This window comes from Lissotriton vulgaris, chromosome 1_2, assembly GCF_964263255.1.
Source record: "Lissotriton vulgaris chromosome 1_2, aLisVul1.2, whole genome shotgun sequence".
Classification (NCBI taxonomy): Eukaryota; Metazoa; Chordata; class Amphibia; order Caudata; family Salamandridae; genus Lissotriton; species Lissotriton vulgaris.
Window position 1 is genome coordinate 3221821 of NC_141686.1, and position 1153433 is coordinate 4375253.

The 1153433-nt window shown below is 44.6% G+C and overlaps 1 protein-coding gene and 1 long non-coding RNA gene across 3 annotated transcripts; one reads left to right on the forward strand and one right to left on the reverse strand.

Moving 5' to 3' along the window:
• Positions 1-343593: 343593 nt before the first annotated feature.
• SHISAL1 (shisa like 1) lies at positions 343594-961672 on the reverse strand. Of its 2 annotated transcripts, XM_086952732.1 has the most exons (5): positions 960640-961672; positions 726125-726224; positions 687937-688150; positions 583567-583854; positions 343594-344186 (listed from the first exon to the last, which is right to left on the reverse strand). In XM_086952732.1, coding segments are annotated over exons 2-5 (570 nt in total). In that variant the 5' UTR covers positions 726192-726224; positions 960640-961672; the 3' UTR covers positions 343594-344185. The 2 variants fall into 2 exon arrangements, with proteins under 2 accessions (XP_086808858.1, XP_086808857.1); XM_086952731.1 differs by lacking the exon at positions 343594-344186 and having other exon boundaries at positions 583563-583854; positions 960640-961578.
• LOC147733833 (uncharacterized) lies at positions 465451-473658 on the forward strand. Its single transcript, XR_015307591.1, has 3 exons — positions 465451-466574; positions 466774-466915; positions 472460-473658. It is a non-coding gene; the product is annotated as an uncharacterized LOC147733833 (long non-coding RNA).
• Positions 961673-1153433: the final 191761 nt, after the last annotated feature.

Sequence of the window (1153433 nt, forward strand, 5' to 3'; positions counted from 1 at the left end):
ATGCTAGACTCAATACCCCTGGTGAAAAGGCCACAACTCACAAGTACAGCCCCAAAAAACGAAAATCACTGAAAAATCAGCACAATCCCATTCCATCCATGCCCTCCATGATGTTTAAGTTCAAGACACCCCACAGAAAGACTAGGCCCATGCTAGACTCAAATACCCCTGGTGAAAAGGCCACAAGTACAGCCCCAAAAAACTAAAATCACTGAAAAATCAGCACAATCCCATTCCATCCATGCCCTCCATGATGTTTAAATTCAAGACAACCCACAGAAAGACTAGGCCCATGCAAGACTCAGTACCCCTGGGCATAAAGGTTGAAAAGTAGGCAAAATGGTTGCAGGCCTAACAACAATGCCTGCATTCAAAATGGCCACTTGCCTCCCTGCACATAGCCAGGGCCTGTAGTAGCACTCAAAATGGCCCCCAGCCACATGGCCTGTCCCTCCCCATGAACACCCCCAAAAATCGAAAATCACTGAAAAATCAGCACAATCCCATTCCATCCATGCCCTCCATGATGTTTAAGTTCAAGACACCCCACAGAAAGACTAGACCAATGCTAGACTCAAATACCCCTGGTGAAAAGGCCACAAGTACAGCCCCAAAAAACAAAAATCACTGAAAAATCAGCACAATCCCATTCCATCCATGCCCTCCATGATGTTTAAATTCAAGACAACCCACAGAAAGACTAGGCCCATGCAAGACTCACTACCCCTGGGCATAAAGGTTGAAAAGTAGGCAAAATGGTTGCAGGCCTAACAACAATGCCTGCATTCAAAATGGCCACTTGCCTCCCTGCACATAGCCAGGGCCTGTAGCAGCACTCAAAATGGCCCCCAGCCACATGGCCTGTCCCTCCCCATGAACACCCCCAAAAATCGAAAATCACTGAAAAATCAGCACAATCCCATTCCATCCATGCCCTCCATGATGTTTAAGTTCAAGACACCCCACAGAAAGACTAGGCGCATGCTAGACTCAAATACCCCTGGTGAAAAGGCCACAAGTACAGCCCCAAAAAACGAAAATCACTGACAAATCAGCACAATCCCATTCCATCCATGCACTCCATGATGTTTAAATTCAAGACAACCCACAGAAAGACTAGGCCCATGCAAGACTCACTACCCCTGGGCATAAAGGTTGAAAAGTAGGCAAAATGGTTGCAGGCCTAACAACAATGCCTGCATTCAAAATGGCCACTTGCCTCCCTGCACATAGCCAGGGCCTGTAGCAGCACTCAAAGTGGCCCCCAGCCACATGGCCTGTCCCTCCCCATGAACACCCCCAATAATCGAAAATCACTGAAAAATCAGCACAATCCAATTCCATCCATGCCCTCCATGATGTTTAAGTTCAAGACACCCCACAGAAAGACTAGGCCCATGCTAGACTCAAATACCCCTGGTGAAAAGGCCACAAGTACAGCCCCAAAAAACGAAAATCACTGAAAAATCAGCACAATCCCATTCCATCCATGCCCTCCATGATGTTTAAATTCAAGACAACCCACAGAAAGACTAGGCCCATGCAAGACTCACTACCCCTGGGCATAAAGGTTGAAAAGTAGGCAAAATGGTTGCAGGCCTAACAACAATGCCTGCATTCAAAATGGCCACTTGCCTCCCTGCACATAGCCAGGGCCTGTAGCAGCACTCAAAATGGCCCCCAGCCACATGGCCTGTCCCTCCCCATGAACACCCCCAAAAATCGAAAATCACTTAAAAATCAGCACAATCCCATTCCATCCATGCCCTCCATGATGTTTAAGTTCAAGACACCCCACAAAAACACTAGGCCCATGCTAGACTCAATACCCCTGGTGAAAAGGCCACAACTCACAAGTACAGCCCCAAAAAACGAAAATCACTGAAAAATCAGCACAATCCCATTCCATCCATGCCCTCCATGATGTTTAAGTTCAAGACACCCCACAGAAAGACTAGGCCCATGCTAGACTCAAATACCCCTGGTGAAAAGGCCACAAGTACAGCCCCAAAAAACTAAAATCACTGAAAAATCAGCACAATCCCATTCCATCCATGCCCTCCATGATGTTTAAATTCAAGACATCCCACAGAAAGACTAGGCCCATGCAAGACTCAGTACCCCTGGGTATAAAGGTTGAAAAGTAGGCAAAATGGTTGCAGGCCTAACAACAATTCCTGCATTCAAAATGGCCACTTGCCTCCCTGCACATAGCCAGGGCCTGTAGCAGCACTCAAAATGGCCCCCAGCCACATGGCCTGTCCCTCCCCATGAACACCCCCAAAAATCGAAAATCACTGAAAAATCAGCACAATCCCATTCCATCCATGCCCTCCATGATGTTTAAGTTCAAGACACCCCACAGAAAGACTAGGCCAATGCTAGACTCAAATACCCCTGGTGAAAAGGCCACAAGTGCAGCCCCAAAAAACGAAAATCACTGAAAAATCAGCACAATCCCATTCCATCCATGCCCTCCATGATGTTTAAATTCAAGACAACCCACAGAAAGACTAGGCCCATGCAAGACTCACTACCCCTGGGCATAAAGGTTGAAAAGTAGGCAAAATGGTTGCAGGCCTAACAACAATGCCTGCATTCAAAATGGCCACTTGCCTCCCTGCACATAGCCAGGGCCTGTAGCAGCACTCAAAATGGCCCCCAGCCACATGGCCTGTCCCTCCCCATGAACACCCCCAAAAATCGAAAATCACTGAAAAATCAGCACAATCCCATTCCATCCATGCCCTCCATGATGTTTAAGTTCAAGACACCCCACAAAAACACTAGGCCCATGCTAGACTCAATACCCCGGGTGAAAAGGCCACAACTCACAAGTACAGCCCCAAAAAACGAAAATCACTGAAAAATCAGCACAATCCCATTCCATCCATGCCCTCCATGATGTTTAAGTTCAAGACACCCCACAGAAAGACTAGGCCCATGCTAGACTCAAATACCCCTGGTGAAAAGGCCACAAGTCCAGCCCCAAAAAACGAAAATCACTGAAAAATCAGCACAATCCCATTCCATCCATGCCCTACATGATGTTTAAATTCAAGACAACCCACAGAAAGACTAGGCCCATGCAAGACTCACTACCCCTGGGCATAAAGGTTGAAAAGTAGGCAAAATGGTTGCAGGCCTAACAACAATGCCTGCATTCAAAATGGCCACTTGCCTCCCTGCACATAGCCAGGGCCTGTAGCAGCACTCAAAATGGCCCCCAGCCACATGGCCTGTCCCTCCCCATGAACACCCCCAAAAATCGAAAATCACTGAAAAATCAGCACAATCCCATTCCATCCATGCCCTCCATGATGTTTAAGTTCAAGGCACCCCACAAAAACACTAGGCCCATGCTAGACTCAATACCCCTGGTGAAAAGGCCACAACTCACAAGTACAGCCCCAAAAAATGAAAATCACTGAAAAATCAGCACAATCCCATTCCATCCATGCCCTCCATGATGTTTAAGTTCAAGACACCCCACAGAAAGACTAGGCCCATGCTAGACTCAAATACCCCTGGTGAAAAGGCCACAAGTACAGCCCCAAAAAACGAAAATCACTGAAAAATCAGCACAATCCCATTCCATCCATGCCCTCCATGATGTTTAAATTCAAGACAACCCACAGAAAGACTAGGCCCATGCAAGACTCACTACCCCTGGGCATAAAGGTTGAAAAGTAGGCAAAATGGTTGCAGGCCGAACAACAATGCCTGCATTCAAAATGGCCACTTGCCTCCCTGCACATAGCCAGGGCCTGTAGCAGCACTCAAAATGGCCCCCAGCCACATGGCCTGTCCCTCCCCATGAACACCCCCAAAAATCAAAAATCACTGAAAAATCAGCACAATCCAATTCCATCCATGCCCTCCATGATGTTTAAGTTCAAGACACCCCACAGAAAGACTAGGCCCATGCTAGACTCAAATACCCCTGGTGAAAAGGCCACAAGTACAGCCCCAAAAAACGAAAATCACTGAAAAATCAGCACAATCCCATTCCACCCATGCCCTCCATGATGTTTAAATTCAAGACAACCCACAGAAAGACTAGGCCCATGCAAGACTCACTACCCCTGGGCATAAAGGTTGAAAAGTAGGCAAAATGGTTGCAGGCCTAACAACAATGCCTGCATTCAAAATGGCCACTTGCCTCCCTGCACATAGCCAGGGCCTGTAGCAGCACTCAAAATGGCCATCAGCCACATGGCCTGTCCCTCCCCATGAACACCCCCAAAAATCGAAAATCACTGAAAAATCAGCACAATCCCATTCCATCCATGCCCTCCATGATGTTTAAGTTCAAGACACCCCACAAAAACACTAGGCCCATGCTAGACTCAATACCCCTGGTGAAAAGGCCACAACTCACAAGTACAGCCCCAAAAAACGAAAATCACTGAAAAATCAGCACAATCCCATTCCATCCATGCCCTCCATGATGTTTAAGTTCAAGACACCCCACAGAAAGACTAGGCCCATGCTAGACTCAAATACCCCTGGTGAAAAGGCGACAAGTACAGCCCCAAAAAACTAAAATCACTGAAAAATCAGCACAATCCCATTCCATCCATGCCCTCCATGATGTTTAAATTCAAGAAAACCCACAGAAAGACTAGGCCCATGCAAGACTCAGTACCCCTGGGCATAAAGGTTGAAAAGTAGGCAAAATGGTTGCAGGCCTAACAACAATGCCTACATTCAAAATGGCCACTTCCCTCCCTGCACATAGCCAGGGCCTGTAGCAGCACTCAAAATGGCCCCCAGCCACATGGCCTGTCCCTCCCCATGAACACCCCCAAAAATCGAAAATCACTGAAAAATCAGCACAATCCCATTCCATCCATGCCCTCCATGATGTTTAAGTTCAAGACACCCCACAGAAAGACTAGGCCAATGCTAGACTCAAATACCCCTGGTGAAAAGGCCACAAGTACAGCCCCAAAAAACGAAAATCACTGAAAAATCAGTACAATCCCATTCCATCCATGCCCTTCATGATGTTTAAATTCAAGACAACCCACAGAAAGACTAGGCCCATGCAAGACTCACTACCCCTGGGCATAAAGGTTGAAAAGTAGGCAAAATGGTTGCAGGCCTAACAACAATGCCTGCATTCAAAATGGCCACTTGCCTCCCTGCACATAGCCAGGGCCTGTAGCAGCACTCAAAATGGCCCCCAGCCACATGGCCTGTCCCTCCCCATGAACACCCCCAAAAATCGAAAATCACTGAAAAATCAGCACAATCCCATTCCATCCATGCCCTCCATGATGTTTAAGTTCAAGGCACCCCACAAAAACACTAGGCCCATGCTAGACTCAATACCCCTGGTGAAAAGGCCACAACTCACAAGTACAGCCCCAAAAAATGAAAATCACTGAAAAATCAGCACAATCCCATTCCATCCATGCCCTCCATGATGTTTAAGTTCAAGACACCCCACAGAAAGACTAGGCCCATGCTAGACTCAAATACCCCTGGTGAAAAGGCCACAAGTACAGCCCCAAAAAACGAAAATCACTGAAAAATCAGCACAATCCCATTCCATCCATGCCCTCCATGATGTTTAAATTCAAGACAACCCACAGAAAGACTAGGCCCATGCAAGACTCACTACCCCTGGGCATAAAGGTTGAAAAGTAGGCAAAATGGTTGCAGGCCTAACAACAATGCCTGCATTCAAAATGGCCACTTGCCTCCTTGCACATAGCCAGGGCCTGTAGCAGCACTCAAAATGGCCCCCAGCCACATGGCCTGTCCCTCCCCATGAACACCCCCAAAAATCGAAAATCACTGAAAAATCAGCACAATCCAATTCCATTCATGCCCTCCATGATGTTTAAGTTCAAGACACCCCACAGAAAGACTAGGCCCATGCTAGACTCAAATACCCCTGGTGAAAAGGCCACAAGTACAGCCCCAAAAAACGAAAATCACTGAAAAATCAGCACAATCCCATTCCACCCATGCCCTCCATGATGTTTAAATTCAAGACAACCCACAGAAAGACTAGGCCCATGCAAGACTCACTACCCCTGGGCATAAAGGTTGAAAAGTAGGCAAAATGGTTGCAGGCCTAACAACAATGCCTGCATTCAAAATGGCCACTTGCCTCCCTGCACATAGCCAGGGCCTGTAGCAGCACTCAAAATGGCCCCCAGCCACATGGCCTGTCCCTCCCCATGAACACCCCCAAAAATCGAAAATCACTGAAAAATCAGCACAATCCCATTCCATCCATGCCCTCCATGATGTTTAAGTTCAAGACACCCCACAAAAACACTAGGCCCATGCTAGACTCAATACCCCTGGTGAAAAGGCCACAACTCACAAGTACAGCCCCAAAAAACGAAAATCACTGAAAAATCAGCACAATCCCATTCCATCCATGCCCTCCATGATGTTTAAGTTCAAGACACCCCACAGAAAGACTAGGCCCATGCTAGACTCAAATACCCCTGGTGAAAAGGCCACAAGTACAGCCCCAAAAAACTAAAATCACTGAAAAATCAGCACAATCCCATTCCATCCATGCCCTCCATGATGTTTAAATTCAAGAAAACCCACAGAAAGACTAGGCCCATGCAAGACTCAGTACCCCTGGGCATAAAGGTTGAAAAGTAGGCAAAATGGTTGCAGGCCTAACAACAATGCCTACATTCAAAATGGCCACTTGCCTCCCTGCACATAGCCAGGGCCTGTAGCAGCACTCAAAATGGCCCCCAGCCACATGGCCTGTCCCTCCCCATGAACACCCCCAAAAATCGAAAATCACTGAAAAATCAGCACAATCCCATTCCATCCATGCCCTCCATGATGTTTAAGTTCAAGACACCCCACAGAAAGACTAGGCCAATGCTAGACTCAAATACCCCTGGTGAAAAGGCCACAAGTACAGCCCCAAAAAACGAAAATCACTGAAAAATCAGCACAATCCCATTCCATCCATGCCCTTCATGATGTTTAAATTCAAGACAACCCACAGAAAGACTAGGCCCATGCAAGACTCACTACCCCTGGGCATAAAGGTTGAAAAGTAGGCAAAATGGTTGCAGGCCTAACAACAATGCCTGCATTCAAAATGGCCACTTGCCTCCCTGCACATAGCCAGGACCTGTAGCAGCACTCAAAATGGCCCCCAGCCACATGGCCTGTCCCTCCCCATGAACACCCCCAAAAATCGAAAATCACTGAAAAATCAGCACAATCCCATTCCATCCATGCCCTCCATGATGTTTAAGTTCAAGACACCCCACAAAAACACTAGGCCCATGCTAGACTCAATACCCCTGGTGAAAAGGCCACAAGTACAGCCCCAAAAAACGAAAATCACTGAAAAATCAGCACAATCCCATTCCATCCATGCCCTCCATGATGTTTAAATTCAAGACAACCCACAGAAAGACTAGGCCCATGCAAGACTCACTACCCCTGGGCATAAAGGTTGAAAAGTAGGCAAAATGGTTGCAGGCCTAACAACAATGCCTGCATTCAAAATGGCCACTTGCCTTCCTGCACATAGCCAGGGCCTGTAGCAGCACTCAAAATGGCCCCCAGCCACATGGCCTGTCCCTCCCCATGAACACCCCCAAAAATCAAAAATCACTGAAAAATCAGCACAATCCCATTCCATCCATGCCCTCCATGATGTTAAAGTTCAAGGCACCCCACAAAAACACTAGGCCCATGCTAGACTCAATACCCCTGGTGAAAAGGCCACAACTCACAAGTACAGCCCCAAAAAATGAAAATCACTGAAAATTCAGCACAATCCCATTCCATCCATGCCCTTCATGATGTTTAAGTTCAAGACACCCGACAGAAAGACTAGGCCCATGCTAGACTCAAATACCCCTAGTGAAAAGGCCACAAGTACAGCCCCAAAAAACGAAAATCACTGAAAAATCAGCACAATCCCATTCCATCCATGCCCTCCATGATGTTTAAATTCAAGACAACCCACAGAAAGACTAGGCCCATGCAAGACTCACTACCCCTGGGCATAAAGGTTGAAAAGTAGGCAAAATGGTTGCAGGCCTAACAACAATGCCTGCATTCAAAATGGCCACTTGCCTCCCTGCACATAGCCAGGGCCTGTAGCAGCACTCAAAATGGCCCCCAGCCACATGGCCTGTCCCTCCCCATGAACACCCCCAAAAATCGAAAATCACTGAAAAATCAGCACAATCCCATTCCATCCATGCCCTCCATGATGTTTAAGTTCAAGACACCCCACAGAAAGACTAGGCCAATGCTAGACTTAAATACCCCTGGTGAAAAGGCCACAAGTACAGCCCCAAAAAACGAAAATCACTGAAAAATCAGCACAATCCCATTCCATCCATGCCCTTCATGATGTTTAAATTCAAGACAACCCACAGAAAGACTAGGCCCATGCAAGACTCACTACCCCTGGGCATAAAGGTTGAAAAGTAGGCAAAATGGTTGCAGGCCTAACAACAATGCCTGCATTCAAAATGGCTACTTGCCTCCCTGCACATAGCCAGGGCCTGTAGCAGCACTCAAAATGGCCCCCAGCCACATGGCCTGTCCCTCCCCATGAACACCCCCAAAAATCGAAAATCACTGAAAAATCAGCACAATCCCATTCCATCCATGCCCTCCATGATGTTTAAGTTCAAGACACCCCACAAAAACACTAGGCCCATGCTAGACTCAATACCCCTGGTGAAAAGGCCACAAGTACAGCCCCAAAAAACGAAAATCACTGAAAAATCAGCACAATCCCATTCCATCCATGCCCTCCATGATGTTTAAATTCAAGACAACCCACAGAAAGACTAGGCCCATGCAAGACTCACTACCCCTGGGCATAAAGGTTGAAAAGTAGGCAAAATGGTTGCAGGCCTAACAACAATGCCTACATTCAAAATGGCCACTTGCCTCCCTGCACATAGCCAGGGCCTGTAGCAGCACTCAAAATGGCCCCCAGCCACATGGCCTGTCCCTCCCCATGAACACCCCCAAAAATCAAAAATCACTGAAAAATCAGCACAATCCAATTCCATCCATGCCCTCCATGATGTTTAAGTTCAAGACACCCCACAGAAAGACTAGGCCCATGCTAGACTCAAATACCCCTGGTGAAAAGGCCACAAGTACAGCCCCAAAAAACGAAAATCACTGAAAAATCAGCACAATCCCATTCCACCCATGCCCTCCATGATGTTTAAATTCAAGACAACCCACAGAAAGACTAGGCCCATGCAAGACTCACTACCCCTGGGCATAAAGGTTGAAAAGTAGGCAAAATGGTTGCAGGCCTAACAACAATGCCTGCATTCAAAATGGCCACTTGCCTCCCTGCACATAGCCAGGGCCTGTAGCAGCACTCAAAATGGCCATCAGCCACATGGCCTGTCCCTCCCCATGAACACCCCCAAAAATCGAAAATCACTGAAAAATCAGCACAATCCCATTCCATCCATGCCCTCCATGATGTTTAAGTTCAAGGCACCCCACAAAAACACTAGGCCCATGCTAGACTCAATACCCCTGGTGAAAAGGCCACAACTCACAAGTACAGCCCCAAAAAATGAAAATCACTGAAAAATCAGCACAATCCCATTCCATCCATGCCCTCCATGATGTTTAAGTTCAAGACACCCCACAGAAAGACTAGGCCCATGCTAGACTCAAATACCCCTGGTGAAAAGGCCACAAGTACAGCCCCAAAAAACGAAAATCACTGAAAAATCAGCACAATCCCATTCCATCCATGCCCTCCATGATGTTTAAATTCAAGACAACCCACAGAAAGACTAGGCCCATGCAAGACTCACTACCCCTGGGCATAAAGGTTGAAAAGTAGGCAAAATGGTTGCAGGCCTAACAACAATGCCTGCATTCAAAATGGCCACTTGCCTCCTTGCACATAGCCAGGGCCTGTAGCAGCACTCAAAATGGCCCCCAGCCACATGGCCTGTCCCTCCCCATGAACACCCCCAAAAATCGAAAATCACTGAAAAATCAGCACAATCCAATTCCATTCATGCCCTCCATGATGTTTAAGTTCAAGACACCCCACAGAAAGACTAGGCCCATGCTAGACTCAAATACCCCTGGTGAAAAGGCCACAAGTACAGCCCCAAAAAACGAAAATCACTGAAAAATCAGCACAATCCCATTCCACCCATGCCCTCCATGATGTTTAAATTCAAGACAACCCACAGAAAGACTAGGCCCATGCAAGACTCACTACCCCTGGGCATAAAGGTTGAAAAGTAGGCAAAATGGTTGCAGGCCTAACAACAATGCCTGCATTCAAAATGGCCACTTGCCTCCCTGCACATAGCCAGGGCCTGTAGCAGCACTCAAAATGGCCCCCAGCCACATGGCCTGTCCCTCCCCATGAACACCCCCAAAAATCGAAAATCACTGAAAAATCAGCACAATCCCATTCCATCCATGCCCTCCATGATGTTTAAGTTCAAGACACCCCACAAAAACACTAGGCCCATGCTAGACTCAATACCCCTGGTGAAAAGGCCACAACTCACAAGTACAGCCCCAAAAAACGAAAATCACTGAAAAATCAGCACAATCCCATTCCATCCATGCCCTCCATGATGTTTAAGTTCAAGACACCCCACAGAAAGACTAGGCCCATGCTAGACTCAAATACCCCTGGTGAAAAGGCCACAAGTACAGCCCCAAAAAACTAAAATCACTGAAAAATCAGCACAATCCCATTCCATCCATGCCCTCCATGATGTTTAAATTCAAGAAAACCCACAGAAAGACTAGGCCCATGCAAGACTCAGTACCCCTGGGCATAAAGGTTGAAAAGTAGGCAAAATGGTTGCAGGCCTAACAACAATGCCTACATTCAAAATGGCCACTTGCCTCCCTGCACATAGCCAGGGCCTGTAGCAGCACTCAAAATGGCCCCCAGCCACATGGCCTGTCCCTCCCCATGAACACCCCCAAAAATCGAAAATCACTGAAAAATCAGCACAATCCCATTCCATCCATGCCCTCCATGATGTTTAAGTTCAAGACACCCCACAGAAAGACTAGGCCCATGCAAGACTCACTACCCCTGGGCATAAAGGTTGAAAAGTAGGCAAAATGGTTGCAGGCCTAACAACAATGCCTGCATTCAAAATGGCCACTTGCCTCCCTGCACATAGCCAGGGCCTGTAGCAGCACTCAAAATGGCCCCCAGCCACATGGCCTGTCCCTCCCCATGAACACCCCCAAAAATCGAAAATCACTGAAAAATCAGCACAATCCCATTCCATCCATGCCCTCCATGATGTTTAAGTTCAAGACACCCCACAAAAACACTAGGCCCATGCTAGACTCAATACCCCTGGTGAAAAGGCCACAACTCACAAGTACAGCCCCAAAAAACGAAAATCACTGAAAAATCAGCACAATCCCATTCCATCCATGCCCTCCATGATGTTTAAGTTCAAGACACCCCACAGAAAGACTAGGCCCATGCTAGACTCAAATACCCCTGGTGAAAAGGCCACAAGTACAGCCCCAAAAAACTAAAATCACTGAAAAATCAGCACAATCCCATTCCATCCATGCCCTCCATGATGTTTAAATTCAAGAAAACCCACAGAAAGACTAGGCCCATGCAAGACTCAGTACCCCTGGGCATAAAGGTTGAAAAGTAGGCAAAATGGTTGCAGGCCTAACAACAATGCCTACATTCAAAATGGCCACTTGCCTCCCTGCACATAGCCAGGGCCTGTAGCAGCACTCAAAATGGCCCCCAGCCACATGGCCTGTCCCTCCCCATGAACACCCCCAAAAATCGAAAATCACTGAAAAATCAGCACAATCCCATTCCATCCATGCCCTCCATGATGTTTAAGTTCAAGACACCCCACAGAAAGACTAGGCCAATGCTAGACTCAAATACCCCTGGTGAAAAGGCCACAAGTACAGCCCCAAAAAACGAAAATCACTGAAAAATCAGCACAATCCCATTCCATCCATGCCCTTCATGATGTTTAAATTCAAGACAACCCACAGAAAGACTAGGCCCATGCAAGACTCACTACCCCTGGGCATAAAGGTTGAAAAGTAGGCAAAATGGTTGCAGGCCTAACAACAATGCCTGCATTCAAAATGGCCACTTGCCTCCCTGCACATAGCCAGGGCCTGTAGCAGCACTCAAAATGGCCCCCAGCCACATGGCCTGTCCCTCCCCATGAACACCCCCAAAAATCGAAAATCACTGAAAAATCAGCACAATCCCATTCCATCCATGCCCTCCATGATGTTTAAGTTCAAGACACCCCACAAAAACACTAGGCCCATGCTAGACTCAATACCCCTGGTGAAAAGGCCACAAGTACAGCCCCAAAAAACGAAAATCACTGAAAAATCAGCACAATCCCATTCCATCCATGCCCTCCATGATGTTTAAATTCAAGACAACCCACAGAAAGACTAGGCCCATGCAAGACTCACTACCCCTGGGCATAAAGGTTGAAAAGTAGGCAAAATGGTTGCAGGCCTAACAACAATGCCTGCATTCAAAATGGCCACTTGCCTTCCTGCACATAGCCAGGGCCTGTAGCAGCACTCAAAATGGCCCCCAGCCACATGGCCTGTCCCTCCCCATGAACACCCCCAAAAATCAAAAATCACTGAAAAATCAGCACAATCCCATTCCATCCATGCCCTCCATGATGTTAAAGTTCAAGGCACCCCACAAAAACACTAGGCCCATGCTAGACTCAATACCCCTGGTGAAAAGGCCACAACTCACAAGTACAGCCCCAAAAAATGAAAATCACTGAAAATTCAGCACAATCCCATTCCATCCATGCCCTTCATGATGTTTAAGTTCAAGACACCCGACAGAAAGACTAGGCCCATGCTAGACTCAAATACCCCTAGTGAAAAGGCCACAAGTACAGCCCCAAAAAACGAAAATCACTGAAAAATCAGCACAATCCCATTCCATCCATGCCCTCCATGATGTTTAAATTCAAGACAACCCACAGAAAGACTAGGCCCATGCAAGACTCACTACCCCTGGGCATAAAGGTTGAAAAGTAGGCAAAATGGTTGCAGGCCTAACAACAATGCCTGCATTCAAAATGGCCACTTGCCTCCCTGCACATAGCCAGGGCCTGTAGCAGCACTCAAAATGGCCCCCAGCCACATGGCCTGTCCCTCCCCATGAACACCCCCAAAAATCGAAAATCACTGAAAAATCAGCACAATCCCATTCCATCCATGCCCTCCATGATGTTTAAGTTCAAGACACCCCACAGAAAGACTAGGCCAATGCTAGACTTAAATACCCCTGGTGAAAAGGCCACAAGTACAGCCCCAAAAAACGAAAATCACTGAAAAATCAGCACAATCCCATTCCATCCATGCCCTTCATGATGTTTAAATTCAAGACAACCCACAGAAAGACTAGGCCCATGCAAGACTCACTACCCCTGGGCATAAAGGTTGAAAAGTAGGCAAAATGGTTGCAGGCCTAACAACAATGCCTGCATTCAAAATGGCTACTTGCCTCCCTGCACATAGCCAGGGCCTGTAGCAGCACTCAAAATGGCCCCCAGCCACATGGCCTGTCCCTCCCCATGAACACCCCCAAAAATCGAAAATCACTGAAAAATCAGCACAATCCCATTCCATCCATGCCCTCCATGATGTTTAAGTTCAAGACACCCCACAAAAACACTAGGCCCATGCTAGACTCAATACCCCTGGTGAAAAGGCCACAAGTACAGCCCCAAAAAACGAAAATCACTGAAAAATCAGCACAATCCCATTCCATCCATGCCCTCCATGATGTTTAAATTCAAGACAACCCACAGAAAGACTAGGCCCATGCAAGACTCACTACCCCTGGGCATAAAGGTTGAAAAGTAGGCAAAATGGTTGCAGGCCTAACAACAATGCCTACATTCAAAATGGCCACTTGCCTCCCTGCACATAGCCAGGGCCTGTAGCAGCACTCAAAATGGCCCCCAGCCACATGGCCTGTCCCTCCCCATGAACACCCCCAAAAATCAAAAATCACTGAAAAATCAGCACAATCCAATTCCATCCATGCCCTCCATGATGTTTAAGTTCAAGACACCCCACAGAAAGACTAGGCCCATGCTAGACTCAAATACCCCTGGTGAAAAGGCCACAAGTACAGCCCCAAAAAACGAAAATCACTGAAAAATCAGCACAATCCCATTCCACCCATGCCCTCCATGATGTTTAAATTCAAGACAACCCACAGAAAGACTAGGCCCATGCAAGACTCACTACCCCTGGGCATAAAGGTTGAAAAGTAGGCAAAATGGTTGCAGGCCTAACAACAATGCCTGCATTCAAAATGGCCACTTGCCTCCCTGCACATAGCCAGGGCCTGTAGCAGCACTCAAAATGGCCATCAGCCACATGGCCTGTCCCTCCCCATGAACACCCCCAAAAATCGAAAATCACTGAAAAATCAGCACAATCCCATTCCATCCATGCCCTCCATGATGTTTAAGTTCAAGACACCCCACAAAAACACTAGGCCCATGCTAGACTCAATACCCCTGGTGAAAAGGCCACAACTCACAAGTACAGCCCCAAAAAACGAAAATCACTGAAAAATCAGCACAATCCCATTCCATCCATGCCCTCCATGATGTTTAAGTTCAAGACACCCCACAGAAAGACTAGGCCCATGCTAGACTCAAATACCCCTGGTGAAAAGGCGACAAGTACAGCCCCAAAAAACTAAAATCACTGAAAAATCAGCACAATCCCATTCCATCCATGCCCTCCATGATGTTTAAATTCAAGAAAACCCACAGAAAGACTAGGCCCATGCAAGACTCAGTACCCCTGGGCATAAAGGTTGAAAAGTAGGCAAAATGGTTGCAGGCCTAACAACAATGCCTACATTCAAAATGGCCACTTCCCTCCCTGCACATAGCCAGGGCCTGTAGCAGCACTCAAAATGGCCCCCAGCCACATGGCCTGTCCCTCCCCATGAACACCCCCAAAAATCGAAAATCACTGAAAAATCAGCACAATCCCATTCCATCCATGCCCTCCATGATGTTTAAGTTCAAGACACCCCACAGAAAGACTAGGCCAATGCTAGACTCAAATACCCCTGGTGAAAAGGCCACAAGTACAGCCCCAAAAAACGAAAATCACTGAAAAATCAGCACAATCCCATTCCATCCATGCCCTCCATGATGTTTAAATTCAAGACAACCCACAGAAAGACTAGGCCCATGCAAGACTCACTACCCCTGGGCATAAAGGTTGAAAAGTAGGCAAAATGGTTGCAGGCCTAACAACAATGCCTGCATTCAAAATGGCCACTTGCCTTCCTGCACATAGCCAGGGCCTGTAGCAGCACTCAAAATGGCCCCCAGCCACATGGCCTGTTCTCCCCATGAACACCCCCAAAAATCAAAAATCACTGAAAAATCAGCACAATCCCATCCCATCCATGCCCTCCATGATGTTAAAGTTCAAGGCACCCCACAAAAACACTAGGCCCATGCTAGACTCAATACCCCTGGTGAAAAGGCCACAACTCACAAGTACAGCCCCAAAAAATGAAAATCACTGAAAATTCAGCACAATCCCATTCCATCCATGCCCTCCATGATGTTTAAGTTCAAGACACCCGACAGAAAGACTAGGCCCATGCTAGACTCAAATACCCCTAGTGAAAAGGCCACAAGTACAGCCCCAAAAAACGAAAATCACTGAAAAATCAGCACAATCCCATTCCATCCATGCCCTCCATGATGTTTAAATTCAAGACAACCCACAGAAAGACTAGGCCCATGCAAGACTCACTACCCCTGGGCATAAAGGTTGAAAAGTAGGCAAAATGGTTGCAGGCCTAACAACAATGCCTGCATTCAAAATGGCCACTTGCCTCCCTGCACATAGCCAGGGCCTGTAGCAGCACTCAAAATGGCCCCCAGCCACATGGCCTGTCCCTCCCCATGAACACCCCCAAAAATCGAAAATCACTGAAAAATCAGCACAATCCCATTCCATCCATGCCCTCCATGATGTTTAAGTTCAAGACACCCCACAGAAAGACTAGGCCAATGCTAGACTCAAATACCCCTGGTGAAAAGGCCACAAGTACAGCCCCAAAAAACGAAAATCACTGAAAAATCAGCACAATCCCATTCCATCCATGCCCTTCATGATGTTTAAATTCAAGACAACCCACAGAAAGACTAGGCCCATGCAAGACTCACTACCCCTGGGCATAAAGGTTGAAAAGTAGGCAAAATGGTTGCAGGCCTAACAACAATGCCTGCATTCAAAATGGCTACTTGCCTCCCTGCACATAGCCAGGGCCTGTAGCAGCACTCAAAATGGCCCCCAGCCACATGGCCTGTCCCTCCCCATGAACACCCCCAAAAATCGAAAATCACTGAAAAATCAGCACAATCCCATTCCATCCATGCCCTCCATGATGTTTAAGTTCAAGACACCCCACAAAAACACTAGGCCCATGCTAGACTCAATACCCCTGGTGAAAAGGCCACAAGTACAGCCCCAAAAAACGAGAATCACTGAAAAATCAGCACAATCCCATTCCATCCATGCCCTCCATGATGTTTAAATTCAAGACAACCCACAGAAAGACTAGGCCCATGCAAGACTCACTACCCCTGGACATAAAGGTTGAAAAGTAGGCAAAATGGTTGCAGGCCTAACAACAATGCCTGCATTCAAAATGGCCACTTGCCTTCCTGCACATAGCCAGGGCCTGTAGCAGCACTCAAAATGGCCCCCAGCCACATGGCCTGTCCCTCCCCATGAACACCCCCAAAAATCGAAAATCACTGAAAAATCAGCACAATCCCATTCCATCCATGCCCTCCATGATGTTTAAGTTCAAGACACCCCACAAAAACACTAGGCCCATGCTAGACTCAATACCCCTGGTGAAAAGGCCACAAGTACAGCCCCAAAAAACGAAAATCACTGAAAAATCAGCACAATCCCATTCCATCCATGCCCTCCATGATGTTTAAATTCAAGACAACCCACAGAAAGACTAGGCCCATGCAAGACTCACTAACCCTGGGCATAAAGGTTGAAAAGTAGGCAAAATGGTTGCAGGCCTAACAACAATGCCTGCATTCAAAATGGCCACTTGCCTCCCTGCACATAGCCAGGGCCTGTAGCAGCACTCAAAATGGCCCCCAGCCACATGGCCAGTCCCTCCCCATGAACACCCCCAAAAATCGAAAATCACTGAAAAATCAGCACAATCCCATTCCATCCATGCCCTCCATGATGTTTAAGTTCAAGGCACCCCACAAAAACACTAGGCCCATGATAGACTCAATACCCCTGGTGAAAAGGCCACAACTCACAAGTACAGCCCCAAAAAATGAAAATCACTGAAAAATCAGCACAATCCCAATCCATCCATGCCCTCCATGATGTTTAAGTTCAAGACACCCCACAGAAAGACTAGGCCCATGCTAGACTCAAATACCCCTGGTGAAAAGGCCACAAGTACAGCCCCAAAAAACGAAAATCACTGAAAAATCAGCACAATCCCATTCCATCCATGCCCTCCATGATGTTTAAATTCAAGACAACCCACAGAAAGACTAGGCCCATGCAAGACTCACTACCCCTGGGCATAAAGGTTGAAAAGTAGGCAAAATGGTTGCAGGCCTAACAACAATGCCTGCATTCAAAATGGCCACTTGCCTCCCTGCACATAGCCAGGGCCTGTAGCAGCACTCAAAATGGCCCCCAGCCACATGGCCTGTCCCTCCCCATGAACACCCCCAAAAATCGAAAATCACTGAAAAATCAGCACAATCCAATTCCATCCATGCCCTCCATGATGTTTAAGTTCAAGACACCCCACAGAAAGACTAGGCCCATGCTAGACTCAAATACCCCTGGTGAAAAGGCCACAAGTACAGCCCCAAAAAACGAAAATCACTGAAAAATCAGCACAATCCCATTCCATCCATGCCCTCCATGATGTTTAAATTCAAGACAACCCACAGAAAGACTAGGCCCATGCAAGACTCACTACCCCTGGGCATAAAGGTTGAAAAGTAGGCAAAATGGTTGCAGGCCTAACAACAATGCCTGCATTCAAAATGGCCACTTGCCTCCCTGCACATAGCCAGGGCCTGTAGCAGCACTCAAAATGGCCCCCAGCCACATGGTCTGTCCCTCCCCATGAACACCCCCAAAAATCGAAAATCACTGAAAAATCAGCACAATCCAATTCCATCCATGCCCTCCATGATGTTTAAGTTCAAGACACCCCACAGAAAGACTAGGCCCATGCTAGACTCAAATACCCCTGGTGAAAAGACCACAAGTACAGCCCCAAAAAACGAAAATCACTGAAAAATCAGCACAATCCCATTCCATCCATGCCCTCCATGATGTTTAAATTCAAGACAACTCACAGAAAGACTAGGCCCATGCAAGACTCACTACCCCTGGGCATAAAGGTTGAAAAGTAGGCTAAATGGTTGCAGGCCTAACAACAATGCCTGCATTCAAAATGGCCACTTGCCTCCCTGCACATAGCCAGGGCCTGTAGCAGCACTCAAAATGGCCCCCAGCAACATGGCCTGTCCCTCCCCATGAACACCCCCAAAAATCGAAAATCACTGAAAAATCAGCACAATCCCATTCCATCCATGCCCTCCATGATGTTTAAGTTCAAGACACCCCACAAAAACACTAGGCCCATGCTAGACTCAATACCCCTGGTGAAAAGGCCACAACTCACAAGTACAGCCCCAAAAAACGAAAATCACTGAAAAATCAGCACAATCCCATTCCATCCATGCCCTCCATGATGTTTAAGTTCAAGACACCCCACAGAAAGACTAGGCCCATGCTAGACTCAAATACCCCTGGTGAAAAGGCCACAAGTACAGCCCCAAAAAACTAAAATCACTGAAAAATCAGCACAATCCCATTCCATCCATGCCCTCCATGATGTTTAAATTCAAGACAACCCACAGAAAGACTAGGCCCATGCAAGACTCAGTACCCCTGGGCATAAAGGTTGAAAAGTAGTCAAAATGGTTGCAGGCCTTACAACAATGCCTGCATTCAAAATGGCCACTTGCCTCCCTGCACATAGCCAGGGCCTGTAGCAGCACTCAAAATGGCCCCCAGCCACATGGCCTGTCCCTCCCCATGAACACCCCCAAAAATCGAAAATCACTGAAAAATCAGCACAATCCCATTCCATCCATGCCCTCCATGATGTTTAAGTTCAAGACACCCCACAGAAAGACTAGGCCAATGCTAGACTCAAATACCCCTGGTGAAAAGGCCACAAGTACAGCCCCAAAAAACGAAAATCACTGAAAAATCAGCACAATCCCATTCCATCCATGCCCTCCATGATGTTTAAATTCAAGTCAACCCACAGAAAGACTAGGCCCATGCAAGACTCACTACCCCTGGGCATAAAGGTTGAAAAGTAGGCAAAATGGTTGCAGGCCTAACAACAATGCCTGCATTCAAAATGGCCACTTGCCTCCCTGCACATAGCCAGGGCCTGTAGCAGCACTCAAAATGGTCCCCAGCCACATGGCCTGTCCCTCCCCATGAACACCCCCAAAAATCGAAAATCACTGAAAAATCAGCACAATCCCATTCCATCCATGCCCTCCATGATGTTTAAGTTCAAGACACCCCACAAAAACACTAGGCCCATGCTAGACTCAATACCCCTGGTGAAAAGGCCACAAGTACAGCCCCAAAAAACGAAAATCACTGAAAAATCAGCACAATCCCATTCCATCCATGCCCTCCATGATGTTTACATTCAAGACAACCCACAGAAAGACTAGGCCCATGCAAGACTCACTACCCCTGGGCATAAAGGTTGAAAAGTAGGCAAAATGGTTGCAGGCCTAACAACAATGCCTGCATTCAAAATGGCCACTTGCCTCCCTGCACATAGCCAGGGCCTGTAGCAGCACTCAAAATGGGCCCCAGCCACATGGCCTGTCCCTCCCCATGAACACCCCCAAAAATCGAAAATCACTGAAAAATCAGCACAATCCCATTCCATCCATGCCCTCCATGATGTTTAAGTTCAAGGCACCCCACAAAAACACTAGGCCCATGCTAGACTCAATACCCCTGGTGAAAAGGCCACAACTCACAAGTACAGCCCCAAAAAATGAAAATCACTGAAAAATCAGCACAATCCCATTCCATCCATGCCCTCCATGATGTTTAAGTTCAAGACACCCCACAGAAAGACTAGGCCCATGCTAGACTCAAATACCCCTGGTGAAAAGGCCACAAGTACAGCCCCAAAAAACGAAAATCACTGAAAAATCAGCACAATCCCATTCCATCCATGCCCTCCATGATGTTTAAATTCAAGACAACCCACAGAAAGACTAGGCCCATGCAAGACTCACTACCCCTGGGCATAAAGGTTGAAAAGTAGGCAAAATGGTTGCAGGCCTAACAACAATGCCTGCATTCAAAATGGCCACTTGCCTCCCTGCACATAGCCAGGGCCTGTAGCAGCACTCAAAATGGCCCCCAGCCACATGGCCTGTCCCTCCCCATGAACACCCCCAAAAATCGAAAATCACTGAAAAATCAGCACAATCCCATTCCATCCATGCCCTCCATGATGTTTAAGTTCAAGACACCCCACAAAAACACTAGGCCCATGCTAGACTCAATACCCCTGGTGAAAAGGCCACAAGTACAGCCCCAAAAAACGAAAATCACTGAAAAATCAGCACAATCCCATTCCATCCATGCCCTCCATGATGTTTAAATTCAAGACAACCCACAGAAAGACTAGGCCCATGCAAGACTCACCACCCCTGGGCATAAAGGTTGACAAGTAGGCAAAATGGTTGCAGGCCTAACAACAATGCCTGCATTCAAAATGGCCACTTGCCTCCCTGCACATAGCCAGGGCCTGTAGCAGCACTCAAAATGGCCCCCAGCCACATGGCCTGTCCCTCCCCATGAACAGCCCCAAAAAACGAAAATCACTGAAAAATGAGCACAATCCAATTCCATCCATGCCCTCCATGATGTTTAAGTTCAAGACACCCCACAGAAAGACTAGGCCCATGCTAGACTCAAATACCCCTGGTGAAAAGGCCACAAGTACAGCCCCAAAAAACGAAAATCACTGAAAAATCAGCACAATCCCATTCCATCCATGCCCTCCATGATGTTTAAATTCAAGACAACCCACAGAAAGACTAGGCCCATGCAAGACTCAGTACCCCTGGGCATAAAGGTTGAAAAGTAGGCGAAATGGTTGCAGGCCTAACAACAATGCCTACATTCAAAATGGCCACTTGCCTCCCTGCACATAGCCAGGGCCTGCAGCAGCACTCAAAATGGCCCCCAGCCACATGGCCTGTCCCTCCCCATGTACACCCCCAAAAATCGAAAATCACTGAAAAATCAGCACAATCCCATTCCATCCATGCCCTCCATGATGTTTAAGTTCAAGACACCCCACAAAAACACTAGGCCCATGCTAGACTCAATACCCCTGGTGAAAAGGCCACAACTCACAAGTACAGCCCCAAAAAATGAAAATCACGGAAAAATCAGCACAATCCCATTCCATCCATGCCCTCCATGATGTTTAAGTTCAAGACACCCCACAGAAAGACTAGGCCCATGCTAGACTCAAATACCCCTGGTGAAAAGGCCACAAGTACAGCCCCAAAAAACGAAAATCACTGAAAAATCAGCACAATCCCATTCCATCCATGCCCTCCATGATGTTTAAATTCAAGACAACCCACAGAAAGACTAGGCCCATGCAAGACTCACTACCCCTGGGCATAAAGGTTGACAAGTAGGCAAAATGGTTGCAGGCCTAACAACAATGCCTGCATTCAAAATGGCCACTTGCCTCCCTGCACATAGCCAGGGCCTGTAGCAGCACTCAAAATGGCCCCCAGCCACATGGCCTGTCCCTCCCCATGAACAGCCCCAAAAAACGAAAATCACTGAAAAATCAGCACAATCCAATTCCATCCATGCCCTCCATGATGTTTAAGTTCAAGACACCCCACAGAAAGACTAGGCCCATGCTAGACTCAAATACCCCTGGTGAAAAGGCCACAAGTACAGCCCCAAAAAACGAAAATCACTGAAAAATCAGCACAATCCCATTCCATCCATGCCCTCCATGATGTTTAAATTCAAGACAACCCACAGAAAGACTAGGCCCATGCAAGACTCAGTACCCCTGGGCATAGAGGTTGAAAAGTAGGCGAAATGGTTGCAGGCCTAACAACAATGCCTACATTCAAAATGGCCACTTGCCTCCCTGCACATAGCCAGGGCCTGCAGCAGCACTCAAAATGGCCCCCAGCCACATGGCCTGTCCCTCCCCATGTACACCCCCAAAAATCGAAAATCACTGAAAAATCAGCACAATCCCATTCCATCCATGCCCTCCATGATGTTTAAGTTCAAGACACCCCACAAAAACACTAGGCCCATGCTAGACTCAATACCCCTGGTGAAAAGGCCACAACTCACAAGTACAGCCCCAAAAAATGAAAATCACTGAAAAATCAGCACAATCCCATTCCATCCATGTCCTCCATGATGTTTAAGTTCAAGACACCCCACAGAAAGACTAGGCCCATGCTAGACTCAAATACTCCTGGTGAAAAGGCCACAAGTACAGCCCCAAAAAACGAAAATCACTGAAAAATCAGCACAATCCCATTCCATCCATGCCCACCATGATATTTAAATTCAAGACAACCCACAGAAAGACTAGGCCCATGCAAGACTCAGTACCCCTGGGCATAAAGGTTGAAAAGTAGGCGAGATGGTTGCAGGCCTAACAACAATGCCTACATTCAAAATGGCCACTTGCCTCCCTGCACATAGCCAGGGCCTGTAGCAGCACTCAAAATGGCCCCCAGCCACATGGCCTGTCCCTCCCCATGAACACCCCCAAAAATCGAAAATCACTGAAAAATCAGCACAATCCCATTCCATCCATGCCCTCCAGGATGTTTAAGTTCAAGACACCCCACAAAAACACTAGGCCCATGCTAGACTCAATACCCCTGGTGAAAAGGCCACAACTCACAAGTACAGCCCCAAAAAACGAAAATCACTGAAAAATCAGCACAATCCCATTCCATCCATGCCCTCCATGATGTTTAAGTTCAAGACACCCCACAGAAAGACTAGGCCCATGCTAGACTCAAATACCCCTGGTGAAAAGGCCACAAGTACAGCCTCAAAAAACGAAAATCACTGAAAAATCAGCACAATCCCATTCCATCCATGCCCTCCATGATGTTTCAGTTCAAGACACCCCACAAAAACACTAGGCCCATGCTAGACTCAATACCCCTGGTGAAAAGGCCACAACTCACAAGTACAGCCCCAAAAAATGAAAATCACTGAAAAATCAGCACAATCCCATTCCATCCATGCCCTCCATGATGTTTAAGTTCAAGACACCCCACAGAAAGACTAGGTCCATGCTAGACTCAAATACCCCTGGTGAAAAGGCCACAAGTACAGCCCCAAAAAACGAAAATCACTGAAAAATCAGCACAATCCCATTCCATCCATGCCCTCCATGATGTTTAAATTCAAGACAACCCACAGAAAGACTAGGCCCATGCAAGACTCACTACCCCTGGGCATAAAGGATGACAAGTAGGCAAAATGGTTGCAGGCCTAACAACAATGCCTGCATTCAAAATGGCCACTTGCCTCCCTGCACATAGCCAGGGCCTGTAGCAGCACTCAAAATGGCCCCCAGCCACATGGCCTGTCCCTCCCCATGAACAGCCCCAAAAAACGAAAATCACTGAAAAATCAGCACAATCCAATTCCATCCATGCCCTCCATGATGTTTAAGTTCAAGACACCCCACAGAAAGACTAGGCCCATGCTAGACTCAAATACCCCTGGTGAAAAGGCCACAAGTCCAGCCCCAAAAAACGAAAATCACTGAAAAATCAGCACAATCCCATTCCATCCATGTCCTCCATGATGTTTAAGTTCAAGACACCCCACAGAAAGACTAGGCCCATGCTAGACTCAAATACTCCTGGTGAAAAGGCCACAAGTACAGCCCCAAAAAACGAAAATCACTGAAAAATCAGCACAATCCCATTCCATCCATGCCCACCATGATATTTAAATTCAAGACAACCCACAGAAAGACTAGGCCCATGCAAGACTCAGTACCCCTGGGCATAAAGGTTGAAAAGTAGGCGAGATGGTTGCAGGCCTAACAACAATGCCTACATTCAAAATGGCCACTTGCCTCCCTGCACATAGCCAGGGCCTGTAGCAGCACTCAAAATGGCCCCCAGCCACATGGCCTGTCCCTCCCCATGAACACCCCCAAAAATCGAAAATCACTGAAAAATCAGCACAATCCCATTCCATCCATGCCCTCCAGGATGTTTAAGTTCAAGACACCCCACAAAAACACTAGGCCCATGCTAGACTCAATACCCCTGGTGAAAAGGCCACAACTCACAAGTACAGCCCCAAAAAACGAAAATCACTGAAAAATCAGCACAATCCCATTCCATCCATGCCCTCCATGATGTTTAAGTTCAAGACACCCCACAGAAAGACTAGGCCCATGCTAGACTCAAATACCCCTGGTGAAAAGGCCACAAGTACAGCCTCAAAAAACGAAAATCACTGAAAAATCAGCACAATCCCATTCCATCCATGCCCTCCATGATGTTTAAGTTCAAGACACCCCACAAAAACACTAGGCCCATGCTAGACTCAATACCCCTGGTGAAAAGGCCACAACTCACAAGTACAGCCCCAAAAAATGAAAATCACTGAAAAATCAGCACAATCCCATTCCATCCATGTCCTCCATGATGTTTAAGTTCAAGACACCCCACAGAAAGACTAGGCCCATGCTAGACTCAAATACTCCTGGTGAAAAGGCCACAAGTACAGCCCCAAAAAACGAAAATCACTGAAAAATCAGCACAATCCCATTCCATCCATGCCCACCATGATATTTAAATTCAAGACAACCCACAGAAAGACTAGGCCCATGCAAGACTCAGTACCCCTGGGCATAAAGGTTGAAAAGTAGGCGAGATGGTTGCAGGCCTAACAACAATGCCTACATTCAAAATGGCCACTTGCCTCCCTGCACATAGCCAGGGCCTGCAGCAGCACTCAAAATGGCCCCCAGCCACATGGCCTGTCCCTCCCCATGTACACCCCCAAAAATCAAAAATGACTGAAAAATCAGCACAATCCCATTCCATCCATGCCCTTCATGATGTTTAAGTTCAAGACACCCCACAAAAACACTAGGCCCATGCTAGACTCAACACCCCTGGTGAAAAGGCCACAACTCACAAGTACAGCCCCAAAAAATGAAAATCACTGAAAAATCAGCACAATCCCATTCCATCCATGCCCTCCATGATGTTTAAGTTCAAGACACCCCACAGAAAGACTAGGCCTATGCTAGACTCAAATACCCCTGGTGAAAAGGCCACAAGTACAGCCCCAAAAAACGAAAATCACTGAAAAATCAGCACAATCCCATTCCATCCATGCCCTCCATGATGTTTAAATTCAAGACAACCCACAGAAAGACTAGGCCCATGCAAGACTCACTACCCCTGGGCATAAAGGTTGACAAGTAGGCAAAATGGTTGCAGGCCTAACAACAATGCCTGCATTCAAAATGGCCACTTGCCTCCCTGCACATAGCCAGGGCCTGTAGCAGCACTCAAAATGGCCCCCAGCCACATGGCCTGTCCCTCCCCATGAACAGCCCCAAAAAACGAAAATCACTGAAAAATCAGCACAATCAAATCCCATCCATGCCCTCCATGATGTTTAAGTTCAAGACACCCCACAGAAAGACTAGGCCCATGCTAGACTCAAATACCCCTGGTGAAAAGGCCACAAGTACAGCCCCAAAAAACGAAAATCACTGAAAAATCAGCACAATCCCATTCCATCAATGCCCTCCATGATGTTTAAATTCAAGACAACCCACAGAAAGACTAGGCCCATGCAAGACTCACTACCCCTGGGCATAAAGGTTGAAAAGTAGGCAAAATAGTTGCAGGCCTAACAACAATGCCTGCATTCAAAATGGCCACTTGCCTCCCTGCACATAGCCAGGGCCTGTAGCAGCACTCAAAATGGCCCCCAGCCACATGGCCTGTCCCTCCCCATGAACACCCCCAAAAATCGAAAATCACTGAAAAATCAGCACAATCCAATTCCATCCATGCCCTCCATGATGTTTAAGTTCAAGACACCCCACAGAAAGACTAGGCCCATGCTAGACTCAAATACCCCTGGTGAAAAGGCCACGAGTACAGCCCCAAAAAACGAAAATCACTGAAAAATCAGCACAATCCCATTCCATCCATGCCCTCCATGATGTTTAAATTCAAGACAACCCACAGAAAGACTAGGCCCATGCAAGACTCACTACCCCTGGGCATGAAGGTTGAAAAGTAGGCAAAATGGTTGCAGGCCTAACAACAATGCCTGCATTCAAAATGGCCACTTGCCTCCCTGCACATAGCCAGGGCCTGTAGCAGCACTCAAAATGGCCCCCAGCCACATGGCCTGTCCCTCCCCATGAACACCCCCAAAAATCGAAAATCACTGAAAAATCAGCACAATCCCATTCCATCCATGCCCTCCATGATGTTTAAGTTCAAGACACCCCACAAAAACCCTAGGCCCATGCTAGACTCAATACCCCTGGTGAAAAGGCCACAACTCACAAGTACAGCCCCAAAAAACGAAAATCACTGAAAAATCAGCACAATCCCATTCCATCCATGCCCTCCATGATGTTTAAGTTCAAGACACCCCACAGAAAGACTAGGCCCATGCTAGACTCAAATACCCCTGGTGAAAAGGCCACAAGTACAGCCCCAAAAAACTAAAATCACTGAAAAATCAGCACAATCCCATTCCATCCATGCCCTCCATGATGTTTAAATTCAATACAACCCACAGAAAGACTAGGCCCATGCAAGACTCAGTACCCCTGGGCATAAAGTTTGAAAAGTATGCAAAATGGTTGCAGGCCTAACAACAATGCCTACATTCAAAATGGCCACTTGCCTCCCTGCACATAGCCAGGGCCTGTAGCAGCACTCAAAATGGCCCCCAGCCACATGGCCTGTCCCTCCCCATGTACACCCCCAAAAATCGAAAATCACTGAAAAATCAGCACAATCCCATTCCATCCATGCCCTCCATGATGTTTAAGTTCAAGACACCCCACAAAAACACTAGGCCCATGCTAGACTCAATACCCCTGGTGAAAAGGCCACAACTCACAAGTACAGCCCCAAAAAATGAAAATCACGGAAAAATCAGCACAATCCCATTCCATCCATGCCCTCCATGATGTTTAAGTTCAAGACACCCCACAGAAAGACTAGGCCCATGCTAGACTCAAATACCCCTGGTGAAAAGGCCACAAGTACAGCCCCAAAAAACGAAAATCACTGAAAAATCAGCACAATCCCATTCCATCCATGCCCTCCATGATGTTTAAATTCAAGACAACCCACAGAAAGACTAGGCCCATGCAAGACTCACTACCCCTGGGCATAAAGGTTGACAAGTAGGCAAAATGGTTGCAGGCCTAACAACAATGCCTGCATTCAAAATGGCCACTTGCCTCCCTGCACATAGCCAGGGCCTGTAGCAGCACTCAAAATGGCCCCCAGCCACATGGCCTGTCCCTCCCCATGAACAGCCCCAAAAAACGAAAATCACTGAAAAATCAGCACAATCCAATTCCATCCATGCCCTCCATGATGTTTAAGTTCAAGACACCTTACAGAAAGACTAGGCCCATGCTAGACTCAAATACCCCTGGTGAAAAGGCCACAAGTACAGCCCCAAAAAACGAAAATCACTGAAAAATCAGCACAATCCCATTCCATCCATGCCCTCCATGATGTTTAAATTCAAGACAACCCACAGAAAGACTAGGCCCTTGCAAGACTCAGTACCCCTGGGCATAAAGGTTGAAAAGTAGGCGAAATGGTTGCAGGCCTAACAACAATGCCTACATTCAAAATGGCCACTTGCCTCCCTGCACATAGCCAGGGCCTGCAGCAGCACTCAAAATGGCCCCCAGCCACATGGCCTGTCCCTCCCCATGTACACCCCCAAAAATCGAAAATCACTGAAAAATCAGCACAATCCCATTCCATCCATGCCCTCCATGATGTTTAAGTTCAAGACACCCCACAAAAACACTAGGCCCATGCTAGACTCAATACCCCTGGTGAAAAGGCCACAACTCACAAGTACAGCCCCAAAAAATGAAAATCACTGAAAAATCAGCACAATCCCATTCCATCCATGTCCTCCATGATGTTTAAGTTCAAGACACCCCACAGAAAGACTAGGCCCATGCTAGACTCAAATACTCCTGGTGAAAAGGCCACAAGTACAGCCCCAAAAAACGAAAATCACTGAAAAATCAGCACAATCCCATTCCATCCATGCCCACCATGATGTTTAAATTCAAGACAACCCACAGAAAGACTAGGCCCATGCAAGACTCAGTACCCCTGGGCATAAAGGTTGAAAAGTAGGCGAAATGGTTGCAGGCCTAACAACAATGCCTACATTCAAAATGGCCACTTGCCTCCCTGCACATAGCCAGGGCCTGTAGCAGCACTCAAAATGGCCCCCAGCCACATGGCCTGTCCCTCCCCATGAACACCCCCAAAAATCGAAAATCACTGAAAAATCAGCACAATCCCATTCCATCCATGCCCTCCAGGATGTTTAAGTTCAAGACACCCCACAAAAACACTAGGCCCATGCTAGACTCAATACCCCTGGTGAAAAGGCCACAACTCACAAGTACAGCCCCAAAAAACGAGAATCACTGAAAAATCAGCACAATCCCATTCCATCCATGCCCTCCATGATGTTTAAGTTCAAGACACCCCACAGAAAGACTAGGCCCATGCTAGACTCAAATACCCCTGGTGAAAAGGCCACAAGTACAGCCTCAAAAAACGAAAATCACTGAAAAATCAGCACAATCCCATTCCATCCATGCCCTCCATGATGTTTAAGTTCAAGACACCCCACAAAAACACTAGGCCCATTCTAGACTCAATACCCCTGGTGAAAAGGCCACAACTCACAAGTACAGCCCCAAAAAATGAAAATCACTGAAAAATCAGCACAATCCCATTCCATCCATGCCCTCCATGATGTTTAAGTTCAAGACACCCCACAGAAAGACTAGGCCCATGCTAGACTCAAATACCCCTGGTGAAAAGGCCACAAGTACAGCCCCAAAAAATGAAAATCACTGAAAAATCAGCACAATCCCATTCCATCCATGCCCTCCATGATGTTTAAATTCAAGACAACCCACAGAAAGACTAGGCCCATGCAAGACTCACTACCCCTGGGCATAAAGGATGACAAGTAGGCAAAATGGTTGCAGGCCTAACAACAATGCCTGCATTCAAAATGGCCACTTGCCTCCCTGCACATAGCCAGGGCCTGTAGCAGCACTCAAAATGGCCCCCAGCCACATGGCCTGTCCCTCCCCATGAACAGCCCCAAAAAACGACAATCACTGAAAAATCAGCACAATCCAATTCCATCCATGCCCTCCATGATGTTTAAGTTCAAGACACCCCACAGAAAGACTAGGCTCATGCTAGACTCAAATACCCCTGGTGAAAAGGCCACAAGTCCAGCCCCAAAAAATGAAAATCACTGAAAAATCAGCACAATCCCATTCCATCCATGCCCTCCATGATGTTTAAGTTCAAGACACCCCACAGAAAGACTAGGCCCATGCTAGACTCAAATACCCCTGGTGAAAAGGCCACAAGTACAGCCCCAAAAAACGAAAATCACTGAAAAACCAGCACAATCCCATTCCATCCATGCACTCCATGATGTTTAAATTCAAGACAACCCACAGAAAGACTAGCCCCATGCAAGACTCAGTACCCCTGGGCATAAAGGTTGAAAAGTAGGCAAAATGGTTGCAGGCCTAACAACAATGCCTACATTCAAAATGGCCACTTGCCTCCCTGCACATAGCCAGGGCCTGTAGCAGCACTCAAAATGGCCCCCAGCCACATGGCCTGTCCCTCCCCATGAACACCCCCAAAAATCGAAAATCACTGAAAAATCAGCACAATCCCATTCCATCCATGCCCTCCATGATGTTTAAGTTCAAGACACCCCACAAAAACACTAGGCCCATGCTAGACTCAATACCCCTGGTGAAAAGGCCACAACTCACAAGTACAGCCCCAAAAAACGAAAATCACTGAAAAATCAGCACAATCCCATTCCATCCATGCCCTCCATGATGTTTCAGTTCAAGACACCCCACAGAAAGACTAGGCCCATGCTAGACTCAAATACCCCTGGTGAAAAGGCCACAAGTACAGCCTCAAAAAACGAAAATCACTGAAAAATCAGCAGAATCCCATTCCATCCATGCCCTCCATGATGTTTTAATTCAAGACAACCCACAGAAAGACTAGGCCCATGCAAGACTCACTACCCCTGGGCATAAAGGTTGAAAAGTAGGCAAAATGGTTGCAGGCCTAACAACAATGCCTGCATTCAAAATGGCCACTTGCCTCCCTGCACATAGCCAGGGCCTGCAGCAGCACTCAAAATGGCCCCCAGCCACATGGCCTGTCCCTCCCCATGTACACCCCCAAAAATCAAAAATGACTGAAAAATCAGCACAATCCCATTCCATCCATGCCCTTCATGATGTTTAAGTTCAAGACACCCCACAAAAACACTAGGCCCATGCTAGACTCAATACCCCTGGTGAAAAGGCCACAACTCACAAGTACAGCCCCAAAAAATGAAAATCACTGAAAAATCAGCACAATCCCATTCCATCCATGCCCTCCATGATGTTTAAGTTCAAGACACCCCAAAGAAAGAGTAGGCCTATGCTAGACTCAAATACCCCTGGTGAAAAGGCCACAAGTACAGCCCCAAAAAACGAAAATCACTGAAAAATCAGCACAATCCCATTCCATCCATGCCCTCCATGATGTTTAAATTCAAGACAACCCACAGAAAGACTAGGCCCATGCAAGACTCACTACCCCTGGGCATAAAGGTTGACAAGTAGGCAAAATGGTTGCAGGCCTAACAACAATGCCTGCATTCAAAATGGCCACTTGCCTCCCTGCACATAGCCAGGGCCTGTAGCAGCACTCAAAATGGCCCCCAGCCACATGGCCTGTCCCTCCCCATGAACAGCCCCAAAAAACGAAAATCACTGAAAAATCAGCACAATCAAATCCCATCCATGCCCTCCATGATGTTTAAGTTCAAGACACCCCACAGAAAGACTAGGCCCATGCTAGACTCAAATACCCCTGGTGAAAAGGCCACAAGTACAGCCCCAAAAAACGAAAATCACTGAAAAATCAGCACAATCCCATTCCATCCATGCCCTCCATGATGTTTAAATTCAAGACAACCCACAGAAAGACTAGGCCCATGCAAGACTCAGTACCCCTGGGCATAAAGGTTGAAAAGTAGGCGAAATGGTTGCAGGCCTAACAACAATGCCTACATTCAAAATGGCCACTTGCCTCCCTGCACATAGCCAGGGCCTGTAGCAGCACTCAAAATGGCCCCCAGCCACATGGCCTGTCCCTCCCCCTGTACACCCCCAAAAATCGAAAATCACTGAAAAATCAGCACAATCCCATTCCATCCATGCCCTCCATGATGTTTAAGTTCAAGACACCCCACAAAAACACTAGGCCCATGCTAGACTCAATACCCCTGGTGAAAAGGCCACAACTCACAAGTACAGCCCCAAAAAATGAAAATCACTGAAAAATCAGCACAATCCCATTCCATCCATGCCCTCCATGATGTTTAAGTTCAAGACACCCCACAGAAAGACTAGGCCCATGCTAGACTCAAATACCCCTGGTGAAAAGGCCACAAGTACAGCCCCAAAAAACGAAAATCACTGAAAAATCAGCACAATCCCATTCCATCAATGCCCTCCATGATGTTTAAATTCAAGACAACCCACAGAAAGACTAGGCCCATGCAAGACTCACTACCCCTGGGCATAAAGGTTGAAAAGTAGGCAAAATAGTTGCAGGCCTAACAACAATGCCTGCATTCAAAATGGCCACTTGCCTCCCTGCACATAGCCAGGGCCTGTAGCAGCACTCAAAATGGCCCCCAGCCACATGGCCTGTCCCTCCCCATGAACACCCCCAAAAATCGAAAATCACTGAAAAATCAGCACAATCCCATTCCATCCATGCCCTCCATGATGTTTAAGTTCAAGACACCCCACAAAAACCCTAGGCCCATGCTAGACTCAATACCCCTGGTGAAAAGGCCACAACTCACAAGTACAGCCCCAAAAAACGAAAATCACTGAAAAATCAGCATAATCCCATTCCATCCATGCCCTCCATGATGTTTAAGTTCAAGACACCCCACAGAAAGACTAGGCCCATGCTAGACTCAAATACCCCTGGTGAAAAGGCCACAAGTACAGCCCCAAAAAACTAAAATCACTGAAAAATCAGCACAATCCTATTCCATCCATGCCCTCCATGATGTTTAAATTCAAGACAACCCACAGAAAGACTAGGCCCATGCAAGACTCAGTACCCCTGGGCATAAAGTTTGAAAAGTATGCAAAATGGTTGCAGGCCTAACAACAATGCCTACATTCAAAATGGCCACTTGCCTCCCTGCACATAGCCAGGGCCTGTAGCAGCACTCAAAATGGCCCCCTGCCACATGGCCTGTCCCTCCCCATGAACACCCCCAAAGATCGAAAATCACTGAAAAATCAGCACAATCCCATTCCATCCATGCCCTCCATGATGTTTAAGTTCAAGACACCCCACAGAAAGACTAGGCCAATGCTAGACTCAAATACCCCTGGTGAAAAGGCCACAAGTACAGCCCCAAAAAACGAAAATCACTGAAAAATCAGCACAATCCCATTCCATCCATGCCCTCCATGATGTTTAAATTCAAGACAACCCACAGAAAGACTAGGCCCATGCAAGACTCACTACCCCTGGGCATAAAGGTTGAAAAGTAGGCAAAATGGTTGCAGGCCTAACAACAATGCCTGCATTCAAAATGGCCACTTGCCTCCCTGCAAATAGCCAGGGCCTGTAGCAGCACTCAAAATGGCCCCCAGCCAAATGGCCTGTCCCTCCCCATGAACAAACCCAAAAATCGAAAATCACTGAAAAATCAGCACAATCCCATTCTATCCATGCCCTCCATGATGTTTAAGTTCAAGACACCCCACAAAAACACTAGGCCCATGCTAGACTCAATATCCCTGGTGAAAAGGCCACAAGTACAGCCCCAAAAACACGAAAATCACTGAAAAATCAGCACAATCCCATTCCATCCATGCCCCCCATGATGTTTAAATTCAAGACAACCCACAGAAAGACTAGGCCCATGCAAGACTCACTACCCCTGGGCATAAAGGTTGAAAAGTAGGCAAAATGGTTGCAGGCCTAACAACAATGCCTGCATTCAAAATGGCCACTTGCCTCCCTGCACATAGCCAGGGCCTGTAGCAGCACTCAAAATGGCCCCCAGCCACATGGCCTGTCCCTCCCCATGAACACCCCCAAAAATCGAAAATCACTGAAAAATCAGCACAATCCCATTCCATCCATGCCCTCCATGATGTTTAAGTTCAAGGCACCCCACAAAAACACTAGGCCCATGCTAGACTCAATACCCCTGGTGAAAAGGCCACAACTCACAAGTACAGCCCCAAAAAAATGAAAATCACTGAAAAATCAGCACAATCCCATTCCATCCATGCCCTCCATGATGTTTAAGTTCAAGACACCCCACAGAAAGACTAGGCCCATGCTAGACTCAAATATCCCTGGTGAAAAGGCCAGATGTACAGCCCCAAAAAACGAAAATCACTGAAAAATCAGCACAATCCCATTCCATCCATGCCCTCCATGATGTTTAAATTCAAGACAACCCACAGAAAGACTAGGCCCATGCAAGACTCACTACCCCTGGGCATCAAGGTTGAAAAGTAGGCAAAATGGTTGCAGGCCTAACAACAATGCCTGCATTCAAAATGGCCACTTGCCTCCCTGCACATAGCCAGGGCCTGTAGCAGCACTCAAAATGGCCCCCAGCCACATGGCCTGTCCCTCCCCATGAACACCCCCAAAAATCGAAAATCACTGAAAAATCAGCACAATCCCATTCCATCCATGCCCTCCATGATGTTTAAGTTCAAGACACCCCACAAAAACACTAGGCCCATGCTAGACTCAAATACCCCTGGTGAAAAGGCCACAAGTACAGCCCCAAAAAACGAAAATCACTGAAAAATCAGCACAATCCCATTCCATCCATGCCCTCCATGATGTTTAAATTCAAGACAACCCACAGAAAGACTAGGCCCATGCAAGACTCACTACCCCTGGGCATAAAGGTTGAAAAGTAGGCAAAATGGTTGCAGGCCTAACAACAATGCCTGCATTCAAAATGGCCACTTGCCTCCCTGCACATAGCCAGGGCCTGTAGCAGCACTCAAAATGGCCCCCAGCCACATGGCCTGTCCCTCCCCATGAACACCCCCAAAAATCGAAAATCACTGAAAAATCAGCACAATCCCATTCCATCCATGCCCTCCATGATGTTTAAGTTCAAGACACCCCACAAAAACACTAGGCCCATGCTAGACTCAATACCCCTGGTGAAAAGGCCACAACTCACAAGTACAGCCCCAAAAAACGAAAATCACTGAAAAATCAGCACAATCCCATTCCATCCATGCCCTCCATGATGTTTAAGTTCAAGACACCCCACAGAAAGACTAGGCCCATGCTAGACTCAAATACCCCTGATGAAAAGGCCACAAGTACAGCCCCAAAAAACTAAAATCACTGAAAAATCAGCACAATCCCATTCCATCCATGCCCTCCATGATGTTTAAATTCAAGACAACCCACAGAAAGACTAGGCCCATGCAAGACTCAGTACCCCTGGGCATAAAGGTTGAAAAGTAGGCAACATGGTTGCAGGCCTTACAACAATGCCTGCATTCAAAATGGCCACTTGCCTCCCTGCACATAGCCAGGGCCTGTAGCAGCACTCAAAATGGCCCCCAGCCACATGGCCTGTCCCTCCCCATGAACACCCCCAAAAATCGAAAATCACTGAAAAATCAGCACAATCCCATTCCATCCATGCCCTCCATGATGTTTAAGTTCAAGACACCCCACAGAAAGACTAGGCCAATGCTAGACTCAAATACCCCTGGTGAAAAGGCCACAAGTACAGCCCCAAAAAACGAAAATCACTGAAAAATCAGCACAATCCCATTCCATCCATGCCCTCCATGATGTTTAAATTCAAGACAACCCACAGAAAGACTAGGCCCATGCAAGACTCACTACCCCTGGGCATAAAGGTTGAAAAGTAGGCAAAATGGTTGCAGGCCTAACAACAATGCCTGCATTCAAAATGGCCACTTGCCTCCCTGCACATAGCCAGGGCCTGTAGCAGCACTCAAAATGGCCCCCAGCCACATGGCCTGTCCCTCCCCATGAACACCCCCAAAAATCGAAAATCACTGAAAAATCAGCACAATCCCATTCCATCCATGCCCTCCATGATGTTTAAGTTCAAGACACCCCACAAAAACACTAGGCCCATGCTAGACTCAAATACCCCTGGTGAAAAGGCCACAAGTACAGCCCCAAAAAACGAAAATCACTGAAAAATCAGCACAATCCCATTCCATCCATGCCCTCCATGATGTTTAAATTCAAGACAACCCACAGAAAGACTAGGCCCATGCAAGACTCACTACCCCTGGGCATAAAGGTTGAAAAGTAGGCAAAATGGTTGCAGGCCTAACAACAATGCCTGCATTCAAAATGGCCACTTGCCTCCCTGCACATAGCCAGGGCCTGTAGCAGCACTCAAAATGGCCCCCAGCCACATGGCCTGTCCCTCCCCATGAACACCCCCAAAAATCGAAAATCACTGAAAAATCAGCACAATCCCATTCCATCCATGCCCTCCATGATGTTTAAGTTCAAGACACCCCACAAAAACACTAGGCCCATGCTAGACTCAATACCCCTGGTGAAAAGGCCACAACTCACAAGTACATCCCCAAAAAACGAAAATCACTGAAAAATCAGCACAATCCCATTCCATCCATGCCCTCCATGATGTTTAAGTTCAAGACACCCCACAGAAAGACTAGGCCCATGCTAGACTCAAATACCCCTGGTGAAAAGGCCACAAGTACAGCCCCAAAAAACTAAAATCACTGAAAAATCAGCACAATCCCATTCCATCCATGCCCTCCATGATGTTTAAATTCAAGACAACCCACAGAAAGACTAGGCCCATGCAAGACTCAGTACCCCTGGGCATAAAGGTTGAAAAGTAGGCAACATGGTTGCAGGCCTTACAACAATGCCTGCATTCAAAATGGCCACTTGCCTCCCTGCACATAGCCAGGGCCTGTAGCAGCACTCAAAATGGCCCCCAGCCACATGGCCTGTCCCTCCCCATGAACACCCCCAAAAATCGAAAATCACTGAAAAATCAGCACAATCCCATTCCATCCATGCCCTCCATGATGTTTAAGTTCAAGACACCCCACAGAAAGACTAGGCCAATGCTAGACTCAAATACCCCTGGTGAAAAGGCCACAAGTACAGCCCCAAAAAACGAAAATCACTGAAAAATCAGCACAATCCCATTCCATCCATGCCCTCCATGATGTTTAAATTCAAGACAACCCACAGAAAGACTAGGCCCATGCAAGACTCACTACCCCTGGGCATAAAGGTTGAAAAGTAGGCAAAATGGTTGCAGGCCTAACAACAATGCCTGCATTCAAAATGGCCACTTGCCTCCCTGCACATAGCCAGGGCCTGTAGCAGCACTCAAAATGGCCCCCAGCCACATGGCCTGTCCCTCCCCATGAACACCCCCAAAAATCGAAAATCACTGAAAAATCAGCACAATCCCATTCCATCCATGCCCTCCATGATGTTTAAGTTCAAGACACCCCACAAAAACACTAGGCCCATGCTAGACTCAATACCCCTGGTGAAAAGGCCACAAGTACAGCCCCAAAAAACGAAAATCACTGAAAAATCAGCACAATCCCATTCCATCCATGCCCTCCATGATGTTTAAATTCAAGACAACCCACAGAAAGACTAGGCCCATGCAAGACTCACTACCCCTGGGCATAAAGGTTGAAAAGTAGGCAAAATGGTTGCAGGCCTAACAACAATGCCTGCATTCAAAATGGCCACTTGCCTCCCTGCACATAGCCAGGGCCTGTAGCAGCACTCAAAATGGCCCCCAGCCACATGGCCTGTCCCTCCCCATGAACAGCCCCAAAAAACGAAAATCACTGAAAAATCAGCACAATCCAATTCCATCCATGCCCTCCATGATGTTTAAGTTCAAGACACCCCACAGAAAGACTAGGCCCATGCTAGACTCAAATACCCCTGGTGAAAAGGCCACAAGTACAGCCCCAAAAAACGAAAATCACTGAAAAATCAGCACAATCCCATTCCATCCATGCCCTCCATGATGTTTAAATTCAAGACAACCCACAGAAAGACTAGGCCCATGCAAGACTCAGTACCCCTGGGCATAAAGGTTGAAAAGTAGGCGAAATGGTTGCAGGCCTAACAACAATGCCTACATTCAAAATGGCCACTTGCCTCCCTGCACATAGCCAGGGCCTGCAGCAGCACTCAAAATGGCCCCCGGCCACATGGCCTGTCCCTCCCCATGTACACCCCCAAAAATCGAAAATCACTGAAAAATCAGCACAATCCCATTCCATCCATGCCCTCCATGATGTTTAAGTTCAAGACACCCCACAAAAACACTAGGCCCATGCTAGACTCAATACCCCTGGTGAAAAGGCCACAACTCACAAGTACAGCCCCAAAAAATGAAAATCACTGAAAAATCAGTACAATCCCATTCCATCCATGCCCTCCATGATGTTTAAGTTCAAGACACCCCACAGAAAGACTAGGCCCATGCTAGACTCAAATACCCCTGGTGAAAAGGCCACAAGTACAGCCCCAAAAAACGAAAATCACTGAAAAATCAGAACAATCCCATTCTATCCATGCCCTCCATGATGTTTAAATTCAAGACAACCCACAGAAAGACTAGGCCCATGCAAGACTCACTACCCCTGGTGAAAAGGCCACAAGTACAGCCTCAAAAAACGAAAATCACTGAAAAATCAGCACAATCCCATTCCATCCATGCCCTCCATGATGTTTAAGTTCAAGACACCACACAAAAACACTAGGCCCATGCTAGACTCAATACCCCTGGTGAAAAGGCCACAACTCACAAGTACAGCCCCAAAAAATGAAAATCACTGAAAAATCAGCACAATCCCATTCCATCCATGCCCTCCATGATGTTTAAGTTCAAGACACCCCACAGAAAGACTAGGCCCATGCTAGACTCAAATACCCCTGGTGAAAAGGCCACAAGTACAGCCCCAAAAAACGAAAATCACTGAAAAATCAGCACAATCCCATTCCATCCATGCCCTCCATGATGTTTAAATTCAAGACAACCCACAGAAAGACTAGGCCCATGCAAGACTCACTACCCCTGGGCATAAAGGATGACAAGTAGGCAAAATGGTTGCAGGCCTAACAACAATGCCTGCATTCAAAATGGCCACTTGCCTCCCTGCACATAGCCAGGGCCTGTAGCAGCACTCAAAATGGACCCCAGCCACATGGCCTGTCCCTCCCCATGAACAGCCCCAAAAAACGAAAATCACTGAAAAATCAGCACAATCCAATTCCATCCATGCCCTCCATGATGTTTAAGTTCAAGACACCCCACAGAAAGACTAGGCCCATGCTAGACTCGAATACCCCTGGTGAAAAGGCCACAAGTCCAGCCCCAAAAAACGAAAATCACTGAAAAATCAGCACAATCCCATTCCATCCATGCCCTCCATGATGTTTAAATTCAAGACAACCCACAGAAAGACTAGGCCCATGCAAGACTCAGTACCCCTGGGCATAAAGGTTGAAAAGTAGGCAAAATGGTTGCAGGCCTAACAACAATGCCTACATTCAAAATGGCCACTTGCCTCCCTGCACATAGCCAGGGCCTGTAGCAGCACTCAAAATGGCCCCCAGCCACATGGCCTGTCCCTCCCCATGAACAGCCCCAAAAAACGAAAATCACTGAAAAATCAGCACAATCCAATTCCATCCATGCCCTCCATGATGTTTAAGTTCAAGACACCCCACAGAAAGACTAGGCCCATGCTAGACTCAAATACCCCTGGTGAAAAGGCCACAAGTACAGCCCCAAAAAACGAAAATCACTGAAAAATCAGCACAATCCCATTCCATCCATGCCCTCCATGATGTTTAAATTCAAGACAACCCACAGAAAGACTAGGCCCATGCAAGACTCAGTACCCCTGGGCATAAAGGTTGAAAAGTAGGCGAAATGGTTGCAGGCCTAACAACAATGCCTACATTCAAAATGGCCACTTGCCTCCCTGCACATAGCCAGGGCCTGTAGCAGCACTCAAAATGGCCCCCAGCCACATGGCCTGTCCCTCCCCCTGTACACCCCCAAAAATCGAAAATCACTGAAAAATCAGCACAATCCCATTCCATCCATGCCCTCCATGATGTTTAAGTTCAAGACACCCCACAAAAACACTAGGCCCATGCTAGACTCAATACCCCTGGTGAAAAGGCCACAACTCACAAGTACAGCCCCAAAAAATGAAAATCACTGAAAAATCAGCACAATCCCATTCCATCCATGCCCTCCATGATGTTTAAGTTCAAGACACCCCACAGAAAGACTAGGCCCATGCTAGACTCAAATACCCCTGGTGAAAAGGCCACAAGTACAGCCCCAAAAAACGAAAATCACTGAAAAATCAGCACAATCCCATTCCATCCATGCCCTCCATGATGTTTAAATTCAAGACAACCCACAGAAAGACTAGGCCCATGCAAGACTCACTACCCCTGGGCATAAAGGTTGAAAACTAGGCAAAATAGTTGCAGGCCTAACAACAATGCCTGCATTCAAAATGGCCACTTGCCTCCCTGCACATAGCCAGGGCCTGTAGCAGCACTCAAAATGGCCCCCAGCCACATGGCCTGTCCCTCCCCATGAACACCCCCAAAAATCGAAAATCACTGAAAAATCAGCACAATCCAATTCCATCCATGCCCTCCATGATGTTTAAGTTCAAGACACCCCACAGAAAGACTAGGCCCATGCTAGACTCAAATACCCCTGGTGAAAAGGCCACGAGTACAGCCCCAAAAAACGAAAATCACTGAAAAATCAGCACAATCCCATTCCATCCATGCCCTCCATGATGTTTAAATTCAAGACAACCCACAGAAAGACTAGGCCCATGCAAGACTCACTACCCCTGGGCATGAAGGTTGAAAAGTAGGCAAAATGGTTGCAGGCCTAACAACAATGCCTGCATTCAAAATGGCCACTTGCCTCCCTGCACATAGCCAGGGCCTGTAGCAGCACTCAAAATGGCCCCCAGCCACATGGCCTGTCCCTCCCCATGAACACCCCCAAAAATCGGAAATCACTGAAAAATCAGCACAATCCCATTCCATCCATGCCCTCCATGATGTTTAAGTTCAAGACACCCCACAAAAACACTAGGCCCATGCTAGACTCAATACCCCTGGTGAAAAGGCCACAACTCACAAGTACAGCCCCAAAAAACGAAAATCACTGAAAAATCAGCACAATCCCATTCCATCCATGCCCTCCATGATGTTTAAGTTCAAGACACCCCACAGAAAGACTAGGCCCATGCTAGACTCAAATACCCCTGGTGAAAAGGCCACAAGTACAGCCCCAAAAAACTAAAATCACTGAAAAATCAGCACAATCCCATTCCATCCATGCCCTCCATGATGTTTAAATTCAAGACAACCCACAGAAAGACTAGGCCCATGCAAGACTCAGTACCCCTGGGCATAAAGTTTGAAAAGTATGCAAAATGGTTGCAGGCCTAACAACAATGCCTACATTCAAAATGGCCACTTGCCTCCCTGCACATAGCCAGGGCCTGTAGCAGCACTCAAAATGGCCCCCTGCCACATGGCCTGTCCCTCCCCATGAACACCCCCAAAAATCGAAAATCACTGAAAAATCAGCACAATCCCATTCCATCCATGCCCTCCATGATGTTTAAGTTCAAGACACCCCACAGAAAGACTAGGCCAATGCTAGACTCAAATACCCCTGGTGAAAAGGCCACAAGTACAGCCCCAAAAAACGAAAATCACTGAAAAATCAGCACAATCCCATTCCATCCATGCCCTCCATGATGTTTAAATTCAAGACAACCCACAGAAAGACTAGGCCCATGCAAGACTCACTACCCCTGGGCATAAAGGTTGAAAAGTAGGCAAAATGGTTGCAGGCCTAACAACAATGCCTGCATTCAAAATGGCCACTTGCCTCCCTGCACATAGCCAGGGCCTGTAGCAGCACTCAAAATGGCCCCCAGCCACATGGCCTGTCCCTCCCCATGAACAAACCCAAAAATCGAAAATCACTGAAAAATCAGCACAATCCCTTTCTATCCATGCCCTCCATGATGTTTAAGTTCAAGACACCCCACAAAAACACTAGGCCCATGCTAGACTCAATACCCCTGGTGAAAAGGCCACAAGTACAGCTCCAAAAACACAAAAAATCACTGAAAAATCAGCACAATCCCATTCCATCCATGCCCTTCATGATGTTTAAATTCAAGACAACCCACAGAAAGACTAGGCCCATGCAAGACTCACTACCCCTGGGCATAAAGGTTGAAAAGTAGGCAAAATGGTTGCAGGCCTAACAACAATGCCTGCATTCAAAATGGCCATTTGCCTCCCTGCACATAGCCAGGGCCTGTAGCAGCACTCAAAATGGCCCCCAGCCACATGGCCTGTCCCTCCCCATGAACACCCCCAAAAATCGAAAATCACTGAAAAATCAGCACAATCCCATTCCATCCATGCCCTCCATGATGTTTAAGTTCAAGGCACCCCACAAAAACACTAGGCCCATGCTAGACTCAATACCCCTGGTGAAAAGGCCACAACTCACAAGTACAGCCCCAAAAAATGAAAATCACTGAAAAATCAGCACAATCCCATTCCATCCATGCCCTCCATGATGTTTAAATTCAAGACAACCCACAGAAAGACTAGGCCCATGCAAGACTCAGTACCCCTGGGCATAAAGGTTGAAAAGTAGGCAACATGGTTGCAGGCCTTACAACAATGCCTGCATTCAAAATGGCCACTTGCCTCCCTGCACATAGCCAGGGCCTGTAGCAGCACTCAAAATGGCCCCCAGCCACATGGCCTGTCGCTCCCCATGAACACCCCCAAAAATCGAAAATCACTGAAAAATCAGCACAATCCCATTCCATCCATGCCCTCCATGATGTTTAAGTTCAAGACACCCCACAGAAAGACTAGGCCAATGCTAGACTCAAATACCCCTGGTGAAAAGGCCACAAGTACAGCCCCAAAAAACGAAAATCACTGAAAAATCAGCACAATCCCATTCCATCCATGCCCTCCATGATGTTTAAATTCAAGACAACCCACAGAAAGACTAGGCCCATGCAAGACTCACTACCCCTGGGCATAAAGGTTGAAAAGTAGGCAAAATGGTTGCAGGCCTAACAACAATGCCTGCATTCAAAATGGCCACTTGCCTCCCTGCACATAGCCAGGGCCTGTAGCAGCACTCAAAATGGCCCCCAGCCACATGGCCTGTCCCTCCCCATGAACACCCCCAAAAATCGAAAATCACTGAAAAATCAGCACAATCCCATTCCATCCATGCCCTCCATGATGTTTAAGTTCAAGACACCCCACAAAAACACTAGGCCCATGCTAGACTCAATACCCCTGGTGAAAAGGCCACAAGTACAGCCCCAAAAAACGAAAATCACTGAAAAATCAGCACAATCCCATTCCATCCATGCCCTCCATGATGTTTAAATTCAAGACAACCCACAGAAAGACTAGGCCCATGCAAGACTCACTACCCCTGGGCATAAAGGTTGAAAAGTAGGCAAAATGGTTGCAGGCCTAACAACAATGCCTGCATTCAAAATGGCCACTTGCCTCCCTGCACATAGCCAGGGCCTGTAGCAGCACTCAAAATGGCCCCCAGCCACATGGCCTGTCCCTCCCCATGAACAGCCCCAAAAAACGAAAATCACTGAAAAATCAGCACAATCCAATTCCATCCATGCCCTCCATGATGTTTAAGTTCAAGACACCCCACAGAAAGACTAGGCCCATGCTAGACTCAAATACCCCTGGTGAAAAGGCCAAAAGTACAGCCCCAAAAAACGAAAATCACTGAAAAATCAGCACAATCCCTTTCCATCCATGCCCTCCATGATGTTTAAATTCAAGACAACCCACAGAAAGACTAGGCCCATGCAAGACTCAGTACCCCTGGGCATAAAGGTTTTAAAGTAGGCGAAATGGTTGCAGGCCTAACAACAATGCCTACATTCAAAATGGCCACTTGCCTCCCTGCACATAGCCAGGGCCTGCAGCAGCACTCAAAATGGCCCCCGGCCACATGGCCTGTCCCTCCCCATGTACACCCCCAAAAATCGAAAATCACTGAAAAATCAGCACAATCCCATTCCATCCATGCCCTCCATGATGTTTAAGTTCAAGACACCCCACAAAAACACTAGGCCCATGCTAGACTCAATACCCCTGGTGAAAAGGCCACAACTCACAAGTACAGCCCCAAAAAATGAAAATCACTGAAAAATCAGCACAATCCCATTCCATCCATGCCCTCCATGATGTTTAAGTTCAAGACACCCCACAGAAAGACTAGGCCCATGCTAGACTCAAATACCCCTGGTGAAAAGGCCACAAGTACAGCCCCAAAAAACGAAAATCACTGAAAAATCAGCACAATCCCATTCCATCCATGCCCTCCATGATGTTTAAATTCAAGACAACCCACAGAAAGACTAGGCCCATGCAAGACTCACTACCCCTGGTGAAAAGGCCACAAGTACAGCCTCAAAAAACGAAAATCACTGAAAAATCAGCACAATCCCATTCCGTCCATGCCCTCCATGATGTTTAAGTTCAAGACACCACACAAAAACACTAGGCCCATGCTAGACTCAATACCCCTGGTGAAAAGGCCACAACTCACAAGTACAGCCCCAAAAAATGAAAATCACTGAAAAATCAGCACAATCCCATTCCATCCATGCCCTCCATGATGTTTAAGTTCAAGACACCCCACAGAAAGACTAGGCCCATGCTAGACTCAAATACCCCTGGTGAAAAGGCCACAAGTACAGCCCCAAAAAACGAAAATCACTGAAAAATCAGCACAATCCCATTCCATCCATGCCTCCATGATGTTTAAATTCAAGACAACCCACAGAAAGACTAGGCCCATGCAAGACTCACTACCCCTGGGCATAAAGGATGACAAGTAGGCAAAATGGTTGCAGGCCTAACAACAATGCCTGCATTCAAAATGGCCACTTGCCTCCCTGCACATAGCCAGGGCCTGTAGCAGCACTCAAAATGGACCCCAGCCACATGGCCTGTCCCTCCCCATGAACAGCCCCAAAAAACGAAAATCACTGAAAAATCAGCACAATCCAATTCCATCCATGCCCTCCATGATGTTTAAGTTCAAGACACCCCACAGAAAGACTAGGCCCATGCTAGACTCGAATACCCCTGGTGAAAAGGCCACAAGTCCAGCCCCAAAAAACGAAAATCACTGAAAAATCAGCACAATCCCATTCCATCCATGCCCTCCATGATGTTTAAGTTCAAGACACCCCACAGAAAGACTAGGCCCATGCTAGACTCAAATACCCCTGGTGAAAAGGCCACAAGTACAGCCCCAAAAAACGAAAATCACTGAAAAATCAGCACAATCCCATTCCATCCATGCCCTCCATGATGTTTAAATTCAAGACAACCCACAGAAAGACTAGGCCCATGCAAGACTCAGTACCCCTGGGCATAAAGGTTGAAAAGTAGGCAAAATGGTTGCAGGCCTAACAACAATGCCTACATTCAAAATGGCCACTTGCCTCCCTGCACATAGCCAGGGCCTGTAGCAGCACTCAAAATGGCCCCCAGCCACATGGCCTGTCCCTCCCCATGAACAGCCCCAAAAAACGAAAATCACTGAAAAATCAGCACAATCAAATTCCATCCATGCCCTCCATGATGTTTAAGTTCAAGACACCCCACAGAAAGACTAGGCCCATGCTAGACTCAAATACCCCTGGTGAAAAGGCCACAAGTACAGCCCCAAAAAACGAAAATCACTGAAAAATCAGCACAATCCCATTCCATCCATGCCCTCCATGATGTTTAAATTCAAGACAACCCACAGAAAGACTAGGCCCATGCAAGACTCAGTACCCCTGGGCATAAAGGTTGAAAAGTAGGCGAAATGGTTGCAGGCCTAACAACAATGCCTACATTCAAAATGGCCACTTGCCTCCCTGCACATAGCCAGGGCCTGTAGCAGCACTCAAAATGGCCCCCAGCCACATGGCCTGTCCCTCCCCCTGTACACCCCCAAAAATCGAAAATCACTGAAAAATCAGCACAATCCCATTCCATCCATGCCCTCCATGATGTTTAAGTTCAAGACACCCCACAAAAACACTAGGCCCATGCTAGACTCAATACCCCTGGTGAAAAGGCCACAACTCACAAGTACAGCCCCAAGAAATGAAAATCACTGAAAAATCAGCACAATCCCATTCCATCCATGCCCTCCATGATGTTTAAGTTCAAGACACCCCACAGAAAGACTAGGCCCATGCTAGACTCAAATACCCCTGGTGAAAAGGCCACAAGTACAGCCCCAAAAAACGAAAATCACTGAAAAATCAGCACAATCCCATTCCATCCATGCCCTCCATGATGTTTAAATTCAAGACAACCCACAGAAAGACTAGGCCCATGCAAGACTCACTACCCCTGGGCATAAAGGTTGAAAAGTAGGCAAAATAGTTGCAGGCCTAACAACAATGCCTGCATTCAAAATGGCCACTTGCCTCCCTGCACATAGCCAGGGCCTGTAGCAGCACTCAAAATGGCCCCCAGCCACATGGCCTGTCCCTCCCCATGAACACCCCCAAAAATCGAAAATCACTGAAAAATCAGCACAATCCAATTCCATCCATGCCCTCCATGATGTTTAAGTTCAAGACACCCCACAGAAAGACTAGGCCCATGCTAGACTCAAATACCCCTGGTGAAAAGGCCACGAGTACAGCCCCAAAAAACGAAAATCACTGAAAAATCAGCACAATCCCATTCCATCCATGCCCTCCATGATGTTTAAATTCAAGACAACCCACAGAAAGACTAGGCCCATGCAAGACTCACTACCCCTGGGCATGAAGGTTGAAAAGTAGGCAAAATGGTTGCAGGCCTAACAACAATGCCTGCATTCAAAATGGCCACTTGCCTCCCTGCACATAGCCAGGGCCTGTAGCAGCACTCAAAATGGCCCCCAGCCACATGGCCTGTCCCTCCCCATGAACACCCCCAAAAATCGAAAATCACTGAAAAATCAGCACAATCCCATTCCATCCATGCCCTCCATGATGTTTAAGTTCAAGACACCCCACAAAAACACTAGGCCCATGCTAGACTCAATACCCCTGGTGAAAAGGCCACAACTCACAAGTACAGCCCCAAAAAACGAAAATCTATGAAAAATCAGCACAATCCCATTCCATCCATGCCCTCCATGATGTTTAAGTTCAAGACACCCCACAGAAAGACTAGGCCCATGCTAGACTCAAATACCCCTGGTGAAAAGGCCACAAGTACAGCCCCAAAAAACTAAAATCACTGAAAAATCAGCACAATCCCATTCCATCCATGCCCTCCATGATGTTTAAATTCAAGACAACCCACAGAAAGACTAGGCCCATGCAAGACTCAGTACCCCTGGGCATAAAGTTTGAAAAGTATGCAAAATGGTTGCAGGCCTAACAACAATGCCTACATTCAAAATGGCCACTTGCCTCCCTGCACATAGCCAGGGCCTGTAGCAGCACTCAAAATGGCCCCCTGCCACATGGCCTGTCCCTCCCCATGAACACCCCCAAAAATCGAAAATCACTGAAAAATCAGCACAATCCCATTCCATCCATGCCCTCCATGATGTTTAAGTTCAAGACACCCCACAGAAAGACTAGGCCAATGCTAGACTCAAATACCCCTGGTGAAAAGGCCACAAGTACAGCCCCAAAAAACGAAAATCACTGAAAAATCAGCACAATCCCATTCCATCCATGCCCTCCATGATGTTTAAATTCAAGACAACCCACAGAAAGACTAGGCCCATGCAAGACTCACTACCCCTGGGCATAAAGGTTGAAAAGTAGGCAAAATGGTTGCAGGCCTAACAACAATGCCTGCATTCAAAATGGCCACTTGCCTCCCTGCACATAGCCAGGGCCTGTAGCAGCACTCAAAATGGCCCCCAGCCACATGGCCTGTCCCTCCCCATGAACAAACCCAAAAATCGAAAATCACTGAAAAATCAGCACAATCCCTTTCTATCCATGCCCTCCATGATGTTTAAGTTCAAGACACCCCACAAAAACACTAGGCCCATGCTAGACTCAATACCCCTGGTGAAAAGGCCACAAGTACAGCTCCAAAAACACAAAAAATCACTGAAAAATCAGCACAATCCCATTCCATCCATGCCCTCCATGATGTTTAAATTCAAGACAACCCACAGAAAGACTAGGCCCATGCAAGACTCACTACCCCTGGGCATAAAGGTTGAAAAGTAGGCAAAATGGTTGCAGGCCTAACAACAATGCCTGCATTCAAAATGGCCATTTGCCTCCCTGCACATAGCCAGGGCCTGTAGCAGCACTCAAAATGGCCCCCAGCCACATGGCCTGTCCCTCCCCATGAACACCCCCAAAAATCGAAAATCACTGAAAAATCAGCACAATCCCATTCCATCCATGCCCTCCATGATGTTTAAGTTCAAGGCACCCCACAAAAACACTAGGCCCATGCTAGACTCAATACACCTGGTGAAAAGGCCACAACTCACAAGTACAGCCCCAAAAAATGAAAATCACTGAAAAATCAGCACAATCCCATTCCATCCATGCCCTCCATGATGTTTAAGTTCAAGACACCCCACAGAAAGACTAGGCCCATGCTAGACTCAAATACCCCTGGTGAAAAGGCCACAAGTACAGCCCCAAAAAACGAAAATCACTGAAAAATCAGCACAATCCCATTCCATCCATGCCCTCCATGATGTTTAAATTCAAGACAACCCACAGAAAGACTAGGCCCATGCAAGACTCACTACCCCTGGGCATTAAGGTTGAAAAGTAGGCAAAATGGTTGCAGGCCTAACAACAATGCCTGCATTCAAAATGGCCACTTGCCTCCCTGCACATAGCCAGGGCCTGTAGCAGCACTCAAAATGGCCCCCAGCCACATGGCCTGTCCCTCCCCATGAACACCCCCAAAAATCGAAAATCACTGAAAAATCAGCACAATCCCATTCCATCCATGCCCTCCATGATGTTTAAGTTCAAGACACCCCACAAAAACACTAGGCCCATGTTAGACTCAATACCCCTGGTGAAAAGGCCACAAGTACAGCCCCAAAAAACGAAAATCACTGAAATATCAGCACAATCCCATTCCATCCATGCCCTCCATGATGTTTAAATTCAAGACAACCCACAGAAAGACTAGGCCCATGCAAGACTCACTACCCCTGGGTATAAAGGTTGAAAAGTAGGCAAAATGGTTGCAGGCCTAACAACAATGCCTGCATTCAAAATGGCCACTTGCCTCCCTGCACATAGCCAGGGCCTGTAGCAGCACTCAAAATGGCCCCCAGCCACATGGCCTGTCCCTCCCCATGAACACCCCCAAAAATCGAAAATCACTGAAAAATCAGCACAATCCCATTCCATCCATGCCCTCAATGATTTTTAAGTTCAAGGCACCCCACAAAAACACTAGGCCCATGCTAGACTCAATACCCCTGGTGAAAAGGCCACAACTCACAAGTAGAGCCCCAAAAAATGAAAATCACTGAAAAATCAGCACAATCCCATTCCATCCATGCCCTCCATGATGTTTAAGTTCAAGACACCCCACAGAAAGACTAGGCCCATGCTAGACTCAAATACCCCTGGTGAAAAGGCCACAAGTACAGCCCCAAAAAACGAAAATCACTGAAAAATCAGCACAATCCCATTCCATCCATGCCCTCCATGATGTTTAAATTCAAGACAACCCACAGAAAGACTAGGCCCATGCAAGACTCACTACCCCTGGGCATAAAGGTTGAAAAGTAGGCAAAATGGTTGCAGGCCTAACAACAATGCCTGCATTCAAAATGGCCACTTGCCTCCCTGCACATAGCCAGGGCCTGTAGCAGCACTCAAAATGGCCCCCAGCCACATGGCCTGTCCCTCCCCATGAACACCCCCAAAAATCGAAAATCACTGAAAAATCAGCACAATCCAATTCCATCCATGCCCTCCATGATGTTTAAGTTCAAGACACCCCACAGAAAGACTAGGCCCATGCTAGACTCAAATACCCCTGGTGAAAAGGCCACAAGTACAGCCCCAAAAAACGAAAATCACTGAAAAATCAGCACAATCCCATTCCATCCATGCCCTCCATGATGTTTAAATTCAAGACAACCCACAGAAAGACTAGGCCCATGCAAGACTCACTACCCCTGGGCATACAGGTTGAAAAGTAGGCAAAATGGTTGCAGGCCTAACAACAATGCCTGCATTCAAAATGGCCACTTGCCTCCCTGCACATAGCCAGGGCCTGTAGCAGCACTCAAAATGGCCCCCAGCCACATGGCCTGTCCCTCCCCATGAACACCCCCAAAAATCGAAAATCACTGAAAAATCAGCACAATCCCATTCCATCCATGCCCTCCATGATGTTTAAGTTCAAGACACCCCACAAAAACACTAGGCCCATGCTAGACTCAATACCCCTGGTGAAAAGGCCACAACTCACAAGTACAGCCCCAAAAAACGAAAATCACTGAAAAATCAGCACAATGCCATTCCATCCATGCCCTCCATGATGTTTAAGTTCAAGACACCCCACAGAAAGACTAGGCCCATGCTAGACTCAAATACCCCTGGTGAAAAGGCCACAAGTACAGCCCCAAAAAACGAAAATCACTGAAAAATCAGCACAATCCCATTCCATCCATGCCCTCCATGATGTTTAAATTCAAGACAACCCACAGAAAGACTAGGCTCATGCAAGACTCAGTACCCCTGGGCATAAAGGTTGAAAAGTAGGCAAAATGGTTGCAGGCCTAACAACAATGTCTACATTCAAAATGGCCACTTGCCTCCCTGCACATAGCCAGGGCCTGTAGCAGCACTCAAAATGGCCCCCAGCCACATGGCCTGTCCCTCCCCATGAACACCCCCAAAAATCGAAAATCACTGAAAAATCAGCACAATCCCATTCCATCCATGCCCTCCATGATGTTTAAGTTCAAGATACCCCACAGAAAGACTAGGCCAATGCTAGACTCAAAAACCCCTGGTGAAAAGGCCACAAGTACAGCCCCAAAAAACGAAAATCACTGAAAAATCAGCACAATCCCATTCCATCCATGCCCTCCATGATGTTTAAATTCAAGACAACCCACAGAAAGACTAGGCCCATGCAAGACTCACTACCCCTGGGCATAAAGGTTGAAAAGTAGGCAAAATGGTTGCAGGCCTAACAACAATGCCTGCATTCAAAATGGCCACTTGCCTCCCTGCACATAGCCAGGGCCTGTAGCAGCACTCAAAATGGCCCCCAGCCACATGGCCTGTCCCTCCCCATGAACACCCCCAAAAATCGAAAATCACTGAAAAATCAGCACAATCCCATTCCATCCATGCCCTCCATGATGTTTAAGTTCAAGACACCCCACAAAAACACTAGGCCCATGCTAGACTCAATACCCCTGGTGAAAAGGCCACAAGTACAGCCCCAAAAAACGAAAATCACTGAAAAATCAGCACAATCCCATTCCATCCATGCCCTCCATGATGTTTAAATTCAAGACAACCCACAGAAAGACTAGGCCCATGCAAGACTCACTACCCCTGGGCATACAGGTTGAAAAGTAGGCAAAATGGTTGCAGGCCTAACAACAATGCCTGCATTCAAAATGGCCACTTGCCTCCCTGCACATAGCCAGGGCCTGTAGCAGCACTCAAAATGGCCCCCAGCCATATGGCCTGTCCCTCCCCATGAACACCCCCAAAAATCGAAAATCACTGAAAAATCAGCACAATCCCATTCCATCCATGCCCTCCATGATGTTTAAGTTCAAGACACCCCACAAAAACACTAGGCCCATGCTAGACTCAATACCCCTGGTGAAAAGGCCACAACTCACAAGTACAGCCCCAAAAAACGAAAATCACTGAAAAATCAGCACAATGCCATTCCATCCATGCCCTCCATGATGTTTAAGTTCAAGACACCCCACAGAAAGACTAGGCCCATGCTAGACTCAAATACCCCTGGTGAAAAGGCCACAAGTACAGCCCCAAAAAACGAAAATCACTGAAAAATCAGCACAATCCCATTCCATCCATGCCCTCCATGATGTTTAAATTCAAGACAACCCACAGAAAGACTAGGCTCATGCAAGACTCAGTACCCCTGGGCATAAAGGTTGAAAAGTAGGCAAAATGGTTGCAGGCCTAACAACAATGGCTACATTCAAAATGGCCACTTGCCTCCCTGCACATAGCCAGGGCCTGTAGCAGCACTCAAAATGGCCCCCAGCCACATGGCCTGTCCCTCCCCATGAACACCCCCAAAAATCGAAAATCACTGAAAAATCAGCACAATCCCATTCCATCCATGCCCTCCATGATGTTTAAGTTCAAGACACCCCACAGAAAGACTAGGTCAATGCTAGACTCAAATACCCCTGGTGAAAAGGCCACAAGTACAGCCCCAAAAAACGAAAATCACTGAAAAATCAGCACAATCCCATTCCATCCATGCCCTCCATGATGTTTAAATTCAAGACAACCCACAGAAAGACTAGGCCCATGCAAGACTCACTACCCCTGGGCATAAAGGTTGAAAAGTAGGCAAAATGGTTGCAGGCCTAACAACAATGCCTGCATTCAAAATGGCCACTTGCCTCCCTGCACATAGCCAGGGCCTGTAGCAGCACTCAAAATGGCCCCCAGCCACATGGCCTGTCCCTCCCCATGAACACCCCCAAAAATCGAAAATCACTGAAAAATCAGCACAATCCCATTCCATCCATGCCCTCCATGATGTTTAAGTTCAAGACACCCCACAGAAAGACTAGGCCAATGCTAGACTCAAATACCCCTGGTGAAAAGGCCACAAGTACAGCCCCAAAAAACGAAAATCACTGAAAAATCAGCACAATCCCATTCCATCCATGCCCTCCATGATGTTTAAATTCAAGACAACCCACAGAAAGACTAGGCCCATGCAAGACTCACTACCCCTGGGCATAAAGGTTGAAAAGTAGGCAAAATGGTTGCAGGCCTAACAACAATGCCTGCATTCAAAATGGCCACTTGCCTCCCTGCACATAGCCAGGGCCTGTAGCAGCACTCAAAATGGCCCCCAGCCACATGGCCTGTCCCTCCCCATGAACACCCCCAAAAATCGAAAATCACTGAAAAATCAGCACAATCCCATTCCATCCATGCCCTCCATGATGTTTAAGTTCAAGACACCCCACAAAAACACTAGGCCCATGCTAGACTCAATACCCCTGGTGAAAAGGCCACAAGTACAGCCCCAAAAAACGAAAATCACTGAAAAATCAGCACAATCCCATTCCATCCATGCCCTCCATGATGTTTAAATTCAAGACAACCCACAGAAAGACTAGGCCCATGCAAGACCCACTACCCCTGGGCATAAAGGTTGAAAAGTAGGCAAAATGGTTGCAGGCCTAACAACAATGCCTGCATTCAAAATGGCCACTTGCCTCCCTGCACATAGCCAGGGCCTGTAGCAGCACTCAAAATGGCCCCCAGCCACATGGCCTGTCCCTCCCCATGAACACCCCCAAAAATCGAAAATCACTGAAAAATCAGCACAATCCCATTCCATCCATGCCCTCCATGATGTTTAAGTTCAAGACACCCCACAGAAAGACTAGGCCCATGCTAGACTCAAATACCCCTGGTGAAAAGGCCACAAGTACAGCCCCAAAAACGAAAATCGCTGAAAAATCAGCACAATCCCATTCCATCCATGCCCTCCATGATGTTTAAATTCAAGACAACCCACAGAAAGACTAGGCCCATGCAAGACTCACTACCCCTGGGCATAAAGGTTGAAAAGTAGGCAAAATGGTTGCAGGCCTAACAACAATGCCTGCATTCAAAATGGCCACTTGCCTCCCTGCACATAGCCAGGGCCTGTAGCAGCACTCAAAATGGCCCCCAGCCACATGGCCTGTCCCTCCCCATGAACACCCCCAAAAATCGAAAATCACTGAAAAATCAGCACAATCCCAATCCATCCATGCCCTCCATGATGTTTAAGTTCAAGACAACCCACAGAAAGACTCAGTCCACCCACCACTGAGTACCCCTGGGCAAAAGGCCCCAAAACAGCCCAAAAATCGAAAATTCCAAAATTGTAGTTGCAGCAACTGTAATGCCCCAAACAAACTTACTTGTAAAATTTCTAATCCAACAGTGATCCAAAGAAAGTCAAAAAGGCCTCAAATCCAAATATCCAGCAGCATCCACAAAAAGTAATCCTTCCAGCTCCAGATCCAAATGAAAAGTGACCAGGAGATGGACTAAGCACTGGGAGGAGCCTGCTGGACAGGAACAGGAAGTTGAAGACTGTGGGGCACTTCCTTCCTCCCACCCCCCCCTCCCCAAAATGGACTCCTCGCTAAAAAAGTGCAGGCAAATGTCAACCTAAGGAGTTATTCAGATAAAAATCATCATTTCAAGAAGGTTTATGCTGCTTGCTGGTGGATTTCTTGTGCAGAATTGCAAATTTTATATTTTCGCTTGTGCGAGATTGTTGCTGCTCGCCGCATCTCAAATCTCGCAATTGCGAAGTACCGCGAGACGTGATCTCGCCGTACTCGCGTTGACAAACTCACGCTGTGCAAGTTGGCAAGCCGCGATGACGTAATCGCGCTCGCCAAATTCCCGCGGGATCACACAGCAAGATCCAAAATGGCGCAACACTCGCAAAATATCGAGAAAAACAACTCGGCAAACGATGATAAACGCCGCGCGCCGCAAAAATTGTATCACCAACGCCGCACGCCGCAAAAAAAATCCGCTGCGTGCGAATTTGCGGATTTTGCGTGAAATTCGCAAATCTCGCGGATTGCGAATTTACCGAAATTCCGCAAAATCCGCGAGCGTAACGGATTTTCCGCCCATACTTATCTGAGCCCCCACCACTCATCGTCAATCCCTCCCGGCCCTCCGAGCGTCCAGATCACAAAGGCTCCTCGTCTCCGCACACCAGTCGGCACTCCCAGGAGGGCTCCTCAGCATCGCGCCGTCATGTGAAACCCCCACTCGCAGGACTGGCCAGCTACCATGCAGCAACAACAGGATGGCCTCCCCGAAGGTGCCAATCCCCGGTAGCGCAGCCCCAGGCCCCTGTCCACCCTCACGTTCAGCAGGTCTGCAAGTGGGAGGGGGGGGGGCCGTCATCTGCCTCAGTAAAAGCGCCCTGTACCAGGGCCCCACACGGGTCCCACGGCGGCGGCGCTGTCAGCTTCCAAGGATCTGAATTGGCCCAGCCAACAGGCCTCCACCGCTAGTTATCACCGGGAGAGGGGCCCCCCCAGCGAGGGCGAGCACCTGCTCCCGCCGGTCCGTGCTGCAGGGCGGGGCTCCAAGCTCAGAACCCCCAGCGGGGATCAGATGGCTTCCAGGCACACCCAAAGTGATCATGCAGCTCCAAGGCGGTCCCAGCAAAAGGTGCTCCGACCACTCGCCTCGATCACCTTCCAAGCCCTCCACGATCCTGGGGGGCCGAGGTAATAATCGCGGTCCTCCGACGGCCGCAGCTCCTCCCACACCATTGCGTTGCAGCTCCGGGCTCACCTCCGCCCAGGGACCAAGTCACGGTCATCCCTTCGTGCCGCGCTATCGTGGGGGCACTACCCACAGCTCCGCATCCGCTCCTCCTGTCCCCCATCGGCGTCAGCCCCTGCTCCCGGGTCGCACAAAGAAGCTGGGCGCCATTTTGTCTGGAACGGCGGCCGGCCCCACTCCGGCGACCGGCCGTTATCGCTGGTGAGCCTGGCCCGATCTCGGGCGAATTTCGGAGTGAGCTGGGGGCCCGGAAGACTCGTGTAGCAGTATAAATCTAAGGATCGGGCGCCGAGCTCCGTGCTCACGCAGCCATCCTCATCGGCTCCGTAGCCACGCCCCCCTGTATAGTCACTCCATCACTACAAATCTCTGCACGCTTGCATGAGAAATTACAATAATCACAACGCCATAACTATTGTGAGTACACTGTATATCACACTTTTTATTTACTAGTCGCTGTTTTGCCTATGGCTGCCCTATTGTCCCTTGACTGATCTGTTATGGGTAAATGAGGCTATAATACATGTCTATTGCACTACGTAATACAATATGATTTTGTATAAGATTGTTCTAAATGTTAGTTCTGGATTATCTCTCTTTGTACAAATCCAGTATGACTGTATCTTTTTTGTGAGTTTAACAAAAACTATAAATAAAGAAATAAAAAAAGATGCCAGTTTGGTATGAGCCAATGTCACCTTGTTTTGGGGAAGGAGCACAAGCACTTTAGCACTGGTTAGCAGTTGTAAAATGTGCAGAGTCCTGAGTCCAGCAAAAAGGAAGTCAGCAAAAACAGGAGGTCTGAAGGTGAAAAGTTAGGGGAAACCACACCAAGGAAGTTATGTCTAACAGTTACTACGTTTTTAGGGAGTGAGCACATGCACTTTTGCACTGGTTAGCAGTGGTAAAGTGCAGGGAGTCCTAATGTCAACAAAAACTCGATCCGCAAAAATGGAGGAGTAAGGCAAAAGGTTTGGGGGAAGACCACCCTAAAGCTGACAGGTCTAACACACCCCCTGTCCGGAAATGGAACTGGAGAAAAGGCAGCATATCAGCTCGTAAACGGCGCTTGTCTACTATGAGACAAACAGAATAAAAAGATCCGGCTTTTCTCATTCAGACAGGACATGTGCACTGTTTCCACCTTATGGATGCCATTTGTAGTAGAAAACCTGGTCGTGCATTTCTACCCCAGAGTATTAGGACACGTGGATAATTAGACTTATCTTGAAAAAGATTCTATGCATGCAGCTGTTCTTGCCCAAATTGTATGCCCCCCCCCCCCCAACTAGCAAAACAACTCTGCTTGTTTCCAAAGGATTATGGGAAAACAAAAATATTGGTCAGAGCCTGTTACCAACTTCACTTTAAATGTCTTTCTTGCAGCAGGGTTTGATGAAAAAGTTCGAGGACAGGAAATAATATTGTTTTTTTCATATATTTTTTTTCGAATTGGACAGTAAATAGATTTTAAAACAGATCACCCCAAAACTCTGCCCTTTTTAAAACTTTGCTTTAAAATTTGCTGGATGATTTTGCCCACTTTCACTGAGCCCTAACGCCACGCCTGAAAGGAACATATAATGTGGATCGCTGTGCACTTCTGGATATAAGTGGAATATTTTCTCTTATAGCAGTATTTTCTCCACAAAAAGAAAGCAATCTGTCAACAAATATTTAGGTGGGATTGTGGGTTTCATTCACATACTAGAGAAAAAAATGAATGGTTTCCTTACACCATGCTGAAAGCTTTTTCCTTCTGACAAGAGATAAAAGCAACAGAGAAGGTGCCGGTTATGTATAAGGTTATAATTACTGTCTTTCCTTGGTGTTTACACTGAGATTCTCCTGTTAAAACCACATGTTGCAATAGTGAAGCACATGCATTCGCTGTGAAAGAAAAACTTTTATTTCAACCTGGTATTTTTTAACGTAACTCAAATGGCAAGTCCTTTTATGTTACAGGCCAATGAGGCATGCCATTATGTGCACATTTCAAAGTGTACAATTGTTGCTCGTACATTGATTCTTGTGTGTGGCAGTAGAGGAAACAATGGCTTAAATGTTATAGGGGACGGAAGAAAGCCAAGACTCCACCAAGAAAATTCACTAACAGTGGATTTTTCATACTGTCGAAGGGGTTAGCTTTTTCCTATAGGGCTGTTGGCTTTGCCAGCTATCTGGAGAGAGGTCCTGCTCAGGTGGCCCTGGGCAGGCAGTGCTGGAGGCCTGATGTCTATGAAGCTAGCTGGGAAGAGTGGTAGGCACAAGTTGATTTTTCAACTAGTTGGGTATGAAGGTCCCAGAGGCGCGTATTCCGTGGTTGAGATTTGGAAGTGGTGGGTAAGTTACCTAGGAAGTGACTCTGTGTATCAGGAATTGATTACAAGTGGCTGGCAGGAGAGTGGGCATCGGGCTCTCAGTACTCTGAGGCATTGTAGAAGCCTGGGTGGACAGCATCAAAGGCTGTACAGGAAGTATGCTGCAGTGAGGGTGGGTACTTGGCGCTCTTGGGTGGGTGGTATTTGGCAGTTCATAGTTTGGGCTACACATACTCATACTAGTATATCTCAAGGAAGATGGCTGCTTCAAGCTTTGGTGTGTGGTGGAGTATCTGGAGGTTTGTTGGAGGGTCACATGCCCAAGATGTTCATTGAAGCCCTTCTGAAGAAGGGTTGGGATAGCATTAATATGTCAAAAGAAGCTCAAGGCTGCACATATGGAAGTTCAGCAATATATATTTCCTCTTTATAGAGTCAGTGTATATTCTGAGGAATATTCCTACAAAGTCCTGTCCAATTGGTACAGTCCCATTCATAAAGTGAGTTACAGCCCCCTTCTAGATTTAAAGAGTTATATCCTCTAGTTTGACTTCAATGTGTGGCCACCCTCCTGAGAAGGCATGGGTCAGGTATCTCACTGTATCGTTAAAAAGATTTTACCCTTTGGACTACAAGACAAAATTATCAATCTGATCCATACACACCCCTCAAATCAAAGCATTTTGATATTAAAATGCTTTGGTATGAGATTGAATAAATCTCTTTAAATTGCTTGTTCTGTACTAAGTACATTTTTGTAATACGACTAGTGCACTGCCTTTGGAGTTGTCCCAAGTGTATGAGTGGGATGTGTATGGATCAGATTGATAATTTTGTCTTGTAGTCCAAGGGGTAAAATCTTTTTAACAATACTGTTACTGGTGCTCTGTTCCTTTCGGACTCTATAAGCCCCTCTCCTTGGTTTCAAGGCATCTCACTGCCCTTCCAAAATGTATTTCATGCTAGCAATCTGTCTAGGGTCAATTTAGGGAAAGACGAGGGGAGTGAATGTAAGTAGGCTCTTCCCTGATGCTGGACGTGGTGTGGCAAGAGTCTTTCCACTTTCCACTGAAGGCAATCTTGAGGTGTCACTCCTCTAGCGCCGCCCCTTTGAATAATACTCTCTATCCCTCTCTAGCTATATAATATACAGTCAGTGCAAGAAGCATACCAATGTTTGTTTTCCCCTCTTGATAAAATGGTGTGTGCTAAAAAATTTCATTTTTTCAATGTTTTCTACATTTGTACTGGTGTTTGCCATAAATATGCCAAGCGTACAAGTTTTATTCATGCACATTCTGTATGTTGAATTCAAGATAGCATGTTGTACAATGTCTGTCGTGTCCTCGGTCCCCACAGAGTACACGAGATACCGGTAAGGGTTTACAATATCTTTATTAATTGCTTCTCGTGGAACTGATCACGTACAAGTCATGTGTCCCCACTGTCCATTGCAGGGTCCTAGTGCCATTCCTGTTTGCTGCTGGAAAAGGTAGGTTGCTGTGTGCTCCTATCTCTTCGTTCAGGTTTTCAGGTGCATATTTTTTCAGGCCAACTGGTTCTCACATAATAATTGTTTAAAGGTTTGTTTGGGAAACTTCTTTGGCTCCCTATACCAAACAAGGACATTGCTGCTGCACCCGAGCAAGCGGACTCAAGCTGAAGTGCAATTACAGAACTGTGTCTGAGGCCCAGTGCGTGGTTAGGCTCCGGAAGGGGCGGGTCTTTCTTCTGATTCCTGCTTGAGGCCTCCTGTCTTCAAAGCCAATTATTATCACACCTTTTAAAACCCGACAAAACGGGTACCAGCATTTAAAAAGTGAGATCAATTTCGCGTATTACAAATTGTGCCCTTTAATATGAGACACAACACGCTTAATCTGTATTTAACACACCGAATTCAGCATGTTATGCCTTTTTTCTTTGGGCAATTCCCCCGATAAATTTCGACTGTTTTGACCTCTTGAAATTTAATCAGGGAAAAGCTCAGAGGGTGTGATGATTTTATCACACAACTTGGATTTACGATCACTCTGCATCAGAATTTGGCCCTGCACCTGAAATCAGGGCCTAGGTAGTGAGAACAAGTTCTGGCTCGATAGCCGAGTGGTAGCACCTAGCCTCCTGCCCACGACACTCAACGCATTCACCAGGTTCACAGACTGTCTCCAGGACACTTGCAGAGATAAACCTTGGCTCCTTGAAGATGAGAATGGGGAAGGGAATAGAATTGTGTTTGCAGACTCACATGCCAGAGGAGGACTGAGTTGCTATTTTTCCTACTGACATCCCTCATGAAGGTATTTTTCTCCTGAGATATAATGCCCCTCTCTGGGTTACTAAATCTGTACCAGCTATGAAGTTGGTGTTTCACGGGTAGAGTCCCAAGGACTAGAGATTTTGTCTAGTAGAAGCTTGAAGTCATAATGAGGGTCAAGGGTTACTAATGTAGAGGGTAGGGTCACAGGCAAAAGAGACACATTTGTTGGCTGATTTGATGAGGGGACACACCCAAGATTTTCATGTGAGGGACTGTGAATTGAACCCTGGGTGGGTTGAGTGCTGTATCGTGGACCCACGATAACTTTTAAGGTTGCTAGGATCTTTGGACAAATGAGTAGAACAGGATCAAATAAGGGTGCAGTTCATCACCTACCATGCTACAATTTCCTCGCCTCCAAGGTGGGTAGAAGGTGTCAAGTCCAGGGTGGCTTGCTGGTAGCAGACAAATAGAGGGATAGACTCTGTGTAACTTCCTGACAACAAATGGCTAGGCAATAACATTTGCATTTGTTGTGGGACAAACAAAGAGGAATATGATGATTATCATATTGAAGTCTCACAGGGGTTCTTCATTGAATAGGTCAACAGAGATCACTGTGGGGCAATCCTTAAAGGAAAGGGGAGTAAAGGGGTGATGGAAGCAGCTCAAAGCACTCCAATTAGGGTTCATAAAGGCACCTAGGTGTGGAAAGTCAGCCCAATTTACAACCGATGCCCAGGCTGCTAGCGCAAGACGCCTCTTAGTTCCCATTCTGTATAGTTACCAAATAAAGAGACGGGCGCTGGAAGTAGGAACACAAGAACAGAGTTTTATTTCTCATGAGGAGAGCCTGTCATTTCGGACATGAAACACAGTGTCTTTCGGGAGGTGCTCTAACAACCTCTCTGAGGCCTGGCCTCTTATACCCTGGTTTATGACATGTGATCATTCTTTATTGCAAAAAAAACTCTGTGAACTCATAAAAAAAAAACATCCCCGTAATCCTCGTGTCAGACCCACCCCCACATGTATCTACAATAGAGGTCCTCACCCTGCTGATAACAAGAGTGGGCTGTCACGCAGCTGAGTGTTCCGCCGATTCTTAGGATGTGTGCGCCTGATCGTATCCCAGGGGGTGGGGAGGCCAGGATCAATAGTGGGCCCTTTGAAGAGGAGCGACTCCATACAATAGGGGGCAGTAAACTGTATCTCCCGGCTAGGCGATGGCCTCGGACCCGTGTGGACAATCGGACTCAGGGGAAGGGGTCATCAAAGGAGAGGTATTCATGCCGCGTGGACAATCAAGCGCGGAGGGAGAGTTTACCAACAGAGGGGTATTCATGAAAGGAAAGGAGGTGTTGGTCAGGCGCGAGCGTGACTCCCAAGGACAGAGTCACACAGAGAGAGAGATCTCATGACCCGTACATGAGAGAGCGGGGGCAGTCAGGTACGGCTGGGGGGGGTTATGTCAGCTGAGGCGAAGGATGCTTCTTCAAGAGGAAATGGGGGGGTGTGTGGGTCAAGCAGGAGGGTTACTTTTCAGAGCAGGGTCGCGCAGAAGGAGAGGGTTTTACGGTCTATGCATGTGAGAGTGGGGATGCTTAATGCATGCAGGAGGGAAGCCGGGGATTCCAATGAGCAGGCAAAAAGGCCATGGTGCCTAAAATGGCTGTCATGTACATATGGGCACGGGCTTTTACTGGCGGAATGATGCGGTCAATATTTCACGGTATTCATGGTGCTTACAGGGAGGGGAATGGGAAAAGGCAAATGAACGCCGCTTAGGTACATTAATTTTGCTAATTTCCACAGTCGCCGCTTTTACCATAAGCTAGTTCATTTCCTAATTAACGGGGGTACATATAAACATGTATCGTTGATGAAAACTTATCAATACTAGCACATTGCATATAACCATGAGCAGTCGATGTGATTGGCAGAATGCAATACATAGAAATTTACATCTGTTGGGTTACTACAAGCCTAGGGTGCAGCATACTACACAGTATAAATGCTTCTGACTTTCTCATCTCTAAAGGTGACCGACAAACATTTTGAAAACAATACCAAGTGGTTGAGGGAGGAATTCAGTCCAATATATCTTCGTCACAGTGTCTTTTTAGCAGTGAGCCATCACTGGTAGGCTCTCGTCCGTATCTTTTCGTTGGCGCTGTTGAGCACCGGCGGTGGAGCTATAGGTCCAGCTCGGATCTATCCTTACGCGTTGCAGGGTGCGGTCAGTCATCTGCTGTTAGACCACAGTCCTGTTCCCTAACCAATCCTTTTGGTGGTGCCTTATGCTCGGCACCTATATTTTTTTTTACTTCCCTTTGCAAACCTCATTTCCACCTAAATGCTGTTTCTTCTTTCTGAGTCAAAAAGTCATGTGGAAAAAGAGGGGGGGTTGTTGGATAGTCGAGGGAAGAGAGGGCGGAGAGGGGTCAGATCCGTTCGGACACTTCCAAGGGACCAAGGGAGCAAAGGATAATGAGCAGGCAGGCCCATCAATCGGGCCCAAAAAGGGGACGAAGACTTCAGGCACACGTGGGTTAGCAGACTGAGGGCTTCAGGGCAGCCCGTCAACTTTTCATTTTCCACTTTTGAGACTGCTGTCTCGTCCCGTATCTTGTTGCTCTGCAGCTCCTCCTTTGGTCGAGGTCACATGTGTCTCAAGATCTGCAGCCAGGCTGTACGTCACGTCCGACCCTTCTCCTCCGGTGATCGTATATCTTTGAATAGGTACAAAACAAGCTTTAGAGAACTGGCAGGAGAAGACATTTACGCATGTGAATTCCTCCTTCAATCCTACGCACTTGGGAGATACGTTCATCGGTCACAGTCAGAAGACTATTACCATGCAGTGTATATGTCGGCATTCCTACTGGGTTCATGCCAAGTTTATTCATCGTCTATTCATGACACAAATGGAGAGAAATCAGACTACTATCAACTGAGCATTTCATCAAATTCAACATTTCGGAACCTCCAGCGGAGACTTGTCTTTCTAACCCAAGCCTTAACAGTCTAACATTTCCCTTCAGAGCGGGTTAACCCTTTCAAACAGGGCGGGGGTGCTATCATCGAGAGAGGGGGGGTAAACAGACTTTCATCGAGGAGCGACAGTTATTCAAGGCCATCAGTTATATTTCGGGGGTAGCTGATATGGTGCAGGGGTCAATGGGAGAAGCGGGGACGCTTTGAACATTCGCGCTTGAGTACATAAGGGTGGGGCAACCTGGACATTGGGGATCAATCTGGGCATTGGGGATCGTATTTCTAACAAACTGAAGAATAGGAAGCCATTGACATGTAGTCCCCCCTATAAAAGGCCAGATTGGGGGATATCAGTCGTCTTACCTGCCCTTTCTTTCTTAGCCAATTCAAGTTCATTTATTTTGCAGAAAGGAGAGGTAGTTATATGGCATGTCACAATCGTTTTAGTTTCTGTCAATTTTGCTGAACACCTTTGCGTTCAAAAAGGAACCCAATTAGGCTGGTGCCGACGGGGCACAATTTTACCACGAAAAGGAAGAGGGAATAGGGAGACTCTCATAGAGAGTGAGAGTCGTCCGCAACCTAAACGAGCCATTCGGTACACGTATGACATGTAGAGAGAGAGAGAGAGAGAGATAGGGAGATAGAGAGGGAGAGAGGGAGAGAGAGAGAGAGAGACGTGTACAGTAATGGGTCTTTTAGTGCGCTCACAACACAGAACAGCAGGGGTCAGGTAACACAGAGACGCAAACAGAGGGGAGACATGAACCCATACATTACATACACACAAAACTCAGTCAAAGAAAGACAGTACATGTATTACATACAAAAAAGGTTCATGACAAAACATAAAACAGCTATTGGCCAAAAAAGATCTCTTTCTGCATGCTGCGTATCTTTAGTATCCTATTTGTCTACGTGCTGAGCTCTTTTTACCTTTTCCTCCTTTTCCTTTCGTTTGTTATCTTTTGCGAGCGTTCTCGATCGCCAATACTTACACCTCGGTCAGTTGGTCAGGAATTAACCTTGTCGGGCTATTGCCCACGGTTGGATCTTGAACCACTTTTTTTGTTTCTTCTTTTGGCAAGAAGTTTCCAGGCTGAGGCAACGGAGGGCATTAATCGGGAGAACAGTCGGACAGCTTGGCTATATCTATAAGAGTGCGAGAAGGAGGTGCTACATTTTTGAACATCAACATCATTCCTACTTTTCCAGATGGGTGGCGCCTAGGTAAACCTTACCCCGGAACTTTCCTTGTCCTTTCCCTATCTAGTAAACGTCATAGTTGCACCATCTGGTGTGCTGGTTCGAGTCATAGTCTGTCATATCGTACTAACCCGTCGAGTATCTACGTCAGTCCATCCTCCCAATCACTAGGTTCTAAGGGAGGAACAGTCATGTCTAAGTAAGGGGGGGGTGGGTGCTACATCTTACAGAGCTCGTCATGTATAAGCACTATGCTCAAATTCCCTACTTCCCCTTCCGTCGGTCGTTCGGTCATCACTCCTCCAAATTTCAGCCGACGTTCCGACGTGACCTGCAGATGGGAGGAGAAAGAAGGGGGTGGGGGCAGCATTCAAAACACATCAGCGCGCAATAATCCGAAAATGTGTTTACCTACCACATACTCGACCCATCTCCACGCGATGCATCCTCTACCATCTCGGCGTTTAAGCCCAGAGGGACCAGTATTGCTAGATAGATAATCATCGATGGTCTGCGTATCTACATGAATCACTTGATCGTGGCCTTTTAGGCCATGTGCAAGGGTGAGGGTCAGGTGGCATTTCTTCGGTATCGCTTAAGGGCGTCTAAAACACTTTTCCGGCTGCTTGTGACACATAATGTAGCTGCCAAGTATCGGGCCTTTTTAACTTTCAACCTTAATCATGCTGCATGTATTTTACTTATATCGGTGACAGTAGCCATACATTTCGAAACTCATCAATCCAAACGCTACAATTATATTTGCCGGTTCAAAAAACCCTTTAATAAAAATGTTGGAGCACAAATACGGGCCTACAACCCAGTGGGCCGGCTACGGAGCAGACTGGAACTGTGCATAAGAGGAACGAAGTTGGTGGCCATTTATTTCATAATATAAAGTGCAGCAGTGTAATAAAATCGTATCGAAATTCATTGGGAGCAAGCATCATAAATGTCGAAAATTCGAACTTTCAATAACCATTGGTTTCAAACTTTACATCATCTCATTGTCCAACTATTCACTCAGTACCTATCGTGCATCAATCCATTGAAAAATCATGTAACCAGTATTCATCTTATGCTGAATTCACTGTTGAAATACATGATCAATACCCATCTCATATCTGTTCATTATCCATCCACATAATTAGTACCCACCCCATATCAGTTCATTGTCCCAACAAATAATCAATACCCATCTTACATCGCTTTCTTTTCCAAACACATAATCAATATCCATTTCATCTATTTTCATTGTCCAAAAAATATATATATATATATCTTGGAACATCAAGGCTGAGCAATCAGGGTGCAACAAGGAGTTGAAAGTTTTCATTTTGTATCGGCGCTATTTTGGGCGAGGTCAGGCAAGTCCCAGTATAGTCAGATTGTCTCTACTGGCTCGTGGTTGGACCGGAACCTTCTTTTGGCAGTTCAAAAAGTTTTTCGTAATAGGGTAACAGACTAGCGATATGAGCCATCAGTCAAAAGTGGGGAGGGAGGCAACAATCTTTCCTATCGGGTCATTCTGGTGTTCCACCGGAACTGAACAAATCTGTATCTTTGCAGGATTTTTAGTCATTTCCAAACTGAGGCTGGCGCCGGCAGGAGTGCGCCGACGTCTCGTGGCTCCATCGGAGGACGGGGGCGGGGGGCGCCTCGTGGAGAGGTTGGCCCCCCCCGGCTCTTTTAGAATCTTCAAGGTCGAGGAGCGCAGGGCGCACGCCAGTCCTGGGCAAAAAAATCCACCTTTTTGATATGGACCCTCTTTGAGCAGGAGCGTTGGGGTGTCGCTGGAAGCCTCCACCTGGAGGGAGGTGGGGGAGGCTCGTTCGCGCCGCCTCCCCCTTCCAGCGACCCCGCGCCATTTCTTGGCTCCACCACTTTGGTATGGCCGTACCAGGCAATGAAGAGCAGCCAGACCAGGCAGGACTACCTGCAACTCGCAAGCGTTGCCGCTGAAGGGGCTACCTGCAACTCTCCAGGGTTATCGCTGGCCGGACCCCGTTGGCCTCGGCCTCTGGCCGGACTGGAAGAGAGAGAGAGAGGGAAAACTTGCAACTCTCCAGTGTTACCACGGCCGGACCCCGTTGGCCTCGGCCTCTCCTCCGGCTACACCCTACGTGATGATCTCCTGGCCGACGGTTGGCAGCAGGACCCTCCCTATATATGCTGTTTCCTGCTGGGCGTAGCCGTAAGCCTGTTGCATTTTGGAAGTTTCCAGAAAAAGGGGCGGATGTCTGGTGACTTGTATCTTTCCCATTTTGCCGTTATTTGGGCGTGGCAGGCGGTGGGACAGGCACGTTTGGTGCAGTGAGGGGCGATGAAGCCTCGTTGCCTCGTGGCCGTTGCAATGTCACGCTTGGTTTCTCTTACTGTTCTCTGGATTCTTATTATGGGCTTATTTCTAACGTTTCTTGTTTCTAGGACAACAATGGGTTTTATCATTACGTATTGTTATCGTTTCTTTGTTCGTTATTTAAATAAAAGTTCATCAGTGGCCTACTGATTTCGTTTTCCTATGTCATTCCTCTTTTTCTCTTTTTAGTTTGTTTTTCCTTCCTTTCCAGTTTGTTTCATGCTAAAGTTTCTGTTAACAGGATTCGGTGATCACATCATAGTTTATATGTCCTTTTACCAGGGATACCCTCCGGTTGAACCGGATGATCTACCTCCAATAAATGGTCCGGGTGGAACTAGTTTACCAATCAGTGGGGAGAAGATAGGCATGACGGATTACAACGGGGACAAAAGTCTGCACTACCTATCTTATCACGGCGGGCAAAGACTAGACAGAATATTTCTATTCTTCGTTGTTTGCAGGCAGTGAATACCTCAAAAAGAACCAATATCGAACAATCAATGTTCGGTCAATCAAACAATCAATGGGGAGAATGAGTAGGTACGACGTGTTAAAGGTTTGCGTTACTTACCCTTTCGCTACCTGCAAAGAGAGAACCTGTTCTTCCCCGTTTGCAGGCAGAGAATCTCCAGAGAACAATCCGCGAACAACAGTTCGGGCCCCAATCAATCAATGGGGAGAATAAGTAGGTACGACGTGTTAAAGGTTTGCGTTACCTACCCTTTCGCTACCTGCAAAGAGAGAACGCGTTCTTTCCCTGTTTGCAGACAGCGAATCTCCAGAAACAACAGAGCAACCAATCAATGAACAATATCAGTATTTAAATACCGATTCCAATACAAACAATCAATCAATCAATCAGATGGATAAAGCCATCCTACCAATTAGACGTAACAGGCGTCTCCTACTTAACCTTACCCGGACCGGACCCTATGGACAGTTCTTCGTCTTCCCCTTTCCAGCGCCCGATCGTTCTCTTACTCCATGATTTTACCGCAGCAGTCCTGTGGGATCCCAGTCAGGACAGTAGGTCACTCGAGAGAGGTCCATTCGGAATCGGTGAAGTTCATTCAATCAGCAGCCGGACGAGGGTCCTCTCAAGGCAGGTATACTCCGATCGTTTAGATGTTCACCCCATCGTCTGGACCTCTCTTACCGGACCTTATGTCGCTGATGGGCCCCGCGTTTGGGGCGCCAATTGTGGAAAGTCAGCCCAATTTACAACCGATGCCCAGGCTGCTAGCGCAAGACGCCTCTTAGTTCCCATTCTGTATAGTTACCAAATAAAGAGACGGGCGCTGGAAGTAGGAACACAAGAACAGAGTTTTATTTCTCATGAGGAGAGCCTGTCATTTCGGACTCGAAACACAGTGTCTTTCGGGAGGTGCTCTAACAACCTCTCTGAGGCCTGGCCTCTTATACCCTGGTTTATGACATGTGATCATTCTTTATTGCAAAAAAAACTCTGTGAACTCATAAAAAAAAAACATCCCCGTAATCCTCGTGTCAGACCCACCCCCACATGTATCTACAATAGAGGTCCTCACCCTGCTGATAACAAGAGGGGGCTGTCACGCAGCTGAGTGTTCCGCCGATTCTTAGGATGTGTGCGCCTGATCGTATCCCAGGGGGTGGGGAGGCCAGGATCAATAGTGGGCCCTTTGAAGAGGAGCGACTCCATACAATAGGGGGCAGTAAACTGTATCTCCCGGCTAGGCGATGGCCTCGGACCCGTGTGGACAATCGGACTCGGGGGAAGGGGTCATCAAAGGAGAGGTATTCATGCCGCGTGGACAATCAAGCGCGGAGGGAGAGTTTACCAACAGAGGGGTATTCATGAAAGGAAAGGAGGTGTTGGTCAGGCGCGAGCGTGACTCCCAAGGACAGAGTCACATAGAGAGAGAGATCTCATGACCCGTACATGAGAGAGCGGGGGCAGTCAGGTACGGCTGGGGGGGGTTATGTCAGCTGAGGCGAAGGATGCTTCTTCAAGAGGAAATGGGGGGGTGTGTGGGTCAAGCAGGAGGGTTACTTTTCAGAGCAGGGTCGCGCAGAAGGAGAGGGTTTTACGGTCTATGCATGTGAGAGTGGGGATGCTTAATGCGTGCAGGAGGGAAGCCGGGGATTCCAATGAGCGGGCAAAAAGGCCTTGGTGCCTAAAATGGCTGTCATGTACATATGGGCACGGGCTTTTACTGGCGGAATGATGCGGTCAATATTTCACGGTATTCATGGTGCTTACAGGGAGGGGAATGGGAAAAGGCAAATGAACGCCGCTTAGGTACATTAATTTTGCTAATTTCCACATAGGGAAAAGGGGTAACAGCCAGGGTCTGAGGGCCTGCCGACAATTTTGGTGAATGGGCTACTCCATCACAAACATGACGGATATCCCGTCTGCCGTATGCAAGTTCCTTAGGATATAATGAAACTTGTAATATGGCGGACGGGATATCCGCCACGTTTGTGACAGAGTATCCCAGTCTCTAAGATTGTAATCAGGGCCTGAGTTATGGAGGGGGTGTGTGGTTAGTGAAAGTTGTAGATGAGATTGTGGTTTGATACTTTGAATGGTTTGTAGAGCCTTTGAAGTTACGGGCGAGAATCACAAGAAAGTTTATTTTGCAGTGGGCACATGAGTCTTTGTTTTCAGCAGTTAGAATGCACTGAGAGGAGAAGCATTTGCAGACTAAGCTTCTCAATGGGAGCGTTCTGTTGTCTCCTAATATAGGTTATGTTCATGCTTTGGGAGTCGGTAAAGGGGCTGTTCATTATTAGGATGCCTTCTGAATGCCAGTGAAAAGTGCCATGGGCTTACTTTTGCTTTACATGGGGTTAGAGAACAATGGGGATCATTGCCAGGTGAGGATAGTTGTCCCAAGTACCTGGAGGTAAAATAGAATGGGGTGATTGTATACTTGGATAAGGATTAAGAGTCTTAGTTCAAGGATAGTGGAAGAGATCAGTGGGAGAAAGAAGGATACCATGGAAAACCAGCCTTCACTCATGGCAACGCAGTAGACTGCCAATGTTTGCCAGTAGTTCACCACAATCCCTACACTTAGTTGTTTACACAAGGTTTTGTGGTTGTCCAGGACTCCTGCAGCCTGGCTTACCTAGGAGATATCTGGAAGCCCAACTCTCCTGCTCCCTGTACCGACACGCACAGACTCCCAGCAGACCCTCTACCAATCACCTCATCCTGATAGATTTATATCACATTTCCAATGACATGCGCCAATGGCAAACTGATGATAAACACACATTTCTACCATTATGGCAGGACTCTACGTGAACAAATAATACCCGGGTGGAACCTTTACTCGAATCTTTGAGGGCCTGAAGGATGGAGCTCCTCCTCTGACGGTGCTGTGCTTGAGCCCACCTGTTGGAGGACTGCTGAGATCTTATGCATTTGCAGCTGACACGATTGCTGCTACGGAGCTACTAATCTTGGGGTGAAGTTCGGCTGATGAGCCTGAATTCCGGGCATTTTTACTCTTCGACTCTGCTGCTCTCCGGACTGTGTGCTCCGCTGCTCAAGTGATGCAGTCCAAACCGGTTGTTCCTTTTCCTTTTGCTGGTTCACAGCTACCGTGGCCAGCTCTCCTGGGGAGCTAGGGGAGTCAGACATGTGGCAGGGCGGACTTACTAGTGACAGGGGCTAGACAAGGTGTACAGACAAGGTATACGGGCGGTTTTTTGAGAGTGTGCTTTCCTGCTCCCATTTGCACTATTCAGTTGAAACGCCTGATGGAGCAGGGTTTTGCGAAGAAGAAAACCTGGTCGAATTGATACCCCGTAATATTTACTTACAGTGTGCAGTGGAAACTAACGTAGGAATAACATAAATACACGGAAAACCGATTTGCACATGCGTGCACTAATGTGAACTAATGCTTGAAAGAACTAGGCCGCATTACGCATCTTGCATCTTGCTTTAAAAATAATAGTAAATAATGCTGCTTTTGCTTAAAGCTTTGCTAGGAAAAATATTAACATGGGATAGTACAATGGTGGGTGGTAACCAGTGAAAATTGCATTTCATGTAATATTAAATGCCTATGTTTTATTCATCATAGTGTGCTGAATGGGCCTACATTTCCTATAATTGAGAAGATAGAAGGGGGCTGGATAAAAGCATGAATAGCCCAGTAAATAGACAGAAAAGCTGAGCACTGCAGAAGAGTGCGAAAGGTTAAGGTTGATCAGCTATGAAAAAACATTGTTCGTCTGCCAAGAGACGAGACTGGCCGTGGGACCAGATGTCAGTGTATAAATGTCTTCCACGGACACAGCAGAAGGACTCATGTGAAAGATGAAATTTGTTACATGTATCCTGAATGAATAAACAAGTATATACAAGTCGAGGATCACGTAATGAAAACGATGTAAAAACAAAGAAGACTGTAGAATTATGAATGTGATCATGATTGTATGATTGACCACAGTCCAAACCATCCAGTGAGAGACTGAGTTCCAAAAATTGTTTCAACTATTGTGGGTTTGACATGTAGGTTTTCGGGTATAACTGGGGTACCCTGGGGGTGGGGTTAGCATCTGCTGCAGGAGAGAGAGAGAATTTTTTCAAGAGATAAAGGGGTGATCAGTTGCTGTCCTTTGGTTTACAGAGAGGCCTATCTGATCCTGTCCCTGTCCCATTCCTGTATCCTGAAATCTTTGTTCCCTGACTCTATCATGGGGAACCCCCACTGCTGCCTTGGCCAGGGCGGATAGTATTTCCAAGAGATCGTTGAGTTAGTATGGTTTCATGTTTTCCTACATTTTGCATAATCATTTGCAAATGTATTTTTGTCTCTGAAACTTATGTCTCTTCATCTATCGACTCCTTCATATGCATTTTGTTGATTTGATGAGTATGACACTGTTTGCATTTTTGATGGGTTTTTTCTTTTCTCCCTTTTGTGAATTTTCTGTGTTTGCCCTGTAACTTGTATGCAATGAGCATTCTTTCTCTCACATTATTTTGCGATAAACTTTATTAATCTTACCGAGAGACTGGCAATATTTAGCTAACTAGATAGATAGATAGTACTATTATTACCATCAACTTCTCAATAATGGTCCATCGACCAGAGAAAATAGAGTTGACATTCAGGTTCAGTTAAGTATTTAGAAATGTCAGATATGAATCTGTAGAAAAAAATAATTGATCATGTCATTAAAACTATAACCCCAGTACATCAGGGATTTGGGTGAATGTGTATAGGCCATTTATATGTAATGTTATTGAGTATTGATCCCTGATTAGGTGTCGTGCTGGATCACACCTGAAGGTTTTGTGTCAGTGCAGGTAGGGCAGCATGGATGAGGAGGTAAGTTTATGAGCGTAATTTCTTTTTCCTCCAATTTATCGACCAGTGTCAGTCTTGTGAGTCTCTTGTCCATTAGGACTATTTTGCCCAATTTGGAAACTATTCGGACTTCTGATTTGATCCCAATTGACTTTTGATTCTCATGGCTTAGGGACCAACTGGAACAGTTATAATTTGACACTTTAATCTGAGACGCTCTTGGTTCCATGCTTGGTGGTGAGTGGTAGGTGAATTCGGCACTAGGCACTCTGTGGAGAGTGGAGGTGACCGGCATTAGTTTGTTGTGGCTTCTTCACTCAGAAGTCCTCCTGCACCCTAGACCTTAAGGGGTATCTTTTTAAGGCGAGATGTGGAGGGTTTTAAAGCATGTAAAAGTCGCCCTGGAAAATCTATAACCCCACTGGCTTATCTCTCCCATCATTCATTTGACATACCATTTTTTTTTATTCCCGAGCGTTTCAGAAAAGGAATATGACAGCTCAGAAACTTCGCTCAGGCCAGCTGATCCATCTCAGGGCCTGCAAAAAAAACACAAATCGAATCCCCTTAGGAATAGAGCTGCACATGTAAACCAAATGAAGAGCTCAAATACTATATTTTCCTTTGTCCAAAAGAAGGCTATTGACACTGGGGTTGTTAACCCAGGGCCGGGGTAGTCCTCTAACAATCTAGAACTAAAAGTCAATATAAATCGTGTCCCCTCCCCCGCCTCTAATGGGTAGGTAAAAATACCACAACATCTGTGGTTGGGGAGGCTTCACCTGGATGATGATTTTAAATATCATGACGAGGATTTTACTGCTCCAGACATTTAGCAGTTGTGAGAAATCACTCTCTGAATGAGAACAGCCCCCTGTCAACTCCCCTGGCCTGCCTCAGCTTCCAAGGCTGAAGTTGTATAGTAGTACCCTACCGGACCCTTCTCAGCAGGCTTGGGAACTTCAGACCCCCAGACTTGGAGGCACTCATGAATTCATCTTGTAATCTCCCAGGCCAATATGCGCAAGTCTTTTGAATCTCTCAAATGCCTCAAAGAATCTTATGTTCCATCCTAGCTTTGCTTGACAAAACTGTAAGTAATGCTGATCACATTCAAGACACTTTAGCTATTATTCTGAAAGCACTCCTCGGTTATAAGAGTGATGTAGCCCCTTTATATCTACCTGTGCAATTAATGAGTAATGAAAGGGGTAGCCTCCAGCCACTTGATCATACACAGCATGCAAAGCTTGAAACCAAAGGTTGGTATGTACAAGAAGATATATTGGTGCACGGGGGAGGTGAGACTTTTGGAGATGAAAGATAAATAAAAAAGCTGTAGTTCCCAAGCGGTCAACCCTGAAATTACAAGCACTTTGTGGGAGGGCCTACTACACGGAAGAGTGAGTAAAGTGCAATATACTATGTAAAACTCTTTTCAGTCCAGGCTTCCCGAAAGAGTAGCTTGCATTGATGTCCGACGCTTTCCCAATATTTAGATTTAAAGAGTTGACAAAAATGACCATGGATGAAACCCCAGAGCCCATGCAGTCCACAGGCGAACCTAAAGTAATGTGTTGTTTGCGAAAAAGCGAATGTTTACAAATAAGGGCTCAGAAAAACCTAGGGCCTCATTTATGAGAGTCCTTGCGCCTCCGGAATGTCACTTTTTGTGACGTTCCGTGGCGCAGAAACCTGCGTGATATTTATCAGGTGGCACTAAGCCACTTTTTTTGACTTAATTCTGCCTGATAAATATATGTCCTTTTAATGCAGTGTTCTGCGTTAAAGGGGCATTCCATGGGTGTTGCTGGGGGCGTCCCCAGCAACCTCCAAGGCCTTTTGACACTGCCCCAGATTTATGAGACATCGTAAATCTGATGCAGTGCCAAAAGCTTACCCCTTTCAGGGGAGGCGTAAGGGAGGCACAACAAGGAGAAATATCTTTATTTCTCCTTGTTTTTCCTTTTTCTACATGTGCTGCATTCTGCAGCACACATGGAAAGAGGAAAAAGCCTCTTGTGAATATTTTGGTACAGAAAGGTTTCCCTTCCTGTACAAAAATCTCCAATTAAGGCACCCTTGCACCATGGTGCAAAGGTGCCTGCATTGGGGCACGGCAGCCCATTGTGCGCCGGCGCAGGGGAAAAGGACAGGACTGCATTGTATCTTATAGATACGGCAGCTGTTTCAACCACTATTCCCTCTTTGAAACCTCTGTCAACCAAACTCAACCGAGTTGCGGGACCCTTTTATGTTGAGTCATCGCACAATATAATTTCTATTGGGGCCAGAGATCAAGATCCCTCTCTCTCCTCTCTGCCAGTAGCTATGACTACATCAGACTTTGTAGTTTTATTTGATCATGATGTGATTTTGAACTGTTCCCATCTATTATCTTGTTTTTCAGACATTGTAAATTTAAAGATGTTCCAAAGTGGTGACATATCCCTTATAACAATTTTGTACTCTTTAGTAGGGTGAGTAAATCAAGAGCACTGTTTTAGTCTCAGATAGTTGGAAATGTGGTACTCTGAACAGTGATTCACTCTGATCTAGAGGGATCGACATAATTTCCATCTTTGAGAGGGCAAAAATTACAATAAACTTTTTGATAGCACAAATCGTTCTTCTTCATAGTGTCTTTTGGCAACAAATACATTATTTGGTAAAAATCTAAAGTTCCTACAGATCACAGTAGTGGACGGATGGAGGCATGTAGTTAATCATAGCATTTGGGGGCTTAAATCTGTTTCTTCTATAATGGAAGATGAGTGTTCCAAATGGGGTTGCCTGGTTGGTTCCCTGAACGTTGCCTTTTACAGCGGGACTTCTTTTTAACCCCCTCCACGCTCATGACGAGCTCAGCTCGTCATGAGGTACGCCTGTCGTACGCTCATGGCGAGCTGAGCTCATCATGTAACGCGGGAATTGCGAATCTTTAGCGCACAGCGGTAAAACACTTAGCACGGATTGGGTTAAGCCGCATAGTTAACGATAATTTAACAGTGGCTTCCTGGAATGCAGCAGACATACTGAATATATTGGAGAAACTTGAATTTTTAAATAGTTTGAAGACCGATGTAATCTGCATCCAGGAATCCTGGTGTTCCTCTCACTTCTCTTTTGATGGCTATTATGTACTGAGCGGTAATGAGGTACCATGTAGGAAAGAGCATGCAAAGGGAGGGAAAGCTATTTTGCTAAGCAATACATTCAAATACAATTATAGCAGCTTCATGGATCCCTCTAATCTATTCCAAGCCATAAAATTTCTCCTGTTTTGGGTGAGAGCGTGTGGAAATCTATCCTAGTTGTAAATTTGTATATCCCACCAAACCCACACTATAATACACTGCTAAATTATACATTTTCTGTAATAAGCGGGTTTTTAGCCCTGGAGGAAGATCTTCATGTTGTGTATGTTTGAGATTTAAACACTATTAATCTGTTTGCAAATGTCAAAAAAGAAGAAGCACGACATATTCCTCCGATTGTTTTTCCATCAAAAAATGAAAACAAATAAAAGAGGACAATCACTCCTCTCTCTTTTAGAGAAGAATGATTGTGTTATCCTAAACTTTAGGTTTGCTCTTGATTCAGCTACCTAATATATCTATAATTCCCCACTGGGTTTCGCTATAATTGATTACTGCATAGCCTTGTATTCCGCTTGTAAACTCATATCTGATTTGTAAGTTATAAATACCCCGCTTAGGGCCAGATGTAGGTGGCCCAATACCGGTCGGTAACGGCCGAAATGACCGAATTTTGGCCGTTACCGACCGGTATTGGGCATTTGGGATGTAGGTGGCCTAAATTGCAAATTCAGTAATTCGGTATTTTAAGGAATCGGTAAATTACTGATTCCTTAAAATACTGAATCTGTAAATTACAGAATTTGCAATGCAGGGAGCACTCAAATGAGTGCTTTTCCCATTGTGGGATTCGTTATTTACCACCATCTATAAATTGGTGGTAAATAAGGAATACCTTAGAAAATGCAAATCTGTGCATTTTCAACTGTGCCATGTGGCAGACATACATGCCCTTAGGGCATGTATGTGTGCCACATCTGCACACAACCACGATTCAGGGGTGCAACAGGGTGTCAAAGTGACACCCTGGCACCCTTGAAAGTTTCCCCCATTTTACCAAATCGGTTTTTACGATTCAGTAATTGCCATTCATTCCTATGGGCCTCCAGCCCCTTATGAATGAATGGCAATTACCAAATCGGTAAATACCGATTCGGTAAATACCGAATCTTACCGATTCAGTAATTTTTACCGAACATTTATCTACATCCCATTTACCTATTCTTAAATACCGAATCGGTAAAATTCCATATTTAAGAATAGCTAAATCGGGATTACCTACATCTGGCCCTTAGTGAACACAGAACATTATTATTCTCTGTTGATTGCAGTATGACTTTAGTAGGATTGTGGAGATTTAATGGTTCCAAGTCTCAGTTTAATAAGAATACAGAGAGAAAACAATGGTCCCCTTCTAGGATATCTAACTTAAAAGAGTTTTTTGAAAAGGACAGTTAATGTTATAGGCCTTTGGAAAGAGAATATATGTGACCTAATTAGCAAATTATTTAGACTGATTACTATGTATGGGCGAAATTTGCGTGCGAAAGCGAATTCGTGGTCCGCAAAATCCACGAATTTGTGCGAACTTGCGGATTTTTTTATTTTTGCATGTTCACAGGTTTTTTTTTTCAGCGCGGCTACCGCGGACTTACCCATGTGGTCGCTTTCGGGTGCTGCCATCTTGTTCGCGGGAGAAAAACAACTCGGCAAACTCAGAATCAAGGTAAGTCAACGCAGTGCGCTCGGGATTGTATTTTTGAAGCGCGAACAAGCAAAGAAAATTCACGAACTTGCGAATTGTGGATTGTTTGGCAATTGTGCGCGATTCGCGGACCGCGAAATTGCCAGAAATCCACAAATTCCGCGAGCGGAACGAATTTTCAGCCCATGCTTACTGATTACTTTGACAGATTCCCATGCTTACTCCAAAGTTCCTCACAAACCTCATTGCTGACTGCTCCTCTCCTTGAGCAAATAAATAAATACATTGATTTGAATTCAATTTTCCTCCTTCACAAAAGAAAGAGCCAGGTTAATGTATTTGCTTAATAGGAGAAGATACCGCACAAAGATCGGATTAATAAAACAAAACTGTGATCATAAGTGGATTGATTAAAGAGAAGCTGCACTTAAAAAAAAAGTTAGAACATTTTGGGAAATCATTACTGATTGCAGTGAGACAAGAGTGAGATCCCTCCCCATGTCCATTAGTGAGGAAATATGAGCTAGGTTTATCAAGGACATATATGGGAACAATTCTGGCATTGGCTTTTGTGTTGAAGATCTCTCCACAGACTCCGAGCTGACGCTGTCTTCTTCGAGTGAGATCAAGACCTCGATCAGGACAATGCGGTCTTCAGGTGCAATGGGTCCTGATGAAGCCCTGATCATGGTCAAAAAATGGAAAATACAGCTTTGGGCACTGATTCTCCTTCCGGTCTTTGACTATTGTTATAACGACTCATCAGTCAACACCCCCCTCCCCCCTCAGAACGAAAGTGTTATTCTTTCTCTATTTAACAAAGGTAGTAGCAATATATCCATTAACGATCGACAAATCACACTACTAGATGCTGCTGGTAAAGTTTTTACTAGATGCCTTTTTAATCACCTTAATACCTGGCTTGAGGATAATATCTCATTCCTCCCAATCTGGTTTCTGCAGCAATCACACTACCGAATTGCCCTGATCACAGCTATCGTTGACATGCGGACCCTCCTCGACTGAGGAGAAACAGGAGATCTGATCCTCCTCGACATCTCAGCAGCCTTTGACACTGTATCCCACCACATACTGATTGAAAGGTTCCACCACATCAGTATTCAAGGGGATGCACTCAGATGGATCACCTCCTTCCTCACTGGAAGAATCCAAAGGTTACACCTTCTACCTTTCACCTCCACCTTTCAGTAGGCCATTGACCTCTGGTCTCTGTGCCACTCACCCTGACTGGCTCCTCGATACCGGGACTCGCCTCCCTGTCCCAGGGAATCTGGTTCGTGCCTGCAGTCCGAACTCACCCACCACCTGAAGGACTTTCACTGGCTTCCAGGTCAGAAGAGATGCCGCTTTAAGCTCCTGACCGATGCCTATAAAGCCCTCCATGACCAAGGACCGGTGTACATGCACCACAGCCTTCACTTCCACCGACTACCCAGTAACCTCCACTCCGCATACTTCGCAGAAATCCCCCACATATCCTGCAGCCACAACAGAGGAAGATCCTTCTCCCACCTCGTTTCAAAAGCCTGGAACACCATCCACCTCAACCTCTGCAATGCACCCTCGCTCACTGACTTCAGGAAGTGGCTCAAGACCTGACTTTTCCAATGTGCCTGGAAGCAAGTGCCTGGATACCCTAGTGGGTGACAAGCAGTTCTAGGCAAATACTGCTTGATTGATTGATTGATTGTTTATTCCTCTGAACCCAAGGAGATCACCTGCAGTGTCCCCCAGGGCTCATCCTTCAGCCCCATGCTCTTCAACATATACATGACCCCGCTAGCCACCACTGTCAGATCCCATGGTCTCAACATAATTTCCTATGCAGATGACACACAGTTTATCCTCTCACTGACAGATGACCCCACCACCAGCAGAGCCAACTTACACAGAAGCATGACAAGCATAGTCAACTGGATGAAGAGCAACTACCTGCAGCTGAACACAGACAAGACAGAAGTACTGATGTTCGGCAACAGCAGCAACACAAGAAATGACTCCTGGTGGCCATCTTACCTAGGGCCTGCACCCACCCCCTCCGACCATGCCAGAAACCTCAGAATCATCATTGACAACATGCTCACAATGAAGTTGAAGATCAACATGGTCTACTCTGCCTGCTTTTCCACCCTGCACATGCTACGTAAAATCTTCAAGTGGCTACTCCTACACGAAATGCACTGTGACATAGGCTCTCATCACCAGTCAACTTTACTAAGGCAATGACGTCAATCTAGGGATTGTCACACACCTCCTAAAGAGACTTTAGGCCAAACAGAATGCCACAGCCAGACTCATCCTTGGCCTTCCCCGATGAACCCACATCACACCCCACCTCAGGCCCTTCACTGGCTCCATGTACAGAAGAGATGCTAATTCAAGTAGCTAACTCATGCACACAAGGTTCTACACAACCAAGGACCTGCCTACATTAACCACCACCAGAACTTCCATCAATTGTCGCGTAGACTACAGTTCGCCTCCCTTTCACTTGTCCATACTTGCCGCATATACCGAAGCAGAAATGAAGGATGCCCCTTCAACCACATCTCAACAAAGACCTGGAACAGCCTCCCCATGCAAATCTGGACCATCACCTCACTTCTGGTATTCCAAATGGCCATCAAGACCGCCTGTTCGAATAAGTCTCCAGCACTGGCAAGTACTTGGCTAACCTATTGTGTGAATAGCCGTGCTTTATAAATCCTGATTGATTGATAATATGATAATACCATTTCAGAGAAGAGCACTGCACTTTGAATAACATTGCTACTTTGCAATGTATTACGGAAAAATGTGTGACTATCAGGAGCTCCCCTGATTATGCTGCTTTTAGTGGCTGTGACACAGCTTTTGATAAAGTTGATCGTCCCACCCTGTGGAAAAAACTGTCTAATCTTGGAAAGCCTAGAAACTTATTGCGTTTCATTATTGCTCTCCATTCTTCTACCTGGTGCCAGATACTGTTAGGTGGAGATCGGGGACTACCTGCAGTTATCCTCACAAAAAATGGTTTGAAGCAAGGGTGTCTGCTAGCACCACTGCTCTTTTCCCTTTATATATCGGATCTTCCTAGCTTTTTATCTAAATGCGCAGGTCTCCCTCCTAGTATTGTGGTTTACTCAGTGAGCTTCCTGGTATATTCAGATGATATTGTGGTCCTTGATTTAATTCCGGAAGGTTTAGATTGACACCTAGGTGCTCTACAACAGTACGCTTGAACAAACTTTTTGAAAATGAACTCTTCTGAAGAAAAATAGGGGGCACCCATTCTAATTGTTCATGGTATCTTGGTACACAAAAATTGTAGACAGTTAAATCCTACACATTCCTAGATAAAATTATGTGCAGTACACTAAATGATTCAGAGCACATACACAATTGGGTCCTTAAAGCATAGTCACAGGACAGGGGGCACAGCACTTTCTATAAGGCTGTGGTGCTAAGGTATTTTTCTCATCTTCTGTGTGTGTATTGGGTTCAAATTCCGCCTACCCCTCTTTATGCTGTTGCATTAAATTACTAGGTAAAATTGAGTTTTTTAGATGAGATTGAATGAAAAATATTTATGCGATTACTATCAGTCAATACCGCCATACCCGCTTCTGCATTAAGACTGGCACTTGGTCTGAGAAGTGGCGGAAGTAGTGCAATGGGGTCATTGCCTCATGAATAGTGATTGTAACTCCCTATGACACCTATGTTTAAAGGGATTTTAGAAATGAAAAGAGGCAAAGCTTTATGTTTTAGGAATTTTGAATATGCATTAGAGCAATTTGATCTTGACATAAGTGTGGTCTCATACATGTCCTGGTACAGCTTGAAGCTCCTCTTAAGCAGGCCTCTCTTAAGTTAAGTTTTCATTTAGATTTGGACTATTATCCAGTATATTATTAGTGTAAAGTACATTTAGATTCAGCAATGAACTCTTTTACTTTGAATAAATGACGGCCTTGCGTGTCATGGAATATAACCCATAGTGTTAGACGCCTCTGGGCACTGGGCACTAATTCGTTTCAATATTGTTCTGTTAAATGTTGTAACATCTAAATCTAAATCTAAACATCTAAATGGTATGGTACATGAAGCACATGTCACTTTTGTAAAAAAGGAAGACATTTGAAACATGTTCTGATTATATGACATGCCCTGCCGTTATATCGCCTTAAGTGGCTGAAATGTTTTTTATTCATGTTTTTAACTTTTTAAAGAAATTTTTCCTTTGTACTGAATTTAGTTGATGCTGTTTTAGGGTGCATTCCGGTTTTAAGAGCCTATGTTTTTTTTGTGTGCATTTTATACTTTTGTGTTTAATGTCGACCTCCTAGGAGTTCCAAATCATGAAATAAATTAATTTGAATTTGAATATAATTGAGTTGTTTGGACAATGAGCTTTATTTCTAATAATCAAATACTATATTACTTGAGAAATGCAATGCCCCAAGCCTAAGCATATATTGTTTTGACATACGATTTATGAATCTATATTTTCTTTGCTTAGTAGATTCTAAAGCCTGTCTCAAAATAGTAAAATATGACTCCTGTCAGAAATTAGGTCTCTAGTTAGCAGTGAGTGCACCCTATCCAAGTAGGGACCCTCACTCTAATCAGGGTAAGGGAGTCACACAGCTAAAATAATCCATGCTCACCCCCATGGTAGCTTGTAGTCAGGCTTATCTCAGAGTCAATGTGTAAATCATTTGTACACACACATAATACCACAGTGAAAACACTACAAAAGAAGTCCATACCAGTTTGGAAACATAGCCAATATGTGTCTGAATAAAACAAGACCAAAAGAACAAGAATCCGACATACACAAGTCAAAATATCACTTTTAAATGTTTTAGCAAGTTTAGTCCATAGAAATCAATGGATACATTCATTTCAGCACTTTCGGGCCCGATGTAGGTAGGCAAATACCGGTGGGTAACGGCCAAAAATCGGTAATTTCGGCCGTTACCGACCGGTATTTGGAAAATGAGATGTAGATGTCAAAAATGTACCGAATCGGCAAATAGGAATCGGTAAAAATCCGATTCGGTATTTACGATTCCTTATTTACTGAGTTCTTATTTACCGATTCGGTAAAAAAGAAATGGAAAAAAAGGCCCATCGAGATGTAGTAAAGGCCAAAAATACCGAATTCCATGAAATTCGGTATTTAAGAGTCGGTATTTACCATGGACTGAAAGCAGATGGTAACCAGTTGCATGCTATAAAAAAGGTCCTAAAATGCAACAGTGTTGCAAGAATGGCGGCATTCTATGTGATTGCGAGGCGGCAAAGGCTACAGGCAGCAGGAGAGAGGGTATGGAGAAGGGAGAAGCAGGTGTACAGGCAGAGGATCACCCTATTCCAACTGACTGAGCCAGAGATACTGCAGAGGTACAGGCTACACCTCAGAACTATCCTGGACTAAATTAGGGACCTCCACCCATACCTGGATCACCCAACACCCAGGGCCCACGCCATCCCACCCCATGTGCAGGTGCTGTGTAACCTACACCTGCTTGCCTCTGGGATCTACCAGAGTGTGATTGCTGCAGTAGGTGGTGTGTCCCAGAGCTGCTTGTCCCGTTTTTTCAGGAAGTTCCTGGATGCCATAACGCAGAGAATGGAACATTACATCCAGTTCCCTGACACACCTGCGGAACTTGCAAAAACAAAAACTGACTTCTATGAACTGGCACACTTCCCGCATGTGATAGGCTGCATAGATGGCACCCACATTCCACTATGCCCACCTGCAGCCACTGAACACATCTACAGAAATCGCAAGTCGACGCACTCCATCAATGTGCAGGTGATATGCAATCCTTGCAACATCATCACAGATATAGTGGCCAAATTTCCTGGGAGCACGCACGACTCCCACATTTTCCAGAACAGCGGAATATACACACGGCTTGTTTCTGGAGATTTTGGTGATGGATATCTGCTAGGTAAATAAGTGTAACACACCCTGATATGAATGGCAGATGTATGTGTCATGTGTATGTAACTCATGAACCTCTCATTCCCTCCTAGGCGATAGTGCATATGCCCTGCGTTCCTTTGTGCTCACACTGTACCTCAATCCAACTAACAGAGGCGAAAGGCATTATAATGTGGCACACAGGTCAACTCGCAACGTAGTGGTGCGCATATTTGGACTCCTCAAGAGCAAGTTCCGCTGCCTCCACAAGAGTGGAGGTGCACGACAGTACACCCCCATCCTGAGTTGCAAGATTATAGTCACCTGTGCCATGTTGCACAATCTTGCCACCAAAGAAGGCACAGAGATGGAGGTGACACATCACGAGGACATTGATGATGACCAAGAACATGCAGACCTCCAAGCAACAGGAGCAGCAGCAACAGATGGAATATTGAGACGGACAGAGATTACACGTCGATATTTCTAGGCAATGTATGACACACAGACAGGTATAGTGTTTGACGAGTGCAGTTTAATATTCACTACATCATGATTAAAATAGAAAAGCCATTGTCCATCAATGTCCATGTCCATGACTGCGTCTGCTCAGTTGCCGTGACTGTGAGCAGTCCTGTGGATTTTAGGCAATGTTCAATGCTTACGCCCACGCACTACATTGCGGGATTTATGTTCCTGGGTTTCCATATCTTGGCTGGGGCCTGACTCAGCATTGTTGGCCTGACGCTCTTGCGCACCTCTGGTACAGGTGTGCTGGAGCCACTCCTGCTGGTGGACCCCTCTGTCTCCTCCACACCCATGTCACCAGCAGTGCCTGGTTGAGTGGTGAGCATCTGCTCCATCGCAGAGGTCTCTCTTCCCATGCCCTGTGTCAAGTCTGTGCATCAGTGCACAATTGTATCCTGCATGGATATCGAGCGGCGGCACAGTAGTGATGTAGCTGTAGTAAATCTGTTCAGTGCTTTGGACTGCTGCCGCATATACTGCCGCTCCCTGCGACGCTCTAGTTGGTCCCTGTCCAACTTATCAGACAGTACACCCATGTATGTAGAGTAAGCATGGGCGAATTTTGCAAATCTGGCGTTTGCGAATTTTGCGAATTTGCGAACTCGCAATCCGCAAAATCCGCGAATTCTCGCGAATTTGCGGATTTTTTTTTGTGTTCGCAAGGATTTCTGCCAGTTCGCGAGGGTTTTGTACCAGTTCGCAATTGCGAACTTACATGTCGGCTCGCAACGGTCGCGATTATGTTGTTTCTAAGTCTGGTTCATCATCACAGAATCCCAGCACCCTCTGTTTCACCCCTGCCACACTCTGTTTCACCCATGCCACCCTCTGGTACATCAATGCCACCCTCTGGTTCATCATCACTGCAGATTATGGGGGGAAAAAGCAAGCACACCTGTCGTACTTCAACTGACATGAATTAATTTGGGGTTGATTTATTAATGTGTCACTGTTTTAAAATTCCAGTCTGGCACCTGCTTCCTTATCTGTAATTTGCTTTCTGTTGCAGTGCAATTTTTTTTTCCAGGACCTTTGTGGCCTACTTGTAGCGATTCTATGATCCGGCTGTGTGGGTCAGAGCAGGGTCATACAATTGTTGCAACTAGCAACTGAACTCTGGAGGGGCCCCAGTCAGGAAGCACTACAGGGAATGGTTACTAATGATGAATTTGAACTTTTGCACCTGCTGAGTGCTTTCAGTTTAGCAAAACTCGTTTTTCTGCAGAACAGCATTACAGCAACTGTAATGCCCCAAACAAGCTTACTTGTGAAAGTTGATTTCTAATCCAAAAGTGATCCAAAGAAAGTCAAAAGGCCTCAAATTCAAAAAATTGCAGGCAAATGTCAACCTGAGGAGTTATTCTCATAAAAATCATCATTTTCAGAAGGTCTATGCTGCTTGCTCGTGGATTTCTTGTGCAGAATTGCAATTATTGTAATTTCGCGAGTGCGAGATTGTTGCTGCCCGTCGCACCTGCATGTTCGCAATTGCGAACTTACACTGCACGCCGCAAAATTGTATCACCAAGAAAAAAAAATCCGCTGCGTGCGAATTTGCGGATTTTCGGTAAATTCGCGAGCGTTTGCGGATTGTGAATTTACCGAAAATCCGCAAAATCCGCGAGCGGAACGGATTTTCCGCCCATGCTTAATGTAGAGATGTCTGACATCCCCTTGGAAATTGCCTCCAAACTACAAGCAATGTGGCCTATTCCCTTGTCTATGTGTGACATTTTATTGTTCATGCTGCGCACCTGCCTATGCACGGCCAACTGTGCCTTGGCCTGCATGCGCTGTACTTTGACCATTGTGGCCTCCAGGCCACAGAAGATGCTCCCACCTTCCTGCCCATCGCCACCCTCACTTGCCCTCCTGCCAACGACACTGGTCCGCGCAGCGCCTGCTGAAATCTGTGGTCTGGCCTTGTCAGCCACATGTGCAATTGTTTGATTTTCTACATCCTCATCCTCCTCATCTGAGGTTTGCTGGATGCTCTGAGGGGGACACATCAGGCCTACTTGCCCTTCCTGGACGTTGGTTTTGGTGTAAGCGGTGTGCTTTCCAATTCAGGTGATCCAAACAATAGAGGTGATAGCGGGACAGGTGTTGAGGCTCGCTATGGTGCTGAGGCTTCCTGGTTTGTGTTGTTGCCTCCTTGTACAGCGCTATGACCTGAGCTTTGTTTCTCTTTTTCTCTTCTGTTAGTTGCTGGTGCCCTCTCCTCCCTTGCTGGTGCTGTACGGCGTGAGAAATCTCCTGTTGAAACATATGGACATAGGGTCAATGGTGTTGTTCACCTGTGTGTAGTTCCTAAATAAATTGTTTACACACCTTTGCCCAGTGTACATTGTGTGTTTGGAGATGTGTGTGGCATGCCTTGTGGTGTATGCATTGCATGTATGTAATCAAGACTACGTCTACCATGATGCATTGCTGGCCCCAAGTATGAGCTGTTCTGCAGTGTAGTGATTATACACATTGGGGTACGGGTTCAGTTTAATGATTGTGGGTTAGGGTCCATGCATCTTACCTTGTTTCTTAGTTGCTCTTGCAGTACTGTCCAGGTCTCCAATCCCATGGATGGATTCTGGCTCCAGAAATGATTCAACAAGCTCTTCCATCTCAGTCAGTGTTGGTGCTTTGCTCCTACCACCTCCTGTCACACCAGCATCCTTTTTTGGGCAGCAATCTTCTTTTTTGTAATGATGCGCAGGTCATACCATTGTTTCATAATGTCATTGATCTCCCTGTGCCTCACACCAATGGCATTGGCTTTGCCTCTTTGCCAAGCCATATGTTTCTCTTCACAGACTCTGCAACATACAGAGACTTTTTTCCAAAAATTTGGTTGTAGTGACTCACAATTTCTTCTACAACCACCTGCAGTTCTGCTGGGCTGAACTTGATCTTTCTTTTGCGCTCTCCACCATCCTTTTGCCCTTCCTGAGACTCCATTCTGTTGCACAGCTTGGCTCTGGATAGTCAGCTCCTCTCACCTCAGCTCAGTTGTTAGTTCAGTTGCTGTGCACCTGCAGGGGTGTGGCCGCTCCCAGGTACTGGGAATGGGTGCTTCATTCTGATTGGTTGGATGCTCTGGGCCTTGGTTGTGGGGTGTGTAGGGTGTCCCTGATTGGTTGGCAGGGTCACATGTCGATTTTCAAACTGCCAATTCGGTATTTACCGAATCGTTTACCGATCCGGAATGTGCAGATTCGGTAAATCCCATTCATTCCTATGGGCCAGAAGGTCCATAGGAATGACTGTGATTTACCGAATCAGGATTTTCCGATTTGGTAAATACAGATTCGGTAAATACCGATTGTATATTCCGAATGACACCGAATCAGTAAAATTTACCGATTTTTTTGCTACATCACGTTTTCCGATTCTTGATTACTGATTCGGTTTGAGTCGGTATTTAAGAATCAGAAAAATAGATTTACCTACATCTGGCCCATAGTGCCTTACATGCGTCAAAAATCAAAGATGGTGCCAGGTGCAGGGGAGGCGAGGGGCCAGAAAATAAAAGTGATACATCGGTTCCTCACTAGATTCTCATTCTGAATTTTGGGTGGTAGAGGTCCAGTACTTATACCCCTTTCTGCCTTTGAAGTAGGCAAACTTCAAAGGAAAGTCTTGTAGTGCACAATACCCTGCCTTTCCCTGACCAGGCTCCAAACACACTACAGGGAGGTGGAGACAGCTTTGTGTGAGGACAGGCACAGCCCTATTGCAGTGTCAGTGACAACTCCTCCCACCACTCTAGCTCATGAAGGCCCATTAGCCAGTGAAGGGCTATCAGCAAATGAAAGGAACACCTCAGCTCTCTTTGTGAGACTGTCTAGAGTGACCGCACAAGAGCACAACTGGCAGTAAACCCAGATGTGTATTCAACAGACAGGCAGGGGCCAGGATGGTTGAAGCAAAGAAATGCCCACTTTGTTAAAGCGAAATTTTCAAACACGCAATTCAAAAACCAACTTCACCAAAAGATGTGTTTTTTAAATTTTGTCTCCAAAGACTTCAAACCTCTATCTGCTCCCAATGGGAAATTAACCTAAAAGATATTTCAAGGCAATCCCTATGTTACCCTATCAGAGGGATAGTCCTTGCAATAGTGAAAAACAAAATGATCAGTATTTCACTATGAGGACATGTAAAACACACCAGTATATGTCCTACCTTTTGAATACACTGCACCCTGTCCATGGGGCTGCCTTGGACCTACCTTACCAGTGACTTACATGTAGTAAAAGGGAAGCTTTTGGCTTAGAAAGTAGGTACACTTGCCATGGCGAAATGGTAGTGTAAAACTGCAGACACTGCAGTGGCAGGACTGAGACATGTTTGCAGGGCTACTCATGTGGGTGGCACAATCAGTAATGTAGGCTCACTAGTAGCATTTGATTTACAGGCCATGAGCACACTTAGTGCACTTTACTAGGGACTTATTAGCAAATTAAATATGCCAATCGTGGATAAACCAACCACCAATGCATTTTACACAGAGAGCGCTTGCTCTTTACCTCTGCTGACCAGTGTTAAAGTGCCCAGAGTCCTAAAAGCATCAAAAACAAAATGGAGCTGTTAGAAGGTGATTCCGACCATCCGAGCAGGCCGGATTTTTCTCTTTTTTGAACACCTATTTGTTGAGGTTTTTCTGTGGGAGAGCCTCCTAAGCTGGGACTCATGATGAAAGGGACTGCATGTGTATTTTACCGGCGTCCCCCTGGCGCGAGTAGGCCACTGCACTGCAGCAAGAGTAAGGGGCACTGGGCTAGTTACAAGCAGACACGTGTGTTCATGCATGTGTACAAGTGTAAGGGCTGTGCAGGGGAGATTCCTGATGTGCGCTGCCCAGGAGCAGCTACAAATTGAATGGTGTGGCAGGACTTATACAGAACTGGGTGGTGACATGGAATACGCTTTCTACAATGGGAAGAAACATTTGATCAAAAGGTAGTATGCTTTACTGTTTTTCACTCCATTATTCTCCTTCTTAGGGCCTACAAATTCCAGACATGCACTAAAGTCCACTGTAACTTATGTGAGAAGAAGTATTCTGCAGAGTCCAAAGTCATAGTTGTACTGCTTTGGGTCATCCAGAAATGTCATATTTCTCTGAGGCAGCTCATAACCAGGGCCTGGCTGGGGCTGACCCTGCCAGGCTGAATTAATTACCTTTGTCCCCAGGGCTGTAGCATCAGAGGCCCAGCTCTGCAAAACAAGCATTCCATGGGTGAATGCCTCCATTTCTAGAAGAGAAGATGGGTGGAGCTACAGGTTCATCCATCGGCAGCTGACACCTGGTGCCAGGCACCAAGCTGCTCTGGAGAGAAGGCAGCGAGGGGGAAGGGGCTCTTAGAGACCATGTGGCATGGGACCCCTGGACAACGCCATTTTGAACAAACCCAGAGGCCTTGGCAGGAAGGAGGGAGCAGGGGCAGAGAAGTGATGTGTCGCTGTTTGATAGTTTTTTTATTTTTCACTTATTTGATGCGATTTTATATAGAGCAAACTTTATCCTCCTGCCTGCCCCCTCCCCATTCTTTAAAAAGAGTTTGCACAGGAAGAGGAGCTCTCTCTGGGGGGTGGTCTGCTGAGGATGACACCTGGCACCATGGGCAGCTGGAAGGAAGAACCTCCAGACTGGCCCAGGACCCTGACTTGCACCACAAGGGTAGACCAGGATAAGTGACCAGGAGCCTGGGCATTTGCGCAAGGAGAAGAGAGGCCCAGAAAGAGAGCTAGGTGAAAGGCTGGTGCAGGGAGCCAGGAAAGATGCTGCATTCCCCCTCCTGAAGTTCAAGAGGGTGAAAGAAAGTGCTCCGAGTGGCTGGGAAGCACCACCCGGAGAAAGAGGACACCAGAATGGAGCCAATTGGGCATTTGGAAGGTAGGCGACCTTTGACCTCTGCCAGGACCGACGACGAAGTGCAAAAGAGGTGGCAAGAGCCCATCCTGGCCACCGAGACTGGAGGGAGGGGAGAGCTGTCACACCCCACACACGGGAGAACACAAGCCGAAGAGCGCCATCACAATCCCCGCAAAGAATTCCCCAGGGGCCCAGGATCCCAACTCCGGGCCCCGTTGCACCGAAGTACAGCTGGGGAATGCCATTGCGATCCCCGTGAGAATTGTCCCCACCAGGGGTGCAAAGAGCTCAACCTGGCCCAAGAAGACTCCTGAGGGAGGGGTGCACCATTGCAACCCCTTGTAGATGTCCTGGGGCCCGGGACCCCATCTCCGGGCCCCGAATGGAATGAGGAGGCTAGGGAGGGCTGTTGCACTCCCCACAGCAGCTGGAAGGCAAGGGGAGTGCCGTTGCACTCCCCTGAAGACCCGCTGATGAGAAGACTGCCTTGTGTCTGACCGCTAGAGCAGGAAGACCTGCAATGGAGTGCCAGCTCCTGCGGCACCACAAGTGTGCTGGCCGAGCGGGGAGCCGGTGGGGGGTGGCTCTCCAACGCAGGGGCAAAAAGGAGGTGCAAGGGCCCGGGTTGGACCGAGCCCCCGAAGAACTGCAAGAGCAGCCGGGGGTGGGCTCCCCTAGCTGCAGGACTCACCTGGGGGTCCGGGTGGGACCAGGCCCCCCGCCGAATCTGGGAGAGCTGCTGCTATAATATGCAGAGAAAAAGGAAGGAGCGCACCATAATGCCTTGCCAGACATACAAAATCCTGCAAGGAAACCTGGCAATTCCAGTGTGTGTTGGCCCAAGGAAGATGGGGCCACCACTGTTGGTGGGCAAAGGTGCAGGGGGAGCTGCAGGAGCAATGTGGCCTCCCCCAGCACAAAGAGGAAAGTCTCATGGCTGCCACCAAACCTACAGCACTACCCGGAACATGGACACAGCACAACTCGTCTGCAAGAACACAACCATAACAAAGACCCTGCAATGCATTCTCCTCAACGTCCAATACCTCCTTAAACATACCACTGAAATCTGGGACCTCCTCAACAGCACCACCCCGGACGTAGCATTCTTTACCGAAACCTGGACCAACACCACCTTAGGACCGATGTTGAAAAACAAGGCAGCATCTGTGAAGCCTGCACAAATAACATGAAACAGTTGTCCTTCACTGGGAACCAAACACCCTAGGGCAACGCCTGACTCTCAGAGGGTAGCGTTGCAGAGCAGTCTGAGGCTTACTCAAGGGAGGTGGTGTGGGCTGGTAATTGCCATTTGCAGGTGCGCAAAAATAACACTCAATATTTGATTGTCCAGCCTGTACTTTGCTTTATAATAGTAAGAGTACATTTATTAAACCCACACACCACTCAATACTGTACACCAATTTAGAAATATACATAAGCTGATGCAATTACTTTGTGACATTGCATTGCATCTCCATCCCTCCAGCAGGGGGGTGGGGTCTAGTACCACTACTCCCATGTCTGCACATCATCTTGCCCCCAAAGCAATTAATTGGACTTGACCTGGAGCTAGGGCCCTGAGCACTGGCACCATCCCAGTGGCGACCCCCACCCATTACGCCAACCCGCATTAAACAGGATACACCTGCCTTGGTGACACATGACCCTGACTGAGCATCTCCTACTGGCCATACAGTATGCACCCCTACATCTTAAGGGCTAACAGTCTGGGGTCTTCACCTAAGCGCAGCAACAAGAATTCATGTTTACGCACACTTTAGAATGCCCATACTCCTAACATTTGGATATCACTTGTGATGCATTGCAATTACAGCCCCTAAAGGCATCACAGATTATCACAGGATTAATTTAATACAGTCAGACACCCTAGCAGGAGTGTCTAGCTACTTAAATCCACTGTGCTTATGACATCACCTTACAAACTGTGAAATTCAGTCCCTCCAAAAGAAATAACCATTAGTAAATGCATTTCAATGTCATTACACCATTTCATTTCACCTCCAGGGGATGCCCTTCTCAAGACATCTCCAACTCAGCCCTTTAATCTTTGATGCACTTCTCAATGAACCCCCAGCTGTAGAACAAAAGTTCCAGCCTAGGAGGTGGTTGAGGGGTTATTCTTTTTAAAGCCTCAAGAAACTTAGGGTGGGACTTAGCTTTGAGCTGGGGGCGAGACTGTGCTTCTCCAGTAGCTCCCCCCAGCACCTATTCACAATCAAGGGTAACCCCTCTCCTCTGGGGGCCACCAAAACACCAAAAATGATCCATTCCCCATGCCTTGCTAAGGCATTATGGGGCGTTTCAGCACCTGCTGCTGAATATTAGAGGAGCGGCTCTACCGCTGTACCGGGGAGAGCTCGCTGGCACCTCTCCGCTTTCAGGGCCTCGGTGGGGGGCCCGGTCCCACCCGGACCCCAGATGAGCACATATGGCTCGGGGAGCCCACCCCGGACCGCTCCTCCTCTCTTCTGGGGCCCAGTCCCACGCAACACTGACTGTCTGCCCTTGGGGCCCCGGTCCCACCCAGGACCCCCACGGTCCTCCTTTGTTGGAAGGCAGCCTGGGGAGCTCACCCCCAGCTGCCCCCGCCGGCTCCCCGCGCAGCCAGGACTCTTCTGTGCTGCCACGGGAGCAGGCCGATCTCTACTAGTCTGCCCGCTCCGGCAGGCGGGACCTCGGGGAAGTGCGGCGGCACTCCCCCAGCCTCCTCCTCTTCGCTGGGGCCCGGGGATGTGGTCCAGGCCCCCAGACATCTTCGGGGAGCGCGACAGCGCTCCCACCCATCATGAACAATTTGGGGCCCGGAGATGTGGTCCCAGGACCCTCCTCCCATCTTCTTTGCGGGGGAGCAATGGCACCTCCCCACCGCCTCCTCACACGGGGTCCAGAGTTGGGCTCCCAGGCTGCTCCTCCCACATCTCTTCATGGGGAGCGCAATGGCGCTCACCGGTGCAGGATTCAGCGGGGGCCAGGGTGGGCTCCTGGCACCCCGCGTGGGCATCTCTACCGGGTGCGCAATCGCGCACCCTGGCTTTACTTCTTTGAGGGGCATACCCCGGGACCTGATCCACCCCGGGGGCATCTCTGAGCCCCAAGCGCTTCGTCGTCGGTCTTCATAGGGGTCAAAGTTCGCCTACCTACCGGGGGCCATATCTCAGCCCCTGGGGGTCCGATCAGCCCCATTTTCACGTCTTCTCGCTCCTGGTGGCAACACCGAGCCACTGGGAGCACTGTCCTTTGTCCTCCGGATCTTCAAGAGGGTGCATTCTGCAGGGAGCGGTCATCCCTGGCTCCCTGCGCCTCTCTTCTCCTTGCGCAGATGCCTCTTCTTCTGTGCACCGGTCCTGGGCTCTTCCTCTGGTGCTTTTAGGGGCATGGGGGGCAGTCAGGGGTGTCCTCCTTCCAACTGCCCATTGCGCCAGGCTTCAGCACCTTTTGCCTCAACAGACCACACCCCAGAGAGAGCTTCTCTTCCTGTGCGAGTACTTTTAAAAAAGTTGGGCAGGGAGCAGGCAGGAAATCTCTGTGTGTCCTATCAAACAGCGACACATCACTTACCTGCCCCTGCTCCCTCCTTCTTGTCCAGCCTCTGGGGTTGTTCAAACATGGCGTCGTCCAGTGTCTCTGGCCACATGGCCTATGAAACTCAACTCCTTCCCCCTTACTGCCTTGGTTCAGCTTGGTGCCTCGCACCCAGCGACAGCAGTTGATGGATTGGCTGCTAGCTCCACCTATCTTTTCTCCTTGGAGGGAAGATCTTCGCTCTGGGAAGAAAGGTCATTAATCTAACCTGCCAGGGCCAGGCCCCAGCCAGAGACTTAGAGAAATATGACATTTCTGGATGACCCAAAAGCAGTACAAATATGACTTTGGGGTCTGCAGAATACTAATTTTCACATCTGCTATACTAGCCTTTAGTGTGTGTCTTGAATCTGTAGGCCTTGTGGAAGTCATTTTATCCATGGGCCCCACATCCCCATAGGGAACTAATGAAGTGAAAACACAGTAATACACACTGACTTTCCCTGGCATGTTCCTTTCCAGTGTATAAAGCCTATTCCATGTCACCACCCAATTCTGCATAAGTCTTGCCACACCATTCACTCTGTAGCTGCTCCTGGACTGCGCACGCTAGGACTTTTCCCTGCGCAGCCCCTACACGTGTGCACACGCATGTACACCCATGTCTGCATGTAACCAGCACGGTGTCCCATACTCCAGCTGCTGTGCAGCGACCTAGTCAAGCCAGGGGTACACAAGTAAAATCTCCATGCAGTCTCCTTCATTATGAATTCACCTTGGGTGAGTCCCAGATTATGAGGCTCCCCCACAGTAAAAGCTCAACAATTAGGTACTCAAAAAGTGAAAAATCCAGGCGGCCCATAGTTTCAGAACCACCTTCTAACAACCGGACATTGCTATCGCCATTCCCCAAGGGTACAAGATCACCAGAAAGGACTGCCACACCGGCTCGGGAGGAGGAATCGGCATCATCCACAAATTCACCTGCTGCCTGAGCACAGTCCCCGATAAGCCCACAAACATGATGGAACATCTACACTTCAAGATACAGACCAATCCCATCACCACCCTTCGAGGTACCCTCAGCTACTGACCCCCTGGACCCCACAGACCGTTCACCAACTCCATCACTGACATCATCTCCCCGCATGCTATCGCATCCACCAACTACACCCTTCTGGGAGACGTCAACTTCCACAACGACAACCAACTGGACGCCAACACCACATCCCTCCTGGACAACCTCCACAAAATTGAACTCCGGCAAATCATAACCAAACACACGCACTTAGCAGGACACACCCTTGACCCCCTCTTCACAACAGGAAACTCCATCACCGTCAGCTACACCACCGAACTCCCATGGACAGACCAACAATGTGTACACTTCACCATCAGAACACCCACCATCCGCAGACACCAGGAAGAAACTGGACCAGAACCACCGATGACCAGCTCACCTCCTCACTCAGCAACTGTACCCTAAATATCGCGAAAAACGACAACCTCAACACCGCAGGCCAAACCCTGCACAGATGGATCACCGACAGCGCCAACACCGTAGCCCCCCTCAAGAAAAACAACAACACCCACGCCAAGAAGGCCAGATGGTTCACCACCAAACTCGGAGAGTCCAGACGCACCTGCCGCTGCCACGAAAAGGCCTGGAGGAACCCCAAATCCACAGAAACTCATAACAACTTCAGGGCCGCTACCAACGCCCGCCACCAACTCATCAGAAAAATTAGCAAAAAAGCAATTGAAGACAGAATCTCCACACACGCACACAACAGCAACGAACTATTCAATGTCATCAAGGAGTTAGCCCAGCCCACCAGCATGTTGACTGTCATCCCCCCTCCCAAGACCTCTGTGACAAATTCAGCACCTTCTTTTACCAAAAAATCACGAGCCTCTACGACAAAGACAACCAACACATGGAACCACCACCAACCACCCCGACATCCTGAAGCCAACAATTGACAGCTGGACAGCCCTTACCACCGAAGACACACAGAATATGATGAAGTCAATCCACTCCGTGGCCCCCACGGACCTCTGCCCTCACCACATCTTCAACAGACCTGCCAAAATCATCGCACCCATGCTTCGCCACACCATCAACCGATCCCTGACGACAGCCTCGTTCCCCAATGACTGGAAACACGCTGAGGTCAACCCCCTCCTGAAGAAACCCTCGGGGGACCCGACCGACCTCAAAAACTACAGACCCATCTCCCTGTCTGCTCCCGTTCCCTGCAAAAGTTATTGAGAAAGCCATCACCAGCCAAATCACCACATTCATCAAAGAGCACAACATCCTCGACTCCTCCCAATCTGGCTTCAGGAAAAACCACAGTACGGAAACCAACCTCCTCACCGCAACAGATGACATCCGCACCATACTGGACAAAGGAGAAAAAGCAGGCCTCCTCCTCCTCAACCTCTCAGCGGCTTATGACACAGTCTCCCACCACACCCTAATATGCAGACTTCACGACGCAGGGATCCAGGACAAGGCCCTCGACTGATTCAGCTCCTTCCTCTCTAGCAGAACGCAGCGGGTCAGACTCCCCCCTTTCCTCTCGTACCCTACACCAACCACCTGGGAGGCCCTCAGGGGTACTCCCGCAGCCCGACGCTCTTCAACGTCTACATGGCTCTGCTCGCCTCATCGTCAAAACCCATGGACTCAACATTGTGTCACACGCAGATGACACCCAACTCATTCTCTCCCTATCCAACGAACCCAACACCGCCAGAAAAAACTTTCGAGATAGCATGGGAGCAGTCACCAAACGGATGAAAAACAGCTGCCTGCAACTTAACACCAACAAGACGGAAGTACTCATAATCGGCCCAAAACCCCAACACTTGGCATAACACCTGGTGGCCCCCTGCCCTCGGAAACCCGCCCACCCCCACGGACCACGCACGCAACCTGGTAATCATCCAGGTCTCCGAGCTCAAAATGAACTGCCAGATCAACTCAGTCTTGTCCTCCTGCTTCCACACCCTCCGCCTCCTACATAAGACCGTCAAATGGATGCCCCTTGAACTCACACCCTGTTCACCAGCAGACTCAACTACGGCAACACATTCAATGCCGGAATAAACAAAAACCTCTCCACAAGCTACAGAACATCCAGAACGCCGCCGCAAGACTGATCCTCAACCTGCCAAAACACTGTCACACTTCACTTGCTCCCCATTGAGGGAAGAATCACCTTCAAGATGCTCATCCATGCACACAAGGCCCTCCCCAACACCGGAGCAGCAAACCTGAACAGCTGATTCAAATTCCAAGCACCCCTAAGGAACCTACAATCAGCCCAGCTCTCCTATGCTGTGGTCCCACGTACCAGAAAAAACAGATTGGGAGGCCGCTCCTTCCTCGCTGCCAAGGCCTGGAACGCCCTTACGCTTCACCTCAGACAGACAACATCGCTTCCCATCTTCGTAAGAGACCTCAAGACCTGGCTCTTCGATGGACCCCCTCCTTGGTGGACCGGAACCTACACCCCCCATCCCCAGCGCCTTGAGACCCTCAAGGGGGAGTAGTCGCGCTCAACAAATGCCTGATTGAGTGATTGATTGATTGATTGAACTAAAAAGAAAAACCTCAGGGGCGCAGCCAGCAATCAACTTTCCCCAGGGCTGTAACTTTTGTTCTGCAGCTGGGGGGTGGGGGGGGGGCGGGTGAGGGGGTGCCTCAAGGATTGCCTCGATGTGCGGAAGGCTGTGCTGAGGATGTCTGGAAGATGGCCTCCCCTGGAGGTGAAGAGGTGTTATTGCCCCAGAAATGCATTTAATAATGTTATTTCTTTACAGGGACTGAAAGTCACATGAATTATGCGAGGTACCTGTGTAAGGTGATGTCATAAGCCAAATGGGGTTATGTTGCTGGACATTCCTGCTAGTGTGTTTGGCTGTAAATGCTTAATCGTGTGATCTTACCTGTGATGCCTTGTAGGGGCTTTAATTGCAATGTATTATAATTGTTATCATCTATGATAAGTACCTCATTTAAAGTGATTCCCAAACATGTATTCTTGCTACTGCTTTAGTGGAGGAACAACCCAGACTACCGAGCCGAGACGAGCACCTTCACTTCCAGATACACACCGATCCCATGACCACCCTCAGAGGCACTCTCATCTACAGACCCCCGGGACCACGCACACAATTCAGCGAAACCATCGCAGACTTCTTCAGCCCGCACGCCCCCACCTCCTCAGACTACATCCTTCTAGGGGACCTCAACTTCTACCTGGAGAACAACAAGGACTGTAACACCGCTGCCCAGCTAGACAACCTCGCCAACCTCGGACTCAAGCAACTGGTAAACACCCCCACCCACTACGCCGGCCACACGCTTGACCCCATCTTCTCCTCGAGCAAGCACATCTCCTTCAGCCACTCCACTGGACTACACTGGACAGATCACAGCTATGTCCACTTCAACTTCAGGAGAACCACGTCCCACCACCACCCGCAACAGGTTCCCCGCAGAAGCTGGAGCAAGATCACCGCCCTCAGCCAGAACCCACCCACCAATGCAACGAACCCCAGCGAAGCAGCCCGCAACCTCACACGGTGGCTCAGCAACTGCGCCGATGACCTCGCACCACTGAAGAACCCTCCCAGCAGGAAAGCCTTGTGGTTCACCAATGACCTCAAAAACTCCAAGAAAACCTGCTGCACCCTCGAGAAAGCCTTGCGCCACGACCAGACAACAGAAAACATGACTGACCTCAAGAACGCCACCCGCAAACACCACCAGCTGATCCGCACCACCAAAAGTACAACATTCAAAGAACGCCTGGGCAACAATACCCACAACAGCAAGGAACTCTTCATCATCGTTAAAGAGCTCTCCAACTCCAGCGACTGCAACGACATCACACTCTCGCAAGACCTCTGCGATTCACTTGCCTTGTTCTTCCACCGCAAGACCACCGACATACACAACAGCTTCGGCGCACAGACCACGCACCCAACCACCGAACCAACGCTCCCCACCACCACCCTCTGCACCTGGACCCCTGGCAGCACTGAAGATGCCACCCGCCTGATGAACATCATCCACTCCGGCTCCCCAACTGACCCCTGCCCACACCACATCTTCAACAAAGCCGACTCCATCATCGCACCCCAACTCCAGAACATCATCAACAGCTCCTTCACATCCGCCACCTTCCCAGAGAGCAGGAAACATACCGAGCTGAGTGCCCTCCTGAAGAAACCCACCGCGGACCCCACGGACCTCAAGAGCTTCCGCCCCATCTCGCTTCTTCCTTTTCCGACCAAAGTCATCGAGAAGACCGTCAACAAACAACTCTCCGCCTTCCTCGAGACAAACGGATCCCTCGACCCCTCACTGTCCGGCTTACGAGCACAAACCACAGCACAGAGAACGCTCTCATCGCAGCTACCGACGACATCAGGTCCCTGCTCGACAACGGGAAAACTGCTGCCCTCATCCTCCTAGACCTCTCAGCAGCCTTTGACACTGAATGCCACCGCACCCTGATACAGTGCCTCAGCAACACCGGAATCCAAGGAGCGGCCCTGGAGTGGATCATCTCGTTCCTTGCCGGAAGAACCCAGAGAGTCCGCCTGCCCCCGTTCAGATCCGCGGCCACCGAAGTCATCTGCAAGGATCCTCACTCAGCCCCACCCTCTTCAACATCTACATGAGCCCTCTCGCAGCCATCGCACGCCAACACAACCTCTACATATTCTCCTACGCCGACGACACCCAGCTGATCCTCTCCCTCACCAACGACCCCGCCAGAGCTAGCCTCCAGGAAGGAATGAAAGACATTGCGGAATGGATAAAGCTCATCCGTCTGAAACTGAACTCAGACAAGATGGAAGTCCTCATCCTGGGACCATCCCCTTCTGCCTGGGACGACTCCGGGTGGCCAACTGCCCTGGGCACCGCACCCAAGCCAACGGACCATGCACGCAACCTGGGCTTCATCCTGGACTCCTCCCTCACGATGACCAAACAAGTCAACGCCGTCTCATCATCCTGCTTCAACACCCTGCGGATGCTCTGAAAGATCTTCCGTTGGCTCCCCACCTAAACCAGGAAGACGGTTACCCAGGCCCTCGTCACCAGTCGACTAGACTACGGGAACACCCTCTACGCTGGAACCACAGCCAAACTCCAGAAAAGACTCCAGCGCATACAGAACGCTTCTGCACGACTCATCCTGGACATCCCTCGTCACAGCCACATCTCTGCCCATCTGAAAGACCTGCACTGGCTCCCCGTCAGCAAGAGGATCACGTTCAGACTCCTCACCCACGCACACAAGGCTCTCCATGACATGGGTCCAAAATACCTCAACAGCCGCCTCACATTCTACACACCCACCCGCCAGCTCCGATCCGCCAGCCTCGCCCTCGCCGCCGTCCCACGAATTCGCAAATCCACCGCCGGAGGAAGATCCTTCTCCCACCTGGCGGCCAAGACGTGGAACTCCCTCCCCACCCACCTACGGCTGACCCAGGACCATCTCTCCTTCAGGAAACAACTCAAGACCTGGCTGTTCGAGCTGTAGCGACTCTCCCATCCCAAAGTACAGACTGGACAATCAATTATTGAGTGTTATTTCTACGCACCTGCAAATGGCGATTACGAGCCCACACCACCTCCTTTGAGCAAGCCTCAGACTCCTCTGCAACGCTGCCCTCTGAGAGTCAAGCGCTACAATAGGGTGTTTGGTTCCCAGTGAAGGACAAATGTGACACGTTATTTGTGCAGGTCTCACAGATACTGCCTCGTTTTCCAACAGGAGCAAACAGTCAGAACCAGGAGGTCAGAAGCAAAACGACAGGAGAAAGCACACCAAAAAGATGCCAGGTCGAACAACTACAATAACTGGCTGTAGTGTCCTGAACACCACACTGGCGAGGCTGAAATGGGTCTGGGCTTGCTTATTGTTCCTGTTCAGAGGGGAAGTCAAAAGGCAATCCAGGCTGGCCTGTTTCTAGGGCAGCAGGATAAAGTCTGGTTTGCATAACTCAGGTTCTTGTTTATAGCAGCACAGTGGACCGTGCTTTGGAATGCGGTCAAGCGTAATTAATTACCAGTAGCGGAGATTAATTCAAACACTCCACCCAGACATTTTTTTGTTTTGCTCAGTTAGAAATAAAAAAAATATGCAATATACTACTGTGAATGTTGCAATCCTGTGTGACTGTTTTTCTCATTTTCCAGCAGTTTCCTTTATTTTTGAACTTCTCGCTCCCATGCGCCTCTGAAATGAGGTGAGTCATCCAGTCTTCAGTTTTCCACGTTTCCACGTTTCCACCTCACAGCTGTCGATTTCTGGCACGATATCAATGTGCTAAGCAGTTTCTTGTCCTCTAATGGTTATCGATGTGCTGCGCGCTAGGCCTCGGCTGCGCAATAAAAGCTGCGGCTAACGCGTAGTTCAGAGAAAGAGCCCCGACTGGGACCCGGGGTGAGACAGCCGGGCGGCTCTCCTCCCATCTGAAGTGATAAATTGGATATCTGGAAATAGCACGGCTCTTTGAGCGGAGAAGCGGCCATAACGCGAATCTCTTTTCTGGAGAAACCAACCCAGCGTCGCATGTGCAGCTGCCGCGACTGATTGAGCGAACACTTGGAAGTATAATCAGATGAAGCCTGTCAGACGGAGCCAGGACACTTCATTTCTATTTAGAAATAGACTTGATAAGCATGGCACGCGCTCGGTGCCAGGAAAATAAAACGAAAAAAAATAAAAAGTTCGGGTCTGCAAGTATTTGTCATCACCATCAACTCAAAAAACAGAATAAACGCAAAAGAACATGTCAAAAACATCTAGGCCCCGAGTTTTGAAAACAGGAGTAACTTAGAATGGTAAGCTATGTGTAGGTTCGCTTTCACGTTGCGGCTCCTGGTCCCGAAGGTGCAACGTAGCTCAGTGGTATTCACTGAGGATAGTTTTCGTTGTCCTTAGTTTGCGTATTTCATTAATATGTGTAAATATATATTCAGGTTATAGGAAGTTTGCACATATTTAAAATAACTCAGAAAATATTTTGCTCTCTCACTTTAAAATATTTCCCCGAACTCACACAATCTTTCTCCACCCTCCCCTGTGCCTACTGGGGTCATTGGTGCTTCTTTCCACACTTCCTGAAGCAGTTACGTCTGGATTTCCAAATTGTAATTTAAGTTTAAGTGTATAGATAAGTATAGGACATACATTTAAAATGGTCAGTAAATCTCAAAAAGTTACACCTCAGTGGGCGTGCAAATCGTGTTTGTTAGATTTCCTTAACCATTCCCCACACACAGTCCTAGTAACCGCAAGTAACACGATAAAACATTACAGTGCAAAAGTTATGTGACGTAAGACAGTTTCTAAACATTTGTAAATACCAGATAAATTACTCCCAATTACAGGCGTAAGTCAGATGAAAGCCTGCCGAAAATGTTGGTGTAAATCAGACCCTTACTCTGCCAATTGTTGACAGTGTAACCAACATCAGAGGCAACGAGGAATAATCCATCACAGAGGTAGAATTCAAAAATTACAATATTGGCAAAAGATTGAGGTAAACAGTTAAAGCAGTCAACAAGCTGGGGGTTTCAATCACTGAAACAAGTAACATATTGGAATTATGGTTTTCAGAAGCTTTCAACCATAAATAGGTCACAGCCTACATTCTTCCCTTCTTTGTATTGATAGTTCTGGTGAAGCCAATGCCTCCAGCATGTCCCCCTCAGAATCAACCTCCTCTATCAGCCAATTGTTCCTCGTCTATTCTTAATCTGGACGGTATGGTCATCCTGAATGATTGATCAATGTGAATCCAATATGGCATTACATTAAAACCTAGAAACCAAACTGAAATTGTCTTTTCGATTATATTGAGCAATGCTTTTCATCTATAAATGGTGCATTGGTCTGGACGTTAATCCTCCTCGGATATCAAGGTGATCTTGACCTCCTCTATAGTGGGTGTGACTTTGCTGCAAATGTGGATTGAGTAAGACAGTGTGATCTCAAGGTGTGCCAGATGTTACAGAACAGTAGTTTGTGCAAGTGCCGGAATTTCACGAGGCACTCATAAGGCCTTACACTGCGATGCCCATGAGATTCTGAGACAACACAATCTTTTGAAGCAGATGTGTTGGAAAGTAGAAACGCAATGACCTTGATATTAGTTCTCTGTATTGTGTAACCCAAATGTCCATAGTTTTAACCGGCTTGGACACTGATTTATACTTCAATGCAATATGGGTCTCAAAGAGACACAATAAAATGGGGAAAAGTGATTTTGCCCACTGAATTGCCAAGTGTCTGTAGTTTCTGATTACAAAGACCATTCATATCCCAACTAATACATTTGCGAAAATTAAGAAGAGATATATAAGCCAGAGTAATCAGGCATGGTCCTTTATAAAGGCATGAGAAAATGAGGAATGCTCCTCTATCTAATTACTTACATCTGTTTTCAGTTCAAACAAAATAAGTTCCACAGTTCTACCCATTGCTCTTTCTCAGGGAGCTCTTCGTTTTTGAACAACATTATGGGAATGGTCTCTTGCTATTGCTGTGCAATGAACTGAACAATGCATTGCCTTGTACTCAATGTCTCATCATGGCAGGATGAAGAGCAAAGCTGTGCTGTGCACCAAGGGGCCGGTTTCATACATAACTAAGGCCTGACTTATAGTGTGGTGGGTAGGCTACTCTCTTACAAACGTGACAGAGTATGCTGTCCTCCAAGCCCTCGGTCACCTGTCCAATTTAGAGTTTGGTGGACCACAAGCTTTCTGTCGGTGGTGCCCCCCTTGGCTCCATCAAAGGAAAGCTTACTCAGACTACCTAACGCTGGCTGTCAGAGCAACGTGTTGTAAGAAACAACGGTGCCTCTAAAAAGCTTTGAACCAATGTTGAACAGAACTGCATTGAGGCCTGGGTCAAAATCCTCTAAATGGAGAGACAATGTATTTATTAGTTACACACATATGAAACAAAAAGCAAAAATATATACAAAGCATTCTGTCAAAGGAAAGGTTGGAAATCAGCGGATTTCCAAACCTCAGACATATACATACATAGTGGCTCCGTTGATTATTACATATTAGGAAAAGTCACAGTATAGGAAAACATCTTATGCTGCACTTGAATCCAAATGAAACAGTTTGGAGTGAAGATTTGTAAGTCTATGACGTTTTGATCCCAACTAAGAATAGGGGTTCATCATCAGGACCCACAGATATATGCTTCAGAAGGGCCTATGTGAGGCAGGGGTTGAATGGGGGAGAAGGAGGAGAGGGAGAATCAATCAATCAATCAAAGACATTTATAGAGCGCACTACTTACCCGTAGGGTCTCAAGGCGCTTTGGGGGGGGGGGGGGGGTGCCGTTACTGCTCGAACAGCCAGGTCTTCAGCTTCTTCCTGAAGGAGAGGTGGTCTTGGGTCAGTCGCAGGTCGGTCGGGAGGGAGTTCCAGGTCTTGGCGGCCAGGTAGGAGAAGGACCTTCCTCCTGTTGTCGCTCTTCGGATGCGGGGGGCGGCGGCGAGGGCGTGGTTGGCTGATCGGAGGTGGCGTTTGGGAGCCTAGAAGTTGATTCGGTTGTTGAGGTAGAAGAAAGAGGAGAGGTGTCAGAGATGGAGGGGAGAGGAAGGGAGTGAAGAAGGTCAGGAAAAGAGGGGAAGGGGAGGAAGAAAAAAAGAAAAAGAGGGGTTAAAATAGTGTTAATTAATGCTGGTAAGGTAACAATTCAGTGTGTAGTGTGAGCCACATACACACAGTCAGCGGAGCGTGAAGCCGCTAAAAGTAGATAAGTGATTTAAATGATAAAAACATTCAGATGAATAGTGGACCAACGAATACTACTGCGACATGAAAGACAAAGTGAAGAAAAGATCATTAGTTGAACTATTGCGATAGGAAGCCACATGTTGGGCAATGCGTAGGCATAAGCATCAGTGAGAAAAATCCATGGACTAAATGCTGCTCGTGGTGGAGTAGGTGGAAGGCATGCAAGTGTCCTGACCTGACAGCCGAGCTAGGGACGCATCCCTAGTCGAGAGTCTAAAAGAGTAATGAGCGTCAGTATCCCTAGATAGGTACCTGAAACCTCCTGGTGGAATGGAGTCTAAAAATAAAGATGAACCAGATAATGGTCAGAGAAACAACCGAGAAGCCGGGGGTGGGGGGAGCGGAGAGGGGCAGGAAGCACATCACACAACTTACAATTAAGCTGCAGATGCGGAGCCCTGCAGCTGAGCTCCAATACAGGAATGCAGGAGAAGTTCAAGGAAGGTATTACTTCTAAAAGGAAAAATAAACAAGCATTTACAATGCAATGGTCTCGGCATTATTAAAGGAAGAGTTATTGGCATTGATCATAACATTTTTTTTTTTAAATCATAAATAATTGTCATTTATATTGCCAATAGCTTAATCGCTTGCATATACGAGACCTATTGCATTAGCACCCACACACAGAGTAAGTAGTGGAGTAGTAGAGTGAGTAGTTGATAGTGAGTAGGAGAGAGTTATTAGTAAAGATAGTATTAGAGAGCGAGTAGTAAAGAGTCCTAGAGCCACACACATTTACATGCACAGCCACAACCTTACATATACAAAGTGTATTTTTTGTTTCAGTAGTAAAGAGTGACTAGTATATAGTGACTAATTATGAGTGAGTAATGTTGAGTAGTAGAGAGTGTGTGAGAGAGAGTGTGAGAGAGAGAGAGAGTGTGTGTGAGAGAGAGAGAGAGTGTGTGTGAGAGAGAGTGTGAGAAAGAGAGTAAGAGAGAGAGTGTGAGAGAGAGTGTGAGAGAGTGTGAGAGAGAGTGTGAGAGAGAGTATGAGAGAGAGTGAGTGTGAGAGAGAGAGTGTGAGAGAGAGAGTGTGAGAGAGAGAGAGTGTGAGAGAGAGTGTGAGAGAGACAGGAAGGTGCACTGGCCTACAAAGGCCTGGCAAACTTGTAATGTTTTGAAAGTGTGATCCTATAGGGTTTGGGCATGAGCCATTAAGGTTGGGCGTGGCTTTTGAGAGTTGACTTTGTCAAAGCAGCTCAGGAACTACAGTTAACAACCCGAACAGAACCACCAAAAGTACCCGATGCTGCCTCCCATGGAAGCTGAAAACACTGCACTGAGTTACAACAGTGCAGAGCTACCACTCATGACCTGGAAAGCTACCTGAAAGGTGTTCCAAATCACATGGCTGTTCATCGTGCAAAAATGTCTCATCACCCGATGCGGCCGTGTATTGAGTGTCAATACCATGTAGCACACAACAGCACCTTCTGAGCAGGATGCTGTGTCCACATCAGCTGATAAACGGAATCTTCAAATATATAATTTTTTGGCCATTAACTCCGGTCCATAAATATATTCTCTAACATGTGGAAATGTCATGTTTTGTGCATGCCAACTAACCATTGTTAAAATGCAAATGGTCTGCTTCCATTCTAATTGCAACATCGAACAAGAACAAATTTTGTGGTCAGAAAATCCACCTGCAAGCAAGTACAATGTGTAATGGTATACTGTCTCTCTAATGCAGCGTGCAGCATGGCAGGACAAACAAATCACAAGTGTCCAGGACATTGAGCACCAAACACCCCATAAAATGTATTTAGGAGAGTCAGACTCACAAATTCTTTCATCGTGTCGCAAACCCTGCTCTGCACCTTAGCATATGGTACATGTGCTTCCCAGGTACCACCCTTGAAGTATGGGTATACCCAGAGTAATAGTCCATGGAAGGATGAGTGCTGCCCTAGAAGTGCTGATGCACTCTGAGTAACAGTCCTTGGGAATATGGGTGCAGCTCAAGGTGCTACCCTTGAAGTATGGGTGCACTCTGAGTTATACTCCCTCGAAGTAAGGGTGCAGCTCAAAGTACCATCCCTAGAAGTGTGGGTGCATCTCGCAATAACAGTCCCTGGGAGTAAGGATACAGCTCAAGATACCACCCTTAAAGTATGGGTGCACTCTAAGTTATACTCCCTCGAAGTAAGGGTGCAGCTCAAGGTACCATCCCTAGAAGTATGGGTGCATCTTGCAGTAACAGTCCCTGGGAGTAAGGATACAGCTCAAGGTAGCACCCTTGAAGTATGGGTGCACGCGGAGTTATACTCCCTGGGAGTATGGGTGCAGCTCAAGGTACCACCCTTGAAGTATGGGTGCACACGGAGTTATACTCCCTGGGAGTATGGGTGCAGCTCAAGGTACCACCCTTGAAGTATGGGTGCACATGGAGTTATACTCCCTGTGAGTATGGGTGCAGCTCAAGGTACCACCCTTGAAGTATGGGTGCACTCTGAGTTATACTCCCTGGAAGTAAGGGTGCACCTCAAGGTACCACTACTAGAAGTATGGGTGCACTCGAAGTTATACTCCCTGGAAGTAAGGGTGCAGCTCAAGGTACCATCCCTAGAAGTGTGGGTGCATCTCGCAATAACAGTCCCTGGGAGTAAGGATACAGCTCAAGATACCACCCTTGTAGTATGGGTGCACTCAGAGTTATACTCCCGGGAAGTAAGGGTGCAGCTCCAGGTACCATCCCTAGAAGTGTGGGTGCATCTCGGAGTAACTTTCATTGGGAGTAATGGTGCAGCTCAAGGTAACACGCTGTGAGCATGTGTGCACTCGATCTAACTCTCCCTGGGGTTGTTCCTGCAGCTCTGAGTACCACTCAGAGTACCTCTGCCGTCTAGGGCGGGTGCAAGCCGAAGTGCCTCTATCTGGAAGAATGAGTACCACTGGCAGGCACGGAATGCAGCTCCGAGTACTTCTTCCCATGAACCTCCGGCTGGGAGTGTGCCTACAGCTCAGAGTAGGGGTTCAGCTCCAGACACCTCCTCTGAGAGTAGGGCGAATAGCCTATAATAGAGGTTCAGCCCAGGTCACGCCTGCCTGGGACTCTGCGCACATACTCAGCGGGCCGCCTGCACTCTTTATTTAAGCCACGTGTTACCTTTTATTTTTAAGTTTAGAGCAACACTTTTACTATATCCGCGCGACCATGTGTGCAGACGGCGATGCACTAGCATTATAAAAAGTAATAACTATATTAAAATAAACAATTAGAGAAAGTGGCAAGCATCGGATGGTAATCATTCATAAAGTGATTTTATATGGCGCCTAAAAAATGTAGCTAACCGTTGTTATGCGAGACACTACTCCGTATTATCCAACTCTGGTTTTTAGTGACTCCTTGTTATCAGGGCCATCATTTCCAGGCCTCATTCTGACTAAAGCGGCTGTCAAAGCTTTGCAAAAGCAAAGCCGGGGCAGGAGCCCCGTGTCCATGATGACGTGGCCTCCGCTTCATCGTAGTAGCCTAAATGCAAGCCCAGGTCACGCCTGCCTGGGACTCTGCGCCCATACACAGCGGGCTGCCTGCACTCTTTATTTAAGCCACGAGTTACCTTTTATTTTTAAGTTTAGAGCAACACTTTTATTATATCCGCGCGACCATGTGTGCAGACGGCGATGCACTAGCATTATAAAAAGTAAGAACTATATTAAAATAAACAATTAGAAAAAGTGGCAAGCATCGGATGGTAATCATTCATAAAGTGATTTTATATGGCGCCTAAAAAAGGTAGCTAAGCGTTGTTATGAGAGACATCACTCCGTATTATCCAACTCTGGTTTTTAGTGGCTCCTTGTTATCAGGGCCACCATTTCCAGCCCTCATTCCGACTAAGGCGGCTGACAAAGCTTTGCAAAAGCAAAGCCGGGGCAGGAGCCCCGTGTCCATGATGACGTGGCCTCCGCCTCATCGTGGTAGCCTAAATGCAATAAGAACACGCGCATGGATTTCTGATGAGTGGCCTGTGCTGGAGAGCGCTAGCGAGATCGTGACCGCCTCTAGGAGCCCCTCAATCTCGCTGATGTAGAGGGAGATAATCACTGTACCCAGGATCACACAATGCGACTAAGTACACCGAGATTAGACCTCGGACCTCCTAGTTCGACTGCAGTTTAACCCCTTTTCGTGCTTCCTGGGAATTAGCAGGAGACAAATAAACGGGAAAGGTTTAGAGAGTTGTCAGAGAGCGCGGGAGTAATGTTAGTGTATAAAGTGATTGAGCTGCGTCGGTAGGGTTCCTCATGACACAAAAGAATTAAACACCACAGTGTTTTGCATGTCCTGCTCATCACAATTTCAACAAGTACTACGCTAGACAAAAGAAAGTAAAATGCATTATATCTGGGTAAATATCTCTAGATATCAGGGTTTGTTATTATCCTTACGCATGAAGAGCATTAGATTTCTGGACATTATTAACCCGTTTACAATATGAAGAAAGTAAAAATATGTAAAAAAAGTACTAAATGGAACATATGAAAAAGCGCTGCATTGTGCAGCAGAGAGAAGTAAAGAAGGGCGCTGCCCCCACTCACCCCCAGCTCTGCCTCGCAGGCGGGGTTCAGCGCCTCGTCCAGGGCAAACAGCTGGTCCCAGCTCCTCCACGTCAAAAGTTTGACGAACTCCGTCTCCGGCTTCTGCTTCATGTTGGCTTTTGACGCCCTGATTCCAAACAGAAAATCTTTAATAATTCAGAAATGCTCTGCCCCCTGCTCAAAACTATCGCCGTTAGTTTTGGGGTGCACCGTCTGCCCCATTGTAGCCCTGGAGCGCGTGGCCCTCTCTCTCTTCACAGTGGAGAGCTGCTCGCGATAGTCCGCCCGGTCCGGCTGCTGCTGCTGCGTCTGCTGGGACAAGCCCGGAATGCCTCCCTTAAGCCGACGCGTCTCGGGGGAGAGAGGGGGGAGGGCAGTCTTGCCTATGAGAGAGCGCAATTTGAATGAAACATATGTCCGTACCATATTTACAAGACTGTAGCATATTTAGAAGTTGTAACGTGAAATTAGAAGCTTGTAGTGTAAAGTTAGCCGATGTAACTTAAGTAATAAGAAATGTATTCGTATGTATTCTAGAATGTGCATTAGAATTAGAAGGCCCGTATACATAGGTTGGGCTAATATAGAAATGTGAAAATGCTTAAGAACAGTAGAACGTGCTAAACAGAGTTCATGTACGTATGTAATTATTAAACGGAGAAAGCGGTGCAATGTAAAGTGAAGAAATGTGCAGACTATATAGCACTGTGTAGGAACGAGAGTATAACATTGTATTTTATGCAACAAGGATTCGATTATAATGAATAAGTTACTAATTCGATTATATATATGTGTGTTAAAAGTCATACTGAGTAGAAGAGTTCGTAGGAATTTTAGAATAGTGTGATCATATGTGATTTTAACCTAACAGACCAAGGGTTCGCAAGAGAGTAGTCCACTGCATATAATTTAGTGGCCTCTCAGGAAGAGGGGGATAGCTTTGATCTGTACGTGCGAGACAAGAGTCAAAGGTCTTGTTAAATTAAAGTGACAATGCTGGACGAAGTTTATGGCTTAAGTGAGATAAGGGACGCTTGGAATTTGGGGTCTTGTTTAGAAGTGACTGTTCACAGGACCAAAAGAGGTTACAATCACATCTGTAATGACTGGAGCTCTGTTGAGGTGATAGACTTTGCTCTGAAAGTGTCAACTGGAATGTCATGAGGTTACCAGCACGATGACGAAGATGGCGCCTAAGAAGCAAGGTCAACTTAACAGACAACGCGAAGAGATGAAGCTATGGAAAAACCCAGAAGCGGGACTACGTGAAATGTGTACGTGGTGGGCGTCTCAAAGGGGCGTTCCACCCATACTGTGATTTTGTATTTAGGGACAGCACCCCGGGGAGAAGGCAGAGCAGATGGCCTGAGCAACAGAGCAGAAGGAGAGCAGTAGGCCGAGGACCCTTAGAGAACGGATGGGTAGGCAGAAAGGGTACTGCTTCTCAACAAAGGTTTCCATCAGAGATTGAGAGAGTTTGAACTTCTTTGGAAGTCAAACTGCTGACACCTTTTTAGGTAAAGGACTTGCTAGTAGGGATGTCATCTAGCATAGAGTAGGGACAGATTTAACTTGTTTTATTCTTTTATGTAAATGACGCATCATATTCATTTTGTGTCTATGCTATTCAATTTGTTGATTCTAGAGTTGGTTTTAATTGTTTTCTTTTGTAGACTAAGATTCTTTAGGGAATTTATGTTCCTTTTAGTTCCTGTATACTTGTTGAATCTTATCTTGAGAGGATTGTATTTACAATTGACTTTAGTTTTATATTAAACTTTTAAACTTTACCAGTTGTAAGTGGTTTTTCAGAGTTGCGTCAGTCGATGGGGTTGATCTAACTTATGTGGGTTTGCCTTTTACTCAATGACAGTCAATAATCGATCCAAAATTGGATGAATGAGATAGGTATCTAGGTAATCAGAAAAGATATCAAAATCTCATTCCCCGCAGTTGGTAGCAGAGAAAGATGGTTGGCTTCTTGAGGAAGGCAACCTAGGTCAGGTCTAGATTACCCCAAGGTCCCTAGTCATCGACGACCAGAAGAAGAATCCCTGCCGAAGAAGGTGCTGACGGTGCGAGAGAGAAAAGCAGCAGAATCGGTCGAGAGTGAGTATAAGGGTCATGCGTTGCCAGATTGCGGTGTTTTGTGTTGTACCTGTGTTGCAATGTCAAGCGGAGTTGAATGCCTGTAGTGTGATTGAGGGAAGGTTGTGAGCGCGCGCAACCGGATAAAATCTTAAGTCCAGAGAAGGGCTTAAGTGGTTCGGGTGTATCGAACACCCAGAGTAATTGTATACCATTGTAAAGGGGGTCATGAGGTACCATTGATCGCCCGCAGGACCGTGATAGGGGGAATGTCTGAGTGAGTGTATGAGTAACGGACGCTGGTCGGACGTTTACTGTGTATAAGAAACCTATCAGATAAGGCGAGCGTCTGAGCGTGAGAGGAAAGACGTCTCGTCAGTAGAGGTGACAATTACAGTTAGACTGTGGACGTACAGTCAAGAAAAGTGATTGCTTGGTCGGAAGTAGTAATTTTTCGGCGTATGAATGAAAACGCATGCAAGACCGTGAGACGAGCTGAGAAAGGAGGGGAACTGCTGCAGAGGGGACGAGTGACGTCAGCGTAGAGCCGCGCTGGGATAGGCCGGTCAGCGAGAGCCGCGCAGGGATTGGTTGTTTGTCATCGGGAAGTAAATAAGGAAGAGAAATAAGTAAAATCGTAGATTTTTGAAAATGAAGTGTTTTAAGCGTTTAAGGGCGATCTTTAAGAGAGATAGAGGAAGCTCGTATGCAGGGGAAGAAGCCCCACCAGAAGGCACACCAGCTTATTATATGGCTGTGAATGTAGGGTTACACTCAATACTATGGATCTCTGAGTGGAGTAAGCTAACAGAAGGAAATGAGGAACTGACGTTCCCGAGATACGGGACGTTTAGGTTAGAAGCATTGAATCAACTGAAAGCGGTAATGCTAGCAACGAGACCTCTACCGAGGCCAACCCAGTTCGAAGCCCTCAGTGCATGGTTCAGGGCGGCACACGACAAAAGCTTGAATAGACGCCAAGAAAGAGTGAGACGATCGGTAAAAGCAGTGCAGGATGCTAAATGGGATGATGAAGCTAAAAAGTGGAGGGTGCAAAAAATAGAAGCAGACAAACTGTACCCAATGCTAGAGGCTACGGGAGGGAAAAAGCCTCTAGAAGAAGATGAGGACAGCGAGTCAGACGATGGTCTGATAGAGAGGCTGTTAATGGACAGACCACCTCCATACAATAGAGAAGCCGAAAGTCCCGAACTACAGCAAGGGGACGGGGCTAGGTGGGGGGAATATAAACCGCTCCCAGTAACAGAGTGGGATCCCAAGAAAGGTGAGGAAGTCTCTCAATCTAGTCCCGTACAGAGAGTAGTAGGAAGATTCGTGGTCCAGAAGGTGCCAGAAACGGAGTGCGCAAGGTCGTATCAACTGCCAGATGCTCTACAAGTACCTGTTACCATAGGTCCTATAGTGTCAATCTACAACCCGGAGGGAGCCCAGCAGGAGGAACAGGCACGGTGGGACAGGGAAAGGGCAGAGATGGAAAGTAGGAATAATACGATCAATTCCCAAAGGCAGTTGCTAGGACCAAGGAATCGGAGTACCCCATTGGGTCCAGTAACGGATCCCTGGATAGAACAGGGGGGTCAGAGAGGACAGATGGATCTGAGGGGACCGAAACCGAAATCCTTTAAGGAGTTAAGAGAGTACTTGAAAGAATGGGATGCTGCCGTAGAAACTCAGAATAAAAGAATAGAAACCGAAACAGAATGGAGAGATCAAGATAACAGGATCCTCTCTCACTGCGGAGCTGAAGAAAGCAGCCCGGAGTGGGAGGGAGGGAGTCAAGGAAGCAAAGGAGATACTTGCCATACCATCGGTGGCAATAGACAATTGTGTGAAGACAAGAGTACAGGATGTGGGGGGATGCCTCGCCCCATCCTTAGTGAGGGAGAACGAAAGACACAGGAGTACCGAAATAGTTTCAGGTGCACTCACCATGCCCCGGACGAAAATGTGCGACATTGGAATCACGAGGGTATGGAGAGTCGCGAAGGATCTCGCCATGCATCCGGCGATCACGGACGGGATCGCGGGAACATGGAGGGCCGTGAAGGACCTTTCCGTTTATTGAGTGACACCAGACAGCAAGGGAATAGCAGTGATTTAGAACAGAACGGAGGATCCTATCTCGCATCTAGAGAGAGCGAGCCAAAAAGACAGAATGCAGTGATGGGGAACAGGACATTGTTCCACCATACCCCTAGGGAAGATGGAAAAGCTTGGGACCTAGAGAGGTGGGAACAGAGAGAAGCAAGGAGGACTCCTCATAACTCACCTGTGCCCAGACGTAGGACTCGTAGTGGGGGAGAGAGGGATGTAAACGAACCACCTAGGAGTGAGGTACTGAGAGCTGAGATAAAAGCAAAACGGCTCGATGTAACCAGTTTGAAGTCAGATTTGGATGAAATAATAGACGGCACATTGCCAATGGAAAGGATCGATCTGTATGAACAGGATGAAATACTGTTTATATCTAAGGATGTTACTCGGAAAGCGAAGTCAGTTCATGAAAAATTATCTGAGTTGGCAGACAGGTATATGATAGACTTATCACGAACTAAAGCTTTACAGGGTAACCATAGGTTAAACTGCACGGATCAGGATCTAGATGAGCGTAGGACGATTGGGCTGAAAGTACACATAAAGGAACTGATCTTGAGTATCAGATTGTGGAGGAATTTGGATAAATGGGAGGAAATATGGTCCAAGAGGGGATCCGTCAGAAGGAGTACACTTGCGGGGTCCCCGGAGGGAGGGCTAATGCGAATGGAGGCTTTCCCTTTGCGAGAGATCGCGAACGGAAACTACGTGCATGTGCCCTGGAGTAGGGGGGATCTAGCGGCATTTACCAATTCTTTCCCAAAGTTAAGGGAGAACCCCGTCGAGTGGTACAAACAGGTAGAGAGGTTCGTGAAGATCTCTAAGGTGCTGTGGGTCGACTTGAACACCCTGTTTGACATTGTAGTACCTGGAGATTTGTGGACGGCATGTAAGCTTAGTGTCGAATGGCCCATTTGTGAACCCGAGAGGGATGCCCGGACGAATGGTCCATCAGAGAGAGTCATGGAGAAGTACGAGAGGGTAATTGCATGGTTAAAAGAGAAGGTGCCGTTGCAGGACATAGACTGGGTTAAGATAGATCGGACAACTCAGGAACCTAAAGAGACCGTTCACGAGTTCTATGAGAGGTTGCTGAAAGCATTCAAACAGTACAGTGGATTGGACGTGATGGGTCCTAAAGACATAGGACAGTTCGTGTCGAAGTTCGTCCTAGGATTGAGATCAGACATAAGCTTAATGATTCAACAGCATTTGATTTGTTGGCAAAACAAACCTTTAGATGAGATCTTGAGGTATGCGAGGTACTGTAGCGATGAAATAGATTCGAAAGCAAAGAAACTTAAGGAGAAGCTGATGTTGGTGCAGATGCAGTCAGCTGGAAAGGGTGGACAGCGGCAACAGGGAACAGGAACCCTAGGGAAGAAACAGAATAATCAAAGTAGAGATGAGGAGGAAAAACCGAGACCTAGGGTAGATATCGCGACGCTGAAAAAGACAACGAGGTGCCATCAGTGTAACGAGGTGGGACATTGGAGACGCGAGTGTCCCTATAATGTCGAGACGGGGGAAATAGAACAGGAGGAGGATGAGGTTCAGAACAGCCTGGTAAAGGGAACCGTGGTTCCGAAGGGAAGGTTTATCAAAGGGGGGACTCAGACTCCTCGAGCTCAGTTCCCTCAACCGCCTCGCATTGCAAATGGAGGAAAAACCTATAGACAACTGCCACTGTTCGTAGGAGGAGAAGAATGCTACTACGTTGATCCCCTTACGGGACAACGAGTGAATAGAGAAGAAGACTGTACTCTAGGAGCAGCCCTGGAGGTAGACCAGAGAGGACCATACGTAGAGGCTGAGGTGGCTGGATGCCCTACGACCTTTTTGGTGGATACGGGGGCCACTCGATCCACTTTGAGATCGGCGGTTGTCCCAGGTCTGCCAATGTCGGGAGAGACGATTCAGGTGGTAGGAGTCGCAAATAGGAGAATGACGAATCCTCTGACAGAACCAGTGTCAGTGAAGATAGGGAAGTACAGTGATGAACATCAGTTTGTGATTTGTGATTCTAGCCCTGTGTGTCTGCTAGGAAGAGATTTGTTGTGTAAATTAAATTGCACAATGTATTGCACACCTGAAGGAGTAGAAGTGCAGACTAACGATGATGATGCCGATTTTAAGGTTGTAAACTCGCAGGGATGCGTGGAACTATACCCTACCCTAACGGTTGAGGAGCTTCCACAGGACTTGAAGGAGACAGTGTCAGCTGAGGTGTGGGATTTTACTGGAGAGGAAATAGGACTGATCAAAGGGGTAGAACCGGTAAAGATCATGGTAAAACCCAATGCCGAGTATCCAAGAACACCACAATATAAGTTGACACCGGAGACAATTGCAGGAATAAAGCCTGTGATCGAATTCATGATTAAACAGGGAATATTGAAGGAGATCGTGGGAAGTCCATGTAACTCCCCGATTATGGGTTTGCAGAAGCCTAGTGGGAAATACAGAATAGTGCAGGACCTTCGAAAGATTAATAATATCGTTGTTTCATGTTGTCCAGTGGTACCGAATCCATCAGTGATATTGTTTCAGATACCGTTCCAAGCTGAATGGTTCACAGTGATAGACTTGTGCCAGGCTTTCTTTTCGATCCCTTTAGATGAGGAAAGCCAGTATCTGTTCGCTTTTAAGCTGGAAAATCGCGTTTTAACATGGTGTCGTATTCCGCAGGGGTATACAGAAAGCCCATCGATTTTTAACCAGCTGCTGAAGAAAAATCTTGAAAGTCTAGTACTGCCCATGAATTCGGTTCTGGTCCAGTACATAGACGACCTACTTGTGGCGTCAGAAACTGAGGAAGCTTGCAAAGTAGACACCATCACCCTACTAAACCACTTGGCCGAGAACGGACACAAGGTGTCTCCAAGTAAATTGCAGTATTGTCTGACCGAAGTGCAATACTTGGGCCATAGGATTGAAAAGGGAAAACGGAAGGTGTCTCCAGACAGAATAGAGGCGATCATGAAAATGAACGCGCCTAAAACACAAAGAGAAGTCAGGATGTTTCTAGGCATGGTTGGTTATTGTCGGCAGTGGATAGCCAACTTTTCACTGAAGGCAAAACCTTTACAAAAACTGACGCACAAGGGGGTGAGTGATCCGGTACCATGGGACAAAGATTGTTTGATGGCATTTTTGCAGCTGAGGGAGGACTTGTGTCGTGCCCCGGCTTTGGGAATGCCTGATTACGAAAAACCATTCTTGCTTTACTGCTGTGAAAGGGAAGGTTGTGCTTTAGCAGTTTTGGCCCAGATACACGGAAATGCCCGTAGACCAGTCGCATATTTTTCGGCTACCTTAGATCCAGTAGCCGCAGCGTTGCCCGGTTGTCTCAAATCCGTTGCTGCAACGGGTGTCAGCATTGAAAGGTGTGAAAATGTGGTGATGGGACATCAGTTAGTGGTGTACGTACCGCATTCTGTGGAATTGTTAATGACCAGGACCAAGACTCAGCATTTGACGAATAGCAGGCTCACACGCTATGAGCAAGTCATATTGGCTGCTGAGAATGTGACCCTAAAGAGATGCTCTGTCTTGAATCCTGCTACTTTGATGCCACTTCCAAATGATATTGACGATGAAATCTGTACAGATCATGACTGCCTTGATGTGACTGAACTATGCACCAAACCAAGACCAGATATCGTAGATGAACCATTGACTGACCCCGATGAAATATTCTTTGTTGATGGTTCATGCGTAAGAGACGACATCGGTCAGCTGAGAGCAGCATATGCAGTTTGTACTATCACCGGAGTGGTGGAAGCCGCCTGCCTGGAAGGAGTACACTCCGCTCAGGTAGCTGAAATCATTGCTTTGACCCATGCCTGTTTGGCAGGCAACAAAATTCGAGTCACCATATACACCGATAGCCAGTATGGTTTCGGGGTAGTTCACGACTATGGGCAGTTGTGGTCTGAAAGAGGTTACATGACCTCCTCGGGTTCTCCTATTAGGAATGGAGAATTCGTGAGATTATTGTTAGAAGCATTACAAGGTCCAGAAGCTATAGCGGTTGTCAAATGTGCCGCGCACACAAAGAATACAGATTTTGTGTCGCAAGGTAATCGATACGCAGATGAGGTCGCACGTTACTGTGCGGAACAGGGGTATTCTCACACCAAGGTAGAAGTGGGGGGAATACAAGAAAGAACTGATTTGACTATGCTGTTAGACACTGTAGATACCTGGGATGAATTGAAGAGTGTCCAGGAAAATGCACCTGATTTTGAGAAAAAGGCATGGGAAACAGCTGGTTGTACCAAAAGTGAGATGAATTTTTGGATTTCTGCAGATGGGAGAGCAGTTTTACCAAACGAACTTGTTAGTCCAATGGCAAGGAGATTGCATGGACCAGCACACATAGGTAGAGATGCCATGGTGAGAGTATTCAGACAAACGTGGTACAATCCGAAGTTCAGAGTAGCGGCAGAAGCGGTATGTCAGCGTTGTGCTATCTGTCAGCAACTAAACGTAGGAAAAAGAACACCAGTCACATTGAGTCACATAGGGAGGTCTGGGGGGCCTTTCAATAGAATGCAGCTGGATTTTATTGAAATGCCCAAGTGCAATCGACTCAGATACGTCTTAGTGATTGTCTGTATATTTTCCAGATGGGTTGAAGCTCACCCTACACGTAGGTGCGATACACTTACAGTAGCAAAATTGTTGCTTAGAGAATTGATACCGAGGTTTGGGGTGCCAGCCTCTTTGGAATCGGACAGAGGAACTCATTTCAACAGCGAAATAGTGAAGATGCTATGTTCAGCCTTAAGTATCGACCAGAAGCTCCACTGTAGTTATCGACCAGAAGCTTCGGGGATTGTAGAGCAAATCAACAGCACAATAAAATCCAGACTCGCCAAAGTTTGTTCATCGACATCCCTGAGTTGGCCTGATGCACTTCCATTGGTCCTTATGAGCATACGTAGCACACCAGATAGAAGGACAGGTCTCTCTCCACACGAGGTGCTAATGGGGAGAGCTATGAGACTGCCATCGGTTCCGACTGCAGCATTGTTGAACATCACAGACGATTTGATCTTGGACTACTGCAAGGGACTATCTGATGCCATTCATTCTGTGTCCCTCCAGGTCCAGGCTGCAGAGGTTCCATCAGCACAAGACTTGTGCCATGACCTGTGTCCGGGGGACTGGGTCCTGGTGAAGAAACATGTCAGGAAGAACTGTCTAGATGTGCGCTGGCGTGGACCATTTCAAGTCATACTAGTTACGAACACTGCAGTGAAGTGTGGAGGCTTGCCCAACTGGATACACGCCTCACACACCCGAAGAGTTCCAGCATCTCTGGAAGAAACAGCTCCTCTCTCGGATGAAAATCCAGCGGAAAGCGGAGAAGCCACAGAGAGGGAAAGTCAAGCTGTAGAGGTGATCGAAGAGGCTGAGCCTGTGTCGGAACAGGCTGATGACGGTCAGGACACCAGTGAGACCGAAGTTGCCTCAGAAGAAGAAAACAGCTGGGAGTTCGAGTCAGATACCGAACAAGCTGTAAGTGATCAAGAGACGAGTCCAAGAACAAGGAGCAGGAGGACAAGGAATGGAGAAGCTAGTTGGCCGGAAAGAAGGAGAAGGTCAACCTTGAGAGCAAATCCAGAGAGAACCCTTGTCCCGATCTCTGAAGATTCAGATCTAGACGAAGGAGCTACGGACTCAGGCTCTGAGAGTCCGAGAAGATCAAGAAGGGTACGTGTGCCCTGCAGAAGATACGCCACCCCAGAATGGACTTATCTAGCAGATGTCCTGGAGACAGAGATCTGGGAGAGTGAGAGAAGTGCAGGTGACCAATCTTGATCAAATTGTGACAGTGGAGATATGGATGTTGACTCCTGGAATCGAGTCTGAGGAGTTACTGATCTTTACGAGAATTGTTGTAGATGCATAAAGACTTTTATAATTAAGAGATAAAGAAGAAGATAACCTAGCCCGAGTGGAAAGAAGATTCAAATTTGGGATTACATTTAGAGGACGGAGAAGGGTTAGGGTTGTCTGTGGCTGAAGTAAAAAGACATTGTTGTGAAAAAGAGACTTTTGTTGGTTAAGAGTGCTTCACAGACTGAGAAATCAAATAAAGCAAGTAAAGATCTGAAAAAGAAAAACTTTTCCTCGAAAAGGAAAGAGCTACCTTGTTTGATAACATGGAGAATGGCAACCCAAACCGAAAAGCCAAATGCATAATAGGTACACTAATAGCAGTAGTAATTTTTCTCATTATTACAGTAGTTACCATATCATACATAGTGGGACATACAAGCGTAAAGGAGACAACAGATGTAAAGCCTGTAACGACTTTGAAACCTGCTCTTGTTGGGAAGAAGGAGGAGAGCAATGTAATCCGTGAAAAGGTGTTACTGGCAGATGAAGCTCGTAGGTTACACGTAGACGAGTCGCAGGGAAATTTTAGATCAAATGCATATGCCAAGTTATTATATGAGTATATTGATGCCATGGAGGCCAAAGATTGTTATGTTTGCATGCAATTGCCGGCTTCCGTAGATGAAGGCATCAGATATCATCATCTCCCACTGACATATGGGATAACATGTAGTTTATTGCTCAGTATATTTTATGGTAGAGAAGGGTTTGAGTACTACTTTTCAAATTATGATTCGGTACTGCCTGAAGTCCCGAATTATAAGCAAATGAATAAGTGGGACTATCACAAAAAGGAAGATAGATTAGCAACATTCTTTCTTCCTTGGGATACATTAGATACTTCATATGCACGCCGAAACAATCTGACTTGCAAAGTGTCAGAGGTTGAGAAGAAATTTATTGGATAGGTAGATGACAGGTACAGGAGGCAGAAGATTCTAAAAATGTCAGGACAGTGGAAAACAGATTGGACCGAAGAGGAAAAAGCACACAAAAAGAAGGGTAGTAATGGTCCAATAGCTTTGGATAGAACGCAGAAAGGAAAGTTATGTTTAACTCGAAGCAAGACATACTATGAGAGTGTATTTGTAGGTGAAGTTAGTTGCGAACATGCTTTTCGGTTAGAGTATTATACGAAAGATTTCATGAAAGGGATGCAAGCAATTCCTAATGTATATTTTGTATGTGGAAGAAATGCCTATGTAAAATTGCCTAACAATTGGTATGGTTCGTGTTATTTGGCAATTGTCTTCCCCAAAATATATCATGCAAAGGATTTAGAGATCATAGAAGGAAAGGCTTCGACAAGAGCGAAAAGGGAAGTAGGAGATGCTGAAGTAGTTGGAGACATATTTGGAGCAATGTTTCCTCTTTTAGGTTTAATACTCAATGATGTTAAGGTCAGGAGACTAGCTACAGTTGTGGATAGATTGTCTGCAAGTACTGCAAGGTCATTGATGCTAGTAGAAGGGGAGATGCAGTCGATTAGGGCAATGGTTCTTCAAAACCGTCTTGCTTTAGATGTTCTGCTAGCGAAGGAGGGCGGAGTCTGCAAGGCTTTGAAGGTCCAGGAATGTTGTACTTATATTCCAGACAATTCAAAACCACTTGAGAAGGTTATACGGAACATTACAGAGATACATGAAGAAATCGAAGATTTAACAAAAGTAAATGTTTGGGAGAAAGTAGGTCATGGAATGGGAAAGGTTGGAAGTTGGTTTGCCAACCTTGGTAAAAGTGTTGTTTGGTACATTTAGCAACCTGTCTTAATAATATTAATTTGCATAATCACATTGTTGGGTTTAGTGAGACTGTACAAATGGTATAGGTCAAACCAGTTATCAAAGGTCCATGAGAGGGCAAGAGAGGAGATTAGCTGCTTTACAAGATCAACAGTATAAAAGTTTAAGAGCTCTCGAGACGATAAAAAGAGGGAACCTTGAAACTAGTTCTGTGTAAAGTGACATTCAAATTGAAATATTTGTGATGACCCCTAGAGGTCATCAAAGGGGGGAACTGAGAGAGCGCAATTTGAATGAAACATATGTCCGTACCATATTTACAAGACTGTAGCATATTTAGAAGTTGTAACGTGAAATTAGAAGCTTGTAGTGTAAAGTTAGCCGATGTAACTTAAGTAATAAGAAATGTATTCGTATGTATTCTAGAATGTGCATTAGAATTAGAAGGCCCGTATACATAGGTTGGGCTAATATAGAAATGTGAAAATGCTTAAGAACAGTAGAACGTGCTAAACAGAGTTCATGTACGTATGTAATTATTAAACGGAGAAAGCGGTGCAATGTAAAGTGAAGAAATGTGCAGACTATATAGCACTGTGTAGGAACGAGAGTATAACATTGTATTTTATGCAACAAGGATTCGATTATAATGAATAAGTTACTAATTCGATTATATATATGTGTGTTAAAAGTCATACTGAGTAGAAGAGTTCGTAGGAATTTTAGAATAGTGTGATCATATGTGATTTTAACCTAACGGACCAAGGGTTCGCAAGAGAGTAGTCCACTGCATATAATTTAGTGGCCTCTCAGGAAGAGGGGGATAGCTTTGATCTGTACGTGCGAGACAAGAGTCAAAGGTCTTGTTAAATTAAAGTGACAATGCTGGACGAAGTTTATGGCTTAAGTGAGATAAGGGACGCTTGGAATTTGGGGTCTTGTTTAGAAGTGACTGTTCACAGGACCAAAAGAGGTTACAATCACATCTGTAATGACTGGAGCTCTGTTGAGGTGATAGACTTTGCTCTGAAAGTGTCAACTGGAATGTCATGAGGTTACCAGCACGATGACGAAGATGGCGCCTAAGAAGCAAGGTCAACTTAACAGACGACGCGAAGAGATGAAGCTATGGAAAAACCCAGAAGCGGGACTACGTGAAATGTGTACGTGGTGGGCGTCTCAAAGGGGCGTTCCACCCATACTGTGATTTTGTATTTAGGGACAGCACCCCGGGGAGAAGGCAGAGCAGATGGCCTGAGCAACAGAGCAGAAGGAGAGCAGTAGGCCGAGGACCCTTAGAGAACGGATGGGTAGGCAGAAAGGGTACTGCTTCTCGACAAAGGTTTCCATCAGAGATTGAGAGAGTTTGAACTTCTTTGGAAGTCAAACTGCTGACACCTTTTTAGGTAAAGGACTTGCTAGTAGGGATGTCATCTAGCATAGAGTAGGGACAGATTTAACTTGTTTTATTCTTTTATGTAAATGACGCATCATATTCATTTTGTGTCTATGCTATTCAATTTGTTGATTCTAGAGTTGGTTTTAATTGTTTTCTTTTGTAGACTAAGATTCTTTAGGGAATTTATGTTCCTTTTAGTTCCTGTATACTTGTTGAATCTTATCTTGAGAGGATTGTATTTACAATTGACTTTAGTTTTATATTAAACTTTTAAACTTTACCAGTTGTAAGTGGTTTTTCAGAGTTGCGTCAGTCTATGGGGTTGATCTAACTTATGTGGGTTTGCCTTTTACTCAATGACAGTCAATAATCGATCCAAAATTGGATGAATGAGATAGGTATCTAGGTAATCAGAAAAGATATCAAAATCTCATTCCCCGCACCTATGAGTAGGAGTATCCACTCAAGAGCCCTCACCTCAGCCCCTGGGAAGTCCACACCCACCCTACCTGCTCCATTCTATATACCCAGCCGCAGAACATGCCGAACGCGCCTGCACCCGCGCACTCAAACATGGGTTTTACAAATTCGAACGCACTATTGATTTCACATCGACAAGAAGATCGAACCGACAACCTAGGCCTGTCCCGCCAAATGTGTTTCACTTCTGACATCACGGTTGTCAAATAAGAGAACGAACAGCGGGGTAAAGGGATGAAACGAAAATTCTATAATATCCCAACAGTGGGGAAGGGGAAATGTTCGCGAATTAGAGCAAAATAATAACACTGACCATCACTAGAAAACACTAGAGGTAAACACACTAACTAGCGATAAACAAGCAAAATGGTGGTCGCAGCTGCAGATAAGCCCCGTCCTTTTCAGACTGGGGGCCGTGTTTTTTGTTGAGTGACGGATGACATCACTGTGAGAAAGAACACAAAAAACACGCCCCGAATCCGAAAAAGACGGGGCTTAAAGGGAGTGACGCCCCTCTCCTCCAATGGCTGGCCAGAATTTACGAGGCCAGCCAATGGAGAAGAGGGGCGGGTTCAAGCCCCCTAACTAAGAAACATTAAATCTCGGAGCTCTGCCCACACTGGTACGCAGTGCGACGCAGTCCTCGACCTAAAAAGGAAAAAATAAATAAACCAAGAAATAAGCTGCAGGTACAGGGAATGTACGTGTGTTTCAAAGGTGAGCAGTTGGTACAAAAATTGTGCGAGTGACACAGGGGTGAGGCAGCATACGGGAGAGGCCCAGCAAGCTGTCATGTGCAATTGGCAGTGCCCACTACACCCCTCTCCTCCCTGATGCTGAAGCATCAGTATGGGAGGCCATGTCCCTCCCACGGCACGCAGTCTGCAGGGCTTAAAATGAAAAGATAATAAAAATGCTTTAGTAACTGCTGTCACCGCCAGGAAAAATCCAGCAGTGATGAATATAAAAATTAAAATAATGACAACCCACACCCTGGGAAAAAAGACTTTCTGGGTGTGGGGTTCATTGGTTATTGCTTTACTCAAACTCCAAAATTGGGACTTTGTTTTTGGAAGATAAAAATGTGGTGGATGGTTTTATAGTGGTATTAAGATACACGTTGGGCCAGTTGTGATCTCTAAATATGATCATAAGGGTGGCAGATGTAATGTCATCTGTGACCCTACCAGAGAGAGCAAAGACAGCCATACCGTATATTAGGCCCTAAGGCTCCGCTGGTAGTGACTTTTTCCTGCAGTGACTGCCAAACCATTTCAATATCTAATTTTGAAGACTTCTAATAGCGCCGGCAGTGTTCTATATGTCCCCTGCAGACCTTGTTGGCATTCTGTTTATTGTCTTGGAATATCAGTAGTTGTACGCACTGGGCGACGTGTGATGTAGACTTCTTGGCTTCCTTGATAACTCACACACAGAGTCAGCATTAAAGATCAAATGTATATTGTTTGGCCGGCTGGGTTAACCTGCCGATGAACCACAAACCACAGACTTTTTAAACCTGAAACCAAATTATCCTGAAGATAATGGATAAAGTACATGACATTTTAAAAGTAGCAATACACTGACAGGCAGCCGTTCCTCAAAAGTTCCCCAACGGCCAATTTCAAGAGCAATAAATACCAACGAACAGTAGAGCTAGAGTTTACAAAGTTTTATCACAAGAAACTTCATAAAACTTACATCAACGCTGCTCAAATTTGGTTAAATGCTATGGATTGCAGTACGTATTTAATTTACATTCACCTCCCGGAAAGATATGTAGGAAGCTGCTGTCCTTTGATGTTAATATGCAATGCTTTTAAGCATGGAACCACCAAGGTGACGATAGTTAAATCCTAGGTCATTTTAAACATCGTATTGTATGACTAGTCCCTGTTCCTTAATGACCCCTGATGTCCAAGTTCAAAAACAAAAACCCAGACCAAAATTATACATTGACACTTACACATGGAACAGCTAAGTGTTTTATCAATGCTGCAAAATCATTCTAAAATCATAGTAGGATACAAAGCAAACTTTGTTTTTTTGTTGATTTTTTAATTTTTTTAAATTTTATTTATTCCAAACAAAAGATTACAATGTAATAACTTCTATTCCCAGAACAAGAGCCGCCTCCCCCTCCCCCTCCCCAAGTCCAAAAACAATTGTCAATATATATTACAAGCAATGGAAATCGATTAATCAAATTAATTAATTATAAATTAGACAAATATATCAAAAATGAAAAAACGTAAGAAGAGCCATGAAACACGGAGAGAACCATAACCGGAGACGAATGGGAGAGGAGAGAGAGGATGAATCTAAACTGTTGCGTGTTTATCTAGGTTCCTGATCGATACTGTGACCTTATGCCCCTATTCGGCTATAAATCCATTTATTCCCTATATTGGCATAACCGTTCAAGTGCGATATTCAGAAAGTCATCTCTGACCTCACACGAACAGAGCCACGTTCAAGGATATCTCTCTCTGCCACTTCCTTTGCAACCAATTAGTGCAATGACAGAGCAGAAGTCACTATCTGATATTCCTAGATTAACACTCCGAGTTCTTCAACAAGATAAAAACTCAGCAAACTGGGAAATCCCCCTTGCTTTGTTTTGATTAGTAATAGAACTCTAATGAGCAACTGATAGCTATCACTTCCTAGTGACATCTTTAATTGACGTCTTATGTCCAGCAAACTTGCGTCAAACCCGGCACCTGTCAGGTATAAATACTACCAACGTTGCCTTAAGCAATGAGCTGTTGTACTGTTGCTAGCTGTCTGCAAGACCCCGTGTTGGTGAAGCTAGCACCCTGTCGCTGCAGCCTGCTGTCCCTGTGGTGGTGAAGCTACTGATACCATTATCGCTGCTAAAGCGCGAACGATGGTGTGGTATGCTTAGGAGCTGAACAGCCGTCCCTCTCCGAAGAGCCCAGCAGATTCCAGCTGCCCGCGGACGCTGTCCCTCGCCTCCTCCTCTCGACGCGCTGAAGAAGAGCCGCTGCCTTTCTCGTGCAGAGAAATCCAGCTCCGGCGTTTCCGGTCTACCCTTGCGGGTGACTGGGATATCGAGCTTCCCCTGAAGGAGATACCAAACCTCCATCATTCTATTCAGAGGTATGGTGTTGACTAAACCCTTAGATGAGAATTCTTGAAGCAAACCTTGGCAAAACCAACTTAACTTAAAGCTACTTACTTACTCCCCTTCCACGTGTTAGGCTTAGGTCAGGCACACTGGGGTAGGCATAGTTAGAAGCACCAGTTGAGTATTTTAGCCTAATGTATATATGACTGTATATATGTTTTATTACTTTTAAACCATTGTATGGCTAAGAAACCATATCAATGCTTTTACAGTTCTATTTCGCAATACTTATCTTACTGTACGTACTTTTTATCATAACAAGTCTTGCAATTGTGGCAATACATTTCTCTTGTACAAGAAGAAAGACTGTTCAATAAATGTTAACCCTTTATTGACAAACGCCCGTCTCTCTATTCCCTACATCTCGTGAAAGTAAACTGCACTAGACTGACTGAGTGAAATACCTGTCTATTGTTTCACACGACCCTAGAGATTGACTCTTGATCTGAGGAGCAAAGTTGTCATGTTGCACGGTTGTTGGAAAACTGAATCCCTTCTTGTCTGTGCCAGGGAAGCTGATCACTTCCCATGCAGAGAAGAAAGTTTCCAGTGACCTCTGAGCTAGTTGGTAACACACCCAATTAAGTTTAGCATAGTCAGTAGAGGCCTGGAATATCCGCAGTTCCACATCGATACTACTGTTTATGTTATTCCAATGCGCAGGGCCTAGTGGGAAACTAGGAACTACACTACATGGCGCACAACGTTTGGTAAGGCGATAAACTAACACAAGACGTTAGAGTAACTCAGTCGTGCATATTTCACACAGACCCCTTTCTCCCGTAAATACTCCAATAGATGTCTGGAGTGGGTGAAAGGTTAAAATCCGCCCGACCTTAGTAGGAAGAGATTCCTATGTAAAGCTCTGGTTTATTCAACGTTGAAGGATACAGTGTTCCAAAATATTGTGCACCTAATCTTTGTCTCCTTGGAGACCTACTCTGCAAACCTTGCATTTTTACAATGCCAGGAGAAAACGGAACCACTGGGGCCGCAGTAGATGCGACTCAGCAAGGTCCCGAACAGACATACCCGGATGCTATTATCATCCCGGTCCACTTAAGAAGATCTATAACTTTAAAACTTATAGAAAACGGACTGACTCCTCAAGGTGGTACAGTAATTTTCGTGATAGAGGCTCACGAGTATCGGCAGACAGAGGTATTCTATTCATGGATAAACTTTCCAGCGGTAAACGCTAGAACAAAAGAGTTTCACTATTACAAAATAGAGAAACCTCCGGAAGAGTACGCTCCTTTCGAGGAGATTGAAATTCCACTTAAATTTCAAGAGCACCTGCTCTGGTTTAATGGCGCCCTAAAACACAATGATCACATAACTAGGCTCGGTCCACTAGGTAGACCAGGAGCAACGTGGCTGGTTCTAGCCAGCTACACACCACATCCTGACATAAAAATGTCTAAGGAAGAGCTGTTAGTACAGCTAAAAACATTAATAAAAATACATAGGCAATTAGTCCAATATGTAATGCGGACTGCAACAGTCCAACCAGCTGTTAATATACCACAGCTGACCCCTCATCAGGGGAACACAAATAAAATTACACCACAGAACATACAGTCATGTCTTGGTAAAACACCCGTAAAACGGGAACAAATTCCTTTCTGGTTAGCACAGAAAATCACTCAAATAGAGGCAGTATTTCCTGATACTACCCCTATTGAGAAACACAGAATCTTGACAATCTGCCTTCCTATGGGAATCGCACCACACGTGGAGGACTGCGACACTTGGGGTACAGTCTTTGCTTCCATTTACACAAAAACACACGGTGTTCCGTCTATGGCGGTAATACCAGAAGTGCTAAAACAGATTCAAAATGAATTCGGTCCAGAGCCCGCTTTAAATCTAGGTATGAAATTACTGAAAGACTTCAAGCAGGTCTCGGCTATATTATTAGCCAACATTAAAGGAGAAGCAGCATCTGTGGCGATCCACCAGAAGTTGAAGGAAACAGATATAAAAGATCCTGTTGAGCTTGCAAAAATCATAGAAAAGTGCTATGAAGAATTAGGTAGAGACAGCTTGGGTGGGAAACCGGTAAAGCCCCAACTGCTCGAAAATCCTGAAAAATTATTTATTAAAAATAATTTAAACACTCCTAAAAAGAGCTGGGATGGAAATAAACAATCCACTCCCAAGGAAAAAGTTTTCCAGTCCAGAGGAAGGTCTCCTCGACGGAGGGAAAGAACTCCGACTCGAGAACGCCAGTCTCCCCAGAGGGAGCCCTCTGAGAAAAGATATAACCTTAGGAATAGGGATAATCTGAAAAAACCTGATAGATATCAAAGTATTGATACACGTCCCTCTCGATCTTCTCCACAGAATTCGGAAAGAAGAGGACGGTCAGACCCAGGAGAGCACACCAAGTCCAAAGACAAGGAACCTGCTCAAAATAAGAAATCTCAATTTCAGAAAAAGAAGGTAGCCAGTATTAGAGTAATCAACCATGCCGAGAATACTGAGGACACAGTTGAAAAACGGGGAGTGGGCATTGACAATGTTGGACAGTGCAGCAGAAATCAGTATAGCGCGCAAGATCTTGATGAGTCATCTGGAGACAGTGGACACGAATGAATACATTCAAGTTGAAACTGCCGACGCCAGACTTAGCGAGCCCCATAAAATATACGAAATAACATTGCGTATAGAGGGTGATAAGACTAGGAAAATTAAGGGTCTATTTTGGGATAAGCTCTCAAAAGGTTATGATATTCTGTTAGCTGAAAAAGATTGCCCCCCAGAGTTTGTCAGGGAGTGCCCTCGTGGCGAAGAAGTGATTATGCCTGCCTTCTCGAATCACATTCCGATTCACAAAAAATATACATATGCAAGGAAATGGGCAGTGGCCCAGGCACCTGCATTATATAAAAATCATGTAGGATGGGATGAGGACTCACCTCCTCACAAAATCCAATTAAAAAGTGAACCAACTGCCCAACGGCAGTATCCCATAAAGCAAGAAGCTAAAAAACGAGTCAGGGAGATCTTAGATCAACTTGAATACCAGGGGGTGATTGAAAGATGCACCTCTCAAATGAACAATCCTTTGTTTCCTGTCTCCAAGCCAGACAATTCATATCGTCTAGTTTTGGACTACAGACATCTTAATACATGTTGCAAAACTTTTGCAGTACAAAACTCGCATAGTGCAGCCCTAATGAATAACATAGTTAGGAAAAAATATAAAACGACATTAGACATTTCTAATGGTTTCTTTTGTCAAAACATTGCACCAGAAAGCAGATATTTGACCGCTTTCTCTGCATTTGGGTCACAGAAAAAATTCTGTCGACTCCCACAGGGGTTCAAGAACAGCCCAGGACTATTCTCAGCTAGGCTAACAGAGTTACTACAAATCTATGATGATGAAGCATTGTCTTACGTAGATGATATTTATCTCACAGACGACGACTTGGATACTCACTTGAAAAGAGTGAACACCATTATACTTGGGTTCGCAGCAGAGGGTTACAAATTCAACTTTAAAAAGTCCCGAATTGCCCATCTGACAGTACTATTTTTAGGGTACGAATTATCAAGTGAAGGGAAAAGCCTAGCGGACAACTTCTTAGAGAAGTGCGCTGTACTCCAAGCTCCAAAAACGCTGAAGAATTTACAATCCATACTAGGTTTTCTGAATTTCGGAAGAACTTACATTCTAAATTACGCAGAGAGGGTTAAACCTCTCTACGAACTAATTAAACCTGATTTTAAACAAATCAATTGGACTCAAAAACACACAGAAATTTTGAGATCACTGCAAACAGACATGTTAGCAAAAACTAAATTAGATACACGTGACAACACACGTGATCTTGTAATCCGAGTCATCCCAGGAAGATGCGGATTCACGTACCTAACCTCTAATGAGGGAGAAAAGGTACCAATTTCAATTAAATCTCACTTGTACACACAAGCAGAAAAAACATTCAGTCCCACAGAAAGAACTGTGAAAGCAGTGTAAATTGCATTAGCAAATGAAAGAGAACTAGCACACGGCAAACGGATTAATATCCTCACAGTGGAATCCGCCTTCGAAGAGCTATTCAGCCCATTAAACTTGCCTACAGTGTCACTGGATCCGAAATGGATACAGTGCATAGATTCTCTAGGAGCGGAAGACGTGAAATACTATTTCGCCCCGCAATTTGAAGAACTGAATGACTTAGAATATGAAGAAGAATATCCTCTGCCAATCGAAATTTTGCCTCTCCCACAATATGCCTGTATAATCTATACAGATAGCTCTGTACAGCATTTCAATGTAGAGAGCAAATCCTACAATGCAGCATGTTCGATCATTAAAGGTCGTTGGCTGTGCGGTAAATTCAGACCGAAAGTAACAAAAACTGAATCTGTAAGAAACTGTACGGTTCAGAGAACTGAAATCAGATCTTTAAAGATGGCGCTCGAAAATGCAGAACGTGAATTCCCGACACTTATCGTGTGCGATTCTCATTTTTGCGTCAACTCTTACAATAACAAACTGCAGAGCTGGATCGAAAACGACTACAAAGATGACACAGGTGCCACAATAAAGCATAAATTGCTATGGAAACAGGTAGCTCTTTTACACAAAGAACTACAAAAGACTCACGTGATTCACGCACAGAGTCTTCAACGTGATGGCGTTCACGTTGCAGGGAATTCATTGGCTAATACAGCCATAGCGGAAGCAACTAACCCGGCTTCCGTAGCCACAAAAAAGCGTACAGATAAATACATAGACGGGGAAACCATGCTGGCAGTAAAAACTACCGTAAAAGGCGACTGTGCAGCACTGCCCGTAAACTATCCACTCAATTATGCATACATAATCGATACAAACTCCGTTCCTTTTGCTCGAATCCCTGGAGTGGGGGACAGAGTAATTCCAAACAGGAGCAGGAGGGGCTTCCTCTTACTGGAAGCACACATGGGGTTGGGTCTGAGACACCAAACAATTAAGGTTTCTCTGAAAGAATTACAATCAGAGTACTGGTGGCCAGGAATGAGCATAGATATTCAATGTTTGGCTCAAAATTGTGAAAACTGCAACAGAGATCGCAGTAATGAACAGGCCAGTGTAGTTTCAGGATCCCTTCTGGACAGCATAAGGCGGTCTATCTGCGCAATCAAAGAAGAGAAGCGCGTCCCAGTGTACACCATTAAGACGAAAAGCACTTAAATAATGAGGCCTCCAGCGCTCGGCTGACGCTAGAACGGTTATAAAAGATTTGCGAGTCTTTATCGGCACATACGCAATTACCACGTTCCATTCTGATCAGGGTCCTGCTTTTAGCTCTCGAGCTTATAAGGAGGCCATGGCTAGCATGGGAATTGGGTTGCGGTATTCTTGTCCGTCGCACCCCGAAGGGAATAGTGTGGTAGAAAGGAAAAAAAAGGGACATAAATCAATCTATAACAGCAAAGGTATTAGGTTCAGGCGCTGGGTGGGTCAAACATTTAATAAGTGTCCAGACTAGTCTTAACAACATGCCAAGAAATTCTCTAAAATGTTTCAGCCCATACGAACTATTGTTCGGAATTAGAATGCGTATTCAGGACCTCGATAGTCAGATGTCAGTGGTACAAGAAGAAACAACGCACTTTGATGTAAAGGATCGTTTGGCCGTTTTACAGGAACTGAATGAAACAAGAAAATCCTTAAGCAACATATAGTTAAAGCAACAGCCAACTACCACTGACGAGGCACCACCAGCAACAGCCCCAGCAAGGCCTGTCTGGATTCCAAAGATTGGGGATCTAGTCAGAGAAAAGATCGCGGTTAAGAAGGAATTTGGGCCTTCTTACAGAAAAGCAGTACCTGTCTTAGCAGTCACCGGAACAAGATCAGTTGTACTACCGCCTCTTGCTGGTAAAAAGGAGAACAGAGTCGTGTCTATCGATCTGGTAAAACCACAAGCATGTGGCCTATAATCAACAGTAGGCCCAGTGGACTCACAAGAAACAACAGAATACCCAAACTTGCAACAATCCAAGAGGTTCAAACTGAAAGACTAATCACATTCGATCAGCCTGCAGTGCACAATGAAGGACTATGCAATAAAGCCATGGAACTCGTGCCACTTGAAACACAGATTGAAACAGTTCGTCAAGAAACAACACCAGTCTACACTAATGTGGCATCAGAAAGTGCTACCGAGAGACAGATTGAAAGAACAATCCCAACAATTGACAGAACTGCCTCTGGTTATTTCATCAACTTCGACAACTTCTCTGAAGATTTAAATGACCCCGAAGTGATGCCAGAAACAAAAAAGTATTCTAAAGAAACTACAACGGAACTCTTTCAACAAATCAAAGAATTGTATCTGGATTCACCGTTGATTGAGCATTGGATTATCTATGGGGTATTCATACTCCTACTATGCCTAATTTTAGTTTTAATTTTAGGAAAGTTTATTACAATTGAATGGACACAGCAAGTCAGAACATCAACCTAGTCCTGAAACCACACAGATCATCCCACGTGAAGAAAAGAGAACTGTCAACAGTAAATGTCACAGCAATTCAAATACCTGGTGGGGTAGTATGGGAGAAAACAGACTATGAGATCTATGGTCCGGTCGAAATCCTGAAGTATCCTCATCAACTAAAGGTTTCCTTAACACCTTGGGTGCTATGGGTTTTCCCGCTGGGTGCTGAAGCTCCTGGATTCCCATTGTTCATGACAAAGCCAGCTCGTCATAAGCACAGCGCAGGTAACACCCATGACGAGCTGGCTTTGTCATCAGCACTGAAGGGGTTAAGTGACTTTGTGACACCTAGTACATTATCTGATGATTGGGACTTTAACAGTATTAATGACATGATGTCTGATTTAGTAATGTCAGCTAGATTCACAGATCATGATTATTTACAAGGTTCATCTAGTTATGAGCAGTTATTCTGTTACACCCACTATGGGGATCATTACTTGCATAAATCTGCACAGCCTAGAAATGTTTTTATGTATAATCAATGGGAACATTGTTCTACACCACCTAAAAGCAGTTCTAAAGCATTTTTTGAGAAATTCAAATACTTCTCAGGGTTTAACACCAGTGATGCAGAAACATTTTATTACAAACTGTTAGATAAAACAGGAATGAAAACAATGCTGACAAATTCTAAATTGATATATTCAGAAGCATTTTATGACAAAATGATGACATTTGGTTTTGATTATTGGAAACATAATATTGAAACGAAAACAATTTGGGGTACAAAAGATTGGCAGGTGCAAGGCATTGAAGCACTATTTAGAACCTGCATGATACCAGAACAAATGTTATTTTTAAATGACACAATACACCAAACATCCTGTCTTGGCCTAGCTAAGATCAAAGACCTTAAAACACCGTCTATTCCAAAGCCAATACCTGAAAATACAACTACAGATATTTAGTTAGACGTGTCACAAATTTTACATTTGAACAGAACACATCCTGATTGGAAAAAGTGGTTAATCTGGCCTACTGACACAAACAGCTGTCAAGATAGATTCCTGAATAAAACACAGGGGTTAAAAATTACCAGATTAGACTCGAGATACTCCCAGAGACAACATCCAGGGATAATAACAACATACAGTGTAGGGAAACTCTGCCTTGAATGGCTAACAACATCCACACTGGCTGAAATTAAGCAACACTTGTCTTTACTAAAAGATGGTGCTGATTTGCGCGATTTCATTCTTGGACCACACAAACAGCGTCAAAAGCGTTTCATAGCGACCAGTATCTATGCTTCTTACAACGAGGCTTGGAAAGTCAAACAAATTAAAACTGCTGAGAAAATACGAGAAATTGATCGTATTAATTTGGAGAAATCACTTTCTGTAGTAGACAATGGGTTAATGACTCTGTCTTCCAGAATATATTCGTTGGACAATATTGTATCCTCTGCCTTTGATGTGATAGACAGAGACTTGCTACTGTTACAACATGGCCAGTCTCAATTACGCTCTATTATAGAATTAGGCTGGACGCTGCAAAATCTTCGTTCAGGCTATGTGCCTTAGCGTTTAATCAACACAACGTCATTATTTTCCAGTTTTAACCTTACTGATAAACAGATCAGTTTGGCACAGAAAGGAGCAGACTATACAATCCTGAGCATGGAAAAACTCGAGAGATTACCATTGACAATGTCAGAGAGTCCTGTCATTGAATGGATAATACACGGAATTATCACAATTCCGATAACAACTTTCTGATTTAAAAAGTGCCTTGAGTACATACCTGCTGGCCAGTATGAACAATTGGGTAAAGGATATGTAAAATCAGAAAGGAAATTACCATACACTCATTCTTGCTATAGTGACAGCGACAAAAATGTATTTCTTAGTGGTAACAACTGTAAACATTCACTAAGCGGTATACTTTTGTGTCAGGGTATTAATTTACATGGAGCATGTGATGGAAATTCAAACAACCTTTCATGCCACCAGCTAGTCACACCTGCAACTCAGATAGAGCCCTTCTTTATGCAACTTTCAAACGGGAGTTACATTCTTAGAACGGATCACAGATGTTGTGGCCTTGTGCCAGGGAAAAGTTATCTAGTGAAAGTAACGTCCATGGTCAAATGCTGTATGCAAGCATTGTTCCCGAGTGGGCCTGCAGACACAGTGACTCCCATCTGGCCTCGTCTGAATCTCTATTCTATACGAATTGATACTTTAAGCAAAATGACATCTGTACTTTTACAGACAACAGTGCCTATAACGTCATCAAAAGAGACGTATGATCTTCTAGTTGCAAGGACAGCTACTGAAGTTCATGACCTTTTATCAACAAATTGCCCTGTGCATTTCGTACAAATGCTTAGCCAACTCCTTAACATGTCTAGTGCCACAAGCATCCCAGGCATATTCTTTTGGCGGCATACCATTATTTTTGGGACTTGTAGCAGGGATTTTATTTTTGACCCTCTTACTTCGTTATGGCAAGCCTCAGCTCAGACATAGCTCCCATGGGAATGGAAGAGACAATCCTAGCAATGCGCTACCGGGACAGGATAACTAACGTCCTTGGATTGGCCAGGCTGAGAGATCTAAACATGACCTGGTTCCTTTCATTCAGACCTGTATGGCAAAATTGCATTTTACCTGTGCTACGGTGTATGCTTTGCGGCGATGAATGCGTGTTGGACATCTGTCTTTCACTTCCATCAGCAGTACCAATGGACGTCAATACTTTGCTCAGTCCAATAACGGCTCACGCATTGTGTTGTCCGCAGCGGCTACCAATCCTGATGACGGCATTCGTGGAGACTCCTGTACTACAGCCAAGTGGTAACAGTGGAGGGAGTGACAAAAGCAACATCATCCAGGTACAACGTTCAGTGAGCATTGCTGATCCTGCCTTCGATGACAGCAATCATTCTCACACCTGCCAAGTTACAGCGCTATCTAATTTGGTTGAACTGTCACCTGAATTTGTAGACCAATTCTTTGAGAGCCTGTCTGATATGATGTTCCCACCCATACAGAAACAATAACTTTGAGAAGCTTTCCGACACACAGCGTTCCCATGAACTCTGAATTCGGCCTTCAGTTTTAATCATCAAAAACTGCTAACAGCGTTGGAACTCTATTTCCCCGTTCAAGCATTAATTCCTTTTGAATTGGATATTTTTCAAATATTGACCCTTTTTGGCACGAACAGTTCTTTGCTTGAGGTAAAATCTATTCTTAAAGAACAGAAGTTCGTACTTCTATTTTTTACACACACCTAGAGACATAACAACTTGCATTAGCCTCTAGCACACATTTTTGCAATGCATTTATATGTGATGATTTATCTCGCCCTTCTTCTGTCAGAGATACTTCATGTGTAATTCTTATGCATAATCGTTCATTGATTTCATATGCAATAGTTTTTGAATGATTCTATGCTTCAAAAAACGTACAGTACCTAAATTTCACGTATTACAATATACGCCTATTTCAAATGCATTTATGTATTTTGGGGTGGGCAATGTTACACATGCATCTAATTGCTCTAGTTTTAGTAATTTGATGGACATGAAAACGTGGAGTGGGTGTTGCGTGTTTATCTAGGTTCCTGATCGATACTGTGACCTTATGTCCCTATTCGGCTATAAATCCATTTATTCCCTATATTGGCATAACCGTTCAAGTGCGATATTCAGAAAGTCATCTTTGACCTCACACGAACAGAGCCACGTTCAAGGATATCTCTCTCTGCCACTTCCTTTGCAACCAATTAGTGCAATGACAGAGCAGAAGTCACTATCTGATATTCCTAGATTAACACTCCGAGTTCTTCAACAAGATAAAAACTCAGCAAACTGGGAAATCCCCCTTGCTTTGTTTTGATTAGTAATAGAACTCTAATGAGCAACTGATAGCTATCACTTCCTAGTGACATCTTTAATTGACGTCTTATGTCCAGCAAACTTGCGTCAAACCCGGCACCTGTCAGGTATAAATACTACCAACTTTGCCTTAATCAATGAGCTGTTGTACTGTTGCTAGCTGTCTGCAAGACCCCGTGTTGGCGAAGCTAGCACCCTGTCGCTGCAGCCTGCTGTCCCTGTGGTGGTGAAGCTACTGATACCATTATCACTGCTAAAGCGCGAACGATGGTGTGGTATGCTTAGGAGCTGAATAGCCGTCCCTCTCGACGCGCTGAAGAAGAGCCGCTGCCTTTCTCGTGCAGAGAAATCCAGCTCCGGCGTTTCCGGTCTACCCTTGCGGGTGACTGGGATATCGAGCTTCCCCTGAAGGAGATACCAAACCTCCATCATTCTATTCAGAGGTATGGTGTTGACTAAACCCTTAGATGAGAATTCTTGAAGCAAACCTTGGCAAAACCAACTTAACTTAAAGCTACTTACTTACTCCCCTTCCACGTGTTAGGCTTAGGTCAGGCACACTGGGGTAGGCATAGTTAGAAGCACCAGTTGAGTATTTTAGCCTAATGTATATATGACTGTATATATGTTTTATTACTTTTAAACCATTGTATGGCTAAGAAACCATATCAATGCTTTTACAGTTCTATTTCGCAATACTTATCTTACTGTACGTACTTTTTATCATAACAAGTCTTGCAATTGTGGCAATACATTTCTCTTGTACGAGAAGAAAGACTGTTCAATAAATGTTAACCCTTTATTGACAAACGCCCGTCTCTCTATTCCCTACATCTCGTGAAAGTAAACTGCACTAGACTGACTGAGTGAAATACCTGTCTATTGTTTCACACGACCCTAGAGATTGACTCTTGATCTGAGGAGCAAAGTTGTCATGTTGCACGGTTGTTGGAAAACTGAATCCCTTCTTGTCTGTGCCAGGGAAGCTGATCACTTCCCATGCAGAGAAGAAAGTTTCCAATGACCTCTGAGCTAGTTGGTAACACACCCAATTAAGTTTAGCATAGTCAGTAGAGGCCTGGAATATCCACAGTTCCACGTCGATACTACTGTTTATGTTATTCCAATGCGCAGGGCCTAGTGGGAAACTAGGAACTACACTACAAACAAGTGGGAGAAAAGGCAGGAGCGCAAAGGAGGGCTAGGAGAGTAGGAAACGAAAGACAAATAGAAAATAAGTACATAACGAAAACATTATTACACGTCACCAAACATTACGATGCCTCCTGTACATGTAATGTGCTGAGCCACCTGGCTAGGCATGCCCAAATCTCTAATCCCTTTTTTCCCAGCCCTACCTTTTCTAGCATATATAGCTATCTCAAGATTATAAGTGTCGAGCAATCAAGCCTGCCATTAAGCAAAAAGGGAGTGTTTGGGTCCTTCCAATATGAGGCAATATAAATTCGAAAGAATGGTCATAGCCAAAAACAAGAAGGTTCCCCCTGATTTTATGTTGATCGTGTTGTTTAATCCTCACATTACAGTAACAGGGTTCAGTTGTATATCTTGTAGAAGAACTCTACTAATGAGCGGTAGCACCCTTTCAAATAATGGGACCAGTTTTGAGCATGTGGCAAACATGTGGACTGAGTCTGCATCATACTCTGAACATCTCGGACAAGTTGTTCCGCTGCCGGTACCCCATTTGGCCACTTGGCTTGGTGTTACAAATAAGAAAAAAACGGTTTTAAAAAATTGAGCCTGCAGCTTCGATGACAATAAGTACGTTTGTGCATAGCTTAGAGCGTGACAAAAGGTATTAGGTGGCACATTCAGTTTCTGCTGCCACTTTTCATCCATTTTACTAATGTCATCCGGCCTCCGCTCATTTAACATTATGTAGATACTTCTGATCCGTGGTATACTGGGCTCTATGATTTTATCTATAAGGGCTATCTTAGCAAACCATGCTGGACCGCCAGTGTTATTTGTTAAATATCCTGCAATGGAATTATACTGAAATTGCTGACTATGTCCAGGTTATACCGGGTTTTCAAAGTACTGAAAAGCCAAATGCCTTCTGAAGTAATCACATCTCCCAATTTGGATAAGCCCTCTTGATACCACTGTATTTTTTCAGCGTCTAAGAGTATTAGTGCGATCGGGTCTCCTGTTACCTTAGCAGCATCGAATAGGGTGATGGTCCGACGAATATGTCCGGTGGGGCCCTTTTTTGGTATAAATCCATGCTGCCAGTTGGAAACCAAAGACTCAATATTTGAGGACAATCCAGATGCGAGAATTTTAGAAAATATCTTAGAATCGGTATTAATGAGGGTTATTGGACTGTATGAGGACATTTCCAGAGAAGGTTTGTCTTTTTTGAGAAATATTACTTTTTTTGCAGTAGACCAAGACTGCGGTGGGTATGACCCATTAAAGATGGAAGAGACTACATTTATAAATAGGTCTTTTATTTGTTGTGAAAAGATTTTATAAAATTCAACTGGAATATTGTCATCTCCCGCAGCCTTGCCATCAGGGAGGCTTGGTAAAGCAGTTGCGATTTCCTCCCAAGCTTGGGAGATTTCCATTTGGTCACCACTCTCTCTATTAAGCTCAGCTACCAGAATAGCATTTAGATAGTTATTAATCTCCGATTCTCTAAGCTCTCTAGACTTAGTGATTTCTTCTGTGTATAGTTTCTCAAAGAATTCTTTGAAAGCGTATTTTTTTAGGATCGTTAGTTACCCCTTCAGAGTTTGTTTGGATTGAAGAGATTATATTAGAAGTAATCTGTTGCCTGGTAGATATGGCCAATTGATGACAGCTAAGTTCACTGCATTCGTAAAGCCTTTCCCGGGACAAGGCCCATTTTGTAGCAGTTCTTTCTGCTAATATGGTCCCCATCTCTGCCTTAGTACCGCAACGTTAGTCTGTGCCTCTTCGATTCTGGTTCCCAACTGCACAGCCTGTATTAGTTTTTTTTCAGCTTATTTCATTTGATTGAGTAAAAAATGTCCTATTACTTACCGGTAATCTTCATTACTCCGAGTCCCGTAGTCCTCGACACCTTCATACTAAACAAGTGGAGGAGATAACCATCTCACAACAGAAAAAAAGAACAGAGGCATGCTGGGACCCTAATACTGCCCCTCCCACCGGGAGTACATAAGCAGTACTTACCCAGCATCCCGTCTGTACAATCAAGCCCAGACAGGAAGGCCGGCCGCCCGGGAGGGAGGGAGGGGCGTATGAAGGTGTCGAGGACTACGGGACCCGGAGTAATGAAGATTACCGGTAAGTAATAGGACATTACCCCCTGGTCCCTCCGACCTCGACACCTTCATACTAAACAAGTGGAGAATACCAAAGCAGAAAACCCGGCCTTCCGCACGCACAAGCACACCCAGGAAACCACAACAAAAGCAGCCACCCAAGGGAGCACCGAGAAGGAGGAAAAGAAGACCGCAGGAAACACCCGGCCCGTAACCCAGAACAGGACAACAGGGACAAGGACCGGAGACCAAGAAAAGGCCAGGGCGGCCCAAAAAGGAGGCCGCCAACCCGAGAAACCAGCAACCGGAAACCAGACCAGGACACCAAAACCAGTCAAAACAACCCACCGGAGAAGACTGCCAAGGCCAGAACCAGCAGGAAGGGACACAGGACCAGTCAGACCCACCAGGAAGACAAGACAACCCGAAGAAGCCAAAGAAAGACAAGGTCAACAGAGCGCAGGCACAAGCACCCAACCCAAAAGGAAGGAGAAGCACAGGGCCGAAAACACGGCCAAACTCCCAAAAAGAAAGGACTCGAGCCCAAGAGAGCTGAGGAGGAAAACCGGCCGAGAAGGCCCAGGAAGCAACAAGCACCCAGGAGCCGAACAGGACCGAGAACCCGGCCCAAAAGACAGGGACGGGGAAGAACCCCACAACCCAGTCAAAAGCCCACCAAACAAGGAAAGGCCAACAAGACCGGAAACCACAAAAAAGAAAACCAGGTCGGAAACAGAGAAACCGACCACAAGCCCAGAAAAACCCCAACCCCAAAGGGAGGGAACACAAGGCAGAAGGGGAGCACCGAGCAACCGGGAAACCCCAGCAGCCGCGCAACGAAATACAGAGGGCAGCATAAAGAAGGCGCCCAGAAAACACAGGAACGCCCAGGAACCCCACACCCAAGCCAGGCCGTCAGCAAGGGCAGGAGCAGCAGGAAAAAGAAAACCCAGGGAGCACAGCACCCAGACCAACACCACAAGGCCCCAACCCAGCAACGCCGGAGAGGAGCCAAGCAAACCTCAAAAAAGAGGACAACAAACGCCAGCACAACCGGGAAGCCAGGACCAGAGCCAAGCAACCCGACCACGCAGGAGGACCCGCAGGCCGAAACAAAACCCGGGAACGAGCCCAAGCAGAGCCCACTGCACAGCAAAAAGGGCAGGGAGAAACGGGGAACCCCAGCCCACCACCGCCAGAACCACACAGAAGGGCAGAAAAGAACAGAGAAAACCGCCAAAGCGGAATCCAGAGGAAGCAGAGGGCCACAAGCAGAAGACCCCAGACAACCCTCAGCCAGGAGGGAGAACCCCACCGAGGCAAGAGCACCATGGAACCACACTCCACCGAGAAAGAGGTGGGGGGAGGGCACCCAACAGCCCCACAACGGGAACCAAGGTCGGAGAAAATAAGAGAGGCAGAAGCGAACCAGGACACAAAACCAGGAAACGCACAGCAAAACACCCCCAGAGCAGGCAAAACAGCCAGGAAGCCCAGGAGGCACAGCCCGAGGACAACCAGAACGAGCAGGAAGCCCGCAGACCACCGGAGGCAAAGGGCCCATCAAACGCCACAACACAGGCGAAAGAAGACCGCCAAGAACCGCCAGCAGGAAAAAGGCCCGGAAGGACCCACCAGGGTGCGGGTCCAACAGCAGAGCGCCCCGCCAGGACACAAAGAGAGCCCAGGCAAGGACGCAGAGCCCAAAAGAAGACCAACACGCAAGAGCAGAAAGCTCCAGCAGACACCCAGCCAGCGCAGAAAAGACAGCACGGCCCAGGCCACCACCCGGGAGAACAGGGGACCCGGAGAGGGGAAAACAGGAGCCCCGCCAAGGGCGCGGCACCAGCAAAAGACAGCCAGGCCCAAACAGCGGAGGCAGGAAAACCAGAGCCCAGAAGGGAAAACACCACCGGAAAAACAACCCAGGGGGAGGAAGCACCAGGGCAAGAAGAGCAAGCTCCCCACAAGCCCCGACAGAGAAGCCAAACCCACAGGAGGCCCCCAACCGGGAACAAACCCGGCAGGAACCCAGGCAGCACCAGGAGCAGGCAGAAAAACACCCAAAGCAAGCCAAAAGGCAAGCACAGGGAAAGCCCGGGCAGGAGCAAGGAACAGAAGCAGCCAGACCCCAGAAGCAACCCAGACCAAAAAAGGTCCCGGGGCAACACCCGAAGGCACACGCCCCCGAAGCAAAGGAGAACTGAACCGCCACAGCCAAGGCAGCACCAAATACCCAGGCGCAGGCAGAACGCCCCAAGAGCACCAGGACTGACACCCGGAACCCGAACAGGGACCAGGCACCCCCCAAGGGAGGAACCAGAAGCCACCGCGGACCAAAGCCTGACCAACCAAGCCGAAGCCAGGAAGCGGAGGCGCACCGCAAGCGGAGCACAGACCACAACAGAATAGGCAGCCCGCAGCGGAGGCAAGGCCACCCGGAAAAAAAGGGGGCAGAAGCAGCACAACCAACGCCAAGCCACGACAGCCCCCCAGGAGACACCTCCAGAAGGAGGAGCAGAGGGGCAGAAAGAAAGCGGGAAAACCCGCCGCAGGCAAACAGGAACCCAGGGGAGGCAACAGGACCCCCCCCTTCCCAGCCAAAACACCGACCCCCCACCAACCGGGGGCCGGGAGCTGCAAAGGAACCCGAAGAAGGGGAAACAGAAGCGAAACCCCAACAGACTGCCGTCCGGAGAAAACGAAAGGCGAGCCCCGTCCAAGAGCAGCAGAGGGCAAGGGGAAGCAAGCAGGAAGGGGAAACCCCACAACACAGGGAACCCCAGGAGCAAGCAAAACACCGCCAGGAGCAGGGACACAACCAGAAGGCAGCGAACCAAGGGGAGAAGCCCGGAGGCAGAAACCCCCACCACGGAGACCAAGGGCGAGGAACACACAAAGGAGGCACCACAGAAGGGAACCAAACCTAGGCGAAGGAAGCCAGCGCCAAAACAAAAAGGCAACAGAGGGGCAGAGCAGACAAAAGAGCACCAAACCCCAAAACAGGCCAGCATCCCGAAGCAGAAGCCCCCCAGGCGAAGCAAGGAGTAGGGGCCGGCAGCAGCATAGCAAACCCCCCCCCCCCCCAGCCCCCGACCACAAAAAAGAGGAGCCAGGGAAGAGGCATTGGCGTGAGGGAGAAAAAGAGCCCCGAAGAACACCAAAGAGGCACTCAGCAGCCCGCACATCCACCAACACACCCCATCCCCGGGAGCGCGACACAGCATGGCGTCCCGGAGGAGGAGAAAAGCAGCCCGGAGCACCCCAAACCAAGGCGTAACAGGGCCACCCAAGCCAGAAGCAAGAAGCACAGCGGGGAGGGATACCAGGAGGACCCACAGGCGCAGCAGGCCACCAGCGAGGAGCACCACACAGACGAAGACCAACCTCCTGGCAACAGGGCACACCGCCAGCATGTAGAGCAACAGCCAAGCAAGAAGGAGGCCACAGAAGCAAACCCCCGGGAGGCATACCCTGAGGCCCAGCCAAACCACAGCCAAGACCAGGAACGCGGGGAGGGGCAGGACAAGAGAGCCAGCCCCCACGAGGAAGAAACCAACGCTCCAGAACAGCGCCGAAAGGAAGAGACCACAGAAGGCGCAGCCAAACAGCAGAAGAAGCCCACAAGAGCAGGCGCCGGAGACCACACGGCCACCCGGACGGCACAGGGCGTGCACAGGCCAGACACATATGGCCGTACCAAACACAGCAGTACATGCAGCAAGCACATAAACAGCCGCTGACGCCATGAACCAGCATCGCCCAAACCAGGAGCACACAGGACCGCAGAAGAGCGCCCCACACACACACACAGAGTGCAGGCCCCCATGAAGAATGTAGAGGCAAGCGGGACACCCCTGAAGAAGGAGGGGGGCCAACTGCAAGAACAAAGCCCCCCCCCCCAACTCACAGGACACCAGGGGACCGAAAAACGGGCCCCCAGGAGGCAGAGGAACCACCGGCAGCAATAGCGGCAGCCTGCAGGCCAAAAAGAGCCGAAGGAAAAACTATCACAGCACAGGGCGCCGGGCGAGCAGGAAAGACGGCCACAAACCCCCGTCAAGTGCCACACGGTCCCCCGCCTCCAACCATCAGCCCCCAAGGCCGCCCCTAACAAGAGACACCACAGCCCAGGCGGCACGGCCAAGCACAGGCGGGGACGGACCTCAGCTGAGCAGCATCAGGGCTCCGGAAGCATGAAGGGGCAGTCAGCACCACACCCCCAGCATTCACCTGCCGCCCCCCAGCAACCCCCAGGACGAGGACGCAGCACAGAGGCATGACCCCCGGCGATCAGCACCAGCGCCGGGCACGCAAACGGGGACCAAAGCACCAATTGCAGCAAAGAAGGGGCAGAAATAAATACCGCTACGCGGAACTCACCCGGGAGGAAGGCCCGACCCACGAACCAGGGCCCCCCCCCCACACCAGCCACAAGCGTACAGCAGGAACCACGCCGGGGCCAGGAAGGCAGCCGGAGGAAACACAACACGACTTCCAGGCAGCCAGGATCCAGGAAGACGCGCCCCACCGACCCGGAAGAGAACCAAAGGCCGGCGCACCAGCCGCAAAGGGCCGGCAAACTCCAGAACACCGGCCAGGAAGAAGCCACGCCTCCCAGCAAGCCAGGCAGGCCGGGAGGCAGACACAGCAGGAAACAGCACCCCTGCCCGCGAAGCCAGGCAGCCGGGCAGGGGAGCAGAGAAGAACCAGCGCGCCACCCCAGCCCAGCAGGAGCAGGAGCAGCAAACATCACAGCACACCATCAGTCCATTCTGTCGAAGACAGAAAAAAAGAACAGACAGGATGCTGGGTAAGTACTGCTTATGTACTCCCGGTGGGAGGGGCAGTATTAGGGTCCCAGCATGCCTCTGTTCTTTTTTTCTGTTGGGAGATGGTTATCTCCTCCACTTGTTTAGTATGAAGGTGTCGAGGACGGAGGGACCGGGGGTAATCAGCCTGTGCTTTCACTTTTTTGTTCCTTCTGATTGAAAATCTGAGCATTTCTCCCCTTATAACTGCCTTTAGTGTGTCCCAGACAACCATTACCATGGCTGACCCAGAATTTATCTCTAAGAACTCATGTATCCAGCTTTTCATGTGTTCTCGGTAATCATTATCGTGTAGGAGGGCTTTTTCAAAGGTCCAATTAGAGCTTTACCCACTATTTACCAACCCCTCTATATTAATAATAAGAGGGTTGTGATCTGAAAGAAGTGGAGGAGCAGTGTAAATAGCGCAATCATGAACCAAGGATGTGGAAACAAGAAAATAGTCCAGCCGAGCAAATGACAAATGAGGAGCTGAGAAGAAGGTATACCCGTCCTGGTTAGGTTTCAGCTTTGCTCACACGTGTTTCAGGCCGTTGGTTCTGATCAAGTGTAACACAGCCTGGAAAACCTTAGGTTTCCTACCGCTGTAATCCCAGGACACGTCTGAGTTCCAGGTACTAGGCAAAATTTAGATTTTAATCACCACATAGTATGATTGGCAATGGCCAATGTACTAGCTCCTCATTTACTCCATGAATTACCCCTGGATCGTCAAGGTTGCTTCCATAAACAGAGCAGATTGTAAAAGCAGAGTTAGAGGGAAGAGAACATCCTGCTATCACCCACCGCCCTAGAGAGTCAGCTTTTATCTGGTTAACAACTAAGGGTGATCTTTTTGAGACTAGAATCCCAACTCCTTTGACCCTGGCCCCTTGCGAGGTTGCCCCATTAACCTTGTAACCCAAAGTATTCAGCAAAGATTTCTGGGCTCCTTCTACATGCGTCTCCTGAAGGCAGACAATGTCCGCCCCCGTTGTTCTCAAGACGTGAGCAGTTTTATGCCTTTTTTTTGTTTTGCGGAATCATTCAGACCACAGATATTGAGCGAGACAATTCTAAGTTTGTTTAACATATTAGTTGTTAGATTTTATGTACATTAACCCGGTGAATTCATCAGTAAAAATCATACTCCTGCCAACATCTAAACGATAAATGCAAATTAAATAGGCTTTTCCCGTCCTCCCCGCCCATCCCTCCCCCTCCCCAGTACCACCTCCTGACTCATTGCCCCCCACCCAGCTCCCTCATTATCATTATCTCTCTTCATTCCTAACAGTTTTCCTGCAGCCTTCCCAAAAATAACCAACAAAAAGTTTAAACCAATACAACAATTCTCTTACGACTGCTTGTATTCCAAATCCTCAACCCTTCCCTCCCCCCCAAAAAAAACAGGCAGTCAGGAAAAGCCTGAATGATGGTGAGCATGTGTGAGCTCCGTTTGCCAGACCACACATTATTTTTATCAATTGGTGGGCGGCCTTTTTCTTCCCCTCTTCTTTTCCCCTTTTCCATTATTTTTTTTGGTGTGGTGCAAACTTGATCAAGCAAGAACCATGATTTCCAAAGAGAGAAAAATAAGTGTATTTGTATAGTATAGTGTAAAGCGTAGAGGATCTATAGCAAATATGAGAGAAAGAAAAGGGAGAGTAGCAAGTAAAGCCCATAATAGGATATTTCAAATAAGCTTAGTTCAGTCTTTTTCTTCCCACAATGTCTTTCAGAAATTCCTCAGCTTTAATCTCCGACAAAAAAACTGTGTAGTGCCTTTGAATATTATTTTTAACCTTGCCGGGTTTATAAGGTTTACTTGGACACCTTGCTGTTGAAAAGGTGTAATCAGTTGACGTAACCTCCATCTGCGTTTAACTTTTGGGTGGCCATAGTCAGGTTTAGAAAATAATTTTATTCCATTGACTTCTTTTTGAGAATTCGGTCTGGCTTGATCATATACCAACTGCCGCAAAAGAAAGTTCCCAAAAAAGTCCAAGAAAACCCTGGGTTTCTCGTTTCTGGGAAAAGCTACCATCTCTTCGCAACTTTAAGTTTAACAGAAAACGGTGCACCCTCTGGACCTCTTGGTCCCAGTTCTATCTGGACTCTGAATGAAAGGCGGCACGGAGCAGTTTAACAATATACCCTCTGGGGTCGTCACCCTCGACACCTTCCGGGATACCCAGCAGCCTTAGATTGTTTCTCTGCATTCTGCTCCTCCAGCTTGGACATCAGGTCGGTTAGGCAAGCCACATGAGATGAGCCTTGCTCTTTCACATTAGTCATATCAGTTTCCAAAGACTCAGTCTGGGCTTCAACCACTGAGACTCGATCACCAATATCCATACAGTTTCCTGATACCACCCTGGAGTTTCTTAGAGGCCCCCTTAGCGGCAAGACTGTCAGCTCTTGCTTCATGACAAAATTGCTTAATAGAATCCAGTATGGAAGCCAGGGAAGGTTCAATCGGACTCCCAGTGATTGTATGTGGATTCTTCTCAGTCTGGAGATTAGGGGAATCCTCCAGGGGGAATGATCCGTGAGAATCTGAGTAGTCCCATTCCAGCTGACTCCGTCTTCTATTCTTAACTTTCCTTTTTTGCTGAATGGTTCTGGTTGTTGGGTCAGATTCATTGTCCTCTTGTTTGCTACTCTCGGAAGAGCTGAACAGAGCATCTTCATTCTCAGTACCAGATAATGCCCCTAGAGAGACTGAGAAAAAGTTTTTGGTAGCTAGATCAGAAGTCTGCGGGTCTGTTAGCCAAGGGCAGCCATACCCCTTGAGTTAATCACAACCCACGGTTTCATTCTCCTCCCCGGGGGGGGGGAGGGGAGGGTCTTACTGCGCTGGTGGCGGTGTCTGGAATGACCGGGGTGTAACTTAGTGCCTCTGTAACAACCAGGACACATTTTGATGCCTCTGGAGCTAGCGTTGGCATTAACATACTCTCCCCAGTCCCCTCACTCCTGGCATTGTTTGAGGAATTATCTGAGGCATTGACTGAGGCAGTTTGCAAAGTTTGTGGCATGGCATCCGACTCCTCGGTCCCCTCGGCCAACTGGTTAACCCCACTTGAGTTAATGAGCCCCCTCCCGTCAGGTGTATTAGAGTCCATGAGAGTGTGAGGGGACTTAGTTATAACTGGGAAAAGTTTGGCAATGGAGGGCGAAATCCCAGTTCCTGCCACTGAGCTTTCTTTTAGCACATTAAGTCCTGCTGACTTCCCAGGGTTCTTTTTAATAGTACCCCATTCCGTTTACCTTTAGGGAGGGGATCCGTTTTTTCCTGCAGTCTCTCCGCGGGTCTCTCTGTATTGTCTCTGTCTGTAGCTCCTTGGTTTAGAGCCATTTTTGACTTAATAGTTTTCTGCCCCGCGTTGTCATGTTGCACTTCCTCCAGCAGAGGTGTGCTGCAAGCAGTATCGCAGCCCCCAGGCTTTAGCTCCTTTCCAGAAAACCGTCCCGAGCCCGGTTCGCAGCTGTAGCCATTCGTCTTTTGACAATATAAATGTGGCACTTCAAATGTAGCAGAACGGATGCTCCGGCCCGTGTACCTTTGCTGATTAGAGGTGAGATAAAGCAGCCGGACGTTTTACCTTCCCGTTCAGCTACTAACGCCAGCACAGACATGAGCCTCATATCACCGCAGAAAAATTACTGGTCAGCCCATCGATTGCCGACCATCAGAGATCTGACGTGCAGCTCGTGGTGTGGCAGCTGGCTCACAATAACCTCACACTAGCGCCGTCTGCTGCCTCCAGGTACGTAAACGCTGATTTTAGGTGTATATATGTAATGATTTTAAGTAATCGACCATGAATACATTATTATTATTATTATTATTATTATTATTATTATTATTATTGTTTAGATCGAATTACAAGGTACTTTGTGGCCAATGCAGAGTGGTGCCGATGATGCCATCAGTGAGCTTGTTGCTTTTCCCAAAAACTATGCAGCACAGTGAGGGTCCCTTGTCAGAGTTGTTAAAGTTTTCCAAGAAGGATGCAGTAGGGTTGTATGCCCTTTCAGGAATCATTCTGCAAGTACCTGAGGTTGATGCAATGGGAGAGTCAGCTGCACTTATTGAATTTTAGTTGGTAGCAGACATAGTGGGTGTGATTACTTCTATATAAGCGCCCAGGATCGTCTTGCAAGAGACACTCCTGACGGAAAAGAAGGGGCAAGTATTACAAAACCACTGGATAGGTCAGGTATATTAAACACACTACTCAGCATTTGCCAGGGAGTGTATGAGTGGAATAGGATAATATAATTAGATGGAAGGGACATTGCACTGGCAAAAACATATGCTCCCAACACAAACCAGGCCCTTTTCTTGGATGAAGTATCAAAGCACCTCATTAAACTCATTCATTATCCAGTAGTGATAGGATGGGAGTTAAATTGTGTTGCACATAATAATCTAGCTAGATCACAACCTCCCCTCCCTGCATCTATGACAACTAATACATCAAAAGCGCTGACTATCTGGCTCACACAATGCCACTTGACAGGTTCTTTGAGACTGTACAATACAGACACTAATCATACAATGAAGCATTCATGATTTAGATACTTTTGTGTGCTCTCATATTGAGTACTGCTAGACCTGAAATCCTTGGCACGGTATTCCCCCAAACATTTTGCCTTCGCCCCTCCGGTTTTGCTCAATTTATTTTTGTTGACTTAAGGACATTTTGCACCTTAAAACTACTAACCAGTGCTAAAGTGCATGCGCTCTACTCTTCAAACATGGCAAAACTGGACTACACATAATTGGCACATTTAATTTACTTGAAAATCCCTAGTAAATGGAAGCTGAAGTGAGAATGATGATTGGGTGGAAGACAAAAGCGAGCCTTTCCTCAATCTCCTACCTTCCAATTATCATGATGGTCAGTAGGAGTTGTCCTCTCCCCAACACTGACCCTTGAGGGACTGTATTCACTTGCTGGGGCAGTTTGTCTGACTATTCTCACTTACCCCAATGCTCACAATATGGTGATATAGACACCAAGGACAGCATGCCTGTCTAAAACAAAATTTACAGGCTGTCTGACAAAATAGGAGCAAGCATCAATGAGGAAGTCCCCACAATGCTGGAGTTGGAGGTGAGTGAGCACTCCACAGCCCTTGTAGTCCATTGGTTATGGTACCAAAGACCACTTCACCAGGTGGCACACCAGAATTCAGATTCTGCATGGATTAGAGAGGAATCAAATGATGAGTCACTAAGATTGATGCTCACCCCATCCCCGGAGCTCATCGACCAGTTGGGGCCTTCCAAGTTCCTAAGCACATTTGACATAACGCTCCGGTACTGAGAGATCGCCTTAACTTAAGGGGCTAAGCAGAGGTCCACATCCTCCCCCCCAGAGGACCACTACTGGTTCTAAATGGTGCTAATTGGATTAAAGAATACTCCTGGCACCCTTCAGAGGTTGGTCAACCGGGTCCTGGCTGGGATGGAGGTTTTCAGTGCCACCTATCCAGACAGCATTGCAGTATCTAGCTCCAGTTGGGAAAACCACCTGTTCTACATCAAAGAAATGCTTCAGGCACTGGAGAAGGAAGGTGTTGAACTTGGCACTTTCTGCAGGGTCATTCCCAAGCTTTTTGTCTTCCTTGGCCATTTTCTTCTTTGTGAATTTGTTTTTGTTGACCTTAGGGCTCTACACACTTTACCACTGCAAACAGGTGCTAAAGTGCTTTTGCTCTTTGCTTAAAAGATAGGAGATTTGTTTGTCTTACACCCAATTGGCACATTTAATTTACTTGTAAGTCACTAGTAAAGTGGTACTATATATACACCCAGGGCAGTAAATTAAGTGCTACTAGTGAGACTGAAGCATTTGGTGTGCCATTCACTTAAGTAGCCCTCTAAACATGTCTCAGGCATGCCATTGCAGATTGTGTGTACAATTTCCAACTGTCATTTAAACCTGGGAAAATAATCTGTTGCCAGGCCCAAACCTTCCTTTTTAATGTGTATAATAAGCCCCAAAGATAGGCCCTGGACAGCCCAGAGTTCAGGGTGCAGTGCAATTCAGCTGTGGGGGGAACGCATGTTAAACCTGACATTCCAATTTTGGTATTCACCCAAACCCGTTGCATTCTCCCCCCATGTTTCACTGAATTTGTTTAGTTACATTGGCGTTAGAACTCTTTACACTTTACCACTGCTAACCAGTTCTAGAGAACTTGCGCCCTCTCCTTCAAAGATGGTAAAATTGGACTACTCCCAATTGGCCCCTTTGATTTACATGTAAGTCCCTTGTAAACAGTACTACATGAACCGAAGGCCTGAAAATCAAATGCTACTAGTGGGCCTGCAGCACTCGTGCCATGCACAAAAGTAGCCTTTCAAAACATATCTAAGGCCTGCTACTGCAGCCTGCAATGCTGTTTTAATCTGCCATTTCTACCAGGCAAAATAAGACTCTTGCCAGGCCTAAGCCTTCCATTCTAATACCTATAAGTCAACCCTAGGGTAGATCCTTAAGACTCATAGGGTAGGGTGCACTGCATTTAAAAAGTAGGACATATAGGTTACAAAAAGGAATGTTTAGGCCTGGTGAAATGTTTATTTTGCCAGGTCAAAATGGCAGTTTAAAAATGAACCTTAGACTGCAGAGGCAGGCCCGAGGCGTTTTGAATAGGCTGGTTTAGTGGGTGCTGCGGACCCACTAGTAGCATTTTATTTACAGGTGCTTGGTACATGTAGTACCATTTACTAGGGACCTATAAGTAAATTTAATGCAACAATCAAGTATATGCCAATTGTATCATGTTTTAGGAAGAGGGCACAAGCACTTTACCACTTGTTAGCAGGGAAAACCTGCACAGAGTCTCCAAGCCAACAAAATGGGTTCAGCACAGAAGGCAAATATCTGGGGAAGACCCTACAGAACACTACCTACTGAATTTTAGGCAGCATAAATAAACCAGCTGGTGCTAGTTTTAGAAGAGTATAAAAAAGCAGGAAATTACTGCACCCTCCATCCCGCCAATTAGAAAACCCATAATTACATCTCTATTGAAGCAATGTTTAGACAAAACGGAAATGGCATCATATAGACTGCTCTCTATACTCAATACTTATAATTAGGTACTGAGCAAAAAAATGCCTGCCAGACTCCTACCATTGATGCAGAGGCTAATACAGTGAAGTCAGAGTGGGTTTATACTGGGTGCAATAAATCAAAACATATTAGAAGACCAATTCATATACTAGATTACCCCCTAGACCCACACACAAATGTGGTAATCATTTCTATTGATGAGGAGAAAGCCTTTTACACACTATGGTGGGTATATTTGCAGTGGCGGCTAATGCAGATAAACGCGGTGGTCGGAGTCATCAGACACAATAGTGAAAATTAAATAAAACCACTTACCTTGCGGTCGCTCCGTTGCTGACTCAGCAATGCGGCAAGCGCAAGGTAAGTGGTTTCACTTTTTTTAATTTTCACTATTGTGTCATATGTTGACTTCCACCACACCAACCCGGACCAACCCCGCCTCATTTGCACGGGCCACCACTGAGTATTTATAATCAGTAATGGAAAATATTGGAGCAGGTTTCAAAAGGTGGAGGAACTTGGTATTACATGAGTCCCACGGAGCTTGTGCTGATGGGGAAAATAATTTAAAATGCATATACAGTCGGCAAAGTAATACGACAGAGGTGCCCTGTATAGCCATTACTGTTTGTCACAGAAATAGCACACCTATAAAAAACCATCAGATGAGGGGATTACATATATGCATCCCCAATGCAGCAGACCCATCACATCTCATTATATGCAGATGGTATGCTGTTATTCCTAAACAATTTACATGCCGCCAATGAGAGATCTATGGGTGCTCTGGAAAGAATTGGACTGGTCTTGGGACTATAAGTTAACTGGAACAAGTGTGTAACCTGTACACCATCCTTCAGGAGAGGAACAGACCCGTAACATAACAGCAAGATCGATTTGGGAACCGGCTACTAAATGACCCCTGGGGTGCAGATCTACAGAACTAAGGGAGGTGGGAACATAAGGTCAGCAATGGAGGAGATACAAATATTATAGCATTCTCGAGAACAGTACTGCTTTCTGTTGCAGGAATGGTAGCCCTTTCTAAAATTGTAGTTTTGCAACATTATTGTATAACTTTTCAACCCCACCTGTCAGAACTGCAAAATAAATATTCCATGATCCTGCCAGGATACTGTTGGACATAATAGGTGCCACAGGTAAACATAGGATGGTGTTGTCCTAGCTTAGGCTCCCAGTGGATAAGGGTGAATTGGCCACATCAAATTTGGAACTCTACTACTTAGCAGCACATATGCAGAATACAACAAGGTGGATGGAGGAGGGAATATCATGCCTTGAGGTGTAAGCTCCTACTTATCTCACTCTGATAGGCTTATTGAAGCTATGGCTGAGACCTAAGAAGGAGCCTAGAGATGACAATAAACTACTGAGTTATTACATATAACAAGATGTATGTATGTCTGAATGCTGGTGATATGTACGCAAAGGTGTATCAATAATCAAAAGCTTTAACAATTCACTAGATATACTTGATATTGATGCAGTAGTTTACACACATCTGCGTGTTGCTTATTTCTATCACACACATTGCTCTGGATGCAGGTCAGTACTCAGCCTCCTCTAATGGTTGACTAGAACCAAGGCCAGTTCTATGCCCTTCACGATTGCTATGGTCACTCTTACCTCTTCCAGTGCTAGGATTAGATCTAGGGTGAGCCACCTCTAGTTGCGGTTGTTTTTTCAGTTATATTCTTTATTTTATTTATTTATCTATTTATTTAATGTGATTTGGCTTGGACAAGTATATAGCACATATTTACAGAGTGAAAAGAGGAATAAAAAAAATAAAAAAATAAAATAAAAAGGGGTAGAGAGCGGTATGTGGGGAGAAGAGTTGGAGGCTGAGATTGGTGAGGGGAGAGAGGGTGACCTGAGAGGGAGAAAGAGATAAGGCAGTCCAGCATAAGAGGAACGTCTGAAGGTCATCAGGATGGAATCCAAGGGACCAAAGGAAAGGACAAGAATCAACAAAATGGCGGACCCGTGTAGCGGGCATAGATGGAAACCATCTCAACATGGCAAGATGCACCCAGGGCAAGAGCAACAACAGGAGAGGGTCCCAAAATGATGGGGCACACACGAGTTCCAGTCCAAAAGTTACAAGGGCCAAGTCCAAAGAAAACCAGGGAGCCGACCCAACGGAGGAAGAACAAGAGGGGGAAAGGAACCAGACAGTCAAAAGGAGGAGCACCTTCAGTATTTGCACCTCATTTCACCACTTCTCCACACATATGATCCCTGGTCTAAATGCTCCCACGCTGCTGTACTGGACACCACAGTCCACCCATGTCATTAGCTGGAGGGGTGTTAAAACAAATCCCCAGGTCTCCACCCAGCTTTCATGCTTGACAAAAAGCTGATCTCTATCTTGGCTCTCCCAGGGGGGCGTTAGAGGCTTCGTAATATGTAGGGGTGAGCGCTGTAATTAAAATTCTCTCCCGGTCGTGTAACCTGTCCCGCCTGTCCGCTGTGGCCACGGGCCCCCATCCACACACTGTGGCCGGCCACACAGGCGGATTCTCATGCACTCTATTATCTATGTTGTTTTATCTTGGTCTAACGTTGGACTGTCTTGGTCTTACTGTAATGGGAGTAAGTTTCTACATGATACTCCTCCAGATTGTCACCTTTGGGGGTGCTGTTGGAGTTGGAGATCTATGAGGTGACACGCATAATAGTATTGCTTCATATATGCTTTCTAATTTCACTCTCACCCTTTTCATTACTTTGCTATTATGCTTGTATCATCAGTGCAATCTTTTACTGGACAGCTTCCACTGTGCTATATGATACATTTTTCTTACCATACTATGGGAGGCCCTTAGAAGATTTGCTGAAGACTTGCATAAATTATCCTTTTTCCTCTAAACATATATGACTTCCCATTGAAGTATTATAATAATCGTTCCTACTGAACTGAAAATAGTGTCATAATTTCTCAATTTCATTTTTCCACACTTTTAGTGGAAATTAGTTTAACCATTTCACTGATTTATCAACACTGATTTAGATTCTAAATTCTTCATTTTCTTAACTGTATTGAATATTGCATTGCTGAAATCCACACCACTGGTTCCTCTCTGAAAACTTGACTTTGGCATGCCTCCAGGTCTGCTTCGGTGGAGATTTTCGCTGAAGGGCAGCTAAAACACCGGTACTGGGACTGGTTTACAGTTTGGTGAAAAAGGCACTCGTCACAGAGCCGATCCAAGCCGATGGTACTCTGCCTGCCGAATTCAGAGATATTCATGTTTATTTGTTATCTCTAGCGTGAATATGAACTAACGTAGGGTATCAGAGCGCTTTACAGGAGCGTTTCGACAAAACGAAACATTAAGAAAAAAACAGTCATTACTGTTTTACACTTCAGTATAGCATATACACATATATACAGTCAGTAGTTAAATTACCATAACGCAGCTAAAGAACAAAGATAAACTTATGTACAATCCCAAGGATAGCAGAGACATGAACACAAGTGAGCAGTTTATAGACAGAAGTTCTGCAATAAGGCCTTATGCGAGAAATGTACTCATATAATACGATTTTGCTTCCTTTTTGAATGCTACCTAGAAGACATCTCTTGCATTAGTAGGTACCACCACCATGGTGGTTCCTGTCAATACATTGAAAGTTTGATGGACAGCTCTGTCAACATGACAGGCCCTTTCCGTCTGACTGAAGTTCTGTCCACCTCATTTGGAATCAGGCAGAACGGAAGCATGCCAGAGGTGAAGACTACTCCATATCTGCCACTGACATACACCTCTGATGGCCCAACAGAAAGGGCTGTCAGGGGTTTGGGCATTTGACCACTCACCCGATGTAGAGTGGCTGGGCAAATAGCCAGTTTTCACTGTCCATCAACCTCAGGTAAAACCTGGTGGTAAGGGGCAGTAAAAACTTGTAAATTACCCCCATATAATGGGAGAAATCCCCTATAGCGAGGGGGTATTGTTTTTTTTTAATTGTCAAAAAGGAAATTCTGTCTTGGGATTTTGAGGGACGGCCAAACAGTCATTGCGCACATGGAGTGGGCAAACCACTCCTCTCCTACTCAGAGAGCAGAGCAGGCCACCAGCCCTGCAAAGCTGTGTCAAAAAGAACAATTGATGGACAGAATTCTGATCAATGTCAAACCTTCACCTCAGTACAGAAATCTGGGCCTAAATCCATCATTCCTATGCTCCCCATGCCATTCCAGTTTAAGCCCATCCATATGCATATCAGTCTTGACCCTGTTCCCCATGGGAACAGTCCAGCCCAAACTGCCAGGCCAGATTCTCCATGGACCGGAATTAAGCATCCTAGGACCGGTTGCGGGGTTTCACATCTCATCAGCTAGGCTAGCTTGACTCCAGGTTCCTTCCCCTTAGCCAATCACATGGCTGCAATGCAGCGCGTTTGTTGGTCATGGAACGGTGCACAACCAGTAAATGGGGGCCTAGGCATGTTCTCCACGCAGGCCGTAATGCAGCCTACATGGAGAACAAGCCAAGTGAGCATGACTGTTTGACTGGCCCGAGAAGGCCGGCCAGTCATTGCGCACTTGGAGTGGGCAAACCACTCCTCCCCTACTCTGAGAACAGAGCAGCACCACCTGCCCCGCAAAGCTGTGGAGCAGGAACAAATACAATTATAATAACCTCGAGTTATTATCATTTTATTTGTTCTTTCTTTCACAGCTTTGCAGCAGTGGGGCGACGCCCCCACTGCTGCTCGCAGCAGCAAAGGAGCCACCACTGCTCACAGAATTGAAAGCGACATGGACACCGGAAATGTGCACAGATTGGCGAAGAATGCGGGACCCCAGTAAACATGTCTAGGCACATATTAGTGAGTTTCAAGTGAAATAGCTAAAGATAACTAGAAAGACTTTAAACAGGTGGATGGCATCAGCAGTGGTGAGAACTGCCCGAAACAGGTGGCAATAAGTGAATCACAGCATTACACTAGAAGGCAGGCAAATATATTGAAGCATATTTTTAAGGTTAATAGGTAGGCAATGGCGGGGATACTGGTTGTTAAAACTGACAGTCTTGACACACTGAACTATACAATGCATAGTGGGATGCAACAGCACAGCCAACTTTCCATGATTGCAGTATAATTTTGGTGCAATCTATATTGCCTAACTGCTAATGTGGATAGGAAGTCATCAGATGTGGGAAGGAGCCTACAAAGTGTGTCCACTATTGGGTGCAACAAAGTGAAGAAAAACACTATCTGGTCACAGGGTTTAGTAGATCTGTGAGGGTGAAGCAGCCCTCCATAGTGCATTGCCACACACCTCTCCAGTTCCCTCACAAGCACTTTGGAAGGAGATATGTGCAAGTCTCTCACAGATGCCACACATATCCCCTAGAGATGTGGCCATCGAACTGAGTGACACCCTAGAACCAGACCTGTCAACTTCTAAAAAGTTTTCACCCTGTTAGAGGAGGGGGCGGGCTTTGTGCTAAGCACTGCCTGAGAGGCACTTTTACCCCAATCCCAAAAAAAAAAGCTTCTGAGGAGGTCATCGATGTATTGCAGAGGTTTTAAATCCCATATAGGGCATCAGTTGTGCAGAGCATCCAACCATGAGGTGGAAACCCAAACTGTGCAAGAGTTTCCAGATCAGATTTGGTTACACCGTGTGATATCAGATGGTGACCATGTGAAGTTGGCCAAAATTATGTTGAGAAACGGTGGCACCATGTGAGTCAAAACTTAGTGATAGGTCTAACATAAACAGAAAATCTAACACTAACTAATTATGAAGCCAGAAGAAGTAGGGTTTTGCTGCTGCACCCCTAGATTCCTCCGGAGATTAGTCTACAGTCTTAATCTGCGGGTAGCCGCAGACCGCTGCTTCCTATCGGATAAACATTGTCAGTGCGGGTGTTAACTGGTTAGTTCAGCTGTGGTCTGTAAGGGCATAATCACACCAGGCTATTTGGTTTACAGACGAAGTTTCTGCTGTAAAGACTTGTATCCAATGGTTTGAGAAGAAATGGAGATAGATCTGAATCTCCCCCACAAACACTTCACTGCTGTGCCATTGGCTATAGCTCCAAAGACATTCCTTGCAGCTGAAGGTGGTCATGCCCGAAGCACGTGTTGTGCTTAAAGTTGGTGGTATTCGCTACATACAAATAAAGGCAGATTGTTATTTGGAGTCAGGCATTGTCGTAGGCGTTTCTTCGTATGATCAAATATGTTAGGTTCTCCGCCTAAGCTTCCCAACACTCAACTCGGTGAAAGGGGTCCTGCTTTGTACTCTATAAAGCAAATCACACAGCAATTAAAATTGTGCTAAAAATGCAATCTCAGTTGAGGTCTTTCAAACTGTGAACTGTGCATTCTCAAAGCATCTATCCCTATCCCTGCCCTGGACCTAGTTATTATTACAAGTGATTCTTTTCAGCACCATCTCCATCATCGAGGTGTGGTCCAGGAGTGCACAGGTTTGTCACTTGCAGTACAAACCTATGAGTCCTACACCTCAAGAGGTCAAACATTAGAGGGAGACAGTGTGGCAGAACAGTTTTCTGCTCGCCTGCTCCTTCAGATCCCTCGCAGGCAATCTGCGAAACCATCATTAAGGAGCCTTCACTGGCTCCCTATCATGGCAAGGATACAGTTTAAGGCCATGTGCTTGGCTCACAAGGCCTTTTGGAGGAATGGCCCGGTCATTACCCACTCCCTCATCACCCGCTACCATCCTTCCAGAAATCTCCGCTCCAGCTTTTTTTTTTTACCGCCCGCAAAGAATACGAAGAACTAGATTGGCGGACGCTCCTTCTCTTTCAACGCCACTAACCTCTTGAATACCCTTCCTCCCACTTTGCGGAAGGAGCCTAACCTGTTGGCGTTTCGAAAGCTCTTGAAAACCTGCTTCTTCAAGGATCGCTCTAACTCTCTGCTTCTTGTCCATCTGCGTCTGTCCTCAGCGCTGGGAGGCCTCCGGGTAGCCATGAACTATATAAATATAAATTCATTCATTCACTCAGATGCCCCCACTTTTCACTTCACTCCGACGCCCATCTATCTCATCAAGTTCTGCATTCTTCAAAGTAACTTTCTACAACATGGATACTTTTCTCCCACACTTTGGGGCATATTACCAAGCAATAGCGATAATTATCGCTATTGCTTGGTTAGAGACAAAAATTTACCGCGGAGCTGTGGGGATTTTTACCGCAAATAAACCTTGGTATTACCAAGGATTATCGCAAATGCGATAAAAATCGCTGCAATGCATGAATATCGCTGAAAAGTCAGCGATATTCATGCATTACTGATCTAATGCTCTTAGCCATGTTATCCACCTCCCATTGGAAACCATGGCTAAGAACTGCTCAGGGCAGGTGTTAGCTTTTGGAGATATTTGCGCTTAGCGCGAATATCTCCAAAAGTTGGTAATAGGAGATAGTGATGTTAGCGACTGTTTTCAGTCGCTAACATCTTTGCACGCCCACTTTGCATGTCATTAGTGATGAGTATCACTGACATGCAAAATGGGGCCCAAGATGGTCGCTATCTCCTACTAGCTGTCGCTAACTGGTGTTAGCGACAGCTAGGTAATAGGAAGATAATTTTATCTCCGCTTTCTTGGCTTTTAAAGCCAAAAAAGCGGAGATAAACCCCCTTGATAATATGCCCCTTTGTTTTTCCACAAGGGATCGCCTTGGCTGGGCCATGTGTTGCTAGTAGCCTACCTGGTGTTTTGATGAGCTCTTTCTTTCTGGCTCTGCAGATTGAGTGTGTTGACATGGGCTGGAGGTGGTGTTCGACGTTTGTCTCTTCACATGCGTCTGCAAGCAATACTATGAGTGGCATGGGCACTTGCGCAGAGCTGCAAAATCTTGCACTGCGCCTGCAAACATTTGCATGCTTTGCCCCGCGTGAAATAAGCCCATATGAATCTTCAGGCTCACGTGCTTCTTCAGTTACCTTGTTGTTGAAGTTCAAAAATAGAGAAAGCCCTTCTGCACATTTAGCTAACAGTAAGGCAAATAAAAGGTTGTTAACATTACATATAGTTCAATGAAAGCAAAACAAAAAATGGCAGTGACATAAAAAATGCAGCCTCATCCATTGAACCTTTTAGGGGCACAATCTGTCCCTGTTTGTGTTGAATATGTCATCATTCTGGTTAAAATGTGCGCGTAAGTCTATTGCGAGTACACGTGCACCTTTGTTTATTTGTGTGTGGGGGTGTTTGTGCTGGCAGCGTTATAAAGTACATTTTCCACTGTGCTGAAGTGCAATATGTTTCCACCAAGCAATCTGTGATGTCGGTAGGGAAGGGGGTTTCAGTAGCTTTGGAGCATAGAGAACCAAGGTTTAAAATGCAGTTACATTTTGGACCGTAATTGTAAATCTGTTTTTCTTTTAAGTTAGCTCATGTTTGAATTTGGCAGGATGTGAATATTGACTTTTCCGTATTGATGTCAGACAAAATGCAATCTTTTGAATGCTTGCTCGGTGCACTTGATATTTCCTGCCAGAAGTTATTACAGTGCTTGACTCCAAGCCTCTGGATGTTGGCAGATAAAGTATGTCAAAAACTCTACTCCCAGCTCAATCAGCTAGACAAACGGGTCTGGTGATTCGCTCCTGTAGACAGAAGGACTTACCTTGTGGTCTAGTAAAATCCCAAATCGAATTAATCGACCCTACGGTAGTTTAATATTTAGAATTGCCTGCTGGACCTCTTCTGCAACGAACTGTTTAACTTATGTGCTCATTGGTCTCAGCACCAACACGCATCTCAAGAGCGGGTGCACACTGAATATCGACCCCAGAATATCGTTGGGACAGAATATCACAAACAAAATGTAGAATAAAAAAATATGCCAAGGTAGGTCTTGATTTTTACACCTCCACATCTATGTACCTTCTCGTATGTGGAGTTAGAAACAGTAAATCTATAGTTCCCTATAGCACTTACCGTTCGCAATTTTGCCCCTCAATATTCGGTCCTCAATATTCTTTTTTTTTAAATTGTTTTTATTGGGGTTTACAGCAAAGAAACCATCAACAGCCACCTTCATCCAGACATTTGAAAGGTAATTCTATCTCCATGTAATGGTTAATATCATCTCTTCGCAGCATTAACAAGCCCTCCTTTCTTCCTCCTTTCTCTCCGATCCACTTCTTTCCCAGGCAGTGCAGCCTCTACACAATGTTATGATTGTAAGGTCCAACAGCCAGATTCATCAAAGTAAAATCGGCTCGCAAAGGGCCAGATTCTGAGAATTTGGGATTCATCATCCCAAATGCAAAAATCGCAATTACAGAACTCGCTAAAATTGCGAAGAATCGCATTTAAGAAATCTCAATTCGAGATTCCTTTTATGCTATTCATGAATCTTTTAAAAATTGCGAATTCGCAATATGGGGCCGCTATTTACCGCGAAGTGTAACTTGGACATGTGTGTGCGCAACACCTGTGTACATTTGCATTTCAGGGGTGCTAGAAGGTGTCCTTTGGACACCCTGGCACCCTTGACATGGCATCCTTATTTGCGATTCTCTAATTGCTAATCGCAAATAAGGATTGACTTCCCATTCATTCCTATGGGCCTTTAGGCCCATAGGAATGAATGGGAAATCGCATCCTTATTTGCGATTCGCAATTTGCGAGTCGCAAATAAGGAAGCAGTAGAAATCGCAAAAAATATTGCGATTTCTACATGCATCCGGTTTCGCGAGTCTGTAATAGCGATTCCTTAATAATCGCTAATACAGACTCGCAAAAGGGGACTTTGATGAATCTAAATGTATCATATAGATTCATCATCGGCATGTTTTGCGAGTCTATATTAGCTATTATTAAGGAATCGCTATTACAGACTCGCAAAACGGGATTCATGTAGAAATCCCAATAATTATAGAGATTTCTACAGCTTCCTTATTTGCGATTAGCTAATTGCTAATCCCAAATAAGGAATAACTCCCCATTCATTCCTATGGGCCTAAATGCCCATGGGAATGAATGGGAAGACATTTCAATGTGCGAATCGCTATTAGCGATTCGCATGTTGAGTTTGCAATTTCAAGGGTGCAGGGTAGTCCAAAGGACACCCTGTTGCACCCTTGAAATGATATTGGATGCTGGTGTTACGCACACACATGTCCCAAGGACATGTGTGTGTGTAACATACAACTTAGAAAAATGCACTTAAATGCATTTTTCTAAGTTTCCGCTATTTACCACGAGGTTTGACTTTGCGGTAAATAACGGCCCTAAATTGCGAATTTGCAATTTTTAAATGTTTCATGAATTGCATTTAAAGAATCTCAAATAGAGATTCCTTAAATGCAATTCCTCGCAAATTTGCGAATTCTATAATTGCGATTTTTGCATTTGGGATGATGAATCCCAAATGCAAAAATTGCGCTCGCAAAGGGCCAGATTCTCAGAATCTGGCCCTTTGTGAGCCGATTTTACTTTGATGAATCTAGCTGCAAGTTCTTTCTCCCTGGAAAGTGATGCCTATTCTTTTAGCGGTATGACGCTACCTCGAGGTTTGGACCTTTCATGCCTCTATTATGAGCAATTGTGACCAACACTAGGTGCAGGGTGAATAAAGGCATTTGTCACATTCAGGGTGCAATCGAAGCGGTGAGTTGTTATCTTGTGACGAAACAGGAGGATGCTGGCTGTCATGCGGCGTGTACATTGCCTGCTCAGTGGTCAGTGTGTTATTGCTACACGTAGGGAACAAGGATTGACAGGGGTGTTAGCAAATTAGTTATGATCATGCAAAACGATGTTATAGACAGGTTTTAGTGTCGAGCAGTCCATGTATTGCCTTCACCATAGTCTGTGTAATTGACTTATTACAAAGGACTAATACTTGTGGTATTTGCTTGGGTCCTGGTCACTGTTCCTTGTAAGGTGCACGCGCACCTCTGTCCCCCCAAAGCGTGCTGTGCCCTCTATGAGGCGTGCGCACACAGCACATCCCGCAAGAGCGTTTGTGCCGTTGCTTTTAAAACACGAGCGGCACAAAAAATGTCCATTTCCTGGTTGTGGGAGGCAAGCAAGACACCATTGTGGAAAGAGAGAATACGAGGGAGCCGCACGTAAGTGTTCATCTTAGGGCAGCCTGTAGGGTTAAGGAGCATGTGTCCAGCAGCAAGTGTCTCCTGCACTTTCTGCATATCTTCTATTAATAAAGCACATCTGGGGTGCTGATTGTGGGCCTTTTGAAAATATATATTTTTTAAAACGTTATTCACCAGTTTCTCGAGTACAACATTGAATATGTTAATAAAGCAATGCTTATTTGCATGGCACAATGTAAAATCTGGACTTAAAGAAAGTAAAGCCCCGCCGTCCGTCACATTTGACAACTATTACAAACTGTGATAGCATATCAGCCATTATCCTCCGACCCACCTGCCCTCTCCCCCAAGCCCGTCTCACACTTCGCGGCAGTACCTGCAAGGTAGTGTCAAGTAACACAGATGCTGTTAAATTATTGGATTAGTCTAACCCCATGCGTGATCTTGTTCGCCCACACCCACTGGGACAATCCCATGTTCCTCTTGTGAGGTATTTAAGGACTGTGATGTGTCTGCATAGTTTTTGAGGGGACCCCAAATGTCCTTTGGACGGGAAGCCCTGGGTAAGGTACTGCAAAACAGTTCGCTGTTGGTATTGCAATGTGTAAGACTACTTAACCAAGTCTGTAACATAGGAGCTACCTTTGTCCCCACCTGAGCGCAATCTCTCTCTTTGTCAACAATCCCAAGGCAATGAATTTGCAGAACCCCTTTGGAAAGTTGACCACATACCCCATTAATGCGACCTCTGGCATGGGTGTAATATCCATTTCTACCATGTTTCCCAAGACTCAAAATATTTCTGCCCAGTATGTTTTAATTTTGCCGCAGTTCCAAGTGAGATGTGGAAAGTCTGCGTGTGGGGCCCCGCATTTCAAACAAAAGTGGAGTCTGGTCAGGTCTATCTTATGAAGTTTCTCTGGAGTGACATAGAGCCTATGTAAAAATTTGAAATGGATTAGTTTATGGCGGCTATTCATGGAAATTTCCTTTGTCTGCATACAGCACACAGTCCACTGGTCGTCTAGGATTGGGTATCCCAGATCAACCTCCCATTTCTCCCGAACTTTGGTATCATCAATTGGGATAATGTCTGCACATGCTCTATATAGTTTGGAAGTGAGATGTTCTCCCTCTTACACTCAGTAACTGTAGAGATTGGTACCGATGGGTCTGGCTCAAGTGGGAAATCCGGCAGCAGCGGCCTCATCGCTGAGCGGACCCGGTTAAGAATAAACTTGTCCATGAATGTTGCCTCCTTGAATTCCTCTTCTTCTGACATAGAGAAAAATTGCCCGCCAGTGAACAAATCTCCGGCTTTACCAATGTCATATTTGGAGAGCGTTTTTTGCACCAGTAGTTCGCCGGTGATTGAGATCCAATTTGTAATAATTATCGGAAGCCCAGGTGAGCATAGTATGGGGACCCTCATAATTCTGATCAGTTTTTTCCAGGCTCAGCTGGTGGTTGACACAGTTTGCATGTCTTTGGTGTCACGGGGTAAGCCCTGAGGGAGCACCGTGTTTAAGGAGCCTGGGAGGACTAAGTCAGCCTTCGGACGCACGTATTGGATTCTGGCGTCGGGATGAAACCAGGAGGGTGCACTGGGCAACTAAAGAATATAGCTGAAGATTGGGTACCACAAATCTGCATCTACCATAAGGAAATGTCATAACCTCCCAATGGGCCCGCGTCTCTTGCCCACCCGGGTAAGTTTAATAAGGTGAATGAGTAATGTCAAGAAGAAACTATTGGGAAGCGGTATTAGGATGTTATTAAACAAATAGAGAAATTTAGGAAGGATAACCATTTTAATTAAAGCCACTCGGCCTGCAATCAACAGGGGGAGTTGCAGCCATTTTTCAACCTGTTCCTCTAGTTTATGCACCGCCTGGCCAAAATTTAGTCAGATTATTTGGTCAGTATCCAGATGTATATATATTCCAAGATATTTTGTAGAATCATCGCACCATTCCAGGGGAAAATCGCAATTCCAGTAAATAGTGCTTGAAGTAAGAGGAAAAATAACTGATTGTGTCAATTTATTTCCAGACCTGAGAAGAGCCCAGACCTAATGATTTCCCTAATCAAAGGTTCAAGGTTTGCCTGTGGGTCCCGAACATACAAAATAACATTATCAGCATAAAGGGAGACCAGCAGAGGAACCTTATGAAACTGGAGTCCTCTCTGCAGATGTCGCTCCTGAAAATGTCGGACCAGAGGGTCCATTCCCAAAATGACCAAAAGTGGTGATAACGGACAGCCTTGCCTGGTACCTCTCGAGAGGGAGAAGGAGCGAGAACAGTGTTATTGAGACAGATTCTGGCCTTCGGGCCTCGATACAAGAGAGCAGTGAGATTGATGAACCCCTTGCGCATACCCATCTTGTGCATTATATAAATAAAAAACGGCCATTCCAAGGAGTCAAAAGCCTTCTTGGTGTCTAGAAGGATTGCAGCGGCTGGGATCTCAGGATTAATTCTGTACAATACCACAAATAGCGCCCTTAAATTTAGGTAGGTGGACCAGTTAGGCACAAACCCAGATTGAGCGGGGGAAAATATTTTGTCCAGCAGCAAAGAGAGCCCCAGCGCTATCATCTTCGCTAGGATTTTATAATCTAAGTTTAATAACGATAGCGGCCTGTAGGATCCATAGAGCAGAGGATTCTTCCCTGGTTTAGGGAATAGAACTAAGACACACTCTCGGAGAGTGGACGGTAGCTCATTCCGCTCCAGTGCCTCATTGTAAACTTCTAGCAGTCTGGGAGCCTCAACTTCATCTCGTAAGCCGACGACACCCAGCTAATCCTCTCCCTCACCAATGACCCCGCCACTGCCAGAACCAGCCTACACGAAGGGATGAAAGACGTCGCCGAATGGATGAAGAACAGCCGCCTGAAACTGAACTCAGACAAGACGGAAGTCCTCATCCTGGGATCATCGCCCTCCGCCTGGGATGACTCCTGGTGGCCCCCTACCCTGGGCACCACCCCCAAACCAACGGATCATGCACGCAACCTGGGCTTCATCCTGGACTCCTCCCTCTTGATGACCAGACAAGTCAACGCCGTCTCGTCATCATGCGCATGCTCCATAAGATCTTCCGATGGATCCCCACCGAAACCAGGAAGACGATCACCCAGGCACTCGTCACCAGCCGTCTGGACTACAGAAACACCCTCTACACCGGAACCACAGCCAAACTACAGAAAATACTCCAGCGCATCCAGAACGCCTTCGCACGACTCGTCCTGGACATCCCCCGACACAGCCACATCTCCGGCCACCTGGGAGACCTGCACTGGCTCCCCGTCAGCAAGAGGATCACGTTCAGGCTCCTCACCCATGCACACAAGACCATCTACGACCTGGGCCCCAAGTACCTCAACAACTGCCTGACCTTCTACGCGCCCACCCACCAGCTACGATTGACCAACAATCTCCCTCACTGCCGTACCACGCATCCGCAGAGCCACCACCGGGGGAAGATCCTTCTCCTACCTGGCTGCCAAGACATGGAACTCCCTCCCGATCCACCTCCGGCTGACCCAGGATCATCTCTCCTTCAGGAAGCTCCTCAAGACCTGGCTCTTCGATCAGCAACAAACAAACTCCCCCCCCCAGCGCCTTGAGACCCCTCCGGGTGAGTAGCGTGCTATACAAATGTCCATGATTGATTGATAGATCTTTGTAGTGTAGTAGCAAACCCCATCCAGGCCTACTAGTGCAAGGGATTCGCCCTTCTCTGCTCAGAGTCCTCAGACCAATGGTAAGAAGTTGTCAGGCCCAGGGGCGCTTGCGGTCTAGGGCCCGCCCCATTTGGCCTTCCGCCATGTCCCAAACGTTTATGTGGAAAGACTCATGGGTCTTCCCCTGCTGGACATTGGTGGTTGCTTTGTTATAGGGCTAGGGCAGGCTAAACTTTGGAAATTTATTTTGCCCTAAAAATTCCATTGATTCCCTATGGTCCGCGAGATGAGTGAGGTTTGGCAGGGTACGCGAGATGAGTGAGGTTTGGCAGGGTACGCGAGATGCGTGCACTTTGGCAACCGCGTACCGCGAGATGCGTGCAATTTGGCATGCTGTCGCATTTCAACGCCGCAAGCAGGGGAAATTATGCGGGTGTGGTTACGTTGATGTACGTGACCACACCCAAGGATCTGTGCTCACTATTCTGGAGATTTCTGAGAAGGAGGTTGATTCCAGGCAGGCTCTGTGTTTTGGTATGCTGTTTAACCCTTTGATGCAGATTCGTGTGTGCCGTGCTGGAGCAGACCTTTCTGGAGGAGCTTCTTGAGTTGGTAACTTCTCCGGCAGTCTTTGAGAAGGTGGTTTTGGACCGGATTTCTTCGAGGAATTTCTTCCTTTGGGGTCCAGAGTTTGCAGATGAACCTATAATTAAGAGTAGGTCGTACTCTTTAGGTATGAAGGCGATTTAATGCACAAAAAGGTTTTTATTTTTTGTATTTACAGAATCTAAAGAGCAAGAAAGATTTAAACGCTGTTTCAGTTTTTTATATCATGTTATTTCAGGAATTAGAAATCTTCAATGTTTTTGGTATGAAGTAAACCCAACATAATATTTCGAATAGAAAGTTATTGTTTTAGCACAGAAACAAGATAAATCTCTTGCTTATGTTTTCTACATGTAACTTGATTATGAAGCTATAACAAGACAAAATTAGAGTGTTTTGCAATACACAGTTTCGTGCTATGTGAACAAGTTTGAAGGTTTTGATACTATCTAACAGTGAACAATTTACAGAAGATAATGTAAATCGTGCTATTTTTTCTGAGAGAGTTTTATCAGAAAAGCACAGATGTTTTATGTGCAAAAAAATATCGAGCATTTGGAGAATAATTAGTATAATAGGTCAAATTGCAAGAGGTTTCATTGCGATATTATTCCACAGAATTTTGTGAAGTGAATCTAGTTTTACGTTTTACATGAAAACTCCATGCTTAGATTGCTGCTTGCATTAAGGAAAATGTACTGAAATATAAGTAAATAGGTATTAGTGTGTGTCTAACTTTTTCCTTTTCAGATCTCCCTCCCAGCTGTTCCCTTCCCAACTCCCCTTTTCCCCCTGCTTGATCACTTCAATATTCTGTGTAATAATTACAATCAGAATTGGAGGTATCGAGAGGTGGGCCCTTATATCATCGCATCAGATTCCGAGGAAGACTTCGTCTGACAGAATAGTGAGCCCACGAAATATTTTCCTCCCGATCTGACTGTGTTGACATAATGGCCACCATGGATGATTTACTTGCGGCAATAGTTAAAATGCAGGCAGATTTAAATGAAACTATGACTGCTACAGCATTTTTGTCTGATAAAGTAGATAATATTCAGATTTTGAACACTCCCCTTCCTGGGGAGGCGCAAGACACTAGAGCTTCCACAAATATATCAGTAACTGTTCCACCACAAATTCCTCTGGCTGCGCCAGAACGTTTTTCAGGAGACCCTTCTAAGGTTCAAATATTTTTAACACAAATAGAATTGCATTTCTCTTGTAGACCTGCAGCATTTCCCACTTCTCAATCCAGAATAGCTTTTCTAATTTCTTATCTGTCTGGAGATGCTGCAAATTGGGCAGTTCCGCTAGTACGTCAAGATAGCGCTCTATTGTATAACTGGCGGCGCTTTGTAGAAGAATTTGAGAAAGTATTCGACAGACGAACAGTAACTTTGTCTGCAGATCGAGAACTGTTACAATTAAGACAAGGAAATCGAGATCTCATTGCCTACTTGTCACATTTTAATAGATTGGTCTCAGAAACCTCTTGGCCTGAAGAAAAAAGAGCAGCACTTTTCTATCAAGGGTTGAAGGACGATCTGAAAGATGTGTTAGCTCAAATTGACCCACAACCAACAACTTGTTCAGATTTAATTAATCTAACTTTGAGATTGGATCACAGACAATCAGAACAAAGGGGTGATAAAAAAAGAGGAGAGAAACCTAATTGGAAAAGTGAAAATGAACCCAGAACTCAGTTCACACATTCTGAATCTAGCTCTGAACCAATGGAAATTGGAACCCTTAGACAACCATTGTCAAAAGACGAGAAAGAGAATAGACGCAAAAATGGACAGTGTCTCTATTGTGGACGCAAAGGACACTTTGTGAAAGATTGTATGTTGAAACCTAAGAATAAAACTCCAACCACAGGTAAAGTGTCAGTTTTGGAAACAAAAGACTTTGAGTCGGGAAATTAACATGCCCAGGATTGGTAGAAGGGGATATCTTGGGAACCATTGCTTACCCTTCAATAAACTCTTGTGTAAGTAATTACAAAGCACATTTTCGATTAACAGTTCAAATACAACTGATTCAAAAAATCTGGCAAATGGAAGTTTTAATTGACTCTGGGGCCACAGGAAACTGTGTTGATTTAAAAACCGCCCAGCGATTGAGTATCATCTGTGAGAAAAAAGACACTCCTGAAATAGTCCAAGCCGTAGATGGAAACGTTTTGTCTGGAGGTCCAGTCACCATGCAAACCTCAAAGGTAATAATGTGTTGTGAAGACTCAAAAAAGAGATATCATAGAGAGGAGGTTCAATTCGATGTAATCCAAGCACCTCAATACGGCTTTATTTTAGGAATGCGATGGCTCTGTCTACATAATCCAATTATTGACTGGCAAGAGAGAGAGAGAGAACTTGTATTCCAATCTGATTTTTGTCAATCATCTTGTATGGGAACTCTCACAAAAACAATCAGTCAAATTGCTACTGCAGAAGAAAAAGAGACAATTCTACCCAAATGTTACAAAATGTTTCAGGAGGTATTCAGTGAAGAGAAAGCAGCAGTCCTTCCTCCTCATCGCAGCTATGAGTGCCAAATCGATCTCATGCCGGGTTCATGTGTACCGAACTGTAGGATTTATGCACTCTCTGAAACAGAAAATCAACACTTGAGAGAATACTTGGATCAATATCTTGAAAATGGGTTCATTCGTCCTTCAAAGTCACCAGCCGCCTCCCCTTTCTTTTTTATTCCAAAAGCAAATGGTGAATTAAGAACGTGCATTGACTATAGGGCTTTGAACAAAATCACCATCAAAAACAAATATCCCTTACCATTAATCCCAGTTCTTTTAGATCAAGTAAAAACAGCAGTAATTTACACCAAGCTTGATCTGAGAGGAGCATACCATCTGGTGAGAATCAGACAAGGAGACGAATGGAAAACTGCATTTAAAACTAGATATGGACTGTTCGAATATTTGGTAATGCCGTTTGGTCTTTGTAATGCGCCAGCAGCCTTCCAGTTTTTCCTCAATGATGTTCTACGGGAATTTCTAGATTTATTTGTTATTGTCTATATAGATGATATCTTAATTTATTCCGATTCAGAAGAAAAGCACGAAGGTCATGTCAAACAAGTTTTAAAGGCATTACAATCACACAATCTGTATTGCAAGTTATCCAAATACGATTTTCATGTCTTTGAGGTCGAATTTCTTGGAGTACTGCTCACACCAACGGGCATGAAAATGACTGATAGAAAAATAAAGGCAGTAGCAGAATGGCCAATCCCAAAATCTGTTCGAGATGTGCAATGTTTTTTGGGCTTCGCAAACTTCTATCGACGATTTATCGATCACTTTTCAGCAGTCGTAGCTCCCATAACTCGTCTGTTACGAAAAAAGGTGAAGTTCGAATGGACTACAGAAGCAAATGAAGCATTCCAAAGTTTGAAAAAAGCTTTTACTGAAGCCCCAATTTTGATGCATCCTGATGTGAATGAACCTTTTATAATCGAAGCGGATGCCTCAGATGTTGCAATTGCAGCCATTTTATCTCAGAGACATCACAAAACTGGTCAAATGCATCCTGTCGCTTATATGTCTCGTAAATTGAATGCAGCTGAACAGAATTACATAATTGCAGAGAAAGAGTTGCTTGCAATACTTGAAGCATTCAAGGAATGGAGACATTATATTATGGGAGCAAAATTCACAGTAACAGTGTATACAGATCACAGAAACTTACAATTCATGAGTTCAGCCAGAATGTTAACTCCACGACAAATGAGATGGATGATGTTCTTTGCAGAATATGATTTCATAGTAACCTATCGACCTGGACAAGACAACAAAAAGGCGGATGCTTTATCCACGAAAGACTCAACATTACATAAGCGTGAAGGAACTCCACAAGCAATAATAGAACCTGACAAAGTGATCTGTTTGTTGAATGCTGATCAGTTCTTAGACAGTATGTAGAAAAAGGTAGGGCTAGGACCTTTCTCAAGGTTTGCCCGGCGCTAACCGCCCTTGTACCATTCAAATTACCAAGCAATGAGGCAGGCGCCGGAGACCAGAAGGCAGGAAACAGAAGTTTATTCCGACGGAGCAGAACACATCAGATCAGACAACAAGGTATCGTCTCGAGGTGCTCTAACAACTGAGCTGAGACTCAGCCTTTTATACCTTACAAAACACTTGGCATTACAGTCACAGCATTGTGAAACAAAGAAAAGATAACCCCATAATCCTCGTGTCCATCCTACCCCACATGTGTTCATAATAGGGACCCTTGACCTGCTGATAAGAGAGGGGGCAATGACGCAGCTGAATGTTCCGCTGATTATTTGGATGTGTGCGCCTGATCGTAGCCCAGGGGGTGGGGAGACCAGGATCAATAGTGGGTCCTTTGAAGAGGAGTGACTTCATACAATAGAGGGCAGTAAATGGTATCTCCTGGCTTAGGCGATGGCCTCGGACATGTGTGGTCAGTCGGACTCGGGGGAAGGGGTCATCAAAGGAGTGGTATTCATGCCGCGTGGACAATCGAGCGCGGAGGGAAGGCTTGTCAACAGAGGGGCATTCATGGAAGGAAAGGAGGTGTTGGTCAGGCGCGGCCGTGACTCCCAAGGACAGGGTCTTGCAGAAGGAGAAGGTTTATGACTTGTCCATGTGAGGGAGAAGGAGGGGGTCAGGGTGCGCGCAGGGTCAGAGTCGCACAGAGAGAGAGAGGTCTTATGACCCGTACATGAGAGAACAGGGGCAGTCAGATACAGCTGGGGGGCTATGTCAGCTGAGGCGAAGGATGCCTCTTCAAGAGGGAAATGGGGGGGGGGGTGCCTGGGTCAAGCAGGAGGGTTGCCTTTTATAGCAGGGTCGCGCCGAGTGCTGGGTTTCATGGTCTATGCATGTGAGAGTGGGAGGGGGGTGCTCAAAAGTGCGCAGGAGGGAAGCCAGTGATTCTAATGAGTGGGCAAGAGGCCAAGGTGCCTAAAATGGCTGTTATGTACATATGGGCACGGGCTTTTACTGGGGGAGTGATACGGTCAATATTCTATGGTATTCATGGTGCATACAGGGAGAGGAGTGGGAAAAAGGGAAATGAACGCTGCTTATGTACATCAATTTGTCTATTTTCCACAGTCGCCCCTTTTTACATAACAGAGTTCATTTTTGTAGTTGATGGGGGTACATATAAACAATTAAGTTCATTTTCCTATCCTTCCTAGTTAAGGGGCGTACATATAAACATGTGGTTGATGAAATAGCATTTGTCAATACTAACATATTGCATAAAAATCATGAACAGTTGGTGCGATTGGCAAAATGCAGTACATAGGAAATTGCATTTGTAAACGTACTACATAGCATAAATGCTTCTGACTTTCAAAAACGAATGTGACCAATGAACATTTTGACCAAGTAGTTGAGGGAGGAATTCAGTCCAATAAGATCTCTTCGTCACAGTGTCTTTTTAGTAGTGAGCCATCACTGGTAGGCTCTAGTCCGTGTCCTTTCGTTGGCGCTGTTGAGCACCGGCGGTGGAGCTATAGGTCCAGCTTGGTTCTATCCTTACGCGTTGCAGGGTGCGGTCAGTCCTCTGCTGTTAGACCACAGTCCTGTTCCCTAACCAATCCTTTTAGTGGCGCCTTAAGTTTGGCACCTATATTTCCGTGGCGTAACCCCATTTCCATCTAGATGCTGTTCTTCCTTTCAGCAGAGAGTCGCATGGAAAAGAGGGTGTGCTGTTTCGATAGTCGATGGGAGGGAGAGGGCGGAGTGGGGGCAGATTTCCTGGGACACACCAAAGGGACCAAGGGAGCAATGGATAACAAGCAAGCGGGCCCATCAATCGGGCTTGAAAAGAGGGACGGAGGCTCCAGGCACACGTGGGTTGGCGGACAGAGAGCTTCAGGACAGCCCTTCATCCTTTCTTTTACCGCCTTTGAGAGTGCTGCCTCGTCCCGTTTCTTGTTGTGCTGCGGCTCCACCTTTGGTCGAGGTCGCATGTGTCTCATGATCTGCAGCCACGCTGTGCGTCACGTCCGGCCCTTCTCCTCCGGTGATTGAGTATCTTTAAATGGGTAAAAACAAGTTTTAGAGACCTGGCAGGAGAAGAGATTTTTACATTTGAATTCCACTCGCAATCCTAGCACCTGGCGTTATGCTCATTGGTCATAGTCAGAAGTCTATTACCATGAAGTAAGTAGGTGGGTATTTCTACTGCGTTCGCACCAAGTCTAATCGGCGTTCGTTCATGACATATATGGACAGAGGTCAGACTCTTATCACCTGCGTATTTCAACAAAAACCCCAAGATTGACAACATTCAGGGGAGACTCGTCCTTCTAACCCGAGCCTTAACAGTCTTACATTTCCCTTTAGAGCTGGCTAACTCTTTCAAACAGAGCAGGGGTGCAATCATTGAAAGACAGGGTCAAACAGGTTTTTCTCGAGGGGCGGCAGTTACTCATGGTCATCAGATATATATATCGGGGACAGTAGCTGGGGTCAATCAAGTGGGGCGGGGACGCTTCGGGCATTCGCGCTTGGGTGCAAAGGGGGTGGGGCAATCTGGGCATTGGGGGTCAATCTGGACCTTGGCGCTTGTCTCTAACAATAAAAATTAGGATGCCATTGACATATAGTCCCCTTTTTAAGAGGGCCAGATTAGGGGACCTTAGTCGTCTCACCTGTCCTTTCCTTCTCAGCCAATTCGAGTTCATTCATTTTGTAGAAAGGAGAGGTAGTAATATGGCGAGATACAATCATTTTAGTTTCGGTCAATTTCGCTGAACACCTTCGCGTTCAATAAGTATCCAATCAGACTGGTGCCGACGGGGCACAATATTACCATACAAAAAGGATGGGACAGGGGGACTCTCGTAGGGAGTGAGAGTCGTCCGCAACCTAAACGAGCCATTCGGTACACGTATGACATGTAGAGAGAGGGAGAGAGAGAGAGAGAGAGAGAGAGAGAGAGAGAGAGAGAGAGAGAGAGACGTGTACGAAAATAGGTCATTTAGTGTGCTCACAACACAGAACGACAGAGGTCAGGTAACACGCAAACGCAGACAGAGGGAAGACATAAACCCGTACATTACATACACACAAACTCAGACAAGGGAAGACTGTACATGTGTTACATACAAAAGAGTTCACGACAAAACACAAAACAGTTATTGGCCAAACAGAACTTCTGCATGCTGCGCATCTTTAGTATCCTATTTATCTACGTGCTGAGCTCTTTTTACCTTTTTCCTCCTTTTCCTCTCATTTCCCTTTTCGTTTGTTATTTCTTCGAGCCTTCTCATTTGCCAATACTTACACCTCGATTAGTTGATCAGAAATTAACCTGGTCGCGCTATTTACCCATGGTTGGATCTTAAATCATTTTTCAGTTTCTTCCTTTGGTGGGAAGTTCTCCAGGCTGAGGCAACGGCAAGTATTGATCGGGAGAACAGTCGGACAGCTTGGCTAGATCTATAATGTGAGAAGGGGGGGGGGGAGCAGTATTTTTGAACATCAGCAACATTTCTAACTTCCCAGACGGCAGCAGCCTTGGTAACCCTAACTCTTGCATTTTTCTTCTGTCCTTTCCCTACCTAGTCAAACGTCTAGTTACATTCTTTAACGTGTTATCTCAAGTCAATTTTCGTCATACAGTACCCGTCAAGTCTCTATGTCAGTCCATCCTCCCAGCCGTTCTAACGTGCTAATTTCCAGTCAATTTCCGTCATACAGTACCCGTCGAGTTTCTATGTCAGTCCATTTTCTCAGTCGCTATGCTCTAATGGAGGAACAGTCATATTTAAGTCTATGTCTCTATAAAAACTTATCGTCATAAGGACTATGCTCATATTCCCTCCTTCCCTTTTTCGTCGGTTGTTCGATCATCGTTCTCCCATACTTCAGCCGATGTTCCAACGCGACCTGCAGAAGGGAGGAGAAAGAAGGGGTGGGGGGCAGCATTCAAACCTCATCAGCATGCAGTAATCCGGAAATGTTTTTACCTACCACATACTCGACCTATCTCCACGTAGTGCATTTCTTTGCCATCTCGGCGTTTAAGCCCAGAGGGACCAGTAGCGTCAGATAGATAATCATTGATGATCTGCGTATCTACATGAGTTACTTGGTCGCGACCCCTTTAGGTTGCGTGCAAGGGTGGCGGTCAGGTGGCATTTCTGTGGTGTCGTTAAAAAGCGTCTAAACACTTTTCCGGCTGCCTGTCACACATAATGTAGCTGCTAAATATCGGGTCCTTTTTAACCTTCAGCCTTCATCATACTTATTCTTTGCTCATAGTAGTAGAATCATCCAAAACTCATTAATGCAACCGCTACAACTATGCTTTCTTTTTCAAAATACTTTTAATAAAAAAGTGTTGATGTATAAATACAGGCCTACAACCCAGTGGACCGGCCACGGAGCAGATTTGGAACTGTACATAAGAAGAACGAAGTTGGGGGCAGTTCATTGCATAAAGTGCAGCAGTGCAATAAAATCGTATCAAACTTCCCTACAGAGCAAGCATGATGCATGTCAAGAAGTCAGTTCTCAATTAATTCATTAATTCATTATCCAGATGCTCACTCGGTTCCCAAATTACACCATTTCATTGTTCCCAATCATAATTAGTACCCACCCTAGATCAGTTCATTGTCCAAGCACATGGTCAATATCTGTCTTACATTGCTTCTTTCTTTAAACACATACTCATTATCCATCTTATCGACTTCCATTGTCCAAAAAATGCATACATATCTCAGTGCATCAATATTCGAGCAATCCGGGTGAACAGGGAGTTTGAAAGTTTTGTTTTGTGTATCGGCGCCATTTTGGGCGAGGTCAGGCAGGTTCCGGTATAGTCAGAATGTCTTCAATGACTCATGGTTGGACCAGAACCTTCCGTTGGTAGTTCAAAAAGTTTTGCGTAATGTGGTAACAGTCTAACAATATGGACCATCAGTCAAAGAGTGGGGAGGGCGGCAACAATTTTCCTACCGGGTCACTCTGGTGTTCCACCGGAACTGAACAAGTCTGTACCTTGGCTGTGTTTTAGCCATTTCCAAACTGAGGCTGGCGCCGGCAGGAGTGCGTCGATGTCGCGGTTCCCAGTGAGGGGGACGGGGGCACCCATGCGGAGGGGTCGGGGGCCCCCCCGGCTCTCATAGAATCTTCAAAGTCGAGGAGAGAAGGCATGGGGCGTGTGCCCGTCCCGGGCAAAAGACCGCTTTTCGATGTGGACCCTCTTTAAGTAAAGAGCGTTGGGGTGTCGCTGGAAGCCTCCACCTGGAGGGAGGTGGGGGAGGCCCGTTCGCGTCACCTCCCCCTTCCAGCGACCCCGCGCCGTTCCTCGGCTCCGCCGCTTCGATATTGGCCGTGCTGGCTATTGAAGATGGGGGGGGGGGTGGTCGGTGGCTGAGGCAAGACAGCCCCACCCCCTTTTGACATGTGGCGGGACTACCTCCAACTCTCCAGAGGTGGACATGTGGCGGGGCTACTTGCGCTTGTCCAGGCGTCGGCATGTGGCGGGACTACCTGCGCTTGTCCAGGCGTTGACATGTGGCGGCACTACCTGTAACTATCCAGGAATTTGACATGTGGCGGGACTACCTGTAAGCGGCGCCGTTCTCGCTTTTGGCTTCGGCCTTCTTTGCGGGTCGGACCAGGCGAGAGACAGAGGGGGGGGGTGGTCGGTGGCTGAGGCAAGACAGCCCCCCCCGTGGCCTGCAGGGCAGCAGAGGAGGAGAGAAGGAGAGGCCATCACGGTTTTCTGGGCCGTCCGCCCCACAGCCTCCCCTTCCGACTGCGTCCACGCGAGCCCCGCATGCCTCGAGGCCTCGCCTACCGGATGGGCGTAACCGCGGACCTGTGGCACTTCGGGAGTTTCCGGGATGGGGGTAGGTACCTATTGATTTGTATCTATTTCACGTGACCGTTATTTGGGCGTGGTGGGCAATGAGGCACACATGTTTAGGGCAGGAATAGGCAACGGAACCTAGCTACCTCGTGGCTTGCCTGCTGTCAAACTTGTCTTCCCTCGCCATTTGTATGTTTCTTATTACGGGTTGTTTCTAGCGTTTCTTATTTTATTTTTAGCGAAGTTGATAACTCCTCAGTGGCCTACTGATTTCGCTCAACTCCTTTTCTTGTATTTTTATGCCATAACCTATTATAAGCTAAAGCGACTAGTCCATGCTTAGTGAACATGTCCTTATTAGGGGTGCCCTCCAGTGGAGCTGGATGGTTCATCTCTAATAAGCGGTCCGGGCTAAACAGGCTACCAACCAGTGGGGAGAAGACAGGCATGACGGATTACAACGGGGACAAAAGTCTGCACTACCTATCTTATCACGGCGGGCAAAGACAAGACAGAATATTTCTATTCTCCGTTGTTTGCCGGCGGTGAATACCTCAAACGAACCAATACCGAATAATCGGCCAATCAAACAATTCAGTGGGGAGAATAAGTGGGCACGAAAAGTTATCGCTACCCACTCTTTCTCTACCTGCAAAGAGAGACCTTGTTCTTCCCTGTTTGCAGACAAAGAATCTCCAGACAATAATCCACGAACGACAGTTCGGGAAACAGTGGGGGAGGAAGATAGGCACGACGGATTACAACGGGGACAAAAGTCTGCGTTACCTATCCTTCACTGCTTGCAAAGAGAGAGCCTGTTTGTTTTTCCCCGTTTGCAGACAGTGAATCTCCAGAGGTTTCAACAAAGCGTAATACTAGTATTATCCAAACAAAACAATCTTTTCTCAATTTGTTGTGTTTACACGACCTTACCCGGACCGCATGGACGGTTTCCTGTCTTCTGGATCCGGCGCCCGATCGTCCTCTCTTCTTCGTGATGCCCGTGGCACTCCTGATGGTTCCCAGTCAGGACCGTAGATCACTCGAGAGAGGTCTGTTCAGAACTAGTGAAGGTCGGATGATCAGCTGTCAGACGAGGGTCTATCGGACACGAGCTCTTCCCGATCGTTGCAGTCGTTCACTCTGTCGTCGGGACCTCTCCCACTGGATCCACGTGTCGCTGATGTGCCCCACGCTTTGGGACGCCAATTGTAGAAAAAGGTAGGGCTAGGACCTTTCTCAAGGTTTGCCCGGCGCTAACCGCCCTTGTACCATTCAAATTACCAAGCAATGAGGCAGGCGCCGGAGACCAGAAGGCAGGAAACAGAAGTTTATTCCGACGGAGCAGAACACATCAGATCAGACAACAAGGTATCGTCTCGAGGTGCTCTAACAACTGAGCTGAGACTCAGCCTTTTATACCTTACAAAACACTTGGCATTACAGTCACAGCATTGTGAAACAAAGAAAAGATAACCCCATAATCCTTGTGTCCATCCTACCCCACATGTGTTCATAATAGGGACCCTTTACCTGCTGATAAGAGAGGGGGCAATGACGCAGCTGAATGTTCCGCTGATTATTTGGATGTGTGCGCCTGATCGTAGCCCAGGGGGTGGGGAGACCAGGATCAATAGTGGGTCCTTTGAAGAGGAGTGACTTCATACAATAGAGGGCAGTAAATGGTATCTCCTGGCTTAGGCGATGGCCTCGGACATGTGTGGGCAGTCGGACTCGGGGGAAGGGGTCATCAAAGGAGTGGTATTCATGCCGCGTGGACAATCGAGCGCGGAGGGAAGGCTTGTCAACAGAGGGGCATTCATGGAAGGAAAGGAGGTGTTGGTCAGGCGCGGCCGTGACTCCCAAGGACAGGGTCTTGCAGAAGGAGAAGGTTTATGACTTGTCCATGTGAGGGAGAAGGAGGGGGTCAGGGTGCACGCAGGGTCAGAGTCGCACAGAGAGAGAGAGGTCTTATGACCCGTACATGAGAGAACAGGGGCAGTCAGATACAGCTGGGGGGCTATGTCAGCTGAGGCGAAGGATGGGAAATGGGGGGGGGGTGCCTGGGTCAAGCAGGAGGGTTGCCTTTTATAGCAGGGTCGCGCAGAGTGCTGGGTTTCATGGTCTATGCATGTGAGAGTGGGAGGGGGGTGCTCAAATGCGCGCAGGAGGGAAGCCAGTGATTCTAATGAGTGGGCAAGAGGCCAATTTGCCTAAAATGGCTGTTATGTACATATGGGCACGGGCTTTTACTGGGGGAGTGATACGGTCAATATTCTATGGTATTCATGGTGCATACAGGGAGAGGAGTGGGAAAAAGGGAAATGAACGCTGCTTATGTACATCAATTTGTCTATTTTCCACAAGTATACATGAGAATTGTCCTCCATTACAATGGGAGAAATGGAATAACAAGTAGAAAAACCAAACAATCAAAGAAGGAATACCATTTCATGGAAAACAAGTCTACCTTCCAACCAAGGAATTACATGAGACGGTCTTTAATTGGCTACATCCCATCCTATGGCAGGACATCCAGGTCCAAAAAAGACTGTAGAAAAGATTCAAAACTTGTTTTGGTGGCCAACTCTCAAAAAGGATGTTTCTTTGATGGCTCAAAACTGTGAAACATGCGCTAGATTTAAAACTGATCATAGCAAACCAAAAGGTTTGTTACAAGTCTTACCAACACCAATCAAACCATGGGAACATGTTTCTTTAGATTTCATCACGAATTTACCACTAGTGAATCTTCATTCAGTAATTTTGGTAGTAGTGGACAGTTTAACAAAATATGCCCATTTCATTGCTTTTAAAAAATTGCCAACAGCAGGATAATTAGCGCAAATACTACTAACAAACATTGTGCGATTACATGGTTTGCCTTCAGTGTTACTGTCTGATCGAGGGTCTCAGTTTTCATCTAAATTCTGGCAGCAATGGTGTCAAAGTCTACAAATCACATCTAATATGTCTACTAGTTACCATCCCCAAACTGATGGTCAAACTGAACGATTAAATCAGACATTAAAGCAATACTTAAGATGTTATGTAGAAGACTCCAAGAGATCTTGGTATGATTTGCTTTGGATTGCAGAAATGGCTTATAACACATCACCGCATTCTTCAACTGGGTCATCTCCATTTAAGGCTCTCTATGGCTATTTACCAAACACAATTCCTTTAGTATTGCCCAAACATGTAAGTGATACACCTGCAGTACAGGATGCTATACAACATATGCAAACTGTTCACCAACAAACTCACCAACGTTTACTACAAAGTAAGGAAAAGTACAAACAGCAGTATGATAAACATCATAGACCTGGTCCAAGATATATTGCTGGGGATAAAGTTTGGTTGTCTACCAAGAACTTAACCTTCAAAAGAAAAAGTATGTTTCATCCTAAGTTTATTGGACCGGAGAAGCAGATTGTGGTATCTTGTCTCCTGGAAAGGTTACGGAGCTGAGAACGATTCTTGGGAACCGGCAGAGAACATTCATGCCTCTCGCTTGGTGCGACGTTTCCACCTCCTTCATCCCTCGAAGCCCAGCCCTAGACCGCTCCAGGGAGGGGGGAATACTGTCAGGCCCAGGGGCGCTTGCGGTCTAGGGCCCGCCCCATTTGGCCTTCGGCCATGTCCCAAACGTTTATGTGGAAAGACTCATGGGTCTTCCCCTGCTGGACATTGGTGGTTGCTTTGTTATAGGGCTAGGGCAGGCTAAACTTTGGAAATGTATTTTGCCCTAAAAATTCCATTGATTCCCTATGGTCCGCGAGATGAGTGAGGTTTGGCAGGGTACGCGAGATGAGTGAGGTTTGGCAGGGTACGCGAGATGCGTGCACTTTGGCAACCGCGTACCGCGAGATGCGTGCAATTTGGCATGCTGTCGCATTTCAACGCCGCAAGCAGGGGAAATTATGCGGGTGTGGTTACGTTGATGTACGTGACCACACCCAAGGATCTGTGCTCACTATTCTGGAGATTTCTGAGAAGGAGGTTGATTCCAGGCAGGCTCTGTGTTTTGGTATGCTGTTTAACCCTTTGATGCAGATTCGTGTGTGCCGTGCTGGAGCAGACCTTTCCGGAGGAGCTTCTTGAGTTGGTAACTTCTCCGGCAGTCTTTGAGAAGGTGGTTTTGGACCGGATTTCGTCGAGGAATTACTTCCTTTGGGGTCCAGAGTTTGCAGATGAACCTATAATTAAGAGTAGGCCGTACTCTTTAGGTATGAAGGCGATTTAATGCACAAAAAGGTTTTTATTTTTTGTATTTACAGAATCTAAAGAGCAAGAAAGATTTAAACGCTGTTTCAGTTTTATATATCATGTTATTTCAGGAATTAGAAATCTTCAATGTTTTTGGTATGAAGTAAACCCAACATAATATTTCGAATAGAAAGTTATTGTTTTAGCACAGAAACAAGATAAATCTCTTGCTTATGTTTTCTACATGTAACTTGATTATGAAGCTATAACAAGACAAAATTAGAGTGTTTTGCAATACACAGTTTCGTGCTATGTGAACAAGTTTGAAGGTTTTGATACTATCTAACAGTAAACAATTTACAGAAGATAATGTAAATCGTGCTATTTTTTCTGAGAGTTTTATCAGAAAAGCACAGATGTTTTATGTGCAAAGAAATATCGAGCATTTGGAGAATAATTAGTATAATAGGTCAAATTGCAAGAGGTTTCATTGCGATATTATTCCACAGAATTTTGTGAAGTGAATCTAGTTTTACGTTTTACATGAAAACTCCATGCTTAGATTGCTGCTTGCATTAAGGAAAATTTACTGAAATATAAGTAAATAGGTATTAGTGTGTGTCTAACTTTTTCCTTTTCAGATCTCTCTCCCAGCTGTTCCCTTCCCAACTCCCCTTTTCCCCCCGCTTGATCACTTCAATATTCTGTGTAATAATTACAATCAGAATTGGAGGTATCGAGAGGTGGGCCCTTATATCATCGCATCAGATTCCGAGGAAGACTTCGTCTGACAGAAGTTGGCACAGAAACTGGAATAGAAAACAAAGTATTTATTAAACCTCATGAGGAGGAACCACAACCATACAACACCCTTCAGTAGTGTATGAAGTAGCACACTGACTAGAAGGAGCTTGGTTCTTTTATAACCACACAGGGGTTGAAATGAAGGCGGTACAAGGTCATACAGAGAGTGTGCTAGCAACAAGTGGGAAGGGCTGACTGTAAGCTAATTCTGGTGGACACATCTTGACAGTTACAAGTTAGGAACAGCTGTAAACTCTACTGGGCATGTGCAAAGCAAAGGAGACTAAATATATCTTGTCTCTAGGCAGATTTCAAGAGAAGTTGACAGAAAGGTTGGACAGAGCACATGGCATACAAAATGGCCGACAGAAAAACAAAATGGATTCCGTAAAACAGGCAAGATAGTCTTGAAATACTGAATGTCTTCTGCCAATGCTTAATCTTATCGCTTTTAAATTACCACAGACGACCCTTTCAGCATTTGCTGAAGACATTCGTCTGTCTAGGATAACCTAGATCTGCATCTTGTGCTGTTCATCATATCAGTAATTTCATTGCTTAACATTTGCTGTTCTTTTGTAACACTTCTCTTGGCAGGTGCACAAGCAGTAATGCACATAGAACAAATCATGGGACCACATTGTATACAAGTGCAGCATGTAAATAGTATCACCAGTAGTATACATAGAAAAGTCAGTAGTTTCCAGCCCCAAGTAATAAAGAGTGTCCATATCCAGTTTGAAAATGCCCATGTAGCAGTCTCTGGGTGAATGTCTGCAGCAATCTTATGTAGTTTAGAGATTGCGTCATAAACTGAAGGCGAATGGTCAGGTATAAAGATGCAGCAGCGGCTTCCGATGATGCGGCATGCACCACCACGATCAGCCAAGATCACATTGAGCACCATCCGATTTTAGAGTGCTACAATTCTTGCAATTTGCAATTCTTCTGTAATGTTCCCAAGTGCCATAGCTGTCTGATTGGTGACGGCTTCCACTACATGAGTCAATCGTCTGATCTTTCTACTATTTAATGCAGCACCCACGAAGAAAAACAAACCCAAATTGAAATCAACATACTGTTGCTGAGTGGTGTCTGTTTGATCAATCTCATCAGTACTTGTCCGTTTATATCTATTCCTTGAAATATCATTATACAGTTTCAAGTCAAGATGATATGATGCAGGTGCTAAAAACACAGGGGGTAACAAAAATGATATGTAGCACACTCCTGACCATCCAACAGGTAATTGGTAATATCCTTTATTACCACACACAAAATAGGTGTTATGTGACGCTACAAAGCTGCTATTGTTTACACCCTCATGTTTAATACAGTAGTACATTCCCTTCGTCCTAAGGGAATTCTCCCAACACTGCCAATACATAAATCTGCTTTTGCTCTGGTCACAGAAATCACAAAGGGTCTAATATTCTTCATATTCCTCACATTTGTGAAGACATATGGTGTCGAAATATTGTCCGGTTGGTATTCATCCCGATCCCATTTAGTCCCTTTAGCTTGGGGATAGCCATCTTTATCTTGGTAACATTCTTTATTCAATCGAAAAATACTTCACCTATTGAAGGTTTCCCATAAGCAAACAAAAGGGCATACCAAGCTTGACATGAACCATTATGAGAAAACGGTAGAGGAATAAAAGGCGTTCCTCCTTTCTTCTGTTGTGCAGGTATCATCCCACACACCCAACAATTGGTAGTATTTGTAAAATTATGGGTATGATGCAAAACCTGAATGAATGTGTTATTCAGATAGGACTGTCGATGTTTCTGCTCATGATAAGGAAGAGTGTAGTAGTGATGCTCCAGTGGAGCTGGAGTGGTTGCAACAAAAATATGTCGAGCAGGAACTGCTTTCTCAATGAACCAAGTGGTTATTGCCAAAACCATCAGGGCAACAACAAACCCTACAGCACAAATCAATTTCCTATTCATTTCAATTGAAAACGATGCTCGATCTTTCTAAGACCCTGTTGAAAACAATTGTTTGAGCTCTTATCCCTTGGGTAGCCACTGATTTATTCACCACGGGCCAAGACGAGTGTCACTACACTAATGCAAGGCTGATCCCCTCCCTTGCCTCATTGGCTCTCCGTTTCACAAACCCAGGATGGTAGCTCAACCAGTCTCGTTCAAAACTGCAGATTCTTTCCTTGGTCTCAAATTATATTGCGCTGTTTCAGGAATCGCGTGGTCCGGGAAGACTTCCGTAGACTCGTCAGATGAGATAGCTTGACCCTTCTCCATTTCCAGAATCTCTCGATGGTCGATCAGCACAGCAGGTTCCACCAAGGTGGGCGATACACGCTTGCAATGCGTGGTATGGAGCCAGTTCTCTCTGTTCGTCACTCGAACTGCTGTCCTTGTAGCCAACAGCATTTGCTCCGGACCTCGCCACCTCGGCTCCAAGCTGTTCGATCTGTCGAATGCTTTTATCATCAAGTGATCACCAGGACGGAGGTCATGCGTCTCACCTGTAGATCTGTCAGGAAGAGATTTTCAAACCTGTTGATGAATAGAGGTCAAACTGTCAGTTAATTGTGCCAAATAATCATTCAACAGAACACAAGGTACATCATGTATAGGGCGTGGCTGAGGAACTCCCCAAATGTTCATCGGTCTTCTAAATACCACCTCATACGGTGTGAGACCTGGTCGTGAGTGTGGTACTGATCTTATGGACAGCAGTGCCAAAGGCAATGCATCTGGCCACATTAGGGACGTGGAAGCCACTATTTTCGCCAGCTTCAATTTTAAGGTAGCATTATACCTTTCCACCAATCATGCTGATTGTGGGTGGAAGACTGCATGGAATTTCTGTTTGATCCCTAATCCTTTCATGACATAAGCAACAACTTGCCCAATAAAATGAGGTCCGTTGTCACTCGGCAAAATTTTACAAACACCATACCTAGGAAAGAATTCCTTCAAAAGCACCTTTGCTGTGGCAAGAGCCGTATTATCCTTTGTAGGGTACGCCTCTATCCATTTACTGAAGGCACATACCACCACTAGGACATATTTTAGATTATTACAGGGTTCAAGCTGGATGTAATCCATCTGCAAAACTTCAAAAGGTGCGGTTGGTGAAGCAAACCCTCCTGTAGGAGTTTGTGTCCCTTTTCCAGGATTGTACTGCCAACAGATCAAACAGGACTGTACTACTCTCTCAGCTGTGCGGGCAATCTCAGGATGCTCCAAAACTCATGTAAGTAGTTTCGTTATCGCTAGAGCTCCAACATGTGCCAGCCCATGTGCAATTTATAGGTTGTTAATAGGCTGCAGGTAACTTCTACTTATCCATGTCTTTGTTGCGCCAACAACCCTAATAGTCCAATATTCCTTCTTTGGACGATTGCTCAAGTTCTGCTACAGAGGCAGATCTCTGTACATCTAGTACCTCTTCTCTAACATCATGCCATCGTTCAGCTTGAGATTTCACTACATACATGGAAGTAGTGCTTCTTTGCATCGCAGTTTCACGAGCTACATGATCTGCAAAGGCATTTCCTTGTCCTATTTTGTCAGTGATCTTCTTGTGTGCGCTACACTTCACAATCGCTGCCTTTTTTGGATATATCAGTGCAGTCAAAAGGTTATGTACTAGTTCTCCATGCATTATCTGCATCGCGTGGTATGTAAGAAAGCCTCTTTCCCTCCAAAGTAGGCCAAAATCATGGGCCACTCCAAAAGCATAGCGGCTGTCCGTGTAAATGTTCACACACAAGTCAGTGCTAAGTTCACACGCTCGCGTCAAAGCTATTAGTTCAGCTGCTTGAGCCGACTTCTGAGGTATGCGAGCTGTTTCCACTACTGTTTCAAGTGTTGTGATTGCATATGCGGCTGAGGTCGTGCCATCTGGTAACTTTAAACAAGACCCATCAACCCACAGTTCCCCATCTACATCTGGAAGGGGCATATCTTGCAAATCGATGCAACCATTTGTCTGTTCCTCAGTAAGGAATATACAATCATGAGGTTCCTTTGACAGGGACTGAGTCACAGGATATGACAAAAAAGTGGCTGGGTTTAGTGTAGCACACCTCTTCAATGTAATATGAGGTGCTAACAGTGTCAATTTGTATCCTGTCAAGCAAGCACTAGTTAAATGTTGCATTCTAGTCTGATTCAAAAGGGCATCTATTGCATGGGGTACTAGCACCAACAGTTTGTGTTACAAAACTATCCCTTCACTCTGACGTATAGACACAGCTGTCGCTGCAACTGAACGAAAATATCAAGGCAACGCACGAGCAACAGGATCAAGAGCTGCAGAAAAATATGCACAGGGGCACTGCTTGTCACCGTGTGTCTGTACTAAAACTGACAATGCACATCCATCTTTCTCGTGTACATAGAGTGTAAAAGCTTTCATGTAGTCTGGTGTGCCTAACACTGGTGCAGAGCAAAGAGCTTGTCTTAACTGACGAAAAGCATTTTGGCATTCTTCTGTCCATGGAAGGGGGATCGGAGTGTTCTTAGTCAAACGCGCTAGCAGAGGTTTAACAATGTGTGAAAAGCCCAATATCCATTGCCTACAAAACGAAGTCAAACCAATAAATGCACGGACATCTTTCTGTGTGGAAGGTACTGGAGTGTCTAAACTTGCTTGAATGCGATCTGGTGTCAATGCACGTCCCTCCTTAGACAGAAGATGACCTAAGTAGGTCACCTTCGGTCTACAATATTGCAATTTCTTCTGTGATACTTTATGATTGTGTGTAGCAAGGAAAGAAAGTAAAGACAGAGTACACTTTTCACACTGCTCAGGCATATCGGCTGCCAAAAGATGTCATCAAAATATTGTATGAAAGCCACTTCTTCAGACAAAGTAAAATAATTGAGTTGTCTTTTTAAGGCTTGACTATAGATACTCGGACTCTCAGTGTACCCTTGAGGAACTCTACAAAATCTGTATGATCTGTAGGAACTCTACAAAATCTGTATGACCCTTCTGAAGAAACCCACAGCTGACCCCTCTGAACTTAAGAACTACCGCCCCATCTCGCTCCTCCCATTCCCTGCCAAAGTCATTGAGAAAGCCGTCAACAGTCAGCTCGCCGTCTTCCTTGAATCCAACAAATCCCTCGACCCTTCACAGTCCGGCTTCCGAGCCAAACACAGCACCGAAACCGCACTCATCGCAGCAACAGACGACATCCGAACGCTACTGGACAACGGAGAAACAGTTGCCCTCATCCTACTTGACCTCTCCGCCACCTTCGACACAGTCTGTCATAGCACCCTCATACAACGCCTCAACAACGTCGGAATACAAGGGAAAGCCTTGGACTGGATCATCTCGTTCCTCGCCGGAAGAACCCAGAGAGTCCGCCTCCCCCATTCAAATCAAAGGCCACCAAAGTAATCTGTGGTGTACCACAAAGATCATCACTTAGTCCCACCCTCTTCAACATTTACATGAGTCCCCTTGCATCTATCGCGCGACAACACAACCTCAACATCATTTCCCACGCAGACGACACCCAGCTGATCCTCTCCCTCACCAAAGACCCAAACACCGCCAAAACCAATCTACACGAAGGAATGAAAGAAGTAGCCGAATGGATGAAGAACAGCCGTTTAAAACTGAACTCGGACAAAACGGAAGTCCTCATCTTAGGATCATCCCGCTCTGCCTGGGACGACTCATGGTGGCCACCGGCCCTGGGTACAACACCCATACCTACAAACCACGCACGTAACCTGGGATTCATCCTAGACTCCTCCCTCTCGATGACCAGACAAGTCAACGCCGTCTCATCTTCATGCTTCAACATCCTACGCATGCTCAAAAAAATCTTCCAATGGATCCCCACCAAAACAAGAGAGACAGTCACCCACGCACTGGTCACTAGCCGTCTGGATTATGGAAATACCCTCTACGCCGGGACCACGGCCAAACTACAGAAAAAACTCCAACGCATCCAAAACGCCTCAGCCAGACTCATACTGGACATTCCCCGTCAAGCTCACATTTCCGCTCACCTGAAGGAACTCCACTGGCTCCCCGTCAACAAGAGAATAACGTTTTGTCTCCTTACCCACGCACACAAGGCCCTCTACGACCTTGGACCCGAATGCCTCAACACACGAATGTCCTTCTACACACCCACCCGCCAACTACAATCATCCAATCAAGCCCTCGCCGCAATTCCGCGCATCCACAGATTCACCATGGGAGGAAGATCCTTCTCCTACTTAGCGGCCAAAACCTGGAATTCTCTCCCCACTCACCTCCGACTTACACAGAACCACCTCTCCTTCAGAAAGCAACTAAAAACATGGATATTCGATAAGTAATACACCCACCCTCACTCAAGCGCCTTGAGACCCTCTGGGTGAGTAGTGCGCTATACAAATACCTGAACTTGAACTTGAACTATCTGTTATTTAAAGTGAAACGGAACAAATATCGTCTATCAGGATGAATAGGAATCGAGAGGAAGGCGTTCTTCAAATCCACTACTGAAAATGTAGTTGCTGTTGGAGGGACCAGGGTAAGCAATGTCGTTATGTCAGACACCACAGCGTACTGTGGTACAACAATCTTGTTTACTTCTCTCAAATCAATGATAAATCTATAAATCTTAGTGTCAGTATCTTTTTTCAAAATGGGGAGAATCGGACTATTGCAGACATTATAAGGAACTTCTTCCACCACCCCCACTTCAATCAGGTCTTGTACAAGATATGTAAGTGCTTCTTCTCCTTCTCGAGACATTTTATACTGAGGCAATCTCGACAATATAGCACCCTCCTTGACACTAATATGCACTGGTGGAATAAACATTTGTCCTACATCGGTATATGAAGTAGCCCACAAAGTACTAAGAAGTGAATCTAGGGCAATGTCCTCTTTAACAATACAGGATCTCTCAATCATGGGGTGGTTGTCATTTAAAATAACCCGTACTCCTTCCGGAGAACATCGTATCGTGGTCCTCAAATATTTGAGCATGTCAAGACCCACAATATTGTCTGGTGTATTTGGAGAAAGCAAAAATGGACATGGAGCACTAAACATATCAACATGGAGTACAAGTGGTTGTGACAATGGGCTAAGGGTGGGTGTTTCATCAAAACCTATCGATGTAATAGTTAAGCCAGACAGGGGAGCCCTTGGAATCAAGTATTTAGACAAGGTGCTACGAGTAGCTCCTGTATCAACCAGAAACTGATCAGTAGAACCCAAAACATGTGCTGTAAAATAGGGACCCTTCTGATCTACTGGAACTTCAACTGATTATTTACCCCATCCTAGGCAATCCTATGCATAAGCTGAATCTTGCAAATTAGACGGCTCATAGTCGGACATTTGGTATTGATTCCGTCTATCAAAAGTATTAGCCCCCTCTTGTCCACGTGTATTAGCATCAAACCTAGCATGATCATTCGTGTTTCCTCTAGGCCCTGAATATCCTGAACGATTTCTCATTTGTCCCCGACCACGTGAACCATGCTGAGCATGTAGCACTGGACAATTAGAAATCCAATGTCCAAATTGTCTACAATACGCACACTGATCAACAGACAAATCTACACGAGGATAGGGGGTAAAAGAAAAACCATAAGATCCACGTCCACCTCTAGTATTACCTCTAGAAGGTGGGCCATAAGCTTGAACCATCATAACTAGGCTGTGGGGTTTTAGGTTTAAACCTATAATAACTGATAAAACCCCACTGAAAGAAAAATAGCCCTCACTGGGGAAAACATATAAACACTGAAAAAACACCTGGACAGCCACAAACTAAATGCCATTCAAAGAAAGGAAAAAGAGAGTGAAAGAGTGATTTTTTTCTTCCTGAAGGGGTCAATACAATGTAACTTTGTTATACAAGCTAGCAGTAACATTATTCTGCTTGAGTTTTATTCTTTAGAGATGCCACTAAAATATTGTTTCTTCTTCCTTTTATTTTTTCAGTTTTGTGGCCTTTGGTCTAAAGATGCAGGGTTAAGTTTTATGTTTAAGGTCTAGTTTAATTATTTTATAAACTATAGAGAATCAGGAAATATCAAACTCATATTTATATTTTGGCTGCATTTGATTCTTTCACTGATAGGTAAAATGGCTGGTTTCATAAAAATCTTTCCTAATATGTGTCATCACATTTACCCACAGAGAATGGGTAAAAACCCTTAGTACATCAGGCCATAGTTTCTAGTGGGCCAGTATTGATAGTAGGTGAATTGCCAACACCTCAGGCTTTAAAAATTCAATGCAAGGTATAGTGACAAGTATATATATCACCAAGCATCTGGGATAGTGGTGGTAACATGACACCAGACTTTTGGAAAACATGGAACGCAGTCTAACTTGTAATGCTCTGCAGAAAAGGTTCTTTCCAAGTTCAACAAAGATTGGAGTGATATTGTTTGTATTTGCAGTGATTCAGCTACGTATATAAAAAAGTTGTGTGATGACCTGTCAAAATTGATAACCGAGCTGAAGTGATTCCCTGTAGGAGATCCTTGTCACTTGTTAGATGGTATGCTGAAAGCATCTTTACAATCTTCAGAGTTAATGAGGGATGCTATTGACTTTTTAGATCATTCTGGGGCACTGTTTTGGTATGCACAGGAACTAAAATGCAAATATTTATAATTTTGTGCTTTATGTGGCATCAAAGAAAGAGTCATCCCAACTGTGTCCCTTAGCTGACGGTTGTCAGCCCAAGGGGTTATGAATGCTGAGAGGGCTTTTTCACAGAAGTTTACATGGGAAGGAAAGAGCACGCGCACATGACCCAAAGACTCACTGAAGAAGTATTGTATGGTGTTCTACAATAAGATTAATTTGCAAAAATCTATTTGGACCTCATATAGACTATAAGTACACTATCTACATACCATGTTCTTTCAGTGCAGAAAACCAGCAATATTAAAAGCAGAACGTTCCATAAACACCGGAAAAACACTTCTTCTGTTGTTTTTAGTGGTGCGAAAATGTGTAACCACTGATAACAGCTGTTTTTTAAGATATTGAAAACACTGAAAAAACCCCACCAGAATTTACCAAAAATAGAAACTGAAAACAGGAAAGCCTAATCATAACATTTGTTTTTAACTCTTCAGATTTTTTATCCTCCTTACTTTTTGCTTCTAATTCCTGTCGTTCATAATACTGAGCCATAGTTAGCAGAGAAGCCGGAGAGGAGGTAGTCCATGAACTTTCGCTGGCCTTTAGGCGACTAGCTATTTCTGGGAAAAGGTTTGTGACATATTTATCGACAAACAGATTCCTACCCATGTCATCTGTCAATGACTGGCCACTAAAATCGTGGAATGCTTCTTCAAAGCGTGTGAAAAAATCTGAAACTCATTCATCTATTTTTTGCTAGCAAGACGCTAACATAGTCCAACCTATCTTCTTAAGGGGAATAATCGTCTTTAATTTAACCAATATAGCTGCTGGAAGATCTGAAATTTGCTGACACGGTTTTTGTGCAGGTTCTCTATCTTTATCTGATTGTTCTATATCTGACCACAATGCTCCAAATACCACAAGATCGTCAACTTTTCGCACAGTTCTCCACATATCAGGCGGTAATATTAATCCAAAAAACAAATCAATGTCAGACAAAGTCATAGTACAAGAGCTAATGGCACCCTCAATTTCTTCATAAAAAGCTGTCAGATTCTTTCGTGGATCAGGCAATGCATTTTTAAGAGCCATGACATCTGCTCTATTCCAAGGAGTGTAAACCCAATTATAAATAAAATACCCTTTCGCGTCAATAGAAGTCTTATCATCACTTGTACCTGTTCCTTTAGGAGGAACATATAAAGGCGCGGCTTCCAGCATGGGTTTCACATTCACAACATTCTTATCTGTGTCGGGCGTCGAAGCTCGTGCCATGTTGATTCGAGATGTTTGTGCAGCTGTGTCTGCTGCCTTTTTCTCCTCCCGCAAACAGACTGCTTCATCACGTAGTTTAACCAAGCATCTGATCGTGTCAGCCACCTGGGAGAAAACAAAAGAACCTTCACGTAATTGCTTACAATCAGCTGCTATATCATCTGGCTCTACTTCCACCGAATATTTCCTAAATCGCTCAAGAACCTCTCCAGCAAATATCTCGGTGAAATATTTTTCTTCCCTTTCCGACCAATTCTTAATAGTATCTAGAAGTTCAGAAGCGATGATCGGCTTTCCGCGCCGCGGATCTAATCTCAGAAGAACGTTCGGTAGTTAACGTTGAGCGAGTGTCTCGGGCTTTATCCTGATCTGCAGGAGGGTCCTCATCTGACTTATCAGGAGCAGAGGGAAGAGTATATGGAGGTGGACAATGATCTAATAAGAGAGAATCATCCTAGGGTTTATTAAGAATAGGATAAAGAGGCCTACGAATAGCATATTGGCCATTTACCTGTAACTGACGCTCCCTATTTTCCCTTTCTTTAATTTCTTTAATCTCTTTTTCTCTCATTTCTAATGCTTTTGCATGCACACTTTTACGTTATTCTTTTTCAATCAAGGCCTGTTCACGCTTCATTCGCTCACGCACTTCTTTCTCCCACTTTCGCACACAGTCAAACATGTCTTGCCTAGCCTTACGCTTAAACATCCGTTGCTCCACATACTGAATCTTTCACAAATCAAATGACCCATGCATAGGCCAACATAACTCAGGATCCTTGCAGGTGTATTTATTCCACAATGTGCTGTACATTATGGACGAAATACCATATTTAATATACATATCCCTATTAGGCGTCTCCTCCGGGGGGGGGCGGTTGTGCTTCATCAATTCTCAAATTGATACCATTACAAAAGCAACACATCTTTCGAAGTGTGCTGGAAACAGGCATGCCGAAAATAGTGCAAAATATGCAGTATTATAAAAAAGTAGCACTTAAAATACTCTTACTCCGTTGTGCCGTTCAAATATTCTTAGGAGTAGAGAAAAATCTCCTCATTACCTGCCTATATGTGTTGCAACACATATATATAATTTTTCATGTTCATAGGACTAACTCAATATTTGGCCAATACATATCAAAAATGCCAGAGTAAGTGTTTCTAAAACTACCTTACCAATCCAAGGCTTCAAACTTCAAGTGCCGCAAAACGGCTCTTACCAATCAAATGGTGTTCAGGTTCCTACTGCCAAGTTCTTAAATCGACCAAACGGTCACTGCATGGCGAATCAACGGGAGAGATCTCAGTCGAGGACCGGCGACCTGGATGGTCAGATCAGAAAGAAAGGGGAAACGCTGTGGATGCCAAGACTCGGGTCTCCTCCGGCAGTGATCACGTCCAAAGGGAGATTCCAATCCTTCGGGCATCCGAGTCGCCGATGAGCCCCACGTTGGACGCGCCAATTTGTAGTAGCAAGCCCCAGCCAGGCCTACTAGTGCAAAGGATTCGCCCTTCTCTGCTCAGAGTCCTCAGACCAATGGTAAGAAGTTAGAACAGAAACTGGAATAGAAAACATAGTATTTATTAAACCTCATGAGGTGGAACGACAACCATACACACCCTTCGGTAGTGTATGAAGTAGCACACTGACTAGAAGGAGCTTGGTCCTTTTATACCCACACAGGGGCTGAAATGAAGGCGGTACAAGGTACAGAGTATTGGTTTCAGACACATATAAGGTCATACAGAGAGTGTGCTAGCAACAAGTGGGAAGGGCTGACTGTAAGCTAATTCTGGTGGACACATCTTGACAGTTACAAGTTAGGAACAGCTGTAAGCTCTACTGGGCATGTGCAAAGGAGACTAAACATATCTTGTCTCTAGGCAGATTTCAAGAGCAGTTGACAGAAAGGTAGGACAGAGCACATGGCATACAAAATGGAAGACAGAAATACAAAATGGATTCCGTAAAACAGGCAAGATAGTCTCGAAATACCGAATGTCTACTGCCAATGCTTAATCTAATCACTGTTAAATTACCACAGTATGATTTGTAAATTTGTAAAAGTCGCCAGTGAAACCGTCAAGGCCTGGTGCAGTGAATCCATTTAGTGCTTCGATCGCGCTTATAATCTCATCAGAGGAGAAGGGCTTAGCCAAAAAGTCTTGCATGTATTTTTCTGGGTACACCAGAGCTATCGTTTCTTTCTGCTCAGCCAGATTGTGGGTGGCTTTGGAAGTATACAGTTTGCTGTAATATGTCAGGAATTCATCCCTGATATCAGCAGTATCAGTGAGGAGTTGTCCGATAGGGAGTTGAGTTCTGTGATATAGGATTTTCCCTAAGGGGGTCTCAACAGACGTGCCAGGGTGGTAGTGTATTTGCTCATGAAATTTCCCTATCGGTAGCCTCACAAACTTCTGTGAGTAGTGCCAGGCATCGCTTGGTACTGTCCGGCTGAGGGGAGTGGAGTTGTGCTAGGTCTATGGCATCCAAATGCTGCTCAAGGTGGGCTAGAGTCCTTCTAAGGTCTTTGAACACTCCTGCGTGTTTGGTACTGCTAACTCCTCTGATGAAAGCCTTAAAGGCCTCCCAAAGTACTGTCCAGGTGTTTACCGATCCAGTGTTTAATTCGAAATATTTAATTATTGCCTCTCTAATCTCGGTGAAAAACAGGTTATCATTCAAGGCCTTTCCCGGGAACCGCCACTGTCTATCGTGACCTTCATGCCTAGGGACTCGAGCCTGTAGCACCACAGGGGAATGATCAGAATATGTTCTGGGGAGCGTCGTGGTGGAAGTGTACCATGTGGCTAAGCATGGGGAGCATAACCAGTAGTCCAACCTGGTCCATGTATTATGTTGTGCCAAGTAATGCGTGTAAGGGCTAACTGTGGAATTATGGCGTCTCCAAAAGTCAAACAAGTTCAATGAGTCGCACAGTTCTAAGAGGGCGCGACGTTCTCGAGGCTTGGTGTTTGGGGCAGCAGAAGAGATGTCTAACATAGGATGTAATAGTAGATTATAATCTCCACCCATCAATATGAGATATGAGCCTGTACAGAGTACTAGAGAATGAAGTTCATGAAAATATCCAGGACTGTCAGTGTTGGGGGCATATAAGCACACCAATGTGACGGTGTGGCCCATCAGTTTTCCTGTCACTATGGTGTGGTGACTGTCTGCATTGCAGTGGGTGTTGTGTAACTGGAAGGGGAGTCACTTATGTATCAATATCGCTGTGCCACAAGCATATGATCTATAATTGGAAAAATAGCAGTGTGGGCTCCAGCTAGCTGCAAAAGGAATGTTTGTGGATTTCGGGTGGTGGATTTCCTGCAAGAACGCCATGTCTATTTGATGACTTTGTAGGTATTGGAGAACATGCTTTCATTTTTTGTTGATATGGAGGCCCCTAACATTCCAGGTGATTAGGAAAAGGCAGGTGTGGTCGGCCATGTCAGGTGATGTTGTCATTACAATGATTGATGTGAAAGAGCAGTATGACAGTAGTGAAGACGTGTAGCACAATATAGCAACAAGCTTTGTGCAAATTAGAACCGGAGAAATAAATCTGTGAATATTTCCCCCCCCCCACCCAACCTCACATCCATAGACGTCAGGAGCCAACCCCCATAAAACCATAAACAAATGCATCCAGTAAACATCCTAGTTGTAAATGACATTGTACAGTATGATGCATTACTATCAGGAAACAAAGCAACATGAGAAACACTCAGGGAGGAGGCAACGCCCCAACAGCCCCCAGCATTGTAAAGTAATGATCAATGATACGTAATCTGTCAAACATCAATGAAAAGTTCCAGTCTGAAGAGACTGCAGTCCTGAACTAGTAGAACACACTATTCCATGGAGAAGAGGTCGACACAGGCGATTGAGCCACTATGTGGGGGAGAAGAGCCAGGCCCGGCCCCTGGTTGTTGCTGTTCTTGTTAATCTTATAGAATTCCTGCACCGCAGTGGGGAACACAAAGATGCTAGAACAGCCATTGGCGTCGATCCATAGGTGGGCTGGATATTAAAGACCATATCGAAGTCCTAAGTTGCGAAGGGTAGCCTGTACACCATTGTACTTTCGCCGTGATTCTTGCACCATTGCAGTGAAATCAGAGTACAGCGCAACTGTTGAGCCCTGCCAGATGGTCTCACCTCGTTCCTGTGCTAGATGGAGAGCCGTATCCCTGTCTCTGAAGTTCATGATTCTAGCAATAATGGGTCTTGGCAGGCAACCAGGATTTGGATGCTGGCCTAAGAAGCGGTGAGCACGCTCTACAAGAAACCCAGGTGTAAAAGGATCTTTTCCAAAGAGGTCGGTGAGTAGTGTTTCCGCAAAAAGGTCCATGCGGCCAGTGTTTGTGGATTAGGGTACACCGAGAATGCGTAGATTATTGCGTCTGCTACGTGATTCAAGATCCTTGTACTTGATAGCTATACCCTTTAGGATTTTTCCATACTTTCCAAGTGTTAGTGGATTGCTCAGCTCCATCTTCAAGATCGTACACCCTCCCCTCAACTGTGTCCAATCGATGGTCCTGGGAGTCAATTTTGGCCCCCTAGGTATCTAGTCACTTTTCGAGCATGTCGAACCTGCCGTCCAAGGCTCAGAGTCCGGCTCTCAGTTCTGTTAAAAGGGAAGACTGAGTGGCATTTGGATCGGTTATGGGGACCATGTCTTGAACCCCTCCGCCATATTGATGTTGAGCTTGCTTGTTCTCTCCACAGGCTCATCAAATGTTAGCAGTCTTTGCTTAGGGTCGTTACGGTACATTCCTCAATTGCTCGTGGGTTAGGGAGAGTCAGTGCTGGTGTGCAGAGAAAAGTCAGTGGTGCAGCTGGACCAGAAGGGGCTCTGTCAGCAACTGGTATGTGAGGCTGAGTAAGTGGTGAATTTAGCAGAAGCTAGTTTGGCAAAGAGCAAATTCTGAGTATAATAGTAGTGCACTGAAGGCAATGGAGCGACCGCAGTAAGCAGCAGTATTATTGGGTTTCTCTATCATGCTGTGCGCAGGGGGATCACGCCAAACTGGGAAGCAGGTGTTGATTTCAGGGGCAAATCAAGGGGAGGTAAAGCCAGTGGTTCTCCAGTGTTTTCCAGTTCTCATAAAATGGCAGCTGTGTTGCACACTTTTCCCATGCTACCCAGGGGTCCTCAGTTCGCTGCCCGGTACATCCATGGCAGTCGCAGGGCACCGTGCTCCAGTTCCCACAATGCAGCATAGAGTCTGCCGGTGGTGGTCCCCAGGGGGCCACATCCCCCCCAATAGTGATGCAAAAGCAGCTAGGTGGCTGCCTCCCAGGCTCTCCCGCTGTCCATGGCAAAGGCTATGTACGAGGCCACGCTGTGCAATCAAATGTGGCCATGCCCCAAGCTGGAACGAGGCACAAAAAGGGATGATTTCTGGTGTTTCTCTGAAGTATCGACCTCCATGAGTCTTCTCCGCCATCTAGGGATCGCGGGATCTTGTTCCGGACACAACCACAGTCATTGTGGATGCGACAGAGAGCATTTTGCTGGTTGCGACTGGCGGAGCTTCAGTGCAGCGCAGCCATCGCGGTCGGCTGCCTGGCCACACTCCTGGCTTTTTGAAAATATTGATGTTAATCACAGTGCCCGTCATGGGGCTACATTTAATATAAATACATTCAGAAGGCAAACAATCAGCCCTGCAGGTGCACTCCATTTAGAAAAAGAATGCATCAAGTTTTAAAGCACGAATGTCTGCTTTCAGCTGATCCTGAAAGGCCACGTTCGTGCTTTTATACTTGTTGCATTTCTTTTCTAAATAGAGCATGGCTGCATGGGCTGATTGTTTGACCTTTGAAAGTATTTATGTTAAATGCAAAACACACAAGGGGATGGATGGAATGTGGCACATTGGCAAAACATTCACCCCCAGTCACAGATCTGGGTTTAATCCATCGTTATTTTGCTCACCACGCCACCCCAGTTCAGACATGGCCATATGCAAATCAGTCTTGACCCTGTGCCACATGGGAACAGTCCAGACCAAACTGCCAAGCCATGTCTTCCCTGGACCGGAATCAAGCATCCTAGGAGCAATTTCTGGCTATCAGCCATCATAATCCAGGATAGCTTGACTCCGGTGGCATAGTGAGCACGGGACCCACGTCTGGGCATACCCATACCACATAGGGCGAACAGCAAAACACACAAGGTGTTGGACGGAATGTTGCACATTGGCAAAACATTCACCCTCAGTCACAGATCTGGGTTTAATCCATCATTATTTTGCTTACCACGCCACCGCAGTTCAGACATGGCCATATGCAAATCAGTCTTGACCCTGTGCCTCATGGGAACAGTCCAGCCCGAACTGCCAAGCCATGTCTTCCCTGGACCGGAATCAAGCATCCTAGGACCGGTTTCTGGCCATCGGCCGTCATCAGCCAGGATAGCTTGACTACAGTGCCGTAGTGAGCACAGGACCCACGTCTGGGCATACCCTTCCCACATAAACCAAACAGCAAAACTCACAAGAGGAAGGATGGAATGTGGCACATTGGCAAAACATTCACCCCCAGTCACAGATCTGGGTTTAATCCATCGTTATTTTGCTCACCACGCCACCCCAGTTCAGACATGGCCATATGCAAATCAGTCTTGAGCTTGTGCCACATGGGAACAGTCCAGACCAAACTGCCAAGCCATGTCTTCCCTGGACCGGAATCAAGCATCCTAGGACCAATTTCTGGCTATCAGCCATCATAAGCCAGGATAGCTTGCCTCCGGTGGCATAGTGAGCACGGGACCCACGTCTGGGCATACCCATACCACATAGGGCGAACAGCAAAACACACAAGGTGTTGGACGGAATAATGCACATTGGCAAAACATTCACCCTCAGTCACAGATCTGGGTTTAATCCATCATTATTTTCTTACCACCCCACCGCAGTTCAGACATGGCCATATGCAAATCAGTCTTGACCCTGTGCCTCATGGGAACAGTCCAGCCTGAACTGCCAAGCCATGTCTTCCCTGGACCGGAATCAAGCATCCTAGGACCGGTTTCTGGCCATCGGCCGTCATCAGCCAGGATAGCTTGACTACAGTGCCGTAGTGAGCTCAGGACCCACGTCTGGGCATACCCTTCCCACATAGACCAAACAGCAAAACCCACAAGGTGATGGACGGAATGTTGCACATTGGCAAAACATTCACCCCCAGTCACAGATCTGGGTTTAATCCATTGTTATTTTGCTCACCACGCCACCACAGTTCAGACATGGCCATATGCAAATCAGTCTTGACCCTGTGCCTCATGGGAACTTTCATATGGATATACATTCCATATATGTTGTGTTAAGTTAGCATGAGCTTTTTAGGAGTTTAAACGCCATTTTGCCTTTCTGCTGCTTCTGCACATGACACATAGCTGTTGCTTTAGCTTTGAGCCTAGTAGAATGTTTTGATTCATGCGAGAATAATATGTTGTTACTCTGATATCAGCCTTGCTTGGCGAGCTGTGTCTGTACATTGAGTGCAGAAACCTTCAAGGATATCTCAACACAGTGGTTGTTGTGAGGTCTGATCTTCGCACGTTCCTAGACATAACATACATGCAGCTGCAGCCAATTTCTGGCTTTAGGCGCGTTTTATATTGCTTTGCACAAGAGCATAGAAACACACTTGATGGTGCTTCGCATGCAGCGAGCTGGTGGAAGATGATGTGATCCCTTACCACTAGGATCTTGAGGTATGGGGCCGCCCTGTTAAAACACAAAGAGACCTTCTTAGATATAATATAATATACTAGCTAGGGAGAGTGAGAATTAGGTGTTACTGAACCCTATTCGTTTTAGCATAATACCATGCTTTCACCTTTTGTGTTCTACGGACTAATGACTATGCTGATTACTGTGTTTCTTATAATATGTTTGCTTGTACTAGCTAGGATACTGCGTTTGAGAACACTGCATTAGTGAATAAATATTTCAAATATGCAGGTGTCCTCTTTTACTCCTTGTTCTGGATTGGAATGATTGTATAACGAAAGAGTGTTCATGTGTTCCACGTTACCTGAGGTGCACTAAGTCCATGTTCTGGTTTGTCTAAGCATTGGGAGTTTGTGATAACCAATGAAACACTGTAGCTAGTCTGGTAGGGGATTTTCGGTACTAAGGTGTGTTTCGGTACACCCTAATTCACTGAGGTTCCACGTCTCTATGCACAGTTCTGTATGAGAACGGAATCCCTGCGACATGGCGCCCAATTGTTGGTGGTCTTATTACATGACGCTTGAGTAGTTCTATGTTCCATCCTTAACCTCTACACCATTGTTTCCGGTTAACGGTGGTGTCGGACAAACCTACCTATATTAACATAGTTCTTTTGAAGCTTGAATCTTTCTAAATGGTTTCCTTGAATTACTACCCAGTTGTGTTACAAGGTTTACTTTGTACCTCTCTCTTTCTGTGTCACTATGGCCGCGGTGAACTTTGCGCAACATAGCCAAATTGCGGTGCGCAATCATTTACAGAATTATAATGTTCCCGTGGATGGCATGGCAGTGATAATGGTGGTGAGTGCAGAGGTGGCTTACCCATATGAGATTTTTTACTCGTGGGTGACCTTCCCGGCTGTGAACGCAGATACTAATGTGTTCAACACGTACACTCCCACGGCTGTGCCACAGGAATATGCTCCATATAGGGCACAGGAATTCCCTATAGATGCTTGGCAGCATCGCTTTTGGTTTGATGGCGTCCTACCCCATACTTTAGCAGCTCCGAGGTTAGGTCCTTTGTCCATTTAGGGCACAAATTGGCCTGTTTTGGCTGGATTTACACCTCATCCTCAGCACGGGGCATGTACCGTGGTTGAGTTAAGACGACTACATGTGGTCGCAATTAGCGTGATTAGGTCGTTAGTGCAATACATAACCCGTAATCTCCCGGGCGGGGCCCCGGGTGGTGCGGCGCTTCCTGCCAGACAGGGCGGAATGAAACTCAGTCCCGTTATGGTCAATGCTGTGATGGGCAAGCGCCCCCAAGAAAAGGATGATTTTCCTTTCTGGCTTGCCGAGAAGTTTGACCAGCTGCAAGCAGTATTTCCTAACACGGCTCCTGGTGAAAAACACAGGATTCTGACAATTAGCTTACCAAAAGACTTGACCCCTGAAATAGGTGACTGTGAAACCTGGGGTAAGATGTTTGTGGCGGTCTACTTGAGGTTAAGGGTGGGCATAAAATCCGTTTCGCAGGCGAATTTGTGGATTTTCCGCGATTTCGCGATCCGCGAATCTCGCGAAATCGCGGTAAAATCCGCGAATCAGCGGGGACGAATTTTCAGCCAAGCAAGGGTTACAGCAGCAGGTGCAAAAGTTGAACCTAATTTCTTTGTAACCTTTTACAAAAGGGTTACAAACAAATTAACTTCAACTTGGACACCTGCTGCTAATTGCTTCCTGGCGCCTCGTTGCCTACTTGCAACTAATCTCTGACCCTGCTCTGACCCTTGAAGCAGAGTCAGAGAATAGTTACAAGTAGACAACGAGGCACCTGTCCAAGGAATTAAACCTCATCAGGAAGCACTTACAGATATAAAAAACAGGAAGAAGGGAGAGGATGGCAAATACACCCATTTTGAGTTGTCAGGAGGGGTTAAACTAAAAGAGACCTTTACAGCACATTTTCATATGCATTTTGCTAAAAATAAAAAGCTGTATGTTCTGTAGGGGCAACTCAGGAATCTGGCCCTTCAGAGATCCGGCCTCTCTTTCTTTCTCTCGTTCTCTCCCTCTCGCTTTCCCTCTCTTTCTCTCTCTTTCTATCTATCTATCTATCTATCTATCTCTCTTCCCTCTCCCATAAACGACTGCATGGGTAACTTCACGCGAAGACGCAAAAATCCCCGCGAACACGCAAAAAACCCCGCGAACACGCAAAAAAACAAAAATCCGCAAATTCGCACAAATTCACAAATTTTGCGGATTACGAATTCGCAAATCCGCAAATTCGCGGATCGCGAATTCACAAAATTCACCCATGCTTACTTGAGGTGTTACAGCACTCCGTCTATGACTGTCCTGCCGACGGTCCTTAAACGTGTTCAGGATGAGCACGGACCAGAGGCTGCGGTTGAATTGGGTATGCGCCTCTGTGGCTTCTTTGATGTAGTTTCCGATCTCATACTTGCGAATGTCAAGGGGGATGCGGTGAACTTTTAGGTTGCCAATGCTTTGCAGGCGATTCCCGATGCCGACAAACCCCAGCAGTTGGCGAGGATTATTGTGGCGGCTTATAAAACCGTGGGCTGCAACAGTAGGGGTCTCAAGCCTTTTTCTACTAAAGAGAAAAAACAACCCCAAGGGCAGGAGTCGGAAACTGATGACCAGCCCAAGACCAAAAAATAAAATTGACTGAAAAAACAAAAACAGGGAAAGCAACAACAACAACAACAGAAACAGGAGTCTAGTCCTGCATCTCCATTGCCTGCGCCCACAGAACGTGTTTATGACTTGCGCGATCGCGCAATGATAAAATCACCTGATCATTTTCAGGTTTCTGATCAACGCTCTCCTTGCTCTTTACAGGAGTCATCGGCCTTTTCAACCGGTGGTGGAGGAGGCGGCAGGGGTCGGGGTGGTCAGCAAGGATGCAACCAGCCCCGCCCAAAAGACGGTTCTACACCGAAGAGACCCCAGTTTCAGAAAAAGAAAGTCGCTGCTTTAACAGCACACAGATATGCCACAGATAGTGAGAACGCAGCTTCGGATTCAGACATGGGCTCTGACCTTGCTGGGCAGCGCAGCGGAGATTACCATAGTGCGAGAGGCCCTGCGTCCACTACTAAAGGTGACAGTGACTGACCGTTATGTTGTTGTGGAGACAGCTGACACTAGAGTAGCTCGCCCTGACAGACTTTATGAACTATTCATTGAAGGTGACATTCAACATACCATAGAAGGGGTATTTTGGGAGAATCTTACGACTACCTATGACATTTTGTTAGCGGAGGCTGACCGGCCCCCACCTTTTCTGATCGCGGCTCCAAGAGGAGAGGAGGTAATCCTCCCTAGTTTCGCGCACACTGTCTCGAAGTAGCATGCGCTGAATTTTGCAGAAGAGTGGGTTAAAGCCCTCGCGCCGGCTCTGTACCGTACACACTGTGGATGGGATAAATTTTCCCCACACCACGAGATTCCTTTGCAGTCTATGCCACAGCCTCAACCTCAATATCCCATAAAACGCGAAGCTAAGGCTTCCGTTGCGGAAATCCTTGAACAATTGGAATATCAAGGAGTGATTAAAACTTGTGTGTCACCAATGAATAACCCTCTTTTTACTGTGACCAAGCCTGACGGTTCATATCATTTGGTATTGGATTACCGGCATTTAAACTCGCATTGCCGTACCTGTGCAGTACAGAATACTCACGGCTCTGGCTTTAGTGGATAGTCTTGTGCGTAAGCGGTTTAAAACCATGCTTGACATTTCCAACAGTTTTTATGCCCACCATTCGGATGGTCTGAGTTCTCAATGGACCTCCTTTACTTGCGGCGGTGTCCATTTACATTTCAAACGTTTACCGATGGGCTACAAATAATCCTGGAGAGTTTGCTGCCCGCATAGTCTCTCTCTTAGAGAGAGTTGACCCAGATGCTTGTTCGTATGTGGATGACATTTATCTCACAGATGACGAACTGTGGGAGCATCTGTGTTGAGTTGACCGCTTAAATTGTAGCTGTGCAGACTTCGGTTACAAATTCAACTTTGCAAAATCGCACATTGCGGAGTACACAGTGTTGTTCCTGGGCTACGAGCTAAACAATGAAGGTCGAGGATTAGCTCCTCACTTCTTGGAGAAATGCGCACAATTGCGCGCTCTGACAACTCTGAAAAAATTACAGTCTTTGCTGGGATTTTTTGAATTTCGGGGGGACATACATACCTGAATATGCCCAGCGTATCATGCCCTTGTATGCTTAGATACAACCAACTATTACCAAATCGAACTGGCTGCCAGAGCACTCGGCTATACGGCAATCTTTGCAGGCTGATCTGCTCGCTTCTAAATACTTATTGACTCATGATAACCACACCAACCTGGTGATAAGAATCATCCCTGGGACGGTGGGTTTCACATACCTTACTTTTAACGAAGGAGGCACAGTACCTATTGCTTACAAGTCACACTTGTACACTTTGGCCGAAATGCGATTTTCCACTGTGGAGAAAGTTTTGACGGCTGTACAGATGGCGATTCTGAAGGAACGCGCTCTGTCACAGGGAAAACGCATGTTGGTTGTTACCCCGTGTCCTGCTTTGGAAGCAGTTACGAAGGCCAGTGTATCTAATTCTAAAGCTTTGCACCCTCGGTGGATACAATGGGCAGCATCATGGATGTCTCCGGATGTCACGTTTATTTTTGATGCCTCCTTACGGTCGCAGGAGGTTTTGCAATATGAATTTGTTCATCCTGCACCTTTGGCTATGCAGCCTTTGGAGGATTCCATTGCATCATATACACTGATGGTTCGGCGCAGGTTGCACATAGTTCTAAACACGCCTACGTTTCCGCATGTGCCATTGTGGTAGGTACCATGGTGAACGATGAGTTGAAGTCCAGTGTCGTGCACACGCAGACTCTAGGGGACTGCACCGCACAATTAGCAGAGCTTCGTGCTCTGATGCTTACATTGGAGTATGCAGATCCTAGTGTGCCTACAATAATCGTAAGTAATTCTTACTACTGTGACCAGTCTTACAATGAAAACTTGTTCTTTTGGATTCAGAATGATTTTCATGATTCCGAGGGTAGCACAATAAAACATAAAATAATCTGGGTCCGAGTGGCTGAGCTTAAAGAGCAGTTGCCACTCGTGTTTGTAATTCATACTCTCGGTCATCAGCGCGTAGCAGTTCGCGCTGTTGGCAACTCGCTTGCTGATGAAGCAGCGAAATCAGCAGTATCGACATATTTAGTTGCAGCAGTTACACGGTCCAAAAGTAAGATTGATGATGATATATTGTGGCTGTTGCTGCCCCTGAGAAGGGAGGTAAATATCCTATGGGGTTCCCTTCGAAGTACACATACCACTTAAGTCCCGATAAGGTTCCTTATGTGAAAATTCCTGATGTTGGGGAGAGATTGGTTCTCAACTCGGATCGCAGACATACACTGATCACAGCGGCCCATGAAGGAGTTGCGTCTGCGCATGCGGGCATTTCAGCCAATGTGTCTCAGTTACAACAACGTTTTTGGTGGCGCGGACTGTACAAACACACAGCACATTTTCATATGCATTTTGCTAAAAATAAAAAGCTGTATGTTCTGTAGGGGCAACTCAGGAATCTGGCCCTTCAGAGATCCGGCCTCTCTTTCTTTCTCTCGTTCTCTCCCTCTCGCTTTCCCTCTCTTTCTCTCTCTTTCTATCTATCTATCTATCTATCTCTCTTCCCTCTCCCATAAACGACTGCATGGGTAACTTCACGCGAAGACGCAAAAATCCCCGCGAACACGCAAAAAACCCCGCGAACACGCAAAAAAACAAAAATCAGCAAATTCGCACAAATTCACAAATTTTGCGGATTACGAATTCGCAAATCTGCAAATTCGCGGATCGCGAATTCACAAAATTCACCCATGCTTACTTGAGGTGTTACAGCACTCCGTCTATGACTGTCCTGCCGACGGTCCTTAAACGTGTTCAGGATGAGCACGGACCAGAGGCTGCGGTTGAATTGGGTATGCGCCTCTGTGGCTTCTTTGATGTAGTTTCCGATCTCATACTTGCGAATGTCAAGGGGGATGCGGTGAACTTTTAGGTTGCCAATGCTTTGCAGGCGATTCCCGATGCCGACAAACCCCAGCAGTTGGCGAGGATTATTGTGGCGGCTTATAAAACCGTGGGCTGCAACAGTAGGGGTCTCAAGCCTTTTTCTACTAAAGAGAAAAAACAACCCCAAGGGCAGGAGTCGGAAACTGATGACCAGCCCAAGACCAAAAAATAAAATTGACTGAAAAAACAAAAACAGGGAAAGCAACAACAACAACAACAGAAACAGGAGTCTAGTCCTGCATCTCCATTGCCTGCGCCCACAGAACGTGTTTATGACTTGCGCGATCGCGCAATGATAAAATCACCTGATCATTTTCAGGTTTCTGATCAACGCTCTCCTTGCTCTTTACAGGAGTCATCGGCCTTTTCAACCGGTGGTGGAGGAGGCGGCAGGGGTCGGGGTGGTCAGCAAGGATGCAACCAGCCCCGCCCAAAAGACGGTTCTACACCGAAGAGACCCCAGTTTCAGAAAAAGAAAGTCGCTGCTTTAACAGCACACAGATATGCCACAGATAGTGAGAACGCAGCTTCGGAATCAGACATGGGCTCTGACCTTGCTGGGCAGCGCAGCGGAGATTACCATAGTGCGAGAGGCCCTGCGTCCACTACTAAAGGTGACAGTGACTGACCGTTATGTTGTTGTGGAGACAGCTGACACTAGAGTAGCTCGCCCTGACAGACTTTATGAACTATTCATTGAAGGTGACATTCAACATACCATAGAAGGGGTATTTTGGGAGAATCTTACGACTACCTATGACATTTTGTTAGCGGAGGCTGACCGGCCCCCACCTTTTCTGATCGCGGCTCCAAGAGGAGAGGAGGTAATCCTCCCTAGTTTCGCGCACACTGTCTCGAAGTAGCATGCGCTGAATTTTGCAGAAGAGTGGGTTAAAGCCCTCGCGCCGGCTCTGTACCGTACACACTGTGGATGGGATACATTTTCCCCACACCACGAGATTCCTTTGCAGTCTATGCCACAGCCTCAACCTCAATATCCCATAAAACGCGAAGCTAAGGCTTCCGTTGCGGAAATCCTTGAACAATTGGAATATCAAGGAGTGATTAAAACTTGTGTGTCACCAATGAATAACCCTCTTTTTACTGTGACCAAGCCTGACGGTTCATATCATTTGGTATTGGATTACCGGCATTTAAACTCGCATTGCCGTACCTGTGCAGTACAGAATACTCACGGCTCTGGCTTTAGTGGATAGTCTTGTGCGTAAGCGGTTTAAAACCATGCTTGACATTTCCAACAGTTTTTATGCCCACCATTCGGATGGTCTGAGTTCTCAATGGACCTCCTTTACTTGCGGCGGTGTCCATTTACATTTCAAACGTTTACCGATGGGCTACAAATAATCCTGGAGAGTTTGCTGCCCGCATAGTCTCTCTCTTAGAGAGAGTTGACCCAGATGCTTGTTCGTATGTGGATGACATTTATCTCACAGATGACGAACTGTGGGAGCATCTGTGTTGAGTTGACCGCTTAAATTGTAGCTGTGCAGACTTCGGTTACAAATTCAACTTTGCAAAATCGCACATTGCGGAGTACACAGTGTTGTTCCTGGGCTACGAGCTAAACAATGAAGGTCGAGGATTAGCTCCTCACTTCTTGGAGAAATGCGCACAATTGCGCGCTCTGACAACTCTGAAAAAATTACAGTCTTTGCTGGGATTTTTTGAATTTCGGGGGGACATACATACCTGAATATGCCCAGCGTATCATGCCCTTGTATGCTTAGATACAACCAACTATTACCAAATCGAACTGGCTGCCAGAGCACTCGGCTATACGGCAATCTTTGCAGGCTGATCTGCTCGCTTCTAAATACTTATTGACTCATGATAACCACACCAACCTGGTGATAAGAATCATCCCTGGGACGGTGGGTTTCACATACCTTACTTTTAACGAAGGAGGCACAGTACCTATTGCTTACAAGTCACACTTGTACACTTTGGCCGAAATGCGATTTTCCACTGTGGAGAAAGTTTTGACGGCTGTACAGATGGCGATTCTGAAGGAACGCGCTCTGTCACAGGGAAAACGCATGTTGGTTGTTACCCCGTGTCCTGCTTTGGAAGCAGTTACGAAGGCCAGTGTATCTAATTCTAAAGCTTTGCACCCTCGGTGGATACAATGGGCAGCATCATGGATGTCTCCGGATGTCACGTTTATTTTTGATGCCTCCTTACGGTCGCAGGAGGTTTTGCAATATGAATTTGTTCATCCTGCACCTTTGGCTATGCAGCCTTTGGAGGATTCCATTGCATCATATACACTGATGGTTCGGCACAGGTTGCACATAGTTCTAAACACGCCTACGTTTCCGCATGCGCCATTGTGGTAGGTACCATGGTGAACGATGAGTTGAAGTCCAGTGTCGTGCACACGCAGACTCTAGGGGACTGCACCGCACAATTAGCAGAGCTTCGTGCTCTGATGCTTACATTGGAGTATGCAGATCCTAGTGTGCCTACAATAATCGTAAGTAATTCTTACTACTGTGACCAGTCTTACAATGAAAACTTGTTCTTTTGGATTCAGAATGATTTTCATGATTCCGAGGGTAGCACAATAAAACATAAAATAATCTGGGTCCGAGTGGCTGAGCTTAAAGAGCAGTTGCCACTCGTGTTTGTAATTCATACTCTCGGTCATCAGCGCGTAGCAGTTCGCGCTGTTGGCAACTCGCTTGCTGATGAAGCAGCGAAATCAGCAGTATCGACATATTTAGTTGCAGCAGTTACACGGTCCAAAAGTAAGATTGATGATGATATATTGTGGCTGTTGCTGCCCCTGAGAAGGGAGGTAAATATCCTATGGGGTTCCCTTCGAAGTACACATACCACTTAAGTCCCGATAAGGTTCCTTATGTGAAAATTCCTGATGTTGGGGAGAGATTGGTTCTCAACTCGGATCGCAGACATACACTGATCACAGCGGCCCATGAAGGAGTTGCGTCTGCGCATGCGGGCATTTCAGCCAATGTGTCTCAGTTACAACAACGTTTTTGGTGGCGCGGACTGTACAAACAGATGCGTGACTATGTCCTTCAATGTGACATTTGCCAGCAGATTAAGCCTTCAACTGCTACGTGTCCACCCCAAACACAGTTGTTCATTTCTAATAAACCATTAGGTTGTGATTATTTAGATCACTGCGGTCCTTTTTCTTCTGATACTGCGTATAAGTACATCTTAGTAGCAGTTGATTCATCCCCACGCTTTGTATGGGTGTGGCCTCATCGCAGAGCTGATTCACGGACTGTCATAAGGGATTTGCGTGTCTTTGTAGGGATTTTTGCCTGTGGTACCTTCCATTCAGATCAGGGTCCTGCTTTCGCCTCTAAGGCGTATAGAGATGCCATGGTTTCGATGGGGGTCCAAGTCAAGTTTTCGTTTCCATACCGACCTGAGGGTAATAGTGTTGTGGAACGAATGAACCGTGACTTAAAGCAATCACTGACAGCTCGAGTTATAGGCACTGGCAGAAACTGGCTGGCCCATCTTAATGGCGTGCAGCGTGCTCTTAATAATCTCCCTAGAAGGTCTCTGGGTGGGCGGACCCCAAACGAAATGCTCTTTGGTATCAAAATGTATGTACCGGACCTTGACGGTCTAGACTCGATGGCTGTTGCGGTCTCCTTTGACGTAGATGAACATTGCAATGTTTTACAGAATCTACAAAAGACAAGAGACAGTCTTGCAAAGGAACATTTGCCCTCCACATTGGATGATGCGTTCCAGATCCCGGTAGTTGGCTTGCTACCCCAAGTTGGAGAACTGTTTCGGGAGAAGATCTATAACAAGAAGGAATTTGGTCCCTCATACCATGCTCGGGTTCCCGTGCTTGGTGTGAAGGGCACAAGAACAGTCATTTTGCCACCACTTCCAGGTCGTAAAGAAAAAAGATATATCTCCATTCACAATGTCAAGATACACAGAGTGGACGATTCTTTTTAGCATGACACCAGCAGTCTCATATCCTTCGATGGTGAGAAATTCTGTATTGGCCACTACTTCGGATCATGCACCAGAGGTGGCCCTTGAGATGCCTGCAGTTTCAAGTCCTTTACTGAGTGCGTTGCCTGGTACTCAACTTGATGAAACAGACTACACCTACCCAACTGACTTATCGATGCCTGATTTGCAAACTCGTTTAGCCACAGAATCCAATCCATATTTTCATTTGACACTATTTCACAAACTTCAGGAAAGCCCACAAGGATTAGGGCCTATGCACAATTGTTTAAAAAAAAAATGTTATTCCCCCTTGGACTTAATTTGGTTGGGGCTTTTTTTGCTTTACCTTTTTATGTCAATTAGTTTTGTGTTTTATTTTTTCCGATTTATCAATGGACACTATGTCGAGGAGAGAACATGCATTCGATATCTGAATGGAACATTGGCTCCCCATTCCTCGTCACATTCTGCCCACAGATTGAAGAGAGACTTGGCGTTTGTTAACCTCACTGCTTGGCCTGTCCTGGATGGTATAGTCTGGGATGCTGTTAAGTTTCAAATCCATGGCCCGACTGAAGTTATTAATGTTCCTAATGTGCTTAGAGTTAACATGGGGGATGTGCTTAAACAAAACATACGTTCTGATGATTGGGATGTTCAGGCCGTAGAGGCTTTGTTTGCTGATTTGAAATATTATGCTGCCTTTGATGCTGAAGATTTATATTTACAATCTGCTAATTATAGTGTTTTGTTTTGCTTCCAACATTTTGGCAATCACTACCTGCATAAAACTAATTCCAGGAAGAGTACTGTAAACTATACACAGTGGGAGCATTGCCCGGCTCCTTTAAGAGGAGCTCTAATAAATTTTTGAAAAAGTACACTTATTTTACTGATTTTAATCAGTCCAATCCCGCTTCATTTTATTTTAAAATGACAGAAAAATCCATGTCCAAAGTTAGACTTACTGATACTAAGTTATTGTACTCGAAGTCCTTTCTAGACCAGCTAGCTGTTGGAGGCTACGAGTTGTGGAATGAAAGAATTGACCTTAAATCAGTTTGGGGTTCTAAAAGTTGGCAGGTACAAGGCAGTGAGCGGTGCATGTCTCATCCCAAATCATATGTTGTTTTTTAATTCTACTATCTCACAGACAACATGCTTTGGATTGGCTACTTCTAAAAAATTAAATGCTCCTTCCTTCCCTGATTTGGAAGAATATTCAGGTTGGCAAAATTCAACAAAATTTTCGATTAGAGAGTTGGAATCACTATTGCAAAATTCGACCTTTAACATATCCAGTTTGGATCTCAAGGGTTGGTTGATGTGGCACAGAAGTGCAGATTCGTGCCAGCATCGTTGTTTGGGTCTGGCTGATGGCTTTACACAGGTCAGGGGAGATCCCCGTTTTGAGAGTGACCGTTCTGTAACCACTTATTCAGTAGGCAAATTGTGTTAGAATTGGCTCAAACACTCAACTTTGGCGTCAGTTAAACTGCATTTGTCTAAACTGACTGACAAGGTTGATTTGAATGATTTCATAAAAGGCCCGGCAAGAGGTAGGTCTAGAAGATGGATATATGCTGTTTATAATGAACTCTGGAAAACATCACAGATTGAAGCAGCTACCCGCTATTGATCAAGCTAATTTGGAGAAAGTGCTTACAGTAGTGGATAACAGCATTAACACCCTTTCCTCCCGCATTTACGCATTGGATAATATTGTGTCATCTGTTGTTGAAATTGTACAGGATGATGTGTCTGTTTTATACCATGGTCAAAATCAATTGCATTCTATTATGTAGTTTGCGTGGACCCTGCAGACGCTGAAGGCCAATCTTTACCATTTTCAGTGGCAGAGGCCACTACTGCTACGTGGCTTATCCACAGGTTAATAACTTTACCATTTGCGCTTTTCCAGTTTACAAATTGCATGAAATATTTTGCCGTTGGTAGGTACGAGCCTCTTGGTAGCTCCTATTTACATGAAGCCTGGTCGCTCCCTTTCACTTACAGATGCCTTAGGGATGGAAAAAAAGTTTATCTGAGAGGTGAGGAGTGCACGGAAACACCAGATCACTCATTAATGTGTAGACACATACAATTGCATGGCTCTTTGAATCAGGATAATTTAGCATGTGTTATAAAAGGTACAACCATGCCCGCTATTGTCCCCACTTTTACTTTATTAGCAAACAGTAGTTATTTACTTTTAAATAATGAAGATTGCTGTGGGTTATTAAAAGGCATAGCTTATGTAGTTACAGTCAGTGAGCGGGTGGTTTGCTGTAAAAATGTGTTGTATCCACCCACGCATTGGAACTTGGATGTTTCCATCTGGCCAAGGATTCCGAACATGAAAGCAGAGTTCAATAAGATGAGTCGGATAAGAGCCTTATTGTCACAAAAAGAAGTTGCCCTGACATCTGTTTGTGAAACATTTGTCCTTCACGTAGCTAACACCCACACAGAAGTGCATGCCTTATTAAATACTGACCTGCCTTTGCATTTCGATGAGCTGATTCATACTATTTTTAACACATCTTCTACATCGGGGCTGGCGCACTTTTTTAAAGTAGGGAGCAGTGGTTTAGTGACTTCTTTCCAAAAGATATTTGGAGTCATTCCTGCTTTCTTCCATTCAATCTTTTCCAGCCTATTTGGTGGATTTCTCATTTTATTGGCGCTGGCTGCGGGCTTTCTGGTGCTATTTTGTTTTATTTAAAATGGATGCCCGTCCTGTGTTCCAAGACGAGCAGTCGCGGTTAGCACTGTTTCGCAACAGGATGCTTGAATACTATGGTACGCTGCCAATTGCCACCTTAAGTGCAGCATATGGATTATCTTTTCGATTTTCCTAGTTCACCTGTGTCCAGCCTATCTTTCATTGCCTGAGCTGCGATTTCGACTTGGCACACAGCTTCATTGAAAACCCGCAGAGTTGTCCTCTGATGGTACTAGAGGCTCCGGTAATTGAAAAGCATGTATGTTCTTTCTCACTATTGAATTGGATGGCTGAGTTGTTTTCGGATGATAACAGTGGCTTCCTTTTGGAAGCTGTTGCTGCTTATTTGGCATACTCAGTGTTAGGCTGACTCCTATCGAGGCATTTGATCTCTTGGAACTTTTTCCAAAATTTTTTGAACACTAAATTGTCCTGTTGGTGAGATGTTGGATTTTTTGGCGGACTAAATTATTTTTCCTCACCTACTCGAATTTGAACTGACTACTTCATTGAACTCTGCATTTCAAAATTGAGTCCCTTATATTATCTTATCTTATCTTATCCGTGCTCGGATCAAGGGAGGGTGTCATATGGATATACATTCCATATATGCTGTGTTAAGTTAGCATGAGCTTTTTAGGAGTTTAAACACCATTTTACCTTTCTGCTGCTTCTGCACACAACACATAGCTGTTGCTTTAGCTTTGAGCCTAGTAGAATGTTTTGATTCATGCAAGAATAATATGTTGCTACTCTGATATCAGCCTTGCTTGGCGAGCTGTGTCTGTACAGTGAGTCCAGAAACCTTCAAGGATGGTTGTTGTGAGGTCTGATCTTCGCACGTTCCTAGACATAACATACATGCAGCTGCGGCCAAGTTCTGGCTTTAGGCGCATTTTATATTGCTTTGCACTAGAGCATAGAAACACACTTGATAGTGCTTCGCATGCAGGGAGCTGGTAGAAGATGATGTGATCCCTTACCATTAGGATCTTGAGGTATGGGGCCGCCCTGTTAAAACCCAAAGAGACCTTCTCAGATATAATATAATATACTAGCTAGGGAGGGTGAGAATTAGGTGTTACTGAACCCTATTCGTTTTAGCATAATACCATACTTTCACCTTTTGTGTTCTACGGACTAGTGGCTATGCTGATTACTTTGTTTCTTATAATATGTTTGCTTATACTAGGTAAGATACTGCGTTTGAGAACACTGCATTAGTAAATAAATATTTCAGATATGCACGGGTCCTCTTTTACTCTTTGTTCTGGATTGGAATGATTGTATAACGAAAGAGTGTTCATCTGTTCCATGTTACCTGAGGTGTACTAAGTCCATGTTCTGGTTTGTCTAAGCATGGGAGCTTGTGATAACCAATGAGACACTGTAGCTAGTCTGGTAGGGGATTTTGGGTACTAAGGTGAGTTTTGGTACACCCTAATTCACTGAGGTTCCAAGTCTCTATGCACAGTTCTGTATGAGAACAGAATCCCTGCGACAGAACAGTCCAGCCCGAACTGCCAAGCCATGTCTTCCCTGGACCGGAATCAAGCATCCTAAGACCGGTTTCTGGCTATCAGCCAGGATAGCTTGACTCCATGACGGGCACTATGATTAACATCAATACTTTCAAAAGGCCCACAATCAACCCGCAGCCACACTTCATTAAGAAATGCAGCAAGTCTACTAACACAATGTGTGCTTTCAGGATCATCTCAAAGCACACATGCTTTTAAACTTGATGCATTTCCTCTCTTAGAGCACAGCTGCGAGCCTGATTGTGGGCTTTGTGAAACTATTTATGTTAATCACAGCCTCTGTCATGGGCTGCATTTTACATAAATACTTTCAGAAACACATTGCTAGAACATAGTCAGTTTAGGGTGTGTAGTGAACATATGTGTCCGCTCTGTGATGCACCAAAATCTGCCACCTGACTGTTATCACCAGGTGGACACTTTAGCCAGAATAACATAAAAATAATGATTTTGAAGTGTTGCTTTTCGTATTTGGTAGTATTGGTGGTTTGAATGTGAGCCAGGGAACTGAGTTGTTGAAAGTTGAAATTATCATAGGGTCAAATAGCCACTGATTATTCTTCTCTAGCCATTCACTTATATTTCAGACCAGCGAATAAGTCAGAAATTGGTATATGAGCACTCCTCTAAGTTGATGTTGATCTTTCCTGTAGAGTTCTTGATAGAACTCTTGGAAGGTCTTAAGAATGTCTTTGTGTCTTGTGTGGGTTTTGTTATTTGAGTCTGTGATGGATGAGACAGCAAACTGATTGCGTTTGTGTTTTAGGTACGAGGCAAGCAGTGTACCTGCTTTATTGGCCTCATACAGGTTAAGGGCTTAGTATTTATCAATCCACAGTCCTGCTCTCTCACTCAGGATTTTGTTGTATTCATACTGTGCGTTAGGCAATTACGCAAGCTGACCCCTATTCTTTCAGCTTCCACCCTACAAACCATCGTCTCTGCTACAGTCATCTCGAGAATAGACTAGGGCAACGCTCTGTATCTTGGCCACAGAAGTTGCTGAGGAAGCTGCAGGTCGTGCAGAATGACGCCGCTAGACTGATTTTTTTCTCTACCGAGAAATTCACATGCAATCCCACTCCTTTGGAAGCTGCACTGGCTGCCTGTGAAGCTCAGGGTTCAGTTCAAATGTCTCTGTGTTGCCCATAAGGCACTCTTTGGTAAAGCCCCAGAGTACATTAAGCAGCGCCTGGGGAGGTATGTTCCAGGCAGAACTTTGCGCTCAGGTCAGGCCTCCAATCTGACTCAACCCAGATTTAAACTAAAAATTTAAGGAGGCAGAGCCTTCTCAGTGATTCTTCCGCAACTTTGGAATGAGCTACCGGCCAGTCTGAAGGAAGATTCACAGCTACTTTCCTTCAGGAAGAAACCGAAGACGTACCTATTTAAAAAGGCAATTCTTCCGGCCTAATCAGAGATGGCAGAGGGTTTCGGAGTGACAGTATGTTATGTTCTTCCTGTTTAAGCGCTTAGAGACCGGCGGTGATAGGCGCTATACAAAAACTTTATAACATAACATACTTCTGTGTTAGTTTAGTTAGGAGCTTGCTATCTTGTACAGTATTTGCATGGGTCAATTCTAGGCTTTTGATCCCCTACTCAAGCTGTTTTAATCTCAGGTTTGTATTCTTGTTAATTTTTGACTTAATCTCAATTATTGTGACTTTGACGGTCGCCTTCAGGGCATCCCAGAGTGTGTTGGTGCTAGTCCCCAGGGAGTCGTTATATATGAAATAGTCTGTTATGGTCTCCTCAATACTTTTTTTATTTGCAGGGTCTGACAGCACCTCACTGTTAAAAGCATCCATGAAAACAAGACAGGTCAGCGAAAGACACCCTGGCACCCCTTTGTACGCTCCACACTGACAATGGAACTTAACTGGGCCCTACTGGTCACCCTTTGCTTTCCTGACATTTTCTGTCTTCCTTTCTCTCTTTTTCACTAAGTAACGTCATGTTGGGTTAGCGAAGAATCATAATCTCTCGGGACACTGATGTTTACACAGTGCCTGTTAAGCCCTATGCTAAACCTGTAGTAGAATTGCTAAAGCGTTCCTCTATATAAAATAAATAAAGCACGGGATTGTATCAATCAGGCTACAGTACGAGCCCTATGATGGCTGCTGCGCGACACCTTCTGGGTCTCGCACTGAGAGGAGCGGAAGTCACAGAGAGAGGATTTAACGTCTTTGTGAGCGAATCCGCGGTCGCCATTCGCCACTGATCATCCGTGTGCCTTAAGTGATCTGCCAGGAAGACTTTTATCCCTTTTGGACCAGCCTCAGATTTCAAATTTCAGTTTAAAAAAAAAAAGGTTCATAGTTTATAAACAAACATAACTTAGTATAGCCAAGTAGCCAAGAAGAACGTTTCGCGAGTCACGGAATTCAGCAGCGATTCCGCAAAATTCCCCAGAAGGATAAGTTCATGAGAAACAGTTATTCATATTGCATTTTTCGATACATGCCCTTTCTACTGAAGGGACCATATGAAGGAAAAGGAAGAAAACTGTTGCATGTCACATATATGGGATTAAGAATGTTGACCTGCAAATACATCAACTTCACAATGTAGACTACATGGATTTCCTCAAGGAAAGCGTGCATAGGAACAATATAGATATACTATTCTTAACACCACTTCTACTTACCTCCACAATATATTGCAGGTTGTTATTTTACTTTTGATATTACAGAAGAACACCAACAAAATATAAAATTAAATCAAAGTATTAAAAAAAAATTATGGTATGAAGAAAATAGATTAAAATGGCAACATTTATAATAGACAAATAGAACATATTCCAGAACACTGTAAGCCTGAGGCACTTCTCACTTCAACTGCAAATGGACCCCACTCTGTAAATAACACTTGAGTAGTCTTGGCAGTCCACTGTCAGATGGTAATTCTTGAGCGGTGTAACCAGAGTGTGCCACTTGTCCACTGATATCACGCCTTGCCATAAGAATGAAGTCCTATATGAAAGCAATTGTAAATCAATGCCCAGTTTGCACTGAACGTCCATTTGTGTTGTAAATAAATACATAAATACTAGAAATTGGTATATGTAGCTACTTCTCGAAATCGTCTCGGGGGATGTGGGGGATAGAAGTTCAGTACTCCATTCTACTCTGCTTTCAATTTGAAAAGAATGTCGAACCTGAAGAGATCTGTAAAATTCATCGGAGCTACATGATACTGTTGCTGTGTTCAGAGATATTTAAAATGCCTGCTGTATTCGATAACATTTATCAAATATCTTGTTTTCGAAACTCACCCATGGGATACAATTAAACAAAATAAAACAGCTTGTGTGACATAAATTACAGCCTGCTACTATAATGAAGCGTGAGCATCTACCTTCATCAATTAAATTATTTGCTGGACCACAACAGTCCACTAATAGAACCAGAGACACTTTGCAGGAGGATATGTGGGTATCCCATAAACCGATGAGGTCTCCAATATCTTCAAATTAACATTAAAATGGAAGAATTCAAACGATTTACATTGTTTCTTACATACATAGAGTCGCAGTGCTCTGAAAAAATATACAAAATTAAGAAGTAAGGTTACTTTATTTTTAGCATCTACATGTATATGCTTTACTTCCCCCTACACCCACCTTACAGCCAATGCCCCCTCAAACCCTCAACCCCGGCCCGATAGCACCCCGGTGGCATCAATGCAGCCATCAGTCACATCAAAGACCATAGCTTTTACCCCCATGAAAAAATTTTCCAGGCCATCTGCTTTAGGGCCTTCCTTAGAGGTGACTAATATGCTTTTAAAAGGAAGCATTAGGTCTGGCAAAAGGATTATTTTGCCAGGTCGAAATGACAGTTTAAAACTGCATGGTGGCATGATGAGTGCTGCAGTCCCATTAGTAGTGTTTCATTGTTTAATTTAACAGCCATGGTACATATAGTACCACATCCTCGGGACTTATAAGTAAATTAAATGTGCCAACCAAGGTGTTGGGCAATTGTACCATGTTATAGGGAGAGAGACCAAGTATTTTAGCACTGGTTAGCAGTGGTAAAGTGCCCAGAGTCCTAATGCCAACAAAAATAATTTCAGAAAACAGGAGGGTTGAAGGGAAAAGGTTTAGAGCTGAACCTGCAGAGAGGGGCCAGGCCAAAAGGTATTAAGAAGACCAGGATGCTCATCTCCTAGAATTATTTTTAAAACTTGATCTTAAATGCGGACATTCACAAAATTCAGTGGACACATGAAATTTACTATGAATAAAGATTTAATTTTGTCACGTGCATTTTTTCATGAACATCTGTGTCATCAGAGTTCCATTTATTGTACACCACAGATTTTTTTTTCATAAAGCCGTCAAGGACCACCTGTTCAGTTAGGAGATTCATTTGACATCTTTGTTTGTGCTGTTCTTGTGCCAAGATGCCCGAGGGTAAAGCTGTGCTGACAAATGTCTTGCTTACTTGGTACATTCAATGTCCTTTGCAGAGCAGGGTGAAGCTTTTTGTGTGAGGGATGGTGTTTTCTGGATAGGCTTTGGATAAAAGATGGAATCATCTGAAAGCACACATTGTGCTTCTAGATTTGTTGCATGCTATTTGTTTATAGGGGCGCAGCTTAGGGGCCGATTGTGTGCCCTTTTGAAAGTACTCATGTGCAGTGTTGTGTAGAAGCATGACTGGCGCTGTGATTACATGAGTACTTTTAAAAAGGCACACAATCTGCCCCACAGCCGAACTCCTAATAATGAAAAGAATGCAGCCAGTCCAGAACCACGATAGGGGCCCTGGCCCAAATGTATTTTTGGGGCCCTGTTTGGAACAGCTTTCATTTTATGATCCAGTTCCAGCTCTTTCAGAAGAGCAGGTTACAAATCTACAGTGAAATAGTGCAGATGGACTGACAAAGAACATGCAGCTTCAAAGTCATATCTTATGGAACTACGTAATTGTGATTTTTATATAAAGAATCATACCTTGTAACAGAGATGTTTTGAGGCATGGACAAAGTGGGCTCTGGCCTAGGGCCCAAGCCTTTCGGGAGGGCCCCTGATAGAGGCAGCTATGTTCTGTAGAGAGTCTTGCCCTGAAGACCTTGAATAATTTTTAAACAGACTGTTCTAAATAGCATTTGTTATCTTTTTTTTTAATGTGTCCGAGTCTCTTACAGACATTTTGCAGACTAATGTGTTCATGTTTCATGCAACATTCATATCAAAAGTTTCTTTTATATTGATACAGGACCTCATATATGAGAAATTGAAGGGTGTCACAGAGATTGTTTGCAGTAATATTACTGAGCTGCTAATGTGTTACAATACTGAAAACATACATCACTATCCCTGAATACCAGATGTATACACATTTAGAATTTGACCAAAATGGGCAATAAGCTTCCCTCATTTTTTACAGGAATAAAAATGCGTTTCCATCACAACAATGTCTCAAATAAGTAAACAAAACTTTTGTACAAGGTACATTGTTAACAAACAAAATAAAGCACAGTTTCAGACCATGACATTAAACAAACTTCTCTTTTTTTATATATATTAACAGATCACTGAACCGTTGCAAGCAGAAACCGGGCAACTATAAAATAGTCTGCTGAAATATAGTGGTTTTTTATTGTAAGGAGAGATTAACTGAGAACAGAAGTCAATGGAGGTGTGTGCAGTATTTTTCATACAGTTCAAAGGCAGAGCGATTACTCTAGATGACACTGTGGAAAGGAACTCAGAGCATAACCGCTGTGCCTTTGCAATGGAGATTGCAGTATGTGAAAATGTGCAGCATAGTAAAATGTTAGCATCCACCTCAAATTAACCTTGTGGCTCAGTTCTGAGGGAGGTAGCCTAAAATACATCCTTATTCAGATAGTTACTATTATGCTCACAATACCCAATCTAAAGAGAATGGTATAGAGGCAAACACAGGTAAGTAATCTCCAAAGAGGAATACCACAAACTTATTCAGATATTAGCCTTTACCCTGAACTGACAATTTCTATTAATAATGAACATTTCCTCCAGTATGACAATGAAAACCCTCTCAAAAGAGTACTAATATTTACCCATAACTTGGTAACCCTTCAGAATAGTGAAATTTGGATGATGAATGGGATGTTTAAATCAACACGCCATCCATTCACCCAAATGTACACTTTTCATGCTAACTGTAACCACACAGCTGTCTGATTAATGTACAGTTTACTACCTGACAAGCAATCTTCGACATACACTGAATTTTTATCAGTAATAAAAACCAAACCTAGGAATAAAAGTCCTAGGAAAATCATAATTAACTTTGACTTAACAATGATTAATATTGGTATGAACAATTACCCTGATAACCAAATTCAAGGATTTATTTTCACTTTTCCAGGCATATTTGCGAAAAATTTATAAAAAGCACCCTTAGTTGAGGATTACATGACAAGCAGTAAACTAGTGTATGAGCACAGATTTGTACTATGTTTCACCTGAGTGTGTGGGTGAGTTCTACACATCAATTACAGAATAATAATATTTTACCCAAAACAAGGAAAAATTTTCTCCGCTGCTAAATTACTTTAAGGACACATGGGTTGGCCATCTAAGCAGGTCAGGTCACATGAGGAAGCCAAGGCTTCCCATTGAGTGGAACGGTTACTCGACCTGCTTAGAGGGAGGTTCAAAGACAAACAATGCGATAAAGTTGTGGCACAATGCCTCCAACAAATCAATTGGCAGACCTCACCCTAACCTTTATCAATTTTTGTAAATGTTGATGAAGGAACAACATTTCCAAGAAATGAGAACAGAACAGTCATTTTCAGGTAATCTGATCCCTGATGTTTGAAAAAAGTAATGAAAAGTTGCAAAACTGTTGGCTAAAATCAAATTTTCATTGATTGGGACTTCAGACTACCAGGACAGTACTGCTTACATCCTATACTTCTAACTCACACTAACAAGCTGTAAAATACTTGCTTGTTTTGACTACACTTTCTCATTAAATTGGCATTTTTTAATGCTTTTTTAACACATTACAGGAATTTAGGGATTCCTACCTTCTTTCTTCAACTCTTGGTGATTTTTCATACCAGCTGTCACCAAGAGTCTTCAGTACTTCAGTATTCCAAATAGGGAAATGAACATCCAAATAAAACTCAAGAATCATCTTTTTGAAAAAAGAAACCCTCAAAATCCCGAAATACAAGATTTTTAAAAAAAGAATCGCAAAAAGAAAATCCATTCTCCAAAACTTAATTTCTAGAAAATACCTAGTAGTCATCCATTCACAATGAAAAACAGTAATCTCAGAAATCAAAATCCCACAAAATAAAAGTTTTATAAAAATTGCAAAAAAGAAAATCTATTCTCCAATACGAAATTCCGAGAAAAAATCCAGTAGTAGTCCATCCACAAATCCAGATTTTTGCCTGCAACAATATGTTCTTTGTCCAGAAAATACACCAGTCTTTAAAAAACACTACGCCCAAAAATAAAAATGTTGCTTTTAATTTAAATAGGTTTAAAAATTAATAACCATTTATAAACCTAATTTGGAGAAATAAAATGTTTTGAGGTTGCCATACAAGCACAACCTACATGAGGATGTAAAAGTGGTAACCAGCAACGAATATACGAAACTATACTGTACAACATCTATCTACTTCCCCCACCTCTACTTACATTACATTTAACCACCTATATGTTTTAAAATGTAAAGTAAACATTCTTACCCTGACCACAGCTCTTTCTTGCATCCGAATTTGACCGTGATGGTCAATTTTTGCAGTTAAATTCAAAGGAAAAGCATGAAAAAATACATTTAAAATTATAGTTCTAAATGTTATGACCTGTAAAAAAAATATGTTATATTTATACAAAGTAAGTTTCATTTGATACTATGTAATAAAATGACATAGTTATTTTTAAATCATTTTAAATACATATTTTAAATAATAAACATCCTGTGATTTTTCATCTCAAGGCCTGGAGGCCCATAGGAATGAATGGCAATTACTGTATCGGTAAATACCGATTCGGTAAAAGGGGGAAACATTGAAGGGTGGAAGGGTGTCACTTTGACACCCTGTTGCACCCCTCAATTGTGTATGGGTGCACATGTTGCAGACATACATGCCCTAAGGGCATGTATGTCTGCAACATGGCACTGAAGCAATTTGCATAAAATTGCTTTTTTTCCCGTTATTTACCACCAACTTGTAGTTGGTGGTAAATAACAAATCCTAACATGGGATAAGCACTTATTTAAGTGCTCCCTACATTAGGAATACGGTAATTTACCGAATCGGTATTTAAGAAATCGATAATTTACTGATTCCTTACATTACCGATTTGGTAAATTACCGAATCCTTAATTTCGGCCCCTACATCAGAAAAGCCTATTACCGGTCGGTAACGGCCGAAATTCGTTTTGGCCGTTACCGACTGGTAATAGCCTTCCTACATCTGGCCCCATGCGAGATGTGTTTGGCCAGGGGATAAAGATTAAAAATCCACTGTCAGATCCGAGTTTCCTTTTATTCTTGGATCTGCCAGGAACATTGAAAACGGAAAAATGGGTAAGAAGGGATGTTATGGTCCTAAGACCCTATTGCCAACATGTTTCAGTCCGCTGCTATCCCATGAAGGGTGCTGAACTTTCTTCAGGGCGGGAATGGTTAACCCCTGAAACAATGAATAGTACGAGAATTTCCCTATACTATTTTGAATAGGGGCAGATAGCTGCTCCTTAGTTAACTTGGACTTGTGTGTCTCGTGTAATCACTCCATCTGTGGAAGGAAGAGAAAAAGACAACACAAACAACTTTTGTATTTATGTTAAAAAAAAATCCAATTATCATGAGTTGTGCTGTTACCCCCGTGTTGGGATGTTACGAAGGTGGCAAACGCAGCAATGCGTGTGATATACTTGCATTTGTCTATCACACACTTAAATTTGTGTATTGCTCAGTTTGGTGGTGGCTATTTGCTGCATCCTACTCCTGTCTCCTTTCACTCACTAGTGTGTGTTCAACACTAATGAAACATCCATGTCATTCTCACTAATTCAAACATGTAAACATAAAAACGCTGTGCCTCTCATCACTGTGGTAATTCTTTAAAACAACTCTTTCTATATTCACTAATACACACATTGTCCTTACCCCGTTCTGGCAGAGGTTGTACTCCACGTGGGAACTCACCTTACATTGGGGTAGCCCTGTAGTCAAACACTGTTTGTGCCAGGATAATTGTAAAGATGGTAATATATGGAAGCAAACACAGTGCGAGTTTTACTTAAACCTTTATTTCCACGGAGCGCTGGGAAACACAACCTTTCAGTTTAACGGTCGGCGCCAATCTCACAAAATGGCCGCCTTCCACTTACGCTGTTCCCCTTCCTGTTCCGTCAAGCGGAACACTAGAACGCTGCCACATATCTCCCCCCTTTATGCAATCAATACAAACAAACTGAGTTCTTACTTCCAGTCCATGTTAAAGTCTTTATACTTCTCAGGTACATTCACTTCCCTTCCGACTCTGGTCTTCACCTTCGCTACTCCTCCATCACTGTCCTGTTCCTTTGTTCCTCTGGGCTTCCCTGCGCTTCCACCATCTATGTTCGTCACTTCCTCATTCTCTTCTTCCTTGCACCAGCCCCTCTGCTCTTCACTCACACCTTCCTCGCCTTCGCTTTCTTCCACTTGCTGCATTCTTTCTTCTACATTCTCACTTCGCCTTCCGCAACTTCCTTCTCACCGTCCTCTACGACATTCTCAGCTCCATCTTCCACTTCACGTTCCCATTTAATGATCTTGCTGCATTTGGCCATCCTGTCCTGCGACCATACTTTCCCATCACTGAGTAAGGCAGATCGGGCGTACGGCTCCAGCACTTGCAAGGGTGGTGAGAATTTGCTTTCTCCTTTCTTCTTGAGGACGGCCAGCTTGACCCTCACCCAGTCACCCTTTTCCAGTTCTGCTCTCTTTACATTGTGATTTTTATTGAAATGTGTCGTGTACACCTCCTGTGCTCTTTCTAAGTTTCTTTTTACCACTGCTGGAGACCACTTGCTCTGTATCACCAACTTCCTCCACGCTGTGTTATCCTTGGTGAAGGCTTCTCTCCCTCTTAGGACTTTAAAGGGGCTGTATCCGGTGCTTCCTGGGGTGATCCGATAGGCCCAGATCATCCTTTCCAGTTCCCTTTCCCAATCTAGCCCATCGTTGATGGCTGCCTGGATGGTACCCATGATTACACGATTAAATCGCTCCACTTGGCCGTTGCCTGAGGGATGGTAGATGGGCGTGTGTTTCACTTCTATGCCATTTCTCTCCATGAAGGCAATCCACTTAGCCGAGGTGAACTGCGGCCCATTGTCGCTGATGATGACCTTCGGGATTCCTTCTCTGATGAAGGTGGTTCGCAGGAAGTTTACCACTGCTTCTGTGTCCACATTCTCCCTCACCTCTAGTTCCGGCCATTTGGAGTACTTGTCTATGAGAGCTATCACATACTTCTGTGTCCCTGCTTTATTTAGCACGGGTCCCATTATGTCCACGGACAGCATTTCCCAGGGTCCGTCAGGTATCGGGAATTTTCCTAGAGGGAGTCTGATCATGCTTTGAGACTTGTCCGCCTTGGCGCACGACTCACATTGTCTCACATGTCGTTCAACTTGGGCGTCAATGGCCGGCCACCAGTAAGCCTGCCTGGCAAGGGCTTTGGTCTTGGTGATGCCCTGGTGGCCTTCGTGCAGTAAAACCATCAAATGTTCCAGTATGCCTTGAGGTGGTACTACTTTGTCTCCTCGCAACAGGAACGTGGGATTCTCGGCCAGCGACAGTTCATCCCGCACTTCCCAGTACCTCCGGAGTTCTTCTTTGAGGTGTCTTTTCTCTGGCCACCCATGGATGACGTACCCTTTGATGGCTTCTAAGTCGGTATCTTCCTTGTATGCCTCTTCCCACTCCTGCGCACTTATCACCTTTTCAGCATCTTGAATGGTGGCGACCATGTATCCTTCCCAATTCTGTTTCTCCTGGCAGCTTGCATCTTCCATAGCTGCCGCCCTGCTTAGGAAGTCCGCCACCTTGTTTTGCGGTCCCGGGATGTGTTCCACCTCGTATACAAAGTCCAACAGTCCCAGGGTCATTTTTGCGATCCTGGGTGTGGCGTGAGCATGGCCACTTGAGGTTAACACTCGGACCAGGGGTTTGTGGTCTGTCTTCACTAAGAATTTTGCTCCCCACAGGTATTGGCGGAATCTCTCCATGGCCCACACTACCGCCAACATCTCCTTCTCAATCACGCTAAACTTTTCCTCGTTGGGTGCTAGGGACCTGGAAGCGAAGCTGATTGTCACTGTCTCGCCATTCTCTGCTCGTTGCATTAAGACCGCTCCTAGACCCCTATCGCTGGCGTCTGTCGTGAGGATAGACTCTGCACTTGGATCAAATATTTTGAGGGGAATGGTCGTACTCATCTCCCTTTTCAACGATTCGAACTCGGTCTGCTCCTCCTGGCCCCATTGGAATTTGTTCTTTTCCTTGAGAAGCTGACGTAGGTGATGCGTTTTGGTGGCAAAGTGAGGCACGAACTTGCTGTAGTATTCGGCCATTCCTAAGAACGACCGAACGTCCTCCTTCTTGCTCGGGGTGGGAGCGTCCAGAATCGCCTTCATGTTAGATGTTTTAGGTTTGATCCCTTCTTCGCTCACCTCGTGCCCCAAGTACGTGACTTACTGTACTCCAAATTTACACTTCAACCACTCTGCTGTTAAGCCATTGTCCTGCAAGGTTCTTAGTACTTTGTGAAGTTTTTCATTGTTATCGCGCATGGTCCTTCCCATCACTAAGATATCATCTTGGAAGAACTGCACATCTTCCACTCCTCTCAGTAGTCTGTGCATCATCTTCTGGAACACGGCGGCTGCCGAGGCCAGGCCAAACGGCATTCGCACGAATTCATAACAGCCAAAGGGCGTGATGAACGACGTAAGATGGCTGCACGAAGGGTGTAGTCTTATCTGGTGGTAGGCCGACGATAGGTCCACTGTGGAGAACCACTTGATGTTTTTCGTCTTCGCAAGCATCTCGTTTATGCGCGGCAGGGGAAACTTGTCAATGATAATGTTTTTATTTAGTTCCCTAAGGTCCACGCACAGCCGGACCTTCCCGTTGGGCTTCTGGGCTACCACCAGGGGAGAAAGCCATTCTGCACTTTCTATGGCTCTGATCACTCCCTCTCTTTCGAGTCTGTCCAGTTCCTGTTGTACCGCTTCCCTGCTCCTGAACGGGATGTTCCTCACCTTGTGCACCACAGGAGTCGCTCCCTCATTCAACTTTATGAGGTGTTTGTATCTCGCTAGTTCACCTATCTGGCCGTTGAAGACTTTGGGGTACGCTCGTTTCCACGAGTCAGCATCATCCTTCTGGTCCATATCCTTCAGAAGGATTTTCTCAATGCCTCCAGGGTTAAGTTGAATCCCTAAAGCACCTTGGTCTTTCCACCTCAAAACTGAGGGGCCTTTCTCCGCGATGTACAGTTTGCATATGGCCTGGCGGCCTCTGAATTCAAACGATAGAGGGCAAAACCCTAACATCGGGATCTTCTGTCCAGTGTCAGTGACAGGCCGCAGGTCCATGGGGTGCAAATTCTCTCCGTGTTTGGACACGAATCTTTCCTCCCATACCTTCCTTTGTATGATGGAGATGGGAGCTCCGCTATCTGCTATCATTTCCAAAGGTATTCCACCTATGTGCATGTCCAGTCTGGGTTTGTCCGTTCCTGACCCATCCATTTCCAGCACCTGGACGTCTATGTATAGGATTTCTTCCAAGTCTTCCGTTTCCTCTGACCCAGTTGTATCGTCCTGTTGTTCCTGGTCCACATACTTGACTGTTGTTCCCTTGGGTTTCCGGCAGCATACCTTTTCGTAGTGTCCGAACACTCCACAATACGAACACTTCGCTCGAAACGCTGGGCACACTTTATCGTTCCCTAGGTGCGTTGTACTCCCGCACCTGTAGCAGCTTTGCCGCCCTCCTTTGTTCGCTCTCTGGTCTGCTGGATTGGGTTGGTTTGGACGTCTTCCTTCCAGTCTTTTCTGCTGATCTCTCTGCTTGGGACGCTCACTCTTCCCTTGAGTCATTATCTTGCATACTATTTGCGTCCCTCCTGTTTCCTTCTTGGCCGCCTGGGCGCATCTTTTGGACAATTCAACCTTCTTCACCATTGCCCAGATTTCCTTGAGGGGGGCATCTCCATTCACCCATAGTTTCTCTTGGACATGGGTGCTTGACGTGTGCATGATGATCTGGTCCCTGATCAGGTCGTCGTGCAGTGCACCAAACTTGCACGTGAGTGCCAATTTCTGCAGGGCTACTACGTACTCGTCCACAGTCTCATTGCTCTTCTGTTTCCTTTGGAAGAAATTGTAACGGTCAATCGCAACACACACGACAGGTCTGAAGTGCGCGTCTAAATCGGCAATGGCGTGGCTAAATACGTCGGTATCTGCTGCATCTCTTTCTATCTTAACAATGGTGTCGTAGACTCTTATCCCTTCAGGGCCCAGATTGTGCAACAAGATTTTTTTTCTTCTCTTGCTGGAGTATGGCGCACCCGCCTCTTCTTCCAACGCATCGAGGTAGTTGAGGAAATACCTCTTCCAGTCCTCCCATAGCCTCTCAATCTCCCCCGAATTGGTCAGGAAAGGTACAAGTTGCGTGAGAGACGACGACTGCACCGCCATGTTGTTGGCTCTTCGTCTGGCGGGTTGGATGGGGATTGCTCTCCCCGGGGGGCTACCTGGCGCGGGTTGCACCGCTGAGTCCCTTTCGCCAAGGTCGCCGTCACTGTCTGTTTCTAACGGGGTGTGCGCAGGGTCATGCAGCGCCTGTGGGTCCTCTTCTCCCTCAGGGTGAGTGGTGCTCAGCCCCCCTTCGCCTTCGCGCTGTTCCGCCAGCTTGTCAGAGACCACCTCCACTCCGCTTGGTCGTTCACCCTCGTGGCACCCTGGGTGATGTGGAGTACCCGCGGGCCTACCTCCTTTTGTAGTGCACCTGCAGTACTCGGTAGATCGGGGCACGCACCGTCCCTCTTTCGCAGGGGTCCTCTGCAACGCTCCGTGGTTCGGCTGGGCTGAGCTCCGCCGGGTCGGCACTGCTGGTGCGGCACGCTGAGTGTGTGTGGGTCGGGCGTTATCCCATAAGCCTCGTCGCCATTGTAAAGATGGTAATATATGGAAGCAAATACAGTGCGAGTTTTACTTAAACCTTTATTTCCACGGAGCGCCGGGAAACACAACCTTTCAGTTTAACGGTCGGCGCCAATCTCACAAAATGGCCGCCTTCCGCTTCCGCTGTTCCCCTTCCTGTTCCGTCAAGCGGAACACTAGAACGCTGCCACAATAATGTATTTGGGCATGTAAATCAAGTTTTTTTTGCATAAAGTTAGTGTTCCAGAGTGACAAACCCAAAAGGGAAGGGAGAGGAGGAGGAGAAACGGAAAAAGCGGTGAGTAAAAGATGGTGGAGCTCGCTCATACCTGCCGGCTGTTGTTTTGTCCGTAATTACTCACGCCATCAAGGGTCCTGCCCCGCGTTTCTTCCTATTTGGAGAGGGTCCCGACCACTTGGAGCACTGAGGGTTCCGCGGTCATGGTTTAAAAAGGAACTCGTCTCTGATTAAGGACGCGTTACCCTGCCCCTTTCCGAGGTCGCGTTTCTCGTGTCATCACGCCCAACGGTGGCTTCATGGGAAATGTAGTTCCTGCTTCTATTCTCTAGGCTTACATGATATTCAGGTTCTCATATTTTACTGCGATATTGCAGGATCTCATAGCGGTGTTAATGGGAAGTGATAGTTCTTTCAATAAGAAATATTTTTGTCTCTTATGGTGAAAAATGCATGACTCAGCCTAGTCTTTGGTGCGTCATGTCATATCTGCATACCTCGCTAAGGGATGGTGGGAAATGCAGTCCTAGGTGCCCTCTATTTAAAATTTCTAGCATTTAGTTTTGGTAACATATTTGTACAAATGGGGAAATGTAATACCTTTGAAAGGGGTGTTACTACACATTCCTTTTAAAAAGTGTGACCTCACTTGGGTCCCTGGTGTTGATGTTGTGGCAACATGCCTCAAGAGGGAAGACGGGGAATGTAATAATGACTGTCTGCTGCTTTTGCTCTCTATCAAAATGTGTCATAACCCCGAATCTGTTTTACGGTTGGGGGTCCTGCAGATTTTGTGAACAGGTTGATATGCGTCCTAATAGATGTTCTGTACATGCGCACCCAATGTAATTACTCTGTAGCGTGTGATAATGCGCTGCAATGTATGCTAGAAATTCTTGGGTAAAAAATGAAAGAATTAAACAAAATTGATGTTGGTTTAGGTGTCTTGTGACTACCCTTATTTCAGAGTAAATCAGTATTCTGAGTTTGTTTGGTGTGGTGCATGCTATGTCCATCTTTTTACACTTTTGTCAGGTATTGTGTACACCTCCCGTTGCATGGGAATCATATCGATTTTTAAACATATATGCTGCATCCTCTGTTTCTGTTAAGTTGATTCCATGGTATGGAATCATTTAGTCCAGAGATGTGGGTTTTTAATCTGTAGACCCATCGTTGTTCAGGTTCCAGCAGCATTTTTGTAATGTCACCATCCCCTTGACTATTTCAATTACTGTCCACCATAGGTCCGTGTCTGTATGTTTCTTCTCCATGTAGTCACTTCTCCAGACATACATCCATCACAACCACTGATGTCTTTTTAGAGTTTATCTTTAACTAATTCTACCCCTCTAATCCTTAAATGGCCAAATAATCTCTTGAAATGTGGTTGACAACAATGTGCTGGCCTTCAAATAACAACATTAAGTTTATCTTTTGCATAAAAGTAACAGTGGATGCATAGATTTTCAATAGGTAAAGTGAGACCACAGAACCCTGGTGCACATTATAAGTAGCGGCTAAGAGTCTAGAGGAAAAGAGGGACATGATGACATGTGGCATCCAATCAGCAAGAAACAAATCAAACCAGGCAACACAATTCCTCCCAATCCTTTGCTTTTTAACTTTCTTTTCAAAATGCCATGATCAAATGCGTCAAAGAAGCTGACATTAATAGTATCGGTGTATTAGAACTCCTATCATCAGCTGCCAGACACATCAACAAAGCTGATGCCATGCAGCCAGAAACATAGGTCTAGACTATCTTTAATCCTTGGACAAGAGAATGCTACTGTCTTACAAGATGAGAAAACAAAAGGTAAAAGTCTTCTGATAGGTGCTTCATACCCAATTCACACACCGCAGCTTGTCAAATTCCTAAGACTGCCTCACAACCAGCAACCAAGCAGAAGACATTACACAGAATGTATCTTCAGAGTCAAACTATTAAGAAATGATCACGCTCCGGTCTATTTGTCATTCATACTATTTGAAAAAAAACTATCAGACTTCAAACTAACATCTCAAATTCCTTCAAAATATTTAGGATACTGACAAGTAAGGGAGGTGGAAAATTATAGTGGGAGTGGAGCTAAAGTAATGCCTTCTAGCTTGATTGGAAGCTTCGACCGCAGGGCTCAACTATGTGCTAGGACTGAGAGACCTTCCCAGTAGGAGGCTACAAGGTGCATACGTCTGTGTGGGGTGACATGTCTGGCTCTCTGGGAAATCAGACTGTGAACAGCCTTTAGTACACGTGGCATTACTTCGCAAGTGTTACTACGCTTGCGTTGTACCAACGCATACCATTAGTGCGCATGCTGTTACATCGCAAGCGTTGTAACAACGCATGAGTTGTAATTGTATGCGCTATCGCCATCGTTATTTTTAAGGCGCATCCGTTTCCAGACGAGGACGGAAGCTGGAGCAGAGATGAACCATGCAAGACGAGAGGGACCACGAGGAGAGAGAGGTAAGTGGGGATGTGTCGTTTTCAGGGTCGTGCAGGGGTTAGTGCTTAAGGTTGTAGTGTTGTGTTTGTATAGTGTAGTGTACAGTAGTGTAATTTTGTTTAGGGTAGTGTAGCGGCTGTGAAGGGTAGTGTTTGAGAGTAGGTAGTGTACAGGAGTGTAGGAAGGGGAAAGGTTGTGCTTAGGGTAGTGTTTTAGGGTTTAGGGTAGTGTTGGGGGGTTATGCAGGGTAGTGTTTCAGAGTAGGGGATGAACTGGGGGCAGGGGCATAGCCGTGCTGGGGTAGTGTTTTAGGAATAAGGGTAGTGTAGTAGTGTGTGTGTAGTGTAGGGTAGTGTTTTAGGGTTTAGGGTAGTATTGGGGGGTTGTACAAGATAGTGTTTCAGTGTAGTCGGTCGTGCAGGGTAGTGTTTAAGTGAAGGGAATGAACTGGAAGTAGGTGTAGGGTCGTGCTGGGGGTAGTGTTTAGGGTAGTCTTGTGGTTTTTGTGCAATGTAGAGTAGTGTTTTAGGGTAGTGTTGCGGGGTTGTGCGGGGTAGTATTTCAGTGTAGGGGATGGACTGGAGGTAGGGGCATGGTCGGGCGGGGTAGTGTTTTAGGATTAAGGGTAGTGTAGTAGTGATTGTGTAGTGTAGGGTAGTGTTTTAAGGTTTAGGGTAGTGTCAGGGGGTCGTGCAGGGTAGTGTTTAAGTGAAGGAGATGGACTGGGGGTAGTGTTTTCGGGTTTAGGGTATGTGTAGTAGTGTTTGTGTAGTGTAGGGTAGTGTCAGGGGGTTGTGCAGGGTAGTGTTTAATCGAAGGGACCGAGTGGGAGTAAGGGTAGGGTCGTGCTGGGGGTAGTGTTTTAGGGTTTAGGGTAATCTTGTAGTCTTTGTGTGGTGTAGGGTACTGTTGTAGGGTTTAGGGTAGTGTCGGGGGTCGTGCAGGGTAGTGTTAGGGAGAAGGGACAGGACTGGGGCTAGGGGCTGTGTTGTGCAGGGGTAGTGCTTTCGTATTTAGGGTAGTGTAGTGGTGTTTTAGTAGTGTAGGGTAGTGTATTTGTGAAGGTTTTGGTAGTGTTTTTATCTTTGGGTTGTGTAGTGTAGTTTATTTCTATGTAGTGCTGGGTTTTATTATTACTAGGCAAGCTTTTAGTTTGCATACATTAACACTTTCAATGTAATGGTATGCGAACTAAAAACTAAAAACGTGCATAGTAACAGTTTTTGCTAAGAAAAAAACATGTAGTAATGGCATGCGAACTAATTGCATTCGAAATAACGACTCATATTCAATCAGACTGCTTCAGGCAATATTGCAGATAAGCGTGAGGGACGAGCTGAGAATCTTTGCAGAATATTTACAGCTTAGCAGTACAACAGGAAAGTCCAAGCCAACAGAAGAGAGAGGGTACCCAGGGACTGTGGGGAGAATGAGCAAGAATGAAATATTCCCTTGCTAACGTAACCAAAAGTTTCAATTCTATTAAGGACTCAGAGGAAAGGATTATGCCTTCTTTCTCCTTTTTATTGCATAGCACATAGCAGCGAACATATAACATAGACTACACTTCCCATGGAACAAAGGGAACATGTAGTTCAACAAACAACAAGAAAAACACCTGGTAACATCCAACCACAGGTGTGACACCAATGTCCAATCAGGGCCCAGGCAGCCCAACATAGTCCTTCAACAGTGTCCTCTCTTCCTCTTTCTGAGCACGAAGAAAGTCTTTCTCCGCTCTTCAGGCGTCTTGTTTGTTGGAATCCGAGCCTGAGGGTAAGAGGAAACAGATTACCAGAGGAAGCACTGAGGAATTGCAACAAAAGTCAAACACAGTGCATCAGAAGCAAAAATTCCTAAGTATCAGTATCAGAATTAACCACATTACTTACTGACATACGGGGAGGGATCTCCTCCAGGAAGCCAGGGCAGAATAATCCCCGCCTCCGAGTCCTTAAAAGAATTGAAACTTTCCGTTACGTTAGCTAGGAAATTTTTCATTCTATGTCAGGACTGGAGGCGAGGATTATGCTTGTTCAAAGCTTGCCCACAACCAAATAAACCATATTCAAAATCGGTTTGAAACAAAACCGCTTGAATGCGGAGTCTGAAGACCAGTCCGCCGCATTGAGAATATCTTCTAAACGCGCCCCTAGACTAAAGGCCTTCGAAGCCATGACACCCCTTGCGGAGTGTGCTCCAAATTGGCTAAGGTTGATGCCTGCTTCCTGCATCACACAACGAACCCACCTGGCAATAGTGGGTGAAGAAACCGCCTTAAAAAGCTTTCGCAATGAAATGAGGAGTTGTCTCTCGCCTGGAGGGTGGAACTCTTCCGTCATCTCCTCATAAGCCTTGAGGCAATGAACCACACAGAGCTTCGGGGAATCAGGAAACTGTGGATAGGAAATTGATCTAGTATGGCACTTTGTGCGTCTGAGCAAAGTGAAAGTCACTCCCTCAGGAGTAAAAATTCTAAAAATCCAAAGCATGCACATGCACATCCTACACCCGCCTACAAGAGATGAGGCATAAGAGCATGGCCAATTTAGCTGACAATTCTTTCCTGGAGAGGTACCCATTGTGCTGCCAGGATAAAAACAGGTTAAGGACTTGATTAACGTCCCAAAGAGTGGAATAACGCAGCTCCGGGGGTAGGGAAAAGCGAATGCCACGAAAACAATCGACAGACCAAGGGGTGTTTACCCACCGGAGCCCCATCCACAGGTACATGGCCGGAAGAAACAGCCCACCTGAAAGTGTTTATAGACCGATAGGTGAGACCCTCAGAGGCCAGTTGGGCCAAAAAGTTCACTATGTGGACCACATCCGTGACCATGGGATCAAAACCCCATCTCAAACACCAACGGGTCCATCTGTGCCATGCGGATCTTTACCTCTTGACAGCACTGTCCGCCCACCCTTTAGAGATAAAGGACTTAGCCTCTTGCGAAAGGCCAGGGGTTTCGCATCAACCCCGGAAATCCGCAACACCACGAGCCTCAGAGAGTTTGTGGACACTAGTGGGTGAGGAGACCCGTTCGGACCCAGGAGGAGAGTCAGAAACTGGGGAAGTAGGATTGGAAAATCCAAAAAAAGTTCCAGAAGAACTGAAAACCAAACTTGTGACTTCCACAGCGGGATCATCACCACAAGCTCCGCCGGCTTGTCTGCGAACTTGCGCAGTCACCCTCGTGATCATTGCAAAGGGCGGGAACGCGTAACCCAGCTCTTCACTCCAATCCTGGAGAAACGCATCCATCGCAGCTGCGAGAGGATCTGGTCGCCAGCTGAAGAAACGCTGGACCTGGTGATGCAGTCTGGACGGAAATAGGTCCACCGAGAAAGAACCCCAAAGTTTGCTCAGCCTCTCGAACATCGACTTGTCCAAACACCAGAGACTGGAATCCCGGAAGTGGCGAGATTGGAAGTCTGCTTCCAGATTGTCCCGGCCTGGGAGATACTCCACCATTACTGAGACCTGATTGCCGAGGCAATACTGCCAAAAACTTGCCGCCAGATCCGACAGGGCTTTTGACCAGGTGCCCCTAAAATGATTCACATAACGGACGACCAAGATGTTGTCCATCTTCAGGATCACACAAGATTGCACTGAATCTTTTGTCCAGCATTGCACTGCAAAGGATCCCGCCAGAAGTTCTAAACAGTTTATCTGTAACTTCTGTTCATCGGGAGACCACAATCCTCTTGTAGAGAGATCTCCGCATCTGGCCCCCCAACCCGGCTTGCTGGCGTCTGATTCAATAATGATGTCTGGAGGGTACACAAAGATCGCTCTCCCAATCCAAGCCTCCATGTGGTCCAACCACCATTGGATTTCGGACCTTGCTTCTACCGACAAGAAGACTTTGTGAGAATACGAGTACCCTTTGTGAAGGAAGAAACCTTTGAGGCGTTGTAGCGCTCTGTAATGGAGCAGGCCCGGGAAGATTGCTTGTATGGATGCGGACAAAAGTCCCACCACTCGAGCCAGCTGGCATAGGGAAATCTGTTGTTTGTACAAAACCCGCCGCAGCTCGTGACGGATTTTGGTCACTTTCCTGCCCGGAAGACTGAGCGTGGATACAATGGAGTCTATGACGAACCCCAAGAATGTAATGCTCTGGGTTGGTTGCAATAGAGATTTCTTCTCGTTGATCACGAATCCTAGGTCCTGAAGGAGTGACACCACCATCCGTAGCTGTTGCAACAGGCGGCCTGGGCAAGCCGCCATCAGGAGAAGATCGTCGAGGTAAATGATCATCCTGACACCCCTGGACCGTAGGAATTCCACTACCGGTTTGAGCACCTTGGTGAAGCTCCAAGGGGCCGACGAGAGACCGAAAGGGAGAGACGTGAACTCGTAAGTGTGGAGGCCCCAATGGAACTAAAGAAACTGTCGGTGGGGCGGGAAGATCGGCACCACCAGGTAGGCATCTTTGAGGTCCAAACGGACCACCCAACCGAGGGGTCGGAGCACGTCTTTGAGAAGATGGATCCCCTCCACCTTGAAATGGGGATAAACAAGCCATTGATTAAAGTCGCTCAGGTTTATCACTGGCCTCTTCCCGCCATCGGTCTTGTCGACCAGGAAAATGTTGCTCAAGATACCCCGGGCATGCTGTGTAGTGCAGGAAATAGCGCCCCTCCGGAGGAGAGAAGAAACCTCTTTGTCTACCAGGAATGCGTCCTGTACGGAGAACTGGATAGACATTTGCACTGGTGTTCCTTCGAACTCTATGTGAAAACCCCTCACAGTCTGTAGAACCCATGCATTGTGCGTGGTAGATAACCACACCTGAAAACATTGTGCCAACCGCCCTCCTATGTCTTCTAGGGAAGAAGGGAGAACTCTCACTAGGGCTAGAGGTTGCAGCTCCTCCACAGTATCCTCTCCCTTTACCCCTATTTCCTTGTGTGGGGTAAAAATTCCCAAACCTCGACTGGTCCTGATAGGTTCCAGAGCCTCTCTGGTTGGTCTGGCGATGGGTCAAGCGGCCACGTCCTCGGCTGGCCCCGCGAAAAACATAGGGGAACACCTTTTTTATCGTGGATTGAGCACGGTCTAGCGAGGTGAAGGTGTTAACGAATTTGCAGAATTTACCTTGGGTGACAACGCCCACCTCAGAATCCTGCAGGTATCCCAACTTCGGGTCAATCTTAATAAGAAGGGACCGGCGGCATTCTGTGGAAAGGGCATAATTAGAATTGCCCATAAAAATCACATCTTGTTGTGCCCAGCCTGAGAGAGTCTCAGGGGAAATCATAGACCCGGACTCCTTGGCCTCCTCAGCCATATCCAGGATTTTTGTGATCGGTACCAGGGCGTCCAGGAGCTTATCCTGGCAGGTCCTCCAGGATCTGTCTATTCCCTTCTTGGGGTCCCTGATAAATTTTTGGAGGAAGGTGCCCATCCTCTGGTCAATTTCCGGTGTCAAAGCTACATTCCCGTCAAGGGAGGGGTGAGGGCACTCTGCCCCCATTCAATTGCGAGCTTCCTTTTCAAAGGGGTGCCGGATATGGGCAGCAACATAAGCCGCCACCTTGTCAGCTGGGGTCCATTCAGAGGACCACGGGGGGACTATATCTTTGGGGTCCAACATGTCTGCCGTGCTTGGTGGCTCTTGGGATGTCCCCGGAATCGACTGCAGGGATGGGACTGGGGCTGTGGACATGGGAACCTGATTGGCTGGAGAAGACGGTCCTGGAACCGGGGGGGAGGGAGCTGCCATCTAAGGCGGTCAAAAGCATCCCCATCCACACCCGCTTCGCGGGAACGCTTAGGTGGAGGGGAGCCAAGAGAGTCCTGGGACACTGTCAAAGAAGTCTGGGGGGGGCGATCTGCTGAGAGAGCTTTGAAAAGGCCTGCTCTATTTGGCGTAACAGCCTATCCTCTAAGGGAGAAATGGCCTGGTCGACAGACCTATATTTAGAGGTATCTACTGCCTCATAAAAGGCGTCCCCCAAGGCATGTCAGCGAGGGGGTCCTTCTCCTCCTGATACTTATCATAGTAATCCATGACGCCACACAGCGAGTAAATCTGCGAAAAATTAAATTAAGTGGACTCCCACTGACCTGCAAACAGAGGCTTTGTAAAGGCTGGGTGACAGCCTAACACTTTATTATGCGGGGACCCGCCAATTAATGCGTTCAAGCAATGTCCCTTTTACTTGTGTCCACCAAATAATACTAGACCAACAGGCGTTCAACAGCTTAAGGCTGTCAATACAGGCTCTGCCCTATTTGAAAAAACTAGTCGAGGCAACGGCGCGTGGGGCCCAAGAATAGCTGTATGAAAGGCTTTGTGAAGACCGCAGTACACCACACGGGTGTTCTCCTCAGACCAGGGGCTCCCAAACAGACGCGGGTGCGATGTTTGAAACACTCTGAAGAGAGATCAAACGGCGCGCCACCCCCGCACTGCCTCTCGCACTGCCTCTCGCGACCTCTAAAGGCAGGAGGTGCCGGGAGCGCCGCCAGCAACCAGCTGCATAAGTACGGGAAACCTGTAGCTGCTGCAACTCCTCTCCGCGTAGCACACATGCTGTGGGAGAGGACAACAAAAACTAAACACCGAAGCGGAAATGGGGAAACAAATCACAAGAAAGAAAGGCACACAGGCGCTGCAACACGGCACAGCCACCGCGCATACCAAACGGCATAATATTCAGCCAAATACATCAATGGAAAAACACAGCGTGAAGTCGCACGTGCCAAATAAACATGTCAATTAACCCCAACCAAGCTACAATACAAGTAAAGCATGAAGGGTACTTTTCTTGCTGCGTAGCAGCGAAGAAAGAGGAGGAGAGGACATTGTTGAAGGACTATGTTGGGCTGTCTAGGGCTGGGCGTAGTTTGTGAAGTAGCGCTACACCAAGCTACGCAAAGTGCACTTCGCACTACCCGAGCTATGCGTAGCACTACCCGAACTGCGTAGTACCCTGTTCGCACTGTGCAAGATGCCGTTTTCAATGATTGCACAGTGCGGACAAGCATCCAACACTGTGCAATCATTGAAAACGGCATCTTGTACAATGCAAGCTGTAGTTTTCTGCCGCTCGAGTAGATTTTTACTCGAGCGGCAGCTTTCTCAACGCAGACTGGTAGTTTCTCATCACGAGCGGTCACGAGCATACGCGACCACTCGCAATGAGAAACCTGACCTCCCCGTGTTAAGAATCTCGCCGGCAGGTTTATTTTCCACGATCGGCAACTTGATGTTGCTGATCGCGAATGAGGAAAAAGTCTCGCCGGGATGTCATTTTGCTTGCTCACGGTCGCCAACTTGATGTTGAGGACCGCGAGCAAGCAAGAAAGTACCACTGCACTACGCTACGCCAGTGCTACGCGTGTTTGCACTATGCTACGTGCAGTTCGCCTAGTGCGAAGTAGCGCAAACTTTCAAACTACGCGAGCGTAGAGTAGGGTTACTGCCTGGGCCCTAATTGGATATTGGTGTCACACTTGTGAATGGTTGTTACCAGGTATTTTTCTTGTTTCTTGTTGGACTACATGTTCCCTTTTTTCCATGGAAAATGTAGTCTTTGCTACATCTTCGCTGCTATGCAATAAAGTGGAGAAAGAAGGCATACTCTTCGCCTCCAGTCCTGACATAGAATTGAGTAATTATGCCTGTGGAGGGTGGTGACCCATGGGCATGCACCAGTGGCACAGCTAGTCCCTGCCTTTGTCAGATGAGCAGGGGGGTGTGTGCTGGCGATTCCTGCATTTGCTGCCCTGCGGCGGCCGCATGTAAGAGCAGGCGGAGGCCGCAGCCCCCAAAAACTTGTGCTGCCCGGGGCAGGTCCCTCCCCCTTTTATATACCACTGGCATGAACCCTGAAAATGGCACCCTGCTTCTATGGTGGCACCTCAGATAGAAGTCTAGGAGTATCTCAGTAGGAAAGCCACTGTAATGGGAGACTGAGACAAGAGAAGGCAATGTTCCTTGCTCCCTGATAAAGATTTTATAGTTCGGCAGAGATAGTTCCAGGGGTAAAAAAACAAATAAAGCACTTGTGAACTTTAGCTGGACTACAAATATTCTGACACACAAGATGTCTTTCTGGCCTCCAGGGAGAACAAGATGAAGGTTATGATCAATAAGGTGATGAAAGTGTATGAGGCAGTTCTGTGTCAAGAAATCAAAATTGACATCCTCAAAGAAACCTTGGAGCAAGCAGCTGTTTGAGCTGTGGGGCTGTGCCATAGAAAACGTCTACTATCTGGAAAACTGGACAGAAATACCGAAGAACACGGTGATAGCATCAAACCTGTGGATTACATGGATCCCAGCGAAAGAGGAGGTGAAAAATAGCACACACCTGCAAACCCAGCTGACGCAGTAGAGAATAACCTCAGAACATTTCATGCAAAATCTGCTGAAGGAGATCTTGGAGTCCAAGGTAGCACATGATGAAGAATTTGAACTCGTACATGATTAAAGTCAACTGACCAAGAACCATGTGAACATACTGACCAGATGTGGAACAATTCTGGCAATAGCAAGACACTCTGAGAGAAGGAACTGACACTGGTTGCATAAAAGAGGAATACTATCCTCAACAGTGTGCTCCTTTTCTTCGAACATGAGCACTGAGCTATAAAGCATGAGATGAAGTATTCGAGCAGTGTGAAAAGGGATGGTAGCAATGGAGTTCAGTGCAACGTTCTAACATTTAACAAGATTAGGAGGAGTCCAGAGAGAGAGACAAACAACTTCTTACTAGTCAAGGCAACAGAGTATTCTTTTCCAGTTTTTAATTTGATGATTAAACAATTGTTACAAAATTCATTTCGGTGAATCACGAAATTAGAAAGAAATTCCTTCATTATTCACAAATCCAAGATTATTCACAATTCATTCAGCAACTGAAAAAGGAAATACAATTCACTAAAGTTTTCATATTGGCTAATAGTAACTAATTGTTGTCCAGAGTTAGAGTTTTTGCTTAGCACAAAAATGCAGTGCAGCTTCCGAACAGACAACTGAACGTTGCTTCAACATGCGTTCACCCAGTACTCCTATGCGTTATACCAGAGGTTTAACCTGAGCAGTTCTTTCTCTCTAGCTAACCCAAATAACCAGTGGGTGCAAAGTCCAAGATGTTATAGTACAGAATTGCATATAACACTACATTTTCTACAGCAAAAATGAAAGGCCGATAATAGTGTAAAGATGGACCAAATATCCCGCTTAATAGGCCGCAAACGAATCAGATAGACCTTTTTAAACAGAGAGGGTATCCAGGCTGGAAATGGAACTCAGTGGCGGCTGGTGACATTTGAAAGTGGTGTGCGTATTTTTTTTTTGCCATACTGCACAGGGGCGAGGGAGCGTAGCAAGCAAGCCTGAACAACCTACAGAGGGTTCGGGAGAATCTTCCCCGAGAAAAATTTGAAAAAAAGTGGATAAATGATGCATTTTCAAGCAAATTTGAGGAAGCCGGAAGGTTAATAAAGCAATGACAGGCTCCTACAGTTTGTCTCAAACCCTTGCACCAGCTTCTCGAATGGTCACAGAAAGGTGGTCAAAACATGCTGTCCCTCTGCTCTATGACAATCAAATAAGCACAGCTTCTTGTGATCAAGCCAAGGAGGTGGTGTTACGTTTTGCCTGACTTTAGATTTCGATGACAAATATTGAAGTGTACAATGAGTGGCACCTCTAAAGTTGAACACCCAAAACATAATGCATAAAAGCTGTGAAGGAATGGTACATTATTAAGTTCACCCAAAAAAACGTCAGCATGCAAGATCCAATCCACAAAATGTTGTCCTGCCAAACAGAATTGACGCAGATGCATGGTGGATTGATTGGACTGTAGCTGACGGATCAGGCAACCAACATCTTCGGACTATGCAATGCCACAATAGAGCCACTCACACATGGTGTGTTGCAATCTTATAGTATGCTCAACAGTAAAATGGCAATGCAACAAGTGCACACACCCTTAATTGCCTTCATTCAAGTGTGTTAGACAACATGGTCTGAGAAGTAAATGTCACTGTCTATGTTTCCACTATGTCCATGTATTTTGTTCATACTCATCAATTAACTAATTAATCGAAGAGACCTGCACCACCGGAATTCCACTGTATTAAGTTTCACCCAGTGACTCGGACTACTAACAGAAGCTGAAATCTTTCAATAAAATACCTTTGGTGTATGAGAAATTACCAGTGGAATCAACCTAGGTATTCCTGATTTCCCCGGTAGTTCCTCACTTGTCAGTAGAGACCCAGGGTTCCACTTGTACTCCTTGTGAATTCTGCACACCCAGAGTAAGCAGCACCTTATTATCTCTAAACTGAAAGTAGGGCGCAGAGTTACCGGGTGAATTACCATGGCACTTGGAATGTGGCTCTTTGCAGTCTATCTAACAGTCCAGCTTGTGGCGGCAAAGACTCTGTACATTTTCAGCAAAGCCTTTTCCCTAACAAGCATCTTGCCTCTTTGAACTTTGAGTTTCAGGCAATAATTTCCTTCTTAGAGAATTAAAACTTCACTGAGCTCCATAAGCTCTCCCTGGTAATATGTTGTCAGTCAAGTGGGGAATTTAAATCAAAACAGGCCCATCTCCGAAAACAATTTATGTTAGCCTGAGCTTTGAACAATCGTGTATGTGGAATATCTTGAATTTATGAATCAAGTTAAATCTCTATTGACAGCTGATGCGAATTTCTAAGAAATGGATGAAACCACGAAACTATGTCAGGTCAAAAAGGTTGCCACATTGACCTTTGCTCACAAGAGTTCAGAAAACCCAACCTGCACCCTATAATTTAATGAAGGGTGCACAGAAATGAGAACATCGGTCTTCAGACAGTCAAAGATTAGAACACACATGTATTTTTTTCTTTTAAGCAACAAGTTCCTGTGACTTTCAATAGCGCTGAAACGAAAAAAGGTTTTGGGAATAAACCAAATTAACGCAAGTAAAGTAACAAGTATGGTGAAGTCACTTTGCTATTAAAAACAAAATAAAGCACCTCCCGCAGATAAAACCAAACGACAAGGCACATTTTAAACTGATTCATCAGCAGCCAACACCAGACACCCTGCACGCCAGTGAGACAGAGCCATTGTAAAATGTATACTATTGACGAGCTAGGAGTACAGAGAAAATGTTTTTCAGTATCCATTGACACCACTGATGCAAAACTTCTTAACAAAGCATGCTAAAGACCATTCTAATATATACTCTCATCCTTTCTTCCTCTTTTCATTTCTAAGTGCACTGAGTGCAATATCCAAAACAAGCATCTCTTTCTTCTGTTTTTAAGAACTTACCAGCTATATCTCTCCTCCTCCCCCATTAATACGGCACAGAATTTATAACCAACAAACGTCAAAACATACTGAGCCAGGTTAAAAAAAATGGAATTTAAAGCAGCTTTGGCTCAAGTGGTTTTTTTTTTGTTCTCAGACGCCTCCCTCCCCTGCTGCCTTTTGTGGGCCCCTTTGACCTCTACCTTGGTTTCTTCTACATCCAGCTGCCCATTACTCAGTTCATTACCTGTCTTCCTGATAACAGTCCTGATGGCTTGTGCTAGACTGCGGCCCTTTGCCCCACCTCTGTCAGCACCGTGGAAAATAATAACTTTTTTTTTTTAACATTTTTATTTGCATTTTATCATAACTGAATAATACAATCATGTAATCAGCAGTTCCCACATCCCCGCCTCCAACCCACCACGCTCCCCACAGTACACCCATTAAATATGTAATTTCGATCCGACCCATTGACCAAAGCGCCGTGTTGCAATCGTCTATATCTCCTCGGCACAGGAGTTCCCGGGATGACCTTGGACAGACGTTTAATTGACCACTCTCCCAGACTCCCTCACAGTCCCCCATCCAATCCATGGTAATGTCTCCATTTTCCCCATACCTTACGGAACTTCTTCGGGCATCCCCTTTCTCTGTAAGAGACTCTCTCTGCAGCCATATATAGGTCTAAGCCTCTCCTCCATTCATCCAACTCCGGCAGTTGTGGTGCGCCCCAACACTTAGCTATGTCTCTTTTGGCTACCACTAGCGCCAGTACCAGAAATATCAGTAGGGGGCGCGCTAAGTCTACGTCGTTAGTCATACCTAGGAGGGCCAATTTGGGCTCTGGTTGGAGAGGAGTCTCTAGCACCGCACTCAGTTCCTTTAAAACTTTACCCCAGTAATCCTGTATCTTACTACATGTCCATATGGTGTGGTAGAAGTCCCCCTCCATGTCTCTGCATGTAACGCACGTCATGTTCTCCGTCCTCCCCATTTTATGGAGCCGTACTCTGACGTAGTAAGTTCTGTGTAGCACATTAAATTGAATCAGGCGCCGCCTGGATTTAATTGCCACCTCTCTGGGATGCATCAACACAATGTCCCAGTCGACATCCTCCATGTCTCCCACCTCAGTCTCCCAATTGTCCAGATCCCCTCGCATGTTATTCATCAAAGTCTTATATGTGAGTGAGACCGCTTTTTCCTGGATGCGCTCCTGTAAGAGGCGTCCCTCTAACGGTGCGTACTCCGGGAGTTCGTCTGCCTAGATTATTTGGGCCCGCCAAGCATGTCTCAGCTGTGCATATTTGAAGAACTGTGTACGGTGTAGTCCAAAATCTGACCTCAGGGCCATGAATGATTTCAGTTCCCCCTTGGCCACTATATCCCCCAGAGTGGAGATACCTATTACTATTATTATTATTACATTTCTTATATAGCGCCGGAATCGGCCCCCGAAGGGGTATCTCCACGCTTGCCTTGGGAACCCGTCCTGGTTTTTTCCCTGTGAGATAGCCCCTACAGGGCATCCCACCTCTGGAAGCCCTTCAATTTGTTCAATTCTGTTAGCCATGTACAATGCCATATCTGCGTCTGTCGTGTGGGTTTCATTCCCCATCCAGTGCGTGTCGTCGCCTTACTCCAGAGTTGCAAAGTAATTCCTGTAGCCGGGAGCATCTGCCCCCGCCTGAAGCCCCTGTATAAATAGTACATCAACGACCTAGATGACATCCTGTGTCTTTCAAGGGCGTACGTGTGATGGTCAGCCTGCGTGTGTATCCAATCATTAATCGGGGCTAAGTGTTCCGCCCAATAGTATGCTTCCAGGTTCGGGAGTGAGATCCCTCCGCTATATTGATGTCTCTGGAGAGTGTTCAACGCCACTCTGGGTTGTTTACCCAGCCAGAGGAAAGATCTCAGCTCAGCATGTATCGTCGCAAACACTCTGGAAGGGAGTGGATAATATTCGTTCTGGAGGGCGTATAAAAACTTGGGCAGTGTGATCATTTTGAACATCGCTGTCCGACCCAAGAGTGTGAGTGGGAGCTGCTTCCAACGGGTTGTGTCCGTTGTAAAGTTCACTAGGATTCGTTCCAGGTTTTGTCAATATGACAGCTGCCGATCCAGGGTGACATACACTCCAAGGTATTTGAAACCCTCTATGGTCGTCAACAGTCGTCCCGGGAGGTCCGGCCAGTTTCCCTGCCCCTTAGGGTCATAGAGAACCAATTTTATTATTATTATTATTATTATAGAAGCTTTTGTAGCGCGCTCTGTTACTAAAAAAATTGTATCCTGGCGCGAGGTGGGTGAGAAGCAGAGCAGAGTGAATCCGGTGAAAAGAAAGGGGTGAGACCCTATACAGTGGTGTTAAAGAGATGGGTCTTCAGTCCCTTTTTAAACACAGTAATAGATGGGGCTGTTCTCAGATGGAGAGGAAGGGTGTTCCAGGCTCTCGCAGCTCTGACAGAGATGGATTGGCCACCAAGCCTGCAATATTTAAATTTTGGTACAGTCATTTGGTAGAGATTAGCAGCCTGATTCATCAAGCTGAAATCGGCTCGCAAAGGGTCAGATTCTGAGAATCTGGCCCTTTGCGAGCGCTATTTTTGCATTTGGGATTCATCATCCCAAATGCAAAAATCGGTAATTGCTAATTCGCTAAATTGCGAGGAATTACATTTAAGGAATCTCTATTTGAGATTCCTTAAATGCAATTCATCAACCATTTTTAAATTGCTAATTCGCAATTTCGAGCAGCTATTTACCGAGAGGTCAGACCTCTCGGTAAATAGCAAAAACTTTTAAAAGCATTTTTCTAAGTTGCATGTTGCACACACACATGTCCTTTGGACATGTGTGTGCGCAACACCTGTTTCAATTTGCATTTAAGGGGTGCTACAGGGTGTCCTTTGGACACCCCTGGCACCCTTTAAATCGCTATCTTATTTGCGAGTAGCAAATTGCTAATCGCAAATAAGGAATACTCCCCATTCATTCCTATGGGCCTTTTGGCCCATAGGAATGAATGGGGAGTTATTCCTTATTTGCGATTAGCAATTTGCTACTCGCAAATAAGGATTGTGTAGGAATCGCTATTAATTTAGCAATTCCTACATAAATCCCGTTTTGCAAGTCCTTAATAGCGATTCCTTATGAATCGCTATTAGGGGCTCGCAAAACGGAAGATTGATGAATCAGGCTGTAGATGATCTGAGAGGACGATTGGGAACATATAAGGAAAATCTTTTCCTCAGATAGACTGGGCCAGTTTGATGGCAGCTCGATAAGCGAGGACAAGGATTTTAAATGAAATGATTTGTGCCAGTTAATCTGATAACCCGCATACTGTCCGTACTGCTCCAATTCCAGGAACAATTCCGGTATTGTTGTCACTGGGTATGTGATGTACAAAAGGATATCATCCGCATACAGCAATATTTTTTCTTCCGCGGAGCCCATTTCTCCCATACTGAATCCCCTAATGGCTACATTCTGACTTATCTTAGCGGCGAGCACTTCTATTGTCAGCGCAAAGAGGAGGGGAGATAATGGGCAACCCTGCCGGGTCCCCCTCCTCACCTGGAACTCTCTTGACATTACCCCGTTCACTCTAACCCTGGCGTTAGGTGCAGTATATAGCAGACGAACCCACTAACGGTATTTGGGGCCAAACCCTAATTTTTGCAAGACAGCCTCAAGAAATGGCCAGTGAACCGCATCAAATGCTTTCTCAGCATCAAGGGATAAGAACCAGTGTGGGTCCTCCCTCCCTTTTACCTCCTATAGCCAGTTGTGGGTACGGCGGAGATTTAACCTGGTGGCTCTCTCCGGCAGGAAACCTGTTTGACCTATTCGTACTAGGTCCGCTATCACCGAGCGTAGTTGTAATGCCAGAATCGTTGCCAAGAGTTTTGCCTCTGTATTCAGGAGGGAGTTGGGGCGATATGATGCACAGTCATCCTGCGATCTCCCCTCTTTATGTATTGGGATTATTGTCGCTATGCACAAATCCGGGGGGAGTCTCCCTTCCTTGAAAGCCCCATCGAAAAGGCCCTTCAGATGGCGCGTAAGGAGATCTGCCGTGTGTTTAAAAAATTCCGCCGGGAACCCGTTCGGGCCCGGGGTTTTACCCGATCGCAGTTTGGCCAGCGCCCCCGATATTTCCTCCAGAGTGATGTCAGACTCTAAGGTTAGCCAAGCCTCAGAAGTCAAGGCCGGTAATTCTATTTGTTCCAAGTATTGTATGGCCATCTCGCCTGTCCCCAGGTCCCTGGCTCTGTAGAAACATTCGTAGTGATCAGCAAATACTTCTGCTATCTGAGCATCAGATCTAACAAATAATCCCTCCGAGTCCCTGAGTTGCTCCACCCATCTGGCTGCGTGCTCCTTTTTACTAAGCCATGCCAACAGTTTGCCTGATTTATCCCCTACATCATAGAGGCGGTGCAGGGTGGCCAGGGCCTGGGTTCTGGCCTCTCCAGTCACTAGTTCCGTATACTGCTTCTGCTGGTCTGTCAATCTCCTAAGTGTCACATCATCTTTTGAAGCCTGGTAGTCCCTCTCTAGGTCCTGAATGATCACCTCCAATGCAGTCGTTTCAGCGTGGAGCTTCCTCCTTTCCTCCGCCAGCCTACTTTGTACCCTGTCTCGCATCACTGTCTTGAATGCCTCCCAGAATGCCACCCCAGATGGAACCGTCCCCTCATTTTCGGCAATATATACTTTCACGTCCGCTTTCAGACCCTTCAGGACGTTTGCATTCTGCAGATCCGACGCCGTCAGTCTCCAAGAGCCTGCCTGCTTGTTTCACCCCATGCCTACCTTTGCTAACAACGAGGAGTGATCGGAGATCCCTCTCGCCTGATATTCTGCCCTGTCATCAACTGTCAAGTGTTGTCGGGACATGAACACATAGTCCAATCTCGAGTATACTTTATGGGCACCCCAAAAAAAGGAGAAGGTCTTCTGACCGGGGTGTAGCCTTCTCCAAACGTCCGTGAGTCCTACATTGTCAATCATTTGGGACAGGGGGGGCCGGGTCCGGTCTCTGGATGCCATACCCGTCCGATCCATCCCTATGTCCATCACGTCTTTGAAGTCTCCCCCAATAATCTGTGTGGTGTCAGCTGTGTCTAAGAGTATCTCTGCCATTTTCTTGAGCGTATTGGCCTGTAGTTTTGGAGGGGCATACACTGAAAGTATCGTGTACATGCGTCTGTTCCAAGTCCCCCTAACTCCTACATATGTCTCCTGCGGGTCTGTCCATGTTTGGGCTATACAGAACGGCGCTGTCTTTCTAATAATAATGGCCACCACTCTCGAGTCCATGGTGTATCCTGCGTGTGCCAAGACCTTGTACTGACCCCTGGCCAAGAAGGCGCAGTTAGTACCGTTAAGATGAGTTTCCTGCAACAGTGTTATGTCGGGTGTAGTCTTTTAATGTATGAGTTCACCAGCCCATTAACGTTCCACATCAGGACCGTGAATCCCCGTTGGTCTCGGCATTGCCCTACTTGTTCACCCGCCATTCTGAAGTATATGTCATATAGTGTAGTCGGTCTCCCGTGTGTGTAGGTGACGTCTGGAGTACTGCAATGTGCGACCACTGCAACATGATTGTCCCCCCCTTTCATCCTCAACTTCCCTCCTCCCTCTTCCTTGTCCATACCCCAACTTGGCTCCTGTCCCACCCCCCCAACTAACTGGAAATGTCCATAACTGCCCCCCCGCACCCTCCACCCCACCTCCCCCCCTTCAGTCTCAACCTCCGCAGAGCCAAGACTGTCGGCGGAGTAGGCCTGTCGCCCTCCCCTGTGACCCCCCCCACTCAACCTAAAGGTGGAATGTGTGCAACAGTTGAGCTTCCCACCCTCGCCCGATCAGCCCAACATGTGAACGAACATATACAGCATAGAAATAAATTACACACTAAAGGTAGAAAAAATAGAAAAATAAAGGGGGGTTATGTAACTTGCGTGCCCCCATAACGATGAGCTGCTTTTTCTGGTGCCAGTCCTAGCTCCCATCAGGATTGTGAGTCCTGTGTCCCATTGCCCAGATCTTCCATCTGGCCGGGCGTTTCTTTCTCAAGCTCCCGGATGGCAGACTCTAGAGGATGTAATGAGTGTCCTTCTACCTCTGCCGCTCCTGACGTCTTGGCTTCCGAGTCTTCGTCCTCCTCCGAGGTCTTGTGGTTGGCCAGGGAGTTGAATCTAGCTCCAGACTCTGGCGCTGCGTTCTCCACTGAGGATGCCGATTTCCATCTCCTTTGTCCCGAGATATCGGTTCCTGGGTATGGCGTGGTCTGGGTGCGCCTCCTTGTTCGTGGCTTTTTGAGTCTTTGAGTCTTGAGGGGGCTGCTTCTGAAGTTTGCGGCTGTCATCTCGTCCCTTATACGGCGACCTTCCTCTGCCGCCCCTCGGAGTATAGCACGTTCCTCAAGCCACTGCCAGGCCTCTTCCGGTCGGTTGAAGAAATGTCACTTGCCCTCGAACATTACCTTCAATTTTGCCGGGAACAGCAACATGTACGTCATGTGTAAGTCTCTCAGTTTTGCTTTAACCGTGTCGAAGGAGCGACGCTGTTTCTGGACCTCCTGGCTGTAATCTGGGAAGATCATTATGTTTGTGTTCTCTAGCCGTATCTCCCCCAGCTGTCTGGCCTCCCTAAGTATTAGGTCTCTGTCTGCAAAGTTCAGGAATCGTGCAATCACCGGTGTCGGTCTCCCTCCCTCCGGTGGTTTCGCCAACAGCGCACGGTGTGCTCGCTCTATGACATAACAGTTCGAGAATTGCGCCTGTGGGAACGTCTTCCTCAGCCAGGAGTGCAGAAAGTATGACATGTCCGCCCCCTTGATTCCTTTTCTAAATCCCACAAAGCGAAGGTTATTGCATCGCGCCCTGTTTTCCGCGTCATCCACTTTCCAGAGTAGTTGCCGATGTGAAGCCTGGAGCTCCGCCATGTCCTTCCGCAGTGTGCTGAGGGAGTCCTCCGCTTCTCCAATCCTTGTCTCCGCTGTGGTCACCCTCTCCGTTAGATTCACGAAATCCTGACGCAGGAGCAGAACCTCCGAACCCACCTCTCCTATTTTGACCTCCAGGGCCGCCCTCGAGTCTTGAATGTCCAATCTAGACGCTTGTATCGCCTCCAGCAGCATTGCGGTGTCCGAATGTGTTCCAGTGGCCACCGAGGGGGCCTACTTCTGCGGACGAGCCGTGGCATAGTTTTCCATAGTCTCCTGCCTCGCGGGCTTGAGTATCGGGTCTCTTTTTTCCATCTCACCCTCACTTCCTCTCTCCTCCGGATGAGTCCCTCTATTGCGCTACACCGACTGGCGCTAGGCCGGGGAGGTTCCGGGACTCTCGCTCACCCCAGATCCCTCACCTCTGGCTTTTCATCTTGCATCTCTTTCTCTCTGCACCCCCACAGTGTCACTGAGTGCTGACGTTTGCTGGCAGTTCCCAGGGGTGCCCAGGTATTCAGCAGCCTTATGAGGACCTGGTAGCGCCTATTATGTTTTCGTCTACACTCTCTGTGGTTTCTGTAGCAGTCCCGGGACAGGCCAGCTCAGCGGAGGAGGGCAGCCGGTCCCCGTGCCATACCCAAGCCACCTGTGCGTGGCTATCCACTAATGCCTCCAGGTCTCTCCCCGCGCACCACCACTGCCCATCCAGAACTAAGCCCTCTGGAGTGTGTCCGTTGTGGTGCTGTGTGACCCGCGGAGGTCCCGGGGCTCTGCCAGTCTCATTTTCCATCGCAGTAGTCCAGTCGCAGGCGAGCATTGTCTTCCGTTCCCTTACTCGTACCCCATTGTCCTCCAGGAACCAGACCTATGTTGGGACCCGGTAGCAGAGATGCCGCTGCCCTCTCGCAGAACGGTGTGCAGTGTTCTGGGTATGTCCGGCCCCTCACATCCAGGGTGCACCTTACCTTCCCAGCTCTGCTGCCTTGGCCTCCGCCGTGTATCGTAGTTGTGTCCCCCTTATGCCGGTTCCCTTCGCGTGTCTCAGTGAACTAGTGGCTGCCTGTGGTCCTCGCGGTCCAGCAGGGATGAGATGGTTCTCCCCTGCCTCACCCCACGCCTCTCATGTACTGCGGGGCTCACCACTCCACCTAGGCACCCTTCTATGTCGTCCTCCTCTCTTGGTACTGGCTGCACCTTCCCCAGCACGTTCTCATCTCTCTCTTGGCGGGGCTTTGGTGCATTAGGCTATCAGTGGTGCAGCCGGGCCTAGTCGTGTTCTGTCGGCCCTTTACACCTTGTCTTCTGGCTCCGGGCTCTTTCCCCAGAGCGGCGCCGCGCGCCGGGGGCAGCAGGCCTCATCATGCCAGGCACTCCACGGAGCCCGGAGAACCAACAAAGAAGAAGTCATCTAGCGTTCAGAAAACAACTTAAAACGTGGATATTTGACAAATAACCCCCCTCCCCTCCCCAAGCGCCTTGAAACCCTCTGGGTATGTAGTGCGCTATATAAATTTTATGACTTGACTTGACTTGACATAATCTGTCACTAACTTATGTCCTGAGTGTTGCGTGAAATGCCACTGCAAAAAGGTGCTGAAACATTTGAATAAAGCACATGACATGGAACAACCCATTGGCAAGGCTTTGTCCACATACCAATGACCCTCAAATTGAATGCCCAAAAGCTCCCAATCATCCTGATGGACTGGCAGCAGCATGAATGCAGACTTAATATCACACTTAGCCATCTCTGCAGTTGCACCTGCGGTCACTACAAGTGACATGGCCACGTCAACTGAGGAATATGATACCGAGGCAGCCTCCTCATCAATAAAATCATTCACTGAAGACCCCTCAGGCCATGGCAAGTGCTGAATTAGTCTGTATTGCCCTTGCTCTTTTTTGGGCACCACTCCAATAGGTGAAATGATCAGATTTTGGATCGGCCAGTCATCAAAAGGGCCTGCCATCCTTCCTTCACGCACCTCTTTGCTCAGTTGCTCCCGCACCACCTCTCTGTGTTCAGACGCTGACTTCAAATTATCAGCCCAACGTCTTTGCCTAGGTCCCTGATAACCCAAATGAAAACTCTGCTGAAAACCATCCAAAAGTTTCTTTTTTAGCCCCACATCCACATAACCTTGAAGAGCCTGTTCTAGTTGTTCCCATCTAACTGGCGTAGGAGCCCTTTGGCCCAGATCCTTGCGCCCCTCTACATCCCCTACCCCCTTAGAACTGCTGCGTGGTGCCAGACGTACCTGCCCCTGAATGAATCCCTTGCTGACTACCTGGTGGCTTTGGCCCCCAACATTTAACAAGGGCGTGGCGCTTACCGCAGATGGAGCATTCGTGTCTGTACTTGCAATACTCCCTAGTACATAGCCCCTTGTTAAAATTCCAGCACGCTCCAGTTCCTGCTTGTGTAGCTGATCCGCTTCCCACCCCTCCTCGGAGCCGCGTTGAGGGAAGGCAGGCGATTAGCTGTTGCAGTAACCGTTTTCTGATTAGAAAGGAAGGATTCCCCAATATACGCTAAAGGCTCATGAAGTCCTGTATTTGGGAACTTTAAGTTCTTACGCCAACTGGGCGCAACGACACTCACTAACATTTAACATTGTTAGGAACATTACACATTGTGGTAATTTTTATTTTCACTTTTACATTTTACATGTGAGTAAGGGGAGGGTAAGTGCATTAACCCTTGTCCTGAAGAAGGGGGCTTTGACCTCCGAAACATGTTGACTTTTAAGACAGTGGTTTGATACCCTAATACGTATCTGTCAAAACCACGCCCTGCACTTTCATTTTAATAATACCAGCCGGGGATTTAATAAAGTTTTTTTCTCCCACGTGCCAGGTATTTTTTAATCACTCACTTTTTTCACCTCACCCCACTCACACTTTTGTAATAAACACACCCCCCCACACATAGTTCACTTCAAGTGCTCCTGCGTATCCGCGAGTCGTAGCACGCCGCATCCCGTAGAGGAGTGCGAAGGCCCCGATGATGAAGCATGACACCAAGGGGCCTGTTGGTGTGTGAGGGGCATTTAAACAACACTGTGTGTTCCCCATCACTCTAGGGATCACTATCACTTTGAGTGGATTCCACTTTGTTTATTCGTATAACTTGGGAGACTGAATCCACTGACTCTCTCTCTCCCCCTTCCTGTTAAAATTTGGAGTTTCAATATCTCCACATACTCACCCTTCCAAATACACTCCTTTGTGGACAGCATTAAATGAGCACTCAGTGGTTTAGTTACTCCCATATAAGGCAGCTTCTAGATTTTCAATTCTTTGCTATCCAGAGGCTCTTTAACACCCCCAGTAGCATCAGTGTTTGTACCACTTTCCACCTTACCCACCGCTGGCCCAAGACTGTCATCCGTGCCTACACCTGTGTCTTTAATGTACCTTCCTTTAAGCAATCTCCCCTCAACCACCCCCCAACCCCCTCCACCACTGTCCCCACAGACACCATTTTAGGTTTGGCCTGTGTAACTGGAATCTCACCTGGCTCTAAAGAAGCTGCTCTTGCAGACTCTGACCGTGGCGCTGAAAAATCCAACATATTCCTTCCTCGAGGAGCCCTTACTGATGGGCCGTGCTCTCGTCTCTCCCTTGACGGCCGTGACACTATGTGACAAATGAGAGGCCCCCCCCCCTCGACCTCTTGCAATTCCCTTCCTCAGGGCTATCATCATCATAATCCAACAGCACCGGCTCCACCACCCAAAGCCCAGCAGTATCAAAATCAACACCTTGGGTCTTACCCAACCCTTTACTAGCAACACTACACTTTAACTGATTTGAATGTCCTCCTGGTGGGGGAGCCGACTGTACCCGCTGGTACCCCCTTGTGCGCTGACTCTGTAACTCCATAGCCGACGGTAAGGTAGACCACCTAGACCTGCTATTCGTTGGGGCCAGCGAGGTCGCGCCAGACCTTCGTGTGCTGACCACGACGGGCTCCCTCGGTGGTACGGACAGTGCGCGCTAGGCTCTACCCTCACTTCACCTCGGCGAAACTGGGCTGAACCATGCCTTACCGAGTCCAGACCGCCGCACCGATGCCTGAAAAGAAAAAGTTTGGACTGGTGTGCTGGGATCCCTAATAAAAACACCCGCCCCAGTCCCTGGCCACTAAGAAACAGCTGAAACATCTGACCGCCTTTGCAACCTATCCAGCGCCCCCAACCAGAAGACACATCATCCAAACCACGGCCCCGCATACCCACTAGGCGCAAAAAGAAATCATCCAAACCCCCCCACGCTTTAAAACTACTTGCAGGCTCCATATCCCTACTATATTGTGGAAAAGCACAAGGAACAATATTTCCCACACCACCAAATGCTGAAAATGACCCTGCATCAGCTGACCGACCTACCACCGTCCCCCTTCCCCTTGACCGTTCCTCACCCACACCAGAAACCCCCCCCTGCTGGCACCTCCCTCAAACCCTTGAGCCCACTCCCCCATCTCCCTTCAAACTGCCTACCACAGACAAAACATCCCCATGTTCAGATGCTGGCGCAGAAAACAATAGAGGACTACCCAAAAAACCTTCATCCCCATATGAACCTTCCACTACATCAACATTAGCACCAACTTGTACATGTTGACCATCTGAAAAATCAGCTTCACACACATTCCCTAGTTCCAAAATAGTTTGAGATATCACACCCTCAGCATGACCCTCTAAGGTCCTTTGCTCAAGCACATTAGGAGAAAAGGAATGAACCTCCCCACCCGCTCCCCAGCCGGCCCTCCCCTCTCCCAAATCAATTGACCCTCTTCGCATTACACATGGAGGAGCGCTTGCAACCGGCCCCGCCCATCTCTCAATTGCTGTGAGAGAAACGGAGCGCTTCTTGCTCCTCTTCCGGCTTCTGCGACCTATAGCGGCCTCCGGGGAAACCTCCACACCTCCTGAGCGCTCCAACAAATGAGCGCCTTTTGACGCGCGCCCAGCTGAGGGGGACACAACCTCGACCTCCGCCAATGCACCCGGAGGGTCGCACAACGCGCCAGCAGCATCACCACCCTCCACACACGCCTTGTCAGACGGGCCGGTTTCCGAGTACGGGAATGGCCCCGTTCACTTACCCCCTGAGCCCGACGCTTCCGAGGGGAAGAACAAGCCGCCACACCCGCCACAGCCGCCGCAACGCCCGCAGAGGCCTGGCGCGAGGGACGGGCCGGCCCTCCTCCAATCACCAGGTCCATCCTGCCAGCCTCTGACAGAAGATGAAGCGCCTCCAGCACACGATGTTCCTCCATAACAACAGTAAGATACTAAAAAATTTCTACCTAAGCTCCCAGCCACCAAGGGCCGGATGTAGGTCGGTCGGTAACGGCCGAAAATCGGTATTTTCGGCCGTTACCGACCGAGATTTACAAAATGGTATGTAGGGCCACATATTTTACAGATTCGGTAAAATTACCGATCGGTAAATTTACCGAATCTGTAAAATACCGAATCGGTATTTTTACCGATTCGGTAACAATGAGATGTAGGTGGGACTCTTCTGAGTCCCACAAGCCTTACAGAATCGGTATTTTACCATGAAATCCAACTTCATGGTAAAATACCGATTCTGGTGTGCATGCACATGTGTGCATGCACACCTGTGCCATATGACAGGCAGACCTGCCCTTAGGGCAGGTATGCCTGCCACATGGCCCCCGAATCTTTTTTGGGGGTGCTAGAGGGTGTCAAAGTGACACCCCCTGACCCGTGTCAAAATCGGTATTTGCCGATTCGGTAAATACCGACCGGTAATGCCCCATTCATTCCTATGGGCTTTAAAGCCCATAGGAATGAATGGGGCATTACCGGTCGGTATTTACCGAATCGGTAAATACAGATATTTACCGATTCGGTAAAAGGAACATCTGGATGTTCCTACATATCCACCCCTAAGATTTACCGATTTTTAATTACCGAATCGGTAGAATTCGGTAATTAAAATTCGGTAAATCTATTTTACCTACATCTGGGCCCAAGTCACCAAACCTAAAATGGTGGCTGGGAGCAGGAGCCCAAAGCATTTATGCTTGGGCTCCTTTTGGGCTACAACCAAAAATTAGCCCAAACCTAAAACGGCGGTCCGCCTACACTACCCCCCCTCACTACCCCTCCCAAATCGCCCGGGGGGGGGGGAACCCCCCTTCGGTCGGCTGACCCCCCCAAGCCCCCTTTCCTAACTCGTCACAGGGTGCGGTCCCACCCACACCCTGTAACAAGTTAGGAAAGGGTGTGGTTACAATGCTCTCCACTCCCAGATTGATGTGGAGGTTAAGCGCTACGGGGCTTGTATCAAAAACGCTTGGTGCGAATTTTACCTCCACACCATCAGGGGATGGCTACTGGGCTTTGTTGCTAAGTGTTTGCCCAGCTGATGATCTCATAGGCCTCAGGACAGTGAGATTGCAGCCCGGCAAATACTTACAATTTGGGCCTATTCAGAGGAGGGGTTAAAGTGCTCTGTCAGTCACTTGTCCGCATTTTTATTGTTGAGCATCTCAACAACACTGCTGGTGTCCGTGAGTGGAGCAGGCAATGCCCCCCTGTTCAAACTTAAAGCTGAGTATTTTTTTTTTATTAAAAAAAGATATAAATTTCCTTAGATTGTTTTTCCTTCGTTTTTACTGTGAAGATAAAGGGGGCAGAGCTCCAACGCCCGTGCACAGAATCCGACACTGGGAACAATCCTTGGTAACGTCACTAGTTTTTTCTTACTTCCAAGCCGAGGGTCAAATGCTATTTACCATTGCAGTTGTCCAATTCTTTGGTTGCCAGGTCTATATATTTTTACAGTTCGATAATCCATCCCTTGGATACATGCAGTTATGGCTTTATCAACTGTGCTTACCTCAATCCTTATAAACCAGGGCTGTGAAAGCCTTTTGCTCAGATGCAGCAAATAAGGACATATGCAGATAACACGCGTCAATGACTCATGGATAACCGTAGCCTCTAATGCATTTACGTTGTTTGAGTGGTGTTTAGTGTAGAGATAGGACTGGAACAAGAATGAATCTTAATCCAATGAACTTTAATCTAATGGTTTGCTTTAGAGGCATTGTCAGATAACGCGGTGGCAACTGAGAGGGAAATGATAATAATAATAAGTTCCCTCTAGACAGCTTTGATAGATAATGATGTAACAGAAACATTATTTTCATTTGTAGGGGTGCATATAATCCTTTGTCGTGTTGACATAAAGTGTTTGTCTGGACTTTTAAATGTAATAACAGAAATGTGATGTATTTAGGGTATGGATAGTAAACCTGAAGAGTTAATCTGGAAACCAAAAGTAACGAGCAAAAAACACTAACGAGAAAAATGTGTGTTGTGCAACTGACAAGCATTCATTATTAAATGTGTTTATTAATCGTGTCCTTTTATATGTAGGTTGGAATATTTACCTAATGTGCCTTATTTTCCATGCAGTTTCGTAAAGTTCATGCTCCATTTCTCTTACTTTAACTGAATCTTGTAGGCCTGAATTTCATTTACCTGGAAGCTCTCGTTTTAAAATTAACAGTTTGAGTTTCATATGTGCAGTGTATTTAGCTCTTTCTCGTGTTTGTGTTGATGGTGGAAGAAGCACACTTGTTAGTTAAAATAATGTCTTTCTTTTAGGAGTTAGGCAAGGAAAGAAGAGAATGCATTGAGCGTTAAGGCCGATAAGGAGAGCAGTTGTACTTTTACACCGACGAATGCTTGGGAATCAAGGTCAACAAGTTGCTGTTCAGGCACATCACCATCCTGTGGAAAAATACCTGTGAGAACCGGGTCAGAGCAGATGGCGTGACATGAAAGGAATCTTGGGAAGACACCTGTAATATTGGAACGTTGAAAGTAGGGAAAGAGGCCCACTTCTTTTCTGCCTTTGGTGAAAGAGCCTCTCAAACGAGCTCTGCTTCGATAGCTTTATGCTATTTGACCCATCGCTGGTGGAGATACTTCTTAGGAAGACTCTACATGCTGACACAGTTCTATCACTTTTCCCTGAGTATGCTTACGTAGGTATGCCGCGTTAGCGTTAGTGTTAGTGTAGTGAAAGACTGATGCTTTATATTCATCAACCTTTAATGCAGGGAAATGTGGACTCAATTTGGACTCATGCTTTTTGATCCTCTGCAATCTTTACCTTGAGTTAATTGTCTTGACTCAACTGTATTCACAGATTTGGTTTTATGTTGATTCCAACGTATTTCTACACTCTCATCTTGAGGTGTCTTTATGCCCAGTTATTTTTGGCTTTATAATAAATTAACCAACCTTACCTAGTGGTCTGTGGTTGCTATGTGGTAGAGAATTTCTTTATTGAATTGAATAATTTATAACAATTTTTTTTCACTCTACGCTCAAATGCTGCAAAAAAGAACGTTCGAACTGTGACTCTAGAATTTATCTAGAACTTACAGGCCCGACCCTTTCAATAACCAATGGTTTTGCCAAATGATATGGTGATTTAAGTAATTCGAGACACTTTTAGGTTTTGCCTTGACAGGCTGTGTGCTGTCTCTGCAAGACTTTTGTTTAAATATAGTGGGAATACAGCCCGCCCATAGCGTACCATTTGTTAGTTTCAGCATTGCTCCCATTTGCTTCGCTCCCATTTGTCATGGCATGCGGGCATGATGTCCTCTTCTTGGATTTGGCCCTCCCTTCGAGAATGGGCTAAGTAATTGTGTATATCCACTGCTGCCATTTTTTGAGCCACTTTTCTCTTTGTGTTTAAGCACTCCATGTAAATGCTTGTGTTTTCAGTCCTTCTACATATAGGCGTCCCTTCTTTTTCCACCCACCCTCTGCCCTGTACTCTTTGCCACTAGACTCCACTCTAAATCACTCTACTCTACGCCACTGTACTCTATTCCAGTGCACTTAACTCTGCACCCTACTACTCTATGGCACTGCACTGTACTGTACACCACTGCACTCTACGCCACTCTGCTCTTCTCTGCACCACTTTTATCTATGAACTGCACTCGACTATGCTTCTGCAGTCTGTGCCACTATACTCTATCCTGCAATACTTATTGCCCTGCACTTTATGCCACTGCACTCTACTCGGCACTACTCTACTCTACACCTCACTCTATGCCACTCAACTCTTCTCTTCAGCACTCTACTCTATGCCACTGCATTCTACGCCACTGCACTCTGCTTTGGACCACTCTCCTTTTCGCTATTCTACTCTTCTCTAGACCACTGAATCTGTGCCAATCTGGTCTACTCTGTACCATGCTACTCTAGGCCACTCTAAGCTACTCTCACCACTCTATTCTACAACCCTGAACTCTCCGTCACTGTACTTTATGCCACTCTGCATCACTGCATTGAAGTCACTGCACTCTATGCCACGCCACTGCACTCTACTCCATTCTGCTCTACTTTGCACCACTCTATTCTATGCTACTGTAATGTACACCACTCTACTCTATGGCACTGCACTCTATGCCACTCAACGCTATTGCACTCTACCCAGTGCACAATACACCACTCTACTCTGGACCACTCTATGCCCCTACACTCTACACCACTGCACTCTATGGCACTTCACCTCACTTTGAACCATTCTACTCTATGCTACTGCACCCTACACCACTGTACTCTACACTGTTCCATTCTACTCTACACTACTGTACTCAGTGCCATTCCTCTATGCTACTCTGCGCCACTCCACTCTATCCTACTCCACTGTATACAAATACACTCTGCAGAGTGCCACTCTACACCACTCTTCCCCACCCCACTCCACTTCACACAATGCCTATCTACGCTATGCCACTCTACTCTAAGCTACTTCAGGCCACTCTGCTCCATAACTCTCTTCTCCACTCCACAGCTCTCTACACCATGCCACTCCAGTCTACCCAACTACACTCAACTCTACTTTTTGACAATCACTCCACACCATGCTATTCCATTCTATGCCACTCTACTCCACTGGATGCCACTCCACTTTAAGCCACTATACTGTGTCCCACTACACTCTGCTGTACAACATGGCTAAAAGACATTGGCAAAGCCAATAGCACTTGTATTGGCAAAATCTGTTGACTCATGTTAAATAGATTGTACCATTTGTTCATTTTCATTCCTCCTTTAGTGTCACACGGTAGTTTCAGAAAGAACTGAGGAAGGAGAGAATGTAAATAACAATCCTTTTTCCCAGATCTAGCCTGTTGGAACTCTCTGTTGGACCCTTTAGGACTACACACGCTGTCAGCGCCGGGACACCCCCGTTGGGGGTAGCTGTTCGCGCTCTACAAGTGACTAAATAAAATAAATAAATAATAAATGATCCATGGCCTAGTCTACAGTGCAAACAAAGCAAACACAAGGAGATGATGGACGGAGTGCTGAAACTTTTTAAACACTCACTCCCAGTCAGAGATCTAGCTTGAAGCCATCATCATTCTTTAGCTCACTTCACCACCCCAGTTCAGACACAGCTATATGCAAATCAGTCTTGACCCTGAGCCTCATGGGAACACTCCAGCCCAAACTTCCAAGTCATGTCTTCCCCGGACCGGAAACAAGCATCCTGGGACCGGTTTCAGGGTAACAGCCCTCATCAGTCAGGCTAGCTTGAATCCAGTGGCAAAGTGATCCAGAGACCCATGTATGGGCATACCCTGCCAACTTAGGGCGAACAAAGCAAACACAAGGAGATGATGGACGGAGTTCTGAAACTTTCAAACACCCTCAGTCACAGATCTGGGCTGAATCCATCATCATTGTTTAGCTCAATTCGCCACCCCAGTTCTGACACAGCTATATGCACATCAGTCTTGAATCTGTGCCTCATGGGAACAGTCCATCCCAAAATGCCAAGCCATGTCTTCCCTGGACCGGAAACAAGCATCCAGGGGCCGGTTTTAGGGTAACACCCCTCATAAGTCAGACTAACTTGCATCTAGTGGCAAAGTGATCAAGGGACTCACGTATGGGTCTACCCTCCAACTTAGGGCGAATAAAGCAACCACAAGGAGATGATGGACGGAGTGCTGAAACTTTTCAAACACTCACTCCCAGCCACAGATCTGGGCTGAATCCATCATCATTATTTAGCTCACTTTGCCAACACAATCCTGACACAGCTATATGCAAATCAGTCTTGACCCTGTGCCTCATGGGAACAGTCCAGCCCGAACTGCCAAGCCATGTCTTCCCTTTGACCGGAAACAAGCATCCTGGGACCGGTTTCGGGGTAACACCCCATATCAGCCAGGCTAGCTTGAATCAAGTGGCAAAGAGAACAAGGGACCCACGTCTGGGCATCCAACGCATACACATAATTAGATCAGGCGAAAGGGCATTTTTTGACATTGCTTATAAAGCATGGAACAGCTTCCCACTTCATATCAGGGCTTCCTCCTCTCTTCTGGAATTCTGCAATAAGCTGAAGACCTGGCTTTTCATTTAACCAACCTACCATAGGCAGGGCCACCCACACACCTCTGCTCAACACCAGGATACTCTTGGTGGTGATAGTATGGTTTACAAATACTTATAACATAACATAACATAGTAGGTCTTAGTATGATAAAAAATATGAATACACAGGGGTCCATTTCCGGTGGACGGTAAGACCATCTGCTGGTTTTCCGGGCAGAAAAGGGGCCTGATATGGTGGCGGTGTCTGCTAGACACCGCCTTCTATATTAGAAAGACAGTGGGAATCTGCCTTTCCGTGGTGGTATTGCTGCCCCAGAAAGGCATGCGGTTTTCTGATTTGGGGTTCTGTTGCCAGCCCCCAGGATGTTGGTGGGTGAGGGGGACACATGGGGGTACCTATGGTACCCCCCTGCATTTCCATGCATGACGTGGCAGGCACCGCGTGGTGCCTGCCAAGTTGTGCATGCAAATGCACACATGCCTTTGTTGAGTTGCAGCGGGTGCTGCTGACAGCACCGCCCGCCGCAATACAAAAAATACGGGATGCGCCCGCCAGTGTGGCAGGCGCATCCTAATTGTGCAGGTGGGACTGCTGCACCCTTAGCAGGCGGTCCCATTTCCCGGGGCGATGGCGGGTGGACCGAGTCCACCCACCATCATAATCGACCCCATAGTGTGGGTATTAATGAGTCTTAACCAATCTCCTCTTCTCCTTGTCACAGTCCATATTTTGCTATTGGGAGTCAGCGACCCTGTAGTCTTACCTTCCTATGTGCTTAGGTTTCTCTGCCACCTTTCCCCTCATGTTTTGTCCCAGGTGGATTCTTCCCTCCCTTTTTCACTCTCATTTACAGTTTCTATTTAAGAACTTGATTGAAAGTTTGGACCCTTAGGCAACCTCTATTTCAAAGGGAGGAAAGTGGCCTTAAAGGCTGGAAACATATCCCCACGTTTCACCAGCAAGCATGCATCAAGTGCACATTTTCACTTTTGAGAACATGGTGCTGGACTGTGTGATGATGTTCACTTTGTTAAAATAAAAATTAAGTTACAAAAAACAAACATCTCAGTTTGGCTCAGTGTTAGAAATTGGGTTTCTGGTTGGCAGAGATATGCACCCTGCCCGCTCAAGAACCACAAGCCCAGTCAGGGCAAGTCACAAACACACCCTAAATTAACCGGTACTCAACCTCTGGTAGCTTGGCATTAAGAAGTCAGTCTCAACTTCAGAAGCAATATGTAAAGTATTTGTGCACTACTTCGAGCAGGACATCAGTAAAAATGCCTCACAAAACAATCCCACACCAAGTTAGAAAAGTAGTTCTCAATTTAATAAATATCCAATAAGTAGAAGTGAAGATATGAATTGTTTAAGTTCATCAGTGAAAATAGTTCTTAGAAATAATAAATACTTATGCGGTTAATATTTAGCATTTTACCAGAACAAAGTTGAAGGTTGAAGCCAACCGTGATGGATCTTCTTCTTGGCTGATTGGTTTCAGGTCCAGAAGTGTACTCAGATGGCAGGGTGGGGGTGACTTCAAAAGAAGGGTCTTTGAAGTGCACAGATGTCCTTTCTTCTTGCCCTGGCTCCAGAATCACTACATGGGGCACATGTAGCCCTTTGTGTGCGGGCAAGACACAGCCAATTCAGTGTGAGGCTGTGCCCAGCTCCTCTCACCCATCCTCCCAGGAAGATGCATGAAGTCAGGCTTTCTTTGTGTGTGGCTGCCAAGAGGGAATATACAAAGTCGAGCTCTCACCCAACCCAGCCACTGATCAGAGACAGACAGTAGGCACCAAATGGATGAGAGCAGGAAATTGCCTATCTTTTTTAAAGTGCCATTTTCAGAATTGTAACAACAAATCCAACTTTACCATTCAGGAGAATTTATCATTATAATTCCATATGTACTAAACTTGACAACTCCACCTTCTCTCCAATAGGAATTGCAGCATATGAAATGTAATAAGGAATTCCAAATGTTAACCTGTGGGATGGGTAGGCTTCCAAGGAGAGAAAAAACGGATTTGGGAGTTTTCACTACCATGACATGTAACTCTTAGAAACACATGTCCTACGTTTTAGCCACATAGCATCCCTCCCTATGTTCTACCTAGGGCCTACCTTATGGGTGTCTTAAATGTAATAAACGGGCGTTTAAGGCTTAGAAATGTGTTTTAAATGCCAAGTCGACATGATAGTGTAAACTGCACGCACAGGCTCTGCACTGGCAGGCAGAGACATGTTTAAGTGCTACTTGAGTAGGTGGCACTAGCACTGCTGTAGGCCCACTAGTAGCATTTAATGTACATGCCCTGGGCACATGAAATGCAGTGTACTAGGGACTTATAAGTAAAATAAATATGCCAATTGTAAATACATCAGTAAAACCATGTTCAGGAAAAAGAGCACGTGCACTTTAGAACTGGTTAGCAGTAGTAAAGTGTTCAGAGTTCTAAGCCAACATAAAGAATTCAGCAACTATATGGGGCAAGCTGGCAAAATGCTTGGAGAAGACCATCTTAAGGCTGTCAGGCCTAAAATTCAGAACCTATGAGTGTCTTGGGTTTCCACAGCTTATCAGTTGACATCTTTGCCACAAGAAACTGTGGTCCTAACATCTCTTATTAAATCTTGTGAAAAGGTTGTGGCTGAAAATCAGTAACACTAGAAAAGCCCAGCCAGAGGAAAAGAGCCCATACAATTTTGTAGAAACTGTGGGACATAGAGAAGACAGAGTAGAAGAAATTAGATTAAATGACTGCCATTATTTACACTAGACAGTAATACGAAAATGCTTCATAGAATTAAATGTATGAAAAGGTGCTTTTTCTTAAACGTTTGAAATTAAAGGGGAGCATGATTTTTACAGTAAGCACTCCTTCCTATTATAATTACACTACTAGGCAGACTAGGACTCTTCCATCTTTCCTTCTTTCAGTGAATATTCTTCTTTAATAAATGCTTGATTTTAGAAAATGCTGGACTATGCAATATGATTTGATAAATGATTCACACTTGACTTGCTTAAACGTGTCATCTCTGAAGAATGTGCTGGCTTAATAAATGTAGTTCTTCTTTTCCTAAGCTACATAGTCTCATCGTATTTAGTTAGCTTTCTAGTTGCCGCATATTCACATGCTGAATAGGATATTAAAACAATAATGCTTACATGAAGACTTGAATCTCTTGACTTAATCTTGTTGGTTAGAACTAGAATGTTTCTGCTGCCTTAATAATTATTTATTTTTATGCAGAGGAATACTGAATAGCTAATAGTTTAGACTGCAGGGTTCTCATGGAATCTCAGAGTGAAGATAAGGCACATGACTGTTTAGCAACTAAGTTTACACTTGTAGAAAGCACCTTGCCGACTTTGTATGTCTACTGTGGGAATGAAAGAAGAAGCAGCAGACCATCAGACAACCCTTCCTTATTGTCTTAAGATGAACTAACATCAGTATGGATTGTTACATATATTTTATGTTTTATAATATACTAGCAGCCCGTCCCGACCTTGTCCAGGAGCAATCAGGCTTCAGGGCCCCCGCCCACCCCGGCCCCCGCCCGACATTGTCCGTGGGTCCCCCGGAGTAGCAGCCCGTCCCGGCCTTGGCTTCAGGGCCCCCGCCCGTCCCGACATTGTCCGTGGGTTCCCCGGAGCCTTACCTCATCCGCCGCACCTCCCCGCACTCCTGAGTTCACCGGTCCGCCGCTCCTCGCCGCTCCTCCCCTCTCCTCCCCACCTGTCCGCCGCTCCTCTCCGCTCCTCCCAGCCTGTCCGCCGCTCCTCATCGCTCCTCCCCGCCTGTCCGCCGCTCCTCCCCGCGCTCGTGTCTGCCGCTCCTCCTCGCGCTCCTTGACGTAGCTCCTCCCCGCGCTCCTGATGTCAGCACGCACGTCGCGGCCGGCACTACTTCCATTGGACTACTTTTTTTTTTCTTGTTAAATAACGTATATTTTTTAAAATTTATATAGCCTATGTCCATCTGCACACCCTGACAATTTCAACGATGTATCGGGTGTGTGGATTGGCGCTGTGGTTCCAGAGTTTTCCCGCCTCAAAGGTTCAAAGTTCTTCCTTTATGATAGTAGTATAGATTTCCACGCCAGTATTCTTTGAAATCTTGCTTCCCCTTCCTCTGTTTTCTACCTCCTTTAGTAGGAAATTTGTCTCTATTAGTTAAATAATCACTGCTAATGCCTGTTCCAGACTACAGGCCATAAGTTTGAATCTTACCAAGGCCAAAACAACCTTCCATCCTTCCGAGGACAGTCAACTGAGAACCATCAAATCTGTGAAAAGAAGAACTCATTGATAACAGCTCTTTAAAATGACAAAATGGTGGTATGGATAGCTAAATTAAAAAAAAGTTGGCATTATTTTCTCTCCCACAATCTCCTGTAAGGGTTTGAGCAGATTCTCCAAGGGCCCTCAACTCAGTGCCATATATAATAATGCTTTGGGAAGGAGCGACTGTCACTACCAGTGTGCCCAAAATTCTTCAATGGGTGGCCCCATGCAGCCCAAAGACTAATGACGATCTTGATATCGATATGGGAGACTCGGGTGTACCATATCACATTCTGTAGGGGGAGCAATCATTTTTCACTACGCCACTGGCTTTCCTCTAAGTGGGCCCGATTCACAGAATGAACTTAAGACTCAATCCTAAACTTACTACTATTTTGGTATTCACAGAATGCACTTACTACTTTTGGCATTCACCGAATGAACTTACTACTTCTGGTATTCACAGAAGTTAGGACAGACTTAAGACAAAATCCTAACTTCTGTGAATACCAAAAGTAGTAAGTTCATTCTGTGAATGCCAAAAGTAGTAAGTGCATTCTGTGAATACCAAAATAGTAGTAAGTTTAGGATTGAGTCTTAAGTTCATTCTGTGAATCGGGCCCATTGTAATTGTGTTGTGGGCTAATCTCCCATCACTGCTCAGTGGTCTGAGAAGATTAGTCCTTCCTGCTCACTTGCAGCAGGGGGGCGAGCAACAGCTGTGACTGCATGTTAGAATCTGTGGTTTGCAGTATAACCCCCACACACAGAAAAGTGACAGGAAAGAGCGGTAACACCTCTGCTGCTACAGACGGGCATTATGAAGATCACACAGTGCTACAGTGTACACCTGGACAGTGAATTTCGACCATGAAAATGTTTTCTTCGCCCCGATTGCTGCTGGAAATCAAAATGTCAGGGGAGCAACTGGGACATAAATGTTCATATATTTAAACATGTGCACAGCTGCCTGAGGGGTACTAATTCATTAGGCCCAGGGCAGAACCAGTTAATTATAATCTGGGTTAATTGAACTATGTGGAGGGGACGATCATGCCTCAGAGTTGACTTCATTTGATGGCAAGAAAAGGCAAACTATGCAGCATAATGCATCCCATTTTGTGATAGTATTACTTCGTTATTACAATTCTTAACACTGTCTGCGCGTCGGTTTTACTTCATTAATAAAAGTTTAACACCCTGATATAGCAATATTCAAGAGAAAGGTGACCAGTCAAACTTTGTGAGGGGCCTTCCATTGCACTGCAACTTGTAACCTCACTTTTAGTCACTGTTGATCGGTGTGAGCTACAAACAAAACATTCTTTTTGTTAAAATCTTCAGATTATGCAACAGTTGATGGATAATGTGGCAAATGTGGCAAACGACACGAAAATAGCATGAGTGCAGTGACCATGATTATAAGCACTTGCACAGGAAGACTCTCCTCAGACCCCCAAAACGCGAAAAGAGGTGTGCAGCGGCAGGCGTAGCTACGAACCTTACCCGAGTTTTGGAAAAAGAACAGCGAAGCACGTCTTTTCCTAGAAGCAAAACTCATGTGCTCTACTCCCATTCTTGTAGTGTTGGGTCAGGTAAGAGCAATGAGTGGTTAGATGACTGGCTCTACAAATCATTAACGTGTCCTACACATTTCTTCTTGCGCCATGAGTGCTGCATACATTCAAACGGAGCTCCCGGTCTCTGCAGGAACCAACAACACGTCATTAACCCTTTCCATGCGGCCGCAATTCCCCTGGTGTGCTGTAAACAGCACGAACAGGGGCGGGCCGTGACGAACCCCAGCCGTCATCAGCACACGAGCACCGTAGTGCATGACGGCTGGGGTTCGTCATCAGCATGGAATGGGTTAATAATTACGGCGCAGAGGCACAGCAGAGGCACGGCACAGCACTGATGTCAGCACGCACGTGGCGGCCGGCGCTACTTCCATGGGACTACTTTTTTTTCTCGTAAATTTTTTAAATAACGTATATTTTTTTAATTTATATAGCCTATGTCCTTCTGCACACACTGATAATTTCAACAATGTATCGGGTGTGTGGATTGGAGCTTTGGTTCCCGAGTTTACCCGCCTCAAAGGTTCAAAGTTCTTCCTTTATAATAGTAGTATAGATGTGTTCCAAGTTGGAAATTAAGGCAGTGCAGTCCAGCCCGGTCCAGGTCATTCTTCTGCAACCATCCCCTTTCCCTTAGCACTTCACACCCTATTCACTGCGAGCTACTGCTGACAGTGATTGTGTTGCCTACTACTTTGTGAATTTCTATTCTCTTTAACGTTTATGGCTACTGCTGTGACTCATTTTATAGCTTAACGTTGAACAGTTGTTACTGCAACTGTTTGCGGATCCTGATTTGGGAGTTGAGACTCGGACGAGTTTCTGGAATTACTCTTCATGAGGAGTTCTGCTTCAATCTGATTCTATTTCAATGCTCCTTCAAGTCTTGCTCTTTTCCAAAAGGACTCTTATGGGTTCTGCTAGGTTAGAGTCTGCTTAAAGTAGAAAAAGAATTCATTTCCTTCATGAAACTCACTGTAATTTACTTGATTGATTGCAACTATGACATTTCTTAATATATCTGTAAACAGATTTATCTGTTTTACTAATTTGAATAAAAAGGCAAAACAAATACTAAACTCTTATTGATAAATAAAGGTTTTCGAACTGATCCAAAAGATCCTAGGTAGAATATCACGGCGCTATGATTTCTGTGGTAAGCAGTGAGTTGATACTTGAGTAATATAGAATTAATCGGATTTAGGAAAAAGAATGGTTTTCAGATTTTTCCTGAAAGTCATGTGGCAGTCCGTAAGTCTGAGATCCTTGGGCAGGTCGTTCCATCTGGTTGCTGCCAGGTGGGAGAAGGCACGTCCTCCCATCCTGGCTCTTTTCACGTGGGTTGTTGTTGCTCTTGCTGCTGATTGAGAGCGGAGGTTCCTAGTGGGTGCATAGAACTTGATCTTATTTTTTAAGATATAGGGGTCGGTGTTATACAATGCTCTATGTGTTATGCACATCATTTTGAAAGTGGCTTTTTGTCTCATTGGGAGCCAATGAAGCTCTCTTAGGCAGCTCTTGGCTGGGTCATATTTTCTTCTATTGCAGATTGCCTTTGCCGCTGCATTTTGTACTAGTTGCAGTTTTGTAAAGAGGTAGTCTGCCATACCGACAAACAAGGAGTTTCCATAGTCAAGCCTGCTCATTAGCAGTGACTGGTCCAGAATCGTTCTACATTCAGTGGGTATCCAAGGAAAGACTCTTCTGAGCATTTTCAATACTGCAAAACCTTTCCTGCAGTTTATTGACACATGATTTTTCAGGGACAGAGTGTTATCAATAATGACTCCTAGGTTCCTTGCTGTCAATGTTGGATTGGGAGGGGTACCCAGGGCAGTGGGCCACCAGCTGTTGTCCCATAGCTGTGTGTGTCCACCGAACAACAGTATTTCTGACTTATCTGCGTTAAGCTTTAGACAGTGGTTATGCATCCAGCCAGATAGTTTGGTGAGGCAATTTAACAACCTGTCCTTCGGGTTATTTTCCCCATCTACGGTTACGATTAGTTGGGTATGGTCTGCATATGAACAGATATTGATACCCCACTTCCTTCTTATCTCTGCCAGGGAAGATACAAACACGTTGAATAACGTTGGGCTCAATGAGGCCCCCTGTGGGACCCCATATTTGATGCTCCGGGGGGAGACAAATAATTGCCCATGCGCACCGATTCAGTTCTGTCTGACAAAAATGATTTCAGCCAACCTAGTGCTTTTGCCTGGATTCCTTTTGCTGCAAGGGTCTCTAATAGCAGGTTGTGTGGTACGGTGTCGAATGCCGCCAAGAGGTCTAATAATATTAGGGCGACTGTTTTCCCCCGATCTACCTGTGCTCTGATGCTATCCAACACGGCCATGAGTGTTGTCTCTGTGCTATTATTGGCCCTGAAACCCGTCTGAGAGACATCCAATATGTTGTTTGTTTCAAAGAAATTAGAAAGCTGCCTGTTAACCAACTTTTCCAGGACTTTTGATAGATAGGGAAAGGTGTGATATGGGTCGATAATTGGCGGGGTTATTGATGCCTACACCTGCTTTTTTTCATCAGTGGGGTAACTATCGCATTTTTCCAGATTGTTGGTAATTCCGCAGATTTTAGTGAGTGGTTGAGTACTTGTGTTACTGCCGGACAAATTATCGGAGTTAATTGCGAGAAAATATGGTGCGGGCATGGATCCAATGGGAAGCCGGATTTGACTTCTAACATGACTTTGCCTACTTCTTCTTCTGAGAAAGGTCCAAAACTGGAACAGCCGGGCTGCGAGGTGGGTAACACATAGTGCTCTATGTGGTCTATGTGTTCCAGTTCTTTATTGGAAAGTGAAGTGTAAATTTTGTCTATTTTGTCACAAAAATAGTCACTTATTTTATCGCAGCCTTCTTGTGATGGAATCAGATTCAACAAAAGACTTGTGAGACTGCAAAGTTCTTTGACTATTTTATACAATTCTTTAGATGAGTCTTTGTTTTCTGGTATTCTACGTGTGAAATGTTCTTTTTTATATATGAGTCAGGCATCTTGGGTTTTGGTAAGTCTTCATTTATGTTCAAGTGTTGTACATTTCCTCTTTAGTGTCTTTAATTCTGGCCTGTACCATTTTTCTGACATAGTACGTCTGAGTTTATGATTAGAGCATAGCACTGAGCAGTGTTCTAGTGCATTCATGATGTTGTTCTGTAGTTGGTCTATTTCATCGTCAATGGGAGTTCCTACAGTATTTGTGTGAACGAAATGCTGTTGGAATGTCTCTACTGAGAACTTCTTCCAGCTCCTAGTTTTTGCCGCCTCCAGAGCTGGTGGTCCGGTTTTTTGACAGACGGATTGATGGAGAATTCGATCATGTAATGATCTGTCCATGTCAGTGGTTTTATCTCTTTAATGAGAATGGATCCTATATTGGAAAATATGAGATCTAGCATGTGTCCTGCCCTATGTGTTGGTTGTTCAATTTTCTGGGTCAATTGTAATATTTCCATATCCTCCGCTAGGTGTTTAGCCAGGGGATTATCGCAATTGTCGTAATGTATATTAAAGTCTCCTAGTAGCAGGATATTTTTGTTGTTAAGACAGACCGGCATGATTTGTGCGAGGAGCTGAGTGCTGAAGTCTAACTTGCTCCCTGGTGGGTTATAGATGATCACACCGCCAAATAATATGTTGGTGTTTATGGACACTGAAAATGCCATTGCTTCATGGTTATCAACCTGTGTGATGGTTTCCTGTCTACAGGTGATAGAGTATCTGAACAATATGGCTAACCTTCCTCCTCTCTTCTTTACTCTATTCAGATGGAGTATTTTGTACTCTGCTGGGAGGGCTGTTGCGATATCAGGGGTACTATGGTTGTCGAGCCAGGTCTCGGTAATAAAGGCCAGGTCGGGTTTCTATTCATTCAGGGTATCCCATATCTCCATCGCGTGTTTTGGGAGGGATCTTGCATTCACATACACGCAATTAAGGGCAAGGTTTGAGATGTTTATTGAGGCGGGGCAATACCAGGGATTACTATCCCATCTACAGTTCTGACAGCAAAAAGGGCCCATGGTGTTTAAGGGTCCTACTTGTGCGCATGACGCTAAGCCTCTTACCGGTATGGTATTGAATTTTTTCAGCTCACTGCTAGAATATGTGATGGAGATCCTTGGGCCAATAGGTGTATTGCTAGGCAATTGGGCAGGGGTTGAGGCCCCTGGTCCCGGCCCATCGCGGACGGGCACAGACGGGCTTGCCTTTGGCGCGCCGCCGGCGTGCCCGCTGCGCAAGTCCATTGCGCATCCTTAAGGGGGGGTGCCATTTTGTACTGGCGAGGGCGGGAGGGGCCTAGCACTAGTGTGCTCACCCTGCTCCTGCTCCTCACTCAAGATGTCTGGAAAAATCTATGGCTCTCTTACAAGCTACAATGAGAGTGAAACAGGTGTCAGGGACTTGTTTTATTCATTACAGATTGGTGTGGCTGACTACTATTTCAAAGCTGTAATAATGTTTCTGGAGTGGTAAAACACATTTGTAATTTTTCAACTCCACATGGATGGCACTAGCTAATACTGTGCTTAAACACTTTGCTGAAAGAAACATCAAGAGACTCTAGCTCGGTGTGGATGGCACTCTGTTAATCTTATGCTTTAAACCTCTGCTAGAAAAACAGACATTTGAGGTGAACAGTTTTAACGTGTCAGCGATGTTGTGGAGCACTCTATATAACGTAGCTGCTCTCCACATAAAACTTGTGTGTGTATGTGTATGTAAATACACATTTTATAGATATACATGGCCATGGTACATATAAATGTAGTTAGTTATAGTAAACCTTTACTACATACACTAAAATTAACGGTATTCTGCTGGTAGCTTACTATGCAGTGCTTTAAATGGGAATATCGAAGTGGAGGTACTCACTATATGGAGTACATGTTTGCTTCTGAGAAATGATGGTACTCTCCCATTTAATGTACTGCAGCAGTGCTGAGAAGATAAGGTACTCTCCCTGTGAAATTGAAGAAGTGCAGATAGTCAGTACCAGCCTTTTTAAATCACTGATTCTATGATAAATTGGCAGGTCAATATTTAAATTTCAATATTCCGATAGTAAACTACCTCAAAGTATGGGAGCACCCAAGACAATCTATTTCTGATGTAGTCTTCCACCCTAGGATGTAGGTTATATTTATGGAGAGAATGTGGGGTTGAAGCATAACTGGGGGACTGTGCTAGAGTCATCAGACTTTGAGGTTACGTGGTAGAAAATGGATCAAATAGCTCTCAGAAACCTGAATGTTGATCCTGACAAGGGCAACCTGCCGAGTAGGCTTGAAGATCATGACAATTCAACATCAGCTATTTTCCATCTGATGACTGTAAAGACTCATAACTGCATTAATCACTCCAACCACAGGATTCCTCCCGACCTCTTAATACTTGATTATGTCATCAACTTCACAGGCTGCATAGAGTCCATGCTGACCTCGTCCGACAGACTCTTTGACTCCTAACTCTATACTAGAGAGCACATAGTAGCTTGAGTTGAGCAGCATGTTCAAAGAGCCAAGAGTCAAAATATCCCAGTCGGGGACATAATGAATCAGCTGTTTTCGATGGAAACCTAGTGGAGCATGAATGCATAGATTCCTTATCCCACTTGAATTGAGGCCCTTGGGGGGGTCCGTCTGGAGAAAATGCCAATAACGTGAAATCTCCGACAACTAAGGGAAACTTTAAATGGTGAAGCATCCAATTAGGCTGCTGTGAATTCATAAATTGCCAATGCTGTAAATTAGACGCCCTATTTATTGATAATCTCTGGTTGTGGTCTTAGAGAAGATGGGATATCAAGTACAAGCCTTGTGGAGAGACATGCCAAGACCAACCAACTATTCAGATAAATGTGAAATTCTACACTCTTCGCAACTTCAGTCCATGTGTTAGTAAAAGTCATCTACCGCAAAGCAAAGAAATATTTGATGTCTACCAGTTCTAATATTTCTGGCGCACAGAAGAGGGACAAGTGACTGACTTGTTTCCATTTTGAATGTAAATAAAGAGTACTGGAGTATTAAAAGAGTCTTACATCTTAAGTGTCAAATATTGTGCCTTCCACATTTGATGTTGTATCGTGCCCACTGGTTGAACGAAGCAACGCACAGGGCTTATCCACCTTGACATCACTCACCTACATATTATGTTCCCTTTTAGGTTTGATCTTCATACGAGGCTCTGTCGAAATAGACTTACTGGCAGCAAGCAGGACACCAAAACAGAAATCAGGCAAACAAGTACACAAGGACCATTGATTGTGCATGTACAACTCACTCTTCCTTTCTAGAAGCGCTGGCAAGCCTTATGCTGCTTCCTGGATTCAGACGCTGTAGGGAAGACCAGGAAAAATGTATTTATATGAACTCGCATCATATACAATGGCTACAAGGATAACAATCTGCTTCACCAGGTTGGCTAGGCTGACGTCATGTAGGGTGCCCTCATGTACAGAGCACCCACTTACACTGAACAAGCATATTCTTTTTTTTCAAGACAGACAACATAGGGTCTTGGATTTGTTTTACTTCCTCTTGGTGGGAGGTGTTTGATAACGTTCCCTATGTCATATCTTCTATCATTTCTGCCACAGATATAGGCATGTAACATTTTAAACATTGGTAAAACTTACAAGCAACATTATTAGAAAAAACTCAAAGAAATTCATATTGAAACAGACAGCTGCACCAGCAAGCGTGCACACTTCCAGGATTCAGAGACATAGGTCTCCACCTGCATTCGAATATATACCATTGGACTGGGTGGTCACACATAATTACCTCTCCTGCACCTCACCCTGGTACTGAGTGCATGGACAGACCTCGTGATTCCTCCCCAGATTTTGTTGTCTTCCAGTGACATGTGGCATATGTGGAATCCCACATCCATCTCACCAAATTGTCAAGGAAATTTGAAATGAGGATCAGTTATGACCAAAGCAGTTCAAATTTGAGGCTAAAAATATATATTGCATAAAATAACTGGACATTTTTGGAATCAATAATCTTGTCTCTTGCTTCAACTTTCTGCCACAGATTGGAAATTCAATGACCCACAGGCAAAGGCAACTCCACAAACGCATTAAAACACACATTAACGCTCAATATCACTGTGATGTTTCATAGTCAACAAATGTACACATATGGTGGTTCGATCATTGCATGATATCTACCATGCAGCTAAATTTATATATTTATTTATTTATTACATTTGTATAGCGCATTATCACCGATTGGTCTCTAAGCGCTTGGGTTGCATGTCAAGGTTGCTCATATACAAAATCACACTGGACAACATATCTTGATAAACTCCGACAACACAGTCTGGTGTTCTCATCATTGCTGTCGAGAGCACCAGGTGCATGGGGGAATCCCATAGCTTGTCACAGAAATCTAGAATCATGTAAGCTGCTTTCTCTGCCAAAGGAAGTTCAAGAGGACTCAATACAATGATGCCTATGGTAATATTCTCAATCAAGAATACACTCGGACAGATACCAACAATTATATGTCCTGTGTTATTCAAATAACACTTATACAACTCAATCTTCAAACAATTGTTTTCATATATGCTCATCTAATTGCTGTCTAACCAATTCAATAACTCAAACAGGCAGAGACTGGTTTACATAACTTTTTTAGTAAATCATGATTTATTAAAAAAAGTTATGTAAACCAGTCTCTGTCTGTTTGACTGTATTCTTGATTGAGAATATTACCATAGGCATCATTGTATTGAGTCCAGTTTATTTCCCAGATGCCTATATGGTGTAAAGGGTTCCCCCTGGTATAATAAAGGAAGTTCAAGAATCAGGCGAGCCACCAATGCCACTTAAAGCAGTGACAGAAAATGAGACTCAGTTTTCTGGAATCTCATTATGTTTTTAGAAATATCAAATGAACCAGCAACATTTGGAAGCCAAAACAATCACACTGCAGTGACTGCTGTGCAATTATTGAAATCATGGTACCATTTTTAAACTGTACAATCAAACATATTATTTTAACAAAGTGCTGTTTTGATTTTTTTGTATATTGGTAACCCTTGTCTTTGTGCATGGCAGGATGTTTTTCTCTTTGTATGTGGGACTGCCATGTCTCCGCTTAAGCAAATGTACAACTGCTTGCATGACGATTTTGGAGATGGGTGGTGGATGGGGTCTGACGGCAGGCAAGGAAGTATCACAGACTTTGATGCAATCAATGAACTTGCAAAAATTAAGAGTAAGATGGTAAATTACTAGAGTATCCCTCCTTCCGTGCAACTTGTTTCACCCGATAGCCCCTTGTCCAAGTAACTTAGTGGTTTGAGATTTGTCTATATATAATATGTCTGTCATATTCACAGAGGACATTACTTCCGCTCCCCTGATAGACATAAGACCAATTTATTTGGAGATCACTGCTAGTCCTGCAGTGATCTCCCTATCTTCAGAGGAACCGCTGTCACTGCAATTCCTCTGAAGGTACCAAAGGTTTGGTGAACGCCCACTGTCAGTTTCCACAGCTGTCCACAAGACTTTTTTGTTTTTAAAAACAAACTCCCAAAGTAGCAGTTAAAAAAAGTAATAACCAATGACCATCAGACCCAGGAAGTTTTGTCCTCTGGGAGTGGTGGTAAATATTTTATATTTATGCTCATCATCACCAGGGAAAACCTGACAGAAAAAAGGACTCAGATGACCCGAACTCTGTCACACCGTCTGAGTAAGATTTCCTTCAACAGAGCCAACAGAGGCACTGCTCACAGAAAGCTGAGGAGTCTGCCCAACTCTAAGTGGAAGGGTGTCCCCCCTCCCAATTAGTTTCCTTATACCATATCAATGTCCTTTTGTTGTGTTGAAACATCTGTATCTTATTGTAAGATCTGTCTTCATTCCAGTGCCATTGTTTCCAAGTCAGTATCCCCATTTTAGTGCTTCTGCTCCTGTTTGCAGGTCCCAGTATCTGAGTGCTGATGTTTGTGCTCCAGTGTCGGTGTCTGGTTGCTGGTGCTTCTGTGTCAGTGTCCCTCTATAAGTGTTGGTGTCTCTGTGCCAGTGTCGGAGAGTTAGAGCTGACATTCTTGGTATAGTATTGCCCCAAACGTTTTGCCTTCACCCCTCCTGTTTGGCTGAATTTATTTCTATTGGCTTTAGGATTTGTGCACTTTTCCAATGCTAACCAGTGCTAAATTGTCTGTGTTCTCTTCATTAAAACATGGTGAAATTAGACTACATCTAATGGGCACCTTTAATTTACTTGTAGGTCCCTAGTACATGGTACCACATGTACCCAGGGCCTGTAAATAAAATGCTGCTATTGGGACTGAGAGAAAACAACACTGGGTGTGGGCTTCACCAAATATTCAAAACAAGTAGCAAGGACAAACAATACAGAATACAATCTTCATAAAAATGACATTTTCATATAAATACACATTAGTGGGTGAATACCATTCATACGTGGTTGATCAACATTCACATTCAAACCTCACACTCTCAAACATACCATACATACAAAAATCAATATTTACAATTTAGAATGCCACAGAGTAAATTTTTGAAAAAACACCACAGAGGTTTTTTACGTTGGATAACCTATTTTTTGCCGGTTTGAAATATGGTATTTGAAAATAACAATCTTATGGTGTCGATAGGCGGTCTACGCGTTTCGAACCCCTAGCGGATGGGGGGGTTCTCATGAATTTTTGGTGAACTTTAACCAACAATTTATCAAAAACTTTCATAAAAAAATAAAAGTGATTTAATCTGTGAAATTTGTTTCAACCCGCACTTAGTTCAATTCTTTGCGCGTGGAAATTCAGGTCAAATAGAGGTCACAGTACTGGCTTTTGTGTTGTTGTTTAGTGCTATTGGGACTGCAGCACTCATTGTGCCACCCACTAAAGTAGCCCTTTTAAAAGATGCCTCAGGTCTGCCATTTCAGCTTGTAGTGCTGTTTTAAACTTTAATCTCGACCTGGTAAAATACATATTTTGCCAGGCTTCCAACTAGTGTTTGCACTCCTGTGACAAAGTGCCTCTTTGTCAGTGTCTTGTGTTATTGCTGGTACCTGTATGTCTGTTTTGCAGTATCATTGTGGGACCCCTGGTGTCAGTGTACCATCCTTAGTGTCCCTAATGATCTCATATAGAAACTAATGATACCATCCTAAATCTACTTCAAAGCATTCAGCGGATGAAAGAGCACTGTGGGATGAGGGAAAGAATGGATGAGAGATCTGTTGATTTGAAAAATTAACCAGTGTGCAGGGGTGGCTCATCCATTTCAGCGGAGGAGCATCACCTCACACGACCCAAAGCTGAAAAATAAAATGGTATATCATTTTTTTATTACCATTTTATTTTTCAGCTACCCATCCTGAACTAAGTGTCAGGACGGGGCTGGCCAGTGCTGCTGTGTGACAGCAGCAGGGATCTGGGCACTTTAAAATGTGCATGTCTTGTCATTTCCTTTAGTCTAGTACTGCCATATACCCCTATTACATACATTTGTCCCATCCACATGGCAATAACGATTCTGAACAGGTGACCTTTTACCTAGTAGCTTGCTCCTGTCTCTTCAACACAAGGCTCTAAGTATTCTATCATATTCCCTGTACCTGAGGTACATAAACATGTCCCTAGGCACAGCGGAATTTTTCTGTATAAGGGTCACCACTTTTTTAATCCTTGGCCAACAGCCAGGTGTGCATGATAACACTTGTTTAGAAAAGCATCGGTGATTGTTTTCAAAACATTTATGATTGTTTTAAAAACATCCATGATTGTTTTAAAAACATCTATGATTGTTTTAAAAACATATCAATTCTAGAAAAAACTCTGGAGTGACCTCTTTCATAAAAGACCCTCACTCCCCTCTACAAATTAGAGGCAAATTCCTTTCAAGGTGAGATGCGGGTCCTGCATGCTGAATCTTCGACTTGCAGTGGTCTGATATTCCTTGTGGGGTGTCATCCTCGAGACAGAGACGGTCCTTTATTCCCAACCATCAGGTGAGGGGGCTGGTTCATCCCTGGGGGAGTCCTAGCGACACACTTACATACATATACATGCTACAGTTTCTGATCCAGGCTAGGTACATTTAAGCAAATGACTTAGGGTGCGCATTTTAGAAATATACAAGTGCTACTGTTTTTATATGAACTGCTTATGCTCATTGTATTAGCACTATGGTAGAAATGTATCTACTATTTATTATATTGGTACTAGCAATCTCTTTCGTATGCTTCTGGCTCTTGATTGTCGCAGCACATATGTTTTACACAAGGCTGTCACTAGACCAATAAATACTTATTGAAACGTCCTAATCGCCATCCGGTATATTTTTCTGAGTAAGCAAGCATGAGTGTCCCAGAGAAACATATTGTTCTGTTTTCCACAATCCCTGAGGATTCAGGGTTGTCCTGTTCAGTGGTTGCCAGAGACTACCTACATCACTGTAGAATACAGGGGGGTGGTAGTGGCACTGTAGAACTAGCTGGTCTAACGGCTGACATATCCTGTGGGGGTGTCTGGAAGCGGTTGGGGCTCCAAGCCCTCAGTTGAGATCATCCAAAATGCGCAGGTCCTGGGGGATTCCTAGGAACTACATAACAGTCTCATTGGCTGTCTCGGGACAGCCAGCCAAACATGTGCATTTTTCATATCCTCTAACTTACCTATCTTTGAGAGGTAGGTTAGAGAAAGCACAGGCCTCCAGTGCTCTTAGGAGTACTGAGAGAGCCTGCTCTATCCAATCCTGGTGCTGCTCTCATGCTGTGAGAGCAGCACGATGATTGGGTAGTGTTGTTTCCTGCATCCGGAGCTTCCAGAAGGCACCAGAGGGAGGAGGCTGGCACGCTGCAAGTAAGGAGTGAAGTCTATTTGTTATTTTTTGTGCACACGACCCTTGGTACAAGCCTGCCGCCACTGTCAGTGTGACTCATGCAACATTGTGATTATCCTCCAAATCACAATAGTTTTTGTAAATGATAACGCAGGGGCAATTTCAGTGCCAATTTGAGAATTAAAGAAATTGTTTGAAGATTTTTCTCATGGAGTACAGGTCTGCATGCTGAACATGTTCAGAGGTGACAGACGTTTTAACAGGCAATAATCCTCTGTTTGAAAACAATCTTTTGACTTGCCAGCCAATGAGGACCAACCCTTGTTATGGGGATGCCAAGCACCACAGTCTCTGATGCCCTGCTTCTCTCCATTTGAAGTGTTTATATGCTTAGCCTGGCAGCTCCTCGTCAATGCCAAAGTGGTTCCTTTCCTCTGCTGCCAGACCACTAGTGAAACATCAGTTGTATGTTATTTTTTGATTGCATAACTCTTTTCACTAAGTACCCTCTCACTCTCCTAGAGAAGTACCCTAATTCCAAGATTAAACATAGACATATCCCACATACAAAATCAAGTCACTAATTCCAAGATGGAGGATAAATAGTATGTGGGGCAATCATTGATTTGCTTATGAATATTTGACTGAAATGTATAGAACTCTTTCTTCTGCTAATGCATTTGGGGGGAAATAGCCATAGAGTTGTTGGTTTAAAGAGTGGGTGAAATGATAAGAGTATGATATGTTGTAGGTGCATTTACTTGTTGTTATTGCAATAGTATGATGTACTTACTTCCTGTTTCAGTAATCGACAACAGATGGACTTCAGAGATTTGAGGATTTGAATGACATGTATTTCAGGCATGAAATGCATATAATGGATGTAAGTAAAAGGGAATTTATTGTATTGGGATACGTTTGCTCAGTATGCATGAAGTATATGACATTATTTCATTCTCTTAACTTGTGATGCTGTTATATAATATTTTGTATATTGTTTTGCTGATAGATCATATATTAGACTGAATAACCAGTGATGTATGCGACTATCTTGAGTCTTTGGAATAACCACTGGAGTATTCCTAGTTGGGATATGTGCTCATGTATAAGAAATGTCAGTTTTTTTTAGATTTGCCTAATTGTTTATTAATAGCCCAAGAAAATGTGGCTTGAATGGACATGAAAGGGGCTAAGGTGCAACCGTTCAGCCTATTGGGTGATTTTAGGCACTCGCTATTATTAGATGTACTATTGGGTGATGTATATAAAAAGGTTTTTGGATGTTTTTAATTGTAAATAGTTTTTATATATGTCACTCTGCAGTCCTGATGAAGTCCGGTTGAAGGGACATGACTCGTTGCAGGGCATAAGATTTGAGTCATTATAAAATAGGCAGAAGATTGAAGAACAAACGGAATATAGAATGAATTGTCCTTATTATTATTATTATTATTATTGGGACATTTGTAGAGCGCTGCGTTACGCACACCGGCGTGTCCTTGCACACATTAATGTACCGGTTGTGGAATAAGTTGTGATTATTAAAGATATTGTTAGTGAAATTGAACATATACTGACTGGTAAACAGCGGTACACATTACACAACGATGTTTGAGTGTTCCTCTCCTATTTTTGATATATTGTGTATAACTTTGAAGTTGATTTGTGGCAGAACCTCATGAAGTGAGTATCAGAGAAAAACATTTAAGAGAATTTATGATCAGTGTGGTGGAAAATGACCACTACTGCCTTGCCATTTGCTGGCATGAGAATTCACATGTCACTAATGATGAAGGCCTTAGTAATGTGCAACCACGCTAACATCTTAGTCCAATCAATTGTGTCCAATGACTATAGAGATATCTTTGTACTGATATCATGTATAGTCATGCATGCAAGGAAGATAGCTCCATAAACAAGTCTGTCCAAGCACAAATGAAAGGTGCAGAAAAGATAGTGAGGAGCAGGTTATAGCTTGGCCTACATACAAACCTATGCAACTGAAATTAAAGCCTATAACACGCTATGTAGGAAAGCTGGAGCCGCCTAGTATGCCTCCACTATTCTAGCAGCAGATAACTCTTATCAGAGATTTTTTTTAGATTGTAAAGGACCTTGCCAATCCAACTCGCTCAGTACTATCTGTATCTAAATCTCCGGAGTTATGTGACAGGTCTCCTCCTGGTTTGAGGATTTGATCCTGAAGATATGCCATTCAGTCGGAAATGAGGATACCTGTTTGTCACCTTCTAGTAATCCAGTTAGTAACGTGGTGGCATCTTCTATTTTTTCAAATTTTTCAGCCTTTCCAATTTGTTAGCCTTCTAAAATGGGTACTTAAGGTGAAATCATAATCAACCTGTAACTCTATTGCTAGAACTACTTGTGTGTAATTCCTCATTAGAACAAACAGTGATTCCTAACTCGTAGAAGGCTGCCATGGTCATCCCCCTACTGACGAAATCAACTGTGGATCCATCGGATTACCTAATTTTTGATTGATTTTGCTTCTTTTGTACCCTCCCAAAATACTAAAAAGTGGTATTAATCTACGGCTGTCTGATATTATAAAATGCAATAACTTGTGTAAAACTTGAGTGTACTTTCACAATAACTGCAATACAAAGTCCACCCTGTGGTACTGTGCAACCTTCCTCACTAACATGGTACATGGTACAATTACATGGTATAGCAGTGGCCCTCTAAAAGTAGCTTTTGGTATCAGTATGATGATGAGTCAAAGGAAATAGTGCAGCACTTTTTGATCTGGGTACTGACTTTGACACAAGGTCCTATAAGAAGTTATGTGACTGGCTGTTCTTAATAGGGATTTATGATCAGACTTTGAAGTGATTTTCATCTTTCCTTTGCAGCTACCCCAAAAAAGTCATTAAAGAAACCATGCCACTCCAACCTTAAGTCATCTGTTTAAGGATCACTTTTCCATCCCCTGAATTCTTCTGTAATGATACCCTCTCTAAAGTTCTATCAGCGTTTCTTGCAATGCCAATGTTTCTTCAGATTCATCTAAAGCTTCCTTGACTTCCTATTTCTACAGCAATTCCATCTCTCTGGGTTACTGCAGCGCTACTCCATTTCCCTGATGGCCCCTGTAGCTTGTACTTCCCTCCAGGCTCCAGCAGCATTTCCATTCTTACTGGCTTTTGCAGATTTCCCTTCACTCCAGGTGCCTACAATAGTCCTATCTTCAGTGTTCATTCAATAGTCCCCTTTTACCAGATTCCTCCAGTTCTTTTCTATGGAACACGTTAAAGCCATAAGTATTGGCTTTGCCAATAAATATTTTTTTTAATCTCACTGTTACAACACGATTGCCGTTTCCAGAGTTGGAGTTTATTAAAACAGTACAGCAAATGTGATACGTAAAAATCACCCTTACTGCCTCACAGATTGCATGTAACAATTACTTTACACATGGGTACAACTCTCCTAATAGTCAAATTGTTATTGTTGTTGTTGTTACCTTGAGTTTATATAGCGCCAAATCACCGGCAGGTCTCTAGGTGCTCAGACAGATGGAAACTCCAGCAACGACTTAATGCGTGATACAGGCCACTACAAAGGTAAGATTTTACATCGCCCCCAGAGCTTTCCTCAACAACAATGTTTTCAGCGACTTCCTAAAACGCAAGAGATTTGCTTCTCTACGTAGGGCTTCTGGTAGCTTATTCCATAACCGAGGGACCTGGACTGAGAAGGATCTCCCTCCCTTGGTTACCAGCTTGTAACGGGGACAGGCCAGTAACTGAGTATCGGAGGATCTAAGTGTTCGCTTGGGGTTATACACCTCCAGGCGATCTTTGATATAAGCAGGTGCTTGCCCATAAATTGCCTTATGAGCCGTACATAGGCTTTTAAACTCTACCCTCTCTTTTATAGGGAGCCAATGTAGGCTGTGCAATAGAGGGGAAGCATGGGTCCTTCTAGGGAGCCTAAAGATTAATCGCGCTGCGTCGTTCATAACGACCTGCAATCTATTGGTCAGGGTTTTGGGAAGACCTAAATAGAGGGCGTTCCCATAGTCCAGTCTTGAGATAATGGTTGCAACAACGACCGAACGGAGCATGGACGAAGAAAGAATGGGAAGTAGCTTGCGCAGCTGTCTAATTAAGTTGGTACAGCTCCCTACGACAGAGGAAATCTGACAACCCATTGACAGTTCGTGGTCAAGCTTAATGCCCAGGCTTTTCACATTTGCACATGATGTTGGGGTGGGACCTAACTCCTGTGGCCAATATAGGTCACTCCAAGGTGAATTAGTAGTTGAAACTACCAGAACCTCCGTTTTATCCGGATTTATTTTCAACAGATTTACAGTCATCCACCCGACCATGTGTCTTAGGATGTTCTGAGCATGGGTCTGCGCCGCAACTGTATTGTCAATGCTAAGTAACAGCTGGGTATCGTCGGCGTAGTTAAATACTTTGCAGCCCATGTTAACCAAAGAATCAATCAATGGTTGCAGGTAAAGATTAAACAGTAATGGGGATAGTGCGGAGCCCTACGGGACCCCGCACTCCAAAGTACCCACATCAGATGTACAGTCCCCCAATTGGATCCTCTGCATCCTCCCCAATAGAAACGATTGAAGCCACTTGTAGGCCACGTCCCTAACCCCAAAAGCAGCCAATCTGTCCAGGAGCAGGGTATGGCTGACAGTATCAAACGCCGCTGAAAGATCTAAAAGTATCAGGGCGCTCGGTTTCTTACTGTCAGATATACCTTTTAATTCATCCAACACCGAGAGCATCACCAACTCGGTGCTGTGATGTGCCCGAAACCCTGCCTGCCGCTCATGGAGTAGATGATGAGACTCCAGGTATAAGGACAGGGACTTCAGGACATGCTGCTCCAAGATCTTAGACAGAAAAAGCAGTTGGGAGATCGGCCTATAGTTTTTTAGGACAGCAGGGTCGGCGCCTGGCTTTTTTATCAGGGGCTTGACTCAGGCCTCCTTGAATGCTGCTGGTATATGTCCGGTCTCCAATGAGCTGTTAAGGAGAGAGATGATATGCTCCTCCAAAATAGGGCGTGCCAAGCGAAAAACACTAGGGGGACACGGATCCGCTGGAGAACCAGACTTGGTTCTACCCATCAGCTGTTCAAGGCTTAAGGCATCTATCTCTGGGAACTTCCAGATGGTGAATTCCGAAGGGCTCTGGGGGTCCGACGGTAAGACGAGACCCCTCAAGGTGTTATTTTTAATATCAGAGAGAAAAGTATCCACTTTCTCCAAAAAGTAATGTTGGAAAGTGTCACAATTTATTGTTATTTCAGAATTTTCTAGTTTCTTACTCAACTCTGATTGAATTCTGAATGTTCTCAGCCTTATTTATATGGGACTCATATTATTCTGCTTTTGCTAGCAGGATAAGCTTTTTGTATGATTGAAGAGAAGCTTTATACTGTTCAACGATCTATGCCATCTTTAGTTTTCCTCCAGTTTCTCTCCAGACAACGAAGCTTCCTTTTATGCTCCCTCAGAAGCGGGGTAAACCATGGTGCTCCTTTACCTGACCCTTTTATTTTCTGTGTCCTTTCAGGTGCTATCTGGTCGATGGCTTGTCTCAGGTTTCATGTTAGATCCGTGTAACTCAGGTCCAGGTCACCTCCAGCGACCAATGGTTGGACATATTTCGGAAAGGTATCTGTCAAGGTTTTTAGATCAACTTTTTTCCACTGGCGAACTTTCCTAACTCTAAAAGGTGGGTGGCCTGAAAGACCATCAATACGAATAACACAATTCACCAAATGATGATCCGACCACGTACAGGGTAGAACATCCATAAGGACCACATGTCTCTTGAGTGTGATTTTGCCTTGTGGCCCAGATTTAACCCCTTGACAGGCTCTACTGTCTAATTATAGTTACGTCCGAGTTCCCATAAAAGCACATTCTTTTGTTTCACTAATTATTTTAGTGCTGTGTGACAAATTTTTGCTAAACAGTCACAAAAAAACACGTTTGTGAGCCTTTGCTTGCTTGCTCATGGAAAGTTTTCCCTCAAATGTGGAACCTAAACAAAAGGGGGTGGGAGTAAGCATGGGCGGAAAATCCGTTACGCTCGCGGATTTTGTGGATTTTCGGTAAATTCGCAATCCGCGAGATTCGCGAACCTCCCGCAAAATCCGCAAATCCGCGAGCAGCGGATTTTATGGCTTGCTCGCACTCTTCGCATGAGTTCGCGGCTTCCCAGTTCAACTTCGCGCCCCGCGAATAAGCGCTAAATTGCAGAAATACGATCTTAGCAAAACTGAAACTACTTACCAGGTTCAAAAGTTCAAGCTCATCATTAGTAGCCATTTCCTGTAGTGCTTCCTGAGGGGCCCCTCCAGAGTTCAGTTGCATACTTGCAACTATTATGTGACCCTGCTCTGACCCTCAGAATAGTTACACAAAGGTCCTGAATTACAGCTAAGGCAGACAAGCAGGAGCCAGGCTGGAAGTTCAAATCCAGTGACACATTAATCAGCCCCTAATTCATTATTGTCAGTTGGGGCAGGGCAGGTGTTGTAACTAATTTTGCAACAATGAAAGCACTTAGCAAGTGCAAAAGATCACTAATCAGGAAGCACTAAGGAAGCAGGTGCCAGCTAAAAAAATATTCTGTGACACATTAATCAGCCCCAAATTAATTCAGGTCACTTGAGGCAGGGAAGGTGTGCTTTGCTTTGCCACAATAATGTACACTGGACAACCAGAGGGTGCTGTGATGAAACAGAGGGTGGCATGGGTGGGCCAGAGGGTGGCATGAGTAGTCAGAGAGTGGCAGTGGTGACAGAGAGTGGCAGTGATGAAGAAGAGTGTCCCAAACAGGCTGGACACGTAGAAACAACAAGTTCGCAAAACTTGCGACCCGACAGGTAAGTTCACGTTTGCGAAATTGTACAAAACCCTTGCGAACTGTCAGAAACCCGCGCGAACACAAAAAAAAAATCCACAAATTCGCGAGAATTCGCGGATTTTGCGGATTGCGAGTTCGCAAATCCGCAAAATTCGCGAACGCGAGATTCGCAAAATTCGCCCATGCTTAGGTGGGAGGTCTAAAAACATTGATGTGAAATGAAAATTCTCATAGGAAACTTTGCAATCTGATACAGAAAGAACGGCTAAACAGAATTACACCAACTTTGATAGACAAGACTCATAAAGCATGTTTTTGGGGATCTGGTGTAAAAGTGTTCCGCCGTTTGAGAAGAGAGGTGCATATTTACAATAACTGGCGCATCCCCAGGGATGCGCCTGTTATTGTGCGCCGCAGCTCCGCCACCCATGGTGCGCCGCATTTACAATGTGACGCACCATGGGGCAACAAGCATTTGCAATGCAATAGGTCTCGCATTATTTAAGTTTGAGCTATTAGTACTGTAAATGGCAATGTTTTTATTTATGTGCTATTTTAATTTTCTTTGCATAAAAAGGTACATATAAAATATGTGTTGTAGAAAAGTCATTTATGCAGTATTTAAATTTTCTTTGCATAAAAAAGTACATATACAATATTTCTTGTAGAAAAGTTAAACATTTTAATGATGTGCCCAAATAATTTTTATATGTACATTCTATTTGATGGGGCACTGTTTGTTTTGAATGGCTGTGACGAAGCCAGAGTGCGGGGGAAATGTGCTGCAGAAATAAAATTTCTTCTACTCTTGTCTAGGTGAACGCCGTCCAAAATCGAGGAGAAGCTACAATCCCCCACCCACTCCTCCTCTGACCTCTGTGCACACCGATGATGGCAGCCAGCCTCGGGCCGGAAGGGCGATTATGATTTTCATAATGAGAACAACAATAATGAGCTTGCCGAATGGACGAAAATGAGCTCTCACTCACCTCTTGAATTAGTAGTGTCACTGTCTCTATCTCTGAAAGGTGCCTCTGCCGCCTGAAATAATAAAGCACTGCCCAATGCCCGCTGGTGCCCCCAGGCCAGAATTAAGTAAAGCCCGACACCGTCACGCCACAGGGCCGTCATTGGACTTCTATGAGCGAGGCTGGGCGGGGAGCAACAACGGTCGGAGGAGGACGAGGCAGCCTAGTAGGCAGGAAGGACGTCACTGACGCGGCGGCGGGACTTAGCTAGGCCCGTATGCCACGCTGCACTACTGCAGCCTGCATTGAGTCCTTAATGACAGTTTTAAAACTATCTGCAGCGCAGCAGGCAAAGTGCAAACGCGGAAATGTTATTGCCAAAAAAGTAAGTCCCGCGCCGTGTTAGTGCACTGTGCATGCAGCAGTCTGAGTGCAGTTACGAAGTAGGTGATGACACTAGTAGACAGTCACGAGGGGCGTGTAGGCTGGAGCGCGCGGGCGCGGCTTTACATTATTTTGCACTGCCACGACTTGACTCTGTCACAGACAGACTCTGGGCGGCGGGGGCTGCGACGTCTGGAAGCTTGTTGCGGCCGCGGCCGCCTTAATAATGTATTTTATTTGGAAATTGGAATTACACTGAAATCGTCAACGTTCCCATTTCCCAAATTATAAAGGCTGCCGCGGCCGCCTCAAAAATGGTGCCGCCTGGGGCGGACCGCCCCCCTCGCCCCCCCTAGCTACTCCGGTGAACGCGTGTAGACCCGGCCCTCAAGCACTGCTCAACACTGACACTCCAGAACAACCCCTGCTTAAGCGCGTGCTGCAGTCCGCCGCCGGCCTGCGACCAGGAAGTCAGGCAGGCCGGGCGGGACAACCGGAAACAGGAAGTAGGAGGGCGGGAGCCTACCCCGCCTCCCACGGAAGAGCCGCGATTGTTTGGAGCACCGGAGCAGGCAGGAGCCTACCCTGCGCCCCGGTGCCGAAGAAGGGAGGAAGAGTCCTGCTGCCGGTGAGAGCCGCTGCACCAAGGAAGCCGGTGAGTGGGGCTTCGCCTTGTTGCTGGGCTGCGAGGGCGGGGGGGCATGTGTGTGCGCGCGCGCGTGCGGCGACGGGCTGTTTATGTGTGAGCGTGCGTGTGTGTATGTGTCTTGGAGTCTGTGTGTATGCGTGTGTTTGTGTGACTGTGGGGGGGGGTGAGGGGGTTGCCTGTCTGGGTGCCTGCGTGTCTGTGTAAGTGTAAATGCGTGTGCGCGTTTGTGTGCATGCATGCGCGTTAGGCTGACTTGCTGGGAGTATGGGAGGGAAGTGAACGGCGCGGCGCAGGACGGAACGTGCGCGTTCGAGCAGCCAAATCTGCTTGTGACAGTTTCTTGTCCTCCATTCCCCCGTGTCCGATAGCTATAAGTCTCCGCCCTGGACGCATCCTTCGGATGCGAATTCCAGGGCGAGACCTAAAAACGGCACAGATGCGTGACGCATCTGTGCCATAAAGGCGGCGCATTGCTGGAGTTGTGCGACGCAGCTCCAGCAAGGCTCGGGGGTGCCCTATCTGTCCAATGCTGAGTCAAGCCTTACGCCTGCTTCAAGCAGGCGCAGGGTTTTGACGCAGCATTGGCTTTAAAGTGACTGAGTGAAATCTTGTAGATTTCACTCAGTCACTTTTAGGAGGCGTTCCTGCGCAGGAACGCTCCCCCCCTGCACCGGAACGCCTCCTCATAGAGCAGGGCTTTACAACGTGACGCATCTCCCAGATGCGTCACATTGTAAATACCCCGCACCATGGTGCATCAAAGGTGACGTAACGGCAGCGTAAAAGAGGCGCAAGGGGCTTGTCAATCTGCCCCTTAGTGTTTAAAGAGCTGCTCAAGTTGGATTCAAAGGAGTTAAAAAGTTACATATGTATTGACGGTTGTCCCTGTAGCACCCTAATTTAATTGCTGCGATTATTTTTCTCCCATTGACCATTTTAGTACCACATTACTGGTACCGAGCAATGTGATCCGCTGTCCACTATTCAGAAGAAAATGTTCAGCTGCCAATACAGGACTCATGAACGTTGTCTCTGTGTCCTGAATAAGTTTTAAAAAAGGGCATTTGAGGGCAGGATAGGGACAACCTGTACCCTAGGCACCTGTGATAAGGGACTCAGAGACCCCCTCCCAGAGGGTAAAATAATAATACAAAATTGTGTCACAGGTACCGCAGTTCTCCTGCTGGACCCAGCACAGTTCTCCTACAAACTACCACAGTACTCATTGTGGTACTCACTGTTCAAGCTTTGCCCTCATGGTACCACAGTACCGGTGCACAGACATAATATCGAGTCCAAAATATCGTTTGGACATAATATCGTGTATTTAATATCGAGTGGACAAAATATCGACAGGACAGAATATCGACTACAAAAATATTGTTTTTAAGGTAAGTGAAGTAATATCGACTGTAAAAAATATAGATAGTTAAAATATCGTAGTATATAATAGAGATAGTACAATATATCGAATTTTTAATCATATATAATTTTTTATAGTGTATTTTTATGTTATCATATGTGTGAACATTGTGTATTTATGTTATAAATAATTATATTTAACGAATTTTGTTATAATAATTTTTGCGTAATTTTAATCTGTAGCGGGTTGTGGGTTTATAGGGGAATAGGGTGGGAAGTAATTTAATTATAATTAATTAAATATGTAAATGTATTTATTGATAGTAATTAGTAATTAATTGCTAATTATTTATATTTGTTAATTAATTTAAATAAAATTGTTAATTAATTTAGAGTAATAGATTAATTGTTAATTATGTAAATTAAACTAATTTAATTCTGTAGCGGGTTGTGGGTTTATAGGGGAATAGGGTGGGAAATAATTTATTTATAATTAATTAAATATGTACATTTATTTATTGATAGTAAATAGTAATTAATTGTTAATTAATTTATAATTGTTAATTAATTTATATTAATTGATTAATTGGTAATTATGTAGAAGTAACAAATTTAATTTATGTAGCGGGTAGTGGGTTTATAGGGGCATAGGGTGGAAATTAAATTATTAATTATTAATTAAATAATACAACTAATTACAATTTATTAATTTGGAAATAATTGTTATATTTGTTTAAGTAATAAAATATTTTTGGTTAATGTTTAATTAATTAGTATTAATAGGTGATTAATTTAATTAATTATTGGTAATTTATTTTTTTTATTAATTATTAATAGATATTTTTAGTAGATTTTTGAATAATATATGAATTATTTACTTTCCCTAATGTTGTATTCTCTGGAGTGGGAATAGTAATTTTAACCCCTACGCTATCCAACGCTTTCCCTACTGTTGCACCCACTGGAGTGGGAATAGAAATTTTTACCCCTACGCTATCCAACGCTTTCCCTACTGTTGCACCCACTGGAGTGGGAATAGTAATTTTAACCCCTACGCTATCCAACGCTTTCCTTACTGTTGTACCCACTGGAGTGGGAATAGTAATTTTTACCCCTATGCTATCCAACGCTTTCCCTACTGTAGCACCCACTGGAGTGGGAGTAGTAATTTTAACCCCTACGCTATTCAACGCTTTCCCTACTGTTGCACCCACTGGAGTGGGAATAGTAATTTTTACCCCTACGCTATCCAACGTTTTCCCTACTGTTGAACCCACTGGAGTGGGAATAGTAATTTTAACCCCTACGCTATCCAACGCTTTCCCTACTGTAGCACCCACTGGAGTGGGAAGAGTAATTTTAACCCCTACGCTATCCAACGCTTTCCCTACTGTTGCACCCACTGGAGTGGGAATAGTAATTTTTACCCCTACGCTATCCAACGCTTTCCCTACTGTTGCACCCACTGGTGTGGGAATAGTAATTTTAACCCCTACGCTATCCAACGCTTTTCCTACTGTTGCACCCACTGGAGTGGGAATATTAATTTTAACCCCTATGCTATCCAACGCTTTCCCTACTGTTGCACCCACTGGAGTGGGAATAGTAATTTTTAACCCTACGCTATCCAACTCTTTCCCTACTGTTGCACCCACTGGAGTGGGAATAGTAATTTTAACCCCTACGCTATCCAAAGCTTTCTCTACTGTTGCACCCACTGGAGTGGGAATAGTAATTTTAACCCCTACGCTATCCAACACTTTCCCTACTGTTGCACCCACTGGAGTGGGAATAGTAATTTTTATTCTTTTGTTATTGTATGTTTATAATATTGGCTATTATTTAATTATATTTTGTTACTATATATATATGTTTTAAGAAATATGATGAAATATTTTTTATTTTTTTACTTTCATTAATTATTTAATTATCATTAGTTAATTTAAGTATTCTGAAGTATATTTTAGTACTTTGTTTTTAATATTACTTTAATTTAATAGTGTTTTTAGTAAAGTCGATATTTTTTAAAACTATATTTTTGTAAACGATATTTTAAACTCGATATTTTTGTACTTACCTGTTTGCAGATAGAAACTCGATATTTTGTCAGTCGATATTTTTTACACGATATTCTTGCAGGTCGATATTTTGGCAGTCGATATTTTTTCAGTGATCCCACAGTACCATGTAAGCAAGGAAGGTTGCACAGTACCGCAGTACCACGTTGCAGTTTGGATTGCGGATATCATGGAAGTACAGTAGTACTTCAAAATGCTTTTTTTTTTAAGAAAACCATAGGGGAATTGTTTGCATGGCTAGGCCCTGCACAGATGGATGATAGGTGGCAGCAGCAAAGTTGGGTGCAGGCCCTATGGCTAACCCCAAACTGCACACAGCCTTTGGCCATGTGCTCTGGGCAGTTGAGCACCTGAGGCAGGATTTGGTGTCCTTCCACTGGAACTCTGCTATGCAAGACCAGATGCATTAGTTATGTCATCAATTATATAATGTGAATTGTCATGAGTGATGTAATATGTGGAGTCATAAGCAGTGCATGGTAGACACACATGTTATAGGTACCACAGTAAATTATAGTATGAATACCTAAATACACACATATATATATATATATATATATATATATATATATATATATAGTCACTGAAAAAAAACAAAGGTTACAGGAACGTTATAGTTAGACTGAGAATTCACACATACAAAACCATTAAAATCCAGAAGTTTTAGTTACATGGGCTAACTAGAACTTATGTCCCAGCAATGAACTGCATATTTTTCGGTGAATTTCTAAGAGTTTTCAAATTCTATTTCCTAACTATAACATCCCTGTAAACTTGTTTTTTTTAAGTGAATTTTTATGGTTGTTTAACTAGTAGTAGTGTTTGCAGAGTGGTGGAGAAAGAGGGCAGTACCTCCGATCAGCTCTTAGGAATCCTGCTGTAAGGGACTTACTGGAGGTAACAGGAGGGTTTCTTGTCTCCTAAGGTCCCTCAGCAGCAGAGGAAACTTCATCCTCCAAGCAATAGTGCATTTGCAGTGTGGTGGAGAAAGGGGGCATGGCCTCTTAAGTCCTTACAGCAATCATACTATGTGGTTCTTACTGAAGGTAACAGATGGGGTAGTTGGCACCCAAGGACCCTCTGCAATCAAGAGGACTTAATCTTCCAATCAGCAGTGTGCCAGGAGGGGCATTTGCATAGTGGTGGAGAAAGGGAGCGTGGCCTCTAAAGTCCTTGCAGCAATCCCACTGTGTGGGACTTGCTGGAGGTAACAGGAGGGCTTGTTGAACCCCAAGGACCCTCAGCAGACAAGGGGACTTCATCCCCCTATCAGCAGTGCACCAGGAGGAACGTTTGCAGAGTGGTGGAGAAAGGGGGCATTGCCTCAAAAACCTCTCAGCAATCCAACTGTGTGGGACTTGCTGGAGGTAGCAGAAGGGCTTGTTGACCCCCAAGGACCCTCTGGATCTAAGGAGGCTTAATTCCCCAACTGGTAGTGCACCAGGGGGGGGGGCGTTTGCAGAGTGGTGGTGAAGGGGGCTTGGCATCTGGTGATTTTGCAGAGGTTTTTTTTTCATAAAATAATTAAGGGAGGGGGCTGCGTGGCCCCCTTCCCTGGGCCATTATCGCACATGGGGAACCCCGCTATCATATCAGGAGCGATCTCCGTGCCTATCATTGTCCCGCCCATCCCCCCCCTCCTTCTGCCCCCCACATCCCGGCTTTTAATACCACGGCCACGCTCCTAAACACTAGATCGGCGGTCAGCCATCAGTATGAGCTATTCGACTATATCGATACTCACGAACCAGATCTCCTGTTTTTAACGGAGACCTTGTTCAAGGCCGACTCCCTGCCCAATGTCTTAGCTGCACTACCCCCCTCATACTCTACCATCCGAGCGGACCGACCGGAGGGCAGAAGAGGCGGCGGAGTGGCCTTGATAGCTCGCACTGATTTTCGTTTCCAGATTCTTCCCTCCCCCCCTATTCCTGAAGTTGGCTGCCTGATAATCCGCTCTAGTTCTCATCTGGCTCCCCTAACTTCCGTTCTTATTTACCGTCCCCCCACCCCACTCCCGCTTTTGTTTCCAGCTTTCAAGACATCCTCGTAACACTGGTAGTAAACAACTCGTCAGTGCTAGTTTTAGGCGACCTAAACTTTTGGCCTAATGACCCTGCTGAAAGCCCCCTCTCTAAAGAATTTACCGATCTTATGATCAGTCTTAATTTTATCCCCCACATCCACAGCCCCACTCACATACAAGGCCATTCGCTTGATCAGGTCTGGACCCTGAACATCCCCATCACACCTCCCCTTATTTCCCCTTGTTCCTGGTCTGACCACTCTTTAATTTCCTTTTCCCTTGCCCTAGCCCCAACCATTAAGCCTCCACTCGACTGGGTTGCCGATGCACTCAAAATATAGTATATAGATTGTTAAGTAACAATACCACAACAATTTAGCACAATAAATGACAGAAGTATGTCGACAGAACTCCAGTTGAAGAGTAAATCGTGGAGTCTTTAATGAAGTATACAGCCAGCCGACACGTGTTTCATCGCACTCGCGATTCCTCAGGGCTGAAACAAACAAATAAGTAACATAGAGCATGTGTCTTGTATGGATACAGTTAACAAATAAGACCTTGGTATGTGGTCTGTACAGACTTATTAGCTTACTACTGCAGTGAATGCACAGTGATTCACCTTGCATCTTCTATGTGCCACCACAACACATTCGTGTCGAAAGTGTGTCCAATGCCGATATTATAAATGGACGTGCTTGTGACTGGTGAGTTTGTGATGACACGGTGAAGGAACCTGAATACTGTTCCTGAGACGAGTAATATATAGCGTCATGATTGTCGCAGCGGAAAAAGTGTACTATCCGTGTACGACTCATTCATCCTTCATGCTTAGTGAGTAGTGCACAGTGATAGAAACTGTGACTTAATGCACAGAATGAACACATACCTAGATGGCCGTGTAAACGTCAGAAGGTCTGTATATTCAGATACGAAATCAACAACAAGAAAAAGGGGAAAAATCTCATCACTAAATGTCCTAAATATGATAGTGAGGCAAGAAAACATAACAATAGTGAGGCTGTCAGAGAAAGTGAATGGAGGCTCACCGCTCAGCTGGTGATAATTCTGACCCAGCCGGGCCCGTGACCGATGGCACTCGGTATGAGTGTCTGCGACGAAGGTTACAATTCTTGGTTCTGTAATTGGACCGAATAAGATGAGTCACTACACATAAGTCGGACTCTCGTTATCAAAACCTTCTCAAGTAGTCATCTGAACTATGAATCAAGTTTCCATAGCTATTATATAGATTATGCCAATCAAAAGAAACATCGTAACAGACCGTTGACTGACATGTTCACTCGTGGGCACTTTGGTTTCTTAATTATTCGTAGCAAAGCTTTATTCATTGGGACAAAATCTCAAATGTCCCTGACAAACAGGATTAAGTAGTTTAAGAAAGACTTACATATCTGCAGTGTAGCAGTGTCTGAGAGGCTCGGAGGTCACAAATATATCGTAAATCCAGTATTATCGACACCATCGAACAGGGTGCTGTTCTGAAAGAATTGGGAGCTTCGATAAGAGTATTCCCAATATATACTATATGTAACAAGATCGTGACTGGGGTAACGATTCGTGCAGGCTTACCTATTCAAATGTTTCAATCCACGTTTTCATGCCGGGTGTGGCTCGAAAACGACGAAAACCCCAGGCTGAAATAACAGCAAGTTGCAATAGCGTCAAGTTCATAGTCTTATATTAACATGACCAATTCCTGGTAAGGAATATCAGTCGATATATCCCTTCAGTTTTCATGTCTTACCCGTGTGAGGCTCTGAGATGGCGTGCAGCGTGTCCTGTCCTCCGAGCTCTGTTCCTGTTTGGACACGTGACCGGGTCCATAGTTACAGGCGTTATATGCGTCCTGACGTTGCGTGCCTGGTCAACTAGAGCGACTATGCTTGTTGCTGTCGCGTCCATGTTGGGTTCCCCATTGAGCCCAGAGATTGTGATTTTAAGGCGTTTGTTTGATGATGTGGTTGATAAATTGTCGGTTTTCCATTTTATACCGTCTATATGTGTTGGAAAGTCAACGGAATGTGTTACGTGTTGTCAAGTAAATAGATCGTATTACGCGGTGCGACAAAAGAAAAAAGACGATCTCGGCGAACCTCCATACTGGGTTGTGCGCACCGTGAGTGGACGTAGTCTAACTCCCAGTGCATATCCCAGGCATACGTGGATCTAAATTATATCTCATTTTCAAATATAAAGAACAATCATAATTGTCTATTCACATATACGTCAGTAAATCTCAGCACTGCTGTATTCAGAAAATCATAATCAACAGTATAATCGAGTACAGGAGAGTTGTCAAAGCATGAGGATTGATATTTGGTCATATATGGTCTAAACTATCGACAAACACAGATCTGCATATAGTGCGGCTGTATCACAATATTACACCTATGATTTACAATAATGCATTGCTCAGTCTCCCAGGAAATACTGCATCTCCTGGTCATAATTGAGTCCTTGTTCCACAGATTTCAAACGCATAATCCAAGTTGCTTCTGTGCGCCTAAGTCTCAATTCTCGGTTTCCACCTCTGACTGCTAAAGGGACTGTTTCAACCCCAAAAAATTGGACAACTTTATTGATCTTATCTTTCTGGCAGGAAGCTACGTGTAAAGCTACAGGATATTTCGGGTCGCAGTTCAAAATTGCCCTTATGTGTTCCATCATTCTATCTTTGAGTTGTCTGATGGTGCTTCCCACATAATATTTTCCACATTCACATTCAATGAGGTAAATCACGAATTTGGTTGTACAATTTATGTTACTCTTAATGGTGTAAGAAACCCCATCCGGACCAATGAATCGAGTTGTACCATGTTTTGCCCATTTGCACACGCTGCAGAATCCGCATTTGTAAAAGCCTAGACTATGTTGTGCCATCCAATTTGTGCATGTTGTGTCCCGAGGTACCGTAGGACTCAATTTACTCCGTAATGTGTTACCTCTTCTAAAAGAAATTTGAGGTCTGTCTGTAATGTAATCCGTCAAAGCTCTCTCTGATTTCAATAAGCTCCAATGTTTGGTAAGACTCCTCTGTAATACATCATGGAGTGAATTGAAATCAGTCACCATTCTGATGTGTTCCTTGCTCGAAATGGTGGACTTGTGTGTATTAGTCAGAGTGTGTGCTCTCTTGACTTTTCTGACTCTTTTTCCAGCTGTCTCAATTGTCTTAGTTGAGTAGCCTCTAGTGTAAAATCTCTCCTTCATGCTTGTCAAACATCTCCCAAACTCACAGTCCTCACTACAGTTCCTTCTCGCCCTTAGGAATTCGCCATAGGGTATGGCGTTTATTTGGTGTGGGGGATGTGAGCTCGAGGCATGCAAGACTGCATTGCTCAAGAACACCTGGGTTAGAAAATGGGGCAAAGTCGACATGCCATCTCTCTGCTCGTCTCTGGCCAATTCCAGCCCCGACCTTTCCGGCCTCGCCGCCCCTCTCCAACTGGCCACCATTAATAATTGGTTGACCCAAGCGGGCGATGATTTTGCTCCCTTGAGGCGGATCACGGTCAAGCGAGCCCACGCTGCTAACCGTTGGTTCACTCCTGACCTCAAGGAGAAGAAATTGGCCGCACGGAGAGCCGAGCGAGCATAAAGAAGAGCATACTGCCCCGCCCAAAAAATCACTTATCTATCTGTTCTTAAGATATATAAGCAAGGCATCCTTGATGCCAAGACCATATTCTACTCCAACAGGATTCTGTCAGCGGAGTCACAATCTAAAGAAATCTTCGCCACGGTGCACGAACTTGCTTCATCCAACAGAGCTACGGCCTCGATCCCTCCCTCCCAATCTCTCTGCGACTCGCTCAACGATTTTTTCGTTGAAACGGTCGCAAAGATCAAGGCTAATATTCCTCTTCCATCCCCCACATTTATTAGTCCCTCTCCCCCCGCCACCCTTTCCAAATTAACTTCCATTCCTCCCCTGACTAAAGCCTCTCTCCTCCCTCTGCTTCAAAGGGTGAAGTCAGGTTCCCCCCTGGACTTTGCCCCTGCTCATATCCTGAGAGAAATCTTCCTAGCATGCCCTACTCCACCCCTCACACTTCTGAATGATTCACTCAGCAATGGAGTGGTTCCCACCCCCCATAAATTTGCGGCTGTCATTCCTATTTTAAAAAAGGCTGGCGCCGACCCTTCATCCCATTCTAACTATCATCCCATCTCCCTCCTGCCTTACCTGGGTAAGGTCTTAGAAACTCATGTAACTAGCATCCTGAGCACCCACGTGGAAACCAACCACTGCCTCTCCTCCCGTCAGGCGGGCTTTCGGCCCCTCCACTCTACGGAGAAGGTGGTGATCTCAGTGATGGACAGTCTACGCGAGGGCATTGATACCAACCTCCCGCAGGCCCTCATCCTTTTAGATCTGTCCGCTGCTTTTGACACGGTGGACCACTCCATCCTTCTCATCCGTGTCAGGGCGGCGGGCATTGAGGGCCTAGCCTTCGCATGGCTCGAGTCCTTCCTGAGCGACAGGGCTCAGGCGGTCCATCTAGCTGGTTTCACTGCTGCCTCCCGTAAGGTTGTGTGCGGGGTTCCCCAGGGTTCCTCACTTTCCCCTCTATTGTTTAATTTATACATCTATCCCCTCATTTTTATGTTGCAGCAGCTTGAGGTCACGGTGTTTAATTACGCCGATGACCTCCAGCTAATTTTCAACCTTTCTCACTCCCCCTCATCCTTCCAGAATGTCCAATCAGTTATGTTGTTCATTCAGGACTGGATGAACTGCAACCACCTCAAACTCAACCCGGACAAGACGGAGCTAGTCTTGACCGGAGGTGGTTGCAGCCCTTGGTCCCCGTCTCACTGGCCCCTCTCACTTGGTGTCCCTCCACTCCCCGTTCCCAAAGTCAAAACCCTCGGTATCCTCCTTAGTCCCCTACTTTCTGTCCACTCACAGGTCAGTTCTGTTGTTTCCTCTTGTTTTTTCTCCCTCAGAACAATCAGGAAGATTTCCCGTTTTTTTTCCCTTCCTGCTCTAAAGATCATAGTGATGGCAATGGTGCTCTCGCGCCTCGATTACGGCAACATTATCTATAATGGCGCACCGGCCTATGCTATTCACCGCCTGCAACTAGTGCAGAACCAGGCTGCCCGCCTGATCCATGGCCTGCCTAAATTCCATCGTGCCACTCCTCTACTGCAGGCACTACACTGGCTGCCGGTGAAAGAGCGAGCCCTGTTCAAGCTTGGTTGCCTTACTTTCCAGGCCAAAATGGGCACCGCTCCGGAGTTTATTTGCTCTGCCATTAAGCCTTACACACCGGGCAGAGAGCTTCGCTCCACCCACATGGCACTTCTGACCACCCCTCAATTTAAAAAGAAGAAGGCTGGTGGAACAAAATTTGCGGTTCTCGCTCCTGCGTTTTGGAACTCCCTCCCTGTGGCACTCCGCACCACATCCTCTTACACAGAGTTCCGAAAAAGCCTTAAAACCCTGCCCTTCTCCCGAGCCTTCGCTGTCTAACTTCCTCTGCTTCTGCTGCTACCTCGCAATCTGAAAAGCGCCATGAAACTGCGTGGTATAAGCGCGCTATACAAATGTTTTTAAATTCAAATTCAAACCCATCTTCCGGGGCCATGCCTTTTTTCAATGGGGGAGGGAGGCGGGTGTCCCCCCTCCTCAGACCGATTTTGGCCCCTGGGACCCCATCCGCCAGGACCTGGCCTTTTCTTTTTATTTTTTTATGATTTAATGGGAGGGAGGCCAAGCAACCCCCCTCCCGGGCCGATTTCGGCCCCAGGGACCCCATCCCCCAGGGCCCGGCCGCAAATCTGGATACCCTGGTCTCATCCGAGGCACCCATATACTTTGTTGGGGACTGTGGGCTAGAGTCTGAAGGACCCCGCAGTTCCCAACGGCTCCCCACATCCTGCGGAAGCTGGCTCAGCATATGGAGAGAGGGAGCTGCTAAACATGCAGCTCCCTCTGCCCAAAAGCAATTCTGCTCCACTTTTAGTAAGCAAGAGCATTTTAAGCAGAGCAGAGTTTGCTATGGCTTGGTGGGAGCGATAAAGCTCCAGCCAAACCATAGCAAACTCCAAGGGTGGTGGGCAACCTGGGACACTGCAGGAGTCAGCGCAGGGGAGTTGGTCCCTAGGGCCATCTATGGCCCCAGGCGGGGGGGGGGGCCTCCTCCTTTGTTTCATTAATACCGGGGGAGGTGGTGGGCCCGGTGGTCCGCAACAGACCCCCTGAATTATATTACTCATTGCCTCAGGGAACTGGTGATTCCTGGGGCTGCTGGGGGCAAGCCCCACCATTTCTATTTATTATTCATTGACCCAGTGAGGTGGCAGTCCCTGGGACTGCAGGGGGGGGGCTGTCATGACCCTGCATTAATACAACATTATCCCTGGTGAGGTGGCATTCCCAGGGGCTTTGTGGGGGGCATGCAGGCCCACCTGCATCACTTTACTTGTTTGCCCCAGGGAGGTGGCAGTCCTTGGGGCACAGGAGTGCCACATGGGCACCCACCACAAATTAAAAACATACCCCCAGGATTTGGCCCTACCAGGGGCTTCTTATAAAAGAGTGTTTTGGACCCCTCATCCCCCACTTGACAGACCACCCCGATAATTATATATATTTTCTAATGAAGTCCATACCTCCATAATCTTCTGTGGAAGGGTATTGCGGTATCAGTAGTTGGCAGGTCATGTGGGGTGCTGGACTTACTGTTTCTGTTTTGGCAGTAATAATTTACACTTGCAAGTTTGGCTTCACCTCCTGTTTCGAGGGGTGGAGATGGGTAAGTCTGCAGTGTTGATTAAGTTTACACTCAGATTATGTGGATATCCAAGATTAGTAAAGTTAATTGAATGTGTAAGAGTAAAGTTACCTATGTACTTTAAAATTGTACTTTACCTTTTTGTATATCCCCATTGAAATGTAATAAAGGTGATATTCTGCTGTGTGTGTTTGCAGATGAGCAGAATAATTATATGTTATGTCCGGTATTTATAGAATCTCCATACAGCAGATTTTCATGGCACTGTGGAAAACTTTCATGTAACCAGAGAATGGAGGTTAGCTTAACTCAAAAGAGAATGAAACAGAAAATCCTAGAAATTACAGATATTAAAGGAAAATCGTTCAGCTTCCAATGGAAGACTCTCAACGTAGCCGAACAGTGAAAATTAAAAGGCTATGTATTCCACTCTGGAGCTGCCACAGAAATTGCCCTGTCACCAGATGGGACCAGGCTCATGCTCGGAATATATACAGCACCACTGCCCTGATGTGTGTAATGTTCACCCTGGGTCATGGAGCTGAAACTTCAAAACCATTATGAACTAGCAGCATTGACCTTAATGGCACATGCCAGGTAGCCAGTGATTGTTTTGAGAATAAGAGTAATATGGTCCCTTTGCATGTGTCCAGAAAGAAGGCAGGCCTCAGCATTTTGCACTGGGGACTTTTGGTGTTTATGTCAGAGAGTCCCTGGTACAACGAATTCTTATAGCCAAGACGAGACTGGAACAAGGCCATGACTACCTTGGGTTGGTATTCTAAGGCAATGAAATGTAATTATTTTCTTGACTGCTTGATCTGCTATTGACAGGAGCTGTCCAGCTTTGAATTTGAAATTCCAGGGAAATACTGAAATCTATACAGAGTCCTCAGTTTCCAACCACTGGGGCAGGTGTCGGAGGAGGCTCTCAAGAGAACTTTAAGCGCGGATGATTTGCATGGGGTATACAATCAACATTCCTACAATTACCTCTGACCCAGACAAAGAACCTAGGGCCAACTTCAAGATCGGCTAATAGGGAAAATGTATTTCAGATAACCACTTCGCACCATGAAGTGGTCTCTAACAACTCTCACATTAAATAGAAGCTCCTCAACTGCAGATCTGCAGTAAAAAATGCAGCGGATATTTCTGAACTCATCATTTTACATAATTTGGACCTCTTGATTCTCATTGAAACCTGGCTTAATAAGGCCTCCTCCCCATTTCTCAACATCTTTATCCCTAAAGATTATGCCATTATCAGATGCAATCGACTTGTTAAAACTGGGGGGAGGGGGGCATTGCTTGCGTTCATTGTTAAAGCCTTTAGTATGCTCCTTAAAGGCTTTCCTCTCCGATCCAAATTTCACACAGGTCTGTAAAGGACCTACTCACAACAAGGGCGCCACCTTCGACCTGATCATAGCTAAAGATAATATCATATAATTGGTTGACATTCTACCCTGTGCTCGGTCGGATCATCATTAAATTTTCTTCCACATCCTGGAAAAGATCTTCCGCAGACAGGGCCAACATCTTCAAGCTAAACAACTGGCTCGTGATCTGAGAGACATCAACATTAACATGTTAACTTCCATCACCAAGAACAGGCTTCAGCCACCCCCTAACATGACCAACGTGGACGATCTTTCTGAGATCTAATAATATTAGCTAATATTTTCAACACTATTTCACCAAAGCAACTCAAAAGGATCCAAACCAAGGTTTAATGGTCTCCTTAATCATGAGCGTTGCAAACTTAGGCTTTCAGAGAGGCTTTGGAGAAACTTTCCCTCCACTTCAAGGCTCTTTCAATTAAGAAAGTTGGAAAGCACTTACAACAAACACATTCGCAAGGCCAAAACCTACCATTTCAGGACTCATCTTGACAGCACTAAAAATAGTCCCAGGAAGCTCTTCAAAATCATCAAGCAACAATATAACCACTCTTCCAACCATAGTGCAACACCCTCGATCCTCCTTCCTCGCGGGGAGGACTTCTCAGCACATTTCTCCAAAAAAGCAAGAAAAATTGAACTGGAGCTTCAACCTGCCACTCCATTCTTACAGCCGCTGAACTACACTGCATCATTAGAGGAACACATGGAAACCTCAGTAGGATCTTCACTATCCTTCCATTTTGGTTGTTCTCCCAAAAACAACGCCTCTTGGAATTCTTTCCTGCTTCCAGATGATTCAGAGCTGCTCCTCTCTATGGGGTTCTTAAAACCTTCCAATCACTTCAGCGATCCCTTCCCTTACCTGCTACTTTTTTAGGACCTCAATTTGTCCATTCTCCCTCTTTGGTCCCGGATCATTTGCAAATCTCTTTTGCCGGGGAGGGTCCCTCACTTCCTCAAGATAGGTCAAGTTACTATTATCCCTAAAAATCCTAACACCAATCTAGCTGATCCTAACAACTTACGGCCTATCACCAATATCATGACTCTAGCTAAATTGCTCCAGAAATGCGTCCACAGGCAGCTCTGCAACCACACAGAGAAATGTTAACTCCTTGACCTCCACGAGTCGGGTTTCAGAGCTGGCTACAGTCCTGAAACTGCACTTGCACACATTGTTGATGACGCCCTGATATCTTGATCAGAATGTCCCTTGTCTTCCGCTCCTTCTTGACCTGTCCTCAGCATTTGACACCATCAAACATGAGAACCCGATTGCTCTTCTTCAGCATAGGTTTGGTCTTTAATGGCCATTTCTTAAATTGGTATTCCTCTTTTTTACCGGACTGCACACAAAGAATCAAAGTTAACCATTCCCTAGCATCAAGTACCCCAGTCACCATTGAAGTTCCTCAAGACTCCGCACTTTCGCCCCCTTTTCCAACATTTTGATGGAACCTCTCTCTGATATTCTTACCCATTCTAACATTATCTACCACATGTATGCTGATGACACGCAATTGTACTTGAAGATCTCCTCTCCAGAGAACATTAAAACCTTGAAAGATGTTCTCATACAAACTCAACAATGGCAAGCCCAGAACCATCTGCTGTTAAACACTCTCAAAACATAATTTCTTCTGATTAACCCCTGCAACCACTGTGCACCTACTCTGGACTGGCTTAAACAACTCACTGCTCTTACACTCTGCATTATGTTGACTCTGCTAAATTCGAGCAACTACTAGGGGAGCCAATCTTCAGCTCAACATCCTCAGGAAAATCCAGCCCATCCTTCCATCTGAGGACACCCGGCCGGCAGTACAAATCTTGGGTATCTCTGTTAGAATATGGCTTGATGACCCTTGCAGGGCCTTCCTAAAGCTAGTTTAGTGCCACTTAGAGCCACTCTAAATGTATAGGCCGAGCTCATCACAGGTTCCAGAAAACATGACCACATCACACCAGACCTAATTCACATAGATTGGCTGTCGATAGAAGCTAGGATACGTTTCAATATAGCTTGCTTGACGCACAAAGCTATCCACTACAACACCCCGATTTACTTGCCTAAAAAGTTTGAAATATCTGGCTTGAGTCGGAACTAAAAAAGCGCAACCTACTTTTGAAAACTTCCAAATTCAAAAAGAAAAGAACTTACGATCGAGCTTTCACTGGTCTTGCTCCAAGAATTTGGAATGCTCTTTCTCCAGAGATCAGATCAAACCCATCCATTGAAACTTTAAAAAAAACAGGTTAAATGGCTAATCTTGAGTGAACAACAGCAATAACCTGACTTCTTCTCCAGACTCCTCTCTACCAGGATTTGATATTTCTTTTATACCGTGTTGTTTGAATTTTTGCTTTCTGTTTACTTGTTATCTCGTTCTATCGTCCTGCTGAAGCTGTACTGGCCTCTCTGATCGGGCTGACTCTCCTCCCCCTTGACCTAATTGTTCCCCCCTCTGTTTGTCTGAGTGATTATTTTACGACCGTATTTGTTCCATTGTGTTGCTTTATTCTTGCTTTTGCCACTCGCTTTTGCCACCCTTTACAGCACTCTTATACAAATAAGGGTCATGTTTGTGCTTTATAAAACTTTTTTTTTTTCCTTTTTTTTTTCTGCAGGTCCTTTACCACATCTAGGGCAGTCGCTATCAGCCCTCTTCCCCCAATCAAACAGCTTGGATGGCGTATAATATAAATTAAATAAGGTTTTAAAATGTTGAGCTCTAAGATTGGAGGAGCGCAGAAATCTTTTATCGAATGAAAGGGCTCTATCGAGATCAGTCTCTGGGTCCCCCAATTTCATAGCCCAGGCAGCCTCAGTCTTGACCATATCATCTGGAGAACTTTCCATAAGAATTTTATACAGTCCATTTATTCTGCGCCCCCCACCCTTCAAATAATCCAGAAGTGTACTCCTTTTTTCCAAGATTATTCAGGGTCTTACTGCTCTAATTGTATTAACCACCTGAAGGTTTTTATATTCTTGCCCTTCCTGTAATGAATATCGCATCTAGACATGGGCGAATTTTGCGGATCTCGCGTTCGCAAATTTTGCAGATTTGCGAACTCGCAATCCGCAAAATCCGCGAATATCCGCGAATTTGCGGATTTTTTTTTTTTGTGTGTTCGCAATTGTTTCTGCCAGTTCGCGAGGATTTGGTACTAGTTCGCAATTGCGAACTTACTTGTCGGCTCGCAACGGTCGCGACTATGTTGTTTCTACGTCTGGTTCATCATCACAGCCTCCCAGCACCCTCTGTTTTACCACTGGCACCCTCTCTTTGACCCATGCCACCCTCTGTTACATCAATGCCACCCTCTGGTTCATCATCACTGTAGAAGATGGGGGGAAAAGCAAGCCCACCTGCCCTGCTTGAACTGACATGAATTAATTTGGGGTTAGTTTATTAACGACACCTGCCCTGCCCCAACTGACAATAATGAATTAGGGGCTAATTAATGTGTCACTGAAAGAATTTAAAGTTCCAGCCTGGCACCTGCTTGTCTGCTCCTTTAGCTGTAAATCAGGACCTTTGTGGCATACAGTTAAGGTCAGAGCAGGGTCACACAATAGTTGCAAGCAGGCAACCGAATTCTGGAGGGCCCCCTCAGGAAGCACTACAAAGAATCGTTACAAATCATGAGGTTGACCTTTTGCACCTGCTCATTGCTTTTGCTTTTGCTGAAATCGTTTTTCGTTTTTTTTCGCGCTATTCGCGGGGCGCGGCGTCGTGCGAAACCGACCGCGGAAGCCGCCAATTCGTGCGAATGAGCATTTTATTTTTTTGCGGCTTGTTGTTTCGCGAGTTTTTTTGCAGTATTCGCGAGCCGCTTGCAGCGCAACACGCGAATTTACCCCAAGGTCGAGTACGGGCGCGGCCATTTTGTTTGCGTGACGTATTTCCGTTTCCGCCCGCTATGTATAATCTCGCGCAGTAAGCGCATTGCGAGTCGAGGTTCGCACGAGATCGCGCGGGAAATCTAGAGGTTCGCACGAGATCGCGAGGAAAGGCTCGCGCGAACTTACTTTCGCGCTCGTGAACGGGCGCCGGCCATCTTGTTTTTCATTCATTTCCTGTGTCTGGGCATGGTGTTTAATCCTCTTGGTATCTTTGCCATCCTTTGCTTGTTTTCAGTTTTTTTTTTACGATTTTGCTTCTTATCTATCCCTCTCTTTTCCTAGCTGTATATTTTTGTCTTTTCTGCTATTTTTCTTTACTTTTAAACTACTTTTTTAAACTCTTTTCTTTTCTTCTTCCCTATCCTATTCTTTCTTAATTTTCTACTTCTTCCTACCTTACCTGCCCAGACCATGGTCAAGCCAGGCGCCGTGAAGCTGCCCAGGCACTTGAGGGCCGCAGCGGCGGCGGGGAGTAGTGCTGGACCCAGTGGCAGGACAGCATGCGGGAGATTGAGGGGGGAGCAGGTGACGCGACGGGAGATATTCAGCCCGGAGGAAGTGGGCGCGCTGGTCTACTTCGTCCAGCGCCGCCTACCCAGGACCATCGCGGGAGGCGGCAGGATCGCGGCCGGCGGCTACAACATGCGGGAGCGCCGGAAGCGGTGGGAGAAGGTGTGCTGGGCCATATCCCACCTCTACGGGGTCCAGCGCACCTACAGCCAGGTCACCCATCGCTGGACGGACCTCCTGGACCGCGAGCGCGACCTGCTGGACCAGCTCGGCTTGGAGATCCCCGGGCTTGGTGAGTAGTAGTAGCCATTTAATCACTCACTACTATGATGTTTTCTCCTGCTCTGTGTTGTTGTATTGCAAATATTTGTTTTTTACATGGAGCAAGCCAATAATGCCGCTGATGACGATTACATTGTAGTTAAATTATATTTCAAAATCTTCTGTGCATTTCAGGTGCACTGCTCTCCTTCTCAGTGGCGTTGCTACTATGCTTATTTGTTTTCTATTTCGTGGTCTCATTGGCCTGAGTAACTATTATGTATGAGTGTACTTTACAGAACTGCGTAATGCTAGACACTAGGGGGCAGATTACATTTACAAGCCCCTTGCGCCACGTTTACGTTGCCTTGCGTGAAGCAACAGCGGCGTCAACGTGCCGCATCCCTGCGAGTCATTTACAGCATGACGCATCTAGGGAGATGCGTCACGTTATAAAGCCATGGGCCTGCACCACAATGGGTGCGTTCCTAGTACGCAGGGTGGGCGGTCCAGCGGCTGTGCGCCTCGCAAAATTGCCTGCGTGAAATGTACAAGATTTAACGCAGGCACTTCTGCGACGCTGCTACGTCAATTCAATTCCTTATGTCTGCTCGAAGCAGGCGAAAGGACTGACACAGCATGTTAAGTATTGGGTGGCCCTGAGCATTACTGGAGTTGCATTGCGTTGGCGACGTGACTCCAGCGATGCGCCGCTCTTACGTGACGAGATGCGTCACGCAAGTGCCTACCCTTGCGCCAGGGCGCGCCGCTTTGTAAATGAGGCACATCTGCCGTGTCGCAAGGGTAGTTTTGCGTGACGCATTTGATCTGGCGCATCTCTGGAGATGCGCCAGAACGCGTAAGTAAGTATGCCCCTAAGGGGCAGAATTGCAATTACCGTCGCATCCCTGCAAAGTAGCAGGGATGCGCCATTAATTGTGCGGCCCGCTACCACCACCAAACATGGTGCGCCGTATTTGCAATGCGGCGCACCATGGGCCCAAAACGTCACCGAAGCTTTACTGCTGGAGTTGCGTCGCAACGATGGCGCAGCTCCATCAATGCTCTGGGGTACCCTATCTCCCCAATGCTGGGTCAAGCCGTACGTCTGCTTCAAGCAGGTGCAGGGTTTGTGTGACGCATCATTGTCCTAAAGGTGACTGATTGATATTTTGTAGATTTCCCTCAGCCACTATTAGGATGTGTTCCAGCGCAGGAATGCCCTCCCTTGCGCCGGAACGCCCCCTGATGGCGCAGGGCTTTATAACGGGATGCATCTCCCAAATGCGTCACGTTGTTATAATATTATACGCCGCACCATGGCGCCCTTTTTTGTTTAGCTGCTGCGTCACAAAAGTCACGCAAGAACGGCGCAAAAGAGCCGCAAGGGCTTAAATCTGCCCCTTCCTTTGTACCCCTGACAATAGGAAAAATAGTGGCGGTGGATTGATAGTTTGACTATTTAAATGACTGGTAATGTAGCAGGCAACTGTTAGTGTTGTCACTGATCTGACTGAAATCACAATGGAGTTTGTCTGTCACTTTGCGTCTTGCCTGCGGACTGCTGCCTGCCAGTCCTAGGTGAACGTTTCAGTACTTTGTTTAGTGAGTTACGTGACTTTCGAAGTCACAGGTCCGCAAATAAATGAAAAGTAACCATAATCAATATAATTTCGCGGAAATATTTTGTTATTGTTCTTTTGAAATGTTTGATTTGGTTGACATTGACAAGCAACAATCATCCATGTTTTCTGTTCTTTCTTTCATGTTGTACGTCAGCTCCCCCCAGGGGCGAGAGGAGGACACAGGAGCAGCAGGCGGCGGATGCTGTTCAACAGGGCCAGGATCGGGCAGGCGAGGGCTCCTCTGCTGGCCCCAGTAAGTTTTCATTTTAGACTAGTACCTATTTTTCCTAGCGTTCCTCATTTGACTTTTTTCAAAATTGTCTTTGCTCTTCTTGTAGACTGTATCTAAATTCTTATCCTGCCTCTACTATGACTCCCTGTGGTATTACTAGATTATTCTTATTAGTCTGTCTGTGTAGCTAACTAAGATTGCACGGTTGGCGAAACTCCCATGATTCTAGTCAGCAATAGCTCTATCAACTTAGTGCAGTCCTCTGGGATTGTCCATAATGTCTTTTGAAGTGTTCTATCTGGACTCATGCTTGCAAAAATTGCAAAACCTTTCGCTCAGTCACTCTAGTCTGGACCAAAAAACACAGATTGTATTTAAGTTTAAAAGCTCTATTAAAAGTAAACACATTCATTAAAATGAAGTCATAATAAAACTAAACGTTTAACTGATAATGGAAAAGTGGTTAGTGCTGACGATTAATTGAAGACATTTCTTGTGGTCGAGCCGAGCTCTCACCTGGTTTCAACTTGATCTTGTTGTTAGAAGTCCATCTTCTGTCTGTGTGGAGAAAAATGGTGCGTGTTAAAAAAACAGCCTTCATCAGTTGTGCCAAAAAGTGCAGCAAGACAACCTTCCCTGGAAAAAGGGACATTTTTTTTAACTTTAACGTAGACAGTCACAAATTACATTGTTTTCACATGTCTTCATTCCTAGACCAAAGACTAGTGAGTGCTTTATTCTAACATTCTTAAATGTACTTTGTAGGTGGAACATCTGGTGGCGGGGCCAGTGTGGAGGTGGTGGTGCTCGACACAGAGGCGGAGGGCGATTCTTCAGGGGAGGAGGCGGCGGCTGTGAGAGTTGAGACGGTGGTGGTGGCGGCCAGAGGTAAGCTCTTATATATTCCTTACTTATTGAGATTGAAGACTAGCTGGGAAGGCAAGAATATGAGATGCATGGCTGGGTGAATGATGAAGCAATGATGGGTGGAAGGACAACAGCCTGGGTGGGTGACACAGAAACTGTATGTGTCCATATACCTGGATCATGCTACTATCTGACTCTTAGATAGCATATGTGTATCTAGAGCAGGGGTACTCCTAGTATGGCCCGCGGGCCGGTGGTGGCCCGGCAAGCCTTCCTTGGCGGTGCGCAGACCTTGCAGACAATCACTGCTCCCCCGGCCCCCACAGAGCAGAGGCTTTTTTGTATTTCACCTGTTAGCGCCCCTGCATCTCCACTCTGACAATCACTGCTCCCCCGGCCCCCACAGAGCAGAGTGGAGATGCAAGGCCACAAAGAGGTGAAATAGAACAAAGCCTCTGCTCTGTGGGGCCGGGCAAGCAGTGATTGTCAGGGTGGAGAAGCAGGGGCGCTACAACAAACAAAGCCTCAATAATATGTTAATGGTCTTTTAAAGACCTGTTAAGTACTTTGGTGTTGTTGTCTGTGTGTGCGCGTTGAGGAAGCTGTCTCAACCCGGGCTGAAGGCTGACACAGATAGACACACACACAGTGACATGACAGAGGGGGAGGGAGAGGGAGGGCAGGAGGGAGAGAGAGATGGAGAGGGAGGGCAGGAGGGAGAGCAGGAGGGAGAGAGATGTATGTAAATGCTGGGTCTGGTGGCTCAGTGGATGAGGGCATCTGCTGCAGGGACCTGTGTGCAACCTCATGGTCACAAGTTATCGTTTTGCTTTAGCCCGCCCCCTCTGACTCCGCCCCCACCAGTGCGGCCCTCGGCCCCAAACTACACTGTAAATGTAGCCCCTGAGAGAAAGTTTGTGAGTACCCATGATCTAGAGAGAGTAGACGGTCAGTGGATGAACTAAGTGTAACTTTGAAGAGCATGTAACACTGCACCCGCCCGTCCGTTCCAGTGTAGGAAAGGCAAGGAAAAGAACTTTTAATTTTGTCCAAATACTACCATCAATAGTAGCAGTAGTTTGTATTGCAAGCACTGCATAGATCCGGTTATTACGGTGGCCACTCCCTACCTCTCTTAATAAGTTTAGTAGTACTCAGTCATTCATGTGTGGATGTATCACTGGTCACTCAATAAAAAGCAAAGCACCTAAAGTCATCCCATATATAAGCAAAAACATCCCATGTGAAGTGATAGATAATCAGATTATTTATCTTCTTCAATTTTCCATTTCTAGTACTCATTTGCACTGTAGGGTGAAAGTTAAATTAATTAAGCAGTAGCCCTTGTAACAGAGTATTCTCAGTGCCACCCGTAATAGAAAAATAAGAGCTTCACCACCTGCATGAACCGGACGGGTACAGTAACGCAACGCAAGTCTAGGTCACTCATCATGGCGTGCGTCTCTTTTTCTCGGGTGCAAGTTTACTGCGCTGGCATTATGCCGGCTGCAGAAGATAACGTACCAATTTTCCTAAACAAGAGACAAGAAGAAGAATAAGACTGGTGTACTTTCATAGTCGACTCCAATGGAAGTCCATAGTGCTCGTAGAATTTGTTCCTTAAACTCCCACTAATGTTAGAGCAAGGATGAAGAAGTGTGAGGTTAGATAGATACTGGCCTCAATAGTTATGTAATGCGCTTGCAAGTTGCTAGTTGCCAGTTGCTAGTGGCCGGGCTGCCAAAGGCAAACGCCACCGCCGAGCAGCAAGGCCAACAGCTGCCTCTCACAGGCATTGCACCTGCAAGGCAGTGAAGGCACGCCTGCGCCGCATTACCCTGATGGTGTCCCGCCTTCAGCAGGAGCTCGCCTTGCTCCGCGAGGAGCATGATGCCCTGGCCCAAAAAGTTAACAGCATCCACCCATAGTGTCCCTTGCCCCTTTTTTAGAGACTTTTGGGGGGTGGGAATTGGGAGTTGGGTTTTTGGGGACTTTTGAAGGACAATCGTTGGGGTTAGGGAGGGTCTTGCGGGAGATAATTTTGTTAGGGATATAAATATACTTTTTCAAACTTTATCTGAGCATACCTGTTTTTTACTGCTTGCCTGGTGGGTGGGGGTTTAACGTTGACTGTTTTCCTGAAAGTTTAGTTCCATTTTCTTCCTTTAAGTGTAAATGCCCAAATGTTTTCAACACTAAGTGCCTCTAACAGACTAAGTGAAGTGAATCCAAGAGTCCTAGGACTTTAGTAGTACTACCTTCAGTCTCTCGTCTCTCGTACTAATACTCCATTATACCCCCAAACCACCAAACGCTTATCTTACCTGTAATTTGTGTTTGAAAGTAGGGCTAGACCCAGGGCTGGCTCCACGGGAAACACCGAATAAGGTTGGCAATCTTGGTCGGATAAAATTTCCTCATAGCGGTGGTACTAGTGGTGTGACACAGTGGCAGTTGCATGCCTATGAAAAAAAAGAAAATGAAATCTGGTTTGTCCTCCTGAGCAATTCAACGGTACAACTGAGAATATAGCAGGTGACAGAAGTACAGTAGAGCAGTGCCACATTGTAGCCTAACAAATGGTAAAGTATAACTACTAATTCGGTTGAAGTTCTTTCACATTAGCAATGGTTCTTTGTGAAGCAGAGTAAGAATATATCCTCGGATTTCTTCACCAGCCTGTTGCTATCACCTTATCCTCCCCAGCAAGTGTGTGGATTTATTGCTGTAATAATAATTTAGTCACACATCAATCAAAACCACATAGCCCGGGGGAAGAGGGTTAGGGTTTGAAAAATGGATGGGTACGGGGTTTTTGGGAAAGGTTTTGGGAGACAAGAAAAAATAGCACAGCATAGACAAACTATTGTGAACATAAACAAATCTTTGGGTACAAACCTATCCATCAATCTTTGAAAGTGCATGCACTACTGCATGCATGTCAGTGAAAAGTAAGTAGTACATTCGACAACTGTGGAAAGAAAGAATGCGACAGTACAGGGCCTGTGTGGAATTATTGATAACGATATTCAACATAAGGTCTCTGTAGCCAGATACCCGAGAGCCTTGCTGGTCACTATAAATCCATTCACAACAACACTCAATGGGGTTGGTCTGGAAGGTGTCAGGTTTACTCCCCGTGATCCAGTCGATGCAACTATGGTTCCACCTCCAAATGTCACCAACACCCAGAAGTGTAAACACAGGGTGTTCGAGCCATTAGGCGGGGGAGAAAAATAACAAACTAAAATAAAAAATGTGGGATGGGTAAAGGTAGGGTCAGCAGGGAAAGGATACCTGTAACAGAAGACAAGACAGGCATCAGTGAAGTGCTGTCCTAACATACAAGGGTACTCTCATATAGTCTCACTAAATAACCAAGGAAGTAGACAAGTACCTGAGCACCAAGAAAACATGACCTTGGATAGGAAATACTATAGCCCTTCTGCCACAATCTGTGAGGAAGGCCTAAGAAACACATAAACATATAGTTAACGAACACACTCCTGTCGCACCAAACACACTCGCGTTATACTAAGACATCAAACCCACTACTCACAACATACCACAAACTTGGTAGAGGACTCAATGTACAAAGGGGGTTCCAAATAGTCAAAGCAAAGATGTATGGTCCAACAAAAAGGAAGAGGGAAACGGTAGTGTGTAGGAAGCAAGAACTACAACACTGCGCTCTCTAAGTAATGACCCAGTAGAGAATCTTTGGTGAAGGTCAAACAGAAAAACGTAGTTGCGACCACCACTGAATTCTGCCAACAACACACCCCACGGTGCACTACACAAAGAGAACTGGGGTAGCCTGTAGTTACCTCACTACATGCCCAGTTATGGAGGTCCTTTTAAATACACAGTTATACAACGGAGACGCGTAGTTGTCCTTACTACCGCGCTCCGTTTTAATAGTACAAAAACGATCCCCGATGTGAACGCTAACACGTGGTATAGACCGCCACTGTGCTCCGCCACACACAATTCAACCAAACAGGAATTCATCAAAGGTAGAATTCTGTTAGAAAACAGTCACAGAACCTCCCTTAACAATCCGTTCAGGCAGTAATCAGCTGACCGCACGGGCGGCCGAAGAGTTTAGAGCGGCTTTACCTGAAGACGCGTGAAGTCCGTCTACCGCCAAGGACAGAACACGGAAGCGCTCCCCACTGAGCCTCAGGGGGGGGGGGGGGTGGAAGGTGATAGTCCACAGGAGTCACGATAGAAAAGCATGCAGAGCGTCCGCTCTCATGCCGGTGCAGAACAGAAACCAGAATAACGCGCAACAGGAAGCGCGTCTGTTCCCCAGATAAACTTCCTGCAAGTCTCCCGCCTACTCATGGGAAATGTAGTTTCATAGTACGGTAGGCGCTTAGGGGCTGCGTAACCTGACAGAAGGTATAGTAGATAGAAAAGGAGAAATTGCTTTTTTTCTAGGTGTCCCCTCACTCACCAGGGTTGCCCCTTGGTGACATGCTTCATCATTGGGGCCATCCCAGTCCTCTACGGCCTGGGGCGTGCTGCGACTTGCGAATTACGTAGGAGCACTTACAAATGACTATGTGTGGTGCAGATGTGATAGTGGAGTGGACTAAGTGATGTGTTAAGGGATCAATTTAGAAGCCTAGAGAGAGCCAAGAAATGCAGTCACAGTCAGAGAAAAAGGCAAGGGATACTGTATCTATGTGGTTGTAGTGGTCCTGTTGGAAGTGGTAAGTAAGTTGCCTGCAGAAAAAAAATCCTCCTATTAGCGGCACTCCTCCATTGCAGCCGACGCTTCGTCCATCGATGTTGGTCACCAGAAGACACCCTGTAAAAAAAAGCACAGCATAGACAAACAATTGAACATAAACAATTCTTTGGGTACAAACCTATCCATCAATCTTTGAAAGTGCATGCACTACTGCATGCATGTCAGTGAAAAGTAAGTAGTACATTCGACAACTGTGGAAGAAAGAATGCAACAGTAAAGGGCCTATGTGTAAATTATTGATAACGATATTCAACATAAGGTCTCTGTAGCCAGATACCCGAGAGCCTTGCTGGTCACTATAAATCCATTCACAACAACACTCAGTGGGGTTGGTCTGGAAGGTATAGTAGATAGAAAAGGAGAAATTGCTTTTTTTCTAGGTGTCCCCTCACTCACCAGGGTTGCCCCTTGGTGACATGCTTCATCATTGGGGCCATCCCAGTCCTCTACGGCCTGGGGCGTGCTGCGACTTGCGAATTACGTAGGAGCACTTACAAATGACTATGTGTGGTGCAGATGTGATAGTGGAGTGGACTAAGTGATGTGTTAAGGGATCAATGTAGAAGCCGAGAGAGAGCCAAGAAATGCAGTCACAGTCAGAGAAAAAGGCAAGGGATACTGTATCTATGTGGTTGTAGTGGTCCTGTTGGAAGTGGTAAGTAAGTTGCCTGCAGAAAAAAAATCCTCCTATTAGCGGCACTCCTCCATTGCAGCCGACGCTTCGTCCATCGATGTTGGTCACCAGAAGACACCCTGTCCACTGCCTGCCTGATGCTGAATTGTGGCTCGCTACTGTGAAGCCTGACTCCATCCTTTTATCCCCATTGCAGAGACTGAAACCCGGCCTGTAATTATTCAATGAAAAACAGGAAGTGATATAATATTACAACACCACTGATAAATAAATATAAGGTATGTAGGCTGTGGAGTGCAGAAAGTCACAATTTGATTTTCCTAGTAGACAGTACAATATTTTTGAAAGTGCGTACTCTGAGTCACCTTTTGAAGGATAAATAAGTATGGGCAAATTAATGTAGCGGATCTTGCCCCTCAAGCTAGGTGTACTGTAAACTGTGTTTTAGAACAAAATTAGATCTTCCTAGCAGTGCTCCCACCCAGACCCTTACTAAAGCCAGTCGCAAAAATGTAGAAGACCCCCAATCAAATCTCAAAAAACGAGGCCTAGCAGAAAACTGGTGACAAAACTTACTTTGAAAGTAAAAGTAGGCCGAAGTACCCCCTTCCTAATTACCCATTACCCACCGTGGATTGCATTCAAACCACTTGCAAGCAACCAAGCAAAAGTAGCCATAGCCAGCATCGCTCCAAGACTCGAAATCCCCCCCACTCAAACACATGCAATAGAAATACTGCTAACCCTAACGAACCCTAAGTTAAGAATAGTGGCAAAGGCTTTCTTTAACTATGCCAAATCCCCCCTTTCCCACCATGGATTTTCTTCAAATGACTTGCAACCAAAATTACACATTCTCACGAGTGCTCTAAGACCCCAGAACTCAGTTGGAAAAATCTAGAACACCCCGAAACACATGCAATCCTGCTGCTAGGGCTAACCCTAACGAACCCTAAGTTACAAAAAGTGCCAAAACTAAAGGCTTTTCCGCGCGGATTTTGTCCCAACCACTTCTACCCGGTATTAGACCTTCCCAGGAATGCCCCAAGACCCGGCAACCCACCCGCCAAGAAGCGTAACACCCCCAAACAGGCCAAAAGCAAAATCTCATACTTGCAATATTTCTGGGCCTTCGGTCCAAACGCGCTGCGTAGCTAGGCCATAAGTCGGGGTTGGCACGACGGATTTCCTGAAAAGCAAATGCAATCAAGATTAGAGTGTCCCAGCAGTGCTCCCAGACCACGAAACTCACCCACAAACACCAGGAAGCCCCCCAAACAGGCCCCCAAAAACGCTACATAGAGCAAAATGTCAGAAATAGCCCAAAAAAAAATCGGCCTGGATTTTGTCCCAACCACTTCTAGCCGGTATTAGACCTTCCCAGGAATGCCCCAAGACCCGTCAACCCACCCGCCAAGAAGCATAACACCCCCAAACAGGCCAAAAGCAAAATCTCATACTTGCAATATTTCTGGGCCTTCGGTCCAAACGCGCTGCGTAGCTAGGTAATAAGTCGGGGTTGGCACGACGGATTTCCTGAAAAGCAAATGCAATCAAGATTAGAGTGTCCCAGCAATGCTCCCAGACCACGAAACTCACCCACAAACAGACGGAACCCCCCCTAAGAGCACCTCAAAGGCAAGCAAGTCATCAAAAACACACAAAAAATTCCGCCTGGGATTTGGTCCAAAACACTTTTATCCGGTATTAGAGCTTCCCAGCAATGGCCCCAGAGCCGTCAACCCAGGAGAAAACGAGTAGAAGACCCCCAAACAGCCAAAGAGCAAAAGTACAAAAATGGGGACTTAGTCAATTTTTCACAAATTTCCCAAATCACTCCGCGCGCGCTCTGCAGCTAGGCCCTAAGTCCCCTCTGCCACCATGGATTTGCTTCAAACCTCTTGCAAAGTAAAGTATATATAGCCAGCAGTGCTCCCAGACCACGAAACTCACACACAAACACCAGGAAGCCCCCCAAACAGGCCCCCGAAAACGCTACATAGAGCAAAATGTCAGAAATAGCCAAAAAAAAATCGGCCTGGATTTTGTCCCAACCACTTCTACCCGGTATTAGACCTTCCCAGGAATGCCCCAAGACCCGTCAACCCACCCGCCAAGAAGCATAACACCCCCAAACAGGCCAAAAGCAAAATCTCATACTTGCAATATTTCTGGGCCTTCGGTCCAAACGCACTGCGTAGCTAGGCCATAAGTCGGGGTTGGCACAACGGATTTCCTGAAAAGCAAATGCAATCAAGATTAGAGTGTCCCAGCAGTGCTCCCAGACCACGAAACTCACCCACAAACACCAGGAAGCCCCCCAAACAGGCCCCCGAAAACGCTACATAGAGCAAAATGTCAGAAATAGCCAAAAAAAATATCGGCCTGGATTTTGTCCCAACCACTTCTACCCGGTATTAGACCTTCCCAGGAATGCCCCAAGACCCGTCAACCCACCCGCCAAGAAGCATAACACCCCCAAACAGGCCAAAAGCAAAATCTCATACTTGCAATATTTCTGGGCCTTCGGTCCAAACGCACTGCATAGCTAGGCCATAAGTCGGGGTTGCCACGACGGATTTCCTGAAAAGCAAATGCAATCAAGATTAGAGTGTCCCAGCAGTGCTCCCAGACCACGAAACTCACCCACAAACACCAGGAAGCCCCCCAAACAGGACCCCCGAAAACGCTACATAGAGCAAAATGTCAGAAATAGCCACAAAAAAAAATCGGCCTGGATTTTGTCCCAACCACTTCTACCCGGTATTAGACCTTCCCAGGAATGCCCCAAGACCCGGCAACCCACCCGCCAAGAAGCATAACACCCCCAAACAGGCCAAAAGCAAAATCTCATACTTGCAATATTTCTGGGCCTTCGGTCCAAACGCGCTGCGTAGCTAGGCCATAAGTCGGGGTTGGCACGACGGATTTCCTGAAAAGCAAATGCAATCAAGATTAGAGTGTCCCAGCAATGCTCCCAGACCACAAAACTCACCAACAAACAGACGGAACCCCCCCTAAGAGCACCTCAAAGGCAAGCAAGTCATCAAAAACACAAAAAATTTTACGCCTCGGATTTGGTCCAAACCACTTTTAGTGCTTCCCAGCAATGGCCCCAGACCCGTCAACTCACCTGCAAAGAGGTAGAACAACACCCCCACAAGTGCTGAGTCTTTCTTCATTGGGCGTAAACCAGCCCTCTGCTTTGATGGAAATAGGAGTCTGGAGGAGGAGGATAGAGGAGCATGTTCTTCTGAACTTGTGAACCTGAGGAATGCAGACTGCGGCACCTTCAAATAAATTAGCAAACAAGTGAAGACAGTTCTGCTGATGGGCTTGTTTTTGTGATTATCTGATTAGAGTTTGAATTATATTAACTGTGCACAACAAAGAAAGACAGACACACAGGAATAAAAGTGAATAAGGATGAAAAAGAAAGTTATTGATTCGTTGTCTCATTTTCAGGGCTCGAAGTCGGTATCACGGTCCAGGAATAAGAATAAGGCTTCGTCATCATACTCTGCGAATTCAGGCAGGGAGAGCTCAGTGTCACCTGACAGAGTAGAAATTCCCTCATCTATGTTGCTGGCCACCTCCTCTTCATCCGGCACGCTCTCTCGTACTCTGAAATCTGGTGGTATGAGGTGCTGATTCATCTTGATCATTGTTAACCTCTCCACATTTTTGGGCGAGAGGCGGCTCCGTTTGGGAGTTACAATCCCACCAGCCGCACTGAAAACCCATTCAGAAGACACGCTTGCGAGTGGGCAAGACAAGTAGTTTAAAGCCAGGTTGGTGAGCTGTGGCCACAATTCTTTTTTCCCATGCCAATACGCCAATGGGTCAGAATTAACATAGACCTCTGTTGAGTCATTCAGATAGTCCTTCACCATCGACTCAAGGTCCTCATCCAAGGTTCCTCCACTTTGCTTAGCTCTTGCTGTGCCTCTGACCTTTTGAGAACCAAACCCACGCAGAGCTAGCCAATCCTCTTCAGCCTCCAATGTTTCTGTTGTCTTTTGTGCAGATGATCCGGTTGCCGGTGTCTTTAACGGCTGAGAGGTCACTTGTGCCACAGCCACAGGTGCAGAAGTGGATTGTTTTGACTGGGGATGGTCTGCTGATGTACTGCCATTTCCTTCAATTTCCAGCCGTTCTGTTTCAAACTTCTTGGCTGACAAGGCTAGCCAACGTTTGTACTTTAGAACATGTTCATCATCAAAAGGAAAGAATGCTTGGCCTGCCAGCGCCTTTTTGTAGCGTGGATCCAGAATAGTAGCACAAATGTAATGCTGTTCTGAGTGGATCTTTTTAAGACGTTCATCACCTTGTAGGAGCTCTAATAATTGCTCGGCCAGAAGCAAAGAGTCTTGGTTTTTATCTTTTCTAAACACAGAACACACCTCCTTCAGTTGGTCCTCCAGCATGTACAACAATGGGATAGCTTTTCCCAAATTAGAGTCCTCCTTGCTGACTGCACGCGTGAAGAACTCAAAAGGACGAAGCATGCGTGTCAGGCTTTCAACTATGTTCCATTGCGGCCCACCCATCCTCAGCTCCTCTGCACCCTCTTTAAGGAAATATTGATCGAGTTCCGTATACTGCTCATACAGACGCTCAAGCATGTAGAAGGTTGAGTTCCAACGTGTTACCACCTCCTGGATGAGTGCTTTCACTGGCATTTGATGTTGATATAGCAGGCTCCTCAGCTGCTTCCGGGCCTTAAAAGAATGGCTGAAATGCTTGCACATTTTTCGGCAGGTGTCCAATACACCGTACGCTGCACTGCCTTTATTACCCAAGAATTTTTGGACAACCAGGTTTATACAGTGCGCCAAACACGGCACTCTGAAATAGTAACCGTCCCTCATGGCCTTAACTATATTGGCGCCATTGTCCGTGGAAACATAACCAACCTTGCGTTTTAGTGGGGACAGACAGTTAAGGACCTTTGTGTTAAAGACATCCAAAATGTTTTCTGCTGTGTGACGTTTCTCCAAACCAAACATGGCTAGTGTTGCATGTTTCCGAGCACCTTTAAAAACAATGTTAGTGTCAACACCTGAGTTTAGCTTTGCTTTAGCCCCTGAAAAAGAGACCCAGTGTGCAGTGATGCACATGTAATCAGCGCCTGCGCCACTGGTCCACATGTCTGTTGTCAGATGTATAGTGTGAACAGCACTCTTCTGCAAAGCTGCCCCAATCACCTTCAGAACATCTTCATGTAGTGCTGGAACCGCAACTCGGGCAAAAAAGAACCGGCTAGGAACCTTCCATTTAGGGCAGAGCGCTGTCACTAATTCTAGAAAACCAACCCCTTCTACAAAAGAAAAAGGGAGAAGGTCCAGAGCTAGCATTTTAGCCAGCTTAGTGTTATACAGACGGGTCATTGGGTGGTTGCGTTCATATTGCGCTTCTGTAAACAACATCTTTTTAATGTTGCCCTGGACCAATGATTTACGGGATGATGATGATCTCTTCGACCCAGTTACGCTCGCTGATGAACTTTTCCGCATTGATGTCTCACTCTCTCCCACACTCTTAGTGTGGCTCCCATGGGGTGTGCTGCTGACATGGGAACTGGGTGTAAGTGAAGTGTTTGAATCGTCTTCTTCTACCTCCTCGTCATCAGCAGATGAAAAATCAACGTTTTCATTACGTGCAATTCCGGCTTTCTTGACCGCCTCTAGGTGCGGAAACCATTGGACAGCGTGCCTTCTCTCAAGATGACCTCTCTGGCCTCCGGTACCATAGTTAGAACCAAGCTTACCACGACTAACTCGAAGCTTACAAAGGCTACAAATGGCTATGTTTTCCTTTTTTGGGCAAACACTAAAGAAGTCCCAAACTGGAGACTTGAAATGTCTTCGGGGGCCGGAGGAGGCGGCGATACTGGTGGTGGTGGTCCTGCTGCTAATGCCAGATGAAGTGGAGGATGTGGATTGCCGAACTTCAGTACATTTTGCACTTTCACCACCACGAATTGAGGTCGAGGACGAGGTGGGTACCTTCTTGCGAAGAAATATGGAAGCGGTAGGTTTTGGTGTACTACTTAACTCCAAATCTAATGATTCCATTTCCATTGCCTCCTCGCCGACATCATCATCACGCTCAGCAGCTTCTCGGGATAGGGTCAAAATGTCTCTTTGCTGCATGCCCGGTGGGGCTGCAGTGACCTTTGTGATGACTGGCTCGTCGTCATCGTGAGAGGCTTCGTCACCAGCAGTATCTGTCACTTCTTGTTGAGCCTCATCACACTCCATAGGTTTGAGTTTTTGGACGACCTTCCTTTTACGCTTAGGTACCGGTGTCAGATCATGGTGTGCCTCACTGTCAGACCGCAGTTGTGGTTCCCAAGACAGATCACTTGCATCAGAACGAGGTGGGCTTGAAGAAGATGTAGACACCCCCCTTGATCTTTTCCTTGCTAGCGATGTGGAAGACAATGAATGATCATCAGGAGGAGTGGCTTCCAATGATACCTCGGCTTCATTGTCAATTTCCTGATGTGCCCCTACTTCGGGAGGAACAACTATTGTGGGCACTTGTGAACCTCCATGCACCTTTGCTTGCGCATCTCCTTTTGCTGCCTCTCCTTCCACATGTACTTGGGCGTGTACTTGCACATGGTGTTGTTGTTGCGGCTGTGGTTGTTCAACACTTGTCAGATGAGTTACAACAACCTGTGTTGATTCAGGGACATTGCTGCTACTTTCTTGCGATGAGCCAACATCACTGGTCGATGGTGATTGGAGAAGTACACTGACTGCCTCTGAAGCGCTCAAGGGCTTTGACTTAAGTTGGCGTGGTGGTGGAGGCACTGAACCCAATGGAGCAGGGGTGCTGCTCCCAGCTTGGTCCCCAGCAGAACCTGCTGCAGCAGGCGTACTTTTTTTTTTGCTCCCAAAAAACGTGGCGGGTGGCACACCAGCCTCCTTGGTAACTTGCTTCTTCTGCTCCTTACTAGCAACTTTCTTGCTAGAGGAGCTACGGAGAACTTTCTTTGGGGGCGGGGCCATCTTCTTCAGAGCAGGTCAGACAGCAGGCCGCAGTTGCACGAATTGTAGAGTTGTCTGAGGCCAGACGTGACGTCGCGTGACGTTATGCTGCACACACACACCGCTGCAGGACTTCTTCCTGGCACTGGTGGTTCTCTTGAGTCTTGTGCACCTAAAAAAAATGGAAGACAGAGGAACATCAGTTCAGTTATAGAGCACAAAAAAAAATCGAAAAACACTGCAAAATCAGCACAATCCCAATCCATCCATGCCCTCCATAATGTTTAAATTCAAGACAACCCACAGAAAGACTAGGCCCATGCAAGACTCACTAGTACCCCTGGGCATAAATAAAGGTTGAAAAGTAGGCAAAATGGTTGGAGGCCTAACAACAAAGCCTGCATTCAAAATGGCCACTTGCCTCCTAGCACATGGCCAGGGCCTGCCTGTACCAGCACTCAAAATGGCCCCCACCCACATGGCCTGTCCCCATTAACACCCCCAAAAATCGAAAAACACTGCAAAATCAGCACAATCCCATTCCATCCATGCCCTCCATGATGTTTAAATTCAAGACACCCCACAGAAAGACTAGGCCCATGCACCACTCACTACCCCTGGTCAAGGCCCCAACAACAGGTCAAAAATCGAAAAACACAGAAAAATCAGCACAATCCCATTCAATCCATGCCCTCCATGATGTTTAAGTTGAAGACAGCCCACAGAAAGACTAGGCCCATGCTAGACTCAAATACCCCTGGTGAAAAGGCCACAAGTACAGGCCCAAAAAACGAAAATCACTGAAAAATCTGCACAATCCCATTCCATCCATGGCCTCCATGATGTTTAAATTCAAGACAACCCACAGAAAGACTAGGCCCATGCAAGACTCACTACCCCTGGGCATAAATAAAGGTTGAAAAGTAGGCAAAATGGTTGGAGGCCTAACAACAAAGCCTGCATTCAAAATGGCCACTTGCCTGCCAGCACATGGCCAGTGCCTGTAGCTGCACTCAAAATGGCCACCAGCCACATGGCATGTCCCTCCCCATGAACACCCCCAAAAATCGAAAAACACTGCAAAATCAGCACAATCCCATTCCATCCATGGCCTCCATGATGTTTAAATTCAAGACAACCCACAGAAAGACTAGGCCCATGCAAGACTCACTACCCCTGGGCATAAATAAAGGTTGAAAAGTAGGCAAAATGGTTGGAGGCCTAACAACAAAGCCTGCATTCAAAATGGCCACTTGCCTGCCAGCACATGGCCAGTGCCTGTAGCTGCACTCAAAATGGCCACCAGCCACATGGCATGTCCCTCCCCATGAACACCCCCAAAAATCGAAAAACACTGCAAAATCAGCACAATCCCATTCCATCCATGGCCTCCATGATGTTTAAATTCAAAACAACCCACAGAAAGACTAGGCCCATGCAAGACTCACTACCCCTGGGCATAAATAAAGGTTGAAAAGTAGGCAAAATGGTTGGAGGCCTAACAACAAAGCCTGCATTCAAAATGGCCACTTGCCTGCCAGCACATGGCCAGTGCCTGTAGCTGCACTCAAAATGGCCACCAGCCACATGGCATGTCCCTCCCCATGAACACCCCCAAAAATCGAAAAACACTGCAAAATCAGCACAATCCCATTCCATCCATGCCCTCCATGATGTTAAAGTTCCAGACAGCCCACAGAAAGACTAGGCCCATGCACCACTCACTACCCCTGGTCAAGGCCCCAACAACAGGTCAAAAATCGAAAAACACAGAAAAATCAGCACAATCCCATTCCATCCATGCCCTCCATGATGTTTAAATTCAAGACACCCCACAGAAAGACTAGGCCCATGCAACACTCACTACCCCTGGTGAAAAGGCCACAAGTACAGCCCAAAAAAACGAAAATCACTGAAAAATAAGCACAATCCCAAGCCATCCAGCCCCTCCATGATGTTTAAATTCAAGACACCCCACAGAAAGACTCAGTCCACCCACCACTGAGTACCCCTGGGCAAAAGGCCCCAAAACAGCCCAAAAATCAAAAATTCCAAAATTTTAATTGCAGCAACTGTATTGCCCCAAACAAACTTACTTGTAAAATTTCTAATCCAACAGTGATCCAAAGAAAGTCAAAAAGGCCTCAAATCCAAATATCCAGCAGCATCCACAAAAAGTAATCCTTCCAGCTCCAGACCCAAATGAAAAGTGACCAGGAGATGGACAAAGCACTGGGAGGAGCCTGCTGAACAGGAACAGGAAGTTGAAGACTGTGGGGCACTTCCTTCCTCCCACCCTCCTGCCCCCCTCCCCAAAATGGACTCCTCGCTAAAAAAGTGCAGGCAAATGTCAAACTAAGGAGTTATTCAGATAAAAATCATCATTTCTAGAAGGTTTATGCTGCTTGCTGGTGGATTTCTTGTGCAGAATTGCAAATTTATATTTTCGCTCGCCGCATCTCAAATCTCGCAATTGCGAAGTACCGCGAGACGTGATCTCGCCGTACTCGCGTTGACAAACTATCGCTGGCAAGCCGCGATGACGTAATCGCGCTCGCCAATTCCCGCGGGATCACACAGCAAGATCCAAAATGGCGCAGCACTCGCAAACTATCGAAAAAAACAACTCAGCAAACGATGATAAACGCCGCGCGCCGCAAAAATTGTATCACCAACGCCGCGCGCCGCCAAAAAAATCCGCTGCGTGCGAATTTGCGGATTTTGCAGGAAATCCGCAAATCTCGCGGATTGCGGATGTCCCGAAAATCCGCAAAATCCGCGAGCGTAACGGATTTTCCGCCCATGCTTAATCGCATCCTTAGGTCCTCCAGTGATCTACAGACATCTTTCACCATTATTTGCCCAAGTGTTACAATGCCTTGTAGCTCCCAATGTCTCCAAAATCCATCCATACACAAATTTAGGGAAAGTCCAGAATTCCATAGAGGAGTATGGTGATTATACCTGGAAATTCCCATTGCTTTCTGCACCGATGCCCAGACCCCCACTATATCTTCGAGCAGTTTGTAACGGGTTTTCTTATAATACCTTCTTTCCGTTCTCCGCAGGAGTACCCCGAATGCTTCATTACCCAATGCCAGCTGAAATATAGATGGGATATCATCTTGGCCCCTTCCCTGTCCTGCCCCCCCCCTGATCAAAGAGTATTGCCATTTCTGTAAGGAGGCAGGACCAGTGATAATTCCTGATATTTGGCTTACCCAAACCTCCCCTTTCCTGGGGTAAAGACATAAACTTATTTGATCTTCTAATCTTGCCGTATTGCCATATGAATTTCATAAAAATTGCTTCAATTTCCTTTATTAGTTTATCCTCTATTTTAAATGGGATAGACCTGAATTTATACAAGATCTTGGGAAACATAGTCATTTTAATGACATTAGCCCTACCTATTATCGTTAGATGTAATGTATCCATCCTTTTTAAATCTTGTTCCATTGATTTCAGAAGTGGTGTAAAATTATCTCCAATTATATTCCCTGGTTGTGAATTAAGTGTTATACAGAGGTACACCACCAAATTGACATACCTAGCATCCTGTTTAATTATATTCTTGGAGCACAGAATTTGGGTCTTAGCCTCGTTTAATCTGTATCCTGAGCATTTCCCAAACAAATTTGTCAATGTCACTATTTCCCTCATAGTAGATTCCGGATCCGTTGTGATGACAGCTAGGTCATCCGCATATGCGAGCAATTTTGTTTGAAATCCTTTTATGACTACAGGTTTTATCGCCATGTTAGACATTATTTGAGTTATTAAAGGGTCGATTTACACCGCAAATAAAATGGGGGAACAGGGGCAACCCTGCCGAGTCCCCCTCGTTATACTAATTTTTCCTGAGCTCCCCCCCATCAGTTGGATCCTAGCTGAAGGAGTAGAATACATTGCCTGTATGGCCTGTCAAAACCTTGGTCCGAACCCCCTCTCCTCCAACACCTTCCACAAGAAAGACCACCTTACCCGGTCAAATACCTTTTCCGCATCAAAGAGGACCATCGCGGCCCCCTCCCCACTGGCAGCACAGATATCAAACACGGTAATAGCCCTTCTGATGTGATCCGTCGTGCCTCTCCCTGGGATGAACACATGCTGCCAGGGCGATACTAGAGCCGCAATGATCCTCCCGAAGCGGGTAGCCAAGATCTTCGCATACAGTTTATTGTCGGCATTGACTAGGGAGATAGGCCTATAGGACCCTGGATTTTCTTTAGGTTTGCCTTTCTTGTGGAACACCACGATGTTGGTGCTCATCCATGACTCCGGTATTTTGCCAGTTATCATGATCCCGTTAAACAAGTTTAGAAGAAGAGGGGATATTTCCTCCCGTAAACACTTATAAATTTCGAGTGGTAGCCCATCCGGGCCCACCGCCTTTCCTGATGCCAAGGTTTGTAATCCTCCTATTACCTCGTCCATGGTAATAACCTGTTCAAGAGCGTCCCTCTCTTCCTGACCCAGTCTTACACCTGTGCTTTCCCAGTTGTTACTTGGGGCATCTGTCACCACCTCCTCCTGATATAGGTCTTGACAATACCTTCTGAAGACCTCTAAGATCTCAGATGGTTCCTCATATGCTCTCCCCTGTTCTTCTATTTTTGTAATTACATTTTTCGGCGTGACCTGTTTGATACGCAGTGCTAGTGCCCTCCCAGCCTGTTCCCCTGTCACATATAACCTGGTTCTTTGTGTATGGTATTCTGCCGCTGATTTATTAGCCAATTGACTCTGTAATCCCGCTTTAATGGTATTAATCCTCTTGAGACTTTCCAATCCTTGCAGCCCCTGATATATACCTCTTCGATGCTGCGCTTCTGCCTCGCTCAATCTATTCAGTAATTGCTCCCTTTCCAGCTTGCTCTTTTTCCATTGCCTGTTAGAATACTAATGGTCTCCCCTCTTAACCCTGCCTTATAACTGTCCCATACTACCCCCCGGGAGGCACTGTATCTATTGGCATCGAAGAAGGCCTTTGACCAGTTTTTAATACATTCTATGTAGACAGTGTCGGTTAATAGTTTCCCATCGAAAGTCCATGGTCTAGGTCCTTCATAGGTCGATTAACATCCATTGTTATTACCAGGGGATTATGATCGGACATTATCATTGGAAGTTTGGAGATTTCAGCCTTATTCAATTCAGTAGCTGATCTGAAGAAGTAGTCTAATTTACAGTATTTGTTAAAAGGATGTGAGAAGTAGGTAAACCCAGTATCCCCTGCTTCTTTATTACCCCATACATCTCTCAACGCATGTGTCTGCAACAACGACGATATGGCTCTATATACCCGGGGTTTGCGTCCAGTATATGAGGTACCATTAGTAAAGTCAGCCGATATATTGAGATCTCCGCAAACTACTATTGGGGCAGGCCAATCTATCAATTCCTTCTCCATAAAATCGAAGGTCTCAGGATCATCCGAATTGGCTCCATAAATTGAACAGACAGTAAATCCCATGTTCATTTCGCATACAGCCCACCTGCCAAGGGCATCTGCCTTGCAGCGCTTGATGCCTCCCAAACCCTCCTTCCCGATAATAGCTACCCCCCTTATAGTAGATGTTTGAGAGGAGCATGACAAAATATCAAACCCTTTTAACTTAAGCCAATGCTTTTTCTTCCATGGCAAATGAGTCTCTTGTATCCCAAGGATGTCAATACCTGTTATTTTAAGATATTCCTCAAATCTACCCCTCTTCTTCCAGTCGTTCAACCCATTAATGTTTATGGAGCCAATCTTGAGCTTAGGCATACTCCTGAACCAGACATTGCCAACTTCTCAAACGACAAAAAAACATATTAAATACATAATTGCAGCACCTCTTTCCCCGTATTTTTACAATTGAATTTGTGTGTGAATTAGTGACACTTGCTCTCTTTTTTTTAGAATTTATCCCCCCTTCCCTCCTCTCCCCCTCCCGCTCCCCCCTTGCACCCACCACCCCCCTCCGCACTGGCCCCTCGGCCACTCGCCCACTTCTGTGGGGTGCTCAGACTAAGTCTGTGCATGTGATGGAAGCAGCGTCGCAGCGAGGACTCAGAACAGCCTACTTACTGGCCTTAATGGCCTTAGCCTCAGAGCTCATATATACTATAACCAGCCAAAGAATTAACAAATAGCAATAGCAAACACTTGACAATTCCATTCACTGCCTAGACCTTAAAAAGCATCCTTCCGATACCACCAATTCCTGCTATCTATACCAATAACATCTTATCCCTTCATGTGTAAGTATCTACTGGTATATCCTGATATCTGTCTATCCGTACACTCAAACCCACCCTGAGAGAACAACAATTCCAAAATGAAATTATATGGAGTCCAAAAATTCCTTCGCCTTAATTTCTGACGGGAAATACAACGTTTTCCCATGGTGGATTATTTTGAGCTGGACTGGGTTTATAAGATAGACTTGAACTTTCTTATCTTGGAAAGGCTTAATCAATTGGCGTAACCTCCAACGTCTTTCAAACGTCACATGGCAGAAATCAGGTCTGACAAAAAATGATAGCCCCTCGACTGTTTTCTTAGCGTCAGGTCTAGCCTTTTCCGCTATAGCCTGGCGCAAAATGAAGTTCCCCAAAAAAATCAAAATTGCCCTGGGTTTATCTCCTTCCCTTGGGTTTCGATTTATCTTGAATGGGGTTCTGTGCGCCCGCTGAATTTCTGACTCCCAGCACCAGCTGTCCAATTCAGGAAATGCTTTAGCAAATAATTTAACAATAAACGTTCTCACATACCCCCCCCCCCAAGCCTTCCGGAACCCCTAAGACCCTTAGATTGTTTCCCCTAAGCCTATTCACAAGGTCCTCCAGTTTCCACTGTATGTCCTGGGCTTGTGCCCCATAAGATTCCACCTTGCTGGTAGCGGCAGCAGATTCAGCCTCAGTGGAGACCACTCTTTCTTCGAGGTTTGACACTCTATCATCCACCGTCGCACAGGTCTTTGAGAGTTTCCTCACAACGCTCTTTATTTTCCTCATAGCTGCTTTGGGACTTAAGATTGTCCTGCCTGGTTTCCTCCCGATGCGCGATTATTTCCTGATGGATTGCCTCTAACATAGACCGTTGGGTGGACTCAAAGTCCTGAATTTGATTAGGCGACTCCTGAAGCAAAGTAGTAGGTGAATGATCCCAAGCCAACCCCTTCTGCTCATTCTTTTATAAAACTTTTCAAATAAATAAATGCAGTGATATGATCTAATCTATCATACTGAAACATTGACATTCAAAAAATAACCTATTTTCAATCTGACTTAGATCATTATATCTTTTAGAGGACCTTTGCTGTATCATTTAAATTCATAATCTTTTGATGACTTGGCTCTCTTTGTTGTTTTCCTGGCTTTCTCAATCTATAAAACACGAATACACCTGCACATAAAACGAGGAAAGTAAATATATGATACTCATGTTAGTGAGTCGCCATTAGTGGAGGACATACTGTAGGTGTTTAGATGTTTTTTGTACTAGTGCCTATTAGATTAACTGCTGCATGCTCTCAAATTTAAGGTGACTTGCTACCAGGCATTGTGACACCACTTTCCCTGTTCCGCCCTTAAGTTTTTCTAATCAGTATTATATGGCTCAGTCCAGTTGGCTCAGTTAAAGAGAACAATGACAACAAGTCCTGGTATGTACTGATTAGTAAGTGGCATGGAGTAGTCTAGCCACCCATGTTAACATGGGTTTTCTGAGCAGAGTGGGTACCATGGTTTATGTCAATTGCAGAGCTTTGATGTTACCCAACTTCAGTACCAGTGGCCTCCATGTTCCAGATATTTTCTTTGAATTCTAGGAATTGTTGTCCTGGGTGTATAATGCTACAGGTTAACAGGCGAACTAATGCTCGCATACAACAAAAGTACTGGACTGAATTAAAAGGAAAACTGGGGGTGTGTCTGTATGCAAGTGTAAAGGATTGTTTGAAATTGGGACTCTAATTGGCAGAGGTATGCACTCTGTCCAAGTAGGGACCACAATCCTAGTCAGGGGAAGTCATATACACACTCTAAATTAACCTGTGCTCACCCTCCGGTAACTCTGCACAGAGCAATCAGGCTTAACTGAAGAGGCAATATGTAAAATATTTCCAACACTTAAAACAGTGAACTTACCACAAAAAAACGCCAAACCTGCTTAGAAAATTAGAAAATATTGTCTAGGAGTAAAAAAATGACCAAAATGATAAAAATCTAATAAGTATAACCAGAGTTACTCATTTTGAAAGCTGCTTTGTAGTGCTTTAAAACAAAGTGCCAGCCAGGGCTAACTGGTCGCGCTTGTCCGGTTCAAATCCAAAAGTTCAAGCTGACCGCATTGGAGAGTGGGTTGGATACAGGGACCAACCTTGTCCCACTGACAAAGTGTCATGGTGACAGTCCTTTCAGCAGCACAGTACTCCTTCTTCCTGTCAGAATGTCCTCAGGTCCAGAAGTATACTGAAGTGATGATGTCTTGGGTCCAATACTTAATCCGAGCTGTGCCTTTGAAGTGGGAGAGGCCTTTGAAATACACAGCTCCCTGCCCTGGCTCCAGACTCACTACGGGGGGGTGTCCAGTTCTATGTGTGGGGACAGGCACAGCCCATTCAGGTGTAAGTGCCAGCTCCTCCCTCCCATCTTGCCCAGGAAGACATATCATGATGTTGTTGGCCCATCGGTCACACCTAAGCTCTCTTTGTGCGAGGCTGTCTGGATGGAATGCACAAACCTCTGCTGTCACCCACCCCAGATGAGTCATCAGAAACAGGCAGAGGGCGCAGAATGGTTAAATAAAAAACAATGCCAATTTCTAAAAGTAAAAGTGGTATTTTCAGACTTGCAACTTAAAATCCAACTTTACCATAAGTTTTGATTTGAAATTGTGAGTCCAGGGACACCAAACATGAAATGTCTACCTTTTCCCGTTTGTACATTACACTTATATAATGTAATAAGGTAATCCCAATGTTAACCCATGGGAGAGTTAGGCCTTGCAGTAGTGAAAAAATCATGTAATAGTTTTTCACTACTGCATCATATCAAACTTAAAAGGACATGTCCTACTTAATACACTGCACCCTGCCCTTATGGCTGTCTGAGACCTACCTTAGGTGTGACTGAAATGTATTTAAAAGGCAGGGGTGGGATTGGCAAGACGGTTAATTTGTCAGGTCGAAATTGCACTTTAAAACTGTACCTGCAGGCTCTACAACAGCAGGACTGAGACATGTCTAAAGGGCCATGGAAGTGAGTGGCACAAACAGTGCTGCAGGCACACTAGTAGAATTTAATTTACAGGCCCTAGGCACTGGTAGTGCACTTTACTAGGAACGTATATGTAAATTAAATATGCCAATTGTGGAAAGGCCAATGGTACCATGTTTCTCTGGGAAGAGCACATGCACTTTAGCACTGGTTAGCAGTGGTAAAGTGCCCAGATTCCTAGAGTCAGCAAAAATAAAGTTAGCAAAACAGGAGGTCAGAAGGCAAAATGTCAAGGGAAACCACACAAATGATATAAGCTCTAACAAGAATGTTGGCTAATTTGATATCCTTTGAGTAGTTTGTACTTGCTCCTCACCTCCACCGTCCTAGTTCTGAACTTACCGGGAAGCTTGTCGTTGCTTTCGTACATATAAAGCAATGTCAAAAAATTCTGCAAGGACTGTATGGACTACCACAGGCAGTTGCACCTAATCTCTACTTTTACAAAGCTACAGAGTTACACATTAGCCCCACATCGTGGGGCTGACTTTTAGACAGTAATGTTTATTCAGCAAACCGTGTAAAGTGTGCTAGGATTTATATAATCACTCATATATAGACTGTGGGTCACCCACTGCATTTTGGTTTCCCTTTCTCCTCTGTGACTATTCCAGATGAGCCAAGGTGCATTCCGGGTCACTTCTCTAATCTTAACGTCATCCTGCACATGCAATGGCCAGGACAGAATCTGGCGTTACCCCCTCCATCCAGGGAGCAAGGCAAACTACATTTGTCATTGACGAAACTAAGGCAACCATCTGCTTATCATATTCAACCTCTGCGTAACATCCCACCCTCATTCGGTGTTTCACAGATTTTTGGAAAAGGTTACAAAACGTGCACAAAATTTATTTATTTATTTATTTATTTTGGAGATTTATAGAGCGCATGGCTGCCCGGGAGCGTCCCAGCGCTGACAGAATCCACTAAGATCTCCAAGGGAGGGGCCGGAGGGAAAACAAGGGATCAAGGGAACAGCCATGTCTTCAGGGATTTGCGGAATGTTAGGAGATTAGGTTGGGCCCGGAGGTCCGGTGGAAGAGTATTCCACATCTTGGATGCCTGAAATGAGAATTGTCGACCTCCGAAACGTGATTTTTTGATCTTGGGTATTTTGGTCAGGTGGGCATTGGTAGAGCGTAGGGTTCTGGTTGTCGTGTGGGGAGTTACGAGATTTTTCAGAACCGGGGGGGGCTTTTCCGTGCAGGATTTTGTGGGTTAGGCACATGGCCTTGAAATGCACCCTTTGTTCCACCGGGAGCCAATGCAGTTCTTTGAGTGCAGGTTTGGCAGAGCAGCGTTTTTTGGTACCAGTGAGAATTCTGGCGGCCGCATTTTGCACCACCTGAAGCTTAGAGATGACTTTCTTTGGGGATCCAAGATATAAGGCATTGCCGTAGTCCAATCTGGACAATATGAGGCCCTGGATGACCAATTTTCTTGACTGGAATGGTAGGAGTGGAAGAATTTTGCGGATGGAGCGGAGCAAGCCAAAGCAAGTTCCTGCAGTTTTTTTGGCCTGGGTGCTGAGAGTAAGTTTGTCATCCAGCCAAATCCCCAAGCTTTTGATATCAGTTTTGGGGATTGGTGGTGGGCCCATACTGGGCGGCCATAGAGACTCCGGGCGAAAAAGGGACTGGTTGCCTAGTACCATTAGCTCCGTTTTTTCCCCATTGAGCTTTAAATGGGAGTTGCTCATCCAGCTGACTATATTCTCCAGGCAGGAATACAGATCGATGGAGGGGGTTCTGACTGGCTCAGAGAAACGACCAGCTGTGTGTCGTCCGCGTAGGTCAGGAGTTTGATGCCGTAGGGGACGACGATTTGTTCCAGAGGTGCCATATATACGTTGAAGAGTGTCGGGCTCAAAGAGGAGCCCTGGGGCACTCCGCAACGTATCGGGGTTTCCTTAGAGATACAATCTCCATCTGCCACCTGAAAGGAGCGGTTGTGGAGGAAGGATTTTAGCCACTTGAGGGCCGTCCCGGAGATGGCGAGGTTTCCTAGGCGTTGGGCAAAGGATGCTATGGTTGACGGTGTCGAATGCTGCGCTGAGGTCCAGGAGGATCACTGCCACTGATCCTCCTGCATCGATGACTTTCCTGGTTTCTTCGACTACCGCCACCATTGCTGTTTCTGTCCCTTGGCCCGGGCGGAAGCCCGTTTGAGAGGTTTTTAGCAGCTCATTGGACTCCAGATAATGTGAAAGCTGGGAGTTTATGTGTTTTTCCGCCAGTTTACTGATACCTGGGAGGAGAGATATAGGTCTGAAGTTGGCCAGGTTATCCGGGTCAAGGTTAGGTTTTTTTATGAGTGCCTTCACCACCGCTTTTTTCCAGCTTGTGGGCACTGTTCCAGATTCGAAAGAGGTATTTAGTAAGTTGGTTATAAGAGGTAGGATACTCGGGCCACCTGTTTAAGATGTCTCATCGGGGCTGGGTCATGGGGCGATCCGCTTTTGAGGGCTTGTAGTATAGAACCAAGAGTTTCCGCATTGATGGGTTGGAATTTGCTTAGCTCAACACCATTGCTCTGAAGTTGGGAGGTGGGAAGGGGGGAGGGGTCTAAGGGGGAGAGAGGCGGAAGTTGTTTGAGTATAGTTTGAATTTTAGAGTCAAAGAAGTTGGCTAACTCATTACAGTGTTCTGTTGTAGGGTCTCGCGCAGCTGGGGGAGTGGGGGGTTTTAGAAGCTTTTTCAAAGTGAGAAACGTCTCCCTCGACGAGTTTGCTGCTTGGCTGATTTTCTCGCTGTAAAAGGAGATTTGTGCGTTTTTCAGAGCTTTTTTATAATTGAGAATCATCAGTCTGTAGTTGTTTTTGCTGATAGGATTGAAGTCTTTTCTCCAGACTCTTTCTGCTCTCTTGCAGGCTTTCTTTAGAAGGCGTATTTCTTGGGTAAACCATGGAGAGGTAGCTTTTGTCCTTGGTTTACGATGAGGTTTTTTTGGGAGGGCTAGGTCTAAAGAGTTGGTAATCCAGGATGAAAATTCCCTGTCTGCGAGGTCGATGGTTGAGCTAAGGGTGGGGACTGTATCCTCGAGGGCTTGTTTCCATATAGCAACGTCTAGTTTCGCCCAGGGTCTGGATGGTCTGCCGGGGGCTTGAGTTTGCGGCGGTTTGGAGTAGGTGTGCCAACTGAAAGGAATAAGAAGGTGGTCGAACCATGGCACAGGAGTGGGGGGCCTGGTCACAAGGTCCTGGAAATTACAAAATATGGGGTCGAGCAAATGCCCCCGATTATGAGTAGGGAGGGAATTCTGTAAGTGCAATTGGTGAGTAGCCAAGTCTTGGATCAATTCTGAGGCCGTATTGTCTTTGCTGTCTTCAAAATGGACATTAAAGTCCCCTAGAATGAGGAAGTTGGTCCGAGTGCTAGATCTGGCCAAGGAGCATTCTAGGAGGGAGTTAAGGAATTTTCCCATAGAACCGGGGGGGCGGTAAATAAGGAGTCCGGAAAGAGAGGAACAAGGGGAGATCTGCAAGGTGAATTGGACGTTTTCACAGTCTACCAGAGGACTATCAAGGAAACGGCAAGGTATTGAGTCCTTGGAGATGACAGCAATGCCACCACCTCTACCTTTGGGCCGGTCAAGATGTTGGATACTAAATCCTGGGGGAAGTGCTAGGACTATGTCGGCGTCTGAGTTGGGTGCCAGCCATGTTTCTGTAAGAAACATTATATCAAGACTAAGGTCTTCAATAAGCATATTTATTTCAAGGGCGTGTTTGGGTAGTGATCTGCAATTAATCATTGCCATGTTTATAGTCGTCTGCGTAGGGACGTTGGTGATAGAGGGGGTGTATTTAAAAGAGCAATGTGGACAGTGATTGAGGCAGGAGTCTCCCATTAGTATTTGGGAGCATGGAGATGGAACGGGCCTGTTGAGATAGCGAAGAGCATCCCCTGAATAGGTAGTTCTTACCTCAGGCCTCTTGCCTGGCTCCTGGCGTGTACTGGCGCGGACGGGCGCAGACGGGCTTGCCTTAGGCGCTCCCGCTGCGCTCGTCCGCTGCGCTTGCGTGGTAGGCACATTTGTAGGCAGGCGGGGTGGGCGGGCCTGTCCGGTGGGCGTGGCCTCGCGACTGGCGATGGCGCCATCGAAAACAACTTTGCAAATCAGCGCTAGAATCCGCTGTAAGTGCAAGCGGTAGTCAGAGTTATAGCAGGAGCTCAGGGTAGGTAAACAAGTTAAAAGCAATAAATGACCAAAGTGTACAATTTTAAAATATCGCGTTTCAGCTCCTCCGGCTTCCGCCTCAGAGGTAGTGTATTCTAGTGGTCGCGCTAATATTCAGCGTTTTAATAGGCAGGCGGGGTAGGCGTGGCCTGTCCGGTGGGCGTGGCCTCGCGACTGGCGATGGCGCCGTCGAAAACAACTTTGCAAATCAGCGCTAGAATCCGCTGTAAGTGCAAGCGGTAGTCAGAGTTATAGCAGGAGCTCAGGGTAGGTAAACAAGTTAAAAGCAATAAATGACCAAAGTGTACAATTTTAAAATATCGCGTTTCAGCTCCTCCGGCTTCCGCCTCAGAGGTAGTGTATTCAAAACACTTTTATTTACTGTGTAAGGATTCAGCAACATAACGGTATAGCAGTCTGTTGACCAGACCTATTGTTTCCAATATAGAGAGTGGATTTGGGGTCAACCTCTTGCTCATGAACGGATGGCTGAGTCTCCTCTTGATTTAATGGATTTCCTTCCTATTGTTGTCTTTATCCAATTTAGATGAATTTCAGTCTCAATATTCAGATTGTCTGACTTGTATCCTTCCACTGTTGAAGTTGCTTGAATGCAGAGAACTACTTTTTTCTTTTGTGCACTCCATGGGAATGCATATGTTTTCATGTATCTACCCCTTAATTCTACCCTGGTGTCCACTTTCTCTATGTTTTTTTCCCTCTCCTTCCATTGCCCCTCTATTGCACCCCTACCTCTTACCCTTGTCATAGCCATCCCCTGCCCCGCTTCCTGTTTTTTTAATTGTTTTGCACTCACTTCACTTTCAAAATGTGTACATCTTAAAACACTATTTTACCGTTTTCAAGCTCACTTGCCACAACTCTGCATGTGCTTCGTGTGCACTAAGAAAAGGGTTTCTTTTATTTGAACAACCCCATTCAAAGATGGCCACCACAGACATGCTCGCATTCCACGTGGCCATCTTCGAATGGGTTTGTTCCAATAATACAAGTGCACTCAAAGATGGTTGGCCTGTATGCAAGTGCGACGTGCTACATTGCTCCACTTGGCATCATTGCTGCGGCATAAGGTTTGAAAAAATGTTTTCTCCAAACGTTTCCAACTTTGCATGTATGCTGCACTATGCAGAACACATACAAAGTGGGAATATAGTTAAACTTTATCAAAGCATAATATTTTGTACTGTTAGGGTATCATTCTCATATAAAACCTATGCTTAACATCTCACACACACCTTTGCATTATGGTGCAAGAGTGTGTGCATTGGCACAATGCAGCCTCAAATGCAACAGAGCTAGTGGAGAGAACAACAGAGCCACATCTAAGTAGATATGGTGCTGTTATGCCTCTTCCTTTCACATAAGCACAGCAACTGAGGAGTAAAGTTGTTTGCTGCGCTATGTTTGCATGAGAACATGTATCCCTTGATTACTCCAATCAAAAAAAGGTCTTAAAATATAATACCACCTTTATGAATCCCATGTGACTCCTAAACCTTGTAATTCTGATCGTCTTATGTAATGCCTACCTTCGTGGATTACATGTGACTCCTATACCTTGTAATTCTCATTTTCTTATGTAACATTTCCTGTATATTGATTTTCACACTTGTATGATTCATGGTCTTTTTATAAAGTATATGTGAGATATGAAGTGCCCTGGCACCCTACATTGGGTTAGGTAGCACCATAAAAGAAATTAAAATGTGAGAGGGGTACAAGGAGTGATGAGGGGAACCACTGGAGAGTGGTAGTGAGGGAATCCATGGTGAAGGAGGTCCTGGGGAGGAGCAAGGGTATATCAACAAAGATTATCACACAGGGCGCACCCAACTCAAAAGCTGGCACTGGTGAATGGTGTTGTTTCGGTGATAGAAGAATGTGCTGTGCTCGGTGTTGGGTAGTGAAGTGCTGTTTAGTTGTATGGTGTTGAGATGTGTGGCATATGATGAATTTTAAAGTAGAAGTAACTTGACATATGGTATGGTGTGGCGGGGTGTAATGTGATGAAATGTTGTTCAGTGAAGAGCAGTATTGTGTTTGCTAGCGTGATATGGAAATGTGAGACATATATACTGCAATATCTCTGTGGATATGCACTTATTGTATTAACATATGAAAAATGGTTGACATAAAATAAAGGAAGAAAGAGACGTTAGAACTTTTAGAACCAATACGTGAATCCATTGAAATAGATTTTATGAATGTCTTTGTGACTCTCCTGTAAAAATAAAAATATAATTATTTTGAAATAAGTACACCGTTTTGAAACATTAACGCAAATTTTATTACCAGGATATTTTCACATGTACACTCTCTCATGAAACCTAAACAACAATCTTTATAAAAACGATAGTATAAAGACAAAAGCAGTGCAAAACACGTTTTTTTTGGTTTTCCTGGCTGTCACTTCAGAGAGACGACATGACTAATTACATGAAGTCAAAGAACACAGCAAAGATAGGACAGGATTCCATCTAGACTCAGACCAGCAAGTCACAGGACAGCTGCAACCTATTGAATTACACATCGACTGGCGTAAAATCGACATTTCACTCGACTTGCTTAAAAAAGAGACCGTACAGTTTTAGACCCTAACACATGTTGAATATCAACCGCATAAAATGTTCTAAACAACTGTTTATTCGTAATATTAGCAAACATATTTAGCCAATAACCACAACTGAATTCTAAAGGTTCTAGTCACAAAGAGCCTTTCCAAGGTTGTAGCCGCAAACAGCTGTGGCGAAAGATGGCGGAGTAGTGCCTTAAAGAGCCAGTCCTCACACTTGTGAGTTTCTTTTGTCTTATTGTAAACTAAGGTGTTTTGTTGTCATAAAAGGATTGAATGGCATACAAGTAATTACAAATATGTGAAACCAAAGGGCAGGATAAGCAAACCCATGTCTATGAAATGAAAAAAGGCGAAAGAAATTAAGCGTACCAATAAATGCAGGTCATCATCTGTTTTTATTAGTATATAATTACTTGTAGTGGTATACAATCTTTACATGCGTAAGAGTTAGTCTGATCCAGATGCTACTCAGACTTGAGAGAGCTGGTCTGTGGCTGCTGCCATCCCCTCTCCGAAGGCCTTGCAACACAGTACTCTGTTAGTCTGTCATTCCTTTGATTTCAGTAGTCTTTTTGAACAGTTCTTCAGTGTTTGTCTCTTTGTGGGTCAGTACACGCTTTACCTTAGTTTATAACTTCAAGGGTTATAAGTTGTTAGAGCATTGTTACTTATCATGTGTATGCTTTGAACAAATGACTATTCATTGATTGCTGTCCTCCAGGCCTTTTGTGAGATGGGACGTAAGCTAACCTTCACAGCAAGCCCCAGAGAAGCACAAAGATCCCTGTGTTTGATTGCTTCCTGTGAAGGGAATTTCAGTCATTGGTATAGGCATGGTGTTAGGCTAGGGTGCATATAGTTGGTACTGTCTTGTAAGGGTATCCCAGAGCGCAAATTAGAAACAGAATTCACCTGAGGTCTATATAAAAAATCTGAACAATCTTCAGATTCAGCCTTGCAGGATATTACCTTTAAGTCAGCCTTTGATCTGTCAAGAAACTTGAGCTGCTGAAAGTTTATCTTTTAGGATATGATCAAGTGTGAAGATGTGATGGTCCGAAACTTTGAGGGGCAAGTGCTATTAATGTCCCAAATGCAGAATCATTTCCTGGGCCTTTGTTCCTGAACTGGAATTTCCTATAGGGAACACTCGTTTAGTGTGGCAAAGAACACTATAAGAATAGTTGTTTTTCTGTCAGTATATACCCGTTACAAGTTCAAAAAACTCAATAAAACTCTAGTGAGATTCCTTACTTAGACATTAGCACCTATGAAAAACTTAAGGTTAATAATAACTGAATAGAAGCCATATAGACCATCTATAATGCTTATCCAAAATATCACCCTCTTTCAAAATCCAATTAGCTTCACAAGTTACGTCACCTCAATTTGTTGGCTGGACAACCATGTTCATCAAAGCTCCCACTGGTCAATATCTAAATGTGATGCGCATTACTCGTAAAGCTTTTGTCCAAGTGTGGGCATGAGCCAGGGCAACTGTACAAAAAGAGTGGCCACAAAAAGTGATTGTACATTGCACACCAGTCTTTAATCTTGGAATAATATGACCTATGGGTGGCATCTCAAAATATCCAGTTTCAGAAAGTCACAGAAGGACCCGCCTAATGAATATTAGCAGATCATCGTCCCTGTGTTTGCATTCCCAAATAAGAAACTTCACTTTTTTTTAAATTAAAATCAGGCCATGTTACTTAAATGAATCCCCCTCCCTAATTGTGATTTAGAATGTGTTGCTGAACTTATTTTGTGAGTCAAAAGTGCTTTTCCAACTACAAAAATTGGGTTAGTACATGGCAAACAGCAATTCTGTAGTCAAAAACCCTTCCATTTTACAAAAATATCTTTGTGAAATTAAATTATTCATTTGGACCTTGCACCTGTAAGTTCAAAATGAATGCTCTAAGAGTAAGTCACAGAGACTAACGGAAACCCATTTGCTAATCAAGCCCATTACCTTGTTTTAGAACAGCAGTATGATCCAAAATGTAGCTTTGCAGCAAAATGGTCTTCATCTGGGCGATTGTATGACGTTACAACGAATTCCGTTGCAACGCATGCCTTTACCACGCATGCGTTACAACGGAATTCGTTTTCCACGCATAACTTTTACCTCTAATACTTGCGTGGTTACGTCATACGTCGTTAAGAGGAAGCGGAAGTTTTTTTTCCGATTTCTCTCTAACGACGCTGATTATCTGCGTTTCCTGACGTGACTTCTGGTGAGTTTTTATTTGGGGGGGGAAACCCCCCCCAAGCCCCCCTTTTTTTACTTTTTACCTTTACCACATATGCCTTTACTACAAACCTCGTAGTAAGGGTATGCGTGGTAAAGGCTTTCGTGTTAACCACGCATGCGTGTACTGCATGCGTGGTTAAGGATTTCGTGGAAACGGCTTCGTTGTAGTGGCCGTTTCCCCATCTGGGCCACTTCTGTGAAGCACGTTTCTATCTGCTACCAAGCTGTGCAATGTTCATGATCTGTGTTTGCACTGAGACTTACATGGAGGCACATATTTAACCCAATGTGTCCTTCAATTGAAATTAGAATGCTGAGGCAGATAATGCCTGGCTAACCAACGTACTTATCACTCAATCAGGGTTTTCAGGGGACGGTTTTGAAAGTAATCTAAGAATACGATTGCATCCCTTTAGGTATTGGCTCTATGTAAAGCCCTGCATTCAGCAAATTAGGAACAGCATGTAATTAAGACCAAACAACTAGTCGTGCTCGACTGCCCTGCATCTGCATAAGATGCCCTCAGTGAAGATAAAGGTATGCCTGAATAGAGGTGTACAATCTGGATGGCTGTGCAAGAGACCCACGTGCCACACCCATTTAAAATTACACAAACAATATGCAGCATGGGGTTCCTAGCATGTCATGAGAGACAGGACATTTTATAACATTTTGTCGCTACACACTGCTTGTTGTCGTTATGCAGCATGTATTGAGAAGAACAGAAATTTCAAAATTTGTGAATAGCAGGTCTTTGGAAACCGGGTGTTGCGAGTGAGTGGACAAGCGGGGATATGTGTAGGATGAACGCTCAATGCCAAACTAAGCATTTTATACTGGTGTTAATCCAATTTTTCAGTGCTAGCATTTTGACAGGTAATGCCATTTGATGCAAAGGGGGACAGTGTCTTTGTTGCAACGTTAAGTTACATAGGACCCAAGTCAAAAAGCTTTGTTCAATCACTGTGACCAACTCCTTGAAATGCTTAAGTAAGTTACATCTATGTAAGGCGTAAGGGACTGTAAAGTACAGAAAACGCTCTATGCATCCCGTCCAAAGATACTAATGCTAGAGTGGTGCAAGGACTGGTATACAACCTTTAGCACGCATCTTTTAGCACGCACTACCATTACCACGCATCTGTTACAACGCATACCATTACAACGCATAGCGCTTTGAGGCGATCTGACTTAGGGAATGGCTAGTGAATAGGTTAATTTACTATCCAATAACCTTCCCTAGTGTCCACGGGGACTGGTGTTGGAATAGTAAATTAAACTATTCACTATCCAGCACCCAAAGCACTATGCGTTGTAAAGGTATCGCGTTGTAAAAAATGCGTGGTAATGGTATGCGTGGTAAAAGTGTGCGCGCTAACATGATACATCCGCTAGGACTATGAGCAGAAACTGCTTTCATACTCTCAATTTGCGGTAGATTGTAACATCTTAGATTTGGAAGGATGGACATTGTGGTCCAGGCTTTGAATCCGACATCCAGGTTCCCATGGACGTCACTATATTATGAGCCTTAAGATTTATACTTAGCAGTGCCCTATGACATGCTGAATTCCTCCTCTTATAGGATTTCTTCTTTAGTACGCTTGCATGTCTAGTTGTTTCACTGGTCTGATGGGCTCTCAGCAGGTCTCTGGCCTCTCTAGGCACTTGTGTCAGTTTAATCTTTCTCTTCCCCTAGTCTCAGTGGGTTAAGGGGGTGGTGATGGTATGAATGAATATTTTTTTCTAAAATGTATGAAATCTTTATTAACATAAAAGCAGTGTTGCATGCCTACATGCTTCATGTGGTGTGGTAAACCGGTGCCTTGGATGTTTGTGCATTTATGACCCTGTCCCTATTTCTTTCCTAGAAAAGTTTTGCAAATCCATGAATGCAATATTTTGTTCTTGCTAGAGAGGATGACCTATCACTTTTGACCATACTAATTTACCACTATTATAATCAATATTCTGCGCCTATCACTATTAGGACTACCCTCAATAATGCATGATCCTGCAATGCCCTTGCATACCCAGGTGAGAAAACAGAACCAAAATCTAGATTAGTCTTCCACTGCAAGATGGAAAAAAGTGGCAGCAGTGTCAGCTGCTTTCTTCTCTTACCCAGTGCTTTATTTGTAAAAGAATGTCCGCGCAATGAATGCCAAGGCTGTGTGGGCCTTGAATCCACCGCAGGCCTCTATAACCCACTACCAGAGGCCCTCTCCTCTTCATCTCACTCTTCTGGGTTCCCACTTTCTCTCTTTGTGACACATTTTCCATCTTTCTCTTCCTTCTGCGTTCTGTATTTTTATCTTGGGAAATGTCTGAAGAGGAAAAATTAGTGTTGGTGCCCAAAAATGAGTGCTGGGTGGCCACACCGGCTTAAATTAAGAATTGCTCTTGCAGTATATTCAGGGATGGTTCCTCCATTGGGGCAGCTCCTCGGTAGGCGAGGAGGAGCGTCGCCCCACTTAATTGCCCCCGAGCCCCTAGCCGAAAAAATGGTAATTCATCATGACCATTTTATTTTTCATCCTGGCATCCTCCTGTCCTGAACGAATGAAAGGACATGGTGGGGCCACTGGTGAATGACAGCAGCAGGGACTGGGAGGAAGGTGGGCTGTATGTGCACTTTTCAAAGTGTGCATGTATTTTTGGCTGGCTCTCCTGTGATGGTCAGCGAGACATGCACACTTTGAAACCTCCAACCCAGTTGCCTTAAGACAGCTGGATTACCATAAATGCAGTCAACCTGAGCACTGTGGAGCACCGAGTGAGGCCCCTCCCTCCAATCAGGGCGCTGCTTTCATGCTGGTGCGAGCAGTACCCAGATTGGTCAATGAAGTTTCCTGGTGGCTTGGCTGCAGTGAGATGAGGTCCACAGTAGCAGGTCCTGTTGTCAGGTAAGTGATTTCTTATATTTAAAGTTTATATTTGCAAGCACTCGTTTTATTTATTTTTTATTTTGTTTGAGTGTGCGGCCTCCCACATGCCAGCTGCCACTGAGCATACTATGCAGTGCAGTGACAGAAGACCCAGACGGGAAAGATTCATCTGCAATGGAAGTGGGCAGTCCAACTGGCAAATAAACTGTTGAATCCCAAATGCAATCAAGTGGCATTTATCCGATTGGACATAAGACCATCTGCAAACACCTCTGGTACCAAAATGCTCGCTGCACCGGACCTGGCACATCAGAGCAGATTTACACTGGAGAGCTCTGAATGGCCCAGTGGCTTCTGAATTTCTGAGCTATTAATCTTGCCACCCAGTGCATTTCATGTGCACTTCTTGCACAGCTTGCCCCTGAAATACGCCTCCCTGTGCCGCAGACCTACACCAGTGTCCTAATTGAGGAGCTGGCAAATGCACTTTTGCCTCAGTTTTGATTATTATATTTTGAACTTTAAAAATGACTCTAAATCACAGAACAAAGGAAGCAAAGCAGCACTGTACAACTTAATTCCCTCTGGGCCACCTTTTGTCTCTTGGACCACTCTACCATGAAGCAATTTGAGTGGAAGCTGTAACTAGCATTGTTAGCTATTAAATGGCTCGTACTGGTGACTTTCAAATGGATGACAAAAATCATTAGAGTAATAATTAAAATGCTGCCAGTATAACGTATTTTAATGTCAGAATCCCCTTGGCCTTTCTAATCTGAACAGAGCAGAATGTGCTCCGCACGACAGCTTTCCAACTGGGAGAGAGTGAAGGAACGATCGTTCGGTTCTTGCTGTCCCCAACCATTGTGAAGTCATTTGGTATTCATTCAGCCCACTTGCAATTAATTCATTTTCAATGCCTCGAATAATCCCTTCGAAGTAAGTACGGCTGCCCTTTGATGCCCTGCTTTGTTTCTCCTGACTTAACATATCTTTGAAATAATGAGTTCAGGTTGGAACTCGCCAGATTTCTTTGAGCAATAAGAAAAAAGGTCAACTACTAAATCACATTGTGCTTTTATAATGCACAAACAATGTTTTGTTGTCACAATGGTTGGGAAAGGCAACTAAGGCATTGCAGCCGGCGGACAATTGCACCCCATGGAAGTTTCTGGCCATTTGGCAGCCTGGGATGGAAGATATCCATTAGAAATCCTCAGGTGGGGGCTTGATAACAAATAATATAGCAAGGTTATAAAGCTACGTAAGCTTATATGTACCTTGTGTCCAATGTTGGTTTGGACTTTGAGGTAACCATGGACGTCTATTCTCTAAAACATCTCGAAGAGTGGAAGTGGCATTGTGTGCCCTTTCAGCATTGTTGATATTCCAGGGATTACCCCTCATCTCGTAAAAGGGATTATTCCTTATCCCTCCCAAAGTCCTTCAATATCCTTCTATTTAATCCCGAACAGCTCCATTCGTACAAGAAGAGCACTCCCTGAGTCCTAAATTAAAGTGGCAACATTAATTTTCTATTCATGCTATTGGCTTCTTGATCCCGGAGATTGGGGATAGCAAGAGCCGCGTTTGGGGCCGCAAGTGCTATCACTGACCACCTCTATTTTATGCCCATGGTGACAACAGCAATAGAAATAGACTGGAAGATGACTGGTTATCAAATCAAGATGGCGTAAGCCTCAATTAATAATAAAGTAATTTATAAAGTTCCTTGTTACTTATAACAGAGTGTTCCAGCGCTAAGGTTTCCCTCTCAGATAGAGCCTTGCAGTCCGGCTACAGACAACCTTTGCAACAGAAGCTAGAACTGTGCTTCTGGTTTCCGATAGCTCAATTTCCCCATTATTGAGTGAGAGCAGCAGCCACTTTTTAGTTCTGGCTTTTGACTGCACAGCTGTCAAACAAGCTTGTTGCTAACAATTTACATAGAGCTTTGGGTTGGACCCATCCATTAGCTTTCTTCGACCTGCCTCTTTCAACCATTGGCTTGACACTTTGTCAGTCTACTTTTAGCTCAGTCCAGTGGAGTATATACCCATCACCTAATACTGTTGGAGTTTTTAGGTGTATCCATCCTTCTCCTCCTGAGTCCTTTCCTTCAACTGTGTAAAGGACTACATTGCAATTATAACTCTGTGTGTTCACTCCTATTGGCTCCCTTCCTTGTGTCACGCTCTAATGTTTTAAGGCTGCACACGAGACTCTTCCCTACCAGCTTGGTGATGCTGGTTTCTTTCCTTCCAGTACTGGAGTCATATATTTGTTTAACAGAAACAGCCTAACTGCAAACACTAAAATGCACGTGAAACCCAGGACTGCATCAGCTATTCACACGACTTGATTTTATTTTGGAGATTTCAGGGTTGTCTTCCTGTCCAGTAGAATATTATTAACACGTTCAAACTCTGGTTGTTCTCTTGTTTTAAGAGTATAGCGTGGAAGAGGGCATTACCCAGTTTGAATATGACTCCATTGAACTGATGCTGGAAAGTGAGACATAATGTTTAGCCTGGTCGTTTGGCTTCCAGCAGCCGATGCAGATATAGAGAATGTCTGATCGGCTAGTCATGCCTCTTAATATCTTTGTTAACCGGTCATGCACATTGCGTGATTCCTCAGGTCTGATTGACCAGGCCATAAGAAATGTCACAGGCAGGTCAGACTATTTGTTGATGGAGACACCTTAAGTATGAAGCAGTTTCATAAAGGCTTCGATATGTTTCCCACTGACAGGCAAAGACAATTTAGGGGCTAATTCACAACACTAAGGGGAAAATTACTACATATGAGTATCATAAATTTGACTGACAATCTGGATAATGAAATACATCTCCATGTGACTCTTGCATTGGTGCATAATGTATGCTCTGCAGAATATACTCACAAACGTATATTATATTCATGTGGAATGGAGGCGTACTCACATTTTATTAACTTTACCTGCGAGTAATAAATGCAATGTGTAGTGTAGATTATGCACGGGTAGTGTGTGGAATAGTCAACAATAGTCGTTATTTTGAAGTTACTAATTTTTACTTCACATTTTGTATTTTTTCTACTCAGATCTTACTTAATACTAGATTGGTCTGTGAAGTTTATCCCAATGCCTCAGAACTTGACAGATCCAATTCAAGTGCAAATTGGGTACTTAGATGGGAGTAGCAAGCGCATTCCTTAACATTTGTGAATGCTACAGAAGATACTACTATATGGGTGTAAATTAATTAGCATAATTTGCCATTTTCCAGTCATTTCAGACTCTCTCTCCAGGTGCAACCACTTAACAGTCCCAATTCTGTTATGATCTGCTAAATATTCACACACTTTCGCATGTCAATCTGTCAGCTATTTCTTTTGTCAATTATGCATGTATACATTGTCTTTTTTTTCTGGCTTAAGTGTACATTCTGCCAGGAAGAAGCTTAGCGAATGGGGACCCTAGAATTGGTACCGCCTCTGTGTGAGGGACAGCAGCCATGTGGCGACAGAAAACATACACAGGTAGGAAAAGTGCGACCCACTCTCTCATCAGAAAACACGGAAAACGTCATATTCATTACAGTGGCATAATTAGGCTCTTAACGACAATGCTCCGAAGGGGGAGGCAAAACAGGTGGTCCACCACAGCTTCATGCTCTGGCCAACAGCGTCTTGACCACCATCTTCCGCGGCGCGGCAGACAGTCGCCCGTCGTCCATGGCAGCAGCAGGCAAGACAGTGCATTTCCCACAGTCTGGAATGTAAAATATTGCTAACAAAGTCCATCCTTCCAGGGGACGTCAGACGCTCTATTGCGCCCAGCTGCTTGCTGTCACGTGGTGGAATGGAGACATTCCGCTACTGCGTCATCCTTCCCGCCGTGTCACTGCCTTCACGCTTTGCCGCGTCAAAGCTGCTCGCGGGGCGCAGCTCCCCCAACTCCAGGCACATTGTTTTGCATTCTGAAAAATACAAGTAGCCAAAATGAGGGTCATTTGCTTGACTGCATTTCAATATATCTTGATTTCATGATACGATCTTAATTGCACACAAGCAGTTGAAGGAATGCAATCGAAAACATTCATTTGGACACAAATAGCGGCACCGTAGACAGTATTATATTTTTCATAGCATCTTAGGACATTTAGCAATATGACTATCTCTTTCATAGTTGCCATAGAAACTATGGTGTTATACTGGATACCGTAAATCTTTCCAGCCTGTGCCTCTTTTGTAATGTTCTAGTAGTGATTTTTGTTAGTGTTTGCTTTGTATTACATTTTGCAACCATTTTGGACCCTCAGCTGGAATTGGTCAAATGTTATCGGGAAATTTACTTGTGTTTTGTTTCATGGCAACAGTCATAAAAGGATAAATCCCTAAAGAATAACATAGAAGAAGGAATATACGGTGTCCTGTCCTCCCACATTAGAGCTCTTTGCAACTGAGGGGACACAGCTAGAGGGGGCAATATCCTCCTAACTGGTATTTAGAGCCTGAAGGAGTCATGTGCACGGCTCACTGCTCGGAATGGAAAAATGTGCAGTATTTTTTTTAGTAATAAATAAACAAACACATAAATAGCGCACAGACCAAAGCATTTCTCAGGAGTCACAAGTCGTGCTGAAAATTGGAGTTGCTGAAAACAAATACTGCCTATAGCTGATTCCACCACATGCTCTCTTTTCCCACTACACTCTGATTCTCTTGTCCAGTTATCCCACTCTTACAGGTTTTTCGTCATCCGGTCTCCCTTTGTTACAGTTCTCATATCCCTCTCTCCTCTCTTTTCCACATTTGGTCTGAGGATGAAAAATTCGCCCCAGACACCAAAAATGGAGGCCGCTGCCTGCAACCACTCACACAAATGACGCACTTACTGATATGCATACTGAATGAGACAAGCTTGCGCCGCTCTTCAAACACTGATTGTATTTCTAGGGGCACTGGCAATGGGTCATGCAAGCAAATGTGGATTTAAAAAAGCAAGGCAAATTAAATGGCAACAATAGACCTCTTCTTTCTGTAGCCTCCTGTCACCACATAAATATATAGTATCATTAGAAACCCACGAATCCCACAGAGAAAGTGCCTGCTCTCCCTCGAAGTCCCTGAAGCTTGACTTGGTCATCGTTTATGGCTACATAGAGGGTGTCAAGACATGGGCCTGGGCTTGCTTGTACCTGGTCAGCCTGGAATGGTCATGTGACATTGCCTTAGAATGAACACTATTTCACACTTTCCTGTCTCTTTAGTGTGGCTCAGGGGTTAGAGGCGGCAGACCCGGAAGCTGAGATCGGCCCTGGACCAGGGTTCAATTCCCCGCCTCGACGGGTCTTGGGCTCAAAAATTCCACGGACTCAATAATTCTCGCTCCGGTGCCTACTCGACTCACGGGTTCACACTGCGACTCTGGGCAATAGCTTGCTTAATCTCCACAACGGCCCCTCGCGGCGGGATGCCTGGCTTTCACCTTTTGGATACCCTGCTGGCGTTTTCTCACAGGGGAATACCAGGACGGGTTCCCTAAGCAAGCACTTAGATACCTACCACGGTGGGTGATTTGCGCTATATAAATACATGTACATTTACATATATAAATACATGTACATTTCACATTCCCAGTTCCTTTACACCTCAATAATCCCCGAAAGTATAAGTATGTTTGAACACACACACACACATATATAAATGTATACACATGCATACATTTATCTACATATATATATATATATATATCAATCAACGCTCCGACAAGCTTGCCGTCAAAGAACATACATAGGTATATTAGTAAATTCTCTGGGAAACATTTTTTAAATCTAAATCTAACATTCTCAGTTGATTGATTTACTTTTTTTCAGGTGTTTTTCAGGTGTTGTATTGAATAGTTTAGAAGAAAATCACATTAATAATCCGCATTACAAGTTGGGTCCTGACTAATTACGCATTTTGCCAAAATGTGCACATTACCCTTCTGCAATGTGCAAGGATGGATCTGAAAATGGGAAACATATACAGTACAGTAAATGTGTCCCAACAAGTTTTTCCTGTTTCCATACCAGCAAACTCGTAATGACCGTTGACGGATGATTGGGGTGAAACTCCTGCCCTATATCGCCATGTACTGCCCCAGTACCTCCATCTCCCATTACTGGCTGACTTGCTATAGACAAGGCTATGAAAAGTTTCCTGCGAGGTTCCATCAGATGAAAACGTGTACCTGCCTAGTCTTATCCATTACAAGTAAAAGTCTATTACATGTAATAAAAGTAGGAACACCATATCTAGTATATGTTTAATGCCTTACAGAAGAGTGTTATAATCTAAATTTCTTAAAAAATCGGGTTCCGTGAGCTTGTCTCACTCTCGGGACTCGAATTATTCCTTATCTTTCATGATTACAATAGGACTATAGATTCCCTAGAACGGGCACCTACAAACATAAAGACACTGTCTGAGCTCTCTATTTCTGCTAACTCGCCCTTCTCGTGTATCATGCACCAATTCTGGATGTCTTTCTTTCTCTTTAGTGACACTTAAGCTACAAAATGCCCTGCCATAAATATTAACATTGTGGACGGACTTTGAATGTATTTTAAAATGTGTCAAGGAATATTTATTGCAAGCTGTGTTTCAATTTTTTACGTATGGTGGAAACATTCAGTTTACTTGTAATGTTTCACTTGTTCTATTATTGTAATGTTTATAAGAACCGAAATGTCTTAGCATGACAATATACACATGGAAATGAATAAAAACAAACCCACATAAATAAACTTTAATTCTTCTTGTCAATTTATTTTGCCACCAAATAGTTTTTTATCCCAACTCCCCATATTACAATCAATTAAAAATACATGCATAGGCCAAACAACAACAAAGTAAGAACATTTGCCTATCTTCCCCTGGAAATCTGGAAGCATTATGGCCACGTAAACCCAACCGAATCATAAGCACCCTAAGCTGAGACTTTTATGCTTTTAAAGACTGGAGCCCTGCTCCCTTCTGTTTTAAAAGAAGTACTGACTTTTAATATTTGTACGTTTTAAAATTGTGAGTTTTTATTAACTGAACAATAAACATACTAATACTACTACTGCTTAAAAATACATGCATAGGGGGGCATAACATACAGCACTGGTGAAATGTTATGATACAGCATATGAATGACATTAAAAATATTTAAAATCTGCCATGAGTGCAGTACTGGTGACAAGGTTCCACATAAACACCAAAACATGATAGGGGCCCTGTGGGCCCCCACAATATTAATTCCTAAAGCAACACTTCGCAAACTTTTTTTACCCACAACCCAATTTTTTGAAAAAAAACTTTCATGACCAACCTAGCTTTAATGGAGATGAGGTGGCAGCAATTTTATAGTGTAATAGTGGACATGCTTTCAAAATGTTGTGAATTAGCAAAATAACACACATCTCTGATATTTGTTTGTTTCCTCTTTAACAAAAATGTAAATATCACAAACTTGACCATGCCCTTCGATATGTCTTTATCAGACTGTAGCCAAGATATTGATCAGTCCATAAAAATGGCAGATAGTCACCTGCACTGGAGCTGGAACACTTATCAAAGTGAAGTGCTGGCATGTGTTCACTAAAATCACAAGGCAAATTCTAAAATCCCCTTTAGCAGCAGAGTTTTGGGGAGTGGAGGATAAGGTCTTGTATCTAATTTTGTTTTAAAACAAGGCCCAGTGGTGCATTTGGCTATACCTAGGATGAACTATATCCCATAGATACAGCGTTTTTTGTTTTGCTAATAACTTTGGCGTCGTTTGATTTCTGTACACAAACATTTTAACACTAGTGTACAACTTATTTCAGCTGCTGTCTGGAAAGTTTTGGGGTGATTCGTGAAGTGGGGCCGAGAAAAAGGGGGGTGTGGGGATCTCAAAGGGCTTTTTCCACAAGCAACTTCTATTGGGCTTTTGCATGGTTTAGAGACAGCTACGGCCTGAACTGCTGAATGTAATTACACAAAATTGGGCAGAAAGCTAGATCTTGCGCCACAGATTGTGCTTTTTGTGATTTGGGGTATATCTGTTCAGTATTTTGGGAGCTATTAAAGAAATACATTTATAGATATCTAGAGAGGTGGAGACTCTGCAGAGCCCGTTCCAAATGGGGAAAAGAAACCTCACCCACTCACACATCATACCTCCACCGGGGATGGCCTAAATCTTGTAAAGGATGGTGTTGGATGCATGTGAGGGTGTTGGTTGCAGGCCCTGCCGCCATCACCTGCCACCTAAGGCCGCACGCGGCAGTGGTTGTATTAACATACGGTTATTATATATAACTTTACATTAAAAAAACATAGAAATTCACTGAAATACACAATGGTTATAGAGCTGTAACTGTAAAGCTGACGTTTTACCCACAAAAAACTGTAGAAATTCAGCTGTTATAGTTATACTTATAGTTATGCTTATCTTAATAAACTATAACATGTGCCCTTAAGTAACTTGAAACCTCAAGATAGAGTTTCTTAAGATCAATATAAATATGAGTTAGTGAATTGCTATGGTTTGGTGTGGGTAAAACATCAACCTAACTATAACGTCCCTGTAACCTTTGTTTTTTGTGTGTGAATATATGGACACACACACACACACACACAGATATATATATATCCATACTAATATAATAAAGAGAGAGCCCAAACTTTGAGGCGGGTAATCTCAGGAACCACAGCACCAATCACAACACCCAATACAGCGTTGGAAAGGGCAGTTGCAGCAGAAGGACATAGGCTATGCAGACGCCCACCATATACATTTAAAAGGTAAAAGAACTGCGCCAGCAAAGTAGTCCCTTGTGGGCGTGTCAGCGTTGTGCTGTGGGCGTATGCTGGGGGCATGACAAACGCTGGGGGCGTGTGGTACGTTCCGCTCTTCATGTCATGTCTCATATTGTGTGCCTATCCCACCCTGCTCCCTTTAAATACCCCTGCACCCCATAATCATAACCCACCTTTACTCCTTAAAATACCCCAACACCCTTAAACACTAACCCAACCTAACCCTATAAATATACCCTGTGCCCCAAAACCCAAACCTATCCCTAAACCCTAAAAATACCCCTGTAGCCCCAAACCTAGCCCCTGAACCCTATAAATACCCCTGTACCTCAAAACCCAAACCTACCCCTGAACCCTTAAAATACCCCTGTACCCCAAAACCCCAAACTAGCCCTGAACCCTAAAAGTACCACTGTACCCCAAAACCCAAACCCACCCCATAACCCTAAAATACCCCTGTACCCCAAAACCCAAACCTAGCCCTGAACCCTTAAAATACCCCTGTATCCCAAAACCCAAACCTACCCCTGAACCCTAAAAATACCCATTTACTCCAAAACCCAAACCTAGCCCTGAACCCTAAAAAATAACCCTGTACCCCAAAACCCAAACCTACCCTTGAACCATAAAAATAACCCTGTACCCCAAAACCCAAACCTTGCACTGAACCCTTAAAATATCCCTGTACCCCAAAACCCAAACCTACCCCTGAACCCTAAAAATACCCCTATATCCCAAAGGCCAAACCTAGCCCTGAACCCTAAAAATACCCCTGTACCCCAAAACCCATACCTATCCCTAAACCCTAAAACTACCCCTGTACCCCATAGCCCAAAACTATATCTGAACCCTTGAAATACGCAAACACCCCAAAACATGTACCTCAGTACCCCAAAACATATACCCCTATACCCATACTTACCTTATTCAAACATTAAAAATAAACATGCTTTTACCATTCATGTATTTACAACGAATTTCGTTGTAAATGTATGCGTGGTAAAAGCATATAAAATGTAATGCCATGCGTTATAATGTCATTGCGGAGTCATGTTACTTTCGTAATGAAAGTATGCAGAGTGATGGTATGCGGAAAGAAAGTTGCGGAATAATGGGTGTTTACCCTCCCCTGGTAAGTACATTGGTGGCACGGTGGCCCACATCTTCAGCAACATACTCATATTTTTTCACCACCCATTTGAAAAATGCACATGTCTCTCTCATTGATGGCCAGCAGCGACATACACTTTTAGACACAACTCCTGCCACAAGTTCTAGAATTGCGAACTTTAGTGCTGGGGAGCTACGTTCGAATCTCGGCATCCGCTCAACATCCTGTGATTTCAGGCAAGTCGCTTTGTCTCCCGTGCCTACCACAAATTAATGTGTTCTTCTGTAATGTAATCTGTGCTCATGCCATGTTGTCGACTTCGCGCTATATAATATTGCAAGGAAAAATAAAGTAGGGAAACTCGAGTTCACACACTACCGAACGCACACTCTTAAGTGCATCAGCTGTGCACTGTGAATCGGAGCGTTTCACAGGTCTGTCACAGATAAGAAATGCTATCAAAACGAAATCCTACAAAACGATATACTACTGGCCGGAAGCAATTCATACCCGGACAACGTCGGGACGGGCTATATATAAAAACAAAAGGTTAAAGGGACGTTATAGTTTGGAGATAAAATTTAAAAAATCTTAGATATTCACTGAAAAAAACAAGGTTATAGGGACAATATAGTTAGGCTCAGATTTCACTCATGCAAAACCAGAAAATTTCAGCAGTTATATTTACCTGATCTAACTAGAACGTACGCCACCTCAATGCACTGCTTATACCCTCACATATTACATCACTCATGAAATGGTCAGTGACATCACTGATGACATAATTTGCACCTAATTACATTTACTGTATGGCTGGACATACAAAGGACCTGGATACATAATTTGCGTTTTGTGCACAAATCATAGTTGTATTGTTTTTGTGTCCTCTAATTAGAAGTACATATGGGTTCAATATGTACAGTGATTACTACAGATTGCTGTTCCTAGTGTGAATTCATTCTTTTTGCATGGCGCTAATCCCCATACAAGTGATAGACTTTGCCTCACACTGGGACATGGAGAGCCCAGGATGCTACTTACTGCCAATCCCACTGAAGTGCTGTAGGCAAATATGACACTGTTTGGGACATACCTGTCCCCCTTCCACAATTGGTCTGGGTCAGATACTACTTCCAAAGGTGCATCAACTTCTATACCTGTACTCTTCAGGTATGTGTGCAGTATTTGAGATGCCTAGCATGGGTGGATGAATAGAGAAGTTATACACATCTTCTAAGGTGCCCCTAACCAATCCAAGATGTGCCTGGAAAACAAAGAAAGATAAAGAATGTGTGGGGTTGTGATAGCAACCCCCTCTCACTGTGTGTCCGGCATTGTGTAGTGCAGATCCACATTGAAGCAGTGTGCACCAATGCTCTCAAGCCAGGCATGATTTAAATAATGAGGTATTAAATCAGTGTCTACGGGCCTGATTATAGGTCAGGAGGAGCAATATCCCTGGGTGGAATAGCACTCTGCCGGATCATGTGTCCCAGTGTTTCTGCCTCCACAATAATTAGATGTGTGAACATTAAGCCAACTTCTACCAGGTGGAAATGCCTCCTGATAAGATTGAATGAGTTTGGGAGGCAGTTCTTGAAAAGTGCAATTGGCCCCTGCCTTCCCAGCTCCCTAGCCAGCCCCATGCCTTCCCTGACCGCTAACACTTCCCAGCAACCTCCTACCCCACATCTGCATAGGCACCCACAGTCATATTTACCACATGCTTAGAGCAGGTAGTAAACAGGACACAAGCAATCAGATTTGACCCAGTAATTTCAAGTTCACATGGTTTATCCCCCATTGTTAGGAGAAAAAGTAATAATTGCTCAGTTATAGGGATACAATTACCCACCTGAATAAGTGATTCTAGATCTGGAAATTTTGAGTGCTAAGTATTGTGCAACTTGTAATAGGAGTCTACGCCCATTTGTTCTTCACTCTACACAGAGTTCTATCAGAAACCCTTTCGGTAGTGTACACTTTGCTTTCTCAAATTATCATTTAATTTTATTTTGGCAATTACACAGAATAATGTGGTACAAAAACAATAAGAATGTGTTAAAACAATAACATTGTTTGTTGGCTTTAAACAGACATAAAAATAAATGTATTGGTGCTTACACTTTTTTTCAGTCACTTAACGCCACTCAAATTGGAGGGACAATACATGAAGGTTGAAAGGTCATGCACAACAAGATGGACATTGTGCTCTTCAAACACTCATCCCCAGTCAAGAGATCTGGATTAAATCCATTGTTCTTTTGTTCACCATGCCACCTCATTTTGGACCCAGCTAAATGCAAATCAGTTTTGACCATGCTCCCTATAGGAACATTCAAGCCCGACCTGCCAGACCAGGTCCTCTCTGAAACGGAAACAAGCATCTTGGGGATCACTTTCGGGGTTTCATCCCTCATCAGCCAGGCTAAGTTGAATCCAGTAGAACACTGAGCAAGGGACCCACATGTGGTTTGAGGATGCTTGTTTTCAGTCCAGGCAGTAGCTGGATTGTTAGTTCGGGTCAGAATGTTCCCGTGAGGAGCAGGGTCAAGACGAATTTATAAATGGCTGAGTTCAAACTGGGGTGGCATAGTGAGCAAAAGAATGATGAACTCAACCCAGATCTCTTGACTGTTGGTGAGTGTTTTAAAAGTTTCACCACTCTGTCCATCATCTTGTTGTGGTTGAAAAGTATGGACATTAAACACAAATCAAATTCATATATTTGTGGCAAATTAAAATTGTATTAAAGTGCATTCCTTTTCCATAAATCCATAAACTTGTTATTCAACTTCCAAAAATCGCTCTTTCAAGTGAAATGTGCATCAATGGTTGTGGATCATTTGGACAGTTATCTTGTTTCTGCAATCTAACAAAGCAAAAACAGGGCTCTTTAAGCAATCCAATAAACATTTGAAGAGCCAGACTTGACAATGTAAATGCAAAAGGGTAGTGGAAATGCAAGTACAAATGCAAATACCAACACAAATCCCGGAGGGCCGGAACCATCACTGATTATTAGGAAAATGACTTGTTATTCAAATTAGTTCCATTTGATTCATAGGTTGTACATTTTTTTCCTAACTTTCAAAACCCAATGGGCTAATACCACAACTTAATTTGCAGCCGTATTGTAATGTTTAAGACGTGTTAGGCATTATAAATGTAAGTAAAAGTCTCTCAATTAAAACATGAAAGTTACTGATCGGTCTCCGTCCTTTATATAGCGCCTGGTTACCAAAAGGCATCCCAGCGCTCACCAGGGAATGAAACTACAGAGTAATGCGGGGGTTAAGCAGAAAACAGAAAAGTTTTTAAAAGCTTGCGGAACCGAAGCAAACTAGCTTCCGAGCGAAGTTGTAGGGGAAGGGAGTTCCACAAAGGTTATGCATGGCTTTATTTGTAAATCTTTAATGAAGGTTACCCTTTTTGTTGCCCCCCTTCGACTCACTGGGACCACACGTCTGCTTAAGATATTCTTCATGGCTGACATGAGTTTTCTGATTTCATTACCGACCAAAGCGCAACTGAAACAGAGCCTGATGGCTCTCTATCAATGTTGTACAACATACCTTTTGCATCTTTCCTACCCCTGCTGTGCCCCGTACGCCCTCCAGCAGCTTTGACTCGCCCCACACTCCGAATCGAGGAATGTGTCATGCGTTCTTTTACCTTGTCCGGCCGCCTGAAGCCCCCTCGAGGGTGCAGATCCCTTTTAAAATAAAGAAATTAAAATATCAAGGATACAAATACCTATGCCCTCTTTCATCATTTAAGATGTAGATGGTGGTATTAGTTATATTATTCTTAGATATTGAGCTGCATACTCAACAAAAGTACCAGCAGCCCTTAAGGGAAGAAAGTAAATGCACTCAAAGATGATATATCTACAAAATGTTAATCAAAGTAATTGATCAGTTTTATTTTATTTGGCGAAATATCATCATCTGAATGAATGAAGCATGTTCCTCAGCTATGCAAATTCAATAGCTTACTATGCAAATATAATGAGAACAGAAATGAGCTGACGTAGATCACATTTTGCGCAACTCTACCATGAAGAAATTGCACTCTAAGTATTTTTATTCAAAATAGGCATTGGACTGATGAATAGCTGTAACTTCCTGTGAATGTTGTACAGAATCCGAACTAATGACAAGTGGAATTAATATGCACCTTAATGAACTTGTGATTGGATAGCTGTGTTCAAACTATGCCACTTGTCAACTCAAAGTTTAAAGAATTAGTTTTCAAATAAGAATTGACCAAAATAGGTATGAACATTTTAAAAGACAAATGATTTATCATTGTCACCTGGGAACGTAAAAACTAAATGCAGGAAAACATATGAGGGACAAGGAGTGAATGCTATCAGGAATACAGTGTGACGGGTATGCCCAGATGTGTGTCCCATGCTCATCGTGCCACTGGAATCAAGATTTACCTGGCTGGTGAGCCCTAATAAGGGCAAAACCAGTCCTGGGTTGCTTGTGTTCGAGTTCAGGAAGGGCTTATACTGGGAGTTTAGGCTGGACTGTAACCACAAGAGCAGGTTCAAGACGAATTCGCACATGGCTGGGTCCAAACTTAGGTGACATGATCGTCAAAAGACGATGCATTGGGATGCGGGCCGACCAATTGCAAGTAGGTGAGATTAATTCAAGCATTACACCCCTTGGTTTTGGTTTTTATTGCCGATAGATGGAGTTGGTGGCAATTGTGACAGAATGGGGGTTGGGAGCACATTGCCTCACAGTCCCAGCACAGTTTGCCCCTTTGCATCCTGGTAAATGCAGTACACAGTTCAAACTTACTTCAAAATTAGCTGGGGTTTTTCACCATAGTTGGTGCAGACATTGCTGTATACACATGAGACAGGGCTTTTAATTGCATTATGAAACAGTCAAAAGTTAGTGTGCCCAAACTGGTTACAGTATCAAAAAAGCTGGTGAATTTTCTGTGCACAGCTAATACTTCTAAGTATGTTCAGCCCACCGCATGCCAGAAGAAAAAATGTTGGTAATTCATTCTGTCAATGACTATCAAGATAACTGTGCACAAACTCTTGTCAACCCCTGGGTTTCACCAGGTCTACCTTCAATTAAACTTCCATTACGTTTTAGGTTAAAAAATGCAATAGAGCTAGTCAACAAAAACTTTTATATTTAGTACAGGCAATACAACTAATTTACAAAGAATTTACTTTTTGTTGATAAGGCTTTCCATTGACTCTAGGAAGGTGTGCAGGGTCAAAGTTTGAAATGATGAAGTGATACAGTATCATGCAAGTATGAACAATTTGAATAATAAGGGAATTTGGTTTTATCTGTAAATTCGAGCAGCTTTTGGGTGGAATAGAATGGATCCCAAGAAATAATGAAAATTGGGTGTGTTGGAAACAGTATGGGACTGCATATAAGTCACTTTAAAAAAAGAACATTTGTTGTACGAGAGAGGAAGAGGCAGGGGCATGTTGCATCCAAGACTTGGCACTTATTATTGCTCTGTCTTTTTGAGATATATGCAGGAAAGCAAAAAATGAATGAGCATCTCATGGATATTACCTCACAGGTTCCAGGTCTGGATATTAAGAAGGCGACCTCCTGCTGTGACATTTACAAAGCATTTTCTCTTTATTAAATAGGCCTTTACGTTGGCTGCTTTCAATAAAAAAGCAAATCAATCGTAGGGCCTCGGAAATGAAATGAACCAACTTATTCAGATTTCTCTACAGGGGATTGCAGGCAAAAGTGAAACAGCAGTCCTCTGATGCAAGCTTAAATGGGTTTATACTGCTTGTGAGAGAGAGCCGGGGATGATAACTTCCCATGCTTCCACAGCTCTTAATAAGCTTCGTTACTCAAAGAATTAGTCATTGTCAGTCCATCCCAGGGGCATAGCTAACCCTGGTGCAGCAGGTGCAGCGGCACTGGCCCAAGGCTGTGAGAGGCCCACTGGACCCTAGTAGAGGTTGTGATTTCATTCCCAACCAAGGGTGAGTGGTTCAATTTTCTATGTTTGTATTTGACCCTGGAACTCTTGCTACACTACCCCTCCGTAGAGACTTAAGGTATCAGAGATAACAGATTGCAATGATGGTCACTGCAGACAGAAAACTGATCTAAATGCACCTGATAAGAGCCAGCAGGCATTGACTTTTAATTCAACTGGTTTAAGTGAGCCAGAGCTAAAAAATACGTGTTTGTATATGCTTCCACAGTAAATTATCAAAATAACAGTAATGAATTTAAAGATCAAGGAGTGGCGGAAACATACATCGCAGTACCCTCCTAATGGAAAGACCCAAACACTTAATACAGGTGGCCAGCTTACAAAAGAGAGGGGCGAAAGCAGGTAATACGGGTCACCAGCAGTTGTAGCTACATCACCCCTGGCCTCTCTGGATACTGATGTAATCTTGAGATTGATACTTTTTTCAACTTGATTGCCAACCACCTGTATGCAACAGCATCATAAGGGGTCGCCAATGGGTGAGACCCTTTGTTCTTCTTTGCAAGCCTTTTATTTGCTTCTGCAGAGTTATTCACTTTACAGCTAAATATAGATTGCGCCATGCCTCTGTTTGTGATGTCATTCGAGGGCAAAAGGCATATAATGTCACTGTCCGAGATAATAACAAGAGATCAGAAAATTATGAAATCACTTCAGTTACATATGATCTAGATGAAATGGAGCCAATATTTTAATTACTGTTTACTTATATTGCGCATATAGGATTTTCCTATGCATTATAGGGTTCATGCACTTTTTTTAATTTTCACTTCCCTTGATCATGCAGTTTAGCCATCTGCTTTAGAATTGGACTGTTGCTTAAGAAGATAAATCATTCGCAATATTATTTTCGTGATCCAGCTGACTTTGTGCAGTGTAATTTGAAAGAGGCCATATAATGCAGCTTTGTGTAAATCTTTCGGCTAATTTGCTAGCTAATGCCTGTTATGGTAAAACACAAATAGATTTACAATGCGAACCTAATAGCCCCACATGTGCATTTCCGCAGAGTAATTATTTTTACATTAGGACCTTCATTTAAATTCACGTTAATCGCATGTTATTATCTCCCAGATATCAGTTTTCTATTTCCCAGATGCAACTGGTGCTGATATTTCCGCTTAGCTAACATAGAGCACAATTCATAAATAAAGCTTAACATTTTCCTCATTGTGTTTCGAAATACAGTTCTCTTAAATCTGGTTGGCTGGCGCCACAGTGATGGAAGCCTAAAGGGTGCTTGCCCCTCCGAGGAGATCTCCCTTGGGCCTCGGATCCACGTAGTCCTGCAGGGTGGGAAAAAGGAACATGAATCTCGGTGGGGCACTCGTGGACGAACTATGGTGATTATCTTTGGCGAGAACCCACTTCGTTTTTAAAAGTCAAGACATATGACAACGATATCGTTATTTATCTTTAATGCATGCACCATAACGTAGCGACTAAAAATAATTGTGTAAAAGCATTTGCATGGTCATTTATTAGTAATTGTTGGACATGGCCCATTTGCAGGGTTATACCCAAACGTTTTGCTTTCCTCCTACTACTTTGTACGACCTGTGTTTGTTGGTTTTAGGGCTCTGGGCACTTTACCAATGCTGACCAGTGCTAAAGTGTTAACGCTTCCTGTGTAAAATGTATTGGTGATTGGTTTATCCATGATTGGCATATTTGATTTACTAGTAAGTCCCTAGTAAAGTGCACCTGGTGTGCCCAGCGCCTGTAAATTAAATGATACTAGTGGGCCTACAGCACTGATTGTGCCACCATAACCCTGTAAATCTGTGCCCGTACTGCCACTACATTGTCTGAGTGCAGTTTTAAACTACCATTTCGATCTGGCAATTGCACACACTTCCCAAGCCCAAACCTTCCCTTTTACTACATGTAAGTCACCCCTAAGGTAGGCCCATGGGCAGGGTGCAGTGTATTTAAAAGGTAGGACATGTACTGGTGTGTTTTACATGCCCTGATAGTAAACTACTGGCAATTTAGTTTTTCACTATTGCAAGGCCTATTTCTCCCATAGAATTACATGAGGATTGCCTTCAAATATATTCTCACTTTTGATTCTTTCGCCCGCAATTTACTATATATATATTTATTTGCATATAGCCATGTCTGAACTGGGGTGGCATAGTGGGCTAAAGAACGGTGATGGAATAAACCCAGATCTTTTGACTGGGTGTGAGTGTTTGATTGATTCAGATGCTCCGTCCATCACCATCCCCTTTTGTACCACAATTTACTATGGGCTAAGCTATCTGAATGGGGTATCCCAAATCAATTGCTCGACATGATTAAATTACTATATACTAACACATGGGTCCATGGCCCCTTGTCCAGAAACCGATGCATCATCTCCCTGCCAGTAAGAAACTAACATATCACCTCTCTTTCCCAGCAGTAAGGTACCGCTCCATCACCTCCCCTGCCAGTAAGGAACTGACGCATCGCTCTGCTTTTCCAGCGCCTCACCTCCCCTGTGTCTTGCAACACCTATGACTTTTGACGCATCTAAGCTGCTTTGTGATTAAAAGAAGGCGTTTTTTGATTTCTATGGACTAAACTTGCTTGACCTTTTAAAAGTGACATTTTCACTTGGGCATGTTGGATTTTTGTCGCTTTGGTCTTGTTTTATTCAGATAAATATTTGATATTTTTCTGAACTGGTGTGGACTCTTCTTTATAGTATTTTCACTGTATTACTGTGTGTGTGAGTACAAATGCTTTATACATTGCCTCTGACATGAGTATGACTGCTCGTGCGCCAAGCTACCAAGGGGGTGTGCAGGTGTAATCTTAGCTGTGAGACTGCCTTATCCTGACTAGTTTGCGGGTCCCTACTTTGACAGAGTGCAAACCACAGCCAACTAGAGACCCCATTTCTAACAGTACTGTAAACAAAAAATAGATACTAGCATTTTAATAAGTGGCTAAAAACATGTTTTATTATATGCCCGTTTTTGGAACTCAACTTCAATCGCTGCATTCATTTACACTGACTTTCAGGGAAAACTATTGCAATTGCGTTGTTTCAGATCCAAATTAATGGGCAAAATCACTCACCACTCTATGAAATTTCACATGATCCTGGTCCTCTTTGCCAAACAGGGAAAACGTAGAGATATCATACAGCGATTATCACAAAAAATGTGACAACAGTGCTATCAAGCTGGTTATGAGAACATGGCAAGAAAAATATGTATACAATGAAAACACAACACGTGAACATCACACAGACCTATACAGAGATTATTGGTGATAAATCACTGGTCATAATCTGTGGCAAAAATGGTGACCCTCTCAACAGAGAAGTAATACCCTCTGCTTTATGTGATATATTTTGAGAGTGAGATACCAAGAGGTCTTGAAACTTCATTTAAGTACATTATGACTACAGCGACTAGAGGGATACCAAAGATTGAGAATGCTATCTGGAATGGAGAAGACTTCCTTTAACTATTATGGGGAGGGCCGCTATGTACAAAATGATTACACTTCCCCAGCTGCTATATGTGTTACAAAACACATATCGTAAGATTCCAGATATGATGTTCTGAAATGCTCTTGCTCCTCTGGGTCGGGCAAATCCACGTGTGGCACTCCAAATTCTATAGAGGAATCCATATAATGGGGGTTTGGCCCTCTCGGACATTAGGGCTTACTATAGAGCGTCTGACCTCATAGTTATTATTGACTGAATCCATGCACCAGGAGGTCAGAACGACATATCAGCTGGAAAGGTTACAGTTTTGTGAACGTACACACCTTCACTATATGTATGGGGGCAAGGGAAGTAGGCGCTTATTACAGGCGACCCAGAGATCCTTAGAGGCATGAAAAGGTCCGAACGACATATGCAGTGGGACCGGAGGTGTACCAGGGAGACCCCGCTTTGGGAAGGGAATAGGTTGACCGAGGTGGGGAAGCTAAGTGGCTTTAACAAAATGGGACCTGATAGGCATTTCTAAAATAGGGGATACCTTGGATAGGGGTGAGTTGGCCTCTTTTACCACACTCCAGGACAGGTACCAGCTACACAACACTCAGCCATATGCATATCTTCATCTGAAACACTTGTGGATTGCAGAAGGACTGGAGAGGGAGACACTGCCCGAATACGTCCTGTTAGAAAGTCGACTCCTGCAGGAGGAGATCCGGGCTAAAGCCGTCTCCACTACCTATACGACGTTACTTAACAATATGCCCGACAAACTAGGTCCACTCGGAACAAAATGAGAACCCACCACCAGGGTCCTGGAAGACATAGATTGGGAGGCCGCTCACATGCATCCACGGGAGGTGGCAATTAAACTGTGGTTACGTCTCATTCAATACAAAATCCTCCATCGCACCTACTTTGATAGAAAACGATTGCATAAAATAGGAAGGGCGGAAGGTCCAGAATGTGTTAGGTGCCATGTAGGAATTGGAACGTTCATACATACTCAGTGGGAATGTACAAGGATCCAGGTATACTGGGGAAAGATTGTGAGGGATCTTAATAGCATCCTTGAAGTCCAAACAGAATTAGAGCCAGGGTTTCTTCTCCTAAGAATCCCCACAGACATAGATATCCCGAGACGCAAACTTGGAGTTAGTGGTGGTCAAACAGGGCATAGCGAAATATTGGGGTTTCCAACACATACCAACACTCAATGAATGGAGGATGAGTCGTGATCTCTATATTGTGGCGAAACTAGTGATGTATAGGGCTAGGGGCTGCCCGCCGAAATTTCAGACGATATGGGCACCATGGATAAAATGCTATGAGGTGGAAGGGGAAGCAGAGGGAGGAGGATTGTTCTCAGGACAACGGGGGAGAAGCCTTGAAAGTTATACTGTATGTCACTGCGGTAGGGAAACAAGTGTATTATAGTCTCAAATTGTCCTTTTTGCCTGCCCGGCTCTATCAAACTTGTCAACAGATTCATTTACAATGCATTGTGTATTCCTGCCTTGTTCAATGTGTTATTTTTCTGTTCAAAACAAAAAAAAATATTTAAAAAAAAAGAGAATGCTTTATGGCAATATAAAATATGTCGGTGAGCAATGTTGACAAAAGATTTTCTTTTTCACAGTCACTGTATTACTATATTTATATAGCCTTTCATCTATCTAAGGTTGATAAAATGAGTACCATTGAGTTGGGTAACAATGAACATCTGTTATTCAGCGCCAAGGGACCTCTGGGTGAACGTGCGCTTTACAAATACACATGTTATGTTATACTTGAAAAATAATTGCATCTTGGAGAACCATGGTGTAGAGTAAATCAAACAAAATCTTGTTTATGGCATAGTAAGTGCTGACTGCAGCTTCAAGGTAGGCCTAGGGCCCTACAGTCTTCTAAACAGATGTTCTTTTTCCTTTAGCTTGATTTGAATATTGTATACATAAGCTCAATGAAAGGCAAGTCACTAAAAGAAACTAGGAAGGCGCTGGGGAATGCAACATCCTAGAAAAAGTAGGAGTCTATAAATCACAACTCAATATCAAAGCAAAGTACTACAAATGAATCATAGAAACAAATTACGCTGAATCAACAAGCAATGATATCAGTAAATGTATTCTTCTAAAATACATTGCTATGATAATGAGATATTTCGGTAAGAACCAACTCATATTTGAGAAGCCTTTCATCAATGCCACAGTACACTTGCAGAACTATATTATTCAAATATCATCCCCAAGGAAAATGGCATCACAGAAATCAATGCTGACCTTCCAAGAGAAGGTGAAGCTTCAAGGACACAGATGTTCAGGCCAAGTCAGCTTACACTGGTTTCTCCCTGTAAAACCTCCTCCACACATGTACTCTTGTTCCCTTTCTCGCTCTCCTTTTCTTGGTACTAGCACCCCTCCATGTAAAGTACACCAAAACCCACCAGATGTGAACCGACAGTCAGTCTGAGGATGTCTAATTTGAAGTAAATATTTAGATCAGGTGGGAAGATTCTGGAACCCTTTTTCGATTCAAGGACCACTGGAGAAGCATTTTCTAATTTATGTTGTTAAAACGATTTCCATATAACTATTGTGTTGTGTGATATTATCAACAATCTTCTGATCTTCATTGCCACGGGTATTTCTTGAGCTAGTGTGATAAGACGTTGTGGTACTAATGAACCTTCTGTCTGACCAATGACTTGGAATTGTAGTATGTGATTGTTGGACCCGGCCCGTTGGGCAGGTTCACCCCTAGACTTTTTGCTTTTTCCTAGCCTGTTTATGGAACTTGGTGTTGGTGATTTTAGGCCTCTGCGCACTTTTTCACTGTGGTACAGTGTAAAGTGCTTGAGCTCTCTGTATGTGTGGTGAGTGACCTGCCCTCCCATAGGAATGAATGGGGAATATGTATGCCCATGGTAGTTCCTGATGTGTGGGGAGTGCAGGGGCGAGTTTGGTATGTATCAACTCGTGAGAGTGAATGCTGCAAAATGATGTATGCGGCATGACTGTGTCTAGTCTAGAAGTACTACTTTTGAAAGTTGGCATATTTGTGTAGGTTGTTGCTAGCGTGTGATTGGCTGGTGAGCCTGGCCCAGAGTGCCTGGGCCTGCTTGTGGATTGACTGTCTGGTTTGAGGATGACAGGGGCTGGAGAGCCCAGGAGGTTGTCTGAGTCAGCCCATGGATGAAAGGCAGCATCTGCTGCCAGGGAAGTGGGAGGAGATGGCACCTGATAGTGAAGGGCTGTGCCTGCCTAACTACAAAGCTGGCTCCACCTCCCACTGGGCGACTGACACCTCTGTCCCTGATACTGAAGGGGACTTCCCTCTAAACCAGTCTAGCTGGTTCTCACACTGCCTGCTTCAAAGGACTTCCAAGGACTTCAAAGGCTTTTCTGTGTATAAGAAGGGGCTGTGTCCCCTTCCAAAATGTTCTTGTTTCTGACTTGAATCTGCCAGGGGCATGCTGCTGCTGGGGCTCAGGGGAATCCCTGGGCCCTGCCCATCCCCTGGACCTCTGATGGATGCCTGGAGGACTTCTGGGGGGACCCCTCTGCCTTGCCTGGGCTGAGGGGGGGGACTTTGCTGGACCTTCTGCCCCCCTAAGCACCTGGAAGTGCTTTTTCTGTGCTGTAGCGCTTGGGAGCGCTGGATTTGTCCTTCTTAGCGCAGGGAGCGCTTTAAATTTTCTCTAGCGCTTAAGAGCGCTTTATTCCTGCTCCGTAGCGCTGTGGATCGTGTTTAGCGCTAGGAGCGCTTTATTGTTGGGAGCCGGTGCCCACCTGGCGTGGATTTGCCCCGCTAGATCTTTGTTTGGTCTACGAGTGCCCACCTCGCTTATGTGCCGTTTTTGGATCGGCTGCCCACACCGATATTTGGATTGCCTGCCCGCCTGCCTGCCTAGCAAGGGCCGCCGCGCTGCCCGCGGCGACCCGGAAGTGCTCGGCCGGCCGGCCAATGGCAGCGCGGTCGGCTGGAAGTCCCGCCCCCGCAGCCCGGGTGCCGAGGAATGGCGACCGCGAGGCGAGGGGAGAGAGAGAGGAGGCAGCATGTCGGCCCGATCGCAGGGCCCCCGTGATGCGAGGGAGCCCTGCTGCAGGAGGGAGACCGGCAGCAAGGAGAAGCGTGGCGGTGCGAGGAGGAGGACAGGAAGCTGGCTGCCCGGTTCCCCGGGGCTCCCGAGTGAAGGGAGACCCACGGGGAGAGAGAAGAGGTCTGGCGCTTGTCAGGAGAGCCGACACCAGAGGAAGATTGCCGGTGAGTGGGGCAGACAAAGGGGAGGGGCGCCGGGTCACATTGTCGGTGTCCGCCTCCCCCTCCCCCGCAGTAGCGCAAGCTCGCGCTCCTTGTGGGTGTGAAGCCACGAGGGCTTCAAGGGCAGCCCCGGTTGGCAGTGGGTCGCCCCAACGTGCACGGAGCCCGGAGAGGCTCCCCGCCCCATTTTTGTATTTAGAGCCCTGAGAGGCTCTGGGGGCATTCTATGAAGTGAATGGAGAGTCAGGGCGGCCCCGTTTGCCAGTGGGTCGCTCCAACGCGATAGAGAGCCCAGGAGAGGCTCATGGGGGCACCATTGTATTTAGAGCCCTGAGAGGCTCCAACGCTGGGTGCACAGTAGTTAGAGCCTGTGTGGCTCAGGTGGCGCAGATTTATTCAAGGGGCACCCCTTCATTTCAGAGCCCCTGCCACAGTTTCTGTGATGTCTCCAGTTGCCCAGCACTTTGTGGGCAGCTGCCACGTTTAGGCTTTTGGTACTTTTGGACTGGCGCTGCATGGCAGCGCGCCCTGACATTGGACACAGGGCATCCTTGCCCCATCAAGGCCAGTTGGCCTAGGGACTGCCACAGGTGGTGGCTTATGTAAGTCATGCGCAATGTGATTTCTATGCTTTTTAATAGTTATTGCTAATGTGAGTTTTTGCGCTAATTGATTTATTATGCACCTCTGAATGTGTTATTGCACCAAGTGTGTTTTCTTTCCCTTATTACTCCTCTGAATGTAGGTTTATTGCATCATGAGTAATGTATTCTTTATTAGACCCCTAAATGCTGAGTGATACTTAGGTGGTTGTCTTTTCTACTCCTCTGAATGTAGGTTTATTGCATCATGAGTAATGTATTCTTTCTTAGACCCCTAATGCTGTGTGATACTTAGGTGGTTCTTCTTTCTTAGTACAGGTGGTCCTAGTAAGGTCCTGGTTCCTGTTACCAGTGGTTACTGGTTGTTATCTTTGATTATTATTTTATGTTACATTTATTCTAGAAGTGATTTTACATTCTACATTTTATCTAGAAGTACTATATCTGATTCAGACAGGCGCCCATGTGGCCCTGTCTGGTGTACATAATCCCTGTGAATATTGCCCGTGCCAGTTGGCACAATGTATATGCGTGATTTTATCTGATATGTTTTTACAATACAAAAGTTATTTTTATAATAACCTTGTGTGGAGTCTCTTTTGTGGTGTGCCTAGGATGTTGTTGCTGTTGTGCGCTGACGCAAATGCTTTACACATTGCCTCCGAGTTTAGCCTTACTGCTTGAGCCAAGCTACCAAGGGGGTGAGCAGAGGTTATCTTGGCGTGTGACTTCCTTGCCCTGACTAGAATGGTGGTTTCTGCCTGGCTTTGGCGTCAGCCTTAGCCTACCAGAAATAGCCAGTTCTAACAGTGATGAAAATCATTGTTTCAGGATGATCAAAGCAGGAATTGAACAGATCTGGTTTTTTTTTGTTTTTTTTTATTGAGGGTTATGATGCAATACAAGGTGCAATTCATGATGTGGGAGTAAAATTCATTTACATTCAAATTAATATACCAATAAAATACTGATTCCAGATCAAATTCTAGCCTCCCTCCATTTCAAAACGGGAGCCCAGAAACGTCTTCCCATCTCCCGCTTTTTAGCTCCTTTGAGTTCATATAAGCAAGACTCAATATTATGAATGCCCAAGAGTCTCGAGAGCCACATCTGAAAGGAGGGTGCGAAAACATCTTTCCAACCAGCTGAAATCAGGATTCGAAGCACAGCTACTGACGTAAAAACCAGGGCATGCTTCGGAAGATCTTCTGGTGGATCCCCACGGAGACCAGGAAGACCGTCGCCCAGGCCCTCGTCACCTGCCGACTGGACTACGGCAACGCACTCTACGCCGGAACCACCGCCAAGATCCAGAAGAGACTCCAGCGGATCCAGAACGCCTCAGCCAGACTCATCCTCGACATCCCACGGAACAGCCACATCTCCGGTCACCTGAAAGACCTGCACTGGCTCCCCGTCAACAAAAGAATCACCTTCCGGCTCCTTACCCACGCACACAAAGCCCTACACGATCAAGGCCCGAGCTACCTCAACAACCGAATCAACTTCTACGCTCCCAAACGCCACCTCCGATCTGCCAGCCACGCCCTCGCCGCCGTCCCACGCATCCGTAGAGCCACTGCAGGAGGAAGGTCCTTCTCCTACCTGGCCGCCAAGACCTGGAACTCCCTCCCGGCCGACCTGCGCCTGACCCAAGACCACCTCTCCTTCAGGACGAAGCTCAAGACCTGGCTGGTCGAGCAGTAACGGCACCCCCCCCCCCCCCCCCAAGCGCCTTGAGACCCTACGGGTAGGTAGTGCGCTCTATAAATGTCTTTGATTGATTGATTGATTGATTGATGGCATCCTCATCCTCTTCCAAAGCCAATTTTGAGTCTGTAACCCATTAATACCAACGTAGGGGATAGATCGATCTTGTGACCTAGCAGCCCCTCTCAGAATTTCATGATCTCATCCATAAGTTAGCCCAGCCTATCACAGGTAACAAACATGTGTACTAGGTCTGCTTGACATGAATTACACCTAGGGCAACAATCATCAGTCCTGACACCTCATGCAAATAATTTGGCCGGAGTATGGTACAAATTAAAAACTGTTTTATAATGCTGAACCCGTAGGTTAGAGGCCCAAAAAAGCTTTTTATTTAAGCCAAGAGCAAGATCTAGATCAACATCGGGGTTTCCCAGTTTAGTAGCCCAAGCACTTTCCATTTTTCCGATATCTTCCTGAATCCTCACTACCAGAAGGTCATAAATCCCTTTAATCTTTCTGCACCCTCTAACCAGGGCCTTAACAACAGGAATATCTACCGGGGGATTCAGTTTAGGTCTTAGGGCCCTTAAAGTGAGGGCAATTTGTCCATAAACAAACCACTGGTTAGCAGGAATGCCAAAACGCTTTTGTAGGTCCTCAAACCCTATAATCTTATCCCCCTCCATGACATCTCCAATAGTCTTAACTCCCATCCTGTTCCAAGCCTGGAGGTTCCTATCTGCCCTCAATTGCGGAAGCAGACATGAGTTTTCCAAATGTATATACGAATTTACTTTCGGGGCATTAAAGTAGTTCAGGATAGCTTTCCAGATGAACCAGGCCCCGTATAAAGTCTTAAAACGTGCCTTCTTATAAAACCTACGTTCCACTTCGCACAGCAATAGGCCAGTGGATTTCCCCCCAACAGCATCTCAAAGATTGGGGGAGGCCCCTGGGTCCCTGAGTTTGAATTTTCCCTGGCGGGTCTGACATCAAGTTGAAACAAAATAGACATTTAAATCAGGAGGCAAGACCAATGGTACAATCTAAGATTTGGGAGTGCCTTTCCACCCCTTTCCCTCGGCAGTGACATAAAGCTGGTAGAGTGTCTAATCTTGCCATACTGCCATATAAACCTTATAAAAACGGACTCCAGCTGTTTCATTATTTTTTCCTCAATAAAAAGGGGTATAGCCCTGAAGAGATACAGCAATCTCGGAAACATTAACATTTTCAGAGCATTGACCCTGCCTACCAAAGAAAGATGCAGTACATCTATTCTTTTCAATTCGGTCTCTATAGACTTAATTAAAGGAAGGTAGTTCTCTTCTACTATTCTACCCACTGACACATTAATTTTTACCCCTAAATAAACAGCTGAGTCCACAAATCTAGAATCGGATTTCACAATATTTTTTGAGCAAATTATCTGTGTTTTAGATTCATTCAGGAGGTACCCAGAGCCCTGACCAAAAACCTTTGCCATCTATATCACAGCCGGTAATGCCTGCTGGGGGGTCGTTGTGAATACAGCCAGATCATCAGCATACGCTAGTAACTTATTAACATGGCAGTTAAAAATCACAGGAGGGATACTAGGGCTCTCTAATATTCTCTGGATAAGGGGATCGATATACAAAGAGAAGAGGATAGGGGAACAGGGGCAACCCTGGTGCGCCCCTCTCTTTATAGTAAATTTGTCTGACTTTTCCCCCATAGCCGTAACTCTAGCAGCTGGGTCCACATACATGGCTTTGAGCACTCTGATGACTTTCTCCCCAAACCCCCTTCCTGCCAATATACCCCAAAGAAAGCTCCAATCAACGCGATCAAACGCTTCCTCTGCGTCGAGCAGGTTCATGGCGATCTCCCCCCCCCCATGGCATCCTGGGCATCAAATAATGTTATAGCTCTGCATGTATGATCGAACAGATCATCGCAGTAAAATAACTGAATAAGATGTCCATGTACATTTTGTAATCTAATTGATCTAAATCCAAACCGCTGTAGGCTAACATTATCAAAGTGCAAGTATAAATGTTGTGCACAGGCATGTTTTTATTTGCGGTTTACATTAGCTTTCTCGGCTCAAGGAGTGTGTTTTTGAAACATTTAAAGGTAATGAGCTAAACCTCCATTGCAGTGTTCGCAGTGCAGAACAGTCCATTCTACTAAATTGCAATTCTCATGTTTGTTTCTAACAAAAATCATTTGCAAGTAGGTGTTTTGCAGATTAACAGTCTTATTGGTTTACTTTTACGTAATATCATGATATGAAATTGTGTAGGTCTTTCTCTGAAACATTATAAAATATGTGCCATTTGAGGAATAGTTTGCTGTTTTACTAGATAGGGATCGACTAAATGATTAATTTGTCATCTGAATATATATACAAACTGACAACTGGAGGGAGCCTACTCGTGCACATTTTTCAGCAATGGTTTTGGCTGATTATTCTCCCTTTCCTGTGAAATGACCCATCTTAATTGTAAATGAGTGGAGTGTCAACAGTATCATGGGAAATATACTGACCAGGGCTGGGGATTATGACTGTTCGTGCCTCCTTAAAGGAGCTTTGAGCTTCACCCTTTCAAAAAACATTACCAGTATACCTTCATGTCTGTTATTATTGCTTCCTTTTACACTTTGTGAATGTTGGCTTCCATACCAATAGACCTAGGGCACATGCCACTCTCCATGATCTAATGATCATCGACAGTCCTGTTAGGCCAAAGAGTAAATGTCTTTGTGCCAGCCAAAGATTAGAGTTGAACAATTGTCCCACACATCCTAATTGTATTGTGCTCTGAATTCCACCAGACCTCACAATGATGCGGCCCAAATGAATGAGACAGAGCAACACTCCTACTTTGTGAGGAATCTGGGAGCATGGAGAGAAATGGAGAATATCCACCACTGATAAATTCTGAAGACATCAGCTCAACTTGTGACACATGATGTCTGGAGCAATATTGTATGAAGTAAAAACAAAGAATGAAGCTATGATCCACACAGCACACTTCATCTTAATTTCAAGACTACAGAGAAATTATACAACCAGCCTATAAATTAGAAGGCAAGTAATCACACCAGTACTGAATCCACCACCAGGGGAAGGATCCAAGGAGGACACAGAAGGGCACCAAACTGTGTAGACTGAATTTTGAGTACATTTTACTCCTGGGTGCCTTCTTTAAACTAGGAGTACAGAAAATGCAAGCGGCTTTTGCATAATAATGCAAATCGGAATGTGGTTCTATATTTTAGAGCAAAATGCATCCTTGTATCCACATTGGCCTTCAGGATCCAAGATGCAAACAGCTGGTAAATAGATACTGCCTACTGGACCTACCATTGCAGATAAAATAATAAAAACTTTAGAAGCAACCATGTAATAGAAAATATAGTGGTAGTTGGGCAAATCTGCTCTGCAATTCACCTACTAGATGTGGTGGTAAAGATTTCCAAAGAACCAGAGAAATGCAGCACTACCACAAATACGTTTTTGAGATTGTCAACCCTTTTCTTCCTATACATACCCCAGAAACGTAGGGTTAAGTAATTCTAGATATGAAGATATCACCACTACGGATTTAACTGTTAAGAAAGGGAGTTCATAGCCTTCTCTTCTTAAATTCCTCTCACTCCTCTCAGTAGAATGGGGTGATGGTGTTAAGGTTGTCAACTAGCATTGGTTAAGGAATACCTTAGTACAAGGTTATGACTGAAAGCTGGTTTCAGTATTGTCATCATAACATTTTTGGACCTCTTTGGCAATTTATATGTTCAAAGTCAATCCTGAAATAAAAGCAGAGCTATATCGGGTTGAAACTAAATCTCATGTAATCCTTAAATAGTTAGCATCGCACTGACTGGACCTGCTAGATCATATCATGTGTTTTGCTGTTATGAACCACTGCATAACCCGGTTCAATGGTGATGTTTCGGTACAAAAGGGGGTGGTGATGGACGGAGCATCTGAATCAATCAAACACTCACACCCAGTCAAAAGATCTGGGTTTAATCCATCACCGTTCTTTAGCCCACTCTGCCACCCCAGTTCGTCTTCAGCCCTGCCAGAAACCGGTCCTCGGAAGCTTGTTTCCGGTCCAGGGAAGACATGGCTTGGCAGTTCGGGCTGGACTGTTCCCATGAGGCACAGGGTCAGACTGATTTGCTTATAGCCATGTCTGAACTGGGGTGGCAGAGTGGGCTAAAGAACGGTGATAGATTAAACCCAGATCTTTTGACTGGGTGTGAGTGTTTGATTGATTCAGATGCTCCGTCCATCACCCCCCCCTTTTGTACTGCTTTTGGCCGCCATAAGTGTGGCAGGGTATGCTCAGACGTGAGTCCCTTGCTCACTTTGCCACTGGATTCAAGCAAGCCGGCTGAAGACGGCTGGAATGCCAGAAACCGGTCCTCGGAGGCTTGTTTCCAGTCCAGGGAAGACATGGCTTGGCAGTTCGGGCTGGACTGTTCCCATGAGGCACAGGGTCAGACTGATTTGCATATAGCCATGTCTGAACTGGGGTGGCAGAGTGGGCTAAAGAACGGTGATGGATTAAACCCAGATCTTTTGACTGGGTGTGAGTGTTTGATTGATTCAGATGCTCCGTCCATCACCACCCCCTTTTGTACCGCTTTTGGCCGCCATAAGTGTGGCAGGGTATGCTCAGACGTGAGTCCCTTGCTCACTTTGCCACTGGATTCAAGCAAGCCAGGCTGAAGACGGCTGGAATGCCAGAAACAGGTCCTCGGAAGCTTGTTTCCGGTCCAGGAAAGACATGGCTTGGCAGTTCGGGCTGGACTGCTCCCATGAGGCACAGGGTCAGACTGATTTGCATATAGCCATGTCTGAACTGGGGTGACAGAGTGGGCTAAAAACGGTGATGGATTAAACCCAGATCTTTTGACTGGGTGTGAGTGTTTGATTGATTCAGATGCTCCGTCCATCACCACCCCGTTTTGTACCGCTTTTGGCCGCCATAAGTGTGGCAGGGTATGCTAAGACGTGAGTCTCTTGCTCACTTTGCCACTGGATTCAAGCAAGACGGGCTGAAGATGGCTGGAATGCCAGAAACCGGTCCTCGGAAGCTTGTTTCCGGTCCAGGGAAGACATGGCTTGGCAGTTCGGGCTGGACTGTTCCCATGAGGCACAGGGTCAGACTGATTTGCATATAGCCATATCTGAACTGGGGTGGCAGAGTGGGCTAAAGAACGGTGATGAATTAAACCCAGATATTTTGACTGGGTGTGAGTGTTTGATTGATTCAGATGCTCCGTCCATCACCACCCTCTTTTGTACCGCTTTTGGCCGCCATAAGTGTGGCAGGGTATGCTAAGACGTGAGTCTCTTGCTCACTTTGCCACTAGATTCAAGCAAGACGGGCTGAAGATGGCTGGAATGCCAGAAACCGGTCCTCGGAAGCTTGTTTCCGGTCTAGGGAAGACATGGCTTGGCAGTTCGGGCTGGACTGTTCCCATGAGGCACAGGGTCAGACTGATTTGCATATAGCCATGTCTGAACTGGGGTGGCAGAGTGGGCTAAAGAACGGTGATGAATTAAACCCAGATATTTTGACTGGGTGTGAGTGTTTGATTGATTCAGATGCTCCGTCCATCACCACCCTCTTTTGTACTGCTTTTGGCCGCCATAAGTGTGGCAGGGTATGCTCTGACGTGAGTCCCTTGCTCACTTTGCCACTGGATTCAAGCAAGCCGGGCTGAAGACTGCTGGAATCCCAGAAACCGGTCCTCGGAAGCTTGTTTCCGGTCCAGGGAAGACATGGCTTGGCAGTTCGGGCTGGACTGTTCCCATGAGGCACAGGGTCAGACTGATTTGCATATAGCCATGTCTGAACTGGGGTGGCAGAGTGGGCTAAAGAATGGTGATGGATTAAACCCAGATCTTTTGACGGGGTGTGAGTGTTTGATTGATTCAGATGCTCCGTCCATCACCAACCCCTTTTGTACCGCTTTTGGCCGCCATAAGTGTGGCAGGGTATGCTCAGACGTGAGTCCCTTGCTCACTTTGCCACTGGATTCAAGCAAGCCGGGCTGAAGACGGCTGGAATGCCGGAAACCGGTCCTCGGAAGCTTGTTTCCGGTCCAGGGAAGACATGGCTTGGCAGTTCGGGCTGGACTGTTCCCATGAGGCACAGGGTCAGACTGATTTGCATATAGCCATGTCTGAACTGGGGTGGCAGAGTGGGCTAAAGAACCCCTTTTGTACCGCCAATGATGATGTTTCAGCTGATTCTCTTGATGTGTTACTGTTGGATAGTTGACAAGGACATCCTTTCGCCTTATCAAGCTGGATTTCGCCCTTCAACCAGCTCTGTTGATCAAGTGTTCCATTTTTTAACTATTTATTGGAAGAACGTCACCCTGCTAAATGGTCCCCTGCTCGCTGTTTTTGTCGACCTGAAGGCCGCATTTGATTTAGTTCCCCGTCAAAAACTTTGGGATGTTCTAAGGGATCTAGGAATAAGCCCGGAATTACTAACTTTGCTTGTAAGACTCCACGAGAACAACTATGCCCGGATAAGGTGGGGAACCCAGGGGGAGGTCACGGAAACCTTTCCTGTGGAGAGAGGAGTAAGGCAGGGCTGTGTCCTTGCTCCCACGTTATTCTCCCTCTACATAAACGGCATCGTGGATTTTCTGAAGCAAACTCCGACGGATGCTCCATTACTGGATGGGAAGCGAGTACCAGTACTTATGTTCGCGGACGACACCTTGCTGGTCTCGCGGACCCCTAGCGGCTTACAAAAGACACTAAACGCATTTGGAGAATTCTGCCGGATGCGAGGCTTAGAGATAAACACATCTAAAACAAAATTTATGAACCTGAATCCCTCTAAGAAATACAAGGGGAAAATGGCCTACAATGGGGCTTTCTTAGAAGAAGTTGACGCCTTCACCTATCTAGGCATTTCTATGAATGCTTGTATGAATTGGAGATCTCATATGGACCTTGTAATGCTAAAATACAATCAGTTGGCAGGGGCAATAACAAAGAAGTATAAAACTTCATTTTCAAAACCAATTCAGCCAACATTGGAGATCTATGGCATGAAAGTGCTGGGTGCATGTCTCTATGGGTCAGAACTTTGGGGCTCCACCAACTTGAATGCTTTATCAGCGGCAGAAAATAAATTTCTCCGAGGCTTAATCGGAGTCCCCCAGAGTACCCCCATCACTCCTCTCCTTTATGATCTGGGGAGAAAAAGGATTGAGGACTTGATTAGACTTCGCCCCCTCCTTTATTGGAGGCGTATAAAAACTACTCCGGAACTGAGCCACTATGCCGCTGCCCTATTGGATGTTGTCAATTCTGATACCTTTCACAAAGTAGTTTGGTTAAAAGAGGTGAGGAAACTACTTCAAAAATTGCACCTCGAACACTTGTGGTCTGAAACCGACCCAGATGTCTTTCCTTCCAAGAATGTATTAAAAAAGCTATATTGGGAAATGATAAATAATGCCACATTGGTCTCCAGCCAATCCCCTGCCTTGACATCCCAGTTCTTAGAGATAAAAACACTTCCTATGTTTGAATTGTTCTGGGATTTGATCTCCAAGCCTCTAGATAGGAAATTGTTCTTTCAGTTCAGAGTTGGCACCCTACCCCTAAACGCCTTTACTGTAAAATGGTCCCCCGATAATGTTAGCACATGCTCTTATTGCAAATCCCATGCAGAAGATACTTTGCACTTTTTATTCGTATGTCCATTATACGCTGCCCCAAGGAGCAGATGGCTGAAACCTGCATGCAAAAACTTGGGCACAAGGAGGTGCCTCGAGGCTTACAGGGTCCTGAAATCAAACTGTGCCCCTCAACTTGTAATTGCAGTCGCCAAGTTCCTGGGTTGGGCTTGGATAATACGCACACGCACTTTAAAACCCCCATGATCTACATGAACTTCCATTGGACTGTGATGATTCTTTTTAATGACTAATTTTTAAAGACTTATTCGCCAACAAAGCAATATTGCATGTTATTTAATATGTTTTTTACTGTTAGATTAGTATTTATTATGTTTAGATAGGGATGAAAGCTTTTATGACAATGTTGTCGAATAAAGCATTTAAACTTGTTACTGTTCTATTCTCCTAGATTCCAGAAAATACTTCTCAACTCTTACGGTATCTTTCTCAATGAATACTATATTGCTGTGACTCTGTTAAATGGCCTCCGAAAGGACAGCAGAAGTTGAGCTTCCAATCAAGGCTTTGCAGATATAGAATTATTTGCCACTGTTGTTCCTGGAAGTTATTCAATTGGTAGTGTTCTGATGGCATTCAGGAGGTTATGCAGTTGTTGTGATTCTAATAGGAAGCCATTTTTTCTCCACTCTTCTTACCCATTTGCAGCATGGTATGGTGATGGTTCTATGAGTTGACCCCTGGATGCGAACGATTTCAAAACAAATAACCTTGGAGCATTTTTTGTGATCAAAGCATACAATGCAAAAATGCTGGAATTTGGATTTTTGTTGCTCAGCCAAAAACAAGAAACTCTTGGTGGTCAGTGCTTAGTGATCCAGCAATACATCAGTGGTTCATTAAACACAACACATTTCATTTGTTTCATTTTTCTGAAAGTGATGTAATTGAAAATGCACCAAAACACCAAAACACTTGTGATCTCAGTCACGTCTCATATTCCACATGTGACAACTTTAACATTCTTTATGAGTGGACTTTACAGAACCTTCAAACAATTTTAAATTACAGAATATGCTTCAAGAATATCTAATGTTCCCTTATTTCTACAATAATGAAGATTGAAGCTAATTTAATAAAAATCATTCAGATATGCAAATTATTTTGTTTTTTTAAATCTGTTTCCATTTACACTGAATGTTCTGTATAATAAACTCCATCATAATAGATGTGACTAAGTTTAATGTGGTTCTTTAAAAATAAAACTCTCCTTTAAGCTTTTGTGATATTCTAAAAAAACATTTGGCCAAAGAAAATATTTCTTTTTTAGGAATTTGACTATCAAACACAGATAAATTTAGCAAACTATAGTGCTTATTCCGAGTTGGCCAGATTCAGGTATTGTAAACAGAGGGGCCAGAATATTCACTTATGTAATTCTGGGCAATATTCCTGCTCAAATTTAACAAATATGACTATTTGTTCCTGGAAAGAGGAATAGCTGTGCAGTCCATTGTGTCCATTTCTTCTGGGCTTAGGGTCACAAGCAGGTGGCTGCAGTCTAAGTTTGGTTTCTTGGGGCTTCTACTCTGCAGCATTAATTTTTCAAATGGTTTTGTCTCTGCTCGCTCCTCAGTACACAAACAAGCATTGACAAAGCAAAGCCATCTGACAGAAACACCATTTATTGAGTTTTCCAATGCTTGACTGTTGGACTTGGCCCTTTTTGCAGGGTCATCCCTGAACTTATTGCCTTCCTCCTTTATTTTTTACTGACCTACTATTGGTGGTTTTATGACTCTGGATACGTTTTCACTGCTGATCAGTGCTAAAGTGCATATGGTCCCTTTATTAAATTGTGTAATGGATTAGTGACTCCATGATTGGCTATTTGATTTACTTGTCAGATCCTAGTACAGTGCATCATGTGTGCCCCAGGCCTGTAAATCAAATGCTGCTGGTGGGCTTGTAGCACTGGTTGTGCCACCCACAGAAGCATCTTATAAAGTATGGCTCAGGCCTGGCATTGCAGAGCCTGTGTGCAGTCTGGAACTGCTATGTCGACTTTGCAAGTGCACACACTTGCCAGTCCCTAAACCTTCCCTTTTCTAACTGTTAGTCACACCTATGGTAGGCCCAAGCTACCCCCATGGGCAGGGTGCATTGTATGTGAAAGGTAGGGCATGTCTTGATGTGTGTGGCATGTTCTGATAGTGAATTATAGCCAAATTCGCTTTTCACTATTGTAAGGCTACCTGTTCCCAAAGCCTAGAAAGGACAGTTTGATTATAACATCTTATAATCCTAACTGACCCAGAGAACAAGGTAGAAATTCGAGTTTAGTATCCCTGAACTCCGAATGTTAAAATACATATTTGACTGAAGGTGATTTTTGCATTCTGTGTTTGAAAATACCACTTTTAGAAAGAAGGTATTACTTATCTAACCATCCAGGTGTCTCTGCTGGGTTTGTGTATTCCATGTCTGGTTTGTGAGTGACAGGGGGTTGGAGAGGGCCTTGGCTCCAGCAGTCTTATGGGTCAGGGCTGGGATGAATAGGACCTGCATAGAATAGAGAGTAGGGGACAGAGATTTCCGTTCACTGACCCGAGCCCTCATAGATTAGAGAGTAGGGGGAGGAGATTTCCTTTCAGCTACCTTGGCCAGGCCTGCTCTCAAACAATGCTGTCTCCACCTCCTGCCAGGAAGCTTCACCCAGGAGGACATAACTGGTTTTGACTAGGTACAGACACTCTCTGCCTTCAGGGAACAAAGGATTTTTCAGTATGAATATTGGGGCCCAGACCCCAGAACTTTAGATCACTTCTGGGAATCAAGACAAACCTTTGCCAAGCAGAAGAACCAAGGAAGCTGAAGGAGGAGACTGCCCCTGTGATAGTGACTGTTTGGGGTTGGCCTGCAGTTGTTACTTTATTGCCAAGGGAAGGAGAAAAGGAACTTTGTTTGTACTTTAATCATGTTGGAGAAGATCTCCAAGGGCTTGAAGTTGAGTTTGCCTCCTTTTCTGAAGTCTCAGGGCCACAAAGACTTTATCACCAGCTCCCCCTGAATTTCCTTGCTAGGAATTCTACCTGCAGAGAGGTGCCTGTTGTTGTTTGGGCCCTCTGAGAAGACTGCGTGTCACTGGGAGCTGGAAGCGCGACGCAATGAGGAAAAGCGTGTCGCCACTGCAGCAGTTGCTGTTGCATCACCAAAGAAGCATGTCGCTGCCGCAGCTGTTTGCTGTTGCATCTCAGACGAAGCATGTCGCATCACCGGAGAAGCTTGCCGCCGCAGAGGTCACCGCCACATCACCGCAGAAGCATGTCGCAGTGCCTGTCGCGGCTCCAAAGTTCATCATTGAACTGGATCACAGTAAGGAACCGACGCATCACCTCCTCTCTGTCAAGGAACCAACGCATCACTTTCCCTGCACTGCAGTAAGGAACCGATGCATCACCTCCCCTGAAGCAAGGAACCAATGCATCACCTTCCCTGTGACACTTTTTTTGTTTTGCGTGACGCATCAAAGGTACTTTAGGAGTAAAGTGTTGCAATTACCTTCTACATTGAACTGAGCTATTTGTACCATTTTCAAGCCTTATTTTTGCTTACAGTATTTTGGATTTTTGTCGTTTGGTCTTGTGTTAAGTCTTGTAAAGATTACTTAATTTTTCTAAACTGGTGTGGTGTCCATTTGTAGTGTTTTCACTGCCTTTGAGATAAGCCTGTCTGCTCTTGCCAAGTAACCAAGGCGGTAAGCAGGGGCTATCTAGGAGGGTATCCCACTTTCCCTGACTAGAAGCAAGGGTCCCTATTTGGACAAAGGTACAAACCATTGCCAACTAGAGACATACATTTCTAACATTGACTCAAACTTCCTGTCTACTCGGAGAAACTTCCATTAACGCTTTCGTCTTTGGGTTTCTTTCTCTACTGTTAGCAATCACTCATCCAAACCTTTTCTGACATACGATTGTCAGAGCCATTCAAAAAGTTGTTTGATATTTCATTCCACTATCTCTATGTGAGACATGTTTTAGTTAAGATGTTATTCTCGTTCTCTCTCCTACTGTACAATCTTCCCGAAAGCCCATATTTGCATTTCCTTTGCCCGCTATAAGAGGCAACTCAAATGGATGACATCTTGTCAGAGTGGACCACCTCATCTTGCCTCCACCCAATAGCTCCACATGCCAGTCAGCTATCTGTATCAATCCTCCTAGCCCTTGCACGTATTGCTAACACTACTCCTCCCTACATGCACTTGCACCCAGGAAATCCCTGCACTGGTGTGGCAATCTAATCAAAGTAGTGATCTAAACTTATTTTTTGCAAGTTGGACTCATCGGTCCTAAACATAAAATATAATGGCATTGATTGTTCAAATAACAACTGATCTAGAGTTCACACGAAGGATTCAGAGCAAGAATGCACCAATGGTAAGACTTCTATGCACCTTGTGAACCAACCGAACACTGTGTGTTGGTGTGGACGCATGAAATGCTCCAAAACGTGCAGGTGCAAAGAAGGAATGTTGAAAAGCTATTAATATGCAGTGCTATCAGTTGGTGTTCCTTGAATGGCCCTAAAGCTGAACAAGGAACCCCTGGTTAGGATGCTGTGAGACCACTTCCTCTATTAATGATAAAAAATATGTTGATTCAGACCCCACTGCAAATGGCTAAATGCTTACTTAAAAGCTAAACGTTTACTTAAAACTGAAAATGCAAAGACCAAATCCCCAAGATCACTTTTCCATACATTTTGAATCCCAGTGTTAAACAAGTTATTGTTAATTCAGCAGTATGCAAATCAGGCAGTGAACAGCACTCTGGGGCCTACTCCATACAAACCATGGCAATGAGATCCAGCAGAGATTACAGCTGCAATTAAAACGCCGTAAACTGTTTTTAAATTAAAAAGTGGTCTCTTACATCGGAACATAGGGTTAGTTACATAGACAATAAACCGCTCTGCAGCTCGTCGAAGTTAATGGTGCAGCTGTGGATTCGAACAGCTCTGACATTTCTGCATGGGTAAACGGTGTAGCAAGTGCTCGGTATTATAACAAACATGAGGCATAACATAATGCAGTGCTTATATGCATGTGTAAAGAAGGGGTCAAGCATGTTTGACCTCAGTTTATGAGCTCGGACTTCGGTAATACAGAGTGTAAATGTGATTGCTCGTGCGTTGTATTAATTAGAGCATAGGTTCCTGATCCCTATGACTTTTGTGGACTTCCATTAAAGCTCGGACTTCGGTAATACAGAGTGTAAATTTGATTCCTCGTGCGTTGTATTAATTAGAGCATAGGTTCCTGATTCCCTATGACTTTTGTGGACTTCCATTAAATCACTACTGGAAGCCGGCGACCAAGACCTAACCAATTTCTACGATTTGAACTTTAAACATTACACAAAAATACAGAAAGAAGTATAATGTAACATAGCTGCCCACAAGGCATAACATTTCAGAAATTACATGTTCCCTGTGACTAGGCCAAAAAATTAGTGTCAGTGGTCAGGATGTAACTGGTACATGTTAAAAGTCAAATTATTGATTATATACTCAAATCTATAACTTTTTACCTATACTGGCTACGACTTTATTCAAAATCTTATTTTTATATTTAAAAAAGTCAAAAAGTCACATATCTATTAAATATATAGGGAATGTAACATTTAAAAAGTTACCTTCACTCTTCTTGAAGCTGCTAAAGGCTAATTTGCATTAGCTCTCCAGCAACTACGTAGTCTGATTAAGTGTGAACAAATGCACCTAGAGCAGAGGCAATGGCCTGGTCATTACTCTGGTCACACCTCTAGGTGGGCCCACATTCTCTGCACAAGGGGAGAAGAGTTTTCTTTGGTTTCATTTTTAACTTTTACCCTGTAGGCTACGAATGTCCAGAAGTCACAGTTACCCACTAGCTGATGCCATGCGCAAATGTGGCAGCCCAGGGCACCTCCTCAGAACACCTTCTGAGACCCGAGAGGAGTTTGAAGGATTGCATTTGCTCCCTCTTGTACCAAGGTAAAAGAAGTGGACTCTAAGGGTCAGTTGGCTGACCTCCTGTGTGATTATAAGGACACAACAAGCTGCAAGAGGCCTTTCACCTGTAAATGCCAAGTTAACTGGACCTGAGACTTTTCTGGCAGTCTCTAAGTGCCCTCTTTGAGGTCCTGGGGAGCCTTAGAAGTGTACAGCTTGAGTTGTTTGGGCACAAGAAGAACATTTAGAAACTTTCAAAAATGTTTCCTCCAAAGCTCCAGATCTTCAAGGGGACCTTTGGGAAAAGTATCACACTACCAGGTCCATGATGTTGTATTGAATTTCAGCTTTGCTTCATCCCAGTCAAAGCACCCAGTACATCCAAAAAAAAGACTAAGTCCCATTCTGCATCATGACTTGGAACATTTTCAGCAACTACTCTCCAAAGTTCCAGAGCTACAGTGGAACTAACTTTGATTCCTCGTGCGTTGTATTAATTAGAGCATAGGTTCCTGATTCCCTATGACTTTTGTGGACTTCCATTAAATCACTACTGGAAGCCGGCGACCAAGACCTAACCAATTTCTACGATTTGAACTTTAAACATTACACAAAAATACAGAAAGAAGTATAATGTAACATAGCTGCCCACAAGGCATAACATTTCAGAAATTACATGTTCCCTGTGACTAGGCCAAAAAATTAGTGTCAGTGGTCAGGATGTAACTGGTACATGTTAAAAGTCAAATTATTGATTATATACTCAAATCTATAACTTTTTACCTATACTGGCTACGACTTTATTCAAAATCTTATTTTTATATTAAAAAAAGTCAAAAAGTCACATATCTATTAAATATATAGGGAATGTAACATTTAAAAAGTTACCTTCACTCTTCTTGAAGCTGCTAAAGGCTAATTTGCATTAGCTCTCCAGCAACTACGTAGTCTGATTAAGTGTGAACAAATGCACCTAGAGCAGAGGCAATGGCCTGGTCATTACTCTGGTCACACCTCTAGGTGGGCCCACATTCTCTGCACAAGGGGAGAAGAGTTTTCTTTGGTTTCATTTTTAACTTTTACCCTGTAGGCTACGAATGTCCAGAAGTCACAGTTACCCACTAGCTGATGCCATGCGCAAATGTGGCAGCCCAGGGCACCTCCTCAGAACACCTTCTGAGACCCGAGAGGAGTTTGAAGGATTGCATTTGCTCCCTCTTGTACCAAGGTAAAAGAAGTGGACTCTAAGGGTCAGTTGGCTGACCTCCTGTGTGATTATAAGGACACAACAAGCTGCAAGAGGCCTTTCACCTGTAAATGCCAAGTTAACTGGACCTGAGACTTTTCTGGCAGTCTCTAAGTGCCCTCTTTGAGGTCCTGGGGAGCCTTAGAAGTGTACAGCTTGAGTTGTTTGGGCACAAGAAGAACATTTAGAAACTTTCAAAAATGTTTCCTCCAAAGCTCCAGATCTTCAAGGGGACCTTTGGGAAAAGTATCACACTACCAGGTCCATGATGTTGTATTGAATTTCAGCTTTGCTTCATCCCAGTCAAAGCACCCAGTACATCCAAAAAAAAGACTAAGTCCCATTCTGCATCATGACTTGGAACATTTTCAGCAACTACTCTCCAAAGTTCCAGAGCTACAGTGGAACTAACTTTTGATCTTTGGCTCCAAGGTGGCTGCTACAATGTCAGTAGTGGCCCTCTCAAATGGTTCTGGGAAGTTCTTGAGCTGATATCCAGTGCTGTCCTTAACCTTTTTCTCTGGTGTCTCTACCTTCTCCTATTTTTGCAGTGGGTATTGCTTTGCTATGTTGTTTGGAACAGGTGGATGCATGTTACGCTTGGTGGGTCCCTTTTGATTTAATTACACGTTCTCTCAAAAGCTAACACCATTTTTAAGGGACTCTTTTGGCTATGCTCATCATCCCAGACCATCTTCAAAACCTGCTGCATCCAACACAAACCCATAAGGTCCAGTACCCTGTCCTATCTGCCTGACAAGCTGACTGTCTCCAGTTGCACTTGGCACACCATCAGCAAGTGCTCCATAAGACTGGAGAATTAGAAAATGAAAAAACAAGGCAACAAGACTTCTACATATATACCCCCAGCGAACCACATCCCAATATGCATAAGGACTACCCCAACCCTGCTCCTATTTAGGAAAGAACTGGAAAAGAGAAACCCACATCACGATGCAGCAACAAGAAATCAGCTATCCCGCTAATCACAGGTTGACTGCATCTATGCCTTTGACCTGTACAGCACTCTGCTGGCCTTCAGTTAGATTTATACTGTACAAATACCATATAAATACAAATATACAGACACAGGAGCATTTGGGAGAGTAACATGCCTATCTTTTAGGTGCAGACATGCCTCAAGGAGAAAAGAATGTGTCATTTGATGTAACACTTAATGTATGTAACATTCTGCTGATGCAACGAAAATCAATGCCTATATAAGATGTTTGTCCACTAACCTGCTATATATTTCTAGATTGCAATACAATACCCTAGCTATCCAATCATTCCACAAATGTGGAATTTAATAAATGTGATCTATTTGAACAAGAATTATATTCTGTTTAAAAATGTTTTACTCGTAAAACACCAGACCTAAACTGTTTAGAAGGGGGGGAGTGGGAGGGCTTACCAGGAACAGCTCAACCACTGACACCAACTTGCATGGTGCATCCCACACAGAGGCTGAAACCATACTTCAGTGTGGGGCTGGTGAATTTTTTTTTGCCAGGGCTGATTTTGGTTTCAAACCGGCCCAGGGTGTTATCGTTCAGTAGTTACACCTGCACTGGAAAACAAAGATGGGTGTGTGAACAAACCCATCGTGACAGCAGCGGTGGTGAATGGTCATCCAGCACACTCAACACTCAATGGAGTAAGTGGAAAAAATACACATTTGTAATCAATGTTTCCCTTCGAGAGAACTCATGGAGTGCACTTCATAGTCAAACCACTTGAGTCCACCTTAAGGGCCTTATCAGTGACTGTTTAGTTATCAGAGTATCTCGGGAGCTCTGATCCCCACTGACGATCAGAGCTATTGCCGGAAAATTGCAATCCTTGGAATGCTTACAGATAGCTTCATGGTAGGAGAAGCACACACATATTTCATACACTGAATACGGTGATTGAGTTCATTTTGCATTCAATTTGAATTGTGGCAGAGCACCAAACATTATTATATTTCAGGAGCATTATTACACTTTGTTAAATGAACTAGTTAGTTATAAAGAAGGCTCTCCAATGAATTACACAAATCTAATTTTATCACAGGAACTGCACCATTACTGACACCTGATCATGGTAAGAGGTCATATTTGAAACTAATTATGCACAGTTCAGCTCAGTACCGAGAAGTGTATGAAATAAACAAAACAAAAAATCAATGAACCTGTTCCCCAGCCGATTGGCCAGTATGAAGTCACATTTATTCAGGCAAAATTTCAAGTGTAAAAATTGTTTCAACTGGATTACAGTCCAACAAATTGAATAGGTTTAAATAAAGTGGCCACATATATTAAATTGTTTCATTAAAGAGGCGGGGCTTGTGGTTTGAGCCCATGATGTGCCAACCTAAGAAACATCATATAGAAGGAACAGATGCTGAGATTTATTGATGTAAGTGATGGTGCCTATATTTTCAACATTCAAGATCCAGTAATATCTCTTCACATTTTTTTAACAATAAATTAGATGTTTAATAGATAGTCTTTGATAGTCACTGAGGTCAAAAGATATTAATGCATGAAGCCGTAATTGTAACGCCCCGCCTGAACCTCAGCAGTGCTTCCCTGGGAGCTGAAGTCTCTTGAGGTCATAAGCGAATTTTCACTCATTTTGTGAATTTTCAGTGGTCTGAGCAGAGCCATTCACTATATGCTCAAACCTAATATTACATCACAGTACTGTCTGGGATCTCCATGCCATGCCCTAGCGTCTCCAAAAAGGCTTGTCACTCCTAATGCACAGCGTAACAAAAGTGAAGCCAGTGTACTGTGGCACATAGTTCTGCTTCTGACATCAATCAAAGCACAAGCGTGGTTGGAGATCATACTCTTGCAGAGGGGGTAAAGCTGAGAAAGTCCAGCTGACCGCCGGATCTGAAGACATACAATCCTCAGTGCTGCTGCAGGTCCCATGCCCTACAATGCACTTTGCGATCGCTTGTTTCAGAATGAATCGAGTCTGTGAGTCCACATGCTCAATTCTGAAGCAGGGGGCAGAGAGGCTTGAAACTGAACCATGCAGTGTTAAGGCATTTAGAGAAGCGTTTCAGCAGAGAGTCAGCGATATTGTTAAAAGTAACAATGTTAATGTTAATGTTAATGTTAATGGTATGGGTGTCTTGTATAGCGCTCGGCTACTCCGAGGAGGGTCCCGGCGCTTTCAAACCCACAGCAGACTAACAGAAGGCAGAAGGAAGAACGCATAAGAGACAGCGGATCACTGTCCATAGAGCCACGTCTTCAGGCCTTTTCTAAAGGCCAGCAGGTTCGAGGTACCGCGGAGCGACAAAGGGAGGGCATTCCAGAGCTTGGGAGCCATGTGTTTAAAAGAACGCCCCCCCACCCTTGCTTTCCTGACAGAAGGGACCGTGGCCAGACCAAGGGATTCCGATCTTAGGGATCTAGCTGGCTTGTAAAAAGCAAGGCGTTTCTGGATATATTCAGCTCCCACAGCATGGAGAGCCTTATGCGCCAGCGTAAGTGTTTTAAAAACAATCCGCTTACGAATAGGGAGCCAGTGTAGGGAATGTAAAAGGTCCGAGGCTCTCGAGCGACGAGGCAGACCGAAGACTGCCCGACCTGCCGAATTCTGGACCACCTGAAGTTTCTGTAAAAGATAGTCAGGAAGACCCAAATACAAAACATTTGAGTAGTCCAGCCTAGAACAGATGAGAGCCTGGATAGTGGTCTTCCTATGCGCAAGCGGGAGCAGGGGAAGAAACTTGCGCAACATTTTAAGGAGACCAAAACAGGTGCCCGTCAGACCAAGAATCTGGGACTTAAGTGACAGGCAGTTATCAATTTTGACCCCCAGATTCTTCGCAACCTGAGAGGAGGACGTGGGCGGGGACATGTTCACAGGCCACCAATCCTGCCACTTTGGGTCAGCCTGACACCCGAAGAAAAGCACCTCAGATTTTCCAGGGTTACATTTGAGGCTGTTTCGCTGGAACCATTCAACACAGCCTCAAGACATCCATGTATGCTCTCTTCGTTGAACTCAGCCCCCTTCCCGCAAGTGAAAAGGAGCTGAGTATCGTCTGCATATGATACAATCTGAGCCCCAAATGACTCAGCCAGCACCGCCAAAGGGGTCATAAAGATGTTAAAAAGAGTCGGGCTAAGCCCAGACCCCTGAGGAACTCCGACCTCCAAAGGCGGCACTTCGGCTGAGTATGGGGGGCCCAGACCACCTGTCGGCGACCAGCTAAATAAGATCTGAACCAGTTCAACACCGTCCCTCTCAGACCGATCTCATGGAGTCTGTTGAGGAGACCCTCATGAGGGACGGTGTCGAAAGCCGCCGACAGGTCTAACATTACCAACATAGCTCTTCCTCCCGCATCCAACACATCCTTGATGGCCTCATTAACCTCCAAAAGTGCTGTCTCGGTGCTTAGATTGGAGCGAAAGCCCGACTGGGTGGAATGCAGCAGGCTATGGGTCTCAAGATAAGTGGAAAGCACAGTATGAACATGCTTTTCCACTATCTTAGCAAGAGCAGGCAAGAGGGAAATCGGCCTATAGTTGGCAGGGTTCTCGGGGTCAAGACCCGGCTTTTTAAGTAATGGAACCACCATCGCCTGTTTCCAAACCAAAGGAACCTCACCACTTGACAAAGACAGGTTAAGAATGGGGTTAATTATTGGGTTCAAAGCCTCACCAGCCTTAGCTAGAAAACTAGCAGGGCAGGGGTCAGATGGTGAGCCTGATTTGAGCTTGGAAAGGAGGTCCCGGGAGACTGACATAGAGATAGATGGAAACTCAGAAAGAAAGGGACCGGGTTCAGTTATCAGATTCAACTGGTCCTTCGGGAAGGTAACTACACTAGGGTCCAGGGAGGGAAAGGACTAGGCATGGGCGGATTTTGCGGATTGGCAATCCGCGAATTTGCGGATTTGCGAATTTGCGGATTGCGAAAATCCGCAAAATCCGCGAATCCTCGCGGATTTTTTTTTTTGTGTTCGCACGGGTTTCTGCAAGTTCGCGAGGGTTTTGTACAATTTCGCAAATTGCGAAATTGTACAAAACGCTCGCGAACTTGCAGAAACCCGTGCGAACACAATGTGCCTACTCATGTATGTGCCTCTTGTGTGTATAAAAGGTCAGAGAAAGATCAGTTCAGCAGATGAAGAGAAAGAAGCTCCTGGTCACAGGAACAGCATGGGTATTGCGCTCGTGAAAGTCAAGGATGCAAAGTCTATCCAGCATCACAGCTGATTTTCCACTGTAGATTTGGGAAGAAGGCACACCTGTCCAGCCTCGACGACGCTCACGATTGTTTTTGGGCTAATGAATGAGTCACTGAATTTGAGCATCAACTAGTTCGAGCGACCATGTGTGTGTTACTATGCAATCGCCCCAAAGGGCGCAGGGGTCCCTTGAGTGAGCTGTAACTATTTTACAATGGCGCCAGCAAGCTGCCAGCGCAGTTGTAAAATAGTTACAAAGTTAGCTTGCACAGGAAGCACTTAGATAAAATAAAGCAGCACCTGCTTCGTTTTATCTAGTGGTTCCTGTGCAAGCTAACTTTGTAACTATTTTACAACGGCGCTGGCAGCTTGCTGGCGCCATTGTAAAATAGTTACATGAGTGGGGGTTCAACTTTTGAACCCGTTACGTCCGCGGATTTGTTTTTGCGGATTTTGCGGGAAATCCGCAAAATTCGCGGATTGCGGATTTCCCAAAAATCCGCAAAATCCGCGGGCGTAACGGATTTCCCGCTCATGCCTTGAAAGGACTCTTGAATCTGCTTAATTTTAGTAGAGAAAAAACTAGCTATCGAGGTCACCCATGACTCGGAAAACTCATAGTGCGAAGCACTAGCCTTCGGAGTTACAAACTCCTTGACAATAGTAAAAATTTCCCTGCAGGAACTAGAGGCAGTCTCAATTCTTGCTGCATAATAGTTCTTTTTTTTGGCCAAAGTATCCGCGTGATAGATCTTAATAGTAGCCCTATAAGCGGCCTTGGCCTCGGGATCATACTGCTGGCGCCAGAGCCTCTCTGCTACCTTGCACTTACGCCTGGAAAGTGCAAGAGAATCAGTAAACCAAGGCGCAGAGGTCCGCCTAGCAGTCGTCCGAGGCACAATAGGAGGAGCGAGATCATCTAGCCGCTCCACTAGCCACTTCTGTAGTAGGTCAAGATCCCTCTCAAGATCACCCGAGAGATGGCAGGGGTGCTCCAAACAGGCCTGAGCTAGACTCTCAGGGGTCACCCGATGGTAAGCCCTACTCGTTTGCCTACAATGATTAGGAATTGCACCAAGGAGTTTGCTAACACCCTGAATCTGGAAGCTAATCAGGAAATGGTCCGAACAGAGAACAGGGAATAATATCGCCACGAACACTGAACTGAGGCACCTCTGGTTTGAGATTGTAGAGACCTGTAGCCTGAGCTCCCCTGAGGTCTTCTGAGCTGTGAGAATTTAAGTTTGCCAATATATAGATTTGACTTCGAATGTTTTATGTTACAGGAATAGCTATCAGTTCTGAAATAAACCGTCCTTTTCTTAATATGATTTTCCCACCGATTAGTTGCCTTTCTCTTGCAGGAATTTAGGTTATTAGGTTATTTAGGATACTATAGGGCTTCAAATGCTTACCCCATGCAATAGCCGAGGATGCCAGTGACTCAGTAGTTAATGAACAGATCACTTGAATAAGAGATTTTATCTGGATTACAATTAACAAACAGTCGGATCAAAGATAGATTGAATAACCTATGTTATAGCACACTTCATTAGAGGATGGTGAGGTTGTACATCCGAACCCATTAGATATAGGATTTTTATTGATCAAAAGTAATAGTAAGCATGTTGAATAGGGTCCCATCCATGGTATTAAGCCAAGGGAGTGAAACACTACAAAGACATGCAAAATGAAATAGCATCATTGGATAGATCTTAGATCCCTTAAACTGCTCTGAAAGAAGGCACTTGGGACAGACACTAAACTGAAAATAAAAATGAATTTGGTTGACCTCTGTGGCATCTCAGAATTGTGGATGTGACCAGCAGAGAGGATGAACGTGTGTTTCATCTGATAGTGGTGGGTGAGAGAGAATACTTGAACCATTCTAGATAGAATTATCCTAATATCATTCCATGTAGTGCTGTAGTTACATTAATACTCAAAGTCACACTTGAAGACAGGCATGGGGCCAATAAACTGGGGGGGGGGAGAGGGAGCAGAGAGAGAGCAGAAAAATAGCCCCTCCTGAGAGTAGGAGGGGAGAGAGGGAGCAGAGAGAGGAGCAGAAAAATAGTCCCTCCTGTACACATGGGTGACAGCAGTGGAAGGATACGTGAACCAAAGTCCTATGAGACCAGGATCGTCCTGGCAGGCTAAACACCAGAATAGGAAGGAGAACAATTAAACCAGTATCAGGGAGGCGAGATAGACAACAGAATCATTTAAACATCAGCCAAGACTGGGCCAAAGAATTGGATACAATAGGCCTGGCAGACAGACAAATAAAGGGGTCTGTAGCTGAAACCTAAAAAAAATGTGCCCGACTTTTCTTCATATAGCTTTTTGAATTGCAAAGGATTACTTTATAATTGCTCGGAGCCTTTAGCGAAAGTTTTGTAGATATAAGACCTGAAGCGCATGAGTGGTTTGTGAAGGCTGTTAAAGGGAATCGGGTGAATGTTGCAGTGACGTTCAGAGACTATGCATGATTAGGTTTGAGAAGCAAAGATCAGAGGCTTGGTGACCTTCTTCTGAGACATCACATTGTACACGGATGTCTTACCCTCACCGCAGCACAACAGAGTAATTGGTCCTGTTAACATCTTCCCCTGCTAGCCCGATCAAAAGGGTAATGTTCTTGAAATTTGAAGTTTAAATTCAATGCAAGGCAAGAGCTCTTTCTTCATATGAAAGTTAATTTCAAAGACAGTACTGTATTTTTAGCAGTAATTCTCGCCCATCCAGATCAGTTCAACTCCCACCGCCCCCACAGCATCCTATCCGCCATCTCACTCTGCACAGGATGGCGAGAGATGGAGCTGTGGTATGAGCACAGATTTGTCTTACTGCTGGTCTCGGTTGGTGGTGGAGTGGAATAAGATTGCAGGGAGGAAAGAAGATGAGTATCAAAAAGGAATACTAAATGGCTCTGCCCTATTTTATGTTATGCGGTTCATGTTTTTTTTATAATAATGACTACAATATGCAAAACACATTCAGGTTGAGCTAAATCTAGCATTTGCATGTATATTTATGGAAGATGATTTGATACGATGTTCTCTTTCTGCCGACACTTGAATCGACTGCTGCCAACATGCAAGACCGGCCAGTCACAGAAATGTTTTTGCACAGATCGGGGTATAGTCAATGTTTGCACTGTTTAGTTGGAGAAAATACCAGAGCAAAGTGTATTTCGAAGTGAAAAAGACATGCAATTCTATCCTTCCAGTCGATTCAAATTATCATTAAGTACATAAAAAGAAACAAGCATATCACGCCATTGTATGCCCAGTCCACCTGCACTGTCCATCCAGTGACAGGTTGTTGTGTCATAAACATTCACAAATCCTATTGATAAATCAGATCCACCCCAAGAAGATTAGAACCATCAACAACTATTGAGAATGCAGAAGAAAAAAAAGACTTGGGTTTTCCCAAACACGGGACCCGACTGATGCTCAGACCGTCATGCACAGCTGGTCTGTATATGCTACCTGCGTTCCTATCCTCACATTTGGTAGTTACAACCACAGGCAAAAGATAAAAGTAATGCAGCTGCACCAAGTGTGGGGCAGCCCTCCCCTTTGACACCAAATCTGAACTCAAATTATTTTCACCCCAACAAACAAATTTCTCGCATCAATGCACTAGTCAAGTAGTCTGGAACTTATCTGACAACATGGAAATTACTGGAGCGCCGACAAGAGGTAATAAACAATTACAGAAATGCTACAATACACTACAAAACCACACACCACCTATTATATGAACACAGCCATCACCATACCCTGAACAGACAACTGCTGAACCACGTTTTGGCCCGTGTTACCCACTAACATATTGTCATTCCCTTTCCATAAATGATCCCACTCTCACCACCATACACTCAGGCACAGGATCAACATCTTAGTCTAACAACTTAGTTACACTAACATTCATCGTTAAAACTCTTATGATTTTCAAAAACACATCTCATTATAATCATCGTTCTCAAAGACTAACAGGGGTGAAAGTTGAGGTTCATTCGCTTAATAAAGCTGGGTAACTGCAGTACAATTTCCTCAGTTCTTAGGTTGTTCTTGGTTTTTATTATTTAAAAAAAGTTTATTGAGTATTATTTTTTCAAAAAATACAGCATGTAATAGTAGATACAGAGAGGTTACAATGCATTTGAAGACGGTCAGTTTATAACAACATTTAGCATTTGAGTCTGTGAGTAGAAACAGATCTTGAACAAAATCCGGAAAGCAGTAGAACGGCAATCTTTGTATGTCACACAAGAATCCACATGTGCATAAGGAAGAAGGGAGAGAAGGGGAGAAAGTAAACAGAAAAAGAGGAGGGAGAGTATGGGGAGATGAATCCTGAATGCTTCGGTTATATGAGAGAGTACTCTTGTTGTCGTTCAAGGCGAGTTAATTGTTTGAGTACAAGTCCAGTTTGGACCATTAAAGGTAAGAGGACTTTTTGTTAAAAGTTGTCAGCACTGGTGAAATAAAGCCAGGACCACCAACTATGGTATGAGATGTTATGGTTTTTCCAATTATCAAGGATCCTTTTAATGCCAAGTGCAAGCAAAATATCAATGAGGAAACAGTCCAAAGAGGGTAGTGGGCTTAGTGTTACCGATTCAGATGCTGCATGCATACCTAAAGAGACTATGGTATGTGATACAGGGAATTTGAATGTTAAATAATGTTTGACAGTCTAGCTTGAATAGATATCCAGAAGGTGTTAATGTTTTTGCAGTAAAACAGCAAATCTTCTAGGTCACCTGTGGGGTGTTGGCAGTGCCAACTATCAGCTGAGGATACACTGCCAAGCTGTTCAGAAGTCCAGAATGCTCTGTATGTTGTCCATAGTTTGCATTGCGAGATGAAAGGAGAAACATTATGTAGTTGCATAGACTTCCAGATGTTTGGCCATTGTGATGATAAGATGGGGTCAATGTTGTATTTAATGCATGACGCTTCCCATGTTTTGGGGATTTCGTCTGTTAATGTTAATGATGTTTTTTTAAGTAGTCTATAAATTACGGAGAATTTATGTTTTGGATATTAGTTTTTGCAGAAAATTGAGGCAGTCTGCTTTGTGTGTTTTTTTAAGACCTCTAAGAGCAAGGGACAGAAAGTTGTAAAAATCAATTGGCTGGAGATCAAATTTAGGTGTGTTAAAAGTTAGTGGATTTTCAGGGTGGATAATGTCTTTAACATATAATATGCTGAGTGAGGTTCATCTTTCCCTGGGGGTTACGATCCAGTTTTAAAGCTGGGTCAAACCATAGGGAGGTGAGCTCTGTGCCTCTGATTCTGTGAGGAAAGCTTTTATCTAATCTTTTGACAGCGGAGGTGGAGTCTTTAATACATTTGTAAGAATGATGTACCCCACTCTGTTTTGTTGTTAGGATGTTTATAAGTGAGAGAAGGAAGGTTAGTCCCAACTCTATGTTCACACAAGTTGGGCCGATGAGGCACAGACAGGTACCACCACCAACCACAATCACCAAATGGTCGATCTGACTAAGAAGGCAGTTTGATCGAACATGAAATTTGGGAGGTTGATACCACCCTGTTGTTTGTTTGACTGGAATTTATGAAGGTAAATTCTAGCCTTTTTTCCTTTCCAAAATATATTAGAGCGTTAAGAGATGTAAAGAAGGAGTTGGAGAGTTGCAAAAGCAGCATGTTGAGATAGAAGTTGATTTGAGGGGCAAACAACATTTTAACTGTTTCTGCCATGTAACGAACTTCGGTGACCACTCCTCTGTAATCCTTTTGATTTTTGTGAGCTATATGAAGTTTAGTTTCTGAAATACAGTTTGTAAACTCTATTCCCAAGTATTTTAGTTGTGTTAGGTTGCCATTTCAGGTTTGAATCAGAGGCCATAAATGACTTTGGGGTAGTTTGTGATCACAAGGAATTTTAGGGATGGCACTTTCTGCATCAGTAGCGAGAATTAGGACATCATCTGCATATGCTGCCAGTTTCTGAGAACCACTTCTGAAAGTAATACCTTTCATTAGTTCAAATAGAGTGTAGCAGAGGTTCGACTGATAGGAGGCACAATAGAGGACACAAGGGGCAACCTTATCTTGTACCTTGAGCTAAATTAAAAGCTTCAGAAATGTCATGATTAAGCTTAATGTGGGCTATTGGATTACAGTAGATTGCCATGGTCAAACAAATAAATCTTGAACCTAAATTACATTTTTCCAAAGTGGCTTGTAGGAAGGACCGGGATACCTTACTGAATCCTTTTTTTGCATCCAGAGTCATAGAAAGTAATTTAGCCGTCTCCAAAATGTGGGGGAAGGTTCTAATGTTATCAGCTACTGAGCACCCTTGTACAAATCCTGTTTGAGATGGATGTGTAAATAGAGGAAGGACTTTCTCAAGTCAGGGTGCAAATATCTTAGTGTAAAAATATAGCCAGTATTTAATAATAAACCCATTATTTCACCCCTCACCATTGCATCCCAATTAGTGCGTTCCTCAACTTCTGAAGCATTATTATCCTTGATAAAATGTGTTAATACCGGCACCACTGAATTACTGGAGGCAGGGTTCTCAAGAGTTTCATCATTCATTCTCCAGGATCTCTTCTTAGCAGGAGAATCAGAGAAGCTTAGAGTAATAGTGATGCATGCATGATCCGTCACAATAATAGGCTCAATGGTGGGATTAAAAACTTACTGAATCAGAGTGTTGCTAATAAAGAAATAATCAATTCTGGATAAGGAATTGTGGTTATGAGAGTAGAAGGTAAAATGACTCCCTGTTGGATTATGAAGGCGCCAAATATTAGTTAGTTCTTTGTCCTCTGTCAGTTTATGTACAGGGTATGTAAATGATTGGGCCTGTATGTATAATTGTGACAATCAGTCCAGAGTGGTGTCAAAGGGTAAGTTAAAGCCACCTGTTGAGATAAGTTTGTTGTTGGTTGTGATTTCAAGGAGTCTACGGTTTAGAGATGACCAGAATGTTGGATCGTTCATCGTCGGGACATAAATGTTTGTAATGTAAAAAGAGGAGTTATTTTTTGCAATTTTGGAGATAAGCTACTGTTTTGGTCATCTTGGGCAATAGTATCAAGCTGACATCCTGCATGTTTCAAGGTGACCACACTATTCTTCGTGTGATAAGTGGGTTAGCAAGCGTAGTCAGATATACAATTATGTTGCATGCTACAAGCTTTAGTCTGCCCGGCTCTTGTTTCTTAGAGTAGTAGGATATCACTTTTTAATTTGAGGCAGTAGACTAAAACATTTTTCCTTTAGTTTCAGATGGTTTTACCCTTGGTATTAAGGGAGACAATCTTAAGTGATTCCTGAGACATATCTTAAATCTGAGCTGGATTGGACAAGCAGTATGAGGGAGGAGGGAGACTCCAAAGAAACAGAGGGGGACAGAAGGTCCAGAAGACGAAGGAAAGGAAAAGCCTAGCACAATGCAAGTATAATAATATTGTAGTACATGAATTAAGCATTACGTTTAACTGACTTTCAGTGTGGAAAAACAAAACCTCAATATTGACAAAAGGAAAACCACCCGCTTATACCCCGTCCCTCTGAGGACTCACCCCTGAAGCAAACAGAGGAGCCATGGAAGCCTCGGAGCGAAGATTAACTGGCGGACATTTGGTCAGACAGGATTATGATGAAATGAACATCTATAATAATCATTTTTAGAACATTTATAGACCATTTGTCCCAAACAGAGAGGAACAAAATTGATGTTTTAATTTGTATATTTGAAGGAGCAAGGTAATTAACCACAGATGTGTACATTTGAAGGAGCACATGAATTAACTATAGATGGAGCCTAAAATGATATAAGAAGCAAGGCTAATCCCAAAAGAGAAAAACACAGCATTATATAACCTGTTGTGGGAGAAATCGCAGCATTATCTCATTGAGCACAAGCACATTACAAGCCATGGGTGGCATTGAAGACTAAGGTGATATAAACTGAGACACAGAGATACTATGAACGACATTCAGTGTGACATTGGATTGTCAATTATTTGATGAATGAAGGTGTCTTGATCCTTTGGTTCATCAAAAAAAACATGGAGAACCTTCAAAGATGATCCTCAACTTTGCTGGCCCAATAAATGAGAAAGATATGTTGAGAGATCAGAGATCTGGTCACAGAGCTAGGAAAATTTTCTTTTGATCCACTGTAGGTCTTGCATAGTCTTGTGCTACGCTAATTTTGCGGTCTTTCAATATTTTCTTCATTCTGTCTAGGATCATTTCAGTATGCTGGTATGTTAGAGGTCTGAAGATAAGAGCTCTTGTTTTATTTTGGCAGATGGAGGTGATGTGTGTTGGGATCCTGTGGGCAGTTTCTCATTTTTTTAAAAAACTTTTTTTATTGGTTTGAAAACAAGTAAGTCACATTTCTTGGTCTGTATACATTTCAGTACAATTACATCCTTCGTACATTTAATAGGAATCAGTAGTAAATCGGTCATTCGTTCCCAGAATATTTCCAATATTTCTCCTCATCTCCATCTCCTTGGTAGGTGAGGTACACAGTTCACCTTGGTACACATTCCACTTACTTCATTTTTTATCCCATTTTTTAGGACAACCTCTGGATTTGAACACCTCTTTTTCTTTTTTTATACATCTGTCTAATTCCTTGGCCCAACACTTCATTGCAATTGCGCATTTCACTTGTGTATATCCCAGAGTGGTCATTTGTTGCTCCACTTCTGTAAGGTCTGTAGCCTCCCATATATTAAGGAGTCCCAGTTGGGGTGTTAAGCTAATCTCTTTTCCTAGCGCTCTCTGCATATGTGTTGTGGCCTTCTTCCATAGAGTTTGCATGTGGGGGCACTCCCAAATTATGTGGTAAAATGTGGCTTCTTGATTGCATTGGCAGAGACACTGCCCATCTTGTCTCTCTCCCTATTTTTGCTAACGTAACCCCGGGAAAATAAGTTCTATGCAGGATTTTCAATTGAATAACACGAAGCCTAAGGGGAATGGCTGCTACTCTCGAGGACATCAGTGCTGTTTGCCAATCAAAATCTTTAAGTTGCCCTACTTTGGCTTGCCCTCTCTCACGAAGAGTATGAAAAGGATCTGGCGAGTTATTACATAGTTTCTTATATGTTAAAGATACAGCTTTCTCTAGTCTAGGTTCAGAGAGCAGTCAGTCCTCCAGAGGGTTTGATTCTGGTATACTTGCCATGTTTGAGATTGCTGCATGAAGGGCATACTGTACCTGTAGGTAACAGTAGACCTTTCCCTGAGTTAGTTCATATTGCTCCCTTAGTTCCGCAAATGTTAGTATCTTACCCTTTTTCACTAGGTGGCCTATTGTGGGGATTCCTATAGTGTCCCATCTATCAAAGCCAGGTTGGTTACAGAGGGGCTATTTCAATTTTGAAAGTTCAGTCAAAGGAAAGTTTAAGAACCCGAGGGATCCACGATTCTAGGAAGGAGACTCCAAATTTATCAGAGTGTTCAGTTATTTCTGTTAAGCTGAATATTTGAAGGTTGCCTCCCCTGTTTATATCTTCCAAGGATGATATTTCTTTTTCTAGAGATTATTTTCCGCTACTTTATCTCCAAAGATGTTGTGATAGGGCACTGATTATCTTAAACTTTACTGATGCAAGATTCTGCTTCCTTCAGCCTGTTAGCTAGTGCTCGCATATCTTGTTTCGATAGTATAATGTCCGTTTGAGAAGTCATGTTTTCCCCTTTATTGGGGAACCTCACAATGGCAGATCCTGCTTTCATCTCTTTTGGCTGTTTTTGGTTCCTTGTGATCCTTATGATCGTTAGGCCCTTGTGATTCAATTCTATGATCTTTTTCTCTTGTGTCTGTCATGATCGTACACAGAGAAAATACTTGTAGAAACCCCACTTGTCACTCGTTGTTTGGAGATATCTGATGTGCAGGGTTCTATAACCTGGAGAATGCAACGTGACTTCTGGGTGATATTATAGAAAGCACACAATCTCAGTTAATCATAGGAGAGCAATCAGGAACATTGAGGTGCAAGCAAGATCTTTGGAAACACGCTGATGATGTAAAACTGTAATGGGCGCTGTTAAAATGCGTTGCCAGGCGTGATGGAAGCGTAATCCAGAATTATTGTTCAGGGAACATTTAGATGCAGATAAAAGATTCTTTGGGTAACAGAACCTCCAATAGTGAACGGATGTCAGTACCCAACTCCTACCTGCAGGAGATCTTGATTCCACGGGAACGGAGAAGGAACCCTACTCTTCCAAAAGACAGCACCAAACTGAGTCTAAGGACAACCTCAATTATATCCTACTTTGTCTCGGAAGAGAAGAGACAAGAAAATGGGACCTCTCGAGACAAGAGGCAGCAGCAATACACTCTGCACTGCTAGAACTCGTCAGGATCAAAAGCCAAAGTCTGCAGCCACAAGAAAACACAATAAAACAAAAAAAATAAAAGAATAAACAAACTTTAATCAAAAGCTGACTATGACATAAACTATCAATTCAAGCTTTTCTATTTCCAAGTAAGCGTTCTTTGTGTATACTCCTATACTTACAAACAAGATATATGTACTCCACCTTAAGACGTGGAAAGCACTCCCACAAACACGTGCAGAGGAAGTTACAAAGTAGCAAAGAAAAAAATGTCTCTTCCTTATATAATGATAAACAATTTAAATACTTCTTCATCAGTGCACTGACCTTTTTTGTTCTGCAGGTTTCATAGAGTAAATAATCTGTAACACAATCTTTAGCCCTCCATTCGAAATTCGTTCTAGAAACAGGCTTCCTTCAAAAGAGCAAAAATTAAGGAACATGCATTTACAATGCAATAGGTCTCGCATTATTTAAGTTTGAGCTGTTGACTTTGCTAAATAATGCAAAACCAATAGCTCAAACATTAATAATGCGAGACCATGCTGACATGGGCAATGAATGGATGATGCAAGCTGCAGGGGCTCCGAACAAGGGCTCTGGAGTCTGGAACTTAATGTTTTACAAATTAAGCAAGTGGAAAACAGCTGGAACATGCCACTGGAATTTTGTTAATGTTTTTATAGTAAGCACAGCAAAGTAAATGTGCTTGTAAGTATTTAGAGGTCTTTAAAGGGGATAGAATGGGGATAATATACTAAAATGTAAGCATACTGCAAGGGTATTGGTTTCTGCTCTGTGATAAGTTCTCAATATGGACCATTTACCTTAATAACAATACTCTGTTGTGAGATCCAGCACCACTTGGAGGAGGCGCCTGCACATAGGGTAACTAGCATCTTTGTCTTAACCAGCCCAAAAAGTCACACAACTTACGTAAATCTTTTTTTTTTCTTGATTTTTTTTTCTTTCTATTATCTTTTATTTTTTCCTCCATCTGCCCCACAGGTGGCTCATTCCACCCCTACCCCTTTGTCACCCGACCCCCCATCAGCTATCCCCATTTAACGAGAGGTTGAAATTAATGGCTCTTGGCTTTCTGAGTTTGTGCTGTGAATCAGTGACAGCTAAGCACTCTGAAAACTGAAGTTCAGAGTCAAAAAGTAGATCCCAAAGTAAAGAAATATGTCGCAGCACAAAATCCTTGTGACACCTGGGGTGGATTAAAAAGAATGACTTACACGTGAGAAAGTACAGGTAGTGCAATAAACTTGAGGTCTCTGCCCAGTTTCCGCATGCTAAAATAATGACTGACGTTTCTTCTCACTCTAAATATGGACAGGAGCAAAGTTGCTCCTGTTATTGCAATCTTTGTTATTGCCAGAGTGTGAGAAATACCCTTCCTGTTGTGAACATCTGCCAGTGTCTGTGTGTGATACTGCACAGAGGCAGCTACAGCCTCTGCAGCGTAAACAGGGCTCTGATGTGTTACGCCAGAGTGCTCATCAGACCTGCCATCCCGATTAATACTCTCAAAGCACGTGGCACTGAACCCTCGCTCCCCTGCCCTTTGACGCCTCCAGCACGCCTCTCCTCCACGGCCAAAGGTTCATGGACAGGAAGTACAAATAGAAAGTTGCAGTGCCGAAGATCACCAAGAAGCCGGACACCCAGCGCATACTGCAGTGGTTTGTCCCCAGGTGACAGACCCTACTTTCATCGATTTAAGCAGGAGTAACGGTTTCAGGGACTAAGAAGCTCAGTGACAGAGAATACACACATCGTACACTGTCTACAGTTACAGAGCGAGACACGGGTAATAATAGAACTCCATGCGTATTTTGAAGAGGTAGAGAGAGGACTGCAGGGGGAAAGAGTGGGTGTAAGAAAACACACAGCCAACTTGTAGACTTTCTTGGCGTGGATTGCGATCTCAGAGATGCCGCATTGGGTGCAATCAACCGAGGTTTCTTGTAACAGTCAAGAAAGACTACATCTTCCTAAACATTTCACTGGGGTAATTTCATATAACAACAGGCCAATGTCCGTACACATTTATATTTTCTCTGTTATATACCTCCATAGGAAAGTTACCTGAGAAATCCATGTTGTTATAAATTAAAAGTGCAAACTGCGTATGTTCTGCAATTTAGTTTTTTAATTCATTGTAAGAATAAATTACCATTCCAATATGGCCATCAGAGGCACCATCTTTAGGGAAGCTGGCGTTTGCATGTCAAAGTCAATGCCACTGTTAGCTCACCTCGACACGGCTCATGTTAATGGAACGTGATCTATTTAGAGGTGCTGGAAATGGTGCGTGTGCGCCCATATGCTTTCAATTATCGCGCCCATGTCTGGGCACGATAATTGAAACCATATGGCAGGAAATGTGCGTAATAGACACAAATAGGCCAGGGGCGGAGCTATGCACCCGCCTCTGGCCTATTGGTGTCTATTTTACAAAACAACATGCAGTGAAAGGCCAAAAACAGGCAGCAAATGAAAAATCACACGCACAAGCGTGTGCATTTTCCAGGTCCATTTCCAAAACCCAGACAAAAGGACTCTCGCTGCGCGACACTGCTATGCAGTGTATCGCTAGGCGCGAGACCTAAAAATGAGCAAGGGGAAAGTTTGTTGCAATACGGAGAAGTTCACCAGCGGGAAGGCGCGAGTTTGTATCTTTTTAGGGCGAGTGCCAGCATGTACAAATACTTCCCTACACACTCAGGAAATGCAGGTTGAAATTCCAGGGCAGCGAAAACAGACTGGCTCCAACGCTGAGTAAGTTTCTCCTGTGCGAGAACCAAAGATGGAGATATCAACAGGAAATGCCGGTAACAGAAACTGAAGGCGACAGAATCAAGAGAAAGGGGCATGGTCCACACCTGATACAAGGAAGTAAGCCAAGCAACGCTCCCTTCTATGAGTTCTCTTTTATGTTCGTGATTCCTGATTTACCACCAGCACTGGCAGAGTAAATGAAAATACACAAAGAAGGTGCCCTGCTATTCCTGCCTTGCTTTATATCACAGAGGTACATCTTGGGTATTGTGGTTATACCCAAGTGCACAGGAAAATCAAGGTGTAACAAAGGAAGTCAGAGGAGGGGAAAGTGAATGCAGAAATCAGTTTGGGCTGCATGCAGCCAAGTCTCAGTCACCGAATCACCAAAAACTTTGAGCAGGCGCTTAGTTAAAAGTGCAGTACACTTCCAGACAACACTACTTGCCACCACTTGCAGTCACCATTAGAATACAGTGAGCAGTTATAGAGTAGCAGCTGCTCTATGTTATTTTCATATTCAAAGCTCTGTCATTTTAAAAGTCTTTTGCCAGAGCACAAAAAACATAGTAGCTGAATACTATCACAGAACCAGAATCCCAAAATCACTAACTTTGGTGAGTTATGCACACATAACTCCTGAATCGTTTGCCATGATGGGGCACATGATGTTACTCACAAATAAACAGTTGATGACATTGGTAGTAGACACTCATGCACAGTTCTGCATTTGATTTGAGAAAACCCAGGCTCGATTACGAATGCAGCTAGAAGCAGCTGCTCATGTGCATATAGTGCGCGTCGCTCAGAACAAGTGCAAACCGTCCCCCTCCCGAGTTAATGCATTGCATTCCCTCCCAATCTCAGCAGGACTCTCACCTTATCTTACCTTCACATGGGGTTGTCTATGGTGGTGCAGCCCACCAGACTCTAGCCTTCTCTGCCATCTTGGCTGTTGCACGCTGATGCTGAAAGGAAGCCTCCGGAGACAGTTGTCCTCTACTACTCTGATTTACTCTGGAAGTCAGCTAACGGCAAGGACGCAGATGGCAAGAACTGTGAGAACAACTAGAGTGCATGTCAAACTGCACGCAGGAAGAGCCTGTCCCAATGAGCTTCCATATTAATCCCCTTGCATGCGCTGCAAATTTTTGCGCTGTGTGGGTCATTTACATGGTGGGCGGGATTCGGACGGAACCGGCCTTCGTGAGCTCATGCCCACCATGACTCATGATGGCCGGGGGCCATCATGAGCATACAAGGGGTCAAGGTTAGGAAAAATGCATTTTGGGGAAGGTGGCACCGGTAAACTCCTCACCGCTGCAGGTGGCAGAGTTTTTGCAAAACTTCACTTTCCAAGCGGAGTGTGGAGAGCTAAAAACTCAGTAAACTCAGCTGGAGTTCACCGTCCACTCTTACTTTTTTACGCTTGTGACGCCATACAATTTGTTCAGAATATTATTCAGAATATTCTACATACTACTGTACCACAGACGGTGCTCCAATGGCCTTGCTTTTGTGCAATTACCCATCGTAATGTGTAATATGCAAGTCCATCATTTCATTCTATCATTTAACCCCTATTCCACCACAGTGCTAAAGGGCCGCGCGGCGGGCGCATGCTGGTGACGCTTAGCGCTAGCCTGCGGCAGAAGCACTGTGATTAACATCTTGTTATAATTGCCATACCAAACTGAACTCTCCAACCGGGGTGACTTTAACTGCGGTACACTGTATCTGAGGCAATGCCGTGCAATAGGGACCGATAAACTGGTGCGTACTAACTACTAATTTGACAGTTAACTATTTGTGCAGTGGGGGGGAGGGGCGGGCGGGAGTATCAATCTAGGGGGACTACATGTGCTGCATATCCTCAGCTTTCAGCCCCGCCTCACTGTACCTCCACTCGGTGGAGGCACTACGTCGGGCAGCACTGTGACGCACCTCTGTTATGGGGGATTGAATGCTTTGTGACAATGGCGCCTCAGTTGTTTCCAGGTTAAAGGAGTGCAGTAGGATGGCCCATTACAGGGAGATGGGGTGTTTGCGGACACCCTTTATTTCTTCAGATCGAAGCACCTCTTCCTCTGAGGTGCACCATTTGTTGACCGCCGCCATCCAGGTCGCCAGCTATGGCTCCTCGGGTGCCCTCCAGTGCATTGCTATACATCGTTTAGCTAACAGAAGCGACAGGAACGCGAAACGTGACTCTACTTTTTGGTGCTTAGGGTGTTTGGCTATACCCAACGTTCAGGCCTCCCATGTGTTATTATCAGTAAGCGCTTTGACTGTTAGGAGGGTGGCGTGGATCTTGGACCAGTATGCTCGGAGCGCTTGGCAGTCCCAAAACATATGAAGAAAGGATGCATTGGGTTCTGGGCTTCTTAGACATGCAAAGGGTGTGTCTGGATAGTAATGTTGGAGCTCCTCGGGGGTTAGGTAGCCAAGGTGTAAGATGTGCAGTTGTATGTTCTCAAAACAATAGTTGTAGGACACTTTTTTGGGGAACTCCAGTGCGCGCTCCCACTCTTTGTCATGGAGTGGTCTCTGGATCTCAGCCTCCCACTTCTCCTGGAGTGGCGCGAGGGTGGTTGGGTTTAGTGCATGCACCGCCTTGTATATCCAAGTTATCAGATGATGCCCTGGGCCCATCTGTAGTATTGTGTGTATCACCGGATGTATCAGTATCAGTATCTATTGTGTGCCACTTGCGACAACAGTCTTCCATCTGCTGCATATGTAAAAGAAATTGCCCTCTGGGGAGATCCATGTCGTCTGCAAATGTCTGTAGTTGTGCATTCGCATAAAGGGTACCCACCTCAGTGACTGAGTGTTCCGTCCACTCCTGTAGAGCCCACTCTGTATAGTGCGTGCAACCCCTGGGAAATCCCACCAGCAGCGGGACGGGGGAATACATGGGAGCTTCACGGTTCATTCTGTGAACACGTTTCAGGCAGGTACACGCCACAGTTACCTGGAGTGGACCCTCTCGTATTCGACCCGACCTGGGCAAAAGCATGCAGAGTATGGCCGGAGTCAGAATTAACCTGGTGTCTGTGACTGTTTCCCCTAGCACACGTCCCGCTGTCCATCTTGACACCAATTGAAGCTGAGCAGCGAGAAAGTATGCATCAAAGGTTGGCAAGGGAAATTCGTCTGCGCCCAATCCCCAGATAAGGGTTCCAAAAATGGTGACCACTCCTGGAAGAAGGAGCGTGGGGGGACCACCGGGAGGTTAGCGAAAAAGTATAGTAATCTCGGGACCAATATCACCTTGGCAACTGCAATTGTACCAATGGTAGCCAGGGGGAGATCCTTCCAGAAGTTCACAGAAGATCTGATACTGGCCTTTGCTCTGCGATAATCCCCTTCATACACGACCTGTGGCGTGTGATACAAGCAAATGCATAGGTATTGTACGGTGAACAGACAAAATATTGACTCCAAAATATCGACTGGACATAATATCGACTTTTAAATATAGACTGGACAAAATATCGACTGGACAGAATATCGACTACAAAAATATCGTTTTTAAGGTAAGTGAAGTAATATCGACTGTATAAAATATAGATAGCAAAAATATCGAATTTTTAATAATATATAATACTTTATAGTGTATTTTTATGTAATAATATGTGTGAAAAGTGTGTATTAATGTTATAAAATATTTTATTAAATGAATTTTGTTTTTATAATAATTGCGTAATGTAATTCTGTAGCGGGTTGTGGGTTTATAGGGGAATAGGGTGGGAAGTAATTTAATAATAATTAATTAATTAATATATGTTTGTAAATATTTTTAATTAATAATTAATTGATAATTAATTAATATTAATTAGTTAATTATTAATATAATTTAGTACATATTTTTTATTAGTAATTAATTGGTAATTAATTAATTGTAATTAGTTAATTACATTAATTAGAGTAAATTTTAAATATATATAATTTTGTGTTATTGTAAAGTAATTAATTGGGGTAAAATAATATTATTTAATAAATTAATTACAGCTAATGTGCTAATATATTTACTTTATTGTTATTGTTAATTAATAATTAATTGGTAATTAAATAATATTGATTAATTTTGGGTAAAGGAGTATTTTTAGGGTTCAGGGTCAGTTTTCAGTTTTTGGGTAAAGGGGTATTTTTAGGGTTCAGGGTCAGTTTTCAGTTTTTGGGTAAAGGGGTATTTTATGGTTCAGGGTCAGTTTTCAGTTTTAGGGTAAAGGGGTATTTTTAGGGTTCAGGGTCAGTTTTCAGTTTTAGGGTAAAGGGGTATTTTTAGGGTTCAGGGTCAGTTTTCAGTTTTAGGGTAAAGGGGTATTTTTAGGGTTCAGGGTCAGTTTTCAGTTTTTGGGTAAAGGGGTATTTTTAGGGTTCAGGGTCAGTTTTCAGTTTTTGGGTAAAGGGGTATTTTTAGGGTTTAGGGTCAGTTTTTAGTTTTTGGGTAAAGGAGTATTTTTATGGTTCAGGGTCAGTTTTGGGTTTTTGGGTAAAGGGGTATTTTTAGGGTTTAGGGTCAGTTTTGGGTTTTTGGGTAAAGGGGTATTTTTAGGGTTCAGGGTCAGTTTTCAGTATCTTATTTAATTATAGTATGTTACTATATATATATGTTTTAACAAATAATATTGGAATTTTTTTATTACTTTCATTTATTATTTAATTATTATAAGTTAATGTAAGTATTTTTAAGTATATTTTAGTAATTACATTTTAATATTAATTTAATTTAACACTGTTTTTTATAAAGTCGATATTTTTTACAACTATATTATTGTAAACGATATTTTGTACTCGATATTTTTGTACTTACCTGTTTGTAGATACAAACTCGATATTTTGACTGTCGATATTTTGTCCACGATATTTTTGCTAGTCGATATTTTGACCCTCGATATTATTTCAGTGATCCGTATTGTACTGCTTGGGGGCTCCGCAATATACTTACTCCACCTAGTTGCACCGCCCGAGGGGGAAGATCCCCTATGAGAGGAGATATTGTTGACTTAGACCAACTTACCCTGAGGCCTGCCATTCCTTCGAATTCTTGTAGGGCGTTAGTATGGGGTTAAGATTCTACGTGATGTGACGGATGTAGATGAGCATGTCATCCGCATATAGCGACACTACATGCACCGTGTCTGCAATAGGGATACCCCAGATCTCGCCCTCTTTATGCAGACGGATCACCAGCGGCTCAATTGCTATTGCGTAAAAGCAGAGGGGATAGTGGGCAGCCCTGACATGTACCCCTAGGTATTGGGAACGACTGTGACATATGGTTCCTGAGTTTAACCCTAGATGTTGGTGCAGAATATATTAACTTAGTGTATGCAAGTAAGCAGGTCCCACTCCCATCCGCTGTATGACCTAAAGTACTAGGGCCAAAGGAGAGTATCGAAGGCCTTCTCCAGGTCCAGGACCAAACCCACCGCCTGAGGAAAGCGCTCATGGATCCGGTCCTGGACAAGGAAAAAGCGTCTTATATTATAGAAGGTATTTCTCCCCGGCACAAACCCGCACTGGTCGGGGTGAATTAACTTTGGGAGAACTGTGGCATATCTGGCCACCAATATTTTCCCATATATTTTATAGTCCACTGGCAAGAGAGCTATGGGCCAGTATGAACCCACATGCTGCGGATCTCGGTCTTGCTTGAGGAACAAGACTATTATCGATTGGGAGAACTGTGTCATATCTGGCCACCAATATTTTCCCATATATTTTATAGTCCACTGGCAAGAGAGCTATGGGCCAGTATGAACCCACATGCTGCGGATCTCGGTCTTGCTTGAGGAACAAGACTATTATCGATTCACACATAGATTGTGGTAGCCCACCCTTGTCTAGAGCTACCTGGAACTGTTTTACTATTTGGGGAACTAGCTGCGCCACGAAGGTGCGGAAAAATTCTAGCGGAAGGCCATCTAGACCGGGGGCCTTACATGTGGCCAATGTCTGCAGCGCTTGTTTGTTCTTGGTTACGGTTATGGGTTTGTCAAGGGTACGCCTGACGCTGCGCGCTATGTGAAGTAGGGGATACCTATTCAGGAACCTGGTGAGTCACTCTACGTCTACTGGAGCAGGGGCTGCATAGAACTGTGCATAATATTGTCAAAATGTGTCTAGGATGGAGGCTTGTGAATGCACTATAGTGCCTGTTTCGGTACGTATTGCCGTTATCGGTGGGGAGAATGTGTCCTGCTTCACCAACCATGCCAGCAGCGCACCCGCCCTATCGCCTTCTCTATGCACTCCAGCTGTGTACGCCCTAAAATTATATCTGCGAAGATCCGCTAGTGCTTCTGCATAAGAGGTGTTGGCTTCCGCTACTTGGGCTGGCGTGGCTTCATTTTTGTCTGCTGCTTGTGTCAGGTTAGCCAGTGCACTTTCTGTTTCGTGGATTCTGCGCTCAAGGGTTTTCCGTACTCCTGTGATGTGTTGTATACATGTGCCCCTAATAACGGCCTTGAGTGCATTCCATTCCGCAGTTCGGTGGTGGCCGTACATGCATTCTCACGGAAATAGTTTTGTAAGTGTTCTGCTTGGGTTTGCTTAAATATCGGGTCATCCAGACATTCTTTGGGTAGATGCCAGGCGGGGACCGGTGGTCTGGGTGGGCGCCACGTGAGAGTGACCATATGAGCATCATGATCTGACAGGACCCTACCCAGATACTCAGACTACGTGATTGTGGGCAGGATGGAGGGGGAACAGAGGAAGCTGTCTAGTCGGACCTTGAGATCATTTGGAATTGAGTGTAATGAGAAGAGCCATGTGTCCGGGTATTTAGAGTGCCAGGCGTCTGTTAATGACTATTGAGCTGCCCATGCTGCGAAGAGTTTGGTTTGCACTACTATTGGAGAGGCTGGGTTTTGGGGGGGGGGGGGTTAGGATTTATCCAGCATCGTGTTTTGCTCACAATTATAGTTCCCTCCCAGGATCCATGGTGCTAGAGTGTGTGAGCTTAATGGGAGTGAGAGCCCGTCCCAGAATTTGCTCTGGGTCGTGTTAGGTCCATAAATGTTGTCTGAGACTATCGGCTGACCATCTAGGAGTCCTTTCATAAGGACGTATCAGCTCTCATGGTCTATAGTTCTGGATAGCTCTTGAATCGAACCCCTGAATGTACCCATATAAGGGTCTCTCGGGCGTAGGCCGAATATGTGGTAGCGCAGAATATATTGCGCAAGCGCTTGCGCAGTTTTGCCAATTCTCCTGTGGTCAGGTGGGTTTCCTGCAGTAGCGCGACTTGTGCATTCTGCTGTTTTATGTAGGCGTAGATTGAGTATCGCTTGCGTGCTGTGTGCATACCTCGCACATTGGGCATGAGGATGGTAATTGTTCCTTTATGTACCATTGGGATATGGAGGGACTTTTGGGGGGAGGACGTGGTGGATCGCAGTTCCGAAGTTGATTCCGTCTCTCCCCCCAACCCACCTTTGCTTGCCTACTTCAGCTACGGCCCTTTGGTGATGGAGAGATGATGGAACAGTGTAGTGTTGTGTAGCAACATGGGGAGGGATTAAAGGGATAGGGGTCCACTGTTTGCCTTGATGCTTTGTATAATCATGGAACTCCTCTGTGGCTTGCAATATCCTTAATATGTACAGCAGGGGGTACCTTTTCATTATATCATACCAGCAACAATAGTAAAGATAATATATGAATTATACGGCTGAGCTGACATTCTCTAGGCTTAGTAAAATTATTTATTTTTGCAGTACACATTATTGTAACTGCACTTTCTAACTTCCTGAAAAAATTGAAATTTACTCAGCCTGGAAAAAATGTTTTTAGTATGTTGTTGGATGGAACATGGTTAGTATCACCACACTTTATGTTGGTATAATGAGGACATTGGATGGTGTAAATAACGTTAACAATCTTATCTACAAGCCAGGTTTCTAGTTTATGGACTTTTAGACAGTTATTTCATGACAGCATGTCTGGTCTGTTTGTACTTCCAGATGAAAGATATAAGTAGAAACTGGAAAATATTTGGGAGCACAGGTAAGCCTAGACTAGAAAAGACTGCTTAACTTGAATCATGCAATTGGGTCACCTATTTTGATTAACAATTGTTTTAATTTGACCATTTATGCTCCTCACATGTTGTGCCCTACTTAACTTTGTGCTTTAGGTGACCATCCATCATCTATATGGAAGGTCGATCACCTGCTTGGAAGAGGTTGTTCGAGGCACATGGCACCATATGGAAAAATCTAAAAATAAAATGGAATAAAAATAAACTATGACATATTTTTCAGGAGAAAAATGTGAAGTTGGCACATATAAGGGTCCAGACATATTCTGATGAGAAAAAGTATTGGGAAGGTTAGTATTGTTGATTGGTTTGTCGAAAACGAAAGGATGCTTGTAATGAGGGTCTAGGAGTTTGAAAGTGAAAATTAAATCTTGCAGAGGAAGTCAACAGAGCTACGACAAAGGTAGCTTGGATAAGGGTTGCTCCTTCCACATTTGGACAGAACAGCGGAACACAGAAACACGATCCTCTAGAACTGCTGTAAACATTTTAATTATAAAAACATTATTTTGTACGTTTGCACCTTCCTGTTTTAGTGACAATTTTTTCACTAATTTACTGCAAACAATAGCAAAAGTAAACTTTATTTTAACAAATAACATTACTGACAATTTTTATAAACAATGTTATTTATACTTTATTTGAACATGGATCCAACAAACAGAGTTTTTTTAGGTCTGGTTACAGACAGCTTCAGATTTTAATCAGCTACTTGATTTGACACTGAAATCATAACATGTACCTGACACACATTAACGAAAAACATCCCAAAACAGAAAACATCGAATTATCAGCACCGTAACAGGTTCCTTGATTACCTAGATACAGTAACAATAATCAATAATAACATGAGGTTATGAAGACTAATTAGAAGTTTAGCATTTTTATTGATTTCAATTGCAGAGTGTTTTTCACAAACTCAGCATTGGTGCAAATCAATGCTGATAAGGCTTGCATGCTTGAAACTTTTAGTATAAGTAGTTAACATCACAAAGAGTTTATATTTTTTTTAACAATTTTGTTTTAATGATTTTTAGAATGAGTTGCTACTTTTTGTATGTGTAGGCCAATTGTTAATAATGAGTTGATTCACTAAAAGAAATCATTTCAATGCATTGACATTGTCTTGCTTAGGCTGCATTATTTCATGGCCTAGTGAAATGAACTTTGACATGCCTCTTTCAAATGTTGCTCCAACTGTCCCCGCCTAATGTAACAATTTGACTATGAATGAAGCCTTATTCCTTCTGTGTGTGAATTGGTGGGAATCGATCCTTGGATTGTACCCATGAAGGAGCTTCAGATACATTTCTTTTTTTGCAACTAACCTGTGAGGATGGCAAAGACTGTGGTTTTTCATGATTAGTTTGGAAGACAATGCTAGAGAAGCAAATAATACCTGACAAGTGGAAAATGACTCCCAATGGACATTCCACAGTGGTTCAATCACTGATTTCACAATTGCATCATCGATACTATAAAGACGAACTCCCCAAGGGAGGGAGAGAGGCAGATCGAAGAGCTCTTACTTTTTGCGCTTTTGCTCGATGACTTGGGATCCGTTTGAAGCTGTTGCTGTAATTACTGATCGATTTGGACTCCTTTCCTTGCCGACAACCCGAAGTCAATGCTTTGATTTTTATTTCCATTGAACTTGCTTACTGAACTCTTTAGGACTGTTTGGTGAGATACCAAATCTGAACTTTCCCGATTTTGTTCTTTCCCCATAGACATTTCCCTAGAGGACTTTAAATTGACCCTTTGTCCCTTTTCCAACAAAGGTTTTTGCTACTTTTTAAACCATCCTCTGTAATGCTTAAACCATCCTCTTTGAAATTATTTGATTAAATTTGTGATTTAATAATACGTGCTATTGGCATACTAACCTGAGATACTTAAAATGATGCTTGTATGTATTGATTTTGGATCATTAATACAATAACTACAGTTTCTAAATTACCTGTTATTGTGCCCTGATGTCCTTTCGGACTGCTTTTTTAGTTTGATTTTAATGAATAATAGAGATAGCAAAAGCAGACCTATTGGTTTATATCATTTTGGTCAAACTAAACATCTTTAGGAGGTTGGGCCTTCTGATTGCAATACTTTATTTTTACCTTATGTTTTTGAGAGTGGTTTATTTGAACCTCATTTTGAACTTGTGAGTTGGCCACTAATTAATGGTCCTCATTGGGTGGCTAACTGTGGTCTGGACATCCTGAAGTCTCACCCCTCACAGAAAAAGATGAATCAGAGGATGAATGCCTTAGTGGATACAGCGTAATATCTGTTTTCAGCAGAAATTCACTAAATATAGTCTGATGGGCCCAGTGTGGTACGGAAGCAGAGACAATATTGCTGCTGAAAGCTTTCTGTATCAAGAGCATTAAAAAATGGAATGGTACAAATGGATACAAGATCATACACCGGGAGCGCATCAACAAGCATGGAGGTGGAATAGCCATCATCCACAAAGAATCCCCCCACTTCACAGCTGCCACTGATGACACCACCCCCAACATGGAAAAACCTCAACTTCTAACTCAACAGAGACAGCAAGGCACCATCTGAAGCACCTTGGCATTAAGACTGCCAGGGCCGCGCCCTACCTTCTGCGAGTCCATCTCGGACTTCATTGCCCCTCTGGCCATCAACTCCAAGAACTTCATCTTTCTCGGGGACCTCAACTTTAACATCGATGACTCCAATAATGCCAACACAGCCTACCTAATCAAGAGCATGAACAATCTCTGCCTACAGAACCATAGCAAGTGGGGAAACTGTACATACTGTATCAACTTCTTATTTCCGAAGACTGCTTCTTGTCATTTGTCCAGTCATTGGCCATTTAGAATTTGGAGGGAAAGCATAACTCTTCCTTTGTCTGCAGAAGTGGTTCTTCCCCAGCGCAGGTTCTGCTCTGCAAGGCTGTACCCCTTGTCGGACCTGCCACCTGCTGTCAACATGAGGCGAGGTGGTGCAGTTCATAAAACATCAACCTATTCACCTCCTCCTCTGAAAAAATGTTGCATGTGGTGCAGTGGAGGCCACCAGTTAAAAAATATGGTGGGGTGCGATGTTGGCAAACTCAGCATAAATGCTGCCCTTCTTTCTGGCATTCCACATGCAGGAATGGAAGAACTACCTTCCTGCTCAGTGTAACGCAAATCCAACCAATCCTGGAGCTGTTCTCATCAGCATGAGAGCAGCTCCAGGATTGGTGAGAGAAGGCTAACCCAGCGCTCATTTTGAGGCAAGGGCCTGTACACGCAATATTCTGGCTATTTCACAGGCGGGGGATCGCTGGGTCTACATTGCGCATATCGGGCTGGCCGTAGTTAGCCAAGTGGCTAACCTGACATGCACACTGAAAGGTGCAGAAGTAATCCTGCAATAGCAGTATTCACCCCCGCCCCCTGTCTCATGCTCTCGCTGTACACATTGTGAGCTTGAGGCAAAATAAAATGTCATTATTATGCCATTTTATTTATATGAGTTTGCCTGCTGTGCTCGCAGGAGGTGGGGCGACACTCCTCTGCTCTTGTGGAGGAGCCGCTGCTATGCACTGATGTCAGGGGGTTGCAGCAGCCACTTCCTCCTTCTGTGGCACCACTGCCTGCTTCAGCTACAGCTGTGTGGTGGGGTAGCAAAAATAACCAAAACAGATAGAGGGGGGGAAATTAAAAGTAAGGCACAAAGGCATGAAAAATACATACAAAAGTGAAAAAAAAGTTCACAAAATGGGAGACGGGCAGTTGTGGGATAAATGTGTCGGATGAGCTGGGGAATAAAGCTATGAAGGAGCAGGTAAGAGTCCAAGGCACATCCTAATCAAAATGACCACTCGTATGTGTCACACTTCATTGTCATTTTTTGCATGCGAGACAGGGAGATACATGCTGGCATTGTTTGGCATAATGTTTTGCAAATTTCATGTAATTTCCCAAATGGTAATTACATGAATTTCAGATTCCCTGCTTATGTTACTGAGGGAGTGGTGAATTTACATAAGGAAACAAAGTTCCCTTACGTATCCCTCCTATTTAGAGTCTGCCCAGGATGGACTAGTGGACATGCATTGCTGAATGCCGGAAAATTGGTTAGGCCTAATTAACACCATCGGTGCGGTGCAGATTTACCCTGTGCGCTGACCATCATAGATTACCATTGTTCATGACGAGCTCAGCTCGTCATGATTGTACGAGAGGTGTACCTCATGACGAGCTGAGATCGTCATGACCATCGAAGGGGTTAACTCAAAGCTGAGGGATTACTGATGGGTAAGGTCTACCCCAGCCTTTATTTCTTCAAACCCTGCACTAGTTGGTCAGTTTAAAGAACTGTTAATGAACCCTTAACTTCAACATCATATACTCCTTGTAATATGATCCTTTAATGCCTTTAATGCCCTTTACAGTCTATGATAATGAATGACAGATGATCTTTGTAAAGCCCACTCAGGCTCCATAGCAGAAGCTAACTTAGTTCTGCATCGGCGCTTGTGAGGCTCCTCTTCTTCACACACATTCATAGCCTACAGGCAGTGTAAAGTAAAGCGGTCAGATTGACTTTGAAACTCAGCTTAAGGGCCCATATTACAGCCAGGTTTTATGCCTAACAAAGGTTTACATGCAGAGATCAGGCACCAGCACTTCGGGCACAGAACTATCAGGTGACTGTTACATTTTTCCAGATGAACCTGGGAAAGATGTCTATGCCTTAGACCAGGGGTACTCGCAAACATTTTCCTAGGGGCCACAAAGTGTGGCTGTGCTGTGACAGAGGGCCGCAATGATGCCAACAGGGTAACTATCGGGGGAGGGGGTATAGGTAGGGCCTGACTGACCATAGCAGGCACTGGGCGCTTCCCGGTGGGCCACCATGGTGGGAACCGGTTTTGGACAGCTGGGGGCTGTTTTTGTTACCGGGGACCCGTTTTGCATCATAGCTGCAATATTGGCTCCTGTAACAAAAGCAGCTGCAGTGTGTCCACGCACATCACCCCCCAACCTCTTGCTGCCGCCCGATTCAATTTCAAGGACTGGTTTGCGTTCCCAGTCCAGCCTCGGTTATAGGGGAAGCGAAGCACACATCTATGGGAAGCGAAGCACACATCTATTGGAAGCGAAGCACACATCTATTGGAAACGAAGCACACATCTATTGGAAACGAAGCACACATCTATTGGAAGCGAAGCACACATCTATTGGAAGCGAAGCACACATCTATTGGAAGCGAAGCACACATCTATGGGAAGCGAAGCACACATCTATTGGAAGCGAAGCACACATCTATTGGAAGCGAAGCACACATCTATGGGAAGCGAAGCACACATCTATTGGAAGCGAAGCACACATCTATGGGATGAAATGCACCATGTGAAACCAGAAAACCTGGGATTAATCCCAGCATCCCCACTTTACCAAATTGTGAGATCCTAAGAAATTATTTTTGACACTTTTCCTCCCTTTTCTTTATTAATACATTTACGAGTAACTTGTAATACATGACTTCAGGATGTGTGTAGTACAAAACCTTCTCCTGTGTTTGATTGTAATGAACTATAATGTTGTTCATGTACAATTGGAACCAAGACAACCCAGAGAAAGCACATAACGACTGTCTTACCACTTAGTTCACTACTGACATTGTTATCAGTGTGGGGGGAAAATAAATGTTTCTAAACTCATATTTGAAAACTACCACTTTAAAAAAATATTTTTCAATGAACTGATATAATCTGATGTACTAAGCTGAAGGGTTCCACATCTTAATGAAATGCACATTGTTTAATTTTTTAAGAGACCGTATCATATTTGTACACTTTTGCTGCAGGATTTCTTTGAAAATAAAGCTGTTCCCAGAGTTCAGTGGTTCAGGACTCCCCAGTTACTTCCTTTCTTTAACTTCAATTAACCTTTAAATATAGGCTTGCCTGTTTATTCAACATTTGTTTAATGTTAGTGCCGAGTCAAGTGAACAGCGGCCCTGCGCTGGTCTTAGCCAGGGGGCCGCATGTGAAGGTCAGTATGGCCGCATGCGCCTCCCACCCCCCACCCCCCACTTAAATTAATGTCAGCTGCATGGTTAATTACTGTACAATTTATACAACACCACTGTGGAGGCAGGTTGGAGTTTTACGTATATTGCACTTTCCATACACCTAGGGCTGATCCAGTGTCCAATGTGTAGTCTGTTCCAAACGGCTTCCGGGACATATTATGCCCCACACCTGGTTATTTACTTTATATCTTCTAAGCACAGACACAATCTCGGGATTAGAGGGTGAAATGGCAACTCGGACTCCTAAGCATCCAGGTGGCATCTTGCAGGGCGCTCTAAATCCCGTCGTCTTGGCACATGAAAGTACAACCCCTCCCAAAGTTTTAGGAACCATGGAACCCCCACATCCATTTTCTCCATCCACAAGTCCAGCCTTTAAATGCTCTGGCTCTGCTTTGAGTCTTGGTTGCTTTTGGGCGACTTTGCAGAGGACAGAATGTAAACTGAGAGGACACATTATCCCAGAAGGACCATCTTTTTCCAGCAGACTTGATTCAAACCTCGGGAGACAGCCTAGAATCAGGGCGGGAGTCAGCCAGACTGGGAGGGCTGGCAAGTCTTTGATACAATGGTGTTATGACTATATGTCTCAGATTTGGATATGTATAACTATACAAAAATGACTTAATTGCTATACGCTGCTCAGTATAACATATTGGCAAATGACTACATGCAACAAATCTGTCTCTGCTCCACCGCAAAACGTCAAGTAATATGTATTTAAAGCTCTTGTGCGAAGTAATGTTTTCGCTTTCAGTAGCTTGATGGCACGGTTCTGCATTTAGGGCTAGTTCGCTTCCATTTGACGCATTATATTGATTATCTGAAAGCACATAAATGCATATTTCTGGTGCTCTGATATGCCAGTAAAGTGTGTGCCTTGCTTCACATCTGGTGACATTTGCTGTTTGAGAAGGAAGCATTGTGTTGACATTTAGTTGCGAATGTTATAAAAACTATCTGCTGTAAACAGAAAACAGTTTTAGCTTTCAGCAGCATTCCAATCCGGAACCACCCAATGGGTATCACATAGGTGCACAACTCTGCTACAATATATTCATGAAAACCTGTACCAGCCGGCTACGTTAACCCCGGCACTGTGCCCTACTCCAGAACATATGTACATATGTATCCAACCTTTGGTGGTACTCAGAATGAACAAGCCAACAACCGTTTGGTTTCTTAGTGGTCAGTGTTGGCTGCAGCTTTTTACTGATGATAATACATGCATATACTTTCTGTCATTACTCATAGGCGATTGCCATACAATACTATTGGCGAACTATCATGCATGGGTCATAAATCATCACTCTGTGTTTGCTGATCATCTTCCCTTGTCCATTGGACTGGCAGTTCGTTCGCTATTTCTTTCTGTTGGCTTCTCATGTTTTTGCCCCATCTGGGCCATTTCCTTGGTTGGTTGTCTCTGCGCTTACTTTGCCTGGGGGTAGCTTCCTTCCTGGAGTTAGGACCATACTCGCTACCTTGTTACGCTCTGTTGTGGCCTGCCATCCGGCGGGGGCTGGTCAGCGAGTGCCGTATCCGTTTGGTACCCCCTTTTCTTTGTTTGGCCACTCACCCTGCCGTCTGGCATCCCAGTATGAGGGGGCTAATTCTTACACACCGCCCGTTGGTGTGTCTCCGTAGCAACCATTGTATCCTTATTTTCCGCCCATTCCCTGCCCGCTTTCCAGCACTGCGACATTGCTGCTCCTTTGGTGTGGGTGGGTGGGTTAAGATTCCTCCGAAACGTGCACTGCTGCAGCCCTCTGGTCCACGATGCCAACTGGTCCAGGGAGCGCTTATATGCCCTCCCTTTGCATAACTGGCTAGCTGGCTGCCTGTCCTATTGAGGGGTTTGTACCCCGTGATGGTCCCCATTGGATGGGGGGGTAGGTGCCCACTAGGCGCTGCCAGCAGGGGTGGCACAGCATTTTCCCGCTTCTAGGGCACGCCCTGGCACCCAGAACCAGTTCTCTTCTGGGGCTTGGCGCAGGTTAAGGTGCCGGCCCTTTAAGCCCCCTACGGGGGCGGCCTCTGCGATAACCCCCACACTATGCCCAACTCCAGAGCATATGTACATATGTATCCAACCTTTGGTGGTACTCAGAATGAACAAGCCAACAACCGTTTGGTTTCTTAGTGGTCAGTGTTGGCCGCAGTTTTTTATTGATAATACATGCGGGGGCTGGGCAGCGAGTGACGTCTCCGCTTGCTACCCCCTTTTCTTTGTTTGGCCACTCACCCTGCCGTCCGGCATCCCAGTGTGAAGGGGCCAATTCTCACACACCGCCCGTCGGTTTGTCTCCGTAACAACCATTGTATCCTTAGTTTCTGCCATGCCGCCAGGGAGGCTTACTTCTTTTTGCGGCTCCCTCGCCTGCAAAACAACCTCTCTCACTTTTTTTTTACTTGCAACCCGCCAGTGGCATTGCACCCCACAGGCTGTTCCAAAACACCTTCATTCCTTCTTCAGACAGGTGGACTCCATCGTTCGCGTAGTGTTCTGGGCGTCCCCGATGGATGAGCCCGTGCCTCAAACTTTTCATACCATTGACTCTGCAGAAATGACCTGGCTGCCTCCATGAGGTCTTTCTGGATGTCCTAGAGGTGCGCCTTCCTTCCTCTGCTGACCAAATCCTTCCCCCCTAGGTGGATGATCAAGATGTCGGGGTGCCAGGGTGTGCCTGCCTGCACTTTTACCAACGTTGCCGGCAGCTGATCCCATCTCATCCCGGGTCTACCCAGCCACCGGATGCACGTGTCCACTAGCCTTCCTTCTTGCTTGCAGCCTCGCTGTTGCCACCACGTCTGCATTCTGGATATGAATGAATGGCCCTCCACAAGCACCAAACGCGGTCTCCCCCCTGCTGTTGCAATGGTCAGAAAATTCTGTTCCTTGCTTGACACCTTCTGTGGGGTGGTGTCACTGTTGACCCCTCTTGACATGGGATTGTTTTTACATTAGGTGAGGCCTAATATATGCCTGGAACACTCGGGACTGCCACCTACCCACTGCCTTTATCCGAGCTGTGGCAAAGGCCGTACTGAACAGGTTGAGTTCAAATGCGTCCCTAGTGACGCCTCTTAGCAGGAGAGCCAATTTTGAAAAATCTATTGCCCGCCTGTTGTCTTTTCTCGTGCCTTCGGCGCGCCTCCAACATTTCATGGCTGCCTTGACGTAATGGGATGCTGCTGGGTCCTGCCCTGACGCCAATTTAGTGAAGGATGTCACTGCTGATAGGTGTGCCTGAGACCAGGACCTTGATTTCTTACAGTTGAAGGCCCACTGTATGAACCTCTCCACTGCCTCACCCGTTGCCCCTACGTCTTCCAGGTTCTGGATGTCCCCTTTCTGCATCACTGTTCCCACATACTTCCTGTATCGTCGGGCTGCTTCCGGGGCGAGGGCTTGGTTCACCAAAATATAGAGGTCTACCCCACCAGGTGCACAGGAAAACGGGGCATGTCTTGGTCTGCCCCTGGGGCCAAATGCATGAATCTGTCCATCTGTGCTCTTGATAGGGCGTCCGCCAACTTGTTCTCCACCTCTGGTACATGCCGTGCCCTCAGGTATATATTGTGCTATCCAACTGTAATTTAACCAGGTGGCGCATTAGTTTCAGTATATTAGGGCAGCTAGCTGATCCTTTGTTTATGGTTTGCACCACCCCTTGTTGTCAGACCAAATTGTTAACTTCATATTGCGCAGCTCGTGCATCCAAATGGTCAGGGCCACTATGATGGGGAATACCTCAAGGAATGTTATGTTCCCAGTGATGCCTGAACTCTGCCATTCACTGGGCCATTGCCCCTGCACCATTTGCTGCCTAGGATGGCCCTGAAGCTGGAGCTGCCGGCGGCATCTGTGAGCAGTGCGATCTGCTTGCTTGTCACCCATCCTTCCCTCCAGATAAGAATTACATTAAATTTTCTCAAAAATGAGTCCCACATTAGCAGGTCCCGCTTGACACCCGCTCCTAACCTAACATGGTGGTGTTTGCGTGTCATGCCTGATGTCAGCTGCGTTAACCGCCGGAGGAACACCCTGCCTGTCGGGATTACACTGGCTGCAAAATTGAGCTTACCTATCAGACCCTGGACCTTCTTGAGTGTCGCTTTCTCGCGCCCGCATAGGTTCCCAATGTCCTCCCTGAAATCCCTAACTTTCTCCTCTGGAAGTCTAGATGTGCCTGCTACCGAGTCAAGTTCTATACCAAGGAACCTGACAGTTGTTGCCGGGCCCACCTTTTTCTCTGCCGCCAGCGGGTTCCCCAGCTCCTCGGCTAATTTTTGGAAAGCTGCCCTGGTCCGGCTGCACTCGTCAGTTGGGGCGGGCCTGTGAACAGGAAATCATCTAAGTAATGGAGCTTCCGAACCCTCTTGGTGCCTGGCGTGGAGTGCCCACTCCTGGAATGTGCTTAATGTCTCTAAGTATGCGCAAGACACTGAGCAACCCATGGCCATGGCTTTATCGAAATAGAGCTCCCCTCCCATTGGAAACCCAAGAGGTGGAAATTGGATGGGTGGACTGGCAGGAGGTGGAATCCAGATTCTATGTCAGCTTTTGCCATAAGGGCACTGTGGCCCCCCGTCCTGACTAGGTCAATGGTGTCGTCCACTGATGCGTAACCCACAGAGCAGGCCTCTGGGCTGATCCCATCGTTAATGGATGACCCTTCGGGGAATGACAGGTGATGAATTGGCCTGTCTCTTTCTTGGGTACCATCCCTAATGGTGAGACCACCAGCCCCGTGTGCATGTGCTGTGGCAAGGGGCCCTCTACTCTGCCTAGTGCTTTTTCTTTTTCCAATTTCTTGGTGACCACCCCGGGATGCTGGAGGGCAGATTTCAAATTCTTTGCCCCGCCTAGTGGTGGGGTGCCCTGAAATGGAATGACAAACCCTTCTTCAAAACCTTTCACTAGTACTGCTGAATCTGTCTTGTTGTGACACATGTTTGCAAGCCTGAGCAATTGCCTTGTGTTAATGGGAGATCTGGCTAGGCCGTACTGTTTAAAATCAACCAGACCCCCCGCGCACTCTGCGGTCACATTACTGCTTCCTCTTTTTCTCATTCTTTTCTCTCCCTTGTTCGCTCTTGCGCCTGCACCCTAATGCTGGGTGTCCCCCACCACAACTGGAGTAGATGTGGTGAAATTTGCATGAAGACAACTAATGAGCATTCGTTGGCCTCATATTTCCAGCATATGGCTGCCAGCCCCGTGGTGGCGAGGCCTTCCATATGTTGTGCGCTCTGCCTTTGTGGAAAGTTTTGCCTTTTCCCTTGTGAAAAGAGGGTCAAAAGGGCTGCTCGCTCCTCCCTGCCCATGTCTTGGTCTCCCTAGCTATCATCATTTTGTGAATAAAGCCGACACATCTTCCTCATTCCATTCCATCTTGGGGTGTGTCTGCATCTTCAAGCGAAATCCCTTATCATACTCTAGCCATGTGTCTGCGGGGAATTGCCTCTGTGTGTCATGTATGTTGGATTCATAGAGCCATAGGTCAGCGGTGCAGCGTGGGAATTTCTCCACAATTATGCATGCCATGATCCTGAAAGCGTCTAGCCAATTGTCAAAGTTCTGTTCCTTTCTCTCTTTCCTCCTTTCTCTTCTATCCTCCTCTTTCTTCTCACACACTGTCAGATCCAGCCCGTCCAACTGTATTTCTAATAATGTAAAAATGTCTATAAATTCTTTCTTCCATATTCTCTCCTTGACCGACAGCGAGGCCATCAACAAAGCCTTTCTCACGGAAACTTGGCTTAATGACCATTCGACAGCCATTCTGGACATACTCGCCCCACCCCGGCTACTCCATCATTAGACAAGACAGACCAGACAGAATAGGAGGTGGACTTGCAATAATTCATAAGTCGGACTTTAAACTCTCCCTTTTACACTGCAGGGATCATCAAACTTTTGAATACCGTGGTATTGAACTCACAGTCAAGGGCTCCGCCCAGATTAGATTTCATAACATCTACCACCCCCCGGGTGAACCTCTCCTTTTCGCTGACGAACTATCCGACCTTCTCACTCTCACCTCCCTTTCAGACGCAAAAAACATCTTCTTAGGAGATTTCAACATCCACTGGAATAAAAGAACTGATCCCACGGTTATGCGCCTCATCCACCTTCTTGAGTTGAATGACATCAAGCAATTATGCCACAAGCCTACCCACATCATAGGGGCCACACTCGATGCGATCATCGCCAACACGGATTTGGCCTCCCTCACCAATATCATCTGGATTGACTGGTCTGACCATCACCTGATTCTGTTTAAGATAGCTACCAGAGCCCTTTCGCCCACTACAATAGATACCAAATCTACTAAATGGATCAGAAACATTAAACAAATCCCACCAGGTGTTCTTGACGATAAACTACAAGCTCAACTTCACCTCGCCAACACTCTCTAAATGCTACAGAGCTCACTAACCATTTCAATATGACTGTAAGTGAGGTCCTAGACCAAGTTGCCCCCCTTAAACTTAAACCACAAAGAAAAATCCAATCTAAATCTTGGTTCAAGCCCAAACTAAATAATGAAAGACGTCAGCTTCGACTGGAAGAAAGAACTTGGAGACTCTCACCCTGCCCTCCTCAGAACTGCTAGATCCACCTACAGGAAACACATTTTTAATGAAAAGGCTACATTTTTCCGTGCTCAACTTGATAGGGCCAAAAACAGGCCGAGAGAAATTTTTTACATTGTTAGAAAACAAACTTCTTCGGCCCCCCTTGAGATGAAAGCATCAATCTCGACATGTGAGGAAATTGCCAGTTTCTTCTCTGAAAAAATTGCCAAAATTGAACAATCCTTCCTTCAAACCCAGGACCCACCCAACCCTCAATTTATCAGCAACACTGCTTTCAACACTACCTCCTGGGCTGCAACACCCATTACCACCTCATTCTTCCAACCTCCAACCCATTCAATCCTCACCCACTTCCTACCTTTCAATTAAAAAATAGCACCTCCTGGCACAACATCCGCCCCATAACCGAGCTCGAAGTCTCCACTATTATAACCAAACTTAAACCATCTTCACATACCAAAGATCCTCTCCCCTCGTCCCTAGTTCACAACCTTAACCATATCATCACCTCCTATTGGACCAAGATCATTAACAAATCCCTCGCCTCAGGATGTGTCCATGACTCCCTCCAACTCGGACAAATCACACCCATTCCTAAAAATCTCACTGCGGACCCCAATGATCTAAACAACCTCCGACCACTCTCTAACCTCCTACTTCTTGCTAAAGCACTGGAAAAATGTGCCTTGTTACAAATGAACAATCACATAAGTAATTTTAACCTCCTTGACTCCCTTCAATCAGGCTTCAGGAAAGGCTGTAGCACGGAAACCGCAATGCTGAACATTGTTGATGACCTACATAAATACCTTGACAATGGTGAAGCTTGCATTCTCATTCTCCTGGACCTCTCGGCGCCATTTGACACTGTCAATCACGCCTCCTTATTAAACTCGCTTCAATCCCGCTTTGGTCTTAACGGGGCTGTCCTCAAATGGTTCACCGCCTTCCTCCAACACAGAACACAACAAATCAAAATCAATTCCTGCCTCTAACCTGACGCCTGTCTCCTTGGGTGTTCCTCAAGGCTCTATCCTTTCACCCTCTCTCTTCAACCTCTTTATGGAACCCCTCACCCTCATACTGAAACAAGCGGGAATCAACTATCACCTTTATGCCGACGACACCCAAATCTATTACAAAATTAAATCACACTCTGATATCCTCCACTTAAACAATACCTTGAACAAAATCCAATCCTGCTTCTATGACAATCATCATAAACTAAACCCTAAAAGAACTGAAATCATTCTCTTCTCACCTAAAAATAATCGGCTTCCCATCCAAAGCGGGATCACTGACCTGAATGCCCTCAACTGCTCACTCTCCCTATCTGATTCGGCAAAATCCCAGGGTTTCACGCTTGATAAAAAGTTTGACCTAACAGACCATATAAACAACTCGGTCAAAGGAGTACTCTATACTCTCCATCACCTCAAGAAAATCAAGCCCTTCATTCCTGCTAATGACTTCAAATCAATTGTCCAATCCTTAGTCCTATCTCGATTAGACTATGGCAATGCTATCCTCACAGGAACCCCCAAACTTCACCTGGCTACACTTAGAGCTGTTCTCAAATTGGGGGCCAGACTCACCATGGATTGTAAATATTTGACCACATCTCCCCAGCCCTGAAATCCCTTAAATGGCACCCTATTGAAGGAAGATGCTTCTACAAAACTGCCTGCATCACGCACAAATCCCTTCACCAACAAAGCCCGCTATACTTAACAAACAAGCTCAAAAAAGCGGGTTGCACCAGACCGTTGAGAAGCTCCAATTCACTTCTCCTAATCCCTCCACTGCTAAGAAAGAAATACCCAATCTCGCTCCTTCTCAGGGAACGCTCCGAGCATATGGAATTCCCCCCCTCATGACCTGCGCTGCAACCCTACCTACCTCAGCTTTAAAAGAGACCACAAACTCCACCTTCTCAACTTATACTGGGGTCCTTAACTCTCACAAAGACAGAAATTTCCTCCCCCCTACTTTGTTTTGTCAGTTTTCCCTACATACCATCATTACGCTCAACCACTACTCATAACATTCCTAGCTTTTCCAACACTAATTTATTGCCCATGTATATTATGTTTGCATTTCTTGTCCCCTACACTGTTTAAAATAGCAAGTTTTTCACCCTTATTCCTCCCCTCTCTTATATTATAATGTAATGTATTTGCTCGCTGCATGTGATATCCAGTTTAACTGTTTTCTACGTTTTCTTATGCTATTGTGAAGCGCTCTGATACCTTCGGGTCTAGCCAGCGCTGTATAAAACTTTTCAAATAAAATAAATATCAGACTCGCTAGCCCTGTAGCCCTAGTTGTCATGAATGCTGCATGGCGCCTGTGCGGGGAAGGCACTGGGTCGGCAACTTGCTGGGCCGCCCCAACCTGTTACTGGCGACCCCAGACCTCCCTGCCCCTCTGTTGCGCCCTGCTTCCTCAAGCGTGCTTGCCGCACCCACCCAGGGTCTATCAGGTGCCATGGCAACCCAGAACTTTCCCCTTCTGCCTGATCGCTGTACTCCCCACATCCTGTGTGTTCCGCCCCTGCAGGAGCAGTGGCGCCATAGCTTCGATGCATTCCTGTACAATAGAGCTAATATGCTCACCACTTGTCGCTGCGGTCTCCACCCTGCTGCTTGGTCCTGCCGCCCCCGGGCTGTCCGTAGGCGGGGGCTTTCCTTTTCTGCTGCGCCTTCTTGGGTGCTGCTGCCCCAACTAGCTTGGCTGGGGGCCTCCTTTGTCGTTTTGGCACAGGCCCCTCTGTTTCCACCAGTTGCTGGTTGCTTCTTGCCATAAGTGAGGCTGCAGCCACTCCATCGCGTGTATCTCGGATGCTGCCCGGATCTGCTTCAGCAACTCCCCCAAGTCTCCTCTTCGGCTCATGGTTGCTGGGGGTGTTTGTCAGCTTCTTGCCAACCCGGGCAACTCCATTAGGGAGTCCTTTGAGGATCCCCACAATCCTCAATATAAGGGCAGGCAGAGATAGGATCCCTCACAAAGTTTTTGGAACCATGGAAACCCCACATCCACTTTCTCCATCCACAAGTCCTGCCTTTGAAGCAGTGGCGGTGCGTCCATTAGGGGCGCTGGGGCGTTGCCCCACAAGCCGCCCACGCAGCTCCCTCGGGTCAGTGAACTTTAAGTAAACTCTCCGTTTAGAAGCGAGGGAGAACTGACGACACGACAATCATGCCAGTCAAGATGATGTCGGACCGCCCACCCCCAGACTAGTCTGAAGGGGGTGGGCTGTCCAGCGTCATTTTGACTGACAGCATTGTCAGACAAGCCTGGGACACACTATGCAGCAGCACAACACAAGTGCGCATGAACGGGGACGGAGGGCGATTTTTTCGCCGTGCCCAGTCATGCGCACCTGTGTTTTTTCCTGCCTTGCGCATGCCCATTAGGAGCCTCTCGGTCTCCTAATGGGCGTGCAGTGGGCAAAGAGTAACGGTGCCCTAAACCGAATCGATTGGCTAAGAGAGTCACAAGGCGCCAACGGGACCCCAGAGCCGCCTCCCTCAACCTGTCCCGGTGTTTTGGTGCCTATCAGCGGAGGACTTAATAAATATCTCCCGTCAGGAGGGGGCATGCCAGCTGCACACAGGACGGTGAGAGGGGCACAGAGGTACAGAGGGCATAAGGGCAGGGCACAGAGCGGGAAGAGGGAAGAAAACAGAAATCAGAAAGATTAAAGGAAGAAGAAAGAAGACGCGCAGAGAAAGACAGGAAGAGAAATTAAAGTAAAACTTAAAGAAAGGGAAAGAAGGCGAAGGGAGGCCTCGGTCCGGACCCGGCCATGAAGCTGCGGCTGCTCCAGGTGCTGCTGCTGCTGCTGCTGCTGCTGCTGCTGCTGCTGCTCGCGCGGCTGGCCGCCGCCTTTATCCTCGAGTCTCAGGCCAAATGCTACTTCCAAGCGAGAGGTGAGTTCCCCTCCCAACCCTACCCCCCACAGAGGTCACCGTCTCAATGGTACATGTCTGCATACCTGAGGTCTGGGCAGCGATGGGACACTGGGCGGCGGCGCGGACCCAGTCAAGACCAGGTAAGTTTTTTATTTTTTTAAATTTATTTATCCCTCCCCCCGGCTCCCACTGAGAGCAAGCCGTGACTGGGAACAGCAGAACGTTAGTCGCAGCTGCTGCGAAATAACAGGTTCGCCTCTAACAGCCCGGGCAACACCATCACATCCTATTGGCTGACAAGCTTCCAGGAAAGCTGGCAGCACTTCGTGGGGTCCCGCATGATTTCTTTGTTGCGTGCATGCATCAAACAGTTGAAAATCAGTTACGGGCAATGATTAAATAAATATGACTTATGTACTAAGTCTTATTTATTTAATAATTGCCCGTAACTGACTGTTCAAAATTATGGGCATTGCAGTGTTCCAGTCATTGGAAGAAGGCCGAAATCGGCAGAGAAACGCTTCTGTTTCCTAGTAAAAAGGCCGTTCTGTGTCTATCACTGCCTGCCACCTGAAGCACACCTCATCAGGCATTGAAAAAGGACTGCACTATATTCCTGTGCTGTATGAGACATTCAACGTTAACGGTTTTACTGTGAAATATAAAAATGGCATATTGTATAACGGCTCCATTAAAATAATGGCCCTGCATCAGGGAGGGGGCAATTGTTTTTTTATGCAAACACAGACCGGGCCCATTGCTGCTTGCGTGTGTTAGCACATTAAATTAGAGCTGTCAGCTTCGCTAATGCTTGTTTAAATTAAAATTTAAACTTCTTTAATGCAACCGGGACAAGGGTGCAACTTGAAATTATTCAACAGGAAACATAGACAAGTGGAGGGCATTTGCACCCCTACAATGCTTTTCAATTTCACATTGTTCAATATTCTTGTGTTAATGGTATACTGCTTTAAACTCACTGACTTGCTTTGTTGGTCCCCACGGTTCTCGGTTCTCCGTTAATAAATTCTGAGATTACAAATATGGCACTCACAAACGTGCTGGTGACATAAGTGATTTCTGTTGTTGATTGTAAGGGACTACAGTGCCCTGTGCCAGCGAGTTCAGCCTGCGAGTTTGGAGTACATGTTGATATGAAAGCCCCTTCTGCAGGTGGTTGTTAGTCTGTCAGTGCTCTTAGCGTACGCATACATGTTTCATTACAGAACCCCTTTTTAATGTACCCCATCTCCCGAAGTTAACAGAGGCGGATCTGTCTCTTAGCAGTTTTGTACTTTTTCTGTCCTCTTTCCTGAAGAACTACATTTTGAAGCCGTGTTGGACTTTTCAAGTAGTATTTTTTTTTTTACTGATTACATCTGTTACTTCTGGGCTGCTTTTGTGGGGTATATGTCACAAATGTATTACTTTAACCTGGGCCGGACTGGGATCCAAATTAAGCCCTGCCAAAATGTTCTTACCCGGTGGACTTTACAAGGCGAGTAGACCTCACATGTTTGCTTGCTCGCTGCAGTACAGTATTAATATTGATTTACGCCTCACCACTTCCAAATGTCACCAGCCGCCACTGCTTTGAAGGCTCTTGTCTGCTTTGAATCTTGGTTGCTTTTGGGCGATTTTGCAGAGGACAGAATGTAAACTGAGAGGACACGTTTACCCAGAGGACCATCTTTTTACAGCAGAGATGATTCAAACCTCGGGAGACAGCCTAGAATCAGGGTGGGAGTCAGCCAGACTGGGAGGGCTGGCAAGTCTTTGATACAATGGTGTTATGACTATATGTCTCAGATTTGGATATGTATAACTATATAAAAATCACTTAATTGCTATACGCTGCTCAGTATAACATATTGGCAAATGACTGCATGCAACCAATCTGTCCCCGCTCCCCCGCAAAATGTCAAGTAATATATATTTAAAGCTCTCGTGCAAAGTAATGTTTTAGCTTTCAGTCACTTGATGGCACAGTTCTGCATTTAGGGCGAGTTCGCTTCCATTTGACGCATTATAGTGTTTATCTGAAAGCACATAAATGCTTATTTCTGGTGTTCTGATATGCCAGTAAAGCGTGTGCCTTGCTTCACATCTGGTGACATTTGCTGTTTGAGAAGGAAGCATTGTGTTGACATTTAGTTGCGAATGTTACAAAAACTATCTGCTGTAAACAGAAAACAGTTTTAGCTTTCAGCAACATTCCAATCTGGAACCACCCCATCAGTATCGCATAGGTGCACAACTGTGCTACAATATATTTGATGAAAGCCTGTACTAGCCCGCTACGTAATTGGCAGGAAAATTCAATCAGGGCTTGCTAAACAGGACAATGGTATGTGATGGATGGATGGATGGATAGACGGGTGGATAGAAAATAGGGTAGAATGATCAGTCGCTTAATGGATGCAATACAGAATGGGTAGATTTAAACCAGTAAAAATGGCTGGATTGATTGATGAAAGGAAGGAAGAAGCAAACAACTGACAACAAAAAGGAGGGATTTGTAATTGAAATGATGGGGCTAATTGAAATATTATTAAAGTACATTTTAAATTGATGAAAATACCTTAAAACAAAATGTATGATCTACTAAGGTTTTAACATTTGTATATAAATTATGTAGTTTTAATAATGGTGTGTATGATATTTTAATGGACACGTTTTTAAAAATAAGTGTACAATTTTATGTCGCATACTCAAATCGGCGTTACTCACTGTATTGTTTAAAGACTAAGGTCATAATAAACATATTTTGAACTTGAACTATGATCTACTAAGTAAATTTAGACTGCAGTCTTCTATGTGCATTCCCTTAGAATATCCAGTTGTGAAAACATACTCCAGTAAACCAGCTCAGCGCAACTGGAAATCAGTGAAAAAGAGACCTGCTCTTGCTCTGTATTCCCGTCACACAGTTTGAGCATCACAAAGTACACACGCTGGAGTTTAAGACATTATAGAACCTGCTATTACAATGGGCCACCATGGTATTCATGAGGGACCCTGGTGACAATTGCTTGCTCAGTGGGCATACGATCATGTGGTCAGATATGTACTTTTTTGATGTCTTGGTAAATGTGTTAGTTGAAGGGGTTGAAGCTTAAGAACAAGAGATCTTAAAGTCACCTCTAGAATCAAAGAGAATTGCTTCTGCTTCAAAACATTTTAATAAAGCACACTCATCAAAGATCAGTTCAGACAGGGGATCATGTAAATGATAAACGAAATAGGACTCCATTAGGGGGTCCTTTCAGGATCCCCACAATCCTCAATGTAAGGGCAGGCAGAGATAGGATAAACAGCTAAGACGTGAGATCTTTCTTTCAAGAATGATTTCAACCAATTCAGATCTGGCTGGGACATCAATGAACTCCATCAACTCGACCAACAAAACACTATGGTACACTGTATCAAAGGCCATAAATTGGTTTTGTGAAATCAGAATATTGAGTTTTTCAGTGTGAACGTTACTGAGAGTAGCTGTTTTAGTCACATCCAATGGACCTGGGTCTTCAACTATTTAAATGGCCTTGAAACTAGGCTAGCATTGTGTTCGTTAACCAACTGTCTAGCAAAAGAAAGATGATACTAGAATTGTTGTTTGTAGTGCTGACAGATATAAAAAGTTGTATTTTTCCGGAATCTGGAGTCTATTCTACCTCCAAGGATGTATTATTCACTCTCTAAACGTGGAACTAGTGGTTGAGTAAGTTATTTCCTAAGCTATACTGAAGTAGGATGGGTTGTAATTTGGATGGATGTTAACTTTCCTAACAGAAACTTGTTAAGGTTTAATACAATTTCCAGAAACACAAATAGGGCAAAAAGACAAGAGTTCCTGTGCAACTGTAGAGCCAAATAGTGGTTGTACGTTCAGGGTAGTATTTAGTTTATAAGTTACCACAATCCAACTCCCATTTCTTGAATCCTGTTGTGGAATACAACTGATCATGTGGAGCAAAGCTCCTGATTTTGAGCACTCACTGCGTATGTTTGACCTAAAGAAGATAGAATGGAATTGGTCCTACAGATCAGAAAAGAAGCATATCAGAAACTTACACAATGAGTCAAAATGCATTGTTTCTCTAGATAATTTAGCTGGGGGAGGCAATAAATTTTCTTGCACCCTTGAACCTTAATTCATTTAATACATTGTTTGGCACTCTTCATCAGCTTTCCACGTTATGAGGGTTTAGAAAACATTTGAGAAAATGGCTGGCTGTGTAATATACAGTCAGTCAGTCAAAGATACTTTATTCGGTTTGTTTTAAAACCATAAAAGCATACTACAATTTTGTACCAAGCATTATAAAACCATTTGTTATGAATTAAGAATAATGACAAATTACATAAAATTTTAAAAACACAATACATATGTTCAAAATCATATTGGGCGAATTTCATGAAAACATATTGCTAAACTAAGACATTACAAACATTCAATTAATTCAGTTAAGTGCATTTGGGCCAGTTATACCTAGCCTATATTTTCTCATAATTCCTACGGCCGCAGTGAGGAAGCTAGCAACATAAAAACACTTCCCACACATTTGATAATAGCTGGAGATAAAGAAGTGCTGGCTTCGCCTGAAGAAAACCTTTATTAGCTAGGATTGGAAGGATGAAGCACTTCCTAATAACGGTAAAGTGCTTGCAGAAAAGAATAAAATGCATTGTGTCCTGAGTGGAGAAATCATCACACAAACAAACCCCCAATTCCTCCACCCTCTTCCATCTTGGTGACTCTGCAAGAAGGAAATTAACTTGATTCAACCTAAATCTGGTCAGTAAGAATCGATGATTGGGGTTTGTAACAATAACCAGATAAGTTTCAATGGTCAAGACAGTTTTCCGCAGTTGATGGGCTCTTACCGTCGGCTTTACCAGCTCCCTATCTTCTCTAGCCATGGCAGCCATTAAAAGATATGAATCCTTGACCCATTTGATGTCCCCGTTCGACAGTTTCTCAGGCGATTTATATAGCTCAGGTCGGCCCAATTGCACTGTCATGGTATGGACATATCTGAGCCACGGGATGCGATTCCCATGATCAAGAGCCAAACAATATCTAATGATTTCCTGGTTTAGCCCCAGTTCTGGGTTCAACCCGGCCGAGATCCATTTTAAAAGGGGTGCCATTTGAAAAACAGGCTATTTAAATACTTTTCTATGAAGACCTTAAAACTTTGTACTTTCTGTTATGTTTACCTTAAAATGAATAGAGGTTGTTATACAATAGTTGATTGATGGAAGCAGGGACAAGGGTTCTCTCTATCTCTCTCTCTCACTCTCTCTATATATATATATATATATAAATATATAAATATATAGCAAGGCGGGCGGATACCGCCGAAACGCATCTGAGCTATAATATCGAGTAAAGTATCTTACTTTGGCGAAATTCACGGTGTTAGCGGCTTCTTGGATCAAGAATTGTTAGACTCGTATCTGATACATATATATATATATATATATATATATATATATATATATATATATATATATATATATATATATATATATATATATATATATATATATATATATATATATATATATATATATGTATAGATATCAATCAAGCATTTGTCAAGTGCGACTACTCACCGGTAAGGGTCTCAAGGCGCGAGGGGGGGGGGGGGGGGGGTGCAGGATCCAGGCCATCAAGGAGGGGGTCAGTCGAAGAGCCAGGTCTTGAGGTCTCTTACGAAGATGGGGAGCGATGTCTGACTGAGGTGGAGAGGAAGGGCATTCCAGGCCTTGGCCGCGAGGAAGGAGAAGGAGCGTCCTCCAGATTTGGTTTTTCTGGTGCGTAGACCCACAGCGTAGGAGAGCTGGGCTGATCGCAGGGTCATTTGGGGTGCGTGGAATTTGAGTCAGCTGTTCATGTATGCTGGTCTGGTGTCGTGGAGGGCCATGTGTGCGTGGGTGAGCATCTTGAAGGTGACTCTTGCCTCAATGGGGAACTAGTGTAGTGTGCACAAGTGCTGAGAGATGTGGCAGTGTTTTGGCAGGCTGGGGAGCAGTCTTGTGGTGGCGTTCTGGATGTTCTGTAGCTTGCGGGTGAGGTTTTTGTTTATTATGGTGTAGAGGGTGTTGCCTTAGTTGAGTCTGCTGGTGATCAGGGCGTGAGTTCATTAAAGTTCGCTTCAGATTTTACACACAAAAAGCCATAGAAATTCAGCAGTTATAGTACCTGAGCTAACTATGACTTACACCCCTGCAATACACTACTTATGACCTCACATATTACAGCACTCATGAAATAGTCAGTGACATCAATGATGACAACTCAAATACCTTCACTGATGACATCATCCAGTGAGTGTGTTTCGTAAAACCTTTTGAGACTTAAAGATATATACTTAGCCACTGCAAAAGTTAAATTAGTATTCTTTCTGAACTACTGATCAGTGCTACTATTTCTAACATATGTCATCTGATCTATAAATCAGTTTTTTAAAGTGAATGTACTATTTATCATTAAACGAGCCACTACCCTGACATGTCCCATTCTGATGTAGGTGTATGGTACTGCTTTGCCACAGTCTAAGCTGTTCATTGAGGCTTCACTTCACAGTAATGTTTAAGTATAGTTTCGTTTGATGACCTACTCACCAGTCTCCTTAGACCTCTCTCCTTGTGATGAATGACTGTAGTTGTAATATGCAATAAATTCATTTGTTTCCCAAGAACTTTCTCTAGGGTGATGGTTCAGTGTAGTAAACATTTACACAAACTCACATCAATGCTCACACCTTTGTCAAGGATGAAGTATAAATTGACTAGAGTGTTGTGACACAATTGCCTGTCCAGTAAGACCTCTCTACTGGTTGTATGTTGTAGTGGTTTGTGTAAATCTGACATTTGCTCACCTGTGTCTTCGTCTTACTTTTATCAAATATAAATGGTATTTTATGAAGTATATTGAAGTTTACTGTGCTGGGTGATGTCATCAGTGATGTCACTGACCATGCCATGATTGATGTAATATGTGAGAGTCATAAGCAGTGCAATGCAGGGGTGTAAGTTATAGTTAAGTCAAGAAATAACTATAACTGCTGAATTTCTATGGTTTCGTGTGTGTAAAATCTGTACCTAAATATAACGTCCCCATATCCTTTGATTTTTTTTAGTGTATTTCTAAGGTTTTTTAATGCTATTCCCTAACTATAACGTCTCTGTTACCTTTGTTTTTTTCAGTGAATTTAAATGGTTTTAATGGTATTTTCCAACTATAACGTCCTTGTATCCTTTGGTATTTTTAGTGAATTTCTAAGGCTTTTAACATTTTATTTCATAACCTGTAACCTTTGCGTGTGTGTGAGTGGCTGTATAGGTTGGTGATTGGGTGTGAGAGTGGATGTATGGGTTCGTGAGTGGCTGTGAGTAGCTTTGTTGTTGTGTGAGTTGCTGTATGGGTGTGTGAGTTGCTGTATGGGTGTGTGAGTGGCTGTATGGGTCTGTGAGTGGCTGTAAGTAGCTTTGTTGGTGTATGAGTGGCTGTATGTGATCACTGACAAACCACACGTCTGGAAAAGACCGGGAATAGAGTGATCGGGCGCACGAAGGCCACTCACTGTAACACCCAGTAGGGACATCCTGGTTTTCTATCAACACGAGTCCTACATATTGTACTATTGCGGATACATGGAACACACCGGTGAAAGGGAGAGAGGAAGGGGGAAGGAGTTATCATTTTCATTAGCTTAGGAATAGTTGATTAGTTTCCTGCTGCGCATGAGGGATTACGGTACTGTACAGAATTATAAATGTACTGTAAAGTGAATGTTGGGCTTGACCTTTACCTAGCAGACTAGTTGGTATGTACTTGGGGCCACTGTCAACTGTGTGATGGGCGGGATGGATATTGGTTAACTGTGGCGAGGATTACCTGATTGACGAGAAGAAAATCAATAAAATATGTTTTAAAATAAAATGAGTTGCTGTATGTGTTTGTGAGTGGGTGTGTGAGTGCCTGCATGGGTCTGTGAGTAAGTGTGTGAGGGGCAGTATGGGTCTGTAAGTGGGTGTGTGAGTGGCTGTATGGGTCGGTGAGTGGCTTTGTGGGTGGGTGAATAGGTGTGTGAGTGGCTATGTGGGTCTGTGAGTGGGTATTTGCGACACAGTGTGGGAGTGGGTGTGAATGATTGTGTGTATCTGTGAGTGGATGTGAGACTGGCTGTATGGGTGTATGAGTGGGTGTCTTTAGTGCCTGGTTTGGGTCCATCAGTAGCTGTTTAAGTGAATGAAACCTCACCTGCCCATTTATCCAGAAAGAGTCAACAGGTGTGCACAAAACGTCTAGCCAACTGGAATACTTTCTACTATTTCACAGTAAACTTCCCCATGGTAACATCTCTGTGATATCAGCGATGGCCATAAAACCAAAACTACCTTTGTACATCAGGCTGGTGAGAAGCAGAATGGAAGTTCTCATGTACAATGCCAAATTATATTGTCTGTTTATGCTAAAGGAGCTAAGAGAAATGTACCTAATTCTAACAAGAACAGGATTGAAGTGAAGTGATGATAACAATGCACATCTACCGATCTAGCTAAATTTCTATCCATCTGGCTATCCATCTGTCTTAAGAGCAAGCCTTGTGTATATTGGAATACTGGTGCTGTTTATAGATAAATGTGCCGATGTCATGTGCCAATAGCTTTAGGTGGCCAGAATGCTGGTGAAACCGTTAAGTACTCTCACACTGTTGTGAGCCTAGACTAAGTAACAGCTAACACTGCTGTCTGCGTGACCAACTCCAGCAGACTGCTAAAATGCATTAATCCATGTAAAACGGTGCAGCGACAATGTTAAACAGTGTGAATGCCTTTGTAAACTGCTAATTGATAAGCACATTCCTAAAGCTTACAACTGCCAGTAAACACACTTGCACCTTACTTTGCATTCTCAGTCTTGTTTAGAAGGCCTCTTCCATGAGTGTACCAAACCTCAGTGTGTAGCTGGATTCAGTGTACTCTCCAATCTTTGCAACCAGTTTACCATGCGCACTTTGGTGTTTGGAATGTTCACAGCTCTACTGCTGAACACAGTGTAGCTGCCAGTGCTTGTCTGTGCAGTACTGCTGCTAAGGCCATTATAATGTGTAAGTTGACTACTTACACACGTGTTTCCCACTGCCGTCGCTCACTGCCTTCCCTCTAGTCTCGTATTTGTTGGAGCTTTCAGGCGCTCACTCATTTGCCATAGGAGGGCCAAGACTGCCTCGGTAGGCAGCAATGATCGGACAACAGAATCTAAACCTTTTTGAAAATCTGTTAAATAATCTCACTAGAAGGGAACCTCGTGTCTCCATGGTTACTGGAGAAAGGGGGCCAGTGATGGAAGAGAACCTGCAAACGTTAAGGTGGGAGGGTCATTTACATTTTCCCGATAAACTTGTAGGTGCAAGATATCGGCAGACTGTGTTTGAATGGCTTACACGTTCCTCCATACACAGCTGACAGAGGACCATGCTTCATTGCAAATGTTAAATATAATGTATATGTGCATCTAATGAAAAGATTATATGCAATTTTTCCCTGAGATGAGTGGGGGATTATGGACAATTGTAAATGAACCCGTTATGGCTGCTTCATCAGGAGTGTGTATTACTTTCCCAGACTATAAATTTCAGCACAAGTGCAATACCTGCATTCAAGCAAAAACAGAAAGGCACTAGGCTATATTATACCCCACGGGACCTGGCACACCAGGGGGGGCATTATCAGAAACAACCAGGGTAGCCCGCAATTTCTAAAAGAAAATTCTATTTTACTGCGGTTTCCCAGTAAAATAAAATACAAAAACGGTTTTGGCCCCAGGTGGGGTCCCTGTGGGACCTCCACCACCGGACCTAGGGTGTCAGGGTATTCCTACCCTGTCCCCTTCTCTTTTTTATGTAACTTTTTTTCATGTGACTCAGCTGAGTCTGAGTACCAATATGGTTGAAGTGTAGGCAGCAAATCAGATCTCACCACGAGATCTGTGCTTAGGCTCCCATCCAGTTATCTATAAATCTTTTTTTATTAACTCTGAACCTACCAAACATATTTACACCAAATTACAAGAAACACTCTTTCTGGACCAAGAGCTAATTTTCTGCCAAATTAGGCATAATTCATTCAGTGGTTCAGGCTGTAGTTGTGTTTAAAATCCCTATGGGGAATTGCATGGGGGGAACATGTTTTGAGACCCCCTCTTTTCTTGGCCCCTGCTTGACGAATCACCTCAAAACTTTCCAGACAGCAGCTGAACTGACCAGGACACTACTTTAGAACACTTTGTTAAGATTCGTCAAACGGTACTAGAGTTATTTGCAAAAGAATAAAACTTCATCCATGGAAACTGGGTCCTAACTATAGCTACCTACTGGCAGAGTCAGAGTCAGCAAGGGTAAAATCTTGCGCAACATCCGCAACATTCCAAAACAGCTAGCCATAGTTTTAGTGGCCTGGACTTCCACAGTCAGGCTATCATCCAACCACATCCCCAGGCTCTTTATAACAGCCTTAGGGATCGGCGGAGAGCCAAGGCCAGTGGGTCAACCTAAGCTTTGTTGGACCAAAGAGTTATTCCCCAGAATCCTTTCTGTCCTTGCTCCACCGAGCTTCAAACATGACTTGTTCATCCAGCTAACTACTTGCTCCAGGCAGGACCCTAAATTGGATATAACAGGGTCCGAGCCAATGGGAAAGGATATCACCAGTTGAGGGTCATCGGCATAAGAGACTATAGAGACCCCAAAGGGGGCTACAATGTCTGCCATGTGTTGAAGGTATATATTGAACAATGTGGGGCTAAGTGAGGGCCCATGTGGAACCTCACAAGCCACAGGCAGAGTTTCTGAGGAACAATCCAAATCTAAGACCTATAATATTTGTTCCTTTAAACATAAATTCACCCACTCCTGGGCATTCCCTGCAACTCCGGCTCTGCCAACTCTATCCAAAAGTATAGAGTGGTCACCGTGTCGAAGGCTGCACTAAGCTTAAGTAGCACAATGACCACTGTAACCCCCCTGATCCATTCTCTTTTTTGCTTCCTCCACTACCGCCAATAAGGTGATCGGTGGGCTGTGCTTAGGCTTGAAGCAAGTCTGTGTATGGTGCTGAATTGTGTTTGATTCCAAGAAATCTGATAGATATATATGAACATGTTTTTCTGCCAGCGTACTTCGACATGGAAGCAGGGAGACAGGGCAGAAGTTTCTGGACAGGAGGGGTCAAGAATATGCTTCTTTAAATCCGCTCTAATCATTGCATGTTTCCATGAAGAGGGAACCATGCCTGTTTCCAGGGAGAGATTAATCAATTCCGGTAGTGATGGCAAATAGTTTCTGGCTTAAGAGCGAGGATTCCCAAAAGTACAGGGTCATGAGGGGATCCAGATGTATTTTTCCCCGAATAGCACTGAGAATTCCTCCAGCGAAAGAGGGTGGGGGGGATTGGAAAGGCGAAATGTGCACCCATTCTCTCCCTGGCCATTGGTGAGTTAGAGCTATTACTTTGATTTGTCTCTTGAAATTATTGGTAGATATTCAGAAGTATTAAAATAGTTAGCCAAGTCATTGCACCTATCTGTGGAAGCTTCAACCATGGGGGTTTTTGAGATAGGCCCAACAAAGACTTTGTAATTCTGAATATCTCTCTCAAAGAATTTGCAGCATTATTGATTTTTGTCTCATAGAAGGAGACCTGAGGTTGTCGAATTTCCATATGATAATGCCTCACCTTCTCTCTGTACAAATTATTTTTGTTTTCCTCAAAGTCCTCTCTCCATGCTCTTTCTGCAATTTTATAGTTCATTTTTAGTACTCAAAGGTGCGGGGAATACCATGTGGCCAACTTATTTCTAGATTTCTGAGTCTTGGTCTTCACAGTAATAGTTTGGTCTAAAGAATAAACCAGCCAGTCCGAGAACATGTTGTTAGCTGTTTGTGGGTCGCTGGCTTGGTGATGGGATGTTGCACTCAGAGTATTTCTCCAGCTGTCACTATTGAACTTGGACCAAAGCTGGTCTTCAACTACCTTCCACTATCTGGGAAGATGTGGATGACACAAATGTTCTGATGTGTGAAATGCTGTCAATCAACATAGAAAGCTGAAATTGAGTACATGGGTCACCAAACTTTAACATCAGAAGATAGGCATCCTCTACACACTTCTGAGATACTAACCACCTAGTACCACTCACAGTCACATCAACTGCTCACCTCTGGCTGGTCTTCAGCACAGTGCATGTTCATGCCAGACTTCAAAGCCCTGCCCCCTTTTTCTGTTAGCTTGGAATTCAGTGTTCCTCATTCATCTACAGCAGAATACCATTTCCATAGAAAAACAGGACATTTTTCAAATCTACACAATGGTAGCTTATGAAGTTAGCAAAATAATTCACTGTTATAATTAAAAGTGATTTAAATGATGATTTCAATTGTTCACCTAGTTTAAAATTATTTGAATTGGGATACTACCTTAGCACCGTGTCACAAGGGGCAAAAGAGGCACGTGTTCAGTTGAAATTGGAGTATGTGGAACATATGACTGTCACCTCAGAAGCAATGTAGAGAAACTGAAACAAACTTGCAATGCCATGTGTCTCCTTTTGTTTCCTCTATTGAGCTCTGCCGTCGCTTACCTGGAAGTAAAGCCGAAGCAGGGAACAGTAAATGCGGATCTAAAGAAATATCTTGAACAGCCTGTTATTGGTCTGTTTAAACAACAATGAATATGCAGCTTTAACCTCAGAAAAAGCATCCGAAAAGAATAAACGAGGACAATGGATAATATTGAGAGATAATTCCTTTGACAATGTAGTGATGGCAAAAATATTTGGTAAAACCATACAATTATATCAGAGTTTGGTGCCATTGATTACAAAATGCTTAATTGAAGTATTTAACGAGCTAACTTGTATGTAAATATGCAATACGATGTACTTTTCAATCAAATAATTTATTTAGCCTTTTTGGTGTAGCATTCCTGTATACACAAAAAGTGATTTTAGTAACATACCAATGACAAATATGTTAATGGATATGCCTACTTGCTTAGATCATACTTCAAGTAAGCATTTTATTCTCTTACAGAATGTGTTGCTTTTTAGTTGGGAAGCTTTCTTCATTCAGCAAATAGTCCCTACTAGTTGCTGCTGCTGGCCGTGAACACAATGCACGTGATGCACTCCAATAAGAGCATCCAATAAAAGGTGGAACAACTCACCTTGTAGTGAAAGCCATTACTTTCAGAATTAAAGACCCCTTTTGCTAAATCCAGATGTGAAGGGCACAGTTTTTAACCCTAAGCATCCAACAGCTGAGTGGAGCTGGCACAAAGCATCCTCCTTTTTAACTCACAAAAGAGCAGCCTGTTATGTGTCACTGCGAAAAAACTGGAAGGGTAGCTTCCTCATTTTAAGTTCTATTTCTATGAAGCTTTTTTTCTATATAAAAAACTAGCAGCCCGTCTCGACCTTGTCCGGGAGCAATCAGGCTTCCCCGACCCCCGCCTGCCTCAACATTGGCCAGCAGCCCGGGCCCCCGTCCGCCCCGTCCACCGGCAGCCCCGACCCCCACCTGCCCTGACATTGTCCTCCGGAGGCTTACCTCACACAATTATGCCAGAGGCCCAGTGTTGCAGTGGTGGCCAGCAGCAGCGCCTGAGGCACTGGGGAGCTTTCTGGGTAAGTGGGGCTCTGGCGCTCTGTTTGCAGGGAGGCGAGGATGAGCAGAGGTTGCAGGGATAAGAGTAGGAGTTCACAGAGTATGGCCGGCGGGAGTCGGGAGCTTGAGCACAATTATGCCAGAGGGTCCCCCGCCTGTCCCGACCTCCGCCTGCCCCGACATTGTCCCCCGGAGCTTTTTTGTTGTAACTCTCCGTCCCCCGCGTGCCCTAACCCCCGCCTGCCCCGACATTGTCCCCCGGAGCCTTACCTCAGCCGCCGCTCCTCAGTTCAGTGCTCCTCGTCGCTCCGCCGGTCCGCTGCTGCTCACCGCCTGTGTGCCGCTCGTCAGTGCTCCTCCCCCGCGCCATGTCCGCAGCTCCTCAGTTCAGTGCTCCTCGCTGCTCCGCCGGTCTGCTGCTGCTCACCGCCTGTGTGCCGCTCGTCAGTGCTCCTCCCCTGCGCCATGTCCGCCGCTCCTCCTCGCGTTCCTGGACGCCGCTCCTCCTCGCGCACCCGGCGATGTCAGCACGCAGGTTGCGGCTGGAGTTACTTCGAGGGAACTACTTTTTTTTTAAATGTAAATTTTTTAAATATAACGTATTTTTTTAATTTTATATAGCCTATGTCCATCTGCACAGCCTGAGGATTCCAATGATGTATCGGGTGTGTGGATTGGAGCTGTGGTTCCCGAGTTTACCCACCTCAAAGCCTCAAAGTTCTTCCTTTATAATAGTAGTATAGATATTCGTTCATCAAAAAATAAAATCCTACAAATATTGTAGTGAAGGTATGTACCTATTTACATCCTACTTCAAGTAACCATTGTTCATTATATGGAGCATGTTGCTTTTAGTAGAGTAAGCCTTCCTTTCAAGATGATGTTCACATTTGAAGCAATAGTCACTGCCAGCTGCAGATGCCCCTGAGAATAATGCATCTAGGCATTGCAATAGATGCTCTCCTAATGGACAGAAGAAAACACCAATCGGATAGAAGCAGCAGCATAATGCATAGGGGGAAATACTCTCCTTTCATGGGCCAAAATGTGAATGAAATTAAAGCAGAAAGCGGCTGGCCTTTTTGCGCAAACTCTTCAAAAATCCCCCCACCATCAAACATAAAAGTATTTATTTTGGTGCTACAAGGAAGAGGGCTGCCACTATTACCCACACATATGGACCGGAAACTCCAGTCTAAAATAGTTGAAAGTTATCCTGAGCACCAGAAGGTAGGAGAAGAGAATATATCCAGTTCTTCTTGCTTTCAGGAGACCGGCGTTTCAGAGTGTTGGAGGAGTACTCTTCGGTGTACAGGTGAAATAGCATATACTTGGATTCAAACTGTCCTGTATAAGAAGACGATAGGATTTGGGAAGATAATATTGTGACGTTTGGACCTTGAGATTGAATGAAAGCCCTGAAGAAGTCAATGATGCACATACATCAGAAACACGTGTTGGCTGTGGCTATGTGAAGAACGTTTTGTGGTTTCTGAAGACTCTGAATTATGAAGAAATGATGTCAAAAATAAACCGAATTGAAAGCAAGATGAACTGGATATATTCTCTTCTCATACCTTCTGGTGCTCAGAATAACTCTTGAACAAAATATGAATGACTTGTAGAACCAGCAACTGAAATGAGTTGATCCAGTGCCATTTTCAGTGGACCTGTTCAAATCTAAAGTCCTTGGCTGTGGCAGGGCTGAAACAGCATCCAAATTATATTAAATATAGATTATTGGGAATTGACTTTTATTTCTTTTTTTAATGGATACATGTTCTGTGTTCACTTGATAAAATATGTTCGCTATTCCTGAAATTTAACGTATTGATGTAGTTGTCTAACGACACAGTGGTTTCTTAATGGTATTGTGTTGCTACTATTTGTTTCTTAATGTTATTGTGTTGCTACGATGGTAAGTACGCACTTGTTATGTGAAATTACCAAAATGACATCATTATTGCTGGCATCAGGACAGCTGTCCTCAGCTTCCAGAGATCAGGCCGAACTACCACAATAGGTTTGGAACAGGAGATGTCATTCAACAAACAATTGGCACAAAGGCTGGCCAACTTGACTTGACAACCAACACCTGGCCATAAGAGCTTCAAGGAGCTGTTGTAAAGCCCTCTAATAGAGAACCATCACTTGAACAAGTGCAATCTTTTCACTCTTATGACCAGAGCTGCCTGTTACTCAAAACGATTACACCCACTTCACCCTAATTCCCAGTAGCTGTTGAATACAAGCTCAGCATTGAATTTTGATGATCAGTTGAGAATAGCACAATCAACATGCTCCGAAGTCAATTTGTTGAATCATCTACAGCTTTTCGAGAGGTATGTGGCATTTAGAAGGTTCCCACTCACAAATACATATTTTTATTTAATCTCTGTAAGCTTCATCAGCTTTAAAAAAAATAGCAACACAACAAGATGATGGACGGAATGCTGACACGTTTCCAACACTCATCCCCAGTCACATATATGGGTCTAATCCATTGTTCTTTTGCTCACTATGCCACCCCAGTTTGGATCGAGCCATATACAAATCAGTTTAGAACCTGCTCCCCATGAGAACAGCCCAGCCAGAACTGCCAAGCCAGGTCCTCCCTGGGCTGGAAACAAGCCCCCTAGGACCGCTTTTGGGGTATCACCTCTCTTCAGCCAGGTTAGCTTGAATCCAGTGGCACAGTGAGCAAGGAACCCAGTATACCCTGGCCACTTAGGGTGGATATAATAACACAACATGGTGATGGACGGAGTGCTGAAACTTTTCAAACACTCACTCCCAGCCACAGATCTGGGATTAATCTATCATTCTTTTGCTCACTATGCCACCTCAGTTTGGACCCATCTATATGCAAATCAGTCTTGACCCTGCTTCCCATGGGAACTGTCGAGCCCGAACTGCCAAGCCAGGTCCTCAATGGACCAGAAACAGGTATCCTATGACTGGTTTCAGGGTATCACCTTTCATCAGCCAGGCTAATTTGAATCCAGTGGCACAGTGAGCAAGGGACCCACATCTGGGCATTCCCTGGCCACTTAGGGTGAACATAACACAACAAGATGGTGGACGGAGGGCTGAAATGTTTCAAACACTCACCCCCAGTCACAGATCTGGGTTTGATCCATCATTCTTTTGCTCAACATGCCACCCCAGTTTCCATGGAGAGCAGGGTCAAGACTGATTTGCATGTGGCCCAGATCTCTGTACTGGGGCGAATGTATGACATTGTTCTGCATTCTGTCCATTAATTGTTGTTTTTGCATGGGTTTATACTGGAACAGCATGGAGAGCAAATAAACAATGGAGTTAGGCCTAGATCTCTGTACTGGGGTGAATGTTTCACATTGTTCAGCATTCTGTCCATCAATTGTTCTTTTTGCAGTTGTCACCCCGAGTGGGACTGGTATGCCCAGAAGTGAGTCCCGTGCTTTTCATGCCACTGGAATTAAGGTAGCCTGGCTTATGAAGGCTAACACCCTGAAACCGGTCCGAGGATGCTTGTTTACAGTCCAGTGAGGACCTGGCCTTGCAGTTTGGGCTGGACTGTTTCCATGGGGAGCAGGGTCAAGGCTGATTTTCCTATGACTGTGTTCAAACTGGAATGGCATGAGGAGCAACACAATTATGGATTTAGGTACAGATCTCTGTACTGGGGTGAATGTTTGACATTGTTCAGTATTCTGTCCAACAATTGTTCTTAAAAAAAAAAACACCTTCAGTTACTCTTAGCCACAGTGAGCATTCATTTTCACTGCAGTGAAGAGGTGGACTGCCTGTCCTTTGTTTCTTTGTAAAGTTTTGTGCAGGTTTCTGGCCCCAATGATGCCCCTGCCTGCTCCTCTAGAAGTACTCCTAGACCTTCTGCCACACACTAGACCGGTCTTATGGTGCCCAGCAGCACAACCTGTCCCTGTTTCGAAGCTGCGGCTGGTGTCCCACTGCTCTCTCCTCACCCCACATAATTCATCAAATTGTCAATTCTCTGACATGCACTACCTACCTGTATAGGGAAGAGTTGCTGCCAGCCCACTCAGAGTTTCCTGATACAGAATGTTTCACCCAAAGGACATCCAGGACTAGGATTTCTGTTCTGCAGCCAGGTGTGTATGATTTATCGTTGCCTGTAGTACAATCAGAATTGTTTGCTGGGCTTTGCAAGAGCATATACTTCCCGTACTCCTAGCCCCAGCCTAAAGAGCAAATCAATTCTCATGCTATAAGGGCGGAATTAATTCCCTGATCTACAAAAGAGTTTTACCCATTCTTTATCTATGGGTAAATGAGTTGGTACATAAATGCCTAAGCAACTACAGGTTTAAATATGTAATCTCCTACACTGAAATATTTTTAAAGGACTGAAGAAAATACCTCTTTCAGGTTCTTCATGAGTGGGCTAAAACTGATCTGGGAACAGGGCCATAGCTACGATGGGGGCCAGAGGGCCGGGCCAGCTTATATTTTCTGTGGCTCCCCTAAAATGTACAGGACTTGTTCTTGCCTTTCGTTTGTTTGCCACATTATGATTTTTATTTTTCATTTGGAACATGTTCATAGAATTTCTTTCTGGGTATGAGTAAGTGCCCAGGCTGGGTGGGAACTGGCCCCTGACAGTGGAGGAGGGTCAGTGCAATCAGGCATATTTCCTTTTGGGACAAGAATGGATTAAAAACTGATGAGAGGCAGATGAGGGGATGTGGGGCGTGACCTTCCTGACCCTGGCTCGACTCTGCCAGCCTGCAATGATATCATCGTCCTGGAGGTGCAATGCCTGTACACATGTGCTGCAGCCTCGGGAACAGCTTCCATTAGTTTCCCAAGAGGGCCTAAAGCTGTGCTGCTTTTTAATGAACCTGCGGCCTGGTCCACATTTGCAGCACACCACCACCACCCACCAGCCCGCCCGGGCCAGAGGCCCCTTTCCGTACAGCATGCGCCATCCGTGCATTGCTTTCTGCTGGCATGGAGATGCGGAGCTGTCCGGGCCTGAACCCCTTAAGAGCTGCAGGAGTTGGAATTTTAGGAATTGCAGTACCCTGCTCTGCACCTGCACATTACTGCTTGGAGCTCCAGTGACCAGGGCAGCCACGGGTAGCGAGGGCACTCCAGTCCCACAGAGAATCAGCGTCCAGGCCCTCAGGACGGTATGACCGGTGAGCAAATGTCGTCTGCTGCTCTTCGAATAATTCATGAACACATAAAACGGGAAAGGACCCCTTTCTCATAAAAGGTGGTGAAACAATAAATTAGCAGGAGAAGAGAGCCATTAAAATACCTGCAGCAATGCAAACATATAAATTATCTTCAGATTTCAAAAACGTGCATTTCTTAAACATGCTGAAAGTGCATCTGTTTTAACTGTACATTATCATATTGTATCATTGCATTGAGAGGACTTTAATAAAACTTATGGTTTTAAACTTCAAACTAGAAATATCCCTGCGCCCCACCCCAGGAATGCAATTAGTGAATACTAACTAGCAAGTCAATTTTCCTGTGACCCTAGAGTATAATTTTATGTGGGGGAACATCATAGCCTATTAAATCAAACATGTGACATTTTTTCCAGACCACATCATAAACTCTCACCTTTTGAAGGTGTTCTCACTTGCAATAATGTAGAAAAGAAGACACGAGGAAATACAATCTTTGCCTAGAATCACACAATTGATCTAGTATGGCAGCTGGGATTGGTCCAATGGTTTATAGTTTCACATTGAGCAATTTAAATTAGCCACTGGGTGGCAATGTCTTTCACTCATGTTTTTCATCTAAGGTTATTGGTTGGACTTTAATACTAAATAATTCCTGAAAGCAAAGTGTTTTACCCTAAAATGTCAGATTATATCACTCCATTGAGATGCATTTAGAAAAGCGTGTTAAACTTCAACTTGAAAACATTCCTGCCCCCTCGAACATAAGAATGCCATTAGTGAACTCTAAAAGGCAAGTTAGTTGTCATGTGTGCCCTATATTTTCCATAGTGGAGTAAAATGATGGTCTACTAAATCAATTAAATCTAACACAAGAGGTTTTTGTACAGCGCATACCTGAGCCGACATATTGGGGGGGGTGTTCTCGTATACGATAAGGAAGAATAAAGAGGTACGGGAAATACTTAGCATCACACAGTTGGTCAAGAGGGCAAGCTGGGATTGATTTCAGGTTTCATGGTTTTTTATTGTGCAGTTTAGAAGCTGGATGGGAATCTCTTTCTCTCATCAGTCTGTTTTACATGAATGGTTAATGTTTTCACTTTCATTTTTAATTCTGGAAAGCGAAAGAGATTCCCCTTAAAATATCAAATTATATCACTGGTAAGAGGCTTTTATAAAAACTGACCATTTTTAAACTTCAGTGTAAAAACAATCCTTCCCCTTGCCCAGATGGCAATGCCATTAGTAAACACTAAGAGGTAAGTCAGTGGGCACTATATAGTTATTGTGTGTCGAGCAGCATTACAGTCTATTCAATGAAACACATTAGCTTTTTTGTACAGCACACATTCTCAGCTCACATATTTGAAGGTGTTCTGATATGCAATAATAAGGAAAAATCTGGCATGGTGAAACAAAGCCTTTGCCTAGAATCACATCATTTGGTCAGGTGAGGAAGCTTAGCTTGATCCCATGTTAGGTAGTTTCACATTTGCCACTAGATAGGAGTTTGCTTATCTCAGCAGTCTTACAGTAAAGCCTAATACTTTGACTTTAATTCTTGGTAACTGGCTTAGAGCACAGAAGGCTGGCATAACCTACAATGAAGGTCATGCAGCACAATTTTGGCTTAAACTTTCAGTAGCTCACGCACATCTATTTTCTCACCACTACAAACAGATTCAGCAGGTAGTGTCACAGAGTTGGTCCAGTCCCACCATGGTTTACTCTGTTGTTTTTTAAACTGGTGCATCTTCAAAGTACTCCAAACCTATAATGTGGTGTGTACAGCTATACACATTTAGCAAAATGAATTATTTTATATTAGCTCAATCCAGGGCATAATTTGTAAACTAATAAGCTCAGGGCTGAATGTTTTGCTCAGAAGCCCACAGCCAGCATTATCAAAGGTCGGGGTGCTGAAATAAGAAAGGCTTTGTAGTCCTGATTGTATCTTATGCCTCTTTGATCCTCCAGCTAACACTCCCTACCTTTCTATATCATGCTTGTTAGTTCTTTTTATTCTGGTATTCTCCCTTTGTTACTGTTCTTCCATCTTTCTACTCCTCCTTCATTCACACTTTTGTGTTTTTAGGGCTCGGCCTACGTCACCACTTCGTCAGAAGTGGGGCGGAGCTCCGAGCCGTCTTGTTACGGGGCTCAGAATAGTGAAGTAAAAATTCATCACTGCGCAAGATTTTTCCGTAGTTTATTTTGGCATCTGCATGCTAATTGGTCCTCACAGTGCTGTGTTTCTAGTAGCCTTCACGCAATAGGCCATATGGATTTCAGTTTGTGCACTTCCTGCAAATTCTGTGCAGTTACCCGCAGGGGAGTGCAATAAATTGTCAATTACGAGCTGTCAGGGTGCTGCGGTAATTGAACCCAGATGTTTGGGGCGCGTTCACCAGTCTGCAGTGAGTTTGGTGGGCCCGCGTTCGTCTGCTTCCTTTCATGTGTGTAAGTGTTGGCCTTTGAAGAGCTGGCTTGGTCGTGCGCCGACAATGAGACACACAGTCTTCATTACCCCACAAAGTATGTAAGTATGTTTGTATTGGAGACAGTAACGTCCAGGTACGAAACGGAATTCTTTTCACTGGCTTACGAACAGTCCCACATTTTGCCGCATTCTCCTCATCTCATTAAAGGGGCTCATGTCTTATTCAGCAACAAAATCCGAGAGCAAGAATGTGTTTCTGCATGGAGGGTCCGAGCAGCCGGGTTGCAACAGTTGTGCTTGTGTGTCTAACCTTGGGCCTCATGACAAGTAGGTTGATTTTAGGTGCAGGGATACACAGGCACTCCTCACACACAGAGACACTGTTGATACACACGGACACTGCTCACACACACAGGCACTTCTCACACACACAGGCACTTCTCACACACACAGGCACTTCTCACACACAGGCACTGTTCACACACAGACACTGCTCGCACACAGACACTGCTCACACACACAGACACTGTTCACACACACAGACACCGGCACTGCGCGCACACATAGGCACTGTTCACACACACAGGCACTACATACACACACAGGCACTGTCCACACACAAGCACTGTTCACACACAGGTACTGTTCACACACAGGCACTGTTCACGCACACAGACACTGCTCACAAACACATACACTGCTCACACACACAGGCACTTTTCACACACACAGGCACTTCTCACACACACAGGCACTTCTCACACACACAGGCACTTCTCACACACACAGGCACTTCTCACACACTGGCACTGTTCACGCACAGGCACTGTTCACACACAGGCACTGTTCACACAAAAAGGCACTACATACACACACAGGCTGCTCACACACACCGGCACTGCGCGCACACATAGGCACTGGTCACAGTGAGTGCAGTGTGTGAGTGTGCAGGGTAAACAGTGTGAGTGTGCAGGGTGAACAGTGTGTAGTGAGTGCAGAGTGAGTTCGAGAGTTACTGTGAGTGCAGAGTGAGTGTGAGAGTGACAGTGAGTGCAGAGTGAGTGCGAGAGTGACAGTGAGTGCAGAGTGAGTGCGAGAGGAAAGTGAGTGCAGAGTGAGTACGAGAGTGACAGTGAGTGCAGTGTGAGTGCGAGAGTGACAGTGAGTGCAGAGTGAGTGCAAGAGTGACAGTGAGAGTGCAGAGTGACAGTGAGTGCAGAGTGCGAGAACAACAGTGAGTGGAGAGTGAGTGCAAGAGTGACAGTGAGTGCAGAGTGAGTGCAGAGTGAGTGCAAGAGTGACAGTGAGTGCAGAGTGAGTGCGAGAGTGACAGTGAGTGAAGAGTGAGTGCGAGAGTGACAGTGAGTGCAGACTGAGTGTGAGTGACAGTGAGTGCAGAGTGAGTGCAGAGTGACAGTGAGTGCAGAGTGAGTGCAGAGTGACAGTGACTGTAGAGTGAGTGCAGAGTGACAGTGAGTGCAGAATCAGTGCAGAGACAGTGAGTGGAAAGTGAGTGCAGAGTGACAGTGAGTGCAGAGTGAGTGCGAGAGTGACAGTGAGTGCAGAGTGAGTGCAGAGTGACAGTGAGTGCAGGGCGACAGTGAGTGCAGAATGAGTGCAGAGTTACAGTGAGTGCAGAGTGAGTGTGTGCAGAGTGAGTGTGTGCAGAGTGAGTGTGAGAGCAACAGTGAGAGCAGAGTGAGTGCAAGCGTGACAGTGAGTGCAGAGTGAGTGCAGAATGACAGTGAGTGCAGATGACAGTGAGTGCAGAGTGACAGTGAGTGCAGAGTGAGTGCAGAGTGATAGTGAGTGCAGAGTGAGTGCAGAGTGACAGTGAGTGCAGACTGAGTGCAGAGTGACAGTGAGTGCAGAGTGAGTGCAGAGTGACTGAGTGCAGAGTGAGTGCAGAGACAGTGAGTGCAGAGTGAATGTGAGTGCAGAGTGAGTTTGAGAGTGACAGTGAGTGCAAAGTGAGTGTAGAATGACAGTGAGTGCAGAATGACAGTGAGTGCAGAGTGACAGTGAGTGCAGAGTGAGTGCAAGTGACAGTGAGTGCAGTGTGAATGCAGAGTGACAGTGAATGCAGAGTGAGTGCAGAGTGATAGTGAGTGCAGAGTGAGTGCAGAGTGACAGTGAGTGCAGACTGAGTGCAGAGTAACAGTGAGTGCAGAGTGAGTGCAGAGTGACTGAGTGCAGAGTGAGTGCAGAGACAGTGAGTGCAGAGTGAGTGCAAAGTGAGTGTAGAGTGACAGTGAGTGCAAAGTGAGTGCAGAGTGATAGTGAGTGCAGAGTGAGTGCACAGTGACAGTTAGTGCAGAGTGAGTGCGAGAGTGACAGTGAGTGCAGAGTGAGTGTAGAGTGACAGTAAGTGCAGAAAGAGTGTAAAGTGACAGTGAGTGCAGAGTGACTGCAGAGACAGTGTGTAAGGGTGCAGGGTGCACATTGTGTGAGTGTACAGGATAAACAGTGTGTGACTATGCAGGGTGACATTGGGAGTGTGCGGGTGAGCAGTGTGTGAATGTGTAGGGGCAGTGTGTGAGTGTGCAGAAAACACCACACATACCACACACACACACCATACCACATACACCACACACACAAACCACACACACTTCACTCTCTCAACACCACACACTTGTCACCACTCACCACAACACACTCACCACCACACACTCACCCCCACAGACTCACCCCCACAGACTCACCACCACACACTCACCACTACACACAAAACAACACACACAACAACACAACCCCAGCCGTCAATGAATGCTTTCACCAGGCACAAACACCAACAACCATCAATGTACGCTTTCACCAAAAACAAACACGACCATGCATCAGTGCCGCTAAACACCCACGCATACAACAAACAATGTCAGTGCAACTTTCACCAAACCCACACACACACACACCAACAGCTGACAGTGCACCAGCCACTCTTTCAATTGGCACAATCATCAACAGCTGTCAGTGCATCCTTTCACCAACCACACGCATTACCATCCAGCTCTGTACGCTTGACAGCCACACTCAGTAACAGCTCTTACTGCACGCTACCACCAGTCATACACATCTGAAGCCACCACTACACGCTTCCACCAAACACACACACCAACAGCCATCACTGCACAATTCCTACAGGCACACACATCCACCACCCATCAATGCACACACCAATTTGTGGGAAATATTTTACCGTATACTATTTTTGCCATATAATTTCAGACAGGTTACAAAAAGAATAGCTCAATCAAATGAGAGGCAGAGTCCGTGGTGTCTGAGTCATAAGGGCTTTAATCATAAATGACTAAATGACTCGAGTCAATGGAGATCTAGTCCATCAATACAAGGGTTCGGGTATGCAATGATTCACAGTACATGACATATATAGGAAAATGACACAATAGCATTGAATACAGTAGGCGTGACAAGTGAAATGTATATGATAAGAACACATGTGCGTAGCAAAAAGGCGTGAACATGGGTGTGCACAGAGGCGTGAACTAGAAACGTCACAGAAAAGTGTCATAAATGGGTGGATGCTTAGAGAATTCTTGCAGAGTCAGCTAAAACCTATGGCCTGGATGCGCGCGCAGCTAATATGACGTGTGATTGACGTGCATCTGGAGGAAGCTAAGAGTCTGACTTTTAACACTAGTAGAAGAGACAGAAGTCTGGCATGTCAGATCGACCTGCCCCTAAACATATCTGATATCTAGTATTTGGAGGATGTTTAATCTGGAGTAAAAGGTCTCTTGGGCAGAGGCTATTCTATACTGAATGTATGCGTGTCTAGGTGCAAATGCTCGGAGACAGGGGCCTACCATGGTAACGGGAGCAATGAATTTCATGAGGGAGGACAGAAAGGCTTGGCCCTTGCTCTGCAGTCGGGGAGATGTTTTCGTATTTCACTAGACAGGAATGTGTTTTCGAGGAGCTGAGCTGGCTACGCTGATAACTTGAAGGCAAAATACTGTTTTTGGCAGGCAGACCAGGCCGAGCCGGGCACCGCTCGGTTGGCAGGAAGTAAGGCAGAGGTCAGGGATGCATCTCCATGCTGCAGCTTTGAGAGGCAGAGGCAGAAGTGGCTTGAAGACAGAAATCAGGGCCTAGCTCGGCAGAGCCAGGAAAACGTGAAAGTGCACCATATAAAGACGGTGGCACGGCATACTTAGGAACGGAATTATCGATCCATTCATTGTGGATCTGATAGAGGACATGTTAACGTTGGACGCAACTGTATTTGCGTCTTCAGATTCGGCCGTGGAGGGAAATTACATGTACTTGAAGTGCGTACATAGAGCCGTTGGGGTCTACGTTAGGGGACACAATTTACCATAACAATTCCAATTACCTCATTCCCTCCTTGTCCCCTACGGACCCTTCATGATATGTCTATTTTCATGAGACCATCAATCTGTTCATATAACATCATTTGCTCTTCTTTCTTTCTTCTGGAATGGGAACGTGCACTTGAATGGGGAACACAAGCTGTGGCGCACAAGCCGCAAATCGCTGGCCCACATTGTAAACATAAACAACAACTGAAGATTATGGCCAATATGATTCCTAGGAATGACAGTAGCTTCCATCCCCAGGCTGTGATTACACTCCAGAGCCAACCGGACCACGTCCAGGAGCCTGGATTCTGGTGTATCAGATGGGCAATCTCGTGAAGTCGGGTAATGGCCTTATAGACTGATAGCGCATTATTTGGAATAAATACGCAGCAACTGGATCCGATGACTCTACAAGCCCCGCCCCTATCGGCCAGGATGACATCAAGGACAAGGCGGTTCTGAAGAACAACAAGTCTCATAGCAGACTGCTCCTCTGTCAAGTTGCCCAAAGCTCAAGTAGTCTCGTTCACTACTGCTTCTAGTATTCTAGTTAACTTGCGTATCAGCTTACTATTGGAGACAGTTCCTAGATAGGGAAAGAATCCTTTATTGAAATCTGTATATTGTTCCCTTGTAGTTTCAGTCTGATCAACTATTGGGAGGTCTCTTTTGTGTCTAACAATATTAAGGCGGGAATTTCTGTGATAGTCAGATGGGGCTAGAAATACTGGTGGTAATAAGAATGCAATGAAACAGGTACCATCCCAATCTGGAGGTAAACGGACATAAGCTGTCTGACCACATATAAAATAGGAATGTCGGGAAGCTTTGAAAGTAGACTTGCCTTGATCACTGAATTCGACCACAGTAGTACAGTCACTGTGACCTAGATGTACTGAACCATTCTTTCTGACACATAATATACCTTTCGCTGGTAGAACTGATATGGATGGTAAGTCTGGACTCGTTTCTGACTGAACATTTAGAATCATGAGGCTAAGTGTAAAATTGCCTAATCCATACACTTCGTTTTCTAGATCTGTCCCTGTCATTTGTGGAAGACCTTCTTCGTTCGGAAAACATGCTTTGTTCATGACTGTGTTCAGATTTCCCCATATCCAATTGCCTTGGGAAACCTTAGAGTCAGTGTCTATAGAAGATATTAAACTAAACCAGGCACCACAGGAACCATTATGTGTAAACGGGTAAGGAAAGAGAGGCAGAGCTCCTTTGTAGTTCTGATAGGGAGGGAGTCAGCCACATATCCAACAATTAGTAGCATTGTTGATCTGGTGAGAATGGTGTAACATACGAATGAATGTGTTGTTGCGCAGCGCAAGTCGATAAGATAATTCGTGTGGGGGTAGAGCACTAAACGTGTGTTCTGCAGTGTTATTAGAAAAATGTGCAAGAGGAAAATACATATAAAGCATCCAACTTAAAGCAATAATCGTAAGACTCAGAAAAAACATAATAAGTAATGTGCAGACGCATCTGCTCCGGAGACTTTTACAATATTTTCGTTTCTTGGTCTCCTGACTATCTATCTCTCTATTTGGGTCTATCTTATACATTGTCAGAACTGCCTAACCGCTTCACCCAGGGGGGGACTTAAACAATTAAACTGTCTGACTTACTAGACCTCAACTTTTGGCGATACTCCTCTTGGGGAGTCTTCTCTAGAAGGGGAAGTTTGGTATCAGTCACTGGTACGTGGGAGTTTTGGGATTCGGAATTTGGCGGAAGTCCATAATGTCTTTTCACGTGACTCGAGTGGAGCCAGCCCTTACGGCCCTCCAATTTGACGGCTGTCCTTGTGGTTAACAAAACAATTTTCGGCTCCTTCCAGCGGGGCTCCAGCGGACTCTTCCGATCGAAGTTGCGGATGTATACGAGGTCACCAGGGACGATCTTGTGTGGCTTCACCTCGGTGTTGTCTGGGAAGGCTGCCGCGACCTGTGAACGACATGATCGTAGTGCAGACATCAAGGAAGCAAGGTAATCTGTCAACATAGTACTATCAACATTAGTAATCTTTCGCAGCAGAGGCGTCCCCCACATATTAGGAGGTCTACCGAAGACCACCTCATACGGGGATAGCCCTGTCCTAGAGTGGGCTACCATTCTCATATAAAAAAGAGCAACTGGCAATGCTACTATCCAATCCACTCCCTTCTTTTTACACACTTTTGCAAGGCGAGTTTTCAGAGTCTGATTGTGTCGCTCCACGAGACCTGCTGCCTCTGGATGCCGGACACAGTGAAACTTCCACTGGTATCCCAATAGAAGAGAGACCAGCTTCATGAGTTCGGATGAGAATGGCTGACCGTTATCTGAATACACGACACAGGGCAAACCGTATCGAGGGAAAAACTCACGAACCAACTGACTGGCAGTGGTCGGGGCAGTGTAATCTGGGACGGGATATGCTTCTGTCCATCGGGATAGGGCACAAACAACTACGAGGACATACTTAAATCCTCGGCATCTGTCCATCTGGATATAATCCATCTGGAGGACTTCAAAAGGATAGTCGGGAGGATGGAATCCACCTTGCTCTACGGGAATCCCTTTTCCTGGATTGAACTGACAACAGATCATGCAGGTACGCACTTTCTGTTTCGCTGCTGCTCGTAAATGCTTGTTGAACCAAAGATTCTGTACACTGTCTAACATGGATTTTTCTCCTAAATGTGCTGGACTATGTGCTGTGTTAATGATAACTTGAACCATAGAGTCGGGGAGAAACCATGTGGTCTTTCCCTTCGTCATCCATCCTTGGTCAGTCTGGACCCCTCCTTGTTCAGTCCATTTCTTTATTTCATCTGGAGTGGCATGTGTCTGTATGTCGATGACATCTTGTGTGGGGTCCCTGACTGTCATGCAATGTGTCTGTGAAGTCGCATTCGTCTTTGTCATGTCAGTCGTTTGAGTATGATTCCGTGCTGTATGTTTCGCTATTCGATCTGCAAAGTCGTTGCCCTGAGAAATCTTGTCTGTGACTTTTGTATGTGCCTTACACTTCATGATAGCTATAGCTGTAGGCAGATGTATTGCTTCTAATAGGGCTTGAATGAGGGGGCCATGCTGTATCTTGGCTCCGTGAGAGGTCAAGAAACCTCTTTCTTGCCAGAGGACACCGAAGTCGTGAACAACTCCGAATGCATAACGTGAATCTGTGTATATATTTACTTTCTTGTTCTTGGCTCGTATACAGGCTTGGGTCAGAGCAATAAGCTCCGCTGCTTGGGCTGACAGGGTGTCAATGCGATGTGTTTCTATGACATCAGTTTCAGTGGTCACTGCATACGCGGCCACTAACTCTCCTGTACTCGTTCTTAGACATGAACCATCCACATAAAGTGTCAGGTCTGGATCGGGTAATGCGACATCTGTCAAGTCTTGTCTGGGTTTCGTAACTGTGTCAACCACCTCCACGCAGTCATGTGGAGTAGGATCTGTTGTGCTTGATGGTAAAAGTGTAGCAGGATTCAGTGTATTACAGCGTCTGATTTCTATGTGTGGTTGGAATAACGTCAATTCATAACCTGTCAGTCGTGCTATAGTCAAGTGTTGAGTCTGTGTTCTGTTTAAAAGAACCTCTACAGAATGTGGAACTTGTACTGTCAATTGATGTCCTAATACAATGGAGTCGCTTTGTCTGATTGCTAGAGCTGTAGCTGCAACTGACTTTAAGCACGCAGGCAAGGCCTGGGCTACTGGATCCAATGTGCTCGAAAAATAAGCACACGGTCTGTGTTTGTCTGCTTGTAACTGAGTGAGAACCGACAACGCTGTACCATCGCGTTATGTGACAAAAAGTGTAAAAGGTTTGGTGTAACATGGTGTCGCTAAAACTGGTGCTTGACATAAGGCTTTCTTTAATTCGTCAAACGCTTGTGTATGTTCCTGAGTCCATGGGAGGACAGTCGAAGACGCTGCTTCCTGTGATGTCAACTGTATGAGTGGTTTAGCTAGGAATGCATATTGTAGAATCTATTGTCTGCAATAAGAAGTGAGCCCAATAAAAGCTCGTACTTCTTTCTGTGTCTTGGGTTGCGGAAGATGTGCAATTAACTGAATTCGTTCAGGTGTCAGCTGCCTACCCCACATGGTCAGCAAGTGCCCAAGGTACACCACTTGCTGAGCACAGAATTGTAGCTTCGAAGGAGACACCTGGTGTCCCTTGTCCGCCAAGAAAAGTAAAACTGTCAGTGATGCTTGTTCACATTCTGGTTCACTACGGGCGGTGATCAATAGATCATCGACGTACTGGAGTAGGGCAGTGTTAGCAGGCATGTGAATACTGTCAAGTTGTCTTTTCAATGCTTGACTGTAGATGCTGGGGCTTTCTGTGAATCCTTGAGGTGCGCGTGCAAATTTGAAGCTTCGGCCATTTAAACAGAATCCGAAAAGATATTGGCTTTCCGGATCAATGGGGACACTAAAGAAGGCGTTCTTGAGGTCAATTACAGTAAAGAACGTCGCTTCGGAATCAATAGCTGTCAATAAGGACGAAATATCTGGGACCACAGGATATTGTGGTACAATGCATTTATTCAATTCTCGTAAATCGATAACTAATCGATAAACTGGAGGTGCATTTGGATCAGTACGTTTAAGAATTGGAATGATAGGGGAATTACAAACATTCGAGTCGGTTTCTACAACCACTCCTTGTGCAATGAGCTCGTCAATGATTTCCAGTAAAGCCACTACAGCATCTGGTGGTAACTTGTATTGTCGAATGCGTGGTAGTACTACTCCTGGCTTGAGTGTAACACGATATGGAGTAATGTGCATACAACCTACATCAGTGGGGCCTTTTGCCCATAAATGTGCAGGAACATTCTGTAACCTGGCGTCAAAATCCCTCAATACATAATGGCCTTTGAAATCACGAAGGAACAACCTTACTCCTTCCGGAGAACAACAAATCACAGCTCCTAGAGCTTTCAGGGTCTTTATGCCAAGCAAGTTTTCTGGACATGATTTTGTGAGCAGTAAATCTGTAGTGCGGGACAATGGACCAACTGCAAGGGGAACTGGTTTCGATACTTCATTAACAATAGGCTTTCCTGAAAATCCAAGGGAAACATTCTGTGAGCCTGAGAGGGGTGCCCCTGGAACCTCGTCGTGACTGATTGTTGTCCTGCTTGCCCCTGTGTCAACTAAAAATTTTCTATCCTTCCCTAATACCTGACTGTGTACATAAGGGCCTTCTTGATCTACAGGAACCTCGATAAGAGGCAAACCAACCTCCCTCTCTAGGCTGTTTCATGTGTATTGCTGGTAATCGGGGTAATCAGATTGTGCATACTGGTACATCTGCTGTGTGACATGTTGTGTTGCGGCAATGGGCTGTGGCTGTGGTACTGCTACGGTCTGTTGTGGAACCTGCATAGGCTGGACATTCTGTGGAACGTGTTGTTGGACCTGGTCCTGTCTAGGAGGACGCGGTCTCTCTTTAGTTTTGCCTGTAGCTATGTTGTGTTTCAAAACTGCACAATCGTTTACATAGTGACCTGGCTGTTTACAATAGTTGCATATCCCTTTAACAGGAGCTGCTGAATTTGAATTATTGGATTGTGTAGTACCCCTTTTATGACCGTCAGCCGGAACTGACTGAGGTTTCTTTCGGTGTTTCCGGGGTCGCCTTGGGCAGGCCCTCGGCCAGGACTGGATACAGTCCTGTCATAATGGCATTACTCTGTCGGTCGTGATGTTCCATTCTAACTCGTTCTCCTTCTTCTAGTAGTTCCTTTTCTTTGGCTTTTTCAGAATCCGCTCTACTCTTCTCGGCCTTTCTGAGTGCTTTCTCTGTCCGTCTATGTGATTCTTTACGCCATAATTCAATGGCATCTTTCTGCGACTGTCTGGCTTTCCTTTTCCACAACGCTTCCTCTACTCTCATGATGCACTCGGCATCCCATGTCCCTGTAACGGGCCATCTCTGATTCTCTGCCAAGTCTTTCGTGTATTCCACCCACAAGTCGAGAAATAATATGGCATCTAAGCCGTGCTTGTGGTACATAAAATAACCAGGAGTGTCCCTGGGTGGGATGGGAACAGCTTCCTCAAGTATCCCTTTCCTAGTTCCTATCTGTCTCAATTTCGAGAATAAAGGCATCGCTACCTCGGTCTAGACACTATACACAATGAACACAGTAAAAAAATGCGAACAATCACTCATACCACAACATTAAAACACATTTAAACATTATGAAAACGAACAACAATAACTTGATACCTAGATACTAGATGCACTGCTAAACAGTACAGATACACTGCTAAAACAGTGCAGACCGGGTCTGTGTACCCAAACCCGTCTTGACCGGACACAAATTAATGCACCCGTCTAGATGCGTCCCCAGCAACGGTACTCACCAGGAAGCACGGAACAGAAGGCCTCGGAAACTCGACTGGACCGGACTGACGTCACTGCTTCTGCTGCGCACTACGCATGCGCCTCGACACTACAGGTGGGTCTCTCGATACCTCGGACACTGCTCTCTCGGCTAGGCTCTGGTGCGGATCCTCCGCACTCCTCACCGCCTCGTCTGGATGTCGGCCGCAGTCTCCGTCACCTCCGTAGGCCTGAGGGAGATACAGGAAATCCTGCAGATGCGCATGGGGTCCGTCACAGCTGTAGTCGGGGGCAAAGTCTGCGACGCATCACCGGCGCGTGGGGTGGGGGAGGGGTCCCTATTCGGGCGCCAAATTATGTGGTAAATATTTTACCGTATACTATTTTTGCCATATAATTTCAGACAGGTTACAAAAAGAATAGCTCAATCAAATGAGAGGCAGAGTCCGTGGTGTCTGAGTCATAAGGGCTTTAATCATAAATGACTAAATGACTCGAGTCAATGGAGATCTAGTCCATCAATACAAGGGTTCGGTATGCAATGATGGCAGGAAAAGATGTCAACGATTTATTCACAGTACATGACATATATAGGAAAATGACACAATAGCATTGAATACAGTAGGCGTGACAAGTGAAATGTATATGATAAGAACACGTGTGCGTAGCAAAAAGGCGTGAACATGGGTGTGCACAGAGGCGTGAACTAGAAACGTCACAGAAAAGTGTCATAAATGGGTGGATGCTTAGAGAATTCTTGCAGAGTCAGCTAAAACCTATGGCCTGGATGCGCGCGCAGCTAATATGACGTGTGATTGACGTGCATCTGGAGGAAGCTAAGAGTCTGACTTTTAACACTAGTAGAAGAGACAGAAGTCTGGCATGTCAGATCGACCTGTCCCTAAACATATCTGATATCTAGTATTTGGAGGATGTTTAATCTGGAGTAAAAGGTCTCTTGGGCAGAGGCTATTCTATACTGAATGTATGCGTGTCTAGGTGCAAATGCTCGGAGACAGGGGCCTACCATGGTAACGGGAGCAATGAATTTCATGAGGGAGGACAGAAAGGCTTGGCCCTTGCTCTGCAGTCGGGGAGATGTTTTCGTATTTCACTAGACAGGAATGTGTTTTCGAGGAGCTGAGCTGGCTACGCTGATAACTTGAAGGCAAAATACTGTTTTTGGCAGGCAGACCAGGCCGAGCCGGGCACCGCTCGGTTGGCAGGAAGTAAGGCAGAGGTCAGGGATGCATCTCCATGCTGCAGCTTTCAGAGGCAGAGGCAGAAGTGGCTTGAAGACAGAAATCAGGGCCTAGCTCGGCAGAGCCAGGAAAACGTGAAAGTGCACCATATAAAGACGGTGGCACGGCATACTTAGGAACGAAATTATCGATCCATTCATGGTGGATCTGATAGAGGACATGTTAACGTTGGACGCAAATGTATTTGCGTCTTCAGATTCGGCCGTGGAGGGAAATTACATGTACTTGAAGTGCGTACATGGAGCCGTTGGGGTCTACGTTAGGGGACACAATTTACCATAAAAATTCCAATTACCTCAAATTGATAACGCATCCACCAATTAATACTGTACCTATCGCACTATGCTGCACTTTACCTTTTAAAGATAATGCGTTAAAGTGCAGCATGCCACCATTGATAACATTCCAATCCAACACACATATCTCCAACACACACCACATGCTTCCACTCCAAAACACATGCCTAAAACACATTGCCATTTACAATGCCATTATCTCTAACTCAAACAAACCCAAGCCCTAATGCATTCCTAATGCTTGTTTTTCTTGCCCTGGATCAAAATGTTTCGAGGAAAAATAAGTGCTGGTCCCCAAAAATGGTGCTGGTGTGCCCAATCTACAACAACAGGCTCAAATTAAAGTGCTGCCTGGATCATGACTGTGCACTAGCTGAGGGAGAAGTTACAAAAGTAGGGTGAGTTTGCCTGTCATAATCCTATTATTGACACTCTCGGGCTAAACCACATTTTATTCCTGCTAATTGTAGGTTCACCATGTTCTTAAAACCAGAACAGGCAGTATGTGTTAGCATAGGATTTGAAAGATGAGTCACTGACAGCACTATGGTATTATACAGCTCCAGAGACATTTCTATTGTTTTTGTGGTAATTAAATGGTAAAATTAAATTAAAATGTTGGGCTGAGCATTAAAATTGTTCACTTCAGCAGAATAATGTGGGGTTATAAGTGAAACTGGGCTATGGGGATCTGCTGAGCCCAGAATAGTATAATATCTGAGCTGGCTTTCTGTGTGCTCAAATTTAGCCATTTTACCAGCGATCTAACACACTGTAAACATAGGATGAAACAAAAACATCATTGCAATGGAATTACTGAAAAAAGCATAGAAATAAATGTTTAACAGCCTCAGCTTTCACCCTTCATTTGCAGCAATGGTAACGAAAGGCAACAGTTTTGCTCGTACCACAGCTGTCAGGTTTTCTGGGTCAAAATGTGACTAGGCGCTCCATACCAGTTTTTGCCTTTTTATACGGGGACCTCTAGCCCTCGTTTTATAATAAAATCAGCAAGACTAAAAGTACCAGTATGCAAAGAAAATCCTATACTGGAGCAGCTAGTCACACATAGGCCTGGAAACTAAGTAGGGCTGCGATAGAGGGATACCTGTCTTTGTGCCTTGTTGAATATGAGAGCCAGCCTGATAGATGTGTGACACATCATGTTTGCACTTCTCGGATCTCACAAAACCATTTAGTGAAAAATGTCAGGACACTAGGACAAATGTAATAAACAACATTTACAATGCAATGGTCTCAGCATTATTAAAGGTAGAGCTATTGGCATTGCTCATGACATTTTTTTTTAAACAATGGTATTGTCATTTACAATGGCAATAGGTGAGCATTAGAGAGTAGTAGAGAGTATTCACGGACACAGAGCCACACACACACAGAGAGCCACATTCACACACACAGAGCCCCCCACACACACGCAGAGCCCCACCACACACACACACACACACACACAGAGCCTGACACACAGAGAGAACCACACACACACACACAGAGACACACACACACACACACACACACACACAGAGCCACACACAGAGCCCCTCATACACACAGAGCCCCACACACACACAGAGCCCCACACACACACAGCGAGCCCCCCACACACACCGAGCCACACACACACAGAGCCCCACACACACACACACACAGAGCCCCCCCACACACACAGAGCCCCACACACACACACACACAGAGCCCCATACACACATACAGAGCCTCACACACACACACAGAGCCCCACACACACACACAGAGCCTCACACACTCACACAGAGCCCCCCCACACACAGAGCCCCCCCCCACACACACACAGAGCCCCACACACACACAGAGCCCCACACACACACAGAGCCCCACACACACACACAAAGCGGTCGCGACAAGGACAACGCAGGCGCCTGTGACAAATCAGAACCAGATAACAGAAAGCAAATGGCATTGGTTGGTTAGAAGCACAAGTTCAAAGTCAAATTCAAAGGTCGGAGCCTAAAGAGTAAAGACATAGGTCAAAGGTCAGGACATATGAACATAAACTTATACCACAGATAAAATAGAACGTGGGAGGCCCAAACCGAAAGATTCAAAATCCAAAAATGTTCCCAAACAAAGGTGACTGCTGGCACATTGGCAAAGGCAGCGAGTGTGGTGGGAGAGACATGGGAGGGGCGCGTCTGGGAGCCCGGGAGGGGCTGGCACAGCACTGATGTCATTGTCATCTCGGAGCTGCGCGGGCAGCCGCTGCCGCCACCTCAGACCCCAGGAAGATGCGGAGAGGGCATTATTGGCAACTGGGAGCGACACCATTAAAGGGAGACTGTGGCTGTCCTGGCTGGTACCAGGCTCTACCCACACACACCCTCCGCTCGGGAGGCAAGGTCCGCCCAAGACGTGCAGCGGCGCCGCTGCCTGCTGCAGCAGTGCCATGTGTCCCGATGCACCCGGGCACCGAGACATGCAGACAGGAGACACTAGATGCACACATGGTGGGTGGGGGGGCAGGTGACACACATTGGGGGCTGGTTAACACAAAGACAGGAGGAGGGAGGAGAAACAGTCAGGGAGCTCGCGGAATAAAACACGAGGGGAGAGGGGGTGCAGGAGAGAGCAGACAGAAGATTCATAGACGGCATAGACAATGAGTGACAGCAGTGACATCGGGCGGTAGTGTCCACACACGAGGCTTCAAGGATGAGGGAAGAGACAGGAGGCATGAGGGCACAGACAGGAGGAATGAAGTCAACAAGAGGCATGAGGGCACAGACAGGAGGCATGAGGGCACAGACAGCAGGCATGTGGTCACAAACAAGAAACATGAGAGCACAGACAGGAGGCATGAGGGCACAAACAAGAAGCTTGAGAGCACAGACAGGAGGCATGGGGACCCAGACAGGAGGGATAGCGGCACCGACAGGAGGCATGGCGGCACAGACTGGATGCATGGGGGCACAGACTGGAGGCATGAGGGCACAGACAGGAGGCATGAGGGCACAGACAGGAAACATGAGGGCACAGACAGGAAGCATGAGGGCACAGACAGGAGGCATGAGGGCACAGACATGAGGCATGAGGGCACAGACAGGAAGCATGAGGGCACAGACATTAGGCATGAGGGCACAGACAGGAGGCAGAGGGCACAGACAGGAGGCAGAGGGCACAGACAGCGAGCATGAGGGCACAGACAGCAGGCATGAGGGCACAGACAGCGGGCATGAGGGCACAGACAGCACACATGAGGAGGCATGCATGAGAACCCAAAGTCTGGAGTCAGGAACGAGCAGGCAGGAGACGTACACAAAGCACCCTGCCAAAGAGGAGAGAGTTAAAAGGAAGCAAGTCAGAGGAGGGTTTATACTTACGGGTAGACAACAGGGAGGAGGTGACAGGACAGACAGTGAGCCACAGAACGGACAAGCAGCAAACACCAGGAAAGACGGAAGAAGAGGAGGCAGGGTGCCCGCTCCACAGAAGCACCCACAGGGGTCATGCCAGGGCGAACACACCAGCATCAGCGGGACACAAGGCCGGGCAGAGCAGGGCACACACCCGGGCAGGTGCAGCGGGATCCCCCAGACAGTGGCAGCTCAGCCATCCGCAGGACACGCCCAGGCAGGAGCAGCAGATCACACAGTCAGGACGCCCCGGCCGGGCACGCTGGGAGTGGGTGACTTACCGGGGGCTTGGGAGTCGGCGCACATGTTGTTCCCCGGCCTCTGGATGAGCTCCTGCAGGGCTCTCTTGTTCCTCTCCTCTGCCATGGTGCCCGCGGGCGGCTGGAGGTGCCCCGCTCCCCTCTCCGGTGCCTCCTACCTCCCGGCAGACTCTGGGCGCAGGGGCTGAGGGCAGGCGGCGGGCTCCTCTCTCATCGCGGCATTACCTGCAGTTCCCGAGTGCATCCCAACCGGAGCCCTCCTCCTCAGCCATTCAAAGTGCAGCTCACTGCTCAAGAGCACCGGCTCTGCTCTGGTTCCGCTAGGCCTTTACTTCAGCAGCCCGTCTTACAATGTGTCGGGCGGCTGGAGGTGCCCCGCTCCCCTCTCCGGTGCCGTAGTTTCTTGGGCCACACAGATGCAAATGTGCCGCGTAATATTGCCGTGCAAAGGGAGGAGGACTAAAAAGCTAGGAGGTAGTTTCTCTGCCATGAACTTTAATGTTAAAGAGTTCGCCGTGCAGTTTACGACTGCCTGTGAGCACACAAGCCGTTTGCTTGCTGGTAAGCTGCTGGGGTCAGGACAGACGGACAGCCCGGATGCTTGGCTCTCACGGGAAGGGAGTCAGCCTGGTAATCGGCACTCCTGGGGTCGCGGCAGGTCCTACCCGTTCTTCCAGGACACTGATGAGGTCCACCCTAAGATCAGCCTGGATCCGGGGGAAGCAATCGCTCTTTTCGTCCTGCATTACTTCCTGTAAACCCACGGCGGACCGGAGGCCTTTAAAGGCCCTCTTGGATGGAAGGGCTCAGATGTGAACACTGCCGACCTCTCTGCTGCCGCTTGAAAGGGAGCGGCGAGCCCCGGCCACTTTTGGGCCGTTTGATGCCTGCTGTCTGCGCCTCAGCTATGTGTGGGCCCAGCACCGGCAGACAGAGCACACTGCAGTCTTCTGGCAGGCCGCGGCGCGCTGCCAACCAAGGACCCTTAAAACACGGAAACGGCAAATGACATGAATCCGGCCAGGGTCAAAAGTCAATGGACACTTATTGTATCCGCACCAGAATTTTGATGTAAGCCCCGTCCCGTTCAGACTGGGGCTTACAAAAAAAACAAGCGGTTGGATGCAAGGGCCGGACACGGTCGGGCAGAAATGGCTGCTGCAAAGCTCCGACATTTTCGGAATCGGGGCGTGTTTGTTTGGTGAGTGACGGATGATGTCACAGATAGAAAGAACCTAAAAAACACACCCCGAATCCGAAAAAGACGGGGCTTAAAGGGAGTGACGCCCCTCTCCTCCAATGGCTGGCCAGCATTTATGAGGCCAGCCAGTGGAGAAGAAGGGCGGGTTCAAGCCCCCTACACTAAGAAACATAAAATCTCAGAGCTCCGCCCACTGCTTACGCAGTGCGATGGAGTCCTCGACCTAAAAAAGGGACTATCTCAGCAAATCTGCGACATCTGGTCACCCTACATGGCATCTTCATTTGCCATAGTGTACAGTGAGGTCTGCTGATACCCAGTTCTCTGCTCCTCCATAGGGCACAACCATTTCATTTCCATTAGTTGTTTTACATAGCTCTAACGTGTCACTTTAGCAAGCAAATAGTAATACCAAAACAAAGTGGTACGTTTACAGTCACAGTGAGCAGAGGGAGCCTCATGCATCATGAAGTATGTGCTGAGAGGCATTGCTATCTCACTGATGGCCCATAATGCATACCAGTTTGCTGTCCACAATCCATCAAATCATGACCCACGATTAAGCATCCATTGATTTAACATTTATTCACCATACACAATGAATTCCGAGTTGTCTGTTGTCACCATCCATCCATCATTCTAAGCACCCTTTCAGGCCCTTGAAACATTAATACTGGGGACGTATTATAGATGTGGTGCATTTTCCTGGATTGCACTGGGTGGACCTTTTGAATGGTGCACCCAGCGCAATCCAGGAAAATGCTCCACATTGTGGTGACTGCTCTGGGGGCCACCGCAAACATGTGCTGCCCTGGGGGCAGCAAATTCATGTGAACACCAGAGTGGCTGCTTTAAAGCCACTCTGAAAGTGGCAACCTGCCTGAACTTATAGGGGATTAGAGATCCCCTTGCAGGCGGGTATAGTCAGTGACTGCACCCACCTGCAAGGGGATGTCTGGGAGGTCTATGGGATCCCCTTGCCCCATGCCAGAGCCTGCAATCAGGGGGCACACGGACAGTGTGCCACCTTTTAGGTGGGGTACTGTCAATGAGCCTCCTAAGAGCATCTTTGCCTCTGCGCTTGCATCAGTATTACGGCAAAGGTGGAGAGGTGACAGGATTCCCTCATTTGCATGTGGTACAACCCCATGCAAATACGGGAATGCCCTCTGAAGATAGGTGGGGGTGGCAAAGCAGACGCAAACACCCATTACACCCACTGGAACTTGTATAATATGGCCCCCAGATGATCCTGAGAATAAAATGCAACAGAGGTGATCTTTGGAAATGGACAAAGAAATCATATGTGGTACTTAGAACATGAAATAACACTTCAGATTTTTACTACGAAAAGGAAAATGGTGATTTAGTCACCAGAATGAAACACAATATAGTGGAGGTATCCTCTAAAGACTACAAAAATACTCTCCTGCTTGGGCTTTAAGCCCTAAGACTAAGTCTTGGTCACTGAATTCAAACTGCAGTCCATGCACTGGATGAGGACGGAAGCAGATTGAAACATGGGAATCAGTCACCAATTTACTGGTTCTTTTCTCCTGAGTCGTGTCAGACAAAGACTACTGTTCTCGTAGGTGTGGGGTATGAGGGCAAATTATGCCCAGAACACAGATACTATGGAGGAAAGTGTTTTTTAGATAGACTTCAAGAGAGAGAGAAAGAGGGCAGTTTATAGTATAGCTCTAACAAGAGCGAAACATGTGTCAAGGGTTGCATTTTTTCATTCCAGGTTCGCTTGGATGGTATTTTACCAATCCAAAGCAGTAATGCTGTGCCTGGAGTGGTAAATGACTTGTCAATGTATATATTAGCATGGATGGCATTAGCTATTTTTATGCTTAAGGATTTTGCTGTAAAAATGGCAAAAGGCTTTATCACTTTTTAGCGTGTTGTGGATGGCACTGTGCTAATCCAATGCTTAAAAATCTGTTCGAAAACAGACGTTTTAAGTCAGCAGATCCAGAGTGTCGTGGTTTTGAAGTGTGCTCCAAACAAAGGGGTTGCTCTCCATTTAAACGTGGGCACTACCCAGAGTTTCCTACTTCCTATTTTGCACATGTATGGGGGTAAACGTGTAATATGGTCCACTATTGGTATTGAGGGGTTCTGGCGAGAACATAAATCACAATGTTGAAGGCCGAAGGTTAAAGGTTTTAAAACCTGTCATCAGAACCCTGCAGTGGTAAAAAAGGACCTTATTAGTCATGTTACCCCTTATGTATTTTTGGGAGTTAGTTTGGAAATCTTGTTTGATTCAAAGTGCATATAACCACAAGCACTGGTTGGAATTCATGAATAAAGACTTAAGACAACTGGAAGGGCCGGTGGATTTTTGCAATTCTGTGGCTGAAGTTTTGACAACATAATTATATATTTACCATTTATGGCACCTAATTTGCAATATACTTTCATGATTTGCATACTTCCCAAGAATTGTTTTTAGCTCAAAGGTTGAAAATAATACTTCCAGAAATGTGCATTATAATTCACCTTTTTTTGGTACATAATTTAGATAACATTGCCACATAAATCTAGTAGCCCTGACAATGTTAAAACTTGGAGAGTTGTTTGGTGGCTATCATTAAGATGAACAGATTGATATATAACGGTAGACAGCTAGTGATGGATAGATGGATAAAAATATATATAGATACAGGCGCTCACACACAAACAGATATAGACAAAGATATACAGACATATTAACAAATAAGGATAGGTAGACAGAATATACATAGAAGAATACATAGATGAAGATATAAATATATGTCTCTTCCAGTTTCTTCCTCAATCTCTGTTATCTCTCCCTCCCCTTCTTTGTCCTTACCTTTGACTCTCCTTTCTCACTTTCTGTCTCTGAAGGCCTCACATTCTGTCTTCATTTGTCTCTTACTTCTGTCTCTGGTTCTGTTTTTATAGGCTGTCTTTCTTTCTCTTGTCATCTCTGTCTGACCATTAGGTCTCATCTATTTCTTCCTCCCCCTATTGAACTCCACCTTTATCTGTCTCTCCCGATCTTCAACTCTGTCCACTTATCTTTCTCTGCCTCTTCCTTTCACACTCTCCCTTTCTTGATCACACTTTGTCTTCCTGTTTTTTTCTGCCTCTACTGTTCAATGACTCTTCTGATGTATCTCTTCACCTCATCTTCTTTCTGCCTTTCCATTCTTTCTTTCTCTCCAGTCTTTTCTTATCTCTTCATCTTTCTGTCTCTTGCTATCTCTATATGTGTTCTTCTCACTCTCCTTGTCTCCTATTTTCTCATCTTTCCCTCGCTTTTTCTGACTTTGCCTCTGGCATTGTTCTCTTTTCTCTTGTTTTTTTTCCTGCCCTCAACCCCTCCTCTCTCTCGCTTCCTCTTTATCTCTTCCATCTTTCCTTGTCTTTCTCCATCTCCTTCTTCTTAGCCGTTTCTAATATCCTAAATGTGTGTTTGTTACAGTCTGGTAATTAGCTGGGCCACTTGGATGCATGTCTATTAGGTTTCAAAGAAGCCCTAGTCGATGTGAGAACTGGCTCACTTGCAAGTCTGCAGAATCTATGATATGCACAACAGAAATGCAATATGTTGATGTACAGCAGTAGCGAGGTTTTGTGGTTTTTTTAAATCTGTATATGGAATTGGTGCATCATTATACATTATAGACGAAGGTAGGAATAAAAAGAGCAATAGATACATGATTGCAGATACAAGTTTAGGACTGCAGTCTAAGGATTCATGCCTGCTGTGCTGGAAGGTTCAACATTGTCTCTGACGACATGCGTTAAATGGTGGACATTTAACCTGGATTTTCTAATCATATGTGGTACCAGAACATCCTCCTAAAGTAGCTAATCTCATATCTTTATTTTTCTTTCTTAAAACAAGTATTTATTAAAACCACTTGGCACTGCTACAACATATAGGTCATTCGTTTGAGTGCCAGACAAAGGCAACTCTTTTTTTCATGCTCCTGAGGATGGTAATTTGAGTATGGGTGAATGGAGTAATAGCAATACCAGATATTTACAGCACTTTCAATTTGAAACTGCAAAATAGGTGCATACCTACAAATATTAAACAGAATAAACCATCTACAGGCATCCAGGCTCACACAGACCAAAATACCAACAACAAAAAAATGCAAAAGGAGCAGGCACACATGCATCCATGTTCACAGATGTATAGTTGTATGGTTGAATGGGGTAATAGCAATGCCAGATATTTACAGCACTTTCAATTTGAAACTGCAAAATAGGTGCATACCTACAATTACGAAACAGAACAAAACATTTACAGGCATCCAGGCACACACAGGCCAAAATGCAATCAAAAACAAATGCATAAGGACCAGGCACACATGCATCCATGTTCACAGATGTATAGTTGCCTATAGTCAAGTCAAGTCAAGTCATAAAATTTATATAGCGCACTACATACCCAGAGGGTTTCAAGGCGCTTAGGGAGGGGAGGAGGATTATTTGTCAAATATCCACGTTTTAAGTTGCTTTCTGAACGCTAGGTGATTCTGGGTGAGGCGAAGGTAAGCGGGGAGTGAGTTCCATGTTTTGGCAGCCAGGTATGAGAAGGATCTGCCTCCCATGGTGGTTTTGTTGATGCGAGGAACAGTGGCGAATGCTTGGCTGGAAGAGCGAAGTTGGCGGGAGGGGGTGTAGAAGGACAGTCGAGAGTTGAGGCAATCTGGTCCGATGTCGTAGAGTGATTTGTGTGCGTGGGTAAGCAGTCGGAAAGTAATCCTCTTGTTGACGGGTAGCCAGTGGAGGTCTTTAAGGTGGCCAGAGATGTGTTCGTTGCGTGGGATGTCTAATATGAGCCTGGCTGAGGCGTTTTGGATTCGTTGTAGTTTCTTCTGGAGTTTAGCGGTGGTACCTGCGTAGAGGGTGTTTCCGTAGTCCAGTCGGCTCGTGACTAGAGCGTGGGTGACTGTTTTCCTTGTTTCGGAAGGGATCCAGCGAAAAGTTTTTCTGAGCATGCGAAGGATGTTGAAGCAGGAAGAGGATACGGCGCTGACTTGTCTGTTCATTGAGAGTGAAGAATCTAGGATGACGCCAAGGTTCCGTGCGTGGTCTGTAGGGATGGGTGCGTTTCCGAGGGCTTCCGGCCACCAGGAGTCGTCCCATGCAGAGGGGGATGAACCTAAGATGAGGACTTCTGTTTTGTCTGAGTTCAGTTTCAGACGGCTTTGTTTCATCCATTCGGCGACTTCTTTCATTCCTTCGTGTAGGTTAGTTTTGGCAGTGCTGGGGTCCTTGGTGAGAGAAAGGATCAGTTGAGTGTCATCCGCGTAAGAGATGATGTTGAGGTTGTGTTGGCGGGCGATGGTCGCGAGGGGGCTCATGTATACGTTGAAGAGGGTGGGGCTGAGTGAGGATCCTTGTGGTACGCCGCAGATGATTTCAGAGGCCTCGGACTTGAATGGTGGGAGGCGGACTCTCTGGGTTCTTCCGGAGAGGAACGAGGTGATCCATTCCAGTGCCTTTCCTTGGATTCCGATGTTTCTGAGGCGCTGTAAAAGGGTGCTGTGGCAGACTGTGTCGAAGGCTGCAGAGAGGTCGAGGAGGATGAGGGCGACTGTGTCTCCATTGTCCAGTAGAGTTCGAATGTCGTCTGTTGCTGCGATGAGGGCGGTCTCAGTGCTGTGTTTTGCTCGGAAGCCAGATTGTGAGGAGTCGAGGGATTTGTTGGCTTCGAGGAAGGCGGCGAGCTGGTTGTTGACAGCTTTCTCGATGACTTTGGCCGGGAATGGAAGAAGCGAGATGGGGCGGTAGTTTTTGAGTTTGGTGGGGTCTGCTGTTGGTTTTTTCAGAAGGGCGGTGAGTTCAGCGTGTTTCCAGTCTTCTGGGAAGGTAGCGGAGGTGAAGGAGCAGTTGATGACGTCTCGGAGGTGCGGAGCTATGACGGAGTCTGCTTTGTTGAAGATGTGGTGAGGGCATGGGTCTGTGGGGGATCCAGAGTGGATGGAATTCATCAGGCGGAATGTGTCCTCAGTGGAGATTGGGTTCCAGGCGTTAAGGGTGTTAACGGGGGGAAGATAGTCAGCTGATGGTAGGGTGGGTTGACTTCCGGGTTGGTTGTCAAAGCTGTTGTGGATGTCAGCAATCTTGTTGTGGAAAAAAGAGGCTAGGGAGTCGCAGAGGGTTTGAGAGGGGGTGATGTCGTTGGAGTTGGCCGAGGGGTTGGAAAATTCCTTGACGATGTTGAAAAGTTCCTTGCTGTTGTGGGCGTTGTTGTCGAGTCGATCCTTGAATGCTGTTTTCTTGGCTTTTCGGATCAGTTGGTGGTGAGTACGGATGGCGTTTTTGAAGGCGTCCTTGTTGCTGGTGGATGGGTCTTTTTTCCAGGCCTTTTCAAGGGAGCGGCATAGTTTCTTGGATTTCTTGAGGTCCTCGTTGAACCATGAGGCCTTCTTGATGCCAAGTTTGTGTTGGCGTTTTTTCAGCGGAGCTAAGGTGTCGGCGGTGTTGGATAACCAGAGGGTGAGGTTGGAGGCGGCTTCGTTGGCGTTAGAAGAGAGGGCTGGGGAGGTTTGAAGGAGCGATGTGGAGATCTGCTCCGTGGTGATTTTGTTCCAGTTTCTTTGTAGAGTTGGTTGGAGGTGGATGATGGGTTTCGGCTTGTTGTAGGTGAAGTGGACGCAGCTGTGGTCAGTCCAGATGAGCTCCGTAGTGTGGTTGAAAGAGACATGGTTGCTGGAGGTGAAGATGGGGTCGAGTGTGTGACCTGCGATGTGGGTGGGGGAAGTGACTAGTTGTTTAAGTCCGAGGTTGGCGAGGTTGTCCAAGAGGGTGGCGGTGTTGCGGTCGTTGATCTTCTCAAGGTGGAAGTTGAGGTCTCCCAGAAGGATGTAGTCTTTGGAGAGGAGCGCGTGTGGGGTGATGAAGTCCGTGATGTCTTCACTGAATTTTGCGCGGGGTCCTGGTGGTCTGTAGAGGAGGGTGCCTCTGAGTGTGGTCTTGGGGTCGATGTGGATCTGGAAGTGAAGGTGTTCGGAGTTGGCGAGGTTGGCGTCAGAGCTGGTTGAGATGCGGATTGATTTCTTGTGGACGATAGCGATTCCTCCTCCTGTATGGTCGGTGCGGTCTTTGCGTGTAATCTTATAGTCATCAGGGATAGCGATGGCGATGTCAGGGGCGGAGGAGGCGTTCATCCATGTTTCCGTAAGGAATGCGACGTCTGGAGAGATGGTGTCTAGTAGGTTCCAAAGGTCAATGGCGTGCCTGTGGACCGAGCGGGTGTTGAGAAGGGTGCATTCTAGGTGGTTGGGGTCGGGAATCTGTGGTGTGGTCGGAGCGGAGACGTTGTCGGTGCCGCTGAATTTGCAGGAGAGGCAGGAGAACGGTCCATGGGTGCGTCCAGGAGCGGCTTGGACGCAGTTGGGGGCGCGACCGGGGTTAAGGGCTAGGAGGGCGGCGGCATCGTAGGTAATGCGGGGGGGCTGGGCAGTGCGAGGGGCAGGGGGTCTGGCGCTGGGCGCGGTCCAGGCACGGACGGGCGTAGACGGGCTTACCTTTGGCGCACCTTCGGCGCGGATTGGGCGCGGTCGCTGCGCGTGAACGCTGCGCGCGGGAACTCCTGTCATATATGGATAGTGGAGGGGGAGGGGCGAGGGCGTCTCAGCTGGGAGGCGGGGCGGGCACACGAGGACGGCGAGCACAACAAATAAACAAAATGGAGGCGGAGGGGGGGGAACAGAGCGGAGCACAACGCGCAAACCACGTAAACAACAGCAGAAATTAATAACACAGCGCCAATGAGTCCTAAAGCAACTGGGCACAAGCAGGCAATATAAAAGTCAACTTTGCAGGCAATAAGCGGAGCGCTGAAGGCTGATGCGCTAAACACGTTAAAATACAGTGCAGTCAAAAAGATATACAGCGACAATGATTTTTAGCGCTAGCTGGGCACAGGCAGGCAGGCGAGCAGCAGCTTATGAGGCAATGCAGCGAGAGACAGCTTGTGAGCAAAGCAATACAGCGCTACGATACCAGGTCTCAGCAGAGGCACTGGGAGCGACCACTCGGCTCGTTAGAGAGGAGCGAGTCACGGTGAGCGAGGGGTGAGGAGCGCTACTTCTGGACAGTGGGAGGGCGTCTCAGCTGGGAGGCGGGGCGGGCACACGAGGACGGCGAGCACAACAAATAAACAAAATGGAGGCGGAGGGGGGGAACAGAGCGGAGCACAACGCGCAAACCACGTAAACAACAGCAGAAATTAATAACACAGCGCCAATGAGTCCTAAAGCAACTGGGCACAAGCAGGCAATATAAAAGTCAACTTTGCAGGCAATAAGCGGAGCGCTGAAGGCTGATGCGCTAAACACGTTAAAATACAGTGCAGTCAAAAAGATATACAGCGACAATGATTTTTAGCGCTAGCTGGGCACAGGCAGGCAGGCGAGCAGCAGCTTATGAGGCAATGCAGCGAGAGACAGCTTGTGAGCAAAGCAATACAGCGCTACGATACCAGGTCTCAGCAGAGGCACTGGGAGCGACCACTCGGCTCGTTAGAGAGGAGCGAGTCACGGTGAGCGAGGGGTGAGGAGCGCTACTTCTGGACAGTGGGAGGGCGTCTCAGCTGGGAGGCGGGGCGGGCACACGAGGACGGCGAGCACAACAAATAAACAAAATGGAGGCGGAGGGGGGGAACAGAGCGGAGCACAACGCGCAAACCACGTAAACAACAGCAGAAATTAATAACACAGCGCCAATGAGTCCTAAAGCAACTGGGCACAAGCAGGCAATATAAAAGTCAACTTTGCAGGCAATAAGCGGAGCGCTGAAGGCTGATGCGCTAAACACGTTAAAATACAGTGCAGTCAAAAAGATATACAGCGACAATGATTTTTAGCGCTAGCTGGGCACAGGCAGGCAGGCGAGCAGCAGCTTATGAGGCAATGCAGCGAGAGACAGCTTGTGAGCAAAGCAATACAGCGCTACGATACCAGGTCTCAGCAGAGGCACTGGGAGCGACCACTCGGCTCGTTAGAGAGGAGCGAGTCACGGTGAGCGAGGGGTGAGGAGCGCTACTTCTGGACAGTGGGAGGGCGTCTCAGCTGGGAGGCGGGGCGGGCACACGAGGACGGCGAGCACAACAAATAAACAAAATGGAGGCGGAGGGGGGGAACAGAGCGGAGCACAACGCGCAAACCACGTAAACAACAGCAGAAATTAATAACACAGCGCCAATGAGTCCTAAAGCAACTGGGCACAAGCAGGCAATATAAAAGTCAACTTTGCAGGCAATAAGCGGAGCGCTGAAGGCTGATGCGCTAAACACGTTAAAATACAGTGCAGTCAAAAAGATATACAGCGACAATGATTTTTAGCGCTAGCTGGGCACAGGCAGGCAGGCGAGCAGCAGCTTATGAGGCAATGCAGCGAGAGACAGCTTGTGAGCAAAGCAATACAGCGCTACGATACCAGGTCTCAGCAGAGGCACTGGGAGCGACCACTCGGCTCGTTAGAGAGGAGCGAGTCACGGTGAGCGAGGGGTGAGGAGCGCTACTTCTGGACAGTGGGAGGGCGTCTCAGCTGGGAGGCGGGGCGGGCACACGAGGACGGCGAGCACAACAAATAAACAAAATGGAGGCGGAGGGGGGGGAACAGAGCGGAGCACAACGCGCAAACCACGTAAACAACAGCAGAAATTAATAACACAGCGCCAATGAGTCCTAAAGCAACTGGGCACAAGCAGGCAATATAAAAGTCAACTTTGCAGGCAATAAGCGGAGCGCTGAAGGCTGATGCGCTAAACACGTTAAAATACAGTGCAGTCAAAAAGATATACAGCGACAATGATTTTTAGCGCTAGCTGGGCACAGGCAGGCAGGCGAGCAGCAGCTTATGAGGCAATGCAGCGAGAGACAGCTTGTGAGCAAAGCAATACAGCGCTACGATACCAGGTCTCAGCAGAGGCACTGGGAGCGACCAACTGACAATCAGCCACTGATACACATAGACCAAGAGATAAGTGGTATGATATGTTGTTGGCTTATATAGCACTTCAGGTAGGCTGAATAAAAGTGTTACACCTCACAGGAGAGTGGAAAGAGGGAATAAGAGAGAGCGAGTGGGGAGTCTGCCTTATAAACCGCACACCTTGCTCTAAGTGGAATAGTAGGTAGTAAGCATTTGCTTGTCAGAGAAAGCAGAGAAGTAAAATAGGCAACAGTACAAGGACAGGTATTTGCAACGCAGTTGCTCTCGCCTATGGGACCTTATATGTATTTAGCTATGCAGCACATTAGACTGGGTGCTGAAACATCTAATGTTCTTTAATATGGATTGAAGATAACCACCAATCTGCATGACACACCTTGTATAGAAACACATGGAGAGAAATATTCCCATAGCCATATCATATAATAATTTATTTTGACAACTTTGCAAGCCCACATTCACTCTTTGAGAGTCTCTTGGCACCACCTACATAGCTCTTTAGGTTCACAAATAATTTCAAAGCTGCTCTCCTATACGCCTATCCATTTCTATCCATATCTACCTCGTACTCATCTTTTCCCTCCCTATGGCTAAAGAAGAAGATTCTCTTACAAAGCGTAATTTTGTTTCGACAATATCGACAGAGGGCTCAGGCAAAATCAAGAAAAAGAGGTTCATTTCTGCCAGCGAGTACATTCACAACACAAGCTGGATGTAAGGGAGTCAGTCAAAATGCTTATTTTAGGTAAACATGCACACAATTAGGAGCATTAAATAAAATACATACAAAAACAGTCAACCAATATAAAATCCTACATTCATAATCAATTTAAATGTATTGAAATACTGATAGCCTTAAGGTTGTCTAAAAGCTAAATGGATGACTTTGAGATGACTCCCCCACCACCTCTGTTTGTTCATGAGGTAGATACAAATAGCTGGACAAAACTCTCAGCAAAACACCCCAAAAAATTCTTTGGGAAATGTATTCATTGAAGATTTGAACTATTATGTTTAAAACTTCTGCCTCTAAAGCCCCTTTTAAAGGTCAAAGAAAAAAAGTATGGATTTTTCTTTGAATGGGGATGGTGTATACCAACTTAGGGGTCTATTAGGATGGCGGGTGGATTGCCACCGCCCGCATGGCGGTAGCGATCTGCCCGCCATTTCCGTCCGCCCGCCTAACATTTCCCCCCGCCATATTACGATGGCGGTGGGAACCCAGGCGGACGGAAAGACCGTCCGCCAGTTGTCTGCCGGTAGGCAATCCGCCAGATTGCCCACCGGGCAGAAAAGACCTGCAATATGGTGGCGGTCCCTTCCAGGCACCGCCATCCATATTATGATGATGGCGGTCTCATGCCTTTCCATGGCCGAGACTCTGCCATGAAAAGGCATGCGGAGAATGCCTTTGGGGGCCCGTTGTGGGGCACCAGGTGGTTAGGGGGTGAGTGGCTGCACTTGGGGGGTACCCATGCTACCCCCGTCATTTGCATGCACAAGGTGGCCGGCACCACACGGTGCCTGTCACATTGTGCATGCAAATGCACAAGATGCCGCTTTAACATTGTGGTGGGTGCTAAATACAGCACATCCCGCCACAATGTTAAATATACAGGATGTGACCGCTATGGTGGTGGTCGCATCCTAATAGGCACAGTGGGACTGCCGCACCACTGGCAGCCGGTCCCAGCACTGCTAGGGTGCCCGCCATCATAATAGACCCCTTATTTGGGTGTTTTCTGGTTATTGGCAATAAGTGATCCTAACAAATAGTACTTTACAAATAGATCATTTTTATTCTTTATCTTTGTATGGGGATAATCAAGACCAACTTTTTGGGATGCATACTGTTATTGGCCAGAAAGGAGATTAACTAATATACAGGTTGTTAGAACTGGGATTTCTGGTTGGCTAAGGCTTGCGCCAAAGCCAGGCAGGAACCACCACTCTAGTCAGGGCAAGGGAGTTACACGCCAAAGATAACCCCTGCTCACCCCCTTGGTAGCTTGGCACGAGCAGTCAGGCTTATCCCTGAGGCAATATGCAAAGCATTTGCACACGCACACAACAGCAACAACAGCAACAACAGCAACAACATCCCAGGCACACCACAAAAGGAACTTCACACAAGGTTATGTAAAAATAGCCTTTGTATTCTCAAAACACATCCGATTGTAATCACACAATATACATTGTGCCAACTGGCACGGGCAATATTCACAAGGGATTATTTACACAGGACAGGGCCATGTGGGCCACTGTCTGTATCAGCACTTAGCATAAATTGGTACAAGTGAAAATAGATCAAAAACCTACAACCAGTAGCCACTGGCAGTCACTGTACTCCACCTCAACCTGTAACATAACTTTACATTATGCGCAGTCACATCAGGCGTGAATTACATCCTGCGCCAATCTCACCTACATAAACACATAATGCAATCTTTTCACCAGTCTAAACAAATTAGACCCTACCTCCTAAGTATAACTCACATTAGGGGCGTAAATCACAGTGAAGTATAATCTCACTAACACAAACCTAAATAGGTAAAACAACCTCATAAGCCTAAACCATATTGAGAGGTATCAAACACAGGGTGCGCAAAACATACTAAACGCATTACATTTCTTAGCACCACATTTAGAGCACATAAATCAAATTAGGGCCTTGAGCCCTATCCACATACCAGCCCCCCTGGCCAACTGGCCATCCAAGAAGGGGCTCAAGTGCCTTGTGTCCCGAATGTCAGGGCATGCTGGTCAGGGGTGCGCCATCTGTGCAAACCTAAATGTTGCAGCTGCCCACTACATTCTGGGCAGCTGAGAAAAATAACAGGGCCTAAACGCTGCAGCTGGCACTAAGTGCTGCGCAGCTATGTCAGGGACAAAGAAGTGCCACTCACTCCTACTCCGACATGCCCCCAAAGAATTGTGCCTAAATGGTGCAGCTGCCAACTACTTGCTGGGCAGCTGGAAATGAGCGAAGGCAAATGGGGCATGGGCTCTCACTGGCCCTCAAACAAATGACTGTGCCCCCTGGAGCCATCTGACTCTAAAATTAACACATGTCCCTAGGAGCACTGACTTTTTAATACTCAAAGATGCCCCCAAACGTTGGAGCGCACTGGCTCTGAGAACATGGCCCCTCTGGGCCCTCCAAGAAGTAATCATGCCCACCTTTGCAGTTGCCCACTGTCTCGCGGGGCAACTGTGAAAATATGTCTGGAACTGGAGGGCACGGGACCCTGCGGGCCCTCTCAATGACTGTGCCCATCATAGGGGTGGCCCACTCTCTCTCGGGCCGCCCAGACCAGACCATACTGCCCAACACCAAGGAGACCCTCCTCAGCCCCAATCACCGGGTTGCTGGCGGTAGGCTCCTCTAATTGCGGGGAACTCTGCTCTCCTCTGGTGCCTGGAGCTGGGGCTGCCTGTGGGACTCCCTTTTCTCTACGGGGGTCCCGCAGGGCACATTTCTGGGTCACGGCCTGTTCCGGCCACCTCCTCTTCACCCGGGCCACCTCCTGGGACCCGGGGCTTCACCGCCATGCTGGGGACATGGAGCTCTCCTCCACGCCGAGGTTGTCGCTCCCCTACTCACGGCCGCACTCCTCCTTCACCCGGGCCCCCTCCTGGGACTCGGGGTTCAGTCTCCTCAGCAGCACGAGCGGGGCTCTCCCTCTACTCACAGGAGCCCTGCTCTTCCGGTTCCTTCCGGCCGCACTCTCTTCACCCCGGCCCCCTCCTGGGACTCGGGGCTTCCCTGGGGCGAAGGCAGGGCTCTCCCCAGCATATGGGAGCCCTGCTCACCGGTGCCATCTTTTTTCTCACAGGCTTCCCTTCCGTCCTGGAAGCCCTGCCCATGTCCCTCGCACATGTGCCTGATTTCCTGGTCGCGCTGTAGCAGCCAGGATCAGGCTTTTTCCTCGGGGAAAACCGCGGGGTGGGCACCTGCCCTGAGAGCAGCAGGATAGCGGGGTGGGCACCCGTGCCTCCATCAAAAATGCAGACGCAGGGTGGGCACTTGCTGTATTAAATCCAAAAATGGCCATAACGCAGGGTGGGCACCTGCACTCGAAATACACGAGGCAAATCAGCGGGGTGGGCACCCGCTTGATTACGGCCGTCTAGCGGAGCGGACATGCTCCTCTTCTTGGCACAATTCAAAATAACGCGTTCCCAGGGCACTAGGCCTGCAACAAGCCTTGGCAAAAGTAACAACAAAGGGAACCAGGTCCCGGATGTTCATCAGGAATCCAGAGGCAGGGCAGGGCCCAGGATGGCAAGCCTTCCCCTGGGCCCCAGCAGCAGCACGCCCCTGGTTGTTTCAAGTTAAGCACAGGAACATTTTTGATGGGGTCACAGCCCCTTTTTTATACATAGAAATCCTTTGTGAACAAGGTGCAGGCAAGGGGCGAACCAGATGCAACTGGTTCTTGAGCACTTTGTTTTGCTCAGCCCCTCTGCCTATTCACAGGATGGGTCAGGGACATCAGACGCACCACAGGGGGTGGAACCAGCATTGTGGAGGGAAGGTCCAGCCCTGTTCAGGTCCCAGGTGCACTCCTCCCTTCCATCAACATGCAGATCCCCCCATTCACTACCGGGAAGACACATCCTGACTCCTGGAGCCAGGCACACCAGCCAGCTCCAGCCAATCACAAGCCAGTCAATTCACATTTACTGCACAGACATGCCAACTTCTAGAAGTGGCACTTCTCCACTAGACACAATAAATCTGCACACATCATCGCGCAGCATTTAATCTCACGAGTTCGCACATACCAAACTCGACCCTGCACTCCCCACACATCAGGAACTACCATGGACACACATATCCCCATGCATTCCTATGGGAGGGAAGGCCACTCTCACCACACATATACAGAGAGCGAACATACTTTACACTGGACCACAGTGAAAAAGTGCGCAGAGGCCTACAATCACCAACACAAGGTTACAGAAACCGGCTAGGCAAAGGAAAACATTTCTTTTATTTTTTGTTTTAGAGTTTTTATATAGCGCTAGCTTGACCCAGGGGTATCAAAGTTCAGAGCAAGGCAACAATCAATAGAACAGGATTACATATGAAATGGCAAAGGAAGTGAAAGATCAGTACAGATTTTGGAGCAAGGCAATAATCTTAAGATCAATGGTTACATACACATTGAAAATAAGGGACATGCAACAGAAAAGGAACACACATAAAATCAGTACAAAGAACGATTTGTAGGGACATGAGGGATGAGGTAGCTTAAAACGAGTTAAAAAATTAACAATCTAAAGGACATAAAGTGTTGGCTCAGCAAGAGCCAGAGGAAACAGAGCGATGAACAGAAAAGTTACAGAAATTTTGTTAGAACAGAAATAAATGGGATTAGATACTGGGGCTCCAGTATTTATTGAGGATATGGTGTTTCAGGTCTCTTTTGCAGCCTTAGTAGTATGGGTTACAACGAAAGTCCCTCGGGAGGGCTTTCCAGATGCTGGGCGCATTTCCTGTGGAGGAGCGGGTCGGGGAACAGTTCTTTATTAGTAACGGGGGTACAAGAATAATAAATAATATGTTAATTTATTGAGCGCCTGGTTACACCACACGTGTCCCCGTGCTAATATCATGACCAGGTTGCCGAAGTCCGACAGAAGCGACATCGAAGCCTGGGTGGGCGAATATGCAGAACTTAAGAGCTAGGATTTTAACAAATTCCCAAACCGGGTGCCTGAAGGTTCAGCTCTTATCAATGCCAGAAGAGAATTCTAAAAGTTAGCCGCCAGATAGGATAAGGAATGTGGCCCCAATCTGGCACTACAGATCTTAGGTATTTTCACCAAGTTGGCCTTAGAGGATCTTAGGGAACGTTGCGGGGAATAGGACTTTATCAGTAGGTACAAATATTTGGACCTTTCGCAGCTAGACAGAAACAGGGAGCCTTGAAACAGATTCTCTTTTTCAGTGAAAGCCAGTGAAAGTTGGCTTGAGCCGCTGTAGCGGAAGCCCTTTTGGGGAGATTAATGACAAGGCGGGCCGCTGCATTGTGCACTCCTAAGTTTTTTTAGGCTCCCCTTTATAGCTCCCAGGTAGAGCACATAGCAGTAATCCAACTGAGCTGTGACTAAAGCGTGAACCACCCCTTTCCGTGATTCAGTAGGGAGGAGGTCCAGCATCTTTCTTAATATTTTCAGAGCCACATAATTGATTTGGGCTTCAAAAGAAAGTTTGTATTGAGCCAAACTCCCAAATTTTTAACATTCGGCTTCAGTTCAGGGATCCGGCCAAGGGAATCCGGCCACCATGCCGATGACCATATGGAAGGAGTCTTACCAACTATCAGGATGACCGTTTTGTTTGCGTTGAGCTTTCAGCAGCTCTCAGTCATCAGGAGGCCAGTTCTAAAGGTCAGGATTTAAATTGGAGAACCATACCAGCCTCATGTTGAGAAAGAGTCACAATCAGTTGTGTGTCATCAGTGTATGATACTACTCTAACATTGTTTTTCAATAATCTCTGCCGGAGGGCGCACATGTAAATATTAAACAGGGTGGGACTCAAGATAGAGCCTTGTGCAACTCCTTGAGGAAGAGTCAGTGTCTCTGTGATAAAAAATCTCTGGGTTACTTGAAATGAGCAGTTAGACAAAAAAGAGGACAGACACTTTTAGTTAGGCATGGGTGCATTTTGTTCCCATTCCTCTTCTTGCTCTATATTAATTGGATTCACAATGGGATATGCCGCGTACATGGACTAAGTCTATTTCCATCAAGCTGTACAAAAATACCCTTCAGATTCTTTTTGACTTGTTTTTAGCATATATGAAAGAATTTGACCTACAATTAAAATCTACTGAGTCTAACATAATGACTTGTGATCGTCGAAGCACTAATTCCAAGCATTTTTATATGTGATCACTAACCCTGTAACGGTTAAGACATTTAATCATCTAGGGATTCTTTTGGACCAATCTCTTAACCTGACTACACTTTTAACACGAAGAGTGCAGTCTTTTAGCAGGAAAATCGAAGCCCTATTTAGATTTGCCCATAACTTAAAAAACAGACGAATCATAGAAATGCTGAATCTGTATAGGAGCAGGTTTATAGTGCTGGGGTATGGAGCTATAGCAGAACTGGCATTCTTCGACAAGCAGAAAACCGCTTCTTGCATAGATTACTGTCAGTATTGGGAGGTACAGTCACTTTAATATGCCATGAGCAACTCAGGATTTCATACTTGAAGGACCTGATTGGTTTAGCCACCCTGTTACTCTGTGTCACAATTTGGGGAACACCAAAGGCTGGCCTAACCAGAACCTGCATCACCAACTGCTTGCTACTGGATAGAGCAGACAAAATTGCTTGGCTCTCTTATGTGCGGAATCTTTTGAGAAACTAGGTCTACAGGAACTATATGAAAATCCTGTCGTAATCAAGAAAAAACAAACTATGTGTTAAAGAACGTTACCTGGAACATTGCATGAGCACGTCAAGATAAAGGTCCTAGCTAAAGAAACGATAGTTAAATATGCCCAAGTATCAACAACACGTAGTGTAGAGGCATTTTGGGTGGATTATGAATCCTACACACAATTATTGTCTCACACTCCTTAGGCTGGACCTGCTGCACTTAAAATTTGCTTTTTCAACGCCAGGGGCCTGGAAACAGGAACTATCATCATGTGGATTAACAGTACTTCAACGCAATGCACTAGTCAAATTATCCTGTTTTGCAACATGTACTGTTTTTTCCTCACAATACTGCACAAGTCAAATTTGAGATATCATAAACGAGGGTTAATATTTCTGCAGTCTCTAGCTCCCCAGAAATTGGTTATGCGTTATTAAATATTATAAAATCAGCCTTTTATATTACAAAAGATATGAATCTAAATACATTAAAATTAATATATCTGTTAACGTAGACAAGTATGATTTTTAACTTGTCTGTGATAATTATGTCTTAAAACTGTACTGTGAGTAAATCAACTTATATTGTTCCATGGACTTTAATGTTTAATTTGACTGTACTTTAATTTGTATTGTTATTTACGTGCTTTTATGGTGCCAGCCGTATAAAGATTTGTTTTGTTTTGATTGAGCTTTTTGATAGTACAGCATTCATTGTAGAAATGCTCCTGCTATTGACCATAAATAAATAAATAAATAAATACTTATCCTGCGAGTTCAGGCTATGTTTTGCCAGTTGAATGAGTCTTTGGCCCACACCCTAGCAAGCGTCACAGATATTCTGGTGCAGACTGAGAAAAATGGTCGTATGATGAGAGGTTTTCACCCCAGGCTCTGTCACCTCAATACCAAATCAAAATTAAAAGCCAGCAGAGTCGTGACTCGTGATGCAGGAACCATTGCCCATTTTATTATGCCCTTCTCCCTGCATGGCACTAGACACCTTCTCCTCCCCCTCACACTTTGTTACGCTCTTCATGTTGCAGTATGATTTCGTGGAAACTCAAAGATATAAACAACTTTGCCTAAACAGTTTTATCAAAGATTTTAAGCCAAATTAATTTTCCAGTTTAATAGAAATCGTATAATAGAGTGTACTTTTCCCACAACAGCTCTGTATATGCTTTTACATGTATAGCTGCAAAGTAGGCGCTCTAATGGTTTCACTGCAAGTTTAATTGATAGTTTTCCCTTAATCTCCATTAATCATTATCACATTTACAAAGAAAGTTGCATAACATTTAATCTGAATTACAATACATTTTAGCTAACAATTACATTAGTATTTTTCAAAGTTTTAAATTCTATGTAATGTATGTAACAAAATGGCATTAGAAAATGGCAAATTAGGCCAGTTAACGTAATGCATTAAACTAAATTTTTGTGAAACTAAATACAAATAATATTTTCAATAAAACTAACGAAAGAGTGCGTTTACAAATCTGGCCCCTCTGAGTATTGCTACCTATCCAATCTGCCTTCTACATCACAATTGGTCCCAAAAGTATTAAAGGAACAACCCCGGCATGCTGGCCTAGACGTTTATTACCATTTTGATGTTCCCACATGCTCGATTATTCATGACTGTTTAAATAGACCCTGGCAGGGAAGCATCTGCGTGAGGACTGCCCTGGTCGAAATGCGAGTCCACTCACCAAACAAAGCAAATCAATGTCTTTCACTAGTGGATAAAACCTGCTTGCTGATCACATCAATCGGAGGCCTGAACCCATGAATAATGGAAGTCTCTGCTATGATTCTAGCCAGGCTGGACTATGGCAACTCGTTGTACATAGGACTACCACGAAGACTTTTAAATAGAATGCAGATTGTCATGAACGACGCCGCCAGACTCATTTTTAAAAAGCCGAGGAACACTCATGCATCCCCCCTCTTGCGTGAACTACATTGGTTGCCAGTTAAGCAGAGGCTAATGTTTAAGGGGCTATGTATTGTCCATAAAGCCCTTTATGGTAGGCCACCTAGCTACATGAAATCACGTCTGACTCCCTACAGACCGGGGAGGTTGCTCAGATCTGCAGAAGCTACCCTCCTTGTTCAGCCACATTGTAGACTGGCTACTGTGGGAGGTTGTGCTTTCTCACACACACTCCCAGCTCTGTGGAATAAATTGCCATTGGAACTGCGGAAAGAAACTAATCTAATGTCTTTTTGAAAGAAATTAAAAACTGTGCTCTTCCAGCAAGCATGGGGTTGTCTTTAATCTGCAACCAGCTGTTTCCTTCTGAATCGCCTAGCGGACCCTGACAAAGCGCTTAGAGACCTCTGGGTTATAGTGCGCTATATAAATCAAATAAATAAATAAATAATAAAATAAGTTAGAGTGTCATCAGGCAGTAATTATAGATAACTCCCACCAGGACCATACCAACCATATATATATAAGTGAGGGGATGTGGCCTGATGATCCAAGCTGCTCGAAGATTAACACCTTTTTTAAATATGTATGGTCACAGTATAGAGTGGCATGGTGGGTGAAAAACAATGTAATAGAGTGTGGATCTGAGAGTGATTGGCAGTAGCCAATATTAAGTTAAGCATTTCTTCCACCACTTTGCTATTTGCTTCATGCAATGATTAGAATATGCATGTCAATGAAAAATATATAAGTGCTATACACAAAGTTTAACATCCTGGTAAATTGCGGCATGAGGAAAATATGCTACAGCACCCCCGCAACTTGTCAAAAAATATTTACTTCAAGCTCCCACGAAAAGTTATTTTCTAGCGTTCAGTCACTTGATGGCATGATCCTGCGTTTGGTGTGATCTTTTCTTGCTGTCACGAATTAGCCTATAAATACATATTTTATTTGTTTTCCAATATGTTTCTGAAGCGCCTGCCTGCTTTTACGTCTGGTGACATTTACTGAATAAAAAGAAAATGTTGTGTTGACATTTATGTGAAATGCTACAAAATGTTCACAATTATATGAAAACAAAATGTTAGACGCTTCTCTCGGTCTCGAAAGTCAGCATTTCATAAGGGTATGAATTAGTGTAAAATACATCTATGTAAAAGTTAATGCACTGCTACAAAACAGGGAGATGGCTAATGTGAAGGACACAAGGACAGACAAGAGAACGGGCAATCGAATGCCTCACGCATTACAAACTAACTGGTAAACCAAACATCAAATCTCTTGACTTAGCCTTGGGAGATTTAGTCTTGCATACCCCGATTATTAGTCTATTTAAGACTGACTTAAATCTACAACTTAAGGTGAATAGCTCAACACTTATACCTTTTGCCATATGAAATCTTAACAAGTAGTAGGAGAATTCAATGCAGTTTGAGGTCTTAAAGATGTACACGTAATAAGATTCCACAAATCAGATTTGTTTTTTATAGCAATATAGGTACTTTAAGAAATTGGGTTACTGGTTGAGGGGGGTAAAACCTTTCTCAAGCAGCAAACACAATTCTTCTCAGGGTAAAGTCACAAACAAACCCCTAGTAAACCTGAATTCAATCCTAAAGTAGCTTCACAAAGAGCAGTCAGGCTTAACTCAGAGGAAATGTGTTGAGCATTTTTGTAACGCTTCTAACAGTAAAACAGTCCTAAGAAACCACAAAAGGATCCCACATCAGCTTAGGAAAATAGAACAGACTCCAGACTAACTACAGGGGTATTCAGCCCTTTGTGTAGAGAAAGGGCACAGCCTATTCAAGTGTAAGTGGGGCTGGGCACAGATCCTCCCTCCTATCCTGCCAGTGATGGTCCATCCAATCACACCTAAGCTTCACATTGTGTGTGCCTGCCTAGGAGGAATACAGAAAGCTCAACTGTCACACAGACCCAGTCATGTGACCAAGAGAAATGCTGCAGGCACCAAATGGCTAAGGCAAGAAAAAGCTAAACAAAAGTGGCATTTTCAAACCTGCAATTTAAAACCCAACTTCACCATAAGTTAGGATCACACCAGTTTCCAAAGACACCAAATAGGAACAAGTTACCTGGTCTCATTTGGAAATTCCAGTGTGCTAAATGTAACTGCAATCAATGCTAGTCTATGTGAGAGGTAGTCCTTCCAGTAGTGAAAACTTCATTTAAGAGTTTTTCACAACCAGGACATTTAAAAACTTAAAAATGCATGTCCTACTTTTTAAATACACTGCACCCTGCCCTCTGGGCTGTTTAGGAAAGTGGTGTACCAATAGCCCTCGCAGTCCCCTCAGTCCAGGGGGCCCCCTCGGGGACAGTGTAAAGTTGGCGGGCTTCAGGCCTGAGAGCTCCTGACTGGGTCCGGAGGGTGGGCCTCCATGTACTTTTCATGAGGTGCCCTAAGGTTCTGTCATACCACTGGTTTATGGCCTACCCCTAGAGGTGATATCTATCCATTAAAAAGGAAGGCTTGAGCCTGGCAAAAGGTGTACTTTAGCTAATGCTTTGGGTCGTGCATAGCCTCTTTAAACTGTAATCTTCAATGTTTTTCGTGCTCCTGGGTATCACTCCCCGCCAGGAGTGTGTTCAATGAAATTGGTAAGTTGCAGTCCTATGGTTCATACGACTGTCACCCAAGGCACAAGATTTATGCTGAAAAATTCAGACCTTTGTTTATGAAATAATGCTTCAATCCTTCTTTATTTCATACGTGGCTATTTATTTCATTTGACTTGAAATTTGTGTTAAATTCACACAGTGTTTCATAGTTATTCAAAGTGTACTCTTCATCCAATGCATTTCGGTGGTTAAACCGCCTTCATCAGGGAAACCATCTGTAAATATCAAACAATGATATTTCTAAGTATACAATATTATGGAACCCACAAACATACATATAATATTGACATTTTAACCAAACCTCCTTTCTTATACCTCTAATATTGGCAAACTACTGAGAATGGGTCCCCGTTCTCTACATTGCCATTCTGATGTTGAGTGTTAAAAAAATGTGCTATTCAAAAACCCTAAATCATTGGCCATCTTTTCCTGTTTATCTGAGATCACAATTGAATAAATGGAATCTGGGTATCCTACGGTATAACATTGCCATTTTGATAGGAGCTACTCCCACTCACTATGAGATTAGTGAGGGCTGTTGTTTTTGAAGCGTAAACCATTTTCTCCCATATATTAAATGGGACGCTGCCTGCCAGCTTGCTAAACTGAGATTATTCCTATTCTCATAAATTTCTTAATCTTGCAAATGTGCCTCGTTCTCCCTGCTCGCTTACGCTCTCACCTCCATGCTGTTTGTAACGGCTTTGCTGTTTCCGTGACGTCTTGCTTGTTACGCGCTTAATGTTCTTCCGGGTTATTTATTTTACGTATTTATGTGTGCATGCGTGTAGGTGACTACAATGCTATCGGGGGATATAGAAGGTTTTTTTGTAGGCTAACTTTATTGACAATCTGAAATAGCACATTTGTGATCTATCTAAATGGAATGGCATTACTCGGTTGCACCCCGTTACTAAGGTCAAAATTAAAATGTTATGTACTTATCCTTTTTATACCCTCGAGTGGTATTAATATGTACTCTCACATCAATTGACAGATCAAACATGAATATTCATAAATAGCAAGTAAATTCAGCTCTGTCATTTAAACCATGGGGTTTCAAGCTGTTCAAATGAAAAATCCAATAATTTTCACGTTTCAACAAGTTCTTTTTGTTGACTGGTCCTTCTTTCCTTTCAACCTCTTCCAATATACATGCCCTTAATTGACTTTTGTGATGTTTCTTCTCCAAAAAATGTGTCGCCACTGATGATTTCAATGTATTTGTACGAATATTGCTTTTGTGTTCAGTGAATCGAATCTTACATTTTCTTTCTGTGTGACCTACATACACAGAACCTCACGGACATTTCAACATATATATGATGTTTGTAGAATCACAAGTAGCATTGACTTTAAGGTGGATTTTAGGTCCTTTTATTGGATGGGTGATAAGTCACCGTTCATTATGGTGTGGCAGTTGCTACAGTTTAAGCAAGGTGTAGTTCCCCGAAAGGTCATTTTCATGTGTGGTTCCTTAGGGGTTTTCAGAAAGTCTGACAAGTTTTTAGCTCTGTTGTAAGCGAACAGTGGTTCACTGGCGAATATTCCTTTAAAGTCTGATTCTAATGTCAGTATTGGCCAGTGTCTTTTGATTATGGCTTTAAATTGGTGGCTTACCTTGGAATACTTGCTGACGCATGTGAGGCGATTTTCCACTTGTCGAGTTTTGCTAGTTAGGAGTTCCTCTCTGGTTCTGGAACGAGTCCTATGAAGCGCTTGTTGTATGATTTGTTCCGGATATCCTCTGTCTAGGAACCTGTTAGTCATGATGGACAGTTGATGTTCTAATTGGTCTTTTTCCGAGACCACTCTCTTCACCCTGAGAAATTGGGAGTAAGCTAAGTGTCTTTTAAGTGCTGGAGGATGATGACTATCATATTTGAGTAAATTATTTCTGTCCGTTTCCTTCCGGTAAAGGTTTGTCATGAGGACACACCCCACTTTGGTTATTTCAACATCCAGATATTGGATGCTTGCTTTGCTGATTTGCCACGTGAATTTTATTCTTTCATCCTTAGTGTCCAGAATTTCTATTTGTTCATGAATACTTTGGCTGGTACCCTTCCAGACCACGAATATGTCATCTATAAAAACGAACGTACATGTTGATGTGTTTTTTCCATGTTCGATTTTCGTAAATATGTTCGTCTTCAAATGCTGGCATTGACAGGTTGGCATACACTGGAGCAGTGCAATTTCCCATTGAAGTGCCGCTTCTCTGGATGAACCATCTGTTCTCATAACAAAAGTAGCTGTGCATTAGTGTAAACTTCATGAGTTCCTTTAGAAACACTTGTAATTCATGTGTGTACTCACTTTGTAACAGTGCTTTTTCTACGGCTTCCAGGCCTTGTAGATGCGGTATAGAAGTGTATAGGGCTTTTACACCTATGGTAGCCATAGTAAAGTGTTCTTCACTCTTCATAGCCTTTAATTTTACCAGAAAGTCTGTGGTGTCTCTTATGTAAGACTTAGTTTTTAGTACCAATGGTTGGAGATATTTGTCCAAGAATTTACCTATGGGTTCATGCAAGCTTTTCTTTGTGGACACAATAGGGCGGCATGGTGGTTTCATCAAGTTCTTATGTACTTTAGGTACCATATACAAAACTGGACTGTTTGGGTTATCCTGTGTTAGGTATTTCTTAGTTTGTTCGTTAATCACTCCTCTTTAATGAGCTTTTTGGAGTATGGTTTGCAATGTTCTCCTTATTTCTTCCGTGGGATTAGAATCTATCTCCATATATGTGTGTTCATCATCCAGATGTTCGATGACTGCTTCTTGATAGTACGTTTTGTTCAGGATTACCAATGCTCCCCCTTTATCCGCCTTCTGGCAGATAATATCCTTGTTGTTTGCTATGGATTTTAATGTTCCAAACTCTTTTTTGTTCATGTTAATCCGTTTGCTCTTCTTTTTGGTGTTCAATTGACTAATATCTTTTTTACACAGTTGTTCAAAGAGATCAATCGTCTTATGGCTGATCGGTGCCATGTATGTACTATGTGTTTTCAAGCTTTTCAGTTCATCCGGGGCTTTAGTCCTTGTATCCGTGATTACATTGTCAAAAAAATTTTGTAGTCTCATCTTTCTTGTTAACTTGAACAAACTAACTTCTAGCTCTAATGAGTTAGTATGTGCCGTGGGTACATACGACATTCCCTTCTGAAGTGTATCTATTTGCGCTGGGTCCAATCTACAATCAGAGATGTTTAGAACTAAGTTTCTGTCATTCCTTTGTTTTTCTTTGTCTTGTCTTTCTTCGCCGTTACGTTTCTGGTTTGGGGTTGTCCTTTTTCCTTTTCTTTTGCCGTATCCCCTCCGGGGTCTCCGTTGTCTTCGGTGCCTCTCTCTAAAAAAGGCACCGATGTTGATGTGGTTGCTGTATCTTGTCGGCTTGGGTCTCTCTGTGTATTTGTTTTATCTGGCGCTGTTCTTTCACTGTCTGTGGAAGATGTGTCTGTATGAGAAGTGTAGACTTTAGTTTGTCATTTTCTGGCGTACACTTCTGCCCATGTGTATACTTCCTGTAGTTTGTAATCCAGCGTGTCATGCTTATACTTTCTAAGTTTTCGTTTATTGACCTCTTGTGTGTGTTTTGTCAACTGGCTGCTAATGTCTTCAATTATTTTGGACAGTTCTTCTGTTGTGACCATCTTATTCAGTTCTTCTGTTGTCTTATCAATGACTGTTTTTAATTCATCCAATATTTTAGATAGCTCTTCTATGATTAGACGAATCAAATCTAAGCTGCATTTATTGAGTATCGCAAACCATCTCTCAACAAACGGTTTAGAATTCTTGCATAATGAAGGTCTCAGGGATATACGGAGTCCTCTCGGAATTCTTTGCGCCTTATGATATTTGACCATGGTGCTGGCGTGTAGCTGTTGGTTGATTTCCTTGCAGATTAGGTATAATAGGTGCTTGATCTCTTTACTCTTAGTGAAAGTATGCTCTGTGGTTCCAGCTTGTATCAAAGAATATATTCTTTCACTGGCTTCATCTGTATACGCGAAAGTTTAGCAAGCCGGCAGGGAGCATCCCATTTAATATATGGGAGAAAATGGTTTACGCTTCAAAAACAACAGCCCTCACTAATCTCATAGCGAGTGGGAGTAGCTCCTATCAAAATGGTAATGTTCTACCGTAGGATACCCAGATTCCATTTATTCAATTGTGATCTCAGATAAACAGGAAAAGATGGGCAATGATTTAGGTTTTTTGAATAGCACATTTTTTTAACACTCAACATCAGAATGGCAATGTAGAGAACGGGGACCCATTCTCAGTAGTTTGACAATATTAGAGGTATACGAAAGGAGATTTGGTTAAAATGTGAATATTAAATGTACGTTTGTGGGTTGCAAAATATTGTATACTTAGACATGTCATTGTTTGATATTTACAGATGGTTTCCCTGATGAAGGCGGTTTAACCGCCAAAATGCATTGGATGAAGAATACTTTGAATAACTATGAAACACTGTGTGAATTTAACACAAAATTCAAGTCAAATAAAATAAATAGCCACATATGAAATGAAGAAGGATTGAAGCATTATTTCATAAACAAAGGGCTGAATTTTTCAGCATATATCTTGTGCCTTGGGTGACAGTCGTATGAACCATAGGACTGCAACTTACCAAAAGGTGTACTTTGCCAGGTAGAAATGGCAGTCTAAACAGCAGACACAGGCTGCAATGGCAGGCCTAGTCATGTTCAAAGGGCTACTTAATTGGGTGGCACAATCAGTGCTGCACGCCTGAAACTGGTCCTGGGAAGCTTGAATCCGGTCCAGGGAAGGCATGGCTTGGCGGTTCCGCTCTACTGTTCCCTTGAGGCACAGGGTCAGACTGATTTGCATATGGCCATGTCTGAACTGGGGTGGCAGTGTGGGCTAAATAACGGTGATCGATTAAACCCAGATCTGTTGACTGGGTGTGAGTGTTTGATTGGTTCAGATGCTCCGTCCATCACCACCCCCTTTTGTACCGCTTTAGCCGCCATAAGTCGTCAGGGTATACTCAGACTTGAGTCCCTTGCTCACTTTGCCACTGGATTCAAGCAAGCCTGGCTGAAGACGGCTGTAATGCCAGAAACCAGTCCTAGGAAGCTTGAATCTGGTCCAGGGAAGGCATGGCTTGGCAGTTCGGCTGGACTGTTCCCATGAGGCACAGGGTCAGACTGATTTGCATATGGCCATGTCTGAACTGGGGTGGCAGTGTGGGCTAAAGAACGGTGATCGATTAAACCCAGATCTGTTGACTGGGTATGAGTGTTTGATTGGTTCAGATGCTCCGTCCATCACCACCCCCTTTTGTACAGCTTTAGCCGCCATAAGTCGTCAGGGTATAGTCAGACGTGAGGCCCTTGCTCATTTTGCCACTGGATTCAAGCAAGCCTGGCTGAAGACGGCTGTAATGCCAGAAACCAGTCCTAGGAAGCTTGAATCCGGTCCAGGGAAGGCATGGCTTGGCAGTTCGGGCTGGACTGTTCCCATGAGGCACAGGGTCAAACTGATTTGCATATGGCCATGCCTGAACTGGGGTGGCAAAGTGGGCTAAAGAACGGTGGTGGATTAAACCCAGATCTGTTGACTGGGTGTGAGTGTTTGATTGGTTCAGATGCTCCGTCCATCACCACCCCCTTTTGTACCGCTCGCCCACTAGTAGCATTTAATTTACAGGCCCTGGGTACATGTAGTACCACATTACTGCGGATGTATAAGTAAATAAATATGACAATTGGATGAGCCAACGTCACCATGTTTTAAGGAGGGAGCACATGCACTTTACCACTTGTTAGCTGTGGTAAAGTGAGCAGAGTCCCCGTGCCAACAAGAACGAGATCAGAAAAAACAGAAGAGAGGAGGAAGGCAAAGCATTTGGGAAAAGAGGACCCTAAGACTGACAGGTCTAACAGGTACCTAACACAAATGACTTCCCCTTGCTGCATAAGACATTTTTATTGACAAAGGTATATCCAATAGCAGTGCAGGGAACTAACACAGCCACGTAGGCAGACAATTTTAAGACTTACCGAGTAGATGATAGGCCAACAGGTTAGGGATGAGTAATGAAATCTAGTCGGACATACTTAACAATCATCCTGATCTGTATATCTATCTGCTGAGCTGTTTATATTGATTATGATCCTTCCAGTGCGTATGATATTATAGGCAAATACTGAAAATTATAATCATAAGATAAGTGAAATACAAACATACATTTATCACCACCTGCAGATAAAAGATTCTCTAATAGGTCTGCCTGACTCCCAACACTCCTTGTCAAACAGAGCATATTGGAGGGGGTTACAAGACACCTGTCAATTCTCCTTTATTCCGAAAATGGTGCATTTCTTTTTGGGGCTAGGAGGAACACAGCAGGACCTGTATCAAATATTGAAAATTAATTATTTAAAATCGTGGCAGTGGATGCAGCGGGGCAATATACACAATATGCAATGATTGAACCACCATAACACTATGATCTATATGGATATGTTTGAAGTGCCTTGAACTTATGTAGAAAATATGACCCTATTTCAAGGCAGACCACCATATGTGATGCATTAGTCCTCTTACACTCCCATAACAGACATCAGATACAATTAATACATATGCACGGCACCCAGTTAATTCCCAAAGCGGGGACTTCGGAAATGGTCACCGAAATAAGAAACATACACAGATTGTTAAGGCAGTATCTATTACAGAAATAAGGTACTGACTTCACAAGTGCCATTTCGACACCTACACACACAACTGCCATTAACCCCTCCCCTGCTGATGACGGAACCGCTCCATCATCAGCCGCGGTGGCGCTGTGTTGATGATGGAGCGGTTCCGTCATGGCCCGCCCGCCGCTCATGCGCGGCGCGAATTCAGCGCCTGCGCTGAGCGTTCTATTGAGCGGGCGGGGCCATGATGGAACCGCTCTGTCATAAGCACAGCGCAACCGACGCTGGTGACGGAGCGGTTCCGTCGCCGGCATGCGCTCGCCGCATTTCCGCCCCCTTAGCACTGTGGCGGAATAGCCGCCGCAGTGAAGGGGTTAATACACGATCAAATGCAATTATGGGAAACTGCCCAAATAAATTAAACAAATGCCTTTTCTGGAAGCCAGAATACTCTATCAGCTAGAATGGTGTATCCCCATTCAACCTCGCGGGATGAACACTGAACAAATGCCTCTGAGTGGGAATGGTACTGAATAAACAACATTGCCAGTCATGGAGAAGTATATTTGCTTCCTTACATAGCACCACCAATGACAAACCCTCAAACGCTGTATTGTCTGAGATCGTAAAACAATGCAGAAAGAGCAGTAGACCTAGATATGAAATAACAGGTGAGATCGATTCTGTTGCAGAAATTGTTCATGAAAATATTAAGAGAGATTTGCTAAATATGACTATACAGGGAAAAAAAAGAAATGGAGTAAAAATGAATACCTCTCAGGATTAGGTCTCTTTGGGGAGCAACACACTTGGCACAAAAACAGAGAAACCTGTGTTAAAATCCAGACAAAAAATGGAAATAATCAGCAGGAAAAGAAACAAGAAATGCAATGATCCCAAGGCGAGAGTACAAACATCTGGAGTAGATTTAAAAAAAGAAAAGAAAATTATTTCATAGAGATGACAAACAAGGGGTGTAACCTGATATATAGGAGGGACATTAAGTGTTCAAGAGAGAGGTCAATTCTCTGATGAACATTAGTCTCATTCTTCAGAGGATCATGGAGTAAAGACACCAGATGCAAGTAGAAGAACCCATTCGTCCCCCAGGACCTCACGAGGGGCACACCAGTTAACGGGGAACAGAAGTCCAAAAAACTTCCAAATGTCTGCAAAACAAAGTCTTGGATGAATCAAAATGGATTTAGGATTAATATGGATAAACCCGAGGTGCTCAAGTTAGGCAATAATTTAACAGTATGCCATTCCACCCTCTGGCCTGATAATTTGGACGACCGGCCTGAACTCCTGACACAGGTAAAGAGCTTGGGAATAAAAACTGATGCCTTACTTAATCGGGAGTCATAAATCTAAACGAACATATCCTTGAATTTCTTCTTAATGAGAAAGCATAACCTTTCCTAGGTTTACTATCCAAAAGTACTAGAAGATTGGGTTTATTCATCACTATTAGTGCTAGGCTTGAGTATTATAATGATCTTTACTTAGGTACAGCCGCGGTCGGCAGTAGGAGCTCCTGCAGGGCGGTGACGTGGGGAGGGGGAGGAGCTGGGTGGGGGGTAGTAATGTATGGATTACGGAGTTTAACAGGTAAGTAAACATATAAATAAATAAAACAAATGTTGTTGCGCGCACTGCATCGCTACCCCCCACCCTGCCCCTCCCCCTCCCCACATCACCGCCTTGCAGAAACTCCTAGCCGACCGTGGCTGCTTATGTATTCCCAAATATCAAACAAAATGCCTACAACTGGTTCACTGCATGTTATATTCTGCCAGCTCCCCAGTTCTTGAAAGCAACGCCACTCTTACCTAAACTACGCAGGCTTTTGATTTATAACAGAGTGCTTTTTAAATCACTTTGTGCTGTCCATAAATGCTTATTAGTCCATGCTTTAGACTGTCTTAAAGCCTAGCTTACCTTGTTCACTCTTGGAAGATCATTAATATCTTCCTTGGCCAATCTACTTTGGGTCCCTAGGTTTGAGGAAGGACATAAAGGTGGGAGTGCCTTCTTGGTCATGACCTATATATTTTGGAACCAGTTGTCTCTGGAGTTAAGGCAGACTCGCTCTCCTTTGTCTTTTACGAAGAAGCTTAAAACTTCTGTTTTCTAGTTAAATGTCCTTTATCTTCATAGGTTTCAATAGAGCCATGAGACCTTGGGTGAACAGGGCGCTTATTAAGTTTTTGTCTTTAGGAAGAGTTGGGAGTGGCCAGTAGCCATCCTAAACCATGCAGTCAAAATGACAGCACCTGAAACTCAAGCCCATCTAGAATGTTGAGGGGATCAATTACTTTGTTCAGGGAGAAACACCTGTTTGTGTGTTTGACTTAGTTTGCAAAGTTCAGACTCTAATCAAAGGGGACTTTGAGTGGACCTTAGCAATGATTCTCTAAATTAATTTGACCAATTTTAATGATATAATGTTTGCAGAAAGAGCCTGGTTATCATCAATGCTTCTTTAGGGGTGGAAGGTAGAATAGAAGCTTTTTCCACCTTTTGTACCCCAGCCACTAAAGAGCTGGTATGCCACAAAATGGGCATTTCAATGGACTCCATTACTAAACAAAAATTATGTAGCCTGGGATAAAAATGTAGTTCTGCACATAATCCCATTGTGGGATGAGCAGTAAGCTCTAAAGCAGTATTCAACTAGACCTGAGCCCAAGCAGAACCTCAAAGGAATTATGGATGAACTGCAATATCTCGGGTAATCATCACTCGAACCCATCAATCATGAACACCCACATTTTCATGGTACTGAAGCCAGATAGGTCTCCAAGATTAGTACTGAACTTTCACAATTTGAACCAACACTTTACAATTTATACTGCACAAAATGCACATAGTAATGGATTAGTGACACATGCAAAAATTACCAAACCATAATAAAGACAACAAAGGGGTGTTTACCCAAAGCATACCCCCTGAATCATATTACTTAACCTCATTTAAATTTGGGGGAACAGTTTACAGGCTTTATCAGATTACCTCAAGGATATAATTAGCCCCGTTGTTTTCTTCAATTATAATTATACTATACATCAGAAGAGAGTTTTTCTCCAAAAGAAAAAGTTCTCACAACAATTATCACAGCAATCATTAAAGAACAACCTTCCTTGCAAGTCAAGCATACTGAAGGCCTGTGGTTTACTTGACCATTGGGTCCAATGGGCCAGATGACATTAGATGTGCAATTCAAATAGGATCTAATATTGAAACCACAGGAAGTCCTCCCTTATCAGCAAGCCATTTCCAAGACAACATCAGTAAAACCATCAAATTTATAATGTGATATTTGTTATTCTTATGATCAGCGCATCCAGCAGGGGCCACTAAACCGTGGTATTCTTCAGTGTCAGCAGCTGTGCAAGGAGCTTTCAAGGAATTTAAAATAGCACTTATATGTATAAAACCCTTAGCTGACTCAATTTCAAGGCCCTCTCCCAGCCTTCCAGAAAGTTAACTCTTCGGTTCCTACATTAATAGTACCTCCAGTTCTTCCCCTGTTGTGTTGGCTTTTTCAAAGGGGTGTAACTATTACCTGCAATCAGGCACTCTATGTTTGAACCAGAATTCACAGTGAAGCAACATTCATTGGTAAACTAGGTTTGGTCATCGCTATTATGAGGGTATTGCTGGGGTAGCAATGTCTTATTATTGATCTTGCATTAATCTTTTCAGTTCCTAAAAAATGATAAATTCCGGTTTTCTTTTACAATTTACAGGGTACTATGGTGTGACTCATACCACATATTTTCCGAACTTACTTTGCCTCCATTTCAGAAGAAGGTTCATTAGGGCACCATGTACACTTCATATTGTTTTATTATAAATTGTGGAATTGTGTGAATTGCCACTAAAACAGTGAGCTAGTAAGGCCCTGAATGGCCATTTATTAACTCCACTTAAAAACCCTTCATCACATAAAAGCTAATCCATGTCGGTTCATTTATCTACAGAGCTTTGTTTGTAAGTGTCCTATTACTGGGATGGCAATGTATACTAGAGATTAGGGTTGGGATGCACTTTGAAGAACACATTTGAATCTAAGCTTTGGAATAAAGGGGTAGTCTGCATGGCAAACTGAAGTTCTGTGACACAGAACCTTGTATTTAGGACCGGGTGCTGGCTCCACATGTTGACAATTAAGTAACAGGAGAGCTAAAATTGGATCCAGAATGAAAACTAATGTTAATTGTTAGTGACTGAATGACACTAATTATACCGACGAACATTATTTGAAATTGATTACAGCAATAAATAATGAGGCACTTACATGGAGCACTGCACATTTAAATTCATGGTATTTTAAACCAGCAATAGCCTTCACATCCACAATAATTGGTATTTTGCGAGTAGACAGTTAGCAGCTAGGCATTAAATATTTGCACACCCCTAAATACCCCTTCTACCAGGATGAATACAAAAAGAGGTATAGTAGTGTGCCAACTTCTCTAGTACCATATAACTGTCAACTGTTATGTACACTGTGCTATTTCAGTTTTGGGCTACCCCATTTAAGCATTATCTACAATATGCAAAGTACTGTCGATGGCCCTCACGACACTGCATCAGTTGTCAACTGGGTGCCCCTGCCTTAACCGCAGCCCAGGGATGTAGCTTAATTAGTGAGATTCCGGGGTATGAATCTCAAATTTCCCAACTGATAAAATCAGTAGGCTGTAGGGTGGTTGGGTGAGATGACCAAATGTTCTGGATGGACTGATCCCAAGACGAACAGGGTCACTACTGATCTGCATTAGGTGCCGCTGTCTACTCTAGAGTGGCACAGCAGCCGAAAAAGAAGACTATTTGTATGCACTGGTTCTGTTATCTTTTGAGTGTTTACATTGGCAGCACAATTAACAAGCATTTACAATGCAACGGTTTCGCCTTTGGAGACGTTAGAGCTATTGGCATTGTAAATGACAAATTTTTTATTTATGTGTTGGTTTTGAATACAGATAAATAAATTGCATTGTCATTTACATTGCCAATAGCTTAATCTCTCGCAAATGTGAGAACTATTGTACCCTACGGACGAGCTCAGCATACAGCAATTACTACCACACACACACACCCAGAGCCAGCCACACACACCCAGAGCCAGCCACACACACCAGGAGCCAGCCACACACACCAGGAGCCAGCCACACACACCAGGAGCCAGCCACACACACACACCCAGAGCCCCCCCCCCACACACACAACCAGAGCAGTCACACACACACACACTGGAGCAGTCACACACACACACACACACACTGGAGCAGTCACACACACACTGGAGCAGTCACATACACACACACACTGGAGCAGTCATATACACACACACACTCTCTGGAGCAGTCACATACACACACACTCTGGAGCAGTCACATACACACACACACTCTGGAGCAGTCACATACACACACACTCTGGAGCAGTCACATACACACACACACTCTGGAGCAGTCACATACACACACACACTCTGGAGCAGTCACATACACACACACCCTGGAGCAGTCACACACACACACACACACACACACACACACACACACACACACACACACACCCAGGAGCAGTCACACACACACACACACACACACACACACACACACTGGAGCAGTCACACACACACACACACACACCCAGGAGCAGTCACACACACACACACACACACACACACACACACACACACTGGAGCAGTCACACACACACACACACACCCTCACACACACACACACACACACACACTCTGGAGCAGTCACAGTCACACACACACACACACACTGGAGCAGTCACACACACACACACACACTGGAGCAGTCACACACACACTCTGGAGCAGTCACATACACACACTGGAGCAGTCACATACACACTGGAGCAGTCACACACACACTCTGGATCAGTCACATACACACACACACTGGAGCAGTCACACACACACACATTCTGGAGCAGTCACATACACACACACACACTGGAGCAGTCACACACACAGGAGCAGTCACACACACACTGGAGCAGTCACACACACACTGGAGCAGTCACACACACACTGGAGCAGTCACACACACACACTGGAGCAGTCACACACACACTGGAGCAGTCACATACACACACACACACACACACTGGAGCAGACAGAAACAGGGGGCTTGGAGAAGGTTCATGATGGATGGACTGAGGCATCAGGCAGTAGTTGGGGGGAATCTGTTAGTGAAGGTTGAAAGTGATCACTGCCCCATGTCTTGTGCCCGCCAGGTCGTCCGCCAGCCTCTGCAGTGTGCATGTTGACGTGCATACATCTAGGAGCCTATATCGCTGCCGGACTGTGCCGTCTCCTCGGCACGCCGGTGGTGATGCTCCATGGTTGGCCTTTTCTGCTCAGTAAACAGGCTCCACTGGAGGGTGCCGGAGAGGTGTGTGGCTCGCTGCCGGAGTGTGCTTGTAAGTGCCGAGCCTCCTGCCTGCCTGCTCTGAGAGCCAAGCCAATCCAAGCCAAGAGAGCCAATTCGTTGGCTTGCCCGCCTGGTTAATGGTTCAGTGTACCCACCTCAGTCGGCACTACGTTCAACTCTGGAGATAAGCAAGAGCTAGTCTGTTGTTCCACTTCCATACAACACAGCTCTTCTTTAGCGGATGAGATGGCGAAATGAATGAATAGCTTGCCACTCCTTTCTGCGGTGGTCGGTGGCTTCTTTATGCGATTTGGCAAGGACACCGCAGCATTCGGTCACCTCAGATTGAGTCAGGGTACCACTAAATAAATGAAGTGGTAAAACATAGCTTGCTTAAAATAATGATATATATGTATACTGTTTTGTAAAGTGTAGTACTAAATCTGTGAACACATTTTTTTAAAAATCTGATTAGTATTAAATGTTGGTTGCTAGGGACTGGAAGTATTCCACAAGCAATTACCAACAGTCTGATTCACACAGAGAAAACAAAGACTCTGCTGGTTTATCGGGACGCCATTGAAGAACTCAGTCAGCAGAAGTGATCATTCACTCAGAGCCAAGACGATGAGCCCACCACGGTGAGGGAACTGGGATTCATCGGACACACAGGCTTAGTACAGAATATCTGCTTTTTCAGAACAGATATTTTACGGAACATAAAACTACTCAAACGATTCCAGTCTGCATCAATTCGTTTAGGAAAAAACATGTTGTGCCTGCAGCCACTGTATAGTTGCTTCGCAAGCTGGACATCACAGATGTCAAGTTAGTATTTGCCACCGAGTTAGGTATCGGTTTGTCATGGTGGGTTTTAAACAAGAAATGTGCAACTGACGCAGCATCTCAGCGGCACATGCATTAATCAATTGATGGTAACTCAGCAGCTTAGACAACAAAAAATCCAGTAGGAACTTTACTTGGTAGAGCGCTTATATCTTGCGCACGTAATAGATCAGTCCTTAAAAAACAGACATACTGAACTAGCTTAAGAACTGTGCTTTTTTGTTGCCATTTATATCATTCTCAAATGTAATCAAGGCAACGTGAGTTATGGCGTGAAAACCCACCCTGACCTACAAAATGCATTACCATCTTCCACTGCGTCAGAGATATAATGTAGGCATGAACTATTATTTATAATTGGTTTCAATGTAATTCCTTACATCTGAACACATCACAAAAAGAATCCATGTGGGCTGTCGTCTGTGTGCTTGTAGTGTTCTCTGTGTGAGCAGAAGCCCTGGTTTGATATGCTCTCCGTGTGTGCCTGAAGTGACGCTCGTATCTACGTTCCCTATGACAAAGGCCCTGACGCACGGGCCTCGGGGGTAAAGCCTGTTAAAGAGCAGGCAGGGAGGACGTTCTGCTCAGTGACGGTCTCCTTCCTAAAAGAAACACATGTCTAAAGCCTTTATTAGATCAGGAACTGAGGAAATGGTTTGTGCTTATATTAGATCAGGAAACAAACATGAAAACGCATGTGAAGGAGGAAAAGCTGAAGATGACCATACGGCCCGACTCTACAAACGAAAACAAAGAACACGAGAACACTGAAATCTGCACTTGGACCTATTTGAAGCCCTCTGCGCTTTAAAAATAAAACTTCAAAAATAAGCATCACGGCACACGGACATCGGGAGGCACACGGACAGCGGGCGGGGTGCGGGCAGGCACACGGACAGTGGGAGGGGGGCGGGAACGGGGACAAGAAACACATGTCTAAAGCCTTTATTAGATCAGGAATTGAGGAAATGGTTTGTGCTTATATTAGATCAGAAAAACAAACGTGATAACGCATGTCAAGGAGGAAAAGCTGAAGATGACCATACGGCCCGACTCTACAAACGAAAACAAAGATAAGCACACGCACAAGATCATTCAAACATTTCGCCATTACCAGGACAACAGCACCTCAGCGAGTAACATGCACACGCAGATGTCACACAACTATAAAAAGCGTTCAGCACTCAGTGGGACATCTGCAACTTGGAGAAAGGATCTGGTCGTTTCCAGAACCAACAGGTTTTGTGTGAACGTTGCCAGGAGAACACTGAAATCTGCACTTGTACTTATTTGAAGCCCTCTGCGCTTTTAAAAATAAAACTTCGAAAATAAGCATCACGGCACACGGACAGCGGGAGGCACACGGACAGCGGGAGGGGGGCGGGCAGGCACACGGACAGCGGGAGGGGACGGGAACGGGGACACGAACAGCGGGTGGGGGGGCAGGAACGGGAAGACTGACAGCGGGAGGGGGGTGCGGGAACGAACGGGCACACGGAAAGCACTCACCTGGACCTGGACTTCCTCCGGCGGCGGTCGGCCGCGGAATGACGAAAACAAACCTGGATGCCCAAAAAAAAAATAAACCCCGCCCACGGCCGCGATGACGATGTGGAGAGGGAAGAAATTGCGGGAACGCCCACGAATCTGGTCCGGCCATGATGGACAGATCTCTGTTCCAATGGCTAGCCTCCATTTATGGAGCTAGCCAATGGAACAGAGGAGCGGATTCCCAAGCACATATTATTCTCATTAGGTTTTCACCTGCGCTGAAAAGCTGCGCAGAGCGCAGCCTTCGGCGAGGCAAAACCTAAAAAGGAGGAAACAGAAAGACAAGCATTCGAATTCCGGTGCAGAAGATCCACAGAGCCACTGCTCTCTGTCATGGAAAAGTATTCAATGGAGCTCCCAACATTTAATGTTCTAATCAAAGGTTTACCCTGTTGGACGTGGGGATGAGGATCAGTGTAGAGTTGTTACATGCTCTGAGAGTGATGAATATAGAGAGGAGGCACATTGTGTCAGTGTTAAGATTATCACAAACAGAAGAGAGCATTAGTAAATAAATGTCTGACTTTCAATATGCATAGTTTGCTTGTGTTTTATGGCAGGCTTGCATCAGCAATATGAAAGGGGGACATCAAACACTGGCTAATACATTTGCCATTAAACAGCGTGCACAAGCTTCCGATATATTTGGGGTAGCCTCAAAAGCCCGCCTACTCACATTATACGACAAGTAAATTAAAGCCTGGTATGCCAGGCTGTGCCTCATATGCCAAGGACATCAGTACATGTCAGGGGCTGCCACCACAAGCCCTCATGCACTGTGAAGCCATTGTTTGACAGGCATATCCTCATATTCATAGGTGCAGCACATCTTCACATGCCCCGGTGGCTTCATATGAAAGAAAGAACTTTATGCTGAACGACAAGGGATAGGCCTATATACAGCTAGATTAACTGCAAGGCATACCCTCACATACTAGGTACACCTACACACCGAGGTACTGTCATCTTATGTTGGGTTCCGCTATCACGCTGAGGTACAGCATTGTTTACTGTATTCCGATACATATGCTGGTTAAAGAATCATCTGCCTGCTGCAGCCTCCTATTTTAAGGTACAGTGACCCTATGTCAGGTTCAGATGTCGTACAGTTGGGTACATCCTCATATTTTGTGCATAACATGCCAAATATAACTTAATATAAAAGGTACAGCCATTATAAGGCTGAGCACGGCCTTTGTAAACTGAAGTACAGCACTCTTAAGTCAAAACTCTAAGTGCCTCTGCAATCTTGTATGCTAAGTATAGCTTCATAAGCCATGAACCAACATATGGTAAATTACTTCCATGCTATGCTAGAGACTGAAATAATATACCTAGCTACAACTATAAGTGCCTGGGGATAGCATCAAACTTCTAGGCGCAGCCTACATTGCCCATGAATCACTACGATATACTGATACAGCTTCACAGGCACTGGTTCAGCCATTTACCCTAATTATATTAGTGCTGTATATTTTTTAGAAAACTTATATGTACAATAATTCAACCAAGCAAAAACTTTCTAATTTAATAAGTTAGGCTGCACAAAGGTGAGCTACCCAGAGGTAAATGGAGAGCTACAATAGCTCACGAGCTACTGGTTGGAAACCCCTGAGCCATTACATGCCAGGTGCATCCTCAGCTGCCCTTACACCGCCTTCATAGGTGAAAAATACCAATTGTGTGTGGCAGTTTCATATGCCAACGAAATGATGACATTTCATGCATTTTATAGGGTGCATGCCATGCTGTACCTCAAATGATCAATCGGTACTATAATTATCAGCAAAGAACAGATCTGTACACCAAGGTACCTTGCATTCATTCATGCAGGACGACATTGAACCATCAAAATAAAAACTACCACTCACTAAAGCATCAAAGAAAAATTGTGAAGGGTATCTGGTCACAGGATATGCATAATATACGGTTTGCAAAGAAGCCTTCTCCAACTGAACCTTCAAATTATTCCCTCTCCTTAAATCTTGCTACCAAAAAGATCCCTTTCTCTGCAGATATTAACTTTTCCCACTCCTCGCCATACCACTGTTCATGTTACCAATATTCTTTAGTTCTACATTTCAGGTCCTAAACAGTTATGCATCGATGTTTGGCTGCTGTAATCCGAAGGTAATTGAAGATATATGTATTGTTTGAGCACTGAGGTTGGATAACATGCAGGGGGAAGGAACTACAAGCAAAAGGTTTGGTGGGGAAAAAAAGTGTAAAGATACATGATACCGAAGCAGGAACAGCTAAGAGACTGGAGAAAATCAGGATAGAGTAGGTAGATAAAAAAGCATTTTGCAGGATTTGGGAGCACCTGCAAGAGCTGCCTCCGGTGTCTCAATGTTTTAATCCTGCTAGAGCACACTGGCATCAAAGGTAAAGCTGCAGTTTTGGCCGACCTTAAATTCAGTCTTACCCAAATTTGTTTCTGCTGGAAGCTATATAAGAGAGACTACCTGTCCACCCACACACCCTGGAAATCCCCGAAAAGAGAACAACTACTACTGTGCAAACATCACATAGAAGAGACCCGCTTGTGTACCACTCAAAAGCGCCACAATAAATGCAGAAGGGGTCCTAAAGAGACCTACTCTCACAGTTGAAAGGCCCTAAAGAAGAGACCATATTTTTGCACTGCTTACATTTCGTGCACACTATAGCTTGCCACATATGACATTCACTAACAGACAACCCTTGGTTTTAACAGAGACAGAAGCACGCAAACACATATTGTCCAACTCTTCTAAAAGAAGATACACCCCCAACACACAATGCCAAGTCTTTGGGGAGGGAACTCACTCACACTATCCAAAGACCCTAGAGAAGAAACAGTTACGCACTGACACAATATCCTACATAGGATTCACTCAAACACAACAAAGATTTTGAAGACAAAACTAATAGACCAATGAGAGGAGTGTTGGGAGTCACACTACAGATAAACAGCTCAAGTTTCCTATTATCTAGGCCTTGGAAAAACAGTACACAGCTTGTTAACTCAAACGTCTTTCAGGGGGCACTCAGGCAGAAATCTAAAGCAGCGAGTCCCACAAAAGATACAGAAAAACAAAGTATTGTTTAAACATCACGCTCTAAAAACGAGCAGTCCAAACAATGCCAGCGTTTAGAAGATATGCCAGTGTTATTGGGTTGACAATGCTCTCCAAATGAGCAAAGAAACAATGCCAGCGTTATTAAACTATGCCCCAATGGTCCCCTGGCTTCAGGGACCCCAAGCGCTCCTAGCGCGTCTCACCCGGTATCCTGAGGGAGGGGGGACTTCTTTCCCCGTGCTCGCGGTGACGCGGGTCCCCCAGGGGCACCTCGCGGGGGAAGGCTCAGTGTTGCTCCCGCCCGGCCGGTCTCCGGACGCTCTCCGCCCGCTCTGGATCCTTCAAAGAGCAGCGGGGAGCGGAGACGGCAGGCCAGGAGCTGGAGCACCTGCGGAGATCCCTCGGCGAGGTCAGGTCACTTCTTCCCGGGCCCGGCGGTGAGCGCGGTGATTCTTCTCCTCTTCCAGCCACCTCCGCCCAAGCCGCCAATCCCGTCGCGGCTCTCCAGGCGAGCCTCCACCAGCACCCGGGAGTCAGCCAATGGCAGGACGGCTCCCGGGCAGTAAACAATGACGCTCCGCGACTCCGGCCAATCACGGCCCACCAATGCTGATGACGCTGCGCCGCACGGGCCAATCCCGTCGCGGCGTTAGTGAGGGGGCTCGGCTCCCTCCACCAATGGGAGCGCGGCGGCTTCGTTCTTCGCCGGTTCAGCGCCGATCAGGATGGCGCTTCCCTCAGAGGTTCTCTGGCCCCGGGCAGCGGCGGTGATCCGGCCAGCAATTGTTTTTCAGCGCCCCTTGCGCTGCAGAGGCTCACAGGTCTCCGGTCTGCCCCACACACGTGTCGATGAACATGTCGACTTTGGCAATGCAGCAGGCTGGGTCAGCGCGGCGCTCTCAAGCAGTAGAGAGCAGCCCATGCGCTAAACAGGCAAACCACACGGTTTCACGATCTCCTCGCCACACAGCAGCTTCAGGTGGGGCACAGCAGATTCTTGTAGCATTGGGCAACCTTTATGTTCCTGGGTTGCAGACAGGGAGCCAGCTCTTCTCAGGCCCTTGGAGATTCAAGCTGTAGACACAGCACACAGCAAAGTCTTAGCAGTTTCAAGCAGGCAGGGACACAGCCCACAGCAAAGTCCCTTTCTCCTCCTCAGCTTCCAGTGGTTCAGCAGAACAGGTCAGCCCTTAGAGCCCACAGCAAGGCAATCTTCCTTTAGTTCTCTCGCCGTCCTCCTTCCAGCAGAGGGTCCTTCTTGATTGTAGAATTTCAGAATCTAATCTTCTGTAGTAAGGGGTCCTTCCCTTATACCCCTGAACGGCTTTGAAGTCCTTTGTGCAAGGGGATCCTTGGCTCTGGAATGTTTCTGGTGTTCTTCTTCCTGACAGCCTCAGGGCCAGAGGTGACAGTGGGCCGGCAGGGGAGTTAGCCAGCACGGTGGTCAGGCAGGCACAGCCCAGCACTATCAGGCGCTTCTCTCTCCCCTTCCCCGGGCAACAGATGTCGCCTTTCACCCCTGGGCTGACTCCAACCCCCTCCGGGGCCCTGCAGCTCCTGTCACGCAGGCATTCCACACACACAGGCCCAAGCACACAGAAAGGTTTATACAAAAGAACAGCCACTTTCTAAAAGTGCTATTCTCAACCCCAGGATCCAAAAACAACCTTCACTAAAAGATGTGTCATTTAATTCTGAGTTCAGGGATATCTTTCAGTGATGTTCCATCTTGTTCCTATAGGGAGATAGGCTGGGGTCCAAGGGGACCAGCCTCCCCATGTTACCCTAGGGAGCCTTACAGCCCTACAGCAGTGAGCACACAAAGTGGCTGCTGCTCTCCACCAGAGCATGTTACCTGCACTAGTACACGCTCTACCCTATCCATACACTGCACCCTGCCCAGGGGGGTACCTGGAGCCTTCCATAGGGGTGGCTGATGTGCACAGACAGGGGAGGGTTCAGCCCAGCCAGTGGGGACACTGCACACAGGCCCTGCGCTGGCAGGCCTGAGACACCATTTTAGAGCTACTCATGAGGGTGGTGCAATCTGCGCTGCAGGCCCACTAGTAGCATCTGTCATCACCAGCCCTGGTACACACAGTGCACTTTACTAGGGACTTCATGGTGATACAAATATGCCAATCAGGTATACTCAAACAATATGACAATTTACAGAGGGAGCACTTACCCTCTGACACTGTTCAGCAGTGGCAGAGGGTCCAAAGCATCTAAATCAGCAAAAACGAAATCCAGCACAGCATCAAAAATACATGAGTCAGAGGCAAAAAGATGGGGAAAAACCACGCCAAGGATGTCAGGTCTAACAGGGGTCACACTCAAAAGCACTCAGGAAAGGAAACTAACAAGCTATGCAGAAGTCTGACGACTGCCAAAGGAATGGGAGGGGCGAGGCAAACAGACTGAAAGAGTTTAGGAATAAGAAGAGGACAGAAGAGAGAATGAGGCGCAAATACCCACCATTTTAAAACCATACCTCGCAGTTGAGAGTCCTTAGTAAGAACGTGTACCAGCTAAGTACTTGGGCAAAACCATGAACCAGCTAATTCCACATCAAAACACGGGTTAGGTGAGACCCATACACTAGTTAAACGATGTAAAATCATAATCCTCCACGAGCTATCCATGTGCATAAGAGCTGAGCAGATAAACCGAAGGCTCGGGACCCAGGACGGCAGATTACCCCTATGAGGGTAGAACCATGGCTCAGACAAACAAGTGTAAATCAGTATCATGGGCCGGCTTCCCACGGAGTAAGAACCACGGGGTCTCTAAATACCATGGTGCAGCTAGGCACTGCTGGTCCGCATCATGGGACAGACACAGTATAACAAAACCATGGGTTGGTTACGTCATGGGTTGGGTGTACCTATAGGGTTTACCCAATCCATTTAAGGGATTTCTATGTCAGCCATGTGCGTTCTAGGGGTCAGAACCACGAGGAAGCAAAACACCAAAGGTCAGCTCTCCTGCTCAGGTCAAGCTCATGGGCCAGAATCAGAACTATAAATAAAACAATCCCATGCGAGTCACAGCCATCAGTCAGTTAAACCCGCAGCTCGCCCTGTGGGTTATAAGTATAGCCTACTCAACCCCATGAGAGCCATAATTACTGCCAGTCAAAACCACCGGGCAGCTGGCCCGCTCCCAGGAGTTTATCAAACTTAACGCTGCGGGTCAGAACTTAAGACAGGCTGACTAGCTCCTCTCTCCGACAGTCGGTGCTCCCGGACATACCTCGAAGTCCCGGACCAAAACCCAAGCCCAAGCCCCAGCCCGCCCCCCGCCTCTGTTACGGGCGCCTTCCTCATGCCGGGCACACGGAATCACTAGGGTGCCCTCATAAGCGCGCGTGGGTAGGCATCACTGCCGAAGCTGCAGCACTGAGCCAGCCAGCGAGGCAGGCAGCAGGGACACGGCGCATGCGCAGGAGAGGGGAATTCATCACGCTGCTTGCGCATGCGCGGACGGAGGCATCAGTCCTATGGGAATATAACTAGTTCAGAAAGGAGAGCGGATAAAAGTTTGTGGATAGGAAGAGAGGGAAGAAAAGAGCGCGAAAGTTAAGAAAGAGTATTGAGTAGAAACTGAAGATAATACAGGGAAAGGGTACTGAAAAGGAGGGAGAAAAGAAGAGGGAATGTTAAAGGTGGACCAAAGTGGATAAACAAGCCGAGCAACCTCGCAAAATGCATTTGAGGACACATACACTTGTACCAGAATGTGTGGCACGGCGGCAGCCACCTTACCAAAAGCACAGCGTCCTGTAGGGATTCGGGGGCGTGCTCTCCCCTTCCCATTGGCTGGAAGGTAAAATTCCAGCCAATGGGAAGAGGAGAGGGCGTGACTTAAAAAAAGACACGGAAACGCCCCCGAATCGCGTCAAGGCGGGCCCTGAACTCAGCGACTCTCCTCTCCTCCAATGGCTGGCCAGCATTTACGAGGCCAGCCAATGGGGAAGAGGGGCGTGTTCAGGCCCCCATACTACTAACAAAAGATTTCGGCTCCGCCCACCCACTGCTTACGCAGTGGGACGGTAGCCGAAACCTAAAAAGGCAAAGTTATGCATCTTGGAACATCTGAGAGCGATTAAAAATGTGGATAAAACCTATCCAATAGCAAGACATTTCCAAAGTTGTCATGATCAGAACTCCGATCTGTTAATCTTTTGTGTCCTAGATACAATAAAACACAACGAAAGAGGTGGCAATAGACTGCAATGTCTACGCAGACTGGAGTCGAAAATCATAATACAATACAGAACTGTGGCCCCTCTGGGACACAAGAACGATGAGGAAATGGAAGTACATTTGGGTTAATCGGTTCACGCCGCATATAATAATGCAATCTGACATGTCCTGCTCCCCCATTGGAGCCCCTAAGTTGGTCCCACTTAGAGGATCCAATTTTTGATATTGACATATGTGCCTGTATATATATTCTCTTTTAAACTCTGTATAAATATCATGTTTGTATGTTTTAATGGAGAATTTTGAATATAATTTGAGTAGTTCATTGTTATTATTTTTAATTTCGGGGAATGTGGACTCCACTTAAACATTGAGACAACACAATGCAGTTTACTACACTTGAATGCTCAAGGAAATCACGTTGAGGGAATTACGCCCACTTGGGCAAGATTGTTGCTGTCACAGTATGATTTGATATTAATGCACTTTGAAAATCTTGTGTAAATTCGATGTTCCGTGGAAATTTATTTTGGGGACTTGCTTTAGCCCACTGGGGCAGTACTTGTAAATGACATTTCGCCGACTGTTATTTTTAAGCAGTTGTACACTGTTTCATTTTAAATCCAATCTTTGGTATAACCGTATTGAGGAGCACTAGCCTTGGAATTATTTGGTAAACCGCGGCATGATAAAGATAGCAATCGCCATTTGTTTGTTAAAATGAGCAGACTCAAAGATTTATGGTCCAATAGAAAGCCCTTGAAACTCACCTATATTTATTAATAAAATGTGCTATGAACATGTCGAAGGGAAGCTAGTAAATTTTCTTCGCATTTATTAATGTTTTTTAGACATAATAATGGTATATCCCGGTTTCAAACAAAACAAATTAAATTGTATAAACTGTTAAGAAGAAGAAACATTCCGTACGGCCGCTTTGTTTACTTAATCGCGGTAGTCTGTTGTTCATGTTAATTTGTCACATGTTTGTTTATTTAAACCAATGAGATGCACACAACTTGACTCGTGAGCATGGGAAGTCTCCCGAAACGCGTCGAATTATTATTCTGTTGCCAGTCACGAAATAAAATCCTTTTGATGCAACTTTGGGCTCGTGCTTTTTCATACAACCTTGGATGTGAAGAGCATTGTGTGGATCATGGAATTGATAAAAGGGTTCACCACCCAGCACGAGCCCCTGTCACAAAGAGGATGAGTCAAGGCGGCGTTCGGCGTCTGTGGAACTTAATGAATCATAGGTTTTACAGAAGTTATAGTTAGGAATTAGCATTGAAAAAACCTTAGAAATTTACAGAAAAAAACGTAGGTTTTAGGGACGTTATAGTTAGTTGGACATTTCACACAAAACAATAGAAATTCCACTGTTATAGTTACTTGAGTTAACTATAACTTGCGCCACGCAATGCACTGCTGATGACATAACATATTACATCATTCATGACATGGTCAGTGACATCAATGATGACATCTCAAATGCCATCACTGATGACATCACTGATGACATCATCCAGTGACTGTGTGTTTCTGTAAAGTTTTAATATGTTTTATATAGATATTGGCCAAGGTGTATTGAAGAATGACTAGGTGTATAAGGGTTTGGGTGGAGGATTTAGTAGGTGCTTGACTGACTGTATAAGTGAGTGAATAAATATGTCTTAGTGAATGCATGGGTTAGTGACTAAACTGTGTGAATGTCTGTTTCATTCAGTCACTTGCTGTGTAAGCTGCTGCATTGGTTGGTAAGTAGCTACATGAGTGTTTATATGGGTTATTTATTGATTGCCTGAGTATTTGTATGGGTGCCTCAGTGTGTGTGTGGGTGGGAGGTGTGTGACTCTGTGCATAGATGTTTGAGTTCTTTATTCACTTTGTGTATGGGTTCAAAAGTGCATGTGAAAACAGATGTATGGGTGGTGAGTGTTTGTATGGGTGTGTTGGTGGATGAATGGATATCTCAGTGCAACATGTCCAAGTAACTAAATACTTAAAGCATAGTGCATGTGAGAGTAGGAGTATATAAATGACTATACGTGAGAGTCAGTGATTCTGAGAGTTGCTGTATGGATGAGTATGTATTTGTATCAGTGATTGTATAAGAGAGTAAGTATATGTTAGTATCTGTATGAATAAGTGAGGTTGTGTGTGTATAACAGTATAGGTGAGTAAATAGAAGTGTTTTTGATTCTTTGCATGAGTGACTAGATTTGTGAGTAACTCTGGATGAGTGGCGGTGTGTTATTGTTTTTATTGGTGTATGAGTGCCTATGGTAGTGTTGTATTGATGAGTCACTGCATGTATGAGTGACTGTATGGGTGAATGAGTGGGTTTGTGTATAGACCTAGGAATCAGTGAGTGCGTACGTAGTAACTAGTATTGGTGTCTCCATTATTTTGAAAATGGTAGTCTATGTTTTAGAGTGGGTGTATCAAAGATTTTATTAAGGTGTGAGGAGGAGCATCAGGTTTTCACGTGGATGATGTCATCAGTGATGTCATTTGAGATGTCATCAGTGATGTCATCAGTGAATTCACTGACCATGTCATGAATTATGTAATATGTGACATCATCAGCAGTGCATTCCGGGGGTGCGAGTTATAGTTAGCTCAACTAACTATAACAGTGGAATTTCTATCATTTTGTATGAGTGAAATGTCTAACTAACTATAACGTCCCTAAAACCTTTTTTTTTTGTTGTGAATTTCTAAGGTTTTTTAAATGCTAATTTCTTATTATAATGTTCATGAAACATATCTTTTTTCTGTGTTTTTAATTATCATCCCATTCTCAACCTGGTGAAAACTGCAAATCTCACCACTCTTCCATCGATACCTTCTGCCAACAAGATCGCCACAAACGAGAGCCACAACTAATGCTAATGATATGCAAAGTAGGCGTTCCTGTACAAAAAAAACACGAAAACACCACTTCCCCATATTTTCAACAACCAGCCAAATCTGCAATGCAATCCAAAAAGCAGACTATAAACCGACTTACCAGTAACAAATTAACATCAACCATTAACTGGTGTAAGGAGGTCGACTATCTACTGCATCGTGAATTAGACCCAACTCACAGCCACATCTAAAGACCAACACATGATAGAGCTAAAGCTCATGCACCTCCGACACTCAACAAGGCCACAACACCCAGCGCCACCAGAACCTCCATCACGGATCACCCCTGTTACTACTACCACCGAGGCAGCGCAAAACAGGACAACTGACATTCCCAAAATACCATGGCCCCTCAGCCACACAATAGCTGAATGTTGGGAGATGTGGCTACCAATTATATATGAAGGCAAGTCACCCATTAATAATAATGCACACAATGCCAAGTGTAACGCTGATGTGCTGCACAGACCTCTCTAGGCAAACCAAAAACCTCTCCATGTGGTGATATACTTTTGATACTTGTACTGTAGTGCACAGTGGACGCAACCATGTTACCTCAACCATGGAGAAGATCTTGGTCATGTAGCTGAGTTGTCCCCCCCTAGAAGCGGAAGCGGAGTGGGCTGGTCCAACATACGCCACTCCAGCGTAGGAGTATGAATAAATAGGCCGTCTGCAATGGCGATTGCAGATGACGCAGTCCAGTTTGCAAGACACGTTGCTACCAGTGCAGCCCGCCGGGACCACGCATCATCGCCGGATGCGCACACGCTGTGTGCTTCAGGTGCTATTAACGCGCCGCACCATAAGTCATCTCCACGTGCCCTTATCAAGGCAAGATATTGAACCCAGTGTGGCCCGCCGGGACCACATATCATCGCAGGGTCCGCACACGCTGAGTGCTCCAGGTGCCACTACCTGTGCAGCTCAACTCGATGCCATGTGACTGTGCGCCCATCCAGAGCGCTGCCTGCGCCCTACACTGGGGTAACACGGTTCACAATTCAAGATTAGTAGTGAAGTAAATTGTGTAAGAGACTATAATGGGTTAAGAAGATCAAATGCTCCCAATCTGTGCAGCTCAAGTCAACCTCACTTGCCTGTGAGCATTTGCTGACCGCTGCCTCCGGTCTATACTGTGGAAGACCGGAAACATGTGGTGCCAAATAACCCTGTTCAATGCAAGCCGATCTCACATGTGTAACTGGTTCCTGAGTCCTGAATGCCAGAGACCCCAACTTCGTGGCAGCGCCCATAACACCAGAATCCCTTCAATCAGTGAAGGATATTTGCATATGGAAGGACAGCAACACGTGCACAGGCTACACAGGCTGGTGTGGCCACCAACATATTCACAAGGCTTTGGGCCCTTCCTCAGTGCTACCTCTGACCTACACGCCAACCGAGTTTAGACATGACCATATGCAAATCAGCCTTGACTCTGTGCCTCATGGGAATAGTCCAGCCCAAACTGCCAAGCCATGTGTTCCCTGGACTGGAATCAAGCCTCCTAGGACCGGTTTCTGGCTATCAGCCGTCATCAGCCAGGATAGCTTGACTACAGTGGTGTGGAGAGCACGGGACTCATGTCTGAGCATACCTGCCCCACTCGGGGTGACAAATGCAAAGACAACCGCTGATGGACAGAATGCAAAACAATGTCATACATTCACCCCAGTACAGAGATCTGGGCCTAAATCCATCGTTTTTCTGCTCACCAGAACACCCACACGTGCCATAGAGTCAATGAGCACAATACAGGGATACCCATGAGGGCCACAAGACTCATTGCAACAACACCAGGACCACCAACGCCCCCCAAATCTGCATCTGAGCAAGTGTGTCTGTGTGGTCATTGTGTTAGCATGATAGGCACAGGCCCTGCAACATCACAGTGTGCTGTCTTCAGGAAGGAGCAGCTGTTTAGCAACGTAACACACAGTGAATCCACCCATGTGCCACAGGCTGGGCATCTCATCCATGATGACCATGGTCACAGACATCTCACAACACCCACTACCGGCCTTTCAACACATCCTGTATGAATGCACCGTGGTTTTCACTTCTATGCTCATTCAGGGGTGTGATGTTGCCAGGTTGGGTGACTTATACTGCTTGTTGGTGTGTTTCATTTTAGCCATTCTTTGTCTATACTTGTGCTGTACTTCATTGTACATGTGTGCCATTGTACCCATCTCCCCCTGTCGCCCCACTCCCTGCTTCTTCCTCTTCCTGGTGCTGTTTCTATAGTTTTGTTCCTCCACACATAAATACAAGTAACAAACAAATTAGAATGCTTCCATGATTCTTTATGTTTCAAAACTTCTCTCTATTAGTTTCTTTTTAATTTTCCATATAAACAGTTTTTTTCATATTCAACGACACATCGAAGTCAGAAGTGCAATGTATTCTATCAACACACCTAACGATATTGTTTTGCTACTTTTTCTCGAACATTTAACGGCATGTGCAGGTTAAAAGTTCAAGATTGTTTTAAGTTTGAACAGTGCCTTCCAAATGCAAGTTGCAGGTGTGGTTGAGTTGAGCAAATGTTATCCTATAATATGTACTCCACGTTCAAACTGCTTTTTCTTAACCAATCACAAACATGCTTTTCCACAAAATTAATGTGTACCCTACTTTTAAAAAACAATGCTTTTCATATCACAATCAGGTATCATTTTGTATGTGAAAAAAACCTAGTTCCCATCTTTAAACATATCTCTTATTCTACGAAGGAACTGCATGAGCTACAGACATATTTCCATACCTTTCAGCCACACCTTCAAAATGCTAGTGTACATTGTTGGACATAGCTATGTTTTCTGGTGCAAGAGATATGCAGAACAGAGACATATTGACTTAGACCTAGGTCTACAAAATGTGGACATTAAGGGCGTTGATTCCGATTCGGGAAACAAATCCGTACGATGATTCGTATTTGTAGCCGTTTCCGTACGAATCCGTACGAATCGCGTAGTACGATCTGTTGTGAGAAAATACGTCTGAATCATTGCAAACCGTACGAAAATGAAGGGTAATGATTCGTAAAAATGTCGTACAACCCGCCAAGTATGATCAGGACCGGGGAATGAGTACTTGATTCGTATGAGCAATTCATACGAAGGGCAACACTATCAGATACTCACTGTACCCCTAAAATCAAGGGGTGTACGCACGGGGTGTATGCACCGTACACCTATGACCTTGGGGTGTACGAACCGTACCCCTACGGTCCGTACACCTACGATCATGGGGTGTACGCATGGGGACATACGCACCGTACCCCTGAAATCCAGGGGTGGACGCACCATACCCCGATGCACCGTACCCCTGCAATCATCGGGTGTTCGCACCGTACCCGGGGGGGGGTCTGTTTCGTGCGCATTTCGAGGCAAAATCTGCTTTTACAGAAGTTTTAAGCTTCCGTAGAAAAAGAGTCATACGGAGTGTTGTCGATACGATTCGTACTTGCTGGGTTGGAAAATGCAGCTTCAATCCGTACGGACATCGCGTATTGCACGTTCCGAATGCGATTAGTACGGATTAGTGAGTTGTACGGTCTTCGGTACGATTCGTACGGAAAACTGCTTTGGGTACATATCGTACTACATCGTACGTACGGGTACGGTTCTGCATATCTAGGCTGTCCGGTTTTAGGTTTAAACCTATAATAACTGATAAAACTCCAGTGAAAGACAAATAGCCCTAACCAGTGAAAGCATATAAACACTGAAAAAACACCCACACAACCACAAACTAAATGCCATTCAAGGAAAGGAAAAAGAGAGTGAAAAAGTCATTTTTTTCTTCCTGAAGTGGCCAATACAATGTAACTTTGTTATACAAGCTAGCAGTAAGAAAGACTGGGATAACAGTATTCTGCGTGAGTTTTGTTGTTTAGAGATGCCACTAAAAAATTGTTTCTTCCTTTTGCTTTATTCAGTTTTGTGTTCTTTGGTCTAAAGATTCAGGGTTTAGAAGCATGTTTTAGGTCTTGTTTAATTGTATTATTTACAACAACAAAAAAACAAGAGTCTGAGAAAATCCCTTGTCTGCCAAATGTTCAAATAATTGGTGTAGATGTGAAACATCTCATGGAGAGTAGGCTGGGCAACACCTTTATTGAATTTGGCCCTGCAACATGTTCCATGATAGTGTGCTTTCCACTTGGTAAGCAGAGCAATGTTGAAGAGCAATTCAGGATGTTTTATTTTATAATGTATGAGAAATGGCTTGCAATGATGCATAGAAATGTCTCTTCATCACCAATGGCATTTGAAGTTAATGAATCCTCACTGTGGTACTCTGTACAAGTTCTAGATCCCTTCCGTAAAGGGGAATTTCCTCCATAGTTTCAAAAGTGCTGCTTCAATAACTCTGAGGGCATAAGCGCCCAGCTCAATGCAATTGTTGCAGAACCTGCCCTGAGAACCGCAATCTTCAAGTGCACCAGTATTGGCATGGCAAGCTAGGTCAGTGGCCAGAGTTAACAAATTGTGTACTGGCTGTCTTGGAGTTGCTCGTCTCAAGTGCCAATGTTGAGAGGTCCTTTTCACTGAAGTTTACATGGGAAGGAAAGAGCGAGCGCGCATGACAAAGACTCACTGAAGAAGTATTGTATGGTGTATTACAATAAGTTTAATTTGCAAAAATCTATTTGGACCTCCTAACACTATATGTACACTGTCTATATACCATGCGCTATCAGTGCAGAAAGTAAGCAATAATAAAAGCAAACCGTTCCATAAACACCGGAAAAACACTGTTTCTGTTGTTTTTAAGGGCGCTAAAATGTGTAATCCCTGATAACCATTGCTTTTTAAGGCATTGAAATCACTTTAAAACACTGAAAAAAAAACACCAGAATTTACTAAAAATAGAAACTGAAAACAGGAAAGACTATGCATACGATTCGTACAGGAAAAAAGCTCTTTGCGGCTATTCGGAGGGCTTTATCCCGAATCAGAATCGGCCCCTAAATGGTTTCCACAGAGAGGATTGAAGTGGCACCAATTGTGGCCTTTGGTCAAAACCTGTTTGCATCTCCAACACCCTGACCTCATAATTGTGCACTGTGGTGGAAACGACCTAGGCACATTGACTGGGGTAGGTTTGGAAATGCTTATAAAGGACACCTTTGGACAACTGATGTTACTTTTGCCTCAAACTGTCTTTGTATATTCCAATTTATGCCAAAGACAGAAGTGGAAATGGTCCAAACAATTTTGTCCTCAGATTGAAAAATCTCAGAAGAAAGTCAACAAAGCTGTATCTGCATACCTCTGAGACCATCTACAACAAGAAAATACGTTTTGATATGGAAGATATATACATAAGTGATGGAGTACACTTCACAGATCAGGGAAACCAAGTTTTCCTGAATAGCTTGAAGCTGTGCTTCCGCACTTATTTGTAGCTCCAACTAATGAACACAAGGGCTCTTAAGAGCCACTCTATAACTTACAACTTAGGCCCGCTATTTTAGGGTCAGATAACGGCAACTCCCGGACCCTCGCCAAAATGTATTTTCCACACAGCTCTGGTGCGGCGGCCAGACCATCTCACTTTGCAGCACAGACCTCTCGCTTTGATACCTGGCTCTATTCACCCATAAGGGTGAGTAGTTTGCACTTTACAAATACCGTATTGATTTACCTTCGCACTCCCTATGCAACACCATCTAAGCACCATATACAAGTTGAACACGTGTGGCAGAGCCCCCAGAGCACATGACTTCACAGCTTAGCACACACAGATTAGGCTCACGGTTTCATCCCCGAGTCCAGCAGCACCTCAATTTGACAGCATGACACTCTACGCAATACCTCACTTAATTTCCCTACCCCGCACTTTCAGACTGGAAGGGGTCAGTAGTTGAACGGCTTTACCCCAAGTTCCTCAACAGTTCATCTTACGCCCCCAGCACCATCAGACCCGTAGGAGTGAGTAGTTAGCACTTCACAAATACCGAATTGATTTGATACACGCAAATTTACCTTCGCACTCCCTCTATAACACCCCCTAAGCACAATACACAAGCTACAATGTTTGAAACAAAAGTTCATCTAAGTAGCTATAACTACATGCTCGCACAACTTGGACAGGTATGGCACAGCGCCTAGAGCACATGACTTCACAACATAGCACACACAGTTTAGGCTCACATTTTCAACCCTGAGTCCCGCAGCAGCTCAGTTTAGCACCATGAGACTCTAGACAATACCTCACAAATTTTCCGTACCCCAGGACTTTCAGACCAGAATGGGTCAGTAGTTCCTCCTAGTAGGTATAAACACATGCTGACACTACTTCTACAGGTGTAGTGCAGTGGCCACGGCACATGCCTGTACAGCATAAGACACACAATTTGAGCTCACGCTTTAATCCCAGAGCCCCGCACAAGCTCGCCTGAGCAGCAACAGACTCTAGGCAATACTTCACTTAATTTCCGTAACCCACCACTTTCACACCGGTAGGGGTGAATACTTAGCTTTGCAGCCCCTCTATAGCACACCCTAAACACCCCACAGAGGTTACAGTGCTCCTACCCTCCTATTTCTCACTTTTTTCACACTTTTTTCCCCTTACTCGCTTCAACGGAATCACAAAATCGCGGCCAACACTTCCTAATTGCAACCGCTCGCAGCCAATAAGCAGCAAGCTTGTGCTCGTAACGCCTCAGCCAATCCGATGGCAGAATTCCCAAATATTGATATCTGTAAATTTCGATATTTCTCAAAAACTACTGAACGGATTTACATCAAATAAACAAAAGCGTGCTTTCTAGACTAAGACCCTTCTCCCTGCCAAATTTGGGGTAATTCCGTTCGATCTGTAGCCTTGTATAAAGTTTCCTATGGAAGTTAACATGGAGAAAACACGTTTTGGGACACCCCTTTTTTCTCAGCCCCCCATGACTAATCACCTCCAAACTTTTACCATTGGAGCTGATATCAAATAAGAATTTGTTTTCAAAATTTTGCGAAGATTTGTCAATCGGCGCCAAAGTTATTGTGAATAGAATGTTGCCATTTTCCTATGGTAACTAGATCCTAACTATTACTACCTACTGGGGACCTCCAGTAGGTAATATATATAAAATTTACCTCCCCCCCCAAAAAAATAGTATATATATACATATATTATTCTCAGACTTCGCCTAACAACATCCAGTTTTCTTGGAAACATACGAACACAGAACCAAGAATTTGGTATAAATGGATTTATTGACTGCCCTGCACCACCGCCATAACGCTTTTCGGCCTCCCAAAGGCCTTGATCACATGACGTGAAACGTATCTACATATATTTATTCCCACTCCAAAACTGAACAAGGTAAAAGCTCTTAGTGAAATTAAAACAAGAAGAAAGACCGGCACAGACAAAGCAGACCCAACTATCAATCCAAGAATGCATTTAGAGGGTATCACACCTCAAACACCCACCTGAAGCTATGCCCCTGCCTTTCCAATCTGGGCTCAGTAGTTTTCCCCAGAACTCAAGACTGTGGTAACATGCAACACAATGGCCTGCAGTCCCTGCCCTGGGATCACTTATTTTAAATGTATTTTCACGGCATGCACTTCTCTTTATCTCTGCTACGGGAAGTGTTGATTGTAAAGTATTCAAATTTATGCACGTAGGCAGGGCTCCATGTTTTCAGCCATTGCCTTTTCTACAAATCATTGTGACTGATGGCCCCGTGTACTAAGCATGAGTTGTAAATAGAGGTGGGCAAACAAGCAAATCATCAGGGCAAGCCAAGGGTCTGGACTTGGTTTTCGGTCTATGCATGAGCCAAGCCATGAAAATATTGGCCATGTATATTGTGCAACAGACATAATGCAAAGATATGACACAATCTCTTCAAAATTCAAAAAGGTGTAATTCTTTAACATGCAAAAGCATTTCACCTTAGTACATCAGATTATATCACTGCATAGACAGACATTGATCAAAAGTGACAGTCTTTAAATATGAACTTGGAAACATTAAAGGCGCGCTCCCTAATGACAACGCCATTAGTGAACTAATAGGCAAGGCAGTAGTCATGCAAACCCTAGAAGTGGCCTAGATTCTTATTAGAGATGGAACTACATTATAGCCTATTAAATCAAACAAAGGTTGCTCGTACAGTGCACATCCTGAAATCCAGTATTTAAAAGTGCTCTCATATGTGATGGTAAAGAAAAGGGAGGCTCTGTGAAATGGAATGTTTACCTTGGGTGACAATTTAGACAAGTAGGGAAGCTGGTATTGATTTCAGGTTATTAGGTTTCACATTTTGAAATTCAGCCAACAGATCTATAACTCCACCTCGATCTCTCTACTGTTTTACATCAAAGGTCACTGTTATGTCTTTTATTTTTGGTGCCCGATGAGAAAAACTCACACAGACATAGAAGACCAGGCTGAGGGCCCCCAGACCCCCTTCCCAAGTCAAGAATGCATTTATTTAAGGGTAGCACACTCCAACTGCCCCACCCCCTGAATCTACCCCCCGCCACAACCCTCAATCTGGGTTCAACATCTCTGTGAGATATTGGATAAAGTAGTTCCTGATGTACATTATGGAGATATTGCACGTTAATTAGGATTTAGTTTATAGGGTCATGGGACTGAGAAGTGACTTGCAATATCATTTTAGCACACAAGAGAGACCATTTTATTCCTTATTATACATGGTCTCCCTCTTCCTAAAATTCTCTTAAATCCTTGGGACCTTGCTTGTCCGTATGAAGGAGATATTATTATTAAAAAATAGCTGTAACTCAGAACGAATAGTAACTTGTAATGAACTATGTGTAAAACAAACATGTTTCATAAATCCACTTTTTCTGCTCATTTTAGCAAAAACGAATATAAGAACGGAAAGTCAGGTTGCATTTAAGTTGCAGCTGCATTGATGCTCCAAGACTTGCCTTTCGCCTTGGCTACTGGGTCTGCCACCATGTGTTACAAATCGACTACAAAAAAGTTATTACTTGAGCAGCTGCTTTATTTTCTTATCACAAGTGTCTAGAGAAGTCACAACTCAACTATAATAATTAAATTAGAGTAACGTTTTATACTCTGATTACAGGTCTCCATGTAAGATAAATTAATAAGGCTACATCAGTGAGCCAATTAGGATATTCCTTTGTTTTGAACAAATCCTCAATTTCTGCAAGACGTTTTTTTCATAGAGCTTACTGGCTCTATTACGTGCCTTTAATCTCAACTTGTGCCAACTGAACGTTGGTGCTCCACGTTTCGACTCTGGTTGAAGGGAATCCAGGATGCTATTAGGAATACACGAATGTGAAAGGAAGCTTTTCAATCTTGAATATGTCACCAGCTACTGTGTTAAATGCAAAACGTTAGAAGCTAGGAGTGGAAGTGTATATAATAATCTCTTGCCTTGTGTACAGGATAAGAATGTGAATGCCACGCTTTCTTCACTTGCAACACTTATTCCAAATCAAGAACGCGTAATGTTAACAATATCCAGGACTCTTGACCCGTGTTAGAAAAGAAAAGGTAGTCAAAGACTAGGCTCAGTGTATGCTGGTGATCTTATGTGGTGTCTGTATATATGTGGTATTTGTATATATGCGGTATTTGCATATATGTGGTGTCTGTATTTATGTGGTGTCTGTATATATGTGGTATTTGTATATATGTGGTATTTGTATATATGTGGTGTCTGCATATATGTGGTGTCTGCATATATGTGGTGTCTGCATATATGTGGTGTCTGTATATATGTGGTGTCTGTATATATGTGGTATTTGTATATATGTGGTATTTGTATATATGTGGTATTTGTAAACTGCAAACCTAATCAAAAGGCAGCCGAATGCCGAACAAAGTCAAAGTGAAATGAAATGAAATGAAATGAAATGAAAAAGAAATTTATAAAGCGCTCTGTGGCCAAGCGGCTTCCTGGCGCTGAGTAACACATCGGTATCTGCCTAACTGGTGCGAGAGAGATTAGCCCGGGAAAGCCTGAAGAAAGAAAAAAGTTTTGAGGGCTTTCCGAAAATGAGAAAAAATGGGAATGGAGCGGATAGAGAGGGGAAGAGAGTTCCAAATTTGCGGAGCACGCACAGAGAAACGGGTGCCCCCTGTGCGGGACTTACGGAAGCGGGGAACGTGAAGAAGAGAGAGGGAGGAAGATCGGAGGGAGCGGGGAGGGGCATAGGAAGAGATCAGAGAGTTAATGAAGAGAGGAGCGGACCGGGCCTGTGCCCGAAAGGCCAGGCAGGCAAGTTTGAACTGGGACCTGAACTGAACGGGGAGCCAGTGAAGAGTTTTTAGGGCGGGAGTGATGTGGGAGAACTTAGGTAGACGAAGGACAAGACGGGCCGCCTGGTTCTGGATGGCCTGGAGACGACGGGTCTCGTAGGCAGGGATGCCTACATACAGGCCATTACCATAATCCAGGCGGGATGTAATAAGGGCAGTAATGATAACTTTGAGGGCATCAACAGAAAAAAACCGGGAGATCTTACGGATGAGGCGGAGGGAGAGAAAGCAAGAGGATACAACAGAACTAATGTGTGCGTGCATCGAGAGGTCATTGCTGACCTTGATGCCCAAAGTCCGAACAGAGGGAACCGGGGAAGGTGGAGAACCAAAAGAAAGGGGCCAGTGGACAGAGGACCAAGGGTTAGAGGGGCCACCAGTGAGGACAAGCTCTGTCTTGTCAGGGTTGAGCTTCAAATGATTGAAAGCCAAATATGGATCCTACCATTGGCCATATTGGAGACATATTGGAGACTTAGCTAGGGTCTAAAGAGCAGAAATGGACTGTTACTGCGTCATTGATGTAATGAGCCTGAGACGTGTCTTCAGTTCTTTCCTAAACTGGAGAAGGCTTAGGGTGATCCTGATGGATAAAGGGATGTGGTTCAAGAAACTTGGTCCATAGATGGAGAATGCCTATTAACTTATGTTTTTCTTTTGTGCACTTTGTTGAATCTATTCTCGTAAGCGTCCTTGCTGAGGGTGCGCCAAGAGTCACCAGAGATGGTGGACTCGACAGCTAGCTAGGCGGGCATTCAATTAATTAAGGCTTTGTGTATGATGCAGCTTGTGTTGAAGATAATGCAGGTCAGCAAAGGGAGGCATTAGACATCCACTTCCAAATATTACAGATATTTCAGAACCATAATGTCACTGCACTCTGTATATAAATCTGCACTTCATTTTAGTTGACTCAAAAGTGGTTTAGTTGTGCTGGCAATTTAGAAGTGAATAAGAATCCAGATCAACAATGTTTGTAGAAATAAAATCACGAGAAGGTTTTGGACACATATTTATTAAATGTGATATTAACAATGGGCTTAACATCTTTTTTATGAGTAAGTGACTTGCCTAATAGATATTCACTAAATGTTATATTACAGTGATTTATCGATTGATAATAGAACGTATCACATCTTAGCGAATTTTTAATGATGTGTTCCTAATTGATGGAAATTGTATACATGGGAAAAACCTATTGGAAAAAAATTGAGAAGCCCTAATATGATTTTATGTAGAGATTATTTAAATTCTAAACAGACTTATATTGGGTATGGTAAACATTATTTTAACCAACTATTACAAAAATCATTGATTTAATGATAAAGTGCATTTGAAAGTCCTTTCTTTCCAGTCATTTGTCATGTGGAATGCTATATGAGCCCCAGAAAAGCTATATAAGAAGGTCAAGGTTGGTAATTTGGGGGTTGGGTGTAGAACCATGTTGATCTGAGATATCTTGCTCCCAGGGTAAAAACATAACATCAGTGGTCATTGATTGCTAAGACATTCACTGATTAAGTACCATAGTATTTAATCATTCAATGGTCGTAGGCAAAAAGGTAGGGAAAAAAATCATACACATATTCCAAGCCAATACATAGATTATTCAATAATCCCACCTGTAAGGTTACCACTGCCAAGGTAGTTTATATAACAATATTTAATCAGCAAAGCTACATTTTATTTTGTCAACAAAATTGGTGCATATATAGATTAGTACAATATTTTGATGTATTATTTGATTGACAAATTAAAAACAACGTTTTGGTTTAATGATAGAGTTGTTAGTTTAGTTTAGTTTGTTAAAGCACGCTGTCATGCAAAGGTCTCCTGCTACACGTAGTAGATGCAAGGTAGGAGAGCAGAAGCCATTAGTAACTGGAAAGGAAGGTTATGATGGCCTGTCTGAAGGCAATATAGTTGAGCCAAGTTGGAATAATTTAGAAGGTTTATTCCCGGGCTAAGGCACATTCCGTAAACGAATGTCCCCCCTATGCAGGCTTTCCTTTACCTGGAGATTTTTAAAAGTGTTAGGTTGGAGGTTCGAAGAGCTCTCGTGAGATGATATCTCTGCAGAAACAATGTTGGTGTCTTAAAACTCAAGGCACAAATGACTTTACAAATAGTTTGAAAAATAACTTGTTGATGGGTTGGAAGCCTATGTAAAGGTTTCCATAAGCCAGTAGTGGTCTAAAACAAGGAAATGTTACATTTTGAATTACTTGAAGGTTCGAAGAGGAGAAGATTTGATATTCAAAAATAGGCTGTTGCAGTAGTTTAGTCTGGATCCTATTATCACTGAGACCGCCATAAGTATGCTCGCCAGTGTAAAACAGGGGGGTTGGGGAGAATGTCTAAAATGGAATCGGCACAAGAAATCGATAGCTGCCACCTGGTAGTTCATATGGTCATATGCATATAGTATTTTTATAACTCCGAAAGGCAGCAGACCACTTACTGTGCAGGGTCACAGACAAGCATAAAGGCAATGGGTTATAGGAGAGGTCACTGGGTTTTGGCTGAGTAATACATTGTGATGCAGTGGTCTATAATGAGAAGCCACGCTTGTTACCATTACAGTTTTACCCATCTTGGAGGGCTTCTGGCTAGGATTAATGCTGGAAGGCCAAATGTTCGCAGCCACACAGATTGACTATAGTCGGAGGTTAGAGTTTTAGTCAGTAATATCTCATTCAGTCAAGGACAGAAGTTAGGCAATGTTCTGAATAAGGGGGGCATGTCTTGAGTAAGAAGTTAGTTCAAACCATAAATGAGTTGCATTAAAGCTTTAGGGACTCATTTATATGTTGTCGGCATGTATAATCCATCGCAATGGCGACAGAGTATACATACCGCTAACATAATGACCTGCCTAGTGAATTTAGATGCAAGTAGATCTTTGGTTTAATCACGGCAGAGGCTACTCTGTCTTGGGCGTGACTGAACACATCTGACAAGCATGTGGAGTAAGGGCTGTCGGAGGCTCTAATTCTGCTTGTCTAAATTAGGTGAAACCCTGGCGGTAAGGGGCAGGAAAAGCTGCTAAATGATCCCCTCGCCATGGGAGAACTACCACAATGAGGGGAGCTTTTCTTTTTTCTTTTCAAAAAAGAAAATCCCACTTCGTGATTAAAAAAAGTTAGCAGAAAACATTTTGGTACATACCGCTGTCATATTGTGGGAGCTCTGCAAAAAACTTTAAAAAAGTAGCAAGAAACAGCCACGATGGCGGTTCCTGACAAAGCTCTAGAAATGACCGCCGGCTTGGCTGTCATTTCTACATCTCCCGGATGGCACCTCCATCAGGGTAATGGAGTAATTTGCTCTGTTGTCCTGGCAGAGAAACAGGTCATCAGCCAGGATTCAAATTAGGCCCTTAGACTGTAAGATCGAGAGCAGTTTTGTGCACATATTCAATAATCCTCTCAGACCCCACAAGTAATATTCCCACAACGAGGAATAAGAATGTCCCAGCATCACCTACTTAGTCCTATCCGTAAGAAATGGGGTGAACCAAATTTAGAACTGAATCATATATACTTATAGGGTGGAGCTGGTTAAGAGGGATAGTATAGTGTATAGAATCAAAGGCTGCAGTTGATTGACGCAGGATCAGAGCAATCATACAGTTGTCACTGACTTTGAAGAAAAGGATGGCTAGCCGGACCAAAGAACCAGTTCAATGATGCGATTCAGACAGAAACGGACTTGAATATTGGAAACAATGGTCCCTGACGGGGGGAAGTGGTAACTCAACCCTAGTGAGTAGCCATTGATAGATTGGTGTTACTAGAAATAATATATTTTGATTACTCACCATTTAGAATCTTATGAAGATGAAATAATTTAACTCTGTTAACATATAAATTCGAAATTAGAGAGACGTTTCCAAACAACGTTCAGCGTTCATAGGTCATCCTTAAACCAAAAGGCAGATTTGGTAGTGAGTTACCCTTTTTCATATGAACAAGATTCACTCTGCTCAATTTGGGTATGATTGAGATTGCAAAACTGTTAAGTGGATTAATAGTAATTATATAGGTGTTTTTCAACAAATAATGATCAAACCAACAAGAAAGGAATGCATGCAACTTTGAGATGCTTTCCTTGAGCCCAATAATCAAATCTAAGGCATACTGTGTCGAGTGTGTGGTAAGTCTTTTTACGAACTGTAGCAAACACGATCACAACATAGAAGGATGGTTAGCATGGGCGTCATCAGGATCATCCGTGGGAATAATAAGTTCACTAAGGATAAAAGGAATGTATCAATCACTAACAGCGTCAGCAATATCTTTTCAGAAAAAAAGGAGTATTAGGAGTGCCATAGGTTAACATAAGGGTCATTCTGTGAGTGGAATTAGGAAAAACATAATAGTAAGAACCTCTAAGTTGGTGAGTCTAGGTGAGAGAAGTGAAGTCACTAGAAAAAGAAATGTCAAGGCCACCTCAAGGCTTGTCCATGCAGATAGACAGAATTTTGAGAGGCCAATTATATTCTGTATTTAATGCCTCCATACCGGGTTTGAGCCAGGTTTCAGTTGCAGAAATGAGATCTAATGAACGTTCATCAAAAGTATCACATCATGGAATAGTATGCTCAAGAATGGGCCTGGCATTGCTAAGACCCACCACTAGCTTATCATTCATGAAGGTCTGTGAATTATGAGAGATTAATTGCACCTCCATTTCAGTGAACAGAAAATCAAGGTTAGGCTTCTTAATTGTGCACCAATGCAGGGAATAATAATGGAATGTGAGAGTACCAGCCCATTTACCCAAGGTAGCAGTGGTAGATTTTAAAATACTGCTGTCATTGTTGTGCTGAGATCACTATGAATAGAAGTGCTAGCATCGGCAGCATGTTCAGGCGTGAAATTAATATGAAAGTGTTTAGAGTGGCTAGAGAGAACAGCCACTTAAGCATCAGAGTTTAAAGCTGCTCTACTTAAAGAAAACAGATATTCGCTATGTTCAGTAAACATGCCGTATTACAAATTGTGGCTAGGTAATGAAGGCATATATTAGAAACAGGGGCGTATTAAGGCAAAACCTGGGCAAGATAACCTTATTGGAAACGGGGGAATATTATGACAAAATGTGGACTGGATAGTGCAGAATTCTTAAAAATACTTTGTAACTTACCTAGGGTATGGGTAAATTAGCCATTCAAATATCAATCCTCTACACTTTTCTGGGGGAGGATGGACATCGGAAAGCACACCTGTAGTGTGGCTAATACCTGGGCTTGGACGGGCTTGTATTTTGCATGCTTTTGCCACAAGCACTGTGTTTCGACACGCTGCTAAACACCATATATAGGTCCTCGAGTGCCTGCATATTCTTGGTAGATCTAAAAACAACTAGAACGCTGAGCAACAACTCTGTGTTGGCGGCTGAGGAAAGAGAAAAGAGCAGGAAGTAGCGCCATAGACAACCAACTTACACTGGAAAACAGAAAAGGAGTACAAATAAAGAATCTAAAAAGTAGAAGTGTAGAATTTAAGATCTTACATTATTAAGAGGCTACAAAATAGAGAAAATAAAAATCCTAGGCAAAAGCGGCTAACTATTCGCCAAATACTACTGTTCTATACCATACAACTGGATGTGTCCTTTTTTCACCACAAGCCCTGGCATTTAATTACAGAAGCTCACACCCAAAAGTCCCTCTCCAAATGTTATGTTATTTCATTTGGCTTCAAGGATGCATACCAAGAATCATATTACGTGAACAGTGAGCCTCCTTCAAATTGAAAATGTGCATCTGTTTGGCAGAGGTTGGCCAATTTCAAGGTATACTGCTCTCTTTTGCTTTAAAAAAGGGATCTCATGGCAACGTTATAATTACATCAAACAAGCAAGTACGACATAAGGGCCTGCACATTCCCTGAGGTCCACAGGGGTATAATTCAAAGAAAGAAGACATTCACAATTTCGCTACTTCACTGTTTGCGAAAACACAGACTAGGCATATTATATAAATAATTTCTCTGAATTTATTTTCTCGTCTTCATCCATCCTTTTGTTCTGGTGAAATAATGGAGGCATCTTTTTATTAGGAGAAATCACCAGGATTATGTGATTATAAAGTAAGCTTTATTCATCCTCAAGTCTCAGGCCGGCCAACCCCTGGCAGAATAAAGTATGTTATGTCTGTCCCCGTGTTCTGAAATCCCAAAACAAACTCCAGAACACAATGAGACAGCCTGTACAGGACAACAACCATACTAGGTACATAGCACATCTCCCTTTATACATAAAAATCTTTTTTTTATCATAGAAAAGAAATAGATACAATAAACCAGAAAAATGTAACATAGCAATAGGTTCCTAACTCAAACTGTATGTCGCTCACAAATTTGCAACACATAATTAAGAATAACTGGAAAAAATAGGAAGAAAATTGCAGGAAATAGCTACTAAATAAATACTGTATATCCTTCATAAATATGCCACACATAAATGAGGACAACTGAGAAAACATATGGCAACAAAGCTCAGGATAGCTCTCATTTCATGAATACACCCACTGCTCATAAATACCTTTCTGGGCACCGTCAGTTGCATATCTTCCACCACCAGATGTGTACCAGAATGCACACATTCAATATCAATGCACCCCTTGACGTTTCTGGCATTCAATTTTTTCCTGCCCTCCGACCAAACAACATTCCTTTTTACTCTGTCCACTTTCTGAGGATGTGATCACCTAGAAGACTTCCTCTCACCCAATTTCCTTCTTCAAGACAATGAGGATTTTTCTTCAACCTGTTATTGTGTCTGTTTCCATACTTGCTATGATATGCCACCACACACTGCTTAAGTCTATAATTATTCACATGAGAAAGATTCACCCTTTCTATTCAAGCAGGCATTACCTTGGTACACACAACTTTTTCTTGGGGATGGCATACCGCAGCTCTGTGATGATTAATCCAATTACACTGTAGGAATTCTTGAAATTCCTCTCCCACAAACTGTGGACCATTGTCCAACACCAGCCACTGTGGATATCATTCCCTCTTAAATACTTCATCACAGAACATGACCATGTCAGATGCCCTTATTTCATTTGTACAAGCCAACTCCGGCCACTCTACTAGTACATGGCATACTTACCATCCAACCCTCTACAATAAAAATGGCCACATATGTATATTCTCACCTTTTGCCACGCTCTGAATGGAAACTTTCTGGCTTTGAAGGGAGTCTGGATGATATGGGACTTGTCACTGTGTACGCATACGAAACAACCTCTCAGAAATCTCTCTATCTTCCTGGCCATTTCTGGCCACCAAAAGTGCGCTTGTGCTCTCCTCTTCATGATAGACATGCCACCATGCCCTTCATGCATCAACTCCATCAACCCTGAATGCATTGTACTTGGAACCACCAGCCTTCCATATCTCCTGACAACACCGTCCACTACAAACAACTTAGCCCAAAACGTTTTGTAGATACATAACTCTGGCCAATCTACATTGTTAGACCTTGCCTGAGACAAACTAGAAATAATCAGTTGGAGAATTCTGTCAGTTTACAATATTTGCTTCTATTCTTGCTCTGAAATGGCACCTCTGCACAACTTTTCCACATTGGCCACCAGCCAATCCTCATCCTCTGGTTCATGCACTCCCTAAATAGGCAAATGTGACAAATAGTCTGCGTTCACGATTTTTGTGCCTGGAACATACTTGATCCTCAAGTTATAATCCTGCAGACGGTATAGCCATTGCAGTCCCAATAGTGGAGAACAGCTCAATCAATGGCTTGTGGATGGTACGCAGCTAAAAGTCTACCCCCAGACATAAGTTTTAAAATGATGCACACCCCACCAGCAAGTCATCGCCTCCTTCTCAATGGTGGAGAATGTTCCTTTAGTTTCCCTTAATGTAAATAATGCAAATCCAACCACCCTTTACGGGCCTTCCTTCTGCTGCATTAGTACTGCTCCTAGGCCATATGTACTAGCCTCTGCCACCACAACTATCTTGTCTGGTGGGCCAAAGGGCATCAATACCACAGGTTTGATGATGGCACCCCTGACAACCTGAAATGTCAACTGCCACTCCTTGGTCCACTCATACTTTGCACCCTTCTTCATTAGCAGGCATATTACATGAACGTTTACTGAGAACCGTTCTACAAACTTTAAATAGTATTCAGCCAAACCAAGAAAAGAGCAAAGCTGTTCTTTGTCAGTGGGTCGAAAGCGCTCTTTCAATAGCCTCCACCAATTTCATTTTATGCCGAATACCATCACAACATAATATGTGTCCCAAATACTCCACCTTCTGTAAACAAAACCTGCATTTTTCTTTGCTCATCATCAATCCTGCTCTCTCTAGTGTCTTCATCAGAAATACATTTAACAGACAGACCATCATGTCCAGATTTATCAGGACCCTATACCAGGATGTTGTCCTGAAAGAACAACACATTAGCCATGCCCTTCAGGATACTCTGTATTACATGTTGAAACACTGCTGATGTGGACGCCAACCCGAAGGGCATGCACACAAATTGGAGAGCCCCCTCGGGTGTAACGAAAGAAGTAAGATGTTTCGAGTAAGGGTGCAATTGCACCTGATGGCATGCGCTAGACAAGTCCAAGGATGAGGAGTACATAGCTTTTCTAATGCTCATGAGCATCTCCTTGATGAATGGTAGAGGATGGCGGTCAACCCAAATTCATTCATTAAGGTCCCTAAGGTCCACGCACAAACTTAATTTCCTGTTGGATTTGGTCACCTGCACAACTGAGCTGAGCCACTCAGACAACTCCATATGTTCAATAACCCCTGCTGCACACAATCAATCCAACTCTTTCTTCAACTGATTTCTAAATGTTAATGGTACATTTCTCACCTTATGTACTTGAGCAGACAAACTCTTTTCAAGACTATGCACCCAGCAGCGCTTCATACAATTTCACAAAGGCAGCACGCCCCTTGTACTACAACGCACCCATGAAATACACAATAAAGGTATTTTAACACGCAGTAACATTCTGGCTCAATGGCTGCAGGAAGCAACTCAGAGATGGATGGCCCTTTCCACTTGATTTGATCTATCAGGGTATATGAAGATCATCTATAGGCCCATATACACAATCCTTTGCAATTTATCTTCACCTTACATTTTGGAGGAAGGTATACCTCCCTAATATCACAAATGACACACTTCTGCTTACTTCTGTTGTGCACCACAAATATCTCTGGTTCTCCCTTGTCAGATAAATTCTCATTTGCACCTGAACCACACACTACTTCTTGCATCACATTGACATTCTTATTTCCACTACGCACTTCCAACTGGCACATTCTAGATAAGTGACCATTTTTCCTGCAGCTGAAACATTTAGCTTTAGTGGCAGAAAAAGAGTCAAGCTCTGCCAAGTGTCTCATATTCTCACATCGATAACAAGCATGTTTAACAAATTGCCCTCTAGCTGGTAACTTAGCTCCACTATTATCTTTCTGCGAGCTTGACATTTTCAAATATTTTCTGCACCACATGAACATTTTCAGCGCTGTTTAATTTCCTTTCTTTGACTCTCATTCAGCTTATCACAATAGCACAACTTGTTCTCCATTCGTCGTGTTATTGTGATAGCTTTATCAAGTGAGGGATTCTCTAATTCTAACAGCTTTAATTGAATCCTTGTGCTAATCATCCTATTTATAAACTGGTCTCTTATAATCTCCTTGTGCAAACCCCTGAACTTGCATGTTACAGCTAGTGCACGAAGACCGAAACATATTGCGATGACAAAGGTTTTTTCCCTTGGCAAGCCGTTCTTACATGGGACATATTGCTCCACATTTTCTACCTGCAAAAGAGCGCGAGAGAAAAGTGTATGCCTCTCCACCACAGTGCTTACTTCTTTTCCGTAATTTCCCTCTAAAGTTCTCATGGCATCATTATACTGATCCACAGGAACTTCACCTGACTCAGAAGCCTCATCATCCGCACTCTCATTATTCACAGATATAGGTAAAGTTTTCAACTCCTTCCTTCCTTCCACCCCAAGGCAATGTTTGAAAATAGCCAACTTTCGCTTAGAAACAAATGCTTAACCTCCCACCACCTCTAAGTACGTCTCAAATGACTCTCGCCAGTCTTCCAATGGCATCACAAGAAGACCAGGGATTTGCGGAACTTTGGAGTAAGTGTAATTGATTGCATAGTCATTTTGAAAGTTTAATGTTTCTCTTATTTCTTTCTTTTTTTCTTTAGAGATGCACCTACCAAACTAACAAACTAAAATAATAATGGTGGTACCCGTTATCCTGGACTTAAAACAAAAGTAATTAAAGTCAACATCATCACCTTTACGCTTCTAGACCCAAACAACAAAGTAAAACAATAAATAGTCTCTACTGTCATCCAACCTTGCCCGGAAAAACAAATAATTAAAATGATAAAAGTAGTCACTGTTGTCACTGTTCCACCTTTGCTTTATTTATTTCTCTTGCACCCAGAATGTCTCTTTGTACACCAAATTGCCAGTCTTCTGCCACTGAATACTCATCCTTACCCCAACTCCCAGTACAGTCTCTGTGTTTATACTTAGAGAGTAACTGGAACCATTCTGTTGTTACAATGTGGTCCAAAAAATGGAAATGGGCGGAGAAAGATTGCAGCTCTTTCTTCATTGTCACTGAAAAAGCAAATAGCAGTCCACATCAAAACATCTCATATACGGAAGCCTCAGCCTTTCCCAGGGCGATCCACAACGTAATGGAGAAAACAAATATACTCGCAATGCGCTCCCTGCCACCGTGAACCACAAGTTAGAAAATGAATGTCAAGGAATACGCTCACTGCACATTACACATCAGGTAAATACTGGAGGTTCAACGCACGTAGGCGCCATCGTCCCGGGAGGAGCCATAAGCATCCGCTCGCACGAGGCTCACTCAGTTGCCTTGAGTTAATGTGATGCCAGGGTTCAGTGGAGGACCAGTTCTTCTTGTGGCCTCGAGCTGAGTGCTCGCGCAGGGCTCATACCTCAAACAGGGTGTATTTTTTTAAATCCCTTTGTCTCAAATAATAAAAGTAGCTGCCAAACTTGACTTGTCTCACTGTTGAAATCTAGGGCCGCATGCTGCACACAGAGCAGCGAGCTGCTCTATTAATTGTTCGTTACCTTCTATGCCCTTCGCTGAACTGTGGTGACAATTACTTTGCCCCAAAGCAATTCTCAGGATTTGGCACTGCGGGAGCAGGAGGCATCAATGTATTTAATTCTCGTCGCCAATATTAGAAAGAATCACAAAGATTATGTGAATATAAAGCAAGCTTTATTCACCCTCGAGTCTCACGTCGGTCAACCCCACAACCCTTTTCTGTATGTTCAATGTTCAATATGATTCACCAATCTGTGACCAGAAACTTTATTCTGTACTTTTTTATTGAAAGATATGCCAATATGGTGGATGATTTTATTCTGCTATCATGGCTTTCTTTCTTGGGTACTTAAGTAAGTGTAAATGGGGTGGTAAATGCCAGCCCTGACACTGCTATTATTTGCCTTTGAAGTTTTTCCTGCTATCCACATTTCTCAGGGATCATAAAGGTAGTGCTAGGGAAAGAAAGTAAACTCCCGGTCTAGGCGCCATGTTCATTTTAAGCTGCATGCCCTACCCATAGCACACAGGTTATACTGATGGTCATGAGGTGGAATGAACTCTGTAATATCATGGGAGAGCAAAGTGTGTGCAGAGTCACTTCCACTAACTCTGGCTCTGTGTTGAATTGACAACCATGGGCAATTCAGACACCGATCGGTAATCTATCAATCCTATTATTCACAAATTCTATATCATTATCAGGGTTACAATCTTCTTTCCTGTCGCACCATGGTGTCCCTTAATGCTCATTATCATTCTGTAGGTGACTTCCTACATGGTCTGACAGACACAGTCCTATCTTCTGTCTATTCGCTGGTCTGTCTGTATATGAAGCCTCGATTGGGGTCCATTTTTATACGTCCCAATTCATCTAAAAATGTTCATTTTATTTTTCCTGCTTCTTCGATCACAAATGTTTCATCTCCTCCCTCAATATTTAGCTCCACCTTGTTCGGCTCATTATTTGAAATTTCTATTTTCTTTGACGAACAGTATAAAAACATACATTTTCACATGTACCCAGATGTAATTTTGAGTCATTTACTGTTAGTAACATTTATTCTATAGTTTCTATTTCTTCTTTGAACCTGCTCCGTCAGCTGATAATGAGATCTCATTCTGTCTACTACTCTTTTATTTATGCTGGGCTACCCAACTATATTATTGATTTTCTACTGTCTACTTTAAACGACCATATGTGTCTTTCAATTATCCTCCCCTGTTATTTTATTTTAATGTTCTACATTGTGCTTTAGTATATTCTATCACTTGCTCCTCAATAGATGTATTATCAATTCCAATATCTTATTGTACGTTCTGTGTCTATCAGCCTATAATATCTGAACATTCAATCTCTATGCGTCTTTTTAAAGTTCCACACTGCACTTCTGATTCTGTTTCTTTGCCCTGCTGGTGTCAAAACTATGAAGGTATCTTCCCTTGCCTGTTTGTTTTTGATTTTCATGGTCCAACTAAAGGAATTATTCAAGGGAAATTGAATTTTGTGGCACTGATTAATGACCTATAGATTTATTCAATATTGTCTGTGGTGGAAGTGCTGTATACATGAGTGTATTTATATTTATGTCCATTTCTTTGACTTATGTTTACTAGCTAGCTCAGTTTATTTTCCATTAGCAGGACATGTTAGACCAATAGTGCTCTTCAGGGACATATAGACTGCAGGAATCACTGACAAAATATCGACCTACGGGAATATCGAGTCAAAAATATCGAGGGCAAGAATATCGACATCCTATCTACAACATGGAATGTACCAAAATATCGAAAAATTAATATAGATGTTAAAAATATCGATGTCAAAAATATAGTTTTTTTCTTATAAAATATAAATGTAAAAGTAAATAACACTAATAAATAAAATCTACATAGTTAAAAGTATCTAATGTTTAAAATTAATAAATATTACATATATAATATAAATACATTAATTCAATATATACAGTAAATATATAATTTATATATACTGAAAAATAAGTTGTAATAATTATTTTACTATTTTATAAATTAATAAATTATATGCTAAATTACAAATACATTTACAAACATAAAACAACAACATTAATACAATTTAAAAAAAATTAAAAATTAAATATACTTGTAATATTTTTAAATTTAATATTATAAACGTTGGATAGCGTAAGGGAAAAAATTACTATTCCCACTCCAGAGAGTGCAACAGTAGGGAAAGCGTTGGATAGTGTAGGAGTATAAATTACTATCCCCACTCCAGAGAGTGCAACAGTAGGGAAAGCGTTGGATAGCGTAAGAGTAAAAATTACTATTCCCACTCCACAGAGTGCAACAGTAGGGAAAGCGTTGGATAGCGTAGGGGTAAAAATTACTATTCCCACTCCAGAGAGAGCAACAGTAGGGAAAGCGTTGGATAGCGTAGGGGTACAAATTACTATTCCCACTCCAGAGAGAGCAACAGTAGGGAAAGCGTTGGATAGCGTAGGGGTAAAAATTACTATTCCCACTCCAGAGAGTGCAACAGTAGGGAAAGCGCTGGATAGCGTAGGAGTATAAATTACTATTCCCACTCCAGACAGTGCAACAGTAGGGAAAGCGTTGGATAGCGTAGGAGTAAAAATTACTATTCCCACTCCACAGAGTGCAACAGTAGGGAAAGCGTTGGATAGCGTAGCAGTAAAAATTACTATTCCCACTCCAGAGAGTGCAACAGTAGGGAAAGCGTTGGATAGCGTAGGGGTAAAAACCTACTATTCCCACTCCAGAGAGTGCAACAGTAGGGAAAGCGTTGGATAGCGAAGGGGTAAAAATGACTATTCCCACTCCAGAGAGTGCAACAGTATGAAAAGCGTTGGATAGCGTGGGGGTTAAAATTACTATTCCAACTCCAGAGAGTGCAACAGTAGGGAAAGCGTTGGATAGCGTAGGGGTAAAAATGACTATTCCCACTCCAGAGAGTGCAACACTAGGGAAAGCGTTGGATAGAGTAGGAGTAAAAATTACTATTCCCACTCCACAGAGTGCAACAGTAGGGAAAGCGTTGGATAGCGTAGGAGTAAAAATTACTATTCCCACTCCAAAGAGTGCAACAGTAGGGAAAGCGTTGGATAGCATAGGAGTAAAAATTACTATTCCCACTCCAGAGAGTGCAACAGTAGGGAAAGCGTTGGATAGCGTAGGGTTAAAAATTACTATTCCCACTCCAGAGAGTGCAACAGTAGGGAAAGCGTTGGATGTCCTAGGAGTAAAAATTACTATTCCCACTCCAGAGAGTGCAACAGTAGGGAAAGCGTTGGATAGCGTAGGGGTAACAATTACTATTCCCACTCCAAAGAGTGCAACAGTAGGGAAAGCGTTGGATAGCGTAGGGATAAAAATTACTATTCCCACTCCAGAGAGTGCAACAGTAGGGAAAGCGTTGGATAGCATAGGGTTAAAAATTACAATTCCCTCTCCAGAGAGTGCAACAGTAGGGAAAGTGTTGGATAGTGTAGGGGTTAAAATAACATACTTATAACGAAAAGCTTTTTTTTAATAATAAAAATATAAACTATTAAATATAAACCATATACAATACCTATACATAATTATAAAAAACATGATTAGCTAAATAGATTTAACAAATAATACATATTAAAAAATACTATTTTATAATATTTAATTACCAATTAATAATTAATTAACAATTATATGATTAACAAAACAATTATTTTAAAAACAGTATTACTTAATAAAATTTACATTACTTCCCACCATATTCCCCTACAAACCCACTACCCGCAACAGAACACATTTATCCATTTCTGAATTATTTAAAATTAATTACCAATTAATTAAAATGAATTACCAATTAATTTGAATCAATTACCAATTAATTACAATTTATTTATAATTCCTACTAATTAATAATTAATTAAACATGATTAAATTACTTCCCACCCTATTCCCCTATAAACCCACAACCCACTACAGAACATATATATCAATTATTCAATTAATTAAAACAAAATACCAATCAATTACATTTATTTACCAATTATTTAAAATTATTTAATAATAACTACTAATTAATAATAATTTAACATAATTAAATTACTTCCCACCCTATTCCCCTATAAACCCACAACCCGCTACAGAACATTTTTATCAATTAATCAATTAATTAAAATGAATTACCAATTAATTAAATGTAATTACCAATTATTTAACATTAATTAATAATAACTACTAATTATTAATTAATTTAACTTAATTTTATTACTTCCCACCCTATTTCCCTATAAACCCATAACCCACTACAGAACATATGTATCAATTAATCAATTAATTAAAATTAATTTCCAATTAATTAAAAATAATTACCAATTAATTACAATGTATTAATAAATCCTACTATTTAATACAAAATGTACCATAATTAAATTACTTCCCACCCTATTCCCCTATAAATCCACAACCCGTTCCGGTACTAAAACATAATTTGCTTATAAATAAATGTATTAATATATATAATTAATACACATATGATATTAATTATTTGAAATACTTAAGTTAAACATATAACACATACATAATAAAAAATAAAATAAAACAAATATCGATATTAGTGTCATCGAAATTAGTGACATTGATATATATGCAATCGATATTACTAACTTCGATATTACTTACATCGATATAAAGAATTTCGAAATTACTTACCTTAGGGTCGATATTCTGTCCAACGATATTCTTGACATACACCATATTTTGGTAGGTCGATAATAAATTATCGATATTTTGACTGTGTACCAGACTGCAGACCATCAAGACATAGACCGTTGTGTCTGCCCAATATTCAAAGGACTGAATGCATTGAACTTCACTTAATTTACTTATTGACTCAGACTACCCTGTGCTCCCTTTTGGGATGACCTACCCAAGGATATTCTCATAGAGTGACTAGTCAAACGGGTACTCTACATGGGTGTGCTTGGTACTGTGCTGTACAGGAGAACATTATTGCAGTATCTGCCTGTGCGTACACAGAGAAGTCGTTTATGTGATATCCCCTTGGTCTAATGCCCAACAATCATAAATGGAATCTTCTTTCACCCGCCATAGGGCACACTATCTATGCCAACAGATATGCAGTATTTGCACTTGTGTCTGACTTGTGTATGACCCGTTTCTTCATTTGGCAGTGGAATAGATCAATCTTGTTGCTTTATTCTATAATTAGTCTGCAAACCTAGTTAATAATCCATCTTTCAGTAAGCTCTAATATGGCTCCGAGGAATTAGGGTCTTTTAAGGGGTCACCAAACATGCCTACACTTGTGTTTGTGTATTGTGACTGTGGCAGATGCCCAAAGATTGTGCAGAAAGGAAATAACATACTCCAGTACAAAACAGTCAACATTCACGCCTATCTAGGATGATTTGCCTTATTTAATACAATTAAGATGGGTGGTTCATATATGTTTGCATGCAGTTAATTAAGCAATACAAAAAAACGAATATTTGGCATATAGGTTTTGAAAGATAGTGCAACAACTGCTCACTCTATGGCCTCTCTATCCTATATAGCACAAACATTAAAAAAATGATTTGTTTTTATTTTTCTTCAGTTGAAATTATTCAGTACTGAATTGTATTGATGTTCCATGAAGACCTATAGACCATTTATGTAAAATGCATGGTTCTCAATGTAAAAATAATGAGGGTGAGGCTAAGAGCATATTTTGTAGACTAAAAAATGCTGTTGTAAATATATACATTGTCCAAAAACCAAATCCAAGAAGCGCAGTACAGCAGGCCTGACTGATGGGTTGAGACTTGTAGTCTACATTATCAAATTAAAGCCAGACTTATTGGTTTTGCAAGGACTGCTTACATTGAAGCAGCTAGACTGTGTGCATCTATGGATGTGTGTGTATAAACATATATATGTAGATATGTGCATGAGTAAGACACGATTCTAGACACTTTGAGAGTTAGTGTATGTGAAAAGTACATTTTGTTCCAACCAAACATTGGAAAACATGTTTTGTTTACAGGTCCAGGCCATGTGCTTTTTTTGCCACTTCTTGTGGTGCATGTAATTAGGATTCACCTTCTCAGGGGTGCTCATTTTCCGAAGATGACGTGTGAACTGAAGGAAAGTTGGTCATCGAATGAGCCAGTCTTAAATAACTTGCCGCTAATCAGAGCGTTAAAGGTTTTAGGGGCAAAGTGTGGGAAGGGTATTGCAAAAAGGCTTATGCCTGTATAAACTCCACCCTCCCTGCTTCGATGAAATCCAACTCGCATCAACAAGTGATGACTCTGGAATAAACACCTGTTCAGACACTTGACATAAAAAAGCATTCCTTAACCAATGTGTTTCACAGTTTAGCTATATGTATACCCAATGTGATTTCCTGGACCAAGGCAATGTGACAAACCAAGAAGTCCTTTTATGGGGACCTAAATAGGAAATAATCTGTTTTGAACCTTTAGCACATTTGAAAATAAGTTCGGGAACAGTGAGACTTTACCAGCTTTTTGAAAATAAACATATATTATCTGGTCTGGTTCCTTCCACAACAATTAGTTGATTTCTGTTATCTTTAGCCATTCCGCTATTTTAGAACGCATTCCACAAATATTCAATTTCTATTTAAAGTCGGTACATTTTCTTTTTTATGGTACCCACGTTACTCAAAGTGATAATAATTTTGTAGTCATTCTTCACTACTTTTATTTTTGTGCTACTGCGTCAGATCCTCACACAGCATTTCTTGGCAAACTTAATGGTATGAGATGACTCTAGCAAATTATTTTCTGTGTCCCTGATTATAAGTGGGTTGACGTTCTCCTAAACTCCTGTTTGTGCAGGTGTCAGTATTTTGGGTTAGCTGGCATTTGCTGCAGCCGGTAATTTCTGGGTATATTAAATCTCTTACCCTTTGTTAGATGCTGGTAGGTCATAAATGGCCAAATTTAACAGGGGACATGTGTATGGTATTCATAATAGCATGCAAAGTGTGCCGTGGCAAGGACCAAAATATGCATGTTATTCTCCAGCAAATATGGTATTAATTACACACCAAAAATAAAATATCCATGCGTGAGCATGCAAAGCTCCAGCAGTCACCTTAGAATGACTTGTCTGATCAAAAAAGTTCCATAATGGATACATGTGTCATGATGCACCATCAGCCATCTTGGATTTTACTGGTTAAAAAAAACATTCAAAGCTTTTTTCTATTAATATACATGCATTGTCATCCGAATACACGGACAACGATTTTGGATTTTTTATTTTTGACAATTCCAGTAAAGCAATGGAAAAGCCAATGGTTCAGGAATCACCTTCACTGCCACTAACACTATTAGAAAGTTCTTCTATCGAGTGCTGTACCCTGTATTGGAGGACATGTATCCAGAACAACAATGACATTAAAGACAACGTTCTATCTGTGATAAATAATATTAAGATTGGTATATTGGCTCCAAAAAGATTTACCACATATTTGACCTCATTTTAGACCCTATATCAGCATTATATTATGTGCATTATACCTGCCTGGAGGTATGGAAGCACTATATAATTAGCAAATACAATTCAGTAAACTACATGATGTCATAAGGGGGAATTAGGACAACCATTTTTCGTGCTTTCATGTTCTATCATTTCTCAAAACTAATGACCTGTAATGCCTGAGATTAACCGTATTTTAATCATTCTAAGAATATTGAATTTTCTTTGCTGATAACTTTGAAATCCAATGAAAATTACATATTCTCCCCATCAAAAAGGTCATATTAAGTATATTGTATTTAATTTTAGAAACAGCCATGCTGACATGTTATGTTAGGATATTGTTGAATACTAATTTGCCGAGAACTGAGGCCCTCTACAGTTTTTCTAAATAGAAACAAAGATATACATTATTTGGTTTCTACTACTTGGAAATTGAATCTTGATACCCTACTCATACATGATGGTCTTTGATTACTTTTGCAATGTGCAGTTCATTAAATTATCTGATTAACATAAAAAGGCCCCTAGAGGGAAACCTCGAACTTGTAAACGTATTGAATGCTATCTAAATGACATAATTATTTGTAAATAAACAATGAAGCCTTTGAGGCAGGGAGACCTAGGGTATACATAACATTGTAAGTGAGATTTGGTCCCTTCAAAAGGGTAATGGACAATGGTACACAGAACCACAATAGGACCCTTGTTTATATTCTCTAAATGGAGACTCAGTACATTTATTAAATGCAACATCATTTGGAACCATAAAGCATGAACATATAAAAAATGATGTGGGCAAATGTTTGGAAGTCAACAGATTTCCAGACATCATGCATTTATATACATGGTGACTTTAACAATAAATATATATTTAGTCAGTCACAATAAAAAAGGCATCTTATGCTCCACAGAAATTCACGAGCCAATTTGGAGTCAAGATACATAAATCGAAGACGTTTCGATCCCAACTGGAATCGGTATAGTGTCTGGCTGCGGCTCTATTTTGGAGCCATTTGGATGCTATCTAGATTGCTTTATTAAAGAATCTGTACCCAACCCACAATGTTATATTAAGGACACTGTGGATATGATCAACCTAATAGAAATGTATCCTTTGACTGTGACAATGGCATACTATGTACTTTGGATGTCGAATCACTATACACCAATATCCCACAGGAGGAAGGTATTGATGTTTTTCACAAAAATTCTTGATTCTAAGACCCGCCCACACCCGGTCCCCACACTCTTTATCCTTCATTTGCTAAGGATTTGCGTAACACGCAACTTCTTTTCCCATCAATGGCCAAATCTTTCAGCAAATCAAAGGAATTTCTATGAGAGCAGTCTTTGCTCCAAACTTTGCAATACTGTATATAGATAGGCTTAACAGATGAAAACCCCTTCATGACCAATATCATGATGTGGAAGAGATACATTGATGATATTTTGATGGTTTGGCAAGGCTCTAAACTTACTTTGATCAAGTTCCATGACAGGCTTAATGCTAACTGTAAAAGGTTTAAAATTCACCCTAACGCACAGCAAAACTCAAAAAAGCTTTCCTGGACCTACTTATTAAGCCAGTTGAAGGTGAACTGAATACTACACTATTTCTCAAACTAACTGAGAGAAACACCTTACTCTCTTACATGAGCCATCACCCACGGGCATTAAGGGACTCTCTACCATTCGCTCAATGTCTACGTGTAAGAAGGAATTGTTCTTTCAAATAGGAATATTTCCACAAGTCCAATATTCTGGCCAGTAAACTCATGATCAGGGGCTATCCACTCAAACCTGTTAGAAGATCACTGAAAAGAGCATGGTATTGTCCACGAGAAGTACTTTTGACACCTAAGTCTAACACAGAAAAGGACTGCTTAGTATGTGTGACAATGTTCTCTCCTGTTTACAATCAGGTCAAGAAATGCATCTTTAGACAATAGGCAATACTGAATGCTGACGATATGACATTAGAACGCCCTCTGTTTGCCTTACGCAAAAATTAAAATATCAGAGATCATTTGGTCAAAGCGTGTCTTCCCCCCAAAAAGCTGACTCACGCGCTTACTGACATTTGGGGCCTTGGACCTAGGATTGGCCATTTCAAATGTGGAGGTTGCAGTGTTTGCCAATTGACAATGAAAGTAAGGAGTTTGCATTCAGAAATATCAAAATAACGCTGAGGCAGTTTTCAAACTGTAACACTGCCATTGTTGTATATGCGATCTTTCGTCTCTGTAACCAAATTTACATAGGCCAAACCATCCAAAAGATCAGAATCCGGATCAGCCAGCACTGGAGCCGCCTCAGATGTAAGACATCCAACGCACGACTTGTGAAACACTTCACAGACCAAGGACACACAGAGACTGGCTTAAAACGGTAAGTCGTCAGCGTGGTCAAACCTCCACCGTGAAGCACAGACATCGGCAACATCCTGAACAAAAAGGAACTGAAATGGATATTTCACACTAATAGCCTACATACTGGCTTAATAAAGTAGAGGATTGGATTAATTTGATTTAATCTGTGAATAGCTTCACTGAATTTATGACTTTTTCCCCATACCATTCAGAATAAATGTTGTACCTATGAGAGAAGTCATAGTACTCCAACCAGCACATCTATCCCACTATACTATAAGTACCATATTAACTGATCATGAGAATGTAACTTTTTTATTCCTTTGCCTAGGTACTTCGGCTTCTCCACACTGTTTGTGAGTACTCCTAATGATTGTTTATATGTTGCTTCAAACACATTTCTCTATATCTAATTGAATTGAGCTAAAATCTTAGGTGGGATCCAGATTGGGAGTGTCCCGAAGAAATAGAGAAGTCTGGGTATTGTAACCATTTTCCTAAACGCCACCCTGCCCGCCACAGATAATGGGAGGGTCCCTCACAACTCAAAGTTGCCCTTTGTACCACTGCACACCCTATGTTACCCTCCAGTAGATCAAGAGGGTCATGGTACATCAGAGTGCCCAGGTAAGGTAAGCATCTAGTTTTCCAGGGCACACCTTCAGCTTTCGTAAATCCGTCTCTACCCGATTTGTGTAGGGAAAAGACACGACTTGGCCCAGTTCACCCTAAGCGCTGCAACTCTCCCCAGGACTCCTAGCAGCTCCTCGTAGGACCTTCGTTGAGTTGTCCAGAAACCGTAGGAGGTTATCCGCATATAACGCAATGTGCTGTAACTGTCCCTCTACCACCAGCCCCTGATAGTAACGGCCTGATCTGGCGTGCACGGCCATGGGTTCCATTGCCAGTGCGAACAATAAGGGAGATAGCGGACAACCCTACGTCGTACCTCTGCCAACTATACAGGCCTCCTTAATCAACACCCCATCCGGACTCTGGCAGTGGAAGTTTTGTACAGGAGCGCCGTCTACTCTACGAAACGGTCATCCAGGCCAAATGCTCTCAAAACCCTCAAGAGATACTGCCATTCTAGGCTGTCAAAAGCCTTCTCAACCGTAAAAATGCATGATTCCTCCTTGCAATAGGTGTCTGCCCCCAATATGCGCAGCAGCCTACGGACATTTATTGCTGTGTTTCTGGATGGGATAAAGCCTGCCTGGTCTACATGGATAAGCGTCGGCATGTGGGCTAATAGCCGACTCAGTATCAACCGTAGGAATCTCTGCACCAACCAAGAAACCCGTCTCGTCCTCAGCCCCTGGATCGAGCCTACTCTGGTAGAGGGAAGCATAATACTCCAAAAACTGAGCATTGATATCTTGTTGACTGTATAATACCTCGCCCCCTTGTCCCCTCGGCTCCAAGATCGTCCTTCCTCTATGTGCAGGATTAGCCAGCCAGGCCAACAGTGCCCCAGATTTGTCACGTTCCGAATGGGCCCGGGAGATGTATGCCTTATAATCGAAGCAGCGCAGCTTTTCTACTTGCTTAGCGAGGATCACTCGGTCTGCGAGGAGATCAGCCTGCCTATCTATTCGTTCCGGTCTCTCGGAGTCATCATCTATAGTTAGCTCCTGCAGCACTGAGCCTGAGCGCTGCGCATGCTCAGAGAGGCCTTAGCTATTAGGATGCACCTGTCATGTATTTAACTGTCAGGCTATTTTTACTGATGTCAGCAGTCCTGTAACTCCTCCCATTTTGTTGACAAAGCAATTCTGATGTATCCTTGTATGTAACTGACTATTTGTGTGTACACTTGTACCGCTTCTTTTTGAACCTCCATGCTTACACTGCACTCACTATTGTATATAAGGCCCATGGTTTCTGTACTCCATGTGCTGCCTCATACATTGTCTGAGGGTTCTGTATCGATGTTTTTCCACTCATGAGTCCTAATAAAGTATTTCCTTGATATTACAGCTTCCGTGCCAATCTCTACTTTGTCAGTCTTAAGGACCAGTGCTCAAAAGGGCGAACCCCTGTACCAGGTGAGCCCCAGAAAAGGCTCACCCCCACAGCCAGTCTAAGGACAACAACAACGGCTTATGATCAGAAATTGTTCTTGCCAAATATTCGCTAAGTGTGACCCCACCATTCATGTCTGGGAAACATAGGATTGAGTCCAACCGAACGTGCAGTTCTTACAATGCAGAGGAGTAGGAATAATCCCTTTTCGTCCAGGGGATGAGCCCTCCAGGTACCAGTCAACCTCCAGTGTTGCTGCCAGTCACGTCTAATTGCTGCAAGCCCATGTATTGGAGCATCTGGGAGTGGTTGATGAGATCGGTACAGGTCAACGTCAGTAATACTGTTAAAGTCCCACCCCAACAGTATCGACCCTGTGAGCATGGTCGCCAGCGTCCTTGAGAGATGTGCAAAGAATTTAGATTGGTCCACGTTGGTGGCATAAAGACTCCCTATCACTATATCCCTGCTGTCTAACTGCCTGATACCACCACATACCTGACATCAGGATCTACCAGTTGCCTGGTACACTGAAAAGGAACTCCTGCCCACACCCAGATCAATGTGCCTCTGGCATAGGCCAAATACGTGTTGCAAAATACCTGCCCCTTCCATCTTTTCTGCAATGCGATTCCTTCCTTCTGCGTCAAATGAGTTTCCTGTAACAGGGCAATCTGCACCCCTCTCCGCGCTAGGTACACGTGTATTTTATGATGACACAACAACGTGTGCATCCACCTGACATTCCAGGACATGCATTTAATGCCTATGGGGGATCCCATTGCTCGAATGGTGTCAGTCCTCCTTCGAACCTCCCCATAGCAACATCCTTGGCCCCAAACAAAACCCCCTCAACAACCAAACCCCCCCAACTCTCCCTCCCCAGGGCAGGTTCCAACCAACAAGTCCCCATCCAAACTAGAGTGGTTAACTAAAAGTCACAAAAAAGTGGAGAGGTGAGGGCTAGCTCTGTGGGACTCAGAACCCCCCCCCCTGGCTAACCCCCACCCCATAATGCAGGTGGTGGCCCCATCAGTTGCTCAGGTGCCACTAAGCTGTTGCCACATCATGGTAGACTCTCCAACAGTCAGCTTGGGGTGTGACATCTGGTAATTCCATCTCCAAGTCTCCATTCGTGCTACTGGGACAGGAGCTTTCAGATGTAGCCAACCCCTGGCTAATCTCCGCAACGGCGTGCACGGCCCTGTGCCTCTCAAGTTAGTGACCTGTCGGTGTAGGAGCTCTCGAAGACCATGGGGGGTGCCCGATGTCCGTCGGGCATTTCTTCGCGGCAAAGTACTTGCTACACGTGTCTGTCGTGTCTCCAGCCAGTGCCAGGCTTCTTGCGGGGCAGAGAAGAAGTGAGTTTCTGCATTTTCAACCAGCCGGAGACATGCCAGGAATAACAAGGTATAGGGAATTTGCAACTGGCGCAGCTTCCGCTTGAAAGTCAGGAAGGACGCACGTTGCCGCTGCACCTCTCTGGTGATGTCCGGAAAGATCATCACCCTGGTATTCCCAATTTGCAAATTCTGTTTCTCTCTGGCTTGCTGCAAAATGTGATCCCTAGCTCGGTAATGAAGCAGCTGCACCACCATCGGCTGAGGAGGGGCTCCAGGGTTGAGTGGTCTAGTCGGGACCCTGTGAGCTCGCTCGAGTGCATAGAAGGAGGAGAGTCCCTCGGGAGCCAATTCCGTTTTAATCCAGTGTTCCATACACTGCACTGCATCATCCCCTTCCTCTCGCTCTGGGACCCCTACAATGCGCAGATTATTCTGGCGGGAGCGCCCTACGCTGTCCTCCACTCTCACTTCCAGCACCCTGACCTAGGCCTCCAGGAGCTTCAGCAAACACTGTAGTGCTGTGCCTGCCTCTGGGACCTCCTCCAAGGCTCTCGTTAAGCTTCACTCGCTCCTTAAGCTTACGATGGTCATCCTTCAGGACATTGAGGTTTGCCCCTATAGAATCCATCTTTGTCTCCAGAGCTTCTTTTAAAGAAGTGATGGCCTGCATGATGTCAACCAGAGTGGAACCCTCCGGGACGGCATCTTTCTGCCTCACCGACACCTCATCCTTATCATCCGTGTGCAGCCCCGTGTCTTCCACTTGCAATGTAGCGAACCCTTTCTTTCTGGACACCCTCCCCATTGTTAGCGGTTATATAGGTTCTCAGGGGTCTTTGGGGTGGTATCAGCAAGGATCTCCAAGCGTAGGCGCCGAGTTCGGCAGTAGGGCAGGCCAGTCCGCACCGTCAGACCACAGTACCTGTGTTCGACGCTCACATCCATGCCCACAAGCTGTCAGCATTGAGTTCCTTTTCCAAGGGCCTCTCACGTGTACACAAGCTGTCAGCGTGAGACACCAGCGCGGGGAATCACCCCTACACAGGTACCACCAGCCGGCACCGTCAGCCTCAGCAGAACTCCCAAACAATGCAGCACCGTCCCACTGTATCAATGTCCTCCTCACAGTGCTCAACCAGCTGCCAAGCTGGCCAAGTGAGCTCTCACCCTCCCGGTATCAGCCGTTCATCTCCTTGCTACAGTCCTACACGGCACAGGCCCAGCACAGTGCCGCCCACTGCTACTTTGCCACCACATCGCAGTGTTCAGGGTGGTCCCCCCTGTCCTTCTCAAGCCACCAAGTAATGTCGGCTGGTCTACGGCTCTCACCTTCACGCCGTGAACCCACAATTATCCCCTTACTGCCCTTACAGGGCTCAACTTCGCCTGCAACTGCCGCCATTTTGTGGAGGTGTTTCATCTCCCCGGCCAGGGGTGCGCGCTCAGCTCTCGGCAGACAGCGGGGTTCTACTCTTCCCCAATGCCGGTTTCACAATTGCCAAGCGGCGCCAAATGCAGAGTGGTACTCACTGCGAGCTTGGAATCACCCCATTGGCGCGCAGTAAAAGAGTTGCATCAGCGCCTAGCCGCAATCTTGATTCCTCAGCACCCAGAGCTCTTGGGGTTAAAATCAGCGTTTTCACCGCTTGTAAAGCATCGCCGCAACTCTGAGGCCACTCACCGCCGGCACCAGTGTGTCCACCACGGGTTTCACAGCAAGGGGCACCTCTATCACATCAGGACCATAACAGGCAAGGCGAAGCCACGGACGGAACTCAGGAGTCTGCTTACCTTCACATCTGCACCTAGCCACGCCCCCAGGCCTTTTCCGGATTGATGCCCAAACTCTGAAAGCACGGATCAAGGTCTTAAACTTCACCCTTTTGTAATAGTGTAAGTCCGTATGCCACAGAAGACACCCACTGGCCTTTTTCTCTTATACCAGCTCAAAAATTGATGCTGGGGCAGCAACCTGTAACATATCCTTTTCTCCATTGAGTAAGATACCCATTTTGTGTAAATCTGAAGTCCAATGGTATAGCTGGAGATTGGGTACAGACCACCCACCTCTAACTCTTGGCTAGGGGTGGGTAGAATTTGCGAAATTGACTTTAGCAAACTATCGTGAAATTGCGCAAAATCTCTGAGAGCATGCAGAACTTTCGCGAAGATGTGGAGATTGCTTTTCCCGCCTGTTCGTCATGTGTTTTTGCGTGCTCGTGGGGAAATTTACCTCTAACTTGCCCATGCAGTCCCTAATGGGCGCGGCCATCTTGCTCGTGATGCTTATTTCCTGTTCCGGGTCAAATGACATGTTCGCAATCGCAAACCCGTGCAGGATAGCGCGACGGGTTACCAACAATCCAACATCTTGTGGCGCACGAGAACGGATAGGAAAACTCGTCGGCGAACGCAGGGACCCAGTAAGTCACTACCACGTGCGTGAGAACGCATTTTTAAAGTACAAACAAGAAAAACTTCCATTTCGCAGCAGATTGCGAACGTTTGGGCATTTTCGCGCTCTCTGCGGAACGCAAGTTCCACGAGCGGAAAGAAATTTAACGCCCAGGCCTACTCTTGGCAGCGTTAGAAATTTACGTGCTCTTCGGGGGCGACAGCCAAATAAACCTAGAAAGCATCTGATTCATGGAGTGAAACCAGGAACTAGCAATGGTCAAATGATTAGCCCTAAAGAGGTATAAAATCTTTGGCAAAAAAAAATCTTAATGATATTGCATCTCCCTACTAGCGTAAGTTTAGGGTAATCCAATCGATTAAAATCGGTTTCAAATTTTCAGAGTAATGGACCCAGATTAGTTTCAGCAATCTTAGACACGTCTGCCATTATTTTAACCCCTAGATACGTTGCCTCCTGTACTACTCATGGATCATTCAGCTGTAGCCCTTTACTAACCACAACTTGGGTCATATTTTGATTAAGACAATAGCCTGAAATATATCCAAAGGTATCCGCTTCCCTTTCAATTTCGTCTAATGCTCCCAGAGGACTAGAAGTGACAATTGCTAGATCGTTGGCAAAAGCCAAGATCTTGGTGCTCCTCCTGTTACTATGTATTGCTAGAATCCGGTTATTACCCTCAATCTTTCTAACTAGCGGGTCAATATACAAAGCAAACAATAAGGGGTAGCACGGAGAGCCCTGGCGAGTCACACTGCTGATCAAAACTGGATCCAACATCTCCCTCATTATTGCTACTCTAGCCACAGGGTTGGTATACATTATTGTGATAGCCTTGATAAAGCTTTCACCAAGCGTTCTGCCCTTTAGAGTTGACCATAAAAAAGGCCAGAAGACCCTATCGATGGCTTTCTACGCATCCAGCAAAATCAGCCCCATAGGGTCTCCGGCAATCCCTGTGGCATCAAAAAGAGCAATAGCCCACCGAATATGGTCTATGGTGCTATGGCCGTGGACAAACCCATGTTGGGTTGGGGAGACCAATTTCTTTATAACCGCCGCCAGTCGGTTAGCCAAGATCTTAGCATATACCTTAACGTCGCTATTTATTAACGTGATAGGGAGATAGGACCCCAGCTCTTTGACCGGACCACAATATTGGCTGATCTCCAGGAATCGGGAGCTCCCTGGCCAGATTGAACCTCCAGAAAAACATCCTTTATCAATTCCTGAAGGCAGGCAGCAAATATTTTATAGAATTCACCCGGATAGAATCTGTTCCTACCGCCTTCCCATTTACCAGGGATCTGATTGTGCCACCAATTTCATCTGCCGTAATGGGTGCCTCCAGTGCCTCCCGTTCTTCTAGTGACAACTTCTCGCATGGTAGCCCTGCTATGTAATCCTGAATTTCTTTTTTCCCACCATTGGCTTCTGCAGTATAAAGCTGCTGATAATATCGTTGAAAGGCAACCTGTATGTCCATAGACTCAGAGACTAAACCAACCAGAGGATAGTCAATTTCCTGTATTCCCCCCTGTGTTGTCCCTTGTCTAGTGCGTAAGGCTAACAGGTGTCCCACTCTCTCACTACATTCATACATTTTAGACTGCCAGGCTAAATATTTTCCTGCTGCTTTTCTTGTCACAACATCCAATATTGTGGATTTTGCTAAAGCCACTTTTATTTATGCTTGCTCCTCTACGCCTCTATTCGTAAGCGCCTCTACCAACCGAGTTTCTGTTTCAAGCAACTTTTAATTAAGTTCCTGCATGTGATGTTTTTCCTTCCTCTGAGATGTCCACCCATACCTTGAGGTTTCCCCTCTTATCCCTGCTGTTAGAGAATCCCATACTACCTTAACTGCGTGCTACCCCTATTCTCAGCTATAAACTTAGGGATCCAGTTCCTCTTGTGTTCAATAAACTCTTCATCATATAGCAGTGCTCTATTAAAAGTCCAGTGTGATATTGGGAGCTTCGATGTATGCAATGAATTTTCTAGGACTAGCGGATTGTGATCAGTCATCACACGAGGAAATTTAGCAATCCAGCACATTGTCAACAACCCCTGAGACAAAAGAAATAGTTTAGCCTAGCGTTTGACTAGTGTGGGGCAGAATGAAAAGTATACCCTACATCTTGGGGTTCCTGCGTGGCCCAGACATCTGTAAGTCCATGTGTCATACATAAATTAGCTGGGGACTTGAAGACTTTAGGCTTATGGCCATGGTATGACCTTTCACCTAGATTGATGTTGTTAGCGCTCATATTAATATTAAGGTCCCCACAGACTATAAGAGGCAGCCGCCAGCCAACTAGCTCCATATTCAGCCAGCTGAACAAGACAGGGTCATCAAATACTGACCCATACACAGAGCATAGCGTAAAAGAAAAGTTATCCGCATAGCATTGAGTAATGACCAATCTTCCCAGTTGATCTGATTTAGAGCACGGAAATCGTAAATGCTTTTTTATGAGCCATAATAGCAACCGCTCTTGTACGTGTTCCCTGAGTTGTGGTAGAAACCAACTGGCATCCTGCTAGTTCTGCCATCTTCTGTCTGCCAACTTCTATATGTGTCTCTTGCAGAGATCCTATGTCTGCCTTCAAATATTGAATGTCTCTTTTAACACTGCGCTTTTAAGGGGGTTATTTAGACCACAGATATTGACAGAAGCAATTCTTAATTTATCCATTCCCATTTGTGGTATACAACGATTCTAGTCCGTTCCAAATCACTAACAATACTGTTTCATCGAATTCAACCTGCTGGACTAGCCCCCCTTCAGATCCTCCCTCCAACACCCCCCAAGAGCCAGCCTCCTCCTCACCCCATCCCTAGGCAAGAAAGGTCAGAAGAACCTTGTGATGCCTCCTGCATAATGCTGTTTCCCGCCGCCACCCATCTACCTCCACCAAAAATAAATGTGAAAAGACCACTTATTCATGGAAATTCATCATCACCCCTCAGGTTCCTTCTCATTCCTAGTCTCCGAGATTTCTCGTAGGAAGTCTTGTGCCTGTATATCAGAGGAGAATACTTTAGTGGTTCCCCTATGAATGACTTTAAGCCAAGCCGGACTTAGTCAATAGACCTCGCACCTTATCTTTTGAAAAGGCATAATTAGTTGCCAGAGCCTCCACCTTCTTTCCACCGTAGTATGGCAAAAACCCGTCCTGACAAAGAAGGTGTGACCCCCAGCCGAACATCGTGCTTCTGGCAACGCCTTATCAAGCAGCTTGCCGCAGGAGAAAATTCCACAAAAATATTAAAATGGCTCTAGGCTTTTCATTCATACCATTCCGCCCCTTCCTCTTTTTAAGCATGAGTGGGAAATGATGTACGTGCTGCACTTCTGTATCCCAATCCAAATGTGCTAATTCGGGTAGACCACCTTTCAACATGCGCAACACAAATCCTCTAACTTCCTCTCCTTCTGCATTTTACGGTATGCCCAAAAGTCTCGGCTGTTTGCTGTGGCCTGCCGAACAGAGCTCTCAGCCCCAGCCTCTAATGCTACCACTCGCCCTTCATGTGCCGTAGTTCTCTCCGCAATTTCAGTGCACGTCTTGCACCTTGTAGCTTCTTCATTGCAAGGTGGGTCCTCTTGTGCTCCTGTCTAGCTTCCACCTGCATCTGTTTGAGCGTGCAGTATATCAAACCCATTGAAGGAGAGGATTCGATCTCAGTCTTTGGCTCAGCAAGCAACTTATTTATTCCCTGCGTGGTATCCTCTCCATTGGGCCCGTCATCTTCAGTAAAAAAAGGAGTGGTTGAATAGTCCCATTTAAATTGGCTAGAGCGGCTATGGTCTGATTCTGATTGCCTGGCATCAAGCTCCCTTCCACCTTTATTTCTCTTTCTTATCCCTTCCAGCTTTATTTCTCTTTCTTCTTGTTTGGGAGGAAAGCCACCTTTGAGTACTGGGGTTAGAAGATGAGCTGTCCGATTCCATCTCTGAGTTGTCCAACTCTGATGCCTCACCTCCACTGGGATTAGATAGCTCAGAGTCTTCATTAAGGAAAAAATAAAAATCCCTGTCTTCTGGGGTACCACCAACCTTGCATTGAATATGTAAGAGCTTAGGGTTGCTTGGCAAGCTGCCATTGAAAGCCTTCTCCTCACATCCTTGCTTATCTGTCATAGTGCTATCATACCCCTCTGCTCCCCCCTGCAAAGGCTCCCCAGTACCCAGATTGCCAGTCCCGTACTCACTCTGTCCACATAAGGGGGATTGGTGTTACCGACAGATCGTGCCAGCAGGATCCCGCTATCTGTAAGTAACTGCAGTATCTCTCTTCTCTTCTACCTTCCTGCGGCCAGCAAACATCCCTGGAATCACTCGTTGCTTGGTGGGACCCGCCTCCTCGTTGAGATGCTGGTCTTTACCTGTTGCTTTCCCCGCCTCCATCTCCTTGTTTTCTGCTGTGAGAGTAGCGTCTCCTGCCTTCCTCCCGATCAGCATCTACCGCACTGCAAAGGAGCCACGCAGGTTCCCTGTGGCCCCAGCTCTCGTAGCATTACTCTCCACGCGGTCTCGAGGGGGTTTCAGTTGTTTAGGAGGCATGATGTAGAGCTGGAGCCAGCGTCCCTCGTTGCACCAGCCGAATAGCGCCTTCAACACAGCACGGATCACCAGGTGAGTAAATCCGGCAATTCTCTCTGTGTTCTCCTTTCTTGCTGCCGCCTCCAGCCGTCTGCTCTCGGAGGGTGATCATTGAGGTAGTTTCAGGCAAGCTTGAGGATTAGTCATGGAGGGGTAGATGGGTGGCTTCCGCAGCAATTACACAGCCGCCATCTTGCCTTCTTAAATAAAAAATGCTAAATATGTCAATAAAAAGCCACCGGCTCATGTGAATTTCTGTGGAGCATAAGATGCCTTTTCTATTGTGAATGACTGACTATGTATTTATTGTTAACGTCACACTATATATAAATGTCTGAGGTCGGGAAATCTGTTGACTTCCAAACTTTTGCCCACCTAATTTTTATATGTCCCTGCTTTTTGGTTCCAAACTATTTTGTATTTAATATATGTACTGAGTCTCCATTTGGAGACTATCAACACAGGCCCTTTTGTGGTTCTGTGTACCATTATCCTTTTGAAGGGACAAATATTGCTTACAATGTTATTTAAGTGACATAAATTATGCTTTTCCTTTTAGTTAAAGCTTCAAATATTTTCAGATGTAATCAATATGACTCAGTGTTGGTTTCATTTTTTGATAAGTCAATATAAGAATATATTCATACTTTTTTTAGATAAGTCAATTACTTCTTTCATCACCTCTATTTTTTCTCATACTATTTAGAATGTATTTTAATTATCTTTGGTAAAAGATAATTGTTATCCTTATTATCTGTGTATCTTTCAGTACAAAGTTCTTGAACAAAAAAGAAATTAATTGAATTCAAATCACATGAAGCTTTTTCCAGCATATTAACACTTGTTTTTTTATTATACCACTACTAAAGAAGTGAGGACTTTTCATAAGTAAGACCCTTTAATGTTTTCATTACTTGGCAACTTGTTAGTTATAGGCTCATAACACCGTAAAGAGATGATAAGTATTTAATTACAAATGTCAATATTGTATACACATATAAGTATAGCAAACTGTTTTTTGAGTGATCATTAATTATTACATATATTCATGTTATTTAGGATAAGTCAATTGCTTTCTCTTAACTTGTTTTTCTTCTCATATACGACCTAGAATGTATTTCATTTACGATCATGTTCTTGGCATTGGTATTATTTGTCTATATTTTAATATGAAGGCCTTGAACAAAAAAATTGAATGAGTGGAGTTCAACTCACACAAGCCATTTTTTTTCAAGCAGTTGTTCTTTTACTATACCACTACTAAACAAATTAGAATGTTCCTTTAATGAAGTTTTTAACATTTGTATTACTTAGCAACTTGTTATTTCCAGGCCCACAAAACTACAAGATTATGTTAAAAAATATTACAATAAAGACGTCAAAAGAATCTACATTGAAAAGCTGACTAAAACAGTATACATGTCGTTCAACCAATGACTGTAAAGTTGGACGACATTCGAGTTCAAGTGGCGTAATATACCTACTTTGGCTACAGGCAGAGCCTTAGCAAAATGCCTATACATGTAATGTGGCTTCAAGGGTAGGATTGAGGAGTCATATGTAAATGTTAATGTGTACTGCATTTGTAAAGCGCACCTGCTACCCAAAGGTGTCCTGGCGCTGAAGTGAAGTCCTACAGGAGGTTTGAGAAAGTGTGTATTGCAAGCTAGTTGTTAAAGAGCCAGGTTTTTAACGCTTTCCTGAAGGCCATAAGATTGGTCATGCTTCTTATATGTAAAGCGAGCGTGTTCCACGCCTTGGCTGCATTGGTAGTGAAGCTTCTACCCCCCAGTTAGCTTTTCTTACTAGTGGTGTTACTACAGGTTCGGCATCTGATGACCGAAGTGTTCTTTTTTTTTATATACTAGCAAAGTTGTTGCCTTTGAAAGTAAGGCCCTGATCCCTGCAGGGCCTTAAACACCAGGCATAGGGCCTTAAATTGGGTGCGCTTTTTGACTGGTAACCAATGGAGTTTTTTTATAGACGTTGAGATAGATGCGTACTTAGGGATACTTGTAAGGAGTCTAGCTGCTGCATTCTGCAGCATCTGCATTTTGTGCATGGAGCCTTCTTGCAATTTAAGGGAAAGACCATTGCAATAGTCCAGCCTAGACAATACCATTGCCGGGACTACCGTTTGTTGTGCGTCTTTAGGAAGTGAGGGTATTATTTTTCTACAGGTTCTGAGAATGAATGAGGTGGTAGATGTCACTGAGTTAACCTGATCTTTAAAGCTTAGGGTATCTTCAATCCAAACTCCCAGGTTCTTCACCTTCTTGGTCGGGGGTGGTAGTGGGCCTAGGGTAGTCGGCCAGCAGTTTGGGTTCCAAAAGGAGGGGTTATTGGCAAAAAGTACCACCTCCGTTTTGCTGGAATTTAGCTTTAGGCAATTCCGTGCCATCCAGTGACTCACTGTGTACATACAGTCCTGTAGCCTGGAAGCAGTGTCACCTTCCTTATCGGGTTCAAATATTGACCACGATTTGGGTGTCATCGGCATTTGACATGAGATTAAAACCAAAAGACTCAATAAGCGGGGCTAGAGAAGACACGTAAATGTTAAAAAGAGTGGGGCTTAGTGAGGATCCCTGTGGAACTCCACAGGGTAGGGAAAAAGCTACTGCCTCAAAATTATCTAGTTTGACCGTTTGAGTTCTTTCTGAGAGAAAGGATTTGAGGAGTGCTTGTGCCATTCGTTTGACAACTATCTCCTCCAAACGGTCCAGCCGCAATGCCGCCGAGAGGTCCAGCATGGCCAGGCCGGCACCGCCTCCCTGATCAAGAATGGCCCTGATTTCTTCAGTGGATTTAATGAGTGCCGTTTTCGTACTATGCCCCTCTCTACAACCCTATTGGGTGGGATCTAGTGTCTGGGAGCAGTTTAAAAATTGGTTAAGTTGGGCATTCATGTTTTTCTCGATTATCTTCGCTGGGAGGGGCAATCTAGAGGTGGGTCTAAAATTGTTAGGATCATTGGCGTCTAAGTTGGGTTTCTTTAAAAGTGGTAGAATGGATGCCTGTTTCCAATCCTCTGGGAAGTATCCTTCCTTGTACATTACATTAAAAATGGATGTGAGTTTGCCTGCCACTGTCATTGCTGCTAGCTTTACAGTTTCGATAGGGCAAGGATCGTAAGGGGATCCTGGCTTCACCTGAGTGAGGATTTTATAGGTGTCTTCGTCTGTAAGGGGATTAAAATAGTTGAATTTATGTCTTTTGTTATAGTAGAGGGTGCAGTTGGTAAGTTTCTGTTTGACGTGCTTGAAAAAGCTGAGAAGATGGCATTAACTTTATCAAAAAAAAACTTGCCTATGTTGTTACACAGGATGGGCGGAGTGATGGGATGAGCTAGGAATTGAACTATTTTAAAAAGTGTTTTAGCTGGTTTTTAGCCTCCTGAATTCTTTTTGTAACGTTTTGCTGTTTGGTGCTATGTAGTAGCTGTCTATACTGGGCTAAACCCTGTTTGTATACTTTTTTTTCTTTTCTTCATTGTATTCCTTCCTCCAGCTCCTTTCCTGATGCTTGCAAACCAACTTTTGGTCCTAAGTTCTTGAGAGTACCAGGGAGCTGAAGGTCTAAAGGGGGCTAACTTATCTCCTGCCTTTGCTAGCCAATTGGTATAACCAGTTGTTGCCTGGTCAAGGTTGGTAGGGAGCAGTAAACAATTTGAAGCGAGGAATTTGTTTAAGTCTTCTGCTTCTATGTTTTTCCACACCCTTTTTTTGAGGTATTTTTTGGAGGGTTTAGGGCCTGAGAGGCGGGATGTGGTGAGTTTGAAAAGAACAGCCGAGTGGTCAGACCATGTAAGGAGGCGAAGGCCTGTAAATGATATCTGAGGGTTGTTAGAGAACATGCCATCCAGGGTGTACCCTGCTTGATGCATATGTCCTGTAACCAGCTGTTCTAAGTTCCCTGACGTCAGGAGATCTAGCAGACCAGCTGTATCTAGATCTGAATTTGATTCCAAATAGAAATTGAAGTCTCCTAGGATGGTATATTCGGTTGAATTTAATCCTATTTCCAATAGGGTGCCAGCTTGTTCTATGAAGCGTTAACTCGGCCCAGGGGGTCTGTGGATAAGTGAGCCTCTAAAAGAGTCGTGGTGAGTGAGGTATATACAGAAATCTAGCGCTTCACATTCCTAATTTTTCAATGGATTAAAGGATGATGTGATGGAGTTATGGTGTATCACTGCTACACCACCCACTCTCTTCTGTGGTCTATTTAGTGAGAAGCAGAGGTAGTCAGATGGCGTGGCTTTCACTAAATCTGGACCCTAGGCATCATCCGTCCAGGTCTCCGTGACGAAGAGGATTATTATCCCCTCATCTTCTAGAAGGAAGGCACATTCCGTGCTGTGCTTAACCAGGGATCTCTCGTTAATAAGGGCGCAATTCCAAGCCGTATTTGGGGTGATTTTACAGCTGTTATTCTGTTTTTTCCTATAAGCAGCCACAGGTTGAGCGATAATATCTGGTAAAGAGATATTACACCCAGGGCAGATCCTTCCTGTTTGGTTGGGTTTGCCGTCTAGATGAAGTTTGTGACAGTTTTGGGCCACCTTGGAGACATTAGGGGCTATTAGATCACTGCTCAAGTAGGCGAAAAAGTTGGTATTCCCTGGTATCATTTGAGCAGGGGGGCTGGCGCTGAACGCGGAGCTGGTGCGGACGGACGCAGACGGGCTTGCCTTTGGCACACCCGCTGTCTGTGTCCGCTGCGTGCTCGCGTCTGCATCTGCTTATGTACCGGCAGGGTCTCGAGAGCTAGACCACTGACTGGAATCCTACTAAGATTGCAGCGGTCCCACGTTTTAAACTGCGGGTGAATAGAAAACTGTGGCCTATCAGCAGATAGGTCCACGTAGTGCAAATGCGCAATTTAAAATCACTCCAGCAAGTCTTCAGACCAGTAAAACACCTAAATCGTATTTTGCATCTAGTCTAAAAGATGCCCAAGATCGGACCTTAAAATCAGCAAATGCAGGATTTAAAAACAAACAGATAGTGCAAATAACAGCAAATACTGGAACAGTAAGTATTGTCTCTCCCGGCTGTGCATCAGGAGGACTTCACCTGAAAAGTATAATATATAAAAGTGCGATCCTACTCATCAAAGGGGGATGGACCCCAGGGTCGTGGTGATCGAGTCTATAGCTGCACACAATCTCAGACCAAATGAACAATATCTCTGTCTGGGACACAACATCTCCAGCAGGTGGGCGTCATGTTTCATGTGAGCTTTAAAAGGTTTTGCTGGACACAATACCATTTGTGTAGTATTTTATAAAAGTTCAGTTTAAGAAAGGCTTCTTCCTTCATCCTTCAAATCCATTCCCAGCCTAGCCGAGAACCAATCACTTAGTAAGAGGGTCGTCAGCTCATGTACTTTTTCTCAAATTTGCAGTTCTCCCAAACTATTTCTAGAGTAACTTTCCTAGTATGATCCTGAAACATTCATATGGCAAATACATTTTTGCCAAACCAAACAATGAATTACATATATTGTATAACTTTTCTCATATACATTTCACGTAGCTTAGTAAAGAATGTGTCTGTTCTTTCTTTAATAGGGTGTGAAAAGAATGTGTCTGTTCTTTCTTTAATAGGGTGTGAAAAGAATGTCTGTTCTTCCTTTAATAGGGTGTGAAATGTTATTCATGCCTGCGCATGTTTTTTATTCATGATTCATCTCACTCTCTGTAAGTCATGAAATTAAGCCGCAAAAATTGCTAGCATCTTTGCAATTAACTAAATTTATATTTCCTGAGCACAAATATTGTGATTTTGTCATCACATGGTCTGTGTGTGTGGTCAGCATTGTTACCTTATCACAACGATTCCTAGATTATGCTGACGAGACAAGAGTGGAGCCTTAGTTATTGGATGAAATGCTACTATACTTGGCAGGCTCTACATTAGGAGTCATCACATTGCAGGTAAGCTTCAAGTATTTTGCAGGTTTTCACTTTGCTGGTAAGTTTTCTTTTAAGTTATCGAACATTAATATGATAAATGCATATTAGAGGCCTAAGGTTGAGTGGTTAATGTCTTCTGAACCTCCAACCTGAAACTGCTGATATATGCCTATTAGTGTTTTGGAAAATGTGCGTTTCTGTTGGGGATAATATGCTAATATTTAAAAGCAAAAGGAGCAATTGATGAATGGAATGCTGAACAATGCAAACATTCACCCCCAGTCACAAAGATCTGGATTTAATCCATCGTTCTTTTGCTGACCACGCCACCCTAGTTTGGAGCCAGCCATATGCAAATCAGTCTTGACCCTGTTCCTCATGGGAACAGTCCAGCACGAACTGCCAAGCCAGGTCCTCCCTGGACCGGAAACAAGCATCCTGGAACCAGTTTCAGGGCACCGCAGCATATCAGCCAGGCTAGCTTGAATCCAGTGGCGCAGTTAGCACAGGACTTACGTGTGTGCATACCCTTCCCATTTAGGGCGACAAAAGCAAAAGGAGCAATTGATGGATGGAATGCTGAACAATGCAAACATTCACCCCCAGTCACAAAGATCTGTGTTTACTCCATCAATCTTTTTCTCAACACGCCTCCCCAGTTTGAACCCATCCATATGCAAATCAATCTTGACTCTGTTCCTCATGGGAACAGTCCATCCCGAACTTCCAAGCCAGCTCTTTTCTGGACCGGAAATAAGCATCCTTTTTATTGCAACAATGTGAATTCTTTTAATTCAAATATTAAACCCAGAGAACAGAATAAGTAAATTAAAAATATGCATTGTTAAATGTGATTTTCGATTGTAGAACATTGAAATTATAGAGCAGGTTTAATAAGACCTATATAAGGACAGAAAGTGCAATGTGAGACACTAACTTTTTACAGACAAGGTTCCATATTTCTATTTTTTTTCAGACATTGGTGAGGATTCATTGATAAATGCTTGCATCAAGGATAGGCCTGCAAGGGTGAACCTATCAAGTGTGCTGATTAATGTTCCGAGGGCAGCAGTGCCATTGCCGAGCATTCATCTTCTATCACCACTTAAAGAAAGACAAGATGCTGCAATAACCAACTATTTTATTTTATTTGTTAGGGAAACTAAATATCCTACAGATGAATTCAGTAATGTAAAATATAGGAGGTATTTCATAGTAGACTCCTTTTCTGTGAAATAGAGGCTTTCAAACCACTGGTAAACATTCAATAAGAAGGCTTACCCGCTAGAAATTGATATCTGTGTTCACACACATAAACATACATGCAGTTAGGGATTAGTGAATTTTATTTGTAATAATTATAATTAGAAGATAAAATGTGTTTTCATAAATAAACTTAAGGTTAACCATATTTAAAGTAGATTGGAATATAAATAGGAGTATTTAATCTTTTTATTCTCATTCATCTGCCTGGTTGCTCCTCGTTTTACACTGCTGTTTATCATACTACTCCTTCCAATGCACTACCCTATCTCTCATCCTGTACATCTATCAATATATCCTCTACATCCAATCTCTCATTTATCCCAAACCCCAGACCACTACTATGATTGCCAAAATAACCCTTTCTAGACTCTCTCCTTGTCTACCTCTTCTTGCATCATCTGACACCTCTTGTACTATACCGATCCCCTAAAACAAACATTTCTAAACAATCCCCCCTGAATCCTCCCCTCCAAAACTCCTTTTAACTCATCCAAAAGCCTCCTCCTACTGAAAAGACCTATAAAAAAAAAAAAAAACAACCTTCATTCTTTTATCCCTCCACTATCCTTTTCAATCGAAATTAACAGACTAACATGTTCACTTCTCAAATTCCATATTAAACTATACTTATATACTACCCAAATAACCGAATAACATAACCCCTACTCAAATTTCTTCATATTTTTTGACTATACTCATTTTCAACAGTAATCCTTTATGGGCTCCGGAGTGGCGTGCTTCTCACCAGAAAAGCGCTTCCACACCCATCAGGGGTAACAAGTGCTACATGAATGTAAATCTTTCTTCCCCTTTTATCCCTCCGCAATCCTTCTCACTCCAAGTAACTGACTAATATCCACCACTGAAATTACTTCATATTTCACCATATTAATTCACCACTAATTCTTTGTAGGCTTCCTGAATAGCGTGCGTCAACAAGCGCTATGTAAATACAAACCTTTGTCCTCCTCTATCCTTCTGCTATCATTCCAAATCCAATTAACTGACTAACCTATCCACCACTTAAAATGTACTTGCATGTTTCACTATACTAATTCAACACTAATTCTATATGTATCCTGGAGTAGCGTGCTACTCGCCGAAAAAGCGCTTTGGCGCCTCGTCAGGGGTAGTAAGCGCTATATAAATGCAATTACAATACAATACAATTTTATTGCTTTTTAAAGTTTTCATATTAGCCTTTTTACACTGCTGTTTATTGTTTTCATAGCCGCTTTACACTGCTGTTCATCGGTTTCATAGCCTTTTGATACTGATATTATCGTTTTATAATCTTCGTACACTGTCATCATCCTCATATTCCTCGTGCATAGCTGTTTCGTGTTTGTGGGAGGACGCCTGTACCGTGAGGGACTGCAAGTCCCAGGGAGCCTGCTGTTGATTGCCGGCACCTGAGCCTGTCAGCGGGACACTATTTAACTGCTCGCCGCTCCCGCTTCCCGGGAGCTGCTTGGTGTTTGGAGGAGGAAGACAGTTCCGTGAGGAACTGCAAGTCCCAGGGAGCCTGCTGTTGATTGCCCGCAACTGAGCCTGTCAGCGGGACACTATTTCACTGCTCGCCGCTCCCGCTTTGAGGGACACATGCGGTTAAGCACCAGGCGAAACCCGGGCCAAGGGTTTGCCTGTCTGAACCCGTTAGAGACCAGACGAGGCCGGGCCGGGCCCATTCTTAGAGCTCGATATCATTGCAATGTCAGTCCCTCTTAACATACTGTTTGCTCCGGGAGAGCAAACAGTAATTGGGAAGTTTGATCTCCCTAAACCGTTAATTCCATCTTTTATTACATCAAAAGTACAGTGAGGATGAATTTGCGTCAGGGTAAGGGGAGAATTGAGCAGCTCTCTGGTAGCGTGGTGGGAATTTGGACCAATTTTTAATCAGAGCTAGCTCGGTCCTCGCTCATGAGATAACACTGACAGAGCGCCGCCTATCTCTAGATCCACATACGACCAAACGATCTTCTTTGGGCGCACTAGCATCTGCTTGCACTCCTGACTGTTTCTTGGTTGTAGATACCGACCCTTCTGATAAGGCAAGCGACTCTGGACAGTCCATAAATGAATCATGGGAAACACAAGTCATACTGGGAACTCGTAATAACCCACCATCTGTTGAGCTGGTACAGGTGGATGCGGCAAACACCCGAAGCAGCCCACCCCCACGTATTGCTAAAAGATCTGCACCTCACGGCATAACCAAACCCTCTGCTTCAATCCCAGATCCACCACAAAAGAGGAAGCGGGGAGGGGGCCTGCAGAAACCTGCAAAAGCCAAAAGGACAAATAAAAATGGAGGAACTGCATCACTGCCAACACCAACGATGGGGGACCCACTGTCAAGTATGCCTGGTGACCCGATTTCAGATCTCCTAGGCGATCCCTCTGCCAAAGCCAATGAGGCCATGTGCACCAAACTGGGTAATCTAATTGCATCATCTTTGACCCCTATCATCCACAGACTGTCAAAAATCGAGGAGAGTCTAACTAACTTCGAACTGAAGGTTATGACGAACCTTTGCAATGTAGAGAGTTCTCTAGTTCCTAGTAACAGATTAACGGCCAATACATCTAAAGAGTTGAGTAATGCAGTACTTGGCAATCCCATGCCCCCAAAACCCCCAGCGGCTAGGCAAATGTCATCAATGCACTAGTACCTGGGAGGAATGGGGATGTTGTTAGTATTCATGATGCTGGTTCAGCGAATGTGGGAGGTAAAGTGGTTGAGCAGGGGACTATGCCTAGTAGTTCTGCTCAGGCCAGCCTTTGTGTTCAGGGAGGGGAGGAAAGTAGACTGTGTGCAGGGTTAGTGGGTGACAAAGTAAACTCTCCTTTTACTCATGCCTTAGCAAATCTACCCAGTTTGATACTGGGCATTATGGCCGAGAACCCCACATATGCATGAGGGATTAGACCACAGCTCAGGTTTTGAGGGCTCCCAGGTTTTGTACCTCCCTCCAGCCGCTGCATCCATGGTAGTGGTCCTGAGCAATGTCCCAGTATTGCAGGATGGACAAATTGAAAGAAACCGAACAGTTGATCGCTAAAACTATGCATTGGCTTACAACTCAATTGAAGGATGTCGGGGTTTTGGATTGGGATATCTGTAATCAGATGATCATGGCCAGATGCACAGCTTGGATAGGATACTCTAGGATTGTTGGGAGAGGGGATTATGTAGTTGCTAATTTTAATAACGAGCAGGTTGTGAGATTTCTGCTAGACCTTTTATGTAGCAGTCATTCAGAGCACTATTCCAGGAAAATCTCCCTTCTGCCATTAGGGTTCTTTTATAGACCCTGTCATTTTCCTCTGATAGGGTGTTCAATGCCACGTGTACCGAACCACCCGAGGACACTGCATAGAATCACACAGAGACCATTTGATTTAAATCTAGTTAATAGATTTGCCCCTCTGTCCGGTCTAGATGGTTGTGACTGACTAAAATCTGCAAGCCTGTCTCAGTTAGAGAACACCATTGCCCGGTCTGTTTCATCCCCTGTGACCGACTTGACTATCCAGCCGGATGCCCTAAATTATCCAGGGAGGAGTATGAATCAGTTATCCACAGTTAGGGAAGTTAGCACTGCTTCCCACCCATTAAGCTTAATATCTTAGAATATTGCTGGCCTTCAAACAAAAAGGATCTTCCCTGAGTGCTCATGCTTCATATAGAACCACAATATTGTTATTTTTCAGGAGACTTGGTCAGTGAATACGATTTTCGGCCCTGAGTACTTGGCATTTGGTAAACCAGCAATTGCCAACCATAAAGATTAGCAGACCTTGTGGGGGTCTGCTAATCTGGGCAAGACAGCAGGCAGGTTATCAGGTAGAAGAGATAATGATAGATAATCCTGATATCCCAGCTATTAAAATCTGCTCTGAATATGAGCTAGATCTCACAGTGATTAACATTTATGCAAGAGGGCTAGTGGGTGGGAAAGCCTCCCCTACCATCTCGAATCTCAAAGCCTTTCTTAAAACACTGAAAGGGGCAAATCATCTGGTAATTGCGGGTGATTTCAATTGTTCATTTGAGCCCCTTGGCTTAGAAGATGGAAGTCTAACTTGGGATGAGGATGCAATCTGGGGCATACCACTTTTAGAGCTTCCCCCAGGCAACAAATGGTCTGAGGTAGTGCTCCAGTTAAAACGTTTATCCCTGGAAATGGGCCTTAGGGCCATAAATGGTAGGTCAAAATCTGACAGCAAGGGTACCCACACCTTCAACAATGAGATAAGTAGTAGAAGAATTGACTACTTCCTTATTAATTTAGAATCATGGGCAAGGTTAGAGGACATGAAGGTCCAGAGTAGAGTTGAGAGTGACCACGATCCCTTAATTTTAACCTTAAAAACAAATGGCCTATAGGGTAGGTAGTGAAATAGTCCCGGCTGATGTAATTATGTTCCAAGGTTGCCGTAGTCAAAAATGGGCATTGGTATTAGAAGATGAGGGTACTCTGGATTTGATACAGTCATCCCTGGAAGACATCTTACTAGCTCTGTCACACCGAGATTTGCAAGAGGCTTCTCTTCCTGCCTTTACAAAGGCTCATGAGGAGCTATTCGAAAAGTTGAAAACTTTCTTTACAAAAAAACACAAAAGGAATACCAAGCAGGCCATTCAGAAATCAGCTAAATGGTATAATTATGATGGGGCATATGTGGTCGCTTCCAGACATCTCTCCCAAGCTATTTGGCTGGGACTGCCGCATAAATGATATGATATGATATGATACGGCTTTTATAGAGCGCGACTTACACTCCAAGGAGCATCTTGGCGCTAGTGGTAAAGGTGTCACAGAGGAGGGGAGAAAGGAAATGCACGGGCGACTAGGAGGGGGAGGGGGGGTGAGGGGGCTGACTGAATTGTGTTAAGTTAAATTAGTTTTAGGACGAGGGTGTCAGATGCATTAAAAATCCAGGTTTTGAGAGCCTTGCGAAACAGGTTTTCTGAAGGGATCAGACGCAAGGGCTGCATATACGGAAATCCAACGAAGGGCAAAGAAGACCTTTGATGAGATAAGATGGCAGGATTTATTAACTACAAGCAATGGGAAAAACTGGGTGCGGTTCTGGCAGACAGTTAAATGGGGCAGTGGTGATATAGGTCCCACACCAGTTAATAATGTCCCACCAGAAGCCTGGGTCATGCACTATCAGACCCAGTTTGCTTCTATGACTAGTAGCCTAAGCCAATATCCACAAGTAATGTGTGACACTGTGCTAACCTTTGATATTGGGGAAATTGAGAGAGTTTTGGATGGTGTGGCAGCAGGTAGGGCTCCAGGACCAGACTGTATCCCGGTGGATGTTTTTTAAATCCGATAAGCAAAATTGGCTCAAATATATTCATACTATAGCTAATGGTCTGGCACGAGGCACTCCCTTGTCAGAATCGTGGCGCTGAAATCATCCCTATGTATAATAAAGGGGACCGCGCCAGCCCAAGTAACTATACGACCATAAGTCTTATAGACACTGTGCAAAGATTGTGGCCAGACTGGTGTTAAGTAGGGTAAACATGTTGATAGATGATCAAGAAATACTATCCACCTTTCAAGCTGTCTTCCGTCTTCATGTCAGTACTATTGACCAAGTTTTCAGATTCAGGATGATGTATTGGAATACTGTGGTTTTAGCAGAGGGCACCCTCTATGCTGCATTTATAGATCTTAAGGCAGCATTTCATTTGGTGCACCGTTTTAAGTTATGGGACACTCTTAAGAAAGTAGGGATGCCCCCCGAGATTTTATCTTTTATTATTAAGCTTCATGAGTCTAATTATGGCTGGGTCTGGTGGGGTCATCAGGGTGAGATAACTGATCGGTTTCCTGTGACTAAGGGGGTACAGCAGGGCTGTGTTTTGCCCCCACCCTCTTCTCGCTCTCTATAAATAATGTTATCTCATATTATTCCGAGTATCAAACTGACGCCCCTACTCTTGCTGGTACAAGGGTGTCACTTTTAATGTTTTATCCAAAACTCAATCTGGTCTGCAACAAGTCCTTGACAGATTCACCTCATTTTGCAACAACCATGAATTGAAGTAGTCAATGTTGATAAGACTAAGTTCATAGTGCTGCACAAAATAGGGAGAGGCAGAGTAATAATGAAAAACACGCTTTTGGAGCAAACGGATAGCTTCACTTACCTGGGTTAAACGATGGGCAAGAGGATGAACTGGAAGCCTCAGATAGATCTTTTAGTTCTTAGGCACAACCAACTGGCAGGGGCCCTTTTAAAAGAGCACCGGCTGTCTCATACCAAACGGGTACGTCCAGCATTTGCCAACTATGAAGGGAAAATTAGGGCTGGATTATTTATGGTTCAGAACTCTGGGGCTTCGAACATCTAGGTCCTTTAGTCCTAGCCCAAAATAGGTTTCTGAGATCACTGACTGGCCTCCCCCAATCGACCCCCCTCAAACTCCTATTTTTAGATCTGGGATGTATTTAATTTGAGGAGGCAGAGGGTTTTAAGCCCCCTTGTGTATTGAAGGCAGCTATGGACCACCCCTGAGTTAGCACTCTGTGCTAAAGCAGTTAAGCATATTAGAGAAGCCGATACCTCTTCAAAAATCAAATGGTTGCAAAAGATTAGGGCCCTACTTCTTGATATGGGGCTCAGGCATTTGTGGGAGGACCCGGAAGGGAACCAGTCCCTAACCAAAAATTATTTTAAATCTCTATACAGGGACATGGTCTGGCTAAAGTCCTTGTCATTGGTGGACAGTGCCTCCTTGACAGGCCTCTTTTTAGATCTCAAGTATGAATATATAGGCTGGAGGCCTACTGGGACGCTATTACGAGACCTGGTGACAGGAAACTGTACCACCAATTTAGAGTGGATACCCTCCCTTTAAAATCTTTTACGGCAAAATGGGATGATGGAGATACAAAATGTATTATGTGTTCATTTCATGAGGAGTCTATATCACATATATTGTTTGCATGCCCAGCCTACAAGGGCCCCCGCAATAAATGGCTCAAGGCGATCTGTCTAAATACTGGCACAAGATCATGCTAAACAGCATTGGGTATTTTAAAGACAGATATGGGGGAACCTGTAGCCATAGCCATGGCAAAATTCTTGAGCTGGACATGGGCCCTTAGAAGGAGTAGCCTGGCTACCAATGTAAGCCTCTCTTTGCACTAATTAAGTGGTCATGATTATGTTATCAAGTGCTCTTCTCTTCTCATAGCTACTGCGGGTATATTGTTTTATGCGGCTTCCTTCTGATATAACTTGTCTCGATGCGAATGTAAATTTTATTCTCTTACTATAAGTAATTTTACCTATAATTGTATTTTATAAGCGTGGCACAATTGTTTCATATATGTGTACTTTTTATATATGTCTTTTATGATTGAAAAATATCAAATAAAGACGAAATTGATTGAATTGATTGATTGTATAGCCATTTCTCCTGCTGTAACATTGTACCTTGTAATATGGTTATCTACCTGTGAACTTGGTTTCTCCTTCTCCACAGCCTTTAATTTTATAGCCCAACTGTACTCTTTATTTATCTTACCATTTTCACTGTTTGCTCAGCATTTTCAGTGTTTTTGGCTTTCACCAATGTTCCCCTGCCGCCACTTGCTTTTCCCATCATTTGTGTACTTGCCTCCCAGTGCCCCTCCCAGAACCTACTAAATGGAGGTGGCCGACCTGTGTGCACACCAAAGGGAAGCCCATCTTTTCCCATCCACGCCTGGACCACACCCACTGCCAGGAACCCTGGTGCTCCTGCCACCTGAAGGTGCACCGCTTCCGAGCTCTGTACATTGTACACTGCAACAACAACTACTCCTGCACCTCGATTTATGGCAGGACCTTTCGCCTGCCGGCACTACTTTCTCAACTGCATCCCCGGGGCACCCGCTCAATAGACAATTTATTTATTTTTTATTTATTTTATTTTAAGAGTTTTATATAGCTCTGGCTAGTCCCGGAGGTATCAGAGCGCTTTACATGAGGTTCCACAAAATTACAAAATTACACCAGTTACAATTCACATCAGTTGCTAGACAAACATTACACGAGCATGGAAGAAGAGATAAGTGAAAGTGTAGAGGGGAAGGGGGTAAGGAGTAAGGGTAAAGGGGTAGGTGGGAGACGAAGGAAAGACTGACCAAAGTCCGGCTGAGTAGGTGATGGAAAATGTATCTTATTGGCTAGAATTTTGTGCAGTGGGTGACCAGTTATAATGTGAATATTGTGTATAAAAAGGGATGTTTCGCCTTACAAAAATTGAACAGTTTCCTGAGTTGTACACCGTGTTGTATTTCTAGGATTTCTGCTACTAGCTGCAGCTAATAAATTTGGTCTTTGACGCCACCCAAAAGTATTCCGTGTCTCTGTATACCAAGAAAGGTGAATCCGAAGACTTTGGGCGTGCCCCTGGCGCCGCTGGGTTTAAAACCCGGTTCTTCAACTGACGCCCAACGTGGGGCGACTTCAGCTGTACCGGTTCAAGCCCGAAGATTGTGAGGAGCTTTGTGAGGAAATTCTGGAGGAGGGCCCCCACTTCGTCGACCCCTGCATGTCGACTGTGGACCGAAGGTTTTTACTGCGAGGCTTCCCCCTTTCCGACGGCTACAAAGGACTGCTGCCCTGACTGTCGCCCTGTCTTGGACCCTCTTGTGACGATTTGTAATGCGAGAAGTTAGATGGTCTTCTGGTGGCGTGACAGACATTTTGGTTAAGTACAAGTGGGTCGCTCCCACGACTGTTTGGTTTCTTGGGTTTCTTTGATTTGGTTATTGCAATTACCAAAGCCGAGGGGCTCGTATATTTGCGAGTATATCGTTTTTGATAACCCCTTGAAGTTTGAAGCTAGATTAGTGAGCTATAAGATGCCTGGTCTTAGCAAATTTAGGAAATGGTTTTGTTGTAGTTGTAACAGGGATTCCCGATTGGAGGACTCGTGTCCGATACCTCTGGTCGGAACTCCAACTTATGAGCCCTATTCAAAGCATGGCATTGGTCCAATTACGTTTAATGAAGCATGGGTCCGCTATACGAAGAAAGATGGTGTCTTACGATGGCCCCAACATGGTAGTTTCGAATCAGAGGTTTTAGATAACCTAGAAGTTGCGCTATTTAAGAAGAAAGCCCTGTCGGCGATATTTGACTCTTTCCGCCTCTGGCGTAAGGAAGCCAAACAGGGAGAAATTAAGCAAGCTAAGAGAGATAGGAAAGAAAAGAATATATCGATATTACAAGCTGCTAGGTAGTTTAAAGAAAACGAAGAAGATCATGCGATTGAGGTGTCAGATAGACAACATTGCATGGCCATTGACAAATGTTATCCGGCTTTGCCACCTCTTCTTCCGAATGCGACAAATGACCCTGAAAAGGATCCTTTGATGTCCCATTTGTTGAGATTACCACCCCCTTATGTGCAGAGTGCTACGGCACCTCCGCGACCCCCAGTTGTTCAACCCACTGGTGTTGTCCAGCCACCAGCTCTTCCCCAGGTGGATCTTCCTCCATTGGCGCAGCCTCCTCTAGGGCCGCCAACTTTGCTACCAGTTCTGCCTCAAACTCCTTTGCCTTCCTCTCCTTTACCTTCAACTTCCTTTGCTACTGACCCTACGTCTCTGTCACCTCAAAACACTTTGTCTCCTGTCCTTATGTCAACTTCTTCTCCTTCTGCTCGAAAACGAATGACTGAGACTGTTGCTAGTTTTTTTGTCTCCACTCTTTGGCTCACTTAATATGACCTCAGTTTCGGAACATAAGCAGAGTCGTAGTCAGCTTCCTGGTCCCGAAGAGCGGGCAGTGTTGGATCTTTTGGCTCGTAGATGGGTTTTAAATGTCTCTAGGTATAATTTACAAGCGGTTATGGATGTTTTCTTACAGGGGGAGCCGCCTAAGCAAAGGTAAGTTTTTGATGTAATGTGTACTTTCCTTCGTGAAGAATGGAAAAATAATGAGTTGGGTCCGATTCCACAGGAAGTGCTTGATGTTCAGTCTGAATTTGCTAAAGGGACGATAGTGTGTCCCGATGTTGAGGAAGCGGTAGAGACGCTTCTTGCATTTAGGTATAACTTCCTTCTCAGTCGTTGTTCGAACCTGATCCTTCTGTTAGGAGGAAAGTGAAGCAGTACCCGATGAGAGAGGTTCCCCTGTATGGAGAGAGGCAGTTGTTGCTGATGCTAATCATGGTATTGCGGCTGCACTGGTTCATTTTCAGCGAGTGTGGGTACATGTTCCTTGGAAGAGAGCTGAGGTCCTGGCTCTTAAACAAACTTTGCCTGACCCCGTAAAAATCCTGCTGGTTACTACAAGGAGTTGTCTCAGACAGTTGATGCGTGCGTTATGAATTTAGCTGATGTGGATATGTTGTTGGGTAATGTAGTTCTCAACCTTTGTGAGCGAAGATCCGTCACGAGGATCATGCGGCAGAGTTAGGAGATACGTGGGTTAATATTGTTGCTGCAGATGGTCGACAGGTAGGAGGTGCCAAACCTGAACCTTTAGTTGCAGAATTACCTGGTAGGATTATTAATTTAATGAAAACCTTAATGCCTCCTATGCGAGTGAATTGGTACAAGTTAGCAGCATGCAAACAAAAGAAAGACAAGAGTGTGTCTGATTTCTTCACTAGGTTTGAGGAAACATTCATTGATCACAGTGGTCAGGACATGAGTACAGAAGGTGGTCAAAGGTTGTTTGTGGACAAATTTGTTTTTAATTTGCTTCCCGAGCTTTCTAATAAGTTAAAGGACTCTGAGAGTTCATGGGCTGTTTCTTCCTCTGCCCAGATATTGGCTACTGCACAATACTATGAGAACAGAGATAAAGATGAGAAGGATAAAGCAGAGAAGAAGACTAAAGAATTGAAAAGGAAGGATCTTTTACAGCAGGCGTATCCGCCTCGCCCTAATCAGCGTCAGCAACCTTCCCAATTTCAGCAGCCCCCACAGTTTCAGAGATTGTTGCAGAAGCCTGAGTCTTTTCCTCCACGACTTCCGCTAGGCCCTAATCAGTGTGCTTATTGTAGGGAAGAAGGTCATTTCAAGAATAGTTGTCCGGTTTTGCTACAACGTACGAATGGTATGTCTGGTCAGAGAGGTCGTGGTGGTTTTCAACAAACGCCTAGGGGTAGAGTACGTGGTGCATTTCCTCAGAATGAACGTTCCTTTCCCCCTCAGAATTCTATGAATTATTTTGATCAACAGAATGTTCCAATTGTTCCGTCTGCTCAGTACTACACGGATGACTATTATGTTGAAAGCGAGAGTGCTGGTTTTAATGATAGCTAGGACAGCCATGGACAAAGGGAAGGAGTAGTGTCAGTTCCAGTAGATCAGAGTGGACCTTATGTCATCAGGTGTGGCAGAACCTTTTCTTTTGGATACTGGTGCGGCTAAGAGTTCTATCATGCACGCTAAACTCCCTGGCGCACCTTTGTCTGGCTTGATGAATGTCTAGGTAGGATTTTCTGGCGCCCCAGTTCGTAATCCGGTTTCTAGTCCTTAGCCTCTTTCTATTGGGCCTTGTGAATTGGAAGCACTCCTTATTCTAACAACAGGTTGTGGTGAGAATCTGTTGGGTTTGGATTTGTTGAAAAGAGTGTATGCGACATTACATTGTTCTCCTTCAGGAGTACATCTTACGTTGGGTAAGAGAGTGATTTCTCCGATGTACTTGTCTAAAGATCGGCTTCCACTGGAATTGCGTTCGCTCCCTGATACTCTCTGGGCTACAGGTCCCAATGATGTTGGCCTTTTGCAGATTCCACCCTATGTTGTTACCCTCAAGTCGAATGCTAAGTTACCTCGCATTCCCCAATACAAGATCTCTAGTGATGGTGAAAGAGCTCTTTTAGCGATTATCTATGATTTGGTTGAGAAAGGTGTGATTGAAGAGACGAAGGGTAATGTGTGTAACAGTCCTGTTCTGCCTGTTCTTAAGCGTACTGACTCTTCCCAGCCACCTGTGTATCGGTTTGTGATCGACCTTTGAGAGGTCAATAAAATTGTCGTGCCACAGTTTCCTGTTGTTCCGGACATTACTGCCTTACTGACTATGATTCCTGCTTCAGCTGCTTGGTTTTCTGTTATTGATCTGAAGAATGCTTTCTTTAGTATTCCAATTGCTGAAGAAAGTAGGGATATTTTTGGCTTCTCTTTAGGAGGCCGAAGTTTCAGGTTTAAGCGCGCTCCTCAAGGTTATTGTGAGAGTCCCTCCATCTATAGTCAGGCTTTGAAAACTCAGCTTGGTGCTTTTGTCTTGCCTCCTGGTGCGACTCTTGTTCAGTACGTGGATGATTTGTTGGTCGCTGCTGATGATGAAGAGATTTGTAAAGCAGTTACGCTTTCTTTGTTGCGACATTTGTCTGATCTTCACCATAAAGTGTCACCTTCGAAGTTGCAGTATTGCCGCCAAGAATTGACCTACTTAGGTCATCTCTTGTTGAAGGAGGGAAGACGATTGACCCAAGAGCGTATTCAAGCAATTGCTCAGATGACTGTGCCATCCACACAGAGAGAGGTGCGTGCCTTTTTGGGTATCACCTCGTATTGTAGACAGTGGATTCCAAATTATTTTTTGTTAGCGAAACCTTTGTTGGCGCTTACTTTTAAGGACACACCAAACCCTCTTCCTAGGTCTGACGAATGTCAGAAGAGTTTTTCTGAATTACGTGATGCATTGTGTTCTGCTCTGGTGTTGGGTACTCCCGTCTACAGTAAGCCTTTTACACTCTACATACACGAGAGAGAAGGTTGTGCGTTGTCATTGTTGACGCAACAATTTGGAGACAAGCAGTGCCCATGTGCGTATTTTTCAGCTACTTTAGATCCAGTAGCTAGGGCGTTGCCTAGTTGTTTGAGAGCTACAGCAGCAGCAGCTGTTTCTATCCGACAGTCTGCTGGTTTGGTATTGGATAATACATTGATTGTGATGGTCCCACATGCAGTGGATACCTTATTGAATAGAACGAGGACTCAACATCTTACTAGTGCTCGTTTGTCAGGTTATGAGTTGACGCTTTGGGCTAGTCATGTGCACATTAAGCGGTGCAACACATTGAATCCAGCTACATTGTTGCCGATTTCTGTAGAGACAGATGCTCAGGAACAGCATGATTGTTTTCTCTGGACAGAGGAGGAAACGAAGGGGAGAGTTGATCTGAAAGATACTCCTCTTTCGAATCCAGATGGTACCTTATGGGTAGATGGTTCATGCTTTAAGCTTCTGAATGGCGATACGACTGCAGCGTATGCGGTTACGACTTTGCACACAATTGTTGAAACTGCACGTATTGCACATAATTCAGCTCAAGCAGCAGAGTTGATTGCACTGACGAGAGCGTGTGTGTTGTCGAAAGGGAAGAGAGTGAATGTGTATACTGATAGCCAATATGCATTTGACGTGGCTCATAGCTTTGGACGTTTGTGGAGAGAGAGAGGATATCTTACTTCCCATGGTACGAAAATTCAGCATGGATAATTAGTGAATGAACTTCTTGAGTCACTTACTTTGCCGACACAAGTTGCGATTGTGAAATGCAGTGCACATAGGAAAGTTACGGATGATGTTGGTCGTGGCAATGCGTAGCGAGAGAAACGGCAAAAGATGTGACGAGTCGTATGTATTTAGCAGGTTCTGCTAGATGGGTTATGGCAGGAGGAATGTGTGAAGACACAATAGAAAGTGTGAAATCGATTCAGGCAGAAGCTACTGAGAAAGAATTGAGTGTGTGGAGAGAGACTACGGGAATGTTGGATTCGACTGGCTGTTGGGTTGAGTTGTCGGAGCACCAGCGATGGTTGTTGCCTGATGCGTATGTGCTCCCAGTGGTTACAATGGCTCATGGATTGGCTCACATCAGTTCAAAAGGGATATGTCAGTCAGTCAGTCAGTCAAGAGATTTATATAGCGCGCTACATACCCATAGGGTCTCAAGGCGCTAGGGGAGGGGTGGGGAATTACTTGTCGAAGATCCAAGTTTTAAGTTGTTTTCTGAATGCTATGTGGTTCTGAGTAAGGCGGAGGTGAGTGGGAAGTGAGTTCCAGGTTTTAGCTGCCAGGTAGGAGAAGGATCTACCTCCCATGGTGGTTTTGTTGATGCGAGGTACAGTGGCAAGGGCTTGGTTGGAGGATCGTAGTTGACGGGAGGGGGTGTAGAAGGACAGTCATGTGTTGAGGCATTCGGGTCCAATTTCGTAAAGTGCTTTGTGTGCGTGGGTTAGGAGGCGGAAGGTTATCCTCTTATTTACGGGGAGCCAGTGGAGGTTTTTCAGGTGACTAGAGATGTGTTCTTTGCGCGGGATGTCTAGTATGAGCCTGGCTGAAGCGTTCTGGATGCGTTGGAGTTTTTTCTGGAGTTTTGCGGTGGTGCCGGCGTATAGTGTGTTTCCGTAGTCCAGGCGGCTCGTAACCAGTGCGTGGGTGACCGTTTTTCTAGTTTCGGTGGGGATCCAGCTAAATGTTTTTTTGAGCATGCAAAGAATGTTGAAGCAAGATGATGAAACGGCGTTGACTTGTCTGGTCATCGCGAGTGAGGAGTCCAAGATGACGCCCAGGTTCCGTGCGTGGTCCGTCGGGATGGGTGCTTTTCCAAGGGCTTCTGGCCACCAAGAGTCATCCCAGGCGGAGGGGGAGGTGCCTAAGATAAGGACTTCTGTTTTGTCTGAGTTCAGTTTCAGACGGCTGAGCTTCATCCACTCGGCTACTTCTTTCATTCCTTCGTGTAAGTTGGTTTTGGCGGTGTTAGGGTCTTTGGTGAGTGATAGGATCAGTTGAGTGTCATCCGCGTAGGAGATGATGTTGAGATTGTGTTGGCGAGCGATGGCCGCAAGGGGGCTCATGTATACATTGAAGAGGGTGGGGCTGAGTGACGATCCTTGTGGCACGCCGCAGATTACTTCAGAGGCCTCTGACTTGAATGGTGGGAGGCGGACTCTCTGGGTTCTTCCGGTGAGGAACGAGGTGATCCATTCCAGTGCTTTTTCCTGGATTCCTACGTTTCTGAGGCGCTGTAGAAGGGTGCTGTGGCAGACTGTGCCGAAGGCAGCGGAGATGTCGAGGAGGATGAGGGCGACTGTGTCTCCGTTGTCCAGTAGAGTTCGAATGTCGTCTGTTGCTGCGATAAGTGCGGTCTCAGTGCTGTGTTTGGCGCGGAAGCCGGACTGTGAGGGGTCGAGGGATTTGTTGGCTTCGAGGAAGGAGGCGAGTTGGTTGTTGACAGCTTTCTCAATGACTTTGGCTGGGAATGGAAGAAGCGAGATGGGGCAGTAGTTTTTGAGTTCGGTGGGGTCAGCTGTGGGTTTTTTCAGAAGGGCGCTGAGTTCTGCGTGTTTCCAGCTTTCCGGGAAGGTGGCGGAGTTGAGGGAGCAGTTGATGACATCTCGGAGGTGTGGTGCTATGATGGAGTTTGCTTTGTTGAAGATGGAGTTCATCAGGCGGATGGTGTCTTCAGTGGAGATTGGGTTCCAGTCATTAAGGATGTTCAAGGGGGATGAAGGTCCTGCAGAGGGTTGGGTGGGTTGGTCTTCGGGTCGGTTGTCGAAGCTGTTGTGGATGTCTGCGATTTTGTTGTGGAAGAAGGAAGCTAGGGAGTCGCAGAGGGCTTGAGAGGGAGTGATGTCGTTGGAGTTGGCTGATGGGTTGGTAAATTCTTTGACGATGTTGAATAATTCCTTGCTGTTGTGGGCGTTGTTATCTAGACGGTCTTTGAATGCGGCTTTCTTGGCAGCCCGGATTAGTTGGTGGTGTATGCGGGTGGCGTTTTTGAAGGCGTCCCTGGTGCTGGTGTTTGGGTCTTTTTTCCAGGCCTTCTCGAGGGAGCGACAGTGTTTCTTTGATTTCTTAAGATCATCGTTGAACCAGGAGGCGTTTTTGCTGCCTGGTTTGCTTTGACGTTTTTTCAGCGGTGCTAGGATGTCGGCGCTGTTGGATATCCATTGGGTGAGGTTAATGGCTGCTTGGTCGGGGTTTGAGGAGTGGACAGGGGGGTTTTGAAGAAGCGATGAGAAGATCTGGTCGATGGTGATTTTGTTCCAGTTTCTTCGCAAGGTGGGTTGAGGATGGTTGTGGATTGTGGTCTTATTGTATGTGAAGTGAACGCAGCTGTGGTCCGTCCAGTGAAGAGCTGTGGTGTGACTGAAGGAGACATGTTTGCTGGAAGTGAAGATAATGTCGAGTGTGTGACCTGCAATGTGGGTGGGGGTAGTGACCAGTTGTTTGAGTCCGAGGTTGGCAAGATTTTCCAGAAGGGTGGTAGCGCTGCGGTCGTTGTTCTTTTCCAGGTGAAAGTTGAGGTCTCCCAATAGAATGTAGTTCTCGGAGGGGAGGGCGTGTGGGGTGATGAAGTCAGTGATGTCGTCACTGAATTGTGCACGGGGTCCTGGCGGCCGGTAGAGGAGGGTGCCTCTGAGTGTGGTCTTGGGGTCGGTGTGGATCTGGAAGTGGAGGTGTTCGGCGCTGACAAGGTTGACGTCAGAGCTGGTTGAGATGCGGATCGAGTTCTTATGGACGATAGCGATGCCTCCTCCTGTTTGCTCGATGCGATCCTTATGGATGATCTTGTATCCTTCCGGGATGGCAATGGTGATGTCTGGGGCCGAAGAGGCATTCATCCATGTTTCTGTTAGGAAGGCGACGTCCGGTGAGATGGTGTCGAGTAGATTCCAGAGGTCGATGGCGTGTCTGTGGACCGAGCGGGTGTTGAGCAGGATGCATTTTAGGTGGTTGGTGTCAGATCTCTGATAGGTGTTGGTGGATGAGGAGCTGGTTTTGGAGCCGTCGAACTTGCAGGAGTTGCAAGAGAAGGGTCCATGGGTGAGTCCAGGAGCGGCTTGGACGCAGTTGGGGGAGCGGCCGGGGTTAAGGGCTAGGAGGGTGGAGGCGTCGTAAGTAATGCGGGAGGGCTGGGCATTGCGAGGGCCAGGGGGTCTGGCGCTGGGCGCGGTCCAGGCGCGGACGGGCGTAGACGGCTTACCTTTGGCGCACCTTCGGCGCGACCGCTGCGCGTAACCGCTGCGCGCAAGTGCATCTGTCACATGTGGATGGTAGAAGGGGAGGGGCGAGGGCGGGTCAGCTGGGAAGGCGGGAGCGGGGCCTTGATGCATTATCCTGGCAAGGGAACCCCAACTCCAGCGGGTCATTTTGCTCCTCCAACGTATCCGTTTGAGGTGCTACAGCTAGACTTTGTTCACATGGAAAGATGCAATAACCTGAAGTATGTCCTTGTGGTTGTTTGTGCCTTTTCCAGATGGATAGAGGCCTACCCCCTCAAGGATAATACTGCTTTATCTACAGCCAAGGTTTTGCTTAAAGAAAATTTCCCTAGGTATGGTTTGCCGACAATCGTATGGAGTGACAACGGAAGTGAATTTGTTGCTCAGATTATGAAGAAAGTGTGTGCGGGTTTGGGAATCAGACAGAAATTCCACGCTGCGAATCACCCTCAGTCAGCTGGTTTGGTCGAGTGCTACAATGGCACTCTTAAACTTAAATTGGCCAAGATACAAGCAAGCACTGGCCTTACATGGCCCGATGCTTTACCGTTGGCACTTTTGTCCACAAGAATGACAGTACATTCTCGTGTGGGTCTTAGCCCATACGAGATTGTTTTTGGACGCCCAGCAAATGTTTGGGGTGTGCTGAGGCCGAATAAATATAGTGACATCGAGTACCCTATGTTGGTTGATTACTTACATGACTTGACTGCTAAATTGCGTGTTCTTCACCAACAGGTGCATGATACTTTACCTTCAGCCTCTGTGGATGCAGGTCACTCAATTCAACCTGGCGAGTGGACCCTCGTGAGAAACTTCCAAAGGACAAAGAATCTGGAACCGAGGTGGACAAGTCCATACCAGGTGTTATTGACGACTCGGTCTGCTGTCAAGGTTTGCGGCAAGAAAAACTGGGTGCGCGCCACCCATTGTAAAAGGGTACCCTTACCCTTACCATACGATCAGTGGGTTAAAGACGGTATTGCCGATTCTGAGACTGAAATTGTTCCGAGATTTGTGCCTTTTAGTGACGCACATTTGAAATGGACTCAGTCAGAACGTGCGGATGACAAAGTTCTGCAAGAAGCTGTGCCATTGCATTTAAGACTTGACACTACGCAACAAGAGACACTTTTCCAGGATCAGATGGTGCCTGGTAAAGAACGCTATAATCTGCGGTCTAAAAAGGACAAATAAATTAGAATTTTTTTGAGAATTATACTCTTTCAGACAAGAAACATTTTTGTTCTATTTTTCTTTTTCGAGCTACCATCCGAGCTCAGCTGCAGGGTCACGGTATAAGTTCTTAAGGGGTGACCCGCGTATTGACGGAAGGTCTGCGGTTCTAGGGACGTCAAGGACGCCTGGACGCACACTGAAGTGAAGAAGGAAAGTTGCCGTGAGCAGCACGTTAGATGATGGAGTTTTTTGTAACTGAGAGAGTTGTTGAGAAAATGGATTTTAAGACAAGAGTTTATACATTGATACATAGCAAATGTTTTATCATATTGTGTTCTTTTATGTTTTTAAGTATCACATTAGCTTGTGTGGGTTGGATTGTTTATGCTACACCATTGAAATCTGCACCCACCTCCCAACCTATGCTTTCCTCTACTACTGTTTCTTTGCACCAATTTTATACGTTGCCTGAACATGAACAGACAAGGAGGTCAGAATTTGTTAACAATTTGTTTATACAGCTGTTGCATCAGCATCAGTTGGTTGTAAATACCACTAATTGCTGGGTTTGTGGTCTTATGCCTCATATGACAGATAGAGGTATGCCCTATTTGGTTTTGCCTTTTTCTTTCAATGGGTCTGTATGGGCTTTTCAGACTATGTTTATCTATGCAAATGAGGTATATCCCTTACGTTCCGTGAAAGACAATCCGAGTAATAGTGTCTTGATAAAGGGAATAGTAGATATGATCCGAGATATTGATGCATATAATGCTATCCCTAAGGATGAGGTGCAGGATTACGTTGGTTGGAATGTGACTGGATACAGTGCCAGTTTGACAGAGAAGGAGAGACGAAAAAGGTCTCCCCCGATTTGGATTGTACCCCATCAAGGCCACTTTTGATTGCAAGGTAGTGGCCGAAATCCGAGAGCTCAGTTAGGTAAGAGTGTGTGTATTCAAACCTATGTCTATTCATCTCAGACTTCTCCTCCGTTCGTGCCAGCTAAAGGCACATATTTTGTTTGTCACGACAGAGCCTATACATGGTTGCCGCCTGATTTTTCAGGAACATGTTATGTGGCGTTTTTGCTTCCCCCTACATACACTACTACTCCGGACTATCATAGGACAAGATATGGTAGAGGTGTCTTCAATCAGGAAGATACTGCAGCACAGGAAGTAGGAGACTTTTTCAAGGGTTTCCTACAGTTTGGGGGTCCTATGGCCAATAGCAGGAATATACGACAATTTACGAGAGTGGTTGAGGCCACTATAAATGAAACTGCAGGTGCCCTTAGTAATGTTAACGCTGAGCTTCAAGCGGATCGTCTTATGACGTTGCAAAACCGTATGGTTTTAGACATCATACTTGCAGATCGAGGAGGGGTATGCAAATTGATCCAATCTAGTTGCTGTGTTTTTATACCAGATAATGCCCCTACAGTATACCAAGCCATCTCTAGACTGCATAAGATTTCTGAGTCTATTCAGGTAGACGAAGGAGACTGGTCATTGACTGGATGGTTTTGGGGACTACTGTCCAAATGGGGGTGGAAGATTCTGACGTTATTTGGTATGGTTTTAGCTATCCTTTACTCTGGCTGTCTTTGCATCCAGTGTGGTCCCGCCATTTCTAGTCTTTGTACTACCTTGTGTGTGCGGAGACCTGTCTCGACAGAAGTGGAGAGTAGTAGGATGATGCTCCAGCAACACCTTGATGATCTAATGAATATTGATATAGACCTAGATTCAGATTAACGTGAGTTTGGGTTATTGCCTACGTAATGGCAAATGGAGGGACTGAGGTTCTGTAAATTCTGTCTTGTCCTGTGAGGTTATGGTTCCGTCACGATTTTGGTGATGTTGTACCGTATTTAGTAAGTATGGCTAATATGGAGTGAATTTGTCACGTTAACTAAATGTAAATGTATTTGAGCTTATATAGCGCACAGCTACCCGCAATGGGTTTCCCGGCGCTTGCTTAGGGAACCTGTCCTGGTATTCCCCTGTGAGATAGCCCCGGCAGGGTATCCACAAGGTGAAAGCCAGGCATCCCGCCGTGAGGGGCCGTTGTGGAGATTAAGCAAGCTATTGCCCAGAGTCGCAGAGTGTGAACCCGTGAGTCGAGAAGGCACCGGAGCGAGAATTATCGAGTCCGTGGAATTTTTAGCCCAATACCCGCCGAGGCGGGGATTTGAACCCTGGTCCAGGCCGATCTCGGCTTCCGGGTTTGCCGCCTCTAACCCCTGAGCCACACTTCTCCACGAGTTCATTACGTATTCAGAGACTTTGTCTCGAATATGGGTTCCATTTTGTCCGTGCCTCCATTTTGTGTTGCCATCACGTAGGCCCGTGGAGGTAACCAAACGAACAAAGTTGCATGGGCTTCGTTGTTCATGCACTTATTAACTAGGCCTTTTCTGACTTGTGAGTGAACTGTAAGGAACTGACCCCTTTACCTGAAACGGACCTCGCTAAGCCAATTTCCTTGGTTGATCGTTGTCTGAGATTGCCAATCAATGTTCAGGACATCGTTGACTTTTAGGTTCTTTACACATGCCTTATCTTGCTCGTTATCTGTCATTGTTTCCTTTCTATGCTTTTTCATTACATGCATTGTGCTTTCAATTATGGGTTCGTCCGGCTTGTGGAGATTGGATTTGGGACATTACTAATAATTAACTTGTGGGTTGGGACAATGTAAATTGAGGTTTTTGCTATGTGATGCTGCGTGGGAAAATGTATCTTATTGGCTAGAATTTTGTGCAGTGGGTGTCCATTTGTAATGTGAATATTGGGTATAAAAAGGGATGTTTCGCCTTACAAAAATTGAACAGTTTCCTGAGTTGTACACCGTGTTGTATTTCTAGGATTTCTGTTACTAGCTGCAGCTAATAAATTTGGTCTTTGACGCCACCCAGAAGTATTCTGTGTCTCTGTAAACTAAGACAGGTGAATCCGAAGAATTTGGGCATGCCCCTGGCGCCGCTGGGTTTAAAACCCGGTTCTTCACAATAAGCTCGGTCTCAATGGGAAAATCTTTAAAGAACATAGAGGATGAAATAAATGGAGCATGGGGGGTAATGGGGTAGGGTAAAGGAGTTGGAGGGAGCATATGACAAAGAGACGCAGGAAAATCTGCCCAACGTCCAGCTGGGTAGGTGACGGCCGAGGGGGAAGTTCACAGCCCATCTCCTCTTTAGCTATCAGGTAGGTCCACTGGGCGTCGGCCAGAAAACTAGGTCTCTACGGTCACTAGTCACAAACAAAAACATTTAAGGAGCATAAAAGATTAGGAAATGGAGAGAAGGACTGGAAAGTGGTATGGTAAAAGGGGTAGGAGGGATATACGATAGAGAGACAAAGGGAAAATCTGCCCAAGGTCTGGCTGGGTAGGTGAGAGTCGAGGGGTAGTCCACAGCCCATCTCCTCTATAGCTATCCAGTAGCTCCACCGGGCATCGGCCAAATGGCTAGGTCTCCATGGAAAAACATTTAAAGAGCATAGAAGATGAGATGAAAGGAGCGTAGAGGGAAAGGGTGTTATGATAAAGAGGTGAGAGGGAGACCTGGCTTAAACCCACATCAGCGCTTATCATTGCCTCAGCAGCGCCCAATGGCTATAAGATAACATAGCGAGACCGCGTCAACAAACACGGAGGTGGAATCACCATAATTCACAAGGAAGCCATAGAGTGCACCACTATCGCAGATGATGCCACCCCGATCATGAAGCATCTCAACTTCCAACTCTGAAGGGAAAACCACCATCAAAGGCATGCTCACTCACAGACCTTCAGAATTTCGCCGCAACTTCTGTGATGCCATCCCAGACTTCATTGCACCGATCTTCAATGACTCCAAGCACTACATCTTCTTTAAAGACCTCAATTTCCACCTCGACGAACCCGAAGACATGAACACCACCAACCTCCTTGAAAGCATGAACGTGCTCAACGAGTCACCAATCTCACGCACAGCGCCCACCCACAGTGCAGGACACACACTCAACCCCACTTTCACAGCCAGAGTCAAGTACAGCCACATCAATGAACTCACCTTGACAGACCACACCATCGCCCCCATCATGATCACTGGTTCAACCAGCACAACCACCAACCGCCCTGCACCCCTCACCGCGCTGTGCCCAGCAACAGATGGACTTGGTAGATCGATAGTTTCCCTTGAACGATGCGCATTCTTGTAAAAAAAAAAGGTATTGAAAGAGTACTCTGCATCCAGAGTTTTGCAAGGTGATTCCTCTTGCAGCAGCAGAATGCTCAGTCTTTCTTCAAGGACTGACAGTGCAGGCACCCAGAGGCAGGAATTGTTCATGAGCTTAGTGCTTATAATGGCTTCCACTGTTCCAGTTAATGTTTTCCGGTTTTGAACTAAATATTATGGTGTAGCTTACAAACAGAAGAGTTCCATTAAACATTTGAAATCCACGAATAAGGCAGTTGTTTGTGGATGTAACTTTACATCGTTGCACGGGGCATGAGGTGCAAAGTTAATATCAACCACATCTTGGTGACGTCACGTTAGCATATAATTCCAACGTGTTATTCTAAAATGCACTGAGAGAATTATTAACAAGAGACATCACTCAGGAATGAGACACTTAGTTGGTTTTATTTTGTAGACATTGTAGTTAGTGGCCGCACATTCTTAGTAATGTGTTATTCTTAATTGTGTATAATTACTAACGTCTACAGGGTGGAAACTTGGCAGACCTTCCCCTCTAAGCAGCTGCGTGTTTTCCCTTTTGTAGTCATGCTCTGCAAGGCAAACACAAGCTGAGCGCACTTCCACAGTACTCCTGGCCTAGTGACAGGCTTTAGGCAGGCACTGAATGCATAATTGCACTTTAGCTGAGAATGCCAAGTCTTTCGGGAATCTATGAGGAGCGAGCCAGTGAAGGGTTTGGGGAGTCAAACTTGCCTGTGTTATTCTTATTTTTCGGCACCCTATGTTTACATCTTTTACCGGGGGTCCGTCCAAAAGGCTGAAAAGCACAAGGTCACGTGCACATTATAAACTGTATAACGCTACGCAAGATATGTGTTCCTCTTATTAAGGGCTTATGGTTACTCCAATCAAATGTAATAAAACACTGCCCTTGTGAAAAATAGACACCATCTATTTGATTTATTTTATGGTCGTTTTATATTTTGTGGAAATTACTCTAGCGCGTTGCAAGTAAAAACATAGAAAAATATATAACGCAAATGGAGACATTTTGATCCGTATAGGGAGGGTACAAAGAAGATTAAATGTCTGTTTGTTGGGTGGTAAAGAACAGTCATATAAACTTGAGATTTAAGGTGTCCAAGACATAGAAGGAAAATAATCTTTAAAGAAATACATGTAATATTATGAACCATAATATGAGAACGTGGAATGTAGCCATTCTTCAATTCCAGTGAAACCGGAATATTGTATGTATGTGTCATTTTTCAAAAACACAATAGCAAAATATACTGGATAATGCAAAACAAGATGTTGATTGCAGCACGGATTCCGAGTGAAAATCCTTATATCTATCTATTCCTGTGTGTTTTAGTTACTTGCAGAACGAATCTGTCTCTGTTTCCCACACGAGGAGAGGGGTGTCGTGGTTGCGGGTATTTCCTGGCTCGTCTGTCACCCGGAGTTGCTTCGCCCTCTTGTGTAAAGGCCAAACGTGCATATTTTGGCATACGGTATTGTTTATAATATTTTGGGATATCTGAGGACAATTCAATATTTCAGGGTTTAATCGAGATAAATGTTATAGCTGGCCGTGTAGTTTCCATCGCCACGCAAACCTTGTTTTCACAAGGGCTGTTGTAAGAATGATTTTTGAGGGATTTATGTATTTGCAGTTTTAGAGAGCACAAACCCGATGTGCTGGTTGCACAGCAAAAGCAAGTAGCCCACGGGTGTAAGTCACTGATATTTGGGGGGAGAAAATGCTGGTGTATCAAGTGGCACCACTCAGACAAAACCATACCACCAAGCTATGGAGGCCCTTTGATTAATGGCTGCTGACAGGAGACAAGTGCAGATGCCAGGGAGAATTCAAAAACGGTGGCAGTCTCAGGGCTGAGGAGGTTAGGGACACAAGCATGCAGTCTGTAAATGTTGAAAGGACTACTCCAAAGCCGAAAAATAGCACATGCAAATCCGCAAAGGCAACCTATCTCTGATGTTTATGTCATTCATAAGCACGAGGTAGTGGTTGGTGCAACACACTGTGAAGGTTCTACTTACGGGAAGTAGGCGCGGGAAAGAGTAGGACAACACAGAAAATAAAATATCCTTGCTATCTCAGATTTCAAAGGAGCAAGAAGAAGAGAATCTTACCAGGCAGTTGAAGTTTGAAAAGACATCAGCGGTGAGCTCACAGCATCTCCTTTTAATGTATGCACGGCCTGTGAACTTTGAGAACGAGTCTGTACTTGGCACGTGTCCCGAGAAGGGCTGCTCCACTGGCCTTGTCCCTGCTGCAGCCACTTTCCCTGGATGCCCCACCGTGCCAGATAATACTTGCACCAGTCATAGTTCCTTACTGCGTAATACAGAAAGTCCAACACCAACAAGATGACAACAAAAAATCCATAGATCCACACGCCGACCAGTGCGCTGTAATTGCTGGAATAAATAAAACAGAAATAAAAAAGGAATATTCAGCAATACGTTATGTTTATGAGCTTGAACTAGTATGAAATAGGCATTATATTCTATTAATTAGAATAGGTATTTTGACAATCTAGAGCAAAATATATAATATATTCATTTTAATTGATCATTTCAATTGAAAAGGCACTAACAGAAACTGTGAATGATACAGCAAAGGTCCTATAAAGGCTGTTAATCGACAAACACCGCCAACAATAAGAGATTATGTTTAATGCACTGGATAGACGTTTAATGCGGATCTATAGGCACTCGGGGATTGAGAGTTTTGGAAGTCACCATATGGAATATTCTCACTTTTCAGTTCACTGTGCGAGCTACCACCCGAAGCAAACCACTGTTGGTATTAATATTTTCAACCTATCTCCTCCTCCCTCTGCCCACTCTAGGTTTGCCGCTCTGGAGCACTGTGGCAGTGCTGACATTTTCCCCACCTTGTGTGTCTTGATGTGGCTGCATCCACCTACTAGAAACTGAAGAGATGACAAGTCAAGGCAGCAGAGGAAAGTAATTTCGATCATCAATCAGATATGATCAGCCGACCCGCCTGAACAATTCCTCCTCTCTATTATCCAGGAAGCCACAAAACATCTCTCAGATCAAGAACCATCTCTGACCCCCCTACCCCCAAAGCATGTCCTATTCATCACTCCACTAAAGAAGCTGAATGCAAACCCTAGGAGTTTAGCAAACTAGAGTACTAATGCTAACCTCCCTTTTAGAAACAAGATCCTGGCGGAGGCGACAAGATAATGTGGAAATGAGCTACTTCCAGCATGACCATCAACCTGAGTTTCGACCCAGGGGGGGTACCAGGACAGTTGAAGCAGATATAAAAGGAGGAACTGCTCCACACTGAATAAGAATACAAACGCAGCCTTCTCACTACTCATTCTTTCTGCAGACTATCACCCTGTTGATCACACTATACTGCTACAGACAGTAGTAAATTCGAGATAGAATACGGGACTTGCCTTATCCTGGATCCATTCCTTCTTCTCAAAATGCTGCCAAGAAGTGAGGAACAGGAGAACAGCTGAATTAGCCGCACGTCTGCTATCCTGTGTACAGTGCCTTCAAGCATCAACCCTTCTATCCCGGCTCTTGTTTAATATTTATGTACTCTCCCTAGCACATCATGTTGAGCACAATCAAGTAATCTTACATATGTTAATGATGAGACTCTTAACTTTTTCAGATTGAATAAGAACCCAAAAATACTACCAATATCACCACATGTCTAGACCATGCCCTCCAGAGGCTGAGGGATAGGTTCCCAAGAATGAATGGGACCAAGACTTAGATGACTGTACTGGGAGAGTTGAATCTCTCTCACAGCCCTTCAAATGGCCCACAAGGCATTGGGACCACTCCAAAAGCCAAGATCCAGGGCATACTCTTAAATGTCCTTCACTCCACAAATCAATTCAGTGACAAAGGAATCAACCTCCAGCCCTCCCTAATCTGTTACATTTTTGCACCACTCCAAACCAAACGAGACCCTTCATCACTTGCCTCCCAGAGCACACATTGCTAGGTTACAAAGATTGTATAACAGGCAGTCAGAAAGGGCCTTAACTTTGAAAATAAAAATAAATTAAAAACGGGACAGCATCAAACTTGCTTTGAATATCCTCCAGTGGCGAAGGATCAAAGTTAGGATTAAATTCAAGATTCTCATTGGCTCCCATAAAGCTTTCTTTGAAGACTGTCCCAAGTACCTATAGAAACTAGAACTACCATACATCCCAGCTAAAACCTCTGCTCATCAGCTGCCAATCTTCTCCAGCAATGGCAGTACAAATGAATGAACCACAGAGAAGATCCCTCTGAGTGCAAAGCCCAAGACTGTGAAAAATGTCAGACTTAGCTGAAATCTGAAACCAACCGTGTAGACTTATTGGAAACTTTTTCAACTCATTCTGATGGAACTGGCCCATTAACAGGGACCATTGACTCAGAACCTCATCTAAGGGCACCTTCCCTTCCTGACTGGATGTCTCCTCCTCCTCATGTGTTTTTTTCTGATATATTGTTTTCTATCTTTCACTATAAAATCACTGAAAGGTTACAGGCAGAGCTCTATAAAACTCCAAAATAGATAACAAAAGTAAACAAACGCATCATTGACGCTTTGCTAATTTGTTTAGCCCTTCTCACTTTACCAGCCTGTACATCCGGCGCTCCAGAAGAGCATTTTCTAGCCTGTACTAGACTGCCGTGCACTGGAGCAAGGTCTCTCTGAATTCATCCATATGGCTGGCTAGTGGTTTAATGCTGGACCCCCTACCTACTGTTTCTGCCTTATGTTTCCTGCTGGCTAACCTTTCCTTTTTTCGAGGACAGAGGCCATACAACGTTTGTAGATTTGTAATTCCAAAAACGTTGTTCATGTGGTGGATGGAGGTCCATAGGTGTTTCTTTGTGGCTTACGTTTTACTCAGAGGCCCAAACAGCTTGTCATTTTCAGCAATACACTCCTTTACTAAGGTCCCCAGATCGTGGTATCAGAACTTCTTTGTTCTCTTCCTTCCTCTATAATCTTTATCCTCCAGCTCCTCGCAATGTCTGCAGACCCTGTTCACCTCCTGCACTCTACTGTAACTGTACTTCCTGGTTCTGTGATGTCATCAGTGACCGCTAATAAAACAGTCACCAATTACGACTGGATTTGAATTGCAATTTGTGACTGGTTGTGAATGCGATTCTTACTGATTTGCTATTCCTCACACACCTCTGCACTTACATAAAGTTTACCGGCTCCCACTTTATTTGCTCCTGGGCCAAAGTTTACAATAAATCTGCATTTTCATGCTTCGATATTTCACAGATAAATCAGTATGCAACATCCATGGAACTTATCAGCTATACCATCCTCACATAGTCTATATAAAATAAATATATTTCATAGATGACTTCAGAGCAGATATTTATATTTTGTTGGCCCTAAATCGTGGGCAAGTAACAGCCCCAGTGCTGTTGCGGCTCCCCTTTCTGTGCGGGCCAGTCAGCAGCGGTAGGCAAAGCATCAAACTGGAGACTACATGACATAGTTTACACTAGTAAATCCTTTACATTTTTTGTAGTGTTTGTTGTGCATTATAGATTTAAAGGCTGTACATGGATGTGAGGTAGAAAATACATTACGAGGGTCCAGAAGAGGGCACCCTAAGTCATGACTCAATAAATACAAGTTATGCAGTTATAAGTGCTGAGTTTAGGACATTAACTTACGTCTCCGTTTTAAAAAGAGTTTCACAGGTTTTTTTTATAAGTAAGGGATGAGGCTCTTGAAGGCAGGAATCTTAGTAATTTGACCGTGGTGGGTTGTTTTGTCAAACTGCGTGGGCGAGAAGTCCTAGCACCTTATCAATTATGGCGGTTATGCTTAATGGTCTAGAAAATTCCTGAATCTATTTCATGTTCTCCCTGCAGACTTTGTAGTCTTTCAAAAGCGTGCGATAGCAGAGCCTACACGCGCACCCGCATTACAGGTTCACACTACAAAGGCATGTTTTCTAAAACAGGAAGGAAGTCTTTGCTTTCTCCAAGCCAATCCATCACTGAAGAATTGCGACGTGTCACTTTTTAAGAGAGGACACCGTTTGAGATAGGAATCCTTTTTGGATATTAGGCAAGCAACCAATGCCGGGGATGGGCGAGAAATGGATTTCCATAAATTTCAATACATCAAAATGAATGTTTATGCCAGAAGCGGGTCTGCATGAATCATTTTATGTAAATATGTATTGAACTGAGTGTCTCGGATTAGCATTATGGCACAGGAAATATCAAAAGCAACCAAGGTATTAGAATTCTGAGCACGAACTACGAACTTACAAACAATTATAGTCTATCAGAGTTTATCCGCCTTGCCGCACGCCATGGGAACCAGAGACACCTGGGTACACGAGGGGTTTCTTCTGCTCAGCACTTCATCAAAGCTTCAGAGAAGCATTTGTCGGCTCAGTGCTAATCGGACCCACGCAAAGTGGATCGATTGTGTGATCTTGAACTTTACTATCATGTTTACATTTGTTATAGTTATTAGTCGTGCTTATAGCATATTGCATTTTTCTTTTTCTTTCCTTCTCTCTTTTCTTTTTCTCTTCCTTTTCTCTCTTCTCTATACCTTCATTCTTTTCTCTTTTGCGATGCTTTATACTTATTTCTTTTCTTTAGGAATATTTGAATTCATTTTTATGTAACATGGTTTTTATGATATGTTATGCTTACCTTATCTGAACTTCTTTTGATAAAATTTTGTTCTTGAAACTTAAAAAAAAAAAAGAGACGATCTGGAGATGATTTTGCGATATCTTCTTGTGATTTGTGTATTATTTTATTTTGTTTGTACATCATGGGGCTGATGCTCAAAAATAATAGTGATCCATGAACCTGTTCTAATGAGCAAACAGATTAACAAATGTGCCATCCAAAGGAAATCATTAGATTTGTTGGACTACAGAAAAGAAAGCTAAGAAGCACTTGACCATTTATATTTTCGAAGGCTCTTCGGTATTTGACATATCTGTATTTGTTATTGTTTTAATGTGAGTTTGTGTGCCCTGGTAGTATTTAAAGGAGGACAGACACACGGGGATAAAAAAGAAGGAAACAGATAAAGCAGGGTGCAAATATTGCTGGCGGAGAAAAGATATAATAGCATTGAAGGCCAAATACCACGAACACTGACAAAACCAATAGGCCAGGCTGTAATGTGAAAACGCATGTTAACACACCCATTCATGATGGAGCTAAAGTTCACTCTATGTATATTTTGATGAACTTGTAGCATTATGTCTTACAAACAGCTTTTCTGTCAAGCCAGGCCTAAAAAGAGATTAGTGTATAAAAACAAGCATTTGCAATGGAATAGGTCTCGCATTTACGAGCATTTGAGCTATTGGCATTGTAAATGACAATGCCTTTTATTTATGTCTTGCTTTTAAACTCATAAATAAAAGCCAATGAAAAATATGGGCGGAGAGTGGGAGGAGCTTCAAGTCCATACCTGAATACAGCATACTTTTCAGAGCAGCGCATACGCTGCCAAGGTTTGTCCTAAAAACAAGTTATTGTAAATTTAAAGAATGCTGTCCTTTTTGAAAGGTATTAACAGAACTACTGTAAACATCTGGGGCCGTATTGCAGAAATGTGACCCAGGCTCACAATGGGCATGTGTGCCTGATTTTAGCCCCTCCTTAGGCACTTTGGTATTACAATAAGGGTGCAGACGCCCCTTCTGCAATGCAGATAACGCTGGTGCACATGTTGCACCAGCACTATGTGAAGAGGGCGTTACCTCATGTGCATGGGGCGTTGCCCCACGCAAATGAGAGAATCTCTTTGTGTCTGCACCCGTGCTGTATTACGGACTCAGGAACAAAAGTAAAGAAACTGTCAGGAGGCGCGCTGAAACTGCGCCATAAAAAGGTGGCGCACCCTGAGGGCAACCCTCTCGTGAATGAAAAAGGGTCCCATGGACCCCCAGACATCCCTCTTGCAGGAGGATGCAGTCACTCACTGCACCCGCTGACAAGGGGATCTCTAATCGCCTTTGAAAGTGCAGGCGGGTAACGCCTGCACTGCGAATCACAGAGCAGCTTTGAAGTAGTCACTCAGTATCTTGATTGTGCTGCCCTGAGGGCAACACATTAAACATATTAGGGCACACTTTCCCTGACAATGCACGGCACTCCAGTTTGAAGGTGCACCATGGTGCAAACAGGAAAAGTGTACCATATATGTGATAGGGCCCCTGGTGTCAATGAGCTCATTTGTGTTTTCATTTGAGAGCATGTTTTATTATTTCCCCCTGCATAACACATCAACTGTCCAGTCCCAGTTCAGTAATTTTTATACAAATAAAAGACTTGAGCTGGACAAACTATTAACTTTTTAGAATGTACTAATAAAAATACATTATAATCCTATATGTTGATTGTCATTTGTGTTCTTCTTATTCCTATTTTGTATTGCAAGCGTTTTAAACCTTTTCATGCTGAGGATGGAACTGTTTAGTCCTCAGCTGCGGTGGGCATGTGCTTAGGACGGAACCGATCCGTCCTCGTACCTACCTATGAGGGAAGCACTGGCGCTCCCCCGTGGGCTGCCCTTTTCTACCTCCCCCACCAGGGATGGCAGCGGAAGCACCTTGGTTGCCATCTCCAACCTACTCCGGCGATGTGATGACGATGGCGCAATCATTAGGAAAATTAGATTTTTAAGCTAAATTTGAGGTTTGCAGGGGAGAACATTGAAGGATCCATGCACGCCACACCTCCCTGGACTCTCCCAGGTGTCTAGTTTTCAGAAATGCCTGGGTTTGATAGTTTTCCCTAGATGGCACCCAACCCCAGAACCAAAAAAGGCAAGTTCCCCCTGTGCAAAAACAGGCTGTTTTGTGGTAGATAATTTTGATGTCTCCACAATGCGTTTTGGTCCCTTCCCGGTCACAGGCCCTTCGCCCACCCACATAAGTGAGATAGCATTCTTATTGGAAGACCTGGGGGAATGCTGGCTGGTAGGAAATTTATGCTGGCCCGATGATCCCACAACTTTACCGCACAGAAATGTGAGGAAAATTTGTTTTTTTAGCTAAAGGGATTCTGGGTAAATGAACGTTGGGGAATCCATGCAAGCCACACCTCTCTGGACTCCCCCAGGTATCTAGTTTTCGAAAATGTGCTGGTTTAGTAGGTTTCCCTAGTGGTCGGCTGAGCTGGGGCTCAAAATCCACATCTACCCACGTTATTTTTCGGTGGGATAATGCGATGAGTCCATGTTGTGTTTTGGGCTGTTTTCTGTCGTGGGGACTAGGCTTACCCACACAACCGAGAAACCATTTTTATCGGAAGACTTGGGGTTATGCCGGGTGGATGGAAGTTGGTGGATCCCTGCAGATTCCAGAACATTCCAACACAGAAATGTGAGGAAAATGTTTGAGGTTTGCAAGGGATTATAGGTAACAAAATGTGGTGAAAGCCATGCAAGTCAGTCCACCCTGGATACACCTAGGGGTTTAGTTTTCATAAATGTACAGTTTGGCTAATTTTACATGGATGCCAGCTGAGCTAGGGTCCAAGACCTAGAGCTGCCCACATTGGAAAAAAATGCACAGTTTTAGGTGGAAAAATGTGATGCACTCATGTCACATTTTGGGCTATTTCCTGCCACAAGCACTAGGCCTACCCATACAAGTGAGTTTCAATTTTTATCGGGGCACTTTTGGGAATGCTAGGTGGATGGAAGTTTGTGGCTCCTCTCAGATTCCAGAACATTCCGGCACAGAATTGAGGAAAATCTGTTTTTCTACACACATTTTGAGGTTAGCAAAGGGTTCTGGGTAACAGAACTTGTTGAGAGCCACACAAATCACCCAATCTTGGATTTTTTAAAGTGTTTAGTTTTCAAATGTGTACAGGTTTGCTAGGTTTCCATAGGTTCTGGCTGAGCCAGGGCCCAACATCCACAGCTAGGCACATTGCAACAAAAGGGTCAATTTTCAGTGGAAAATTCTTATGTATCCATGTTGAATTTTGGAACCATCTCTGTCACGTGAACTAGGCCTACCCAAAAAGTGAGGTACCACTTTTATTGGGAGACTTGGGGGAATACAGTATAGTAAAACAAGTCTTATTACCAATCGTCTTTCTCTGCATTTGACCTTTCAAATGTAAGACACTGTGTAAGAAAGAAGTCATTTTGAGAAATCCCTGTAATTCACATGTTAGTATGGGTACCCACATTTAAAAGATGTGCAAATAACCACTGCTTCTAAATTCTATATCTTGTGCCCATTTTGGAAATACATAGGTTCCCTTGATACCTATTGTTCACTCTTTATAATATACCCGTTACAAAATGAAAAAAAAATGAAAGATGCAGCTGGGCATTGGCTCTGGTTATGTCTGATTCTTGGAAAACCTACAAGCCCTATATGTCCTCGCAACCAGAAGGGTCCAGCAAACATAATGGCATATTGCTTATGAAAATCTGTCATACTTAGAAGTTGCAGAACAAACCGTATGCACAAATGGCTGTTTTTTAACTCAAATTTAATATTTTTTTATTTCAACTGTTACTGTCTATAGGAACACCTTGAAGAATGTACGTAAATGACGACCCCTTGCTGAATTAAAAATGTTGCCTACTTTTGAAAAAAGTGTAACTTTACCAGATCCACCATTGGTTTCACACCAATTTCTACCACTAACTGGAAAGAGGTTGAAAGCACAAAAAATAGGAAAAATGGGCTATCTCCCAGTAAAATGTCAAACCTGTGTTGAAAAATGTGGTTTTCTGATTCAAGTCTGCAAGCTCCTGAAAGCTGGGAAGATGGTGTTCTTAGAATCGCTAACCCTTTGTTGATGCCATTTACAGGTAAAATTAGACTCTCTCTTCTGTGGCACTTTTTCTCCAAAATAAAAACAAACTTAGCTGTATTTTGGGTAATTTCTCTGTCCTTTCCAGGGGAATCCACAAACCCTGGGTACTTTAGAATCCCCAGGATGTTGGAAAAAAGGAAGCAAATTTGGTGTGCATACCTTGGATACCTATGTGTGCGAAAAGGGCCCAAGCGCCAACTACACTAAATAGCAAAAAAATGCTTAGCACATGGGAGGGGGGCTAGCAGTGAAGGTCTTAAGCAAAAAGCAACATTAAAAAAATGAAACATGGGAAAAAGTAGGAGAGACAGTGAAAGGGTGAGAGGATAAAAGAAGGGCAGAATAAAAGAGCTATTTAAGGGGAGTGAAGGATAAATTAGGCAGAGAAAAAGATTGATGAGAGAAAATTACAGAGAAACCCAATTTCAGAGGGAGTAAAAAAACAGCAAGAGTGCCAGCGCCATAAAAAGACAGAGAGTGGTCTGCAAAATGCAGACGCTGGTTGGTATGGAAGAGAGGAAGATAACAAAGAGCAAGAAAAAAAGAGAACAGGAGAAAGGAAGAGAAACAAATTGAAAGGCATGCTCAAGAGAGAAAGAAAGAGTGAAAAGAGAGGTTTAAAGAAGAAGAGAAGAGGAAAGAAAAATGATTTGAATAAACGGAAACGGTTAGACTCCGAGGTGAAAGGAGAGGGGAGGTAAGAGTAAAAGATAAAAAAGAGAGGTGATGGGCAGGGAACAATAGAGGTTGAGAGACAGAGCAAGAGCAGGACGTAGAAAGGAAGAAAGTGATAGGGAGAAAACAAGAAGGAGGGAAAAGGTAAGCAATAAACACAATGTACAAGGGGTGAAAGGAAAGAGGAGAAATGAGCATGGCCACTGGAAATATTATTTTTCTGCAATTACCACATAATCCATCATCTGCCACATAATCTGCAGACTTTAACAAAAAAGAAATGTGTTTAGCTCATACGAGTCAAAAGTTAAAAAAAAATGGCAACATATGTTGCTGCACAGTGGAAGGCCCTTACAAAAAGTTGACTGGTTATCATTCTCATGCTTAATGCTGTACATAGGTGACTGACTGGTTCTAATGAGGTGAAACCTTTGCCCAGATAGTGTTAGCTAGTTACAATTTCAAAATGATAAGGTAATACTATCATATAGTGTGCCACATTATGCCACATAATTTGGCTTTCCTTGCTGCATAATTTAGTAAGCCATGCCACATAATTTGGTCCTCCACAGTGGCATGATTCCAGTGGTTCTGGGTATGCGAGAAACACATAAGAATTACCATAGCAAGGAGCAAAAAGTTGGAATGAGAATTTATCATTTACATTAGATAAGAAGGTACTGTCAGAAAAGAGCATGTTGTCTTTCTGTTCAAAGGCGGCTTTAGTGCTCAGATACAACAGGCGCGCACCCTGCACAGGGGTTAGGGTGGGCCTTGTGTGGGTGACTGGTTTGCTGCCTGATTCTTTTATCCATACAACACGAAGAATATGGGCCCGATGTAGGTCGGTCTGTAATGGCCGAAAAACGGTATTTTCGTCCGTTACCGATCGGTAAAAGGGTAACCGGTATGTAGGGGGCATTATTTTACCGAATCGGTAAAATTACAGATTCGATAATTTTACCGATTCGGTAAAATAAAAAAATCGGTAAATTTACCGAATCTGAGCCACCCAGATGTAGGGGGGACTCTTCAATCAATCAATCAATCAGTGACACTTATAAAGCGCGCTACATACCCGTAGGGTCTCAAGGCGCTGGGGAGGGGGGGTGCCGCTACTGCTCGAACAGCCAGGTCTTCAGCTTCTTCCTGAAGGAGAGGTGGTCTTGGGTCAGGCGCAGGTCGGACGGGAGGGAGTTCCAGGTCTTGGCGGCCAGGTAGGAGAAGGACCTTCCTCCTGTAGTCGCTCTTCGGATGCGGGGGACGGCGGCGAGGGCGTGGTTGGCTGATCGGAGGTGGCGTTTGGGAGCGTAGAAGTTGACTCGGCTGTTGAGGTAGCTCGGGCCTTGGTCGTGTAGGGCTTTGTGTGCGTGGGTGAGGAGGCGGAAGGTGATTCTCTTGTTGATGGGGAGCCAGTGAAGGTCTCTCAGATGACCGGAGATGTGGCTGGATCGTGGGATGTCGAGGATGAGTCTGGCTGAGGCGTTTTGGATCCGCTGGAGTCTCTTCTGGAGCTTGGCGGTGGTCCCGGCGTAGAGGGCGTTGCCGTAGTCCAGTCGGCTGGTGACGAGGGCCTGGGTGACGGTCTTCCTGGTCTCTGCGGGGATCCACCAAAAGATCTTTCGTAGCATGCGTAGGATGTTGAAGCACGCCGAGGAGACGCTGTTGACTTGCCTGGTCATGGAGAGGGAGGAGTCCAGGATGAAGCCCAGGTTTCGTGCATGGTCTGTCGGTTTGGGTGCGGTGCCCAGGGCGGGAGGCCACCAGGAGTCGTCCCAGGCGGAGGGTGAAGAGCCCAGGATGAGGACCTCCGTCTTGTCCGAGTTCAGTTTCAGGCGGCTGGTCGTCATCCACTCGGCTACCTCTTTCATCCCTTCGTGCAGGTTGGCTCTGGCGGCGGCGGGGTTGTTGGTCAGGGAGAGGATCAGCTGGGTGTCGTCGGCGTAGGAGATGATGCTGAGGTGGTGTTTGCGTACGATGGCCGCGAGGGGGCTCATGTAGACGTTGAAGAGGGTGGGGCTCAGTGATGATCCTTGGGGGACGCCGCAGATGACTTCGGAGGCCTCTGACTTGTACGGTGGTAGGCGGACTCGCTGTGTTCTTCCGTCGAGGAAGGAGATGATCCATTCCAGCGCCTTGTCCTGGATACCGATGTTGCTGAGGCGCCGTGTTAGGGTGCGGTGGCAGACCGTGTCGAATGCCGCGGAGAGGTCTAGGAGGATGAGGGCCGCTGTTTCTCCCTTGTCCATCAGGGCTCGGATGTCATCGGTGTCTTCAGAGTCCCAGAGTCCTTACCGAATCAGTATTTTACCATCAAATCCAATTTGATGGTAAAATACCAATTCGGGTGTGCATGCACATGTGTGCATGCACACCTATGCCATGTGACAGGCAGACCTGCCCTTAGGGCATGTATGCCTGCCACATGGCACCCGAGCCTGTTTTGGGGGTGCCAGAGGGTGTCAAAGTGACACCCCCTGCACCCTTGTGAAAATCGGTATTTACCGATTCGGTAAATACCGAATTGGTAATGCCCATTCATTCCTATGGGCTTCAAAGCCGAATCGGTATTCCAGCACATCTGGAATACCTACATGTCCACCCCATAGATTCACCGATTTTTAATTACCGAATCGGTTAAATTTGGTAATTAAAAATCGGTAAATCTATTTCACCTACATCTGGCCCTATGTCATTTAAGCTGTAAAATCCCACTTAGCTAGAAGGTCTCTATAATATATACTTTGTTGTTGTATGGAACAAACCACCCTTGACCAATCTGCACTCGCAGTGCAAGGCCTCACATTCCGGCTGGCTAGGTTGTTTGGGGGCAGCCTCTGCAACAATAGACTAAAGTAAACTCTGCGAACCAAAACAACCTAATTGAAATCTAAATGAAGACACTAGCGAAGCTCCTTTAAGAGTACGTGGTACACACAGTTCTTTCAGTGCTTGTGCGCATATGGGAGCATTTACGCTTTGATAAAAAAGAACGTAATCCTTTTTCATGGTTGCAGGTGTAACAAACAAGCATTTACAATGTAATAGGACTTGCAGTTACGCGAGACCTATTGCATTGCATTACGGACAACGGGAGGGGGAGCACGGACAACAGGAGTGCCGGCGGGGGAGAAGGCACAGACAATGGGAGTGCGGGTGGGGGAGAAGGGGGCAAGAAGGCATGGACAAAAGGAGTGCAGGTGGGGGAGGAGGGAGAAGGCATGAACAACAGGAGGGGATGAGAAGGCACGGAAAACAATTGTGCTCACAGTCTAAATAACACATACCGTACTGTGTAACACTCGAAGTAAAGGGGCCAGTAGGCATGGGAGGGTAATAATGACGACATAGCTGTAATAAGGAGGGACTAACAAGCCTCATAATCAATCAGAACACAGCATTTATGAATGACAAAGACACAAGCCAATGAAAAAATGGGTGGGGCAGTGGGCAAGGCTTCCCGCACGTAGTGAACTACCAAAGATCTTCCCTAGAGCAGCGATTGCGCACTGACCCTAGGCACGACCTAATGAGTGCATTTGTGATGCCCTTCAAATGTGAATCCTCACCAGATACCACAAATGGCAGGAGAGCAACGTCCCGTGTCTTGTTAACGGAGTTAGGAGCTTTATAAGTAGTTCAATGAGATGCACTTCACATGACTTCACACATGACTTCACACTTTACAGTACCAATGGCATTAATCACATCACTAATGACACTGCAGATGCGACCTAGAGTAGCAACACTGACTCTCACTCTCGATGTGCATTCCACGCACTATTAAAAATTGATGGGCACGCCCCACCCAATACTACTCTTGTTCACTTACATACATTCCTGACAATCTTATGCTCTGTAGTCCAACTCATGGTACCCATGTACCTTCTGTACACATTCCTGGAATCAAACTGCACAGCACACACAGATCGAACTACAATATGCCGACCACATACACTCCTGACATCCGTGTGTCCTCCATGCTCACACCCTTCTACCACCTGTACATTATTCATATTATTCCGGATATTCCAGGGAGAATAGAATTCAAGGCTGTATGTTTTGTCTATGAAGCACTGGACAATTAAGCCAGTCTACTTAAATTCAAATATTTTCTTGTTATAACCAAAATGTAACTCTTTAGTCTCGTGCAAATTCAGAAATGGTTATTTCAAAATACTACTTGAGCCAGCTAGCAGTGGACATTTTATAGTGCTGGGTTTGACAGCGCAGCCATTAACTTTCTTCCATCAGCCTCTTTCAACCATTACTTTAGGAAGTTGGCAGTTATGTTTTGTCTCAGCCCAGTGGAGTATTAATCTCTTTTATAATGTTGTCGGCTGTTTGGTGCATACTTCCACCTCCACTGGTGTACTTGCATCAAATTATATGAGATTATTTACTATTTTAAATATATCACTTTCTTTACACACCTGCTGGTTCCCTTCCCTATGTTTTACTCTAATGTGGTAATGTTGCATGTGTTACCACATAAACCGCACACCTACTGGCTTTGTCAATGCTTATTCCGTATAGCTTCTGGCAAATGTTCTCCTTTTTAAACTGAGAGAAGTTAAGAAAGTCTATACATTTACCAGCAATGCACACTAGTATGTAATGCATTTCTGTCCATGTCAGAAGCCCACTAGTCGGCAACAGGTGGTACTCAACAAAATTATCCATAATGTATGACGTAACTGATTGCAGGCCTGCTCTTAGGTAGACTGAAGCCTTGGGAATATCAGTAGCATGGAACTGGCCTCCTTGTCTCTGCGGATATGTGTCAGGTAGCAGCTCTCTCTGTGGTGGGTTGTGTTGTGGTAGCTCCTACTGAAATCGGGAATGGATGGGGCGAGATTGAGTGGCTGAGCTGAAAACGAGTCACGAATCTCCAAGCCACTGTGATCCACCTCAAGTGGCTAAGCAGTTAAGCTTACTGTTTGAATAGGCATAAGATAAATTCCATAGTGACCAACAAGACCTTCTGCTTTGAGCCCATCAAACAAATCTGTTTGTTTGCTTAGTGCTGATGTAAGGACTAACAGTAACGAGAAAGCTTGAGCATCTTCAATCCGAACTTCCCTTCAATCTGCTCATTCACATACTCAGACAAAAGAAATGTCAAGGTGTAAGGAACAGGCAGAAATGTTGATGTGTGAGGATCCGTATGCATGATAGCACCAGCATGGTAAAGACGAGATTTCATTGCCCATTCCACATGCAGAATTGATGAATGGTGATTCCACAAGATGGGCTGAACTATTTTCTAACTTCATCTCAACAGAAGATAATTAGGTGATGTACGGTGATACTCCATCTGTGCATGAAGATTTACTGCGGAGGCATGCTCTGGGATCCACCACAGGGGCATCAGATGATATGTGACTTTGTGCTGCGGTCAAGTAGTTCCAGTTTTGTCTTCCAAATATTTAAGTTTAGTGTGCTCCTTTATTCAAGCCTGTTTACTTCCTCAGCTGGAAGGTTTTCCTCCTTTTCTTTCACGCCTTCCTTTCATTACTGTGCCAATCATATCCAGCCCAATTGAGCCAGTACTTCTACATTTGTCGAATCAGCATAGCCAAGGCTGCCAAAACTCAGGTTAAAGGTATTTTGTTCATGTTTGGTTCAACTACAAGATTTTTTGGACTTTTCCCTCAAAGTTGTTGTACTCTGTTACATCATCGCTATCCCTGTAGGGGGTAGAAACCACACTAGCAGGTGTGCCCTTTTCCCTGTCTCCTAGACCTGACAGTGAAGTATGTTCTCAGGCTACAGCGGACGGGACTCAATATGGATCTGCTGGAGTTCCACATTACTAGGATCTATTTGCCTCTGTTTCTACCACTGCCACAGGTGTGTTCCAATCAATGTGAAGATTCTTCAAATGTAACTAAGTGGCAGAGTGAAGAGCTTGTTTACCCTGACAATAAGATTTATAGGGAAGCCTAACAGCCTGTGATGATGTGTGGGAGCCTAATAAAATGACTAGGAGAGAGGCAAATATACATCAGCATCCAAAGAGTATCCACAGGTGCTACCATTCCCTTCATGTGAATGTACAGCATGTGGCAGAGTATCCCCAAAGGCCTGAATAGGCTGGGGTCCTTGAAAAAAGTAGGCAAAACCTGAGATCAGGATGTGTTGAATAAGAAAGATCTAAACATTCCTAAGACAGCTACATTTTGAAATTCTGACTGGAGACATAGCCTGACAGCCAGAAATAAACAGAGCAGTCTCATGAAAGAAGATTTTACAAAAGGAATGGAAAGTTTATCTTCAACAATAACACTAGAAAGTAAAAAAAAAGAATCATTCCAGGGCCTGCTTGTCTGAGATAAAGAATTGAAAGATCCAATTATATTTGTGGATATTCAGGTGAAGGCATTGAAATTAAAGTGTGCAACAACCATAATACTTGAAAGGGTGAACCACAAAAAGTCACCAAATTAACCTGTGAGTAACCCGCTGGCAGCTTGGCACAAAAGCAGTCAAGCTCAGTTTAGAGGCAATGTGTAAAGTATTTATGCAGTACTCAATCATAAACAAAGTGAAACCACAACACAAAAAACTTACATTCATCTAGTAAAATAGAGTACATTTTAATAAATAGGATGATACTAGACTGACATCAATTTCATTCTTAGATAAAATCAGCGCCAAAAAGCGCAAGGGATCAAATTAGGTTATCTAGTTGCACCGGACCGGGGCAAAGTCCTAACTCAAGCAGATCATGATGGAGTGCGGGCTAGGTACAAGACTGAGTTTAGCCTACTGGGCAATATACCTGGTTGTACTTGGACTGAGATACGAGGTCCGGCATCGAGTTGCAGCGGTTCTGATGCACCCATTGATGAGCAGCTGCGGGGTGCTACATCGAGTTGTATTGCGCTGTGTCAGTTCCAATGAGGCAGCTGATCAGGAGCTGTGAAATGATACAATGCACAGTTCCACGTCAAGATGCATCACGGTGCTCCACACAGCCTCAGTTCTGCGGGAACCCACAACTGGACCAGGAGGAGTACACTTTTATGCCAGCCAAGTGCCCAAGACCTGGGGGATACCGCTTGGGGATCAGGACTCTCGCCAACAGAGGGCAACAGCAAGGTACAGGCAGGTCCTGTTGAGTCTGGGCAGCGGGGTAGATGCAGGACCGGTCTCAGAAGCTTATAATGTCCCTGTAGCGTAGAACAGGAGATCAGTTAAGTAGCCCTTGGAGTCACTCTGGTGGTTCTGGATTCAAGAAGCAGACCCAAGCTTCCTTCTTCAAGCTCCAGGGCATTCATTCTTAAAGCAGGGCAGCAGGACAGTCTTCCTGTCGCAGGGCAGCTGAGCAGTCCTTCTGAATCTTCAACAGGTCCAGAAGTGAGCTGAAGAGTTGGTCTGAAGGTCCAATATTTATACCTGGAGCCAGCTTTGGAGTAGGAGCAACTTCTAGACGTCCCCCCACATATGGTCCTGGAATTTTCTTCCTTTCCCTGTCCTGGCTTCGTGGGGTCTGGGGTGGCAATGTACTAAAGTGAAGTCCTTTGTGAGTGTACTAAGGAAGCCCCTTTGAAGTGCACATGTGGTAGGTGAAAGCCCATCATTTGGTAAGGATGACAGATCCTGACAACACTAAGTCCCCCTCTGTCATGTTGACTGGGAGGAATACACAAAGGCAAACTGCCAGGCAAACCTAGTCATATAACCCAGGATACAGCCTGCGGGAAGAAAATGGTTAGCAAAAGAAATGCCAACATTCTAAAAGTATATAGGGATGGGGCCTCGTTTAGCCCCATAAAACCAATCACACAGCGTCATGCCACCCTTAGCGTGCATGTGTATTCGAAAGTTCTTGAACCATTTATCAGTATTGATCAATTTTTTGCCATATTTTCTATTCCTTTTGTCAACAATTTCATCATGTTTTTATCCAAATTCACGGAAACCGATTTAAATGCCAATTTTCAGTTTTTTAATATTCTAATTGCGCCGATCCGGGCTTCTTAAAAAGAATATGAATAATGCGTCGTTCATCACAAGCAGTCTTTATTGTGCTTTAAAAACCCAATGCATTTCGGGCCATTACATGCCCTTCTTCGGGGGTCACTGCAATTAAATAATAATAAAACCGACATTAGCACTTTTATACCTAAATACATACGTAGTTGCAATACAAATTGATTAATATTGTGTATTTTTTTTTTTTTTAAACATGGTGTATTCACAGATTGTGTCTCTGATCCACAGTTTGTGAACAGACGGCGAGGACCGCAGGCTTTAACTTATAACCACAGCAGGTACGGAGGGAAACTGGGTGAAGTACATTTTAATATCTACAACATACCATCGGCTTAGAGAAACAAAGAAGGCTGCCCTGGTGCATTCACAGTGTCTTTATCATTATAGAATCTTAGAGGAATTTCTTGGTATGATACTCGTTATTTCTACATGCATCAATATACTGAGAACATCTAAAATAGGTCTCCAGCTCATTTACACCCCAATAATGAACATCATTAAAATGTCCTCTTCAAAACTCTATTGCGTTTTATAAGGAATCCAGACAATAGCTACAGTACTTTATAAAATAATTCTGATCAGTAGCACCAGTGATGTGGTGAATTAGCTTAAATAAGTTATTAATGATCTACTTTGGATTTGACGCTGATAGGAATTGAGGACTTATAAAATGGTGGCATAAACGTTTAACCTCTATTATAAACGAAAAGCTCAAAATGAGTTGTACATTTTATAATCAGAAATCAATGCTACCTTGAGACCTCAAACTGGTTTTGTTCTACGGTGTTATCTCGTGCAGATGGGTGTAATAATATGCACAAACATTTTGGGCAAAGGTAATGCCTAGTATCACTAGGAATGACTGCCCTCTTGAATTAACTGGTAACATTGGTAAGGAGTTTAGCCAGGAGAGTTGTGTTTTTTCATTGCTTGCTGAATCTAAGGCTTAGCCATTCCGTTTAGCCCTGGATGAATCAAATTAACTAATTGTCCTGGTGACGTGTGTTTTACATCCTTGATTACAGGAAGTCCTGCCACTCTGATGATCTTTATCATATAAATCATGAATGCATATTATAATCATCCCTTACATCAGACATCCAGTTATTGTTAAATCCGTCAGAGAATGGGTCATTTACTTGGGAAGGAGGGACCTCCCATCAATGTAAGAAACACACAGTTTGAAAAACAATGTCAGTGAAACTCTGCTCATTCACTGATAACATTGGTGCAATCGGCAGGCGATTCTCCAGAGAAATGTGTGTTTAAGCAGTACGAAAAATGTTGAAGTCAGGAAAAAACCCACAAATCCTAAAAAAGTTAGAATAGAAAAAAACCTAATAAGGTAAGCAACACTGGCATTATTTAAATCAGAGAAGGTGACAAGAGATATTAATTTAAAGAAAATTGGGGTAAAAAGCAACTAGAAAAAAAGTGTCAATGAAAAGTGTCGGTTTGCATCTGTTTGGAACCTAGGCACATCTTTAGGTCAACTGTGATATAGGTCATCCCGGTTAATGGTTTTATGGGTGGATTTTTTTCTGCCAGCCAAAGTCTTCCAGTGGGGTGAGGTCCAAAGCTGAAGCCAGCAAGGGTCATTCAAAGCCACATTGGAAGTTGTCAAGCTCCCTTGGAAGCTTTATCTTTGTGCAAAAAGCTCCAAATGGGACAAGGCTGGATGTTTTAACCACAGAGGTTTACTGAGAGGCCCGTCTGAGCCTATTTTCATTTAACCCAAAAGCTCCAAGTAGAAAGACCCTGGTTGTCTTTCATGTCTAGAGTACACCCTCCTAAGCAAGCCTTACAACTTTGTCATGATGCTGTGAGAGCGGAAAAATTACCAATTTTTCTTCAACTGATGAGAAATGTCATCATGGCCACTCCTGCACCCATCAGGTCCTCAGTGCATGCATCTAGCCAGCAAGTCCCCCTCCAGTAAGGGCTTGCACAGGATGTAGTCTTCTGTGGTCAGTTAAGCCCTCTTGGAATCAGGAGCCTTTCTGCTTTTTTTGTCTCTGGAAGAGTCAGACAGGAGGTCAGTCATCTTATCTTGTCAAGCAATTGCAATCCCGAGTGCCTGGAGTTATTGAGCATTCTGTGTTCTGGAAGGACTTCTTTCTTCAGACGTAGTCTTCTCAGGTTCAGAAATATTCTCAAGAGGTTGTGGTGAGAGGTCAAATATTATCCTGGAGATTGGAGAGTTTGTCCTACCCAGTCCTGCCTAGTTTACCACCCAGTGTACAACTGATTTTAGAGCATTTCTCTTTGCTCAGATGTAAACATGATCAAAATCCCTACATACAAAATGGTTACCCCCTCATCCATCAGAAGGTTCTCATACTGTCCTTAAATCAATCCTATTTTTAGGTGAGGTTTCCTCCTTCTAAAGGGCCAAGGACTGTTATTTTCCCTCCTGGAAATAGGGCCAGAGAGTTTAGGAAGGCCATGTGAATGAATGGGGGCAGATCCTATCAGCACAATTTAGCATCCCTAAGACATAAGAGGTAGTATAAAGGCTGTTTCTTGTCCTGCAGTCTATTTCTGTACCTCTCACAAATAGGTAACATGTGTTTAGTTGGCAGTGTGTGACAAAACCCCTATATCTCGGCCCAGAACCAGGGGCACAATATTCCATACATACTCTGTGCCACTTTTCATATATTAAGCTTACATTGAACTTTTTAGGAGTGATTTTTTAATACATAAAAATACGCTTCCTACATTAAAAAGGCACCTTTCCTTCCCATGTGGCAGTGCAGTGCTTTTTAACTGCAGCCTAGCTTGAGCACAGTGGACCTCCTGGCAACTATATATTTATGTCAGATATGTGCGGGTTGTAAGTATACAATGTAACCAAAATATGAAATGTAACTCCCATGCCACTAGTGCATGGTTTGTACTATCTAATACAGCCTTATAGGAAAGGTCAATAGGCCATTTGGGTGAAACCAATTTTACTGTTACTATATTAGGTCCAAGCATGCTCACTGTAGCAGGGCCACAAGCCAGAAAAAAATAGTTTCCACTAAAAAGCGACTCTGCTACAATATCCAATGTGTCTTTTCAGAATAAAGTTTGGAGAAACATGCTACTATCTTTTATTATTTGGATATGTTTATGAATCCTGTGAGAAAGTGGATTAGTTGGGGTGGATGGTAGTCTACCTCAAGTAATAAGGTCACTATTCTTGCTAGGTCCAGTAAAGGTTACAGCAATCTGAACCTGAGCTCAACCAATGGCTGCTATGGAACACAGTCGACATGCTTAACTTAAAATGTGTAAAACTTTTAGAAGTACCACAGTTACAATTGTGATAACACAACACAATAAAAATCCCACTCCAACTACTAACTAAATGAATAGTTTAATGAACAAAAGGAAAGAACTCCAATAAGTGGAACCAGATACAAGAATTTTTACATTTCAAATGAAACAGCACCAGCCATGGCCATCTTCTTGTGCTTAACTTTGGCAGAGACGGAAAACCAGGTTCATCCCAGTTTGAGGTTTTAACTTCTGACTTGGGGCCTAATTATGAGTCTGGCGGTGGTCTGGAAGGCGGTCCTTTGGCATTCTCACTGCTGGCCAACTGCCAGATTATGAGTTCTCTCGTGGTCTGGAAGGTGGATCTTTGGCGTTCTCACAGCGGTGATTATTGAAAAAGCATTGTAATGGGAACACCAAAGCCCGTCCCTGTATAGCATGGACTTTGCAGTCCATTCCGTGCAGGAAAGGGGGTGCATGCAGACAGGTGGGTGTGCCCCCCTGCATGAATCCTCAAGCCATGATGGAACAGGGGGCCCTGTAAGGCCCCCTTAGTTTCCTCACCGCCACAGGTTTGATGGTAGGCTCACCGCTATGAGAAAATTCGTAATATGCTTGGTGGTGCTGCAGTGGCACCACCAGCATATTGCAGCCCACAGAATGCCATGCCACCACCAGACACTGCGAATCCCTGTTGGTTGTGGTGGTTCTATGGTGGTTCGACCACCGTAGTTACAATACAGCTGTTGGACCACTGGTGTGGCAGTCCCCGACCGCCATCGCACCTCCACTGAGAGTATAGCGGTCCAATAGACTGCCAAACTAGTCATTAGGCCCTTAGTCCCAAAAAATTGGGAACAAAGATCCTCAGCAAGACAATGCAGCAGGCTTTGGCTGAAAAGAACTCAACAAGGTTGGATAGTCGCCGGTGGAGGTCCAGATGAAGCAGCTAATTTTTGGCAAGAAACCTCTGAGCAGGGAAATTCAAAACATACATCCAAGGAATGTCCCTTGCTGGCTGGATACTTTTTATGCCTTCGCCCAGAGAAAATGTATTTTTTCAGAGTTAGTCAATTTTTTGGTGCTCAGGTTCCTCCAGTGTGGCAAGGCTGCAAGCTATAGCTGAACAGGGCAACATGAGGCAAGACGCCTTCTCTGCAAAGTCCCACTTAAACGGACTTGCTGCTGCTGAAAAGTTCCAAGAGTGTGCAACCTGAATCTTTGGCCCTGCAGCAACACACCTTCCACAGATTTACTTGCCAGATTTGTCCTGGTGCTCGTGAGGTCTTTAGAGCCAAAACATTTCCAAGTCTCAGGTTTATCATCATGTTAGGAGGAGTACCTCCTTAACAACAGGCCCCAGGACTTCAGGAAAAGCACTTGGGTGTCAAGACTGGCAAAAGCCATCAGCAGGGTTCAGGACAGGTCCAGTGGAACTGGTCAGCTGGGCTCTCCAGGAAAAGGGCTTGAAGAAGCTTGTTCTGTCCCTGTAGCTCAACAGGAGGTCAACCAAATGATCATTAGAGTCCACTTCTTTATTTTGTGTACAAGTGAGGGCCTGTCCAGCCTTTCAGGTCTCTTCACAGCTCTCAACAGCAGATAAAGCCCTTTTTCGGTATTCCACATTTCCAGAAGTGTTTTGAAGAGGGTATCCTGGGGTGCCACATTAATGTGTGGCACTAGCCCGTGGGCGGGGGTGACTCATGGCACCTCCATAACTAATAGTGAAAAAGTTCCCCTAGCTAACACTACCCACCTTTGCAGCAGTTCCTGTGTGCTCTGTTGCAGACAATCCATAGGCACCCCTCTCTACCGAAAACCAAGATGGCAGTTTGTGAGGAGGGACTCACGGGTATACCTCCATGGGCAGAGGTTCCCCATTATATGCATGCGTCTTACAGCAGTCGAAAAACGCCAGATCCAGTGAAAGGAACAAATCCATGCCGCTCTCCCGTCTCTCTACAGAGAGCTGTCGACAGGAACCCGGAAGTGGGCGGTTGTAATCCAGGAAGTGCTTGGCCGAGCCCAATGAAAGCAGAGGACCACGAGGAAGAAGGCGTTCATTCTCGTAGAGTGGGAACAGGAGTGAAGACGTCGGAAGGAAAGGTGGAAGAGAATAAACCCTGCCGAGAAGCCAGCGAGAAGGAACCGAGGAGAGGAGACGCCGTGGATGCGGAACTGGGCGAGCCCTGGTGCGAGGAGTGGTGGAGTCCTCCGGAGGATGCTGTAGAGCGGCCGCAACTCTGGAGAGTTGCGGCAGAGCCGGTGAGTGAGAGCGTCTCACAGGAAGTGGAGAGAGGAACGAGGGAGGCGGGTAGGAATCTGGGAGGGTCGTGAAAGTTGCTATTTTGGGTAACGTGCTGGGTGGGGCACTATTCAATATCGGGTGGGGGTAACAAGGAATGCTAAGTTTTTCCCCGTGTAGGATTGGAGACATGACCCCAAATACATGTAAAGAGGTCCGAGGTGCATTTTTTTGAGTAAAGTCACATAACCTGGCAAATGGTCACTGTGTGGCAGTAGTAGGAACTTGTGTCTGCATAAAGAATCTTACTTGGTGGTGTGCTAAAGGAGATGGAACGTTTGTTTGCAACCCATTTATAGTCTTCCCCCCTCCCCTCACCAAGTCCTCTCCCTAGGCACAAATCTCTCCCTTTTCATGACCCACCTGCCCTGAAAGGTGTATTTTGTTTCATTTTGGAACACTTCACGGTGTGGTGACGGCATACCATCTCTGAAATACTCAGGAACTTGTGTTCTGAGGGCTCCTTCTTTTCCTCTTTTATGAGCCTCCGGGGAGATCCCTTTGTCTCCGAAGATGAGGAGCAGGAAACATCGCCCTCAACACCCCCATTAGAAGAGGAAACAGAAGAACACCATTTTGACACACGAACATTTGTTACTCCTAATAATAAAACTCAATCTGTTCATAAAAACATACAGCTTCCTCGCTTGCATATCAAACCTGCGCTCCCACACAGTTCCTTTCTTCAACAGTGCAGAGGCCCAGTGCCCACGCAAGAGGTGTGGTGGTGGAAATTAACATCCCTTCCACTGTGGTCACTCAATACCAATTTTAGGGGCAGCTTCTCTTCCACTAGGTTCGGTGCCTGTCTCACGAGTTGGATAAAAGAGGGCCCTGCCCAGGTGCTAGTTAACATTGGACTCTGAAAGTGTACGCCTCTTTGAAGTTAACTAAGTTCCTGGGCACACCCCAGATGGTCATCCTGTAAGAACAGAACACCTCATCACACCTAGGCCACTGTCTCCGTTCTGAGAGAATTTTATAATCTCATGAAGGGGGCTACGTAGCTCCAGAGGACAGCTAAAACTCAAGCAAATGGGCATCTAGAGGCTTCAGGCAGGAAAAAGGTAACTTTCTAAACGTACATTTTCCCAAAATATTTACAACGCATCCAACTTCTCCAATGAGTTGGGCTTGTTATGAATATTTCCAAAGTCCAAAAATGTATTTTGTAGTTGTTTCCTGTCCAAAAATATAATTATTACATTGAATATTGTATCTCAATGATCTATTATGGATTTGCTAACTGTGCAATAGTGAAAACAGCTTTTGACTGTAGGACCTGTGTGCCATTAAACATGTACGCATCCTACTTTAATATATCATGAAACTTGCCTTATGGGCATTAAAGCTTACTTAGGAGTGAATTATTCATATTTAGAAGAAGGGTTTAGGCCTGTGAAAAAGGGTACTTTGGGAGGTCCAATTTACAGTTTTAAATTCTCACAAGCAGACTACAGTGGTAGGCCTGCAGTCATGTTTGTGCTCTCACCCTAATGGATGGCTCACTGGGTGCTGTAGCCCGCCAATAACATTTAATTTTCAGTCCCTGCGTGTACTTTGTGCCATATACTAATGATTTATAGTTAAGATTAATATGCCAATTAGGAGTACAGTCAATTTTAACATATGTTAGGGCTCAGATCACATGCGCTGGGCCCTGGTTAGCAGAGTTCTAGTACACAGAGTAAAAAAAAAACAGCAGCATCAGGGCAAAAACATTGGGGGTGATCATGCAAAAAGAGGCATTTTGCCACAACCCCTGCTGCTCATTGAGTATATCCAACCACAACCTGGAATATTATGCAATGTGTGTGTACAGTTTTATAATTCTGCAGATAACACCCAGATACTTTCCAAATGACAAACTTGCGGAAGAAGACACTCCTCCAAGTCAGGATAAGCATTATCAGATGCAGGCATAAATGCAGCGAAATGTGGTATACCTTAAAGTCTAAACAGTCACAAGTCTGTTTCTCTTTCAAGTTTTATTCTCACACGCATCCACTGCCTGACTCTTGCTAAAAGGTCTGATAATGTTTTCAAAATACATTGCATTAAACAGGTGTTACGAAATTCTATATTGGAGTTGCCTCACACAGCCCTCATCTCTCTCTCTCTTTTTTTGACATTACAATTAGTAATTTTCCTTTAGTTTGTTTACTTAAACATCGCCTTCCTCCTTATCTGGCACATTTTTATTTCTCAAATTTTTTTGTACAAATTATTTTGAATTTTTTTGAAAAATGCTCTCTTATTGAAGTATTATTTTGTTCTGTAACCGGTACAGTCTGTTAGTACACCAATCTTTTAGTTGAACCTTGGGGTACTGGCAGAAAATGTTCAGCACCTACCACAAATGTAGGGACACTATTGTAGATAACAGTGGTAAATTTGTCACCAGACACAGATGGAACTCTGCTGCTGTTTTTGTCGGCTGCCGTGCATCGTCAGTGGTAGAGTCTGCGTCTTGCGTCTCATGCATCCTTCCTTCCAAATCCGGACGCGCAAACGCAAGGAGAACAGCTGGGTGGCTGCAACTATTTGTGGTTTAGTGGGTCCCATTGTTTTCTCATCACAGCGCGACTCGCCCTACATAGGAAACACGAAGTGTGTGTCTGGAATTTGTGACCTGGCCTGACCCAGCAAACCCGCCAACAGGAGTGAACTGTGTGTTGCGGAAACCCCCGGGGGGTGGGGGGGGAAGGAAACCTCCCGCAAGTTGGGAGGTGTCGGGAATATCCAGCCAGCAAAAAGAAATAGCCTCAAATAAGGAGGGGTAGCATAGTAAAGTAAAAGCACGGCTAGCCAGACACCACAAATCGGAGGTAAGTGGCATTCTTTTTTTAAGCTCTTGATTCTCTTTATGTTTGAATTCTTAAGCAACACGCCAGAGTGTTGCTCTTGGAAGAGGGAAATGTGCAAGGGAAAATTTGTGACATACATTAGTGGAGAAACAAAGTCATGGAGCATTAGCAAGGTGGTGGAGCATCAGTGGCTTGGATTTAATTCGCCTCATATATTCTCCATCCTTGCCCCCATCTTTTTACCCTTCCACATACATTTCAGTCTATAATTTTTAATAAGTGACTTGCAAATGGTACCAAAGAAGTTAAACACAAGTAGAGCAAGAAAAGATCCTCAGACTCCAAATAACGAGCAAATGGAACTAAATGGGTCTGTTCAAGCAGTAAGTTTGGACTTGGAGGAGACCGCCAAGAGCGTACAAAGAAAATCAATAAAGAAAAAAATAATACTTGACAAAGTCAGTGAGAAAGGATGGTGTCTTGTATCAAAATCAACAAAAGACCTTTGTTGGTAAACATTTTAAGAAGATGCCTTAGCCCCTCAAATCTCAGGCCTACGAGAAGGAATTGTTAACAGATCAAGAAGCAAATGCTCACTGTGCTGCAAGTATAGAAGAACTAATAATAGACCAAAGTTTCACTAATCAAATTAATACTAAACTGGAATCAAGACTTTCTTCCTCGCTAAGGATATTCTCTATGTGGGCTTCGACTGTATTAGAATACGACGAGAATGGCTCTAAGGTTGTGTATGACCAGAAAGGAACTATGGACTCCGAGATAAGGTCTAAATTAGAGGAAAGTATGGGCCAATCGTTGATGCAAGGCTCCAATTCTTTAGAAGAATTGGTGCACAATAGCACTTTGGGTTTGGACATATCAGCAACAGCCTCGGCCTCAATGCTGGACTTAATGGTAATGCTGCAAAAACCCCTGCAGGGCCTGCTAGAAGTTACACTATCTAACGATAGAATATTAAATGCCTATGAATTATACATAAAACAAAATGTAAGTGAATTACAGGGCATTAGGGGCCTAATGCCATCTGTGGTTAGACCGGTGCTAGATATTGTCACTCAAGGAGGGGCAGGGGAACCAGAACCTATGAATAATTGCCTTGATGTATACATATCTAAATGTCCAATGTTAATCAGGAGATGGGGAGAACACCCATGGTACAGGCGTCTAAACACAAGATTACATTTAAAAAACACAAGCCCCGCAAAAGGGAAAAAAAAGGGCCTAAAGAAAGGAGGGGATAAGGGAGCGGGCCTCATGAAACTCCACAAGAAAGAGGTGCTCTCTTAAATAATAGGAGAAATATGGGGAATATAGTGGGACCCCCATACACGAGACAGGTGGAATTAAGGGGGAAAAGGGCTCAACAAAGATTCACTGGTATAACAGGAACACAGGAGAAAATGTTGGGTGAATGGGTAAATCTGGAGGAAGTGAAAGAACCTTCAAAGGGTCTAGGGAAGGGTGGAAAAACTCCAAGGACAACAAAAACTCCATCCATAAATAAAGATACGAGGGAAAAGAAAAAATCTGGGTTACAAAGAGATAGAATCAAGGGTTAAAAAGTGGTTTTACGTTGAACCCTCTGAAGTGGAGAAGGGGAGGAAAAAGTTAAGGAAAATTGTACCCCTAAAGCGTCCTCAACTCCTATTTTTCTTTTCAAATTGCCCAAGCCTGAGAGAAATTGAGTCAAAAGACCTGAGGCAGGTAGGATTTAGTAAGAACAATAGAGGCAAGGAACATACGAAAGTTGAAGTCTACTCAGGACTGGTAAAAACTGCAATCGTAAAAGCAGAAAAATAATTATTAAAGGAATCTGGCTAATATCAGAAGCTGAATTGGAAAGGATACATCAGCCTGATAGTGCCTTCTTGAATTGCCATGCCGACCCTTGGAAAATACAAATCAATTTGATAGCAGGGTCATGTAGAGAAAGAGCAAATATAAACATAGTTATGGAGAACCCAAAGCCCAGCAATAGATGGGGTAACTGGAGCCCAGGAGATAGCTTTCCAATCACACCCGCGTGGGTCTTGAATGAGCCCAGCTGCTTTAGTGGGATTGATTAGGGAAGTGGGTTGTCGCATAGCCTAAAAAGAATCTCATGGAATATAAATGGGTTTATAGGGCAAACAAAGACTGAAAGCATAAAACCTTTCTCACTGCAGGCAGACATTTGTCTGCAGGAAACTTGGCTATGCGACAGCACCCCGGTAATCGAGGGCTTTGTAGAACATCATAAACTGGCTAATTAAAAGAGATGGGGTCGACCAGTCGGGGGATTATGACTTTGGTCTCCACTAGGATTGCAAAAAGAGTGAAGTCAATAACAACATCCTGTAAATGGGTGTTGGCTAGCGAATTAACCCTATTGGTTTCAGGCAGGTCAAATGAACGATTGATTCTAGTAAATATCTATATACAATGGGGCTCTCAAGAAGAGTATGAAAGGGAAATGGGGTTATTTAAGGATGTAATGAACTCATTGAGCGATAAGTATGGAAATGTGTGGCTTATTTATGGGGGATTTTAACCATAAATTAAATCCTAAAAAATTAGACCCTTGGTTCGATGAGATCGAAAATTCATACAACGTAAGGACAGCTTGGTTCCCCAATTGTAAAATGAATAAACAAGATGACGTCCTTGGAAAATTCCTGGGATCAAAGGGATTACTTAGTCTAAATGGTAGGATGGAATCTGACCGCCCAGCAAATCAGACATTTAGAAAAGGTAACCAACACTGCCTAATAGATTATGTGTTTGTGCACGCCTGGAATTTTGCTAGGGTAAATATGTTTAAGGTAATACAGCGCATAGAAAGTGACCATAATGCTCTGTGTTGTAAACTAACATGGGGACCCATAAGACATTGTGAAAGAGTCCTCCCTCAAACTATGTCATACCAAAAACATTTGTTTACAAAATTAACGGATGAATGCTTAGAGAAACTAGCTAGTTTTCAACAGAATGTAACCATGGAGGAAGCAATGGATCATAAGGTTTCTTGGTTTGAGGTTAAAATTAATCAGGTTGTGCAATGCCTCAGAACTAATATAAAAAAAGGAAAAGAGTAATAAAAATATTCAGTTCAGTCAAAGAAAACAAGTAAGTTGGTTTGATTCTGTGCGTAGAGAATAAAAAAGGATAAAAAGGAGAGTTGAAAGATCCTTGCGCCTAAGGTAGAAGCAGAGGGGCCTTAAGAAATTACTTACACTAAGGAAAGAATACAAAATATTAGTAAGGTCTAAGAAGAGAACTTTTAAAGGAAAATGCTGGGAGAATCTTCTGGAAACAACAGAAACATTTTTTTTAAACATTTCTGGAAGTTGATTCAGGGTGCCTTGGGGCGAACCCCAGGAACCATGAGCTGTGCAGTCAAAGAGGCATCCTGGAAGGATTACTTAGGCCAATTATATAAGGCAAATTATTTGCCTGTAATAAGTAAGGAAAGAGCCTTCAGAGGAAGGGTAGCAAAAGAGTTAAAGCTAGCCTTCTCCCCAGAAATAGTGAAGGAAACTATTAGGACGCTAAATCTAACCCGAGCTGCAGGGCCTGACAACCTACCACCTGTTATAATAAAAACACAGCTAGACTGGTGGGCACAACTTTTCTCTAGGATGTTTTTAGCAGTCTTGGATTCAGGAATTATCCGAAATCCTGGAGAGGGACAGTGATCAGGCCCAACCATAAGAAAGGCGACAGGAGGGACACTAAGAGTTACAGATTCATCAATCTACTCGATATTGGAGTTAAAGTGTTTTCTAAAATAATTCTAGGCAGATTGAAGGTCTAGGTGGAGCAACACTCTATAGTGCCAGCAGAACAAGGTGGTTTTAAGGAAGGGCACTCAACAATAGACCACTGCTTTGTGTTATGGGCTGTAGCACGAAAATCCATGGAGAAGCAAGGAAGATTATATGTCTGTTTTGTGGATTTTCATGCAGCTTTCGATTTAGTCGACAGGGAGTGTCTCTGGGAGACGCTAAGAAGCTACAATATCTGGGAGGAACTCCTAGCGGTAATTCAGGAGTTGCATAGTCAGAACTGGGCTCAGGTCATTAAAGATACGAAGGGGGGTTTGACTCCGGAGATCGCGATCGATAATGGCCTGAGACAGGGTTGAGTATTGGCCCGTGGCTCTTTATGATCTTTCTAGCAGACCTACCTTCTTTACCGATGACTGATAGAAGTGCAAGTCCAAAAGTAAATGGGAAGCAATTGTCTTGCCTTCTGTATGCAGACGATCTGGTGATCTTGGATCAGATAGAATTGGGTCAGCAAAGGAAGTTGAAAGAGTTCAATATTTACTACGCAACCAAACGTCTCACAGTGAAAATGGGCAAAACTAAAATTCTGTGTTTTGGGAAGAGAAACCAAAAGTTCAATTGGTTCCTGGGGCAAACAAAAATAGAGACAGTCAACGAGTGTAAATATCTCGGAATATGGTTCAACAAATCTCTACAATAGTGCCCGCAGCTGGAAGCCCAGCGTGTAAAAACCTTAGCCTCAATTTGCGGGTTGAAAAATGTTATTCGCAGCTATGGCTCCATGTCCCACAGACCTTTGCTGAAGGCTTACAATGCGACGATACCCCCACAACTGCAGTATGGAGCGGAGATCATATTCCTAGGTGGGAAAAGTACCGTGGACAGCGAGGAAGACAAATGTCTAAAGACATTGATGCCATTGCCTAGCTCATCAATGATAAAGGGAATTAGACAAGAGCTAGACATGACCTCATGGAATGTCCAGGTGCAAGTGGGCCTAACTTGATTCTGGAAAAGGCTGGGGACAGGTGAAAAATTAAAAGTGTCACAATGGTGTATGAAGGAGATAAAGATGAGCGAATTAAAGTGGGCAAAAGTAGCAAGAAAGACACTATATACCATTTGTGATAAGTTAAAGGCAACTATTGATCCACAGTCCCTGCAAATTGATAATTCAAAAAGTGAACTTAAAGCCATAGGGAAGAAATTATCTAAATTGAAGGACATGGAATATTTGATAAATAAAGAGTGTGATTTATGATAAATAGCTGGAGGAGAGAGAAGTGGTACCCTTACTTAGACTTTTTACCAAACCCCTGGTTTAGAATGGAATTATTAAGGGTAAGAATTGGTATCAATCCTGTTTGGTCAAATGACAAATTGAAAAGGGTAATGATGTATCCAGATGGTAGATGCACATGCAGGATTGGTATGAAATGCAATTGGTTACATATTTAAAGGACTGTCAAAAATTTTTAGACCAACGAAAAATGTTTTTACGACCGATTTTCTTATAATATGACACCAGGTCCCGTGCGCAAGCAATTGAGCTCCTTACGGACATACATTACTTTGATATTACAACAACTGAGGCAAAATTTGTTCGGCTGTTAAAAGGTTGTTTTTGGAAGAGGGATCTGAGGGATAGACTGAGTAAAGAAGAATTGAGATTTTAAGCTTTATCTTTTAATGTTTTTAAAATAGGATTTAAGTATATTTATCATTTTTCAAAAATAAAAAATGTGCATGTTTTATATGGTTTATAGATCTACGGTATAAATAAACTTTATTTTTGACTTGACTTGACAAATTTGAAAAAATAAAGCAGCTGGCACCAGCCCATTTCTCCTATTAGCTCTGCCTAAAACAGAACCAACTACTAACCATCAAAGTGGGGAGAGGATGTGGTGTAATGGGGAGAGGATGTGGTGTAATGGGGAGAGGATGTGGTGTAATGGGGTAAGGATGTGGCGTAATGGCCAGAGCAGCCGGCTTCGGAGCTTAGGAAACCAGGTTTGAGTCTGGCATCAGCTCAACACTCAGTGATTTTGGTCAAATCACTTAATCTCCCCTTGACTACCATAAATGAATGCGTCTTCAACTGGTGCTCATGGAAAGCGCCAGTGTTGATTAAGTGCTGGGGCTGAGCACCGGAAACCACTGTCCCAAATTAAGCACTGAGAGATGATCATTGATTTATCTGGCCAATTACTCTTAGTACTGGCATGGATTCAGGAGTAGTGGAATGCACATGCATTGGTCATTCTGTGTCTGCCGCTCCCACTCAGAATGATTAGAACGTAGCACTTTTGCTAGGCAATACATAGTTATCTATAATCAGGTCTATAGGGAGATCCATAAAGTTTCCACAGTATGTAACACCGAGAACAAGAACATTATTCTTTCGCTATATGCATGTACTTGAAAGATCAATTGGAATTGCAAACAGCCAACTCTAAGAACGAAATTCCAAAGGTGCATTGTTATGGACAGAGCCCACAGAAATATAAAAGAATGTATGTTGATTAGTGTTGTTCTTTAAGTATTGCAAAAATGTAAATGCTTCTGAAGCGATTTTTTTCTTCATAATTGTTGATCGTTTCAAAATAAAAAAACAGATGTGCATTGGAACGCTATTTTCCAAATTTGGGAAATACAGGTTCAAATTAAACCAAATGTATTAAGAGAAATTGCATTCAAAGAAATAGTCCACATAAAATAAATGAGGATATCCTGGCACGAGCTGATAGATATACCTTGGCACGAGGTGTTATAAACTTGGCAAACTATGTTGTTAGGGCACATGAAGCAACTATGGGCTTCTGAGGCTATACCTTGGCTTATAAACCTATGCTTGGGCTTACTTGAGCAGGTAAAGATATACCTGGTAAATACGAGGCTACACCTGGATATACAATGCTGCATTGGTTATAATTTAGTTTGAATAGGAGTCAGAAGCAGAAACTACAGGCTATATTTAGATGTAAGGTTAAGCCAGTGAACATGAGACTGTACTTTAAGTTGTAAGACTATAAGGCTGGAGTACAGAAGAATTATCCATGATCTCCGAGGCGCTACCTATGGATATGAACATGTAACTTAATATATGAGGAGCACAAGGAAGATGAGGGTGTACCTATGCATGTTAGGATGCACCTGGATATGTGAGGATACTTTTTACATATAAACGAAGTATCTGGACGTTTGAAGGATGCTTGGGCAGGACTGTAACGGACATATGAGGGACCACAGGGTAGATGTGGGTGTACCTAGGGATGCTGGGTTGTAGCTGAGCACTGGAGGCTACTTTTTACATACAATGGACGTGTCTGGGTTTTAGAAATATGCTGGGGCATGTGGTGGATGTATGTGTTATGTTATGTTATGTTATGTTAGGATACGTTTTATATAGCGCTCAGCTACTCCGAGGAGTGTCCCGGCGCTTCAGACCTAAAACGGAAAAGGGACAGGCAATGGATGACAGGACTACTGAACAAACAGCCAGAACTTTAGATCTTTCCTGAAGGCCAGCAGATTGACATTCCTTCTCAAAGGCACTGGCAAGGTGTTCCACAGCTGTGCCATGTAATGTCTGTACTTATGCCCATGCATCTGCACTGAATGATTGCTCTTAGTGCATAACAGCTGCCCCTCTGGTATTTCATGAACATAGTTGGCAACTTAAATATGTTTCCTTATCTATTTTAGTAAATTACGATAAAATAATGGCAATTCTAGTGATGACATCCAGAGTTCCAAAAGGCATGTGTCACTTCCAAAAAATGTATAACTTTTGCGAATGATCAGCACTAAACTTACCAACCGAACTTCCCAATCTGCGAATATTTTCAAGGTTACTGAGACACGTCAGGTCATATATTTTACACCATCTATCTGAATTTCAAGAAATGTTCATTTGTATGTAAATTTGGGACGTTCAGAGTTTGTCTTTGTCTCTTGTGGCTGTGAGGTGTAGTGGAGAGCACCAATCATCATACCACATTGGTTGGAGAGTGCAATGTAAGAAACAATAGATTAGTATTTTGATGTGTTGACCACATTGGGTTAGACCACAAACAAGTAGCAAGGAATTTGGGAGTTTTCCCAAATCAATCTACCCTGGAGTAAACACTGTGGATACTAACAAAACACGGTAAGCCAATTCTAGTTGGTATTATGAGAATTGGCTAGTACTGTTTGTTGAAGGATGCATTCCTGATGATAAACAAATAGATATCACTTAACACCTTGGGTGCTAAGCTGATCCCCCTCCTGTGCTGATATTTACTGAATCGCCTTTTACATGATGAGCTCAGCTCGTCATGAGCACACGAGAGGTGTACCTCATGACGAGCTGAGCTCGTCATGAGCATCGAAGGGGTTAAACTAACGATGCTCTCCTTTGAACAACAGAAAAGGTAAGGCTACCTGTTAAAATGCATATGTAGCCACCCTTTTTTCTCCCTTCCTTCCCTCACTCCCTACAGCACTCCTTCCATTTCTTCCTTAATCCTTACATCTCCCCTTTCTCTTCTCCCTCCTCCCCAGTCTTTTAACCTCTCTCTCACTTAGTTTGTGTTTATTGTCTTCTTGCTTTTTCTCTACTCATTTGTTCACACCTTTTCACTCTCCCTTCATCACTCGTAACTATCTATTTTATCTCTTCATCCTTCATCAGTTCGTCTCTCTCATACCTACTATAACGTCACCTTTCCTATAGTACTTCCTCGATCTACAGATGGAGAAAAAGAGAGTTGTATTAATTTTGTTTATTTTTTAGTGTGATTGTTTGCTATAAAAATGTTTTGCTAGGAAATAATTAATTTAGGCAGGCTTCAGTTACCATAAGTGGTATTAGCTCTTTTCTTTATGCAAATTAAAGAACAATAAAGCCATTCTCTGGCTGGACCACGAGCAGTGTTAGTCCCCCAAAGATGTTGGTGCTTCACAGATAAGCCTGATCAACAAATCAACACGATGATGTACGGTGTGCTGATACTTTTCAACCAATCACCCATTGTCAAGAGATCTGGATTTAATCCATCGTTCTTTTGCTCACTATGCCACCCCAGTTTAGACCCAGCCACATGCAAATCAGACCCTGCTTCTCATGGGAACAGTCCAGCCAGACCTGCCAGGTCAGGTCCTCCCTGGACCCGAAACATGCATCACATTCAAAATGCTGTGAAGCACATTAGGTGCCACGAAACAGACAGAGAATATTTTAGTATCAACCCATGAAGGTTTATTAAAAGTTAAAGATTTACATAAGGCAAAAATTCAGGTTAGTAACACTTTATAATCAGAATATACATGCTTCAATTAATAAGCAATCAATGATATCAAATCTTAAAATGCAGAAGAAAAACCACCATTTGGTCACCTCAAAAGAGAAGGACAAAGGAAAAGGTCAGTCCTCTCTCTGAGAAAGCACTCTAAAATCTCCTGCTCCATTCTACTTGGATCTGCACCAAATTCACACATAAACAGTAATATTTTACATATCTTCTTCACGCAGTTCAAGAAGATTATCCAATCAGGTTAAAGCAAAGAAATAGCTGGTGGTAAAAAATCTGGGGGTCCTAATGGATTCCCCTCAGTTTCCAAGCTCAATCAAAGAAAGTAGCAGGGACCTGTTTTGGTCTACTACGGGGGCTAAAACCCCTGCTGGGTTTCTTTGATCCATCCACTCAGCAATTCATCATCCAAGCTTCAATCTTGTCGAGACTGGACTATGCCAGCTCTCTCTATTTAGGAACCAACTAGGCAGAGGTTATGCAATTGCAGAGGGTCCAAAATGTGGCTGCCCGAACCCTGCTCGGTCTCCCCAGAAGGTGCTCTACAACCAAGGCTATCCGCCGGCTACACTGGTTGCCAGTGGCCAAGCGGATAGAGTGTAAGGCCCTCTGCATAGCCTTTAAAATTCTGAACTTCTCTTCCCCAGGCATTCTGGCAAACCTGCGCTTGTCCTATGTCCCCACATGCCACCTTCGCTCTATGGGGCAGTGCCTGGTGACTGTCCCCCGGGTGAAGAGGTTGCGGGCGTGCTCTTCGCACTCTGGCGGCAAAGCTTTGGAATTCCCTTCCCTTACTGATTCGCTGTCTGACCAACTATCTGGCCTTCGGGAAGGCAATTGAACCCCATCTCTTCCCTCCGCTGTAAGCCCTAGCTCCTTTCTGTGGCTTTTTTTCTGCTGTCGGCGCCGGGATGCCCTGCTGCTGGGGCAGCTGTGCGCTTTATAAGCCTATATAACATAACATAAAATAACAATACAATTACATACTGAAAAGCTTCTCAAGGTTTGTCACAAAACAAGCTTCTCTCTGCGGCCTTCAAACGTACACTGTCTAACAAGATAAGATACATGGACTAATCTGCCCAATACTGGTGTCTCTCGAAAGCACTGTTAGTTAAAAAAACCATTCTATTATAATTGCAAAGAAAACGTGTCTTCGCATAGGAAAGATGGAAAATAACATTGCAATATCAACAATATTAGAACTCAAGCTTGCTTAGAAGTAAAATGCTCAAGTGTCACAGAGCAAAGATGACAATCAACATGAACTCATTTTGAAAAATGAATAAACAATTTCTTATTTCATTACCATGACTATGCATTAATGTCATAATAATGTAAAAGATTTTAATTAAGAACACTTAAACGCCGCACCAGGCCGCATATGAAATGCTGCAGAAAAGTGCATGTATATTTTAGGTGTACGAGCATTCCACTTGCATTTGTGTCTCTGATTCAGAAACAAATCTAAGAAAATGAGCTGCAGGCATGGTCTGTCATATTCCAAGTGTATTATATTTCTTCCAAGGGAAGGATATTTCTACTAAAAGTTCAAGGTTACTTAACCAAGCTCCAGTGTAGCTGAAGAAGCTATTGTTTTCCTGCGTGTCATAATGTATAATTTAATCTTCTTAATTAATTATGCACAGCTTTACCCAATAAGATGCCTTACGAAGTTGGAGTTACTATAGCTGTGTTGCTTACTAATAGATTGATTGGTGGTTATACATGAAACAGTTTTAATCCAACCCTTCTACGTAGTGCCATGCATTGAAAATATGTGTGCCTTCTGTCCTTAATATATTGTAAAAGACGTGTTATTTAGGAGACAAGCCAGCATTCTTTGGGCTTTTCTTTAGAAACAGATTCTATGTCAGTTTATTTGCAGATCTATTTAGGTACTCATGATTGATTAACTAGCTATGTTTTGCTTTCTCTAATGATTTTATTTTTCAATGAACCCACGAGGTTGATAACTTTAGAATTTTGTTGTGTGCAGGTTTTATTTATAACCTTCAACTAAGTCTTTGAGAGACTTTGCTAGTCCCAATCCCCCCAGTGACACTCTAAATCTTCTATTTAGAGCATGAACAGGTCCAAAACACATTCTGGGAAGAGGTGTGGTGCAGCGGCCAGGGTGACTGACTCCGGAACACAGGGGCTCACGGTTCGATCCCCGGTGCTGGTGGCAGGTAGCTTGTGACTCTGGGCAATAGCTCGCCTAATTTTCCTGACGGCACCAGGCGCCGGGACACCTCTCCGCAGGCAGCTGTGCGGTTTACAAATGCTGGTATTTATTTCATTACTGTGGGTGCACTGGGACAAAGCCATCATAAGTTACTTTCTGGTGCGTTTCTTGGCTTTAGGAGGCCAAGACATTCCATAATTTGGGATGCAGTATTTTGCCCATATGCTTTTCTATATGGCTGTAGTTATCAGATTTGACCTGCCACCAGTGTCCTTGCATATAAATTACCCCTAAAGTCTACCCTAGGTGTTCCAATGGCAGTGTGCCTTGCTATAAAATGCAGGGACATTATAATATATGTTTTATATGCTCTAGTTGGGAAAAACAGCCAAAGTCATGTTTCCCCATTCTAGTGCTGTTAGCGCCATCAGCTAACATGGAAAGGAGTTATTAAACTTTGATAAAGTCTAACCTTTGATTGGAAGTCACTAGCAACATAATTCATGTATCAAAATAAGAGTGACAATAAATCCAACAATTTGCCAAGGTCGTTTTTATTATAACCATTACTGGTAAGTAATTTTTTAACTTACTACCATGAAGTTACCTAAAGCAGCCCTGTAGCAACCGCTTCTGATTGACAAGCCTCTGACAGCCTGAACAAAGCTGCTCCCTCAGTAGGTGTGAAGAGGCCTGGGGCTGAAATGATACAGCTATTTGGTCGGAGGAGATTTGCTTCCTGTAGAAGCCAAGGACAGGGAGGGGTTTGGGAGATAAAACGGACTTCAAAGGTAGATGCACAAATGTCACAAGACCGAAGCCTGCCCCCTCTTCCTTGATCCCCAGCCAAATGGGAGCCCCCTAATTAGATTAGGAGATGGGTTGGAAGGGGAGTGTAGGAAAACGTTAGCCACACCTGTGGGTTGGATGAGCCCCTCAGATCCGTGGCTGAAACATCTAGAGAAGGAGGACTGCCTTGCTGGACCCACGGATTGCACCACAGAAAGCTTGCTGTCAAACGAACTGCACTTGCTGCACTTTCAAGGCTCCACACAAGAAAGGACTGTGCCTGTCTCAAAGGATAAGAAATAGATTCCCTGAGCAGCAACAGATAGAAAAGTGCTAGAAGAGGATACCTGCGACATTCCAAAGAGAGGACTACTTCAGCTGACAAGCCACACCTGGATTTTCCTGGACTGTACAGGTGCATTTTGGGAGCTTGATTCCAAGCTCTCAAGTGGCAATCCAGAGCATCTGAACCTTTGGCCAGTTCCTGACCGCCAATAAGTGCTTCTTAGGTCTTGGGCTCGTGGAGTGCTTTCTAGGCGCTGAAATTCAAGCATTCGGGCTCTTCGCGAACAGGCCTGTTCACTCTGGAACTGCGTGCTCGCACAAAGGATCAGCATGAGCGGGTGCAAGTTTGTCTCTTCCCACAGCAAATATCACCACTTGAAACCGCAAGGCTCCAGCCCGCCCGTCCGCAATGCCCAGTGGCTCTCCGTGCATTGCGATACTCTCCTTGATCCCGTTGACCGTCTTTCCCATGAACGGTACTCTTGGCACAATTCTTCAGAAGGTAAAACTTCAGCAGTACTAACTTGGAACTGCATTTGACCAACCGCTCCATCCCAGTCCACTTGAACTTTTAAATTTGACATGGTCCTGTGCGACCAGATAGCCATGGTAGGCGCTTTATGCTTTTAGGCGCTATACTAAAATGTAATCTTTTAAAATCCATATTTAAAGTGTCATTGGTGTCATTTTAAACATAAACATATTCCCTATTTTTATAAATTGGTAGTGGATTCTTATTGTGCTGTGTCTCATATTTATTTACTGTTTTGGTGATATTAAATGCTTCACAAACATGCCTCCTACATTAAGCCTGACTGCTTGCCTGCCAAACTACCAATAGTTGAGCAAGGATTCAATTATTGAGACTTGACTAGACCTTATTAGTGATTGTGGTATTATTACTAGCTTTATGCACCTACCTGCACCTACTAATAACCCACCCTCTTTTTGTGGGTTGAATCATGTCACTTGAATTTGCATTGTCCTAAGCTTCTTTTTACGTTCATTTTGAGCCCTGGAATAGATAATGTTGTTGCATTTCATGCAATATGTTACTACAATAAAATAGAAAACCTTTAAAATGAACTTCTGAAAACGAAACACTAAAGGGGTGTCTGACCAAGACAAATATGAACTAAAACGTGTATGAACATATTTGCATCTGTATAATTACAAACATGTTTTGAGAATCTCTGGCCAGTGCTGGGCAAGTATGGCATGATTATCATTTGATCAGTTTTACCATAAATTGGTGGTGGGGTTAGTGGTCATGATATAGTGAGATAAGGGCCCTGCAATTGTATCTATTCCAGCTCTTAAGGGTATAACTTGGAGCATTAGGCTCTGCTGCTTCAATCCCAAGCAGACACAGCCCGTGAAGGTAACAGCGGTGGGCCAGGGGGATGGGGGAGACTTCAGAAGGACAGCGATGAGGGAAAATGAATTATTTATTTAATTTTCTCTTGTCATCGTCTGTCGAAATCCCACCCTACCGCTGTTATCTGCACAGGCTGCAGCTGACCCCCAGCCTTCAGTTAGCACTTGAGGACACATAGAAAAAGTATATAGAGGCTAAGACTGATTGTTTCAGTCTAAAGTGCCTTACTGATGTCACCTTTACAGTACACCAAATCTTGATGGCTAAATGGGGAATGTTAAATGATAAACACACCCCAATTAAAGAGTGTCTCCTGGTTCACCACTTAGCCAAGGGCCCTGAGAGCAGTCTTTAATGTTATGCTGTTTTGATTTCTCAAGTTTATCTAGTTTAGCCAACAGAATCACACAATTAGATCCTCCATACTTAAAAAGCAATCTTTTCCAGATTTTTTTTCTTTATTCAGTTCATTTTATCCGATAATTTGGAGAAGGATCGAATGCATTTCGAGAATACCCTCCATCAGGAGACAAAATGAATCACTAGGGATCCCATATCCCTGAGATGTCTGTAAAACTCAGGGAAACGTGGTGCAGATGCGTGTGGCGGCTCTGTCGGTTCGTAATACAAAACTATTTTAGCCCACTATCAGTGTCCTTGGATAAGTGGTGTGTCAGAAGACACATTTCTTAATTAGTGTGTGATTATCATCTCGAATTGGATTATTCTGTTGTGTGTGCTTTCCAAGCACACACAACAGAAGTGTTTACATTGTTATATTGCATGAATACTTATAGTACATTTTAAGGTGGTGTATTAAACTTTAATAGATGGTGAACATGGACAATACAACTGGGGGTTTAATTCACGTGGTCAATCAGAACTATAAACCCATGTTTGCAGACATGGGGTTTATGATCTCACATTCCCACAAAAGGATACATGTTTATACTACTGCATGGATATCCACCATAAATGCTTCGAATTAAGTAGCAGTAAATGACACAGGAGGGCCAGGGCGATAAAAACACCAAGACCTGCTTTGCCTAGTCTGTTTGGGAATGTCTATAAACTCGTATCTACCCTTACACACCCTGGAAACAATCAGGTTTTTTAGTCCAGCAAATGCCTGGAGTGAGATTGCTTCCAGGGTAGAAAGGACAATGGACCAACCCCACACTTTATGGGGTGTAGAGGAAGGAGGTTCACTTCTCGCTCGGGAGAAAATGAAGTCCCCACAGAGGAAAAGGGAAAAAATATATAAATTTGCACATCGGGCTGTCTTTCAACGGCGTATAACTGTACACGACGCACAATTATGCTTCGGGGAAATGTCAGCTTTTGCAAGCATTACAGGGCACAGTCGGTCGTGCCGTTTCCCAGGCAGAATACTGCTGAGTTTTATGAATAAAAGAAAAACTATTCATCTTCACCAATAAGGAATGGAACTGCAGTGAACGCGCGGTCCCCTTTGAGAATAGGCTATACGCATTTTGATAAACATTGCAGTAGGAAGCATCGAGGGAACCGGCCAAACTAATGATGTAGCCCCAGCACCACACATGCTGCTCTGGAAGGTAAACAGGCTGTTAGTCCCATTTGAGGATGAGGCAGCCACAAATGCCCGATTACAATTTTCTGAAAACAGTAGTTTTTTGCAGTATTCCTTCTAAGTAGTGGATTACATCGCCTAGAGTCCTTCTCTTAAGAATAATATGTGCTATTCTTATTCTGGTGCAACAAGTCAGGGCATGTTTTAATCATTATGATTCAAGACCGCCCCCAAAACAAACTCCACTTCCAAATAGAAGTCATTGCTAACCCAGAATTAGATCATCAATTTTGTGAAAAGAATCCACACGCGATCTCTGTGTTTAATATTGTGTGATTTGTGAATAACAGAGTTTCCATGGGCACTTAAACAAATCTTCTGGGCTTAAGCTCAGTCCTTGGATGAAGAAAAAACGCCCTTCTGTATATTTCAGTAAAGAGCTTCATACACTTGGCATGGGCGCTCTCAGAAGACTGCCAGCTTTGCACATTTTGTGGTTAAAATAACTGTTTGCCTCTGTACAGCTCTGGACATAGAAAAGGAAATAATGCTGTAAACTTCTCAGTTTATGGACTCATGCAATGTGTGTGTTTATTATTTCATCCAGGCATGGATAAGAATGGAAAGGGTCGACCACTCGGTCCCCCCGAACGTATGGTGGAGTACCCCGATCCCCCCGGGAGGCCATCTTGGGCGGGAGGCGAGTCTCGGCTGGTATGCCCGAAGCGGCGTAGCCGGGGCGCGCCTTTTCCCGCCCTGGAGTGGGTTGTCCTAGACGCTGACGCCGCCGGCCACGCCCCCGGAGGCAGGCGGAGGCGGGTTTGCGCCCGCCCGAAGACGGATAAAAGGAGCAACAAGCCAAGAAAGCATCCTCTTGTTCCTGTGCTCTGAAGCTGCACCTCCCCGCTGCACGTGAGCTCGAGACGGAACGAAGAGCCAATTTTGAGCGTTGTAATTTTGTTCTTGTTTTTACAGATATCTTCGTTGGAGAATGCCGGGCCAGAAGGTCGGAAAGCGGGTCGGTACCGATCAGATGCTCCGCATGCTCGTAAAGGACATAGCCGAGTTGAAAAAACAGATGGCGGTAATGAACGGGGCGGGAGGCCCGAAGCGAATCGTCGGACCAGCATTGCCGGGAGTAGTCCCTAGCGGGAGAGGCAAGAGGTCCAAGAGGGGGGCACCTGGGGGGGAGGCCCCGGTTCCCGATACACCGATAGAGGAGCCAATCCCAGTTCCGAAGGAGGGGCATCCGATCCCCGTGGTAGTCACCCCCGTGAACGGGGAAGATATGCCTCCCGAGTTGGCTGCACAACTGGCAGCGTGGTTGGGAAAAGATAGTGAGGGCACCACGGCGGACGACGCCAGGGCAGTAATGAGGCAATTGCGGGAATCTAGAGAGGCTGCGAAGGCACCATCTTCTGTTCCCCTGCAGGTTCCGGTGGCTGAGACCGCAGCAGGCGCGAGTTCGGCAGCAAGTACAGCACCTAGTTCAGGTAAGCGGCTACTGCCGATTGCGGGGGAGGGGTCTGTACCCTCACGAACGGAGAAAGTGGCCCAGCATGTTCCACTCGAAATTAAGGAAAAGATTTGGGCTGATAAGTATGTGAACATGTTTTCTTTGCTTACTGACCATTACGAGATCGAGCATGTGAAGGGCCAAAAAGAGCTTATGCATCCGAGTGTTTGGCGCGCAAAAATGGCCGCCTTTAAGGTCGACGAGAACATAGGTACTTGGGGCAGAGCGTTTGGCATTTTCACCTCCATTATGGGTGAGCGAAGGCCTGAGTTGTTGACGGAATTGCCTATTTATCAGACACGTATCATGGAGTATTCTCTAGCGTACGAGGGCAATCAGTGGTTTTGTTATGACAATATTTTTAGGAAGGCTAAGGAGCACGACCCAGCCCTAACTTGGGATTGTTATGACTCCATTTCTTGGCAAAAAATGGAGAATTCAGGCATGTTAAAGGTACCATTGTCGGGGGGTATCGGGGGTGAGTCTTCCCGCCAAACCTCTGGGACACCCTTTCGGACGGGTGCAGGTAACGAGCATCACTCGAAGTCGAGTGGTAACGCAGGTAAAAAGGGGATTTGTTGGAATTTTAACAGGGGAAAATGTACAAGGCCTCAGGGGTCATGCAAGTTTAGACACAAAAGTGGGGGGGTGTGGACAGTCCTCTCATCCCGAGACCATGTGCAGAGCCAAAACGGGTGATAATGGTGGTAGGGGAGGCGCCAAACAGGTCTGAAATAGTCCGAGGGGCGCCTTTACCTACCCCGGTTAATACCATGGCAATGATTCCTTGGCTCAATGAATACCCGGATCATGTCTCCGCTGGGGTGTTGCGAGACGGGTTTTCGTATGGTTTCCGCATTCCAGTGGGGGATTTTCAGGGTAAAACAAGTTGTAAGAACCAACTGTCGGTCCTGCAGCATACGGCGGTGGTACAGGTAAAGATTGGGTAAGAGGTGACTCGAGGGCGGGTTGCCGGTCCATTCGATTTACCACTGGTTGCTAACTTTGTTTGTTCCCCCTTAGGGGTGGTCCCCAAGAAGGACCCGGGTGAGTTTAGGCTAATACATAATTTGTCAGCCCCACAAGGTCTTTCCGTGAATGATGCGATAGACCCGGAAGTGTGTTCGGTGCGGTACGCATCTTTCGATGAGGCCGTCGCCATGTTGAATCGCCTGGGGCCCGGAGCGCTGATGGCCAAATCAGACATCGAGTCAGCGTTCCGGTTGCTCCCGGTACACCCAGACGATCAGCGTCTCCTTGGTTTCATGTTTCAGGGTCGCTATTACATGGATAAGGTAAGGGGGGTAAGTCTACCTATTCAGATCCTTCACAGGCTGAATCTGGGCCCCTGCTATCTGTCTTTCCCCAGCTGTCTTGTGAGACCTCGCTTGAGCTGTTATCGCGGCTGCAATCTGGCTCGCCTCTGGATGCCTGTCCGGCGAAATGCTTGGGCAGGGTGGCCTCAGCGTTGAACAGCTTGCTGAACCCCCTGCTTAATCTATCTTTGAGCTCAGGGGTGGTTCCACGACAGTGGAAACACGCACTCATTCTGCCGTTGATTAAGAAGCCTCTGCTCGACCCCCTGCAATGGGCTAACTACAGGCCGATCTCCCTCCTCCCTGCTCTGGCGAAGGTGTTGGAGAAACATGTTCAGCATACTCTGTCCACCTTTATTGAGAACAACAAACTGCTGCATGACTCCCAGTCCGGCTTTCCTGCGAACTACAGCACGGAGACCGCTCTGGTAGAGGTTTCCGACGCCATCAGGGAGACGCTTGATCATGGGGGAAAGGCGTTGTTAGTCATGTTGGACCTATCGGCGGCGTTCGACACCGTCCCACACGCAGGTCTCCTCTCAAGACTCAGGGAGATTGGTCTGCGAGGGACGGTGTTGGACTGGTTTCAATCCTTTCTTGCCGACCGCCGACAGGTGATCTGGGCTCCGCCGTTCTCGGCCGAAATGCCTTCGCTGGAGGTGGGGGTGCCTCAAGGTTCTATCTTGAGCCCCACCATTTTTAACATATATATGGCCCCACTAGCGGAGGTAGCGGAGGCGTTTGGGGCCCGGGTCATCTCATACGCTGATGACACCCAGCTTTTGTTCACCTGCAGGAAGGGAGAGGTCTTCAACGGCGGCAGAATTAAGGACTGTCTGAGTGCAGTCTTTGCGTGGTTCCAGCGGCACAGCCTGAAATGCAACTCAGACAAATCTGAGCTGCTTTTTTTCGGCTGTGCCCCAGACCCGGGTTGGAAGACATGGTGGCCCCAGGACATGTTCCCCCCAGAGAAACCATCTACTCAGGTAAAAAATCTCGGAGTGGTGTTTGACGATGAGCTTTCCTTTCGTCCACACATCCTGGGATTAGCAGGGAAGTGTTTCAGCATCCTTAAGATGCTTAAGAAATTTCTTCCTCTGCTTTCACTGCAGTACCGTAGGAATGTAGTCCAGGCGCTTGTGGGATCCCGCCTGGACTATGCAAATGCGCTCTTTGCAGGCCTGCCTAAGTATCTGTTATCCAGACTGCAGATTGTTCAGAATTCGGCGGCCAGAGCCATCTACGGCCTGCCTAGGAGAGCCAGCGCCTCAGTGCTCCTGGCTAAGCTGCACTGGTTGCCAATCGCTGGGAGAATCAGATTCAAACTCCTTACTTTGGCGTTTAAAGCTCTCCATGCGATTGGGCCTAACTATCTGAGGAAGCGCACTGCTTTCTATGTGCCACGTAGGTCATTGCGGTCGGCAGACCTGGCCAAATTGGAGGTGCCTGTGGTCAAACGTGTTCGGATGGGAGGTCGCTCCTTCCAACACGTGACAGCCTGCTTGTGGAATGAGCTCCCACTCTCCCTTCGGAAAGCGAATAACCTTCTGGCTTTCAGGAAGGAGTTGAAGACCTTGCTCTTCACCAAGTAACTCGCGGTAACTAGTGTGTATGCCTTTGGCTTTCCTGTTTCTTTGGGCCTCTTTGCCAAAGCGCCGGGACACCTTTCGGGGTAGCCGTGCGCTCAAAAAGTCCGGCTTACATTAACATTAACATTAACATAAATGTATGCCAATGGGTTGCTCCATATCTTGTGCTTATTTTGAAAAGTTCAGTTGTTTTTTGCAATGGGTATTCACAAGAAAGACGGGTTTTCAGCATGTGATGCATTATCTCGATGACTTTCTGTTCCTGGGGGCAGCCGGGGATCCAGAATGTGGACAGGCTTTAAAAGAGTTTTGTGTCTTAATGAATCACTTTGGCGTGCCATTGGCACCAGGTAAGACTGTGGGTCCCTCGACTTCACTCGAGTTTCTGGGGATCGAGCTCGACTCGGAGGAAGGTTGTTTTCAGTTGCCCAAAGAGAAGGTGTTGAAATTCAGGGCATCCCTTGAAACATGTATTCGAGAGACTAAGGTAAACCTGCATCAATTGCAACAAACGGTGGGCCAGTTGAATTTTGCCCTTAGAGTAATCCCAATGGCCCGCCCCTTTTCCCGCTCGATTGCACAAGCCATGGTCGGCCTTAAGGAGGGGCATCACCGCACGAGGCTCTCGGCAGAGATTCGCCAGGACATGCGCATTTGGTTGGCATTCCTGGCGGATTTCAATGGTCGAATTGTCTGGAACAAGCCGGCGGTGTCCTCCGAGGAGCTGGGGCTGTGGACAGATTCGGCGGGGAGTATAGGTTTTGGCGCCATATTCGGTACGCAATGGTCGGCTCAGAAATGGCCGTCATGGTGGCACGAGTGCGGGCTGACAAGTAACATTGCTTTCCTCGAGCTCTTCCCTATTTTGGTGGCCCTGAAAACATGGCCTGAGGGGTTCCGAGATCACTCTGTGGTGTTCTGGTCTGATAACATGACCGTGGTTGAGTGTATCAATAGTCAGGCAGCACGTTGTAAATGGATTCTGAGACTGCTTAAAGAAATTGTATTGTTGTGTATGCAGTTGAAATTGCTCTTTAGGGCGCGACATGTCCCAGGGGTGCTGAACCAAGCGGCTGATGCGCTTTCTCGTTTCCGTATGCAGGCCTTCTGGGGTTTTCTGCCCACAGCAGACCCGGTGGCGGCACCCTTTCCCGAAGCTCTCTGGTCTCTCGGTGCCCCGAACTACAAAACCTTGTGGGAGAGAGTTTAGCACCCAGGACAAGGAAGGCATATGAAGGGGCATTTCGTTCCTATGGATCCTTTTTGGGTTCTGCTAGGGGGGAGCTTTGGGGCCAGGAAGAGCTTGTCGTAAAATTTTTGCTCTCCTTACATCAGGCAGGCAAATCAGTAGCTACGGCCCAGAGGCATCGGGCCGCCATTTCCTTTATGGCGAAGGCTCATGGGATCCAGAACCCGACAGCGTCTTTCGTGGTGCAGAAAGCGCTACGTGGGTGGCAACGCCTTGAGGGTCGCAGAGTAGATGAGAGACACCCAATAGGTCTGGATAGGTTGGCCCTGTTATTTTCCGTACTCCCTGCGACGTGTTCATCCCAGTATGAAACAGTGTTATTCCGAGCCGCTTTTGCGTTAGCATTCCATGGGGCTATGCGGGTAAGCGAACTGGTGGCGAAGAACAAGCAGGATACGGTGGGGGGACTGTGCCGAGAGCACATTCAGGTTAAGGTGGAGAGGATGACTGTCTCGTTTGTCAGGTCCAAGGCCGATCAGGGTGCGATTGGGGACTGCATAGTCATACATAGGATTCCCGGATCTCCCATGTGCCCTGTTGTTTGCGTAGAGGAATATTTAGCGCAGAGGGTGGCATCATGGGGGGGGACCTTGTTGAGACACTCTGACGCCACCCCACTGACGAGGTTTCAGTTCCAGCGGGTGCTTTCAATGTCAATTTCGGCCGCAGGCTTGAACCCCGGCGAGTTTGGGACCCATTCCTTTCGGATAGGGGCTGCTACTGAAGCTACAGCCAGGGGTCTGAGTGTGGAAAAAGTGAAACGTTTGGGGCGTTGGTCCTCGAATTGTTACAAGAGGTATGTGCGGTTGCACATGTTGTGAAGCTGTAATCATGTACTCACGCTTCTTGTTTTTGTTTGGTTTACAGTTTCGCAAGCTTACAAGGCGGGGCGGACTGAGCAGTCGACCCGACACCTGGGAACCACCGGTCAGACATCACCGGCTGCGGAAAAAGTGGTGTGGGTCGTGGGCCACTCATACGTGAGGCGTGCCGCGGACATATTCGAAGCAGGTGACATGATTCACATGGCTGGGGAATACGGGTACAGGGTGACCTTCTATGGAAGGGGTGGGCTCTGTATTGACCAGTTTCAATCCTTTTTCGAGGGTTTGTTAGGGCGGACAAGGTCACCGCCGTCTATAATCATAGTCCATCTTGGGGGTAATGATTTGGTGACCACTGGTAGACGACTGCTTCTCGAGGCAATGCTTTCCACTGTAAGTTGGTTGGCGAGAAGAGTTCCAGGGTGCACAATTGCATGGTCCCATATGATTTCACGAAAAGTGTGGCGGGGGGCGATTTCGGTTTCTGCTCTGAATCACTCAGTGAAGAAAGTAAATAACAAGTTGGGTAGATTGTTTCGTTCAAGTGCACTGCATTCTATTCCGCATGGTTGTATCAAGGGGGACAGTATGTATTTGGGAGATGGGGTCCATTTGTCCCGGTTGGGGAATGAGTTACTCATAGGAGACCTCATAGCTTGGCTAAAGAGTTTAAAGCATGACCTTTAGGCAGGAGTTGTTGTGGGGGGTCCGGATAGCCGGTCAACTATCCGGCCTGTGGCGGTAAGGTCATGATCGGTGAGCAGTAATTGGAAGATCCCTATGGGGGGGCGTCACCCATTACGGATGGGAGCGCCCGGGGGAGGTGGCCATTGGCCCCTCAACGGGGAGGCGGTCCCTTCTAAGGATGGGCCGCCGAAAGAAAAGGAAAGGCGGTCAAGGCCCCTTCCTTGATAGGAGGGGCTACGGGCCCCTCCTGGGGAATTTCCCGGGGCCAGGACACCTGCGACAGCAGATGTGGTAAGTTGTGTGGGGTGGGGAGGGGGTTTACGCTACCTTCTAGACACCTCACACGAGTCCTCGGACGACCTTTAAATGGCGTCGAGTTCATTGGGGCCCCCGTCAAGTCAAGGGAAATTGGTAGATGCATTTGAGGTACAGCCTCTGTGCGGTCGCCCCTCCCAAGTGGGGGGGGTAATTCTGGTTTAGGGATCTGACACCGGTTACGACCTTGCCGTTGGCCCTTAACGTTAGGATGTACAATTTCAAGTTAAATGTTTTGTAGGATGTTAGTTCGGCTAGGAGAACCTTTGTATTAGAAATATGTTAAGGTTAGCCAAACATCGTAATGTGGAAATAAAATTGTACATAATATGAAACTGTTATTTTAATGTTTTGATTTTGTTTCATATTTTAATAAATACGGCCGGGAGGGTCACTCCCTCCCACCTTCCAAAAGTTCAGAACCGTTTCCGTTTCCCATCCTTGGGGATTGCGTCGAGAGGGGGTGGCGGGTATCTCAGCCATATGGAAAGGGGCGACCACTCGGTCCCCCCGAACGTATGGTGGAGTACCCCGATCCCCCCGGGAGGCCATCTTGGGCGGGAGGCGAGTCTCGGCTGGTATGCCCGAAGCGGCGTAGCCGGGGCGCGCCTTTTCCCGCCCTGGAGTGGGTTGTCCTAGACGCTGACGCCGCCGGCCACGCCCCCGGAGGCAGGCGGAGGCGGGTTTCGCCCGCCCGAAGACGGATAAAAGGAGCAACAAGCCAAGAAAGCATCCTCTTGTTCCTGTGCTCTGAAGCTGCACCTCCCCGCTGCACGTGAGCTCGAGACGGAACGAAGAGCCAATTTTGACCCACCCACCAGCCCCTGAAGACAGCAAGTGGTTTTTTAAATAAAGTTTTGATGTGGTAACTCTATTTCTTACAGGTTGTGATGATTGACGTGTTATTTGTGTACGCAATAAAGAGAATGATCATTTAGAGTATGTTTTTCGAATAAAGTTTTTGCACTAGTGTTGATCAGTAATCATACGTGAAGTAGTTATGGTTGTCTTTTAATTTAGTAATTTAGTTAATTGTCGTATTTATTTTGGTCGGGCGGTAAGGTCATGATCGGTGAGCAGTAATTGGAAGATCCCTATGGGGGGGCGTCACCCATTACGGATGGGAGCGCCCGGGGGAGGTGGCCATTGGCCCCTCAACGGGGAGGCGGTCCCTTCTAAGGATGGGCCGCCGAAAGAAAAGGAAAGGCGGTCAAGGCCCCTTCCTTGATAGGAGGGGCTACGGGCCCCTCCTGGGGAATTTCCCGGGGCCAGGACACCTGCGACAGCAGATGTGGTAAGTTGTGTGGGGTGGGGAGGGGGTTTACGCTACCTTCTAGACACCTCACACGAGTCCTCGGAAGACCTTTAAATGGCGTCGAGTTCATTGGGGCCCCCGTCAAGTCAAGGGAAATTGGTAGATGCATTTGAGGTACAGCCTCTGTGCGGTCGCCCCTCCCAAGTGGGGGGGGGTAATTCTGGTTTAGGGATCTGACACCGGTTACGACCTTGCCGTTGGTAAGCATGGGCGAATTTTGCGAATCTCGTGTTCGCGAATTTTGCGGATTTGCGAACTCGCAATCCGCAAAATCCGCGAATTTCCGCGAATTTGCGGATTTTTTTTTTTTTGTGTTCGCCCGTGTTTCTGCCAGTTCGCGAGGGTTTTTACAATTTCGCAATTTGCGAACTTACCTGTCGGGTCGCAAGTTTTGCGAACTTGTTGTTTCTACGTGTCCAGCCTGTTTGGGACACTCTTCTTCATCACTGCCACTCTCTGTCACCACTGCCACTCTCTGACTACTCATGCCACCCTCTGGCCCACCCATGCCACCCTCTGTTTCATCACCACACCCTCTGGTTGTCCAGTGTACATTATTTTCGGCAAAGCAAAGCACACCTTCCCTGCCTCAAGTGACCTGAATTAATTTGGGGCTGATTAATGTGTCACAGAATATTTTTTTAGCTGGCACCTGCTTCCTTAGTGTGCCCTGATTAGTGATCTTTTGCACTTGCTAAGTGCTTTCATTGTTGCAAAATTAGTTACAACACCTGCCCTGCCCCAACTGACAATAATGAATTAGGGGCTGATTAATGGATTTTAACTTCCAGCCTGGCTCCTGCTTGTCTCCCTTAGCTGTAATTCAGGACCTTTGTGGCATATGTGTAACTATTCTGAGGTTCAGAGCAGGGTCACATAATAGTTGCAACTGGCAACTGAACTCTGGAGGGGCCCCTCAGGAAGCACTACAGGAAATGGCTACTAATGATGAGCCTGAACTTTTGAACCTGGTAAGTAGTTTCAGTTTTGCTAAGATCGTATTTCTGCAATTTAGCACTTATTCGCGGGGCGCGAAGTTGTACTGGGAAGCCGCGAACTCACGCGAACAGTGCGAGCAGTGCGAGCAAAATCCGCTGCTCGCGGATTTGCGGATTTTGCGGGAGATTCGCGAATCTCGCGGATTGCAAATTTCCCGAAAATCCGCGAGCGAAACGGATTTTCCGCCCATGCTTAGCCGTTGGCCCTTAACGTTAGGATGTACAATTTCAAGTTAAATGTTTTGTAGGATGTTAGTTCGGCTAGGAGAACCTTTGTATTAGAAATATGTTAAGGTTAGCCAAACATCGTAATGTGGAAATGAAATTGTACATAATATGAAACTGTTATTTTAATGTTTTGATTTTGTTTCATATTTTAATAAATACGGCCGGGAGGGTCACTCCCTCCCGCCTTCCAAAAGTTCAGAACCGTTTCCGTTTCCCATCCTTGGGGATTGCGTCGAGAGGGGGTGGCGGGTATCTCAGCCATATTACCAGTGTGTGAGGAAGAGGCCTAAAGACTCTTGCTGACTGCTTGCAGACTGGCACTAGAAATGATTTCCAAGGGTCTGCTGGCTAACCTTATATTGACTCATATAGGATTACCTGCATAGAAAATAAACACAAATAAATACTCATTCATATTTCTGTATTACAAATTTGATGATTAATATTAGCTTATTGGACAATCCAAACTCAGCACCTGTTAAAGTTGGAAGAAGATTCATGTATGATGTAAAACACTCCACTGTACTACTTCAGTGGTAATCTCACTATTACGACAGATCAATTCCTAAAGCCCAGGTAAATTGTGCCAGGATCCGAGATGTACACACATTGTACTCTTTGGTCATATCAACTTTTTTCCTTTCTCAAAAATTACAATAAAACCAATTTATTTGGCATACATCAGGCCACTCAAAAGGTCGAGAGGAGCTAGAGGAGTAATTGTTTCCCAAGCTTCTTGCTTTTTGATGGCACTCAGATAGGAAACATTAAAAAAAAATTAAAGCAAAACTGCCTTCTTTAGTGATGACTAAGCAGCTAACACAGCAAATCCCATTAGTTGCCATCAGATGCTGGATCTGCTGCATTTATACTTTCCATAGAGCATATTTAGTCTGAACTTACGAAAAGGCCCTCCTCAGATCAAGGGCCCTGCATCAATTTGCTGACCGCGGCCCCACAAAATCTTCTGATGCTGCTGCTGCTATTTCAAATAAATGTGATTTAAAACATTCTTGTTCAAAATGTTGCAATACTTATTTATAAGATGCTTTATATAGCAGGGACAAGATGGCCTTACAGATGAATGGGTTCATGCTATTCAATGTCAAAATATAATCAAATACCTGCCACAAGATATAGTCAAAAATAGAATATAATAATATAATAAGGTAGAATATAAGGTATTAAAATATAGAAACAGCTGGCAAAATAAAATTTATTATAAAATGGGAACAAAAACAATAGCAAAATACATATTATATACTATTCTGAAAGACACGACTTTCACAGCTGGAAGCATTGCTGAAAAAGTAGGCTTTTTGTCTCTTATTTAAAGCGAGCAAATGAAAGAATGGTTTTGATGTGAGGTGGGATGGAGTTCCTCACCCTAGGTGCACTTCCAGAGAAGGATTATTTCAGAATGTATGGCTTCTTGCTCCTACTGTCTCAAGGAGGAAGTTGGCATCTGCTCTGATGGGTGCATTGATTTGACATCTCAAGATGACTTTCTTGGCAGGGTGATTAGGCAATACCAAAAACACAGCTCTATGTGTGATGTGAGCTAGTTTTAGGACAAGCCTCACTTCCATCAGGAGCCACTTCAAAGAAAAAAGGTGAAATGTTATCAACCTTTGTATGCAAGAGCCTTGGCACTGCATGAAAGGCTACTCTAAGAGGAGCTAAATGAAATATGGGAACAATAATAATCAGGGAAGTATCATATCATATCAGTTGTGGCTGGCACAGATAAGAGCAGTGGTGCGGGGTTTTAAAAAAAAAACTAAAGTCACTTACCTTGCGCTCGCCGCATCGCCGAATCAGCGAAGCGGCGAGCGCAAGGTAAGTGGTTTTATTTTATTTATTAATTTACCTTAACCCCTTGTCGTATGTCGACTTCCCCGACACCCACCCGCCACGCCCCACCGATCTTACATATTCCCTGCGACTGAATTATATACCAGTCTTCATACCTCAAGAGATTATATAAAAAGCTTAAAGTCTGGATCTAGGAACAAATATTTCATTCCATAGAGGATTCTGAATTTTAGTTAAACCCTTTGTTTCATTCCAAGATGTGTGCTTGGAGGTTAAGTGTTGATAAAGTAGAAACTTAAGATTCCATGATTTAAACTTTACAGCTTAGCACCATGAATCATGTCACTGGAATAGATCAGGTTGATAGGGACTATATGAGGAACACAGTTTTAAATATATTTGGGTAGTAGTACTGTGAAATCAGACTTGGATTCCCATAAGCAGTACTTAGTTTGAGTGGGTGGTTTCCAGTGCTCAGCACTGACACTTAATTGGTTTCCGTTGCTCAGAATCGGCACTTAATGGTCAACACCACAGGTAGGACAGTCTGCCACATGGTGGTGCTGCTCATCTCATTTAGAGATGAGCAGAACAACGGTTGTTTATCAGAAATTACTAATACCTCCCTCCCCAGTTATTCCTTTAGCTTTGGGGAAAAATCTGAACTGTCGCTCTTGCATGCGAGAGAGATGGTTAGTTGTTATTTTGGCAGTGACGACAGGGGCAATGGGTTGTGCAAGCTGCTGTGGCCTCCTGGTCAGAGCCTTAGCATTTATTATTTTACAAATTATGCACTGCCCACAAGAATATTAGCCACAGGTCCAACATTTAGGGGAAGTCATTTTCAGATAGAATTGGGTATCAATTGTTTAAATGTGATATGAGATATTACAGCAGGCGATAGTAGAGTTTACAAGTTTCATGTAAAGGCGAAGAAAGGTAGAATAAAGAACAAAACATTGCGGCACCACTTGCTGGACAGTTGAAAGGTGTACATTGATGTTGGGCATTTTTATACATTGATTCTCTTTTTTAGAATGATGAGAAACAACTGAGAACTGCACTTCAATTCTCTCTTTGAGTATTTTAAAGACAGCAGCATAACTCACAGTGTCATTATTTGCTCATACGACAAGTAGGCTAAGGACCCATGAACTACCTTTATGTAGATCAACAGGGCATCCGCAAATATTTTTGAAATCGCAGTCTCTGTGCAATATCCACAGTTCAAGCAGTACTGAGTTTGTCACATATTTTGTTTTCTACAGTGAAATATTATTTGAGCTCAGCCTCCATTCATCTTTATACAACGTAGGCTAGGGATGGAAGATGTGAGAGTGGACACACGTTATTCAGATCTATGGGCTCTGCTACAATGTGACCTATTATTAAGCATTGTGAATCTGTTCCTTCTGATAACGAAGAGCTGATCAGCTTGACCCACAAAGGTATCACAAATAAGCTGATTTCCTTGAGGTATGTGGTGGAGCTTTGTGGAAGTGATATGAATTTTTAGTCATAGCAATTTGCTTTAAGCAGTTATAGCACAGAGATTCCTCTGAAGGAGCACAATGTGGGATGGTGTTGTAGGGTTTAGGCATCATGGGCTGAATGAAGAATGATGATAAGTCCTCACATATTGCTTTGGATATGTTGGTGGCACCCTCTGGCTTGAAGATAGAGGATTTTTTCCCAATATTGAAGTACTTTTTAAAGTTGTTATGCAATTTGGGTTATCTGTCTCACTTTTCGCATTGATAGACTTCGTTTTGAAGATTATGCTTTTATATATATTTTTTTCAATTTAAAGTTGTACCATTTTCACCGCAAAGGAATTATGCTGCTAAATTCGGTTTGATGTTCTAAGAGTTTCACTGTTCTTATTCAGCTCTGAGGAATACCAGTATAATGACTCCTGCTCATCTGGGATGAATTCAAAGAGATGTGCAAAATTCTAAAATTAGCATTTGTGTACCAATAGTCTTAACATTTCTTACCCATTGCTTCAGTCTTTTAGTCTGCCTATTGACGGCTACTTTCAATTAATTGAGATACAAAGCGATATGATAAAGTGGTCTTGCCAGTGTATCAGGACTGGGGTCTCTATCTTTAACTTCCCATCCTAAATAATGAGAATGTCTAAAATGGAGCCTTCTAGTTGCACTGGAGTGGAGCATAAATGGATGAGGCTTTTATCAAGAATCTGAATAAAAAATATGCAGTGCTTTTATTTTTATTTTTCCACCGTGAAGGTTAGAGTAATGTAGGAAAAAAGTGTTACTTGATTTGATTAAGGATTCTGTTCAGAATTTGAATAATTTTTCAGACCTGGGTGTCACCTGGTGAGTCACAGAAGATATGATTAATAAGAGCAGAGTCATACTGATGTAGACAAATGATTATAATTTTTCAGCCTCTTGCTTTTCTTACCTGCAAGGAATTGGGTTCATTGTTGAGTAGAGTCTTAACCCTGCTCAAACAAAAGCCACAATGCCGGTCAAGGTGAACCATAACAGTCACTAGTTTAACCTCTGTTTAACCCTCAGGTAGCTTAGTACAAAAGCGGTCAGGCTTAACCTAGATGAAATGTATAAAGCATTCGTGCAGCGCGCAAACAGTAGTAAAGTAAAAACACAACACAAGAAAGTAAGCATGAGCGAATTTTGCGGATCTCGCGTTCGCGAATTTTGCGGATTTGCGGATTCGCAATCCGCAAAATCCGCGAATTCCCGCGAATTTGCGGATTTTTTTTTTTTTGTGTTCGCCCGTGTTTCTGCCAGTTCGCGAGGGTTTTGTACACTTTCGCAAATTGCGAACTTACCTGTCGGGTCGCAAGTTTCGCGAACTTGTTGTTTCTACGTGTCCAGCCTGTTTGGGACACTCTTCTTCATCACTGCCACTCTCTGTCACCACTGCCACTCTCTGACTACTCATGCCACCCTCTGGCCCACCCATGCCACCCTCTGTTTCATCACCACACCCTCTGGTTGTCCAGTGTACATTATTTTCGGCAAAGCAAAGCACACCTTCCCTGCCTCAAGTGACCTGAATTAATTTGGGGCTGATTCATGTGTCACAGAATATTTTTTTAGCTGGCACCTGCTTCCTTAGTGCGCCCTGATTAGTGATCTTTTGCACTTGCTAAGTGCTTTCATTGTTGCAAAATTAGTTACAACACCTGCCCTGCCCCAACTGACAATAATGAATTAGGGGCTGATTAATGGATTTTAACTTCCAGCCTGGCTCCTGCTTGTCTCCCTTAGCTGTAATTCAGGACCTTTGTGGCATATGTGTAACTATTCTGAGGTTCAGAGCACGGTCACATAATAGTTTCAACTGGCAACTGAACTCTGGAGGGGCCCCTCAGGAAGCACTCCAGGAAATGGCTACTAATGATGAGCCTGAACTTTTGAACCTGGTAAGTAGTTACTTTCAGTTTTGCTAAGATCGTATTTCTGCAATTTTGCACTTATTCGCGGGGCGCGAACTCACGCGAACAGTGCGAGCAGTGCGAGCAAAATCCGCTGCTCGCGGATTTGCGGATTTTGCGGGAAATTCGCAAATCTCGCGGATTGCGGATTTCCCGAAAATCCGCAAAATCCGCGAGCGGAACGGATTTTCCGCCCACGCCTACAAGAAAGATCCCAACCCAATTCAGAAAAATAGAGTACCTTTTAATAAATTATTTGACACCAAAATGACAAAAGCCCAATTAGTAGAACCAGAGTTATGAATTTTAAAGTTAAAGGTAAAAACCAGAGCTTAAAAGATCAAAGCAGAAACTGAAGACATCTAATAGCGTGAGACGGGCCAAAGTCAAATAATATGGCTGACCAGGAGGGAGCGCAAGTAGGACACAAAGAGTGGACTGTACCGGGTCGTAGCTAACTTTAGGACTTAAATGACATTTCAGAAAAAAGGTGTCTGAGAAGGTAAAGTACAGCATGGCAAGGTTGCAAGCCGTGTCCAAGGAAGAGGCATAAATAATCTTAATCAACTGATAAGTACTGCTTACCATTCGGTATCTTGTTGAAATGCATTGAAACTTTGAATGCCAATTAAGTTTACATTTTAACCACAGCTCTCTTCTTATAATTCCCTTTTCCTGCTCTCGTTAATAGCTACTCCGTGACATTACCCCTCTGGGAAGACCAATTCCATCTGTAAGAAATACATTGCCTATTCAAAATCTCCAGCTCCAAGATACTAAAGTTAAACAGGTGGAAAATCTGGTGCATAAGCAGCATTTTCAGGAAACATATAAAACAGTGACTGGACCTTAAAATATGAACCCAGTCTAAAGCACTAGAACAACTGATTTGGCATACATGCTTTCAAGAAACCTAGGCCCAGCAACAGTGACAGCTCAGTGGATTCTACGCCAATGCTGATACTAAAAGAAAACAGACAGGAGTTCAGGAAGACTACAAATTGCCTAACCTCTTTACTCTTGCCAAACATTCCAATATCACAACATTAAAGAAGGTGACATCATCCTACCACAAGTGCAATAACAACAAGGTGATGGATGGAATGCGTGAATTAATCTCAGCCACTAATCCCAACCCATCATTTTTCGCCCACCATGCCACCTCAGTTCCGACCCAGCCATATGCAAATCAGTCTTGACCCTGCACCACTGGGAACAGTCTAGCCTGAACTGCCAAGCCAGGTCCTCCATGAACTGGAATGTAAGCAACGCAGGACTGGGTTCGCCCTAAGAAGGGCTCATAAACCAGTATAGCTTGATTCTAGTAGGACAAGACCCACATCTGGGGGTACCTGTTGCAGTTAGGGCATCAATTACAACAAAGTGACAAATGGAATGTTTGACTCAATCTCAGCAACTGGCAATCGCTCAGGACGCATCCCAGTCCATTGCTTTAGGCTCACCATGCCACCTCAGTTTGAACCCAGCCACATTCAAATCAGTCTTGACCCTGCTCCATTAGGAACAGGCCTGCCTGAGCTGCCAAGCCATATCCTCCCTGAACTAGAACACAAGCAACCTAGATACGTTTTTGCCCTGATAAGGGCTCATCAGCCAGGTATAGCTGATTTCACTGGCACAGTAAGCATGGGACCCATGTCTGGGTATACCCGTCGCACTTAATGCATCAACTGCAATCTCTGCTGCTGGCAAACGCCCAGGCTGCATCCCAATCCATTGTTTTAGACCACCCACCATGCTACCTTAGTTTGTAACCAGCCATATGCAACTCATTCTTGGCCCTTCTCCAATTGGAACAGTCCAGCCCGAACTGCCAAGCCAGGCACTCCCTGAACCAGAATATAAGGATCCTAGGACCGGTTTTGCCCCGATAAGGGCTCATAAGCCATGTACAACTTAATTTCAGTGGCACAGTGAGCACAGGACACACGTCTTGGCATACCTGTCGCACTTAGGGTGTCAACTCCAACAACATCAAGGCAACGGATGGAATGCTTGAATTAATATCCGCCACTGGCAATCACTAGGGCAACAGAAGGCTTTTAGATGTCACTATATTGAGGACAACAATATTGACTTACAAAAATATCACATCCATTGTATCCCTTATTGGTAGATCATGAAATATATATATGTATTTAGGTATATAGGTAAATATAGATTTATTATTCTCGACTCCATATCTGCTAACCTTGCTTAACTTTATGATATGTTCACAGTCAATATATTAGATGTACATTTTTTGTTTTGTGAAATACAAGCCACATAACTGACCCTGCTCCCAACCATTTGGTGCAAAACAGACAAACGGAACAAAGCCTTTGGAATAAACTATAAACTATAAACTATGAAATAGACTACAACTACCCAAACTTGCGGAGGACGAGGATAATGGGGCAGAGAAGTTTCATAATATAAGTAAATTAAAGCAACTGTCTCATCACCCAAACTTGAACATGCATTTTTATATTGGACTATTATCTAGTCAATTCAAGGTATGAGGTATCAAAAGTCAGATGAATATGAAAAGGGAAGTTGAGAGTTGGGGGAAAACTTCACAACAGTTAGAAACACAATTGTGAAATAACTTTGAGTTCCTTGCATTTTTTTTCTGACTAAACCGTAAATAACATTATCTCTCGGGGTCAAACGCTTCTCATAAAATACCTCACCGACAGGGTCTAATGCAGTAAATAATTTAATATGAGGCAGATGAGATGATGTAATCACATGCTCTTCCGAAATGTCATGTGCTTCACACCATCCTTTCATCACTTCCCCTTACACATGCTTTAATTCATACATGCATGTTAAATAAACAGACAATGAGCACATCCTCTGTTTTCAGATGTATTTATGTCCACAATGATCAGTTACACCAAATCCAGATACAAAAAAATACTTATTAAACAAAACATCTTTGTAACACAGGGCCTATAGGCATCACTGTATTAATGTATGTGACAAGGCCCAGCACAAATGCAGAAATAAAATGGGGGGAATAGCATTTTCCATATAAGTCTTCTTTAAAGGAGCTACACATTTGGCTGAGGATAAGCTATGAGTATTTATTATGCAACACAGACAAATCTATATATTGATGGCATCAAGGGAAGCTGCCAGACTCAACATCCCTCCACATCAAAAAGCTGTTCTTCAAAGGATATATTCAGTTCTTCTTCCTTGACGACGAGAAAGACAAAAAGTATGAAAAGCCATCAAAGGATTTTCAGAAAAACAAGTTTCTTGCAGCCGACCTTTCCCAATAATGTGCAATTACACCACTGGAAACGGTCTGTGCTATTTTTATGCTGGAGCCTTAGTCCGAGCAAGTTTTCGTCATTATGATTCCAGACTGCCTCAAACAACCTCAAGTTCCAAATAAATGTCCGTTTTAATCCAGAATTATATCATCAATTCTGTGAAAACATTCCACTGCATAACCTCGGTTTAATTTTATGGGCTCTTTAAATAACAAGAAGAGTTCTCAACAGCACTGCCAAGAAAGTTCAAGCATAGTTTCCTGACAAAAGAGAAAGCACGCTGCAGACGATTGTACCAAAGATTGCACAGCCCTTTTTTGTATAAACAGAAGTAACACATACAGTAAAAACACAATCAAAACCTGACCATCAGGACGAACGGGTGTCCGGTCACAAACATTGCCATATCTGCCCACTCACACGTGGTGGTGCCACCGTGTGACACACGATAATGGCTCCCATCACATAGTCTCCAGGGGAGGAGCCGATATCACATGGTAGCAGGAAAAACTAACTGAAAACCACTGTAAATTGTGGTTTTCCAGCTCGTTTTCCGAGGCTTTGAACAGCCGACATCCATTAAGGGGTGCAAAAACACCCCAGGACATCGACACCAGCCTCAGCAAAAAAAAAGAATTTTGGGCGAAGGGGGCTCAAAAGTGCTTTGTAGGTACTTCTTGGCATGAGCCCCCTCACACAGTGAGATTGTTCTTCAAGTTGGCAGGTTTGCAGGGCTTTAAGTGGGATGAAGAAACTTAATAACACCTAAGCTAAAAATCTGTGCTTAGCATAGTGTGCTGCCTGAGTTGTATTTTGCTGTTTGTCATTGCATCCAGATATATGATACTAAAAGTAATATCATACGTACAACAAGTCAGGACTATTGGCATTGTCAATGATTGTAAGTTGCATTTGATGAATAAGCAGAAACTATTCTTGTATATAAAATTGAAAAACTTCCACTTAAAGCACTGGTGACACCACGACAATGTTGCTGCTCCTGAGTTTCAAAAAGAGAAGAGAAATCCAGAAAGAAAATGTCTCTCTTTAAAGGAGTTCCCTTCCCCTACACACTCACCTGGCGTGAGGTCAAGCTGTAACTTCTCCACTAGTGAGAAGTGAGCAGTATGAGCAACGTACATCGATGTGCCTGCGTAAGTAAGTAAGTTTATTGCTTGATTAATTAAAATCTTAGCAGTACATGCATCAATATACAATTTATAAAAGGATACATAGATGTGACATAATTTCATATTGTCTTAAAAAACAACGTGAAGGAGGCGTTAAAATCGAACGATTTTCTGGTTAAAATTACATACAGTTTGTTTGCAATTAAGGTATAAAATTTAAGGGAGAAATAAAGGTAAGTCCCCGTCTGGGGGTGACGCCAGTGTCCATAAATCTAATAGTCTATTGTGTGGTCGTGGACGACTGACTAACGGTCGGAGCGTAGTGGGAGTCAAAGAGAGTTGCCGAATAAAAGAGCTTGGGTGTGCGCAACTGTGCTCAGGCTGCGGCGAGAAGCTTTATTTGGGAAATTTTCATGTAGCGGACGAAGCTGCAGGTTAATTTAACATTGGCCCCACTGAGACACGCCTTCACTCCCTGTCTGCACGTCCGGATATGCATTTCATTTATTTGCGGTTTTAACAGTTCTCTCCTCTCCTGGTCTAGGAACTTACATATGCATAGAAGATGCAGCATATCTTCTTTAGTTTCGCCGCATAGTCTGCATTGTATAGATGTGAATGTACGTTTCCAGGGGTGCAAATGTGGTTTGCCAGGAAGGATCCCCATCCTCAGTGCCAAGAAGCCTTCCTTTAATGGCCCGGAAAAGCTGGTACCGAAGTACAGTTGTGGTGAGCATTTCGGATAGCTTTGCATCACGAACCAGCTATGGGCCCTCTTATTTAGACATTCTTTGTAATTTGTGGTGGAGACGAGCTTTGTTGACTTATTCACCAGGTCTTTCACGTTCTTAAATGGGAGTCCTGACTCCCAAATATTCTCGAAGTGCCTGCGGTCACCTTAGTCTGGGAAAAAAATAACCGTCCGTGCCAGGGCACAAAACAGAGCCCATAGAGACATGATTCGAGGCCCCCTTTAAAAAACGGACGGTGCTCAGCACCTGTAAGACCCGGCCCACTTAAACCCCTACAGGTATGCATTGTAGCAATGAGGCTTGCAGATCAGAGCTATTGTCAGAATAACAGGTGTAGGGTGGGGCAGGGCATATCTGTTATGATTCTTGGATTTGTTTTGGGGCAGAGGGTGATGGGCCAGGTATCTGGTGTAACGTTGCGGCGATGTGTGATTGTCCAGGGTACACCCCAACTACTCGCCTAGTCCTGTGAGATAGCACTAAAACGCATAAAATGAACTCAGAATGTGTCTGAGTGAACGTGCTGCACATGGCACAGCTCAGAAACTGAAAGAGGAAATCACTGCTCACTGTTTCCTGGCTGTGATGTTCGATGCACTTGCTCTAATTCGATTACATTTAAAAGCTAAATGCGTGTGCTTTAGAACATGCAAGTGCATATACACAGACGCAGAGCTGTGGACTGTAGGACTGCACGCCTTCATGATACAGCCTCTGGTGGGTGTCATGTGGGGGGACACGTAGGAATAAATCTTAATTTTGTGACGCGGAAGAAGCGTCATAGTAGTGGTGACCTGAATCCTAAAATCACACTTTAGAGAAATATTTAACAGAGAGACTAGACTGGCCATGGCAAAGCAACATGTAACAAACCGAGGAACACGTTCTGACACCAATTTAATTTGAGGGAAACCAATGAGAGAATGCCCGGAGATTTTTTTGGGTGACGTGTGAAAAGTCCAAGGGAAACATTTATTAAGAAAGATATATATTCTGGAGAGGTACGCCAGGGCTGTGTGACAGATTACGCATTTGCAACATTCATTAAATGCATTTAAAAAAATCAAGGCTCTTTCCAGGAAACAGACCATAACTCTGCGAGGTAGGAAAACATACCAGATACTTATAATAGTGAATTCTATTTATTTTATAAAGAATCGTCTGTCAGACAATATACGGCCGCGGTTCTTAACTCATTTGTCATCACAGCCTGGAACAAATTACAGAAGGGGCGTGCACTGGCAACCACAGCAGTCATTTTCAGATGCTGATGTCGAGCGTGGTGGCATGGAAGGATCAGACATTTGAAACTGGGGGAGCAGAAGATGTGCTTAAGGACTGTGGGACAAGCTGTCTAAGGCCAGAAATGCAGCTGCATGACGCAGAATGATGGAACCCCTGCCGAATGATGGGACCCCTGCCGAATGTGAGGAGGGAGCCCCCGAGTCTCCCACATCTCATCTTGGGGGATGCCTGAAGGGTTGGGGTCTGCAGTGCCCCTTGCAGAAGCGCAATATGGTGTTGAAGAGCAGAACGCCCCAAATTCTACGTCAACCCAGCTTTCCACACTTCCAGGAACCATCTAAAGAGATTTTGAGGATGGCAATCACGACAATGTTTCAAGGTATGTTTTTGCACCAAGGGCAATGCTGCGAGCTCTTTATGGCACCTCTGGTGCGGATTCAAACCCACCCACACACAGATCTGGGAGATGAAAGTGATGTAAACCAGAAGAAGTCCTTAGGTAGCCAGGAGCCATGAACTAGGTTGTAGGTAGGAGGTTTATAAAGCTTAGTTACAGGATGGTAAGTAGGATAATAGGTTCAGTAGTTCAGATCCACCAGGAGCAGCATCGGTGCTGCTCAGCCCACACCTTCCAATTGTCTCTCTGTCAACCTCACCATGCACTCCAGCCTTCCTCTACCTCATCAAGCATACCAACATTCCACACACATCACATTCATACTGGCTGAGCAGCAGGGAACAAACAGATCAGGGAAATGCACCAAGGACATGGAAAGGAATGAACAATGTGCTCATAATGAGCCAAGCCAAATGTTTATATATGCTTATTTTTTTCATGAATATGAAACTGCATCTGCATTTTTCTAGAGGCCATCCCAATGATTACATTAAAAGTGCTCACAAATGCCAACTTAATTAACATTTTCACATTTAAGTAGAGTATTGTCATGAGAGAGAGAGAGAGAGAGAGAGAGAGAGAGAGAGAGAGAGAGAATATTATGCTCACTAAAGTTATACAAAATATGTCTCTTTGAAAGCAACTCTGGTTTCCAGGTTTGACAGAAACACCTCGTAGTGGGGAGAATGAATAGAGTGCCCCATGAACGCCTTGCTTTTTGCAAGTGCGCGTTCACTAATCGTGAGAACCAGAAAACGGAGGCCCTTCCCATAAGTAAGTGAGCTCGGGGTATCATAAGTAACAATAATGTGGATAACTCTGGAGGTTAATGCACTAGCTAGAAAGATGTGTGTACATTTTAATCAAAAGTTCAACTTACCATAAAATTGCAAATAGGATCAATGTGTCTGCTAGAAAGCATGGCATGCAACATGTAAATCACAGATTTGTTTTTTTTTTTTTATATAGATAGCTTAGTTGATTACTGTTTTTGTTGCATAGAGCCTTGTGTTACCTGCAGGTCAAAAGTTAAGATCCTTGTAATAAAGCTTAGTGAGTTATGACCCTGCAGCAAGGATCTGCCTACAAAGAAGAAGGCATATATTTAGAACCTATCTGTTTTTTACTCAATCTTTTCTTATTTTAAGGTTGCAAAAAGAAAGGTTACTTCGGGTAGTAATGAACACTTATTAGTGAGTGCCATATATGTAGTTATTAATGAGATAATTAATGGACAGATACAACCGAAATTCTAACAATGCTTGTAAATTTTGTGCATACAACCTTGGCAAGGTCAAAAAGCTAACCCCGCCCCTTTTTCTAACTTAGCACTGCCCTTGTGCCTGCCCTAAACACTCCACATTCCACCCATTGCTCCTTTTGAGGAGTACCTGCACTTATTTGTTTTCCATTCAAAGCATTGCCCTAATCCAATGACCTCTCTCTGAGCTGTTAATTTCTTGAAGAGACACTCAAATAAAAATAGAATTCTCAAGTTGTGCTCAAGTGCCAAAACGCCAAAGCTCAGATTTGTAAACATTTTTAATGTCGTTATTATTGTGCGCTACATGGAGATTGATATTTAATTTTATGACTTGTGGCATTTTTCATGGGAAATGGGTCTAAAAACATGCCTTTGTTTTTGAAAGCATAGATTAAAGAAAAACAAATGAACACTCGAAATGCACCAAGGACATGGAAAGGAATGAACAATGTGCTCATAAAATACCAACCGAATGATACAAATTACCCTACAGTTCGTAATCTACCACCATAACATAATTCTCTCTCATATCTACACCGGTATCTGAAGACTCCACATTATTTGACAGCCGTTCAACAGGGCTGTGGGAAATTAAACACAAGTAAATGTCATCTCGGATTCACTTAATGGAGCAGAAAAATGATAAACTTGAGGGATAGACCAACCTCCCTGCCTTAATCCGAAGTAATCGAGGCTAGATGTATGGGAAAGTAGCTAATGAAATTCCCTAGCGGCTAGCGGGTACAGACACCTATCATAGAAATCGGCGTTTAATAGCTTGAAGGAACTATACATAATTTGTGGCACCTTATTTGGTGCAGTTTAAATCATTGGGCTAGATTACACGGATTTCCTCCCAGTGGTGCTCTTTTTCGGTCAGGGAGAACTGCAAGCGGGTGCTCTTTAGATCAATAGCACAAGCTTGCATATTTTTGTAATACTTTCATCCAGTTCGTTTTCCAGCAGTCAGTGCAGCTTTGCAGCTTTGCAGCAAACCACTTATAAATACTCGAAATTGCCACAGAGTGTGCCATGGGAGAGAAGGGAAGTCAGAAAGGCTTTCTCTATTCTAAAAAGTACATTCATCTTAATTGAGTGCTAGTTCAAACATTATTTAACACATTTACTAATGGCGGGGGACTCCACTGGGCACTTGCATGACTGATGGCCCAAAAATGTTTAATACATCTTAAACTTCAGTGAGGCACCGCTGAAAGTACACCTTTAAAAGAGTCTATGGTTTTACATATTAGCAGCCAAGTCCTAACAATACATACATCCATTGACAACACACGTACATTTCACTTTGTGATCATTCAATACACAGTCAATCCAGCCAGCATCCAGAGGCCTTGTATGAAAATTAAGGCCATACTTACTGCTTCTATATCAGTTAAGAAGGTAATCATAATCTCTACCCCTCCTTTTCTCTCCAGGGCTCATACTATTGAGCAGGGTGTCCCTCAGGGCTCAGCTTTAAGCCCCACCCTGTTCAACCTTTATGTGCAACCGCTTGCTGCGGTCGCCAAAGTATGGGACCTTAACATCGTCTCATATGCTGACGATATGCAGCTGGTGGTTGCCCTTACGGAGGGCACTAGGGAGACCACGTCAGATTCGAAGCTGGGCTGTCTGCGGTAGCGGACTGGATGACAGCTAACTGTCTTCAATTAAATGCAGCGAAGACGGAGGTTTTACTGGTCGGCAAGAACACCCATCTGTGGGGAGAGCACTGGTGGCCTTCTACGTTGGGGACTGCCCCGGCGCCAAAAGTAGAAGTGAAAAATCTGGGAGTCTGGCTAGACTCGACCTTAAGTTTTTCTACGCACACTAAAAAGGTTACCGCTACTTGTTTAGGTATCCTACGTAGCCTGAAACCTGTCCTGAAATTTTTTGACTCATGCACCAGACAGCTGACTGTCCAGTCTACAGTGTTGTCTATACTGGACTACGCCTGTTCACTGTTGTTAGGTGCTAATCAGGCAGAACTTATTCGAATGCAACGCATAAAAAATGCGGCTGCCAGAGCTCTTGTAGGCTTGCCCAGATTTAGACCCATTTCTTCTACTATTCGCAGGCTTCATTGGCTCCCAGTAGTCCATCGAGTACAGTTCAAAACTCTCTGTATCTCATTTAAAATTTTAAGATTGGCCACTCCTAGCGTGTTGAGTACGCTTCTGAACTTGTATGTTCCTGGGAGGACATTACGTTCAGCAGGTCAAAACTTGGTTGAAGTTCCTAGATTTAAGCGTACCAGAGCAGGAGGACGCTCCTTCCGCGTCCTAGCTGCAAAATTATGGAACGCCTTGCCTTCTTATATTAGAGAAATGGAAAACCTGTTTACTTTTAGGAAAGCCATAAAAACATATTTATTTCCGTAAAAATTCCTCTTCTGACCTTTTTCTCTGGACATTCCTAATCTGTTCGTCTGGATCTAGCGCCGGGACGCCCCTTCGCTGGGGCAGCTGTGCGCTTTAAATGATTGAATAACATAACATAACATAATGAAGTGCACAGGATTACTTGATGATCATCAGGTGCTGCTACATGTGTATAAAATCAGAATCTTGTCAGTTCGGTCTCAAGTATTTAGGTTTGTGGTATCATCTCCTGGTCAAAAGGCATTTGATTGGCAGATCAAATTGCTATTCATCAGTCTGGGGAGGGTTAAAAAGCCAATTTTAAACAGCATGAAGCCCATCATTGCATAGAGAGAAAGATATTTTCAAATGAAGAACGCTCCAGACGGTGGCTATACTCAGAAGTGGGCATCACAGCAAAATAACCCCAAGATCAGACTGTATGATGTTCCTAAAAATGCAGAGTCGTTCAAAACAACTCAATTCAGGATCTCCGGGATTCTTTAAAGGCAGTAAAAGCTCGAGTTCATGATTCTATTGTATGTAAAGAATGAATACATACAGCGATTGGGGAGAGGCAGCCAAGTGAAAACTCTAGCTCTAGAAACAGAACACAGCTGCATGAATTAAGTTTAGTTTGCAAAACAGAACCTGATTGAACCACAAGATGTCTAGACTAGTGTCCTGTGGACAGATAAGGCTAAAGTGGAGTTGTTGGTTGTGATGCACAACAACATGATTGGTAAAAATCAAACACTGCATATCATCACAAGAACCTTATTCTAACCATCAAGTATGGAGGTGGAGTGGTGGTGATTTGGGCAAACATTGAGTCCACATTAAATTCCTCTACATATCAGCACATTGTGTAGGAAATTGTGATAACATCTGTTCAACAGATGTATCTTATAACAGCACACAAGATGAAGAATTGGCACTGCAAATCACAAGCGCACATCATGCATATCTTGTGGCATATTGTGACAATTCCATGCATTCTCACACAATGTTCTCGCTTAGGACTTACCCTACTTAGGGTTGTTATTCACCTCAATAATATTGAATTGAAGTGTCACTTCCTCATCGCGTGCTGTTATGAGAATTGCGCTTACCACAATGCTACCATCAGAGCATGACAACTGGTAGCAACAATTTTGTTGTCGTTTTTGTGCCCTACGTTGACGATCTACATCAGGAAACATAGGAAATTTGTGTCTTACATGGTGTCATTTAATAATTTAAAACATATTTGGGATCTACTGATAACCCTGAAGTATGTCCCTGACCAGCTACATGCCACTTGTGAGGGCAGAAACATTGTGGCAGATTTGAAGGATGGAGGAGTAATTGCACCCCAAAACATCAATGTATTGACCTTTTTAGGTACCACCTATTTATTTATTTATTTATTTATATTCTTATATAGCGCAGGATTCAACCCCCGTAGGGGTATCTCCGCGCTTACACTTTTCCAGGAAGGCCTCATAGTACCGGTGAGCTGTGGAAGAAAAGAAAAATAATATCCTAAGGAGTCGGGAATAGGTGTGTTTTTAACTTCTTCCTAAACAGCAAGAAATGTTCAGTTTGTTTTAAAGTGAGGGGAAGTGAGTTCCATAGAATAGGGCCTTTGTAGGAAAGAGCTCGGCCTCCTTGCCTAGCCTTCCTGATTCTTGGAACCTGGATCAATTGCTGGCTACTAGAGCGCAACATGCGCCCAGGGCTGTAGTGATGGAATTTTTCTTTCACGTACTTAGGTCCCATGCCAAACAGGCATTTATGTATTGTGCAGCAGATCTTATATTTTACACGTTGCCTGACCGGCAGCCAGTGGAGTTTGGCCAGGAGAGGATGAGAGGCAGTCCTTGGCTGAGCATTGAGAACAAGTCTTGCTGCAGTGTTCTGGACTACTTGCAATCTTTGTAGTTGTTCTTCATTGGCCGATATTAATAGGCCGTTGCAGTAGTCCAGCCTACTGGTTACCAATGCCCGGACAAGAGTTTACCTATAGTTGTCAGGTAGGAATTGGAAGACACGTCGTAGCAGTCCGATGACATGAAAGCAGGACCCTGCTACTTGGTTGATATATTCTTTAAACAGAAGTGCCTTGTCAAGCCGCACACCAAGATTTTTTACAGTCTGTTTGGGAACGGGGACTGGTCCCAAATCCGGGGGCCACCAATCTGGTGACCACGAAAGCGTGGCCTCCCCGAACAGCATAACCTCCGTCTTGTCCACGTTGCACTGGAGGCAATTTAGAGCCATCCAGTCCGATATGGCCCTCATACCTTCTGCAAAAGATTTTTGTATTGCGGGAGTTAGGGTATGGAAGGGGAATAAAAGCTGAGTGTCATCAGTGTATAACACCAGGGTGAACCCATATGCTCTTGCAATGTCTGCCAAGGGGGCCACATACACATTGAAAAGTGTGGGGCTTAGGCATGAGCCCTGTGGCACTCCCTTGGTGAGCTCCCTTAAGGTGGAATGATGGGAGCCCAATCGGACTCCTTGCGAGCAGCCTGAGAGAAAACTCTACAACCAGGACAGAGCCACACCTCCTATGCCCTCCTATGCTCCTATGCCCATCTCCCTCACCTAACTACCCAGGACACTCCTGTGGTATACCTTGAGCCTTTTTCAACTTTATCTGGATTGCTGCTTTATGCAGGTGAATATTAAATCTCAAAAACGTTCTCATTTGTTGGGGTGAAGTCCATCCACATTTTATCACTCAACTGTAGAATTACTTAGAGGAAATCTTAGGCCTAGGGACATTGGGATAGGATAGGTGAATATCCCTCCTGTATTAAGTACTCACCGTACAATTTATTTTCAAAAACCGTAATAAATGGAAAGGCTATGATCCAAACTTAATTTCTAGTTTGGTCTTTGGGCTACAAAAGGACACCCAGGTTTTACATAAGAATGGGTATTCAAATATCATGAATGGTGGAAAAAAAGATGTGTTATGGATAAACATACCTATAAAAAACAAAGTCTTACATCAGTACACATAGTGATGGAATGATAGGTTATTTAGACTTAATCAAATTTGCTGGAGAAAAGTTAGATGTAGTCCACAAAATACTTGTTTCTTAGAGCCCTGTTAATCAGAACAAATTTGTGACATTCCTGTAGCCACGGTCTATAGCAATGCAGTGTTTAGTGCTGGCCATACATACATTTATTCCCCTCTTCAGCAGTATAAAGTCTGATGCCATACCTACACCAGGGCCCTAATTTGGCACTTAGTGGTGTCAACAAGTTGTTCAGAAAAGCCTCCCGAGACTCTCTTGTTGAAAGCTTGTCAACATTTAATGATAAAAACTAGTTACCTGAGACCAGTACACAAATGTTCTTGTTGATAACCTGAGGGATTGATAATTTTTCCTGAAAGAAAAACTATCAGGATTTTTTGTTGGATTCTTTTACTTTTTTGGGGTGCCAGAGAACCAGATTCCGATATGGGTGCATATTGAAGCCACTGAAATCGTTGGGTGCTTAATCCAACATTTTGGATAGCATTAAGATGGATTTCACGACAGGAAGTAGTAAACAGAAGGTGGTGGACCTGGGCAGCATGTCCAGCGGGTCAGACCGCAGACTGGCTGGTTGGGGAGCATTGGAGCCTTGTGACTCCTGAAAAGTGGGGTGGCTGCCACTGTTGTGGAGTGAACTGCTGTCCCGAGGATAGGAGACCAATGCATGGGCCTGGGAGACCACAGCGTAGGCCGGGGGAATTGGTGTACTCTGAACTGCCATGTCAGAGAGAGAAGCCTGAAAAAACACAGAGGTGAGTGGATTGATGGTGGGTTGGTCCACATCAGTGAGGGGCTTTCCTTGGCTGCTATTTTATGCATGGTGAAAATCATCAGCCCAATGAAAGGGTTTGAATATACAGGCGATGGGAGATACGCAGAGCATGATAATCAATAAACAATACATAGTGCTACATGACTTGAATGAAACATAGCACAGAATGGGTTGTGTAATGAAATAAATAGCTCTTGTGTGCCCACAGCTGCCCATAAAAGGCACAGAAACTTGAATGCCCTTTGGCCAACTTTCAATACATCTGCTCATCCTGTTCTTGCGGTAAAGGTAGGGGGAGACATGATCCATGCTATCTGCTAATGGAGGGCACGTTGAGTAAATGAACATCAGCAGGCGAAGCGTAATTTAGTTTGTTATGAAGAGACCCTTCCAGGTAGCTACATTTAATGAACAGAGGGCAGGCAGAAATCCGCAATATTGCGCCAGCGATCGTAGGAGATCTTCTTGCATGGAAAAACCCTAGAAAGCCAACTGAGTAAAACTGTAGACCCCTTCATTAAAGAAATATACACGCTCTGTGTGCTGCAGTAACCACTCCTGACCTGAAAGGGGCAATAATTAGTGACATGGAAAGACCCCCATTGTGTGCCACATTACAATTGGCAGAGCTGACATCAAACACCCCCGCCTGACTTTTGAATCAAGGCCACTTCTAGAATGGCTGGCTGTGAACAGCAGGTTGAAAGCATGAAATGAAATGAATAAATGAATGAAATGAAATGAATGAAATGAAAAGGGATTTATATAGCGCGTGGCTGCTCGGGAGCGTCCCAGTGCTGAGATTGCAATTAACAACTGAGAAGAAAAAACGGAGGGGTAGACGAGGGGAGTTAAAGTTATTGCGGGAAAAGGTAGGTCTTAAGTAACTTCCGGAATTTCATGTAGTTTGGTTCCGCGCGCAGCTGGGTTGGCAAGGAATTCCATAGTGTTGCTGCTGTGACTGAAAAGCGTCGCCCTCCCGTGCGGGCCTTCTTGACTCTGTGGACAGTGGCCAGGTTACCTTGGGAGGAACGCAGGGACCTGTTAGGTTTATATGGGTAGAGCATGGTCTTAAGCATGGGGGACCCTTGGTCTTGCAAGGCTCTGTGACTTCTATATAGGGCCTTGAATTTGATCCTTTCACGGATCGGTAGCCAATGGAGAGCCTTTAGGGCTGGTTTAGCTGAAGCTCTCCGAGGGGTGCCTGTCAGAAGCCTTGCTGCAGCGTTTTGTGTTCGCTGAAGAATATTAATAGTGGATTCTGGGGCCGCCAAGAAGAGGGCGTTGCTATAGTCTAATCTGGCTAAGATTAGACCTTGAATAAGCAATTTTTGTGACTGTATTGGGAGTAATGGAAGAATCTTCCTGGCAGAGTGGAGTAGGCCCACACAGGTACCAGCCGTTTTTTTGGCCTGCGTTTTCAGAGAGAGGTCTTGCTCCAGCCAGAAACCCAAGCTTTTGAGTTCTGTCTTGGGTTGAGGAAGGGTTCCTAAGCATGATGGCCACATAGCAATGGGGAGGGATGTTGTTTGGTGTCCCAGCAGCATAAGCTCAGTTTTAGAGCCATTTAGTTTAAGCCTTGAGTCACACATCCAGTTATGGATTCCTTCAAGACAGTCATGGAGGTTTCTAAGTTTGTCACTTTCTAAGAAGAACGAAACAACCATTTGGGTGTCATCAGCGTATGTGACGGCTTTGATCCCAAAGTGAAAGACCACATCCTCCAGGGGGGCCTGAGCACACCAAGCTGCCAGGTGGCACAGGAATCACTTGATTTGACAGGGGTCTTGCACGCGATGCAACAAAGCTGATCTTCAATAGACAACAACATTACCAAGAGGATGGAGCTAATGTCAGCCAAGATGGACAAACAAGAGCAACTACTGACAACACATTTGAAAATGGACATTGGATATCAAAGATGGTACACAGAAAAAAATGAGATTACTCCTGAATATGGAAAACTTATTGTCAGTCATGAAGGTGAAGAATGAAGGTTTGGACGCCCAATCCCGCCTAACAAAATTGATAAATTCTGGGATCCCAAGAGTTCACAAACACCAGCAAACATGAGAACTACACTGAAAGCATGCTGATCGACCTGATTGGCACAGACAGTTTCGTTTTTTCTGTTGTGAGTGGAAAGGGCACATCGATCCCTGGCTCCACAACCTCCATTTGGGACACCAGCCAATCCAATTATAGCTCAGCTGTCCTCCTCTTGGCCAGAGAAAAATCTGACATGAACTATAATGGCCTTGCAATGAAATTCTTTCCTAACTTTAGTATGGCAGTGCAGGAAGCTAGGCAGGAATTCCTGCCATTTAAGACGAAACTGCAGCAAGTGGGAGTAGAGCATGCCATCTTAAATTCTGCTAGACGTACTGACATTTCTGAACAGGCACAAAGTGGAGATTGCCTTTCTGCAAGAAACCCATGTGACAAAGGGGACTGAGGAGGAGATTACTTTCACACCTGAATGTGCCTGGTCTGCTTGGAACAATGCTGGCTCCACCTCATGCCCGGCAGCTGCACCAGAGGGGACAGAACTGGGTTTGGCTTTGCAAAGAGCTTTTCTGCCACCAGAGAACAAATGAATTATTTGTACAGTACAAAGTGAGGCCTAGACCCCTAAATTTTAGATTACTGCTGAACTAAGGAAATTGCCAGGAAGAAGAACCGGGAGAGCTGGAGGAGGAGTACTGCCCCTGTGCTGTGTGCTATTCGTGTTGGCCTGCAGAGGTTGCTACCGTATTGGGCAGGGAAAGGACTGGACTGTGCTTTCATCAACCTGCTGTTAGAGTTTCTCCAAGGGCTTGGAGTGCAGCTTGCCTCCTGTTGGAAGTCTCAGGGATAGAAAAGACGTAAAGAGTACTTCTGAGATTCAGGAGGAACCTTTGCCAAGGAGAAGAGCTGGAGAAACTAAGGAGAAGTATTGCCCCTTTACAATATGTGCTGTCTGGGGTTGGATTGCAGTGGCTGTTTCTGCCAAGGAAAGGACAAGGACTTTGCTATATGGTGTGCCCCCTGCTTGAGGAAGATCTCCAAGGGTTTGAAGTAGAGCTTGCCGTCTGTCTTGAAGTCCAAGGGATACAAAGACTTCACCCCCAGCTCCCCTGAACTTCCCTGCTGGGAATTCTGACCTGCTAAGAGGTGCCTAAACTATTAATAATGGTTCTGTCAGAAGGAAATACACAATGATATAGTATTTCTTATTGTGTTACTTAAAGAATCCGTCCCTGCACGGGTACTAGAACAGTGGTATCAATACACACAAAGCACACTGACCACAAGAGAAATAAAGTTTTAGTCATATATTTCCATCATATCTGAATCATGTTAAAAGCATTAATTTTGCTATCCAACAAAAACATATAAAACATATACACTGAATAGACTTTGTGCAGAATTGATATACACTTAAAAAACAACATACATTGATGCCAAATCACACAGTTCTTTAACAAGGTCAACTATAATTGCAATAAACCAATAGGTACATCAATTAATTCTTGGGTCCTAGTGGGTTTTTGTACAGCTGATTCATGGAAAGAAGAAATGCGTTGACGTTTCAACCCTGGGGGGCGATGCGCTGGTTGTGCGCATCAAAGGGGGGTCTTCATCAGGACTGTACAAAGGTGGGACAGCCTTCAATGAACCTCGGCTCCTCTTGGAAACCTGGTCCTGTATGATTAGAGTTGCTGGTCAGCCGACTCAGTCAAGACAATTGTCCTTCGACCTCAGTGGTGGTTAATCTACAGGCTTGTGCAGATGAAAAGGTTATGGTTTCCTTGATTTAGAAAACGGGTGCCAGCATCTGTCTCCTTCTGTGCAGGTCACGCGAAAGGGCATTCGCGAGCAACTCTAATCATACAGGACCAGGTTTCCAAGAGGAGGGGAGTTTCATTGAAGGCTGTCCCAACTTTGTACAGTCCTGATGAAGACCCTCCTTTGATGCGCACAACCAGCGCATCGCCCCACCAGGGTCGAAACATCAACGCATTTCTTCTTTCCGTGAATCAGCTACACAAAAACCCACTAGGACCCAAGAATTAATTGATGTACCTATTGGTTTATTGCAATTATAGTTGACATTGTTAAAGAACCGTGTGATTTGACATCAATGTATGTTGGTTTTTAAGTGTATATCAATTCTGCGCAAAGTCTATTCAGTGTATATGTTTTATATGTTTTTGTTGGACAGCAAAATTAATGTCTTTAATATGATTCAGATATGATGGAAATATATGACTAAAACTTTATTTCCCTTGTGGTCAGTGTGCTTTGTGTATATTGATACCACTATTCTGGTACCCGTGCAGGGACGGATTCTCTAAGTAACGCAATAAGAAATACTATATCATTGTGTATTTCCTTCCGACAGAACCATTATTAATAGTTTCATTACCCACCCAGGTTCTGAGGGTTACAGGGTCACCCCATTACATGTAATGGTCTGCTAAGGGGTGCCTGCAGCTGGTTTGTGACTCTGGACGTTGTGCTTGCTGTTGGGAGCTGGAAAAGTAACACAACAATGAGAATTGCGACGCATCCGCACCTGTTTCTGATGCATCAAAGAAGAAACCGACGCAGCGCCTGCCCCCGGCTGGAGAAATCATCTCACACCACGTCGAGTGCACAGAAGTCCGAGATCACTGCACCATATCTGATGCAAGCCCTGCTGTGAGGCTGTAAGCACCAATGTTTCATGGGACTGCGGCTGGAGAAAAGAACGCAGCGATATTGCCGCATCAAGAATCGACACGCCCCCGATCCTCACGTATCTGGCTACCACGCCTGCAAGAACACTGGAGCCACAGTAAGAAACCGACGCATCACCTCCAATTCAGTAAGAAACCTACGCATCACCAACCCTGAATTAAGGAACCAACGTATCACCTTCCCTGGGCGTAAGGAACCAATGCATCCCCTTCCCTGCAACAGTTTTTGTTTGCGAGCGTGACGCATCCAATGTACTTTGTGTGAAAAGTGTTGCATCTGCAATTTGCTTTGAACAGAACTGTTTCTACCTTTTGAAAGTCATATTTTTATTACTGTGTTGTGGATTTTTGTCATTTTGGTCTTGTTTGGTTCAGATAACGATGACTTTCTAAACTGGTGTGGTGTCTATTTGTAGTGTTTTCACTGTATTCCTGTATACGTACGCAAATGCCTTACAAACTGCCTTTGAGATAAGCCTGTCTGCTACTGCCAAGCTACAAAAGGGGGTGAGCAAGGGTTATTTTAGAAGTGTATCACCCTAGTAAGAAGGGTCCCTACATGGACAAAGGTGCAAACCATTGCCAACTACAGACCCCCATTTCTAACACTATCCCCATCAGGAATAGAAGTAATGCGTTCTGAGTTTTTCACATGAAGACTTAACTACTTAGTAAAAATCTGTTTTAAGTAGAGGAACAAATGGAGAATTAACGACTATGCAAAGCTCTTGTTCATGAACTCATAAATGGAGCTAATTACAGGCCAGAATTCCACCCAGTCGCCATGGTACCTTAAATATGGGCCACGATCTCACTCTGGAATTTAAGAGTTTGAGTCTTACTGGATGTTGGAATGCAGAAAGGTTACCTGCATAGCTATCCAGAGTGTGCACCCCTGTCTCAACTTCACCATAGAAAGCTTTAGCTTTCTGGCCACTGCCCCAGAAAATTACTATCATGTTTGTGTGCTGAAAGTACCCTATGTGACATGGATGAAGGTCCAGAGCAGGACTCTGTGATCGGCGTGGCACCGTCTACTGGATGAGCATGACTACTTTGAGCTCATTGGACGATAGAGGGCATACGGTTGTAGTAGTGATAAGGATCCCAGTAGCTGGACATGGCTTCTTACCGGTCACCTGTTAGGGCGAGTGGCCTATCGGCCTCTCCAGTATTTCTAGATTGGTCAGCAAGTCTCCTATAATCGAGTCCTTCATCCATGTGGGACATGGATGTCACATGCACATACTGTGTAGTATCTGTAGAGGGTGTGCTTAGGGAGCCTGTGTAAAAGAGGGGGCCAAACTACATTTGAATCCATTTTGTATTTGCTACATTATAGTGATACCTAAGATGGAGGGCTGGAGGGAGTGTGCAGATGACAAATGCAAATTGCAGGACTTTGACAAAATATTCCAGGGATCCTTTGTTGTGAGTCATAATGTTGAGTGTTAAACAAAGGAAAAGGAGGGCTTCTTTTAAGCTAGGATGCATCCACAAACACTTTTGTGGCCTATTTTTCTATTAAATGGCTACCCCTCCAACCCCCACAGTCGTTAATGGGGCAAGCCTCCATTGCCTTTGTGTCCTAGTTGTGGGTTTTGCTTAAAGCCGCACATTTCCACCCCACCATTCTAAAAGCCTGACTGGACCAGTCTGAGTAGAATAAGTAAAGGAGCAGAACTGCCCAGAACCAAACACAAAGCTGAGCACTGGAATACACAACTACTGACGGCAACTTTTATGTCCCAATATAAACTTGGGACATAAAATTACAGCCCTACCATTATATAAACAGCCATATGCCAGCCTAGAAAGGGGTCGGACATGATGCTAACACCTCTATGCTTGTCAAAAACGTCACACTTTCTATTAGAAATAGCTAAAAGAGTCTGCAGAAACACTCAAAGTAAACATAGAAAATGACTCTGCAGGTCTTGACACAATTTTCATGACAAACCCAGAAGGGATGCTACTGTATTCCATTAGTACCACTTATGAATGCCCTACCGATTATACAAAGTGGCTTTATTTTCTCTTTGTAATAAAGTACTTTTCATTTCTAAAGTAAAGAGTGGCTTTGATTTATTAACTTCTGTCCGATATTCTATTGAGTTCTAAATCTCTACTCTACCATGAGAAAGCATTGGACTATGTGGTTTCATTACCCCAAGGGTTAAAGGGCAGGGGTGGTTCCACCGCAATGGCAGAGGAGAGTCGCCCCACTGCCTGGCTTAGAGCCGGCAAATGAAAAATAAAAGAATGTCATCCTTTTATTTTTATTTTTCCGGCTCTGAGACAGATTTCACATGGAGGGGAAGGGTAGGGGAGGAGGAGTGCTATGTGCACTCCCAAAGTGCGCATATGTGTTTGGCTGGCCGAACAAAACACACATGCGCATTTAGGTTCTATGTTGAACAGCTGGGCTGGAAAGACCTCTGGTCTGAGTAGGGCGTCTTTTAAGTCCGCTCAGACCAAACCCCAATCTGCTCTCACATGAGAGCAGTACGGGGATTGCAGAGAGTCTGTGACGCGGCCCCAGTGCTTGCTGGGACCAGGAAGGACGAGGTGCGATGCAAGACATGAGCGTCAACAACAGGTAAGTGTTTTTTTATTTATTGTTATACCCCTCCCACACCCTCCCAGCGTCCCCTTCACCCGGCCCCACCACCGCTTTATTGTGGCGGCCACCACTGCTAAAGGGAAGTATTTGGTGCTCATTTTTGGCACCAATAGTAACGTTAACTGTCAGGACACCATGAATAATGGGCCTCAGTTGACATAATCCCACAGCCCAGTAAAACCAGATCACCCTGGGACTAAAAAGGTTCCCCACTGTTGGTCATATGTTTTCCGTGGGAGCAAGAGATACAATGAACTGCAAGGAGCTTGAGATGTGTTGGTCTATGACACAGCCTATAAAGGATTCGTTTGCTGAGGATCTTCAGACTGCATTCTGTATGAGATGAGCGAAAAATTAATGGATACATCAGCAGCTAGCTCATTTCCACATGAGAGATTGCGGAGATTATTGAACTTGCAAAATACTTGCCTTTATGATGAAAACTCACATTGGACAGGAATAAGATTAGCACAAGCTCAAAAGGCGGAGCCATATGCTAAAGAAGAAGATGGGGAAAAAGACGGAATAAAGCCAAAACATCTGGTAAGTAATATAGGCTATTTTTTTTAATTTCTGTAGTTTTTTATTGTATAAAAAAATATATATTTACATGGAGCATACATGAGTGGAGGAAAGAGAGAGGAGAGAGAGAACAGAAAAAAAGGAATGAAAAAGGCGCCACGGGGGGGGGGGGGAGGGGAATAGAGTGTTGGCCGCCGGCCTTCCTTGTCCTGCAATAGTTCGGTCTTTGCAATGGTACGAAAGGTCGGATAGTTCGAATAGTTCAAAAAAGTTCGTTTTCCGAGTCTTGCTTGGCGTTGTCTTCTGTCTCCCCTTTTGCGCTGCCTGGTGGGTATACTCGTCCACGCCCCGGACGATAGAGAGGATAGAGAGGGATAGAGGTCGGAGAAGAGATAGGAGAGGATTCTTTCTTGCTGGTTTCTTTTTGTTAGAGTCTGGGTCCCCATAGTGTGCCCCTTGCTGGGTGTCTAGATTCTGCGCCTAGGGGGGTTTATGTGAAGATAGGTAGAGGTTTAGGGGCCCCCATATGTTTGACTGCCTGTGTGTTTTCGGTGAGTGTTTCGCTGTAATGCTATCTGCCCCTCTTAGGAATGTGACCCAGTTGAGCCACGCCTGTGGTGTAGCTTTCGTGGTGTCTTTCCAGTTGCTTAGGATTATTTTGACTGCAGCCGTCAGCAGTAGGTCAATGAGGTCACGGTCTTCTGTTGTTGTGATGGACGGGGATGCAAAGCCCAGGACTAGACTCGGGAAATCTATGTGTATGGCTACCCCAGTGATTTCATTGATTAGCTTCCCAATTCGATCCCAGAATTCCTTGATCTGAGGACAGCTGAGCAGAAGATGTTCTAAATCTCCCCTTCCTTTGTCACAATTCCAGCATGTGTCACTCTCTCGGATCCCCAGGGTGGACAGGCGGGCCGGTGTCCAGTATGCCTTATGCACTAACCAGTATTTGGTCTGATTTAGCGATGCAGTTATCTTTTTTCTAGTGGTCGATCTCCATAATTCTGCTTTCTCGGCCTCGCTTAGTTCCTTCCCTGCTAACGTCCCCCAGAAGTTTGTGACCTTATCGTTGAGCTTGGTGTTTTTGGGGCGGAGGGCTTTGTATAGGTGAGCTACTTGGTGTCCTAATGTGTCGAGACTGGCTGCAAGTTGTATGAGCGATGGTGTCCGGCTGTTAAGGTTTGCCTTCCTAATTGCTACTTTGATTTTCAGGAAGTTGTAGAGTTCTATGTTTTGCAGGTTGTGCGTTTCCTTGAGTGTGTCGAAAGTTGTGTTCGCGCCCTGTCTCTGAAGGTCTTGGGCCGTGGATATACCATGTCTGTACCATTCATGCATGTCTAGAACCTTATCCCTGTATCTTAAAATGGGGTTGCGCCAGAGGGATCCAAATTGGCCTCCCCTGATGCTTGTTGTCAGTAGTTTGTCGACGCTCAGAAGAGCTGTCTTTGTGTTCTTGAGGACAGGGTTGTCCTTCACTGCTGGGTGACGTGTGGCTGTGAGGAGGGTGATGGGGTTCATGCCTTTTAGTAGTCCACGCTCAAATGTTAGCCATGCTGGGGTGTATTCCTGTCTTGGGTCTAGCCAGTGTAGCCCCTGTCTGGCTATGCATGCTACCTGGAATCGTTTGAAATTCGTTATGTTCAGGCCGCCCTGATCTTTTGATAGCCTTAGCTTGTGTAGGCTTATTCTGGGTTTTTTCCCCCTCCACAGGAAGTTGTTCAGTACCTTGTCTAGTTTCTTGTGGAAGCCCTCTGTGTTAGTCAGTGGGAGCATGGTTAGCATATAGTTGACCATCGGTGTGAGCATCATTTTTATTGCTTCTATCCTCCCCCACCATGTTGTGAATTTGGGGGACCACCCTTCTACCCTGTCCTTAATTTTCTGTATTGTTGCGTGTTCGTTGTGTTCCAGTGTCATTCTTAGGTCTCTCTCAAAGAGGATACCCAAATATTTTATGGGTTTTGGTTGCCATGTTAGTCCTGACGTTCCTAATACCGTTCTTGTTGTGTGGATGTTTAAAGGTTTGCACTCCGATTTGTCTTTGTTGAGTTTGTACCCCGAGACCTGGGCGTATTTGTCAATGGTGTCAGTCAGTGCTTTGATGGATCTCTCTGGGTCTTCTGTGACTATTAGTACGTCATCCGCGTATGCCGCTAGCTTTAAAGTTTCTCCCCCTATTGGTATCCCCACAATATCCACATTAGTTCTGATCATCGTGAGGAGCGGTTCTATGGCTAGTAGGAATAGGGCTGGTGACAGAGGGCATCCTTGTCTAGTTCCCCTTCCCAGGTTGAGTATGTTTGATGTGCCACCGTTGACCACCACCCTTGCTTTGGGGTCCTCGTATAGAGCCATCACCATCTTCCTATAGTTTGGACCTAACCCGAATTTCCCCATACAACGGTCTAAGAAAGGCCATGAAACTCTATCGAAGGCTTTCTCAGCATCCAGGGCTATCATGACTGCTGCGTTGTCGCTTCGGGAGGAGTGGTTAATTATGTGGCATAGAAGTCTCGTATTGTCGTGTGACATGCGGTTTTTAAGGTAGCCTACTTGAGAGTTGTGTATGAGTTTCGGTAGGTATGCGTTGAGTCTGTTGGCCAATATTTTTGCGTAGATTTTGCAGTCCACATTTATGAGGGAGATCGGTCTAAAGTTCTTCGCCTCTGTTGTGTCCTTCCCTTCTTTTGGTATAACAATTATGTTTGCCTCAGCCATTGAGGGTGTCATGCGTCCGCTCTGGGCACATTCTGTGAATACCTCTTTCATTGTGGGTTTGAGTGTGTTTAGGTACTGCTTATAGAAGCCAGCTGTGAAACCATCTGGCCCCGGTGCTTTATTATCTTTGAGGCTTTGCGTGGCTTTCTCTATCTCATCCTCCGTTATGGTCATTTCTAGGATGTCTCGTTCTTGGTCTGATAGTGTGGGTGTGGTTATGTTCTCTAGCAGCTCTTTGCCTCCATCCTTCTTTAGTGTTACATCTTTGGTGTACAGTCCCTCATAGAAGTCTCTGAAGACCTCTAGGATGTCTTTGTTTGAGGTCTGGGACTTGCTGTGTTTGTCTTTGATGGCTCCTATTGTGTGGTGTTTCTGTCTCCCTCTCAGGTAGGATGCTAGGTTTTTGCCCGCTTTGTTTGCAGTGCAGAGGTTAATAGATTTGTATTTATTAATCCAAGTGCCTGCTCTTTCACTCAGTATTCTGTTAAGTTCGTACTTCAGTTTGGTCAGGTTCGTGAGTGTGTTCTTATCTTCTATTCTGGCTATGTGGCTGTTCTCAAGTTTTTTAATCTCTTTTTCTAGGTCTGCAATTCTCTTGTTCCTGTCTTTGTTCATCCTGCCCTTGAGTGTCATGATTGTTCCCCGGATGGTGGCCTTCAGGGCATCCCATAGTACTTCCCTGTTTGTGTCTGGTGTGTCATTCATTAGTAAGTATTCTTTTATCGCCTCCTCTATCTTTGCTTTCGCTGAGGTGTGTTGGAGCGGCTGTCATCGAATCGCCATCTGCGGGTTGGCTTTTCGTTGTGCTTGCCCGATAGTGTTAGGCTCATGTGCGAGTGGTCTGATACTGTTCTGGGTCCTATCTCTGTGTGGTCTATGAGGTGGGTGTGTGTTTCTGACATTAGGATGTAATCTATTCGGCTATATGAGTTGTGTGGGTTGGAGTAGAATGTGTTCTCTCTGGCATCTGGGTTGCTTATGCGCCATGGGTCTCTTAGTCTTAGTTTGGAGCAGAGGTTCTTTAGGATGTTGGGATTGCTTGTTGATTGGCTTGGTCTGTATGGGTGCTTGTCAATTGCTGGGTCAAGAACTTGGTTCATATCTCCTGCGACGATCAGCAGATCTCCTAGCGGTAGTGTATATAGTTGTGCACCTACCCCCTCCCAGAATGGTCTGTCTTCACTGTTGGGACCATATATGTTTGCTACATGGAATGTCTCCCCCGCTCTTCTGAGAGTCGTTATAAGCGTTCTTCCTTGGGTGTCTGCTTGAGAGTCTACAACTTCTATTTTGGAGTTTTTGCTTATGATTGTTACTACCCCATTCTTCTTATTCTGTGCTGGTGAGCCCTGCACCTCGTCTATCCAGCTGGCCCCTATGCGCCTGATGTCCTCTGCTTGTAATCTCGTTTCTTGGAGCACATATATGTCACTTTTAAGTTTCCTGAGGTGTTCGAGCACCTTCCTCCTTTTCACGGGGCTATTCAGACCCTTGACGTTTAGGGACACTATTTTAATGTCAGACACTATGCTGCTCTGGTGGCTGTTTGTCATTTACACTGCTCTGTTTTTCGCATTACCAGTGGCCTTCCTCTGCGTCTTTTCGGTCTAAGAGTTTTGTGTGGGTCCATCCCCCTACGCTTGCGTGTATTGCTCCTCCATGTGAGTGTATAGAGAAAGAGAAAGTAGAGAGAAAGTAGATGATAGTAAGTAGGCCCATGTATGTGCTCCCCGCTCCCCCCGCTTCCTTCGCCCCCTCTCCCCCACCCGTCCCTCCCGCCTCCCCCCTTCCCTTACTTCCTGAGTGGGTGTGCGATGACAAAGTTCCTTCGCTCCACATCTTTCCCTGAGGTAGAGTTAGTTTCCTTCCTCGGTGTAGCTTTGATGCGAGGAGAAAATGAGACCAAGGAAAGAGCAGAGGCACAGTCTTCCTCCGCATCGTGATTGTCTCGTTCAAGTTGTGCCTTAGTTGACCTTGGGTGTGTTGTTCTCGCTGCAGACTGCTGGAAAGCCTTGATCTGTAGTCCTGGATCTGCAGCCGGGCTCTTGAGTCTAGTTATAGTTCCTTTTATTTTTACTGTCCTGGTTATCGTGAGGTAGATATGTTGTCTTGTGTTTTTTGGTGTTTTTGTTTTTTTTGCTTTGGCGTATGTAGTGTGTCTTATTCAGAGTGTCCGTTCTCGTCTGGTGAGGCACTTCTTTTCGCTGCTCCGGGGCTTTTGTTTTCCTCCATCTCCTCCACGGGTGGGCCTTGCAGGTATCTCCTTAGTTCTTCCGGGCACTCAAAAATCATTGTTTTCCACTTATCTGTTACTTTGAATCTAGCAGGGCCGACGAAGCCGAAGGTAGCGCCTCTTCTGCGCAGTGTCTCTCTGAGGGCCAAGAAGCCTTTTCTTGACTCTACCGTTGGTTTGGAGTAGTCTTGGGTTAGTACGATCTTGCTTCCTCCCCACATCAGGTTCTGGTTTTTCCTGGCAAAGGTGAAGATGGCGTCTGTTTGTCTTAGTCTAAGCGGGTTGCATATTATTGCCCTCGGCCCCTTGCCTGTTGCTGGTTTTCCTGCTGGTATTCTGTATGCCGTTTGCACCTCGAACATTCTATCAAAGGTGATGCCTGTGAGTTTGGGGATCATCTCCTCTAGCATGGCTGCGCATGATCCCGCTCTGTCTTCTGTTCATTCCGGCACTCCCAGGATCCTTACGTTGCCTCTTCTTGCCCTGTCGTCCTTCTCCGCTAGCTGTTTTTGCATGGCTTTCGTGACCTTCTGCAGATCTGCTATGGCCTTGGTGTTATCCCTTGTTTCGTCCTCCACTGAGCTTATTCTGCCTTCTGTCGCTTCAATTCTTGTGTTTGTTTTGTGGAGGTCCGCTCTTATAGCCGCCATGTCAAGCTGCATGTTCTCCACTTTGAGCTTCGTCTCTTTCCCCACTTCGTTCCCTTCGTTTACTCTCCTTAGGATCGTTTCTAGGGTGACTGTTTCGCCCTTATTGTTTTTCAAAGGGGATCCTTGGTTGTCTATCTTGGGCTTTTTTTGGTCTCCCACTGCCTTTCCTTCGTTGCCTGCCATTGTTCCAATGCCCCTCCTGGATAGGATGTTGCCTAGCCGCCCTTCTGCTAGGATCGCCTTGGGTAGGTCTGTTGCCTTTGACGCTGGCGCAAAAAATACCTTGCGGTCTGTATCTGCTGGGCTCTCTGATGTGCCTCGTTCTGGTCTTTGCCTTAAGTCCTGCCAGCGTGTGCCTTGTCTCGTTCGCGTTTTGTCTAAGCCGCTTTGCTCCTTGATGCCTGGGGGCCGCTTCCTTGCGTCTGGCGTTCAGGGGGTGTAGGCTGGGGTGTTGTGATTGTGCTTCTTATCTGGCCCCGCCTGCTCGCCGTCCGCTGTCTTGCTGAAGGTGGCTCTGCTTCCTGGACTTGTTGCCTCAAGACCAGTATGGCCACCTAGCTCCAGTATTTGCGGTCTTGGCACTGGCTCATGCCCTGGTCTTGCGCATTCGTTATGTGGTGCGTCCGCCTTTAGGGGTCTTGCCCTTTGCTCTGGCGTAATCTTGGCTCCCCCTCTGTCCCCTGCCCGGCTTTGGCTTGCTGCCTTGCTGTATCCTGACCGCTGCTGTGCTGTGCTTGATAAGTATGCCGGCCGCCCCTTGGACACTCCTCCCTTGGTGCTGTCACTTGTTCCTGTACCGCCTCCTCCGCTCCATTGTGGCTCTCGTGCTTCCTCCCTGCCCTGTGCCACCTCGCTTGCACCACCGGCAGTGACCCCGCCTCCTCCGCACCGCTCGGTCTGGCGTCCCCTCTGGTTCCGTTCGCGCTCTTCCCCGCTGTTCCGCTTGGGGGGGGAGGGGGGCTTGCGCGCAACCTACCGGTGTGATTCCCTGCAGCTTTCTTGTCTGTGCAGGACCTTCCGGCGATGGTCGCTCTTCCACTTCCGGTCTTCGTCTTCCGCCTGGAGTTGGGGGAGACTTCCGGCAATGGCGCCCTTACCCCTGTCGCTTCCGGTTTTCCGATCTTTCCCGATCTGTCGCTCCTCTTCGTTCCGCTTGAGGGGTCGCCGGGTCTAGCGGGCTTACCTCACTTGCCTGCTGTGCCTTGTGTGTTCGTCTTATTTTGTGCGGATCAGTGGGGGTGTCTGCCGCGGCGCTTCTTCTGTAAGTACCTTCAGCCACAAAACGCTTGATGTGGCTCTCCGTTTCTGCTTTGCGTGGTTGTGGTGTTTCTTGGCGCTCCCCTTCTGCTCGCTCTAAGTTGCTCTGTTGCTGCTTCACTTGTTGGCTCCAGCAAGCTCAGGGCGCCATTTTGTGCTTCCTGTTGCTGTTGCTCTCGGCAAGTTTCGGAGCTGATTACTCGGTGCTGTGGTTGCTTCCCCTGCTTTCGGTCAGCTCTTCTGTTGCCCGGAAGTTTCCCCTGCCTGTTTCTCTGCTTTGATATAGGATTTGGCTGGTTTGCAATGCACAGGAGATCAGCAAAGAAGCAAGGAACATATATAATGTTTCCAAGTCTGCTGAACCAAATCAATTTTGTACAATTATCATCCACTACAAATCACACTTTTACGTTTTTACGTGGTGGGATTATCACTAACATTCAATCACTTCCTCCAATATCTCACTTTATTACTAGATATTACCATAAAAACCTTGCTGATACATATGTCGTGGTGATTAACAGTATACCGTTCCAACAGCCCTTCACTTGAGTTGAAGTCCTTAAGCCAACATGAACATACAAGGTGACCTTTTCTCCAGGCATAAGCACATTGTTTTTACTGTGACCACTGGTTGATAATGGAAAATGTAGCGAGGGATTTTCCTCGTCCACTGCGGTAATTGTTTAATGTCATTTACGAGATTCATATAACATTTTCATCAGAGCACTATTCTCTCATTTAATGACATGTTACAAAAATATATGCAAATTCGCAAATAATAGAACAGATGAAAGACAGAATCAGTACAAAATCATGGAAAAAAGAAAAGACAATTGTAATATGCATATGGCAAACATGTGGCAGTCCAACAAAATTAATTAAAGGAAAGAATGACAGTGTCAAGTTCCATTTCTGTCATTAGATATAAGCTACAACTCACTGATGAGGGCCAATGAGCCTGAAAACAATATGGAGTTGTGGTGTTCCCATCCAGATGGAACATAGAAAAGCAGCTAGGGCTACACTGTTCCTATTGCACAGCTGGTTTGCCTATGGTTGTTTCCTGTTTTTGTAAAAAACAACAAGGTGATAGAAGGAATGCTTGAAAAATGTTCACCCTCTCTGCCATTCTAGACAGAGACCCGCCTTATGCAAACCAGTCTTGGCCATTCTGCAATAGGAATAGTATAGCTCGAACTATCAGAGCAGTGCCCCTCCAAATACGAACACAACCAACCAGAGAACGGGTTCTGCCTGATTCGGTGTCATCAGTGATGTATAGCCTTTGTCCTATTGCACACAGATCACGGGACCCACGCCAGGGCATACCAGTCATGCTTACTGTGTATATTGCAATAAACAAGGTGATGGAAGGAATGCTTGAATTAATCTAATCCGCGGGCAATTTATCGGGCGTCATTCCAGATGATCATTTTTCAACCTGGTTAAGAGAGGACTTGGCTGGTCGTCTCGACTGCTCCTTATGCATATGTCTGGGCCATATCGAAGGTGGCCTAGTGGGCACAAAAACGATGGGTGGAATGCAATCCCCAGCGATTGCCAGTGGTTAGACGATTTGCTAACATTCCTCTCACCTTTTGCACGTTCCTACTATTTAGTGACACAATGGGCACGAATGATAGGACCAGGATGTTATAGTGAGTAATTACCAATTACTTTCTTTTCTCAATAAGACAACTTAAGTGTGAAAGGTATGCTTACCTGTGAGTCCAAAGCCCATAGTTCCACAATACTCAAGCTACACCTTGCTGATGAGGCCCAACAAGTCTAAAAACCTTCTGATATTGCTTGTGTTTACATTCATAGGGCATACAGCCTAGCAGTCTGCATTGAAATAATCATAGTAGAGTATAGCTACAACTGATTTGCATATAGTTGCTCCATGCATGCAGTAACACAGTGAACAAATGAATTTATAGAATGGACTGTAACTCAATGCAATTACTAGTGTCTTAAATTAATTCAAATATTCCATCCATGGTTGTATTTATTACTCAATCAGGCACCATAAGTGCAAAGAGTATGTCCAGATATACTCACAATGCCTCACCTCACTGATGAGGCCCAGCAATGCCAATACAATTCAGGAGCTGCTTGTGTTCCCATTCAGAGGGGATGTGGCCTAGTGTTAGACCTGGCATCTGTTGATGTGATTTTGCTTGTCATTTTGCTTATGACCTCCTGTTTTTTGCCTGTGTGCAGCATTTCGTTTTTGCTGGTTTTAGTACCCTGGGCACTTTAACAACTGCTGACCAGTGCTAAGTGCTCCCTGTGTAAAATGTATTGGTGATTGGTTTATCCATGATTGGCATAACTAATTTACTAGTAAGTCCCCAGTAAAGTGCACCAGGTGTGCCCAGGGTCTGTAAATCATGTGGCATCCACATGGGTAGCCCTGCAAACGTGTCGCAGACCTGCAGTGTGTGTGTAAGTTTAAACTGCTATTTTGACCTGGCAAGCGCACATACTTGCCAGGCCCAAGCCTTCCCTTTAAATACATGCAAGTCACCCCTAAGTGAGGCCCATGCCAGCCCCGCGGGTAGGGTGCAGTACATTTAAAAGGTATTACATGTACTGGTGAGTTTTTCCTGTCTTAATAGTGAAATACTGCTAATTTCGTTTTTCACTATTGCAAGGCCTATCCCCCCAATTGAGTAATATGGGGAATGCCTTGAAATATATTTTAAGTGTAATTTCCCATTGGGAACAGATCGAGATTTGGAGTTTGGTTTCTCTGAGCTCACATTTTAAAAATAGATCTTTTGGTGAAGTTGGTTTTTGAATTGCATGTTTGAAAATGCCACTTAAAGTAGGCATTTTATTGTTTAACCATTCTGTGCCTCTGCCTGTCTGTAGAATACATGTCCGGTTGGCTGACAGCTGATTCTTATGCATTCACTCTAGAAAGTCACATAAAAAAATCTGTAAAAAGAAGTATGTTTTGTATATCCTGATGGCTCATCATCAGGCTGATGCATCTTCCTGAGCTAGCGTGATGGGAGGAGCTGTCCCTTACATCTGAATAGGGCTCGGACTGTCCTCAAACAAAGCACTCTCCACCCCCCGACGTGCCTGGAAGTTTGCCTACTTCAAAGGCAAAAAGGGGTATACGTATAGGATATCTGACACCCCAAAATCAGAACACTTCTGAACTGAGAACATTCTGCCAGGAAGAAGAACTAGATTCTGTAGGAGAGGCTGGCACTTTGCCTGTTGCTTTGTTGTGCTGGCCTGCTGTTTGCAGCTTCTGTCCTGGGAGTAAAGGGAGTGAAAGGAGTAAACTCTGCATCCTGTATCCTGCTTCAAATGTTCTCCAAGGGCTTGTATGTGCTTGCCTCCTGTTGAGAAGTCGCAGGGCCATCAAATACTTCACCAACCAGAGCCAGAACTCTCCTGCTGGGAGTCTTGACTTGCCAAGTGGTGCCAAAACCAGTTCCTGGGCCCTTGGAAGCGTAAGCTGGTAATCTTAAAGAGAAAATCCACACATCGATTTCCAGTGCCTCTTTTCTCGACGCACTGCTGCAAAAGATTGACACATTACCACTGCCTGCACCGAAACGTGATTTCTGCTGAAAACATCGACTGTAGCAAACAAAAGGAGATGATGGACCGAGCGCTGAATCTTTTCAGACAGACACTCACCTCCAGTCACAGATGTCGGTTGAATCCATCACCTATCTTTAGCTCCCTTCTCCACCCCAGTTCAGACCCAGACATATGCAAATAAGTCTTCAGGGAACAATCTAGCAGGCACAGCCAAAGCAGGACTTCCCTGGACCAGAAACAAGAATCCTGGGACTGGTTTCGGAATATTACCCCTCAAGGGACAAGCTAGTTTGAATCCAGTGGCAAAGTGAGCAAGGGACCCACGGCCAACTTAGTGCTAACAAAGCAAACACAAGGAGATGATGGACGGGGCTCTGGAACTTTTCAGACACTCAACCCCAGTCACAGATCTGGCTTGAATACATCATCGTTCTTTAGCTCACTTCGCCACCCCAGTTCAGACCCAGCCATATGCAAATCCGTCTGGACCCTGTTCCTCATGGGAACAGTCCAGCCCAAACTGCCAAGCCACGTCTTCCTTGGACTGGAAACAAGAATCCTGGGACCAGTTTTGGGGTAACACACATCTGGGGAAGAAGTGAGCTAAAGAACGATGATGGGTCGACAAAGATCTGTGACTGGAAGTGAGTGTCTGAAAAGTTTCAGCGCTCCGTCAATCAACATCACTAGAAATTTTGTTTCTTTGAGTGTTCATATCCTCATTCATGCCAGTAAACTGTTGTTTGATCTGCTTTTGTTTTAAATAATGACACCAACATTATTAATAATAACAATTCAACAATCGTAGAAGAGTTCAATTGTTTGTAGACCAGTTTAGTGACCTCAAAACCGTGTTACAATGCAAACCCGTAAGGAAACCTTTGAAGATTTTATTACATAGTTGTTGAGGTAACATATATATTGTGTAGTGCAGTCCTATCTGCATTATGCAGCAGAGCACTTTATAAATAACAGATATATTGCAACAGGCAAAGTAAGGTACACTAGGTAGAAGTGAGTGAGCATGGGAGTGTGTATTCATGACAAAATCATGGTAAATCTGAATACCAAACTGATGGAATCAAAGCTGTAAAACTTAAAGCTTTCCATTTAGAAATGAACAGAATGAAGGGGTCTGTTTTGATATAAGAAAAGTATGGTCAGTGCTCTTGACAACGAATATTAAAACATGTGTTCTCTGAGTGCTCAAATATCTTCTCCTTCATGCCAGTAAACCATTCTTACATGCAGACTGAAACATGCCTGTACTAGGCCAGGGCAACATTTTAATTATGCTGCCATAATTCATGTAAATTTGGGGACTTTGTGTTATTCTAATTATGCAAAAATGCTAAAATTAAGCAACTACGTCACTTTGCATACTTACAAGCAATGCTTGGTACAAATTTATGCAAATGGCACCATTTGTGGGAAGAATTTACTGAGAGTGCTCCCTAACAACAGAACCTTATGGGCTGTTTGCTCTGCTTTGGTTTAAATTCAGGCTTTTGTGTAAATATGTCCTCATGCCAAAATGTTATGCTAGCACGCATTTAGTACTAAAATATGGTAAGAAATGACAAAACAAAAATGAATTGATTTTGCTAAGGAAAGTCGGAATATTTCTCGTATTATTTTACAGTTCACCCCTAAGCAGCTTTGAAATTAGTTAAGTGGGTAGAAGGGATAAGTGCTACATCGAAGAAAATGAGCAATAACATGGGGCGCCTTACTTAGCTTCCGAATTATCTCCCAAAGCCAAATAGGCTCATTACGGGAGGGGTTTCAAATTGATGACTCTCTACATATAACATAAAGCCTACTTTAAATAGGATTAAGGATTTACAAGAGGAGATTAAAGGGGTGAATTCAGGATAAAAATCATGCATGCAAAATGTTTCTAGCTATTCAACTAAATGCATTCATGCATCTTTTAAAAAATGGACAGCCACAAAATCTATCCAGTCCAGGCAACACCTCTTTTACTCCGACCTGCATTACATACTGCCCTTATTTTAAAGCTGGTAACTATTGTAATTTTTATTAGCAGAGATAGAGAACCCTTGAAAGTACTAGGGACCACAGTCCTAATTATGTGCATCTTAAATTTGCTCTGGTTATTTAAGTACATTACTCACAGTTACCAAGATTACTATAAGTAAGCATTCCTAGGCCTGGTCGCCCCCACGCTCCTCTTGCCTCCTGCTCACCGCTCCTGGTTTGCCGCTGACTACTTTTGCCGCTGACTTCTCCCTGCAGGCGCCCCAGCCGCCGGTGAGCCGCCTGCCTGCCTGCACTCGGTTTTCCCGCCGCTGCCTCCCTGCGGCCCCACCCCCCGACAGCCGATTGGCTCCCACGCTCCCGCCACCCAGCGGACCCTCCCTCCTGGCTCCCTTCTTATTATGCCCCCACGCACGCGCAGCGGGCGGGCCGATTGTGCGCCGAAGGCGCGCCAAAGGTAAGCCCGTCTGCGCCCGTCCGTGCCTGGACCGCGCCCAGCGCCAGAACCCCTGGCCCCCGAGGATGCCAGCCCACCCGCCGGACTTACAACGCCGCCACCCTCAACGCACTCAACACCGGCCGAACCCCCGGCTGCTACCGAGCCACCCCGAGAAGCACCCACGGACCCTTCACCTGCCACTCCTGCAAGTTCTCCGGCATCCGGACCTGCACTGCAAGTGCCAAGCCGACCCCAGCAGCAACCACCTCTAGTGCATCCTGCTCAACACCCCCTCCGTCCACAGACACGCCATGGAGCTCTGGAACCTCCTCGACTCGACATCTCCAGATGTCGCCTTCCTCACGGAAACATGGTTGAATGCCTCCTCAGCGCCCGACATCGCCATCGCCATCCCGGACGGCTACAAGATCACCCGGAGGGACCGCGTCAACCAGACGGGAGGAGGCATCGCCATCGCCCACAAGTACACCATCCGCATCACGACCAACACCGACGACACCCTCACAGCCGCCGAACACCTGCACTTCCAGATCCACACCGACCCCAAGACCACCCTCAGAGGCACCCTCATCTACAGACCCCCGGGACCGCGCACACAATTCAGCGAAGACATCGCCGACTTCATCAGCCCGCACGCCCTCCCCTCCGCTGACTACATCCTCCTCGGGGACCTCAACTTCCACCTGGAGAACAACAATGACCGCAACACCACCACCCTGCTGGACAACCTCGCCAACCTCTGACTCAAGCAGCTGGTGACTACCACCACCCACTACGCCGGCCACACGCTTGACCCCGTCTTCACCTCCAGCAAGGACATCTCCTTCAGCCACGCCACCGGACTCCACTGGACGGACCACTGCTGTGTCCACTTCAGCTTCAGAAGGAACACGATCCACCACCACCAGCAACAGGCTCCACGCAGAAGCTGAAACAAGATCACAGCCGACCAGCTCGCTCCATCACTGAGCCAGAACCCCCCCGCCAGCTCAGCGAACCCCAACCATGCCGCCAACAACCTCTCGAGGTGGATCAGCAACTGCGCAGACGAACTCGCCCTACTGAGGACCCCTCCCAGCAGACCCGGCAGCAAGAAAGCATCCTGGTTCACCGACGAACTCAAGAGCTCCAAGAAGAATTGCTGAGCCCTCGAGAAAGCCTGGCGCAGAGACCCGACACCAGACAACATGACCACCCTCAAGCTCGCCACTCGAAAACACCACCAACTGATCCACACCACCAAGAAAACAGCATTCAAGGAACGACTAGAAAACAACGCCCACAACAGCAAGGAACTCTTCAACATCGTCAAAGAGCTCTCCAACCCCAGCGCCGGAAACAACGACATCACCCCATTACAAGACCTCTGCAACTCACTCGCCTCGTACTTCCACAACAAGATCGCAGACATACACAACAGCTTCAGCACACAGCCGACGCACCCTACGACCGCACCAGCGCCCCCACCACCACCCTCCGCGCCTGGACCCCGATCAACACCGAAAAGACCATACGCACGATGAACTCCATCCACTCCGGATCTCCAACCGACCCCTGCCCTCATCACATCTTCAACAAGGCCGACTCAGTCATCGCACCCCATCTCCTGGACATCATCAACGCCTCCTTCGACACCGCAACCTTCCCGGATAGCTGGAAGCATGCCGAACTCAGCGCCCTCCTAAAGAAACCATCAGCCGACCCCACCGACCTCAAAAACTACCGCCCCATTTCGCTCCTCCCGTTTCCTGCCAAAGTCATCGAGAAGACCGTCAACAGACAGCTGGCTGCTTTCCTCGAGAGTCGAGACAAATGGATCCCTCGACCCCTCGCAGTCCGGCTTCCGGGCGAACCACAGTACCGAGACCGCCCTCATCGTAGCCACTGATGACATCCGAGCCCTGCTCGACAACGGCGAAACAGCGGCCCTCATCCTCCTGGACCTCTCCGCGGCGTTCGACACTGTCTGCCACCGCACCCTAGTTCAACGCCTCAGCAATGTCGGAATCCAGGAGAAGGCACTGGAATGGATCGTCTCCTTCCTCGCCGGAAGGACACAGAGAGTCCGCCTCCCCTGTTCAGATCAGAAGCCACCAAAGTCATCTGCGGCGTACCACAAGGATCATCACTCAGCCCCACGATGTTCAATATCTACATGAGCCCCCTTGCGGCCATCGCACGCCAACACAACCTCAACATCATCTCCTACGCTGACGACACCCAGCTGATCCTCTCCCTCACCAACGACCCCGCCACCGCCAGAACCAACCTACACGAAGGGATGAAAGAAGTAGCCGAGTGGATGAGGAACAGCTGCCAGAAACTGAACTCAGATAAGACGGAAGTCCTCATCCTGGGATCGTCGCCATCCGCCTGGGACGACTCCTGGTGGCCCGCCACCCTGGGCAGCGCACCCAAACCAACAGACCACGAACGCAACTTGGGCTTCATCCTGGACTTCTCCCTCTCCATGACCAGACAAGTCAACGCCGTCTCCTCGTCATGCTTCAACATCCTACGCATGCTACGGAAGATCTTCCGGTGGATCCCCACTGAAACCAGGAAGACGGTCACCCAGGCCCTCGTCACCAGCCGACTGGACTACGGCAACTCCCTCTACGCCGGAACCACTGCAAAACTCCAGAAAAGACTTCAGCGGATTCAGAACGCCTCAGCACGACTCATCCTGGACATCCCCCGACACAGCCACATCTCCGCACACCTAAGAAACCTGCACTGGCTCCCCGTCAACAAGAGAATCACGTTCCGACTCCTCACCCACGCACACAAAGCTCTCCACAACCAAGGCCCAAGATACCTCAACGACCGCCTCAACTTCTACACTCCCACCCGCCAGCTTCGATCGACCAGCCACGCCCTCGCCGCCGTCCCCCGCATCCGAAGAGCCACAACGGGAGGAAGATCCTTCTCCTACCTGGCCACCAATATGTGGAACTCCCTCCCCACCCACCTCCACCTGACCCAAGACCACCTCGCCTTCAGGAAGCTACTCAAGACCTGGCTGTTCGAGCAGTAGCAGGCCCCCCCCCTCCACAAGCGCCTTGAGACGCTCCGGGTGAGTAGCGCGCAATACAAATGCTTTGATTGATTGATTGATTGGACATCTGTGCAACTCATATTTCCAAGCATAACACTCCTTTATACAATATATTCAGGGGAGACATAGAGTAAGCTCTGCGGAAATGAATACAAATGTATGTATTTTACTTTATCTCCATCTTGAAACTATTTATTAATTTTTGAAGTTTTACATGATGCAATTGGCCACGCAAATGTTTGTGAATACTCCTGTTGCTTAAACATAAGATACATTGAAAAACAAGAGGCATTTGGCAAAACAAGAACAGTTTGCTTAATTAAACAATGCAGCCTGGAACACAGTCACAGGCTTAGGGTCTAAGAACTGTCTCAATTTACAATCTATCAAACAGACTTTTATAGAGTTTATTGAATGCGAAAAAATTGTTCTGGGGATCCTATTTTGGTAAGGAATGTGTACCTCTGTCTTTAGAGCCGTAAATTAATGTATTGGATGAGGAATTCAGGTGGGCTGTGACCCTGCATGGACACAATGCGACTAGTGGCTAATGTGTCCAGATGTAAGGAATGCGAAATGGAAGCCGTTTTAGAACAATCGCCGTATTTATCGGTGTGTTCCCCCCACAGGCACGCGGTCGATCTTTATCGGTCTCCAGATACGGAAAACACTCCAGCGTATTCACAGCTGTGTAAGGGTGTTATTTGAGATATCATATTTGAGTTGCGGTGAGAATAAAAGTATGAGTTCTATTTAAACTAAGGGAATTTTTTGATTACACTAATCTCTTAAGTAAAGCATTAATATTCAACTTCTGTCGAGGAGTCACATTCCTGGCCGTGTATGCCGCATTTATATCCTTCAAAGTTAAATGCCAGTACGCCTCATTAGGCAAGATAAAAGTAACGCGGCACCAACTGCTATTAGAAAAGGCTTTGGCGAGTACGCCCTGTACCTCTTGACTCCGGAACAGTGCTTCACCGGAAACTGTTCGTCTGCCGGCTACGTGCCACCCCACCTGTGATCTGTCAATCAGTGACCTCGGGCCTGGGTCTCAGGGCCAGCCTAACTACTTATTTCAGAGTCAGGGTTGACGTCAAGTTCACAACCGGCAACTTTGGTAATAAAGATGCAATTTCGTTTTTATACATGAATGTATTGTTATTCATATTGACAATAACTTTTTCAAAATTAACATTCCCCCCTATAGGTGAATTTTCGACTACACTATCTAACTCATTACTTGTGAAAATGACTTTTTTGGGGGGCTCTTGTTTTTCGGTTTTGACAGTTACTACTTACCTAATTACTAGTATTCTACCCAATTTGAGGACTATGTTTTTACAGCAGGAAATCCTCAAATGTATGGAACCACACAAAAACAAGAACATAATGAAAACTGGCAGCAACGAAGAGCAAAGACTGGAAAGCCACCAGGAGATCCGGGCGAACAAATTTGAGAATCCCTCCTTCTCAGGGGCACCTCCCTCCTCAATTCTCTTTGTAAACAGTGCAGTGCTTGGATGGCAAGAGTCAATGTCACATTATCCAAGTCTTTTCCTGGGATAAATGTGCAGCAATATGCTCCAATCTTGGCACACACCCCTACCTCCATCGTGGTCATAAAGACTAGCATGTACCAATGCTGCATTACCATGAAGCAGATTGCTCTCAGTTGTTCCTTGATCGAATTAAAGCTGAGCTCAGTGCTGTTCATCATGTTAAGCATTTCCCATCTGGTTGATTTGGTACTAGTGAGCATTGGCTTTCGTCTGCATGGTGAAGAAGGGTATGAACCTTCCTGCCGATACTTGTGAGTCAGAGAACAGTCTAAATTCTTCAGAATTGTCCTTGTACTGACCCCAGCCAAAATAATCTGCATTTCTTTTTTCATGAGCTTGATGCAGAAAGGTTGACTTATTCCTTAGCGGGTGCTCATACAAGTCTGATAGTTCTTCTCCAGTAACGACCAGGGTAGGGGTGTGTATGGTTACCATAAAACAGAGTCTGCGCCATCCAGGTACGAGCTGAGTGTAGGCAAACTCGCTGCACTGCCAGTACATATGCATCAGCGTGGAGGTACTCCATTGCATATACGGAATGTGCAGAAGCATTCTGCCGTTTTATTCGCACCCAGTGGAAGCGTTCCTTTCCTCCAAAACATAAGAAATGCAATGCTAAGTTCCGAGCAATTAAGGGTTGCACCTTTCCTTCTACCCACCTTGGTCTCCCAGTTTTTCTGACATGGGGTGTCGATGCTTTCGTTCAACCCCCCCTACAAGACCCATTTTCCTTTGTATCATCAAGCTAGATGGCCCTACACATGACCTTCATTAAAGGGGTTCCCTTGTTATTAAAGAAGAAAGTCCCGGATACACTACGAGCAACCCTTGGAGCACAAATGGAGGCAGGAGCAGATGTGTTTGTGCATTGAGTTGGAAGTTTTGCTACCTCCAAGAATCTCTTCTCTGGCAAGTCTTGGGGCCAAACAGTGTCCTCCGCTATTGTGCCCTTTCTGGGCATCGTGTCCAGCTCAATTTGGATATCACTAGGCTCAGTGAAAAGGTATCGAGCAGTTGGGTTGGTCTGATAACAGGTCAGATTCACCATTACTCTGTGGGGTTCTACATTTCAGTTTGGATTATGGCCCGGATTATACATAGGCATAAGTGGAGAAGGCATTTTGTGTTTTAGGGGCTACCTCTTGGTACAAGTAAAGTATATCTGCACCTGCGGCATGCGGTATCAGCGAACACACGTAACACGACCTGGCTGATGTCTTAGAACCCACGGTGGTCATGTGCTGTTACCACATGTTATGTAAAATGTGCTGTGTAGTGCATTTGGAATGCTAGTGTTTGGGTTGGTGTAATTATAATTGACATAGGAGAGATCTCTATGCAAGCACTGTAACAGTTTCTGAACAGATTCCATGTGGCCAGTCAGTTCTTTAGCAGTGAACAGGTGCAACAGAAGGAACAGAAATACATAGTTTGCAATTGATATTGGTCCAGTGGAGAGGTCTGTGGTCCTATGGTTATCGGGTGTTTTTGTTCAAGAGTTCTATCAAAACATTCACAGTGCAGTTCGTAGGTTTGATTCACACACTTTAGATATGTGTTGGGGTGATGTGGCAGCTGAAAAGGTGTGCAAACCTGTTGCATACGCCCTTGGTTCATTTGTTAATTCAGTAAAAAATTGCATGTATGCCGTTGTTAAGGATCTTTTTTTCGTGGTTCTTGTATTTCCCTCAGGGATGTGTTCCTCCCATTCCATTTATGTAATTTTTAGTGAGGCACTAGAAGGTGGTCCCTATTGTAGTATTTTTTTGATGGTTAAAGCTGAAATGTGGCTTATGGGTATTCAGGTGAATACATGTAATTTATGAGCCTTTGTACCGAACAAGGTGTTGGGATAAGTGCAAGATATTTATGGAGTAGTCTTGTGTTCTTAGGGATGAATCATATCAGTTGTTATCTAGGGTTTTATGAGCACTGCCAGTTTACCAACACCCTGTCTCTCCTGGTGTGTCCATGGGGGCACCTTTGGTGTGGGTTGATTTCAACTTACACATACGCTAGACTATGCAAGAAAGGGGCGTGTCGTTGTTAAGTGGTGTTGGTGGTAGTAATGTTCCCCGAAATTACATGTATGTTTCTTCTCAGCTCTTGGCATGAGGCATGCAACATGGCCCTCCCTTGTGGCACCACATATCTACACTCTATCTCTTCTCTAGGCACTTTTTTTTGGGCTAACTTTGAGTTACTTTTGTTGTTTTTTAGGTGCTTCCTAGATTTTGCGTGAACTGCTATTTCACTTATCATGAGTGGAGGGGGTCGTAAAGTCCTTCCGTGGAACCCATGAACCCCTGATTGTGCTGTTTTTTGTTGTCCGAGGTTGGGCTTACTGCTTTCTCCGGATGGTGTATGTGAGGTCTGGTGGATTGGTTAATTGATAGGCTTAATGCGGGGGTAAGCACATTCTGCATTCTACTCTCGCCTGGAGTGCTGATGTACTTTGCATCCTCCCCTCTTCCAGGCATCTTGCTCTCCCTCAGACCACGTTTGGATCTGCAGATTCTGGCTGGTGGATAGGGATTTCTAACTTGCAGGCATGCTCCTGTCGCTATTTTGGGGGTATAACATGGCGATAAAATCGAAGGAAAGAAATAAAGGAATACATCCCAGAAATCCTAAGAATGTGGAAAGTTCAAGGCCAAGAACCCTCGCCGAACTTTGCCAAGGCGGGACTGCCTTGCATCTCCAGCATGCCTCGTTAACCTGACAAACCTCTTGACTGACTGGGCGCCATTCATCTAATTGGCTCTTGTGCACGTGCTGTGGAGGTTATGAGATCTTCACTATCCCAGGCAAATGGGAATCCAGGTTCCCATCACTTGAGGACAGCTTTGTTTTAGAACTGAAAAAGGGCCTCCATTTGGACAGAGGCTTCTAGTTTTTGGGGGCACTGTTGTAACTTCACACTATTAAGGAAACATGGGCCCCAGGCCGAATGCCAGAGAATGGGGACTTTTCGATTTAGTGATCGGAACCTATCCCTATTGACTTTGGATGAGGGACATGGGTGCTTGTTTTTTAAATACGTAGTCTGGGGGCCACCCTGCCCACTCATCAGACTGCCTTCCCCCAAGGTGTGGCCAGCCAACCCTGCCTTGGGGGAATCAGCCGCAGAGTGGGGTTTTGGCTCCCTCAGGGGCCCTTAATGGCGATCTTTAGTGAGAATACCCAATCAACAGAACACATAGAACTGCCCTTACTCCCCAGATGCAAGTAAAAGTTTGTATTGCCAATGTTGTCTCATTGGTCCTTCTTTTGGTTTTGGTACAGTCAATTCTTGGAAAATAGGTGGTATTTTACTCTAGGGTTTTATCTTACTGCTCATTTGGGTTCTGCGGAGGCTGTGGCCCCAGTCCCTGTTGGTTTGAGTTCCCTGTCTGTGGTTGCTGTTGCCATGTATTTGTCCAACTACCTGATCCCTGATGCAGGGGTGTGACAGCTGTCCTATTTCTGTGTGGATGAATGTAAGGTGTATTCAGGTTTCCCTGGACTTGGTTCTGTAGATGAGGACTTTGTGGTGGCTGGCGCTGGCCCATCGATTTCTGTTTGGGGTATTCTTTTAACTGTCTGCCAGGTGGCCAATCCAGAAGCATTAGTATTATTCCCTGCGGTATGGTTGCTGCCAACCTCCATGGCCTCTGCTGCCATAGCAGGTTGAAACCCTCTGGGGTTTTGCAGTTCAGCTCCCTTTAAGACAAGTACCATTTGCATGCTTGTGGCCAACATGCCCACTCAAGGGCGGTCTTCTTTAATTTGTGACTATGCAATACACAGGCTTGTATCCCCCGCCAGGGATCAGTGTCTAAACCAACCAGGCTGTCCAATACTCTTTATATCTTGGTGGGCAGCCCCTGCTTGAGAATATTGCAAATTAATGTGACTTGTGGGCCTGTTTCAGTCCACGGCTGTCCTGTCTCTTGTCCCCATAGTTCCTTCATCCTATCCAGATAATCGGTTATTGTCTCCCCTGGCTTCATAGTCTTGGCCATAAGCCCTCCTACATCAGGGAACATCTCACTCAGGGCCATCCATATTCGGTGCCTTTATGAATTGAATGCACAATGCTCCATGTTTGCCAGCGTAATTGCTGGGTTGCGAGCTTGGGAGAACACAGTGTCAATCTCCTATTCGACAAGACTACTTAGCAGACTTTTTTTATCGCCTATCGCTAGGTTTATTCCCAGTGTGTTCTTCTCAAAGCATGAGATCCATTTCAGACAGACAGGACCAGGCTGAAAGGGATCCTTGTGCATTTCAGAGAGCTGGTTTGAAGCCACCCCCTACATAAAGGCACTTGTGGGTATAAGTACTGGGTCTCTGACCCCAAAAATCAGACACTTCTGGATCCTGAACTGTCAGAAAGACTGCTGTGCTGCTTAAATGACTCAACTGGACTGCTTTTCTGGAAGGACTGCTTTTCTGCTTGTTGCCTTGCTTCTCCCTGACTTTGCTGAAAGATAGCTGGCCTCTGCCTTCCCTCCAAGTGATCTCCAAGGGTTTGCTGGCTTGCCTATAGTTTTCTTAAATCTCAGGAATATAAAGGTTGTGCTGCCATTCTGCTGGTACGGCTGGTCTCTACCTTCCAGGAGTGCTACCCTTGGCAGGAACCTTGGAGTAATCAATCAATGACAAACTGGACTTGACCATGAAAAGCAAGATCAATTCAGTCTCTTCCACCTGCTTCCTCACTCTTTGCATGCTCCGGAAAATCTTCAAATGGATCCCAGTCAACACCACACAAACCGCCACTCAAGCCCTAGTCAACAGCCGTCTGGTCTATAGCATCGCATTATATATAGGAATCATCGCAGACCATACATAACTCTGCAGCCACACTCATCTTCACCCTCCCCAAATGGACCCACATCACCCCCCACTACAAGAAGCTCCACTGGCTCCACAAGAGATATCAATTTAAGATGCTGAGCCATACCTACAAAGCCCTTAACAACCAAGGACCTGTATACATCAACCACCACATGAACTTTCACCAACCCTCCAGACACCTTTGCTGTTTCACCCTTCCCCTCATGCACACACCCTGAATCTGCAAAAGCAACAGTGGATGAAGCTCCTTCTGCTACCTTGCTGCTAAGTCCTGGAAGGACCTCCCTCGTCATCTCTTCTAAAATTCAGGAAAGGACTCAAGACCTGGCTGCTCAAATGAACTCTCTCAAAGCAGCAAGGCCCTCAGCGCCTGAATACCCTCATGGGTAATTAGCTACGCTTTACAAATCCTGATTGAGTGACCGCACATGTCAAAGCCTTCACTAAATACTGCTTCCACACCCAGCAGATGCTAAGGAAGATTGTCAAATGGCTCTCCAGCACCATTAGAACAACTGTCATTCACACTCTAGGCACCAGTAAGTTGCCCTGGTGGAACACCCGCTATGCCAGGATCATCAAGCAACTCACTTAAAGACTACAAACCATCCAGAACTTGGCAGTTAGACTCATCCTCAACCTCCCACACAGAATTCACATCATACCACACTTCAGGAAACTATACTGATACACAAACCTACTCAAGTTAAACTCCTCACGCAGACAGTCAAAGCACTACACTACTGAGGCCCCACCTCCCTGAACAGTTGCATCTTCTTCCATCAACCACTAAGATACTTCTGCTCCGCAGGACTCTTATTCCCACATATCCAACCATACACAGAACCAGATCGGGAGAAAGGGTGTTCTCTTACATCGCTCCTAAAGCATAGAACAACCTCCCACTTCTCACAGTGGAGGGGCACACAGAAGGAACAGAGTGGGAATAAAGTGGTGTGCCTTCGCTAAGCTTGGATGGTCGCTATTAGGAAGGGGCATATGTTCTCATAGAAATGAGTAGGCAATAGGTTCCCTGCTGCAAATGTATATTTTCTTAAAAGGCAGTGCTGCTGATTTTTAAATCTGATCTTCGGAATGGCTCGTCCTTCTTTACATTACCTGCAAGATTAATGGATCATCCCAAATCCAGAAAAAGATTAAGCCAATATGTTTAGCTTTTCAGAGAGTAACCTTTTAGTTTGATGGTCTTAAAGTTTCTGACATTTAGATATTTTATAGTTTTGTGTGCAGCTTTGCCTGCCCATTTTAGGCATCGTGCTTCAGTTTCAGTTTCAATTTCACTTCCCCTTTTTGCTGTAGCCGCTTCTTGCACTCATACCACAGTGCATTTCCCTACCACGTGTCCCATTGAGGGACTTCTTATGAGATGCTAGGAGGAGGAAACAATTATATCTCATAGATAAAGTACGACCCCACAGGGGTTAAAATTTTACCTGCTACAAAAAAACAGGGCCTTTTAAAAGCAGTTCCCTGATAATCGTATATTTCTCAGAAGACTAAAAGAGATCGGTCTAAGAAATTCGGCCTTACAGTGGGTGACAAGCTTTCTATCAACCCGCCAATTTAGGCCAGTATCGTTCGGCACCTACGGAACTGTCCAAGGGAGTACCCCAGGGCTCATGTTTGAGCCCTACCTTGTTTAACATCTATATTGCTCCCTTGGCCAATCTCCTGAGGATGTATGAGTTCGCCCCCATATCCTATGCCGACGAAACACAGTTGCTCTTTCCATTTGACAAATGTATTCCATCTGTGCAGTCGGCCTTCTCTACCGGTATGAAAGCTATTTCACACTGGATGAAGAGTAATTTCCTCCAGTGCAATCTGGAGATAACAGAGAACCTGTTCTTCGGAGAAGCCCCTTCCCTATGGACGCCAGAATGGTGGCCGATCGCTCTGGGTCCCCATCCTGCCCCCAAGTTGACGGTTAAGAACTTGGGTATCCGTTTGGATCAAGCCCTTACTTTGAAGAAGCATGCTGCTCAGACTGCTGGCTCCAGTTTCTACACAAATGGGCCTGCTCCGTCGAGACTTCCCTCTGCTTCCTGACTCAACCAGGAAAACTTTAACTCAGGCACTTGTATTAAGCCGTCTGGACTACTGTAACGGCCTGCTGAATTCCGCCAATGAGGCCTCGGTCAGCAGACTGCAGGTAGTCCAGAATACGGCAGCGCGATTGGTCCTCAATGCTCCTCCTAGGACTGCCAACGGGTAAGATTCAAAATCTGCTGCATTATCCACAAGTCGCTGTTTAATTTAGGCCCCTCACACCTTTCGGAGAAATTTACACCGTATCTACCTTCCAGATCTCTTCGCTCGGGTTCCAAACATCTTTTCATGGTTCCTCGAGTATGGAAGGCTAGATTAGGGGGAGGGCCCTATCTTACCTTGGTCCTCGATATTGGAACGAGCTCCCCATAATTTTGAGACAATGCATTGATCATCTACAATTCAGAAAGTTGCTTAAGACCACTCTTTTTTGCGCCTGATTCAGCTGAAGCTGCAACACATCCTCACGGTCCGTCCTAAGCTCAGAGATACTCCTTCGGGGGTCGATTCAAGTGCTATACAAGTATATATGAATAATAAATAAATAAATAAATAAATAATGGAGAATAACATAGATTTTGGTGCTTGCTTTAACACATTCTCCATGTTCAGTAATTACCAGGCATCCCCGACCCCCATCAAATTCCGAAAGGTTGGTCCTGTTGAAATGTAATAGTGTGAACTTTATCCCACCCAATATTTACTAGGTGCTATAACATTGCTTAATTAATAATATCGACTTCTCAATTACAAACCGGAATTTACTCAGAGATTGAAAGCATTTGACCACTTGCAGTAAGGGCCTTAGTGATCCCAGTACAATCAATTCCTAGGTCCTCTTTGTTCCTGGCTATTTTACATGACCTGTAGAAGTAAAACGTCTAAAATTGAAACAGCAATGCCAGAAGGTTATCACACACAAATAAATATACTAAATAGTCTTTGTAATCAGCTAACTAATGATTACACTCTTGGACTTTTAGTCGATGTTAATTTTTTACCCAGTCTAGCTTCAGAACTAGAGGGAGGGACTTAACTAAAAACCTTCAGTCCCTACCCTGGCCTAATTGTCAACCCACACTCCCCAATGGTTCACTCTGGTCTCGGACCACTGGAGGTCCCATTCCCTCTCCCAGCATCCTCCTCACCCACACTCCCCAATGGTTCACTCTGGTCTCGGACCACTGGAGGTCCCATTCCCTCTCCCAGCATCCTCCTCACCCACACTCCCCAATGGTTCACTCTGGTCTCGGACCACTGGAGGTTCCATTCCTTCTCCCAGCATCCTCCTCACCCACACTCCCCAATGATTCATTCTGGTCTCTGACCACTGAGGCCAAATTTTCGCACTCAGCACCCTCCTCTCTGCCAGTTACCACCTCGTCCTCCGGTCAGTAACACAGCGTCCCCTGAAAGCCCCCGGTCCTATGAATAAGAGTTGCCAATCCTGCTCCTGGGTGGGGACTCCTCTCACAAGATGCTGGGCTGAGCCCTGGGACTTACTTGTGCATGTATCCATCGGGACCCATTGTGAGATTCATCTGCATGACGCTCTGAAATTCTGTCTCATTGCAGCAGTACTTGAAGACCGTGTTGTTATGGTGACAGCACAGGATGTAGGATTTGTTATCGGACAGACGAGGACAGTGAAATCCAAAGTGATAGCGGCCTTTGTGGTCTGTGTAAGGCTCACAGACCCGGAACTGGGCTGATAAAACTGCAAAATAAAACAATGTTGGTTAGTCAACCCCGCAGTAGTTAGAGGTAATGTTCTTCTTACAAATGTCGAATATTCGTGAGGCATTGAAAATGATTTTTTTCACAATTACAGTCAACAGTAAGACCGGGACAACACAGCAGTTAACAGCTATTCGCCTTCTTTCCCTTGGAGTTTATAATCATTTTTGTTGGACCAACAGAAACCATGCAGACACGCTGCGCATGATTTATCAAAGCACCACAACTATTTTCTGAATTAGGTCAAGGGTCCTAGAATGTTTATTTGCTTGTTTTCCGTCCACTGAACTATGTTTATGAGAGCAAGTACACATCTTGGAACCACCTATCTAGACTACTTCTACTGCATTTATACATACAGAGAGCTTAAGGGTCATATGAAAAGAACGAATGCATGTGCACCCGCTGGCGAATGATTCAAAGAGGACCCTTGTAAACCCTGCGCCTCTGGCAAGGATTCCTAAAAAAACAGTTCCTGCAAAGACCATCCAATCTTGAAAAATAACCAAGAGGATACAACCTAATTCCCAGCCAGAGAAATTGAAAGTGGCAGTTTAGGCAACTTGAAGTGTTAGCTTATTAAGTGGTGCTACTAAAATGCTGCTCCTCTTTCTTGCAGAGAAGCACCTTTCTTATAACTCTTCATGTATAAAAAACAAGGATTTTGTGAAAGACTGACCTAATGCTTGTATGACACATGCATTTATAATTTACCCACTCCTGTCTCTTAATTTGTATCTCACACATATGTCAACGTATTAACTGTGTGGCTCAGCAGTGGCACGGAGTCAGTGGCATGCACCTCACCGAGGGGTCAGTGCACCCCACCGAGGGTGTCCTGTAGGATAGAGATATGGGGGGCCCTGTGATCCCCCAGATATCCCTCCTTCACTATCCTGGTCTGTGTCTGGATCACCCAGTTAAGTGTGGGCCACAGAGCAGGACAGTGAGCTCGATCAATAATGTTGCTACAGCAGTTGTTAGAGGGGCTCAGAGTGCTGCATCCGTATTTTAAAATGACTCTGTGGGGTTGATTAATTTAGAGCCCTGCTCCCGCCCACCTACTTTTTCAGCATCTGTGCCTCAAAGTGATCAGTAAGCATACATGTGATCCTGGGATTTCCATTTATCTGGGACCCCTGCAGCTACTCTGCTGTCCTTTCTCATGCTGGAATTGATTGGCCCTTCTGGCAAGTTTCATGAGAGAAGCCCCAGCATCGGGTTCTCTATTAGTAGTGCTTATTTTATGCTACCTACCACTGCTTCTCTGATAGGTAGAGCTGTGGGGTGCTCCTTGAATGCCTGTTCACTGATCTGTGGCGGTTTGATCGGCAGCTGGTGTTGCCGTCCATTTGCATGACTGGTTCCTTAGGCGGTGAAACAGGTGATCCTTTTAATGGCCTTTGGATCCACCTGGCACCATTTATTGCTTCTCTATTCAGGTTGCAGCCTTTTGGGATCTAAAGCTTGTGCTGTACATGTAAAATTCCAATCAATTTCCCAACATTAGGTAATGGTGTCCAAGGACTCGCTTTATGTTAAATGTATCATACATTTTCAAATGTAGCATTCAGTTATATATAGTGACTTCTCAAGAAACTTTTGCATAATATGTGATTCATTGAACACCATTAATTAAATAATAAATTGAATTGCAAATTAAATTCTACAAATTTAGTTCGAAGTAACCAATGCTGGGAAAGTGGTTGAAAACTTGTATAGGTGCAGCCAGGACTGGTTGGAGAAGGCTCCAACAGGGAATTGAGTAGTCATTCAGAGCACTAGTTTGGAGGCAGAAAACGGAGCAGGAAATATAATTAAATGCGGATTAAACAAGGAGTTCAGAGTACTGTAACCACTAGGCAGTGTGAGAAATTTGCCTTTTCTACATGGTCACCTGGGGGCTTTCTCCTTTATTTGTACCCTGTTTACACAGGTATTATGATTCTGTGTCCTGTGAGCCTGTATTGAGTTCCACCCTTGGTGTTCTCTGTCCCTAATATGGTACAGTCGAAATTGGTTTCACCCGGAAAGCCATTTTAGAAAGCACAGAGATTGCACCAGTGGGGTGGAAGTTAAATCCAATAAATGGGATGCAGTGCTCTTTTACAATACCCACATGCAAGACAAAAATATATAGCTCCAGCTGGGCTATAGTTCTAAAACACTGCAGTAGCATATGGAAAGGAAAAGTGCATCTGCCATATAAACAAACCCTATTTAGGTCTGGCTTGTCATCACATCTGTCATCAGGCCTTATGTGTTCAACAGAAATAGAGTTTTCAGAAGTAGTGAGGGGTTTAGGCTCCACCCAAATGTTATTTTTTCTTGAGTACAAAATTAGATTTTCATTGGGAGGAAGTTTGTGATCAGTGAAGCAGTATTGAGTGGGTTATGGTGGCACAGCAATGATAAAGGCAAAGGGCTTCATCTGTTCATTATGAAAAGTTACCATGAATGCAGTACACCCGACATATTTATTGTGAAAAGCATATGTTAAGGACAATATTTATTTAACGGTGGATTGTTAGTATAGGTATTAAGACTGAAGGAAGGCATTTTATTAAATGGACCCTCACAGGTTAAAACGTAGGTCACAGGTTTGGTGTTGGTTACCCTTTCTAAAAAATATATATGGATAAAAGATCTTCACTATGATAATCCTTGTTAGGGTCTCTTAGAAGAGATACTAAGTTATTTTGCCAGCTGTAATTTTGCATAGAGTTGTAATTTCATGACTGTGTTGAGAATGGTTCCATTCAAGACAGTAGGCCTTGGTTCGTTCTTGTGACAACTCAATGATACAAGCAATAGGCCTCATTAGTTCACTTTGAAAACGTATGTCTGATGGCATAGGTCAGATGTGCTTTATATGGGAAGTTATGACAAAGGCATTAAGCCTGTATTTTTTTTTTAATTGGGAAATGCATTTGTTAAAGCTAATATACTTTTAACAGTAAATTGTTATCACACTGTAGGACAGGCTGCAGACAAGAATTTTGTCACATGAAATCTCAGATTATTGTAGTAGGCAAGTGTTTTAGTGTTGATCAACCCCCCTAACTAATCCTGAGGGGTGAAGATTTTCAATGTGATAATCCTTGTTCGACAATTTTGAGAAAGTTGCAGATTGTTTTGCCAAAAAGTAATTTTGTACAGATTTATAAATGTATAACTGTATGCTTGGAGGTTGCCGGTGTATGCACACTTCTGTAGGACTGTGGGTTATGGTGTTAAGCGGATTGTAGAGGCTAAAGTCCTAATTGGTTTACTGACAAAAGTTATGTCACAGTATACAAGTTTGATCTGTTTATTATGAAAAGGTATGTTAAAGCAAGTAGTCTAGACTTACTTCTTGTGAAAAGCATGTCTGAAAGGCATTACGCTTTTCAGAGTGGATTGTTATTACACTTTGTTAAAGCCTGTAGGTATGTATTTTGTTGCACCTACTCTCACAGACTACCTTAATAGCCAAGAGCTTAGGTGTTTGTAACCCACTCAAATTGTGCGGACACCTGATTTGCACCATCATAATCCTTGTCAGGCTCTTTTAGTAGGGATTTTATATTGTTGTAACAGCTATAATTTTGTACATGCTTGAAATGTTATTGGGGTATACCTATTAGTTGTCTTTGGGTGGAGTATTTTCAAGTCTCTTTCCTTCTCTTTTGGTCAGCCCTTTTCAGCCATTTGCCTGTATAAGTGCCATTTACACTCTGCTGCCATCCTTGAAAACCTACAGCATAAGGCAGTGGGTCAATCAACTTCAACCATTGGCTATTTTGCCCTGTTAGTGATGGCATTGGCCTGATAACATGTGAAAATCGAACTGAAAATGAGTGTACTCCCAGTGACAGGACTTGTAGACCTGTCCTGTAATTGTTGCCCTTTAAAGGTCTCCTTTCATTTCTTTCATTCTGCTCTTTTTATTTTCATTTTTAGAGCATACTACAAATCCCCAGGAAGTGCTAATAGGACACTTGCTGCCACTTACTGCCGCTGCAGTCCACTGCGTCCCACACAATTCCATTGCAAGACTGCGCAAGGTGGTTTGTTTTATTTTATTTCTTATTGAAATAACATGCCCACTATGTTTAGGCAGCAGCATGTTTTCTATTTTCTACTCTTATTCTCTCAATTTATCTTGCATCCGTTGTTGTGCTTGTATGTGCGTTTATTGTGGTTGTGTAAGTGGGTGATGCAAGAGTGAGCCAGTGAGAGGATGATGCATGGATGAGTGACAGAGTGAATGTATGAAGACTTGAGTGCCTAAACCAGTCGATGACCAAAGAGCCACTTTCCTTTATAAGGCGTATCCATTAGCATTGCCAATGCGTTCTTTAAATATTACCTTAGAATTAGTTGTTCCACTCATCTCACCTCCAAAAGCCAGTACCCATTCCTGGCTGGAGTTAAGACCCCTGCCTGAGGGCCTAGCCTGGCCTCAGGGCACAGCCTGGCCTCAGGACCCAGGGAAAAAAGGGGTGCTGTCAAGAACTTGTAACTTATCAAGGATTAGCCATCTGGAAGGAGAACAGGAACAGTATGCATAACACATGACTGCCTTTACACTACATGTTAGAGTTGGAGGGGCCAAATGGGGCTAAATGAATCTGCTCCCATTCATACCTAAGCCCTTCCACACATTTAGGCACTGGCTGCACAGCAGGACGGGCACCCACGTTTTATATTGGCAGAGGGAAGGTTACATCATCTGTTAGAAATGACCATCTTTTGCAAAGTATTACCCAGATTTTTGCCTTCTGTTGCTGAACCTATTTTTGTTGGCCATAGGACTTTGTGCACTATACCCTTAAAGTGCTCGTGCCTCCCTCACAAACCTGTTAAAATTGGTATTCACCTGATTGGCACAATTGATTTGCTTGTAAGTTCCTCGTATATCGTACCACCTGTACCCAGGGCCTGCATATTAAATACTACTAGTAGGCTCATACACCTATTGTACCACTCACTACAGTAGTGCTGTAAATCTCCAGGCTTGCAGCTTTAGTTACTTTAGTGGTTCACCCTAACAAGGATTGTGATTATTGTTTATGTGAGTTTTTAACGGCCTCAACTACCTCTCTAATTTCTTACATCATCAATATAGGGGAGTGGTTTAGAGAGAGCCAGACACCGTTATGCAGGAAGCTTCTGGGAACTTTTACAATAAGGCAAAGAAGCAGTGCTCCAAATTGAGATGGGCAAAGACAAGAAAATGGAAAGCATTGGATAGGAACTCTTCTCCAATTACTAGCTAATGCCGAGGATAAGACTGGCACCTCAACACAACCTTCTCATAACATGCCAACGTCTGGGAGCACTATACCTGAAGAATAAGGCCTTGCTGGAAGAAAAGTTTCAAGTACTTCGGTCTACTGCTGGCACTCAGAGACATGAATTATTCTCCATGGGTCAGGGGCCTGACCTCCTGTTTGCCTGCTCCAGAGACAACAAAACCAGAAGGGCTCTTGACTCCAAGACTCAGCTGTCCCAGATCCAGCTGAACACAGAGCAACCGTTGAGTGGATCTGTTAGGTAACCCTTAGTCGATTTTTATCATTTTGCTCATTAATTAATTTGTTCTTTTTATTTCAAAGGAATTGCATTGTGTTGTTCTTGACTCCAAAATTGTTGGTACTAAGCTCTATTCTGTGGACTGACTGCTGCTTGCGCTATAGCGACTGAGTCTGAGGACAGATTCTCTAATGAGTTTTTGTGGCCTATCCAGATTGTGGTTATTAAGTTGTTAAGGTTCCCCCGTCCCAAATTAATAACCCAATTTGTGGCAGGCAACATTATTATTTCTTCCCAAAATATACTTTAAACTAGTTAAATATTTCATTTTAAAAGTTTTATATAGCGCTGGCTAGAACCAGCGGTATCAGAGCCCTTTACATGAGAAGATAATATAAAGCAAACAAGGCATACAAGTAGATAAAAAGATAATGAAACAACATGTGAAATATACAAATCAAAGAGATATACAGGTGCAAGGGCTATACACTTCAAGAAATTAGGTAGATGATGTTCGGGAAATGGACAAATATTACTGGACAAATATAACATGGTGATTGGAGATCAGGTGCAGGTGATAGGTTAGGATCCCCAATAATAATTGGCCCAAACATGGCATGCAAGTAGATAAAAGATAATGAAAACAACATGCGAAATATAAAAAGTCAAATAGATAAACAGGGTCAAGAGCTATACATATCAAGTAATTAGGTAGATGATGTTCAGGAAATGGAGAAATATTACTGTACTAATATAACATGGTGAATTGGAGATCAAGTGCAGGTCACAGTTTAAGATCCCCAATAATTATTGAGGAGGTGGATTTTGCGGTCTTTTTTGAAGCTGAAATAGGAGGGGTTACAGCATAGGTTTTTTGGGAGGGCATTACAGATGACAGGGGCATTACCAAAGAAGGAGCGTGATTGTGTGGCTTTTTTTTTATGCAGTGGTGGGATTAGGAGAAGGGAGTTCGTGCTTCTCAGAGGTCGTCTGGTGCCCGCAATGAGGAGTTTCTTGGAGAGGTACTGCCTAGTGTTTTGGTGGAGAACTTTATGAGTAATGCAGGCAGTTTTGCAGGCAGAACTGCCTTCAATAGGGAGCCAGTTAAGAGATTTGAGAGCTGGGGATGTATGATCAAAGCGTTTGAAGTCTGTGATGAGCCTGGCTGCAAGATTGAGCACAGCTTTGATTAGAGCAAGGTGAACCTTGGGGATTCCATTGAGGATGGCGTTACCATAATCAATGCATGTGTGAAAGAACAACTGACTGAACAACAAGTTTAAAGTCATCGGTAGGTATAAAGGGTTTGATTTTCTTTAGTTGACGGAGAGTGAAGAGGGCTCCTTCAGCAAAGTTTTTGATGTGGACATTAAGGGTTAGGGTGTTGTTGATAGAAATGCCAAGAGATTTGACGAGTTGGACAGGGTGACTGAGCAGTTGAGTGTGTTAAGGTCAAAGATCCAGATTGAACGGGGAGAGGGTTATTTTTAGGGGAGAAGGGAATGATTTCGGTTTTATTAGGGTCAAGCTTGAGATGATTGGAATGGAACCAGGTTTGGATTTTGGTGAGGGTGTTGTTCAGGTGTAAGATGTCAGCATGAGTTTTAATCTTGTAATAGATGTGGGTATCATCGGCGTATAGGTGGGAGTTGATGCCTGCTTGTTTAGGAATGAGGGTGAAATGAAATTAAATGAATTTGTACTTGTAAAGCGCACTTATACCCCAACCAGGCTTTCCTGGCGCTGTACGCATACCGCTGTGGAACCCTTCATGGCTTTACCCTGGGAAATGTCAACTCCTGGGCACCCCCAAGGTGAATACAGGCATCCCAGCACTGTTGGGGCCATTGTGGAGATTAAGCAAGCTATTGCCCAGAGTTGCAGAGTGGGACCCATGATTAGAATAGGCATCGAGGCGAGAACTATCAGGTCCGAGGAAATTGAGCCCAAGACCCGCCGAGGTGGGAATTGAACCTTGGTCCCGGTCCAGACCTCTGCATCAGGGTCTACAGCTCAATAACACTTCTCCAGGGTGAGGGGTTCCATAAAGAGGTAAAGAGGGAGGGAGAGAGAATAGATCCTTGAGGGACTCCAAGGGAAACAGGAGTGGGGTTAGAAAGACAGGTTTGAATTTTGATTTGCTGAGTTCGGTGTTGTAGGTAAGGGACAAACCATTTGTAGGCAGTACCAGTCATGCCGAAATGGGTCCTAAGCACATTAATTAGGGCTGAATGGTTGACTGTATTAAAGCGCACCGGAGTGATCAAGGAGGATAAGAAGGCAGGTCTCGCCATTATCAAGTGAGTGGTGGATGTCATCGACGACATTGAGCATTACCGTTTCAGTGCTGCAGCCTGTCCTGAAGCGGGATTGAAAGGGGTTGAGCTGGTTGAAGTTTTTGATGTGTTTGTCTAGATGTAGTAGGACACATTTTTCAAGGACCTTTGAGAGAACGGGGAGGTTAGTGATGGGGTGGAGATTGTTTAGGTCATAGGGGTCAGCATTGGGGTTTTTGATTATAAGAGAGATTTGTCCAAGTTGAAGGCAGGTGGGAACACAGCCAGTGGAGAGAGAGGTGTTCATCAGGGCTTAATTTGTGCCGGTGCTTTCCGGTGCTTAGCACCGGCACATAATTATCAGGGCCGGGTCTATGCATCTGCTGCGCATAGATGCGTCACACATAGATGAGCCCAAGAAACACGGCACTGTGAACTCAGGGCTGCGGCGCGCGGCCGCCATGATCAACATGTATTTAAATTATGAATCTGACTTGGACTTGGGGCCCAAGTCCAAGTCAGATTCATAAATTATATATATGTTGATCATGGCGGCCGCGCGCCGCAGCCCTGAGTTCACAGTGCCGTGTTGACTGTTGCCGTATTGACAACTTCCGGTGGGCGGTGGCCGCGGCACGCACACACTGATGTATTTGGGCGGGCTGGATTTTGGATCTGATGGGGGCAGGAGCTGTGCGCACAGCGCGCGCAGATTTTTTTCACAGTCACGCCCGCCCCAACATAACCACCGCAGATAACTGCTCACCAGTCACCACGAGTCATCGTCGTCGTTGAAGTCAGGTGACCCCCGACCTCGTTGAGAGAAGGGCCTGTGCAGGCATCGTTCAGCCAGCAGTACAGTGTACTACTATCTGGAAAGCAGCCCCAGGGCGCCTAATCCCGCAATCAGTTATTCACTGAGCAAAGGCAGTGCGGCCAGTGTGTGTCTCTGCCAGCCGGCCGGCTCACCACGACTAACGGCGGTAAGAAGTTTAACCTTTCCTAATCCTCTTTTGAAGGTGTCGCAGGCCTAGAAATGATGTTCACCCTCCAAACATGCTAAATGCTTTCCTCGGAATTTGATGGGTCACCAGCTCTGCAAATCTTCCTTACTCTCCAAAAACTCTTTTCGTCGTTGTGTTGACATGCACGACCAACACCCGCCAAAAGCCCCTTAGTTTACATTACTTTGAGACTCAGTAGCGTGACGGATAGGAAGAGTCACTGAACCCTGGACACTGGCATTTTTATATTTTCGAAGACAAATATTGCACATTTGCAGGACAGCTTTAAAAACCCCTACCAACACAAACCTGCTTTTAATTTCCTGGATGAATCGCTCCTCTCCACCCCTTTGGACGAAAAGCCCCATCCATTGATTTCCTGGGGGTGTCCAGACCGAACACAGGAAGGGCCTCCCACCTCTGCCCCACACAACAGTGATTGCATGGATGTGCCCCGCCCCCACCCTTCCAGAGCGAACATATGTTATATAAACATACTCGGTTCTCAATGGTCTCGCAGGCTGTGGAAGAAAGAATATCTATTTTATACCAGGCTGAGAGACAGCAGCCTTGACCCGGGGACTTTTATAGTGTTCTAGCTTCAGACGATGCTCGCAGTACTTTCTCTTTCTACACTCTACTCCTTCCACCGGGCCTCTACCCCATCCTACGTTTTTTTTTTTTTTTTTTTATATAGCGCAAACTTGACCCGAATCGGGTATCAGAGCGCTGTACATAGCACCAGTGAACCAGTTAACTTTTAACTTCCTCTTGCTTGTCTTATTTGTCATGGCATGTTTTCATGAGTCTCTTTTCTCTCCTGAATTTCTAAAAAAAAGTCTACATTTTCTCTCCAAATCTTATGCAACACAGTTAATGGTCTGAACAGGCACTGTAGCTCATGTCACAAAGGTGTGTGCCAATTTCAGTCCCCTCTTTCATTCTTTGTGTGCCCACATGTCATGTGGTTTTTTACACATGACAAGTTATGGGAAACCAGATCCACCACATTTAGACTGCTCTGTAACTAGAGTCCTGGGAGCTCTGTTCAATTTTTATTTATTTTATGGGATGTATTTGTCGAGTGTCAACCTAGCTACAAAGGATAGCAGAGCGCTGTACAGCGGGAAAAGAAACCCATAAGGACAGTCATGCAGACATCTAGGTGTGATAACAAAGAGAACAATAAGAACAATAAGCACATACATCTTCAAAAGATATTTGAAATGTAGCATCAGAATAGGGGTCGCCAGGTAACTACTAGTCTTGAAAACACGCATTTCCCCTCATTTCTCAACACTGTTCCTGCTGAGAGGCCTCTGCGTACCGCTGGCAGAAGCCGGTTTAGCAACTCAGCTGTGCTAGTAGCCGCTGTGGGTTGCAAGGACTACCACAGCCCTGGGGTGGTCAGCAGTGGGGTCGATATAGAAGCATGTCTTTGGTAGAGGCTACAGGCAAGAACTGAGCATCACCACAGCCCTGGGGCACAGTCAGCAGCATGTCCGTGGTAGCAGACAGAGGCAGACACCGAGCATCACCACAGCCCTGAGGTATAGTCGGCAATGAGGTCGATACAGCAGCATGTCTTTGGTAACAGCCACAGACAGACACAGAGCATCACCACAGCCCTGGGGTACAGTCAGCAGTGAGATCGACACACCAGACACTCTGTGCTTCTAAGAAACGTTACCCTAGACCTGGGGACCCACCCAGCAATGGTAAGCAGCAACCCCTTTAGAGCATTCATAGAGGAAATGCAGGGATGATCAGCAATGGAGGGAAGGCACTGATGTCTTACAGCAGCTTTGAAGGCAACAAACATTACCATACTCCTGGGTGAATAGTCAGCAGTGGAGTACCGCAGCCCATCTATGGCAGCACTGCTACAAGTTTTGTGAATTACCAGAATCGTGTTCAGATTTTGCGACAATCACGCTGGCATATCCAGCCAGATAAAAATAGGTGTGGCCTCCGACAAATATTTGAGCACCTGCACTTCATATTTTACAAATTAAGCACTGCTGTTCATGATTGTGATCCAGTATGGGGTGATGATGTGCTTAAGGGCAGGGACAAGGTTAGAGGGTAAGGGGTCTTTTGTGTGGCAGGTCAGTTTAAGATTACCAATTATTTTAAGGACTCCTAGCTCAGTTACGGGGAGGAAGTTGGGCAAGGAGGCATTGTTCTTTAATTGTGAGTTAGGGGACTTGGTTTCCGAAGATGTGGTAGAGAGTAGATGTGGGGAGTAGTTAGGGGGTGAGCAAGTAGGTGAGTGAGGAGAGGCACTAGGGAGAGGTAGAAAAGTGGGCAGAAGGGAGAAGGAGTCAAGTGGTCGAGGGGATGTGGAGTAGGCATTAGAGGCGAGGATGGGTTTGCATTGGGAGTTGTGGGGGAGCTGTGTGGAAAGGAAGGAATGATCAAGTTTGGCTATTTTTCCCAGAAGAAGTGGGAAATTTCTTCACATCTGGCTGAGGAGGCAATCAGATTTGGAGGTGCAGGGAAAGTTGGTTTTGAATGATTTTGAAGAGTTTCCTAGGTCTGTTTTTGGCACTATCAAGTTGAGTGTGGAAGAAGGATGTCTTTTATTTGAAGATGTGTATTTTGTACGTTGATCTAGCATGTCTGAGGAGTGCATGATGGGAGAGATGTTGTTTTCAGGGTCTTTCCGACAGTCTGAGCGACCGTCTTTCGTTATTAAGCTCGGTATTAAAACAAGAGTTGGAGGGGGTGTTTCTTTGGTTTTTGAGTTTAGGTGGGCCAATTGGTCAAGAATACCGGTGACAGTATTGTTAAAGTGTTCAGTGAGCTCATTAGCATTTTGTGAGGGGGGAATGAGAAGAAGTTCAGCTTGGAGTTTACACTCAACAACACCCGGGGGGATACGTTTTAGATTTCAGGTCAATTTTTTAGGCCTGTTAAATTTGGAGGTGGGGAGATTTGCAGTGGTAGCAATGGTGAACAGTATAAGGTGATGGTCAGACCAGTTAATGGGGACGATATTGGTCACAGAGGCCAGATCTTTGTTGGAAAGAATGTCGTCAAAGATGGCTCCTTTGGTGTGTGTCGGGGACAGGCATAGTTGTTTGAGTTCATTGATCTCAAGTAGATTAGTGAGGAGGGAGATAGTGTTCCAATGGAGGTTAAGATCCCCAAGAAAGAGTTTTTGGGAGTTGGATAATGAGGATTGTGTCAGGAGCTCAGATAAGTCTTCGATGAAGGGCTGGGAAGCTCCCAGGGGTGTTAGATGTTGTGTAGATGAATTTGGTGGGAATTTTGAGTTGTCAGTTCAGCTTCCAGGTATTCGCAGGAGGAGTAGCCAGAATTATTGACAAGGGATAGCTGAAGATAATTTTTAAAGATAATGGCTAGACCACCCACAACTCTGTCAGGTCTATCTTTTCTAAAAATAGAGTATCCCGGGGGAGAGTAGGTCAAGTATGCTTGTTGAGTGGTCATTGAGCAAGGTTTCTGTGAGGAATGCAATGTCAATGAATTCACTCAGGAGAGTTTCCGAAATTTCCGCGGCATGTTGGACTGCGGAGCGACAGTTGACGAGCATACATGTAAGTGGTGTGGGGTTGCATATGGTGGGTGGGCAAGAGTGGATCGACAGGAGTGGGGGTAGCGGGGGAGGAGGGGATTCTATTATTCCCTAGGATAACAGGGATGTGGGAGTAGGGGAATGGAGGATTGGTGGTTGGTAAACTAGGAAGGTAAGACTTGCATAGGTCAGAGAGGTTGGATGGGGAGAGATGGTTCGAGGTGCGGTGAGGTCTATGTCTGCGGCAGCAAAGAGAAGTCGATCTCCAATGATTGTGTTTGGCGTTAGGGATTTTTGGAGGGGGTTGGGGGGATTTTATGGTGTGGGAGGGAGATAAAGTCTTTCTTGAATTGAGAAATTTCAGTAATCAAATTAGATAGGTCAAGTTCAATGTTGTGTAGGCTCTGGGCAATTAAGGTGAAGGGAGGTACCGAGGGGCGTGGTCTGGGTTAGTTGCGGAGGGTGGACTGATGTGTGAGGAGGGAGATAGGGGAGTGGTGGTAGAGTGAGTGGTGACGGGCTGTTCGGTGTGAGGGGTTCGGTAATCAAATTGGATAGGTCAAGTTCAGTGTTGTGTAGGCTCATGGCAATTGGGGTAAAAGGGGGTACTGAAGGGGCGTGGGCGGGGGTAGGGAATGGTCTGGGTTAGTTGCAGAGGGTGGACTGATGTGTGAGAGGGGAGCTAGGGTAGTGGGAGTGGAGTGGGGGGTGAGGGGGCTGTGAGGTGAGAGGGGTTCAGTAATCAAATTAGATAGGTCGATTTCAATGCTGTGATGGCTCGGGCAATTAGGGTAAAGAGAGGTACTGAAGGGGCGTGGTTGGGGGGAAAGGAATGATCTGGGGGTAGGGAATGGCCTGGGTTAGTTGCGGAGGGTGGACTGATGTGTGAGGGAGGATATAGGGTAGTGGGTGTGGAGTGAGGGATGTTGGGCTGTTAGGTTTGAGGGGCTGGGCTAGGTTAGACTGGAGGTTAAGAACTTCAGAAGATGTGGTCAGAGAGGATAAAAGTGCATAGAGAGAGTGGAGAACGGATATATTGGGGTGGAGGGGTTTTGTATTTATCGGGTTGGGATAATGGATTGGGAGGCGGAGTTAGGAGGGCATGAAGGGGCAGGAGAGGGGGGATGGGGAGGAGAAGACGGTGTTCAGGATGGGTAAGAGGAGGGGGTGAGGAGTTGTATTAGGGGATTGAAGGGAAAGGACGGTGGAGTATGTGAGTATTTGGGTAGGGGAAGAGATGTTGGGGGTCAGGAAGAGGGGGGATCATGGGAGGGGAATCATAAGTAGATGGCAGGGATTGGGGGCTACCGTTTTTAGTGGAGGGGTCAGAGGAGTGTAAGTTCCAGAAGTTAGGGGGAGAGAGGGAAAGTAGAGGGGGATGAGAAATAGGTAACGGTGGTTGGGGGATGTCGTTTGCTGTGGGGAGGTCCAGGGAGGGTGATGGTGAAGTCAATTGTTGGAGGATGGTGATAGCTGGGTGGTTGAGAGTGGAGGCGGAGCGAGGGGGAAGGTGGGAGGGAGAGGTTGGAGGGGTGTTATTCAGTTGGGAGAAGGAGTGTTAGGTGCAGAGTGGTCAAGGAGGAGAGACACAATGCTGAAGTGGTTTTCGAAGATGGAAAGGTGGCTTGAATAAGGATGTTACCTGTTTTCAAGATGGAGTTATCAATATCACCATGAAAGACTGGGGAGGGAGCAGCGGTTATTTTGAATTCATATGGTATTTTAGTTGATTTAGAGATTGGGAGGTGTTGTAGGAAGATGCTTTTCCATTTGGAAGGACGTTTGGAGTAAAAGATGTAGTTGGTTATAATGCATGTTTTGAGAGATTGGGGGGTGGGTAGAGAATGGTCAATGAGTTGGGGCCATGTTTGGAGAGAGTAGGGTCCTGGGGGTGATGGTCAATGCTGTGAGGGGGCATGTTGGGTAGACGTGAGAGGAAGAGAGAGGAAGAGAGGGAAGTTAAGGAAATGGGGAAATCACGCTATGGGATTTTGTTTTTGAAGAAATATCATCAAGTTAAATGTTTGTCATTTGGCTAACATGTTTGATGGGGCTGCCCGTTCAGTTTTTAATTTACTGATGGGACCCGCCACAATGCTGATTCCTGCCAATGATTAGAGTTGTCCAATAGGCAGGCTGTTGGACAACTCTAAATTCAGAGAATGGGCACTCCTTCAGGGCGACAGAGTGTTTTTCTTTGTCGCTCTTACAGAGAAAATAAAATCCTTTGAACTAAAAATCAGACCGTAAATTAGGGTAAAAATATAACCTATGTGCAACTATAGCATTACTTTAGAAACATACTGTGCATTTTGTTTCATGCCTTCAGCTACTGGTAAAGCTGTCAGATAGTGTAAATAGGTAGTGCGTTAAGTTAGGTGAAGCTGGGCAAATGGTTAGTGGCAGTGCCAAAGGATGACTATATATTTATGTGTTGTGTTGGCCAAGATTGTTTCATTTCTCTCAAATTATATGTATAATATACTTACTTAACAGGGCTTTTGCCAGCTGTCTTCATTCACAGCTCTGTTTTCTCAGGTAGCTCCCTACAGTGATTTTATATTTTTATTTAGCTCTGCCTTTGCCTTTAGAGACTGATGTGATAACAGGACACTTTCTACTTACTCTTCTTGTTTTTTGATCCACGCATAGAACATATTCCAGCTTTATTAGAAGCGGTCTTCTGCTAATTCTGTTGTGAATTCCTTTTAAAGTGTCCTTCATTTTTAGGATTCGCCTGCACATTGTGAAATCTCTTGTATTTACTATATCTTAAAAGGGGGCTCTTATCAATTCCCATAGCCAAATTACCGTGTTCCTTCCCTTTTGTGTGGAAACTTTTTTGTTAACTTCCCCTGGCTGCACGCATTTACGATACTTCTACTAAAGCTGTTCATACTGTTTAAACCCCATTCATTGTCATGCTCAGATCTCCTCCCACAGAAAAGACTGACAGATTCTAACATTATGCTCGAATGCTTGCTTTTTGTTACATAGCTGTGCCTTAGAACATTTGTGGCATTTCCTTTTCATGCCTCAGTACTTTTCTTTGCACTTTGTATGCATTATCAGATTGATTTTTTCAATTGAATCTATTTGGTCATTATGACCAAATTCTAAATGTTGTAATAAAAATGGCACGTTAAAAATAAAGTTAATATCCAAGAGCTATGCTATATTTTACTGATAAACCTACAGCCACAAGTGCAGTTACCTTGCAGACTACAGGGTTAGGATTTAAATGATGCTTCAGGTGCAGTGGCACCGGGCCCAAACGTTGTCATAACTCCATTAAGCACAAAAATTGCTACATTTTACTACTAAATAGGCAATCATAAGTGTAGTTATCTAGCAAGCATGGGGGTCATGATTTCAATAGTGCAGCAGCAACGAGAACAAAAGCTCCAGACACCCCACTGAACACCTAATATTGATATATGTTACTACTAAACAGGCAACCACCAGTGCAGTTACCTTGCAGACAACAGGGTCATGATTTGAATAGTGCAGCAGGTGCAGTAGCACTGGGCCCTAAAGTTTTCAGAACTTCTCTAAACACATAATATTGCAATATTTGACTACTTAACAGACCGTCACAACTGCAGTTACCTTGCAGTTAAAAGGGACTTGATTTGAATGGTGCTGCAGGTGCAGTGGCACTGGGGCCAAAAGCTCTAGGGACCCCACTAAACCAAGATTATTGCTAATTTGTACTACTAAACAAGACAATCACAAGTGCATTTATCTAGCAGGCATAGTGTCATGATTTCAATGGTGCAGCATGTGCAGTAGCAACAGGACCAAAAGCCCCCCTAAACACCTAATATTGCGTTGCTACTAAATAGGCAGTCACAAGTGCAGTTACTTTGCAGACAACAGGGTCATGATTTTAATGATGTAGCAGGTGCAGTGGCACCGTGGCCAAAATTTGTCTTGACCACCTCAAAACCTAATATTGCTATATTTTACTACTATACAGGCAGACACAATTGTAGTTATCTGTGCGGTTAGAGGGGCCTGACTTGAATAGTGCAGCAGGTGCAGTGGCACAGGGGCCAAAAGCTCTGAGGACCCCACTAAACGCAAAATATTGCTAAACTCTACTACTAAACAGGCAGTCACAAGGGCAGTTACCTAGAAGGCAAAGGGCCAATTATTTCAATAGTCCGGCAGGTGCAGTCGCAACAGGGCCAAAGTTGTCAGAACTCCTTTAAACTCCCTATATTGCTATATTTAACTGCTACATAAGCAGGCACAAGTGCAGTTACCTTGTATGCACTAGGGTTATGATTTCAATAGTGCAACAGTAGAAGTGACACCGGGGCTCAAAACTCTAGGAACCCCTCCAAACACCAAGTAATGCAATATTTAACTACTAAACAGGCAGTCACAAGTGCAGTTACCTTATAGGCAATAGGGACATTATTTGTATGGTGCAGCGGCACCAGGCCCAAAAGCTCTCATAACTCCTCTAAACACATCATATTACTATTACATCAATACATTCAATTATTTCCCGCTTTCATTTTATTCTTCCAAATGTTGGTATTACTTACCAGCACTATAATTTACCACTAGTAAACAGCACAATATATTGCCTATTTGTATATAAACAAGTCTTAACACTTTAACAGATTTTTTGCAACTTATATTGTACAGCTACTCAGCAAGCTATAACTTAAAAAAAAACCTTATTAATAATCACATAGGCGAAACCTAATGCATTTAACCAATGCTTGTTTTGACTGCTGCTATTTCACAGTACACTAGATTGAGTCCATTTCAAACTGTTCTTTCTAAAGTTAGTCTCTTTCAGGATGAACACAATAACTTTATTATTAATAAATGTATAACTGGTCTCCTGTATATCATGCTGGTATGTATTTTAATTGAGGTTTACAATTACACTTGTAGACCAATTTATTCTGTATGTCCTGCTTGTACGGCTTTCTGGTTTGTTTTCAGTACTTTTGTATGCTGTGGTTATGTAGACATTTAGCTGTGCTGTTTATTCCAATTTCCTCTATCTATCTATCTATCTATCTATCTATCTATCTATCTATCTATCTATCTATCTATCTATCTATCTATCTATCTATCTATCTATCTATCTATCCTTGCAACTCTATCTAAGCAACTTTCTCAGCAGTGGCCGCTCCTCCAATAAGGCGGAGGAGCTTCGCACCATTGCTTTTACGCAGTGTAACTAAGGAACAATAAAATGATAATTATTATAATTTTATTGTTTTCATCTGCTTTGCAGACAGGGCAGCTCTGCTCTCAGAGCAGAGCAGGAGAGGAGTGGTTTGCCCACTCCTAAATGTGCAATGCTGCTTTGACCGGCCCTCTCGGGCCGGCCAAACTGTTGTGCGCACTTTACATGTTGTCCATGCAGGCTGCATTACAGCCTGCATGGAGAACATGCCCAGCCTCCAGTTCCCATCTGAGCACTGAGCTACTGCGCTCAGACCAATCACAATGCTTCATAACAGAGTTTGTTATAGATCAGGGGAGCCTGGCAGTTCTTCCTGGTTCAGTCGAGTCAGACGGGAGAGAGAGAGACGCAAGACCCGGTGATAAGGTAAGTATATTTGCTGTTGTTTTTTTACATCCTCCCCCTCCTCCCGCCCTACCAACCCCGATCCGTGCCAGCCACCACTGTTTCTCAGTGTATGCAACTTTTTCAGTGTATGCAAACCTCTGTATCTGTTTATGCAACTATCTTTCTATGTACACAACATGATCTGCATCATGGGGCAATGGCTCAGGCACTTCAACCATTGAATAACTGCACTGAGTGTTACAGCATGCTGTCCTTTCACAAATGTAAATGTATGTAAATGTATTGCGATTTATATAGCGCACGTATCACCCGAAGGCATCAAGGCGCTTGCCTTGGGAACCCGTCCTGGTATTTCCCTGTGAGATAACCCCAGCAGGGTATCCACAAGGTGAAAGCCAGGCATCCCGCCGCGAGGGGCCGTAGTGGAGATTAAGCAAGCTATTGCCCAGAGTCACAGAGTGTGAACCCATGAGTCGAGTAGGCACCGGAACGAGAATTATCGAGTCCGTGGAATTTTTGAGCCCAAGACCCGCCGAGGCGGGGAATTGAATCCTGGTCCAGGACCGATCTCAGCTTCCAGGTCTGCCGCCTCTAACCCCTGAGCCACACTTCTCCACAAAGAGCCCATCCACACACAATAGAGTTTCATTTTGTATGAAGAACTGCTATTTAATGAGTGCTTTATTGAGGCCCCAAAAATATTTTTTCCTATGGGCAATTTCTTTCTTTTTTTTAGGTTGCTGAGGGTCTGGCAGATTCCCTAACAATAACGTTTTGCAAAATCCATGACACCGCGAGCAATACCAAAGCGAAAAGCTGGTGTTTGTAGAAGTGTTTGTGCATTGTATTCTTTATTTTAATTGAGCGTGTTTACCAACATGAAGAATGTGGTTCTACACTCCACATGACGGTATCCCCAAAGAAACGTTTTGATACAACTTGTTAAAATTCTTTTTCTTCACGTACGCTAAAAAGGCCTCAAAGCCATCTGGTTTAAAATAGATGTAACATTCACTGTTTACTATTTCTGCTGCACACAACTAAGCAAAGTCATGTTTATTTATTTCCTATTGGCATGGTTCTCGAAGAAAGCTCTCTGGAATGAGCTCAGCATTGTATCTGTCTAAAAGGTCCTTCCGCTTGCACCCGGTATTGTATTCATTCATATGAATATGTGAACACTGCAGTAATTGACAGTGTGCCGCACAACCACAAAAATGTCATCGCACTGTTTGGAAATGAGCACATTGGATGTAATTTCCAATGGGTGGTCCTTGAACACACTAGAGATCCTCTAAATTCAGGACAGCGACTTTTTAAACGAGAAAAATGCTGGGTGTTCAAATTTAAAACTCATGTCAAAGGTCTGAAAGACAACATCCCATGGGGCCATTTCATTCAGTAATAACCACCCTCCAGGCCGTTGCAACAAGTGGAAAAGAGTAGCAATCTGAGGACCACTGACCTTGCTTAGTTCTGCCAAACATCTATTAACATTGATTATGCTCACCCTTCACAGTCTCCTCTTAATAAAACAATAATAAAAGACTGCAACAAAACCAACTTCCTTCCCTCTCTCCCGCTCATTTTTTTTTTCAAAAAAAGAACTAGAATGTATACAATACATAGACTTCTCAGTAAAAAATCTATACATATATCTGATGTATATCTTTCTATTTTTATTTGTATAAAACTTTAAGCACAAATCATATTCAAAATGAACAATTTATATTGAGCCATTTATACTGAGATTCCTTGCTCGTCTTCGTGCCTTTTCTGACCACAGAAATGGAACCGGAAGCTGGTTCCATTTCAGACTGCCATTTGGAATATGGTCAGCGGTCTAGCTTTTTTCAGAGGCGCGTGGCCGCAAAGTCCAAAAGACGCTCATTAACATTTAACCCTACGTTTTGATCCGCCTTTTCAATATATGGTTCCCAGAGAGATTTCCCAAAATAGGTGCAAACAGCAGAGGCGTCGCCTTGATGCGGTAAGAGCGGCCCGACCGTACTTGATGGGTCTTGTCAGCCACAAAGTATGATGATATAATGTATGCGATTTTGGCAACTGGCAGCTTGCATTGCAAAATACATTATGGGTCTATTGTTGAAGTCATCAACTCATACCACAGCTTTCCGCATACCACAGCTTTCCGTCCCTCTCCCCCTTTTTTGTATTGTGTATTGTGTGACAACAGGCACCCTGAATCATGAACTAATGCTAAAACCTTTTAAATGTATATTACAATTCATGTAATTACACACATTGTTGTTTCTCTTTATACATTTCTTTAAATTATAGATGTATTTGGGTTACTTTCAAATACAGTACAGTATCTTTTTTTCTTTTTTTACTCAACTTTCACTAGATGTGCTCACATTGCAGTGTATACCTCACAGGGAGGTGCTCACAACAATATAATGTCTATATACAGAGCAATATGTATGAAGCGTGTGTTTAGAGAATCTAACTCTTCATTTTATGTCCCAACAGATTGATAATCAGTGATCAAAACCTAACCAGGTGGTAAATGTATATTTTCTCAACTTTTTGGTCATGCAAATAGTGTGTACACAATTAAGAAACAATAGGATTGGAACCAGGGAACTTGTTTCCCTAGGTCCGGAAGAAATGCCTAATTAGGGGTGTTAGAACCGGCTGTCTCTAGTTGGCAGAGGTATACACTTCTGACAAATAGGGACACTCCTTTTCTAGTCAGGGCAAGGGGATCACACCCTTCGATAACCCCTGCTCACCCCCTTGGTAGCTTGGCAGAGCAGAACAGGCTTATCTCAGAGGCTGTGTGTTAAGCAATTATGACCACATACAGTAATACAGTGAATACACTACAAATGGACACGACACGGTAGTATTATAAAAATAAGTATTTTTATATAAGGCTTAGCACAAGACCAAAATAACGGCAAAACTGTACACAATCGGAATAAATACGTTTAGGAAGGAAAAAGGATAGTTCAAAGGTAGTTTCTTCTTTAGCATAAGAGTCTGTTATATCAAGCAAATCTTCTTCTTGGAAACATAGTTCTTAGCAACAGGGTAACTCACACGGGAGCTACACAACGCTGGGGCAAAGATAATCCACCGGTTCGGCGTCGACCGCGAGGAGCGCTGCGCCGGGCCTGGAGTCACACGGACCCCCAACAACACAGTACCTTAGGAAAATGAAGCACACGATGATCAGCGGCGTCGAGCAATCCGGCGTCGCGTCTTCGGTGTCGATCAGGCCACAGCAGGCGTTGTCGATGATGCAGTTGCACAGAGTGAGCAGCGCTCACGGCGTCGAAGGGCACACGGTTGATGCGATCAGCAGCGGGGCAGACACGAGGTCCTCTGGAGTTAGAGCCGTACTCCTACTCACTGGCGTTGCTGCTGGCGTCGGTTGGGCCCAGCGTCCGATCGTCGTGGTTGCTGGTTCTTTCAGAGATGCTGGATTCACACTTCCAGCAGATAGCACTTTGTAGTAGGTGAAGTCCTTTAGCCCTGTGACTTCGGCAGGAGACTGGCACTCTTCCAGTCCTTGGAGATTTTCTTAGCAAGCGTGAGAGTACACAAACAGTTCCTCTCTCCTGGTTCCTTGGCAAAAATAAAGAAGCACTGCAGGATTCCCCCAACAACAGCACACTGGCAGAAGGGGTAGACAGTCCTTTAGATCAGCAGGCTTCTTGTCCTTGGTTACAGGGTTCCTTGTCAGAAGTGATCTGATTTCCTACTTCAGGGGTCCTCCTCTTATACCCCTTTTCGTCTTTGATCCCTTTGTCTATGCCAGGGATTTCCCAACATCCTGGGTCTGTGGTGGGTGGAGCTAGGCAGTAGCACCTGGCCTATTCATTGAGCCGGGCCGGGTCCTCAGACGCCCCGCAGGAGGTGGAGCCAGCATTGACACTGGCAGGAGCAGAGCTATCGCCCTCCTGGCAGGAGGTGGGGCTAGGATCGTCCATGGCAGGTACAGAGCCATCAGTCGCTCGGCAGGAGGTGGAGCCAGCATTGTATCAGGCAAGGCAGGCTATCAACAACTACTCTCCCCCTACTCTCAACGTAATGTCCCACTCATCCCACACTGACTCATCCAGACCTCTTGGAGCCACCCAGCTCCTGTCACACACACGTAAGACCAGCAGAGACCATATATGGTTAGACAAGAAAATAGACACTTTCTAAAAGTGCCATTTTCGAACCCAGAGTCCAAACACCATCCACACCAACGGATGCGTAATTAAACCCCGAGTTCAGGGATACCAAACTCGACATTGCACCATGCTCCCCGAGCCAGCTAGGATTATAGCGTTAATAATCCCGGCGGCCCATTCCATCCAACGGAGAGCAGGCTACCTCGCCATAGTGAAGCCCTAAGATGGCGGCACTTCACTATCAGGACATGCCAACTTGGTCAGGCTTGTCCTACCGTACACTTACAATGCACCCTGCCCATGGGCCTACCCTAGGGGTGACTAACATGAAGTTAAGGGAAGGTTGGAGGGGCTGGCAAGTAGGTATACCTGCGCAGCCGACGTGACAGTGTAAGACTGCACGTGGGTCTCGCAATGACCGACCCGTAGACATTCTTTTACAAGGCCGCTCCTGTGGGTGGCACAACACGTGCTGCAAGCCCACAAGCGGCATTTGTATTTACAAGCCCTGGCACTCCTGGTGCACTAGACTAGGGACTGACAGTAAACCAAATAAGCCAAACATGGATACAATAGATACATCATTTTAACAGAGGGAGCACTTGCGCTATGACACTGATCAGCAGTGACACGGCGCCCAAAGCATATACCAGCAAAACATCGTAAAACAGTAGAGGCAAATAGAAAAAATGGAGGAGAGACTCAAGCCAATGATGTCAGGTCTAACACGTGTCCCCTCCAGCTGAAATGTGGGGAGAACTACCCTTAACCTAGGGAGTCCTCATCACTAAGGCGGAAAAATCTGGACAGACCATGAGCATTGGCGTGATCTGTACCAGGGCGGTGTTCCACCGTAAAGTCCATCCCCTGTAGAGCAATGGACCTTCTCAACAGTTTTGGATTCTCACCCCTCATTTGCATTAACCATCTGAGGGGCCTGTGGTCTGTCTGAACCCGGAAGTGAGTCCCAAACAGGTAGGGTCTTAGCTTCTTCAGCGCCCAGACCACAGCAAATGCTTCTCTCTCTATCGCACTCCACCTCGTTTCCCTGGGAAGTAACCTCCTACTGATGAAGGCTACAGGCAAGTCTCTGCCCTCTTCATTCACCTGAGCTAGAACAGCCCCCACGCCATGCTCTGAAGCGTCCGTCTGAACAATGAATTCTTTCGAAAAGTCGGGTGCTTGGAGTATAGGTGCTGTGCACATTGCAGTTTTCAGGGTGTCAAAGGCCGTTTGACAGGCATCAGTCCAGATCACGTTTCGTGGCTGCTTCCTGGAAGTCAGCGAAGTCAAGGGGTGCACAATGTTACCGTAATCCTTGACAAACCTCCTGTAATAACCCGTGAGTCCTAAGAAGGCTCTCACCTGTGTTTGGGTTTTGGGCGGTGCCCAAGCCAGGATGGTATCAATCTTGGGTTGCAGGGGGGCCACCTTACCGCTCCCTACTTGGTGCCCCAAGTACACCACAGAACCCTGCCCAATCTGGCACTTACTGGCCTTGATTGTGAGGCCTGCTCCGCGCAGGGCCAACAACACTTCCTGGAGGTGGCGCAAGTGTTCCTCCCAGCTGGCGCTGAACACTGCGATGTCGTCCAGGTAGGCGGCGCTGAATTCCTCCAGTCCAGCCAAGACCTGGTTGACCAACCTCTGGAAGGTGGCAGGGGCATTCTTCATCCCAAAGGGCATCACCCGGAACTGGTATAGCCCATCTGGTGTGGAGAATGCTGACCTCTCTTTTGCCCCATCAGTCAAGGCGATCTGCCAGTACCCAGACGTTAAGTCAAACGTACTAAGGTACCGGGCAGCCCCCAACCGATCAATGAGCTCATCAGCTCTGGGGATGGGGTGCGCGTCAGTCTTCGTGACCGAATTGAGTCCTCGGTAATCCACGCAGAACCGGAGTTCTGGTGAAGCACCAGGCGCTGCAGCCTTCGGGACCAAGACCACTGGGCTGGCCCAAGGACTGCTAGAGGACTCAATCACCGCCAACGCGAACATTTTGGAGACCTCCTCCTTAATGTACGCTCGGACCTTGTCAGTCACCCTGTAAGCCTTGTGCTTCACAGGAGGGCTGTCTCCGGTGTCAACGTCATGGACACACCAATGCGTGACACCCGGAACCAAGGAAAACAGATCCGGGAATTGTCCCAACAGTCGGCGACAATCCTGTTTCTGCTCAAGGGTCAGTGTGTCAGAAAGGACCACACCATCCACTGACCCGTCTTGCTCTTTAGCATACAGGAGGTCAGGAAGAGGCTCGCTCTCCTCCTCCGTTCCATCATCTGTAGCTAAGAGCATGCCCACTTCGGACCTTTCTAAGTGGGGCTTCAAACGGTTGACATGCAGGACCCGCAAGGGGTTCCTGGGAGATTTCAAGTCCACCAAGTAGGTGGCATCGCTCTTCTTCTCCACAACCTTAAACGGTCCAGTCCACCTGTCCTTGAGCGCACTAGGTTCCACAGGGGACATGACCCACACTTCCTGACCAGGCTGAAGCTCCACCAGAGTGGCATTCCGGTCGTACCATCGCTTCATCTCCTCCTGGCTGGCCTCCAGATTTGCCTGAGCAAGTTCTCTGAAGCGCCGAGTCTGGTTCCGAAAGGCCAGCATGTAACTGTATACATCCTGGGGAGGTTTCCTGGGAGATTGCTCCCAGCCTTCCTTGACCAGACTCAGAGGTCCTCTTACCGGGTGACCGTATAAGAGCTCAAAGGGGCTGAACCCTAGAGACTTCTGCGGCACCTCACGGTAAGCAAACAGCAGGCATGGCAAGAGGACGTCCCATTTCCGCCTCATTGGTTCTTCAAGACCCATAATCATGCCTTTCAGGGTCCGGTTGAATCTCTCAACCAGCCCGTTTCCTTGAGGGTGGTAAGGAGTGGTGAACTTGTAGGTTACCCCACACTCCTTCCACAGAGACTTCATATAGTTCGAAATGAAGTTGGTGCCTCGGTCGGACACCACCTCTCTGGGGAACCCCATCCGGGAGAAAATACCCATCAGTGCCCGTCCCACCACGGGGGCCGTCACTGTCCTGAGAGGGATGGCTTCCGGGTACCTTGTGGCATGGTCCACCAAGACCAGGATGAACCTGTTGCCCAGGGCTGTCTTGGGGTCCAGGGGCCCAACAATGTCAATACCCACCCGGTCAAAGGGGGTGCTGACTACCGGAAAAGGTTGGAGGGGAGCCTTCTGCTTCCTTCCGCTTTTCCCACTTGCCTGGCAAGTGCGACAAGTCTTGCAATGGATGTCTACATCCCTACGCATCTGAGGCCAATAAAAATGGGTGACAAGCCTGTCATAGGTCTTGTCCTGCCCCAAATGTCCAGCTAACGGCACGTCATGAGCCAAACCCAGTAGGAAGGCTCTGAAGCGCTGGGGTACCACCAGCACACGGGCTGACCCAGGCTCAGCAGCCTTAGGCTCGCTATACAGGAGGTCGGTCTCCCAGTACACAAAATGTGACCCTGACTGATCACCTGAGGATTGGGCTGAGGCCTGCTGCCTCATGCCCACAAGAGAAGGGCACTCTTTCTGTTCCGCACAGAATTCCTCCCTGGAGGGACCACCATCCTGCTGCCAGTGGGTCAGCTCGGGCAGATCTCCCAGTTCGGCAATTTGTTCCCCGGTGGGCTCCAGGGCATCCCCCTCAGGGTCTACCTCCTTCTGGACCACGGGAACTACGGGGGCCGGTTTCCCGCGCCTCCTGCCTCTTCTCTTCACAGCTGGGTCCTGGGCCGTACTTCCAGGCTCCGGGACCCCATCAACACCCTTACTTGCTGTCATGGATCGAGTGGTTGCACACACCCACTCTGGCACACCCAACATTTTCAAGTGCGCCGCTCTCTCCACCTTAGCCCAAGGGGAGTCTTCCAAATCATTGCCCAGGAGACAGTCGACAGGCATGGCGGGCCTCACAGCAACCTGAAGAGTACCTGACACTCCCCCCCATTCAAAGGAAACCTGAGCCACCTCACACTCTTTCTGGGAGTTATCGGCAGCTATCACGGGGTAGAATGCGTGGGGAACCACCTGCTCTCTGGACACCAAGTGACACTTGACAGCTGTCACACTCGCTCCGGTGTCTCTGAGAGCTTCCACTCTATGGCCATTAATGGTCACCCACTGCCTATATTTACTAGTGTTACTAGGCAGAGGGGGTGGAGGGACCATTTGCATGTCTCCTAGCGAGACCAGGGACATTTCTGCGGGACCCCTCCCACCATGGACAACCATCTCCTCCCCTCCCAAGGCTACACTTGCCAACTGACGAGGGGGTGCACGCGGCGGTGCATTCGAATCCTTTTTGGGACACTGGGGGTCATAAAACCGGTGTCCCACCTGCCCACAACCGTAGCAGGTTAGGGGGCCCCTATGAACAGGTTTACCCGTCGGGGCCCCTGGCTTCTTCTCAGGGGGAGGCTGGGAACCTTTCCCTTGGTTCCCTTGGGGATTACTTTGGGGCCCTTTCTGAGACTCCTTCTGTTTACCCTTGTCCCCCCCACTCTTCTGCTGGGGACCCTGCCCACCTTTGGCTGAGTCTCCCACTGGACCCTTGTGGACCCTGGTACTGACCCAGCGGTCCGCCTCCTCAGCAAGTTTTCTAGGGTTAGATATCTTGCTATCAATCAGGTGCTGGCGCAGCTCTGGAAAACAGTTATTAGACAAGTGCTCCCACGCAAACAAATCATAGAGAGCTTCATAACTTTCCACTTTGCTGCCCTTTACCCAACCATCCATGGCTCTGCAAAAATAAGACACATATTCAACCCACGTCGTACCAGGCAACTTCTTACATTCTCTAAAAGCTTGTCTGTACTGCTCGGGGGTTAAACCATATCGCAACATTAAAGCATCTTTCATATGAGCATACGACATCCTATCCGCAACAGGCATGTCTAACAGGGTATCTCTTCCCTCATTCACAAAGCGACCCCACAACCCCGCTCCCCAATTCTTCTCAGGGACCTGGTGGGCCAACAATGCTAACTCATATGCTTTAAACCATTGACCAATATCTTCATTCTTATTGTAATCTTTGATCACATCTTTCGGGAAGTAAAACTTACTTTCTGCAGGCTCGGATGGAATGCTGCCACCAGAGGGATCCAACTCTAACTTTTTAGCTTGGATATCCAGTTCCCTCAACCTGGCTTCACGCTCCAAAGCTAACTTCTCTCGTTCAAACTCCAACTTTTTGATCTCTAAATCAGCTTCCCTTCTACCTCTTGCATTTTCTAACTCCAACTGCCCATTTATCTTTAGCCTTGCCATCTCCATGTTGTAAGCTCGCTCTTTCGCCCTTTCTTCTCTTTCTTCAGGGGAAAGACCTTTGGAGGAAACACTGCTTCCGGGAGAGGGCACAGGTCCATTCACTGGCACCTCCTCATCCCCTTCCTCTGTGGGTACCACCACCACATCAGAGGGATTTCTGGACTCCCACCAGGCCTGCAATGCTTTATAAAAATCATCTTTTCTCGAGAGGCCGGTGGTAGGAACTTCAAACTGGTTGCAAAAGTGTTTCAGCTCATCTTTCTTGTATTTCTTTAGCTTACTCCTCTCGAACTCTTCCACAACAACGATAGCAGGGGCAGTGACTCCGTTGTCACTCATGGTTAAACTGGCAGTGTTCAGAAAATCAAGTTTCAGGAAAGCGGAGAACAAAAATAGGATCCTTCCGAATCAGATTGTGACTGCGTTATGGTCTGCTTTCACTACGTAGCGCACACTAATCACTGTACATGGGTCATAAATGCAAGGTCCAAATCCCACCGCTGCCACCAATGTTAGAACCGGCTGTCTCTAGTTGGCAGAGGTATACACTTCTGACAAATAGGGACCCTCCTTTTCTAGTCAGGGCAAGGGGATCACACCCTTCGATAACCCCTGCTCACCCCCTTGGTAGCTTGGCAGAGCAGAACAGGCTTATCTCAGAGGCTGTGTGTTAAGCAATTATGACCACATACAGTAATACAGTGAATACACTACAAATGGACACGACACGGTAGTATTATAAAAATAAGTATTTTTATATAAGGCTTAGCACAAGACCAAAATAACAGCAAAACTGTACACAATCGGAATAAATACGTTTAGGAAGGAAAAAGGATAGTTCAAAGGTAGTTTCTTCTTTAGCATAAGAGTCTGTTATATCAAGCAAATCTTCTTCTTGGAAACACAGTTCTTAGCAACAGGGTAACTCACACGGGAGCTACACAACGCTGGGGCAAAGAAAATGCACCGGTTCGGCGTCGACCGCGAGGAGCGCTGCGCCGGGCCTGGAGTCACACGGACCCCCAACAACACAGTACCTTAGGAAAATGAAGCACACGATGATCAGCGGCGTCGAGCAATCCGGCGTCACGTCTTCGGTGTCGATCAGGCCACAGCAGGCGTTGTCGATGATGCAGTTGCACAGAGTGAGCAGCGCTCACGGCGTCGAAGGGCACACGGTTGATGCGATCAGCAGCGGGGCAGACACGAGGTCCTCTGGAGTTAGAGCCGTACTCCTACTCACTGGCGTTGCTGCTGGCGTCGGTTGGGCCCAGCGTCCGATCGTCGTGGTTGCTGGTTCTTTCAGAGATGCTGGATTCACACTTCCAGCAGATAGCACTTTGTAGTAGGTGAAGTCCTTTAGCCCTGTGACTTCGGCAGGAGACTGGCACTCTTCCAGTCCTTGGAGATTTTCTTAGCAAGCGTGAGAGTACACACACAGTTCCTCTCTCCTGGTTCCTTGGCAAAAATAAAGAAGCACTGCAGGATTCCCCCAACAACAGCACCCTGGCAGAAGGGGTAGACAGTCCTTTAGATCAGCAGGCTTCTTGTCCTTGGTTACAGGGTTCCTTGTCAGAAGTGATCTGATTTCCTAGTTCAGGGGTCCTCCTCTTATACCCCTTTTCGTCTTTGATCCCTTTGTCTATGCCGGGGATTTTCCAACATCCTGGGTCTGTGGTGGGTGGAGCTAGGCAGTAGCACCTGGCCTATTCATTGAGCCGGGCCGGGTCCTCAGACGCCCCGCAGGAGGTGGAGCCAGCATTGACACTGGCAGGAGCAGAGCTATCGCCCTCCTGGCAGGAGGTGGGGCTAGGATAGTCCATGGCAGGTACAGAGCCATCAGTCGCCCGGCAGGAGGTGGAGCCAGCATTGTATCAGGCAAGGCAGGCTATCAACAACTACTCTCCCCCTACTCTCAACGTAATGTCCCACTCATCCCACACTGACTCATCCAGACCTCTTGGAGCCACCCAGCTCCTGTCACACACACGTAAGACCAGCAGAGACCAGATATGGTTAGACAAGAAAATAGACACTTTCTAAAAGTGCCATTTTCAAACCCAGAGTCCAAAAACCATCCACACCAACGGATGCGTAATTAAACCCCGAGTTCAGGGATACCAAACTCGACATTGCACCATGCTCCCCGAGCCAGCTAGGATTATAGCGTTAATAATCCCGGCGGCCCATTCTATCCAACGGAGAGCAGGCTACCTCGCCATAGTGAAGCCCTAAGATGGCGGCACTTCACTATCAGGACATGCCAACTTGGTCAGGCTTGTCCTACCTTACACTTACAATGCACCCTGCCCATGGGCCTACCCTAGGGGTGACTAACATGAAGTTAAGGGAAGGTTGGAGGGGCTGGCAAGTAGGTATACCTGCGCAGCCGACGTGACAGTGCAAGACTGCACGTGGGTCTCGCAATGACCGACCCGTAGACATTCTTTTACAAGGCCGCTCCTGTGGGTGGCACAACACGTGCTGCAAGCCCACGAGCGGCATTTGTATTTACAAGCCCTGGCACTCCTGGTGCACTAGACTAGGGACTGACAGTAAACCAAATAAGCCAAACATGGATACAATAGATACATCATTTTAACAGAGGGAGCACTTGCGCTATGGCACTGATCAGCAGTGACACGGCGCCCAAAGCATATACCAGCAAAACATCGTAAAACAGTAGAGGCAAATAGAAAAAATGGAGGAGAGACTCAAGCCAATGATGTCAGGTCTAACAAGGGGTAAGGCTTGAAACAAGTTGACCTGTAGGAAATAGGTATCATCACTTACTTTTTTCCAACACCTCCCCCTGTCTTTTTAACCATACTGACTGGAGGTAGGAATAAAATATGGTATACCTACCACCCAGGTATTTTTCAAAAACTACATCACCACCCCTGCTTCCCCCTCATTAAGCACTATACTTTATCATTGGAAAAGGAAATAGTACTCCCACGCAATTTGCAGGTCGCAACAAGCCCGATCTGTAGCGGATCAGGATGGACCCTATGATGAAGCATGCCACCAAGGCGTAACACTGCTGGGTGAGGGATTTACAAGAAAATCTCAGTTTTTTTCTTTTCTATTGGAGTGTTACTATTTATGTTCATGACAGGACTCAGTTTCTCTATTTTTTGAATACCGTACTTGTAGAGGAGGTTGAACCTAACTTACCCTCTCCCACACCCTTTTTTAAACAAAATGAGACTCATAATCAATCACATTGAAATATGCTATACAGATTGTCTTGCTGTTCTCATGTTTCGCTTATTTAGCGATAGTGTCCTGTGAGGTTAAATTAAGTGTTTACTAGAATCAGAACATCTCACCCATTACATATCTTCTGCTCTAGTATCACTATATACAAAGATGATATGTTTATAGAACAATCCTTGCAAAATAACAGCAGAACACTGTACAGGATTAAGGGCAAAGACATAGTCAAAAAATATTTGAAGAGGAAGCAGAGTTCTGTGACCCTTGGTGTTTAGATGTGATGTTTATTCTTTGTTTTTTCTTGCCAGACTACTAGCCAGTAGGAGGCTGTATGCGAGGAGTGGATGGACTCTGTAATAATGCACGACATTATTGAAAACTGAACACTCGGAGGAATCCAGGGTGGTGTAACTTATGTGGATCCAACCCACTATGTGAACTTCAAACTTTGGCTAAAATCACACAACTTCCTCATATTTCGGTGCCAGAAACTTCTGGAATCTCTTGGAATCCACAACATTTCTACCACTCATCATTCCCACACCTCTCCCGATATATAAATGCCACTTGTCTAGCATCTGTGACACAAAAGGGCACAATATGCAACCAAGAGAGACATCAGCATTTCCTGTAAAAAGAAATTGCCTATTTTTGAGGACGCCTTAGCTGCAATATTTAGGCTTAGCTCCCACCCAGGGAAACATACTAAACTGAGACATTTGAAAACTGGACACTCCAGGAAGTTGAGGATAGTGGACCTTGCACATATCACTAAATGATTTCTTACCTATAATTACCTGCAAACCTCAAACTTTGCCTAAAACCAAGCATTTGTCCTCGCATTTCTGTAATGGAAAGTTCTTGAAACTGTGGTTCAACAAACTTCTTAGCATCCAGCTTTTTCATGATCAAATTGCTATCCCATGTGTGTAGCTCAGGAAAGCACTTTCTTCCGTTTTTGCAACAAAAAAATAACATCTTGCTACAGTTTCCATTTTCATGTTTTATCTGGGAAAATCCAGTCCCGGGGTACTTTTAGAATCCCAAAGATGTGGGGGAAAAAGGAAGCACAATTTGATTGGGATACCTTTTGTGAAAAAAACTAATGAAGGCTTAAGTGAGCACTGCCACAAGCAAACAAAACAAGCTTGGCTTTAAAGGAATATTGTAAGGTAATGTGAAGTAAATAGCATGGGAAAAGATATGTATGTTTGTGGAAGCAAAGAACTGCAGAATAATACTGATTGGGTTAAAAGGTCAAGGGATAGTTTCACTATCAAGCTAGATCTAAAACAAAAGACTGCCTTCCTCCAATCTGAGCTGCTGCCAGAAAAAAAACATTAAGCAAAGATACTTTAATAGCATTCCTATGTAATGTGTGTGCCCCTGAAATTTCAAGCTTAGGCAGCTGGATAAACAAAATTATTATTATTATTATATAGCGCCAGAATCGACCCCCGAAGGGGTATCTCCGCGCTTGCCTTGGGAACCCGTCCTGGCTTTTCCCTGTGAGATAGCCCCTACAGGGCATCCCCAAGGTGAAAGCCAGGCATCCCGCCGCGGGGGGCCGTTGTGGAGATTATGCAAGCTTAATGCCCAGAGTTGCAGAGTGTGAACCCATGATTAGGTCAGGCACCGAAGCGAGAATTATCGAGTCCGTGGACATTTGAGCTCAAGACCCTGCCACGTCGGGAATTGAAGCCTGGTACCAGGTCTGACCTCTGCTTCAGGGTCTGCCTGCTCTAACCAATGAGCCACACTTCTCCACTGATCACAGCTGCATGGAGCGCAAGCACTTTTTGAAGTACACAATGTCTGCCCCATCAAAACATGTGCTCTTGCCTCACAACATGTGGGCGAAGTGAAAGCCAACGCTAGTGATGCTCACATAATTGTCTGGCCACAGCTGCACTGTCAAGCCAGACCATAAAAAGGGTTTAGCGGTAGAGGGGGAGATGGCTTAAGGTTAGGCCTAGCAGCCGGTCATGAAACAGCAGAGAATCTACAGAAGTTGATTTATTTACCGGAGCTAAAATACACAACTAAGCTCTTTTAGAGTTGCTACCGAACTTTCAAATGCAGCAGAACGTACTTTAGACCTCAGCAGAAACTCCTAATTACTATATGTAGCGCTGACAACTGGCAAAGTCTAAGGTTCCAACCCGTAAGCCAAGCACATCAAAATGGCGTGCATTGGGGCTCTGCAGGTAAAAGGGTAGATTATTTGACAGAATTGCGCATTTAGCGAACCTTAAAAGCTGCTTTCATGAGTGCAATCCATTGTAATCCCTCGATGTCGCCATGATTAATATTTCATGGCAGTCGGGGAGCGAGTGGAGCGCTTTGCAGATAAATATGGAACAAAGCAGCCCGGATACTTGTGAATACAGATGAACGTTACGAGCAGTAATGAAAAACGAGCATTCCTCATGGCTGGGTACACACGTCCGTACACGTGTCACGTTAGAATAATTGGGTAAATTAGAGAGGATTTCCTGCACTTCAGCAGAAGGCGCAGCGCTTGCCATCCGTTTTTTTCAAAGCGCTGCGGTTTTTCATCATTTCTCAAAATGTAGCTCTAAGTTCAGTATATAAAGCATTCACTATGTGCTTTTTATGTTGTGATATAAAGTCCCACGTACTGTATCATGGATCAGGGATACGCCTGGATATGCAATCTGAATGATAAGACAGCATTTGTCTAATAACTAAGTGCAAAGGAGCATCCGTCGCTGCTTTTGTTGTGACACACGTATGGGCTTGTGGGGTATTGCATGCCTGAATCACCCATCTGCCTCAACCATGCATATGCACAGTTAAGGCAGAAACCCGTCGAGTGCCTGGATGAGTGGGGAGAGCAACAGGAAGCGTCAGAACACGAAGTTCTGGATGCGGACAGGTAAATTGGGCTGGAGCCAGGGTGGGAGGGTAGTTTTTAGAGGTGGGGCTAAGGTTTAGAGTTCAGGGCGGGGGGCATGAAGGGGAAGGGGGTTCGGGTAGTTTTTATGAAAGGGGGCAGGGTTTTTGGCCTCAGGCCGGGAAAGAGTTCGGGGTTGTTTTAAGGGCACGCAGGTCGCTTCTAGGGCTCAGGGCGGAGGATGGGGGTGAAATAGGGGGATAGTATTTTAGTTCTTCGGGCAGGCGGGCAGGGTAGTGGTAATCTACCACACCTATCCCTTAACCAAACATGCCTTTACAACGAAATTCGTTGTAAAAGCACGCATAATACATTCATGCATGTTAAAGGAATGCATGGTTAAGATGCATTCATTGTTGGGATGGCGCTATAGAGGCAAGCACGGTTCAGCCATGTGTGCTTCTGTCATAAAACCCTCTATTAATGAAGTACTGTTTATACCACCATAATGGTGTGCACAATGAACGACATTACCCACAGGTTATCACCTGACAATGACCTGAAAAAGAGCCCTTGCCAGTATTACAGAATTGCACATTATGTACCCAGTAGTACTGGGGCAGGAGTACCTGTTCCTTGGTCCTGGAGAACTATCCAAACATACCTCATTTGCATCGAACATTCCCCGTGAAACTTTTGTCACTCACTATTCCCCAGTGGTAAATCTGTACACCATTGGATTTTGCAAATAATGGTGTCGCATAGACCCACCCTTAACACTATTGATATATATTCATTGAATAGTCATTTGCATGATGCTAATTCAACTGGCAGATCAAACTCCAAACCCACATCAGCCTTCATATGAGCTCTGGACTGCAGAATTTCAAATGCTCAGATGTCTACAAGCTTACATTGGATTAGACAAAGACCTAGTTGCTCCAACCATGAAGGAAAAAACATTCTAGGAAATCTATTTGGCGTCCTGGAGGCAAGGAGCTTCTGACCGGACGCATGTGGGATGAACAAGAGCCTAAAGCTGCTTCAAGTGGTGAAATACTCTGGGTAATGATATGCTCCAGGGCATTAACGAGTCCCATTACAAGTAGATAAGGTAAACTAAAACTGGTAATATGAAATCCTGCTTCAACGGCTGAGAAGCACAGCCATAATATTTCCCTTCATATTTTGTCCATAGCGGTATTTATGTAATAGCGCATGATCAATTATACATCATGAGCTCAGTTATGGCTCATTTTCAATCTTAAACAACATACAGAAGGTAGACCACATTTTAACTTGTCACCTTAAAAAGAAAAAATAAATTGAAACAGAAACTGTACTTCCCTATAGACTAGTCTGCTCTATGCCACTCTATCACTCAACTCCAGTCCACTCTACACACTCTTCTCCACTTTCCTCTACACCACACCACCAAAGTTTATCAATGCTGAGCATCATTCACTCTGGTGTACAAGACATTGGCAATACCAATTGCTGTCACATAGGCGAGATCTATTGGATTTGCCAACGCTTGTTTGATATTTGCATTGATATGGTACCTGGGTTGGTACCTGCCAGAAAGCAGCAAGTAACAGAGTTTGACACTCGTCGTTGATAGATCATGGAATCAATCCCCTTTAAGATTTCGGCACAGTGGCCTTTTGAGGTTGGGGTGCTGTGGACATACAGAAACACTAAGGTTAAGGGGTGTGGCTTCCAGGATGAGGCAATCAGTTGCACTGTTTAAAAATGCCAGACAGGCAAATAGACACTGCCTGAGAACTTTCCATGTTGCAGCGGCTTTCCGCGAGATGGAGAGTGTGTTCAGCATCTCATCTCATATCTTTTTTTAATTTTCCTCCTGCTCGATTCCCCCAATATTTCAGACCTTAAACATCTTTACTTGAATTTGGCTCTTGGACTTCGATTTGGCTTTGTTGTATTTCTGTGTTCTCTTTGCTCTGTTACTTTCCCTTCTCAGTTTTCTTGGCTTCCTTGCCGGTCGTGTTACTGGTTACCCCAGTCAGGTTCAGGAATATAGTGGCCTGCCTTTATGAAGATGATATTTGTTTGTGGGAACTAACATCTTAGCATGTTTCATATATTTACTACTACTACTAAATTCACATATGCTCTTTCCTTGCAAGTATAGACAACCCCTTACCAGAGTGAACTGATCATTAACATCGCTGTGATAGCAGACGTGACATAACACCTAGGTGTGTTATTTGTTTCTCTCCCTCTCTTCATCCCATTCACTCTGGTATTTAGTTCTGCTGGAACTTTCTCTTTGATTCTGGCAGTCGTACATTCTGACGAAGTGGGTGAATTGCCATGAGAACCTGTCAGACATCATCTGGAAATTCTGACATAATCACAGATTTGCTTAGTGACCCAATTTGAAAATGGGCCTTGTGGTTTGGTCGAAATCCCTTCCGGGGACAATAGGCTGGAGCACTTGTCAACATTTTCTTGGTGTTTTGCCAGGTTATAGAATGTTGTCTTTCAGTTCAAAGACTAGTGGGTTGAGCTATATTCTTCATAGTTCTTGTTCACAAAGACACACTATATTGATTCAAGTAGTAATTAGTTGCATAATCCTAACTCCGTTTTAGTCCATTTTGGCATTAGGGTCTCTTTTTATGATTCTGCAGTACCTTGTGCCCAGCACTTTAATCTGTGAGTCTTCACTTCACTGTGAAAGAATGGTAGATTTAATCACACTGTTAGGAGAAATACTTTTTCCTCTTTTGCTCCTGATTTTAATTTGAAGGTGCTCCAACTATATTTCCAGGGAAGTTTACCACAATGGGAAAGATATCTATAGGGGATTTTGTTTTTTTAAAACATTTTTAATCTAAAGAATTTTTTAGCCAATATTGCCATGGTGTCTAAATTTTGTAGATTATATGAAACTTGTCTTGAAACTCCGGTACATTTGCTATTCAAGTATTCTAGTCTGGATAGACCAACAAGCACAACTATAGTCCTTTATTAGCCCATTTAGAGCTTCATCAGTGATCAAAGATCGCACAATTTTAGAACCATCATGATTTTGGAGAACACTGCTGATTATTCTTTCGTCAGATGGATTACCATAGCACTCAATGCTTGTGAAGCTTTTGATGGGGACTAATCAATATATATGGCTTTGTGTGATAAAGAATACCTCACATTCCATAACATAATTTTGTCTTGACCAATTGCTGGACCTTAGCTCTCTAAACACGTGTGACTTTAGCAATATATTTTGACTGTATCTTTAGCCACTGGTTAAAATAAGAGTGTGCAATAGATCAATTTACTATAACATATATTGTGGCTTTAATTTAAACTACCTTGCAGCCTGTTTGCTTTGTTTGAAGGGTTTTATGTTACTTATGGCTGTACCTGCTGTATGCTAGTTGTCATATTGGCTTTATATGGCGAGTCTTTCAATGTGTTTGTATGATCTGTCACTATATGAATATGGAAAAGAGTTGTTTTTACTTACTATACCTTTTATTGTGGCTTGATTTAAATTTCCTTGTGCTCTATTTGCTTTGTCTGTTTCTGAGGTCTGGTTTTATTTATAGCTTCCTCTGTTGTATGCTATATATTCCTATTGGTTTCCATATAGTTACTTATTAACTTTGCTTACAATATCTGTCAGTATACGTATATTGCAATATGTTTATTATAATTCTTATTTATTTGGTTATAAGGTTCTGTAAACCTTTTATAAACTAGTAACTGAAATAAAACTCATAAAGTGTAAATAAAGCAAAGAAAAAATATCTATATATAACAATTTTGATTTCGTATGAATACATAATCCAACTAATGTAACTTCACATGATCTCTGTGTCTGAGCTAAATTAACATTCTAACTACAGCCCTATTGTATTTTTTTGGCTAGTCCTTTTGAGGTGGGATGAGGTGGATTTTGACTTTTTCTTATAGATAATTTTGTATGTTTGTCTTTATTTTTTAGTCTATTTTTGCCATCAACTTTTGTAGTCTATTTTTCCATAGGCTAACATATCTCCAATCAGCACCTCCCCTTGTCCGCAAGTAATGTTTTATCTATTGTAAATAAAGTTGGCCAATATGTACTGTAAAACCTAAAGCTCTGAAAAGATACTTTAGAGAAGCGTGGCTGTTAAAGTTTCACCGACCGACACAAATGTCCAAAATAACTTCGAAGCCTATAATCATTTAAAAAAAAAAGATTCTAGAATCAATGCTACTTAGTTTTCAAGGCTTTGTCAGGACAGTTGGGTCTCAGAAAACGTCCATGAGGTCATCAATAATACACATTTGACATTCGTCCAATGTGCGTAACCTTTATAATTTTCTGTTCCTGGCTTCTCATTTCTCCCTTCCTCCACATCTAGTACTTGCATACTTACTTAGTTTGCCAAAATTATTTACATAGTATCACATTTTAAGCATATTATATTTGTTTATTTTGTGTGTCATAACTTTTTTGAATCCTTGTAAACTACAATTAAGAACACTCTGAGTATAAGCTTCAACAATGCGTACAAATATTTAGATAGAAAAGGCTTACCTGTTGATGACAGAAACAAGAAAGCAAAGGTTAGCACGTTGAAGGATTGTCGGGCACAACTAGTCATCGTTTTGCTTTCTTTCGGCCATTAGAGAATTACCTGTTGAAATAAACACAATAACTTTGTTTGAGGTCATCCCATCATACAAGTTAAATGTATCTTGGAAAGTAGAGAGCTCATAAGTCATTTAAGGCACACCCTATTTTAATCAGCATCACTTAAGAGTAAAAATACTTATATACACCAGGTCAGCCCGACACAAGGGTGGGGTCCAAATTGCAATGGTTTCCCCGCATGGGAAAGTGTACATAAATATTTTTAAAATGGGTGAATTACATTAAGTATTCTGGAGTATGTGAAAACTTTAAGCAAGGTATGTTTCCTTATATAAAGATCACACAAGAAACAACAAAGTATTTTCCATAGTTTCTAAAGTCATGAAACAGCATTGCTTGTGAAGAACTTTAGGCTGCAGCACACATGCAATTTCACAGTTTTCAAATACCTTTTCAGCTCATCCCACTTGACCTAGACCGAAAAAGAAACTACAAAAAGGAATACAGAAAAGAAAAACAACATTTTTACAAAACCTATCATTGGGATCGGAGATTTTGAATTATTCACCCGAGAGTGGAATACCCAACTAGGTTAATAAGACAGAATTTTGTTAGGTCAAAATACAATTCACAGGAAAATAATTGCTTAACCCTTGATACCCTTGAGGAAATGTATGATCGCTTCAAGCAGTACACAACAACATTACTGCCAAGAACACAATACAGGTCCCAAACCAAGTTAGAAAAAGAAATAAAAACTAGGTAAAATCACACAATAAATGGTAAAAATCAAATTGAGGGAACTGGAGATTTGACTTGTCCAAGTTTTAAGGCAAAAATCACTAAAACAAAACACAATGCCAATTAACCCCTTGGCTGCGGGGCACATTCGCCGCTGTGCTTGGGGGGGGCGCACAGCGCCCCGGTGCTCATGTGGAGCTCAGCTCGTCATGAGCCACGGTGGTCGTGTACTCATGACGAGCTCAGCTCTTCATGACCACACCCGTTTCTTTAGAACACTTGCACAGCAGGGGAAATTGCCCAGCGTGCGAGCGTTCTAACTGTCATGACGAGCTCAGCTCGTCATGAGCACACGAGAACCGTGGCTCATGACGAGCTGAGCTTGTCATGAGCATGGGAGGGGTTAAAGTCACAGCTTGCAGTTGATTGGGGCCAAGGCAATATTTAAATGGAATTGTGATGGAGTGAGGTTGGGTAAGTCTTGTAGGTTGCATCGGTCAAAGGTTTTACTGTGGAATTTAGGGCCCGATTTAGAGTCTGGTGGATGGGTACTTGACCGATATCCTATTCACCTTATGAGAAGTGATTTAGACCATAATACACTTCTAATAAAGTGAACTTAAAGCTTTCACTTTTGTGATGGAGTACTCACTTGTCTGCAAAACTCTAAATTAGGCCCTTAGGTTTTGTTCTGGAAGTGAGACTTGTTCAGCATAGTTGGATAGACTGAGCCTGGGCTCCTGCTAAAGCTTTCGGTTTGGGAGCCAAAAGCTCAAGCATGCCATAGCTACACTCTGTAGCAAATAGTGAAGCTTTGCTGCTTTTAAATGTGGCACCAAACGCTGAATTGGTGAAGAAGCTGTAGTATGTAGCTGCCAATTTCACTTCTATTCTGGTGACTTTGCCAGTTAATCACAATTCCAAGTCTCACTTCTAAGTCAGGAGAGTGTTGCTGGTGTGGGTTCCACAGGGGCAGATAGTTCTTTTTGGTAGCCGTGCAATTTGCAGGTAAAATCTCAGAGTGGGACAGACTAACTAGTCAGATAGGTTTCTTAGGGAGATTTAAAGTTTTGTCTCCTCCAATTTCAGTTACTGGAAAAGATCATTGTGATCTCACCTACAGATACAAGGCATTGCGGGAAGGCTCCTGGCATCCCGTCTTGTGCAGTCCACCTCCAACTTGGCAGATCGTTTTTCCACACAATCGTTCTTCAGGCTTTTGAGTCCATGAGGCAGAATAAGCTAGCTGAGACCCTAGCATTCTCGTCCCTTGGACCAAGTGAAGAGCATGATACACTTCTGTCAGACCCCAGTGACGAGGGCTACTGGGCCTCAAGTGTGGTGGTTGAGGACTTATACCACCAACACTGGATTCCTGGATCTGTGGTACAATTGGACTTGGTTAATTCTCTGGGTGCTCAACACACTTGGAACACACTGGACTTTTTCTTGACAATACCTCCTCCTTCAGGGCCAGATACACACTTCCCCTCTCTCTGCAGGCAGCAGTCTGAGGCACTAAGCAGACCCTGAGCTTCAGGTAATGTACTCTCACCACGAGGAGGCTGGCTGTCATGCAGACACCAGCCTTAGGTACACAACAGTTCTTTGAGTTCTCTGCAGAGCAATCCCAGCGAACTTGGGACAGGCACAAAATCTTCATAGAATATCTATAGGTAGCCCCATCACCATCTTCTTTACTTCAGTTGTCAGGATCTCCGTTCTTCAACCACAGGGATGGAAGCTGTCCTCACCTTCTGCCTAGTGCAATGCTGAACTAGGGGCTTCCAATGTGGATCCCAGTGGCTTGATTGCTCTACTCATATGTCCATAGAACTTTACTACTACACATGTACAGCATACGTACAACACACTAACCCATTTGATAGGCTTAGAATGTCTGCATTAGGTTCTGCAGTGTGTACAGTAGCAGAACTTTTTACAAGAGTGGTCAGTGGACCACAATCTCATTGACACAGATAACATGATCTAGTCATTTTAAAGATTTACATAGCAAGGCACGCTGTCAGACTACAATATTATTTTTTCTAAGAATGGTTTATTAGGGGTTTCATAGTTCCATGCACAAATCCAAGCTGTGCTACTGAATGCAGGAGGAGCTCATGCGGCAGTATAGCTTGTTGAACATTTAACAGTGATTTTGTACAGTTTAATAATTCTAAAGGAAAATAAAAAAGTGCTCATTGTCACATATTTTGCAATTTGGATAACTGCTGGGTCATAGAAAGAAGACTCTAATCAATGAAACAGCCATTTATAGGCACATATGGTGTAAACATGCTTGTAGCAGTCGGGCTGCATAAAAGAGTACTGACCGGGCACGTTTAAGGTTGGGGCAGTATCCGAGCAGAGGAGCTCAAATCTTTATTTAATATTTCCATAGTATCATAAGTATATAACTTGTTAATTATTCTCGAATATTAAGCAAATTGGCAGAGTTTTATCAACTGGTCTTCATGTGTGGGAGCCTTATTGCTTTTCCAAAGGGTAGTACACATATTTGTCCACTGTGAGAATGGACTTTCAGGAATATCTGATAAGTCATGAAGCAGTCTTCATGTCATAGAGGGTCATAAAGGTATTGAGCTGTGGTTTTCCATGATATTCCATATCTCTGTCCAGTCGTTCAATAGTAGTGAACATGACCAAAGAATATGGCAGAGTGTGCCCTCATCTTGACCGCCTCTAAACCAGCAAGAGCTGCAGTTTAGACCCAATTTAGCTAAACATGATGGTGTCCACAACCAACTGTGTAGTACATTATAGTATGAGAATATCAGTCTTGATTCTGTCTGCTGCTATCTGTGTGTGTCCATTAAGCCAGACCTCTGTTCTTCAGTGTATCTATTCAGTTGTTGTTCTGACAGGTAATACGTAGCGTTTATGTCATGGGAAGAGAGTTTAGTCACTAAAGTATTGTACATTCCTATAATGGTGCTCTTGTGCCTGCCCCATAATGTGATGTATTTTTCAATAGTTGATACAGTCAGAAGATTTGCCAGTGTACCTAACAGGTGGGAAACCTAGTGTTCTATTTGTCAGTATTACCACTCTGCATCTACACCCAATAAAGTGTATCCCTTCTCCAAATGTAAGAATTTAATTATCATTGGATAGTTGTCGAATAGTAAGACTCCCCTCTGTCCTCTCCACCAACAGATGGCCCATCCACCTATCTTTATTTTGCCATAATCCCAAAGTTGGTCTACTGAATGGAGGATGGGATCTACCTTGATCGACCTATGGGTGTCTAGCAAGCTATGAGTAATAACCTTATCATCAGGTTTAGGCTCCATAGAAGGGGTATATTTGCAATGTGTAAATCTCCAACACCATAGTGTTGTACTAAGTTCAAATTCAAGTTCAGTAATTTGTATAGCGCACTACTCACCCAGAGGGTCTCAAGGCGCTTGAGTGAGGGTGGGTGCATCATTCATCGAATAGCCAGGTTTTTAGCTGCTTTCTGAAGGAGAGGTGGTTCTGTGTGAGGCGGAGGTGTGTGGGGAGAGAATTCCAGGTTTTGGCCGCTAAGTAGGAGAAAGATCTTCCTCCCATGGTGGATTTATTGATGCGCGGGATTGTGACGAGGGCTTGATTGGATGAACGTAGTTGGCGGGTGGGTGTGTAGAAGGATAGTCGTTTGTTGAGGCATTCGGGTCCTAGGTCGTAGAGGGCCTTGTGTGCGTGGGTGAGGAGACGGAACCTTATTCTCTTGTTGACGGCAAGCCAGTGGAGATCTTTCAGATGACCGGAAATGTGAGCTTGACGGGGGATGTCCAGTATGAGTCTGGCTGAGGCGTTTTGGATGCGTTGGAGTTTTTTCTGTAGTTTGGCTGTGGTTCCGGCGTAGAGGGTGTTTCCGTAATCTAGTCGGCTAGTGACTAGTGCGTTGGTGACTGTCTTCTTTCGGTGGGGATCCAGCGGAAGATTTTTTTGAGCATACGTAGGATGTTGAAGCATGATGATGAGACGGCGTTGACTTGTCTGGTCATCGATAGGGAGGAGTCTAGAATGAAGCCCAGGTTACGTGCGTGATCTGTAGGTATGGGTGCTGTGCCCAGAGCCGGTGGCCACCATGAGTCGTCCCATGCAGAGGGGGATGATCCTAAGATGAGGACTTCCGTTTTGTCCGAGTTTAGTTTTAAACGACTGTTCTTCATCCATACGGCTACTTCTTTCATTCCTTCGTGTAGATTGGTTTTGGCTGTGTTAGGATCTTTGGTGAGGGAGAGGATCGGCTGGGTGTCGTCAGCGTAGGAGATGATGTTGAGGTTGTGTTGTCGCGCGATGGATGCAAGAGGACTCATGTACACATTGAAGAGGGTGGGACTGAGTGATGATCCTTGTGGTACGCCGCAGATGACTTCGGTTGCCTCTGATTTGAATGGGGGCAGGCGGACTCTCTGGGTTCTTCCGGCGAGGAACAAGATGATCCAGTCCAACGCTTTTCCTTGTATTCCGATGTTGCTGATGAGGTCCTGGGTGACTGAGTCTGGTGCTGATGGGGATCCACATGAAGATTTTCCAGAGCACACAGAGCTTGAGGAGGCAGGCTGAGGATACTGCTTAATCTGGTTCTTCCTGGTGAGCCTGTTGTTGAGTATGAAGCTAAAGTTCCTTGTGTGGTCCGAGGGTGTGGTAATGAGGTCCAGTTCTGCTGGCCACCAGGTTTCGTTCCAGTGATTGGCATTGTTCTCCAAGATGACCACCTCCGTTTTGTCAGTGTTGAACTTGAGGTTGCTGTTTTGCATCCAGCTGGTGACGCTAGTCCTACACATGTGGAAGTTAGCTTTGGTATTAGTGGGTACAGTGAATAGGGAGAGTATGAGCTGGGTGTTTTCAGCATATGAAAGGATGTTCATATCATGGGCTCTGACCTGGTTGGCCAGATGGGCTATGTATGTGCTGAACACTGTGGGACTCAGTGAGGAACCTTGGGGGATGCCACAAATGATGTTCGGGGAAAGATGCGATCCAGTTGAGGGCGTCCCCTTATTTTTTGATCTAGTGGAGTCTATTTAGGAGGGTGTGACAGGCCACTGTATCGAATGCTGCTGAGATGTTGAGGAGGATCCGGGCTGTGGTGTCCCTCTGATCTTGGAGAGACCAGATATCCTTGGTGGCTGCAATTAGGGCAGTTTCTGTGCTCTGGTTTGAGCAGAACCCAGATTTGGAAGTGTCCAGGAGGTTGTTCCAGGAGGTTGGTGAGTGGTAATTGATGTCTTTTTCCAGAACTTTTGTCAGGAAGGGCAGCAGTGAGATGTGTTGGTAGTTTTTAAGTTCTTCCAGGTCTTTGGAGGGTGTTTTGAGGAGGTGCTTGATTTCCACAGGCTTCAATTTTATTGAGAAGGAAGCTGTGGGTATGGAGATGTTGACAATTGAGGTGAGCTCTTTTTTGATGGTATTGTTTCTCAGGTTGAACATGTGGTGGGTCCCTGGGTACTCCTGTGTCGATGGAACTCATGATGGTGGTGGTGGTCTGCATGGCGAGAGGGTCCCATGCTGTGAACCTTGGCATTGAGGTGAAGTCGGTGAGGTTGAGTAGGTTGTCAATGTTGGAGATAGGTGGTTGGGGGTCGAAGTGTTTAAAGGGTCAATGCGATTTTGCTTAGGAAGAAGTATGCAAGTGTTTCGCACAGAGTCTGGGAGGGGGTGATGGCGTTCTCGAATGCTTGAGGGGTTGGAGAACTCTCTGACGATGCCGAAGAGTTCTTTGCTGTGGTATGGGCTGGCTTCGAGGTGGACAGTCAGGAAGTACTTTTTTGCTTTTTGCAGGTGTAGATGGTAATGGCTTAGAGCCAGTTTAAAATTGGCTTGGTCGTTAGGCGATTTACTGGAGTGCCAAATCCTTTCTAGTCATTTGCATGTGCTTGTGGTGGCTTTGACTTCTGGAGTGAAGAAGGTGATGTACTTGATTGGTCTGCCTGGTCTGGCAGTGGGGGTGACTCTGTCGGAGCACTCGTAGATCCAAGTGTTAATGTTTTTTACTGCCACATCGAGATTGGGGGTGGTGTCTAGGGTGGAAGTGCGAAGGGTGCCAGTGCAGAGGTTCTTGGTTACCTTGTTCTAGCTCCTCTGATAGGAGCTGGTCTGGTTAATAGGGATGTCGTGGGAGGTTGTGATGTAGAAGTGGACGCCGTTTCTCACTGTTTCATAGAAACCTAACTATGCCTCACTGATGAGGCTTAGTATTGCCAAAACCAGTCTTGGGTTGCTTGTGTTCCCTTTTGGAGGGGGCTTCATCTGGTAGTTCAGAATGGACTGTTACAATGAGGAGCATAGTTAGTACTGATTTTGATAAGTTGGCCTTTGTCTACAGTGACACAGTGGGTGAAAGTGATGGGTTGGACTGCCACCCAGCACAATTGCCAGTCGTTAGACTGCTTGCAATCATTCCACAGTTGTGTGATTGATGCAATAACATTTCGCCCAGGCCTACCGCCATGGTCATGTAGTATAGTGCACTTGATATTTCTTCACACATTAGATGAGAGTGACAATAATGTAAAGAAAGCACCTCAGTGGGACCAGTGAGTGGGCCATTGTTGAGTTAGAGATGCCTATGTTTTACAGGTGGAACAAGGTTTTTACAATTTTAATGTATCCAATGTAATGAGCTGGAATCACTGAAGCATAGTTACCCTGCCATTAGCCAACAATATTTATATTAAACTACTTTAAACGGAAAAACATTTTTTTTTTTACATTTGCTGTTTTTATCTCATTTTGTCGGATGGATAACTTGCTCCTTTTGTTTACTCAACATCACATGGTGGTTAATAGCTTGAATAAGACTAACCTAATGTGCAGCAATATTAAAAACATTTCAGATTGGAAACGTTAATTTAAATAAATAATAAGCAGCATAAAAATACATCAACATGTAGTTTCAGAACGACCTCTCTTCTCAAAGATATTTTCCCAGGAAAGGGGATATGGGCGCCGACTTATGCGCTGGGCTCCAAATTGTTATGAAAAGCCACGTGTGCCATTTTGTGATATTTACCAACCATAGACCCTCACTGACATGGAAAGCTGTAATTTACAACTCCTCGGGAAGGGCAGCATGCATATAGCAGGGTCTCTTTGCAATCGCCCATTATCGCGAATTCCTGTTTTCTTTCAGAAACGGAGACTTTTCTTGAGGAATAAATGAGTCAGTGTGAAGTCAGGCGAGCAAAACTGATTTACGCACACCAGTGCCCTAAAACACGATGACCGGACTTTAAACCTATCTGAAAATGAAAGTTGTGACATTTACAGCCCTATCCCTGCTACACTCCTGAGTATAATAAACCATCTTCTTAAGATCGCTATTTTTGTTTTGTTCTATTAGGTCACATTGGCTACGAAGCATCCCATAAAACATTAGTGCTGGTAACTGTGCTGTTCCACAGAAATCAACAGCAATGGTTTCATCCTGACTTCTTCAAATGACAAAAAAGTCGTTCAACAAAGTACTTTCTGTACCTGGGCACTGATACACTTACATGTATTCATGCAGGATACATGGATATTGTCTTTACTGTACTGTGTATAAAAAAGGGAGAGAGTAAGGGATTTTTTCACATATGTGAAAGGGATGCACTCCAAGTCCCCTGGAATATGGTATAAATGTAACAAAAATGGAGTATCACCATAGGAATCTGGGAACGATTCTGAATGGGATGTGTTTAGAACAAAAGGAGTATTACCCTTTGTTAAAAAAAACCCTCACTCACCAACCTGGTTGTTGACATGCGTCATCATAGGGGTCCACCCTGACAATTACCAGGACAATTTTTAACATCACCTTTCTTTGCACCAATCACTCAAAAAAAACAGCTCCACTGTAGTCCAGGTGTCGCAGCACACCCTGGTGACACTCGGTCATCAGGGTGGACCCCTATGATGAAGCATGTCGCCAACCAGTTTATTGTACTGTCACAACTTTAAACAAGCATTGGCAAATACAATACTTGTGGCTGTAATGTGCTAATGTATGCAAACACAGGTAAGAATACACGTTCATAGGCTATTCGTGCTGTGTGTCTCTGCAACCTATTTCTGTCTTTTCAGTGTATTTTTTTATTAATGAAAATCAGGTCGAGGTTAGACTCCTTGTTGTGAGTAGGGAAAGTATAATACCAGTAGCATACCAGTAGACGCATTAACGCTGAGAGGGCTCCCGTCTCACAGGGCCATTCTCTGTGGTTTTAAACGTTAATATTAAGTTTTATGCATTTTTAAACGTAATCTTGCTGCTAATTGTTTGAAGGATGGTTAACTGCTGCTAAATTGTTTTTTGTTAAAACCACACTCTCCGTTTAATATTGATTTTACTTGCCTACTTGCACATACCTGTTCCCCGGTTTCGTCCTCGGTCCGCTGCAGCGATTCGCGCTGATTGATCGGAGGGACTAAACCCCTCCCCCAAGGGCTGCATTCACTTCCGATTGGGAGGGTGCTCAGCTGGTCCCTACTTCACTGGCATGCTCACCTGAACGCGCAGCGGACGCGCCGCCGGTGCGCCGAAGGAGTGCCAAAAGCAAGCCCGTCTGCGCCCGTCAACGCCTGGACCACGCCCAGCACCATAGACGCTGCCCAACATTTTAGCCATATTGCTGACGTTATCACCTACTCAAGCACCGACTTGCGACTGCTAAATAACTTGCAATATGCTAACATTGGAAACTGCTCACGCTTTTTCCCACAAAGGCCATACACAAATAGGCCATTACTAATTGTGGCTACTTGCTCTAGGGTAGCCTAACTACCCATAAGCAGTCTCCCAACAATCGACCTCGTAAAACAACAACTCCAAACCCAAACTGATACCTCAAGCGGCACTCATAAATGCCAGATCTTTTCCCAAACACAAATTGGATATTGCGGAGTTACTAGATGCCCAGGACCTAGATCTGCTTTTCATTACGGAAACATGGGCCGACCAAACATCAGGACCGGATTTCTGCGGTACCTCCTGGCTACACAATTTTTAGACAAGACAGGAGACAAAAAAGAGGGGGAGGTCTTGCTATTATATATAAAGATGATCTCTCAGCCTCCTTTGAGTCCGTCCCTTCCCGAGCCTGTGAGGCCTTATCTTTTAGCTTTAAAATAGCCAACTGTCTTGTATTCAAAGGTATATTGATTTATCGCCCACCAGGGGATAATAAAAATGTGTTCCTGGCTTTCCCGAACACACTACTTGAAACATGTGCGTTGGAAAACAATTTCACAATACTAGGTGACTTTAATTTTCATCTAGATGTTGATACGGACCCAAACACGATTTCATTACTTGATACCATGACACTTGCTGGGCTAAATCAAAGGGTCAAAGGCCCCACACACCTGGCTGGCCACACTTTAAATGGGATTTTCTCTAACCATAAGGCACTCGAGATCAAGCTAACTCTACCATTAAGTTGGACTGATCAGAGCACTATTATTTTCGAGCTAGATGAATCGATCAAAGTCCAACCTAGGCTACCCGACCAGGCAGCAGAAGCATATCGTAATTGGAAACAGGTAGATAACAACCAACTTAATTCCCAGCTCACTCAATTATATACTGAAGGACCAACAGAACCAGAACAGGCCTCTATCCACTTCAATGACTGGCTTACAAAAACTGCCAATCGGATAGCCCCTCTAAAAATATCCTCCAGGAACAGGACCACTCCATCTGCCCCCTGGTTATCGGACACTCTTAGACTAAAAAAAAAGAGTGCAGAAGACAGGAGAGATGTTGGAGAATAATTTATGATGAACAGGAATTGGTAAAATACAAAACACTTTTAGCAGATTATAAAAAAAATTATCCTGTCAGAATTCCTGAGAATTAATTCTCAGGAATTCTGTGATGCCCTCGCCCAGCATTTCCAACACAAAGTGGAGCAAATCCTCACCACTTTTGCGAATGTGGCAAGCTCACATAATCACAACTTATCAAGTGTCTCACATTTAACTGCCCCCACTCTGGCCGAATTTACAGCAGTAACTGCTGAGGAGACAGTTGGGCTTATTTCCAAAATAAGATCAGGATGCCCCCCATGATCCATTCCCTCCATTGATCTTTAAACAAGCCCCCGAAATCCTTGGAATCAGCCTTATGACCATTTTCAATTCCATGTTCTCCAAAGAAGTTTTCCCATCCATATGGAAGAGAGCATCAATTCTACCCCTTTTGAAAAAAGCCAACCTGGATGCACTAGACCCAGGCAACTATAGGCCCATATCTCGCCTCCCAGTCCCAGCCAAATTGGCCGAAAAGGTTATAAACAACCAGCTTGCTTCATTTTTGTGTGAACACATGGATGAAGCACAATTTGGATTCAGGGCTAAATATAGCACTGAAACGGCACTAATAAAGGCAACAGATGAAATAAGAACATTATTAGACACAGGGGGCGCTGTGGCACTTGTCCTGCTTGACCTGTCAGTGGCCTTTGATACGGTAGACCATAAAACTCTGTTAAAAACTTTAAATTGCTTTGGTATCTCCAGAAAGGCACTGGCATTGGTCTCTTCCTTTTTAGCGGATAAGACTCAATCGGTCGCATTGGCTAATTTTACTTCCCCGTCTTTTACACTACCATGTGGTTTACCACAGGGCTCCTCTTGAAGTCCTCCACTTTTTAATATTCATATCTCAGAATTGCAGCTCTCATCAGATCTTTTGGAATGGCTCTAACGTCATACGTAGATGACACCCAAATTGTGGTAGCCATCAGCAAAAATACAGTACCACCAGCAAATAGATTTAGGGACTGTATGTCAGCAGTTAGCACGTGGATAAGCTTGCTTTGCCTCAAGCTAAATTCTGGTAAAACAGAGGTGATTCTGTTCAGTAATGTTTCCCCCTCCAGGTCCCAGATTTGGTGGACAGATGACCTGGGAACAGCACCTATCCCAGTCCCTAAAGCAAAAAACTCGGGTGTGATGATAGACCAGAGACTGGATTTTGAATCTCAAGTTAAGGCAGACTCGTCATCTTTTTTTATTTTGCTTAAAACAATTAAGAAAATCCTATCTCTAATTCCTGTAGAAAGTAGAAAAACAGTAGTCACTTCCCTAATCCTTTCTAAACTGGACTACTGTAATGGGTTATACCTTGGTATGACCATGAAGCAATTACGAAAGCTCCAGATGATCCAAAATGCGGCCGCAAGGATTCTCCAGGGTATCCCGAAACTCCAGTCGGTGGAAACTCCCCTCCAGAGCCTACACTGGCTGCCAATTAAAAGTCGGATCACTTTTAAAACTCTGTGCATTACCTATAAAGCACTACACGGGACTGGCCCTCTGTTCCTGAAACACTCACTGCACTGGTACTCTCCAAACAGATGCCTGAGATCACAAGAGGCAAAAGTGATACTCTCTCAGAGATTCCGCAAGGCACGTTGGGGTGAAAGGAGTTTTGTGGTGGGAGCCACAAGGCTTTGGAACTCCCTCCCGTTTAACATCAGAAATCTATCTTCCCTAACGCTTTTCAGGAAAGCCATAAAGACCTGGCTTTTCAAGGACTAATGCTTCTGTCGGCGTCTCGGTTTGATAGCGCCAAGACACCACTGGTATTTGTGTGCTGTATAAATTATTTAACATAACATAACATACCATATAATGTAGTAGGTTGGTGTCCGACAGGAAGGATTTGAGGAAGTGTGTCTCTGTTTTCATCATTCTCTTGGTGGGGGTTTATATTGCCCAGGAAAAATTCGTTGTGACATGATGAACTATAAAATTAATTTTGCTACCAATTTTTCAGTATAAATGTTCAGCCTCAGCTAATTAGGTGCTTCCATAATGAGAAAAGTGAATGCTAAGGAGTTTATTTAGGGGATTAGTTTACATTTAAGGGACTTCTGTTGGGTAACATCAACATCTCCCAGTTGTTTCTGCTCTTTCAGTGAGGGGGATGCAAGGTGGCAGTACTGTGGAACATGAGCAGAACCAGATTTTCATGAGGGCTGTAATGTCAATGTCAAAGTCTTTAATGAGGTAATAAGTCAGTTAAAATATTGACGACAGACCTGCAGTGCAGTAAAACAGATTTAATGTCATGTGTAGATTGGTCACTAAATGGGGTTCTTCTGAGTTGCTTGGTCGGATTGATATTTGGATAAGGGCCTAAATACCTTTTATTCTGTGAAAATTTGATGTACTATGGGGCCAGTGTATTCAGATGTGACGAGTGAATTATACGAAATATGCACTGAGTAATGTTCTGTTGCATTGGGGATGGTGTATGTGCTGGGCTGTACATGAGTAGGTGTGTTGAGTGAGGTTTAAAGAGTTATGATCCAGCTTACATTGGATGGTAAACTGATCATTTGGTGGGTGGATAAAAGATTTGTGCTCGGACCAATACTAAGTGACTAATGAATTATGGTGAAATTAGCTAATCATGACTATGGATGGTCAAATCCTTCAGTGTCGTGTCAGTTGACGAGCTGTTGTTTTGGTGTAGATAGATAGAACTGGGACGTTGGTTGACCTGACGATTCTATATGAAGGGACAGTAGTAACTTCAAAGAGGTCTTCAAGCTTGGTCCTTGACAGTAATGTGGCCTGTGTCACTGTAGTAGCATATTTGTTTCAAGTTATGACACTGATTACCTTGATTTATGCTGGCATTATGCTGTTTGTTTTTTCCCTAAGAGATGTGTGGATGATAATGGTGATATGCTGGATTTGCGAAGGTTGAGCTAGTGGTACCAGGGTCAGTAGACATAGTAGGAATGATGTCAATGTTCCTACCCCGACTCATTGTAGTTGTTTTGGGGCCTGTAGACCATGGGTACTCGCAAATGTTCCCAGGAGCCAAAAAGTGAGGTCTGTGATGTGACTGAGGACCGTATTGATGCCACTGAGGTGCATTTAGGCCGGTGGTGGGGGCCGAGGGAGTAGGCATTGGCAGCAAGGTGGGTGTAAGGGAGGCAAAGCATATACATCTAGTTGCTGAACTGCACAATGTGAAACCAGAAAACCTGGGATTAATCCCAGCTTCCCCACTTTACACATAGTGTGATCATAGGCAATAATTTTATTTCACTTTACCTCCTTTTTTAGGTCTTGCGCCTAGCGTTGCAGTGCGCAGCATTGATGGTGCAGCGTGAGACCTCATGTAGGGGCTTCAGAAATCTGACCACACGCTTGTGCATGTGCTTTTGTTTTTGTCAGCTGCTTTTGGCTTTTGCGTGCGTCTTTGTAAAAAAGGCAGCACGCCATTGGTGAAAGGTGTGTGCATGTCCCAGATTCTTTAGAAATGTAGCCACCCATGTCCTATTGGTGTCTGTTACGCGCAGCAGCAGCATCTGGGACCTAATAATAAATAAGTGTTTCAAATTAGTGCATGTTCACTTTGCTGCTGCACTCCCTCACCCCCGCTCCTCTGTGGTGCACGCACACCACTGGTTTCCCATTGTGTTGTCCAGGTTTCCCAGCTCCTGGCCCGCCCCATGTCCCCCCTTTTTGATTTTGCTACCTTCTAACATCTGGGCAGCTTGAGAACTCATGGCTCACTCGTGGAGTGGAGTGGCTCACTGGTTAGAGGCGGCAGACCCGGGAGCAGAGGAGGGCCCGGGACCAGGGTTCAATTCCCGACACGGCAAGGTCGTGGACAAGAGTCAGCGGACTTGATAATTCTCACCTCGGTGCCTACTCTAACCAGGGATCACACTCAGCAGCTCTGGGCATTAGCTTGCCTCATTTCCACAATGGCCCCCCACATAAACCGGGGATGCCTGGTTTCACCTTGGAGATACCCAGTAGGGACCATCTCACAGGGAAAGCCAGGACGGGTTCCCCAGCGGTCTATTCGTGCCAGGATACTCCGGTAGTAATTGAGTGCGGTATAAAACAGCATATAACATAACATATAACAAGGCACGCACTCCTGCTGCTTTACCGTGAAGTGCTTCCTTCTGTGACTCAAGCAAGCCGACATAACTGAATGTGTGTATTTCTTTTGGGTAAGCTTTCGCACTCAAGCAATGTTTTCTGTGCAGAATCAACTTTAAAATCAGAAGATAATGCTATATATTTGCACAACTTTTTGGCACAAGCTTGTGGGCCACATGCTCTGCACGGTATCAGCGGTGCCTGGGCAAGATGGTGGCCAAGCAGGAGGCGGTGATCAGTGCACTATTCTCCCCCTTTCCCGTCTGCGCTGCCTGCTCTCTTGTGGCCACCTTCATTCCCTACAAATGCAGTGTGTGTCTCTCTGTTCTGACAGTCGCTGAGGCCCAAGACCTTTAGAAGCCGGGGGAGGTCATCCGGGAATGTTTACTGTTTGTGGCATCCCCGGTGCTACCAAGCATGGATCCGGAGCATGTGATACTCATCTCCGGTACTTACGAACAGCTGTTTTTTTGAACCTGTTTTGTGCGAGTTGCAGAGCGGGCGGAAGTGGTGTGGTGTCAGGGCAGTTATCAGCTCTCCGCCGCAGCTGTCCGAGGGCATGGGCCGTCTCTTGGGTATCAATACAGCGAATGCGCGGCAGGGATTGTACGCTGCAAACTTTTCCGCATTGAGGGAGACGCCGGACCCACGGCTGGGCAGATCAGCAGGTTCGTGAGGAAGCCGAGGGGAATAACCATAAAGGGGTAAGGGCAATTTGGCCCGCAAGTTGTAACACGCCATTTGGTTTTTAGGGCAAATATTGATTCAAAGAGAACTAGGAGAGTAGAAATCACGGCCAACGAGGACAGCGTTTTTACACGTAGTAAGTGTCAGTACTTTGATTGTACTTAGCGCCCATTACAGGATTGTCAGGTATCATGACAGGTCGCCTTATGTCTTTTATGTGTAGCTGCAGCAACTGAACTGATAGCCCTGGTCTGCCCCGGTTACCTATTACGGCGCGAAACACAGATTACGCTGCAACAGGTGAGAACCACACTCATGGTTCCGACCAGGGTCCTCTGTAATTTTGCCCGCACGGCTATGTAAGCGGTTAATAATAATAATAGCAGAGAGTCAATAAGGGACAGATTCTGTACTATTGTTCGCCTATTTTTATAAACATATGGAAACAGGAAGATACGCTAAATACTTAGTATGGCAAGCTAAACAAGCCCGTTAAAGATAAGTTGCCAGTGACTGCAGGGAGAAATTAAGTGACGGCTAATTGACTACTGCTCGCGTGCAGATGGGATATTATGGGAAACACAAGACATACTTGATATATAGTGTGGCCGGTTCTGATGGTTAAGTGGTGACACCAGGTGTACATAACGGGCCAGACTAATATAGTTAAGCCTGTGGGGGTGACTAGGAACCCCCTGTTTGTGCAAGATAAGGATGGGACTAATATCGGTCATATTTCTCCACTTTGTTTTCCCACGGGCAAGCTCTACATGGAGCAGTGATAAAGAATCTCAATCCACACGATCAACAGAATAATCTACAGAAACCCTAACCGCTTCGGACGTATCACCGGTTTTGTGGTAAGCACCTCTATAAACTAGTCTTACTGAAAGTATACTTGAAACCATGGAAGTATTTAGGGATAGTAATGGGGATTCTACCCTTTTTTGTATTCACCAAGGAAATATACTTTTCGCTTCTAATAGAAGGAAGGTATGTACCGGCATGCCAATTGTGTAGGAATCACATTTCCATTTTTTTAACATACACTGCATTAAGAACTGCAATGGTTCACAGTACACAAGAGTACGGGTGGGAGTTCTATCTCTTTCATTGTCCCCTCTATTTTTCCTATGTTTCTCGCAACATTTCTCTCGCACCATTTCCCATGTCACATGGGTGGCACATTTGTGCGCATGTTGAATCTTGGTAACAGGACATCACAAAAAATGTGATGTAGCAGAAAGTAAATGTAACTTATGAAAAATGTAAGCGTAAGAAATATATGGATGTCACATTCTTCATCCTTTTTGCATGCTCACGTAAGATTCTCAAGCCTTCTGGAAATCTTCTTCCTTTCGGTAGATATACTATTGCATCACCAATCATTACGTAATGCACACTAAGGCATCCCAAGGGATGGTGTTTGTAACTGATATTCTGGCTAGAATAGTCAGTACTGTACATATTTTGTTTTATCTCCAGCTCTGAAGAGTCGGAGTGTAATATACTTTGAGGAAACACGTGTCGGCTGGCGCTGTGTAGTTCGAGTATTAAAAAAGAATTAACAACAACAGACCTCAACTATCCCTTTCTTGTCGGAGGAAATGTACTAATGGACATATTATATGTTTGAATTGGCTGTGTGTGCACAGGATGTGTTCATAATTGTAGATGTTGTGCGAACAATATCCTTAGAGGGGTTGTGAGGGTCACCCCTTTCTTGTAGCACCACAAACGGAAACGGTAAAAAATGACAGGCATCCGATATATTGCGGAGCGCAATTAATCCCTAAGACAAAGAACCCTGCCAGTTGATATTACATGCCACATCTATGTGAGTGTGCAGACGACAAGGGTGTCGCGTGGGGTTGGTTCATGCAATTAAGGTCACTGCCATTGTACGAAAGGGGCGGTACAAAAGGGGGTGGGTTCCGGAAGCGTGTTTCCGGTCCAGGGAAGGCATGGCTTGGCAGTTCGGGCTGGACTGTTCTCATGAGGCACAGGGTCAGACTGATTTGCATATGGACATGCCTGAACTGGGGTGGCAGAGTGGGCTAAAGAACGGTGATTGATTAAACCCAGATCTGTTGACTGGGTGTGAGTGTTTGATTGGGTCAGATGCTCCGTACATCACCACCCCCTTTTGTGTCGCTTTGCTCGCCATAAGTTGGCAGGGTATGCTCAGACGTGAGTTCCTTGCTCACTTTGCCACTGGATTGAAGCAAGTCGGCTGAAGACGGCTGAAATGCCCGAAACCAGTCCTCGGAAGCTCGTTTCCGGTCCATGGAAGGTATGGCATGGCAGTTCGGACTGGACTGTTCCCATGAGGCCCAGGGTCAGACTGATTTGCATATGTCCAGGCCTGAACTAGGGTGGCAGAGTGGGCTAAAGAACGGTGATGGATTAAACCCAGATCTGTTGACTGGGTGTGAGTGTTTGATTGGTTCAGATGCTCCGTCCATCACCACCCCCTTTTGTACCGCATTGTACGAAAGGGGGGCATTAATCCCTGCAGCTGCACGTGGCCTGGAAGCCTTCAATACATGCCCGTAATGCCAGGATGATGGCGCTGGTGATGGGAGTAGGGGCCTACCTTCCAGTGGAAACCCCATCCGGTGGTAGTTCTGCCCAGGTCCTGGTCGCATCATTCTGGGGACAGCTCCTGGGAGACACGCCATTCGCCGGGGCATGTAAGAGGGTGAGAATTCTTAGGGAGCAGTCCCCAACGCCGACAGCACAGGAAAGGCACCAGCACAGGAAAGGCAGACAGCGCCCCTCAAACCCGAAGCAGACACCCGGCGGAGGGAGCAGAGGTGCGCTGAGCGGTCCTTCGCAGGGGTTGGACAGATGTTGGCAGAGAGTGGGCACACTGTCCAGGAGGCTCAGGGCTTCCTCGCTGCAGGAGGCTCCGCTGCTCCTGGGGCGCAGGGGAGGATGGATAATGTCAGCTGAAAACTTTGCAAGTTGTTATAGTGAGCAACTTCAGGCAGGATAGGTGGGGCATGAGGAGGGGGCCTGGACCGCTCTGTTAGGCTGAGGACTTCTATTCTTTCAGGACGAGCAAGGAGGCGATGCTGAGCGCTGAGAACCAATCATAGCTCACTCCCTTTCCAGCAAGTACCCCCTCCTTCGGCGCAGGCTGGGTCCCTCTCCCACCCCTCCAACATTAGCAGAGACTTCAGCGAATGCCCCCTTTCCGTTGGATCGCTTAAGTACAGAGGGACAGGCTGGGCCCCGACTCTTGACAGGCTGGGTGCAGCGAGTGAACCCCTACACTCTGGGGTGCGTGTCCCTTCGGAACCCGAGGAGTTACTCCCATTGGTCCTCTGGCACTGGACAGGCTGACTTTAACCTGCCCCGTCCAGTATTGGGACAGGCTTAGTTCAATTTCTCTCCAGCAGTGGAACAGGCTGAGTTCAATTTCCCTCCACTATATAATGCTGGGAGAGGCGGCTGATGTTAACCCCTCTCCAGGACCGGAGCAGGCTGGATTCAGAGCCCCTCCAGCACTGGCACAGGCTGGGTCCAGTGCCCACACCAAACTCCCCACCCTCTTGAAACAGGACGTGCTCGGTACAAAGCTTCTATAGCAGGGGTCTCTTAAGGATTTTGGGGGCCCTGGGCCAAACATATTTTGGGGACATGTGTTCAGAATAGCTTTGAATACATGATCCAATTTCTACTCTTGTGCCCTCTTTGGCCACGTCACTGACAGTGCACAGGCACACTCATACATATTCTAAATGTGTTTACATCTAATATTCAGGTATAGTAAGTAACGTGTGTTTTAAATATTGTAACACAGCAGAGGCTCTCTCATATTACTGCAGATAATCACTGTTACCCCTCCCATTTCCAATTTGCGAGGTCCTGTTTGGATGTAAAAGAAACTTTTTTATGGATGTTGCATCAAACATAAACACATTTCTCTGCAAAATGTCTGCAATAGACGCTCACACATCACCCACATTAAGCATAAATTAAAGGAAAACTGTATTTAAAATAATCTGTTGAAGAATATCAGTGCAAGGTAGGCTTTAATTACAGCCTCCGAGCACTATTTACTCAAACAGCTTTGTCCTGCCTGCTCTTGCCGGCAGGAAAAGGCAGGACATTCTCTCTCCTAATGTATTTTCAATGGTATAGATCTTGTGTTTGCGAAAGTTCATGCTATTGGCATTGTAAATAACAATGCATTTTATTTACCTGTTTAAAAAAAACATCAATAAAAGGCATTGTCGTTTACAATGCCTATAGCTCAAACTCTAGTAAATGTGAGACCTATTGAATTGCAAATGCTTGTTTTTGTTTGACTGTGTTCCTTCTTACAACTCCCTCTCATCACTTCCCCGTCCTGCATACACCCCTTTCTCTACCCTCCCCGACATCTGCACATGTTTACCAGGTAGGCAGCTTTCCTGGGCAATCGTTTTGCAGTGTTTACAACGTCTATCTCCGTGGCAGGGAGAAACATGCAAGTCCCTTCACTGTACACCTTCTGTAAATGTACTGCACTTTTCAATCATAATTTTCCTTCTATGGCTGCCTCCTTCATGTTTCCGCTTGCTCATTTTGTTTGCTAGACGTTTTATAAGCCTTGGAACCAAATCCCCCCAAGAATTTCTTATCACACTCCAAGTTCATCTCTCAACTCCGTCCAAAAATAAACAATCTCGCCCCCAAATACACATGGACCATCTCTTTTCTGTCACAATGAGCAATCTCTGCAGTTTTTGTTTTCCATAATACTGCAGACATCATGTTTTGTCGAAATTACGTGGCTTGTGAGCATCTACCCTAAGTTTTATCTATTGTGCGTTCTGCTTACTCTGGTCTTTTCCTCCCTTTCACTATTCCTATTCCACATCTCTTCCTCTACCCAGGGCCGGACTGGGAAGCAAAACCGGCCCTGGCAAAGTGCTCGGCCGGCCCCCCTCCCCACTCGGGGGGTTGGAGGTGCCGCTGAGTGCTTTGCTAGGGCCGGTTTTTGGCCGATTTTGTTGCAGGGCCGATTTTGCAGCTATACTGCAAAAACGGCCCTGTAACAAAATTGGCCCCCAGGGGCTCAAAACCGGCCCCCACCCTTGCAGCGCACCGGGGGATTGCCCGGTGCCCGCTATGGCCAGTCCGGGCTTGTCTCTACCTCTCCCTATGTTCCTCTTCCACTCTCTCCCATCATCTTGCTCCCTCCGTTGCTCGCTATTTATCTGTCCTCTCTTTAAATAGGAAATTAACATTCCGTTGAAAACAAGCATTTGCAATGCAATAGGTCTCCCATAACTGAAAATTAGAGTTATTGGTGTTGCATTATTATTTTCAATGCCAAAAGCTCAATCTTTTACTAATGCGAGACCTATTGCATTGCAAATGCTTGTCTTCTTTATCTAGAAATACATGACTTCAGGATGTGTGCTGTAGAAAACCTTCCCCTGTGTTTGATTTAATAAAATATAATGTTTTACATGTATATTAGGAACGGAGGTAACTCAAAAGTGCACATAACAACTAACTTGCCTCTTTAGTTCACTATTAGCATTGTTGTCAGGGTGGAGGGGGGGAGGGAGAGGGAGAATTAATGTTTCTAAATTCATGTTTGAAAAACATCCATTTTAAAATAATACTTCTAAACAGACTGATATAATCTGATGTACTGAAGTAAAAAGGTTCTGCATGTTAATTAAATACACTTTTTGAATTTTGAAGAGACTATCATATTTTTGCTTTAAATGAAGGTGCACCTTTCTCTGACACCAATTAACCTTTAAATAAATGCTTGCCTGTTTAACATATTTTCATTCTTTGCATCTCTCTAGTAAATAGCAGTGGAGTGCTGCTTTCAGGGGCCCCTATTGTAAAGGTCAGCAGGGTTGCATGTGGCCCACTGAACTGAGTAACTATCAATGCTGTAGAGCATAAACAATATGTGGTAAAAGTATGGAGGTTGATATTGATGATTAGATAATTAACTTTCCATTTACGACAAAGTGATGTGTTGCTGACATTCCTGTGTATGGAACCTTATTCCCCTAGGGTCAAAGTAATGCAGGATTGTGTTTTCACATTTAGGAGCACAAATCACATTAGGGAAAAACATACTTTGATACAAAATCAAATTAAGTTGAAAACTCCCTTGGTGCAACATCATTAGATATGTGGGAATGCTTTTAGGAAAATCACAGGATAGTGGAAACACATTTAGGTGCAAAACAGTCCTGAGTACAAAATGAGTAGGATGTTGAGGACACTTTGGTGCAAATAGACTTTTAGGAGCAAAATTAAATTTAAGTTCACAACCACATTTAGGTGCAAAATCACCTCGGTGCAACATCAACAAGAGTGTAGAAAATATTTAGGAACACAAATCCTATTTGAAATTCAAATAACATTTAGGTACAGAATAACAGTTAGTGCAAAAGTGAGCATGTTTGTGGTATCCAATTTAGGAGCACATATCACTCTTAGGCAAAAGACATTTTGGTAGAAAAACAAGTGTAGGTGTTAACTGTACTTTGGTGCAATAGCAGTAGGCATGAGAAGTCAATTTTTGGTGCAAAAATACATTGAGGAGCAGACATTGTATTTAGGTGCACAAACACATTAATGAGTAGAATCCCCCTTGCTGCAAAGTCACCACAATTGTGGCGTGACATTTAGGTGATAAATCACCCAGTACATATCAAAATTGCAGTAGTAACAGTGTAAAAGGCATGCATCATTATGACCTCACATTTGCTTCACAGGACACTGAGGTACAAAATCACCCTTTGTGCAAAATCTAAAGTAGTGTGGAAAACATTTAGAAGCACAAATTACATGTAGACGTAAAATCACTTTCAGATGCAAAATTACTTATGTGCAAAATTAATGTTGGTACAAAGTCGAGTTACATCGCATTAAGTAATAAACTCACGTTTAGGGGTGAGTCACATTTATGGGAGAAAACACCATTGATACCAAAGCTAAAGGAGTATGAGGACAGCTTTAGGAACACAAATTCACCTTCACTGAAGGGTATGCCTGCAAAATGAAGCTCTCCTTAGGTAGGCAGATTAATTCACCCAATAGCTAACAATTAAACAGAAATACTACTTGGCTTCATCCAAAACCTGAATAACACTTTCTTTAAACAATGGCCGAAGGGGTGAACTCAAATGAAACTATGGCTGAACCGCAGCTCATCTCTGTGCATGTTTTTGGTGTTGATGACATGAACTTTAGTAAAATAGTAAAACCGATTCTTCTTCATGCCGTACAATCCCGTTCATGACTCATTCTTTCTCACTTTTCCCACTAAGACATTTATTTTGGGAGTTCTTTGTATCTCTCCTCTTGCCCAAAGACCACTTCAGAGCACTTTGTGTGGGTGTTCTGTGCACAAAAAGAAAGTAACGCTGAGATCAGTAACAGAAGAGAGAGAACTGATTAATTTGAAGTAGAGAGGGGGATCCATGGTGCCGAGTCTTGGAGGTTAAGACTTCATCATCTAAAAGGCTTGGGAGGTTGATGTGTCTATCCTCTGGCAAGGTGGACCACTGAGCATGGAGGGGCGAACTAGGTATACCGCTTGACCGCACCACTTGAAAACTAATATGTTTTCCAACAGTGGCCACCCTTCCCTCTAATCCCGTGCAGCCTAATGACCCTGATTTAGGAGTCTTTTTTATTTTCAGCATAACCACCTTCGGGTTATAGCTTTTTCGCCATGTAACTAATTTTTGTTAACAGGGTACATAGGAATGCAGGTATGGCAGGGCGTTAGTGTGCCCTGACCACCCATTTCCTTTTTTGGTCCTGACGAAAAACCCGTAATTTCCGAAACGGTTTAAAACATGTAGACCTTCCACTTATCTACAGATACACACGGTCATAAACAACCTATTTTTGTATCTACACACACACTTTTAATATTGTCCAGTAGTCTTAAGAATAAAATATTTCTCCTATAAGTCATACCAGGACAATTTTTAACACACTTACTTTTTTCTTGCACTCATCACTCATATACCAGCTCCACTGTATTCCAGGTGTCTCAGCACACCTTGATGGCACTCCGCTGTCAAGGTGGCCCCGATGATGAAGCATGTCACCGACCAGGTCGGTGAGTGAGGGGGTTATTACATTTACACATTAAAACCAAAGAAGGACTTTCTTCTTTTTCCACTAGAAAACCATCCCACCAATATCGCTTCTTGAGCCTTTTATGGTGGTACTCCTCTTTTTTGTTATATAGATACCTAGCCTAGGGGACCAGGAGTACTTTCCGTCCACTCAGGTGGATTAATTCCCTTTACTCTCTCCATTTGTTTATTGTATAATGTAAGTTTATAGTCATACACGTCTCATTTTTTTAAAATAACTTATTTACAGCTACCAGGAATTCACAAGTATATTCCTCCTGGGCACACTCGCCAGAACACTACTAGACCTGAGGAAGACAGAAGAATGCCTGCACCTGCTGTTGAGACTTGTAAGAATACCTGAGAGATTGAAGCTCCTCCCACTTGTACCTAAGACAAAAAAGTAGATGCCAAGGATCATTTGGCCAACCTCCTGATAAGCTACAGAGACACAACAAGCTGCAAGATGCACCTTTTCTTGAATAGCCCAGCTGACCAGTTTCCATTTTGAATGCCCTGGGCCTTGCTGGTGGCTTCTGCTGGAGTTACTCTTCACCCCAAGTGCTGTTCCAGAGTTCCTGGGACCCTTGCCTGAGTCAAAGTATTACTACTACTAACATTCTGAGAAACCTGAAACTTAGAATTTTTCGGCTCCAAAGACCTCTCGGTGACCACGACAAATCTGCCAAGCTAATATGATGATGGTGCATTGCTGCTAAGCCAAAGATTCAGGTTGCTTCAACAATGTTTTCCTGATGCAGCAAATCAGTTTCAGCGGGTCATCCTAAAGACGTTACACAGCCTTGTAGAGCCCTGTTCGGTATTCCAGGCCTGCCTTGCTGGAGGAATCTGAGCTCTAAGAAAGTGACTATGCCCGAATGTGGAAATTTTCACTGGGTGAAGAAGCCAAAAGAATTTCACTGGCCGTGGACCATGATTGTGTCTGTAGACCTGAAAAAACCTTTTGATACCATGAGATGGCACTTTCTTGAGGAGGTTATGCTCTGTATGGGGATGGAAAGGCAAGGGCTCAAATGGGAACGGCTACTGTATGCAAGCCCCACTGCCAGGGTCAAAACAGCTTGCACGATCTCTGACTTATATGAAAAACACCAGGGAACGAGACAGGAGTGCCCTTTGTCTTCTCTCCTGTTTTCTATCTCAATTGAGCCACTGGTGGAGTTGATCAGGTTGGCAAGCAAGGGCAGAGGCATCATAGTGGAGGGGTGCGAACATATAATCTCCCTCTATGCGAATGATCTGCTGATTTACTTGGCAAACGAAGAAGCGGACATAGTCTACATGTTATAGCTCCTTGAAGAGTGCAGGATCTGCTCTGGGGGAACCCGATGAAGACCTGTGTGTTTCCGGTGGTCTGCGGCGCACCGCAGCCAACAGGTTTTCCATCTGACATAATTTGGGCACCACATACCTTAGGTAATAAGGTCTCCAGTCCTGTGCTTTTATTTAAGACATCAGTGCATTGTTGTAGTCTTAGTTTGAGAATTCAATTGAACAAATTGTGATTAAACGCAATAACCATTGTTTGAGGAAAGCCCAGAACTAGAAATTCAATTGGACACATCAGGCACCCTAATATAGATCGGTTTAAGCACTCTATAAACGTAATGGTTGGCAAGTGTATTTAAGGTGATAAAACAATCTCCAAAACACAAATTTACAAAAAGGGAGTCCTAGAGAGATAATTTTTAACGACCCATTAGTCTCCGATCCCCAACTACCACTGGAACAACCAAAGAGGGGACTACCGGTCAACAATCATAGAGACAAAAGAGATTGGTTGAAAATGGTGAGACTCAGAGCAATACAAATTCAGCCTCACTGTGTTGAATCCCATCAGCCCACCTCAAAGGCGGAGCATCGTCGTCTGGGAATAAGCATAGTTATATGAATTAGTACAGCTCACACCTCTCCAGGGGGAACCACGCCATACTCAATTCACAACCAATTGGATTTTCAATCCAATTTCTTTTGTCTCTATGATTATAGACTGGATAAAACAATCATACACACTTTTGCAAAATGAAAATAGGAGCATGACGCCCCTGTCGCATTCCTCCTATTTACAATTCGGATTGTATTTGTTAAGCCTTCTTAAAAGTTAGAAACACTTTTCCAACATCTAAGTGAGATTTTGTAAATTGCAATACTAAGAGGGAGCAACATAAAGGAGCTCCTTGGAAAGAGCGAGGTAGCGGGAGGAGAAGACACCGACATGCACTCTGAGAGAGCATGTCCAAAAATTGAAATATTTGCAGGATCCAGCAGCCAATGGAAAGACACTGACCGCAAACCGGCAGCCATACTAGGTCCATGCTCCAACTGCAGAAACAACCCTAAAGCCCTTTGAGAAGGCAGGAAGGAGCATGAGCAACTGAACAATCAGAAAGAAGGAAACGAGGGTGACAAGGAAGCCAGCCAGTGGTAAGTAATGGGTGGTGTTTGAGCCCATTTTAAAGTTTTTTTTGTTAACAATAGCGGTAGCTGACAGGCTACTGAAGGGAAACCTTAAAAAGATATCCACATGCCCATTGTAAACACTGGTGTAAAAAAATTTGAGGGGGCCCCCAGCACGGTACATGTAGGGGCCCGCTCCAGATTTAATCAGGAGCTTTCAGGCCAAGGCACGATTTTTGTAAATACAATCTGGTCAATGCATCCACTCTAATGCATGTTTTTTTATGTGTGAACTACTAATATATAATACGAGAGAGCACAACATTTAAAATGTGCAGAAGGCGCGATAGTTGATTTTCTTAGTCAACATGATGAAAACAATGGTAATTGAATGTTATTCTGTCTTCCTAACTGCAGAAAATAAACGACAAACAAATCTGCATTTATTCTTCGTGAAAGTAGTGTAGGCTTTAGAAATTATTCTCTGTTTTGTTAAAATATTGTAGGCCTCAAGAAAATGTTAAGGGATGCGCTTCCGTGCTCTTGTGCGCTCGTCCCTCAGAATGTATCAAGTGTTTCCTTAGATTTTATTTTCTTTAGAATGTTTCAAATACTTCCTAAGAGTGCAGGTATTTTGCCTATTTCTGAATAAAACGTCTAGGTGAGGGTTGTCGATTACATACATGGAACAATTGCTACATTTAGTATATAAATGTATCTAGGTTCTTCCTTCTTCCTCTCTTAGAATCTGTACAATTTTTAGACAAAGAGCATTTAGAAAATACTGCCAGTAGTTTTCATTACTGAGTGGAATGGAATGGAATGGAATAGAATGGAATTTGTAAAGCGCATGGCTACCCGTGGGCGTCCCAGCGCCGAGTGTATGGAGATGGCTGAGGAGCAGGAGTAACCTAGGGAAAAAGGAAGGTTTTTAGGAGTTTACGGAATTTAAGAAGATTGACCTCTTTACGTATGTTGAGGGGTAGGGAGTTCCAGAGCTTTGCGGCGTTGTAGGAGAAGAGACGTCCACCTGTTTGTGCCTTCTTTATACTGTGATTGTGTGCCAGGAAGAGATGATCGGATCTTAGCACTCTGTTGGCTTTGTAAGGAGTGATCAAGGCTCTCAGAATGGGGGGCCTTTGCCCTGCAGGATTTTGTGCGATATACATAGGGACTTAAATTTGATTCTCTCCCGGATTGGGAGCCAGTGGAGGGATGTCAGGGCGGGTTCAGCTGAGAATCGCTTTTTTGCTCCTGTGAGCAATTTGGCTGCCGAGTTCTGGATGAGTTGGAGTTTGTTTATGACAGTCTCCGGAGCACCGAAATAAAGGGCGTAGCCGTAATCTAATCTGGAGAGGATGAGACCCTGAATGAGAAGTTTTCTAGAGTGGGGTGGTAGTAGAGGGAGGATCTTCCGTGCGGTGCGAAGCAGGCGAAAGCACACACCAGCGGTTTTCTTGGCTTGGGTTGTTTGGATATGTTTACAATAACCAATGTTGCTCATGGAGAAATAGAATACTTTTTTTCATTATTTAGTAACTTTTAGCTCTACCAAGTACTCATCAGAGGACCTTTGATATTACTAACTGTGCGATAAAGACTTATGGGCCTGTCATTAGAGTAACGCTTTAAAGTATTGAAATGTGGTTTGTGTGAACAGGTAAGCTGGCAAAAATCCCCCAACGCTTCCTCTGCTTCAGTACTGTGCTGAGGAGGCCCCCTGCAGCTTGGCCCCCCTGAATCACGGGGGCTGAGGGGACTTGTGTTACGCCACTGTTTATAAACATAATAGAAACTTGTCACCCTCCCAGATGACTTACAGCCACACCCTCCTCCCACCATCCTCTGCATTTTCCTTCCCTGTAAAAAGGTAATTTTCAACCCTTTCAAAGGAAGAGTAGAAAGCGGGCACTGTGACGACATGTGCTCTGGTAGGACTGCTGCTAGTGAATACTAAACTTTCCTAACACTTGTAGGTCTGGATAGAGGAGACCACGATTGGAAGCACAGAGCTTCACCTGTATTCCCTCACCTCCCTCGAATCTGCAGCGGTCCAGGAGTGGCAGAGGAGGAAGGAAGATAAACCACCAAATCAGTTGTCATTTCACTTCCCCCGTGGTATGAGGGAACCATCGTAACGCCGTCTACCAGACCTGTGACAAGACTTGTTTTAGTGCTTTTACATCACAGCAGTGAATAAGTGCCGGTGCCCAAAGCTTTGTTTAGATGCCGACGATCGATGCTGTCAAAGGTCGGGTGCTGAATACCAAGGTTGCATAGTTTTAATTCCATCCCATACCTCTTTTATCCAACACCAGGCACTCCCTCCATCTGTTTCTTAATCCTGCAAGTTCTGTTTCAACCCTGCATTCTCCATCTGCCACTGTTTTTACATCTTTCTTTTTCTCCTTTTACCCTTATGTGTCTTTCTCTCTCTTGGTGAAAGTCTGATGAGCAAAAATAATATTGGTCCCCAAAAATAAGTGCCAGTGGGCTCACCCTGCCTACACCGGCACAAATAAGACCAAAGTACTCTTTGTGAGCATATTTCGTAGCCTAACATAGAAAACTGCCTGTTTTGGGATGATTCCACCCTCTTCCTCAGCCTGTAGTAGATCCAGCGCCCCGTCTTGAAATTAACACCTTGCCTGCGGCGCCGATTCTCCCCCGGTGCTGAACATTCCAATCGCGGTGTGGTCATGACGGAACGGTTCCGTCATGAGCACAGCGCGACCAATGCTCATGACGGAACCGTTCCGTCATGAGCATAGAAGGGGTTAAAGCTTGCTCCACTGGCAAAGAAAGATCGACTGGCAGTTTCAAACAACAACTACGTCATTCACTTATCAGCTCTCGGAGTGTAGACACAAACTGTCAGAGCGCGTGCCTTTTCAGGCAACAGCACAGTGCAAAGCAAATCTTTTTTTTAAATTGTCTGCCCTATCCCCACCTGAGATGTAATAGACAGGGCTCAAGTCCTAAAAAAATTAAGTGGGCAGGACTCACCAATTTAGGCATAATGGGTGTGACATCACCACATGTGACAACAAAGAAGTGACATCACAGCGCATGACATTGCATGTGGCATCACAGGAAGTGGCATCAAAACCTCTTACCTCAAAGGAAGTGAGATCTTAAAAACTCACATTTGTTTAAAAGGTCTATCATGAGTACATTTTAGCACATTAAAATATTTAACAAATTCGATTTTGCATCGGGGTTGTGTCAAAATATTGTCACAACCCCAAAGCAAAGACTTCGGCCTCAACTTATACTTTTTTTTAACCCTACCACACAGAAATTTGCAACAAGGAGAAATATCGCAGGAAACCTGTTCTGCTCAATTGGATGCAATATCTGCATATTAAAATATCTTATGGGGTTAAGACACCTGCTGCAGAGATCTTTGTGTGCCAGCTAAATCTCAGGGAATAATAATAATGGTACGATAACTCTGAAGGATAATAAATTTGCTGGAGAGATGTGTGTGTTGCCTAGTCCTAGTTTTGAGTCAAAGTAGCAGAGAGGGTTATTATGTCTATGGCAAAGCATAATATGTAACACTCAGATGACTGATTTTTCATACTTTATGTAAATTGGTAAGTAGAATAATAGTTTTAAAAAATAGATTTTTTTGTTACTTGTAGTTCATAAACTGGAATCCTTCTAATATAGCATTGTTAGGTGTGAAGGGCATGTGGTTCCTACACCGTGAATTATTAACTGTGTGCTTCATGTCCTGGATGGCAAAGCTTCTGGAATGGCCTATGCTAGGCTTTTACCTTGGAGATGGAGCAAACTCATGGCCACAGAGAGAAAACAGCCTGTCCCCCAAACTTATGCTGTTTGTTCCCATTTAGTACTCTTTCTTTGTCTACTTCCTTTGCTCCTATCCCCTTTCCCCTGAATCTCTCCCCTTGCCTGCAACACCACCTTTTGTGCTCTTTAACTAAGCACTCCTTCTCCCCTTGTTGAGGAAAGATCCAATATTTATACGCTGGAGTGTCAGCGAACCCGCTGAGAGAGTCCACACTGCCAACGGAGCCACTCACAGTTGAGGTATGGTATGGCACCCCTAGCCAAAGCACTCCCTCTCACCTTTTTGGGGAAGGATCCAGTATGTTGGCCTTGGAGTCTCAGGGACCCCTTTGAGAGAGTCAACTGTGTATAGGGAGCCCCTCGCAATTGAGATGGGGAAATTATACCTCTTTCCCTGGGATCTCAGCTTACTGGACTTTGGATGCTGCTTTGTCTCGTCTACCGGTTTGTGTCCCCGTCACCCTCTCCCTCCTCTTTCCATGAAACCCCGAAACCGGTCCTAGGATGCTTGTTTCCGGTCCAGGGTGGACCTGGCTTGGCAGTTCGGGCTGGAATGTTCCCATGAGGCACAGTGTCAAGACTGATTTGCATATGGCCAAGTCTAAACTGGGGTGGCATGGTGAGCAAAAGAATGATGGATTTACAGTACATCACAAAGGGCTTTGAGCCCGTTACAAAATTATTTTTGCAGTGTAAGAACTCGCACCTACAGTACGTACCTAAAGTACGTACAATCCCAAGAGTCTTGGATGGACTTTATATCCAGATTATGCTTTAGAAAAGGGACAACCTCTTTATTGTGTTTCATACAATCCATACTAGTCATTGACGAATAAAGGTGGATTTTATAGCCTTTGCAAAGACAATACCTTACCAATGAACTTTGTGAAGCTTCGAAGTAAATTTATTTTTCTAGGACTCTGAAGCTTTGATTCTACTGTTGTGCGATTCTACTAATGGCAAACGTAACAACTTGTGGCCCCTGCAGCATGGAGCTCTACTCCTTTTACTTACAGCTATGTGCAGACAGGCTGGGTTTTTGTTAGCTTACTGCCACTCCTGCAAAGGAGGGGAGTTGCAACTCCTGTAACTAGAGCCTTCTTAACACTCTATTAAGTGGACTCTAATGTAGCAAGATTTCATAATTGTATTTATATAGCGCTAACTACCCCATATGAGGCGTCAAGTTGCTTTTCGGCGAGTAGCATGCTACTCCAGAACCCAAAAGGATTAGTGGTGGATTAGTTAATGGAAATATGAGTTGATTTGAGCGGTGGACATGTGAGTCTGATAGCTGGATTGAATAGGATAAGGGAGGGATAGCAGAGGGAAGAGTCTAGAGTGTTATTTGGGAGATCATAGTAGTAAGGTGAGGGTTGGGATGAGTAAAAAGTAGAGATAGAGGAGGGAAGAGTCTCTAGAACGGGATTAAGGAGAACATAGTTGTAAAAAGAGGTTTGGGATGAGGCAAAGGATGGATACATGAAGGTGGAATTTAGAAAGGGTTTTTTGAGAGATCATAATAGTAAATTTAGGTCTGGGGTGAGCCAGGAGGAGTAGAGACGGAAAGAGTCTATAAAGTGTTATTTTGGAGAAGAAAGTGGTAGAATGAAGTTCAGGATTAGTCAGAGTGGAGGTAGAAAATATATTGAAAGAGGTATAAGATGAGACAGAGTAGTGCATTGGGGAGATTGAACATTTTCTATTCTTTCTTTCTTTGCGTATGGGCAGGCCTTGCATAAAGGCAAAGTGTCAGCAGGGCACAGGCACTGGTAACACTGTCATTAATCAGAGATGGGCATAGATCAGACACACAGAAATATATAGGGGCAGAGGTTTCCCTATGCCTCCTTTGACTAACACAACAGTATACTTTTACTTTTTAACTGAAATGCTCTAGTAAGTGGTATATTTATAAGTACAGTAAAGCTAGAACAGGTTGCAGGGGGAGCTGGAACGAGGACCTGTGACCTGCAGCCTATACATTTATTTAGGTTGCAGTTAGTATAGTAATCTCTGAACTATTTCTCCAGGGTTAGAGTCAGAGGGCAGCAGATTACACACACTACTCTGCATTAGGTACATCTGGCCCTGCTTGTATCTCACTCATACCTTACCTGTAGCACACAAGGCTTCTGCATTTTTCCTATTTCTTTTTATGTTCATTACTTTCAATTTTCTCTCCCTTTCTGCTCTTTGTTTTAAGTGGCTTCCTTTTGGCTGCGCCTCTCTTTTCACCTTCCCCTTTGTTGCTATCTTTAGCTGAATCCTCTCATTCCGTCCCTTATACTGCGGTATGTTCTTTTCCACCCGTTTAGCATTGTCCACCATGTTCCACCTTAATTCTTTATCACATTCCACTCTGTATTTTTTTCTGCTTTGTTATTGCTCTTCATTCTTCTCTCCTTTTCTCCAAGTCTTTTTTACTCAGTTCTTTTCCTTGTTTTACTTTTTATCAGGTTTGCCATCCCAATGTATCTTTTTAAAATTGCTTGCTCCTTCACTTTTATCCTTCATCCTTGTTCCTGTTTCAGCCCCTCTTACATGTTTACTTCCTTTTCTATCCACCTTCCTTTCTGCCTTGTGTGCATTGGTCAGAGGAGCTACTGAAGTGAAGAGAGCAGCCGAATGACCTTCAAGAATGGTGCAGCTGATTGTGAACTTGTGGTGAAAGGACTCCCTTTACAAATCCAATGAACATTTTTGTTAGCAAATGGCTGATTGTTAGACTTCCTAAAGCTCTGACATGTTTGTAGATGCTATGGGTGAGTAAGGGTAGAGCTGCAGGTTGAAATGGACCATTTAGGTGAGGCCAAGCTATGGAATGTATATTATCAGGGGAAAACTGTGTGTACACACAGCCTGTACTAATCTACTAAAATAATTCTGCTATTGCAATTGCTAGCACAGACTTTGCACAGCCAAACTCAAATATATATATATATCCAGTGAACATTGGAACCATACATATACATGTGTGCGTGTTACATGAATGGCAGTAACATATAGCCGCTGGAAACAGAATAATACCAGCTTCCTTTCCCAGCAAACCTCAGAGCAAAAATAAAAATGGGCCATAGGAGCCATTCTACTTTCTTTGAATCTTTCATTACAAAATATGCGTTACTGGCACAAAAAACATATGTCCTTACAATGCTGGTAACTTGAATGTCCATAGACTACCACAGTGCTGGTGTATGTCTCTGAATAGGCCAGGGAATCATACACCATTCGTATTATGCTCTGAAGTTGAATTTTTTTTTCCTCCTGCATCAAGTAGAGTGACCAAATTTTGAAATCTACCAATTGGGAAATGCCATAAAGATAGAAGTAGGACTACAATTTTGAATTAATGGAGGAGGATAGAATGACTTAATTAACAGCACTCACCAACTTAGAAAGCACAGATAAAAAGGCATTAAGGAATAATTAAAAGCAACATTTACTCAGTATCATCTGCGTTAATTAAATTGATTTATAGCAAAGGCTGGTAATTAATCCTACATGGAACATATTTAAAACCACCGTCCCCTGTTCTCAGTTGATCCGCTGTTAAAATTGGGATATCGGCTAAATTGACTAAAATTAGCAGCGAGAAATAGGGAAAAACCGAGACGTTCCTAGCAAATCTGGGATGCCAGGCCACCCTACAGTCATAACCTAATATATATTTTTTTGTTTTTAAGACAGAGCGAGAAAGACAGAGTAATCTTCTGCTCACTCCAGACTCAAATAGCCTGTTTGGGAAGACCTTTGAATGCCAGTTTTGTACGTCAAACACCCAGCTCATCCAGTCAACTGGCAGAACCAACAGAAACTCATTTTAAGGTGAGAAGTTTTACTAGACCCGGCAGGAGATTCGTATAGAGACATACAAGTGAAGAAGTGAATATCATTAGCAGCAACGTTGCTGGAGGCAGAGGTTGCTGGATGTAAAGGAGGACTACCCCCCCACCCCCCAAAAAAAAAACTCCTAGCATTTCAATAGATGCAAGCCACCCCCAGGCTTCAGGAGAGTCATTGATGGCAGACTGCTGAACTAAACAGTGTCCCTGCCAAACCTAAATCCAACGCTTCCTGCAGAAGATGTTTCATCCTTGGCACCAGAGATAGTTTGAACCGTGATACGCATACGCGTTCCTCCCGGATGGCTTTTAGATGTCAAAATTGACATAGGCACATGCCAAGAGAAAGCTACACCCGGAATCCCAGCTATTTCAACTGCCTGACCAATTATCCTGATTACTAGTCCGATAACATACATCAACATCATCATAATACTTTAATCAGAATCCAAGGATCTATAAAAGCATTCAATACAACAAGAAAACATAATAAGAAATATTTCATCACAGTTAAAATAAAGCAACAGCCAACTTAACCTTGCACAGGTGCTGGTAATGAATGTAAACATTATATACAATACAAAAAAATGTGCCCCCTCTAAGTTCGTGCAGGGTACTTTCAGTGTACATTAGAGTTAGCAAACAACCAACTGAAACAATAAAATAATTATACTAATAGAGAAAGAAAGTTCCCTATGAAGACAGAGTCGCAACCAGAGGGAAAAACGTTCGCTAAAACTACCCTTGAGTGAAGATGTTACCTGCCCATCTATAATCCACCGTAGTCTACATGAGATATCTATTCCAATCACTTTTCTGATTTTAATGGTCTCCCTTAAGAAACACACAGTAGAAGAGCATTAAAACCCATCCTTTAACAAGTGCAGGAACAGTAGGGCTGGTGAAAGTTGATGACATCCTGGATCTTACAGTGATAGTGTATTAAAAAGGCTGCAGGAATGCCGATAGAACTCACAAAACATGGTAAATTGGGGAATATCCTGGACTGATGTTGTATCAAAGCTACAAGGGCCGAACTCACTAACTTGAGACGACCCTTTTGGAACTATCGACAAGCAATTTAACACATTTGACAAAAAACGAATCAACAGATGCCGGTGCTCATCATTCGTTGCAAAGGTTAAATGGGGCTTGATGGTGGGGATCGTCTTAAGAAGTATAAACCTGTAAAAGCTCCTTTTAACAAGCTCAAAGGGCTCTTTTTCTAGAGCTTTAACCATAAAAATATACATTTAACTCAAGCAATATCATTTTCCATAAGGAAGCTGGACTATCAAGCAAACATGTTGGGGCAGCTTAGTGCATTGAAGACTGATTTTAGATATCTAAACCAAGGAATCTTCACGGCCCTATCAAGACTTAAACAGTCACTCAATATTTCTCTGATGAGCGCCATTTCGGCTTTAGTCCATATCTGTATCCATCTAATCAGAGGGCTGAGAGCCAAAATATCGGTCACATAAAGTAAACCCACTTCTTCATAAGTAAGACATGCTGGTACAGAGGCTGCTAAATTTAACACCTGCCTAGTTAATTGCTTCTAAACTAATTAGAGTGAAGTAAGATCCCTGTATCCTCAGAGATCACTATCATAAGAAATCAGATATACACTTACCCTGATAGACCTGTAACATAGCTTTATTCGGCTTATTGGCAGACTTCAAAGCAATTAATAAACCAAAACTACAGACCTCACCATAAGGTTCTTTTAAGCTGCTACCAATGGAGCCCAGGAGCCTACTCGGTCAAACAGAATGCCTAGATAAGAAAAAGAATCAACCCTGGAAGGAACCTGCCATGAACATGGAGCAACCTGGGCCTTTTGTATCTAGGTCCTACCACCATTACAGAAGACTTAAAATAGTAGTGAATTCCAAAGAGTCTGTGAAAAGTTATTTAACTGACGCTGCAGCCACAAGAACTGTTCTAGCCACAAGAACTGCACTATCCGCATATATAAAACGGCATGAATGAGACGATTACCTACATGAGGAATATCTACCCTGCTATTAAGTCAATCTGATTCTGATAAATACGCATGGCAATGAAATACATCCCTATCAGACACCTCTTCTAATAGGAATAGCCTTAGTACAGGAGCAGTCGGCCTTACATCTTACCTTAGCAGACATAGTAGAATAGAAGTCCCTGAGAAAATGTGCCATGTCTGGGTCAATGTCCAGTGATATTAGGATACTCCAGAGTTTATCCTGATTTACTCTGTCAAATGCTGGAGAGAGGTCCATAAAGGGCATATACAGTGAGCCCGATTTACAAACAACCTACTCATGTTTGATAAGATATAGCTTCAGGATCTGTTCGATGTTATTCCATTCGGGCCTGAGTCCAAATTTTAAGCTCAAAACAATACTATTATCAGAAGGCCAGGAACCTAACATATTGAAAAATAATGTGCCAAATGACCTTCACTAAGGAATCAATAAAATATATCAATCTATACCAGGTCAGACTCGCCCTGTCCTCATTTTTTTAAGGCAGGAATGATGATGGATTCACACTAGGTGTAAGGAAGTGCCGGTTTAACAGAGGCATTTATGACCTGCCTAAGCGAAGGGCAGCAAACATTGGGTTTCAGAATGAATATGTAAGGAGGGGTTCTATCCGGCCACTGCTTTTTTCTTTGAGAGTCAGGACCTAGCCTCTGAAACCTCCCCTAACAAAAGTAGTATTGGAAGCTCCTTCAATCCATTCTGCTCAACACAATATGCCTCTTTGCCCCTTTCCTCATACACAGAGGTAAAGTGCTGGACCCACCCATAGTATACATTATTGCAGGGACGTGACCAGCACTGGCAGCAACAACTCTGGAGCAGCTGCTAACTGCAGCAGGATCGGAAATCACCCCGTTCATGGCTAAAATGAAGGTCCTACTATGATTTGAGCTACCTCTACACACATTTGACATCACAGTCTGAAGAAAGAATAAAAAGGCAAAAGTATTTGAGTCAGCCATGGAAACAGAAGGGTGTCAACCTCTTAAAAAACCTACTCTGAAAGTCTCCAAAAGAGCAATGGGAGACGTGCGTTGACCGATTCACTAGGAGGTACTCTTGATGACCTGATTCACAAAGAGATACTTTTTTATGGCGGTATAAACACCCAATGGATAAGCAAAAATTCTGGGAGGATGCACACACTTTTACTGACTACGCACTTAAAAGTACTGCTGCCACTGTAAGTATGCTTTTTTCTACTCCGGGGCTGTGTGGAAAATAAGGAGAGGCCTTCCACAAAATCAGCTCTTGGCCGTCTTCAAAACCATTTCTCTGGCTCAGACAGTGTCAAAAACTACCCCCTTAGTTATGCACATTTCGTAGTGATACCAGTAAAGTCCCTATGAGGTCAAGCCAAAAGAAAAAAAGTGATGATGGGATCAAAGGGCCAATGAGGTTTTTCAGCTCTCCAGCCCATTAAAACAGATAGAGTTAAGCTGCATCCAATGCAGCACGTACTTTATGAAGTTTATCACTTGGTATTGATCTATTTTACTGCTTCCAAACTAGCCTTCAGGTTACTTGTCAAAGAGGACATGTAAGAATTGAAGCATATCAGTGGGTTTAATGACCGCTGGATAACTCTGCATTTATGTCTTTGGGGGATGACATTGTTAAGAAAGGTAAAAAACATTGGCAAAGCCAATAGGGCTCAGAAGTAACAGGCTCAAGAATTGGTTTAAGCTTGTTTGCATGGGCATTACCTGATAACAAAATGGTCTGGTAAATAGAGGTGTACCTTGTAGTTTATCTTGGCCAGTGCAGTGTTTTCTAGAACAAGCTGGCCAAAATTCCCAGCCCTCAAACAGCTCATAATATTTCACACAGTCTCATCTGGAAGGTCTCCTGTTCAGGGCATCAGGTGGATGCATCATGGTCTTGGTTTTCCTTATGTCCACAGCGTTCCATGCTGGCTGGTTGCTTCTCATTCTTTGCTGTTGTCAGTGGCCCCGCATACTGCCCCTCATGGCCAAGGAGTCTGTATGACAATTTACGCTCCATTTCACAGTACTCTCCTTCTCTATGTCCATCTTAATTATTTTTGCAGACTTTCTAGTCTGTAACAAAGTCTGTTGATTAGGAATAATCAAAAAAACACACCACAGATGATCTTATTGCTCTCAGTTTTTCTATGATCCATCTGAAGCAAGCTCTTCTCTGTAAAGTTGATTGTGAATGAGGGAGAAAGAAAGTCCAGTGAAGGATACTATATTATCAAGATTCCTGGCGGCTCAAAGCACCTCCTTTTTCACAAGAAAGAATGGAACTTTGCCACCACTTCGCATGGCCATGCATCCCATATGAAGTTGGCTGGGTTCACCTTGTGGCCTTGTCTGATTAGACCTTTGAATGACCCAGATCAAGCAGTGATGTGAAGATACCTGTCAAGAATAAGGCCACGTCTCCGTCATCCGCTCCTTCCTCCGGATTTCTACTTCTAATGATGTTAGACCTGCCGGCCTTAGAGTGGTCTTCCCCAAACGTGTTGCCATACTCCAGTTTTTGCTGAACTCGTTTTTGTTGGCCTTAGGATTCTGCACCCTTTGTTGACTAGTGCTAAGATGGCATTCACACAAAATATCAGAAACAACAATGTCGTGGGACAAAATATTATGCTAAGAATATTGAGGACAAAAATATTGATAAGGTAAATTCAATAGGTAAACAAAGTTGTATTATATACAACTCCACATGTATGTATCTTAATGATAGACATAGATATATACAAGTAAGTTACCCTGAGGGTACACCCTCAACAGCTCACGTAGCAGGGTCCAATGTGATCAGTTGACACGTAGTGCCTTTTGGTGCTCCTTTTACCTAAATGTTTAAAATTCAGTATCTCCAGTTCTACATATTTGATTTTTATCATTTTGCGTTATTTTAAGAGATTTTACTCTATTTTTCTAAACTAGTGTGAGATTTGTCTTCTGGTGTGTTTTCACTTTATTACTGTTTGTATGCTGCATAAATACTTTACTAATTGCCTCTAAGTTAAGCCTGACGGCTTCTGTACCAAGTAACCAGAAGGTTAAGCACAGGTTACTTCAGTGTTTTTTTGTGGTTCACCCTCACCAGGAATGTGACTGTTGCTTGAGAAAGGCTCACACCCCCCTCAACCAAGAACCCAATTTCTCACAAACATTTCCCCTCCTCGCTCTATTTCCAATCTCCTCACTGTTTAGCATGGCTGTTTGCATTTGCCCCTCCAGGTCTCACACCCTCTGTTGTGCACAGCCAGGTTGTCGCCTCACTTCAAAATGTCTATTTGTCCACCCATTGCAAGCATCTATTTGACCAGTGCTAACAATTCATCTAGTAGCGATTAGAGGAATGCTCTCCTGTTCCCGCCACAACCAATTATCAATGCTCTGATGCCCCCAGTCAGCACTCCATGGGGCACAATACTGCTTCGCCCTTCTGGGCTCTGCCATTTTGCAATAAAAATTACTGAGGGATTTAGATGTCTTTTTTACTTCCCCAGTACCCCCTTCAACTCCTTAAGGCCGGCAGTGATCTGCTGTTTCCACAGGACATCCAGCGAACAGTTTAAGCTTCATTACTGCCAACCTATTTACATCCAAGGTAGCTTGAATCTTTGCATACTGCTTCCCTTCTCCTTTGCTACCCTTATTTCTCAAAAGGCATCTGAGCTGTGCAGAGTGACAGAGCTCCAGTACTATTTTCAGACTGGCGCTTCCTTTACGGTGCATATTTCATGCACAGAATAGTCCTATGTACTATTCTTCCCTTAATATATGGAACTGTGTACCTTCGTTACCCGTATTCTTTACATGGTGCAACTTAATATGGCTTAATTTGGCTATGCATTATTTTGTGCAGCTTTCCATACAAATGTATTTTACCTTCCTATATTTTTTGCAGCATGTTCCTTCCCATAGATCTACTGGTAGTGTACAATTTTCCCTGAGAAGATTTTAAAGTATTTATTGAGCATCTTATCTTGCTCTCACTTCAGACATACAAGTGTATTGCAAACATATTCAAAGGATAGGTGCTCACTATCTTTGCGTGAACATGTAAAGCACACCTAGGTGCTAATTTGAGGACTATTGAGGTTTTCTTTCTGCCCACCCATTGCAAATGGTGGCAATAATGTGATGTGTCTACTTGTTTTGAATTCATGCAGCCCCTTGGCCTCTTCAAAGTGAAGTTTGTCTATGCACCATTAAGCAGTTGCTTTCCATCTCTTTTAGCTGCTATGATGGTTGCTTTTTTAATCATTCAAGGCCTGAGAAATCTTTACTTCACGTTGAGCTTGTTTTTGTAAACCACACACTGGCTAAAAAGTGCTTGGCCTTACTATATGCAAGCAGAATTACAGCAAGAACATTCGCCGTCTCATTCTACAGACCCGGTTTGGGTTGTTTCTCCTTCAAGCGTTCATCTCAATCTGCTCTCAAGACACAGCATTTGTTTAAAGTGATAGTTCTTAGAGTAGGTAGAATCAGAGGTATCTTCAAGCAAGAATACCGACGACGTGGACACAATTTAGTATAAGATCTGTGCACCTGACTGTCATCAACCAACCTGAAGCAGCAATTAGGGACAGACAGAACGTCTTCATATTTACCAACATAAACTACAGTTACTCTCTCACCCACACAATCCGCGAAATGGCAGTGCTCAGGAAATCTGGCCTTCCCATTGCGGGGAATGAGATTTTGATATCAATTTATGATCAATTTAATAACTTATCTCATTCGAAAATTTTGGATCGATCGTTATCTGTCATTGAGTAAAAGACAAACCCCGCATAGGTTAGATAAACCCCATAAAGTGACACAACTCTGAAGAACCACTTACAACTGATGAAGTTTGAAAGTTTTATATAAAAGTCAAATTTAAATGCGAATACAATCCTCTCAGGATAAATCTCAAAAGTATACAAAAGAATACAAAATCAATTTCAGAATCAGCAAATTAAAGCATCAATGTGAAGTGGTTCCTTTGCGTCATCTACAGAAAGAGAAAATTAATCAAGTTAAATCTGTCCCTACTCTATACTACGTGACATCCCTACTTCGCAAGTTCCTAACCTAAAAAGGTGTCAGCAGTTTGACTCCCAAAGAAGTTCAAACTCTCTTAGCCTCTAAAGGTAACTTAAGTTTAAGAAGCAGTACCCTCTCTGCCTACCCATCCGCTCTCTAAGGGTCCTCGGCCTACTGCTCTCTTGCGCTCTGATCTCTCTCAGCGCATCTGCTCAAGTCATCTACTCTTCGCCCTTCTCTCCGAGCTCCCTCTGAGCAATTCGCTTCGCTGTTCCCTTCGCTAATTGCTAACTTCTCCCCGGGGTGCTGTCCCTAAAATACACAATCAGTGTGTGGGTGAAACGCCCCTTCGACGCCCACCACGGACTTTCCCCGTGAGGTCATCTTCTAGTTTTTTCCTTGCTTCGTCTCTTTCGCCGTCCGTTAAGTTGACCTTCTTCTTTAGATGTCACCTTCGTCTTCTTGCTGTTGACTTCATTCAATATTACAATTGACACTTTCAGAACATAAGTCAATTTCCTCAGCAGAACCTTAATCTTTATAGTTATGTATATAACCTTTCTTGGTCCTGTGAATGGACTTCTCAAAACAACTCTCAAATTCCAAGCGCTTCTTATCACGTTTAGGCCATAAACTTTGTCCAGCGTTGTCACCTTAAATCTAGCAAGCACTAGACTCCTTGGCTCGCACGTTCACAGCAAGGCTATTCACGACTCCTGTGAGCCCACTAAATTACAAACAGCGGACTACACTCCTGTGAACCCTTGGTCAGTCAGGTTAAAATCACAAATGACCTAAACTCTTCTAACATTCCTACAAGAAACTTTCTACACAGTATAACCTCTAACACACATTTATATACAATCGCATTTAGCAAATCCTTTACGTATACGTGAATATATTGTACATAGAATACAAATTACATAGAGTATAACTTTATATTCTCATTGTTACATCGCCGTATATGCTCTCTGCATATTTCTCCATGTTACATTTCACGCCGTTTCTCCATTTAAAGTTACACACGTACATGAATTCTACTTTGCACGTTCTACATCTCGTAAGCATTTCTACACATTTCTACATTAGCCCACTACGTATACGGCCTTCTAAATCTAATGCATTTCAGGAGTAACTATATTACTTTTGATTATAACAGTTGGCTTTATGCAATAAGTGTCAACTTCATGTTACAATATACATTTCATTCCTACGTTTATACGATGTGCTTGTAAATATGGCTCATGCATATTTTTTATTCAAATTTGCGCTCTCTCAGTCCCCCCTTTGATGACTTCTGGGAGTCATCACTAAATGCAATTTGAATAACATCTCTACACAGAACTAGTTACAATATTCCCTCTTTTCATCGTTTCGAAAGCTTTTGTACTGTTGATCTTGTAACACAGCCAATCTCCTTTCTTGCTCTCTCATGGATCTTTGTAACCGGTTCGACCTATACCATTTATACAATTTTACTAAACCTAACAATATGATTATGCAAATTAATACTATTAACACAGGTTTTAATATATACCATACTATGCTTTTACCAAGGTTGGCAAACCAACTTCCAACCTTTCCTACTCCATGACCGACTTTTTCCCAAACGTTTATTTTTGATAAATCTTCGATCTCTTTATGAATCTGTGTAATGTTCTGTATGACTTTCTCAAGTGGTTTTGAATTATCAGGAATATAAGTACAACATTCCTGAACCTTCAAAGCCTTGCAAACTCCGCCTTCTTTTGCTAGCAGTACATCTAAAGCAAGTCGGTTCTGAAGAACCATTGCTCTAATCGACTGCATCTCTCCTTCTACTAACATTAATGACCTTGCAGTGCTTGCAGATAGTCTATCTACGACTGTAGCTAGTCTCCTAATCTTAACATCGTTAAGTATCAAACCTAACATAGGAAACATCGCTCTAAATATGTCTCCAACCACTTCTGCATCTCCTACTTCCCTTTTCGCTCTCATCGAAGCCTTTCCTTCTATTATCGCTATATCCTTTGCATGATATATTTTGGGGAAGACAATTGCCAAGTAACACGAACCATACCAATTGTCAGGTAGTTTTACATAGGCATTTCTTCCACATACAAAATACACATTCGGAATAGCTTGCATCCCTTTCATAAAATCTTTCGTATAGTACTCTAACCTAAAAGCATGTTCGCAATTTACTTCACCTACAAATACACTCTCATAATACGTCTTGCTTCGAGTTAAACATAACTTTCCTTTCTGCGTTCTATCCAAAGCAAATGGACTATTGCTACCTTTCTTTTTATGTGCCTTTTCTTCTTCGGTCCAATCAGTCTTCCACTGTCCTGACATTTTTAGAATCTTCTGCCTTCTGTATCGGTCATCTACTTGTCCTATGAACTTTTTCTCAACCTCTGACACTTTGCAAGTTAGATTATTTCTGCGTGCATATGATGTATCTAGTGTATCCCATGGAAGAAAGAATTTGGCTAATCTATCCTCCTTTTTGTAATAGTCCCACTTATTCATTTGCTTATAATTCGGAACTTCAGGCAGTACCGAATCATAATTTGAAAAGTAGTACTCGAATCCTTCCCTACCATAAAATATACTAAGCAGTAAACTACATGTTATCTCATAAGTCAATGGGAGATGATGGTATCTAATGCCTTCGTCTACAGAGGCCGGCAATTGCATACATACATAGCATTCTTTGGCCTCCATGGCATCGATATCCTATTATGTATGATATTGTTACTACTGTAATTATGAGAAAAATTACTACTGCTATAAGTGTACCTACTATGCATCTAGCCTTTCGGTTTGGGTTGCCGTTCTCCATGTTATCAAACAGCTTAGCTCCTTCTTTTGCGAAAAGTTTTTCTTTTCCAGTCTTTGTTTGCTTTATTTGCTTTCTCAGTCTGTAAAGTGCTCTTTATCAACAAAAGTCTCTTTTCGCAGCAATGTCTTTTTTCTTTTAGCAACAGACAACCCTAACCCTTCTCCGTCCTCTAAATGTAAACCCTAATTTTATTCTTCTTTCCACTCGGCTCTAGGTTATCTTCTTCTTTATAGCTTATATACAAAAGTCTTTATGCATCAACAATTATTCTCGCACCTGCAGCTTTCACAACTATTTCCAATAACTCAAAACGAATGACTTTTTCTTCTTCCTCTGGAATTTGATGACCAAAAGTCGGAAACTGTAATCTATTTAGCACTAGATCTTGAATTTGACTCAAATATGGGGGTATGGGAAGTGTGAAAGTCAGTAACCCCTCAGTCTCGAGTCCAGGCGTCAACATCCATATCTCCACTGCCACAAATGGATCGTGATCGATTACTTTCACTTTCTTCACTCTCCCAGATTTCTGTCCCCAAGACATCTGCTAGATAAGTCCACTCTGGGGTGGCGTACCTTCTGCAGGGCACACGTACCCTTCTCGATCTTCTTGGACTTTCAGTTCCTGAGTCTGTAGTTTCCTCTTCCTGATCCGATTCTTCAGCGATCGGGACAAGAGCTCTTTCTTGGTCTGCTTTTAAGCCTGGCCTTCTCCTTCTCTCCGGCCAACTAGCTTCATCACTCCTTGTCCTCCCGCTCCTTGTTCTTGGACTTGTCTCTTGGTCACTCTCTGCTTGTTCAGTATCTGATTCGATCTCCCAATTACTCTCTTCTCCTGAGGCGACTTCGGTCCCACTGGTGTCTTGACCTTCGTCGACCTGTTCCGTCTCAATCTCAGCCTCTTCGATCACCTCCACAGCTTGGCTTTCCCCCTCTATGGCTTCTCCGCTTTCCGCCGGATTCTCATCCGAGAGAGGAGCTGTTTCTTCTAGAGGTGTTGGCACTCTTCGGGTGTGTGAGGCATGTATCCAGTTTGGCAAACCTCCACACTTTACTGCAGTATTCGTCACAAGTATGACTTGAAACGGTCCTCTCCAGCGCACGTCTAAGCAGTTCTTCTTGACGTGTTTTTTCACCAAAACCCAGTCCCCCGGACTCAGGTCATGGCATAAATCTTGTGCCGATGGAACCTCTGCAGCCTGGACCTGGAGGGACACAGAATTAACGGCATCAGATAGTCCCTTACAGTAGTCCAAGATCAAATTGTCTGTGATGTTCACTAGTGCTGCAGTCGGAACCGATGGCAATCTCATGGCTCTCCCCATTAGCACTTCATGAGGAGAGAGACCTGTTTTCCTATCTGGTGTGCTACGTATGCTCATAAGAACCACTGGAAGTGCGTCTGGCCAACTCAGGGAGGTTGATGAACAAACTTTGGCAAGTCTGGACTTGATTGTGCTGTTGATTTGCTCTACAATCCCTGAAGCTTCTGGTCGATAGCTGCAGTGTAACTTCTGATCGATACTCAAAGCTGAACATAGCATCTTCACTATTTCGCTGTTAAAATGAGTTCCTCTGTCCGATTCCAAAGAGGATGGCACCCCAAACCTCGTTATCAACTCTCTAAGTAACAATTTTGCTACTGTAAGTGTATCACATCTACGTGTAGGGTAAGCCTCAACCCATCTAGAAAATATGCAAACAATCACTAAAACGTATCTGAGTCTATTGCATTTAGGCATTTCTATGAAGTCAAGCTGCATTCTATTGAAAGGCCCCCCAGACCTCCCAATGTGACTCAACATGACTGGTGTTCTCTTTCCTACGTTTAGCTGCTGACAGATCGCACATCGCTGACACACTGCTTCTGCCGCTACTCTAAACTTCGGGTTAAACCACGTTTGTCTGAACACTCTCACCATAGCATCTCTACCTATGTGTGCTGATCCATGCAATTTCCTTGCCATTGGACTAACAAGTTCATTTGGTAAAACTGCTCTCCCATCTGCAGATATCCAGAAATTCATCTCACTTCTAGTACAACCCAACTCTTTTTCTCATCTTCTGGTGCATTTTCTTGAACACTCCTTAGCTCATCCCACGTATCCACAGTATCTAACAACATTGTCAATTCAGTTCTTTCTTGGATTCCCCCCACTTTTACATCGGTGTGAGAATATCCCTGTTCTGCGCAGTAACGCGATACTTCATCCGCATAGCGGTTACCTTGTGACACAAAATCTAAATTTTTTGTATGCGCAGCACATTTGACAACTGCAATGGCTGCTGGACCTTGCATTGCCTCTAACAATAATCTCACGAATTCTCCATTCCTAATGGGAGAACCCGAGGAGGTCATGTAACCTCTTTGAGACCATAGCTGCCCGTAATCATGAACTACCCCGAAACCATATTGGCTATCGGTGTATATGGTGACTCGAAGTTTGTCGCCTGCTAGACAAGCACGCGTCAAAGCAACAATTTCAGCTACCTGAGCGGAGTGTACTCCTTCCAGGCAAGCGGCTTCTATTACTCTCGTAATTGTGCAAACTGCATAAGCTGCTCTCAGCTGACCGATATCGTCTCTTACACATGAACCATCAACAAAGAATATTTCATCGGGGTCAGTCAATGGCTCATCTACAATATCAGGTCTCGGTTTGGTGCATAGTTCAGTCACATCAAGGCAATCATGGTCTGTACAAATTTCTTCATCTATCGCATTTGGAAGTGGCATCAAAGTTGCAGGATTCAAGACGGAGCATCTCTTTAGGGTCACATTCTCGGCAGCCAGTATGACTTGCTCGTAGCGTGTGAGCCTGCTATTTGTCAGATGCTGAGTCTTAGTCCTGGTCATTAACAATTCTACAGAATGCGGTACGTACACCACTAACTGATGTCCCATTACCACGCTTTCAGAACGTTCAATGCTGACACCCGTTGCAGCTATGGATTTTAGACATCCGGGCAACGCTGCGGCTACTGGATCTAATGTAGCCGAAAAATACGCCACTGGTCTACGCGCATCTCCATGTATCTGAGCTAAAACTGCTAACGCGCATCCCTCTCTTTCGCAGCAGTAAAGCAAAAATGGTTTTGTGTAATCAGGCATCCCTAAAGCCGGGGCACGACATAAGTCCTCCCTCAGCTGCAAAAACGCCATCAAACAATCTTTGTCCCATGGTACCGGATCACTTACTCCTTTGTGCGTCAGTTGTAATAACGGTTTTGCCTTTAGTGAAAAGTTGGCTATCCACTGCCGACAATAACCGACCATACCTAGAAACATCCTGACTTCTCTTTGTGTTGTAGGCGCGTTCATTTTCATGATCGCCTCTATTCTGTCTGGAGACACCTTCCGTTTTCCCTTTTCAATCCTATGGCCCAAGTATTGCACCTCAGTCATACAATATTGCAATTTACTTGGAGACACCTTGTGTCCGTTCTCGGCCAAGTGATTTAGCAAGGTTATGGTGTCTACTCTGCAAGCTTCCTCAGTTTCTGACGCAACCAGGAGGTCGTCTATGTACTGGACTAGAACCGAGTTCTTAGGCAGTACTAGACTTTCAAGATTTCTTTTTAATAGCTGGTTAAAGATCGATGGGCTTTCTGTATACCCCTGAGGGATACGACACCATGTTAAAACGCGATCTTCCAGCTTAAAAGCGAAAAGATACTGACTCTCTTCATCTAAAGGAATCGAAAAGAAAGCCTGGCACAAATCTATCACGGTAAACCATTCAGCTTGGAACGGTATCTGAAATAATATCACTGATGGATTCGGTACCACTGGACAACATGAGACAACAATATTATTAATCTTTCGAAGATCCTGCACTATTCTGTATTTCCCACTAGGCTTCTGCAAACCCATAATCGGGGAGTTACATGGACTTCCCACGATCTCCTTCAGTATTCCCTGTTTAATCATAGATTCGATCACAGGCTTTATTCCTGCAATCGTCTCTGGTGTCAACTTGTATTGCGGTGTTCTTGGATATTCAGCATTGGGTCTTACCAAGACCTTTACTGGTTCTACTCCTTTGATCAATCCTATTTCCTCTCCAGTAAAATCCCACACTTCAGCCGACACTTTCTCTCTCAAATCCTGTGGAAGCTCCTCCACTGTTAAGGTAGGGTATAGTTCCACGCACTCCTGCGAGTTGACAACCTTAAAATCGGCATCCTCATCATTGGTCTGCACTTCTACTCCTTCAGGTGTGCAATGTATTGTGCAATTCAGTTTACACAACAGATCTCTTCCTAGCAAACACACAGGGCTAGAATCACAGATCACAAACTGATGTTCGTCACTGTAATTCCCTATCTTTACTGATACTGGTTCAGTCAAAGGATTCGTCATCCTCTTGTTCGCGACTCCTACCACCTGAATCGTCTCTCCCGATATTGGCAGACCTGGGACTACCGCTGATCTCAGCGTGGATCGAGTTGCCCCTGTATCCACCAAAAAGGTTGTAGGACATCCAGCTACTTCAGCCTCTACGTATGGTCCCCTCTTAGACCATTTTTCCTCCCATCTATCCAGATCTTTCCATATTCTAATACACATGACCAGTTCCCTTATTTGTACTCTTAGTCCTATCGTTCTACGTTCATCCAGATCTCGGTCTGTGCAATTTAACCTATGATTGGGCTGCAAAGCTTTAGTTCGTGACATGTCTATCATATATTTTTCCGCCAATTCAGATAGTTTTTCATGAGCTGCCCTTGCTTTCCGAGTAACATCCTTTGATAAAAACAGTATTTCATCTGGTGCGTACAGTTCCAACCTCTCTATTGCCACTGTGCCGTCTATTATTTCGTCCAAATCTGATTTTAAGCTCATTACATCAATCCGTCTTGCTTTTATTTCAGCTCTCAGTATGTCAGTCCTAGGTGGTTCGCTCATACCCCTCTCACCTCCACTATGCGCCCTACGCCTAAACACAGGTGAGTTATGAGGAGTTTTCCTTCCATCTCTTTGTTCCCACCTCTCTAGATCCCAAGCCTTTCCATCTTCCCGTGGGGTGTGGTGGAACATTACTCCATCCCCCATCCCTACATTGCGTCTTTTCGGCTCGGTTTCTCCAGATACGAGATAGGATCCACCGTCTTGTTCAAAACCACTATAACTCGCTTGCTGTCTGGTGTCGCTCAATAAACGATAAGGTCCTTCATGGCCCTCCATGCTCCCACGATCTCGATCCTGATCACCAGAAGTATGGCGGGACGTTTCGCGACTCCCTATATTCTCGTGACTTCGCTCACGTTCACCGGATGCATGGCGAGACCCTTCACGACTCTCCATGTTCCCGTGATTCCAATGTTGCACTGTTTCACCCGGGGTATGGTGAGTGCATCTGAAAGTATTTCGGTACTCCTGCGTCCTTCGTTCCCCCTCACTAAAGGTGACGCGAGGCACTTCGCCACACCCTGCACTCCTGTCGTCGCACATTTGCCTATTGCCGCTGATAGTAGGACAATTATTTCCTCTGCTTTCCTGACTCCCTCTCTCCCACTCCGGGCTGCTTTCGCCAGCTCCACAATGAGAGAGGATCCGGTTATCCTGGTCTCTCCACTCTGCTCCTGTTTCTAAACTTTTATTCCGAATCTCTTCAGCAGTATCCCATTCTTTCAGGTATTCCCTTAATTCCTTATGGGATTTCGGTTTTGGTCCTCTTAAGTCCATTGGCCCTCTTTGACCCCCCTGCTCTACCCAGGGACCTGTTGCGGCATCTAATGGGGTACTCCGACTCATCGGTGCTAGTATCTGCCTCTGAGGATTCATCATGGTATTCCTATTCTCCATCTCTGCCCTTTCCCTGTCCCATCGTGCCTGTTCCTCCTGCTGGACCCCTTCTGGGTTGTAGATTGACACAATAGGGCCTATGGTAACAGGTACCTGTAAAGCGTCTGGCATTTGGTAGGACCTTGCATGTTGCGTTTCTGGCATTTTCTGGACCACGAATCTTCCCACTACTCTCTGTTCGGAACTAGATTGAGGTACTTCCTCATCTTTCTTGGGATCCCACTCTGTTACTGGGATCGATTTATATTCCCCCCATCTAGGTCCGTCTTCCTGTTGTAATATGGGACTTGCGGCCCCTCCGCTGTACGGAGGTGGTCTATCTGTTAATAGCCTCTCTATCAGATCCTCCTCCGTCTCGCTTTCCTCATCTTCCTCTAGAGGTTTCTTTTCTCCCGTACCTTCTAGCATCGGGTATAGTTTGTCTGCTTCTATCTTTTGTACTCTCCACTTTTTCGCTTCCTCATCCCATTTAGCATCCTGCACTGCCTTTACTGATCTTCTCACTCTTTCTTGGCGCCTCTTTACGTTCTTTTCGTGTGCTGCTCTAAACCATGCACTAAGGGCTTCAAACTGTGTTGGCCTCGGTAGAGGTCTCGTTGCAAGCATTACCGCTTTCAGTTCGTTCAGTACGTCTAGCTTAAACGTTCCGAATCTCGGAAACGTCAGTTTCTTATTCCCTTCAGTTAGCCTATTCCACTCGGAGATCCATAGTATCGAGTGTAAGCCTACATTTACTGCCATATGATAAGCTGGTGTGCCTTCTGGTGGAGCTTCTTCTCCGGCATATAAATTTCTTCTATTCCTCCTAAAGATTGCTCTTAAACTCTTAAAACACTTCATCTTTGATACTCTACTATTTTCCTCTTTCTCTTCCTTGTTTACGTCCCGATGACAACCACCAACCAATCCCTACGCGTCTCTCGCTAATCGGCCTATCTCAGCGCGTCTCTACGCTGACCGACCAATCTCAGCGCGGCTCTACGCTGACGTCACTCGTTCCCTCTGCAGCAGTTCTCCTTCTTTCTCTACTTGTCTCACGATTTCGCATGCGTTTTCATTCATACGCTGAAAAATGACTACTTCCGTCCAAGCGATCACTTTTCTCTGACTGTACGGCCACAGTCTAACTGTAATTGTCACCTCAACTGACGAAACGTCTTCCCTCTTACGGTCAGACGATCGCCTCAACTGATAGGTTACTTACACACAGTAAACGTACGACCAGCGTCCGTTACTCATACACTCACTCTTACGCTCCCCCTATCATCGGTCTGTCGGGCGATCAATGGTACCTCATGACCCCCTTTCAATGGTAGACAAATTACTCTGGGTGTTCGATACACCCGAACCACTTAAGTCCTTCCCTGGAGCTTAAGATTTCATCCGGTTGCGCGCGCTCACAACCTTCCCTCAATCACACTACAGGCATTCAACTCCGCTTGACATTACAACACAAGTACAACACAAAATACCGCAATCTTACAACGCATGACCCTTATACTCACTCTCGACCGACTCTGCTGCTTTTCTCTCGATACACCGCCAGCACCGTCTTCGGCAGGGATTCTTCTTCTGGTCGTCGATGACTAGGGACCTTGGGGTAAACTAAACCTGACCTAGGTTGTCTTCCTCAAGAAGATAACCATCCTCTGCTACCAACTGCGGGGAATGAGATTTTGATATCAATTTATGATCAATTTAATAACTTATCTCATTCGAAAATTTTGGATCGATCGTTATCTGTCATTGAGTAAAAGACAAACCCCGCATAGATTAGATAAACCCCATAAAGTGACACAACTCTGAAGAACCACTTACAACTGATGAAGTTTGAAAGTTTTATATAAAAGTCAAATTTAAATGCGAATACAATCCTCTCAGGATAAATCTCAAAAGTATACAAAAGAATACAAAATCAATTTCAGAATCAGCAAATTAAAGCATCAATGTGAAGTGGTTCCTTTGCGTCATCTACAGAAAGAGAAAATTAATCAAGATAAATCTGTCCCTACTCTATACTACGTGACATCCCTACTTCGCAAGTTCCTAACCTAAAAAGGTGTCAGCAGTTTGACTCCCAAAGAAGTTCAAACTCTCTTAGCCTCTAAAGGTAACTTAAGTTTAAGAAGCAGTACCCTCTCTGCCTACCCATCCGCTCTCTAAGGGTCCTCGGCCTACTGCTCTCTTGCGCTCTGATCTCTCTCAGCGCATCTGCTCAAGTCATCTACTCTTCGCCCTTCTCTCCGAGCTCCCTCTGAGCAATTCGCTTCGCTGTTCCCTTCGCTAATTGCTAACTTCTCCCCGGGGTGCTGTCCCTAAAATACACAATCAGTGTGTGGGTGGAACGCCCCTTCGACGCCCACCACGGACTTTCCCCGTGAGGTCATCTTCTAGTTTTTTCCTTGCTTCGTCTCTTTCGCCGTCCGTTAAGTTGACCTTCTTCTTTAGATGTCACCTTCGTCTTCTTACTGTTGACTTCATTCAATATTACAATTGACACTTTCAGAACATAAGTCAATTTCCTCAGCAGAACCTTAATCTTTATAGTTATGTATATAACCTTTCTTGGTCCTGTGAATGGACTTCTCAAAACAACTCTCAAATTCCAAGCGCTTCTTATCACGTTTAGGCCATAAACTTTGTCCAGCGTTGTCACCTTAAATCTAGCAAGCACTAGACTCCTTGGCTCGCACGTTCACAGCAAGGCTATTCACGACTCCTGTGAGCCCACTAAATTACAAACAGCGGACTACACTCCTGTGAACCCTTGGTCAGTCAGGTTAAAATCACAAATGACCTAAACTCTTCTAACATTCCTACAAGAAACTTTCTACACAGTATAACCTCTAACACACATTTATATACAATCGCATTTAGCAAATCCTTTACGTATACGTGAATATATTGTACATAGAATACAAATTACATAGAGTATAACTTTATATTCTCATTGTTACATCGCCGTATATGCTCTCTGCACATTTCTCCATGTTACATTTCACGCCGTTTCTCCATTTAAAGTTACACACGTACATGAATTCTACTTTGCACGTTCTACATCTCGTAAGCATTTCTACACATTTCTACATTAGCCCACTACGTATACGGCCTTCTAAATCTAATGCATTTCAGGAGTAACTATATTACTTTTGATTATAACAGTTGGCTTTATGCTATAAGTGTCAACTTCATGTTACAATATACATTTCATTCCTACGTTTATACGATGTGCTTGTAAATATGGCTCATGCATATTTTTTATTCAAATTTGCGCTCTCTCACCATGTAGACATCCACATACAGACATCAACAGTTGCTGCATTGGAAACATGCATCCTGAGAGGAGTAAGGGCATAAAATAATAGAAGTGTGAACTGGAAGTTTTGACTTAGCCTGCATTCTTAGAACACATCATCAAACCGCGCGTTTACGTTCTGTTGTTTGAGTACAGAGCTTTTTTTATTGCTGACCAAATGCTCTGTTGTCAACTTGCTCCAACTTCTCCTCACTTTTTGGTGAGGCTATTCGAGCAACTGACACCGGCCTGAACATGCACAATGCAGACTATTAAAATCATACAATCATAAAAATATGTCAAGATATTTATTTGTAGCATTGCCACATGCACTCGGCATAACAGCAAAAGGATTCTACCAAAAGTAGGGGTAACTTGAATGTCCTGAAATCAAACAGATAACACAGACAGCACCATTTTAATAAACATATTACACATATTAAATTTTAGTTTAAAAAAAAACATGCATAAACAGGAAACCCTATGAGTTAGTTTGCTGGAAATGAAGCGTTTATTGCCAGTCTTGCTCAAAAATACATTTTTGAATTTTTTAAATATATTCAAATGGCAATTATGGAAATGGTGGTTTAGATTTAATACATTTTTCTTAAAGAGTTTCTAAAAAGATGGTGCATGGAGATAAAATGATTTACAAGTACATTCGTATTACATACATTGCAGAGGCATTTTTTTTGCCCTGTGAGCGGTTCTCAGATCTCTCCGAGCAGGAGCCTAATGAGAATCTGCCGTGCACACACAGCACATGCTGTCCTTCAAGAGACCTCCCTGAGAGCTATTTCTTGTCTTCCAAGAACAGTGAGATGCGGATATTATCGCTCCGTCACAGCTGCTCATAGCTGGTAGTGATGGTATCTGTGGCCCACATGCATCAAGCATTTTTGTAGTCGCAAACGGTGCGATTACTTAAAATCGGCCGTTTGCGAATGCAAAAGTGCTTTTTGGGATGCATGAAGCAATTTTAGAATTCGGAACATTTTTGCGAGTTCTAAAATTGCGGGTGCTTTTAAGAAGTCCCAGATGTGCGATTTCTTAAAAGCAATGCATCATTACTTTCACAAGTGCAAAGTCGCAATTAGGGTGCCAAATTTACCGAGTGGTTGAACCACTCGGTAAATTTGGAAAAAGTGTTTAAAATGCTGCAAATGTTTTTTTTTCTACATTCATGTTTCACACACACATGTCCTTAGGACATGTGTGTGTGAAACATGATGCGAAAAATACATTTCAGGGGTGCATGGGGGGGTCCTTTGGACCCCCCCCTGCACCCATGAAATTTTCAAAGTGCCACTCGCAATTTGCTGATGCCTTCCCATTGACTCCTATGGGCCTTTTGGCCCATAGGAATCAATAGGAATTGCGAAAATGCACTTAAGAATTCGGTATTCATTTGGGATTCGGTAAAAATTGCGATTTTTACCGAATCCCAAATGAATACCGAAAACAATGATGCATAGCATTTTGCACTTCTTAATTTGCGATTCCTTATTTTTCGCAAATTAGGAAGTGCAAAATGTAACAATGATGCATGTGGGCCCTAGTTCCGTGTAGAACACATTCTCGAACATTCTCTTCTGGGATGATTAAAGCCCCTCGGTTGTCCTTGAATACTCTTGCTCACCTACCAAATGTTGCCCCAAAGGGATGTTGTTGTTTGCAAACTTTGCAGTGCCCTGGCTCACAATTTTTGCAGACTTCAAGGGTGCGCGGAAAGTTTAAGGTCTACAGTCTTAGCACGGTTCAACTTAAAATCAAATTCTTTCTACATGTTGATATAAAAAATACTCTCCTCTTGGGTGTATCCACATTAAGAGAACCTAATAACGGGGCCATCATCGGTTGCAGTGGTGTAAAATTCAATTACCCAAACATGCCTGTTGGCACATAAAATGAATGTCGGAATTCCAGGCACTAGGGAAGTGCAGCTAATGAGACCCAGTGCATTTCACTCAGATCGCGATGCACACATAGTACAAGTTTGGGAATGCCTCGGAAATCACTATGCACATACACCATCACTCTCATAATTCTGTTCATCTTCGTCTTCTTGGTGTCCTTTTAGTATTAATAGGTGGAATAGGGTGGAGAATGGAAATAATCATGGGACAGTGCATACCCAATAGCAATATCAGATAGATACCCGAGTTTTATCTGTCAAATGTGTAAGTTTGGCTATTGACTGAAGTTTAAATAAGCTCACACACATCACCATAATTACCAACCTTTCTCCTTGATTAGCTTGAAAAATTCGCTAAAGCACCAATAACAAGCTTAATGTATCCTCAAAAGGTGCGTTAACAAGCAGATTGGTTAAATCAACCTTTCTTCAAAGTTCTATAACTTGCAAAGAAGTACCTGCCTATCAACCAGCATCTCTCCAAAATAAACTCAACACTACAGGAGTTTTCGCGACTGGGAGTAACTCCTGCTTGTGCTAGACATTCTGGAAGTTATCAAGGAAAAAATTCTCTACATGCACAATCTTGCTGCACTACAAAACTCTGATATTCATTTCATTACATCTCTTTCAAGAAAATTCATGGTCTAAGGACACACCGCTTTAAAGAACACTACATCAAAACACTTTAACAATGCACGTCCATTCTAAGAATCAGGCTCTCCCAACAATCGGACATTGATTGTATGTTCGCTTTTGAACATGTTCATTGCTCCATTGCCTTTCACCTAAGGTTGCACTGTGTAAATTGATTCCACATACGTACACGTGGGCATTTGACAATCCTGATCACAACTTGCCTTCTACAAAATGCTAAAGTTTCACTTTTTATTAAGACTGTCAAAGGATCTGACAACTGTGTCATCTAACTCAGTGACTGTTGATCTACTAGTTTTCCATTGGTTAACTCTATTGTTTCCCCAGTTATGTGTGCAGTCCCTTATACTATTGATATATATTGCTGCATTCTATAGATGGTTAATAAACAAAAGCTGATGTACAAAAAGCCAGCTCACAAATAGCGGTGGCAAATTTTGCACTATTTGTGGCCTGTGTTTGATTTTGTAATACGACCTAGGGAAATTACTTACTTCGGTGACAGACTCAACTAGAGCTACTATAGACAACAAACAGTCCTTGTAAAAGCTAAAAAAGTTCTATCAAAAGCAAGACGACTATAGTAAATAGAGTACGAAGATGCCTAGGAAAGGACCCATAAAATAAAGATCTAAGAAAACACCTTCAGGAACAAAGGGAAAAATATAGAAAACTAAACTGGGAGGAAAGGAAATAGAAGGTAGATTTCTTCTGGACAAAGTTGCTTCAGTCTCACAGAAATGCAAACCATCCAGTGTGCCTCTGCTATGTTGTGTATTGACAGTCTGTCTTTGGATTGACAGGGGCTGAGGATTTGCATTCTGTTCAGACAGTCACTTCAGGGGGTTGAGGTTTCTCCTGTCTTTCCAGAGTGAGTCAGGGCTGGGCTTAATAGACTTGGGCTGCATTCAGAGTAGGGGGAGATTTCTTTTACACCTGAATGGGCCTGCTCTGCCAAGTGAAATGCTGTTTCCACCTCCTGCCAGGAAGCTGCACCAGAGATGACAGCACTGGTTTTGACTGGGCAAAGAGCTTCTCTGCCACAGTGAACAGTGGACTTTGTATTATAAAAAGAGGGGCCCAGACCCCAGACTTTTAGATCACTTCTTGGAATCAAGAGGAACCTTTGCCAAGGAGAAGAGCTGGAGAAACTGAGGAGGAATACTGCCCCTGTGCTGTTTGCTGTCTGGGGTTGACCTACAGTCGCTAGGTTCTGCCAAGGAAAGCGAAAAGACTTGGCTGTGTGCTGTGTCCCTTGCTTGAAAAAGATCTCCAAGGGCTTGAAGAAGAGCTTGCCTCCTGTTCTGAAGTCCCAGGGACACAAAGACTTCACCCCCCAACTCCCCTGCACTTCCTTGCTGAGAGTTCTGACCTGCCAAGAGGTGACTGTAGCTGTTCTGGGCCTCTGGAGTTTGCTCTGGCTGTTGGGAGCTGGAAAAACAATGTAACGATAAGAAGCACAACACATTCGTACCTGTTTCCGATGCATCGCCGAAGAAACTGACGCAGCGCCTGGCCGCCGCTTGAGAGATCGCTGCACGCCACATCGGGTGCATCGATCTCCGAATTCTGAGATCACCGCACCGATTCCAACGCAAGCCCTGCTGTGCGGTTGCAAGAACCCACACATCGTCCTGGATTGTCACGCATCGCATCGAGGTGCCAGGTCTGTCGCATCATTGGTGGATCCAGTAATCACCTCCTCTCCGGTAAGGAACCTAGGCATTACCTCCCCTGCGTAGAAGTATGAAACCAACGCATCACCTCCCCGACGCAAGGAACTAGCGCTTCACCTTCCCTGCGTGTAATGAACCAACGCATCACTTTCCCTACGACCCTTTTAGTTTGTGTGACGCATCCAAGGTACTTCGTGTGAAAACTGGCGCATCTGCAATTTGGTTTGACTAGAACTATTTCTATCATTTGAAAGTTATATTTGTATTACTGTATTGTGGATTATGTTGGTTTAGATAAAAGTTAATTACTTTTCTAAGCTGGTGTGGTGTCCATTTGGAGTGTTTTCACTGTATTGCTTTACACACTGCCTCTGAGATAAGCCTGTCTGCTCGTGCCAAGCTACCAAGGGGTAAGCAGGGGTTATTTTAGAAGGGTATCCCCCTTACCCTGACTAGGAAGAAAGGTCCCTCCTTGGACAAAAGTGAAAACCCTTCCCAACTAGAGACTCCAATTTCTAACAGTGTGGAAGAAGAAACTGACACAGGAAACCCATTTATAGACAGAGAATTGGCTTTTAACAAGTGTCAAAGCTAAAGAGATTGGCTAAATTGAACAGGATGGGCATCACATGTCTGGAGGTACTTCCATGAGATCCCTTCAGTACTGCAAACCTATAGTTGCTCTCTCCACCACACAGTTCCACAAATACTTACTGCTGAGGCCTGCACTATCTTGCCATTGCGAGTCACTTGTGGAGCCTTCAAATTTAACGTCCTATTAGCCAAACTCGTACAGAGCACACTGGGAAAAGAAGGGATCCCTTGCCAATATCTACAAGCCATTTATACTTAATAACCCAGGTAGATTTGAGACCCCAAGGAGCCAATTGGAGGCCTGGGTGGGAACGCTGGATAAAGCAGACTGGAGAGATGCATGCATGGCTCCCTCCACACTCGCTATCCCCACCCAACTAAGGTTTCTACAACTCAATTACTTACATATTGCTTACTTGACCCCATCCCTACAGGTTGTGGTGTGTGCACTGGTGCCCAACTTACGACTGTCCCCAGTGTTTCGCTCTAGAGACGGACTTTTACTATACAGTTTGGGCATGGACAGTGATAATGCAAAACTGGAAAGCCATGGAGAAAACTTAGTTCAATGTTTTAAGTGGCCAGCGGTCTTGTCTCTGAGAACTTCACTATAAGCAATACTGGAAGATCGGGGGCCCCCAGAGAATGCACACTAGTGGATGCTGCTACACTACAGCTGAAGAGAGAGACTGCGCACCACTGGAACTCTAAGCAGCTTCCGAACAATGCTGCAAGGCTTACTGCAATGGACTATTGAGATAAGATGGAGGAACCATTCTAACTGGCAAGAGGTTGCCCAAGGAATCATACAGCGATATGGGGACGCTGATGGAGTCACTTTGGATTATTCAGTGGTTGAAGGTTGGGGTGATGGGTTGAGGAATACTGTTGTGCCCCCAAGTGGGGGCTGTAAAACTATTCAAGAAACTGTCCGCGCCAATGTTTGTTTTTGTTTGATTTAATTTCCTTTCCCTTTCTCATTGGACTGTCAAAAACAACTAAAATTTGAGTTGGTAATATAGCAGTGACCTCAGTTGTGATCATCAACACTGATACATCTTACTTCGATTTGCAATTAGGAGGAAATGCACCTTATACACCTTTTCCTAACTGCAATTTGCAACCAGTCAGTTTACCCATTTTCCAATCACTCTCCGGGCAAGCCTTTCCCGTTGTTTTTCTGTATAGGGTAGTTGTTAATTAACAACTACAAAAAAACAACCGATCACAACAGTCCCCTACACTTCAACAGCGCACACCCCAGAGCACTGAGGGCAATTCCTGAGAATCCATAGGAACTGCGCTGATCTCCAAGACTATAAAAAAGTAGCAGAGTCCCTTGCGAATAGACGGAGGGATAAGGTCTAACCGGAGAATATCATAAAAAAAGCCCAGAAAAGAGCCCTAAATATCCCAAGAGAATCACTACTTGAAGATAACCATAGAGAAACAACAGACTCTCTGATCTTTGTAAGCACCTTTAACTCCATGTCTAACCAGGTTGAAAAGATAGTGAACAAACGCTGGCTTATTTTATCTTCCAGCAGTCTTCAGCTTTCTAAACCTATGTTCTTGTTCAGAAATAATAGAAACCTGCGGGACAGACTGGTCCATACCAAGTCTTTACAAGAAGTTCCCCATCAGGACTATAAGATTTGGGGCTTTCCCCAGGCGAAGGGTCACTTCCCCTGTGGCAACTGTACATCATGTGCCCACACCTGTACCCTGGATCTCGGCTTGGGGGAAAGCTTGGGACATACGATCACACACCAACTGTAAGAGCAACAACGCGGTGTATGTAATCACATGCCCTTGTGGCTTGCGCAACATTGGCATGACCACTCGGAAAATCAAGACACGTATATGTGAACATAGAAGCACAATACGCTGCAAAAAACAATCTACCAGATTAACCGCACACTTCATTGAATATAATCATACTGATAAAGATCTACACTGGTCTGTCAATGACAAAATGACACCAAGCCACAACACGAGTAAAAGACTCCTGGAAAAAGAACAGAGATGGGTCTATAAATTGTGGATGATTATAGAACTGAATGACGAAATACCAGTTGATACCTTGGCATCAAGTGAGCCTTTGATATAGATCTTCCCCCATACAACCAGCTAATTTAAGTGAACCGCATAGTACATTTGTCCAAACTCTGTAGAATAAGATACCAACCCTAATACCACAATCTCACACAGAATATACCTTAATAAATGTAGATAAACAACTAGCATTTCATTACTCAGGCACCAGATAACCTCTGGTAGCACACACATCATTTGACAGTAGGAATACACAGCAAGTTTCACTAGTGATTATGGCACTTTTTAGTTTTTCCATTCTTTATATAAGTTCCACCAACCAAAGCTCTGTATAGTACAAACATAAAAGAGTATTAAACATCAATGTACTGCCTATTACTACTTTTTGTCGTTGTGGGGGAAGCAGATAACTAAACCATGGTTGGTGCATACTATGTACCATGTGTCATGACGTCTTACGTCCATATCCTGATATATATAAAAAAAAACAATACTTCGCACACATCATAGCCCAGAGGGGAACAATTTCCCATATCACCTTCGCAACCGGAGTCACGCAGACGGCATGACACTACAGACGCTGAGGTCACGTCTGAGAACTCACGTTACGTAGGTCACATGACAGCTTCTGTGGAACATTGTGGTTAAAGGGTTTCAAAACACAGCATTTCCAAAACGCTCTTTGTCAGCGAGGGTAGCAGATGGGACAAATAGGTTTTCCCACGGGATGGGACCCTTGGTGTTGTAAGTATGAACAGAAGGGAGAACTAGAGACCGCACTACAATGCGTCCTCTCATTATTACTTTTAACCTGTGCTGTTTACTCTCTGCAATGCAAAACGTGTCATCAGAGACCCTGCCTCGATTGTTTTTTTCTTCCTCCTCGCTCCTGGGTGTGTGTGTATATATGTGAATGAATGAATAACAAACTTATAGAGCGCTATCTTAGCCCAACGGGGTCAAGGCGCTAAAGCAGAATGATGTGAGGACAAGACAGAAACACGCTCAGACCCCGATGGTTGTAAACAAACAGGTTTTTAGAGCTTTCCAAAAAAGGGAATGTGACACCTGCCCGGAGATTTCTTCCGGGAGAGAATTCCACAACTTAGCTGCGTTTGACGAGAAGGCTCTACCTTCCCATTTCATCTTTTTGAAACTTGGTACTATGAGGAGTTTTTTTCTCGCTGACCTAAGCTCCCTAGTGGGAACATAGCGCTTGAACATGGATTTGATACCATCGGGCCCAAACCAAAGTAGGCATTGTGAGTCAAACAGAGGGTTTTGAAGAGGATTCAGCGATCCAATGGAAGCCAGTGCAATGTAGAAAGAGAAGACGATATTGAGAGGTGTTTTGGTAAGTCCATTACCAACCTGGCCACGGCATTCTGCACCAGTTGTAGGCGTTGCACCAGTCCCTTGTTAATACCTAAATAAAGAGCGTAGCAATAGTCCAATCTGTACATTATTAACGCAATGACTGCTTGTTTACGGGAAGCAAATGATAGGAACTGAGATATCTTTCTAATTACCTAGCGAGTCCGGCCACCATTCACTGGACAAAATGTCCAGAATATTCCCGAATATTAAAACCTCGGTCTTCTCACCATTTAATTTCAAACATTTTTGCATCATTCACGAGGCAACTGCTTCCGTACAATTTTTGAAGTTGGTGGCGGAGTCACTAATACTATGGGTGATGGACACCATGATTTGTGTGTCGTCTGCATACAACAACACTTCCAGGCCAAAGGATTTTACCACCTTGGCCAGTGGGGCAGTGTAGATGTTAAATAACGTGGGGCTCAGGGAGGAGCCCTGAGGGACTCCACACAAAAGGGAATTCGGAACGGAGTAAAAATTGCCCAATTTCACCGTTTGTGTCCGATCTCTAAGAAAAGCAGCAAGGAGCCCCAGAGCCGAACCACCAATCCCTATTTCCCTGAGAAGGTGCACCAGTCTCAGTGGAGATATGTGTACATACATTTTGTCATTCCACTAACAGAGTGTGACTACAGGGCCTTCCCTCTGCCGCCCCCTGACTAGTAACTCTTGTCGAAGATTGGTATAAGTCACAAAACATATAAAATGGGTAGCACAAGCTAAAATAAACTTTTAAGTATCAGCACAGTGATTCTGGAGTCTATAACGGTTTTGTGCATGATTGGCACTAGGAATATATATAAATTCCAATATATATTCCTCCATATATATATAGTTAGTAAGCATTCACAATGTCACTCACTACCATATGTATTACGAAGTACCTACATAAATCACACGGGTAATATGCTTCTGATACTTTTAATATGCAGATGTATGTATGTACAATTATTATTATTTGTTTTTAAAGCAAGTTGAACTATGAATAAACTTATTACCAGGGTAACGTGCAATCATGTACCTAAAAGATAATCATGGCATGAATGGGACCTCGGTCTCTTACTAAGATTCCGAAATTACAGATGTATAATATTAGTAATTGATATGCTTACAACAGAATATGTAGATGACAAGCAGGCTTATGTGTGATGTGCAAATGCTAGTACTGACATTTCAGCTACCTGAGCGAGTGTAACTTGTGAGAATTAAGAGTGTGAAGTTTAAACTGGTAATCTTTCCGCCTATTTTGATAAAACTTCTGTTCACAGGATATACACCCAAGGAATAGCAAGTACTATCTTTTTATCACCAAACATCTGCACTGGCAAATTTTATCACGACGGGGCAAACACTCCGGCTCTGCATGCTCACGTGTGGAAATATCAGAAGTTGATGCTACTGGGGGATCGCTTCTCTAGTAACGCCCAGACGAATGCCCCTGCCCCATAAGGGCCAATAGAGTAGCGCAAAAACATCATCGGGTTCAAACTGACTCCTAAAGGTCATAGGACCACAACATCCTGATTGCCCCTCTCCTTTTACCATCCCCGTTCACCCCATTAATAAAGGAATACCAGGGGTGAACTAGGGAGTCTTAATGATAAAAAATCCCCTTAAGAACAGTAAGACTACCAGTTTTTTTAAGTGCTCCCTGGAATCTGGTTGAGCCCACTCTGACCTTTAGGAGTCAGGGTGAACCCGATGATGAAGCACGCTACTTTTAGAGTGGGCGAGGGTAATATATATATAAAAGAGGATCTCTCCTCTTCCAGCCACTTTTAGGCGGTAACAAATCAGTTACTTACTGTCCATATCTTTCCAGCATTTTAAAGTTTCAGTGAGTAGATACCCATTTCATGTATTCAAGTTATGTCATTTGGAGTTTGTATCTCCTCTCCTTTCATTTAGGAAGGATTTCTCAACCCTTCACGTGGCATTTGGTTCCCTCCAAATCCCCTCTCTGTTTTTAAGTACTCAAGGGAGTAGCCAGAAAATTAAAGTGCCTCCCACTTTGAAATGAAAGCTCTGGTGGCAAAAAGCAAACAAAGCTAGTGAGTGACCACTCAGAGCTCCCCCCCACCCCCCGGTCTTTGCCATCCAGACATTCATCCTTTCTCCCTTCCGTCCACCCAATGATATCCACAATTGCACCTTTACTTTCTTACAGCCATTCCTTTTTTCATGCATCAGTCACTCTTTACCCATTCCATCAATCCGTCCACTGTGCCATCCACTAGTCCATCCTTCCACTCTGCCATCCATCCACTCTGCCATCCATCCATCCATCCATCTTGTCATCCATCCATCGATCCACTCTGCCATTCATCCATCTATCCATTCACCATGCCATCGATCATCATCCTTCCATTCTCTCTGCCATCCTTTCACTCTGCCATCCATTTGATCATCCTTTATCCCACTCATTCATCCATACCTTTTATTCTACCATCCTGACACCACTCTATTCACCTATCCATTCACTTATTTCACCTATTCATCCATCTACCTACACATTCATTTGCCTACTCATCCCTAGATTCTTCCCTTCACCCTTCCTTCTATTCAATATTCCGTCCTTCTTTCCTTTTTCTATTTACTATCTTTTATTTTTTCTTACTCTCGCATGCTCTTCTATTGACACTGAATTCCTCCATCGTGTTACTTGAGAGATTTTGTCTGCCGAGCTGCAGACAGAAGAAAGCGGGCCATAGAGTGTCAAAAGCACGGGGGTGGGAGGGCTGTTCACGACGCCCCTGTGTTTAGTGCTTATAAAAATAAAATTACGCTTCAAATGGATGAAACAAAAAACTCATGCGCACAAAAATGTTAATACATTAAACATGATCAATCTTGCTGTAATAAGTACGTTTTGGGCCTTTAAGTCAAGGTCTATATGGGTCCTGAACACAATTTAGTTGTACGGTTACAAACACATGCCCAGTCCTATACTGGCGTTATCGTTCTAGTCTGATTCTATGTTACTAAAATGCAGTATCTTACACATAGGTCTTAACATGGAATAGCTCAAGCCCATTACTGTCTCATGGCAACATCGCCGTCGTTTCCCTTCACTTATGCTGACAACCGGAGCTAAGCATATGCATGTAATTGTTATGTTCCTGAAGGTCCGCCCCCGATGTCCCGAGGGACGGACAAGTTGGTCATGTGACCGCCCTATAATAAAAAGAGGTCGAGCACGTGCGAGGGAGTTCAGATAGAGACGCGCCGACCGAGCAAGCAACTTTATTCCCAGTGTCTGGCTGAGTTTATTCTAGGGACACGTGTTAGGCCTAGTCAGGATTAGATGCCCCTGAGTGTAGGTCCCAGAGAGATCTCCCTAGGGCAATCCTGTTCCCCATCACCCGACACAACAGTAATAGAGATCCTTCTGAGCCAGCTGGACACAGGTGACGCTGCAGTGAAGCTTGCAGCAGAAGCTCACAGAGGGACTATTGTAAGAGAGCAGGGCGGTAAAACGAGAAAAAAGCTGGGAATAGTTAACGCTGCAAGTCTGAACCTTGTTAAAAGTACAGGCCCCATGAGCTCTGTCCTCAGGATTTATGCCACTCTTTGCAACCGTTCATTACAGCTTATTTAGTCACAGTCCACTGGTTTATGTATTCGATCTTGTATAGAAACAGCCTCTTATTCAAGGGTAAGTGGGTCTTTCTCTCCCCATGCCTACCCTTACATTTTTTACTTCTCTTTGCATCAAGGTACTTTTGCTGTAGCCATCTTATCAGTAAGGAGTCAGTTCTTTCCTCAAGGGACTGACATTTTGGGAGGTCCACTGAGGTTTACGTTCCAACCTCCTGCTAGCTCCCTGTTGCCACACACCAACTCCTCAAGCTCAACAAACAACTTGGCACTAGTGTGCTGTAGCTAAGCTGTGTGTGAATCAGATGACTTAGGAAAGGTGCAGAGATGTGTGTTCAGAGGTTAGTCGATATTCTGATGTAATCAGACAGGGGTTGACCTGTTAGCAAAAAAGGGGTCACCTCACTTTATTCACCAGCAACTTGAGGGGGTTTCCCTGCAAAGTACATGGAGGGCCCCCCAAACGCACAACCAGTCAGGAGCACTGAACCAGGGGCTTGCAACCCATGCACAGTGCCAGAGGGGCCCCTTGGAGCTCAGGGGGTCCCCCACACCATTGGATTTAGATTTAGATTTAGTTTATTGTACAGTTAATAAAAACTCACAATTTTAAAACATACAAATATTTTTAAAAAGTCAATAGCTACATGTAAAACGTAAAAAGAGTGGGTGGCTCACATATTTAAGATCATGAAAGTCTCATTTTGCATTTAGTAAAGTCCTTTGGGGTTAGGGGGACAATGTGCTTGCAGATTAAACACCTTCGCTGCAGCAGCTATTCCGCCGCAGCGCTAAGGGAGCGGGGGGGCCGCGCGGCGCTCCCATGCTGGTGACGGAACCGATCCGTCACCAGCCTCGGTTGAGCTGTGCTCATGACGGAGCGGTTCTGTCATGGCCCCGCCCGCTCAATGGAACGCCCAGCGCAGGCGCGGAATCCGCGCCGCGCAGAAGCGGTGGGCGGGCCATGAGGGAACCGCTCCGTCATCAGCACAGCGCTACCGCGGCTGATGACGGAGCGGTTCGGTCATCAGCACGGAAGTGGTTAAGAGTCAAGGGTCTCCGGTGAGGTTAGCGCTGTTTTGGTTTGGCTGGTGCTTCGAGTGAACCCTCTGGCTGCTTTGTTTAGTCTGGTAGTCACTATGTCAAAAAATTTTGTTATTCTGCAGTTCAGCTGGGTTTCTTCAAGATTAAAACAGAGCATCACAGCTTGCCTGCAGCTTGTTATGGCCTTCTGGTTCCATAGGACCCGAAGCAGAGAACGCCTTATATCCAAGAGGTTTGGGCAGATGCAGATGATATGTATGAGATTGTCTTTCCCAGAAAGACAGAGTCGGCATCGGTTTTCTGAGTTTTCCCTTTTCCATGGTGCCAGGTGGGGTGCTAAAGGTATGTTGTCGAGGCGCAAGTTGAGAAACTTGTTTTTTGTTTTCTGTGTGAGGCCCGTTGTTAAGTACTCTTGTGGTTTTAGAGCACTGTAGCCTTTCAACACTACACATCCATGCGATCTCTTGGCTAGGGTGGCTTTGTCCTCAATGGATGAAACCATCTTGGTGACTTTCGACACCACTTTTTTGAAGGTGCCAGGATCAGTTGATGACTCCCATAGGTTTGTTAATCCTAAGGTTTCCAGTGATTCCATTAGGTAATTCCTTGCAGGTGAGTTGTTTCTAACAGACAGTTCAGTCCAGAAGTGGGCATTTAAGGATCCACGGTCGGCGTCTCTGATTTCCCGCCAACTTTTTATGCATGCGCGCCTCTTCTCTCCACCGTTTGTTTCTGCAATCCGAATTCAAGACGGATTTGAGCGGGCGAAGAGTAGGTGGGAAGACGTTATATTGCCCTGTATGCTCGACTGATGGTATTGTCTAACGTCGTTGAGTCTTTGCCTCGCATGGATTCACTGCCGTAAGTGAGCATAGGCTGTAAGTGAGCTCCTATTACCTGTAGGAGAGGGCCCAGTGACCGGTCAGGGAGAGCTTTCTGCAACGGCTTTATCGATAGCTGGAATGTCGTGCCATTCCGACGGATGGCCTCTAGTTGATGTTTGAAAGAGCCATTACCATCTATTATGACACCTAGGTATTTATAAGAGGCCACCTCGTCTAGCCTCTGTCCGTCCAGGAGCCATGCAAATTTTCGTTTTTTGTGGTAATTCATTGTCATGACTTTTGTTTTGTTTAAAATAAATGATAATGAGTTAGTTGTGGAAAATTCCTTAGTTTTGTCCAGAAGATGTTGGAGGCCGATGGGGGACCGGCTTATGAGGACTAGGTCTTCTGCATCAAGGAGGTTTGAGAGCGTGATGTTGCCCAGCCGCGGTGCGTGAGATTTAGCTGGCTCCAGCTCGCCAGGGACATCTGCGAGGAAGAGATTAAACAACATAGGGGCTAGGACGCAGCCTTGTTTCGATCCTTTGCTGGTCCTGATTTGTCTTGAGAGGTGCATGCCAGGTCCCAGTTTGATCCTGACCCAAGTGTTAGTGTATAGCATTACCAGCTGCTGTAAAAGTGGGCCTGGAATTCCCCATCTATCTAGCTTCCGCCAGAGTTTGTGCCAGTCTACATGGTCAAATGCGGCGCTGTAGTCGTTGAAGCACAAAAAAAGAGAACTCTTGGTGGCTTTTGTTGTGTCTGACAAAAGGGTTAGCGCCATGATGTTTGTCGTGGTGCCCTGGCCGCTGCGGAATCCGGTTTGGGTTGCTGGGATGATGTTCTTTGCAGTTGCCCAAGATGTTAGGTCCTCCAGGATGAGGCCCGCATAATACTTTGCCTCGGAATTGATTAGGGCTATGAGGCAATAGCTGCTTGAATCATTCCTGGCGCCCTTTTTATAGATCGGGCTTATTATCGAGCCTCTCCAGTGTTTTTGCTGATTCCCTTATTTCGTGAAATACTGGTGCCAAGATGTTACTCCAAAAGACAGCATCATGTTTGTATAATATTGGCGGGATCCCATTGGGGCCAGGGGCCCCCTCGGGTTTGCCTTTTGAAATTTGTTTTCTAATCCTGTCTGCTGTTTCTAGGTGTGGATTTCCTTCTCCATTTGCGGTTGGATCGGGAGTTGTTGGTAGATCTTCGTCCGCCATTGGGATATAAAGCAGGGATGATTTCCTCATGTGGAGTTGGATCTCTTTGTTGTTAAGTATGCCGGTCTTGTCAAGGCTCTGGCTTGCGCCATCTAACCCCCACACCATTGGGGCTGCGAGGGCCCAAGCTATGCAACTTCAGTAGGCTTGTCAAATCTCTTCCCTCCCAGGGCACTCTCCGAGCAAGGTCTGGCGCTGGCTGTCCTGACTGTGAAGCAGACAGCGGCGGTGCCTCCATGAGATCGGAGAAGTGTCGCCCCTCCGCTGGAGAGCAGGTAACATGAAAAATAAAATAGCAATAAAACACATTTATTACCATTCTATATATCATGCTGGCAGCAGCCAAGTCTCGGGTGGGACAGCAGCAGGGAAGAATATTGTGCACTTAGTTTAAAGTGTGCATGCCATTTTGGTCAGCCGTCTTGCGAGGGCTAGCCTGACATGTGCACTTTAAACACTCCAACCCAAGTAGACTTAGACAAGCACAGAGCCCCAGTGCTTTAACAACGTTGCACCAGCACTCTCAAGCCAATCCTGGTGTTTCTCTTATTCTGCTGAGAGAAGCATCTGGACTGGTAGAGGGGAGGTGCTGGCTGTAGCCCTGGGATCCTGTGCTGACAAGATGAAGAGGAGCACCCTGCACGAGGTAACAGATAAGTAAATCTTTTTTTAATTAATTTTTTTATATATATTAAGTTGCTTTAATTCACTGACAGGCACTGTGAGAAACGTGCAGTGCCTTTAGTCTCAGCTCTTAATTGTGGCCTGTTATAAACACAATTTAAAACGGACCACGATTCAGAGCTTTGGGACTAAGGTCACAGCTGGTTTTTATTAGTGCCCGTCAGTGTGCCTGTCGTCCCTTCCGTGGTAAATGCAGTTGGCCGCCACTGGTAGCTGAAGATGTGTGTCGCTCCCTTCTCCGCTGCACAGCCCTTTATGGTCTTCCCTTGCCTGCTGCAAGTCTACACACGTTATAATGTCCCGGGGGATTACCAGCATGAGTTTGTAATACTCAAACCCGGCGGATGGGCACAGGGCTCAGGCTGGTATAGTGCCAACTCTCAAGTGTATGCCAAACTTATGCAAGTCTGTGAGGCAGGGGGGTGGCCTTATGCTCTCCTGGGTGCATTAGGAAAAGCAAATAAATATGAACTCAACTGGGTGCATTGCAGATTCAGGTTTTTTATGCAACCCCGCCATTGTATGCCACTCTAAGAGAGCATATAGTCTATCCTGTTTGCGCTGAATATTTTGCAAATTTACTTCTATCTTGTATATTGATGCCTTGTGTTCAAATTCAGCTCTCCTCACCATAGCAAAGTCAACTTACAGCAAAAAGGATTCATGTAGTGAAAAAACTGCGATCATATGCATGGTTACTAGAGAAAATCCCTAGCAGTACTTAAGACACAGGTCATCAAGGATACAATTACAAATGACTTGTGCACCCACTGACCAGCACCTGGACACCTCGTGGACTCCTGTATTCGAAAGGGTGTCAATTTCAATTCTAATTCCTGGGCACTAAGAATTGTGGGGTTGGTGTTGCAAAACAAGACGAACAACTCTGATGCCATTAGTGCTGCCGCCTGTGATACCCCGACTTGCACCGAGGCCCAGGGCACCGCTCGTTAAGGGTCCAATGCCCCTCGAAGCCTGCTGATGCCTACTGACACCTACAGTCTTCGGCCTTCCCTATGCCATCGCTTGCACCAATGTCATCATCGCCAATATCACGTTATCCTACAGCCGATAACCGATGAGGGTGACTTTGTGGACTCTTAAACGTTACATCGCCTCACTGAAACTGGTGCCTCATTGCCGACACCACCAAACTTTCCCAGTCCTGGACTCGACACCTCGTCTCATCACGGACTCGACGCCTCACCTCCCCGTTGCAGTAAGGAACTGGCTTTGCCTCGACACTACGCCTCACCACGATGACACTGTGCATCGTCTGCTGACTTTTTTTCAAACTGTTGTTTGGGGGTCGATTGACTCCGCGCCCAGCCTAAGTACCTCATAGTTGGCGCCGTACTTTGGGTTTGTGCCCGTCACGACATCGTAGTAGCCCCGGTTGGAACTATTTTGTTTCTACAGTTCTATTTTTTTATTAACCAGTTTAAAATTGATATCTTTGCCTCTTCGGTGCGTCAGACGGCCTCCGGCTGTCTGATGTCGCAGTGGGCATGTTCGTCGGATGCCTGGGGGCAGTCTGATTTGCGCACACTTAGAATTCACCCGCACAACAGGGAAATGTATGCAGCAACTAAGCGGCTAATACATGCATGTGGGATTTTTGTCATTTTGGTCTCGTTTTGTTTAGCTAAAGGTACTTTATTTTTCAAAACTGTTGTGGTGTCCATTTGTGGTGTTTTCACTGGGTTACTGTGTGTTTGGGGTACAAATACTTTATGCTTTGCCTTTGGGATAAGCCTGTCTGCGATTGCCTAGCTACCAATGGGGTGAGCAGCGACGGCTCGTGGAGGGAGTTACGGTGGGGCAGGAGGGTGGGGAGGGGGAGGGGCAGGGTGGAGGTTGCTAAAAACCGGCATATGGATAATTGCAGGTAAGTAAACAATTTAATTAATAAAACGAATTTCGTAGTGCGCCTTGCATCGCAAAATGCAATGCAGTGCGAGCTACGAAATTCGTTTTATTAATTAAATTTTTTACTTACCTGCAATTATCCATATGCCGGTTTTTAGCAACCTCCACCCTGCCCCTCCCCCTCCCCACCCTCCTGCCCCACCGTAACTCCCTCCACGAGCCGTCGCTGGGGGTGAGCAGGTGTTTTCTAAGGTGTGTAACTCCCGTACCATGACTAGAAGAAAGAGTCCCTATTTGGACAAAGGAGCATACCTCTGCCAGTTAGAGACTGCCAGTTTGAGACCCCCATTTCTAGCAAGGTGTATCAGGATAGACCCTGCATGACTGTACATCGGAGCCTCGTCAGCAGACTATATACTCGTATGTCCATGTCTCTTCCTTGGTATGTGCAGAATTCCTAAAGAGCTGGAAAATAATCTTTTATTTCACTAGTTCAAACATAGGGTGACTTTATCCTCAGAAAGATATGAAGTAGACTCTTTTTCTGTTTACAATAATTCTTTAGAACATATAGCACTTGGATTGGAGAGTAGTGAATAACTATGATATGCAGTGTCGCTGGTGTTCTTTGTAAGTTGTGAAGCTTAAAAACTTGTGTCAAATTCTAGCAAACAAAAGAAGAGTTGGAGGTTCCCCCAAGAGTATTTTAAAGCAATGAAGGCATATAACACATTTTAAGTATAATTTCGACATATTACTTTAATAGTGCGTCAATGAAGTGTGATGCTCTCAAGGAGTTGATGTCAGGCACCACCACTCTCGAAAGACCACTACATTTACAAGAGGGCACATTATGGGGGCAACAAGAGCAGATAGCATTAGCAGTTGTTGTAAGTAACTTGTGCTTCTCTGCTACATGATACAGATAGCAGCATCAGAGACCATGGAAAAAATGTAAACTAGGACTGGGCGTTGATTTTTTCCTCTATCAGAATGGAAGACACTCATTTATATACCTTATGTTACTAAGAGATCCTACTTCCAATACAATATGGTGGCCTTAATATCAGTTTTCAGTTGGATGTTATGAAAACTTGCTACCTCAAGCAAAAGGATTTATGAGTGGATTTTGTTGTAAGAAATCTATAGAAAGACTTAAACCCCACAACAGTTTGTGCTGCGAAGATCCTACGGAAGTCTGGAGTATTTTAGTATTACGGAGTTGCAATGAGGATACATCCATACACCTTTACACAGACAGTTTTTGACTTTGGGTATTGTTTTAACATGCTACCTTCTGTATATCTGATCATGTGTTTAATTTATTTGTGTAAAGGATATTTTTTCAGATATGTGAGACTCACGCACATATATATAGCTTCACAGAGAAGGCTAGTTGAAGCTATGGTGACCCTATGAATTTGTTTATGGTATTGACTAGAGAACTGTCTTACCATTCTTGCCAATGACCACCTAAATCTCTCCTTTCTATTGTAGGAAGTGTCTTCTCAATACTCAAAAGCACCAAAGCTCAGAAAAAGAGGGTACCATTCAGCAGATTCCCTTCCTATTCCCTCTCCTATCCCCCTAATGATTTCTCTTATATTTTGGTGGATGAGCCAGAGTATCAGCTTTTACCAGGACATCTCTACAGAGGTATTAAAGATTCAACAGTTGAGCTATTTTTAGTTTCAAAATGTGCTAATTGTGCCCCCCCCATTGATCAATAATGTCCTCAAGTGTGCCAGAGGCACCATTTTCGCATCAGTGCCATCCGCTATGCCATGGGAGGCTCATTTGTCAAAACTTAGCCCCAGTATTTTAGGGACAGTATATAGTCTTGGCCGTCTCCCCCTAAGGTTTCAGGACTGTTGTCCTTTATGACAAGAATTACCCCAGTATGGCAGCACCAGGATTTTGCCAAAAGTGCCCGGTATACCAAAAATGGTCAGAAAATAGGCCAGTGTCGGCTTGTTGGCTGTGGTGGCCCATATGCTGTGAATACATTTCTGTAAGCCAGGGTCTTCTTTTTGACAAAGGTGCCCTCTAGTTCGAGAATTACCTCCAGGAAGCTCGACATTTGGTCTATGGACAAAGAGACCAAAGCAAACACAAGGAGATGATGGATTGAGGACTGAAACTTTTCAGACACTCACCACCAGTCACAGATCTGGGTTGAATCCATCATCGTTCATTAGATCACTTCGCCACACAAGTTCAGGCAGCAATATATGTAAATTGTAAATGCATACTTGTATAGCGCACTACTCACTCGCAAGGGTCTCAAGGCGCTTGTACGAATACCGCTGTAGAACCCATCCTGGCTTTCCCTGTGAGGCGTCCACTCCTGGGCACCCCCAAGGTGGAGGCCAGGCATCCTTAGCGTGGTGGGGTCCATTGGGGAGATTAAGCAAGCTATTGCCCAGAGTTGCAGAGTGGGACTCCATGATTGGAATAGGCACCGAGGCGAGAATGATCAGGTCCGTGAAATTTTGAGCCCAAGACCCGCCGAGGCAGGGAATTGAACCCTGGTCCCGGGGTAGACCTCTGCATCAGGGTCTGCGGCTCTAATCATTGAGCCACACTTCTCCAGGATATGCAAATCAGTCTTATCCCTGTGCATCATGGGAACCGTCCAGCCCGAATTGCCAAGCCATGGCTTCCCTGGACCAGAAACAAGCATCTTGGGACCGGTTTCGGGCTAACAGCTCTCATCAGCCCGACTAGCTTGAATGCAGTGGCAAAGTGAGCAAGGGACCGATGTCTGGGCATACCCTGCCAACTTAGGGCGAACAAAGCAAACACAAGGAATTGATGGAAGGAGCGCTGAAACTTTTCAGACGCTCTCACCCTCAGTCACAGATCTGGGATGAATCCATCATCGTTCTTTAGCTCACTTCGCCACTATGGGCAAATAGGCCAGGACCTGCATTATGCCACAGGTGACCTAAATGTCAAGAATGACCACCAATATGTCAGGGTCTTTAATTTGCCAAGAGGATGACTTCTCTTGTTCCAATATTTACTTTAAGTAGCTAGAGCCACAGGTGACTTGCAAGCATAACACATTCATACACACACTATCCCTCACTATTATTCACCCCCATGGTCCCCAATGATATGTATTTTTTCTATTGCCCACAGCTGGTTAGTGTTTATACAGGTCTCCCTTTAAAGTCTTACATTTTAAGCCAGGACACACTTGTTCATGTTACTTATTAGTGAAGCATGAACCTGAAAATGTTTCCAGCAGTTGTGCAGAGCAGACCAACAGCAGGGCCATGTGTTTGAACAGCAGGAGAGCCAACCCACTGAACAATCAGGTCATCTTGTAGTGAGAGAATCACAGATGTTATGGGTATACCCAATCCAGGAGTCCCCTTTTAAGGGAAGTTACTCTTTTAATTACTAGACTGTTTTGCAATGGAGACAGATGTTCCTACCTGAGATATTAACTACTACTTAAGCTCATCCTTATTTATTTTATTAATGAAATCAACAGTTTCACTCTAAAACCTTGCACACCGAATCCAGTGCTTGTGAGCTCACCTCTGATGTGACAGAGGCAATAAAAAAAATACAGAAATTATATCATATGTGAAGTGACATTAGTATTAACACTATCAACAGTTTGGCAATATATATAGTATTAATTCTCATTTCATTATGTCTTGTTATTTAATGATACTGTGATTTTAGGTTTTCTTACATATTGGTATAAATTGTGACTTCATAAGCATTGCTTTTAATGTCCGAGTTATGTTTTGCATGCCTGTTACACAAATTATGGGCTGCAGCACTAACCATAAAAGGTGAATTTCAAATGCTTTTGGACAGTGGTGTAGCAAGGGGGTGAGGGTTGGCAGTCCACCCACCATGAGTTTTGGAGGTGGCGGCCTCTTCCCGCTCTTACCTGCCATCTTCGGTCAGCAATCACCACCTGCCCGCTCTACAATGCGGCATAACTGTACTTTGACCACAGTTTCATAACTGAGTTTCTGGGGTGTATTTAAATGCCCGAGAAGATCTTAACACCTTGCGTGCTGCCCCGATTTCCCTCCGGTGCTGGACATTCCATAACTGGGTGTGGTCGTGATGGAACCATTCCGTCATCAGCACAGCTCAACCGTGACGGATGACGCAATGGTTCCATCACAAGCATCTAAGGGGTTAAGCATAACTTTGCTTTCACTTTAGGTTTCATTGAACTTCCGGTATTATGGATCATATTCTGTAAAAACTAAAACAACACTAAAATCCACCAGTTATGGTCAGCTCCACAACTCATAGCTCCAACAACAGCAACAAGAGCCATAACTTTCACATCACATGCAATGCCTATGTCCTCAGAAAATTGATATACATACGTATCGACATCTAAAAACACAAGTGCATAAGAATAGAATATTACAGGGATGATTTTTGATACAATGACACATATGGGCACATCCTGTTTAACTACAGCCACAAGGTAAGTATGTTATGTTATGTTATGGTATGTTATGTTATGTTTTGTTATAAAGAATTTCTACAGCACATGTACACTGGATGGTTTCATGGAGCTAGCTCTAGAGTGTGTCGGACCAAAGGGCGAAATTACTCATGAGCCTGCCCAACCAACCATGTTTTGGGCATTTTCCTGAAGCTCCCAAGGTTGTTACAAGACCGGATCTCCAGTGGAAAGGAGTTCCACAATTTGGGGGCAAGAAGGCAAACCTGCACCCTCCCTGACTTCCCATTTTCTGAACCAGATTTTTTGAGTGTCTCAGAAACCTCATAACAGGAATTTCTTGTCCTTCATTTATAAATGTTTATTATTTGCAAATTACACTTATTTACTACTCACAGTGCGTAACAGCTTGCCTAATGTACCTTTAGGACTTTCCTGTTTTCTTACATAATATTTTTAAGAACTCTTCTACTCTCTTCATAGGAAAAAGTAGCCACCAAAAGGTTCTGCTGAACATATTCAAGGAGGCTGATTGGGTTACTCAATCAAAATTCCGTTATGGTTTTTTCTCTAATTTCAGTATTCCCCAGATAGCCTTGATGATGGTTTATGAAATCACACCACGTGGTCACAAAGTTGAAAGATGTATGTGGACTTTTGAGTTCTCACCTCTTACTTGATCCGATCATCAAAAATAATAATTTTTATTATCCCTTGCATATACCTTGTCACCTTTTGAAAATATTTCTACATGCACTAGCACTACTATTTTTTCTTGCATAAGCACTTCTTTTGAGCACGACACGATTACTTATGAAATTGATATCTGACATTTTTATTTTTACCAATACGGATGTATGGTTGTATTTCGCTTTGATGGAAAGTATTCCAATGTGACTTAATTATCTTAATTAAGATTTTATGATGAAAGTATCCCAATATTTATTCCTAATCTTACTGCTGTTGGTCTTACAAACCATTGCTTTTTGTTATACAAAAGGGTTCTAAGATCATTCAGCTGACCCCCAACCTGTGGTGCAGAAGCCAAGAACTCTACTAACCTGCCAGATGTGCCACACGCAACACGCCACATCTTAAATGAGACCTGAAGTTTCAAGGTATAACCTTTTACTAGTGCCACCCTCTAGGATTGCCAACCCCAGAACCATTGCAGTTGACCTGAAAGTGTGCGTTGATTACAGTCAATAACTACCATTGACTTATATTGGTGTTTTGTGACTTTTTAAAAATGCATATCTCCAGTCTGTAAAGCCTGTTCACTGTTTGTTTTCCATTCATTCTTCTTTAATAAATTGGTGTGGGACACCTACTGTATTGTTTTGTAACTTTAATTTTCGTGTGTGCTGCTGCTGCTGAATTGCCTAACAGACATTTCTCTGTAGAAGTCTGCTGCTTTGTTCCATATCCTTCCGTCGTTAAGCTGTTAGTTCTGTGTATTGTGCTTTGACCAAGCAAGATTCTGTATTATTAAGTTGTTGAGATCCCTCCTCACAAAATGATTTTTCCAAATTGCACTCTCTGTGTGGGTTATTGTGGATTTCCCAAAAACTCTGCCATATTTATCTTTCATTAAATTATTTTTCTTTATTATTACCTCACCACAAATTATGCCATAAATAGTTGAGAAGGCATGGCTATATTTTCTATGTAAAACTGAATTATTGGCAATAGGTTTATAAGGCAAACACTACCCACAATTTGACAAGCAAAAGTTATATTTGGTGTCAAAGATAAGATGTGGTGAAACTTGATTTCCATGGGCAAGCCCCTATGCTAACCCCGACCTATCTGCTGATATTTCCACCTCTCAGAGCTTCAGAGCTTCCTCCGATGACAGCTGGAATTTGCATTATGGCTGCAAAAAAAGTGGTATACTGAAATCTGACAATTAATTGAAGAACAGGTAATTAATTACTGTGGATAATTCTAGACCATTTTCAGCTCATCTTTGCTATTCCAGAAATGTATTCTTTCAAGTCAGCCCTGGTCCTGCTCAATTAGGAATTGTCTTGCCCAAGCTGCTAGCAATAACCTAAGCAATCCTAGACCATGTTTGGTCTAGTTGAGCATCTTTAGTGAGGTGCAGCTTCAGCCCCTGAGACTGTGCAAGGGATAACACTTAGGGTGTCTGACTTACACAGAAAAAGTGATGGATGGAAATGCTTGAAATAATGTGAACTACTGATAATGACTATGTGACTAGAATAATAGGAAGTCATTATTATCTGTGGAAGTTGTGGCTAATATTGGGGTGGGGGATTGACATGGCATGTACAGAGCTCCATCCAAAGGATCCTAAAACAGTCCCATTCCATTATCTTTCTGTACACCCAAATCTAGATCCACATAGTAGTCACACTGCATGATGAAATCACCGTAGCTTATCAGCCTGCGAGCCCGCCAATGCACTGTACCAGATCATCAAAAGCAGGTACTGCCAGTCTGAAGTTCACCATCTTGAAAGAGGTACCTCATTTGTAACTGTCTTGCATGCTATTGCATTGCCTAGTCTCGATTAAGCTCAGAGTTTTATTCTACTCAATGTATGTACATACCATTTTATTTTATTAAACATGCTATTTTTAAATTACTTTAACATTGCCTTGCATTATTTTACTTATCTGTCAGAGTGCCATTGTTGGCTAAATGTGTTCAGTCCTCATTTCTGATGGGAGGCACGTGGTAGGTCAACTATGAGATATTGAGTCAGCGAAACCCATTGTTGCCTCCTAGTGAGGGGTTATCCAAGCCTTGTTTGAGCAACAATCCGTTTAAGAATACATCTGTACATGTGACGTTTCTTCTATAGGTGATGGTGAAGAAATGTACCCTCAACCTTACAGTGTGCTGCTCCGTATGCAAATAAACTAGGATAGCAATACTAGTTAACATAATAAATGAATGTGTCTAGAAAAAATAGATATAAAAAAGATTGATTTGGTAATTCACGTTTGGATGAATATGTATGTACCGAATACCAAACTCCCTGTCACCGCATAATTATCCATTAGTCTCACGAGTCAACCACTCTGATCAACTTAAAACGATGCTTGAAGCCCTAACATAGAGGGAATGAGCTCATATTTAGTACAATGTCACTTATTAGTCTAACGAGTCAAACAGCCTCACTATAGAGGGGATGTCTCTTAGTTAATAATATAATAGCACCGGTGCATATCATTTAATTGCATCTCCCTCACTTACCACTTCTATAATTTATTTGGGTCACATTTAAGCACTTTAAGACAGATCTTTTTAGTTACTCTGGCATACACATCCGCTCTGAATTAGCTTTTTTCCCCTCTCTAGGTTTGACCTTTTGGCTACCCATCAGGCTGCGATATCTCCACCTGTTCCCCATGTGAGTAATTCTCATTCACATACGTCATTTCTGACGTTTTCAATCCCACTCCTCTATGAAAACCTTCTCCCCTTCTTCTTTTCTAGACTGTCCCTTGTCTTGATAAAGACCCACCCCGACCACCAACTGGGGTGCATTAGGGTCGAAACGTCGCCGCTTACCACTGGTCCAGACACTCCAGGAGCTTGTATAGTTACCCCTTGTCTCCTTGGAATACTAATTCAACACTCTGGCCATCTTACTTCCCTATGTATAATTTGTATATATGTGTCACTGGATTTAATGCACTGATCACTTTGTTCACCAACAGTCACGTTCATCACATGTTTCCTTAACGGTTTTACCATTTATTGAAACCTGTGGCATCACACAATGAAGTAATTATTATGTATCGTGATTGCTTTTTACTAAATATAAAGACTTTATTCCTAGTTGCTTGTTTTCAGATAGGTTTTTTCAATATGTATTGAGCTGATCTAGCCTTCCTTTAAAGTAATTTCTCACTACCCAACAGAACCACCTTTGTATTTAACCTAGTTTAAATTACTGCTCTTCCCCCACTATATTATTTCCATTGTTCTCGGCCTCTTTTTCATAAACACGCGCACTTTCCGCGTCATGATAGAGAAATGGAAGTGCCCTGGGAAGTCAGGGTGATCAATTCCAATCCACCTTTCCCTCTGTAAAGCACAGAAAACTAGATTGCATTTGAACTGGCACAGCGTGTGTTAGTATATATTCAAGCAGCATCCTATTGAAGAATTGGGTCAGCTCTGGAGCTGGAAGGCATTACAAAGACAGAACAAGAAAATCATCTACAGAGGCCATCTCAGAACAAAGAAAATGGTCTTATCTGAGGTCTACGAATTCTGAAAAGCTCACATCAAGTACTGGAAGGCTGTGTCGAGTTTACAAGAAAGGGTCATTTCAAGAGTTACACACCCGGACCCTTAAGCAAGTTTTCTGCTGCCACAAAACGCCACCGGCGTATATTTGCAAAGAAACAGAACTCTGCAGCACTGAACTGACCCTGCATGCTTGACCATTTGGCAACAAATATAATACAAGATCTATACGAATTGGCTGCACGGTTAGTGCTTTAAGTGGAGGGCGGGGCGAAGGAGGAATCTATGAAACATTAAGAGGAATCCTTTCCAAGAGGTCTGGCCGATATAATTAAAGGTGTCGCCCAAAACATGGATATTAAAACCCTGAGCTTCACAGAGCGTGCCATCTGACCAGAATTTTGGTACCTTTTGTCAGTTTTCTGCTATTGCCTCCAGACCTATCATGTGGGAAATATACACCTAAAGCAAGGGAGACCTATTGGTTTTGCCAGTGGTTTTTAGCTGTATGTGATAGATAGGAATCAAGTAAACAAAAATGCATAGGCATTTATATGGTCTGTAAAATGCATGGAGGTCTACGGAGTGTCTCAATAACCCCCTTTCCCAATTCACACCACACTCACCTGCAGTCTCTCACTGTATTGAATACTTATGCTCTTTGTGCCCCCACATCATTCTAAAATCCTGTATCAGCATACCCAGCACATCTCTTTCCTCTTCTGAAATTGCCTTCTCTTTCCCTTCTTCAGCAAGTATTTCCGTTCCCCTCATCCACTGCCTCATTCCATTCACACACACAACTCCCCCACTCACCTTAATCACTGAATTTAATTTTCCTTAGTACTGTCACTGTTTCAACAGCTGTGAACCTTCTTCATACTTTCTTGTGGAATTACAGTTACAATTGCCACATATGTGATCATTGGTCTGTGCGCTCTGAAGAGAGGCCATTGGATATGTATAGAGTTTGAACACCTTTATGGTTCACTGACCGACTGTGAGAGATTCAAACAGGGATATGTTGCATGATAAACTACAAAACACAACATCTAGAAGCAACAAATACTCTTAGTGAATGCAAAGTGATGTAAAACATGTGAATTGCTAACAGGGACTGCACTGTTGGCATTGTTTGCCTTATGGGGCTTTGTAGGCATTGTTGAGGGTTCACACATTGGTTTTGCCTGTAATGTAAGGACATAAATAGAGTACCCTGCTTCAAAGTCAGAAGTTAATGACTGCCAGGTCTTAGGCTAGTCAAATCAATGGAAGAAAATGTTTATTCATGCTTTTCTACTTTTCTTTGGCTGATTGAGCTTTCCTTAGCCAATGCAAAGGGAGGCGCCCAACCAGCCATCTTTGAATAGGCTGTGCTTGAAAGGGGACTGAGGAAATACAGCAGAAGGATGAAGGCATTTTTTCACCCCAACATTGAGTTGTGAGGTGACCCTTGCTCCCTAGTGCTCCCTATTTACATACAGCAAAAAAGCGGCGGAAGTCATTAATATGGCTTCAGACTGTAACACATGGGCTACACCAGAATTACTTAAAACCAGATAATGTAGTAAAATGGGCCACATTTCAATAAAAAGATAGTCACAATTGAATTTAACTGGGATTACTGAATCAGTTTGAAGATATTTAATACATTGATATATGCAAAGACAATTATATATTGTTCGACTAGGCACTTTTTGCAGGGTCATCCATGAAACTTTTTGCCTTCCTTCTGGTATTTTTTCTGACAGGTGTTGGTGGTTTTAGGACTCTGGGCACGTTATCACTGCTGTCCAGTGTAAAGTGCATGTGCTCTATGGTAAACGTGGTAAGATTGGTCCACACCTCTCATAGAAATGCATTGGGGATTCCCTGATATGAGTTTCAGTGGTAATTCCCTATATGAGAGAAGTAGCGTGATCAAGTTTGGTATGTTTGGAATTGTGGTAACAAGTGCTGCGTAATGGTGTACGCAGATTTATTATCACTATTTTAGAAATACCACTTTTAGAAGTGGCCATTTCTGTGAACTATGTGTCTTTGTGCCTGCCTGTTGTGTATTGCAGGTCTGGCTCTGGATGACGGAGGCTGGGGAGGTGCAGTGGCTCCAGAGGTGCTGGGTGAGTCATCGCTAGGCTGAATAGGCCTATCTGCATTTGGAGTAGTGGGAGGAGTAGCGACCTGGAGGCGAATAGGACTGTGCCTGCCTTGCACAATGCTGGCTCTGCCCCCCTGTGGTGTGTCTGGGGCCAGAGCCATCACTGACAATTGGGAGTGTTGTGCACTTGTTAAATGCCCCCCAGAACTGGATTAGACTAGGTCCCAAGCCCTGTGCCAGGGCAGAACAAAGAACATAAGTGATAGAAATATTGGGGCTGTGACCCCATGTAAAGTACTGTCTGCTTACTGGGAACTTGCGGCCAGCTGGCTGCTGGACTGCCAGGAGGAACTGCCAATGGGGATGGACCTGCTGTCTGCTAGGAGGGGGAACTTAAAGGACCTCCCCTCTGCTGAGGGACGCGATGAGCTGGTCTACCTGTGCGCTTTTGTATCCAGCGTGTGGTGAGTGCTGGAAATGCACCCTGCTCTCCCCAAGCATGTGTGGATCACTGCACAGGGTATGGAGAGCTCTTCCCCCTGATGTCCATCATTTATATGGGGAAAGAGAGTGCAGAGCATTATGTTGGTAATTGACAGAAAACGCAGAGTGAGCGCTCTATCTTGTATTGGGCAGAGTGCCCGGAGCAGCGTGCGGCCAGGCAGCACGTGTTAGACTGCACTACCTGGGCCAAGACGTTGCGTTCGCTCCGTAACTAGGGATGGGGAGCGTCTGTGCTGGATTCCTAAGAGCAGCCCGCAAAACCATAAAGCCAGACAGAGGAGCCCGACTGTGGGCGGGCTGGCCTGAAGAAGTAGAGTCGGAGCAGAAAGTCAGGCAATGACGCCTCTTCAAAGACGGGGCTCCGGTGGTGTCGAGGAAAGCCCTGCACACTGCCTAGGCCTGCTACCAGGAGAAGGCCAGTGGAGAAGAGTAGGTCTCACTGCACAAAGGGGGCTGTCGGAGGCAAGAGGAGAGCCTCCCGAGTTCGAGAAGACCAGAGAAGCTGCGCGTAGCCCCTGGTGAGGGGCCCTGTTGCCTGCGTCTGCCCAGTGCTTCACGGGCTTCATTCCACAACATCCCGCCTCCCCCAACTGGTAGAGGGAGAGGCAGGCCGCCCGCAGCAGACAGCCTCTCAGTTCTGTGGGACCTGGGGGGGAAGACTCCCGTGAAGGGGGGGATCCCCGACGTTGGGCCCGTGTCTGTGGGCCCAGGTCCTGTCGCGGACCTGTCGGGGCATTGTTTGTGTTACTTCTGCAGCTCGGGGGCTAGGTGGAAGCGTCATGTCTGCAGAAGGGACTGGCTATTGGGAGAGCCCGGACTTTTGGGAAGGTAGCTGTGCAGGGCGAGCCCAGGACGGGCCCCCGCTTAGGAATTGTGACACAAAGGGAGGTGATTAGGGCCTTCTGCCAAGTCTAGGCATAATGTGGGCACCTTACTAAGCATATGATAGTGCCACGCTGATGATATGTATGCGTAATGTTTTATGCTATGGTGGTAATGGGTACTGTGGCGCACTGTTGCTTATGCTAATTCCTAATACATTTTACTAAGTGTACCTTCACCAGTAGTTACTGGTGGCTTTTGCTAACAGTGAATTGTAATGGTTATGACAATGGCCCAATCTTCCCAGTCTTGTATAATATCCCTATAAAGTCATACCAATGCCAGGTGGCACAGTATTTATATGAGATTGCGTTCTAATGTGTTTTACGAGTGATACAAAGGCTATTTTTGATATAACCTTGTGAGGAGTTTCTTTTGTGTTGTGACTAGTGTGTCGCTGCTGTGTGAGTGTGTTGCGAAAACGCTTTACACGTTGCCTCTGGGAGAAGCCTGACTGCTCTGCCATGCTACCATGGGGGTGAGCAGGTATTATCTTCAGCGTCTAATTCCCTTGCCCTGACTAGAGTGGTCATTTCTGCCTGGCTTAGGCACTTGCCTTAGCCAACCACATATCCTTAAGGATTCTACGAATTTTCTGTTGTGATTGGTCAAAGCTTCCGTAGATACATCCAGTATAATGTTACTGTGATGTCCAAACTTTTTCTGGGAATATCGAACATGAGGAACCTTGGTATGCTTTAATAAGTTTATTATCACTTTAATGTTTAATTATGGAAGGAAATCTTTCTTAATTGAACTTATTAATTCCCTGTACCCTAGTAAATCTAATTATGGAACAAATACTACCTTAAGACCCTTGGTATGGTCATGGGGAGGAATATAGTGCCCACATGCATACTTTCAACAATAAGTCAATCTAGCACAATTCAATTTGGGAGGATAAAGTCACCATATGGTGGTAGGATAGAGGTGATATTGTGAAACAAATGTCTGGTACCTAGACACACAATATTCATGTCTTCAATGTGAATACTGGAATTCAAAGCAATCAGCTTTCAAACGGTGTGATCATAACCCAGATAGTAACAAATCTTGGTAACAAGCTTTCATTAAAAAAGCATCAAATGGGGATTAGTATGGAATCAGCCTTTCAAAATCACATGTATAACTACCAAAGAAGACCTTTATTTAGTAAGGGCAGATAAGATATTGCAAGGAGTATCTACAAAATGCACAGATTGTATCTGTGTCTGTAGAAACCACTAAATATATTGCAAATAATGATACACTACCTGTCCAAATATATAGGAGGATTAATTAAACTCATTATGCCTTTCAATTATCAGCCAAATAATGACTATATATATATATATATATATATATATATATATATATATATATATATATATATCTCGATACCTTCGATCCTCTCTGCAGCGCCCAGCCGGAACACCACCAAAGGACGAACAACAGACTCCAAATATCGTGGAAAAATGCAGGTCTTTTATTATCCAAATTGTCAGACGCGCTTCGAATACCTTTGTATTCTTTCTCAATATACACACACCTAGTCCACTTTTAGTTTTTATACATTTTTTTCAGATTGTGATGCTTTCACCCCCTCCATGTGATATATAGAAATGAAGGAAATACTTGACAGGTATGCATGCTGGGACTTGTAGTTTTTACAGACCTCATTCAATAGATTGTACTGAATTTGCACAACATTACAGCATAAATGCAGTATAATATAAAATGTAGGCTAGCGGGATGCACGTATTATACCAATTACCTTGACTTCGTTGAAATGCATGTTTTGATTTTGGTTACCGTTTTCACCATATATTTTCCCATGGATATAAATAAATAAATATATGCATTGATAAAATATGCAGTACAAAAATATATTTGAATATATATCTATTATTCTTCAGATAGCAAAAGATAATAAATAAATAAACATTTTACACATACCGAATACAATATAAAAATAGTAATAAGCTATTTAAAAATATTGCCACTGTAAAATTCTGTACAGTTATCACGGAATGAATTCCTGATTTCATTATTGGCGAACCTCATCAACTTATGTCGGTCTGGTAAATAATGTGCAAAGATACGCAATGTGCAAAGGTACAAACTAAGTGCAAATTTACATTATTTTATAGCAGCATCCAAGCATTTCCTTAGTAAAGTGCAAAAAGTGATGTGATAGTTGTAAAAATTCACCTAATCTGTGCTACTTGCTGATGTGAATCTTAATTCATTCAAGATTTTATGTTTAAAATTTATAAGCAAACATAGATTATACTTTTAATGTGAAAGACTAAAAACAGTATTGAGACAAAAGGAAGGGCAGGGGCCAAAGTAATGTTTTCAAAGTTTCAGAAATATAAGAGTTTGGAAATATACAGGGAACGTTGATTACTAGTGGATAGGACATCAGAGGAAATGGTGTAGATCCTCTGTGTTGTTTAATCCATTTGGCTGTCTACTATCCAATTCTACAATAAATTTAGATTCCAACTGACGCAGACTCTTTTCCCGGTTCCCACCTCGCGGATTATCCTTCACTGCAGCGATGACAAAATATTTTAAATCCGCTAGTTTGTTTTGGTGGATAGCTTTGAAGTGTCTTGCGACCGCGTATGTACTGTCGTTATTAACAATAGCCCGTAGATGTTGCAGGATCCTGACGTGCACTTGCTGCTGGGTACTACCCACATACCTAAGCCCACAAGTGCACGTCAGGATGTAAACTGCATATTCAGTTTTGCAGTCAAAGCACCCCTGAATCTTGAAATCTTTCGGGCTAAATGGTGTGGTATATTTCCTAGTTGTTACACCAAATTTACAAGCCCGACACAAAGAGCATTTGTAGAAGCCCTGTTTTTCAGGTAGCCATGGAGTAAATTTCTTTTTATTGCTAAGGTCTGGGATACTTTTAGCTATTTGGCTTTTCATAGAGATACCTCTTCGATATGTTATTGTGGGTTTATTGGGTATCTCAGGTGTCATGACTGCATCGGTCTGCACTATCGCCCAATTACGATTAATTATGGACCGAATTTGGCGATGCTGGTTATTGTAAGTTAGGAATAACATTGATGTATTAGAGGTTTCCTCACTTTCCCGGGGTTCATTTCCCTCCATGTTAGCCAACAATGATTCCCTAGGTCTACTATTGGCTTTCTCCAAAGCCCTTTGTAGACTATGTGCCGTATAGCCTCTTCTACGGAATCTCTCAATAGCTTCTCGCATGCATGTGTTCTGTTGTTCCTCACTGCTGCATATGCGTTTGATTCGCAGAAGCTGCCTGTAGGGAATGCTTTCAATTAAATGTCTCGGATGAGCACTCGAGGCATGCAACTTAGAGTTGCCGGCAGTTGGTTTTCTATGTAAGGTTGTTCTTAGCCCGCCATTCTCTACATATACTCTTGTGTCCAAAAAATCTACTTCAGTACAATTTATATTTGAAGTCAAATTCAAATTGATCTGATTTACATTGATGTCACATATAAAATCATTGGCACTTTCATTGTTCCCCTTCCACCAAACAAAGACATCGTCTATGAAGCGTAACCACAATTTTATGTGGTCTCCATGTTTTAAGGACAGTTCTTGTCTTAATGTCTGCTCCTCCCACCAGACAACCACTAAACAGGCATAGCTGGAGGAGAAGCAAGGCCCCATCACCACACCTCTGCATTGTCTATACATCTTTTTTGCAAATACAAAGTAGTTATTGTTTAAGCACCATTCAATACTTTTCATGATCATTTTGTTGTGTTCATAGTTCTCAATAGGTCTTGTTGATAGGAAGTGTTTTACTGCATTCAATCCTACTTGGTGATCTATACAAGTATATAGGGATTCAATGTCCATTGTTATCAATTTCATATCGTCTTCCCATTCAACATTGCTAATTTTAGTTAAAAAATCACCTGTGTCTTTTACATATGACGGTAATTCTTTCACCAGATCTTGTAAGTAATAATCAATGTATTGTGATAGGTGTTCACTGGCACTTTCAATTGCCGATATTATTGGGCGTCCTGGGACTGGGGTCCTCTCCTTGTGGGTTTTAGGTAGAAAGTATATGGATGGCAGTATGGGTGATTCATTCCATAGAAAAGCATATTCATCCTTTGAAATCATGTTGTCCCTTTTACATTGGAGTAGATGTTTCCTCAATGTTTCCAAAGCTCTCATAAATTACTTATTATTAGTTTCCACATAGCACATGGTGTCAGATAGCTGTCGATTTGCTTCCAACAGATAGTCCTCTTTTGGCCACAGGACTATGTTGCCGCCTTTATCTGACGCCTTCACGATTATTTCAGTGTTGTTTCCCAATTTAGTCATTAATCGGTTATATTGAAACTGATTAGAACTCAATTTTTTGGGGTGGTAATTGACACGATGGTACAAATCTTTTATATCTTCCGTTACCCTGTCATGGAAGATGTCGATCGCGTCTTTCGGCATTATTGGAACAAACACCGATTTTTGTTTGAAAGGACTTCTGCCAGCCCCTAGTTGATTTATTGATGCCAGTTGTAACTGTTGTTGAGTAGACATATCACTTTCATCTTCCTCATTGGTGTTTGCCTCTAGTACCTGTGCAGCCAAAACTCCCTCCACATCAGTTGCTGCTAATCTGATGTCACTTTTTGAAGATGATTGTCCTGCGGATTGTTTTTTGGCTAATCCGTTCTTTATTTTGAAGAACTTAAGCAGTTTTAATTTTCTGATATAACTGAAAATGTCTATTCAAGTCTGTGCATAATTAAAGTTCCTAGGGGGGCAGTATGACAAGCCCAGTTTTAGAATTTGTTCTTCGTTTTCATTTAGCTTTAATGTTGTCAGATTAATGATTGTTTTATCCATTGCGTTATTTATTGTTGATTGCGCCAAAAGTTTCTTTTTCCCCTTCCTCTTGTTTTTGCTACGCCTTTCCCTCCTTTTTGCGTTTCGGGTTTTTGCGTTGCTTGTGGTTGAGGCTGTTGTTGTTTCCGCGGTCTTAGTGTTTTCAGCCTGTCCTCGACTAAAAAATCTATTTCTTCACCGAGGTTCAAGGCTCTTGATGCAGAATTTTCATCATCAGTACTGTTTCTACTGCTTACACTGTAAACTGAGCTATTATCACTCTGTTCACTCGCTGGAGTATTTCCGCAGATAGCTTGTTGGTTAGAACACGTTGCTTGTTACCCCGTTTGCTGCCCTTTTGCTTTTATTGAGTTTGCTTTAAGCTTTTTAGCCATGTCAAATTTCCGGGCGAACGTGTAGATTCTGCCTTGTTCATAATCCGCCAAGTCACGAGCGAATTTGTAAATTTGTATACCTTGCGCTGTTTGATTTTTTCCTCTTGCTTCTGCAGCCTGTCTTTGATTTCTTTTCGCGTTTTGGCAATGTAATCATTTGGTTCCAATATGCCAATTCCTCATTGATGGCCTTAATTTCTTCTAACAGTTTCATCCTATCAGATTCTGCATATCTAATCAGAAGGCAGACTAGATTCATCGATGCTTCCAAGTTCATTGTGCCCCACTCTTTTAGCATTTGAGGATCTGGATTTTCGTAACTTGGAGCGAATAAGATTCTCAGCCCCCGCGGGACTCTGCCGACTTCTGCATATTTGCTTAGCGACTTCTTCTCCCACCACTTTGTTACTTCTGACCCCATGCATTTTTCAAGTTTCCTTAATAGAGTCTTGGCCGTATCGTCGACTTGTACTATGCTTTCTGTGGTTAGGGTGGCTCCCCGCTTTTCCATAATCGGCAGCTTGCTATAGATATCATCTGCAGCTGCCTCCCTTGCGCGGACTTCGTCTTCTGACATATCGTTACTTCTTATTTGTTGCTTTTACATGTATGAAATCCCACGTTTAGGCTCAAATGGTAGAGCCGGTTCTGCCTGCCCACACCTGCCCACCGAGTCTCACTGGCGCTTGGACACTCACCGCCGTTCATGCGCCGCTCTTGCCGGTCCTCCGACCTCGCTAGGGTTGCAGTAGTCACGGTGGCCTGGCCTCAGCACTTCACTCGGGGGCCGCCGCAGTGGTTTCCGTTCCGGAAAGTCGAGAGTAAAGGGTTGTTTGCAGCAGCCGCTTCCGGGACAGGGGGTCTGTTTGCAAAATCAACCCGGTATTCCGCAATTAATATCTCGATACCTTCGATCATCTCTACAGCGCCCAGCCGGAACACCATCAAAGGACGAACAACAGACTCCAAATATCGTGGAAAAATGCAGGTCTTTTATTATCCAAATTGTCAGACGCGTTTCGAATACCTTTGTATTCTTTCTCAATTTACAAACACGTAGTCCACTTTTAGTTTTTATACAGTTTTTTCAGATTGTGATGTTTTCACCCCCTCCATGTGATATATAGAAATGAAGGAAATACTTGACAGGTATGCATGCTGGGACTTGTAGTTTTTACAGACCTCATTCAATAGATTGTACTGAATTTGCACAACATTACAGCATAAATGCAGTATAATATAAAATGTAGAATAGCGTGATGCACGTATTATACCAATTACCTTTACTTCGTTGAAATGCATGTTTTGATTTTGGTTACCGTTTTCACCATATATTTTCCAATGGATATAAATAAATAAATATATGCATTGATAAAATATGCAGTACAAAAATATATTTGAATATATATCTATTATTCTTCAGATAGCAAAAGATAATAAATAAATAAACATTTGACATATACCAAATACAATATAAAAATAGTAATAAGCTATTTAAAAATATTGCCACTCTAAAATTCTGTACAGTTATCACGGAATGAATTCCTAATTTCATTATTGGCGAACCTCATCAACTTATGTCGGTCTGGTAAATAATGTGCAAAGATACGCAATGTGCAAAGGTACAAACTGAGTGCAAATTTACATTATTTTATAGCAGCATCCAAGCATTTCCTTAGTAAAGTGCAAAAAGTGATGTGATAGTTGTAAAAATTCACCTAATCTGTGCTACTTGCTGATGTGAATCTTAATTCATTCAAGATTTTATGTTTAAAATTAATAAGCAAAAATAGATTATACTTTTAATGTGAAAGACTAAAAACAGTATTGAGACAAAAGGAAGGGCAGGGGCCAAAGTAATGTTTTCAAAGTTTCAGAAATATAAGAGTTTGGAAATATACAGGGAACGTTGATTACTAGTGGATAGGACATCAGAGGAAATATATATATAATTAAATCAATAGGCTATATTTAGTAACAATCTTATTTTGTAGATATTCAGCTAAACAAACTGTTGTATACATAAGAACATTTGAGGGCTTTACTGATCAAAATGGAAGTAAATATTTTTGACAATTATGCCTTGGATGTTATAACTGAAACAATAACCGAGATTTTGATGGACCAGATGGTTGCAGTAAAGTGTGTTAGAACTAATGATATATAGAATGCCATTCATCTCATGAAATATCCTGGGGGCAAACTTTATGTAGGTCAGATATCAAGGAAAACGAAATTGAGGATTAATAAATATATGGTGAAGGAACATAAATCAGTGAACAACACAAAATACAGTAAATCAAAGTTAGCAATACACACTTCTGAGAATAAACATATTGTTTTAAAATTATGACTCCAAATATGTGAAGTGTTCAGAAACAATCAAGCAGAGGTTACTTGAATAAAATAATTCTTATAAACTAAATCCTGATAAAGTCATTACTTACATTCATAACAACCACATTGTTTAAATTGCAATCAAGACTACAGTGTTTTCTGGAGTGAAAAAAGGACTAGAGTTTCATAGTTGAAACAGAGTTAACATGATGACCATGACAACTTGATAGAAGGAAACTGAAATGCACACTATAACAGCGGAAACATGTGACCTCCATGGTGAGAACTGAAGTGAAAGATGTTTAGCAAATCGAGAATGAAATATGATGAAATATTTCCGAGTGAATTTTCTTACTTTGGGCTAAGATTTAGTTGGACTTCTTAATACAATGTGATAAACAACATTTTCACATCAGTGGAGCAAGGACTGCCACATGCAGAGGTCGCTGCCATAGCTCCCGGGGTGGATGTTACCAAAGTGGCTTCTGCTAATCTGATACAACCTCCATTAGGGCAAAACCTCTGTGGTAACATTTAAGTGCAGTGCTCTTATAGCAATGTGGAAAAGCCACCAACACGTGCGTACTGACAATCTAACCTCACTTTGGATATGATCTCAGTGGCACCATGGCCAGACTGGGAACAAAAACTAGCCGGGCCAATTCTGCTCGACTGGCCCCGGGCTAGGAGGTCTACTCAGAAGTGCCGGCCATTTAGAGGGGAGTGGGGAGAGGGGGGGATATGCTAGCGTCAAGCACTGCTGTCGCTTTTGTTACAGGGCACCAAAATATTGCAGCACTGAACAAAACGTCCCCCAGTAACAAAACGGGTCAAAAATCGCCCCCCACCCTTCCGGCTCACCAGGGAAAAGCCCGGTGCCCATTAAGGCCAGTCCAGCTCTGAGTGACACCTATTGCCCCTGTCCCTACCATGACAAGAGTTTGCCTTCAGGATGTCAAACACACCTTCAGGCTGTTCTGGTACAATGAATGGAATGTACTGCACTGTACCCTGTATTCATTGCATATTCAATCAAATGTATCATAATGCAAACAGAAGACAGCCAACAAATAAACAATATGGAATCACTGCAATCAACAGCTGCAGGACAGTAACAAATAATTGGGTTTAAGTTATATATAGACAAATGTATTCCAGATTATATTCTTGAAGAACAAAGGCAATGCCTAGATTTTCGACGAGCCAGTACAATTATGTGAAAAAAGCACAGTACAGTACGGTGTTCCCACGCAACACAAGCATTGGAACTATTTCCCGGTCTATTGATGTTCTGTAAATCCTTTGGGTGTATCCTAGAACAGATGTGCCATTAAGACCACCTTCCCCTAACAGGAAAACCTCACCACGTCATTAAAAATGCACCTGCCCTTCAACCCCACTAGTCCCATTACAAGGCTTAAGGTGCACATGTACGGATCATAAATCGTGTGCCAAGAATGCTCAAACAACCCTTGTTTCAAGAAAGAGAAAGGTCTGTTTTTCATGTTAATAATACTTCCCTCTGTATGTCAAAACAATGAACAGATATTGGGAACAGATTGTATTAATCTCAGAGCAAGTTTTGATTTTTTGAGCAAGGTACAAGCGTTTGATAAAATACAAACACTGCAATCTGGTGGGAAGGCCTTGCAGAAATGCGGCCATACAAGAGACTTTGCTGTTATTTGGGGATATTATTCTCTCCTTTCATATAAAACATCTGTTTCAAATTTCTTAAGTTAAAAAATGTATTTTAACGATGTCGGGAGGAAATCACTTATTTGTTTTTAGTGTAGAGGAGCCTTGGGCGCAAGATATTATTAAAAGTCGGCAATGTATCATTCATTTTCACTGACCCTTAAATTGATCACAATTTGACTCATACTCTGTTTAAAGCGGTCGAAGAGCAGAGCTGTCTGCACAGTTTTTTGACGTGCCCAGTTTATTGCTGTCCCTACAACAAACAAAAGGATTAGTCCCGTAGGGCAAGCATCATTTCATAAGCTAGGCACCTCATTGGATCCATTAATGGCTTCGTAAGTGCTGTCAATCATTGATACATTTCCTTTCAAGCTACAATGAGGGGGCACGACCACTTTCTGCCACATCTTCACTTCAAACTCACAAGAAGTAAATTTGTATAAATAGGAAATAACAAATGAAACATTGTGAAATATCTTTGCACAGTGTTACATTATGAAAAGCAAAGCTGCTTCACACAACTGTATCATTTACAGTCGCATTCCAGTTGTCACTAATGATTTTTGTGATGCATTTAAGTTGCAATTTTAAGAATGTAACTTATTTCAGTATTTTCAAGATGTTTGAGGTCAATAAAGTTATTTGCATGACTCAGTGTGCCTGGGTTTAAGTGGGCCGGGTCCTGCCGTTGCTCAGCAGTTCTGAGTTAAAAGCAGGTGCAGAGACGGGCCCCTATCGGGCTCTTTTCGTCCTCGCTCACAGAATTGGAAATAAATCTTATCTCTGCTGCAGTTGACTATTTTTGATGTAACTTTAATTTTTTTGCAGTTTTATATTGGAAAACTCTAGTGCTTTACATGAGCACCAACAAGGACATATTCATTTATGGTTTTGCTAGGTACAGGCGATTAAGTGATTTGCCCAGAAAGACAAAATGTTGAGACAACGCTGAGACTTAAACCTGCTTCCTCAGCTCCAAAGTTGTTAGTTCTAGCCATTATGCCACAACCTCGAAAGAACTAAAGCATTTTCAATATTACATACAACTAAGCCATAGTTGCATGTATGCATGTAGTATATTTATCTTATCCAAATAACAACCTTTGTCAAAGCCAATATTCCTGGCTTGTTGTAGGTGGAATGTTACTTCTTGTATTATATATGTGGAGGTAATAACAAAAGCAGCAAGATACCAGTCGGGTGGCACATTATGCTGAGCATATATTTGCTGTACAAAAGGGGGTGGTGATGGATTAAACCCAGATCAGTTGACTGGGGGTGAGTGTTTGATTTGCTCAAACGCTCCGTCCATCATCCCCTTTTGTATCGCTTTGTTCGCCCTAAATTGGGAGGGTATGCTCAGACGTGAGTCCCTTGCTCACTTTGCCACTGGATTCAAGATAGCCTGGCTGATGAGGATTATGAATCCGAAACCGGTCCCAGGATGCTTGTTTCCGGTCCAGGGAAGACATGGCTTGGCAGTTCGGGCTGGACAGTTCCCATGAGGCACAGGGTTAGACTGATTTGCATATGGCCATGTCTAAACGGGGGTGGCAGAGTGAGCTAAAGAATGGTGATGGATTAAACCCAGATCAGTTGACTGGGGGTGAGTTTTTGATTTGCTCAAACGCTCCGTCCATCATCTCCTTTTGTATGAGCATATATTTGTAGCATAAATGTGTTTAAGCCACGCCCTTAACTATATCATCCACACCCCTTTGAGAGGCACCCCCGTTTTTTCATCACACCTAAAGACCTGTCAGTATGTCAGAAAGTGGGCTATTAATTTGGGAGCAGGTGACCCCAACCAACTCAATAAACATGTTCTGGTCAGGTCAACACACATTCATGAGAAACCTCTGATTGGCTCTATGTAGTATGCAGAAGCATTGTATAAAACAAGGGTTTAACCAGGTACTCCTCAAATTCTGAGTTCACAATAGTTCTATGTAATACAATGAATCTGTGGGAGAATTCTAGGAAAACAATTTGGTAGTCTTTAAGAGGTCTACAGTGATCCTTCTCATAATCATTAACAGAAACATATAAACACACACACACACCAAAACACAATTATTTAGGAAAATGAATCAGTTTTTTTCTAAAGGCAAGTTTTCTAAGGACTGGTAATGCAAATGCTACTAGTGGGCCTGCAGCACTAATTGTGCCACCCACACAAGTAGCTTTAAAAAGGGAACTCAGGCCTGCCATTGCAGTGCCTGCGCGCAATTTGTTAAACTGCCATGTTGTTCTGACAAGTGCACTCACTTGCCAGACCTTACCCTTCTCTTTCTATGCACATCAGTCACCCCTATGGTAGGTCCAGGGTACCCTCTGGGCAGGGTGCAGTGTATGTGAAAGGTAGGACATGTACTGAGGTGTGTACCATCTCTTGACAGTGAAATAATCTCCATTTCGTTTTTCAATGTTGAAAGGCCATATTGCCTATACAACAGAATGGGGAGGCTGTGTAATATGTTTTCCAGCCTATCTTCCCAAAGGCTTAAGATGGAGAGGTGACGTTTAGTATGCCTGAACTCACCATGTAATAACACATCCTTCTATGAAGGTGGTTTTTGCATTGTGTGTTTATAAGCCACTCTTTTAGAAGTGGCTGAATGTTTGTGCTCTAACATTTCTGTACGTCTCTGACTGGTTGTGGATTGACTGTCTGGATTTGAAAGCGATAAAATCTGGGGAATGTCTTGACCTCGGGGAGACAGCAACAGGCGGACCTGCATCTGGAGTGTAGGGGGAGGAGTAACCCCTAGAGGTGAAGAGGCCTGGGTTGTTGCTATAAAACAATTGTCCCATCTCCTGCTGAGTGATTGAGAATCCAGACCCCCACTAATCACAGGAAGAAGGTGTCACTGGCAGGGAGGCACCCAGAACTGGTTTGAGCAGGGATCTGTGCCCCCTGAGCACAAAGACTCTAAAGCCATTGAGGGGTATAACTAGGTGAGCTGAAGACCCTGAACTTTGGAGAATGGCCTGCAGTTTGCAGTTTTAACCAAGGAAAGCCTAAAGGGACTTTGCTGTGTGCAGTGTCCCCCTGCTTGAAAGGACTTTGCTGTGCCCTGAAGTAACTTATCCCCAAGGGCCTGAGGTGAGCTGGCTCTCTGTTGCGGAAACTCAGGAACACAAAAGTTTCCAGGAGAGTCTCAGCGGACTGCGTGCGCATGCTTGTTGCAGCCTGAGACCCACGTAAGCAGTGCCCTGTGATGATGGGCACCGGGAGTCCAAACAAGGATTAGAAACACTGTGTGTGTATCTGCTTTTTGCAGCCTGAACACTTTGTGAGGATTGTCCAGATATCTAGTGCACCGGAATCCAAGTGAGTCTCATCGACGGTGTGTGCGTGTGCTTTGCGCAGCGTGAGGGCTTTGTGAGGATTGCCTTGTTATCGTGCACCCGGAGTCCAAGTGAGTCTCGCCGACGCAGTGTGCGTGTGCTTTGTGCAGCAGGAGACCTTCATGAGGATTTCCTTGTTAACGTGCATCCGGAGTTAAAGTGAATCTCAGTGATGCTGTTTGCTTGTTCTTCATGCAGCCGGAGACCTTTGTGTGGCGTGCCCGATGATTGTGCACCCAAAGCTCAAGGGAGTCTCAGCGAAGCTGTGTGCATGTGCCCTGTGGCAGCCTGAGATCTTCCTAGCAGTAGCGGCCCAGACCGGCAGCCCCGGTGAAGCTGAGCCGCCTGCCAATCCTGCCGTTGCCAATTCACAAAGATTGCATCGGAGGCCCAAGTCGCTGGACAAGGAGAGGAGAGTGAGTTTGCGCACCCCAGGTAATGTGTGTCGACTCCTGGGGTGAGGGGTGGGCTCGGAGTGAGCCGCTTCCGGCCTCTCTCTCATTCTGGCAGCGTGAGCCGCTGCTTCAGCTCGTATAACGGCCTGCATTGCCAAGGGAGTGGCAGTACCGGGGCCTAAGTGCGGAGCTGTACTTTTTGTTACACTATACCCGTGTTGGGGCCAACTGTTGACAAAGGCTGAATGCGAGTCAAAAGGAGTGGCGGAGAGACCGCCCAAGGCACCGTGATCGGTGCCGGAGTGTATTACGCATTAACTTATTGCTGCATAACGGAGTACCTGATTGTCGTATTACACAATGCATCATTTCTGCATAACGGAGTACCTGATTAGTGTATTACGCATTGCATTATTCCTGCAAAACGAACTACCTGATTAGCGTATTACGCATTGCATTATTCCTGCATAACGACGTACCTGGTGGTTGTATTACGCATTGCATTATTTTTACATTACAAAGTACCTGATTGTTTCGTTAGGCATTTTATTTTTTTGACATTGCAAAGTGCCTGATTCTAGCACTATGAACTGCATAACATGGTATTAGGATTACAGTGGAATGTTTAGACGTGCTCATTAATATCGCCAGAGCTGACAAGGGCTGGCTGGCCTAACAACTAGCCAGGAGAAATATTACACATACTCATATGTTGGATTTATATCGTGTGGTCTTATCGTATATCTATTTATATAAAATGTATACTATTTTTTATAAAACTCGTGTGGAGTCTATTTGTGGTGTCATCATTGGGTTACTGTGAGCGTGGTTGGTAAATACTTTACACATTTGCCTTGAAGATAAGCCTGGCTGCTCGTGCCAAGCTACCAAGGGGGTGAGCTCAAAAGGTGACCTTCCTTTCCCTGACATTGAATTTGGCCTATAGTATCTACCTCAGCCAACCAGGGATCCCGGGTCTAACAGCGTCATTGTTTTTACCCGTTTGCATTAGTTTCAATATCAGCTCAGATTTATTTCACACACGAGAAAAAGAGGAGGTCCATGCAACCCAGATACCAACTTTTCTGTTGAGCACCTGCACCAGCCACTAGACAGGTTCTCCTGAGTTGGTGAAGTCTAAACCCTGGCCTCCCTGGCCTTCCACTCCTCAGGGCCTCCACTTTTGTTAAATGCTTTAGGCTTAATCTCCAAGTGAGTAAGAATTAATGAGTGTGTGAAGGAGTAAAAGTGAGGAGTGAGAATAAGCATGAGCGAGTGACAGTGAGTGGTAAAGTATGAATGACTGAAATTAAGAATGACTGATTGCATGTAAGTAAATTAGTGTGAGGGAGTGGGGATGAGTGAGTGCAGATCAGTGAGTGAGGATGAGTCAGACTAATGGAGTTAGAGTAAAAAAAAGAGTGCAAGAATGTATGACAATGCGAAAAGATTGAGAGAGTGTGATTGGGAATAAATGTAAGCAAGTGTAAGTGAAAATGTGGTGTTATGCTTGCAAATCATCCGTTGGCACAGAAACACCCTTAGCAAAATGCTGGTACAGGAATATTGTAAGCACTTCTTAGCATAATAGGCACCTGTGATCAAATACTGGCACTGGCACGCTCACTTAATACTGCCAAGTGGCGGAGGAGGAGCTACGACACCAACCAAGATGGCCGCATAGTCTCCCGGCTCCGCTGACCTCCGTCCTACGCTTCACTATCCTGTTTATAATCCTGCTCACCTGAACCGGATCCGTGTGGGTGATTTGTCCCACACTCCAGTGGTGTAATCCCGGAGCTTTTCCGCCGTTGTGGAGCGAAGATACGTCGAAGAACGTACTGAGGCCTAACCCACCTGGGAAGCCGGGATCTCTAGTGCTGGCCCTGCCGGGTCCGGGCTGAACAACAACGGGCTGCTGAACGCGGTTGGGCCCGGTCTCTGGTTCACTCGAACTTTTTCTCAATTATTTTGCTACCATCAGCTGCCTGGTGCCCTATAGCATGTGAGGCGATGAGCAACGCACGGTACTGTATCGTGAGGGTCCCTGACCGGGGATCCGGCATTCACATCGTCGATCCCCCCGGGTCGGTGCCTTGCCGCGTACCACTGCTCACTGACCGCCGTTCCCTCCCAGCTTATTCCTGCTCCGCCTAACCTTGCCCCGGAGAAGGCGCCTCTCCGTGGGGACCACCATGCCTGAGGACAGAATAAGTTTAACGGAGCGGGTTCGACCTGGCCCGTCTTTGTTGGTGGTGCTGGAGGCACTTATGGCGCTTCGGGGCACTATCAAAGCCCGGACTCGCGACTTGTTGTCTGCGATGGATGAAGTCACAGGCTCGAGACCGGACCCCGACTCGACGCTTGCGACCCGGCGGCCAGCCCACTTTGCAATGGATGCTTCGGAGTTGTATTTAGACCGGGCGGTGGAAACAGTGTTTGCCCCTATTGTGATGGATTTACCGGACTGGAATGTGCCTGGACACCCACCTGAACCGTTGAAACCTTCGATTCTGCACCCTTCGGTACATTTACATGTCCCCACTATGGAATCATCTACTTTGCACTGTATGCTGTTTTGGACTGTGTTGCTTCCCCTCCTCCACCGGTCTTTCAAGATGGCGGATGGGACGGAGCTCGGCCTCGGAGATGGGGAGGGGCGACAGTGGTACCAGCAACCCACATCTATGCTCTCCTGTTCTGCCGAATTATGTGACATTGTGTGTAAAGGGCTTCCCTTAATTACTGCTCTCAGTACATTTGATCGATGGGGCCAGGGTTGAGATTCTTGTCTGGGTTTCTCGTTGTGGAATTATGGTTGATGGGATTGATTTATTGTCCTAACGGATTCCGGGGCAGGGTTGGCTATGTTGGGGGGAAGGAGACCGGGAGTCCGTAGTATTATGCCCTCCTCCGATTTTCCCTCTCGAGTGGGGTTTCTTTTCCCTTTTTTTTTTTCTTTCCCTTTCTTCTATATTTCGGGCTCTGGTTGCTGGGCGACAGGCACGCTGCGTGGGGGGTGGCCATAGTCATTTGTAGGGGTGCAGGGTGGGGGGGTGTGGGGGTGGGTATTTCGTTTTTTATCTTTGTTCTATGGCCTCTTTTTCTTCTTCTCTTCTCTAGCCTTTCTTTCCTTTTATTTTCCGGGTTAGTGTAGTGGGTTCGGCTTTCTTTGCATCCTCATCTCTACACCTGTGCCTTGACCTCTCCGGGGCCTTGGTGCTGGGGGGCGGACAATAATGACGGTGTGGATATTAATAATGTGCTGTTTATCCTTATGTTGCATGTCTAAACGCCGTTGATTTCCATGGTAGCGAACCTGGTATGGACACATCGTTTTTCTGTTCGCCCCCATTTTTGTGGTACGAGACACTGTATGATACCTGATCCTTTCTATTTTATATTGGAAAATGAAAACCTCCTATCCTGTTGTCGCATCGAACTGCACTCGCACCCGCTGTGCTTGGTAATTTGAGTTACTATGCTCCCCAGGGTCAATTGCTCTGAAACTGATTGTGATATTGTACTGAACTGCTTAGCGGCCAGCCCTGGGGGTTGTAGGCCCAGGTTTGTATATGAGTGCAAATGGTAAATAAAGGTTTTCAAAAACAAATAAATAAATAAATACTGCCAAGTGGCACAACTATGGCACTATGAAGATACTCCTTGGCATAAGGCAGGACAACTGTCTCTTATGGGAAGGGGTCGACCATGATAAAATGCTGACTCTCTAACATGCTAGAGATATTGCTTGGCATCAAGTCTACCAATTGTATTTGGACGGCATCAATGGCAAAATTCTGGCAGGCCATCTTGTATGTATTTTTTGACCATAGAAGCAAAAAAGCTGTTTGATGCGGAAGTTAATTTCTTATGTGTGATTTGATGTTGGTTTAATGAGAGAGTTCAGAGTTATCACTTCCTCCCCCTTTTCATTGCTAGGTCTGTTGCAAGTGTTCTTGTTAAAGCATTTTTTTTAAAGAAATATTTATTATTTTACTGATTTGTTGTTGACATTCTATGACTAACAAAAATCTGGAAAAGTTTAGGAAAATATTTTCCCATTTTTCCTTATTGATCTTTGGTGGCACCTTTGTTGTCTTTAGAAGTTGGATGCAGCGATGAATGGAAAGGGGCGACCACTCGGTCCCCCCAAACGTATGGTTGGGTGCCCCGATCCTCCCGGGAAACCATTTTGGGCGGGGGGCGTGTCTTGGCTGGTATGCCCGAAGCAGCGTAGCCGGGGCGCGCCTTTTCCCACCCAGGAGGGGTTGTCCTAGACACCTACACCGATGACCACGCCCAGTAGGCGTACCGGAGGAGGGTACACGCCCTCCCGCAGAAGAATAAATTGAGCGGGAATCCGAAGAAGCGTCCTCTTGTTCCTGCGCTCTGAAGGCCGCATCCACTCGTTGCTCGTGAGCCCTCGACGGAACAAGCAGCAATTTTGAGAACTTGTAATTCTTGTGTTTCTCTTTCAGTTACTCGAAGGCGAAGAGTCCAGGACCTCGTTGATCGTCTAGGAGCAGATAATCGAAGCCATGCCTGGCAAGAAAGCAGGAAAGGGTTCCGAGACGGATAAAGTGCTACGCATGTTGGTGAACCGGATGGCTGGCATGGAGCAGAAACTCGGTCAAGTCCCATCGATCGGTCGAGGTTTGGTGGAGGTCAAGCAACAACTGGCTGCACTGAGCAATCCTGGTAACCCTAAGAAGGTAATAGGCCCGGCCTTGCCGGGAATCGTCCCCGAGGGTAGAGGGAAGCGGGTCAAGAGGAGGGCGGTTTCAGGGGAGGTTCCGGCCCCAGAGGTTCCGGTCCCAGAAGTACCCCCGGCCACCCCTGTCACACCGACAGACAACCCGGTACCAATCCCAGACGCGGGTCAACCGATCCCGGTAGTAATTACCCCCGCTAACGATGAAGATATGCCTCCTGAATTGGCCACCCAGTTGGCCGCATGGCTCAATACAAAGGCAGGGGGTGCCAAGGCGCCCGGAGACACGGCCGAAGAGGCCAAGCTACTAATCCAGCAATTGCGGCAGTCGCGAGATGCTGCAAAGGTGAATCTTCCTCTTGTTCCCCCACAGGTGACACCAGTAGGACCTGCAGTTGGTCTCGAGAAAACGGCGGGAACAACGACCGAACCGGGTAAGCTCGCTTTGCCAGTGGCGGGGGAGGGCTCATTACCCTCAAGGCGGGAGAGGGTGGCACAGCACATCCCTATGGCCACAAAAGAGTTAATATGGGGAGACAAGTATATCAATATGTTTTCATTATTAACTGACCATCGCGAGATGGAGTATGCTAAAACCCAGAAAGATTTGTGGCACCCGAGCGTGTGGTGCGCCAAGATGGCGAAATTCAGGGTTGATGAAACGATAATGAATTGGGCGAAGGCCTTTGCAATCTTTACTGCAGTTATGGGGGAACGTAAACCCGAGGTGTTCACTGAATTGTCTTGCTATCAAACTCGTATTATGCATTTTTATGGAATGTATGAGGGAGAGGAATGGAAAGGTTATGACATGAAATTCCGAAAAGTGAAAGAATATGATGCCTCTCTGACATGGGACTGCCTCGACTCGGTCTCATGGCATAAGCAGCTCCTGCCGGGGGCGGCAGGGACACCCTCGCCGGGCGGGAGTGGGTCTGGGGCCTTCCGCCAAAAGCCCATGGTGCCCTTTCGAGCAGGCGCCGGTATCGATCACCAGCCGAAAACCGGCGGGAATGGCGGCAAGCGGGGGGTCTGTTGGGGCTTCAATCGAGGCAACTGTAACAGACCGCAAGGAACATGTAGATTCAAGCATGTGTGTGCGGGCTGTGGGATTCCCTCACACCCAGAGAGTTCATGTAGATCGAAAAATAACGGGGCGGGAGGAAAGGGAGGGTCCAAGCAGGAGTAAGGCCTGTCTCTTTAATCAATAGACCATCTATAGTTTCCTCAGGGTAAATACTCAGATACTTAGCGCCGAGACGCCCACGGGCCATTGCATGCGCTCTACAAATATCAAAAATAAATAAATAAATAATAAATAAGGTAGTCCGTTGTGACCAATTGCCTACACCCGTTGATCTCATGGCTATGACTCCTTGGTTAAACAAATACCCTGATCATGTCTCCGCTGGGGTGTTGAGGAAGGGATTCTTGCACGGCTTCCACATCCCGGCGGGGGATTTTCGAGGGAACTCCTTTTGTAAAAAACTGTTATCGGCGCAACATAATCCAAGTGTGGTAGAGAGAAAATTGCAAAGAAGTCAGCTTAGGGCGAGTGGCAGGGCCTTTTCATCGCCCACCGGTGGCGGGTTTCATCTGTTCCCCTTTAGGGGTTGTCCCGAAGAAAGACCCAGGGGAGTTTAGACTTATCCATAACCTGTCTGCTCCAAGGGGTTCCTCGGTGAACGAGGCCATTGACCCAGAAGTCTGTTCGGTACGGTACGCATCGTTCGATGAGGCCGTGGCCATGTTGAATCGCCTGGGCCCCGGGGCGCTGATGGGAAATCAGATATCGAATCGGCGTTCCGGTTGCTCCCGGTACACCCACAGGATCAGCGCTTGCTAGGTTTTGCATTTCAAGGAAATTATTACATGGATAAATGCATGCCTATGGGTTGCTCCATTTCTTGTGCCTATTTTGAAATGTTCAGTTGTTTTTTAGAGTGGGCATTCACCGAGGCCACAGGGCATAGGCATGTTATGCACTATCTCGATGACTTCCTGTTCTGGGGAGCAGCCGGCGACACGAGATGTGCGCAGGCGCTGCACGACTTCTACATCCTCATGAGGGAGTTTGGAGTCCCACTGGCACCAGGTAAGACGGTTGGAGCATCTACTTCACTGGAGTTTCTGGGAATTGAGCTCGATTCTGTGGAGGGATGTTTCCGTTTACCGATGGAAAAGGTGGCCAAGTTTAGGGCTTCCTTGATGCAATGCCTGGGTAAAGAGAAAGTGACCCTGCACCAGTTACAGCAAACAGTGGGTCAGCTTAACTTTGCTTTGAGGGTAATACCTATGGCCCGCCCCTTCTCACGCTCTATTGCACAAGCTATGGTGGGTCTCAAAGAGGGGCACCACCGTACGAGACTGTCGGCAGAGGTTCCCCAGGATATGCGCATTTGGTTGGCATTTCTGGCGGACTTCAACGGTCGAGTCGCGTGGAACAAACCGCCAGTATCGTCAGATGAACTAGGTCTCTGGACTGACTCGGCGGGGAGCGTGGGATTTGGCGCCATCTTAGGTAATCGATGGTCGGCACAAACATGGCCGGCCTGGTGGCACTCCAGCGGTCTCACAGGTAACATTGGGTTCTTGGAGTTATTCCCCATTTGGGTTGCTCTGATGGCATGGCCTGACAACTTCAGGGACCGCGCAGTGGTGTTTTGGTCTGATAATATGACTGTGGTCGAATGCATTAACCAACAGGCAGCACGCTGCAAATGGATCTTGAGATTGTTGAAGGAAGTTGTGCTGCTCTGCATGAGACTGAATGTACAGTTTAGGGCAAAACATGTGCCAGGCGTACTGAATCATGCAGCTGATGCACTCTCTCGTTCACATATGCAGGCGTTCAGGGGTTATCTGCCTACAGCGGACCTAGTGGCGGCGCCATTCCCCGAAGCACTATGGCTAATCGGTGCCCCGGACTACAAGACCTCGTGGCAGCAAGCTTAGCCCCCAGGACAAGGAAGGCATACGAAGCACCGCTTCGTTCCTATTGCACATTTTTGGGTCCAACCGGGAGTCAGAGCTGGGGTCAGGAGGAATCCTTCCTGGGGTTCCTGGTAGCGCTGCACAGAGAAGGCCGATCAGCGGCAATGGCCAGTAGGCATAGGGCGGCCATTTCATTCATGGCCCAGGTGCATGGCACAAGAGACCCAACGGATTCCTTTTTGGTTAAGAAGGCCCTTCGCGGCTGGCAGCGCCTCGAGGGTCGCAAGCAAGATGTGAGACGCCCTATTGGCTTACACAGATTGTCTCTGCTTTTAGCAAAGCTGGATGAGACGTGCTCCTCCCATTTCGAAGCAGTTCTGTTCCGGGCAGCTTTCGCATTAGCATTCCATGGGGCTATGCGGGTGAGCGAACTGGTCGCAAGAAATAAGAAAGACGTGGAGGGAGGCTTGTGCAGGGATCACGTCCAAATTCGGGGTGATACGATGGTGGTCTCGATAGCCAGGTCCAAGACCGACCAGGGGGCTATGGGAGATAGTGTTGTCATGCACCGCGCGCAAGGGCCCCCCACGTGCCCAATAAAGTGTATAGAGGAATACTTGGCACTAAGGGCGGCTACATGGGGGGGAGTTTGCTGAGGCACAAGGATGGCACCCCACTGACGAGGTTTCAGTTCCAGAAGGTGCTAGCACTGACAATCGCTGCTGCGGGCATGGACCCGTGCGATTTTGGGACCCACTCCTTTAGGATAGGGGCTGCTACTGAGGCTACAGCCAGGGGTCAGAGTGTGGAGGAAGTGAAACAGTTGGGACGATGGTCCTCGAATTGCTTCAAAAGGTATGTGCGATTGCACATATTGTAACAATTAATTGACATGCACTCACGCTTCTTGTCTTTTGTTTGAATTACAGTTTCGCCAGCCTGTCACGCGGGGCGGAATTTGCAGTCGACCCAGCACCAGGAGACCAGCGGTCAAGGATCACCGACTGGAGAGAGAGTGGTATGGGTCGTGGGCCACTCATATGTGAGGCGCGCCGGGGACGTATTCAAAGCAGGTGACGCGACTCGCGCAGCTGGGGAATACGAGTACAGAGTGGCCTTCCATGGGAAGGGCGGGCTCTGTTTTGACCAATTCGAGTCATTTGTTGAGGGTCTCTTAGGGCGGCAAAGGTCACCGCCATCTTTAGTCATAGTACACCTGGGGGGCAATGACTTGGTGGCACTGGGTAGACGAGTGTTGTTTGAACAAGTTTTGTCTGCTGTTAGCTGGTTGGCGAAAAGAATCCCGGGATGCACGATTTCCTGGTCCCAAATGATTCCTAGGAAGGTATGGCGGGGGGGCCTTTCGGTGTCAGCACTGAACCATTCAGTGAAGAGGGTGAACAATAAAATTGGCAGATTGTTTCGCTCGGCGCAGTTGCAAAGCATTCCTCATGGGTGTATTCGGGGTGATCACATGTATCTTAATGATGGGGTTCACCTGTCCCGGGAGGGGAATGATTTACTCATAGGAGACTTCATAGCATGGCTAAGGGGTTTGAGGAAGCATGAACTTTAGGAGGAGTTGGGGGGGCCGGATAGTCGGTCAACTATCCGGCCTGTGGCGGTAAGGTCATGATCGGTGAGCAGTAATTTCAAGGTCTCTAGAGGGGGGCGCCACCCTGAATGGATGAGAGCGCCCGGGGGAGGCGGCCATTGGCCCCTCCCACGGGGAGGGGGCACCCACTAAGGATGGGTGGCCTAAGGGGAGACAGCCATTGGCCCCTCCAAGGGGAGGAGGCGGCTATATGCCCCTCCTACTAATTTCCCGGGGGTCGGATATCCGCGACGGCGGATAGAGAGTGTGGGGATGGGGGGGGAGTCCACGCTGTCCTTCCTATAGATACCTCACACGGGAACTCGGACGACCTTTAAGATGGCGTCGAGTGGAAAGGGGGCCCCCACCACGACAAGGGAAATTACAGTTGGCGATGAGGGTACAGTCCTCTGCGCATGCGCCACTCACACCGTGAGGGCGAGAGTTTTGGTAGTAGGGATCTGACACCGGTTAAGACCTTGCCGTTGGCCCTTAATGCTAGGATGTACAATTTTAATTTAGAATGTATGCATTTGCAGGATGTTAGACTCGGCTAGGAAACCTTTGTATTAGAGATCTGTTAAGGTTAGCCAAAGAATAGGTCTTCATCGAAATGTAATAAATGTAAAATTGTACATGATTATGAAACTTTTATTTAACGTTTTAAATTTTGTTTCATATTTTAATAAATACGGCCGGGAGGGTGATTCCCTCCCGCCTTCCAAAAGTTCAGGCCTGCGTCCGACTTCCCATCCTTGGGGATTGTGTTGGGAGGGGGTAACGGGCATCCCGGCCATATGGAAAGGGGCAACCACTCGGTCCCCCCACTCGGTCCCCCCGAACGTATGGTTGCGTGCCCCGATCCTCCCGGGAAACCATTTTGGGCGGGGGCGTGTCTCGGCTGGTATGCCCGAAGCGGCGTAGCCGGGGCGCGCCTTTTCCCGCCCCGGAGGGGTTGTCCTAGACACCTACACCGATGACCACGCCCAGTAGGCGTACCGGAGGAGGGTACACGCCCTCCCGCAGAAGAATAAATTGAGCGGGAATCTGAAGAAGCGTCCTCTTGTTCCTGCGCTCTGAAGGCCGCACCCACTCGTTGCTCGTGAGCCCTCGACGGAACAAGCAGCAATTTTGACCCACCCACCAGCCCCTTATGGCAATGTTTGTTTTGTAATAAAGTTGCTGAGTTAGGCCCCTTTTTCCTTTGTAGAAAAGTAAAGGAATGTTTAGATTGAGGATGTGGATTCTGTCTGTAGGTACTGTTTTTTCTTTTAGGAGTAAACAATCGTGATGCAATTAGGCATGCTGAATTTTTTCCTTCCTTAGTAGATGAACAACTGTCGTATTTATTTTTTGGTCGGGCGGTAAGGTCATGATCGGTGAGCAGTAATTTCAAGGTCCCTAGAGGGGGGGCGTCACCCAGAATGGATGGGAGCGCCCGGGGGGAGGCGGCCATTGGCCCCTCCCATGGGGAGGCGGCACCCACTAAGGATGGGTCGCCTAAGGGGAGACGGCCATTGGCCCCTCCCAGGGGAGGAGGCGGCTATATGCCCCTCCTACTAATTTCCCGGGGGCCGGATATCCGCGACGGCGGATAGAGAGTGTGGGGATGGGGGGGAGTCCACGCTGTCCTTCCTACAGATACCTCACACGGGAACTCGGACGACCTTTAAGATGGCGTCGAGTGGAAAGGGGGCCCCCACCACGACAAGGGAAATTACAGTTGGCGATGAGGGTACAGTCCTCTGCGCATGCGCCACTCACACCGTGAGGGCGAGAGTTTTGGTAGTAGGGATCTGACACCGGTTAAGACCTTGCTGTTGGCCCTTAATGCTAGGATGTACAATTTTAATTTAGAATGTATGCATTTGCAGGATGTTAGACTCGGCTAGGAAACCTTTGTATTAGAGATCTGTTAAGGTTAGCCAAAGAACATGTCTTCATCGAAATGTAATAAATGTAAAATTGTACATGATTATGAAACTTTTATTTTACGTTTTAAATTTTGTTTCATATTTTAATAAATACTTCCGGGAGGGTGACTCCCTCCCGCCTTCCAAAAGTTCAAGCCTGCATCCGACTTCCCATCCTTGGGGATTGTGTTGGGAGGGGGTGACGGGCATCCCGGCCATATAGCCATGTGTGGTGCTTGACTTACGCCAAGGTTTAGCTGGGAGTCAATTAAGCCTGTTTGCCCCTAATACAGTTGTAGTAACTTTTAGAAGTTTATTTTATGAATAGCAGTTGTCTTACACGTGTGTGGGTGTGCATTTGTATTTACATATCCCTCTCTAAACACCTACGATTTTGCAGTAAGAATTCTCCATTTCAGACACTTCTCCTGGTCTCTCCCACATTTACTACAAAAAATGTATACATAGGTTTGTGAAGATCTCCATGCATGTGGCAGAGACATCCACAGAGTAAAGATAGAGGAGACAAAGGAGGAGGTATCAAACCTAGCTGTGTTAATATCATTTTGGAATACACAAATTTTACTACTGTAGTACTACCTCATGCATTACTAAATGCAATTTGTGAATCTGTCTCACTGTATGGATCCAAAAAGTAGAATGGCAGTGTGTGAATAGAAATGAGAGTACGTGTGCAGAGGCAGCAGAACACAGTGTGCAAGTACAATGAGCTGGAGCTGAGAGGGCAATGTATTAGCAGAAGAGAAAGGAAGCAAAAGAAGGAACAGAGAAGGCAGAGAAGTCAGCGCTGACGTTCTACGCGGAAGCTGCCAGCTGGCCGGTGAATCGAGCAAAAACAAACAGAGCACAAACCCACAATAAAGAACTAAAAGTGACATCTCTTCGATAATTACGAGTGAATCAAGAAACCTGTAGGACCGGGTACCATACAAGCCACAGCGCATCATGGCCAAACTACGAAAATTATCTGGAGAATATCATTGCTTCCCCAAGAATCGACACAGTTACCCTGGGAACACTTTAAGAATACCAGTACAGGCCACTTTCCAGTCCATGTCCTGAGGAGAACCCTCAAATAGTGTCCGGGTTCGAAACGCGTTGACCCTGTGCTGGAACAGGATTCAGGAAGGGTGTTTCAGGATTGTAATTTGGGACATTGTCTACCTGATATCGGACCCTTGGGCTAAAAAGTTTCCAGCACAGCCAAACAAGCAGGCCAGCAAAAAAGAAGTGAACGGTCGCTTGTCTGTTTTTATGTTATCAGGACTGGTGCCCCATGAATTGAATGCTTAGAGGCATTGTTTCTTTCCCTCGTTTGTATATGGTGTTTTTGTGAATGTTTTTCATTTACATTGTTTGTAAAATGTCTATTTGTAGTATGGTGTTTCTTGTGAATTTTGCTACTTGAGTATTCTTGATGTTTGGATATATGTAAATGTTTTCTAAACAATTATGAAACAAGTAAAAATCACTAAATGAGAAGTGTGTCCGCTTAGGATTTGTTTGGCTAAGTGTGGTGTGATTACATTCGAATAACCTAGCTGGCCACCTGTTTTATTAATTCAAAGCACATTATTGGAGAGATCAGCAGCCTTTACACCGTTGGACATGGCTACCACTTCAGGGAGGAGCTATGGGGAAGGCATACATCTCGCTGTAGGAGCATACTGTGTGTTGTAAAACCCTAGTGCATGCAGTGTAACAGGTTCCCAATGGTGTTTACTGCCAGCCCGTATGGCATACTGTTTTGATCTCCAAACATGATCAACTAATACGTTCGGAATTCATCTGCAAGAATAGAAAAGGGTTTTGCAATTAATTATTTTTGTGACGATTCACACATACAGACTGCCTAAACTCAAGCAGTATCTTAAATGGGGATGCACAAATCTGGCCTCTTGTAAGAGTAAATATGCTAGCTTGGCGGGTTTAGCATCTGTTGCAGCAGTACAGTGTGGCCTATAGGACAGAGGTGAATACAACTAAATATTTACAGCTGAGTTTAGTAAGACTAAAACCACTCTGTAAATGACAAGGGATATATAGTCTGTGGTTTGCAATGTGTTACTCGTGAGTGATATAACTTTGAATGTGCTTGTTGGAGAAACTCCTTAGCCACACATACCCTCCTGCCATTTCACACCATTCCTTATGTTTGTACTCAGGGTGTTAAAGAATAATACAAGGTACATTTTGTGGGAAGAAAACAACTTTTTTCCATATGATTGAATTATTGATTTTGGAGGTAGTAAGAGAAAGAGGGAATTCATAAATGAGGCCTTGAAAATGCACTTATTCGCCTAAAAGCAGTATTAAAATGAAATAAGGGATACAATCAAGTGCTAATTTTAAGTGATAGTAAGTTTTCGTTGTGCTAAAAGCTTTTGGGTGAAACAAATGTACATGGGTTTCAAATATCTTTGTTTTTGCTTATTGGTTGGCAGAGGACAATGGACTGAGTGTCTGATCTGTTGTGTCAAAGGTATTCTACCTTTACTACGCGATCATTACTTCGGATTACCATTACTACACATATTTTAGTTCGCAGATACCCTTACTTAGCATGCATTTACTATGCATGTTCCATTACTTAGCATGCACTTACTACGCATAATGGAGTTACTGTGCACATTTAAGTTTTGGGGTACAGGGGTATTTTTATGGGTCAGGGTGGGTTAGGGTTTTGGGGTGCAGGGGGTATTTTTAGGGTTTAGGGTGCATTTAAGGTTTTGGGGTACTGGGGTATTTTTGGGTTTCAGGGTGTGTTTAGGTTTTGGGGTGCTGGGGTAATTTGAGGGGTCAGGGTTGGTTAGGGTTTTGGGATGTAGGGGGTCATTTTAGGGCTCAGGGTGCATTTAGGTTTTGGGGTACTGGGGTATTTTTAGGGGTCAGGGTGGGCTAAGGTCTTAGGGTGCATGGGGTATTTTGAGGTTTCAGGGTCCGTTTAAGGTTTTTGGGTGTTGGGGTATTTTTGGGGTTTAGGGTGTGTTTAGGTTTTGGGGCAGAGGGGTATTTTTAGGGGTCATGGAGGGTTAGGGTTTTGGGGTGAAGGAGGTAATTTTAGGGTTCAGGGTGCATTTAAGGTTTTGGGGTGCTGGGGTATTTTTGGGGTTCAGGGTGTGTTTAGGTTTTGGGGTGCTGGGATTTTTTAGGGGTCCCAATGGGATAGCATTTTGGGGTGTAGGGGGTATTTTTAGGGTTCAGGGCGCGTTTAAGGTTGTTGGGTATTTTATGGGTTCAGGGTGCGTTTAGGTTTTGGGGTGCTGGGATATTTTTAGGGGTCAGGTTGAGATAGGGGTTTGGGGTGTAGGGGGTATTTTTAGGGTTCAGGGTGCATGCCAGGGGATAGGTAACTATTTTAAAAAAAAATCTTTTTATTTATTGCAAGAGAAGACATAGGTTAAAAGTGGAATCACATTTGTTATACATATATCCTTACATAAATATCTATACATAGAGTTATCATAATAATGAGAAAAAAAGAAAGAAAACAGAGGATTACAGGGGATAGGTAACTATTACGATTATTATTTTTGTTTTAAAGTACCAATAACGCGTTGTAACGGTATGTGTAATAAATAACTGCAAAGTAAAAGCATTTTAATGTGTTTGTGTACATTTGCGAAGTATTAGCATGCACACTAAAATTATGCGTAGTAATGGTATTTGCGAAGTAAAAACTTCGACGTAAATACCTGCGGAGTAACGGTATGCTAAGTAACATCATAAATTCGTGTCAAAGGATGGTTAGGCAGGAAGTGTTAGTCTTATTAGAATTTAGTGGAGCATTTTTGTAAAGAGAGAGCTCCTCAGTTTTCTAGTGGAAGGGAAGCTGGCGCTCAATATTTGTGAGTAGGGGGGACATGGCAAGCAGGCTTACACTATGCCTCCATGGAGTAGGGTTGTGCAGCGTACATGATGGGTTTAGATCAGACAAATTACCGTAGATTAATGAGTGAGGACATGAAGACATGAAAGACACTGAACCTGCTGTCTGCAGATAGGCAGGCAGGGATGAACATGGTGTTATGTTTTTGACTACGTTTCACCAAAGACTATGTATGCCAGACTACGTCCCATAAAGGCTGCCATGTGCTCTGAATTCAGGTTTTCTGGCAACCAGCACAGGTTCTTGGGTACAGCATGTACGCATCTACCATATGCTGGGTTATTTCAATCCTTTGTGTATAATCCTGAAGAGTGGTCCAACTGTGATAGAATGGCGATGCATACAAAGACTTGTACATGTACATAAACATGCAATCGAGCAATCTGGCTCCAACAGCCACCAAAACTGAGACCTTTTCTTCTAAACCGTCATACCTTTTGGCAAGAAGGAGTCCCTTCTCTCTAATGTTGGCTGCTTAGCACATGACAGGCCTTGTACACACACTACCATCCGCCATATTTCAAGTCTGTGCTGTTAACCACAAATCACCATGAAACTGCCCGTGCATGGCCACTGGATTTGACAGTCTCTGTGCTGTCAATCACACTATCTGCCATTGGCTTTGGAGCAAGAATGTATAGCACAAAGCAAAATTCTGAGGGCACTAATTTGATTAATCTATTGTATCTTACATTTATCCTACCTATCTGTACTGAGCTATCTACACCTATAGTTCTGTCACTTTCTCTTACTCCATAGCCATGTATACATATCTCCCTGTTCCTCTCTCTCCCCTCTCTCCCTTTCTCTCTCTTTCTTTCTGTCCCTCACGTTTTCTCTTCCTTTCTTTTTCCTCCTCCCTCCGGGCTCTGTCCATCTTTATATCCATAAATCCCACTCTCTGTGTCCACTTTCATTTCTTAGTCTCTGTCCCCCTATGTGACAATGCCCCTCTCTCCACATCTGTCCCTCTATCACTACCCCACTTTCTTCCCTTTTCTTTCCACTTCCGCTGAGCCACCTCAGTCTCTCTCAATCTAAACGTGTTTAAATCACAACCTGTTCCAGTACCTATGGGAATACTAGTGGGCTTTGCACCCAATCTGTTGTAGCATCTGCGCGAACTGGAGTGAATTCTTGGCACAAGCTGACCCAGACTACAATAACAACATTCCTCTTTATTTGTAGGTAGCCCCAGCTTGCACTATGATGTGCAACGGAAACATCAATACAATAAAAGTAAATTATTTTTAGAAAGGCGGTATTCCATCTTGCAGATAACCAAAAACGTATAAAGCAAACCTCATAGCATCACTGCCAGATTCAAAACCTGAATTTTAAAGTTTATGATCTAAATGGACCTTATGCGATTGTGAGAATAACATTTCAACTATCCCATATGAGGATTAGGGACTGACACAATTGAAATAGTTGTTAATAAGTGCACACACATAGCTGTCAAGTCACATGGGACCTTCAGCCAGCCATAGCTTTTCCCTATATGTTCCTGTGTAGTATAGCATTTTAGGACCCTAGTGTAATTGTCCTGATTCATGCCCTTATATAGGTATAAATCACCTTGTCCTTATATAGGCATAGAAATCAAAACCATATTTAAGCATAGCCCATGCAGTCCAAATACAGGCATGGATACTTCCACTAGTTTCGAACAGCCACAACGATTTCTTGGAAAACTCAGCTTCAACATAGGGACTTCCCCTTGCTTGAATATTGATTTGTTCAAGAACTCATGGAGTTTTCAAAGAATTACGACTCTTTGATGATGTTATTATGTCAACCTTTACGTCAAACTCGGCACCTTCAAGGTATAAATATGCCCACACTTGCCCTAGCAGACACACAGTGGTTTGGAGCAGTTGGACTGTCTACTTGCCCGACGCATCTCGCTACAGCAAGTGCCAAAGGAAGGCGACCCTCCAGCAGATGCACTGAGAGAGATGCTGTCTTTTCTCTTGTAGAGAAATCCAGCTCCAGTGTTTCCAAGCTCCCCTTGCGGGGTGTTGGGAAATCGAGTAGAGAGAGAGAGATACCAGACCTCCTTCATTCTAAACCAAGGTACGGAGCTGATTAGACCCTAAGAGAATTCTTGGATAGATTCTTGGCAAAAGAATCCTAAACTTATGCCAGACCACACTTGCTCCTTCCCTTGTACTAGACTTAGGAGCACCTATTGAGTACTATTTAGTCTTTATTTATTTATGTATGTATTTTATGGCTTAGAAACTATTCCATGCTTTTACAGTATTATTTTATAATACTCTTCTTGCTGTATGCATTATACTTTACACCAGTATTATGATTGTAGCAGTTAATTTCTTCTGCATGAGAAAGAAGACTGTTCAATAAATACTTTTATTGAAAATGCCTGTATCTCTATTTCTCTGCACCTCTGGTGAAACGAAGCATGCACGAATGACTGAGTGAAATATCTATCTATTGTTTCCACGACTCTGAAGATACCTTTTATCTTGGGAAAACAAAGTTGTCATGTTTATGTGGTTATCAGAAACGAATCCCTTCTTGTTTATTCGAAAAAGTTTCTTGTGACCTCTGAGCTAGCTGGCACTCACAATTAAGTCTAATATATTCGATAGAGACCTAGTAGACCTAAGATTACATTTGTCCGCCACTGTTTTATGAACTTACAATTAATTGTGTTATTGATAATTTAACTTGTATGTCAATTATTGTTTTTTATAATTAGAATAGGTCGAACGTATTATTTGGTTTTGTATTTGAATTTATATGTTTTTATTCTGAGTATATATACTTAATAAAAAAACAAAATTTTGTACTTTATAATTGATTGTTGTGCCTTCCATATGTCGTTTTCTCCCTGGTGATATCAATTTTGATGCCTTTTTTCACACTATCAAGAGATAGCAGGACAGACTATTGCCAATGAGTATGGTACAGTGAGCTAGTTGAATGGACTTGGAAAAGTGCAGCATTAGGGTGACAATGTTAAAATTGTTCTTTGGTAACAACAAAAAAATACTCAATGCAAATGGACATGCCTTGTTATCATAATAGAGAAAAACACACACTTTAACCCCTTGCATGCTGCCGCGATTCTGCGCCTGTGCGGCACATTCCGATCGCGGGCCCGGTCATGACAGCCGGGAGCCGTCATCAGCACACGAGCACTGTGTGCCATCACGGCTCCCGGCCATCATCAGCATGCAAGGGGTTAACAAGACATAACAAATTTGTTTCAAGTACAATAGCACCATGTCAGTATGTACATGTAAATCTATGTTCTGCGAGTTGTTAATAATACACTGTTGGAAAATGGCCCTCTCTAAAGGGTCAATATTTTTTCCTTTCTCCTATTTTTCTGGCCTCGTTTTTCTTGTCTTTAGCACAGTGAGCACTTTACCATGTGCTTCTCTTCAAAAACATGGTGACGTTTGTATATTCCTGATTTACACGTTTAGTTTATCTATAAATCCCTTGTAAAGTAGAGCCCTGATTGTGCCACCCACACAGTAGTCTTTCAAACTTATCTCAGGCCTGCCACTGCATGGCCTGTGTGTGCGATGTTCTGCCACTTTGACTTGCCATTTAAAACCACTAGCCAAGTCTTAAACTCACCTTTTATTACACACAGGTCACGCTTAAGGTAGGCCCTAGGTAGGTCTTTTGGCAGGGTGCTGTGTAACTAAAAGGCAGCACATGTACTTTTAAGATTTACATTTTCTGGTAGTGACAAACAGCTTAACTAGTTTTCCACTACTGTGAGGCCTATTCTTCTCATAGGCTAGAACTGAAAATGTCTTAAAACACTTTTTAAGATGTCATTCCTGGTTAGAAAGGAGAAGCTAAATCATTACTATTTTAGAAATCCTAATTTAATAAAGCGGACATTTCTCTGCTCCAAAACTTTGCTCTGTATGCCTTACCGCCTGTCTCCAATACATGTGTGGGTTGGGTGACAGCTACACCTTGTACATTCTCTCAACACAGCCACAAACACAGCACGTCGAGGCTCATCTGCATTCTGATGGATCCTTCCTGGGCTGGGAGAAATGGGGAGGGGCGACACTTACACTTCAATAGGTAGTGTCCTGTAAACACACAAAGCACAAATATACCCCACAAGGCTAGCCTGGCAGACAGGTTTCGGTTGTAAGAGAACCTTGTGCACTTCAGAGAGATGCTTGGGTACTTTTGGGTATAAATACTGGGTCTCTGAACCCCCTAAAATCAGACACTTCTGGATCTTAAACTGAACCTCTTCCAGAACGACTGCTGTGCTGCTTAAAGGACTCAACTCTACTAATTTTCTGCTTGTTGTGTGTCTGCCTCCTGCTCCCTGACTCTGTAGGAAGGACTCTGCCTTCCCTGCAACTGATCTCTAAGGGCTTGCTGACATGCCTCCTGTGATTCTGCAGTATCAGCGACACAAAATAATTCCTACAGTTCCGCTGTCCTCTGCCTTCTGTGAGTCCTAGCCTTGCCTGAGGTGCCCCCCTCCAAGCTCTGGGCCTCAGAAGTGGGTTCTCCCACAATTTTAATTTAAAAAACGGTGCATTGTATCGACTGCATGACAAATTCTGCTGCATCGCCCTTCAAAGCAGACACAGAGGTTGCTCGATAACAGCAGTTCCACTCCCTGCAAGGCTCGTTGACACTACAATGCATTCACTTCAACTTAGCTAGACAACAACATGGGACCCCCACTTTGTGTGGCTTGACGACACAGTAGACTCTCGGCGTTGACAAAAGCTTCATCCAAGGTATTTCTTCAGTGAAACCTGTCTGGGACCTGTAGCTGGCCTGCCGTCAAACTCTTTGGATTTGCACCGGTCCTTTTTGACCTCAAGTAACCTTTTGACCACTAGTGACTTCTAAGCATTATTTTTGATGTAATCTTTAAAACTTCATAACTCGACTTCTACTTATTGTGTTTTTGTCATTTTGGTCTTATTGTGCTCAGGTAAATATTCTTTATCATTCTAAACCTGTGTGGAGTCTTTTTGTGGTGCATTCATTGTGTTACTGTGTGTTGTGTGTGTTGCACAAATACTTTTAACTTTGCCTCTTTAGATGAGCCTTATTGCTCTGTGCCAACCTACCAGAGGGTGAGCACAGGTTATCTTATTGTGTATCTAGCTTACCCTGACTAGAGTGGTGGTTCCTGACTAGCCTGGGTGCATACCTCAACCAACCAGAAATCCCATTTCTAGCAAACATAAAAACATTTACACTGCCCATACTCTACCCGTTTTGTTAAGTAAGCTTACTTTGGTGCTGTGATATTCTACATGATTTAGAGAGAGGCTTCCACAGCTAGGGCGGAGTGAGAAGCATCATGCTACCCGGGTTGGTTGTCTGTCATGGTGGCTTGGCCTGGATGCCCCTCAACCGAATTGGACTGGATATCCTTGAGTGGACTCACAATAATGACCCTACAAGGTGTAAACCTTAAGTATGAAGAAGTGTCTGCAAGAGTCAACATTTCTTTTGACTAGAAAAGAGGCACTGCAGGAAACAAGTGCCTTGCTAAATGCAGCTTTAGGAGTCATGTTATCTTTAGAGATGTTACTAAGGGGGAGGGTGGGGAATGTATATATGGTGACTACTTGGTCTGTAGTGGTTCTGAGGCCAGGAAGAGAGCAGCTCTAATCCAGCAGGGAAGAGGCACCTAAGTCTGTAAGATAGACAGGCCTTGCTTACATTCACCCTATTCTGTAAGTAGTCTGCCAGCCCCCTGTGCTTAGCTATTGCCCATGTTCCCTGGTTTGTGAAGGAGCTTTACACTGTTCCTCGATTCATGTGCTGATTCAGCTGAAAGGCAGGAAACAGAAATAGTGAGAAAACTAGAGATGGTGACGGATAGGAGAGTATGAGATTTGATAGAGGGAGAAAACAATATTAATGAAAGATAGAGCTTTTTTACCTATATGAAGTTTAATACAGCATGGAGCACATCAATGTTGACCTTTGAGAGTTATTATTTTGCAGCCCATTAAAGCAAAGGTCACACCATACATTAATCGCACGTATATGTGTTCATATTACCTGGCTTCTCCAAGGTGCTTCTTAACACCATGAGTATCAAGAAGAATAAGTACTACCCTTAGCTTTCACAATGTTCATTCTAGTTAAACTAGTGAAAGTAAGCATACACTAGAGAACTGTTACCACATCAAGAGGTTAACGGGACATCTTTCATCCCCTTAGGATACAAGGAAGGAATAAGAGGGAGATGGAAAGATGTGGTCATAAACTGTATTGATGCATTGCAAATTCACTTTCAACTTTGCTCAACAGAGCATACTCACCTCTGCACCAGGGTGCAATGCCATGTGTTGTACTAGGCAGTCTTATTAGAGTGCCAGCACTGGGGACTACAACAGAAGTGCCCTTTATGAGATATAACTCTGCACAGTTTTCTTCCCTTGTGCAAAGCAGCGCAACAAATTTGCTCGTTTCGCAGCACTGCATGAAAAAACTGTATATCAATATACCACATGCAGTATCACGCCATGTGGACTATTGTTTAAACAATTACAATGCAGAACCGGGCACTAAACGTTTTTTAACTGCAGGTTGAAGTAGCGATGCTGAAAGTTTAGTCTTTACTCTCCCTGTTTTTGATGCATTTTAAATACATCAGCATAATCCTACCAACGTGTCGCTATGAAGACTCTTTTGGTAAGGGCTACAATGAGTTAACGGTCTTCTTGAAAAAGCCTGGCATCGATCCCTCTGTGCCCGCCAATTACCGCCCTATCTCCCTCCTCCCATACCTCGCAAAGGTCTCAGAGGCTCATATCACCAGGTCCCTGAGCTCCTTTGTGGAATCCACAGGCTGCCTTGCCGCCCGCCAGGCGGGCTTCCGCCCGCTGCACTCTACCGAGAAGGTAGTCGTGTCGGTGATGGATCAACTAAGAGAGGGTATTGATATTGGCCGGCCACAGGCTCTGGTCCTGTTAGATCTGTCCGCCGCTTCGACACGGTGGACCATGACATCTTGTTGAACCGTGTCGAAGCGGCAGGCATTGGGGGCACGGCCTATGCTTGGCTCCGTTCTTTTTTGACGGACAGGGAACAGGCTGTCCATCTTGCCAACTTCACTGCTCCTCTTAGGAGGGTGACTTGCGGAGTCCCCCAAGGCTCTTCCCTGTCCCCCTTGCTTTCTAATTTATACATCTCACCCCTCATTTTTACTTTACAGCAGATGGAGGTCTCGGTGTTTAATTACGCCGACGACCTCCAACTTGTTTTCAACCTTTCCTCTTCTCCTTCCTCGGCTTCTAACTTCCAGAAGGTTATGCTTTTTATCCAAGGGTGGATGAACTGCAACCACCTTAAATTGAACCCGGACAAGACCGAACTGGTCCTGACGGGGGGTGGTTGCAGTCCCTGGTCCCCTTCCTTCTGGCCCTCTGCCCTTGGCTCTCCCCCTCTTCCTGTTTCCAAGGTTAAAACCTTGGGTATTTTCATCAATCCCATGCTTACCCTTCATACGCAGACCAATGCAGTTGTGTCTGCCTGTTTTTTCTCCCTTCGGATCATCCGAAGGGTTGCCCGCTTCTTCTCAACTGCTGCACTCAAGCTCATCCTCATGGCCATGGTGCTTTCGCGCCTTGACTATGGGAACGTCATTTACAACGGTGCGCCGGCCTACCTGCTCCGTCGGCTCCAACAGATTCAAAATCAGGCGGCTCGCCTGATTTACGGACTCCCCAGGTTCAATCACACGACCCCCCTGTTGCAGTCTCTCCATTGGCTCCCAGTGAGGGAGAGGGCCCTTTTCAAGCTTGGATGCATCACCTACCAGGCCAGATCAGGGACTGCCCCCGTTTTCTTGTGCGAAGCCATTTCCCCTTACCTACCTTCCCGAGAACTCCGTTCCACTCATTTGGCCCTTCTGTCAGTCCCTCGTTTTAGAAAACAGAAGTCCGGTGGGGCCAGATTTGCAGTGCTGGCTCCTTCCTTCTGGAACTCACTCCCTTTTACTCTTAGGTCGTCATCTTCCTACCAGGAATTTCGCAAGCATCTTAAGACCTTCTTGTTTTCCAGATCTGTAGCTGTATAGCCCTCTTCCCCGCATCCACTGGTCTTCTGCTATCTAGCGCCATGAAACCGATTCTGGTATAAGAGCGCTTTATAAATATTTTAAAATTCAAATTCAAATTCTTCGAGACCAGGTAAAGACACAGTCCATCAACCCTCATTTTATAAATCATGTTTATGTTTTACCTGCTGTCCCTATGACAGGAAGGCAGGCTAATGTCATTGAGACTAATTATCATTTAAACTCCTGCAGCCAGGTTATTTTGGAGAAGAAATTCAATGTATCCGTGGAAGTTTGATTGTATATGGGGGCCGGGGCTAACTGTGTCTTGCAGGGGCCCGTAAGGTTTTGCTTTGCCACTGAATTAGCAAATATATTTAATTGGTATTAACTGAGTGACAGTGGGGTCAGTCATCCTAAAAGAGGCAGTCAATGTAACCTCAAGGAACTAGCCAAAAGTGGGACACATTACTGTGCACTTATAGGGCTGAGGATGGGAGGAGAATCACTCCTGCTGCATCCATCAGTGGTCCATTCCCTTTATCCATTTTAATAACAATAACATGGAGCAATCTTGAAAAGTTAATCGCTATCCCCATTTCACCAATAACACAATCACAGGGGACAACCAGAGCCATTCATTGGTTGTTAACGCCCCTTACATATCTTGTGTATTCACTGCATTTTAAGTAACTTAGATAATATTTTCTGAGGTGCAAGTACCACAGATGTTTTAAAGTCATTGGGACAGATGCAATAAAGCTGGCATACGAGTGCACAAGCAGAGGTCTGTGCTATTACATACTGGGGATTTGGCACTGACACGGTGAGAGCACGAGGCTCTGTGCTCTGTTGAACCAAGGGCCTTCCAATGACTGTGCAAGGGCTGGGCACACTCCCAGCTCTAGCAAATTAATTGGTCCTTTGTGAAAGGGTGTGTTACCTGCTGAAGCCGGCATACCTCAGTTCCTCCAAGGATGGTGAAAGGATTGGATAGCCCTTAACAATCTTCTACCTCTGTCGGAATACATTTTTCCACCGATTTAAAATATGAACATTTATTATGTTACCCTGAAATCTTTCAGTTGCTGTAAATGTTTGAACTCGTGGGAAGTACAGTGGGAATGAGCGAGAAGGGGTGGATGGAGCGCAGACCATTGTGATGTGTTGCAACTGTTGCCCAACTCCGGGACAGCTTCTGAGACAAATGTATTTCCCGTGCACCCTATCTGTACAGTCAATTTGCCAAACTAAGTGGATTTTCACAGCACTCACTTGAATTATGCTCTTTCTTAATCGCGCGATTCCATATGAGACATTTTTCAGAACCCCTTTTTTCAAGTTCAATATTACTTAATGGGAATACGTTTCATGCTTCTATTCTGCATCACAACCCTGGGAACACACACTGGGAACCCGGCGACATCAATTTTCATGCCTTATATGTCTTGTCTATAACTTGTGTGCAATAGATTTGCACATTAACTGTTCTTTAACCTATGCACATCCTCAACATATTTACATATATACATACCTTTTTTAAACTTTTAAATGGTCAATTATTGACATACGATATTTTTAAAGTTTGGATTGTTAATTGAGTCAGGAATTGTAAATAATATGCTTTTTTATCTCCTTTTTCATTGTAATTTATTTAATTGTATTTTTAAATTGCTTCTGCTTTTATCAGTGAAATCTCGAATAAAGCATATTTGACTTGACTTGACTTGACTTGACCTATGCACATCCTCAACATATTTACATATATTGGTACTTCAGGGGCTAATAAGGAGAACACTGGTTATCCCTAGCAGACCTCTAATTTTACTCTGTCACCCCACCTTTGCACGACCCTCTCAGTCCTTTAGTGCCAAGACGCCTCCGGGCCTTCATTGCGCTTTATAAATCTAAAAATCAAATCAAATCTCTGCACAAAAGGCAAAATACTAATGTTGCCTATGGAATGTTGAAGACATCTACAGAAAAGATATATTCCTATTCTGCATTGACTACATGAGAACGGTTGCTTGGAAAATCATTACAGAGGGAGATGGGACTTGCAGCAGAGGAACCATTCACAAATCCCAATGCGTGCCTTAAACAATGTTTATTTTAATTTACACATTGACGTTTTCATACATTTTGACACAAGGAAGTACAGGACATACTTGGAACACCATACTCTTGGAGCCTGTATATATTCTGAAAGCCCAGACATTAATACTAATAAGCCCAGGTACGGCTCCTCCATTAGGGCAGAGGATCGTTGCCCCACTAACTAAAATGCCTCAGAAAAGCCCCAGAGATTAAAAATAAAATGGTAATAGAGTAAATTAATAACCATTTTATTTTTCATCAACCGATCCTGAACTGTGTCAGGACGGGGTGGGATCATTGCTGCTGAGTAGCAGCAGAAGAGAGGAGTGATGTGCTGTGACCTCAAGTTTAAAGTGCGCATGTCGCTTTGACCATTTGTCTAGCGACGGTCAGCTAGACATGCGCACTTTCAACCTCTCTAAGCCAGCTGTCTAAGACAGCTGGTTTGAGAGCAGGCCCAGGCCTCCCGTGCCTTTAAGAACACTGAGACAGGCTACTCCCTCCAATCCTGGCCCTTCTCTTATGTTGGTTAATAGCATGAGAGCAGCGCCAGGTTTGGTTAAGGGAGTTGGCTTGGGCCTGTGCTAGAGCCTGTAAAAGAGAACACCACCAGACCAGAACAAGGAGGACGTATCACGCAGCAAGCGAGGTAAGTGACTTTATTTTATAATATAGGTGCCTTACATGTAAGTGCACCTGCATGCACCTGCCCACTTGCCTAGCCCACCACTCACCGGAGTTGCTAGCTGTGACTGCATATGTGTCTCTCCATGTCTGTTTGCCATGAGCCAATTCCAAGGCTCCGCTGGACCTCTAGTTGTTGCATCAGCCAGAACGGAATCCCTTTCTGCACTTTGGTCTCAACTTCACTCAGACTTTGCTCTATCAGTACAATTTTAAGCAAAATGCAGCAGCTGCAATTCATCTCTTTGGTTTGGGTCAAACCTAAGTGTAGCATAGGGAGGGTAAAATCTTGACTCGACCAATGAAACTTCATAATACATGCAGGTTAAAATAAAGAAACATTTGTAAATTAGAAATCAACAAGAGAGAGTACAACAAATGCAAACACCACTCTCTCCATAAAACACAGGCTTCAATCAACAGCAGAAGCTCCAAAATGCCTTGGTTTTCACTTAGAGTTGATTTTGCATGTCAATATGAAATGCCACATAGTGTTCCAACCAGTTTGTGCACATTGTGATGAGATTACAATTAGGATTGTACCATCTGGCAACTAGGTGAAGCCCAGGAAAGCCCTTCAGGGCTCCTGTGTTTATCTGAGAATAGGATTATATATACTTCTACATATTGCATTCCAATATCCACTTCATATTGCAGTCCAGGCTTCGGCACTACCTTCCTGTTGCATCCTGGTCCCTGCAATCTTTCGGTCCCCAAACCCTGCCTCAATCACACCCTAGTCGTGGTGCTCTATTCTCCCTATTTCTCCCTCTTCATTTCTGGATCTCAAAGCCTTTCTGATGTCTTGAAACCTTCTTTCCGGGCATTTCATGCTCTTGGTCTGACCCATGCCCAGGTTCTGTCTTTCCTGTGTCCTATATTGTGTCTGCTTGTTTTCATTGCCTTCGCCTTTCCAAGTCCTAGTTCTGCCTTCCCTTCATTGATAAAGCACCTGGCTGATTCCTTGCACCTAGCTTGATCCCTGCACCTGAGGCGATGCACCCTCGAGCTTCCTACAATTTCAGTCCTGTATGCAGTGACTCAAAACTGATCTTGCTGCAGAGTCTCCTTGTGCTCTTTTTGATCCGGATACTATATTTCAGGTTTGCGTTTTTATTTCTATTTTCATTATTTGATTCCATATTCATGTTCTAATGAGTGATTTGTGTTGGCAGCATCCTTGTTCCTGTATAGGCCTTTTTCTATTTCTGCTTGCGCACATCATTCATGACCTTTTATTGTTAATTGTTATTGCACCCTGTGCTTATTATAACGCTAGACTTGCCGCTTTGTTGCGCTCGCTTTCCTTTGTGCGTTGTCGACGCGTCGTCGCTCTTGACTCGGCTTCTGTGCCGGTGCTTTGGGAGCGTGGGCGGCACCTCCCGACAGGGTTATCTTTCTAACCCGGTTTTCTTTTTGTGGAGCGGGAGCGGGGCTGAAGGGACGCGCGTCTGCCGCGCAACTCTTCTAGGCGGCAGCGGCTGTTCGCGCATGCGTGCCAGATTGTTTACACGTCTTCGAGTGACACGGGGAGGGGAAGTCGTATATTCTTTGGGCGACAACGGGAATGGCGCAAATGCTCTGATTGTATAACCTACCTTGCTGCAATAAAAAGATATTTAAAAAAAAAATGGTGGGTTAGGGTTTTGGGGTGAAGGGGGTAATTTTAGGGTTCAGGGTGCATTTAAGGTTTTGGGGTGCTGGGGTATTTTTGGGGTTCAGGGTGGGTTAGGGTTTTAGGGGTGTAGGGGACTATTTTAAGGTTCAGGGTGCTTTTAGGATTTGGGGTGGCAGGTATTTTTAGGGGTCAGGGTGGGTTAGGGTTTTGGGGTGGATTGAGCATTTTGAGGGTTCAGGGTGCGTTTAAGGTTTTGGGGTGCTGGGGTATTTTTGGGGATCAGTGTGCGTTTAGGATTTGGGGTACAGGGGTATTTTTAGGGGTCAGGGTGGGTTAGGGTTTTGGGGTGTAGGGGGTATTTTTAGGGTTCAGGGTGCGTTTAAGGTTTTGGGGTATTTTATGGGTTCAGGGTGCGTTTAGGTTTTGGGGTGCTGGGATATTTTTAGGGGTCAGGGTGAGATAGGGGTTTGGGGTGTATGGGGTATTTTTAGGGTTCAGGGTGCATGCCAGGGGATAGGTAACTATTACGATAATTTTTTTAGTTTAAAGTACCAATAACACGTTGTAATGGTATGTGTAATAAATAACTGCGAAGTAAAAGCATTTTTAATGTGTTTGTATACATTTGCGAAGTATTAGCATGCACACTAAAATCATGTGTAGTAATGGTATTTGCGAAGTAAAAACTTCGAAGTAAATACCTGCGGAGTAACGGTATGCTAAGTAGCATCATAAATTCGTGTCAAAGGATGGTTAGGCAGGAAGTGATAGTCTTTTTAGAATTTAGTGGAGCATTTTTGTAAAGAGGGAGCTCCTCAGTTTTCTTATGGAAGGGAAGCTGGCGCCCAATATTTGTGAGTAGGGGGGACATGGCAAGCAGGCTTACACTATGCCTCCATGGAGTAGGGTTGTGCAGCGTCCATGATGGGTTTGGATCAGACAAATTACCGCAGATTAATGAGTGAGGACATGAAGACATGAAAGACACTGAACCTGCTGTCTGCAGATAGGCAGGCAGGGATGAACATGGTGTTATGTTTTTGACTACGTTTCACCAAAGACTATTTATGCCAGACTACATCCCAGGAAGGCTATCATGTGCTCTGAATTCAGGTTTTCTGGCAACCAGCACAGGTTCTTGGGTACAGCATGTACGCATCTACCATATGCTGGGTTATTTCAATCCTTTGTGTATAATCCTGAAGAGTGGTCCAACTGTGAGAGAATGGCGATACATACAAAGACTTGCACATGTACATAAACATGCAATCGAGCAACCAGGCTCCAACAGCCACCAAAACTGAGACCTTTTCTTCTAAACCTTCATACCTTTTGGCAAGAAGGAGTCCCTTCTCTCTAATGTTGGCTGCTTAGCACATGACAGGCCTTGTACACACACTACCTCTGTGGTTAACAGCACAGGCTTGAAACATGGCAAATCACCATGAAACTGCCTCTGCATGGCCACTGGATTTTACAGTCTCTGTGCTGTCAATCACACTATCTGGCATTGGCTTTGGAGCAAGAATGTATAGCACAATGCAAAAGAGCTGAGGGCACCAATTTGATTAATCTATTGCATCTTACATTTATCCTACCTATCTGTACTGAACTATCTACACCTATAGTTCTGTCATTTTCTCTTACTCCATATCCATGTATACATATCTCTCTGTTCCTCTCTCTCCCCTCTCTCCCTTTCTCTCTCCTTTCTTTCTGTCCCTCACGTTTTCTCTCCCTTTCTTTTTCCTCCTCCCTCCGGGCTCTGTCCATCTTTATATCCATAAATCCCACTCTCTGTGTCCACTTTCATTTCTTAGTCTCTGTCCCCCTATGTGACAATGCCCCTCTCTCCACATCTGTCCCTCTATCACTCCCCCACTTTCTTCCCTTTTCTTTCCACTTCCGCTGAGCCACCTCAGTCTCTCTCAATCTAAAAGTGTTTAAATCACAACCTGTTCCAGTATCTATGGGAACAATAGTGGGCTTTACTCCCAATCTGTTGTAGCATCTGCGGGAACTGGAGTGAATTCTTGGCACAAGCTGACCCAGACTACAATAACTACATTCCTCTTTATTTGTAGGTAGCCCCAGCTTGCACTATGATGTGCAACGGAAACATCAATACAATAAAAGTAAATTATTTTTAAAAAGGCGGTATTCCATCTTGCAGATAACCAAAAACGTATAAAGCAAACCTCATAGCATCACTGCCAGATTCAAAACCTGAATTTTAAAGTTTATGATCTAAGTGCACCTTATGCGATTGTGAGAATAACTGAGCATGCCGTCACATTTTAACTATCCCATATGAGGATTAGGGACTGGCACAATTGAAATAGTCGTTAATAAGTGCACACACATAGCTGTCAAGTCACATGGGACACCTTCGGCCAGCCATAGCTTTTCCCTATACGTTCTTGTGTAGTATAGCATTTTAGGACCCTAGTGTAATTGTCCCGATTCATGCCCTTATATAGGTATTAATCACCTTGTCCTTATATGGGCATAGAAATCATAACCATATTTAGACATAGCCCATGCAGTCCAAATATGGCATGGATACTTCCACTAGTTTCGAAAAGCCACAACGATTTCTTGGAAAACTCGGCTTCAACAGTTAGGGACTTCCCCTTGCTTGAATATTGATTTGTTCAAGAACTCATGGAGTTTTCAAAGAATTCCGACTCTTTGATGACGTTAATATGTCAACCTTTATGTCAAACTGGGCACCTTCAAGGTATAAATATGCCCACACTTGCCCTAGCAGACACACAGTGGTTTGGAGCAGTTTGACTATCTACTTGCCCGACGCATCTTGCTACAGCAAGTGCCGAAGGAAGCCGACCCTCCAGCTGAGGCGCTGAGAGAGATGCTGTCTTTTCTCTTGCAGAGAAATCCAGCTCCAGTGTTTCCAAGCTCCCCTCGCGGGGTGTTGGGAAATCGAGTCGAGAGAGAGAGATACCAGACCTCCTTCATTCTAAACCAAGGTACGGTGCTGATTAGACCCTAAGAAAAATCTTGGATAGATTCTTGGCAAAAGAATCCTAAAATTATGCCACACCACACTTGCTCCTTCCCTTGTACTAGACTTAGATTAGGTACATCGGGGTAGGCGTATTTTAGAAGCACCTATTGAGTACTTTTAGTCTTTATTTATTTATGTATGTAGTTTGTGGCTTAGAAACCATTCCATGCTTTTACAGTATTATTACTTAATACTCTTCTTGCTGTATGCATTATACTTTACAGCCAGTACTATGATTGTAGCAGTTAATTTCTTCTGCATGAGAAAGAAGACTGTTCAATAAATACTTTTATTGAAAACACCCGTCTCTCTATTTCTCTGCACCTCTGATGAATTGAAGCATGCACGAATGACTGAGTGAAATATCTTTCTATTGTTTCCACGACTCCGAAGATACGTTTTATCTTGGGGAAACAAAGTTGTCATGTTTATGCAGTTGTCAGAAACTAATCCCTTCTTGTTTATTCAAGAAAGTTTCTAGTGACCTCTGAGCTAGTTGGCACTCACAATTAAATCTAATATATTCGATAGAGACGCAGTCGACCTAAGTCCTACGTCACATCTAAAGGATATATTATTCCAATGCGCAGAGCCATTGGGAATATAGGAACTACACTGCACTTGGGCGTGTACCTTTGTTTTTATCTTTCTAACTTAAGGTTTAAAAATCCCTGTTTAGACAGTGTTTTTCTATAGCATGAGATTAGTAAAAATGCCAAATAAGAATAAAAATCCAACCATGACATGGTGCCATTTAGAAGCTGTGCACATCTATCTGTTCACTACTGTGGTGGGTGCCTGGAACCCCTAAAATTGAACTCCCCAAAATATTATTTCATCGACACGCCCACTGATGGATGAGTCGGAAACAGTGATAAACCTCAGTTCAGGGTGCAATGAGTCCCCAAACAAAGCACCTTACAGCATTACAAAATAAAGTCAATTAAGTAAGTGCTGACTCAGTCTGAGTTCTAGATAAGGAACAGGAATTTCAAAGATGTATTACAAAAATTTGCAAGGTGCGGTACAGAAATTATACGTTGCAAATGCATGAAGAATCAGTGCCATCAAGGCTCTTTGTAAAAAGGACAATTCACAATAATATGCACAATCAGAAATATCCAAAGTCCAGGGTGAGCAGCACAATCAATAAGAAATTAGGACAGCATCCCTAGTGGCATCGGAAAGCATCACCACCAAAATCTGGGACTTATATACAGTTTTCTTACATAGGAAGTCATCAGAATCATCCCTGTGTGAGCAAAAGAATTGGATTATCAGCAAATGATAGCCCGATTCTTTGAAGCGTCATATTGTGGTGGCTGCTCCTGGGCAGCAGTGGTGAGGTGGGGGGTAAAAAATAAATAAAGGAAAAGATCACTGCCCGCCCACTCCTTCTGTGAATTGGAAGCAAACAGGTTCCCAGAAGCCTTTAGCCAATCACAACGCTGCTGTCATTGGTTGAGCACCGTGGTTCTGTCCTCAGACAGGGAATGGGAGCCTGTGCATCTTTTCCGCCCAGGCTGTGCAATACAGCCGGGTGAAGAACATGCTGAATACGCATGACTCTTTGGCTGGCCCAAGACGGCCGGCCAAACCACCATGTGCACTTTAGTGTACTCATCCCTCCTCCCCCTGATGGCTGTCACAACAGTCAAGCCCCACCCAAAAACTGGCTTCAGCAGAGAAAAATAAATGCTAATAACATTGTGTTATTATTATTTTATTTTTCCATTTTTTGCTCTGCTGAAAAGCAGCGGGCGACGCTGCTCTGCCTTAGCAGTGGACCCACCCATTACATCAAATTGCCTTAACATCTAAGAAGCAATACCCCACTACATGAATATTTATTCTGCTCACTCTGCAGTAATGTCATTAAGAGATAGCAGGACAGACTATTGCCAATGAGTATGGTACAGTGAGCTAGTTGAATGGACTTGGAAAAGTGCAGCATTAGGGTGACTATGTTGAAATTGTTCTTTGGTAACAACAAAAACATACTCAATGCAAATGGACATGCCTTGTTATCATAATAAAGAAAAACACACACTTTAACCCCTTGCATGCTGCCTCGATTCTGCGCCTGTGCGGCACATTCCGATCGCGGGTGCGGTCATGACGGCCGGGAGCCGTCATCAGCACACGAGCACTGTGTGCCATCACGGCTCCCGGCCGTCATCAGCATGCAAGGGGTTAACAAGTCATAACAAATTTGTTTCAAGTACAATAGCACCATGCCAGTATGTACATGTAAATCTATGTTCTGCGAGTTGTTAATAACACACTGTTGGAAAATGGCCCTCTCTAAAGGGTCAATCTTTTTTCCTTCCTCCTATTTTTCTGACCTAGTTTTTCTTGTCTTTAGCACAGTGAGCACTTTACCATGTGCTTCTCTTCGAAAACATGGTGACGTTGGTATATTCCTGATTTACACGTTTAGTTTATCTATAAATCCCTTGTAAAGTGGAGCCCTGATGGTGCCACCCACACAGTAGTCTTTCAAACCTATCTCAGGCCTGCCACTGCGTGGCCTGCGTGTGCGGTTTTCTGCCACTTTGACTTGCCATTTAAAACCACTTGCCAAGTCTTAAACTCACCTTTTATTACACACAGGTCACCCTTAAGGTAGGCCCTAGGTAGTCTTTGGGCAGGGTGCTGTGTAACTAAAAGGCAGCACATGTACTTTTAAGATTTACATTTTCTGGTAGTGACAAACAGCTTAACTAGTTTTCCACTACTGTGAGGCCTATTCTTCTCATAGGCTAGAACTGAAAATGTCTTAAAACACTTTTAAGCTGTCATTCCTGGTTAGAAAGGAGAAGCTAAATCATTACTATTTCAGAAATCCTACTTTAAGAAAGTGGACATTTCTCTGATCCAAAACTTTGCTCTGTATGCCTTACCGCCTGTCTCCAATACATGTGTGGGTTGGATGACAGCTACACCTTGTGCATTCTCTCAACACAGCCACAAACACAGCACGTCGAGGCTCATCTGCATTCTGATGGATCCTTCCTGGGCTGGGAGAAATGGGAGGGGCGACATTTACACTTCAATAGGTAGTGTCCTGTCAACACACAAAGCACAAATATACCCCACAAGGCTAGCCTCGCAGACAGGTTTCAGTTGTAAGAGAACCTTGTGCACTTCAGAGAGATGCTTGGGTACTTTTGGGTATAAATACTGGGTCTCTGAACCCCCTAAAATCAGACACTTCTGGATCTTAAACTGAACCTCTTCCAGAACGACTGCTGTGCTGCTTAACCCCTTGCATGCTGATGACGGAGCGGGTCCGTCATCAGCTACGGGTGAACTGTGCTGATGACGGAACCGTTCCGTCATGACTCCGCCCGCGCAAGGCAGAGTCAGCATGGGCGGAGAATTCCCGCCACACGCAAGGGGTTAAAGGACTCAACACTACTAATGTTCTGCTTGTTGTGTGTCTGCCTCCTGATCCCTGACTCTGTTGGAAGGACTCTGGCTTCCCTGCAACTGATCTCTAAGGGCTTGCTGGCTTGCCTCCTGTGCTTCTGCAGTATCAGCGACACAAAATAATTCCTACAGTTCTGCTGTCCTCTGCCTTCTGTGAGTCTTAGCCTTGCCTGAGGTGCCCCCCTCCAAGCTCTGGGCCTCAGAAGTGGGTTCTCCCACAATTTTAATAAAAAAACGGTGCATTGTATCGACTGCATGACAAATTCTGCTGCATCGCCCTTCAAAGCAGACACAGAGGTTGCTCGATAACAGCAGTTCCACTGCCTGCAAGGCTCGTCGACACTACAATGCATTCACTTCAACTTAGCTAGACAACAACATGGGACACCCACTTTGTGTGGCTTGACGACACAGTAGACTCTCGGCGACGACAAAAGCTTCATCCAAGGTATTTCTTCAGTGAAACCTGTCTGGGACCTGTAGCTGGCCTGTCGTCAAACTCTTTGGATTTGCACCGGTCCTTTTTGACCTCAAGTAACCTTTTGACCACAAGTGACTTCTGAGCATTATTTTTGATGTAATCTTTAAAACTTCATAACTCGACTTCTACTTATTGTGTTTTTGTCATTTTGGTCTTATTGTGCTCAGGTAAATATTCTTTATCATTCTAAACCCGTGTGGAGTCTTTTTGTGGTGCATTCATTGTGTTACTGTGTATTGTGTGTGTTGCACAAATACTTTTAACTTTGCCTCTTTAGATGAGCCTTATTGCTCTGTGCCAACCTACCAGAGGGTGAGCACAGGTTATCTTATTGTGTATCTAGCTTACCCTGACTAGAGTTGTGGTTCCTGACTAGCCTGGGTGCATACCTCAACCAACCAGAAATCCCATTTCTAGCAAACACAAAAACATTTACACTGCCCATACTCTACCCGTTTTGTTAAGTAAGCTTACTTTGGTGCTGTGATATTCTACATGATTTAGAGAGAGGCTTCCACAGCTTGGGCGGAGTGAGAAGCATCATGCTACCCAGGTTGGTTGTCTGTCATGGTGGCTTGGCCTGGATGCCCCTCAAATGAATTGGACTGGATATCCTTGAGTGGACTCAAACTAATGACCCTACAAGGTGTAAACCTGAAGTATGAAGAAGTGTTTGCAAGAGTCAATATTTCTTTTGACTAGAAAAGAGGCACTGCAGGAGACAAGTACCTTGCTATATGCAGCTTTAGGAGTCATTTTATCTTTAGAGATGTTACTAAGGGGGATGGTGGGGAATGTATGTATTGTGACTACTTGGTCTGTAGTGGTTTTGAGGACAGGAAGAGAGCAGCTCTAATCCAGCAGGGAAGAGGCACCTAAGTCTATAAGATAGACAGGCCCTGCTTACATTCACCCTATTCTGTAAATAGTCTGCCAGCCCCTGTGCTTAGCTATTGCCCATGTTCCCTGGTTTGTGAAGGAGCTTTACACTGTTCCTCGATTCATGTGCTGATTCAGTTAAAGGTGAAATGCAGGAAACAGAAATAGTGAGAAAACTAGAGATGGTGACGGATAGGAGAGTATGAGATTTGATAGAGGGAGAAAACAATATTAATGAAAGATAGAGATTTTTTACCTATATGAAGTTTAATATAGCATGGATCACATCAATGTTGACCTTTGAGAGTTATTAATTTGCAGCCAAGTAAAGCAAAGGTCACTAAATACATTAATCCCACACATATGTGTTCATATTACTTGGCTTCTCCAAAGTGCTTCTTAACACCAGGAGTATCGAGAAGAATAAGTACTACCACTTGTGGGACACCCCCGCGCCGCACGGCCACCAGCTGCTGTGTGTGCCCCATTGCCTTGCCCTCTGCCTGCCTCGCTGCCGGCTGCCGGCTGACTCTGCTGTTGTTTGTTTTTGTTTTGTTTTGACCTCCATTTGTGCCTGTTTATTATTATTTTTGTGCCCGTGTTAGCGTTTTGATCTCCATTTGTGCCTGTTGTATTGTTATTGTTATTTTTTGCCCGTGTTAGCGTTTTCCTTCCTGTTTGCCCGCCTACCTCGCCGCCCTCCGTCTTCCCTCCCCGCTCCCCGCTTCCCGCTACCACCGCTGACCCCGCCCTTTTTTTCCTTCTGTTCCCTCCCCGCTCCCGCCTCCCAGCTGCTCCGCCCACCCGCGCACTTGGCCTTATATGGCGACCGTGCGACGCAGGTGAGTGTGACCCACTTGTGGGACACCCCCGCGCCGCACGGCCACCAGCTGCTGCGTGTGCCCCATTGCCTTGCCCTCTGCCTCGCTGCCTGCCTCGCTGCCGGCTGCCGGCTGACTCTGCTGTTGTTTGTTTTTGTTTTGTTTTGACCTCCATTTGGGCCTGTTTATTATTATTTTTGTGCCCGTGTTAGCGTTTTGATCTCCATTTGTGCCTGTTGTATTGTTATTGTTATGTTTTGCCCGTGTTAGCGTTTTCCTTCCTGTTTGCCCGCCTACCTCGCCGCCCTCCGTCTTCCCTCCCCGCTCTCCGCTTCCCGCCACCACCGCTGACCCCGCCCCTTTTTTCCTTCTGTTCCCTTCCCGCTCCCGCCTCCCAGCTGCTCCGCCCACCCGCGCACTTCGCCTTATATGGCGACCGTGCGAACGCGCAGCGGTCACGCGCAGCGGGCGCGCCGATTGTGCGCCGAAGGCGCGCCAAAGGTAAGCCCGTCTACGCCCGTCCGCGCCTGGACCGCGCCCAGTGCCAGGACCCCTGGACCCCGGCCGACCCGCCTGACGTACACCGCCGCCACCCTCACCGCACTCAACACCGGCCGAGTCCCGGGATGCTGCAGAGCCACCCCACGACGCGTCCACGGACCCTTCAGCTGCAACTCCTGCAAGTTCACCTGCATCCGGACCTGCCCGACACCAGCACCTGCCAAACCGAACACCAGCAGCAACCACCTCAAGTGCATCCTGCTCAACACCCGCTCCGTCCACAGACACGCCATCGAACTCTGGAACCTCCTCGACACCACAGCCCCTGACGTTGCCTTCATCACGGAGACCTGGATGAACGCCTCCTCAGCGCCCGACATCGCCATCGCCATCCCAGAAGGATACAAGATCACCCGGAAGGACCGCAACGCCAACCAGGTGGGAGGAGGCATCGCCATCATCCACAAGAACACCATCCGCATCACGACCAGCACCGACAACACCCCACCCTCCGCCGAACACCTGCACTTCCAGATCCACACCGACCCGAAGACCACCCTCAGAGGCACCCTGATCTACCGACCTCCTGGACCACGCACTCAATTCAGCGAGGACATCGCCGACTTCGTCAGCCCGCACGCCCTCCCCTCCGCTGACTACATCCTCCTGGGGGACTTCAACTTCCACCTGGAGAACAACAACGACTGCAACACCAGCACCCTGCTCGACAACCTCGCCAACCTTGGACTCAAGCAGCTGGTGTCCACCCCCACACACCCCGCCGGACACACACTCAACGCCATCTTCTCTTCCAGCAAAGACATCGCCTTCAGCCACGCCACAGAACTCCACTGGACAGATCACAGATGCATCCACTTCACCTTCAGAAGAACGACGACCCACCACCACCAGCAACAGGTTGCCCGAAGAAGCTGGAACAAGATCACAGCCGACCAGCTCGCCGCCTCCCTGAGCCAGCACCCTCCGGCCAGCTCAGCGAACCCCAGCCAGGCCGCCGTCAACCTCACGAAGTGGATCAGCAACTGCGCGGACGAACTCGCCCCACTGAGGACCCCGCCCAGCAGACCCGGCAGTAAGAGAGCCCCATGGTTCACCGACGAACTCAAGAGCTCCAAGAAGAACTGCCGAGCCCTCGAGAAAGCCTGGAGAAGGGAACCCACGCCGGACAACAGGACCACCCTCAAGCTCGCCACCCGGAAACACCACCAACTGATCCGCATCGCCAAGAAAACGGCCTTCAAAAACCGACTGAACAACAACGCACACAACTGCAAGGAACTCTTCAACATCGTGAAAGAGCTCTCCAACCCCGACGCCGGAAACAACAACATCACCCCTTTGCAAGACCTCTGCAACTCCCTCGCTTCCTACTTCCACAACAAGATCGCGGACATACACGACAGCTTCAGCACTCAACCGACGCACGCCACGACCGCTGGACCTCCACCCACCACCACCCTCCGCGCCTGGACCCCGGTCAACACCGAAGACACCGTCCACACGATGAACTCCGTCCACTCCGGATCTCCAACCGACCCCTGCCCTCACCACGTCTTCAACAAAGCCGACGCTGTCATCGCACCCCACCTGCGGGACATCATCAACACCTCATTCGACACCGCCACCTTCCCCGAGAGCTGGAAGCACGCCGAACTCAGCGCTCTACTGAAGAAACCTACAGCAGACCCCACCGAACTCAAGAATTACCGCCCCATCTCGCTACTCCCGTTTCCAGCCAAAGTCATCGAGAAGACCGTCAACAAACAGCTGGCCACCTTCCTCGAGACGAATGGATCCCTCGACCCATCGCAGTCCGGATTCCGTGCCAACCACAGCACCGAGACCGCCCTCATCGCCGCCACCGACGACATCCGAGCCCTGATGGACAACGGGGAAACAGCGGCCCTCATCCTCCTAGACCTCTCCGCGGCTTTCGACACGGTCTGCCACCGCACCCTAGTGCAGCGCCTCAGCAACGTCGGAATCCAGGAGAAGGCGCTGGAATGGATCGTCTCCTTTCTCGACGGAAGAACACAAAGAGTCCGCCTAGCACCATACAAGTCAGAGGCCACCAAAGTCATCTGCGGCGTCCCTCAAGGATCCTCACTGAGCCCGACTCTCTTCAACGTCTACATGAGCCCCCTCGCGGCCATCGCACGCCAACACAACCTCAACATAATCTCCTACGCCGATGACACCCAGCTGATCCTCTCCCTGACCAACGACCCCGCCGCCGCCAGAGCCAACCTGCATGAAGGGATGAGAGAGGTAGCCGAGTGGATGACGACGAGCCGCCTGAAGCTGAACACAGACAAGACGGAGGTCCTCATCCTGGGCTCCTCGCCCTCCGCCTGGGACGACTCCTGGTGGCCCCCCGCCCTGGGCACCGCACCCAAACCGACGGACCACGCACGCAACCTGGGTTTCATCTTGGACTCCTCCCTCTCCATGACCAGTCAAGTCAACGCCGTCTCCTCGTCGTGCTTCAACATCCTGCGCATGCTTCGGAAGATCTTCTGGTGGATCCCCACAGAGACCAGGAAGACCGTCACCCAGGCCCTCGTCACCAGCCGACTGGACTACGGCAACGCACTCTACGCCGGAACCACCGCCAAGATCCAGAAGAGACTCCAGCGCATCCAGAACGCCTCAGCCAGACTCATCCTCGACATCCCTTGACACAGCCACATCTCCGGACACCTAAGAGACCTGCACTGGCTCCCGGTCAACAAGAGAATCACCTTCCGCCTCCTTACCCACACACACAAAGCTCTCCACGACCAAGGCCCTAGCTACCTCAACAACCGAATCAACTTCTACGCTCCCAAACGCCACCTCCGATCCGCCAGCCACGCCCTCGCCGCCGTCCCACGCATCCGCAGAGCCACTACAGGAGGAAGGTCCTTCTCCTACCTGGCCGCCAAGACCTGGAACTCCCTCCCGGCCGACCTGCGCCTGACCCAAGACCACCTCTCCTTCAGGAAGAAGCTCAAGACCTGGCTGTTCGAGCAGTAGCGGAACCCCTCCCCCCCCCCCCCCCCGCCCCCCAAAGCGCCTCGAGACCCTACGGGTAGGTAGTGCGCTCTATAAATGTCTTTGATTGATTGATTGATTACCCTTAGCTTTCACAATGTTCATTCTAGTTAAACTAGTGAAAGCAAGCATATACTAGAGAACTGTTACCACATTAAGCGTTTAACGGGACATCTTTCATCCCTTTAGGATACAAGGAAGGAATAAGAGGGAGATGGAAAGATGTTGTCATAAGCTGTATTGATGCATTGCAAATTCACTTTCATCTTTGCTCAACAGAGCATACTCACCTCTGCACCAGGGTGCAATGCCATGTGTTGTACTAGGCAGTCTTATTAGAGTGCCAGCACTGGGGACAACAACAGAAGTGCCCTTTATGAGATATAACTGCACAGTTTTCTTCCCTTGTGCAAAGCAGCTCAACAAATTTGCTCGTTTCGCAGCACTGCATGAAAAAAACTGTATATCAATATACCACATGCAGTATCACGCCATTTGGACTATAGTTTAAAAAAGTACAATGCAGAACCGGGCACTAAACGTTTTTTAACTGCAGGTTGAAGTAGCGATGCTGAAAGTTTAGTCTTTACTCTCACTGTTGTTGATGCATTTTAAATACATCAGCATAATCCTACCAACGTGTCGCTATGAAGACTCTTTTGGTAAGGGCTACAATGGGTTAACGGTCTTTGAGACCAGGTACATACACAGTCCATCAACCCTCATTTTATAAATCATGTTTCTGTTTTACCTGCTGTCCCTATGACAGGAAGGCAGGCGTATGTCATTGAGACTAATTAGCATTTAAACTCCTGCAGCCAGGTTATTTTGGAGAAGAAATTAAATGTATCCGGTGGAAGTTTGATTGTATATGGGGGCCGGGGGCTAACTGTGTCTTGTAGGGGCCCGTAAGGTTTTGCTAAGCCACTGAATTAGCAAATATATGTAATTGGTCTTAACTGAGTGACAGTGGGGTCAGTTATCCTAAAAGAGGCAGTCAATGTAACCTCAAGAAACTAGCCAATCGTGGGACACATTACTGTGCACTTATAGGGCTGAGGATGGGAGCAGAAATACCCCTGCTGCATCCATCAGTGGTCCATTCCCTTTATCCATTTTAATAACACTAACATGGGGCAATCTTGAAAAGTTAGTCGCTATCCCGATTTCACCAATAACACCATCACAGGGGACAACCAGTGCCATTCATTGGTTGTTAACGCCCCTTACATATCTTTTGTATTCACTGCATTTTAAGTAACTTGGATAATATTTTCTGAGGTGCAGGTACCACAGATGTTTTAAAGTCATTGGGGCAGATGCAATAAAGCTGGCATACGAGTGCACAAGCAGAGGTCTGTGCTATTACATACTGGGGATTTGGCACTGACACGGTGAGAGCACGAGGCTCTGTGCTCTGTTGAACCAAGGGCCTTCCAATGACTGTGCAAGGGCTGGGCACACTCCCAGCTCTAGCAAATTAAGTGGTCCTTTGTGAAAGGGTGTGACCTGCTGAAGCCGGCATGCCTCAGATCCTCCAAGGATGGTGAAAGGATTGGATAGCCCTTAACAATCTTCTACCTCTGTCGGAATACATTTTTCCACCGATTTAAAATATGAATATTTATTATGTTACCCTGAAATCTTTCAGTTGCTGTAAATGTTTGAACTCGTGGGAAGTACAGTGGGAATGGGCGAGAAGGGGTGGAAGGAGCGCAGACCATTGTGATACAATGTTTCACGGAGATGTGTTGCAACTGTTGCCCAATTCTGGGACAGCTTCTGATACAAATGTATTTCCCGTGCACCCTATCTGTACAGTCAATTTGCCAAACTAAGTGGATTTTCACAGCACTCACTTGAATTATGCTCATTCTTAATCGAGCGATTCCATATGAGACATTTTTCAGAACCCCTTTTTTCAAGTTCAATATTACTTAATGGGAATACGTTTCATGCTTCTATTCTGCATCACAATCCTGGGAACACACACTGGGAACCCGGTGACATCAATTTTCATGCATTATATGTCGTGTCTATAACTTGTGTGCAATAGATTTGCACATTAACTGTTCTTTAACCTATGCACATCCTCAACATATTTACATATATTGGTACTTCAGGGGCTAATAAGGAGAACACTGGTTATTCCTAGCAGACCTCTAATTTTACTCTGTCACCCCATCTTTGCACGATCCTCTCAGTCCTTTAGTGCCAAGACGCCTCCGGGCCTTCATTGCGCTTTATAAATCTAAAAATCAAATCTCTGCACAAAAGGCAAAATACTAATGTTGCCTATGGAATGTTGAAGACATCTACAGAAAAGATATATTCCTATTCTGCATTGACTACATGAGAACAGTTGCTTGGAAAATCATTAAGAGGGAGATGGGACTTGCAGCAGAGGAACCATTCACAAATCCCAATGCGTGCCTTAAACAATGTTTATTTTAATTTACACATTGACGTTTTCATACATTTTGACACAAGGAAGTACAGGACATACTTGGAACACCAATCTCTTGGAGCCTGTATATATTCTGAAATCCCTAAAGCACAGATATTAATAGTAATAAGCCCAGGTACGGCTCCTCCATTAGGGCAGAGGAGTATTGCCCCAGTAACTAAAATGCCTCAGAAAAGCCCCAGAGATTAAAAATAAAATGGTAATAGAGTAAATTAATAACCATTTTATTTTTCATCAACCGATCCTGAACTGTGTCAGGATGGGGTGGGATCATTGCTGCTGAGTAGCAGCAGAAGAGAGGAGTGATGTGCTGTGCACTCAAGTTTAAAGTGCGCATGTCACTTTGACCATTTGTCTAGCGACTGTCAGCTAGACATGCACACTTTCAACCTCTCTAAGCCAGCTGTCTAAGACAGCTGGTTTGAGAGCAGGCACAGGCCTCCCGTGCCTTTAAGAACACTGAGACAGGTTACTCCCTCCAATCCTGGCCCTTCTCTTATGTTGGTTAATAGCATGAGAGCAGCGCCAGGTTTGGTTAAGGGAGTTGGCTTGGGCCTGTGCTAGAGCCTGTAAAAGAGAACACCACCAGACCAGAACAAGGAGGACGTATCACGCAGCAAGCAAGGTAAGTGAATTTATTTTATAATATAGGTGCCTTACAAGTAAGTGCACCTGCATGCACCTGCCCACCACTCACCGTAGTTGCCAGCTGTGACTGCATATGTCTCTCCATGTCTGTTTGCCATTAGCCAATTCCAAGGCTCCGCTGGACCTCTAGTTATTGCATCAGCCAGAACGGAATCCCTTTCTGCACTTTGGTCTCAACTTCAGTCAGACTTTGCTCTATCAGTACAATTTCAAGCAAAATGTAGCGGCTGCAATTCATCTCTTTGGTTTAGGCCAAACCTAAGTGTAGCATAGGGAGGGTAATATCTTGACTGGATCAATGAAACTTCATAATACAGGCAGGTTAAAATAAATAAACATTTGTAAATTAGCAATCAACGAGAGAGAGTACAACAAATGCAAACACCACTCTCTCCATAAAACACAGGCTTGAATCAACAGCAGAAGCTCCATAATGCCTTGGTTTTCACTTAGAGTTGATTTTGCATGTCAATATGAAATGCCACATAGGGTTCCAACCAGCTTGTGCACATTGTGATGAGATTACAATTAGGATTGTACCATCTGGCAAATAGGTGGAGCCCAGGAAAGCCCTTCAGGGCTCCTGTGTTTATCCGAGAAAAGGATTATATATACTTCTACATATTGCATTCCAATATCCACTTCATATTGCAGTCCAAGCTTCGGCACTACATTCCTGTTGCATCCTGGTCCCTACAATCTTTCAGTCCCCAAACCCTGCCTCAATCACACCCTAGTCATGGTGCTCTATTTTCCCTCTTTCTCCCTCTTCATCTCAAAGCCTTTCTGATGTCTTGATACCTTCTTTCTGGGCTTTTCATGCTCTTGGCTCTGTCCCATGCACAGGTTCTGTCTTTCCTGTGTCCTATATTGTGTCTGCTTGTTTTCATGGCCTTTGCCTTTCCAAGTCCTAGTTCTGCCTTCCCTTCATTGGTGAAGCACCTGGCTGATTCCTTGCACCTGAGGAAATGCACCCTCGAGCTTCCTACTATTTCAGTCCTGTATGCAGTGGCTCACAACTGATCTTGCTGCAGAGTCTCATTGTCAAGTCAAGTCAAGTCAAGCCAAAGATTTATATAGCGCACTACATACCCATAGGGTCTCAAGGCGCTTGAGGAGGGGAGGGGAATTACTTGTCGAATATCCAAGTTTTAAGTTGCTTTCTGAATGCTAGGTGGTTCTGAGTAAGGCGAAGGTGAGTAGGAAGAGAGTTCCAAGTTTTAGCTGCCAGGTAGGAGAAGGATCTGCCTCCCATGGTGGTTTTGTTGATGCGAGGTACAGTGGCAAGAGCTTGGTTGGAGGATCGTAGCTGACGGGAGGGGGTGTAGAAGGACAGTCGTGTGTTGAGGCATTCAGGTCCAAGTTCGTAAAGTGCTTTGTGTGCGTGGGTTAGGAGGCGGAAAGTAATCCTCTTATTTACGGGGAGCCAGTGGAGGGTTTTCAGATGACCAGAGATGTGTTCTTTGCGCGGGATGTCTAGTATGAGCCTGGCAGAGGCGTTCTGGATGCGTTGGAGTTTTTTCTGGAGTTTTGCGGTTGTACTGGCGTAGAGGGTGTTTCCGTAGTCCAGGCGGCTAGTGACCAATGCGTGGGTGACCGTTTTACGAGTTTCGGTGGGGATCCAGCGAAATGTTTTTTTGAGCATGCGAAGAATGTTGAAACAGGAAGATGAAACGGCGTTGACTTGTCTGGTCATCGAGAGTGAGGAGTCCAGGATGACGCCCAGGTTCTGTGCGTGGTCTGTCGGATGGGTGCCTTTCCAAGGGCCTCTGGCCACCAAGAGTCATCCCAGGCGGAGGGGGAGGTGCCTAAGATGAAGACTTCTGTTTTGTCGGAGTTCAGTTTCAGACGGCTGTGCTTCATCCACTCGGCTACTTCTTTCATTCCTTCGTGTAAGTTGGTTTTGGCGGTGTTGGGGTCTTTTGAGAGTGAGAGGATCAGTTGAGTGTCGTCAGCATAGGAGATGATGTTGAGGTTGTGATGGCGAGCGATGGTCGCAAGTGGGCTCATGTATATGTTGAAGAGGGTGGGGCTGAGAGAAGATCCTTGTGGCACGCCACAAATGACTTCAGTGGACTCTGACTTGAATGGTGGGAGGCGGACTCTCTGTGTTCTTCCGGTGAGGAACGAAGTGATCCATTCCAGTGCTTTTCCTTGGATTCCGACGTTTCTGAGGCGCTGTAGAAGGGTGCTATGACAGACTGTGTCGAAGGCAGCGGAGAGGTCGAGGAGGATGAGGGCGACTGTGTCTCCGTTGTCCAGTAGAGCTCGAATGTCGTCAGTTGCAGCGATGAGTGCGGTCTCAGTGCTGTGTTTGGCTCGGAAGCCGGACTGTGAGGAGTCTAAGGATTTGTTGGTTTCGAGGAAGGCGGCGAGTTGATTGTTGACAGCTTTCTCGATGACGTTGGCAGGGAATGGAAGAAGCGAGATGGGGCGGTAGTTTTTGAGTTCGGTGGGGTCCGCTGTGGGTTTTTTCAGAAGGGCGCTGAGTTCTGCGTGTTTCCAGCTTTCCGGGAAGGTGGCGGAGTTGAAGGAGCAGTTGATGACATCTCGGAGGTGTGGTGCTATGATGGAGTCTGCTTTGTTGAAGATGTGATGAGGGCATGGGTCAGTTGGGGATCCTGAGTGGATGGAGTTCATCAGGCGGATGGTGTCCTCAGTGGAGATTGGGTTCCAGTCGTTGAGGGTGTTCAGGGGGGGTGAAGGTCCTGCAGAAGGTTGGGTGGGTTGGTCTCCGGGTCGGTTGTCAAAGCTGTTGTGGATGTCTGCGATTTTGTTGTGGAAGAAGGAAGCTAGGGAGTCGCATAGGGCTTGTGAAGGGGTGATGTTGTTGGAGTTGGCTGATGGGTTGGTGAATTCTTTGACGATGTTGAATAGTTCCTTACTGTTGTGGGCGTTGTTGTTTAGTTGGTCTTTGAATGCGGCTTTCTTGGCAGACCGGATTAGTTGGTGGTGTATGCGGGTGGCGTTTTTGAAGGCGTCCCTGGTGCTGGTGTTTGGGTCTTTTTTCCAGGCCTTCTCGAGGGAGCGACAGATTTTCTTCGATTTCTTAAGATCATCGTTGAACCAGGAGGTGTTTTTGCTGCCAGGTTTGCTTTGACGTTTTTTCAACGGGGCTAGAATGTCGGCGCTGTTGGATATCCATTGGGTGAGGTTAGTGGCTGCTTGGTCGGGGTTTGAGGAGTGGACAGGCGGGTTTTGAAGAAGCGAAGAGGAGATCTGGTTGATGGTGATTTTGTTCCAGTTTCTTCGCATGGTGGGTTGAGGATGGTTGTAGATTGTGGACTTGTTGTATGTGAAGTGAACGCAGCTGTGGTCCGTCCAGTGGAGAGCTGTGGTATGACTGAAGGAGACATGTTTGCTGGAAGTGAAGATAGGGTCTAGTGTGTGGCCAGCAATGTGTGACCAGTTGTTTGAGTCCGAGGTTGGCAAGATTGTCCAGAAGGGTGGTGGTGCTGCCGTCGTTGCTCTTTTCCAGGTGAAAGTTGAGGTCCCCCAATAGAATGTAATCCTCGGAGGGGAGGGCGTGTGGGGTGATAAAGTCAGTGATGTCGTCACTGAATTGTGCACGGGGTCCTGGACGCCGTTAGAGGAGGGTGCCACTGAGTGTGGTTTTGGGGTCGATGTGGATCTGGAAGTGGAGGTGTTCGGCGTTGGCGAGGTGGGCGTCAGAGCTGGTTGAGATGCGGATGGAGTTCTTATGGACGATAGCGATGCCTCCTCCTGTTTGTTCGAAGCGGTCCTTACGGATGATCTTGTATCCTTCCGGGATGGCAATGGCGATGTCTGGGGCTGAAGAGGCATTCATCCATGTTTCTGTAAGGAAGGCGACGTCCGGTGAGATAGTGTCGAGTAGATTCCAGAGTTCAATGGCGTGTCTGTGGACCGAGCGCGTGTTGAGCAGGATGCATTTTAGGTGGTTGGTGTCAGGTCTCTGAGTGGTGTTGGCAGATGAGGAGCTGGATTTGGTGCCGTCAAACTTGCAGGAGTTGCAGGAGAAGGGTCCATGGGTGAGTCCAGGAGCGGCTTGGGCGCAGTTGGGGGGACGGCCGGGGTTAAGGGCTAGGAGAGTGGAGGCGTCGTAAGTAATGCGGGAGGGCTGGGCATAGCGTGGACCAGGGGGTCTGGCACTGGGCGCGGTCCAGGCGCGGACGGGCGTAGACGGGCTTACCTTTGGCGCACCTTCGGCGCGGCCGTAGCGCGTGGACGCTGCGCGTGGGACCATCTGACATATGTGGACAGTGGAGGGGGCGGAGCGTGGGAGGGGCAGCAGGGAGGCGGTGGTGTGGCTGAAGGGCGGGCCTGGGGAGATCAACAACAACAAAATGGAGGGTTCGAGGGCAAAGGACACAGGGGTAGCAAACACAGAAAAACAGCGAGTGAGCACAATGTGTACAAAAGCGCTGACAAAATTAAATACCACAACAAGCTATCGAGTGAGCAGCAATCCTGAAATCATATGCGCAGACAGCAATAGAGATCCCAATACCGCTGGAAGAGGCTGATAATCTACAGAAGCGCTACGCGTGTGAGGCGCCAAAATACACAGGCAGCAGCAGCTCAGCGCGTTACAACGATACCAGGAAGCGGCACAGCAGGAGCGCAGGAGGAGCGTGGTGGAGCGACCGTCCTGAAGCAGGTCCAGGTGGTCACAGTTAGGCTGGGAGAGAGGAAGGCTCGATGAACGTGGGTGGGAGGGGCAGCAGGGAGGCGGTAGTGTGGCTGAGGGGCGGGCCTGGGGAGATCAACAACAACAAAATGGAGGGTCCGAGGGCAAAGGACACAGGGGTAGCAAACACCGAAAAACAGCGAGTGAGCACAATGTGTACAAAAGCGCTGACAAAATTAAATACCACAACAAGCTATCGAGTGAGCAGCAATCCTGAAATCATATGCGCAGACAGCAATAGAGATCCCAATAGCGCTGGAAGAGGCTGATAATCTACAGAAGCGCTACGCGTGTGAGGCGCCAAAATACACAGGCAGCAGCAGTTCAGCGCGTTACAACGATACCAGGAAGCGTCACAGCAGGAGCGCAGGAGGAGCGTGGTGGAGCGACCGTCCTGAAGCAGGTCCAGGTGGTCACAGTTAGGCTGGGAGAGAGGAAGGCTCGATGAACGTGGGTGGGTGGGTGCTCTTTTTAATCCGGATACTATATTTCAGGATTGCCTTTTGATTTCAATTTTCATTATTTGATACCATATTCATGTTCTAATTAGTGATTTGTGTTGGCAGCATCCTTGTTCCTGTATAGGCCTTATTCTAATTCTGCTTGCGCACATCATTCATGACCTGTCTTGTATATTGTAATTGTATTTATAGAGTGCTCACTACCCCTGCAGAGGCATTGAAGCACTTTCCAGGGAGTAGCACTCTACTCCAAGACCCAAAGGTGAAATAATTGTAGATTAGTAGAGGAAAATATAAATTAGTTATTAGGAGCGGTGGGAGTAGTAGACATGCGAGTCTGTTAGTTGGAATAATAGGATGAAGATTGGATAGAGGACGGAAGCGTTTAGAAAGGATTATTTAGGAGTTCATAGTGGTAAAAGAGGTTTGGGATGATTCAGAGAGGTGAATTGGATAAAGATTGGAGATAGGCGGGAGGAGATTGGAAAGAGTAGTTTGGGAGTTCATAGAAGTATAATAGGTTTAGGGTGATTCAATGAGTGGAAGTAGGGAATATTCTGGAAAAGGAATAGGATGAATCAGAGTGGTGATTTGATGAGGTTTGGGAATATTATTTACCTTTTTTCCCTTTGTTTCTTTTTTCCCCTGCATTAGGAGGAAAATATATAAAGTTGTAGAAACATGATCAAACATGAGAACTATACATACATAGAGATTTTAATATGATACGTATATATGGAAACAATAGGAGATTTATAGTAGATAAATGGTTCAGTTTTTGCTGTAAATTTAGTTTGTTTTATTTTATTTAGATTTTCTTTTTATATTTGTCCCCCAATATTTCAATAGTGAAACCCTTATAGATACAATTGATATCATTATATTTACACATTGTTACAGATGTGTTAAATAAAAAAAAACATAATATACTCTCAACTCGTACGCTATTGATCTACTTATATATGGATTTAATTATAAAGTTATGAATAGATGTATGTATATAATATACATATTTTTAAAGAAAATTTATTTATTTTTTTGATTAGTGTAAAAATTAGGGGTAAGTGCAAAAAATTAGGCATGGGTGTTCTATTCCATTTCGCCTGGGAATTTGGCAGAACTCAGTGTTACTCTTGTAATGACTCTGACCAAAGTCTGTAGGCAGTTGCATGAGAGGGCTGCTTTTTTAGTAGATTTTCTACTCTAGCATCAGCAAACTCAACTTGAAGGGATGTGCACTCTTGTTCACAGCATGGTGCCATTCGCCCTGTTTTTTCAGCACTGCGCACCCTACTGCCACTAAATTGCAATGCGACGCGCATATTTCTGCCTGTTGGCATAGCTCCATGGAATCTCGCAGAGTTTTTTATGTAACCTCACAGATTTCTGCAGAGTAAAACTGCGAGTTCCGCCTACCCCTAATAAAAAAATATATATTGAGAGATACTCTTTATTTTTGTTTTTTCCATTAATTAATTAGTATAATTTCTAATATTATTTAATTATTTCGAGTTATGTATTAATGATTTTTTAAAGTGGTAAGTATATTGAATAATTAACATTTACATATACTTTTGGTATGAAAACCAAAGATTTATATGTTGTGATAGAAGTGAGCATAATAAATAGAGATCCATAAGAATGTAGTCAAATACTATTATATTATTTATGAATTGACCGATATACATTTTAATAATAAATATAAGGGCATATGTTTTAACTGTAAGTAATGTACACATTTGAACATTTGTTGAGCATAAATATAAGAACGTGTATATATTTTTAATCATAAGTAATATGTACATTTGTACAAAGATGCACATATATGAATACATACATATAAGCAAAGTATACATGAAAATGCGTGTGCACCTTTGTTGTTTTATACATTCAGATTCCTTGTCTTGTATTCTTGTTCTGAATGCATATTTCTGTCCTGCGTAGATTTCGAGTATTCAAAGTACTGTGTATTCGAGTGCTGTCCCTTAATCCACTCCAGCTTTTCTCTGAGCTGGTTCCTGTTTTAGTGTAACTTCCACTGTTTCACTTTGTTTTCTTGCATTTTTATAGTTTTATCTTGATTTTAATCTTACCCTAAGGTAGCAGTTAGACTCCAATGTGTATGCCTTTGGCACAAAGAACCACCCAGCGCTTCTTCTCCATATGAGCTGGTGGAAGTATTTCTCAACTCTGTGAGATGAATCTACTATTTTCCTTCTTTTACGATCTTTTTCATCTTGAATAAAGATCTTTTCTAAGGAGCAAACAAACTGTTATTTACAATAGTTTGCATATGGTTTCTCTTCTTTTACTTTCCTGTTAATTGTTCTTGCATTATCCTCATAAGTGGTGTGGTGTGGCTCACTGGTTAGAGGCGGCAGACCCAGAATCAGAGAACAGCCCGGGACCAGGGTTCAATCCCCGACGCGGCAGGGTTGTGGGCGAGGGTCAACGGACTCGATAATTCTCGCCTCTGTGCCTACTCTAACCAGGGACCACACTCGGCAACTCTGGGCATTAAGCTTGCCTCATCTCTAGAACAGACGCCAGGGATGCCTGGTTTCACCTTGGTGATACCCAGAAGGGACCAACTCACAGGGAAAGCCAGGACGGGTTCCCCAGCGGTCTTCAGCGCCAGGACGCTCACGGGCAACAGTGCGCTTTACAAGTCCCACACATTTACATTTACATAATCTCTGCTTCAGATGTTCAATTTCACATATTCACTGCCTGTTCCAAGCTGTTGCAGTCCCCTCTGCTGCCCTGCAATACTCTCAGCCTTCAGGCACTCTCTGGTTTAAAGTTCAGTGGAAGGCCCTTGCTCCTGCAGTGAGCAAGCACTGCCTGGTTATCTTTTCTTCTCCTGAACTCAACCATTATGCCGAACGTTGTTAGATCCCGAACACCTACAGGGGTCTTTAAATGTAAATACAAGTTCCCTGAACACAAACATATTTTATTTTCAGTTATTTATTCAAGTTGTTTCTCATTTGTTCTTGGATGTCCACTGAAACACCACCAAGAAGGGGCTAATATTTGAGGCATGATGAGCAGTGGTGCTCTTGGTACTTCATCCTGTACAAGTCAGCCTGACTCAGGCACAGCAAATTGCCAAATAATGTTTTATCAAAAAGAAAACTGGCCCTTCCAGTGTTCATGAAACTTCAGATTTGCCTTCAGATAGGGTAAATGCCCACATTAAAATAAGCCAGTATTGCTATATATCAGAGTACTTTCCAATTAACATAAAAGGAGAGCTAGGGAGAACATGTGATTGATGGTTACACTCTGAAAACATAATTGAACTATGTTGAGATATTTTGGCCCTAAATGCCCCTGGATTTTCATTTGTACCAGGCTCCACCATCGGCCCTTCATCTAATTCATATTTTCTACCAACAGAGGGCCTTTTTCAGACCTTTTCCAGCAGGTTAACTGTTCCAGTTGTTGGACTTGGACAACCTTGACATACTCCACACATCAACTGATGGTAACAAAACATTCTTCCTGACCTTCTCTATTTGAGAGGACCCATTTACACATGCTGACATTTGCTCAGAAACCTGTTTATTTATTTTTTAAGAAATATTACTCCTAGACTTCCCTTAGCTTCACTAACACACACTGGCCTGGTTTGTACATCTATCTGTCCTCGCCAACCATCACCCTGTCTTTCTTATACTAATTGCGGAACCATGTGTCGAGTGAGGAGTAAGCTTGAAATTTACCAATCTTCCTATCAGGTACACATAAGGTAACATCGGAGTCACACTGATGAGTTAAAAACTGTTGTCACTTCTGTTAAAAATTGGATTAGTGGTTGACTGAGGCATGAATCTTAGGCAAGCAACAACCACAATCCTAGTCAGGGTAAATGACAGGCAAACCCTAAATTACTTTGTGCTCACCCTCTGGTAGCTTGGCCTGGAGCAGACAGGCTTAACTTTAGATGCAATGTGTATAGTATTTGCGCAACATTTCAAACCCTAAAACAGTGAAAACAGCACACAAAATGATTCCACAACAGATAAAAAAAATACTTTGATGTAATAAATTAAACAAGACCAAAACAACAAAAATCCAATAGGTATAACTTAAGATTTTGAATGAAAAACTTTATAGTGAAAAATAGTGCTTATAAGTAAAAAGCACAATTGGGGATATCTGGTCACACCAGACAAAGACAAAGTGAAAAGCTCAGGCCTGTAGCGATGGAGCGTGGGCCAGCTATAGAGACCCAGTTAGGGCAGCTGAACCAAAGTACCTTAATCCTGGTTGTGGAGGGCTTGCAGGGATATGCATTTGCGTCAAAGATGCATCACCCAGCAGAAGCAATGTGTCGGTTCGAAAATGAGACAAGGCAGGGGTGCGAGGTCCTGATGAGTTGATGTTGTGAATCCTGTCAACAGGGCTTGCGATGCACAGGCTGGTGTCGAGGATGTGAGGTGCACTGAAGATGATGAAGATGATGCACCGATTCCACTGAGTGGTGACGCTGCGATGTGGAGGTTCTGCTGCAGCATCAAGGCTGTGGTCGATGAGGGAAGCGAGGATCTCACGCTGGGAAAAGCATTACACAGTGTTGGTTGCGGAGGCGATGCAACGGACCCAGATGCGAAATGCATTAGTGATGCAAGTCATTTGCTTCAAAGCTCTGTTCAACCCAAGAGATGCATCAGTTCTGCTCGGGGATGCATTGTTCAACAGAGGATGCATAGATTCCGCTGGAGAAACACCTTAGGCCCGCTTCCTAGGGGTCAACACTGTGGTGCCACCACTTGGGAGGGCAGACTCACAAACGGCGGAGCCCAGGAGCAAGGTGATTGAAAGTCATTTATGCACCTGACACTTCATATCAGGAGGCCAGCCAGCTAACCCTTAGAGGCCCTATGGGTTCAAGTGATGCAGTTCTAGTCCCCTAACCCAGGCAAGAGTGCTGCAGGCAGCCGGTCAGCATAGCAAGGCAGGAGTTCAGCAAAACAGCAGTTCAGCAGAGTGGCATTCCTTTCAGCAGCACAGCAGTCCTGTCTAGTAGAGTCTGCTCAGGTCCAGAAATGTACTGAAGTGGTGGTATCAGAGGTCCAGTACTTCTACCCAGATGGGCCTTTGAAGTGGGGGAGTCTCCAAAGACAGCTTTTGAATTGTACATAGGTCCTCACTATCCTCCCTGGCTGCAGACTCACTATGGGGGTAGAGGGGAGGGGGAGTACGAAGCCCCTTGTGTGGGGACAGGACTCTATCTATTCAGGTGTAAATGAGGCTGGGTCCAGTTCCTCCCTCCCATCCTGTCTGGATGGCCCATCAAGTCACACCTACGCTCCCTTTGTTAGTGGCTGTCTAGGAGCAATACCTAAAGCCCAACTTCGCCAGACATGTGATCAGAGACAGCAAGCAAGCACCAAATGGTTAAAGTAAGAAAAGGCCAACGTTATAAAAGTGACAATTTGAGATTTGTGATTTAAAATCCAACTTCACCATAAGTCGGAATTAAAAATTAGTATTCCAGTGACACCAGGACATGTATAGGTCAGAAGTACATGTCCTACATTTTAAGTTCATTGCACACTGCCCTCTGAGTTGTCTAGTGTCCTAACCTAGGGGTGACGTATATGTATAAAAAGGGAAGGTTTAGGACTGGCAAAGGGTTTATTTTCCAAGTGGACATGCAGTGCAAACTGCTCACACTGACTCTTCAAATTGCAGGCCTGAGTAATGGTTTAAGAGATACTTGAGTTGGTGGCACAATCAATGCTGCAGGCCCTGTAGTGTTACAGCAAACAGATGATGGAAGGAATGCTGACAATGCAAACATTCTCCCCCAGTCAAAAGATCTGGGTTAAATCTGTCGTTCTTTTGCCCACTATGCCACCCCAGTTTGGACCCAGCCATATGCAACTGAATCTAGTAGCATTTAATTCACAGGCCATGGGTACAGGGATTCCTACTTATAATTAAATTAAATATGCCAAATAAGAACAAACCAATATTACCATATTTAGGGAAGACAGCACAAACACTTTAGTACTGGTTAGCAGTGGTAAAGTGCACAAAGTCCTACAAACAGAAAAAACAAGGCCAGAAAAGTGGAGGTGGAAGGCAAATAGTTGGGGGGAAGACACTCCTGAGACTGTCCGGTCTAACATCCTCTTTAAGAGAAAGACTGAAATCCAACACCTTATTCTCACAAGATTTGATCATTCTTGCCATGTGCTTTTCTATGCTTTAGCCTGCAGGGCTTAAAGAGCAGTCTTCTAGTGGACACTGGATAAACATTGTGACAATGTATTTAGAAAGGAACTGCAATCCATTGTCTGTTACAATAGTCGCAAAGTCATCTTTAAGGAATTCGAGAAACACCATAGGACTGTTACTTCTCACAGCAAACCATTCAACCATTATCCATTAACATCACATATCTTCCAAACCGTGCAACAACTCAAAAGTATGGGTGTGCAAAACTTCACTGTAGTTTAATTACGCAAAATCACCTCAAAATTATGTGAAATTATGCATTAATTAGTCATCATTGCCTCACCTCATTCAACAATATCAAGAGAATTCACATTGTCTCATAAGATTGGAGAGTTTATCACCCGTCACTTTCAGCTCCACCAGCAACTTTGATTGACAGTCTGAGCCACAGTTGTTTATTTCAAAACATTGAATTCTTGCAGTCCTTCCATCCACTGATTGTCAACCAAAGTAAAACCTTCAAATGATATATGGCCCACAAGCAGGGTAGTGCCTCCTTTTGCACCATAAAATAGTGAAATTCCACTTCCAAGAGGGCATGGGGGGAAAAGGCTTTTTTCCACTGTACCACCCGGAAAAAATACTGCTTCCAACCCATTCAGACTGGCATCCAATGAACCCATGGTCTTCTGAGGGACATCAAAGTGCCCTAGTGCAGGCATCTTGATCATCGCCACCACCTTGCAGAAGGCCATCTCAAATTCTGAAGTACATATTTATTTATTTAAACGTATTTATTTATTTAAACTTATAAAGCGCACAGCTACCCGCAGTGGGTTTTCCGGCACTCAGGGACAGATTAAAGAGGAAGAACTTGCATGCTGATATTACTGAAGGAGGCTACAGATTACTGTTGAAAGAGCCAAATTTTGAGTCCCTTGCGGAAATGAAACAGATTGGTTTCTGTCATAAGGGTCACAGGAAGAGTATTCCAAAATTTAGGACCCAGATAGGCAAAAGAGCGGCCTCCCATTTTTGCTAGCCTAAATCTGGGAATGAAAAAGTCACCACTCCCTGAGGATCTCAGGATTCGACTTGGCTTATAGGACTGGATAAGGCCCTGAAGGTATTTAGGAGATGAGCCTTGTTTAATTTTAAAAACATGACAGAGGGCTTTAAATGTAATTCTATTCGGGATTTTGAGCCAGTGAAGGTCACGGAGTGCTAGAGAGGCCGATGTTCTTCTAGGAACGTTGCGGAGCAGCCGAGCAACTGCGTTCTGAACAACCTGAAGTTTTTTTATGGTTGTCATATCGGCTCCAAGGTATAGAACGTTACCGTAGTCCAGGCGGAAAACAACCAACACCTGGACTACCGTTCTTTGTGTGGAAGGGGGCAGCATCCACAGAATTTTTTGAAGCCATCTCAAGGTGGCGAAACAGATAGAGGCCACCTTCACAGCCTGCTGTCTCATTGAGAGTTTCTCATCAATGAGGAACCCGAGATTGCGTACTACTGTTGCAGACTGAGGTGTAGGTCCCATATCCTTGGGCCAATGGTGGGGGCCCCAGAGATCCTTATCCTTGCCTAGTATCACAACCTCGGTCTTGCCACCATTAAGTTTCAAGAAATTGCTCTTCATCCATTTGGAGACACAGATCAGACCTTCTTTCAAGACGGTCTAGATACTTGGAACCCTGCTGAAATCGCAACCTCATAGGTTGGACAAAGCTGGCAAAGTCGTGAATGAACTTGAAGTAAAACCGCCCCACCCAGAGGATTCATCTGACTGGACCCTTATCACTCAGTATTGGTGCCTTAATGATGGCCCCTGCTAGCATACATTTTGGGCTAATCCCTTCTCCCGTCTATGACACACATCTTACCATACACCTGCATTTCTGTTTCTAAATTACCAAACCAATGTCTTCCAATTTCTCCAACACCTGCATGATAATGCTGTTGTGGTCAGCCTTGTCCTTCTTGTATACCAGACTATCATCCTAGAAGAACATAAATTAACTTGTTCCATCCAGCACTATCTTACTGTCTGGATAGAAGGCATAGTGGATCGTAGGCCAAAAGCCTTCCACTTGACTCAGAATGCTCCCAGAGGTGTAAGAAACAATGCTATTGCCAAGATTTCTCATGTAAAGAAACCTGGCAATATGCTACAGACAGGTTTGTCACCCTAAACACTCTGGCCGCACCCCACATTACGGAGGTCTCTGCAATATTCGGCAGCAGCAGAATGTCAATCCAAATATTTCTATTCATATCTTTCAAATTTACACAATTGCAAATCTACACAATTGTGAATCTTTCTACCCCATTCAAGGTCAGAATAACTGGTGCTAGCCACTCAATTACCTTCATGTCTAACAACCTGTCCAAGTCCTTCTTATGTGGTGCCATCATCACGTTGGGAACTCTTATCACTGCCAGTTTAGCATTCTTTTTTAACACTATCTTGTAATCTAAATCTTTCAACAAGCCAGGTCTATCCTCAAAACAACTGGGGAAACCTCTGGAACAAATCCACATCTTCCCATAACTAGCCACCAACTTATTCGGTCGAACTTGGATGAAGTGTGATATCCCATCTCGCTGGTTTAGCTAACTCAACAGGGTATCATCCTGCTTGTTAAGGTACTCTTTTCCAACAGTTTCCCTGTCAGACTAGACTATTCATTACAAAATATCCTAGTAAACTAGTTCTTGAGCTACCATACCCCCTCAACACCCAGATAAAGAGGCATTAACTTTGCTTCCTTCCCCAAACATCATTTCCCAGTTCTTGTCACAAATCAGATTTCAAGGCATGTTTACCTCATATTCTGCCATTATTACTTTGTCACTGTCGACACCACTATCAGTTTTGCTCACCTGAAGGAAATGTTTCTTTTTAACACCCACTCACTTCTTACACACTGTTCACTTCCTCACTACAGCATATCCTCGTCTAGCGCTCCCAATTTCTTCAACCATTACATACTTCATTTGTGGCAAAACAATTCCCACCTCAAATCCCACCATTTGATATATGGTTTGGGTTGCAACACACGCATCATTGGTTTTGGTCTCTTTACCCACAACTTCTTTTCTTCCAAATAATGATACACTGTTTGCTTCTTCTGCTTCCTCCATACTTTCATTCTTCTGCAACAATTATTTCATTGACACCCTAGACAGCAAACAGCACAGGCGCAGTATTCCTCCTCAGTTTCTCCAGGTCTTCTCCATGGCAAAGGTTCCTCTTGATTTCCCAGAAATGATCAAAAAGTCTGGGGGCTGGGCCTCTCTTTTTCTAATCCAAAATCCGTTATTAACTGTGGCAGAGAAGCTCTTTGCCTAGCCAAAACCAGTTCGGCCCTCTCTGGTGCAGCTTCAGGGCAGGAGGTGGAGACAGCGTTATGCTTGGCAGACCAGGCCCATTCAGGTGTAAAAGAAATCTGCAGCCCAAGACCATTCAGCCCAGCCCTGACTCACCCTGGAAAGGCACGACACACCTTAACCCCCCTAAGTGTCTGTCTGAACAGAATGCACATCCCCAGCCCCAGTCACTCCAAAGCCAGACAGTCAATACACAACCTAGCAGAGGCACACTGGATGATTAGGCAAGAAAATACCTGCTTTCTAAAAGTAGTATTTTCAAACCCAGAAAGTAAAAAGCACCCTCACTAAAAGATGCATCTTAACATTCTGAGTTCAGGTATATCAAACTTTATTTTCCTATCTTGTTCCATGGGCAGTAATACTCATAAGATGTTATGCACACACTCCCCATTCTATCCTATGGGGACAGATAGCCTTATAATAGCGAAAAAAATAAATTGGCAGTATTTCACTATCAGGACATGCCACACACATCAGGGCATACCATACCTTTCAAATACACTGCACCCTGCCCACAGAGGTACCTTTGGCCTACCTTAGGGGTGATTAACATAAGAAAAAAGAAAGTTAGGGCCTGGCAAGTGGGTGCACTTGCCAGTTCGACATGGCAGCACTAGACTGCACACAGGCACCACAACACAGGCACACAGGGCTATTTAGCCACTTGTCGGCTCTAGCGCGCAGCGGTTGCGCGCAGGGTGGCGCCTAAGCCTGCGCCTAAGACGAGCCAAAGACCAGCCCGTCTGCGCCCGTCCGCGACAGGACGGGGCCAGGGGCCATGGCGGAAATCAGGCATAAGATGTACAATCCTCATTCCTCCAGGATAACCTACTCTCCTACGACGCTTCGGGATCTACATGTAAGTCCCATACATGCTTGTGGTATAGACACAAACTATTCACTGGAGGGCCCTTTCGCTTGCATTCATTGCAGAGCTGAATTTACGACTCAATGTCAGGAAGCCGATGTTGAGGGAAACCCTTCAGTATGTTCTTCCCTCCTTAGAGTTAGGGACAAAGATACCAACACCCCCAGTTCTACTGGAGGGAAAAATATTCTTTGTAACATAAGATCCCTACCTAAACATACATCTGAAGTGTGGGACCTTATCTCCACCATTGAGCCAGACTTATGTTTCTGCACTGAAACTTGGCTCAAACCCCACTCAACCCCTGCTATCGCTTTGGCTATTCCTACTGGATATAAAATAATACGATTAGATCGCCCCATTAAAACCGGAGGGGGGATTGCGATCATTCACAAACAAGAAATTAACTGTACTACAGTAGCAGAACTAAGTACGCCTGACATTGAAATACTTATTTTTAAAATTGCCTAATCCCCTAAACATACAAGAATGGGTGCTTTAGTATATCGCCCTCCTGGACCCACTACCAATTTCTCGAATATTCTACTCGAGACTCTTGCACCTTATGTCTGTAATGACAGAGATTTCCTTCTAATTGGAGACTTCAATATACATAGTGAGCTGAAAGATTGCATAGAAGCACAATCCATTCTTAATGATCTTCTCCTATTAGGACTAAAACAATGCAATGTGGGCCCAACACACCAAGCCGGGCATTAACCCTGGGCGGAGTTGGCGGAGTGGGGCTTCGCGGAGCTACGCGAAGTGGGCGAGAAACTACGCCCACCTCCGCACTCCGCGTAGCCCCACTCCGCAAACACCACTGGCCGCCAGCCCCGCCACCCGCCTCCCTCCCGCCCTCCCGCCATACTTTCAAATAAAGGAATCAAATAATTTAAAAAGCACTTACCTTGCCGCCGCTGCCCGCCGCGTCCCCGGGGCTCACTATCTTCCGTCTTCCGTCTTCTTTACTCATGCGCATGCGCGGGCGGCCGCGCATGCGCATTTTCCCGTGAAAATGCGCATGCGCGGCCGCCCGCGCATGCGCATGAGTAAAGAAGACGGAAGATAGCGAGCCCCGGGGCAGCGGCGGGCAGCGGCGGCAAGGTAAGTGCTTTTTAAATTATTTGATTCCTTTATTTGAAAGTATGGCGGGAGGGCGGGAGGGAGGCGGGTGGCGGCCAGGTACGCTCCGTCTGCGGAGCGTGCGTAGTGCCGCCTGGCTACGCCAGCTCCGCAAAATGCGGAGTAGGCGGCACTACGCACACTCCGTGCACGGAGCGTAGCTGGCCGCCCACCCCTACCGGGCATACCCTAGATCTTATTTTAGCCAATTTTTCTTCAGTTATTTGTTCCCCTCCTACCCAAGTCAGCTGGACCAACCACTTTATTATTGAGTTCCATACCCCCTACCCAAAATCTATCTCTCATGGGCCGATGTCTCTTCCCAGTGAACGAAGACAATGGCATAAAGTTAATAAAATTGCCTTCTCGGATAAATTCATTGAACCATCTTTTACCACGGCGGATCAGATAGAAAATGCCCTTAATAAATTTGAAAACGCCTCAATAACTGCCATAGATGCTGTAGCCCCTATGAAAAAATTCAAACCACGGCCAGCTAAAAAACAGGAAGTGTGGTTCTCTGACTACCTTAGAACATTGAAACTAACAGCTAGGAAGTTAGAGAAAAAATGGAGGTGCTCTCATTCAGATACTGATAGAAGCATTTACTGGGAGTCATTAAGTACATATCACAAAGCTATTCGTACTGCAAGGAAAACCCACATAACATCTCTTATTTCAGAGGCAGATAATTCCCCCAGGGTTCTGTACCAAATACTACAATCTTTTGTCAAACCGACAGCTAGCGAAAGTCCTGACACTTCATCACAAAAGCTTTGTGATGAGATATCCCAATTCTTTTCTAATAAGATAGACCTGATCTATAAGAAAATCATGCACTCTAATAAAACTATGACCAGTGAAGCAGGCCTTGTTTCATACGAAATAGAGAGTAACCACAATGATCACACTTTGGATATTTTTCCCCCCATTACCCCAAAGGAGCTGCCAGCACTCACCATGCAAATCAAAAGTGGTAGTCCCAATGATACAATCCCTGCCAGACTTATGCCCTCTTTGCTGGAGGTATTATGCCCCACGATGGAAAAACTCATCAATCTCTCACTTAGAACAGGCTCTGTCCCAATACAATGGAAACAGGCGTTAGTTAGGCCTATTAGAAAAAATACCGCCATTCCATGGACCGAACTAACAAATCTTAGGCCCATCTCTCTGCTTCCTTTTTTGGGTAAGCTGACGGAAAAATATGTAAATCAACATCTTTCCCACTATGTTGAAAACACTGGCGGCCTAGACTATTCCCAATCTGGGTTTAGGCTGAAACACAGCACGGAATCTGCCCTCTTGTCTGTCACCGATGATTTACATATGCTTCAAGACAAAGGCTACTCCGTGATTCTAGTGTTATTAGATCTGTCGGCAGCGTTCGACACCGTGTCACACAACATCCTTATTGACCGGTTGTCGAACGTAGGAGTTAAGAACAGAGCCCTTGACTGGATAAGGAGTTTTCTAACCGAGCGCACCCAGCCTGTCACCATGGGTGTACACCGGTCAGCAGAGGTGGAGATTTCTAAAGGGGTGCCACAGGGCTCATGCTTGAGCCCAACACTTTTCAACATCTATGTGGCACCCCTGGTAAGAGTGATGCGAAAATTTGGCTTCATCCCCGTATCCTACGCGGATGACACGCAGCTCCTCTTCCCTTTTGAAACTCTCACTGCTGAGATAAAAAACTCCTTCTCTGCTGGTATGAAGGCCGTTGCACAGTGGATGTCCACTAACTATCTACAGTGCAACGTTAGCAAAACAAAAGTTATGCTATTTGGCGAAGCCAAGCTTCTATGGGCTCCGGATTGGTGGCCTTCCGATCTTGGTGTGGTCCCAGAACCCAAACAGGTCGTGAAAAACCTGGGATCCTCCTCGATCAGGATCTGTCTTTAAAGCAACACACCAATCTTGTCGCAGGTTCGTGTTTTCATGTCATCAGCATGTTGCGAAAAATTTTCCCTTTGTTGCCAGACACGTTTAGGAAGACCTTAGTGCAAACCCTTGTTCTGAGTCGTATTGACTACTGCAATGGCCTGCTCCTATCTGCCAACGAGGGAGTGCTGGCCAGACTTCAGGTAGTCCAGAACACAGCGGCGCGCCTAGTCCTGAATGCCCCACCAAGAACAGCATCCAAACCTCTTTTACATCAACTTCATTGGCTCTCCATACGACAAAGAGTAAAATTTAAAATTTGTTGTATAATACATAAAAACATAAATGGACAAGGCCCTACCTACCTGCAACAGAAATTCACCCCCTACATCCCGTCTAGGCCACTCAGATCCAGCACAAGCCATCAATTGGTGGTTCCTCGTGTCAAAAAGACCAGACACTGAGGCAGAGCGCTGTTCGTAGCAGGACCCAATCTATGGAATCGACTTCCCCTAACTCTCAGACTCTGTACCTCTCACTTACAATTTAGAAAACTCCTTAAAACTGTTCTATTTAAAAATGAGATCTAATCCATATCTGTACTCTCATCTGTATTTGTTAACTGGCCCAAAAGCGCCGAGATACTCCAGCTGGAGTCGATTCCAGCGCTATATAAGCTTGTAAATAAATAAATAAATAAACGTCAGGCCTGAGACCTTTTCCAAGGCTGCTTGCGTAGCTGGCACACTCAGTGCTGCATGCCTATTAGCAGCATTGGGTTTACAGGCCCTGGGCACACACATTGCACTCTACCAGGGACTTAATAGTAAACCAAATTAACAAATCATGGAAACATCAATCCACAACAGCAATTGATAAAGGGAGCACTTGCACTTCGGCACTGAACAGCAGTGGCAAAGTGCCCAAGGCATCTAGACCAGCAAATCGAAATCCAACACACAGTAAAAACACAGGAGGCAAATGCAAAAATACAGGGGAAACACACGCCAATGATGCCAGGTCTAACACAAGCCAACTGGTAAATAGTTGGTCCGAATATGGGATGTCAATGTCTGGAAGTGGCACCAAGTCCACAAGGCTGCCGTGTTGCGTGTAATCTTCAGGTTCAAAGTGGATAGTGGGCATTAGGACAGGCATCACCAATTTTAATTATGAAAGTTCTAGTGTTAACATACTGCAAATACAAAACCGTCACCAATATAAACAATATGAAATCCAGGGGTAGACTATGGTAACAGTCGTCATCGTAAGAGGTGGCAGTGGGGGAGAGAATCCAAGTCTAACAGTCTGAGAGGCAGGAAAGCCTACCAGCGGCATGCAATTGGAAAATCATCAAAGGGAGAAAGAATTACAGTGAGTAATATATAATAGACTAAACACACAATATTAACATAGGATGAACTGCACACAGATTGTACAATGAAATTGACATATAATATTGACAATACATACCATGTAGGTATGTCACGGATAGTAACTGTGGTACAGACAAGGTATTGTTTTCAGGAATTGCATTCAAAGTATATTTTGTCAGTCATCAGTGAAATAAATGTACATCATTCTCTCATTGTGTTTAGGCCATTCCATATAGAGTCACATTTGTCTATCCATTTAAATTCAAGTCTTTGGAGCGTGTAAGTGATGTCCCCACTTCTTGGGGTGGTTTTGCTTTCTCAATGACTTGTCACCTGATGTTGTTCGCTGTATGTGGTTTCTCCAAGAAGTGAGCTACCATGTGGGTGGTGGCAATCGAACAGCGAATTCTGCTTCTGTGTTAAGAAATTCTTTCTCTGAATTGTTGATACGTCGGGTCAATATAGATTAGACCACAAGGGCAGCACACGCAATAAATCACATTGGTAGATGCACAATTTGTATGTTGTTGTGAAGCAGTCCGGACGTGGCAATGTGTGAAAAATCTGGTATTTGTTGTATATTGACATGAGATACAACTTCTGCCTTTGGAATGACCTTAGATGGGTTCCAGGCCCCAGGCAGACACAATAGTTCTCTTGTGCTGTACCAAGCCATCTTCATAGAGTTTCTCACGAGAAATTCAGGGTACCCTCTTTCACTGGGTTTTGTGCTCAAAATGGTGCCCTCTCTAAAGAAATCCTCCTTAAGGGTGCAGTTTCTGCACGATCTTAGGAACTGCCCATATGGGAGACCATCTTTCATGGCTCTAGGATTGATGCTCTTATATTCAAGTAGAGTGTTGTATTCAGTTGATTTACGATAAAGTGAGACAATGAGATGGTTTTCTTTGTGTTTTATGTCTAAGTCAGGGAAGGGAAGGCTGTGGTTGCTGCAATTGGAAGTGAATTTAAGGAATGGTTGGCTGTTGTTGAGGTATTTTATGAACATCATAAGGTCCAGTTTGGAACCTCAACTAATTACGACGTTATCCTCAATGTACCTCTTCCATCACTGAATATTTGCCCGGAAGGGGTTCTGGTTGAAAGTGGAAAATTCTTCCTCAAATTGGCCCACATATAAATTTGCCAAATTTGGAGATGTAAATGTAAATTTATACTTGAATAAAAAACTAGATAAAACTGTTCCCATGGATGTCCATGGTCCATTGTTGAGGATCTGTTTAAATACCTCAATACTTTCTCTTGGTTGGATGTTTGTATAAAGCGTCTATGTCTAGAGTCACTAATATCCAGGGGTGTGGAATTTATTCAAATATCTATTTGTCCTTGGGGAAGGTTGCTTCATAAATCTTTTTGTCCTGTAAAACAAATCCACTTGTCCCTTTGATGCCATGTAGTGCAGCGACAAATTATGACAGCACTCTCATGATATAAGAGCTCTGATATAGCCTCTCTGATTATGTCAGGGCCCATACCATAGCAGTGTTTGAATACTTGCAATCCTCAATAAGGTTTTACAAAAAACATGCCAAAACAAGTCACACATTGACAAAACTAAAAAGCTGGCCACCAATTTCAGATGAATAGGACACTTTACCCCCCATTTTTTACATGGCTTTACCCTGCATTTTTTACCCCGCAATAACTTTTACAACGCAAGGCTTTACAACGCAATTCTTTACAATGCATTCCCCATTCCAACGCAATTACTATTCTAAATCCAGGAGGGTGTTACTTTGGGGAATATGTTGTAACAGTTTTGCGGTGTAAAGCCCTGTGCTGTAAAAGTTATTGCAGAGTAAAATATGCAGGGTAAATTACGTTTCCCATTTCAGACCTACTGCCTTTGCCAATGCTTGTTTCTTTTTGTTTCCCATAATCCTATTGAAACTTGGTACACCGATTTTCCATTATGAATATTTTTGGGAAATACTAGCATGCATCAACACATGTTATGAAATGATGCTGCAAAGAAATGGTACCTGAAATTTTACAGTAGTTTAGCTAAATGGTTTTTTCATGCTTTCACTTTTTTATGAACATTTTATTTTGAAAGCAAATATTAATTAGTCTTGCTTTCAAGCTTCTGCAAATATTTGCATCTAATATAGAGCATTCTGGGAGCATTATACATAGCCTCATATTGCAAAAATTTGAAAATGTGTGTGTACACATTTTTATGCTGGAACCACTGTCAACAGTGCAGTCAGAGCTTACAACATTTACTTAAGAGTGCTCACGCTAATAAATAAACCTTTCAATTAATGAACCATGAATACAAGTTTAAACAGCATTAACAAATGAACAAAAATATTACCTGAACTGCAAACAGTGCCATTCCCTGATTCATAATGTGGTACTGCAAACTGGCAGTCAAAGGATTTGTGCTGCAAGAGGGTTGGGCCTACTTGTCCCAAAGACAAAATACACATGAAAACTGGTTGTCCTTGACCCCAAACAATATGTCCTGGGTGTTGGGCTATAGGAACTCCTCATCCCTATAATATCTCCTGAGTGGGGTCAAAGTTAAGTCCTTCAATGAGATTAATCCTGAAGGTGCTGGCAAGTACATATGTGTCAAGGCGGGGAACAAACACTGATAAAAATATCAATGTATTCCCCGAGATGTTCCAGGAGAGAATCACAACCTGAAATCGGTTACACGTTTGTGAATTTTGTGTAGTGTATATAGTACCGGGGAACTTGGGGGAAATTTATTAAGAAAGTCAAATTATTTTTGTCTCTGGCATGCATGGTCATGCCTCTTCTTGGGTTTAACTCTCCCACAGAGCAAGGACCAAGTAGTTGTACCCATACACTGCTCTCATTTTTACTATCATTTTAGGACCTACTTTTTTCAGCACTCTGCTCGTGCTTTTACCAGCTCCGTCTCCTCCCACCGACCCTCAAACCCTGTCTACAGATCACCCCCTGACAGTCACTGCTTTTCCCTTCGTTGCTGCTTTCAGTTTCGCCCACCTCCTACCTCCAGCATCGGCTCACTCCCTCAAACCTCCCGGTGTTTGCCCCGTCCACAAATCACCCTCGCCCCAACCTGATCACTGCTTTTAACCCCCATTTTAGTCTGTTTTCTTCTAGTGAGTGGTGTTCTGCTTTTAATGTCCTGTCAGTGTATAGATGAGGTGCTGATTAGAGCATGTGTGAACAGCTGCTCTTACTTGGCACGCGCGTAGTCTCGATTTATTTTTCGCACATGTGGATAGTAGATATGTGCCCTTGTTTACTCCATATGTGGTATTTCGGCAATGGTGTTTATAGCTGGAAAATCAGACCTCAAGTGAATCAGGTATGCGTTATAACGAGGCATGTCAGAGGTTCTAATGTACCTTTTGCTTCTGCTGTTATTGCATAGCCACATTTCTCCTGTGCAAAATGATTGACCTGTTTGTCTCTCGCCATGTTGCTTCTCATTTTATAGGTTAGGACTCCTTTTCTTCCAATTTTTCCCATCGGGACACTTTCTAACTTTTTCTGCAACCACTGGTGAAGTGTTCTCATCGCCATTGTTGCTTAATTTAATTTCTCTTCAAAGGAGCCAGACTGAGTCTTGACATCATCAAGATCTGCATGCCCCTCAGTGTCAATGGTAAAAGTAGTTATTTTAATGTGGTTGCTGATGCGATGTATCTCCCTCATGGGTGCTACTGTAAACCAGCGTAACACTGATTTTTTCTGGATTTTTTTGTCCTCTACCAAGGGGGCGCCACATTGTCAACCTAGCTCCAGCCTTATTTCCACATTTTGTGATTCGAGCCAAATCACTTAATCTCCCAGTAGTAGCCTGCTTGTGCTGTTGGTTGCCTGCCTACCTCCCACCCGTTGCTGCTTGACCCGCTTTACTACATTGCACAGATCCCCTCCTCCCCGGACTCTGCTTTTCTCATTGGTTTATTTTTTTTTTGCAGTTTTATGTAGTGCCGACACCACCAGAAGGTATAGGAGCACTTTACATAAGTATCAGTTACTTTACACAAGCCCGTATTCATTTTTGTAGGCACGGGGAGATTAAGTGATTTGCCCAGAATCAACGATGTTAAGCCGACACCGAAATTGAAACCTGGTTTCCCAGCTCCAGTCGGCAGCTTAGGCCCTTACACCACATCCTGACCCAAGAGGACACCACTTAGTCTCGCTAGCCTCAGCCTCAGTTTCACATTTTGTGATTACGGGCTATTCACTTAATCTACTTGTGGCTGCCTCCAATTTGTGTTGGTTACCCGCTAACCTCCGGCCCTTCGCTACCTGCCCAGGCTTATCTCTGTTGCACAGATCCCCTTCTCCACTAACTCTATTTTTCAATTTCACTTTTTGTGCCCTTTTTTATAGCCCCAATAGCACCCAAAGGTATTGGAATGCTTTACAATAGAACCAGTTGCTTTACACAAGAACACATTTATTTTTGTAGGCACAGCAGGATTAAGTGATTTGCCCGAACTCAAGGATGTTAAGCCTATGCCGAATCTTTAACCTGGTTTACCAGCTCTATAGTCTGCAGTTCTGGCCCTTATGCCTCGTCCTCTCCTAAAAGGACACCATGCCATCTCCCTAGCCTTGGCCTCAGTTCAACATTTCGTGACTATGGATAAATCACTTCATTTTCTGGTTACTAAATACAACAAGCACTGGCAAAGCCAGTAGGTTTTGCTTGTTCGAAATCTATAGTTTTTAGGTATCAGCTGGACAGTGCATGCACAGCTCAGTTAAACAGTGGATGTGCAGTCTCCAACAGACGTGTTGTTTTCTATCTGTGGGCTTACAGGCCACCCAACGCCTACCATGACAAACTGCAGCATTGCTCTCATTTTCTTTGATGACATTCGTCATGGCATGCAACCATCACACCCTCTCCTTTTGTTTGGCTCCCCCATAATGCATGGACCAAGTACGTCTCCTTACACTTCTCCTAGTTTGCACAGTTATGTTTTCTTTGTTTTCTAGCACTCCATAGGAGTACTTCTATTTTCAGGCAGTTTCCCTTGTACACATACCACTAAATTACATGCGTGTGTACATAAACCAATGCATTTCTTAAAAAGTTGTTTAAACATGAACAGCACTTGTTTATTTATTGTTTTGCATGATCTGATGGTATTGAGGCACTTACTCCGTCCTTTCTCTTGTCATGGTGTGAACACAAGCCAATAATATTGGAGCCCTTTAAGTGCTCATTAGTTACATTCCACAAAGGCACATTCATTTATGTTGCTGATCCTGCTTCAATTAAGGCATCTTTTACCCCTGCATTGTTGCTTCCTCCCAACCTCTGCCTTCATTGCTTGCCCATCTCCCCATCCATTTCTGCTTCCCTGTTTGACGGGTCCCCCTGCTAATCCCCTAGTCGCTGCTGCTTTTTAATTTTTTTTGCACAAATCAATTGTATTGAAGCCCTTGTTCCACCCTCCATCTTGCCATAGTGATAACACTGCTGATGGTATTGGAGCGATTTAATTGTTCACCAGTTACTACACATATGGACGCATTACTTGTCGTACACAGGGAAGAAGTCTAATTGATTTGCCCAGGATCACAAACTGTTCAGCTAGCTGACCTAGAGAAAAACCTGGTTCCCCATTTCCTCTGTCGGCCGATCTGGCCATTATGCCACATCCTTGCTTCACTTCAAAGCTCAACTGTTCCTCATCACCACTTCCTTATTTGTTCAGCAAGACCACGTCAACAACGAACAAGCATTGGAAAAGACAATAGATCTCTGCAATGCCCAAGCTTTTGGCCTTGTCAATTTTAGCAGCACATCTACTATTCAACATGGCAGACTGTCACTGAAAAAAGTGCTATGATGCAGCCAGCACAGGCCACGTCATAGCACTTTTTTGTGTTAGATGAGGCAGGACAATCAACTTAACTATGGGCAAAGAGACTCTGCTCAGCATTCTGTGATTGTGGGTTTTAAGTGACTTTCAGCCATGTCGAACAGCAGATATGCTGCTAGACAACATGGCTAAAAGACATTCATATTGAGATGGCCAATAGCTCAGGCATTGTCAAGACCTATTGGCTTTGCCATTTCATTCTTTCAGTATGGTTTAGTTATGTTTGTTTGTGGCCACTCAGTAAGTTCCTTGACACTGGGTTCGCTGTTAGCCTACAAAGCCACTGATCATCATACTCAACTTTAATTTCTTAAATGGATGATTTCAGAGATAGCTCCCTTGGAGGCTACTTATGCAAATACAAATCTGATCAGTTCTAAAAAATGATCTGCACGCTACACACTAAACTCAACAGTACAAGCTTAACTCACTAACTTTTAGAAGAAGCATATTGTACCAACCTTTACACCTTACTATTGAAATCTCATTTATGGCTTTGTCTGCCTATTGTTGCCCTTTCGGTTTTTGTTTCTTGACTGTACCCTCATTTTGTTTCTCCACTGTGGAGTGGCTTTCTCACCTTGAAATACATTAAAAGCATATACTATTCTATTTTTGGTGCAAGCTTGTATTTATACTCTGATGTATGAATGTAAATTTGTGGACAGGATCTTACAACAGACACCAGTGCAGCTGTTCAGTTGATTGTTCACAGTGTCTAAAATACACGAGACGAGGATTGACCCAAATATAGGGCTTGAAAGGCTCACAAGAGTACGTGCATTTTTCTTACAGTGAGTGCTAGTCTTTGCCTCAAATTTACAAAACAGGTAATCTAGTTTTGGTTAGAAAGTACACCTGAAGAGTTACCAAAACCACAAAGCTATTATCTAACACACAGCATGTTAAAATCTTAGAAAATATACAAAATTGGTCCTAAAGAGCTACACGAATGCAAACAGGCATTTTCCTAAAGTATTTGACGTTCTTAATACAGTACTAACGCACATGGTGTTTGCTACAGTAGATGTTGCAAGTCTTTTTGATTTCAAAGTATTGTAAACAGAAACTTTTCCAAATGCAGTTATTCCCAATTGTTTTCACCCCCGAGGGATGAACAGTTAAATCCGTGACCTGCAGTTTCCACACAGATTTCTGTAGAGTAGTTTCTAACCCCATGGGTCAAACTCTCTGTAAGAGGTGTGAAGTCATCAGCAGCGGATCCTCCACTATGCTGGAGGAGGGTCGCCTCCCTCCCATTGCCAGAAGCCAAAAAAAATGAAAAATAAAACGATAATAAATGCTTGTTTATTGTTTTGGCTGTCGGAGCCGAGACTTGGGGATGGAGACAGAGATGGCAGGCTGGTGGAGGAATATTTTGCACTGTTAATCAGTGCCCCTGACGGTGTGTCCAGCTGTCTCAGAAGGGCCAAATCGTCATGCATACTGAAGTTCTCTCCAACCCCAGTTGCGTTGCTGGGTGAGAGAAAGCAGGCACATGTTCCAGGTCTATGTGGGAGCACAAATCCATGGTTCTCATGTCAATCCTAATGCTGCTTTCATGCTGCGTCAGGATTGGCAGCACGGAATCTGGGAGCCTGTTCCTGCAGTGCACAGAGCCAGATGGGAGGGCCGGAGCCAGATCAGAGCACGGACACAGGTAAGTTATTAATTTTGTTGTTGTCCCCAGTTCCCCCTCCTCCTTCCACTGTGCCCATATACCGTCCCCTTCTAGAAGTTATTGCTTAATTGATCCATTGTCCAAAGACTTTTTTTGCACTTTTCAACCAAGGAGCTCTACCCAGGTCTCTATACAGGGACTTTAAAATGCATGAAAAGTGAGAAAGTCTCGATTTCCATTCATTTAAAAGTCTTCAGTGCTAAGAGCTGTGCTTGTAGTACAGCTCTGTTAGAATTGGGGGTCTCTTGTTGGCAGAGGTAGGTACTTTTGACCAAATATGGACCCTTGTGTCTAGTCCGGGTAAGGGGGTACACTCCTAAAATAACCCCTGCTCACGCCCTTGGTAGCTTGCCACGAGCATACAGGCTTATCTCAGAGGCAGTGTAAAGCATTTGTGAACACATACAGTAACCCAGTGACAACACTACAGATGGACACCACACAAGTTGTAGTATAAAAATAAGTATTTTTAAATAGACTCAACACAAGACCACAAACGACAAAAATCCACAATACTGTAGTTTAAAGTGGTATAAATAGCTTAGTTCTCTTTAGATGTAAAATGCGACACTTTGAGTTCAATGTACCTTTGAATGCGTAACGCTATACAACTAAAGTGTTGCAGGAAAGGTGATGCGTCCGTTCCTTACACACAAGAATATTGATTCGTCTGGTCCATTTTGCTGCGTATGGGATGCTTTGGTTCTTCTCCGCGTGGAGAGGTGATGCGTCGGTTTCTTACTGCGCTTCCATGGCGACGCACCAGCAGCGCCGTGATGCGATGAAGATCCGGTGCAATGAAACAAAATGGCGTCTTCTTCTAGCTGCAACAATTATGCGGGAACACCCGACGGCCGTGCGACAACTCAACGATTCTTCTGAGCCGCGACAGTCCCTGCGGCACGCTTCTCCGGTGATGCGACGGCATCTGCTGCGATGGCGACACTCTTCTCCAGTGAAGCGAGGCCCTTCGGGTGATGCGATGGCGATAGCGGCCGCGGCTGCCCGCTTCTCCGGCGATGCGATGGCGTCTGCTGCAACGGCAACACTCTTCTCCAGTGATGTGACGACGATGGCTGCGGCCGCAACACGCTTCTTCTCCTCGAGTCGCGCTTCCCGCTCCCAGTCACACGCAGTCTCTCAGAAGGCCCATCTCAACAGCAGGCACTTCAATTCCCAGCAAGAGAAGGCAGGGGAGCTGGTGAAGTCGGTTGTCCCTGGGACTTCAGCAGGAGACAAGCTCTATCTCAAGCCCAGGGCCGGACTGGGAACCAAAACCGGCCCTGGCAAAGTGCTCGGCCGGCCCCCCTCCCCTCCCCCTGGGGGGAAGGGGGCGGGGGCCGCGCTCTTTGCCTGGGCCGGTTTTTTGCCGATTTTGTTACAGGGCCGTTTTTGCAGCTGTGCTGCAAAAACGGCCCTGTAACAAAATCGGCCCCCAGGGGCCCCAAACCGGCCCCCACCCGTGCAGCCCACCGGGGAATTGCCCGGTGCAATCAACGACCAGTCCGGGCCTGCTCAAGCCCTTGGAGATCCTTTACAAGTTCATTTGAAAGTAGCACAACGTTCTTTCTCCTTACTTTGGCAGTCAGGCAACCACTGCAGGCCAATCCCCCAAACAGCACTCAGCTTAGAGATAGTCTCCTCCTCAGTTTATCTGGTTCCTCTCCTTAGCAAAGGTTCTTCTTGTTTCCCAAAAGTGATCTAAAGTTCTTGGGTCTGGGTCCCAATATGTATACTCGCGAATCCCTAGAGGAATACAAAACCTACTAAATAAATTTGCTAAGATCTGTAAAGAAAAGGGCTTAGAAATAAATTGCTCCAAAACTAAGTATATGTCCTTTAATCCCTATAAATCTAGAAGGGGAAATGCTGGGAATGCAAGTTTTGGAGCAAGTTAAGTCCTTTGATTACCTGGGGGTTTGCATCAGTGATAGGCTGACTTGGAATGCGCAGATGGCAAAGAGTAACTTGACCCTTCAGCATATAGATTGTGCCAAGTACGCAGGGCTAGGGCCTCCCCCTACCGGCCCATTTCACCTATCCTAGAAATGCATAGGGCAAAAGGTTTATGAGCGGCTCTATATGGGGCCGAGTTGTGGGGATTGGAAAATCTCACAGACCTAACTACTTCTGAGAACAAGTTTATTAGAGCTATTACGAACTTGCCAGTTAATACACCACTTTTGCCACTGAGATTAGACCTTGGCTTGAAACCTATTGAATACTTTGCCATTCTCCTGGCCCTCCTATTTCGGATAAGGGTGTGGACAAGTAACACAAAGGTCCCACTGAAGGAAGCCACGATTGAATTGATTGCATTGCATAGGCAAACTGGTCGAATCAAGTGGTTTAAAAAGATTAAGGATTGGTATTTAAAAATCAGGTTGGGGCCGTTCTGGGAGGAACATGGGACCATTACTAAATCCTTGATCCCTCTTGTTAAAAAAAGGTTCTGGGCACTGATGATCTCAGAAAGCAATGAACATTTTGCACATGGCACTTTAACCGTGAGGTTTTTAAATGTTAAAGACAGCTATGGCTTTGAGTTCTTCTTGGACGACATCGAGCCACCACAGGCACGAGCTCTGTATACCCAATTTAGATATGGCACGATTCCTTTAAATACAAGGAGAAGCAGTTGGGGAAATGTGGTGGTTAATGTATTGTGTCCATCCTGCCTTGCTGTACCCAAAACACTTGAGCATTATCTCTTTTACTGCCCGTCCTTTGCTGACTATTGAAGAACCTGGATAGCTCCTGTTTGTCGCATGCTTTCTATTAGGTGTCATTCGGAAGCTATATGCATTTTTAAATCCGATACTACACGTTGGCTAGTGTTTTCCATCTCAAGATTTCTGTTATTTGCGTGGAGGAGGAGGCTAAAATGTGTAATCTAGCCTACAAAAATGACTGTGTTTACATAGCCTTAATTTGTCCAATTGGATGACCGTGTTTTATATGAATTTTAAACCTGTTTTAAGATAGATAATTTAACAACCTTTTAATGTACATAACTGTTGTTTTGATGTGTTGTGTTTTTATGATGTCAATGATCATATTCTCCTTGATCGAATAAAACATACATATATATATACTTGCAAATCCTTTGTCCTCTGAAGGCAGAGGGACCTGTACCCAATCCAAACCAGTTCTGTGCAGTCCTGGAGCACTTTGTTGATAAGACTCCTTCTTTCCTTTGACAGTGTGGGCCAGGGACATCAGACGCACCACAGGAGGCGGAGTCAGCATTGTGGAGGGAAGGCCCAGCCCTATTCAGGTCCCAGGTGCAAATCCTCCCACCCATCTACATGCAGATGGCTCTATTCAGCCCTGTGCTGACTCACCCGGTCTCCTGGAATCCCCCAGCCTCTGTCTCTCAAACTCCAGACAAGGAATACACAACCTAGCAGAAGCAGGCTTGGATAGTTAGGCAAGAAAATACCTACTTTCTAAAATTGGTATTTTCAAACACAGAATGTTAAAACCTATTTCACTAAAATATGTATTTTATCATTCTGAGTTCAGGCATACTAAACTCGAATTTCCACTTAGTTCCTGAGTCAGTTAAAATTATAAAATGGTATAATCATACTGCCCATTCTAGCCTATGGGAAACAGGTAGCCTTGCAATGGTGAATTACAGCCATTTTTGTTTTTCACTATCAGGACATGCCACACACATCAGGGCATTTCCTACCTTTTACATACAATATACCCTGCCCTTGGGCCTGCCATAGGGGTGACTAATATGCAGAAAAGGGAAGGTTTAGGGTCTGGAAAGTGGGTGCACTTGTCAATCAACGTGGCAGTACCAGACTGCACACAGGCTATGCAATGGCAGGCCTGAGACATACTTTGCTGGCTGCTCCTGTGGGTGGCACAACCAGTGCTGCAAGCCCACCAGCAGCATTTGATGTACAAGCCCTAGTCACACGCAGTGCACTGTACTAGGGTCTGACAAGTAAACCAAATAAGCCAATCATGGAGTCACTAATCCATATATCACTTTATAATAGGGAGAGCATATGCACTTTAGCACTGATCAGCAGTGGTAAAGTGCCCAGGGTCATAAAACCAACAAAAACAGGTCAGACAAAATACAGGAGGAAGGCAAAATGTTCAGGTATGACCCTGCAAAAAGGGCCAAGTCCAACAAGCCTCATTTCTGCTGTTGCAGAGGATCCATTCAAAGTTTCCAAGGGCCACCGACTGGGAAACGCGATTTACACCTACAGCTCCCCATGCCCATCTGCTTAAGCCTGCTATAGCGATTGTGACAATAGCATACTGGAGATTAAAGGATGTGTATTAGTACCTACATTCAAGGTCCACTTAGTTTGAGACTTTAGAAATTTAAGGCCAGGACACACCTGGATTTGATGTATAGCTTGGATTAGTCAGTGCCTGTATTCCCCTGTAAGAACAGATGGCACTAAGAATTTGAATAAACACAAGACTTTTACTAATGCCAATGTGACTTCCGAGTGGCAGCTGCAAACAAAACATGAAATTAAGGTGAATATCCCTAAAAAACGTTCTTGATAAAGGTATTGTCAGGTGATTTTTGCTTGGAGACTGTGCGGACGTCAGCAAAGTGGTGATGCAGGCTCATTGAATTGGGTAGTGGTGCTAGTTGTTCTGTTTTGGATCATACTGACCTGGGCAACCAGATGTTTATCTCTATTATGTAAGTTTTACTGTGATAATCTAATTTTGCTGTAGCTGTAGCCAAGGCGACTGTTGCAAGGTGATGATTGGACAAGGCTGAGTGTGTTTTAATCCGTGATTTATCTGCCACCTTATGTTTTTTTATATATGCAAATTCCATTAAGCAAATTAACAGTCGATCGTCTATGGAGTAGTCCCACTGAAAGTGCGGCTGACGTGTATGCATGAAAAGATAACTCAGCGTATACAGAGTATTGATTAATGTTTCAGATCTCTCTGTTTCAGTTATGCATTTACGTCACAGTGAGGAGCGGTCATAATTTGGGACCGATTTGAAACAAGCTAAAACATTAGCACTTCCTCATGTAACAAAACGACAAAATATTTTATAGAGTTTTCTTTGTTAATAAAATAATGCTGCTGCTGACAATATGTACCATGTCTCTAAACTGTGCATTGCTAAAGCATCAGGGTAACTTCGAACGCTCAGTTTAAATAACTAATATGCCTTAATGTCTAAAATGTGTGCAAGTGTTTTACTTGATAGCGTTGTTTATTTTGATAAACTGCACGAACCCGGTTCTAGTTTGCCCAATTAATCATATGTTAATAAAACACACTCCTTGTTGATTGGATAAATATTTGACCACATTATAAAATGCCATGTGACAGAACAGCAATAAACACACAATGCACAGACGTGACGCACGAGCCTTCCAATGCTACACTGTTCTTAATTGGCGCAGCTGATTAAAGCCCTGCATCCCTGCACACCTGTGATCCCTGGATCTTGAGCAGCGCTTCCCCCGGTCCAGGCAAAAAATAATTGACCTCGGCGTTGTCCAGACCTGGAGAGGAGAGGCCACGTTTGAGTTTCAGCTTCCAAAAGGGTATTTTGAAATACACAGATCCTCAGCTCTCTTGCATAATACAAAGCCGAACACGGAAAAATAACGATGGAGCCTCGGGTCTTGTTGTCATGGAAGCATTCATATTGTAATGAGCTTCCTGAAACAGCAATTAATTAGCCTTAAAAGCCAAAATAAAATGTGATAGCATTGGAAAAATATTCTTGACGTAAAGTTGCTGGGGAAATATGTATAAACACAATGTGCTGCCTGGGTCTGACTTTGGAGGTTTCATTTAGAGAGCTGGATGGTGTTTTTCCTTCCTCCCCCTCAGTACCTCTAAGACCCACCCCTGTTCCAGATATCATTTGTGAACAGGTTTAGCGGGCGCGTGCTGGCTTGCTCCCTTAGGAGGGCCTTGAGAAGTACTTCTTTCACGACATTGTGCCCCCTTGCATTAGAAAGATCTCAAAGGCATCTTTCAGTCCATGTTGCACGCGGAACAACAAAGAAGCGTGAGAAATAAACCGAAAAGGAGAACTTGGGCGCCTGAACATCTCTGTGGCCATGGATCAGGGCATCCATTAAAGGTGGGGGTAGCTAGCTTACCTGTTTTTTAATTTCTTTTTAGAGTTTTATATAGCACAAACTTGACCCGAATCGGGTATCAGAGCGCTTTACATAGCACTAGTTACGTTACATGAGGATACACATTCATTTTTGTTAGGCACGGGGAGATTAAGTGATTAAGTGATTTGCCCAGAATCACAGGATGTTCAGCGTCATTGCCTAAACTCGAACCCAGTTCCCCAGATTCGAGGTCGACCGCACAAGCCGTTAGGCCAACTCCTCACCCCCTGTTGGGTCATGGAACCCCTTTTGTGTTTCGGAGGCAGCCATCACATTGAAACAGTAACTAGGGCCTAGATCTATCAAGCCTTTTGCGATTTGTTAAGGCCGAAATTTGCAGAATTTCGGCCTTAAGGAATCGCAAACGGACATTTAGCATCTTTTGGGATGTATCAGAAATTAGCAAAATAAGGAATCGCAAAAAATTGCGATTCCTTATTTTGCATATGCATTTAAGGAATCGCACTTTTGCGATTCCTTAAATGGCATGTATGGAACTTTTTAAAATTGCGAATTCGGGTTAAGGAATCGCAAATTAACACCAATTTGAAGTTCGTGTTAATTTGCGAAATCCTTTTAAAAAACAAAATATGACTATTTTGAAGGTGGCATGTGACACACATACATGCCCATAGGGCATGTATGTGTGCCATATGCACACACATGTAAGTTTCAGGGGTGCAGCAGGGTGTCCATGAGACACCCCTGCACCCTTGAAATAATTCTCAAATTGCGATTAGCAAATTGCGAATTCGCAATTTGAGAATTACTGCACAATCATTCCTATGGGCCTCCTGGCCCAAAGGAATGCATGGGGAATATTTCCTTATTTGCAAATTCGCAAAATGCGAATTCGCAAATAAAGAAAAATAAGGAATCGCAAAAAAAATGCAATTTTTTACATACATTCCATTTTGCGAATTCTAAATAGCGATTCGCAAAAAATCGCTATTTAAGATTCGCAAAATGGAATCTTGATACATCTAGGCCCAGGTGTGTTGACCTGTCTGCCTCCAGCTTCTAAGGCAGAACAGTGATGCAGCCACAGTGGCAGAACGGACACTGCTTGCAAGTGTCTGCAGTGGTAGGGCAGTTCTTCTGCCTTTGCCGCTAAGGTAGAGAAGAGATGTAGCCACAGTGGTAGAAAGGACACTGCTTGCACAAGTTTCTGTGGTGGTGGGTCAGTGCTTCTGCCTCCTGCTTCTAAGGCAGAGGAGAGATGCAGTCACAGTGGTGGTGGGTCTGTGCTTCTGCCTCCTGCTTCTAAGGCAGAGGAGAGATGCATTCACCATATTAGAAAGGACACTGCTTGCACAAGTGTCTGTGGTGGTGGGTCAGTGCTGCTCCTGCTTCTAAGGCAGAGGAGAGATGCAGCCACACTTATTATTATTATTATTAACAACAAATTTGTACAGCGCATAGTTGACCCAAAAATACTCGTAAGTAGTACAATGGTAGAAAGGATCAATTAATTAATCAACCTGGGGAATTGTAAGCGCGCCATTCACCTGTGAGGGTCTCAAGGCGCGGGGGGGAGATAAGCAGCTCTGTCCGAGCCAGGTCTTGAGCGACTTCCTGAAGATGTTCAGGGAGGGGACGCATCTGATGTTGAACAGGAGCTCGTTCCAGGTCTTGGCTGCGATGTAGGAGAAGGTTCTTCCACCTGTTCCCGCTCTGCGGATGCAAGGGATTTCGGCAAGGGCGAGGTTGGCGGGTCAGAGGTTTCTCTTGGGTACGTGGAGGGAGATTCTCTCGTTGAGGTATTGGGGTCCGGTGTTGTGGATGCATTTGTAGGCGTGGGTGAGTATCTTGACAATGACTCTCTTCTCAACTGGAAGCCAGTGGAGGTACTGTAGATGTTGGGTGGCGTGCTCGTGTCGAGGAATGTCGGGGATGAGTCTGGCTGCGGTACTCTGTATGGTCTGGAGCTTGCGGATCAGGGACTTGTTTATCCCGGCATAGAGAGCGTTTCCATAGTCCAATCTGCTGGTGATGAGCGTGTGGGCGACACCTTCCTTGATTCTAGGGGGATCCACTTGAAGGTCTTTTGGAGGATTCAGAGGTTGTTGAGGCAGCTGGAGGCAATGGCTTTGGCCTATCAGGTCATGGAGAGCGAGAAGTCGAGTTCGATGCAGAGGTTTCAGGCGTGATTCATGGGTGTTGGGGTCTGCAGAGGGCGGTAGGCCACCAGGTGTTGTCACATGCCGAGGGAGAGGGTCCGAGGACGAGGACTTCTGTCTTCTCTGAGTTGAGTTTCAGCCAGTTTCTGCTCATCCAGGATGCAATGTCCTTCATTCCTTCCTGGAAGTTGAGTCAGGTGGTGATTGGGTCCTTGGTGAGCGAGAGGATGAGCTGGGTGTTGTCGGCATAGGATACTATGCTAAGTCCCTACTGGCTGGCGATGGTGGGCATGTAGATGTTGAAGAGCATGGGACTGAGCTATGATCCTTGGGGCACTCTGCAGTTGATTTCTGTGGGTTTGGAGAGGAAGGGTGGTAGTCTGGTTCTTTGAGTTCTGCCAGTGAGGAATGAGCAGATCCAGTTGAGGACGGTCCCTTGTATGCCGGTGTCGTGGAGTCTGGTGGTGAGTGAGCGGTGCTCACTGCACCATCAGGATTCAAGCAAGCCGGGCCGACAACAGCTGAAATGCCAGAAACCGGTCCCCGGAAGCTTGTCTCCTTTCCAGTGAAGAATTGGCTTGGTAGTCTATTCTGCCCTGTTCCCATGATGCACTGGGCCAGGAACAGACTAATTTGCATGTAGTCAGGTTCTGAGCTGGGATGGTGCTGTGAGCTAAAAAACGGTGATGGATCAAGCTGTGATCTTTGGACTGGGTAAGAGTGGTCTGCTTAATTCAGACACTCTGTTCATCACCACCCCCCTTTTCTGAATAGTTTACACTAAGACATTTAGATAAAGCCTAAAAATGTTTCTCTTCTTCCTGGGACTTGTGCCAGAGACTCTATAAAGTGTGTTTAGGTACCTTGCAAATTGGCTTGACTTGAATATTGCTTAATCATATGGGCGCCGACTTGCCCCAAGGTGCTAGAACTAAACCTGTGCTACCCTGTAATGAGGTTAATGTGGTAGAGGAACCACTGCAGAACATTGTATGAACAGGAGTTCCATGGGGTTTATCCTCACTACACTGTAGATGTTTCATCAAACAAATTGCATGTGAGGATGCATGACAATTTAGAAGATTTATTGTCCCACTTATTGATGCATTCCATGTCTTGGGTGAGACCTAAGATGACTGAAACAAGGTTCATATTGAGTAGCTTTGTTGGATGCAGTGGCGTAGGAAGGGGGGTGCAGTGGGTGCGTGCCGCCCGTGTGTCATCACTTAGGGAGGTGACAAAATGGCAAAAATATGTGTTTTAAACACATATTTTTGCCGTTTTGTCAAGCTCTGCACAGGGTCCCACACCACTGGTTGGACACAAGGCAAATACTAGTGTGTTAACCATGCAAGTTTAGGGTTACAATAGTATTAGAACATGCTTCTCCTACCAGTAGCTTGTGAGTTACTGGTAGCTCTACAGCTACCAGTGAGCATCTCTCGTATGTGCCGCCCAATGAACTACACCAGCAGCTTGTACTTGGTTGAATAAATATGTGTATACCAAAATGAAAAAGTGTGTATTCGAGGTGAAAATGTATGACTTTTCAGAACCCATAATTTCAAAAAAATATTTTAAGCTAATATTTGAATGATAAAACACGTAGCATTGGGACACTTAATACTAAAGTTATTCCACTTGTGCTGGGGGTATTGCAGCTGTGGCTGTTATATATTACTTTTGTAGAGGTATTGCAAACAGACTAAGCCTTTTTTACATTACTGCTAGCAGCAATCCTGTACCGAGGTGATCACAGCTGGTGATCTTACATAGGGTGAACACTAATGTACTCTTGTCTTACGTGTACAACTAATAATTTTGGTAGCTCTGGATGATTTTCGTTGAACAAAAGTAGCTCTCATAAGTGAAAAGATTGGTGACTGCTGTATTAGAAGAAATCGGTAAACCAGAGCTTTAGTAAGAGCAAAGGTATACAGGAGAACAAATTGCAATCATAAACCTGAAACTCTGGACCATGAAAAATATGACTCTTCCTTCATTCTGAACACACACACCATTGAAAAAACCATTAATTAGGGCCGGGCGGTAAATTCTGTTCCACTTGCGGAATTTGGGTAATTTCGCATTCCGCATAGAACGCGGAATTGCCAAATATTTTGCAATCCGCGGCTATGCGGACTTTTTTGCTTGTTCGGGCTTTCAAAATGCATGTTCGCAAGATATTTCTCCCCGAGCACGCAAACAGCATTCACGAACAGGAAAAAAGCATTGCAAACGGGTGGAACAAGCAATTCTGCGTGTTCGCTGAACTTTTGTGTGCTCGCGGAGATTTTTTACAGTTTCACAGAGCTTTGCATAGCGCGACTACCCACATTCCGCCCACCCCTATCATTAATCAGACCACCATCAGCTATTCATCATTCATCAAATAAAGCAATTACCACAAAATCAGCTGATGTATGTGATACTTGGAATTTCAAGTCCTGGGCACACAAAATAAAAGAAAGTAAAAATGTTTCATTTTGCTTTGGGTATTTCCTTTTCCATTAAGGCTGCTCATGGGCTCTGCATACAGTGTTTTATGACGTGACTCTACATGACCTAAAGACAGGAGAGCTATGTATCTTTTTGCTACCTTCTAGGCTGAAGAAATCTCTCCAATCATTGCCATATGTTAAAATATTAATGTTGCCATCCCAGCTCCTCCGGCTTCTCACTGTTTTGGGCAGCCACGGCCCGGGCAGGTAAGAGCGGTAGGGCCCGGTGAGGGGATTTCCACAGACGATGACAAGGGAAAATAATTTATTTAATATTCCCTCCTCATCGTCTGTCGAAATGCCCCCCCACCAGGCCCAAACACCCCACCGTTCTTACCTGCACAGGCCACGGCTGGTTTTGGGATTTTCATCGGGAAGTGAGGAAAGCGGAGAAGCCTGACATGCATCTGTTTTATTAAAACTGCTAAGTGTCCAGAAAACAGCACAGCTTTGCACCTTTTGGCTGCTGTGCTCCTTTAGTTGTGTAAATATATAGGCAATAAAACATTTCCTCAGGGAGTGGAGAGAATGAGGACGCCACACTTAATCTATGATACTGCAGTTGTTTCTAGAGACTGCCTGGATTACAGTGCTTGAAGCGCATAAAATAGTACGGAACTGTGGGTCTGAGTGTCATCGGGTAGATGGGGTCAGCTAGCGTGGTTAAAAGACATGGGTAAAAAAAAAAAAATTCTACAAACATTATGATGTATGTAATCAACATGAGCTCGCTGTATATAAAAACAAGCATTGGCAAAGCCAATAGGTCTCACCTATGCAAAATGTTAGCTTAGGCAATATTTTCTTTTAACCATATTGTACAGCTGCACGCCTGTGCAAGGCTGAAAGTTGTTGTATTTTTCAAGCACTATGGCACAGCCAGAGCTGGCCACATCAAAACACTCTTTAGGTCCTGCCTACGCAGCGCGCATGCGCTGCTTAGGAAAAGACCTTTAGCAATCGCTTCAGCTTTGCTGCCAAAAACGTGCACGCATTTCATTGTTTTGTATGCAACGCGTGCACGTTTGGCGATTCCCTTGTGGGAGCGAGCTTTCAAACCATGTGTTAAATACAAACATATGGTTCCTGCTCGCACCCGCAAGGGAAACAGGCTCAGGCCCCCTCCTCTCTCCCCTCCCCCTGCTGCCTTCTCCTCTCCTCGCCGTTTTTTTCCCCTTCATCGCGAGGCGTGCACCTGTTCTTTTTTAGATCCATTTCACAGGGAAGCAACTAAATGAAAGAAAGAAAGAGGTTGTGAACCATTTCTTCAAATCACGGTTTTCAGTACGTGAGGAGCAAGACAGAAAGAGAGGGAATAATAGGAAGGGGGAGGGGTAAGCTGCCAGCACTGAAAAGAAGATAACATTGTTCATGTCTTCTCTGGGCAGTAAGGAAGAGACAGAGTCCTTTTTCTTCTCTGCCCATCCCCAAACATACACGAAAGCAAGCCGAGCCTTATCTGAATGCCTTTGCTATTTCTGCCGTCCTGGGACACAGTTTTGTAAAGAAAAAGTAGGGGAACAGAATAGTTTTAATAAAAGAAGTAGGGGCACGCCGTGCCCTTCTGATCCCGCCCACTTCGAACACTGGTTGAGATGATCTCCATGCACAGAACTGACTTGGCAGTTTGACTCCATTACATTTTTAAGAGTTCAGGGGTACCACGACCCACAAGACGTGCTAGAGTGAAACTTGGGGAAGGCAGTGACAGTGGTTCGCTGCTCCCTCCCCTTCTGGACCAGGCTGTCGTTGTCCTCTATGGGCAGGATAACCATTGCCAAAATGTTTGTCCTGTCACAGCTCTTCAGTTTATTTGTGGCCCTTCCGTTGATTATGCGGAAAACCTTACGCACAGATCTACGAAGCATGCTGATGGACTTGATTTTGGTTAAAGGGTGGACATGTGTTGCTCAAAATAAGCTATTTACCCCTTTGGATGAAGGAGGTTTCTGTGCCCATGATTACGAACAATATTATGCTGCAACACAAATGCAGTGTTAAATGCAGTGGCTTGTAGGAACGACGTCCCTTGAATATGCAGGCATTCTAGATGAGCTTGCGGGAAGACCGTTGTTGCACAGGCTCTTTGACAGCGCCCCCCTCAACATACAGATAGCTCTATGCATCCAGTCTTCTGCCCTTTAGTCATACCGGAATGTGCAGGCTTGAGGGCAGCGCATTGAGTACAAAACTGGAAAGAAGCAGTAGTCACAACCTGGGAGAAAGTGGTGACTGACGAGGGATTCTGTGCAGGTTTGAAAGGGGGGGGTACTACCACAAAGGCCATTACCCACCTATACCCAACTTTACAGGGCAGACCGGCTGGAGAATATGCAAAGCTACTGGATTGTTGGAAATTTACACTTGGGACTGACATCACAGATAAACAGTGGGACTAATGTCTGCAATCGGTCAAACAGATAACTCGGAAAGTGTGGTTTCACTTCATTCAATTCCAATACCTGCACTAAGCAGATCTCACACCACAAAGGATCAGCAGGAGTTTTCCCCCGGAGCCCCTAACACATGCCTGAGGTGCAGGTCAGATGAAGCTGGCTTCCTTCACATGGTGTGGGTGTGCACGCTGATATGTTCTTTTTGGGAACAGGCGACACAACTGGTGTTAGAAGTTATGACTTTTTTTTTTCCCCGCCGTTACTGCTTTGGTGCTTACTTGGTACAGGACATATAATTAAAAACAAGCATTGGCATAGCCATTGGTCTCGCTTTTGGGACCTTATAAGTATTTTGTTATGCAGTACAATATCCTTAATGCAACATCAACTGTTGCATGGCTAAACACTTATAAGGTCCCAAAGGTGAGACCTATTGGCCATGCCAATGCTTGTTTCTTTTTGCATCCCAATAGAAAGGGTTGGGCAGGAGGAAACACAGAGGTTGGGTGGGGAAAAAGAGAGTTATGACAGTGTCAATATCATAGTCCTTTTTTATGTGAAGGAAGTTGGGTGGGAAACATGATCGACAAAGTGGGTGGACGGACGGGTGGTTGGAGCACGGACTATGGAAGGAGGGGGTAGGGAGAAGTGTTATGCAGCAACCTGCAGTACACCCTTCAGATCGCTTTTTTTGTTTTATGGCAGGCAACTTGAACAATGGAGGGAGAACGGACAGGTTGGAGGAGCAGCATGGATAATGGAAGAAAGGAGACTAAAAGATCGCAGAGTTAACGCTAGAGGTTCCCTCGTCATAGTGTTTTTTTTGTTATATCAGCAAGAGCAGAGGTAGAGTAAGGGCAAGGCAGCACGGAGATCAGGAGGGAGGGTGGGGGCAAGGCAGCATGGAGGTCGGGAGGGGGGAAGGCAGCACAGACATCGGGAGGAGGATGGGGCAAGGCAGCACAGACATAGGTAGGGAAGGTGGGTAGCAAGGCAGCACGGATGTCGGGAGGGAGGGTGGGAGCAAGGCAGCACGGACATTGGGAGGGAGGGTGGGGGCAAGGCAGCACGGACATCGGGATGGAGGGTGGGGGCAAGGCAGCACGGACATCGGGATGGACGTTGGGGGCAAGGCAGCACAGACATCGGGAGGGAGGGTGGGGGCAAGGCAGCACAGACAGCGGGAGAGAGGGTGGGGCAAGGCAGCGCGGACATCGGGAGAGAGGGTGGGGGCAAGGCAGCACGGACATCGGGAGGGAGGGTGGGGGCAAGGCAGCACGGACATCGGGAGGGAGGGTGGGGCAAGGCAGCACGGATATCGGGAGGGAGAGTGGGGGCAAGGCAGCACGGACGTTGTGAGGGAGGGTGGGGGCAAGGCAGCACCGACAGCAGGAGGGAGAGTGAGGGCAAGGCAGCACAGATGTCAGCAGGGTAGGGGCAAGGCAGCATGGATGCCAGGAGGGAGGGTGGGGGCAAGTCTGCACAGACTTCGAGAGGCAGAGTGGGTGTAAGGCAGCATGAATATCGGGAGAGCGGGTGAGAGGTAAGGCAGCATGGACATCAGGAGAGATGGTGGGATGGTAAGGCAGCAGGGACATCTGGGAGGTGGGGGTAAGGCAACACGGACGTTGAGAGGGAGGGTGGGGTAAGGCAGCACAGACGTCAGGAGGGAGGGTGGGGGTAGGGCTGCAGAGATGTCAGAAGGGAGGGTTAGGGTAAGGCAGCAAAGACGTCAGGAGGTAGGGTGGGTGGGAGTAAGGCTGCACGGACGTCGGGGAAGGGGGTAAAGCGGCACGGACATCAGGAGGGAGGGTGGGGGTAAGGTGGGAGGTAGGGCAGGGCATGGCAGTGTGGATGCCGGGTGGGAGGGTGGGAGCATGGCATTCCACATGTCAGATGAGGGCAAGTCAGAGTGGATGCCGGGAGGGAGGATGGGAGCAAGGCAGCATGGATAGCAGAGAGAGGGAATGTAGCAAGCCAACATGGATAGGAAAGAAACACTGAAGGGGAGAAGTACATGAGGGAGCCAGGTGAAAAAGATGCACTCTGGTAGCCTGCTTAAACACAAAGGAAAACATACTGCCTAAAAAAGTGAGCCTTGAAGGACACAAGTAAGGCGGCAATGCTGTGGGGTAGGGACAAACCCACGAGAAAGGAAGCCTACAGCATCTGACCAGTAAGAAGTGAGCAAATGAGAGTGACAATTAAGCCAACCAATGGTAAGCTCTGAGCAGTCATTGATAGAAAAAAAATGTCTTGAAGAGGCAGTTCATAGGCTATCTAGTCTAGACCTAAAACCACTTTTTTCCAGATTGCAGTCCCCTTGACAAGAAAGCCTATTGCTTATACTTTTTTATTTACAAAAGCTTCTCATTGGAAGTGAGTGCAAGTGAGGGTCAATTGTAGAATTAGCATTTCCCCAGTCCACAATGAATTTTAAACGTAACCCTCCAGCTGTCACATCTGCACAAAGACTACTGGTGGGAAATACTCCTAAAATGTAGTGTACTTGAATGTGTTGTAATACCATTGTGGTTGTTAATTACCATCACTTGTTTCATTGCGATTACAAGTGAACTCATAATAAGACCCTTAAGGTAAAATTAAGCTATCATATTTAAAAGATGTATAAATGATGACCATCTTTTGGGGGATAGGGGCTTGTGCTTCCTAAAGAGGATGCCTCTGATAACCTCAATAGGTCCTATTGAAAAGTATGAACAACGACATATGTAAATATCAGGTAAAACACAAAATAGTCAACCTATACAATGCCTTGTCATTATTTTATTGTTTTCAAATACAACAAAAGAAAACTTGAAAATCTTAGACTGGTGGCCAAACCACCACAACTGATGGGGCTGCGTCCGTAACTCATGGCAGTAGTCCCCATTTACAGGGATAAAACTCCCAATATGTCAGAGTCACTGATTATTGCTTTTGCACAATTAAACATTTACTTTGGGGATTTGTTTCTGTAGAACTATATAAATCCTGACTGGCCTGCAAGATGGTCGGTTGGTGTTACTTTTCCCCAAAAGTGCTTCTGCCACTTCAGCAGGTCATCTTTTGACAAAACAATCCATACCAAACCAGTGGGGTTCTGTACATTTGATGTTCCCTCTACTGCTTGGCCAGCAGCATGAGGCCTCCAACGCTCCACCTGTATTGCAGGCTGTCCATTAAACATTAAATGACCACATTACATCAAAAATTCTCTCTTTGAATAATTTTATTGTACAATTCGTTACTTGCTGATTTAGCACCAATTGTTATACAGTCATGCCTGCCAGCAAACAAATTCAGTGCATTACATGGTGTTATGAATATCATTGGCCATTTGCTCAAATGTCTCGTGCACAGGTTCTACAGAATGCATTTTGTAAATGGAGTAAGATCGCTGTCATTATTACAAATATTAAAAAAAATGCAAACTGTATTTTAGACATAGGAGATATGAGACACTAAGTGTAGTTAGACATAAGCATGGCAAACTCCTATGAGGTCAAGGTAAAACTCCTTCTCCCACGGGGAATAGGACATGTATCTTAATTACTCCACGCTTTCAACTCTGACTTGTCGTCTGCAGGGCCGGACTGAGAACAGAAACCGCCCATGGCAAACTGCTCAGTTGGCCCCCCTGGGGTCAGGGGGGGGTGCAGGTGAGCAGTTTGCGAAGGCCGGTTTCGGACGATTTTTTTACCGGGGGCCGACATTGCCGACCCCCGGTAACAAAAACGGCCCCCCAGGGGCCCAAAACCGGCCCCCACCCTAGCGGCCTACCGGGAAACGCCCGGTGCCAGCTATGGCCAGTCCGGCCCTGGTCGTCTGTCTAGTCCGCATGGCAACAGAGTTTTTTCAGTAATAACAATGTAGATGCGGACAGCCCATCTGTAATCATTTAACTCGATTGTTTCACTAAAATAATAGACTTAGTCCGGTAGGGCCATGACTCTGGCAACCACGCCCCCACCACTTGTAATTAGCATGATGTCAGCCATAAAAGTGTTGTACGAAAACTCTTATCTTGGGGTCTAACCCCAGACAAAACCAGGAGATCTTCATCTGTCCCCAGTCGCCTACCACCGAAAAGGTTCGCAGCTTACAATGAAAAATTGTAATGTGATTTCACAGGTATCTTCCAGTTCGGTTTAAATCACCTTCCAGACTAATACCACATAATCACAGTAGCACTTTTCTTTTTCTCTTCAATTTCTCTCTTTCTGAGCACTCCGACTGTAAAACTGCAATAAGGGGGCTTGTAAGTGAGGACCACTGCTTATCAAATGTCTCTTCCCTGCGTTCTCAGACAGGTTCATGTTTAGGACACTGTATCAAAATGTGAAAGCTGATGAACAGCGTCTGATGGTACACTGACTTGGCACACTTTGGTAATACTTCTGGAAATGCAATGGCTTGTTCTAGGGCCCTCATTAAATTTAAAAGGAACTATGTGGGTCTTTCTTGACTAGCATCATTAATGGCCTACACAGGAAAATAATAAAACAGTAGCCGCCTTGACAGAATCTAAACCAAGCAGATTAAGTAATGTGGAACCTTAACTGGGGTCAGGAATGATATTCTGATAAAGTGTTATCAATTGGAACTTTATCTTTCCAGTATAAAGTTCTTGCTGACTTGTCAGTTTTATTTTGGTAGGATTTATCTTGTGGTTCACATAATTCGCTTTATACTTAAATATTAAAGGTAAGCTTTGAAGTATTGATTACATTTTTTTCATTAGGTTATTATAACATTAATTCAGTCTAGAGGGCCTACACTGAAGTTATATTCTTTTTTTAAAAGCTGCATGGAAAATTAATTTCAAACACTGTATTGAAATTACTTTTTTGGAAGAATCATGGTCCAGGGAATACAAAAGGAAACTGGGCCCATCTCTGTTATATGTCAGTATGGGAATGACTAAAAGATATTTGTCTCATGTTCTTTTTCCAAAGATTTGGCGCGCATTGATCATGAACAGATTTCACCAAGTATCTATAAAGCTGGTAACTGTTGCTTGACAGAAGATGTCTGTTGAGAAAATTAACTGTTGTTTTCGGGATGCAGTTCATTTTCACTGACCCATCAATGAGTGAAGGTGTTAATAAGAAAGCTGTTGCCAATGCAATCGATGATTACAAGGAAGCGAGGTGTCTGGGGGATACGGAGGACAAAACTAGTTTTGTCCAATATCTTGATTTGAGTGAATTTGACTGTCCCACCGATTACATCAGTCTGGCTCGTGCCCAATGGGACTGGTCTTTGTTGTTCTGATTTAAATCTGGAACTATGAAATACCTGCTTTAGGCTATGCATCCAATCTCGAATCCAAGCCCTGTCCCTGTGATTATCTGGCCAATCTATGATCCATTTTGTTTCTCTGTAAACGTTATGTTAAGTGTACTAATAGTTTTTATTACAATTTTAAAGAAACATTGTTTTAATACTGCTCAAGGCAGACCTGTTTAAGATTTTTATTGCTGCTTTTAAATTCGGAAAGCTGTTTTGTATGTTGGTTCCTTCTTAAAACATGGTGTTCGTGCACAAAAGACTGCTGCTCTAAAATCACGAGCATCATGTTAATATGTAATTGTGCTTTGTTGTTTTAAGGGCTATTTGTGCTCTTTTACTGTGTATACTTTTATAGATGTTAGAACGCAACTGAATAAAGTTTTTATTGATTGATTGTACTAGCTGTATTTGAAATGGTGGAACATATATATTTTTTTTAATTCTTTACTGCTGTATGGTATAGTCCCTTGCAAATTGCATAAGATCTTCAACACACTCTTGCGGTGCTGAAATCTACTTGTATTATGTGAAGTAATATGTCTGAAGTTGGCATCAAATCAGCGCATGTTAGAAAAGACTACTGGGCACTGTATGCATTTGTGTACTTGAATTTTAGAACAAATGCCTATGAGTAGCTACCAGTTACATTTTGTTGTTTACACTGAAGATTTAAAGACATGGTTTAAATTACCTGATGGGACAGTTGTATGTGTATGTACATGGGTGTATTTTAGTTGACGTTTTTGTGCTCCGCATTACAATAAATATCAAATGGTTACAGCGAGGTTGAAATAAAACAACAGGTACAACCTTTGAAGATGTATTGAAAATATGTATAAATTGCCAGTAAAGGTCTTTAAATTTGGTAGACCTGCAACTCTACCTTGGAACACCTTTCTTTTATGGCATCCTCACACTCTGCCTCTGATTTTCTAGACTTGATGCATCAATGTCAGTGATCGTCTTAATGCTCAATGTCCAAAAGGCTGAGCTCCTCCCAAGTACCATGAAATACAAAAACAAATCTGAACCCTTACTGGTTATCAAACTTCAAATCAATGACTTCTCACCTTTCATCTCTTCTCAAGTAAAATCCCTGGGTTCCAATCTGACTTCTACTCTGTCACTCATCCTTAACAGTGGTTGCATATGTAAAGCTGCTAATCTTCAGTTTGTTCAAGAATATGAAATCTGTCATCTCACTACTTTGCCGCAGACATTATCCATCTACTGGTCTTTGGTAACACCATGCTAGCCAGTACATAGAAATACTCACTTGATCTTCCCAGAAGCCAGTCTCCTGCTTTCCAAAAGGACATTCAACAATGTTTCACCAATATGGATTGTTTCCAATCAAACTGTGCAGATTACATAATGAGTACTACATGAGAAGTCCTGTGTATCTGATTATTCATACTTAAGCGTTCCAATGACACGATAAAATAAAGATAGATTTATTTTTGATGATTAAGGGAAGTATATTATATGTATTTTGTTTTATACCACACAGTAGCCCAGTAAAAAGTACAATGCTGGTATACTGCTCCACTCTTTCTTATTTGGGATATGTAAGTTATTGAGCTGTAGCTGACTGTAAGAGGGTTACTGAAATTAGCAGCAACACTGGAAGTGAAATAGAAAGACCAAGAACAAATGTGTTGTGTAATGTTAAGACATCGAAAGGCATTATGAGGTGCTGTTACATTTGAAAGGTTGCATATTAATGAAGGGTCACATTCTTCAATGCATGTATTCAATAGAAATGTCAGTCAATCTTCAATGTAGGAGGATGGCCTGGGCTGATCCCACCACATGGCAGCTCAAGAGCAAATTGCATTTGCATAATCATACTGAAATGTACGGAGATTGTCAATGGCTGACAGACAAAAATAAATGTATTGTCATGCACTTCTACAAATTGCTCTACTTGACAGAGAGGCAACGTACTATGCAAAAATATTTTAATGGGATCTCAAGTCCTGGGATGACTGAAATAATCTAATTTCAATTACACAAACTGGCTACAGAGCAGAGAGCAATTCAATCAATAATATCCTTGCCTCACCCATGCTAACCAACGAGACGGTTAAGGTTAAAAATACTATTTTTGGAGTGTTTTACTGGTTATTGCACAGTTTTCAATGGTGTCGTTCATGTTATACTTTGATAAACATCATGGTGGGGCATATCACATTCATTACTGAGGGCCATCTAGTCTTTGTAATAGAACTCCTGAGTTCAGGGTAAAATGTAACAAAAAGTCTGCATTTCAAGAAAATGTATGGCTAACCGAGGTTTAGGTAGGTCTGAGCAATACTGCTGTTTAGTTTATACATAGCTGATCTACCAAACGCTGCTTGGGTACACAGATGCCCTGGGAATAGATATCTCTGCATCTAGTGTCTCCAATATGCAGCAGCCAATGCTAATAAAGCTATGGTCCTGGTTTTCACCAACAAGCAATGTAAATGAAAAGGCTGGCTTATTAGGGACACTATTACTGTGAGACAGAGGGAATGTTACTATTTGGGGGTTTTGGATGATGACCTTGGCTCTCTGAATAAACACTGTGCTTACTACAAATCAAAAGCTGCCTCATTAACTTATGCAATACTTTGCCTTTACAACAACTTGGATGCCCCATCAGCCAAATTTCTACTCTCAGTAAATAATGCCTAGATTCTCCCTTCTATTTATTATGGTTTGGCTGCTTTCCCAGTGAAATTGGGGTTCAGATCGGATAGATCACAATGTAACTTAGACACATTTTCCATCCACCTAATTCTAAATTCCAATAACAAATTAGGATAGAAAATAAACTACTCCAACCCTTGCTAAAATTTGTGACCCATATCTTCGTCAATTGTTATGCCTTACAACAAGTTAGAGAGAACACATTTAGAGCAACAGTTTGGCATGTGCCATCATCACTGCCCATTAAATACTTATTTTAGTTGAGGTAATACAACATTGCATTCCACAAATTACACCTTCAGCCTCTTTGGGAATTTTTGGTCTCACAAACACACGTTAAATTCTTCATTAAAGAAGAGCTTAAGACTTTATCTATTTTAAGGGACATGTAGGTCCTAAATTTAAAAAATTGAATTACATTGTTGAACATTTCCCCGAAAAGCGAAAAGGTTATGCCGAATCACTTATCTCATCCTTCGTCTAAAACAAATAGATATTGGTTGATTCACTTTCTATTCCTATGCTCCCTGCTAATGGAGTTTAGACACACATGGTCCACATGGTGTAAAGTCTTAACGATTAACTCATGTTTGGCTTTGTGCTACGCTTTAAGCATACAAATGCAAATGGCTTAGGTCACTAGTTCTTAAAAATGGGTGTTGTCCCACAACAGAGGATTTGAAATTAGCTTGAAGTGGAGAGGACCTACAGGTGAGGGCAAACTCAGTTAAATTTATAGATGCAGTTGTGTTCCAACAGAACAACAGAGCAGGACTTTAGTCATTCACATTCTTTATGACTCCCCTATCCTTTAAAAGATGGATGGATATGGTTTTGAAGTGGATTTGAGACTATTGGGCTCCACAATATGCTTAATTATTTCATTTTTTTCTATGTTTTTAAAGTTTTAGTTGGAAATGTTCTCCTTTTACATCAGATTGTGATGAACTCATTGTATGGTTTTAATAATGTTTTACAAACTAATTGGATTGAAATACTTTTGGATGACAACAGCTTGACCCTCTTCAGAAGGGCCATCAAAACCCACCTGTTCATCTCTGTTAGCTAATATCCCCTTTTTATCAGCTCTGATCTGTTGTGTTGTTGCATATGATCAGGCGCCAGGACGCCCCTTCGCTGGGGCAGCTGTTGCGCCTAATAAATGTTATTAACATAACATAACATGACCAATATCCTTCCACAGTTGACATAAGGGAACCGTTTTTTGTTTCATCATTCCTAGCGATGTGTCCATTGCTTCCCCCTCTCTTCATGAGTCGACTCGTTTTTTCTTGAACCCAGTGTTTCTCAGCTTTTCTATTGCTCGACCATGCCTCCAGATGCTCCAGCAGGTGTTACATGCTACAGGGATACTTTTTTCCTCTTCAATACACTTTTGCACATTTTTATTTTTTAATGTTCTGCTCAAAGGTGGGCACCCACCATCTTGATATGGAAAATTCAAAGTAAAAATAAATAAATAGCTGCAACAGTGTCATGACGTATATGTGCATATGTGTAGTGCGGGGTGTACTCACGGTTTGCTTTATTGTCTTTCTGAGCGCTGGCTAAACCCTCATGGATAATTGATTATTACATTAGTGGCAAATGCTGCCATATTTAAATTTCCCAATAATTTGATGTTCGTCAAAGGTAAAGATTCAGAAAAATGTTAGGTTGCGGCGAATGTGACACTACGCAACCCTTTACCCCAGTGACATCACAAGGCTAACCATTTTTACGTACATAGCCTACCAGCTGCTTTCTGAGGGGCAAGCCCCGAAAACTACAGAACGTACACAGATTTCAAAGCCCCGTTCACTATTTTTCATACGGCTTTCTTCTTGACTGAAGAGTTCAGTGGAGTGCCAGGAGAGCTAAATGGCATGACAGGCTAGCATATGTTACCTCTGGCTACCGCCGTTGGATGTGAATGCAGATAACGACTACGGCTTTTGTGACAATGTTTTGTATTTTTCAAACAGATTTTTTTTTTTTTAGTATGTATTAAGATTGCTATAACTGCTGTTTTTAAGGCTTATAAAGGAGTTGTGTAAATAATTCCTCCTGTAATTTCTTGTGTGGTATAAAAAATGTGAAAATGTGGTCGATGATTGTACTAAGAAAGTCTAATATATCCGTACTTCGCCCTGTGAATGAATACGCTTCTGTGAGTTGCATAAATACCTTTACAGTAGGTGACTTTTGTCTGTGCCTTTGAATTAAAAGAGTCAGCAAATGCTCCTTAATGGAAATTTGCAAGTTACTATTTCTGAAGTTTGCACGCGCTACCAGATGGCGTAAACGGGATTGCTTGAGGTACCAGATGTTTGGACTGGGATTCAGTTGCCATGGAAACAGTTTAGTGCGTAATCTAGGTACGGAATATAGTTGGCAAAACGTCAAATGTACTGAAACTACAAGATAATCTATTTTGCATATAAATAGGTGTTGTCACTCAACATTGCAAAATCTGTGCTGTAACCGTGGGATTTTTTATCCTTCCGCATACAAAAAAAAGTTTTACACGTCCCGGACTTCCCGCTGTGTCCCTGCCAGAATGGATATGTGTGGGCATGTCCTACAGACATCAAGCAATGCCTTGGTCCTTGCAAAAGTAAATCAGAATACCTCAAATCATCGCAATTTAAAGACACATGAAAGCTCTTGCCGGACGAAACCAGATTCATAGTGTTGCCAAGAATATCGTACTTTTAATGGGATCAGAATTACAAGGCCACTTTTAATGAGGGTCTTATGCACTAGAAATCAGATTATGCGCCGATCACACATCTTCCCGATATTAAATACACAGACATCTTCGATATGGAAAGTTTGCAAGAAAATGGTTAATTGACAACACAGTGCAAGCATCTGAAGATGAAACACGAACTATATGTTGTCTGCGCTTGTTCGGTGATAGGTTCAAGGATGGATGCCTTGTGTTTGTTGTGGTGACTTGGGAAGGGCATGCTTTGTAAGCAGAGACACACAAGAGGATGTACCCAATGTGTGAGGGTATTTAGAAGGGACAGTGGGTGCATACGAGGAATACTTGCGAGGGACCCTAGATGTAAGAGAAGGGTATGTAAGCATGGACACTGTATGTTAGTAATGAAAGCATCAAAGGGATAATGGATGCAACTGATGGGCATATATGAGGACGATGATGAAGCATGCCACTTCTAGAGTTGGTGAGGGTCATATATAAAGAAAATAATTGTTTTCTTTCTCACAAAATCTCTTATTATTCTGCCTAAGAGAAGAAGTTTGATACCTCTCGGTATATCTCATGTTTTCCCAGGATAGCTACTGTTTGTATGTAATGGGTGTAAATGAACAGTAGCAGGTATATGTGATGGCTACACATGAAGCACACAATCAGCATGCTGGTTTTGCATTACATGGAAGTGACAGATACTAAGAAAGAGTACTGGATGCGTGTGAAAGATGCCTAGGAAGGATAAAGGATGAAAATGATGGACACACAGGTGGAACATAATGTGCAAGTGAAGGGTACAGAGGAAGGACAAAATGCAAAAAATGGACCAACCCGTTGGTGGGGAAGCTGGGTGTAAGTGACAGGCGTGCACTATGGACATTAGTAATGGGCACTTCAAAGACTTTTGTCCACTCAAAACCTTGGGTGTTTCTGGTGGGGAGTAGGAATAACTGGCGTTTGAGGGGCATGCCTCTGGATATACAATTGCAGTAATGGCAAATTACTAACTGGATGTTACTCTGTTTTTTTCCCCTCAGTTTATGTTCAGCAAAAATAGTGAGGTTTATATGGTCACATTCGAAACACAAAAAACATGAGACCTGATTCCAATTACATGACGGCATGAGCAATAAATATTACAACTCCTGGCAGCATCACCAGAATGACATCACATGGACCCTTATTTGGAAATTGCCAAAAAGAAGGGATGGTGGTACTGGGGCCACAGACACCAATTGTGACCAGCATTTCCAACTCTAATTCCAGGTATCATGAGTAAATGTCCCTCATATGGGCAATAGCCTGGGAGACCAATTATTATCGGAATCTCTTAATGCATGCTTTCCCATTTTCTAGATTTTTTTTTTACACATTTACCACGTGTCCTGAATACATGCACAATAAGGGTTGAGGCCATAATAGTTTACAGTGAGAGGACCGAGGGATGAGGAGGTCGCCAGTGGGCAAGAATCGTGGATGCCAGGGCACACTGACACTGACATGCTCCTCTGGTGCTGTGGAAGGAGTTTATTGCGAGCCAACCCGAGTTTCTGCTTACTGCCTTTGACCAAAAGCCACAGTAGTTTTACAAGATATGTGTTAATGCCCTCTAAAATTAGGCCTGGTATCCCTGCACATGGCAATTTCAGATGCAGGATCACTATAAAGCCATGGTGGTATCTCTAATTGTCTGTGATTTTGGAAGTTATGAACTAGAATCAACACAATTTGTGGTTTAAAGTTACACTTCCTTGTCTGAGATTTACTAATTTTCCAACACAGAATAGAAAAATCAAAATTCGCGTTGTACCCACCCTCTCACCCCCCACACGCGTGAGAACCACAATGTACAAATACGTCACAATTAAGAGGACACACAGAAGTCAGGGAGCCCGATCTTGTCAAACTTGCGCGGAAATTAACAATCCCACGAGCTACCCACCAGCATTGTGTCCACTGATTCCGCGAGTTGCAATCGGAACAGCCCACAGTAGCTTGGAACATGTATGGAATCTAGCATCATTTGCAGAAAAGTCCAGAAATAGCCTCCTTTGATTTTCAAATTTCTGCCAAGTATCCACAACATTATGGGAAACCTTTTCCATCCACAAAACGTGCCACAGCGTATGCTACCAATCGTTGGAACCCTGGTTTACCCCATCTGCTCAGGAGTTTGGCATGGCTGTAACCAGCAACATCAAAACCTGTAAGGATGTGAATTATTATTTGGTGTGAGCCATCACCCACCTCAAGAAATAATAACACTAACTCGTCAGATTGAACTCTAAAGTTATTCAATTGCCCTGAGCTCAACCCCCCTGGTAGCTATGGCACAGACCAGACAGACAACTTAAATGTTTTCTTCATGCCAATGCAGAATGAGCTTTATCACTTTCCGAAAAGAAAAATTTTCCAGGAGAGTGAAGCTGTTGAAACTTTTGCAATCGCAATGGAACTGAAGGCAAAAAACCCAAAGCAGGCTGGTTTTCAAAAGTTTCTAAACTTTCTTCTGGAGCCCAAACAACCACAGGGGTGAATTTAAAGACTCTCAGGGTGCGAGGCAGTGGCCAAAGCTTAGTCCACTCCAGGTCCAGTTGCCACTGGTCAGCTGGGCACTTCAGAGAAACGCACTCTAACAGTTTGTTGTGTCCTTATTTCCATACATGAGGTTAGCAAAATGACCATGGGAGTCCACTTATTTGCCCTGGATGCAAAGGGGGCAGGGCAGGAGCCGGGATCTTCCTCCCTTACTTGCCAGCGTGCGGGTAGGTCTTATCGAGAAGTCCACCTTGCGGACAGGTACCAACAACAGTGGTACCAACGCTCGGGAGATGTCCGGTGACGCCATTCTGCTACACAAGTAGGGTTCCACTGATTGTGGTAGGACCAATTGGCCTGCTACTGGTTACTTGTGGAAGGTAAAACTTGTCCTTCCCTGATACGTGTAGGACAATTTCACATAGGTCCTGATGAATTACTAGTTTTAGCATGAAACATGTTGACCGACCACTAGGTAGAGCACACCTCACTGGATCTTAGCACCCGTGAGTGTACCTCCCTACACTGTTTTTCACAAGGTAGTTAAGCCACACTAATAAAAATTCCAGTGGACTTCCTAACCTTTTTTAATCTGCACTTTTTCACTTCTTGCTCACGCCTACACTTCACCTACAACCCTCATACCCACATGCACCAACTGGCAGGAACAAAAGATCTCCGATAAAGAGCCCCTTCACGGGTGCCCGTTAGACATTGCAGTGCCAGTCTGACGAGGAGCAGAACCCAGATGATGAAGCATGACACCTAGCTTGCTGGGTGTGTGAGGGTTTTAGTTCCGAAAGGGGGCCTTCCCCCCACTTAACTGTCCTTGGTTCCTCTGCATCTCCTACCTAGGGGGAACAGTGTATTCTTTTTGTTTTGACCCTCAGACCCACTCTTCAGTTCCCTTCTGGACCTGTGGAAGGACTGCCATGCTGCCTTTGGCCAACTGTAAACTTCATAGGAATGCCCTGCTGCTCCAGGAGGACTGGTCTGCTACTTGAGTTCTGGTTCTCTGCTTGAACCAAGAACTTCCAGAGTGACTCAAAGGGCTAGTTGACTGGACTCCTGATGAGAGCCTCAGGGAGAAGAAGAGCTCAACCATCTTGAACCCGCAATGGACCCAGCCTGAGTGTGTCATGAACCTCCCTCCAATTGAAGACCTAGAGGAGACCAGGGCCTACCTGCATGCAGATCCGCCCAAGGTTCACCGCTGGTCGGTCTGACTTTGCACAGCTCCTGCTACATTCTTATCCATAGCAGCAAATCCTGTTCAGTGGCTCCTCGCTGAAGGGGTATCCAGCCCCATGAAACCCCTGTCAGCTACAGCCTGCAGTTTTGTCCCAATGGAGATTTCCAACTTCCCAAACATAGTGACTGAGCCTGATGGTAGGAATCTTCATTGCGACTTTTTCAGCGGCTCCAGACAAGGACGCTTCCTCCTCAGACACAAGGGGCTGCCTTGCCTCTCTGACTTACCTTCACAGATATTTTTTCTCAAACGTTTTCTACGCCCATAGGTAAGTGGAGACCAGCCCAAATCCACTGCATGTATCCAAACGATGCTCCATCGCAGCCGGCCATAATTTTCAACATTGCCCCAGTCTTTGCACAACTAGATGTCCATGGTTGGTACTTTGATCTTTTAGGAGCTATTTTTCACCTTAAACTTTAAAAAATATCATTATGGCGGTTCTACTAATTGGATTATTGGCATTTTGGTGTCAAATAATTTATTAAACTGTACTTTATTTTTCTAAATTGGTGTGGAACATTTATTGTGTTGTGGTTTCACTTTCTTACTGTTTACATGCTGCTTAAAACTCTACACATTGTCTCCAAGTTAAGACTGACTGCTTTTGTGCCATACTACGCAACAGTTAAGCACAGGCTAATTTAGTGCCTTTTTTGTGGTTCACCTGAAAAGGATTGTGGCTGTTGCTTGAGAAGGTCTCACACCCCCTCCACTCAACCAACAACCCACTTCCTAACATTGAAGTAATGAGCAGTCTCCTACTCAGTGGTCACTCAAAACTGGCTCTGGGGTAAACTTCCTTCCCACAGGGTTTGGTGACAACCTCACTCTTGGGATAAAATGCTGCTTACTCCAGTTCGTCCTTAAATATACTTGTGAAAGAGCATGACCCTTTCTATTAATGAAATTCTTGGGTCCAGCCTAACTGGTATTCTGCATGGAAAGAAAAACACCTCCCCAAACCCAGACAATTGTCTCTGCTCTCAGAGCAGTTTTCCCCTCATTCAGGCCAAGTGCAGGCTAGGCAGTTACTGGAGAGCTAATGCAAACTCGTCACCAGCAGCTGCAGGCAGGGTAAAGGTAACTTTCTAAAAGTTACATTTCCAATAAAGTTAATAACATGTCAACTTCACCATTAGATTGTATATTCATTAAATATATAAATAAGCATTTGAATGGAGTCTGTAGTTGATATAGGTCAACATTAATAGATTAAAGTGTATAGTCTATACTTTGACTTTTCCTATGTTCAAGTTACAACCTGACCAATGACAGTGTTGTTTAAGACTTAGTCACTGGGGGAACACAGCTTTTTCTAATGTAACACATGTTCCTCTTGCTTAAAGAAAAGGGAGCGACCCCACTGCCCAAGAGAAGGGGTACCACTGGTAAACAAAAAATGCGGAATTCTCTTGGGAAGACCAGAAAATTCACAACTCCTATTGATGGTATCTAATCCCTTGTTTTCAACACAACACACAGCCCATACGTACTCAACTAGAAACCAAGGACCCTACTAGGCAATTATAATATCCACATACAATGCTACAGGGAGTTACATTAAAAAAGATTTTATTTAAAAATAGCTAAAAATATCATGGAGATCATGGAATAATCCACTACTTCACGATACATATAAACACAATGTTATACTCATATGATAATGAGAGACACAAACAAATAAAGGTGCAAACTATTGTTCACATCTTGTTTTTATGTTGCTCCATATGGAATTCATTATATTATTTTTTCAAATGTTCATAAATCTTATCCTCTATTGGACACAAACAAGTTCCTTGAATGCAACCACATATATAAACACAAAGTCGTTGACGCGTTTCGGTGGTGTTTCTCTTGATGCTAACCACCTTCTCCAAGACAAAAACATAATAGTCTCTCTTGTGCTAAATCACGAAAACCTAATAAAAACATAAATATATTATCAATCTTATCAGACTAATCCCTCTGCATTCAAATACATTGCCTCAACCTATATCCACATTTAGATTAGAGAGTTATCCAAATATAAATACAGTGCAGTACGATCAGTTCAATGCAGTACATTTTACTATTGGTAGTCCTATTACTCTATATAATTGTCCATAGGGTCCAAATTAGAACAGCCATACTCATTCTCCCACACATCTCTATTATGGTGACTCATGACAACCCCAGCATTCTTTCACCCCATTTACATTGCCAATATTGGTATCTAACCCACCTCTTAAATTCCAGGGATGAATCGGAAATTAGTATTCTTCAGTTTCTATAAGCGGGGCTAGAAGGGCAAATATATATAATCTGTTTGGGTAGAAATCAAATTTCAAATTGAAAGAGCATGACCCTTTCTATTAATGAAATTCCTGGGTCCAGCCTAACTGGTATTCTGCATGGAAAGAAAAACACCTCCCCAAACCCAGGCAATTGTCTTTGCTCTCAGAGCAGTGTTCCCCTCATTCAGGCCAAGTGCAGGCTAGGCAGTTACTGGAGAGCTAATGCAAACTCGTCACCAGCAGCTGCAGGCATGGTATAGATAACTATCTAAAAAGTTACATTTGCAATAAAGTTAATAAAATGTCAACTTCACAATTAGATTGTATATTCATAAAATAAATAAATATTTGAATGGAGTCTGTAGCTGTCATACATGTTCCTCTCTCAAACAATATGCATCCTACCTTGTGGGCAGCAATTGTGCGTAGCAGCAACTTATTTATTATTTGAAATTACTTGTCAAAAGGGTGATTTTGACATGTCCATGCAGCATAGTTAAAGCTGCTGTCATGCTACAAGGGGTACGCCTGAAACCATGTTTTCACTGCCACTGTAGTGGATAGTATAAAAGGTGCTGTAGTCAACAGTCAAGGATCAACAAAGGGCCTTGACTCTACTCAGTAAAGCTGAGTCAATATCAAATAAACCAGAACAGATGCCAGTACTGCAACTCATTCGTAAATTATTCGATCAGCGGTACCAAAGCTGATTTGTCAAAGGTGCCATGGAACATTACTTTCTTAAGAATTTTTATTTTTCAAGCTTTTGCTTATTTTTCAGGAGATATATGAAAAAACAAACTGATAATACATGACATTGATATCACACAAACAAAATTAAGTTAAATTCTTCATCCCTAGCACAACTTCTCATAAAAGACACCACAAACATACCAACTTTTCTTTCATCCAATAATTCATTCCTGAAACATAACCAGCTCCACACACTCACAAGATTCACCAGTGGGCCACTATTCACCAATGGTTCGACCCACAAAAGAGTAATACGCATGTAGCCTCCTAAACAGAGTAATGTATAAATAGTTAAGCGAAAAATAATCTCCAGAAGAAAATTAACATAAATATATCAGTGCAAAAAACATTTTGGGCAGCAACTTAATTATACAATAGTCAATTTGGCTACACATTGCGTAAGGTCGACGCGTTTCGTACCCTATTAGTTAGCAGGGTTCTCCTCAGGACCAAAAGGTCCCCTTGACTAACCATCAAGATGGTTACTGTTAATCTGGTAGTGCCCCAAACTGTTTTTGAGAATACCAATCTCACAATGGATCAAAACCTCACACTTTACAGAGACATCCAACTCAATATATGTCAGCACTGTAAAGCAACCAATACATATCACATAGAATCGCTCATTATTAATCAAGTTTAGACAAGAAAGGCAAAAGTGTTTTCAAAAAATACATATGTGTGTTTATTCAAAAGAGATATGTTTACATAAATAATTTTAAAAAATCAGTTAATTAAAAACATATAGAATCAAAACATATACACAAAAAATTGATTTTTTAAAAATTATTTATGACCTACAGCCAAAGGAGATGAAAGACTGTTCTCTGTCTTAATCATTTGGGATCTGTCAGAGAGGAAAGAGGCAAACCATTTCAGCACTGTGCCATCCAATCCCATTCTCTGTTGAAGAGTGTTAAGGAGGGTGCTATGATGAACAGTGTCAAAGGCTGAGAGAGGTCTAGAAGAATCAGAAGACACGATTCCCCAGAGTCGAGTATATGCAGCGCATCATCAATCACTTGCAGCAGGGCTGTTTCAGTGCTGCAATTTTGGATGAAGCCAGATTGGAAAAAGTCAAGGAGATTATTGTACATAATAAAGTTCCAGCATGGTTGCCTTGTTTAAAACCAGCATGATGGGGATCAGACACACTATGGACAATACTTTTCTTTAATGTATTGAATCACGCTCCAATAACAGCAAACAACTCTTCATGATTGTCAAAGAATTCTCTAACCCCTCAGCTGCAACAAACATTACCTTGCAAACTTCCTCCATGACAAGATCGTTATACATCTTCAGAAATTTCAAACCCCAGCTCAAGGTCACTGACTTCTTCAAGCAACATAAAGACCCTGCTACCACCACAGACATCCAACTACCGAATTGAGCGAGCTCGTCCCACAGGACACCCCCTCCATCATAAACTCAGTCCACCCAGGGACCCCATCCGAACCATGCCTCCACTATATCTTCAACTTAGGTGAAGCCAGAATCAGCGACGTACTCACCACTGTTTCAACACCTCAATTGCCACTGCCTCCTTCCCTGGGGACTGGAAACATGTAGAAGTCAAAGCCCTACTAAAGAAATTATCAGCAGATGCCAGCAAACTCAACTACCGACCTATCGCCCTGCTCCCGTTCCTGGCCAAAGTATTAGACAAAGCCCTCAACTAACACATCTGTAAAAGAACCTCCCACATGACTCCTCCCAATCCGGATTCTGCAGCAACCACAGTATAGAAACAGCCCTCATCTCTGCTACCAATGACATCCTAGCCCCACTCGACTGAGCAGAGACTGTGGCTCCCATCCTCCTAGAACTCCAGGCAGCCTTCGATACGGTCTCCCCCCACACACTCATCACAAGGCTGCACAACATAAGCAGCCAAGGAGTTGATATCAAACTGATCATCTCTTTCCTGACCATAATAATGCAAAAAGTCTGCCTTCCCCTCTTCACCTCCTCACTCAGCCCCACCCTATTCAACACTTATAGGATACCTCTGGCCAGCATCACCAAAACTCACGGACTCATCATATCCTATGCTGGCGACACAACTCATCCTCTCCCTCTCCAAAGACACCACCTAGACCAACCTTCACAACTGCATGACAGATGTCACCAACTGCATTAAGTACCACTGTTTGAAGTTCAACACGGACAAGACAGAGGTACTGATTTTCAGAAACAAAAGCTCGCCATGGGACACATCCTGCTGGCCCTCAGAACTTGGACATACTCCTATCACTAAGCATTATTCTGTACAACAAGCCAACTATGATGACTTAGGTCAACTCAGTCTCCTCCTCCTGCTTCTTCATCCTCATGCATGCTTCATTAGCTATTCAAAAGACTACCCCAAAGCTCAAGAAGTTCCATCACTCAGTCCCTCATCCCTAGCTGACCAGACAATGGCAACGCTCTATATTTAAGGATCACAGCTCTCCTCCTCCGACGACTACAGACCATTCAGAACACCGCAGCCAATCTCATTTTGAATCTCCCTAGACAAACCCACATCACCCCCTACCTCAGGGAACACCACTGGCTTCCTGTAGAGAAAAGATGCCAGTTCAAGCCCCTGAACGATACATACAAGGACTTACACAACTGTGGACTTGCCTACTTGAACCACTGCCTAAACTTCCATAAGCCCACCAGACACCTTCACTCCACATCTCTTTCTCTAAAGCTCACCCCAGCATCGCATCTAGCAGATCCAGAAGTTGCTCCTTCTCCTACTTTGCAGCGAAGACATGGAACAAACTACCCTTTCATCTACAGTCCTCCCCATCTCTTCCAGAGTTCTGAAAGTACCTGAAGACCTGGCTATTCACCTGATCAGCTGGACCCTACCAGTTCCTGGCTACCCTTATGGGTGACAAGAAGAGCTCTACAAATTGGATTGATCGGTTTAAATTGTTTAAGGTGGCAAGCCAATAATGCCATAAATATGAGGTGTTAAACATGAAATATAAGAGAAAGGCAGAGGACCTGAGTTTAAAATTGTGAAAAGCATATTCCTAGAGCCAATAGGCCTTCATGGGGAGTTAATACACCGTGGTAAAGGCTGTACATGGGCTTTGTTTTATATCAAATATTGGATTATTATAGTCAGGGGGATTTCAGGGCTGGCAATCCTTCTGACAAGGGTAGGAGATTTCCATTGTGATCATCCTTGGTGAGCCCAATTGGAGGGGTTATATATTGTTAGCTGTAATTCTGTACTTTTTTTTAATGTTATGACTAGGTGCCTATTGTTTGTCTTGTGGTAAAGTTTATGCACACTACAGTAGACCCGAGTAGGTTATGGTGACAAGCCAATGATAGGATGTATGTATTTACTGGGTAAAGTTTGGATAGATGCAATAGGTCTTTTCTGTTTATTTTGTTGTAAATGTTATGCCTGTTAGACCTGTCAGCCTTAAGGTAGTCTTCCCCCAAACCTTTTGCCTTCACCGCTCCTATTTTTCTGAATTAGTTTTTGTTGGCCATAGGACTCTGTGCAAGTTTCCCCTGCTAACCAGTGCTAAAGTGCTTGTGCTCACTCCCCAACACATGGTAACATTGGCTTAAGTGGCTTACATGGGATTGGCCTATTTAATTCACTAATATGTCCTTAGTAAAGTGGTACACTATATACTCAGGGACTGTAAGTTAAATGCTACTAGTGGGCCTGCAGCACATTGTGCCACCCACTTGAGTAGTCCTTTAAAAAATGTCTCTTGCCTGGCATTGTAGCCTGGCAGAAGTTTTAAAGTGCCAAAATAGCCCCTTTATCATGCCTAAAACTCCCTCTTTAATACATATAAATCTCACCTAAGGTGGGCCATAAACAGTCGATAGTGCAGGGGGCAGTTTATGATAAAACGGACATAAGCTTTCAAGTTTTACATGTTCTAGTAGTGCAAAATTCCTGTATTTGTTTCTCACTACTGTTAGGCCAACCTCCCCATAGGATAACATTGTGTTACCTTATTACATGTAATAAGTGAAAACTTTCGATTGGGAGCAGGTGGGAAAGTCATGTTTGGTGTCTGAAGAATTGTACTCTGAAATCCTTTTTAATGGTAAAGTTGTGCTTTAAGTCACAATTCTGAAAATGCCACTTTAGCTAGTTGGCATTTTTCTGCCCTAACCATTTGGTGCCTGCAGCATGTTCCTAGATCACATGACAAGGTGTAAGTGGCAATTGAGAAACTAGGTGTGGCTGTATGGGCCATTCCAGGCAGGATGGGGGTGGATAAATAACTGTTGGCATGCAAGTCTTTACAATGCAAGACTTTACCACACATTTGAACAGTAGGTGGCAGTGTTTCTCTCAGTACAGAATGCAAGGGGTATAGGGGCACTGGGTGTTTCCGTATAGCAGGATTCATTGTGTGTATTGATTGAAAACCAAATTATGTGTAAATATTAAAGCGATACATTGTCAGGATGGGGTGCAGGAGGCTTAGGGGCTATGGATGGGTAACAGTATTAAAACTTATGCAGAACTAAATAACAGACTATCTACTTAGCAATAATAAATTATACAACCAGAACGGGATGCAAACTGTTCAGGGGTAGTGGCTGGGTAATTGTGTTAATCCTTTTTCGCTTCCCATGAATAATCCGAGACGTACATGGCTGAGCGTCTTTTTAGAGAAGATAGAGACCATCTGAGTAGGGTGCTGCGTACAGGTAAGTTTAATTGGCATTTTTTTTTATAAAATCAATACATTTACAGCAAAGAGGAAGGGAGGTTGACTTGCGTTCTAAGATGTATAATTTGCAATTATACATCTGCCATGTCACAAACAATTCCATTACAGGTGGAATGTGTATCGGTTGCAGATTATGGGAAGAAAACAGATTTATAAATACAATCTTCAGGTCACAAATGTAAAGCCAAATTTAATGATATGCACGGTGAATGACTGCATGCAACATGTTTCCATGGTAGATGACCTTTTCTTGTAACCAAATTTAAATACGTTGTAATGGTATGTATACGTGGTATTGTTTTAAAAACATGCATGCTGGAGCAATGCATTTAATGACGTACAACCCACACAAGAAAAAAACAAGAATAGGGAGGGAGAGGAGGGAGTGGATTCTGTCTCCCCTAGTAATTTTATTAAACAAAAAGGAATCCACTCTTACAGTGGTAGTGGTCCCTACAGTGGTGGGGAGCACACAGTGTTGTATAAATACCCCTCACACACCAACAGGCCCCTTGGTGTCATGCTTCATCATCGGGGTCTTCGCACCCCTCTCCGGGATGCGGCGTGCTGCGACGCACGACTACGTAGGAGCACTTGAAGTGGACTATGTGTTGGTGTGTGTGAAGGGAATAAATGTGAGTGGTGGGGTGAAAGACAGTGATAGTTAAAAGATACCTGGCTCGTAGGAGAAAAAATAATATAGAGTTTTTATTAGGCCCTCGGCTGGTATCGTTAAAAAAGTGCAGTGTGAGGTTGTTTATACTAGTTAGGGTACATCAACCTCTCTAGTGCGTCGCCATGTTTCGGAGTGTCAAGGACTCCTTCTTCAGGACGGGTATGTGCACTACTTTCCCCACCTTACTCACATGTGTGTAGATGTCAAACTGTGCTCTACAAAAATAAAATAGGTGAAATGTACCTATTAGTGTTATATTAAATACAGTCCGTTGCGCCCAATTGGCGTTGTTAATACAGAACTTCTGGACTAAGGCTAACTAGCCTCGGAGCCGCGTTGAGGGGATGACAGCCTACCACTTTTGGCAGTAACCGTTGCTACATTGAGCAAGGAGACAACAGAACCCCCAATACTACGCCTAGGCTCATGAGGCTAGTTAGCCTTAGTCCAGAAGTTCTGTATTAACAACGCCAATTGGGCGCAACGGACTGTATTTAATATAACACTAATAGGTACATTTCACCTATTTTATTTTTGTAGAGCACACTTTGACATCTACACACATGTGAGTAAGGTGGGGATAATAGTGGGTGAAGCAGAGGTTAATTTAGTGACCTTTTGTGGTTCACCCCGACAGGGACTGAGGCTGCTGCTTGAGAAGGACTCACACCACCCCAACCAACAACCCAATTCCTCACAATGTGGAAGATACTGACCTGATGTAGTTATTGTGAAAAGCAAATGTCAAAGCCAAAAAGTCTTTATGGTGGATTTTTATTACGCTATGATAAAGCCAGCTATGATCAGAATTTTATTTTTACACAGAATCTCACAGGTCATATTAGCATGTAAAAATGTAATTGTTAAGTATCTCTCTGACAAACTCTGGAAGTAGAACACTTGCCCTGAATAACCCATTGTTAGGCACTATCTGGAGGTGTATTTTTTTTGTCATCTCTAGCTGTGTACATATTTGTAGGTTTATGACTGTAGACCTGATGGTTGACTTGGGGAATAAGTAATGAGTTTTTATGCCAGTGATAAAGTCTGCAGGCCAGATAGGTTCATTGGTTAAAATTATGTCAGGTGTCATAAGTGTGATCCGTTCATTATGAAAATCTTACGACAAGTGCAGAAGGCAGACTTATTTACTGTGCAAACCATATGTTAAAGCCAATAAACCTTACAAGTTATGTTATGTTATGTTATGTTATATGATTTTTGTATAGCGCACGGATGCCGCAGCAAAGTGGCGTCCCGGCGCTTTGGAGAGTAATAACACAACACGACAAAAAAAGGGGTAAGGAAGAACAGTGGAGAAGAAATGGGTCTAAATTGTGGCAAAGAGGAAGGTTTTAAGTGCCTTCCTGAACGGAAGCAACTCAGGAATGGAGCGCAATGAAGCAGGCAGAGAGTTCCAAAGGGATGCTGCCATCACTGAAAAGGAGCGGCCGCCCATCCTAGATTTTTTAAAACGCGGCACCATAGCCAAATTAGCTCCGGCAGAGCGAAGAGCTCTGGCAGGGACATAATGCTGGATAGTATGTGCAAGAATAGGAGGGGAGGCTGCTTTAAGAATTTTAAAAGTCAAGCACAGGGCTTTAAATTTAATTCTCTGCCCCACTGGCAGCCAATGGAGATCCTGAATGGTCCGACGAGCCGAGACAAACTTTGGAAGGCCGACAAGCATCCTGGCCGCCGCATTCCGAACCCTCTGAAGGCGAGATAGCTCAGCCTGGTTTAGGCCCAGAAACAGGGAGCTAGCATAGTCCAGTCTGGTAAGAACCAGGGCTTGAACAATAATCTGTCTGGTCTCCGCATCGAAGAACTTAAAGATTGGTCGTAAACATTGCAGAGTGCCAAAACAAGTGCCGGCCACACGTTTTGTGTGGGAGGTGAAAGAAAGCTTATTGTCAAACCACACCCCGAGGTTTTTGACCTCCGTCACAGGGGAGGGGACAGGGCCAAGATCAGAAGGCCACCACTGATCTCCCCATAATTCACTTTCCCTACCAAAAATAATGACCTCGGTCTTAGAGGCATTAAGTTGGAGCTGATTGTTCGCCATCCAGCCTGCCACAGCTTTTAGAGCTGACTGAAAAGTGGGGGCATCCATATTGGAGTCGCCATTAAGTGCCACCGCCAACTGCGTGTCATCGGCGTATGACACTAAGGAGAGACCAAAACTGTGGGCTACCTCCGCTAATGGCTGAACATATAAATTAAACAAGGTAGGGCTTAGGGCTGACCCTTGGGGGACACCCTGGAGTATGGGGCGAGAAGCAGAAACAAAAGGGGGCGTAGAAACCTTAAAGGCACGATCCTTAAGAAATGACACTGTGGTCACGCCTCCTAAGGGGTATTTGGTTACCTGGAATCTCACAGATTAACTTAGCAGTTAAGGGTTTCGGTTTTTGTTGCCCCCGGCATACTCTCGGGGTAGAAGATTTACACTGCGAGCATCCTTCCTCGACCCTCTTTGACAGAGATGAATCTAGTTTTGCCAACAGTAATGTGGTGTGGATAGTTTTTTGTGTGTGTGTATTTATGTACATTTGGCCTGGCTTTAGCCGTCGTCCGGACTCATGTAATCAGAAGAAGTCATTAAGAAAATACACACAAGCATAGTGATTTCAGATCATCCCTTTTCAGCCATTTGTCTAGTTGTCATTTACATTCTGTTTATGGTTATGACATCATATAGAATGAGACAATGAGTCAACACTCTTCAGCCATAGGCTTTGCTGACTTATGAGGGGCAACAGTTTGCCCGATCACACTTACCTATCTGCCTGTAATAAATACCCTTCAGTGCCGTAGCTTGTGCACAAGCTCTTCACCTTCTCATTATTTTGTATATGTCTCCTTATTTACTTCTCATCTACTTATTTATTGGGGGTTGAATAACAACTCCTCAGACAGTGCTACTGGATCACACGCCCTTCTTTTCATCTGCACTGCACCCTGCGGGGCCAAATTGTTCTAAATTGAGAGTCTATCTAGGAATTGTATTAACAATAGTGTATCATTGTTTTAATGGTCCAAGATGGTCCCTCATATTTAGAAATGATGTGTTGGCAATCTTGAATCAGTATAGCAATGATACGTTATGCACAATACCATTCCAAGATGGCATCAACTGATATACTTATTTTGTAACTTTTTTTCTGTGCAAGAAGATGCCTGCCACATCTATGCAACTGCATTTTATATTTTTTATACTTTTAGTTACCTTGCATATGTTTGCGGTTTGTGTGTGTTTTACTGTGGATGGGTGAGTGGGGGAATGCAAGAATAAGTCAGTTAGTAGATAAAAGAATTCAAAAGTGAAAGGATGAGTGAGAGTGCATGTATGCTAAGGTCTTAAGTACCTAAACTCACAATTACTGCAAACGTCTTTCAGTATTAAGATATTGGCATTGCCAGTGCTTGTTTTATCTCTTGATCTCAGGCGGGGTTCTCCAAAGTGAGTCCTGGAAGGCTGGATCCATGCCAGATTTTTAAGATATCTACATGTATCTAAATGAGGGGGTGCTAAAAATATGGCATGGATCCGGTCCTCTAGGACCGACTGGAGAACTCTGTTATAAGGTATAGTAACAGCTGGAATATAAGAGAAAAATCATAATGACAATTATTTGGATGAAAAGAAATGAAGACAGGATTTAGGAAACTATTACGCATTGACAAAATTAACATAGAACACTAGCAAACATCACCACAAATCACCATGAAAATATATGACGGAATTTCATCAGTGCATGTCCAAAATGTACTCTGCTTATAACCCATGCTAGAACATATTTAAAAAGTACTTGTGAGGACGCAAACCATCAAGAATGCCCAATTTTCATCTCCCAAATACCACTTACATTAAATACAGACCATCATGCCACAATTAAAAATAACACAAATCAACAACCCAAACCAACTGGCCGCTCAAGAAATCTCTGTGCTCCCACAAACGGATTCAAAATGTCTAGAGAGCCACCCTCGGTGAATTACTGCAGACAGTACTAGAAAGAATACCCAAAGCACCAACCAAGGCAGTTCTACCAATAACATATAAATATGGCTCCCGGTTTTATGGTATTTATGTTTTTTGACATTTCCATCTGTATTTATCCATATTTATTTTGGGTTTTCTGAAAAAATGAAGCTGGAACGAGTATATTTCTCATTTATTTTAGCTCAAAAATGTGCACCTATGCCGTTGACAGGTTTCAATTATATAAACACACTCAGATGATAAAATATGCACTTATAAGAAAAAATTAAATTTTAGTATCAAGGTTGTACATATCTATTGCTGTTTAAGGCTCTTTACTTAAATTGCCTTCTTTTTTAACCCCTTCCTTGTCGATCCACAGAGCTATTGGGCATGGGCATGGCATGATTGACGGCACATAGAATCACCAAAAAACTAACCCAAGTTCCGTTTTTATCCACATTTTAAAATAAATACAGACAGGAAAATAAATGATTTTCTGCTTGTATTATCTGTAAAAATCGGTAAAAACGGAAAACTGGAGCCTTGCATATAAAATATAACCTTACTGATCAAAACATTGAAACCAGCTTCCACTGCCAAATTAATTAATCACATACAGCTCCTCGATTACTACACAACATTTATTGAGTTACAGACCATGAAGTTACACAGAAACAACTAAACATAAAAGGGCAAATATTGTCTATAACCAGCAACGGTAATGATGCCTTGCCATAATAACCAGGGAACTTATTTCACAAGTTTTAGTTACGATATTACGGGTGTGCACAATTTATGTAATTTTATTTGGGGTAGCTATGCGAAATTTTGGGATAATTAGGCACAATTCTGCAGATTATACAAAATGACGGCATTTTGCACTATATTTTTACATCCTGGACATGAAAACACAATTTCAGTAAAAAAAAAAAAAAAAAGTTACATAAAAACCACAAACAAACAATCTCTCACGTTCTGATGGTTTGGGTTCTTCCCATGCACTAGCGCTACATTTGTGCCATGAACAGCACGATGCGGTGCAATAGTATAATTTTGAGAATTTTCGCTTAACAAACACAATGCGAAATCACTGTAAGGAAAATTTTGCTCGGTCCTAGTTTTAGTCAACAAAACATCATATTTTAACAACCATACTGAAAAAAATGGTAGAATCAAAAGAAGAAAAAAAAGAAGAAAAATAAGAGGGGGCATGAGGGTATCATCTGAATTAAGTAACCAAAACTCTCCATTGATTGCAGCTCGGTACAACTCCTGTATTTTGTCAAAGAATGCGCCATCACATTACCAATCTACATGACGTATTAGTGGAGACTGAGACGGGTCTTCCTAAGTACCAAGATGCCTGAAGTCTCCATACTGAAATATCAGAGAATCAACAGTTGTCTTTTAATCTCAGCAGTCATCAATTGAGCATCAAAATATGGATAGATATACCAGCGATTTGCCCTAGAAGTGGAAACTAAAATCATCATAACAAAACAGAATCTCAAAACGTAGAGTAGTGTTTTAAATGGCAACTTATTGCGCCGTTGTCTGGGACTCCAAATCAATAAAACAGCTACACCACGCTTGGTGGCACCAAAAATAATCTAGAAATTGAGGATTTCACTCTATTTGGCGCATGAACTTTTCTCCAGCCAACCAGATAAACAATCAGCAGTCCCATAGGAAATGCATGTCCACTACATTCAGATAAAGAGTTTTGGTTTTGAACATGCTTTTTATACTTCTCCCCTCCAAAGACTACATCCTTCTGGGAGACCTCAACTTTCACCTTGAAAAGATCAACGACCGCAACACCACCACCCTCTTGGACAACCTCGCCAACCTCGGACTTAAACAACTGGTCACTTCCCCCACCCACATCGCAGGTCACACACTCGACCCCATCTTCACCTCCAGCAAGCATGTCTCCTTCAACCACACTACGGAGCTCCTCTGGACTGACCACAGCTGCGTTCACTTCACCTACAACAAGCCGAAACCCACCAACCACCTCCAACCAACTCTGCAAAGAAACTGGAACAAAATCACCACCGACCAAATTTCCGCATCACTTCTTCTAAACACCCCAGCCCACTCTTCTAACCCAAACCAAGCCGCCGCCAACCTCACCCTATGGCTATCCAACACCGCCGACACCCTAGCACCACTGAAAAAACGTCAAAGCAAACCTGGCAGCAAGAAGGCCTCATGGTTCAACGATGACCGTAAGAAGTCCAAGAAACTCTGCCGCTCACTTGAAAAGGCCTGGAAAAAAGACCCAACCACTAGCACCAAGTACGCCTTCAAAAAAACGCCACCCGCACTCACCACCAACTAATCCGAAAGGCCAAGAAAACAGCATTCAAGGATCGACTTGACAACAACGCCCACAACAGCAAAGAACTTTTCAACATCGTCAAGGAATTTTCCAATCCCTCGGCCAACTCCAACGACATCACCCCCTCTCAAGCCCTCTGCGACTCCCTAGCCTCATTCTTCCACAACAAGATTGCAGACATCCACAACAGCTTCGACAACCAACCCGGAGACCAACCCACCCAACCATCTGCTGAACATTCTCCCCCCGTGAACACCCTTAACGTCTGGAACCCAATCTCCACTGAGGACACAATCCGCCTGATGAATTCCATCCACTCAGGATCCCCCACAGACCCTTGCCCTCACCACATCTTCAACAAAGCAGACTCCGTCATAGCACCGCACCTCCGAGACGTCATCAACTGCTCCTTCAACTCCGCCACCTTCCCGGAAGACTGGAAACACGCTGAACTCACCGCCCTGTTGAAAAAACCCACAGCGGACCCCACCGAGCTCAAAAATTACCGCCCCATTTTGCTCCTTCCATTCCCGGCCAAAGTCATCGAGAAAGCTGTCAACATCCAGCTCGCCGCTTTCCTCGAAGCCAACAAATCCCTCGACTCCTCACAATCTGGCTTCCGAGCAAAACACAGCACTGAGACCGCCCTCATCGCAGCAACAGACGACATTCGAACTCTACTGGACAATGGAGACACAGTCGCCCTCATCCTCCTCGACCTCTCTGCAGCATTCGACACAGTCTGCCACAGCACCCTTCTACAACGCCTCAACAACACCGGAATACAAGGAAAAGCACTTGAATGGATCACCTCGTTCCTCACCGGAAGAACCCAGAGAGTCCGCCTTCCACCATTCAAGTCCGAGGCTACTGAAGTCATCTGTGGTGTACCACAAGGATCCTCTCTCAGCCCCACCCTATTCAACGTATACATGAGCCCCCTCGCGGCCATTGCCCGCCAACACAACCTCAACATCATCTCTTACGCGGATGACACTCAACTAATCCTTTCTCTCACCAATGACCCCAGCACCGCCAAAACTAACCTACACGAAGGAATGAAAGAAGTTGCCGAATGGATGAAACAAAGCCGTCTGAAACTGAACTCAGACAAAACAGAAGTCCTCATCCTAGGTACATCCCCCTCTGCATGGGACGACTCTTGGTGGCCGGAAGCCCTTGGAAAAGCACCCATCCCGACAGACCAAGCACGGAACCTAGGCGTCATCTTGGATTCTTCACTCTCAATGAACAGACAAGTCAGCGCCGTATCCTCATCCTGCTTCAACATTCTTCGCATGCTCAAAAAAACATTTCGCTGGATCCCCACCGAAACAAGGAAAACAGTCACCCATGCTCTGGTCACGAGCCAACTGGACTACGGAAACACCCTCTACGCAGGTACTACCGCTAAACTCCAGAAGAAACTCCAACGAATCCAAAACGCCTCAGCCAGGATCATATTGGACATCCCGCGCAACGAACACATCTCTAGTCACCTGAAAGACCTCCACTGGCTACCCGTCAATAAGAGAATCACTTTCCGACTGCTAACCCACGCACACAAATCACTCTACGACATCGGACCAGAATGCCTCAACTCACGACTGTCCTTCTACACCCCCTCCCGCCAACTGCGTTCTTCCAGCCAAGCCCTCGCCACTGTACCTCGCATCAACAAGACCACCATGGGAGGCAGATCCTTCTCATACCTGGCTGCTAAAACATGGAACTCACTCCCCGCTTACCTTCGCCTTACCCAGAACCACCTAGCATTCAGAAAGCAACTTAAAACGTGGATATTGGACAAGTAATCCTCCTCCCCTCTCTAAGCGCCTTGAGACCCTCTGGGTATGTAGTGCGCTATATAAATTCTCTGACTTGACTTGACTAGTTAAAAAGTGAATTACTTGCAAGTTTTTGGCCTAATGTGTATTCTAAAAATCATGGATTTCAAGGGGCAAATCAGTGTGGAGTGTTTCCATTATCAAGTATTACATCTCTAACAATTCTTAAAATTGGCATTCTACAATTTTGCTTTGTTTGATGGTGTACGCATGGGTTTTGAAAAGTGTCGAACTGGGGCAGAAAATAGGACCGGGAACCAAAATAAAATTAGCTTCAGTTAGTGAATCAAATATCTTAAAAATCACCTACAATTGCAAATTGGAGCAGTTTTGAAATTGTAAAAATATTCTGTGTAGGTTATTTGCAAGGTTCGGTGGACTGTTTGCATCTATGCTTGCTGCAGGCAATGTTGTGTGTTTAGGCTGTCCTGTGCACATTGAAAAAACGAAAACAAAAGAATCAAATATATTTTGACCTACTTGTGGTTTCTTGTGAATTACTTCATAATTGGTGCTGCCTCCACATTTCTTCAAAAATGTTTGTGGTAATATCAGGGAAATAATCAGTAAAAAAAGCGACCCGCCATGCTATAAAACGGGTCACAAACAGTAAAAAAAAAAAAAACACAAACTGAAATGTCAGACTAGCCCTTCTGGCACTGCCAGGTTGCCCTATAGGTCAGTCCAACCCTGGTTTTGAAATCTATTGTAACATCAGTCACCGGACTAAGCTTTGCGAAGATTGATTTGAAATTTACGTTGACTAACATGCGATGTCTGAAGTTTACTGTTGGGTACAAACTACACTAGAAATTAGGTTGCTTAAATGTATTGCAGTAGCAACCCAGTGACGGTCCTCTCAGGCTAAGCAGCTGCACCCAGCTGGAATCTCCTCACTGGGAGAAATAGAATAAAGCAAATGTAAACATTCTAGACTGACAAAGTCATAACATTTACAGTGGCTAAAGTACAATTTTCACTTATTTGCTTGGACTATCTGAAACTCTGTGTGAACTTAATACGTAACAGTATCTCTGGTTTAAGGTATTATGTGAACTTTCAGGAGAAAAACAATGGTATATGTGGGAAAGACAACATTCCCAGCACGTTTGTGTGACCAGGAAGATGTGCAGAGGTTTATGCATGTGTGGTATCTTTATATTGTGATATCTTTATTATTAATATTTAGAATTACTTAGTATGCAGAACATTTACATGAGTATTCTAAGAATGTAGACTGTACTGTGGAATGACTACAGGGGTCAGTTGTTGGCTGGATTATGTAGTGGCAATGAAATGGACCATCATCACACATCGCTTGAAAAACCACTCTGGTCTTATGTCAAGCTCAGAAAAGTTGCCATCAACAGAGAGAAAAGGAAAAAAGAAATGCCTCAACACCGGAACTTTTAGATCATATTTAAGGTACAGCCTTTATTTTAATGCATGTAGTGAAACTTTTTGCTCTAATGTTGCCTGTTAAGGCCGCAGCATTTAGCAGTGCATGGATGTTGAGGTGCGTGTGACAGTGGCGATTCAAGTACAAAAACTTCACCTGTAGGACAAGTTGATACCTTGAAAGTAGAAGCTGGTGAGCACCTCGCATGCAGCTACCCCGGTGCGGACATATTCCAACTCGCGACATCCATAGCCCCTCTTCTTTTCTTTTGAAGACTTTGAAACATCGGCTGCATCATTCCTCTCATGGAACTTCTTTCTCAACAAGTTGTATGTCATGCTGCTGACACCTGCAAGCTGTACGTCACACTGCACTAGTTACTCACAGAAGATTGGACACTTCTCACAGTGCATTCCCATTGTTTCTCTACATTGTTTTGCAATCGCTGGTCTTGTGATACTCAACTGATTATCGTGGCAACTAGCAGCGTTGAGACTGCGTCCACTAGTGTAGTGAAGTATAATGGAATAAGAAGCAGAAGACATGAATTCTTATTGTCCAGTGTTTATTAGCCACAAATTCAGAAGTTTACAGACAAATGACAAATCTGGAATGCTGTATAACCAATATCAATAGTAACATTCTACATTCCAGAGATGCAATCCTGGAATGCAGGAGAAATGAGATCACAACTTCTCCCTTTCTACAACTGAAACAAAAGAAGAATCATCTAGCAACGAAACATGTTAAAAGAGCGAGGGAAAGTAGAGAACATAAAAAGCACAAAAACATGAAAGAAGAAATGGAAATTGACACAGTAGGACTTTTCATTACTTATGTACTAACGGAAAAGTAAAGAACCTTGCAAGACCAACAAGGTTAAGTGAAAGAGAAGATCAATCTCAATCACAAAACCTTAGAGGCTTAATGATATTTCTACCACTGCTCCTTCATTAAGAAACAGGATAAGAGGAAGAACTCGACGCAGAAATGTCAGAAGAATAAGATGGAGCCGGAAAAACGCGAGCATGCATAGAAGAATTAAATGGAGCCGGAAAGACGCGTGGCTGCACCTTCACAACTCTTCCCTTGTTCCGCCATTCGTTCCTTCTTGTTCTCACTGCATTTCTGGTCACAACTTCAATTCTGGCTGGAGGCTTGAATTTTGACATGCCTTTGGCGACATGATTAGGGTCTTTAACATGGACCCACTCACCCACACGGAAAACTCTTTCTGTAGATTTGACTCTATGCACTGTGTCATAGTGACTTTTCATTTTAGCTTGGAATCTTTCAACACTGGGCCTGACAAGTTTATCCACACTTAACATGCGATCACTCTTGGTCTGCACTCCCTCAACCAAGCAGGACATAACTTGGAAGCAGGGGGGCGTCCATGCATAATTTCAACCATGGAAAGACCAGAAATAGCATTAGAACATTAACTGTGAGACCACAACATTTCCTCAACAGCTTTACACAGATCAATCTTGTTTTGAACAGCCCACTGTATAAATTCCACTAAAGTGCAGTTCATTTTTTCTACGAGACCGGTGGCTTGTGGATGATATAAAGCAAAACATTTCTGTTTTATGTCATTGTGACCAGAAAACATTTCATTTCCCTTGAGACAACTGGACCCCAATGTCGGAAACAATCTCTTTGGGGTAATCTTCTCTCAGAAACATATTGTTAAGAAACTTGATGACTCCAGAAGTGTTAGGTTCTTCTACAAACTTAACTTCCCACCATTTACTGTAGTAATCTACAACAACAATAGCAAATTTGAACTTGCGCTGCAAAATACTAAAAGGGCCTATGAAATCAATGGCCAGTTTGGACCACACAGACTTAGGTAAGTTGACAGGTTGGATTGGAACCGCTTCGGTTTTAAGTCCTTTATCACTGGTGGCACAAATGACACACGCTTGTATGCTAGCAATTACAGCAGAGTCCATGCCAGGCCACCAATCACTGTCTCAGATCTTTCTTTTCGTTGTGGTCTGACCTAAGTGACCCTCATGACCATATGTGATAATTCTGTCTCTCAAACAAACAGGTGGATTGAATTTATCCCCCTGTACCAACATCCCATTTTCTTCAATCAACAGCTCATCAGAGACCTTAAAGTAATCCATATTGCTTTGTTAAGGCTTCTAAGGTCAACACAGACTCTTAGTTTCCCATTCTTCTTCCTAGCAATAACTAAAGGGGATAACCATAAATAAGACTCGAATGGTTCAATCACACCATCGGTACACATCTTCTTCAGAATCTGGCGAAGTCTTCACGGACACTGAAGGGTACATTTCTCAACTTGTGTTTCACTGGCATGACATCACTTTGAACTTTAATCTTGTGCTTCAACCCTTTAATTCTACCTAGTTTGTCATCAAAAACTGAAGAAAATATCCCAGTCCACTTTGAAGCGTTAACAACGGTATCCGGAGAACTATCATTTTGGTCACAGTCGGGTACCAATGAATTCTGGACATCCTTACCAGGACTGAGAGTCATGCCAAAAAGGCCTTGGTGGTACCACCCAAGAATGTTAAGACCCTTCTTAGCAACATACACTTTGCCGAAAATGGTTCGAGTTTTAAACTTGAGATGACACTCAAAATACCCAGTTCGATCTTTCGTCCATCATAAGTTACGGGATTCCTGTTGGGTGGGAATAACTCTTGGTTCCCCCAGACCTCAGCAAATAGTTCATCAGTCACCATTGTCATCCTGGCACCAGAATCAATGAGGAGTTTTAAAATATTACCATACACCTCAATGTTTTCATACGGATCCACACATTTCAAGTCATCATCTTGCACAACATAAACACAACCTTGTTCGTCATCAGAGCTATCACACAGATCACCATCGGGAATGGCATTGACTTTGTCTCTGGGTGACTGGCAAAATTTTGCAAAAATGCCCAACCTTGCCACATAACTTGCATTTTATGTTTTTTGCAGAACAAGGTTGACCATTGGGACCATGATTGGGATAAACACACCTAAAACAAATGTTTTTCTGTCAGAAAAACCCACCTTTGTACTCTTTTCTTTTTGAATTTTTAAAAAATATTGTTTAGTTTTAAAACGGTGTTCTCATTCACTACAGACACACCACACGTTTCTCTACGAGAAAGCTCCTTACAAGCTTTGCATGAAACTTCAATACCTTTGACCACATTGATTGTTTCTAACAGAGTGGGATTTTTCATAATGAGAAGTCCTTCTTGGACCTTCTTGTCCCAACAGCGTACTACTATCTGGTCACGAATAAGCTGATCTGCATTTTCAAACTCACACTCCACAGCCAGCATACATAAAACAGCAACATAAGTGTCAATTGACTCGTCTTGTAACTGCTCTCTAGTAAAAGAAACTTGTGCCTGTTAACAATCAAGCTTGGTTGAACGTCAAACTTTTTTTCTAACTTTTTAACAGCCAATTCCTATTCATCTAACTCATCTTCACCCTGCTAGACTGGATATGACGGGAAATGTTCGTAGATGGATTGCCCCTCAAACCCCAGATTATGTTCTAATAAAAAACTCTTACGTTCTGGGCGATACCTATTACCTCCAATGGCTCCCAGGTACTTGGTGAAAGCCCTGCACCAATTTCTCCATAATACAGGGGGATCACCAGGCATCTGAAGAAATGGAGGAGAAACATTTACATTCTGTATATTAGCCATGACAAGCAGAAACGTAAAAACAATCTGAACAAAAATACAAAAATAAATTACAGAAATTCGTAACAACAATTTAAACTAAACAAGAAACAATCTTCTGTTACAGATGAATATTCCAGTAAGTGATGTTCCAGGTTGCATGTGTGCATCATGGGTACACAGTCAAAATGTGTGTGGACATCTCAGATGTGCAAACTTGAATGTGCTAAAACTTTAAACAGTATGTTGCAATGCTTTATTGTTCTTTAATGTTCTGCTACCTTGAACTGTGTGTGCACATCACAGACGTGCAAACTGGTATGAATAACTTCAGGTAATGTGTTGCCGTACAGTGATGCAGTACTGTACTATCCTTTACTGTTCACTTTGTTTGCACTTTATTTATTTTAAATGTTCCTTTTCAATTATCTTTAAAAATGTGGAAAACAGGTTGGCTTTCTAGTTGTTGATGTTGTCTTCCTTTTCCCTGGCTTCCTCGTAAATCTCCCAACAACGTGACGAAAACGCGGTGACAGGAAACACAGGAAAGGATGCAATGGCGCAGGCAGAGGAGAAACACAAAAGGGGATCACGCTGCAGATGTGCGCTTCAGGCTTCCTCAGGCAGAGAAGTCACAATGGGAAAGCGTTGTGGAACATGTGGAGACGCAGTAGGTGCTTGAGCGCTGGCACGTGCTTAACTGTGAGTGACTAGACACCTCACGAGCGGAGGCACGTGCGAACAGTTTATATCTTGAGTGCACTTGAGCTGCAACAACACACGCACACTGCCCTGTTCTCCGACTTGAGACACTCGCTAAGAAATAAAATTAAAATCCTGAACTTGCTTCGCGTGTATGGTTGAGACTTGCCTGCGTGCGCACACAGCTCTGCCTTCTGTTGAATCTAAATGGCCACATGCATGCAATTGAAAGCCAAAGTTTCACTTGCCCCCGTGTGCTGTTAAAACCGGGAGCAGTAATACACTGGCAGCGCAGCCCTTACATTTAAAGTCTCAAAGATACTTCAAACATCAATACTGGCCTAAGTCTTGGTTCGAGCTCCGAGTATTCCGCTTCTCTCACCGTGAAACGCCAAAACCAATAGAAATGTGTGGTTGAGGATCTGTGCAGTGTAGGTCCTTGGCTGTGGATAAATCATCGCCAAATTGTAGTGAATTATAATGGAATACGAAGCAGAAGTCATGAATTCTTCTAGGCCAGTGTTTATTAGCCACAACCTCCGCAGTCCACAGGCAAGTGACTAATCTGGAATGCTGTACAACCAATACCCATAGTAACATTCTACATTCCAGAGATGCAATACTGTAATACAGGAGAAATTAGATCACAACTGGGAACTGCACGATTGAGCGCCAACACAAAAAGCTGCTCCACGGAGCTCGAAGAGTTTATCTCGCTTTACTGTTTCAGTGCAAAGACTCACAAAGTGAACTGTAGCCAGTGTCAAGAATATTGGTAAGGTTGTTGATATTTAAGGTACATTTTGTTTTCTTACAGAGAAGAATGTTATCAGATGTCTGAATGGACATCGGGTTAAAGATGTATTCCAACTGTTCTAGCTTGTTTTAATAAATGCTAAAAACTGAGATAATTAAGCCAGTTACGTTTATTGGAACATGTCTATTATAAATATTAGAGGTACATAGGAAATTCTATTACATAGAGAACCTTATAGTAGCTCTGATATCAGTGATCTTATGGACTGCCTAGGCAGACATTTAGCCAGTTATGCAGAATGATCACACTCCCACCATTCTTCATTTCCTCTCCAAGGAGGCCTAGTAACAGGTAGTCTCTATTAAAAGAGAGGGACCCAATAATCCAAAGGAGTAGGGTACCAAGCGACAAATGTCAGAAAATAAGTTCCCCTTTGGTAATTATAAACCTAGGCATTCATTCAACTCAATAATACCAGTACAAAACACTAATGCAACATTTTCAAACGGCACATAGGGAAATGCAGAATTAATCAAATGCGAAAAGATATAGTAAAAATATACAATTTATTTAAACAAGTTAAGACCAGCTCAGGCTAGTATAGAGCAATCCGTTAAAAATTATACATTTGAAATCAGAAATACATTGAACATATACACAATTTATCATAAATGGCAAAAACCAATTATAGGGACAGAAAAAGAAAGAGAATACAAATTCCTGTTAACAACGGAAGAACTACAGAGGTAGGTCAGAGATCAATGCTGAATATTGTTATAAATATTCCATCAGGTTTGTTGTCTCCCAAAACTCAAAGTAGTTCTCCCTTTCTTGTAAATCAACGCGTTTCGGTGGGCAGTCAATTAGTAGCCAACACCTTCCTCAGGATAATAAATTGTACCATCCCTTTAAAAACAACGGAAGCCTTGGTCGTAGTTTATGTAGCAAAGATCGCTAATAGTATATTGAAGCACTATTTAAAAACGAGGATGGGCTTATATCAAGTCCCAGTCATAAACCTCTCGATAAATTCCGGCGTACTCCAAGTGAAGATGCCAAAATTAACTTGAGGTAGAAACACCCGATATAGTAATGTAACGGTGTTGGATCAGAGGAATAACGATGTCCTCATCCACGACACCCCGAATCCGGTACTGTTCTCTGATAATGAACGATAAAAAAGGCCGGGTCTAACGCCTCCGAATCAAATGAGCAGCTTGCCATTTATGATAAATTGTGTATATTGTCAATGTATTTGTGATTTCAGATGTATAATTTTTAACAGATTGCTCTATACAAGCCTGAGCTGGTCTTAACTTGTTTAAATAAATTGTATATTTTTACTATATCTTTTCGCATTTGATTAATTCTGCATTTCCCTATGTACTGTTTGAAAATGTTGCATTAGTGTTTTGTACTGGTATTATTGAGTTGAATGAATGCCTAGGTTTATAATTACCAAAGGGGAACTTATTTTCTGACATTTGTCGCTTGCTACTAACAGGTAGGCCAAGTGGAAAAAGGTGCTCACTCATTATGCCTGCGTCTGTGAAGAAAGCCTCTCTGCTTCTTCACTGTTTGGGCTTCAAAGGCCAGGACGTTTTTGAACATCTTCCTGAGATTGAGGGTGGTGACGCAGAATAGTTAAATGATTTTGAATGATGCATTAGAAAACTAGACAACCACTATCTTCCTAAAGTGAGAACAATTTTGGAGAGGAACCGCTTTGAAAGGGGACTACAAAAACCACAGGAGTCAGTGGTGAATTAGGTTATTAGTCTGCGTGAATTAGGGGCCATGTGCCAATTTGATGGTAGCCTGGAAGAACACATCCACAACCAGTTCATGTTGGGTTGTAACATTAAAAAAGTCAAAGATGAACTGTGGCAAAAAGATTACCATAAACTAGATAAGGTGTTGTTAATTGCCCAGAAAAATTCAGCACTCTCTTGCTTGTGTAGATGTAATAAAGAAGGAAAATGGTCTTGCTTCACTAGAGAAAGTGCACAGCGTAAGCAAGGTACAAGCAAAACATGTGAACAGTATAAATGCTTGGAAGACTTTCAATGACAAATGCTTTAGATGTGTTGCTTCACGTCATTTAGCAAATGACAAAAGTTGTCCTGCTGTATTGGCCAAGTTTCGGATTTTCAGCAAAATAGGACACTTTGCCAAGTACTGCAGGTCTCAAAGCAAGACTAAAACTAAGAAAGTAAAAGAGGTGATGTTAGAGGATGAATTAGAGCACGAATATGATGAACTACATCGCAGGGAGGTGGTACCTCAAATAGGACAACAAAAAGATAAAGGACCTGTTGATGGGGTCAAAGTGAATGGTCAAATAATAGATATGCTATTTGAATTTTGTGCTAAAATCTCATTAATCCCCAGAGAATTTTATACAAAAAACTTGATGGGAAAAGTCAAAATGTGTAAACCTGATGTTAGATTCCTAGCCTATGGGGTCAACCTATAAAATTACTAGGGTATTTCATGGGAGATACAGAAAACATGGGGTGTTTAACAGCTGGAAAAATGTATGTTTCTTGCAAAGGTGACAGTATCGTCAGCTGGCTCCATCAAAGAGACTTGAATGTCATGTTGGACCCTAACATCAATCCTTGTATGGTTTTAAAAAATGTATCTTTTACTGTGGATTCAGTACATGACAAGGTCCCTAGAGTGTCCAACAACACACTAGTCTAGTATGAGAATGGCTGTATTCATGAGTTGCGCCAGGAATTTAAGGAAGTCTTTAACGAAAAGACATCATGTTTATTATACCCACAAAACAGTACTGAAGAATAATGCTTCTCCAGTGGTGTGAAAATTGCGAGGTGTACAATTAATTGAGACAAACCATGCTCACTGAGCTTAACAAGTTAAATAAAGATTGTATTATTGTAAAAACTGAATCAACTGAAAAGCTTGCTCCTGTGGTACTCGCTTGCAAGTCTTCAGAAGTAAGATTGTGTATGGGATTGAGGAGATTGAACAGGGCAGTGGTTGTAGACAGGTATCCCCTTCCCAACATCCCAGATGCTTGCCCAGCTGAAAGGTGCTGTTGTTTTCTCTATCTTGGACCTCAAAGTGGCGTACCACCAGATTAAATTAGACTATACCTCTATGGATCAGACATCATTCATCACCATTTGGATTGTTCAAGTCACCAGAATGCCCTTTGGACTTAATTATGCCGCCTTCCAAAGGGTGATGGAGGATGCTTTGAAGAATGTATCGGAGGTAAGCATTTACCAACATGACGTGTTGATTTATGGCTCAACACAAGGATCAATCAATTAAGGGATTGTAGGCGCTCTACTCACCAGTGAGGGTCTCAAGGCGCTGGGGGGAGTCAGCAGAACTTCTTAACTGAAGAGCCAGGTCTTGAGGGTTAGCCTGAAGGTGCTCAGGGAGGGGGCGCATCAGATGTCTGCATGGAGCTTGTTCCAGGTCTATGCCGCAATGTGAGAGAAGGATCTTCCACCTTCCCTGGCTCTGTGGATGCGCGGGGTATCAGCTAGTGCGAAGTTGGAGGATCAGAGGTTTCTTTTGGGTGCGTGGAAGTTGATTCTGTGGTTGAGGTATTTGGGTCCGGTGTTGTGTAGGCATTTGTAGGGATGGGGGTGGATTTTGAAGGTGACTCTTTTCTCCACGGAGAACCAGGGGAGCCTTTGTAGATGTTGGCTGATGTGTTCGTGCCGAGGGATGCCCAGGACGAACACAATAGTAGGTTAGGATTAGTCCTAGTAATGTTCAGATCGAGAGGCCTTACCCTGAGAGAAACCAAATATAAACTTAACAAATCTTAAATAGAGTATTTGGGACATAAGCTGACTAAAGGGGGAGTTCAACCAAAGAACACAGTAAGTAAAATCCATTGCATGTTCCTGATAGTAGGGACAATCTGGTAACATTCCTGGGAATAGCAGAGTACTATAATCAATGTTTACCATACTTTACCAGCCAAACACACAGTTTAAGAGCACTACTAAAAAAGGGAGTGAGGTTTGCATGGTCTTCACAATGTGATATTAAATTTCAAGATGTAAAAAATGCCCTATGCAATTCCCCTTCATTGCAGATTGCAGTTGGGACACCATGGAATGCTCCCTTTTGGTTACCGCCACTAGCTCAAAAGGGTTAAGCGCAGTACTTAAGCAGGTAAAGGGGGGTGAGGAGAAGACCACCGTGTTCATTAACAGGGCTCTGGTTGGCCCTGAAAATAGATATTCTGTTATTGAGAGAGCAGCGCTATTTAATTAATTGGGCTATTAAGAAATTCAAGAAATTTCTGTGGGGAATGGATTTTGTTATGAGGACTAACCATAAGCCCCTCAAAGATGTATTTTGTAAAACTAATTTGGATGCTATTTCTATCCGAGTTTGTAAATGGGTTGCAGCTCTATAAAAATTATAATTTTAAAGTGTAGTACATCCCAGGGACAGAAACAAAGTGGCGGATTGTTTGTCACGTTTGGTTTCAGAACAGAATGAAACTGAAGCGGAGGATGACCCATGGGACTTGGGTGGAATTCAAGGTGTGTGAGTACACCATTAGTGAGGGTGAGTGGAGGGCACTATTGAGAGAGGATCTGGTGTCACAAAAAGTAGCTAGGTTTATCAGTTAGGGTTGGAACTCAAAGGGAGGTGTTGAGTGAGGTCAGACTAAAGTATTGGAATACGAGAGACGAATTGTCTGATCGTGAGGATATGTTGTGGAGAGGCACTAAATTAGTGCCTCCCAGTAAAATCATAGTGAAGCTCTTTTGGCTGGGTCACTACAGACACCTGGGAATTTCAAAATCTAAGGAAAGATTCCGATTACATTTCTGATGGCCTGGAATTGATGCTTGGGTAGAGAGAGTTGTGTATTTAGTGAAGTTTAAGTAATACGGTTTGAGAAACAAGGGTACAGCCTATGTTAGTGAGAGAAGCCTCGGAGAGAGTTTGGCAAGAGGTAGCTTTGGGCATTTTGGGCACAGTCACAGGCAAAGATGGCCAATCTTATGTGTTGGTACTAACTGATGTGTTCTTGCGCTGGCCATAGGTACCCATCAGACAGAACATAGAACCTGGCAGTGTGACTGGATTCCTAAGCCCTGATCTTTGGACTGGGTAAGAGTGGTCTGCTCAATTCAGACACTCTGTTCATCACCACCACCCCCCTTTTGTAAATGGATTCCTAAACGACATTTTTAGCAGAGAAGGAATTCAAGAATATATCTTAACAGACGAAGGGGTACAGTTAGTTGTCCCAAAGAGGGAGAATAACATAAAAAAAATGTTCGCTCTACCATCCCAAAACCAATCTCATTGTAGAGAGATTTAACAAAGTATTGAAAGAACCTATTCAGATTGCAAAAACTCAAAACGATTGGAGAAAAGAGATTCTTGAGATGGTGAAGATTTATCTTTTGATGCCTCATTCTGTCACAGGTAACGTGCCCTTTGACTTATTTAGAGGCCCTTCGACTTATTTGGAAGGAGGAAGCCTAATACGGTAATTAATCCATTTTGGATAAAGCGAAAGTCCATGAGAGTGTCACTAGACAAAGATGAGTAGAAGAATGTAAAGTGAGAGAGGATTTGGAGAAGAAAACAAAACTTTAACAAAAGATATGCAACTTGCCACACTAATGTAAAAGTGGGTGATATGATGAGAGTACAACTTCCCGACAGACGTAGGACAACTACATTTTCCTCTCCATTTAAGGTTGCTGTTTCCCAACTCTATGAAACTTAACGACAACCGTATATATGGAACTTGAGTACGGTTGAGTCTGTACACCAGAATTCTATTGGTGACACCAACCATACAGACATGAGGGAAGAGTGTGAACCGAGGAGAAGTAAACAAGTTGTTCCCACCTAAATATTTGAAGAACTATGTATAACACGTCAATAATTGAATATTTTATTCTTGTTTCTTTAGTCGCGTTGTTTGATTTTTGTTCTTTTTTGCATTTTACATTAAAAAAACAAGGGAGAGGATGTGTGATATCATTATATAGTTTCATCTTTATTATTAACATTTAGTATTTCTTAGTATACAGAACGTTTACATCAATATTCTGAGAATGTAGAATGTACTGTAAAATTAAAACAGCGGTCAGTTGGTGGCTGGCTGAAGTGGTGGCTGGGATGTTTCTTGTAACCTGATGAACTTCATTAAGCTATTGTTTAAACCTCAACTATCTTGAGTGTGGCCATCTTCATCACAGCAAGCTATCTTTGTTTTGCAGTGAACTTAGTGTGACTCATACATTTTTCAGGGTTTTCTGAGCAATGTGATGTTTGTAGAAGGTTCTGTGAGATACTGTGTCTGAAAATTGCAGTTGTTTTTTGTGAAATGTGCATGTGGTGTGTGTACTGAAGAGTCAAGTGGCCTGTGAGCTCGCTGAAGCCTCTAGTGGGGTGTGTGAGCTACCAGAAGTGTGCATTGGTTGGGATACGGTTTTTGAAGTTTGCAGTGATTTCCTGAGCTGTCTGCATGCTTACAGAGTATATGGTTTCTTTGTGTAGGTACCTGTCTAGCTTTGCCACAGTTGGTTAGTAGAAATAATTGGGGTAAACTATTGAACTGGTACTACATGTGCATTGAATGTCACAGAATGTGACGGTTTACAGTTCTGCCTATTCAAAAGAGTGTATGAAGCTATTCAACATGCCACAGTGCATATTGCTGTGACTGTGCGGTGTTGATTCTGTTCTATGCATGTTGATGACTATCAATAAAACATTAAAAGCTTTGCTCGGGCATTCTTGTAGCATAAGTAAGCTTTCAGAAAAAAAAGACAGTAGCACACATCAATCAGTCTCAAATATACAAGCAAACGGCATTTGTGAATGTATTACTTCAAAGATACACATGCAACTAGTTTCAGACTCCCACCTAACATAATGGAAATGGTTGGCACAATATTTGCTTTTTGTTTTTACTGCCTTGCTTGTTGGTATATTCTCAAAAAGAAATGAGTTATTGGTCTATCCGTACTCTATCTATTTTAGCTATTTTATATCATTCTATGTCCCTGATTTTTTATTTCTTTTGCAGTCTTTTGGTTTATTTTTCTGAATGGGGATACTTGTGTGTATACATCACCCCCTCATCAAACGGAGTAGAACACTGTTCATTCCCCACCCAACCTTCTGTGTTTTCTGTCTCCACTGGACAGATCTAAGTGCATGCAGGTTTGGTGTGATCTTTGATTTGTAGTTATTTTGTTTTCTTATATAATAATATTGGAGCAGTGTAACATAGGCTCCACCCTTACACGTCACAGAAGTACAATTACAGATGTTCACCCTACATTATATTTACTGTGTGCCTTAATAATATTGTGTGACACATTTAAAGTGCTACTGAAATGTATTAACTGGAGAACTTAGAGATTTATAAACGTGAGCACTAATGTTCAATATAACCATGAATCAGGTACTCTTTACTCATATTTTACATTTATACTTCAAGTTCTATTTGCATAAGTAAACATGTATTCCTTTGCTCATATTTTGCAGTTTATTAGAATTTACACGTGTGCACATATAACCATATACACGAAATGCACGTTAAATGCTCATTTAAAGTTAGCCTGACAAAAGGCCTTGCTTTTGAAATGTATTTTGCTCGAATAGCGTGTTCTTTCTTTCACAGGTATGTTCTCAAGGTTTCCTTAGTTAGAGAAAAGAGTATTGTTGTTTGTATTAGTTTCTTAATAGAAAGGTCTGATAAGAGCAATCTTGGCAGGAAAAATGTAGACCTATTGAGCAGATGAAGCTTCCTATTCATTGTGTATCAGGAATGGAGGGATGTTCAAGGTTGCATTAACTGTCCAAGTTCTATGGGATGAGAAATTCTGGTAATGCTGCAACGCACAACCTGAGGATTGAAACATTTTGTTCCTGGAGGGGTGGGAAGAGCTACGACTGATACTGACGTTTTTGCATGCTTTAATTAATATTCACACTGTTAGGAATTAAGGCAGATTTTCTTAGACTTTGAGCGGTACAAACCTCTCTATTTCCTTTAATCCCGCAAGTGTGAAGCTTTAGGGTAAACACTTATTCCCATTTTGAAAGACTTCTACTGGAGTCTTCACCATGCTGGCACCTTCTCGCATTTCTGAATTTCCTTGAGACTCAACTCTAGAAATTATCCTTATTAAACTTAGAACCTTAATTAGACAACTATAGAATGTATTCATGTTTAAGAGAGAGCACTGGAGTTTTTTTAAGGAACACCTGGTTCTAATTCTTAGTTCCTGTATTACTGTGGCTGTGAATAATTTGTATCTTATTCAACTGAGACTGAACCAATTGCGATATTTCAGCTTGCCAGTTGTAATCTTGTTTCTTTCTAGCATTATCTTGACATGCTTGTATATTGGATTGACTATTAATTGGAAATAAACTTCCTTAACTTCTTTTACTGATTCTAGGTTCCTATTGTGCGGCCAAATAGGCTTCACGAAGAATAAATTGTTTTATTATTGGCAATTCCCTTGTCATCTCAGTCAAGTCAACATAAATAGATCCATCAGAGGAGAGATTTTAAATCACAAACTAGCCCGTGTCAATATCGGCATACCATTGTATGTGCAATTCTTCAAACCACTGGCGTGCTACCCGTCCATTTGCTGGGCTGGGGAGCTCTAGTACTGCCAATGGTCAGTCATACTGGGAGTTGGAACAAGCAAATACGACATAACCGCCTTGCATCAGGTGATATGTGTGTGTGTTGCAAGTATGGAGAGGCAAGGAGCGCTGCATCTTTTTGATAGTGAGCCTTCAAGAGAAAATCCTCTATTTAAGAAACCATGCTTTTAGCGCATCCTAGTTATTGAAGCAGCGTTACGAGCGCTAACTGGGTGCAGTGATGCTTCCTTTACCAGCAAAGAGAGTGGCACAGCTCCCTCTAAGCAGCATTTTTATGAACCATGGCATGATGATGAAGAGGTTTTGAAAATTTCCAGAGCAGACCTTGAATCCATGGTAGAAGGGACAGTTTATTCAGCCTTGGCGGAGCCTCAGGCATAACAATTAATGAAAGATCAAGATGATGATTAGGAGACTGATGGGGTGGAGTATTTTCAAGGCAGACAATTTTGCGATCTGCTTATACAGATCAGAGAAATACTTGGCTTTGGCAACAAACCCCAATGGGAAGCAGGTTTCTATTCCCAATACAGTACAAAACAGCTCTATGAGCTCTCTTGCATGATGTAATAAAATAAAGATTCTCCATAAAGAGTGGAAGGACACCGACAAGATGTTGATTCCTCGAATCATTTTTAAAAAGATTCTGTCTAGAGGATTTTGCTACAAACTTTCCACAAACGCCAAAAGTCAACACTATTCGAGCCTCAATGGCCTCAGCTTCCTCCTTGGTATGGTCGATAGAAAAGTGAATCAACCCTTTAAAGATCATTTGAAGCATCAAACTTTGCTATTCACGCTAATACCTACTCTGCCTACGCAACTCAAGTCTTCCTTAAGGACTTCCAGCTCCTCCATTATTGTCCACCAGAGAATGGAGACCCTACTGCAAATTTTTTTTTTATGGAGCTCATTTCAAAATGATTGTCCGATGTCTCATTCAATGGACTATGTCCAGCTTCAGCTTTGGCTGCAGCAGTCACTGCAGGAAGGCAATTGTGAATGAAATTCTGGAAGCATGACCCACTCTCAACAGAAAAGCTGCCTTTTTCAGGTCCGAAACACTTCGGTGATGCATTAGATACCATGGTATAGAAAGCAACTGACAATAAAAAGATCTTCAAACATTCCTAGCTGTTTTCAGGGGAAAATCCTTTTCAAAACAACTGCCTTAGAGGGCAGAAGACAAATGTCCCTTTTATGGCGGAGCCTAGGGTCGGGCACTGCATTTGCTGAAAAATTCCAACCAGTCAACCCCCTCCTACCCCAACAAGATCAAGGGTAATCACAAATCTGACAACGCCAAGGTTGGGGCGAGACTCAATCAATTTGCCCACGATTTAGGGGAGTTGGTGCATTTCTGAGACTTGCTTCATAAATATAATCGACCAGGGGTACGTCATTCTGTTTTGTCAGACACCTCCAAAATGGCAATTTGTGCCTAGTTCCTTACCAAAGGAGATGTAAGGAAACTGGCCACGCTACTAGGAGTCCCAGCACTTCTTGAGAAAGGAGCATTGATCCCTCTACCGGAACATCAAAAGGGAAAAGGTCCTGTTCTATTCTTTTTTTTTAAGTGCACAAAGTACTCTGCAGATATTGGACTATACTGGACTTAAAAACTTTGAACAAATATGTCCTAGTAGAAAGGTTCTGCATGATATCCATACAGTCAATCATTATTTTGATTACAGAAGGACATTTTCTAATGTATCTCTCAAGATACTTATTTCCAGGTCCCGATTTATCCGGACAGTCAGGCATTCCTTTTGACTTGCTGTGGGGGACCATCATCTACAGCAGAGGTCTTCAAACTTTTTTGCTTTGAGCCCCTCTAAGTAAAATGTTTTGAGGTAGGGCCTCCCTTCAAAACTTTATGTATAGATTGAGGGACATGGCTGCATGCAGAGGGTAGGTCCCCCCACAAACAAACAATCACAGAGCTACATAAACCATCTTTACAATACTTGTGCCTCAGTAGGTACTGGTACTCCAACAACAATGGCATTCCTAGGTAGACACATGCAATTAATGCTGTCCACACAGAGTTACAAATATATCCACTATATGTGCTTCTGAGAAAATGTATCAATTTGCTTAGGGCACAATTACAGACACATAGAACACTCGATTCACTGAACATAATAAAAAATTAGCAAAGTGTCCCCACTGAAACAATACCACCAGGAAAAGAAAACAAAATCTTTTGATGTCTGCAACTTTAACAAGCCAACTAACAATGTGGGGACATTGAAACTAACGATTAAAGATAATTTCTTGTAGTTTTTCTCTATGAGAAACCCACATGTAGTGGAGTATGCTGCATGGAAATCTATCTGCATTTTCCCCACATTCGTTCATGTATTCCCCTGTTGCCCTCCTAGTGTACATCTGATATACCTGCCCGATCATCTCACATTTCTGATTTCCATAACCTCTTGCAATTTTCTATTTGCCTTTTCCATCCATAGCAGGTTCAATTCATTTTACTTTCCTAACTCACGCCTCAAATTTTTCCACCTAAACCTTTGTCAGCCTTCCTCCTCTTCCTGTCTTCATTCCCTCCACCTCCTTAATGCCACAAGTAATTCTAATAACATAGTATTGCGTGCACTTATTTAGTTAAATAATCATTCCACTACAAACCCAAAAAAATAAATAACAAACATTACAATTCGTGGCGCCAGTAGCTATAACTTTTATAAATGCAAGACCTATTACTAAGCTGTTGGTGCATTATTTTTTACCTACTTATATGACAGTAAAAACGAAAAACACTTTTTTCTTTCTAAGCAACCTCCTGGACCCTGCCAGCACATTTACTGATCAAAGCTGTAGTATTTGCATGCACAATATAATTATTATTGAGATCGTAGGATATCTTCTAGCTTATATGGCCTAAGAGAACCTTGTTTGAAGTACAGAGGCGGATCGTGCCTGGATTGAAATAGCCTAGCCCTGATGAAGTTTCAGCTGTAGAACGAAACGCATTGGCTGATGTCCAAATTTTAACTTCAACGACAATAAAGATATTTGGATAAACTTGGAGCTTACTGACTTTGCTCGGGTGCACCTTCACTTTCGCGTAACATGTACTCACCCCCGCCCTCACTGTACTCGAGAATAGATGAAGACATCCTGGAAATACAGCAAATAAACATCACCGCACTTCTGGGCCATCTTCATTTACATGCACCTGCAGATGCATTTGTGCCCCCCCCCCCCCCCCCCGGGGAATCCATCCACGCCCCCCCCAGTGGGGTTGGCCCCCAGTTTGAAGACTTCTGATCTACAACTTCAAGCTCTTCCCTTTGGTCTTGCAACATCTCTGCGAATATTTACAAAAAGTACTAGCCCCAGTCGTCAGGTATCTTCAATTTGGAGGTTTATTAATATTTCCATAACTGAATGACTGGCTGTTATCTGATTCTTCTCTTTCAAAGGCCCAGCGAGATCTCCAGGCAGTGACAGGGGTGCTGCAATGATTGGGTTTTATGATCAACTCGAGCCTTCAACCTGTGCAGATCAAGACTTTTAATCAGGCCGAATTCAAAATGGAACTGGAAAGAGTTTTCCTTCCACACTACAGTATTGTAGCAATTTGCAAGTCTTACTTACCTGCTCCTGTCAACGTCAATCTTTTCATGGATATGCTTCCCTTCATACTTTACATGGAGTCATTTGGTGTTCTACTCACAGCATCAACATTTACCAACATACTGATAATAAACAATTGTACTTGTCTCCTCTGCTTCAGACATTCAATGCCTTAAACACTGCTTGCACATCATCAAGGTTTTGATATTTAGCACCTACTTGAAGATCTACACAACTAAGACATAATTCCTGCTATTTGCCTATAACAACAAAAAAGATACAGTACAAACCTGGCTCAATGACACGAACCTCAAGTGTTTTGAACCCACCTCTCACTGAATGCCAAGCTATTTGCATTCACCCTGGCCACCAACCTCACCCTCAGGGAACATATTGCCACACAAAGATGGCCTAGTATGACCTTTCTCTTCTAAAGAAAGTCAAACTGTTTATTCCAAACAGTGACTTAAGAACTGCTGCTCAAGCTCTCATACACTCTCATCTGGATGGTGGCAATGCCTTACTCTACTGCCTCTCAGACTCCACACTGGCACCCCTTTGGGCATTGTTCAGGTCACAGTACCTCTAATCTAGGGTCTGATAAATATGATCACATCACTCCCATCATGATGACCTTCATTGCCTCCCTTGACAGCCTGCATTATCTTCAAAAACAGCTACATCATTTACAGAGCTATCACAAGCACCACCCCCACTTATCTTGCAGACAAGATCACTATCTCTGATGGTCTTTCATACACTGACAGTAAGGACACCATCATACTGCAGACTAATAAGTGTAAAAGAAAAACAAGGCAACAGACCTTCTCCATCTGGTACCCAGGATCTCCAACAAACATCCCATTTTCCATCAAGACTGCCACAACTATGTTCCAGTTTAGGAAAGAGTTGAAGGCTCACCTCTGTAAAGAGCACTATCTGGAAGGGCATTAAACACCCACAACCCAGACTCCTACCCTGTTCCCACTGACCTAAAGTGTGTCATTGACCATGTGCAGCACTCCGTTGCATTTTGGGTAGGTTCACCCAATAGATATATTAACACACATCACTTCCTTAATCCCTGGTTGTCCAGTCAGGCACTTTGGGGAAGTGGGAGGGGTGAGATTTATACAGCGCAAACTTGACTCGAAGATATCAGAGCGCTTTACATGCGTACCAGTTACAGATGGACACAATACATTTATATTTTTTGATAGGCACAGGGAGATTATGTGATTAGCCGAGATTCACAGGATGTTGGGACTCAAACCCTGTTCCCCAACTAAGAGGTTGACTGCTCTAGCTGATAGGCCACATCCTCTTGTCACTGATGCTGGTTTTAAAGGTCCAAGGCCCAGACAAGGTCCTTGCTAGTTCAGCACCTAAACACTTCACAATATAAAAGCTTGGTATATTGGCTTTGATCATTTTGGTTCCTCTCTGCAAGCAGCGGTTCTTTATACAATGTCTTGATGCAGAGGTTTCTTCAAATGTCTTTGCAAGCTGAAGCTCCCGTTAGCATCTGAGAGGGCAGAAGTCCCATTGGATATATGTGCAGTACAGGGTCGCTATAATGAGTGTTTGAATGGAGTTTTGTACAAATAGATGTTTTCTTTTGGATATTTGCAATCAAATGTTCCCTTCATGTGTGTAGGAGGGTTTCTATTCAGCATGTGTTCAGGCACAACACCATTTCTCCATTTTCACAGCGTAGGTTCTTGTCTTCATATAGGCATGCAAATTTCTATTGACTGTAGCAAATTTTCCTGCATTTACCAATGCTTCTTCCTCGTCTGCTACTCTTAACAGTTTCCCACCTCTTGAAACACTGTTAACATCGACTTTGATGGAACTACATTTTCATAAAGTTTTGCCTTTTCCTATTGCAGCATATTTAAATAACAATTTATTACCCGGAGAGATTAAGTGATTTGCATAGAATCACAGGATGTTGGACGGCGCTTCCTAGATTCAAACTGAGATCCCCAGCTCTCAAGTCAGCAGCTCTGGCCGCTGCAATACATCCTCTCCACTCCTGAATTATCTGTCACTGAGCTCTTTCCTTCTACTGGTCGATGATTGATGAAAACAGCTCTTTATTCATTACATAGACGAAACCCATGCATTACCAATGCTTTTTAATATGAACGCAGGTAAATACATCCCATCATGCAGGTGTAGAATCAATTTACAAAAAGGTCACCTCTGCCACAGGTGAGCATGTGAGGTGCTCATTTATGTGCGTTAGTCTATGACTGAAATCCTAGTGTTGGTGGTCAGTGGTTCACACCCAGTGTTTGGAGCTCATGTTCCGGTGGTCAATATCCCGGTGAATAGTCAGTGCATCAACAATTCGCTTCCCAGCATGTGCAATGATTGCATCAGATGTACACCGTTTGTGAAATTAGTGCATCATTGGTTCAGTTATCCATGTCTACATGTCAGTGAGTCACATCCAAGTCTGTGCAATCTAGGTTTCACTTTCCTGTGTGCTGTTTATAGTTAACCTCCACATGGGTACAACAAGTACCTCAGTGGTTCACCGCCCGGTTTGTGTAGTCAAGTGTTCACTTTCCTGAGTGTACAGTCATTTCCTCAGCATGACACTTGCAAGTGTGTGTGGACAACGATTCACTTGACCTTGTGGTTGGGCAGTGCTTTGCTGTGCCACTTCCCAGTCTGTGTGGACAGTGGTGCATTTCTTTGTGGGTGCAATTAGTTTAGTTAGTGGTTCACTTACGTGCATGTGCATTTAGTGCTTTCATTGTTCCCACACCTGAGGATGCATTCAGTAGTGCAACAATTTCGATCTCTACGTGCAGAGTAACTGACTTGGTAGTATTGAGAAGCAGCTGGGAGCGAACTTTACAATTATTGCTTCATATGATACATATATAGGAGCATAACCAGAAATACAGTTGCATAGAGTAATACAATGTCATCTTAAGGATTTTTGAGACCCTGGACAAGGCATATTTTTCGGGGCCCCTATTTGAAATAACTTCGAATTTTATTACCATTTTGTTTTTGCTAATTCAAGCCTGGATGATGCCTAACAAACTTTAATCAACTGGATTGCACAAAACAATGTTAAATATGTACTTTGCCCCTTCTCCCCCACAGCAAATCTTTAAGATGACACATGGCAATAAAGGATAGAGGTAGAGGTAGGAGAAGTTGATATGGAACTATATAGAGGACTTCTCGAGTGTCCACATGTTCTAATGGGCCTCCTAGGCAATGCCCGCTTTGCCCATCCCTTAAAACATCTCTGGAGAATACAAGCATTTGCAAAGCAAATAGGTCTCACTTTTGGTGCCTATTGGCTTTGCCCAGTGCTAAATTTCAGCCAGCAGTTGCAGGTGGGGCCAATTGGCAATCATTTTTGGGGGCCTAAAGTTATTTTTCCTCATCACACATTCACCCAGAGCAAGCAAGAGAAAAAATGCAAGGGGTGAAAGAAGGAAGTAGAGAAATATGCAAAAGATGTTATAGAATCTACAAGTGTGAGATAAAGTGGGAGTGAGTGTCTGGTGGAGGATTAATGAGGCATGAGATGGAATCAAGAGTATGCAGCTTTGGTATTCGGCATGCCAACATTGAGTAGTGCCAGATGAGAGCTTCTGAGGAAACGTTTGGCCCCAGCACTTATTCTTTTACCAATTAAGCACCGGATTTGCCAATAACTTCTGTCATGACCTAATGTGTGGAGGTACGTAAGTGTCATGGCGCTAATAGCAGCTTTGTCATTCAGTAGGCGTGTGCATTGTGAAAGGATATTCTCCAGGGAAGGGATAAACAGAAGAAGAGGAAACAAAGCCATTTAATAAGAAGGAAATAAGAGTGACAATTAATCCAACCAATGAAAGCAATAGGTGGACTCTAAGCCCACTGTAAGTTGTTAGTATGGTCAAAAAGAGGCCAAAGAGCCATCTTGGGCAAGTTGAATTGCGGCCCAATTTATCACTGCTCCATGCTGCCTTTGATAGAAGATTACAAAGTGTGACAAAGTGTGCAAGTTTCACAGAACCTTCTGCTTTGTCAAGGTGATCTAGCATAGTTCTCATCCTAAAGTGTAAAGAATACAAATGTTGTGAACAAGTTCTTCGAAGTGTATCTTGACAATGGCTGTGTCTCACTCAACAAGCTCAAAACGAACCAGTAGCTTGCACAATGGGTAAACTAAGTCTTAAAGGATCAATTTAAGTCATCAAGCCCTTTTCTAAGGCAGTGAGCACTCCTACAGAGGAACAAAAACTGCAGTTTGTGATTGAGGGTGTTGTATATTGATCCACAACATCAGGCCCCTTGATAAAGCAAAGGTCGATTATTGTGATGCACAGGGAGCTGCTTGCCAGTCCGTCATGGCTGACTCACTGGTTCATTTCCCTGCGTGTGCATTCAGTGCTTCACTTGCCTGTGTGTGTGACAAGGGCCTCGAAGGCTCTCTGCCCATCTTCTCGTGTATGCAGGTAGTGCCTTGGTTGTTCACTTCCTGCTGTGCTGCAACTGATGTATTTCCAGTCCGTGCATCAGTGGTTCGCGTCCAATTGTGTGTTTAGTGGTTCACTTACCTGGGTGTGCAATCAGTGCCTCGGTGGTACGCTTCTATGTATGGCCTGTCAGTCGGTCAGTGGTCCCCGGCCTTCCCCATATGTTCAGTCATTGCCTCATTGGTTCAATTCTGGCAGCGTTAAGTGGTTCATTTCCTCAATGTGGGTGGTCATTGTTTTCACTTCCAGTTGAGGTTAGCTAGTAGTTCACTTACAAGTGTGGGTGGTTAGCGACTAGCTTTGTAATGTGCAAGTTCTGTTTCCTGTGCGTGCAGTCAGTGCTTTACTTCCCCATCTGCTTAGTCAGTGCATCAGTGTGGCTCGCTTATGTGTACGCACGGCCAGAGCTTGGGTGGTTCAATATCCTGCGTGTACAGTTCGTGCCTCGGGTCAGTTCTTAGTGTTTGCAGTCAGTGATTCACTTTCCAGTGTTTGGGGTCAGTGTGTGCTGGCAGGGGTGTATTTCTCCGCATGAGCTAGGGTGGCAGGCGGCTCATTGGAGAGGAACCGCTTCACTCACATTTACTGCCTGCGTAGCACAGGGTGACCGCGCGCCCGGGGGGTAGGGGGTGTCACCGTCTGTCCCTGGAAATTTCAGTAAATTGCGTGCATGCCTGGTCAGCTGTCGTGATCACTGAACAATGTAATTCAGAATATTGTGCGTGTGTACGTGATGATGTTATGACCCACAGTGTCTGTGTTTTCTGTTTGGTTTTTATTCTGTGTGTAGTTTTATATAGCGAGAGCTTGACCCGAAGGTATTTACACGAGCAGTTACAAAGGTCGCATGTGTTTTTTCGGCAGTAAGTAATGTACTTCAAATTACAGGATGTCCAGTCGACGCCGATACTGGAACCTAGTTTACGAGTTCCAAAGTCGGCAGCCCTGGCTTTCTGCAAGTCTTCCTATGCTCCACGGTCCGTAAAAAAATGTTAGTCTTGCGTCTATGTTTGTATAATGCCCATTTTGTTTTGTTTTCTAAAGCTGCCCACCCACGAGGAGAACTAGAAGCCTTACTCTCACCGCCACCTGTATCCAACTTAAAAAAAGTTCTATGGTGGCTATGGTCTGCAACGTGATATCCTTCCACAAGACACGTTAATTCTTAAAAATCATCAACATTAGAAGTTACTGACTTTCTAAAAGCCGGTAACTTAGGAGCCGTATCGTAATCGCACGGATACAAGACTGTACTCGATGCGAATGTGTGTCCCTGAAATGTCCCCTGAGAGAGGATGTGTGAAAGTGCGCGCGTGGACGCTCGCCGTGACGTACCGTCATTAGAAACACGCGGCTCACCTGAGACTATGCACCGGGTGGTTCCTCTTCCACGGCTCCAACTCGCTCAGTGAAAACATCGCCGGCCAGTAGCTCCCCTCCACACCAGGTGAGGCCAGTCCCTCCACGCCAGGTGAGACCGGTCCCTCCACACCTCGAATCAAATCCGTGCACCGGGCGGAGGAGGCGGGTCTCTCCTCATCTCAGAAGTAGAATCCACGGAAAGGAGACGCAGACTGTTTCCCAAAAAGTAATACCCCTGCGCAGCAGGTGCACCAGGCCCAGCACACCACGAGAGCCGTGCCACTCCACATTGAGGGGGGGAGTTCCTCCCAGACCGGGTCTGTGTCCCTCACACTACGGGAGTTCGATCCTTCCGATCAAAAGAGACACATCTTTCCACTGGACAAATCAGATTGCTGACCAAAAAAAAGTAATGCTGATCCACACAACCACAAGTCGCGTCCCACCTTACCAGCAAACCTGTCACTTCACCCAGCGAGCAGGGTTCGTTCCCGCCACGAAAAAATGACGACTATAAGCGCAAAGAAGACGCCCCCGCGCTGGAAACGTCGGGTCACTCCGCAGCTAGTCAGTGTTTCCCACAATAAGATGAATTTCTCCAACCAGAAGAACTAAAGTCTCTTACATCTGAAGGGTCGGGTCTGACACTCTGTGCCCGGCTCGCCTAGCCAGCAGGCAGGTGCCCCCACATTGATAGGGTGAGATCTCCTCACAGCTCGTGACAACTCTCTCCTCCGCGGCTGCAGGTGCCTCCACCACCGTGACGAGGGGCGGATCTCTCCGAAGTCATGTATCTCCACCCGTTAGATCTCTCCTCACACACAAGCGGCGGAACTCTCTCCCCGCTCATTCCACGTCACAGACAGCACTGACAGGTGTGTTCCATGTAGCACACTGAAGCAGCAGGGTCCTTCAAAGGGAGCTAGTGAAGTTCGCGGTCCTCCTCCCGCTATAGTGATGAATAATTCATCTGTGCGCGCCCGGAGGGGCCGCCCGTGTGCTCGCTGACGGGCACTTGCAGCATGGAGACGAGGCGCAGCTCCCGAAGAAGGGGAGGAGAAAGAAAGGCTGCCAAAGGGACAGGCGCACGGAGCAGACACAGCGAGCCTAGCCGCGCTCGGTTCCCAGAGTCAGGAGGGGGGTGTGCCCGCCCGTTCCTCCCCCACCACCTTCCATGAGTGAGGAGTTCCGGCGTCCACCGCTTCTTTCTCAAACTCGGCGCTAGTGTGCGCGCGTGAGGAGGTCCGCCCCGGCGCCACAGAGACGCTTCTCCCGACTCGTGCCTTCTGCCTTCCCCGTGCCACCTCCTCTCCTCTGCAGGGATAGGCTTTCAGCTACTCCCGTGCCCGCCGAAATCTGTCCTCCTGCACCGTTCCTACACTTTCTTGCTGCAGCAGGGACGATTCACACTGCTTGCTACCTTACCCTACCTTCTTCCGCAGGGCAGTCCTCCCACTCACTAAAACGGGCAATGAATGCACAATGTGCTGCCCCGTCTTCTAAAACCACCCACACCCCTCTCTACTTTCTCGCACTCACAAAATACTTTCCCTCACCCCTGTGAATTCTTTACCACCATTTGATGGCTCCCTGCCTTCAATGTGGTCTGTCCTCTCCACTCGGAAATATCTGGCTACTGTTGTATTGTTTCGGGGCTGTGTCTCGTTTTTTTATCCCGCTGCCCCCTACACATCTTCCTTCATATAGGAAAAATAACCTCATGCCATAATTACCCTTGCCTTTCAGACCTCCTGCAAACACCTAAACAAGTTACCACCCTTCCTACAGCCCGTCTGCCCGCACTATCAGTTGTTCAAGTGGACTCCACCAACACCTCCTGCTTCTGTAATAAATCCCATGGCATGCCACATCACACTCAACATACATCCCGAAACACACATTCACAGCAATTGTCTTTATACTTATATAAAGCATCTCAAATTACTATTTACAGCAGACAGAATCACCCCCTCCTTATTTATTCTACGTACATTCGACCTAAACCACTCCCTTAATATTCACAGCCTGCCGCCAACACTTCATCACACAAACCTTTTACCCAGTGCTTAATTTGTAAAAAAAGGAATTGCCGGGACTAAAAATGCTGCCAAGGAGGCTACAGTCCACCTCTACCTCCGGTGTGCCCAACTTTTAACACCCGCATAGTCTCTATCCTGTAACCATGCTCTGCTGTCTGTCCCCTAAGACATGTTTTTTTACTTCTTTACCTACTCCAACAGATGAGTGCGAAAACAAGATGTACACCAAATGAAAATGCTTTTTTTGAACATTTTGATCAGTGCGGTCTGACTGGATTTGTTGCAAGTCAGGAGGCTGCTTGAGCGCAGCAGGTCATGTCACTGCTAGTGCTGCCTGTAATTAGTTTGGTCCAGTTATGATGATGGCATAGGCATCCACTGCTCAGCTTGCTGTGACCCTGCCTGCCACAGCACAAGCACTATCCCCAGCCGCAATGCTGCAATGCCTGTGAGATGCGAGTATGGCTGTTGCACCTACTGGGCTCAAGCACACTCAGCAATTAGCATGCTTGGATGCAGCGCACAGAAACTGCAGGTGACTCCATAGCGCACAAAAGTTGCGGTTGGTCACAGCCACATCAAGTACGTTGAGGATAGTAGCAATGCAGGGCTGCAGGCCCCCACTACAATTATCCAATGGGATGATGACTTCTTGGATTCATGACAGGCGTGACGACATCATCACTAAAGTGATGATACACAATCATGCCTGCCTGAACAGTTGTATGCCTGCCTATGAAAACATACCAGCCCATCACCATGATAGGTATGCGGTTCTTTATTTTAAATTGGGCAATTAATACTGAGACCACAACCTGCAGGACCAGAAATCGTAGCCCTGGCCCTGAGCACCTGAAAGCACCTTCTCAAATTAAGCACTGCTTTTACTGATGCCCACTAGCGTGCTACACTTGTGTGGTAGTTCTGGGGGGCGCAAATACATCTCGTATCTGTGGGACTGTGCCAACACAACAGGTGGAAACTAGCTTGGAGTTCTTCCCAGACACTGTGCGCGCAGTTCGCTGCTGTGGGTGCGTGCGTGTGTAGATGCAGAAATTCCTAGCACGTTTTTGCTTCTAGTTCTACTGACTTCAGCCCCTTCAAAACTATGTCTGGGAATCTCTCTCTTTGTACAGATCATTATAGGGCCCCACTGCACTCTGGATCCCAATGGAAAGTTTATTTCTGGAAGAGCCACCACAAGCAAGTGGGCTCTTCTCAACTGCTCAGAACTCGAGCCTCTTGCAGACAGTCTGCCCAGCAGGCAATTTTGTTTTTTTAAGACTGGCTACGATATGCATGTTGATCCCAAGGAAGGAAACGGGCAGCATGAGTTTTGGAGAAGATGGTTGGAAGCATAAGTTCGAATCCGAGTCGGACACTTCTCTCCAGTACTCACACATTGAGGAATCCTTCTGTGGAACAAACAGGGACTTCTTCTGTTGTTATTTAGATCTAGGCAATGTCTCTTTTGCGAGTAGTCTAAACAGGGTATTGTAAATGCTAAGCCTGTCATTCTTAACCTTAGAGCAATATGCAATGCTACGACGTAATTTCCTGTTGACACCTGTGACAGCCATAAAACTAGTCCAGAGGTCAATGCAATTAAAAGCAACATGACGATTGCCTTCCTTTGCTGTGTGAAACTCTTTCTTGGTATTCAGCCACATTCCTGGTCCTCCAAATTCAGGTCATTGTACTTGGGAGGAAAGATCTTCCCATCAGCCTCACTTGATGAAGGCCTGCTGTCGTGCCTTGTTCTGTTGCCCTGGATGGACCAATTTGAATGGGAAAGCGTGGCAAGCTGCATTTGGCTTTTATATATATGAGTTCTGCTTTCGACTCTCTCAATAGGTTTAAATTGTGAAGTATCATGACTGACATGGGGGTTGACCTTTATATTGTTAATTTCCTTAGAGAATTGCACAATGATGTTATAGCCAGTGTAAGGTACGGCACGGAGGGACAGGGGGGACAACATTAGCTCTCAGCCTGGCAAGGGGCGTGCACAAGGGCTGTGTCTTGGCCCCTTTCCTCTTTTCCATTTATATTAGCCTGGAGGATAAACGGGGGAACCTTAGGGCAGATTGCCCATGTGTAGGTGATTGTGGTATTCCCACATTAATTTATGCAGATGACACTGGCCCAAATTGCCAGGACTGCAAACAGCTTGCATCGCTAGCTGGACTGTTTCTGCGAGTTTATGGTCAACCAAAATAAGACTCACATAATGATATTTTGGGGAAAGCAGAAAAACAATGTTTTGTAGTTTGTAGTTCACAGCAAGAAAGTTAGCTCTGTTCCAACTTTTTCCTACCTAGGCATTCCCTTTTATACACATCTCTCATGGGGACATTTGAAGACCAGCAGAGATGCTGCCTTCTCCAAATCAGAGGAGATTGTTCTCAATTTTGCCTGCAAACTTGACCAGAAACCCAGTAAGGAACTCTCGACTGTCTATAAAGCCAAATGCTACACTAATGCTTCACGTGGGGCAGGGGCATTGAAGATCAAGAGTGCCTAAAAAAAATGAGAATGTCTCCATCAAGAGGTTGTTAGCTGTCCCTCAAAGCACTAGCTTCTTCATCTGCCACACTTAGGCAGGGATTGGCACAATCACATTAAAATTCAACATCTCCTTCAGTGGCTCAGAATTTGAATCAAAAGCCAAACTTCTTTTCACAAGTCTGTGCTTGCGGACTGCTTAAAACTCGACCACTGTCTGAGTATTCCTTGGATAAAATATATCCAAAATATTTTCGTAGTATGGGAAGGGAGGTCTTGTTTACCTCTACCAGCAATGCATTAGTCAGCTCTATTATGACTTTGAAGTATGCGTTACTCAATAGATGGTTGGAGGATAGAATGCGGAGCACTGCAGATAAACCAACAGTTCTGACCTATATGGAGATTTGTCTGAGTGCTAGTCCTGCGCCCTGCTTAGTATGGGTGGGAAATATGCATCACAAACTTTATTGATTAGACTTAGGTTATGCATGGTGCACTCTCTTGCTGCCTTTCCATCAAAAGGCCTGTATTTTTAACAATTTTCTTTGTGACGATCAATCACCCCAAACCACCTTACACGTTATGCTTTACCTTACACTTTATGCTATTCTGTAAATTGTATTTGTTGTTGAGGAACGCTACTTGCTGCCCATTCTCAGGGAAGCAAATATCTGCTCATGCAGAGCTGCTTTTATTTACCTGTTAACATTGCCCACTATCAGGATTTACATTTTTTGCTGATATATATATTGAACGTGCCATTAAGCAGATGGCTACTGTTTTTATGTGATCTGTTATGAATTTTAGATGAATATTCAATGGATTTTGGATATTGATTACTTTTATCCATGTATTTGTTTAAAAAAAATACTTTTATTGTCTAATTAGACCGAATAAAGATATTTGATGATGAGGAATGGGGAAGTAGCAGCAAAGACTTATTCAAACACACATGTCGTAGTGATCTGCCCAAGAGTCTTCCTTCCTCCCATCCTGGGTGCTTCTAGACCAGATTTTTGAAGTTCACCTGGCAGGGCCAGATTCAAAAGGTGTGAGTGTCATCTGTTCTAAAAGATGAAAGTCTGAGTGGACCTGCTGGTATTTGAACCTGTGCCCATGAGGTCAAACACAGATCCCTTGAGTGGATGCATTCGTCCATTGAGCCACTCAGTGCTTAATTTGTGAGCAAGTGCCACGGCGCTCATTGGTATGCCTCTGCAACTTGCTCCACACATCGCCCCTGCTATGCTGCCAATGATGATAACAACATAACTACTATCCATCGCACTTTTACATGCCCGACAATTCGGACTACTTCAGGCCTCCATAGCTATATGATTATCTTGGGCGGCAGGTAATAGAAATGTACCCCTACCATCAGTCTTTTCAGTCCAGAAAACCTATATGCTATATGCTATATGCAGGGACATTACTTTAAATGTTTATGGGTCTAATCACATTTTATACAGTATGATTATGTTTACAGCAGAGGCTACTGGTGGAAAACAAGGCATCTGAAATCACATGATATGTTGATGAGTAAGAGGACTTTATATATCCTTCATTACTATTCTCCATACCTGTACTTTGTCCTAAGATGTACACAGATGGCTTGCTTCTCAAAATAACAGGTATTTATTTATTTAGTTGATGGTTTTGTTAAGAGCTGCTTTACTAGTTTTTGCTAACCTCAGAGCGTCTTGGTGGAAAGAATACCCAAAACTGCAGAAGCTTAGTCGTCCTGAAAGGGCAGGTACCAATCAACCTGTCATCTGTAGGAGTGAGTTCCGCCGGTGATAACACTCATACATGAATGATAAAGCAATAGTCATAACACCTTAGACGAAAGCCAACAAAGTTAAGATAGCCTGGAGGAAAAACCAATAGCTGGTCTACAGCCAGGCAGTAATGACCATTTCAAAATACAAAACAACAGTCCTTTTAAAAAAGGGATATGTGGTTGGCCTTGTTTAGCAGGCAACTGCTGAGATTAAAACATCAGATGGCCATAACAAAACTCAGCAAAAATATGAATTCCCATACAGCTGCACACTCTTACAAAATGTGACCTCCAACATGTTGCTGCATTTGCTGTTTTATTAAGCACATGACAATTAGTTACTGCCATCAAAATAAACTTTCTTACTGGCCTAAGGCATTCCCCTTAGTCATAATCATCAATGATACTTTCTCTACCTCAACATGTGCTGAGGTGCCCCTTGTAAGAAACTGGATTATTAGCTGAGAAAGGTGAAAGCCTTACTCCAATAAAAAACACAATTATTGTCAGCATAAACCACAAGAGTTACTAAATAACCCTGTGCTTAACCCATTGGTGGCTTGGCACATACGCAGTAACGCTTAATCTAGTGGCAATGTGCAAAGTATATAAGCAGTGCTCAAACAGTTTTAAGAAAAACACAACACAAATCCCAAACTAATTTAGAAAATGTAGTAAAATGTAATACATTAAAATGACTCCAAAACACAAAAATCGCATCAGTAGAAAAAGAGTAATGTATCAGTTTTTAAAGTTTTAGGTGAAAATTATGCCAAAGGTGCAAAACACCACTCACTGGTATCCGGTCAAAGTCACAAGTTCAGGCTTATTGTGATGGAGCACGGGTGGGATAAAGGAAGCAGGTTTGCCCCTGTGAAGCGTTTATGAGAGCAAGGAGGAGATCGGGCATTGCAGAGTTGATGGTGACGTGCAAAGAGCTGGTTACTGCTTGAGTTTTGCGTTGGTGGTCAACACGAACTGTAGCTGATGACGCAGACTGTTGTGTTTGATGTGAAGATCGGTGTTAGAATTGGGGGGTCTCTGGTTGGCACAGATAGGTACTTGTGACAAGCAGGGACCCTCTCCTCTAGTCAGGGAAAGGGAATTACCCTCTTAAAATAACCCCTGCTCACCTTCTAGGCGGCGTGGCGCGAGCAGTCCAGGCTTACTTTAGAGGCGATGTAAGTTAAGCATTTGTGACCACATACAGTAACCCAGTGACAACACTACAAATGGACACCACACAAGGTTTTATATAAAAAATAAGTATACTTTATATAGAGTTTACACAAGACCAATAAACGACAAAAAGAATCCACAGTACTATTAAATTTCAAGAGTTCTGGTTAAAAAGGTGTAAATCAAAGTTCTGTGCGAGTTGGTAGCCTTGTCGGGCTACAGCGTGCTGAAAGAACACAAAGTCTAACAAATCCAGCGGACCGCGACGGTCCGGGCCCACTCAAATGTCGACAGACTCAAACACAGTAACTTTTCCTTGGGGCAGCCAGCATGCATGTGCGAGCCGGTTTCAGTGATTGTCGCGGTGCAGAAAGGAAGCGTTGCACATCGTGTTGTCCCTCGATGCGGTGCAGGCAGCGCCCCATTGACAGTCGGTGGATCTAAGGCCTGCGTTGCAGGGCGAGACAGTGCTTCGATGAGGTGCTTGCAGCTTGCGGTGCGGCGAACGAGCCGGAGTGCGGGAGCGGGCGTCGATCAGTCCAGACAGCGGTGCAAGTAGGGCGGTGCGTCGCGAAGCATGCAAGGCTGTGCCCAACTCTGGTGCGGTCACAGGACTCGAAGTCAGCAGCAGTGACCGCGTCGGTCAGACCAGTTCGATTCGGTGTAGCGTGATGTTGCACGTTCCGGTGTCCTTTCAGTCGCAGTGCAGGCTACGGCTCGTTGACGGCATCAGGACGGAGTCGGTGAGCGCAGAGCTTGCGTTGTTCGAGGCGGATGTTGCTTGGTGCGGTGCCTACAGGACACTGTGCCGATCGTGGGAGTCAGGCACAGCTCCCTGCCTCTGTAGCCACTTGTTTCTAGCAGCAATTCACAAAGGCTGGTGAAGTCCAGTGGTCCTGGGACTTCGGTCAGGGGGCAAGCTCTCTTCCAAGCCCTTGGAGATCTTTGCACAAGTTGAAAAGAAAAGTCCACAAAGTCTTTCTCCTCCCTTTGGCAGCAAGGCAACCACTGCAGGCCAATCCCCCAAGCATCACTTCAGCTTGGGAATAGTCTCTCCTCAGTTTATTCAGGTTACTTCTCCTCAGCAGAGGTTTCGTCTTTTCAGTTCCAGGAGTGATCTAATTTCATGGGATCAGGGTCTTAATACTTATACCCCAAAATCCTTGGTTCTCTGAGGGGAGAGGGGCCTGTGCCCAGTTCAAGCCAGTTCTGAAACATTCTGTTTACCAGACTTCTCCTTCCCTTTCACTGCACAGGGCAGGCACATCAGACACCCCACAGGAGGCGGATCCAGCATTGTGGAAGGCAAGTACAGTCCAGGAGCACTTTGTTGACAGTCTTCCTTCTCTTCTTTCAGTGTGCAGGGCAGATACATCAGACACACCACTGGGGGTGGAGTCAGCATTGTAGAGGGAAGGCCCAACCCTATTCAGGTCCCAGGTGCAACTCCTCCCTTCCATTTGGTTGCAGATATCCCTATTCACCCCCGGGCCGCCCCAGCCTGTCTCCTGAAATTCCCCAGTCCTGTCACACACAAACCCAGACAAGGAATACACAACCTCGCAGAAGCAGGCTCAAATGGTTAGGCAAGCAAATACCTACCTTCTAAAAGTGGTATTTGCAAACACAGAATATTAAAATAAACTTCACTAAAAGAGGAATTTTATTATTCTGAGTCCAGGCATACTAAACTCGAATTTCTACCATGCTCTCTGAGTCTGCTAGGATTTTAAACATGTAACAATCCAGCAGCCCATTCTGACCTATGGAGAACAGGTAGCCTTGCAATAGTGAAAAAACGAAAATGGCTGTAATTCACTATTAGGACATGCCACACACAACAGGGCTTGTCCTACCTTATACTTACAATGCCCCCTGCCCTTGGGCCTACCATAGGGGTGACTAATATGAAGAAAAGGGAAGGTTTAGGGACTGGCAAGTGGGTGCACATGCCCAGTCAGCATGACAGTACCAGAATGCACGCAGGCTCTGCAATGGCAGGCCTTAGACACGTTTTACAAGGCCGCTTCTGTGGGTGGCACAACCAGGGCTGCAAGCCCACTAGCCGCATTTGGATTTACACGCCCTTGGCACACTCAGTGCACTGTACTAGGGTCTGACAGTAAACCAAACATCCAATCAGGGAACCACTAATCAATACATCAATTTACAGTAGGGAGCACTTGCACTGTGGCATTGGACAGCAGTGGCACAATGCCCAAAGCATCTTTTTACCAGAAAAACACATGAGGCACCAGCAAAAAAATGGAAGGGAGACTCACGCCAATGGTGCCAGGTCTAACAAGCGGGGATTGCTGGAGAGTGGCATCTGAAAGCATCATGGATGGTCGTACTAAGAGGAACCGTTTTCAGTTGTGAAGAGCCCACAACATCTTTATTTTCACCTGGAGTTCAGGGGGAGTAAATTCGGATGCCAGCCAATGGTGCAGGCTGTGTGGGCAGTAACTCTTGAGGATCAGGACTCATTTCAGCAAAGGCTAGCCTCAGGCAGGTCTAGGGGGTGCCGGTCAGTTGAGCAGTTGCAGAGAGACTTCTGGAATTGTGTTGTGTACATGTTGCTCAAACAGGAGGTCAGACAATTGACCCTTGAAGTCACTTCTGGGGAGACTGGGTTTGAGGCACAGAGGTCCAGTCTTCCTTCTTCAGACAGCAGGGCAGGCCATATACTGAATCTTTCACAAGTCCAGTAGTGTTCTTGTAAGAGTTTCTTTGTGTGGGGGGGGGGGCTTGCCTACTCCTTTCCTGGGTCTGGTCAGTCCTGGCCCATCCCTTGGGTTTGGCTCTCAGCTGCCTGGGGTGACAGAGGCTAGGACAGGCCTGGTGCCAGTAGCCTTTCTGTGTGCTGCGGGCAGGGTCATTTTTAGTGTAATCAAGTCAGGGTACAATTCCTCCCATCCCCAGCCATCCTGTCAGGAAGACCACCTCCCTTCACACTCAGGCTACCTTTGTCCCAATGTCTAGAAGAAATACACAGCACACCTCAAGAGAGCCATTCAGTCGTGTCACCCTGGACACTGGCAGGGCTGGCAGAAAGGCACAGTTGGTTTAGGCAGAAAAAAATTAAACTTTCTAAAAGTTGCATTTTCAGACTAGTAACATCAAATCTAACTTCACAAATAAGAAGGATATCAAATTGCAAATCAAGTGAGGGTAAGAAGTATGTCTGTATCAGTTTCCACTTATGAAGTGTAATAAGGTAACCCAGTGTTAATCTATGGGAGAGATAGCCCTTCACCAGCAAAAAAACAAAAACAACTTTAGGAGCTTTTTACTGGCAGAACACGTAAAACTTAAATACACGTCCTACTTTTTAAATGCCATACACCTTGGAAACTGCCCCTGATATTACTTTGATGGTGTATAAGAGGAGACCATGCCAGTGATATTCGAGGCTCAAAAAATAAACATAATAAAGATGTTCTTGTTTTAAGCACCGATATTCTCCCACCTGCAACTCTCCCACACTCCACACTGTCCAAATCTTCCCAGCACCTTTCCTATTGATAATATGTTCGATAGTAAGCTCTGCTTTCCTTCCCTTGTCTTGTGCACTACCCACTGTAAGACCGCCATGGTGTAAAGACCTGTCACTGTGTGACTTGTGTTGTTATATAATTTACATACATAAGCCAATGTTGTGGTGAAGGTTGCTATTAGTTTAGAAGAGCTGAGGCATATTTATGCATACTCCAATGCTCTTACCTTGATGTGTTTTCTTTATTTCCCCTAGTTTTCATAGGAGGGGGTATGTAAATGTATGTATAGGCATTTATATAGCGCACTACTTACCCGTAGGGTCCCAAGGCGCTTCGACCGCTGCGAAACCCTTCCTGGCTTCCCTGAGAGATGGTCCCTTAACCCCATGGCTGCTAGGCGTTTTCCCGTCCTGCGCTGGGTTTTATTATTTTTCATTGTTTTATGACGAGCTGGCCTTGTCATCCGCGCACGGCAGGTAAGCGCCATGACGAGCCCAGCTCGTCATTAGCCTCGAAGGGGTTAATGGGTATCTCCAGGGTGAGACCAGGCATCCCCGGCGGTCTGGTGGGGCCGTTAGTGAAGATGAGGCAAGCTAATGCCCAGAGTTGCCGAGTGTGATCGCTGATCAGAGTGGGCACCGAGGCGAGAGAATTATCGAGTCCGCTGACCCTGGTCCAGAAACCTGCAGCGCCGGGAATCGAACCCTGGTCCCGGGCCGTCCTCTGCTCTCGAGTCTGCGGGGTTGTATCTGGTGTTCCTAGGTACACTATATGCATTTCAATACCCAGTCCTCGCAGGGAGGTTTGTAGAAGGGTATATTTGTCTAAAGCATACCACTTGGCTTAAAGTAACATGTGCTTGGTTTTGGGTCTTAGTGGTCATAGCTGTAAACTAAAATATAACGAGCAGCAGCTACCTAACTGAAAAGAGGGCCATTGCGTTCATTCAACTAGAGCAGGCAAGGGCCCAGGTGCAGCAAAGGGGTTTACCATTCCTGTATTTATGGGGAAGTGCACTCATAAATAATTGGCAGTGATGCATGGGCTCCGAGGAGGGCAATTCAAGGCGCAGAGTGAGGGCTGCTCTCCGATACTGGGACACGAATGCGCCCTCTGCAGGAGCGAACATGCATACCACCTGGTCGTGCACTTTAATGTCGTGTTATACCAATGATATATATTTTTAATGGAAGTAGATTTTCAAAATACAGAATCTCACACGTGCTATGCTTAAAAGATATTCAACTTTCATGAACATTTTCAACCAGTCACAAATGGCAAACGCCGAAATCAAAAACAAAAGTTCCTTTGATTTCTTGGTTTGATTTTGCTTCAGCAAACTGGCAGGCAGCGATTTATCTGAGCTGTTTCCCATCAAGGATGAAAAATACCCAATGAAAAGAAGACTCGACTTGTCATAACAGACCTCGCCGAGGAGGGATATTGCCAGAATGTAATGCCGTCGGTACTGCTGGTCTTCAAGCATTTCAGCTCGCGACCAGCTTCCACCTTCCGAGGGATTATACAGCGGGAGGGGGAGGGGAGGTGGTGCACGCCATGGAGCGTCTTTATAACGTCAGGGGGCAAGTTCTTCTGAGGATGTTGTAGGCTCTTAGCAAATCTAGGTTAAATCCCTCTGGAAAAATATATCGCCCTGCATAGTGTGGCAATAAAAATAAACAATGTTCCTTGCTGGCTGTCAGTAAGGCAGGATCTTCCGTTTCAAAATGATCGGCAACCCGCTAATGGTGTTCATTAATATTTGTATTGGTAACCCACCAGGTCACATCCTTGTGGTACAACGTTTTCCGTGCAAAGCCTTTGCAAGCCCCTCAAATATCTCAACAAAGTTACAGTCCAGGGTTTCTTTTTTTCGTTTTTTGTGCGTTAGTTTCCGGTGTGAGGTGAGCTCAATTAGTTAGTCTAATAATCTATTTTTGTTGCTCCTTGCGCAATTTACTACAGACGAAATTGCTAATGAAGCCACGGTTACTATGGCGAAGTGTGTGACTGCGTGCGCCATGACCAGACTTCAATTAGCGCTAAAACGGAGCTCTTCGCGCGCGCATGCGTCGCATCTGAGGGGACGCCCGGGCAGTATCTCCGACCTAGGAGCTGATGACGCAGATGTCTGCTCCCCGCCCCACACCCGCTGCCCCGCTTGGTGACAGCAGTGTGCGCGCGCCCTGTCATTTTAGGCGAGATGAAGGGCACGCAGGTCACTGGAGGGCTAGGGACTCCCCTAGACGGGGTCTTAAACTGATAGCTGTTAACACCGGTCGTGCGTTCATATGAACGGTCTTCCCTCTAAGACTGCTCGTGGAAGAGGTGCTCTTTCACTTACTGCTTTATGGGTTTGAAACTTACACGCCGCTTCTACTTACCAAACGTACGTCCAGAAATATGTAATTGTACGGTGCGAGTCTGTCAATGTACATGTTTGTCTACCTGTGTACACGTCTATCTATGGAGTGTCTGCGTTGTTATTTATACATATTTGCAGAAATGTATGTATCATTTTATATGTCGAAAAAGATGCATTTGATGAAACGTAAAACTTGAGCAAGGCTGATCACCCTGTGAACAAAAACAGCTGTCTGTGAGAAAAATATACACATACTACATAAAACACTAGCAAAGTGGGTCCGGTCACCCACCCTATTTCCAAAACTATTTCTGTGTGAGAAAAATAGACACTTACTGTACTGTATAACGCAAGCAAGGCGGGTCACTTATTTACGAAAACAGTTCTTGTGGGAAAAGGCAAATTCTGTCATTGCTGAAGGCAAGTATGTAAACTGTGTTTTTCTCTAAACAGTTTTTCTGGAGGCATTTGATGTTATTCTCATGACCCAGTGCCCGATTCCTTGGCGCAGAGGGTAGACCGTAGATTCTCCATACAGTGTAAAAAAAATCATAAACAAACAATAACAACTCCCACCACAGTCCCTTCTTGTGTTCTGTTGAAGGGCAGCCAGAGCTGAACAGCGGGATGAGGCTTATCCGATGACTCACGCTTTCCCGCACAATGTGTGTTTCACAAGTTCATTTGGGGTTTTGGGAACTTTTATGCAATATATGTTTAATAAAGATAAAAATAATACAGCGTTAAACCTGGGTTTGTTATATTTCCAATTTTCCGAGAAATTATATGTGCACCACTGCACAATTATTACGTGTTTCTCATTTATTTTTCAAGCGCACTTGGACCGCCAGAAGTCTGCTTGTGCTCACAAGGGCGTTTAACAGTCCAGAAAATCACTGTGCCACATATAGATTTTTAAGTAGTGCGACAAACAGACGTAGTGTAATTTGTAGCTTAGCAACACAGATGCATTTGAAGGCTGAACGTAACATTGTATTCTTTAATTTCCCTTAACATTTCTTCATTAGGTCTCGCCTGTCGATGCGCATGCGCATCGAGCAAGCGAGACTATTGCGAGTTATCCACTCTTTATCCACGCTGCAAGGAATCGTGGCGATTCCTTGCAGTGCCCGTGACTTTTAAGGTCAATGCGCATGCGCATTAAGCTTATGCGCATGCGCATTGACCTTAAAAGTCACGGGCGCGTGCATGTCCGTCTTTGTTTACCCGCTCCGCCCCCTCCTCTTCCCGCCGTGTCGCATTTCTCCTCCCCCCTCCCCTCTCTTCCCTCCAGCTTGTTGTTTGTATAATTTAACCCGCTCCGCCCCCTCCCCTTCCCTCCGTGTCGCATTTCTCCTCCCCCCTCCCCTCTCTTCCGTCCGTCCGTCTTGTTTTCCTCTATTTGCTTTGCTGCAATCTAATCCTGCTTGTTTTTATTCTGCTCGCCGTCGTTTATAATTTGGCAAGTCGCTGTTGCTGTATAAGGATTTATCTAGCTCTAAAGTCTCGTGTTGTCTGGTATTGTTCCAGCCACATCCACTGCATCCTGCTTGGAGTGACAGAAGCTAAAGGGGGTGAGGGGGAGCGACCAGTCAGCCAATAACAATCGAGTTTTCAATGAACTGGGCCATTTGTTGGTTGCTCATACGAAGTAGAAACAATTCGTCCAATCCCGTAGAAGTGCTACGGTCCTATCACTGAGTTTCAAAACAACGGCAGTAAAACGGAAAAGGGACTTCAGTCTCTCTCACAGCAGTGGTTTATTTGGAACGGGGTTGTTTTTAAAACGAAGAATAGCTTACAGTATAGAATTCAAACAGTAAACATCTTTGGTCTTCCTTTTAAAACGTTATTCAAAAAACGTTATTCAGAAAAGTTATGGCAGAAAAATGTATTTGCCTTTGGAGGAGCGGCTTCAGTCTACAGGCTCTGCTTATTATCACGACGACGCCTTATTGGTAGTTCATTGAAGTCACCCTCCCTGTAATTGAGGCACCAGACGTCTAAAATCATAGGTCTGAGGCTGCGCCATGTGCCTCAATACGTCGCATTAGCTGCCACACATTTCCTTCCCCCTTCGTTTCCATTTCGTGCCGCAGCTTTGTTTTACCGCTGTGTGCGCCTGATCCTAACGTGGACGTCCGTATACATCCTACATAGGGAATGCGGACCCTACGTGTGGCGTCACGTGCTGTCTGTATGGTGTGTGTGTGTGTTTTTTTCTTCCTAGCGAATATCTTTTCTGTCACAAGCTTGTTTTACTTATCGAATAACGCCATCGTGTCTTGGCACTGTCCGCCTGCCAACTACATCTTGGCAACTAGATCTTGCCGAAGCCAAGAGCTGCTTTCTCATTCTACGCTTACTTAGCTGTCGAACTGCCGTTTTCACGATGCAAACTAATAGTTTTACTTTCATCACTATTATTCGTTTTCAGAATACAAATGAACTTCAGATTTTAAGGTATCAAACGTAATGAGGTCGAATTCGAAAGGAAAGAAGTCTAGGCACACAGGTGTGTTGTTAATGGCAGAGAAATATGAAATAATCCACTGGTTCTGACCTTTTAGACTGAACTACTGTTGCAGAGCCTGAAGTCAGTGGTACTAGTTAAACTCTTTATTGTTATTTTCATTTTTTGGTTGGCAGAAAACAGTGTCAGTTGGGAAATTCATTTCTGCTCTTTTCACTGTTGACAGATGGATTCCACCGTGGGGAGGGGGCTCTATCGCTCTCTTGTGGAATATTTTTTTTATTCACAACAAATTTTATTGCATTTATTGTCATCATACAGCACAATGAGCAACATATATATAGACATTTGTTCATGAAGTAATATTTCATTACAGATTTTTGATAACTAAACTAAAACAGTGTAATCTGCTGCGATGTTACTTGTCTGTATCTTACAATGTTACCCCCAGAAAATGTCCATGTTCCCTTGAGTGGTGTTTCACGAGATAGATCACCCTACAGGGTTGTATGTCTGTACTTCGGTATCTATGGTATTGGCGATTAACGTTGAATGTTCTAGGATAAGTCAGCGGGAATCAGCACACTGCTGCCATATTTTCATGTGTTTCTGCAGACATCTGCATGCTTGAAAGACTGATATTTCTAGCCCCATACAGGATCACACAGTTTGTCCGCCCCTGGTCTCCTGTTTCAACAGCCAACAATCGGTATTACCCTGGATTATTAGGTCTCGCCTCACCCTCAACCCCTCACCCTCAACCCCTCACCCTCAACCCCTCACCCTCAACCCCTCACCCTCACTCACCCTCACTCACCCTCACTCACCCTCACTCACCCTCACTCACCCTCACTCACCCTCACTCACCCTCACTCACCCTCACTCACTCACTCACCCTCACTCACTCACTCACCCACCCTCACTCACTCACCCTCACTCACCCTCACTCACTCACCCTCACTCACTCACCCTCACTCACTCACCCTCACTCACCCTCACTCACCCTCACTCACCCCCCCTCTCACCCTCACTCACCCTCACCCTCACTCACCCTCACCCTCACTCACCCTCACTCACCCTCAACCCCTCACCCTCACTCACCCTCAACCCCTCACCCACCCTCAACCCCTCACCCTCACTCACCCTCAACCCCTCACTCACCCTCACTCACCCTCACTCACCCTCACCCTCAACCCCTCACTCACCCTCAACCCCTCACCCTCACTCACCCTCAACCTCATGCTAAAGATTTACAAAAAAAACCATAAACAATTCTAAATGCACTAACTCTAATGCTGCGAGACCTATTGCATTTCTAATGCTTGTTTTTAGGTTTAGGGTTTGACAGCACAACCTTCTCTGTTTGCTCCAACTGGCTCCCTGTCTAGGCAGAGGCGCAACTAGAGTGACATTTCTCCAGGAGGGCGGGGCGGGGCCGGGCCGGGGGTGGGGGGGGGCGGGGTGTCTAATACAAATTTCAGGGGGGCGGGTTAATTCTCCTGCAATCAGTGAAGATGCAGGGGATCTCAGAAGGGGTGAAAGAAAAACAAAGCCTCATTACCAAGTAAATGGTCTTTTAAAGACCTGCTAAGTACTCAATCAACCAATCATAACACTTGTATAGCGCGCTACTCACCCGGAAGGGTCTCAAGGCGCTTGGGGGAGGGGGGGCCGCTACTGCTCGAACAGCCAGGTCTTGAGTTGTCTCCTGAAGGCGAGGTGGTCCTGGGTCAGCCGAAGGTGGATGGGAGGGAGTTCCATGTCTTGGCCGCCAGGTAGGAGAAGGATCTGCCTCCGGCGGTGGCTCTTCGGATGCGTGGTACGGTGGCGAGGGCGAGGCAAGGGGATCGTAGCTGGCGGGTGGGTGTGTGGAAGGTCAGGCGGTCGTTGAGGTACTTGGGGCCCAGGTTGTGGAGAGACTGGTGTGCGTGGGTGAGGAGCCTGAACGTGATCCTCTTGTTGACGGGGAGCCAGTGCAGGTTCCTCAGGTGGCCGGAGAGGTGCAGCTTTGTGTGCGCCCAGGAAGCTGTCTCATTCTGGGCTGACACACACAAGGAGGGAGGGGGTGTCTGAAGCCCATTGAGCCCAGTGGGCGTTGCATGCCTGACATGAGGCAGGGGCAGCTACTATCTAGTCACCCCCTGTCAAACTTGGCAAAAAAACAGCTTGATTTCTCCTCGCCAAAGCCCCTTGCCCCCGCCCCCTGCTTAGTCAGCCACAAGTAGGTCATTAAAATTGGGGAGGGGGGATTGAGAGTAAGCTTCAGATTTTCCCACAATCCCACTGGGATATAAAGTAAAAATATATTTTTGTGGAGGCTTAAGGGGCAGTGGAAAGGGCGAGGAATTTAGATTGGTAGGGTTACTAAGCGAGGGAAAGCATAGGGGCCCATTAGGATGGCGGGCGGATTTCCCCTGCCAGGCTGACTGTAGCCACCTCCGGCCTGGCAGGGGCTATCCGCCAGACATCCTCACTGAAATGACCCCCCGCCACATTAGGGTCGCTGGGGGGTCCGCGGCGGATGGAAAAAACGTCCGTTGCTTTTCCGCCCCGGTTGCAATGCGACCGGGGCGGAAAAGGTTTAATATGGTGGCGGTGTCTGTTTGACACCTGCAGCCATATTAGTATGGGCCCAAACTGATGCCTTTCCATGGTGGCAAAAGGCAGGCTGTCTTCACTTCGGGGGCCCCCTGCAGGCCCCCAGAGTGAAGGCGAGGTGGGGTTGCACACGGGGGTACTTGTGGTACCCCTCCAGTATTTGCATACACAAAGCGGCAGGCACCGCGCGGTGCCTGCCGCTTTGTGTATGCAAATGCATACATGCATTTTTAGCATTGTGGCGGGCGGTGCTGAGAGCACCGCCCACCACAATGTTAAAAATGCAGGATGCGCCCGGCACTGTGGCGGGCGCATCTTAAAACCCCCCACGGGAACCCTGCTCTTATGGCGGGCGGTCCCAATCCCCGGGAGGATGGCGGGCGGACTTTATCCTAATGACCCCTATAGTATTTTGTAAACTTACCAACAATTTGAAGACCTTCAAAACAAGGAAAGGTAGAATGGGTGCGTTTGTGTATGTATGTGAAAATTGTGGTGAAATCCCACGGACACCTCCCTATACAAGACTGAAAGCACTTGTACCCAACCATTTACCAGAAAATACCTTTATTAGGGGTTATACAACCAAACCCCCACGCTAAAACCACCCCTGAGCACAGCAGCGCTTTTGTGTCTGCCTGCAACACACTCCCCACTGTACCCTCACCGGATGTTGGCACATTGCTCCCAGGCCTAGTGCGGAACATGGGCCAGAGAAAGGGAATGTGGCCTCAAGCTAGTGCTGCTAGATAGGATGTGCAACCGGTTTATACTTGGCTCTCTATTTCCTTCTTACCTCTCCTACCACTCTTTGTATATGCGAGCTGTGAAGGGCTGCTGTTAGCTGCCTGTAATTGTTTAGGACCTGTGGTGGCCACTTCCTTTATGCCCTGTACTTTCATGGGCCTGTGTGTCTGTTCCGTGCCTGCTTTTGGTAGCCCACAGAAGATTGTGGTGGGGCCAGAATAGTTTGCTTCTTCTCCCAGGTCCCGGTAGAGCAGTGCAGGGTGACAGACAGGATGCTGCACATGCGGGGTGCTGCATTCCCTAGCTGTGATTGTGCTCCAGACCAGTGCTTTCAAACGGTTTTAGAATCTCCACCCACGCTTTTACATGACAACCATTCTCGATCCGCCTAGTTTCAATGGACATGAGGTGGGCAATTTATTAATGCAATTAAAAGTGTACTGTGGTAGGGCGCTGTCATTTACAGACAGCACATTTTGCATTAAAATCGGCACTAAATTTGCAGACATGCAGTTTTACAGATAAAACTATATTGCACACAAATGATTATGTATGGAAACCGAGTTTCAGTGAATATTTATCATTTGGGCATAACCAAGAAAAAGTGCCTTCATTTGTTTAAATCCTATTATTTGTTTCCATCACACTTCGGAATTACCTAAAAATGTGCTTCATTGTTTCTTTTCAAACTGCTCAATGTGTACAGTTCATTTGCAGGTATTTACATTGTGTTGTGTTTTATAACTAAGGAGGAGTCTGTAAACCAATGACTCATGCTAAAAAAAAGAAAAAAACATAAGCAGCAGATTGTCAGAAGACACAGCCTGACATTGGACCTCTGTCATTGAAGCCTAGGAAATGCATCTTTATTTATTGTTTAGACTTTCACAACCCACCAAAAAACATCTCCTGAACCACCCACAGTTTTTGGCAAAAGTGCTTTAGACCGTTTAAGCGATAGGATAGTCCGTGCCACTTCTCCCAAGGTTGGCTCCCATTGGACAATGATTCAACAAGACTTGCCTTGGCACAATTGTGGCTTGGGTTTCTGTGCTTGTGCATCAGTGCATTCTAATTAGTGGTCCCCTCCAATCTCAACACTACAAGACTCTGTTCTCGCTGTACCACACACCGGCTAGAATAGCTAAATGGGGAGGTTCGACTGGTACCACCTGTCCTCGCTGTAATGCTTTAGAGGCAGATATTGTCCATATGTTTGCTACCTGCCCCCAGCTACACACTATGATTAAAAATATAGAAGATTTTATGGGTAGCACTTTAAGAATACGAGTACAATTGACACCGCTGTTAATATTGCTGGGGAGGGATATGGGGGAAGATTACACCTATAAAGAATTTATGTTTATTGCCACCGCAGTATTAAGGCTGACAATATCAAGAGCATGGCTGGATAAGACCCCTCCAGTAATGCAAACTTGGCTTTCAAACCTAATAGGCACGTATAATTTGGAAAAGGCAATATACTCACGCAAGGGGAAAAGGGGAAGAAAGTTAGGACTAAAAATCTGGGAGCCAATTGCGAAATGGAAAGAGACTATGGCAATATAGCAACTTATTTGTTTTGAAATGGTTTAGGAAATACAGATATCTGTAAACTACAAGCCCAGGTGGATATTGTGTAAATGTATTTTATTATTTTCCTTCTTTATTGCATAATAGGAGTAGTCTCATCAAACCAGATGTGGTTAATTATAAATTCAAATTATCTGACAAATGTATAATATATGTGATACAATGTGTAATGTAAGGAAAAAAATAAAAACAATTTAAACCAAAAAAAGCATTCTAATTAGTGGTTTGCGTTACCCCTCTATGCTGTTAAGTCTGTTTGCAATTGATTGAAGAGGATTTTTTTGAGCCACAGCACTGTATAATGCTTTGCTTGAAGGTGTTACATTGTGGCATCACTTGGATCCATCTGTTTTCAGGACAGAAAGGAACATGGGCAGTGTTCTTCCACGCCTTTCATCAGTTGTGCCTCAGGAGTGTCCTGTCTAACAGAGACCTGAAGGCACTTCTGAAGAAGACTCTTGTTGAAAGCTTAGAGGAAACGTTTTTTGCGAAGCTTGTCATGAAGCAAATATATGCCAATTTGTCTGCTCCCTCCCCACCTTTTTGATTCCTCTTCTTTGCTGTTCTCCCTGCATTGGGCTTCCCTGAATATGACATGGAAGGGAATGAGGAGTTTTAGTATCTCGAACATGATTTTAAGAGCAGGTACATGAAGCATGAGAAGTTTGCTCCCCTGTTGTCCTGCTCCTCGTCTTTTGGTGCTGATCCCAGCAGGCCTGTTTTGAATGAACGAATGAATCTGCATTTCTAAAGCGCATGGCTACCAAAAGGCCTCCCAGCGCTAGGAGCAGTGACATCGTAGAACTAGAGACGGTCTTCAAGGAAACAGAAACGTTTTCAGAAGTTTTCGAAAAGTCAAATAGTTATCCTCGACGAATATAATTGGGTAGCTGGTTCCACAACTTCGCAACATTATAAGAGAACAGACGGCTACCACCCCGGGACCATTTTATCATGGGAACTACTGCCTGGTGCTTATTCCCTGAGCTCAAGGACCTATTGGGACACTAGGGAGAGATGATAGACCGGATGATAGATGGCCCCTTGGATGACACAGTCTTATGAGCAATGAACAATGCTTTAAACTGGACTCTTTCCACAACCGGGAGCCAATAAAGGGTGGCAATAGAAGGCCTTGCAGATTCCTGATTAGGGGCCTGCATAAGGAGGTGTGAAGCACAATTTTGTACAGTTTGCAGTTTTTTGATAGTTGAACACAGAGGTCCTAGAAATAGAGCATTGGCGTAATCAAGTTAAGAAAGAATCAACGCTTGAACCAACAGTCTCCTAGCATTAAAAGGCAGCAGGGGGAGGATTTTCCTTATCATCTTTAAAATCCCATAACTACTACCTGCAGACTTCCGTGCCTGCTCCTTGAAGTTTAAATTGTGGTCCAGCCAAACACCAAGGCTCTTGATTTGTTCTTTTGGAGGGGGCATTATGCCCAAACAACTGGGCCAGAATGAGATAACCTTCAGGGGGGAAGTTTATTGAACTTTTCCTCAGTTTAATCAAATTCCTTGGGTGACTCCCCAAACATACAAAGAGAAGGAGACTGATTTGAATGAATGGAGTGCTCAGCGCACAGTGACCATCTCAAATTCATGAATAGAGCAACTATATCACTGGCATGTGGGCCTACACTTTACGCTGTAGCCTGGCACCTGTGCCACTTACATGAAAAATGCGAAATTCTTTTGGGAGAGTCAGAAAACTCACAATAACTGCTAGTGTTCTCAAAATATCTCTTATACGACACACATCACCATCTATAAACACTCATCCAAAGGCCCCGGACCCTATTGACCAATTATACTGCATGTAATGCGACAGGAAAATGCATTAAAAAAGTTTTTATTAAAAAGATTTGTTTTACTAAGTTCTTTTTGTGTTAGTGGAATAATCCACTATTTCACAATACATTACAAATACAATGTTATCTACAAAGAATATTAATGAGAGACACACAAACAAATGAAAGTGCAAACTATTAGTTACATCTAATTTTGGTTGTTCCGTAAAGGAATTTGTTCTATTGTTTGTTAAAATGTTCATAGCCCATCTCCTCTATTGGACATAAACAAGTTCCTTGGATGCAACCATATATAAAAACCCAAAGGCGTCGATGCGTTTCGGTGGTGTTTTTCTTGATGTGGACCACCTTCTTCAAGACAAAATTAATACACTGGTCTCTCTTGTATTAAAACACGAGAAAGTCCTATTAAAAACATAAATATACATATCACCAACCTGTTAAGCAAAGCCCATGGTTCTGCCCGATCTTACATAATTACAGTAAAAAAATCATCTAAACACAATTACAATGCATTTCACTAGTGGTCTATATGGTATTTGTTATAGAAGTAGACAATTATATTCATATACATTAACAATTGGAAATTTAAAATAACAAGTTATTCCCAAATGTATGCAGTCCATTTTAATATTGGCAATACTTATACAGACTTCAGTGTCTAAACACTGGGCCCCTCTATATAATTGTCCCTAGGGTCCACCTATACACATCCATACTAATCCAATCACACTCATCCAAAAGGGGAGCTCTTTGTGTCCCCTGCTTTATTAATACCACATGGATATATTTATTTTGAGTATTTAACCCACCTTTTCAATTCCACGGATGGATTAGGGACTTATGTCCTTCGAATGACATACCCAGGGTTCCTTAGGGCTCCAACACAAAATCAATACGGTGTCTTTAAATAAAAGACAAGACTTACTGTGCTACTCAATTTTTCAAAAAAGTATATATGAGCACATAGCCCTGAATAGATCCCCTAGTATTGTAAGGAAACCTACCTAAATCGTGGGTAGAATACTCCTCTTCAAGTCTCTAATAGACGGAGGTCTGCTCAGACGCCCCCTTCAAACTTGGTCCTATTCAAGATTCATACAGATATAATTACAATGATAAAAACGGGGCGATCAATGCATATATTTCCTATCATATTCTTATAGTTACACAAATCAACCGTGGCACTCAGCAGAATTTCTTTTGGATATGAAAGACTGCGGTGTTACTAAGGATCCGTGAATTGGTTTATTCTAATATATAGGATCCCCAATTTCTTCCACTTATGGTGGGACCTATAAATATACAAATAAACAAAACAATCACCTATTAATTTTATGTTTATTCCGCTTATAGTGTGACCTATAGATGTACAAAAAAGCAGTACCATAGCCTATTTATAAGATGTTTATTTCAAATAACCTCATTTCGAGCTAAACATAAGTGGCCCACAAATCTTTACCTCCCATGACTATTCTAACTACTATACAGGGTGGGAATACTAGAAAACCCTTGGTATATATTTCCTAATCATGTGGAGCTACCATGCCTGATTGGACCAGAATGTTGTTCGATCATCCCATTTTACAAGTGATATATGAACCCTTGTTTATATAGTCGTAAGAACCATATCTCCCTCTCATGTTTTAATAATATACATATCCCTACTTCTATTGGTGTATTTATTCTATGACTTATTGAGTCTTGCTCCCCCATACACTTTATTATGGAATAAAAACGATATAACGAATATACTGGTGGGGACCATGTCTCCCTCTCGTGTTTCGATGGTATGCATATCCCTACTCGTGGTGATATAGCTATTCTATAGCTCATTAGATGTTCGCTTCCCCCTGTAACTTATTAAACTAAAATATAAAATTAAAACAATATAATCAAAAATGTTTGTATAAATATAAGTATCAAAACTCTATTTATACACCCCGGGGTTCTGAACTAAAGCAGGTCACTAAGCAGGGAGTTAGTTAATCTTCCATCCTCTTTATATCGCTAACATTACATTTGTCAAATGCGGGCTTACCTTACTGTTCTTAGTCGCGTGTGCGGTACTTCCCATCATCAATGATAAAAATTTTTAGGCGGAGGCCCCGCACACCGTCTGTCTTAAGTAGGGTGGCACATTGAGAACACCTGTGATGTTCTTAGCGACGTCCCCCCATTGTATGATCGTCGTGAACCCGTAAGTCTTTCCGGTTCACTCCTCAATCACCAAAGCCCAAGCATGAATTAAAAGGACAATGCTAGACCAATGTAGATCGTGCCTCATTCCTGTGGTTAAAAGGGCAGCGGTTTTACTGATCAATTATGTGGGCCCCATCTATCACTATATAATGACAGAACTACTTTCATTCAACTAGATATTTGCATATCTGTTGTGTATCGTTTTTAGGATGACCAACATTCTAAAAATATATTTTTTTATCATGGCGATAACTTTCTCTTTTTTGTTTGATAGTCTCCTTAAGCAGAAATGTAATGTGTTATTTTCTTTATTATAATCTCCGTTCAAGTGCATGACATTATCTGCAAATTGTATATTTTGCTTAGTGATGACTGCCCATGTATGATATATCCATGCATCAAATATCAATCTAAAAACTGTACTCCCAAACTTATTTGGCAAGTAATTATGGCATATTTTTCAGAACCCATAACTGGTTGAAGGATGAATACAAGGGAGCCCGCATCCGGTGATGAATGAAGGGCCGGTTCGTACATATCATCAACCTGTGGCTAGGGCCCCTCAGGAATCACCCCTCAAAACTTACAATGACCTACTATTTGTACCCTTGATTCATTAAACATAACTATCAGTGCTATCAGTTAGCCTTCTATTATGCGCATCCATCTTCTTTTGTATTCAGAACTTCTCTGATAGTATTAAAAATGGAAATGTACCACTGTTCACAATTGTTTTCTTTTGACAATGGGATCACCTCCCCTTCTATTACCCTCCATGCGTTCAATAATGAACCATTTAAAGTCTGAAAGGGAATGTCCTTTCTCTTTAAAATGGTCTACCATGGGGGTAGTAGGCTTTAGATTTTTGATGGCTGACCTGTGCTCCAGTAATCTAATGCAAACTTCTCGTGCTGTCTCGTCAACATAACCTAAGTTACATGACATATAACCAAATACACAACGTTTTTGGTTGTCCAATTATTTAATGTCCTGTGTCTGAGTGTGTGCCCGTTATGGATATACTCCTTGCCCTAAATACATTGATCACATATAAGGCAACTATTACACTTATAGTTGCCTTTCGCTATGTTGCCTGCGATTGTCAATTGATGTTGTTTGGGGTCTTCTCTATATGTATGCACTAAATCTCGTCTTAAGTTATTGTTTCTTTTGAAGGCGAATAATGGTTTTTCCAATTTTTCCAAGCTGTTATCATTAAGGAGACTCCAAGTAGAATTAATAACATTCTTTATCTTATTACTAAGATTGGAGTACTGACTAACAAAGACTATTATTTTAGTTTCATTAATATTTTTATTGATTGTACTTGTTTCTCTCTGAGTAAGCATACTTTCCCTATTGAAGAACCTAGCTCTCTTAAATGAGTTAGAGAATATTATTTTGGGGTAACCTCTATCTTTTAATTTGATTTTGAGGTTTTCAGAATGTTTATAAAAATCCTCCAAAGTTGAGCAGTTCCTGCGTAGCCGCAGGAACTGCCCAAAAGAAATATTATATTTCTGGGTCTTGGGGTGGAAGCTGGAATAGAGCAATAAGGTGTTCTTATCGGTTGGGTTGCAAAAAAGTTCAACTCCCAGCTTCCCACCCACGTCATTCATGTTAAGGTCCAGAAAGTGTACATTCTTCCTGCTATATTCTGATGTAAACCTCAGATTGGCATCACCAAGGTTGAGCCACTCCAAAAATTCATGTAGAAGTTCCTCTGTTCCTTCCCATATGAAGAAAATGTCGTCAATGAATCTGCTCCAGGTGGTAAGGTTCTCATAAAAGGGAGCAGATTCATTGAACGCATGTATCCCTTGGAAGTACCCCACAGATAGGCAGGCCAGACTGGGGGCACAAGTGGCCCCCATGCTGGTCCTCTTGCACTGTAAGAAAAGTTGGTCCCTAAAAAGAAATACATTTCGTTTCAATACTCATTCAGTGCAAGACATGATAAAATCAACATTAGCACCCCTAGGAAGTGGAGGGGATGGCAGCAAGGTGACTGTTCTTACAAGTAGCAATGACAAGTGGGGTAAAATTCTTAATTTGAAAAAGAAGCTCACCCAAACAGAAATACATGCTGAATTCCTAATACAATATGTAAAGTCCGGGGTTATCCCTGTGGGCCTACAAATTAGGAATGAACCTAGGCTATTCGCGGAACATAGAAATGTTTTAGAAACCTGGACCCACATAGCAAACAGATGCAGTAGGGATTGGCTCCTATTAATTTTTGAAACTGCACAGGAGATTATTATTTTAGAAACACAAGAAATAGAACAGTTTATTAAAGAGATTCAAGACAACTCAGACTTAGAGGAGGCCAAGAAAAGACTAGAAGAGTTTAAGACAGACATCAATGGGTATAGGGATTACTTGATAAATAAAAAAACGAAAAAACTGAGAAAGGTCATTGAGAAATGTAGTGTGGAAAATAACTACCCTACCTTGAGAAAGATTATTATCAACAACAGAGGTAACAGACTTGGGAGGACTCGGAGCCATACAACCAAAAAATGCCTGCTTACAATAGGGAAGGGAGGAAAAGGATCACTTTCTCAGAATCTTCAGGATCAGGAAATGATCAGGAACCCAACATGAGAGGAGATCAAGGCAGAAACGTCCGTGGAGGTAAGGATTGACCTGGACCCATAGGCCCTATTGGTCCTTCTTTCAGAACATCCACCTCCACTTCCTCTTTTTTAGATCTACGCCCCAGAAGGGGAAAGAGAACGAACCAAGGGTTTGGGAAAGGCAAGGTTGCAAGGCATCAACTTCAGGAGGAATATCTTCAGACCAGGATGCGTCAATACTGTAGGTAACTTCCAATAAATTTCCCATAATCAATCTGTCCAAACATACATTCTCAAATGTAGAACTGCAGGTATTTGAAAAGGGTTTCACATTTGTTCCAACAAGTTATGTAAACACATTTTTATTGGAAAAGGATCTTAAATCCTTCTTCAGGAAAATTAGATTGGCCAGGTTTTTTGAAGGTAAAGAATATATAGAGGAAAGCAGTGCATCTGGCCTTAAACCCAAATCTACTTTTACACCTCATATCAGTCAAATTCACAAAGGAGTGTAAATATTTGCACAGGTAGTGGAAGCCAAGATTCGCAATCTGGGGGAACACCAACCCCCAGTTTCACACAATCTAATTAGGAGACAAAAAGAGGCCATTACTGACCTTAGAAATGATTTCGATATAACAATCAAACCCGCCAATAAGGGTGGTGGGGTTGTTATATTTGACACTGACTATGAGAGGCGGGTCATGGAACTACTGAAAATTGAAGAACACTACCAGAAGTTGCCTATGTCACAGTGGGATATATTGAAAAAATAAATTGGCACCCTCCTATTTCTTGAAAACAAAATGGGTGGGTGTCTGACAAAGAATATAGATTTTTACTCAATGAGAAGGCGAATATCCCTGCAATTTATGGGCTTCCAAAAGTTCATAAAAATGTTAAGAACCCACCCCTTAGACCCATTGTCAGCTGCATCAACTCACCTTTGGAACCACAGAGTCAGTACGTTGATATGTTCCTCAAACCATTAGTCCATGATCTTAGATCGTACATCAAAGACTCATCTCGTATGATTAGTACAATAGAAGGTAAAGAATATAACTGTAAAACCCAAATATTAGTTACACTTGACATTGAAGCCCTCTACACGAATATACCCCAGGATGCTACCATTAACACCATTCGGAACATCCTGGGACATACAGACTGTAGAGGTGCTAATGTTGATTTTATCATGTCTTGCACTGAATTAGTATTGAAACAAAATGTATTTCTTTTTAGGGACCAACTTTTCTTACAGCGCAAGAGGACTAGCTCTACCTTTATAATGCATTCCATTACAACGCATACTACCTTTACAACGCATACCATTACAATGCATGTGTGGTAAGTATTGGATAGTGTAGAGGTAAAAATTACTATTCTAACTCCAGGGACGTGCAACAGTAGGGTAAGTGTTGGATAGTGTAGGGGTAAAAATTACTATTCTGACTCCAGGGGGTGCAAGAGTAGGGTAAATGTTGGATAGTGTAGGAGTAAAAATTACTAACTGAGTGCCGTGTTGGGAGCACCGCTACTGCGAGTGACTGTTGGAGTTGACCCAATTTAATAGGACATGTCGGGGAGCATAATTTGAAGACGCCACCTGCTGAACCCACGGGTCTTCGGATAATTGGAGGAAGTATCGAGACGCCTACCTGTTAATTTTTGTTTCTCTCGCGTAATCCTCTAAAGCCTGGACTTCTGTTCAAGGACCATTACAATTTTTGATTGGCTGATTGTATTTTAAGTAAAAATTCCCTTCGCTCAAGTAAATTCTTGTCCTGATGATGACCGCATAGTAACCCAGCGGTCGAAACGCCGTTGACGCCCCTTTGTGGCTATATTTTGAGAAGGACACATTATCTTGTTTTTGTTGTTCCTTGTAGATATCATGTTTGTTTGTTAGCCACGTGTTTGGCATGTGAATTGTGTTTTTTTGTTCTGCCAACATTCTTCTTGAGCGTTTATGTTTCTTGGATTGTTTTTATATAAAAAATGAAATACATGCATAATAAATTCTTACTGCTTTTGTAAATTCATGTATGTGTATCTAGGATTCTTCTCTTTTTTTCTTTCCTTTCCTTTGCAATTTATTTATGTTACAACTGTTCACCTGAACCAATTGTTTGCTGCTATAAGCAATTTGGTAGTGGCCTGTCACCAGGCCTAGACTCAGGAATAGAAGGTTTAAATGGATCCAGAAGGCTGCGCCTGGACCGCGCCCAGCGCCAGACCCCTTGGCCCCCGATTTTCCCATGCCACTCGCTTAACATATGACGCCGCTACCCTCTCTGCCCTCAACCCCGGCCGACCACCTAACTGTTTCCAAGCCATCCCAGGACACACCCATGGACCCTTCACCTGCCACTCCTGCAAGTTCAACTGCATCAAGACCCACACCAAAACCACAAACTCCAAACAGAAATCAGACACTAACCACCTGAAGTGCATCCTGCTCAACACCCGCTCAATCCACTGACACTCAATCGAACTCTGGAACCTACTCAACACTACATCGCCGGACGTCGCCTTCCTGACAGAAACATGGATGAACGCCTCATCAGCTCCCGACATCGCCATAGCCATCCCGGACACTTACAAGATCATCCGAAAAGATCGCACCAACCAAACAGGAGGAGGCATCGCCATCGTCCATAAGAACACCATCCGCATCACGACCAGCTCAGATGATAACCTCGCTCACGCGGAACACCTTCACTTTCAAATCCACACCGACCACAAAACCACACTCAGAGGCACCCTCATCTACAGACCACCAGGACCCGGCACACATTCAGCGAAGACATCGCTGACTTCATCAGCCCGCATGCACTTCCCTCCGAAAACTACATTCTACTGGGAGACCTCAACTTCCACCTGGAAAAGAAAAACGACAGCAACACCACCACCCTCCTGGACAACCTGGCCAACCTCGGACTCAAACAACTTGTTGACACCCCCACCCACTTGGCCGGACACACGCTCGACCCTATCTTCACCTCCAGCAAGCACATCTCCTTTGATCATACCACAGCTCTCCATTGGACTGACCACAGCTGCGTTCACTTCAACTACAAAAAGACCACGACCCACATCCCCCCACAACCTATTCCCCGAAGAAACTGGAACAAAATTACCACCAACCAGCTCTTCACATCGCTTCACCAAAACCCTCCTGCCATATCATCGAACCCAAACCAAGCAGCCACCAACCTCACACAATGGATCACCCACAGCACAGACGAACTAGCACCCTTGAAAAACCATCAAATCAAGCAAGGTAGCAAAAAAGCTTCCTGGTTCAACGATGACCTTAAGAAATCCAAGAAGTTCTGTCGTACCCTCGTAAGCCTGGAGAAAAAACCCACCCACTGACAACCTGACCACCTTCAAGAACGCCACCCGCAAACACCACCAATTGATCCGATCCACCAAGAAATCAGCATTCAAGGATCGCCTTGACAACAACGCAAGGAACTATTCAACATCGTCAAAGAATTTACCAACCCCACCGCCGGCACCAACGACATCACTCCCTCCCAAGACCTCTGCGACTCCCTAGCCTCATTCTTCCACAACAAAATCGCTGACATACATAACAGCTTTGGAAACCAGTCCAAAGACCAGTCCACTCCACCCACTTCCGAACCAAAACCGCCCTCTAACATCCTCTGTGACTGGAACCCAATCACCACTGAAGACACCATCCGCCTGATGAACTCCATCCACTCGGGATCGCCAACCGACCCATGCCCCCACCACATTTTCAACAAAGCAGACTCCATCATCGCGCCCCATCTCCGTGACGTCATCAACTACTCCTTCAACTCCGCTACCTTCCCGGAAAGCTGGAAACATGCCGAACTCAGTGCCCTTCTAAAGAAACCCACAGCAGACTCCACTGAACTTAAGAACTACCGTCCCATCTCGCTCCTCCCATTCCCTGCCAAAGTCATTGAGAAAGCCGTCAACAGTCAGCTCGCCACCTACCTCGAATTCAACAAATCCCTCGACCCCTCACCGTCCGGCTTCCGAGCCAAACACAGCACCAAAACCGCCCTCATCGCAGCAACAGATGACATTCAAACGCTACTGGACAACGGAGAAACAGCTGCCCTCATCTTACTTGACCTCTCCGCAGCCTTCGACACAGTATGTCATAGCACCCTCATACAACGACTTAGCAACGTCGGAATACAAGGAAAAGCATTGGACTGGATCATCTCGTTCCTCGCCGGAAGAACCCAGAGAGTCCGCCTTCCCCCTTTCAGATCAGAGGCCACCAAAGTCATCTGCCGCGTACCACAAGGATCATCACTCAGTCCCACCCTCTTCAACATATACATGAGTCCCCTCGCATCCATCGCACGCCAACACAACCTCAACATCATCTCCTATGCAGACGACACCCAGCTGATCCTCTCCCTCACCAAAAACCCAAACACCGCCAAAACCAACTTACACCAAGGAATGAAAGAAGTAGCCGAGTGGATGAAGATTAGTCGTTTAAAACTCAACTCGGACAAAACGGAAGTCCTCATCTTAGGATCATCCCCCTCTGCCTGGCACAACTCATGGTGGCCACCGGCCCTGGGAACCGCACCCACAGTCCCACACCTACGGACCACGCACATAACCTGGGCTTCATCCTAGACTCCTCCCTCTTGATGACCAGACAAGTCAACGCCGTCTCATCATCATGCTTCAACATCCTACGCATGCTTAAAAAAATCTTCCGATGGATCCCCACCGAAACAAGAAAGACGGTCACTCATGCACTGGTCACTAGCCGATTGGACTATGGAAACACCCTTTACGCAGGTACCACAGCAAAACTACAGAAAAAACTCCAACGCATCCAAAACGCCTCAGCCAGACTCATACTGGACATCCCTCGACAAGCTCACATTTCCAGCCACCTGAAGGATCTCCACTGGCTCCCTGTCAACAAGAGAATAACGTTCCGTCTCCTCACCCACGCACACTAAGCCCTCTACGACCTAGGTCCCGATTGCCTCAACACGCGACTATCCTTCTACACCCCCTCCCACCAGCTACGATCGTCCAATCAAGCCCTCGCCGCATTTCTGAGAATTCACAGATCCACCATGGGAGGTAGATCCTTCTCCTACTTGGCGGCCAAGACCTGGAACTCTCTCCCCACTCACCTCCGCCTTACCCAGAACCACCTCTCCTTCAGAAAGCAACTAAAAACTTGGATATTTGATAAGTAAAGCACCTCCCTCAAGCGCCTTGAGACCCTCTGGGTGAGTAGTGCGCTATACAAATTTTGGAACTTGAACTTGCTTCTGTTTCAATTAAGCTTTTTTCCTCTTCCAGCCACCAAGACTCCCCTCTTTCACATCATTGCCGTTCTATCAAGTCTGTCTGTAGCTTTAAGAATCAGTCTTACCTGCAGGGTGTGGGTAAGTGCCATTCTGCTCCTTCTTCCAAGTCACAACTGCAATACTGACTTTTTTTTATGATTTTGCTTCTAAGACATTCCTCCTGGTGCATGTTTGGTTCTGGTTCTTCAAGGATGTGTGGTAGACTTCTGTCAGAAGACAGTATAATTGAGGTGATCCCCTCGGGCAAGCCGGTGGAGATGGTCCACTTAAGCCAGAAAATGGAGCTGAGTCCCCACCCACTTTCAGTTTTGTGATCATTAGACAGTATACCTCTGACCTCTTTGTCAGTTTCAAGCTCTCCCCTCGCTCAGCTCTGCGGCAAGTCTCCTGCCACTTGTGCTGCCATCCGGTGTTCAAGGCCCCTGTGCCTCGGTGCTGCCCCTCATGCTCTTGCTGGTTCTGCCGTGCCGTGCTCTGTTTTGCCTGTTTTCTGCTCTGTTTCTTTATTTTCCCTGCTTCACTTTTCTGGTGACCTCTCTTATCTCTTGCCCCTTTCACTCTCTCTTTTGAGGCTTTTAATTTATTTTTATACCCTTCATTTCTCTATTTCCTTTATTTTATTTCTATTCCCTTTTCCCTCCTGCCTCCTTTTTCCGCCGCTGCTACCCCGCGCCCCTCCCAATCTCGCTCCCACCTCCCAGCAGTCTCGCCCTCCCGACCCCTACTTAGTGGCAGCAGTTGTGCCACTGGCAGGCTGAAGGCACACCAAAGACGGGCCCGTCTGCTCCCCGACCGCGACCAGCGCCAGGATCCCTGAATACTGGCCAGTGGGAATACGGGGCCTGAAGCTTGGACATGAAACACATAAAAATGGGAGTACAATAAAATGAAGTGTTAGCTCAAAAAGTTAGGTAACTCTCCATTTCAATAGCCGTCCATTTAAACAAATTCAGCAATGTATTTTTGCACACACCTCCAAATTTTCGTTTACAAGGAAATATTTTTATGACAGATAAACCTCAGTACTTCAGGTGTTTTTCCTTTTAACTCAGCCGCAGCTTGACCTGTGATTCGGACTGAGACCTGCTCATTGTCAGGTCCTGCTATCTACAGCCTGATGATCATGATGTCAAATGATCACAGCCATCCCTTAACTTTTATATGAAAAAATGACCTTCTGCCCATCTAATAACTGCTACTCTGAAAGGGTCTGAGAGCTACTGGTAGCTCTCAATCAAGTGTTTTGAGTCCCTGAACTAAGCTGAGTGATTAGTGGGACAATACACAAAGCTGACATAATTTTCATTTGTGTGTACAGAATATGTATATATGTACATTTGTAAAGACTATATAATGTGCTTTCTAATTTATGTGACTTGAGATTGCTACATTTCACTTGTAATTCAAACATATACATAGATATTTCTCTACATACAAACCAAATAGAATCTAGTGCTTTAAACACACAACACACATGCTAATGTTGTTGCTTTTTAACATTTTGAAGTGCTTACAATTTCCCAACATCTTTGTCCTATATTAGGAACAAAATATATGACACCACGTCAATCGCTACACTTCATTCAGGAACTCAAAGGGACATTATAGCCTGTGTTTATGGAAAACAAACAGTTAGACAGATTCACATATACATTACAAACATATAGCTGTTCCTCTTGTGAGCCATAGAGCTGCCCATAAAAGGGAGAGGACCTCCTATGCCAGAAAATCCAGATCCACTGACGAGAAGACAAGGGCCTATCACTTGCTCGACCTGACATTGTTGCTCCCAGAGGTCACAAAGAGCAGCAAAAGTGGATTAGGTCTTGATGGCTGCAGTGTTAAGAGGCAAGTTTTTCGAAGTGCAGCGTACATGTACGCAATCATCAGCGGAGATGAACACAGCCATTGTCCCTCAAATGTTGCTTTCACACATGTTAGCCTATGGCTGTGTACGTTGTGGAGTTGAACATTTACTACGTGGTCAATTTCCGCCACGAGCATCTGATTACAAATTTCCTGACGTTAATGTCAGGCGCACACCATTTTTGAAGGTCAAAAAGTGTGTTTGTGATTGTTAAGTGCATCCCCACCACTTAAAATAGTGGCTACTTTCTTTACATATGCAAAGGTCAAAGCACACTCCTCATGTTAAAAAAATATAGATATGTAGTGCATTACTGTGGTTAAATGTGATATTTGTGCGCTGTTGTGTATACCTCCATTGATTGTATTAAGGTTGAAAAAAAACTAGGAATATGTAAATAATAAATTAGAAATATATTATTTACACATTCTTTCATATTTAAAATATTGAAGCCATGAAATGACATTTGTGAAGTAAAAATGACCCAAACAATGTTAGCTTGAAATGTTGTGAAACCATGTGTATTTCTAGCACAATATAACATTTGTGTTAATGATCAAAATAAGTTATGTGGAAAATGTCCACAGTTCTTCCAATGCAGACATCTGAATCCTGGGAGGGTGAGGAGACGGCAGCCTCAAGTCTACCGCCCATTATCCAGACCTTGCCACCATCGATGAACGGGATATTATCATAAAGTTCAGATGGAATAAGCAAACAATACTGGATTTATGTCATGTGCTGGAGTCAGATCTTTTATCTCACATCAGAATTCCCACATTGATTACTCCAATTGTCAAACTCTTGCAGAACTTTATTTTGTGGCAACAGGATCATTCCAGTATACTATGGCTGTATCTGGTGGATGTCTCAATCAACTTTAAGTGGTGTGCTACAAGAATTTCTTTCGTCAATGATAAGACACATTAATAGCTTCATCGAGTTTCCACAACTCGTGAATTTTGCGAATGTGAAGGGCGGTTTCTATGGTTTGGGTAGCCTACCACATGTGGTTGGAGCAATTGATGGCACACATATTGCCTTAGTGCCACCACATGCCAGGGAACAAGACTACTGGAATCGGAAGCACTACCACTCAATCAATATGCAAGTTGTCTGCTTAGCTGATTTGTACATCACATGTGTCTGCACTTGTTAGCCTTGATCAGCCCATGATTTATTTGTACTACGGAACAGCAGCATGCCCCTGCAAATGTGACAACTTGGATGTGACAGGTTCTGGCTTGTTGGTAAGTACAATATAAAATAATATTGTTTGGGTAATTTCAAGGTGAATCAGCTGAAATGGTGTAGCATATCTTGGCTCTTCTGTTTTTTCCATTTAGTAGACTCAGCTTATCCTAACTGACTATGGTTGTTGGCACCCTGGAGGAATCCAGCGAACACCAGGATAAGTCCCCTTCAATGAGGCCCATGGAAGAACACGAAGGCCAGTGGAGTGAGCTTTCTGACTTCTAAAGGCCAGATTTCGCTGTCAAGACAAGAATGGTGGAGCTGGCCTCTGCTCACCCGATAAGGCGTGCCAAATCACCATGGCATGCTGCACAACATAGCTCTGCAACACAACATCCCTTGCATCGCAGAGATGGAGACCATGAAGAGCCACCGAGTGAGGATCCTGAAATGCCAAATGAAGTTCATAGTGGTAAGTAGGAAGGAGTTACATATTTTCACATTAATTGTTAAACCAACTATTGATGTAATGAGGAAAAAAGTATGTGCTGACATTTTTTAGGAAGGGTAAGTACATGTAAATCCAGGCCACAGGTCTTTATTGAGCAAACCTTTGACGCATTGACTTTAGTGTTAATTTTTATTGCAAATCTCTGATTGCGTTTTTGAAAATGTGTCCTAAAAAAAATTTCTTTGTCTCTATTTTATATTTTTAATTACTCATCTTTTCGTTTGCATCAGTTTTAGGTATCGTTACCATGTCATCTTCATTTGTACATTTCAGAGTTGTGGCATTTGCAGTTAAATGGTGCTGTTCCAAAGTACAAATGGACCATAGGTTGTTCCTGTGGAAGACACACACAGACTTTGTGTGTAGAAATCGTGCACAGTGATTGAATGGAAGATTTTAAGATTGTATTTAACATGCTATCTGTAGAAGGGGGCACCAAGTCAATATGTGCTGCTCGATTTGCGCTAACCACATGTGGTATTCAACCAAAAGCATAGTCATCCCCATTCACATTGGCAAAATGCACATTTTGTGTTAAGTGTATGAATCTGTTGCTATGTCTCATCATTGTATAAATAACTTCTTGTATTACACCACGTAAAGGTGGTTGTGACATTTCCCCAGATACTGCAACAGTGTATTTCACTGACCCAGTGGCCACAAAATTGAGTTCAGCCAGGATTTAGGACTATTGATGTTATTGGTATGAAATTCCTAATGTGAGGCAGAAGATCTGGCTCCAGTTGATGACATAATCCAATTATATTTTGCCTATCGAATAAGATTGTTTTGATTATCAACCTTTCTTCCATGGAGGCAAGGTGTGGAACTGGAAATGTAAAAACGGCATTAGTATGTGTGTTATGCATGGCTTATTATGTTTAACAAATTTAAATAGTAGTTGTTACATTTTTGTATTTGTATGTTGAATGTTGTTGTCATAGTAGAAATTAGTGAGAAACATTACTTACTTACAAATCATTACTAAATAAACAATACTTTGGTTGTTTACATTTTGAAATGTATGATGTAAGGCAAAACAATTGAAATAATACAGAAAATAACTACAACACCAGTCTTTGTAAATAAAGTAAAAGTAGATGTAAACCAAAAAACATTAAAAATAAGGAAAATGTCAGTCATGGTGAATGAAACTATAACTGTTAAGTCAAAACTGTATGGCATTCAATGTCCAAAATAGAGCTGGTCTCAAAAAGGTGTTGTGTTCTTGCTGTTGGGCAGATAATGCATGTAACAAAATAAATATTTGGTAAAAGTGTGGATTACATATCAAATGAGTTTTAAGCAAATATAATGTAGCAACCTAAAAGGGAAAAGGGATATCATGATTAAGCCTTTCAGTGGAAAATTAATGACACAAACAGTTTATGTTTCATACAAAACTACTTCCAATACACAGGGAAGAAGATGTCCTGTAGTTAGGAATCATGAAATGTACCAACCATTCAACACAACAAGCTAAAGAGAAGAAATGTGAAATTTACCATTCCTAGGCCTAGCAGGCTGAAAACAGACATTGGTTTTCAACTTAGAGAGAGGTTTAGCATTATTCAGCAGATAAACAGTTCAGAGTTCACATATGCCACTTTTATTCAGCATAACATTTTTCATGCCTTAAATTTTTACGGACAACAAACGTTGATTTGTTAAACTAATGACATCAATTCAATTACATGTCAAGAAAAGGTCAACATACAAAACTCAACACAAACAATTTTCAAAAGAGAGCTTTACATACAGATTGATCAATAAATGACACTTTACCATAGTTGAAAGTTTGATAAACAAGGGAGAATGAGCAACATTAAATGTCAATATTATCACAAAATTGAAACAAGGGATCATGGTAGTTGGAGTTATTTCAATGAACCATTCACGGCACTTGCAAAATTGTGACTTGAACATTACATGTGTAAATCTGTAGTAGACAGAGAACAGACATTTACTATGTGAAACACATAGATATTATTTGTTATTTGGAGTATAAGCTCCATAACATCATGTAAAATGTGATGGCAATTGAAACCTTCTATCTTAAGTACAACTCAATACATTCAAATAAACAAGATGTTACTAATGCATATCATTCAAATTCAAAATATCTTTATTCAATTTCATATTGATAAAACCATAAAAGCACAATGTATAAAATACAAAATAAAAAGTTGTGTAATACAATCAATCAATATAAACTCTATTCGGATTAAAAAGTACATATCCATAAAAGTGCAAAACCAAAAACCAGTTAAAACATTCATTATAATAAAATTGGGCCTCCAGTAATACAGTGCAAGATCACATAGTGAGACAATTAATAACAATATGTAACGGTGCAGGTTAGAAACATGTAGTAAAGTGCTATAATTCAGCAGGTGCGCATAGAGCTACGGGTGCGCACTGCCACTTTCAAGAAGGAACCAACCCGAAAGGTTAATTCTTCATCATTTAGAGCATTGACCATCCCATAGACTGCCTTATAATCAATCACAGATAAAGCTTTAAAATAAGGAATCAGGAATCTTTTGGTGAGAATTAAATAATAAGAACAGAAAAATATAAAGTGCAGCATTGATTATGCTGATTATTGCATGGACAGTGTAGAAGGTCAAGGTTACTGGTAAAATCCACGGGGAATGATAACATAAACTTTATAGTATCAGTCCTCAGCCGGAAGAGTAAGCCCCTTTCCCAGTGGCCAGTTGGTTTTAACAAGTGACTAGAGACCGCAGGAGTGACATTCTCAATATGCATGTATTTTTCCACGGAAGTTTTTTTACGTTCTATAACCAATCTAGCACTTTTATACAACGCATAGAGAGTCCTTTGGAGGGATTTACTACTAACAGAGCCAATGTCTGAGGGGTTTAGAAATACAGATTCTAGGTTCACACTAACTAAACTTTTGTGAACCGCAGCCAACCATGGTATGTCCATCCCCCTGTCACATTTCAAACAATCAGTGATTATCTCTCTTGTTAATTGAGCCGCTGGATTATTCCTAATTCCCAACCAAAATAGGGTTGGGCGGGCCTTAATATAGTCTTCAATGTATGGAAGACTGTGTTCACAGTGACTAGGGTATTTGGATGATGAGATGGGTGCACCCAGGATTTTACGACAGAATCTGTTTTCTTCACCCTGGATGCTAGCACTGTTAGTACACCCCCAGACTTCAGCGCCATAAGATGCAACTGGTATACATTGGAGTCTGAAGATCTTAACAGTTGAAGACACCACCTCAACATTCCTCGACTTAGGAAGCCCTAGAATAGTATTAATTGAATTAGTGAACTTCCTCCTACAGGAGGCCACATGGTCAGTTCACAACCCATTTGATGCAAATACCAAGCCAAGGTATGGGAAAGTGCAAGTGCTCTGTAAACAGTTAGAGTTTAAAACTATCGATGATTTAAAATACTTCTTGGACCCACAGACGATTAAAAAAGATTTTTTTAAATTGATGCATAGATCCAGGGCAACCATAAACTCTACAACGCCATGGACCAAGATGCGGAGGGCTTTTGGGGTATGCCCCATCAGCACAGCATCATCGGCATATAACAATGCAGGGAGTTTGTTACCGTTAATAAGTGGGACATCCTGAGTTAATGTTGCCAAAGACTTGTTTAAATCAATGATATATAAGATAAATAGGAGGGGGGCCAGGACACAGTCCTGCCTGACCCCCCTGCCATCATCAATAGCTTTGGAGACCTCCCCATCCTTGCTAATACGCATCCTTGCGTGTAGGTCCTTGTACAAATAAGCTAAAACAGAGACAAGGGACTCCTCCAAACAATAATTTAAAAGGGCTGTCCACAGCCGAGATCTGTTAACAAAGTCAAAGGCCGACGTAAGGTCCATGAATGCCAGATATACAGGTGTTGTCTTAGCTATGTTATATTTGCTGATGATCAAGTTGAGGTTAAGGCATTGTTCCACAGTGCCAATATTGCTCCTGAATTCCAACTGACACGGGTGTAAAATCTGACATTCTTCCGCCCATGACTTAATCTTGTTATACAGTACCCTCCCAAAGATTTTCAAAGTATTATCGATTAGGGAGATCGGCCTGTAGCAACTCAGGTTTGAGCGGTCCCTCTTCTTAAAAATTGGCACTATAATGCTGGAGGACCAAGTATGGGGTATAGGGGAATTGGTTAAATTAATACAGAATGTACAATTACAGGAGCAGACCAAGTATAACAGCCTAACAATTGATTTTATGTCTACATATTGCCACTAGTATCCCAAGTACCTAGGACAGTCAAACACACCTACTAAAAAAGAATACCTAAAAACCTCTTTAGATTGAATCAAAGAAATGTGTGAAGCCAAGGATAGTGAAAAAAGGACGAGTGGGTTAATCACAACTCGCCCTAAGCCTAATGGCAGATTTAAAAAAACGTAACACATAAAAGACGATATTACTTGTCAACATCTGAAGGAATAAAAAAGCAGGCTGAACTTGTCTAAAATTGGCCTGTTTCAAGATGGGGATTAAAAAGGATTTCCTGGTTGTGTCGTAAAATGGCCAGAACATTGAAAAATTAACCATCTCTTACGGAGATGAACTATCGCAGCTGCAGGATGAAAGGGGTTGCCCTCTCTTCATTCCTCTGGGTTAAGAGAGAAGTAACTAAGAGATCCAGCTGAAACCTAGTCAAAAGTAATCGATCGTAGGAGTTCGCAAAACCCAGTAAGTACGGCTCTGCCATCACTGTTGTCCGCAACATGACAAATCGGCGTACGCTGGGTTTCATGAGCTCCCTCTCCTCCCTTAATATGGTCTGGCATATGGTAAAGGGCATCTTCAGGAGGGCTAGATCATCCTTTTGCGTTCTTTAGGGTATGGAAAAAAGATCTCCTCTTCCCAGGCTCATCAGGCTCCTTTATATATATTTAAGCCACGGTACCCTGGATACATGTTCCATGGCCAGGCAGTCTTTAATGCATATAGGTCGCTATGTAAAATTAATTGTGCTGAGCATATTAGCAACAGCTAACTTCAAAGCAAACAGGACATTTAGGTTCAGTGACACATTGCAAAGTATAACTTACAAGTCTCCACTCCACCAGGGATTCCTGTGAAGCCTTCAGGTTATGGAATCTAAAGACCTTCTCATCCCAGGGCATGAGTTGTAAGGGTTGTATTTGAGGCCTGGGAGAACAACCACCACCAGCCCTCTGAGCCTCCAGCAGGCACTTGGAGGCCAGGGAATGCACTCTCGACGCAAGTCTTTCCACTTCTTCAGAATTTCCTCCTGTGTTTGCAAGTTGTTTGCTTCAGCATTCATTCTGTTGACTATTCTAGACCACATAAAGCTTTTCTGAGATAGTGGTGTGTTGTGGACTTGGACTCCAAACAATTGTGGCTCTACTCTCATGATTTCATCCACCGTGACTGACAATTCTCCCTCAATAAGCTGTGGATTTTTTTGCCCTGGCATCATCCAAATAAATATGATGAATCAAATGAATTAACCACAAGGACATGAATGGAACAAGCATTTACAATGCAATGGTTTCGCCTTTGGAAAAGTTAGAGTTATTGGCATTGTAAATGTCAAAAGTTGTATTTGTGTTGGTTTTGAAAACAGATAAATAAATGGCATTGTCATTTACATTGCCATTAGCTTAATCTCTGCAGTCACTCTGCAATCTCTAGCACTCCCTACTCACTCTGCACTCTCTAGCACTCTCTACTCACTCTGCACTCTCTAGCACTCCCTACTCACTCTGCACTCTCTAGCACTCCCTACTCACTCTGCACTCTGCATCCCCTATGCACTCTCCACTCCCTATGCACTCTCCACTCCCTATGCACTCTCCACTCCCTATGCACTCTCCACTCCCTATGCACTCTCCACTCTCCACTCCCTATGCACTCTCCACTCTCCACTCCCTATGCACTCTCCACTCTCCACTCCCTATGTACTCTCCACTCTCCACTCCCTATGCACTCTCCACTCTCTCTCCACTCTCCACTCCCTATGCACTCTCCACTCTCCACTCCCCACTCTCCACTCCCTATGCACTCTCCACTCCCCACTCTCCACTCCCTATGCACTCTCCACTCCCTATGCACTCCCCACTCCCCACTCCCTATGCACTCTCCACTCTCCACTCCCTATGCACTCTCCACTCCCTATGCACTCCCTATGCACTCTCCACTCCCTATGCACTCTCCACTCCCAATGCACTCCCCACTCCCTTTGCACTCGGAACTCCCTATGCACTCGGCACTCCCTATGCACTCGGCACTCCCTATGCACTCGGCACTCTCCACTCCCTATGCACTCTCCACTCCCTATGCACTCTCCACTCCCTATGCACTCTCCACTCCCTGTGCACTCTCCACTCTCCACTCCCTATGCACTCTCCACTCTCCACTCCCTATGCACTCTCCACTCCCTCTGCATTCTCCACTCTCCACTCCCTCTGCACTCTCCACTCCCTCTGCACTCTCCACTATCCACTCTCCAAGAACTCGCGTTTCTCGCTCAGATATGGACAAAAAACAAAAGTACTCCCTTGGGCATCTCACCCACTCTGTGAGTTCACACATATCTCCTATACAGCACCAACCCCAGCCAATACAACATTTCTGCAGAACTGCAGCACATATCCCCCTGTCCTTAACATCCTACCCACGCTCAGGGTAGAATCACCCCCGAGACTGTCCTCGTCCTTCTATGCCACACCCAGAGCATGAGGGACAAAGATTAAAACAAGCACCTACGAGGGGGGGGTTGGGCGGGAGAGGACACGGACGGCGGGAGGGAGGCGGGAAACGTGCACAGGACAGCGAGGAGGGGGGAGGGGGGACGGCGGGAGGAGGGACACGGAGGAAGGCAGGACAGCAACAATCCCCCTGTCCTTAACATCCTACCCACGCTCAGGGCAGAATCACCCCCAACACCCAGAGCAGACTTCACCCTGACACCAAGCGAAGAGGAGGCGCTTCCATCACCATCTCTCCCACCTTTAGAGTGCACAGATCACCTCACTCGCCACGAGCGCTCACAAACATTACACGCTGTCCTGACACGCCAGTCAATGTAAATTAATTTTTAAGAAAGAAAACATTTACCTTGCGCAGTAATAAAAAGAAAGTTTTTTATAAACAAGGGAACCCCACTTAATAGAACCTGGGGTGGAATGATGCTTTTTTAGTCACAATGGTTCAGTTTTGGCCTGATTAGGTCCTAGAGGACAGGTATGGGTAGCGAGTATTCAATAAACGCTAGGGAGCAAAGACTGTAGGTATAGGTAGAAAAAGTTATTTATTTTGATCTTTTTCTTCTTTGGATATACATAAATACTTATACTTATACTGTATTTCAGGTGCTCAGGTGAATAGTTCGGTGCAGGACGTGACAAAAGTGAACAAAGTGAACGGACTGTCACACAACAACAACAAGGTTAAAAAACAATTATATACAATGGAAAGAGTAAGAATCCTTGGGTATGTCCAAGATCCAAGATGCACAACCTGCTGCCTCAACCCACAGCCATGATCACAACACGCAGAGGACAGACCATAGCGAGTGAGAGAGAGGGGGAGAGGGAATAAGGAGAGGGAGAGGAGGTGAGAGAGGGGGCGCCGTGGGAAGAAAAACTGTATCCAGCAAAGCTGACGGGCAATCGCAACTTCCGCTTGGGAGACCAGGGAGAAAGGCAGCGAGGAGAGAGGTATGGGGACAAAGATTAAAACAAGCACCTACGAGGGGGGGGTTGGGCGGGAGAGGACACGGACGGCGGGAGGGAGGCGGGAAACGTGCACAGGACAGCGAGGAGGGGGGAGGGGGGACGGCGGGAGGAGGGACACGGAGGAAGGCAGGACAGCAACAATCCCCCTGTCCTTAACATCCTACCCACGCTCAGGGCAGAATCACCCCCAACACCCAGAGCAGACTTCACCCTGACACCAAGCGAAGAGGAGGCGCTTCCATCACCATCTCTCCCACCTTTGGAGCGCACAGATCACCTCACTCGCCAAGAGCGCTCACAAACATTACACACTGTTCTGACAAGCCAGTCAATGTAAATTAATTTTTAAGAAAAAAAACATTTACCTAGCGCAGTAATAAAAAGAAAGGCATCTAGGCGCTGGAATGAATGACTGATATGGTGCTTCGCACGCAAGCCCAATGCACAACACGCTAGTGGAACATGCATAGAAGCACACAAATGAGCAAAACAAACTCTATCATACTTAAGAGGAAAATGTAAAGAAAGTATAATTGCGAGTGCTCACACAGCACGTGCACAGCCTCCCCGGGCGAATCTGGGCTACACAGCGCTTACAAACCGCCGAACAGAGCTAGGAGGCGCTACATAAAGAATAGATTGATAAACAGCAGGGGGTTCCTAAGCAGTGGCTCTGTGTACAAGGAATACCTTCCCTAATAACCACGAAGAAGCACATAAAAGTTGCTGCAGCTTTTATGCAGTAAAGATGTCGCAGTTCCTCACACACAGCATCTGCCTCAAATAAGCCTCCGCCCGGAGTGCTGTTGTGCAACACTTCCGGTGGGCCCCTGGGCCCCTGGCCCCCGACAGCTTCTCCAACAATCAAGTTTTTCAAAAACTGTTAGTACAAAGCAAGCTCAGACAAAGTCAATGTTTGGCAGCCAAGGTCAGACCAACTGGCACGGGCATTGCTGGTTTCATTTGAAATTTCCCCTTTCACCAAATAAGGATCTATGTTTTAAGTGGATTAATTGCTATCTTTTCTTCTCACAATCGGTTCTAATAATTTATTCTGGTCAACCACCTGTATGCTTCGGGGTACTCAGAGTGGCATTCGCTTTCTCCAGAACACAACCAAAAAAAATCGCTTGCAGCTGGTGGCTTATCAGAACCCCCCCCCTAACCCCCCCCCCCCCACCTCCCCCCCGCGAAGCAAATTAAAACATATCCAACATCTGCCGAAAAGGCGCCACTTGCAACCTATCAAAGGAAGTAAGTATGCGAAATTATTAAAAGGAGGGAGAGCCCCGAGTGTTGAGGGCGGGTTCAGTTCAGTTGTCTTTGCCCAGTCCAACATCAGGTTTTCGAGTTCCACCACCTGCGGGATTCCCGGAGGCTCGGCGTATCCGGAGTTAGAATAATCAGCATCTCTGCTGGCAGCACCGGCCCCTCCCGAGGGAAGGGCCAGGACCCCGTGTGTTGTTGGGTGGATGACCTAACAGCTCCACCGCAAAACAATAAGGAAACCCAACATTGACTGCAAAACAGGAGTCGGCATTGAATTCTAAATTAAGCAATAACCGCCCCTTCCTCCTTCCGGTCACTGCCGCGCGCTGATAACGGCCAGAAACAAATTGCGTCTTCCCGAGACTGCTTACTCGGCAGCAGCAGCTCAGGGTCCCCCCCACCCAGTATTACCCTGAATGGGCTGTTAATCACCAAACATTCCTGACAGCCTGCCACGTCCAAGATGCACAATCTGCTGCCTCAACCCACAGCCATGATCACAACACGCAGAGGACAGACCATAGCGAGTGAGAGAGAGGGGGAGAGGGAATAAGGAGAGGGAGAGGAGGTGAGAGAGGGGGCGCCGTGGGAAGAAAAACTGTATCCAGCAAAGCAATCGCAACTTCCGCAGGGGAGACCAGGGAGAAAGGCAGCGAGGAGAGAGGTATGGGGACAAAGATTAAAACAAGCACCTACGAGGACAGGGGGGGGGTCGGGAGAGGACACGGACGGCGGGAGGGAGGCGGGAAACGTGCACAGGACAGCGAGGAGGGGGGAGGGGGGACAGCGGGAGGAGGGACACGGAGGAAGGCAGGACAGCAGCAAGCCCGGCCGGACCAGATTCGGGGGCATTCCCGGCTTTTGGCTGACGTAGCCAAAAGCCAAAAATTCTCGGGAACGCCCCCGAATCTGGTCCGGCCATGACGGATGCCTCTCTGTTCCAATGGCTAGCCACCATTTATGGAGCTAGCCAATGAAACAGAGGGGCGTATTCAAGGCACCCATACTGGAAACTACAGATTTCTCTGGGTGCGGAGCTAAAAGCTCCGTTCCCCAGTCGAAACCTAAAAAGAAAAAGTGTCAATGTAAGAAACTGGCTCTATAAATACTACACCAAAATGAGGTATAGTGTGTATAGAATCCAAGTGACCCCAGAGGTAGGCAGAAGTTAAAGTTAGATAGAACCTTACTCTCTAATTTTGGTAGAGTGGTCGAGCAGTAAGGTAGTATCAGAGGACAGTGTTGAGCATTTGATGTACACACTCAATCAGCAAATTAATTCACACACTCAATACCTGAACTCTAGGCTAATTGCGTTTGTATAAAAATATATATTGTTGTTTTATTTTTAGAACCAAGCAAGCCTGGCACTGTTAAGCAATAAATACTTTTCAGTAGTAATTTACTGGATATAGAACAGTTTGAAAATGCAATAGCAGTTGTACTTTGTTTACAGGGGATGCAGCAGGTTGCAACACTTAGCAAATACAGTACATTGAAATGAATAGGCGTTTTCAGTACATTACAGGTAAGTTACTTTTTATGTTACTTTTCTAACTCAGTTCTGGATACCTAGATTCAGCACTGGGAAATTTCCTGGAAACAGGTAAGTAATTATGTTTTGGTTATTCACATTCATGCTTGCTGTGTGTTGTTCCCTTCTGAGGCGGAAGCCGGGAGGTTGTATTGTGTGTGCAAATCCTCCTTCTGTGCTTTGTTATGCCTAATTTGAAAATTTAAAGACTTGCTTTTAACTTCACTGTGTTTTTAAGAGTAAAATTTAAAACGCTGTTAGGAAAGTTTAAATTGACCTTGCCTACTATTTGACCAGTCGGCAATTGAACTGCTAGCTCACTTTCACGCATTTCTGGTGCCCAGCCGATTCAGGTGCTGAGGCACACGGACCTTGGAACTAGCAGCGGCCATCTTAGGTGGGTGGGAGGTTACTCCTGCAGCGCTCTAGTCGATAGCACATAAAAGAGCTCTACAAGCAGGCGCGAGTCTTGCTGTGTGTTGTTCCCTTCCTGAGGCGGAAGCCGGGAGGTTTGTAATGTGTGTGCAAATCCTCCTTTTGTGCTTTGTTTAGCCTAATTTGAAAATTTAAAGACTTGCTTTCAACTTCACCGTGTTTTTAAGAGTAAAATTAAAAACGCCGTTAGGAAAGTTTAAACTGACCTTGCCTACTATTTGACCAGTCGGCAATTGAATTGCTAGCTCACTTTCACGCATTTCTGGTGCCCAGCCGATTCAGGTGCTGAGGCACACGGACCTTGGAACTAGCAGCAGCCATCTTAGGTGGGTGGGAGGTTACTCCTGCAGCGCTCTAGTCGATAGTACATAAAAAGAGACGGGGATGCCTCCGTGCAGCAGACGCGCCGGATCAGCGCCGGAGTCACGCCAGAGTCAAGCCCGTCTGCGCCCGTCCGCGCTGAGGCCGTGCTTTTGGACGGGCGGGGCGTGCGCTTCTCTCCCTCTCTCGCGAAGCATGAGTCTGGTATAATTTCCACCTTGCTTGCCCTTTGACCTCCCCCCATGGCATGTCATCACACCACACTCCCTGGTGACGTATTAACTAATATCTGTGGCTGTAATCCACCCAGACCTGTTCGTATTCGACATCCCAGAAGGCATCAGGCCAGGTCGGGGATAGCTAAGACTTTAGAACACTCTGGAATTGAGGAAGGTTTTCATATTAATGCCAGGTCACTGGTTAAAAACAAGGTAGCATTCAATGACTTTGTAGCACAGAGGAAACCTCCCTGGGTCTTTATAACCGAGACCTGGGGCTCGGACTCTTCGGGTCCTGACTTAGTTGATGCCATCCCAGAGGGCTATGCCCTAACCAGAATGGATGGAACTGGGCGCAGGGGTGGAGGACTGGGAATTCTATGTAGAGACGGCTTTACATGTCGCACTGATCCCCTCTCGTCTTCCTCGTACAACTGGGAGGCACTGTATTTTACTATACAGTTTGCTCCTTCAGCCTCCTTTTCAGGTATCCTTTGCTATAGGCCACCGGGCCCCAGGACTACCTTCCCCCATGAATTACTTACACTGCTAGAGCCCTTTATTAATAGGCCGAACTTTACCCTTCTTGGTGATTTTAATTTCCATCTTGAGATGGGTGACGACAGAGACACAAAATCTTTGATAGAAGGTCTATCTACTTGTGGGCTGAGCCAATTGGTTGAAGGCCCTACAAATCTTGCTGGACACACGCTAGATGGTATTTTTTCTAATGATACCAGACTGGTGGCGGGAACCTCGTTCCTTTTGTCCTAGTCTGATCATAGGGCAGTACCATTCTACCTTAATATTATTTCCTCGGTCCCTGGTCAAGGGAATAGGAAAGTATGGGAAATCAGAAGAAACTATAGCAAGGTTTTTAACACATCCCTCACCCCTTTCATGGTAGCCATTAGCTCCCCCCCTTCATCAGACACTAACGACGCTGCATTGGGTTTGTCAAATGCTCTCTCTAACGCAATGGATACTCTAGCGCCACCTAAAAAACACTACTCGGCTACCTCGTCACCTTGGTTCTCGGAACGCCTAAGAATCTTACAGCAGAAATGTAGACTAAAAGAAAGAGCCTGGCATGCTTGCCCTGACCCCCCTGGGAAAAGCCAACACAAATTAGCCATGAGGGAATATAAGAGGGCCATAGCTGAGGAGAAAAATAACTATTTCAGCAATATCACCTCTTCGCTGAAATCGTCGAGAGAGCTTTTCAAAATTATTGACACTCTGTCAACACCCAAAGCGATCGATTCGGTTACTGAGAGGCAGGAGCTCTGCGATAACATCGCAAGCTTCTTCCACTAGACTACTCTATTGGTGCCGATTCGGTAATTGCCATTGATTCCTATGGGCCTTGAGGTCCATAGGAACCAATGGCAATTACCGAATCGGTAAATACTGATTCGGTAAAATTACAGAATTGACAAGGGGGACAGGGTGTCACTTTGACACCCTGTTGCACCCCTGATTCAGGCTTATGTGCCATGTGGCACACATACATGCCCTTAGGGGCATGTGTACGTGTGTCACATGGCACAGGTGTACATGAACAGATGTGCATGTACACAGGAATTCGTTATTTACCATTAAATAGTATTTGAAGGTAAATAACAAATTCTGAAGGGTCTCTGGCACTGTTTTCAGTGCCACCTACATCACAAATTACCGATTCGGTAAATTTACAGATTCAGTAATTTACAGAATCGGTAAATTTACAGAATTGGTAAATTTACAGAATCTGTAAATTTACAGAATCGGTAATTTTAAGGCCCCTTAAATCGGGAACTCCAAATACCGGTCGGTAACGGGCGAAATCGGCCGTTACCGACCGGTATTTGGCCACCTACATCTGGCCCTAAGTCGTCTTTTGAAGGAAAGACAGTGCATTGAGATGAATAGGCTTTTTCAGTAAATTACAGATAAGTTACTTTGTACGTTACTTTTCTTACTCTTACATGTAAGTAAATACGTTTTGGTTATTTATGCGATTTGTAAAGAATATTTTTAGATTTCAAAACTACACACTTAGAAACTTTTTGGAAGAAAATTGTCAATGTTATCCTACGGAGGAAAAACAAGTTAACGGTTCACAGGTAAGTAATCGACTGTGGGAGTTAAGGCTCTGGGGTTAGACTCAGGGGTCCCCCAGGGTCAGTGATGCACTGTTGTTGCACCCTCAGTGGCACTAGGGCAGCCAGGTGTAGAGTGTTACGGCCTAATGTTATCCGATGGGGGACAGGGGACCTCCGGTTGGTGGCTGCTGGCAAGCAGGCCACTGGGTTGTGGGAGCAAAGTTCCTAGGGTTAAGGTCAAGGCAAATGGGGAAACAAAGTAGCACAAAAGTTGCACCCTCAGTAGCACTGGGCGGCCGGGTGCAAAGTGCTGTTTCGACATCGGGCGATCGGGCGATCCTAGAGAAGCATCACGTAAATGCTACATTTACAATGAGCCAATAAGGTATGCTGACAACAGCGTTCGCTTTGGTAACAACATAATAAGACAATGATTCGATTGTTTAGGGAGCAGTTTTGATAAAAGGTGTTTTGCTTCCTGTTGTAGATTCGGTCTGGTACTAATAACGAGACAAAGGAGTTCATGCTAATAGCTGCCTCTGCACTTCCTAACAATAAATGAGGTATGTGGATTAAAACAATACGTTAATAGAAAGAAAGTTGTAATTGCTTTTGGGGTTGCTTCAATGGAATTTCTGTTTAAATAGGTTTGGTCACAGTCGGGCCATCTTCAAATCCAGAGAGCTGCCTAGCAATTCAGAATTATTCAAAATCAAACAACGGCAGGTACTATGATTATACGAGTGCAAGACACAATAAGTACGAAGAAAGGTGTAGGTTAAAGAGTGATTATTTGCATTATTTTTTTGTAGATTATTCCAATGTTTTGAAACTAAGAAGCCCTGATGAGAGCCCCTTGAGAATCCTTGTGACTTGAAATGCGTCGGCAATTACAGTTAAGATGGCAGTTATATGGCAAGCATAAACATATTGCAATTATATATGAGACCCGTATAATTCAGGAATAATTGACTGGATTTTTGGAACCATGAAGAAAAGCTAGTGGTGTCATTTTGATTGTATATGATTGTATATGATACATTGGTTTTGTGTCATATACACGTTTGTAAAAAATGGTGTTATATTGATGTTTGTGAAAATTGTTGGTATTGTAAAATGTGTTAAATAAGGTGTAAATTGTATATGTATGTAAATATGTAAATGTCATTGGATATGTGTTCAACTAGAAGGATGTGAAGTATTTATATAATTCCCAAAAAGAGTTGTTTAAAAAACAGGTTAAATAAATAACCCATCACCAAAAAAATATATTGTGGTTGTTGTAATAAATAAATTGCTAGAATTAATTAGGATACCAGGTTCCCCCCCTTTTTCTGCATTTATAAATGGCCCTATCTGGATCCTGTCTTATGGGCCTGACCCCCCTGGTTATTCAACTTTTTAAAAGTGGAATTTCGACTTAAAATGTGACTTTACCGTTAAAGAGGGGTTTAAATCACAATTGTTTAGACACCAAACTCGACATTACACCTGCTCCCAATTGAAAGTTATCACTTAACATTAAATGTAATAAATGATCAAATGTTATCCTATGGGAGAGGCAGGCGTTTGAATAGTAACAAGCATTGGAAATGCAGTAGGTCTCGCATTAGAAAAGTAGGAGCTATTGGTCTTGTAAATGATTTTTTTTTGTGTTGATTTTTGAAATAGCTAAATTGATAGCTTTGTCATTCACAACGCCAATAGTTTTAACTTTTGTGAATGTGACATCTATAGCATTTGGAATGCAACATGTTTTGTATTTATGTGACTTTGATGGCAGCTCTTGTTGTTATGCCACATCTCTAGAGAGCAGGAGAGTGCAGCAGGGGAGAGAAGCACAGCCCTGCAAGCTGAGTGTCCTCCCATCGCACACCCATCTGTGGCTTGAGGGGTGTGAGTGTGAGGGTGAGGGGTCTGAGGGTGAGGGGTGTGAGCGTGAGGGGTGTCAGGGTGAGGGGGTGTGAGGGTGAGGGGGTGTGAGTGTGTGTGATGGTGAGGGTGAGTGAGGGGGTGTGAGGCTGAGTGTGTGTGATGGTGTGTGAGGGTGAGGGTGTGTTAGGGTGAGTGAGGGTGTTTGATGGTGAGTAAGGGAGTGTGAGTGTGTGGGTGTGTGATGGTGTGAGTGTGAGGGTGAGTTAGGGTGTGTGAGGGTGTGTGAGTGGGTGAGTCTGAGAGTTAGGAGGTGTGAGGGTGACTGAGGGTGAATGAGGGTGAGGGGATGAGGGTAAGGGTGTGTGAGGGGTGTTGATGGTGAGAGGTTGCAAGGCTGAGGGTGGGTGAGTGTGTGTGAGGGTGTGTGAGGATGAGGGTGTGAGGTGTAGTGAGTGTGAGATTGGTGTGAGGGTGTGAGGGGAGCTAGGGTGTGTGAGGGTGAGGGGGTTTGAGGGTGAGGGGGTGTGAGTGTGTGTTAGGGTGAGGGTGAGTGAGGGTGTGTGAGGCTGAGGGTGTGTGACGGTGTGTGAGGGTGAGTGAGGTTGAGTGAGGGCGTGTAAGGCTGAGGGTGTGTGATGGTGTGTGAGGGTGAGGGTGTGTGAGGGTGAGTGAGGGTGAGTGAGTGTGAGTGAGGGTGAGTGAGGCGGTGTGGGGGTGTGGGTGTGTGATGGTGTGTGAGGGTGAGGGTGTGTGAGTGTGAGTGAGGGAGTCTGAGGGTGTGTGAGTGGGTGAGGGTGAGAGTTAGGGTGTGTGAGGGTGAGGGTGTAAGGGTGACTGAGGGTGAGTGAGGGTGAGGGTATGAGGATAAGAGTGTGTGAGGGTGAGGGGTGCGAGGTGTAGTGAGTGTGAGAGGGTTGTGAGGGGTGTGAGGGTGTGTGGGGAGCGAGGGTGAGTGAGGGTGAGGGGGTGTGAGTGTGTGTGAGGGTGAGTGAGAGGGTTTGAGGCTGAGGGCGTGTGATGGTGTGTGAGTGTGAGGGTGTGTGAGGGTGAGTGAGGGGGTGTGAGGTTGTGGGTATGTGACGGTGTGTGAGGGTGATGTTGTGTGAGGGTGATTGAGGGTGTGTGAAGGTGTGTGAGAGTTAGGGGGTGTGAGGGTGAGGGTATGAGGGTGTGTAAGTTTATAAGTAATTTAAATGTGTGTTTTTTTTAATATGTGTTGTATTAAATAAAATGTGATAGAGCTTCCCTTTTGAATTGTCCTGCCTTATGTGTATGTTTTTATGTAATTAAACTGTGTGTTTTTTAATATGTGTAGTGTTATGTGTGTGTTTTGTGTCTGTGGACTCCCGAATTAAATGTATTAATTTTAAAATGGCCGACGCAATGCGTCACCTTGACGCTACCTACGTCAGCGTTCTAGTTTTTTTTTGTGTTGTCACTGTTTACTTTTGATTGACGTTTATTTGTAGCCAATCGGAGCGCTACGTTTTTGACGTAGCGTTCCGATTTGCTTACGTCGACAGTGGAATTCCCCAGAAGATCGAGAATCGTGGTGCGCGGAAGGCGTGTGCTTGTTCGTGTGCTGTTGCTGCGTCGTTTGACAGGTAAGATTTATTTTCTAAGTTATTTTTTATCTAATTTAATGTAGTAGCTATAGTATGTATAAATTAATTCATGTTTATGAGTGTATTTATATAAATAGTGACATTTTTTGTTAGCGATTGTACTATTTGTTATTTATTTATTTAAAGAAAATTTAAATAATTTTTTAACGTTGATATGTAATGTATATGTTAGCGACAACTCTAATTTCATGTTTTTTTAGCTGTTGTTTGTTATTTGACGTACATTAACTATTTTTTGAACTTCTAAGGGCTATTTCGTTTCGAGTATATTTATGTATGTGGTTTATTTTCTTTATTTTTTTAATACTTAAATGCATTGTTTAGATTTATTTTGTTACTTTGAGTGGAATACTTTGTTGTAGTTTTGGAAGAATTGCAATTAGGCTGTGAAGTCTTGTGCTTTTGTGATTACGCACTTTGTTTGTGTTTTTGATTTTTTCTGGCATTGTTTAATGGTTTATTTTCCCTTACTTTAGTAAGTGCTTTATGTTGTGAATTTGTTTCCTTTAGCTCGCTTTGTCCACTTTTAAATTGTTGTATTATTTGCCGTGTATTCAGATGTTTGCCTATTTTGTGTGCATTTATGATCGTTGTGAAAGAAATGTTTTATTTTACAATCCCTTTCTTCATTTTTGTGTATTAATTGCTGCACTGTCCTTGCGTTGCATTAAGTTTTAATTTTTGAATAGCTACAAGTGGGTAATCCGATTTTTACGTATTAAAATAAATGTTGCCTAACGCTATTTATGTGTGGAGTTGGAGGGTGGAGTTGTAGTTGGAGAGTAGAGTTGTAGGGTGGTATTGTAGTTATAGGGTGTAGTTGGAGGGTGGACTTGGATGGTGTGAGTGTGAGGGTGAGTGGATGTGAGTGTCTGGGGGTTTGAGGGTGTGTGATGGTGTGTGAGAGTGATTGAGGGTGACTGTTTTAGTATGAGTGAGGGTGTGAATGTTGTGAGTGTGTGTGAGGATGAGGGGGTGAGGGTAAGGGGGTGTGAGAGTGTGTGATGATAGGTGTTGGTGAGTGAGGCTGAGAGTTTGAGGGTGAGTGTTGTGAGGGTGTGAAGGTGAGTGAGGGGGTGCGAGTTTGAAGGTTGAGTGTGTGACTGTGGGTGAGGGTGAGGGTGTGTGAGGGTGTGAGGGTGAGTGAGGGTGTGTGAGGGTGAGGGGGTGAGGGGGTGATGAGTGATGGTGTGTGAGGGTGAGTGAGGGTGTGTGAGGGTGAGGGGGTTGAGGTTGTGAGTGAGGCTGAGCGTGTGTTGGTGAGTGATGGTGTGTGAGGGTATGAGTGTGATTGAGGGTGTGAGGGTGTGTGAGGTTGTGAGAGTGTGAGGGTGTGATGTAGGGTGAGGATGAGTGAGGGTGTGTGAGGCTGAGGGTGAGGGTGGGTGAGGGTGTGAGTGGTTGTGATGATGCCTATAAGTGATAATTTTTTCTCCGTGAATATTGTACACTTCAAATGTATTAATGTTGTGAAGCGTTGTTTCAGAAGCTAATCAAGACCTATGTAATGTTGATTGATGCTGTTGTTAACGCTGAATCAAAAAACACATCAGTAACTTGTTTTATATTATGCATGTAAAAAGTTATCATTTTTTTGTAAGGTACACATCAATTCGCACTGCAAAAGCTTGGCTTGCATTAACATAGATGCGCAGTCATTTTGTCTGTGTTTGCTCATTAGAGACAATGTTTACCTCCTTTTAAATTTTCGACTATAGATGCGTATTAATTGTGGCAAAGTATAAGTATGAAGCCACCTTTAAAAATTGTATTGTTTTTGTTGTGTAGTTTGAGTGGAATACTTTATTGTATTTCTGGAAGAATTGCAATTAGGATGTGAGGTCTCGTGCTCTTGTGATTACGCACTTTCTTTGTTTTGGGGATTCTTCCCGCCATTGTTTAATGGTTTATTTATTTTCCCTTACTTTAGTAGCTGCTTTATGTTGTGAATTTGTGTCCTTTAGATGTCTTTGTCCCCTTTTAAATTGGTCTATTACTCGCTGTGTATTCAGATGTTTCCCTATTTTGTTTGCATTTATTGTTTTTCTTAAAAAATGTTATATTTTACAATCCTTTTCTGCATTTTTATGTATTAATTGGTGCACTGTCCTCGCGATGCATTAAGTTTTCATTTTTGAATACCTACAAGTGTGTAATCCGATGTTTACTGCTATTTACGTTTGGAGTTGGAGGGTGGATTAGTAGTTGGAGGGTGGATTAGTAGTTGGAGGGTGGAGTAGTAGTTGGAGGGTGGAGTTGTAGGGTGGTGTTGTAGGGTGGAGTTGGAGGGTGGACTTGGACGGTGTGAGTGTGAGGGTGAGTGGATGTGAGGGTCAGGGGGAGTGAGGGTGTGTGAAGGTGTGTAAGGGTGAGTGAGGGTGACTGTGTGAGTATGAGTGAGGGTGTGAGGGTTGTGAGGGTGAGGGGGTGAGGGTGTCTGAAGATGAGGGGGTGAGGGTAATGGGGTGTGAGTGTGTGTGATGCTAGGTGTGGGTGAGTGAGGGTGAGAGTTTGAGGGTGAGTGAGGGTGAGTGTTGTGAGGGTGTGAGTGTGTGAAGGTGAGTGAGGGTGTGCGAGTTTGAAGGTTGAGTGTGTGACTGTGGGTGAGGGTGTGTGAGGGTGAGGGCGTGTGAGGGGGTGTGAGGGTGAGGGGGTGATGTTGAGTGATGGTGTGTGAGGGTGAGTGGGTGAGGGGGTGAGGGTGAGTGAGGGTGTGTGAGGGTGAGGGTGTTGAGGGTGAGGGTGTGTTGGTGAGTGATGGTGTGTGAGGGTGTGAGGGAGGATGAGGATGAGTGAGGGTGTGTGAGGCTGTGGGTGAGGGTGTGAGTGGTTGTGATGATGCCTATAAGTGATAATTTTTTCTCTGTGAATATTGTACACTTCAAATGTATTAATGTTGTGAAGCGTTGTTTCAGGAGCTAAGAGACCTATGTAATGTTGATTGATGCTGTTGTTAGCGCTGAATCAAAAACCAAAAACATCAGTAACTTTTTTTATATTATCCATGTAAAAAGTTTTCATTTTTTTTGTAAGGTACACATCAATCCGCACTGCAAAAGCTTTGCTTACATTAACATAGATGTGCAGTCATTTTGGAGGGTGGAGTTGTAGGGTGGTGTTGTAGGGTGGATTTGGAGGGTGGACTTGGACGGTGTGAGTGTGAGGGTGAGTGGATGTGAGGGTCAGGGGGTGTGAGGGTGTGTGATGGTGTGTGAGGGTGAGTGAGGGTGACGGTGTGAGTATGAGTGAGGGTGTGAGGGTTGTGAGGGTGGACTTGGACGGTGTGAGGGTGAGTGGATGTGAGGTTCAGGGGGTGTGAGGGTGTGTGATGGTGTGTGAGGGTGTGTGAGGGTGACGGTGTGAGTATGAGTGTGGGTGAGGGGGTGAGGGTGTGTGAAGATGAGGGGGTGAGGGTAATGGGATGTGAGAGTATGTGATGATAGGTGTGGGTGAGTGAAGGTGAGAGTTTGAGGGTGAGTGAGGGTGAGTGTTGTGAGGGTGTGAAGGTGAGTGAGGGTGTGCAAGTTTGAAGGTTGAGTGTGTGACTGTGGGTGAGGGTGAGGGTGTGTGAGGGTGAGGGGGTGTGAGGGTGAGGGGGTGAGTGGGTGATGTTGAGTGATGGTGTGTGATGGTGAGTGGGTGAGGGTGATTGAGGGTGTGTAAGGGTGAGGGTGTTGAGGTTGTGGGTGAGGGTGTGTTGGTGAGTGATGGTGTGCGAGGGAGGGTGAGGATGAGTGAGGGTGTGTGAGGCTGAGAGTGGGTGAGGGTGTGAGTGGGTGTGAGTGTGAGTTGTTGTGATGATGCCTATAAGTGTTCATTTTTTCTCCATGAATATTGTACACTTCAAATGTATTAATGTTGTGAAGCGTTGTTTGAGAAGCTAATAGAGACCTATGTAATGTTGATTGATGCTGTTGTTAGCGCTGAATCCAAAAACAAACACATCAGTAACTTTTTTTATATTATCCATGTAAAAAGTTTTCATTTTTTTTGTAAGGTACACATCAATTCGCACTGCAAAAGCTTTGCTTGCATTAACATAGATGCGCAGTCATATTGGAGGGTGGAGTTGGAGGGTGGAGTTGGACGGTGTGAGTGTGAGTGGATGTGAGGGTCAGGGGGTGTGAGGGTGTGTGAGGGTGAGTGAGGGTGACTGTGTGAGTATGAGTGAGGGTGTGAGGGTTGTGAGGGTGGAGTTGGATGGTGTGAGTGTGAGGGTGAGTGGATGTGAGGGTCAGGGGGTGTGAGGGTGTGTGATGGTGTGTGAGGGTGAGTGAGGGTGACGTTGTGAGTAAGAGTGAGGGTGTGAGGGTTGTGAGGGTGAAGGGGTGAGGGTGTGTGAGGGTGAAGGGGAGGGTGTGTGAACATGAGGGGGTGAGGCTAATGGGGGGTGGACTTGGACGGTGTAAGTGTGAGTGGATGTGAGGGTCAGGGGGTGTGTGGGTGTGTGATGTGTGTGAGGGTGAGTGAGGGTGACGAAGTGAGTATGAGTGAGGGTTTGAGGGTTGTGAGGGTGAAGGGGTGAGGGTGTGTGAGGGTGAAGGGGTGAGGGTGTGTGAACATGAGGGGGTGAGGCTAATGGGGTGTGAGAGTGTGTGACAGGTGTGGGTGAGTGAGGGTGAGAGTTTGAGGGTGAGTGAGGCTGAGTGTTGTGAGGGTGTGAAGGTGAGTGAGGGTGTGCGAGTGTGAAGGTTGAGTGTGTGACTGTGGGTGAGGGTGGGTGAGGGTGTGTGAGGGGGTGTGAGGGTGAGGGGGTGATGTTGAGTGATGGTGTGTGATGGTGTGAGGGTGATTGAGGGTGTGTGAGGGTGTTGAGGTTATGGGTGAGGGTGTGTGGGTGAGTGATGGTGTGTGAGGGTGTGAGTGTGATTGAGGGTGTGAGGGTGTGTGAGGTTGTGAGAGTGTGTGAAGGCGTCTGGGGAGGGGGAGGAGAAATGCGAGCCTGGCTGTGTGCGTGGAGAGAGAGGGGAGGTGCTTGCAGCTGGGGGCTGGGGAACAGATGGTGAAGGCTGGCGAATTGAGTTGTGCATGCTCGCTTGGAGTCGTGGAGTTTTGCAAGTTGCAGCCAGTTCCTTTCTGCTGCTAGTCCGTTTGTATCGAGTGCCGAGGCTGCATAGTTAAGACCAGGGCTTCAAACTGAGCCTGCAAAGGGAAGCCGCATTGAAAGCCCCCTCAGCCCCCCACCCCATCAAGGTACACAAAACAGATAGAGGGCTGCCATTTTATTTTGATTTTGTTGGGCTCACCAGCATTGGAACGCTGCCGTTCACTACCACACATCTAGGGTAGTGTATTTTTTGTTTTCGGTACAAGGCTAATTAATGTGTGTTAGTTAATACAAATTCTTTTAAGAACATGATGCTTTCAACATCTTTTACTATTCAATGCGAAGATGTCAAATGCGGGTTTAAGACAAGACACGGGCGTGAAACTGGAGGGAGAGAGAGGGGAGGTGCTGGCGGCTGGGGAGGGGGAGGAGAAATGCGAGCCTGGCTGTGTGCAGGGAGAGAGAGGGGAGGTGCTGGAGAGGGGAGGTGCTGGCGTCTGGGGAGGGGGAGGAGAATTGCGAGCCTGGCTGTGTCCGGGGAGAGAGAGGGGAGGTGCTGGCGGCTGGGGGCTAGGGAACGGATGTCGAAGGCTGGCGAATTTTGTTTAAAAAATAGTCTGTTTCAGTGGGCAAAAAATGAGTTGTGCAGGTTTAAGGGTTTAAGACGAGACACAGCCGTGAAACTGCAGGGAGAGAGAGGGGAGGAGCTGGTGGCTGGGAGAGGGGGAGGAGAAATGCCAGCCTGGCTGTGGAGAAATGCGAGCCTGGCTGTGTGCTGGGAGAGAGAGGGGAGGTGCTGGCGGCTGGGAAGGGGGAGGAGAAATGCGAGCCTGGCTGTGTGCGGGGAGAGAGAGGGGAGGTGCTGGCGGCTGGGGGTGGGGATAGCCGTGGGAGGGAGCCTTGTCGCTTTCATGTGCACGCGCTTTTAATGTCAATGCGCTTGCGCATTGAGCTTCAATTTGATGGGCACTGCAAGGAATCGCCATGGAATCTCAAGTTGGTTAAAGTCTGTTTAAGCCCCCATAGTCTTGCAAGCTCAATGCGCATGTGCATTGACAGGCGAGACCTAAAAAAGGAACTTGGATGTTTTTCACTACAGGACATATAACAGCTGAAAGTGCATGACCAAACTTTTAAAATAACTGCACCCTTCCATATGGACTGTTTAGGGTTCACCCTGAGGGGCTTATATGCATAAAAAAGGAAAGTTTAGACCTTAGAAAAGGTTTATTCTGCCAGGTCGAAGTGGCAGTTTAAATCGTTCACATGAACTTCAGTGGCAGGCTTGAGACCTGTTTAAAGGACTACTGAAGTGGGTGGCACAATCAGTGCTGTTGGCCCACTAACAGAAATTAAATTACAGGCCCTGGGTACATGTAGTATCACTTTACTAGGAACCTACAAGTGAATTAAATGTGGCAATTGGGTGTAAGCCAATTTCACCATGTTTAAAGGAGACCACACAAGTACTTTAGTACTAGTGGTAAAGGTAAAGTATGCAGAGTCCTAAAAGCCCCAAACGTGAATTCAGAAAACAGCAGGGTGAAGGCAAAAAGTTTGGGGGATGAACCTGTGGAAAGGACCAAGTTAAGTAACAATCCTGCAGAAAGTAGTATATAACAAATTTATTGTCACAACTAAAGGTAACTTACGACCATTTAAAATTTCCAGTGAAGGGGCATTTTCTCAAGAAAGACTTTCTACTGGGATAGCTTTACAGACCTCCAGTGGTGTGACAGCATAGAAGATTGTAATAATTTGCGTTACACTGGCAAACGATTAAGCTGTAACTACACACTGGACAGCAGATTCATTTTGGAGCACGCCATTCTGTGACATTTTAGGGGCATACTGAATAGGGTGTGATTAGTAAAGTAGTAAAGATCTCTGCTTCTCAACTGGATTCATGTAAGAATATCCTCTCCTACCCTCCAACTAGTCAATATGGAAGAAGCTATGCCTACATCTATGCTTCTCTACAGCGTAACACAGGCTGTAATGGCACACTAGTTTGTCAATGTGGTTGGTACAGTACTGAAAACAATTCTGTGGTTCATTGCATACAAGTGATGTCTGACAGTTCTAACTGCAAAATCGAGACAATTAATTCACCTCCTTTGAGCTGCTTCTCCATTTCCTTAAGTGATGACAAGAGGGAGACCAGCACCTATCATCCTTTACCACAAGGGAGCAATGGGAAAATGTTAAAGGTATGGCAGTCGATGACTGCAAGTATACAAGTTTGCAGGATGTTCAGGTTTAAACTTTCATGATTCTATATGCAACATTACAATTTTTTCAACCCTGGCATCGTCTTTTATGGCTTAGGAACTGGGCATCCTATTCAGTTCTCTGACCATGCACATCCTTCACTGATGGGAATGTGCACCACATGCCTGAAGGATTGGCTGGTATTGTACTCTCAATGGGCCATATGTAGGGGGCCCAAATACCGGTCGGTTATGGTGAAAATTGGTAAATTTCACCATTACCGACCGGTATATAGGCATGTGCAATGTAGGGAAGGAATCGGTAATAGGGAATCGGTAAATACCAATTCCTTATTACCAATTTCTAATTTACCGAATTGGGGAATTACCGAACACCCAAATACCGAATCGGTAAATAAGAAATGGTAAAAACAATAAAAGAGATGTAAGAAAATTCGGTAATACCGAATATCATGAAATTTGGTATTTAGGAGTCGGTAATTAACACTGACTGAAAGCAGGTGTTAATCAGGTGCAGTGTATATATGCAGTCCCAAAATGCAACAGTGTGATCACTAGGGCGGCCTTGTATGTAATTGCAAGGCGGCTATGGCTACAGGCAGCAGGAGTAAGGATCTGGAGAGGGGAGGAGCGCGTTTACAGACAGCGCATCACACTCTTCCTACTGACTAAGGCTGAGATCCATGAAAGGTACAGGCTACACCTCCACACTATCCTGGACCTGATAAGGTACCTGCACCCACTCCTGGAGCATCCAACACCAAGAGCGCACGCTATACCACCACATGTGCAGGTGCTCTGTAGCCTACACCTACTTGCATCTGGCAGTTACCAGGGGGTGATAGCTGCGGTAGGTGGGGTGTCACAGAGTTGCCTGTTCTGTTTCTTCAAGAAGTTCCTGGATGCCATGATGCAGAGAATGCATCACTGCATAAGCTTCCTACACACAGGCGGAACTGCTGAAAACCAAGACAGATTTTATCCAAATGGCACAGTTCCTGCATAGGGTGCATTGATGGATACACATTCCAATCTGCCCACCTGCAGCCACTGAGTATATCTACAGAAACAGAAAATCCGCCCACTCCATAAATGTGCAGGTAATCTGAGATGCAGCCAAATTTCCAGGGCACACCCACGACTCATACATTTTACAGAACAGTGGGATCTACACACGCCTGGCTGCGGGAGTATTTGGAGAAGGATACCTGCTAGGTAAATCACTGTGACACACCCTGATGGCTACTGCACCTAGGTGATAGCGCTTATGCTTTGCGGTCATTCATCCTCACTTCTTACCTAAGCCCATCAATCCCAAGTGGGAGACGATACAATGTGGCACACAAATCAACACGCAACGTTGTGGAGGGCACGTTTGGACTATTGAAAAGCAGGTTCTGCTGCCTCCACAAAAGCGGAGGCGCCCGTCAGTACACGCCCATCATCTGCTGCAAAATCATTGCACCTTGGGCTATGCTGTACAACCTTGCCACTAAGAAAGGTACAGAAGTTGAATTAACAGACTCTGAGTACGATGATGATGAATTTGCTGAGCCAGAGCCCAACGCAGCAGGAGTGGCGCCAGCACCACATGGGAGACATAGACGGGCAGAGATCACACGCAACTATTTTTGAGTAAGTAAGGAGACCCAGCCAGTTGTTGCATTTGAATGATATAGTTTAATATTTGGGCACTACCCCTCTACACAAAGGGCTCAACTTGCCAGTCCTATTTGTGACACCCCTAGGAGGATGTCATGGGTTAATTCACCCAATTAAGTACACAAAGTGTGGGCCGCATTAACGCCTGCGGCCACGCACAACACTGCTGGATTTCCTCAACAGACTGTCTTCACTGGCAATGGATCCAGTGCAAGCCCCATGACGTCTGCTGCTCCTCCTGGTCCCAGTTGCAGAGGGCATTATGCTGCTGCGACTGGTCGTCTCCTCCCTGTCCCCCACATCACCAGCACCAGTATTGTCAGCCTGAGTTGTGTTAGGAGCACTTCAAGTGCAGTTGTGACTTTGACAAGCCCTCTATAGACATCAAGGCTGCAGTGTGCCATGCCTTCCTGCATGGCCATGGAGCGCTTGCAGAGCAGAGAAGTGGCAGTTGAGAGGCGGTTCACCGCCTTTGTATTGTTTTCCATCTTCTACCTCTCCCTGCTCCGTGCCATCCTGTCCTTATCAGTACAAAAGGGGGTGGTGATGGACGGAGCATCTGAATCAATCAAACACTCACATTGATTCAGATGCTCTGTCCATCACCACCCCCTTTTGTACCGCTTTCGGAATGCCAGAAACCGGTCCTCGGAAGCTTGTTTCCGGTCTAGGGAAGGCATGGCTTGGCAGTTCGGGCTGAACTGTTCCCATGAGGCACAGGGTCAGACTAATTTGCATATAGCCATGTCTGAACTGGGGTGGCAGAGTGGGCTAAAGAACAGTGATGGATCAAACCCAGATCTTTTGACTGGGTGTGAGTGTTTGATTGGTTCAGATGCTCCGTCCATCACCACTCCCTTTTGTACTGCTTTGGCCGCCATAAGGGTGGCAGGGTATGCTCAGAAGTGAGTCCCTTGCTCACTTTGCCACTGGATTCAAGCAAGCCGTGCTGAAGACGGCTGGAATGCCAGAAACCGGTCCTCGGAAGCTTGTTTCCGGTCCAGGGAAGACATGGCTTGGCAGTTCGGGCTGGACTGTTCCCATGAGGCATAGGGTCAGACTGATTTGCATATAGCCATGTCTGAACTGGGGTGGCAGAGTGGGCTAAAGAATGGTGATGGATCAAACCCAGATCTTTTGACTGGGTGTGAGTGTTTGATTGGTTCAGATCTCCGTCCATCACCACTCCCTTTTGTACCATCCTGTCCTTATCAAGTTTGCTGCACAGCAGCATCACTGCCTGGGACATGTCCCTCATGCCCTCAGCCATCTCCTTCATGCCCTCAGCCAGCGTGGAGCTCATAGTGCTGATGCCCTTCTCAATGTTCACCATGTTAGTGTTCAGGTGTCTCATTTGCCGCTGTACAGACTGTATTGCCTTCCCTTGCAGGTACTGAACCTTGACCATGTTTGCCTCCAGCCCTGCAAAGACACCATGCTCCTCACCCTGCAAATGTGGACTGGGTTCCCTAGCCCTGTGGCGTCTGCCACCTGTTTGTGATCTCCCTGAGGTGGACTGCGACCCTGCATTACTGCCATCCACTGGCAGTGGGTGCAACAATAGGGAAAGCATTGGATAGCGTAGAAGTTAAAATTACTATTCCCACTGGAGAAGTGTGGCTCAATGATTAAAGCGGCAGCCCCTGATGCAGAGGTCTAGCCCCGGACCAGGGTTCAATTCCCCGCCTCGGCGGGTCTTTGGCTCAAAAATTCCACGGAGCTGATAATTCTCACCTCGGTGCCTATTCCAATCATGGAGTCCCACTCTGCAACTCTGGGCAATAGCTTGCTTAATCTCCACAACGCTAAGGATGCCTGGCCTCCACCTTGGGGGTGTGCAGGAGTGGACGCCTCACAGGGAAAGCCAGGATGGGTTCCACAGCGGTATTCGTACAAGCGCCTTGAGACCCTTGCGGGTGAGTAGTGCGCTATACAAGTATCAATTTACATGCCCTCTCTGTTGTTGGGTATGTGTTGCGCTGCTGCAGTTCTGATGCAGCTGTGACAAGATGTATTGTGCTGTATCAGGCCAACTTATGTGACCACAGCTGGGCTGGCAGAGCACCTTTAGGCTCTCTCCCAAGGGTCTGGGACTGGGGTGGCACAACTTGGAGTACAAGACTCACTACTGGTAGAATCCAGGTGCTGTTAAGGTGGTTGGGGCCTTTTCTGTCCCTAAGGCTCTAATCAGAAGGCTAGCCAACTAGCCCTTATTATTATTATTATTATTATTATTATTATTATTATGTTTCTTATATAGCGCCAGAATCGACCCCCGAAGGGGTATCTCCGCGCTTGCCTTGGGAACCCGTCCTAGCTTTTTTTTCCCTAAGAGATAGCCCCTACAGGGCATCCCCAAGGTGAAAGCCAGGCATCCCGCTGCGGGGGCCGTTGTGGAGATTAAGCAAGCTTAATGCCCAGAGTTGCAGAGTGTGAACCCATGATTAGGCCAGGCACCGAAGCGAGAATTATCGAGTCCATGGACATTTGAGCTCAAGACCCTGCCGCGTCGGGAATTGAACCCTGGTCCCGGGTCTGACCTCTGCTTCAGGGTCTGCCTGCTCTAACCAGTGAGAAAATTACAAAAAACAATTTGATGGACAGAATGTAGATCAATGTCTTACATTCACCACAGTACAAGGATCTGGGCCCAAATCCATTGTTTTTTGCACTCCACACCACCCTGGGTCAGATAATGGCTTTATGCAAATCAGCTCTGACCCTGTGCCCCATGGGAACAGTCCAGTCCGAACTACAACAGCCATATCTTTCCCAGACCGGAATCAAGCATCCGAGGACCGGACCGGTTTCGAGGTAACACCTCTCATCAGCCCGGCTAGCTTGACTCCAGTGGTGTGGAGGCTCTGGGACCCACGTCTGAGCCACCCCAGTACACTCAGGGAGAAAATTACAAAAAACAATTTGATGGACAGAATGTAGATCAATGTCTTACATTCACCCCAGTACAAGGATCTGGGCCCAAATCCATCGTTTTTTGCACTCCACACCACCCTGGGTCAGATAATGGCTTCATGCAAATCAGCTCTGACCCTGTGCCCCATGGGAACAGTCCAGTCCAAACTACAACAGCCATATCTTTCCCAGACCGGAATCAAGCATCCGAGGACCGGACCGGTTTCGAGGTAACACCTCTCATCAGCCCGGCTAGCTTGACTCCAGTGGTGTGGAGGCTCTGGGACCCACGTCTGAGCCACCCCAGTACACTCAGGGAGAAAATTACAAAAAACTATTTGATGGACAGAATGTAGATCAATGTCTTACATTCACCCCAGTACAAGGATCTGGGCCCAAATCCATCGTTTTTTGCACTCCACACCACCCTGGGTCAGATAATGGCTTTATGCAAATCAGCTCTGACCCTGTGCCCCATGGGAACAGTCCAGTCCGAACTACAACAGCCATATCTTTCCCAGACCGGAATCAAGCATCCGAGGACCGGACCGGTTTCGAGGTAACACCTCTCATCAGCCCGGCTAGCTTGACTCCAGTGGTGTGGAGGCTCTGGGACCCACGTCTGAGCCACCCCAGTACACTCAGGGAGAAAATTACAAAAAACAATTTGATGGACAGAATGTAGATCAATGTCTTACATTCACCCCAGTACAAGGATCTGGGCCCAAATCCATCGTTTTTTGCACTCTACACCACCCTGGGTCAGATAATGGCTTTATGCAAATCAGCTCTGACCCTGTGCCCCATGGGAACAGTCCAGTCCGAACTACAACAGCCATATCTTTCCCAGACCCGAATCAAGCATCCGAGGACCGGACCGGTTTCGAGGTAACACCTCTGTGTGGAGTGCAAAAAACGATGGATTTAGGCCCAGATCCTTGTACTGGGGTGAATGTAAGACATTGATCTACATTCTGTCCATCAAATTGTTTTTTGTAATTTTCTCCCTGAGTGTACTGGGGTGGCTCAGACGTGGGTCTGTAATTTGCTCTAACCAGTGAGCCACACTTCTCCACTTGGAGTCACTCTGGTGGTCCTGGACTCAAGAATCAAGTCCAGTCCTTAATACTCAGGCAATAGAGCAGCTGTATTGCAGTCATTCTTGCAGAGTTGGGCAGATGGTCCACAATTTCTACTTGGTGCCCACTTTGAAGTAGGAGAAGTTTCTGGAGAATTCCACCCATGGTTGTGTTTGGAATTTTCTGCCATCCTTTCCAGGCCCCAGCTTGTTGGATTCACAGAAGACTACTGTCAAATCATTTGTTAGTGCACTCAGGCAGAGACTTTGTGATGTGCAAGTGTGGTATGTGACAGCTCCTCCCCCTATCAAGTCTAAGCGGCTCTACCTGCCAACACCTATTCTTCCTTTGTCTCACTGTCTGCAAGCAATACAACATGAACAAGAAGGGGTTTCTAAAAGTGGCATTTTTAGAATTGTAATATAAAATCCGACTTTAAAATTAAAGAGGTCTTTAAGTTTCAATGCTTTAGACACCAAACTAGACATTCTTACCTGCTCCTAATTGACAGTTATTAAATACTAAATGTAATAAGTTAATGCAATGTTATCCTATGGGAGAGGTAGGCCTCACAGTATTTAAAAATACATTTAGGAGTTTTACTCTTCCAGGACATGCAAAACTTAAAAGTACATGGCCAACCTTTTAAATGCACTACACCCTCCCCCTGGGTTATAAACGGCCTACCTTAGGGGTGACATTTATGTAACATAAAAGGGAAGTTTGGGTCTGGCAAGAGGTGTGTCTTGTCAGGTTGAAATGGCAGTTTAAGACTGTACATACAGGCTGCATTGGCAGGACTGTGACATGTATAGAGGGCTACTTAAGTGTGTGGCACAATAAGTGCTGCAGGCCCACAGGTAGCATTGAATTTACGGGCCCTGGGTATGTATAGTAACACTATACTAGGGACATACAAGTAAATTAAATGTGCCAATTGGGTCTAAGCCAATGCCGCCATATTATAAGAAGAGGGCACATGCACTTTAGCACTGGTTAGCAGTGGTACGGTTTGAAGAGTGTAGCAAACAAAAGAATGTCTACGGGTCAAAATGGAACAAGACCTTTTGCCTTATATGATGCAATATGAGGAACTAAACAACAAAAAAGATCAGGAGAGTTAGCTAATCCTGACGTACCCCTGAAAGATAAGGATACCCATCAGTCACCACTCAATACCGCCCTTCATCATTTGGGCTCCTTATGGACCTTACTCTCTGTGAGATATGAGTGATGAATGAGGACTGAAGAGAATGCCCTCCATCAACAGATAGCTCACTGTGCGGTCCTTGTGATATTAACTTATTGTGTAAACTAGTGGGTGACAGAATTGCAGTGCATGTGAAGGTGAGAGAAAGTGCGTTAAAATTGGGTGAATGAGCAACACATCTTCTATTATTTTACTCAATCCTCCAATATTAAAAACAAAGCAACAGTGAGTAGTTTTCAACAAATACCCGCTCAGGTGGTATACAGGTCAAAATGTTTCAGCAAAATAGTAGACCTAGTAGTCCTTGCCGTCTTCAGGACCAATGTATTTGTGCTACTGCAATGTGCAAATTGATTAATATAGAATGAATATTCAAAAGAAAAAAGGAACGTGGTCACCTGAAATCCTATGTGTCTTTTTCTTTCCTGCAAATGGACAAGTTTTGTCACTGGTGGGAAAAGAACAGAAATTGAAAGAAATACTCTGCATTGTTAAGGTTTAAAGGACATAAATCAAGTACTGCCAAAGTGTTAATATCCTGATGAAAACGTAACAGTTTAAACAAAACAGCATAATACTCAGATATAGTGGATTGTTTTAACATCACGTATAATGTTATCACTTAGATGTAATGAATCACCTGCTTACCTGTTGTGCAGGAGAAATGAGCCTCACCTCACCTGGCAGCGGCTCAGGAAAAGGAAGCATCGCTCTAAAAACAGAGAAAAAGGAACAAACACAAAAGTAAATGTTCCCTGACCTTTTGGTCATTTCGTGTACTCATGGGAATAGTATTTCTCATGGTTAAATAGCATGGCCCCTTATATGTGAAAAATATTGAATTCACTTGTTTTGGCTTAATCAGAAAAATATCATAATCTCATTCTGTGAGGGTCAGCTCTTGTCGATAGACTCAAAAACGGACTTGAAATTGTGCAGTAACAATTATTATGTGTAGAAGATCGAGATGAAAATTGTATCGTAGCCTCAATCGAATGACAAATCTCTCTTGTGAACAGGTGTCCACCGTGTTCACAATCCCCGAGAGTAACCGTGCAAGATATTAACGCTACTAACCCATGAAGCGGCTTCCATTCACGCGTCTCAATCACCCAGCCTTACTGTTAAAAATGCTGAGATCACGCAAAGCCACAGCAAGTCTGAGGGGACAGTAAGCAGTGTAGTGGGCTCAGGAACCCTCTTACCTGTCTGTCGGTACTTCACACCGGTGTCCGAGCCAACTGGGGAGGTACCGAACGGGCGGTGCCTGACATTTTTATTTACATGGTCATTGATTGGGCAACAGTATGTCACGTGATAATGGCATGTGATCCTCTGGCTCGAACTATAAAGTACGGTTTGAAGAGTCCCAAGGCTAGCAAAGAATAAGACAACAAAAACGGAAGGAGTGAAGGCAAAAATATGGCGGAAAGCCACTTCAAGGATGTAAGTTTCAACATGTCCCCCCGAGAGTACTACCCACCCTCATCGAAGTTCTTTTTGATAAGGCGGCAGAACCTAGAGAGACCCTCAGATTAGGTGAGGACAGTTCCAGGGTTGCTCGACTGTAAAGTCAGTTCCCTGTAGGGAGTAGGACCACCTCATCAGTTTGGGATTTTCATCCCTCATCGGCATTAGCTATCTGAGGGTTCTCTGGTCTGTCTGAAGCTGGAAGTGAGCCACAAACAAGTATGTCTCGACCTTGTCAGTGCTCAGACCCCCAGACCACTGCAAAGTACCCTTCTCTTGCATTCCACCTCTGTTCCTTGATCTAGGAATTCTTCATTTAGATGTGAGAGCACGGCCCCAATGCCTTGCTGTCACAAAGTAATACAGATTGACTAACCTTAGCATCAGGTACAGCAGGAGCGATGTAGTTGCTAGTTTCTCTCCTCCCTAGATACGGCACCTCAAGTGAGTCTTAATAGTAACACTCTTCTATGAGGACCTGACCCAAGGAAGGGGAAAAGTGGAGAAATAAAACATAAAAGACAGGCAGCCATAAACCATGTACAGGACTCGACAACAGGAGAAACGCCAAGCGTTGGGTCTGTATTCTGGTTCCTGCATAGAAACACAAGGACACGAAAAATAACACTCTTCCTTAGAGTACAATATCACAGAGATATATATGTATATATGATAGCGATGAAATTCACTTACATAACAAGGCTGCCACAATCATCCCATCAGAAAAGGGCAAAATAGAAAAAATAAAGTAAATAGCAAATGAAATAGGGAACTGCCCAAGAACCCCAGTTCTGTAAAGATACGGATGCTTTCTCTGATAGAATGCTCAATCAAATGAGAACACTACTTATCTTCTTCCTAAATGGTCTTTTGTAGTTCAACACGAATTGTAATGTCTCTCTTTACAGCATTCTCCAAGAACAAATCTGAGCCTCTCAACAGCTCTGTGGAATTCAAAATGTTCGGCTCAATGCCAAGCCCAAAAAAAGAACGAATACATATTTAACCAAAAATAGAAGAGCAAAAGGCGCTCTCTGATTACTAGCACTCTGCTAGCCTCAGTCCGTGTGCAAGAGGATATATGCGGTAAATATAGAACAGGATTCGAGTCTTTGTTTCGCCTCTTTTGCGAGCTTCTGACTCAGCTCTCCCAGCGCGGCTCCCAGCGGAGGTCACAGGTCAATAAACGCCGTGGCACCTTCTGACACAATCCACTAGCGCGGTACCACCGCGCGAATCCAAATGAGATCAAAATTCCTGGGGAAAACGGTAACGATACTCAGTAGAAAGGGTCCAGGTTCAACAAGCACAAGAAAACGGCAATGCCACAGGTGACAAGCACCGAGGGCTTACCCAGGGAAACAGATATAGGAAGCAGGAAGAAAGAAAGTAGTAGAGAGTGAAAACAGACTACACAGCAAGCATTCTGGGACATGTAGTCTCACTAAATGTGCCTAAAACGTGACACATGCTCCAGGACTTGATATGTATGATAAACTTGCGGGAGAAGTCAAAGGCCTTGAGCATGGGTGCTGTGCACTTGGCCTTCTTCACAGTGTCAAAAGCAGTCTGGCACAGCTCTATCTATATCATCTGTCTGGGCTGCTTCTTCAAAGTCATCTCTATCAAGGGGCAACAATAGTGATATACCCCTTGACAAATCTGTACCCAGTGAGGCCCAGGTAGGCTTTCACCTCTGTCTGGGTCTTAGGAGCGTGGGGGGGGGTCCCAAGCCAGAATGGTCTGGATTTTATTCTGGAGGGGCTACACCTTACCTCTTCCAACTCAGTGATCCAAGTAGACCACTGAACCCTGCCCTATCTGCAATCTACTGACCTTGATAGTCAGGCCTTCTCTCTGCAGAGTCTGAAGTAGTTCCTTGAGGTGGCAGAGGTAAAACTACTACTGAAGACAGCAATGTCATCTAGGTTGGCAGCACTGAAGTTCTCCAACCCTTCCAGGATCTGGTTTATCAACCACTGGAAGGGTGGCAGGGGTGTTCTCAACCGGAAGGGCATCATTCAAAATTGGAAGTGGCCTTCCAGGGTAGAGAGCACAGACCTCTCTTTGGTGCCCTCAGTTACAGGGATCTGTCAGTATCCAGACTGACGTAAATCCCTAAGGTCCGTCTCTAAGTAGGCCATTGAAGCAGATGTCATCGGCTCAAGAACTGTGAAAGTGTCAAATCACTCCGACAGTATCATAGATATGACACCTAATGGGACATTAGTCTGGGACAAGTGTCTAGTTATCACCATGACCATGTCAAGGTGAAATAAGAGCAAAGATAGACGAATAGTCAGAACAGTGTAATCTGACTTTACGACCTTTACATTTTAATACAATCAGGAAATGTCTGGGACATACACCTTGAAGCACATAATCTAAGGCAGACACTCCTGAACTTAAGTCAGAAATTGCAACCAAATAATCATAGAAACGGGGAATAGTCCCTTATCTTGCATGTTGACCTATTATATGGTGGAGTACATCCTGACTGAGACGGGGGACAGACTAACCTTGAAATATAGATTGCAAGGCAATACAGCAGAGGTCTTCAAACTTTTGGGTGCCGAGACCCCCCTGTCAACATTTTCAGTCATAAGGACCCCCTCCTGACAAACATTTCTAAACCTGTAGGCAGGGCTTCTGGAATTACGAGGCAGGTGAGGACCAAATTACACGGAAGGCTTGACTAAATTGTGTGAGAGGAAAATGTAAATGTTATGTGATGCCACGGTATTTTGGGATAGAATTGCTTCATTATTTTGACATTTTTTTGCTCACAATAAAACAGTACCAGTTTACAACCAAAATACAGCAATTAACATCAGAAAGATGTCTAGTCAACCTTTGTGATGGGCCTTCCACTCCACAGGAATACGTGCTGCCACATTAGAAGCTCACCTGGCCCTGTCCGGGAGCAGCAGGGGTCCCTAAAACCCTGTGGATGAGAAGAGTGCCCATGTGAGTGCACGGTGAGCGATGCAACAGTATAAGAGTAGGGAAAGAGGAGTGACTGCAGGGTGAGTGAGGTGGCCATATGAATTTGAGTGTGGATATAAGTGCAGAGTGGGATGAAAGAATGCATGGTTAATGATGGGCTTGTTTGAGCGAGTTGCAAATTGAGCAGTGAGGGGGCAGGTGAATGAGGTGTCACATGAGTGCAGATGAGTAGCGTGACTGCAGGTTGAGGTACAGGGAGAATATTGCAAGTGCATTGTGATTCCAGAGTGATCACTGTGAGTCCAGGGTGAGAGGGTGAATGATGTGAGTGCATGGTGATCAGTGTGAGTGCATTGTGATCGCTGTGAATGCTAGAATGAGGAGTGAGTTCTCTGAATGCAGGGTGCATTTCCAGACACTTGAAGTAACTCAACATATTATTGACTGCGGCGTAGGGTTTAAGATATAGGTTAAATTATTGCTATTATGACATTAATCAGGGATCGATGGTGGAGGAAATAAATATTCTGATCTTGCAACATACTTCCAGTCCTATGATTAGGGTTGCCTGCTCAATATTTTGATGTCCCAGACGGTACAAAAATAAGCAGTCACGTAAAGCTGTATATTTCAGCACTCATCTGTGGATACTTGGAACAGCAAATATAAATAGAAAGCACTTTTAATTGTGTTCTAGGGGTGCCTCAATGATCCATGACTGATAAAGGGAACAGAGACCGAAAAGTCACATAACGAATGTATTTATTTATGCGTTTTTATATAGCGCGGACTTTACCCGAAGGTGTCAGAGTGCTTCACAATAGGAACAGTAATGTTACATGAGGAGAAAATTACAAGTGAACAAAGTACAAAAGCAAACGTTAAGTTACATGAGGCAAAAGTGACAATAGCGAGCAACCAAAATACAAGAGGTAGCAAACGGTACATTACAGGAAGAAAAAGTGATGTGTGCAGGTTACAAAAGCGTACAAAGTAAAAGTAGAGGTATAATACTGCAATAAATGGCACACTCAAACACAAGAACAAACGTTACGTAGGCAATGGTGGCACTTGTGCAAGTATATAAAGCAAACAAAATGTGAGAGGTAGCAAACAGTGTGTTACAAGAGAAATGGCTGGTATTTTTTTCTTCTGGAAACTCTACTTTTTATTATTTCTTTTCATGAAATACATTCTCACACTATTTCAGTAAATGTAAAATACAAATGTAAGGGAAAGGCTGAGTTGGGGCCCAGGGGGTACTGGAACTATAAAAAAAACTAAGCCTCAGTGACCAGTTTTCAAAAGCTATGTAAATATGCAAATGGCCGTTAACGACCTGTGAAAAACTCAGGGGTGACGGGCTGTGCTGGAGATAAGACTGCAGACACAGCCCAGCGCAGCTCACAGCAGCTCGAGCTGAGACACACTATGGGGGAGGAGGGGGGGCTGAATCCCTGTAGTCAGATGGGCCCGGGCAGAAGTGTGATCGGGAATGCGCGACCCCCTTTCAATCACTCCGTGGCCCCCCTGGGGGTCGCGCCCCACACTTTGAAGACCCCTGCAATACAGTGTAGTTCTGATGAACGTCAGGGACCCAGTGGCCTGAAACATCTCTCCCCAATAGCACCTCAGGCTTAACGTTTTAACCATCTAAGGAACATGCATTTATTAATGGGATACCTGGCTGTTACAAGGCGTTTTATTTCCTAGAAGACACCAGAAGGACATTATCCAAAGTCCTTCTTGAAATATGGTTGAGCCCAACCTTTTTTTTAAGGGACAAGAAGGAGACCTAATGATGAAGCATTATGAAGCATGCCACTAATAGAGTGGGTGAAGGTCTAACAAAAAACCTAATATGTTCCCGGTGGGTCAAGCATTTCTTTTTGTGACCAGACTGACTTGCCTTATCTTGGCAATATAGGCTGTACAGTACCTTTTGTGTATAAGAAGTTCATTGATATTATCCTTATTGAATATGGATGTTTGGATCCAGTGCTAAAGCTGCCACCTAAATTTCTTCTGTCCCCTCCTCCACCAACTCTTCCTGAAGTTTCACTTATGTTTGATAGTAAGGCGGAGCAACATATCCATCAGGAAAGGGGGTTCCAAAGGTTCTCTGTAGCAGCAAAGTTAATTGCGTCCTGCTTCATTCAGTTTCCAGTTTTAGATTTTGTCTCCATTCCCTTTGTTTTCTTCCTTTTTGATATGTACACTTCTTCCATGGTTTCTGTGTCAATAGTGCTCAGGCTAAAGTCATCTTTGTACAATGCTTGGTACACAATGTGTTGTTAGGGCCAGAACTACAGACTTTGGAACTGGTAAGTAGGTTTGAGTCTCTGCGTTGATTCTGGGAAAATCACGTAATCTCCGACAAATTCATCTAACCTTGGGTAATGTAACTGGTGCTCACGTAAAATATTCCAATGCCTTGGGGATGAGCTTGTGCTCTATAAATCTGCAAAGAGCTCAAATATTTCCTGTGTAACAATTATATGACTCTGTTGTGTAGGTGCACAGCTTACAGTGCTTGAAACCTGATTTATTGGAACTTGACAAACAATTAAAATTCTTTCTTGTGGGGGTGTACTTTTCCCTTTCACCCTTTCACCTTCTCCCTTCCTTAAGCATGACAAGAGGACAGTATTCATATTATCAATGAAGACTGGTGGCTTCTATGGAAATAGGGCTTTTTCTTAAGTAAGATATCAGGTCAATGTCGTTTAATCTCACCACTGGTCTCTTTAGAGTGAGGTGTATGTGTGCTACTCCTTCTACTTCAAATATACAACTCAATCCTGCCTGTTGACTGTTCTCCCTAGTGAGTACTGTGTAGCTCATTTCTTTCAGCTTTGCAGTTCAGCTGAGATCTATCATTAACAACGTGACCAGGGCGGCATGGGTCATAAATAAATGGGGAAACCAGATACCTTTCATCCACAGCGATAGATGTGTGCTTCATCTTTTCGCTGTCAGTGGAAGTGCAGCATTTGTATTCCATATAATGGGGGTAAGTGTCTCTAATATTTGTCAGTAAAACAGCAGTCATTTATCTCAATGTAATCTTTTCAAGAGTGGGTGACGTCTAAGTGAAAATACAGTGTTTTATCTTCAGGTTATATCTGTGAGGACATTTGGTGACTGTCACTGAAAGTGTATCTGTTAACCTATTTGTAATCTCGCCAAGATCATCATTTGCTGTGAGTAAAAATTGAGCTTTTTATTCTTTATAATCTCTGTTATAACAAATTTCAGCTATAGATGTTGTGAGTGCTTATTTTCATTTGATAAAAATAACGTGCCATATTTGAAATGCTACTAATACTGAACCATGTTTACGTATTCCATCTTGTAAATGTCATCCTATAGTATGTGATATTGTTGATTCTGTTTCTAAAATAAACCTTAATAGTTTCGCACAAGTTAGCAGAAAATATTGTCAGAGAAAGCTTCCTGAATGTACCAAGTCAAGGGCAAACACTCCTCATCATACTACTATTAACATTGTATCAACTAAACTGTATAACCAAGACTGTGAGAACACTCAACACCATCAATCGTATATTGATGGTGGGAAAATCACCCATGTATTTTATGTAGAACTGTTTCCTTTCAACTATTTCCTATTTTGTTAAACTTTCTAAATCATGTATTCCCACCGAATGTGTGAACCTCATTGTTCAAAGCCCTGTATAAGAGTGTGACATTTCTCTCACAAAAGAGACCCCATACTCCCATGGCAAATGTATGCTGGATCACTTACTGAACCTGTGATTTATATTCTATGCTGCTAATTTACTGATGTGATGCACCAACAAATGATGGACTGAATGCTGAATTAATCATACATTCACCACCAGTCAAGAGATCCGGGTTAAATCCATCTTCTTTTGCTCACTATGCCACTACAGTTTCGATCCATCATTTGCTGCTGCAGTGCTAATTTACTGATGACATATTTTGTATTTTGAATTTAATACAAACATAAAGCAATTGAAAAGATCTATTTTCTGTCATTCTTATGAGAATGTTTCAGAAATATTATGTGGGCCTTTCTTGAAATAAAGTGACAGTTCCAATTGGAGAGCACCAAAGTCCAAACTGCAGGGACTACACTGCTCCGAAGGTTGAAACTGCAGCCCTGAAATTATATTGCTTTAAGTAAGAGTCTTGAAATGGTTCTTTTGCGTCAACAGATCTTGGTAGTTTATAAAGTGCCAACAAATCTTGGAAGCAAAAGACTGTTTTGATTGGAGTTGACCTTTTCCTCATTATTTATTGGATGTAGAACTGGGTACGGTATCTTCATGGTCCATATGGTTGACACTGAAATTTAAATTGACCCCTCTAACCCGATTCTAGTTTCAACGAGATGTGAGGTGGTTGTCAGAAGAAGAACAATGATCTGAGTAACAATAGGGGCTGCATGAAGTAAGCAGCGTATTGCGTGTAGGGAGTTGTAGTTTGGGTTGATAGAGAGGCATGCCATGGGAAATAATTGAGGATAAATATTGGATGGCTTTGATGTTTGGTCTTATTAGAGGTATATGATGATTTTGATGATGTTTTTTGAATTTTAGATGAGAGGTACCTCCAGTTACAATTTGGAATGGCAATCCTGCCTGCTAAGAGGTGTTCTGTGAAGCGCTATCAGTCACTCGAGGTTCGAAGCATAATTTTTCTTGAGTGAATGTATTAACAGGACTCTGTAGTCTTTTGCTCCTGAGTGCATAAAGGGTGGACATGCTGAGTGGTGACTAACGCCAGTGCATAGTTCACAGTAGTGTGAGAGTAATTAGAAATTCTTTCTTGGTAGAAAAACTTTGAGATGTCAGAATATGCAAATAAAGTAGAATTGGAAGACATTGAAGGGAGTAAGTTGTTGTGTCATCGTTGTGCCATGCTGTGACTGGAGTGACTGTAGTGTTGCATCATTGCTGTGCCATGCTGTGATTGGCTGAGTAGTGAAGCTGCGCTGTGATAGGGTGACCTTTGACAGAGACGCGCTATGATTAGTAGATGAGTTGCAGAGTACAGAAAGGTTGAAATTATGAGTTTTAATTACTTACAATTGTATTTAAAATGGGGAATCCTTTGTTGAAAAGAGAAGTAAATAAGGAAAAGAAACTCCCTCCAGAGGGTACCCCACTCAGGGAAATGGCAGTGAAGAAAGGGTTAGATACAGACATCTGGCTTACCCAATGGCACGAATATGCATCTAGAAATGGGGAATTACGATTTTCTCTCAGTGGAATTTTCCACATCCGACAAATAGAGAATTTGAGAGAAAAAATGTGCGAGCTAAAACTGCAACCTAGACCTACTCAATTTGAAACTTTAAATCTTTATGAGTACCTTCCGCTTAAATCAACCATGTCATTTAGAAGGAGAAATACCTACAAATATGCTAGTGAATACTTTACACACTTTTGATGAAATAAGAGACCTTCAGCATGCTGCCCCTAAAATAGAAAAAGCCAAATGGGAAAAAATTAGATGTATAAAGAATGCTGCTAGTGATATTTGGGTATCCAATGAAGGAAACTTTATGCTATCAGATTCCCTATTGCCTGCTATGGTGCGAAATATGCATGGTCTACCAAATGTAAAAAGGGATGGAATGGTGTTTACCTGGTATACTCCTTGGTTCAGAATAATGGCAGAGGATTATTGCACGAAGTACATGATTTGTCAAAAGGAATAGTGGGCAAGAGAGTAGCAGTAATAATGGGTCACATTCGAAAATCTGATGGTCCATTTTATCATCTCCAAATACACTTCCTGGAACTGCCTTGATGTAATCAACAGAGGTATATTCTTATGACACTCTGTCTATTTTTGCGTTGGGTGGAGGCTTATTCCACCCAAAGATGCGACAGTCTAACAGTTGCCAAACTACTTCTGCGGAAGTTAATACCGTGCTTGGAATGCCAACTTATCTTAAATCTGATCAAGGTATCCACTTTAAAAGTGAGATTATGCAGTAGATATGTATAGCTTTAGGGATTGACCAAAGATTTCACTGTAGCTATATACTGGAAGCATTTGGAGTTGTAGAAAAACTGAATGAAACTATCAAAGCTAAGTTAGCAAAAGCTTGTGCTACTACATCACTCAAAGGAGTATTCGAAGTACCCCATACAAAAGTACTGGATTGTCGCCATGAAATATTGATGGGGAGAGCTATGTGTTTACTCTCTGTACCAGCAGCAGTCCTGTTGATTATCACAGATTACATGGTTCTCGTGTACTGCACAGGATTGTTTGATGTGGTGCGTTCTATCGTTCATCATGTTGACCATGTTACTCCAGCAGTATGAGATTCCCCATGGCACAATCTGAACCCTGGTGATTGGATCCACATCAAGAAACAAGTCTGAAAATCCTGCCTGGAAGCGAGGTGGCATGATCCTACCAGGTGTTTCTGGTTACAAACACAGCTGTCAAGTGTGCTTGTCTTTTGAACTGGATACACATCTCACATACCAAGAGGGCAAGACACGAAAAGGCAGACGTCGATTCGACCTCTGCCATCTCTCCTAGGCACCAAGGTTTGAGGTGTTTGAGGCTTCAGAAGAAGATTAGGAAGACCAGACTGGAAATCCACCTTCTCCATTGAACGAACATACTGCTAAATCAGAAACTGATCTGAAGGTTGCAAACTCATCGACTTCTGTGATACCACCCAGAGGGCTGAGGATACGCATATGCAAAGGTAGTGAAAATATGTGGAAAGTTGCAACTAATCTGCCACAACAACCTTTTCAGAAAATCAGAGTCTAAAACTGAACAAAAAGACTCAACTGTGGAAAGTGAACAAGTAACATCTGAATAAAGAATCTCGAGCACTTCAAGAGAAAAGTGGCCAAAGACAACGACTTTTACAAAAGAGAACATTAAAACATAAGACAAGACCAGAAACGATTAGGGAATGTAGTGAGATAGAAGAACAAGAACAATCAGACATACTTGACTTTGGTTTAGAATCAACTAATGTAAAAAGACCAAAGAGAGAGAAAAAGGTGAATTAAAGGTACACTGGTCCAGACTAGACATACAATGCAAAATTCAAGTTTGATTGAGATGGTTGTTTTACCGGTTCAGATGAACCTCCCTGAAACAAAACAAAAGAAGAACTAAAAAGCTGATAATAATTTGAATATTGATAACTGGCAAATGTTAAAAGGACGAGTATAGAGTTAGGGTAACAGTTACAGCATAATAGCTGCTTAAGGCTTCCTGCTGATTCAGAATAAATTATCCTAATAGTTTAAGAGATAGGGTGGAGATAATAGGTTAACCATTTAAGGACTAATTTATATTCAGTTCCTTGAGTAGATTTGAGTTGATCATGGTGCATGCACACTGCAAATGAATAGTCTTAAGTATTGCAGTTGGCACTTGTATAGCTCTCTTTGGACGGCTGTTGGATGTTTATTTGCTGGGGGAGATGACCTTCCTAATCCACATAATATTACGGTGCATCTGTGACCAGAAATCCATCACACAAAATAAATATTGCATACCTCCCACAGATGAGAATGTGTATAGCTATAAAGTGTATTGTTGAATGTTATTATGAACATGTAAAGGTCATGCAAGTTGAAAACTGTTTTGTTTCTTATCCGCCTGCTTCTGCAGCTGAAGGAGCAGCTTATTTTCATCTTTCTTTGTCATTAATTTTCTTGTTCCGTTTTTCTTAATCAAAGTCATCAACAAAACTCAAACTGTTTTATTCAGACTTTGATAATTCTTTAGAAGATGCACATATTGTAATTGAAGATTAATATTTGTGGCTACTAAACCTTTTTCTCTTATTTAAAAAGGGTTAAAATCAATGAACTGTATATGATGACATTCTTTATTCCTGTAACTGTCAAAAGCATTACTGATCATTATATACATGATGTAACGTGTACAATTAATGCAGATGAACTAATTTTCATAAATAAATTGAATGAAAGTATAAGAATAGATGAGGAGAAAGGGGAACAGAAAACAAATGCTGTCCATGATATTGGGAAAGGTGAGAAGCTTTTAAAGAGACCTCCTCCTAAATTGAGCCTACAAGTGAATAAGAAAGGAGCATTATGCATGTTACAAAACAGAGGGAGTCGAGATAGTCAAGAAATTAGGATGGAGTATGTGTGACACAGGTATTTAGTGAAGGGAATTACTTTTTCAAATGTAGATTCCAGCATAAAAGGCATATATTATGTATGTGCTAAAAACAGCTTATTTCCAGTCACCGCATAAATGGGTAGGTAGTTGCTATGCTGCACTAGTTTGTCATCAAATATATTATGCAAATAAGCCAGATCTGCCTCTCTAAAATTATATCAGGTGAAGTAGATGAAGATTCTAGCAGATTTGTGGATATATTTTTGGAGCACCTTTACCAGGGGTTTCCAAACTTTTCATGTTGCTGACACACTTTTTAGACGTGCATCATTTCGCGACACAGTAATTCAGTTTTCCTAGCAAACCGGAGGTTAAATTACCTGCATATCACAGATAAGGACAAATACATAAGTCATAGAAATAGTAAATAATGAAATGTATGGGGACGCAAAATATCTCATAAAAACCTTTCATTGCTATTTTTAAAAATATATGATTTGTACTAATGCCATCTGTGGTACAAAGCGAAACTTATTGCAAGAAGTTAAAAGATGCGTCCTACTTAGTATGCAATCCATATATTGCTTGCATGTGTTTCTGGAGTGCAATGATTTAATCTCTCTTGAGCACTATATCACTTTATTATACATAATGGGATGCGTTTAGTATTGCCTAGTTGCTTGGCTGGTTGACTTGGACCAAATAAAGATGAATTGGCCACATATGTTTTTAACATGTTCCTAAACATTACACAGTCAACATGAACGAGTCATAATGGACAATACCGTGATTCTGATCACTTTCTTTTTGTATATATGTGACGCCTGCTGATTTTATTTTCCCTAATTCTCTTACCGCCTATGCACATACAACTCTACTGCGGATGTCGTTTCATTATTGCTGCTCAAAATTAAACTCAAAATGTTTCCTTGAAGTTCTAAATTTGAGCGCAGCCTCATCTGCGCAGTTCTGTATAATCAGTTTTGAGCTCACATCTCCCAAGAAATGACACAAAATAAGGGCAATTCACAGCAATAAAACATAATATGCAGCATAAATCTGCCATGTTTCAAACCTAAGAGAAGCTGGTTTCTGGGAAGTCATGCGCTAACTCAACACTTCACGAACGGCTTGCACATATGAATGACAATCAATACAATGTTCTATTCACAGTTTACTGGTAGGGCAAATGCAAGGCTAAAATGGAATAGCAAGGCTGGGCATTTATACTATCCCCTGATGTTCTACCACCTTCACGCCGCAGTATATTACTCCTCGCCAGGCCCACAGGAGAACAGCAGCGCGATGCTCCTCCTGTCTGCCCTCCACAGGAACAGGTACTGCGTCACTAACAGGCGCAGTACTGTCCTGCTTGATGAATAGTACACAACTCGTTGTTGTCGCACGGCACCCCCACACATGGCAGGCGACGCAGTACCGTGTCGCGACACAGAGTTTGGAAAGCTCTGACTTATACCATCTGTAGGAATAGCACTGAATGATGTAAAGATTAGAACATTGTCTACCTTAGTTGACAGGCTTGCTACTGATACCGCAAGCATCTTGACTGTGATTAATGAAGAAATGCTTGCAATGCGAGCTATGATTATGCGAAACCATCTTGGTTTGGATTTGCCCCTCACAAAGGAATGCAGAGTTGGCAAAGTCATTCAGGCTCAAGAGTTCTGTGCTTATATTCCTGACATAAAGGACCAGTTTAATTGCTATTTTACTAAGATCACAAACATAATACATAAATTAACTGAACTATAAGAGACAGGTGGCTAGGAAGGATTTGGATACATTTTTCAGATCAATTGGTAATTGCTTCATTAAAGTAGACCAGTAGTTGGGTAGCGGAGATGGAGGAATTATGAAATTGCTTTAATACAAATTTTTGTCATATCATTTAGCAAACCATTTTTGCTTATTTTCTTGAAATTGTACAAAGGAATTTCATCATACAAGGAATTAATTTATGGGCATAAAAAGAATTCAGCCACGAGAAGAAGAAAACAAAAAAGATTTGATGTCAAAGTCAAGGAGATGTAAAGTGATATTTGTGACAACATGAAGGATCCTGAAGATGCGAAACAGAAGTATCCAAAGTTAATGAATGATGTACTGTAATAAAGAATTAAAGTGATGATGCAATCATTAAAGGGGAGAAGTGTGAACGCAAATTTTCTGTTAATAAAAGTAATACACTATATTTTAAATTCTGCTAACACTGTGCCATGTTTACATCGTCTGCCATCTTGTTTAAATGTCATTCTATATCACATAATATTATTGTTGATTCCCTTTTCTAAACAAAAACCTTAAAAATTTTACACAAGTCAGCAGAAACCTTTCTCGAGAAAACTTTCTGAATGCAGCAGGTCAAGGACAAACTCTGCTTACCCTAGTACTGTTAACATTGTAGCAACTAAAGTGTATAACTAAGATTCTGAGAACGCTTGATGGTGAGAACATCACCTAAAATATTCAATGTAGAAATGTTTCCTTTAGACTGTTTCCTATTTTGTTAAAGTGCATAAATCAAGTGTTTCCACCAAACGTATAAACCTCAGTGTTCAAATCCCTAAATAAGAGTGTGAATTTCTCTCACAAAAGAGACCTCCTACTCCCATTATTTGAAGATGAATCCATGCCTGATCACTTAATGAACTTATGATTTATATTCTATGCTGATAGTTTACTGATGGCATATTTTATATTTTGACTTCAATACTTACATAAAGCATTTAAAAAGATCTATTGTCTGTCATTCTTATCAGAATGTTTCAGAACTATTATATGGGATCTTGTTGTGACACTTCTAATTGGGGAGCACTAAAGTCTGAGCTACAGAGACTACACCTCCCCGAAGGTTGAAACTGCGGCATTGAAGTTGCATGACTTTAATTAAGAATCTTGAAAGGTTCATTTACACCGACTATTCTTGTAAGCGTAAAAAGCCCCAACAATGTCTTTGAGGTAATTTCTTGTCTGTTGCAGTGAAATTGCAACATTTCATCCATCTAACATATTATGAGGTGTACCTCACTGATGTAATCTGTGAGGACATGACCAGTACATTGGGGATTCGCTTGTGGTTGCATATGTAATCATACCTTGCTGACTTCTGTTATTGTACTATGAGGCTTCAATTATTCGGGTTTGTTTAATTACTGTATAGTGGGCCTTTCTACTCAAGTTATTTCAGGAAATGTCTGTATTCCTATTTCTTTTCAAACCATAAGGAACATTATCCATTAATTATTTTTTATATATACAAACTATGGCATAGACCTTTCGTGTGTAAATTATGGACTTTTACACAAAGAAAATGTTATCTTAGCACGCTAAGATGGATACTGTGATATTTTATTTGGTTCTCTTTGTAGAAAGAATATAAAAATATTCATGTATGTTACTCAGTGGGTTGTTGTGAATATCTTGTAACTATTTACAAGCCTATTTGCATGCATTAATGAGCGGCTTTTCAGCTAATTATTGCAATGTTGGACAAACAGTGAACCACACATTACTTGGAATGCTTTGGTATTTATGTTTTGAGGGTACATGCTAATTTAACAAATGCTAATTTAATAATGTGGTTTAATAAAACCACAATATTTGTTTTATATTTTTCAAATTATGTTCATGCGGAGACACTAATTTAATAAGGGGTAAATCAAGCTGAGGAACTTTTTTTTCTAAATGACTCGTAAATAGTTCACAGGTAGGACATCATTAATATTTTAGGATTGAAACACTGCAGTTGGTGCAACAGCAAAGGTAACCGAAAAATGTATAACCTTGACAAACCATGGACTATACTTACACATAGTCACAGATTAAGCCTTTTTTTGCACACAGGTCTCACATAGATTGTATTAATTTTGTGAAATATTTATACATTTATGTAAATGTGTATTGTTAGACCTGTCAGCCTTAAGGTGGTTGTCCCCCAAACATGTTGCCTGTGAAGCCACACCTTTTACTCATCTATTTTTGTTGGCCTTAGTACTCGGGGCACTTTACCACTGCTAACAAGTGCTAAAGTGTATGTGCTCACTCCCCTAAGCACCGGTAATATTGGTTTATGCACAATTGGCATATTTAATTAATTTATAATCCCTAGTAAAGTGCGCTATATGTGCCCAGGACCTGTAAATTTAATGCTATTAGTGGGCCTGCAGCACCGATTGTGCCACCCACTTAAGTAGCCTTTTAAACATGTCTCAGTCCAGCCACTGCATAGCCTGTATGTGCAGTTTTACTGCCATGTCGACTTGGCATTTAAAACCTCTTGCTTAGCCTCAAACTCCCTTTTTCTTACACATAGATCACCCCTAAGGTAGGCCCCAGATAGCCCATAGGGCAAGGTGCATTGTAAGTAAAAGGCAGGACATGAACTTTTTAGTTTTACATTTCCTGTTAGTGGAAAAACACCCAAATTTGTTCTTCATTACCGTGAGGTCTACCCCGCTCATAGGTTAGCATTGGTAATCCCTTATTACCTTTCATAAGTATAATTTCTGATTGAGGAGGAGTAGAACTATCATTTTGTTGTGTAGGAAAGTAGGATGTGCTTCAATGGTTACCCCCACTTTTTGCTTGATGTAATGCTGTTTATGCCTAGTCTGACTGGGATCCTGCTAACCAGGATCCCAGTCTCTCTGCTTTCTCCCCTAAATTGTCATGGTAAGTACTCAGGCACATCCCAGACTGGATACTGGGATACTCTTATCAGTCTGTAGTATGTGGTACTAAGGTACCTAGGGCATAGGTACCCCAGAGGTCCCCCTTAGGCTGAAGCATGTATTATGCCACCTAGGGGAGACCATTCAAACTATCTCTACAGACCTGCCACTGAAGCCTGTGTAAGCTGGTGCTAGCACCACTTACGAAAGATACAGGTTTCCCTATATCTTAGGTCACTGCCCTTAAAACCTATAAGTCACTGCTACAGTAGGCCTTTTCAATCCTGAAGGCAGGGTGCTTGGTTCTAAGTGTGAGGGTGCCCCTGTATGAGCAGGACACCCCTACAGCTTCTGGAGTCCATTCTCCCAGGTTATAAGTAAGACAGCCATTTAACATATAGAGGGGCACCGTGCCATTATGTGATGACCATCTCGAAACTGGCTGTTACGTACCCTGTCATGTTTGGTATCAAACATGTTGGAATCATACCTCACACACCATAAACAGTGTGGGAGGTATGCTTCCAAGCACTGTAAAGGCCCTCTGTTAGACCCTTAGTGTTCCTGGTACCAGTCGTTTAGACCTAGATAGCACAACTTGGCTGCTGCCGACCAGAGACACGATTCTGCCGTCCTGCTGATGAGCCAAGCTCAAGCAGGGGAAGGTACAACAATAGACATCCTGTTACAGGGAGGTTTGACCACCTTCCAGACAGAGTTTAGTGTATTGGGGCAGGGTGGGAGCGCTTGCCAGTGCTACATAGTCTGTGTGTAGGGTACATCTGGTGCCCTCCATGCTTAGTCCAGCTCCCACCAGTTCAGGTAGCTATTGGCTCCCGCCCTGGTACGATACTGGACAAAGGACAGGGGAGTGTCCTCTCCCTTGTCCAGCCCCTCCTTAGGGATGGGCCCTTGTAGCATCCCAACCCTTTCCTTAGGGTACATAAGGGCTTACCTGTGGGAGGGTCCCTAGATTCGTTGAGGGACAGGATAAAATCCACACACCACTTCAACTTCAACCATCTGGGCACTCGGGACTTCGCTCTGTTCATCAAGCTGCAACCGGGAAGATTCCTGCTGCTCCTGATCTATTCGTCCTGCTTGTCTGCTGCAACATCCTTGCCTGTGCTCCATACAGAAACCTGGGCAGGGCCTGTGGGCATCCAAGACACCTGAAAGGATCTCCCTTGAAGTGAAGGAGTCACTTCATTGCATCTGCAGGCACTGCAACCAAGCTGACTGGTCTGCTGACCCTGGGCTCCTTCAGACTCTGAAAGGCTCAGCAATGCAGGTGGTGGTTCCCATCCCTCGAGGTCTGTCCTCGCACCAAGTTTCAGGCCAGTATTCCTTGGAGCCACAGGAACTGTACCCCTGTGCACCACGTCGACTTGCAGTTGCAAAGGCTTGTTGGCTTCCTTCCACCAAGATCTTCGGGCACCACGTAGCTTCCACCTCAAGCATCTCCAGCAACGAAGATCTTCATCCTCATCACATCATTTGCACTGTGGGCCTGCATCTTTGGTGAGCTGCTCGAGGTCCTCTGCGACTCCAGTGCCTTCGGCCTGTGGGTCCTCTTGATGATTACTTTTGAATTCTTTTGGGCTCACCTAATTGCTCAGGGTCTGCCCTGACTCCCCTGCTTGTGGTGAGTCTCCTGAATATTGCTGGTCCCGACATTGAACCGTCTTCTACTTCCACATTGTTTGTAGTTTCCAAGGCTTGGTGGTGTTCCCGCCGGACACCGACCCCTCAGCTCTCAACATCCGACATGGAACAGCTAATGCAATGCTCCTGGTCTTCCACAGCATCGCCTGGTCCTCCCAGCTGTGGTTCCAAGGGCACCGCCAACTTTCTTACAACACCCGACATTAGTGAGCATTTGTCTTCTGTGACTCCTTGTCACTTCCAATTGGCATAGACTCTGTTCCCTCTACTTCAGGTACTTCTTGACTTGAATCCACTTTTGTGTTCCACCGGACACTTTCACCTTCTCCAGCAACAGCATCTTCCTGTAGTCCTCTATTGAGTTTGACGGCGCTTTCCGATGTCTCTTCACACCTATGCACCTGGCTCCCCTGGGGCAGGTATCCTGGTTCCTAAGGTATCCACGGGTGGGGTGTCTCTCCGATCTTCTGTCTTCCATAGGATTTCTTCAAGGTCCATTGGAAAGGGTCCTCCTTCTTTAAAATTGAAACCACAACTTACACGTTGATTTTTACAGAGAACGCGGTCATGTTCTTACACTGTGTGGGGCTCCTAGATACTCACCTTGGGTTGGTTCCTTGGGCCCACAACACTTTTACGTCCTTTGACTATTGTCTTGACTCAAGTCGTCGTTCGCATACCACTGTTTTAGTATATGGTTTGGTTCCCCCCCTAGTGACCACTGTGTATTCTGTGGTACTTACCTGCTTATATTGCAAAATATTGTGTGCATTGAGTATATCTCTGGCTAGGAGATATCTGAAGTGTTAGTGAGTGTCTTATAACAAATACATATTTTTATAAATACACTGTGTGGTTCTTTTTCACTTCATCTATACCTATAAGATTGTGTTCTGCCTTTCACTGCTTGTAGTCTAAGACTGAAGGCTGATCTCCACAGCTACCACTTAGAGAGCTTTCTGAGGTTGTCTAAGACCACTAAAATCACCATAAGGGTTGCCTGGATCAGTGCAATGTGTCCACTTACCTAAGTGTACATCATATACTAAGCCAGCCTCTCATATTTAGTACTATGGACCTGTAATAGTAAACCTTCTTTAATGGTAAAGTTGGATCTAGTATTACAACTTTAAAAATGCCACTTTTAGAAAGTTGCAATTTTTCTGCTCTTAAGCTCTGTGTGCCTGCCTCCTGTCTCCAATACACATCTGTGGTCTGTGATAGCTGGTCTTTGTGCATTTTGTCTAGACAGCCACACACACACAGGAAGCTTAGGTGTATCTGATAGGTCATTCACATTCTAATAAGTCATCGTGGGCAAGATGGGAAGGAGGAGCTGCCAACCTAGATGGGCTATGTCCCTCTCTCACACGAAGGACTGCTTAACACCATGTAGTGAGTCTGGAGCCAGGGAACCAAGGATCTATGTGCACTTCAAAAGCCCTTTGAAGTCTCCTTCACTTCAGAGGCACCACTGGATATAGGAACTGGACTTCTGACCCTACTGATTCAGTACACTGCCAGTAAGAAGGACTGCTGCTCTGGGAGAACTGCTTTTCTGACCTGCCTGCTGCCCTCTCTGCCTGCTGCCCTCTCTGCCTGGGTGAGAAGGACTGGATGTATCCCACTTGCTGCATACTGCTTGTCTCCTTGGCTCCTGTTCTGAAGTCGCAGCGACATCAAAGATTCCCAGCAACCCTCCAACAGAACCTGGACTCAACTTGACTCAACTGTGATTCCTAACCTTTCAAGTGGTACCAATCCAGTCCTGGGCCCTTGCAAGTTGGTTTTCTGTGCTGCATCGTCAAAATCCAGGCATCGCTGTTGTTGCGCCGGTCGAAACCGATGCATCTCCTTTGGTGTCGATGAATTGCCTGCCTTGAGGACATCGCATCACCGGTTGTGTAGCTTGATGATGGTGCATCACCTACATCTAGTGCTGCTCGATGCATCTCCAAGTTCGCGGCTTGACAGTGACGCATCTCCTGCGAATCTTAAGGATCCTAAGGTTGGAAACTAACACATCGCCTCTCTGCTCCTTGCACTCAACCTCGACGCTTACTCCAACCAAGCTACTTTTTCAGTGTGACAAGTTTGGTCCCTGTATCCTACACGCATTCAATTGCAGTCAGCATGAACTTTTGGAATTACCCCCATCAAGCGTGACCAGATTGCCCTGGTTGGTGCTTTATGCTTTCAAGCACTACATTTTCAGCTATTCTTTCAAAATTCACAACTCCAGTTCTTTTTATTAGATGTTTGTTGTTTTGGTCTTGTTTTGTTCGAAACATTAGGTTCTATTATTCGATCAGGTGTGGTATATTTTTGTGTGGTGTTTGTACTGTTTGAAGTGTTGCACAAATATTTTACACATTGCCTCTTAAGTTATCCTGACTGCTCTGTGGCAACCTACCAGAGGGTGAGCACAAGTTAATTTAGGGTGTGTATCTGACTTACCATGAGTAGGATTGTGGTCCTTACTTGGACAGGATGTATACTTCTGCCAACTAGAGACCCTATTTCTAACATGTACATACTTTAAAAAAAAACAAATATGAGAACAATTAAGTTTTTGGACAATCTTTTAACAATCACAGGGCATTCCGGTTATCAAAATGTGGTGGGATCTGCGTGAGCCACCCAGGCTTCCCCTCACTGTGTAGGTTTCAGAAATACCCTGGGTTGGCAGGGATTCCTAGATGCCAGTCATCCATGGGCAAAATGCAACAGCCATTCCCCTTAAAAACAGAGAGGAAATTGGTGCTCCAGGCATTTGTATTGTTTGCAAGCATTCTGGGTAGGACAGCATGTTGAGATCTATACTAAAAAAATAAACCTAAATTAGGATGTTAAAAAAGTGTGTATTTCTCTATGTACTCTCCCCATTCTATTTCAGAAACCGGAGGAGCCTTTATCCCTGGAATTTAAACAGGTTACTACTAAAAACTACACAAATGGTGTGAGTAAAAAGTTCATTGTCTGTTTATGTGTGAGTCCTGACGAAAGCTCTATAGACCCCTAGGGCCGACAGAGCTGAAACATGTCGACGTTGTGTAGAATTAAAACTACTTTGATCCAGTAACTCGATCAACCTAGTAGTACTTAAACCATTTTTATCTACCTGGAAATCACACCAATAATAAAAGTCTCCTAGGGTGACTTTCCAGTTTTTAAACCTTTTTTCCTTTTTTTGAGAATTTATTTTGACACACTTTTCTTCACTTCTCTGGACACTGCACAATAGACCAGAGGTGCCTCGGGCTGAGGCTGGCAACATCACCACTTTAGAGTAACCAATGATAACTGCCAACAACCCATATGCGGGGCGGATGAACCAGATATACCGCACAACCACATCAGCATAGGGTTTTTGAGGTTACTCTAAAAACTTCCCATACCAATGGTCTGAAGTGTAACAAGTGTCTGTTTCTCCTTTTTGATTAATTATTGACTTACCCTGGGAAATGAAACAGATATTCCAATCCCTAATCCCTCCTCTTGATCAATCGCGAGATCTATACTAGCCACATCACTCTGCATCTCCCTAAGTTTCTAGGTTTCAGAAATGCCCAGGATGTGTAGGGACACTTGGGTGCCAGCTGATCCAGAGCACAATCATTACAGCCATTCTCGTGGCAAGTGAAAGGAAAGGGGTATTTCCTTTGGTGTAGTTTTGACATATGGGCTTGGGGGTAGAAATACTGTCTGGTAGAGACAGTTTGATGCCAACACAGTTCCGCTACACCCACCCCATTCTTTTCCCCCCAAAAGATCTATCCTTGTTGTCCTTTGTGCTTTCTGCCCCCAGGGGGTGGTAGAGGAGGACCAGAAAGACTATGTGGGCTTTCGAAGAGGGGTGCAGCCCATTGCTCGGCTGGGTTGCCCCTGCTCCATTGTTTAAAAAATAAAATCTATCCCTGGTTTCTGGTCTGCTTTCTTTTCTCCCATTGAGGGCAGTTTGGGGTATCTGCCCCAGTTTCCTCCCGGGAGGCAGAAAGTATGTGTGGCGTTTAGTGGCAGTGGTGTGGCCTGATGTCTTTATGGCCAGGCCTCCCTCCAATTCCTTTTTTTTACAAAACAAATGACCTAGTGTCTAGGGGTTTACACCCCCTGGAACATCACATCCTCTGCACTAAAGTGTTTAATTTATTAACTGTGGCATATCAGCTAAAAATACAAGTATTTCTCTGCCATTTAAATGTAGGAAATGTTTGTTACATATTAACGATGCAAATGCAAAAAGAACAATTGATGAACAGAATGTTGAACAATGTTAAACATTCACCCCAGTACAGAGATATGGGCCTAAATCCATTGTGTTTTTGTTCTCCATGCCATTCCAGTTGAAACCCAGCCATATGCAATTCAGTCTTGACTCCACCCCTATGGGAAAAGTACAGCCCGAACTGCTAGCCCAGGTCCTCCCTGGACCGGAAACAAGTATCCTGGGACCAGTTTCAGGGTATCACCTCCATATCAGCCATACTATTGAAGGAAGTGACCCCTTAGAGCCACCCAGGTCACCACAGACCACCACCTATCAGCCTCCCATACCGAATGAAGAGTCAGAGAAACAGTGGAGAATATACACCAATAATAGTTTATTAGTATACGCTCAGAGCGGAGCTCTGTCTGCACAGTCTCATAAGAGTACTACAGAGTGGAATTGAGGAACAGTAAGCATAAAGATACATTATTTACATTGCATGGTTAGCTAAGAAAACACCCACAGTGGAATTTTCCAAACAGATGTGGCCAGACAGTAAAGGAAAAAAAAGGTTTCTCCTCTCAAATCTTGCACACTTCAGGACACTTTTAAGCCATTCCATCCAGTGCTGCGATCAAACTGCCAGACCGGTGGGAAAGATTCTTTATTTAGGGAAAACTATGCACTGGCACAAGCAGTACTTCCTTACAGAAATGAAACTTAGCAAAGGGTATTTCTTATAACAGAGAAGGATTAGTTTCTAACCTCACACAAAAATGGTGTCTGAAAAAGAAAATGGCGCAGCGAAAGCTAACTTATACATGGCATTACGAGAGCATCAACAAGTATAATCTAACAAACCCTCCTTTTAGCGTGAGCTAAAAACATTTTCTGTTACGTAAAAACAGGGAAAACAGGCACATAGTCGGGGCAACTGGAATATCATCAGAGGTGGATAGAGCTTCAAAATTAGAAATGCAATCAAGGTGATGCTATGGGCACACATTACAGTCAACATCAGAAATTGGGACAGCAAGGAGGGATGAGTCCTCAAATATTCCCTCATCTATATTCATAAGATCATCAATATCAACTCGGAGCATCATAGCGGTGTGGGTAACATGGGCTGATATTTCCTGTTTGGGCATAAGAACAGTGGCACAATAGGAACAACAAAGGGGGAGACATTGAATGAGAATACAACAGAATATTGATACTGCTATAAAATAAATGATTTCCTTGAGGATCCAACCCCAATTAACCAAAAGAGACCAACCCTAATTTCCACTTTCCATCCCATTGATGTTCTCAATGATGTCCATAATGTGTTCTGCTATATTTTTTCCAAATCTCTATGCCGACAACACACTGGTCGCCAATTATTAGGCACACTCCACCACTCTTTGACAAGGTAACATCCACTGCATATCTAGTCTGTTCCAAATACACCCGCATGCTTTCTAACTGAGTGGTAATGTCTATCAAGGCTACCACTGTAGTATTGGATGGAATCTCTAACGCACATCCAAAGTATTCTCTAGCTTTTTCACCCATGGCCATGCAAGTACCACCCTATGTAAAGATGGAGGAGAGGATGTATCCAAATGCGATACCATTACAATAGCTGTTCACTTCCAAGTCTGTTACCCCTCCACAAAATTCTTGTGTTAGAGTCCTTTTTACCCATCTTGTTCTAAGTTGAGCATATTTACATAGACCACCCTAAGGCAGTACCATTCCGAGAGCCACAACATCGGTACCATTATTTACATTGGAATAACTCCCATTGGACAAAAAGAAAAACCATGGATGTGCATATATCGGCCCCTCATAATTCACTGCAGCATATCTGGAATTCATTCTCGAAGAGCTTTAATTTTATTTATTCAGTAGAGGAAGGCTGTTTTTATACTCTATTGTCCCTGAACAACTGATGTACCAAGAAGTGTCTCTACTGTTCATAATGGGGCAACACGCATGGTAATAACCAGCCTCTCAGGGTATTGTCAACTCCTTGTAATGCCAACCCACTAGTGTTATATTCTGTGCTTCCATATACAAATTTTCACAATATGTGTTGTTATCTGTCAGGAACCAGATCAATGTAGTTTCTGTAATGCAGGACAGGTTGAGGAAGATTCAGAGAAGAAGAATTTTAGTAAAGATTCCAATGATTAATCATTGCAAGAACCTGCAGAGTTACATTGGGTTTAAACCTTGCAAGTTGGCCGCCGCATTTGCCAAGCCTGAGCAGTCATTTACTTGAAAACTTTCTCAGAAGAGTTTGTGGCTCAAGACAAGTGCACTTGCGCTCCTCCACGCACTTTAACTTTTAATTCCTTGAGGAGAGACTGTCTTAGCGTCCATTCTACTTCCATTACTACTGAGTGGTTTGCGGACTAATTCAGACTCCTGAAATATAGTTTGCAGCGAGAGTTGCTCTAGTTAGAGTGTCTTACCGACTATCCTTTGAGTTCCAGTGTTGTCTTCCGCAAGTTCAGATGCCTGTCTATATAGTCTCAGTAGCGCATTCGGAGATTCTTTTGTCTTTTGTGTTCTGTTGGTGCAGCCTCTGCGAGTGGAGAGCTGTGTCTCTCTTGATTACCGAGGTCCAGTCTGCGCATTCTCTGAATGTCGGAAGAAGAACTTCTGAGTAAGCGGTTTAACCTTAGTCAAGTGAAGTCCTTCATTGCAGCTTTTCAGTCAGTGAGTGCCAGAAATTCCCCAGAGATCTTCAAAGCCTGGAAAGTCAGTAAGATTCTAGGACATTTTCGAAGATTGCATCTCTGAGCTGTGGTCTTCTTGCCTCCCTTTTGTCACCTCATCCTTTCCTTTCCTTCCTACCCCTGTTTCTTTTTGCCCGCTCCTAAATTAATGTGATGACTCTCTTGGGAAAGTAAAGTTCACTCGCATGAACTAATAGAAACTGTCAGGATGCAGAAAGAACATTGACTTTCATTGCCTAAGATCCATAAGAAAATATGGAAAGTAGCAGTAGCTGATCATTCTTCAATCTCCTAGTTCAGATTATTCAGAAAAGATGCTAAAACTCCAGCAGACATTTGTAGGAGAGTTAACATCAAAGACATCGAGAGGTGGTACCGATATGGGTTGTCACCAAGAAGAAGTACCCAAGTGAGAACCCAGGCAGGAGAGAGTCATTCCCCTTTCCCCCTTGCTGTTGAATCTAACCAGAAAATATTGGCAGATGCACCGGTAGGAGGGCGTTGGGAAATTAGCATCATTCTGCATCCGTGGAGAATCAGGAAACTTCTGACAGATTGTGCCCATGAAATTCCTCCACCCAGGCAGAATGGTGGGAGGTTTTAGTTCAAAATCCCTGGGAGAAATGTTGGAGGGCATTCAAAGAGAATTAGGGGCAGTAAGGGAGGGAAATAAAAACTTGAAACACAACATTGTCGCTTCCCATCAAGAAACTATCTTACTGACCCAGAGAGTAAATGGGTTTATTGCTAGGTCCACTCCGATATCCCCCACCACTTCTCATAGTTCTTCATCACAGTCTAACCCAAGAACATTGGTGCAGGTTGTTCACTCTGTTTCACCATTAGCTCCTCCAGAAAGGTTCCATGGGGATCCACAAAAGGCTCCACTATTTTTCAGTGTTGTTTATATTCCATTTGTGGCCCTACCTTACTTCCTGATTATTAAGTCTAGGGTGGCCTTTATCCTATTCTATCCTATCTAGGTGGAGATGCAGCCAACACGGCAATGCCCTTGGTGTCTAGAAACGATCCCTTCCTCTACGACTTTGAGTTATTTAAAAATAAAATGTTGTGGATTTTTGACAGAAGGAAGATTTCTCAGGCCACTCACAATTAGTTGTTAGAATTACGTCAAGGGAATAAGGATTTAGTGACCTATTAACTCAATTTAATAAGTTAATTGTTGAGACTAACTGGCCCGAGGAGAAAAGAGGAGCTCTTTTCTATTGAGGGTTACGAGATTAACTAAAAGACCCCCTGGCACAAATCCCTCGCCGACCTTCTGAATTGTCTGCTCGAGTGGATTTGTTGCTAGAAATCGATTTTTGATGGACGGAGCGAAGAGGCGAGAAGAAAAAAGAATTCAGTTTTATGAAGGCCAGATCAGAAGTTGGGATGTTGTCAACCTCTTTGACTAAGGTAGAGCCTTTGCAGATTGGAGCCGTACGAGGTCCTTTGAGTAAAGAGGAAAAAGAACAAACGGAGACAGAAGAAACTATGTTTGTATTGTGGAGGCTCAGGGCATTTTGTTAAGAAATGTCCAAAAAGACCAAAGATTTCGTTGAAGGGAAACAAGCAAAACCAACAGTAGGCCTAGTCACTCTAGTGGTGGAAGAGGATGAAACGACTCCAGATTCCCATCACATAATGAACACTCTGCAAAAGTTGGCACCTCATTTGATGTTGCAGGTGACTATTAAGTTTCAGAATCAAGAAATTGCAGGGGTCGCTATCATGATTGATTCCAGAGCCACAGGAAATTTCTGCAACATTATGTACGCACAAAAGATTGGAGTAAAAGCCATCCTAAAAGAGAAAAGTGAATTTGTTTGTTCGGTTGATGAGACTAACCTTTCTTCTGGACCCATCACTCGACATACAGAACTATTGGAATTGATTCAATCTGATGGTCATCGTTAAACAATGTCAGATGATTTTGGGGTTACAATGGCTTTCTACACATTATCCCACAATCAATTGGGTGAATAGAACAGTGGAAATGAATTCAGTATATTGTTCTGAGCACTGTTACCACAACCAAAGTACATGCCCAGAACCCGCACAAGCCTCCTTGCTTTCCCTGGGAGGAGAATCCATTTGTATTATTAATTCTACTGAAATCCCTACCAAGATTTTGAAGTAGTTATTTGTGAACAGGAAGATCTCCCCACAGTCCTTACGACTGCACCATCGACCTGGAACCAGGAGCAGTTCTTCTCTGTTCTAGGATACATGCCTTGACGAGGCCGAAAACTGCTATTTAAAAGAATACTTGGACCGTTACTTGGCAAACGGATTTATTAGCAAAAACAAAGAAGAGATGCCCGGTCACAAGAAAAGTGTGTGCTCTATACTAGTAACTAGAAAAGACAGGAATCATACAACAACCAAACGAGTAACACCTGGCTGAGAACCTCCCATCAGCCCACCCTTCCGGCGGAGAATCATCATGTGGGATTTGGTAGTGGATCCAAACACCGCCCACTCCATCAAGTGATGGTGAGAGATGGATACCAAGGGTGAACTCTACACAAGGTGTTTCTCAAAAAATGGTGCTGATGAGGTGAAGTGCTTAAATGTGAGTGAGATTTAAAAATAACTACTAGGACAAAAATAAGTTTAATCAATATTTTCCAAGTGTTAAGATTAAAATGACGCCTAATAGTCTGAAATTATACTTACACAATGGCGCGGTGCAGAGAGGTCAACATGTTTCAGCCAAACGAAAACGCTGTCCGGCTTTCTTCAGGACCCATAGGATGGAAGGCTACTGCAAAGATGATAAAAAATTATAAAGTGCTAAAATAGTGAAGATGTGTATTCACAAAGTTCATATCATCCTACCAGGAACTTGGAGCCCCAATGTGCACTGGTGGAGATGAATATGTTTCCTTTCCTGTAGGGAAAAAGGGAGAAAAAAGAAGAATACACAAACACACAAAATATGTAGTTGCATGTATAAATCCCCGTGATCACAAAGAAACTGTACAGAAGCCACACCAGCGGAGAAAATCTCTACTCAGCTGAACAAAAAGTATATCTAACTTTTGTTTTGTTTTATTTAACCTTTTTAGTTTGATTTAGTTAAAAAATGAAGTACTCACCCGGACTTATGTGGGAGATAGCCTCACCTCACCCGGCAACCGCTCGGGAATATGAGGCCCGCTCTATTATGCAAAAATAAAAGAATGGACATAGTAAACACCACGTGTTACCATGTCCAGCCTCATCGCTAAACATTCTTTTACATAAACAAAAACCTAATTGTTTGCAATGGACACCTCTCTGATGACAAAGAAGACTGACTAGCTGCATGAATTGACTAAAGACAAAAATGATCTGTCTCATAATTGATGAAGACGGTAAGTCAAAGAGGATATTTGGTAGTGAACCTCTAACATGTATTATATAATAATAAAATATCCTTTGAGATGAACATTTTTTTTATTTTTTATTAAAATAAAATCAAACCTCATAAGGGAGGACCCAAGAAAATATACTAAAAGTGCCAAGTCCCTGGCTGAAAAGTAAACAGGTAAATCCCCTATACATAGGGAAACCCCGGACTGGATTTATTAGATATTCACAGTCTCCTGTACCCTTTCCTTTATTTTTTATCTCCAAGAAGGAAGGATTGTTGAGAACCTGCTTTGATTATAGTGCATTGAACCGAGGTACCATAAAAAACCGCTATTCTCTACCCCTGATTTCGATACTACTCGATCAAGTCAAGGAAGCTCAGATCTTTACTAAACTGTATTTTCAAGGGGCCTACCATCTCATTTGTGTTAAAAAAGGTTATGAGTGGAAAACCTTATTTTGGATGAAATATGGTTTCTTTGAATATCAAGTTATGTCATTTGGCCTCTTCAATTCTCCTGCTGCTTTTCAGCATTTTACAATGGAATCATGGGAGATTTGATTGATAAAACTGCAGTAGTCTATTTGGATGATATCTTGATATATTGCTAAGATCCTCAAGAACACCCAACACACATCAGAATGATATTGGAACAAGTCAATCACAACCAGTTATATGTTAAACTGGAAAAATATGCTTTCAGTGTTCGAACAGTGGAGTTCTTGGGATTTATTCTATCTCCGGAAGGAGTTACTATGGATTTGAAGAAAGTCCAATGAGTGGTTGCTTGGCCATCCCAAAAGATATCAAACAAGTTCAAAGATTCTTGGGATTTGCCAATTTCTAAAGGGGTTACATCCAAGGATTCTCTCAAAAAATCGTTCAGATCACCAGAGTACTTAAAAAGGGGGTCAAGTGTCAGTGGACAGAGGAGGGAGATCTAGCATTTGTCTTCCTCAAGAACAGTTTTACAACTGCACCTATCTTGCTTCACGCAGTACCAGCTGAACCATTCTTTGTGGAGGCAGATGCATTCGATCAGTTGATTGGAGGGACATTATCTCAACTTCACAAGAGCACTGGGTAGCTGCACCCTGTGGCATTCCAATCAAGAAAGTTAAACCCTGCGGAGATTAATTACACGATTTCAGAAAAGGAATTATTGGCAGTGAAGGATGCTTTTGAGTAGTGAATGTCCAGTGGAGCAATGGCGGAACACTCGTTCCACACCTCACGCCAGTTCCATATAGTAAGTTCACCACACACGCTACCCCAACGCCAGTCGTTATGTGACGTTGCTGTGCTCCAGATCAGGTAATCATTTCTATGTTGAAATGGGGGTGCTCAGCTAACAAAGTCCAGTAGTCAAATGTGGATGAGAAAATAGTTTCTTTATTTCAACTTGTAATAAAATCATCAGACACAGACACTCCAGCCAAAGCATTTCATTCCCATACTCAGAACTTCATCAGGGCTAATTGGCCACTGATTGATAGTACTGGTCTAAATAAGCGTGATGCATAGTGAGTTGACACCCAACCAATGACTATCAATTGAGTAGACTGGATCTCATACAACATCGATTTCTTTAGATAATATTCTTAAGTTAATATTGGACTTGGTCCCACGTATTGCACCGGGCACTGTGATCACAGGCGTGATAACTCCTCATAAAACGTTGATTTCTTTAGATAATAATCCTAACTTAGTATTTAACCCGGTCCTGTGTAATGCACTGGGACACAGCACCGTGATCACAGGTATGATTGCTCCTGGAAGCAGTACGCATGTTTCTCCCTCTTCCTGTACAGGAAGTGATCATCACAGTGATCACGGTGATCATGGTGCTGGGTTCCAGTGCAATACATGGGACCGGGTTAAATCCTATTTTATGAATATTATCTAAAGAAATCAACGTTTTATGAGGAGTTATCACACCTGTGATCACGGTCACGGGCCCCGGAGCAATACATTGAACCAAGTTAAATATTAACTTAAGAATATTATCTAAAGAAATCGACCTTGTATGAGATCCAGTCTACTCAATTGCTAGTCATTGGTTGGGCCTCAACTCACTACACATCACGCTTATTTAGACTAGTACTATCAATCAGTGGCCAATTAGCCCTGATGAAGTTCCCAGTATGATAATGAAACAAATTGCCTAGAGTTTCTATGTCTGATGATTTTAATACAATTTGAAATAAATAAACAATTTTCTCATCTACATTTGACTACTGGACTTTGTTAGCTGCACACCCCCATTTGAACATAGACATGCCTTTGATGAGTGAAGACATTATTTATTAGGAGCTACACACAAGATGACTGTATATCCGGATCATAAGAATCTTCAGTTTTTAAAGACCCCTAAGACCTTAACTCCTCAACAACTACGATGGTCCCTCTATTTTGCTGACTTTGATTTTGTGATGACCTATCGTCCTGGGAATAAGAATGGTAAGGCAGATTTCTTGTCCGGGATTCAAACCGAAACTCAAGAACGTCTTGTGATCCAACACTCCATCATTCCTGAGTCTAAGATCATCTGCACCATCTCTACTGCCTGCCTTATTGTATGTGGAGTAGGCCAATGAAATTATATTCGGTACATCACCACTGGTATGGCGATTTGAAAATTTTACCTTAAGACTTTTGAGATGCGTGGATGTGATCTTAAACATTTATAGGAGTGACTAATATTTTATGTATGCTGATTTTGGTAACATATTTTTAGACACCTGACTTACTTTGTTCATACTTCCGAATTGTTTTGGATAGGTTCAGGCACACTAGACTACGGAATGTCAGGGTCCTCTATTTTGTGTACTTCACTACAATATGGCCGCCATGGTATCAGGATACGGCAGGCCTACGTGGTGACTGTGTTAGGATATGCCGCCCCACCGCAGCTGTTCTGTATTATGATTCCCCGCGCCTTTAAAAATGGTGCACTGCAGCCGAACAGTCTCTCCCGACTTCACCACGTTAGGAGGCGAGACTCGGTAGTGGTGTCCTACTGATTATTATGGTAAGAGTCCTGGGGTTCTTTTCTTTTTTTTGTTCACCTGCACTAGAGGAGGGCTGTGATCTAAATGCAGCCTCTCTTGGTGTGGATGAAGAGTGATGGTACTTATTGCATTCGGTAGGGTTTTGCACTTGTAGAAGGGTTGACTTTGCCTTCTGTTTCTGGTTTCTAAAAGGCGATAGATGGGGATGGAATTATGACTTGTTTTTTGGCTTGACTGGGGTTTCTTGGATTGCTTGCCTTTCCGTGCCGCTCGCAGTCGTGAAGTGTGCGGGCTTTGTTTCATCTTTGGGAAACCCTTCGAATTGCCAGTTGGAACTGCGGCTGAACTGAAAAGCCTCCGTTCTCTTTTTCACGGACTTGCTGCTGGTTCACTATTTTATTAATTTGGGCTCTTACCGGGGAGCGGGACTGCGAGGCCCAGAGGTGCTTGCGTTCTGGCATCTCGCGCACCTGGTGCCTCTTCCCGCCCCTTCCTCCTCCTATTTAGGTCCACTTCCGACCGGGAGCCCGGGACGCGCTCGGGACGATGCAGGGGGCGAAGCCCGGGCAAAGGGCGGGCCGTCTAAGGCCGTCCGAGGTCGGTTGAGGCCAGGCTGGGCTACCCTCTCTTGGTCTTCAGGTTTCGCTACATATTGAATTATTATACACTATTTTAATCTAGACCTTCTACCCATTGAAAGTGCTTACGACAACTGTAGATCGGTGGTCATGACCTTACATTCTGGGAAAAACAGAATGGTTACTGTAAACTCTAATGCAGGAATGGTCACGGGCACCCTAGATCAGTTTTTTAAACGGGCTACCGTAATTTTAGAGAAGGAAATTGCCTTTGCAGAAAAGCGCCTGTCGATAGGTATCTTAACAGGCAAGCGGTCTTCCTTGCGTGAGATCGGGTCGCTATAACACCGGCCCATATTTGTGACCCGGTTGCTCTTGTAGACACTAGTCTGATTCCATGCTCTCTAGAGGACGGTACTGCTGGATCTGCTACTGTTTCTATGTTGAGCTCAACTTCACTTAATCTTCCTTCTAGTGACCTGAGCCATAGAACATCTACGCCAACGCCCCCACCTCCTGCTCCTTGGACAGAACAAGATCAGGTGTCGGGGAGAGTAAACAAGGAAAGTGCTGTAACCCCTAAGCATATAAAAAATAAGAGACAGGGAGGCAAGAAGAAGTCGGGCGGTGGTATTAGATTTGCCAAAATCCAACTTCCTAGTGATGCTTCACAGGCTGCAGCTCAGTCCCCCATCTCAAATAATGCATTAACTAATACTGATCCACCTTTGAATAAACTGAATTCTAATGAGGATTTACTTGCGAAAATGGAAATATTAGTTAGTTCTCTAATATTGCCCTTGATTAATCAAACAAAATTAATTAAAGAACAATTAGATCAGCTAGAACTAACAACAAAAGGGAACACTTCAAAACTTGACACACTAATTAAGAGTGCAAAAAGTAAAGATGTTAGAGCCCCCCTCCTCTATATCTTCAGGTAATGTCAAGCCTCCTAATGCCCCCCCCCTATGGCCCAGAAAACTCAATCAGCTTCAGGGGTAGAAGGTGTGGTTTGTAGAAAAGCGCAAAGCACTGAGGCAGCTACGGCGGCTGCCCCTAAACAGGTTCCAAATCAAAAACAAGTGGTCAAAAAGCCTTTGAGTAATGCCCCTCAAGGCAACGAATTGCAAAGAAAGAGGCTCCCGTGTGTAAATCTCCCCCCGGAATCTATGTCCCTGACTATCATTCTAACAGGGGTACCAGAAACTAACCCAGACTATCAAGAATCAGATAGGGATCTTAAGAATAAAGTTATTTTTTGGCTTAGCAAGAACAGGATATTACCGCCAGGCTCGAACTTGGAGATCTTAGGTGTAAGGCGAGTGGCATGGCTGGGCCATAGCACGAAGGATCTCGAGGGAGATTGCATAATCGTTAATTTTACAAATACATGGGTCGTAGACCACATACGTAGGGAACCAAGGTTTGCCAGACTAGGTGACATTCAATCACTAGGCTTAGACTACTTCTACCCATATACGATTCCTAACCCACCTCGTCTACCACATAATTTTGGTAGGGGTGTATTCACTGGTCCCAGTAGACTGGTTTGGGCACCACAGTATTTGCCACAGTATCTACCACTAAGTAATAGGTTTGACCCACTTATGGGACTGGAGGGGGTGGACTGACTCCGGAATGCCTGCATTCTTACTAGTGGGGCAGAAGATATAGATAGGGGTAGGGGTGCTGTCTGCCCAATGAGGCAAACCCCAGGTGAAGTAGTTAGAACCTGGGCAAAGACGGCTAGTAACACACATTTATGCACTAACTCATAAATCGTTTCCACAGTAGCATCGAGGGGAGAGAGAGAGGGAGCTGAACATATAGAATTGGTACCCCTGGATCAAGATAATACTCACATAGTAGAAAATCAGGGTGGGAGAGTCAACACTGAACAGGTGGAATTGGTATCCTTGGAAACAGATATTGGCCCTGTAGTAGCGATCCAGTGTGAGAATGATGGGATCCAGCAAAAAGCAACAACATTCCTGGGGGAAGCAGATGGTCTGGTTAAGGGTTGCCCTTTCCGACTGATCTCGTGGAATATAGCTTCACCAGGAGGCTAGAGGATCCAGTGTGGATGAAATTTGTCGAATCCTTTGACATAATCTGCTTCCAGGAGACCTGGAGCAGAGGGGACCATAGCTTGGATGGATACCAAGTGTTTAACGTTCATGCTAAAGCGTCACACGCTGGAAGAGCTAAGGGTGGTATTACGACAGCTATTTCTGTGAAGTACAACATGATGAAAAGGATTACATTGGTGGAATCCCCTTGGTATCAATTGCTTATGATTAAGGATTTATTTCCAGTGCCTCTACTTTTAATTAATTGGTATTACAATATATTTGATGCCCATGAAACATCGGTTATTGAAAAATTACAGGATGAAATTGTCAAAGTAACTAATACTGTATGTCCTCTTTTTGTTATGTGGGTAGGTGATTTTAATTGTACTTTGTGCAAATTTAATGGAACAAGAGTCTGTGGCTTGGTAGGTCTAAATGATCAGCCATTGGCTCATTTTAAACATTCAAAACAAGGGGATGGTTTGAATAATATCATCATAATTAATGAACTCTGTGTTCTGGATATGTCTAATTTTTCAAGACCTTTGGGCATACCCACTTTTCAAAGAACTGGGGGCCAGAGGAGTGTAATCGATTTCGCTATGGTGTCTAGCAGGTATATTCACCTAGTAAATGATTTCGAGATTGAAGTGAACCCTGCTAGTGACCATAACCCTCTAATTCTAAGTTTGAGTACTGCTCTTGAGAGAGTTCAGACCCTGGAACACCCGATAAAATTTAGTTCGAATCAGGGGGTTACCCTAAAGTGGGATAAGATAGATGCAAGGCAGTTGGAGATGGTAGTATTTAAAGCAAATAAATTAAGGATAGATGCTTGTTTAAGTGTCACCAATGAGCCGGATGTAATAATAGAGAATTTTGAGGCTCTCTTAGGTAATATAGCATCCCATTTCTTAAAAACTGTGGGTGGGAAAAAGGAAAACGGATGCAAATGGTTTGATGCAGAATGTTCTAAAGCACAAACTAGACTTACGAAGGCACTACACCAAGTCCCACGGGATAGGGAGCTGGTTAGAGAGTCAAGGAAACTTTATAAAGTTGCTATTATTCGGTGAAAATTAGATTTAAGAAAAAAGGCATGGGAGGATTTAGAAAAAGCCTCAGAACCTAAGGATAGTAGGTATTTCTGGAAGGTAATAAACCGCCCATTTTTAAAGAGCGATGAAGTGGGCAAAATGTTGGTGCATATATCAGGGGATATTTGGGAAGCACATTATGGGAAAAATGTTAACCCAAAAGGTGCGACGCTGACAACCATAAGTGAGGGTGTAAGAGACTTTAATATGAAGTCAGCATTAACACTTAGCCTTTCACTTACCATCCCAGAGGTAAAGGATGCTCTTGCGAAGAGCACCCCACTAAAAGCGCCAGGGCCGGATTCAGTCCCTCTGGATCTGTTCAAATATAATGTTGAGGTCTGGGCACCACTTTTATTAAATCTATTTTGAGCAGTCGTGGTAGGGCGTATCCCGCCCTCCTGGCAAGAGGCCCTAGTGGTGCCGATATTTAAAAAGGGGGTTAAAGCTGATCCGTGCTGCTACAGACCGATATCTTCAATAGATGCGTCTTGCAAATTGATGGGAAGGGTGATATTGGCACGCCTGGAAACCTGGGCGGAGTCATCAGTTATTATTGTGGATTCCCAGTACGGGTTTAGGAGGGGTAAAGGAACCACTGAGCAGTGCCTTAATATGGCACTGATTATGGGCAAGTACATGAGGGCCAAGCGTCGTCATATCCACTTGGCCTTCATGGACTTATCCAGTGCCTTTGACACTGTTTGTAGAGCTAAACTGTGGCAGATGATGGAGTCCATGGGGTTCGAAGAACCGTTGGTCAACCTTCTTCACAGACTGCACGACACTACAACAGTGAGGATCCGATTTGACCCAGGTGGGGAGAAGACAAAGCCCATTCCATCGACTGAAGGTGTACGCCAGTGATGTATTCTAGCTCCTTTTTTGTTCCTGGTGTACACCAACGGTCTGGAGAGTTACTTGTTGGAAACCTCTGCAGACTTTCCCCAGGATAATGGTAAACGGATACCAATGTTATCTTATGCAGATGACACGGTGTTAATGACCCTAACCGCCAATAGCATGCAAACATGTTTGAATGCTTTTGATGCTTTTATGCAAGGATTAGATCTGAGGGTCAACTTTACAAAGTCCTTTGCCATGGCCTGCGGCCCTAACGGGGTAAAATATCGCAGGTATATGGTGAATGACTCAATTATTGCAAAAGTTGATAATTTTAATTACCTGGGGAATCTATTTAATAAAACCTTGAGCTGGGATCCTCTAATATCAGCCCGTGTTCAAAAAGCCACGCAATCTATAGAGGCCCTTTTCTGTTTTGCAAGTAAATTGTGTCAAAAGCCGGTTGCAGAACTGAAAACCCTATATAAGGCAAAATGCATCCCTGTTGCAACTTATGGCGCGGGAGTGTGGGGGATACAAAATTGTAATAAAATACAAATTATGGAAAATAAGTTTATAAAGCGCCTTTTATCTGTCCCACCTGGTACTTCAAATAATTTCTGCCACTCGGAGGTTGGTCTTGAGTTTGTGAGTGATACTATTCATGTCTCTCCTTTGCTGCTATGGAGCAAGGTCTGGAGATCTGATGATTTGAAACTCACAAAGGAAATTTTGCAAGACTGCCTTAAGCTTGACCATTCTATGGAGATACCATGGCTACTATATGTAAGGGAAAGCCTTCATAAGATTGGATTGGGACACATATTCTTAAATCCTGAAATTGTTGGCTGTGAGACCAAATTAACAATTAAGGACGCCTACCGTACAAGTTTATGATAGGGTAAGCTTCAACATCAGCCCTACTTGTCATACATTATGCATGCCCAATGGCGTTTCCATTTGACAAGGTTTCGACTTGGCACGTTGCATTACCTTTTTGCTTTTCCAAAGCAAGCAGGGTGGTGTGAGAGACTTCCCGCTTGCCCCTGTAACAATATAGTTTCACAAAATACTGTGCACCTCATTCTTTTTTGTAATCTGTATAAAGATCCACGAAGTTCTGTTAACTCTTGGATCCCGCTATTATAAAGAGGGTTATAAACACTTATTATCCTTATTAAATCCAACCATATGTAGTGCTGTGCTTAGTTTTCTTAGAGTATCGCTCACTATCAGAAATCGATATTGAACAGTATTATTGTATACCAATGATTATTATCTGAAATACATCTAACAGATTACTGTATACAATGGTATCCAAATGAAATGCACATGCATCTACAGCACTTATAATATTTTCTGTTTATTAATGTGTTTTTTTAGTTTGGATGTTTTTGTAAATTTAAATTGGATATATAATATGTGTTTTGGACATTAATATAACTGTATGTTTTTTGTTTTTTTTAATCTCATGTGTAATTGTCCTTTTAACTGTTCTTACTTTTATGATTCTATTTTTAGAATCGGAATAAAGTTTCTTGACTTGACTTGGCTTGCCTTTCCATGGGTCCTAAATTGCATTTATTGGACCCAGGGACACAAATGAATTTCATATATCCAGTTATACTGTTGTCTTTGGACACTTTTCTGTGCTTTATTTCAATGTTTGATACTCCGATCGCTCTGTCCTCATATGTGTGAGACATTTGATGGGCTCTTATCTGGCCTGCTGCTCTGTGTGTGTGAACCCATTACTTTTTCTATTTGGATACCTTCGGAGTCTAGTTATTATTAGTAACATGCACAACTATTTGTCCTTTTACCAAGTGAGTATTGATCTATAAATCCAGATATACTCTTATGTCCTGAATGTATAACCCATAATCTACTGAGCATTGAAGACCGAAACTTTCCTCTATTCCCATTAAATCCGGACTTTGGCATACCTGGTCACACCCTTTGTTTTCTGGACATCACATCGTGTTGTTGATATTTGGTGGGTATCATGAGTTACCCTCTTTGTTGTTCTTCTGACATTTCGGAAGTGATATTATTCTCTATCCTTTTTTTTCTGGTCATGGTTTTTCTCTGTTTCGGGCCCCTCTCAGTTTATGCTTATCATGAATACCTCCTATCTTTATCTTCTAAACAATCAATCAATCAATCAAAGACATTTATAATGCGCACTACTCACCCGGAGGGTCTCAAGGCGCTTGGGGGGGGGGGGGGGTCCGCTACTGCTCGAACAGCCAGGTATTGAGCTTCTTCCTGAAGGAGAGGTGGTCTTGGGTCAGGCGTTGGTCGGGAGGGAGGGAGTTCCAGGTCTTGGCGGCCAGGTGGGAGAAGGACCTTCCTCCTGTTGTCGCTCTTCGGATGCGGGGGACGGCGGCGAGGGCGTGACTGGTCGATCGGAGATGGCGTTTGGGAGCGTAGAAGTTGAGGCGGCTGTTGAGGTAACTCGGGCCTTGGTTGTGTAGGGCTTTGTGTGCGTGGGTGAGGAGCCGGAAGGTAATTCTCTTGTTGACCGGGAGCCAGTGCAGGTCTCTCAGGTGTCTGGAGATGTGGCTGAGTCTGGGGGATGTCGAGGATGAGTCTCGCTGAGGCGTTCTGGATCGGCTGGAGTCTCTTCTGGAGCTTGGCGGTGGTTCCGGCGTAGGGGGCGTTGCCGTAGTCCAGACGGCTGGTGACGAGGGCCTGGATGGCCGTCTTCCTGGTCTCGGTGGGGATCCACCAGAAGATCTTACGTAGCATGCGCAGGATGTTGAAACAAGACGAGGAGACGGCGTTGACTTGTCTGGTCATGGAGAGGGAGGAGTCCAGGATGAAGCCCAGGTTGCGTGCGTGGTCTGCCGGTTTGGGTGCGGTGCCCAGGGCGGGGGGCCACCAGGAGTCGTCCCAGTCGGAGGGCGAGGAGCCCAGGATGAGGACTTCCGTCTAGTCTGAGTTCAGTTTCAAGCGGCTGGTCGTCATCCACTCGGCTACGTCTTTCATCCCTTGGTGTAGGTTGGCTCTGGCGGTGGCGGGGTCGTTGGTGAGGGAGAGGATCAGCTGTGTGTCGTCGGCGTAGGAGATGATGTTGAGGTTGTGTTGGCGTGCGATGGCCGCAAGGGGGCTCATGTAGACATTGAAGAGGGTGGGGCTGAGCGAGGAGCCTTGGGGAACGCCGCAGATGACTTCTGTTGCTGCAGATCTGAACGGGGGTAGGCGAACTCTCTGTGTCCTTCCAACGAGGAAGGAGATGATCCAATCCAGTGCCTTCTCCTAGAGGTGTTCTTATTGCACTTGATTGTTTTATTTATTTATTTTCTTTTTATTATTATTTCTTTGCTGTAACTTTTTTCAGCCGTTTCTCCCCCTTCCGGATGTCTTTACTCAGCCCCAAACAACTAGCTTCATTCTAAGGTTTATACCCTTCTGTTTTATATCCTTGGAATCTTGTTTTTCTTGCCTAGGGTGATGGGTGACACCAGGAAGTTTGGGTGGCGAGGGAGGGCTGGATCCAGGTATTCTAGAAGTAGGGTAGAGAGTGATGCCAGGAAGTGAGGGGGAGCGAGGGAGGGCTGGATTTGGGTATGCTAGAAGCAAGGTAATGAGAAATACCAGGAAGTAAGGGGGAGCTAGGGGAGGGCAGGATGTGGGTATGCTAGAAGCAGGGTAATGAGTGATGCCAGGAAGTGAGGGGGAGCGAGGGGAGGCCAGGATGTGGGTATGCTAGAAGCCGGGTAATGAGTGATGCCAGGAAGTGAGGGGGAGTGAGGGGAGGCTAGGATGTGGGTATGCTAGAAACAGGGTAATGAGCATTGCCAGGAAGTGAGGGTGGCGAGGGAGGACTGGGCCTGAGTATACTAGAAGCAGGGTAATGATATGCCAGGAAGTGAGGGGGAGCGAGGGAAGTGCTTGATGTGGGTATGCTAGAAGCAGGATAATTCCAGAGAGCATGGGTGGCGAGGGAGGGTACGATGTGGGTACGCTAGAAGCAGGGTAATAAGCGATGCGAGGAAGTGAGGGTGAACAAGTAGGTATGCTAGAAGCAAGGTAATGGGTGATACCATGAAGTTTGGGTGGCGAGGGAGGACTGGATCCAGGTATACTAGAAGTAGGGTAGAGAGTGATGCCAGGAAATGAGGGGGAGCGAGGGAGGGCTGGATTCGGGTATACTAGAAGCAGGGTAATGAGAAATACAAGAAAGTGAGGGGGAGCTAGGGGAGGGCAGGATGTGGGTATGCTAGAAGCAGGGTAATGAGTGATGCCAGGAAGTGAGGGGGAGCGAGGGGAGGCCAGGATGTGGGTATGCTAGAAGCAGGGTAATGAGTGATGCCAGGAAGTGAGGGGGAACGCGGGGAGACCAGGATGTGGGTATGCTAGAAAGAGGGTAATGCGTGTTGCCAGGAAGTGAGGGTGGCGAGGGAGGGCTGGGCCTGAGTATACTAGAAGCAGGGTAATGATATGCCAGGAAGTGAGGGGGAGCGAGGGGAGTGCTGGATGTGGGTATGCTAGAAGCAGGATAATTCCAGAGAGCATGGGTGGCGAGGGAGGGTTCGATGTGGGTACGCTAGAAGCAGGGTAATAAGCGATGCGAGGAAGTGAGGGTGAACAAGTGGGTATGCTAGAAGCAAGGTAATGGGTGATACCAGGAAGTTTGGGTGGCGAGGGAGGGCTGGATCCAGGTATACTAGAAGTAGGGTAGAGAGTGATGCCAGGAAGTGAGGGGGAGCGAGGGAGGGCTGGATTCGGGTATACTAGAAGCAGGGTAATGAGAAATACCAGGAAGTAAGGGGGAGCTAGGGTAGGGCAGGATGTGGGTATGCTAGAAGCAGGATAAAGAGTGATGCCAGGAAGTGAGGGGGAGCGAGGGAAGGCCAGGATGTGGGTATGCTAGAAACAGGGTAATGAGCATTGCCAGGAAGTGAGGGTTGCGAGGGAGGGCTGAGACCGGGTATGCTAGAAGCAGGATAATGATATGCTAGGAAGTGAGGGGGAGCGAGGGGAGTGCTGGGTGTAGGTATGCTAGAAGCAGGGTAATTCCAGAGAGCATGGGTGGCGAGGAAGAGTTTGATGTGGGGACGCTAGAAGCAGGGTAATGAGCGATATGAGGAAGTGACGGTGAACAATTGGGTATGCTAGAAGCAAGGTAATGGGTGATACCAGGAAGTTTGGGTGGGGAGGGTGGGCTGGAGTTGGGTACTCTAAATATAGGGCAATGAGCGATGCCGGGAGGTAAGGTTGAGGGGGATTGCAGGATCTGGGTATGCTAGAATTTGGGTAATGAGGGATGCCAGGATACAGAGGGGTAAAGAAAGGGCTGAATCTGGGTATGAAGAAGCATGGTAATGACTGGTGCTAGGAAGTAAGGGTGGAAAGAGGAGAAATTAACCATGTAAGCTAGAAGCTGGGGGAATTAATGATTCTAGGAAGTGGGGTTTCGAAGGGAGGGCGAGATCCAGGTATGGCTAGACCTAGGGTAATGAACGATCCCGGACAGTAGGGGTGGCGAGAGGAGGGTGGGACCTGGGTGTTCTAGAGTAGGGTAATAATAAGCTGTGCAAGGAGGTAGAGGACGAGGAAGGGCTGAACCTGTCTATGCTAGAAGCAGGGTAATGATGTCTAAAAAGTAAGGGTAGTGAGGGGATGGTTGGATCTGGGTATGCTAGAAGTAAGGTCATTTGGGATACCTTGAAGTAAGGTTAGCAAATAGGGTGTAACTCTAGTAATGCTATAAGCAAGGTAACTACCAATGCCAGGAAGTAGCGATGGCACCGGAAGGGCTGAATCACTCCTAGAACTAAGGTAAAGAGCCATGCCAGGAAGTAAGGGTGGTCAGAGGAAGGCTGTACCTGGGTATCCTCCAAGTTTTGTAGTGAGTGATTTCAGAAACTAAGCAGGACGAGATGAAGGCTAGATCTAAGTTTGGTAGAAGCATGGCAATAAACTATTACATGAAGTAAAGGCGGTAAGGGAAGAGCTGAAGCTGGGTATGCTAGAAACAAGGTAATGAGTGCCAGGAAGTAAGGGTGGTGATGGGAGGCCTGTATTTGGGTATGCTAGATGCATGGTAATGAGCAGTGCTAGAAAGTGGGGATGGTGAGGGGAGAGCTGGCTCCTGAAATCCTAAAAGTAAAGTAATTAGCGTTGCCTTAGTGCCAGGAAGTAAGGTGACAGGAAGGATATACCCAGTATGCAAGGAGTTGGGTAGTTAGCGAAGCCAGAAACTAAGGGTGACGAGATGAGGGTTGGATCTAAATATGGTAGAAGCATACTAATGACTATGCCAGGGGCTAAGGGTGAAAGGGTAGGGCTGAACCTGGCTATGCCAGAAGCAGGGTTTTGTTCAATGCCAGGAAGTGAGAGTGGGCGAAAGCAAAGCTGGATCTGGGTATGTCAGAAGTGGAGTAATGTGTGATGGCAGGAATTAAAATTGGGGAGGGCTAGATCTGGGTTTGCTGGAATCAGGGTTAAGAGTGAGGCCAAGATGTAGGTTGGCAAGAGGAGGGCTCAACCCTGCTATGCCAGAAGTAGGGTAATGAGCGATGCCAGGAAGTAATGGTGGCAAAGAGAGGACAGAACGCAGGTATGTATAAAGCAGGGTATTGAATGATGCCAGAATGACGGTGGGAAGGGGAGGCTCGATCTGGGGATGATACACAGGTCCCTTGAGGCCAGTCCATCTCACCCATTGGTGCCTCCATTTTGCATTGCAAACTCACCAGGGATTTGCAATGCAGGATTTGCATGCACACCTGACAAAGGAGCATGTTTTCAAAGGCCTTGCCTCATGCTTTCACCATGCAATGTGGTACATGCACAATGCAAAGCTCCACTTCATGTTTTAAAAGCCTCGTAAATCCACTTTGCATGTCTTTAAACAACTTCATAGATATTGAGTAGTGCAAGGCAGCACAAATGCTGCAAAATCGGCCCCCAGTACAAAACCAGCAGTACTGACATAATGACTCTTTCTTAAAAACGCATAAATCAAGGCAGAGTTCCTTGTAAACCCAGTAGTTTTCCTGCAACAATAAAAGTCTCCCACACAGCTCCCACGGTTTTTGACGCATTCACAGATTTACAAGGACTTGTAATTCTGGTAATGCATCAAAATCTTGCGCTGCCCCAGGGGAGGCATAACTAGGAGAAATAACTAGGAGAAATATCTTTATTTCTCCTTGTTTTTTCCTCTTTCAAAGTGTGCTTTATTCTGAAGCACACAGATTGTTTTCATACAGAAAGGTGCCCCTTCCCGCATAAAAACAATCCTGCATGCAAAGGAGGCACCCTTGCACTATGGTGTTTGTTGAAAATATGGGCATATTATATGATGCTCTCACAGAATTGGGTGACCTATCCAGAAGGTTGCAGCAGCGTGATATAACCATATATGAGGCTGATCGTTCAATACAGATGCAGATTTTAGTGTTTGAATCAATGGCTGATTCACCTGGGCCCTTTGCTACTACTGCAATAAATGCTGCTGAGCAGATGCAGTTTAATGGTGTATGACTGAAACAGAACAAAGGCTGTGTTAGCATCAATAGGGCACTGCTCTTTCGGAGCTTAGCAAATAACCTGCGAAAAAGGATGACAATGTCTAATGCATCAAATGTTTCGAGATGCACAACCACAAACAATGACCAAATCGAGTACAAAGAGTTAGTACACGGAATGAAACTCCTACAAACCTCCTACAAACAGTTTATTGGCCAGATCCAGTAGACATCTTATACGGAGAGGGAGAATTACAAAACCTTTGTAGCAGGTTGCATGTATTTGATACTAGGCAGTACATACTTGGTTTTAGAGAGTACACACAAAATAAAAATTGAATCCCTGAAAGCCTGAAACCATTAGTGCACATTATAAACACCTTTTGTACCTCAACTGCTGAATGTGAACGGGGCTTTAGTGTACTGAATGATATGCTCACACCACTGCGGAACAGAATATCAATCAATCGTCTGTCTTCTATAATGTTCATAAAAATCGTGGGGCCTCCTGTCATAGAATTTAAACCTGAATTTTATGTTCAGAAATGGTTAGAAAAAGGGAGGAAAAGTGCCAATGAAAGAAACTGCATGGCTCGGAGACAAATGGCTTATGATTCCACTTATAAGCGTATTTGGAATATTCTGTGATTAGAAACATGTCCCACACTGTAAATGAATTAAATATAAACAACTTATATATTAAACCTCAAATAAACATGTTTATCGATTGTTTGAATTAAATATCGTTATAAGCTGTAACTGGTCAGTGAAATGCCAAATGCACAAAAAATTGGTATGTTTTGCTATTTTTAGCTACACGTCCGACTCCGCCCACTAATCCAATCATCTACTTATTCCCGCCCCCTAAGTCTCCGCCCACAGTTCCCCTACTTTTTTGTCCCCACATCGACCACTGCATTTATGTCCAGTCCATATATATATATATATATATATATATATATATATTCAATGAAAAAACCATAGGTTATAGGCCATATATAGTTAGGAATTAGCATTTACAAAACCTTATTTTACTCGCATAAAACCATTGAAATTCCATATATAGTTAGCTAACTATAAGCGCTAACTATATATCGCGCACCCGCAATCCACTGCTGATGATGTCACATATTACATCATTCATGACATGGTCAGTGACATCACTGATGACATCACTGATGACATCTCAAATGACATCACTGATGACAACTCAAATGATATCAATGATGACATCTCAAATGACATCACTGATGACATCACTGATGACAACTCAAATGACATCACTGATGACATCTCATTTGTCATCACTGATCACATCACTCATGTGATAATACAATGAACCTCTTCAGACTCTAATATAACCTTACATACACTCAGTATAAACAGACACTCACAGACTGTCACTCATCCATGGAGTTACTCACACACCTAGTCAGTCATGCAAAGAATCAATCACACCTCCATTTCCTCAACTATACAGTTATACACATCTTACTTATTCAAACATATAATAACACATATTTACTCTCTTATATAATCCCTGATACAAGCTCACAGTGATCGATACAGCCACTCACACATTCACTGGCTCTTATGTTCAGTTATTTATATATCTCAACTCTCACATGTATTGTGTTTTACATACGTACTTACTTGCACATGTAGCAATGAGAAATCCATTCACTCACCAACACACCCATGCACAGTCAACCGCCCATATAGCTGTTTCCACATGCACTCTTGAACTCATACTCCTAGTGAATCAACTGCTTACACATCTATGCACAGAGTCACGCACCTCCCAGCCACCCACACACACACTCAGCCTCCCATTCAAATACTTGGGCAACCAATCAATAACCCATATGGCCACTCTTATAGCTACTGATCAACACATGCAGCAGCTTACACAACAACAAACATACTGATGCACAAATTAAGACAGTTTAGTCACTAACCCATGCACTCAGTGAGACACATTTAATCACTGTTTCATACAGTCAGTCATGCACCTACTAAATTCTTCATCCAGACATTTATACATCCACTCATTCTTCAATATGTAAGACATATTTTAACTTTACAGAAACATACAGTCACTGGATGTTGTCATCAGTGATGTCATCAGTGATGTCATTTGAGATGTCATCAGTGATGTCATCAGTGATGTCACTGACCATGTCATGAATGATGTAATATGTGACATCATCAGCAGTGGATTGCGGGTGCGCGATATATAGTTAGCGCTTATAGTTAGCTAACTATATATGGAATTTCAATGGTTTTATGCGAGTAAAATAAGGTTTTGTAAATGCTAATTCCTAACTATATATGGCCTATAACCTATGGTTTTTTCATTGAATTTTCAAGGTTTTGTAAATGCTAATTCCTAACTATATATGGTCTATAACCTATGGTTTTTTCATTGAATTTCATTGGTTTTTTAATAGCAAATATGAAAAGCTTTAAAATGTCAAGTACGTGATAGATAAAAACATTTTCGTATTTATGCACGCTGATGTGCTTTGAACGCTGCCCCCCCCCCCTCCCCTCTTTTGCCTTAGTAGTACTCTCTCTTTGCAGATACAGAAGGGTAGTTAACGCAGGCCTTTACCCCCGTTGTAATCCGTCGTACCTCCTTGTCTCTCCATTTGATTGATTGTTGTCCAAGCATTTACGGTTTTAGAATTGGTTCTCTTTGGATCATTCTCTATTTACAAACAAGCACAAAGTCGCAATACTCTGTTTAGTCTTTGCAGATAGTGAAAAATCGTGTAAAAAAATAAAAGTAATCGAGCAAAATCAGTAGGCCACTAATTGGATCTCTTTTTGACCTCGCTAAAATAGAAATATTAGGAACAACCCTTCTTGAGAAATACGAAAATAGTGAGATGAACTGAGCTCCACACCATGAGGGCTGCAAGACAGCTCGGCTCCATCACCCATCCCGCACAAAATAATGACAAACCCTATGCAAATATTAAAAATATAGACAACACACCAGCAAAGAAACAGGGTAAAACATTTTATTAAAAAACTATTTACATAACGTTGGTTTATAAGATGATGTCAGTAGTGGACCGATGTGTGAATAGATCGAAAACAGCACAAGGCTCCAAGATCCGGATAGCAAGCTCCTGGATGTTGGGTGCCATAGTTTAGAGTTCTAAATTTCAGCCTTTTTCAATGCCTGTGCTTTGTTGAATCAAAATGGCGGCTTGACACAAAGCTGACTCAAGCGTTGTTACTGATGCAATGCAGACCAAAACTGGTTTTCAGTTTGTACATTTTTCTAGATTTTTCAATCCAAGTTTGGTTGACTTTGTAGAACGATGGCTTCAGATTTTCAACATACGGTGTGGTGGCGCTGACTGGGAGGGGGCGCTTCGCTCCTGCCCCCTCCCCAAGTAAGATTTTCATACGTGAAAGTACGTTAATGGTTTTGGTCCCTGAGATGCTTCGATGTCACTACCATTCTCAAATAGCATAAGTTCTGGATGTTGGGTGCCATAGTTAAGAGTTCTGAGCAGCGCTTGTAACACTGTCTGAAGCTTATTTCCACCTACTGCAGCTTCACTATTCTCAAAGTAAGTGAGTGTCGTTTGTGGACCTGACTGCATTAGAAAACAATGTCATATGTTACCTTCCTAAACAGCTTGACGGAGGCCCCTGAGGGGCGCTGTGATGGCCATGGACTCGGAGAAGACGCTTGGCTCCGACACCCTCCCCAAGTCTTATAGCACTGGTGTAGCCTGAGATCGCCCCCGACATAGGCGGCCGGCTCCCGGGGTCCGGCGGTACTTTTTGCCTTTTGATGACTCTTCAATTCTGGACCTTGTCCCACAATCCGTTTGACCTGAAGACAAGCTGTAGTGAGGCGCCCCTTTATCGTTTTAGTTGCCATTCCGCCCGCTTTTGCTACACTGTGCCTCTTCCGCCATTCAGCTGTTTTCCGCCCGCTCTTGCGACTACAGCGTCTCGCTCACCATGTAGTTGAGATGCGCCCGCTCTTGCGGTGCAGCGATAGGCGGCTGCCACAGGACTCTCAAAATGGCGGCCGGCTCTTCGGTTTTGGGCCTGGTCCACTAAAATGGCCCTGGGACACCTTGGAACTCGGACGCTTGTCTGCTAGGGCTTGGGTCCCATTCTCGAAAAGCGTCCCTTCAGCCGTGAAGATTCTACAAAAGTCATGGGGGCCTCCGACTCCCGCAGGCTTCTGGTGGGGAGCGGCTGCCATGATTGCTCGTGGAATGGCCACGACGGAGCTACGAGATGGTAGTGGTCTCATGCTGACGCCAGCTTTAGTCTGAAACATCCAGAAACACTGTAGACTACCAATTCGATCAGTTCCGGTAGCGCCCCAACATGACCCGGAAGAGAAGAACTTGCCCTCCCCTCTTTGACTGATGGTTCTTGTTGCCTGTCCCCTCTGTTGTCATTTAACAGAACTTTTTGGACTGCTGAAAGGGGTTGTGTTCTGAACGCTGGTTGGTGGAGACATTTAGACTATATTCTTGACCTACGTTGTCGCGTAATGCGTTTTATGACACGCTGCGTTAGCGCACCCGGAAGTGATCCGAGGCGCGGCGCGCAGCGCGTAACGTAAGCATAACAGGTCATGTGACTTGTTAATAAAACTTTTCATTGGTTCATTTTACTTTTGTTAATTTAATGATGAAAAGCTTGGTCATATGACCTAAAAATTACGCTTTTTATTTTTTTCGAACAATATTTTTTTTTCAAACATATGTTATAATATTCCAGGCTAATGTACTTTCCCGGAAAATTTACAACTGTCTTGCAAGTAAAATATATTCCTTTTTCGAGAAAAAGGGCGTTTCTTCCTTCCATGACGGAGCCGTTGAGTAAAAGAGATTCGGCCTGCTGTCTTAGTCGCCGATACGCCTGATTATCAGATTCTTATCGATCACTTTATGTTGCAGACATGAAAAACACAACTGCCCTTGACCATTTATCTTTACTGCGTTCCTACATATTATACCTTTTATCCGTCATGTAATTGGACTGCTTTATTTCACTTGCCTTTTACTGATTCGAAAACAGTCACTAAAAGTAAAAACTTTACAAATGAAAATACTACTACCGTGTTTTGTTTTAAAAACCTTTATTGTGAAAATGTCAGTATACAAATACGGGCCTATAACCACGTGGGCCGGCCACGGAGCAAACTCAAATCGTATATGATGAGGAGACATTTACACTGTAGAAGAACGTAACGAGCGGGCCATTAGGTGACAAGAACAAAGGTGTCTAACAGTTGCGGAATCGGTGGACGTACATTTTGTAATTAAAATACGACAGGGCCACTTACAATAACATTTTCTAGATATACATTTGCGGGCAAAGAGTTACGAGTCCCATTTATACCGGCGCCATTTTGGGCGAGGCCGGGCAGGTCCAAGATATAGTCAAAATGTCTCCACCAACCATCGGCCAGACCAGAACCCCTTTCGGCCCTTTATGTTACAAGATGGTGTCTTCCATTCAGAAAATATTGGTGGCAGCATTTTGAAAGGAAACAGAAACAGCCGTTCTCCTAGTGAGTTTCACATTGTTACATTTAGGAAGAATGTTGAAGAGTAGTATGTGGAAAATCTGAAGCCATTTTTCTACAAACTCTCAATCAGACTTGGATGGAAAAAAAAACCTGAAGAATGTACAAACTGAAAACCAATTTTTGTCTGTATAGCACCAACAGTAACGCTTGAGTCAGCTTTGTGTCAAGCCGCCATTTTCATTCAATCAATAGCGTCCCCCTGCACACATTCAGGGACCTAGTCGTGTCTTCAGATGAAACGCATTGTAGGAAAAGAAGCAGAAAGGAAAAGGAAAAAAGTTCCGCCGGACCTAGTGAAGCTGCAGCAGGTGCAAATAAGCTTCAGACAGTCTTACAAGCACTGCTCAGAACTCTCAACTGAGGCACTCAACATCCAGGACTTGCCATTCGGATCTTGGCGCCTTGTATTTTTGTTTTGTTTTTGATGGAGGGGAAAGAACAAAAAACAGACATTGAAAAAGGCTCAACAGTGCAGGGCGCCTTGTGCTGGTTCCGACCTATTCACACATCGGTCCGCTACTGACATCACCTCTTAAACCAACGGGGCACCCCACGCCGACTTTCGGCGCAGCATTGTAGGATGGCCACACCAGTGCGGCAATTTGCTGGACACCACCTCGGTGCCATCCAGATCTCGGCGCGTTCATTCATTCAATAGCGTCCCCCTGCACACATTCAGGGACCTGGTCGTGTCTTCAGAAGAAACGCATTGTAGGAAAAGAAGCAGAAAGGAAAAGGCAACAAGTTCCGCCGGACCTAGTGAAGCTGCAGCAGGTGCAAATAAGCTTCAGACAGTTCTACAAGCACTGCTCAGAAATCTCAACTGAGGCACTCAACATCCAGGACTTGCCATTCGGATCTTGGCGCCTTGTGCTGGTTCCGACCTATTCACACATCAGTCCACTACTGACATCACCTCATAAGCCAACGGGGCACCCCACGCCGACTTCCGGCGCAGCATTGTAGGATGGCCACACCAGTGCAGCCACTTGCTGGACACCACCTCGGTGCCATCCGGATCTCAGCGCGTTCGAGTCACTGTGCCGGAAGAGTGACCGGAACTCAGCTGAACACGCCGTCTTTCGGCGCAGCATTGTAGGATGGCCACACCAGTACGGCAATTTGCTGGACACCACCTCGGCGCCATCCGGATCTCGGCGCGTTCGAGTCACTGTACCGCAACAGTGACCGCAATTCAGCTGGACACGCCGTCTTTCGGCGCAGCATTGTAGGATGGCCACACCAGTGCGGCAATTTGCTGGACACCACCTCGGTGCCATCCGGATCTCGGCGCGTTGTGCTGCCTTCGGCCTATTCGCACATCGGTCCGCTACTGACATCACCTCATAAGCCAACGGGGCACCCCACGCCGACTTCCGGCGCAGCATTGTAGGATGGCCACACCAGTGCAGCCACTTGCTGGACACCACCTCGGTGCCATCCGGATCTCAGCGCGTTCGAGTCACTGTGCCGGAAGAGTGACCGGAACTCAGCTGAACACGCCGTCTTTCGGCGCAGCATTGTAGGATGGCCACACCAGTACGGCAATTTGCTGGACACCACCTCGGCGCCATCCGGATCTCGGCGCGTTCGAGTCACTGTACCGCAACAGTGACCGCAATTCAGCTGGACACGCCGTCTTTCGGCGCAGCATTGTAGGATGGCCACACCAGTGCGGCAATTTGCTGGACACCACCTCGGTGCCATCCGGATCTCGGCGCGTTGTGCTGCCTTCGGCCTATTCGCACATCGGTCCGCTACTGACGCCGCCTCACGTGCCAACGGATTTTCTACGCTTTTTGTAGCCCTATGTCGCATAACAGGTCATGTGACTTGTTTATAAAACTTTTCATTGGTTCATTTTACTTTTGGTTTCCTAAAGATGGAAGGCTTGGTCATATGACCTAAAAATAACACTTTTCATTGGTTTAGAACATTTTTTTTTCCCAAACGATGAAAGCCCCACCTTGTTTCTGGATCATTCAGACTGAAGCTGGCGTCAGCATGAGAGCACCACCATCTCTTGGCTCCGTCGTGGTCATTCCGCGAGCAATCATGTCAGCCGCTCCCCACCGGAAGCCTGCGGGAGTCGGGGGCCCCCAAGACTTTTATACAATCTTCACGGCTGAGGGGACGCTTTTCGAGAATGGAGCCCAAGCCCTAGCAGGCAAGCGTCCGACTTCCAAGGTGTCCCAGGGCCATTTCAGTGGACCAGGCCCAAAACCGAAGAGCCGTCCGCCATTTTGACAGCCATGTGGCAGCCGCCTATCGCTGCACTGCAAGAGTGGGAGCAACTCCACAACATGGTGAGCGAGACGCTGTGGCCGCAAGAGCGAGCGCAACTCAGCTAGATGGCCGCCACCTGGGGAGGCCCGTTCACGCCGCCTCCCCCCCCCCCCCCCCCCGGGCCGCCGCACGCCAATTTTCGGAGCAGCATTGTAGGATACCAAAACCAGTGCGGCAGTTTACTGGACATCACCTGGGTGCCTGTCGTACATGTTGTGTCAGCCATGTGACACTGGACACAGACCGCTACTGACGAGGCCTCCCCCCGCACCATCCGGGACGCCCCACGCTGTTTTTCTGTGCTGCATTGTAGGATCCCTAAACCAGTGCGGCACCCAGGCGACATCACCTGGGTGCCGTCCAGAACTCTGCACGTTGTGCTGCCTTGGGACTATTCGCACAACAGACCGCTACTGACGAGGCCTCCCCCCGCCCCACCCGGGACGCCCCACGCCAATTTTCGGAGCAGCATTGTAGGATCCCTAAACCAGTGCGGCACCCAGGCGACATCACCTGGGTGCCGTCCAGAACTCTGCACGTTGTGCTGCCTTGGGACTATTCGCACAAAAGACAGCTTCTAACCATTGTTGCTTTTTGTGTTAATAAATGTTTAAATGTTTTTAGTTTTTGTTCTGTTCATTATCGTTAAAAGTTAATAAAGTTTTATAACCTTAATTTGTTGGAGTGTTATCTATTTTTTGAAAAACGGGTGAATGGGGCCTTGAATCGGGATATTGTCATGTGTGGGCTTTGGAAGTGTGCTGCTGCAGGATCGGACATTTCAAACTCAAATGCACGTTCTTTTTCTTACCTTTCCGAAGCATGGAGCGCAATAGCAGGCAGAGAAAGGGTGATGCACGTGTTGAACACTACCTGACCTGGCAAGTTGCTGGCAGTGCCCCCCCGCCCGCTCCTGAAAGAGGGCACACACACACCGCCGCCCCGAGTACTTCACAAATCTTTCAAAGACCATGCGCTTGTTCATGAGGCTTAAATGGTTTATCACCTCTTCTAGAACCCCTACATCGACCCTCTGACGTTTCATGGAAAAATTACCATGTAACACAATACCAAGCCCTGTCAGCTGAAACCCCCAAGGAATCGTGGGGCATATTATCAAGGGGGTTTATCTCCGCTTTTTTGGCTTTAAAAACCATGAAAGCGGAGATAAAATTATTTCCCTATTATCAAGCTGTCGCTAACACCAGTTAGTGACACCTAAAAGGAGATAGCGACCATCTTGGGCCCGGCTTTGCATGTCAGTGATACTTATCACTAATGACATGCAAAGTGGCGTGCCAAGATGTTAGCGACTGGAAACAGTCCCTAACATCGCTACCTTCTATTACCAACTTTTGGAGATATTCGCGCTAAGCGCGAATATCTCCAAAATCTAACACCTGCCCTGAGCAGTTCTTAGCCATGTTATCCAATGGGAGGTGGATAACATGGCTAAGAGCATTAGGTCGATAATACATGAATATCGCTGACTTTTCTGCGATAATAGCAAGGTTTATCTGCGATAAAAATCGCCGATGTGCGGCGATAATTTTTGTCTCTAAACAAGTTATAGACAAAAATTATCGCTAGTTGTTCGTAATATGCCCCCGGGTTTTTGCTTGCAGAAATCGGGAGGCGGGAGACTAGCACTGAAATCAGTACTCACACGCCTGAATCAGGAGGATTGGCATGTCTGAATTCTCTACAGCTGGGGCCATAAACTACATCCGCAGGGGTAGGTGATAGCCTGGGACCAGCCTGGCATCTAAAATGGCTGCCGTGCACGACAAAATTGTGGCATTCGAAAAAAGGCAAGATGGCGCAGCCGCTGGAAGAGATATATCAACATATATCAGCCTCCTCAGCCACCCTCAGGAAACATAGGGGATTAGGATATGTCTCCCGCACCCCCTTATACCTAGTACTTTAATTAACGAAGCACAAAATGGCGAATTCCCGTTTCGCTACCAGTTTGCGGCCCAGTTCGCGGCCCGTGAAGCGCTTCTACCGTGAAAAATCATTTTTTTTTTATTTTCCCCACGGGACCCTTTAATAACCCCAACAACATTCCTAGGGGGTCAAGAGGGGGATACCTTGCCCCCTTTCATTAAATTCCCCCTTAGTTTTTCACCTTTTCTTCTCTCTCGATCCTACCGAGAGACAAGATGGCGGCCGCTCCGGACTGTCACGCAGCAAAAAAAAAAAAAAAGCTCACGCACAGCCGCTGGAAGAGATGTATCAACATATATCAGCCTCCTCACCCACCCTCAGGAAACATAGGGGATTAGGATACGTCTCCCGCACCCACTTATAACTAGTAATTTAATTTACGAAGCACAAAATGGCGAATTCCCGTTTCGCTACCAGTTCGCGGCCGCGCTTCTACCGTGAAAAATCATTTTTTTTTTATTTTCCCCACGGGACCCTTTAATAACCCCAACAACATTCCTAGGGGGTCAAGAGGGGGATACCTTGCCCCCTTTCATTAAATTCCCCCTTCGTTTTCCACCTCTTCTTCTCTCTCGATCCTACCGAGAGACAAGATGGCGTCCGCTCCGGACTGTTTAGAATGTTGACAGACACCGGAGAGCCAATCAGCTTTCTGCGCGCAAAGTTCCGATAAGCGAAAAGTAAGCGGACCGGATCGCTGCCCAGAGCGCTGTTACAGATATATATCTTGGTTTGAACGTTAATTTCTCAAAAACTACTGGAGCACATATATTGAGACCTAGCAAAGGCACATCGGGCTAACAGTCCCTACAATTTTGCCAAGTTTCGTGCAAATCCATTCAGCCGTTCGAGCTAAAAGTGAGTCCAACCGCCCTATGGAAAAATGAATGGGAAAAACGCGTTTTGGGACCCCCCTTTTTTCTCAGCCCCCCCTTGACGAAACCCCACCAAATTTTCAGGGGCTGCTCAGAAACAAAATGTGCCATTTTCCTGAAAATTTCAGCCGATTCCGTCCACAAACGCCAAAGTTATTAGACATAGAATTTTCAAAAGTCCCATAGAGAAAAAATCCTAACTATATATACCTACTGGCGATAGCCAGTAGGTAATATACATATATATATATATATATATATATATATATATATATATATATATATATATATATATATATATATATATATATATATATATATATATATATATATATATATATATATATATTTATATATATATATATATGTATATATATATATATATATATATATATATATATATATATATATATATATATATATATATGTATATATATATATGTCAAGTTCCTGGCGCAATCTTAGTTTCTTGAAACACCAGAGTCGAAGCCCAAATACAGTTTTAAGTGCTTAGGTTTATTTGGCAGAAAAACAACCCCTACGCGTTTCGAGATAAGCCTACCTCTTGCTCACGGGAGGAGTGCAAGTAAACGCGCCAAACTTTTAAAGTGAAAGGATCATCAGAAATATTGTCACATCCAGCTAATTCGTGGAAAGTTTGCAAACCACAGAGGTCTTTCTTTTTGCCCTACGGCAAGATTTAACTTTACCAACTCACGCATAGACTTATTCAGGTTCACCTGGAAGCTTAAGTTAAAAAAGTGGTTTGCCAGCAAAATACGTCTGAAAAAAGACGAAAGTCGAGACAAAGTGAGTAGTTTGACTCTTAATGATGCTGAAACTTTGCAAACTTTCCACGAATTAGCTGGATGTGACAATATTTCTGATGATCCGGTACTGAACCTGGTTGAAACAGAAACAGTTGACATAAGCAGTATGAGTGGTTTTAAACCCAAATCTGTCTCTGTACCCAACATTGTAAATACCTATATTGACACTTTTGAACAGGGTATGTTGGTTGAAATGCGTAGAATTGATAAGAAAAGACCTAAGCTTAATATGAACCTCAGTAGAAAGCAGTTTCTTGCATTACAGGACATGACAAGTTGGTCTGATGTGGTGATCAAAAACAGCGATAAGGGAGGCAATGTGGTCATTTGGCCCCTAGATATGTATTTGAAGGAAGGAGACAGGCAGTTGAGTGATTTGGAAAGCTATGTCACAGCTACTAAACAGGAATATAATGAAATGAAACAAATGTATCATGATAAATTGTACAATTGTAAAGAAATGGGTACAATAGAAGATGAAGAGTACAAGTTTTTGTTATGTAAATATCCTGTGATACCGGCATTATACTTACTGCCCAAATTGCACAAAAACATTGAGACACCGCCTGGGTGACCAATTGTCTCATCTGTTGGTAGCGTATTAGAAAATACCTCTCGGTATATTGATCACTTTTTGCAGCCTTCAGTACATGCGTTACCATCTTATGTCGGAGACACCTCTGACTTTTTGAGAATCATTGATAAATGTACATGGAAACCAGAATATTGGCTGATCAGCTTTGATGTGGTTAGCTTGTATACAAGCATACCACAAAATCTGGGTATTGACGCATGTAAACACTTTTTAAGAAATCGCTCTATCTCACATCTGGTGCACACCAACATGTTACTTAAAATGATGTGGCTATGCATCAGTAACAATTTTTTTATTTTCAATAAATGCATGTACAAATAAATCCGTGGGACGGCGATGGGTACTTGCTTCGCCCCCAGTTTCGCAGGGTTGTACCTGGGCTGGTGGGAGGAGCTAGTGGTGAATAACATCCCCCACTTCAGTGCCCACGCCGTCCTATGGATAAGATACATAGACGACATTTTCTGCGTCTGGAATGGCACACTCAATCAAGCACGAGAGTTTGAGACAATTATTAACAAAAATAACCTCAATCTCAAATTCACTAGTCAAATGAGCCAAACGCAACTTGAGTTCTTAGATGTGAGCCTGGTAGTTAAGGATGGGGCACTCACTAGCTCACTATTTCGCAAAAAACTGCGGGAAATAGTCTCCTTAACGTTGATAGCTGTCATCCAGCCACACTTATACGTAGTATACTGCTGGGAGAACTCATCAGGGCCAAACGGAATTGCACCACAATCGAAAGTTATGAGAAAGAGAAAGAACTAATGAGGAAGAGGTTCTCTGATAGGGGCTACTCTAAGCAAACCATCAAACAGGCGGAAGTAAAGGTAGCCCAGATGGAAAGGGGGGATCTCCTGATACCTAAACAGCGTAAGGAAGATGAAACTATTCGTTTCATAACCACCTACAATTGTCAATCTTGGGAAGTAAGACGTGGGTTGAAAAAATTCTGGGATGTTCTCAGATTAGACAAAGATCTGCAGGAAGTAACACAAAATTCCCCGTCAGTTACATATAAAAAAGCTAAATCACTGAAAGACATGTTAAGTACTACACTTATCAAAGATCGCCCGAAACATAATGCGATACAAGGATTTTTTCCTTGTAAAAGGTGTAAAGCATGTAGATTTAGTAAAAACTGCAAATCTATCAAACTTTCACTAGATCAGGAGGAACACAAAATCACCAAACACCTCAGCTGCTCTACCGAATATGCCATTTATGCACTACAATGTCCCTGTGACAAATTCTACATCGGGTGTACTACCAAACAAGCCAAACTCAGAGTCCTGGAACATCTCAGGGCTATAAAAAATCTTAACCAACAGTACCCAGTAGCCAGGCATTTTGCCTTAGAACACAATCAGAATCCTAATCTGTTGAACTTTGTGGTACTGGACTGTGTTGAAAACAAGGAGAGAGGTGGCAACAGGTGGCTGGATTTGAGAAAGTTAGAGTCCAGATATATAATCAAATACAATACAATTCAACCTGTTGGTCACAACCTCGGGGAAGAATTGGCAATCCACCTTCGAGATTGAATTCGGTATTGACATGACTGTAACCGTGTATAGTGCTTTCATTGACTAAATAATTGTTTTTATTCTGACACCGCCTCCTTGGTGTTCACTGCTAACTTTTAACTGAGTTTAATTATTTTACATGCACATGCACAGTATATTAGATGTTGATGTTGGGGACATAAGTGCTGAAAAATATACTGTTGTCTCATGTTGCAGATGTTGGACCCCTGCCCACTTGGGCGGAATGGTGATACTGTCATACACGTATTCTACAGCACATCAGATGGTGTATGCCCACTGGGGCGTTATCTTCTATTGGAAACACGCGCAATATGGATTCAATATTGTGTGACTTTTTCTATGTTGTGTGCGATATTGATCACAACCATTAATTTATAACATATGTGGGTTCAACGCTTTTCACTTCTGTAACGCAATGTGAGGCTTTTTCATTTCTGACCTACAACCGATTGGTCTCAGATGAGCTACACTGCAATTTTCAAGAAATTTATTGTTTATAACTTTGTTTGTATAATTTCTTGCCACACAGCAATGTTGGATACATTATTCATCATTTATCAGTATGTGTTTAATTTAAATGCGGTGTAGTTGTAACATTGTAGCACGACTAGTATGTCTTCATTGTTTACTATCACGTGGTTTGTGCAAACACTGTACCTTTCACTTTAAAAGTTTGGCGCGTTTACTTGCACTCCACCCGTGAGCAAGAGGTAGGCTTACCTCGAAACGCGTAGGGGTTGTTTTTCTGCCAAATAAACCTAAGCACTTAAAACTGTATTTGGGCTTCGACTCTGGTGTTTCAAGAAATGAAGATTGCGCCAGGAACTTGACATATTTAAGGTTTGGCGACCCTGTCGAATGCCCGCTGTAAAAGCGGCAGGAGCACGCCATCTGTGTGTTTTTTTGAGGTATATATATATATATATATATATATATATATATATATATATATATATATATATATATATATATATATATATATAAACAAAGTCCTGCAATGTGACTCCTCACATAACCATCAGGAACAGATCTCCATAACACCAAGAGGTTGAATCAAAAAGGTGGCTTTATTTTTCCCTCGCCAACGGCATGACGCGTTTCGGCCGTCAAAAACGGCCTTGATCACATGGCCTCAAATTACCAATGGGGGTGTTTATATACTGTGCTCATAGAGGTAGAAACAATAACATCAAATCACAGGGGTAAAGGACATAGAAAAAATACTTCTCTGCACACATGTGAATGAGTACAAACTCAAAAAACATACTAATTATACATATATGCGTATGAGCTCTTTCTAAACAATGTAAATTCATATATTGGAAAAATATTATCTAAGATAAACATTGTAAATCCGAACAAATTTGCATATCGGAAAAATAAAGTGCCAGTGCATAATTGAGCCCAATATTGAACTACAATGGATTAGGAGTATGTACAAGGGTTGCCAAATAAGCTTTTTTATATTACCTCATAGGTCTATACAAGTCAAAACATATGTGCAAATTACTAATAACATGTCCCCAAGTGATGAAACAAACCCCATAAGATGTTATGAAAAAAACGGTGCTCAAGTGCTAAAAAGTGCATGAAATACTCGCAGTGTGTACATATATGCAATGATTTGATACAAATCACAACAACAGATGTCAAGTATCACAATGTACCTGCACTAGTGCTATCAACCCACCACAGCTAAAAACATTTGTAAGGCATTGCTGCTGATGCTATGAGTTCACTATAGCCATAGTGACTAAATGACAATTTATAGTTTCAATTAGAAAACCATTTCATCAATCAGATTAGAACACAGTTCATAGTGGACATGGACTGAAACTTAATTTTACTTTGCATTTACAAAAGGGAGAAACATTACGAAAGAAAGAGTACACAGGTCAGGGGAAAGTAATGCATTAAACAGGGTCCTTCTCTAAAGATTGCATCATAGGGTGAAGTTATCCAGTTTACCCATTACCCATTAGGTATTCTGGTGTTTAAGAGAACAATATATTTGCTCTCTAGTTGTCTTAGAGTTTTCTCACGGTCCCCACCTCGGATGTTCTTGGGGACGGAGTCGGTGAGGTGATTCAAGTTCTTGGCGTGTACAAGTTCAAAGTGACGGGCAACAGGGTAATTTGCATCAGAGTTAACTATTGCCCTGAGGTGCTGTAATATGCGGTTTAATACCTGTAACTTGGTACTGCCCACATATTTAAGCTTGCACGTGCACTCTAATACATAGACAGCATGATCTGTACGACATGCATACAGTTCTCTGATAGGTGTAGGCATAGGATTAAATGGAGACTGGAATTCCACCGTATTCACCCCGAACTTGCACGCTCTGCATGAAATGCATTTGTGAAAACCTTTTTTGTTGGAAACCCTCACCTTACTCTCATTCACCTCTGGACTAGTTCTCACTAAACAATCTCTCATCGAGGGTCCTCTCCTGAAAATGATGGAGGGTTCAGTGGGCAGTAAGGGTGACAAATTGATGTCAGTATGGAGTATGGGCCAATGTTTTTTAAGGATGCCCCTTATTTTTTTCTCCTCAGTGTTAAAGGTAGTGATTAAACTAACAGTATTGATGTCATGCTTAGGGGGATTTTCTGCCTCAACGTTCACATTCGCAATGGATTCTCCCAAAGATTCCTCTCTACTGGTGCTGTTGGCCTTATCTTTAGCTGCCGAAAGATCATCCATGAGGTAACCTCGCTTTAAAAATCTCTGAATGGCCTCATCCTGGCAAGCATACAGATCAGACTCCGAGCTGCATATTCTGCGCATCCGTATAAATTCCCCATAAGGGATACTTTTTATAAGGTGTTTAGGGTGCGCACTGGAGGCGTGCAGAATTGAATTACCAGCCGTGTTTTTTCTATGGAGTCTGGTGGCTAAGGCATTATCTTGGACATAAATATCAACGTCCAAGAATTGGATATTGGTTTTGCTGATCTGACTGGTGAACGAAAGGTTAAGGCTGTTGCTGTTTATGGTCTTAACAAAGTCTGTGGCAGAATTTTCATCTCCCTTCCAAATCATACAGATGTCATCAATAAATCTCTAATAATGGACGATATTATTGACGAAATCCGGGATGTGCCTGAGGAAATGTTCCTCCCACCACCCCACATGAAGGCACGCATAGGTGGGAGAGAAACATGCCCCCATAGCAACCCCTCTTAACTGCTGGTAGACCTCTCTATTAAATAAGAAGTAATTGTTCATTAAACATAACCTAATCATAGAAATAAGCATGTCATTAAGCATGTCATATGTCATTATGATTCTTATACATGAGGTTACGTTGATTTAAGTAATACTTAACAGCGTTAAGACCATCTGTATGTTCAATACTAGTGTACAAGGAGCAAATGTCAAGGGCCACCAGAATATATCCATCTCTCCATTCCACCTCTCTCAGTTTAGACAAGAAATGCCCAGTATCCTTGATATAGGAAGGTAGACTAACAATAAAGTTCTGCAGAAAGAAATCGACATATTTTGACATTGGCTCCATAAGACTCCCTTGGGCCGAAATAATAGGCCGGCCTGGGACAGGGGACACTTGTTTGTGGATTTTGGGTATAAGGTACAAGGTAGGGGTCAATGGGTGATCAATTTTCAAATACCCCAATTCTTGCTTAGTTAAAAGACCTTCCCTCTTCCATTGATGCAGTTCTTTGTGGATACTGTCTTTAAGGTTACGAATTTCACAAAAGTTGCCCTTCCTGTAACAAGTAGTGTCAGAAAGATGGCGATTAGCTTCATCCATATAAAGGTCTTTTGGCCAGATGACGATATTACCTCCTTTATCGGCCTTATTAATAATCAGATTTGAGTTACTCCTTAATTTTTCATTAGGTTGAAGTATTGTTTTTCTAAGTACTTAAGTCTTTTATTTTTTCTGGAAGTCTTAATTTGCAAAGCCTTGAGATCCTCTGTGATCATGTCATTAAAAGTGTCAATCGCATCCTTAGGCATCAGTGGCATGAACGTGGATTTGGGTTTGAATGGGGTTTCACTTGGTGCATTGATGCTCATCCCCATTCTGTCGCATTTTGTTTGAGTGCAAATACTGGTGAAACTCTCCTCTAATGCCAATTCGTGGGCTGTTTGCAGTGCCCCCATATCTGCCACTTGAAACACAGAAGAAGGATGTAAGGAACTGCTGATAGAGGTAGCTTTCTCTTGTGCATTTGCAAGTTTGAAATGTTTTTTTAACTTCAACTTACGAATAAACTTGAAGACGTCAATCCTAGTTTGTACATAATTGTAACCATTTTTCGGACAGAAGGAAAGACCTAAAGACAACAGTTGAGTTTCTGCTTTAGAGAGGTCTTCTTCAGATAAATTGATGACAGTATTATCCAAGTCAGTTGTGGACTTCATGTTAGTGGTATCAGTGTTACTAGATTCATGGTCTGTGGTCATGGTGGAAGCGTTGTCTGTTTCCGTCATTCCTACCACTTCTTGCCCCTGCCTCTTTTTGCGAAACCTCTCCCTGCGGCATTTCCTCCTCTCGTGGCATTTGCGGTTTTAGCATTTACGTTTTTGTTCCGCTGCTGTTGGGTTTCTGGTCGCAGAGTTTTCAACCTGTCCTCGATTAAAAAACCCAATTCCTCAGATGGCGCATAATGAGTTGGTACAACTGAAGAAACACCCGCTAATTGCTCATCATCTGAACCAAAGCTGCTTGCATTAGAACTTAATTCTGGCTCTGATACAGTTGTTTCCCCACCTTCATTGATTATTGGTGATGCGGCTTTAGGTGTCATTGCCTGTCTTTTCATAGTGTCATATTTCCTCGCACACGTAAAAATTCTCCCAGTTTCATAATCCTGTTTATCACGGGCGAATTTGTACTGTTTGCGCAGGCTGATGGTTTCTTGATGTTTATCCAAGCGAGTGTTTATTTCATCACGATATTTCTTGATATATTCAGTTTCCTTATGAGTGTCCAATTCATTATTGAGTGCCTCAATTTCTTTAAGAATGTCATTTCTGTCAATTTCTGCGTATTTTATTAAAATACAGATCATATTTTTAGATGCCTCCAAGTTGTTAGTGGCCCACTCTTTCAACATGAGGGGGTTAGGGTTCTCAAATGATGGTGCTATGAGTACCCTTAAACCCCTTGGGACTCTTCCCACTTCCAAGTATTTTTCAAGTGATCGCTTTTCCCACCACTTAGTGATCTCAGTCTTAAGTAGTTTCTCCAATTTTTTCAGCTTCCCCTTAAGATCAATGTTAGGGTTGCTATTGTTCACATTGTCTGCAACTGGTCTTACTGTCGGTAGATTGACAAACATAGCATCAGCCAGTGCCTCCCGGTTTTTCAATGCCTCCGCCGACGATGACATGTTTGGAGGGGAAAATAATGATTAAGCCACTGCCCTTCAACTGCGAAGACTTCTCTCGGAATGAGGGCGTGAATTACTGGTGTTCAAATATCCCTCTACCCGTGCTATGCAACTATTGAATCAGTTCACGGCGACGCGCACTCACCAGAAAAAATACTTTTCTGCACACATGTGAATGAGTACAAACTCAAAAAAATATTGTTTATAACTTTGTTTGTATAATTTCTTGCCACACAGCAATGTTGGATACATTATTCATCATTTATCAGTATGTGTTTAATTTAAATGCGGTGTAGTTGTAACATTGTAGCACGACTAGTATGTCTTCATTGTTTACTATCACGTGGTTTGTGCAAACACTGTACCTTTCACTTTAAAAGTTTGGCGCGTTTACTTGCACTCCACCCGTGAGCAAGAGGTAGGCTTACCTCGAAACGCGTAGGGGTTGTTTTTCTGCCAAATAAACCTAAGCACTTAAAACTGTATTTGGGCTTCGACTCTGGTGTTTCAAGAAATGAAGATTGCGCCAGGAACTTGACATATTTAAGGTTTGGCGACCCTGTCGAATGCCCGCTGTAAAAGCGGCAGGAGCACGCCAACCGTGTGTTTTTTCGATGTATATATATATATATATATATATATATATATATATATTAAACACACAGAAAGCACCCCTTTTGGAAGAGCCACATTTGCAGGCTGGTGAATATTCTGTGTTTATTCAGCAGGAAACAGCACAGTGAAGAAAAACAAAGTCCAAAGAAATATGTTAGCCTGACGCGTTTCATGCTGCTCTAGCATTTCCTCAGAGGCTTCTTTTGACAACTCTGCGTGAAGCACCAGTCTAATTTAAATCCCTTACACCTGCCCCAGTGGGCGTTGGCTCACCCAGAGCCTTCTGGTAAAGGTAGTGGACTTTGTTTTTCTTCACTGTGCTGTTTCCTGCTGAATAAACACGGAATATTCACCAGCCTGCAAATGTGGCTCTTCCAAAAGGGGTGCTTTCTGTGTGTTTAATATATATATATATATATATAATATATATATATATATATATATATAATATATATATATATATATATATATATATATATATATCTATCTATATATATCTATATATATATATATATATATATATAGATAGATATATATATATATATACCCGTGAGAATTGAAATGTGTTCTGAAATATATGATGCTACGTGCACTTTCTAAAAAGTGAAATCCAAAGTCTCTCTCCCCTTTTTTATACGTTCTCATAATGTCTTGTGCATATATTTTTACTTGCCCCTCTTACTGAATCTGATTACAAAATTGTTGTTGAATACACATGTACACCCAGATCTCAACTCAGTCTATGGGTTATACTCCTGTCGCTTTACACTAACTACAGTGGAGCATATTATAGTCCTGCACATGTCCACTCCACTGTGACAGGCACACCTCTAACAATTACGCTGCTTGTCTTTATGCAAAAATTTTGCACATATACAAGTTGCATCCCTTACTACCAGAGGTTTTCAAGAGAAACACTTGCTAGGCAAACCACGGTGACAGGCACACCCCTGATATTGCATGGTCAGTCGTTTTCCAGTGACTGGCACACTACCTCTTTCTCTTCAAAATTGGTTCAAACCTGTCACCATTTCACTGCGATTGGCACACTTGGATATTGCCATGCATATTCAAGTCATAATTTTGCTTGCCATCTCATCTTCACAGTGACAGGCTCACTTTTACAAGGTTTTACTACCTAGTGCCACACATCAGAACGGTAAAATCCCATTTATTTACTGTGACTCTCAGTTATAGGCACACTAACAAATTTAAGCTGTGTTATTTTTCTGGCACTTCACCTGTTCACATGGGGCACATTTCCAGCTTCGTCCCCCTTTCTCAACCTTCCCCACTTTTTATTGACAGTCAGCTTTCCTCTGACATTTCTAAGTATTGCAGCGAGTATGGTTCAACCCCGCCATTTTTAAATGAGTTTGGTGAACCAAATAGCCCTTTGAAATAATGGTAAAAAGCTTTTAAATCTCACTTAATAGCCATTGTTGGGGAAAGGTTTGGCCCAATAAGGAAGCAACATATATTACTACTCAATCTTGGTACTCATGGCAGAAATATGTTTGACACACTTCCAGACATACAACAAGGTTCCAATTTAGCTGATGATGAAGTGGACCTTTACAATTTGGCACTACTCAAGTTGAAGTTACACTTCAGAGACAAAGGCCCCCATTAGGATGGCGGGCGGATCGCTCCCGCCAGCCTGGCGGGGGGTGTCCGCCCGCCATCCGTGCTGAAATGACCCCCGCCATATATTATGGCTGGGGGTCCGTGGCGGACCGAAAGACCGTCCACCGCTTTTCTGCCCCGGTCGCCTTGCGACCGTGCAGTAAAGGGTTCTCTATGGTGGCGGTGTCTATCAGACACTGCCAGCCATATTTGTATGGGCATTTTCCAATGCTGCCGCCACGGAAAGGCTTGCAGAGTCTGCTTTGGGGGCCTGTTGCGGGCCCCTAGGTACTCCGGGAGGGTGGGGGGTGCACATGGGGTGTACCTATGGTACCCCCCAGTATTTCAAAGAACAAAGTGGCAGGCACCCCGCGGTGCCTGTCACATTGTGCTGTAAAAAGCACTACATGTATTTTTACCATTGCGGTGCTTTCAGCACCGCCTGCCACAATGTTAAAAATACAGGATGCGCCCGCCACTGTGGCGGGCGCATCCTAATTTGCCCCACAGGACCCCCGCCTTTATTGCGGGTGGTCCCTTTCCCCGATGGGATGGCGGGCAGGCAAAGTCCACCCGCCATCCTAATGGGGGCCAACGTATTCTTTAGCAGGGTCCAAGGGAAGCAAGAGAGTATTTCCAATTGTGTTGCTGTGCAAAGGGGTCTGTGCGAACTGTGAGAATTTGGGGATCTTAAGGATTCCCTAATCAGAGACCAAATCGTTAGGTGCATTAACACCTCTAGAATCCAGGAAAAGCTACCATAGAAGCAACCCAATCTTCTAGATGCTATCGAAATAGCAAAATCTATTGAACACACAGTCTTATAAATAATGGAGATTAAAACTCCAACAATTAATGAACAAGTGTCAGAAATTGCTAATTTGTCCGTAGAGGATACTGTATGCAAAGTGAAAGACAAGAGCACTGACCACTCAGAACTAATGTGAATATAAAACTCAAATGTTATCGTTGTGGCAGTAGCAACCACTTAGCTAATAACCCTAATATTCAAGCAAGATCATCGACTTTTAGGAAATATAATAAGAAGGGGCCCTTGGCTAGGTTGTGCCACAGTATCTCCAACAAACCCTCTGGTGTTAACAACACAATTGTGAACAAACAGCGGTGTGTGAAGAAAATTGTTTTTCAGATTCACGATTGCAGTGGGGTCAATCTGATTAGGTACCCACAATGTGAAGTTGGTTTGGATGGGAAAAAGATAAGGATGTACGCAGACTCATGCTCACCATTTACATTGCCTAATATTTCTGAGTTCAAGAACATTTGTGAGGAAAATGAGTTACTGGTGGTGGACATTTCCCCTAGTAGCTACAACAGGGATTACATCCCCATAACAGGGATAACAAAATCACGCATCTCTGTCAAAGACCGTTCTACCACAGGCAAGGTTTATATTGTCAAAGAAGGGTCAAACCTCCTGGGGTGGCAACAGAAAGAATTGGGGATCACGCTTGACCCTAACAACCCTGAACAGGTGCTTGTTATAGACCAGGAAGCGTCAGGTAAAGAGATTTGTAGTAAATGCCCTGAAGTGTTCTCTAAAGAATTAGGGCTCCTCAAATATTACCAGCACTGCATTAAGTTGAAACAGAATGCTAGGTTAAAAATACACAAAACCAGACCCATACCACACCTCTTGTGGGAACCACTTAAAAAAGAGTTAACCAAGTTACAGGATTCAGGTATCATACAACCTGTATACTGCCCTGATTTGGTTGCCCCCTTTGTAATTGCTAGGAAGACACAGGGAGAAGACATCAGGCTATGCATTGATTTTAGAAATCTTAATGACAGCATACTAATTGAGAGACACCCGTTGCCCCGCATGCATGAAATCCTTATTACGATGGACGAGGCAACTTGCTTTAATGTACTAGATCTTTCAATGGCATACCACCAGGTACAATTGCACCCAGAATCAGGGGAACATACGGCATTCACCACCCCCTTAGGCACATTCATGTTTCACAGGATGCCATTTGGTTTGGCTTTCAGAAGATAATGTAGCATATTCTAGAGTGCATACCATAGACATTATGCTTCCAGGATGATGTTCTAATTTATGGTGCCACAACAGAGGAACATAACAAGCATCTTTTCCAAGTCCTTTCTAAATTTAAGGAGGCTGGTCTTACACTCAAGGAAGAAAAATGCCAAATAGGTTTAACCACAGTCAATTATCTTGGGCACACCATCACAAAGGAAGGTTTCAAACTTAAAATGTGCCTTTTGGAAGCAGTGAAGAAGGCTCCCGCTCCCACCAATAAACAAGAACTTTTATCTTTCCTCGGCCTAGCTGAGTACATGGCCAAGAATGTAAAAATGTTTGCAGATCTTACTAGCAATCTTAGAGACCGTACAAAGAGTCACATACAATTCAATTGGCAAGAAGAACACCAGGCTACATTTGAAGAGGTAAAATCTGCTATACTCTCCACTCCATATCTTTGCAATTTTGATTCTAAAAGAAAGACAATACTCACTACCGATGCTAGCAATTAGGGTCTTGGTGCCACTCTTTCACAGGTAATTGATGGTAAGGAGCGTATTGTAGCATTTGCCTCATGCACCCTTAGCAACTCTGAGAAAAACTACTCCGTACTTGAAAAAGAGGCACTCTCTTGCTTGTAGGCCATCAAACACTAATTCTATTTATGGGGATTCAGATTTACGGTGCGCACTGAGCACAAACCCCTCATATTCATGTTCAACCCTAAAGGAACTTTTAACAGCACCCCAAGAGTAGCAAGGTGGGTTTTAGGTCTAGAGGGTTTCTGTTTCAAGGTTGAGTATGTTGCAGGAGAGCACAACTCAGCCGCAGACTTCCTTTCAAGAGCACCCTTACATGTGGAAGAACAGTTCGAAATCACAGACTACCCAATCCTAGAAATACACTCGTCCACCATAAGCTCCGCTGAATGGTCTGCTTTACAAAACCAAGATGTTGTATTTACGCAATTAGAAAACTTCACATTGCATGGGTGGTCTGACACACAAATGAAGTCAAACAAGAAATTAGCACATTTTGGGAGGTTAGACACAAAATTATTCTACACCAAGACCATGTTTGGAGAAATGACAAAATTAAACCACCATTAAGGGTTAAGGAATAAAATTATCGATCTAGTTCATGAAGGACACCTCGGGCGTAGTTTGACAAAGTCCAGACTCAGGGAGCACTATTGGTTTCCTGGGATGGATTCTTTGGTAGAAAATGGTAAATAATTGCAAAGTGTGCGCAAATAGGGACAGATCCAAGATTACACATAAAGCACCATTATCTCCGGTATCTATACCGTGCAAACCATGGGACAAACTAGCCCTTGATATCATAGGTCCCATCAACAAAAAAGGGGTTACTAAACGATTTGCATTTATATTAACAGATTACCATTCTCACTCGGTGGTCACCACGATGGTTAACCAAGCAACTATAGAGACACTGATACATTTTTCAAGAGACACATTTGCATCTGAAGGCATCCCCTCGAGCATTGTAACTGATAATGGGGTGCAGTTCACTTCAACAGTCATTCTTGTCCATCTTGGCAATAACACAGTCAAAGACAGCTCTTTATTGTCCCAGGGCCAACGGCATGGCTGAAAGGGCAACAGAATGGTTAAAGAACACATCCAACTTGCATGCACCAACCAGTTGCCAGTTGAGAAAGTTTTGCAAGACATGTTATGGACCTACCTTATCACTCCAAATCAAATCACTGGCACCTCTCCATTTTCGCCCCTCAGAGGGAGGAAACCTGATACTAAATTCTTCCCCAATTGGATTTGTGAAAGGGGGAACTGTGGAGCAGAATGAGGAAAAGAGAAGTAGAAAAGTTGTTGAAAACCAAAATAAATATTAACGTTACTATGACATCAAACATGGAACAAAAGAACAGAAATGGGCGATTGGAGATTGGGTGTCAGTAAAAAGACCCACACGTGGGGAGAGTGAATCCAAATTCTTTGAACTGATAAAGATTGTGGAGGTAAAGCAGAATACTGTCACACTTCGGGACGGCGACGATCTCAGGTGCGGCGGCGATACGCGGCGCAGCATCCATCTTCTCTTCTCGCGGCCCCTTGATGTGATGGCTCTGCGACGATACTCACAGCGACGTGATGTGGTCCGCAAGCAAGCAGTGCGGCGATCTCACCCAGCGAGGACAGGCTCTGCGACGATACTCGCAGCGCAGCAATGGTATTTTTCCCGCACCGGAGCGATGCAGTCCCCAAGCGAAGGATGCGTCGGTTGTTGCAGCGGCAACAGGCGCTGCGAAGATCTCGACCTTCGCAGCCGCTGGAATTTCCCCGCACTGACGGGGATGCGCTCCGCAAGCGAGCAATGCGTGAAAATTTGCAGATAGTCTTAGTTTCTTGTTCTCCAGCTTTCCAAACAGCAGGCCACAACTTCCAGATGCCCCTCAGTCCGATTCAGCACTCAGGAATGGCAGAACTCTCTCAGCAGAGACAGCGAAAGCTGAGGGTGAAGTCCTTTTGTTCCTGGGACTTCTTAACAGGAGGCCAGCTCACAACAGGCCCTTGGAGATCTCTTCAAGCAAGGGGACAAAGCAACAACTAAGTCCTTCCCCTCTCCTGGGCAGGAAAGCAACTGCAGGTCAGTCCAGCAAAGCAACAGCAGGAGAGTCTTCCTTCTTCAGTCTTCCAGATTTCTCTTTGGCAGAGGTTCCTTCTTGATTCCAGGATGATCTAATTTTCTGTAGTCAGGGGTCTTGTACTTATACCCCTAAAAGTCTTTGTTCCCTTTGTGTAGGAGGGCTCTGAGCCCGGTCTGAACCAGCTCTAGGTGTTCCTTGAGCACTTTGTTTTCCTGGCCTCTCCTTTCCATTCAAAGAGAGGGGCAGGGTTGTCAGCCACCCAGCAGGAGGTGGAGCCAGCATTGTGGAGGGAAGCACAGCCCTGGAGCACTTTGTTGATATGATTCCTTCTCTCCTTTCACAGTGCAGGGCAGAGACATCAGACGTACCACAGGGGGTGGAGCCAGCACTGTGGGGGTCAGGCACAGTCCTATTCAGGTCCAAGGTGCAACTCCTCCCTCCCATCTAGATGCAGATCTCTGTATTCACCACTGGGCGGACTCATTCTGTCTCCTGGAATCCCCCAGCCCTTTCACTCACAAACCAGACAGTCAATTCACAGACAGCCAAAGTGCACAGAAAGGTCAGACAAGAGAACAGCCACTTTCTAAAAAGTGCTGTTCTCAAACACAGATCTTTCCTAAAAGATGTTATTAAATTCAGGGATACCAGACTTTTATGTCCTATCTTGCTCCTATGTGAAGATATGCAGATAACCACTGTACACAACATTCCCCACTATAGCCTATGGGCAAGATAGCCTTACAATAGTGAAACACAAAAATGGCTGTAATTCACTACCAGAGCATGTCACCTGCACTAGTACTTGCTCTACCTTTCACATACACTGCACCCTGCCCAGGGGGGTACCTTTGGCCTTTCATAGGGGTGTCCAATGTGTACAGAAAGGGAAGGGTTAGGCCTGGTCAGTGGAGACACTGACCAGGTTGACATGGCAGTCCACAGACTGCACACAGGCACTGTGGTGGCAGGTCTGAGACACCATTTTAGGGCTACTCATGTGGGTGGCAAAATCAGTGCTGCAGGCCCACTAGTAGCGATGGAATTACCAGCCCTGGCATACTCAGTGCACTTTACTAGGGACTCCTTGGTGATACAAATATGCCAATCATGGATAACCAATTACATTAACAATTTACACAGAGAGCATACACAATTTAGACTGATTAGCAGTGGTAAAGTGCACTGAGTCATATTGCCAACAACCACAGGTCAAGAAAAATAAAGGAGGAAGAAGCAAACATTTTGGGGATAACCCTGCAAAAGGAGCCATTTCAGACAGTGAGAGAACCCTCTCTGGCAGAGCAGCTGCTGGATGTGAACTGTGGAGGTGGAATAAAAATGTTCTTACCTGAACCTTCGTCCTCTTCAACTTTGTAACAAAAATCATCTGCACCCTCTAGTTAGTGGATTTCAAAAAAGACGTTGGGAACAGTTTGACACCAGAAGAAATGTCCAACTGGTCCACACAAGGTTCGGGAAGAGAAGTACTCAACCAACTACCCTATTGCCATGGGCCCTGTACTTACCCACTAAGTAACTTCAAGAGAAAGCGCTACATAAGTGCCCCCCTGATCAACCCTTAGCTGGTCACAAAGGACTATTAAAGACTCTTGATTTGATTCAGCGTTATTTTTGGTGGCTAGAAGTTCACTCTCACATCAAGCAATATGTAGCCGCGTGTGAAATCTGTGGAAGATGGAAGTCAGTGAGATAAGCACCCCAAGGATTGTTACATCCTTTGCCCACTCCAACTCAACCTTGGCACGCTATGACTATGGATTTGATTGTACAATTACCTGCTAGTCATGGTTTCAACACAGTATTAGTTTTTGTAGACACTTTCACAAAGATGAGCCATTTTGTGAATGTTGTTTGTAAAGGGGGTGCCCACTGATAAGGGGTTAGCCAAGCAGTTTAGTGAACATATTGTTAAGATCCATGAGGTTCCTAAGATTTTGATTTCGGACCAGGGCTCTCAGTTTGTATCCCATTTTTTGAAGGCCTTCATGCATGGTCTTGGGGTTGAAGTCAGACACTCCACCAGTTATCATCCTGAGACAGATGGTCAAACTGAACGAGTCAATCAAGAGGTAGAACAATACATCAGATTGTTCCTTAAGGAGCAGGAGGGTAAACAGTCAGAGTTGCTCTGGATGGGAGAATTTGCATTTAATAATGCCTAGAATGTTTCCACTGGGTACTCTCCCTTCTTCTTAATTTATGGCAGACAGCCTAACCCTTTTCTTGGTCAAGGAGACAAAGGGGTTCCCACAGTAAAAGACTTAATGAAAGACTTAACCCACATTCGGAAGTCTGCTGAGTCCAATTTAGTGAATGCTAAAGAAAGTTACAAGAAACAGGCAGATAAACACAAAAGAATAGCACCAGAGTATCAAGCGGGTGACCAGGTTTGGTTGTCCTCTTGTCAACTTTATTTAAAGTGCAACCAAAAATTCTAATCCTGATTTGTAGGTCCTTACTCTATAGAAAAGATGTTAGGTCCAGTCACGGTCAAATTGAAATTACCTCCTAATACAGGCATTCATCCAATTTTTTAAGTATCCTTACTCAAGGAATGTGCTACTAACCTAAGATTGGCCAAACCTCCAGCACATTTGTTATTAGAAGGGCATACCGAGTATGAAGTAAAGGAAATTCTAGACTCTAAAAGAACCAAGGGAAAGTTTTACTATTTCCTGGCCTGGAAAGAATATGGCCTTTGAGGAGAGATCCTGGGAGTTTGCAGCATATGTTCATGCTCCTTGACTTAAGCGGAGATTTCACACACAGCATCTTGATAACTCTACCTTTCAGAGACAGGTACTGTCAGGAGCCAGATCAATGTAGTTTCTGTTATGCAGGACAGGTTGAGGAAGAATCAGAGGAAAAGAAAAAGTTTAGTAAAGATTCCAATGATTAATCATTGGAAGAACCTCCAGAGTTAGATTGGGTTTAAATCTTGCAAGATGGCTGCCGCATTTGCCAAGTCCGAGCAGTCATTTACTTGAAAACATTCTTGCAAGAGTTTGTGGCTGAAGACAAGCGCACACGTGCTCCTCCACGCACTTCAATTTTGAATTTCTTGAGGAGAGACTGTTTTAGCATCTGTTCCACCTCGGTTACTACTGAGTGGTCTGCGGACTAATTCAGACTTCTGAATTATAGTTTCCAGCAAGAGTTGCCCTAGTTAGAGTATCATAGCGACTATCCTTCGACTTCCTGCATTGTCTTCCGCAAGTTGAGATTCTTGTCTACGCAGCCTCAGTAGCACATTCGGAGTCTCTTATGACTTGTATCTTTCGTTTGCGGAGGCGTGTCTCGCTTGAGTGGTGAGGTTCAGTCTACGCATTCTCCGAGTGTTGAAAGAAGAGCTTCCGAGTAAGCGGTTCAACCACAGTCGAGTCAAGTCCTTCATTGCATCGCTTCAGTCAGCGAGTGACATAAATTCCCCAGAGATCTTTATCCTGGAAAGTCAGTAAAATTCTAGGACATTTTCAAGGATTGTATTCCGACCTGTTGTCTCCTTGCCTTCCTTTTGGCATCCTATCCATTCCTTTCCTTACTATTTTTCCTACCCCTGTTCCTTTTTGCATGCTCCCAAATGATGTAATGGCTCTCTTGGAGAAGTAAAATTCACTTGCTTGAACTAATAGAAACTTTAAGGATCCAGAAAGAACATTGACTTTCGTTGCCTAAGATCCACCAGGAGATAACGAAAGTAGCAATAGCTGATCATTCTTCAATCTCCTAGTTCAGATTATCCAGAAGAGAAGCTAAAACTCCAGCAGACATTGGTAGGAGTGTTAACATGAAAGACATCAAGAGGTATAGAGAAAAGGTAGAGTAGTTTGGTTTATATGTGTTTTCTTCTTTATTCCTCTGTGCATTGTCTTACCCCCTTCCTGGTACTGATACACATTGTCACCAAGAAGAAGTACCCAAGTGAGAACCCAGGCAGGAGAGAAGGCTGTGATCATTCAGGAGTTGTCTTTTCTCTATTCCATTCCCCTTTCCCCCTTGCTGGTGAATCTCACCAGGAAATATTGGTAGATGCACCAGTAGGAGGGCGTTGGGAAATTAGCATCTTTCTGCTTCCGTGGAGATTCAGGTACCTTCTGATATTATCACAACCTGGATAACCCTTACCTTGTGGTTTTTGATGATACAGATATCGTCCAGGATAATCAAATCCGAACATTCCCTTTACTTCTACAAACAGGTGGCCGAGTGCATGTGTAGTGTTGTGTTCTATCTAGGACCCCGATCAATATTGTGACCTCATGCCCCTATACGGCTATAATCAATTGATATCCCTATAATGGCATAAACGATCAGAGCCATATTTCAGTAACTCGTCTCAGCAGCTCATTATAGTACATGACACAGCAGAAGCCACTTCCTTAGATTCCTAGATAACACACCGAGTTCTTTCGACAGCTCAAACCCCCCAGCAACCTTGGAAAGCCCTGCTTGCTCTGTTTTGATTAGTAATAGAACTCTTGCAAGCACTGTAAGAATGACCAGTTCTTAGTGACATCTATATTGACGTCTTATGTCCAAAAACTTACATCAAACTCGGCACCTTTCAGGTATAAATATGCCAACGTTGGGTAGGGTGTTAAAATATCGATAACAAAAATATAGCTGACATAAATATCGTTGCAAAAATATCGTTTACAAAAATATCGACACCCTATACTTAAACAGGTAAGTACATAAATATCGACTCCAAAATATCGTTGTAATTAATATAGATGTAAAAAATATCGACTTTTTAAAATAATTAAAATTACATTAAATAATAAATAAATATAAGTACTATTAACAAAATACATTACATTACTTTTATTTTTTAACTATTTCAAACAAATTTACTACACTTTTTAATTATAAACTTAATAAATGTGGACATATAAATTAATTTTACACATTACTTTATATAACAACAATAATACATATATATAATTAAAATACCCCTTTACCCAAAAACCCAAAACTGACCCTGAACCCTAAAAATACCCCTTTACCCAAAAACATTTTCACTAAAAAAATCCTGTACACACACCTAAAATTCATTAAAAAATTAACATAATTAATGACATAATTATTATTCAATTAACTAATTAAAATTAATTAACTATTATTTATTACACTATTTATATTTATTTAAAACATTAATTAATCTATTATTTCATTATATTTAAAAACCCCTTTACCCAAAAACTGAAAACTGACCCTGAACCCAAAAAATACCCCTTTACCCAAAAACTAAAAACTGACCCTGAACCCTAAAAATACCCCTTTACCCAAAAACTAAAAACTGACCCTGAACCCTAAAAATACCCCTTTACCCAAAAACTGAAAACTGACCATGAACCCTAAAAATACCCCTTTACCCAAAAACTGAAAATTGACCCTGAACCCAAAAAATACCCCTTTACCCAAAAACTGAAAACTGACCCTGAACCCTAAAAATACCCCTTTACCCAAAAACTGAAAACTGACCCTGAACCCTAAAAATACCCCTTTACCCAAAAACTGAAAACTGACCATGAACCCTAAAAATACCCCTTTACCCAAAAACTGAAAACTGACCCTGAACCCTAAAAATACCCCTTTACCCAAAAACTGAAAACTGACCCTGAACCCTAAAAATACCCCTTTACCCAAAAACTGAAAACTGACCCTGAACCCTAAAAATACCCCTTTACCCAAAAACTGAAAACTGACCCTGAACCCTAAAAATACCCCTTTACCCAAAAACATTTTCACTAAAAAAATCCTGTACACACACCTAAAAATAATTAAAAAATTAACACAATTAATTACATAATTATTATTCAATTAACTAATTGAAATTAATTAACTATTATTTATTACACTATTTATATTCATTTAAAACATTAATTAATGTATTATTTCATTATATTTAAATTACTTCCCACCCTACTCCCCTATAAACCCACAACCCGCTACGGAACTATTAATACTAAATTCAACTGAAAATACATTATTAAATAATAATATACTACTAAAAATAGTACTTTGACTAAAAATAATCATTAAAAACACTACATTACTTATAATTATTTAAAAAACGATATTATTGTAAACTATGTTTTTGTAAACGATATTTATTACAACTATATTAATGTTAACGATATTACTTACCTGTCTGTCGATATTTTGGTCAGACGATATTTTTGTCATCGATATTTCTTCCTGTAGATATTTTTGCGGCGATATTTATGTTAGGCGATATTTTTGCGGCGATATTCCTGCTCTGTACCCCAACGTTGCCTTATGCAAACATGGTGGTGGTGAATACTGGAGCAGAACAGCTGTCACTTGCAGAGAGCCCAGCAGATGCGAGAAGCCCACGGACGCTGCCCCTCCTCCTTGACGCGCTGAGAAAGACGCTGTCTTTTCTCCTGCCGAGAAAATCCAGCTCCGGCGTTTCCAGCCTACCCTTGCGGGTAACTGGAATATCGAGTCCTGAGAGGAGATACCAGACCTCCAACATTCTATTCCAGAGGTACGGTGTTGACTAAACCCTTCCAACTTAACTTAAACTGCTACTTACTTACTCCCTCCCATGTATTAGGCTTAGTTCAGGTACACCGGCGTAGACATAGTTAGAAGCACCAGTTGAGGACGTTAGCCAAATGTATATATGAATGTATATATTTTATTCATTTTAACCATCGTATGACTAAGAAACCATATCAATGCTTTTACAGTATTATTTCGCAATACTCCTTTTACTGTACGCACTTTTTATAATAACAAGTCTTGCAATTGTGGCAATTAATTTCTCTTGCATGAGAAGGAAGACTGTTCAATAAATAATACCTTTTATTGAAAAACGCCCGTCTATCTATTCTCTGCATAACTGGTGAAAGTAATTCTGCACAACTGACTGAGTGAAATACCTGTCTATTGTTTCACACGACTCTAGAGATTGACTCTTATTCTGAGGAGCAGTTGTCATGTTAATGCGGTTGTTGGAAAACTGAATTTCTTCTTGTCTGAGCCAGGGAAGCTGATCACTTCCTATTCAGTCAAGAAAGTTTCCAGTGACCTCTGAGCTAGCTGATACAAAACCAATTAAGTCTAACATAGTCAGTAGAGACCTAGAAGACCGCAGTCCTACGTCTACACTGCTGTTTATGTTATTCCAATGCGCAGGGCCTATAGGGAAAATAGGAACTACACTACATGGTGCCCAACGTTTGGTAAGGCGATAAAACTAACGCAAGACGTTAGAATAACTCAGTCGTGCTTTTTCACACAGACCCTTTCTCCCGTAAATACTCCAATAGACGTCTGGAGTGGGTGAAAGGTTAAAATCCGCCCGAACTTAGTAGGAAGAGATTCCTATGTAAAGCTTCTGGTTTATACAACGTTGAAGGATACAGTGTTTCAAAATATTGTGCACCTAATCTTTGTCTCCTTGAAACCTGATCTGCAACAAAAGACCTTCCTGACAGTAAAATGCCAGGAGAAGGCGGGAACAACGGGACCGCTGAAGCCGCAGTAAATGCGACTCAGCAGGAATCCGATGATACAGGAATTAATGAACCGGATGCGATTATCATCCCGGCAAACATAAGAAAAACTATAACGTTAAAACTTATAGAAAACGGACTGACCTCACGAGGTGGTACCGTCATTTTCGTGATAGAGGCACACGAATATCGGCAGACAGAGGTATTCTATTCATGGATAAACTTTCCAGCGGCAAACGCTACAACACACGAATTCCACTATTACAAAATAGAGGAACCACCGGATCAGTACGCTCCTTTCGAGGAGATTGAAATCCCATTAAAATACCAAGAGCACCTGCTCTGGTTTAAAGGTGCCCTAAAACACAATGATCACATCACCAGGCTCGGTCCACTAGGTAGACCAGGAGCAACGTGGCCGGTTCTAGCCTGCTACACACCACATCCGGACATTGAAAAAATGTCTTGCGAAGAGCTGTTAGCACAGCTAAAAACATTAATTAAAATACATAGACAGTTAGTCCAATATGTAATGCGGACTGCAACAGTCCAAACAGCTGTTAATGTTCCACAGCTGACCCCTCATCAGGGGAACGCAAATAAAATTACACCACAGAATATACAATCATGTCTTGGTAAAACACCCATAAAACTGGAACAAATCCCTTTCTGGTTAGCACAGAAAATTACTCAAATAGAGACAGTATTTCCGAATACTACCCCTATTGAGAAACACAGAATTCTGACTATCTGCCTTCCAATGGGGGTCGCACCACACGTGGAGGACTGTGACACTTGGGGTACAGTCTTTGCTTCCATTTACACAAAAACACATGGTGTTCCGTCCATGGCGGTAATACCAGATGTGCTAAAACAAATTCAGAATGAATACGGTCCAGAACCTGCTTTAACTCTTGGTATGAAATTACTGAAAGACTTTAAGCAGGTCTCGGCTATATTACTAGCCAACATAAAAGGAGAAGCAGCATCTGTGGCGATCTGCCAGAAATTGAAAGAAACAGATATAGCAGATCAACCAATTGAGCTTGCCAGAATAATAGAAAAATGCTATGAAGAATTAGGTAGAGATAGCTTGGGTGGCAAACCTGTAAAACCCCAACTACTCGAAAACCCTGAAAAATGATTTATTAAAAATGATCAAAACACTCCTAAAAAGGGCTGGGATGGAAATAAACAGTCTACTCCCAAGGAAAAAGTTTTCCAGTCCAGAGGAAGGTCTCCTCGGCGGAGGGAAAGAACTCCGACTCGAGAACACCAGTCCCCCCAGAGGGAGCACTCTGAGAAAAGATATAACCTTAGAAATAGGGATAACTTGAAAAAGCCTGATAGATATCAAAGTATTGATACACGTTCCTCTCGATCTTTTTCGCAGAAATCCGAAAGAAGAGGACGGTCAGACCCAGGAGAGCACACCAAGTCCAAAGACAAGGAACCTGCTCAAAGTAAAAAATTAAAATTTCCAAGAAAGAAGGTAGCCAGTATTAGAGTAATCGAACATGCCGAGAATACTGAGGACACAGCTGAAAAACGGAGAGTGGGCACAGGCAATGCTAGACAGTGCAGCAGAAATCAGCATAGCTCGCAAGATCCTGATGAGTCATCTGGAGACAGTGGACACGAATGAATACATTCAGGTGGAAACTGCAGATACCAGAGTTAGCGAACCTCATAAAATATACGAAATAACACTGCGTATAGAGGGAGATAAGACTAGAAAAATAAAGGGTCTATTTTGGGATAACTACTCGAAAGGCTATGACATCCTGTTAGCTGAGAAAGATTGTCCCCCGGAGTTTGTCAGGGAGTGCCCTCGTGGCGAAGAAATGATTATGCCTACCTTCTCAAATCACATTCCAATACACACTAAATATATATATGCAAGGAAATGGGCAGTAGCCCAGGCACCAGCATTATATAAAAATCATGTAGGATGGGATGAGGATTCTCCTCCCCACAAAATCCAGGTAAAATGTCAACCTACTGCACAAAGGCAGTACCCTATTAAGCAAGAAGCTAAAAAACAGGTCAGGGAGATTTTAGATCAACTTGAATACCAGGGGGTGATTGAAACATGCACCTCTCAAATGACCAATCCTTTGTTTCCTGTCTCCAAACCAGACGATTCGTACCGTCTAGTCCTGGACTACAGACACCTTAACTCGTGTTGCAAAACATTTGGGGTACAGAACTCGCACAGTGCGGCACTGATGAATAACATAGTTCGGAAAAAATATAAAACAACATTAGACAATGCTGCCCTACTATCTGCGATTGACGGTATTGCTCCATCTCTACCGGTTTCATCTGCAAGATCTCGCCCCTCTGCTCCCTGGTTTTCAGCTGCCTTACGGGAAGAAAAAAGCCGCTGCAAAAAACTAGAACGCAGCTGGAGATTGACATACGATACAGAGGCGAAACTTATATACAAAACGGCCTTAAAGCAATTCTCCAAGCTCAAAAAAACTGCCATGAAAGAGTTCTTTACCTCGCAAATTAAAGATGCAGACAATTCGGCTAAAACTTTGTTTAAAATTGTTAAAGATTTTGTCAAACCTCCTGCAATTACACCTAACAATGTTGCTAGCCAATCTCTTTGCGATGGACTATCTGACTTCTTCCAGGAAAAAATTGAGAAAATCTCATCCACCTTCCATCCAGTTGTGGCGTCTGAGTACCCCCGTCCCCCTACATCAATCAGCCACGACACCGCTCCTGCCCTACTGGCATTCAAGGACCTCACTCCTGATTTTGCACTTAAACTTCTTATACAATGCAAATCTGGCTCCCCTTTGGACCCGGTTCCCCCTAAGATCATGACTGACTTAGCTACCCTATTATTAGGGCCACTAATCTCCCTATGGAATGCCTCCTTACAGTTAGGCCAATTCCCCTCCGCTTGGAAAGAAGCCTTGCTTGTGCCTATCCTGAAGAAATCAGATGCGGACCCCACTCAATTCTGTAACTATCGGCCTATTTCCCTCCTCCCAAAACCAGCGAAGGTCTTGGAGAAGGCCGTCCAACTTCAACTTGCAGAATATCTCCAGACTAATTCCCTACTCCATGACTCCCAGTCTGGTTTCCGTGCGGGTTTTAGCACGGAAACAGCATTACTAGAAGTTTCAGAGACTATTCGAGAGTGTGTGGACAAGGGCGAGGAGGCCATGTTGGTTCTCCTCGACCTGTCCGCCGCTTTCGATACGGTGTCTCACAAAATACTTTTAGACCGACTGGAGCAGATTGGATTGGGAGGTTCTGCACTATCATGGATCACTTCTTTTCTCCAGGGCCGATCACAGCGGTTCTCCTCAGACCTTTTAAATCAGGGTCCAAACCTCTTGCCTGTGGAGTCCCGCAGGGCTCGGCACTGAGTCCTCTGTTCTTTAATGTCTACCTGGCCCCGTTGGCTAAGGTTGTGGAGGCATGCAGAGTCAGAGTGATTTCCTATGCTGATGATACACAGCTGATATTCTCCTTTAGAGATCACTCTGACTCCAGCCTCTCTAGTTTCCGCCACTGTTTGGGAGAAATCTGTTCTTGGATGGCCTCGAACCACCTTCGTCTTAACGCTGATAAGACGAAGGTCCTGTTTTTTAATCAAAAAAAGACAATACCCCCCTCACTGTGGTGGCCTATGGTACTCAACCCCCCCCCAATCCCGGTGCACACCGCCCGTAATTTGGGATTCCAGTTTGACGACACGCTCTCCTGCAGCCCTCAAATTAATAAAGTCACGGCTGCCTGCTTTGGAAAGCTAAAAATGATGAGAAAAATCTTTCCATTCCTGCCAATGGACGCGCGCAGAACAGTTACCCAGGCTTTAATTACCTCCCATTTGGATTATGCCAACAGTCTTTATGCGGGGGCCCCTTTGTACCAAATTGAACGCCTGCAAGTAGTTCAAAACGCGGCAGCAAGACTGATTGGCAATATCCCTTTCCGACATTCGATCTCCATGTTTCGCAAAAAGCTCCATTGGCTTCCTATAGCCTGTCGGATTAAATTTAAAATACTCACTCTTGCTTTCCGTGCTCTGAACGGTACCGGTCCAGAATACTTGAGAAAGAGACTGACATTATCTCACTCAGTGAGAGACCTACGTTCCAACAGCCTTCGTCTTATGGTTGTGCCACGCTTCCGCCGCACATGAATGGGTGGCAGAGCTTTCGCTGTCCTTGCTGCGAAACATTGGAACAGCCTCCCTTTGGACCTCAGATTTGCCCCATCTGAAGCACTGTTTCGCAGCCGCCTGAAAACATGGCTATTTTCCTCATTTTAGATAGGTCCCCCTTTATCTCTGCTGACAGTCTTTAGCGCCGGGACACCTCCGACGGAGGTAGCTGTGCGCTCTACAAGATTAAAAAAAAAAAAAAATATCTAATGGATTCTTTTGTCAAAATATTGCACCAGAAAGCAGGTACTTGACCGCTTTCTCAATAATGGGGTCACAGAATAATTTCTGTAGGGTCCCACAGGGATTCAAGAACAGCCCAGGATTATTTTCAGCCAGAGTAACAGAGTTACTACAAATCTATGATGATGAGGCATTATCTTACGTCGATGACATCTATCTCATGGACGACGACTTGGATACTCACTTGAAAAGGGTGAACACCATAATACTTGGGTTCGCAGCAGAGGGTTAGAAATTCAACTTTAAAAAGTCAAGAATTGCCCATCTGACAGTCTGATTTTTAGGATACGAATTATCAAGTGAAGGAAAAAGCCTAGCAGACAACTTCTTAGAGAAGTGCGCTGTACTCCAAGCACCAAAAACGGTGAAGAACTTACAATCGGTTCAAGGCTCCCTAAATTTCGGAAGAACTTACATTCTGAACTATGCAGAAAGGATTAAACCTCTCTACGAATTAATAAAACCTGATTTTAAACCAATCAACTGGACTCAAAAACACACAGAAATTTTGAGATCACTGCAAACAGACATGTTAGCAAAAACAAAATTAGAAACACGTGACAATACAATCAACCTTGTAATCCGAGTAATCCCAGGAAGATGCGGATTCACGTACCTGACCTCCAATGAGGGAGAAACGGTACCAATAGCTTACAAATCTCACTTGTACACACAAGCAGAAAAAACATTCAGTCTCACAGAAAATACTGTGAAGGCAGTGCAAACTGCTATAGCGAAAGAACGAGAATTAGCACAAGGCAAAAGGATCACTGTTCTCACAGCAGAATCCGCCTTCGAGGCTCTATTCAGCCCAGTAAACCTGCCTACAGTGTCACTAGATCCAAAATGGATACAGTGGGAAAATCCTCTTGCAGCGGAAGATGTGAAATACTATTTCACCCCGCACATGAAAAAACTGAATGATTTAAATTATGAAAAAGAATATCCTCTGCCAATCGAAATTCTCCCTCTAGAACAGTACTCCTGTATAATCTATACAGACAGATTTGTACAGCATTACAATGTAGAAAATAAATCCTACGATGCAGCCTGTGCGATTGTTAAAGGTCGCTGGCTCTGCGGTAAATTCAGACCGAAAATAACAAAAACTGAATCACTGAGAAAATGTTCGGCTCAGCGAGCTGAAATCAGATCTTTAAAGATGGCGCTTGAAAATGCTGAACGTGAATTCCCGACACTAATCGTGTGCGATTCGCATTTTTGCGTCAACTCCTACAATAATGATTTGCAGAAATGGATTAAAAATGATTACAAAGATGACACAGGTGCCACAATCAAGCATAAAATGCTTTGGAAACAAGTAGTTCTTTTACAGAAAGAACTACAAAAGACTCACGTGATACACACTCTGAGTCATCAACGTGATGGCGTTCACGTTGCAGGGAATTCATTGGCTAATACAGCCATAGCGGAAGCAAGTAAACCGGCTTCTGTAGCAACAAAAAAGTGTTCAGGAAAATACATAAACGGGGAAACCATGCTGGCAGTAAAAACGTCCTTAAAAGGCGACTGTGCAGCACTACCCGTGAACTATCCACTCAATTATACATACGTAATTGATGCAAACTCCGTTCCTTTTGCTCAAATCCCTGGAGTGGGGGATAGGGTAATTCCAAACATGAACCGGAGGAAATTATTAATAACAGACGTACACATGGGTGAATGTCCAAGGCACAAACAGATGAAAGAATCTCTGACTGAATTACAAGCAGTATATTGGTGGCCGGAGATGAGCCTGCACCATTATAAATTTGTAAAAAGCTGCCCAGACTGCGACAGAGACCGCAGTAACGAGTCAAGCGGAGTAATGCCATGGCCTTGTATGAGCGTAGCATAAAGCTATCCATATATGCAATCCAGCGTCCTATTAATTGTTTAAGACTACATTCACTATAAAAATGTGGCCCCAGTGCTCGGCTGACGCCAAAACTGTTATAAAAGATCTGCAAGTCTTTATCGGCACATACGCAATTGCCATGCTTCATTCTGACCAGGGTCCTGCTTTTAGCTCTCGAGCTTATAAGAAGGCAATGACCAGTATGGGCATTGGATTGCGATTCTCTTGTCCATTCCACCCTGAGGGGAACAGTGTAGTGGAAAGAAAAAACCGAGACATAAAGCAATCTATAACAGCGAAGGTATTAGGTTTGGGTGATGGGTGGGTCAAACATTTAACAAGTGTCCAACGTAGTCTTAATAATTTGCCAAGACATTCTCTAAAAGGTTTCAGCCCGTACGAACTATTGTTCGGAACTAGAATGTATGTTCAGGATCTTGATAGTCAGGCTTCAGTGGTGAAAGATAAAAATAAAGACTTTGACATCAAAGATCGTTTGGCTGCTTTACAGGGCTTGAATGAAACAAGAAAATCCTTAAGCAACATAAAGTTACAACAACAGCCAGCTACCACTGAAGACACACCACCTGTCCCAGCAAGACCTGTCTGGATTCCAAAGATTGGGGATCTGGTCAGAGAAAAAATAGCAGTGAAGAATGAATTTGGGCCTTCTTACAGAAAAGCAGTACCTGTCTTAGCAATCAACGGAACAAGATCAGTAGTACTACCGCCCCTTGCTGGTAAAAAGGAGAACCGAGTTGTATCTATCGACCTGGTGAAACCACAAGCATGTGGCCTATAATCAACAGTAGGCCAAGTGGACTCCCAAGAAATAACAGAATACCCAAATTTGCAACATTCCAAGAGGTTCAAACTGAAAGACTAATCACATTTGATAAACCTGCAGTGCACAGAGAAGGACTATGCAATAATGCCATGGAACTCATGCCTCTTGGAACTCAAATTGAAACAGTTCGCCATGAAACACCAGTCTACAATGATGTGGCATCAGAATGTGCTAATGAAAAGCAAATGGAGAAAACAATTCCAACAATCGACAGAACTGCCTCTGGCTACTTCATCAACTTCGATAACTTTTCTGAAGATCAAAACGACCCTGAAGTAACGCCAGAAACAAAGACTTTTAAAGAAAAAGCAACAGAACTCTTTCATCAACTCAAGGAAACTTATCTTGTTTCTCCATGGTTAGAGTTTTGGTTTGGGCTAGGTGTATTTTTCCTCCTACTTTGGCTCATCATGGTACTTTGTTTGGGAAAATTCATTGAGGGAAAATACAGTTCAATGGACACAGCAAGTCAGAACATCAACTTAGTTCTGAAACCTCACAAATCATCTCACGTCAAGAAAAGAGAACTATCATCAGTAAATGTCACAGCCATTCCAATACCCGGCGGGGTAGTGTGGGACAAGACTGACTATGAAATATATGGTCCGGTCGAGATCTTGAAAGATCCTCACCAGTTCAAGGTTTCATTAAGTGACTTTGTAAAACCAAGTACATTCTCTGATGATTGGGATTTTGAAAGTATAAATAACATGATGTCGGATTTAGTGTTATCAGCAAAATTTACAGAACATGATTATTTACAAGGTTCATCTAATTATGAACAAATGTACTGTTTTTCACACTACGCAGATCACTATTTACATAAATCTGCACAACCTAGAAATGTTTTTAAATATAACCAATGGGAACATTGTGCTACTCCACCTAAAAGGAGTTCAAAAACATTCTATGAGAAATTCCAATACTTCTCAGGGTTTAACACGAGTAATGCAGAAACATTTTATTTTAAACTGTTGGATAAAACAGGGACGAAAAACATGCTGACAAATACTAAATTGATATATTCAGAAGCATTTTATGAAAAAATTATTACATTTAGTTTTGATTTCTGGAAAAACAACATTGAAACAAAAACAATCTGGGGTACAAAAGATTGGCAGGTACAAGGCCTAGAAGCGTTATTTCGAGCCTGCATGATCCCAGAACAAATAATGTTCTTAAATGACACAATTCATCAAACAACCTGTCTTGGCCTAGCTAAGATTAAGGATCTTAACAAACCGTCTATTTCAAAACCAATACCTGATAATGCTACCACAGATATTGAAATAGACGTCTACCAAATGTTACATCAAAACAGAACACATCCTGATTGGAAAAAGTGGTTAATCTGGCCTATAGACACGAATAACTGTCAAGATAGATTCCTGAACAAAACACAGGGGTTAAAAATGACCAGACCAGACCCTAGATACTCCCAGAGACAACATCCAGGGATAGTAACAACATACAGTGTAGGTAAACTCTGCCTTGAATGGCTACAAACATCCACACTGGCTCAAATTAAGCAACACTTGTCTTTACTTAAAGATGGTGCTGACTTGCGTGATTTCATTATGGGACCACACAAACAGCTTCAAAAACGTTTCATAGCGGCCAGCATATATGCTGCATACAACGAGGCTTGGAAAGAAACTCAAATTGAAACAGCCAAGAAAATACGAGAAATTGATCGTATTAATTTGGAAAAATCACTTTCTGTTGTGGACAATGGGTTAATAACTCTGTCTTCCAGAATATAATCACTGGACAGTATTGTATCATCTGCCATCGATATAATAGATAAAGACTTGCTAATGTTACTACATGGCCAGTCCCAATTACGTTCTATTGTACAGCTAGGCTGGACGTTGCAAAATCTTCGTTCAGGCTATGCGCCATGGCGTTTAATCAACACAACGTCATTGTTTTCCATCTTTAACCTTACTGATAAACAAATCAGTTTGGCACAGAAAGGAGCAGACTATACAATCCTGAGCATCGCAAAACTTGAGAGATTACCATTGACAATGTCAGAAAGACCTGTCATTGAATGAATAATACACGGGATTATCACAATTCCGATAACAACTTTCCAATTTAAAAATTGCCTTGAGTATATACCGACAGGCCAGTATGAAAGGTTGGGTAAAGGGTACATTAAGTCATCATGGAAATTACCATATACACATGTATGCTACAGTGACAACGACAAAAATGTATTTCTTAGTGGTGAAAATTGCATACATTCACTAAGTGGTATACTTTTGTGCCAGAGTATTAATTTACATGGGGCCTGTGAAGGGACTTCAAACAACCTTTCATGCCACCAGCACGTCACACCTGCAACACAGATATAGCCCTACTTTAGGTAACTTTCTAACGGGAGTTACATTCTAATAACGGATCACAGCTGTTGTGGCTTGGTGCCAGGGAAAGCATATCTCGTAAGAGTGACTTCCATGGTCACATGCTGTATGCAAGCATTGTTTCCAAACGGCCCTGAAGATTCCGAGACGCCGATTTGGCCTCCTTTGAATATCTCTTCTATACGAATTGATACTTTAAGCAGAATGAAGTCTGTGCTTTTGCAGACAACAGTGCCCATCACGTCATCAAAAGAAACGTATGATCTCCAAGTTGCAAGGACAACATCGGAGATACATGAACTTTTATCAACAAATTGCCCCGTGCATTTCACAGAAATGCTCAGCCAAATCCTAAATATGTTGGATGCCATTGGTACCTCAAACGTATTTTAGACAACTTTTTCTGGACTGTTAACACCATTCAAAGCAGTTCTGGGCATTATTCCCAATTTTGTCCATTCTGTCTTTGGCGGCCTACCTCTACTTTTGGGACTCGTAGCAGGCATTTTATGTTTGACCCTCCTGCTCTGATATGGCAAGCCAAAACACAGACATGACTCCGGCAAGGATGGAAGAAACGATCCTAGCAGTACGCTACCCGGACCGCATAACTAAGGTCCGTGGATTGGCCCGGCTGAGAGATCTGAACATGACATGGTTTCTTTCATTCAGACCTATATGGCAGACCTGCAACTTACCTGTGCTTCGATGTATGCTATGCGGAGAAGAATGCGTGTTAGACACCTGTCTTGCACTACCATCAGCAGTACCAATGGATATCGATACTTTGCTAAGTCCTGTAACGGCTCACACATCGTGTTGTCCCCAGCGGCTACCAATCCTGATGACGGCATTCGTTGGAACTCCTGCGCTACGACTAGGTGGCGGCAGTGGAGCAATATAATGAAAGCAGCATCACCCAGGAACGACCTTCTGTGAGCATTGCTGATCCAGACATCGACGAAAGCAATCATTCTCACAACTGCCAGGTTACTGCACTATCAAACCTGGTAGAACTGTCACCTGAATATGTAGACCTATTCTTTGAGAGCCTGTCTGATATGATGTTCTCCCCTGAACAGAAACAATGAATTTTAGAAAAACAATCCGGCGCACAGCGTTCCCATGAACTCTGAATTCGGCCTTCAGTTTTGATCAACAAAAACTACTGAAAAGCGTTTGGAACTCTATTTTCCCGCTTCCCATGAAAAAGATTTTTGAATCAGACATTTTTTCAAAATATTTACCTTTTTTTTGGCACACATACTTTGCTTAAAGTAGAACTATTCATAAAGAACAGAGCTTCTATTTTTAGTAGACCTAGAGAGAGAAAAAACTTTACCTCGGCTTCTAGCACATTTTACAGCAATTGTATTTATAAGTGATGAAATAGTCTCGCCCTTCTTTTCTGTATTAAGAGACATTTCATGTGTAATTTTTTCGCAAAATTGTTCAACTGATTACATATGCAATAATTTTTGAATGATTACTATACTTGAAAAACGTACAGTACCTATATTCTCATGTATTTCATATACGCCATTTCAAATGCGATATGTATTTTGGGGTGGGTAGGAATACACGCGCATCCTATTTGCTTTAGTATTAGTAATTTGATGGACATAAATTCGTGGAGTGGGTGTTGTGTTCTATCTAGGACCCCGATCAATATTGTGACCTCATGCCCCTATACGGCTACAATCAATTGATATCCCTATAATGGCATAAACGATCAGAGCCATATTTCAGTAACTCGTCTCTGCAGCTCATTACAGTTCATGACACAGCAGAAGCCACTTCCTTAGATTCCTAGATAACACACCGAGTTCTTTCGACAGCTCAAACCCCCCAGCAACCTGGGAAAGCCCCGCTTGCTTTGTTTTGATTAGTAATAGAACTCTTGCAAGCACTGTAAGAACGACCAGTTCTTAGTGACATCTTTATTGACGTCTTATGTCCAAAAACTTACGTCAAACTCGGCACCTTTCAGGTATAAATATGCCAACGTTGCCTTAAGCAAACACGGTGGTGGTGAATACTGGAGCAGAACAGCTGTCCCTTGCCGAGAGCCCAGCAGATGCGAGAAGCATATGGACGCTGCCCCTCCTCCTTGACGCTCTGAGAAAGACACTGTCTTTTCTCCTGCCGAGAAAATCCAGCTCGGGCGTTTCCAGCCTACCCTTACGGGGATCTGGAATATCGAGTCCTGAGAGGAGATACCAGACCTCCAACATTATATTCCAGAGGTACGGTGCTGACTAAACCCTTAGAGAGACTTCTTGAAGCAAACCCTTGGCAAAACCAACTTAACTTAAACTGCTACTTACTTACTCCCTCCCATGTATTAGGCTTAGGTCAGGTACACCGGGGTAGGCATAGTTAGAAGCACCAGTTGAGGACGTTAGCCAAATGTATATATGAATGTATATATTTTATTCATTTTAACTATCGTATGGCTAAGAAACCATATCAATGCTTTTACAGTATTATTTCGCAATACTCCTTTTACTGTATGCACTTTTTATAATAACAAGTCTTGCAATTGTGGCAATTCATTTCTTTTGCATGAGAAGGAAGACTGTTCAATAAATAATACCTTTTATTGAAAACGCCCGTCTCTCTATTCTCTGCTTAACTGGTGAAAGTAATTCTGCACAACTGACTGAGTGAAATAGCTGTCTATTGTTTCACACGACTCTAGAGATTGGCTCTTATTCTGAGGAGCAAAGTTGTCATGTTAATGCGGTTGTTGGAAAACTGAATCCCTTCTTGTCTGAGCCAGGGAAGCTGATCACTTCCTATTAGTCAAGAAAGTTTCCAGTGACCTCTGAGCTAGCTGGTACAAAACCAATTAAGTCTAACATAGTCAGTAGAGACCTAGAAGACCGCAGTCCTACGTCTACACTGCTGTTTATGTTAATCCAATGCGCTGGGCCTATAGGGAAAATAGGAACTACACTACAGTAGTTAACAAGTGACAATGGGTATGCAGTCCAAAGGCTAGTGACAGATTGGGTGGGATTGTAGGTGGTCCCTTTTCCCAAATATCTCCTGTGCATTTCTACAAACACATTATGTCTTGCAGCCCTCTTATTGCAACTTGGGAAAATCTGTTCACCTACATTAAGTGTGGGTACACTATGTGCACCTTCCAGAAACCACAACACCCCACATATTATTACTGCCACAGTTACAAAAACAATGACACACACAATTTTACTTTGTATAGTCCAAATCGTAATATGTTGTATAGGAGCAATTGGCGATCCTCCTCAGTAACAGTCTGCCAAAGGATGCATAATAAACAAGGGGGAAAAAAAAGAAAAAGGAATAAAGAAATGTGAGTGTTCCCAGTGTCAGTCAGAGCCTCAGTTGGACAGGTTCCTACCGTCCATCAATCAGTTGGCGCTCTTGAGCACTGGTGGTGGAGATTGCTCTGTCCTAAGCTCTTTCCTTATCTATCCCACACTGATAAAGGTGGTATACTTTCAAAGTAGGAGGTACCTAGTCAAATTGCTTATCTACGTGCTGTGTCGTGCCCGAGGGGCCATCACACCAAAATGTCCTCACAGTGATAACACTGGGTTAGAAAAAATCCCATCAGCCCACCCTTATTGGTGGAGTGTCGTCATGTGGGATGTAGGCCATGAACCATAATTTCTCACACTGCACCTAGTAATGATGCTGAGATAGGTTCTGGAAGATGATATTCTTAACCACAGTATTTCAGAGGTAGGACCAATGGAGTGCAGTGCTAGTGAAAAAAAGAAAATATAAGTGATTCTAAAATTAACTCCTGGGACAAAAAATATATTTATTCAGTATTGTCCAGGGTCAAGAGTAAAAACAACGCCTCATAGTCTTAACAATTGGCTATGTCATGGCGTAGTGCAAAAGTGGTCGACATGTTTCAGCTCAGGGGACAGGTAGTCCGAGCTTTCTTCAGGACCTTAAGATATTATGCATCTGCACTATGTGAGACAAAAGGTATAATTAACATCTTGGATTGTTCCTACCGGATCTTTGAGCCCAAAGTATTCCCTGATAGTCATCCAACTGGTCGTGATATTCCTGAATAGGAAGAAAGGGGGTGTGAGAAGCAGTTTGTGAAATAATGGCTCTGAAAGAACACAACACAACAAGAGTAAGCAAGGCGGCAAAAAAAGCTCTGTTCTCTGCCTTCCAGGAGCTATATAGGTCTCCTGGTTTATGAACAAAATTATTTGTATAATATTCATTCATTATTATCTTACTCACCCAACAATCCGTGGGAGAACGCCTCACCTCGCCCGGCACCCACTCGGGAAGAAGGAGGCCCCGCTCTGTTAGAGATGGAGAAGTATAGTGACCTCTAATGAAAAGTCTATTGAGGTTCAGAGTGTATGTACTCTACTTGTCCATATACAAATGTAGACACTAACAAAAAACTAGTTGATTAAAAAAGGGAGAGACTCAACCCAGTTAGAAAACATGGTTATGACTAAGCTAGGGAGTGGTATTTATTATCAAAGTGGATTTTAGGTGGGCTATGGATACTGACTGAGCCCACCTATGACAATTTAAATAGTAAAGACCAAAGAAGCAAGATTGGTGCAAGTCAGGCAACAAAGTTAATCTTAAGTTAACCACAAAGCTAGAATAAGGACAACAAGGTTCAGGTTTTATATCTGTAGTTGCAGAGTTTTAGAGTTCAGATGGAGCAATACCTGTCCGTCGGTGCCCCAATGGCCAGCGTCCAAGTGGGAGTGGAGGTAATCCCAACTGTGTAATGCTCTGTGTTATATACACCCCTAATTGGTTAATTGTGTGAAAAAGCGCGCGAAAAACGGCGCGATTTACAGCCAACCGAGCATGTCTATTGGTTAGCAGTGCCCAGTTCTCTCCATAAGTGTCGGCGGACTGAAACCGCGCTTGTGCTATAAAGTAGTGTCATTTTCAAGCGTTGGCGCTCTAGCGCGTCTAGTTTAAGGGCCGCCGAAGGTTAAAAGCGCATGTCCCAACCGGAAAACTAAAGCGCGTGCGCTAGAAGTTAGCCGCGCTGTGTGTACTTACAGTGGTGAAGGCACTAAGGCGTAAGGCGCGTGCGCGAAGGAATAGCTACGCTCGATTGGACGCACTACATTAGCATAAGGCGCATGCGCGAAGGCATATCTATGCTAGATTGTTGTAGCGATAGTAACCTCACTAAATGGCTTTTCATACCATAGCGCGCATGCGTTGAACAGGGACGCGGCGCGCCTTGGGAAGAAAGTGTCCTTTGCAAGTACGAGCTGTAGCTGTTAGTTGCGTTATATTACACAAACGTTAGACATGCGAGTTGCTCATATTGTATTAAAGTATATCCAGAGTTATGAAAAAACTTTTAAACACTGAGCCTGATGGCAGCACTTATGTACTGTGTAGCACAGTAACGGGGGCGTATATAAATGGGTCTATTAAGGAAAGGCAGTGATAGGAATGAGGTGTCAATCTGCACACCAGGGAACTCTAAGTAAAGATCGGACATCTATAACTGATATGTCTGTTGTTAGTACAGCCGTGGTTGGTTATAGAGATGCCCATGGTATGTCGTCATTGAGCCCCTTGGAATCGCTTTGTAGCTGGAAAACCCATTTCTGCTCTTTTCTAAACAGAAAGTTAGAGACGTCATTTATGTGAGTGGGGATGTATGGATGTTCTAAGACCACCCATCTCATGTCTTCTGCTTTGTGTTTACTGATCAAGAAGTGGTTAGTGAGTTTGGTTGCCTGCTTGTGGCACCTGATGGTTTCACAAACTGCTTCTCACACCCCCTTTCTTCCTATTCAGGAATATCACGACCAGTTGGATGACTATCAGGGAATACTTTGGGCTCAAAGATCCGGTAGGAACAATCCAAGATGTTAATTATACCTTTTGTCTCACATAGTGCAGATGCATAATATCTTAAGGTCCTGAAGAAAGCTCGGACTACCTGTCCCCTGAGCTGAAACATGTCGACCACTTTTGCACTACGCCATGACATAGCCAATTGTTAAGACTATGAGGCGTTGTTTTTACTCTTGACCCTGGACAATACTGAATAAATATATTTTTTGTCCCAGGAGTTAATTTTAGAATCACTTATATTTTCTTTTTTTCACTAGCACTGCACTCCATTGGTCCTACCTCTGAAATACTGTGGTTAAGAATATCATCTTCCAGAACCTATCTCAGCATCATTACTAGGTGCAGTGTGAGAAATTATGGTTCATGGCCTACATCCCACATGACGACACTCCACCAATAAGGGTGGGCTGATGGGATTTTTTCTAACCCAGTGTTATCACTGTGAGGACATTTTGGTGTGATGGCCCCTCGGGCACGACACAGCACGTAGATAAGCAATTTGACTAGGTACCTCCTATTTGTTCTGATAGTTGATAAAAGGGGTTTGAGCTACCGTAGTCATTAAACTTTCCCCTTCACCTTTTCTCATCTAATTATGAACAAATGTACTGTTTTTCACACTACGCAGATCACTATTTACATAAATCTGCACAACCTAGAAATGTTTTTAAATATAACCAATGGGAACATTGTGCTACTCCACCTAAAAGGAGTTCAAAAACATTCTATGAGAAATTCCAATACTTCTCAGGGTTTAACACGAGTAATGCAGAAACATTTTATTTTAAACTGTTGGATAAAACAGGGACGAAAAACATGCTGACAAATACTAAATTGATATATTCAGAAGCATTTTATGAAAAAATTATTACATTTAGTTTTGATTTCTGGAAAAACAACATTGAAACAAAAACAATCTGGGGTACAAAAGATTGGCAGGTACAAGGCCTAGAAGCGTTATTTCGAGCCTGCATGATCCCAGAACAAATAATGTTCTTAAATGACACAATTCATCAAACAACCTGTCTTGGCCTAGCTAAGATTAAGGATCTTAACAAACCGTCTATTTCAAAACCAATACCTGATAATGCTACCACAGATATTGAAATAGACGTCTACCAAATGTTACATCAAAACAGAACACATCCTGATTGGAAAAAGTGGTTAATCTGGCCTATAGACACGAATAACTGTCAAGATAGATTCCTGAACAAAACACAGGGGTTAAAAATGACCAGACCAGACCCTAGATACTCCCAGAGACAACATCCAGGGATAGTAACAACATACAGTGTAGGTAAACTCTGCCTTGAATGGCTACAAACATCCACACTGGCTCAAATTAAGCAACACTTGTCTTTACTTAAAGATGGTGCTGACTTGCGTGATTTCATTATGGGACCACACAAACAGCTTCAAAAACGTTTCATAGCGGCCAGCATATATGCTGCATACAACGAGGCTTGGAAAGAAACTCAAATTGAAACAGCCAAGAAAATACGAGAAATTGATCGTATTAATTTGGAAAAATCACTTTCTGTTGTGGACAATGGGTTAATAACTCTGTCTTCCAGAATATAATCACTGGACAGTATTGTATCATCTGCCATCGATATAATAGATAAAGACTTGCTAATGTTACTACATGGCCAGTCCCAATTACGTTCTATTGTACAGCTAGGCTGGACGTTGCAAAATCTTCGTTCAGGCTATGCGCCATGGCGTTTAATCAACACAACGTCATTGTTTTCCATCTTTAACCTTACTGATAAACAAATCAGTTTGGCACAGAAAGGAGCAGACTATACAATCCTGAGCATCGCAAAACTTGAGAGATTACCATTGACAATGTCAGAAAGACCTGTCATTGAATGAATAATACACGGGATTATCACAATTCCGATAACAACTTTCCAATTTAAAAATTGCCTTGAGTATATACCGACAGGCCAGTATGAAAGGTTGGGTAAAGGGTACATTAAGTCATCATGGAAATTACCATATACACATGTATGCTACAGTGACAACGACAAAAATGTATTTCTTAGTGGTGAAAATTGCATACATTCACTAAGTGGTATACTTTTGTGCCAGAGTATTAATTTACATGGGGCCTGTGAAGGGACTTCAAACAACCTTTCATGCCACCAGCACGTCACACCTGCAACACAGATATAGCCCTACTTTAGGTAACTTTCTAACGGGAGTTACATTCTAATAACGGATCACAGCTGTTGTGGCTTGGTGCCAGGGAAAGCATATCTCGTAAGAGTGACTTCCATGGTCACATGCTGTATGCAAGCATTGTTTCCAAACGGCCCTGAAGATTCCGAGACGCCGATTTGGCCTCCTTTGAATATCTCTTCTATACGAATTGATACTTTAAGCAGAATGAAGTCTGTGCTTTTGCAGACAACAGTGCCCATCACGTCATCAAAAGAAACGTATGATCTCCAAGTTGCAAGGACAACATCGGAGATACATGAACTTTTATCAACAAATTGCCCCGTGCATTTCACAGAAATGCTCAGCCAAATCCTAAATATGTTGGATGCCATTGGTACCTCAAACGTATTTTAGACAACTTTTTCTGGACTGTTAACACCATTCAAAGCAGTTCTGGGCATTATTCCCAATTTTGTCCATTCTGTCTTTGGCGGCCTACCTCTACTTTTGGGACTCGTAGCAGGCATTTTATGTTTGACCCTCCTGCTCTGATATGGCAAGCCAAAACACAGACATGACTCCGGCAAGGATGGAAGAAACGATCCTAGCAGTACGCTACCCGGACCGCATAACTAAGGTCCGTGGATTGGCCCGGCTGAGAGATCTGAACATGACATGGTTTCTTTCATTCAGACCTATATGGCAGACCTGCAACTTACCTGTGCTTCGATGTATGCTATGCGGAGAAGAATGCGTGTTAGACACCTGTCTTGCACTACCATCAGCAGTACCAATGGATATCGATACTTTGCTAAGTCCTGTAACGGCTCACACATCGTGTTGTCCCCAGCGGCTACCAATCCTGATGACGGCATTCGTTGGAACTCCTGCGCTACGACTAGGTGGCGGCAGTGGAGCAATATAATGAAAGCAGCATCACCCAGGAACGACCTTCTGTGAGCATTGCTGATCCAGACATCGACGAAAGCAATCATTCTCACAACTGCCAGGTTACTGCACTATCAAACCTGGTAGAACTGTCACCTGAATATGTAGACCTATTCTTTGAGAGCCTGTCTGATATGATGTTCTCCCCTGAACAGAAACAATGAATTTTAGAAAAACAATCCGGCGCACAGCGTTCCCATGAACTCTGAATTCGGCCTTCAGTTTTGATCAACAAAAACTACTGAAAAGCGTTTGGAACTCTATTTTCCCGCTTCCCATGAAAAAGATTTTTGAATCAGACATTTTTTCAAAATATTTACCTTTTTTTTGGCACACATACTTTGCTTAAAGTAGAACTATTCATAAAGAACAGAGCTTCTATTTTTAGTAGACCTAGAGAGAGAAAAAACTTTACCTCGGCTTCTAGCACATTTTACAGCAATTGTATTTATAAGTGATGAAATAGTCTCGCCCTTCTTTTCTGTATTAAGAGACATTTCATGTGTAATTTTTTCGCAAAATTGTTCAACTGATTACATATGCAATAATTTTTGAATGATTACTATACTTGAAAAACGTACAGTACCTATATTCTCATGTATTTCATATACGCCATTTCAAATGCGATATGTATTTTGGGGTGGGTAGGAATACACGCGCATCCTATTTGCTTTAGTATTAGTAATTTGATGGACATAAATTCGTGGAGTGGGTGTTGTGTTCTATCTAGGACCCCGATCAATATTGTGACCTCATGCCCCTATACGGCTACAATCAATTGATATCCCTATAATGGCATAAACGATCAGAGCCATATTTCAGTAACTCGTCTCTGCAGCTCATTACAGTTCATGACACAGCAGAAGCCACTTCCTTAGATTCCTAGATAACACACCGAGTTCTTTCGACAGCTCAAACCCCCCAGCAACCTGGGAAAGCCCCGCTTGCTTTGTTTTGATTAGTAATAGAACTCTTGCAAGCACTGTAAGAACGACCAGTTCTTAGTGACATCTTTATTGACGTCTTATGTCCAAAAACTTACGTCAAACTCGGCACCTTTCAGGTATAAATATGCCAACGTTGCCTTAAGCAAACACGGTGGTGGTGAATACTGGAGCAGAACAGCTGTCCCTTGCCGAGAGCCCAGCAGATGCGAGAAGCATATGGACGCTGCCCCTCCTCCTTGACGCTCTGAGAAAGACACTGTCTTTTCTCCTGCCGAGAAAATCCAGCTCGGGCGTTTCCAGCCTACCCTTACGGGGATCTGGAATATCGAGTCCTGAGAGGAGATACCAGACCTCCAACATTATATTCCAGAGGTACGGTGCTGACTAAACCCTTAGAGAGACTTCTTGAAGCAAACCCTTGGCAAAACCAACTTAACTTAAACTGCTACTTACTTACTCCCTCCCATGTATTAGGCTTAGGTCAGGTACACCGGGGTAGGCATAGTTAGAAGCACCAGTTGAGGACGTTAGCCAAATGTATATATGAATGTATATATTTTATTCATTTTAACTATCGTATGGCTAAGAAACCATATCAATGCTTTTACAGTATTATTTCGCAATACTCCTTTTACTGTATGCACTTTTTATAATAACAAGTCTTGCAATTGTGGCAATTCATTTCTTTTGCATGAGAAGGAAGACTGTTCAATAAATAATACCTTTTATTGAAAACGCCCGTCTCTCTATTCTCTGCTTAACTGGTGAAAGTAATTCTGCACAACTGACTGAGTGAAATAGCTGTCTATTGTTTCACACGACTCTAGAGATTGGCTCTTATTCTGAGGAGCAAAGTTGTCATGTTAATGCGGTTGTTGGAAAACTGAATCCCTTCTTGTCTGAGCCAGGGAAGCTGATCACTTCCTATTAGTCAAGAAAGTTTCCAGTGACCTCTGAGCTAGCTGGTACAAAACCAATTAAGTCTAACATAGTCAGTAGAGACCTAGAAGACCGCAGTCCTACGTCTACACTGCTGTTTATGTTAATCCAATGCGCTGGGCCTATAGGGAAAATAGGAACTACACTACAGTAGTTAACAAGTGACAATGGGTATGCAGTCCAAAGGCTAGTGACAGATTGGGTGGGATTGTAGGTGGTCCCTTTTCCCAAATATCTCCTGTGCATTTCTACAAACACATTATGTCTTGCAGCCCTCTTATTGCAACTTGGGAAAATCTGTTCACCTACATTAAGTGTGGGTACACTATGTGCACCTTCCAGAAACCACAACACCCCACATATTATTACTGCCACAGTTACAAAAACAATGACACACACAATTTTACTTTGTATAGTCCAAATCGTAATATGTTGTATAGGAGCAATTGGCGATCCTCCTCAGTAACAGTCTGCCAAAGGATGCATAATAAACAAGGGGGAAAAAAAAGAAAAAGGAATAAAGAAATGTGAGTGTTCCCAGTGTCAGTCAGAGCCTCAGTTGGACAGGTTCCTACCGTCCATCAATCAGTTGGCGCTCTTGAGCACTGGTGGTGGAGATTGCTCTGTCCTAAGCTCTTTCCTTATCTATCCCACACTGATAAAGGTGGTATACTTTCAAAGTAGGAGGTACCTAGTCAAATTGCTTATCTACGTGCTGTGTCGTGCCCGAGGGGCCATCACACCAAAATGTCCTCACAGTGATAACACTGGGTTAGAAAAAATCCCATCAGCCCACCCTTATTGGTGGAGTGTCGTCATGTGGGATGTAGGCCATGAACCATAATTTCTCACACTGCACCTAGTAATGATGCTGAGATAGGTTCTGGAAGATGATATTCTTAACCACAGTATTTCAGAGGTAGGACCAATGGAGTGCAGTGCTAGTGAAAAAAAGAAAATATAAGTGATTCTAAAATTAACTCCTGGGACAAAAAATATATTTATTCAGTATTGTCCAGGGTCAAGAGTAAAAACAACGCCTCATAGTCTTAACAATTGGCTATGTCATGGCGTAGTGCAAAAGTGGTCGACATGTTTCAGCTCAGGGGACAGGTAGTCCGAGCTTTCTTCAGGACCTTAAGATATTATGCATCTGCACTATGTGAGACAAAAGGTATAATTAACATCTTGGATTGTTCCTACCGGATCTTTGAGCCCAAAGTATTCCCTGATAGTCATCCAACTGGTCGTGATATTCCTGAATAGGAAGAAAGGGGGTGTGAGAAGCAGTTTGTGAAATAATGGCTCTGAAAGAACACAACACAACAAGAGTAAGCAAGGCGGCAAAAAAAGCTCTGTTCTCTGCCTTCCAGGAGCTATATAGGTCTCCTGGTTTATGAACAAAATTATTTGTATAATATTCATTCATTATTATCTTACTCACCCAACAATCCGTGGGAGAACGCCTCACCTCGCCCGGCACCCACTCGGGAAGAAGGAGGCCCCGCTCTGTTAGAGATGGAGAAGTATAGTGACCTCTAATGAAAAGTCTATTGAGGTTCAGAGTGTATGTACTCTATTTGTCCATATACAAATGTAGACACTAACAAAAAACTAGTTGATTAAAAAAGGGAGAGACTCAACCCAGTTAGAAAACATGGTTATGACTAAGCTAGGGAGTGGTATTTATTATCAAAGTGGATTTTAGGTGGGCTATGGATACTGACTGAGCCCACCTATGACAATTTAAATAGTAAAGACCAAAGAAGCAAGATTGGTGCAAGTCAGGCAACAAAGTTAATCTTAAGTTAACCACAAAGCTAGAATAAGGACAACAAGGTTCAGGTTTTATATCTGTAGTTGCAGAGTTTTAGAGTTCAGATGGAGCAATACCTGTCCGTCGGTGCCCCAATGGCCAGCGTCCAAGTGGGAGTGGAGGTAATCCCAACTGTGTAATGCTCTGTGTTATATACACCCCTAATTGGTTAATTGTGTGAAAAAGCGCGCGAAAAACGGCGCGATTTACAGCCAACCGAGCATGTCTATTGGTTAGCAGTGCCCAGTTCTCTCCATAAGTGTCGGCGGACTGAAACCGCGCTTGTGCTATAAAGTAGTGTCATTTTCAAGCGTTGGCGCTCTAGCGCGTCTAGTTTAAGGGCCGCCGAAGGTTAAAAGCGCATGTCCCAACCGGAAAACTAAAGCGCGTGCGCTAGAAGTTAGCCGCGCTGTGTGTACTTACAGTGGTGAAGGCACTAAGGCGTAAGGCGCGTGCGCGAAGGAATAGCTACGCTCGATTGGACGCACTACATTAGCATAAGGCGCATGCGCGAAGGCATATCTATGCTAGATTGTTGTAGCGATAGTAACCTCACTAAATGGCTTTTCATACCATAGCGCGCATGCGTTGAACAGGGACGCGGCGCGCCTTGGGAAGAAAGTGTCCTTTGCAAGTACGAGCTGTAGCTGTTAGTTGCGTTATATTACACAAACGTTAGACATGCGAGTTGCTCATATTGTATTAAAGTATATCCAGAGTTATGAAAAAACTTTTAAACACTGAGCCTGATGGCAGCACTTATGTACTGTGTAGCACAGTAACGGGGGCGTATATAAATGGGTCTATTAAGGAAAGGCAGTGATAGGAATGAGGTGTCAATCTGCACACCAGGGAACTCTAAGTAAAGATCGGACATCTATAACTGATATGTCTGTTGTTAGTACAGCCGTGGTTGGTTATAGAGATGCCCATGGTATGTCGTCATTGAGCCCCTTGGAATCGCTTTGTAGCTGGAAAACCCATTTCTGCTCTTTTCTAAACAGAAAGTTAGAGACGTCATTTATGTGAGTGGGGATGTATGGATGTTCTAAGACCACCCATCTCATGTCTTCTGCTTTGTGTTTACTGATCAAGAAGTGGTTAGTGAGTTTGGTTGCCTGCTTGTGGCACCTGATGGTGCTCTTGTGCTCTCCAATCACCTATGGCGAGAAATTCTCTGCTCCTCTTTAACAGTCATCACCCACGCTCGTTGAAAGAAAACCTCCCCGTGGGACAATTCCTCAGACTGAGGAGGAATTGTTCATCTCAAGCATTATTCAATAAACATGCAAAGACCCTTTCAAAACAACTACGAGAGCGACAATATCCAACACACCTTGTGAAAAGGGCATGGAAAAGGGCCTCCAACAACAACCGTGAGGCACTGTTGGATAGACATCCACCAAAACCACCTCTTGAGAGACTCACTTTTGTGAGCACTTTCAACGCACAATCCAACAGACTTCAGAAAGCGGTGCGAAAACACTGGGGGATTCTGAACACTACTAATGCTAACATCCCCTTACCGCTCTTTTCATTCAAAAGGGCACAGAGTCTACGTGACACACTAGTCCACACGAGACCTAGGATACAAAATACCGTAGGACCGACCACTCTGTGGGATCTTCCACCAGTCACTGGCCATCACCCCTGCGGATCCTGTAGTGTCTGTCCTCAGACAAGTAAGACCAACACTATTGATTTAGGTTCAGGGAGGACATGGGTCTTGAGAAAACATACTAATTGCAACACAGAGAATGTGATCTATATGATCACCTGCCCATGTTCTCTCAGATACATTGGCTACACAACTCGCAAGATCAAAGTCAGGATTGGAGAGCACAAGAGCACCATCAGGTGCCACAAGCAGGCAACCAAACTCACTAACCACTTCTTGATCAGTAAACACAAAGCAGAAGACATGAGATGGGTGGTCTTAGAACATCCATACATCCCCACTCACATAAATGACGTCTCTAACTTTCTGTTTAGAAAAGAGCAGAAATGGGTTTTCCAGCTACAAAGCGATTCCAAGGGGCTCAATGACGACATACCATGGGCATCTCTATAACCAACCACGGCTGTACTAACAACAGACATATCAGTTATAGATGTCCGATCTTTACTTAGAGTTCCCTGGTGTGCAGATTGACACCTCATTCCTATCACTGCCTTTCCTTAATAGACCCATTTATATACGCCCCCGTTACTGTGCTACACAGTACATAAGTGCTGCCATCAGGCTCAGTGTTTAAAAGTTTTTTCATAACTCTGGATATACTTTAATACAATATGAGCAACTCGCATGTCTAACGTTTGTGTAATATAACGCAACTAACAGCTACAGCTCGTACTTGCAAAGGACACTTTCTTCCCAAGGCGCGCCGCGTCCCTGTTCAACGCATGCGCGCTATGGTATGAAAAGCCATTTAGTGAGGTTACTATCGCTACAACAATCTAGCATAGATATGCCTTCGCGCATGCGCCTTATGCTAATGTAGTGCGTCCAATCGAGCGTAGCTATTCCTTCGCGCACGCGCCTTACGCCTTAGTGCCTTCACCACTGTAAGTACACACAGCGCGGCTAACTTCTAGCGCACGCGCTTTAGTTTTCCGGTTGGGACATGCGCTTTTAACCTTCGGCGGCCCTTAAACTAGACGCGCTAGAGCGCCAACGCTTGAAAATGACACTACTTTATAGCACAAGCGCGGTTTCAGTCCGCCGACACTTATGGAGAGAACTGGGCACTGCTAACCAATAGACATGCTCGGTTGGCTGTAAATCGCGCCGTTTTTCGCGCGCTTTTTCACACAATTAACCAATTAGGGGTGTATATAACACAGAGCATTACACAGTTGGGATTACCTCCACTCCCACTTGGACGCTGGCCATTGGGGCACCGACGGACAGGTATTGCTCCATCTGAACTCTAAAACTCTGCAACTACAGATATAAAACCTGAACCTTGTTGTCCTTATTCTAGCTTTGTGGTTAACTTAAGATTAACTTTGTTGCCTGACTTGCACCAATCTTGCTTCTTTGGTCTTTACTATTTAAATTGTCATAGGTGGGCTCAGTCAGTATCCATAGCCCACCTAAAATCCACTTTGATAATAAATACCACTCCCTAGCTTAGTCATAACCATGTTTTCTAACTGGGTTGAGTCTCTCCCTTTTTTAATCAACTAGTTTTTTGTTAGTGTCTACATTTGTATATGGACAAGTAGAGTACATACACTCTGAACCTCAATAGACTTTTCATTAGAGGTCACTATACTTCTCCATCTCTAACAGAGCGGGGCCTCCTTCTTCCCGAGTGGGTGCCGGGCGAGGTGAGGCGTTCTCCCACGGATTGTTGGGTGAGTAAGATAATAATGAATGAATATTATACAAATAATTTTGTTCATAAACCAGGAGACCTATATAGCTCCTGGAAGGCAGAGAACAGAGCTTTTTTTGCCGCCTTGCTTACTCTTGTTGTGTTGTGTTCTTTCAGAGCCATTATTTCACAAACTGCTTCTCACACCCCCTTTCTTCCTATTCAGGAATATCACGACCAGTTGGATGACTATCAGGGAATACTTTGGGCTCAAAGATCCGGTAGGAACAATCCAAGATGTTAATTATACCTTTTGTCTCACATAGTGCAGATGCATAATATCTTAAGGTCCTGAAGAAAGCTCGGACTACCTGTCCCCTGAGCTGAAACATGTCGACCACTTTTGCACTACGCCATGACATAGCCAATTGTTAAGACTATGAGGCGTTGTTTTTACTCTTGACCCTGGACAATACTGAATAAATATATTTTTTGTCCCAGGAGTTAATTTTAGAATCACTTATATTTTCTTTTTTTCACTAGCACTGCACTCCATTGGTCCTACCTCTGAAATACTGTGGTTAAGAATATCATCTTCCAGAACCTATCTCAGCATCATTACTAGGTGCAGTGTGAGAAATTATGGTTCATGGCCTACATCCCACATGACGACACTCCACCAATAAGGGTGGGCTGATGGGATTTTTTCTAACCCAGTGTTATCACTGTGAGGACATTTTGGTGTGATGGCCCCTCGGGCACGACACAGCACGTAGATAAGCAATTTGACTAGGTACCTCCTATTTGTTCTGATAGTTGATAAAAGGGGTTTGAGCTACCGTAGTCATTAAACTTTCCCCTTCTGACCCTCCCACCTTCTTTTTTCCAATACTTTCAAAGTATACTTTCCTGACTAATGTTCAAACAACAAGAGCAAAACAGATACAACTTTTGTTGATCCCACTCCCTCGTTGACATTGCTACTCAGTACTTTCGTACCTTATGCAGTCCATCCCTATTCTTTCTTTTTCCCAGACTCAGTAGTCCTCGTCCAAGGACATAAATTGTATCTGGCAGCTCGAGGCACTGTGTGATCCCTGAAAAGAGGCTCCTGTATAGCTTGTATATCTCGTGGGACAGCCTCATTCAAAACATCGTCGTTCTCTTTGTCAGCATGCGTCCAAACCAGCTTTTGTATCGCTAAATCTGGGGACCTGTTCACATTCAACATCTCCTATGCCCTCATTGACCCACTGATCATAAGGCAACGGCAAAGGTATTCTTTCGCACTGGTCGCTTGGCCTCAATTCTTTTGACCAGCATCCTTTACAGACATCTGTGTAGCCAAAAGAACTTGCCTCACCTGGGCTCCAAATACTTCTTCCTCTGAAAATTGTTTATCAGGACAAAGTCCCCAGGTTGATGCTGTGGCCAGGTCCCTTTGGCTTAGGAGGTCAGGAGTATTGCACATGTTGGTGAATAGAACGTAAACGTTCTGTCAATTTTCCAAGATAATCAAGCAATACAGGATATTCAATGTCTGAATATTTTCTGGTGTTGGGACACCCCAGATATTTTCTGGGCAGCCGAAAACTGCTTTGTAGGGTGGTAAGCCGTTTCTAGAATGTGCTGTAGTCCTGGTTGACAAAAGCACTAATGAAAGAGCATCTAGCCACCTAAACTCTGTCATTTCTCGAACTTTTGCCAATTTCAGTTCCATTATACTTCTCGACAAGACCTGCTGACTGTGGGTGATTGGCGGCATGGAACTTCTGCTTAATATGCAAGCCTTCACATATTAGCCTAAACCCTTTCCCATTAAAATGAGATCCGTTATCACTCCAGATAATTCTGGGCATTCCGAATTGTGGGAAGCACTCTTTATTGAGCACCTTCGCAGTTGTGCTGGCCATATTGTCTTTAGTGGGGTAAGCCTCAACCCATTTACTGAATGTACATATAACTAACTACTAGGGCATACTTGAGATTGTTACAACGTTCTAGCTTCGAAGGAAAATGTAGGTGATGCAAATTTACCGGATGGTGTAGAGGTACCTTTTCCTGGACAGTGCCTCATGCAAATCATGCAATTTTTCACTAAATGTTTAGATGTCTTGGAAATATTATCATTTCACCAAACTGGGGCTAATAATTTACAAATAGCTTTTGCACTGATATGAGCTGGACCATGAGCCATAGTAACTACAGGGAGTACATATGCATCAGGTAACATCCATTTCTGTTCTCCAGACAAATCAGTCCAACACCCTTCATCATCTAAACATGCTGTACTCTCTTGCCACACCGCAATATGGCTGAGATACCCGCCACCCCCTCTCAACACAATCCCCCAAGGATGGGAAGACGGAAACGGTTCTGAACTTGTGGAAGGCGGGAGGGAGTTACCCTCCCGGCCGTATTTATTAAAATATGAAACAAAATTAAAACGTTAAAATAACAGTTTCATATCATGTACAATTTCATTTACACATTACGATGTTCTTGGCTGACCTTAACACATCTCTAATACAAAGGTTCTCCTAGCCGATACTAAACATCCTGCAAATGCATTACTCAAACTTTGAAATTGTACATCCTAACATTACGGGCCAACGGCAAGGTCGTAACCGGTGTCAGATCCCCAATACCAGAACTCCCCCCTCACTTGTGAGGGGCGGTCGCACAGAGGACTGTACCTCTGTGCCAACTTCCAATTTCCCTTGTCATAGCGGGGGCCCCCTGTTAACTCGACGCCATCTTTAGTGGTCGTCCGAGGACTCGTGTGAGGTGTCTAGAAGGTAGCGTAGACCCCCCTCCAACCCCACACAACTTACCACATCTGCCGTCGCAGATGTCCTGGCCCCGGGAAATTCCCAGGAGGGGCCCTAGCCCCTCCTCCCCAGGGAGGGGCCTATGGCCGCCTCCCTTTCGGCGTCCCCATCCTTAGAGGGGACCGCCTTCCCGTTTGAGGGGCCAATGGCCGCCTCCCCCCGGGCGCTCCCATCCATAATGGGTGACGCCCCACCTCTAGGGATCTTCTAATTCCTGCTCACCGATCATGACCTTACCGCCACAGGCCGGATAGTTGACCGGCTATCCGGACCCCCCACAAAAACTCCTACTTAAAGGTCATGGCTGCAAACTCTTTAACCAAGCTACGAAGTCTCCTATGAGTAAAGAATTCCCCACCCGGGACAAATGAACTCCATCCTCTAGATACATATGGTCCCCCCTGATACACCCATGTGGAATAGAATGCAATGTACTTGTACGGAACAATCTACCAAGTTTGTTATTCACCTTCGTCACTGAATGATTTACAGCAGCCACAGAATTAGCCCCCCGCCACACCTTTCGTGGAATCATATGGGACCATGCAATCGTGCACCCTGGAACCCTTCTCGCCAACCAACTCACTGTGGATAGTATCAACTCGAGAAGTACTCGTCTACCAGTGGTCACCAAATCATTGCCCCCAAGATGCACTATGATTACAGATGGCGGTGACCTTGTCCGCCCTAACAAACCCTCCATAAAACTTTGAAACTGGTCAATACAGAGCCCGCCCCTTCCGTAGAAGGTCACCCTGTACCCGTATTCCCCAGCCATGTGAATCATGTCACCTGCTTTGAATACGTCTGCGGCACGCCTCACGTATGAGTGGCCCACGACCCACAACACTCTTTCCTCAGCCGGTGATCTTTGACCGCTGGTTCCCAGGTGTCGGGTCGACTGCACAGTCCGCCCCGCCTCGTAAGCTCGCGACACTGTAAACCAAACAAAAACAAGAAGCGTGAGGGCAAGACATAGGCTTCACAACATGTGCAACCGCACATACCTTTTATAACAATTCGAGGACCAACGCCCCAACTGTTTCACTTTTTCCACACTCAGACCCCTGGCTGTAGCCTCTGTAGCAGCCCCTATCCGGAAGGAATGGGTCCCAAACTCGCACAGGTTCAAGCCCGCCGCTGCGATTGCCATCGTTAGCACCCGCTGGAACTGAAACCTAGTCAGTGGGGTGGCGTCGGCGTGCCTCAGCAAGCTTCCCCCCCATGATGCCGCCCTCTGCGCCAAATACTCCTCAACGCATGCTACCGGGCACATGGGAGATCCCGGAATCCGCTGAACCACTACACTGTCCCCGATCGCTTTCTGATCGGTCTTGGACCTGGCAAATGAGACTACCATTGTCTCCCCCTTAATTTGAATGTGCTCACGGCACAGACCTCCCCCCGTATCCTGCTTGTTCCTCGCTACCAGCTCGCTTACCCGCATAGCCCCATGGAATGCTAATGCAAAAGCGGCCCGGAATAGCACTGTCTCTGATTGAGATGAACATGTCGCAGGGAGTACGGACAGTAACAGGGCCAACCTTTCAAGACCTATCGGGTGTCTTTCATCCACTCTGCAACCCTCACGGCGTTGCCACCCACGCAGCGCCTTCTGTACCAAGAAAGACGCCGTGGGATCCTGTATGCCATGGGCCCGTGCATGAAAGAAATGGCGGCCCGGTGCCTATTGGCCGTAGCCACTGATTTGCCTGCCTGATATAATGATAACAAAAAGTTCAGGACATACTCTTCTTGGCCCCAAAGCTCCCCCCTAGCTGAACCCAAAAAGGACAAATAAGAACGGAACGCCCCTTCATAAGCCTTCCTTGTCCTGGGTGCTAGACTCTCTCCCACGAGGTCTTGTAGTCCGGGGCACCGAGAGACCAGAGAGCTTCGGGAAATGGTGCCGCCACCGGGTCCGCTGAGGGCAGAAAACCCCAGAAGGCCTGCATACGGGAACGAGAAACCGCATCAGCTGCCTGATTTAACACCCCTGGCACATGTCTTGCCCTAAAGTGGACGTTTAGTCTCATACACAGCAGGACAATTTCCTTCAACAGTCTCAAGATCCATTTGCAGCGTGCTGCCTGACTATTGATACACTCAACCACGGTCATATTGTCAGACCAGAACACCACAGAGCGATCACGAAACTCCTCAGGCCATGTTTTCAAGGCCACCAGAATAGGGAACAGTTCGAGAAACCCAATGTTACCTGTCAGCCCACTCTCGTGCCACCATGTCGGCCAGGTTCGTGCTGACCAATGATTACCCAAGATGGCGCCAAAACCCACACTCCCTGCCGAGTCAGTCCACAACCCCAGCTCCACTGAGGAGACCGCTGGTTTGGTCCACACGACACGACCGTTGAAATCCGCCAGGAATGCCAACCATATGCGCATGTCCTGGCGGACCTCTGCCGAGAGCCTTGTGCGGTGGTGCCCTTCCTTAAGGCCGACCATGGCTTGAGCAATAGAGCGGGAAAAGGGGCGAGCCATCGGTATCACTCTAAGGGCAAAATTCAGCTGACCCACAGCCTGCTGCAACTGATGCAAATTTACCTTTGTCTCACTAATACATGTTTCAAGCGATGCCTTAAACTTCGTTACCTTTTCCTTAGGCAAACGGAAGCACCCCTCTTCGGAGTCGAGCTCTATTCCAAGAAACTCGAGCGAAGTAGCCGGGCCCACTGTCTTACCTGGTGCTAATGGCACGCCAAAGCGAGTCATGAGATCACAAAATTCATTCTGAGCGTGTGCACATTCTATGTCCCCGGCTGCCCCCAGAAATAGAAAATCATCAAGATAATGCATAACATGTGTAAACCCTGTTGTTCTTGTGAACGCCCATTGCAAAAAACTACTGAATTTTTCAAAATACGCACAAGAGATGGAGCAACCCATTGGCATACATTTATCCATGTAGTAGCGTCCTTGAAACATGAAACCAAGGAGACGCTGATCATCGGGGTGTACCGGGAGCAACCGGAACGCCGACTCAATGTCCGATTTGGCCATCAGCGCTCCGGGCCCCAGGCGATTCAACATGGCGACAGCCTCATCAAAAGATGCGTACCGCACCGAACAAACTCCCGGGTCAATCGCATCGTTCACCGAAAGACCCCTTGGAGCTGACAAATTATGTATCAACCTGAATTCCCCTGGGTCCTTTTTGGGGACCACTCCCAGAGGCGAACAAACAAAATTAGCAACAGGCGGCATGTCATATGGGCCGGCAACCCGACCTCGGGTCACCTCCTTCCCAATCTTTGCTTGTACCACCGCCGTATTCTGCAGAACCGACAGTTGGTTCCTACATTGCGCTTTACCCTGAAAATCCCCCGCCGGGATGCGGAAACCATACGAAAAACCATCTTGCAACACCCCAGCGGAGATATGATCCGGATATTCGTTCAGCAAGGAATCATTGCCATGACATCAATTGGGGTAGGGAGAGGCGCCCCTCGGACTATTTCAGACCTGTTTGGTGCCCCCTCTACTTCCCGGATCACCATTTTTGGCTCTGCACATGGTCTCGGGGTGTGAGGACTGCCCGCACCCAGCACATTCATGCCTAAACCTGCAAGATCCCTGCGGCCTAGTACATTTGCCTCTGTTAAAGCTCCAGCAGACCCCTTTTTTACCTGAGTTGCCATTATTCCTTGTGTGCTGATCATTGCTTGATCCCGCCCGAAAGGGCGCCCCAGACGAATGGCGGGAAAACTCGACCAAGTTCCCCCCTAAAGATGGCGACTTCGCCGTGCCTGACTTCTCCATTTTCTGCCAGGAAATGGAGTCGAAACAATCCCACATCAGGGATGAGTCGTGCTCCTTGGACTTACGAAATATGCTATCGTAACAAAACCATTGATTGCCACCATATGTTTCATAAAATTCCATGATACGTGTCTGATACACGGCTAATTCCACCAATAATTCGGGCCTACGTTCCCCCATAATTGCAGTGAACATTCCAAACGCTCTGCCCCAATTGCCTATCGATTCATCAACTCTGAAACCGGCCATCTTGGCGCGCCACACACAAGGATGCAGAAACTCTTTTTGATTTTTTACATGCTCAATCTCATAGTGATCGGTCAACAAGGAAAACATGTTCACATACTTATCAGCCCATATCCTTTCTTTTACCTCAATCGGGATATGCTGAACAACTTTTTCCCTCCTTGAAGGTACCGATCCCTCCCCCGCAATCGGCAACGGCTGCTTACCTGAACCGGCCACTGTGACCGTAGTTCCTGCTGAACCAATGCCCGATACTGGTTGTTCCACAGGAGCCTGCGGGGAAATAAAAGGACACGGTGCCTTCGCAGCATCTTTCGATTGCCGCAACTGCTTGATTATTGCCCTGGCTTCCTCAGCCGTGGCCCCCTCGTTCTCTTTGCCTAACCATGCCGCCAACTGGGCAGCCAGCTCAGGAGGCATATCCTCCCCGTTCACAGGAGTGACTACCACAGGGATCGGTTGCCCCACGTCTGGGACCGGAATCTGGGCCTCGATCGGGGTGACCGGGTGCGCAGGGGGTGCTTCGGGAACCGGGGCCTCACCACCCGACGCTCCCTTCTTGGCCCTTCTACCTCTCCCGTTAGGGACCACTCCCGGCAATGCTGGTCCGATGACTCTCTTAGGCCCCCCACACCATTCATTACCGCCATCTGCTTTTTCATATCTGCCATGTCCTTCATCAGCATACGAAGCATCTGATCGGTCCCGATCCTCTTTCCGACCTTCTTGCTAGGCATCGTCCGCGTATACTCGTCAAGGTCCTAGGCAAGGAAGCTCCGAACTCCCTGAAAGAAGAAACACAAGATTAATTCTCAAAAATGGCTCTTCGTTCCGTCTCGAGCTCACGTGCAACGGGGAGGTGCAGCTTCAGAGCACAGGAACAAGAGGATGCTTCCTTGGCTTGTCGCTCCTTTTATCCTTCTTCGGGCGGGCGTGGACCCACCTCCAATCCGCCTCCAGGGCGTGGCTAGCGGTGTTGGTGTCTAGGACAACCCCCTCTTGGGCGGGAAAAGGCGCGCCCCGGCTACGCCGCTTCGGGCATACCAGCCGAGACTCGCCTCCCGCCCAAAATGGCTTCCCGGGGGGATCGGGGTACTCCACCATACGTTCGGGGGGACCGAGGGGTCGCCCCTTTTCCATTCGTAGTCTCCCTTTGTTTTCAAACATGGCCTTCTTGGGAACCCATCTAGCTGGGCCTGCAACAAACATTCACTTTATCTTACTCTGAGCCATTTCCTTGGCTGTCTGATCTGCGAATGCATTCCCTCTACCTGCGTCATCTGTCACTTTCTTGTGGGCACTAGACTTCACAATAGCCATTTTCTTAGGAAGTGTTAGTGCAGTTAACAATCGTAATATGATTGGTCCATGTAGTATTTTAGTACCATGGGAGGTAAGGAATGCTCTCTCTGCCTATAGGTGCCCAAAATTGTGCGTAACCCCGAATACATACTGACTGTCTGTGTAAATATTGAAAAATAACCCCCTGCTCAATTCACAAGCTCATATAAGGGCAGCGAGTTCTGTTGCCTGCGCGGATTGATAGGGGACCCGTGATGTCTCGACTATTGTAAGCAATGTAGTGATAGCATAAGTTGCAGTGGTGGTGCCATCTGGTAATTTTTAACAAGAGCCATCAACATATAGTTCTGCTTGGGGAACATCAGTCAAGTCTACCCGTCCTTTTGTCTCTTCCTCTGGTTGTAAAATACAGTCATGTTTGTCAATTGCATTGTTCTCAGAAGGGAGGGGAAGTAACGTGGCTGGATTCAGAGTGGCACATCTTTTAATCATGATATGCTTATCAAACAATGTCAAATCATAGCTGGTAAGATGTGCACTGGAGAAGTGCTGTGTCCTTGTTTTATTCAAAAGTGTATCCACAGCATGGGGCACCATAACTGTGAGGTCAGTATCAAGTACTGGTCCAGCTGATTGTCTAATTGAATTGGCCACGACAACGCGCAGACAGCTCAGGAGGGCCCTTGCGACAGGATCAAGCACAGCAAAGAAATAAGCGCAAGGTCTCTGTCTATCGCCAAATTTTTGGGTCACGACAGAAAGAGCACAACCAGCCATCTCATGAACATACAACACAAACAGTTTCCTAATATCAGGTGTGCCTAGCACTGGAGGAGAGCAAAGCGCAGTTTTTATTTTTTCAAAGATTGCTGACAATCTGGCATCCAAGGTAAAGGCTCATGCACTGCTTTCGTTGTAAATGCAAGCAGTGGTTTGATTGGTAAGGAATAGTTAGGGATCCACTGCAGGCAGTAGGAAGTGATACCTATAAAAGCACACACATCCTTTTGAGTTTGTGGACAGGGCATTGTATTAATGGTATTGATGCATTCTGGCGTTAACATTCTACCCTCCTTCGATAGAAGGTGACCAACAGTATTGAAGCTTCGGAAACCTTATGACCATGATGTGCCAGGTGTAACAACAACCTCAAAATACTATCCTTAAAACCTTGTTCCGAATCAGATGCAATCAACAAATCGACATACTGCAACAAAGCATTACCTGGAGAAAGCGAGAGTGAATCCAACTGACCTTTCAATGCTTGACTATAGAAGCTAGTACAGCATAAGGAGCGCAGCAGAATTGGAAACTTTTACCAGCTAGTGAAAATCCGTACAAATACCTCTTGTCTGGGTGTACAAGAATGCTAAAGACTGCATTTTTTAAATAAATAAGAGAGAAAAACTTAGCCTACGTAGACCGAATGGTTGTTAAATGTGTAGTGATATCAGGAACCACTGGGAAATGAATGACCACTATTTAATTGACCCCACACAAATCAATTCCAAAACGATATACATCATTAGCACTATAAGGAGAATCTAGAGGTGCCCTTTTCAAGACCGGAAGAATGGGACTATTGCATATGTTACCTGTAGTCTCTTCGACAACTCCCTTGCATATTAAGTCCTGAACAATAACAAGAAGAGCTCATTCTCCTGCCTGTGGTTTTTTACAGTGAGGAATGCGAAGCAACATGGCATTGTCCTTAACCTATATAGAAACTTGGGGTATATGCAACAAACCTACATCAGTGTCACCAGTGGCCGATAACGTGGGTGGTACTTGATCAAATTCAAGTGGAAGGGGAACATCCTTAGATAGACATTGTCTGGTACCCACGTCCGGGCCCATGGTAATATAGACGCCATCAGGTGAACAGCATGCAAGTTCTTTAGTAGCTCCAAGCCCATCAAATTCTGACCATAATTGGAAGTCAAAAGAAATGGGGAATCTACGGTAAAAGGGCCAACAGTAAGGGCAAGGGGGCATTTAGATGGGGCTTACAACCGGTACTCCTGAAAAACCCACGGAAACATTATTATGGCTAGACAGGGGTGCCCCAGGGACCAGGTGTCGGGAAATGAAATAGAGCTTTATATGGCACCTGTATCATCCGAGAACTCCTTAGGAGATCCTTGCAGATCTATCTTGAGATAAGGACCACACTGGTCTACAGGAATTTGAACTGGTTCCGTACCCTGTTCTTGACTGTCCTAGCTGAAAGACATCCCAGTCATGTCATCAACGTCAAAGTCGTTATTGTAGTATTGCCTATCCCTAGTGTCGGTGAAATAATTGTAAGAATGGTCTACAGGGGCAGTGGTGGGTTGCTGCCTATGAATCCCACGGCCCCTTTTTACAGAACCTCTTCCGCTAGTGGATGAAGCACTGCACAAAAGTGCAGGGCACTGGCTACGCCAGAGACCTTCCTTGCAGTTAAGCGCACTGATTCTGCCTCAAAGGTGTCAAGGGTGGCCGACTAGTGCGTAAGAGTTGCTATTGGGGTCCCCATCCCCTAGTGTTACCTCAATATGCTTGTTGCAGTAATACTTTTTGTCTTCGGATCCTTATGTTTCTTGTCACTTTTGTGTTTTCCTTCATTATCCCTATGCTCGTAATATTGTGCCATATTTAAAATCACAGAGAGGGAAGACGTAGTGCAAGTACTCTAAGCTGCTAGAAGTTTAGACATTTTTTCGGGAAGGAGATTAGTAACAAACCTATCAACAAATAGAGAACTCCTCCCTCGTAGACATATCCTGCACACTGAAATCCAGAAACTTCTCTTCAAACCTAGTGAAAAAATCAGAAATACTTTTATCTTTCTTTTGCAGACAGGCAGTCAATCTGTCCCAACTAACTTTCTTGGGAGGAATGAGTCTATGCAAATATGTTATTATGCGACCGGGCAAGGAGAGTAATTCAGCAAATGGTTTGACTCCTGTCTTCCTATCTTGGTCCCAACCCTTAATCACATCCCACATTCCACCCAACTCAGCGACATGGTCTTGGGTATGCACCAAAAATCAACTGGAAGTAGTAGGCCAAAAAACATTTCAATTTCAATATCAGCAGGGGTCATCACAGCCTCTGTGAATTCTATATAGTAAGCAGTAGGATTTTACCTAGTATCAGCCAATGTAGCCTTAAGGGCCAGAACTTCACTCCTTTTCCATGGAGTATGAACCCATTGTTCCTGAAAACGGGCAGACACAGCCAGTCTGGTAACTGCTCCATGTTGATCCACCACTTCAGGAATTTCCTGGTGATAAATGGGGTGAACCTCTCGCATTGGGAATTGAGTTATGTTGGTAGAAATCTTATCATGCAGTCTACCTCTATTGGTCAGTAGTGCTGGAACATTCCTATACAGAGTAGTCGGCTCCAAATTATTTATATAAGCACCTTCATTAATATTAAATAGTAATGCTTCCATTTCAATGTGTGTGTGCCAGAGGTCAATTAGGGTGGAGGACAAGTGTTTAAGGGCATGTTGCTGCAGAAAAAGGTTGAAGTCTCGCATTACCTGCCAGATATCCTCGAGACAGTAAATTGGGTTGTGAGCCCACCGTATTGCCTGGTCTGCTATTACTTTGTTTTCTTCCTCCCCCACTCCAGATCTCATTAATGGACCTAACCATTCTCTGAATTCGGTCAAATCTCTATCTTCCGCTCACTGTTGTGTCAATGGAGGATGAATGACTGGAACAGGAGTAATAGGTATTGCTGCAGTCAGAGATTGTAATGAAAGGAAAGAAGTAGGGGGTGCGTTAACAGGGGAGGTAGGTGCGCCAGCTGTAGAGACTGGTGCACCTTATGCAGGTTGTTGATGATGGGGAACAACAGGGTATATCCATTCTGGATCAACAAAAAATGGAGGGAGAAGGAGGTTAGACCAAACCAGGTCGGCCTCCCGTCAGTATATGCAATACAGGAACCCAATGTGAAGGGTCCAGAGACCTGGTTGGTATTGTGTAGTTACTGCTTACTAAGTCAGTGTGTACCAAATTATGTAAGAAAGAAAAATTTCTTTCTAGAGTCCCCTCACTCTCCGGGGTTGCCCCACGGTGACATGCTTCATCATTGGGGCCATCCCAGTTCTCTACGAAAAGGGGCGTGCTGCGACAAGGCGACTACGCTGGAGCACTGGTTTTGTGAGATGACTATGTGTGGTGTAAGTGTGGTGATGGTGGAGTGGGTGTGAAATTAAAAATACCGTGCTAGTGGGCCTCAACAATTTATTTTGCTCCTAGTGTGGTATAAAAATTAAAAAGGGGTAACACTGTATTCTAACTTTAATTGAGCTAGATCAGTGTTATGGTCAACATGTTTCAAGCTCCCCCAAGCTTTTCATCAGGACCATACAGGGTCCAGCCCTGTATTGCCACTCCTGTATTCAAATGAAAAGTGTTGTAAAAATAAATACTAATTATTTATATTATACGCTGTTAATAATAAAACATGCGTGTTTTTGTACATACGGTTTGTAATTTACTTGAAATGATAAACGAGTGTTTGATTACACCCCATGGTCTTAGGCAAGGGCAGGAACGCCTCGTGGAAACATTGTTCCTATCGGCAAACCCGCTTGGTACTACCTGATGGCTACTCACCCGACCGCATACTCCGCATATATCCGTTCTGGGCCATATGACGGTGGGGGTCGGGCATCTAATAGGGTCTCCATAAAAATATCCCCGTCCTCCTGAGCCATATAGGATCTATCAATTTGCAACCAAAATCTCCTGTCCGCACATTCCATCCCTGTTTCCTGCTTCTCCTTATTATCATAAGCGACAGCCTTATGTGTAAGGGTCTGAATACCTCATTTTCTAGCATCCTTTTCCATTTTTAATCACCTCTATTTGGCCTCCTTCTGCCACGTACGGAGGGAGTTAAACATGGACTGTCTATTGAGTGTTTTAAACAACTGTTCTTGGAGAAATCCCATCTTTTGTTCATCAAAGGAGCCTGTCAGAGGCCTCTGTAACTCTGCATTGTCACTTGTATATTTGTGCCATAAGGTAATAAACATAATAGGGCCAAGGCCATGTTTTATATACATATCAAAATTAGGGCTGGGATTCTACCAACCTTGCAGCTGTACAACAACAACCACAGCACAAACTCCGAATTTTACTAAAACCAGGCATTGCAAATAAAATAAAACAAAGTTGTTATTTTACCTGGCAAAGTATTTGCAAACACATTTCACCAAAACAGCTCTCAGACTGAACCAAAACCAATTTACAGTGATACTACATCCACATAAACTGAAACTGACTCACCTGGTGTCACCGGTTCTCCACTGCCAACTCTTCTGACCAAACAGTCAGATCACAGGTTTGCCGTTTAGGACTCCAGTCGGGATGACCGCTGGGCGAGGCAGCCTGCAGTGGGACCCAGGCAGCAGCTGCAAGAAACGTATCTCTTCATGCAGGGATTCCAGAGCCATCAGTCCGCCCTGATGGCTTTCTCGTCCTCCTCTCCTTTTGTGGAAAATGTATGGGTCATGCCATGATGGAGTCCCTGTTCGGGTGCCAAATGAAGGAAGTGACTCGCTTAGTGCCACCCGGGTCACCACAGACCACCACTCAGCCTTTCATACCGAATGTAGAGCCAGAGAAACAGTGGAGAATATACACCAATAATCGTTTTTTAGTATACACTCAGAGAGGGGCTCCATCTGCACAGTCTCGTAAGAGTACTAGAGAGGGAACTGAGGTACAGTAAGTGTAAAGATACATTATGTACATTGCATGGTAAGCTAATAACACACCCACAGTGGAATTTTCCAAACTGATTTGGCCAGACAACAAAAGAAAAAAACAATTCTACCTCATATCTTGCACAGTTCAGGACACTCTCAAGGCCATTCCATCCTGTGCTGCGATCAAACTTGCAGATAGGTGGGAAAGGTTCTTCATCTAGGGGAAACTATGCAATAAAACAAGCAGCTCTTTGTTACAAAAACAAAACTTAGGAATGGCTATTTCTCAGAACAGGGAAGGATTAGTTTCGAACCTCACACAAAAATGCACTCTGAAAAAGAAAATGGCGTAGCGAATGCTAACTTATACATGGCATTACGAGAGCATCAACAAGTACAATCTAACAAACCCTCCTTTTAGCATGAGCTAAAGAAATTTTCTGTTATGCAAAAACAGGGAAAACAGGCACATATTCGGTGCAACTGTAACATCATCAGAAGCGGATATAGCTTCAAAATTAAAAATGCATCAAGGTAAAGCTATGGGTACACTTTACAGTCAACATCAGAAATTGGGATAGCAAGGAGGGATGCATCCTCAAATATTCCCTCATCTATATTCATAAAACCATCAATATCAACTAGGAGCATCATAGCGGTGTTGGTAAAATGGTCTGATATTTTTTGTTCGGGCATTAAAACAGTGGCACAATAGGAACAACAAAGGGGAAGGCATTGAATGAGAAGACAACTGAATATTAATACTGCTATAAAATAAATGATTTCCTTGAAGATCTTTTCCCCAGTACTGCATAGTCTCTTAATTAAATTCAGGGCTGAAGAGCTTGATTCCTCTAGTTAGCAGGAGGCTAAAAGTAAGAATGCCTGTGCCAGGGGGGACATGACCCAGTTTCCACTGGTCTCGACACACCAAATGCAACAGCTCTTCAAGATTTTTTTGGGAGAAATATGTGACTGTAAAACCTCACAAGTCCAGGAGTTTTCTCTACTTCATCAGAGATTAGATAACATCGAGACTATGGTACAGCACATTCAAGAGCGATTTAAGGAATTGGAACAACGTGTATCTGACATTGAGGACCACTCCCTGTCATGTGACTCTGATATTGTCTCACTCCAGAAAAATCTTGAGGCCTCACAGTTAAAGATGGGCAAGATGGAGAATTATGCAAGACAATCAAATCTGCACTTCACAGGACTTCCAGAGGATAGTGAGCACCTTAATGGTCAGCCTAATCTGATGTCTATTTAGAGTCAATGCTTAGAGATCATATACTTGAGAAAGCACCAGAGGATCTTACTATAATGCCGGCTCACATAGTCTCCACTCAGACATATCCGGGGACTAAGTATCCAAGGACGATGATTGTGAACTTCTCTGACTACAGTATCAGGGAGGTAAATCAAAAGAGGGACATTGTTCTACCCGATGAAGCCAAAGAGAGAGTGTTTTCAGATATGTCAGAATTGGCAGCACGTAGAACGAGAGACTTTGTGGGCATGATGAGTCAATTCGAGAGTGTAGGAGCACAGGTTTCTATTGTCCAGCAGTCCAAGCTGAAAGTTTTATGGAAAGGAAGGTTCCATCTCTGCTCCACTCTCGAGGAAGCTCAAGAACTGCTACAAAAAATTGTCAAAGCAAATGGGAAATAATGGAAGGAGGGTAATTGAGCAGAGCAGAGACCGTTGCTCAGATTGCTGGATTTATATACAGTAATGGAAATCTGAATAGAAAGATGAGGCTAGTCCTCTTTGCAGCTTAGGCACTTTAGACACTTAGGCACAATGCCAACTTTATTTGTGTATTTTGCCATTGCAATTGGTTCTCCTTTAACCCCTTCCATGCTGATGACAGAACGGTTCCGTCATCAGCAACGGGTGAGCTGTGCTGATGACGGAACCGTTCCGTCATGACTCCGCCCGCGCAAGGCGGAGTCAGCACAGGCGGAAAATACGCCCCGCACGGAAGGGGTTAAGGGGATGGTGTATTGGATGCAGCGTTATTACTGTTTTTTGTTACATGTATTATTTTCTGTTGGTAGACAGTATTTGCGTATTAGAGGCGGAGCAGTAGATGCCGGGAGCTTTTACTGCTTAGCTATTTTAAAATACTTTCACTTGCGAGTCACGTAATTTTGTTGTTGTTGAATTTTAACTTACCAGCCTCTCTGTTGCTCAGATAGGGACTGAGTCTGTCACGCTGGTATACCGCGCTGCGGATCTTATCGCAGCCGCGGCCCTCCTGCAAAGCTCTTCAGCTGCCGCCATCACCGGCGTGCACAGAGGCCATGCCCCCCTCGAGGCCACACCCCCCTTCACCTCACCTCCTTCAATAAATCATGTGTATGTGGAGGAAGCGCAGGCAAGCTCGTCTGCGCTCGTCCGCGCCGAGACCGGGCCTAGGGCCATCCCCCCTAAACCCAAAGCCGCAAAATCCAGGCAGTACAGTGCCGCAACTCTCCTTGAACTAAGGCCCCATCAAAAGAAGTGCAGCCAGCATCTGCTTCACGTAGAAAAACTCCCACAAACTTGCCCTATCTGCAAATCGACCCTCAAACCCAAGCCGGCCTTAGACCAGTCCCAAGAGTACCGCATGTTCATGCTAAATTGTAGATCCCTACCTAAACATAGGGAGTAATTTGCACTCCTTATGGAAGAACGTATGCCTGACATTGTCTTCCTAACGGAAACTTGGCTTACCTCAGACTCGGACCCGGCCCTGGTCACAGCCCTTCCACCCGGCTTCCAAATCACTCGTCAGGACCGGCCTATGGGGTAGAGGAGGAGGCTTAGCAATTATCTACAAAGAGCAGTTCCTCTACCGAGTCATCCCAGAAACTATCCCGGATTGCGAGAGCTTAACCTTCAGCCTCGAACTCTCCCCTAAAAACTGCTTCTCAGGTACTTTAATTTACCGCCCCCCAGGTCCCCCCAAGCAATTCCACAACCACCTTGCTTCAATTGTGGCCGAACGAGTCAGCACCTCCTCTAACTTCACCCTGCTAGGTGATTTTAACTTTCACTTTGACTCTGTAGCAGACCATACGGCAATTACACTTACAGATGACCTAGCAGCGCTGCAACTAAACCAATCTGTCAGCTCTCCAACCCACGTTAAGGGTCATTTGCTGGATCCAGTATTTAGCAACTGCGTAGATCTGGAAACTAGTCTACCAATCCCCCTCCCGTGGACTGACCATCTATTAGTCCCCTTTTCCTGGACCACACCTAGGCCCTTAACCATCAGACCCACAGTAAGAATAGCCAGACCCTGGTCTCGCCTTCCAATCGAAAAATGGACCACCAAACTGGCTAGCAACCTACCTCTTCACAATGAGGACCCCTGCCTAGCAAACCAGACATACGAAGAATAGATCACTCATTCACTCGATCACTACCTCCCCAAAAGAAAAACCACAATTAAACGTTCCCATAAATCCGCTCCCTGGTAATCAGAGGCCCTCAGGGCAAAGAAACGCCAGTGTAGGCAAGCCGAAAGGAAATGGCGTCTGGATTTCTCACCAGGAAATAAAACTCAATACCGAAATTTAATCAAAGAGTACAAAGAAGAAATGAAAGCCACCCAAGCAGCACACTTCTCTAATAAAATTATTTTAGCTAAATCAAAACCAAGAGAAATTTTCCAAATTGTGAAAAATCTTACTAAGTTGCCACCTAGCCTGCTTGAGACCAAATCCACAGAACACTGCAACAAGATGGCAGACTTCTTCCTCCAAAAAATCAATAAAATCTACGAATCCTTCCCCCCCCTGCCCACCGCCCTCCCAGCTCAGACCAACTTTACCCTGACACCCCCTTCATCTCAGCCTCCTCCCACACTGGACCACTTCCCCCCCTCAATCTTGCGTCCCTGGAATCTGTGGCTCGGAATGTTAAATCAGGCTCCCCTGACGACCCAGCCCCGCCAGACATTGTTATGTCAGCATCCCAGGTCACTCTGCCCATCATAATGGACCTCCTGAACTCTTCCATCACCGCCGGCACGGTCCCGCCGGAATGGAAACGGGCCATGGTCCGAGCCCTGCTAAAGAAACCTAGCCTGGACCCCTCAGACTTCAGCAACTACCGGCCAATCTCTCTACTGCCTTGGCTGAGGAAAGTCTTAGTGAGATACATCAACGGCCAACTGGTCGCCTACCTAGAAAACCACCACCTGTTGGACCCCACCCAGATAGGCTTCAGACCCAAGCATGGAACCGAAACCGCTCTCCTCATGGTCACCGAGGAATCCAGAAACATCCTGGACCAAGGAGGATCAGTGGCAGTGATCCTCCTTGACCTAAGTGCGGCCTTTGACACGGTCAGCCATGACATCTTGCTGGATCGTATGACTAATATCGGCATCAAACACAAGGCATGGCTATGGTTCAAGTCCTTCTTGAAGGACAGATCCTTTCGGGTATTCGACGGCAAGTCAATATCCACTAGCAGACCATTAAGATGCGGAGTACCACAAGGCTCTTCATTAAGCCCTGCGCTCTTTAGCATTTATATGAGGCCACTGGCTGAGGTTGTCCGTCCGTTTGGAGTTAAGATCATTTCCTACGCTGACAACACTCAGCTGGTGGTCTCATTGGCGCAGGAAGCCAACATGCCAAAGGGAGGAGGGCTCCGAAATGTCTAGAGGAGGTAAAGAGCTGGATGTCCTCCTCATTACTCAAAATGAACGGGGACAAGACAGAGCTGATGCTTCTGGGCCCTGCTGACCCTAGCTCATTCAATGCTCTATGGTCACCCTGTCTGGGCACCCCCCCGGCACCCAAGGACAACATCAAGAGCCTCGGGGTGTGGCTGGACAGATCCCTTTCTTTTGGCATTCAAGCCACCAAACACTCGGCTACCTGTTTTGGCCTTCTTAGGATGCTAAAGAAAGTTCTCCATCTTTTACTCATGGAAGCCAAACAGGTAGCCATCCAGGGTCTGATCCAGTCCCGCCTGGATTTCAACAACGCCCTCTACCTTGCTGCCCCAGATTACACACTGCGGAGACTTCAAACTGTGCAGAATTGTGCAGCTCGCACACTACTTCAGTTCCCTCGTCGACAATCTGTCAGAGCCGGTCTGATCAAACTACACTGGTTGCCAGTTCGCCAAAGAATCCACTTCAAAGCCATGTGTATCGCTCACCAGGTCTTCTGGAACACAGGTCCCCTAATCACCCGTAACCTAGTCTCCCATTACCAACCAAGCAGAAACCTTCGATCAAACCAGGCCTTCATTGCCACAGCACCCAGAATAAAAAAAGCCAGATCTGGCAGTAGGACCTTCACCCATAATGCTTCCAAGACGTGGAACACCCTACCCCTTCATCTGAGAGCCAACCCCAACCTCTCCTCATTCCGGAAACAGCTCAAAACATTCCTCTTCAACTCCCCACAGTAATGCTTTGCCAGTCCTCCTGCTCCATCTCTCCCCTCTGCTGGTTCCCAGCGCTTGGACGCCCCCGGGCAGCAACCGCGCTCTATAAATCCACATACAAATACAAAAATACTAATTTTGCACCGGATGCAGGGTGCTTATTTCCAATTTTGCACTCTGGCACTATTTTTGCTGGATTGAGAAAAGCTTGCTGCAATTTATTTCTAGAAGAGGTATTGGAATGGATATAGAAAGACGATCTGTATTCTCCTTTTTTCCCTTGTAATGTAAGAAAGGAGCTGTAACTTTTTTTTTCTGCTCTTCTCATTTGTATTTCTGCCATTAGCACTTTGTTCTCCTTTAGGGGTATGATGTACTGGCTACAGCTGCTATTATTGTTTTTTGCTATATGTATTTTTCCCCTTGCTATAAGTATCCAGTACTTGAGTCCTAGATTGCATTTGGCACTTTATGCACTAAAGCACACAGACTTTTTGCGAATGAAAGCATTTTCTGTGGGCGATGCCTAAGGGGTCAAATAATTATATGGTATTTATCACAGAGCGGGGAGGGGGGGGAGGAAATGGACGTGCGATGAGGTGCCAAGTCAAGGTGCCTTTTTTTGGGAGGGGAGGAGCCTGGGGAGGCAAGGTAACGGCTACCTCCTGCCACAGATAGCTTAGGGAGAGAAGAGGTGGTGGGGTTAGGGGGTGAAGCATTATTTAAAAAATGAGCATATGGATAATAAACAATGTGGTAACATAAACATGTCCAGGGGTCAAGGGATATACAGCGGTTGCTATGATACAAAGGGGTTATACTTTACCTCGAGATGGTAAAAAATCAAGTATGGTGTAGGAGAGAGTATATCATGTTTATGTTAAGGTGGCATGTTTTAACTTGAAGCATGACACAACCATTTAAGGTAATTTCATGTAAAGCCAATGGATATACGATCTTATTCAGGGTCTGGACCGGGATACATCTAACAAGGGTAAACAGCAATTAAAACCAAAGATGGCTAGATTATTCAAAATTATGAAAGAAGACTTCGCCTTATTACATCTATGGCGAATTGACCACTAAGGCCTTACTGAGTTCACATGTTACTCAGCTAGATACAAGACAGCATTCCGACTGGATTTTTTCTTGTTAAGTAAACATCTCGCAAGAGGGGAATCTGTTATGTTTTTCGAACTCATTTTCAGATCACTGTTTAGTCTCTATGGTAGTACAATTACCGACCCCTAAAACAAATAATATCGGTGTATTTTGACAAAGCATTGCTCGCTGACCCAATATGAATTGCTGAAACTCGTTATTTTATACAGTGGTTTCATAAGGAAAATACTAACACAGCTTCAGGTTTTATGGTCTGGGAAGCTTTTAAGGCAACTTTTAGGGGACTTGTGATTGCATACAGTGTGAATCTCTACAAACTGAGGCAACATAAGATTTTACGACTTGAGAGTGCTGTTGACCGTGATAGGGAAGATCATATGGCCAGGACCCCAGGAGATCCTGAGGAAGAGGTTCTCCAGTAGGAATTATCAAGGGCTAAGGAGCAATGTTTTTTATTTTTGAGGAGATTTATTGTATTAAAGCATCTCAAGGAAATCTTTACAAAGAGAGCCAACACATAGGTACATTTTTAGCCTGGTAAAGAAAAACGCAATAGAATAGGCAATTAGTCCTACAAATAAGAGACCCAAATACTGCGTGTTTGGTTAATAATAAAGATAAAATTGCCAAAGTCTTTGTGTCTCATTTTAGGAAGATCTATGAGGAAACCCAGCTAGTCAGAACTCAGGCCCTGGAGGATTATTTTATGGCAGTCCAGGTACCCACGATTTTGAAGGAGGATTGTAAGGCACTGAATGAACCTATTACATCTATAGAACTAAGGGAAATCGTAAAAGATATGGCTAATTCCAAGGCAAGCGGTAACAATGGGATACCGATTGAAGTCTATAAGTTGTTTTCAGATGACCTTTCTCACTTTCTGATCCCCCTGTATAATCACACAATGGGTGGGCTGCCTGTGTCTGAAAGGTTTAAGGAATCAGTTGTGATCTCAATCCTGAAGAAGAATAGGGACTCTAAAGACCCAAGCTCCTACCACCCAATAAGGCTAATAAATGTAGATTACAAGCTTCTCATGAAAATTTGGGCGAATAGGATCTCGGGCTGTGCACACCAGGTGACACAAGTGGACCAAACAGGGTTTCTCCCTGGGAAATCGATGTCTGCAAATACCTTTTTTTATTAAAGCTATCGACCATTTTTCAGCGAGGAAGGATAGTGCAGCCATTTTAATGATGGATGCAGAAAAGGCATTCAATCAGGTAAATTGGCAGGCTCTTTCATTTGATCTTAGCCAAGTTTGGCTTTCCACTCCATCTGATTGAGATGTTGGAAGGACTCTACAAGAAGGCAATCGCAAAAATATTTATAAATGCAGACCAGGAGGGGGAAGTGGTGATAAGGCGGGACACTAGGCAGGCTTGCCTCCTTTCCTCCTTCTTTTTGCTCTTTTTATTGAGCCACTGGCGATAAAGATTGATTCCAATACATCAATTGGGACTCCCCTAATAGGAAAAGCTAAAATTATGTTGTTTGCCGATGATTTAATCTTATGTTTGAACCCAGATAAGGCAAATATGCAATCAGCCCTTGGAGAAATCCAGGCGTTCACAGAGCTGGGTGGTTAAAAGGTCAATCAGTCTAAAACTGAGCTTCTTTTATTTAACTCATTTGCCGCTGATCTTACTCAAGGG

Bases quoted from the DNA above. Each gene is read 5' to 3' on its own strand.
- SHISAL1 (XM_086952731.1), bottom strand. From the start codon at position 726,191: ATGACTAGTTGTGCCCGACAATCCTTCAACGTGCTAACCTTTGCTTTC. The intron at 688,151-726,124 runs GTAAGCCTTTTC...TTTATTTTGCAG, and splicing joins CTTGTTTCTGTCATCAACAG to TTTTATCAGCCCAGTTCCGG. The intron at 583,855-687,936 runs GTAAGTCCCAGG...TATTTATTCCAG, and splicing joins CCCGATGGATACATGCACAA to CAATTACAGCGCACTGGTCG.